The 1,153,433-nt window shown below is 45.8% G+C and overlaps 2 protein-coding genes across 3 annotated transcripts in view; one reads left to right on the top strand and one right to left on the bottom strand.

Moving 5' to 3' along the window:
* Positions 1 to 423,035, top strand: part of EFR3A (EFR3 homolog A) — a 1,274,477-nt gene extending 851,442 nt beyond the window's left edge. The window contains exons 10-25 of the mRNA XM_078686747.1: positions 444 to 579; positions 14,538 to 14,702; positions 23,765 to 23,879; positions 52,688 to 52,739; positions 57,922 to 58,094; positions 111,937 to 112,012; positions 138,672 to 138,833; positions 147,893 to 148,024; positions 169,311 to 169,378; positions 221,261 to 221,388; positions 301,391 to 301,479; positions 342,265 to 342,313; positions 350,179 to 350,282; positions 382,247 to 382,296; positions 417,111 to 422,850; positions 422,888 to 423,035. Of these exons, the coding sequence (XP_078542873.1) occupies positions 444 to 579; positions 14,538 to 14,702; positions 23,765 to 23,879; positions 52,688 to 52,739; positions 57,922 to 58,094; positions 111,937 to 112,012; positions 138,672 to 138,833; positions 147,893 to 148,024; positions 169,311 to 169,378; positions 221,261 to 221,388; positions 301,391 to 301,479; positions 342,265 to 342,313; positions 350,179 to 350,282; positions 382,247 to 382,296; positions 417,111 to 417,216 (1,605 nt within the window). The 3' untranslated portion in view covers positions 417,217 to 422,850; positions 422,888 to 423,035. The remainder of the gene's footprint in view (positions 1 to 443; positions 580 to 14,537; positions 14,703 to 23,764; positions 23,880 to 52,687; positions 52,740 to 57,921; positions 58,095 to 111,936; positions 112,013 to 138,671; positions 138,834 to 147,892; positions 148,025 to 169,310; positions 169,379 to 221,260; positions 221,389 to 301,390; positions 301,480 to 342,264; positions 342,314 to 350,178; positions 350,283 to 382,246; positions 382,297 to 417,110; positions 422,851 to 422,887) is intronic.
* Positions 423,036 to 499,945: 76,910 nt separating this feature from the next.
* On the bottom strand, positions 499,946 to 1,119,280 carry OC90 (otoconin 90). 2 transcript variants are annotated; one of them, XM_078685553.1, is made up of 17 exons: positions 1,119,157 to 1,119,280; positions 1,118,349 to 1,118,445; positions 1,049,849 to 1,049,923; positions 1,011,099 to 1,011,158; positions 995,790 to 995,964; positions 907,358 to 907,470; positions 825,285 to 825,413; positions 805,456 to 805,497; positions 782,579 to 782,617; positions 761,396 to 761,446; positions 761,209 to 761,259; positions 751,397 to 751,426; positions 719,410 to 719,517; positions 700,363 to 700,452; positions 546,160 to 546,334; positions 525,873 to 525,979; positions 499,946 to 500,502 (listed from the first exon to the last, which is right to left on the bottom strand). In XM_078685553.1, the coding sequence occupies exons 2-17, from the start codon at positions 1,118,392 to 1,118,394 to the stop codon at positions 500,183 to 500,185; spliced, it is 1,611 nt and encodes a 536-aa protein (XP_078541679.1). In that variant the 5' UTR covers positions 1,118,395 to 1,118,445; positions 1,119,157 to 1,119,280; the 3' UTR covers positions 499,946 to 500,182. The 2 variants fall into 2 exon arrangements, with proteins under 2 accessions (XP_078541679.1, XP_078541680.1); XM_078685554.1 differs by lacking the exon at positions 782,579 to 782,617.
* Positions 1,119,281 to 1,153,433: the final 34,153 nt, after the last annotated feature.

Here is a 1,153,433-nt window from a genome sequence, read left to right as displayed (position 1 = left end):
TTCTTCAAAGTACATAAAAATTGAGTGATTAATGTCTAAGCCGAAGCTGTTTACCAAGGCATTAATGAGTATTTTGGGGATGATAAAAAAGAAATGGATAACTTTATGTATTGTGGCCTTTCTCCTATGACTTTTTTCATTGCCTGTTTCATAGTATTCTCTCTGATTTATGGTTACTTTCAACGTAGAGTTTCTTTTCTGCCTGGACACTATTTGATACAGGTGGAGGCGCCATAGCGCATACTCTCCTTTGAAATGTTGAGTTGTAGGGCTTTCTTTCATACACAATTTACAAACCTATGTTAACACAACGTGGAAATCTAGCCATTATTTAAGTGAAACTGTTCAACTGGAAAATTAGTATGTGTATGAGAATATTGGGTTCTAAAACAAATAAGCCCTCCCAGCTATTGCACTTTTTGATTGTGCTGACTTTCTTTCAGGCTCAGTACTCTCATCATGTGATTCAGCAGATTCTGGGACACCTGGATTCACACAAAAAGGACTCTCCACGTATCAGAGCCGGAATCGTTCAGGTGCTTTTGGAGACTGTCGCAATTGCTGCAAAGGGATCCATAGGTACGTTCAGTATGTAATATTGTGCAGAGTTGTTTAATTGTTTCTTCACCTGGAACTGCTGAAACATTCCTTAATCTTGCTGTGTAAAAGATTCAGTTGAGCAGAGTATAGAATTATATTTAAGTAAAATATTCTTCAGTACTTTGCATGTGTTACTGTTAGTGCTGAGCTACTGTGTTCTATTTATCATCAGAATTGCCTTATCTTTAAAATAAACCTTACATCATGGAAGGTGGCAAATAAATGATCTTGTGAGCCAAACTGAGGTATTGATTTAGATAATTTCTAGTTGTTGCCTGGTTAGCATGGTACACGGACATCTTTAAGGTAAACCTACACGGTTAGCCCTATTCATAAAGACTATGGGACCGATTTGCAGTTCAGCGGGCGGGTTACTCTGTCACAAACGTGACACATATCACGTCCTCCATATTGCAAGTGCCATTGAATATAATCCACTTCTAATAAGGAGGACGGGATATCCATCACAATTGTAATGGAGTAACCTGTCCGCCAAACTCTAAATCAGGCTCTAAGTTTTCCCGACCGTACTCCCATCTCGAAGCAGACTGTTTTCCCTCAGTTGCTAGCCAATTAATATTTGTGAGAGATGAATTGAGATAATTTGTAATAAATCACGACATATGTAAGCAACATATTAAATCTCAGAAGTGTTGTTTAAGTGTTCTGCAAGTAACTAAAATGGTAGGGATTGTTAGCTTATCGATGAACGAATGGAGTAAACATTAGAACATTGGAATGCTAAGAGCTCCATGGAAAACAATGCAGTTGCTTAAAATGGCTGGTGTAAACCTTCTGCTCCAACATTTCAATGCTTGTCCTGATGTTTTTTTTGTTTTAATTCTTAACATTCTACTCGTAGTGGGTGGAATAGAAATGATCTGATAGTCTTATAGCCCTCATGCCTCAGGCTTTACAGCCCTCTCCCTCTTTATAAGCCTTTGCCTGAGGCTCAGGCCTCGGGTTCAGGGCCTTTAACAACAGGTATAGCCATCAGAGGTGGGCTATTACATGACTTCTCCTGCTTGCATTGTAAGGAGTCAGACTGAATGATGGTCATATGAGATATCGGTGTGGTAAACCGAGTTGAGTGAGAGTGATGAAAACCGTGCAAGATGTATCACATATTTAATTTAAATGTGTGTAGTGGGGCTGTGAAAGTGCATAACCTACCAAATAGTTTGCATCGTGATCAGGAGTAATGAGGGTTTATTTCAAGATGTGGCAGTTATAACAGGAGTCTCATAACGCCGCTATGAACCATCCTTCACCGTCCCCCCACTAACCGTCTTCTCTTTCGCATTCTCCGCACAAACTCACATTCCTGAATCAAACAAGCTCGTGCAGAGAATACCACACACCTCCCATATATATATTTTAGATGACATATCAAACTGTTATTAAATTACATAACAAATAAACCATAATCCAAATAAACTACATAGAAATATTAAAAGAAAACATAGCAAATTCAAATGTAACCTCTCATATACATTTTTTTTCTTCCATAAGCCTCTTTGTAATAACAACACATATTTACTAGAATCTTCATAAATTATGATAACGAATAATATTTGAACTTATTTTAACGAATACTCCTTGAACTGGGCAGGCATACATAGAGGGTGAACCCTTATCCTCACTACTCGGTGTTCCATAGAACAGTCATCTCCACTGACCACTCACATCCAAATCAACAGGAACGTCCAAGAAAACATTACTTACATCCAAAACCACCCCCCCTTCTTTATGGCAAAACTTATTCTCCAACACCTCTTCATGCTATTCGTGATTGTTATGCAAAGGTACTCTAGATAAATTCCATACAGTGCCATCCTGCACTTGCACAGCATTCCTGAAACACTTGATTACCTTCACAGTATTAGACTATTTAGATGTTCCTTTCCGGACATTGACACCACATTTCACTCTCACCGAGTTACCAATTTCTACCAACTGTTTATTGAATGTACCTCTTTTCTCAACTATCATTTTTTGGATATGCCCCTTGTATTCTTCCACAGCTCTCCTAATCCTCTTGTAATCCACCTCATTGTTACTGTTACACTTATTCTTCAACCACCATGGCACTAAAATGCAACCAACCGTCCTGCCTCTCAGTTATTCAAAAGGAGAAACTGATGACACACAGTTAGGTGTCGTTCTGTATCAGGGGTCTCCAACCTTTTCTGCTGCAAGAACTACTTATTTTCAATGAAAATATTCCTGAACCACTAATATTATTGTGGTCATAATAACCACATCAGACTGCATTACAAAGTGGGCACCCCATGCGAGATTTTGCAGGGATGTCTACAGTAATGTAAAAACGTCTTTGTTATTGTCGAATGCATCTTAATGAGTAATACACAATAGCCACAACTGCAAAGTCCGTGGCACAAACGCCACATCATTTATTGCTCAAATATCAACTTTAAATATATTTTTGAAACTCTACCATTTTAATCCAAATATCAGCTTAGGAACTCTGAAAATACATACATTTTCATCTTGAAGAAAGACTTTACAGTTTTGGTATACCTATTTTAGTTCAGCAAACAAATGCTTTAAGTTTAGTAGCCTAGGCTGCACACAAGAGAGCTACTTACAGGTACATGGAGAGCTGCCAGTAGCTCACGAGCTACTTGTTGGAGAAGCCTGTTCTATATGTTTACAACATGGCTTGCAAAGGTTTCCTTCAATTACGTCCCCCTTTTATAGCCAACTGGATAGACACTTAGATTACTCTATTAAATCTTTCTACTTGCCTTTAGCCTCTGGGTGGAATACTGATATTCGTTTGTGCTATATGCCACACATGTAGAACAACTGTTCCATCTTTCTGCTGATGAATTGGGGCCTATTATCTGACACAATGACTTTAGTAATACCTTCCCTACAAAATAGCTCATCCAAAAATTCCACAATTGCCTCAGAAGTTACTTTACCAACCATTGTAACTTATGGACATTTTGAAAAATAATCAGCTACCACTATACAATAGCACTCTTGTCTAGATATTACAGAAATGAGGCCAATAATATCCACACCCAGCATTTGCCAATGCCATCCGGCAATTCCACAGGCATGGACTCTGTTACTATAGCTTTGGCTGACTTATCACCAGTGGAACAGGGAACACAAGATTTCACCCCTTTGTCCACTATTTGATCAATCCCTGGCCACCAATACTGTTCTCGCAACCTCTGTCTGGTATTAGATATTCCACAATGTCCTTCATGAGCAAACTGTATTAATTTCATTCTTAAGCTAAAGGGGGTTGTAATGTTATCCCCTCTCAAAATTAGGCCATTCTCCACACCCATTCTTCCCATATTTTATGAAAACCCTTGAGTTCACCTATAACTTCTTTCTCTCCTGACCAGCCATCAAGTATATATCGTTGGACTCTCAATGGTACTTCATAATTTTCAGTTTCATTAGTCCATTCCTCCTCTGAAATAACCCACAGACCAACATCATTTTTCCCCAAATCACTGACATCACCAAAAGTAAATGCCACTTCGCACTCCATCATTTCCTCAAAATCCTCAAACTTCTCCACCACTGGTAATCTAGACATGCAATCAGCATGTACATTGTTACATCGTGGAACATGCTCCATTTCATATTAATGCTAAAAAATAGTGGGGTTTTGTCATTTGCGGGGCCGGGTTGGACAATACAATAATAATTATAATCAAGGGACACCCGGTCACGATTGAATTCTGCTACTCTTTTATTCAAAGCAGATTATATACCCTAAATACTTAGTTATTGGGTATTGATCAATTATTTTAACGAATTAAGTTTCATCACTTTATACACATTTGAGATAGTCCAAGATTTACACATTGCCGTACATATAAAAACTATATATCACCATGGGGCGACCCAGTATCCCTCAGAACCTGGGCAATACAAATCAATATAGACAATGGTTCTGTTGGGTATAGTAATTGATTCCTTCAGTACATGAACTAAATTCTATTTTAGATACAATTCATAGTCTTCTCATCATTTAAGACAGAGCTCCAAACCAGGAGCTTGCTCACCACATAAACCAACATCAAGAAAATTCAAGATATTTATTCGTTTGTAATTTATGAATTCATTTTTCATTCATAAACGATCTTCATGTATATCATACTTTTTGTTAGAACTTAATTACAATTCATAAATATTTTCAAAATACGGCGCACAACAATAGATAGTGATTATAATGTGACATAAAGTGAAATAGTGACATTCAAACATGTGTATATACAAATCAGTGAAAAAGGGAAAAGGAACATCTTTTGGCCAGTTTTCAGATCTAATTAAAATTATCACAGTAATCTACTTCAATTGGATGTCATGAAACTGGATATTCTGTAATGGTCCACTGATACTAAGCTCGTCGACGTTTCGACCCTATGGACGACTTAGTTATGGGTCTATAACGGGTCTTCTTCAGGACAAGGGGCGGTGGTAAAGGCGCTAGAGGGCCTGCGTAAATTGAACCCAGATTAACGATCTAGAAGTTATTTCGTCCGCCTAGGGTTTTATCCCTTAGTTGACACAATGGTGCCCAACGGAATTTTCAAAGGAGTGCAGAAAAACCATGGGGCTGGGAGTAATTGAATTGTTCAGCAAGCCCACAAACGTTGTTTTTCGAACACGGAAGAAGAAACGAATGGATGCCAGATTACGCCGACTGACTCCAAATGAGGAACTATAACCCTTAGAATAGAACGCTTGATTATTACGGCGCTCTGAACCTCTTGAATCCCTAGGAGTTGCATACCGGATTTACACCGTGTGTGTTGGAAAACGATGTAGGAATCTTTGAACTCGATCATTGGACGTCTTGATTAATACGACGTTTGTGGGCTTGCTGATCAATTCAACTACTCCCAGCCCCATGGTTTTTCTGCACTCCTTTGAAAATTCCGTTGGGCACCAATGTGTCAACTAAGGGATAAAACCATAGGCGGACGAAATAACTTCTAGATCGTTAATCTGGGTTCAATTTACGCAAGCCCTCTGGCGCCTTTACCACCGCCCCCTGTCCTGAAGAAGACCCGTTATAGACCCATAACTAAGGTGTCCATAGGGTCGAAACGTCGACGAGCTTAGTATCGGTGGACCAGTACAGAATATCCAGTTTCATGACATCCAATTGAAGTGGATTACTGTGATAATTTTAATTAGATCTGGAAACTGGCCAAAAGATTTTCCTTTCACTGATTTGTATATACACATGTTTGAATGTCACTATTTCGCTTTGTCACATTATAATCACTATCTATTGTTGTGCGCCGTATTTTGAAAATATTTATGAATTGTAATTAAGTACTAACAAAAAGTATGATATACATGAAGATCGTTTATGAATGAAAAATCAATTCATAAATTACAAACAAATAAATATCTTGAATTTTCTTGATGTTGGATTTATGTGGTGCGCAAGCTCCTGGTTTGGAGCTCTGTCTTAAATGATGAAGACTATGAATTGTATCTAAAATAGAATTTAGTTCATGTACTGAAGGAATCAAGTACTATACCCGACAGAACCATTGTACATATAAAAACATCAAATCATTCCACACAATTATATACAATTTTCACATAACACAATTGAACATTTGACAAATTACAAAACAAATTTTCAAAATCAAATCCTAAAGAGTGGAGAGTACCCTCGTAGCTAATTCAATACAGTCCTGAAAACGATTTAATTTATAAGTAATTTATAAGTACTTAAGGACTGATCTCACAAGGGCAAATATTAAATTATTGGGTGTGTACACTGATGACGTGTACAATATTCTATTTATAGCCCTTTGTGAGTATAGAAGGTTCATACAACAGCCCACAGTTGTACACACCCAATAATTTATAATTTGTAATTTGTCAAATGTTCAATTGTGTTGTGTGAAGATTGGGTAATGGACGGGAATCCACCCAAATCTCCTAATTTAAACTCCGGAGATCAATGCATAATCCTAATTCACCTGAAGGTTTGATCAAAATAACTGAAGAAGACTCTACTGGTTCTATGATCTTCTGCTTGCACAAATCACTCAATAGTTCTTTAAGTTTGTTTCTATATGTGAGTGGAACATTCCTCTCACGATGCCGAACTGGAACAGCATTTTTTTCCCCAAAATTATCCGGTGTTTAAATCCATTATACTCACCAAGTTTATCACTAAACACATTACTAAAAGTTCATTTAAATTCTTCCTCAACATCCTGTTATCTTTACTTTCAACCACTGTATCCCAGTTATGGTAAAATTGACCACATAAACAAGATGGTTAGCCCTGGGATCCAACATGATTCCCATTTTTTCTTGATGTGGCCACCCCAACAGTGATTCTCCATGATCTGCCACATATATCTTTCCGTGAGAACATCTTCAAGAAAACTCTAGGTCTTGCCCAAAATAGCCTAATAAATGTATCTTAATGCCCGTACACCCCTGGTGATAAATCAGGAGGTTGTAGAGCCTGATTCCCATACGTTTTCTATGTAACATCCTTGCTGAGTATAGTATACTATGCACAAGAGTCAACATACACAATAGTGTGTTTCTCATCGATATAAATAGCACACGAAGGAAAACTCCTGTTCTTGTGGTCCATTTTATCAACACTCAATCACATTTGGGTCATGCTCCACTCCTGACAAAAACTCATAATTTTTTTCTCATCTGCAACTAAATTGACTTTTTTTTATATCAGAGGAACGTCTGCACACCCTGCTTAAATGGCCTTTTCATTTTGCATTTGCAGCAAATCTTAGCTGCTGGACAATTTCTAGAGTTTTCTAAATGCATTTGACTTCCACACCTATAACAGTATATAGATTTCTTTCTGCTTTCCCCATTCCTGTGTTTTTTTGGGCCCTTCTCATCTTTATATTTTCTGTTTACACAATTTGCTTGGGTTTTTAAATCATTCCATATTTCTTTAACGGATTTCTCAGAGTATTTCACTCTCTTAGCTATTTCTATAGAAGCATTTAATGATATGTCTGCTGATACCCACAAACGCTCCTGTACTTTTTTACTTTTTGTTTTCATCAAAATATGGGCTCGCAGAATAGTCTGTGTTCAAAATCACATGTGGTCGCTAATGCCCTCAATGCTGACACAAATTCTTCAATTGACTCGGCTTCGCCTTCTCTTCTTGTATCAAACTTATACCTCTCCATGACTAGATTGCTTTTCCTTCCAGAACGTTTATTCATTTGTTTAAATGCATATGATGTACATCAAAATACCGGTAAATTCAGACGTGGTAAATTCTTATATTCTTTTAACCAAAACCACCGGCAATGTTTCAACAGTGACAGTTTCCTTTCTGGTTCACATGCATGTCTCTCTAGAACTTCTACATGTACTAAAAATACCCCTTCCCATGTTTTCCAAACCATTGGTGGTTCTTTTGTAGCTGGCGGTGGTACAATACTTGACATTCTCTTAAAGAAGGACATTTTTGGTTTTTTAAATAACTAACAGAACAAGCGTTGTCATCGTTGTCAATGAATGCAAAAATAAATAATATTGTCACAGTTTTCTATGGCTACAAGGAAAATAAATGAAGTAGTCACCTTTGTCTTTGGATGTAAAGAAAATATTTAAAGTAGTCACTGTTGTCTTTTCCGCCCACTTTGAACACTGCTCATCATATAATAACTTCTTCAATATGGTCAAAAATGGATTACAGAAATACCATTGCGTAAACAAAACAATTCTCAGCAGAACACAAAGTAGCGTTAATGTGCAGAATATCTAAAAACAGGCAAACAACCCACTTCAAAATGGCCCCCAAATGTGCAGCGTCGAGTAGGCAGGACTGCACAGTAATATGAGGCTACTTTTCCCACGACATGCACTCAAAGAGACAAGCGAACAATGTGGAGGTAAGGCTGCCACACGCTGGGTATAGCCATGACTTGATGTCAAGCGTGTTCCCTCGCTCAAGAAGCGGGCGCAATAAATAACAAGAGCGGGCCCATGCTCTAGAGACGGCCACTGTCCATTTAATTGATATGAGCGCTTTCCTATTCTTATTATGGAAAGTAATGTATTAAAACCATCAGGAGTAAACACAATTCCTATTATCAATGCCCTGATGATTGCAGTTCATCATCAAAAATAGTTACTCAGCCGTGTCCGAGGCTCGTCGCCAGTGTAGTGGGGCAGTTAATGTGCACAACAAACCAAACACATTGCAGCGTGATTAGAAGTCGAGAAGGTTTATTTCTAGATGTGGTGATCATAACAGGAGCCTCACAACTGCGCTACGAACCATCCTTCACCATCCCCCTCTAGCCCTCTTCTCTGTCGAATTCTCTGCACGAGCTCACGTTCCTAATCAAACAAGCTTGTGCAGAGAATACCACAGTGTGTAACCAATTGGCTTCTATCTTTTAGGAAGGCATACTAAAACGATGACGTTTAAATGCAAATAAGGGTCCTGAAGTATTAATACCATCTGTCAAACCAGAGTATGTGATTGGCACACAACTGGTTTGCGAATGAATGTGCAATTTCTGATGCAACCTATGTAGAAATAGGTTGCATCACCAATTGTCCGTCTTTAGGGGTTGCAATGCCTAACCAATAATAATTAGGTAGGACACAATTTGTGACTCCAGCGATTTGCTGCGATTGCAGGGAAGGAGGCTTTCCAGGGACATCAGGCCGTGTATTTGCATTTTCAAATGGGAAACTTTTTATGTTTGCGACTGTATTTTCAGTGAAAATTAATACATACCGTTGCTGCTCACAAGTAGGAAGGCAATGACAGTTTCACTGCCCCCTGTACTTCCAGTTTTCCAAGGAGTGGCAACTTTTCCAGCTCTTGTAAGGGCTTTTTCGCACTATAAAAAGGTATTTTGTGGTTACTAATCCTGTGAATTTGCCAATAGCCGACCTTGGAACCACAAATACCTAAAGTGTGTTGCATAATGCAAATATCTTCGGTAATCTCAAAGCAAGTGGCTTATCCATTCTTGTTTATTTGGGGGAGGGGGTGTTGTAGCAATAAGTTAAATAACTAGGGGTCCTTCCTGCCTATCTTACTTTCTCCAAAGAATTAATCAAACCGCACCAGACCATAGGCAGGTAGAACCCCTTGTGGTTTAATTCTGCATTTATGACAGTGCGCACACAATTATATTTAGCAGAAATGGAGGAAAATAGCAGTGGAACTGACATTCATTCCCTACATAAACGAATCAAGATCTCTGCGCAGGCGACGGTATCTGTTTTGTTGCTGCAGTTTTCGGCAGGAATGTAATTATACCCTCCAGTTCTGTAACCCAGACCCATCTATTGCCCTTAAATATTATCAGCACTTGAAGGGAATAAGTCAATAGATTATGATAATATAACACCCACGTCACCACTCTGAGGACCCTGATTTTACACATGCAGCTACCATAGACAGATGTACTTCAGTTGTCTATAATTCAAGTTATCATTTATTTTTAAAGATACATAAATACGATGGCTCTTTAGGAGCATTAGTCTAATAGTATGTAATAAGAAAAATCAAATAAAGGATAATAATTCTTTATCCCGGCAAGAACTAAACCGCACTACTTTCCTGCTACAAGGGCGTTTTTGTTGAATGCACAACAAAGGCTTTCTAAATAAACTCAAGAGATTGTTCATACCCAACGAAATTACACTACATCAAACTAGTGCCCTGCTGAAATGTTATAGTGAATAAATAAAGTTGTATCTGTTTTCCAGCGTAATGCAATCAAAAAGAGGTGAAAATAATTATGCAGTTGTCTTGTCTCAAAAATATATGTTGCATATACATGCCAAACTGGTGTTTGTATGGTGCAGAATAGCGTTTGGCGACCAATAGTAGCCAGAGTTGCATAATGTCTACATCAAACAGACTCCAGTTTTACAACGAACATCTGTCTTTAATGCGAGTCAGTAATACATAACCGGTTTTCAGACCATAATGCATGTGACATGGTGAAGTTTTATCTGCCGTTACAGAGCAGAGCTGAATGGTTTTACTCACGTAACATGTTTATGGTGAACTTTGATAGCAGCCTTGGCAGTTCAAAGCTTTTCTTGATCAGAAATTATTACTTCCAGGCGCCAACATTCAAATGTCTGATAATTCAGTGGGTACTGATCTCCACCCACCTCTCAATTTAGACCCCAGTCTGTGGTGGCCCATGTCTATTAAAGGGTCCCTTGGTACGTGTTTACCCTCATGGCGATTGATGGGCCACGCAATGACCCATGCAATGACCCACGCAGGTGGTTGCCCTCTAACATGTTCTTGCAGTCTTCTTCTCTTCTCCAAGTCCCATTGTTTCTGATTCCATGGCAGTGAAAGCCCCCAAAAATAGTAACACCTCAGCACTAGTGAATAAAGGACACAGAACATGTCTGAACAACATGGTAATGCTGGGCTCTCTCAAACTTTGTTGCAGCTTCCCCTGCATTGAGCCAGACTGTCCCAGAATATAGTATTTATGGGGCTCGGTAGATGGCAAAATGCTGCTTCTGCTGATCGATCTTAACCTGTGCCAGACACCCACGGAATTGTCCCTTAAAATGAGTCTGTTTACCGGTGGAAAATCTAACCAGACTGATTCTGGGATGACACGAGTCATCCTGGTTTTGTAAAAGCCATTAGCAAAGCAGGCCCACAATATTGTCCTGTATTGGTATGAACATGTTCATATTAGAGTTCCTCTCTGTCATTTGTGCGGTCATATGGTATCAAATGTTTTTTCTCCTCCCCTAACATTCCTGAAATAAGTGTAGTTGGATGTTCCTATATTTAAACGTTCTCTGTCTTTTTTCCAGAAATCTTTCATCTGCGCAACTGCCCCTTTGTTCCTTAGAAGGTTACTGCTTCAGCCTAAACATTAAATCACACGTTTACATCCTGTTACTGCAGAAACCTGTCAGCCTCGTGTTTGGCATATCTCAAACAATGCATTGAGGCATTGGATGCTCTGTGGCACGTTACACAGATAAAATGCCAGTGCATTATGTTTTTTAAATATATACATGCTGCTCAAGGATTTGTTCAGAACCAAGTGGCCGGCGATATCGACGGGCGGGGTGCAAAATACTAAGACTGTGTCGACTTAGTTCCACCTAATGCCTCTAAACCACCACCAGACACTCCCTGCCTCTTTAACTCAATCTTGCTGGTTCTTTTTTATCCCTGCTTTTTTTGGTTTGTCACTGTTTATCTGACTTTCTTTATTTCCTTCTTACCCCATTAGTGTTTTTCTCTCTTTTATTCTGTATCAAAGATTTTTATAGAAAATCTGGTGCCTGTGCCCAAAAATGAGAGTGCCGGTGGGCCACACTTAGAACCACCAGCTCAAACTACACATATAGATATCCTTTCATACATATAAAAAACAGTTTATTCTGACAAAGGACTGCTCCTACAGCTTTGCGTGCAGCCAGTTGGGGTTGCTAGTGCTGATCTATGCAAAATGTAATGTCTGATTTTTAGTCTGCAAGTGTTTTTTGTCTGTCACTCTTCATCTATTTAGGATATGATCTATTATTTGCCATTTTGGGGGGGGGGGTCAAAGCACTTTTTATTACTGTAAGAAATTGGGTTATTGGTTGAGGGGAGTGAAATGGAAACGCTTCTCAAGCAACAACCACACTCCTTGTCATGGTGAAAAGTCGTTAAATTAACCTGTGCTTAACCCTGTGGTAGCTTGGCACAAAAGCAGTGAAGCTTAACTTAGAGTTAAAATGTAAAGTATTTATGCAGCACACAAACAGTAATTAAGTGAAAACACAACACAAGAAAGATCCCAAACCAAGTTAGAAAACTGGAGACATTTTTTTATCAATAAAATGGTAGCGGAGCAACAAAATCAGAGATATTCAATGTTCAAGTTTTAAGTAAGTATAACTCCTAAAGTGCCACTTGCTGGCATCTGGTCGTGCTAGACCGGAGGAAAATCACAAGTTCAGTCCGACTGCAATGGAGTGCAGATTGGATACAGGAATGAGTTAGTCCTGCCGAAAAAGTGGCCTTTTCAAAGTCTGGTGCAAAGAGTCCAATTAGTAATTGAGGACCCCAACAGTAGCATGGGGAGCTGATGTTCTCTATATACAGCTATAATCTTTTCAGACTATGTATTCTGATCATTGCAAGTCATGCTTCTTTAATAAGGTCAAGACAGAACACCTTTTTTCCCCATAGAAGCACTTGCTCCTATGTGTAATAAATACTTGAGTGCCGAGGTACACTTACATATTTAGTAGCAGGGGGAGCGTTGTGGATGGTTGTCACTGTAGTGTGTAGAGCAGGACAGGCGTCACGGATGGTTGTCACTGTACAAAGAAGATCGAGTCGGGTATTACGGATGGCCGTTGCTGGAGCCTGCATTGACCGTCGCTTTAGTGCGAAGAGTCGGGTTCACCAGAGCTTCGCATTGACGGCCGTCAGAAGTTCTCCCTTTCTTGAAGAGCATTGCACTCTGATGCCAGCCAATGATCCATGATATGGGGAAGCACCTCTTCGGGATCAGGGACTCATTCTAGCAGAGGCCAGCAGGGCTCGGGCTGTTGCAGTTGCAGGACCAGTTGCAGCAGTTCAGATGTGCGGTTGCAGGGAGGGCTCTGGAGCTTGTTGGGTCCCTGTACCTGAGATCAGGAGGTCAACCGACTGGCTTTTTCGAGTCACTCAGATAGCCTGGGACGATGAGAGCAGGGCCTGGCTTCCCAATAAGGAGGGCAGTTCTCTGAAGAACAAGGCAGGCCTCAAGCATCAGGATAGTCGTCTGGGGTACAAAACAAGCCTCAAGCAGCACGGCAGTAGTCTTATAGCAGCAGTGAAGTCTTCTGAGGAACATGTCAGACCTCAAACAGCATGGTAGTCCTCTGGAGCCAATATTAATTCGTCATAGGTGAGTAATGACAGACCCAAGCCCCTAGAAACTCCAAGTCCTTGTAAGCTTTTGGGAAGGAAAATACCAACTTTCTAAAAGTGGCATTTTCAAAATTGTACTCTAAAATCCGACTTTACAGTTAAAGATGATTTTAAATTATAGTACATTTGAGTCCAAACATGACATTTCTACCTGCTCCCAATCAATCGTTAGCACTTATTAAATATGATAAGTTATCGTATTGTTTTACAATGTGAGAGATGGGTCGTACAGGAGTGACAAACACATTTTGGAGTTTTTCGCTACCAAAACATGTAAAACTTAAGAGCACATGTCCTAATTTTGAACTACAATATGCCTTGCCCTATGGGCATGGGTGCATCTTAGGGGTGACTTATATGTATTAAAAAGGAAGGTTTAGGCCATGCAAAAGGTTTATTTTGCCACATCAAAGCCAATTTTACCAAGTTTTAGGGAGAGAGCTTAAGCACCATAGCAATGGTTAGCAGTGGTAAATTGCACACAGTCCTAATGCCAACAAAATCAAATTCATAAAAGAGAAGGGGTGAAGGCAAAAAGTTTTATGGGTGACCCTGCAGAGAGGGCCAAGTCCAACAATAACCTTCCCATTGCTTTGAGTCGATACATGCAAATAAATACAATCAAAACTAAATCTGAAAGAACCGTGCAAAATGATGCATCTTTTTGCAATTCCTTTTATTCTGTGCTTTATTATACTTGTGGTTATGTTTTTTGTTCAGCACTCTGATCACCCTCAGGCCTTGTAGGCAATATTCAAACAATAAAAATAAATAAACCTGCCTTACAGAAATTAAGATGTGCTTGTTTGAAGAATGCTGATGTTTTGGTCGTCTCTTTCCTTTTTTTCCTTTTTATTTTTCTTTTTCAATATTTTAAAACGATTTGTGTTTGGTGCATGTGGAGATACCTAATCATACATGTTGTACATAGAATCGAACACATGACCGAATTGAAGAATTGAATTCATAGTTCTTTGTTTTATGTATATGATCTCAGGTCCTACAGTTCTGGAGGTGTTCAATACTCTACTGAAACACTTGAGCCTCAGTGTAGACTTTGAGCTAAGCGACCGGCGTAATTCTGCGGACAGTGCTCAGTTCAGCTCTAGCACCAAAGAAAGTGATGAGAGGATTGTCCAGAATGCTATTATTCAAACTATTGGTGAGTGAAATTTCATTTCATGTTGCTTGCTACTGTGATTGTTCTAACCTGTATAGACACGATTATCTTTATTTGTATTTTGTAAGAATTTATAATAAGAATTTAGATTACAGTTTTGCTGTTTCTAAGTGCTATAAATAGCAACTGTTGGCAATGGTCCTCATATGTTTTGGCGTGAAAAGGATTTAAGGCTAACTTGGCCTTGCGGAGATTCAAAATTGTGGCCTAGCAGGGGAATTAGGGCTATGGTATTGCATTTTGAGAGCTGGATGCGATCTGTGATCATGAGTGCAATGCTACCAGTTTAGTCCAAATGTAGAATAGAGACCCTTGCTAAAATATGTAGTATAAATCAACGTAGCAATGTCTATGTGGCCCTGTTTTGCTATGGTGCCCCGGGCTACTCCAATTAAGCCTCCGGGCTTGATTTCTTGTTTTAAAAGCTCGTATAATGAGGAGTTCATATATCTGTGTATTTGCCAGCCTGCTTGTGATATTTTTGTGTAATTTTTTCTTCATTGAAAATAAAAATAGAGGTAGCAAAAAAACAACATAGCAATAGAATCATAAACCCGATACTGGTTTACAGCTCCAAAATCCAGTAAACCCAAATGACAAGAGATAGAACATGGGAAATACTCAGAGACTCAAACTACTTAAGGCAAGTCGAGCCAGATAGGATAATATAAGATTAATGGTTGTATGTCTCAATATCAGGGTTGAAATATCACCCTATAAAACTATCAGAATCACAATATTGACTGCCACTGTGTTGTCACTGTTAACGCATGTAGGAAAGTATACATGTACTATTCTTAACTCTGCATCTTCTTACCATGACGATATAGTGGAGCGGATAGGGGCAGTCTTGTGCATTAGGGTAGCTAGTGACTGTTGTCTGAGTCAGAGCTCAGCACCTGGGCACTGTTTAATATTTGGGTACAGGTACTAATGCAGCATTTCATGTTTCCCCCACATCCTGCAGAGACTACTCGTTTCTAACAGTTATACGAAATACAAACTATAGGTGTGTCAAGGAACATAAAGCAATACATGCCTACATTATTGACCTTCGCTTCCTCTGCAACTCTGTTTCAACTGCGTCTCCTCCTTGAACCTGGTCGGTTGAATTGAGTGCCCCAACGGTTCTTCTCCATATAATGTTAACAGAATACAATACACGCGTTATTCCACTGTGCTTTGTTTCTCAACCACTTTCCCCACCTTGACCCCATCAATGCTTTGGAGCAGAATACTGTTGGTTCAAGTGTTAGGTAAAATAATACAAATAAATATATAAATAAATATTAGTTATACTTATTGCTCATTGGACATGTTCGCTCAGAAACTTTTTCACTGGAAATGGTATCACTGGATGCTGGTCTCGACATATTAGAGTGGCCATAACACTGACAAAAGCCTCTCTGTGTAAGCCCACGTCAGTCATGAAAAATGGTAGAGTAGTTTTGATGAAACTTTAGATCAAGCCTTGTAATTTATTTAAACATAGATGTAATCGGAGCATCAACAAGCATACATAACAGGATGCATCTGGAAATTGAACTGGTTTAATGTACTTGGTCATTGTAGGAAATTTGGGAGTTGGATTGAGGGGGGAGGTGAAAACCCTTCTCAAGCAGCAACCACACAATACCTTTCAGGGTGAACCACAAAAGTCACTAAATTATCCTGTGCTTAACCGTCTGGTAGCTTGGCACAAAAGCAGCCAGATTTAACTTAGAGGCAATGTGTAAAGTATTCATGCAGCACTCAAACAGTAATAAAATGAAAACTTATCCCAAGAAAAACTCCACACCAATTTTGAAAAAAAGAGAAACTTTTAGTAAATAAAGTGACACCAAAACACATTAAATCCAATCAGTAGAACTGGAGTTATAAATTTGAAATATTTTTGGTGAAAAATAGTTCCTAAATAATCCAAGCGCCCACAGCGGACATCTAGTCGCGCAAGAGTAGAGCAAAGTTGAAACTTACAGCCGGCCGCATTGGAGTGCTGGGCAGATAGATACACAAAGTGGATTGGACTCGGTCTCTGCTCACCTTTAAACTTAAAATAATGTTTGAATAAAAATGTCTGAGAAGATACAGTCCAGCGGGGATAGGCAGCTGGTGCCTGAGGAGAAGGCATACCTGGGGAGCTGCTGGATGAAGTTGCGGTGAAGATATATATGTTCAGACTTTTTGGGAAGTTGAAGATCTCCAGCGGGTCGAAGCTGCAGGCTGTAGCCAATGAGGGATTCATGAGGCGGGACACCTTTCCGAAGTGGAGCCACTGATCAGGATTTGTCCGTCCAAGTGAACTCTGTGTGGGGTCGGTGACTAGCTGGGTGAGGCTGATGATGTTCATGCTTTCAAGGAGGTTGATTGTGTTGATGTCATTGGGGTCATCGAGGTGAAATTTGAGGTCTCCAAGGAAAATGTAGTGTTCGGTGTTGATGGCTTGCGGAGCGATAAATTCCGGGATAGCGTTGCAGAAACCGGGGGCGTGGTACTAGAGGTCTGTGGCAGAGGATGCCTCTGATGGTGGTTTAGTAATCTGTACTGAGTAGGACGTTGAGTTGATCCTTGATCGGGATGGTGTTGTTCGTGGTGGTGCAGTGGATGGATTCTTTGTGGATGATGGTGATCCCACCTCCGTGTTTGTTGATGCAGTCCCGGTGAACAATCTTGTAGCTATTGGACGTGGCGATGTCGGGTGCGGATGCAGGGTTGAGCTGGGTCTCGGTGAGCCAGACGATTTGAGGGGTGAGTGAGGTGATGGTGGGCATTGAGCAGGTGGCTGTGGAGTTGTCCAGTCATGCACAGTAAGCTGGGTCTGGTGGCTGAGTGGACTAATGCATCAACTGTAGAGGATTGTGTTCGATCTCCTTGTTACAGGTTCAAATCCCGGCAGATCCACTCAGCCTTTCATCCTTCTGAGGCCGATAAAATGAGTACCTTTGAATCGGGCAACAATGAACATCTGTTATTCAGCGTGAAGATACCCTGGGGTGAAGGTGTGCTTTACAAATACACCTAATGTCGTGGTGGTGGTGGCGGCTGTGTGTGCAGGTGCTCTGGTGTTGCAAGAGAAGTGACAATGGCCGCATGCGGAAGGTCCCACTATTGAGCATGGAGAGCCACGTCAGCAGTTGTTGTTGAAGCGTCTGGAGTCCAAGGCTTTGAGCTCGGTGCCGATGTAGCTGTAGGTGACTGGAGATACAGAGCTCCTGGTGCTGGGCACGGTCCAAGAGCAGACGGGCATAGACAGGCTTGCTGCCAGTGGCACGCTTGCTGCCTTCTCCATTAAGTAAGTCCTGGGAGTGGAGCTAGGAGGTGGGAGCCGCAAACGGTGGGAAAGTGGGCGTTGAGGCAGGCCGGCTGCTCAAGGAAAATGACAATTTGCACCACATAACAGGGCTCAGACTGCAAATAATAAAGCACAGGATGCAACAGTAAAAGGTGGCTGGAAAAAACAACCACAGGTAAACACAAGATGACAATCTGACAAGGCTCAAAACTGCAAATATTAGACACAGCAACGACGACAGTAATAAAAGGAAAGGGAAACATGGGGGCAACCAGGAAAACAAGAAGATAAAATAACCCGGCTCAACACTGCAAATAATAAGGAACAGTCAATAATTGTCACGTTCACCAGGTTATCCTCAGGATTGGATCGAAGCTCAAAAGGGCCACCTCTTGACAGCCCCAAGTCCGGATAGATTTAATCCCCTCGGACTAGTGGGATGGTCAAGCGAGGGAAGGAAAGGGTAGGAACAGCGGGGAGGGAGACCTGAGAACAGATCTAGAGAGAAAAAACAATATCATCATACGATTCAACGCTTTAACTGTATCACTAAAAGAATGTGATGCAAATGAGAACTCACTCTACCTGTAAAAGAAAATAAGGATGGCTCTCTGCCGGGCGAGATGTGAGGGTAAGTACAAGGTAACAGCACATTCATATTCTATTGAAGAAATGAGTATGGTTAGTAACATGTCCCATCAAACATGGAGATATACACCCTCTGTTCTAATCAACTAGTCCTGATCATACTACTCATACCTTTTTTCATAGAACGTGCTTGCCCTTACCGGACCCCCTCAAACGATCTCCCCAAAAGGATCAGAATACAACAACAATCAGCCAAAGTTTGTTGCAGGTATTGAGTAAGCATAGAGATTCTAGTTTGTCTCCCAATAGTCCAATAGCTCGTTCACCAGTCTCCTCTGTTATCCAAGGAGAGGTTAGTTTCCCATCAAAATAGAAGCTCACAACATATACCAAAGTATAGTATACATCCAGACCTCGCACTTAATGCAAGACTTGTAAATAAAACATGCCCTCTCCTTTTGCTTCAAAGCGAGAGTGTTATAAATGCCCAATTTGTAATGTACTGGCTCAGGATTCACAGAAAACACATCACCTCCCGCATGAGACCGCTGGAAATCGCGTGTCTCTCCAACGGGAGGAACCAAGGAAATGTGCTCCGGAAGCCTCTGTCGCACTCACGAGCACAGACACAGCACAAGAACAAATGTTGGTGCGAGATCGCACCCTTACCCTGACCGTATTTCTAGAAACTCAGGCGTCTTCAGAATAATCGGCGTGTTCGTGAAAGCGCCATCTCCAATTATTGGATTCAGCTGACGGCACGTCTACAGCGTGCAACGTCATCGTGCATGTCTGACGGCACTGATGGATGATGGGAAATGTAGTTTCTGGTCCCGTTCGTCTCCGCTTCCGCAGTCAGTGCGCTTACACTTCTTGTGCCCTAACAATAATAAGGGCTGGCACCAACCACAGTAATGGAAAGAAAGGAAGCACGGGGCAACAAATAAGCACTACGCTTAGGGCAGCGAGGAGGGAGCTGGCACACAGACCTGCTCAGTGGTTCATGCTGCATTTTCCATTAAGTAGGTCCTAGGAGGGGCTAGGGGTGCTAGGCAGCAGGAGCAGCAAACTGCGAAAAAGCAGGTTATCAAGGCTGGCTGTCTGCACATAGAAAATCACAATTTACACCAAATAACAGGGCTCACACTGCAGATAATAAGGCACAGGATACAACAGTAAAAGTACGCTGGAAAAAAGAAAATCACAGGTAAACACAAGATGACAATCTAACAAGGCTTAAAAATGCAAATAATAGGCACAGCAACAACAACAGTAATAAAAGGAAAGGGAAACGAGGGGGCAACCAGTAAAACAAGAAGATAAAATAACCAGGAACAGTGCAAATAATAAGGAACAGTAATTAATAAGGCACAGCTTCTGCAACATTAATGGAAGGATAGGAAGCGCAGGGGCAACCAGGATAATAAGCACTGGGCTTAGGTCAGTGAGTGGGAGCTGGCACAGGCACCTTCTTACTGGGGTCGCACTGCAGCCTCCAGTAAGTAGGTCCAGGAAGGGTGCTAGGAGGCGAAAATTGTCGAAGTTGGGAAAGCAGGCTGCGAGGCAGGCCAGCAACACAAGGAAACTCACAATTTACACTAAATAACAGTGCTCAGATTGCAAATAATATGCCAAAAGATACAACAATAAAAGGGGTCTGGAAACAGAAGATCACAGGAGGACGAGATGACAAGCTACCAAGTCTGAAAACAACAACTAATAGGCACAACAACTTTGCTAGTGTGCTAAAGCATCCCCTTTGAAATGTAAGTGGAGCAGAGAAGAGCTCTGCCTCTCCCATCCTGGCAGGAACATCTACTCCCCCCTTGTCTCAATGTCTAGAAGGAATACACAAAGGCCAATTGCCAAATATTCACTGTCATGTGGCCCTGGAGACAGACTGCAGGCACCAAACTGTTAGCAGAAGAAAAGACCAACCTTCTAAAAGAGGCATTTTCAGAACTGTGACATAAAAACCGACTTTACAATTAAAGAGGATTTTAAATTACAATTCTTTTGAGGGCAAACATGACATTTCTATCTGTTCCCAAGAAAAAGTTAGCACTTATAATTGTAATAAGGTAACCAAATGTAATCCTATGGGAGAGATAGACCTCACAGTAGTCAAAAAAAGAATTGGGAGTTTTCCTCTACCCAGACATGTAAAAGATAAAAGTACATGTCCATCGTTTGAAGTACAGTATACCCTGTCCTATGGCCTGTTTGCCTTTCCTTAAGGGTGTCTTGTGTGTATTTAAATGGGAGGGTATATGCCTGGCAAAAGTTTTATTTTGCCAGGTCGAATTCACAGTATAAAACTGCACATAGGCTGCAATGACAGGCCTGAGATGTGTTTTGAAGGGATACTTAAGTTGTTGGCACAAAAAGTGCTGCAGGCCTACTAATAGTATTTATTTTACTGGCCCTGGGTACATGTAGTCCCACTTCACTATGAACTTATAAGTAAGTTAAATGTGGCAATTAGGTATAAGCCAATTTTACTATGTTTAAAGGAGTGAGCACAAGCCCTTTAGTACTGGGTAGCAGTTTACCTTGATCATGCGCTTTAAAGCCCAGACTATACCACAGATGGAGGACAGAACAGAAACTTATGCGTAGCTGCTCACTTTGTCTCCTCACCTTAAAAATTGATTTCCTTATTGCAATTCTGAAAACTGGTTGTGTGAGTGGACTGCAGGCATTCTCAGTGCAACTGCCCTACTCCAGGCTTTTCCTGGACACATTTGTGCTGACTAGGGGAACAGCCTTACTACCAGCCTTACTACCAGGGCGGTATGTAGTCAATGTTGAGTCACAGGACTCCTCCTTGTGGCGCAAGGGAGCAATTCTACAAAATTCCACATCTACCAGTCTGGAGCTTGGGGGATGTTATAAGGTGCGGAATCTGCAGTTTGCTAGAGTATACAGCAGAAAGAGCGTTACCAAAGGTAGTAACTTTTTCTTTTCTACTGCTAAAATTCGTGTCACTCAACGAAATGCATGAAACTGTGTACATTGTGTGTCTAAATAAGTTTGTTGTTTGATAAATAACTTTTTTTTCTTTCCCCCAATCACCTAGTATCCCCGTTAACCTAAAACTGTCCCCATAATTAAATATAACTTAGGAGGAAAATTATTATTATTATTTCTACTGCAAAAATGCCTGCCTCAAAATGAAAATGTGGACAAACATGACGTTTCTAATGTTATTACGGTAGACTAGAACCAGCAAAACAGGGCACTTAAACTGCAAGCAATCGTGGTCCTTAAGAGTATGCAAATATAATTCCCACCGCTTGCAGAAGAAATTATCTCGGGACTACTGTTAGCAACCCACTTCCTCCAAAGTGTAATTACTTCTAATAAAGAGAATTAATCTCTGGGATTTAAAGCGCAAAACATAATTTTTGGGGAAGTTGAAGTCGACCAGCAAAAGGATCATGCTGGAACACGTGCCATGGTACTGGTGTTGGTGTGGGGTGAGTTCAGGGAGCAACAGGAGGCCCTATATCTGGCCAGACTGAAGATGGCTTACCCGCAGGACGTGGGTAAGCAGTAAACAAGGGCAGGGAGGTGTGTGAGCCAGCGAGTGGGGAGGTGTGGTGGGAGACTGGTGAGCAGAGCTGGGAAGCGACTGGGGTTAGGATCCTACGAGGATGGACTCATAGCAGCGGTCAATTTTGGCTGGACGGAAACTCTAGGTTCACTAACTCTGCGCCTCCAAGGCTTCATGTCAAAAAAACATACAAGAAGAAGGGACTTAGTCATTTGGTGCACTCTCACACCCCTCAAAGACCAGCCGTCATACACTACTGGAAGCACTTTCACCCCCTCACAGAGTACCAATCACACCATCCTAGAAGCACTCTTACACCCCTTGCATATGAGGAGTCTTGCTGTGCTGACACCACTGCCACACCAATCAGATTAACAATTTCACACTACCAGACGCACTCACACACTGCTGGTAGACTAGAAGTCACACATTACCAACAGCAAACACCACATCCATCGCAAGGTACTAGCCTGCCACTACTTCAAGCACACAACCCCCTCACACTAGCAGTTTCACACTATCAACAGCACTGAGAATCCCAAGATTGAAGCACTTCTGGAATCTCTCTCACATCTTGCAGAATATCAGTTACTCACTACTGGAAGCATTCTTACACTCCTCACCTACTAGCAGTCTTGCACACCTACAGTGGTCCCGCACCACCATGGCGGCTGTTGCAGACTATGAGAACGACTTGCACTACTCACAGACTAATAGTCACACACAACAGATGACACTAATACCACTCGGAGTGTATCAGTCTGGCACTGACCACATCCTCATACCCTCACACACTAGCAATTTCACTCTCCCACCACTCGCACTATGCACGGATAAGCAGTCTCACAGTAAGCACACTCAAAAGGTACCGCCAAATCCTACAGACGTGGTTCATAATCGAAAGAGCCTCTTCGTTGATTTGGGGAGTTTGTGTATATGGTATTGTGGCTTGGTGGGGGGAGGGCTACAAGAATGATTTGAGGGGTTGATGAATAGAGGCATGAGTATAAGGATGAGGGCAGGGGTGATGAGTGAGTGGGAGGACGAAGAAGTAAGTGCCTTTGTTATTAGCTGAACGTATTGGCTTTGCCAACGCTTGCCATTACAGTGCTTTTTCAGTGGATCTCTCCTGTACATCTAATACCGGCTTGTAAACAACAGTTTGATTTTGTGAGTTTTGCAGAATCGTCAGAAAAGGGCCACAAGAGAAACGGAGGCTAGAATTTTCTCTAAACTGGGAATATATCCAGCTCTCCAATACCCCTGTTTGCTTGTAATTAGCGTCACATTTGGTGGTTTAAGCAGTATAATTACTCAGTTGAGATGAAAATAGAAAGTATTTACTTGGACAAAAATGAGGCCGTCATGACAAGCTTGTTGCACAGCAATGAGGGGAGATGAGCAGATGATGGTGACTCAGATATATGCTACAGCCGCAACACTAAATAATTTTAGTATCAAAAGGTTTTCAGTTATTTAACTACAGCCTCTTTTCATTCTCAGAAATTGAGATGTTTGGTTACCTTAAGCATTAGTGCTTATTTGATCAATTATTTGTTTCTGTGAGGAACTTTGTGTTAATGAATGTATTCTTCAATTGTGCTGCAGGTTTCTTTGGTAGCAATCTCCCAGATTATCAACGTTCAGAGATTATGATGTTTATCATGGGGAAAGTACCTGTTTTTGGATTCTCGTCTCACTCGTTGGACACCAACCAGCTTGGGTTTGTATCTTTATTCTCTTATTCAGCAAGTGCATTTGTTGATTGGCGATCACATCTAGAAATATGTAGTGACGCGAAAATGAAGGTTTTGAAAATGTATTAAAACCAGTTTCTTTACATTCTTCAGATATACATTTTCTAACTTTTTTGCAGGCAATGCTATTGCACAGTGTTGGTAGACTATCTTCAATAGATAGATGCCTCGAAGCTTGCTCTTTAAAATCCTGGTCATTTCACTGTGTATCTAAGAATGTACATACCGCACACCCAATTAAATCCTGGCAGGTGAAAAGTATACATAAAACGAGTTACTGGGTGGGTTAGGCAGGGCTGCATTTTAGCACCATTTCTTTTTAATTTATATGTCAACGGTCTTGAGGAGCATCTTTTAAAAACAAATACCGATTATCCATATATAGGGAAAAAGGGCGTACCCGTTCTGCTTTATGCAGACGATGCCGTCCTCATCTCTAGAACTGCCCTTGGCCTTCAAATATTACTTGATTCTTTCTTCCAATTTATGAAGCTACGGGGCCTGTCCATCAACAACACCAAGTCATTTGTTATGAAGGTAGGTCCTGGTACAAAGAAATCCTACCCTTTTCATATCAATGGGGAAAAAATACCCATAACAAAAACTTTTTCGTATCTTGGTGTACTGTTTGACCAAAAACTTACTTGGGGCCCAGCTGTAAAGAAAAAGAAAGGAGAAATAATACGGACCAATGCAGCAATAACTGATTTTACGCGCAAAATGGGAAACACACCAGTGGGTGCCACGATGAAATTATACCAAGCAAAAAGCATCGCCGTCGCCAGTTACGGGAGTGAGCTCTGGGGTTATGTCCCAGTGGGCGACCTCGTAACCACAGAAAACAACTTCTTAAAACAAGTCTTGTGTCTACCAAAAAGCACAGCTAATTTTTCCATTCATGAGGAACTGGGCATGCCACACCTAGCTGACAAGATCGCTGTAAAACCACTGTTGTGTTGGCTTAATTGTTGGCTGAATGATGAAATCCCATTTACTCAAAATATCCTCCTCGAAGCACTCAACTGGGAAGGGAAACTCAAGATCCCATGGCTAAAATATATTAGAACCTGTCTTCAAGATCTGGGTAGGCCGGATCTCTTTCTAACACCACAGCAAGTATCCAAGAGTGATATAACACCTATGAAGGACGCTTTTTTGTTGTCTCGACAGCTTGTCAGGGAAGAGTTAGAACTGAAGAAGGATAGTGTATTGAGACATATTTTAACTAAATCATGTTTACAAATTGAACCATACCTATCCTGGCCCATTTCCAGATATGAGCGCTTCTTGTTGACCAGATTTCGATTTGATTTATTCCATCTATTGCTAGCCGTGCCCAGTGGAGCCCATAGGGGACAAGTGTTGCCAACTTGCGGCTGCGACAATAAGTCTCCGCAAGACTTGGCACACTTTTTATTTGTATGCTCCTATTACATGATACCAAGGAAAATGTTTTTAAAACCTCTCCTTAAAAAAATGAACTTTGTACAAATAAGACCAGCATTATTTTATCTTCAAATGTTGCACTGTGAAAGCACTTTATTCATTTGTAATTTTTTAAAGACAGCCCTGAAATTTAGGAAAAGTATGGACGGCTAACCCCCATCCCTTCCCACTTCTGTAAATATGTCTCTGATTAACGGTATATCTACATTTGTTCGAGTTTGCACATTCCATCTAGTGATCTCTACCCCTGTTGAAATGTCTTTTTAACCTTGGTGTTTGATATATTTATGTGAATTTTTTATGACACTTTTATGACTGTTTTTCATGCAGTCGAATAAAGAAAATTTTGATTTGATTTGATTTGATTTGAGTTACTGGGTGGTTAAAAAAGAAGCCAGGAACATGATTCAAACAAAGTATAGTAATCCTGCAGAACAATTGAGGTAAATCTGGAACAAGTTTAAGGACCATGCATAAAAAAAACTGCAATAAGAGAAATACAAATTAGATAGAGGCATAATAAATCAGAACCGTGCTAAAAAACAATATGAACCGAATAAGGAGTAAAATGAGGCTTAGCCCTAGCAGTGCAACAATGGTCAAGTAGGCAGTTCATGAAGCTTACTTCTTAGCCCTATTAATGACATGGACGTGCTGCACCAATCACTGTAGAATTGAGTCAGACAGCAATCTGAATTTAAATGTCTGTGAAAGAGAACAAATGTAATGATTGAGTCGTACATGAGACCTATTGTCTAAATGCATAAGATTGGTGAAAATTTCCAATGGCAAAGCAGGTGAAAAAAATTGTTTTCCTGCTGGTCTTATTTCTACAATATCTAAAATGCTTCCCCATTTCATGTAATGCAACCACTATACTCCTGTCTCGAGTCAATTCAATTCAATATGTGTGTGATACTGTGGCAATAAGGCAACACAAATATACAAAGCCATCACATAATTAACATTGCAGTCTCCTATAACCAGTTTTATCCTACTCATGCATTTCTCAGTAATGTATCCCCTAATCTTCGCAAATAATTAGCATTGCAGTCTCCTATGACCAAAACTAATAGATCACATATTCATTAGTAAAAACACTCTTGCTAAAACTACCGATCAATTAAGGGAACCCAATTTGGGGAATAAATAAAATGTTTTAAAAACCCTGATAAATCAAACATACTGCAAATCCTTAAAATCTATTATAAAAAATCCATTATAAATTGATCCAATTTTCTAACAATCAGCATTATATAAAAGTACAAAGTGTCACATATATAAAATATAATAACTAGCTGTAATCAATATTTCTATTTTGATATATGTCTGGCCCTGTGCAAAATATTAAAAGTGTAATGCATTTAAATAGCAAAATGTCATCCCAAACCTCAGAACCTCAACACGAGGATCTCCCATAACCTGTGTACTCCTTACAATGTCTAAGAACCTACCTATAACATGGCATAATTGGCCATCATTAGAGTTAATGATGGTTGTAGACTAACAATTTGGATAAATGCCGGAAATTAATTTCTCATAATCTTGGTATTCAACTGTCTCCTTCTCTCATCCTGAATTGTGCAACAGAAAACCAGAAGGTTGAACCAAGGTCAAATCATTTAAAGAACAGACAGGATAGGTGTTTCCCATTGCATCAACATTTCCATTCTCCATGCTGTATTTTTATCCATTTAAAAAGAGTTGGCAATTGAACCAATCTGAGTTTCAACATCCATCTCTGTATATTCCTAAATGTAAGGTTTTTTTAATACCGTTGTGGAGTCCTCTGTAATCTGTATCTATCAGAAGTGCCAGCTGTGATCGGCCGCGGCAGGCCTTTCGATCACTTATCTTTGAACAACCTTTTTAACATATTTTTCCTACCTATTCGTGTCTCGAATCATATCTCCTGGAACTTGCTTATCTATAGGAGAGGATTACCTAGTAGAAGCACCGTTTTCTGAGCAGTCATTAGTCCATGGTACTGTAACCTACTGCTACTTCATGATTTATGACTAGTTAGGCTAGATTTTACTGATGTAAAACATCGTTATGTTATTATTAAAAATATTGTGTTTTTATCATTATGCATAGTAATACCTTTACATCGGAAAACTGGGACTGTAACTAACACGTGTTTCATTTTCCAAAATTTTTTTTATAGTTCTTTTTATTGAAACAAACATCAGCGAAAAATTTACATTACAGAGGGTCAATTAAGGCAGCCAAGCATACATCGTGGGGTCACAGGATAAACAAAACTCGAAATTATACCGGAACTTCACGGGGAGGGGGAATCATCAGGGACACCATTCAGGGGGGGTGTACAAATTTCTCCTCTGTAAATGTTCCAAGGCCCCCAAATCAATGACCATTTCCGAGGGCGTCCCCTCGCAAGATGCGTAGTTTTCTCCCTAAACATACACCAATATAAATTGTTTTCCCACCCTTCCAGGGTGGGGGGCTGCTCCGCTCCCCACAATTGGGCGATATTCCGCTTGGCGATCATATAACCTAGAGTGACCCATTGCGTCTGTGAAGTGTTTAGGTCAGTAGGTTCCCATATGTTAAGTAAACGTCTCCTCGCCTCCGGGGACAGGGGAAACTCCAAGTACTTTATATATAGTATTATGTATCATGCGCCAATATGTGGTGACGTGCTCACACTCCCAGTTAATATGCATAAAGGTACCAACGAGACCACATTGTCTTTTGCACAACCCCGTGTCTGAAAGCCCCATATGTACCAATCTGGGTCCCGTGAGGTAGATCCTATGTTAAATCTTGAGTTGAACCAGTCGCAGGCGAGATGGGATTGCAACTACCCTAGGAGAGGACCCAGCTGTCTGCCAATCTTCTTCATCTAGTTCTATACCGTCCTGTGCCCACTTACCTCTAAGCGCCTCAAGGGAGTCAGTCCTATGCTTGATCAGCTTTTTATATATCAGAGAGTCGTTTTGTCAGGTAGATGTCCGTCTATTATTCTATCTTCCAGAGGGGAAGCTTCTGAAAGTTCCGTCACACCGGGCAATACTGAGAGGAGGGAATGCCAAACCTGCCCATAACAAAAGTACTCTGAGTGCGCGAGTTTATATTCCATCTGCATTTCTTCAAATGATGTGTTCTTCCCCTTCCCCCAGACATCCTTAACCGTGGAAATGCCTATGAGTTCCCTCTTGTCGAAGCCTTTCGTCTTCCACAGCTTGCCAAGCTGTTAGGAATCCCATAGCGGGGTAGCCGTAGCCAACCTATTTCTCCAGCCCAATGAGCCTGTGACCACATGCCAGACATGTACCGAGTGTTTAGTGGGACCTCTTAATGGCACCCTGTTAGGTCGAGAATATAAGGCTCTGTTGTAATTGTTACCGGGAAGAAGCCATTTATCCTTGGCACAGCCAGGATCATCAACCTGGCCATACGTGCAGTGGTTAATTGCCGCTAGTTGGGCCGCCCAAAAATATCTTTTGATATCCGGGAAGGAAATGCCTCCGTCGTACCAAGAAAGAGTCCGTTTGTGTAATGCAATGCGAGGCCTGGGGGGCGTGGCTTGAGCGCCGATGGTGGAGGTCGCCTGAGCGCTCGGCTCCGCGATCGAGCCACCATTAATCCTGATCTCACGCCGCAGTTGCCGACCCCCACCCACATGAGATCGTGGGAGAAGGGTCCCTGGACTGATGGGCCCGCGGCGGACTGCCCCTGGGGGATCTGCTGTTGACCGTGTTGGCTGGACGCAGCTCGGCTATCTCCGACGGAGCCGCGACCAAAATGGCGGCCATGCCGAACTGAAACCCCCCGAGCGGCCGGCGGATACACAGGACCTGAGACCTGGTCCGGACCCTCCTGCCCGCTGGTGAGAGGTGCGGCAGCTCCCTTGACCACTGCCGACACTCTGCGACAACCGCGGGGCGGCTTCCACACACGCCTGCCGCGCGGCCTGGATTAGCAGCTGCGCACCCGGCCGGGGCCTTGCGGGAGCGGAGATCGTTGCCCGGTGGGCGCTTGGAGAACTGGCCTGTGGCCCGGCGGTCCCCTGAGGAGCGCAACCCCCCCTGAACCGAGGCTGGGCGGAACCGACCTGCCTTCCGGACTGCTAGGTGACGCGGACGCCTGATTTCCCAGCTTGCGGGCCCCTGGGAGGCAAATAACATGGCAGCCTTGGGTCTGGCCTGACATCCGTGGCACTGAGAGCGGAGAGCGGCACATTGGGCCTGAGGACAACAAACGACCGGCCCAGGCCTACGGCGGGACCCAGCGGAGTGCACGCAACCGGAGGGGTCGCGCCGGGAGAGAGGTGTACGGGTGGAGCGGTCCCGCTCCTGGGACCCGCGCTGCTGGCTGTGGGTTGGTCGAGGTGAGGAAGATGGGCGGCCGGCAAGCACCACCCTGGCGAAGCCCGGAATGATGGAGGACGCTTTCATGGAGGTCCCTTGGGCGGCCTCAAGCTAGAGGATTCCCGGATTGCTTGCTAGGAAATGCGACGCCTTCCTCCTTGCCCGCCATTTCCTTGGGTGCTGTGGCTTACGGGGGTTCCTGTTGGGGCCATTGAGCTCGAGAGAAAGACGCCCATTGAGTTGGGATGTGGGGGGGCGCCGCGTGCACTCGGACCCCACCTGTCCCCTAGCCACCTGAAGACCTGGCGAGCCGGACACCATCCTTGCACCCACGGAGGGCTTGTACTGCCGATCGCAGGAGTGCAGCTGAGGTGCGGGCCGGACACAGGCTGGACCCCCGCGACGTCGCCCACTAGCTGAGTTGACGGAGAGCAGGGACTGGGTCGCGCGGCTGCTCCTGATTCTTCTCACCATCCACTGAGGCCTCCCTGCGCCGGAGGTCGGTGGGACTCTGGTGGGCGCCGCCCTGAACTGGTGGGCCTGATCTGCTCTGTTGATAAACTGCTGGTGGGCTCCTTGTGACTGTCCTTTAGAGCTTGAGCTGTGCACTCCCAGGTGAGATCGCTCCCGGCTGTCGGGGGCCCGTGGGTCGGTGGGCCTCGACGAGATTCGCCTGTCGCTGAGCGGCTCGCCCTCCGCCAGTGGCGGACAACGTTGGACGCCACTACCGACATGGGGAAACCAAAAGGAGCCAAGGGCGTCATGCAATCCGCATCGGACGCAGAAATGCCGGACAAGGGAGATCAACCAGACCCTGAGACGCCACGGGATCTGCATCTGCAACACCAACTGGACAGGATCCTGACGGCGATAACGGAAACACGTGCAGCACTCCAACAAGATATAGCGCAAGTGGCAACGGGACTCTGATTACTCAGAGCAGATCACGGCAAACTCTCTGATAGAGTCAAAGAAATGGAAAGCACAGTTCGCACCTTGGAGCCAGCGCAAAAAGCCCTCTCAACCACAATGACTGATGTGTTGGACCGAATAGACGCACTGGAGAAAAGGGCAGAGGACGCTGAAGGGCGCAATCGTCGAACAACATCCGAATAGTAGGACTGCCAGAAAAAATTGAAGGGGGAGATATGGTCCGCTTCCTGGAAGATTGGCTCTGAACAACGGTGGCGCCGGAGGGGTTGCCCCCCTTTTACACGCTGGAACGAGCGCATAGAGTCCCATCCCGACCGCTGCAACAGGGCCGCCCCCCGCGCCCAGTGGTTGCGCGGCTGCTGCACTACCGAGACAGAGACCTGTTGCTTCATAATGCCCGGCTGAACGGCCTCTTCCAGTTGGAAAACAGTAAGATCAACATTTTCCCGGATTACACTTATGATACGCAGCGTAAAAGGACCTCTTTTCTGGCGATCAAAAGAGAGCTGAGAAGCGAGAGCATCCAATACTCCTTATTATTCCCAGCCAGACTCCGAATAATAGTTGATGACACCACCAAATTCTTTGATACACCAGACGACGCATGTAACTGGCTGGAACTGTACAGAGCCGGCAGGAATGGACTGGGCTCACACCTTGCAGCGGTGCCGGAGGAGCAGAAGTGGCGAAAATCCAGGCGGATACGCAACAGGCGTAGGGGACTTGGGTGACCTTCATTGCTGGAGACGGCGGCAGAGAGGCGGGGTGTTCTGGAGGTGGTGTCCAGCATATCGGGGTCACAAGATGCTCCCATGACAGAGGGCACGGAATCTGGCAGAGGCGACGACCGCTCAGACTCTGAATGCTCGGAAATCGACAGTGTGCCGCTGCCCGCGGTCACCCCAGAGACGGCTGAGGGAATACTAGATGAATAATGAGAACTCCTGGTGAGCTGTTGTGGTTGGGGAACGAACTATGGTGAACTGATTGCTCGACACTGTGAAGGGGGTTGTTTGCTTGTTTACAGGAGGGTGGGAGATGAAGCTTTGCGTTGAACGACATTCTTTAGGGCTCGATCGCTCACAGGATGCCTGCGTGGAGGGTGGCTTCCCGTTGGTACTCGGCCCCCCGTTTTGCCCCTAAGGCATACCTGTGGTGACTACCGCTGGGTTGGTTTGACTGTTGCTTTTGGGGAGTGTTTGGATGGGAACTAGATTGCGATCTTTGGGTCCTGTTCTGGGGGGGGAGGAGGGTTTGGGAAATGTTATTTGGTTGGGGGGTGGCCACATCATCGGTGCTGGGGATTTTTCACATTTGAACTATGTTGAAATCGGGTGGAGAGGCGAGCACGGGGCATGGCGGGATAATGGGTGAATTGTCTAACTTGAAATGCATTACCTGGAATGTGCGGGGTCTACATACCATGACGAGACGACACAAAGTACATGCCTATTTGATACGTAGAGAGGTCCAAATAGCGTTATTGCAGGAAACACATTTAACAAAGGTGGAGGGGATAGCATTGCAGCGCAGGTGGAGAGGCCAAATTTATAACACTACGTACTCAGCTTACGCTAGGGGCGCGCTAATTTGGATCAGTGCTGGAGTCCCTTTTCAGGTTGCCAAGCATGTGGTGGACCCGGAGGGGCGGTTTGTGGCCGTAGCGGGAAAATTGGGAGGCAGGGACATTAACATTTGCAGCATTTACGCACCCAATGTGGACCAGTTAACCTTTCTTGCGACACTGTCAGGCTCCCTGGCCCACTTCTTAGTGGGACCACTACTGATAGGAGGCGACTTCAACTCAGTGCAGGATGTTACCCTAGATAGATCACACCCCCCTCTGGCAGACTCCCCAGCGCATCGCATAGCTAAGGGTAGATTGGAGTGGCAAACACGATGGGGTCTGACTGACATTTGGCGCGCCCAGCACCCGCACACCCGAGATTACTCCTTTTTCTCGGGAATGCACGAGCTCCATGTGAGGCTAGATGCGCTGTTGTGCTCCTCAGCGCTGATACCAACAATTGCAAAAACCGAATATCTGACGAGGACGATCTCTTATCACAATCCATTACTGATCGATGTACGGTGGTTTCCGGGCGCCTCCTGTGTTCCTACCTGGAGATTACGCCCCGAAATGCTAGAAGACCCACTTTTCCACAAAGACTTGGAGGAAAGGATAACTCACTACTTCGAGGAGAATGAAGGCACAGCTAAGGAGAGGGCGACGGAATGGGACGCCTTCAAGGTCGTTGTAAGAGGGTTTTGTATAGCTAAAAAAGGTGGAAATACGTAGGGTGCTTCTGGACGACCTTGATAAGGCAGACAAGAAACTCCGAGAAAGTGAGCTCTTGAGACCTAGACACCCTGAGCTACAACAGAGCGCAGCAGCGAAAGAAGCAGTAGCGGTTGAAGTAGAAAGGCTGCGTAGTTTCGACCACAAGACATACATAACCAGATCCCACGCGGAGGGAGACAAGTCAGGAGCCTTGTTGGCCTGGCTTGCCAACCCCATGAGACGCAGTTCCCCCATAGTCTCCATGGGCACGGCTGAGGGCGTTGAAGTACATACCCAACCTGAAATCCTGCGCTGCTTCTCAAGCTATTATGAAACCCTATATCAGAGTAAACTGATAGCTGGTACTTCGGCCATAGATGACTTTTTAGAAGAACTCCCCTTTCTGATGTTAGATCCCGAGCAAGCAAAGAACCTGGGCAGGGATATTGAGCTAGGTGAAATCCGTTGCGCCATAAAACAGATGGCACAAAATAAAACTCCGGGGTTGGACGGTTTGCCCATTGAATTCTACGCCAAATACGGAGATTTACTGGCTCCACGTCTATTGGTGGTCTATGGAGAGGCGAAACAACTGGGATGTCTACCGCATACTATGCGCGAGGCGTTAGTAATCCCTCTACTTAAACCCGATAAAGAGAGCTATGATACGGCGTCCTACAGACCACTGTCGATGCTTACGACGGATTATAAAATCTTGAGTAGCATTCTGGCATCCCTACTGTTAGAGCACATGACCACACTGGTCCATGAGAACCAAGCGGGCTTCATACCTAAACGCAACACCACCATGAACATACGCCGCCTAATACGCCTATTGGACGAAGACCATGTGGAAGCCCCCCACCCTATGATACTGTCGGTCGACCTGGAAAAGGCATTCGAAAGCCTCGAATGGGAGTACCTCCATAAGATACTCAGGCGCTACGGGGTGGGCGAGGACTACCTACAGTGGACTTCTGTGCTGTATGCTTCAGCAACGGCTAGAGTAAAATCGGGCGTGCTGATATCCCCACAATACTCGGTGGAAAGAGGCACGAGACAGGGGTGTTTGTTATCCCCGTTGCTATTTGCACTGGCGGTGGAGCCCCTCGCAATGTCGATCCGTACGGGAGCTCATTATAGGGGATTGCGAAGCTTGACGGGGCAACAGTTCATTTCCCTGTACGCTGACGACCTTTTGCTCTTTCTTGAAGATGCCGACGGAGCCCTGACGGGAGCCGACAACCTACTGACTACCTTTTGCGAAATCTCTGGCCTCAGAGTAAACTGGTCCAAGACATACTTATTCCCAGTACGCAAGGGGGAGGCCCAGCCAACCACGACTAGGGCAATCAGATGGGAACCCAGCTGTCTGAAATATCTGGGGGTTTATATCTACCACACCGCCGCTGATATCTTGGAGGGCAACATCTCTCGCAGTATCAGAGCGCTGAAGGGTAGCATGTCCTTCTGGGCCACCCTCCCACTGTCGGTGGCGGGTCGTATAGCGCTGCTAAAAATGGTGGCGCTCCCACGACTGTTGTACTATTTTAGGACGCTCTCCACATGGATACCTCCTGCTGTCTTCCGGCTCCTTAAGTCGCTGGTGGTGTCCTTTCTCTGGGGAACGGGCCGGCGTAGAGTGGCTCTTGCAACACTGAGGCCCAAATCAGAAGGGGGGGTTGGCTGTTCCGGACTTCGAAGTGTATTACTTAGCGGCTCAATTACAGATATATACCCAGGAAATAGCGCGCGAGGTCCAGAGGCTAAACGGGGCCTGGGAATACCTAGACATGTACTATCCTACATAGCTATGCAGCAGAGACTATCCCTTAGTGATCTCACGCAAGAAGAGCGAACACTTAGACAATGCTGGAACCGAACACAGCGTAGAGCTGGAGTGACCCACCCGTACGCCCCCGAAATCCCGCTGGGGATGCTAACAGCGTTGCCGCATGGCGGAGATTGGTCGCAATTGCAGAAATGGGAGGAGGCGGGGATTCAAGTCCTGGGCGATCTCTATGAAGACGGGACGCTATTGTCGTTTCCGGCGCTCTTAGATCGATATGACCTACCTAGAGGTGACTTTCTGCTGCATTCGGCGCTTACGCGTGCAATACAGACACACTGGAAAGAGGGGCTGGGTGAACCAAAAACGACGATGGCCTGCCAATATACCATGATGGCAGCTGGAAAGGTTAAGGCAGTTACGTGTCTATATACCAGAATGCTTAATGAGGGATTACCTCCACTAGAGACGCTTAGGAGTAAATGGGAAGCTGGCATAGGGAAGGAAATACCCGAGACAGTATTGGCGCAGCTGATGCACCGGGCCTGGAAGAGCACGCGTAATGTGCGATTTCAACTAGTCCACTTTTATATCCTTCACTGGGCATACTTGACCCCAGGAAAGATCAAAATATATTTTGCTGTAGATTCCGCGGCTTGCCCCAGATGTAAGGCAGTTGGAGTGGAGCTTGGCCACATGCTATGGACCTGTCCTAGTTTAGACCTTCATTGGAAATCTGTGGGTGATACTCTTAATGAGGTGACAGAGCGCGATTTACAGTTTGACATGGCTGTTGGGGTCCTCCATTGGTTTCCACATACCCCTAAAAACAAGGTCACAAGCAAATTCATAGATATGGGACTTATCCTTGTGAAGCGCGAAATCACACGACGCTGGAAGGCACAGACGGGTCCAGCAGATGCTAAATGGCGCACTGAACTCCTTAAGTGGGCTGGTGGGGAGAGCACATTGAGGTTCCAACTATCACGACAACAGCAGAATGACAAGGCTTTGGAGGCTGCGCATGCGTGGGAGGCCCTGGTACAAACACTACGTGACTACGATACACGACACGTCCCGGAAAACTAACACTATGACTGGACTATACCACTATAACACGACAGGTACACTGCACGATTCCTTGATTGGCATCTCCTGTGCTTCAGACCCACAACGATCAGCCTGTTAACAAAGCACCGATGGTGGGAACCGGGGGGGGGGTGGGGGGGGGAAGGGGGGTGGGAGTTAACTTTCACCTTCGCATTCCCCTATGCACTAAGGAATAAATAGATAGGATTGCCCTTTACAGGATTGTATTCCGTTGACCATGTTCATTCTGAGGGCCAACATCTAGCACTCTATTGTACAGACCTACTTAAAATGATTGGGGATATGGGAACTGTTACAATTGTTGTATGCTTTGTGACAAAAATCCAATAACATTTGTTTAAAAAAAAAATGCAATGCGAGGCCTGCCCTCCCCCAACAGACTCCGCTGTAGGCCCTCATTTTCGTGGAAATAACTTGATGGTACCACGTCCAAGGTATTTTGCAGAGCATAAATAACACGTGGGAGAGCCATCATTTTAAAGAGGGCCGCCCTACCCAACAATGAAAGAGGAATCTACTTCCAGTTGGAGATATCACTCCTAAGCCGATGAAGAGGGGAAAGAAGATTTCGAGAGTACCTAATTGAAGATTCTAGGGACACACAAATCCCCAAATACTTGAACCCTTCTATGCTAAACTGTATAGGACTGTTTCTCGGAGGCACGGGGGGGTCACCTTTTAATACAAACAACACAGATTTCTTCCAGTTGATCGAAAGTCCTGAATTTCTCCCAAAGGAGGCCAGGACATTAAAAACCACAATAAGAGATTTACAGGGAGAGGCCAAATAAAGCAAAATGTCATCCGCATATAAAGATATGCGGTACTCCCAACCAAGGGACCACCACAGACCTCTGATCGAAGGCTCCCAACGTATCCAAGCGGCAAGGGGCTCTACAGCCAGAGAAAAGAGAATGGGGGACTACGGGCAACCATGTCGGGTACCCTGTCCCAACAAGAAGGAAGCCGAGACTCTGTTGTTAACTACCACTTGAGCAAGTGGCTCCGAGTACAGCAGACGTATCCAGCCAATGAACCTGGGGCCAAACCCAAACTTAGCCAATGCCGCCCATAAATAAAGGCCATTCAATTGTGTCAAATGCCATTGTTGCGTCAAGTGACGCAATTATAGTCTGTTCCTGCAATGTGTGAGCCCTGGCCAAAACTCTGTGTAATCTACGTAAATTTAAAGCCGTATTCCTATGGGGCATAAAGCCCGACTGGTCGGAGTGTACTAGATCTCTGATGACCTTGATCAGTCTATTAGCCAACAGTTTGGCCAAAATCTTGGGCTCGGCATTAAGCAGAGAGATAGGTCTGTACGAGGCGCAATCAGTTTTGACCTTGCTGTCCTTGTGAATTACCACTATCGATGCAACCCTCTGGTCCCTAGGGAGAGTCCCTCTATCTCTTGTCACTTTCCAAATTTTAAGGCAATTATTTTATGGAGCTTAAACATAGACTTCAGCCTACATGTAGCAGATTGCACACACATTTATTGAACCTATCTCTCTCAAAGCTTATAAAGAAGCTACTACATGGGGTGTATAAAGTAAACATGTTTACATTCTAAGTGAATTCATCCTTTTAAGAGATTGTACATTTAGAGCAGAACCAAAGAATTTGAAGTTCCAATTTTTCTTGAGGGCCTGATGACCCCTGGGATCAGATGTGTGTAAATAAGTATGTATGATTCTGTACTGTGGTTACAATCATTCCCTGAGTGGCCACCGTAAAAGTATTCTCCATCCAATAAGATAAAATTGGTAGAACATAAGGTGGGGTATTGGGTTCAGGTGCAAAATCACTATATACCTTAGCTACGCACTTTAGTGCGGATGAGGTTCACACTCAAGGTCAAAATAGTTCTTGATGCTTTACACACACTCACTCACACTCACACACTTAGTCATTCCCAAGTAAACCAATCATTCACTTTATGAGCAAGCACTGGTCATGCCTTTCTGAACCTAGTCCTATTGTAGCTGTGCTAATGTATAATACAAGGTACAAGCTCTCCCAGACTAGTAAGAAGTGTTAGTACTCTCTCATTAACAATGTTGCAACCCTTCTTAGAAGTGCCAGTACTCTCCCTTTCAAATTGAAGAAGAGTGGGGGTCATTGTTTGACAGTGCCTGCCCATTTACCCCTCTGACTGGTAGTAAAATAACGACAGTTCTGGCGCATCATTTAGCTGCCCCGCTAAAGCTAAAGCTGGGATACCACCTTACATTAGGGAATCTGGTTTCGCCACATTTGTATAATTTTACCCGAGCACAACAGACTCCGTTTTAAATAATGATGTATAAGCTATCTAGTAACTAAGGGCAACAGACTGGAAAATGTTAAATCAAACTTGTGTATAAAAACTGTGTACAAGCAGTTTTATGGAGCTTGACTATTGGCAAATAACTTTTCCCAGGCAGGCACATTAGTGCTGTGAAAGAAATATCTGCAAACCAGGTGCCTGTCTTCATAAATTCATTGCTGAAAGAACAAAACAGCACGTTGAAGAGCACTGTTTTCATGTTTATTGTGATTACAAATCCCAGCCCCACACTAAAATGTCAGGAGTCTTCAATCTATGGTAGATCGAGCCTGGTTAAAAAAAATGTCTCCTGTTCTTAAATGTCGAGGTTTGTTTGTGTGTTTTTAAAACGTTTCCCTAGCAGAAAATGAAAAGAAATTATACTGTGCTCACAGTCAAATTGAATTCCTCTTTGAAGCCGATGTACAGCAGCAAATTGGTTGCCCAAGACATGAGCCAAAACTTACTAGAATATAAACATTAGCTGGAAGAGCCCGGCCAATTGCTGTTGAAGCCAAGACCCCCAATAAGACAGTTTTCTACAAAGCAAAATACAATACATTGACAAACAGGGTCCCTGTCCTAAAAGTAATCACTGTGCATAAACTAATCTTTTATGCCCAATAAAATAACTTCATTGCTCACAAGAGTGTGCATTGAGCTTAAAATGTTCACTAGCCAAATATACCGATGCAACTAGTAAACGCACCTTTAAAGCCCTTCATTGTAAACGTGTTCTTGCCACCTACAACTGGGTCAGCAGAACAGTGTCCAATCGATAGGGGAGAGATAGGAAGACAGGGTTTACCTTTTGTAATACTTACGTTAGTTTATTCTAATAATCCATGTTTAATAATGTTGCTCTGTGTGAGGGTTAAGCACAAACTCCCAATTCTTGCAAGGTAGAAGTTAGCAAAATAGAAACTAGATCATCATAGATTTCGGAAGACCATGTGGGGTTAAAATGTATTTTAGTCTTACAAATTTTACGAGTATAGATGTGTCTTAAAAATATCAAATATTAATTTTTAAAAATTCATTAACAAAAATCAAACGTTGGATAATGAAATAGGTGTTGTCAGAGGGAATGCACATATTGAGTAGAAATATTACGTGGCTGCTGTTGGTAGGAGAAAAATGGTAGACTGATCTGTGTGTGGAAGCCCAACCTTTCTCCTAATGGCCTTACAAATTACCATCTACTTGCAGACAAGGTGCTGCTAGTCATGACTGATTCCATCTTCATTGTCGCACTGAAAACACCCATTCAGAATATTGTGGGCAGTGGGTTTGGTGGAGAGGAAAGTAGTGAGAGAGTTGGTGTAAATTTTGCACACAAATGGATAACATCGGGTTTGGATAAATTAAACATGAATGAACAAATGGCTGTCTGTGGGGTGGTTTCAGATTCCGTTAGGTGGATAATGGGTAAAAGTAGAAAATGAGAGGAAGATTTGAGGACCATCTATACAAGATTGATAAGAGAAACCAAAAGAGAGATGGTGCTGCCAAAGGAGGATGTGTAAAGGGAGAAGGGCCACCAACTGAACCTTGAGAATGCCTACTGGTGTGCGGGTGGAAAGCATGGAGCAGTCAGAGAGGTTTAAGACTACCTCTATTAAGGCACCCTGTCAGTGCTTAAACTCCACTGTAGTACTGTAGCAGTCGAAGTGGTCTGTGACACCTTACAGCACTATGGCTGGAAAACCCTTGCCTTCTGGTCCTGTTTGACCACAGTGCAGATTTTTACTCTTTTGAACATTTAGCCATATTAACACTTCCTAACCCAAACACCATCATGCAAAATGGGGAGTCCATCTGGGACGAATCGGGCCCATTTGGTCTTCGTGAGTTCCTCCTGATCCCATCCATGCCTCCTGTGCCAACCCCCAAGGATCCATGCTCTTGTTAGGGAACTACAATCAGTATATGGAAGCCCTAGGTGTTGTGCCAGCCAAGAAGGATGTTTGTTAAAAAATGGAAGAATAATGAAAAAACGTGTTCTAAGGATGCTGCTGTCCATTTGCCTCAGTGGCAGAGCCACATCACCCAATATTGCCAACCTCGGCTAAAATGGGCACTGTCCAAAGACAAATAGCAATGAGCAGAACAAGCAAGCCTATCTTCCTTAAGGGAGTCAATGTGATACCTGCCTAAAAAGTCTTTCAAAGTCACATGGCTAACATATGACTGGCTCTGCTGCAGACTCAGCTGCCTTTCAGAGGCTTTAAATATAACAGAATGTACCCCCCCCCCCAACCTTTCGGAGTGAAAAGATTGTAATAAGACACGCCCTGCAGAATCCTTCCAGCTTCTAGGACTAATTGGTGTCGGCATCTCACTGCTGCTTCCCCAGGGTACCCCAATCTTTTGGTCACTCAAATGAACATGTGTCTTTTTATCCTATCCCTGTTTCTTTGTAGGTCAGTCAGTCCCAACAATGAATGGAATTGTATTTGTAAGAAATTGGGTTATTGGTTGAGGGGGATGGAAGTCCCACTCAGGCAACAACCACAATCCTTGTCAGGGTGAAGCACAGAAGTCACTAAATTAACATGTGCTTAATCCTCTGGTAGCTTGACACAACAGCAGTCAGGCTTAACTTAGAGGCAATGTGTAAAGTATTTATGCAGCACACGAACAGTGATAAAGTGAAAACGTAATCAAAATCACAAGCCAATTTAGAAGCATTGAGTAAATGTTAATGAAATTAATGACACCAAAATGATTTAAATCCAATCAATAAAACTGAAGTTATGAATTTTAAATGCTTTTTTGCAAAATACCACCTAAATGATCAGAGCACCAACCATTGGTATCTTGTAACGTGAGACCAGGACAAAGCCAGATGTTAAGGTTGACCATGATGGAGTTCAAGTCGCATACACAAGGTGGATTGGGCCCTTCATGGCTTACCTGGTGGACAAGGAGAAGTTGTCGTCGGGGAGCCACTGGACAAAGTCCCGGTCAAGCCTTCGATGATGACAGGAAAAAGCTCCAAGTGGGAAAAGATGGATATCCAGGCTGAGGAGGTCATCGGTGGAGTACCAGTCGCCATAAAGACTGGTGAAGATTTGTACCTTTGAACTTAGACACCTCTTTTAGATGTCGAAAACCTGCAGCAGGAAGAAGCTGCAGACTGTAGCCAAAGTTAACTCCACAAGGCTAGATTCCATTGTTGAGAGGTCCAGTTGGAAAGAATTTGCGCTGTGTAGAAGAACGCAGCGGGTGCTAGAGCTACAGCGAAGTCAGGACGACCGGTGATGCACCTTGAGCAGATCAGCTGGCTGGTAGGCACCTGTCCTGTGCACATTCTGAGAGCAATTTCTGATAAAAATGTTTCCAAGTCCCAAGTTTTAGGGTTAGGCAGGACAGCCCTTCTATCACCACTTGCAAGGGTCCAGGACTGGAACGGGGCTGACACTTGAAGGGTTAGGACTCACTCCAGCAGAGGCAAATTGCAGGGTTCACAGCCTCAGGAACTTGTTATGTCCCTGTAGTTCAGACGGAAGGCCAGCCAACTATCCCTTGGAGTCACTTCTAGTATTCCTGGGTTCAGTAAGATGGTCCATTTCTCCTTCAAGCAGTACGGCAGGCCTTCAGGCAGCAGGGCACTCCTCTGTCGCTCCAGGTAGTCCTTCCGATTCTTCCACAGGTCCAGGAGTGTACTGAGGAGTTGTTCTGATGGTCCAGTATTTGTACCTTGTGCTACCCCACTTCTGGTTCTGGAAAGTTCCTGTCTTCCCCTGCCAATGCTCCAAGAACTCTGGAGTGACATAAGACTAGAGTCTGCTTCCTTTGTGTGTACTTGAGTCAAGCCCTTTGAGGTGCAAGTGGGACAGGGAACAGCTGTGCCCCAATTCATTTGAGTCTAAATATGACATTTCTACATGCCCCCAATCAAAAGATTTTATTTTATAAAGCTAAGGAGTTAGGACCATACAAGGTCTGGGGTAGGCTGGACCCTATTATATTGGAAAACACAAAAATGCCTACACCCAACTAATTTTCAAACAATTATTTTTTGAGCAATGGGGTAAACACAGAAACTCTTGAGTTTGACCCGGTATTTTTATTTATAGTTTCTGTGTTTACCCCATTGCTCAAAAAATAATTGTTTGAAAATTAGTTGGGTGTAGGCATTTTTGTGTTCCCCAATCAAAAGACAGCACTGCTTAAAGATAATAGGGTCATCCAATGTTATGGGAGAGATAGGCCTGACATGTATTGGAAATTTATTTTAGGTGTTTTTCACTACCAGGATATCTGCCACTTAAACATACATGACCTACTTGTAAATACAATGCACCCTGCCCTATGGGCCTTTCAGGCCTACCTTAGTGGTTATTTATATGTATTAAAAAGGAAGGTTTAGGCTTGGCAAAAGGTTTTCTTTGCCAGGTTGAAATGGCAGTTTAAAACTGCACTTACGGGTTGCAGTGGCCGTCATGAGGCAAAGTTTTCAGGTGCTACTTCAGCAGGTTACACAATGAGTGCTGCAGGCCCATTAGCAGCATTTAATTTATAGGCATTGGGTACCATGTAAAAGACACACAGATGATGGACAGAATGCAGAACAAATCAAAACATTCACTCCAGTCAATAGATATGGGTTAAATCCTTCGTTCTTTTGCTCACCATGCCACCCCAGTTTAGACCTAGCCATATGCAAATCAGTCTTGATCCTGTGCCTCATGGAAACAGGCCAGCCCGAACCGCCATGCCTGTCCTCACTGGACTGGTAAAACATCCTAGGACTCGTTTCAGGGTTTCACCCCTTATCAGTCAAGCTAGCTTGAATCCAGTGGTACAGTGAGCCCGGGACCCACGTCTGGCCATACCCAGTGAACTTAGGGCGAGAAAGCAAAAGAGACACAGATGATGGACAGAATGCAAAACAAATTAAAACATTCACCCCCAGTCAACAGATCTGGGTTAAATGCATATTTCTTTGCTCACCCTGCCACCCCAGTTTAGACCTAGCCATATGCAAATCAGTCTTGAGTTTCAGCACTCCGTCCATCATCTCCTTGTGTTTGCTTTGTTTGGTATGCCCCGATGTGGGTCCCTTGCTCACTTTGCCATTTGATTCAAGTAGCCTAGCTAATTAGGGGTGTTACCCCTAAACTAGGCCCATGATGCTTGTTTCTGGTCCAGGTAGTACCTTACCTGGCAGTTCGGGCTGGACTGTTCCCATGAGGCACAGGGTCAAGACTGATTTGCATATGGCTGGGTCCAAACTTGGGTGGCGAAGTGAGCTCAAAGACCGATGATGAATTCAACCCAGATCTGTGACTGGAGGTGAGTGTCTGAAAAGTTTCAGCAGTCCGTCAATCATCTCCTTGTGTTTTCTGGGTACCATGTAGTCACATATTTTAGGGACTTGTAAGTAAATTAAATGTTTCAGTCGTGTGTAGGCCAATTTTAAAAAATTTTAAACTGAAAGTGCAAGGACTTTAGCACTGATTAGCAGTCCTAATGTCAACAAAAATGAATTCAGAAGACAGGAGGGGTGATGGCAAAACGCTTTGGCGGGGTCAGGGGGAAGACAGTATGAAGGATGTCGGGTGTAGCCGTATTTATTACATTAACCCAACTATATGATGGGGACAGAACATTTGGGTGTGATGTTGGCTTTTGAATGGCCGGCATAACAAAGATCGGGTTTGTGAAATGTTGAAAGACCAAACCTATTCTATACTATACAAGTACTGAGCCATGGTACACCACCTGGTGCCTTGTGCAGTAAGGGTCGATTATGAAAGAAAAAGTTATATTAAATAGAAAGTGCGCACTTCATGGATAATGTGCTTGACCAATAAACTGGTCTCAAATTGTGTGATCATAGGCAAATATTTTATTTTACAGAGTCTCCTTTGTGTTCATTCTCACATATGTGTGCACCTGCCAATATGTGAGTTCCTCATTTCTGTTGTACCAAACAAAAATAACTAAACATTTGCTCCATGTATGATAAGAATCTAGTCCACATATAGGGTACACATGATCTCTGACTTGCCTCTCAGTTTACTAATTGAAGTGCCATCAGGACAGGGGCAGGAGTGTCTCAGTTCATGTTTAAACACTCACTTGTAATAAATATATCACTAAAGCATGATTAGGTAGCGCACTACCATTTACAGACAGTACATTTTGAGGATATGGGCAAACATCTTTCCACTACCTTGCAGCTTCACTAATAAAACTACTTCGTGTATTAACACAAATTGGGTATCATAAACATATTTATAATTTGCACATCACCAAGTAAAGTGTTCTGATTTGTTATTCATCCTAATAAAATCTTTTTTAACTCACAGAGAATGGGCTTTCACAACTGCTGAAATATATTTTGAAATGTTTGTACAGTTGACTTATTAGCCATTTAAATGTGTGTTAGGAAAAAACTGATATCCTACAGCCTTTCATTTCACACTTCATTCAGCAGGTCAGACAGTTCACTTTACAAAATCCTAGAACTCTGTAGTCATAGAAGGAAAAGTAATTATTAATATTATTATGTTTTTAAATGTTATTGCAAGAAAGAAAAAGTTCGCAAACATACACAGCCGTTCGCCTACAACCCTGAGGCCGGCGGCTCAATACAAAGAAAAATGTTACACAGCTGTAAGGCCAACATCCCCATAGGGGCAGGCAGCGTTTCATATTCATTACTGCCCACATAGCACACACATATCCTATCAGTGCTGCACCAGATGCCAATAATAATAAAAACGACTCAATGTACTGCCAACTAAAGTAGTATAGCGTATGCTAGAGTCTGACGGGTACATGAAAAGAATGTGTACCACTAATATAGTGCCCCTTTATCGATCTATCTCCGTACCCTTCGGACCTCTTGGCGTAACCAGCAACATCTTACATCGAGATAAGCGGCCCTCACATTGTGGCGTGACGATGGACCCGCCACCTGGTTCCTACTGACTAGGTTCTGGGATGCTGGGGGTATTAGACAGGATTCTCTGGGTCTGCCATCCTTTCATTTTCAGGCTCCTCTACCTTCCTTAGTCTATACGCTGTATATAGCCCCCAGAAATATTTGGGTCTGCTACGAGGCCGAAGTAGTTCACTGAAGTTTTCCGATTGCGTTCAGCAATACAGCATATCATGTGCCCATTGCCCCACAGTTGGAACAGGACCTCTCATCCAGCTCATAGCTACTCTGCGCTTTGCCATAAGGAGACCCATGTCCACCAGCCTACCTATTGCTTTACGTAGTTTCTTAGAAAACCCCTAGAGTGCGATCACAGGGTCAGGGGTAAGTTCTGTCTCAACTATTTCCCCCAGTTCACTGAAAATTGCCTCCCAATAGGTAAACACTCCCGGGCATTGCCAAGATAGATGCATGAAATCCACGGAGGCCGTGTGGCACCTGTCACAGCTCGCATGTTCTCGCAACCCATATCTATACAGTCTCTCTGGGGTGTAGTATGCCCTGTTGATGTATTTGAAGTGAATGAGTCTGTGTCTCCCGTGTAATGAGATTCGCCTAGTGTTAGTGCAACAGTATTTCCACATAGGGTCGTCTATTGCTAGTTGTTGGTCTCTTTGCCAGGCCAACCGCGCCGTAGTGTATTGATTCGGTCTGTGAGACATAGCCAATTTATATATAGTAGCGACTATCTTGCGGGGAGACTTCGGTTTTTATAATATAGACTAGTTCTGGCACCTCCGGGGGCTCAGCCTTGTCTTCCCCCAACAAGTCTCGTAACGCCTTGCGTACTCTATAAAACTCAAAGCGCTGTAATAATGTGCCTGTGTCTGCCGCACCCGCTACCCGCTACCTGATCCCACGTTTTACCCACTCCATCTAGAAATAAGTCTCCCGTTGCGCGCGTCACCCCACCTTCCCTACAGGGGGCTAGCTGCCGCGTCCATTCTATTGGCATTGCTGGTGTAGCAGGCTCAATAAGCTATGCCAAGTGTGTCGTGTTGTGTTAATGGAATCTATTATCCCCGTGCTCCGGTCTAAGGGTTCAAGAATCATGGCTGGAAGTGGGAGTGGCTCAGCAAACAATCTCTCCATACGTAGGAACGGTATGTCCGCTGCACCATGGATCCAATAATATGCTTGCGCCCCTTGTGCCGCTCTGTAATAGAGATCGAAGTCTGGTGCGCCCAGTCCCCCCATGTGAAACGGTAATGTAAGCACCCGCCATTGGACCCGTGCTGATTTACCCGCCCAAGCTAATTTAACCATCGATTTATTGAGTCTGAGGAAGAAAGAGCGTGGCAATACTATAAGGATATTCGTAAAAAGGAATAGTAGCCTGGGTAGTATCACCATTTTCATAATAGAGATTCGGCCTATTAAAGATAGCGGTAGTCGTATCCAGTTCTCAACATCATCCTCCAGTTTATCTATTGCAGTGCCATAGTTCTCTCCTTACACTGCCGTGGAATCTGTATGTAAGCAAATACCGAATAGAATCTGCAGTCCATTGTAGGGGATAGTCCATTTCAAAATATGCTGTGATCGGGGTAAGTGGGAAGACTAGCGATTTAGGCCAGTTGACTCGTAAACCCGATAGTACACCAAAGTGCACTACCTCCCTAAGGACTAATGAGAGATTGTTTACCGGGTCTCGGACATACAACAAGATGTCATCCGCATATCTTGATACAATTATCCTATAGGTTGGGAACCTTATACCTCTGTGCCCATGGTATTCGCTGAGTGCACATGCCAACGGCTCGGCCACCAAGGCATATAATATGGGGGATAGTGGACACCCCTGTCTGGTCCCTCTGGATGTAGCAAAGGCGTCTGTGACCAGGTGCCCAGCCAAATCCTCGAGGTGGGTGCATTGTACAAAACTCCGATCAACTGTAGGAAAACTGACCCCAGTCCTATCCTGGTCAACACCTGTTGCATGAAAGCCCACTCGACGGAGTCGAAGGCCTTTTCCTTATCGAGGAAAACCGCCACCGCAATGTGTCCGGTTTGACATGTTGCATTGTCCCAAATACCGTGCATTTGTTGTAGGTGAGGTTCCTATCTGGGATGAACCCCGCTTGCTCCGGAGCGACTAGCGTGGAGGATAGGGGGGCTAGGCGGCAAGCCAATATTTTAGCAAAGCTCTTGATATCAACATTGAGCAATGAGAGAGGTCGGTAAGACCCGCACTCATCTGGCGGCTTGCCTGGTTAAGGGATAGCGACAATAATTGCCTCTCATCGTACGTGGCATCATACCTGATACACACATATCGTCAAATAACGTTGAAAGATGGGGAAGGAGGCTGTCAAGAAACGCTTTATAAAATCCGACAATTAGTCCATCCACCCCTGGACCGCTGTTCGTCTTCATGCCCATCAGTACCTCGATTATTTCATCCTTTTCAATCGGGAGCATCAGGAATTCCCTATGTGTGTTGGTGAGGAATGGTAGCTTGATATGTTCTAAATAATCAAGTATTTCCTCATCCGCGCCTGATGATGCAATGTCTGCTTCTTCAGGCAACAGTGTTCCTTCTCGCGACCTAATTCCCGTTATCAATGTTTTGCTATGTTTGGCCTTCAGAATTTGTGCTAAGACCGAGCCGGGTCTGTCCCTCCCCCTCGTAGGTGCGGGCTGTGGCATACTTTCCCAGATGTTTGACTTCGCTGTCTGCCACCTCCTGGTATTCATCCAGTGTGTATTTAATTTCTTTTTCAAGCTCCTCACCCCCTTCAGCCACCTGTCGCGACTCCAAGTTCCCCAGTTTCTGTTCTAGATCCGCTAGTCTCTGCCGGATCGTCCTGAGGACTCCAGAGTGCTTAGCCATTGCTACACCTCTCATGTATGCTTTAAAAGCCTCCTACACAGTCTGGAAACTATGAACTGATCCAACATTGGTAGTGGAAAATGTATCTATGGCTTCAGCAAGTTCTTCTTTGAAGAGGGGTTCTAGTAGTGAATATGGGGGGAAACGCCATGTGAACGGCGGTATAGATTTCTTAGGTGTGTCCAATACCAGCAATAATGGCGAGTGATCCGAAAGTGTTCGCGGGAGCACCAGGCAGTTGCCAACCTGCTCCAATAATGACATTGTGACAAACCAGTAATCTATGCTGGAGTGGATATTATTGTAGGCAGAATAGTGTGTGTAGCCCCCCTTATCCGGTGTCGCACACTGACATCACTCAGGGCCATACTAACAACGACACTCCATCTTCCGCGCCGCCACAACGGGCCTTCTTAGGCGACCTGCCGACCTATCCAACTGTGGGTTCCTAACCAGATTGAAATCCCCACCCCAGGGGAACTGTGCACCCTGGTACAGGTTTGCTGCGGTCTCTCGACGTATAGAACTCAGGGCAGTCGTAATTGGGACCATATATATTAACAATAATCAAGTCCAGGCCCCTGCTTTGACATCTAGAGAACACAAATCGCCCCTCACTATCCGACATCAGCTGTTGTAGCGTGTACTCCCCGGGCGTGTGTAGTAAAACCTGAAGCATTGATATTACCCAGCAAGCCTCTACTGCGGAGCATCGCGCTAGTTTGTGGTAGGTGTGTCTCCTGAAGTAATGCTATATCAATGCTTTGCTATTCAGGTAGCTCAATACTTTCCGAAGTTTACGGTAGTCATTGAGCCCCCGAACGTTCCATGACAGTGCTCTGAGGGAGCCAATCAATTTCGGAGCGGTGGTCTCACCAGGCGTCCTCATCCTTAGTCTCTAGTTTCCTATGTACTCCAGGTCAGCAGTTTGTGTGTGCAGTGTGTGCAGCTTTTGTGAGGCTTCATTCATTTGCGAACAACCAATACAATCTAACAACAAACCCTTCCCCTCCCTCCCCCCACCCACAGCAGACCTCCCCTAACTAGGTCGCACATCTCCCCGGTGAACCCCCAATCAACCCCACCTCCCTTTCCCAACCCAACCAATACAATTCTAGTGTGTTTCACTCTTGGGCGGAGGTCGCACAAAGAACCAGTGTTAGGATGCACGACTCATTAGCTCCATCTCGTGTATGACGCCATTCTTAGATACAGCATTTTCTACTAAACAGTCCTAATCTAGTGTGCCCAGTGCTGGGCCGCTTATGCTGGCCCTCATCACCTGCTTATTTCTATACTCGTTTTAGCTATCACTGGAGCTTTGCAGACCAACTGTATCCGGAGCTCTGCACTAATCACATATACCCGTACCACCCGCGTGTTGCAACCAGTGTCAGTGTGTCCCAGGCAGAGCACAAATACAATTGTATGGTGGATATACAATACTGCAATCATCCCGTGGCCGGTCCACCCCTAGCATCACCACTCAAGTTATCCTCATACAGTGTTTATCAGTAATACTCATCGTTCGACCGTAGTCCCACTGCGTCAATCCTGGTCATCAATTGAACCGCCAGCTGCTTAGTCGAGCAGAAGTCGCTCCGGGCTTCCACGCTGCTCTTTGGACCAACCCTTCTGCAGGGCCTTCGGGTCTATGAAGATGTGTGACCTTCCTTGCCTATTAACTCGCAGCTTCGCAGGGTACAGCATGGCGTAGTCTAGGCCCAGGTCTCGCAGTTGCTTCTTCATAGGGACAAATTGTCTATGTGCCTCCTATACTCTGATAGTGAAATCCAGTTACAGTGATATAGTTGATCCTTCGTACAGCAGAGTTTGTTTTTCGCGTGCAAGGTGCAGCGCCGCGTCTCTGTCTCTGTAATTGAGTAGTTTTGCGATGATTGGTCACGGTGAGGCTCCCAGGGGAGGTCGCGGACCCAAGGACCGATGCGCGCTCTCCACCACGAACATGTTAGAGAAAACACCTTCCCCCCAAAGAGTAACCAAGAACTTAACTTCTCAATGAATTGTTCCATGTTCCCAGTGGCAGTCGTCTCCAGCAGGCCAGTGATCATTAAATTGCAGCGACGCGAACTTGCTTCCAAATCCTCTGTCTTATCCTGTAGGATGCGTAGAACCTTCCCATGTTGTTTGTGATCTGAGTCAAACGTGGTGTGCGCCTCCAGGGAGGTGATGCCACTTTGCAGGCTCTTTTCCATGGACAGAAGCATGCTCCTGATATCCATGCTTGGATCATCGTGTGAGTGTCCTGGATGTCTCGTCCGTAGAGGCGTTGTGCGATTTCGAGCGCTTTTGTTCACAGGTTAGATTAGATTGCGCTCTGTCCACCTTGCCCATGTTGAAAGCCGGACAGAGAAGCTAGCCACAAGTCCACTGGCACACTTCACCAATCTCTTGCCTTCTCTGGAGTCTGGGGGCCCGCTATTACCGTCCGGGGGTCCTTGTTTGCTCCCTGTAGTGGGCCAAACTATTATCCTTTAGTGTAGGGCGCCGCAGTTCTTTCCAGTTAGGACCTTTCCACTCCCAAATTCCCTCACCGCCGTCCGCAGGGCAGCGTAGTCTAGTGCGATGTCCCAACCCTCTCACCTTTGCCGGGGCTGAAACACCTATTACTGAGTACCACGCAGCTCCTAGGCACCCCTGCGTCGTTTGTAACAGCTAGTGGTGCACCACCGAGTTCAGGATCAGTCAGTGAGCCCTATTCCAGCTCAGGATAGTCTTCCTGTTGCGCCCGATTCCTTCTTTAGTGCACCGCGTTGCGTCCTCACGAAGAGCGCAGGTTCCAGGACAGTGTGCGCCACAGTTATGCTTTTGCGCAGCCTCCCAACTCACTGCTCTAACATGAGTAATCTTTTGCCAGGGCCTGGGTATCGTTGCGCCACCGGTGCCCCGCAACCACACCGTTTCTGGGCACTTCACTGATTTCCAGATCCCAAATCCATAGCATGAACTAACCAGCGAAGCCTAGCCCAGGCTGTCCTGTTAGCATTTCTCACAGTCTCAGCTCCACCATCTGGGGTCACAGATTCCTGTCCTGCTCCCCGCAGTATGTGGCTCACCTGCTTTTACTTTATGACCCAGGTAGGGAAGGGGAGCTCGCCCATGGCTGCTGCTGCGTGATGCCACGGTCCCCGAGCACCGCTCCTTCAGCGCCACTACACCTAAAATGATGGCCGCTCGCCGAGTCGGGTCTCAGCCTGCGTCCACGACCTCGGGAGAAAGCAGCCATGGGTGTGCGCAGTAGCTTGATGATTCTGCTTCTCACTTCAATGCGGCATACAGCGAGGGTTGCTTCTGTCCCCAGGCTGCAGCTCGATTCAAAAGCCTCTCAGTCAGGGGGCGGCTGCGGTTTTAAGACACACCGGGCTGCCAGCAGTCAGCACTCCGCTGCTTCTTCCGTCCCTAGCCGCAGCAGCTCCTCCAGCCCCGCGCTGGACAGGAGAGCCCGCCGCAGGCCTCAGCTGCCGCTGGGTCTTTGCGTTCACCAGCACCGGCGGGAGCGTGGTTGAGTTCGCCGCTCGCCTGTCGCCTCCGCCCGGCTTCCTGCCCACTCGAGGACGGGGATTCCAGGCCCAGTCACCTCACAACCTCCAGGGGCGATAACTCCGGAACAGCTGTTTGGAGAAATTTGAAAGCGGGCTGAAAATTTGCTGCCGTTCTCCGATCGCCCAGACTCCAGTAGGAAAAGCTAATTTCTTAAAATGCTGCCGGATAATTGACGGATAGCTGATCGACGATACGGAGCACAGGGCTCAAGCGGCCATCTCGGTCGCGAGCAAGCTCCGCTCCCCAGAGAAGGAAAAGTAATTGTAAACGGACTAATGACCTGCATCTCTGAACACAGAGCAAATGTGGCAAGATAATAAAAACAGGATTTAAAGGCATCTTTATTGCTCCTTCACTTTCTGACTGAACAGAACACCTGTTCTTTATTCGCCAGAACAGGCAAGTAGGTCCTAAATATAGCTCGACTGGATAAAATCTGACTCACCATAACAAGTGGGCGAGTAGATTTTTTGAGTCCTGCTCTAGCAGGAGACTGTTGTCGCTCATGTTATGACGGGCCTGCCAGCCCATTGATTAAAAAAAAAATCCCTCATAACCTGTCCTGATTGTGGCCACTAACAACATTTAGCTGGTGGGTGATCATCCCAGATCCCATTTCTGGACATGGGCATCCAATGAGGTGCTTGGGGACCCCTGCTCAAAAATCACTGGTCAAGACCTGCTTTTCAGAGCTGGGCTGGATAATATTTGAGGAGGATGGAATATATGCTTGGGGTTGTGGTGTACACACGCTTGGTTGGTGCTAGAGATTCCAAGTATACTTGTAGCCCCAAGAATATCGGTTGCCAAACCAGACAGTATAGACTTTGAGATACCTTCCTCTCCCTCCTCCCTTCATCAGTCATTTGCGCCAGTTTATTGTGTATTTAGTTTGGATTACCATTAAAGAAGGAAATAACTTTTTGTGCTCAGCTCACTCGTTCGGATTACATGAATATCAGCAGGACTGAGAAATGTTGGTGCCCAAAAGGAAAGCATTTCAAAGCACATAGGCATTGAAATGTGGGTCCTAATTAGATTACAGTTTTTAACTGTGCATACTCGTGTCACATATTGCGACCCTAAAAGTTGATACTTTCCATCGCCTTGCTGACTATTGGACATGCATGTTATACAGATAGTTGTGATTCGATTTAGAAATATACGTTTTTTGGCTGTAAGTATGTTTAATTCACAAATTTGCTTTATTTCTTATTGTAGGGATTTGGGAACCAGAAGGATACAGATAATGTTGCTGAGATCATTGCTCATGGTAAGAAACATGTATATGTGTCCGTTCAAAGACTGCATACTGTAGCAACTACACTGCCATGAGACTGTACATCTTGAAGTTGTTTTTAAAGAGATTTTCTATGATTTTTTCAGTTTAGGACTGTCATTGAAATATCTTCTTCCCGCCTGTCCCCCTTGGCAGTTCAAACGGACCTACTCCACAAAATGAAACATCCTTTACTATCCCTAGGATTAGTGAGACGTCACTTTTAGAAACAAATGTAGTTATGGCATGCATCCAAGAATATAGAAGATACGAGTTACCAGGAGAAGGCATTGTTCATTTGATTGACTGCCACCACATCTACAAGAAGTGATGGCAGCTGTTTTAGTTTAGGACTCCGTTCCTTAGCCTGAAAATAAATGTAAAAATATATAAAAAATGGGCCGGTAGGGATAGCCTTAACCCCTCAACCTGGGGATGTGGGTGCCCCAGGTGAGCACCCACTTATTTCTTTTTTTTTTTATGCTGGCTCCCGACGCAGTACTGGCTAGGCAGCTGGCTGAGGCCACCAATGACTACAGCCACAAATGAGTACACATGTCGTAGGTGCGGGTAGGCACCAGGGCACCCCAAATCTTTTTTTTTTTTATGAATAATAAATGGCCGTCAGGAGCCACTCATTTCTAATTCTCTGCTGTGGCAAGGAACACCCCATAATTCCCTAGGGCTTTCTTGCTGGTGTTGCTCCCAGAAGGAGAAGGAGCACCACCAAACATATTTTAATGTTATGGGGGGTGGGGCTGCACGGAGCCTGCAACATTACAAAAAAAAAACATGAAGTCTCCTGGGTCATTAACTCCATCACACCAGCCGAGCTTACCATATGTTTTTTTAAAGTGCTCGTATGCTCCTCAGCTGTGCCGTGATCTATAGTGGTTGGTTCCATGGCTGCACTTTGCGTCCGGATTTTTTTTTAAAAAGGATTCTGACATGTTAATGTGTTTTTTAAAAGGCTTTATTGAAAATATTTTGACGGTCCCTTTTATTAACCATTGCAATGTGTGAATTTATGAAATACACATTTGATTATGGTTATTGGTGACTTTTTGACAAAGCCAATAGGTATGCTTTATATATGTTGATGTGCTGCCCTTTGATATAGCCAACAGGCTTAGCCACTTTTATTGTGGTGCTTTGAGCCTTTGGCAAAGCCAGTTGATCTGCCTAACTTAAAATGACAATTTTTGTATTGTTACATGACATAGCCAGCCTTGTGCGGCGGGGAGGTTGGGCGCAATTGCCATGTACTTCTAACTACCTAAGATATAACATCACTTCAACATCTGAAATGATGTTATTGATGACAACAGTGTGCATGGTGGGGGAAAGAGTTATAGTTACTTTAGAACTCAAGTGACAGTTACTTGATATAGCTACAACTGATGAATTTCAGTGGTTTTGTTCTTTTAAAATCGTATTTTTTATGGCATTTTCAACTAACTATAATCTCTCTTTAGCCTTTGTTTTTTGCAATGGCCAAGGGCCTGTTTTATGCGGAGCGCATTGCTCAATCTAGGAACAACTCAAAGGAAATCTTTTCGATTGTCCAGAGCTTTCTGAAGCCAGTTGCAGAACGCAAGACCCCTCCAGCCTCTAATTCCTGGTGCGAGCAGCTCTCTGATTTTTTTTTTTATTGACAAAATACAAGAAATTTAGGATGGCTTGGGGCCGGCTGGCCCGGGTCTGGCGGAACACTCGCTCCAGACAGTCTGGGAGCCTAAACTTGCCCTCACCACTCTGACAGTATTTACGCCCATCCCTTTGGCTGATACTCTGGCTATTCGTAAATCACTTAAATCAGGGTCCCCAGCAGACCCCTGTCTTGCCAGGCAGCTGGCAGCTGTGGCGGAGGTAGTCAACCCTGAAGTTAATAATATCATTAACTTGTCTCTGCATTCCGCCACGGTGCCTGAAGAATGGAAACAGGCTAAGCTACTCCCCCTGTTAAAAAAACATGAATAGAACCCAGACATTCTGGCTAGCCACTGACCAATCTCACTCCTACCGGCTGTGGCAAAGGTATATGAGAAGGCAGTCTACAAACAGCTGTCTGCGTTGGTCGAAACGTCTGGCGCTCTTCACCCGACCCAGTCCGGCGTTAGAGCCTCATACAGTACAGAGACGTCTCTGGTCAAGACGACGGAGGCTATTAGGGATTGCTGTGATTCTGGTGGCAGAGCGACCCTGGTTTTACTGGACCTCTCTGACGCATTTGATAAGGTTCCTCATCGTCAGTTACTTGCCCGTCTGTCCAACATCAGAATTTCAGGCCTGGTGGGGGATTGGATTGAATCCTTTCTGGTCAATATAACACAACAAGTGTGGCTACCGCCTTTTTCGTCCACACCGAGAAGTATTACCACAGGTGTTCCGCAGGGCTCTACATTGAGCCCTTTACTCTTTGTTTATGTGACCACACTGATCTATCTGGCGGAAGGGCTGGGTGTCAAAATTATAGCCTACGCTGATGACACCCAGCTGCTTTTTACATGGAAAAAATAAATTTTTAATTGACTAGCGCGGGCTCAACTTAAATGTAATGAGGATAAGTCCGAGCTCCTCCTCTACGGGTCCTTCCCACAGATTTTCAGGGATGACCTGTGGCCCGATGGCTTCCCTATGCCAAAAACCATGGGTAGCCCAGTTAAAAACCTGAGGGTATGTTTTTGTGAGGACCTCCGATTCCTAACTCAGATCAACAAACTGGCGGGAGTGTGCTTTGGCACACTGAAGCGCCTTAAGAAATTTCTGCCGCTATTGCCTAAAGCGGCAAAAGAAATGGTGACCCACGCTCTCATTCTTTCGCAGCCAGACTATGCCAATTCTCTCTATATCTGCCTTCCCTGTTACCAGGTAAAGAAATTGCTGATTATTCAGAATGCGGCGGCTAGAATGCTACTGGGTATTCCAGGGAGTTCCAGCATCAAGCAGTTTGTTCGTGATTTGCACTGGTTGCCTGTTGAACAGGGCATTCTGTTTAAGGCATTGGCCATAGCCCACGGTGCCCTCTACAAGTCTCGACCCCTATACCTCAGGAGGCGTTTCGATTTCTATGTACCATCTATCCTCCTCCGGTCCACGGGACAATGCCTTGCTGTCATCCCTTGCCACCGCCTCGCCAGAATAGGAGGGAGCTCCCTCTCTGTTAAGGCAGCCAGGGCCTGGAACAGACTGCCTTTTGAGCTCAGGAACAACCACGACCTTAGGCTGTTCAAAAAGCAGTTAAAAACCATGGTTTTTGATTAGTCTCTTAGCCGCGTCTTTCACTTCCGCTTCCCTCTGTACAGGCTTTCACGCCGGGACACTTCCGAGTATCTGTGCGCACTACAAATGATGGTTAACATAACATATATGTATTTATTAAAGGGGAGATTTCGCCACTGTGAAGTTGTAAGTAAGACATTGGATGAGTGTTTTTTGTTTTGCTAATAACTTTAGAGCTATTCGATCATGAAACTATTAAAAAAAAAAAAGAAAAATCAACTCCTTCCTGGAATGTGTCGGGGTGCTCTGTCAAGTGGGGGCTGAAAAAAAGGGGTGGTCCCCAAAAACTTTTTCTCCCCATGCAATTTTCATTGGGAATTTCAGACAATAATATAGAAAATATGGCTGACCAAAATGACACCAAGTATGGCTGAAGAAAATGACACCAAATGACACCATCTATACTGTTTTTAGTAAATTGGTGTAAATCTGTTCAACCTTTTTTGAGAAATTAAGGTTAAAGAATAGAGATACCCAGCGCTGCAGGTCTTCCGCAGGACTTTTGTATTACGAGAAGTCAAAATAACGCATACTGATTTGCTGGACTGTGACTGGTCCAGTGGGACTGAGAGCTCTTATTGGCTGGCCACAACATGAAGGTTTTTGCAGCCTCCATTCTAGGACTTTAAGACTAATTAAATATATAAAAACTGCTATAAAGGGTGGTCCCAGAGGTGCGTTTGCTGCAGAAGTATGGTAGTAATATCTTACTTTACGTTAAACAATCAATCAATCAATCAGGGTTTTGTAGAGCGCACTACTCCCCTGTAAGGGTTTCAAGGCATTGAAGGAGGGGGTTGTGAGCAGCTCCGTTGGGGTCATCCAAAAAGCCAATGCTTCAGGTCCTTTCTGAATAGGTGCAGTGTCGAGCTTCGTCGGAGGTGAAGGGGGAGTTTGTTCCAGGTCATGGCTGCGAGGTAGGAGAAGGATCTTCCACCTGATCTGGTCCTGTAGAAATGAGGGACGGTGGCTAAGTCACGTTCGGCTGAGCAGAGGTTTCTTTTGGGGGTGTAGATTCGGTTATTGGGGTTTTGGGGTCTGGTGTTGTGCAGGGCTTTGTAGACGCGTATGAGCAGTTTGAAGGTTATTCTTCTTTCGACGGGGAGCCAGTGGATGTTGCAGAGGTGTTGGGTGATGTGGTCATGTCGTGGGATGTCGAGGATAAGTCTGTCTGTGACGTTCTGGATGGTCTGGAGTTTCGGGAGGAGTTTTTTGTTGACTCCGGTGTAGAGAGCGTTTCTGTAGTCCAGTCTGCTGGTGATGAGTATGTGGGTGACCGTTTCTTGGAGTCGGGGCATCCACTCGAACGTCTTGCGAAGTATGCGGAGGGTGTTGAAACATGTGGAGGATATGGCGTTAATCAGGCGATTCATGGTGAGTGAAATAGAGTAAAATGTCGAAGCTGCGTGCGTGATCCTTTGGGGTGGGTGGGTTTCCTAGGGTGGGGTGCCACCAGGTGTTTTCCCATGCGGAGGGGGCGGAGCAAAGGATAAGGACTTCTGTTTTCTCAGCGTTGAGCTTCAGGCAGTTGTTGTTCATCGAAGTCGCCGCGGCTTTCATCCCTTCTTGGAAGTTGCGCCTGGTGATGTCTGGTTCCTTGGTGAGGGAGAGGATGAGCTGGGTATCATCGGCGTAGGAGACGATGTTTAGTCCATGGTTTCTGACGACAGTTGTGAGGAGTGCCATGTAGACAATAGAAATTCACTGGAAAAAAACAAAGGAAAAACTACCATTTTAAAACCAAAACTGAAATCCACTAGTTATAACTTGTAGGTGTAGTCCCTTTAATTAAGAAAAACATCATGGCGACTGGAGTGACCTTCAGATGCATTGAATAAAAAATAAAAACTGCCAGTGACGTGTAACATGGTCTGTGTGTGTTCTGTTCATGCAGGTGACATCCGGTTACAAATCGAAGAGCATTTCTGCAGCACTACCAGCCCCCTTCGTTGATCCCTTGCTGTCGCCATCTCTCATGGAGGACTCTGAACTAAGACAGCTGGTTCTGGAAATATTGCATAATCTAATTGATCGCCATGACAACAGGGCTAAGCTTCGGGGAATAAGGTATAAATACACTTTTCAACTGACTCCGAATAAACATTGTCGTCTGATCTAATGTCTTTGTTAGTTTTACCTGCTGAAGCATGAGTGCATATCGGTCGTGCTGCAGTTTTTATCGTGCTTGTCTTTTTGAATTCTGTGCCCATACAGCTGTCCTTGCTTCACTGTGCTTCTGTAATCTACTGCTACTTTGGTTTAATTGAAAAATGAGAAATTCATCTCGGTCCGTCTGATCTGTAGATTAAAAGGTTCCTTCGCGGAGTTGCTACTCCCATTAAGCGCCCAGCTCCATTCAGTATTCCTGCTCCTGTTTGCTTTGTATTTAACCAAACCAATTGTGATTCATAATTAAGGCGACAGGGTTGTCCTTGTTAGACAAGAAAGACTGTCCGCACTGCCTTTTCATCGCTGCCGCACATCATTTCTAACATGCTCTGCATATTGGGTGTTTGTCCTGGTTTTCAATATTGAAGTTTTTCTATTTTATACTAACTCAGCTCATGTTGCTTTGTGAAATCAACTTGTGTTGTTGTTGTGCTGCTGCTTGGGTTGAACTGCGTAATGACATTTCTTCAGGCTTACCTGGACCCATGCCAGGTCAGGTTGGCAAGAGAAGCTGCCCTTTCATTTGTTCCTCTTTTATCTTTTCTCTGCTACGCTGTCGGATCTATGAACAAGCATTTGCAATACAATAGGTCTCGCATTTGCGAGAGTTTAAGCTATCAGTATTGTAAATGACAATGCCTTTTATTTATGTTTTAAAACCTAAAACTTAAATAAAAGGCATTGTCATTTACAATGTCAATAGCTCAAACTCGCGATAATGCGAGACATATTGCATTGTAAATGCTTGTTTTTTCTTGCTGCTCTGAGTGAACTACAGTGGAAGCGCTGTTTGGTTTTCTTTTCCCTTGATAATGAATTCAATAAACCACATTTGCAGCTTCTCATGAATGTGTATTTGCATGTAGGGTGGCAAATGTTGGGAGTTTAAATTGAAGAGAAACCGGTCTGTCACTGGTCAAGCAGAAAAGAATGGTCCTTCGAAGATGTTTTTTCTTTGTAGCTCCTAAAATGCCCCATGGATAATAAGGCCGTACAAACAACAGGTCTCAATGAAAATGTATCTGTTTCACCACTCTTATGAAACGTCTATTGCTAAGGTACTGGAAAGACGGGCATGGATGTTCAGGATCGTGGTCGTGCGGGGTTGTATGGGGGGTGGGGGCGGGTTCTGCATCTCGACCCTTGCCCAAACTGTGATTCCAAACAAAAGCTTTCATCTCCTTAACTATCACACAGGCTAAAAACTGCCCTAAACTTTATTTAAGATGATTAAAGAACTATCCATTTCAGCACCATGCAGGCCTCCCCTAGTCTGAATACAACTCAATGCGAGGATCTTGCCCAATTCTTAAATAAAGTGGAAACACTATACTCTACATTGGCTAGAACTATTCCTCCGTCCACTCTCTCGCCTATCACGACTCCTGACCGACCTGGCCCTATTTTCAAATGTTGTTCTACTTCTGTCCTCGACCATACACATAGAATACACTTGATGCCTGGCCACTGCTGGACATGGTGACACGTCTTAGTAAAATTAAATCAGGATCCCCCTGTGATTTACTTCCCATCACGGTACTACAGCAGATTGAACAACCATCACTTTGCTATATCCTTGATCTTCTTAAGTCCCTTTTCCCTTCAGACTGGAAACATGCAATGGTCATCTCACTATTAAAAAAACTAACTGACCACGCGCTTCCCTCAAATTATCGTTCAATTTCGCTACTTCCTGCCCTCGCAAACATTTTGGAGAGACCCATCAACGGCCATCTATCCAGGTTCATCGAAACCAATGGGCTCTTACATCCTTCTCAATACAGTTTTAGGACCGGTTATTCCACTGAGTCCACACTCTTAGGTGTTACCGAAATGCTTCGACAGAACCTGGATGCATGTGAAACAATGGCCCTGGTATTGCTTGATCTAAGCGCGGCCTTTGATATGGTCTCTCACACCGTACTCATAAAGGCCCTTCAATCTGTTGGGGTCACTGGGGCTGCCCTGAATTGGTTTGTGTCCTTTCTTTCGAACCGCACTTTCCAGGTTTTTTCATCCACTGCTAAATCCAATTCATATTCTTCTCCTTATGGGGTCCCACAGTGTTCAATTCTTAGCCCCCTGCTTTTTAACATTTATGTTAGACTCCTGGCAGTGATGGTAGTGGAATCTGGGTTGTTGTTATTCTCATACTCTGACGACACCCAGATTATCTTCTCTCTTTCAGCGGGTAAGACCTCCAAGCCTTCTGCTCTAAGGACAGGCCTCCATTCAGTTGTGGCCTGGATGAACGCCAATTTTTTAAAACTTAATGGCAAAAAAACAGAAGTCCTGGTTCTGGGCAAAGATAGAGAACTCTGGGGCCCCCAACACTGGCCCTCTCAAATGGGTATGCTTCCACAACCCTCTACTCAGGTACGCAACCTTGGCTTTATAATCGCCGATTCACTATCCATGCGCCAACAAGTCACCAAGGTTGCCGCTACCTGTTTCACCATTTTTAAATGGTTGAGGAAGATTGTGTGGATGCTACCTGTCCATACCCAGCATACCGTAGTCCAGGCCCTTGTTACATCTAGGCTGTATTATGGGAACATCCTCTATCTAGGTGTCAACAAAGATGTAACTTGTAAACTGCAGCTAGTGCAAAACTCTGCTGCCAGATTACTTTGCCGGGCTTCCAGAACTGCATCGACCTTCTGGCTGCTGGGGAACCTCCACTGGCTTTCGGTGGAGAAACGGGTTGTGTTTAAGTCCCTTACCTACATGTTTCGCATCAAGCATGCAACGTCTCCCCGCTACCTACAACGCCTAGCCTGTCTCTATGTTCCCTCGCGCACTCTTCGGTCTTCCACACAAGGCAAAATTCCAAGTCCCTAAGGTCAGACTTTCGTGCATGGGAGGACGCTCTTTTGCATGCTTGGGTCCTGTTTTGTGGAAAGCTCTGCCTTTATCTCTCTGTACGCAATCCAATCTTCTTCTGTTCTGCAAGTCTCTTAAGACTTGGCTTTCTAGACAGTAGTTCTCTCCCTTCTCTCTGCTGTCCCCTCATGGCTCGGGAAACCCTTTTTGGGTAGCTGTTGCGCTGACACATAAATTTAACAAATAAATAAATAAATAAAGCAAGGGGTCTGGCTGCTTCCTTGATAATGCCAGAGAGGTGCGTTGGAGGGATCTGAGCGACTCCCCTCCAGATGCGCCAACTCGAAACACACATTAAGTGAAGTGGAGACAGCAGTCTGTAAAACTGTGCAGGCCTCGCAGCCTTCGACAAAGGGGGCGTGCAGAGTGAGTACACAGCAGCAGCTCCTCCCGTGGAAGCAGTGTTTATTCTCCAACATCTCCAGTTTGTTTTCATTATGATACACACCCTACTTGTGGGAGCGGAGATTGGTACACCTGACAGGAAAAGGTACAGCGGCGGTTACACTGTTCAAGAGGGTATTGTCAGTTATAGGCCCACCCACAAACCATCTCGTGTGACAGGCGGCAGTACTAAGAACTAGAAACAAGCAGAGCACTATCCCTACTATTGTGCCTGTAACAGGAAGCAGCAGCTGTCGAAGATTTCGGTTACCCCCCAAGATGGCCTCTCATGAGATTGCTGCCTTTCTTGAACTCCAAAGTTTATGTAGCGCCAGTGAAGTCATGTTTTAAAACAATGTGCACATGGCAGTAACAAAAGAACATCTCCAGATATTTATGCATACAAATACACACGCATGAAAAAACAAAAGCACCTTGCCTGTCTCTCCTTCGATGCCTGTCACTACATCATTACTGGAGAAGGCACACACTGCAGGCAACACCTTTCCTACTGAGGGGTGGAGCCTCAGACCGATCTGATCGGCCAAAGCACTTTCACTTTCAGCAGCGGGCTGATCTAAATGGCCAGTAGCGTTAGACTGAGGGAAAACTTGTAATTTATTTGGAAGGGGCAGGGAGTGGGGGAGAGGGGGTTTGTTGGAGTGAAGTGGATACGTAAAAAAAAAAAAGAAATATAAACATGGGCGCCGTGCTGAAACATGATGCGTGGCCGGCGCCTGTGTAAATAAAAGTGGATGCATAAAAAAAAGAAAGATAAACTTGCGTGCCGTGCTGTAACATGAAGCGTGGCGCATGTGTAGATAAAAAGTTATGTGCAGGCGGCCCGTGAAGCGGTTGCTGTAATGATGAAATGAAGGGTGGCACACAGTACGAGAAATAAGCACCCACAGTGTGACACAGACAAAAAAAAAGTAGTGGTCTCCAAGATAATATATAAACACTCACAGTGTAGGGAAACTGTAGTTGGGTGGTGCTGCTGCTCGATTAGCGGAGGTGATGTCTCGGGAGCATCTACCACAGAGGAGCCAGCAAGCAAAAGGGGCACAGGAGTGAACCAATCCCAAGCAGCAGGCGGAATTACACTCCGTATAATATTTACACTAGATCTTCCAGACATCGCATGCATGCTAGACTAAAAAGGGCCTTTATAACACCCCCTCTGAAAAACCCCACTTCAGATCTCACAGTTCTATCCTTCTGGTCCATTACTACCAACATTGCTGGAAACTGCGTCTGTCAACAACTGTCCACATCTATTGAAGAACACTCACTACCAGTTGGCCTAACGGCTAGGGCGGCCGACCTCGAATCTGGGGAACTGGGTTCGAGTCTCGGCAATGATGCTGAACATCCTGTGATTCTGGGCAAAAATGAATGTGTGTCCTCATGTAACGTAACCGGTGCTATGTAAAGCGCTCTGATAGCCGCTTCGGATCAAGTTTGCTCTATAGAAAACTCTAAAGAAAAAAAAAGGCTTCCTGGGCGAGTCTTTGCCCCAGATTGAGTACTTAAGAGGTTCGTTCATTTGAGGGGCCCACCAGCACTCTTTCTGGGGGTGCAGCACTTACTTTCCCCCACCAGATATGGGCAACAGAGAAAGAGTAACAAATATACACAGGGAAAGGATAAAGACGGAAGAACCGCAATGAAGGGAGAGCGCAGGAAAGGGATAAAAGGGCAGCGAGTGTCTTATAGTGGATTAAAGAGGCATGAGATGGATTTAAGACAAAGCATGCTTGGTATTCGCCACACCAACATTTAATAGGACCTGTTGTGTGCTTCTAAGCAGAGCCTTGGGCACTGACACTTATTCTTTCGCATATTAAGCACTGTGAGTCCTGAAACTATTGATCGCTGCCAGCAGCAGCATCAGGATGTCTCCAGACATGGGAGGTTCAGCTGCCCTCATTCTCTTTGATTTATCCTCAGTCTTCAATATGGTCTCCCATGACTTCTCTTGGACAAACTTGGCGACACAGCACTGGCGTAGCGAAACTTGAGGAGGCCCCCTGCAAAGGACATGGAGGGGCCTCCCATGCTCCGGAGCCAGTTGAACTCTCAGACCATGGGCCCACTGCCTGTGCCCGCTGCCTGTGCACAGTGCCGGAGGTGGCCCCCTAGAGCTCGGGCCCCCCTGCACCCGTAATACAGATATTAAGAACATGGAACACAGCCAATTTTCTTCATTCTTACACAAACATTTCCAGGTAGTATTGCTGGCTCATTTTCTCGTTTTTGTAATCCTTTTTATTCTGTATTTCAGAAGGTAAATAGTACATCGTACAAAGGTATACACAAATCTAATGTTTATAGAATTTCCAAGGTTATACTCTGAGTTTTGAAGAGGTAAATCACACGTAATCATTCCTGGCACCCAGAGAAGAAATCTAAAATAACATGCACTTTATTGTGATTTCCTACTATTCATATAAGTAAAGCCTCCCAGGTAATATCACCGGGGCTGCATGAAATATAAAGCAAATGAGACAGTTAAGTGGAGGGTTCCAAGAATGAAAATATGAACGCAGTACATGAGCATCAGAAGTAGTCTGCTGTCTGCTGCTTTATGTAGTGTCCGGTATGTGTAATGTTAATTGGACTGACGGCGTTGAGTAAAAAGGAAGACGCTTGAGGAGAAGAATGTAAGTGATCCCCAAGCTTACAGTGTATGTTGTATACTTTAAGGGGCAGTATAGATATCTAAAGAGTGGAGCATTGCAATGAGTTTGTCTCTATGAACATACTGCCCCTCAGTGTGGTTGCCATGTAAAGTCTATTCAGTTTGGCGTGTCTTTGAGTCTATTTTATGATTTCCTCTAGCTTAAGTAGTTTGTGGAAGTCAATATCGGTTTTAGTTGACTGTAAGAGGCTGAGACCTCATGCCACTGCACCCAAAGTATAGGCCCGAGTTTATCTCGAAGCTAATATATGACTCTCTTATGTATTGGTAGTCCTGAAAATACTCAGGTCCATTAGGCTTGAGTAGGTATCACCACAGACAACCAGTGACTAGTTATACGTTTCTGAAAGAGACTTCTAGCTGCAGATTCTTTAACTTTTAAATATTCCACAGGTGTCAGACTGGATCGGGAAACTTTTCAGCAGTACCTCTGCTCAAGTGGCTCCGCACCGACACCCTTATGCTCTGAAAATGACCTACCACTCACATGCTGACATCAGTTTGTTTGTTCCTGCTCTTTAAAACGCAGATCTGAGCTTCCTTTTGTCTCCCAGAGATAGGTTATCTCAATATTTCAGTAAAATTTTCTACTGTGTGCAAAGAATGTCACCCCCTAAAACAACAGGTTTTATGCCCTGTAGGGACTTTTCCAGACAAATATCTGTGATAGATCCCCATCAGGTGTGCCTGTGGAACCTGTGGGAATGCCATGAGTCCAAGGCCGAAAGTTACTTTGTCGATAAACCGGAAGGCCATCTGGTACTGTGAGGCCAAACTTTCATCACAAAATATAGAAGACTCCTTGCTGAGACCACTCTAAGTCTCAGTCCAAGCCCAAGGTTTGTTTCCTGTTCTACTCCAGGAGCCACTGAAGCCACCCATGGGGGTAGACTCCATTGCGATCCAAGTCATCCAGTAAATCAAAGAAGAAGCATAAGAAATCTAAGAGGGACTCTTCCCTCTCTCGCCATTCGCCTGAACAGACGTGGGCTGTGAATTTGAAATTGAACTCTCTCTCCTGGAGTCTGCGGACTTTGAAGCCGATCCCACAACTGGTTCTGGCACAACGCGAGTTTCTGGGGCAATGCTGACACACCACAACAGATTGAAGAGTTCAGCTCAGTCATGCTCCGGCTCTTTGGATCCTTGCTAACTCAATCTGCCGTGCTTTACGGACCCAGGGAGCTGAAAGGCCTCCCACCTTGAGTACCACTGGCAGATTTGCCCTCTGCACCAGTTGGACCTTCCAGGCCCGTTACGATGCTCTGTCTCCACTCCGAGCTCTGCCTCTGTCGAGAGAGTCTGCGCTGTCCCCGAGACTTCAACATCGGTACTAAATCCTCCAATGCTGGATGAAACCGCGTAAGACAGCAGTTGAGGAACTGCTTCCTCCGCTTGCTCTGCTGCATCCACAGGGAAGACAAAAACGCTTGCATTCCGTTTTCGGCATGGACTCGGATAATGATTATGATGCGGGCAATGAGTTTGCACAGCCCTATTAAAACAACAATTGGTATGATGACTTGCAGGAGGCTAGTGGTCTCAATAACTCCCCTGAAACAGGCCTTCTCTCAACCCCTGGAGCTGCCACTGAGGAGCCTGCTTCCTATGCCCTGGTAATTCATAGGGTGGCTTGAGTCCTTGACCTCTTGCTTCCCACCTTGGTGGTCAATATTGTCAGGAGCTCTACAGCAATGGCAAACACCTTCCATGCCCCTTCTGCCATTTATTCAGGCCAAACCTTGCTCTGGTCCCCCAGTCAACCAGCCAAATTGCGCAATGTCATCACCATGCCTCAGTTAATCCCGCATTTTTATCTCATCACTCCTTTCCCAAAAGCTTGGTGGTGCAGGCGTCTACAAGCAAAATAAACACCAGCACGTCCACAACTACTCTCCCTGATATTCAAAGCCTGTCAAAACCTTTGTCACACAAATAGTTTCGTCCAAGTCAGTGAATACTAACTGCCTACTGGGGTGCTGTTTGATGGCTCAAGTCCTCTGAGGTGTTCAAGGAAGTGCAAGCCCTTTTGGCCAAAGGGGCTATGAAGAGGGTGCTTGCACCAGACGGAGGATGTAGTTTTTACTCCCGCTATTTCCTGGTGCACAAAAAGGACAGAAGCCTCCAGTTTATTTTATACCTGCACCCTCACAACACCTTCCTCCAGAAGGAGAATTCAGAATGCTCACACTGACCCAGATATTATCCACCCGAGAAGGTAACATTTGACCTGAAGGACACTTATTTCCATACACCTGTTCTTCCGGCTCAGCAGCATTGCCTGCGGTTCGTGGTGAGACTGTAGCATTTTCAGTTTGCTGTGCTCCCTTTTGGTCTCCCTGGGCATTCACAAAACTGATGACGGTAGATGCAGTACATCTTCATGGTTCAGGGGTTCTAGTCATTCCCTACCTCAAGACTAGGTGTTAATGGCAGGCTTGCCCCAGACAGTCATCAGCCACCAACAGTTGACGGCGACCTTCTATCATCTTTAAGGTTCACTGTCAATGAGCCAAAGTCTCATCTGACGGCTTCCCAGAAGCTCCCCTTCATTGGTTGATTTAAAAAAAAAAACATTTTAAATTTTTTATTGAAAGTCAAACAAACAAAGAAAACAAATACACTTCACAAGGCTGTAAGTTCTGTTCGGGAACCATGGGAGGCAGGGATTAATTCCATTACATATGCATACAATATTTCAAACATCAATTCAGGGATGAGAGGGGGTAGCAAGGAAACCAAGCGATATACTCAGTGAAAGTTCGAGAACCATGAATGCCATCTAGGGAGACACGGGGACGTTAAGGGTAAAGTCCTGAGGGGGAGCACATATATTCCCACGATATGCATTCCATTGAGACCAAATTCTGTTCCATTTCTTAGGTCTGCCCCGTGACAAGTACACCGTCTTTTATCTAAACATGCTCCAGTCCATATTTTCCTTCCAAGCCGATATCATGGGCGGTCTGTGGGAACCCCATAATTGCGCAATGTCTCTTTTTGCAATCATGTTACCGAGGGTCGCCCAACAGATCTGAGCCGTATTATAATCATTCGGTTCCCATACATTAAGGAGACCGCGCCTGGCCTCAGGCAGGAGTGTAATCCCCGTGACCCTTTCCATGATGGTATGCACTCGGGACCAAAACACAGCCACCTCAGGGCATTCCCACAGTATATGAAGGAAGGTACCACTCATACCGCACCCACGTTTACACAGACCATCCACCAAGTACCCCATCCGTACCAGACGCGGACCAGTAACATATACTCGATGAAGGATCTTGAGCTGTACGAACCGAAGGCGGGCAGGGATGGCTACCTCCTTGGGAGAGGACATGGCCATTTGCCAGTCCTCATCGTCCAGCTCCAACCCGTCAGCCGTCCATAAGTCCCTAATTATTTACAACAAGGGGTGGTGATGGACAGAGTCTCTGAATTAAGCAGAGTACTCTCACCCAGTCAAGAGATCAGGGCTAGATCCAACACCGTTTTTTAGCTCATTGCACCATCCCAGTTTCAGAACCTGGCTGTATGCAAATTAGTCTGTCCCTGGCCCAGTGCATCATGGGAACAGGGCAGACCAGACTACAAAAGCCAATTCTTACACTGGGAAGGAAACAAGCTTCCGGGGACCGGTTTCTGCCATTTCAGGCGTCTTCGGCCCGGCTTGCTTGAATCCTGATGGTGCAATGAGCAAGGGACTCACATCTGAGTATACCCTTCCACGCTTAGGGTGGACAAAATTATTTACAACAAGGGGTGGTGATGGACAGAGTCTCTGAATTAAGCAGAGTACTCTCACCCAGTCAAGAGATCAGGGCTAGATCCAACACCGTTTTTTAGCTCATTGCACCATCCCAGTTTCAGAACCTGGCTGTATGCAAATTAGTCTGTCCCTGGCCCAGTGCATCATGGGAACAGGGCAGACCAGACTACAAAAGCCAATTCTTACACTGGGAAGGAAACAAGCTTCCGGGGACCGGTTTCTGCCATTTCAGGCGTCTTCGGCCCGGCTTGCTTGAATCCTGATGGTGCAATGAGCAAGGGACTCACATCTGAGTATACCCTTCCACGCTTAGGGTGGACAAAATTATTTACAACAAGGGGTGGTGATGGACAGAGTCTCTGAATTAAGCAGAGTACTCTCACCCAGTCAAGAGATCAGGGCTAGATCCAACACCGTTTTTTAGCTCATTGCACCATCCCAGTTTCAGAACCTGGCTGTATGCAAATTAGTCTGTCCCTGGCCCAGTGCATCATGGGAACAGGGCAGACCAGACTACAAAAGCCAATTCTTACACTGGGAAGGAAACAAGCTTCCGGGGACCGGTTTCTGCCATTTCAGGCGTCTTCGGCCCGGCTTGCTTGAATCCTGATGGTGCAATGAGCAAGGGACTCACATCTGAGTATACCCTTCCACGCTTAGGGTGGACAAAATTATTTACAACAAGGGGTGGTGATGGACAGAGTCTCTGAATTAAGCAGAGTACTCTCACCCAGTCAAGAGATCAGGGCTAGATCCAACACCGTTTTTTAGCTCATTGCACCATCCCAGTTTCAGAACCTGGCTGTATGCAAATTAGTCTGTCCCTGGCCCAGTGCATCATGGGAACAGGGCAGACCAGACTACAAAAGCCAATTCTTACACTGGGAAGGAAACAAGCTTCCGGGGACCGGTTTCTGCCATTTCAGGCGTCTTCGGCCCGGCTTGCTTGAATCCTGATGGTGCAATGAGCAAGGGACTCACATCTGAGTATACCCTTCCACGCTTAGGGTGGACAAAATTATTTACAACAAGGGGTGGTGATGGACAGAGTCTCTGAATTAAGCAGAGTACTCTCACCCAGTCAAGAGATCAGGGCTAGATCCAACACCGTTTTTTAGCTCATTGCACCATCCCAGTTTCAGAACCTGGCTGTATGCAAATTAGTCTGTCCCTGGCCCAGTGCATCATGGGAACAGGGCAGACCAGACTACAAAAGCCAATTCTTACACTGGGAAGGAAACAAGCTTCCGGGGACCGGTTTCTGCCATTTCAGGCGTCTTCGGCCCGGCTTGCTTGAATCCTGATGGTGCAATGAGCAAGGGACTCACATCTGAGTATACCCTTCCACGCTTAGGGTGGACAAATTTATTTACAACAAGGGGTGGTGATGGACAGAGTCTCTGAATTAAGCAGAGTACTCTCACCCAGTCAAGAGATCAGGGCTAGATCCAACACCGTTTTTTAGCTCATTGCACCATCCCAGTTTCAGAACCTGGCTGTATGCAAATTAGTCTGTCCCTGGCCCAGTGCATCATGGGAACAGGGCAGACCAGACTACAAAAGCCAATTCTTACACTGGGAAGGAAACAAGCTTCCGGGGACCGGTTTCTGCCATTTCAGGCGTCTTCGGCCCGGCTTGCTTGAATCCTGATGGTGCAATGAGCAAGGGACTCACATCTGAGTATACCCTTCCACGCTTAGGGTGGACAAAATTATTTACAACAAGGGGTGGTGATGGACAGAGTCTCTGAATTAAGCAGAGTACTCTCACCCAGTCAAGAGATCAGGGCTAGATCCAACACTGTTTTTTAGCTCATTGCACCATCCCAGTTTCAGAACCTGGCTGTATGCAAATTAGTCTGTCCCTGGCCCAGTGCATCATGGGAACAGGGCAGACCAGACTACAAAAGCCAATTCTTACACTGGGAAGGAAACAAGCTTCCGGGGACCGGTTTCTGCCATTTCAGGCGTCTTCGGCCCGGCTTGCTTGAATCCTGATGGTGCAATGAGCAAGGGACTCACATATGAGTATACCCTTCCACGCTTAGGGTGGACAAAATTATTTACAACAAGGGGTGGTGATGGACAGAGTCTCTGAATTAAGCAGAGTACTCTCACCCAGTCAAGAGATCAGGGCTAGATCCAACACCGTTTTTTAGCTCATTGCACCATCCCAGTTTCAGAACCTGGCTGTATGCAAATTAGTCTGTCCCTGGCCCAGTGCATCATGGGAACAGGGCAGACCAGACTACAAAAGCCAATTCTTACACTGGGAAGGAAACAAGCTTCCGGGGACCGGTTTCTGCCATTTCAGGCGTCTTCGGCCCGGCTTGCTTGAATCCTGATGGTGCAATGAGCAAGGGACTCACATCTGAGTATACCCTTCCACGCTTAGGGTGGACAAAATTATTTACAACAAGGGGTGGTGATGGACAGAGTCTCTGAATTAAGCAGAGTACTCTCACCCAGTCAAGAGATCAGGGCTAGATCCAACACCGTTTTTTAGCTCATTGCACCATCCCAGTTTCAGAACCTGGCTGTATGCAAATTAGTCTGTCCCTGGCCCAGTGCATCATGGGAACAGGGCAGACCAGACTACAAAAGCCAATTCTTACACTGGGAAGGAAACAAGCTTCCGGGGACCGGTTTCTGCCATTTCAGGCGTCTTCGGCCCGGCTTGCTTGAATCCTGATGGTGCAATGAGCAAGGGACTCACATCTGAGTATACCCTTCCACGCTTAGGGTGGACAAAATTATTTACAACAAGGGGTGGTGATGGACAGAGTCTCTGAATTAAGCAGAGTACTCTCACCCAGTCAAGAGATCAGGGCTAGATCCAACACCGTTTTTTAGCTCATTGCACCATCCCAGTTTCAGAACCTGGCTGTATGCAAATTAGTCTGTCCCTGGCCCAGTGCATCATGGGAACAGGGCAGACCAGACTACAAAAGCCAATTCTTACACTGGGAAGGAAACAAGCTTCCGGGGACCGGTTTCTGCCATTTCAGGCGTCTTCGGCCCAGCTTGCTTGAATCCTGATGGTGCAATGAGCAAGGGACTCACATCTGAGTATACCCTTCCACGCTTAGGGTGGACAAAATTATTTACAACAAGGGGTGGTGATGGACAGAGTCTCTGAATAAGGTAAGAGTGGTCTGCTTAATTCAGACACTCTGTTCATCACCACCCCCTTTTCTGAATCGTTTTTGGCCACTATAGGTGTGGCAGGGTATACTCAGACATGAGTCCCTTTCTCACTGCTCCATCAGGATTCAAGCAAGCCGGGCCGAAGAGGCTGAAATGCCAGAAACCGGTCCCCGGTAGCTTGTCTCCTTTCTGGTGAAGAATTGGCTTGGTAGTTTGGTCTGCCCTGTTCCCATGATGCACTGGGCCAGGGACAGACTAATTTGCATATAGCCAGGTTCTGAGCTGGGATGGGGCAGTGAGATAAATAACGGTGATGGATCAAGCCCTGATCTTTGGACTGGGTAAGAGTGGTCTGCTTAATTCAGACACTCTGTTCATCACCACCCCCTTTTCTGAATCGTTTTTGGCCACTATAGGCGTGGCAGGGTATACTCAGACATGAGTCCCTTTCTCACTGCTCCATCAGGATTCAAGCAAGCCGGGCCGAAGAGGCTGAAATGCCAGAAACCGGTCCCCGGTAGCTTGTCTCCTTTCTGGTGAAGAATTGGCTTGGTAGTTTGGTCTGCCCTGTTCCCATGATGCACTGGGCCAGGGACAGACTAATTTGCATATAGCCAGGTTCTGAGCTGGGATGGGGCAGTGAGATAAATAACGGTGATGGATCAAGCCCTGATCTTTGGACTGGGTAAGAGTGGTCTGCTTAATTCAGACACTCTGTTCATCACCACCCCCTTTTCTGAATCGTTTTTGGCCACTATAGGTGTGGCAGGGTATACTCAGACATGAGTCCCTTTCTCACTGCTCCATCAGGATTCAAGCAAGCCGGGCCGAAGAGGCTGAAATGCCAGAAACCGGTCCCCGGTAGCTTGTCTCCTTTCTGGTGAAGAATTGGCTTGGTAGTTTGGTCTGCCCTGTTCCCATGATGCACTGGGCCAGGGACAGACTAATTTGCATATAGCCAGGTTCTGAGCTGGGATGGGGCAGTGAGATAAATAACGGTGATGGATCAAGCCCTGATCTTTGGACTGGGTAAGAGTGGTCTGCTTAATTCAGACACTCTGTTCATCACCACCCCCTTTTCTGAATCGTTTTTGGCCACTATAGGTGTGGCAGGGTATACTCAGACATGAGTCCCTTTCTCACTGCTCCATCAGGATTCAAGCAAGCCGGGCCGAAGAGGCTGAAATGCCAGAAACCGGTCCCCGGTAGCTTGTCTCCTTTCTGGTGAAGAATTGGCTTGGTAGTTTGGTCTGCCCTGTTCCCATGATGCACTGGGCCAGGGACAGACTAATTTGCATATAGCCAGGTTCTGAGCTGGGATGGGGCAGTGAGATAAATAACGGTGATGGATCAAGCCCTGATCTTTGGACTGGGTAAGAGTGGTCTGCTTAATTCAGACACTCTGTTCATCACCACCCCCTTTTCTGAATCATAAGTCCCTAAGGCGCACGAGCAAGTCGACTCTGTTGTTAATGAGCTTTTTATAGATTCGTGAAATTGTGCTATCAGGTACGTAGCCGTCAAGGATACGGTCCTCTAGAGGCGAGGACTCGGGGATTTCCGTACCCTTGGGGAAGACAGACAGCAAGGCGTGTCGTACCTGAACATACCGAAAGAATTCCTTATCGTCAAGCTCATATTCAATCTTGAGCGCCTCAAAAGTCTTAATAGTCCCTTTAGACCAAAGATCATCAATCTTACTTATACCTATCATGTCCCATTTAACAAAACCTTTCGTCCTCCACAAACTGCCCAAACCATCCGAATCATACAACGGAGTCGCACGGGACAATCTATCACACCATCCCAGAGTAGCATTTGCATCACGCCACACTCGCACAGCAATTTTAGTGGGTCCGGCCAAAGTCTTATAGGGTTCCTTAGAGTATAGCGCCCTGTTGAAATTCCCACCTGGCAAAAGAAACTTATCCATTGCAAAGGCTGGCGTTAACCCGGGGGCATAAGTGGCATGATTGACCGCACTCAGCTGGGAGGCCCAGTAATAACGTCTGATGTCTGGGAGGGCAATGCCGCCATCGTACCAAGGAAGAGTGAGTTTGGAAAGGGCAATGCGCGCACGCCCATCCCAAATCAGCCGTCTCTGAAGGCACTCCACTTCTCGAAAGTAGCCAGGAGGAATAGGATCAAAGGAATTTTGGAGTGCGTATAGAAATCTGGGCAGCGACATCATCTTGAAGAGAGCCGCACGTCCCAAGGGTGACAAAGGCAGCCGGCGCCATCGTACAACGTCAAGCTTGAGCCGCTGAAGAGGGGCTCGAAGGTTACGGTCGTAACGAACGGCAGGATCCAAGGAAACATAAATACCCAAATACTTAAAGCCGGACGTAGCCAACTGGATCTGGAATCTACTGGGCAACTGAGGGAGCTCTCCGGCCAAAACATAGACACATGACTTGGTCCAATTGATGACAAGACCCGAGTTCCTCCCGAAGGAGGTCAGAACATCAAACAACACATTAAGCGACTTCCGCGGGGATGTGAGGTAAAGGAGGATGTCATCCGCATAGAGTGAAATCCGGTCCTCAAAGTCAGGGGTCCATCGAATGCCCTTCAGCGAGGGCTCCCAGCGAAGCCATTCAGCCAGCGGTTCCAAAGCAAGGGCAAAAAGCAATGGGGACAATGGACAGCCCTGCCGAGTACCGCGCCCAAGCGTGAAAGTGCCAGAGACCCTCCCGTTAACAACCACCTGGGCCAGCGGCCTCTCGTACAGAAGCTTAACCCAGGCAATGAATGTCGGACCGAACCCAAACTTAGCGAGGGTAGCCCAAAGATACGGCCATTCTATGGTATAAAAAGCCATAGTGGCGTCAAGGGAAGCCAAAATGGCTGGCTCAGTCAAGGTCCCAGCTCTCGCGAGAACTCCATGGAGCCTCCGAAGATTAAGGGCGGTGTTCCGGTGCGGAATAAAGCCAGATTGGTCCGGATGGATCAAGTCACCAATCACCTTAATCAAACGGGTGGCCAACAATTTAGCAAGTATTTTGGGTTCGGCGTTGAGTAAAGAAATGGGCCTATACGAAGCACAACGATCACGTGGCTTACCCTCCTTGTGAATCACAACTATGGTAGCCAAACGCTGATCGACGGGGAGAACACCAGAATCAAGGGCCTCAAGGAACATGTTCCTTAAGTGAGGCACCATTTTGTCAGGCCGCAACTTATAGAGCTCAATGGGCAAACCATTGGGGCCCATGGCTTTACCTGACCGGAGGGCACGGATGGAGACTGCGACCTCATCTACTGTGATAGGAGCATCCATTAAGGCCCTATCCTCCTCGGAAAGGCAGGGCAAGGCAATATCGCGCAACAACAGCTGAGAGTCACGTTCATCCCTGTCACTGACCGAGGTATACACCTTCTGGAAATGATCAACAAAACATCCAACAATACCCACCGGGTCGGAAACACGTTCACCAGTCGACTTCTCAATCACAGGCATGACCCGATTCATTCTCTCTTTCTTGTCCAGCCACGCAATCAACTTACCCGCTTTGTCACCCACATCATAAATTCTACCTTGCTGCTCTCTATTCATGACTTTCGCAGCGTCAGTCACAAGGGCTCTATAATCAGCCTGTTTCAAACTAAGGGAGTGTAGTTTAGCAGGGGTAACATCCCCATCGAGATCGCCCTCAAGCACAGTTATTTCAGATTCGAGGCGTGCAAGTTCTTCATATTTAGCCTTTTTAACAGCAGCAATCAATGACAATGAGTGCCCACGAACAACAGTCTTGAAAGCCTCCCATAATGAGATAGAAGAAGAAACAGACCCCACATTTTCATTAAAATAACAATCAATAGCCTTCACCAGTTCGGGGCGGGTCTTGGGATTACGAAAATACCACGGATTAATGGGGGCAACTCTGCCCTCGCTACCCACCCCAGGCTCAACAATGATCCACAGGGGGGAATGATCAGAAATGCCCCTGGGAAGGTGACGGATCTCCCTGATGGAGGACGATTGCGCTGCAGGCATAAGAAAATAATCTAGTCTGGAAAGGCTACCATGGGCCCCGGAGTGGAACGTATCTTGTAACTGAGTGGGATGCATGAGTCTCCAACCATCCGTTAGCCCAAAGGTTTCGATCAGTTCACTGAGCCACATTTGAGATCTAGGTAAGTCCCGGGGGGGGGCAGCGATCAGAAGTGCCGGAAACCACAGAGTTGAAATCCACCCCAAGAATCAGAAAACCTTCAGGCAGCCCCAGGAGAAGCCGCCCGAGGTCAGCAAAGGTAGTAGCCTGTAGGCCTGGAGGGACATAGGCGGTGATTACTGAAAGCGTCTTACCCTCCCACCTCCCAGAGAGCGCAGCATAGCGACCCCTATCATCAAGCATTATCTCATCAATTTCTAGGGGAAGAGAGGACCTGATCACAACCCCCACCCCTCTGGAGCCAGAGGTGAATCCGGCATGTGCGACTAGTCGATATCCACGTCTATTTAACGCCTGACAGGCATTACCGATTAAGTGCGTTTCTTGTAGTAGGACAATATCAGGGGCGTGGCGTCGAAGGAACTGCAGAACCACCCCTCGTTTTATTCTGTCCCCCAAACCATTGACATTCCAGGATAGCAGTCTCAACTCACTACCCCCCATCCCAAGAAAGGACCAGAGCCCTACCCCCATGAAACCCCGCAGATGAAGGAGCTAAGCAGACAATACGGCGCCATGTGAAGGAAACAAAGAAACAAACACTCCCCACCCCCACCCCCCAACAAAAACCTGTTACAACACCCCCCACCCTGCACCCCTGCATTTGAACTAGAAACCACCCCAACTTGCAGTCTGCTTGTCGCCCAATCATTAAACTAGTCTACACGAAGAACCCCAGGGGGAGGAAAAGTCCCCTACACCCCGCCACCCCTGGGCCCATCAAAACATTAATAAGAAAAAAACAAATAGCAAAACTTGTCATGTATTCCTATAGGTTCTGAATCGATCCCCCTATTCCTGACCCTATTCTGGTTAAACTAACTATCAAGTTAACTAACAGTCAGCCCATGAGGCAAGAACAGCCCCCATGATGCAGATACCGTTATCTGACGCAGTCACACTACGGCACAGGAACGTGTTATCTGATTAGGTCATAACGCTTGAGATCTAATTAGACAAGCGACATTCCTCCAGCCCCTGATAAGGCATACGACGTTCTCATAACAAATCAAACCTATGACAACCTGGAAAATCCGTGCGGCCATTGTTTTGATTTCACAGAGAACTTCAGTAAAAGAATGTGCTAACGAGCAAGTCGTATGACATCTTTATTGACGTATCTATGTCCATCCTTACGTCAATCTCGGCACCTTTAAGGTATAAATATTGCCGATCTTGCCCTATGCAAACACACGCGTGGTGACAAGACGGAGCAGCCATACTTGCCGAAGCCGAGAGCAGAAGCAGACCCCGCTGGCGCAGCCCCGCCTTCCTGACGCGCTGAGAGACGCGCTGCTATCTCAAGCCGAGAGACCCAGCACCGGCGTTTCTGGGCAGCCCTCGCAGGCAGCCTGGAATATCGAGAGCAGAGAAAGAGATACCATTCCTCATTCATCCTAACTTCCAGGTACAGAACTGAATAACCCCTCACAGAGAATTCTTTAGTTATTCACTTGGCACAAACAAACTTAACTTAAACTGTAACTTTCTATTCCCGCCCACGCATTAGACTTAGGTCAGGTACACGGGGTAGGCGTATTAAGAAACACCAGTTGAGTACGTTTAGTCAAATGTATATGTGTATGTAAATATATTTTAATCATTTTAAACATCATATGGCTCAGAAACCATATCAATGTTTTTACAGTATTATTTTATACTATTGCTTTTAATGTATGCACTTTACTTAACTATAAGTATTGCAATAATATCGATCCATTTCTCTTGTACGAGGAAAGAGACTGATCAATAAATAACATCTTTTTATTGAACACGCCCGTCTCTTCCTTTTCTCTACAATCTGATGAGACTAAGAATGCACGTACTGACTGAGTAAAATAATTGCCTTGTGCTCACACGACTCTCGAGATTGACTCTTGATTAGGGGAGAGCAAAGTTGTCATGTTCTATGGTTGTCAGAAACTAAATCCCTTCTTGTCTAATCAGGGGAGTTAATTCTTTCCTGAACATTCGAGAAAGTTTCTAGCGAACTCTGAGCTACGCTGGCAAACCCAAAAATTAAGTCTAGTATCGACAGTAGTAGACCTAGTTAACGTCTGGTCTAGGCCTTTACTGCTGTAGGTATTATTCCAATGCGCAGAGCCTATTGGGAAAATAGGAGCTACACTACATGGCGCCCAACGCGTTTGGAAAGGGCGATAAAACTAACGTAAGACATTTAGAGTAACTCAGTCGTGCTTTCTCACTCAGACCCCTTTTCCCAAATACTCCAAAGACGTCTGGAGTGGGTGAAAGGTAATATCCTCCAAAACCTCGCAGGAGGGAACTCCTATGTATGGTTCTTGGTATAGTCAACGTTGAAGGATAAAAACAGTCCCAAAATATTGTGCATCTAATCTCTGTTTCCATAAAGAAACCTGATCTGCAAACAAACATAATACCATCCTGTCTGTAAAATGGCAGAGAGTGATGATGAAAGAGAGGCAGTTAGATTAGCAACTGAACTCGCAGATGCTGATGCTACCATGCAAGCAGCAGACCCGAATATAACACTCATTCCGGTCATTAAAAGGAGATCTATAACCTTAAAACTTATAGAAAATGGACTGACACCTAGAGGTGGCACAGTCATATTCGTAATCGAGGCACACGAATATCGGCAGACAGAGGTATACTATTCATGGATACATTTTCCAGCAGCAAATGCTGTAACAAAGTACTTCCACTATTACAAAGTAGAGGAACCTCCTGAAACGTACACTCCTTTCGAGGAGGTGGAAGTACCACTCAAATTCCAAGAGCATTTGCTCTTATTTGATGGCGCCCTAATACATAACAATCACATTACAAGGCTCGGTCCTTTAGGTAGACCAGGAGCAACGTGGCCGGTCTTAGCCGGATACACACCACATCCAGACATCGATAGGATGCCTGCAGCTGAGCTGTTAATACAGCTAAAACAATTACTAAAAATTCATAGACAATTAGTCCAGTATGTAATGCGGACTTCAACAATTCAGCCAGCGATTAAACTTCCACAGCTGACCCCTCACCAGGGGAACACAAATAAAATTACACCACAGAACATCCAATCCTGCCTAGGTAAAGTTCCAGCTAAACGGGAACAGATACCATTCTGGTTGGCACAGAAAATCACCCAAATAGAGGCGGTGTTTCCTGACACCACCCCATTAGAAAAACACAGGATTCTGACTATATGTCTCCCAATGGGAATCGCACCACACATTGAGGACTGTGACACTTGGGGTACAGTCTTTGCTTCCATCTACACAAAAACGCACGGTGTTCCATCGATTTCGGTAATACCAGATGTGCTAAAACAAATTCAAGATGAATACGGTCCAGAACCTGCTTTAACTCTTGGTATGAAATTACTAAAAGACTTCAAGCAGGTCTCGGCTATATTATTAGCCAACATAAAAGGTGAGGCAGCAAACGTGGCGATCCGCCAGAGGTTAAAAGAGACAGATATAGCAGACCAACCAGCTGAAATTGCCAGAATCATAGAAAAATCCTATGAAGAACTAGGCAGAGATAGTCTAGGTGGAATACCAGTAAAACCGCAACTGACTACAAGTCCAGAAAAAATATTTTTTAATAATAATTCACCAAAAAAGAACTGGGATGGAAACAAACAATCCAATCCTAAAGAAAAGAAATTCCAGTCCCGAGGGAGGTCTCCCAGGCGAAGAGAGAAATCTCCAAACCAAAGACAGAGGTCACCGCAGAGTGACCCCTCTGGGAATAGATATAACCTTAGAAATAGGGATAATATTAAAAAACCTGATAGATATCAAGACATTGATACACGTCCCTCTCAATCTTTTCAGACTTCCTCGCAGAAATCGGAAAGAAGAGGACGATCAGAAGAGCACGCCAAGTCCAAAGACAAGGAACCTGCTCAGCTAAAAAAGAAATTACAATTTCCAAAAAAGAAGGTAGCCAGTATCAAGGTAGTTAAAAATGCCAAGAATACTGAGGACACAACTGAAAAACGGAGAATGGGCTCAGACAATGCTAGACAGCGCAGCAGAGGTGAGCATAGCTCGCAAAGTCCTTATGAATCATCTGGAGACAGTGGACACAAATGAATACCTTCAAGTGGAAACTGCAGACACCAGAGTTAGCAAGCTCCACAAGATATACGAGATAACATTACATATAGAGGGAGATAAGACTAGGAAAATAAGGGGACTATTTTGGGATAATCTCTCCCAGGGCTATGATATCCTACTAGCTGAAAAAGACTGGCCACCAGAGTTTGTCAGGGAGTGCCCTCATGGCGAAGAAGTAATTATGCCTGCCTTCTCGAATCATATCCCGATTCATAAAAAATATACACTTGCTAGAAAGTGGGCAGTGGCTCTAGCACCTGATTTATATAAAAATCATGTAGGATGGGATGAGGATTCTCCTCCTCACAAAATCCAGTTAAAATCACAACCTACTGCACAAAGGCAGTGCCCAATTAAGCAAGAAGCTAAAAAACAAGTAAATGAAATACTAGATCAGCTAGAATACCAGGGGGTGATTGAAACTTGCACCTCACAAATGAACAACCCTTTGTTTCCGGTCTCCAAACCAGACAATTCATATCGTCTAGTTTTGGATTACCGACACCTTAACACATGTTGCAAAACCTTTGCAGTGCAAAACTCACACAGTGCTGCACTAATGAATAACATAGTGCGCAAAAAATACAAAACAACCTTGGACATCTCCAATGGATTCTTTTGTCAAAACATAGCACCAGAGAGCAGATATTTAACTGCATTCTCAGTAAATGGCACTCAAAAGCAATTCTGTCGGTTAGCCCAGGGGTACAAGAACAGCCCGGGGGTATTCTCAGCGAGAGTAACAGAATTACTACAACTATATGATGATGAAGCATTATCTTATGTCGATGACATTTACTTAACAGATGATGACTTGGAGACTCACTTGAAAAGAGTGAACACCATAATACTTGGGTTCGCAGCAGAGGGTTACAAATTCAACTTTAAAAAGTCCAGAATTGCCCATCTGACGGTCCTATTCTTAGGATATGAGTTATCAAGTGAAGGCAAAAGCCTGGCAGACAATTTCCTAGAGAAATGTGCCGTAATCCAAGCGCCTAGAACACTAAAAAACTTACAGTCGATTCTAGGTTTCCTAAATTTCGGAAGAACATACATTGCAAATTATGCAGAAAGGGTCAAACCCCTTTATGATCTAATTAAACCAGACTTTAAAAGATCCAGTTGGACTCAAACACACACAGAAATTTTGAGATCCTTACAAACAGACATGCTAATTAAAACAAAATTAGAAACACGTGATAACACACGCAATCTTGTGATTCGAGTCATCCCAGGGAGATGCGGATTCACATACCTGACTTCTAATGAAGGAGAAAAGGTACCAATTGCATTCAAATCACACTTGTACACAGAAGCTGAACAGAAATTCAGTAATACAGAAAAAATCATTCGTGCAGTTCAAACCGCAATAGCTAGAGAAAAAGACATAGCTGACGGTAGACATATCACAGTCAGAACAGCAGAATCAGCCTTTGAGGCACTAACAACACCTTGTAATTTACCAACAACACCATTGAATCCAGAATGGATACAATGGGTGAATTCAATCACAACGGACAAAGTATACTACTACTTTGATCCAGAACTAGAAGAATTAAAAAATCTAAAATATGAAAAGACGTATCCTCTGCCAATCGACATTCTTCCTCTACGACATTACGCCTGTGTAATCTATACAGACGGACATGCTCAACCCTCCGTTTGGGGAGAACATGCATACAACCCCACATGTGAGATTACAAAAGAAGTGTGGCGCGGAGGTAAGACCTCTATTAACAAAATCACACTCAGTAGAAACTAATTCAGAACTACAAACTGAAATAATAGCTTTGAAAATGGCGCTAGATAATGCGGATCGCGAATTCCCGACACTTATAGTGTCAGATTCATATTACTGCGTCAAAACATATAACAAGGATTTGCAGACATGGATTCAGAACGGTTACAAAGATGACACAGATGCACCAATAAAGCAGAAACTGCTCTGGGAACAAGTAGCTCTTTTACAAAAAGAACTACCAAAGACTCACGTGACACACTCACTGAGTCATCAGCGTGATGGCGTTCACGTTGTGGGGAATTCATTGGCTGAAGCAGCCGCAGCGGCAGCCACTAAACCGGCTCCCGTAGATCGCAAAAAGCGTACACTAAAATACATTGACGGTGAAACAATGCTGGCGGTGAAAACGTCATCAAAAGGCGACTGCTCAGCGTTACCGATCAACTATCCACTCAATTATACATACATAATCGATGCGAACTCCGTCCCTTTTGCTCGAATCCCTGGAGTGGGGGATAGAGTGATTCCAAACATGGACAGGAGAAGCTTGTTAATCGCAGACGCACACATGGGCGAGGGTCTCAGACACCTTAAATTAAAAGATTCTCTGGAAGAATTACAATCACGGTACTGGTGGCCAGGCATGAGCCTGCACTACACCATGTTTGTAAAAAACTGCCCAAACTGCAACAGAGATCGCAGTGGGGAGAGAAACAGTTTAATACCTCGTCGTATCAAGGCAGATAATATTACCAGCAAAAAGAATGGCTTGCGATTAACATATGCAGGCTAGTTTCCACTTATAATGTAGATCACCAGCACTCGGCTGACGTCCGGACTATTATAAAAGATTTGCGAGTCTAAATGGCATATACGCTAAGAGCATGTTACGTTCGACCATTGTTTTCACTCTGGCACACCAGCCTGGGGGGAAACATGGCCAAATGAGCACAGTCCAGCGGGAATCTTCTCACTTCCTTCCTGAGGGTACGGGAGGGTGTAAAGAAAAAACCAAGGCAGAAAGCAATCTATAATGGAAAGGATATTAGGTTCGGGAGCTGGGTGGGTCAAACATCTAATAAGTGTCCAACGTAGTCTAAATAACTTGCCAAGAAATTCTCTGAAGGGATTCAGTCCGTACGAATTATTATTTGGAACTAGGATGTTGATCTCTGACCTTGATAGTCAGACTTCAGTGGTGAAAGAAAAAACCTTTGATGTCAAAGACCGTTTGGCTATTTTGCAGGACTTAAACAAAACAAGAAAAGACCTGAGCAACATACAGTTGAAACAACAGCCAACGACCACTGAAGAATCACCACCTGTCCCAGCAAGACCTGTCTGGATTCCAAAAGTCGGGGATCTAGTCAGGGAAAAGATCGCGGTAAAGAAGGAATTTGGGCCTTCCTACAGAAAAGCAGTTCCTGTCTTGTCTGTCAACGGGACAAGATCAGTTGTACTACCGCCACTTGCTGGAAAAAAGGAGAACCGAGTTGTATCCATCGACCTGGTAAAACCACAACATGTGGCCGATAACAAACAGTAGGCCAAGTGGACTCCCAATAAGTAGCAGAACACCAAGGTTTGCTACCAGTACAGAGGTCCTAACGAAGAGGCTCATCACATTTGAAACGCCTACAGAAGAACAAGAAGGACTATGCAACAATGCAATAGAACTCAGACCTCTGAAAACCCAAATAAAGACATTTAGCAGAGACACACCAATCTATACTGAAGTACCAAGTGAAAATGCAAAAAATAAAAATCCTGAATCGATGATTCCTCTGAAGGCTTCAGTGAATCAAAGACACAGCCATCATCAAAATCCTTTAAAGACAAAGCTAAGGAACTTTTGAAACAACTGAAAGAAACATATCTGGTTTCTCCATGGATTGAATTTTGGGTGGGTTTTGGTGCATTTATCCTCATACTTTGGCTCATCATGGTATTTACTTTGGGACGCTTCATTGAGGGAAAATATGCTAAAATGGACACAGCAAGTCAGAACATCAACTTGGTCCTCAAACCACACACATCTTCACACGTCGAGAAAAGAGAACTTTCTTCAGCCAACTTCACAGCCAATCCTATACCTGGTGGGGTAGCCTGGGACAACACTGACTATGAAATTTATGGTCCGGTCGAGATCCTGAAATATCCACACCAAATCAAGATCTCCTTGAGTGACTTTGCAAAACCAAACTCATTTGCTGATGATTGGGACTTCGAAAGCATTAACAACATGATGTCTGACTTAGTAATGTCTGCTAAATTTACAAAACATGATTATTTGCAAGGTTCTACAAGTTATGATAGTATGTATTGCTATAACCACTATGGTAATCATTTTTTGCATAAATCTGCACAACCTAGAAATGTTTTAAATTATAATCAATGGGAACATTGTGCAACACCTCCAAAAGGGAGCTCAAGAACTGTTTACGACAAATATTCATATTTTTCAGGTTTTAACACAAGTAATGCTGAAACATTTTATTATAAATTGTCAAACAAGACAGGGATGAAAACCATGATAACCAACACAAAATTGATATATTCAGATTCATTCTTCGAAAAAATGAATACTTTTGGATTTGATTATTGGGACAAAAATGTTGATTTGAAAAGTGTTTGGGGTACAAAAGAATGGCAAGTACAGGGTATAGAAGCTTTGTTTAGAGCCTGCATGATCCCAGAACAAATGATATTTTTAAATGACACTGTTCAACAAACCACCTGTCGTGGCTTAGCCAAAATCAAAGATTTAAATAGACCGTCTATTCCAAAGCCAACAATGTTTAGCAATAACTCTGATACAGATGAAGAAATAGACGTAAACCATATATTAAACCAAAACAGAACACATCCTGATTGGAAACAATGGTTGATCTGGCCCACAGATACAAATAACTGTCAAGATAGATTCCTGAATAAAACACAGGGTTTCAAAATGACCAGGCCAGACCCTAGATATCCCCAAAGACATCACCCAGGGATAATAACAACCTACAGTGTGGGCAAATTATGCCTTCAGTGGCTACAAACTTCCACACTGCCTGAAATTAAGCAACACCTAACTTTACTTACTGTTGGTGCTGACTTGCGTGATTTCATTCTGGGACCACGCAAACAGCGTCAAAAGCGTTTCATAGCAGCCTCTGTATATGCAGCATACAATGAGGCCTGGAAGGTTACTCAAATTGAGACAGCAGAAAGAATACGGGAAATTGACCGTATTAATTTGGAAAAATCACTTTCTGTAGTGGACAATGGGTTAATGACTCTGTCCTCCAGAATTTTTTAATTGGACAGCATTGTGTCGTCAGCAATCGATATATTATCGCAAAACTTACTGTTATTACAACATGGTCAGTCACAATTGCGTTCCATTGTACAGCTTGGCTGGACGTTACAAAATCTGCGTTCAGGCTATGTGCCTTGGCGTTTAATCAACACAACGTCACTATTCCAAATCTTTAACCTTACTGATAGACAAATCGGTATGGCGCAAAAGGGTGCTGATTATACAATCTTGAGCATTGAAAAACTAGAAAGATTACCAATGACAATGTCAGAACGAACTGTCAGTGAATGGATAATACACGGAATCATAAATATTTCAATCTCAACCTTCAGGTTTCAATACTGCCAAAAATATATACAGGCTGGCATGTACGAGAAATTGGGAAAGGGGTACCTTAAAACAACTTGGAACCTGCCCTATTCACATGCATGTGTCAGTAATAAAGGACAGAAAGTGTTTCTTAGTGGCAACAATTGTGCTATGTCACTAAGCGGCACGCTTCTGTGTAACGGTATTAGTTTGCACAGAGCCTGTGAAGGGAATTCATACAACCTTTCATGTCACCAGCAAGGCGCACCTGCAACTGAAATAGAACCATTCTTTCAAAGACTCTATAATGGGAGTTACATTCTTATTGTAGACCGCAGATGTTGTAGTCTTATGCCCGGGACTCCTTATCTAGTCACTACGACGGCGAAGGTCAAGTGCTGTGGACGCTCTTTATTCCCCAGCTCCTTTCCAGACAGGGAGGCAAGGGCATGGCCCAGTTTGAAAATTACTTCTATTCGAATAGATACTTTAAGCAGAATGAAAACAGTGCTTCTTCAGACGCCTACAAGGCTCACGTCATCAAAAGAAACGTATGATCTACAAGTCGCAAGGACGACTGCAGAGATACATACATTATTATCAACTAATTCCCCCGTACATTTCGCGGAAATCCTGAGCGAAATCTTAAATATTTCTGATACCACTGGGGTCTCAAAGGTATTTAAGACAGTATTTTCGATGGCATTAACACCATTCAAAGCCATACTGGGTATTTTTCCAGATTTCGTCCATTCGATTTTTGGCGGACTTCCCCTGATCCTGGGACTAATTGCAGGAATCCTATTCTTAGTCCTTATTTTTCGTTATGGCAACCCATGTCACAGATCAAACTCTCGCGACAATGGAAGATACGATCCTAGCCATTGGATACCGGGACCGGATATCAAAAATCCTGGGACTATCCCGGCTTAGAGACCTGAACATGACTTGGTTTCTATCATTTCGACCAATGTGGCAAAGATGTGTTTTACCTGTATTGAGATGTCTGCTATGCGGAGAAGAATGCGTGTTAGACACCTGTCTGACGCTACAATCGGATGCGCCAGTGGATGCAGATACACTGTTGGTTCCTACCAAGGTTCACGCTTTGTGCTGCCCTCAAAGGCTACCAATCCTGATGACGGCATTCCTGGAATCTTCACCACTACGATTGAAGAGTAGTGAAGTTCAAGATGAGAGCAGCATTGAACAGGTACGACCTTCTGTCGGCAATGCGAATCAGAATGTCAATGCAGACAATCATGCGCACGAATGCATGATTACCCCTATTTCCGACTTAGTGGAACTTTCCCATGAAGCTGTTGACAGTTTTTTCGAAAGCCTGAATGATATGATGTTCTCTCCAGAACAGAAATAGATACTTTTGAGTAAACTCGCACACGGCGTTCCCTGAATTCGGCCTTCAACTTTAAAAATAAAGTCACATGAACAATTCTTCCCACCAGTTCACGGACAACAATTTTTAGCAGCCCAAATTATTTTTCACAAATTTTTCGGGACACTTATCTTCTGCTTAAAGTAAGAAACTATTCCTAGAGAACTAAGATTTCTATTTTTAGATACTTTATAAACTTTAGTTGCCCGCTGGGATGTTCACAAATATTTTATTATGTGATGAGATGGTCTCGAACTTCCTTTCTGTATAGCCATATTAAGAGCCATTTCATGTGTATTTCTCATATACCAAATAAGCAATAATGCATACAAATGCGTGTTTACATTTGCATTTAATTCATAGCTTAAGTGCATACAATATATATGACTGCAATTTTTCAGTATATTTGAAAATTTCAAAATGCATTTATGTATTTTGGGGTGGTAAGGTATACACTATACTCTATAGTATGTTGTACTATGTTATACTATGCATAGATTAGTAAATATGACCATAGTTAGCGTGGAGTGGGTGTCATGTATTCCTATAGGTTCTGAATCGATCCCCCTATTCCTGACCCTATTCTGGTTAAACTAACTATCAAGTTAACTAACAGTCAGCCCATGAGGCAAGAACAGCCCCCATGATGCAGATACCGTTATCTGACGCAGTCACACTACGGCACAGGAACGTGTTATCTGATTAGGTCATAACGCTTGAGATCTAATTAGACAAGCGACATTCCTCCAGCCCCTGATAAGGCATACGACGTTCTCATAACAAATCAAACCTATGACAACCTTGAAAATCCGTGCGGCCATTGTTTTGATTTCACAGAGAACTGCAGTAAAAGAATGTGCTAACGAGCAAGTCGTATGACATCTTTATTGACGTATCTATGTCCATCCTTACGTCAATCTCGGCATCTTTAAGGTATAAATATTGCCGATCTTGCCCTATGCAAACACACGCGTGGTGACAAGACGGAGCAGCCATACTTGCCGAAGCCGAGAGCAGAAGCAGACCCCGCTGGCGCAGCCCCGCCTTCCTGACGCGCTGAGAGACGCGCTGCTATCTCAAGCCGAGAGACCCAGCACCGGCGTTTCTGGGCAGCCCTCGCAGGCAGCCTGGAATATCGAGAGCAGAGAAAGAGATACCATTCCTCATTCATCCTAACTTCCAGGTACAGAACTGAATAACCCCTCACAGAGAATTCTTTAGTTATTCACTTGGCAAAAACAAACTTAACTTAAACTGTAACTTTCTATTCCCGCCCACGCATTAGACTTAGGTCAGGTACACGGGGTAGGCGTATTTAGAAACACCAGTTGAGTACGTTTAGTCAAATGTATATGTGTATGTAAATATATTTTAATCATTTTAAACATCATATGGCTCAGAAACCATATCTATGTTTTTACAGTATTATTTTATACTATTGCTTTTAATGTATGCACTTTACTTAACTATAAGTATTGCAATAATATCGATCCATTTCTCTTGTACGAGAAAAGAGACTGATCAATAAATAACATCTTTTTATTGAACACGCCCGTCTCTTCCTTTTCTCTACAATCTGATGAGACTAAGAATGCACGTACTGACTGAGTAAAATAATTGCCTTGTGCTCACACGACTCTCGAGATTGACTCTTGATTAGGGGAGAGCAAAGTTGTCATGTTCTATGGTTGTCAGAAACTAAATCCCTTCTTGTCTAATCAGGGGAGTTAATTCTTTCCTGAACATTCGAGAAAGTTTCTAGCGAACTCTGAGCTACGCTGGCAAACCCAAAAATTAAGTCTAGTATCGACAGTAGTAGACCTAGTTAACATCTGGTCTAGGCCTTTACTGCTGTAGGTATTATTCCAATGCGCAGAGCCTATTGGGAAAATAGGAGCTACACTACAAACTCAGGTGACAAACGATAAAAAGAGAACAGACTTCGGGAATCAAAATGTCACTCTTGATCCGGCGTGCCCCCCTCGGCGCCACTGGGGTGCCCAGATCGATCATCCCTTTTCGGCAAGGAATCAAGCCAGTCACTGACACTGTCCGGACGGTCAAAGAAGAAGGTTCGTTCCCCATATTCGATCCGAAGCCGAGCCGGAAACAACATAGCGTACTTTAGGCCCAAGTCTCGCAGCCGCTTCTTCACACCCTGAAACCCCAGTCTCTCTCTGTACCTGAGGAGTAAGGTCCGGATAAAAGTTCACGGTGGAGTTATCGAACTTCAAGGAGCCATGTTCCCGAGATGCTTGGAGGATAGCGTCTCTGTCTCGAAAATGAAAAAGCCTGGTAACAATCGGTCTCGGGGGGACACCCGGCTTTACCTTCCCGCCCGGGAAACGATATGCATGCTTGACAGCAAAGAACTTGCTGAGTCCGGCGGGAGCTAGACGATTCAGGACCAGTTCCTCTACGAGGAGGTCTACAGCAGAATTCTCAGGATTTTCCGGCACACCAATGATGCGCACGTTATTGCGCCTGGCCCTGTTTTCATGCTCCTCGAGCCGACGGGCCATCAAGTTGTGTGATGATCTCAGGTTGCCGATCTCCGTCTGTGTGTCCGTAACATCAGCGATCAGGCTGGTAGTCTTCAAATCCAACTCTTTCACTCTCTCATTAGTTTTGGCCATGTCCGCTCTAATCAGCGTGACATCCACCGCCACAGTGTCGATTTTAGACGCAAGAGCCTCATATTGCTGTCCCATAGAGGCCTGCATACTTGCAATGGCACTCATGACTTCACGAAGAGAGACGTCTGTAGGCGCGGTCGGGTCTGCCCTGGGGTCATCAAGAATACGACCGGTCCCGCCGGGGGTTCCCATCGGTTGGGTGTATCTATCCATGACGTTGGCCCGGGTATGTCCCCCGCGGACCGGCGTCTTTGTCTTGCGCTTCTCAACTTCTGGTTGGGTGGCCATTTTGGAAGCTGTGCCCCGAAGGGGCCCCCTAGACCTGGTGAAAATGGCCGATCTTGATAGGGCCAATGAAGACCAGAAATAAGCCAAAAAATGGTTAAATGGCAATAGACCAGGGGGCCAAGACCTTCAGGAGAGGCAGAGTTCAACAGCAGGACAACGCCGCGCCGAATCCGGAATGAGTCTGAGAGAGTGTCAGTCACTCGGAGCTCGACTTGGAAAGCAAAACCGAAAGTGGGGATGGGGCCGACTGGGGATGATCCCTCCGGCTGTTGTTGTTCAACTACTCCCCGGCCTTTGAAGCAGCAGAGCCCCCCGGCGACATCCAGGGCAGGCCGGAAAAGTTGAAGTTGATGTAAAAACAGATCCCGAAGTCCAAAATCAATTTTGAAAAGGATGTTGAGGTCCACAAGAGTTCGTCTTCAAAAGCCCATATTCAGAATAAGGATAGGTTAAGGATATTTGCAGAAGGGCGGCACAGGTCTCGGGAGCCCTCTGCTCACGCGACCATCTTGGATGCCCGCGTAGCTCCTCCCCCATTCGTTGATTTTTGACACAGTTGGGTTTAGCGTCTTTCTCCTGGGAAAGAAAGTCCGGGACATTCAGGCTATGATCTTGATCTTTCAGCCTCGGTCCAGGATTTCAGTTAGGTCAACTCTGAGGCAACTGGAGCTGATGGCCTCCAACATCTAGCCAGTCAAGCACGCCAGGAGGCACATGCAGGCTCTGAAGTCTCAGTGGTCCCAACATCAAAGAGATCTTTCTGACCATGTTTAGCTTTCAGAGGAGACTTCAAAAGCTCTGCAATGTGTTTACTGGACCGTGTTTGGGACAGCGTCCCCACCCAGAGCTAATAGTAGTGGCTGATGCATCACTTCTAGGTTGGGATGGCCATCTGGGAAAGGTGGACATCAAAGGCCGGGGTCTCTGGTGAAGTCGGTCCGGACTGGTCTAGCTACCTCCAAACAATCCATTTCTAGGTGGATTGTTTCCTGCATTCAGCTGTTTTACCAGAAAGCCAACAAGACTCTTGTTAGTAAGCCTAGGGCGCACTCTACCAGAGGTAAAGCTGCTATAGCAGCATTACTTCGTAACATACCTATTTCGGAAATCTATAAGGCTGCCAGGTTGGGCAGGCTTCACTTCAGAATCTATTTGCACAATAGGGAGGTTATTCTGTTTCTTCCACCTCTGAGGAGCTGTTTTTTTGTATGGGCTTGCTAATCTATTCACATGATTATGATTATACAGGGAAATCCCCTCCAAGAGAAGGAATAGTTTCTTACATGTAACTCCAGTTCTCTTGTAGGGGTATTTCCGTGATAGTCATAAACAACCCGCCCGCCTCACCGGTGGCAGAAACAGATGTTCCCAGGACTCAGCAGGCATTGCTACTCTACGCCTTCAAAAACAACTGAAAGTAACTTACTGTCTGTGCATCATGGGATAACGGGGGTCTCTGGAGACTCTTAAAGGCACGGTATCCATTTGCAGACACATAATGGCAGCCTATGGAGCTCCGCTGTCCAACCCTTTCATCTCTATCATGACAAAAGGAGTCTTGTGAGGGGGAGTTTTCTATGTGTCGAAACTCAGTAAAATTGCTACATTTAAAAGTTAACTGGCTATCTTTTTTCCACTTCAAGATGAATTAATGGCCAGTGTAGCCTAGTTAGTTAGGCTGCATTATTGTCTCTTTATCTCTTATGTGTCTATGCAGGCCTTCCTGAAAAAAGGCAGAAGATGACAACTTAAGAAGATATATCTAATGAAGTGCTCTGGGGACCACGCACATGGGCGGGACTATTCACATGATTATGACTATCACGGTAATACCCCTACAAGAGAACTGGAGTTACAGGTACAAAACTATTCCATCTAGAACTCCTGGGCTTCAGCATCTGTCCTCAAAACAGGCTGCCCCTCTAGTAGGATCTAATGTTGCAGCCTGGCCTTCACAATTCCCCCTTCATGGATGGAAATTAAACAGCAACACTCCTTTGACCTTCCTCTGGAGTTGATTGATGTCATCTTCGCAGACAGATATCCCTTAACAAAAACAGTATATGCATGACAATGGACAAATTTCTGGCTTGGTGCTGTGCTCTGCATATAGGGCCCTTCAGCCAAAGTTATCGGACATTTTGTTTGTTTCGTCCATATCCCGCTATGGCCTTGCTCTAGGTAGAGTTAAAGGCTAACTGAGGGATCTGCGGCTAGAAGTCTCTATCAGAGGAACAAGTTACTTAACTTTGGTACTGCTCTTTCTAGTAGAGAATGTATCTAGCTGCAGATACCTCACTGACTAAGAAATTGGATTACTGATTGACTGAAGTGTGAGCCCTGGTCAAGCAGTAAGCACAATTTTTGGCATTTTAAGGCACAAGAAAACACAAAATTAACTTGTGCTCAATCCCCTGGTAGTGTAGCTTAAAGTTAGGCTTAACTTCGAGCCAATTTGTAAAATATTTGTGCAACCCTTCAAACAGTGGCTACACCACACAAAAAGATCCCACACCAGGTTATAAAATTAGACCTTAATTTAATAAGTAAAACAAGACCAAAGCAACAAACATTCAATCAGTAGAACCAGAGTTATGAACTATTAAAGAATAAAAAGTAGAAAGCTCCCAAACGTGGCTATCTGGTAGCACTGGACCGGATCAAAGTCAAGAGTTCAGGTCAACTGCGATGGACCGCGGGTCGTATACAGTCCCAGATTAGTCCTGCTGAAATTTTACCTTCTCAAGTTTCATGCCAAAAGCCTGTTTGTGTTGGATAGGTGATGCAGAGAACAAGGAGAGCGTAATGGGCGGAGTGTCACAAAGAGCAGGTCCTGAGCGGCGTGGAACAAAGAGCAGGCTAGATGCCATGGCCGGGCGTGCTAGGGCTTGGCATGGTGGTCCTCTGCAGGCAATCAATGCTTGCTGTGCAAAGAGACGGGCTGGTGGCAGTTCATGCTGAATTTCAGTGCAAGCGGCTTGGTTCTGATGCAAACGGGCCCATTCGCGGTTGGGCAGAGCCCTAAAGCTTGATTTCAAAAGCTGTGAGCCACACCAAGAATCCAGAATCCGAGAGGCACCACTTGAGGATTAGGAAATTGCTGCAGCTGGGTCCAGGAGCTGGTTCGGGAGCCTTTTATGTCCATAAGGCTCAGATCAGAAGGCCACGGCTCACTAGCCCTTTGAGTCACTCTGGGGTCTTGAGTTGAAAAGTTGCAGGTCGAGGAGTTCTTCCCCAGGCTAAAGGGCAATAAGAAGCAGTACAACACTGCAGGGCAGCAGCTCCTTTAGAGATGCAGAACAGCAGAATGGCAGTCCTGGTAGCAGTACAGCAGTCCTTTTTCCTGGCAGAGTATCCACAAGTTCATAAGTGTCCTTAAGAGTTGGTGTCTGACTTCAAGTATGTATACCCAGTTGTGCCTTTGAAGTGGGGGAGAAACTTCTAAAGGTTTGCCTTTGAATTCCCCAGGCATCCTGCCTTCCCTGCTGTGGCTCCAGACTAACTGCAGGGGGTATGCAGACCTTTGTGTGGAGGCAGAACACAACATATTAGGGTGTAAGTGGGGCTGTGACCAGCTCCTCCCTCCCATCCTGCCAACGATGGCCCCTCCAAGCACATCTGAGCTCTGTATTGTGTACGGCTATCTAGGAGGAATACACAAAGCTCAACTGTCGGCTTCACCTAGACATGTGACCCGAGGCAGGCTGCAGGCACTAAATGTGCAAACTTTTTAAAAATTTCATTTTCAGAATTGCAATTTAAAACCTGACTTCACCGTAAGTTAGTGTTTTAAATTGTCATTCCAGAGACAGCAAACCTGATGTGGTCAGACCTTCCCATTTGTAAATTACACTTCTAAAATATAACTACAACTCTAATGCTATGCTATGGGAGAGAAGTGCCTTGCAGTAGTGACAAACAAATTGAAGAGTTTTTCACTAGCAAGACATGTAAAATGTAAAAGTACATGTCCTACTTTTTAAATACATGGCACCATCCCCTCTGGCCTGTTTAGTGCTCACCTTAGAGGGTGACTTGTATGTATTAAAAAGGAAGGGTTTCCTGGTAAAATGTTTATTTTGCTAAGTTGAAATGGCAGTTTAAAACTGCACGCACAAGCTCTGTAATGGTGGCCTGAGACCTGTTTAAAGGGATACTGAAGTGGGTGACACAGTCACTAGTAGCATTTAATTTACAGACACTAAGTACATGTAGTACCACTTTACTGAGGACTTAGAAGTAAATTAAATATGCCAGTTGGGTTAAGCCAATATTACCATGTTTAGAGGAGAAAGCATAAGCACCTTATCACTGGTTAACAGTGGTAAATTGCACACAGACCTAAGGCCAGGTAAATAAAAATGGAGGAGGAAGGTAACATGTTCAGGGGAAGACCACCCCAAGATCTAGCACCAATCCTCTCCTTTCCCCCATTCTGTGGTTTGTCTTTATCCATTAATAAGATCCCATGTGAAGGACTCTGCATACTGGTCTCACCAATTTGCATTTGGGGCTGTGTGTGTGCGGGTGTGGACAATCTTAAACTGACAGCGCGCAGGTGTGGTGCCCATATAGGCTCCACAAGTCATTTCCAGAGCGAAATGCATCAGGACAGAGCCACACGATGCCATCTATCGGTACTGCTGAAAAGTTTCTGGATCCAATCTAATACCTGAGGTCTGAACCAGAAAGAGCATTACTAAAAGTAACTTTTTCAAGTAGTGCAAAGAAATTATAGGGATATTGCAAGGCCAGATATGTTCCCTTTATAGGAATCTCATTTGTGTTCAAACAAAGGTATTGCAGAATCCTGTTGCATAAGAGTCAGCCTCATCAGACCTGCCAGCTAGTGCTTGATTTGACTGTACTGTCCTATTTGACAAGTGAAATTTGGTGCTCTGATCTGACAGACCATATACCTTCTTCTTGTAATAAATCTTAAAGTTTGTGTATGCACATTTTTGTGCAGGGCCTCAAATTAAGAAGGTGTCTCCAGTAGTACTTAATTTTGTCTGGTGGTTGCAGGAGAAGTCCACCGGCACCCATTTGTGAGGACTGGCACTTTGTCTTCCACAACAGAGTTTGATCCTGAGCAAGAGGGAGAAAAATAAAAAAGGGGGTTAGAAAGAGGAAAATAATGATGGAAACAGTAAGAAAGAGAGGAATCAGGAATTAAAAGTGGCCTGCAAGAGTGAGATAAAAAGGCAGGGAGTGTCTGGTGGTGGATTAAAGTAGCATGAGAAGTATTCAAGAGCCTGCAGCCTTGGTAATCAACACTCCAACAGAATTTACAGATTAAACACCCCCAAACAATATTCCCTTGTTATGTCATCCTTAATGGATATAAATATGTACCTTTAGTTGTTTGTGAGTGGTAACCCAGGTATGTAACATTACTGGTGGTAGAGAGAGATATTTTTCAAGAGTAGATGTGTTCCTGTAGAGCCCTTTAAGGTTGGGCAGATTGCCCAGGTAAATTCTTTCAACCGTAGCCCACAGTGGAATTTCCGCACCATTAGCTTCCAAACAAGTCAGTTGCGATAGTTGGTTAGCTAATCTGGGAGTCTCATTCCTCCTGTTGTTGTCAGCTTGTAGATTTGATAAGTTGGGTCTAGACTTTTTACCCACCCACACAGTCTTTTGTGCTAAGAGGATGGCTGCCAGTGTAGGAGTAAGCAGCATGTAGCTATATCTGTGGATGATAAGAATCTTGATTACCTGTGCCCTGCCCCCTCCCCCATAGTGAAAGCTATAGCACAGCTCATCTTGCTAAGTTGTTTACTGTCTTTCCATGTTAGGTTATCAAACTATATTGCACCATATTCTTTAGTTCCGTGTTGATGTGAACCGTTGGAATATCATACCATTTGTACTGTAAACCATGGTTGTTAATAATGTATTGCTCTTTGCGTTTAAAGACATTGGACAATTTTGTATCCAGAAAAGGTAGAAAATGTTTCAGTTAATAATTCTTACACTGGTATTAATGAGTTAGATCTTTTAGTAGTAATCAGTATGTCGTCTGCATATAACTTAAGTTTGAATAGCACTGGCTGTTCTCAATTCTTCTTAAAATATCTCTGTGCTTTATCACAGCTGGAGGGGCTCGATCTGGGCTGTTTAACCATTGTATTTTGGCCAGGAAATCCAGATCCTTGCTCACCCAATTCAGAGTACTGAACAGATAACTCTATTCGACCCTGTTGAACACTTTTCTATGTTTATTGAAACTGCTACCATATCAGCTTGAATATTATGTTATAAACAAATATAGAACACAACAAAATATCCTTAGTGGTGGTGTGGCACTTAAATGAGAAAAATGGCAAAAGGGAAAATCCGGAGAGGCAAAAAGATAGCACTGCTTTCACACTGGAGTATTAAGAGCCTTCCTGAAATTAAATAAGGAAGAGGCAAGTCGTAAAGAACATGGAAGCTTACTCCAGAGCTTAGCCACTCTGAGAGAAAAGGGTTTGCCACCTACTCAGGAATGTTTAATCTTAGGGTCAGCCAGCGATTTGATTTGGCCCCAGATGAACAGTCTTTGGAAAAAAGGGTAAGATCTTCCTGAGCTTTAACAAGAAGATGCAACGAGCTACAACATGACTTGAATAGCCTGCTAATGAAAGTTCTGTTTCCACGCATATCCCCATATTTTTAACCATCTTGGCTGGAGCTCGTAGGATCGACTAAGAGGCAGGACAGAAAACAAACAGCTTGTCAGAGTTACATTTAAGTGAATTGTGCTATAGCCTTATCCAGTTTGATGATCAGCTGAGTATCATCAGCATAGTTCCCGTAGATTGCAGGATTAAAACCGTGCCTGTACTGCAAACAAATGTTTGTGACAGACGAACACATTGTATGCCTCTAATGTTTGGTTTCAGGACATGACTACAAGCCGTGTGAGGAATACACCCCTTATGAAATTATGAAATTGGGGATATGTGATGAAAGCTGTGCATCACCGAACATCATTATAAACCGATAAAGTTGCATTCGAAGTTTAGAGTGTTGACTAGTTGTTGTAGTCAGTCTTCGGATAAGTCCAAAATGTAGAGGAAACACAAGAAAGCCAAGTGGGACTCACCCCCCACCCTGCTTCTTTCTGTCTTCTGAGAAGGTGCAAGGGTGTCAATGTGACATGTGTCTATCTCCTGATCCTCCAGTGAGCTGTATCCATAATTGGTCTCAATGCTCCTCGAGTTTCCTCCGAAATTGGTGACACAGCAAATATTCAAAGCCTTTTGGGAGACCGTGGTATGCATCTTTGGTGCTCACTCTGGTGGTTTTTTTCAGGCTCCTATGATCCACTGGGGATCACAGTCAGGCTAACTCCAGTGGAGTCATGCTCTGCGCCATCTGTGCTTCTCGAACCCACTTTAGGTTCTGCACCAGCTTTGGTGCCAACTTCCATTCTGGTGCCTAAATCTGCACCAGATCCTTTGACTTCGTCATGAACCGAATCCACAATGGAGATGATGTGGATGACTTGCTTCGTCACTATGATGATGACAATTTCTAGAAGGACATGCCGGAGGCCAGTAGCTTGGATAATTTCCTAATAAGGGGATTATTATTCCCCCCGCCCCCTATTGCGTTCCGACCCATGGCATCTTCCTTCCACATCAGTGAGGTACTCAGAGGAGCATCTGGCCGTTTTGTTGCTGGACTCGCAAGTTCCCTTGTCCGTAGAGGGAATAGAGAGGGCACTGGCTTTGGAAATGGGGACTGGTTCTTATTCAGTCTATTGCCTCATGCTGTAGAAGGAAAGAGTTCTCAGATCTCTGCCCTCTGAATGCTTTCTTGCAGGACAGATTCAGAATGCTCACAATGGCCCAAGTTCCTTATGTCCTGGATTCTGGTGACTGGATGGTAGCACTGCACCTGTAGGATGCATATTTTATACACATGTCCTTCCTTCCCACACACGTTACCTGCTGTAGAGCCAGGACCATTTACAATTTGCTGTGCTATTTTTCAGGCTCACTAGTACCCCTCAGATACTTGAAAGTATAGAAAACAATGCTTTCAGTAGTTCACGAATGGCCAGGCGATTTAGCCAAGCTGTGGGCAGGTGGACAGGTAAGTAATAACAGGGGCCTTGATTCATACAAGTCCAGACACATATGGTTAGGAGCACACTGATTTAACCACATATTGGCAAAGAACAAACTTTCCTTCACCACCTGTGCATGCCAAGTGGGCTGGCTTGCGGCGCAGCCCAATCCATGCATATGAGGTTTGCCCATTTGCACTGCCAGCATTGAAATGCATAAAACACAGCAGTGGCCATTCATTGCTGATCTGCTGATTTTTGCCATTCCTACCTGAAGCTCTACTGCAGCACCAGACTGTAATCACCTTGGTGGGCTGGTGAATGGGATCCTCAGCTATTTTATTATTGATATTTTGTATTTGAAGTAATCATATATAATTCGTGCAACATACAAAAATCCCAAAATATGTGAAGATTGAAAATTCATTAAGAGGAGCATTACATCTTTATGTAGAATTGCCTATCTTGTCCCCCTCTAGTTCATATTTAATATTTAATTCCTCTATACAAAGACATGCCTCAATTCAACAAAGTTCTGCATAGACCATGGCCTCAAGGCATATAATTCTTCAAATTTTTTGATTTTCAATTGTTGAACTAAAGGTATATTAAAAGTCCACCAATTTTGCAAGATTAATGAGTGTGCAGTCAAGGTTATGATATACATTTAAAAAAAATTATTTTAAGGTCCCTTTAAGATTTGAATAGTAGCCCAACAATATTAATTGAGGATCTACGGGAAGAACAAAACCATAAGGAAGTCTAACAATATTGTGAAAAATCATGCCAAAATGTCATAATTTTAAGACATGAGAAGACAATATTCATCCAGTTACCTGTTTTATAGCCACCTAGGCCCTGGAACTGGGCAAACAACTGAATACTGCTTTGTGCTGAACATCTGCCCTGGGACTTTAAATTAGTATGATATCGTTGGCATGGAGCTTAATTTTGGTAATTCCATTAATGGGGGGTCTTGATTTGACCTTTGACCCTGTCACCAGGTAGGTCGCCCTCCCTAGCCACCGCGTGGTCCTCCCCGTGCTGTGCTGCTGCACTCTGTCCAGCCATCCTGCGAGCTGTACCTGTAACCTGTGGTGTGTAAATCTTGCTTTTTTTCCATTGTAAACCTGTGCTTGTATTTCCGTCGTTCTCACCTCATTCCCCTTTACCTTTTGTAACTTGCTTTATGTTTCGTCGTTCTCCCCCATTCCCCTTTGCCTTTTGTAACTTGCTTATTTTTCGCTCTACCCCTCGTTCCCCCCTTGCCTTCTGTGCCCCCCCGCTTCCGGCCTCGCCCTCTGCTTCCCGCCGCTGCACCCTGCGGCACCGCCCCCCCCCCCCGCCGTTCCCATTTGCCACCCCGCTCCCGCCTCCCAGCTGCTTCTCCCGCCCTCAGCCCCTCATATGGAGGCCGCACGGTGTTAAAGGGAGCGACCTTTGACCCTGTCACCAGGTAGGGCGCCCCCCTAGCCACCGCGTGGTCCTCCCCGTGCTGTGCTGCTGCACTCTGTCCAGCCATCCTGCGAGCTGTTCCTGTAACCTGTGGTGTGTAAATCTTGCGTTTTTTCCATTGTAAACCTGTGCTTGTATTTCCGTCGTTCTCCCCTCATTCCCCTTTGCCTTTTGTAACTTGCTTTATTTTTCGTCGTTCTCCCCCCGTTCCCCTTTGCCTTTTGTAACTTGCTTATTTTTCGCTCTACCCCTCGTTCCCCCTTGCCTTCTGTGCCCCCCGCTTCCCGCCTCGCCCTCTGCTTCCCGCCGCTGCACCCTGCGGCCCCGCCCCCCTGCCGTTCTCATTCGCCACCCCGCTCCCGCCTCCCAGCTGCTCCTCCCTCCCTCAGCCCCTCATATGGAGGCCGCTCGGCGGACGCGCAGCGTACGTGCGCAGCGGGTGCGCCAATTGTGCGCCGAAGGCGCGCCAAAGGCAAGCCCGTCTGCGCCCGTCCACGCCTGGACCGCCAGAACCCCTGGTCCTCGTCGATGCCAGCGCACCCGACGAACCTACGACGCTGCCACCCTCCACGCACTCAGTGCCGGCCGGAACCCCGCCTGCTACAGAGCCACCCCGAAACGCTCCCACGGACCCTTCACCTGTCAAGCCTTCCAATTCACCTGCCTCAGAACCTGCACCGCACCCGCAAAGCCGACCCCCTGCAACAACCACCTCAAGTGCATCCTGCTCAACACCCGCTCCGTCCACAGGCACACCGTCGAACTCTGGAACCTCCTCGACTCAACATCACCAGACGTCGCCTTCCTCACAGAAACATGGATGAACGCCTCCTCAGCCTCCGACATCGCCATAGCCATCCCAGAGGGATACAAGATCACCCGGAGGGACCGCGTCAACCAAACCAGAGGAGGCATCGCCATCGTCCACAGAAGCACCATCCGCATCACGACCAAGTCCGACGACACCCTCACCGCCGCCGAGCACCTTCATTTCCAGATACACACCGACCCCAAGCCCACCCTCCGAGGCACCCTCCTCTACAGACCCACGGGACCACGCACACAATTCAGCGAAGCCATCACTGACTTCGTAAGTCCGCACGCCCTCACCTCCACAGACTACATCCTCCTAGGGGACCTCAACTTCCATCTGGAGAACAACAAGGACTGCGACACCGCCGCCCTACTGGATAACCTCTCCAACCTCGGACTCAAGCAACTGGTGAACACCCCCACCCACTACGCCGGCCACACGCTCGACCCCATCTTCTCCTCCAGCAAGCACATCTCCTTCAGCCACTCAACCGGACTACACAGGACAGACCACAGCTGCGTCCACTTCAACTTCAGGAGAACCACGACCCACCACCACCCGCAACAGGTTCCCCGCAGAAGCTGGAGTAAGATCATCACAGACCAGCTCACCACCGCCCTCAGCCAGAACCCGCCCACCAACACAACGGACCCCAACGAAGCAGCCCGCAACCTCACACAGTGGCTCACCAACTGCGCCAACGAACATGCACCACTGAAGAATCCTCCCAGCAGACCCGGCAGAAAGAAAGCCTCATGGTTCACCAACAAACTCAAAAACTCCAAGAAAGCCTGCCGCACCCTCGAGAAAGCCTGATGCCACGACCAGACAGCAGAACACATGACCGCCCTCAAGAACGCCACCCGCAAACACCACCAGCTGATCCGTACCACCAAGAAGACAACATTCAAAGAACGACTGGACAACAACACCCACAACAGCAAGGAACTCTTCAGCATCGTTAAAGAGCTCTCCAACCCCAGCGCCTGCAACAACGACATCACACCCTCGCAAGACCTCTGCGACTCCCTCGCCTCGTTCTTCCACTGCAAGATCGCCGACATAAACAACAGCTTTGGCACACTGACCATGGACCCATCCACCGAACCTGCACCCCCCTCCACCACCCTCTGCACCTGGACCCCGATCAGCACCGAAGACACCACCCGCCTGATGAACACCATCCACTCAGGCACCCCTACCGACCCCTGCCCACACCACATCTTCAACAAAGCCAACTCCATCATCGCACCCCAACTCCGGAACATCATCAACAGCTCCTTCGCATCCGCCACCTTCCCGGAGAGTTGGAAACATGCCGAATTGAGCGCCCTCCTGAAGAAACCCACCGCGGACCCCACGGACCTGAAGAACTTCCGCCCCATCTCGCTCCTCCCCTTTCCAGCCAAAGTCATCGAGAAGACCGTCAACAGACAACTCTCCGCCTTCCTCGAGACCACCGGATCCCTCGACCCCTCTCAATCCGGGTTCCGAGCGAACCACAGCACCGAGACCGCCCTCATCACAGCCACCGACGACATCATGTCCCTGCTCGACAACGGGGAAACCGCCGCCCTCATCCTCCTGGACCTCTCAGCAGCCTTCGACACGGTATGCCACCGCACCCTGACACAGCGCCTCAGCGACATCGGGATCCAAGGAGCGGCCCTGGAGTGGATCATCTCGTTCCTCGACAGAAGAACCCAGAGAGTCCTCCTCCCCCCGTTCCGATCCACGGCCACCAAAGTCATCTGCGGCGTTCCGCAGTGCTCCTCACTCAGCCCCACCCTCTTCAACGTGTACATAAGCCCTCTCGCAGCCATCGCACGCCAAAACAACCTCAACCTCATCTCCTATGCAGACGACACCCAGCTGATCCTCTCCCTCACCAACGACCCCGCCACTGCCAAAGCCAACCTCCAGGAAGGAATGAAAGATGTCGCAGAATGGATGAAAATCAGCCGTCTGAAACTGAACTCAGATAAGACGGAAGTCCTCATCCTCGGACCATCTCCCTCCGCCTGGGACGACTCCTGGTGGCCCCCTGCCCTGGGCACCGCACCCAAGCCAACGGACCACGCACGCAACCCGGGCTTATTCCTGGACTCTTCCCTCACGATGAGCAAGCAAGTCAACGCCGGCTCGTCATCCTGCTTCAACACCCTGCGCTTGCTCCGAAAGATCTTCCGTTGGATCCCCACCGAAACCAGGAAGACGGTCACCCAGGCCCTCGTCACCAGCCGTCTGGACTACGGAAACACCCTCTACGCTGGAACCACATCCAAACTCCAGAAAAGACTCCAACGCATTCAGAACGCCTCAGCACGACTCATCCTGGACATCCCTCGCCACAGCCACATCTCTGCCCACCTGAGAGACCTGCACTGGCTCCCCGTCAACAAGAGGATCACGTTCAGACTCCTCACCCACGCACACAAGGCGCTCCACGACACGGTTCCAAAGTACCTCAACAGCCGCCTCACATTCTACACTCCCACCCTCCAGCTTCGATCCGCCAGCCTCACCCTCTCCTCCGTCCCACGGATCCGCAAATTCACCATCGGAGGAAGATCCTTCTCCTACCTGGCAGCCAAGACATGGAACTCCCTCCCCACTCACCTACGGCTGACCCTGGACCACCTCTCCTTCAGGAAACAACTCAAGACCTGGCTGTTCGAGCAGTAGCGCCCTCTACCCCCCCCCTCCTTCACCCCCCCCCCCCACCCTCTGCGCCTTGAGACCCTAACGGGTGAGTAGCGCGCTTTACAAATTCTACTGATTGATTGATTGATTGATTGATTGATTTGATTGTCTGCTTTGATTGCTATTGCCTGTGGTTCTCAAAAAACGCAAATAAAGTAGGAGAAAGTCAATACCCCTGCCTAGTCCTTCATCTGACCTTGCAGAGGCCAGCGTCCGTAGAATTTACAATAAGCCTTGCGCATGCTCCTTTGTTAAAACGCTTTAATACTGTGCTGGTAATTGGAACCGCTCCAAGATTTTGAAAAAAAAGGCTTTCCCAGTTTACAAAATCAAAAGCCTTTCCCAGTTTACGAAATCAAAAGCCTTTCCCAGTTTACGAAATCAAAAGCCTTTTCAACATTGTGAAAAAAAATGTGAGTTGGAATCTGTTCAGCGTAAAAAAGTCTAGAGCTTAATCATATGTTCCTATAGTGTTTAAGCACTCTTATCTCGAATACCCTTAATATCGGTGACACATATTTTGGTCTCTCTGTCAACTAACGCTTTATTTGTGTTTATCAAGACTATTTGGCAGGCTTGGCATGTTAAAAATCCACCTGAAAACGCACTCTCTTCGTGGACTTGCTGCATGTGTGCTCTATTCCTCTGATTAATTTCCTTCTAATAGTATTCCCACATCTCTTTCTTGTTCATATTGGTGGTGAATATGACTATTTTTATAATAAAGGAAATTCTTCTGCATTTGTTTTAAATGATCCACCAGACTTTCTCTCCCTACTTGCCCTTATACTTGCCTTAGAGGGACCCCAAACAATTTCCAGACTTGTGGGATGCATAGTTAAACGAAAGAGCATAGAGATTTCATTCTCAATTTCTCCAGTCCAGTTCTCATCCTGCAGTAATGACCTGTTAAAAACCGAAGTATACGAGGAAGAATTGGTGAATATAAGCTATATGCATTTTTAGTATTACATTATCTGAGAAACCGTTAGGCTGGTTTATATATTGTTTAAGCCCCAGGTTCTCAAAAACCAAAAAGAAATCCCACCTGTCTACTTACTCATTTTTGGCTGAAACACACAGGTATTCATGTTGTGTGGAAAGTTCAGCTTCCGGAGGTCAAGCAAGTTCAAGCAGTCTTTTTATTGGTTCTGTTTTTATTTTGCCTATGGTTCTTTGCTGTAGAACCGAAGACTGGGCTCTGAAGATCATTACATTCCCTTCTAAAATGACAGTGCTGGGAAAAACCATGAATAATTGAAACAACTCCACAAGTTCAGGACGATTTTCAATAGGTGCATAAACTGTTAAAATGTATAATGAAATCCCACTATTAGACCATTGACCCAAGTCCATCTGCCATCTTTATCCACCTGTGAGGTAAAAATCTCCACCTGTAAACACTTATTAACATGAATACCCACTCCTCTCTGAGCAGTAGTCAAAAATGAATAACATTAAAATCCAGGCCATGTGGAAAACCTACTGAAATTTGCTGTCGAGCTCTGAATATGGGTCTCATGTGTAAACATTTTCTTTGCACTTATTTAACCCATTCACATTGAAAGAAAGGACTTTTAGCTCATTTCTTCCAATTAGATCCTATACAAAATTATCTGTGGTATTCCAGAGACCCACAGATCAAAATTTTGCAACTGGCCTAATAGCTACAGCCAACTGATCTAAAGCTACGTAGACCGAAGCCATACACATAAAACTGCCAACTTTGCACCATCTAATAAAACACCACAGGATTAAAGAACAATAAATGCATAATTGGCACCATCTGAAAAAACAAGTCTTCCGCAATCATTTTGTCAAGAGCAAAATGTCAATGTGCAAAAAAAAGTGCTTGCCGTTCAATGAAAAAGTGCAAAAGGTGCACTAATGGCAAAATGAGAAAGCACATTGGGAATTCAAGTTCAGGGTATCCACCAACCAACATGCCAATCTCTCCAAAAGCCACCCCAGGACCCAGTTTTAGCTACCATAACCTCAAACTTCTATTTACACCATTAATTCTCAATTTTTTCCCTTTCCAATTCCCTTGGCACCCTAAAGTTCAACTCACTCCACCTGAACCCTCCTTGCCCACAAAATCCCCTGGAAACAATGCATGCCTTCTCGCACAGGGTGTAGGGGCAATTGGCTCTTCTTTCGGATGCATGGTACTTTTCTCAGGGGTACACGGGCTACCCCACCATCACTGTGAACATAACTACCTCCCAAACCTCTATACCATCAAACATGAGTATATAACATTGTTGAAGAGCCACCGCATGGCTGGCTCCTACCCTTGTCATGGGCCATCTAATCATCTATGTGTGGATAAATTGACTTACAACTTATCAGAGCTCCGTATTGATTTAAAAAACTCTAGCGCTTGCTCAACCAAAGTCGAAACCTGAAAGTGGCCTGTATAGAAAACTTTCAGCTTAGAATACTGCACAAGCAGGGCCTGTGCGTTCAGTGTTTTAAACGGGCCCAGCAGATTTCTAAATTCCTTATGCCTCTTGACTACTGTCACCGTCATATCTAGAAAGACACAAAAAGGAGAACTCCTCTGGTGAACCAAACTATTTATTTTGTCGTGTGGTAGGCCCTGCATCATTGGCGGGGGCTTCCCCTGTATGTTTGCCTCCGCCTCCTATGTTTTTACTGTGTGTTGGACTTTGTTTTGCTGGTCTAGATGCTTTGGGCACTTTGCTACTGCTGTTCAGTTGCAAATTGCAAGTGCTTCCTTTGTCAATTGTTGTTATGGATTGGTGATTCCATGATTGGCATATTTGATTTACTAGTCAGTCCCTAGTACAGTGCATTGTGTGTGCCCAGGGCCTGTAAACCAAATGCTGCTAGGGGGCCTGCAGCACTGATTGTGCCACCCACATAAGCAGCCTGTAAATGTATCTCAGACCTGACACTGAAGAGTCGGCGCGCAGCTTGGTACTGCCATGTCGACCTGGCAAGTTCACCCACTTGCCAGGCCCTAACCTTCCCTTTTCTTACATGTTAGTCACCCCTAAGGTAGGCCCGAGGTACCCCTGTGGGCAAGGTGCAGTGTATGTGAAAGGTAGGACATGCCCTGATGTGTGTGGCATGTCCTGATAGTGAAGTACTGCCAATTTCGTTTTTCACTATTGTAATGCTGTCTGTCCCATAGGATAGACTGGGGAGTACGCCCATAACATCTTATGGCGGTAACTGCAAACACATCTTATGAGCATTACTGCCCATAGGAACAAGATAGGAAAATAAAGTTCTATATGCCCTAACTCAAAATGTTAAGATGCATCTTTTAGTGAGGATGAGTTTTACATTATGGGTTTCAAAATACCACTTTTAGAAAGTAGGTATTTTATTGCCTAACCATCCAGTGTGCCTCTGCTAGGTTGTGTATTGACTGTCTGGCTTTGGTGCGACAGGGGTTGAGGATGTGCATTCTGTTCAGACAGCCACTTGGGGAGTTGAGTTGTGTCCTACCTTTTCAGGGTGAGTCAGGGTTGGGCTGAATAGACCTGTGCTGCATTCAGAGTAGGGGGAGGAGATTTCTTTCATGCGCGGTGCGTCCATTGGGGCATGGGGGCATAGCCCGCCAGCGCCCGCAGCTCCCTCAGCCTCTCTGAACTTAAGTAAACTGACTCAGTTTACTTGAGTTCACAGACGCCGAGGGAGAACTGACAATCATGTCAGTCAGCATGACGTCAGACCGCCCACCCCCTTCAGAGTCTGAAGGGGGTGGGCGGTCTGGCGTCCTGTTGACTGACATGATTGTCACCAGGGGAGCAGGCTGCAGCACAAGTGCGCATGAGTGGGGACGGAGGGCGATTTTTTAGCCCGTGCCCAGTCATGCGCACTTGTGTTTGTACTGCCTTGCGCATCTCCATTAGGAGCCCTTCGGCCTCCTAATGGGCAGGAGGCGGGCGAAGAGAAACCTGTGCCCAAAGCCAAATCCCAGCGCCAGGATTGGCTGAGGGGTTGCCACTCCACTGCTGCTGTTCCTGTTTGAAGAGGCAGGGGCGGTCAGGTAATGTAAATGTAAATGTAGTTGAGCTTATATAGCGCGCAGCTACCCGCAGTGGGTTTCCCGGCGCTTGCTTAGGGAACCCTTCCTGGTATTCCCCTGTGAGATAGCAGGGTATCCACAAGGTGAAAGTCAGGCATCCCGCCGCGAGGGGCCGTTGTGGAGATTAAGTAAGCTATTGCCCAGAGTCGCAGAGTGTGAACCCGTGAGTCGAGGAGGCACCGGGGCGAGAATTATCGAGTCCGTGGAATTTTTAGCCCAAGACCCCGCCGAGGTGGGGAATTGAACCCTGGTCCAGGACCGATCTCAGCTTCCAGGTCTGCTGCCTCTAACCCCTGAGCCACACTTCTCCACAAGGTAAGTTTTATAAATTTTATTCACCCTCAGCCCCCACCCCTGCGCGACCCCTCTCTGCCCCCACCCAGACCCCCACCCCCGTGAGTACTGCGACCGAGCCGTGACTGCATTACCCTTGCAGCGGGAACGGTGTAACAAGTCAAAGAGGGGTGGCTAATGTGGGTGATTGGCAATGCCAAATACCTATTACAAATCTACCTTCGAAACACCCTTATAATTTCAAGCTCTGGCACTTATTTATTGCACAGGTTTTTCGGGACCTATCGATGCGCGCAAGCGCATCGAGCGGAGCGAGAATTCAAGTAGCCAAAATCCTCGTCAAACCAAGGGCTTTCTGCTGCGGTTTTGTTTAAGTTCACGTGAATCACGTGATCAAACAAGCACGCGCATCATCCTCCCTTCCTCCTAATTGCATTTTTTTAACGGCCGCCGCACAGCACATCAAAGGGCTTCGACCAGCGTGCGCTCTGCGGCTTCTCGGCTTCTCCTCCCCTTATTATTCATGGCTCAGTTTCCCGGCGCACGCATTTGTTCACATTTTTTTCGCCGCTCTCCCCACTCGGCCCCCTCCCCTGCCCGCCGTGTCGCATTTCTCCTCCCCTTCTCTGCCTTCCATTCCGTCTTGTTTTAATTTATGTTCCTTCGTCCACACTAATTTTTACTATTATTTATAAGTATTTAGTTTTGCAGCACAATATCATTGGTGCAACAAGGATATTGTGCTGCAAAACTAAATACTTATAAGGTCCCACAAGCGAGACCTATTGGCAATGCCAATGCTTGTTTATCTTGTGGTCGTGTGAAAAGCCATGCACACTCAGTTCACGCAGTAGATGGCATGATGCTTAGGACGCTGCTACATGCTGATAGATGCATTCCTTAATTGTGTCACTTTACCCATATCATAGGGCTCACAAAAGTGTCATCATGCGTCTTTTGTTGCCGATGATACCACAATAAGTGAGCTCATAGAACACTGTACTCAGAAACGCACAGAGAGATGTCTCCTAAAACTAGCAAAAACGGAAAAAACGCACAGAGAGATGTCTCCTAAAACTAGCAAAAACGGAAAAAACATACTTCTATAAAAATTAGAAGCCAGAATGTACAAAATAAAGTTGTTCAAATGGGTTATAAGAGTCATTACAGGCATTTTGATGAACTGGACACAGGATGTTTGCATTACAAGTTGGCATCAGGCTCCTCTCTGAGGAAAGGGACACTTTTAAGTGCATTGTTGAATTGCGTTCTATCCCCCTGTGGTGCTGTGTTCCCATTTCTAGAATCATCTCTTAACTCAAGGCTTGAGTGCCCTCAATGTCTGCGGGCAGTATGCTTGGTGGGGGATGGGTGGGTAAATGAGTGAATGGGAGAGTCTCTAGATGTATGTATGTATGTATGCATGAACAGATAAATGCAGTGGATGATGGAACCATGGATAAATGACTGGGGATGATTAGGTGAATGATGTATTGACTGAACGCCCTTAAGCCGGCTGTTCTCGCTCATTATGTAAAATTTGTCCCCAACTTTTATGCCCTACCACTTTGAAATGTCACCAGCCACCACTATTTCTTTCACAACTGAATGGGCCTGGTCTGACAAAGACAATGCTGTCTCGCCCTCCTGCCAGGAAGCTCCACCAGAAAGGACAGAACTGGTTTTGGCTGGGCAAAGAGCTTCTCTGCCACAAAGAACAAAGGATTTTGTATTATAAAAAGAGGGGCCCAGACTTTTAGATCACTTCTGGGAAAACAAGAGGAACCTTTGCCAAGGATAAGAGCTGGAGAAACTGAGGAGGAATACTGCCCCTGTGCTGTTTGCTCTCTGGGGTTTGCCTGCAGTGGCTACTTTCTGCCAAGGAAAGGGAAAGGACTTTGCTGTGTGCTGTGTCCCCTGCTTGAGGAAGAGCTCCAAGGCCTTGAGTAGGATCTTGCCTACTGTTCTGACGTCTCAGGGACACAAAGACTTCATCCCCAGCTCCCCTGAGCTTCCTTGCTGGGAGTTGTGACTTGCCAAGAGGTTCCTGTAGCTGATCTGGGCCTTTAGAGGTTGTTCTGACAGTGGGAGCTGTTGACAAGAAGCGTGGCGCATCGTCATCATGACGCTGAATAAACCAACGCAGTGCCTGCCTGCGGCTCAAGAAATCGCCACTCGTCGCATCGGGTGCACCGATCTCTGAAGTCTGAGATCCCCGCACCGATTCTGACGCAAGCCTTGCTGTGCGGCTGCAAGAGCCCAAGCCTTGTCCCTGATCGTCGCATTGAGGCGCCAGGTCTGTGGCATTGTTGGGGGACGCAATAAGAAACCGATGCATCACCCTGCGTGTAAGGAACCAACGCATTTTCTTCCCTGCGACCCTTTGTGTTTGTGTGCGCGACGCACCCAAGGTACTTCGTGTGAAAAATGTTGCATCCTCAATTTGCTTTGAACTGAACTATTTATACCATTTGAAAGTCATATTTTTATTACTGTATTGTGGATTTTTGTAGTGTTTGTTCTTGTTGGGATAAAGATTACTTATTTTTCTAAACTGGTGTGGTGTCCATTTGTACTGTTTTCACTGTATTACTGTATGTGTTCACAAATGCTTTACACACTGCCTCTGAGATAAGCTTGTCTGCTTGTGCCAAGCTACCAAGGGGTATTTTAGAAGTGTATCCTCCTTACCCTGATTAGGATGAAGGGTCGCTAATTGTACAAAGGTACCCACCCCTGCCAATTAGAACCCCCCATTTCTAACATCTTGCTTTTAGTAGAATCTGATCTTCATGCGGAAATCTGAAAAGTTCACCAACACTGTTCCGTGGGTATTTTGATTTGGGATTTCAGATTTGGCCAGGACCTTGTTGTGCTATCATAATTATTAGTTCTGCCATCGTCCGGCAGAGAGTATTTGAAGAAGTTTCTCAATTAATGGAATCAACCCCTCCGGTTTTTCAGCATTTTCTGGAATTTTAATAAATTTCAGATTGGAGCACCACAGTAATTCTCCATCTCAGCTTGCTTTTCCTTTACAGCATCGATCTCTGTTTCGAAATGTTCTGAATTATGCTGCGGGTGTCCCTGTTGATCTTTATGATCAGATACTCTCTGCTCAGCTCCCTCAAGATGGACAGTAATGAGTGAAAGTTTATTCTTAATACACGTTAACTGACTTTGCAAGTTTGACCATTTCTGCTCTTGTGAGATTGTGAATTCCCTGATCGCCTATAGAATTGTTTTCATTCATTGAGTACAAGTGTGGGGAGCAGAGGAGTCTTTGAGAGGCTCCATTGAGACTTGACAATTCTGAAGCAAAGTGAAATACTTCATTGCCCCATTGGACGTTGATGTAATTGAGGTGGTCGAAACATTCTGATTAAGCTTGCGTTCTGTATTCTGTGAGAATGATGAGTTGCCTGCAGTGGACGGTACCTGTGAGTGAAGCCATGATGTTGATGGGAGAAGTTTGAGCTACTCCCAAATCTTTGTCTTTATCTAGATCCTGATTAACTGGATCCATGCCTGAATGTTTAGCAAAGAGAGGATATGCCTGGCTTTTCCTTGGTGCTTGCTTGAAAGAACCTTCGGCTTGTTACTTGGTGCTTGGTCGCCCATCTCTTTTCTTCCTTAAGCCAGCTGTGAATCATCGAAGACAGTGGGCGTTGAGCAGCTACTTTGATCATAAGCTAAGCCTGTAGACAGACTGGCACTGAGGATTTTCTTGACTCGATGCTTCCACATAATACACAAGAAGTTCTTTAAGAATCTTTTTAATGGCCATAATCGTTGAATCGGGGCATACTTTCCCTGCTACCTAACAGATTTTTGGACCTCCATCTTCATATGGGACTGCTTGTTTCTCCGAGGGGAACTGGATGGAGTGTATGATTTTGTTGCTTAGTATAGAGGGAAAACTGAGGTGCAAACAAAAAATCAACTGCCAGAGTAGATTCGTTAAAGAATGGAGAAACTGTTGCACTCTGCCTTTGCCTTAGGGAAGTGATTATAGTTCAGCCATATATAAACCATAATAAATAATCCACTTCTGATACGTAGTTAAGCCTTCTTCCCCAAAAATATTTTTCCCTCCAGGTAACCAAGTTATGCACAAATGTATAGTGAAAGACTGCGCAAGGAGGCGTCACTTTTTAAGACCTGCGTCACCTGACACTCACTCTCCGCTCTCCGCCTTGGACCATGAAATAAGGTCTCTGCGTTTCCCCGCACTGCTTTTGGTGAGCTGGATTCTGGTTCCGGATGTTCCATCACTGCAGGGTTGTATACTCTGTAAAGTTTTCATGAATGAGCGACGCTCTGACTGCTCATTCCTTATGACCCTTGCCGGCCTTATCTTTTCGACCATTAGGGAGCAGCCATACCAGAGTGCTTCTTCCTCCGGCTCAGCAATGGTAAGTAGCTCCACCCACTGAGTTCAGCTGCGGCCACCTCACGCAGGCGCTGCAGCCATCAAGCCTCGACTGGCCTCGGATCCTCAGCTTCTTCATTTTCTTTTCACTTGTCTGCTAAGTTTAATTGGATGTGCCTCACGTTTTCGTTTAGTTTTGTAAAAGGTATGTCTTACATTATTTAATGACGAACTAAATGTTGGGAAAGAGACAATTATCCCCTAGTCATCATTGTACTATAATTTTTGTTTTGCTTTACCAATCTATGGGAAAAAAGGTACAAATCTACATCCACAGTTTTTCTCATATGATGAGAATAAATCTAAGACTTCTGGACAACAGACAGGACATCAGAGTCTTTATTTTGTGTACTATCATTTATTCTTCGTAGACATTACTCTGAAGGATTGTTACTGTATCTATTTTTCTATTACTTGATGAGTTGTAGTGCCATAGTTCCAAGACTTTTACCTACCTACTGTTTTTGGATGATACGCAGTAAAAGTGATGCAGAATATTTGAAGTGGGTTTTATTAGATTAGTAATACCAGTGTGCTATCCTGGGAACATGCAGTACTAGCAAGAGAGCAGGAATACATTAAGAGAATAGTCAAATTATAGGGTTAACATTTCTTTTCTTAGTGTAGAGCTTTTACGCTGAGAAATTAGCAAATTAAAAGATGCTCTGTTTGAATATGTTGCCTATTCTACAACTGCACTGTGTACTTTAATCCACTCCACCTTCTGTGCTAGCTGCTATAAATGTCTTGCTTTTTCCAAAAGTGTTCTCCTGTACATGTTCACCTTTTCATATTGTGTTTCAGATTTGCTGCTCTGGTGACACGATGTGTGTGTCTGTATTTGGATCTAGCTGTCAGCAATAGCAATCAGTGAGGCAGAACACAGTTTGCTAGTGCACATGGCCAATTTACAACTATGATTTTTTAGGTCTTTAAGACAATGGTGCTGCTGAACCAGAAGAGGAGAATTGTGAGATCAAGCATGATGGATTAATAGGCTGATGCCTAAATCTTCTACAGTTTGTTGGGCGTCAATTTCTAAAAACGAATTATTTTATAATGTTGTTTCTGTTTTTTTTTTTTACAGGATCATTCCCGATGTTTCTGATCTTAAAATAAAGAGAGAGAAAATTACAAAGCAAGATGTAAGCTTCATGAAAAAGGTGAGTTTTGTTTGCTTTTCTAATCTGCTATTAGAAAGTTGCCAATGCCCACAGACGACAAAATAGATATTCAAAAGCCATATTAATGAATATAAGCTGAATATTATTGAATTGTTTTAATAAGTAGTTAAACAAATGGTATGCTCCTGTTTTAAAACGTGTGCTGGATCACAGGTTTTATAACAAAGGTGTTAAGAAGGGTCTTCTTTCTGCTTGGGACCGGTTAGTGATTTTGACATAAATTCCTGGGGCTGTGTTAAAAGCATCTCCCTTTGACGTTTAATTGCAAACAGCTTCAGCTAGACCCCCCTAGTATATTACGCATAGATCAGCACAGTAAGCTTCAGAATAATGAAAATGTTGCCGAATTTGTGAGCTGCTTCATTTTGCTACTGTTTTTTCTTTATCATACTTTTAGCACCAAACAAGGGGAATGTCATTTTGTAAGATTCCTTAAAACATGAAAGACTACGCCAATACATTATTTAAAGGATTTGTGCAGCCAGGTCTTCCTCTTGGCTGTTTTACAATAATTCTTCTAAACAGTCCAACATCCAGCTTCTGTTTGTAGTGTAAAAGCAATGCATGGATGGATTGCTATGTGAGGGATAAACTGACTGATAAAATAATTTTATAGATACCGTTGCTCCTTTCAGCATCTGTTGAACTAGTCTCACGGTTCTTATGCCCAACTGTCACCTGTAAAAGGACTGGTGTGCCGCCAGCCATCCAACACCAAAAGAGATGAACGCCTCACCTTCTTCTTGGCTGACGTGTTCAAAGTAGAGGTAAAGCTCCAGATTGAGAACCTCGCTCAAACCAGGAATGGCTTGGGATAGGATGCAGAGGCAAAGCATGTAGCGAAGATGGCTACCTGCTGAGTACTTTAAAATGTTCACTAAGATTTTGAATGCGTATATTGTATTTGATGCAAATGCAAAGGAGTGCATCATTGAACAGGCAGACTTAATTTAAGAATTAATTTTCACCTTGGGCATTGTAGGTAATTGTGTTTTTGATTGAGGAGAATGAAGACCCTTCTCAAGCAACAACCACAATACCTGTCCTGTCATGGTGAAGCACAAAAGTCACTTGATTAACCTGTGCTTAACCCTCTGGTAGTTTGGCACAAAATTAGTCGGGCTTACCTTACAAAGCAATGTGTTTTTTAATAAACACTTTTTTATTTGCCTTTCCAACAAGCACATTATTGCACACACCCACCACCCCTCCCCACCCCCAACACTCCCCTCATCCACGTCACCTTCCATACCAGTACCAGTACTGCAGCAACATCTACAGATTCGTCTGTACTGACCCCATGGATCCCGTGGAGTTATGCAGTCCATAGTAATCCCACCATTTGCCTCACACTCAGGCATGCTTCTGTGTACAGCCCCATGCCTTTAAATGGTCTCCTCCATTTGGAGCACTAGTCCATTGTCTTCTGATACTCTAAAAATGTAGGTGGACTGGGGAACTCCATTTTATGCATTGTTTTTTGGCTAGGACCAATGAAACACCCATCAACACCAGCTGACCCCTATTCCTGCCTATGTCTTCCAGAATCCCCAATAGACCCACTCTAGGTGTGAGTCCAGTATGTCTCCCCAGCAACTGCATAAGCATTCTGGCAGTGCGCCCACAGTATGGTACAATGTAAGGGCACTGCCAGACCACGTGAAAAGCATCTGGATGGGTGCATCGTAAGCATTTGGGCGTGGGAAGAATTCCATCCTGCCAGAGGCAGTGAGGTACGTTGTGTGAAAAAGTTTAATTGAAGTTTAATTGAATGAGTCACAGTCTGGATGAATTTGCGATCCCTTTAGGGGCCATACTGCGTTGTCGAGTTCCCCCACACAGGCCTTCCATTTCTGATATATTTTAGAAGCACCTACTGACCATGCCCGAAACCTCAGCATCATCCTCGACTCCTCCCTCTCCATGGCCCAACAGGTCAATGCCGTCGCGTCTAGCTGCTTCAACACCCTCCGCATCCTCCAAAAGACCTTCAAATGGTTCCCCCCAAATCAAGGAAGATGGTCAGTTTTTTAGCATTAAATGAAGATACTACTTAAAACAAGCATCTGCAATGCAAGCGGTCTCGCCTTTGGGACCTTATATGTATTTAGCTATGCAGCACATTAGCCTGGATGCTCAAACATCTACTGTTCTTCAACATGGAGGGAAATTAAGCACTAAACTGCGTGACATGCCAGGTATGTGAACACATGGAGAGAAATATTGCCTTTCAGAGGGAAATGGTATAGTCCAAAGCTCTGTTTTAATATGAAATCAGGGCCTTTGGTGGTCAAATCACTGACAATCAATATTTGAAAAAAATATTGTCTACGGGTGCTCGTGGAAGACCATTTCTATGGATTGGAATCTAGAGAATGCTTAAGTGATTCTGGTATTTTACTGACATCTGCTGGTCGTTTTTGATCAAGAAAGTTAAATAGAGTAGTTGCCAGACAAATGTTAAAAAGTTCCTCAGCGGAAAGCAATTCTGGTATTTTACTGACCTCTACTGGTCGATTTCTATCAAGACAGTTAAGTAGAGGCAGTCAAACAGAAAAAAAGGCCCTAAGCGGAAGCATACAAGTTCTAGGGCGGATCTCCAGAGCCCACAAAGTATATACACATAGAAGTATATACTAAAGTATATAGAAGAAGTCTCAAATGCTCGACCTAAAAAAGATTACTCTATTTTTCTAACTTTAGGTGCGATTCTCTTTGTCATGTTTTCACTGTTTTACTGTTTGAAGTGTTTAACATATAGTTTACACATTGCATCTAAGTTAATCCTGACTGCTCTGTGCCACGCTACCTTGGGGTTGAGCACATGTTTATTTGGATTTTGCTTGTGCCTTACCCCCTGACAAGGATTGTGGATGCTGCTTGACTGGGGCTTACATCCCAGTCAACCAACAGCCCAGTTTCTCACACTGTCTCTCTCCATTAGTTTAACCTCTGGAAGCAACACAGGTGCCATCCTAGTGTAATGAGATGTTAACTTTTAACTTAAGCCTTGCCCACTGCATATCCTTCCCAGGTGCTCGCCTGCAGAACCACAGCAACTTCAATAAAGCACCCTCTCTATAGACCCAAAGGCCTTTCACTCCTGAATGTCTTACTTAGTTGTGCCTTTCCTGCATTATCCCTATAGATATCTTCCTTGCATTCCAAACCCTTCCATTCTCTCAAGAGTGTTTTCTTATATCTTGCGGTGTACAATTGTAGATATGAGATGTGAGCCTGAACATCGGTTTCTTCTTTTAGTTCAGGTATGAATTTAATTCTTGTTAGCTAAAGATTAATATATTGCCCCAATGATTTCACTTCTAGTATTCCAATGTTCAATTATGATAGTCTTTGAAAATGTTACGTTTTAGCACAATGCTGGATTTACAAATTGTATCATTCTTTAATGATACATCTAACAAAGCCAATAGTCAAGTTGCATGCCTACATCCGAACATATTACATGCATTTAAACATATATACATACAGTCAACACATAAGGCAACCATGCATGTGGGTACTCAAGCACACAGACCAACACATACTACACATGTATGTAACTAACCTACTATCTTGACAGAGCCTAAACACCCCACAGCCACCTAAGTAGGCAGTGCCCAGGCAGAACACAAATATTCATAGACTCCTCTTTTGCAAGGGCTGTAAGAGCAGGGGAAGCAGTGACTTTCAATGGGCGGACACATTGCCTTTGAGTTGCTTACCTGGTATGGTGTGGCATTCTGGAGAAGCCTGCTACAGTAAGATATCCTCTGGCCCTCATGCCAATACTCCAGCTTTCAGACGACTCCACATGCTTGATACTCACTCTGCAATGAAGTCTGATCACATTCCGTCTGTGTTTGCGCGTAAGGTAAGCACACATCTTATCTGTGGAGTAAGCCCATTTCTCATAACATGGTGCAAGATACTCTGCATAACATTTATATACAAAGATATGTTTGTGGCCTGTCCCTTGTGGTGACAGTTCATTTTCTGTATGGACTTCATTTTCTTTGCCGGCCACATCCTTGTATCATCTTACTTGGTGTTTTTTCTGGATTAAAGTAGACTCATAATGAGAATGTGCCCTTGGCTTTTTTCTCTGGTCTTCACCATCATCATCATTGTTATTGAATCATGGGGAAGTTGCACAGTAAGACTCAGTGATAATCAGATGGGGCGAGGGGGAGAAATCTCAGAACGTCTGGGTAATCCCATCAAACTCTTGACCTATAATATTGAAACTCTTCTCAAATATTAAAATTGCCGACATGGGGGGGCGTGGCTACGTGGCCGTGAGCAATGGCCGCAGTTTGAGCCGGCTCTTCCTATCCCACGGCTAATGACCGTGCTACAGCCTGCAGGCCCGGACGAACACCCTCGGACAGTGCCCGACGGAGCAGCTGACGGCCCCGGGCAAGCTCCGGTGCGGTGTTTGGAGACCCAGGATCCCCGCAAAATAGCAGTTTCGCCGGTCGGCGGCCGGGACGCACAAGTAGTGCACAATGGCGGACCGGGCGCGCTGATCGGAGCGCGGCTCTGCTCGGCCCTCGAGGACCTCCGGGCGCCCCCTCCCACCAGGTGACAAACAAATAGGGGCTCGACCCCTGCAGGGGCATAAGAGGCGGAGCGGGGGGACCGGGAGGGCGGCTTCCTGATCGTCGTCGCCGGAGGTTGCGGTCGTTGGGGCCTGGAGCGGGCCGAAATTTAGGCCCCGGCTTTGCGGCCTACCGGCGGAAGACAAAGGGTTTCAAAAGAGAAGCCGCCGCAGATCGAGCGAGAGAGAGGGGCGCAGCGGGATGGATTACCCGCTATCGCTGAAACTACACACGGTGCAGGCCCCCCACATAGGGTGACCAGAGTTTTGAGGCCAAAAACAGGGACATTTCACAGGAATAGAAGGACTGCAATTTTGCTTCAACCGGTGGGAGCGCTCCTCAGCAGGGAATTGCAGGACGGGCAGTGAGAACCTAGTTGGAATGCAGTGTTTAAACCCAGTGGCTTGCCTGTTAATTGGATTGCTTTCTTGAAACAGCTGCTGACTATCCCTGCTTTGTGGGATGTGGAGGGCACCTCCCACCGTTTTTGGTCGACCCTCTCTGAGAACAGGGACATGAGCTGAATTTCTTGAAATTTGCTGGGACAGCTGGTTGTAGGCGGGGGCCGTCCTGGCAAAACGGGGTCGCCTGGTCGCCCTGCCCCCACCGGCCGGGGCTCTGGGACTGCTTCAGGGAACGTTTTTCTTACACCTGGACAGCGCGAGTGGAGCGTCCCTTTCTGCAGCGCCTGGATCTGCTGCGGAGTCGGAGGACCTTTCTGGATACGTTGTGCACTGACTGGAACCTTTACACCGCCTTTCCCTCCTGTCTGGCTTACAGGGCCAGCCTTAGTAGGGGCGCACACGACCGGGACTATTGGATTCTGATCGCTTGACCTCATTGACCGCTTGAGGGGTGCAAACGACCGCGTCCCAGCCCCACAGAGCTCGGGGGCAAGTGGTGAATCCTTTGACAGATTGCTGGACACGGGACGGACCGTATCCCAAAGACTCCAGTCTTGGAGATAGGTGCTGAAGCTTTGGCGCATCCCTTCCGGAGTATTTCATTGGCTGGCCTTTCGCTTGAGGGGTGAGAATGGCGACGGGGGGCAGAAACTCCAAGAACACCGCTCAGGCGAGACTGTCCAAATGTGCGTGGCAACAGGGCGGAGAAAAAACCGACTCACCAAGAGCGGACAAGAATGGCGTAAAAGGATCATCCCCCCAGCCTAAGGAACCCACGCTCCATGATGTCCTAGCAGCCATTGGAGAGATGCGCACGTCGATGGACTCAGTAACGACGGAAGTTTCCTTACTACGCGCCGATTTTAAGCACACAAATGAGAAAGTGAGTCAAGGTGGTGACGGCGGCTCTCCAGGAAGACACTTCTGAGCTCCAGCGCCAAATGGCCGACATGGAAAAAAACCAGGCTCGTATGACGGAGCAGCTGGATGAATACATAGGGAGGGCCCGTCGCAACAACATAAGAATCCTTGGGGGGGAGGAGCCAAGATGGCGACCGAGATGGCTGCATAAACGCTCGGCTCCGTGAGCCCCCTCACCCCGCACATATATCCTGGCAATTATCCGGTGCAGGAATTGCATATCTAAGTAGGCGAAGGACACCGTTCACTTACCGTCTGCTCCTGAGGCTTCTCCGTGCGGTTGACCCGAAGAAATGCCCCCGACTGTGTGGCGGCCTTCATTGTGCCGGGACCGGGATCTCTCGTGAGAGGAGTATCCGGCCGCGACTGCAACAATAGCGGCCTCTGGCTGCGGAGGGTAGTCGGTCGGAGGGAACCTGAGATCTGCTGGCCAAAGGCGACAGTGCCGACCTCCTCCGAATAGCAGATTGCTCTGCGGGAAGTGCGACACAGCAGGACCGGAGGGAAACCATGGTACTCGGCCCCCCCTCGGTGTGATGCCGGGGCATTAACAACTTCTCCCGGGACTGACGGGTGCCTCCCGGGGAGCGGAAGAGAATTTGTTTAGCCCTTTGGTGACCCTCCGTTGAGATGCCTGCTTTGACTTTTGGGGTCCTCCTGTGAATCCTGTTACATCCTGGTGTGGGGCCCGGTCCTGAGGTGCGATGGAGAAGGAGGAGGCCGTAACGGCTAAGATGGCGGATGACACCCTTTTCCGCACCCTTCCTCCGGGCAGAGAAACCGCTGTACAAGCGAGACCCGGGGGTTGGCATCATGAGAAAGAGCCCACGTCCAGGGATGTATTGGCTGCATTAACAACCCTGCAAATGACCCTGATCCGGGAGGCCCGGGACCTGGGAAGAAGGATGGCCGCCATTGTTGTTGTTCCGCCGTTCCACGTAGGCTTGGTTCATTCTCGTGTAGGCGCCGATCTGCCCGCCTCTGTGTCACTGACGAATGCCTCCGCTACGTTTAAGTCCGTAGAGTCACTGATAGCCTTGGTTCATGAGACTGCTGTGGGTACATCTGTTGCACATGTGATTGACTCATTGAAGCCCTTGTCTGCTTGGCGAGTGACAGAACGACGTCGATCCGTGTTTTGGGCTGCCCCGGCGGTGTTTCAGCGCTTGCCGCATCGTGTGATTCCTTTTCCATGGCTGGCGCAACTGTGTTCGAATTGGAGGTTGTTATTGGTGTTGATATTGATACAGACAGATTTCCGCCATACGTCTTCGGCGGGGTACTGGTGGCTAACGTCTTATGGAGCAACGACACTTCCCGATCCTCCTGGAACATTTGAACCCTTCATGCTATTTTGTATGCCGATTGCGAGCGAGATGTACATTGGTACTATGGCTAGAAGAGGCCAGGGGTGAGATCTTTTGGGACATGGTGGGACTTATTGTTGTTTGACGGTGATTTAAGGGACACTCAGCGGGGGTATAGTTGATTGTGCTATACATGATTACTTGTTTTCGTAGTCCTTCTGCCATTGCTGTCTGACGATTATTGTACGCGGTGTGGGGAGGGCCGGGTGGCCGGGTCGATGGCCCTTCTCCAACATTTTTTCTTCTTTTTTCTCTCTTCTCTATATTTCGGGTTTCTTAATTAGGGCGACAGGCACGCTGCTGGGGAGGGGGTAGGCCGTAACTTTCTGTAGGGGTGCAGGGTGGAGGGTAGGGGGATGGGATTGTTAATTTGTCCTTTCTTTGTCTTCATGGCCCTTTGTCTTTCTCTTTTCGATGTCGTCGTCTTTTATGTTTCCTACAGTGTGTTTCGCTTAGAGGGATGGGGCATAGCTCGTACCGAACTGTATGTGTTTTTTATAACTATCCTGATCCAACAGCCCTATCCCTCACTACTTCGAATGCATTTGCACTGCTGGCGGGTTTTCTGCTTTTTGTTCGCTATCGTAGGAGCGTGTATGACTGTACGGCATTGATTTTCAGTTTAATTTTATTTTTCTTTGTTGTAAAATGGACCTTCTTGGATCCTTGTTCTCGCATTGTGAGTTTACGCGTGTGTTCTATCCTGGACGCTCTTCAGACTTTGATTTCCGTGCCGCTGTCTTTTTCTATAATGTATTGCTTTATTTCTGACTTAATTAGCGGCCGGCCGGAATGGTTGTAGGCCCATGTTTGTATTTCCTTGCTGACAAATAAAGGTCCTTAAAAAAAAAAAAAAAAAGAATCCTTGGGGTCCCGGAAAAAACGGAGGGGCCAGCGACGGACCTGTATGTGGAGGAGCTGATCACGAATCACCTGAAACCTAAGGCGCTATCTGCCTACTTCTCCATAGAACGAGCCCATAGGGTGCCAGGCGGGAGGCCTAAAGTCGGGGCCCCCCCAAGACCAATAATAGCCAGGGTCTTCAATTTCCGGGACCGAGATAATATCTTGCAGACTGCCAGGTCTGGCCCCCCATTGAAGATCGATAATTACGAGGTCTCCTTCTTTCCGGACTTCTCAGCTCGTGTCCAGGCGCAACGACGCAGCTTTCAGGCGGTGAAACAAGAACTGCGTGGCAGAGACATTAAGTACGCGATGCTCTTTCCAGCGAAACTGAGAGACGAAAGGGACGGTAAATAATGGTTTTTCGATTCACCTGAGGCAACCTGGGACTGGCTGGAAGGTTGGACTAAGGTCAGTGACAAGACTAGAAGGCGTAATGTCGCACCGGCGAGGGGGACTGGAGATAGGTCGGAGTCCACAACGATGGGGGCTGAGCCGGGGGCAAGCGGCCTGTCTGAACAGGAGTGAGAGGCCCCAAAGACCTTCCAATGGACTAACCCCGATGAACTTTGCAAGTATCAGGGGGGGTGAGCTGTTGGCACGGGCGCAGGTGGCTTTAGGCATTTGACTTTCAGGGTTCCGGGGTTTGTAATGTGGTTAATTGCATTTACTTAGACATGTTATGGTGATTTTCTTTAGGCATATATTTTCGATTGCAGGCTGTACCGAAATGTTAGCTTAATACTTTACCGCGGGGAGAAGGGAACGATTTATCTCTGCGCAATCATTATGGGTTGGGAATGCACAGGCACTCTGCAGGGTTGGGGGGTGGGCAGTTCGAAGTCCACAGGCAGGGGAGCAGGGAGGGGGGAGGAGGGGAGTGAGTGGGATGTTTCAGGGGGAGGGTGGGAAAGTGGTACTAGTGGTGTTGACTATACTGCATATGTGCGAATTCAGATTGCAATGTTTGGGGAGGGGAGGGGATGGTTGCACTTTGTTTGGTGCTTTTGTTCTGGACTACACTTCAAGGATACAGGTGAATACATGGTGGACGTAATATTGTGTTCTCGAGGATGGTTTGACTATGATGGCGGAAGAGGTCTTGGATGAGGTGGAAACATACGACACTGCCCCGGTCATGGCTCCTGTGTCCCCCCTGACCCTGATTTCTTGGAATGTACGTGGTTTGGGGGACAAAATAAAGAGGGGCCTGGTGTTGCAATATGTGTGCAGGGCAGCCCCAGCACTGGTACTGCTCCAGCGAACACATTTGGTAGGTTTGACATGTAAGGCTCTGGATCGATGGGGATATACGATGGTGGCGCATTCTGAGTTCTCCTCTGACTCCAGGGGGTTGGGTATCCTGCTGCATAAGCGGTTCCCCGTGATAGTACATCAGGTGTGGAAGGATGCGCTAGGACAATTTGCGGCCATTTCCTGCTCATGGGAAGGTCGGAGATTTAATGTGGTGTCAGTGTACATTCCACCTGCCCTGCGCTCAGTTGCTCTCCCCGCCCTTAGTGCATTTCTACTGACACTACCAGAGGGCGAGCTTATACTGGGCGGCGATTTCAATGCGGTCCTTGATGAGGGTCTTGACTGTCACCCTAGCAGGCCGACAGGAATGCATAAGGCGAGGCTGACAGGCTATGTAGAGGCCATGGGTCTTACAGACGGCTGGAGGTTCAAACACCCCTGGGAGCGAGGTGACACCTTTTATTCTGGGGTACATAATAGTCTATCACGTATTGGCCACTTTTTTGTCTCTGCAGACAGTTTACCCCACATACTGGATGTAAAGATAGGCCCTAGGGGCATTTCAGATCACTCCCCTATCACCATGGTGTACTCCTCTCATGTAAGAGCTCGGAGACGCATCTTCCCGATCTCGCCCCATCACTTGCAGGTTCCAAAAGTCAGAAAGGACCTAGTTATGGCCACGAAGTGTTACTTCCAAGAAAATGTTGCCTCCGTGGACTCACCTGGGGTCCTTTGGGAGGCGTTTAAAACGGCGATAAGGGGCCAGGCGATAGTCTCCATAGCAGGTCACAGGCGGACTATCCAGGAAGAACTGGTGACGCTAGAATTTGACCTGGAAGTTTTACAGACCGACCATGATCGCGATCCCACTGAGGAGCTTAAGCGTCAATTACGTCTTAAACAGGCAGAATTAGCTGAATATCAGAGAGTGCAGGTCAGACAACGTCTGCTGCGCACCCAACATATCATATACGAGGTTGGGGATAAGGCAGGAAGACTTCTGGCGTGGCTAGATAAGAAGGACAAGGCCTGGAGGACGATAGCACAACTTCGCTCCCCTGAGGGCGTACTGTACACTTTCCCCGCGGATATAGTCTACACCTTGGCCAATTACTATGAAACAGTTTACACTTCTTCCTCGGGTATGTCCTCTGCGGAGGCGCAAACCTATATTAAAGATATCCAAATGCCCTCTCTCGCGGACATTGACGCTGCAGTTCTAGAGTCAGACTTCCCTAAGGAGGAGGTCGTGGGTGCTATTCACTCCTTGCAATCAGGTAAGGCTGCGGGGCCAAATGGGGTCCCCATAGAATTTTACAAGAGCGTTTCTGATCAAGTGGCCCCACATCTGCTACGAATGTTTGAAGACAGTTTGGTCAAGGGGAAACTGCCTCGGGATCAACGCACGGCTACGATCATAGCTATACCAAAACCTGGTAAACCGCCGGACGAATGTACATCATACCGTCCTATTTCACTGTTGAATGCAGAGGCGAAAATACTGGCGAAAATGATCGCCATGCGCCTGACCCCGCATTTGGAGACTCTGGTGCATCTGGATCAATCCGGATTCATGCCCAACAGGAGCACTGCTCTAAATTTGAGAAGAGTTCATGCGGTGATGGCGCAGATACAAGTTTTGTCAGAACCGGCTGTGATTTTGTCCTTAGATGCGCGAATGGCCTTTGACATGGTCGAATGGCCGTATTTATTTGCGGTACTACGTCATCTAGGCTTTGGGCCAAAGTTTTGTGCTTGGATTAAACTCCTGTACACAAATCCACTTGTGCATGTAGTGGCCAACGGCCATATTTCCAGGGATTTTAGGCTAAGCCGCGGTACGCGACAGGGGTGCCCCGTGTCGCCTCTGCTTTTTGCACTGATTCTGGAACCATTGGCAGCCTGGATACGGTGGGACCCCATGATAAAAGGTCTCCACTGTACTGAATCCTGGGAGGACCGCATATCGCTGTATGCTGATGATATTCTCCTCTACTTGACTCTCCCCAGGCGTTCGCTCATGGTTCTTCTTGATATCTGTAAGATTTTTGGGCGGGCCTCCGGTACACTATCAATTGGTCTAAGTCTGTATTATTTGTCCTCAAAGGCCCCCCACCGATCCTCCTGAACAACTGCCCTCTGGTGGTCACCGACGGCCCCTTTAAATATCTGGGGGTATGGGTTACACCGAATCGGGAGATTTTTTATCACCGCAACTTGCAGCCACCACTTGAATGGTTTCGCATGGATGTGAGGCATTGGCATACCCTACCGCTAACTTTGTTAGGAAAAGCTGCGTTATTTAAAATGATGACATTGCCGCGATTGCTCTATATCCTGGAAAACACTCCATTTCTCGTGCCTCACAAATACTTTCAGTCCATAAACGCACTAGTTTCTGGACTACTATGAGGGGACAAACCGGCACGCATTGCCCGACCAAAGTTAGTAAGAGGATGGTTTGACGGAGGCATTGCGCTCCCGGATGTCCAGTTGTACTATTGGGCATCTCAACTAAAGATCATAAATCACTGGCTCCATGCCCCACAGACGGAGCCCGCGTTCAAGGCAGATAGATATGACCTAGGGACCGGAGGAGTGATGGCCGCGCTTAATGATCCTCGGGGTGTGACGGCCCTGCAGGGCCCCACGGCTCACACGGTGAAGCTTTGGCACGCGGCATCAGCTCGTCTCCAGTGTCAGAATACGATCACGCAGATGACGCCACTTTGGTTATCGCGTCGCCTCGGCCGTTTCTGTAATAGTAAGGGATTTGAGGCCTGGGATCATATAGGTATTTCGACGATTGGAGACTGTTAGACCTTTCTGGCCTTTTGCGTAGTCCCTCCAATTTATTATTTATTTTGTCCCCTTTTTGCCCCTCATACCCTTATTCATTTTTTTTGTGTCCACTAGATTTTTCAAGGTGTTGGTCTGGGGGATAGGTGCTCTTTCACCCTTATAGTTTTTCACCTCAGGCCTAGAGGCCTTTCCTGACGGGAATTTCTTTGGAGTCACAAAATGGTGGCTACCAACTGTCATAACTGACATACCTAGAACCTGTCCCATAGGATAGAGTGGGGCATTCCAGAACCTTCTGGTCCCTTCTGGACCTCTGAGGGTCAGCCTATAAAAGGCGGAATGCTGGGCAACCATTTTGTCTTGCCAGTGAGGAACAGCTAGAGTGAAGGCTGAGGTCTGGAAGGGGTAGGGTCCTTAAGGGTGGACTGCTCTACAAGGGTTGCCCTCTGTCTGGGTTCCCCGCCCCCCATTCCTGCTGTCCTAGCCGAGTTAGTTTCGTCCTGCTGACCCTGGTCAGGGAGGTGCCCAAGTTAGGTGAAGGGGTCAATCCCAGTGGACTGTGGAGCTGCGGAGATCCCTGCTGTGGGAACCAAACAAGGAGTTCTCCTGTGCACCTGTTGCTGTCCAGTATGGAGGGTTAGTGGATTACTGCTGTAACTGGAGATCTGGGGGCCCAAATGTGAGGGATTCCACCTCTAACCCCCTCTCTCCATGGTGTGAAGCAGTTCCTGCCCTGCGTGACGCCGAGACCCCTTACCGGTGTTTGGTCCTGCAGCGTGTGAGCAAACCTCCCCACTCGTGAGGAGAAAGAGTGGGGTGACGGGGTTATTGGGGCTGAGCCGTCTTCCCTGATTCCGCCGTGAGCGGGACCCCTGGGGCGCTGATCGCGCTTCCGTGACAGCGCTGCTTTAAGAAAGAGAAAAAGGGGGCTAGCTGTATAGTGCCCGGCGTCACTGCGCATATTCCAAGTTGAACTGGTGATCCATCACAGGAGGGGCCTAGGACCGAGCAGGCCGCTGCGGAGCCACTACCCGCGTGAGGCAGGCGGAGCAGACTCTGTTGGCTGGGCCGCTTACTCCCCGCGCATGCGCTATTGCGTCCTCGCGGGGGAAATCCTGTCAGCAGCCGGTGAGGAGATCTTCGGGGAGCAGTCGCCGAGCACCGGGCTTCCCGCTTAAGCGCTGGGAGCTACATCAAGGCGGGCCCCTGCTTCTCTGAGAAGAGAGGGAGCGGGGCGGCCCGGTTTCCAAAGGAGAGGGCACTTCAAGCGGAGAGGTGCGACTGGTGTGTCCTCTTTCGCTGACTCCGCGCTAACGAGGAGGAGGGACGAGGGGCCGCAACTTCGGCCGGAGGAGTCTGGGTCCTTTTGTCTTTTTCCCCCCCAGCAAACGGAGACACCGGCCGGTGGGCCCAACATAAAACAAAGTAAGGAGAGGTCGTGAGGGGGAACTTGGAGGCTTTAGCGTCTCTCTTAAAGGAGCAAAGACTTCCGGTTGGCTATATTAGGATTGGGCTAGTACTGGGTAATGCCCATCTAGTTTCTTGAAAGGATCTTCTGAAACTTAACTTTGAATGTAGGATGTTCCCCGTTTTGTGATTAAATAACTATATTCCAACCCCCCCTTGCTTAGAGAAACTAAAGTGAGTGAGGCTAGCCCATTCTTCTGAAGTCAAAGGTGGAGAGGGGGAAAAGGTATAAAACCTTTCAGAGGAGTCAAGTCTAGCAAAGTTTGGAGACTAATGTAATGTGCTGTTAATGCTGATTAATGACATAATTTGGCAACTTTGAAAATCTTCATAATTTCATGGATAAATGTAATGTACTGAACTGTGATATCTGAAGACAAGAGAGCAGAGAATATTTTTATAAACAAGCTCGTATTTTTACACAAATTTTGGTGGTGTCATTTTTGCGTGTTATTGCATTGAATTACTGCTGGGTGGTCTGCAACCTTTACACATGTGCCTCTAGTGATTTTGTCTTACCCTAGGCCAGGCTACCCTAGGTGACCTGACATATTTAGGTTCCAACAGAGACCTTTATAGGAGGGGTAAAATCCTCACTTTTGATCAACTAGCGGCCCAATTCACTTTGGCAGAAACGGAATGTTTCCGCTATTTGCAAATCACTCATGCCCTTAGGTCAGTGCTGCCGACGGAAGGTAAACTACCAGATTCCACTCCTTTAGAGGATAGATTGCTTACGGAACACATGCTTAGCAAGGCGACCTCACTGGTCTACCGTAAGTTAATTAACAATATGCCTGACCCCATGGCCAGACTTAAAACCGCCTGGACTGCGGAACTAGGTGATTTTGACGAATCGGACTGGCAGACCGCGCTTTCCTCGCCTCGGGAGGTCGCTGTATCGTCCAGGCTTAGACTGATACAATTAAAAGTCCTGCACCGAGTCTACTACACGAGGGTCACACTACATAAGATAGGGAGATCCACACACTAGTACTGTTTGAGAGGATGCGGGGAGGCGGGGACGTTTTACCACACTATATGGGATTGCCCATTGATTGCTGAATACTGGTCCAAGGTCATGCGAACGATATCTCAAGTGGTTAATGTTTCGCTGCTCCCAGAGCTGCGTCGTTGTCTGTTAAACGTTTGGGAGCCTAATGATTTAAGCAACTCGATGCAGGACTGGGCAACGCTGGGCATTGTGTATGCTAAACGAAATGTGGCCAAGGCCTGGGGATCCCCCGTGTCACCGGCGCTTAGAGACTGGAGGGTGGATATGGACTCTTCGATGATTGCCGAAAAGGCGGTATATCTAAACCGGAAATGTCCGAGAAAATGGGGGAAGATTTGCCGAGCCTGGAATGAATACAGAGGGTATGTCTGTGAACCACCTCAGATGGAAAGTGATACTGATTCGGAATGATGGAGAGGGAGGATGGGTTAATCTCGCAGAAGAGGGCTTGTGATGTATAGATGTCAATGTTGTAATAATGTTGCTTCCTCGTGTTCAAGTGAAATGGCCACTATGTATTTCATATTAACTGTGCACGATTGATGAGTACAATGTAAACCTTGAAAATGTCAATTTTTCACTTTTATTAACAATAAAAACAAATTAAAGAAAAAAAATATTGCCGACATGGTTTTATAAGTTTTGTAATTTACTGTACTGTTTCCCTATCCCCCTAGGAATAATGGAATCAAAACTCTCCTGTGTTGCTTGATAGGCATTAGCATAACCTTTGTTCAATTAGTGATGTCATCCATTTCTGATTTGTATATTTTTTGTTTGTGTTTCCATACACCCATGTCACCAGACACCTGGTAGTCCGGACAGGTTGAGTAGGCCCCATACACACCTGATCCAATGGATGCTACTTTGTTACTACTGGGGCAAGAGCTGATTTTGTTTAAAGTGAGCCTGTAGACCAGCTTCTAATAAACCATCATGCTACTGGACATATTTATTACAATAAACATGAATCAAGACGAACTGGTCCTCATCGTTCTTTTCCCATTTGATCACTGATTTTATAGATCTTGTCGCAATGAAGATGACCCCCATTGTGCTACAATACTGTGTATGCTACAAAGCTGCCTGAATTATTTAATAAAACACTTGAACCTTTGTCGTCTCCGTTTTATGTCCAAGCCTATTTTTCACCACTGAACAATCCAAACTGATTTTCATCATTGCTAGTTGTGGGGAGCAGAGGACAGACACCTGGTTTGATTATTCTGTCTTCTATGCCATAATCATACCATGAAATACAGTTAATGTTCAATGTACCCTGCACTTGATATGAGTAAGTAGTGGAAGTACTCCAACTAAACAATATCCAAATTACTTTGTTTTGGACATTGCCTTATTCAAGTTGCTGATGGCTGAGGGTTTTAAAAAAAAGCGGAAAAAAAATAGTCTTCCAATGCTTTTTAGGACTTCCTAAAGACCGTTTTTTACCTGTTTGGGTGGTAGACTTATTATTTCCAATGCTTTAAGATATACTCTATTTGGACTTTGGGGTGCCCTGTCTTATGATTTGATGGTTTACTTATCGGTATCCGCTCCATGCTCCTGATTCAATGGTTTTCCTCTAGATCTCTGTATTTGTCCCTCCCAGAGGAATATTTTAGTTTCACCTTGCCTTTTATTAGTCGAGTTGAATTTGTCCATTTTTGACTTTGGGGAAATGTTTTTCCTTTTGCATCACATCATTTGGCATTTGACTTTTTACACTTAGGTTTTAACCTTTCCTTTTTCCCCTTGTGTGCCTGCATCTCCTTAATGTCTCTCAGCTCTTCCTCTTTCCGTTGTGTGCCAACTCCTTTTTGCTCTCAACAAACTCTCGCTCCCACCCCCAATTCCCCTGTTGTGTCCCTTTGCTCCAACCCCAAACCCACCTCCTCTTACCCACCCACCTCCTTATTCTTACCCCGGTCATCTCTGGCCTACCCTACGTTGTGCTTTCCTTGGGCTGCTGCTTTCCAGCTGCTCCCTAATCATCAATATTCTTTTGTCTCGCCTGTTAAAACCTGCGGTATGGTTCCAAAATCCTGCTGTCAGAATAGCATTTGACATAAATATTAAGTTCTAAATATTGTTTACAAAAATATTGCACCTGGTGCAGTGACAGTATTTCTGAGAACTGGATTGTGATATACAACCCACCTCATTGTGCTTACTGGTCAGCAATTTTACAAATGTTATCTCCTCCCTGCCTCCTCCTACCTGGTCACCTGTCTGTGCTCTGAGAGGAAATGATTGGCTTTGATATGCTTGTTAGGGTAACAGCTAGGTCCTCAGAATTTCTCTTAATCTACTGTTGTCCTCATTCTTGTCTGGGCAATCCTGGTTGCTACCTTCCTAGTGATCAGCTTTTTTGCACCATATTAGCTGAAAGTGTACCTGGTGAATGCACTATTGATGAAACAATGTGTATCCTTGCATTATATGTAATTGTTATTTGTTTACTCTCCTCCTAGCTAATGTCAGGAAAAAAATGGTTGTCCAATTCCATTCACAGCTGGTATCGTTTCGTTTAGAGCAACCAGTTAATTTAAGCGTTCATCCTGAACATGGGATAGAAACAAAGACATGTGGTGACATCTTGCCCTTTGTCAGTAAGAATAGGGCCTGTTTACTACTATTCTTTGACTTTTATGCTGCCTTCTGGAATGTGGCCCACAACAGCATGTTGCCATATGTGAGGTTCCCTCCTACGAGTAAGACTTCACTAGACAAGGCTAGGCACCTTTAGATCAGTCATGGAGGTGGTTAGATAGAGGGTTCTACACGGTTTTCTCTTTTACCTCCAGTTGGCTTAACTTCTGTGTGATCTCGCTCAGATACATGGTTGACTTTTTCGCTGCTCTGCTGTTCCTTCACCACTGACTACAGATGGATGTGGATACCACTGCACTTCAATAATATATAGTAGTTTATTGTTACCCTGCAGTTAAAATAAGAATTACTAACAATACTCTGCAGCTTAACACTAGTAAGATGAGATGATTCAGTTTCGACCACCTTAATTTAGAGATATCTCCTCACCAACACTAACTTTGTTAACGGTTTTTCCTCTCAGAGCAAGTATCAAGCCTCAGATATGAACCTGGGACTGTGTCTGTAATATAACTTGAAATCCACAACTAGGGCAATTTTACATCAACTCTAAATAATGAAATAGTTTAGTTATGCACAGACTGAGCTGTGGATGCTCTGGATCATATTTAGATTTGGGTGGATGCAGAACATCCTGTATGTCGTGTTCATTGAAGCCTGTGGCACTTTAAATATGGCAGCCAGGACATCAGCCACTTTTTTCCAGATGCCCTGCCCTACCTATTTCTAAATATGGCCTTATGTCTCCAGCTGTCTCTCCTATGTTTTCTGGTGGTCATTCTCGCATAAGAGTCTGCCCAATCAATAAAGCTATGATGGTAGATACCTGGCTACATCACCATTAAAATCCAGTGAAATGTTCAATCATAACTGCTGCACTCGCATGACCGTGAGTTCATTGGTGTTAACACTATTAAAGAGGCTAGGAGTGAAGCAACATTGTACTCTGCGGGTAGTTGGTCTTTAACTCTTAGTCTGGAGTAAAATCATGTGGTTTTGAGATATGAAGTAAAACAGCTGCTATTTGACTGACTCCTGTGTTGTCTTTTGTTTGATAGAATGAGTCTTGCAGGTTTCTATTTCACGGTAGTGCAATGTATTCCCTATTCACTAGGCCCAACCGCAGCATGTCCAGCACTCTCCAAGTTATATAGCTGGCTGTGTCACCATACCAGCATATCCATGTCTTCTCAATAATCTATGTACCAGCCACTCCAAAAAGCTAAGTTAAATATAGATATACACTAATTTGTGTCAAAGCTGCATAATATGCAAATACACTTGCAACGTTAATGGACTTCCTAAGCTGAGCAATAAACAACCTGTTGAGCCCAATTATGGCATGCAGTGTATTTTGGCATAATGGTCGAGGTTGATCTGGTAAAGAGTTGAAGTGGAGTTTATTTATTCTGGAGTGGAACAGATAGCTTTCAGTTTTCCTACAATCCTAGCTAACTGCATATGCCAGTAGGCTAATTTTGAAGAAGTAAAACAGATTTTTCAAGTGTTATTATTTGCTTTTTCAAATCCAGGATCAGTGGAATCATTCTTTTTACCACCCCCACCCATGCTATTTGAGGCTTCTTCAGGTGTGTTTGAGATTGTTGGTTCTTGTGGAATGAGATTCTGCAAGAACATGCCTACCTAGATTTATGTCTTGATGTTTTCGTCATTGATTGTCTGCATTGTGTCAGTGTCTACTCCTCACAGAGCATTGTTTTCTCTTTTCCTTGCCTCTTTTACTCTGAAAAAGCAATCCCAACATTTGACTGAATGATAAATGCACTACAACATCCTAGATGGTCTTAATGAACTAAGATGCCTCTGCCAAAAGATGAACAGCATCTGAAGGGTTGGTAGCCTATTGATCTGTCGCTAGCTGTTCTCACTAAAAGGTCAACAAACTGATGGTTGAAGTATTACTTTCCTGCAATCCACAACCATTGAAAGCCAAGGCTACATTCTTCACTGTAATAAGGCTCCCACTGGTGCAATTTGAAAAGAAACCGAGTGAAGTTCAGTGTGAAAAAGAGCTGTCCTCCTGTTTCTAAATCACAGCTTAAATGCTGGTTGCCAAATTCCCTAGTCTTCTCTACAAATATACACTTTTGATGTACATGTCATCTTCTGTTTCTCTTGTTTCTGTTCCTTATCACTGCTCGCTATTATATTGATTGTTTATTAATGATTGAAGATCTCATGATAGTCTTGCTTTCCTTCCCAATGCAGCTAACGAAATAGAATCAGAGTTTTAGCATCTACATCCTTCAATAGTCTGTCATAATGAACTGATGGACCAACTGCTGGTGTGCTTCATTCTTGGTCCTGTAGCTTCTTGGCTGACCAGGAATAACAGTGTGGCTTTTCCTCTTATGTAAACTAGAGTCCCTAATGAAACAGCTTGCATTTTTCTCTTCTTAAAAAAGGAAATTAGAAAATGTTTGGTCAGCAGTGCTTCTCCGTGACCTTTTATACATCCAGTTTTAATTTTCTGATTTTATGGGGTTTATAGTGGCCTATTTTTCTTTAAACAGTTTTCTGGGTCCTGACTATGATTATTTATTATTTTATAATATATTTTTATTGGGTATGCATTAAATGTAACGAACAAATATACCACAGCAGATGCAGATTAATTTGGTAAATATATCTGACATATACAATATGGTCAATATGGTCCAACCCCCCGAAAGGAAAGTCCTGACCATTATTGAAAATATTTTGTATTTCTGAATGCAAGAGGAAGGTAACCTTTTGGTTTGCAGTCTTTTAACATGTCTGCTACCTAAGGAGCAACTTTCTGGCTAGTCATACAAAGGTCAGCTAATGCGGGTTGGCAAGTTGAATAGGAGACCTATCAAGAACATTCTTCAACATCCTGGCACAAATAGCATTGCTTCAAAATACATCATCAAAGTTATTGTTGAGCTACGAAAAGCCATTGCAGTAGGCACACTACAAAACATCACAGTTTTAACTCTAAAAATAATGTAATAAAATCAATTTTAAAAACCAAGATACTTAATCACTTGGGCCCCCAAGTAATTGCAGTACATTTAAATTATACTTAAAACTGCTTAAATTGCCTTCTCGCTTCAAAATATTATTTATTGTAACACAAATTTCTAAGAGTCAATTTTCCTATTCGTAACTATTCATCCTTACAGATAAACTTTGCAATAGTGAACAAAGTGTCATTTACTGTTTCTTAAGCAAAAATACTGGCACGTTCCTCACCCACCAAATATCATACTTCCGGAAGAAACATCTCAACTAATGGTATTTAAATGTAACAGATTGCAGGTAAAATAGAAAGAAATATGACATTGTTGCAACCAGATGCTGAACAGGGGTTGTTGTTATTGTGCCAGTATGCTGTTAAAGCGAACAGAAAAGTTCCACCACCATGAACTTTAGAAACAGTTAGAATGGCTGGATGCAATATATCAAGAATATGATATGAACACAAAAGACTTAAATCAGAGACAAAGCAAGGCATTGGTTTGTACTTATATAATGTTTTATTGAATTAATGTTGCCCTGAGACACCATTGTACTTTACTTTGTTAGGTATTCTCTCTTCTTGACTGGATATATTTGGCTGGTTGAGAATTGATTAAATTGACAATTTTGCTTATTCTGTAATAAATAAATACAATAACTATTCAGTGCTTTTTAATAGACTCCGCCTTTTCCACAAGACTGTATTTTTGTGCTCCACTATCTTTAAAGGTCCCTTCTGCCTCATTTAATTATTTGTATTTATTCCTTTGGTTGACAGATGGATTGGAAATAATGCGTAGAGTTTACATCAAATGTGAGATATCTTATTTGTATAGTGTGACGGATAAACATGTATATCATTTAGAGTGAGCATGATGTATTTTGTTTAGATGATGGGTGTACTCCTTGTATTGGAGAAGGTCGGTTTTGGGGAATATATTTAGGAGAGTCTGGGATGAGGCAGATCTGAAATTGAGGAGGAAGATATTCAATATTGCTTCAAAATGTCAAAATCAGCGCTTTTCGAAATGACACGTCTCCGTTATTAGTTCTAAAAATAATACAATTGGAAAAGTATCACTTCTGCTTATATTTGTTTACAACATATATCAAATGAAGGACAGGGGTTAGGGATTGGGGGTGCTAGGGTTAAGGGTTTGGTGTACAAGTTTAAGGGTGTGAGGCATAAGGTTTAAAAATTAAAATGTATGAGTATTGAGGTAATGCTATGGAATTGGGTTAAGACTTAGGGTGTAAGGTCAATTGTTTGGGTAGAATGTTAGTGGTATGCAGGGTAAAGTAAAAGGTTTGGGGTATAAAAGTAGAAGGGTAACAGAATACAGATATAGAGTTAATAGTTTGGGATATGACATTATGGTTTGTGGTATGGGATTAAAGGTTTGGGTTGTAGAGTTGAGGGTTATAGCGGTTAATCCTATCTGGTAGGGGGTTTAAGGGTTTGGGGATAAGGTTACTCATTAGGGACTAGGGTATATGGGCTAGGAGAATAGTGTTGGGGATTAGGGTATATGAGTTAAGAGTATAATGCTGACACGTGATTTCATTTATATTCAGTAACAGGTGGAAATGTTTTTGATTTAAGGTGTGCTGGTGAATGTTTGTTATTTAAGGCTATCTGTAGGAGAAAAAACGGAGTGTTGTTTTTTACAGTAGCACTTCACTTAATTCATATCGATGGAAGACATCTCAATTTCGAAGTACTGCAGCTTGAAGTGTTAAAATCAACTGATACTATCTCTTAGTAAAAACCAAAAATTTAATTAATCTCATACACACGAATGTTTCAATTGTGGGGTGCTAAGATGGTGGTTGTCTGGGTGTTGTGAAGTGCGGTAGGTTTGTGATGTGATGTGAAGAGGCACTTATATAGCGCGCTACCACTCCAAGGAGTATCTTGGCGCTTCGAGACCTTGTTACAGTACGCAGCGGAATATCAATGGCATAACTAGCAGTCTGCGGGGGGGATCAAATTAACGCTAAGCATCCAGAATCTGATATGGAATATATCCATGTTTTTAATAGTTTTATGAAGATTTGCTCTGTTGCCTATTGACGCAGGGATGGAGGTAGTTTGTTCCATGTCTTGGCGCCAATGACTGCTATGGATTTTCCTCCTCTAGTTGTCATCCTAAACCTGGGAACATGGAGCAAATTTGCAGTAGAGGACCTAAGTGCCTGTGACGGATGGTATGGTCTAAAGTACTTACGCAAATACAGTGGGCCTTGATGGTGGAAAGCTCTGTATGTGATGGTAAGAACCTTAAACAGGATACGCTTATGTACTGGGAGCCAGTGTAAGGCATCCAAGGCTGCAGAGGCCGATGACTTTCTAGGTAGTCTAAGGACTAACCTAGCAGCTGCATGCTGGACCATTTGAAGTCTGTGCAGGGCTGCCTTATTTAGCCCTGCATACAGACTGTTGCAATAATCCAGCCTGGATGTTATTAATGCTACAGCAACCGTACGTCTGGCACTTAGAGGAAGAAGGTCAAAGAATTTTCTGAGACCTCTAATGATATTAAAACAGACCCCTGCTACTTCTTTGGCTTGTTGGTTAAAAGACAAGGTACTGTCAAATTTAATGCCCAGGTTACGTGCTGCATTAATAGTTTTTGGAGGCCTTCAACTTTTTCGGGCCACCAATCTTGCGGAGAAAAATAATTGTTGGGACCAAAAGGCACGATCTCTGTTTTAGCAGAATTACATTTTAAGTGGTTGTGTGTCATCCACTCAAAAGTTGCTGACAAGCATTCTCTTAATGTCAGTTCCGCATTGGTTTGATTTTTGTCCAGTATCAGGACCAGCTGGGTGTCATCCACATAGGCAATTGTACTGATGTTAAAAGAGGAAATTAATTTTAACAGGGGGACCATATATACGTTAAACAAAGTGGGGCTCAAGCTTGAGCCCTGCGGGACCCCTGTTCTCATAGTTTTTTCTTCAGAGCAAAAATTACCCAGCATAACGATCTGACGCCTATGCGCCAGGTAGTTTTTAAACCATTCGAGCACGGTTCCTGCTATGCCTGCATTAGCAAGGCGATGTAAAAGGATAGCATGGGAAACCGTGTCGAATGCTGCAGAGAGATCTAATAGGATCAGGACAGCCATCTTTCCCTGATCCAGTGCAGCACGAATAGTTTCAGTGGATGACAGAAGAGCAGATTCAGTTGAGTGGTGGGTCCTAAAACATGCTTGACATGGGTGCAAGATGTCATTTTCTTCCAGAAATGCTGTCAGTTGTTTGTTGACATATGATTCTGTAATTTTGCAAATAGCGGGAAGAAGGGAGATAGGACGTAAAGTGGACAGAGTTGTAGGGTCCTGTATAGCCTTTTTTTGCAGTGGTCTCACTGCTGCCACCTTCCATTGTGGAGGAATCTCCCCTGATTGGAGGGACCAATTTATGATGGAATTTATGCAGGGGTTGACCTCATAGATTATGGATTTAAGCAATACAGGGGGGCAGGGGTCGAAAGGAGATCCTGATTTAAGGGCAAATATTCCCTGAAGGGAATCTTCTAAGCTAATATAGCTAAAGCTTTCCCATCTGGGTTGGTGCAGGTTCAAATCCATTTCATCCCCAAGCTCTTCTTTCTCAAATTGGGGGAAGTCTTTAGTGAGGATGTCTATTTTTGGGGTGAAATAGTTGGCTATATCATTACACAGAGTCTGGGAGGGAGGGATCTCTTGGGTTAGAAATTTGGGCTTGGTGAAGCTATTAACAATTTTAAAAATGTCTTTTTGTTTGTTGTTTGATGCTTCAATACGGGCGGTGAAATACTTGATTTTTGCAGTTTTAATAGAGGCCTGATATAATCTCCTGGCACTCTTATATATTTCCTTTGCTTTATTTTCATAGCTCCGTCGCCATTTTCGCTCTAAAAGTCTAACTTCCACTAATTGCTCTTTAAGTTTGCCTGAGTACCAAGGAGCAGATAGTCTCCTTTTCCCTATGGTGCCAGTTCTTTCTGGGTTTCTGATCTTATTCCCAATCTCTGTCACCCATCTCTCAAACCTCTGATAGTCTGTCGTGGTGTTCCCTGAGAGAGTTGGTTTACTCTCCTTGGCCCATCTACCAAGGTCAGGGTGTTCCATAATTTTCCCCCAGCTTGGTAGGGTTTTCCCCTTATTTTCTACCTCCTGCGACATCATCTCATTCCCCTTTAATTCAATATTGAATTCGATATAGTAGTGGTCCGTCCAAACTTGTGGTACGGGACCTTTTACCGTCATTTCATCTAGGTTAGAACCAATGCAATCGAGGGTATGCCCCGCCTCATGAGTTGCTTCTAACGTCCTTAGCATGAGTCCCAACACCTGTAACGTTTCTTTGAAACTAGAGGCATGCTGGTCATTCGGGTCTTCTAGATGGAGATTCAAATCTCCTAGAAGGGTGAAATTAGCATACCTAAGGGTCAAATCACTCAGCACTTCCCCTACACTGGCCAGAAACTGCGTGGGATGTCCGGGGGGGGGGGGGCGATATAGCAATGCCCCCGAGAAGGTGAAGGTGTTGTGCACTTGTATGCAAAAGTTCATGCTCTCAGCTCCTCTAATGTCTGGAAGCTCCCTAACTAGGCATTTAATAGAGTCCCTATGTATAATAGATAAGCCACCACCACGTTGTTCTACACGATCTTGTCTACAGATAGAGAACCCAGGAGGGAGGGCACGTACTATGTCTGGATTAGACCACTCACGAAGCCAAGTTTCTGTAATAAATAAGCAATCGAGTTCATTTTCAATGATCAGATCAAATATGTGGAGAGAGTTTTTACACATAGATCGTGCATTGATCAGACCACACTTCATGAATTTGGGTATCTCTTTCTTAAAATTAAAGTGGTGGGGATCCAAGGTATGTCTACAGGCAGGACAACTAATGGGGCCCACCCATTTATCTACATTAAGTGCATGATCACAATGAGTATGTGCAGTTTTATTCAATGCTAAAATGTCCCCTCTAGATAAGGTCATCACCTGAGCATGGTGGTTGGCCCTAGGCCCGTCCTCTGCGCGGACGAGCGCAGACGGGATGGACTCAGGCTCGAATCTGGCGCGACAATGGCGCGCCCGCTGCTCGCGTTCGCTGCGCGAAGCAGTGGCCATCTTTCTTTGTAGTCCCTTCTACAGCGCAAGGGCGCTGGGACTTGTAGTTCCACACCGGAATTGTGAGAGGGCTGATCACGCGTCACTGGCAACAGTACCTAATCGTCTGTGAGCTCGGAGAGGGACGCGTAAGCAATGCGGTATGTCTATTCAGGCAGTGGGCTGATTAAAATCACAAGTTACGCCACAAAAGAAAACCGTAAATAACACAATGTTTAAAATTGCATGCAGGCTATCACCCGGCTTCCGCCTCAGGTGCAAAGATTAGTTAAGCGCTATTGGCAGAAACAGATAGGTGGTGTTAACCAGGCTACCGCCTCGAGTGTAAAAGGTCACTCTCTGACTGAATGGGGTAAACAGGTATATGGAAGGGACTATTCTACACCTCAAGGTATGATGTGTGTGTATGGAGAGTAAATAATAATTTGGGGTCGTTTAAATAGGGCACAGATGGCAAAGTTGGGGACCAGTTGAATGTGTTTGAAAGAGTAGTAAGTCAGACACAAGGGGAGGTTGCTAATATAGACTGGCTTTCTGTGCTACTGTCTTGCAGTAAGACACTACTGGGTGCGGCAGATTTCTTCAGTTGTGCATTGAGTAGTTTGTGGTGAGGGAGCTCAAAGTGATGAGGGTCAATATATATTTTTTTACTGATACCGAATTTTTTATTTGGACGCGAATGAGAGGATCACATTCGAAGGGGAAAAGATGTGAGATGTACTGGTTTGGTTGCAGTGAAAAAGAAAACAAAGATCATATGAATAATTACTTGGATAAAGTGTTAAAATGTGCTACAATGAGGCTGTGACCAATAGGCTAGAAAAGAAGATCGTGCATTTATAGGAAAAGAAAGGCACAGAAATAATTCAGCTTGTAATGTTAAAGCTAACCGAATGGAGAAGATGCCAAGACAGCATCTTGATAGACATCAACTGGTAACAATACTTCTTTATTACTGCCATTTTGGGATTCTTTATTATTCCTGTCTATCCAGTCATCTAGGTTTGTACCCCGATACGGAGGAGTGTACTGGTGCAGTGCTGAAGTCTCAAGGACTAATTTCAAATCTCATGTTGTAGGAGTATTTAAGTCTTAGAGTCTACCTAATATTTACCTAAATTAGTTTTCATAACAAATGGCTGCTTTTTTTCAGCATGGTCCACAGCTGTACAGGCATATTTACTTGGGCTGTAAAGAAGATGACAATGTCCACAAGAACTTCGAGCTGTTGTATACTACACTGGCCCTTTTGACCATTGAACTGGCAAATGAAGAAGTGGTTATCGACCTTATTCGGCTCTCTATTGCCTTGCAGGTATGTTTCAAGATTAACATCCTACTTTACTATGACAGTGGAATCTTTGTCTGTGTATATACACCTGGGTATTATTATAAGCTAATTGCTGAATCCAGATTTTCTACTGAGTGTGCATCAACGCATGGCACATTTCTATAAATGGAATTTTATTTTTTAAACCAATTGCCACAATATTGCATAGCCCTAAACAAATGGATAACAACACTTAAACAAATACACTACATGAGAGACATTACTAGGGGTTGGCAGAAAACTCAGCTCCGCCAGCGTAGTGGATAAAGCCAGCCACCCCTTCTCCCCGGGCCCGGTCCCAGCTTCAGAACCCTAGCCAGTCTGGGGAGAGCCTCTCCGGCCCGGTGGACCCCCGTCACCAGCGCCCGGACCCTCGGCTGGCTTCCAGGACGAGGGGGCTCAGGCATCCTAGCCAAGCCGGGGGGGAGCCTTCCTGGGCCCCGATGGGACCCCCGGACCATCGGCTGGCTTGCAGGATGCGGGGATCCCGCACCCTGGGGCCTGCCGGTGGAGCTGAAGCCCCAGGCCTGGACCCAGCTTCAGAACCCTAGCCAGGCTGGGGAGAGCCTCCCTGGGCCCTGTTGGACACCCGTAACAAACGCCCGGACCCTCTGATGGCTTGCAGGACGGGGGCTCCCACACCCCGGGGCCTGCCGGATGGAGTTCAGGCTCCAAGACTGGATCCAGCTTCAGAACCCTAGCCAGGCTGGGGAGAGCCTCCCCGGGCCCATCAGAGGGTCCGGGCGCTGGTTACAGGGGTCCACCAGGGCCCAGTGAGGCTCTCCCCAGCCTGGGTGGGGTTCTGAAGCTGGGTCCGGGCCTTGGGCTTGAGCGCCATCGGCAGGCCCCGGAGTGTGGGAGCCCCTATCCTGCAAGCCACCAGAGGGTCCGGGTGTTGGTTACAGGGGTCCATCAGGGCCCGGGGAGGCTCTCCCCAGCCTTGCTAGGGTTCTGAAACTGTGTCCGGGCCTGGGGCTTGAGCTCCATCCGGCAGCCCCGGGGTGTGGGAGCCCCCGTTCTGCAAACCATCAGAGGGTCTGGGTGCGGGGTAAGGGTGTCCAACGGGGCCCAGGAGGCTCTCCCCCGGCCTGGCATGGGTTCGGAAGCTGGGACTGGGCCTGGGGCTCTTGCTCCGTACAGCGGACCCCGGGGTGTGGGAGACCCTTGTCCGGCAAGCCAGCCGAGGGTCCGGGGGCTGGGTATGGGGGTCCACCGGGGCCCTGGGAGGCTCTCCCCGGCCTGGCTGCTTTAAGAAGCAGGGGCCAGGGAGCAGGGGTGGCTGTCTTTATCCGCTATGCTGGCGGAGTGGAGTTTTCTGCCCACTCTATTCTTTAGTCCACATTGAAGGAAATATGTAAGGCAATTAATGGACATGTAACTTAATAATGGAGTATTATCCCTTGGGTACCTCTTCTCCTCCTTTACTGTCGGAAGTGGCAAGTCTTGCCTTATTTCTCAGCCTGAACTGTGAGTTCTGTGTCTGAGATGAACTACTTCCCCCATCTAGGAGCAAGGGAGCTTGAACAGTTTGATTCCTCTGAGCTTCTTTGGTGCAGCCAGCGTTGACATCTGTGATGAACATTATGGAAGTCCACTGGATGCCGCTATTATTCCTGGTTTTAATTATCTAGTAGAACTCATACAAAACTACGACTTGGACATATAAGACTTATGATGAGAATATTATTTTCACCAAATTAATCAATGTCATTAAGATGTGATTATGCTTCCTCGTTTCTGTCCACCCGTTCTTTAAGGCCTTCGAAATTCTTCAGTTTTTTCAGATATGTTGAGGCTTGCCTTGGGTTCAGAACAATATGTTGTTTTCCTTGTTGAAGCATGGTGGGTAGGGAGAGCATGGTTTACACAATGTGCAGTATGCCTTCATTTTTGCTTTGCTGCCAGATGGGCTTCCCACACCCCAGTGCAAATTGTGAGTAAAATGCAATTGAATAAGTACCATAACTTAGATTTTTTTCGTAAGTCATACGTAGTGCTGTGTTTCTGTCTCGAAAGTTTAACAGTCTAGTGATAATTGGCTGGGCAGGAGCTTCCAGAGTTGGCCTGGGGCACAGTGAGTAATTAGCTCTTTCCACCACCATCAGTCTTGGAAACTTGTCTTCATCAAACAGTGCAGTCAGAGTTGCGAGTCGGCGTAATGCAAGTTATTTTACCCAGACCTTGCTTCTGGAACTTTGTTCTTCGCCATTTTAAAGCGAAATCACCTTTCTCATGTTGAGTCATTTTTCATATTTTACGATTAGGTCATCATCTGCATACAATGTGAGTTGTTCTGCTGCTTCTATCATCGCTTCCTGTCTGTCTGTTTACTTTAGTTGCCATCATTTCGAGGCTGTGGTTGTAGATGTATATTTGGTTGTAGTTGTATATTTTGTTATTGATATACAGGAGGCTGTGTTGCATGACCATCAGCAGAACCTTAACGTCCTTATCTGCCTCCAGAGTTTGCTGCCTAGAGCAGCCAGCCACATCGCACTCACCTTTAGTGCATTCCATTTTGCCAGCATATTCTGACTCCGTTTGGAGTTTGGCCTGCTTGTCATCAGACTTTCCTTTGTTCTTTGCCAACCAAGCATGTACGTGTAGGGCCCCCGACTTGCACACTTAGAGCTAGTCAGCAGTTCGACCACAGGATGCCTGTTCTATATTTGTTGTTTTATTAACCTTTAGTGCACAGTATTTAACTTCTCCTGCCTTTACTGGACCTTATTATGCTCCTTTGCTTCGAATACTCCCCGATGGTGATTATAGCAAGGCCCAATATCCTACGCCGATGCCACCATGCAAAATGAGTCATCTACCCTCCTGTTTTTGAGTGAGAGTCCCTACTTTCTCTCACCATGGTGGTGGCACAAGCCGACCAACCCTTTTCATTTCAGCTTGACCATGGGTGTATCTGTAAGCAGTTACTGTTTCCCACAGAGCGCATGTAGGTGGATCAGCCCATCCACAGACCTCGCAGTGTGAGGCTAACTGCCTCATAGAACTAGTGGGACCTTTGTTCCGCCGCGGTTGCCCAGGGGGGCTGCAGACTTATATGGGGCTCAGGGGACCCCACAGGGAAATTCAAATCCTGCCTGGCCCCCTCATTGGCTGGTGGCTTGGCACCTTTCTCTCCAGTTATGCGCCTTTTCTCTGCACCCTCCCCCTGTTTTGGTCCCCTTGGAGGGGCGGGGATGCCACTTCCGGCCCTAGTACCCCTTTTGGGACACACCTCCATTCCTGGTCCTTGGCGCTGTTTAATGCGCCGGTCCCTCAGCCCCCTTCGGGTGCGGGCCTCTGCTCAATCCAGTCCATCCAAGCAAACCCAGACGTTCAGATTGAAGGGCCGCTCTGGCACATTAGCGCTGACCGTGCCTGTAAACACAGGCCTCACCCCCTAACTCACCAATACGGTGAGGCTCCTCACCCGTGCCTCTCCGACCTGTGCCTTTGATTTTTTTTTTTTTTTTTATGCTTGTTGACAGCCATCGCCAACAGAATCTACACATGGCCAAGCAGTCCGACCGCCATTTTGCATGCATGTTGCCTTTCAGGGTTATTGCTGAACCTCTGCTACTCCCACTGCCAGGACAGCAGCCTCCTGCCCACTGCAGGACTCTAATTTATGCTGAATGTAATTCATATTTTTTAGCCTTATTTTTCCACTCATTGAGGACTGATTTTTGGTGGATGCTGGCTGCTGCCTTTCAGAGCCTTACACGATTGCAGCCATCTTGAAGAGCGGCTTTGTCGCCCGATGCGATTAAAACCTTGATCTTATTTCTGACTGACTCCTTTGTAGAGCTTGAACAAACTGTTTCTTGAAATGTATAGAGTATTTTTGTTAATTATGCACTATATTTATTTAACTTTAGCCTTTTTCCCTTTATTCTTCTCCCTCAAATGTCTAAAGGCCATACGCTGCTCACATATTTAACCAGTTCTATTATCTGTCACATGAAAGGTTCACATAGCTGAAAGTGTTGAAATAAAATCAAACACCTGGGATACAGCATATGAAACTGTTTCCTGGGGTCCAGAGTAGTCGATTGTAACTGAGTTCCATTTTTGGACTCGGGCAGAAAATAGGCTTGTGCACCAAAATAAGTGTCCCACACTTATGAACTGGTAAATTAAACAAGTGTATCTCATTTGTGAATCGAATAACTTTGGAATTTTTAAGACATGCTGTCTAGGTGGTTTCTGAGGAATACAGGCATTTGTGCTTGCTGCATGCAATACGAGTGGCAATAATTGAAGAAGAAAATGTTGGCACATCTCTGCTCTTCCACCCACAAAGTGTGATTGATGTATGTACACTGCTGAGATATTCGCATCCACAGCCTGCAATGCTGCTTGCTTCTGCTTTCCAGTGTTTATTTAAAGATGTTTACACTAGGCCATTCACAGCCACAAAACTCTCCCATTACACATAAAACCGACCCACACACTGACCAGTCAGATTATTCCCCCTGGCACTGCTGGATTGCCCTATAGGTCAGTCTGACCCGCCTGACTTCCGGTTGTAAGAATGTGAGCTGCTTCCGGTTGATATTCTAGTTCCTCATTACTATTCGGCCGCTTATTGAAGTGATCAAGTGGCCATCATTAGCCAGTGACTTTCAATGGCAATGAGGCAGAGCAGTCTTACTTAAAGAGGGGAAATAGGTTTTGGCACTCAGTCTACTGTAGGACACTCTTACAGATTAATAGTGGTCCCGTTACCGCTTTCCTTACCGAACATTACTTTTGCACACAAAAGATTAATAACCTACTCCAAAAAAGATCAGCACAGAAGACCAGAAGTCTCTAGCTCATTCCTAGCTGGAATTACTACATCAAACGGCTCATGCACTAAGCGCTATAAAAATGATTCCTGGGGCTCATAGTTAATATTATCCAAAGGAATTTGTTCGCAAAGCCTAAACTTGTACTTGCGGAATACTTCAGGGCTGGAATAAGGCAGTGCAACCGGTGCAGCAGTACCTGGCGCTGACCTCGTGCGGGGCGCTTGTTTTAGAAATAACATGGGGTTAAAGCACCCGCTGTAGAGTTTCTTGTGTGCCGAACGTTTTCAGGCAGCAATAAAAATGTCAAGATAACTCTGATGATAAATGTTCCTGCTGGAGAGTTTTAACTAGTGGGGGTTCTAACTCGTCATGAAGTAGCACAGAGGGTTAATATGCCTGCTGCAAAGAACATGTGCTATGCAGATCATAGAACTGTTTGACTAGCTCAGTGGGTTACTGCTTTTTTCACAGAGAACATTTCGTTTCTTGCAGTTCATAAGTTACACTCCAAATATAGGACAATGACCCATGAACTGTGGTGAAAGTATGCAAAGTATAGTTAGAATGTCATGTTTTTTTCCCCAGTCTTTCATTTTACTAATGTTGCTAAAAAAGAATTTGTGTGGCAAAAATACTTTCATAGTAGTAAAGTCAAACCCAACCATTCAGGTATGTTTTAAATACACAGTTTGTGCTTCTCCAGAACAAACACTTAAAATATGTTACATACTAATATGGATGGCCTGTGGTTCCTACACCTTGTAATTATCATTGTCTTATCTAACATTTTGTATAGACTGATTTACACACGTATGAGTCATTGTCTTATTATAATGTATGTGCAATGTAAACTGCTTTGACACTCTACACTGGTATGAGTAGTGCTATAAAACAAATGAAATTCATGTGAAGGGGGCAGGGCACTGTTAGATGAGGGTTAGTAAGGAAACCCGTGGAGAAGGAGGCCATTAATGGGGTGCCAAAAAATAGCCACCAGCAATAAAGCTAGCCCTGCTTTCCTTCGGAAACGATCAAAAGTAGAAATAAATCTCTGGCTCTCAGTACAACAGTCCAAAGTACAAGGGTTTACGTTGCTGCACTCAAAATGAATGATGTATCAGTTTGTACTGCTGTGTGCATTACGCATTGCATTTATTTATTTATTTAACATTTATATGGCGCAACGAATCATCCCCAGGGGGATCTCTCCGTGCGTGGCGGCACAAAAACAGGATCCTCGCCCACTCAGACCCTTTAAAACATCCAGGTTTTTAAACATTTCTTTTAATGTCCCAATGAGGTACAGCAACTGATCTCTTCCGGTAGCCTGTTCCAATGAAAGGGGGCAAGATAGGAGAATGCACGCCCTCCCATTCTTGATTTATTAATCTAACACGGAACTAATAGGTTCTGATTACTTGACCTAAGCTGGCGACCCGGGACATAAGGCATTACCTTCTTCCTTAGGTATAATGGCCCAAGACCCACAAGTGTCAAGAGTTTAAACACTGCTCTCTTTCTGATGGGCAGCCAGTGTAAGGCTTGCAGCAAGGGTCGAGAGGGGGAACTAGGCTTGTTCAAAGCCATTCTTGCTGCAATGTTTTTCAGTACCTGGAGCCTGGAGGAAAGTTCTTCCCTGGCACTTACCAGTAGTGTGTTGCCATAATCCAGTCTGCTCACAATAAGCGCCTGGATAAGGGTCTTTCTTGCATCCAAGGAAAGACCTTTCTTAGCATTCGCAGGGTCCCAAAACAGGTCTTCAAACAATAATTTATTGTCCATCAAAATTCCCAGGTTACTCGCCTGCTTTGTGGGGGAGGGGGGTTCCCCCAGTTCAGAAGGCCACCAGTCTGACGTCCACAATTCCTCCGCCTTCCAAAACAGGAGAGTCTCCGTTTTGTTAGAGTTTAGCAGGAGGAAATATTCCCCCATCCAGGCAGCTATGTTCAACATACAGGTCTTAAACATGGCTCTGGTTACAGCGGGAATAGATTTGAATGGGATTATCACCTGCGTGTCATCCGCATACGAGATCGTCTCAAAACCGCAAGCTCTTATAGTAGCGGCCAGAGGAGCCAAATATATGTAGAACAGGGTGGGGCTTAGGATGGACCCCTGGGGTACCACCTTGTCTAGTGAGGTGGTCGCTGACACATTATTTTTGCATTACAAACTGCCTGTTTGTCGCATTACGCATTGCATTATTTTTGCATTACGAATTCCTGATTGTTGCATTACGCATTGCATTATTTTTGCATAACGAACTGTCTGATTGTTGCATTACGCATTGCAATATTTTGGTATTACAAACTACCGGATTGTTGCATAAAGAACTGCATAGCATTGCATTAGGACTGCATTGGATCATTGAGAATTGTTCATTAATACTGCAAGAACCTACAAGGACTTGCTGGTCTAATAACCGGCAAGGTGGAATATTACAAATACCCATATGTTGGATTTTTATCGTGTGGTCTCATTGTATATCTTTTCTTTTATAAAGATATCATTATTTTTTACGAAACTCGTGTGGAGTCCATTTGTGGTGTCATCATTGGGTCGCTGAGAGCGTGGTTGCAAATACTTTACACCTTTGCCTTGGCGATAAGCCTGGCAGCTCGTGCCAAGCTACCGAGTGAGTGAGAAGGAGCTGTCTGAGAAGGTGTCCTTCCTTTCCCTGACATAGAAGCAAGGGTCCCTGTGTGGACTAATGTACCTACCTCAGCCAACTAGAGACCCCCAGTTCTAACACTGTGATTTTAGTGTTAACTGTACCGGAACTTTAATGGGGTGTGATGCACCTGCCATGAACCGCTGGAAACGGTGTTTTTGGGGCCAATATTTACACCTCTATGTGAGTACCTCCCAGTGGCAGCCGCCTCGGAAATGGGTGGCGGGTTGGGGGTAGATGGTAGATGGATTAAAAAATAAATACTTACCTTTTCTGCCACGCCGGCTCTCCCGCCGCTGCATGTCTTTCTTCTGTCCTGGAAGGAAAGTCTACTGGAAGCACCCAGGCTTCCAGACTCGCCCAGCCAACGCTGCAGGAGCACAGTCGTGATTGGTCTGAGCATCTTGTTTGGATGCTCAGGCAGAGCCTGGGAACCTTGGTATGTTCTCCACAGGGCTGTGCAACACATGCCGCATAGAAAAATTAGATAATAATAATAACGCTCTGTTATTATAATTTTAATTTTCTTTTTTGCACTGCTGAAATAGCAGTGGGGTGACGCTCCTCCACCTTAGCAGAGGAGCCGCCACTGGTAACCACATCAGTAGGGACTTTAGTGTTAAATCAGCGAAGGCAGAGAGGATGAGGTGGTGGCCTAGTTGGCCTTCGCAACTATCCACATCTTTGTGATTATTGGACGGTTGGTCTTTTTTTTTTTGTGACTTCTGTTTGAACTTGATGACCAGGAGGTTGTATACTTTAAAACCATGAGTGTTTGATTTCTCAGCACACTTTACTGACCTCGTTCTCGCTACCTCTGGCTCGGTAGTTTGCCAAGTGTATATACCAATGGCCACTGGAATTATGCGATTATGCAGCGGTGGCATCTTTTGAATAGTTGTAGATTTGCAGCATTTGCCACATAATCCATCATCTGCTATGTAATGTGCAGATTTAAATAAAAAATTGTTTCTAGCTCACATGGTTCAAATCAAAAGTTACTGTGTAGTGGAAGGCCCTATGCAAAGGTTAACTGGTAACATTTCTCTTGCTTATTGCTATATGTGGGTATTAAACTGGTACTAATGAAGTGTAACCATTGCCCAGACTGTCTTAGCAAGTGTAAAAATAACAAAATAATGAAGTAATACTATCACAAAATGTACCTCATTATGGTGCATCATTTGCCGTTTCTTGCCACATAATTTACTTAGCCCATCCACGTATGTTGGTCCTTCCGTAGCGCATAATTCACTGGTCCCTATATACACCTCTTTGTAACATTCCTTTCATGTACAGATTTTCACTTAATATATAGTGCTTTTCAGTATGCTTATAATCTGTAACACTCATTTTATTCAGGTCTATTAGTATATCTCCAAACTGTACATCATTTCCAATGCAGCTGCACATGCAGTCTTTTGTTAGACTCATGTTCCTTTACTGCCCAGATGAAAGCTGCTTCATCCACCGTGTTTGACAAGGGTGATCTTTCTCAGTTGTACATACTGCAGTCGTGATAAACCAGTAGAAAAAATCCTGACCCTTTTGACCCACGTTTTGTTTTTCTTTGTTCCAAGGACTTGGCCATCATTAATGAGGATTCCTTGCCAATGTTCCATCGTTGTGGCATCATGGCCCTGGTTGCGGCCTACCTCAACTTCTTAAGTCAGATGATATCGGTTCCAGCTTTCTGCCAGCATGTCAGCAAGGTACTGAACAGTGAGCCATGCAAGTACTGTCTATTTAACTGCTTTTGATCTCGATGACTAGACTTCCAGCGCTGCTTGCTAGTATGTAATGCACCAGCAATGTCATGCGAAAACTAGGTGATCGGTAACAAGGAAGGACAATTGCCTTCTTATGTCCTAGGGCAAAGCACCTGTTTTCTACATAGTGTTGGACTCCAAGAGAACACTTTATTTGTACCATGATGTATACTTTTGTGGTTTATTGGTCCTTTTTTGTTTATTTTTTTCTCCGCATTCCAAAGGGTCCATAGATAGCTGTCGAGTTTTGTTAAGTAATTAATTCTTCATTATTATACTACTTGTCTCTTGGGAAATGTAGATATACAGATTTGTATGCACCGTTTTGCTGATTAAATCGGAATAAGTGACTTTCCTCCACACTGCACTGCCTATTTCTGATTACAGTTAGGCCATCAGGAAAAACTCACAAACATCCCCCTGCACCACAGACCCCCAAAAGCTTCAAATGGAGGGGAAACCGAGCCTTCAAAACTTGGAGAAATGATTGTTATATATGGGATTGCCGCTTGTGCAGCACTTTCAGCGATTCTTATGGCCCCAAAGCACTTCCTTCATCTGCTATGTAATGGTAACGATTATTTACAGGGAAACAGCTCCCCCAATTATATCCTGACGCTTGAAATATCACAGAAGGAAAAAGTGAGTGACAAATGTATTTCAATTTATGAGTTAAACCAGGACATCAATGATTTCCAGAGGTAAACTGAATCAGCTACATCCTTGAATATAGCCTTATAGCTATTTCCCAAAGGCTGTACCAGTTGTTAAAGTCCCCGAACACAAGTGAGATGCTGGCAAGGACCTATAATGAGGGAGGGGGCCTTTAACAACTGGTATAGCTCGAGGCTATAGACCCTTTCGCTGCTAGGCCGCCCCCCCCTGTGCTAAGCCTTTTTTTGGCTATATGGGGTAGTTTGCGCTTAGGCCCCTGTAACTTTTTGACCACATAAGGTATCCATGCCAAATGTGTGTCCTTTTCTTCCAACATCATGGAGATTCTAAAGCTACCCAGGGTTTGTGGATTCCCCTGGAGGGGACCCAGAAATTAGCCAAAATATAGCAACATTTTCGGGTTTTTTGGAAAAATTTGAAAAAAGTACTGCAAATGAAAGCGTCTGTTTTTTCCCCTGCTAATGGTATCAAAAAAGGGGCTGTGGGGCTGAAATCACAATTTCCCCAGCTTTTAGGGAATGACAGACCTTTGTCCGAAAACCAATTTTTATTTTTACAGTTTTGGCATTTTTCTGGGACTTACCCTATTTTTGCTATTTTTTTGTGTTTTCTTTGAGAGGTAGGGTGGGGGCATTTGCATGCCCATTCTGGGCAACCCCCACCCTGGGAATATAATAACAATAATCCCTGGCATCTAGGGTGCTTTCTGTCCCCCGGGGGGTGGCAGATTGGGGGCAACTGCCCTCATCGGCCCCCCAGATGGGCAGAAAGTCTGGAATTTTGTGGGGAGGAGGGGTTAGGGCATTAGCATTCCCTTATTGGGCAACCCCCACCCCTAAATTCTTCGGGGGGGGGGAATGGTGTCTAGTGGGCTTTCTGCCCCACCGGGGGGCAGATTGGGGGCTACTGCCCCTATCTGCTCCCCAGGGAGGGGCAGAAAGACTGTACCTCTGGGAAGAGGGGTGGGGCATTGGCATGCCCGTATTGGACAACCCCCACCCTTAATTAATATGTAAACACAGATCCCTGGTATCTAGTGGGCTACTGCCCCATCTGCCCCCCAGGGGGGCAGAAAGACTACATTTGCCAATTTTAATATGGGGGAGCAAAGGCCCTTGCCCAAGGGGTCGCTCCCCCCTCCCTGTTGCCTAGTGGGTGGATCCCTGCTTGGGGATCACCCTCCTGGGGCGATCCCCAAGCATGGACCCACTGGGGACCATTGGAAAAGGGAGATTACCCCTTTCCAACGATACCGCTCCCGTCTTTCTACATGCTCAGGGGGCTGAGATAGCCCACTGAGCACGTAGAAAGGGAAACTGAAATGAACCTCTTGGCTCATTTCAGTTTTGGTTTCACTGAAATGACGTCAGTGCAACGTGCGCCCTGATCGTCATTTCAGGGAAATCCTGGGGGGGCTCGGAGGCTGGGGAAGCTCTTCCCCAGCTCCCGAGGCTCTTGCGGGGTAAAGGCAATCCCTCTGGGGCCCGCACCATAGGGATGCACAGTGCCATGGTGTTGGACGCGTGGGAGCTCTCCGACGCACATGAGCACTAATGCGTTGGATGGCTCCCACGCGTCCGACCCATCGGAGGGGTTAAGACATTACTCCTACGGAGGGTAGAATGTTCTAAAAGAAAAAGTAAGAAACAGAAAGAAAAACATTGGAATGTCGGAGCAGAAGGCTTACATCAGCTATTATGGGCGGCCTTGAGCCACTTAATTTTCTTCAATGGAGCTCCCAACATTCCAGTGTTCTAAATGGGGTAGTAGAGCATTTTATTCATTGAAGGCCTACAGAAAGAAGGAACAGTTCCAATTCTCCCCTTATTAAGAATAGGAATTATTCAACAGTGCTGAAGTACATGCCTCTTGGTGGTGTATAGTCTTACTTTGATTTGAATTTATGCTGGTCTTTGCTGATCAAAAGCATGGTCAACAGGCTTTTACAAACATATGTTTACTTAAAGGAAGCTATTGGAGGTGTTGCAGCAGAAGCTATAGACTTTTGAATTTAACCTTAACACTCCTACTGGGCCCATATGGGTAGGATTTCTACTGATTTCAATTCTTCACTTCAGAGGCGAATGTCCTCCTATGGACCTTTTTTCTCTATTGTAGTGAGGAGTGAGAAATCAGAATGTCCAACTGTCAGCTACCCATTGAGGACCATAATTGGTAGCCAACTCACGAATTGGTGATCAGGTTCAAGTGTATTACTTTCAAAACCGTGCAGTAAAAATAAAGTATTGCAATTGGTAGACCGAACCTCCTAAAGAAGTTTAGTCTAACAATATTCATACAAACCAAAAGCTTTGCTGTGGCTACACAGAACAAAAGCAAAATAACCTGATGTTCTAAGAATAATCTGACACTCTCTGTTGTACATTTAAAATATGCACAGTTTCTGCGAAAAGAACATTAGACACAATAAGACTCAGACAACCTTAGATAATTTGGTTATTAAAGATCCAAAATCATGCATTTAAGGAACATTTTAAGAAGCTCATTCATTAATCTAACAGTTCAGAATATAAAACCACCCATATAGTTAAGTAAATATGTCCCTAAATTGAATCAATCATTTCTACCATCTAGAAAAGCAGGAGATTGATTCACAAAGGTTCTCTTAGAATGGGCAAAGGGATCAAGTTAAAGTCCACTAGGGGGGAAAAGTCTATGGGAATAGAGCATAAATCAGGAAAGTTCAAGGCTGTTTCCTCACCAAACTTCTCCTTATCGTCCAACAGGATAAATCATCAGCAGGGGCAAAAGGCAAGAGGCATAAAAGATAAGTCCGGTAGGCAGACTGGAGGCAAGAATAGCGAAACGAGGGTCACCAGAACTTGGGCGTAAGCTTTCCTCCTCCTGCGTGACGCTGTTCTATAGTTCATATTTGCCATTATGACATCAATGGTCGGTCCACAATGGTCTGATAGTCATGTGATAATCCTTCCGTCTTTCAGGTGTGAATTGATACTTTAGCATATTTTCCCATGCACATCTTGATAAACGACTGTCCATTCCATCCTCACAGGTTAGCCAACAAAGAGCTTATTTACATTGTTGCACTTCATGGACATAGTTCAAAGTTTGGGTTCCCACCATTCATGCACCAAGGGATGTAAAGAAAAGTTTAGGTTTCCAAAGGAATGTCGCATGCAGAAGAACTAATAAGCAACATTTAAGAACGTAACAAAGTCAATTGCACAAGGGTGTGAAATAAAGAAGGCAAAGGAGAAAAGACATCTTAAACGTAATTTAGTTAGCATTTCTTATTGAATAAAATAAAACTTAAAGTAGCATAGTAAAATCGATCACACATATTATATATGAGCATTTTATAAGGTTGTCAGTTATGGTTACACAGAAATCTTCAACTGTGGCCTAGTACCACTAATTCAAAAAGTAGCAACGTGTAAACTATTTCTAAAGATCATTTAAATAAAATAGTGTTGATTAGTTTTGATTAATAAAGGATCTTTATTATGTTAGGCACTTATATTGAAAGTTTCAGACATGTAACTCTGCGTATACGATTTGCACCAATGTCGAGTTTGTTATGGCACTTTGCAAGGAAATCCATAGAAATGCTAAGTTTTATCATTAGTTTTTCATAACATCTGTTAATAATACAAGGTAATCAGTTACCAAAACATCTTAAATTCACTTTGATTAATTGTAGTGTTTCTTCCTAGTCAAGCACACTATTACAGTGCTGGTACATCAACTTTTCTCAGTTTCAGTGTTGTTTTTCTAGTCGTGTGCAAAGTGCACATTTATGTTTTCATTGTTGAGATAGGTTTAGATGTTGTGCAAGGCAAGATCAGCTTTTGTGCTGCATCAGAGGTCTGCAATAAAATAGACATCCAAGGAGCCAGTGTAACACTAACATCGTGCAGGCAGATAAGTTTCATATAATTTGTAGTAGTGTATATCACTGGCTGGGGTTTGGGTGAACTCCAATAGAGTGCGGTTTGTTAATCCAGCCAAGCGAGAATGATGGCCTCGAAGACTGCTTTTGAGATCTGGTCTTTGAAACAGCTTTAGTGTCTTTACAGTCTATTGTTTTCGCCCCCAAAAAACGTACATCATATACATAAAAAGAGGGGCTTTTGGTCGGTGGGCTTCATTCATTGGTGTGTTAAATTGTCATTCACATTTTGCTTCTGCCACCTTGCAGCATGTTGAGTGGTAGCGGGGCAGCGGTCTGGATGTAGGTAATGGCCTTAACCACCACGGCAAAACTAATATGTTCCTAACCGAGGTGACACCACCCCCTGCCCTCCGATGCTAAAAGACACTACAATAGGAGTCTTTTTTCTTTTACTCACCACGCTCACCCAGTGTGGTTAGAGCTTTCACCATTAGCGATTTTTTGCTTTCATGGTCACAAGGAGTTAGGATTGGGTGCGCCTTATAGGGGGCGCAGACCGTCCACCTGCCTTGTTCTTGGTCCTGACGAAAACCTGGCACATTCCTTTAAGGTTGAAACATGTAGACCAGATCACATACATAGATACTTTGGGTCATAATTTACCCTTACAGTATCTCATCACCTTTTTTTTTAAATTTTTATTTTAACATTGTCCAGTTGCTTGTAAATAAAATTTATCTTCCCACTAAGTTAAACCAGGACAATTTTTAACACCTTCTTTTGCACTTTACACCCACAACCTGCTCCACTGTAATTCAGGTGTTGTAGCACAGCCTGGTGACGTTAGGCCATCAGGGTGGACCCCGATGATAAAGCATTTCACCACTAGGTTGGTGAGTGAGGGTTTTTTTTTCAAAAGGATAAATCCCTTCCTTTTGTCTTCTACACACCCCATTAGGAATTTTCCCGAATTCTCTATGGTGGTACTCCTCCATTTGTTTAATTAATTGATACTCCGGGGATCAGGAGTACTCTCCGTTCACTCAGTGTGAACACGATCCCTTGCTCTCTCTTTTGTTAGTTTATGAGTGGTGCAATGAACCCTCCTTCTTCACCCATTGGCTCCCTTCCCTTTTAGTGACGTCATATGTCCTGTGCACATTGTTCACAGCTGCCTAAAATAGTTCCATTCTCTTCACTGGTAAAGTTTGTTCAAAATGTACTTGATTTTACTAATGTTTGGTATTGTTGGAAATAACCATCTTTTGTGTGATATTTCCTCAGATTTTGTTTTCACTCTTTTTGTTGGCCATAGAAGAGTGTACACTTTAGCCCTGCTAACCAGAGGCCAAGTGCCTGTGCTCCCCCTTGAAACATGATGACATTGGTATACACTTAATTGACATATTTAACTTACCTTCAAGACACTAGGGCCTGTGAGCTATATGTCACCACGGTGCTGAAGCCCACTTTGCGCCACAAACCGCAGTGACGCAACAAACTCGACCTTAGGCTTACCATTGTAGCCTGGCGCAGCAGATTTTCAAACTGCCAATTTGACCTGTTAAACTTGTGCAATTTCTCCTAGTATAAGGTTTTCAGCCCTGTTCCATTATTGTTTCAGGGCATTGCCCGCCATCAACGAGGCAGCTTTTTGTAGTTAGCCCTTAAACTTTCTTTTGTTGTGGCCTGTAGTATCTTCTAAATGAATGACCATCTGCTCCCTTTTGTACAGAATCAACATAATTAACATCATCAGTACTTTTATAGCGCAATAAAATCTCTTGGACAACAAAGCGCTGGAACTCAGCAGCTAAGGCATACACGTTTTGCTTAACTGCATTTTTACTTCTTTCTTCAACCACATTGGCTGCTCTACTGCACATAAGAGCTCTGGAAGGTTGTCCCATAGGTTAAAAACTTGAGTAGAAAAAACGCTTTGTAAGAAAATGGATTATTATTTTGAGCGGGTTATTGCCCCCTCAAGGAATATTATTAACTTGTCAGAATGAGCTCCAACGTCGCTAAATTAACCTCAGCGCATCTTCTGGTAGCTTTGGTACAGAGCAGACAGGCTTAGCTTAGGACAATGTGTGAAGTACTTATACGGTACCACAACACTGACAGCCACACCTCCCCAAATAGTAAAAGTCCCAAACCTATGGGACAACCTTCCAGAGCTCTTATGTGCAGTAGAGCAGCCAGTGTGGTTAGAGCTTTCACCATTAGCGATTTGTTGCTTACATGGTCACAAGGAGTTAGGATTGGGTGCGCCTTATAGGGGGTGCAGACCGTCCACCTTCCTTGTTCTTGGTCCTGACGAAAACCAGGTTAAAAACTTGAGTAGAAAAAACGCTTTGTAAGAAAATGGATTATTATTTTGGGTGGGTTATTGCCCACCTCAAGAAATATTATTAACTTGTCAGAATGAGCTCCAACGTCGCTAAATTAACCTCAGCGCATCTTCTGGTAGCTTTGGTACAGAGCAGACAGGCTTAGCTTAGGACAATGTGTGAAGTACTTATACGGTACCACAACACTGACAGCCACACCTCCCCAAATAATAAAAGTCCCAAACCTAATTAAATCAATAGAGTAAAATGGAACAAACAAAATGACACCAAAACAACAAAAACATCCAATAAGGGGAACCAGCGATCTAAACTTTTAAAGTTTTAGGTAACAATAGCGCCAAAAGCATTAAGCACCTATTATAGTCCATGGAAATGGTAGACCAGAGCCTTGGTGCGATTTCAGACTGACACTGAAGGAGAACAAGTCTGATACTCCAAGAAGGTTTGACATGGTCAAAAATGTTACCTACTGACTAAGTCTTTTTTATGGTTTTCAAAATTCTCCTACAGGACTAGCGTGAAGCAGTATCCTTTGAAAGTGCATCAAAATGGCACACCATTGTAGAGACGTACTCCTGACAGCACCAGAGGTCTTGAAAGACTTAAGTTTTCATGGTTTCTGGAGCAGCTTCTCAGGGTTATTTTTAAGGTTACCAGGACCTCAGGAATAGCACTTAGGGACTAGCACTCGCTCTGGCAGAGGACTCCATCAAGAACGTGTCTAGATACAGTTGTTACAGGTTGAGTGGTCATTTTGGGGGGAAAAGGCCTCCTGCAGCTTGTTGTGTCTCTTTAGTCACACAGGAGATTAGTCAAATGACCCTTTGAGTCCACGTCTTTGTCCTGGGTGCAAGAGGTTGCAGGTACAGCCTTCAGGACTTCTTTCAGGACACAGACATCAGGTCCAGTCCTCTTCTCATCTTCTGCAGGTTCAGAAGGTTTTCTGAGGAGAGTTTCTTGGGGGTGACACAATTATGGTTGATTTTAACCAGGGGGTGGACTCCTGGACACTACCTAACCAATGGGGAAAAGGTTTTCGGGGGATACTGTGTCCCTTTTATCAGCAGTTCCTGTTTGCCCCAAAGCCATTAGTCCCACAGTGCCCCTTACTCCTAAAATGCAAGATGGAGAAACTCTTCCTCCCTTGTACAGAGCGTGTGAGCCCACCCAAAAAATTGGCCAGGGAAATGAGCAGTCCCCTTATCTGTGATCACTTGAGTAGCTCATGCCCCACAGGACTTTGGTGCCAGCATGGCTGGGGGGCAGAGGGTTGCCTTCCCTAGGTCTCAGGTTACATTTTCTTGTGAAAGGGAAGGTAAATCACAAGTTAATGACATTCTTAGATCCAACTTAACTGGTCTTTCAGCAAGGGGACAAAACACCTCCCAGTACCCAGGCCATTGCTCCTGCTCAGTCAGCAGTTTATACCTCATTAGATCCAAACACTGGCTGGGTAGCTGCTAGAGAGCTAATGCAGATTAGCCTTCAGGAGCTTTTGATGGGAAAAGGTAACTTTCTAAAAGTTACTTTTAAATGTTAAAGTTCACAGATTAATTTCAATTTTAATAATTATGAGAAATAGTCTTGAATAACAATTGTAGCTGTTTCCTGTCAAAACTTCTGTACTTTGACATTTTCAAGGATTCAACTTTAGCCCTGCCAGCAAAAATATATTTTGGGACCTAGTCACTGGAGGAACATGCCTATTTTAATTTCAGATGTTTCACTCTTAATATCAGCCACCCTACGTTATGGCCAGCTAGATGTACGAGTGACTTGCTAATATTTAAAAGCAGGGTTTCCTACCTTCAAAAAAAGGTTATATTGACAGGTGTGATGATGACAGATGTTTAGGCTGCTGTAGTCAGTTGCATATGGTAGGGCACAAGCCATGTTTTCTAGGTCCACTCTATGAATGGCACAATAGGTGCTGCAGTCCACAGGTGGCATTTAGCTTCCGGGCCCTAGGTTAATTTTCTATACCATATTTATTGTGCCTATATGTCCCATGTATAAGTCAATTAGGGTAAGTCAATTTAACCAGGTTTCAAGGGGAGCACAGGCACTTTAGTCCTGTACACCAAAGGTAACAGTGATCAGAGTTTTAGGTCCAGAAAAAATAGGGTCCAGAAAAAGGGAAAAACCTTGGGGTGACTATGTAGAAAGGTCAGAGTTCCTACTCCCTTCATTTGCAGCAGAGCAGCCAATTAAGAATTCAGAATAGGGCATGGTCAAATGAAGGCCTTTGCCTATAGGCCTTGCCTCCAGTTCTACTTGGATTCTGCTAGAAAGTATGCCCACTGTAAGTTTGAGGTCAAGTGTATTTTTTGGACATAAAGTTCAACTAACAGAGCACAGCTTCAAATCAGGATGATTTTTGTTAAGTCTTGTTTGCCAGGCTCTGGTTGAATAAACACTTCTTCCAAAGGCAGAGTACCTTGAATTTAAATAGATACTTGCAGTGGGAACCATTTGATATCTTAGAAGTGGCTTCAAGGTGGTGCAGTAAGATTTTAATTGTTCATTTAGTATGGGGCCTAGGTTATGAAACTAGGCACCATCCACTCCTGTTAGCATTTCTGATACCATTTTGAGTGTATCTTCTTTCATGTTGAGACCCTGAAGATCTAGAATGGGTCTCAACATTGTTTGGGGGGGGGGGGGGGCGCGGGGAGAAAAGACAGTACCATTTCTCAAACCACTTAGGCCTATTTTTGTAGCATTTTTTTTACAAGTTCCAATTGTTTTTCCTAAAACCTTTCCGCTTAGTTTTTTTGGGAGGCACAGGAAGTCGGTAGCATTATCTTTGTATGGAAGTTTTATCGTTTTTGTGCAGTCCACCCCGCACAAGGCTGTAGTCTGCCTTTGCCACCAAGTTCAATCACTCTAGTCTACCTAGGCTGCCCCAGTGGTTTCTGTGGACAGGTTCTCTCTTCAAGAAAAATAACCAGTCCTTCACCCCATCGCCTTCGTCCCTAATACTATGGCACCTTTTGCTGAAAGGAAGCCTCAATGGAATCCTGACACGAAATCAGTCTGACCACTTAATCCAATGTTGCAGCGAAATAGCTCATCGAGTTAAGCACTTGCTACTGAAATCTATACAAGTTTTCATTTCGGCAGGTCCACCTGTGATGTTCATCTAACAATGCTGATAAATACAGTACCACTAAATTATAACACCTGCTTACATGACTTCAAAAACGTAAAACTGGCATAAGGCCTTTTATAAAGTATACTTTATAATTGTAATCGCCTGGCAAATGATTGTATCATTTTATGAACATAAACCATAAGAGGTCTTGAACTATAGCTAGATTACTGGATGTATTCACTAACAACAGAGAAGAGAGCTATGGACTCCATTCTTTTCATATTTTATTAGGTCACAACATTGGAAACGTATTTCAACAAAAGGCACAACTTAAGAATAGGCCAGACGATCCTGATAGGTAAAGATTCTCTCAACATTGATTGGTAGATTTTGAAGGGTAACTCTGAAATTGCTGATGTCTTTATAATATTTATCAGTGCCTGCTTGATAGAAAAGGATGTCCCTCTTCTACACCATTGTGAAGAGTCTAGTCATTTTACGTAGCATAAGAAGCATTGTTAAGAGTTGTAAGTGCCCACTTCAGTACAGCCTTTTATGGAGAGTTTCAGCATTTCTAATCTCTGGCTCCATTAATCTCTCTCCATCCACTCTCATTACAATAAATAAACTACCCAATCTCTAATGCCATCAGAAGATGGCTGCCTTTTCTTGATTGACTTAAAGCATCCTTAACCTTCTGTCACAACGCTGTGCTTTCTCATAGGTGTCCCTGTCAGTTCTTACAGTGTCAGATCCACATCATGGTAAGATCCTTAAGATGCCGAAGAGGCTCAATGGCTATATTCCTCAAAGATCTCCCACCCCGCTCTGTGTGACAGCATTTGAGTGAGATTCGCACCCGAGAAGGAGGGCACTTTTTCTATTTTAAATGCTTAATTGTGATACTTTGAAGATCTGGATTAACTTAGCATCCTTACACTTTTTATGAATTTGTTCATGCTGGACCTGGTGATGGAGTTCTATGTCAGCCCCTGCTTGGCAAGTGAAAGGAAAAAAAAGACCTGTGATGAAGTCATCATATGCTTCCCTCCCTGTAGTACCTGGCCGTCGAAATCATGCTTACAACTTGTGCTGTAATATTGTACTTCCCTGCAGCGGCCTTTGGAACCCACTTTACACATACCTTCTTGCACCTGTCACCATTTAAACTCCTGAAAGGTCTTCTATCATTTTAGGCATAAAAACTGAAAAATAAATCCAGTATTCAGACTTCTTGTATGGACTTTGAAATGATTGCTTAACTTGCAGAACCCAAACCCTTTATAACATCGGCCGTTGCCGTTTATATTTTTCTTTCTTCTTTTGTATGCATTTTTTATAGGCCTCTCCCTTCACCTTAAAAGACAATTCGAGGAGTGAGCACAGTACATTATATGACAAAAAAGCCTGTAGAAAGCCAACCTTAAGAACGTATCGTAGCTAAAACTGGCTCGCAATGGAGTAAAGTTCGGCGTGACCAGCAGACCTTCGGGTTGCGTGATGTAGTTACTCTCTGGGGCTGTTTGAAAACTGAGTGGTGCAGCGCGGTATTTATATTCTTAGGATGTCCAGCCGGTGCCAAGAGTCGCCAGTTTGACAACTTAACACTTAGCGTTCCTCTGTAATGTAAAAGTAAAACAAAAAAAGGGCCAGTGGAAGGACAAAATATGTGCTAATGGGAATAGTGTTGAGGTCCAGAGCTTTTGATGAAGGAGACCGTGTGGCCATTGGTTTCTTGGACGTCTGACAAAGACATATCTATGTGATGAGATTGAGATAACGACCGGGTGCGATGCAAAGCAGATGGATGTTAGATGCAGGGACACAGCCAGCCACGGATGGTGTTTAAGCGATATCCATGGATGGAGGAAAAAACAACTCCGGATTCAACCAGGTAAACACAGGACACAGACAAGCGAGTAGCAACTCACAGTGCAGCATAGAAGCTGTGCCATGGTTCCCAGTGACTCAATGCACTGTGCACCAAGGGGCAGAAACAGACAGGCAAATATGCGTTCAGGCAGACAGGCAGGTAGCAGTTCACAAGCTACATGAAGGCTTGCCTAGGTGCAGGAGAAACAGAAAAGAATGTGTGAGGAGAAAGTAATGTGCAAAATAATTCTGATTGAAGCAGTTTGACATGTGAAACCACAAGGAGGTTGACTAAGCCTGTGAATCTAGGGCTGGAAATGGTGCAATAAACTCAAAGACCAGAGGCTACCATCAGAAGTAAGAGCCAGAGCGCAGGATTGGCACCAGAGTGAGATAGGAATGGACAGTTAAAGAGATCTGGAGCAGCGTCATTTTGGCTCCACCCCTACACATCACAAATACACAATATATACATGCATTTAGCTCTACATATTCAGTGTGTTCTTACTTCATTAATGTAAAGGGTTGCACTTGAATTAAGAAATTAAGTGCATTACTTGTAGAAATAAAGATTCATATATACTGTGTGCCTTAATCTTATTACATTAATTGTAGTCTTTGGAGATTTTTCATTGAACCATCCTTACACTATTAACATGTATTTACTTTATAAACAAGAGCAATTGCACTAACGTTTAGCATTGGTATTCATAATGTAATTCTAAGTTACACTTCTATTCGTGCATTCAGTTACTTTACATTTACCTAAAGCTCAATGTGAATCTAATGCGGAATCTGTGTATTTCCATGTGTCATTCATTTGTAGCTGTATATGCTTAAACCACACATATTAATGCGCACCATTGAATAAGATGCTTGACTTAACTAGGTCTGTATTTCTTTCTGCATAAATACTGTTTTCCCTTTCTGTTTGCGTGTCTTTTCCTTGTAGGTGCATTCACATGGTTTGTTAGTTTGAGAATAGACGTAACTGTAATAGCGATAGAGTGCCTGAGAAGAAGACCCTGACATAGAACATAGAGTGTCAACACTATTCAGTAATGTTGCGAGGAGTTAGGAGGTAGCCAAGGGCTATGTTGTTCCCAGGTTTGTTCTGGGAGAATCTATTAATGTTGCAGCTCACACCGTGAGAATGGTAAGGACAATGGAGCCCCGGTGGTTGATGTTGGCCACTTTTCCTTTGGACTTTGAGAGGCACAGAACTCTATGCTTACCCCTCTGATATCCTTGATGAGTATGACTTAGACTAACACTTGTTTCCCTATCCTTAGAAAACCTTTGACCAGGCCTCTGAAATGGAGACCTTCCCACAATCTTCCTGTATTTTTTTTTTTGTCCTCCTCTCACCTTTGAGCATTTGCAGAGTGTTACAGCCGTTGTCGTGGACCTAGGCTCCCTCCGGCCAACTGCGGATGCTTAGGTCCCCAGACCAACTCCTTATACTGGAGTTTAAGGTGTAATCATAGGACTGGGAGCCTTCGCACAACAGTATCTACACACTCAGCTCTGTACCCATGATGATAAGGGGTTGCCAGAGGCAATTTAAGATGTTACCAACGCTAGTTAGATCAAGGCGAGCCATTGCAAAAGCAGAATTCAGCCAATCTTCCGTTCTTGGGGGGGTTAGGGTCTTTCCATTTCAGGCAGCTCTCCCTGTGCGCTAGTAGGATCAAACACAGTAATAGTCCTCTATCTCTTTCAACCAAGTTTTTTGTTGATAAGCGATCGTCAGCAAAAAAGACTAGAGTCCCATTAACCGTGATTTTGGTACCAAAAATCCTGAGCAAGAAGCCTCTGATGCCTTCCCAAAATGATGCCAATTTTTCACATTAAAAAAAAACATGTATATCATTCGCTATAGGGGCCATGCATCTATAACATTTTGGCTCGGGGATTGAGGCGAACTTTGCTATTTTGGCTGGGGTATAATAGATGCGATTGGTTACGAAGAAATGGTTTTTCTTTAGGCTGGCAGATTTGGTGTATATATATAAAAGATTTAAGGAAGGTTCTAATAATTCCTCTACTATGGATTCAAAGGGAGATTGCCTCCACACCAGAGCTTGTGATGGAATGTCTTTATCATCTGCTTCAACCATTTTTCTGTACCAAACTGATACCTCTCTCTTAATCTGATGTTCTGACATGAAGAGATTCTCAGTCTCCCAGTCACCCATTATACCCCCACTCTCTTCCTCTAACCATGATTTCAATTGCAGAAACTTAAATTTAGAGAACCCAGGGCCTATCTTAGGTTTTAGTGTTTCCCACAAATGGATCCCATTGGTATCCCCCAGGTCTGACCAAATGGAGACTCCTGCCTCCCTGATAGGGGCACCCAAACCGTCTTTAAGACAAAGAGGAGTCCCCGGGGAATCCCAAATGGGAGCGTGGTCTGAATAGTACCCTATCTCGCACCTAGTCCTTACTTTGCACCATATTTCTAGCGCATTTTTCAAGATCTTCAGGCGCACCTTCTTGAAAAATTTGTTTGCTCCAAATTTATAAAGAAACCCTTCAGTTCTGCCTCCATCAACATTGTTTATCTACTCCCTGAGAAGGGACCCCAGGATGAAGTTAGGGTTTTCCTTAAAAGCATTATGACGGCTTTAACTTGAAATGCCACCTGATACCTTGATGAAAATTTATGACACCTTTACAGCTGTTAACAACCTGCCAACCAGTCCTGGGGTTAATGTAGCAGTTCCCACACAAAAATCGCGGCTATCATGCTTTACAACGCCAGAAAGAAACGAACTTCTGGGAATTGTCAAAAGCATTCAATCCGGATCTCCATCTGACACATGCCCAGTGGCGCGGTGTAAAGGTGTTATGGAGAGCATGCTAATCGACCATATTAGCCACATGATCACTCTGTCTTTTCAAGAATGTCATGTACCGGAAGCATGGAAGACTGCCCAGGCATTCCCCTAAAGAAAAAACCCAACATCCCCTTATTACAACTGCAAAACCTTCGCCCCGTCTCCCTTCTTCCCTTCTGTGCGAAGATTGTGGAGAAAATTGCTAATAAACAGCTTATGAAACACCTAGAAGAAGATACCCATCTTCACTCATCCCAATCTGGATTTAGAACCGGTTACTCGACAGAGTCAGCCGTTCTATATTCCACTGAGCGCATGAGGCAGATAGCGGATGAAGGCGAGACAGCAGCATTAGTTTTATTAGATCTGAGTGCAGCGTTTGACACTGTGCTGCACTCCACGCTGATGTCTCGCCTGACGGAGATGGGGGTGACGGGGTCAGCGCTAGCCTGGCTGAAGTCTTTTCTGGCTGACAGAAGCTTTCAGCTACACTGTCCTCCCTTCAGATCTTCCCCACGCAAGGTAAGCCATGGGGTTCCTCAGGGCTCGAGTTTGAGCCCCATCTTGTTTAACATCTATATGGAACCCCTGGCTCGCGTGGTAGAGGCTTTTGGGGTGGACATTGTTAGCTACGCTGACGACACCCAGTTGGTGTTTAAACTCACACCCGACCGTAGTCAAGACGCCAGCAACTTCTCGAACTGTATGTCAGCAGTGGCAGTATGGATGAATGACAACTGCCTACGCCTCAATGGTGAAAAGACAGAGTTGTTTGTGGTCGGGAGAGCAACATCTACATGGTCAAGGCTATGGTGGCCCAGTGAACTTGGAGACCCCCCCATTCCGAGGGAGTCGGTACGTAACCTTGGTGTTATGTTGGACACCGACCTCTCGTACAAGACCCACGTTCAGAAAGTCACAGGGGGATGCTTTGGCCTACTTAAGGTCCTTCGTAAGGTCCTAGACCTACTACCTGCAGTAGCTAGAAAAACCATTGTCCACGCCCTAGTGACTCCTCACCTTGACTACGGCAACGCCTTGCTACTAGGGCTAACCCAAAAAGCACTTCACCAACTGCAGTGCGTGCAGAATGCTGCCGCACGTCAAGTGCTTGGCCTCTCACGCAGAGCATCAGGGAAATCTGCCCTAGCTAAGCTCCACTGGCTTCCTGTCAGGGAGCGTATTAAATTCAAAGCCCTCTGCTACGCACATCGCATAGCCCAGAACAAAGGTCCGGATTACCTTAAGAACCTCCTGGCCATACATCGCCCTACGCGCAATTTAAGATCTTCTGGCGCGATGCTGTTTAAAACACCTCGTATTCTTAGGGCCAGAATGGGCGGACGCTCATTTAGGCACCTAGCCCCCAAATACTGGAATGCTCTACCACTGAACATTAGGATGGAGCCATCTGAAATAGGATTCCGGAGGAAACTAAAAACACTCCTTTTCCCCCTTTCATAATCCCGTTAGCCTCGTTCCTCTGTAGAATTTATCAGTGATTAGCGCGGGACACACTGTTCTATGTGTAGCCAGGCGCTCTATAAATGATTTATTATTATTATTATTATTATTTGATACCAACTAATATCCGGAAGGGCTAACCCACCTTTAAGCAACTTCCGCCTCAACTTCTTCCAGGACAACCTCACTCCCTTATCACCCCAAATAAAGCTCCCGATCTTGCCCTGTATTTTGGAGATGTCATGTTGAGGAAACCTCAGGGGAATTGCATTAAAAATATATGTTAACTTGGGAAGGACAGTCATTTTGACTAAGTTCACCTTGCCGAAGATGGGAGATTTTTCCACCTTGCAAATAGACGATCCAATTCATTAGTAACCCTTTTCAGATTCAAGGGGGCAATTCTATCCAGATCGTTGACTATAACAATGCCAAGGTATTTAAACTCTGTGCTGGTCTGCCCCGTCCATTGTTATATTCCAGCACATTACCTCCGTCTTGGTGGAGTTGGCTAGATACCCGGAAATTGAGCCAAACTTCCCCAGGAGGGCCTCCACCCTTGGCATTGTTGCATCTGGATAATGTCGTCCGCATATAATGCTAATTTAGATGTATACTGTTGAGATTTAAAGGGGTGAATCTGGTCATCTAGCTTTATTGCCTGGGCCAACGGCTCTATATATATGTCGAACAGTGGAGAGATCTGACAACCCTGCCTGGTCCCCCTCTGAATCTCAAAACTAGGAGTAAGAGTCCCGTTGACCAATATTTTTGCCGAGGCACCTTGATAACATTGTCTAAGCGTATGAATAAACACAGGCCCTATACCCATAACCTCCAACACCTCCCTAAGATAGGCCCAACAGACCCTATCAAATGCCTTGGCGGCATCTAAAGTGATTACCGCCAAGGGTTCAGCTCTTACTGTGGCAAGATCGATATTGCCAATGAGGAGCTGTGTCTGTTCTTGAATAAAACGCCCACCAATAAACCCCGTTTGGTCGGAGCTGACTAACCCAGGTGCCAATTTGGCCAATCTCCCGGCCAAGATACCCATAAAGATTTTATAGTCGGAATTTAGCATGGAGATTGGCCGATAGGAGTCAGCCCTCAGTGGGTCCTTCCCGGGTTTAGGTATTAATACAATAATCGCCTCTCTCCATGAGTTTGGTATTTGCCCCGATAAGCTATAAATTGATTGAAATAAGGAACCCAATGTTGGTGTAATCTTCTCCTCGAGAAGTTTATAGATCTCATTCGGGAGGGCGTCCAGGCCTGCTGCTTTCTTGTTTTTTGATAGGTTAATTTGCATTTTAATTTCCTCCAGCGAGATGGGAGAGTCCAGGAGTTCCCTACCCTCCTGCGTTAGGGATGGTAATGATTTAGAACTCAGCCAGGTCTGAATTTGATTTTTTGAGGGATTCAAGTCCTCCTTATAGAGGTCTGTGAAAAGCGAGAGCAGGCAGTTTTTTATGTCCTTTGTCTGTGGATTTATCTCCTCTATTATTAATAACTAACTCACTTATGTTGTTTTTTGTGCGGTCCGTTCTGGCCTTCCATGCCAGCAAGGCACCGGCCTTCTCGCCATTTTCGAAGTTATCCATATTTTTATTCAGCCATTGAGCCCTACATTTCTCATCTAGTTTACCTCTATATTCTGACCTAGCTGTTTCAAGATCCTCCTGCACTTTACCAACTCTTTCGGGGGGACCATTCCCTACAAGGAGAAGATCGGCTTCCAGCTTCCTAATATTATCTTCTCTCAGTTTTAATTCACGGCCTTCAGCTTTATTTTTAGCGGATATGAGCCCATGTAGCCTACCTCTAAGGTTGGCCTTAAAGGTATCTCATACCACTCCAACAGATGTTGAGCCGATATTGATTTAAAAAAACTCTGAGGAGGAGGCCCTAATGGCCAAGATAATTTCAGGGTCAGATAATATTCTCCTGTTTAGAGTCCATCTAATCTGGGCTACCTTCATTATTCTTTTACAAGAAAATAGAACAGGGGCATCATCCGAAAGGTGAATGGGGAGAATGGATATAGCAGTTGTTCCAGACAAAAGATCACAACTCATAAGTATGTAGTCAATCCTTGAGAAATGGTGATGCCTTTTGCTATAAAACGTAAACCCAACATCATCACCCCTCACCTCTCTCCAAACATCTACCAACCCCATACCGTGCATTAAATTTTTCATTGCACGCCGAATATGAGGTGCCCCTATGTAGTGGCACCGGTTTGACCTATCTTTATTGGTGTCTAGGAGGACATTAAAGTCCCCCCCTATAATTATAGGGAGATTCTCCAAAATTAACCTGGAATACATTTTATTAATATATGTTGGATCATCCATGTTTGGGCCATAAAAAGACACACAAACCAAATCCATACCCTCCAGGTCCAAATGTGCGATGACCCATCTCCCAGTATGGTCTGTCTGGAAAGATTTTATCGAACATGCTGACCCCGTTTTGTTAAAATTGCAACTCCTCGGGTATTTGTTGTTTGACCGGAAGTGCAGAAGCTTTCGACCCAAAAAATGTTTTCAAAGAGTTTCCTAGCTTCCTCAGCAGTCAAGTGTGTCTCTTGCAAAATGCATATCTGAGCCTCGGAGAGTTCTAAATATTTCATTTCTAATCTCGGTCTCCTGAGCTTTTCTTCCTACCCTGGGTCGCTACTCCCGCCATATCTTCTGACTCTTGGAGCTAGAACCAACGGCCCATAAAACCAAATCCTAAAGTGAGATGAGTATTTTTTCATTTCCCCCCGTGCCCCCCTCCCTCCCATCCCTTCCACCTGTGCCCCTTGACACCCATGAGGAACCCTCCCTTCCAAAATAGGCAAAGCCTATTTTAGTCCCGCCCACCTCGACCTCGAAAAGAAAAAACTAATTTACTGAAACAGAAAGAGAGATGAATAGACTAACTCAACTGCACCTATAGGGAGCTATACCTGTTGTATTTTTTTTCACATTTACTTAAATCTCAATGTGAATCTAATGCTGAATCTGAGTATTTCCATGTGTCATTCATTTGTAGCTATATATGCTCAAACCACACATATTAATGTGCACCATTGAATAAGATGCTTGACTTAACTAGGTCTGTATTTCTTTCTGCATAAATACTGTTTTCCCTTTCTGTTTGCGTGTCTTTTCCTTGTAGGTGCATTCACATGGTTTGTTAGTTTGAGAATAGATGTAACTGTAATAGCGATAGAGAGCCTGAGAAGAAGACCCTGACATAGAACATAGTGTCAACTCTATTCAGTAATGTTGGAGTAGTTACAGGTAGCTAAGGGCGATGTTGTTCCCAGGTTTGGTCTGGGAGAATCTATTAATGTTGCAGCTCACACCGTGAGAATGGTAAGGACAATGGAGCCCCTGGTGGTTGATGTTGGCCACTTTGCTTTTGGACTTTGAGGCACAGACCTCTATGCTTACCCTTCTGATTTCCTTGATGAGTATGACTTAGACTAACACTTGTTTCCCTATCCTTAGAAAACCTTTTACCGGTCCTCTGAAATGGAGACCTTCCCACAATCTTCCTGTATTTTTTTTCCTTCCGCCTTTTTCTGACTTTTTGAGATCCTTTTTCGATTTAACCATCCTCATTCATTTTAGACTCTAAATTAATTGACTTACTCATGTTTAAAAGAGAAGGTAGAAGACTCTTTTCTGAGCATCAGATTGTACTGTTAATTCTTTGTATTGCTGTGACTGAACTTCTTGTTTGTCTCATACTGTTGCGCCAGAACGTCTTTAGGAGGTTTGGCTATCCATTTACAGCACAGTATTGAGATGAATTTACATTAACCTGACTGCTAACTTGTAATAAAACTACTTGACCTTATTTACTGATTCCTCATTCTTATTGTGTAGCCAATAGAGTTACACTGTTTATTTGTCTTTGACCAAGTGCCAACTCCCTTCACCTCTCAGTCGTATATAAAGACAAGACGGGTACACAAACATATCTGGTTAGTTGTAAATAAGGAGGAAGCTCTTACGTGAAAATGAGAATATGTTGATTGTGCTTAAGAAACAAAGATTTTAAATCCTTATGGAAGTTGCTGAACGTGGATTCAGCAAGTCATGAAAGTCCAAGAGGTGCAGTAATACCTCCAGAAAGATGGCCTCTTCACATCAGCATGATTCTCGATAGAGGCTAGTGGAAGAAGTGTATGGGGACAGGACCGGCTTTAGATCGGTGCTACTGTTGCGGCCGCATGGGCGCTGACTTTGAGAGGGGTCACTAACCTCAGGGCAGGAACTGTGTTTAGCAATAACATACGATTTAAAATCACCTACTGCATAGTTCCTTGCTGGTCCTTCTTTCAGGCAGCAATAAAATTGTTACACTAACTCTTGTGATTAATGTTCCTGCTAGATAGAGGGATCAGAGTTTTGTCTTTTGGCAGTTTTGACTCATCTAAGGTAGCTCAGAGGGTTAATATGCCTGCTGCACAGAACACATATGTATGTTATGTGGATAGCTGAGTGATTTAGTGAAGCCAGCCTTAACCAGCTCTGTAAAATAAAGTAAATGTGTTTGAGAGATGACAGGCACTCAGGAATTCGAGGAGGAGGTCATGGGGTTAAAATGATGGTCGCACCGGGCGCCACCAGCTCTAAAGCCGGCCCTGTATGGAGAAGTTGAGGAAGGGTTCTACCCTTCATGGTAGGTCTAGACCATGCAGCAACTATCTACTATTATAAATCTCTTAAAATGCCTTTCCAATAACAGTGTTCTGATTGCGACAACAATTTGTGGGTATTCCAAAGGTCTGTGCAGCCGTGCATGAACAGTAAAGACTGCGGTGTTGTGAAATGCAAACATACAAAGATTTTTTTGCCCTGATGATGAGGGTCTACGTGGATTACATTAGGGTACTCTGTTGGCCCAGGATAAAGGATTCCCTAATCTGTTTTGTAATATTCTTTAACATTATAACGTGACTACAATCTTGTCGTTTTCATTCACTGATTTGTCTCCCCTGCATAAAGCGACCTTTATTTGCCATAATGTTCTCATTCTTTTGCATCTTCAGGTAATAGAAACAAGAAATGTGGAAGCACCTTATTTCTTGCCTGAAATAATTTTCCGAGACAAATCCAGGTATGTTGGGGGTGTAGTTGCCATAATGAAAACTGTTAATGTATTTTCATGGACATGGGCCCTCTACTTGTGCTAAGTTTTGCGAGAAATTAGTCATTTATAGAAAGTGTATCAGTGGATAAATATTTAGAGGGTTTAATTAGTTATCCAATTATAAGAATTCATGACATGCTAAATGGGAGTGTAATGGACTTTGAAGGTAAACATAGAAGTGTACTGATTAAGACAGGCTTGATTTTGACACGCACTATATTACTGTCACAAATGATAAATGTACAGCTGTACATTAAGAACTGGTTTAACAGCTCTCATATCTAATTTTAGAAGTATAAAACATGTTGTGCATGGTTTTCATGCACCAGGAAACTGTGCTCTTTTCAGTGATCCACCAGAGTGTTCGAGTATTGAAAACCGCAGTGCAGTGCATTTCCTTAGTGACATCACTGGTGACAGTCCAAGATAGACAAGAGGCTACACCCAATGTGGCTAAGTTCAGTGGTCTAGCTGGTGTGCTGGTCGTCCTAGGACTGTCGCTGGTGTGCTGGTCGTCCTAGGACTGTTGCTGGTGTGCTGGTCATCCTAGGACTGTCGCTGGTGTGCTGGTCGTCCTAGGACTGTCGCTGGTGTGCTGGTCGTCCTAGGACTGTCGCTGGTGTGCTGGTCGTCCTAGGACTGTCGCTGGTGTGCTGGTCATCCTAGGACTGTCGCTGGTGTGCTGGTCGTCCTAGCACTGTCGCTAGTGTGCTGGTCGTCCTAGGACTGTCGCTAGTGTGCTGGTCGTCCTAGGACTGTCGCTGGTGTGCTGGTCGTCCTAGGACTGTTGCTGGTGTGCTGGTCGTCCTAGGACTGTTGCTGGTGTGCTGGTCGTCCTAGGACTGTTGCTGGTGTGCTTGTTGTCCTAGGACTGTCGCTGGTGTGCTGGTTGCCAGAAGACCAGGGACTGACAAATTGATAGCAAGAGGAGACGGCGCTGCCAGGATCACCGAAGGCTGCTTGTATGTCCTTTTTGGTGTTTAGCCAAAGAGAGGAGTATACAGATAGACTCAAGGATGGTGTCAGCCCACATGAGCTGTTGAAAAGGACAGATACGGAAGCATTTGGAAAGGAGGTTAGTTTGAGCGTGTAGTGATGCTATTAAAATCACAGTCCTAACATCAAAACAGGACAGAATCCTGTTTGCTAATACATCTTGAGCATGTCTGTATTTGTGTAGTTAGTGATAGCAAGACTTGATCCGTCTGAAGGATGTAATTGAAATCATAGTCTGAGTGCAAGTTGAAAGACTTCAGGTAGTTTGAAAAACGTGTTAACAATCTGTAATCATATATATTATATGCTGTGTGGCGAATCTCAGCTTTGACTCTAGCTTGCTACTTTTGTATGTGCTAAAAATGCTAATGTAGACAGGCTCCTTCTCCTGACACTATTAGACTGACAGGAGATAGTGGGTATCAGTGAAAAGTGCAAGGCTACATTTTTTCTTGGAATAGTGTTTAAGGAAAAGAAAATAGGTTAGCATGACTTTACCTTGGTTTTTGTAGAAAAAAGGACTCTATAGCTTAACAAGCAAAATATTTCTTGTCAGTGGACTAGTTTTTTCTCAACATTTCAATTTTTCAGTGAGCAAGGGACAATGTTCCCTCCTTAAACTAAATGGATTAAAAAGTGTACAGACGGTCACAAACAGATGTCTGTGACAGATGTACACAAGGCAGGTCTCTGGTGTTTGGGTTCGGGCCACGACGCCAAGTTGGGCAAGGAATTTGACCTTCTAAATCTGAAGGAGTTCCAAGTACGTGAAGCCAAGCTGTATGTAATTGAACACCAAAAGAAGTCTCGAAAGTCCTGCTCAAGGTTGATGGTGCAGACCCATTTTCACACTCAGGGCAGTTCCCACAAGTCTTTGTTGTTGTCCAAGTCATCAGGTAAGTCGTAAGGCTCTTCTGGTGAATAGAGCCATAGAGGGAGTGTCAGCCTCGAAAATAGGGACTGGATGTTATTCCTGTTATTTCCTAGCACCTAAAAGGATGGAGTCCTTTGTCCTATTTCAGATCTTCACCCTCTCAACTTCCTGAGAAAGGACAAATTAAAGATGCTCATACTAGCACAGGTTGTGTCTGCCCTGGATTCAGGAGACACCTAGTTCCATGTTCCCGTCCTGCAGGCCCACAGACACTATTTGCAGTCCAGGGTATGTGTTAGAAATAGGATTTCTGGTTGGCTAGGACACGCGCCTACACCAGGCAGAAACCACCACTCTAGTCAGGGCAAGGGAGTTACATACTGAAGATAACTCCTGCTCACCCCTTTGGTAGCTTGGCAGAGCAGTCAGGCTTATCCCAGGGGCAATATGTAAAGCGTATTTCGCAACACTCCGTCACATCAACGACACTCTAGGCACACTACAAAAGAAACTCCACTCAAGGTTATATACAAATAGCCTTTGTATTATCCATAAAACACACTAGAATACAATCACATATATATACACTGTGCCACATGGCACCACGTATCTCTTTACAGGGATTATATACATCACAGGGCCAATCAGGCCACTGTCATAATCAGTGCACAAATAACCGTTAGGGAGCACAACCAGCACTTACTGGTAAGAGTGCACTTACCAGAAAGCATGAAGCATGAACCATGGGATAATAATCAGCATTGCCCAGTACACATATACATCCTCAGCATAAGGCACCACAGTAAACACTTGCAGTAGACATTAGGCATAAACCGATCCCCTTGTATGAGACAACATGACATCAGGGTGCAATGCACACGAATTGCTAGGGTAAATGTAAATGTAAATGTCGGAATTTGTAAAGCGCACAGCTACCTCCACCGGAGGTGTCCCGGCGCTGTCCGTATACCGCTTAGGAACCCTTCCTGGCTTTCCTGGAAAATGTCCACTCCTGGGCACCCCCCAGGTGCAGCCAGGCATCCCAGCGCTTTTGGGGCCGTTGTGGAGACTAAGCAAGCTATTGCCCAGAGTTGCAGCGTGGGACCTATGATCAGAACAGGCACTGAGGCGAGAATATCCAGTCAGGGGAATTAATGAGCCGGAGACCCGCCGAGGCGGGAATCGAACCCTGGTCCCTGGCCAGAGCTCTGCATCAAGGTCTGCCTGCTCTAACCATTGAGCCACACTTCTCCAGGGTACAAATTGCCATCACATCACTGTACCCATGGTACCAAATCCTGGCAACTTAATCTCCAGAAACCTACTCACATCAGGGCATAGCATCTAGGAAAGACCAGCATCAGCTGACCAGGAGTGCATAACAACAGTTAGTAAGGCCGCTGCGCTCCTATGACGATACCTAATGTTCTTCCCCTAGGCTCCTCACAGGTAGCAACTACCAAATCCGGGGACCCTACTGGGCTCGCCCGGAATGCCATTCGAAAATGCCCCCAACATTAGGTAGGAGTGCAGCTGCCGGCGATCATGCGACGTAGTTGCAGCAAGTTCGGGAATGCATGAATGTATGGCATGGGGCCTCTGTCGAGGTCGCGCCCGGCCTAACCACACAAAGAATGGCCCTGGTGCCCAGCCCACCGAATTCGGGCAGGGGATGCAACATGCACCAGGTAATGCTCCCGTTACTCCTTTCACTTGCCTGGGGCACCTCCTCTGAGCGGGAGCACCCAAGCTACCTTGTGGTTCAGCCGGACCGAACGGCTCTCTTCTCAGCGTGGTCCTTCTGGGTGAGGCCGGCAACTGGCCCTTTTTCCTCCTGTTTCCCCGGGGCCGGTTTCACGGGGCCATGGAGGCTCTTCACTAGCCCTATGCCTCTGGCAGCTTACTCTGTGCTGCAGAACCTCCCTCGCTGGGGATGTGTGGCTTCCCTCTCTTCACGGAGTGAAGTCTCTGTCGTCCGGGCTCTCCCTGCTTAACCGCTCACTGCAGTCGGCCCCGCCCACAACCAGGCTTCGAGTTTGCCTGACTTCCGGTGGCTGCAGGAGCTTTAGCCTCGATGGCCTCACTTCAAGGTGTGATTGCTCTTTCCACCCGCCGTGAGACACTTCAAAGAGAGCTCACGTCAGGGGCTCAAATCCACAGATCACCAAAGTCCTCAAGCACTCCCCATGCTGCTCTGGGCACAATTCCCCCACCTAGGCACTTCAAGGCACCAGAGGAGAGCGCTCACCATGCGCTGCCTAGATGGTGCACTGACCAACCCTCCGGCCGCTTCCATTTTCCTCAAGAAACTCTGCGCTTCTGGGGTGCAGGCACAGCAATCCACACGCTGGACTGCAGTATGAGCCCACACCTGAGGCTCAGGTAAATTAACTCCAGCGCCCCCAGGCCAGGTTCAGGGCCACGAGAACCGAGCACCCAGATCTGTCCAGACCAGGGGTACTGCAGCACTCCTGGAAGAGTGCTAGGGGACATGCAGGCAGGGTGCAACCAGGCAGGCCAGCACAAGGGGCTTCAGGACAGAGGGGCAGTCCTTCCCTCAGTCCCACAGAATAGTCCAGTCCCTAGGGGCTTCCTCCTGACAGTCCCACGCAGTGTCGTCTTCAGTTCCAAGCAAGCTCACAGCTCCAATACTTATACCAGCTAGGTCTTTGTTCTCCCCCTGCCACAGGGCTCTGCACCTGGCCCAAACCAATTCTGGGGGCACCAACACCTTCCTCTAAAGGTGCACCACCACCCCCTTTGTCAGTTTAGGCTCTGGCCCCAGATACACCACGGGGGGGCGGTGCCAGCATTGTGGAAGGCAGGTACAGTCCCATTCAGTCCTAGATGCTACTCCTCCCACCACTCCAAATGCATATTGGCCTATTCAGCCTAGTGCTGACTCACCCAGCCCCTGTCACTCCAGAGCAAGACATGCAAAACACATCAGGCAGGCACAAAGACACATAGCACACAGAAATGCCCACTTTTAAAAGTGGCATTTCTAGAATAGTGATAATAAATCTGAAAACACCATTGCGCAGCATTTATTACAACTATTCCAAACATACCAAATTTGACCACTCTACTCCTCTCAGATCAGGCATTACCACTGAGGCACAAATCAGGGAATCCCAATGCATTAGAATGAGAGGTCAGCCTCACAGTAGTGAGAAAGCAAAATGGCTGTTTGTCACTACCAGCACATGCCACACAGTTAAGGCACATGTCCTACCTTTTACCTACAATGCACCCTGCTCATAGGGCTAGCCAGGGCCTACCGTAGGGGTGACTGATATGTAGAAAAAGGGGAGTCACAGATGTGGCACCCACTTAATGTGTAACAAAAGAGGGGTACCCCTAATAACGTTTCCTATATCAGGATAAACAGAATACATGTAAATAAGTCTATAGGAAACAATTCAGCATGTGGACCAAAAACACAGTAAACAAAAAAGTACAAACCCAAATTAACGATTAAGTAGAAATTCAGATCTTATTAACACAAAAACTTTTGTTCTTCCCTTTTGTTTTTATAGGAGTATAAAACAGTGAAACCATATATGTATATCTGTACATTCATTAAACTGCAATCAATATCATGTATTTTAATCAGTTTCTTGTTGGTATAATAATTCATTTAGTTCATAGACTGCCAATTGTACTATGGTACACTTACATTTTTCAAATAAACATTCTATTACAAAAAGAGAACAACTAGTACAGACAGATGACACCAAAAATGTAAATCATCACGAAATTTCATGGCTTAAGTGGAATATACTATCTACGCGTGTTTAGGCTGAGCCTTCATCAGGTAGCCATGTATTTTTGTTATCTGAAAAAGACCAAACCGAAAACAACACTTGTTGTCAAGACATTGGTCCAACTTAACCCAAGGTAAGTACACACACCATAAGTCCTACTATATGCATCTTATATACATAATATCCAGAAACAGAATTTTTCCGGTCCAGGGAAGACATGGCTTGGCAGTTCGGGCTGGACTGTTCCCATGAGGCACAGGGTCAGACTGATTTGCATATGGCCATGTCTGAACTGGGGTGGTGGAGTGAGCTAAAGAATAGTGATGGATTAAACCCAGATCAGTTGACTGGGGGTGAGTGTTTGATTTGCTCAAACGCTCCGTCCATCGTCCCCTTTGGTATCGGAAACTCAGCAGATAACTTTCCATTCACCCTGTACAGCACCACCACCCATTGGGCGGTAGGAGTCACACCTTTCTTTGGCTTTCCCTTCCTTGGGGAGAACTACTATAGTTGCTTTCCGAAGGTATACTAGTAGTTCCCCCTTTTCCTCTACCTCTTGAAACCGGTTTAGTAGGTTAGGTCCCACTATATTTGCATGTTTGTAGAATTTGGCTGAAATGCCGTTGTAAGCTGGAGTTTTTCTGTTTTTGATTTTGTAATGGCGTCCTGAACCTTACTCAAAGTGAGTTATGACTCCAGCGACTCTCGTGACTCCGCATCCACAGTCGGGGTGATGATTGAGGCAAGATATGTTGCTATTGCCTGTGAATTGTGAAGGGGTCTGGCTGTGTTGAACTGCTTGTAATATCGAGAAAACGTATCCACTATAATGGCATCTATGTTAAGACGGACCCCTGTTTGATTCACTACAGTTTTCACCCATCGGGCCTCCTGTTCCCTGCAACAAAGCCTTACCACGAGTTTACCTGCCTGGTAACCTGTTTTATGCAGGTGCTGCAAAGTGGCCATCATCTGCTGTGCGGCCTTTTACTGTGCCAAGTCCCTGTATGTCAGGTAAGCGCCGTGATCTAAAGGCTGCTGGTGGTTTCTTTTTAACGCTGCTGACTAGCGCGAGTACAGCGCTTTTAACGCGATCATTACTTTTAAATTCTATTCATAATCTGATTTTTGGGCTCTGCATTCTAGCGGGTTTGCATTAGGACACACTTGCATATTAATAGTAAATTGCACCGCGGTTGAGCGGGTCTTTAGTCGCTACCTTTGGGGTGGGAGCCATCTTGGGGGAGGAAGCGCCGGGTCGGGACGCCATCTTTGTTGACAGGCTAGTTGCTGCCTGACGACCTCGCATGCTCGAGGCCATTTAAACCTGTCCCCATGCAAGCGCGCAGCGCGCGCGCCGCGGGCTCGCCACAGGCGAGCCCATCTGTGCCCATCTGTGCCCATCCGGGACCCGGGGCCACGACCCCTGGTCCGCGCATTATCTACACTAGCGTGGAGTTGGAGGCTTTCAATTCCGGTAATATTGCCATCAGTCAGGGATGTGCTGCTAGACTTAGGCAGGAAGGACTGCTGATAGCCCCCAGTTCACATCTAGGTCGGAAGGCCGCTACTAAGGTCCAAGGCCTGCGCTATGGTCTCCTTAATACACGCTCCCTTCAACGCCATCATTTAGAAGTTTTCACTCTTCTGGAAGAAGGAGAATTGGACCTTCTTGGAATAACAGAAACATGGCTAGAAGACTCTTCAATGCCAGATCCCGTAGCCTCTTTGCCATCTGATTTTTCGGCACTTTTCTACAATCGAACGGAAGCTAGGAGAGGGGGAGGTGTGGCCCTTCTGTATAGCTCACGCCTATTGGGTGAAAGGTTTCTGACCGAAAATCTGGCTGGCGCGGAAGTGATGGGGGTTAAGCTGAAGCTGGGGACAGACTGCCTGATCATTCTGTTAGTATATCGCCCCCCGTGGGCTTCGCCGGAATTTCCCGACTTGTTCATGAGATTGGCCCAGGACATCCGCTCGAGATATGACAAAGTAGTCATAATGGGTGACTTTAATAACCATTGGGAAAAGGTCCCGAAAGAAGGTCAGGCATTACAGATCGAGGAGGCGCTAATCTCACTGGATTTGGTTCAACAAGTGGAGGGCCCGACACATGTTACGGGACATACTCTAGACTTGGTTTGGATGACAGTCCCTGCGCAGGGCGCGGCAACGGCCCAGCCATGTGTATGGTCCTATCACCATCTGGTGAGAGGTGAGCTACTAGTGGACAAACAAATTTCAACGACTAGAGGAGGGTGGAAGGCAGTTAGGAAGTGGAAAAACATCGATGGGGATAAAATGGTAAATCTACTTCGAACCAACTCCCCCCTTAACAACCGGACAGATAATCCAGAGCTCCTTGTAGGGAACTTATGGATAAACTCTCGAGGGTCGTGGACCGAGTGACACCAATACGCAGGATGAACCTAGTGGATAGAGGACGAGGGGCCCTGTGGTATAATGAACCACTCGGAGAGAAGAAACGCGGGCTACGAAAATTGGAAAGAGCCTGGCGTAAGGACTACAATCCTGATTCTCAATGCAGATATACACAGGCACTTACTGGCTATAAGCAAGCGATTATAGCCAGGAAGTCCGAGTTTTTTGAGGAGAGGATTATAACGGCAACGAATCCCCAGAAAGAAGTCTTTCGAGTTCTCACAGAGCTTAGAAAAAAGGAACAGACTCCGGACTTCACTCTGGAAGATTGCCAAAAATTTCAGGACTTTTTCACTAATAAAATTACTGATCTTGTCACTGAAATTATGGCGACCCCTAAGATAGACTGCCCGATGCAGGTTATGCCAGTTAGAACGTCAGTGAGAATTCCATTATCTACCTTACCCTTGATTACAAAGGAGAGGTTGTCTATTCTCATGGGGCGGGTTAAGTCGGGCTCTAGGTCGGATCCGTGCCCACCTGAAGTGCTTAAATTAGCACTCCCTGGTATAGAGGAGGATGTGCTGAGCCTCCTAAATCTATCTCTACAAGTAGGACAAGTGCCTGCCTCCTTTAAGGAAGCGCGGCTGATCCCCCTGCTAAAAAAAACGGGGGCAGACGTGAAATGTCTGAAAAACTTCAGACCAATCTCCCAGCTTCCGTTTTTGGCGAACGTACTGGAGCAACATGTTCTCACCATTCTGTCGGAACACCTGGAGACCAATTCGTTGTTAGAGCCGAATCAGGCAGGTTTTCGTGCGAACCATAGCACGGAGCTTGTTATGCTGTCGATTGTAGATGAGCTAAGGAACAGAGCAGACAAGAAAACTCCGGGTGCCCTGGTGCTGCTGGTCCTCTCCGCGGCATTTGATACTGTGTGTCATGAACAACTATTGTCGCGGATGAGGGATTTCGGCATTCAGGGCACAGCACATGCATGGTTCACATCCTTTCTTCAAGGGAGGATGCAGAGAGTGCAACTAGGTGACCTGCTTTCCACCGCAACATCGATCACCTGCGGAGTACCGCAAGGGTCTGCTCTGTCACCCCTTATGTTCAATATATATCTACAGCCCCTAATTCTAATGCTCAATCAAATGGATTGCCAGGTGTATAACTACGCGCATGACACCCAACTTATCATCCAATTGGATGATAGTCAGGATGCCTCTGCGAGACTGCAAAATATTCTGAGAAGCACAGCTAACTGGATGTCCGGGAACTCCCTAAAGATCAATCCGGATAAAACCGAGGTGTTGCCAATCACCATCGCTGGCAACCCATGGAGCGATCAATTCTGGCCCAGGGAGCTGGGCATGCCCCCGGAACCGGCGACAGTGGTTAAGAGCCTGGGCATCCATGTGGACGGTAAACTGTCCATGAAAAAACAAGTCACAGCTGTGGTGGGCACTTGTGTCGGCCTCCTCCGACAACTTAGGAAAGTCTCCTCGTTGCTGTCCTTTTCTTCCCTGAGGAGTGCGGTCTCTGCTATGATTCTAGCCAGGCTGGACTATGGCAATTCGTTTTACATAGGACTACCACAAAGACTTTTAAACAGAATGCAGATTGTTATGAACGATGCCGCGAGACTCATTTTTAAAAAGCCGAGGAACACTCATGCATCCCCCCTTTTGCGTGAACTACATTGGTTGCCAGTTAAGCAGAGGCTAATGTTTAAGGGGCTATGTATTGTCCATAAAGCTCTTTATGGCAGGGCACCTACTTACATGAAAGCACGTCTGCTTCCCTACAGACCGGGAAGGTTGCTCAGATCTGCAGAAGCTTTCCTCCTTGTCCAGCCACGTTGCAGACTGGCCACTGTGGGAGGTTGTGCCTTCTCACACACTCTCCCAGCTCTGTGGAATAAACTGCCATTGGAACTGCGGAAAGACACTAAGCTAATGTCTTTTCGAAAGAAATTAAAAACGGTGCTCTTCCAGCAAGCGTGGGGCGGTCTTTAATTGGTAAACCAGCAGTATCCTTCCGAATTGCCTAGCGGACCCTGTCAAAGCGCTTAGAGACCTCTGGGTTATAGTGCGCTATATAAATCAAAATAAATAAATAAATAAATATTCTGCCTGACATATCGCAATTTTCCTCAAAATCAGGGGATCAGTAACCCTTCTAGCCGCAAGATCTGATTTTCAAACTCCTCGAGTACGGCCCGCTCCTTTCTCTTTTTATGGCCAATCAGATTTTGGGCTCTATTTCGTAGTACCGTCTTAAATGCCTCCCTCAGTACTATTTTGGAAGTCACAAAGTGTTAATTTTCAACTAAATGCAACTCCGTATCCTCCCTTAGACCTTTCACCACCTTCTTATTCTTTATGTCCTACACATTTAGTTTCCACTGGGTGGCTTTCCTGCCCCAAAGACACAACATACTGACAAAAAGGGGCGAGTGATCGGAAAGACCGCTCGCCCAATAATCAGCCTGTGACACTTTTGTTGTAGAGGAATATCGAAAGACATGAAGCAGTCTTGTAAGTTGCTTAAAGTTACTTTATTAAAGTTTAAGTACCCTGAGTGGAGAATACGTGGCTCTACCCTGACCAGCCAGTCTTCAACTGCCGGGTACTAGAACCAAGCACAACTAAGTAGAATATAGAATGCACTGGGCACAATGCTCCACACTCTATATAAAACATGAACCGTACAAGAGGATTACAACATATCCTCTTCTCTTATGTTATGTTATGTTATGTTATGTTATGTTATTCACATTTTTAATGCGCACAGATGCTCCAGCGAAGGAGCGTCCTGGCGCAGGGAAAGGCGGACATAACACAACACTAAAACCAGCAAGCAGAGAGGCAGGGATACTTAAAACAGGAAAGAATTAAAACAAGAAGGTTTTCAGGGCCCTACGAAAAGATAATAGGTCATCTAAGAGACGGATTTCCAAAGGAAGTGCATTCCAAAGAGTCGCAGCTTTCACTCGAAAGGAGCGTCCACCCATCCGGCAGAGTCTGAAGCGGGGGACAACCACAAGGGATTGACCAAGAGATCTAAGTGAACGAGTTGGAACGTAGGGAGAGATAAGTTTATTAAGAATCTCTGGAGCCGACTCTTGCAGGATTTTAAAAACCAGTCTAAGAGCCTTAAAGTGAATTCTCTTTTTAATCGGTAGCCAGTGCAAGGACCGCAGAGTGTTAGAAGTGGGACAGGTTCGTGGCAGACCGACCACCGCCCTAGCCGCTGCGTTCTGTACCCGTTGTAGACGAAGGATCTCGGCTTGGTTCACTCCTAGAAGGAGTGAGCTAGCGTAGTCCAACCGGGAAATAATCATTGCTTGGATGACCAGCTGTCTTGTTGGAGCGTCAAAAAATTTGAGCAGAGGTCTTAGCCCGCGTAATACCCCAAAACAGCATGCTGTCACTCTCTTGGTATGGGTCACAAAGCTCAATGTGTGGTCGAGCCATACTCCCAGATTCCTGAGTTCCAAGACTGGTGCCGGGGCCGGCCCCAGCTCGGGTGGCCACCATCTGTCCCCCCAATGGTCCGCATCCCTTCCAACGATCATCACCTCCGTTTTTATTGCGTTCAGCTGGAGACAGTTGTTATTCATCCAGCTGGCCACCTCTCTCAGTCCATTTCGGAACCTGGGGGCATCCTGCTCGGCATCCCCGCTGATCGTAACCGCTAGCTGAGTGTCGTCGGCATAAGAGACCATGGTTAGGCCCCACTGCCTAGCGACCTCAGCCAGCGGCTGCACGTACAGATTAAAAAGCATGGGACTCAGCGAGGAGCCCTGGGGGACCCCCAGGTCCAGAGGATGGTACTTGGACTGGAAAGGAGGGGTGGCAACGCAGAAGGAGCGATCACTGAGGAAGGAGCGGAACCATTGCAGAGCCGATCCACAAATGCCAATGTCCTGTAGGCGGTGTAGAAGGATGTGATGGGAGACAGTGTCAAAGGCAGCGCTCAGGTCTAATAAAATAAGCGCTGCCGTTTGACCTGCATCCAGCACAGTCCGCAAGTGCTCAACCATTGCCAGAAGGGCCGTCTCCGTGCTGTGACCAGCACGGAACCCATTCTGCATGGGATCGAGGACATTGGCTCGGGTCATATGCTCCGCGAGGGCCAGATTTACGTGGGCCTCCATAACTTTGGCCGGCCAGGGAAGCAAAGAGATGGGGCGGTAGTTCTCTGGTTTTAAAGGATCCAAAGATGGTTTTTTTAGGATCGGGGAAACCACCGCTTGCTTCCACTTGGCAGGAACAAGGCCCGAAGTCAGGGAGAGGTTAATCAGTGAAAACACTGTTGTGCGTCCCTGAAAAGCAACATCCCTGAAAAGGGCAGATCTTAGCGGGTCTGCAGGTGAGCCAGATTTGACTCGCAGAGCCCACTTGGCAAACTCCTCATCAGAAAGAGTGGGGAGAGAGTGCAGCGATGGACAGCTACTGGAACCCCTCGAAGGGATCACAGGTAGCGTAGTACTTGGAAATGCCTGATAGATGTTTTTAACTTTATCCAAGAAAAAAGTGGCTAGGGCTTCGCAGTGGGAGATGGAGCTATCCAACTGCAGAGCAGCTCTCTTTGCCATCAGATCTTTTATGGTTTTGAAGATGGTCTTGGTGGGATTGAGGCTATTACGGAATTCCGCTGCGTAGAACGCCGCCCGGGTTCTGCAAATAGCTCGGTGGTATAGCTTAACTGAAGCCAGATAAGCAGTTTTTCTAACGGCGTCATACGACTTACGCCACTCCCTTTCTGCCCGTCTACAGGAGGACTTCAAGGCGCGAAGCGCGCTGTCATACCAGGGGCTAGCCTGTCGGGAACTGGACTTACTGGAGATGATAGGTACCAGGGCGTCAAGCGCCTTAGTGATCCAGTTACAGAACAGGTCATAGCCCGCAGTAGCGTTAAGCGGAGGACCTAAAGGCTCAGCGGCCATGATGTAATGAAGGTCCTCTAGCCTTAGCTTGTTCCAGTGGCGCCGAGGAATCCGCTTGGAAGATGGAATCGTGGGGGTGGCAGGAAGGGGTAGCCAGGCGGACACCAGGAAGTGATCAGACCATGCCACCGGAGCGACCGCCACGATTTGGACATCCGATAGGTTGTTAAAAAAACGGATCCAAAGTGTGACCGGCCACATGTGTAGGTTGAGAGACCAGCTGGGTCAACTGCAGGGCCTCTAAGTCGGCCAGGAAACCACTGATGGCCAAAGTCTCTAGCCTGTCAAAATGGAGGTTGAGGTCACCTAGGATCGAGAAATTAGCGCAGCCACTAGCCCATGTGCTCACTGCCTCCGGAAAGGCACCCCTAAAAGCAGCATCGCTGCCTGGGGGGCGGTAAACAACCATCCCTGACAGCGAGAACTGGGGACTGACGGTGACCTTGAACAGCGCGCTTTCACATCCAGCAATCTGCAAGACCGTCCAGGTACATGCGAAAGCGGATTTGATAAATAAGGCGATACCTCCACCTCTGGATCGGCGATTGGATGTAAAACATGAATAGCCCGGAGGGCAAGCAAGATTGACTATGGCATCATCGGTGTCCTGAAGCCAGGTTTCAGTTATGGCCAGCAGGTCTGGCATCTCATCCGAAATAAGATCTGCAACGGACAAGTGATGTTTTACCAGAGATCTGGTATTGAGATTTAGGAATCGTAGACCGTGCCCCAAGCTTCCAATCGCAAGGGAAACACCAGAAAGAGCTCGAAGAGCCGGGGAGGAGGCAGGGTCACGAATACCTACAGGCTATAACAACTAAAAGAACAGGAAAGAAGGAACAGGAAAGAAGGAAGGAAGGAAAGGAAAAAGGGGATGACCTGGATCAGTGATGTGATCTAAGGAAGCTTGAGTACCAACCCACAAACGTTTGTCACTCTCTTTACAGACTTCACACCTTGCAACCCAAGAATCTATATCAGAGTCCATGCCTGGCCACCACCAATTTGTTCTTAGTCTTTGCTTTGTTCTGGTTTGGCCCAAATGTCCTTCATGAGCTAGTCTAATCAAATTGTTTCTTAAGACAACAGGAGGAATGAATAAAACACCTCTCATAATCACAACATCCTCATATACTGATAATTCATCTAGGATCTTTACATAAGGTCTCGTAGTAAGAGAAACAGTACTTTCTCTTTTACAACCTAGTTGAATGAATTTTTTAAGTTCCAACATGGAATTATCCATAGACATTGCATTGATCCATTCAGTCTTAGTTAATGCTTGAGGCTCAAACACACTTAAGACATCTTGGACAATGGCAACTGCCCCGTCATTTTGTTTCTTTAGAACAGCAGCTTTGTCGACTGTTTCCCAATCAAGTGATAGTCTCGACAAACAGTCGGCTAGTATATTCTTCAAACCCTATATGTAGACTATGTTATAACAAAACTCTTGAAGCCGAGAAGCTAGTCTAGCTAATCTCGCTAAACATTCACTGGTACCTCCAGGTAATAATACTTTAATAAGAGGTTTATGGTCTGATTTTTGTGTAAACTTAGATCCCCACAAGTAAGTCCTAAAATATTCACAAGCCCAAGCAGCAGCTAAAGTTTCACGTTCTATTACAGAGTAATATTTCTCTGAAAAAGTTAATGTTCTAGATGCAAATGCCACAGTCTTTTCTTAACCATTATGTATTTGAGCTAAGACTGCACCAAGGCCTGTGGCGATGGCATCTACAGGGAGTACTGATTGGCGCTTAGTGTCAAATGGGGTAAGAATTCCTGCATCATAAATGCTAATCTTTATATTCTCAAAACATGTTTGTTGTGAAATGCCCCACAAAAAGTTAACACCTTTCTTTAAGAGAGATCTTAGATCAGCAGTCTTAGTAGAGAAGTCCTTAACAAATTTAGAATATTCAATTAATCCTAATAAGAACCTCAGTTTATCCTTATCAGAAGGAATGGGAGCTAAGCGAATGGCATTCAAAAGGTTCTGTTTAGGTTTCACCCCAAAATTTGAAATTTCATACCCCAGCTAATCTACTTTATCAACTAAGAATTTGCATTTGTCAAGTCTAAGGGTTAATCCTGACTCTCTGATTTTGAACAAGGCCTCGCGGAGTGTGTGATTATGTTGGTAAACAGTGTCTCCAAAGATTAGAATGTCATCTTGGAAGTAGACAATATTTTTAATATCTTTAAAAAGTACATTCATCATTCTTTGAAATATGCTTGCCGCAGAACAGAGACCAAAGGGCATTCTGGTACATTGGTAAATGCCATCCATGGTGATAAAAGCCGTAAGAGGTTTGGATTCCGCATGTAACTTAACCTGGTGATAAGCATTTTTTAAATCCAATTTGGAAAAGAATTTACCACCACTCAATGCCAATATCAACTCATTAATGTTTGGGAGGGGAAAGGTATCGACTATCACATTTTGATTAAGTGACTTAAGGTCGATGCAGAATCTAAATTTTCCATCCGATTTTTCAGCAATAACTACTGGAGAAACCCACCTTGAGCTCTCTACTGGCTCGATTACACCAGAAGCAAGCATTTCTTGCAACATTTCCTTGACCGCTTCTCTAGCTATCAAAGGTATTCTCCGCACTTTGTGCTGAATGGAAACAGCATTAGATTTCAAGATTATCTTATGTACATACCCTTCAAAACAACCTAACTCATCTCTGAAAACATCTTTTGCTTCCTCTAAGATTTTCTCTAACGAGGTATTATCAACCACCAGATCAAACTGATGCATCCATCCAAGGATAGGTGGACCATCTGTGGCAACATATACTTTGCCTTCAATAGATCTTCCTCTAAATTCAATGGCAGATTTCATATATCCAAGAAGATTTATCGTTTCTCCCTGATACCCCCCTGGATTAATGTATTTAGGTTGTAGAGAAATATTGGACCACAACTTGTCGTAAATATTTTTGGGGATAATAGTGTGCATAGACCCACAGTCAACCATTAATTGTACTAGTTCGTCATTAAATTTAAAGTCAGCTTTAGGTCTATTTCTTCTACCTATATGGTCACCAGGATCATCAACACTCAAAATCCTGTCAGCCTGTAAAGGAATATCATTAGTAGTGCAAGGTGAACATGCATTCTGAGACATAGTTTCAGCATTATCCTCTATCATTTCCACTCTGTTTGAACAATTTTTTACACATATTTGAGAAATGACCTCTACGTCCACATTTCAATTTTTTTTTATCAATTGCAGCACATTTACGGTAAACTGCATTATGAGATGAACTTCCACATCTATAGCACAATCTGAATTGTTATCTACCTCTTTGAATGAATTTCCCTGTTTTTGATATGGCTGCTACATTAGGATCTTCATTAGAGACTACTGAAACATTTTTGGGATTACTTTCTTGTTTTTTAGTCTACTCTTACATACAAGATTGTGATTGCTCAACAACTTTTGCTTTATCTATTGCATCTTTTAGTGAAGGATTCTTGGCTGCCCATAGTCGTTCTTGTGTTTTCTTGCATTTACGTTGCACTATTAGTTGATCTCGCACTAACTCACGTCATTGCTCCAAATTTGCATTTTAAGGATAGTTCTCGAAGCTTTGATACAAAATCGTCAATGGATTGGTTTTCTTCTTGTCTATGCGTATAGAACTGATAAGGGTTCATAACAATGTTTATCTCTTTAGCAAATCTAATTTTCAGACTTTCTTTGCTTCCAGATACACATCCTCAATGGCATTTCCATTGGGTAAAGTGGCTATTGGTAAATACTTGAAAATGGGTTGCCCCTCTTTGCCAAGATTGTTTAACAGTAATGCCTTCTTCCTAATGGCACTGAATTTCGAGCCATTCATAGCATCAATATAGTTTTCAAACATGGGTAACCAGTCTTCCCATTCAATTAAAAGTGAACCTGTAGAAGCTAAAAAAAGGGAGGTGTTATTATTGAACTTTGAGTATCCATGTTGGTGTGATATTATTGATTAAAAGTCAGAAAGATAAAAATTGTGCAAACAAATGTTGAGTAAAATACTGCTTCTTGAGTATAATCCGAGCTGCAAAATGTGCTTTCAAAACAAACACCTAATATAATGAATAGGTGTGTGTATCATCAATATACACAACGTTGTAGCATTGATGAAAAAGCGAGAGAAACAAACTTTGAGTAGTTTCTGAGAGTTGTCTGAAGAAATATCGATAAAGCTGCACACAGGAATACTTCACGAACAATTGAAAACTTCAATGTGAAACTGAATAAATAAAATTGCAGCCGACGTCGTATCTACGTGCTTTCTATGGGAAGTAGGGCTTGTTGGGTGGACGTGACTAGCGTGCTTTAGACACTGTTTTTACAGGCGATCGAGCATGCACTGTTTAAGGAGATGACATACCGTGAGCTCGAGATCGCGCTCGTTAACAGGTCGCTCGAGCAGGCACACATCAGAGATCCAACGGCTCCCCCACTATCACCATATATAAAAGAACGATAAGTCTCACCCGGGAAGGCGAAAAGTGTAGAGACACTTAAAACTGATACGAGGTCCCAATTTTCTTTCCAGGCAGCAATCAGCAAATGAAGGTATTCCTTTTGATGCGCACACGCGGATTCTGCCACCTCCACGGCAGGAACGCTGGCCAAATCGCCGCGAATGTTGAAGAGGAATATCGGAAGACAGGAAGCAGTCTTGTAAGTTGCTTAAAGTTACTTTATTAAAGTTTAAGTATCCTGAGTGGAGAATACGTGGCTCTACCCTGACCAGCCAGTCTTCAACAGCCGGGGACTAGAACCAAGCACAACTAAATAGAATATAGAACGCACTGGGCACAGTGCTCCACACTCTATATAAAACATGAACCATACAAGTAGATTACAACAACTTTGCCTATCTCTCCCCCTGGCACATAGACATAGTCAAGTAGACTCTGTAAGCCCCTGAAAAGTAAGAGGGGTGCAGATTGCGCCACGTCATGAAGGCCCAATCTATTAGCAAACTGTGCCAGCGCAGACATCTGGGGGGGTCTGTTGAATCCCAGAACTGTCCAGGTTTGCGGCCATGACATCATTGAAATCCCCCCTACCACATGCAGTGTGGGCATAGATTCCCATAACATATCCATTATCCTGCCTAGTGTGGGCACCTGCAGCTGACGTGGGTCATACACACTCATTAATGTCATTTCAGTCCGGACTGGTGTCCTTGCACTCCTACATATCTACAATGGGGCTCTATCCAGGTTTTCAATACTTTAAAGGGGTGATTTTTCCTCACCAGTATTGCTATCCCGTTAGTGAATCCTGCATGTGCCAGGTTGGTGTATGTTCCTCTACCCAGGAATTTACAGTGTGTTCCTTGTAGTTGTCTCTCCTGTAGGAGAACTATGTCCAGTTGCAACCGTTTGATGTATAGTGTAACCAGGCCATGCTTAATATGTTTGCAGAGGCCATTGGCATTTCATGTCAGTACCATAAGGGAAGAGTCCTCTAGCTGCCCTGGCTGTGCCATTTTGTGAAATGTGGACTTAGCATGTCCAAGTGTTGGCCTCTGTGCCCATAAGGTGTAACTTGTGTGTGCATCGTTTCACTGTTAACAATGTAAATCAAAATACTAGTACAAAAACTTAACAATACCCCCCTTCTCTCCAGAACTAAGCTACTCACCCCCACCCCACCCCCTGGTATTTCCCCTTTGTCCTGAACCACATCACCTGAAGCAAGCGTTTCATGAGGAAACTAGCAGGGGACTGTAGCTCACCACCCACAGTGTATCAGAAGCCCCAGATAAATGTTAATAAACCCACCTAAACCCTGAGCTAAGAAACTACTGATGATAAAAAAAGTTCCCAAGTACTGTTGAGAGTCTGTTAGGTTGTGGGGGTGCAATTGTGGATCAAATCATCTCCCCTTGCTCCATTGTGCCTTGCTCCATATTAGTTATTTTGACCATTAGTGGGTGGTTGCCATATTCAGTAAACTAGTTCTTACAGGTCCGATGCGTCAGTCCTCCTTCATTTATCATGTTTTGTCTTTTTTGTGGTCAAGGTCAGTTTGCTCTCAGTGTCTTATGAAAGGTCGGACCTTGATCCCTGTCTCCGTGCCGGCAAGTGTATCCCAGTGTTTTGTTTGTGCGCAGTACCTGACTGCTGGCTATTGTCCCTTACTTTGAAGTTCTGTGTTGGCTCTCTTGTACCCTCCTCTCCAGTCTTGGGGGCGGACGCTCCTCTATTCAGACCCATGCCTCCATAGGTGTTTAAAAGAAGAGTGCTTCGCCTTCATAGAGGACTTTGAGTATTGCCAGGAACTATAACATGTTTTGTAGGTGGAGGGCCCGCAACTTCAGTTTGACTGAGTGAAAGGTGCATCTCTGACTCGGGACCTCACGAGAATAATCAGGAAGCAACATGATTCTGGAGTTTTCATGGCAGATCTCTCTCGAACGTTGTATTTCCCGTAATAATATCTCTCGTTCTTGAAAGTTCAGAAAATAGACTAATACTAGCCATAGGTCACACCTGAAGGAGGTTTGGTGTTTAGCACCTGGTGGGTATCAGGAACCAATCTGGGAAGATGAACGTTGGAATATGTTCTCTCTGCTGGACATGCAGAGGCAGCTTGGCCCCAACAATCCCCAGAAATCATCCGACGAACACTGAACCAGAGACACTAGTGATCATCCAATAATCTCAAGGGAAGGGGGTTTGAGAATAAACAACAAGCGAAAATAAATAGTTATAACAAAAAGCTAAAATAAAGAAACAACTGGTGTGCGTTCGTGCCAGTGGAGAAGCAAACTCTGGGTCACAGAACAATCTGGGACATCTGTCCTAAAGCTAGGAATGAGTATGGAGACCAGCTCCTGCAGCAGTAGTAAAAGACATCAATAAGAACACAAATAATCAATGACATATATCATGCATAAACTTCTGCATTGGGTCACGATAAGAGGTTTTTTAGAATGATTAGAATAAATCCGAACTGCACTATATGGCGCCAAAGATAAATACACACACACACAATATTGCGCCAAAGATAAATACACACTCACACAATATTGTGCCAACGAAGATTACAAATTAGGCCACCATACTTTCTTATTTCAAAGAGAAGACATAATCTGTATTCTTCAGCTGACGTATGTCCAAGGCTTGAGAGTGTTACCAAGACCTTCTTTCTGCAAGAAAAAACAGAGACGTAACACGATGACAATAAACACTGCAATAATAATATACACTTCTATCAGCAAGAACTATGCACAAATTACGTAAATGATATGAGGAGGAAATTACCAAAATCCAGGCAAGTAGCATAAAGTAAGCTGAGTGGGAACAAGAGGGAACTGTGATATAGGAAACGAAGTCAGGAAGTCTCTGACTGCGAAGAGTTTTGTGCGTAGTTACCCAAGATTTCCCCGATAACCAGAAATGAGGCGGGAGTCAAAACAATTGAATTCCACTGAGCACAAGAGTTAAAAGTAGCCTAAAAAGGATTTAGACTTGTCTGTGAGTAGCAGCAGCAAGGATGGAACAGGACTCGTCTGACCAGCACCTGTAGAGAAGAGCCATCACGCCGCAGGATCTTCAACAGGAAACTCAATCTGAAGCTCTGAAGATGAGTCTGGGTGAGAGTTAAATATCTTTTGCCAGGCTGATGAGTCATGGAGGTTGCTGAGTCATGGGGGTTGCTTGGGGCTTGTTGAGTCACGGAGCCCTGTTGAGTCACGGAGCCCTGTTGAGTCACGGAGCTGAGTCACGGAGCCCTGTTGAGTCACGGAGCCCTGTTGAGTCACGGAGCCCTGTTGAGTCACGGAGCCCTGTTGAGTCACGGAGCCCTGTTGAGTCACGGAGCCCTGTTGAGTCACGGAGCCCTGTTGAGTCACGGAGCCCTGTTGAGTCACGGAGCCCTGTTGAGTCACGGAGCCCTGTTGAGTCACGGAGCCCTGTTGAGTCACGGAGCCCTGTTGAGTCACGGAGCCCTGTTGAGTCACGGAGCCCTGTTGAGTCACGGAGGCTGCTGAGTCATGGAGGTTGCTGAGTCGAGCACTGGTGTGGCCTGGAAACAAAGATAAAGAATACACCACTACGTACTGAAGCAGAGAATTAAAGAAATATAAGTCCGCTTTTCTTCCTCAGGAACATGGACAGTAAAAGAGGGGACGAGCTGAGGGCGTGAGGCATATGTTGAGTACCTGCTAGGAGCCAACACCTGACAGGCAGTAGTCCTAGGTAGGATGTAAGTGAGTGAAATGCACTTAGTGCCCTTGGGTTTACCCTGAATAGGTCCCCCACTACTGCTGATGACAGGTGATGATTATAGGAATAACAGGAGAAGACCCATAGACCTCGTTGGGATGGGTGTATCGTGTAGGCAAAAACAGTTCCCAACAGGTATTATGTGGAGACAATTTCAAATATGTATGCCATAAGCATTACAAAAGAAACAGAAACAAGGAGTCAATTGATTTAGGAAGAGGTAGTATTATTCACCAAGGGACAGAAAGGGAAAATTCTTTCATATGCAATTACAGTTTAAACAGCACTGTAAAGACCGGATCTTGTGACAACCCAGTGACACTTGGTGCAAGGTGCTATATACAGTTAGTGAGGTGAATGTGCAAGTGCTTTAAAAACAGCATTGGCGACGCATTAAACAAAGTATGTACATCAGTTAAAGGCTCCAAAAAACAAGTTACAATCACTTGGAAAACAATTATTTCAACAGGAGCACTAAACGTGATATGCGTCGTATAATTCAAGCTGTATAGTCGACGGCGTTTCGATCCCCTTTAGTCGGGATCGTCATCAGGACAGAGTTGTCGATAGATACAGTGAGTGCAGCCAAGCAGGTAGGCGAGGCTAGACGGACTCCGAGGCGACAATGAATGGCCGGTTGCTGATCGCAGCTTGATTTGGATCGGCAGGCGGAGTTTACAGAGCCTGAGTAAAACAGGGCATCAGAAGGCAAATAGAGGCTCATCTGGCGTCAGCAACCGGCCATTCATTGTCGCCTCGGAGTCCGTCTAGCCTCGCCTCCCTGCTTGGCTGCACTCACTGTATCTATCGACAACTCTGTCCTGATGACGATCCCGACTAAAGGGGATCGAAACGCCGTCGACTATACAGCTTGAATTATACGACGCATATCACGTTTAGTGCTCCTGTTGAAATAATTGTTTTCCAAGTGATTGTAACTTGTTTTTTGGAGCCTTTAACTGATGTACATACTTTGTTTAATGCGTCGCCAATGCTGTTTTTAAAGCACTTGCACATTCACCTCACTAACTGTATATAGCACCTTGCACCAAGTGTCACAGGGTTGTCACAAGATCCGGTCTTTACAGTGCTGTTTAAACTGTAATTGCATATGAAAGAATTTTCCCTTTCTGTCCCTTGGTGAATAATACTACCTCTTCCTAAATCAATTGACTCCTTGTTTCTGTTTCTTTTGTAATGCTTATGGCATACATATTTGAAATTGTCTCCACATAATACCTGTTGGGAACTGTTTTTGCCTACACGATGACAGGTGATGGGCAGTGTGATAGATCCTGACAGTGGGCTAGTTCTATGCCAAATCATGTTGGAGAACAGTTATGGGGGGAAGCTTTCAGCCATGTGTCTAAAAAAGCAACCGGATTTGGACCCTGTGAACTGGCATAGTTGTACCAGATATGAACCCATTATGATAAGAGACAGCCTTTACGTTTGGTCATTCTGCACACCAGGCATAGCTTTGAGGTAGCAGCTCTTTTTATTAGGGAGGACACGGTGAGAAGTTGGCCTGGTATATGATGTTCACTATTCTAGTGAGCACCTTGCACCTGTCCAAACAACCCTTATGGTGATGGTTGTAAAGTCAACCTTATAGACCAGCTATCCTAGTGGTAGCATGGACAAAGCAGTCTTAGGCTAACACTTCAGAGAGCATGTGAAGCCAATTGTTTTACCAATAATAATCCCTTGAATACCAAATGAAAGGACACCACACAAGGTATATATCAAATATATATGTATTTATTACTAACACAACCCCTCTGCACTTTTTATGAGGTCAGAGTTCGAGATACAGCACAAGTTACTCAATAAGCATACTATAAGTTTCACAAATACAATTGTGCCCTAGGGGCCTCATGAACCATATACTAAAGAAGTGGTATAAGAACCACTCCAGGAAAGGTGAATAGGCCTAGGGCCTAGGAAATCGCGGGGGCTACACTGACCAACCAAAGGAATGGAAGTAGGAGGCCCACAGGATGCGTGTGCAGTGTCTAAACACACACGCGGGTTACCATAGACTTTCAATGGGAACGTAAAGTTTACAAAGTAGTTGATTTCTGACACTTCCGGGTGGACTACGGGAAAACCCAGTTAAACTAGGACACTTGGATAGTTGTTACCCACGGGAGCACCGGAGTATTCGAGTTACCTCACCCAGGGAAGCCGGGTGCATAGGTGTTCTTTTGTGTCGGATTTCGTCGTTCAATCCTATGGAGAGCTGCAAGAAGATGCTGCAGGCGACCAGGAGGAAGATGTCCGGGTGGATCCAAGGGTGGATTGGAGTCGAGAAGAACCTGAAAGCAGAGGGGACAGAGTCTGGGTCACTAGCCAGTGACCGGAAAGGAACCAGGAAGGAGCCAGGCGATGTCGAGATGCAATCAGGTGAGGATGCAAAGCTTGTCTCTGCAGCTACGTGGACCAGGAGGCGTCGACGACGACCAGGAGCTGGATACGGACTGTTCCACGAAGGATCTCGCTGTTGGCGGTGTCGGCTTCCCGATTGGAGTCAACAAGCCTTGGCAAAGGCAACCCACGCAGAAAGGGAAGATCGGCTTCTGTTCAGACCAGCAAGGTCTGGGGAGCTTCCCCTTTACAGGAAAGCAGGAGCAAGCCCAGAGCAACCAGGCAAGCGGTGTTGATTCAAGGTGATGTCTTCAGGAGGGTGTTGGACCTGGCCCTTTTTGGCAGGTTCATCCCGAAACTTTTTGCTTTTACCTAGCCTGTTTCTGTAACCTAGTGTTGGTGATTTTAAGCCTCTGCGCACTTTTTCACTGTGGTACAGTGTAAAGTGCGTGAGCTCTCTGTGTATGTGTGGTGAGTGACCTGCCCTCCCATAGGAATGCATGGGGAATATGTGTGACCATGGTAGTTCCTGATGTGTGGGGAGTGCAGGGTCGAGTTTGGTATGTGCGAACTCGTGAGATTGAATGCTGCGTAATGATGTATGCGGCATGAATGTGTCTAGTGTGGAAGTGCCACTTCTAGACATGGGTGTGCGTGTGTAGTGAGTGTGCTGGCACGTGATTGGCTGGAGCCTGGCTCCAGGAGTCCGGGTGGGTCTGCCCGGTGGTGAGTGTTGAGATTAGCATGCTGATGGCTGGGGAGGAGTGCACCTGGGTCCTGAATAGGGCTGGGCTTTCACCACACAATGCTGGCTCCGCCCCCTGTGGTGCGACTGATGACCCTAGCCTGCCTGGTGAACGGAATGGGTGACTGGGGAAAACAAGGTACTCCAAACCAGCTGCGCCTGGTTTTGCCCCCACCCTGCACCTTTAGACAAAGAATTTCTCTGTATAAAAAGATGCTGTGACCTCTTGTCAAATGTTCTTGTTTCTGACTTGAATCCTGCCAGGGGCGTGCTGCTGCTTGGGCCCAGGGGAAGCCTTGCCTCCCTGGGCCCTGCCCAGCCCCCCACTCTGTGGATTGTTCAGGTCCTGTGACATTTGAATGGCCTAGGGCCTGGTCCTGGCCGTGGATGACTAGAGAGTACCAGTGGGGTATCCTAGTGTGCCAGAGAGCTCTTTGTGAGAGAAATCCATGTGGGTTCAGAATGGCGCAAAACCGGAGGGTGTCCCTGGCGTGCGGGCCCGTGTTTTGTCGCCCAAAGCAGGGAAGCCGATCAAGGGAGTGATTGGTCTACCCTGCGTTTTGGCTGGAAGGGGGTTGTGTTGGACCTGGCCCTTTTTGGCAGGTTCACCCCGAAACTTTTTGCTTTTACCTAGCCTGTTTCTGTAACCTAGTGTTGGTGGTTTTAGGCCTCTGCGCACTTTTTCACTGTGGTACAGTGTAAAGTGCGTGAGCTCTCTGTGTATGTGTGGTGAGTGATCTGCCCTCCCATAGGAATGCATGGGGAATATGTGTGACCATGGTAGTTCTGATGTGTGGGGAGTGCAGGGTCGAGTTTGGTATGTGCGAACTCGTGAGATTGAATGCTGCGTAATGATGTATGCGGCATGAATGTGTCTAGTGTAGAAGTGCCACTTCTAGACATGGGTGTGCGTGTGTAGTGAGTGTGCTGGCACGTGATTGGCTGGAGCCTGGCAACAGGAGTCTGGGTGGGTCTGCCCGGTGGTGAGTGTTGAGATTAGCATGCTGATGGCTGGGGAGGAGTGCACCTGGGTCCTGAATAGGGCTGGGCTTTGCCCACACAATGCTGGCTCCGCCCCCTGTGGTGCGACTGATGACCCTAGCCTGCCTGGTGAATGGAAAGGGTGACTGGGGAAAACAAGGTACTCCAAACCAGCTGCGCCTGGTTTTGCCCCCACCCTGCACCTTTAGACAAAGGATTTCTCTGTATAAAAAGAGGCTGTGACCTCTTGTCAAATGTTCTTGTTTCTGACTTGAGTCCTGCCAGGTGCGTGCTGCTGCTTGGGCCCAGGGGAAGGCTTGCCTCCCTGGGCCCTGCCCAGCCCCTGGATATCTGATGGACTTCTGGTGGACCCTTCTTCCTGACCCTGGAAGCCTTGTCCTGTGATGTCCTGCTTGTGCTGGGACCCTCCTTGCTATGGGGGTCATTTCTGGGACCTTTTATAATTGCTATGCCCCCAGCGCCTTGAGAGTGCTTTATTTGTCCTATAGCGCTGGGAGCGCTGTATTGACCCCTCAAGTGCCTGGAAGCGCTTTATTTATCTTTAGCGCCTGGGAGCCCCTTTAATTTCCTCAGGGGTCTGGGAGCGCGTTATTTCTACAAGTGCTTGGGAGCGCTTTATGTTTACAGAGGGTGCCCACCCCTCACTTTGCAGAGGAGACGCTGTGCCCGCCTCCCTGCTCGGGGCCACGCTGCTATTGGCGGCCCGCCGAGGCAGGAAGCCAGGCAACTCCAGGAAGACGTGGGCGGGACCTAGGGACACCCGGAAGCGATCTCCCTCCCCCGGGGCTCCGAGACCAGAGAAGCGCCCCAGGGTGAAGCAGCAGAGACCCCTGTAGCCCGAGGAGCAGCGCCAGAGAGTCCCCGCCGTCCCGGTGAGTGCGAGAGAGCTCAGTGAAGGGAGGGGGGCGCCGGGGCACATTGCCGGTGCCGCCCCCCCCCGTGGTGCAAGCGTCCTTTGTCAGGCAATGTCCCGGTTCGAGCGGCCCCGGCAGGCAGTATCTGGTTCTCGAGCCCACGAGGGCTCCACAGGGCATAGTTTTACCTAGAGTCCCCAGAGAGGGACTCGCCCATCCAGGTGGCATTTTTGTGCAGAGTCCACGAGGCTCAAAGGGGGCACATGATGATTTTCTCAGCCCGTGCGTGGCTCCACAGTATTTTGGGGGCATTATGTTTTGTTTGAGGGGCCAGAGTACTCCAGGGGGCACATGTGTGTGCAGAGCCTAGAGGGCTCCACCGTTTGCATAATATATATTTTCAGAGCCCCGTGGGGCTTCAACAGGCGCACATTTGTCCCACTGGCTAGTTTTCCCTAGTGGCAACAAGTTATTTTTGGAGCCAGTGTGCTCCATGGGGCCTAGTTGTTCTTAGAGCCAGAGGGCTCCAACGTTTTGGGCGCAATGTTCTAAAGGGCTACTGAGAGCCCATTGCAAACTTGTGACTTTCACAGCTGCCCAGCAAGTAGTGGGCAGCTGCACCGTTTAGGCGCAACGTGAGTGAGAGTCCCAGTGTGGGACGGAGATAGCACAGAGGTGCCAGGCCTTCTACAGCTGCGCAGCGCTTAGTGCCAGCTGCAACGTTTAGGTTTTTCGCCGGTGGCGCACCCCTGACTGGCACTGCATTGGCAGCGCGCCCTGACATTCTGGACACAGGGCTTTTGAGTCCCCTTCTTGAGATGGCCAGTTGGCCAGGGGGCTGGTATGTGATTTTACTATGTTTTTGATAGTAATTGCCTAAGGTGATGTTTGCGCAATGTGATTGTGAGGTTATTTTACCTATGTAGGTTTATGCTAGTGAGATGTTTTCACTCTGTGAGTTACGCCCCTAAATATGATTTATTCTTAGGAGGCAGAGTCTAATGTGTTTAGACTAGTGAGGAGATTGCCTACTGTATTTTTACCGGTTAGGCCCAAATGTGAGTTATGCGTAATGTGCTATGCCATTATGCCTGTGACACCTCTGAATGTGTTTTATGCATTAGGTGTCTTACCTACACCTCTGAATGTTTTTATGCATCATGTGTTTTCCTGTGCTGCACCTCTGAATGTGTTTTGATGCGTCAAGTGCCTTGTTCTTACACCGCTGAATGTATGGTTATGCATCATGTGTATGTGTTTTCCTTCCCTACACCTCTGAATGTTGTGATGCATCATGTGTAATGCTTCTGACCTAAACCCCTAAATGTATTTTATTCTTAGGTGGTTGTGTTTTGCCTAGAATGTTATACTAGAGAGGTTATGTGTCCATGCGTGATCTAGGCCTATGGTTATTAGTATGGCGTAGTGTGTACCTACCTGTTACCAGTGGTTACTGGTTGTGATCTATAATTGTTTTTTTGTGCTACACTTATTCTAAGTTCTAGAAGTGCTATTTCTGCTAAGTGTTGATTCTGACAGTGGCCCATGTGGCCCTGTCCTGTAAATACTCCCTTGTGAATATTGCCCGTGCCAGTTGGCACAATGTATATGTGTGATTACTATCTGATGTGTTTTGACAATACGAAAGTTATTTTTATATAACCTTGTGTGGAGTTCCTTTTGTGGTGTGCCTAGGATGTTGTTGCTGTTGTGTGCGTGCGCAAATGCTTTACACATTGCCTACGGGTTAAGCCTGTCTGCTCGTGCCAAGCTACCAAGGGGGTGAGCAGGGGTTATCTTGGCGTGTGACTCCCTTGCCCTGACTAGAATGGTGGTTTCTGCATGGCTTTGGCCTACCAGAAATCCCAGTTCTAACAGAGTGCGACTAGCCAACAGGCTAGCAACCACGAAGGTGCGTCGAGGAGAAATGCAGGCACAGGTCCCACGCGGCGCTCGTGGAGTGTGGAGGGCTGAGCTTCGATGCACTTACAGCTCGGGTTGGGGCTTCTCAAACGCCAATGCACAACTTCGGGAACGCCTCAGAAGCTGCACAGTTAGCAAAAAGCAGGTACTGCAGGATGTCCGGTCCCACTTCTCTCGTGTCCCCCACGGGTCTCAGCTTTGCTGTGGATGTGGGTCGGAGTCAGAGAAGTCTGGAAGTCCAGAGGCTGCGTCACTAGGTCGTCTGGATCCGGCTCGAGCGTCGACGAATCAAACTGGCAAGTTACTGGTGGTGCCTGTTTGCACAGGGTGGTCACTCCTTGGCCACAAGGGAGATTCTTCAGTCTTCTACTCTTCTAGGGTCGCGGAGCAGAGAAGAACAGGCGGCGCCAGGTGTGAGCGCTGAGCTCAGTCGAGCCGAGCGCTGCGAGAACAACACCTGCGCTGGGGGAACAACACCTGGCAAAACTTAAAACTCACCACCAAGTATCCACTGCCGGGGGAAAGGAGCAAGAGAAGGCCAGGCCAGACCGTGTCCAGGTGTGAGCACCGAGCCCAGCTGAGCTAAGCGCTGGGAGAACAGCACCTAGGCGCCAGGGTAACGCCGGGAACCATCTGCAGACGTGAGCTGCTACCGAAGAGCCCTCATCACAGGTACCTCGCTAGTGCCGTAATCATTCTGGGTTAGGAGGCGGTGAAGCGAGTGCGCAGCGAACAAGAAGACCAGAAGGAGTAGAACCGCCGCAGGTTGACCTGCACGCCCCACACGCAGCTAGTTTCCACATTCCCTGCTAGCCCAGGCAGCCCAGAAACAACACAAGTTACCCACCCCCGAGACTGTCACAGATACCAACTTTATCACAACAGCGGTTGTTACAGCAGCCAGGTGTGGCGTGGGTGTTGGGTGCGAGGGCTTAGGACAAACCGCTCCTATACCGGCAACTCCGCGAGGGCATAACAAAGGAAAACTAAGGGACTACAAACAGGCAGAGCAATGAGATCAGGAACAGTCAGGCTAGATCCTAAGCCTAAATCACCTGCCAAATCCAAAACGAGGAAAAGGAAACAGGGCAACCTAGAGCCGAGAACCTCACCGAATCCAGGACACGTCCAAGCCATTAATCTTCAAGCGCGCAATAATATTGGATGGGACCCTATGCCAGCAGCCATGGAAATGCTGTCATCCAATCAACCCTCAACCCGAACTGCCTCAACACACAGAACCTACCAGGCACCCACCGCCCCCCTGCCACTCTGCCCAACTATTGTCCCCCAACATTCACAAAGGCCCATACAAAAGCTATCACAAGCAGCACTGAAGATTCCATCAACAACTCTGGAAAATCTGGTAATAATTGACGGAATGCCACCTAAGAAAAGGATATGTTCCTATCAGCCTAAGATCTACACAAAGTTCTCCTTTCTCAAAGACCCAGGGACAGCCATCTTCTCTAAGACAGGGGACATCAGTGGCCTCCAAACTCCGCTTCTAAAAGGTGCTTCTGCTGGTACATACATGACAAAGAGTCAAGCAGGTTCACTCAATTGCTCCAATGCCCTCCCTCTATCTAGCAGTGGGGTGGCTACACCAACGTCAATTGCAACACAATTAATATCAACGGACCCACGGGACACCGCAGCACTTAATCTTCCAGTCAGTCATGCTCACACCATCCTTAATTCCTTGGGAAATGGGGCTGACAGGAAAAACCACTCGTTTGAGCAGAGTTTTCTAAACGAAGCGGAAACAATTGAGCCAGTAGGCGTGCAGACCTCAGCCATTCTTAATTCGACTCAACCGAGCCAACTGAGTAAGCACGGTCTATCTCCCTTGATAAGCCAAGACAAGTCCAAGGAAACTAAGGAAACTAAGGCCATGGTTCATGGGGAGGGGGTAAGAAAAGACTCGCCTGGCTTCCAGCCAGTCAGCAGTTTCCCAATCCCTGCAATTCCTGTAATGGAAACTCAAGGCGCATTTACAGAGCCACTAATGGCTCTAACCAGGGAAGAAAGCGGGCATCTCTCACCTCAATCGCCAGGATTCCCTTCGACTCCCGAAAAAAAAACCCAAGGGAACCTGAGCAGATCCATTGAACATCTAACCCCAAACATTGGTCCAACGGTGCTAACGGCATCTCAACGCCGTATTCTACTGCAGTTTAATGACTCCCAATCGATAAATAATTCCATAGTCAACGACATGTCTTCCATGGCAGCACAAGAGTGGAAGGAACTAATTGCTGCCTACAATGCCAAACCTCTTGAAGGGAAGCCGACGACCAATGCCTCCCTAAGATCAGAAGGGGGCACTAACCTAGGTAAACCAGTCTCAGACACTCTATGGATTACAATCCTAAGTACCTTACAACAGTCGGCCACTGCCCTGGAATTTCAGTCACAAAAAATGGACTTACAGCTCACTGTTTTACAGTCAATGGCCGACTCAATTTCAGGGATTGATTGGAAAATTTCGGAATTAAATGGACTCATAAGGAGGGGCCAAGATGCAGTTCTTGTAGACCAACTATCCATCACCCAACCCCCACCTTATGACCCCCTCTTAGATAAATTATCATCTCTACCATCAATGTTGGGGGACCTAATAAGTGACTTAAAATCATCAGCTCTACAATCTTTGAAGCAACAAACCCTCGACCTCCCCGCAGTTTCCCCGGCGACTGCTTCAAGGCCAGTGATCAAGCCGCCAGGTGACCAGAATCAATCCATTACTTTGTCACCCCATGCTTCATTCTCTGGGCTACTGGAAACAGAGCAAGTGACTACCTCCACGAGCACAGTTGAACCTTCCACACAACTCAATGCAAAGTCCCGCAGAACGAACAAAAGGAAAGGTAGGAACCGCACGCTAACAGGGGCAAGACTTACTTTAGAAGAACCACCCCCCCCAATTGCGGTTTCAGACACTGATGCTCGGAGTCCGTCACCCTGTGCCCACCGGTCCCCCCTGCCCGAAGCCCGAGGCAGCGTTCCAACAGAGTCCCCACCGCAGCGTCTAAAATCAACGCTCAACCCCATAAAAAATCTGACACCAAAAAAACATAATAAACAGAAACTCCTACAATTCAAAAGAATCCAGCCAGGCCAGATTTAGGACAATAGTAAAATCACATCGGGGGAAGAGGCCGCAACAATCAGGCGGGATGTCACCCCCACGGTCTCGTCCTCGGAGACACGCCATGAGTCCAAACCAAAAACAAACAGTACCCTCCGGATCACGAAGTTAGATAATGACCAAGGTGGGGGCTCATACACCTTAGGTGCAGCATCCTCAATCCACTTCCCAGAACCACCTCCTCAGGCCAACAAGAGCCCACCGACGGTCCCAACAAGAGTGCAGCGCCAGAGTATTCCAACTTCAATTTTGTTCATCCCAGAATATACATCTAGAGGGAATGAAGATACATTAAATAGGGGGAACATTTTAAGACTTCTGCATTCTTTAACAAACCTTGCAAATATCAGTTCGACTGATCTTTTGCTAGTAGAGTTTCAACCCAACACCACGCTCCTCCAGCCTGATATCTCCAAAACAACTTGGATCTCGCTGGAGATAGCTAATAAAAACCCCGCTATCCGACTCCCCTTTTACCTTCCACTCAACTTCAGCCTAAAAAAAACTCTAATTCAATACTAAAGGGAGCCAGGAGCTGGTCACCGGGGCAACGTTCCCGAAACACTAAAAGCTCTCAATTGGGTCAAAACCATAATCAAAACACGAACCTTTCGCTATCTACTGACCCTAATTGGAGATGCATCCAGCGCACTATCGTTACAACGATTGCTGACGTCTGGCAGAATGGGCAAGCGCCCTTCAATCCTTCTGTGAGACGCGGGGCTATAAGAATCTGCTCATGGAACATCAATGGCTTAGTTAGCAAAAGGAACAACCCAGAATTCATACAATATTTAACTTCATTTGACCTCTTGATAATACAAGAAACCTGGGAAGACAAGGTATTTGACCTTCAGGGGTTCACATCACTCTGTATGCCGGCAAACAAAAACTCAATCTTTGGCCGCAGTTCAGGAGGACTGATGGTCCTCGCCTCTAGAACGACAATAGGCGAAATTAGGGCTCTGGACTTTAACATAACCCCCCCCCCAAGTGTCATACAGGTGGCAACGCTATCACTCCCCTTAACAAAGCAGCATCAGGAAGTTATTATTATAAATACATATATCCAGCCTAAACGGAAACAAAAATCGGTGGAAGAGCTGGCGCACGTTCTACATAAAATAAGGGATTCTAGGGTGTCGGACACCTTTATTGTGGCTGGTGACTTTAACATGCTTCTCATCAGCAAAGAGCAAGGCACTGATCTCATCTACGAACTGGACACAGCATGGGGCGTGCCGCCACAAGGGCGAACAAAAAACAATATTTTAACGAAATATTCAAAAAACCTTCTGCGGCTACTGGATAACCATAACCAAAGGGCCCTAAATGGACGCTATGCGGAAGACGATCCACCCGCAGCCACCTTCCACTCTAGTACACAATCCTCGCATTTGGATTATTTGTTCATGTCTTTAGACATGTTCAGCTGGATAACATCATTTAAAGTAGACCCGTCCGACTTCAGCGACCATCTGCCCCTTGTGGCTGAGATAAGATCCAACTCGGCAGAGGAAAAAGAATGCTACACTGGCCCAGAGACAGAAGTCAGCGCTAACCTAAACCGGATACCGTGCAATCCCGACAACATCGACCTTATTAGCACCACTGCGAAAACCCTCTTCCACCAAGTCCATTGCTCATCCAAACTAGCGAACGTCTGGCAAGACTTCATTAACACCATCGGGGAGCAAATGGGAAGTACCAGGTCTATTAACCCTCGCCTTGGGAGGGGAACCTCAAGCACGAGACAGATGAGGCTGGATTTAAAAATACAAAAACTTGTGATTAATCAAACTCTGCGGCAGATGCGAAAGGACCAGGGAAACCCTAGCCTGCAAGTAGTGCTGAGGCAAGCAAAAGAGCAACTCAAACGGCTGAAATGGGAAAGTCAAAAGCAAAGAAACGGTGATCTTTGGGGGAAACTTCTCTACGAAGGGAAGCAAAAAAACAGCTCTAGGTTCTGGCATATGGTGAAAAGAATACAGAACCCTGAACATCTGGGGCAAAATTCGCACATAGCTGAGGAAGTATGGTCTAAATACTTACTGTCACATTTTAACAATGACAATAATACAGGAGACACGACAACAAAGTCACCCTGCATGAAAATTACAAAGCTTGGTCATGATGGTAACTTTAACAATCATAGGGGGGAAAATGCGTGCGGAATGCGGGAAGGTGAGGGTACCAACCCGCTGAACCTGACTATCCAAAATGGGAAGGAAGACCTCTAAAGGACGCGGAGATAGTGCTCACGGGATTTACCGCAGCAGACATCAGACGGCGAATCACCTAGGGGCGACCAAATGGAATTCCTCCCATGTTGTATAAATCTGACGTAGCTTTCTGGAGTGCATCCCTGGGACTAGTTTTTAACGAGGCTAGACTCACTTTATCCCTCCCGGACTCCTGGCATGGGTCCTTTATAAGCCCGATTTATAAACATGGGAATAAGAGCAATCCGAATAGCTATCATCTCATTGCTTTGCTTGACATAGAAGCAAAATACTTTGCTGGACTCATCCTGGAGGAACTATCGGCATGGGCGTCCGAAAAAGCCATTATCATCCCAATCAAACGGGCTTCCGTAAAGGCCAAGGGACAACAAGCAACATCATGGCCTTGTCCCTATTGATGGGTGAAGTAAAAACTACTAAGCTACCGCTATTCCTCTCATTCATCGATTATACCGCTGCCTTTGACCACGTGGACCGAAACAAACTCTGGGAAAAACTATCTAATTGGGGCATTCCGAAACACCTCCTGGATATCCTAATACTGCTTCACTCTAACACCTGGGTTAAAATCAAACTTGGAACTGGCCAACACCTCTCGAAGCCGATTAGGACAACTAAAGGACTAAAGCAGGGGTGTTTATTAGCGCCCATCTTATTCAATCTGTTTATTTCGGATTTGCCTGGAGAACTCGACAAATGCCGCAATCATGCACCCAAGCTAGGAAAAGCCACCCTCTCAAATTTGCTATACGCGGATGACTTAGTGCTGATAAGCCGGTCGCCAATAGGCCTTCAACATCTCCTGAACTGTACCCATGCCTTCTCGGTAAAGAATGCCCTACAAATAAACCTTAACAAATCTAAGGTCATGACAGTGAACTATAGGAAGAAAAGGATCCCTTGTTGGTACCTGAACGGAGAAAAGCTTGAACGGGTAGCCACATACAAGCCTCAGCTCCAGTCCATCCGAGGGAAGGCAACAATGACCTACCTTGCATTAAAAACACTAAAGCCCAAACTCCCTGATCTCACCCTTAAACCCTTCCTTGAAATCCTCCGAGCAAAACTTCAACTAACGCTCACTTATGGGAGTGAATCCCTGCATGGGAAGGATGCCGCACAGTTGGACACAGTTATAGCCAACTCTTATAGGGCCATCTTCAACCTCCCCAAATATGCTTCCCCGGCACAAATTCGTTTAGAATTTGGGCTTGTCAAACAAGCACTAGAAAGACGGAGTGCATATGTAGCTATCTGGCGCAAGATCCGCGACTCTGATTCTTACTCCCTAAATGCCAGCGTCTGGGAAGAGCTACTCAGATGCCGCACTTCATTGCCTAGGGACTACTTATTTGGATCTCTCGAAGTGCTAGGTTTGTCTGACATTTGGGAAACAGACATAGACCTCCAGTCCTTTAGAAAATTGGCCAAAAAGTCTGCACGGATAATCTCAATAATAGAAGATAAGAAAGATCTAGCCAACAGAGCGCACGGATGGATAACGGTGGGAGATTACGGCGAAATACGGCCACAAGCCTACCTTAACATCGGGATGAAAATAAAAGTGAAAGAAAAGTTTCTAAAACTGCGCCTTGGGGCTATCCCGATATTACCGCACCTGCCTCCATGGGAGAGATCTCATGTCTCGGACTTGTGTCGCCTGTGTAAATCGGGCAAGGAGGACATTGTCCACGTGATATGTATATGCCCGAGATTAAGGGATCTGAGGCACAACCTACTGCTACCATTTTTTAGATCATATGCTGTTCGGACCTGTAGGCAGGCAGTTAAACTGTGTTTCACCACCAGCAACATCAAACTGAACTGCCAAGTTGTGAAGTTCTTTGACCTAACAAAGGAAAGACTCAATCACACTTGAAAGACTCATTGGGATTTAGTAACAACCTTGAATTGACCACAGTAACTGCTGCATTTAGAAGAAAAAAAAAAAAGTTAAATTACTTTTATTGTCATATGGCTTTTACACTTTTGTAAAGATTTTAATTAATCATACACAAATAAAATTATTACTTGCAGTCTTCTAGTTGCAGTAGAATGTCGAAGGTCCAGAGTTTAGTTTCAGAATTTCAGTTCAGGATAATCTAAAGTCTCTAGACTCAGCTCCTAGCTTTATACTAATCTAAGGGGCTGGATTACCTGCGAGGTCCCTCCTATGGGTGGAACCAGGGAAGGGGGTGGTTACACCCCTTTCCCTTTGTCTAGTTTTGCGCCAGAGCTGGGGCTGGAGTGCCCCAGCAACTGGTTTCGACCGGGCTATGCATGGAGCACCTTGTGAGCCCCAGGCAGTGTCTCATTTCATTCAACCCACCCTGCCCCAATACACTACAGCACCTCCCTAGACAGGAAACCTATTGTCCAGGCCTCCCCTGCAGGAGTTTCGTCCAGCAGCAGGAGGTCAGACTCTTGTCTGTGGCAGTACCATCCATTTTGTGATGCTGAGGCTCTGTTTAACTTTAACCGGCTAAAGCTACAACTACATGTCTTCTCCCTCTAGAAGGGTGGAATGCTACCCCCGCCGCCAGAACTGGCGGGGGGTAGTATTCCAAAGCGTATGACACCTTACACGACATGTTTTGATAAAGCCAAACCAAAGTTAGCATTAACCGCGAGGATTATAATGCACTTAAGAGTATATGGTATGGCTATACCATAGAACAGCTATAAGGACATGGTTCCGAAAGCTGCAGACAGGCTCAGCTCATGCTAGAGCACCATCTCACATAAAACCAAGCACTCTGCCTCCAGGATTGTTAAGGCCTGCCATAGGAGTGACTTATAGGTATATATGTGTCTATATATAATGGGAGGCATAGGAATACTATACCTAAGCAAGGGGTGATTACACAACCTTGCCCCAGCTGACTGATCAGCCAGTTGTGTCATTTTGGATGGCCTGCCAGGGGTAGCATAATACATGCTGCAGCCTCTGGTAGGTCTTGGATGCACCTATGCCCTGGGTACCTATGGTACACTAAACAGGGGCTCACAAAGGTGACTCAATACCCAATTAGATATGTACCTAAAGTACATGGAGTCCATTTTACAAAGAGAGCAGATAGCCCGGGGCCCTGAATAGCAGGATCCCAGGCCAACTAAGTAAAAAACCAGCTAAACACTAGGCAAATAGTTGGGGTAACCATATAGTCAGATATCCACCTTCCTACAGACACAATTCTAGTCATGCAGAAACACACGCATACATGTACACAATGCATACACACACATGCAAATGAGGCTCGTAATTGTCTTAGCTCTGGTTTAGATCCTGCTGTACTCCACTCCTGTGCAGATAATGTGCTCAACTCATGCATGTTCAAACCTGCTCCTGCAGTCCCCCACTTCGGTGAGTCCACCCTGACTATTGCACTTGCTATTGCTGGTTCTGTATGTTTTTTAGGCAATTGTTCACACACACACACACACACATGGTGTGACTGATGGAGTGGGGCCTACAACATGGCCAACATCCTTGTGACTTTGCTAGATTCAGAGTGATGACCAATGGGCATGTAGCAGATACTGTAGGTCAAAACAGTGTGTGCTTGAGTGTTCTCATGAGGCCCTGCCATTGGTTTTGTTGGCTGCTACTCTAAGGGTCTTGAAATGAGCAGTGCAGCTTTCTTTGGTATGCACTGTGTTGCTTATTTGACTATATCTTTGAGACCTACCCCTTGGGTGCTGGTGAGCTATTGGTGGCTACTCATTAGCGACCCTGATTTAGCGGCAAGGCCCAGCTGTACTGTTTTGAAGCTTTTAAATAGGAAGAAGTTTTGACCCATTTTAATAGTGGTCAAGGGAGTAGTTTAAGCCTTGGCAATCAGACAAGTGCTGTCAGCCATAGATGTGTGTTATCTAAATGTGGAGGGTAGAAGAGGTTGTCTTGTGATTTTCGAGGCTCTCCACAAATGCCCAATGGCAACTTAGAAGAAGGAAAGTTGAGTCGCTCTGAGTGGGTGGGTAGCAAAAATGTGAATTGAGTAAGCTAGAATTTAGTCAACCATCTATTTCCCATAGGTGACAGATTTGGGTATTGGTTTCTAACCAGTATAAGGAGGTGTTCCGTTTTAGAAATACCAGGTATCTGAAAGAAACAGGTTAGTGTTAGATTCCTTACCTTAGAATATCCCCAGGAGTCAGACTGGATCCATAAAGTTTTGCGTAGCAGTACCCCGGCCCCGGCGGGTGCTCTGACCACTGCACCGTCGACGACTCCGGTCCCGACGCCGCAGGGCCCCTCAGGATCCAGGCCTGGATCCGTGACGACGCCTGTCAACCTCACGACCCCTCCGCCGGCGCCGTCACCAATGGTGTCTCCCCCGACGACAACGTCCCCGGTCCCAGCCCCGGTCCGGATCCGGCGTTGGACCGGCACCAGCTTCGACGCCGAGGGATGAGCAATTCATCTACAATCCGGCTCCATCATTTTACCCCGAGTATCAGGAGATGGATGTCGGGGAGGACTCGGAAGGGTCTGAGGACCCTCTGGCACAGGAGTTGAGCTAGGGAAGGCCAGTGGACTGGACACTTCGCCCGACACTGGATTTGTCTCCCCCCCTACCGTGGCTACGGAGGAGGGGGCTGCTTACAGCGTGGTGGTGACGAGGGCGGCCAAGGCCTTGGCTCTTTAGCTCCCCGTCGCGGACGTGAGTACTAACCTCCTCACTGAGGTGCTCAAACAGCAGGCAAGCTCCTTGGAGCCTCTCCTGCCGTTTAATGAAGCCCTCTCCAACTTTCTGCTGGGCACCAGGTCCAAGCCCGCTACAGGCCTTCCTGTAGATCGGATCGTGGCCCGCCGGCCCAGGGCGACCCTTGCTTTCTGTCCACCCACCCCACCCCTGAGAGTCTGGTTATCCAGGCCTCTAATTCCCAGACCGCATTCCTGACTGCCCCGCCAGATCGGTAATCCAAAAGGTATGACCAGTTTGGTAAGAAGCTGTTCTCCTCACTCAGTTTGCTGCTGCGGTCTGCCAACACCACCTGCCTTTTTGGCCGTTACACCCACTCTCTGTGGGATACGATTGCGGACGTGCCCAGGCAAAGCTTGCTCAAGCCCTTGCGGAAGGGCGGGATGCAGCGCGTTACTCCATATGATGTGGATTGGATACCACGGACTCGCTAGGTAGAGCGATTTCCACGACGGTGGCGGTTCGTCGCCACGCCTGGCTCAGGTCCACCAACTGTTCGGCTGATCTCCAGGCCATGCTCATGGACATGCAGTTCGATGGCAGTCGCCTTTTTGGCGACAAGGCAGACAGTGCGCTTGAGCGTTTCAAGGACTCCAGGGCTACGGCCAAGTCCTTGGGCTTGTCGGGCCAGCAAACTTCGGCCTTTCGCCCCTTTGCTGGCCAAGGAAGGGGCGCCCCTTCACTTCCTGCCAGCCACAGGCGGCAAAACCAACCTCAGCACGGTGGTGGACGTGGGAACCGCCGTGGCGGTGCCAGGGGACAACGGCAAGGCCAGTCCACATCCACCCCCGCAGCATCCACCTCAAAGCCCACCTAGTCCGTGCTTTCAGGCCCACTCGACGCCAGAGGGGGCAGGGTTCGCTATCACCTGCTCCACTGGCGCTCCATCACATCGGACAGGTGGGTGCTGCAAATCGTCTGAAGGGGCTACTCACTCCCCTTCGAGGCGACCCCTCCAGCCAAGCCACCGCAGTACCACCGCATGTCGGGGAATCACTTGAAACTTCTGCAGGAGGAAGTTGCGGCCCTCTTGGCCAAGGGGGCCATCAAGCGCGTTCCTGGGCCAGGAGTAGGACGTGGTTGCTACTCCCACTACTTTCGGGTACCCAAGAAGGGCAAAGGAGGCCTACGCCCTATCTTGGACCTCCGAAGTGTCAGCGGCTTCCTCCGGAAGGAGAAGTTCAAGATGCTGACCTTAGCTCAGGTCCTAGCTGCCCTAGACCCTGGAGACTGGATGGTAGCGTTGAACTTGCTGGACGCATATTTCCATATCCCCGTCCTGCCAGCCCACAGGCGTTACCTGCGGTACACGGTAGGCCACAAGCACTTTCAGTTCACCGTGCTCCCCTTTGGCCTTACCAGTGCCCCTCGGGTGTTCACGAAAGTGATGGCGGTGGTTGCAGCTTATCTGTGCAGATCGGGGGTGTCCGTCTTCCCCTATCTCGACGACTGGCTGTTGAAGGCGGGCTCGCCCCAGACAGTAGTCAGCCACCTCCAGACTACGGCCGACCTCCTGCACCTGCTGGGGTTCTCCATCAATGTGCCAAAGTCATACCTGTGCCCCTCTCAGAAGCTCCTCTTCATCGGAGCGTTTCTGGACTCTGCGCAGTTTGGGGTTTATCCTCCCGAACAGCGGGTTTGGGATATTCAGGCTCTGATTCCGATCTTTCAGCCTTTATCCCGTGTTGAAGTTGACTCTGCGGCTTCTGGGGCTGATGGCCTCCTGCATCCTTCTGGTGCATCTCGCCAGGTGGCGGATGCGGGCTCTGCAGTGGGACCTGAAGTTTCAGTGGACCCAGCATCAGTGCAACTTGTCCGACCATGTCTTGATCTCGGAGGGCACAGCAAGACAGTTGCAGTGGTGGCTCACGAACCGCGATTGGGTCAGCGGCAGATCCCTCTCCCTACCCCAACTGGAGCACTTAGTTGTGACCGTTGCGTCCCTCCTGGGCTGGAGGGGCCACATGGGAGAGGCGGAGCCCAGAGGCCTCTGGTCTCCGGCGGAGTCCCGGCTCCATATCAACCTTCTGGAGCTGCAGGCGATCCGACTTGCACTGAAGGCATTCCTCCCCTCTGTCCGGGGGAGTGTAGTGCAGGTGTTCACGGACAACACCACCATGTGGTACTCCAAAAAACAGGGCGGGTGGGGTCGTGGACTCTTTGTCAGGAGGCTCTGAACCTCTGGCAATGGCTGGAATGCCAGGGCGTCACCCTGGTGGTTCAACACCTGGCAGGTTCTCTGAACGCCAGGGCGTCTGAACTCAGTCACCGGTGCATGATAGATCACGAATGGCGTCTGAAATCTGACGTGGCGCAAGGTCTCTTTCAGCAGTGTGGAGAGCCTTGGTTAGATCTATTCGCCACCGAAGAGAACGCATAATGTCATCAGTTCTGCGCGTTGGAGTTTCCAAGGCGGCACTCGCTCGGAGACGCTTTTGTCGCGAGTGGAGCTGCGGTCTGTTGTACGCCTTTCCGCCTATACCACTTCTGCCCAGAGTTCTGAAGAAGATCAGGCGCGACCGGGCCCAAGTCATCCTTGTGGCTCCGGACTGGGCACAAAGGTACTGGTATACCGAGCTGCTCAGCATTCAGTCGATCCCCCGATTCGTCTGCCTCTTCAGGAGGACCTTCTGTCGCAGCAGCAGGGGATGGTCCTCCACCCGAACCTGTCCATTCTCCACCTCCATGCGTGAAGATTGAGCGGAGGCAGTTGAGGCCATTTGACTTGCCTCTTAAAGTCTGTGATGTGATTCTGGCAGCCAGGCGTCCCTCCACAAAATCGGTATACACCTGCAGGTGGAACAAGTTTGTGGCATAGTGCACAGCAAAGGCTGTGGATCCTCTCTCTGCCCCCCTTTCAGAGGTTCTCCTCTTCCTTCTTTCTCTTGCCCAGCAGGGCTCTGCTCTGGGCACTCCTAAGGGCTACCTCTCTGCCATTTCTGCCTTCTTGAGGCTTCCTGATCAGCCTTCTCTTTTCAAGTCCCCTGTTGTAAATAGATTCTTGAAGAGCATCACGCACATGTTTCCTCCTGTTCCTTTCTAGATGCCTTAGTGGGACTTGAACCTTGTTCTCACCTATCTGATGTGCGCTCCTTTCGAGCCACTTCACAATTGCCCTCTTCGACTTCTAACTCTTAAGACTGCATTCCTGGTTGCCATCACCTCTGCCAGGAGGGTGAGTGAGCTCCAGGCTCTATCTTCTAAGCCTCCTTTCCTTTCTGTCCATCCGGACAAAGTTGTTTTAAGAACTCGTCCTTCTTTCCTGCCCATGGTGGTTACAGCCTTTCACATCGGGCAGTCCATCACCTTGCCCACCTTCTTTCCGCCTCCGCATCCCTCGAAAGAGGAAGAGAGGCTCCACCGTCAGTACCCAAAACGTGCGCTCTCCTTCTCTCGATTGCACACGCCAGTTCCGGGTGGACGACCAGCTCTTTGTTGGTTACATGGTCGCGAAGAAGGGACAGGCGGTGCACAAACGAACCATCTCTCTGCGGGTCGTGTTGTGCATCAAGGTCTGTTACTCCTTGGCTAAAAAGGGCCCATTTCACTCGGGCCACAGCGGCTACTACTGCCCTGAGTCGGGGAGTCCCCTTGCAGGACAACTGTCAGGCAGCTACGTGGGCCTCGCTGCACACATTTGCTAGACACTACTTCCTGGACAGCCAAGTCCAGGGAGATGGCTTTTTTGGCCGTTCCGTTCTCCATGAATTTCTGGTGTGATCTTGGTTCGCAGACCCACCACCGGGGTTGGTATTGCTGGGGAATCTATTCTAAGGTAAGGAATCTAACACTAACCTGTTTCTTTCAGATGCACAAGTTACTTGTAATGATATATCTGTAAGAAACAGTAGTTAGTGTTAGATTACTTACCGCCTCACCCATCCTCCCCGTTCTGCGAACCGACATCTAGGGTTAAGGTATTCCCTTTGAGGGCCCTAGTTTTATGGCACCAGTGTCGGTCTCTGGCATGGCTCTGCATTCCTGGCGCGGAAAGCTATGCACAAGAACTGACGTCAGCCCGCGAGGGCGGCGTCTAAGTACTCCGACGACATCATCCCATCGCTGACAACGGACACGGAGCCGCAGACGACGCCTACCGACGCGCAGGGGTACTGCTACGCAAAACTTTCCGGATCCAGTCTGACGCCTGGGGATATTCTAAGGTAAGGAATCTAACACTAACTACTGTTTCTTACAGATATATCATTACCGAAGGTAAGTAACTTGTGCTTTGGGCTACCCTTTTATCTGTACGTGTAAAAGCTATTCCTGAATATTTGTAGTAGTGTCCAAGGGTAATGTCCAAGCATGATTGTGTGAAAAAGAGTATGGAGGTAATTGAGACTCTGAGATTGTCAGAGAGGGTATGCCGGGTAGCGGCAGAGGCCATGACATTTAGCTCTGTTGCAGAGGACTGTCCGCCCTATGTAGAGATCCCCCCCACCTGCGAGTCTGCTGGATATATGGCATGTTTAAAACGTTTGATTACCAAACTTCTTTGTTTAAGAAAATAGTTTTCTTCCTGCATGTCTAGCTCTTCTACATTTCCACTGTCAGTGTCCACTAGGCCTTAATATTGTCATGGAAAATCAGTGATGTTTGCCCTGTCCTCAAAAGGGTGTGAAAACCTTTACTATGAGCTGGTGATCCTGTGGTGGATGAGTCATTGGATCAGGGGTTGCCATGAACCGGACCTGGTGAGGTTGCCGTTGATAACCCTGCAGTTTTGTCACCTCTAAATAGGCTGATGGTGCTGCATGTTCTGGGGTTAGGAAGACTGTTATATTATATTATTTCTCCCGTTTTACCAAAGCCTAAAAAAAACCCACGTTTTAAAATATTTATTTCTGAAATATTTTTTTTTAAAACATCTTTTTATTTTGATAACAATGCTCATTGTACATTAACTCTGTTGGAGGTACGGTGCATATCACATCATATTTTGACATCGTATCCCTCCCTTGGGTGGTCACCCCCTTTTTGGGGAACAGAGACCCACTATCCAAATCTATCTAGTAATTTTGTATCTCCGGGAAGTCCCAGAGAATGGAGATTAAAGGATCCTCTTGTTTACAGCCTCTTGCACATAAAGGTAAATTTCCCTTTCCCAGTTTGTGTAGCAGGGTGCATGGGTAATATGCGTTATGCAGGATTTTTAGTTGTATAAGCCTGAACCTGACTTGAATTGCTATGTCCCAAGGGCTCTGCAGGGCATTCACCCACTCCTCATCCTCGATGCCTCCCACATCCTCCGCCCAGGTCCTCTGAAGCTGTCCCATCGGGTCTGGGGAATTGTTTGTTTTTGGTATACCACTGTTATTCCTTTTTCTGGGATGGGGTTAGCTCACAATCTAACCTCCAGAGGAGAGAAGTCAGGGAGACAGGTACTCTCCCGGATGTGTCTCCAGAGCGCATGGCCTAGTTGGTAATACCCAAGTCCCTGCATGGAGGCGAGGCCAAACTCCTGACTAAGGGTCTCGAAAGAGAGCAAGGAGCTTCTTCTCCAAACATCTCCCAGGTGCTCATTCCCAGTCCTCTTCCATCCCAAAATCCCCTGCAGTCCTGCTACCTCCCTTAGCTGGTTACTATGCCAAAGCTGGGTTATTGCTGTTAGCTTGGATTGACAAGCCAGCTATCTGTTGGCATATGTCCAGCACCGAACTGTAGGCTCCGTATGTTTTGTAGTCCCAGTTTCTGTTTACCTGTGTATCGGATCGTTTTGTGGTTTCCATCCGGCATGGATGCTCTATTTACCCTATAGGCCGTCTTGTTATGGTCAGTGTATACCCAGCCGTGGATTAACAGGCGCTGCAAGGCCAAGTAGTAACTCCTGATGTCCAGGATCATCTGCCCGCCTTCGTTAAATGCCTCCTTGAAGTTTGGTTAAGGCTATACGTGCCGAGATTTCATTGTATGAATAATTGGTCATCTCTGGGGACAAATATCCCCAAATATCTGAATGTCTCAGATACTATTGGAGCTGCACAGTTTGCAGGGAGCTTTGGTGGGGTCCCCGACAGGGCATATATTAAGTAACTCTCCCAATTCATTGCATATCCTGCATAACTTCTGAAAAGTTTGAAAACATGCAAGATGCGTTCAATAGAGGCATAAGACCTGGAAAAGTACAAGACTATATTGTCTGATTATAGGGAGATACGTTCCTCCCACCCGTTGGATGTGGGAATGCTCTATATCAGTGGGTCTTCATGTATCCATACTTCTAATGGTTCCAGAGCCAAAGCAAAAAAGTGGGCTGACAAAGGGCATCCCTGCCTAGTACCTCTACCCAATGATATAACCTCAGAGATATTTCTGTTAACCCTCACCCTGGCTAATGGGGCCTGGTATAGCAGTCTGACCCAAGTGCAGAATCTCTGGCCAAAACCCCACTGTTAGACCTGGCATCATTGGCGTGAGTCTTCCGTCCATTTTTACTGATTGCCTCCTCTGTTTTTGATATGTTTTTGCTGGTTATATGCTTTGGGCACTGTGCCACTGCTATTCAGTGCCACAGTGCAAGTGCTCCCTATGTTAAATTGATGTATTGATTAGTGATTCCATGATTGGGTTATTTGATTTACTTGTCAGCCCCCAGTACAATGCACCATGTGTGCCCAGGGCTTGTAAATCAAATGCTGCGGGTGGGCTTGCAGCACTGGTTGTGCCACCCTCAGAAGCAGCTTGTAAATTTTGTCTCAGGCCTGCCATTGCAAGGCCTGTGTGCAGTCTGTGACTGCATGTCGACTTGGCAAGTGCACCCACTTTCCAGTCCCTAAACCTTCCCTTGGCTTCATATCAGACACCCCTATGGTAGGCCCAAGGGCAGGGTGCATTGTAAGTATAAGGTAGGACATGCCCTGGTGCGTGTAGCATGTCCTAATAGTGAATTACAGCCATTTCCGTTTTTTACTATTGCAAGGCTACCTGTTCTCCATAGGCCAGAATGGGCAGTTAGATTATTACATTTTATAATCCTAACTGACTCAGGGAACAATGGTAGAAATTCGAATTTAGTATGCCTGAACTCAGAATGATAAAAATATCTTTTAGTAAAATAGTTTTAACATTCTGTGTTTGAAAATGCCACTTTTAGAAAGTCGGTATTTTCTTGCCTAACTGTCCAGGCCTGCCTCTGCTAGGTTGTGTATTCCTTGTCTGGAGTTTTGAGTTACAGGGCTGGGGGATTCCAGGAGACCGGCTGGGCAGCCCAGTGGTGAATAGAGAGATCTGCATCTAGATGGGAGGGAGGAGTTGCACCTGGGACCTGAATAGGGCTGGGCCTTCCCTCTACAATGCTGGCTCCACCTCCTGTGGTGTGTCTGATGTCTCTGCCCTGCACTGTGAAAGGAGAGGAGGAGTCTTGTCAACAAAGTGCTCCAGAGCTGTGCCTTCCCTCCCCTGTGCTGGCTCCACCTCCTGTGGGGCAGATGATGGCTCTGCCCTGCACTGTGAAAGGAAGGAAAGAGTCATGAAAACAAAGTGCTCAGGAACTGGTTTGGATTAGGCAGAGGCCTCTCTGCCTTCAGAGAACAAAGGATTTTGGGGTATAAATATTGGGACCTAGTCCCAAGAACTTTAGATCACTTCTGGGAACAAGAAACCTTTTGCCAAGGAGAAGAACTAAGGAAGCTGCAGGAGTTTGGATTGCCCCTCTGCCAGTGTGCTGTTTGCTGGGTTGGCCTGCAGTGGTTTCTTCATTGCCAAGGAAAGGAGAAGGAACTTTTTAAGAACTTTCATCATCTTACAGAATATTCTCCAAGGGCTTGCATTTGTGCTTGCCTCCTGCTGAAGTCTCACGGACAAAAGACTTAATCTCCAGCTCCCCTCAGAGTTTCCTTGCTGGGAATTCTGTTTGCCAAAGCCTGCGTATTGCTGGGAGCTGGAAGCGCGACGCATCGAGAAGAAGCCTGACGCCGCAGCAGAGATCGTCGCATGGCCAGAGAAGCGTGCCTTCGCCGCATCTCCCAGGAAGCGTGTCTTCATCAAAGCTGCCTGCTGTCGCATCACCGGAGAAGCATGACGCCATCGAGAGAGTTGCCATTGCATCACCAGAGAAGCGTGTCGCAGGGCCTATCGCGGCTCCAAAGTACAGAGTCGTCGCAAGGCTGCCAAGGCGTCTACTCATCATCACTGCATCGTCGCATCAAGGGCGCCATCTTCTCGCATCACACCAGGATTATCGCATCTCATCGAGGCGCAAGCCGAGAACCTATGCATCATCTCCGCACCGGTAAGGATCACGACGCATCCCCTACTCTGTGCAAGCTTTGAGGCGCGACGCATCATCTCCCCCAGGTCACGGAACCGACGCATCTCCCCTTTTCATTTTGCGTTAGGCATCCAGGTACTTTGTTGAGAACTTGTTAGCATTTATTATCAACTTGAACTAAGCAACTTTTATCATCTTTAAGTCAATCTTAAGTACAGTATTGTGGATTTTTGTTGTTTGTGGTCTTGTGTTAAGTCTATATAAAGAATACTTATTTTTATAAAAACCTGTGTTGTGTCCATCTGTAGTGTTTTCACTGTATTACTGTGTATCTTCGCAAATGCCTAACACACTGCCTTTGAGATACGCCTGTCTGCTCGTGCCAAGCTACCAAGGGGGTCAGCAGGGGTCATTTGGGAGTATAATCCCCTTATGCTGACTTAGAAGTAAGGGTCCCTACTTGGACAAAGGTGAATACCATTGCCAACTAGAGACCCCCAGATCTAACACCCACCTTGCCAATAGCGCGAATAGGTATATCCAATCTATACTATCGAATGCCATAGCTGCATCTAGTGTCATCAATGCCGTCTGGTGGGTTGTAAGCTCCTTGTTCATGTTTAGGACCCTGCACATCCAGCGCAGATCGAGCCTAGTGCTTCTATGTGGTATAATGCCCGATTAGTCAACATGTATAATGTCTGGGAGAACAGCCATCCGTCTATTTGGTAGGGCTTACACCAGGACCGCCGCTTTGAGGTTTAAGAGGGAGATTGGTCCATAAGAGCCACATTTCTCCTGAGGCTTCCCCTTCTTATGTATCACCACTATCGTGGCCATTTGTTGATCTTCTGGGAGGGACCCTTCCTCTGCCATAGCCCAGAACATCTCTAGCATTGGCCCTGAGATTTTACCAGAGAGTCCTTTATAAAGCTCTATTGGCAACCCGTTGGACCCAGAGGCCTTTCCAGATTGCAATCAGCCTAGAGCTGCTTCTTTCTCTTCGTCCATCAAATCAACCTCTAGAGTGTCCCTGATCTCATCCGACACTGTCGGGATTGAGAACTCGCTTAAGAGTTCCTCACAGTCCGAGTAAGATCTGGCACTCCTGGGCTTAAAGAGGTCCTCGTAATATGTGGCAAAAGTCTTTGCTATTTCTGTGCTTGTGGTCTGTAGGGCTCCCTTACTGTCTCTGACTCCCGAAACCCAAAATCTGTGCCCATCTCTCTTGTCCAACCATCCCAGTAGTTTTGACGTCTTGTCCCCAACTTCATATATTCTCTGTTGCGTAGCCAGCGCCTGCAAACAAGCTGTTTCCTGAGCATGATTTCGGAGGTCTTGCTGCCGCAGTACTAATTTGTTTCGGGCCTCGGCTGTAGGATTTCTTATTACCTTCCCCTTTGGCCTTTGGATATCCTGTTCTATCATTTTACATACTACTCGTGGCTCCTTTTTCTTTCCCCCCGAATGCCCCCGAATGACCTTCTTAAATGCCTCCCAACGGGTGCATGGGGACGAAACTGAGCCCCTATTTTCCTAGAAGTATAACTCAGCCCCAGAAATCAATTTCTCTTTAATATCTTTGTCCTTCAGGTACCATGGCTCTATTCTGGGGTAGTTATTGGTGTAAATTGTCGTTCCTTCTAATGACACTCCCACGGCAGGTGGTCTGATACGCCCCATGTTAGATGCTTCGCTCCCTGGTTGCTCCCCACTTGATCATTTCGCGTTAACAGGTAATCAATGCGGGCTAGGGTCCCTTGTGATGCAGAGTAATATGTATATTGTTTTTGAAGGGGGGTCTGGATTCTCCTTATATTTGTCAGGCCCATTGCAGAGTGAAAGTCAGGGAGGGTCATACCCCATCTGGTATCTAGCTAAACTCAAGCGGTCAAGTTCCGGATTCATAACATAGTTCATGCCTCCCCCACAAGGAGAATTCCTGGCTGCAGTTTTAGAAGTAGGTAGGACCGTGGCATGTAATTTGGGCAGAGCGTAAAGGGAGCAAAGATTTACGGTTCGGCCTCCCTAGATGCCTGACAAAGCCATATAACATCCTAAAGTTTCGGACAATATTGTCCCAATTGTTAGAGGTGCCTGTTTTTTCAACAGAATACCCACACCCCGGGAGTTGGATGTAAAACCGGAATGGGCTCTTAGTTTATAGTCCAGGGCCTTATATTGGTTCCCCTTCCAGTGTGTCTCCCGCATCAGCACAATATTGGGCAGATCTCATTAGAAGTGTTGTAAAACCAGGGTACGTTTAATTTTGTTGCCCAGACCGTTTACATTCCAAACCATATACTTAGAGTTGCTTGTGTTGAGGAACCCATTAGTGGCTGTTAGCTCCCTCCCAGTGTCCCACAATCAGGGACAAGATATCTAGAATTCGCACTGTACATTTACTGGTATCTTTATGAGCATAACTGTGCGCCCAAACAATACAAACATTAAAAACTCCTATAGCCCCCCCCCCGCTACCCTGCTTTGTGAGAGAAAAATCCCCCACCACCCCAACCTGCAGAATACCTGCGCCCAAAACTGCACATTAAGTAAATGGAGGGCAAATCGCCTCCGACACTTTAGTTTCAAATCATGATGAACTTATTCAAACTTATGACCCCGACCCTTATAATATTAAACCTGCTGCAACATCGTTATACCATAGATATTTTTGGAGGATACTGTTCCTTGCCACCTTGACTCCTGTTCAGTGTCACCTGAAAGTCCCTATAATGTCGTAACTGGTCCATGCTGTCGTAGACGGTTCAGCCATTTTCGTGACTCTCACTTTCTTGTTCAGACCGGTGAGCATGGGTCACCTGGTCACCCGCCTCATGTGGACAGATCCGGGAGACCGGTGGTCTCTTTTGGCGTTTACTCTTGCCGCGCACTCTCCATCCTTCAAGCCAGTCCCAGGCCTCCTCGGGTGACGTGAAGAAGAGCTTCTTTCCCTCCGCCAGAACTTTGAACTTTGCTGGGAAGAGAATCATATATTTGAGGTTTTTATCTTGTAAGGCTTTCTTTACAGCATCAAATGACCTTCTTTGGTGCTGTACCTGGAGGGTGAAATCTTGGATAAAACGTATTGTTGCGTTTTCATATTGTAGATCTCCCTGAGAACGCGCCGTTTGCAAAATCTCATCACGATCTCGAAAGTCCAGGATTCTGGCAATGATTGTGCGTGGGGGTGCCCCTGGACACGGCAGTGGCCCAATGCTCTGTGTGCCTATTCAACTGACTTGTGGTTGGAGAGTATGAAGGATCAGGTTTTCCAGGAAGAGATCCGCTGATTAGCCCGCAGCCCCCTCAGGCACCGCACCACGCTGATATTGTTGCACCTGACCCTTCCTTCCTGGTTTTCGATGCAGGCCATTACATGATTTTGTTGCTTTGTGAGACATGCAACCTGATCTTCCAGTCTTTTGGTCATTCCTTGGATACTTCCTATGTAAATGTCTGCCTTATTCGCAATTTTGCGAAGGTCAGCTCTCAATAGATTCACCTGCGCTGGGGTCCGGAACAACCCCCCCCCAATAACCCTCCACCCCCAGGTTGCCCCATTGCAACTGTGTATTTCTTAATCTGATTTGATTGGCCCACGGTTGCACTCTTGTTACGGACCATTGTGGGTCCTCCCTATTGTCGTATTCAATACGTTGTCCCTACTTGCAGGCCCGATGGCACCTGATAGCCCCCCCTCTGTTGATGTGGGCCAGCTCCCAGCGTCGTGATATGATTTGAAGGCATGCCTCCATTCAGGAGTAAGGGGTATGTCCAGCAGGGTCCAACTGGCCTCCTCTTTCTTTGTCTGGGAGTCACTTGCATGTTGGAAGCTATGTGGATCAATGTTGATGGCTCCCACCCTGTTTAAGGTGTTCTTGCCGCGAGGGCAGTCACCCCTACACTACAGACGCAGACTTTCCGTGCGAAGGGGGCCGCAATCACTGTTCTTCGCCGCCTCTCTCTTGTTGTTCCTCTCAAGTTTACCGCAGCTCGGGACCCCAACGACACCGTTCCCCCTAGCAGGAGCGCGAGGCCCCTGCCCTCCTCAATGCAAGTTGCCACCGCTGGCACTCTGGGTCTCGTCCAAGATCCCTCGGAGAGTCCCCTCAGGGCTAGGCCGAGCTCTGGCCGCCACGCTCCCCACAGGTCCGGCTGCTGACCCGCAGTGAGATTCACGATCACTCTCACCTTTGTCAGCCCCAGGAGCGCAAGGGTCTTTGTTTCTTCCGGCGGGCGCTCAGTCCGGTCCCGAGCTTATCTCCATGGAGCTGCACAGGATCCATTTCAGCCCTCCGATTCTTCGGAGGGATTCAGTCTGGCCTCCCGGATTGTCCCAGCTACAGGCTCTCCAGCTCAGCGGCACTCTGGAACACTCACAAGCCCCTGAGGAAACTTCTCCTGTACCCTGGAGATACTACCCAGGTGGTCAGGTATGCAGTTCGATCGCATGCAAATTATTACGAATATTTACCTAGGTCTATGCACTGTCGGCTAGCGGAACTTGCTCAGTGCTCGGCCATCTTGGTCGGCTACAAGCCACGCCCCCTCCCCACCTATTCTCTGAATTTATTAAATTGCTTCTTGCCTGTAGCTTTGCTCATAAATATTTAAGCTAGGGGTCCTAAAAAGTTTATCGGTCATAATGTTTTAGAGGGAATAGCAATTCTCTTGATACGCCAACCTTTAATGACATATATTTCCAGGATCTTGCAAAGAGAACAGATCTCTATACCATCTATTAGATCTCTCATACCGATAAGCCATCCTACTGTATTGAACATCATCTGTCTTTATAGACCAACTTTTGTTGTATGTACAAGAAGTAAACTTACACTTTGAAAAAAATCATATCTTGTTCTGTAAGAACTGTAGGACAAGTTGGGGTTTTATATGTACTTGCCCACTATGCCCAATTATCTCAGGGCTATCACCTATGCTGTCCTTATGTTGATTTTAAAGTGTAATTCAGTTATGTTGATGTTAAGGCCTGAGATGGTCCATGAGGAATTAATCCTGCTATTTGTCTATGTTTTGTTTACTTTATGCTGGAACTTGTGGGAACTTGTGGGTAAAGCTGGTATTAGTAGAATTAAAACTAGTATTGGACTAAAGCCGGAATGCTTAATGGGGTCTCTATTATTTAATCTGTTTAATACAGGCTTATATACTAAACTTCACATGATTGTTAGCCACCCCCAAAACAATGTGTAGAACAGCTGTGGGTAACAAATGATTGCATATAATTATTTAGTTATTTCCAAAGCTGTGTAGGCCTGTAGCAAGCAAGTTGATTTCTGCCTGTAACAAAAACTGGTTTTTAATACTAGTTTTTTATATGGTGTATATACTGTATTTTAATTTTGTTCCATGTTTTTTTTTCTTTCTAATTCACTATATTGTCTCAACAGTCTTCCGAAATCTTTGGAGAAGCATGAGAAAATTTTGTTTTTCTTGACCAACGTGATTGCAGAATCATTAGGTGGCAGTGGATACAGTGTGGAGAGGTTGTCAGTGCCATATGTACCCCATGTAACAGGTAAGCAGTTGCACATTTCTTAACACTAACGCAATCCGCCTTCTCCAATTAATCCTGCTTTGGCACATAAGTTCTTCTATCTTTACACACGTTGTTCAGCAACGTTTTATGACACGTATAGATTAGTTTCTTCACAAGCATAGTAATTATTCTTGCTTATAAATCAACATAACTCTGTTGGCCTACGTTGATGATGTTCTGGCCTTAACTACCCCTTTGCTGTCTTTTTCCTTCCTCTCCCCCAGATTGGAATTTAGACATACAAGCAATAAGAAGGGTCACCAGCTCTGAATAGATACTTAAGTGGAATAGCTGCAGGCTGGCTCAAACTGTTCATTATCATTTTCGGTTTTCCAAAACCATATTGTTCTGCCCCTTCTGGAGTTACGAACAGTTGCGGCCTACTGGTATTACCATTATGACTCTCCTGGTTATAGAAGGATTCTTAGTTATGTCTCAGTGTTTGGTAACAAAAATATACATAGTGGCTGCAAACTGAATGTGCAGCAGTGAATCACAAAACTGCTCTGGGGTCATATGAGGGGACAAGAAAGTATGACAAGTTTGTGTTTCTTTGATTATTCAACCTGTACTGACATCTGGTAAAAGCGCTGAAGGCAGTTAGTTGTTGATGAGGACATTACCATTGCCTTTTTCCTTCCTGTAGGTGGCAAGTACAGGCATTACCACGCAAAAAAATGTGTCATTTATGGGATAGATCCTATTGGCTCCAATGCGCTGTCCTAATAGTCTAGTGAGTGGTGAGCAGCTGCTGGACTAGCGGTCAGTTAGATTGCAAGCTGAGAAAGAGGGGTTCGTTTCGGAAGAGGATCTGTTCTTCATTGATATGTCTACAGCTTATGCTCATATAAGTCTGTGTGTGGTCTACCAAGGTGTTATTTAGCAGCTCAAACTGAGTAATAGTAGGTTGGTGCTTGGCCCTCTCCAATGATCTAATTTAGGCATGTAAATGTGACGTGCCATTATTAGGGCACCTTAGTGATGTTAATGTTAAAGAATTTGTAAAGTGTGCTTATACCAAAATAGGCGTCTTGTCACTGTTGGCAAGAACTCTAAGATTTGTCAATAATCAAATACAGAAGAAGACGTTTAAGGAGTACAGACCCATTGATCTAAAGAAAAATGGCATGTTTTTAAATCCTTCCTAAATTTCAAGAGTTTTGGTTGAGCTCTTAGATGTTCTAGCAGTAAATTCCACCATTTTGCTGCCGTTTAGGTAAAGCTTCTCCCACCCCTTTGGGCTTTTCTTATTCTGGGTACTTATACTTTGTTAGCAGTTCTAGATTGTAAGGTACCGGTGTGGGGTGTACCAGTTGAAAATGTCCTGCAAGAAAAATGTACCATTTTGATGTAGTCCCTTGTGAACCCAAAGAAGCACTTTGAATTGAATATGCTCCCTAATTGGGAGCCAGTGAAGTTCCCAAATGGAATTCGAGACTTAGTTGGTTCAACAGAGCTCTTGCTGCCGCGTTTTGCAGAGTCTGAAGTTTATTGAGAAGACTGACTTGGCAGCCTACAAATAGTCCTTTGCAATAATCATTTTTTCTGTTAACAATATATTAATTACTGCTTTCCTGTGCTATAATTGTCAAAATGGTAACATCATTTTTAAAATTTTCATCATCAAGAAACAGGAGGAGGTCACTTGATTTGAATGTTCTATGAAGGTTAATCTGTCGTCAAAAATGACACCCAGACGCCTTGCCATCTAGGCTGGAATTGGTAGCGAACTAAAGTTAGATGGCCACTAGGCAGTACTCCTGGAAGTATTGTTGCTTGCTGATGTTGGTGATTCACTTGCAGCATTTGAGGTAAAAGGATCATTTAAGGTTGATCTCGGGACTTTGGTCAATGTATTAATTTCTCTTGCAAGTTTCCTCATTAGAGTTTGCAGGAAATTATTTAACCTTAAAACAGCATACTTTTTGCTAACAGCATGAATTTTGCCTTATTTAATTTTTCTACTTTATGCACTTTCTTAACTAAAAAGGAGGTATCTTGGTTCCCAAAAGTCAAAATTTTCCACAATCCACTATTCAGTCAACAACCAAAGAGCTACGTAAAGTGCAGTAAAAGCTCAAACTGAAATAGGTACCTGCAGACCTGACACACTTCTGTGGAAACAAGAGAAAACACAGTTTGGGGTGCTAGACTTTCTTTGTGTCAGACTAATAAATTGTATTTCCACCTTGGATAGCCTGGTTGTGTGATCAGTTTCATTTTGCATCTATTATATATTCGAACGTCAACATTTACTTTTTTGTAATATCATGCATTATGTGCTGGTTAATTTGAGAAGTTTCCCCAAGTGTGTGAAAAACTTGAAAGCCTCAGTTTAATGCATCTTAAGCCTTAGTTTGTACTGGTAGATGCTATCTGGTTAGGTATTTTTTTATTGCTGTATTAATATTAATTTGTTCTGCACTGGAAGGATTGAACGGTGAGCAAGTCTGTCAGCCATGTCTTCTAGTTAATTTTTAGATCGAACCAGAGACAGTGGTCTAAGCTAACTTTGGAATCAACTTCCTGAAGCAGCACTACAACAAAGAAGCAAAAAAGCTAGCAGAGTCTGCAAGTCCTGCTCAGGATTACCTTTGCCCCATAGAAGGCCAGAGTCACTCTTGCTATGAACGTTATATTGTCTTTTTAGGAGAATAGGGATATTTGCTAACTATACAAAATTGCTTCAATGAACTGAATGGTCTTCCGACACAGAAGTGAACAATTGTGATTTTATTTGTTGATATGAAATCCTCCTTTGTGCAAAATGAGAATTTGCCTAGTAAGCCACCTTAAAATTCCTGGGGTGGTTACGAGTGTCTGAAATCAAAATGTAGCTGGCGCACAACCTCTTCACGTCTATGTAATGATATCACGTAGTGCTTCCAACCTAAATTGGTTGCATCCCCATGGGCACACCCGTGTTCCAACGAGTAGGACTCCAAAGACATTTTTCACAACAGATTCATTTAAATCGTAATCCATTTATTCAATATCCAATTCCTTCAAATTATATTCATTTCATCTCATCCCAAATTTGTTTTTGAAATTACTCCTTGTTTAATACAGCCTTTATGGCTCCTATGCATTTCGGGCTGAAAGCCCTTCTTCAGGGAGCATCACTGCAAAAAGATCGTAGCACACATGATTTTGATCTCATAATGACCACTAACTCTCAAATTAAATCGTTTACATTACAATACATACTCGGTGTGCAGAAAAGATGTCTAGAATAATCATTGAATTGCAACATTGGCTATTCGCATGCTTCTTACACTCGTGTATGTGTTATAACCATGTATATTATCAACTCCACTTCCTATAGCGTGTGGTTGTGAAATCTAAATGCACTCCGTAATGTTCAAGCATTAAATATCAAGATATGACCTCTATCCCGAACATGCTTTGTGTCCTCATGAAGACAAACCGCGTTATACCGCGTTATACCCCACGTGTGTACAACTCATAAATATTGTTAACTCACGGCATTCGGTACTCGTAATAGTCCTGCCCTGTTCATGAAGAGATACATTTCGGTTAATGTGATCACTCAACAGTATTATTGTCAAGAAGGGTGCTTGTTGTAGCTAAACTTACTTTTCGTAAGTTCCCGACGTTTTCTCCTGTAGCGTAGTTGCATGTGCCAATCTACAGCACTTCCGCGTTGTTTAGTGCCCTTACTCACGAGGTTATTATGTTAGTCACGTGGTCGCAGTACCCGAGATTTCATAGATACCGTCAAAAGAATATATACATCGCATGCGGTCTAAACGATAGATTCTAAACAGAGAATAACCTTCCGATAATTGCATCTACTGTGCTTCCATAATATTAAAAAGGCAACAGATATTACCACACTTTCATGTGAAATTTACGGTGCGCAATAAATAGCGCTACAAAAAAGTAGAACGATCTCATATATTCGAAATGGTAGAGTACTGGTCATATACGGACGTGTCAGAATGTCAATGGAAACTATTCTAAAAGTTGTAAGGGGTAAATGTGTAAAGCTAATGCTGAAATGTTAAGTAAAAGCTTGTATAGTGTACCATAAGTGTCAGATCCATTATTGAATCAACAATGTAAGCATACCAAAGTAACAGAAACTGTAAAGTATGCTGTCCTTTAATCATATCGTTAAAGGTCTATACGTTCATTCAGACCATTTGTTTTACATTAATTGAGTTTCATGATCCGAAAGTTCTCTCGTCGCAACAAGTATTTATTGTTGTCTCTTCCGTTCATCTTCTATACTGTTTCCAAAATCAAAAACTTCAGTTGTGATCTATTGTGGTGCTGTTCCATAAAGTGTGTGGCAACTACTGATTTCATGTTCTTAGTTCTGATGTTAGATTTATGTTCATCGATTTGTGTCTTGATTTTTCGTTCGGTTTTCCCCACATAGACTTTGCCACATGGGCATTTCAATAAGTAGATCACATTAGCTGTGTCACAGGTCGCAGAAACTCGTAATTAATTTGATGCTGTATCCCTTCATAGGGTGGGCTATATTGGTCCCTTTTATTATATTATTGTTGCAATTCATGCAAGGTCTAGTTGCTTTTGATCAGAATTTCGCCCACGTTCTTATTCCTGGTATATGCGAATAGCGGCGGTTGTGAAAACATCGATTTGAAGTCAGATTCCAATCCCAATATTGGCCAATGATGATTAATTATTCTTTTAAAGTTGGTACTTAGATTACGAAATTTTGATACTATGACCATTCTGGTGTTTTCCTGTTTGGTAGTTTTTTTCAACAAATCCGTTCTGCAAGTCGAATGTGTCCGCTGTTTTGCTCTTTCTGTGGTGGGGTCTTGATATCCTCTATCTTCGAAATTTTACCTATTACTTCTATTCTCTCACTTGATTTTAATGGATCTGATGTTATCCGTTTGACTCTTAGCATTTGGGAGACTGGTAGATGTTCTTTTAGCGAAGTTTGGTGAAAGCTTGTATAATGTAACATGTTATTTTTATCTGTTGGTTTTCGGAATATGTCGGTTTCCAAGCCTTTCTTTATCAGTTAATGTGATTTCCTCATCTAAGAAGGTTATTTTACTTTCTGAAATTTCCCAGGTAAAACTGTATGTGATCGTCTATATCGTTCAGTGCCAGCAGTACTTTTTCCAATTCATTCTGTGTGTTTTTCCACAGGATGAAAACGTCATCAATTTATCGCACAAGTAATTTGATATTGTCTTGCCAATCTGGTTGTGATAGTATATGTTCTTCCTCAAACTTCTGCATAAACAGATTCGCATATGCCGGCGCAGCGCAATTGCCCATGGAAGTGCCCGCTAATTGAAGATACCAATCCTCCTTATATTTAAAGTAGCTCTGATATAGAGTGAAGTACATGAGCTCCATCCAAAACACTTGCATTGGTAGTTCCAGATCAGTTCTCGTTGAGGCTTGAGATGTCATCAGTGATGTCATCAGTGATGTCACTGACCATGTCATGAATGATGTAGTATATGACATCATCAGCAGTGGATTGCGGGCACGCAAGTTATAGTTAGTACAACTAACTATAACGGAGGAATTTCAATGGTTTGGTAGAGTGAAATGTCCAGCTAACTATAACACCCCTAAAACCTATGTTTTCTTCAGTGAATTTCTAAGGTTTTTTAAATGCTAATTCCTAACTATAACAAGTCTGAAACCTATGGTTTTTTCTGTGAATTTTAAAGGTTTTTTAAATGCTAATTCCTAACTATAACATGTCTGAAACCTATGCTTTTTTCAGTGAATTTCAAAGGTTTTGTATATGACAATTTTTAAATGTATTAATTGTTGTATTTATTTTTTTTATACTGATTTACTACATTTTTTTAAACTATTTATTGTTAGATATTTTATTTTTTAAATTACATATGTTTAATATAAATTAATTTTTTAAAAAAAAATATTGAAATTTGAATATTTTTATTTTATTTTATACTAGCAGCCAGTCCCGACGTTGTCCGGGTATGAATTGCTGCCGGCCAGTAGTATATTGTTTTGTAGGATTTCGTTTTGATAGCATTTCTTATCTGTGACAGCCCTTTGAAACGCTCTGATTCACAGTGCACTGCTGATGCACTTAAGAGTGCGCGTTCAGTAGTGTGAACTGGAGTTTCCCTACTTTGTTTCCTTGCAATATTATATAGCGCGAACTCGACAACATGGCATGAGCACAATTTACAGTACAGAAGAACACAATCATTTGTGGTAGACACGGGGAAACAAAGCGATTTGCCTGGAATCACAGGATGTTGAGCTGATGCCGATTTTCGAATGTAGCTCCCCAGCTCTAAAGTTCGCAATTCTAGAACTTGTGGCGGGAGGTGTGTCTAAAAGTGTATGTTGGTGCTGACCATCATTGAGAGAGACCTGTGCATTTTTCAAATGGGTGGTGAAAAAATAGGAGTATGTTGCTGGAGATGTGGGCCGCCGTGCCACCAACGTACTTACCGGGGGAGGGTAAACACCCATTATTCCGCATACCATCACTCCGCATACTTTCATTACGAAAGTACCATGACTCCGCAATGCCATTATAACGCATGGCATTACATTTTATATGCTTTTACCACACATACATTTACAACGAAATTCGTTGTAAATGCATGAATGGTAAAAGCATGTTTTTTTAAAAAAAATGTTTGGATAAGGTAAGTATGGGTATAGGGGTATATGTTTTGGGGTACTGAGGTATATGTTTTGGGGTATTTGGGTATTTTAAGGGTTCAGATATAGTTTTGGGTTATGGGGTACAGGGCTAGTTTTAGGGTTTAGGGATAGGTATGGGTTTTGGGGTACATGGGTATTTTTAGGGTTCAAGGCTAGGTTTGGGTTTTGGGGTATAGGGGTATTTTTAGGGTTCAAGGCTAGGTTTGGGGGTACAGGGGTATTTTAAGGGTTCAGGGCTAGGTTTGGGTTTTGGGGTATAGGGGTATTTTTAGGGTTCAGGGCTAGGTTTGGGTTTTGGGGTACAGGGGCATTTTTAGGGTTCAGGGCTAGGTTTGGGGGGGTACAGGGGTATTTTAAGGGTTCAGGGCTAGGTTTGGGTTTTTGGGGTACAGGGGTATTTGTAGGGTTCAGGGCTACGTTTGGGTTTCGGGGTACAGGGGTATTTTAGGGTTCAGGGGTGGTTTGGGTTTTGGGGTACAGGGGTATTTTTAGGGTTCAGGGCTAGGTTTGGGGGTACAGGGGTATTTATAGGGTTCAGGGCTAGGTTTGGGGGTACAGGGGTATTTTTAGGGTTTAGGGATAGGTTTGGGTTTTGGGGTACAGGGTATATTCATAGGGTTAAGATGGGTTAGTGTTTAAGGGTGTTGGGGTATTTTAAGGAGTAAGGGTGGGTTATGATTATGGGGTGCAGGGGTATTTAAAGGGAGCAGGGTGGGATTAGCACACGATATGAGACATGGCATGAAGGGCGGAAAGTACCACACGCACCCAGCGTTTGTCACGCCCCCAGCACATGCGCACAGCACAACGCAGACACGCCCACAAGGGACTACTTTGCTGGCACGGTTCTTTTACCTTTTAAATGTATATAGTGGGCGTCTGCATAGCCTATGTCCTTCTGCTACAACTGCACTTCCCAACACTGTATTGGGTGTTGTGATTGGTGCTGTGGTTCCTGAGATTACCCGCCACAAAGGTTTGGGCTCTCTCTTTATTATATTAGTATAGATTTTTTTAAATATATTTATATATATTTTATATAGCAGGCAATGATATCCTATAGAAGGAAATTCAAGTTACTGGTAAGTACAGTTAGAATTATTTTTCAGGATCAGTACGTGGCTCAAAGATGCAGCACAGAGGTCTCTCCTGATAACAGGTGAGTAAATAAGGATTCGTAGTTCAGCTGATTTTAGAGGAATATTTGTACATTTCAAAAATCGACACTTAGAAACTTTTTCAGCAAAAAGCATGCAATGATATCCTATGGAATGAAATTCAAGTTACTGGTAAGTACGGTTAGAATTACTTTTCAGGATCAGTACTGGGCTCAAAGATGCAGCCCTGAGGTCTCTCCTGATAACAGGTGAGTAAATCGGAATTCGTAGTTCGGCTGATTTTACTTCGGTCCAGTAAATATAGAGCCACTTTCCTACACCATCCCCTACCTTCACCACTGTGCAAACACGCCCTGTGGCACGTTTTAAGTTGGGGAAATAATTCCCCTTCAATCCTGAGGGTCCCTAGGGTCCAACTAGCCCTCTAGATACATCCAGTAAGCGCCACAGAGCTGTGTAGAAGAGATGTAACCAGCATTTACAATGCAATAGATCTCGCCTTCGAAAAAGTTAGAGCTATTGGCATTGTAAATGACAAACTTTTTATTTATGGGTTGGTTTTTAACACAGATAAATAAATGACATTATCATTTACAATGCCAATAGCTTAATCTCTCGCAAATGCGAGACCTATTGCATTTGCGCGCGCACACACACACACACACACAGAGTTTATTAATCCATTTCTGCCAACAGTTTTTATATAGCGCTTCATACTGCGGTTTACAAGCACTATAAACCGCACATGGTGCCACTGGTCAGTTTGTGCTACTATGGCTGAGGCGTCCTCACTTGGAAGCGCACTCGGGTTATTCAAATCAGACTCTTCAAATGTATAGTCGGCGGTGTCCAAGCTGCACTGCCCTCCCTCCCCCCAGAGCCAGCACTGACCGATCGGAGGGTCACTGATGCAAAAACGCCTGCGCTTGTTCATTAAGGCCGGATGATTGTGAGGGTCTGTTAACGACCTCTTGGAAATTGCTAACAGAGCTCTGAAGATGAAGTGAGAGGCGATGCTTAACCCTTTAACATCTAACCTAAGGCAAGGCCCCCTCTGATGTACGACTCAGGCACTTGACCTGAATAACATGCTGGGCGGTGAAGGGATAAGTCGATATTTATATAGCGCTTCATACTGCGGTTTACAAGCGATATAAACCGCACATGGTGCCACTGGTCAGTTTGTGCCGCTATGGCTGAGGCTTCCTCACTTGGAAGCGCACTCGGCTTATTCAAATCACCGCATGTGTCAGCGGCGAGCGTCCTATCCACCGACACTTCCTCACAGTCTCTCCTAACTTGGGTGTCCTCAGGCATTGTTAGGCCGGATGCGGGTGAGCGGCAGTAAGTAAGCAGAGACGCAGCCCCATCCTCATGCCCCTGACAGGAGGAAGAGTTTTACACGAGAAACGCTTCAAGGGCCGTGGCCTGCGCCGAGGAGCGTGGACGGCCCGCCGCATGCCTTTGAAACCCTGTGAGACTGCGCGCAATCCCTCGCTGGTGGAATGCTTCTGAATACAAATGTGTACAGGATGCACCAGGAAGCATTCGGTGACAACTGTCTCCAATTCACTATTTATGACAAATACTCCAGGAGCGCTGTAACAGATATTGCTGTTGCAGCCGTAGATGTATTTACGGGGATGAGCGCTCCAGGGGTGGCGCTGAAGGGGGCGAGCAGCCCTGTGCCGCCTGGTGTTTAATGCTTCCTCTCACACCCCCACCCCTCAGTGGACCAGGGTTTGGTTCCCACACCGAAGAGGGGCAGAAGGTACCCTAAATATTATAGTGTATTTATAATCAGTACACGAAGCATAATTATCAGCCTTCGCCCCTCCGCGGCAAGGGAAGCAGCATTTTCATAGTCTGAAATGGAGACTGTTAGAATTACATATATTATATAATACACCGAGGATTAAATCTGTGTACTGCCAAAGAAAATTATGGAAGTTAGACGCTGTTGCGGCTTTGATGGAGTTAATTTAAAACAGGAGCTTCCGCGAGACTCCTAAAAGCACACTTAAATGACCCGCATATCAAGCCTTTATAAACCTCTTTAACAGTTCAATTAACACGCACGAACTTCAAATCTCCGGTACTTTTGATGTGAATCAATGGCCCACCATAAAAGTAAACACGGTTGCATGCAAAGACAATATTTTGGGAGAACATTCTGTAACACTGTAAAAATGCCATAGCTGACATAAGATCAATGGTGTATAAGATGCGCCCGTTTTGCACGCTGGTTTAAAAACATTTCCCGCATGAAGCCTGCCGGCTCAAGCCCTCCTCTGCCTGCGCCTCTGCCGCACTCAGTCTCCGATGTCAGCCTCTTTAGCAGTGCCACGCGCAGGTATGCAGACTCCCCGTGCATTCCAGGGAGGCGCGCGGCGCGATCCGGTCTGCATTGGCATGCTGTGGAGACAAGACCTGGCCGCGTGCACAACGTTATCCTATGGGGAAACGCTGCGCGCGGCCAGGTCTTGTCTCACTTCGGCGTTCTCAGACTGCTGAGACGCCGACTATAGTTCTCTGGCGAGTTACTAGCCGAGACCTAAAAAGGGGTACTGCCTAGACCACCTCTCTGCAACGCAACGCAGCGCAGTGGCGTTTACTGGAAGCACCTGCTGGGCTAGTTGGCCCCCAGGTTCCCTCAGGATTAAAGGGGAATTATTTCCCCAACTTAAAATGCGCAACAGGGAGTGTTTGCACACATCACCTCAGGCCCCGTCCCCTCCCTTCACCTCTGTGTAAACGCTCCCTGTGGCTGTTTCAAGTTGTCGGATTAAGTCCCCTTGAATCCTGAGGGTCCATCTAGCCCACTAGGTACCTCCAGTAAGCGCCACATAGCTGCATTGCACAGACGTGTAAAAGGGGGCACGGCCTAGACCACCTCTCTGCAATGCAGCGCAGTGGAGCTTACTAGAAGCACCTGGTGGGCTAGTTGGCCCCCCGTGCCCTCATGATTGAAGGAGAATTTTTTCCCCAACTTAAAACACGGAACAGGGGGTTTGCACACGTCACCTCAACCCACGTCTCCTCCCTTCACCACTGTGTAAACACGCCCTGTGGCCGTTTTAATTTGGGAGATTAAGTTCATTTGAATCCTTGGGGTCCAACTAGCTCACTAGGTACCTCCAGTAAGCGCCACAGAGCTGCGTTGCAGAGAGGTGTAAAAAGTGGCATGGCCTGGACCACCTCTCTACAACGCAGCACAGTGGCTCTTACTGGAAGCACCTGGTGGACTAGTTAGCCCCCAGGGGTCCTCAGTATTGAAGGGGAATTATTTCCCCAACTTAAAACGCGCCACAGGGCGTGTTTGCACAGGTCACCTCAGGCCCAGTCCCCCCCCTTCACTACTGTGTAAACGCGCCCTGTGGCCATTCTAAGTTGGGAGATTAAGTCCCCTTGAATCCTGAGGGTCTCTAGAATCAAACTAGCCCACTAGGTATCGCCAGTAAGTGCCACAGAGCTGTGTTGCAGAGAGGTGTAAAAAGGGGCGTGGCCTCTGAACACCTGTCTGCAACGCAGCTCCCTGGCGCATACTGCAGATACCTGTTGGACTAGTTGGCCCTCAGGGACCCTCAGTATTCGAAGAGAATTAATTCCCCAACTTAAAACGCGCCACGGGGCACGTTTGCACAGTGGTGAAGGAAGGGGGCGTGGCCTGAGGTGACATGTCTGCAAACACGCCCTGTGGTGCTTTTTAAGTTAGAGAATTAATTCTTCCTCAATCCTGTGGGTACCTGGGGGCCAACTAGCCCACCAGGAACCTCCAGTATGCGCCAGGGGGCTGCGTTGCAGAGAGGTGTTCAGCGGCCACGCCCCTTTCTACAACACTCTGCAACGCAGCTCCGTGGCACTTACTGGAGGTACCTGGTGGGCTAGTTGGCCCCTAGGGACTCTCAGGATTGACGAGGAATTAATTCCTCAACTTAAACTTCGCCACAGGGTGTGTTTGCACACATGTGAACTCAGGCCCCGCCCCCTCTCTTCCCACTGTGCAAACGCGCCTTGTGGCGCGTTTTAAGTTGGGGGATTAACTCCCCTTGAATACTGAGGGTCCCTGGGGTGTAACTAGCCCACCAGCTACCTCCAGTAAGTGCCACAGAGCTGCATTGCAGAGAGGTGTTAAAGGGGCGTGGCCTCAGAACACCTGGGGCATACTGGAGGTTCCTGGTGGGCTAGATGTCCCCAGGGACTCCCAGTATTCAAGGGGAATTTGTTCCCCTCCTGCAATCGCGCCAGGGGTCGCGTTTGCAGAGTGCTGCAGTAAGGGGGCGTGGCCTCTGGCATGATGCCGGTCTTTTAAAAAAAAATTTAAGAAGGGGTGCTATGTAGCCCCCATTATTTTTCTATTTTTTTGGCCCTGGGGACCCCATCCCCCACGGCCTGCCCCCTATTTTTTTTAATTGAAGATATGTGGAAGGGGGCCGCATGGCCCCCCTTCGAGGCTTTAATCGGCCCCGGGGACCCCATCCCCCGGGGCATGGCCTTTTACTTTTTTTTTTTTTATTATTTTCAACTTTTGCGGTGGGGGGCCGCGTGGCCCCCCTCCCGGGCTACTTATGGCCCCGGGGCCGGCCTTCCTATTTTTTTTAATTTTTGGGGAGAGTGGCTGCGTGGCCCCCGACCTCCCAGCCCACTTGTGATATGATATGATATGATAAAGAAACGTATACAGCGCACATTCACCAACGGTTTCTTGGCGCTTTAATGATAGGCAGGGGACAGGACTGCAAGAAAGCGAGATTAGTCCTAGGCGTGGGCAAATAGCCAAGTCTTCAGAGCTCTCCTAAATGAGTGGTATGAGGATATAAGACGAAGATCAGAGGGGAGGGCATTCCAAAGACGAGGGGCTTGAGAGGCGAATCTTAGTCCCCCGAACTTTTTGCGCTTAAAAGGGCAGGCAGACCGCAGATTAGAGCCTGAAGAGCGAAGAACTCGAGAAGGAATGTAACGGTGGAGACAAGCAGCAATGAAAGCCTGGCCTTGATGGGAGAGGGCCTGGTAAATCAAGCAGCCCACCTTGAAGAGGCTGCGCTGGACTACAGGGAGCCAGTGCAGGCTCCTCAAAAGAGGCTTAGCGGAACTGGTCCTAGGTTGTCGAAAGATCAGTCTGGCTGCTTGATTTTGGATGAGTTGAAGTTGGTGGGACTGGTAGGCAGGGATACCAATATACAGTGAATTCACGTAGTCGATACGAGAAATCACTAAACCCAGCGTAACTTGGACTAGGGCATCACGAGTAAAGAATCTACTGATCTTTCTGATGCGGCGAAGATGGAAAAAGCATGCCAACATCACAGATTTGATTTGAGGTCTCATGGAAAGATCCGTACTGATGGTAGCTCCTAGACTCTTGACCGAGTTGACCGGGCAAGGAGCCCTGCCCAGTGAATGTGGACAGAAAGTAGGGTTCCAGGGGTTACCCGGGGGCCCAGTGAGAACCAGCTCAGTCTTATCCGGGTTTAACTTGAGCTGGTTCGCGTTTATCCAACTGCTGATATACGTCATGGTCGACTGAAAGTTCTCAATGGATGTGGGAGAGGAATCAATATTAAAGATAAGCTGGAGGTCATCCCCGTAGTTGAAGATGACCACCGGTCTTTTCCGCAGTTCAGAAATGAGGGGAAGGATATAAAGATTGAATAATAACGGGGAAAGGGAGGAGCCCTGAGGGACCCCACTTGGCTTCAGACATGAAGGTAGCAAGACGAACCGCTTGCTTACGATCTTGTAGAAATGAAGCTAGCCACCTGAGCGGGGTGCCCCGGATGCCGGCGTTCTCGACCTGTTTAAGAAGGATGGAATGATCAACGGTGTCGAACGCCGCCGACAAATTGAGGAGCACCAGGGCCTGAGAAATGTTTTGATCAGCCCCCTTTCGGAGTTCGTCGTGAACTGCCACGATCACAGATTCGGTGGAGTGCTGGGGCCTAAATCCCGCCTGATGTGAATCCAGGTACTGTGAACTTTCTACAAAAGAACCAAGGCAGCTGGAAACATGGGCCTCTAAGAGTTTGCCCAGGAAAGGGAGCAGGGATATTGGGTGAAAATTGCTCAGGACCGCCGGGTCCGCCCCAGGTTTTTTGAGAATGGGCGCCACCACAGCGGATTTAAATGTGTCAGGGACCACCCCCGAGCAAAGGAAATTGTTAAGCAAAGAAAGGGGTGCATCAGGAAGATTAAGAAAGATCTCGCGGGTAATGTGGGTGGGACAACTATCCGCAGGAGAACCAGAACGGACTCTACTGAGGAGTGAGAGAAACATCTCTTGTGTGATCGAAGGAAAAGAAAAAATGAGGAGGGATTAGTCAGGGTACTACCTGGGTTAAAACTCGGGTCAGGTTTAGGAATACTAGTTTTAATTATGACTATCTTCTCCACAAAGTAGCTGTTTAGGGAATCACAGAGAATCTGAGAAGACGGGATCATCGTGATGCGCTCAGGTTTGGCAAGTTCGTCAACTATGGAGAAAATATCTTTCGATTTGTTAGAGAAATCAAGAATTCTGTCCGAGAAATACTTCGTTTTGGCCCCAAGGATAGCTAATTTATATTCTTTCAGGGCGGCAAGAAAGGCGAGTTTCTTAAGGGAGCAGTAATCAGATCTCCACTTGCGCTCAGTTTGTCGAAGGGCAAGCTTCATATCTATCAAATCTTTAGAAAACCAACGCTGAGCGTCGTGGGGGCATTTGTTCTTAAGTTTTTTTAGAGGAGCAAAAGTGTCCCGGGCTTCAGCAAGCCAGGTGTGAATGTTATCAGCCTGGACATGGACAGGCAGAAAAGAGCCCGACGGCCCGAGAGAGGTAGGAGACGTAGTGGCCAGCGAGTGACAGAGAGAGGGGATATCTACCCGGCCCAGTTACGGATCAGGGGAGGATCAGTAGGGCAGGATTTCATGGCCGAACTTTTAGGTAAGGAAAAGGAGATAGAGAAGTGATCCGACCAAACACATGGGGAGATCTGTAAGTTTAGAACATACTGATTTAAAGACCAGAGCTGGTCCAGAATGTGACCCTTAACATGGGTAGCAACATTAATATGCTGAGAAAAATTGAGACTAGTTAACAGGTCCGTGAACTCCCTAGAGGAAGCACTTTCATGCTGGGCATTGGGCCAATAGTTAAAGTCTCCTATTATGGGGATTTTGGCATTTTAGCCCCAGGGACCCCATCCCCTGGGGCTGGCCCTCTCCGTTGGGGACCGTGGGGGGTGCCCAATCCCCCCATGCTCCCGCCGGCTCCCCGCTTCCTCCAGGAGCTGGCATTGCTTTTCCACACGGGGAGCAGCTAAGATGCAGCTCCCCGTGTGGAAAAGCAATTTGGTTTGAATTTTGAAAGAGAGAGAGCTCGCTCTTTAAAAATTCAAACCAAGTTTCTATGGCAGGGCGGGAGCCACGAGGCTACAGTGTCCCGGGAGTAGGCACCCCGGGACACTGCAAGAGCTGGCCCTGGGGGGTGTTGGTCCCCATGGCCATCAATGGCTCCAGGAGTGGGGCCGCGCTGCCCCCTCCTCACATTTTCAAAGCCCCGGGGGATGGTGGTCCCCGGGGCCTGTGGTCGGTCACGGAACCCCCTATTTAATTATTTAGAGCCCCGGGGAGGTGGCGGTCCACGGGGCGTGTGGGAGGGCTTGAACCCCCCACACAGGGTATATATATTTTTTTTAAAGCCCCGGGGGTGGCGGTCCCCGGGGCTGCGGGGGGCAGTAAGCCTCCATGCAATCAAAATTAAATCGAGCCTGAGAGCCCCCCCTGCAACTAATGTGAAGAAGCCACGGGGGTGGCGGTCTGCCACCTAATGTAAATAAGCCCCGGGGGTGGCGGTCCCCGGAGCTGTGGGGGGGCCTGAGAGCCCACCGCACCTAATGTAAATACGCCCTTGTGGTGGCGGTCCCCGGGGCTGGGGGGGCCTCAGAGCCCCCCACTTAATTCAAAGGATCCCTGGGGTGGTGGTCCCCGGGGCTGGGGGGACCCTCTGGGCCCCCCTTTACATAATAAGTATTGCCTGCTGGATTTGGCCCCCTGGGGGCTAATTAACAACGAAGTGAGGGAGCCCGCGCTTCGGTTTAATATTTTTTTTCCGGCCGAAATTCGCGCTGGATGCGCGAATCGCGCTGATTTAATATTTTTTTAATCCTTTTTTGGGGACTGGGGGTCCTTGTGGGACCCACTGAGCAGGCCTAAGGTGTTTCTACCCTGCCCCCTTTTTGCATTCTGCACGTTTGTTTTTCTGCTTTCTTGTGCCTCAGTTTTACCGAGGCACAAGATGGCTGCCAACACTTCCTGGTTTGAAGTGTTGACAGCCAATTAGCATACAGCTCGTGCTCGGCAGGGTGCGCGGATGCTGCGTGGCCATAGATGTATATGTGATTTTGATTTTCTCAGGATCTACTGAACGGATTTACAGCATTTAACCAAAAGGCACGACTTTGAACCAAGGGCTACCTTTTTGCCAAGTTTGATGTAATTCCGGTCAGCAGTTCGGAGTGTATCTGCGTTTAAAGGTTCCTATGGGAAATTGCATGGGGAAAACACGTTTTGGGACTCCCCTTTTTTCTCGGCCCCCGCTTGACGAATGACCCCGAGACTTTCAGGATAGGAGCGGACCGGGCCATAAGTTTTGAAAATTTCATGAAGATTCGTCAACCGGCGCCAAAGTTATTCCAGATAGAATGTTGCGGATTTCCTATGGATAATCGGTCCTAACTATAACTACCTACTGGCGACCGCCAGTAGGTAATATATAGATATAGATATATATAGTATTGCACACCCCATACACCTTAACGGCTGTCTAGATTAACTTTCATTGATCATATAAGACTCTAATCTTACATTACAGTGTGATATTTGATAAGACATTGCTAGTCTCGCTCTATTGCGTTTCTTAGTCTTTCAATTTAAACTGCTAAGCTTTGTATTGCATTGCTAGCAGTCATTGCAGGATTCAAGCTTTGAAATCTCCAGGTGTGAGCCAGGGTTATCTTTGATTGCCTTTTTTCATCTTTCTCTGGGTACATATGGTCCCAAGAAGGGCCTCTGTTGTGGCAAATTATGCATTTCTCCCACCCTAATGCCCTGCTGGCAGTTTTTTTTCTTAGCAGACATAAGTGATAACTGTCCATGTTAATACTGCAATTGAGAAAAAATGTAGACTTTACAAATGTTGTTGCATTGTAATCTTGCCATTAACATTTCGATAGCCATTTCTGCGGTTGGTGGTGCAAGACGTTCCTGTCACCTACACACAAGTTCTGATAATGTACCATTTGCTATCCGTGGCAGTAGAGCCATATTGGTTGCTGGCAGAGGCTATATATTGCCTCCTTTCTGGTGGCTCTTGTAGTTTCTTTTAATGTTGAACATTTCTTAAATGCAGTCGACTTCTTCAACTGAGTAGAAATGTGCCAATTTCTGATACATTGAGAATGCGAAATCAATCACCAGATTTTTTAAAGTGAAATCTTGCACATTGATAATTTTAGTACCGATATATAGTCGTATAAGTCCTTTTCCATATATAATGTCGGCACTCTCGTAAGGACTGGTCCCTACAAATAAGTCAGACCTCGCCTCAAATCGCTCATTTCAGGCAGCTTCTGAATTCCAAGAGCCTCTCCTAATATTACAGGTGATCACCCACCTCTGTTACTGAAAGTAGAAAGATATATGCCCTCCAACACTGTGTTATCTATAGACTGGTGTATTATTGCACAGGAGCCTGCTATCTTGTCACACATGCATTCATTGATTAAAGAACGTGCCCCCCATTAGCTCAGAATCAGTTCTTTTGCTCCCAAGCGACCAAGGTTTTTGTAAGTGATGTCATACAACCTTTGACTCATCAGGTACGTTACCGGGTTGACACTTGCCCCAAATTCGCCTGTCATCCGCCCGTGTTATTCTGAGGGGCTAGAGAAAGGGCAATTAGTGGAAACTAAAGAAAGTAAACTTGTCTCTTGCAGCTTTGTTTGCTTTCTTTTTCTAGCACTGCTTTCTTCACTCGGAGACCAGGGTTCTCAAAGCAGTGCTATATGTACCATAGGGCAATGCTCAAGTAGCAGCTGGTATCCTAGGCTGGCTCCACATGATGTCCATGGTGACAGTAGCTAGGTGGTGGGGCAGTAGACAGTTATTTGGAGGTCAAAGTATTACAACCCGAATCTTTCCTGGAAACGTAAGGCATGAAGGACGTGTGGCCTGATGGTTGATAGTAGAAGCATTACATCATTATTTGGGGTATTGGGATACCTCCAAGGATTTGGGTATTAAGGCGTGGATGATGACAATAGGAGAAATAGATAATGGGCAAATAGAAAAACAGAGTTTTAGTGAGTAGGGTACAACATCAGAGAATTATATGGTGGGGACTTTACTATAAGGAGTTAATAACTAGCATGAAATTAGAGGCATGGGCTTGCACTAATTTGGTTTAAGAACACATATGTTCAAAGTTTATGGCCTTCTTAAGGCCTCTAAGGCAACGTGGTCTAAGATAATAAATTTCGTTACTTGCAATATCCGGATTACTTACTGATTGGGCTTTACTTCTTTATGCCTATGAGCAATATAACATGAGAAATACAACAATTTGATCCACTGGTTCTTGGATTCTAGCTGGCCTTCTGATAGGTCCTATTTAATGGTACACGCAGTAAATTGAATATAACAAAATGTATGCACTGGTTAACCACTAAGGTTTAAAGCTTATCATGTGACCATGGCTTTAATAAACTGCTGTTCTTTCTCTGATACATGTGTGTCACTTACCTAATGGACTGGATTGAGATACAAAATAGGGATATACCAAAACACTTGAGTGACAAATCCAATTAAAACCGAAGGTCTAAAAAATATGCTTTTATATTTACACCAATTCTTTTTTATCTATATTCTGTGTGTTACCCACCTTGTTGTCTTTTATTCTCACTTAACCATTGTTCACTCTTTGTTTTTATTCCTATGAACATAGCACTTTTCCCATCAGGCAAAAAACCTCGCAAAGACAGACACAAGTTTAAAGGTAAACCACAGCCTCTGCTGTAGCTGCCTTATGTAGATGTGTATCGTAGGTGGATGCACACTCCTCCCTACTTCCAGCTGTTTGTTCTTAGGTAACATAGTTAGGAATAGACCAGAAGCGCAAACAGCTGATATCACGTTCTGTGTATAGTTTAACCCACCCCTCTCCTCTCTAGCTTTACAATAATGGAGCTATTTTGTTGTTGTTCTTCTAACTCCTGTAGATATAGATCCCTTGGATATACTATTATTATATGTTGTTATTTTGCCATTTTAGGGTGCTTTTCACAGCATGGTTCAAAAATAATAACATAGGTTCATTATAATCACTCCAATTGTGCTAATTATTGTTATGTGTTTTATGTATAGCTAAGCGCTGCCATTTTGGAGGTCTGTAGGTGCGCTTGAGGGTTTTGACATGCAGATTTCGATTTTCATTGTGGGTTACTCCAATGGTGGATGCTACGAAAGTGTGGAAGGTTATAGTTGTCCAATAATATTTCTGTCTTCGAGTAATAATTATTCACTTGTGCCGGTGCAAATCCTATTGGTCTCCTACGATCCTAGTGTCTTTGCAGTCTTGTCCCTCTGTCCCAGTGCTTGTGTATATCCTACTGAGCTTTACAGTGTTTCCTCTCCAGAGCTTGTTCTTTGATTGTGTGTGGTACCTGCCAGTTTAGGTGTAGGTACTCTTCTGAGCACAGATCGTTCCTTATTCCTGTGCTGATTGACTTCCATGAACACTGCTTGGGGAAGGCTACTGGAGCAGATACAGTTCCATATGTCTATTCAATGTCCTAATGTGCACAACCTGTTCCAGAAGCTAAAGAGACATATAATATATATGATTGTATAATATCTAGGAATTATATAGAATAAATGATGAGGGCTGAAGTCACAATGCCCTATATCAAAATACTTACCTAAAGTAAGATGTAAGTCAATGTATGCTTAAGATCGTAATGTTTCTAAATTAAAAATAGCCCAGTTGTCCAAAAGGGATAGTGCCAGATATGGAAAAGAGCTTACAAAAGCAAAGGGGGGGGGGGGGGTACAAAACCCCCAAATGAACCCATGCTCCCTCTGTTAGATTGGCACAAAGCAGGCTAAACTTAGAGGCAATAGGCCAAGTATTTATGGTCACTTCAAAGAGTAATAAAGTGAAAACACAACACAAGAAAAAACCCACACCAATTAAGAAAAAGTGAATATATTTGAGACCTAAACCACAAAATCCAATCAGTTGAATTGGAGATATGCAATTTAAAAGATTTAATTGATAACAGCACATAGAAGCACAAAGCACCAACTGTGGTTATCTGGTCACGCCATACCGCGACAAAGTCACAAGTTCAGTTTAACAGGAGTGGAGCTTGGGCCGGATACAAGGATAAATATAGGTCAGCTGAACAAACTACCTTAAATCATTTTAGGTCTCACCTATGCAGCACGCATGCGCTGCATAGGAAAAAGACCTTTAGAAACCGCTTCGGCTTTTCAGCCAAAAACGTACACGCGTTGCATTGCATTGCTTTCAATGGCAATGCATGCACGTTTGGCGATTCCCTTGCGGGAGCGAGCTTTGGCAACATATGTTTGTAATCAACTTCAAACAGATGTTGCCCAAGGCTCGCTCCCGTAAGGGAATCGCTGTGTGTTCTCTCGCACTCCTCCAACCCCTCCCACTTGTTAGCCCAGCACTGTTTTACCTTCGCAGCCACGGGGCCGCGTTTGTGTTTCAGCGCTTGTTTAGAGAAGTGGGTGGTTTCTCTGAAACCGAGGTGTGATCTGATTTCAAGAAGTCCCTGAAAAAATAAATCCAGAAACGTCCTTCCTCTGAAGAAGTCCGTGCCTGGTGCAGGAGTAACCTCACAAGTTCATTTGTCTCACCAGAAGTTTCAGAAGCCGCAGCCATGGTGGGAGAGCGCGAGACTGCAGGGAGGCCAGTTTCAGGAATTGCACTCCCATGTGCTTTCCCCACAGCCCAAGACAGAATTGCATCAGCATTGTTTAGTTTGGACGCCGTCTCTCTGTGTACATATGACTTTGTGCTTTCAACTTGTAAATCTACTTACCTTGTCTTCCCCACCACAATATACACAGTCAAAGAATGTTTAAAAGTGTACAGTGGGGTATATGGCATGTCCTGTACACCCTGCATGGCAAAACCTCAAAAGGAAGGAACGCTGATAACGCTGATCAAAGACGGATGACTTATTTTCCCGGCATGTTTATCCATTCACATAGTTTTGTTTGTGATCTGTTTTGTAGGGGATCTGGGTCTTCAGAACGAGACCAGAGACCAGACCGGGCATCTACTGCACGTGGACAGAACATGTGTTTGAGATTGTGTGCACATGGCATTTATCAATACAGTTATATCTTTGGGATACACATGCATGTGGATGTAATGGCTCTCTTGGGAAGGTGACGGAAACATATTTTCCTAGGGGCACCTTCATATCAAACAACAGCTCATCACATGCAAAGCTTCCTTTATTGAACAATGCATGTTACTCACTTTAGTCTTTTTGGGAAGGGTGTGTGGATTTCTCCGTCTGAGGCTAAGCCTTCAAGGGGACGTGGTGAACCTTCTTTGCTGTGTATCTGCTCCTGGGTTGACCTCTTCACGTTGTTGATAGCCTTTATGGAGCTTTGCACCACTTAAAGCTTGCAGTATTAATACATCGTAGTGACATAACGTGTGTTTTTCATACCTGTTTTTTCATTGGCACTGAATTACAGGTGCTTACTGTTAGGCAGCTCGAAGATGCTCCTTTTATTGACTGCTGGAACAAACAAGCAATGGCATAGCCAATAGGTCTCGCCTTTGGAACCTTGTAAGTAAAAAAAAAAATATGAAGTATAAGACTTCACGTTTACATTTACTTCGTATTTAGGATGCAGTAAATGTAAATGTGAAGTCCTACACTTCACTTTTTTTTTTACTTACAAGGTCCCTAAGGCGAGACCTTTTGGCTGTGCCAATGCTTGTTTATTTATTTATATTTTTTAAAGTCCTCATTTCACATCCGGAAGCTTTTTAGTGATTTGAATTGACAGCCCCGCCAGCTGTTGTTAGATCATCTGATGATTTTATTGAGCCCAGGGCCCTGGCTATGCTGTACTTGTTAACGAAGATTACCATGGAGCTAATTCACCATCCCTTCCTTAATCTTTTATCTTGGATGAAACCTTGAGATGTTCTCCCTGTGGGCCCTCATATCGCAAGTGTTTTCCCAAACATTTAGTTTGTTGATGTTTTTAATAGTTGGATCAGATTTTCTCAGATTTTTATTTCTGTCCCCTTAAATCCTTTATCCATCTACCATTGAAACTCCCTGGTTGTCCCATAGCTTCCAAACGTGTGCTTTTCTTTACCCATAGAAAGCTTCCCTTCAATGTTTCTAATTCTCTGGACTGCTGAGACCCATTCTGAGATATTAGTGAGGATCGGTTTAACACACTTTAGGCAGATCTCGCTCCTTGTCAAAAGTAGTAATACAAACAACCCGGATTAATGCCTTTTTTATTGCTTCACCACTTTACCGCCTCCTTCTATAACTCAAAATATAACCATTGCAAGGCTTACCTTGATTATGTTTTCTATAATTGTGTTGGCTTTCTTACCCAGAGTCCAGAAGGGGACAAAGCCAGAACATGTGGACATCATCCGCCTTTTTCTCACCGCATTTCGGGCACTTTCATTCCTCTTTTCTCCCCGGCTTGGATAATCTCTTCGGAGTCCAGTAGGCCCTATACACTGTGAAAAGATGATTTCTCACAAGGGGGCAGATTTTATTGTAGGCCAAAAGGTAGACTTGCCTTAACTCTTCCGTCTGTACATCTGGCATTCCCACCTTCCAGATTTTTCCTAGTTCAGAGTAGGGTTCTTCTCCAGCCTCTATTAGTTCCCAGTACCGATTTGCCTGTTCCTTTGGGTGCGGAGGTTTCAGCAAGTGTTTTATCTCACAGTCTGAGCTCCCTTCATCCACCTTCCTCAGTTCTCTTGCCCAGCTTGTTAGTTGGTAGTATTTGAACCTTGAAAGATGACTTGCCGTTAGCCCACTCGTAATGTCCCAGGAATCTACTGATTTGCCCTGCATAATTTGCCCCCACTTACTTATTCCAGCTGATCGCAAAGGGGCTGCTAGTTTGTTCTGCAAGCAAATCGGAGTGCCCGGAGTATCCCAAATTGGGGCCAGGGCACTATAATACGGTATCCCCAGCATTTTCCTTATTTGATGCCAAGATGTGCAAGCGGCATTCAGCATCTTCAATCTCACTTTTTTAAAGAATTTTGGATGGCAAAATTTAAACAAAAAAAAGTCTTCTTGGTTTCCCTTGTCTTTTGTTAGAGCTTTTAACAGAGGAGAGAAGTTTTTTCTCTCTGAAAGCAGGGGCCTAAAGGTCTTAAACTGAAAGACCCGATAGTAAAAAGAAGGTTTGGACTTTCTATTCCCATATATATTTTCTTCCGACTGATCTTTTTCCAAGCGATCCTTACTCCTTTGGTTGCCCAGATGAAGCTACTTAGTTCTCCTTATAATTCTTAATCACTTTTTAATTAAACATTGGATTAAACTCTAGATGAATTGCATCAAATATAAATGTTAACTTTGGTAATTTTGACATTTTGAGTAGGTTCAATCTTCCTAGGAATGGAAGTGGGAGATAAGTGCGGTCGGGAATGGACAAGCTGAAAAAAGGCAAGGCTGCCGGCCCAGATAGCTTGCCGAATAAAGTGTGTAAGGTTTTAAAAGAAGAATTTGCCCCATGGTACAGGGAGATGATAAATCATGCTTTCGTTTAAAGAAAAGAAATCCTGCACTCCTTGGAGGAAGCCACAATCAGCATTATTTTAAAACCTAGTAAAAATCCAAAGATATGTGCGTCAAACAGACCGATATCCCTTTTGAACAGTGATTACAAGATTTACAACCATATTTTGACTAAATGATTGGAGAAATATGTAGGGAATTTAATCTACCCTGATCAAAAAAGTTTCATTTGAGAGAGACAACTACACAACTTGACACAGAAGTTAATCGGAGTAATTGATCTAGCAATAGAAGATAAAACCCCCTTGACGATACTCACCTTGGGCTCGGCCAAAGCTTTTGATAGGGTTAGTTGGCCTTTCTTACACCTAGGGGGAATACTTTGCAAGGGCAATATCGGCCATATATAAAAACCCACGGGCAAGAATGTTGGTGAATGGGAATCTAACTAAAAAGATTTGAATAGAAAAAGGGTAGCGCCAGGGGAACCACTTGTCGCCGCTATTGTTTAATTTGTACATTGAACCCTTGGCGAGAAAAATAAGATCGAATGTAAACATTTTACCATTCAAAAGTAGAGGTTGGGAAAAAAAGTGGGCCTCTACGCAGATGATTTGATAATATATACCTCTGATGTAGAGGGTTCACTCGCGGAGATAATGAAAACAATAACAGAATTTGGGGAAGTATCTGGTTATTTGGTAAATAGTGAAAAAACTGAAATAATGGAGTGGAATATGCAATATCTTAGTCCTCTTGTAAAACAGGAACTTAAATACCTAGGGATACAAGTGACGCAGGACCTAGATAAAATGGCCTTGAAGAATTTCAACAAAGATATGAGACTAAAAGATACTAAAAGTATCTTCAATCCTGATTGCGGAGCGTTGAAAAATCCTGCACTGAGGTTGAGTCATGCAATGCCGGTTCTGACGAGGCCTTTGATGGGGTCTGCGTCATCGTCAAGGATGCTGTCAACGAGGGCTTATGATGCAGTGTCTTGCATCGGGGATTTCTCGCACAGCAGTTCTGATGCAGGGCTGTGAGGAGGTGTGCTGCGCTGCATCGATTTTGCCCAAAAGCTCACACCTGAGCTGGCAGAGTACCTTCATGGCTACTTCCAAGGGTCCAGGACTTGGGTGGCACCACATGGTGGAGCAATACTTGCAGCAAGCAGATTATAGGTGCTGTGTTCAAGGTGGCTGGAGACTTTACTTTTTTGTCCCTGAGGCTCTAATCAGGAGGCCACCAACTAGCCTGAGTTGTTCTTGTGGTCCTGGGTTCAAGATGCAGATCCAGTCCTTCTCACGCAGGCAGCAGTCCTTTTTGCAACAGACAAGTCCTTCTGAGTCATACGCAGGTCCAGAGATATACTGAAGAGTTGAGCCTGAGGGTCCAGTATTTTTATGCTGGGTACCAGCTTTGAAACAGGAGACATTTCTAGACGTTTCTAGAGATTTCCACCCCACAGACGTGTTTGGAATTTCCTACCTCCCCGCCCAGCTTGTGTGGGACCCAATAGACTGTAGTGAAACCCTTTGCGAGTGTACTCAGGCAGGGCCTTTGTGATGTGCAAGTGTGCAGGGTTGTAGCTCCACCCCCCATGAAATTAGAGATGGTCTATCCTGCAAACACCAAACCGCCCCTTTGTCTCACTGTCTGGGAGGAATTCACGAAGACCAACTGCCAGCTAAACCTAGTCATGTCACCCAGTATACAGGCTGCAGACACCAAATTGTAAGGACAAGAAAAAGTCAACTTTCTAAAGGTGTATTTTCATATTGTGACTTAAAATCTAACTTTACTATTAAAGAGGGTTTTAATTAAGTCCGACCCTGTTTAACATCTATGTGGCCCCACTTGCTAGGTTAGTAAAATCGCAGGGGATGGAGGTTGTATCATACTCAGATGATACACAGATCATGGTGTCCCTAGCCCATTCGGTCAGCACCTCCGCGTTCAGCTTCAGGAACTGCATGCAAGCAGTTTCTGAATGGATGATTCAAAATTCCTTGAAGCTGAATGGCGATAAAACTGAGGTACTGGTCTTTGGTAAGGACCAGGAGATCTGGTCCAGTGAGTGGTGGCCCCCTTCGTTGGGAGCCTGTCCTACACCATCGCACTCTGCCAGGAATCTTGGTGTTATTTTTGACACCTCGATGACTATAAACCTCCAGGTAAATAGAACTGTGGCTAGCTGTTGGCGAGTTATCAGGATTCTTAGGAGAATCGTTCACTATCTCTCCCCTCAGGCACGCAAGCAGACTGTAGTTGCGTTGGTGTCCTCCCGGCTGGATTACTGCAACGCTCTGTATGCAGATATCGATAAGGGCCTTAGTCAACGCCTTCAGAGCGTGCAGAACGCGGCAGCGAGATTTGTGTTGGACGTCCCTAATTCCTTCTCTGCCACTTTAGCCAGGAAGAATCTCCATTGGCTTCCGATCCAGCACAGAATTTTGTTTAAAATTCTATGTCTGGTTTTTGGAGCACTTTTGGCAGGACCTTCGGATGCTTTAGGCTCCCTGCTAACCTGTTATACTCCCAGCAGGAGCCTTCGTTCTTCCAACATGAATCTTCTGTGTATCCCGCGCATTAAGAAAGTCCTTTGCCACCGTGACCCCCGTTTGTGGAATGCCCTCCCCGCTGACATTAAGGCGCAACCCTCGTTGTCCCTTTTTAGAAAAGCACTAAAAACGTGGTGTTTCATCAAGGACTATCAGTAAGCTTGCGCTGTGAATATTATAGTTATTTGGATTAGGCGCCTTGACGCCCTATGGGCTAAGTAGCGCGATATAAGTCGGGTTTCATTCATTCATTCATTCAAATTACAAATCTTTAGACACCAAACTCGAAGTTCAAATCTGCTCCCAGTTGAAAGTTATCACTTATTAAATGTAATATGGAACCTCAATGTTATCCTATGGGAGAGGTGGGCCTTGCAGTAGGTAAAAACAAATTTGAGTTTTTCACTACCAGGATATGTAGAACTTGAAAGTACATTTCCAACCTTTTGAATATATTTGACCATGCACTCTGGCTATATAGGGCCTACACTATCAGTGACTTATAATTATTAAAAAATAAGAGTTAGGTAGGCCTGGCAAAAGTTTTTTTTTGCCAGGATAAAATGGTAGTTTAAAACTATACACAGACTCTGCAGTGGCAGGCCTAAACATGTTTAGGTTTAAAGCATTTTATTGCAGAAGTATAAAACAATACATACAACAGAAACTTGTCGTCACAAAGATGCCATTCAGAGTCCCCACATCTTGAACGCCTTCAGATATGCAAACTGTACATTCAGAACATGTTGTAGGATCACATGCTAGGCGCAGAAGCGATGACGACTGACCCCAAAAACGACCCTCCCCTCAACATAACTGCCCCTCCCTGCCCTCCCTTGGAATCCCCCCCCCGTGGTGGTGTGCCGAGCCAATGTCACGTGCCCTTATGAACATTTCAGTGGATCCGTCCCCTGTCTCACAGATATCCTCCAGGGCGACTAAGATCGCGGACTGGTTAGGGATGTTAAACGCATGAGCCTGAGGTATCTGGGACAAGTAATCTCCTTGAATTCCGACTGCAATAGAGTGATAAAGGGGTGCCACAGCTCCTCAAATTTGTCTACCTCCCCCGCTACCGCGAGTGACAGCTTCTCCATACCAAGAACATGCCATAACCTGTGTAGCCAACCTGTAGTGTCGGGGATGGTGGTGGTGCGCCAGTATATGAGTATGTTCTGTATCGCTGAGCCCAGTGCAATTGCTATCTGCCTACCCTTCCTGGATCTCAGGGGGTACATCAACCCGTTGGGCAGCCCTAATAAGACATAGGCCGGTAGGCGAGGCAGTTCAATGTCAAAACATTGGTCGATTTCATCTAGGACTACTTTCCAGTAGGGGCCAGCGACGGACAGTCCCATAAGATGTGTGTGAGGGTACCAGTCTGTCCGCACTCGCGCCAACAGGCGTCGGGAAGACCATGGTTCATGTCGTGTAGTCGCTGAGGCGTGTAGTACCAATATGTAGTTATTTTAGTGAAAGTCTCAGTCAGCCCGGTGTGGTAAGCTGAGTGACGTGCGCGGTAAGATATGTCGTCCCACTCCTTGTGGCTCAATACCCTCCCTAGTTCGCGTTCCCAGCGCTCCCTCCCTGGGTTATGGATGTGGAAGGTGGGGGGCTGCAAAAGCTTATAAAGGTCGGAGACGAGCTTGGCATCCGAGGAGCGAGTCGCCAACCACATCTCATAAGGCGTAAGTTTCCGGTCTGCCAGCTCTCTCACCTGCGGCTGCAGCGCCCAGTGGCCAACCTGTAAATATCGCATACGTTCAGTCTCAGGCAGGTGATAATCCTGTCTGAGGTCCCGGAACGACACGATCCCTTCTGGGCCATACATGTGAAACAAAGCGCAGCACCTGGCAGCCTGCCAGTGTGCGAATGCGCCAGGCTCCATCCCAGGCTGAAAGTCAGGGTTCCCGATCAACGGCGTAAGCAGCGACGGGAAGGTAGTAAGTTCCCGCGTGATGTTCACCGCGTCTCACACTCTGAGCGGGACCCGGGTAACCAGGGACGCGTAGAGGTTAGCGGGCCTGTGTGCCCTGCGCAGGAAGGGTATCTCCTGTAAAGTCCTGCCTGCCACCGCCTGGTCTTGAAAAAGCCAGTGCCTGTCAGATTCCCATTTGCTCCACTCCACAAAAAACCGCAGTTGCGCCGCGTGAAAGTACTTTTGGAGATCGGGAATGCCAAGGCCGCCAGACTCCGGAGCCAGAGTAGACAAGGCCCTCTTAAGCCTCGGTTTGCGACCCTGCCAGACAAAGCGGGCTATATCTGCCTGCGCTTGACGGAGCCATCCTTTCGGTGGTTGAAGCGGTAGCGCCCGAAATAAGTACAGGACTTGTGGTAGAAGAGTCATCTTGACAGCGGCAACCCGACCCAGCAACGACAACGTGCCCTTGCTCCAGCGGGACAACTCCTCCTTCATCTTACTGCTCAACGCCGCGTAGTTCGCCGCCACCATAGCGGGCAGGGAAGGCGCCAGCAAGACACCCAAGTATGGGATTAGGTCTTTAGACCAATTCATGGGGAAGCGCCCCTGTAAGTCAAGTCGCGTCGCGGTAGACAGCGAGAGGTCTAGGGCCGACGATTTCCTCATGTTCATTTTAAAGCCCGCTACTTTGGCGAAGGCGTCCATCTCGGCGACGCAGGCCGGGAGTGCCTCTCTTGGGTCTTCAAGTAGAAGGATCACGTCATCCGCGTACAGGCTGATGGTGTGAACATAGCCTCCCATCCGGATGCCAGTCACCCTTGGGTTCTGTCTGACTCTCTGGGCAAACGGCTCCATGTAAAGAGCAAAAAGAAGCGGGGACAGTGGGCATCCCTGCCTGGTCCCCCGTTCAATCGCAAAGCGGTCGGAGCTGTACCCGTTGACCCGCACCACCGCGGTCGGGTGTTTATAACAGTTAAAGACAAGCGTACGGAATTTCTCCCCTATACCCGCTTTGCGAAGCACTCCTTCTAGGTAAGACCAGCGCACTCGGTCGAACGCCTTTTCCGCGTCGACTGACAACAGCATGCGCTCCCCTGGAACGCGGGAGGCCTTCTCCAGGACATGCACCACCCTCTTAGTGTTGTCCACCGTTTGCCGACCGGGGATGAACCCCGCCTGGTCCTGGTCCACAAGTCCCGGCAGGTATTGCGCCAGACGAGCCGCCAGGATCCCCGTATAGAGCTTGAGATCCACGTTCAGCAACGAGATCGGCCGGTAAGAGCCGCACTCGGTCCGGTCCTTCCCAGGTTTGGGAATAACCGACACCGTCGCCCTGAGCAAATCCGGGGGGATAGCTCCCGGCTCCGCGAAGGAGTTAAAGAGCCTCGTCAACAGAGGGACCAGGTCTTGACAGAACGTCTTGTAGAAAAGCGGGGAGTTACCATCTGGGCCCGGGGTTTTCCCATGTTTAAGCCGGGAGATAGCCGTAATCACCTCCTCCGGGCGAATGTCCCGTTCCAGGTACTCCGCTTGCTCTGAGGTGAGAGCAGGGAGGTCAATCGAATCTAGATATTCAGCCTCTGCGAGCACCGATGGGGGCTCACCCGTGTATAAGTCGGCGTAGAATCGGCGGAATCCCTCCGCAATCTGAGGGTCCTCCGTAGCCTTCACTCCGCTCGGAGTTGAGAGCTCCGCAACCCGCATACGTTGATGCTTCACACGAAGCTTGTTCGCTAGGAGGCGGCCGCATCTATCGCCCCCAGTGTAATATGCATGCTTCAAACGGAGCGCCGCGTATTCCGCCCTGTCCATATCGAGCGCGGAGAGCAATTTCCGCGTCGCTTTAAGCTGCCTCCAAACCCTGGGGGCCCCCGTTCTCTGATGCATCTGCTCCAGCTCCCGCACCTGGGTCGTAAGCTCATCCCGTTTCTGCTGTCGGTCTCTATTCTCCGCAGACGAGATGGAGACGAACTCCCCGCGGAGCACCGCCTTCAAGGCAGCCCACTGTGTCGCACAGGACGTATCCCCATTATCATTATGGGACCGGTATTCAGATATCGCGTCGCGGATCTGCTGCACCACCGCCGGCCTGTGCAGCAGTGTGTCTCTGAGGCGCCAAACCCCTCGAGAGGGCGATACCGGCGGCAGCTGAAAGGAACCCGAAACCGGGGCGTGATCCGACAACGAGAGCACCCCTATGTCGGAAGCCGTCGCCAGCGCAGCCATCGGCCCCGTAACTAGAATGTGATCCAGTCTCGCATACGTCCTGTGCGCATGGGAGTAGTAAGAATAGGCCCGGGTAGTGGGGTGCAGACGTCTCCACAGGTCATGTATGTCGAGATCACCTAGGCGGGAATGACTCAGTCGTGAGAACTCCCCGGTGTGTGGGCGGCGTTGCGCAGATCTGTCCAGGAGCGAATCAAAGACCATATTCAAGTCCCCCCCGATGAGTATATGTCTGTCCGGTGTAGTCGTTATGTGTTCGAGGGCTGAGTGTAAAAATATGTCCTGGCGGTCATTCGGGCTGTAAATGGAACCCACTGTGAACAACAAACCCCCCAACTTGACTCTATAAGCCAGGAGCCTCCCCTTCTGTTCCGCTACTTTGTGCAGGACCTCTCCCCTAAATTTACTGGAGACTAGGATAGCAACCCCCGCCGTTTTAGTGGACCCCGAGGAGAAAAACTGTACTGGGAACTTCGGTGATCTCATTCTAATGCAATCTCGTGCCAAAAGGGGAGTCTCCAGTAAAAGGCAGATGTCTGCCTGAGCATTCTCAAGGAGGGATAAGATCGCCCTACGCTTAACCGGGTTGTTCAGACCCTTCACATTGAGTGTGACCACCTTAAGGGCCATGAGTAGGCGGCACAAGTGAGGAAAACTGAATTTTGCCCTGTTATGTGTCCCTACGTGTTCCCCAACATGTAATATATATTTTGATTTCTATGCATATCCCCTCCATGGCCGATAATAAAGACGCATTTGCAGTTGCGTCCAACGTTAGTATGTCCGTTATCCAGTCCTTCGTGAAAGCAACGTGAATTAGGCTTTTAGGCCTATGTTGCCAACGTCTTTACATGGTGCACGTTAAATCATAGAGATGCACCCGTTCCTAAGGCTCCACAGGGCCCGGACACGAGATCCAGGCCTCAAGCCTCCTGAAACGTTCCGAGAGATGCAGCCCCGCCCGCATCCCTGACCCTTCCCTTACTTCCTGCCCAGCAACGCGGTGCCCGGCTCGGCCTGGCCTGCCTGCCAAGAATATGTTATGCCTACAGTTATCTGTTCAGCTCCCCGGATTCACATTCCTAGCTAACGAACAGCATAAACATATCCATCTACAGTCTAGTCTTTCTGTCTCCATGCAAGTGATTTACTGTATTTTTATCCATAGAAGATCCATAGTCCATGCAATACATGAAGAAATATATGCATGCACTAGCTTTTAGTGACAAGCAGCCTTTGCCCTGATGACTTTTAGAATCAAGCAACATGTACTCCAAACACAAGATATCAGATACGCTATAGGTACAGGTCGTTCTGACATCCCAGACTTCAGTCTCCTCTACTAGTGCTAGAAGTCAGCGCCCCCCAGCTCTCCCCAGTTACACGTCATGACTCGTTTTGCGCGCACCAGTAGGTTAAAGGTTCCAGCTGCCCATGACCTGCCCCTGCCCATGACCACCTATGACACTTCTGTGACGTCTACATCACACACCTCCGTGCACGCCTTCTTTCACGCCCATATGTTCTTATCTTTCGTTTTTTCACTTGTTACGCCTACTGTATTCAATGCAACTGTACTGTTCTACTATATATATATTGTATGATGTTAATGAAATGTTGAATGTCCCTTCCTGAACCTTAGTAGGTGATGGAACACGATGTCCATTGGCTCGAGCCACTTAATTAAAGCCCGTATGACTCAGATACCACGGACTCTGCCTCTCATTTATTGAGCTATCCTTTTCATTTAATGCATAGAAAAATAGTACCGGTAATTTATTTATTTACCACATAATGGCGCCCGAATAGGGACGTCCCTTTCCCCACGCGCCGGCGATGTAACGCAGGCCCCCTGACCCCTTCTGCAGCCGTGACGGACCCCTACTGTGCACCTGCAGGTTTTCCTGCTAAACTCCCTCAGGCCCACGGAGGAGACGGAGACTGCGGTCCAGCATCCAGACGAGGCGGTGAGGAATGCGGAGAGTCCCGACCAGAGCCCAAGCCGAGAGAGCAAGGTCCGAGGTATCCGGAGGCCCACCTGTTTCCGAAGCCCGAAGCGCATGCGTAGTGCGTAGCAGTAACCAGACGCCGTAGCAGTCCAGTCCAGTCCAGTTTCCGAGGCCTTCAGTTTTGCTTCCCGGTGAGTACCATTGCTGGGAACGCATCTAGACGGGTTCATTAATTTGTGCCCGGTCCAGACGGGTCTGGGTACACAGATCCGGTCCGACGTGTTCACCTAGGTGGATACGGTATGACGTGTCTCTTTATGAGGCCGGTATGTTCTGTACTGTCTTAGCAGTGCATCCAGTAATTCTGTTTTCTAGTATAGTCTCTCAAGATTTCCAGTATCATGTTATGTTTTCAATGTACTAGGTAGTATCTGTTCGAACTGTTTTTTTTAATGTGTCCGATGTCGTGGCATGAGTGATTTGTTTGCCATTTCATTACTGTGTTCATTGTGTTCAAGTTCAAGTACGTCCAAATATGCCTCTGTTTTCAAAGTTGCGTCAGATAGGAACCAGAAAAGGGATACTCGAAGAATCAGTTCCTGTCCCACCTAGGGACAGTCCCGGACATTTCATGTATCATAAACATGGCTTAGATGCCATACTGTACTTAGACTTATGGGTAGATTATACCAAAAACCTGGAAGAGAAATATAGATGGCCTGTTTCAGGAACCTGGGATGCTGAGTGCATCATGAGAGTAGAGGAAGCATTATGGAAAAAGAAAGCTAGACAATCCCAGAAAGATGCCATAGAATTGTGGCGTAAAGAATCGCATAAAAGAACAGAAAAAGAATTCAGGAAAGCAGAACTAAGTAGGGAATCATCAGAAAAGGCCCAAGAAAGGGAACTACTAGAAGAAGGTGAACGAGTTAGAGCAGAACAGTTAGACAGACAAAGAAATGCCCTTATTAAAGGCATGTATCCCCTTCTCGCCGAGGGCCTGCCTAAGGTGACCCCGGAAGCACCCTGTAATTTACCGCCACCATTGGTCCCGACTAAGCTACGTCATAAACCGACCGCAGCTGAAATTTTCCTTTCTTCCTATTTAGACGACACTGTCCCAGAATATGCTAATACGAATCCTCCTCCGCCTGCTCAACCTCACAACCCTGTTAATAACGCAATTACTGTTCCTCCAGCCACTGGTCCCGGGAATCCTTTTAATCCGCCAGTAACCCAGGACCAACCCACATTACGTATGCCTACTTTACCAGTCACATTACCAGCGACGGCACATCCAGTATTAGTTGCCGATTCTAGTTCAGGAGGAGCAGGGGGAGGTACCCCTATCACCCCGCCTCAAGTAAAACGAATGACGCTGAGAGACGCAGCATTACAACGTACGCCAAAAGTGGCTACATACGCAGCCCTCAAACAATACCTTACTGATTGTAGATATGACCCAGTGCCAGGCGAAGACCAGATGATATTATATTCCATACGTCTACGACGTGTTACAAACTATTTGACTATCTTACCGGAAATGAGGGAACATTTAGACAGAATATATCATTTCATCAGAACAGGGGAAAGACCAGAAAGTATTCACGAGGCTATGGCACACAGGAAGGTCGAGACTCAAAATATGATCTTGCAGTTTTTGATAAATTGTTTAATAAGAGAACAAGACCAGCCTGGTAAAAACAAAGACGAGATGAAAGTCCTGATAAAATGGAGTGACAACATAGCAGACGGAAAACACAGTAAACAAGGTTGTATAGAATTCATGTATAGAAAGATTCGTAAAGAAATTCTAGGCATACCCGAAAGGGAGAAAGCAACGAGAGAACCCGAGAAAGAGAATGACACTTCAGACGAAGATGTAGACACAGACAACCCAGATCGAATTGCGTACGTAGGTAGGGCGAGACCTTTTGACAGACACACATGCCTAGAATGTAAGAAAACCTTTCTTCCTCCCGTACCAGATCAGTGTTCTCTTGAGCATTTATTCCAAGCTACCGATAGAGTTTTGAAACAACGAATAGGTTACAGTGAGCTTAGTACCATGCATGAACAGGAACTAGCTCGATCAGCAGTTCAATGGACTAGTAATTCTAGCACATTTAAAGACGAAGTAGTGGCCCAAACGTTTCTGAATCTTTCTCCAGACGAACAGCGACTGGTGGGTATGTACATGATCCAACACCTCATTACACTGTACGAAAGTCAGCATTCTGATCCAGGTCCCCTATATAATGTATTGGACGAGTTACTCCTAAACAGATGGAAAGGCCTAGGTACCGATTTGATTAATGTCATTCTAGAACAACGCCACAAATACAGAACGTTCCTGACTCCACATTTCGTTCCTGTTCCACCCCCAGTAAGGAAGACATTTTACATAGACAGACAGAATCCCTTGCGAGAAGTCCATCCTGTTCGGACAGGGGGAGGTGCGCTCGAACGAGTATTTGTTTACACCCCTTTAACGAAAATAGAACTACTAGAAATGAAAAAGTTAGTGCCCTGTCACGATAAAGATCCAGCAGGGTTCCACCGTGAATTAAAAGACATGCTCCGCATGGGAGAATACACGTATCCCGATATCATTAAAATGTTAAAGGTCCTGTTGCCTGCGGGCATATATGAAAAGCTTAAAGAAAAAGAATGGGAGGTGGGAGAGAAAAAGATTGACTGGGCAGAATTAGAAGACGAAGATAAAACACGAGTTCCTGGTACCGGTCTCGGGGATAAAGCCAAAGCATTGCCCGAGTTGTTAATACAAGTCTTGCCAAGATTACTAGCCACGAAAAAGGAAGACTGGGATGCCATCTCAGCCTGTAAACAGAAACAAGACGAAGACACTAGTGATTTTTATTCCAGATTTGAGAAATGTTTCATTATTAATAGCGGCTTGAAAACGAGTAGTGAATCGTATCCACATCTTTTTGTTACCAAATTAGTAGAGAATTCTTTATCACAAGTTAAAAATCGAGTACTGAAAGTTGAGAGTACCTGGCAAGCTAATACCCCGTCCCAAATGTTACAAATGTTACAGTACCACCAGAACCGAATCAGAGAAGAGCAGGAACACGAAAAGAGACGTATGAAAGACACGAAAATGAAAGTACTAGTTGCACAGTCTGTTCCGGTGGATAGTCAGAAGAGGGGTACGACTCAGACCAGTCATTCTGCAGCTCCTGTAAAAGGGACATGCAATTACTGTAAACAGCCAGGTCACTATATAAACGAATGTGCCGTTCTGAAACACAACATAGCTACTGGTAAGACGAAAGAAAGACCGCGTCCTCCTAGACAGGAACATGTTCCACAGAACACGCAACCACCGCAGAACGCACAACAGACAGTAACAGTACCGCAGCCTATAGCTGCCACACAACAAGTCACACAGCAGATGTACCAGTACGCACAGTCAGATTATCCAGATTATCAGCAGTATTCATGAAACAGCCTGGAGAGGGAGGTTGGCTTGCCTCTCATCGAGGTTCCTGTAGATCAAGAGGGTCCCTATGTACACAGTCAAGTATTAGGGAAAGACAGAAAATTTCTGATTGATACAGGGGCAAGTAGGACTACCATCAGTCATGACGAGGTTCCAGGGGCTCCTCTCTCAGGCTCAAGAAATGTTTCCCTGGGATTTTCAGGAAAGCCTATTGTTAATGAAATATCGAAACCGGTTTCCCTAGAAGTTGGTCCATTGTCCCGGACTACAGACTTATTGCTTACGAAATCATGTCCAGAAAACTTACTTGGTATTAAAACATTGAAAGAACTAGGAGCAGTGATTTGTTGTTCTCCGGAAGGAGTGAGATTGTTTTTACGTGATTTTAAAGGACATTATGTGTTAAGAGATTTTGATCCAAGATTACTGAATGTACCACAGTATTTATGGGCGCAAGGTCCAACTGATGTAGGTTATATGCACATTACACCATACCGTGTCACTCTGAAACAAGGAATTGTACTACCCCGAATTCGACAATACAAGTTGCCACCTGAGGCTGTAGCAGCCTTATCGAAAATTATTGACGAGCTCATTGCTCAAGGAGTGGTTGTAGAAACTGACTCCAAGCGCTGCGAGGCCCTAGGGCAGTTATGCGCTATACAAATGCAATTTTTCATTTCATTTCATTTCACTGACCCAAATGCACCTCCAGTCTATCGACTAGTGATTGACCTTCGAGAACTTAATAAATGTATCATACCCCAGTACCCAGTGGTTCCAGATATCTCTTCCCTGTTGACTGCCATTGATTCCGAAGCCGCGTTCTTTACTGTTATCGATCTCAAGAACGCCTTCTTTAGTGTACCCATCCATCCGGACAGCCAGTTCCTTTTCGGATTCTGTTTAAATGGACGAAGTTATAAATTTACACGTGCACCTCAAGGGTTCACAGAAAGTCCTAGTATTTATAGTCAAGCACTGAAACGACAACTAGATAGTATTCACATGCCAACTGACACTGCCCTGCTCCAGTATGTTGTGATCTATTGATCACAGCCCGTACAGAACGTGACTGCGAACGTGCGTCACTGACAGTCTTGTATTTTCTGGCAGAAATGGGGCACAAGGTATCCCCTTCGAAACTGCAATTCTGTGTCCAGCAAGTGGTGTACCTTGGTCACTTGCTGTCCAAGAGGGGTAGACAGCTGACACCTGACCGTATCCAGTTAATTGCACATCTTCCACAGCCCAAGACACAGAAGGAGGTACGAGCTTTTATCGGCCTCACTTCTTACTGCAGACAATGGATCCCTCAGTACGCATATCTAGCCAAGCCACTGATACAGTTGACAACACAGGAGGCAGCGACATCGACTGTCCTCCCTTGGACCCAGGAACATACATTTGTTTTCGAAGAATTAAAGAAAGCTTTATGTCAAGCTCCTGTTTTAGCGACACCAAACTACCGTAAACCTTTTACGCTTTTTGTCCCTGAACGCGATGGTACAGCATTATCTGTTCTCACACAAGATCAAGCAGGACAACACAAGCCTTGTGCTTATTTTTCTAGCACATTGGATCCATTAGCCCAGGCTTTGCCTGCGTGCCTCAAATCAGTTGCAGCCACAGCTCTAGCTATCAGACAAAGTGATTCCATAGTGTTAGGACACCCCCTGACAGTACAGGTTCCACACTCCGTGGAAGTTCTTCTAAACCGAACACAGACTCAGCACTTGACCATAGCACGATTGACAGGATATGAACTGACACTGTTTCAGCCACACATAGAGATCAGACGTTGTAATATATTAAATCCTGCTACACTTTTACCCTCGATTACCTCAAACCCTGCAACACATGACTGTGTGGAAGTTATTAACACCATGACGAAGCCAAGACAAGACTTGGCAGACATTGCATTACCTGACCCAGACCTGACACTTTATGTGGATGGTTCATGTATGAGAACAAGTACAGGAGAGTTAGTGGCAGCATATGCAGTGACTACTGAAACTGAAGTTATAGAAACACATCGTATTGATACCCTGTCTGCCCAAGCAGCAGAGCTCATCGCTCTGACCCAAGCCTGCATACGAGCCAAGAACCTGAAAGTAAACATATATACAGATTCACGTTATGCATTCGGAGTCGTTCACGACTTTGGAGTCCTCTGGCAAGAAAGAGGTTTTATGACCTCTCATGGAGCCAAGATTCAGCATGGCCCCCTCATTCAAGCTTTGTTAGAAGCAATACATTTACCTACAGCTATAGCTATCATGAAGTGCAAAGCACATACGAGAGTCACTGACACCATTTCCCGGGGTAACGATCTGGCAGATCGAACAGCCAAGCTTACAGCTCAGACTCCAGACATTCCAGCTGACACGACAAAGACAGACGTTTCAGTCCTGACGACTTGCATGACAGTCAAGGATCCTACACAAGATGTACTAGACATACAGACACATGCTACTCCAGACGAAATCAGGAAATGGACTGAACAAGGGGGGGTCCTGACAGATCAGGGATGGTTGACGAAGGGAAAAGCCACATGGTTTCTCCCCGACTCTATGGTTCAAGTCATTATTAATACAGCACACAGTCCAGCACACTTAGGAGAAAAAGCCATGTTAGACAGCATCCAGAACCTCTGGTTTAACAAGCATTTACGAGCAGCAGCGAAGCAGAAAGTGCGTACCTGCATGATCTGTTGTCAGTTCAATCCAGGTAAAGGTGTTCCCGTGGAACAAGGTGGATTTCATCCTCCTGACCATCCTTTTGAAGTCCTCCAGATGGATTATATCCAGATGGATCGATGTCGAGGATTCAAGTATGTCCTCGTAGTTGTATGCGCTCTGTCCAGATGGACAGAAGCATATCCAGTCTCAGATTATACTGCCGTGACCACTGCCAAGCAGCTGGTTCGTGAGTTTTTCCCTCGATATGGTTTGCCCCGTGTCGTGTATTCAGATAATGGACAGCCATTCTCGTCCGAACTCATGAAACAGGTATCACTTCTGTTAGGGTACCAGTGGAAATTCCACTGCGTACGACACCCCGAGGCAGCTGGCCTCGTCGAGCGACACAATCAAACTCTGAAAATACGATTAGCGAAGGTCTGTGCAGAAAAAGGTGTAGATTGGATGGTAGCCCTGCCGGTTGCCCTCTTCTATATGCGAATGGTCGCTCACTCCAGATCTGGTTTGTCATCATACGAAATTGTTTTTGGTCGTCCCCCAAACATGTGGGGTACACCTATGCCTCGTAAAATCACCGATGTTGACAGTAACATGCTGACAGATTACCTAGCTTCCTTGATGTCTGCACTACTCTCTTGTCGTTCACAGGTCGCGGCTGCCTTTCCGGACAACACCCAGGTGAAACCGCACGAGGTCGTTCCCGGAGATCTAGTTCTGGTTCGGAATTTTGATCGCTCAAGCCCTCTGGAGCCCCGCTGGAAGGAGCCAAAACTCGTTCTGATGACCACAAGGACCGCCGTAAAACTAGAAGGAAGAAAAGGCTGGCTCCATTCCAGTCACATCAAGCGTTTCCATGGACCGTGTCCAAAGACTTTTTTCAAGGACTGCCCCGATACTGACTCTAAACTTCCCCTGTTAGAGAAAACTCCGCAGCAGGAGTATAAAATGAAACTGAGGTCTAGTAAGTCAGACAGCGTTTAATTGTTTAAGTCCCCCTCGGGTGAAGCGGTTAGACAGGTTTCTGACATGTATGAGATAGACCCACATAGTGAGAGAGATAGACGAAACTTCAAGAAAATGAAATATTGTAAAAATCTCCGAAGCAGATGCATCGTTACATTATTGTTTATGTTTATTCTGAGTCTTACGATCACATGTATAAGTTGTATGTTACATGTATTTTTTCCTCCTCTCGGTTCACATTTACACCTTTCCTCTAATGATACTGTAGAGCACACATTTAGTGAACTACCCCCTCACGAGTTATCCTATCGACTTGCAATGCGCAACAATACTTTTATTCGCATGTTACACTATTCGCATCAGACCAGCAATGCCACTAATTGCTGGGTATGTGGTCGACTCCCCCCTTACCAGACAGTGAAGGGAGCTCTGCCACTCTTTCCCTATCCGTTTTCACACAATGGTTCGTGTGGAGCATGGTTTACATTGACGTTATCTTTAGACGATAAGTCCACAGTTTCCCTTCTGAATACAGTTATGAATGAAACCTGTTTCCCAGACAAGGACGGTCTTCCCCATAGGACAGGGATAGATCTAGAAAATGAAGTATATGATCTAGGTAATTTTTCCTCTAACCTCATGGTTTTGAATGTTCAGTCCGAGACTAATTCAGACTTGCCTTCTATAACAGTTCTACCAGTGAAAGGCGAATTATGTGTTAGAAAGAATGGTTCAGTACACCTAGGACACAGTGATTGTACTACTGTGGTCGAATACAGTGACAATGGGAAATCTACTTTCAAAGCTTCACGTCATTCCTATTTTATATGTGGTCAGACCGCTTATGTACGTTTGCCCCTAGATTGGGATGAAACATGTTACATTGCATTCCTACTGCCACCAGTTTTTCTAGCCCCATCCGATTATCACCGAAATACCCATCTAGTACACGTCAGACATAGGAGGGAGATTGAGTCCCCAATTATCGATCAGACTGAAACTGCATTAAAACAGTATACGGATTTCAATAAAGGTTTCTTTTTCTTTATAGGTCCTGTCCAGAATAGTAAATTAATACGCAGGTTAACCAGAACCCTTGAAGCAGTAGTGAATGAGACTACTTCCGCCCTAGGTAACTTAACAGAAGAGCAGTCTGCTATGAGATTTGTTGTTCTTCAGAACCGCCTTGTCCTTGACATCATTCTGGCCGATAGGGGCGGAGCTTGTAGAGTCATCGGATCTAGTTGTTGCGTTTTCATTCCTAATAACGCACCGTCTGTGTATTCAGCAATAACTAGACTTCATAAAATAGCTCATCAGCTACACCAGAATCCAGGCACCTGGACTTGGTCCGGCTGGCTCTGGAGTGTAATATCTGCATGGGGATGGAAAGTACTGTAATTCCTGGGAGTAGTAGTAATGATCATATTCAGTTGTTGTCTCTGTTTACAATGTGGCCCAGCGATTTGCGGCTTGTGCGCTACAGCCTGTATTCCACGTCCACAGTCCCATGCCCAAAAGAAAAAAGACGAACAAATGATGCTGTATGAACAGATAGATGGTCTCATGAATATTGATGTTTCCTGAAGGGAACGTAGGGAACAAGGAGGGAATGAGGAAAACTGAATTTTGCCCTGTTATGTGTCCCTACGTGTTCCCCAACATGTAATATATATGCATGATTTCTATGCATATCCCCTCCATGGCGATAATAAAGACGCATTTGCAGTTGCGTCCAACGTTAGTATGTCCGTTATCCAGTCCTTCGTGAAAGCAACGTGAATTAGGCTTTTAGGCCTATGTTGCCAACGTCTTTACATGGTGCACGTTAAATCATAGAGATGCACCCGTTCCTAAGGCTCCACAGGGCCCGGACACGAGATCCAGGCCTCAAGCCTCCTGAAACGTTCCGAGAGATGCAGCCCCGCCCGCATCCCTGACCCTTCCCTTACTTCCTGCCCAGCAACGCGGTGCCCGGCTCGGCCTGGCCTGCCTGCCAAGAATATGTTATGCCTACAGTTATCTGTTCAGCTCCCCGGATTCACATTCCTAGCTAACGAACAGCATAAACATATCCATCTACAGTCTAGTCTTTCTGTCTCCATGCAAGTGATTTACTGTATTTGTATCCATAGAAGGTCCATAGTCCATGCAATACATGAAGAAATACATGCATGCACTAGCTTTTAGTGACAAGCAGCCTTTGCCCTGATGACTTTTAGAATCAAGCAACATGTACTCCAAACACAAGATATCAGATACGCTATAGGTACAGGTCGTTCTGACATCCCAGACTTCAGTCTCCTCTACTAGTGCTAGAAGTCAGCGCCCCCCAGATCTCCCCAGTTACACGTCATGACTCGTTTTGCGCGCACCAGTAGGTTAAAGGTTCCAGCTGCCCATGACCTGCCCCTGCCCACCTATGACACTTCTGTGACGTCTACATCACACACCTCTGTGCACGCCCTGTGCACGCCTTCTTTCACGCCCATATGTTCTTATCTTTCGTTTTTTCACTTGTTACGCCTACTGTATTCAATGCAACTGTACTGTTCTACTATATATATTGTATGATGTTAATGAAATGTTGAATGTCCCTTCCTGAACCTTAGTAGGTGATGGAACACGATGTCCATTGGCTCGAGCCACTTAATTAAAGCCCGTATGACTCAGATACCACGGACTCTGCCTCTCATTTATTGAGCTATCCTTTTCATTTAATGCATAGAAAAATAGTACCGGTAATTTATTTATTTACCACACAAGAGCAGCGATCAATGAGGCAATGTCGGCAATGATCGCCGTGAGGAGCAACAGCAGAAGGCCAAGCAAAGGCAGGAGCCTAGCAGCACCGGAACCACAACTCAGTGCACGAGGTGTGAAGCAACAGGAGGAATAGCAATAAAACATGACAGCCCAGCACAAAACCCAAAGCCCCCTCCAATCAACCCCTAACCAAACCAACACCCGGCCACTCCACCCCAAACTTTCGGACTCGTGACGTCCTCGAACCCCTCCCTCCAATCCCAACTCTCTCCCATCCTTACCCCACCCGGTACCCCAACATCCCCACCATCCCAACTCCCCTTGAACAAAGAACATTGTCCCAGTCCAGTCCCTATTGGACAAGTCTGTGGTAGGTTATTCGTGTGGACGTCCAGCCACCTTCAGCACCCCCCCGCCGCCCCCTCCCGGAACCCCCGCACCTGCTATGAAGATGAGGTCATCAGGATCTCCCCCCGGAGTGTGCTCAGGCCGTCAGGGCCATGTCACCAGGCGACGTGGCTCCGGCAACTGCCAGTATTGCGTCGTCTCTCTCAGCCCTGGCCGTTGGTGAAGCTGGTCGCGCAGGTAAAGCGGTGGGCCGGCGTCGGCGGACAGTTTGCCACCCATCTCTGGTGACGCGTCGTTGGGATGGTGCAGGAGTGTCTGTGTCAGTAGCAGTGATCCCCAATACCTCGCAGGTGTCCTGAAGGGACCGGAGTTGATGCAGGGTGCCGTTCCAGCGAAAGATGAGCCGAAAGGGGTGACCCCAGGAGTACTGTGTGCCGTGTTCTCTCAAAAAGTCCGTGGCTATCTTGAAGGATTTGCGCTTTTGAAGGGTGATAGTCGACAAGTCCTGAAACAGCGCCACTGGATGATTCCGGAAAGTGAGTGGTTGCCGACGTCGAGCCTCGAGTAGGATTCGTTCCTTCAAGGGGAAGTCCGGCAGGAAAGCCAAGATATCAGGGGCTGGTGCGGAGGCCCGGCGTCGTGGCCCCACTCTGTGCGCTCTGTCTATTCTCACTTGGAAGTCTCCAGGCTCCTCCAAAATGTCGCGAAACATGTCACCCAGGTACGCAGCCACGTCCTCCCCTTCTTCTCCAGAGGGAACGCCGCGAATCCTGATGTTGTTGCGCCTGGACCTGTTCTTGAGATCCTCTGCGTGGGCCTGGAGGTCAATCTGTTGGTCCCTGAGTCGTAGTACTTCCTGCTGCAGGTGCGTTATCTCATCATCTCGGGCTTGGCCAGATTCCTCCACGGCGGTCACTCGCTCTCCCAGGGAATCGACTTCCCTCCGCACCTCTCGGACCTCTCCTGCCACCTACTTGCTTCAGGGCCTGGAAGTCCTCCCTAAGGGTGTCGAACAACGACTCCAGAAATGATCGGGTCACCGGAGGTTCCCCTCCTTTGGCCCCTCGGGAGCCGGACGGGGGGCTCGGGGCGGGTTGGGTCCTATCTTGTCGGGGGGCGGCTCTGCTCAGCATGTCAGGCAGGGTGCGTTCACCTTTCTTACCCCCTCGGTTGCCCGACATCGCAGCAACCGGCGCGGATCGCTACACAGAGGGTACCGTGAAGGGCCCGGGCTGGGTGGGCCGAGATGTGCGCGTCAGCACCCCTCGCCGCGGCAATCCGTGGGTCGAGTACAGCCGTGGGTCCACTTCCGCGTCGTCGCCTCAAGGTGGGTGGTAGCGCTCGTCTCGAGCGTGGAGTATCACCCCTGAGCCAGCATGAGGAAGAGTGCGGTCAGGGAGGAAGGCAGGTAGGCCTCGCCGCTATGCCGGTCCTGCAGTGCCCAAAGAAATTTAGTCTTCCCGGAAGGGCCCAGGCGGCCCCCCACCGCCCCGCGACAGAGGCGGCACCAGTCTATGTCCCATGAGGCAGGCGCCCCCACCGCAGTCAAGGAGCTGAGCCACGTGTCTCCCAGGCCTACAGCTCCGTACCTTGAGCGTCAGCGCCCGGGGGTCCCAGCCCGGCACCGGCGCGAGGCGTGGTGAAGGAGGGAGGGCTCCGTCGCTTGCAAGGCCCCTGGGCCGGGCGGCGCTGTATCGCTGTAGGCCCACTGATGGTCCCCGGGGGGGGGGAACGGCGTTGAGGCCCCCACAGCCCGCCCGGGCAGTACAGGGCGTCGCAGCGTGTCGTCAGCCCGTCGCGTCAACCCCCCCGACAGGGTGAGGCGCTGCGGTGGGCTCCAGAAGTCCAGGCTCCGGGGTAGGCCCTGAATCCCCGGGGTCACGTAGTTGTGTTCCCCGGGTCTGGCACGTTGTAGCTCGGCTGGTGGGCCGCCGGCCCGTCGCGACGTGTCCTTCCGGCGCCCCTCAGATAGCTCGAGTCGGAGATCGCTGCCCCCCCGGGCGTCCTGGTGGTCCCGCTAGGACCTCTGAGTGTACCGCCGGCTGGCACCGCCGGGCGGACTGCCGGGGGCTCCCGGCTCGGCAGCAGGCCTCTCCGCCGGGGAACGCTCGGCACGCGTCTGCCGTTCTCTGGAGGGCGCTGGGGTCCCACAGACTGCGTCGCTGCTCTTCCGTGTGCGCCAGGTGCCGGGTCCCGCTTGATCCGGGGGAGATCAGCGGTAACAGGCGGCGCGCGGGTTCCGGGGCTTCGGGAGCTCACGAGGGATGCGTCCTCTTAGCTCGCCATCTTGGCCACACCCCCTAAACATGTTTAAAAAGGCTACTTAAGTGGGTGGCACAATTAGTGCTGAAGTCCCTTTACTAGTATTTAATTTACATGCCCTATCTATCTACAAGTAGTACTACTTTAATAAGGGCTTACAAGTAAATTAAATGTGCCATTTGGGTGTAAGCCAACGTTGCCGTGTTTAGGGAGTGAGCGCACACACTTTAGCACTAGTTAGTAGTGGTAAAGTACAGAGTCCTAAAGCCAACACAAATGAGATCAGCAAAAAAATGGAGGAGTAAAGTAAAAGGTGTGGTGGAAAGAACAACCTAAGGCTGACAGGTCTAATGGGAATAATAAGGCTGTAATTAGGAACAAGAAAAGACACCTGCCAATTCCGATGTGGAATAATTTAATGTTGGCACTTACTACCCATGACATCAAAACATTTTGGGAGACAGTTGCTTATAGATATTAAATGATTTACCAACATTTGATTCTCTGCCTTGGATCCACACAATGCTCCACAACCATATTTTAACTTTGTTCCTCTCTGGGTCAACCAGATATCCCTTATTGGCACGTTCTGCTTTTTTGCACTATTTTACCTCAAAACCTTCAAATTCAATATCTCCTGTTTACCTGATTAGATTTGTGTTGTTTTAGTTTGTTTGTATTTATTAAAAATTACACTATTTTTATAAACCTACTGTGGAATCTTTTTGTGTGCTGTTTTCACTGTTTGAAGTGTTGCACAAGTACTTTACACATTGCCTTCAAGTTTAGCGTGACTGCTCTGTGCCAAGCTACCAGAGGGTGAGCACAGTTTAATTTGGGGTTTGCTTGTGCCTAACCCTAACCCTGACTAGGATTGTGGTTGCACCCCAGTCGACCAGTAACCCAATTTCTAACAGTCAGTTAGCTATCTTTCTAGGTGCACGAAGGATAGAAATAGAAAGTTGGAGGAGGAGCCTAGCCTGGAACCATGATGGCCGCCTGAACCCTCGGCTCCGCTACTCCGATCTACTCCCCTCCGTGCCGTCCCGCATCCTGACACTTATCCGATCTTCCTGAGACGGTACCGGATTCGGGGAGTGCTGCTGATTCCTGCGGTGCGCTTCCCGGCGTGATCCCTTCGACGGAACAGATTGGGAGTCCCTGTTCACTTTTGGCTGTTGATGGCGGCGATCGGCTCTTTGTTCTCGGAGCGGACGAACTCCGGCCATCACACCAGCGACCGCAGACGGCAGGGCGCAGTCGGCCAGCGAGAAACGGCGGCCGCTTGGAGTTTCTGCGGTGACACGCTTTCACTTCTTGTTACCCCAGCACGGTAGCGGTTTGTGCTACATTTGTATCTCCTGTGCCTTCCCTCTGCGGAACGGGGAGGGGGGCCATTTTGTGCCGTGTACACAGCGATTGTGCCTGGTGGATCACCCGACTACTGGGGTGTTTGTTCTTCCCGACGACGTACTATATCTTTTTGTGCTCATTGCTATGGAGCTGGCTGCCCATGTCCCCGTGACCTGGCTATGCTCGCCGGGGCGCCTGTTGGAAGACGAACAGCGAGAGGGGGATGCCGGTGTGTTGGCTCGAGGACTGCCCCTGGCCATCGACCATCGCTTCCATGGAGCTGCACTATCCTCCTCTCCGGAGGTTCCCCTCCAGATCGCTGAGATTCTCGGCGCCCTGGCTGCTTTGCGTTCCGATTGGGTTGGTCACGCCCGGGACCTGGGGGGCCGCCTGGATTCTGTTTTATCTACGCTATCCTCAAATCGTGGAAGGGATCACGTGCTGAGCGCTTCGCCACATCCTGAGCCTGTGCACGGTGAGCTATCTATCCGGATGTGCTTGGAGGCGCTGGGGGTGCGAAAAATGGCTTCTGCAACGACACTGTCTGCTGCACTCATGGAGTGTTGCGAAAATCCTGGTCCGGCACAGTTGCAGGGGAGTCACCTTTGGGCGCCATGTTTTGCATTTTCTTCTGGTCCGGCTGGATATTCTTCCTGTGGTGTCCTGGACGCGCCGCTTCTGCTTCCACTGTTCATCGTTGGGGACCCGCTTTTGCGCATCACTCTTTTTTGTGCACCGCTGATTTTGTGTTGGACTGGCCTTACCGGACTGCGCCCTGTTTCGCTGTGGTACTTGCAATTGTTCCCATTACTCTGGTGGGTGGTTCTATTTTTGCCTTTCGCTGCCACTCTGGATCGTCAGGGACAAGGTTGACATTGCTCTTTACTGTTGTTTCCTGTTGTTGGCTATCTGGGACTGTGCTGTGTAGGTGAGGGAACTGGACGATGGATCTGTTTTAATGGGGGATCGATGGGTTGAGCGGCCGCACATATCCTGGTGTTCCTTTTAGGGCACGTAATTCTGGCCCTCCTCCGGTTACATATGTGTGTTTTCTTCTTCCTTTCTTTTCTTTCTGTATTTCGGGTATTCTTTATTGGGCGACAGGCACGCCGTTACGGGGGGGGTAGGCCGTAGCCGCTACGTGTGTGCAGGGTTGGGGGGGGGGTCTTTGTTTGGTTTTTGTTCCTATGGGCCTTTTTTCTTTCTATTCTTTCATTCCTTTCCTTTTCTTTTTCTTGGGGTCATGGTTCGGGTCGGGGTTGGGTAGGGGGTGATCGGCGCTCTGTTTATTATGTGAATCTCAATCCTGCTCAGATATCACAGTGCGGCCATTTTGCTCCTGTTCTTCGGCTTGTGGACTTCCTTGCTTAACATCGCCCACCTCTGTTCTTGAAGTATACTGTGACTGTTGATCCTTTCTAACATCTTTTAATCGAATTTGTTTTATGAACATTATAAAATCAAAACCTTGCTTTTTCCTGCTCCTCGGCGGCGTAAATGATTCTATGTAACCTTGATCGCTTGTGCATGTGTTTACATCGCTACTGAGTTGCCGTGCTGCTTGCTATTATGCACCGATTTCTGTCTAGGCCGGCCGGTTGGTTGTGGGCCCGTAATTGTTTATGCTTTTGTGCAATAAAGGTTTTAAAAAAAAAAAAAAAAAAAGAAATAGAAAGTTGAAGGTTGAACTGTTGTCTTTTTTTTTTTTTTTTTTTTTGTCCTCATTTGCCCCTCTTCACCCTTTTCTCTTACGATAGCGCCCCAGGGTGTTTTCATCTCATATAATAGGAAAATTTTTCTCTCTTAGGAGGGAGTACACTCCCTTAATCGGCCTACGTAGAGCATATTTCCACCGAGATTTCAGAGTGACTTAATCATAGGACTTTCTTCCACCCTTGCCTTCACAATTTCACCCACACCCTTCACCCATAACAGTTTAAGAAAGGAGTCCAAAATCTGTATCTCCTCTCATGCTGGCCGACCATATCCAGCTTTGCTACAGCCCTCATAGCTCTTATCCAAGCCAAACTTGTCGGAGGATCAGCAGAGACCCACAACTTGCATATTTCCCTGCGGGCCAACAATATAGCATAGAACACCAACTTTACTTTATCGTCCAAACCCCTACCTTGTAGATCTGCTCTTCCCGTGATAACAAGTTCAGGGCTTACCTCAATATGTTGGGCCAATGCAGCTGACAAGCATTTACTCACATCACCCCAAAAATCTTTTATCGCCGGGCATGTAACAAACATATGCATGTCGTCCTCGTTTGGGCTGCTGCATTTAGGGCATCTCACCATACCACCATCTTTGAATTTCGCCAACTTCTTTGGGGACCAATACGCCCTGTGGAGAGTAAACAAGTGGTTCCTTCTTAAATTCGCAGGTTTTACCACCTTGTAAAGAATCAACATAGTTACTTGCCAATGGTCTTCTGTAACGGTCCTCGGCAAGCACTCTCCCCACAGGCGTTCCGGCAATGTAAATGGTCCATCCTCCATTTCAACTATTGCCCAGTATCAGGTCGCCACTTCTTTCTTTATCGGGGCCTCCAAAGCCAGCTTCTCTTCAAACTCGTTATATACCCCTATTAAATGTTCTTTCCCTGCTGCCCAACTTTGTATCTGGAAGTATTTAAACTTCGAAAATATTTGCCCCCACTCTTGTTCACAGTAAATCCACGGCAATAAACTGCGATCTATAAACAGATCCCGCCATCTCTGAGGTCCCTCTACTTTTAGCATCCTTGCCAGCGCATCCTCGGCCCAACTTGGGGCACCTGGTAGTTCCCAGATCGGTGCTCCTACACTAAAATATGGTATTCTTGTGGCCCTCCTGATTCTATACCAGACCATTGCCAAATCTTTCAGGGCTTTTAGTCTCACTTTTTTAAAGTACTTTGGGTCAGAAAATGTATACATAAATCCATTCTGCTTAATGTTCTCGACTCTCAACATTGAGGATAGTAGTTCACCAATAACCGAACTTCCTGGCGTTCCCAAAAGCATTCTACAGTTTTTAAGCAAAAAAGCCCAAGAGTATATCTGGAAATCTGGTGCAGCCAAACCTCCTTTCAAAAGTCTTCTCCTTATTTTTTTCCAGGATAAGCGCGATCCCTTAGAAGCCCAGATAAAAGACCCGATCTCGCTCTGCAGTCTCGAGAAACCCTCTTTCTCAAACATAAGAGGGAGCGTGTCGAATAAGAAGGTTATCTTAGGTAACACCATCATCTTCACCAAGTTAACACGTCCGTAAATTGTTAAAGACAGATGGGCCCAACCCCTCAAAGCCGAAGGTATTTCCTTCCTGACTTTAGCAAAATTAACTTTGGTAAGATCCTTTATGTCCTGAGTAATTTGGACCCCTAGATATCTTATTTCTGAACTGTTGTCTTATGGAGAAAAAGCTATATCCGTGTTTCTCAAGGGCCTAACATTTGCTTTGCAGTAAAATAAATAGCGCCTTTCTTCCCTAAACTATGTACAAAGGGCCGAGGATTGTTTTTTCTTTGACTATATATTTCTTTCTAACTTCCTCTTGCCCTTGTTCGAACTCACACAAATATTAATTAAGAGACAGAGTGCACTATCTCTTTTGAGGCCTGACACATTTTATTTACTTCCGTAGGGTAAAATTCAGTTTTAGTGCAAAAAAGATAGACTGGTAACAGAAAGTTTTTAAACTCTTTACTAGTGCGGGCTGTCCTGCTATGGCTTCTCCTTTTTATTTTGAGAATTAGCTGAGCTCCAGAGACGTGCATTAATTTGATAAAGTTACGCTGTTGGTTAACATGATTTAGTAGATTTATTTGAGTATTTACATTGAGGTGCAAGAATGTGGACCTCTGGAGGATATCCCAAGGAATTGGGTTTCTTTTGGTAGGTGGAGGGTAGTCGGCCATCTATAATTGTTCAGATAAGTCAGTAAAAAGTATGGACGCCAAGGGATCAAGGGGGCCGTTACACTGATCCAAATGCTTAGAAGGAGATGATGTTTAGAGGTGCTGAGGACCATCAACAATTTTAACAGTATAGATGCTCAATTACCCTCACCTTTGACCACAGAAGTTCCTCTAACATTTACACGAGGGTCATCATTGTGGCAAGCAGTCATTGAAGAGCTACTCTAAGGCATTGAGCAGGGTTTATATTCCTTACCACGCTCTCTAATGGCGATGTACCCATCATTTCATTTTGGTGAGGCGAAAAAGGGTAGGTTTAATAGTTAAATACTAGACTACAACTGCATTTCCTGCTGCCATGGTTAGGCCTTTGCCGATGTTCACATTACAGCCTGCTTCAGAAGGGCATACTCTCGAGAGAAAGAATTATTGACTTTCACCAGTTACTGAAGGCAGAGAGCCCATTTCTAAGATGACTTTGTTGATATTAGTCCATGTGGCTTAGAAAAGATCTGTAAGGTATGTAACAGAGATTCCTATTCGTCATAATGTGAGGGTGGTGATTTAGCATATGTAAATAAATAGGTGCTATTTTCTCGAGTGTAAGCATTGCATAGTATTTCATAACATTTTGAGAGCTAATGAAGGTTGAGTTTAGGAACATGAGAACCATTTATTCTCTGGTTTCAGATAGAGCTTACTCTTTTAGTGAAAGACTGGGGTGGGACTGCCTAGAGCCATTTGTGTACCGGTTATGTCTAAAAGTTAATTATTAAGCAAGGTGATAAAATCAGTTTTAATGAATTGATCTCGGAAAAGTAGTGGACTGATAACTTTTTGAGTTTAATGTTGAAATTTGCCATGACTTTATACGAACATGTTACGCAGGTAAACATCAAATTCAGCGTACGATCTTTTTTGTCGCGGATAGTTAAAAAAAAACAATTTGTTTCAAATAAGGAATCTTAAAGAATGAATCAATGTAGGGCCGTCCCACTATACATCTCTGATTGGAAACAGTATGATAATTCTTTCTATTTATACATCTTGCACTTGGCATTTCCTTTTATCAGACACTATATTGCCTAATATTGTGAACATGTTCACTCCATTGAGATATTATCATGATTTAGTTTATTCTGCGAAGGTGAGATCGATGGTGCAGTGTGGTGTTGCCATCCTGTGGCCATTTAACTTAAACATACTAAGCATCTTAAATTGTTTTGATGTCCTTTCCGTCTCAAGGGCACTTCCGGCAAGGCCTGTTTTGTTACTTACAATTTTACCATACGTTTAACAGTCACTTTCCCTCGAGGAGTAGATCGGGCAAACTTGACGCCACTGTTCATGGAGTCGTTTTTAAATGCAATTTTGTTTACCTTTTGTTAGTTATCCGTGACTTGTGGAAATTACGCATTTCCCAAGATGCCACCCATTTGAATGAATTAACCTTCTCTGCAAAATAGATAATTATTATAGTTTAGCCTGCAGTACATTCCGTTCTCGATTTTTTCCACTGTCCCTCAGGGAAATGTGTGCTGTTTTAAAGTATTTTTTTCAGCTGCTTAATTAAGCTAGGCGGTGATAGACATAATTATTGAAGCACAAAAGCCAGTGTCTTCATAGGATTGTATAATGCAGCAACGGAAATTAAGATTTTACAGTCTTTAATGATTCCGGCATATTTGTTTTTTTCTGTGACTGCATGCACAGGAATTGCGTGCCTTTCACACTAGGGAGATGGGGTTGAAACCAGACTCCACTCCATAACACCAACCGACCTTCAGCTCTGACAGCAACACAGGACGTGACGTAACATTTTATCCAATAACAGCACAGTCCAGCTACCGTTCTCACTCCTGCACTCCCTCTTTTCCAATCCACAGTCCAGCTCTCACACTCTTCTTCAGTCCCCAGTTCACTCCCTCTCCATGTCAGCTCTATGCAGCTCGCCTTCTTCAGTCCACAGTCCACCTCACGTTCTCTTCTCCACTCCTTTGTTGTCTCTGTGCCGCCTGCCTTCCTCACTTCCCAGTTCAGTTCACTTCTCTGTATCCTCCCCGCCTGCCTTCTTCAGTTTTGAGTCTGGCTCCCAATCTGCATCCGCAAATCAGTCACGCATGCCATGGCCACAAGCAAGCTGGACTGTTGGAACACCCTCCATACTGAGATTAACAAAAAGCTCATCAGCAGGAAGCAGAACACTCAGAACTCAATGGCTAGAATCACTATCAACCTCCCACACCACACTCGCATCATACAACACCTGAAGGCGCTGCACTGGTTCCTTTTAACAAACGAGCATAATTCAGATGCCTCTCCCACATTTTCAAGTCACAGCATACCTCAAGAATTGCATCTGCTTCCACAAACCTTCTAAACTCCTACTTGCGAGAAACTCAGGCCTGCGGAAAGCCATGTCCAGCGCTTGAGCCTTCTCCTTATTTATTTCATTTATTTAATGCGATTTTATATATCGCAAACATTACCTGAAGGTGTCAGTGCTTTACAAAAGAACCAGTTGTGTTTCATAAGGACTTTGGATTACATGAGTTACATAAGAGATATAAATAGGAAAATAATTGCAAATGTACAAGTGAAGTGAAAGGAGGGAAAACATTTAAATGTACAAGCTGTAAAGTCACTCAAGGGAGAGATGCACACAAATAAATTCTAAAATCACATAGGAATGATACTAAGTACAAAGGTCTACTACATATACTAGTGGTTAGACATAAATATATGTTCGAGGCATATGAGCTGCAGATTACACACTGTTGCATAGGTCGCCATCTAGTGTTGGGCCCAGATGTTTGCACTTGTTTTTATCCTGAAAAGTTCTTTGGAAGTCACGAAATAGGTGACTCTTCCTTTGGATCACATTGCGCATGGGCATCGGCTCTATCCTCGGATTGTTTTTTTCCGCCATCGGGCTCGGATGTGTTTCCTGCGCTCCGGTTTGGAACCGAGTTTCGTTCAGCGCGCAATCCCTCACCCGTTTTCGACGATATTGTCTCGAACGCACATTCCCATCTCCAGGCGAGTCTCGACAATTTCGAAGTCTTCGATTCCGGTCATCGACGAAGGCCTTCAGGGCCTACCTAGGCCTCATCTTCTAGCTCATGGAAAGGACGGCATTCAAGAAGTATCCTCAATGTGGATCGAAGTTTTCCCACACCGATCTCCATGAGGTGTGCAACCTTTGGCTCTCACCGGAGCAGTTCAGCTTGTGCCTCCTTCCACTCCAAAAAGACAATTTGGGACCGACGAGCTCGAAGGTTCATGGCTCGCTCGTCAGCTTCAATCCCCAACGACATCTTTGAAGAGGGCGTCGTTGTACCAGAACAGCGGCGGGCCGAAGAAAGCGCCAGCTACTCCGATGCGGAAGACTCAGAAATTGAGGACATCACTCCTGCTCAGCGGGTCGTAAGTACACATGTCGGCCCCTACCCTTCCTCAACACCCTCCAAAAAGGCTTCGGTCACACCCTCGCCTTCGGGGCCGGGGTGCACACAGAGAGACAACTTCCCATGCCCCGCCTTCGGGCTCGGAAAAGAAGCATTCCAAGTCTTCAGGCGACTTGGGCTCGAGTCAGCTTACTCCCGATGCCGACACACAACCGACACCGAAAAAGAATCCATCTTCCTCATCTGCGCCGACCTCTACTTTGACATCCAAGCACTCGGCGCCGAAGACTGCCACCGGCTCATCGACGCCGAACTGTTTGCTCAACCGAAAAAACAACTGCCACCTAAAGGCCCAGACTCCCATGCTTCAGAGTCAAAAAAGGCCTCTGAACCGAAAAAACACCACGTTCCGCCAGCCAAGGACACTGCAAAAGGCCATGGTTCTAAGCCAAAAGACCCTAGAACAGCTACTGAGTCGGTGCCGAAAAAGCCTCCGGAACCGAGAACTTTGACACCGAAGGATCTGCCTTCTACAGAAGAGCTTTTTACACCAGATCCTACTCAAGACTTTTGAAAGGATCCTAAGACTGGACAGTTGGCTCTTAGTTCTAAAAAGAGACCACTGGATGCGCCTGTACCGGCGCCTCCTCCTAAAAAGAGAGACATTGCAACCTCTCCATTAAGGATCCCTTCTCCACCTTCTCCCCCTCCTCCTCCTCCTCCACCACATCACTCTCCTACACCATCCCCTATTCCAGTAGGACGGGAGTATGATGTGGATACAGATTCTGATGATACAGGGGGGGTTGCGGATGAGCCATCAGGGAACACTAGTCTCCCTCAATCATCTAACCCATGGGATGATTATAACACCCCTGACGTCCCTTACCTTCCTCAGGATGATGTATATCCCTCCAGGCCTCCTCCCCCCCCTCCCCATAGGACAATATAGGTTTTAACCTACTTGCCCATAGGGCTGCCCAATACCATTGGGTTGACCTACACAAAGCCACTGTGGAGGAAGATTTCTTAATGGACACCTTCGACACCACACAAAGGTCCACTTCAATTCTGCCAATGCTTAAAGGGGTAAATAAGCATGCACCAGAGGTATTTAAAGATCCAGTCAGGGCTCGAGTCTTCAACCCCCGAATTGAGAAAAAATACAAGGCTGCCCCTACAGAGCCAGCCTATATTAGAGGCCCCGCACCACTAGACTCCCTTGTAGTCTCCAATGCACGGAAGCGGGCCAATTCCCAAATATCAGGTGAGGCCCGCCTACCAGATAAGGAGTCTAAACTCCGAGACGCCTCTGGTAAATGAACGGCGTCACAGGCAGCAAACATATGGCGCATCGCCAATACTCAAGCACTGTTAGCAAGGTATGACAGGGCACATTATGATGAGCTGGAATCCATAATGCAGCATCTCCCAGACAAGTATAAAAATAGGGCCAATGAACTCATACAGGAAGGTAAAACTATCACCAATACCTCCATCCATTGTGCCCTAAATGCCGCAGATACTGCTTCAAGGGCAATTAACACCAGCGTCCTTTTGGGTAGGCATGCCTGGCTACGTATTTCAGGTTTCAAACCTGAAGTCCAGAGTTCCATCCTCAATCAACCATTTGATGAGCAACAGGGATACATCGACCCTAATGTCGATGTATCCCTTGAAAAGATGAAAAAGGATAAAGACACAGCTAAATCTTCGGGATCCTTGCATTCGCAAGTTCCCAGACGCTTCTTTTGTCGCTCATCCTACAGAGGCAACACAAGAGGCTACTCTTCCGATAGCTTCTTATAAGACCCCTAGCCAAACCACCTTCACTAGGGGCTACCAAAGAGGGGGTTACAGGCGTAACAATAACAAAGGCAGAGGCAAAACTAACAACTCACGCTCTGCCTCCACCCCTACCCAATGACTTTCCTCCACTTCCCCCTCACCATTCCACTCCAGTAGGGGGAAGACTACAACAATTCCTTCCTGTCTGGGCCAACATCACATCAGACAGGTCGGTGCGACAAATTATTCAATCAGGTTACTGTCTCGAACTAACATCTACCCCGCCAAAAATACCACCCAAACAGTGTCCAATGTCACAAGAGCATCTATTACTGCTAAAGCAAGAGGTAATATCCCTACTAGAAAAAAGTCCAATAGAACCCGTTCCTCTGCACCCACAAAACAGGGTAGTTTACTCCCTCTACTTTCTTATCCCAAAGAAGGACGGCTCTCTTAGGCCTATTATAGACCTCAGACCCCTAAACATATAGTCAGACCATTTTTACATGGTCACACCAACAGGTCCTTCCTCTTCTTTCACAAAGTGATTTCCTTGCTACTCTAGATCTCAAGGACGCCTACTTCCATATTCCCATTCACAACGCTCACAGGAAGTATCTCAGATTTGTAATAGACGGTCAGCACTATCTATTCAAAGGACTCCCATTCAGAGTCACAACAGCACCAAGAGTATTCACCAAGTGCCTAGCAGTAGTGGCAGCACACTTAAGAAGACAGCACATTCACGTCTTCCCATATCTAGAAGACTGGCTCATAAAAGCCAGCTCCTACAACCAGTGTGTACAACACACTCACGGCACTATCCAACTGCTTCCCAACTTGGGGTACATAATAAACCACACCAAGTCCCATCTGCAACCGTCCCACATACAGCAATATCTCTGTGCCACAATAAACACCTCAACAGCGCTATCTAATCCCACTCCTGCCAGAATAGCAAACCTGCAAGCTCTTCTCACAAAATTTCAACCAGAACACTCCCTTCTAGCTCGGGGGGTTCATGCAGCTCATAGGGATGATTGCCTTTTCCATTTTTATAGTGCCCCATGCAAGACTACTAATGCGTCCTCTCCAAGAGTGCTTAGCACGCCAATGGATCCAGGCTCAAGGTCATTTAACAGATCTAGTGTTGGTGGACGGTCATTCTCATCGCGACCCTTCCTCGAGCCAGTTCCTCAGATAGTCTTGACAGCGAATGCATCGCTCTCCGGCTGGGAGCCCTCCTACTGCATCACACCATTCAAGGCAGGTGGACACCACAATAAAAGTTACTCCATATCAACCACCTGGCGTTACTAGCAATATTCCTGGCCTTAAAAGCATTCCAAAAACAAATATCAAACAAGACTGTATTTGTCTGCACAGACAACATGACAGCCATGTCTTACATACAGAAACAGGGCGGCACACACTCCCTGCAACTCTCTTAGCTAGCACAGAACATATGGGGGTGGGCTATACCTCAAAACTTATTCAACATGTTCCAGGGGTACAAAACACCATGTCAGATCTGTTAAGCCATCAAACACAACAGATCCACGAGTGGGATCTTCATCCACAAGTTCTTCAACCATTCTTTCAGATGTGGGGACAACCTCAGATAGACCTCTTTGCCACCCACGAAAACGCCAAATGCCCAAGCTTCACCGCCAGATATCCACACCCACTGTCCAAAGGCAATGCGATATGGATGAACTGGTCAGGCAGATTTGCGTACCCTTTTCCACCTCTCCCACTCATGCCACTAGTAGTGCGCAAACTACAGCAACATTCTCTGACCCTCATTCTAGTTTCTCCAACGTGGGCCAATCAACCGTTGAACATCACACTGCTGGAACTTTCTATAGTACCGCACCAAAAACTGTACCTATCTCCACGCCTCTTAACCCAGAACCTTGGAGAGATCAGACTCCCGGACCCAGCTCAGCTCAACCATGCGATCTCGCTCCTTGGGTCCTAGAATTCGGTTACCTTAGCCGTCCTCCTGACTGCATGAACGTCATTAAAGAAGCCAGACGCCCAACCACTAGAGCATGCAATGCAGGTAAGTGGAAACGCTTTGTAATATATTGTCACAACAACAATATTAATCCTCTAGATGTGTCTATTCAACACATCATGGGCTACTTATTACACCTCTAAAGATGTAACTTAGCCTACACGTCTATTAGAATGCATCTTCCTGCCATAGCAGCATATCTACAAAATAGACAGCATTATCACTTTTCAGAGCCTTTATAGAAGGACTTAAAAGAATAATTCCTCCCAGAGCACCACCTTCACCTGTGTGGAATTTAAACATTGTTTCACACGGCTAATGGGACCTTCCTTCGAACCTTTACATAAATGTGAACTACAATTCTTAACATGGAAGGTTGCATTCCTAGTAGGTATTACTTCTCTACGGAGAGTTAGTGAACTACAAGAACTAACCTTTCAAGAACCTTTCCTGCAAATGCATCATAATAAGGTCATTCTCCGTACTAATCCTAAATTCCTTCCTAAAGCCATTTCTCCCTTCCACCTCAATCAATCTGTGGAACTGCCCGTTTTTTTCTCGCAGCCACAAACAGTCGCAGAAAGAGCTTTTTATACCTTAGATGTCAAAAGAGCGTTGCTATACTACATTGAAAGAACACAACCCTTTCGTAAGAACAAACAACTTTTCGTGTCTTTCTCACCACCACATTAAGGCAACCCTATATCAAAATCTGGGTTAGCTAGATGGATTGTCAAATGTATACAAATTTGCTACCACAAATCTAAACGTACCTTATCTGTTCCTCCTAAAGCCCACTCTACAACAAAGATAGGGGCTTCAATGGCATTTTTAGGGAACATTCTAAGGATGACATATGCAAAGCAGCTACATGGTCTACACCGCACACATTCACAAAACACTATTGTGTAGATGTGCAAACTAAACAACAAGCTACTGTGGGCCAGGCTGTACTCAAAACACTATTTCAAACTACTGCAACAGGTACTGGTGGTCGCCGCTAACAGGAAGTACTGCTGTTTAATCTATGCAACAGTGTGTAATCTGCAGCTCATATGCTTCGAACGAAAAATGCTACTTACCAGTATGCATCTGTTCTTGGCTTGTAGAGCTGCAGAGTTACACACGCCCACCCGCCTCCCTGGCTACCTTTATCTGTTCCAATATTATCTTAATTAGATACAGCTTACATGGACATCCTTCCTTTTCTTGCAAAGCTCCATCATTTCCCTAATGGCGAAAAAAATATGAGGATGGAGCCGATGCCCATGCGCAATGTGATCCAAAGGAGGAGTCGCCTATCTTGTGACTTCCAAAGAACTTTTCAGGACAAAAACAAGGGCAAACATCCGGGCCCAACTCTAGATGGCGATCTATGCAACAGTGTGTAACTCTGCAGCTCTACATGCCAAGAACAGATGCATACTGGTATGTAGAATTTTCCATACAAATTGCAAATTCACTCAGGATTACATTTTAACAGCGATTAGGCTTGGACAATTATATATCACATATTTACAGAGCAGGAAATTCTTGCCATCGTTCAGCCAGGTGTTCAGGTGGTGTTGCACTCAAGGGTGGCTCTTAGGTGACCGAAAGTCTTGGGTCCAGAAACGGGAGGGGGGTGGTGATGAGGATGGCATGATAGGAAAGGGTATGTAGCTTGGCTGCCATCTTACAGTGGCTTCGCTCCTGCATTGTGCTCCTCTTCTATACTGCGGGAGTCAAGTCAGGGTCAGGCAAGTTTTGGCCGCCATGTTGAAGTCAGGCAGGGCTTATCTGGATGGCCACGCAGTCGTCTTAGCCTCCCCCTCCCTCCCACCCCCCCCAAGGCCCTACGATTCAATTAATCAGGACCGCTTGCGCCCCTTCTCCTTTAAAGGTGGGAGCAACAATTCCTCCTGCGAACGGTGCTTTGCGCAGCCGCCTCGACTCGGCCGCAGCAGCTGCCACCCCAGGCCGTAATGCGTAGCTTTCAACGGCGCCATTGCTTACCCGAGGATACTGGCGGTGCGGGCGGGCTCAGGTTGGGTTCAGGCCTAGAGGCGGCCCCACTGCATCAGGCTGAGGCAGTGCAACCACCCATGTTGGAAGGCTGCTACCCGGCCCACCATATAGATTGCATCAGGCCCGTCAAGCGAGACGAGATCTACATCTAAGAGCCTCCTCATCACTTCTTGAATTCTACAAGAAGCTGTAGACCTGACTTATTGAGTAGTCCCACTAGGCCTGTGGTGTGGCTAGACTCACACAGCGCCAGAATACCCTTCCGGGTGATAATGCGCTCTACAAATCTGCATAACATAACTCTCTCTTTTCCACTCCCTCCCGTGTGATCCCTGCAAAGCTTGCTTTCCTCAATCCTGAGTTAATCTCACTCTTTTCTCTAATGCTCCATGGATCCTGTTTTCCACAAACCCCAGTTCCAGTAGTGCAGCAGGGGTATAGCAGGTGGTAATGTAAGCAGGGAAATGATCCCCCACCTGTTCCCTGGTTTGATGGGGAAAAAAAGAAAGTCATTGATTCGGGTGCAGTATGCCTGGCACACCCTTGGACAGCACTTTCATTGCCCAGTTCAGCTCTCTCATCCCTCCAAGGTAGCCTGCTTTTTTAAACTCTAATTTGAATTCTCTCCCTCCGTCCTAGTGGCTGTGTCCCACTAAGCATATCTACTCTCTAGTGAAACAGATATATAGTGCTGCTGTGAATGGCAGCTACCATGCCGCCCAACGAACAGTTACATGCACACATAGTTAGGGCGATACAGCTTTGTACATGAGATGCTGCATGTATTCACACATTAATCACACTCGAATGCCGCAGCTTCCTGCATTGGGGGATGTTCATACGGATTCTCGGAGGTGCAAGCAAGACAGTGTCAGAATAAGAGTATGGGTGGGAGAGCCAGAATGAGGGGGATGAGTCAAGGCATAAGGTAGCAAAGGGTGATAGAACTAGAGAGAGAAAAGCGAGGACGTATATTATGGAGGAAGACCGAACGGCTCAGAATTTGATTAATTTACTTTTTATTGAAGCAAAAGGTCAGTCACACGTGCAGTAAGTGTCTCACTCATGCTCATAAACTATGGTATGTCCAGCTCCTGAACCAAGGGCACTCCATGGCACCCAGCCCCTAAACTTTGTTCCACTAAGAAACTGGGCCGACTAGTGATAACGGATGCATAGGTGACATGGCCACGCATTAGTAGATGCCATATGAACCGATGATGGATTTTGTGATCCACCAGTTGCTGCACTCCTCGAAGTGAATCCATCTAATAAAAACGAGCCCTAAAAATACACACATCACTAGAATGAGCAGTTGTTTACTCAGAATATAAAGAGATACTCACAGATGTTGCCACAACGAAGACGGTTCATCAAACAATGACTGCAATCTAGAGTGTACCTTCTCTTTGGAACAGTCACCTCCATCTTTTACATCTGATGCTGCTGGTGTTTTTTGAACCTGTGAGGTGTGAATATGCTATATTCATAAACAAAATGGACAAGTCCTTCTACTGGTTTTTAAGTCAAACAACTGCAAGTAGTTTTAGGAAACCCCTCAACCACCTACCTTGTAGGTGGCATGCTTCATCATCGGGTGGCATGCTTCATCATCGGGGCCCAGCTTGATTACCTAGCGCAATCCAGCTGTGCTTCAACGCCTGTGTTACAGCGGAGCAGGTTGTTTGTGTAAAGAAAGTGAGGTGCAGTTATAAGTTAAAAATGTCTCTAGGGATGACCCTTGTAAAAGTTTTAATGAAAGGGCCCTAGGACATGAGTAAAAACATTTATGGGATCCACTTGAGGTTTTTAAATGTACCTCAGTATCCCAGTAAAAATTGTTTAGGTCTACTAATTTCAGCCTTTGGGTTGGATCATAAGGCTTTCTTCAGGACCAGAAAAAGTGTGTGACCAAAAACGGGGTCACAGTGGTGATAATATCAGCACACACCCTAAAGTGTGCTGTGAGTGTAGTGGATTGTTTACTCACAAGTCCTCTGTATGGAGTACTTTGACTCAGAGTTAGTTATGCCTCATGGATCCGATCATGATCTGCTACCACCCCTGCTGACTGTTAGTCAAGGGTGAAAAGGTCGGTATGACCTAGGCAGCCGATCGGGTCCCGCTGGTTTGCAAATATGCTAACCATGTCCCAGTGCATGTACTCTGACCTCTGAGAGATGTCGTAATTGGCTGTACTGCTGATTAGCACACCTACGTTAGAATCTGGTTTAAAGTGTATCCAGGGTAGTAAGTTAGATGTGCCACCACTAAAGTGACAAAGTAAAACATAACTGCAAGGCAGCCTCTATTAACCAGGCTGTCCAGGTTTTAACTGAAAATTCGACCTGTCAAAATAACCCCTTTTGATAGGCCTAAATCCTCCTTTCAAATATTATCACGTCACCCTTAAGTAGGCAATGAATATGCCAATAAGGCACGGTGCATGATATTTAAACGTAGGATATGTAACAGTATAATGTTAAACTTATCCTTATAGTGAAAATGCCTAAACAGTTATTTTCACTATGCCATGGCTGCCTGTTCCATAGGAAAGCATTGGGATACTTTAATTATGATATCTGCACTTAGGAACCAGATAACGAGTTAATTTCCGGACGTTTTAAGATATTTATTGCAAATCCAATTCATTGGTAAAGTCGGATTTGTAAATAATATTTCACAAAAGGTAGTTACAATTTTACCTTTAGCCTGCCTAAAACCTCTAGAAGCCTATTTACCTGAACTTCTGTCACCCAGAGACTGATTACCTTCTTGATTAGGCAAAGGGCTTGCGTGTTGGTAGGTGTTTTGTTCCCCTCAAAGCACTGAACCTAAGCACCTTCGACGGCCAAGCAGTTTCACTCCCCAGCGCCTTGAGACATTTATGGGTGAGTAGTCGTGCTCTACAAGCCACCTGATTGATTGGTTGATTGAAAGGATAACCATCTGGGCACTGCCTAGAAGCTTAATTATCTTCAAGTGGGACTGCCGTGTCACACGCAGATGTAGCCAGCTCCTGGGCCTGCCCTCTCTTCTGTCCTTCTAGCCAGCCAGCCCCCAATCCCAGTGAGAGAGAAGCTGCCCCCAGAACCAGTTTTGAGTAACCACAGAGGGGGATTTGCTCATTTTTCTGGCCACACATCTAGGATGGAAACAGGAGCTCTGCTCTATTTGCAGGAGGGTACACAGGACCTGCTGCAAAACAGGGTGGGGTTCCCCCTTCGAATCTTTTCCCTATTGGTCACGGACGGGCCAGGAGTCACCCACAATCTAATGCAAGGCATAAATGTGGCTCCTCAGGACACCCTCTTCAAGGCACTGCTGCAAATGTGTAAAACAGAAGCAGCACTGAATCTGCTTTCTCACACACAGACTGTTCCGCCAAATGTCAACATCTTTACCTGGACTTCGTCCTATGGCTATCCAACCTCGTAGAACCCAGCCTGCTGTCTTGCCTCACTGAGAGTTTTTGACTGACATTTCAGAGGTTAAGTCAGGAGGTAAAACTTCTGATCATGCAAACCTGATCTCTATATCCGACTCGCGCTCCATTGCAGTTGACCTTAGCTCGCCCATAGGTACCGGGCAAGGGCAATCATATGACTGTGGTGGGTACATACCACTTTTTGGCACTATTTTTATTTGAAGTTTTAGAAGTTCTTATCTCCGGTTAACCTTATTGGATTTCTGTTGTTTTTATGTCATTTTGTTCAGTAAAATACTCAATTTTTTATAAATTCGATTGAGATTTTTATTATGTTGTGTTTTTGGCTTTTTAACTTGGGTACTTCTGAATGCCTTGCACATTTTTTTAAGTTAAGCATGTCTTCTCTGTGTCATAACTACTAAGGGTTGAGCTTGGGCTTAAATTACTGAAATCTTTACTGGACTTAACAAGAATAGTGACATTATTACCTGTGGTAGGCTACCATCCACCCTAATTATTAATGCACTTTCAAACACCACACAAACTAATATTACTCATTGCTGGGATTGCTGAGCCCCCACCATTTCCAAACTGGAGCCTGGTTCCTGTGTTAGGTCCCTGGGTTTTACCGTAGTGTATACATGCTCTGATAACATGTTTTAAGCCTGCTATAGAGCTGCAAATAGCAGAACAAGAATTTTACTAACCAGGAGTCAGCTTGATGCGTCTTTGATCATCATGTGTCATGGTTAAATTAATGCATATTAGTAGCAGATGCAGTGACGGCTGGTAAAATGTGAAAGTTTGAGGCATAAACTCTTGTTTGGAATTAGACGGAACATCTACCTAATGAGACTCCAATATAAAAAATGCCTTGATCACTCTATTTTCCTTCATTTCAACTCTGTACATGCTTTTTTACTGGAACAATACACATTGTCTATGTACCCTCCGGTTCTTGTATTGTGCTGGCAGTCATTGCCATTATAATTGCTATGTACTGAGTCAGTAATGGAAAGGGGTATGCTTATATCGTTGTATAGTACATCTCAATTAAAATGGCACAATTTGAAAAAGCATATCATACGATGAGGCACTATTTATTGCACACTACCTTAACTTTCCATCACAGACCTTGAGACTGGCCCATTCCAGCAACTGGTGAAATGTTATATCTTTAAATACAAGCCCCTTAAAGCTAATGAGTTTTGCAATTGCTGGAATTTTCTCGCCTTGAGTTCTGAGAAGGAAAGCTGAGGCGGGATGCCAGGGCCAGCTGTAGCATTGGTGGCACCCAATGCAACAATGTTACTTGGCAATTCCTCCTGCACGTTTTTTTAATGTTAGTAGTGCAAAGATTGGCAAGTGGGCACTTACATTTACTGAAATGCCATACATGAAATATTCCAGTATTATCATGGTAAGAAAAGCAAATGCAAATAGAAAAATCAAGTAAAGCACTATCAGATAGTGGAGTGACTATGGGCTGTAGGGATGTGTGAGTTGTCATTTTATTACTAGTTGAAAGTGCATCATCTGTAAGAGACCTCATTCCACAAAGAAATGGGCAACTATTGAACCCAGCGGGTATGAAAGTGTGCAATCCATCACGGTCAGGACTTGCAGCACAAAACTGTTACATGGGCATTAAAAACTGTGAACATCTCTCTGTTATTAGACTGCAAAATGTCACCTGATGCAGTCGTACTATGACAGTATCAATTTCCGAACACTTCTCTGCCAACATACCTCATCCCTTAAGGAGCACTGCCATTTAATAGAGTTCTAGACCCGCAACCTGCTCTCCAAATGCACCTCACCTTGCCCTACAGAAACTCATTTTATTTCAGCACAGTGTCCTACACACACACCTGCCGATGCACGTCATTCCTGTCCAGCTCCCGTACTCACACAATGTGTACATAGAGAACCTCTTATACACCCACTCACACTGCCACACAACCCCTCACATACACATTCACAGACCCATACCAGTATTACATACAGCCAATCAATCACTCATTCATGCAGCCATTCACACAGCCACTCATACAGCCACTCACATTCTCACTAACTCACCCATACTTCGATTAATGCACCCACTCACTGGTGAGGCCTGAGTGAATTGCTGGCTGCATGTCCTCAGAACTTCCAGAGCACAGCTGAACTCTTGACAGTGTACAGCCCTGTACATCATCTGCTCAACAAGCGCAAACGTTAAGTGCATGACTATAAGTTTTCATATATCTGATTTCACTGCAATTAAAACCTACAAGTCACCCCTAAGGCAAGCCTTTCAGTCCTGAAGGCAGGGTGCTCGGTTCTAAGTGTGGGGGGTGCCCCTGCATGAGCAGGGCACCCCAATATCCTTCGCAGTCCATTCTCCCGGGTTGTAAGTTCATCAGCCATTACAACATATAGAGTGGCATTTCGTCATTACACGTTGACCATCTCTAAACTGGCTGTAACGAACCCTGTCATGTTTGGTATCAAACATATCCGATAGAGACTTCTAGCTGCAGATTCCTTACCTTTGAATTTTCCAGGTGTCAGGCTCGATCCGGAAACTTTTGCTGAGCAATACCCCTTGCATGGGATGTCGGGTGGCTCCATTCGGTTCCGCGTGATCGCGTCGCAGTGCCTATAAAGGCTTCACCCAGCCACACGGACTTCAGTTCTTTTCGATCTGCGCCAGTTAAGCACAGATCCGGGAAGAGCTACCCCTCTGCTGCTTTTTGGCAGGCTTTTTCTTGACTTTTGTCAAGAGTTTGGATTTTTTCCTGCTTTGTGTTCGAGGTATATCTTCAAGGGAGACAGGTTTGAAGCCATGCAGGACTTGTGCCCACATGATGTCGGTTAAGATCCACATCGCGTATGTCTTTGGTGTATCGAGCGCGATCACGATACGAAGTCGTGCTCATACTGTCTGACTACGGCTCCAAAGACCTTGAGGGAGCTTGCAACTCAGCAGTCGACACCGTCCAGCGAGACTCCGAGGAGGTCACGGTTCTGATCGAAGAAGAGGAGGTCGCAGGACCGCTGGTGTTCTCTATAAACATGCCGAAGTAACACCCGACTCCTTCTCAGACGCTCACTTTCATCAGAGCTCTTCTGGACGCAGTGCAGTTTTGGGCTTATCCCCCGAACAGCAAGTCCAGAATATTCAGAATTTGATTCTGATATTTCAGCCTTTATCCTGGATTTTGGTGAAACTGACTCTGAGGCTGTTGAGCCTCATGGCCTCCTGCATCCTGTTGGTAAGACACGCCAGGTGGCAAATGCGGGCTCTGCAGTGGGATTTGAAGTTCCAATGGGCACAGCATCGGGGAAATCTCACCAACGTGGTTCTGATCCTGGAAGGAACTGCAAAAGATCTGCAGTGGTGGTTAACGAACCATAATTGGGTCAACAGCAGACCTCTCTCTCTTCCCCAACCAGATCTCGCAGTTGTGACAAATATGTCCCTTCTGGGATGGGGCGGCCACCTGGGAGAGGTGGAGATCAGGGGACAGTGGTCTCCGGTGGAGACGGGGCTCCACATACATTTTTTGAGCTCCTAGTGATTCGATTGACATTGAAACCATTTCTTCCCTTTGTCGTGGTAAAATTGGTGCAGGTGTTCACAGACAGCACCTCCGCCATGTGTTACTGCAACAAATAGTGCAGGGTGGGGTCGGCGACCCTTCATCAATAGGCTCTTCGTCTCTGGACATGGCTGGAACTGCAGGACATAACCCTGCTGGTTCAACACCTGGCAGGTTGTCTGAAAGCCAGGGTGGACGAAGTCAGCCCTTGATACCTAGCTTATCACGAGTGGCGTCTCCAGTTGGAAGTGGTGCGAGGTCTCTTTCAGCAGTGGAGAGAACCCTGGTTAGATTTATTCACCTCATAAGAGAACGCGCAGTGTCAGCGATACTGCATGCTGGAGTTTCGAAGGTGGCTGTCGCTCTACGACGTTTTTCGTCGTGATTAAGATCAGGCCTGTTGTACGTCTTATTCCCCATAACACTCCTGCCCAGGGTTCTGAAGAAGATCAGGAGTGACCGGGCCCAAGTCATTCTTGTGGCTCTGGACTGGGCAAGGAGAGTCCAGTATCCAGAGCTTCTGAGAATAAGTATCGATCCTCTGATCAGGCTGCCCCTTCGGGAGGATCTTCTGGCGCAGCAGCAGGTGAGTGTTCTTCACCCGAAACCGTCAACTCGGCGCTTCCATAGGTGGAGATTGAGTGGTGACAATTGATAGATTTTGACCTTCCTCCCGAAGTCTGTAATGTTATTCTGGCGGCCAGGCGGCCCTCCACTAAGAATGTATATGCCTGAAGTTGGCAGAAATTTGTATTATACTGAACAGAAAGGTCTATTCACCCTCTTTATACTTCTCTTTCTACTGTAGTATTATTCATTATAACCCTTGTCCAGAAGGGCTCTGCCTTGGTAACTCTCAAGGGTTACCTTTCTGACATGTCTGCTTTTTTACGGCTGCCAGACCAGCTCTCTCTCTTCAAGTCTCCTATTGTAAATAGATTTCTAAAAGGGCTGGCTCACTTATTTCCATCCACGCCCTTTGTTATGCCGCAGTGGGACTGTAATTTTGTACTTACTGATGTGATGTGTTCTCCCGTTGAGCCTGTGCACAAATGTCCCCTCCTGCTGTTGACCATCAAAACAGCCTTCTTAGTGGTGATTACATTTGCTCCGAGGGTGAGTGAGTTGCAGGCTTTATCTTGCTCGCCTTCCTATCTTATGTCCTTTCCGGACAAGGTGTTGCTTCGCTCCAGGGCATCCTTTTTGCCAAAAGTTGTGACCCCATTCCATCTGGGCCAGCCCATCACTTTGCTCCCCCACAGTCCTCTAAGGAAGAGGAGCGTCTCCACCGGCTGGACCCAACAAGAGCATTGCTCTTCTGCTTTGACCGAATAAAGAGTTCCAGGTGGATGACCAACTCTTTGTGGTGTACGTGGGAGGGAAGAAGCAATGGGCAGTGCAGAAAAGGACTGTCATGCCTGTCGGTCCGTGCTCCAGGTCATTCCCAGACTACAAGAATGGCCACCGTAGAAGGAGGCGCGCATGTGCAGAAGCCCATGATGAGGCTAAAGTGCAGCCGCTCCCGAGCTCAGGCGCTTCGCGTCTTTCTCGCAGGAGGTTCACTTACCTTCCGGTGCGTTTCCTACGTCTCCTGCAAGCGTTGGATCTTCTTTCTGCATTCAGCTCGTCCCGGCGTCTCTGCTGTCTCTCTCCCCACTGGCTTCAGTCTTAAGCACCTCCCTCGCTGGCGTTCTCCTCCTGACATGGTTTTTGGCATCGCGTTCATTGTCCCTTCTTCACCGACGTCCTCTTCAAGCTCCTGATTCATTCCTGGTGTTTCCTCAGTGCACTGTACATCGGGTTATCCCTCCTGCACGAACTTGATACCTGCAAAGAAGAAAAGACAAAAAGTAAGCTACAGACTGTACACTGGTAACAGCGCTCTGCGCTGCCTGACTTTGTTTATTTTTTTGTTTATTATAAATTACTTATCGGATCCTGTGCTGTCGTCTCTGGATGTCGCACCTTCAGCAAGCCAAACATGTTTTTCCATTTACTATAAAAGAAGAAAAGTCTACCTGAGTAAAGGTTAACAATTATTTGAAACAGAACAAAACATTTTATTTTGGGAATTTTCACAAGAATAGAAGTCTGGCACATAGGTAGGTGTATTAGCATAGTATGTTAAAATTTTCAAATCCATGTTAGTTATTTAATTTCCTTCTAAGTAATCTTTATCTTTTCCTTTAGGCTGGAGTTGCACATTTAGAACCAGTTAGTGGCACATATTGAAGAAGGAAAAATAAGGTAGGAATTAGCGTATTTAAGAGCAACACACCTAACATACTCTCTTCACCATACTTACCAGTTTGTTCCCTTTTGTTCTTATTTACAGCTTTATCTTGTCCCTGCCTGGTTCTATTTTGCCTGGTTCTGCTTCACCTGAGACCCGACGACAGACGTTTACCTTTCCTTGTTTTGTTCCCTTCTTCCCTGGGTCACCATTGTCACTTTGACCTAGTTGGGCACAATAGGTGATTATGGGAAGTTGAGGATTTATTCATCATGTCCATGACGTTCCTGCGGAAACATCTGGAACCCTGATAAGGACCATCTCTCACTGGGTCGTTCTCTGCATCAAGATCTTTTATGCTTTGGCGAACAAGCAACCCCCTGCGGGACTAAGAGCACATTACGCCAGGGGAAAGGCTACGACAATGGCCTTGGCACGGGAAGTCCCAGTCCAAGACATCTGTCAGGCAGTAACATGGGCTTCTTTGCACACGTTCGCAAAACATTACTGCCTTAATGATCAGATGCGCAGGGACAGACATTTTGCCCGTCAAGTGCTGCAAAACTTCTTAGTTTAGGATGTGAGTCCACAACCCACTGCCGCGATGGTATGGCTCGGGTATCTGATTCAAAAGTAAGGAATCTGCAGCTAGAAGTCTCTATCAGATGAACAAGTTACTTACCTTTGGTAACGCATTATCTGGTAGAGACCCTATCTAGCTGCAGATTCCTTAGAACCCTACCTGTGCCTCATCATTTTGTATATATATTGTAGAACTAGGGTTGTTTCCCCCTTTCAGGGCCCTATCTTTGCTCACGACTACATCGGTTACTTCGTGGCTCTGTGCTTCTGGCGTGGAAAAGACAATAAGTACTGATGTCTGCACGCCTGGGCGGCGTCTATATAGACACTGCAACGTCATAACAGACGCTGATAATGCCGATGACATCACGTACAGCCGATTAGAGCCACCTGACATAGTGCATAAGGAGTATTGCTCCTCAAACGTTTCTGGATCCAGCCTGATGCCTGGGAAATTCAAAGGTAAGGAATCTGCAGCTAGATAGTCTCTGCCAGATAATGCATTACCGAAGGTGAGTAACTTGTTCATTAGAATCATACCCCCACACCGTAAACAGTGTGGGAGGTAGGGTTCCATGCACTGTAAAGCTCCTCCGGGAGGCCCTTAGTGCTCCTGGTACCAGTCTTCTAAAACCGGACAGCAAGCTAGGACTGCTGCTGACCAGAGACATTTTTCTGCTCTCCTGCTGCTGAGCCAAGCTCGAGCAGGGGATGGCAAAGCAATAGATATTCTGTTACAGGGAAGTGCGACCACCTCCCACACAGGGTTTAGTGTATTGGGGCAGTGTGGGGGCGCATGCCAGTGCCACTGAAGACTGCCTGAAGGCCACATTTCGTGCCCTCCTTGCATACTCCAGTTCAAATCAGATTGTTGAGCCTTTGGCTCCTGCTCTGGTGCGAAACTGGACAAAGGTCATGGGAGTATCCTCCCCACTGTCCAGCTTCTTCTCTGGGAGGGACCCCTGGATCATCCCAACCCTTTCCTGTATGTCCGTTTTGAAAGTGAAAAAAGGTTAGAACAGAAGGTGAAGAAAAATTCCTGAGAATTACAGAGTGGTGAAAGAATCCTGCTCGGTGAGTAAAACAGCACACGTAACTGTTTAGTGACAAGGTGTTTATTCTTTAACAGAAAACTTCTCGTTCTTATGTCACCGTGATATGTTAGCGAATACGCTGTTAATAGTATTTTTAGATCGCGACTTTATTTCCATCCCACACTTTTATACGCATTTTAGACTCACCTAACACTAGTCCTGCTTTATTTACCTCAGTGCACTTGTGACTCATTTTGTGAAGAGTTTTAAAACTCACCTGGCACAATTTATTTATTTTTCTTATGTTTATTGGACACTTACCTCGAGAAGAATAGAAACCGAGCACCCACTGTGCATGTTATTTATCTGGACACCACTCACGTGGCATTTTTGAGAGCATTTCTTCTTTCATTTAATATACCGGTAACTATATAGTCTCAGCTGCAAGCTATATTTATGCTTTACGTTTCAAGGTAGTATTCAGCTTCTAAAATGAATGTACGCCATTACATTCCCAGGAAAAATCCCCTGATGAAGGTCTCAGCCTGAAATGCTTGTGGCGCGTTGACCGAAGAAGGTTCTGAAGTCAATAATGTAAAGCAGTAATGTGATTTAAACATTACTATCATTGAATAAATGACGACTAAAAAAGAATGTATTATTAAATGAAAATTTTAATCCGTTGAATTAACTGTTTACATTTATTGAAATTTGAGAGAGTGCAGACTAGGGATGTTTTTTGCGGTTTAGGTAAAACGCCACTGATTTTGAGTATTGAACGTCATATTCCCAGGAGACAATACCAATCAGCACCAAAACACGGATAACTTTATTTAAAGCATTGAATATACAAGGAAGTGCGAATGTCTTAATTTATTCCTTGTTTGTGTTAGTGAGTGCCCTAAATTAAATACCTATTTTTATAAATACACTTTGGGTTCTTTTTCACTTAACCTATACAAATAATATTAAGATCTGGTGAAACGAGCTGTTTTACACTCCTTTTAGACTAAGCCTGAATGCTGCTCTCCACAGCTACCACAGCTTTCTCAGGTTGTGTAAAACCACTCAAATCACCAAAAGGGTTGTCTGGATTAGTGCAGGGTGCTACACTTACATAAGTGAGCACCATATACGAAGCCAGCCTCCTACAATGATGCTTCAGTAAGTCCATTGGTACCTGCACCTGGTTATTTACCCCATCAGTTTTGTTAAGAGAACTATCACTGTTCATTCTCGCCATAACTTTAATGCTTTTTGGCAGGGAGGGGAGTGGGTGGGTCTAGCCGGTAAGGGGTTCAGGGGGGGTTGGATGGGGAGGGGGGAGTTAAGTTGCAGTTCAGTTCTGGTGACGTTCATAAAAATGAAAAGGAACATTAAAAAGGAGGACACCTCCACTGTCACGACCTGTGGACTAATTCCTGACTTGTGTTACTATCAAACAGTGCTCCACCTCGGCTGAGGCGGAAGTGATTGATGTTGATTATTGTATTTTGTCTGCTGGTATGGAGGAACACCTAATGAGTAAGTTTAAAAAAAAAAACTTTAATGCTGTTTTTCAATCTTAGGTTCAAAATTAACTAACCAAAGTGTTCTTTGACTCCCCGAAAATAGCTAGCTTATTGAAGACACTATGGACCATAAAGATATTGTCTGAATTAGACCAGCAGACAATGGACTGATTCTTTGAGAATGATGCTGTTTAACTGGGCTGCTCGAGCGTTTTCTGGGACTGCAAGAATCTTTATTGCTGTAGTTCATATTTTCAGGCTCCAATGTTGCTTCTAGTAGATCCTCCTAGGATTGCATTGAGGTCAGCTCCAGGACTGTCCATCATGACTCTCAATCCAGTGCTGGTGGTGACAGGCCTATGCTTCCAATTCTTTAGTGAGTTTCCCCTTACTCCAGTATTGGAACTTTCATAGATTCACATGCTTGAATCCTTCCCCGCTGTCATGATGGAAGTCCCAGGTACCTTTAACATAGTACTAACATTATAAGTATAGACTAGAAAAAGGCCTAGGCCTCTTAGTTTAGCAACCTTTCATAGTCATTATTAAAAAAGAGACAAAAATTGTGTCTTAACCAATCAGCGTGCATCACCCTTCGAATATGCCTGAGAGAAGCCCAGTACCTCAGATATTCTACTGCACGTTGGGCTAGGGAATGTACTCTGAGCTCTGCTCAGCTTTTCACATCTACAGCTTCTGACAGAAATTATATATTTATGATATATACTTTTGGACAGATATATATTTCCATCCTTTATATTGGTTTATTTGCCACCAGGTTTGACTAAGCTATCTCAGAGATGGCTAAAAAGGCTCTCTGCAGGGAGTGTGCTACTTGCATGAAGAAGAGATTATATATAGAAGACGATCACAATGAATGCATTTACTGATTGTCCCAATCCAACTAAGCGTCGGACTCCAAAATAAGTCGCACTTTTTCTAATAAGACTCTCGGGGACCGTGAAGGGTGTCTTCCCATTTGGCTCCAAAAAAGTGAAAACCATGTCTGATCCTGTGTCGGACTCAAGGTGAGCAATCTACTTCTTCAAAAATTTCCCTCAAAAGGAAGAGGGATCCCTCACCCTCAACAAAAAATCCTTGTAGTAAATGCGCCAAAAAGTCCTCTCATGACTCTGCTTCAAAGCGCAAAAAAGAGTCTTTCAAAAAGAACATCCGTCAAAGTCTAAAACTGTAGACTGTATCTGAGTTTGCAACACCACCTCCAGAGCTCAAAATGACATTCAAAAAACCTTCAGACAGATCGTCGACGGGCTCTCTGCTGAGCATAAAAGATTTTTCAGCACTGCCGACAACAAAAGGCTACACTTATGGGACTTCAACTGCATTCTCTCCTGCTCCCTCTCTCTATCGACAACATCATTATCGTCGTCAAGTCAGACCCAGATTTCCTCGACCATTCCACTGTCATCGTGATCAAAGCCAGTGGATTCTTTGCCATTGAAGAAGCACTCATCTCCCTCTAAGTCTATGTCGTCTACGAAATAGTTGTCGATTAAACTGCTGTCCACGGGCAATCCACACTTGCCATGCGCATAATTGGCGACAGAGAATGAAGACTCTGTGGTCGACGAAGATGGCGACATCGATGAAGATGACAATCGCCAGAGGTAAAGACGTTGTTGTCAAGTCCACTTCTATTGACAACTACATAACCATCGACGGAAGCCCATCAGTCGAGGAAAAGTCTGTCGCCGCCTAAATTACTGTCGACAGCCAAATCTCCATTGTCGACGAGCTGTTCTCCGACAAAGAAAACTGATGCACCTGCAGAAAAACAAGACAAACAATAGAAACCATTGGGATTGCCCAGAACTTACTTGCCGCAGTATATTCATGCCTCTTCTGCCCACTCATCTCCTAGAAGCAGAAGATCATGAACAAGAAGGTCTTCTTGGGAATGCCTATAGTCCGTCTGACTTTCTCGTTAAATGTCAACATGATGATGATGAAGATGAAATGGAATACTATGGCCAGACTTATTATGCCCAGCCTGACATCAGCTTGACATTGCCATCACCTGTATCCATGGATCTCCAGTTCATGTTAGAGGATTACCGCCGAAGCTTCTCACCTTCAGTGCCTGCTGCCAAACTTCCATCTTCACCAGTAGGATCACAAGAGCAAACAACTACTCCAACGGTTTCAGTCCCGAATACTCCACTGTCAATTCCACTCCGAGATAACATCTCTTCAGACGAAGAGAGAGAAGAAGGGGAGCTTTGTGACACTGTCACAACATGGGACAATTATATGGCGTCTCTTCCTGCATCACCAACACCTCCTCTGGTAGATTCTCCTTCAGATGATATAGGAAGATTCCATAATCTGTTGGAATGTGCAGCAAATTGATGTGCTTTACCAATGCCTTCTAAACAGTCTGTTTTGTATATGATTTTAAGAAACCGTTAATATGTCAGGGCCATACCTATAATAGACCACATCTGGGAAGGATGCATTATGATAATGAAAACCCCAGCTTCATTACCAGCGATACTTCCATGCCTTGACAAAAATACAAAACTACAGCTGATGCACAAGTGTGTCTCGCGGGGCAGACTCCGTGTCATGCAAAGTGCCTAATGCTGCTCGAAAAATTCTTTGCCACCTCTTTCTGTTCCTCTGGACAAAGATGGCAGACGCCATTGGCAAGCGTTTTCTGCCCCTGTCAGCGCTAACAGTGAGAGCAGCAAATTCTCTGGCGATCTTTGGGCGGTATGACCGCCAGATGTGGTCGGACATTACCCCTATATCAATCAGCTTCCTGAGGCTGCTAAAGAGGAGGCTAAAAGATCTTACATGACGGAAAAGGAGCATCTAGCGAGATTATAGATTCGACCATGGATGTTGCCATCACAAGGTTCAGAAATGTGGCAGGTGCAGCAGTTCACAGACAAGGGTGGCTCAAAGCCACCTAATTCCATCCGTAAGTTCAAAATAAGATCTTGGACCTACCTTATGACCGAGAGGCCCTCTTTGGAAAACATGTAGTGGAAACCCTCAAAACCATCAAGGTGGACACCAATGCTACCAAGTGTTTGGGGACTTGACAATTCCGGAAAACTCCCTTTTGGGGATCCAGAGGAAGAGGACAACCTTCCTATACAGAGGGGTATCAACAGTACAGTTACCATTCCTATTCTTTGAATACCCAGTCTTACAGTTCCAGCAAAGACAACCGCCTCAATCATCTTATGTCAGATCGAACAGAGGATAAACTCCACGTGCTGGCAAGGATACCAACCACCACCAATTATATTTTATAAGCACCAGCACCACCTCATTCTCTTACTCCTCCTACCCTCTACCTTTTGGAGCGAACATTTCCAGCTACTTCCATCAATGGCGAAGTATTACCACAAGCGGTTCTACACCTGGTAAAATTCGGACACACTCCTACACCACCATCTACAATCCCTACGCCTGGTACAATTGGGACACACTCCTACACCACCATCTACAATCCCACCCCAACCCTCCCACCGGAGGCATCTCAAGGCACTTCAGCAAGAGGTCAAAGTCATGCTTCACAAAGGAGCAATCGAAAAGGTCCTTGTCTCCCAGAGGGGCAAAGGTTTCTACTCCCGTTTCTTCCTGATCAGAAAGAAGTTAAGGCAGTGGCGACCAAACTTGAAAAAGCAATCGTTTCAGATGGTCTCATTGCAGAAAGTTCTAAAGATCCTCATCCAGCACAATTGTATGACCACCCTGGACCTCAAAGATGCCTTTTTCCACATTCCTATTCACCCAAAGCACAAGAAATATCTAAGGTTTATGGTTGCCCGGCGGCACTACAAAGTGCCTTCCAACAGTCGCAGCGTTTCTCAGACAATACCAGCGTCAAGCCTTTCCATATATGGACTACTGGCTGATCAATGCACCTTCCAAGGCAGCAGCGAGAGCCTCCACAAATGCCTGTACAGCTCTCTTCCGACGACTGGGTCTTACTCTCAACCCACAAAAATCCAAACAAAACCCATCGCAAACAATTGCCTTCTAGGAGCCAAGTTGGACACTATATGCTCAAGGGTGTATCCCACAGAAGAACGACAATAACGGTTTGTCATGCTAACAAGTACCATCCAAAGAAAAAAGGCTCTTTCGGTCCAACTGTACAAGTCAATCTTTGCGGCCAGGCTCTTCGGTTGAACGGAGCAGCATAACTCCCCACCTCCCCATCAGTGCCTTGAGACCCTCACGGGTGAGTAGCGTGCTTACAATTCCCTGATTGATTGATTGTTTGGGGAGATGTCATCAGGTATACCGCTCATCTCATTCTGTCGTCTCAAAATGTCGACCCTTTCAGGAGGAACTAGACAAGTAGTGGATACAGTCCACCGGCTCCTTCGACAACATTGTCAAAGTTACTCCACAGATGCTAAAAGCCCTAAAGTGGTGGACAGACCAGAAGCATTTGTCAGTTGGGCTATCCCTATAACATTTAACAGCCCATTTAGTAATCACTACGGATGTGTCCCTGGAAGGATGGAGAGCTCACCTCCAGGATCTCCAAGTAAGTGGCAGGTGGAACCAAACTCTAAGTCAGGCCCACATAAATTTACTGGAACTGAAGGCAGTACATCTGGTTTTGTAGGCTTTTCTTCCAAGAATACAACATTCAACAGTGCTCCTCCATACAGACAATATGACGATGATGCATTAGATCAACAAGAAGCTCATACGCTTTCCAGAGAAACGCAAAAGATATGTGAATGGGCTATAGCACACCAAATCTGCCTCCAAACGGAGTATGTTCTGGGACAACAAAACACTATGGTGGACACACTCAGCAGTCTCACAACATCATGCCACGAGTGGGAACTGCACCACCAGAGCCTAGACAAGATCTTCCTTCGCTGCAGCAGACTGTACTTGGATCTCTTCGCAACCCTCCAGAACCACAAATAACGGTTTCATGCAAGTTGGCATCCCCAACCAGGGGCATGGGGGAGTGCCTTTTCAATTCCATGGTTCTGTACCTTTCTCTACGCTTTTTCACCAATTCCTCTCCTCCCAAGGGTCCAAAGGAAGATAAAGGCAGAACCCTGCAAACTGATTCTCATTGCTCCAGCCTGGCCACGTATAAACTGTTACGCAGAATTACTTCTCCTATCCCAGGATCAACACATCCGGCTTCCGCTTCTTCCAAATCTTCTGAAAATGAACCAAGGACAAATTCTACACCCGGATCCCAGACACCTCCACTTGTTGGAATTGTTCCGGAGTTCCATAAGTTTCGACAGTTGAACATACCAAGGGAGTGCAGAGAATGCTAGCCAGGGCATGCGCTGACAGTACTAACAAAACTTACCGCCACAAGTGGAAAAGGTTTTGCATCTGGTGCCAACAAGCTGATATACATCTGGAGTCCTCCACTCTGGAGTACGTTCTACCATATCTTGCATTCAGCGCAGTCAGGTTCAGTGAATAAATCCATGAAAGTTAATTTGGCAGCTATTTCCCGTTTTAGAAGATCTCTTTCTTCTCCACCGTTATGGTCTTCTAGAATAATCATAGTTCCTCAAAGGATTGTTCCGTACTTTTCCTCCGGTAAAGCCTCCACCTTCATTGTGGAAGTTAAACACTGTTCTTTCAAAGTTAATGAAATATCCCTTTGAACCAATACATAAAGCGGACATCAAATTCCTGTCAAGGAAACTGGCTGTAGTCCCCACTTTAAATTCAGCTAGAAGAGTCCGCAAAATTTAGGCTTTCATTATACAGGAACCATTTCTGCAGTTCAGGACTGATAGTTTTTCTCTGCACAAATCCAAAATTCATACTCAAAGTCCCTTCCAACTTTAATGTTAATGAGCCGGTAGTACTTAAAACTTTCTTTCCAAATCCTTCAACAGCAGCAAAAAAGTCTCTTCACTCGTTGGATGCCAGACAATGGCTAAATATTTTACTGCAAAAAACGCAGGTTTTTCGCAAAATTTCTTACAGCGCTCCAATGAAAGGTTTCCTGCTGTCCAAGCTGAGTATTTCTAGATGGATTTCAAATGCCATCTAATTTTGCCATCAGAAGGCAGGCAGACCCTTGTCTTCATGAGTCCGATCTCATTCCACAAGAGCTATATCTACTTCTACAGCTTTATTTGCGGGAGTGTAGCTTCCTGAAATTTGCCATGCAGCAACATGGTAGAACAGATACATATTTACTCGATATTACTGCTTGGATTCAGCCATTCTCAACGATGCAGCGGTTGGCCAAGCAGTACTCTCTCTTCTTTTTCAATAAGGTGAGCCATCCCTGTCTAGACTCCTACCATTCGTACTGTATGACATTTACAGAGTTATCTATGGGTTCCTATTTTATGCACAGATTGATATATAGACTAAGTATTATTGCTGTTCTTATTATTATTATTGACTTGTAATTATTGATTGCTTGGTGTTATGATTCATTTATATCGATTATCTGCGCATGAGTTGCTGTTATATGTTTTGAGAATTCGGTGCTAATGTAAATGTGCTACTAAACTGCTAGCTATTCTGATTCAAGCATTTGAATCTATGCAAGTTCCAACACTGGAGTAAGAAATTAGTTACTTACCTCTGTCTGTAGATCTCCAGTATCGGAAGCTTTCATAGATTCACATGCAATTCAACCTCCTCCGCTGGGGATCCTTACCTTTCCCATCTCAGTATACTTATATTAACATTAGTGTTCAAAGATCTAAGGTACTGGGCTTCTCTCAGGAATGTTCTATAGGGTGATTCATGCATGTTTGGTTAAGATATGACTTTGGTCTCTTTTTTAATAATGACTATGATAGGTTGCTAAACTAAGACCCCCAGGCCTTTTTCTACTCTATACCTATCACGGTGCTACTATGTTAAAGGTACCAGGGACTCCCATCATGATGACAGAAAGGATTCAAGCATGTGAATCTATGGAAGCTTCCCATACTGGAGAACTACAGTTACAGGTAATTTCTTCTATCTACAGGCGCCCTAAATCAGATATTGTACTGACTCATTAAGAGTTGGGGAAAGTTGAGACTCGCGCGAGGGATCCCTCTGCATTACACCCCTGCATGATACGTCAGGATTATGTCTCTTCATATCAGCTTGCTTGAGCTAAAAGTGGTCTTTCTGATCTTAACTGTTTTCCCTTCAATCCTCCCAAAGGGGCCATGGTTCACAAGGACAAGAATATGCCAGCTGACTATTGAAGTGTGAGAGTGGGCCATCGGCCAGGCCATGTTCCTGCTGGTGCTTACATCAACCTGGTTCAACAGTTGAAGAACAGACAGTCTTAGCATGCAACGTCATTTTCATCATGTGTGAAAAAATGCACAAAATGTTTTCACATACAAGGCCTGGGGCTGCCCAGCCACTGACACCATGGTAACCTACCAGATCTCCTGATTGACCTGTGTTGTAGGCTTGGTATTGATCTTTACAGGGACATCAGTATGTGCCTTTCCGGTGGCCCCTCTTATTCTTTGAAAAGTTCAAAAGATCACTTTGATTCTCGTGGCCTCATTGTAGCAGCTTCAAGCCTGGTTCCCAAACATCCTGCTCCTTCTGGCTCCTGTACACGATGAGCTCCTGTTTATGGAAGGAGGGAGGGCCCTACTCTACTTCCTATCATCCCTGAAGCCTCTGGCTCCTGATAAACTGACCTTTACCCCCCTTGGTCTCTACTCTGAGACGTTGGATATTGTAGTGGCTGCCAGGAAATCTTCCTCTCGCACAAAGGCCAGTGACTGATGCTCTGCTATAGGGCGTTGATGAGGGACACAATGCTGCTCAATGGGCGGATAATGTCATGTATTTCTCCTGTCAACTGTCAGATTGAGTTCTGCCAAATACCTTTAAGAATTGCCCTGCGGTCATCTGTACCTATAGAAAGAACATGAACCTGGTGAAGTGGACTGCTGTTTCTTTTGATTAGTACTGTATCAAACCTCCAGTGTGCACTATGCAGCATTGTGTGTGGGACAGCTAAGGAAGAAAAGACCCTGTTTCTGTAAGTGTTTTGCCCATAATTCTGATATAGCCTGTTTTACATAAAGCATAAGGCATATTTTTTCCAAACAAGGCAAAGGAGAAGCATTAAGGATTATTTGGAGATGCATTCATCATTGATCTACAGTCAGGCCATAGAAGCGGTATTCACTCGAGGTGGCATGCCTTGTGTAATAGAAGCCCACTTCTCTTGTGTGAAGCAGGGCCTGCTTGACAAAGGTTGCCAACACTTTTGCGATTCTTCAACGCGCTATTGACAGCATGCATGATTCTGTGAGCTTTATCTCAATTTGTGCTTACATTTTAATAGACGTATACAATTCTGTCACATCCTCCTTAATACTGTTAGTTATTTGTTTAATAGATGAAGATAAACTTTCAAGAAGGAAGAGCATCGTCGACACAATATCTATTCAAGTGGATATGTTGACCGGGAGCAACACAGAGGATAAGGTAAACTCTAATTAGATAAGTTTTTTCAGGTGTATGTAGAATATCAAGCATTATTAAAAAAATGAAGACATACCATACTTTGCCTTGTAGTTGCTTGAATTCCATCATTAACAGCGTAATCCCTAAGTTTATGATCAATCGAAATATGAATTTAGAAAATGGCAAAGTGTTAAATTGGAAAAGCATCACTTGTAGGACAATTGCCAGTGTTTGTGAATAGTGCTCCAACATCTGTTCTTTGATAAATTGTTAAAACAGAAAACTCTTAATGAATATTTATTATGAACCCATGACAGTGATGCCGGGTTGGCTTCAATATGTTTTTCTGTTACTTTTAAAGGGATTTGACATTTAGGAATTGTGAATGTTGACAATTAATGTCTGTCATTAAGTACTTTAAACGTTAGTGATACAGCATCTGTCATTTATATAGAGAGAGCTTTAGACCTTAAAAGTAGTATCTTTAATAAGTATTTACTGAAGAAAATAGAAGTGTTCTTTCTTGTATTGAAACTTAAATAAATAATCTGTCAAGTTCCAGTTGTTGAAAATGGAAGCATTGTACCTCGAGATTGATTCCCAATAGGATAATTGGGTTCTAAATATTTAGCATTTGAGACCACTAGCACCTTTGAGAAAGAATTTTCTGTCTCCTGGTTGGATTTTACATGGTTACACTGTTGAGTTGCTTCTGTGTCTATTGGCCAATAATTTATGGATCTTGAATTTCTGATGGCTAAGATTAACTGCATATTCCTCACCGTGTGACTACTCCAGGTGCAATACTAGATCTGGAGAATTTTCTTCAGCAATTCCCTTGCATGTTGGTAGGTGGTGTTGTGAAGCTGCACACCGGATCCATCCCCCCCGCACGTGGCGTCGAGCCCCTACATAGTTGGCACTTCTGGGTTTGATGTCATTTTCTCTCTTTCCAAACCTCCTGAAGCAGATCCGAAGTGCACTACCTGAATCTGTCTAGTCTGACCGCTCAAATATTTGAAGTTTTTCAAGTGTGTAAAGGACATGTCTACCCTCATGACGACAGGGTCAACCCTTGTAAGGACTGCCTTAAACAAATGTCAGTGACTGTTTCTGATGTTTGAGCTACTCACAGAACCCTGCGTCGCACAACTAATGCGCTCAGATCAATTCGAAGGCCATCAGGACCATGAGGCCAGGCTCTATGTCGTGGAACATTGCCAAAAGGCTTGAAAGGCCCAGTCTCACTCAAAGTTCAGGACGTGGATGTGTTCTTGTTCCCAGGGTCCGTCCCACAAATATGCTCCTCTTCCAGGTTGAAGTCATTCGGTAAGTCAAAGAAGAAGAAACACATGAAGTCAAAGCATGCCTCCCCCTGTTTTGGCCACTCCCACTCCTCCCACTAGAAGGAGTCGCAAGGCCCTCAGAGTACCTCCAAGTTGCAGTCTTAGTCTCTGACATCAGAACCCATCCAAGTTTTGATCCAGATTGAACCCAAGTACATGGGTCCATTACGATGTTGTAGGTGGTTCAGGCCTTCAAAGAGGCCATGCTGTGGATCTTTGGTACCCTACAAGGTCCCTCTGGAGCACCTATGGATCCGGGGGAGCCTCCACTCAATCCACTGCTGGCGGATCTGTCCCCAATGCGAACTGTCTCTTTCGATCCTTCCCCTGGGCCAGCCCCAACTCCGTGGCAAATGCCTATCCCAGCGCCCCATACGATGCTATGACTGATGCTGTGGCCCCCAGTGTAGACTCCAGCAGTAATGCCACAGACACCAGAGTTGGAGCAAATAGTCCTTTCTGATTCAGAAGTGAATCCTCCATGATCTCGACTGAGGTCGCACCCCCCTCGGCCATTATCTCTTTAGGTTTCAGAGATGCGTCCCCAAACAAGATGATGACACCTCCCAAATATACAGCGATGACAATCTCACTGGTCCACACTTTCCTACGTCTTCCCTCCTTCTATATAGTCATATGGAGAACAGCAGAGATTTTAGACCTACAACTACCTACTGTGGAGGTCAATACAAACATCTTAACAGAAGTCATGCAGCTAAGGCAAACCTCCTAGGAACCCCTCCTACCTTTTAATGCGACTTTAACAGACACATTGTTGGGAACCTGGGCAGAGCAATGGACTTCCCAATCAGTCAAATAGGCAAGAGGCAGTGGCCTGTCCCGGGAGTCCCACGCCTCACCCAGCAGGCTCAACCTAATGTTTTTCCAACAGCCCTGCCAGACAGAAAGTTGAACTCCATTGAGGCGTTTGCGAGACACATGTTCTCCTTAGCCAGCCTCAGTCTAAGGTCAGTTGATTACTACTGCCTCCTGGGACAATATTCGCATGCGTTGTGGAGCATAGTAGCTGTCATCTTACCAGCCGTCCAGGAATACCTTTGTTCCAACCTTCAACAGATAATACATGGTGGTCAAGAGGCAGCGAAGTGCGTAATCTGCTCGGTCCTGGACACCACCGAATGCTTATATAGGGCAGTCAGTACCAGCGTGGTGCTTCAGGGCACTCTTTGATGTGCACTCCTTGATTTTCCAGTGAAGTCCAACAGTCTCTTCGGAGATTACGCATACTCAGCCTTAAAGTGCTTTAAGGAGAGCAAAGTAGCAGTATGGTCCCTTGGACTGACACCGCCTATGTGGCAGTTCCCTCAACAAGTTGTCCCTTTTTGAGATTTTGAAAGAGATTTCTAACTGAGACCATGCCAGACTATGCCTACCCACAGCAGGCCTCCTAGGCTTTTCAAGCCAGAGAAAAGGGATCCGGACCCCAACGTCCAGGCCACCAGGGGCAATGAACTCCCCTACCCTACAGACACTGTGAAACAACTTCAAGTTGCCCTCTGCAGCATGCAGTCACCCGGTAAAAAGTCAGTTCACATTACATCACATTACATCACATCAATGAGATGGGTGCTCTAAAGTGTTCTAAATGGATATGTTCTCCCCCGTCTCTCCACTTTTCAAACATGCCTTCTACACCACCACTCCTTCTGGAGGGCCACTGATCCATTACTTGATGGTTGTTTATTCTCCCTTGGGCAAGGCAGTCATGGAGAGGATGCCAGTATCAGAAGTTTGGATTGGTTGTTACTTAAATGACTTCCTGGGGCCAAAGGAGGACAGGGGCCTCTGCCCTATCGTCGTTCCTCGCCCTCTCAACGTCTTCCTCTGGAAGGACAAGATCAAAATACTCATCCTGGGCCAAGTTCTGTCTGCCCTGGATCCAGGAGAATGGATGGTGGCATTGGATCTACAGGGCACCTATTTTAACTCCCAGTCCTGCAGTCCCACAAACGCTGTCTGCGGTTCTAGGTAAACCACAAGCACTTTAATTTCTCAGTGCTTCTCTTCGGCTTTACCAGTGAGCCTCGGTGTTCACAAAAGTGATGGGGGTACTCACTGCCCATATTGGAGGATAGGAATACCAGTCTTCCCATACCTTGACGACTGCTTGCTTAAGGCGGGCTCATCTAAGAAAGTCATGGCCCACCTCCAGATGACAGCCACCGTGTTGAAATCACTGGGATTTTTCATCATCATGCTCAAGTCACCTTTGCAGAGGCTCTCCTTCTGTGGAGCCATCTTGGACACTGTTCTCCTCAGCATTCCCTCAAGGACATTATGACTATGATCCCAAGGTTTCATCCTTTGACTTGGCCTCTGAGAGAGAGATTCTGAGGCTTTTTGTCTTCTTGACCTCCTGCATCCAGCTAGTGGATTACTCCAGATGGCACATGAAGGAGCTGCAGTGAGTCTGAAGTCTCAGTGGGATCAGCACTTTTGGATTCCATCCAGGTGTCTCAGAAGACTGCAAGAGATCTGTAGTGGTGTCTGCTTGCTGCTATTGGACCAGCCACAGACCCCTCTGCGTACCCCACCCTGAGCTAATGGTCGTGACTGCTGCATCTTTGTTAATTTGGGAGGTCATCTGGGAGAAATGAAGATAAGAAGACACTGATCTCATACTCAAACCTGCCTCCATCTCTTGGCGTTGCAAGTGAATCCCTTGCCACTGAAAGTCTTCCTCCCATTCAACAAGGAGGAATGGATGCCGGTTCTCATGGACAATAACAGCACAATGCGGTCACATTTTAATAATGCTAGAACATTTCAGTTTATTCCGATTGTTCACAACGTGTCTTCTTACTATTTTTGTGATATCCTGTGCAGTTATTTTTGATGTGCTCAGAAATAGGTTCGCCCTGTTGTAATAAATGCTTTTAGTTAAAAGTGCCTATTATTCTTAATGCAATGTGTGTGATATTGTGAATAACTAAATAGGTTTGTTTCTGTTACCGCATTGCTCCTGATTCTGTTACAGGGTAAAGCCACAACTAATCCAGTTATCTATCAGGTGGTGTTCTGCCGGGCGACAATAATCTATCTTTCACATTCAGCACTGGTGCATTGAACTGAGGTCACCAGTGGGTGGGAACGCGAACCTTGTAGAACTACCTTGTAGTTTACGCGACAGTTCTCGTCACAGAGTGCACATCCACACAATGTATTCTGTGTTGTTGTGTGTGCTCACTTGTATATTGTGGTAAATTGCTGTACACTTGAAAATTACCACCAAGACTTGTAATACCCAGAGTGTTATAAAGCTGCTACCTTTGTTTATGATCAAGATAGGGGCTATCTACGACTGTCTAAGCTGGACACCGCTGCTATAAAAAACTATATTGCTCTGATCTTAAGTATGCAGTATACCCCACTCACCCTGTTTAAGGCCTTGTATTTTTAGATCGAGGGCAAGGTTGAGGGGGCAATACCTGTCCTAACCTTACGTCTTGGCTTAATAATCTGAATCTACAGCGATATGGGAAGCTGGGGGGCATGTACTGATTTCAAGTCTATTTCAGTTGACAACCCCTGGCACATCTCAGCTTGTGCTTCGAATTTCAGATATATTGTCAGTGTGTGAAACCAAAAGGACAGGTAACCATACGATTCCCTTGTCAAAGTCCTCCAGAATGAAGAAAGCCAGTCGGCCTTGAAACATATCCCTATAACCTATGCTGTTTATAGAGGGGCACTTAAACAAGCACTGATAATAGAACAAGGCCTGCTTTGTCGAGCAGTGTTGACTGCTAAAACAAAGGCATTTACACTGGAAGTACCTGGTTTTAGTTCTTGGGGCATAGCAGCAGCTGGGAAGCAGAAAACTGTTCAGTAGCCTAGACACTGTAACAACCATCTTTTCTGTTCATACCAGCAGTAACTAGTTGCGTATGTACTGTGAGCTAACAAACATTTGCAGCAAGAGATTCTTCGTGAACGTCCAGCCACACATTCCTTAACACACCAGCAGGTGGGACAGACATGCCTTCAAAAATGAGACCACTAATTGGCACATCAAAAGGGGAATGCGGTGTTATGCATGCTTTACAGAGAATGAATAATCAGAATTGTAGAGCATATTTTCATACATGTTGTAGCTTGTACATATATCATTTGGTAGGCATAACAATAAAAGTTTATTGTAGAGATTAGTAAATACCATTGAAATTCATCCGATTCCGAATGCGAGACAATTAAGTTGACATACAACACTTTGAAAGGTAGTAGATTCAGCCGATCGTTTGCTATAGTTTGTGTGTTTATATAAGCGTGTGCTTGAAAGTCAGTATAGGTGGATACATGGATGCATGCTTGTGTGTGTATTTGTGCATATATGCATGTACATATGTCAACTGGTGTTTTCGTCATGTGATGGAGATACAGACAACAACTGGATTAGTGATAGGGCTGTCAAATTTGCACTAATGTAACAGAAACCTAAAGTGCTTTAGAGGAAAAACTGGCAGGGAACCAGCAAACATTCTATACCATGTGTCAGAAGGTGTAGAAGCAGCCAGGTGTTGTCGAACAGTGAAGGGCAAAAGCAGCACAACCAAATTTTGCAACATCCTGTTCAGGAACAAGCGGTGTTGAGGCGCACCAAAGCTGCACTGGGACTTTCTTGTCCAGTGCAGTAAATGATGGAATGCGGCGGGCGTGAGTGCAGCTGGTCACCAAGTGATACAACAGGAACAAGAGTTGTTGTGTGCCTGGTGCTCACATCTCTACCTTTTTAGACTCACAAGCATATCTCTCATTGGGGCAATCAGTCTCTACAGAAGCAAGTGGAAATATGGATGCTCAGGAGGATGAGAGTTAAAATGTGGTCACTTTGATCCTGCAGACCACTCCAAGGTGTTCAACATGCTGTCTATCTTTCAGATTATCATTCTGGGTAGCATACTGATCACCTCTTGAAACATGTATGGGCATGTGAGGAGTAGCACCATTTTCAGAAGAGCTACATGTCACATTATGGCTAGTGAAAGATGTGTCCAGAATAGGCAGGATTGCTCTATTCCCTGAAGGATTTTACCGATATTTAATTCTACATTGTCTTCAAGTGATTGTGTGATCTATAAACCTAGGTATTTAGTTTGCTTCATCATCCCAGGTCAGGAGACATTTCATCGGACTGCGGGGTCATGATGCCCATTGGAAATAGTCACGGTTTGGTCCAGTTACCTCGCAGTTCAGATAACTTTTGTAGTCATCCAAAGTGTCAAGTATGCGTGTGGCCACCTTTTCAGGCTCTTCATATAGACAAGCATGTCATCTGTGTATAATGACACTACGTGTGTTGTATCTCCCTCTCTGATTGCTCCTACCCTCATTCCTGTTTTCTCACCCTGGCCAACATTTCCATAATCCAAGCAAACAAGAGGGGGTGACCGAAGGAACCTCTGCTTAGTGCCTTAATTCGATTTCCACTACTCTCAGATCACAGCCCCCATCTTTACTCTCACCACAGATTATCTGTACAGTATTTTGATACATCGCATTATCTACGGACTAAAGTTCATAGTCTCCAGAAAGTTGTGCATCACGTGCACAAGCTAGCGCAGACTAGGGTTCGTTCTCCACAGGATGAGGCTTGGTTGATATGCATGCTTCAGTGGAGAGATTCATTTCAGTATTCTTTGAGCTATTACTTTACTGTTTTGACATTTGTATTATTCTTAATAACGGACGGTAGGAACCCCACATTTTTAGGACAGTCTTGGGAACCTGACCTTTTTTTTTTTTTTAAACATTTTATTAAGTGGTATATCTGTTATCATGACATCATTTATACAGGCTGGTTACAGTTGCAGTTAAGTAAGTGATTTGCAATATAGGTACATAATCAAACATGAATAGTTAGACAGCGCATCAATACTTAAGACAGTAGACATATTAGATGAATCTCGTTGAGGCAGACACGCTCCCGAGAACAGTGCCGGGCTACCCCTCACTGTCTTCATCTTCCGAACTATCGAGATCGCCTTCTGGCAACATTTCACATAAGTCCCCTCCAAAGGTGTTCCAAGGAGCCCAGATTTTGTTCCACTTGCGTGGACTACCCCTGGTGTCGTAGACTGTGCGCTCCGTGACCATGACTAGATCCATATTCCTACACCACAACGCTAATGTAGGGGGGTCAGCCACGCCCCACTTCTGTGCTATGTCTCTTTTTGCTACCATGAGGCCTAGTGTAGCCCATGTTTGTCCATAGCGAGTGAGATCTGTAGGGTCCCGCACGTTCAGAAGACATTTCCGCAGCTCGGCCAGAAGGGAGATTTCTAGTGTCTGCGATATGGTGCGCAGTACCTGATGCCAATAGTCTACTATAACTGGGCAGTCACACAGGGTATGAAATAGTGTACCTTCCTCACCACATCCCCTGAGGCAGAATGGGTGCACTGCGCGATGTATTTTGTGTAAGGTGGTTCTGGTATAGTATACACGATGGACTATTTTTAATTGCACCAGCCGTAATTTGGCTGATATGCCCACCTCCCTAGGGGATGCCAGGGCCGCCAACCAATCTGTTTCGTCCATGTCTCCTACTTCCTCCACCCACTGGTTTTGGAGTTTTAGGGTAGGGTCAGGCATATTGTTGAGAATCTTTCGATATGTGAGGGATGTTGCTAGTTTCTGCATGAAGTCTGTGAGTAGACGGTCCTCTAATGGTGAGGCCTCTGGGACGTCAGTGTCAGCGGGGATTGCTGCCAGTATGGCATGTCTGATTTGGACATATCTATAAGTTTCAGTGTTTCCTAAGTCATATTGCTGTTGGAGTCGTGCAAAAGGAATCACCGTCCCTCTCTCCCACATGTCTCCCACCATGGAAATTCCAATATTGTCCCATTGTGTAAAACCTTTACTACTCCGTAATTGTCCCAATGCTTTGGTATCCCAGAGCGGGGTGAGTTTGGTGATAGTTCCCCTCCATCCCAGTTTTGCCTGAGCTTTATACCATAATATGACTGTCTGTTTCGTGGGCCCTATTAGCTTCGTGGTTTGACTATTATTGTAGAGCACTGCCAGGATGTTGTGTGTGCCTAGTTGCGCTCTGTTTGCTCGGTATGCTGGGTCATCTTGTGGTGCATGAATCCAATGATTGATGACTTTTAGTTGAGTTGCCCAATAATACAACTGTAGGTTTGGTAATGCAATCCCTCCATCATACCAGCTCCTATTTAATTTATTCTGGGCTATCCGTGCCGGTAGATTGCCCCATAGTAGAGCCGAGACCTGTGTTGCTACTTGCTTAAAATACTGTGGCAGTATCGGGTATGGTGTGTTATCAAGAGCATATAGGAATCGCGGCAAGGCCATCATCTTGTATAGTGCCGCTCTTCCCAACAAGGTTAGGGGTAAGGATGACCAGTGTTTTACGTCGCGCTTCAGTCGTTCCAGGGGGGGGGCTACATTTTTACTAAAGAAGTCTACCACGTTTTTTGTAATATGTATACCCAAATGAACCTGACCTTTCTTAAATATGTTTTGCTTGCGCCCGATCTAAGACCTGTGTCACGGTATACAGTTTTGGAGCTGTTTTTGAACTTTGTGTTGAATCTTTCCATCCATTATTATTGGTTACTGCTAAAATGCTTTCCTTCTTTGAATCTCACCATAGGAGATACGTCAGTCTTTTTTTTTTTTGTTGAGTTGTCATCATCTCTATGAAGGCATTGTGAATAAACTATTGTACCCAGTGTGTGCGCTCTGCCTCCATGTGGAATTGGCTAATCCTTGATTGACATATTTACCGTGTATATAAGTCCCTAGTATATGGTACTCCGTGTACTGCCGCACGTATTGTGCCACCACTAAAGTGGGTGTGCACTTTTAAAACTGCAAATGTGGCCTGGAAAAATAAACCTTTTGCCATACCTAAACCTTCCTTTTTATTACGTATATGTCACCACAAGGTAGGCCATAAATGCCCAAACGGTTGGATGCATGGTATTTAAAAAGTAGGACCCCAAAGTGTTACATGTCCTGGCAGTGAAAAATATCCACATTTGTTTTCGCTGTGGCAAAGCTGGCTCTCCCAGCAAAATGCTCTAGGCTGTTTTATAATACTTTATATTGCATACCTTCAGTTTAGAATAGCTAGAACTATGATTCAAGTACTCAAATTCATAGGAATTTAAAATCCAATCTAATTGTCATACTTTAAATTACTATTTTGAAAATACCACTTTTAGAGAGTTGGTATTTTCCTGCCTAAAACCTCTAGTAGACTTTGCAGAGTTAATCCCATACTGTCTCCTGACAGCCTGCTGCCCTCTGCAAGGAGGTGTGAATGCTTCCAACGAAAGGTAACAAAGGGGCCTTGATTGTTAAGTGGTGTGACCTCCGGGGGTAGTATGTCCACACAACTGCACAAGCTTCAACGGGTTATCCCTTGTAACCGGCGTATGTAATTCACACCTAGGGCAGCCTCTGTCCAAGTAGCCAGAGTGACACCTATCCCAGTGGAGGTAAAATCTGTTCCAGAACTGGTTTGCATGGGGGGTTTCTAATTTACCTAAGTCCCAACTCATGATTGTGCCCAGAGATCTGAACAAGGAAAGAAAGGTTCTGCCATATTGGTTTTAGGTAGGGAGTGACACAGCTTTGGGAGAGTTTACCGCTAAACACACAGGAAGTGGGTAGTAGCATTCCTGGTAACTTTTACTTCATACACAGTGGCATTGGGCCTTACATTGGCACCCTCAGCACTCTCTTCAGAAGACTGCTGGGCCTGTGGAAACAGAAGGAAGACTACAGCTGCTGAAACTTTTAGACTCCAGAAAGAGGACTGTACCTACTGTAACCTTTGAAGAAATAACGCAAGGGCTGGAACAATTCTCACTTCAACCCAGGACCGAAGAGTAGAGTCCGAAGACTAGTTGGTTGGCCTCCTATTATGCTTCAGGGAGACAAAAGCAGTAAGACCTGCCCTGGGCCCTGCTATTGGTTTCCTGTTGTGTGAGTCCTGACCCTCTCAGCTGCGTCCCTAGGGTCCTGGGGCCATTGTATGGGTGTCAGTGTGTTCTTCCTCTCTAACTCTAAAAGCTGAGATGATTTCAAAGAGGACCCTCCATTCTGATCATCCCCTCAAATAGAATCAGTTAGTTGCTGGGTAAAGTGGTCCCCTCCATTTCATGACCAACCTGGTGTGTTTTTGTAGCGTGAGGTGGGTTTCCTGCAAAAAATCTTATGTAACATTTTGTCTTTTTATGAAGGATACTATTCAGTGGCATTTTGTATAATTTTAAACTCCCATTCATTCCATGTAATCATCTTAACAGAAATCATACTGTTAAATGCTTCCTCGTATTAAGAGCCCACACACCTAGTTTGATCCTAGCTCCTCATCCGCATTCCACAATCTCACCATAAATCTACGCCTCTCATTGCTTACTGTCCAGACAATCCCCAACCGAACTCCCACCCGCCGACTCTTCGGTAAACAGTTATTAACAACATGTAGATGCTTTATCTATGTATCTGATTTCAGTTATCTCTGCCTGTACAGAAGCCTCGCTTTCAGGCGTTTCAGTTGCATAGTAACTTCTTATTTGCTGGTACACCCTTTCCCCCACCACTCCAAAACCAACTAATAACCCTTGAACAAATAGGAACAAAATCTAGTAGCCATTCTGGGACGTTGCCAACCAATGCCTCCCTTTGCATCGCTCCACGAAGGCGGACACCATGAAGGTCGGGCTGGAGTCAAGGAAGAGCTCCAACTGTACTTTGCCCTGCGTTTTGTGGTCGCCAACTGTTGGGTTCTGTTAATCTACTTACACTTAACTTTTAGGTTGATGATCCAGCTGCTCTTATTTACCATTTCCGGTTTTCAGTCCCTGGTTTTATCAGTTTATAGTTTAAAGTTCTTGGTTCCCATCAAAATTCATAATAATTTGTTGTGGCTAGGTCTCAGTTTGCAGTCGAGCGCTTAACCGATGAAGCCTTGAGGGATTTAAGCAATCCGTTGCATCCGCTCTTATTAGGCATCTCCCAGATTGAATTGTGCCCCCTGCCAGCTCTCTGGCCAATACAGACAATTTCTGATGAGCTAAAGAAGTCAGTTATGTTATCTCGTATTACTTCCATCTTGGCAGAAAAATACAGCATATTCCTGTGAAGCTCAACCCGGCTCATCTACTATGGGGTGAGATCTGAATGGCCAGACCCTCATATTAAAGTGTCTCACTCTATGTAGCCCGCATGAGGATGGCATCCCTGTCACAATAGTCCAAAGAGTGAGCTGCTATAACTTGCAATGGGGCACCAGGCTTTTAGTGGTGGGTCCAGCGTTTTTGCCATCCTTTCGACCAACAAGAGCTTTGAAGCCCCTTCAGTTCCATAGTGTTTAGTATCCAGTCCTTCGAGGAATGGCCAACAGATAGGTGGCTCTACTCTCGAGCCTCGGCCATGCAGATTTGTGCATCGAGATGTTTCCTCTGTTTATTCTGCTCCAGGATCTGTGTTGTTTCCTGAAGATTTTTATGGTGGCTTGCTGGTCAGCCATCCATCACGTGTTTCTGCACATTCTCCTCTATTGCCTACGTTCAGACAGATGGGATTATATCTGCCCTTATTGAGGTAATTTCCACAGACAATGTGCAAATCTTATATTCAAGCTCTTTGTGCGAGCCTCATACAAAAAAGCACTCAAAAATCATCATGCATGTAATCTGTCCCAGATGTTTGCACTCATGCATCCATTCATCCTCTGAAGATAAAAATAGAAGATGTAAAGAAATGAAAGGGGTCTTCTGAAGGAGGACCACTAGAAGAAGAAAATATAAAACAAAAGGGCTAATCCAACAGACCTGACACTGAAGCACACACATTCACACACTGAAGCAGAAATTGAATGCATCCAAAATGGAAATACTCACGTGTGGCGATTGGAAACATTATAACCCGCTTGCCGAATGGTCTGATTAACTGGTATCACTGCCTATTGAAGGAAGTAAGAAACCTCAGAATGACCATGGACTCCGAGCTGTCGATGAATGCCCAAGTGGACAAACTAGCAAGATCAAGCTTTGTTACTATAAAAACTCTGCGACAAATCTTCCCCCATTTGGGATTTCCAAACAAGTTCCAAGTTACCATCTCCCTTGTTCTGTCCAAACTCGATTATGCCAATAGCCTCTACCATGGATCACCTTTAACGACTATGAAAAGACTACAGCGGATTCAGAACTTGGCTGCCAGACTACTCTTCCATATAAAACCGCTAGACCACATCTCCCCTGCCTTGAAAGCCCTGCATTGGTTACCGGTTGCCAGAAGATCTGCGTTCAAGCTGCTTTGTATCACCCACAAAGCGATACATGGAATAAAATCACCAAACTCATTCATCATAGGAACCTCCGCTCTAGAGTGGCACCTCGCCTCAAAATCCCAAGATACAAGAAAAAAACCAGGGGTGGCACATCCTTCTCTTTTCAAGCAGACAAAATATGGAACTCTTTACCCCCCAACATAGGATCCACTGACAACCACCTTATCTTCAGAAAACTACTCAATAATTTGACTGTTCCCCACATAAGCACCATACGCAAACAGAAGTATACAGCATATCCCTCTGTATATAAGCATTTATTTGTGCTATAGATATGTACCTATATATGTTTATTGCTTTGTATAAAGATGTTGAATAATTATGTTAAAAAAGAATAACTTTTTAAGTACGACATTTGAAAACCAGAGTTTATTGAATGCATCTTTAATCTACTTATACTTACTTCCTTTATGCATCTATGTACCGTACATGCACTTGAATCTATGTATTTATTACTTTCCTCATTTAAAAAAAGCACTACCCTATTTCTCACCCTATACCTCTATCAATATCTTTAATCTACATATACTTACTTCCTTTATGCATCTATAAACTTTCCATGTATTTATGGATCTATTACTTTCTTCTAATTCAGCATATTCAATGCACTACCCTATTCTCACCCTATACCTCTCTCAATATATCTAATACCTCAACTCTGACTCATCTCAAACCTCTTTCTACTACTCTTTCAATGCACTACCCTATTTTTCACCCTATACCTCTATCAATATATCCTCTAGTTCCACTCTCTCATTCATCTCGAACCCCATACCACTACTATGCCCCCCAAAATAGCCATTTCTAGACTCTCCCCTACTCTACCCCTCCTTGCACCATCTTATACCTATTATACAGATCCCCAAAACAAACTTTTCTAAACACTTCCCTCTGACTCTTCCCCTCCACGTCCCTTTTTACTCATCCCAAGCTTCCCAGTACTGCTATGAGGTCCCAATTGTTTTTTAACACAAATCTCTAAATCTTTCACTCTTCTATCCCTCCACTATCCTTTTCAATCAAAATAACAGACAAACATGTCCGCTTATCAAATTTCATATTTCACTATACTAATTTACCACTAATCCTTTATAGGTTCCGAGTAGCATGCTACTCGCCGAAAAAAACGCTTTTACACCTCATTAGGGGTAGCAAGCACTATATAAATGCAATCTTTTTTCCCTCTTCTATCCCTCCGCTATCCTTCGCAATCCAAATAACTGACTAATAATCACCACTCAAATTACTTTCATATTTCACCATACTAATTTACCACTAATTTAGTCCGGGTTTCGGAGAACGTGCTACTCACCGAAAAAGCACTTCTTATGGAGACATCTGCTTATGGATTCCTCTCCTTAGGAATATACCCTGCGCCAGCATTCCGCTGAAACTTTTTCCTAGCTCTCCACGCCGACGAGGACGTCACAATGCTACGGCTCCGCTCGCGACTCCACATGACGTCACAGGACCCATAAGAGAGCCTCGTCGGCGTGATGATGTCAGTTCCCTTTTTTCCACGCCGTCGATGCGTAACGGTTTTCTGGGACTCTCCATGCTGTGTCAAGTTACTTTGTTGTTTCTTCAACTTCAACTGTTGTCTTGCGATGGCCTCTTCGAGGAAGTCCGGATTTAAGCCCTGTAGAGAGTGTGGGGGTCATATGTTTATCACTGACCCCCATGAGGGCTGTTTATGGTGTTTGTCGTCGGATCACCACCTGAAGAACTGTTCCAGCTTTTGAAAACAGAACCCAAAGGCTCTAAAAGAACGGGAGGCAAAGCTTTTTATGGCAAAAGCAAAGAAGGAAAGGAGAGGACATAAAAGATCGAAGTTGAAGTCGTCGACTTCGCATGCGCTGAAGTCGAGGAAGCACAAGAAAAAGATAAGACCTGGCTCTTGACGACGTTCGTTGAAGGAGAAGGCTTCGAGATCACCTTCTCCGGTTCCTCGACTTCGTCAGAAAGACCTTGTGTCTCCTTCGCCTTCGCCATCTCGTTGGGTGACTCCGGAAAGATCTCCTTTTCCAAAAGGTACTCCGGCACGGTCGCCGGCGTCAGGGGGTTCAGCGGACTCGGAGGGTCCTTCTCCTGTACACGATCCTTCTCCTGTACACGAGGCTGAACCTGTGGCTCCGCGAGCGGATCCGGTTGTTCCGATGTCAGATGCTCCTCCTGTGGATGCTGACTCGACTCAACTCCTTATCCTCAATTTTCTACTCCAGGTTCAGATCCAACGCATTTTTTAAATGCGATGTATGGAGTATGTGCCAAGGCAACCTTCCCCTCCGGAGCACCTTCTGGTCTCATGGATCCGTTAGCCTTCAATTTGGGCGTGCCTCAGCATTATGCCCAGGCACCCTTCGTGCCTTTCATGCTGACAGCGCCCTCATGGCAGTTTCCAGCTCTGAGATTTTCGACGCCGTATATGGAGTCCCAAGCGCCGTCTGGTGGGCCTTCCTCTCTGCCTCGTACGGCGCCGATTCCACCTTCGGATCTTCCTTTGACGCCGGTTTCTGAGCTGTCGGCCCGCATGTAGCGCAGCCGACGCCGCAACCAAGGTTTCGCTCGAGGAGAGAGGCACAGAGATTGTTGGAGGAAGAACAGTATCAGAGAGAGGAGGTTGAAGAGGGTGAGATAGAGGAATCTGTAGATGAATTTGAAGAAATTCATGAGGCAAGTGGCCTGGACACCTCCACAGAGTGGGAGCTTTCTTCGTCAAGGGCTTCTCTACCTCAAGAGGTAGCTCCATATCATACTGTCATCAGAAAGGCTGCAGAACTTTTAGACTTACAACTACCTACTGCTGAATATAACAGGAATTTGCTCACTGAAGTTTTGCATTCGCCTTTTTCAATAGTGGAGCCGTTGTTGCCTTTTAATGAAGCCTTAATGGAACCTGCCCAGAAGGTGTGGCGTAACCCACTCTCTTCTCCTGCGATATCTAAATCTGTGGCAAGGAGGTATAGATTGGCTCCGGGAGACCTCCCTTTCTTTCTACACATCCATCTCCGGAAAGTCTGGTGGTGCTGGCGTCCTGTTCAAAACAATCTACAGGCGCATTTCCTCAGGCTCCTGCGGCAGGGACTCTAAAAAGTTGAAGCAATCGGCTTAAAAGGTCTTTTCTTCTTCTAGCATGGCACTAAAATTAACCAATGCTACCTGTTTGTTGGGACGTTACATGCATGCGTTGATGGATTCGGCTAAGCTATTGGAGCCCAAGTGGCCGGATGAAGAGCAGGGAGATGATATTAAGGTTTTATGGAGGTTCTGTCTGATGCTCATGCTGCTGCTCGACAGGTTATACAGTCTGGCCTGGATACAGCTGATTCGGTAGCCAGGGTTATGAGTTCCTCCATAGTTACCAGAAGACAGACTTGGCTTAGATCCTCTGGTTTTTCCCCCAGACGTACAGGCTCCCCTTCTTGATTTGCCCTGTGCCCTTTGATGTTTCAAACCTTTTTGGGGAGAAGGCTGATTCTGCTCTTCAAAGGTTCTAAGACAACAAAGCCACAGCAAAATCCTTGGGATTACAAACCCAGTCAAGGGGGTTTGGTCATGAGAAATATTGTAGCTTGCGACAACCTCAGCAGCAACAGCAGCAAAATCCTCTTTATAAGTCCTATAGAGGAAGAACCAGAGGTCGTCAACGTGGGTCGTCCGGCAATCTCTCCTCCTCCTCTTCTACCTCCCTTGCTCCCCCTGGTAACGCAGGAAAGCAGCCCTAGATCCCCCATCCTGGAGCATGTGGGTCCTGTAGGGGGTCGGTTGTCTCACTTTTTACCGGGTTGGAATTCCGTCACGTCAGACCTTTGGGTTTTAAACCTTGTAGAGAATGGGTATGCCCTTCCCTTTCGGGAATTTCCTCTTCTTTACCCTCCTAGCCAAGGTTTTTGTTCGTTGGACCATTTGCTTCTTTTTCAGAAGGAGTTCCTGGCTTTTTTTTACAAAAAGGTGCGATAGAGGTGGTTCCGGAGCAGGAAAGGGGTCAGAGATGCTACTCCCGGTATTTCCTGATCCCCAAAAAGGATGGCAGGTTACATCCGATTCTGGACCGCAAGGTCTTGAATTTTTACCTGAAACAGGAGAAGTTCAAGATGCTGGCCCTTGCTCAGGTTCTTCTGGCACTGCAGCAAGAGGACTGGATGGTGTCGATTGATTTAAAGGATGCGTATTTTCATATCCCCATCCTGAAGTTGAACAGGAAGTCTCTCCGTTTTACGGTAGGGTCGTTGTATTACCAGTTTGCGGTCCTACAGTTTGGTCTTAATACTGCACCTCGAGTCTTCACGAAGGGGATGGCAGTGGTGGCAGCTCATCTCAGGAGGCTGAGGATTCCGGTTTTCCCTTATCTGGACGATTGGCTGCTCAAAGCAGAGTCGCCAGAGATGGTGCTTCATCATCTGCGAGTAACAACTCAGCTGTTGTTCAACTTGGGCTTTTCAATAAATGTGCCCAAATCTCACCTGGTGCCTTCTAAGCCCAACCTGTTCATAGGGGCGGTACTGGTTACTACTGTGTGTCGAGCTTTTCCAACTCCACAAAGAATTCTCGACAATCAGGAGATTATTCCTTTGTTTCACTATGGAGCAGTTGTTCCAGTATTGAAGGTCCTTTGCCTGGTCGGTCTGCTTGCTTCCTGCATTCTGTCGGTCAACCATGCACGCTGGCACATGAGGGCACTCCTGTGGTGCCTCTGCAGGCAGTGGTATCAACACAACGTAGATCTCAGGGAGTCGGTCGGAATCTCCAGAGACGCTGCAGCGGAGCTGACTTGGTGGAGTGTACAGGGCTACCTGTTTCAAGGAAAGCCCTTTCCGCCTCCTTTGCCGGTGGCCAAAGTGATCACAGATGCCTTCACTCTAGGGTGGGGTGCTCATCTGGAGGTCAAAGGTATTTGTTCTCCAGAGGAAAGGTTGCTTCACATCAACCTTTTGGAATTGCGGGTGATACATTTGGCACTAAAGGTTTTCCTTCCTTCCCTTCGTGGTCAGTCGGTTCAGGTCCTGACGGAGAACACTACCACAATGTGGTACATCATCAAACAGGGAGGTGTAGGGTTGTATCATCTCTGTCGAGAGGCTTGCGACTCTGGTCCCGGGCTCAGAACCATCATATTTGTGTGTTTGCAAATCATCTAGCCGATGTGCTGAATGTTCGTGTGGACAGTCTCAGTCGGCATTACTCGGCCGATCACGAGTGGAGGCTTCATCCGGAGATGGTCCAGGATCCCCTCAATTGGAACTGTTTTCCACTCACGAGAACGCGCACTGCCCGTTGTTCTGCAGTCTCCAGTATCCTATGCAGGTGGGCGCTGGGGGATGCGTTTCAATTGGATTGGAGCTTGCAACTCCTTTACGTGTTTCCTCCCATACCCTTGATTCCTCGGGTTCTGAGGAAGATTCTCCAAGACGGGCCGAAGTTATAATGATTGCTCCGGATTGGCCAAGAAGGGTGTGGTACACAGATCTACTTCACCTCTCATCGCACCCTCTGCTCCGTCTCCCTCACAGGGCAGGGCAGACCTCCTCTCGCAGTCGCAGGGGCAGGTTCTACACCCCGCCTCCAGAGCCTGCACCTTCATGCCTGGAGATTGAACGGAGCAACCTGAGTTCCTTCTCTCTCCCACCAGATGTGGTGGATATTATTTTATCATCCAGGCGACACTCCATTAAGTCTCCGGTGACGTCATGCGGAGTCGCGAGCGGAGCCGTAGCATTGTGACGTCGGCGTGGAGAGCTAGGAAAAAGTTTCCATGGAATGCTGGTGCAGGGGATATTCATAAGGTGAGGAATCCACAGGCAGCTACTGTATCCACCAGAAAAGGCGTTACCGAAGGTAAGTAACTTGTTCTTCCACACCCCCTCAGGGGTAACAAGCGAGATATAGATATATATATATATATATATATATATATATATATATATATATATATTACCTACTGGCGGTCGCCAGTAGGTATATATAGTTAGGATTTTTTCTCTATGGGTTTTTTGAAAATTCTATGTCTAATAACTTTGGCGTTTGTGGACGGAATTGGCTGAAACTTTCAGGAAAATGGAACATTTTGTTTCTGAGCAGCCCTTGAAAATTTGGGGGGGGTTCGTCAAGGGGGGGCTGAGAAAAAAGGGGGGTCCCAAAACGTGTTTTTAACATTGAGTTTTCCATAGGGCGGTTGGCCTCACTTTTAGCCCGAACGGGTGAATGGATTTGCACGAAACTTGGCAAAATTGTAGGGACTGGTAGCCCGATGTGCCTTTTGTAGGTCTCAATATATGTGCTACAGTGGATTTTGAGAAATTAACGTTTAAAAAAAGATATATATCTGTAACAGCGGACCGGGCAGCGCTCCAGGACGCGTACTTTTCGCGCAACGGAGCTTTGTGAAGCGAAGCTGATTGGTTCTCCGGCGTCTGTCAACATTCCAAACAGTCCGTAGCGGCCGCCATCTTGTCTCTCGGTAGGATCGAGAGACAAGAGGAGGCCAAAGCGAAGGGGCAAATGACCATAAGGGGGAATAGTAGATCCTCGCTGACCCCCTACGTTTGATGTGGAGGTTTTAAAAGGGCTCCGCGGGGCATAAAAAAAAAAATAATAATAATAATCGAACGGCTGAATGGATTTGCACGAAACTTGGCAAAATATTAGGGACTGGTAGCCCGATGTGCCTTTGCTAGGTCTCAATATATGTGCTCCAGTGGATTTTGAGAAATTAACGTTCAAAAAAAGATATATATCTGTAACAGCGCTCCGCTTCGCGTACTTTTCGCGTTACGGAGCTTTGCGAAGCTGATTGGTTCTCCGGCGTCTGTCAACATTCCAAACAGTCCGTAGCGGCCGCCATCTTGTCTCTCGGTAGGATTGAGAGACAAGAGGAGGCCAAAGCGAAGGGGGAAATGACCATAAGGGGGCATAGTAGATCCTTCCTGACCTCTTAGGTTTGATGTACCATTTTGTCAAGTTTGGTGTAATTCCGTTCAGCCATTCAGGCTGTAGACGTATGTAAATGTCCTATGGAAAATTGCATGGGGAAAACACATTTGAAAGTGTTGAAATTTAGAACCAATTAAAATGTTACTTTGGTTTTGTATTTGTGTGTGATGAAAGTTAATTGGTTATGTATATATGTCAAATGAGAGGAAACCACAGCCATTTTGTGATACTACTGTCTGAGGTACATTTGTGAGGAATTTTTGGTGGTGAATTTCTGGTGTTTGATTTACACAGTACTAACACTTCTGCTACTTTTAAAAAGGTGAGTTGTTAATTTGTAAGGGGAACTATGTTGTACACTTGAAGATAATTTGAAAAATGTTTTCTGTTATTTATTTGCAGTCCTTCTATTATACTAAATACTTGATAAAGTTAGTTTTATATTATGTATTACTAAAAACGATAAATGAAAGTGATTATTTTTTTCTGCAATTTACAGCAAGCAATTTCAAAATAAAATGGCTCACAATGAAGAGACCGTGGCAATTTCTTTTGAATTGTCCACTACATTGATTGAAATTGAGAGCACTAATAATGAAATATTGTCACAAGGAGGAGATGACTTGTATGATTCCATTAGATTGATTGAAATGGACAGCACCAATAATGAAATATTGTCACAAGGAGGAGATGACTTGAATGATTCCACTACATTGATTGAAATTGAGAGCACCAATAATGAAATATTGTCACGAGGAGATGACTTGAATGATTCCACTACATTGATTGAAATTGACAGCACCAATAATGAAATATTGTCACAAGGAGGAGATGACTTGAATGATTTTTTTGATCAATCTCTTGATGGCGAATTTATCGAGTGTTTGGAGACCATAGAGTTACAAGAATCATCATTGGAGACTTTTAATGAGGACATTGCTGATGAGGACATGTTACTAGTTCTTTCAAATTTAGAAAATTCTGAAGAATAAATTTATATTTAGAAATCAAAAATTGTTTGAGACATTATTCATTTTTATTTTTAATTTATGAGGTTGTAGCGAAGTGATTGTAGTATAAAATGAGACTTATAGTATAGAGTGCAACATTTTTATGTTACATGGTAAGTTTACTCATATTTACTTCCCTTCTGCCACTATATTATCTCCAATGTGTATTTGACATCTCTTCTTCATCTCCGGCCTCCTTTCTCTCACTGTGTGTCTCCGATGCATCTTATCGCTGCTATTTTGTGTAATTACAGAAGAGAGTAAAATAAAATAGTTCGGAACGTGAAAAGGGGGCAAAGTAGAGTACTCCTCACCCCCTAGGCCTTTTTAGGCGGTCCCAAAAGGATCAGTTTCTGCTTTCCTGAGAGATTATGGTATGAGTTCCATATACCACAATAACTTGCATTACAACATGCAAGATATCTATCTCCTATTACCAACTTTTGGAGATATTCGCGCTAAGCGCGAATATCTCCAAAAAGTAACACCTGCCCTGAGCAGTTCTTAGCCATGTTATCCAATGGGAGGTGGATAACATGGCTAAGAGCATTAGCTCGGTAATGCATGAATATCGCTGAGTTTTTAGCGATATTCATGCATTGCGGCCGTTTATTATCGCATTTGCGATAAACCTTGATAATAGCAAGGTTTATCTTCGATAATTTCTGACGATGCTTAGTGGTAAAAAATTGGTTGGTAAGCATCGTTAGCGATAAATATCGCTTAACTTTGGTAATATGCCCCAACGTCTGTTAACGTTCGATTCGAAGGAAATGAGGAAGTGTTGAAAAACATTGTCTGCGCCATCTTGCCTTTTTTGAAATGCCACACTTTTGTCGTGCACGGCAGCCATTTTAGATGTCTTGACCAGACCCACTCTCTGCACGCTGTCGATTCGTAGCATGGCTCCTCACCCACGCAAGCATCTTCCCTAGGCACTGGTCACCACCGCTCTCTGTCTTATGCATGGGCAATAAACCTCCCCCCATCTGCGCTGCTCTTCCCTGAGAATCACACTCTGTGCCCGCCCGACACCTCCCTTTCGCCCTATTCACTACCGCACCCTCTGACACTCCTCTTTCTCTGTGTCCGATTGTCCAGGCTATCAGCTAGCCCTGCAGATGTAGTTTATGGCCCCAGCTGTAAAGAATCACCCCTCTTCAAAGGAGTTATAGTAGATCAAGGCCCACACCCGATGAGATCCGTCACACCACACGTGTTCCTACTATCTGAAAACCATCCTGTATTGTGATTGGGGAGGGGACCGAGCCTGAAGCGGAAGATTCCAGGAATGACTCTTTGTACATCAAAGTTTTTACAATTATGTGTCACATTAAAAATATATAGCACTCCAACAAAGTAGTAGGAATATAAAACTTTAATAACATATAAATATATACAAGAAAACAAAAACAGTAAAAACATTTAAACAACGAAGAGACCGTGGCAATTTCTTTTGAATTATCCAATAGATTTATTGAAATTGACAGCACCAATAATGAAATATTCTTGTCAGTAGCGGTCTGTTGTGCGAATAGTTCCAAGGCAGCAGAACGCGCTGAAATCTAGATGGCACGAAAGTGATGTCTAGTAAGTTGCCGCCCAGCAAAAAACGGCGTGGGGCGCCGCGGGGGTGAGTGAGTCCAGTAGGCACCACCGCTATTCTTACCGGCATTGCACAATTACTGCTGGGGACAATGCCTGTGCTGTAGCAGGGTCACAGCAGAAACAAAAAGGATTCTGTTGAAGATGTTGTTGGTTTTCAATTTGAAAACAGTTCTGGTGTCAACTGCTATGCTAATGTAGTGGTTAATGTTTTGTTTTCTCTAGAAAATGTAAAAGAGGGGGAGGCAGTCCAAAGTTCCGTTAAAAGGGCAAAGGAAAGGATCGGTGGTTTGAACTATCAGTCAAAAAGGGGAGGGGGTGCAATAATTTTTCCTACCGGGTCACACTGTGCTTTCACCGGAAGTGAGGTCTGCAGGATTCTAGTAATTCAAAGTGAGGCTGGCGCCAGCATGGGAGCGCCGACGTCCCGCGGATACAGTTTCGTCACTCCACGGGCGATCATGGCAGTCATTCCCCATCGGGGGTCCTCTAGAATCTTCAAGGTCGTGGAGGACTACGGTGGTGGAGTCAACCAGTGACCGGGCCATTTCTTTATGCTGGGCCCGCTCTTGCCAGGTCGACCGCCATTTTGAGAGTTCGGCAGCTACCGGCGATCGCGGGGTCACATGAGCGGACGGGCTCCACCCTGCCGGGCGAGACGTTGCAGCATGGCCACAGTGGAAGAACCCTTTTCCGGGCGCCTGGAGCGCTGAGGGTGCAGCTGGGAAGCCTCCACCTGGGGAGGCGGGAGAGGCCTGTTCGCACCGTCTCTCCCTCCCAGTGCACCCCACGGCGTCTCGCTTGAGATTTGTTATGGCCGGACCAGGCGATGAGGATGAGGGGGGGGGGGGGGGGGGGGGGTCGGAGGCATGTGCAAGACATCCCCCCCCAGTGTTGTCGCAGCCATTATAAAAGAAAGAAGTGTCCCGTCCGTCTTCGGGCCGGGCTTCCGGTGGATGTCGGCCGGACGCCCCTGGCTCTGGCCCCATGAACGGGTTTCTTGGTTTATCGGCTGCAGCCGGATCCCGTCGGCCTCGGCCCCCCGACCGTTGGTGGCCGGACCGGAAGAGCATGTGGCGGGACTACCTGCAACTCTCAAGGGCCACCGCGGCCGGACTGGGAGAGAGAGGGGAGGGTCGAGGAGACATTCCCCCCCCCTGCAACTGTTCAGCGTTGTAAAGGCAATCCCCTGGCCGGGTCCCGCTGGCCTCGGCCTCTCCTCCGGCTACACCCTACGTTAGGATCTCCTGGCCGAGGCGTGGCAGCAGGACCTGCCTTATATGGGCTGCTCCCGGCTGGGCGTAGCCGGAACCCTGCCCCACCTTGGAAGTTTCCAGAGTGGGGGCGGATGTTCTACTGACTTGCATTTTCCCTAGTCTATCGATTTTTTTGGCGTAGCAGGCGGTGGGACAGCGAGGGGTGATTTGGTTTCTCTTACTGTTTTTCTGGTCTCTCACCACTGGCATATTTTAACGTTTTCTTGTTTCTAGGACATTAATAGGTTTTATCATTACGTTATGTTATCGTTTCTTTGTTCGTTGTTTAATAAAAGTTCATGTTCATCAGTGGCCTACTGATTTTCGTTTTCCTATTTTTTTCTTTCCAGGTTGTTTCATGGTAAAGTTTCTGTTAACAGGATACAGTGATCACTTCGTTATTATTGCATATGTCCTTTTCACTAGGGGTGCTCTCTGGTCGGGCCAGATGACGTATCTCTAGTAAATGGTCCGGGTGAAAAAGGTGCATCAATCAGTGGGGAGTAGATAGGCATGACAGATTACAACGGGGGAGAAAGGTCCGCATTACGTACCCTTTCACTACTTGCAAAGATTTTCCTACGTTTATTTGCAAACAGGGAATACCTCCAAAAAGAACTAATTCCCAAACAGTCAATGTTCGGACAATCAATCAATCAATGAGGAATTAAATAGGTACGACGTGTTAAAGGCTTGCGTTACCTACCCTTCACTATCTGCAAAGGGAGAGAGAATATTCCTATTCTTCCTCGTTTGCAGGTAGAGAAGATCCTTAAGAGAATTAACTTCGAACAATTCAATGCTCGATTGAAACAATCAACAAGGGGTACTGTGAACACAAATGAACGCCGCTTATGTACATACGCATTGCTATTTTCAACAGGTTGTTCCTAATGTTTCTATTTTAGCGAGGTCAAAAAGAGATCCCATTAGTGGCCTACTGATTTTGCTCGATTCCTTTTGTTTTTTTACACGATTTTTCGCTATCTGCAAAGACTAAACAGAGTATTGCGACTCTGTGCTTGTTTGTAAATAGAGAATGAACCAAAGAGAACAATCAATCAAATGGAGAGAGAAGCAGGCACGACGGATTACAAAGGGGGCAAAGGGCTGCGTTAACTACCCTTCACTATCTGCAAAGAGAGAGTACTCCTAATAGAAATGAGGGGTGGGGGGCAGCATTCAAAGCAGATCAGTGTGCATAAACACGAAAATGTTTTTACTTACCACGTACTTGACATTCGACAGCTTATGATATTTGCTATTAAAAAACCATTGAAATTCACTGAAAAAACCATAGGTTATAGACCATATATAGTTAGGAATTAGCATTTACAAAACCTTGAAAATTCACTGAAAAAACCATAGGTTATACACCATATATAGTTAGGAATTAGCATTTAAAAAACCTTATTTTACTCACACAAAACCATTGAAATTCCATATATAGTTAGTTGCACTAACTATATATCGCGCACCCGCAATCCACTGCTGATCATGTCACATATTACATCATTCATGACATGGTCAGTGACATCACTGATGACATCACTGATGACATCTCAAATGACATCACTGATGAGATCACTGATGACATCATCCAGTGACTGTGTGTTTCTGTAAAGTTTAAATATGTTTTACATATTGAAGAATGAGTAGATGTATAAGTGTCTGGACGAAGGATTTAGTAGGTGCATGACTGAATGTATGAGTGAGTGATTAAATGTGTCTCACTGAGTGCATGGGTTAGTGACTAAACTGTCTTAATTTGTGCATCATTATGTCTGTTGTTCTGTAAACTGCTGCATGTGTTGATCAGTAGCTATATGATTAACTATATGGGTTATTGATTGATTGTCCAAGTATTTGTATAGGAGACTGAGTGTGTGTGTGGCTGGCTGGGAGGTGTGTGACTCTGTGCAGATCAATGTGTACTTGTATCAATGATTGTATAAGAAAGTAAGTATGTGTTAGTATATGTTTGAAAATGTAAGGTGCTCTATGTTTAACTGTATAGACAAGAAAATTGAAGTGTGATTGATTCTTTACAGGACTGACTAGGTGTGTGAGTAACTCCATGGATGAGTGGCAGAGTGTAAGTGTCTGTATAGGTGTATGAGTGCATATGATAGTGTTGTAAAGATGAGTGATTGTATGTATGAATGATTGTATGGGTGAATGAGTGAATGTGTGTGTAGACGTAGGAATCAGTGAGTACATATGTAGTAACTAGTATTGGTGTGTCAATGGTTTCAAAAATTATACTCTGTATTTAACACTGGGTGAAACAGAGGTTATATTAAAACGTGAGGAGATGCATTGTATTGTCACATGAATGATATCATCAGTGATGTGGTCATTGATGTCAAATGAGATGTCATCAGTGATGTCATCAGTGATGTCACTGACCATGTCATGAATGATGTAATATGTGACATGATCAGCAGTGGATTGCGGGTGCGCGATATATAGTTAGTGCAACTAACATGGTTTTGTGTGAGTAAAATAAGGTTTTTTAAATGCTAATTCCTAACTATATATGGTGTATAACCTATGGTTTTTTCAGTGAATTTTCAAGGTTTTGTAAATGCTAATTCCTAACTATATATGGTCTATAACCTATGGTTTTTTCTGTGAATATATATATATATATATATATATATATATATATATATATATATATATATATATATATATATATATATACTGAAATCCCAAAAATATATTGCAATGTTTATTGTCTACATTTCATAATCTATGGGACATGTAGAGTCAATGTATTTAAGCAGATATTATCTACCATGTTTTTAGTAATTTCCATGGTGAAATCAACCATGAGTAAGTCGGTCATCTATATCCATTGCTATGTAGGATGGCCATGTGACCTATTACGAAAAGTGCGGTGATTGGTAATGGTTAATTTAAAATGTTTGCACTTAGAAACGCTTTTATCTGGTGAGCAAGGCGACAGGATCGCCGAAACGCGTCGGATCGCGGCACCTTTGACACTGCAATGATATAAAATAAAAAGAAACTTTGCTGCACAGTTTACCGGATTGGTGTCCGTTTCTCTTCCTGGGAGTGCTGTTTGCGCGGTGCATCGAGGGAGCGTCAGCGCATATATATATATTCCTTTGATATATATATATATATATATATATATATATATATATCTCGCTATATATAGATCTTTCCCTTTCCCTCTGCTACCCTTCTCAATCCAAATAACCGACTAACAGATCATCCACCACTCAAATTATTTTCATATTTCACTATACTAATTCAGCACTAATCCTTTAATGGGTTCCGGAGTAGCGTGCTACTCGCCAAAAAAGCACTTCAATACCCCAACAGGGGTAACAAGGGCTATATAAATGCAAACCTTTTTCCCTCCTCTATCCCTCTCCTATCCTTCTCAATCCAAATAACTGATTACTATCCACTACTGAAATTACTTTCATAGTATACAATACTAATTCACCACTAATCCTTATAGGTTCCGGAGTAGCGTGCTACTCACCAAGAAAGTGCTTCAAAGCCCTATTATGTATAACAAGCGTCATATAAAATGCAAACCTTTTTTCCCTCTTCTATCCCTCCGCTATCCTTCTCAATCCAAATAACTGACTAATATCTACCACTCAAATTACTCTCATATCTGACTATACTAATTCACCACTAATCCTTTATGGGTTCCGGAGTAGCATGTAACTCGCCGAAAAAGTGCTTCGATACCTCGTATGGGGTAGTAAGAGCTATATAAACACAATTACAATACATTTTGTTGCAAACGTGCACATCTGATCAGAGAGTTGCGTACTACTCGTTAAAAAAAAGCGCGTCAACACCCTATCAGGGGTAACAAGCGCTATATAAATGCAAACCTTTTTCCCTCTTCTATCTCTCCGCTATCCTTCTAAATCCAAATGACTGACCAACCTATCCACCACTCAAATTTCTTTCATATTTCACTATACTAATTCAACACTAATCCTTTTTGGGTTCCGGAGTAGTATGCTACTCGCCGAAAAAGTGCTTTGATACCTCGTATGGGGTAGTAAGCGCTATATAAATGCAATTACAATACAATTACAATACATTTTGTTGCACACGTGCACATCTGATCCGAGAACTGCTGTCACTCACTAAGCAAGTGATCCTTTGGCTGAAATGGATGATCTGTTACCCCATACTGTATGCTGTCATGTATGCTAGCAGAATGTAAGTGACACTCGTATAAATCATTGTCCGAAGGGGGCTGACCCAAAGCTCCTCCATGTATGAATATGTATGTGTGTGTGTGCGTGTGTGTGTTTGTGTGTGTGTGTATATATATATATATATATATATATATATAAAATATATATATATATATATATATATATATATATATATATATAATATTAGTCTGCATCAAAATCCTTGTCTACAAAGATAATCTCTACAATTTAATGTAACAAGGCACTTGTCTGCAGTTTTTTCACAGTTTAGTAAAAAATCAGCTTTAAATTCCTATTGGCTTTGACGTATATATTTCATACCAAACGAATAAGGCCTATTGTATTTGTCGTACTTTTGTGAAATACATATTTATGACTTACGGAATCTAAAATTACTTTTCCCAGTGAACCATTCACAACTATCGCCTTTCTTAATGGCTTGCACCATAGCCAACTCAGAACTACAGTATTGAGCATACTCTTTCCCACTAGGCAACCATTAGGTTTACAACAGTAAAATTACAAATATGTTCAAAATTACAATTGTGCAAAACAATAATAAATCCCTGTTAGGAGGGCCTAATAAATATTATCCAAAACACTTGCATACTCCAGCAATCTGTGAGATTCCATATAGCAAAATATCTGCCTATAGACTTTAGTACAGTGTGATAACAATCTACCCTAATCACCTCTTGTCTTTAGTACATGCTTTTCACAATAGGTAAGTTAGGCCTACTGGCTTTGTAATAACTTAATGAACAGATCAAAATGTGCTGGATGTATGTGGATTGGAACACACGGTGAGTCTGTGCACACTCAATTACATGTTTAAGCATATTCACAAACTCCTCTCCAGTTTCTTAATGCACTGGAAAAGGTTAAAAATGTACTCCTAACAAGGGCTGGAGTAAACCCTTTTCCATGGTGGGTAAAAAGTAGGTTACATCAGTAATCTTCAGTTGTGGGCCATTCATCTGGTTCTGAAGATATTCCTGCTGTCCATCAAGGGGAGGCTGGTACATGTTCTCATGGACAATACCACCACCATGAGTTCTGGATCCTGTGTCTGGGGGCTTTATTCCTCTGTAGGTGGCTGAACCATTAGGGCATTTTCTGAACCACCTGGCCGGGTCCCTAAATGCTTGAGTAAATGAACTGAGCAGGCTGTGACTGGCAGTTAATGAGTGCAGTGTACATTCTGAGGTAGTGTCTGTGTCTTCCCATAGTGGGCAGAACCCTGGTTAGATCCTTTTGCCACTGTTGAGAATATGCAGTGTCTAAAGGTTTGTGAGAAAGTTTTGTGACTCCTGCACTCCTTCCCTTCTTCCCCTGCCCACAGTTCTGAAAAAGTTTAGGACCAACTAAGTTCTTCTTAGTGTCTCTGTATTGGGCAAGGCTAGTGTGTTACACTCACCTTCTGGGCATGAGCATCTGTCCTCAAATCAGGCTACCACTTCACAAGGACCTCCTGTCTCATCAGCAGTGCAGAGTCCTACAACCAAATCTGCATGGTCTCCACCACCATGTGGAGAATGAGCGATGGCAACTGACTGCGTTTGATCTTCCACCTGAAGTGGAGGGGGGTCATCCTTGCCACCAGATACCCTTCGGCAAAATCCATTTATGATAGCCGCTGAGACAAATGGGCTGGTGTGGAATTTGCAAGACTGAGTCTTCATAAACAAAGTTGTCTGACATCCTTTTGTTTGTTTTTTCTTTGGCCCAGCAAGGTCTTTTACAGTTTTCAGTATTAAAGCCTTTTGTCTGCCCGATCGGAATTTTTACACATGCCCCAACAGTGATCCATGTTTAAGTCACCTGTTGAGATTAATTATTGATATTAAAGGGTTGGTGCACAAGTTTCCTCCCAAACTGTTAGTGATGCCACGGTGGGACCTTAACGCACAAGTTACTACTTGTGTAACGATATATCTGTAAGAGACATTAGTTAGTGATAGATTCCTTACCTTAGAATATCCCCAGGCGTCAGACTGGATCCGGAAATTTTTGCGTAGCAGTACCCTTGCGTGTCGGTAGGCGTCGTCTGCGGCTCCGCGTCCGTCGTCGGCGTCGTGGGCGCCGTGATGACGTCGTCGGAGTACTTAGACGCCGCCTCCGCGTGCTGACGTCCATTTTTAGACACAGCTTTTCCGCGCCAGAAGCGCTGAGCCATGTAAAAAACCAACACTGGTGCCAGTGAAACTAGGGCCCTGAAAGGGGATGACCTTAACCCTAGATATCGGTTCGCAGAACGGGGAGGATGGGTGGGTCACGTTAGTGATGGATTCCTTACCTTAGAATAGATACCCCAGCAATACCAACCCCGGTGGTGGGTCTGCGAACCAATAATCACACCAGAAAGTCCTGGAGGACGGAACGGCCAAAGAAGCCATCCCTCCGGACTTGACTGTCCAGGCAGTAGTGTCTTGAAAATGTGTGCAGCGAGGCCCACGTAGGTGCCTGGCAAATGTCCTGCAAGGGCACTCCACGGCCCAGGGCAGTTGTAGTCGCCGTGGCTCGGTGGGGTGAGCCCGCAATCCAACAGGGGGCTCCTTTTTAGCCAAGGAGTAACATGCCTGGATACACAAGATGATCCACCGAGAGATGGTCCTCTTGTGCACTGCTTTCCCCTTCTTAGCGCCGACGTAACCAACAAAGAGTTGGTCATCCACCCGGAACTGGCGTGTGCGATCCAGTTGTGAAGTGGCTCAAAGGGAGCGCACATCAAAAATGTAAGAACAAGGTTCAAGTCCCACTGAGGCATCACAAACGGAACAGGAGGGGAACGTGTGTGTGATGCCCTTCAGAAAGCGATTTACAATAGGGGACTTGAACAAAGAAGGTTGATCAGGTAGCCTTAGAAAGGCTGAAAGGGCAGAAAGGTAGCCCTTGATAGTGCTCAGAGCAGACCGCTGCTGGGCTAGAGAAAGAAGGAATTGAAGAACCTCAGAGAGAGGGGCAGCAAGAGGATCCACAGCTTTTGCTGTGCACCATGCCACAAATCTGTTCCACCTGCAGGCGTATACCGACTTTGTGGAGGGACGCCTGGCTGCCAGAAGGACGTTACAGACTTCAGGAGGCAAGTCAAATGGCCGCAACTGTCGCCGCTCAATCTCCAAGCATGGAGGTGGAGACTGGACAGGTTCGGGCGGAGGACCGTCCCCTGCTGCTGCGACAGAAGGTCCTCCCGAAGAGGCAGACGAACCGGGGAATCGACTGACATACTGAGTAGCTCTGGATACCAGTACCTTCGTGCCCAGTCTGGAGCCACAAGGATGACTTGGGCCCGGTCGCGCTTGATCTTCTTCAGCACTCTGGGCAGAAGTGGTATAGGCGGAAAGGCGTACAACACACCGCAACTCCACTCGCGTCGAAAAGCGTCTCCGAGCGAGTGCCGCCTTGGAAATTCCAACGCGCAGAACTGATGACATTGCGCGTTCTCTTCGGTGGCGAATAGATCTAACCAAGGCTCTCCCCATTGCTGAAAGAGGCCTTGCGCCACGCCATTCGTGATCCATCATGCACCGACGGCTGAGCTCGTCCGCCCTGGCGTTCAGAGAACCTGCCAGGTGTTGAGCCACCAGGGTCACGCCCTGGCGTTCCAGCCACTGCCAGAGGCGCAGAGCCTCCTGGCAAAGGGTCCACGACCCCACCCCGCCCTGTTTGTTGCAGTACCACATGGCGGTGGTGTTGTCCGTGAACACCTGCACTACACTCCCACGGACAGAGGGGAGGAATGCCTTCAGTGCTAGACGAATCGCCCGCAACTCCAAAAAGTTGATGTGGAGTCGGGCCTCCGCCGGAGACCAGAGGCCTCTGATCTCCGCCTCTCCAATGTGGCCCCCCCAGCCCTGGAGGGACGCGTCCGTCACAACTACGTGCTCCGGTTGGGGTTGGGAGAGGGATCTGCCGCTGACCCAATCGCGGTCCGTGAGCCACCACTGCAGCTGTCTCGCAGTGCCTTCCGAGATCAGGACGTGGTCGGACAGGTTGCCCTGATGCTGGGCCCACTGAAACTTCAGGTCCAACTGCAGAGCCCGCATCCGCCACCTGGCGTGATGCACCAGTAGGATGCAGGAGGCCATCAGCCCCAGAAGCCGCAGCGTCCACCTGACCGAGACTCGGGATAAAGGCTGAAAGAGTGGAATCAGAGCCTGAATATCCCGGACCCGCTGTTCGGGAGGATAAACCCGAAACTGCGCCGAGTCGAGAACCACTCCGATGAAAAGGAGCTTCTGAGAGGGACACAGGTGTGACTTCGGCACATTGATGGAGAACCCCAGCTGGTGCAAGAGGTCTGCTGTCGTCTGGAGGTGGCTGACGACTGTCTGGGGCGAGCCCGCCTTCAACAACCAGTCGTCGAGGTAGGGGAAGACTGAAACCCCGAACCTGCACAGATGTGCTGCGACCACCGCCATCACTTTCGTGAACACCCGTGGGGCGCTTGTAAGGCCAAAGGGGAGCACGGTAAACTGAAAGTGCTCGTGGCCTACCGTGAATCGTAGGTAACGCCGGTGGGCCAGCAGGACGGGGATGTGAAAATAAGCGTCCTGCAGATCCAACGCTACCATCCAGTCTCCTGGGTCTAGGGCATCCAAAACTTGAGCCAGAGTCAGCATTTTGAACTTCTCCTTCCGGAGGAAGCCGTTGACGTTCCGTAGGTCCAAGATAATAGGGCGTAAGCCCCCTTTGCCCTTCTTGGGTACCAGAAAGTAGTGGGAGTAGCAACCACACCCTACTTCTGGCCCAGGAACGCGCTCGATGGCCCCCTTGGCCAAGAGGGCCGTAACTTCCTCCTGCAGAAGTTACAAATGATCCCCCGATACGCGGTGGAATTGCGGTGGCATGGCTGGAGGGGTCGTCTCGAAGGGGAGGGAGTAGCCCCTTCGGACGATCTGCAGCACCCACCTGTCCGAAGTGACAGTGCGCCAGTGAGAGTGGTGATGGCGAACCCTGCCCCCCACTGGCGTCACATGGGCCGAAAAGCACGGACTAGGAGGGTTTTGAGGCGGATGCTGCGGGGGAAGGTGTGGACTGACCTCGCCGTTGTCCCCGACCGCCGCCACGGCAGTTTCCATGGCTGCCACCGCGTTGGGTATTACCCTGCGGAGCGTGGCTGGCAGCACGTGTGGGTACACCCCTTCCGTGGCCACGAAAGGAGTTAAAGGCAGCCGATTGCTGGCGCGGGGCCGAGAGGCCCAAGGACTTGGCCGTAGCCCTGGAGTCCTTAAAGCGCTCAAGCGCATGGTCTGCCTTGTCGCCAAAAAGGCGACGGCCATCAAGCGGCATGTCCATCAGTGTGCTTTAGACATCGGCCGAAAAGTTGGCGGACCTCAACCAGGCGTGGCGTCTGACTGCCACCGTCGTTGCCATCGCTCTACCTAGTGAAGACGGTGGTATCCAGCCCACACCGGATAGAATATCTGGCTGCATCCCGGCCCTCCACAAGGACTTGGCCGAGTTTGGCCCGTACCTCCAACGGACACTCTAGCAGCACTTCCGCAACCGTATCCCACAGAGAGTGGGTGTAGCGGCCCAAGAGGAATGCAGTGTTGGATGACCACAGTCCCAGACTAAGGGAGGAGAAGATCTTTTTAACATACTGCTCGTACCTCTTGGATTCCCTGTCCGGCGGAGCCGACGGGAATGCGGTCTTGGAATTGGATGCCTGGATGACCAGGCTCTCGGGGGTGGGGTGGGTGGACCTGAAACATGGGTCGCCCCGGGGCCGGGCGGTGGCGTCTGGCCACGTTCCTATCTACGGGCGAACCTGTAGCGGGCCTGGACCAAGTGCCCAAAAGAACGTCGGTTAAGGCCTCATTAAAGGGCAGCAGAGGCTCGGCCGAGCTTGACTGCGGTTTAAGGACCTCAGTGAGAAGGTTAGTCCTCACGGCCGCGACGGGGAGCTCAAGGCCCAAGGCCTTGGCTGCCCTCATCAGCACCACACTGTAGGTTGCCCCCGCCTCCGAAGCCACGGTAGGAGGTGAGACAAAACCAGTGTCTGGCGAGCTTGAACCAGACAACTGGCATCCCCAAGTCCACCTGTCCAGTCCTCTTGAGACTGACACTCTCTGGTCAGAGGGTCCTCCGACCCCTCCCAACACTCCTCATCACCCATCTCCTGATAATCAGGGTTGTCAATGGATAAGGCCGGCTCATAGAAGGTAAACTTCCCAAATGGCGTCGATAGCGGCGCCCAGTGGCGCCGCTCCGGCGCCTGAACCGGTTCGAGGGAGGCATCGGGGACGGCGCCGGAGGTTACACCTGGCGGACCGACGCCGGGGGGGGGTCGTAAGGTCCACCGGCGACGACCCAGATCCCGAAGCGGATCCAGTGGGTACCTGCGGCGCCGGGCCCAAAGGCGCCGGCGGCGTCGGGACCATGGGGCCCTGCGGCGCCGAGGCCGAAGGTGCCGGCGGCGCCGGGGCCGAAGCACCCGACAGCGTCGGGGCCAAAGCCCCCAACCCGCTAGGGGCCCCAGACGGGTCCGCTGGGCCCGGAGGCGCCGCGGAGCCCCTCGGAGGAGAAAGGGACCTCATGGCCATGAGGAAGCGCTCGATCTCCTCCTGCGTCGCGTCTCGCCCAGGGACCGGAGCTGGACGCGGCACCCGCGACTCCGACGGAGCCGCGTGGGCGGTGTCACCAGAAGCCCCGGCTGCGTCGCGCGGGCGTCGGGGGGAGTCAGAAGAGCGATGACGCCTCTTTGACTTCTTGTGTTTCTTACCTGACGACGACTTCGACCCGGAGGAGTGGTGCCGACTCTCGGAGCTGTGGTGGCTCCGACCCCGCTACCTGTCCCTCGACCTCCCTTGGGACCGGGACCTCTCGCGGCGCGGGGCCGACTGCTGGAGTTCGAGTCGCCTGCGGGACCGCTCCCGCCTGGCTTTCGAAGATAGGGCCCGGCAGTCGGGGCAGGCCTTGTCGTCGTGGTCGACGCCTAGACAGAGTAGACACCGGCGGTGAGGATCCGTGACCGACATCGTGCGGTCGCAATCCTCGCAGTGCTTAAATCCAGGCATCCCTAAGGCACCGATCGGAGTCGTTCGACTTCGAAAAGATGATCAAAATGATCCAAAAAGTTAGTCAAAAAGTGACTAGAAGTACTGCTTTTTCCAGATCTGCGCTTGCTGGCGCGGAAAAAAGAAGAACTGACGTCAGCACGCCGAGGCGGCGTCTAAGTACTCCGACGTCATTACGGCGACGACGACGGACGCGGAGCCGCAGACGACGCCTACCGACGCGCAAGGGCACTGCTACGCAAAAATTTCCGGATCCAGTCTGACGCCTGGGGATATTCTAAGTTAAGGAATCTATCACTAACTTGTCTCTTTCAGATTTGGATGTTTCTCATGTGTTCTACCTTTGAGCTGATGTAGAGCTCCTCACTGTCTCTGCTTACTTTGGACATCATTTTCCTCCTTGTGATTCTGTTGGTTTGTTGTGATTGAACTTTAGGTACTTGTGCTGCATCCGCCCTACACCATCTACAACACCTTTTTTCTAGACTAGTTAATGCCGAGTACTCTAGCAGGATTCTTGCCAAAGTTCATGACTACCTTACACAAGGGGTAATCCATCACTCTACCAGTGGTATTTGTGCCTTCTCACTCCTTGCAAGAGTAGTATATGCTCCATCAGTAGGACCCCACAAATGCTTTAAGCTCTTACATTGTTTGTACCAAGGACCATAACGTGGTCAATCAATTGTTTGACTGGTTGTGAGGTTCTTAGGAGTAAAAAGGAGAATGCAGCGCAGTGGAGGACCGTGCCTAGGTGGATAGACCGCGTCATTAAGGTTTGTTTAACACTGACCAAGAAGCTGCCTCCAGGGCTACGGCTGTTTCCGCTGCATTGACATGTGTATGGCCTGCCCTTGACATCTGCCAGGTTGTTAAGTGGGCATCAGTGCACCTTTTCATGAAGCACAACTCTCTCGACATCCAGGTCCAGCGGAAAAGACATTTTACCCAGTTGGTTCTGCAGATTTCTTGGTCTGAGTCCTCTCCACTTTCACCTGCGGTATCTATACTAACGTGAGGAATCTGTTGTTAGAAATTTCCATCAGAAAAATCAATGGTTTACCTTAAATATTCCCCTTTCTAGGAAATACTCTGTTTATTTGCAGATTCCTCACCACCCGTCTTCTTTTCTAACATCTAAAATAGGCCGAAGTTAGTGTTCAGCAGCACACTGGCACCAACAGTTGTTCACGCTCTGTGTCTGAGGGTGCAGACAAGAAACAGATGCCAGCACGCAGGGGTGTGGCGCTTATATGCAGCACCAGTACATCTCTTCCGAGTTGGTGTGGAATCAGCGCTGAGGCCATATTGTGCTACCTAGTAACACACCAAAGCACTGCTATGGATAAATGTTTTCTGGATCTGAGATGAGGAATCTACAATTAGATAGAGCATCCACCAGAAAGAGCATCACCAAAGGTAAATAACTTGTTAATTTGGCTATATAGGGGTCTTGGAGGCTTTGAATAAACAGCTTCATACTTGTTGGCCAACCTCAGCCATGATGGAGAAATCAGACCACTCACTGACCCACAAAACTGGATGGAAGCACAAAGTCACCCAAGGGATTCATTCTTTCATGCCACATAAGCCTCTCAAAACTCTAAACCAGCTGGCTGGCAAACCAAAAAGATGTTCGATAACTGCAACAGAAGTAGGAACATTGAAGAGTGATAGGTTCTGGCCAGCCAGACTCGCCACTGAGCTCACCTGCACTTATTGCATTAGAGTTTTGGCATCCTCCTTCTGTCTCAGGTTAGAGGTAAAAAAAGGTTTCAAAGCCCTTTATCTGTGTCGCTCATCCCATTGGGCCAGCTTGGGGTCCCATGTAAACAAGGTCACGCAGCAGAGTTGACCAGCAGATCTTCAGCATTTGCTGTCAGTCTTGCTTCTAGCCTTTTGTGTAGTTCCTATAAACCTATATAGTATCTGCACGTTTTGACAACATAGACTGTGGGATTGGTGTCCAGACTGATTGCAGACACCCCCACTGAGTATAAACAACTATGCCCCTGCACTTATACACATTCAATGAATCATTAGTCACGCTATGCGTTTAGTTTTGTAGTGTGGAATTGTAGATATTAGCACCACTTTACACAAACAAGTAGCTTCTCCGAGAATTAATACATCTGAGTTTGAGATATATGGATGGATATAAAGTCTCTTGTTGGTATAGACACTTCTGTTTATTGTTCCAATGCACAAGCCAACATGTGTTTCATCGCAGGGAACAATCTGCGAATCTTCAGGGCTGGATAAAAACAAAAGTACATTTTTGGGAACATGTTCTGTTACCAAACCGAATCAGTTGGTGACTTGGTGGTTTTAACCCAAGTGAGAAACAGCATGCCATTTAAGTGACTTTGTGTGTTTTAGAATTAACTGAAATAAATGATATATGTGAGTTTGCACTGGGGAAGGTCTATATATACCTACAAGACTGGCCTGATAGAATATTGAGGTAAACGCGTGAGAGTGTGAAAAATACCTTAAAAAAACGAACACCCAAGTGACTTGCGAGTGGTAATTCTTTAACAGATGATAAGGGGAAGCACGAAAATTTGTTTGCACACAGTTAGTTTATCAGATGTTCATGCATGGATATCCTACTCGAATGTTTCAATTATATTTATTGAAAATATATTTAATGGGCACAATGTGGTTTAAACCTTGAAAAGTTGTGCACTTATTTAATCTAACGCCCTTGTATCTTTCTGGTTGTGCAATTCAAAATTATTAAGGCCAAGTCAATGAAAAAATTAAAGAATTATATATATTTTCAGGCCGGTCAGTATCATGCCTCCGTTAGCAGTATTGAATAAACAGCTGAGAAAAGGGAGTAGTACTGGATTTGATACAAAATGTATTTAAGACAATGAAAAAAAAAATGTTTATTTATTTTTTTACTTTTTTTACATATTAAGAAAAAGGGGACACGGGGATTATGGTGCCGGATAGGGCTAGGTAATAGCCAGAAGACTTTTCTCCAGATAGTGAGGTAAATTAAAGAATGGTTATTACCACTCTACTGAGTATGTTCGCCTGTATACCAGTTAGCTCACTGTGCCACTAGAAACCGCTCTTACTAAGGAGAGAATAGTTCTTGGCAACTATCAAACATGACAACTCTGTCCCATCAGGGATCCAGAAAACAGTGAGATACCTTTCGCTGAGTCACTCGTGCTCACTTTGTCTCAGAGAGATACACCGAATAACCGATGGGTACGTTTTTCAATAAGCATTTATTGGACCAGCATCATTCTAGTGTAAAATTCTAGTGTGCTGAAACAACAATTAGACGGAAACCAATATAAATGATTATAAGCACCAACCGAGTAAAAGGATGGTAGAATTCTACCATAGTGCTAAAACAATGAATACAGGCAAGAATGAAAATACATGACAGTAAATATGCGTACTCCTACAATGCGACCCTAACTAGATATACCTAAGTGTACCTAGCATGTATGTAGGTGTAAAGCCAAGAATCCCTCTAGGATAAAGTCAACTCCATCACCTTAAGTGAGAGAATGTGGGACCCCGTCTTGGCCTCGAGATGGACACCCCCCCGGGGGATGTCAGACCACTGGGAGCTGGAGTGTCTGCGTCTTGCGTCAGTGTGTCAGCATGGAAGTCCTTTTTCTCCTCTGCCTACCTCGGCAAGATATGGTGTTTATACACCCAAAGTGGTACCCTCCGGGGTCTACCTTGCTGTGTCATGTCTGACATAGGATGACGGAAGGAATGACCCTTATACATAGTTATTATGCAGGAGATGGTAGTCCTGCTGAGTTTCCAAGAATCCTCATGCATAATTAATGAGGCTAGTTTTCAGGGAAAACCTCACGTCCTGTAGGCAATACCATAACTAGGTAAAAGGTCAGTCCCAAGAACCATTATGTAGTGTAATGGTAGGGGAGAATGTAGGTGAAAGGTTCGGTTGCTACCTAAGCCTATGTCAGGGTACCTATATGGAACACAACAAGCCAGTGGGAAATTTGCAGCACTCAAATGCACGTTTGGTAAAGCCCCGCTAGCAGCAATGTTCCAGCAGGTTTAGCTCCAAAATTGTTCCAGCTTGCAGGATCCCAGAATGCAATGCAGTGATTACTGCCTTTATGCATGCGAGCTTCCTAGAGGCTGCTGTGGCAGGAAGCATTGTGCACTCCCTCCTGGCAGCTCTAAGAACCAAGACCAGCAGAGAAGGATTGACAGATCCGGTTCTCCTATGCGGACTATGCTCATCCTCCATGTTGTAATTGTCATTCTAACATACGTACAACTTCGGAAATAGCTACAGGCCAGGTGCGCTGGTGTTTGCAAAGCATTTTCTGTGCAAACATGATTCGATGATCGCAATAAACAAGCAAAAAACGTTGTTGCGGTTTGTATCGCTCCCTGTGAAATCCTTTTACGACAAGTTGAATGGTTCCCTGATCGAGCATTGTGTGTTCTGTCTGCTTATGTGCAAGCGAGACGCTCTTACACTTATGGTTATTTTGTCCAAGTTAAAGTCGTCCGAGGAAACAGTGGATAGCCATATCTGTGGGCAGTTGGGCCTTTAGGGCAACCATAATGAACCAATTGTTACAAGATTCTCCATGATGTTTGAGGGGCTTTTTAAGGCTTTGTCTACTTGTGGCTTTCTTTTTGCACATACTTGAAGCTTTGTGGTGTTGTTACTCAGATATTTGCACTTTATATTTTATGCTTGCACTTTACAGCAACTCTGTTTCAATTGGTTGCCAAATTAATAATGTCCCGTTTTAAAAAACAGTTGTCTTGCTTAAAGTTTTGAGTTTTATGATTCCATGCAGTGCCTGAAAAGCAGATGCACTACTATGTTGAGGCCGTGTGAAATGTTTACTTCTAGTTTCTACCATCGCAGGAACTGGCCATGTGCAATGTTTGAGATGCTGGAGCTTTTCTGTGGAGATATTTATTTGAGCTAAATTGCGGCTTTGCGGCTCTCTAAGCTCATATAACTGATCAGCTCAGTGGTTCCGTTCTGATGGACAGGCGCTGCCAGCTTTCACTGCTGAACTTAATGCTACTGTGCATCTTTCACATTTTAATTCTTGGTTTATCATTTGCTTTTATGGTTTGTACTGAAATTAAGTACTTTTGATGATGATCGCAATAACTTGTGGCAAACTTTATGCACAACATTTATAGAAACATCCCAGACGCATACAAAGAGACTTCTGTACACCCAAGCCTGGAGTGACATAACGAAACTTAAGGCCCCTCAAGTTTCGTTACGTCAGTCCAGGCTGGGGTGTACAGAAGGGCCCTATTCCAGTCTAAAGCTGGCGTTCTCAGGTCAGGGTACTGTGCTGAGGGTGAAATGGGGGGGTGGGCTGGAGCTTGCCCCCACCCACCTCCCCCTCAGCACCGCTGGGGTTGCGGGGCCTATGTTATGCCTCTGAGGCCCTGGGAGGTTAGTGGGCCGCGTCACTGCGTGCAGCTTTGGATATGAGCAAACCGCGATTAGGATGCTACCAGCCAGGGATTAGGCAATGTGTGAGGTGTTCTCCTTCAGACTCAAGGCTGGAGAGACCGATGTAGTGTCTCCGCTTCAGGGAACACTTAATACCGATTTTCTCTTGGAATCGTTTGCCAAAAAGTAAAAATACAGGACAAGAGAACATCGCTGCAGTGAAACAGCAGCACTGTTTGTCGAGGATGTTTGATAACATCCTACTGATATCTTACGGGATAGTGTTTTTTTTTAACTTTGTTGTGAAATACGTCAGTGAAGGTGATGCATATTCCAAGTTGGAACGATACTGTCTGTTCACAACGATTTGTCATAACTGCATTGTCTTTAGTGATCTCTAATTCATGCAACTTATTCCGAGTGAAAGCTATTTAACACCAGTTGCTCTTTTCGTCTCTAGGTTTTCGATGGAATGCTTAGACAGTTTTTTTAAAATCTTTCCTAGTACTGTTTGAGAACATTAATGTTTCAGAACATCCAACTCTCTGAAATACACGGTGATCAATAAATATGTTAAGCACCTTATCTATTGAGCAGCTATATATTTTTTTATTTTTTTAGGTGAACAGTGCTGAAGAGATCACATTTGAAGCATTGAAGAAAGCAATTGGTGAGATAATTTAATTTCTTGTTTGTAAATATGTCTTGATCACTGCCAGCGATTCATGGAGCAGCATTTAAAAAAGTGCACAGGGTTAGAAAATGTACCCTTCTTCAGGTCCTCTAACCTTTTCGAATATGAGCATGCTGTTTTAGATCCCTCTAGCGCACTGCTATGTAGACTGCCCTAACTCCTTTAAGGACGCTGTTTCTACTCTTTTACTACGCTTCTTGGTTACATTTCTCTGGAACTCTAATCATTGATGCTGTTGTGCACTAGAAAAATATTTTCATAGTGTTACCTCATTAGTCTTACATCACAGTGGTCACCATTGTATGTTTAGTGCTGCTTTTGGCATCACAGCTGTATATTTGAATTATGAAATTTCACAATTCTTTGCTGGTGTAAAACACGTGAATGAAGTCAGGTTACAATAGTGACTATTATTGTACAAAACTGTGTAGTTTGCTAAAAACTAGTGCAAGGCGAGATTTACTTGATACTTTATAAAGTTACACATTTTTATTTGTGCTTTAATGCCACCAAAAGTATTCATATACTCATTGCCTGCATTTGACACAATCAACCATATCACTTTCCTGTTACTATTACACAATAGAATGGAAATAGATGACAGAATCCTCAATTGGTTTAAATCCTATTTCACAACTGGATTTCGATGTGTGAAGATTGGAAATTCTTTCTACTAATTGGTAACACCTCCTGAAGGCTCAATTCATGCTTTCTTACTTTTTAACATTTATGTTGAACCTTTAGAAAAGGGGTTCCAGTCTTCCCCTATCTCCACGACTGGATGTTGAAGGTAAGCTCGCCTCAGGGTGTCATCTCCAACCTCCAGACTACGGTGGACCTCTTGTACTCGCTGGGGTTCACTATCAACGTGCCAAAGTCACACCTGATTCCCTCTCAGAAGCTCTTTTTCATCAGAGCAGTTTTGGATACAGTGCAATTTCGGGCTTATCCTCCCGAGCAGCGAGTCCGGGATATTCGGATTTTGGTGAGAATGACCCTGAGGCTGCTGGTCCTCATGGTTTCCTGCATCCTTACTGGTGGACCATGCCAGGTGGCATATGCAGGCTCTGCAGTGGGACCTGAAGTTCCAGTGGGCGCAACATCAGGAGAATCTTTCCGATTGCGTCCAGATCTCAGAGGGCACTCACTGCACACCAATTGGGTCCAGGAATGGGTCAATGTTAGATCCCTCTCCCTTCCACAACCAGAGTTCACAGTGGTGACAGATGCGACACTCCTGGTGTGGGGCGGCCACATGGGGGAGGCAGAGATAAGAGGCCTCTAGCTCCGGTGGAGTCCGGGCTCCATATCAACCTTCTGGAGCTCCAAGCGATTCGTCTTGCACTCAAGGCATTCCTTCTCTCTGTCGAAGGAAGATTAGTGCTGGTGTTCATGGACAACACCACCATCATGTGGTATTGCAGCAAACGGGGCAGAATGGGGTAGTGGACCCTTTGTCAAGAGGCTCTTCGCCTTTAGACATGGCTAGAACATCAGGGCATATCCCTGGTGGTTCAACACCTGGCAGGTTCCCTAAATGTCAGGGCGGGCGAACTGGATCACGAATGGTGTCTTCAGAGGTGGTGCACGGTCTCTTTCAGCAGTGTGGAGAGCCTTGGTTAGATCTGTTCCCCACCAAAGAGAACGCGCAATGTCAGCAGTTCTGTGCATTGGAATTTCCAAGGCGGCACTCGCTTGGCGACGCTTTTCGGCATGAGCGGAATTGCAGTCCTCTACACGCCTTTCCGCCTATACCACTTCTGCCCAGAGTGCTGAAGAAGATCAAGCGCGACCGGGCCCAAGTCAGTCTTGTGGCTCCGTATTCAATACGAAGAGTCTGGTATTCTGAGCTCTTGAACATGGCCATCGGGCCTCCAATCAGACTGCCTCTTTGGGAGGATCTTCTGTCGCAGCAGCAGGGAACGGTTCTCCATCCGAACCTGTCCAGCCTCCACCTCCTTGCATGGCGATTGAGCGGCAACAGTTGACAGCTTTCAACCTTCCTCCCGAAGTCTGTAAGGTTATCTAGAACAAATGTGTGGCATGGTGCACAGCAAAGGCGGTGGATTCCCTCGCTGCCCCTGTTTCAGAGGTTCTCCTCTTCATTCTTTCTTTGACCTAGCAGGGCTCTGCTCTGGGCACTCTTAAAGGCTATCTTTAGGCCATTTCGGCCTTTTTTCGCCTTCCTGATCAGCCTTCTCTTGTCAAATCCCCTATTGTAAATAGATTTCTTAAGGGCATTACTCACCTTTTTCCTCCTATTGCTTTCGTAATGCCCCAGTGGCACTTAAATCTTGTCTTGACTTACCTTATGTGTGCTCCTTTCGAGCCACTACATAACTGTCCTCTCAGACTCTTGACTTTAAAGACTGCCTTTCTGGTTGCCATCACCTCTGCTCGCAGGGTGAGTGATCTTCAGGCTCTGTCTTCTAAACCTCCTATTCTTGCTGTCCATTAGGACAAGGTTGTCCTCCAAACTAGAGTGTTCCCAAAGTGGTTACCTCTTTCCACATAGGACAGACCATTACTTTGCCTACCTACTTCCAAGGAGGAGGAGAGACTCCACCGCCTGTATCAAAAACTTGCGTTATCATTTTATCTGGATTGCACAAAACAATTCCGGGTGGACGATCAACTCTTTGTTGCCTATGTGGGTGCCAAGAAATGTTTGGCCATGCAAAAATGGACCATCTCTTGATGGGTCGTCCTCTGCATTAAAATTTGCTGTTCCTTGGCGGAAAAAAGAGCCTCCAGTAGGACTGCGCGCCCATTCCACCAGGGCAACGTCAGCCACAACGCCAACGACGAACGCGGGTGGACCGACGCCACCTACCAACGCGCAAAACATTCCGATCCAGTCTGACGCCTGGGGTTAATTCTAAGGTAAGGATTCTATAACATATATTTGTCTCCTACAGATATATTGTTACCGAAGGTAAGTAACTTGTTAATCGCCGCTACAGACGAGTACTTCCTGGAGTAACGGTGGCTCTTATCCTCCTCGACCTCTACATGGTATTCAACACCGTCTCCCACAACACCCTCATCATAAGACTCCACAACATAGGCATACAGCAAGAGGCCCTCAAGTGGATCACCACCTTCCTTACAGGATGTACTCAAAGCATCCAACTGCCTCCCTTATCCTCCACACCCAAAGACATCATATGCGGCTTACCACAAGGTTCATCCGCCAGCCTCACCCTGTTCAACATCTACATGACGGTAACACATCTTCTATGCAGATGACACTCAACTGATCCTCTCACTCACCAAGGACCCCTCCAACATCAAAACGGGCTTCCGTGTTGCCATGACCAACGTATCCAAATGAATGAGAGACAACTGCCTCCAACTCAACTCTGACAAAACTGAAGTACTGATCATCGGGAAGAACACTTCCGCATGGGAACACAGCTGGTGGTCTGCAGAACTGAGACCTACACCAGTCGACTATGCACACAACCTCGGCATCATCCCCGACAGTCAACTGACCATGAAACGACAAGTCAATGCAGTCGCCCCTTCCATCTTCTACATGTTTCACATGCTCAGCAGAATCTTCATATGGATCCCACCCAACACCGACAGACCGTCACTCAGGCCCTGGTCACCAGCCGCCTTGACTATGGCAATGCCCTTTACGTCGGAATCTCTACCCAACTTCTCAGAAGACTCTATACCATACAGAACACTGCAGCCAGACTCATCCTGGACCTCCCCAAACAAACCCACATCACCCCACACCTGAGTGACGTCCACTGGCCCCCCATCCAGAATTAATGCCAGTTCAAGATGCTTACTCATGCTTACAAAGCCCTCCATGAACTTTGACGTGCCTTCATCAACCATGGATTCAACTTCCTCTAACTCTAGACACCTGCGCTCCTCTTCACTCGCCCTCGCATACACCCCTCGCATCCGCCGCAGCAGTGGTCACTCCTTCTCCTACATCGCTGCCAAGGCCTGGAAGGACCTTCCCCTCCAGCTCTGTAAAGCCCCCTCACTGGCGGACTTCAGAAAGAGACTCAAGACCTAGCTGTTCGACGGAGACACAGTGCCCAGATACCCCTAGGGTGGACAGTGCTGCGCTTTACAAATGCTGTTTGATTGATTGAGGTAATGTTGTCATTGGAAACAAGAATGGGGACCTGTCTAATTGCCAACACACATGTACCTAACCTACAAGATTTGCATCTTGCACGCAAGTAGGATTTGTTCCCCGGGTAGTAGTGTCATCTGCCTTGCCTGCATTAGAACCCAACCTTATTACTGAAAGCTACCAAATACGAGAGCCCAAGAATGCTTTATTAGCTAGTTCTCACCTTGATATATCAGACCGTTGTCACCTTCTGTCCTTATTCCTCTAATGTTGGATAAGCAGCTGAAGCCAGCAGTTGTCAAAGAATTTGGCATCTCTCCTCAACACCTTTGTCTCTCACTGCTACTGTCACAATGTTCTATCCACAAGTATGGTCTCTCCTAGGTGCTCATTCACCAAGTTAATCTTGTTTTCTCTCTACCAGTGACACCACCACCCACTATCTATTGGTCTCTAGGGGGCTGACGTAGAGACAGCATCAATCTCCACAACGGCTGCAGAAATCACCCCAATCCTTCATAGGGCAGATATGTGAGTCTCAAACACAAAGGGTAGGACATCAGGGGCACCAGTCCTCCCAGTCCCCTTCCCCTGCAGCATCATCCACCAATGCATGTTAGTTTTGCCTTAAAAGTCCACACCCATCACATGCAAGGCAAGATTCAGTAATTTCTCCTGTGGCGATGATCCATCATGTCTGACTGATGGGTCATACAAATCGTTCAGCATGGTTATGCCATATCCTTCCTTTTGCTCTTGTAAATTTTCCCCCAACATTTTACAAACTTTCAGAGGATTACCTCTCCATTCTGTTACAGCAGGTGCAAGTGTTGCTCTCCAAAGGTACCATCAAGAAGGTTTCACACTCGAAAAGAGGACCGGATTGTCACTCCCACTATTTCTTTGTGCCGAAAGAGGACGGAGGCCACTGACCTATATTTGATCTTCGACCGCTGAATGCCTTATTGTGGTACAGATTCAAAATGCTCATGCTAACTAGGTCTTGGACTTTGGGTACTGAATGAACTTCTTGGATTAGTAGGAAAAATATTTCATGTACCCGTTCTGCAGTCCTACGGATATTACATGTGCTAGGAGCATTTTCAGTTTGTACTGTCCCCCCCCTCCCCTTTCTTGGCCTCATTAACGTGTCTCAGGTATTTTGAAAGTGATGATTGTAGTTGCAGCATAACTTTGTGGGTTTTCCCCTACCTTGAGGACAAGCTGTTTGTGGCGAGCCAGCCATCGTCAGTCATAGTCCACCTCCAGATGGCAAACCTCTTAGCATAATTGGTGTTCACAATCAGTGAGCCAAAGTCCCACCTGAATCCTTTGCATAAGCTTCCATAGACTATTCTGGATAGCACAGACTATTCTGGATAGCACATGCAGACTCTGCAAGGGAGTCTAAAGTTCCAGTGGGCCATGCACCAAGGATATCACCAGAGACCGCTCACGATTTGAACTGGTGGCTGCTCAAATGCTATTGGTCCAGCTGCAGGCCCTTGTCCCTTCTCCACCCGCAGGGTACGTTGGTGAGAGATGCAGCAATACTGGGTTGGGATGGTCATCGGAGGAGGTGCAGATCAGAGGACGCTGGTCTCAGACAAAAGCCCGGTTTCATATTGGTCTGTTGGAGGTGCAGGCCATCGTCTGTCATCCATCAAGGAGGGGGGGGAGGGAGTAGGATGGAGGATCTTACAGACAACACCACCATATGTTATTACAACAAGCAGGGTTGAATGGGTCTGTAGTCCTGGCCAGGAGTCTACGAACCTCTGGGGTTGGTTGGTTGGAGTGTTATGGCATTTATATCACCATGTGTGAAGATTGAGCTGCTACAATTGACTGTGTTTTATCTGTCGCCTGAAGTTGTGGATGTCATTCTTGTCACCAGACGCCCTTCCTAAACATCCTTTTTTATCAGGCGCTGACACATTTTGGCCTTTTGTGGTATCCACAGGAGTGACCCTTTGCAAGCCAAGTTTGTTTTGTCTTTGGCCACTATTGCCTTTTTACATTTGCTGGAACAATTGTTCTTGTTTAAATCACCTGTTGTGATGAGGTTTGTGAAAAGTTTAACACGTTTTCCTCCCAAGTCGTGTGTGATGCTGCAGTGGGACCTTAATTTGGTTTTAACATTTCTAATGTGCACTCCATTTAAACCTATGCATAGCCACTTGCTGCTTCTCTTCGAAAATTATTTTCCTTATTGTGATTACTTCCGCTCATCGCAGAAGCGTGCTTTAGGCACTGTTGGTGCAACCTCCCTACACCACCCTTTGTCCCAAAAAACTGCCTTCTTGCCTAAAGTTATAGCTCCTTTCCACGTTGGCCAATCTTTCACCCTGCCTACATTCATTATCCTCCCTTGACACCCCCCCACCACCTCCCACCCACCACCAGAAAGAAGTGGAGAAGCTTGGACCCCAAAAGGCTTTGAGTTCTTATATTAATTGTACCTTGGAACACTGTATTACCGATAAGCTTTTTGCGGGATTCTCAAGAGAAAAGAAAGAAAAGACTGTGCAGAAGAGGACCCTGTCGAGGTTGAATGTTGTGCGCATCAGATTGACTATTTTCTGGCCAGAAGCAACCTCGAGGAGGTCCAAGAGCCCATTCTACTAGGGCCAAGGATGCTACATGGCTGTCCGTGCACGCTCATGAAACACTACTGCCTTTACATCCAGGTCTGGCGGGAAGGACATTTTATCCGCATAGTCCTGCAGGATTTTTTGGTCTGAGCTCACTCCACACACCCTCCTCCTTGGAGAGGTACTGCTTTGATATCTTTTCTAAGGTGAGGAACCTGTGGTTAGCAGTATCCATCTGAAGAACAAGTTACTTACTTTAGCTAACTCTCTTTCTGGTAGCTATTCTAACACAGTGGTTCATTTATGGAAAAATAAGTGCCAGGGCTCTCGTCATTAGGCAGCTTACACCAGCTCATTGCGCTTTTCGGCGCCGCCTATAACAGAACTATCTACTAACCATGAAACTCTACAAGTAGGGGGGAGGGAGGGCGTAACGGCCTGAGCTGCTGACTTTGACGCTGGGGAACCAGGTTCGTATGTTAGCGTTTGCTCAACACACTGCGATTCCGGGCAAATCACCTTATTTCCCCATGCCTCCAAAAATGAATGTCTTTAACTGGTGCTCATGAAAAGCGCTTCAATACCTTTGGGCCGAGTTCACGCTATACGCACTGACGATGACGATTAAGTGCGGTGCCCAGCACTGGAACCTACCGGCTCAAATTAAGCAATGCTCTAGCATCAGATTCGTTACTGCCCTCCCACCTCCCCAATCTGTGGAGTGACCTCTGTTTTTACATATGAAAAGGTCCCAAATTAGGAATCCGCACACTGATACCAGCAATTATTTATGCTCTACGTGTGAGTTCAGAGAAAGAGATGAGCAAGAAACTAGCAGCACGCAGGGGTGCTGCTTAAATGAAGCTCCACTCTGTCACTTCTGGGCTGGTACAGAACCACAGGGGTGCCACCTAGCAGCTTGTAGGAGCAATGTTGGAAATGTTTCCAGATCCAGTCTGGTGCTTGGAGAGTATTCTAAGGTGAGGTTTCTGTGATTCAATATAGTATCTACCAGTAAGAGCATTACCAAAGGTAAGTAACTTGTTCATTTGTTGGGTTTGGGTACCATTGTAGCCTAATCCTGCTTGCTGAACTTTATTTCAGTTTAAATAGAAATATAACCTTTATTATTTTTATTTATTTAGATAACACTGGCTTGGAGGAACAAGAGAAAGAAAAACGCCGTCTTGTGATAGAAAAATTTCAAAAGGCTCCTTTTGAAGAAATTGCTGCACAATGTGAATCCAAGGTGGGTCCTCAGCATGGCTTCTTCTGGTCTGCATTCTGAAAGGTTTAGTGGTTTTAATACCATGTAATATATTAATTTAACATAATGCTAACGCCAGTAACACAGTAACGACAAGCAATACAACAGTTTTTTACACAACAGTGTATGCTGACTCTCCTAAGCAAGCAAATTGTTTGAGGTAATGAATGTTGATATTTAGTTATTATTTTGAATAAGTCTGGTAAGTCGAAGCACAAAAAGAAGTAGAAGTAGCATCGTCACTGTTAGCGTTCTCCCCGACCATCGGCTGACACGACGCGGGATGCAGATGGGAGTCGTCAGGCTTTCCGGGAGCCGGGGCGACCCCTGCCCAACTTTGGAGTTTTAATGAAGCCCTCCACTCGATTTTTGGGCTGCCCGACTCAGCCGGCGCGCCTTCAGGCCCCTCGGCTGCGGGTTCTAGGCCTTTGTTGCCGGTGGCTTTGGTATCGCGACCGCAAGGCCCCCAGGGATCCAGGCCTGGATCTAAATCGGCACCAGTCGACCTTACGACACCTCTTTCGGTGCCGATTCCACTGACGACACCTCCGCCCCCTCCGACGCTGGTTGTGTCCCCAGCCGGCGTAGACTCCGATCTCCATCCTGACCTGGACACGGAGCAGGAACGGCGTCAAACGTCGGATCCATTGCCAAGTGGTACGTTTGTGCCAGTGTTCTATCCTGGCGTTCCCTATCGCCCTGAGTGGCAGCCAGAAGAGGACGAGGAGGGCTGGGAGGGGTCTGGTGACCCTTTAGCTGACCAGTTGAGTGAACCGGACTGGAAAGGGTGATGCCAGTGGTCTGGATACTTCACCAGACCCTGTTATGCTTTCTCCCCCCTTCCGTGGCTATGGAGGAGTGCGCCTCCTACACAGTGGTGTTGCGTAGGGTGGCTGACTCCTTGAACATTGAGCTTCCTACGGGACTAACCTCCTGACCAATGTGCTTTAACCGGCAGCGGCCTCTTCGGAGCCAGTGAGGCCCTTACTGACATCCTTCTGGGCACCTGGTTCAAGCCAGCATGTGGGGCTCCTGTGGATAAGATGATTGCCCGCCTGGCCCCGGGCGACCCACTTTTCCTCTCCCAACACCCTATCCCTGAGAGCTTGGTGGTCCAAGCCTCTACCTCTAAGGGCGCATTCTCTACTGCTACCCAGATAGGAAATCCAAAAAACTGGACCATGTTGGGAAGATGTTTTCTTCCGCCATCTTGGGACTGCGGTCGGTGAACACTGCATGTCTTTTGGGACGTTATTCCCACTCTGTGTGGGATAAGGTTGCGCAGGTGCTGCACAGTGCCCGGAGTAGGCCCGGGCCACTCTTTACGCATTCGTGGAGGGTAGAGATGCTGCAAGGTTCGCCACTAGGTGTGGGCTGGACACCACCGACTCACTAGGCAAAACAATGTCAACGTCGGTAGCCCTGCGTCGCTATGCCTGGCTGAGGTCCACTGACTTTTCAGGTGATGTCCAGTCAACTCTTTTGGACATGCCTTTTGATGGCCGTCGCTTGTTTGGCGATAAAGCGGACAACACGCTTGAGCGCTTTAAGGATTCTTGTGCTATGGCCAAATCCTTGGGGCCGCTATCACCGCTTGCCCCACGCAGTCTACTTTTCGCCCCTTTCGTGGCTACAGAAAGGGGTGCCTCACCAATTTCCGCCCAGAGCCACAGGTCTGCGCAAACTGTTCAGCCCCTGCACTGCCGAGGGCGTGGGACCCAGCATCGTGGGTCAGGGAGCCAGTGGGCGGGCCAGTCCACCAGCGACCTCTTGCAACCCCTCCTAGTCTGTCCTTTCAGGGCCACCAGTCGCCAGTGGGCGGCAGGTTCCGCCATCACTTCCCCCACTGGCGACCATCACATCAGACAGGTGGGTTTTAAAGATCGTCCGAGAGTACTACTCCCTCCCCTTCGAGACTAGCCCTCTATCCATGCCACCTTAATTCCATCGCATGTCGGAGGATCATGTGGCCCTTCTCCAACAGGAAGTTACAGCCCTCTTGGCCAAGGGGGCTATTGAATGAGTTCCTGCCCCATATGTAGGTTGTGGCTGCTATTCCCACTACTTTATGGTACTCAAGAAGGACAAAGGCCTGCCTCCTAGCTTGGATCTCAGGAACGTCAACCTCTTCCTTCGGAAGGATAAGTTCAAAATGTTGATGTTGGCTCAAGTCTTGTCTGCCCTCGACAATGAAGACTGGATGGTAGCGTTGGACTTGCAGGACACATATTTCCACATCGTCATCCTGCCGGCCCACAGGCGTTACCTATGGTTCACGGTATGCCACAGGCACTTTCAGTTTACTGTGCTCCCCTTCGTCCTTACCAGCGCTCCTCAGGTGTTCACAAAATTGATGGCGGTGGTTGCAGCTCATCTGCGCAGATCAGGGGTCCCAGTCTTCCCCTATCTGGACGACTGGCTGTTGAAGGCTGGCTCACCCCAGGCTGTCTTTGCCCACCTCCAGACTACAGTGGACCTCCTGCATTTTCTGGGGGTTCACAGTCAACATGCCAAAGTCGCACCTGACCCCTCCGAGAAGCTCCAGTTCATTGGAGCGGTTCTGGACACAGCGCAGTTTTGGACCTATCCTCCCGAACAGCGAGTCTGGGATATTCGGGCTATGATATCGATGTGTCAGCCCATATCCCTGGTTTCGGTCAGAATGACCCTGAGGCTGCTGGGCCTCATGGCCTCCTGCAACCTGCTGGTGGATCATGCCAGGTGGCATATGCGGGCTCTGTTATGGGACCTAAAGTTCCAGTGGGCGCAGCATCAAGGGAATCTTTCTGATTGCATCCAGATCTCGGAGGGCACTGCACACCGATTGCAGAGGTGGCTAACAAACCAGGATTGGGTCTTCCCCACCAGAGTTCACATTGGTAACGGATGCATCATTCCTGGGATGTGGCGGCCACATGGGAGAGGTGGAGTTCAGAGGCATCTGGTCTCCGGCGGAGTCCGGACTCAACCTTCTGGAGCTCCGGGTGATTTGACTTGCACTGAAGGCATTCCTTCCCTCTGTCCGGGGAAGAGTAGTGCAGATGTTCACGGACAACACTACCTCCATGTGGTTCTGCAACAAACAGGGCGGGTGGGGTCATGGACCCTATGTCAAGAGGCTTTCCGTCTTTGGACATGGTTAGGACACCAGGGCATATCTCTGGTGGTTCAACAACTGGCAGATTCCCTGCACGCCAGGGCAGACAAACTCAGTAGCAGGTGCATGATGGATCACGAATGGCGGCTTCAGTCAGAGGTGGTACAAGGTCTCTTTCGGCAGTGGAGTAGAGTCTTGGTTAGAACTATTTGCCACCGAAGAAAATGTGTAATGTCAGCAGTTCTGCACGTTGGTATTTCCAAGGCGGAACTCGGTAGGCGATGCTTTTCGTCGTGAGTGGAGTTGCGGTCTTCTATACGCCTTTACCCGTATACCACTTCTGCCCTCAGTGCTGAAAAAGATCAAGCACGACTGGGCCTATGTAATTCTTGTGGCTCCCGATTGGGCACAGAGTCTGGTATCCCGAGCTCTTACACATTTCCTCGATACTCCGATCCGGCTGCCTATTCGAGAGGATCTTCTGTCGCAGCCATAGTGGACGGTCCTCCAACCGTGCCTGTCCAGCCTCCACCTCATTGTGTGGAGATTGAGCTGCAACAGTTGACAGCTTTTGATCTTCCTCCCGAGGTCTTTAATGTTATTCTGGCAGCCAGGCGTCCCTCCACTAAGACGGTATACGCCTGCAGATGGAACAAATATGTGGCATGGTGCACAGCAAAGGCTGTGGATCCCCGTTCCGCCCCTCTTTCCGAGGTTCTTTTGTTCCTCCTTTATTCGGCCCAGCAGGGCTCTGCTCTGGGCACACTTAAGGGCTATCTGTCAGGTATTTCAGCCTTTGTTGGTCTTCCTGATGAGCCTTCTCTTTTCAAGTACCGTATTGTAAATAGATTTCTTAAGGGCATTACTAATCTTTTTCCTCCTATTCCTTTTGTAATACCCCAGTGGGACTTGAATATGGTTTTGACCTACCTTATGTGTGCTCCCTTAGAGCCACTACATAATTGTCCTCTCAGACTCTTAACTCTAAAGGCTACTTTACTGATTACCATCATTTCTGCTCGCATGGTGAGTGAGCTTCAGGCTCTGTCTTCCAAGCCTTTTTTCCTTGCTGTTCATCCGAACAAGGTTGTCCTTAGAAGTCGACCTTCTTTCCTTCCAAAAGTGGTTATCTCTTTCTACATTGGACAGACCATCACTTTGCCCACCTTCTTCCCACCCCCACATACTTCGAAGGAGAAGGAGAGGCTCCACATCTGTATCCAAAACGTGTGCTATCTTTCTATTCGGATCGCTCAAAACAATTCCTGGTGCATGACCAACTTTTTGTTGGCTATGTGGGTGCCAAGAAAGGCTGGGCCGTGCAAAGATTTACCATCTTTCGGTGTCGTTCTTTGCATCAAAATTTGTTATTCATTTGCAAAGACGGAACCTCCAGTAGGACTGTGCGCCCATTCCACCACGGCGACGGCAGCCACTACTGCTTTGGGACGTGGAGTTCCCCTTCATGACATCCGCCAGGCAGCCACGTGGGCTTCATTGCACACACTCACCAAACATTTCTACCTGAACAGCCAAGTCCGGAGAGACTGCTTCTTTAGCCGTTTAGTTCTCCAAGGCTTTCTGGTGAGAACTTAGTTCGCAGACCAACCCCCGGGGCTGGTATTGCTGGGGTATCTATTCTAAGGTAAGGAATCTATAACTAAGTAGATACCACAACATCATCCGGTTGATCACGCAGCCAACGACGATCGCAGAGTCGACCAAAGCCACCTACCGATGGTAGTTTTTGCACAAATTATCCATTGCAGAACCTGTGGATTTCTGGCCAATACATTCCAGTTTACAGTACCCAACCTGAGAACTGCTACCTGGGCTCAGATAGCTCTTTCGGGCACAGCCAGAAAATAGAACTTCTTACCTACGGTGCGGCGTTAATTTCCATCAGAAAACAAACAAACATGGTATTGGTGAGATAAGCTTTCTCTCATATCACATCTTTTTAGCCCATCGTAATCTGCAGTCTCCTTTGTAGCACTTGCATTTAATGCCACAAAACACTCTTAAATACCCCGAATACAAACACGTAGTCACAAACATAACAGTTCCCTGCAGAGCATGTTATTTAAAGCTATTAGGTTAAGCATATTGTGATTACAGTCTAATCATCTTAGTATTCAGTGTCTTAATGACCACTCCAGACCCGAGTCAACTGAACCTGAACACAGGTCAGATCTTCACTTTCTTGATTTTCCCAGAGCGACCCACGCCCAGCTGAAAGACTTTTATAAGGCCATGCACCTCATATTTGGGTGGCCTGGCCCATCTGGAGCACCTTCAGGCCCCTTGGGTCCGGGTGGGGCGCCTACTGAATCTACACCAGCAGATGCGCTCTAGGCAGCAGTCGGGCCACCCGAATCCCTTGCTGGATCCAGAGCAGAGCCGTAGACGAGACTGAAACCTTCCTCTATGCCCGCTCCAGTGCTGATGCCCCTATGCAACGCCACCCCCATCAGTATTGTCAACTTCGACAGAGAGCCTAATCAATGGTGTCAGGCTCTGGTATCGACCAGGTCCATGCTTCCCAAAGCGGAGCCAGTGACTTATGTTTTTGACAGGCCTGGAAAGGGGGACGAATAGGAGAGGTCTATGGACCCTAATGGTTACAAGCTTCCGGCAGAAGAACAGGACAACCTTTATGAGGAGCTGGTGGAGACCACTGGGTTAGACTTCTTGCCCGACACTCGCCCCTCCTCCTACCGCGGCTACAGAGGAGCCAGCCTTTTTTGCGATAGTCGTACGTAGGGCAGCTGTGGTTTTGGAGCTTCAGGTGCCCACATTGGCGGTCAAGGTGAACATCATAACAGAGGTGTTTCAGTCAGGAGTTTCCCCTTCTGATCCCCTTCTCCTATACAGTGAAGACCTTACAATTGTCCTATTTGGGGCCTGGTCTAAGCCCTGCACAGGGACTCCTCTGTATAGGAGGATTGCCAGCTGCCGTCACCCTGCTCCTGGGAATCCCAGTTCCCTCAGCCAGCACCGCACCCGGGAGAGCTTGGTGGTCCAAGCCTCCGTGTCCAAGATTATCCCCGGCACGTTCCATACCACTCCACCATATAGGCAGTGCAAGGTTGGACAACTTTGGCAATTGAATGCTCTCGCTCTGCCAGACAAACACTGCAGTTGGTGAACACCGCTTGCCTTTTGGGCTGTTATTTCCATACCATCTGGGCTTGGTTGTGCAAGTCCTGCCTATGGTCTCGGAGAAGGCCCGAGCCATACTCACCCAGGCTATTGCTGATGGGCTTGATGCATAAAAGTTCACCATAAGGTGTGTGCCCAACACAACCCACTGGATGGGCAGAGTGATTTCTTCGTCAGTGGCCTTGCAGTTCCACACCTGGCTGAGAACAACCGTTTTTTCAGGGGATATCCAGTCTTCCCTCATGGACATGCCCTTCAATGACCCTCTCGTCTTTGGAAAGAAGGGAGATTCTGTAGTGGTGCGCAATAAGGTCAGCAGAGCTACAGCCAGGTCCTTGGGCTTGCCTACGGCCCCTAGTCAACCCCGATCTGCCTTCTGCCCCTTTCATGGCCACGGAAAGGGGTCTCCAGCTGCGCCCTTACCCTCCCAGCTACCTTGGCCAACAGGCTTCCCTGCCTTTTTGTAGCTGAGGACACGGATCCCATAGACAGCTTGGGACAGGCAGCCAGGGGTCAAGTCAGTCTGCCACTCCCTCGACAGCCACTGCCTCAAAGCATCTTTAGTTTGCCTCCAACCATCATGGGCGTCACCTGCCCCACTGGTGATCAGTGACATAAGAACGCTGGTTTCTCCTGATGATCTAAAGGGGCTACTCCCTCCCATTAGTGAATACCCCACCACATATATACCACCCAATTACGATTGGCTGACAGAGAACAATCTCTCCTTGTTCCGTCAAGAAGTACAGACTATCTTGGCCAAGGGAGCCATAGAGAGGGTGCCTGCATCAGAAGTAGGTTGTGGTTGTTATTCCCGCTACTTTCTGGTACAAAAGGAGGATGGAGGACTTCATCCTATCCTTAATCTGCGCCTTCTCAACCTCTTCTTGAGAAATGAGGAATTCAAAATGCTCCTGCTCATCCATCTGTCTTCCCTTGATCCTGGAGACTAGATGGTAGCATTTGACATGCAGGACGCATATTTCTACATACCCGACTTGCCTGCCCACTGATAATACCTACAGTTGATCGTGGTCCAAGAGCACTTTCAGTTTGCAGTGCTCCAGTTTAGCCTTACCGGTGCCCTTCAGGTGTTCATTAAAGGGATGGCGGTGGTTCCAGCACATCTGTGGAGTTCGGGGGTTCCAATTATCCCCCTACCTCGATGACTGGCTGTTGAAGGTGGGCTTGCCCCAGGCCGTCATATCTCACCTTCAGACTGCGGCAAACCTACTATATTTACTGGGCATTACTATCAACATTCTGAAGTCTCACTTGACTACCTCTCTGAAACTCATCAGAGCTGTTTGGAATATTGTGCAGTTTTGGGTCTATCCTCATGAATGGCTATGATTCTGATGTTTCAGCTTCTATGCTGGATTTCGGTAATACTGACTCGGAAGCTTTTGGGCCTTATGCTACCTGCATCCTGGTGGTTACTCATGTCCCATGGCATATGCAGGCTCTGCAGTTGGCCCTGAAGTCCCAGTGGGCACACCATCAGGGGAATATCTTCGACATGATACGGATCTCGGAGGGAACCTCAAATGATCTGCAGTGGTGGATGACAAACCGTGATTGGGACAGTGCAGATCCCTCTCCCTTCCCCAACCAGAGCCGACTGTAGTGACAGATGCATCACTCCTCGACAGGGGTGGCCACCTGGGCGAGGTGGAGATCAGAGGCCTCTGGTCTCTGGCGGAGCACAAGCTCCATGTCAGTCTGTTGGCCTTTCAGGTGATTCACTTCACACTGAAAGCCTTTCTTCCTTCAATCAAGGGAAGACTGATGCAGGTGTTCACTAACCAAACCACCATTAATTTATATATTTTGAGTTTTATATAGTGCTGGCTAGACTCGTAAGTATCAGAAAGCTTTACATAAGGAACAGCGATTTGCAAGTTACACATTTTACATAGGTTACACAATGAGGATCAGAGTTACAGGCTAACATGTTACATTTGTTCAAGCAATCAAAACTTTGTAACTGAAGATAAAGGGCAGAGTTACAGAAAATGTGTCATGGGAGGGGAAGGGGAAGGGAGAAACAGGGAGACGGGGAGAAACTGTGCCCAATGTCCGACTGGGTAGGTGACTGCCGAGGTGATGAACCAGGGCAGATCTCCTCAATAGCTGAACCAAGCTGCTTCACCGGGCGTCGGACATAATCTCGACCTCCTCTGTCAGGGTAGTGAAATGGTGTACTCCGAGAGTGCCAGAGTAGCGCGGGAGGTTTGGGGGGTAGGGGGGCGTGGGCAACCATGGAACAGGAACACAAGAAATGAGGCGGAGAGGTGGGAAGGGACAGGTCCCAAGGTCCGAGCTCCTCGTGGTGAAAGTCTCCCCTGGCCGCCATCTTAAGGTCAGGCAAGGAGTTAAAACCCCTATAGGTCCCCACATCCGGGCCCTTTTCACGGATTGCTGAGACCATTCCCGGGGCCTTGCTATTACTGCTTTCCACCCGCAGGGTTCCTCTGGGTGCCCCGGCACCATACCTGAAAAAGGGTTGGACGGCCGCCATTTTGGAGTCAGGCGGGGCACCACAGGGTCCCCAACCCTCTCGGTCTGCCTTCAGTTCTTGGGGCCCCCCTTGCACCAGTACCGTAGCTCCAGAGTCTCAGTGCACCAGGTTGGAGCAGGGGGTCCTTTTAGTCCCAGTCTGCTCCTTGAAGTGTTTGCTGCGCTTGGGTTTGGCCAGTTCTTCTTGTGTCCCCGCACTCTCTGAACGCCAGAGCAGACAAACATAGCCGCAGATGCCTAGCAGATCACAAATTGTGTCGCCATCCAGAGGTAATGCAAGGACTCTTCCAGCAGTAGGGAGAGCCTTGTTTATATCTGTTTGTCACCACAGAAAACGCTCTATGTCAGCAATTTTGCACACTGGAGTTTCCAGCGCGTCTCGCTCCGAGACGCTGGTCACCTCGAGTGGAGCTCCGGCCTCCTATCCGCCAATACCAATCCTGCCCAGATTTCTCAAGAAGATCAAGAACGACTGGTCCCAAGTCACTCTTGTAACTCCAGATTGGGCCTGAAGAGTCTGGTATCCCGAGCTGTTGAGCATGACCATCGGTTCTCCAGTGAGGCTGCCCTTCGAGAGGATCTTCTGTAACAGCAACAGGAGAGGGTTCTGCACCTGAACCTGCGCACCCTCCATATTGAAGTCGGTAATGTTATTTTGGCAGCCAGGTGTCCTTCCACCAAGCCATGAGGCAAGTTTGTGTCATGGTTTGCTTCCCATAACGTTGACCCCTTATCTGCACCTCTCTCACAAGTTCTATTGTTCCCATTATCGCTCTGCTTTGGGCACAGATAAGGGTCACTGTTCTGTCATCTTGGCATTCCTGTGGGTGCCGAACCAAACTTCTCTATTTAAGTCACCTGTTGTATCTAAAGGCTTGCAGCATATGTTCCCATCTACGCTCTTCATTATGCCTTAGTGGGACCTGAACCTGGTTCTCACCTTTCTCATGTGTGTGCCATTTGTGCCTCTTCACAGTTGCCCTCTTAAGCATTTGACTATTAAAACTGCTTTTTTGGTGCCCATACCATCGGCCATGAGGGTCAGCGAACTGCAAGCACTTTCCGCGCACACTCCTTATACCACCTTTTATCCGGACAAGCTGGTTGTCCTTCCTCTCTTCTCTGTAGACCTGAACATCACCCTGCCTACTTTCTTTGCTCCGCCTCATCCCTCCAAAGAGGAGGAGAGACTCCACCATCTGGACCCAAAAAGAGAATTGTCATCCTGTTCTGACTGCACGAAAGAATTTTGGGTGGACTATCACCTCTTTGTGGGCTATGTGGCAACAAAAAAAGGGAAGGCAGAAAGACAGAAAAGGACAGATGAGTTATCTTCTTCATCAGGATTTGCTACATATTGGCCAGGAAGCAACACCTGAGGCAACCTCTGCATTAGCACACAGTGTTCCAGTCCTGGACATCTGCCAGGCAGCAATGTGGGACTCTCTTGTACATATATATATGCCCTAGTAGGATGAGGCGTATGTTGGTATATATATATACATATATGTGATGTATATGGGTCATAAATGTTTTTAAGTCCTTTACATTTTGTTTATATTATGATGTTTGTAAAAGATCTAAATGTTATACGTCGTCCAAACATGTTGTTGTCATTAAGGTTGACTGTAGTATACCTTTTGTTTGATATATGTGTTGTTCTGGAAAGAAGAGAATTTCCCTAACCTCTTCGAGGCTCATGACGAGCTGAGCTCGTCATGAGCCACGGCGCTCCGGTGCTCATGATGAGCTCAGCTAGTCATGAGCCGTGGAACGCTCGCATGCGGGGATAATTCCCCTGCTGTGCTGAGCGTTCCACGGCAGGTAATGCACCTGTGACGAGCTGAGCTCGTCATGAGCACAGGAGCGCCGTGCCTCATGACGAGCTCAGCTCGTCATGAGCATGCGGGCGCTGTGCGCGCCCCCCAGCACAGCGGGGGATTAACCCCCGCAGCGAAGGGGTTAAATAAGTAACAAAAGTACTGAAAAAATAGGGTAAATAAATAACCCCAACCACAAAAAGCATATAGTGTGGTTTCTGGTCTTAAAGAAATAGGATTCCAGGTCTTGTTCTTGTTTACATACTTTTAGAAAGTTGACATTTACCTACTTTAGCCATTTGGTGCCTTCTGCTCATCTCTGGAATACACTTCTTGGGTGGTTAACAGCTGGCTTCCTGCATTCCCTCTAGACAGTCACTCACAAAGGCAGAATAGGTGTCCCTGAGTGATCATTTGCATACATACTGGCCATCCTGAGCAGGATGGCCGGGAGGAGCTGACACTTTCACCTGAAGGGGCTGGGTTCTGTTCCCACACAAAGGAATATTTATCACCCTGTAGTGTGTCTGGAGCCAGAGCTAGAAGAGAGAACCTCTGTGCACTTCAAAGCTTTCTTTGAAGTCTCCCCCTCTTCAGAGGCACCACTTGGTATAAGTACTGGACCTCAGGCACCTCCAAATCCGTACACTCCTGGACCTTTGCCTACTCTGCCAGGAAGAACTCCTGTGCTGCTGAAAGGAATCCACACTGCTGAACTGCTGTTTTGCTGGACTCTACCTTGCTATGCTATTGCCTTGTTGAGCTACCTTGCTGCCTGCTGTTCTCCTGCCTGGTTGAGAAGGACTGGACCTGCAAAAGTTGAACCCAGAGTGACTCTAAGGGCTGGCTGGCTTGACCCCTACTCCAAGTCTCAGGGATATCAAAGACTTCAGCTACCTGCATCTGTACTCTGCAAGCTGTGAGTCTGTCCTGCCACATTGATTGTAAGCTTATGCTTCGGCCACCTAAGCTCTTAAACGGGGGTGCCACACAGCTCACCTTTGAGTTCTACTCTATTCAACATATCTATGGCCTTACTTGCCTCTTTGGTGGAGTCATTTGGTGTTGAAATAGTCTGGTGCAGATGACACACAATTGTTCCATTCTTTTGAGAATGGGTCCTTGGCTGTCCTAGAGTCCTTTATATCTTTTCTGGGGTCTGTACTGAAGTGGATGTGAGCCCACAAAAAGTGCAGACAGAAATTCCATTCTTTGGGCTTTCTCCTGCCCTGTGAGGGGAGAGCTGCTGGCCACCTATTTTGTCTCCTCCCCCTCTACTGGTGATTGTTTTGAGGGTTGAATTGGGTGTGAAATGTAATAAAAACCTCTCCTTCAGGTGGATGCGGAGGGTGCTCTTGTTTTGCTTTTTTGCTGGCCCTAAAGAAAATCGTTTTTTTCTTTTGCCTCTTCACTCCTATAAAGTCTTGGTCTATGCTCTTATCACCTGAAGACTGTATTGAGCTTTATATGAACCTTCTGTAAGGTGTCATTGAATGCGTGTGAGTGGTACCAAACCCGGCTGCTCAGTTCTCATTCCTAGCCCCTATCTCTCACCCTCTTTAGGCCTTGCATTGGCTACCAGTTAGGGAAAGGATAATGTTTAAATTCTTAGTACTTACTTATTAGGCCTTTATCTGAAAGAAACAGGTTAGTATTAGATTCCTTACCTTAGAATATCCCCAGGCGTCAGTCTGGATCCGGAAACTTTTGCGTAGCAGTACCCCTGCACGTCGGTAGGCGTCGTCTGCAGGCGTCCCCTGCGGCTCCGCGTCGTCGGCGTCGTGCGCCGTGATGGCGTCGCTGGAGTATATAGACGCCGCCTCCGCGCGCTGACGTCAGTTCTTCTTTTTTCCGCGCCAGTTAGCGCAGATCCGAAGAGCAGTACTCCGGTCTTTTGACCAAGTTTTTTGTTAACTCTAATCTTTCTTACGGTGCCGGTAGGATGCCCGGTTTCAAGAGTTGCGACGGGTGTGACCGCCTGATGTCGGTCACCGACCACCATCGACTCTGCCTCCGGTGTCTGGGCGCGGACCACGACGTGGAGTCCTGGTTCGACTGCCGGGCCTTGACTAGTAAAGCTAGGCGGGAGCGGTCCCGCAAGCTGCTTGAGCTCCGAGTGTCGGCCCCGCGTCGAGAGCGGTCCCGGTCCGGTCGGAGGTCGAGGGAGCGGTCGAGGGAACGATCGCGGAGCCGCCATGAGCGCTCCGGGAGTCGCCACCATTCCTCCGGTTCATCAGGTAAGCGACACAAGAAGTCGGGGCGTCGTCATCGTACCCCCGACGCCCGCGTGATGCGGCCGGGGGTTCGGGTGGCCCCACCCCCGCGGCCCCGCGTGGGTCGCCGACGCCGTCTGCCCCATACCCGTCGGTCCCTGGGGAAGGCGCGTCGCGCGAGGAGATTGAGGAGTTCCTCATGGCTATGAGGGCGATGTCTCCTCCGGCGGGGCCTACGGCGCCTGCGGGCCCGTCGGTCCCGTCTGGGGGCCCGAGCGGTTCGGGTGCTCCTGCCCCGACGCCGCCGGCGGCTCCGGCCCCGGCGCCGCTGGGCCCTTCAGGGTCGTCGCCGGCTGGTCCACCGGCCTCTCCGGCGCCGATTCCATTGGGCCAACCCGTGGTGCCGCCTCCGCGCGGCGCCGTGACTCCGCCGTCGGTTCCGGCCGGCGTCGGGTCCCCGGCGCCGCGCGGCGCCCCCCCCATTCCCTCTCTGACTCCTGACGTGGAGTCGGACCGGCATCGTCCGACGCCGAGTCCGGCGCCGTTGGGGCCCATTGGCTCCGAGGAGCCGGTCTATATCGTCGACCCGGACTACGGTGATGAGGACGAGTATGGTGAGGGTTGGGAGGGGTCTGAGGACCCTTTGTCACGAGCCTGCCAGTATGACGTGGACTGGGTAGGTGACTTAGGTGATGCCAGTGGTCTGGACGAGTCGCCCAACCCTGGGTTTGTCTCGTCTTCCCCTGTGGCGTCGGAGGCGGGGGCTGCCTATTCGGTGGTCCTGATGAGGGCTGCCAAGGCCTTGAGTCTTGAGCTCCCCGTCGCTAAGGTGAAACCTAACATTCTCACCGAAGTGTTTAAACCGCAGTCATGCCCTCAGGAGCCTCTGCTGCCGTTTAATGAGGCCCTGACGGATGTCCTTTTGGGCACCTGGTCCAGGCCCGCTTCCGGTGCACCGGTTGACCGGAACGTTGCCAGGCGTCACCGTCCGTGTTCGGACGACCCTGCCTTCCTCTCCACCCATCCCTCCCCGGAGAGTCTGGTGATCCAGGCCTCCACTTCCCAGTCCGCATTCCCGTCGGCCCCGCCCGATCGGGAATCGAAGCGATATGACCAATTTGGCAAGAAGGTCTTTTCGTCTTTGAGCGCTGGACTGCGGTCTTGCAATACCGCGTGCCTCTTGGGCCGCTACACCCACTCTCTGTGGGATACGGTCGCGGAGTGTCTGCCGCAATGCCCGCAGGAGGTGCGGGACAAGCTCAACCAGGCATTGGTTGAAGGCCGGGACGCGGCGAGGTATTCGATCAGGTGTGGTCTTGACACGACCGACTCGCTGGGACGGGCTATGTCCACGACGGTGGCGATTCGTCGCCATGCTTGGCTGAGATCCGCCAACTTCTCGCCGGATGTCCAGAATGCCCTCATGGACATGCCATTTGATGGCAGTCGCCTGTTCGGTGACAAGGCGGACAACGCGCTTGAGCGCTTCAAGGACTCCAGGGTCACGGCCAAGTCCTTGGGTCTTTCGACCCAGCGCCAGCAAACGGGTTCGTTTCGCCCCTTTCGTGGCCAAGGAAGGGGCGGTCCCACACGTGCTGCCAGCCACGCGCCGCAGAACGCTCCCCAGCGCGGTGGCGGCCGTGGATTCCGCTGTGGTGGCGGTAGGGGGCAGCGGCGAGGTCAGTCCACACCTCCCCCCGCAGCAGCCTCCAAATCTTCCTAGTCCGAGCTTTCGGGCTCACGTGACGCCAGTGGGTGGCAGGGTTCGACATCACCACTCCCGCTGGCGCGCGATTACATCGGACAGGTGGGTGCTGCAGCTCGTCCGAAGGGGCTACTCCCTCCCCTTCGAGTCCACTCCTCCAGCCATGCCACCGCAGAACCACCGTGTGTCGGGGGACCACTTGACACTTCTGCAGGAGGAAGTTACGGCCCTCTTGGCCAAGGGGGCCATCGAGCGCGTTCCTGGGCCAGAAGTAGGGTGTGGTTGCTACTCCCACTACTTTCTGGTGCCCAAGAAGGACAAAGGAGGCCTCCGTCCTATCTTGGACCTACGGAACGTCAACGGCTTCCTCCGGAAGGAGAAGTTCAAGATGTTGACTTTGGCTCAGGTCTTGGCTGCTCTAGACCCACAAGACTGGATGGTAGCGTTGGACTTGCAGGATGCGTATTTTCACATCCCCGTCCTGCCGGCCCACCGGCGTTACCTGCGGTTCACGGTAGGCCAGGAGCACTTTCAGTTTATCGTGCTCCCATTCGGCCTTACCAGCGCCCCACGGGTGTTCACGAAAGTGATGGCGGTGGTCGCAGCTCATCTGCGCCGGTTAGGGGTTTCAGTCTTCCCCTACCTCGACGACTGGTTGTTGAAGGCGGGCTCGCCCCAAACAGTCGTCCACCACCTTCAGATGACGGCAGACCTCCTGCACGAGCTGGGGTTTTCCATCAATGTGCCGCAATCACACCTGTGTCCCTCTCAAAAGCTCCTTTTCATCGGAGCGGTTCTCGACTCGGCGCAGTTTCGGGTTTATCCTCCGGAACGGCGGGTCCGGGATATTCAGGCTCTGATTCCCATCTTTCAGCCGTTATCCCGGGTTTCGGTCAGGTTGACGCTGCGGCTTCTGGGGCTGATGGCCTCCTGCATCCTACTGGTGCATCACGCCAGGTGGCGGATGCGGGCTCTGCAGTGGGACCTGAAGTTTCAGTGGGCCCAGCATCAGGGCAACCTATCCGACCATGTCCTGATCTCGGAGGGCACTGCGAGACAGTTGCAGTGGTGGCTTACGGACCGTGATTGGGTCAGAGGCAGATCCCTCTCCCTTCCCCAACCGGAGCACGTAGTTGTGACGGACGCGTCCCTCCAGGGCTGGGGTGGCCACTTGGGAGAGGCGGAGATCAGAGGCATCTGGTCTCCGGCGGAGTCCCGGCTCCATATCAACATGTTGGAGCTGCGGGCGATTCGCCTAGCACTGAAGGCATTCCTCCCCTTTGTCAACGGGAGTGTAGTGCAGGTGTTCACGGACAACACCACCGCCATGTGGTACTGCAACAAACAGGGCGGTGTGGGGTCGTGGACCCTTTGCCAGGAGGCTCTGCGCCTCTGGCAATGGCTGGAACGTCAGGGCGTGACTCTGACGGTTCAACACCTGGCAGATTCTCTGAACGCCAGGGCGGACGAACTCAGCCGTCGGTGCTCGGTGGATCACGAATGGCGTCTGAACTCGGACGTGGCGAACGGCCTCTTTCAGCAATGGGGAGAGCCTTGGTTAGATCTATTCGCCACAGAAGAGAACGCGCAATGTCATCAGTTCTGCGCGTTGGAGTTTCCAAGACGGCACTCGCTCGGCGACGCCTTTCGGCGCGAGTGGAGTTGCGGTCTGTTGTACGCCTTTCCGCCTATACCACTTCTGCCCAGAGTGCTGAAGAAGATCAGGCGCGACCGGGCCCAAGTTATCCTTGTGGCTCCGGACTGGGCTTGAAGATACTGGTATCCCGAGCTACTCAGCATGTCAGTCGGTCCCTCGATCCGCCTGCCCCTTCAGGAGGACCTTCTGTCGCAGCAGCAGGGGACGGTCCTCCACCCGAACCTGTCCAGCCTCCACCTCCATGCGTGGAGATTGAGCGGCGACAGTTGAGGCCATTCGACTTGCCTCCTGAAGTCTGTGATGTGATTCTGGCAGCCAGGCGTCCCTCCACAAAGTCGGTATACGCCTGCCGGTGGAACAGATTTGTGGCATGGTGCACAGCAAAGGCTGTGGATCCCCTTTCTGCCCCTCTTTCCGAGGTTCTCCTCTTCCTTCTTTCTCTTGCCCAGCAGGGCTCTGCTCTGGGCACTATCAAGGGCTACCTTTCTGCCCTTTCCGCCTTCTTAAGGCTACCTGATCAGCCATCTTTATTCAAGTCCCCTATTGTACTGAGATTCTTGAAAGGCATCACGCACATGTATCCACCTGTTCCGTTCGTGATGCCTCAGTGGGACTTGAATCTGGTTCTGACATTCTTGATGTGTGCTCCCTTTGAGCCGCTTCATTCCTGTCCTCTCCGTCTTCTCACTCTTAAGACGGCCTTCCTGGTTGCCATCACCTCTGCCAGGAGAGTGAGTGAGCTCCAGGCTCTTTCTGTCAAACCTCCTTTCATGTCCGTCCATCCTGACAAGGTGGTTCTTAGGACTAGGCCTTCTTTCCTGCCCAAAGTAGTTTCTGCTTTTCACATCGGGCAGTCCATCACCTTGCCCTCCTTCTTCCCGCCTCCGCATCCTTCAAAGGATGAAGAGCGGCTCCATCGTCTGGACCCGAAACGTGCGCTTTCATTTTATATGGATCGCACACGCCAGTTCCGGGTGGATGACCAACTGTTTGTTGGCTACGTGGGTGAGAAGAAGGGAAGGGCGGTGCAGAAACGAACCATCTCTCGGTGGGTCGTCCTGTGCATCAAAGCATGCTACTCTTTGGCTCGGAAGGAGCCTCCTGTTGGGCTGAGGGCCCATTCCACTCGGGCCACGGCGGCTACTACTGCCCTGGGCCGGGGAGTCCCTTTGCAGGACATTTGCCAGGCGGCTACGTGGGCCTCGCTGCACTCCTTTGCGAGGCACTACTGCCTGGACAGTCAAGTCCGGAGGGATGGCTTCTTTGGCCGTTCGGTCCTCCAGGACTTTCTGGTGTAGGTTTGTATTGGTTCGCAGACCCACCACCGGGGTTGGTATTGCTGGGGTATCTATTCTAAGGTAAGGAATCTAATACTAACCTGTTTCTTTCAGATGAACAAGTTACTTACCCTCGGTAACGATATATCTGTAAGAAACAGTAGTTAGTATTAGATTCGTTACCGCCCCACCCATCCTCCCCGTTCTGCGAACTGATACCTAGGGTTAAGGACATCCCTTTCAGGGCCCTAGTTTCAAATGGCACCAGTGTTAGTTCTCACATGGCTCTGCGTGTTCTGGCGCGGAAAAGCTGTGTGCAAAGAACTGACGTCAGCGCGCGGAGGCGGCGTCTATATACTCCAGCGACGTCATCACGACGCCGACGACGCGGAGCCGCAGGGGACGCCTGCAGACGACGCCTACCGACGCGCAGGGGTACTGCTATGCAAAAGTTTCCGGATCCAGACTGACGCCTGGGGATATTCTAAGGTAAGGAATCTAATACTAACTACTGTTTCTTACAGATATATCGTTACCGAGGGTAAGTAACTTGTTCTATAAGTCGACCCTACGATATCTGTCCAATAGATTCGGCCACTACATCCCTCTAGAGCATTTGGCTATTCTAATGCATTGCTGGCAGTCATTCCTAAAATCCATCACAAATTAAAAGCTGGATCATCCTTTTATTTCCTGGCTACTCAAGCATGGAATCTTCTGCAATTCATGCTTCAAAACACCCAAAATTTACTACAATTTTGCAAGCTATTAAAATTCTGTCTTTTGATTAACCATAAATGGTGTGGTGAGCATATTCCATTATCCTCCGTGCTAGAACACTCCCAGGAGTAGCTCCACTCTTTATAAAAAAAATTATCTGATAGATACTTCTAGCCGCCGATTATTTATCTTAGAATTATCCCCAGGTGTCTGACTGCATCCAGAAATTTTTTCATGAGCCCCTTGCGCACCAGTAGGTGACATTGTGCGGCTCCACGTGGCATCGTTGGTGTCGGTTGCTCCGGACATGACGTTTGCTGTGCCTATATAGGCGCCTCCCGGGCGCGTTGACATCAGTTCCTTTCTTTCCTTGCCAGTCAGCGCAGATCTGGCAAGAGCTACTCCTAAGTCACTTTAGGACTAAGCTTTTTTTTACATTTTGCCCTAGTCTTCTTGAGGTCTTACCTCCTAGTGTGGCAGAAAGCTGGCTTCAGCCCTGCGGCGCTTGTCACCAATGGGGATGGACCTGCATCTTGTTTTCCTCTGATGCTACAAACAAGACCATGATCCAAAGACCTGTCCTGACTACCGCACCATGCATCCGATGGCCTTGAGGGAGCAATCCTTCAAGTGCCTAGCAGCCGATCCAGTTTCCGGTCAAGATGAAGGTCCCGGTTGCGGAGTCCAAGGTTATGGTCGCATTTCTAGTGGAGCCATTCAGGTGTGTCTCAGTCCCACAAAAAGAAGTTGTTGAAGCATGCTTCGACTTTAACTCGTCCTTTGGTCTCCGTGGTTGAGCCAGCCCCCATTCCAGCTCAGTGCCTCCTTGCGTTTCCAGGAGCCGGAGCGACCAGGGCCGTACTGGCCATAGCGGGCACCGGGCAATCCCCCGGTGTGCTGCATGGGTGGGGGCCAGTTTTGTTACAGGGCTGTTTTTGCAGCATAGCTGCAAAATCTGTCCTGTAACAATATGCTGCAAAAACAGCCCTGTAACAAAATCGGCAGAAAACCGGCCCGGCAAAGAGCTTGGCAGGACCACCAAACCCCCCGAGTGGGGAGGGGGGGCCGGCCGAGCACTTTGCCAGGGCCGGTTGTGGTTCCCAGTCCGGCCCTGGGAGCGACTCCTGCTCAACTTCATGCCATGCTTCTCATATTTGAGAAGCCCGTTCCCTCTGGCATGCCTTCTGGCCACGCATATTCGAGAGGGGCCCCCACCTGATCCACGCCGGTGGCTCCAGCGCCAGTGGGGCCCCAGGGATCCACAGATGGATCTTGATCTGCGCTCGTTGTGACATGCTGATCTTCCCTTGTGCTGGTCTCGAGGCTGACACTCCTGGCGCCGACAGCTCCATACCCCTTTACATCCCTGACTCCAACATGGAGCCGGAGGATCTGGGTGAACCCAGTAAACTGGACACTTCTCCAGATACTGGCATGCTTTCTCACCATACCATGGCTATGGAGGAGGGAGCTTCATTGATTATGGTGTTGTGACAGGTGGCTGAGGTCCTGGACCTTAGTTTGCCCTTGGAGGCAGTCAAGACTAATATCTTGACAGAAGTACTTCAACTAGGAGTGTCCCCTTCCGACCCGCTTATCCCATTCAACAAAGGTCTTACTAATGTCCTGCTTGAGACCTGGTTTAAGCCCAACATGGGCTCCTCTAAACAGTACAATTGCCCACTGCCACGCTACGGGGGACCCCAAATTCTTCACAGAACACCCTACCCCGGAGAGCTTGGTGGTCCAAGCCTGCACTTCACATGTAAATCCTGGTGCATTCCCAACCTCTGTGTTGGATCGAGACTCCAAGAATCTGGACAGTCTAGGCAAGAAAATATTTTCTTCCAACATCATGGCATTGCAGTTGTTGAACACTGCATGCCTTTGAGCTGCTAATCGCATGCCCTATGGGATACGGTTGCTCAGATGCTGCCAACAATCCGGGAGGAGGTCCAGGCTGTGCTCTCCCAGGCTATTGCTGACAGGAGGGATCCAGCTAAGTTCACCATTAAATGTGGACTAGACACCACCGACTCACTAGGCAGAGCGGTTTAGTTCACAGTGGCCATGCGATGCCACGCCTGTCTAGCACTCATGGACATGTTTTTTGATGACTTCGGTCTCTTTGGAGATCAGGTGTATATGGTGTTGGAGAGATTTGAGAACAGAAGGGCTACAGCCAGGTCCTTGGGCCTTTCCATGGCCCCTCGTCACCCTCAATCCTCCTTTCACTCCGTTAGTGGCCATGGAAGGGGTGTGCAGCTTACTCGCCCAGCCACTGCAGCGCGCAACCTTTCCACCCTCTACATGGCAGTGGACACGGTACCTACCGGCCCGTGGTTCGGTTGGCCAGCGGTTGGATCAGAACACCATCCACCCTCCAGCAGCTACACCCTCCAAACCCTCCTAGTCTGCCCATTAACCAAATGGGCACCAAGTGGGGAGCACGATTTACCATTACCTGCGCCACTGGCAGTCCATAACCTCAGACAGGTGGATCGTGCAGATTATCTGATGGGCCTACTCTCTCCCCTTTGAGACTATCCCTCCCTCGATTCCAACTACTAACGACAGGCTGAGGGAGGACCACCTATTTTTTTTCCACCAGGAAGTGACACTCTTTTGGCATGGGAGCCATAGAGGGAGTGCCAACGCCAGAAGTGGGTTGTTATTCCCGCTACTTTCTGGTGCCCAAAAAGACGGAGGCCTTTTTCCTATCCTCGACATGTGCTGTCTCTCAACTTCTCCTTAAGCAGGAGAAGTTCGAAATGCTCATACTTGCTCAGGTCCTGTCTTGCCCTGGTCCCACGAGACTGGATGGCAGTGTTGGAGTTGCAAGACACATATTTCCATATTCTCGTCCTGCCTGCCCACAGGCGTTACCTGCGGTTCGCGGTGGGCAACGAGCACTTTCAGTTCACTGTGCTCCTTTTTTGCCTCATAGCCGCCACTCGGCTGTTCATGAAGGTGATCAAAAACATACAGTATGGTGCACCAAGTAACATTTATAAATCCAGATCTGCCACAAGCAGCAGTCGAAAGGCATCAAATGTCTGATTCTTGTATCAGTCTTTTGTTATTATTATTAACGTAGATATAACATTCAAGCAGCAACACGTTTTGTCCAAGACTGGACTTCTTCAGGGCAGAAAGCAACAGAGGCAGTGTCACAACTGGTAGTGTGAGTTTCTAAGTTATTCCAAGATCTCAAAACTACACTGCCATCATTGTATTCATCCAATGATGTAACATATAGTGAGTTATGATGCTCCTATCCCAGCCAGACATTTCATATAAGGAAATTCCAAAATATACACAATGGGGTAACAAACTCCAAACCGCCACACAGGTATCTATAGCCCATTGCCCTGGATTTATAAATGTTACTTTGTGCACCATGCTGTATGTTTTTGTTCATGTAGGCCCATCTTTTGGACTGCACCTTGACAGCAGGTGTTGACATGTGTGCACATTTGGATTATTTTCCAGTTTTGATAACATTTGGGGATATATAGAATAAGGTGAATGTTGTACTTTGGGTGTGCTGTCGTAGATTGGGTTTTGTTTACCAAGGTGATGGTGGTGATTGCAGCTCAGGGGTGCCAGCCGTCCCCTATCTCGATGACTGACTGTTGAAGGCAGGGTCGCTCCAGGCTGTCATCCCCCCTATCTCCAGCCTACAACCTACATTCATTAGTGCTCACTACTGACCTGCCAAAGTCACATCTGACTCCCTCTCAGATGCTCTCTTTCATCGGAGCTATCCTGGTTACGGTGCAGTTTCATGCCTATTCTCTCCAATGACAACGATACTGATGTTTCAGCCTCTATCCTCGATTTCAGTGAGACTAACTCTGAGGCTGCTGAGCCTCATGGCCTCCTGCATCCTGCTGGTGACACATGTCCGTTGGCATATGTGGGCTCTGTAGTGGGACCTGAAGTTCCACTGGACGTAGCTTCAGGGGAATCTCACCAACATGGGCCAGATCTCGGAGGAAACTGCGAAAAATCTGCAGTGTCTGTAAAGAACCACGATTGGGTCAGCATAAAAAAGGCCCCCACAGTGCGGGGGCTGAGCTCCTGGGGGCCTCTCAGCATAGTATCTTGGCCTGAGACCTCCAGAGTTGAGCCTCTCCATGTACTTTGCAGGGTGGGCCCTTCAAGTTTCGTTGCGCCACTGGTCAGCAGCAGATGCTTTACTCCTGGGATGGGGCAGCCATCTGGGAGAGGTGGAGTTCAGAGGACTGTGGTCTCTGTCGGTATCCAGACTCCACGTCAACCTGTTGGAGCTCTGAGCGATCCGAGCGACACTGAAAGCATTTCTCCCCTCCATCCAGGGAAAGCTGGGGCAAATGTTCACAGACAGCACCACTGCCATGTGTAATTGCAACAAACAAGGCAGTGTTAGTTAGTGGACCCTTTTCAAGAGGCCCTGCGTCTCTGGACATGACCGGAACAGCAGGGGGTATCCCTGGTGGTTCAACAGCTGGCAGGTTCACTGAACACCAGAGTGCACAACCACATCCGAAGATGCCTCGTGGATCACAAATGGTTTGTCCATCCAGAGGTGGTTCAAGGTCTCTTTCAGCAGTGAAGAGAACCTTGGTAAGATCTGTTCACCACTGACAAGAAAGCACAAATTCAGTAGTTCTGTGTGCTGGAGTTTCCGAGGCGGCTCTTGATCAGAGACCTTTTTCATCTCGAGTGGAGCACAAGCCTCCTGTGCACCTTTCCACCCATACCTTTCCTGCTCAGTTATCAAGAAGATCAGAAATGACCAGTCCCAAGTCAGCCTTGTGGCTCCAGACTAGGCATGGAAAGTCTGGTATTCTGTGCTTTTTAGCATGGACATCGGTCTTCCGATCAGGCTGCCCCTTCTGGAGGATGTTTTGTCGCAGAGGCAGGAGAGGCTACTCCATCCGAACCTGCCAACGCTCTGCCTTCTTGTGTGGAGATCGGGCGGTGACATTTGGCAGCTTTCAGCCTTCTTCCTTAACTCTTTGACGTTATCTTGGCAACCAGGCTTCCCTCCACCAAGATGGTTTATGCCTTCTGTTAGGCAAAATTTGCGGCATGGTGTACAGAGGGACAGATTGATCCCCTTTCTGTCCCCTTTTTTCAGGTTCTCCTGTGCATCCTTTCCCTTGCCCAGGAGGGCTCTGGCAGGGGATGGCTGAAGAGCCATCTCCCTGCTATTTCAGCTTTTCTGTGGTTGCCTGATCAGCCATCCCTTTTCAAATCTCTTGTTTTAAATAGGTTTCTGAAAGATTTACATTTGTTTCCACCTTCTCCCTTTATTATGCCCCAGTGAGACCTCAATCTTGTCCTGACACTCCTTATGTGCGCTCCCTTTGAGCCCCTGCACAATTGTCCTCCCAAGCGCCTTACCATCAAGACGGCTTTCCGGGTGGCTATAACATCTGCCCAGAAGCTCAGTAAGGTACAGACCTTGCCATCCAAGCCTTCTTACCGGAACACCTACCCAAGACAAACTCGTGTTTCATACGAGAGCTTGCTTTCTCTCAAAAGTGGTCACTCCATTTCACATTGGCCAATTCATCACTTTGCCTACTTTTACGCACCACCTCAGCCCTCCAAGTAAGAGGAGAGACTTCACCGACCAGACCCAAAAATAGCTCTGTTGTTCTACCTTTATTGCCCACCAGAGTACTGGGCGGACGACCAACCCTTTGTGGGGTATATTGGAGCGAAGAAAGATAGGGCTGCACAGAAGAGGACCATTTCACGATGGATCATGCTCTTTATCAATATCTGCTACGCATTGGCTAATAAGCAACCCCCTGATGGTTTATATTTAATCTCAAGGTTTTAGGGAGGCTATTCCACAGCTTTGCACCTAGACGTATCCTGGGGATGCAGGCCAGGTTTGCATTTTAAGAGCGAAGGGGCGTAGAGGGAATGTAGTGAAAACCCTGTTTTGTTAGATAGCCTGCACCTACTTTATGGAATGACTTAAAAAAGATGGTTAGGGCTTTGAAATCTATCTGTGCTTTTATGGGGTGCCAGTGAAGGGATGCAAGAATCTGAGTCATACTGGATCTAGGTTTAAGTTTGCTGAAGGCTCTGGCTGCTGCGTTCTGAATCCCTTGTAAACGCTGAATCAGAAATTTGGGATGGCCCAGGTACAGTCAGTTGACATAGTCCAGTTTTGTAGTTATCATTGCCTGCACCACTATCTTTCTGCTCTCCAGTGGGAGTAGTAGCAAGAATTTTTTGAGCATGCAAAGTATGCCAAAACAGGTGCCAGTGAGATTCTGGATCTGAGAATGCATGGAAAGGGATTTATCTATCTTGATTCCCAAGTTTTTTGGTTTCTCCTTTTCAGCAGGAGGTGGTGGAAGATCATCAGGCCGCCAGGCGCTCCATTCCGGAATGTCTGGGCATTAAAAAAAGACCACTTCAGTTTTATCTGAATGACACTTTAGCTGATTATTCTTCAACCTGTTAAACACCTTTATTAAACAGGTCCTAATCCTTGCCCCGCCGAAGTCTGAGCCTTTTTCCCAGGTGAAGATCAGCTGAGTGTCATCAGCATAATAGACGACCGTGGCACTCTCTTCCTCTACCTTGGATGGAAGGGGGGATGGGTAGATATTAAAGAGGGTGGGGCTAAGGGTGGAGCCCTGTGGGACACCCACATCCAAGGACGGCATTGGATATGAGAACGGACAGAGCCAGATGGTCTGAGATCTCTTTCCCAAGAAGGAGGACAACCATTTCAGGGCCCTCCCAAACAGGCCGATGTCTTTGAGCCTGTTTAGAAGCCTGACAAGTGGGACCGTGTCAAAGGCCGCTGACAGGTCGAGAAGTATCAGAACGGCCTTGCCGCCCTGATGCAAACTGCCCCTAATGAACTTGGTCACCTCGTGCAAAGCTGGCTCAGTCCTGAAATTGGCTCTAAAGCCGGACTGGGATTCGTGGAGAAGCTTACCGTCTTCAATGTGTCTTTGTAGGGCCTTGTTAACATGCTCCTCTAGTGCTTTAGAGAAGGCTGAAAGCAGAGATATTGGCCTGTAGTTGGCTGGGTCCGTCAGGTTGGCGTTGGCTTTTTTTTAAAAGTGGGAGAAACTTAGCGTGTTTCCATAAATTTGGCATAATACCAGAGTAGAGGGAGGCATTGAAGAGCTGATGTACTGTAGGGTTAATAGTGGGGGCTAGTAAGGCCAGGATGCTAGCTGGGGAAGGGTCGGACGGAGAGCCTGACTTAATGTTTTGAATGAGGGACATTGACTCTTCCAGCTGGAGCTCCGGAAAAGCGTGTAAAAGAGGAGGGATCAGGTTTTGAAATGTATCATTTGTACTATGATAGATGGCCAGCTCGTCTTCTGAGATGTTGGAGAAGGCTTGTTGGTTCAGCGCGATCTTTTTATAAAAGAATTGGGCAATCTGCCTTGACCATTCTTCAGTGCATGGCCCTTCGGCTAAGTCGGCTCTCGTGAGGTGAAGGATTTCACTATCCTGAAGATATCTTTACTTTTGTTTAGGGAAGTATCAATCTTTGTTTGAAAAAATTCTTTTTGGCTGTTTTTACCTTGGAGTAGTGGGTTTTTAGGATTTCCTTGTAGACCTTCTTGTCTTCTGGTGAGTAAGATTTGCGCCATTTACGTTCCATTTTCCGACAATTCTTTTTACTGGTTCTAAGGAGATCACTAAACCAGGGGGCCGACGCAGCCAGCCTCTTAGAGGGGCGGATAATAACTGGAGCTGCTGCCTTGAAATTTGTACGAAGCCAGGAACCTAGTTGAGAGGCCCCTATATCAGGGTTTTTGGATAGCTCTGGTAGGGAACATCCTAGGGCATCAGCTAGCTTTGGAATGGATATCTTATGAAAGGCTCTATAGTTGGAAGTCTTTTCCCCAGCGGTCGCCGAAGAGGTAGCGCCAGAATGGGGTATATCGAATTTGAGAAGAAAGTGGTCGGACCAAGAAATAGGCTAAGGAGGATCAGCAGATAAGTTAAAATTATGAAAAATTTGGTCGAGGGCATTGCCTTTCTCATGAGTAGCCAGGAAAGTGGCTGTGGTCATCTCAAAGATCGGACCGGTTTTCACCAGGGTAGTCGCTTGGGGATCTTTCGCATTATCCATATGGATATTGAAATCCCCCAGGATCAGACAATCTTTGTATTTTAAGGCCAGGGCGGCTGTGGCTGAATTAAGTGAATCAGAACCTTATGGGAAACTGTTGCGCAAGTGCTGCCACAAGTGCTGCAACAGGTCCTGGAGGAGGCCCAGGCCATGCTCTCCCAGGCAGTGAAAGATGGGAGAGATGCAGCAAAGTTCACCATTAGCTGTGACTTAGATACCACTGGCGCACTGGGTATCAGTTTCTGTGACGGTGACCTTATGGCGCCACACCTGGCTGAGAACATCTGACATCTCGGATGATGTTTAGGCTAACCTCATGGACATGCCCTTTGACGGGACTCATCTTTTTGGTGAAAAGGCCGACACAGCTTTTTAAGGAATCTCGTCCTTAGGCCAGATCTTTGGGCCTCTTGGTTACACTTTGTGGCCAGTCTGCCTGTCGTTCCTTTCATGGCAATGGAAGGGGTTATCAACTGCGTTAGCCCTACCCCAGCCAACATCCTTCACAGATTTCCCAAATTGTGCGAGGACGTGGATCATTCCGATCTCGTGTGAATGGTAGCCAGTAGTCGTCTGCCACTCAGCCACCAGCAGCTGCAGCCTCCAAGCATTCCTAGTTTGATTCTGCAAGACCATGCCACTCCAGTGGGAGGGAGAATTCAACATCATCTCCTTCGCTGGAGGTCCATAGCATCAGACAAATGGGTCTTGCAGATCATTAAGAATGGCTATTCTCTTCCCTTTCTTTCTTTTCCTCTTATTTTACCACCATCTCAAAAACGGCTGGCAGAGGATCATCTAATATTACTCCGAGAAGACGTTTCAGCTCTCCTGGCCTAAAAAGCTATAGAGGAGGTTACGATTTCAGAAATAGGCAGTGGTTTTTTCTCTTGCTACTTTCTGATACAGAAAAAGAACAAAGGTCTACGTCCTATTCTGGACCTCTGGACCATCAATCTCTTCCTCAAAAAAGGAAAAGTTCAAGATCCACATGTTGGCTCATGTTTTGCCCTCCCTATACCAAGGAGATGCTGGTAGTGTTGGACTTGTCAGACGCTTATTTTCACATTCCCATCCTACCAGCCTACAGGTGTTACCTGCTGTTCAAGGTAGGCCACGACGAGGACTTTCAGTTCACTGTGCTCTCCTTTGGCCTTATCAGCGACCCTCTGATGTTCATCAAGGTGTTGGCGGTAGTCACGGCTTATCTGCACGGCTGGCTGTTGAAGGCACCTTCACCTGAGGCTGTCATCTCCCAACGCCAGACTACGGCGGACCTTCTACATTTGCTGTGGTTCTCTATAAACGTGCCAAAGCCACACCTGACTAATTCTCAAACACTCCCTTTCATCTGAGCTCTTCTGGATGCACTGCAGTTTTGGGCTTCGCCTCCCGATTAGTGAGTCCAGGATATTCAGGTTATGATACAGAAGTTTCAGCCTCTATCCTGGATTTCACTGAGAATTACTCTAAGGCTGCTGGAACTCATGGCCTCCTGCATCCTGTTGGTAAATCAAGCCAGATGGCATATACCAGCTCTGGAGTTGGACCTGAAGGTTTAGTGAGCTGACTATGAGGGGAATCTTTCTGCCATTATTTAGATCTCAGAGGGAACTGCAAAAGACCTGCAGTGGTGGCAAACCCATCTCCGTTAACCGACCAAATCTCACAGTAATGATAGAGGCATCACTCCTGAGTTGGGGACGACCGTCTGGGAGAGGTAGTGATCAGGGGACACTGGTCTCTGGCTGAGTCGGGGCTCCACATCAACTTGTTGGAGCTTCAGGTGATTCAGCTAGCATTGAAAGCAGTTCTTCCTTCTGTCAAGTGGAAGTTGGTGCAGGTGTTCACTGACAACATAACCGCCATGTGGTACTGCAACAAGCAGGGCAGGATGGGGTCCTTGCCCCTTTGTCAAGAAGCCCTCTGGATATGGCTGGAACAACAGGGCATGACCTTGGGTGGTTCAACACCTGGCAAGCTCTCTGAACGCTGGGGTAGGCAAACTCAGCCGGCGATGCCTAGCGGATCAGGAATGGTTTCTCCAGTTGGAGGCGGCGCAGGTCTGATTCAGCAGTGGGGAAATCCTAGGTCAGATCAATCAATCAATCAAAGTACTTGTAAAGCATGCTACTTACCCGTGAGGGTCTCAAGGCACTGAGGGGAGTGAATGACGCTACTGCTCGAAGAGCCAGGTCTTGAGGAGTTTTCTGAAGGCGAGTAGGTCTTGGGTCTGCGGTAGGTGGGTAGGAAGGAAGTTCCAGGTCTTGGCGGCGAGGTAGAAGAAGGATCTGCCGCCGGAGGTTGTTCGTTGTATGCGGGGAACAGCGGCGAGGGCGAGGCTGGCGAAGCGGAGCTGGCAGGTGGGGGTGTAGAAGCTGAGGCTGCTGTTCAGGTAGGCTGGTCCGGCGCTGTGGAGTGCTTTGTGTGCGTGGGTGAGGAGCTTGAAGGTGATCCTCTTGATCTGCTCACCTCTGAAGGGAACGCACAATGTCAGCAGTTTTGCATGCTTGAGTTTCCAAGGCGGCTAGCGCTCAGGTTGCTTTTCGTTGTTAGTGGAGCTCAGGCCTCCTGTACGCCTTTCCACCCATACTACTTCTGTCCAGACTTCTTAAGAAAGATGAGGCCCAAGTCGGTCTTTTGGCTACAGACTGAGCAGGAGAGTTTGTTATCCAGACCTTCTTCGAATGAGTATCGATCCTCTGTTCAGGCTGCCCTTCCTGAGAGTATTCTGAATACACAGCGGGGGAGCGAGCTCCACCCGAACTGGTCAACTCTCTGCCTCCTTGCTTGGAGATTGAGCGACAGCAGTTGATAGCTTTCAACCGCCCTCCCGAAGTAAGTAAGTTTATCGTGGCGGCCAGGCACCCCTCCACTAAGACGGTATACGACTGCCATTGGGAAAGTTTGTAAATTATTGTACAGAAAGGTCTATTGACACTTTCTGCTTCTCTAGCTAATATTATTCTTTTTATTCTTACTCTTTCCCAGCTGGGCTCCACGATGGGTACTCTCACAGGTTATCTTTCTGCTCTGCTGTTTTCTTGCGGAATCGGACCAACCATCCTTATTCAAATCCCCTACTGTAAATAGGTTTCTAAAAGGGCTTTTACATATGTTCCCACCTATGCCCTTTATCATGCCACAAGGGGATCTCAATTAAGCCTGGGCGGAAAACTACGCTCGCATAGTTTACATAACTACGCGCTACACGAATTGCACATAGCACAGTGCAAAAACTCGTAGCGTAGCGTGCATTTTTTGCTTGCACGCGGTCCTCAACGTCAAGTTGGCGACCGCGAGCGGGCAAAATGACATCCCAGGGCGACTTTTTGATCGTTCACTTTCAGCAACATCAAGTTGCCGATCGCGAGCTTGGAAAATAAACCTCCCGGCGAGATTCTCAACGCAGGGAGGTCAAGTTTCTCATTGCAAGTGATCGCGAATGCTCGTGACCGCTCGCGATGAGAAACTACCAGTCCGCGTAGCTCGCGTACTGCGAAGTGCACTTTGTGTAGCTATGTGTAGAGCTATTACGCGAACTACGCCCAGGGTAAATCTCAATCTGGTTCTCACATATCTCGTGTGCTCCCTTTGAGCCTTTACTTAATTGTCCCCTCCAGCTGCTTACCATAAGGACAGCCTTTCTGGTAGCGATAACATCTGCCCGGAGAGTGAGTGATTTGCAGGCTTAGTCATCCAAGCCTTCCTACCATAGGACATTCTTTGATAACGTGGTGCTTCGTTCCTGTGCCTCATTCCTTCCAAAAGTAGTGTCCCCATTCCATTTGGGTCTGTCGATCAAACTGCCCACCTTTTTTGTTCCTCCGCATCCCTCTAAGGAAGAGGAGTGTCTCCATCACCTGGACTCAAAAAGAACATTGTCATTCTACCTTGACCGCACTGAAGAGTTCCGGGTAGACGACCAACTCTTTGTGGGTGAGTGGGAGCTAAAAAAAGGTTGGGCAATGCAGAAGTGAACCATTTCATGCTGGGTCGGTATTTGCATTAAAATCTGCTACACCCTGGCTAGAAAACAGCCTCCGGAAGGTTTACAAACCCATTCTACGAGGGAGGTGGCTATGACCACGGCGTTGGCTCGTGGAGTGCCAATCCTGGACATCTGCCAGGCTGCAATGTGAGCTTTACCACACACGTTTGCAAAACACTACTGTCTGGATGGCAGGTCTATATGGACGGGCATTTCGCCTGCTCAGTCCTGCAGGACTTTTTAGTCTAGTAAATCTGTTTGCAGCCCACCGCCAGCAAGTTTGGCTGGGTATTTAGTCAAAGGTAAGGAATCTTCAGCTAGAAGTCTTTATCTGATGAACAAGTTACTTACTTTCGCCAACACATTATCTGGTAGAGACAATATGTAGCTGCAGATTCCCTACAGACCCACTCATGCCTCCCCACTCTGCGGACTCATTTATAGGGCTAGGGTTGTTCCCCTTTACAGGTCCCTATGTTTTGACACACATTATTCAGTTCAGTCCATGGCTCTGCGCTTCTGGCGTGGAAAAAGTAAAAAAGTCGCTGGGTGGCGCCTATATACGTCACAGCCGACACTGGTGATGTCACGCGGAGCTGGACGGAGCCGCCCGACGGCACGCAGTGTTACTGCTCACGCAGAAAGTTTCCGGATCCAGTGTGATGCCTTGGAAATTCGAAGGGAAGGAGCCTGCAGCTAGATATTGTCTCTACCAGATAATGCATTACCGAAGGTGAGTAGCTTTTCTTCAGGTAGGCTGCGAGCACTTTCAGTTCCCCTTGCTCCATTTTGGCCTCACCAGTCCCTAGAAGCAGCCCTCTGAATGCCTGCAGGCCCAATACACTAGTACCAAAGCTGCTACAATGGCCTTAGTAAAAGGGGTACTTGTACTGGTTATCTCCCAGGCTGTGCCGTTGGTTTCTGTGCATATTTGGTCCGGCTGGAAGGCTATTTCTCCTGCTTGGTTCTGTAGGATTTTTTTTATCTGAATTCACTCCTCAGACCCTCCGCCTTTGAGAAGTACTGCTGTGGTATCTATTCTGGAGATAAGAGATCTTTGGTTAGAAGTGTACATCAGAAGAAATTACTTTTCTATGGTATTAGTGGTGGATACTCTACCTAACTACAGATTCCTCTCTAATAAAATCCTGGTTCTGTGTACTGGCTTCTTTTGCATCTAAAAATGGTTAAATTATGCAAAGTAGGTGTTAGTGACCGATGGACAAATTAACTGAAAGAACTTTACAGGAAAATGTTCACGGAGAAACACGTGTCAGTTGCATATTGATGTAAAATGTAAAATAAAACAATGAATGACACTGATTTCAAACATTGGAATGTTATGAAACATGTTCTATGGTGTTTCTGTGCGGCTCCTGGTAATGACATAGTATGTACCATATTTGCACTCATTTAGACTGTTTTGAGTAAATTGGTATTTCGAAAGTGATTTTGTATGCATTTCAATATTTACTATAGAACACTAGTGCACAATGTTGTGATCACTGTTGCTGTATTCATTTTCACTTTTGAACTTTATATTTCTTACAAAACAACCACTATTTTCCAAATTTCTGATTCGTGCATTTTCTCCACTTGTAATGTACAGGGCTAACTAACATTCATATTTTTGATTTGCATTTCAATTAATTATACTGTTTTTCTTTTCCCTAGGCGAACATGCTTCATGACAAACTGGCACAGATATTGGAGTTAACTATAAGGTAAATAAATAGTTTCTATTAACCTCATTAAGTACTATTAAGTACATTATCACCACAGAAGACGTCCACGTTATGAACCAGAGCAGTAAGAATCTAATTGGCAACAAACATGAAAATCCCAAGCAAATCATACTTAAAACTTAGATTCTAATTTATTTAATCAAAATCATATTTTCTAACCACAAGATATATTCATCATCGTTTGCGACACCTGGACCATTCTTGTGACCCAGATGTCATCCAGTAGGCTTTTGCTGCCACTCGGTCACCATGCACCTCTGTTTACCTGCAGCTGTAGATCCCATCCTAGGGGCTAGAACTTCTGTTGTACAGGAATACACACTTAGCTGCCACTGAACATTGTTTATTTTAACCATGATTGCAAAGGTGTAACAACAGACTCTAGTGGCAATGCATAAAAAACTCCCCACTAGTCGCTAATCTCTCTTGTCGGATATCACACCTATATTGATTAACTACTTGTAACCATTCTAAGTTTTGATATATTGTTAGCTTTTATTTTAGGGGCAATATCAGCATCATGAGATGCCTAAGCAATATGAGAAACAGTGAGATCCGGAACACTTGCACTATTTGCAAATATTGCTGATTTTTTTCAACTGCCTTGTTAACAGTAGAGGCAGGATGAATTGATCCTGGTCACTGTAATACTAGCCTTTAGCTTTCAATCAACAAACCTATGCTTTTCAGAACTTGCAGTAGTTATTCATATTAGAATAAATTAAACTGCAGCAACTAAAATGCAAATCAAAATCGGTCAAAATCGACTAATATCGACCTAAAATAATTAAGACTTGATAGTTATACCAAGAGAGCTGCAATGGATCTGGTCTATAAATAATTAAATCTCAATGATGAACAAGGCAGAAAGCTTTATCAAGGCGTGGGGTCAAATCCATAGCCAAAGCCATTGCGCTTCTCCAAATGGTTTGGATCTGTAGTAATATGTGGGAAGTGTACTTGAGCATTTCACGTCTGTTTCATCATTCCAAATCACTTTTTAATGTTCCAGTCCTCTTGGTATTGCAAATTGATGAAGCTTGATGCTTCAAGCCAGAGGGCAGAACACAGAGCCAAATGGAGTAAGGTATTTGAGAAGGTAGTTTGAAGCTGTCGAGCTGGGTTCAAATGTCTGAATCAGCCATTCAACCCTGTTGTGGTCCTGTGGCTGAGAACTGTTAATCTCTGATATATCGTCTTCACTTTAAGAAAATGTTTCAATGGTTTTGACAAGTTTTTGCAAATCTTCAGGTCAGTGTTTATTCTCTGGGGCCAATGTAAGTCAAGGGCATTTATACAATCCTCTGACAATTATTACTGTTGTTCACAGAAGCACAGAAGCCTTGCACCAATGCGCTTAATTGCCACAATCTCCTGTTTGTGTTTCAGACAGTATCAAAGTCAATCCTTACTCTCATAGTGTGGTTTGCAGTAGAACCCTTAGATCACTTCTTTTGAAAGCAGCTGACAGCAACAAGTTTTAAAACAATATCTAATTCGTACATTCTCCAGATCATGGACCCCAGTGCAAGCACTCCTGAGGGTTTGAGCAAAAGGAGAATGGGCACCTTGAGTCCACATTGTATGGTAAAATACAACTGCAATCAGCGTTCAGAGTTTGGTGCCACCTGCTGGACCATTGTTATCTCCGCTCCCTTACTGCATCTCAGGTGTTTTTCTGAAACACAAAGGTTACTTTTAAGGGGGGCATGGCCAACACACCTTGAAAGTGCTCCTGAGCCGGCTTCGCCTTCTCCCGCTACTATCTGCCATCATCCTCTCTACGTGGTGGAGGAACCCATCCCTGCAGCAGACTGTGCCCGTGTACCTTGCCATTTCCAGGCTTGAGCCCCGCTAGATCGGGGGCCTGAGGACATGGCCTGCCTCGACTGCACATCCTTCTTGGGTCGGCCTGGACTGCGACAGTACGGGAAGAATACGAGGGGTGCAGGCTCGTGTCCCATCCTAGTGAGCCAGTGACCGCATCGCAAGCAGTCGAATAACCTGCAAGAGGCAGGCATGCCCGTTTCTGGGTCCCCCGACTTCCCAGGTGAGCTGTGGTGCAGCATTTTCCTCGGTTGGCTGGAGGAGAAGGAGGTGGACAACCAGCCGCGGAGGTACGCCGTGAGGCAGACACCACTGTGATGGGAGAGAGAAGATCCTGTGTGGGCCGGACACGCCCATTGCTAGACCGACTGTCTTCCTGGCCCCGCTAGAGAGCAGCGTTTCCTGCGATCGCGGGCTGAGACAGAGACGAGTTGCCGGCAGCAAATGAGGACAGGCCAAGGAACTCTCGCTTCGAGAGATCACGGCGGCCATCCAAAGAATCAAGGGCACTTTAGAATCAAAACTGGACTCCATAGTGGCGGAGATGTCACTGATGAAGGCAGAGATCAATAAGGAAAAAGACTAACTCTGTGACACAAGACAGACAGTTGTGGATATCACTAAGGCCACTCAACAGCTCCAGAAACAGGTCACTTCCGTACTTAAGGACAATGCCACCATACAGGCTTGTCTGGAGGACATAGAAGGAAGATCCAGACGAAATAATATCTGCAAATTGGGGATTCTGGAGAGAGCAGAGGAACCCAGCACTGACCTCTTTGTTGAAAACTTCAGCATCACTGTGCTTCTACACAGGGGTCTATCAAAATTCTTCTCAGTTGAGAGATTGACAGCAACTGCCCCTAGTCCGGGCATGCCCCCTCACACCATTATTGCATGCATCTTCAATCACAGAGACACAGATGCAATTCTGCAAGCAGCAAGGCGCACTCCAGACCTGAAATTCGAAGGGGCAACCGCTACCCTGACTTTACCTTCAGGGTCCAACAGTTGCTGAGGTTTTCATGGATGTCAAGAGAGCTATGGAACTGCAACATCAAATACATGATGCTTTCCCCGTCCAAACCTAAAGTAATAGCAGAGGGAAAAAGTGTTTTTTTGAATCTCCAGAGGCAGCACAGGAATGGTTGGAGGGCTGGCGCACTTCAGGTAATCAATCAATCAAAGTATTTGTAAAGTGCACTACTTACCCGTGAGGGTCTCATGGCGCTGAGGGGGGAGGGGGGGCGCTACTGCTCGAAGAGCCAGGTCTTGAGGAGTCTTCTGAAGGTGAGTAGGTCTTGGGTCTGCCGGAGGTGAGTCGGGAGGGTGTTCCAGGTCTTGACGGCGAGGTAGGAGAAAGATCTGCTGCCGAAGGTCGTTCGTTGGATGCGGGGGACAGCGGCGAGAGCGAGGCTGGCGGAGCGGAGCTTGCGGGTGGGGGTGTAGAAGCGGAGTCTGCTGTTCAGGTAGGCTGGTCCGGTGTTGTGGAGTGCTTAGTGTGCGTGGGTGAGGAGCTTGATGGTGATCCTCTTGTCGACAGGGAGCCAGTGTAGGTCTCTCAGGTGAGGGGTGATGTGGCTGTGGCCGGGGACGTTGAGGGTCAGTCGGGCGGAGGCGTTTTGGATGCGTTGTAGTCGACGCAGGTGTTTGGCTGGGATTCCTGCATAGAGTGCGTTGCCGTAGTCCAGCCTGTTGCTGACGAGGGCCTGTGTCACTCTTCTTCTTGTTTTGGTCGGGATCCACTTGTAGATCCTGCGGAGCATGCAGTGGGTGTTGTAGCAGGAGGAGGAGACGGCGCTGACCTGCTTTGACATGGAGAGGGAGGAGTCGAGGACGAATCCTAGGTTGCGTGCCTGGTCGGTGGGTGTCGGTGCTGTTCCCAGCGTGGTCGGCCACCAGGAGTCGTTCCAGGCTGAGGGGGTGGGTTCAAGGATGAGGACCTCTGTCTTGTCCGAGTTCAGCTTCAGACGGCTGCTCCTCATCCAGTCGGCGATGGCCTTCATTCCCTCGTGGAGGTTGGTTTTGGCCGTGTGCGGGTCCTTGGTGCCGGAGAGGATGAGCTGGGTGTCATCGGCGTAGGAGATGATGTTGAGGTCGTGTTGGCGGGCCATTTGTGCGAGGGGGGCCATGTAGACGTTGAACAGCGTTAGGCTGAGCCCTGGGGGACGCCGCAGATGATGTCGGTGGCTTCGGATCGGAAGGGTGGGAGGCGGACGCTCTGGGTTCTGCCGGAGAGGAAGGACGTGGTCCAGTTGAGGGCCTTCTCTTGGATTCCGGCTTCTTGAAGGCGTCTCTTTAGAGTGCGGTGGCAGACCGCGTCAAAGGCTTCTGACAGGTCCAGGAGGATGAGGGCTGATGTTTCGTGGTTGTCTTGTTGGCGCCTGATGTCGTCTATGTCGGCGATGAGGGTTGTCTCGGTGCTGTGGTTTCGTCTGAATCCGGACTGGGAGGGGTCTAAGATGTTGTCTTCGAGGTGCTGGCGCTGGGGTTGGAGAGTTCCTTCACGATGCTGAAGAGCTCTTTGCTGTCGTATGCGTTGTTCTCCAGGCGGTCTTTGAAGAAGGATCTCTTGACTAATCTAATGAGGTGGTGATGTCTGCCGGTGGCGTCCTTGTGGGCTGCGTGGCTGTCCGGTGTGCGTTCGTGGAGCCATTTCTTCTCCGGGTTCCGGCATGCGCGTTTGGAGGTCTGGAGCTCGTCGGTGAACCAGGTGGCTTTCTTGCTGGTGTGACTGTTGGAGGGTTTCTTGAGCAGTACAAGGGTGTTGGCGCAGTCGTTGATCCACTGTCTGAGGTTGCGGGCGGTGGCGTCTGGGTCGGTGAGGTCGGTGGGTGGGTTCTGGGCGAGGGTGGTGGTGGTGGTCAGCTGGTCTTCGCTGTCTTTGCTCCAGCAACGGCGGGGCAGCAGTTGGGTGCGGTGGTGCGTGGTTCGTTTCTTGAAGGTGAAATGGATGAAGCGGTGGTCGGTCCAGTGGAGCTCGGTGGTGTGGTGGTAGGCGACGTGGGTGCTCTTGGAGAAGATGGGGTCCAGTGTGTGTCCGGCGTGGGTGGGTGCAGTGACAAGTTGTCTGAGGCCGAGGTTGGCGAGGTTGTCGATCAGGGTGGCAGAGTTGGTGGTGGTGTTGTTCTTGAGGTGGAAGTTCAGGTCCCTGAGGAGGATGTAGTCCATGGAGGCCAGTGCGTGGGTGCTGGCGAGGTCGGCGATCGAGTCGCTGAACTGTGCCCGGGGGTCTGTAGATGAGTGTTCCTCTGAGGGTGGTGTTGGGGTCGGTGTGGATCCGGAAGTGCAAGTGTTCGGCGGTGTTGAGGGTGTCGTCCGCGTGGGTGGAGACCTTGAGGGTGGACATGTGGACGTTGGCTATTCCTCCTCCGATTCCGTTGGCGCAATCCCTGTGGGTGATGTTGTAGCCATCCCACGGGATGGCTATGGCTATGTGGGGCGCCGAGGAGTCGTTCCACCAGGTCTCGGTCTGGAAGGCGACGCCTGGGGTGGAGGTGTCGAGCAGGTCCCAGAGCTCGACGGCGTGTTTGCGTGCGGAGCGGGTGTTGAGGAGTATGCAGCGAAGGTGGTTGGGTCCGGTCCTGGGAGGTTTGGTGGCTCTGTCGCATGTTAAGCTGCAGATGTGGCAGGAGAAAGGTCCGTGGGTGCGTTTCGGGCGGCCTGGAAGCAGCGGTGGTCTCGGCCGGCGTTGAGAGCGTGGAGGGTGCTGGCGTCGTAGCGGATTCTGGTGGAGTGGCGATTGCGGGGACCAGGGGTTCTGGCGCTGGGCGCGGTCCTGGCACGGACGGGCTAGCCTCTGTCGCAGCCACCCAGCGGCCGCCATTTAAGGCGAGGTGGGAGGGAGGAGCAGCTGGGAGGCGGGAGCGGGGCGGCGAGTGGAATACAGAAGGCAAAAAGGGGGGGGTGGCTGCAGGGGAGCAGCGGCGGGAGCGGGAACAATGGCGAGGGGTACTGAAGGCAAAGGGGGGATACTGGAAAAACAGGGGGCCCAAAAGGAACAGTCAAAGGGCAATGATACATTTACAGTACAAATACCACAAAAACCACAAGTATGACAGAGACAACGAACCAGCAGAGCTGCTCAGCACAGCAGCGGCAAACTCACGAGGCAGGAGGTAGCAGGGGGGAAGGCACACGTACAACTGGTGGAGCTGTGCAGCGTGGGGAGCGACCTGGAATCAAACAACAAAGGGGGGGGCACTACTGGCCACTCGCCTCGAAGTGGCAGAGAAAGCACAGAGGATGTGGAGATGCGTCTGGACGGGGTCGCATCCGCTCTGGGCCTCTGAGGCGGACCGGGCGGGCCTGTGGGCCCGCTGACGACAGTCGAAGCTGCTTGAAGAGCTATATTTTCTGTGACACGCTGCTGTATACACAGGGGGGCTGTATTTTCCGGGGACGGGCCAGCCTATGGGGACACTGCCATCCAAGACTAAGTTTTACTACATCCTGCAAAGTATGAAAGGAGCGGGCCCTTAACATGGAGACATTTTAGGGGCCATATGGGTGCGGGCTGTCTTGGTCACTTTAACCCCCCCTTCCCCAGTTGTAGGTTAACTAACGTGCTTCTTCTTTTTCAGGGGCGACAGGCGCCTTGCCAGTTGGGGTTCGGTGGGCTGTTTACTTTCCACCAGACAGAGTAGCAGGGTGGGTGGGGGGGATTCTCTAGTTTACATAGGGTAGTTATGGTATATTACAGAGCTGCAACAGTGTATTGTGCGATGTCGCCACCTGCTGGTCTCCCCCTCCTGTGGGTGGTGCTTGCCTTGACTTTCTACACACATCATGTCACTGACCCAGAGTCCCGAGCATGTTTAACGATACTGTCATGAAACCTAAAAAGCCTCTACAACAAGATTAAGCAAGGTATGGTCCACCAGTTCATTTATAAGCTTTCACCCAATGTAGTGCTGCCGCAAGAAACACACCTACTAGGCAATTCTTGTAAAGCAATGTCCAGAGTGGGCTGCAACATGGAGGTGTGGATATCCTTATCAAGAATTCAACTCCCTATATCCCATACAAGTTGACCATCAAAGCAGTTATGTGGCACAGCTGGGCACCTGTGATGGGATCCCAATCAAACTATGTTCAGGCTATTCCCTGTGTTGAGGAGTATGCAGCGAAGGTGGTTGGGTCCGGTCCTGGGAGGTTTGGTGGCTCTGTCGCATGTTAAGCTGCAGATGTGGCAGGAGAAAGGTCCGTGGGTGCGTTTCGGGCGGCCTGGAAGCAGCGGTGGTCTCGGCCGGCGTTGAGAGCGTGGAGGGTGCTGGCGTCGTAGCGGATTCTGGTGGAGTGGCGATTGCGGGGACCAGGGGTTCTGGCGCTGGGCGCGGTCCTGGCACAGACGGGCTAGCCTCTGTCGCAGCCACCCAGCGGCCGCCATTTAAGGCGAGGTGGGAGGGAGGAGCAGCTGGGAGGCGGGAGCGGGGCGGCGAGTGGAATACAGAAGGCAAAAAGGGGGGGGTGGCTGCAGGGGAGCAGCGGCGGGAGCGGGAACAATGGCGAGGGGTACTGAAGGCAAAGGGGGGATACTGGAAAAAACTGGGGGCCCAAAAGGAACAGTCAAAGGGCAATGATACATTTACAGTACAAATACCACAAAAACCACAAGTATGACAGAGACAACGAACCAGCAGAGCTGCTCAGCACAGCAGCGGCAAACTCACGAGGCAGGAGGTAGCAGGGGGGAAGGCACACGTACAACTGGTGGAGCTGTGCAGCGTGGGGAGCGACCTGGAATCAAACAACAAAGGGGGGGGCACTACTGGCCACTCGCCTCGAAGTGGCAGAGAAAGCACAGAGGATGTGGAGATGCGTCTGGACGGGGTCGCATCCGCTCTGGGCCTCTGAGGCGGACCGGGCGGGCCTGTGGGCCCGCTGACGACAGTCGAAGCTGCTTGAAGAGCTATATTTTCTGTGACACGCTGCTGTATACACAGGGGGGCTGTATTTTCCGGGGACGGGCCAGCCTATGGGGACACTGCCATCCAAGACTAAGTTTCACTACATCCTGCAAAGTATGAAAGGAGCGGGCCCTTCACATGGAGACATTTTAGGGGCCATATGGGTGCGGGCTGTCTTGGTCACTTTAACCCCCCCTTCCCCAGTTGTAGGTTAACTAACGTGCTTCTTCTTTTTCAGGGGCGACAGGCGCCTTGCCAGTTGGGGTTCGGTGGGCTGTTTACTTTCCACCAGACAGAGTAGCAGGGTGGGTGGGGGGGATTCTCTAGTTTACATAGGGTAGTTATGGTATATTACAGAGCTGCAACAGTGTATTGTGCGATGTCGCCGCCTGCTGGTCTCCCCCTCCTGTGGGTGGTGCTTGCCTTGACTTTCTACACACATCATGTCACTGACCCAGAGTCCCGAGCATGTTTAACGATACTGTCATGAAACCTAAAAAGCCTCTACAACAAGATTAAGCAAGGTATGGTCCACCAGTTCATTTATAAGCTTTCACCCAATGTAGTGCTGCCGCAAGAAACACACCTACTAGGCAATTCTTGTAAAGCAATGTCCAGAGTGGGCTGCAACATGGAGGTGTGGATATCCTTATCAAGAATTCAACTCCCTATATCCCATACAAGTTGACCATCAAAGCAGTTATGTGGCACAGCTGGGCACCTGTGATGGGATCCCAATCAAACTATGTTCAGGCTATTCCCTGCCCGACATCATCGTCCCACGCTGCCAAAGCTCAGTGAGATGATGTTCCACTTGCCAGAGGGGGTCCTGCTCATTTGGGGTGACTTCAATTCCCTCCTCTCTAGACAGAAACTCCCTGGCTCATGCTGCCCACTGGAACCCCTTGCTGTCCGACTTTGTCACTGCCCTGGGTCTGACCGACATTTGGCGTATGCGTTAATATACCTTTCTATCTGGGGTCCACCACAGCCTCTCCAGACTGGACTATGTATTTACGTAATCCATCCACTTAGCATGGGTGGCAGAGGTCCCCCACTTGGCCAGGGATCTCGGATCACTCGCCGGTTTGGGGGCACTCCAGCACAGCACAGGTCCCGCGACCTATCAATGCCTGGCACCTTAAAGACACCAAACTCATTTAGGACCTGGGCCAAGCCACAACTTCCTACTTTGAACTAAACGAGTGTTCAGTTGACTCTTATTTGACTGTATGGGAGGTCTACGAGGCGGTCATCCGGGGTTTAGCATACTCCTTGATTGTGGGGCAGAAAAGAGACAGGCAGACACAACTCCTGGCACTGGAGACTGAAATTATGGCCTTGGAGCGTCTGGGACAACAGGAGGCGAGCAAGAATTTACATGCCTCTGCCTCAAACGGAAGGAATATAGTGCTTTGATTCAGGACAGGGTAAGGATCTCCCATATTCTATCTCAACTACGCCTTTATGAAGTGGGAAATAAAACTGGTAAGCTACTGGCATGTGTGGACAACAGAGATCCAACCTGGGGATGGGTCTGACATATCGACACCGGGTTGGGTAACACCATCTCCGACCCGAGGGTACAGCGGATGCATTTGCACAATGCTACGCACACCTCTATTCTCCCAAATCAAACTGTTCACCCTCAGGTTTTGGGGATTTCCTGAGGCACATCAAACTTCCCAGTCTAACAGAAGAACACCATCATTTCTTGGAGGCAGACCTAGATCCGCAGGAAGTGAGCTAGGCTTTGAGATCAATGAGCTCGGTCAAGGCAATGGGTGACTAACTAGGCATCCCTATCGAACTCTATAAACGTCTTGGCTCCAAGTTGGAACCTCAAATAATTAAAATGTGGAGGGAGGTGCGATCGGTGACCATGCTCCCTGAGGACCAGCGCCTTGCGACAATAGTTGTAATACATAAGTCCGGGAAACCCCCGGAGCAATGCAGCTCGTATTGTCCCATATCCTTCCTAAATGTTGAGATAATAGTCCTTGGCAAGCGTCTGGCCAATAGACTCCGACATGTGTTTACCTCCCTGGTCCACCCAAATCAGTCCGGCTTCATGCCAAACTGAGGGAAACGCCTGAATCTGAGTAGGCTTTATGGGGTTATGGCAGGTGCACGAAACGAGGATGTATCCACAATGGTATTTTAATTTGGATGCTTTAATAGGGTTTTATGGACCTATATGTTCAGAGTGCTTGAACAAATGGGATTTCGTCCCAACTTTATGGGCTAGATGCGTCTACTGCACCTGATCGCCCATGTCAAGGGGCAACGGCACCATTTCCAGCAATTTTTAAATAGGCAAGGGGACTAGACAGAGGTGCCCACTCTTCTCCCTGATATTGGCCTCATCCTGGAACCACTGGCGGCGTGTGTCCGACAGGACTCACTGGCGGCGTGGGTCTGACAGAACTGGCTCGTGAGGGTCATTTGTTGGGCGCATCATGGGATTAGCATATACCTCTATACGCTGATGACATCTTCTTTTATGTAACTAACCCCCCGCGACAATTACCCGACTGAGCCACATTCTGCAGATCTTTGGCCAGTACTCCGGGTACACCATCAGTTGGAACAAATCCCTTATGCATTTGATAACAGGTCCCTGTCAGTGCTCCCCAGAAGAGTCCATCTCCCCCCTGTCCACTGGGAGCTTTAATTATCTGGTTATCCTTGTCACCATGGACCCCCTTCTCTTTAATCGTCTAAACCTGGTTTCCATCCTGGAGCGTTCTGAATCTTATGTACAACACTGGAGGGCTCTCTCACTCTCCCTATTAGGACGAGCGGCAATGTTTAAGATTGCCTAGTATGCTCTATGCGCTGCAGAACACTCCTCACCGACTTCCCGATAAATACTTTCGTACAACAGAATCCCTTCTCCGTCTGCTTTTGTGAAACACAGCTCCACCACGCATGTCTCTCTCCTAGTTGATGTGAGGGGTAACAATGGCATTGGTCTCCCTTACATCTAGAAATACAAATTCAATTGAGCGACACAATTAGCAGTAACGAATGACTGGGCTTTTACCTCCTGGGACGATCCGCCTTTAAATTGGAGAGATTTTGATGGGGATCGGGGGGTACCCGGAGGTGCTCTATAGCTTGATTGGAGCTGAGAGCCTCCTGCCTCAGATGCTGCAGTGGCCCAGGTGTGGAGGACGGCTACATCATTCCTGTGCTGGAGGGAGAAGTCCACTGAAATGACTCCATTGTGGTATAGCGATTCTCTTAATCAAGTTCACAGCCTAAAAGGCTTTAAGCCATGGAACCTCATAGGTATATCCATGGTGGGTGATCTGTGGAGAGACTGAAACATGTTCACCTGGGCGGAGATGCAGGCCCAATACGATTTGACACCCACTGAGGCCTTTAGATATATGCAACAACGACAGGACGCACAGGTACTCCACTCCCAGACTCCTCACCTCTGGAGGACAGAGTCCTCTTGGAAGCGCTACTCAAAAAAACTGTCTTGCTCATCTACAAGAAGCTAATTACTAATTCACCAAACATCCTCACTACACTCAGGACTAAATGGAAGGGAGATATTGGGGACTGTGATGACAGGGAGTCAGAGGAAGCATTAGCAGCCTATAAAGAGGTGGCCATTAATACAGGGTTCCGCTTGATGCACGTACATATTACTCCTGCACCGTGCTCTGGGGCATGGGCCGCTGTCAGACAGAACTCTGTCTTCAGGGCTGTGGTGAAAGGGAACCTTCTTCCATATTTTGTGGTCATGTCCAGCTGTGCAAACCTTTTGGATGGAGTTGCAGAGGATTACGGGGGAGGTGATAGAGGTTGCGCTCCCAGACTCTGCGAAAATATGTCTTCTACATATATGGGGGGTGACTCACCACCAATATATAACAAGTTGTGGCTTTTGCTCGGTCTTGCGGTCCCCAAATGAAACATTGCACATTTATGGGGTGCTGGTGAGGCTCCTACACTGGTGGAGTGCGAACGGGACATGGATTGGTGTATGACAAATGAAATATCAATTTATCTAGGAAGAGGTTGTCCACCCAAATGGGAGCGGGTCTGGGCTGGATGGCGCTCCCCATAGAGGCCTAAACACTGACACCCAGCTTGGTGATCATGATTAGGGCTCCCCTTAATATTGGGGAAAATTCATACAGGGAGTGAGCTCCACTCAATTCCTTTCTGCTATGATCCTGTACGTATCTCACTTGTAAGGGATTCTGCCCTAGAGTTGGCACACACAAATGTTATATGATGTACTGCTGCTAAATTTGTTGTTGTTTTGAAAATGCAATAAAAAGATTTTTTTTTTAAAAAGGATTACTTTTAACATGCTTGTTTGCACATTTCTTAGTGATCAATTTGAGAACCATAAAACACATTTCTTGATTGACTGGGAGCAGTGTTAATCCCGTAAGGATTTTTGTGCTCAACACCTGAGCCTGGTCAGGAAATCAATACACTTAATATTATGTGAAGCACATTGGGTTCCACAAAAAGGACAGAGAATATTTTAGTATAAAACCATAAAGTTTTATTAAATGTTAATAGTTTGCAGAAAGCAAAAATATGGTTAGCAGCGAATTATAATCAGAATGTGTATGCTTCAATTAATATGTAAATCATTTAAATCAAATTTTGTGGAACAGAGGATGAACCAGCATGGGGTTGCCTCAAAAGGAAGAGCAAAGGAAAAATTAGTCCTCTGTCAGAAAAAAGCACTCTAAAATCTCCTTTTTTTAAAACATTTTTTTTTTAAAGTTTAGAAAGCTTTATTGAATAAGATAAACCAGGTAAAACAGAATTACAATACAAAAAGCATTAGAATATAACAACAGGTTATACAATATAAGGAAAAGGTAAAAGATCCCAAAAGGGAGATTATAAACTTTACCAAAAGAAAAAGCTTTTAAAGGTATTTTATGATGAGAAAGAAAAGGAAGGAAAAAAGTGGGAAAAGGAAGGAGGAGGGAGAGAGGAGAGAAAAGAAAGGAAAGAAAAGAAAACGGGGGAAGGCAATCTATTACATGGACCATAAGAGAAAATCAAGAAACATTCCTTGAAAGGAAATTAGTCAATGGTGACCATAACAAATCTTTTTTGATTAAAAGAGGGACAGTAGTAGCAAAAGCACGGTCCAGGCGATGATGATGAGATAACAGATCCACCAAGCAGTATAGGAAATCTTCGAAGTGTCCTTCCAATTTGTTGTGATAACCTGCAAAGAAATAGCTATGTACAGGTCTATAAATTTAGGAACATTGCATTGAACATTCCATATGGGAGAAGAACCACCAAGAAAAATATGAACAACCTCAAAAGGGTGGTTTGTACTCAAAATGTCATTAAGTTTGAACCAAATCTGAGACCAAAAGGATTTAAGTGTAAACACAAACAGGTATTTGGATAAATCCCAATACCAGGAGGGTTCGAGAGGTATGACTGTACCGGAGTATGTCCTCTCTAAATAATATATGTCACAAAAAATACTCCAATAGACACCGGTTAGTATCGTTCTTGAACTAGCTGTATCTAGGGGACAAGACTAACAGGAGAAAAGGAATTCCCTAGTGAAAGGTTTTACCTAACCCAACCATGAATGTAGGGAAAAAACGACTTTTTGTTTATTTACACTCACACACCCTAGTGGTGTCATGCTTCATCATCGGGTCACCCTGACCCCTGTAAGTCAGGGTGGGCTCAACCACAGTGTTGGGAGCTCTCGTGACAGATCAATGGCAAGGGGGTTTAAAGATAAAATACCTCAGTCAGATCCCCGGTTTCCCTTTATTTTTGGGTTCTGTCTGGGTCATTAAAATTATATTAAGAATGGGTCTTTGTTGGAGTAAGACCCTAGTGCCGACATGTTTCAGTGCTGCGGATGTCCGTGCAGCACAGAGACTTGACAACCTAGCACGTCATGTACAGGGACAACAGGGACAACACTCAATAAAGGGGAATCCTCTCAGCCGAAATCACATCTCCCAAACCAGGGGTTGGATTCAGTGGCCACTAATCAGCTAATTTGATCGGGCGAGAGGGGCAAACATTCTGTGAAAGCTTGAAGAGCAATACTACGCTCAGGGCCCACTCTCCTTTTGTCAAGGGCAAGACAAAATACTAACCACCTGACTTTTTTCTTCATTTCAGTGTAATAATCAATAACCTTCTGAATTCACCTTGGGTCAGGGTGAACTGTCCAGCAGGAAGAATATATATTTGGAGTGCCAGTACCCCCAGAGGTTCCAAATACATCTATTGCAAATTAATCAGGAGACTAGTCCCAAGAGAACAATTTACATGACCCGGGTGCCTTACTAACTTCAGGATTTGTTTAGGACAAAGACACGCTGATTAACAGAGTCATATACTGGCTCAGGATGAAACTCTATTGTCTTTCTGTAACTAGACAGGATAACGCCTATACCAGGATATGCTCGATTGATTCATCCATGTTCGATTATATTTTGGTAACGATGAACACGGACCTGCAGGCTGCGAATCTTATAAACTTTGAATTATGCACTTGCTGCTTGTTGGGCTGCTCAAGACCGAAATTAGGCTAAAGGCATCACCTCCGATTTACAGTCTAGCTGTGGGTTGTTCTAAGAATGCCCTCAACTGGGGTTCAGTACCTCCTAAGCAAAAAGGGGTGTCCGACCTGAACGCTGCTGATGGCTGAAACCCCATGAAGAGCTGGTGGCATGGTCTGCATTAGGACATTTGCCTTCCAATAGTAATAGAAGTATTGACAGAACCCCCAGCTGCGATATCACAGGTGCAAACATGGTGGGAATTAATAGAAAATGCCTGGTCTTGCTCCTAAGGAAGCTGTAGATTTAATGAATGCGTTTTGCGCCAATGTTGGCTCTGATCCTCGGTCTACCAGTGCTATAATGTCCTGAAACTTGGTCGAAATAAAGCCAACGTTAGTAGATTCCAATTGGATGTCTTACATTGGTGGGTGCGATGTCTGCATGTTTCAAGAGACTTGGGGCGCCGAAAAGGTGTATCTAAATGGGTTTACAACATATAGTGTGGAAGCAAAACCCTCAGATAAATCAAACAGGGCGATTGGTTGACTCTCGATTTTGATTAAAAACAATCTCTTTTGCTCACACACTCGACTGAAGGTTGACTGTCCCAATATAAGCGGGATTACAATTACACTTTCTTCTGGTATTCATAAATGTTTATGTAAGATCTGTTACTGCCAGTAGTAAGTCCTCTATCTTCTCCCTTCTGGATGAGTTAATTGAGTCCCTTCATTCAAATGCATAGTTAATAGTAGCTGGAGACTTCAATACCTCCTATGAACCCTCCACATATATAAAAGAGCTAATAGATGCAGCATACGAACAATGGCACATTCCCATTTTGACAGGGAACCTCGGTGTAACTTTACTGCCACCGCTCTTAAATTGGCTTCTGTGACAGTTGGCATAGAACTAAGGGCATGCAACGGGCGAAGCATCTCAGATCCAGAGAGAGTGGGCACATTCAAAAGAGGTTCCCACTCAAGTATCATCGATTATGTCACTTAGACAAAAAGTCATGGCCGTTATTGGTTGACATGAAAGTGAACCGCCGCTTGGATAGTGATCATAATTCTTTGGTTTCAACTCTAACTGGGGAAGCCATGAGAATGACTGAGAATGTTTGTCACGCCACAGTACCAGAACCCACCCTAGCTAAATACCGTAGATACGTTTCCTGGCCAAATGTCATGTGTTGGACTTGGCCCTTCTGGCAGGTTCACCCCTGAACTTTTTTCCTTTTAATGTTACATCAGTATAATGATTTCTGGTCTTTGCACACTTTTGCACTGTGGCGCAGTGTAAAGTGCGTGCGCTCTCTGAGTACGTGTGTGAGATTGGCCTGCCCTCCCATAGGAATGCATGGGGGAAATGTGTGTCCATGGTAATTCCTGATGCGTGGGGAGTGCAAGGTTGAGTTTGGTATGTGCAAACTCGTGAGATTGAATGCTGCGCGATGATGTGTGCGGCGTTCATGTGTCTAGTGTGGACGTGCCACTTCTAGAAGTTGTGTAAATACAAGCCCTAGGCAACCCAGGGCTGCTAGTCGCACAGCAATTGGGCAAAACGCCTCTGTAATTTAAATGGAATTTTATCACATGTATTCAAATATTCAAGTTAACATTTATTTTTCAAAGAATAGTATTTTTACTCTTAAACAGTATACATCAAAATTATTTATATGTGCACTTGTTTCTCAAACTATTCATGGTCAAAACGTGAAGCATTTGAAAATATTATCACAACATATTTTCAATACAAGTGAAATAGTAGTAACGATTCATCAATAATTGAAATTCAAAAAACAAAAACCCAATGCATTTCGGGTACATAGAGCACCCTTCTTCAGGGGATTAAACATGTACAAACAAAATTCAAAATTCAAAGGGTCCTTGAGTGCTTTGGTCTCTCAAAATGCTGATTCGACAGGATCTAAAAGACAACAACATACCGAACTCTAATAAGTATTTCCATATGTACAAGGTATCATCTCGCAAAAAACGTGCTGGAGTGAACACTGAAGAAAAGCGACCAAAAGTACACGCCACCACAATACACCCGTGTTTAGTGAAACAATCAAAAAATGTGAGATGTGAAAGTCAGAACAGTCCATAAAAGAAAGAGAAATTAAGATAAGAGGTATTTACATTCTCAGGGGTGAAAAGCAAGCTCCTAGCCGTGCCATCTTAAAAAAACATGCTGGTGACAGTTTCACCTGATGGATTACTGTGCTCAACTGTTAGCCCTTAATCCAAGAAAATATTACTGCCAAGTAAAAAATACGTACGGTCCTGTGAACTACTTTTTTACTCTTGTTGCTAGTCCAACGGAAGTCTCCCTCTTTGTACCAACACCTGAACGGTAAACAAGTACCAGTCTATTACCACTGCCATACGATATGCAATAAGTAACTGCTTCACTCTAACTACGTGACAGGTCTTACCGCCACTTATAAATGCGGGTCCACTCGGTGTTCATAAAAAGTCGCCCTGCAGCATTCTGTATTTAAAGAAAAACTCATGGTGAGTTGTTTGTTACACGGCAACCTTGCCTAAAATCTCTGTGATATCTCCATTCACGCACTAACCTGGCGCCTCCAACGTCGGCGTCCTGAATGATTTCCCGGTGCGAGTCCGCCCTGCCGGTCACGTGGTGCGGAACTCGCCCGGTGTTTGCTACCTCATCAAACACAAAGAAGGGACTATCTCCACACAACTTGGATTATCCTCACTACTTATGGCAGTCTTATGGCTTGCTGCCTTCTACGTGCTAAAGACTTTTGCTACGTGTGTCAAGATAATCTTCAATATTCCTATCTACAGTGTTAATCAATAATTATTGTTGTTAAAGTACCGCCTCATTCTTGAGTCAAAGAAATAGTTCCAAGTCTGGCCTCGTATGTATTCTTATACTCAAGTGTATAAACTCTACCCTAGTATCGAAAGTTCCCACTTTGTACATACACTAAATATAAAAGAATCTAAGGTGACAAAAATGAGTGTAAAAGGATTATTAAATGTGAAAAGGGTTATTAAGTGTGGAAAGGATGCTTGTGAACAAAAAATTAAAAAGTGAGAAACACCTAAATGCCACGTACTCATCCATTGTGCTATTAACTCAATCATGTACAAACTGAAACGAGAATTAGGGAGAAGAAGGAAAAAGAAAAAAGGAAAAAAAAGGGAGCATAAATAGATTTCAAGCCTCAGTGTTCCTCCTTACAATCTGACATGCGTTCTGTTATGAAATTTAAAGAAAACACACAAGTTCATAATGGTCATTTAAACCATTCGGATTAATTGTTCCTAAGAATTTTATCCAATGTGTTTCCCTTCTGGCAAGAAGTGTATGCAAATCCAATCCTGGGGAGCGCTCTATACATTCTAGGACTGTGTACCTTAGTTGAGGAATTGTATGATTAGCTTCTACCCAGTGTCTGGCCAATGGGGAAGTTGTGGTGCGATTCCTAATTCGGCTTTTATGCTCTACTATGCGAGTCTTTATTTTACGACTCGTACGTCCTACGTAAACTAGTCCACAAGGACACTTGATCGCATATATAACTCCTTCTGTGTTGCAATCTGCATTATGTCTTAGTTTGATGCTCACCCCTGATTGCGGGTGAGGAAATTGATCACCTGTGATAACGTTACCACATTGTCCGCAGTTATAACATTTCATCATACCCCTCTCTCTTTGTCGGGTAGTTCTTTTTTGAGGTTTCAAGAATTCCCTTAGATTCTTGGTTCTGCTATGTGCAAAAAGGGGACTGCCATGAAAGACTGTTTTAAAGTCAGGTTCATTTTCGATAAGTTCCCAGCGATTCCTGATTACTGTTTTGATTTGTGTTGCTTGCGTGGAATTCTTAAGAACAAATACCTCGCGTTGCGTGGGGATTTTTTCTTTAGGCGTTAAAAGTTCATCCCGAGTTTTTTTTGATGTGACCTGTACAGCTTCACTGAGTATTTTCTCTGGGTAACCTCGCTCTTTGTATTGTTGTATCTGTACTGTAATCTCTTCCTCGCTTCGTGCATCATCTGATGTTATTCTCTTGATTCGCATCATCTGCGAAATCGGAAGATGTTTTTTCAGACTATATGGATGAGCACTCGAGAAGAGCAGTGCATTGTTCACATCTGTTGGCTTCCTGTATACAGACGTGGATAACCCTGTTGGTGTTTTACTTATTTCAATGTCCAGAAAATGAATCTTCTGTTTTTCAATACTGTGTGTGAATTGAATACGAGGGTTCCGTTCATTCAGTTTGCAAATACTCTCTTCCAATTCGTCTCTGGTACCTGTCCAGATGACTAAAATGTCATCTATGTACCTTAAGAAAACTGCTGCATGTTTTTTCCACATCTCATTTGAAAGTATATATTGTTCCTCGAAATGGGCCATGTAGGTATTAGCGTACGATGGTGCTCCGGGAAAACCCATCGCTGTTCCTGTGCGCTGTATAAAAAAGTTTTCCATCCAAACAAAATAGTTGTTGTAGAGTGCAAAATGTAGTAGTTCTAGTAGGAACACTGCTTTATCATGATCAATTTCAGAATTTAGCAATCGCCATTCTATTGCCTCCAGTCCTTCTTTGTGTGCGATAGAGGTGTATAGTGCGACTACATCAATTGTGCAGAGCCAGATGTCATTAGCAAAGAGATGTTTTTGAGATTCCAGTTTCAGTAAACAATCTGTGGTGTCTTTAACGTATGTCTTCCAGGATTGGACCAACGGTTGTAGGTAAAAGTCAAGATAGTATCCAAGAGATTCGTGGATGGATCCACACCCTGCTACTATCGGTCGAAAAGGTGGTTTAGTTCTGTGCTTGTGCACCTTCGGTAGCATATATAGGGTCGGGATCTTAGGTGCAGAATTGAATAGAAATTTCCTTGTATTTACATCTATGATGCCGGATTCTAAAGCTCTGGACAGAAACTCGTCCAGTACTCTCAACAATTCATTTGTGGGGTCATGTTCCAAAGGAAGGTAAGTATCTTTGTCTTGAATGTGTTCCATCACACTCTTGTTATAAAAGTCGGTATCAAGCACCACTAGAGCTCCTCCTTTGTCTGCTGGATGAAATGTCACTGAGGAGTCTTGTCTCAGCTTATTAAGGGTGCGTCGTTCTTTTGGACTCAAGTTTTGGTGTTGTTTTGAACCATATTGTATCGATTCTAAATCCTTTTTGACCAGAGATTCAAAGATGTCAAGGGTCTTATGGGAGATGGGCGATAAAAATCTGCTTTTGGGTCTAAATTTCTTCTGTTCAAGCGTGAGTTCTTGTTGACTGGGGTTAATTGTGAAAAACCACCTTAATCTTAATTTACGCATGAATTTGAAAAGGGCTACCTCCGTTTCTAATGCATTAGATGTGTAAGATGGGACAAAAGAGGTTCCTTTATTAAGTACTTTGATCTCTTCCGAAGTTAACTGTCTTGATGAGATGTTGATTACCAAGGAGTTCACTTCTTCACAGTGCGCTGCGGCCTGCCTTGTTCCTTGTGCACCTTTGGTTTTTCCACGCCTTGTGTTTCGTCTTGCTGTGTTGGCGTTTTGTCTGGTGGAATTCTGATCAAGGGGCCCTCCCCTAAAAAAGGTCCACTGCTTTTGGAGGTGGTAGCAGAAGTCTCCAAGTTTGGTGCTGTGAGATGTGTCAAAGTAGCAGGGGGCCTCTGCATCGTTAAGTCCTCATCTTGTACTATACTCTCCTCGGACGAAGCTGCATCTGGTTTTTTAAAGACCCTCTTTTGTGCATATTTTTCAGCCCAAGTATAGACCTCGTCCAACTTGTAATCTATCGTGTCCCTTCGGAACTTACGAATCTTCCTTTCATGTACCTCCTTTGCATGCATATCAAGATTTTTATTTATCTTATCGAGTACTTGATTCCAATTCTCATTTTCCATCCTGTTGCTTATTTCGTTTTTTAATTTGTTGATGTCAAAGCTTAATTCGCTTAACAGTGTCGATATCTCTTCTATTATAAGCAGAATTAAATCAAGCGAACATTTGTTCAAAATAGCGTACCAACGGGCCATAAAAGATTTATTGTATTTAAAGAGCATTGGGCGTAGAGCCACCCTTAAGCCTCGAGGTATACGCTTGACTTTGTGATATTCAATCAACGTTGTTGCGTGTAATCTTTGATTCACTTCTTTTCTCATTAAATATTCGAGTTGTTTGAGTTGCTGCGTAGTAGTTCCTGTTGATGTTCCGTATTCCCTCACTTCCTTCACTAAGGCATAAATTATTTCCGCTTCTTCTGGTGAGTAAACTTTTGTTTCTGCCTGGTTCGTGGTCAAATTTGAAATGTCCTGCCAGGACATGATTATTCTTGGGTGCTAGTCCACTAATTGGCACTGTGGGTATAAATTCCTAATGTAAGGTGGAACCGCACTCCTGTACTCAATGATAAAAGTGGGTTATGTGGGTGCTGAAAAGTCTTCGCGTGCTTACTAGTGTGAGGGTTGTGTGCCAAACTCCCTCCTAAGTAACAGTCATGTAAATACAAGCCCTAGGCAACCCAGGGCTGCTAGTCGCACAGCAATTGGGCAAAACGCCTCTGTAATTTAAATGGAATTTTATCACATGTATTCAAATATTCAAGTTAACATTTATTTTTCAAAGAATAGTATTTTTACTCTTAAACAGTATACATCAAAATTATTTATATGTGCACTTGTTTCTCAAACTATTCATGGTCAAAACGTGAAGCATTTGAAAATATTATCACAACATATTTTCAATACAAGTGAAATAGTAGTAACGATTCATCAATAATTGAAATTCAAAAAACATTTTGTTCACAAGCATCCTTTCCACACTTAATAACCCTTTTCACATTTAATAATCCTTTTACACTCATTTTTGTCACCTTAGATTCTTTTATATTTAGTGTATGTACAAAGTGGGAACTTTCGATACTAGGGTAGAGTTTATACACTTGAGTATAAGAATACATACGAGGCCAGACTTGGAACTATTTCTTTGACTCAAGAATGAGGCGGTACTTTAACAACAATAATTATTGATTAACACTGTAGATAGGAATATTGAAGATTATCTTGACACACGTAGCAAAAGTCTTTAGCACGTAGAAGGCAGCAAGCCATAAGACTGCCATAAGTAGTGAGGATAATCCAAGTTGTGTGGAGATAGTCCCTTCTTTGTGTTTGATGAGGTAGCAAACACCGGGCGAGTTCCGCACCACGTGACCGGCAGGGCGGACTCGCACCGGGAAATCATTCAGGACGCCGACGTTGGAGGCGCCAGGTTAGTGCGTGAATGGAGATATCACAGAGATTTTAGGCAAGGTTGCCGTGTAACAAACAACTCACCATGAGTTTTTCTTTAAATACAGAATGCTGCAGGGCGACTTTTTATGAACACCGAGTGGACCCGCATTTATAAGTGGCGGTAAGACCTGTCACGTAGTTAGAGTGAAGCAGTTACTTATTGCATATCGTATGGCAGTGGTAATAGACTGGTACTTGTTTACCGTTCAGGTGTTGGTACAAAGAGGGAGACTTCCGTTGGACTAGCAACAAGAGTAAAAAAGTAGTTCACAGGACCGTACGTATTTTTTACTTGGCAGTAATATTTTCTTGGATTAAGGGCTAACAGTTGAGCACAGTAATCCATCAGGTGAAACTGTCACCAGCATGTTTTTTTAAGATGGCACGGCTAGGAGCTTGCTTTTCACCCCTGAGAATGTAAATACCTCTTATCTTAATTTCTCTTTCTTTTATGGACTGTTCTGACTTTCACATCTCACATTTTTTGATTGTTTCACTAAACACGGGTGTATTGTGGTGGCGTGTACTTTTGGTCGCTTTTCTTCAGTGTTCACTCCAGCACGTTTTTTGCGAGATGATACCTTGTACATATGGAAATACTTATTAGAGTTCGGTATGTTGTTGTCTTTTAGATCCTGTCGAATCAGCATTTTGAGAGACCAAAGCACTCAAGGACCCTTTGAATTTTGAATTTTGTTTGTACATGTTTAATCCCCTGAAGAAGGGTGCTCTATGTACCCGAAATGCATTGAGTTTTTGTTTTTTGAATTTCAATTATTGATGAATCGTTACTACTATTTCACTTGTATTGAAAATATGTTGTGATAATATTTTCAAATGCTTCACGTTTTGACCATGAATAGTTTGAGAAACAAGTGCACATATAAATAATTTTGATGTATACTGTTTAAGAGTAAAAATACTATTCTTTGAAAAATAAATGTTAACTTGAATATTTGAATACATGTGATAAAATTCCATTTAAATTACAGAGGCGTTTTGCCCAATTGCTGTGCGACTAGCAGCCCTGGGTTGCCTAGGGCTTGTATTTACATGACTGTTACTTAGGAGGGAGTTTGGCACACAACCCTCACACTAGTAAGCACGCGAAGACTTTTCAGCACCCACATAACCCACTTTTATCATTGAGTACAGGAGTGCGGTTCCACCTTACATTAGGAACTTCTAGAAGTTGGCCTGTCTGTGCAGTGACTGTCTGTCTTGTGATTGGCGGGAGCTGGCTGGTGTGCCTGGCTCCAGAAGTCAGGATGGGTCTGCCCCGGTGGTGAATGCCAGATCTGCATGTTGATGGCCGGGGAGGAGTGCACCTGGGACCTGAATAGGGCTGGGCTTTCCCCTCACAATGCTGGCTCCACCCCCTGTGGTGTGTCTAATGTCCCTGACCCATCCTGTGAATAGGCAGAGGGGCTGAGCAAAACAAAGTGCTCAGGAACCAGTTGTATCTGGTTCGCCCCTTGCCTGCACCTTTGTAGACAAAGGATTTCTCTGTATAAAAGAGGGGCTGGGACCCCATAAAAATGTTCTTGTTTGCGGACTTGAAACTGCCAGGGGCGTGCTGCTGCTGGGGCCCAGGGGAAGGCTTGCCTCCCTGGGCCCTGCCCAGCCCCTGGATGCCCTGGAGGACTTCTTTTGGACCCTATCACCTATGAGGACCTTGTTGCTGGAACCCTTTTTGGCTTCACCTTTCTATCCAGGACCTCTGACAGCCTGGAAGCGCTGTATCTTATTTTTAAATGTAGCCTGGCAGCGCTGAGCTGCCCTTCACCCTGAGGGAATCCCCGAGGTAGGGATTCCCCCGAATTTGCCGCAATTGCGGGTGCCCACCCCGCTTATTTTGAGATTTGCAAGCAGGTGCCCGCCCTGCGTTATGCCCTCGTTGTATGTTCATTTAACGGGTTCCCACCCCGTTTCTACTTTTATTTTGGAAACCAGGGTGCCCACCCCTCATTTATGCCCCCGTTAATTCACCGCCACGGCCCTCGCGCCGCCAACAGGAAGCCAGGCACCGTAGTGCCTGACGAGGGGCGGGACTTCCGGTTTTAGAGGGAAGTCCCGCCCACCACCGCGCTGGGATTGGTCCAAAAAGTCCCACGCTGGCCAGAGAAGGAGAAGAGGAGAGCCCCGCGGTGATGGCAGCAAGCCCCGGGTCCCAGGAGGGGGCCCAGGTGAATCCACATGGTGGCAAGGCCGCCGACGGCAGCGCAGGGCTCCCAGGAGCCATGGGGAGCCCCGCAGAAGAAGCAAGCAGCGTCTCTAGAAAGGAAGTTCCCCGCCCGGATGAGCCGGTGGCCCTGTCCCATGTATATAATCTCCTGTAAATTCTGCCCGTGCCTATGGCACATTGTAAAGTGTGTGTTCATTATCTAATGTGTTTGGTATAATACAAAGGCTATTTTATATAACCTTGTGTGGAGTTCCTTTTGTGGGCGGGGGGCTTGGATGTTGCTGCTGGTGGGTGCGTGCGCAAATACTTAACTTACATTGCCTCCGGGGTAAACCTTACTGCTCGTGTCACGCTACCAAGGGGGTGAGCAGGGGTTATCTTGGCATGTAACTCCCTTGCCCTGACTAGAGTGGTGGTTTCTGCCTGGTTTGGGCGCCAGCCTTAGCCAACCGGAAATCCCATTTCTAACATCATGTCAAATCGGAAGTTGTACTCCGAGATTTATGGCTTCTTTGTGGCCTTTTTATCTAACTATGCAGGCCTCCCAAGTTCCACCATTTTTATATTAAACATTCACCGCCATTTTTTTCATAAAGATGCAGGATATTTTTTATAAAAAGATGGGTCACAAGAAATCCCTTCAGTGTAATGAGGTAAAATTGTTTAACATCAAGTGCATAATAGCTAAACAATCCTGAAGGATAGCTGTCAAAGGGTGTAACCAGGCAACGATTATATAAGCCAGGCATAGATATAACTCTGCCCTCAGTTTAGCTAACCGGAATGACGAGGTCTGGCAAGATATGCTCCATGAAGCCAAATTGAGTGATAATCTGTTCTTATGACTCATAGCAGCACAGGGTCACACAGACAATGCAAGAATATACCACCACCATATCCAGTCGAATAGTTGGGTTACTCACTTTGCTACGCTGTATGCCATAACAAATTCTAGTGACCCACCTCTGAGTTCTTCTCAGACGACCCTTATTGAGGATGAGCCAGCAGTTGATATAGGTAAAACAATAAAATAGTTTTTAGCCTTGCAGATACTGCAAGAGCTATCGACTTATTAAAAACAGCCAAGGCCCTGGCCTGACAAAATCCCTGGTGACTTGTATAAAGCAGAACCCCAAGTATAGACAAGCTATACAAACCTATTAATGCCACCTCAGCTAGCTTGGGATTCTCTGATTCATGGAGAGAGGCGTAAATTATCCCGATCCGCGTACCTTTCAGCTATAGGCCAATAAGCCTTCTAGATAATTTACTAAAGATCTTCATACAGCAAGTCCTCTACAAATTATTAAATTGGGTCAGCGAGAAGAACAAATTATATCTCCTCTCCAAGCCAGATTTTGTTCAAAGACCAGCACCTCTGATCAAGTCTTTAGATTTGCTACTCTCTATTGGAAATGTGCTTTATTATCAAGACAAAAGCTCTGAGTGGCTTTTGTCGACCTTAGAGAAGCGGTCGATCTTATTCCACATGACAGTCTGTGGGGAAGTATTGCAAATTTGGACATCCCAGGGAATTTGCTTGAACTTATTGTAGAACTCCATACCAAGAAATATGTCCAAGTCTGGTGGGGCAGTAAGGGAGAAATAACTGATCGTATCCCAGTCATATGGAAGGGGTGCATCCTTGCTCCGTCTTTATTCACTCTATATATGAATGTTGTGGTGAAAGAACTCCTGGACTTTAGGAACGACTCGCCCACTCTAAATAATAGAAAGGATCCCATCCTCCTTTTCACGGATGAATCGCTCCTTATTTCTAAAATGCCAATGGGGCTCCAAATCCTGGATTCTGTAATTCTAGGGGTTTAGAGCTTAATTAAAATGAAACAATGTATATGGTGTTTAGGACTGTCACCATCAAGAACTCTGTCATTCGAACTGGTAGTGAAGTACTTGAGAGAATACATAGTTTAAACTATTTGGGGGTTAAACTAACAGACAAATTTAAATGGGAATCACAATCATTAAGAGAATGCTGTTAAATGAAGACCGATCCAATGCCATTTTAAGGCTGTACAAAAAGACGAGCTCTTGCTCGATATCACCAGCATTGGAAGTTTACCGTACAAAAGCACAAAGCCCCGCGCTTTTTTTACACCAAGGTCTGGGGTTAGTCTGACGTTCGTCAAATGGCTTTCACAGACAACCACTGTACACGGAAGCTGGTTTCTGCACCAGCCATCACCCCCCCCCCCCCCTTAGTCCACTCTTTTTCGACCTATGCCTTAGAAGAATCGCTGATTTGGCTTCACTAAAGCCCCTATTGTACTGGGTCTCCCTTTGGTCTACACCCTAGCTAAGTGACTGTAGAGATTCCCTTGGGGATTTAGTGAATACTACTAATGCCATGCGGGTCCCATGGCTAAAATTTGTATTAAAATAGTTCTAAAGGCTGGGCTTGCATAGATTATGGAATGATCCTAGATTATTTTGCAAAGCTGAGCTTGCCGGCTTATGACCAGCTACTGGGCGTCAGTGAAAAATGGGGAAACGGGTCATGTAACAAACAAGTTTTTAGAATTCAAGATTAGCCATACTTTGAGCTTTTTCTAGACACCATTACTCCGCCATTAGCCAAAAGTTTATATGTGTGCTTCTGGCTGGGCACCTTACCGTTGAGGTTATTTACAAGCAAATGAAAAAAAGATTTGCTTGGTCTGGCTTTAGAGACAGAGGTGCAATCATTTTGTTCTTCCCGGGGTGTCTGGGTCCTCGTCAGAAGTGGATACGACCAATTTGTCAGAATTTCGGAATGACCCGATACTTAGTAGCCCAGAGGATTCTGAAAAGCGAAACTTAACCTCTAATTGTGTTTGCAGTCAGCTATTTCTTAACAAATGTTTGATATACACGTAACAAGTTTTCACCACATACAGCTTCATGGTCATTATTGAGTCTGATTAACATTCCGGATATTGATGTACTGTTTTTATTTACGCAGAAATGTTCAGACATCAGAATGCGTCCTGTACTTTGCCTTTTTTTCACTTATCTTTACAACGTTCATAGAATTGGCACCTTCCAAACATTGTCCTATATGTACTGTATTATGATTTTAACACAATATGATTGTTTTTATATGTTGTGATGTACGTGTATCCATTACGAACATCATGGCTGTAAATTTTTAACATCTTTTCATGCCCTGCGATTGTTCTTATACTTATGCCATATATATATATTTGTATTGTGTTGTGCATACTTTGATTGTTTTTGGATAACTGAATATAGTACTTTTAAACAGTCTACAAAATCTCTGATGTGCAGCTCTGACCCACTTTACAATTGCAATTTCAAATTTGACCACTTAGAAGGCCTCGCTCTCTGTGAATCAAAGAAATACTGGTGTGTGCAACTTTCTCTGTTGTGAAACAACACTTTAAAAAATAAATCACTGTATTGCCATTTCAGTTGTCTACAAAGTGGGGTAAACCATTAGTAGTCTCATGGAAAGACACTCCACCAGAAACCTCAGTGACTAGTAAACTTCTGAGTTTTCTAAATTCTGATAGCAATGGTATGGTTTGCCAGTTGAGGGAAGTACTTAAAGGGTGAGGTAGGAGAAAGCAGAAAGAGCGGCCATTAGAAGATACAAACTGAAAGAGTTAACTGAGTAAGAATGAGTAAGAGTGAGTGCAATTAAGAAAGATTGTAAAAAATAATGAATGGTCAGAGTGAGAATACATGAGACAGAATGAATAAGAATGGGTCAGTGAGTGAGAAAGTATGAGTGGTTCAGAGTGAATGTTACTAAGTAAGTGTCAATTAAAGAGAGAATGAGTGACATAGTGAGTATGAGTTAGAACGTATCAGTGGGTCAGAACAAGAGTGAATGAGAGTAAGTGAAATTGACTGAGTCAGAGTAAAAGTAAGCACATGAAAATTAGTGAGAATGAATGAGTATGAGTGACTGAGAATGCAGTGTGATTTTGTGAGTCTGCTGTGGGACCTTTCATACTGAAGGTAATCCATGGCTTATGGATGCACCTATTCCAAATTGCTGGTGGAGGCTGTTCTCAGCGTGACAGGATCTTGTGAAAAAAAATACTGTCTGTGACAAAATACTGTTCCTACTAGAGGCAATACTTGGCACATGGGGCAGCCATTATAAAATGCTAATACTGGTATACTGGAGGTAATTCTTAGCAAGTTGGCATAGAGGCACCTGTGGCAAAATGCTGATGGTGGCCCAATGGAGGCAATTCTTGGCATAAGGGATGACAGAATGCTGGCCATGAACATACTACAGGTCATTTTTTACAGGTGTGTCACGCATGATATGTGTATGGCATGAATGGCAAAATTATGGCACTGGCATATTGTATGCAATTTGTGGCCTACGGGGGCTTCTGTGACAAAATGCTGGCCCTGATACAACTAAGTTAATATTTGGCATATGGTAGCACCCAAAATACATTTTGAAAAAGTATAATCCAGTCCTGGAGAGCGTCAGGTTTCATTGCCTTGCAACACCGTGATCGTGAATATTTTATGAGTGCTATTTCAGAGCCTATGACTTTTAAGGAAACGGATGTGAAAATTATATTTTAAATTCATTATTTGGCCCCATTTCTAGCAAGGAAATCTCTGGAGGCAATTCCCCACTGCCCTTCCACTTTCAAAGATCACCAGCTGTGACTGAAAGAATAGAATGCAAACAGAGTCTTGATAAGCACTGGTTGTTTTCTACAACTTTCGCTTGGGCCAGACGTTTTGCTTTAGATTTTTTGTAAAATAAATATATTTAGCAGTTCAATGTACACACCGTCCAGACACCTCCTCTATTTCTTTTAAACTTACAGCTTCACTGGCTCCCTACTATGAAAGCTGGCAGTTTTCAAGATTCTGTATTAGTCATCAAGCTCTTCAATATCAGAAACTCCTACCTGAACAAGTTTATTTTTATCATCCATGCATGCTCAGCCAGTATCCATCTGGCCACAATGCCATTCATGCTCTCTACTTCATTCCAGATTAGACCGCTACTCTCTCTTATTTGGCTGCCATGTAATGAAACAAACTTTCTCTATTCCTGGCTCCAAACTCCAGGTTTGTTCTCTTCAAGAAAAATTATATATTAAGCTAGAGCTTTTTCTCGTCGCTCGAGTGAGTATCTTCTGAGCGCCAGGACACCTTTTTTGGGTAACAGTTGTGCTAATTAAATAATTAAATAAAAATGAGTAAAAAGAAACATTTTAAACAAGTTGCATGTTTCGTTATCGCATAGACATAAAAATTATGTGTTGGAATAAAAACGTCTCTTCTGTGATTCGCGGGATAATGCCTTGTAAATGATCAATTAATCAAAATGTATTAGAAGAAAGACATAACTGAAACCAATACAATAGTTCATATTCAATATATTGTCTTATCAATTAATATATGTGGACATAAATACTATAGTATTTTTTCCCACCTCCCTGAGATTTATCAGTACCTTTCTCTTTCCAGTCTACACTAGGGGAATTATTAAATCATGGCAATTGAGGTATAGATACATTAGGTTCCCGGTGCTGGCTGTGTTTTATGTCATAGAGGAATAACAATGTTTTTATGTAATACAAAGAAAAATGAGTAATGTTCCTCTAACACTGTAGTATAGGTTGTATTTAAAATAGACATTGTGTGTGTTATAATAATCTAGTATTATTACATTAACAAAAGATTGTAATAATAAGCAGCCGTATGTCTTTAGTTCCGAATGCAAGTTCAAAATTAATCAGATTAGCCATTTGCTCAAAGTCGTAATGTTAGAATTCTGTTTTGCTTTGCAATATTTTAAGGTTACTCTCTAGAGTGCAGCGTTAGCAAGTGGTTGTAATATTGTAAGCAATATTCTTATTAAGTTATTTCAACAATCTGTTTTTTTTTTCTCCATTTTCTGTTGTGTATAAAAACATTCCCAGTCCGTGAGTGGAACAAACATAAAGGGCAGCACCTTTTCCTGTTACTAGCGACTCATCTCCGTTCACCCAAATAAGCAGCACATTTTGTGCAGTACAAATCCCACAGGTTTATTGTTGAGCTGAAGTGCAATTCTGAAGTATGACTCCCTTCTGTTTTTTAGGTCTCGCTTTTAGACAGCTCATGCGCAGTCTCGAAGAGACATGATGTTAATACGTCGTGGGCTTACAGCCTGCCCATTGCTTTTCATTTGTTTCTTCGAGTGTCCTCTAAAAAGCCTTGCTTGCAAGTGGCTAAACTTTTCTAGTTGCCCTCCTTTTCGTCGGTTGTTCCCTCCCATGGAGCACCGTCCCATTACTTGTAGCCGTGCAATTGTCCATTTTAGCAACTGCTTTAGGAACATCTTTTTTCTTTGTCTAAGAGCACTTCACACGAGTGCTTGTGTTTTCACTCGATCCGAGCTTGTTCTTATCTCATAAGATTTGCTGTTCATTGAAAGACAGAGATCAAACGTCAGACGCTGTTTCCCCAGGGCGCCCGTTTAATTTTCTTTCTCTGACTTCAGAGTGAGAGAACGCATCCCCTAGCCCCTCACTCATCGCTGCTTACCCCCTCATTGCTTGCCACCTCCACCCCTTGTTTATTTATTAAGGAGTATCTGGGTGCTGCTGCATTTTGGTTGTTTTTAACAAAGTCATTATCAGAGCAATGGCTGAATTGCAAACACTTGTTTTTTCTTGCCATCGTTGGCTGCACGCTCCTCTGTCCTGCTAGTAAAGGCTGATGCCGGCTGTCCCCACCCCATCCCTTCACCTCCCACCTCTAGGCTGCAAGACATTCTTCCAGTTCCATCTGCCGCTGCAATCACCACTACCCCCGCTGCTGCATGTGATTTCCCCCTTACGCTCGCCTTTTGCTGTAGATAATAGCCCGCCAAGGATGGGGTCTGGAATGCACCACTTGGTGAGACCAGAGGGATAAGGAAGAACAGTCCATAAAGCACATGGCCTTTCATTCAAACCAGAACCAGGCATGTCACCATATATTTTTATTTGTATACCATACTGCTTCATTGATAAAAATCAGCAACGCAGAAATGGCAGTAACACATTAAATGGAGGCCCAAGCACCACCCTTCATCGATGTTCCCTTTGGTATGATTTGCTGCTTAGTGTAGTCTGCATTGTTACGATCTATGGACATAAGATGAGTAACACCAGTGCACACAGGACTTGTTTTTCGTTCTGGCATTGCATTGCTTCTAAATAATATTTAACTCTACAGCAGTCTTCTTCCTGGTTTAACAGCGGTTACAAAGTCATTTTGATCTGGCTCGGAGCATGCTTTTTGAGATAAGCACAATTAAGTTTTATTTCACCAAAACTAGGCAGCTGTGTATTTATTTAGGCATTTAAAATGTATGCTTTCCATTTCCGTGCTCCTAAAGCTCATCAGCAACAGCTGACTTGCAGTGACAATGACTATTGCTTACTTCCAAATGGATATATAATTAGATGCTTTAGTCACCTATAAAATCAGTTCCGATAAACTAAATGGAAGGGGAAGGCTAAAAGACAGTACATTGACATCGGCAATAACTCTAGGATTCCCGAGACCGATTGTCTTTGCCAATGCCTGTTTTATGTGGATTCAGCTGCCGGCATTTGGAGTACGAATAACAACAGATAATGGTGTCTTTGCAAAGGTTGCTTAGGGTTCCATAGAGCAGCAGGAAATATGAGAAGAGTTTGTAGGAGCTGCTCTGAGCTCCTCCTACTAAATTTCACCTTACACATAAAGAATGCACTATGTGCTACAGTTGTGGGTGCGGCCAATGTTCTGGATACTTTATTAAATGGATTAAGCTTGTTTTTTATAGCGTTCAAAGAGAACCTCACCACATTATTATTCACAGCAATAAACTGCAGAGTGCAAGTTAGGATGGATGGAATTCCTAGGTAGTGTATGAAAAGGAGAAGGCCTAGAAAGAGTTAATGTCTGCCACAGTAAAATAGATCACTCCACTCTTTTGCATGCTGCCTCCCAGACATCTGCCCCTCATTTTGCTGTTTCTCCAGCCAAGCTACTTACACACAGCTCTAATGTTATTTCTTAATAGCAAAGCCATGCAGCCGGAAGAATGAAGTCCGTGAGAACTGGCACTTCATTGATTGTGATTACTGCAGTTTAGAAAAGGATCCAATATTACTGCCAATTAAATCAGTGTTAGGTTTATATGTTAAACTTGGACGAGGAGAGGGGCCTATGAAGGGCAGGAGGAGAGGCTTTAACCCTGTCAGCGTTCACCTACCCAAACTCCACAATTTACCTGTAGGATCTATGCACATGGTGGTCAGTATCACTTTTGTATCAGACGTGTCTGTTGGTTACTGTTGAATGACTTCTCCTAGCCTGTCCCAGGATGATTCCCTGAACTTATCTAAAGTATCTTTACTCTCCCAGTACTACCAGCGTGAGTTTCCACTTTCCTGATGCATTGTGAGTAGCTGGGTGCCTCAAGCTCTCATCTTGCCCTCTCTAATTACGAGATGCATTGCTTGTCATATTGGTTATTGTGATACTATTTCTAATTCAAGATTAAGGGTGTATGAAATGCGCATTATTTGCTATTGCATAACTATGCAAAATTCCTGAAAAACTATGCGTAATTACGTGAAATGCGAAAAATGCATTTTCTGCTATATTTTAGCTTAAAATACGTCTTTGAATCCGTTTTAAACTCAAGGGCACATTTCATGCTTAAAAAGTAGTGCACAAAACTCAAGTACCGCCATCCGCAACCACTCGCGTGCTGGTCCTTTGCGTTGTTCCTATTAGCTCATAGTAAAGTTTTACCGCAGACAGCCATGAATTATATCACATAATAGCAGAACTTTGTGTAGCAAGCGTAACGGACGTTTCCTCCAAAGCCTACTGTAAATCTGTCACCCCCCCTATTTTATAACTTTGTTAAAATAATGCCTTTCTATAATAAAATGCTGCATAAACTGCTTTGTGAATAATAGTATGTGTAAGATGTTCCTTTTTATACAAATAAGAAATATCAACAGTGTCTGATGTTTTTCTTCCCAAGATGTTGTACTTTCCTTAACTTACACAGTAAGACTTCCTGATGCAATACTTTAAGTAAAAGCGCCATTTACAATAGTTGGTTCAGAGCATTAATCTGGCCAACCATATGTAACAGAACTTTATCAGTGTGGCCTGGGTGCACCCAAAGGCAAAGTGACAGGAGGCCTCTCGGACTGCAGGTGCAGAATTGATGCATCACTTGAAATCTACGAGATGCCCAATTACAAAACATTTCGCCTTGGTCGTGCAAATGCACACCTTCACCAATGTAAAGCTGTTGTAAAATGAATTTGGGTATTTACTGATCTTAAAAAGAGGTCATCTCTGCAATCTCACTTTATGTAAAACTATCAGCCCCCCCCCCCCAGCGTTGCCTGGGGCAGAAGGGGGCTGGGGGCAGCATTTTCGGATTTTGTGCAGTCCCGGCCGGGCCCCCGCCCGCCCCGACATTGAGTAGACCGCCTCCCGCCCCCGCCCGCCTGCCTCCCGCCCCCCTGCCTCCCGCCTCCCGCCCGCCTGCCTCCCGCCACCCGCTCGCCTGCCTCCCCCTTACCTGAGCCGCGCTCCGGACTTAACCGCCACTCCCGGGCCCCCGCCCGCCCCGACATTGGCCAGACCGCCTCCCGCCTCGCCTTACCTGATGCGCCGCTCCTCCCCGAGCTCCGGACTTCACCGCCACTCCTCGCCGCTCGTCACCGCTCCTCCCCTGTCGTCATCACGCACGTCGAGGTCGCGGTCAGCACTACGTCGCGGCCGGCGCTAGTTTTAGGGGACTACTTTGTTTATACATTTTAATTTTTTAATTTACGTTTTATTTTCATTTTATGTCTCCTATGTCCATCTACACACCCTGAGGATTCCAACAATGTATTGGGTGTGTGGATTGGCGCTGTGGTTCCCGAGTTTACCTTGCCAAAAGGTTTCTGTTCTCTCTTTATAATAGTAGTATAGATGAGGTTCTGAGAACCAATGGAGATTGGCTATTGCAAAAGACAAGGGTCCTATGCTTATTTGAGAATTTTCATCAGAACAATAATATGGCAGTCCTGCCATCGTGCCTTGGACATCTCCTTGATCGTGTATACAGATGACTCCGTGGAGCATCTAACTGGGCCATTTGGATCACCCCTCCGCCAAGTATTACTTTACCTCTACCCTTGAAACCCCGTGAGGTCCAACCAACATTATACAGATGACTCCGTGGAGCATCTAAGCGGTTTTACTCCCGCCATCCTGCGGTGCCGTTCCAACCCGCTTGGCCATTTGGTTCACCCCTCCGCCAAGTATCATTTTACCTCTATCCTTGAAACCCCTTGAGGTCCAACCAACATTAAGGAACAGATGATCCTATAGTCTGCGGTATCCCCGCTTGTGTAGACCCGCTAATGAAATTCCCAACGTCGGAACGTTGGCATCAACGTGTTTAACCAGGCAATTGTTATTCAAATTAGTCCTGATGATGATCCCACTCACCTAGGAGCTAGGGATCAAAAAGACGACTGTTTTTCAAACAATACCACAAATTAACCAATGAATGAAATTGATGTGGATTATTATTGTATAGAGCTTGTGGTACTATATTCTATAGACAAGCCTATATTGGCTCCAAAGTGTTTGCCTGACTATTTCAAAATCTTGCTTTTGACACTAGTCTTTTGTCTTTTCCTCCCACCTTCTTCCTTTGTGTGGTACAGGATTGTGCCCTTGTATTATTGTGTGTTTATATATTCCTTGTATTTATTCTTGACAACCAAGTGAATTAAAATCCTTTGTCCGGCTGGACACTGGTAAAACATATATAGTACTTATTGTGGTCTATATAATATTATTGTTCTGATGAAAATTCTCAAATAAGCATAGGACCCTTGTCTTTTGTAATAATTGATACCCTTGGTCCAATGCTACCTAACGGGTTCCCTTGTGTATAATTTATATAAATGTGGAGATTGGCATCATAAAATAATGCAGTTATGTTGCTTTCACTGTTACATTTTTTCACAAATGTTTTTTCATTTTATTTCAGGCCACCTCCTAGCCCCTCTGGCACAATGACCATAACAGCGGGACATGCTCAGTACCACTCTGTTCCAGTTTATGAGATGAAGTTCCCAGACCTTTGTGTGTACTAAATGCAATCCAGCACCCAGTTGCCATCTGGATTAAATTATGAAACGAGATGTGTTTCCAGAGGGTGTTAACTCTAGCTGCTTTACTACAATCAAATCGACCCTAATGAATGCTCAGACAGCCTGGAATGTTGTCCAAATTCCAACCATTAGTTATTCATGTTAGATTTTTTAAATATTTAGTTTGAACTTTCGTTCATCACTCATAGGAATTTGATTAGACTATCTTGAGCAAACAATACCACTAAGTTTTACCCGGGATGGAAAAAAACAATTGTACTGTATATTTACAACCAAGAGTATATATGTGAGGATGGATAATGTCTGCACTCCCATTCACCTATCTCCCTCCAATTAGTTATTGTAGCATTAATATTGTCAGATTCTGACTTGTCATTCATTGTTATATTGCATGCATGTGTTTATTCTTTTACTTGCCCCAGTTACAATTCTTCATCCCGAAGCACCATGCCACCAACCCAGTTTCCCCCAACTCAATACGGTTGTGTTGTTCTCCCTATGCGTTAGCACTTTACACATTTGGTATCTGCTCCTCTAAGGGGAATAAGTGGTGCAAAAGTTGACTTCCCTGTGAAATGGACCTAACATTTTCAACAATGAACATGTCGTATGGACTTCTTTGATTAGTCATGAAAAAACATCTACGTGTAGTTCATGCTGTGCTTGATATCTATCTCCATATTGTTATTGTGGGAACGTAAGAGCCACTGCTCAGTTTCTATACAAATACAATACACATTTACCAGCCCTATTATTTTTATGTATCCCCGTCCCCCAGATCCATTTGTTTACTTTGAATATTGTGAAATTTACAGAGTATGTGGTACTGGAATGTCTTTCTAGGGAGGACACTATTATACTGGACAATCGATGATGGAGCCAATGAACTCCTTCTAATGATGACTGTTGTGGTCTGTTCATTGTGAGCAACATTCACAGTTCGAGGTGGGTGCTTGACCTCTAATTTGACAAATATGAACTGGGGTTAACACATCATTTTGTTTAACATGAAGACCTCCTCATTCTTGTCATTTCTCTGCGACATCAGCTATCTCTTGTCGTGAGGTTTAGCTCCTATTAATGGCTCATGTTTCTGCACCACAGAGGGCACGGTTTGAACCCTTGAGGCTGTTTACTAAACATAAATAACCCCAGACTTACACTACACTTACACTTACACTAACACTTGAAGCTTCTCACGTATGATGTTCCGCTGAATACCTAGCAGGAATGTTCACAGGTTTATGCCATTATGTGATGACTGCTTGCTAAGGATGACTTGTTCCTTCACTGTTTTCAGTTCATGACTAAAATATTCTTCAAAGAATAAGTTTAGCTCGTTTCCCTAATGATAGAGTGGCCCAACACTTTTGTTACTATGGGACTTTTTGACAGTTTTCTTGCTCCTTTTTTTAGTTCTATACAGATCAGCACTTCTTGGAGTGGGTGGGGAGGGGAACTAGATAACATTTTGCTTTTGAGCATATAGTTTCCAACTTGAACTTAAATTTCAAAGTGTTCTTCCTCTTTCTTCCCTTTTAATGTCCTTTTCTCATGCTGTCTGATATTTCAAATTGAGTTTGTTAGATATTTTGTTCTGATCATTAATCACAGTGAGCCCAAAAGTATCTGGGAGGTGTGCATCCTGCTGCTGTATCTGAAAAAAGAATCAGGGTCCTTATATTTTAAGCTCTGCAACAAGTTTTCATCTACTATTATCCCAAAGGGAATCGGTGTTTAGTCCAGGACTGTGAAGAAATTTGCCAATAAACGTTTCTACTTTGCCTGCTGATATTGCCCCTGACAGCTTGAATGTTAGCACCTGACCCAACACACTCTTCTTTAATAGGCTTTTTATGAGATTTAGGGAATGCTGCTTTTTGTATTGTCCAGATTTGTGTAAGGGCTTACTTATTTACAGATCACTTGGGTTAATGGTGTGAAAGACAAAAGTTTAGTGTTTCTTTCATCGATTCATTCGATCTTCTGACTACCAGCCTGCACCTTGTTCTGTGATTAGAGCAACAATCCAATTTCACCATCTAGTTCTGCTTGTTTAGAATTGTAAAATAGTTTAATCTCCTGACCAGTTTGGAGAGAGTTCCCATTATGATCCCCATTTCAATACTGAATGGTCAATGTTCATGGGAAAAACGAATGCTGGTTCTGGATGTTAGTCGGCCGATCCTTTTGTTGCGAGACAGCCAACCATTCTGTTGCTCCATGCAAAGTATAAAACATTGCAAGAAACCTGTGGAGCAATCGGGGACCCCATCATTTCACAGTTGTTTCACAGTTATTGGGGCGTATGTAATGTTTGATGAAATCTAGTTGGAGATTAAGTGAATGTCATGGAAGATATCAACCATCCTCACTTGTAATGTACATGAAGATTATTTTAACCAGTTTATCATTGAAAATAATATATTTGTTGAGTGTTTTATAATGGTTAATGTGGATCTGTTTTTAAAGACTGTTTTATTATTGGCTGTGACTGTGCCCTTTGACTTCAAGTTTGTACTGGTCCGCTAAGTTAAAGAAATTGAGTTGTGCAATATGAAATCTTTGCTTTTCGTGAGTCACTGTTTAGGAAATATAAATCATTTTTATTGTGGAGATAACAAGTCAAATTTAAACTGAAAATGTATGTAGCAGCTAGTTCAACTGTATTATTCTAAATGCAAACCATTAAAGGAATAGATTGTATGAAAAGTATCAATACAAATTAGTGAAATAGTATTTTTGCTCTATTTTGCAAACGGAAGGCAAGATTTGAGACCCGCTGTAGGTCAACATTATATTTTCTAGTCCTTTGTAAATAGTGAACATTGCTCCTGTGATGTAATTCAATAGATTGCATTTCACTAAAAGCAGTTTTACAGATCTCTCACATTTTGTTCCCCTAATGTGTACAGTAGAGGAAAATTTAGTTCGTTTTTAGAATTCTGTGTGTGAATTCTGTATATTGTCAGCAGTCTGTTTGTCAGTCATTAGACATACAAATAAGTCAGGAAGTTATTACCAAAATGTTTACGGTGCATGTGTAGATACCTGGTATGTGATACAAGCTTTGCAACAGTAATAGGACTGCCGTTGTCCTTCATCAGCACTTGCATAAAGATAAACTTTTAAAAAGAAACTATTCTGCTATCAAAAAAATCCTAAATCTAAATTAGAAACATATTTTCCAATGTTATAATTTGTGACCGCTTTTGAACATACTGAAGTTGGAGGAATATCCACTAGGAAAGATGCTCTTATTTCAGAGGTAAAGTTCACGATCAAGGCCTACAGGACATCAAAAGCAAGAGGTATTCAAAGGTGATGTCAGTTGATACCAGTAAAACTATGCCAAAGAGGATTAAATAGTAACAAAGTCGACCATTTAATTCTGGGTTGTCAATTTAAAATAATTATTCAGCGGGACATGGTACCAAATATTTTATACTTGTTCACACTATAGTTAAGTAGCTACCTGCTTCTACATTGCGTGCAACATTTCTTTGTCAAAGTATGCACGTCTTTGTGTGTTGCATTCTACATTAATTTACATTTTTCTCATTTAAATATAAAACATAAGTGTTTTATTTTTACGTTCTTAAAAATATGTGAACAACATACATTTTTAGTTATACATTTCCTTGGTCTTGTAGTCACTTTATACATGGTGCGGAACCTTTTTTTTTACCCGCAGCCTTTATCATTGTATACTGCTGAGTCTTTACGCATGCTGTTGCCATTCTTTGCAAAGATTACCAACAGGTTACTAGAACTTACTTTTCATCTAAATGTTGTCTTTAATTAAAGGCACTGTGAAGTTTTCTAGTCTAATAAGTAATGGAATCAAACATTGAATTAATATTCTATGAGAAATAGACGGGTAACTGTAAATTGAACAAAAAAAATATCAGTCAGTGAATAGTCTTAAACAAGTGAAGATTTGGATTCATCACAAAATGTTTGTCATTTTGTGATTTGATATTTTTTATTGTATACCATGAGATGGAACCCTTTCCCAGTTGAAAATTTAACCTCATTAGATGGATGGGGCATTTTGAGCTTTTTTAACATCTGCATTCAGGTAGGACTGTGTCCACTTAAGAAATAACATAAATTAGGTAGGTTATTACCATCGTTTATGCATCTACACCCTACAGCTCACAGAGATACTCGTGAAGCTTTTGTCTTTAAAGTGGTGTACATACACCTGAAAAACAAATTTAAAATATCCATGATTACCAAATAAATATGTTAGAGTAAACCAATGGATTCATTGACATCCAGTGGTTGCTTCCCCTGTATTTTAATTATAAATCATATAGTGTGAATACATGGAAATCCAGTTAAATTTAAATCTAGGCCTTTGTGGGATTACTAATACAATTAATCCCAATCTATTTTGGGTTTCATTATGGTTCCTAGTGGCAATAAAAGAGAATAGGCACAAAGGCATACCCATCCCTGTGTTTTCTCTAATATACAGTACATGTGGAAAGTGAGACAAATGAATTATTGGTGTAAAGGGTACACTTCTTTATTCAGCAAGACGAAGCCTGTTAATACTTGACAACTTTTTGACAGTTTAATTTAAAATATTGTAATGCCATAAGTATGGAAATGTTTGCGCCCCATGCCATTTGTAGAAATGAATCAGCATGGTATAATCTGTGAATGTAGGGCTTGAATTGCCATCTTTTTGTCAAACGTCATGTGTTATGGTGCTGCACTTCTCATAAACCCATTAAACAGTTGGACATCATTGGAAATACCACATTTTAGATGCACTGACTTATTGGATCCTAGAGCCCAGCTGTATTTTTTTTTTTTGTAAGGCATTTTCCAGATTACATCCAGTAAATTTCAGAATTCAATTTTTGTAAATTTCAGCTGTGTGTATTTGTTTTTAAAATCATGGATTCATTATTTGTGTTATTTATTTTTTTGTTTTAATAGGTTTGCATTACGACAGTATAATTCGGAATGAAATGTATCTCTGTCCCCAGCAGAATTGTATCCTAATATAATAGAGCGACATTTTTTGTTTAAAAAAACAATTTAAAACAAGAGACCATTTGTTTTACCAGCTGTAAATTGTGCGATAAAACTACCTGCACATACCCTAATCGTAACTTCATTTCACAAGGATTTTTTTTATGGCAGATGTGGGTACTTTAATAGTAACACATTTCTACTATACGAGTTTAGGAACACACTTAACTGCTTCGACGTTCATTTATTTGGCAGTTTAGAACTGATTTACGTGTCTTACTTTTGCCTTCATTCCTCTAATTGCCGCTGTATGTATTTCAAAGGAAGAGAGGCTTGGGAAAGATTTCACTATAAAGGGATATAAAAGATGAGGCTAAAAGTTTTACATCTAAATGTAAATGCTATTGATTCGAAGTAAAGTGGATTACTGGTGGAGTCTGCTAGGACCTCTCCGTTATTTAAGCTGTACTCTGAAACACCAGCCCAGAGCTGAAACACTCCATTTATATACTGCACAATGATTGTTTCTGATTTGTTAATGTGATGTATGCTTATGTATCCAAATGCGTTTCGTTTTACAGTTGCTCATTTCGGGTTTTCTCACTCGATGTTTTAAAAGGAAATTAAGTAGATGGCTAGCCATTTACAAATATCTTAAAATCAGAGTATGCGCCAAAAGCTTTTTAGCAACGTCAGTCAGCTGAGCTGATAAATGTTTTGTTTTATTGCCCTATGTCTTGTGTGACGATAAGTAAAAACCCACTGTGCAATCAATATTTAAGCAATAAACGTGAACTGCTATATCAGAAGCATTACGTTGGTCTTTCGTTTTTAATTGTATCTTGTGTGTATTTATTTGCAATGTAACTCTACATAGCCTTGCATTTCCCTGCTTTGCTCTTAATAAAAAATATGCTTTCTGTGTTTTATTCTATCTTATATTTGAACCGATATTCAGTAATAGTTCTCTTCATAATCTGTAGAAGTCACAGAAGAAATGCTACTTTTCCTCGTATGTTCCTTCATAGCTGACACTTTTATTTTAATGAGGTGATGTTAATATCGGATTGCTGATTCTCCAACAGTCTTTAGAGTGTTCATTTTATTAATGCACACCCCAGTGAGCACTTCCACCAGCGTTTCCCTGGGCATGACCAGACCTTGGCGGTATTTCTACAACATGCATTGATTTAACTGTCACTGCATCCACTGTTCTTCCTTAGATGGACAATGCAAGCTCACTTTGAATTCTTGGAAAGTCCCATGTTCTTTTAATTAACCCCTTCGATGCTGACGACGAGCTCAGCTCGTCATCAGCTACGCCGCTCCTGTGCGGATGACGAGCTGAGCTCGTCATCTAACGCGGCTTTTTAAAAATTGCCGCACACAGCGGGAAAAGCCGCCGCATCGAAGCGGTTAAACGCCCACCAGCTAGAAGGTGTTGGACTAAAGTCACTACCATTAGCAGTCAGGGGAAGGTTGTGGGGGGTATGCGGGGGCATCGCAGGGGGGGGCAGCACATGGGGGGGGTGGACAATATCAATAAAAAAAAAGAACGTACCCATTGTCTCGCCACTTTTCTGGAGCCGCTGCAGCACATGCTGAGGCTCCCAGACTCCCCTACAGCCAATCCAGATGCAGCATGAGAGAAGCGCCGGGATTGGCCTGAGCGCCGTGGATTTGTGCTTCCAGGGAGACTGGGAACCTGTGCCTGCTGTCTCCAACCCAGCAAAGCAGCTTGGTTGGAGACATTTCAGTGTGCTTGTTGATTTGGCCATCCTAAGTTGGCCGGCCAAACCGATATGCATACTGACCGCAGTGCCCACCACTTCTCCATAACAGAGGAGCCGCCTCTGGTCACTGCTGATTTACTATCACAAAAACTGGGATTGTTTATGCTTCCTCCTGACCCTGCAGCTCTCACAAACAAATTATCCAATTGGATTACTAGGACATTAAACACAATGGTACATTTCTGGCTTCAGGGAGCTGAAATGTAATTGTAACCAGATTGAACGCAGATCTGAAAGTTCGTCAGGGACACTTCTCTGTGTTGCAGCCCAAAATACGTATAAAAACTGTTTTTATAACTTGTGTTTTTTATTTTTACAAATATCTTCCTAACGTACAGTCCTACTCAAAAAGTTTTCAACATTGTGATAGCTGGGTGAAAGGATGAGGTTTGTTTGCACAATGCAAATTTAGTGTAAATTCGAAACTCTGCTATACACACGTAGATGGACCTTTATTTCAAACTGAGGGTTAATCATCAAAAATAACATATCAATGACGCCGAAGCAAATTTTGCCCCACTATATCGACAGAGGAACACATGTTCAAACCTTAAAGATTTATTAACACATTAGTAAAGTTACAGTTTCAAATTGGATCAGTTTTGTTATAAAGCAATGTTCACTTGAATACAGCATATGTAGATATACTCCAGGCAAGTCAAAAGGCAAATGCAGGTTCAAGTTATTTGAAGATTGAATAGACACATTTTAGCCGATTCTGTTCTACAAAAGGGAAATTCCCTATTGCTTAACTAAAGTTAAGGGCAAGGTTGGGCAATTTATAAGCAACGGGTGTCGGCAAATATAATATCTCACATATAATGAAATGAAGGTTCCAATCAGGACAAGAAGAAATGTGCTTGCACAATAAACTATCTCTTTGAGCAGGGCAAACAGGAGCATGGATTCTCAAGAGCTGGAAAAGGGGCGTCTGCTTGTAAAGGTGGACAGAAGCAAGTCCAACTATTTAATACCAGAATACCTCATTAAATCAAGAAATCCAATGAAAGATACAACTGCCACGGTTCTCTCAAAGTAAGGAACCAATCAAAATTACTGTTTAAAATGTGCCTGGTATCGGCCCACTTCTCATGGTCACTACAGTGCAGAATTTTCCATTGCTGTGGGTTTCATAGTTATCGCAGAAGGGATTATTATTTTTCTCCCCTCTTGTGAATGTGCTAAGAATCTCTGACCAACTCATTACAATGCAACAATAATGACCGTCACATGAAATTCTAACAATAACAATACAGTTGACAAGCTGACAGAAAGCCTTGGTGCCTGAAACGGAAAGAGATTAGGCACAGCAGGCAGAAATACAGTTTTATTAATATGGAGCTTCTCAAGATGAGGCCTACAATAACTGGTGCTAATTTAGTATGAATACACTCTATGGTTAACTATTAATGTAAAAGCCTCACATTATGGTCAATCTAAAGCTGAAATCAATATCTAGCAAGGAGGGACTGGGCGAGTTATTAAAGGTCCAGCACACACTTCCTGAAGATGAACCAAGAAGAGAGGAGTGTCCAGCTCCTTTATGGGGGCTAGGTCTCCTGGTGACTTCAACGTGGATCTGAAAGAGCTACCCCGATCAATTTTTAAACCACTTCTTCAACATTTTGTTGACTTTTTTTTAAGCCTTTTGGTCACAGTGTGTCTTATGGATATCCCCTAAGAAATCAGTGGGTTTTAAACTCTGTGAAGCATCTCATAGGCAAATGTCTGTGACAGACCATCATCTGGTTTGTCTGAGGTGCCTGGAGCCAGACTCCACACACCCTCCCTCAAACCCCCAGCAGCTGTAGCTTCCAAACCTCTTTAGTGGGCCTTCACAAAAACATAGGCGCTCTGTTGGAGGCAAGATCAGGCACCACCAGCCCCAATTGCAATCCATAACTTCAGACAAGTGAATGCTCCAAATTATCACCCCCCCCTTTCACTCCTGGAAACCCTGATGTCCCTGCAACTATCCTCAGTTCAGCTGATGGTGAACCATCTCACCATGCTGCATCAGGAAGTATAGGCTTTTTTGGCCAAAGGAGCCATTGAGAGAGTGTCAACGTCTGAAGTAGGTTGTGGTGGCTATTCCCACTACTTTCTGGTGCCAAAGAAGGATGTAGAACTCCTTACTATCTGTCAGGCCACCTCAAGTCCTGCGCAGGAACCTCAAGTCTTGCGCAGGAGCAGAGAAGCCCTTTTACCAAAACCACCTCTGGGAGCCACCAGTGCACCACAATTAAACAAGTGCGCTGAATGTTTCCTCAGGAGGGGGTAGGGAGAGTGGATAAAATAACAGAGAGAAGAGACTGCCAATGGTCATCTGCTTCCGCTCTAATCTTTTCTTCAGCTACTCTTGCTTCAATTGGAATATTCTGGAAAATAATATTGATAACACTCTTATTTCTGATTTACGTTATTGTCTCTACATTTGTCTTTTTTAGTTATTAATTATCTGAATACACACCAATATGACCCTCAGCTCTAGCCCCTCTTCTTGGTGGTTATTGGTTTGTTTCTTCTCTTGACCTTTTTATCTTAATAAATGTCATATATACATATCATTTAGAATTGAACCAAAATCCTCTCTCATTTAATGTTTTCTAAATAACTGTAAACATACCATGTGTTTCTCTCTTTTCCTAGCTCGAACATAAATCCCTTGCATTAAACGGTGCTCATCTCCTAATTGATACTTGTAAAAGGAAATATCTCTGGTAAGACAGTCAAACTTATTTCTTCACTCTTATCAACAACTAAAACTTGGCATTTGTCCCTTAGCTTGGTCTGCGGGTCCAGTTCGACGAAGTGACTCCCATTTCTATTCTTTCCTGCATGTCGCTCTGTCTTCTTACTTCAGCGCAGCTTCCCGAGTTGACGAGTTGCTCGGTTTGGAATGGTGGCGTAGCAACTGTTGGTTCTGCAGCTCAAAAAAACACTGCGGATGAGTGACTCTCAGACGCTGCCTAGAACTGAAGGGAAAACCGTTCCGAAACACTACTCGACATCGGGAACAGCTTCAAAATATACCTACACTAACAATCCCTGTGCACAGGTGAGCAAGATACTCAAAAGGGTAACAAACTAGGGAAAAACCTAACTGACTCTAGAAAAACGCTACCGGTCGGCTCATGAACTCAGGTGAAGTGCACCAACGTTCTAAGTTGAGCGCTTCACCAGAGTTCTAAAGACCGACTCAAAAAGACTAGAATGTCGCCCTGTCCAGGGCGTCGGCCATCCTGGAGTTCTTCATTTTCCAGGCCTTGCTCCAAGTTGAAGTTCCTTTAAATCTTTTAATTGGTAAATCTCTTTTGGTACTTATAGTACACTGCGAGGGCCCATGACCTTGAATAGTCCTGACATTATCCTATATCTGCGCCTTTCGGAAGAATGAGAAATCCAAGGTGCTGACACTTTCCCAGGTTGTCTGCCTGCATTAAACCTTGGACACTGGACGGAAGCAGTGAACCTGCAGGACACCTCTTTTCATATCCCTGTCCTGCATGCCCATCGGAGTTACCTACGGTTTACGAGGACCAGTTGAATTTCTATTTGACTGTGCTCCCCTTTGGTTTCATCAGTGACCCTCATGTGTTCACAAAAGTGATGGCAGTTGTGGCAGCACATCAGTGGTGGTTGGGAGTACCAGTCTTTCCCTACCTCAAAGCTTGACTGATTATGGCAGACCTCTTATTCTCTGAAGTTCACTATCAACATGCCTAAGTCTCTTCTGACTCCTTCTCAGTTTATCCCTTTCATCAAAGTCTTCTGTACAGTTCTGCAACTAGCCTCCGGAGGGGAGAGTCCAGAACATTCAGGCCATCATCTTCTTATTTTCAACCTCAGTACCATGTTTCAACCTCTGTCTTTGATATTGGTGAGACTTAACTCCAAGTCTGATGGCCTCCTGCATCCTGCTGGTGAAGCACGCTGGATGGTATATGCAGGCTTTGCATGGGATATGAAGTCCCAGTGAGCGCAACACCACAGGAATCTCACTTACCTGGTCCAGATTTCGAAGGAGACTGCAATAGACCTGCAGTGCTGGCTAACAGACCGCGATTGGGCGGACCCATCTCCCTTACCCGCCCAGAGCTGACAGTAGTGACCAATACATCACTTCTGGGGCGATCAGAGGCATCCGGTCTCCAGGGGAGACTCCGCAATAACATCAGCCTTCTGGAGCTGAGGTGATTCTCTTGGCATTGAATGCTTTCCTGTACTTCATCAATGTGAAGTTGGTCTAAGTGTTCACAGAAAACTCTACCACCGTGTGGTAGTGCAACAAGCAGATCCTGTACCCTGTGCGAGGTTGCTCTATGCTTTTGTAAGTGGGTGGAGCATCAGGATACTTCCTGGTTGTGCATTACCTGCCCCGATTTCTGAATGCCAGGGCTGACAAACTTAGCCATCGATGCTTCACTGACCATGAATGGGGTTTGCACCGAGGTGTCTCAAAATCTCTTTCAGAACTAAGGAGAACTTTGGCTACATATATTTGGCACCAACAAAATAGCGCAATGTCAGCACTTCTGCGCCCTGGAGTTTCCAAAGCTGCTCTCACTCGGAGACTCATTCCGACTAGACTGGAATATGGGACTCTGATATTCCTCCCTGCTGATGCCACTCTTCCCCCACATTCTGCAAAAGATAACCGACTGGGTCCAAATCATCCTGTTGGCCCCGGATTTGGTGAGGAGGTTATGGTATCCAGAATTCCTTGGCATGTGAATCTGTCCTCCGATCAGGCTGCTGTGGGGCGGTTTTCTGTCACAATACCTGTCACAATAACCAGGGTGGGTCCTGCAACCGAACCTGTGCACTCTCCACCTTCATGCTTGGAGATTGAGTGGAGGCAGTTGAGAGTCTTCGACCTTCCTCCTAAAGTCTGAGGTTATCTTGGCAGCCAGGAGTCCATCAACAAAAACTGTATACGCATGCAGTGGGACACGTTTGTTCAACCCTTAGCTCGGTACGGCCTTGCTCTTGGCACAGTTAAGAGGTATCTTTCGGACATCTCTTTTCACGATTGCTGAACCAACCCTCCCTGTTTGTCACCCGTTTTGACCGTTTTTTTTAAAGGTCTGCACGTTTCTTCCTAAACATTTTTTGTTATGCCCCAATGGGAATTTAATTCAGTTATAACCTATTTGATGTGTTCCTTCTTTGAACCCATGCACAGCTGACCTCTAAGATTTCTGAGTATCTAGATAGCCTTTTTGGTGGCCAGCACATGGAGTGTCAGCAACCTGAAAGCTCTTTCTGTTTACCCTCCGTAAACCTGCTTCTACCTAGACAAATTGGTTCCCTGCTCCTGTTCTTTTCTGCAGAAGGTGGTAACAACTTTTTACGTCAGCCAAAACACCACGCTGCTGACTTCTTTGCTCCTCCTCATTCCTGCAAGGATGAAGAGCGACTACACCATCCAGACCCTAAAAGGGCACAGTTTTTCTATATTGATCACACCCAACACAACTGGAAGATCAGCTTTTTGTGGGGTTCAATGGATTGAGGAAGGGCAAATGGGGGCAAAAATGGACCACCTCCTGGTGTATTATACTTTGAATAAAGATTGGCTATGAATTAACAAAGAAGCAACCCAAGAGTTTGCAGGCTCATTCCACCAGAGCCAAAGCTGCATCTACAGCGTTAGCTCATAGAATTCCTCTCCTAGACATCTGTCAGGCTGCCACGTCGGCATCCTTGCACTCCTTTACAAAACACTACTGCCTTGACAGTCATGTGTGTCATGACAAGCACTTTGCCCGTTCAGTCCTCCAGGACTTTTTGATCTGAGCCAGTACGCAAGCCCACTTTCAGGGAATTATTGCTTTGGTATGTACTGCAAGGTAAGTAATCTGCAGCTAGAAGTCTCTATAAAATGAACAAGTTACTTACCTTCAGTAACAACTTTTCTGGGCACATGTGGCGTAGATGACAACTATGATGCCAATGCTGAGCTGTTTGACACCACCTAGCAATGCGCAAGGGCACTTGTTAACATTTTCCAGAACAGGTCTGACACTTGGGTTATATTCTGCGGTAAGGAATTTGCGGCAACAAGTCTTTACCAGTCAAGGCATTACCTAGGGTAAATAACTTATTCCATTATGTTTGTATGCATTAGTATCTGACAGAGACATTTAGCTGCAGATTCCTTACCCTAGAATTCCCTCCAGGCACTAGACTGGACCCGGAAACATTTTCCAAGCAGAACCTCTGCGTGTCGGTTGAGGGCGTCGTGTGACTCCATAGTGACGTTGTCCACCAGATGTGACTTCGATAGAGTCCATATAAGCCCTTCCTCAATGCGCTGACGTTAGTTTCTTCTTTTCCGTGCTACATCGTGGATCTGGAGAAGCAGTTCCTCTGGTAGTTTTTTTTACCTTCTACAAAGTTTTTTCGTCTGGAACAGTGAGTCTTTTTTCTATGCCTTCGGGTTTTAAGCCTTGAGTCTTGCGCTTGGCAGATGTCGGGCACAGACCATCATTTTGTCTGTATGCGGTGCTTGGGCGAGCACCACAACTCCAAGGAGTGTGACGCCTGTCAACAAATTAAGCCGAAGGCATTGTGGGAGAGAGTAATGAAGCTCCTGACAACACGGATGTCGAAATCCTCTTAATCTCCCCGAACTCAGTCTCCTTATCAACAGTCCCTTCACAGAGCCGTTCCCATAGACATTGCTCACAGTTGATGTCCAATGGTAAGTCACATCACAAAAAGTCGAAGTTGCGGCATCTTCCAGCTTCATCATCTCATGACGTGGTTTCCCATGGCTCCTGAAGCCCTGAAGCTGAGGACCCCGTGCTAGAGTCCCTCTGACTTTCCTGGAGCCTGGGTAACTTTAACCCATATTGGAGGTTGTTATTGTGCTCTCTATGCTGTCTTTGGGACTTCACCTTCCCCTGGAGCACCTTGTGGCCCTAAGGATGTGACCGGTTATTTGATTGTGCCCATGCTGGCATTTTCGCACTCAGCAGCAGTTCGTCCCTTATACACATCGACATTGGTGCACAGCCCTAAGGGGTTTACATCTGTGGAACCAATCGACTCCAACCTGGCTTTGAGGCTCGCTTCTGCTGCTCCAATCGACTCTGTGCCGGTGCACCCTTGGGGCCACTGAACGTCCCCTCGGGGCTACCTCCTTAGATGGCCTCCCCTCTCCTCATTCTGTCCACGGTGCTGTTGGTGCTGTCAGAGGCCCTTCGACTTTTTTTTCCTGATGTTGGTACGATGGAGTCAATCGACATTGAGTGCCGAGCCAATGCATCAGGGTTCAGTAGAATTAAGGTCCTGGTCTAAACCAGATACTGGTGCTCTGTAGACCAATTATTGCCCACAAGCACCGAGCTACCCCCACTGGCCTGGATTGTCTCCTCTGCCACCCTATACACCGCAGTATTGGGGTGCAGGTTGCAATGGCTTCTCATGGTTTGGATTGTCTGCCTCATATGCCGCTTTATAGAGATCCCCGAATACAGGACTCTTGCGTAAAGCATATTTTCTCTCCCACCAGTGCTGCTTTATGTTCCATTAACACATGTTGTGTCCTCAGACGGTTTTTTCATATCTTTTTTCATATCTTATGGGATTCGTTGATACGACTGTCACTCTCAGATGCTATTCAGAACGTTCTGGCCCAGTTGATTTTAGAAGGGCAGCAGGCTGCTAAATTTATCATTTATCATTCTGTGTGGATTGTACACCACTGATTTGGTTGGCTTCTTTGGTGTTGCGCCAGCGGGCTTTGCTGCATACCACTGGGTTTTCGGAGGCAGTCCAACCCACTTTAGTTGGTATGCCTTTTGATGACCTCCATTTATTTGGTGCCCATGCAGACGCTGCTTTTGTGCCGTTTTCAAGACTGTCGAGGTAGTGCAGACACTTAGCTTTGTTTCCCTTCTTTTAACCTTCATTGTTATTCCATAGCTGAGTTTTTCATGTTCAAAAATAACAAATGATGGACAGAATACTGACCAATCTCAAACATTCACCCCAGTACAGTACTAAATGGATGTCGCTGTGCGTGTCGTGCTTGGCTCCTTATGGCTGCTTGTGCGTAGGTAAAGCGGATTCAGCCATGGAGATGTTTAAGGCTCATAATTGTATAATCTGAAAGAGATTTCTTAGATTCCTTACCTTAGAATTTCCCCCAGTCGTCAGTCTGGATCCGGAGATTTTTCTTTAGCAGTACCCCTGCGCTTTGGTCGAATCCACGTCCGGCGTGGTGGTCACCGGGATGACGTAGCAGTGCCTACTTAGACGTCGCCACTGCGCGCTGATGTCAGTTCTTTCCTTTTTCGAGCCAGCCTAGCGCAGTTCCGGAGCGAGCTACCCCTTGGCTATTGTTTGGCTAGCCTTTTTGTGGCTTTTGTCTGCATATTTTTTTAGTTTTGGACTCCTGGTGTGCGAGGGATGTCCCAACGTCAGACTTGTTTCAAGCCATGCAGGTCCTGCCACAAGATCTCGGAGACGGACCTGCACCTTGTGTTCTAGTGGTGTCTGGAGGGCGACCACAACCCGAAGTCGTGCTCCGTCTGCCGGGCCATGCAGCCAAATACTTTGTGGGAGCTGTCCTGAAAGTTGTTGGAGGTCCGGGATGAGCTCTGAGTCATTCCCGGTCTTATTCGAGAGGAAGGTCTCAAGACTGTTTGCGGAGCCCCCACACCTCGTCGAGGTCTTCGGGTAAGTCGAAACACAAGATGGCGAAGAACCACAAGCACTCTTCACCTTCTCCCCATCGATCGGCTGATGCGACGTGGAGCTCGGAGCATCGCTGCTCAAATGCTCCTCCTCTGGTGCCTGTTTCAGGGATGACTCCACAACTCCTACCCTTTCTGGGCCCCTGAGCGTACCCTACCCAACTTCAGCAATTCTACGAGGCCTTACACCTAGTCTTTGAGCAGCCCAACTCCACTGGTGCGCCTTTGGGCCCGTGGAGCAGATCGGGGGTCCTGTGCCTTCGATACTGCTGGCTCTGGCCATGGTACCGGAGGGGCCCCACGGATCCAAGCCTGGCTCCAGATCAACACCGGTCGACCTTACTCCACCTTTCACCGCACCGATGACTACACCCCTGGCATCGACCATGCCCCCACCAATGCTGTCCCGTGCCCTCATCACCAAGTTGGACCCAGAGCCAGACCGAACTCGGTCGACAGTTTTGTTCCACTGTTCACCCCTGGTGTTCCCTACCAACCAGAGGCTGGCGATGAGGACTGGGAGGGGTCGCTGGCCCCTTTAACTGACCAACTAGAAGAACCAAACTGGCAAGAGGACGCGGGCGATGCCAGTGGTTTGGACACCTCTACAGACACTGGTTTGCTTTCTCCCACTACCATGGCTATGGAAGAGGGCGTGTCCTATGTTGTGGTGGTGAGAAGGGCATCTGAGGTCTTGGACCTTGAGCTCCCTTTGGTGGCAGTCAGGACTAACCTCCTAACAGAGGTGCTTCAGCCTGCGGCTTTCTCTTCTAACCCCCTATTGCCATTCAATAAGGCCCTCACTGATGTCCTCCTGTGCACTTGGTCCAAGCCCAGCACAGGGGCTCCTGTGGAGAGGACAATTGCCCGCCGCCATTGCCCTGACTCGGGCGACCCAGTGTTCTTGTTCCAACACCCTTCCCCTGAAAGCTTGCTTCTAAAGGTGCATTGCCTTCTGCCCCTGCAGATTGGGAATCCAAGAAGCTGGACATTCTTGGGAAGCATATGTTCTCTTCCTCCAGCGTGGCACTGTGGTTGGTGAATACCGTGTGCCTCCTGGGCCGCTAATCCCAAACCATCTGGGATATAGTCGTGTAGGTGCTGCCTCAGTGCTTGGGCCGTTCTCTTCCAGGCAGTTGCAGATGGGAGAGATACAGCCAAATTCGCCATTAGATCTGGACTGGACACCACCGACTCACTGGGCAGAACGGTTGCCACATCGGTAGCCCTTAGGCGTATGCCTGGTTGAGGACATCTGGCTTTTCAGGGGATGTCCAGTCAACTTTTATGGACATGGTTTTGATGGCCGTCACCTTTTTGGCGACAAAGCAGACTCGGCGCCGGAGCAATTTAAAGATTCTAGATTTATGGCCAGATCTTTGGGTCTCACTGTGCCTTTTCTCCCACTCCAGGCTGCTTTTCGTCCCTTTCATGGCTACAGAGGGGCGCCCAACCACGTCCTGCCCAGTCTAGTTACCAGTTCATGCAAGCTGCCCATCATCTACGTGGCAGCAGACGTGGGACCCAGCAACCTTGCGGGTCTGGCAACCAGTGGGCGGGACAGTCCACCCTTCCCCCCCTCCCCACCCCCCCGCAGCAGCCTCCAAAACCTCCTAGTCTGACCGTTCAGGCCCATCAGCGGCCAGTGGGTGGTAGGATTCACTATTACCTCCTCCACTGGCAATCCATCACGTCAGACAAGTGGGTTTTGCAGATCGTCCAAAAGGGCTACTCCCTCCCCTTCATGGCTACCCCTCCCTCCGTGCCACCGTCTCTGGACCTCATATCGGAGGATCATTTGCCGCTTCTCCACCAGGAAGTCTCAGCTCTCTTGGCCCAGGGAGCTATAGATAGGGTCCATGTGTCAGAAGTAGGTTGTGGCTGCTATTCCCGCTACTTTCTGGTGCCCAAGAAGGACAAAGGCCCGAGTCCTATTCTAAACCTCAGGGTCCTCACTTCTTCTGCTAGAAGGAGAAGTTCAAGATGCTTACATTGGCTCAGGTCCTGTCTGCCCTCGACCCCGGAGACTGGATGGTGGTGTTTGACTTGTAGAACGCTTATTTCCATATCTCGCCTTGCCAGCCCACAGACTCTCTCTACGGTTCACGGTGGGCCACAAGCATGTCCAGTTTACCATGCTCCCTTTGGCCTTGGTTGTTCACAAAGGTGATGGCGGTGGTCGCAACTCATCTGCGCAGATCAGTGGTTCCAGTCTTTCCCTATCTCAGCAACTAGCTATTGAAGGCGAACTCGTGCCAGGCTGTCGTCTCCCACCTCCAGACTACGGTGGACTTCCTGCACTCGCTGGGGTTCTCTAAATATGTGGCAAAATCACACCTGACTCCCTCTCAGACAATCCCTTTCATCTGAGCTGTTCTGGACACAGTGCAGTTTTGTGCCTATCCTCCAGAGTAGCAAGTCCGTGATTTTCGGGCTATGTTGCTGATGTTTTAGCCTCTATCCCGGATTTCAGTGAGAATGACTCTGAGGCTGCTGGGCCCCATGACCTCCTGCATCCTGCTAGTGGATCATGCCAGATGGCAAATGCGGGCTCTGAAGTGGGACCTGAAGTTTCAGTGGGTGCAGCATCAGGAGAATCTTTCAGACTGTGTTCAGATCTCAGAGGGAACTGTACAACAACTGCAGTAGTGGCTAACGAACTAACATTGTGTCAGCGGCAGAACCCTCTTCCTTCCCCAACCAGACCTAATGGTGGTGACAGATGTGTCACTTCTGGAATAGGTCGGCCATCTGGGAAAAGTGGAGATCGTAGCCATCTGGTCTCCGGCAGAGTTTGGGCTCCATATCAACCTGTTGGAGCTTTGTGCGGTCTGACTAGCACTGAAGGCATTCCTTTCCTCTCTCACAGGGAAAGTGGTGCAGGTTTTCACAGACAACATCCACGCTATGTGGTACTGCAACAAATAGGGCGGGGTGGGATCGTGGACCCTTTGTCAGGAGGCTCTTCGACTCTGGACATGGTTGGAGCATCAGGACATGACCCTGGTGGTTCAACACCTGGCGGGTTCTCTAAATGCCAGGCCAGCCGGGGCGGTACTTGCCACAGCACAAGATGGCCACGTGAACGGAGAGCTGCGCAAGCCATCACAACTAATCACCAATTATCCTCACATCTGCAGCAACTGCAGCAACTATCGCTTCATGGACGAGAGGAGGTAGTAGCACGTAGGCAGAGCTGCCCTCCATTGCCACGTCCATCGGTGGTGACCGCGCATTAAGACAAGACTCAAATAAAATTGCTCTTCGATCAAAAGAGGACCAGAGCCAGGGAAACGGGGGGATCCCGCTCCTCGGAGGACCAGGCAGACGCCCCAGAGGAAGAGCCCTGGAATATAAAGCAGGTGTTTGCTGCGGTGCGAAAGAGTCAACTAACGATAGATGGCAAGATTGACTCTCTTGTTTTCTAAATGGACAGAATGTTGGAGCGACTCGACAAACAAGCGGAGCGAATAGACATGACTGAGCGTCGCCTGACCAAGGTGGAATAGGCGCAATCGGAAACAGACTCGATTTAAAAAAACAAATGGCTAAAGCGCTCATGGCACTACAAGATGAAGTGGAAGATTTAGAGGTCAGGTCCAGAAGGAGCAACATCCTCATCACAGGCCTACCGGAGTCCACCTCGGTGGGCAACATGGAACAGTTGACTGAAAAATGTGTAATCTCCCTGTTGGGCAGCGAACCCTTCTCCGATTTTTTCGTGGTAGAGCGATCCCAATTCCCCGCTCGGCCCTCGGCCGCCTCCAGGGACCCCGCGCCCGATGATAGCCAAACTGCTAAACTACAGGGTCAGGGACGCTGCCCTAAGGCGGGCCAGGGAGTTGGGGGAACTACAGTACGAGGGCTCTGTGCTCTTCCTGTATACAGACTTTACTATGAGGGTCCAGGAAGCCAGACGTCAATTTAATCCTCCGAAGCGGCGACTCCGCAATCAAAATATAGAATACGTCATGCTTTATCCGGCCAGGCTGAGAGTCACTTTGAACAGCAAGGCTCGTATTTTCTCGGACCCTAAATCTTTGCAAAAAGCCATGAAAGACTTTTCCAAAAAGGTGGAGCAAAATGCAGAGGCAGAGAAACTTGACGAGACGTCCAGTGGGGCACCACGTGGTGGCCTGGATGAGCAGAACTGAATGGAACACTACGTGTTGCGCCCTTTGGTTCTTTGATTACCTGGGACAGTCAGAGGTGCATCTGGCTGAGTGAGGTGCGCTGTAGTGATCTGCTGCCGACTTTGCTCACTGAATGACACTATGCAGATTGGCGCGGTGGGATGAAGCAACCTGAACTCTTGCAAGTACTGTTAATGACAGTGTCTGTGGCCTGTCAGCGGGCCACTGAGCTCCTTAATGTTGACATGGTTTTCTCTAATTTGCTCTTCCGGGGGATACTCTGTCCACACGGGTAGCGGTGTTATACTCTCCCTCACTGTTTGAGTACCAATGTGAGTTTTGTAAGTCTCGGATGTGCCATATTTGTTCTGAGGACATGGTACACTGCCTGTTTCTTCCAGTGTTACTAGTAGTGCTTTGGTAACATCTGCACCAGTGTGTTACACATTACATGGCCTGTTTCCTTATTTACCTACGGGTTAGGGGCGGGGGGTGGAGGGAGGGAGGATTTAGACTTTGCTAAGTAGGGGTTTGCATGGGGTGGGTGGGGGGTGGTGTCTGTTTTGGGAGTCGCATTTTTTTTAAATGTTTTAATTTGGTCACAGTGAGAGTATTGTATCTGATATCCGGACCAGGAGAAGCATGTGGTATACGGCTGATCAGAGGCTGTCATGCTGCAGGGCTCCAGAGGAACCTAGCTGGGAAAATGTCCCCCTTCCTTTTCATATTTCATATGCTTTTGACGATAGGGTGCGATTGTTGACCTGGAATGTAAGGGGATTGAGCGACCCTCGTAAAACCAGGAATGTGATGGCGTACCTAGCCAGGCATAATGCAGATATTGCGCTAATACAGGAAACCCACATTCCTCTTGACAACCCGGCATTGGTTCGCAGGAGGATACGTGGCACGTTCCACACTGCTGGCTTCTCCACATATGCTCGGGGGTGCTTACATGGGTAAACCCTCGGGCTGGATTCTCCCTAGAAGAACTCTATACAGATGCAGGGGGAGATATACTATATCTAATTGTAAGGGGAAAGGTATGGAATGTGTTATCATTAGTGTATATGGCCCCTACTATGATCACCCTCAGTTTTTCTGGAATCTCCTCGACTTAGCACGCCAGCTACCCTCCCTGCCACAAATCTGGGAAGGTGGCTTTAACTGTGTTAAATCCAGCCATTGACCCATCTGGTGCCCTGTTAGGCGCCTGTCATTAGCAGCCAAGGCGATTGTAGACGCAATAGCGGAACCAGGGTTGGTTGATGTATGGCACGCCCCATCTGGGGACGCAGGGGATTTACAAACTATGCTTATGATCTGCACACCAGAATAGATTATTGGTTTCTGGCAGGTTCACTGAGGCATGCCTACGGCGATGCAAGGTGTTTCATCGCTCGTATTCAGACCACTAACCAATATTGCTGGACCTGAAGTGCCCTCTAAAGCGCCCACCCCCATTTACCTGGAGATTCACTCCATATGCTCTGTTAGACGATGCCTTCAGGGTGGAGATGTCAGACACTATAGAGGTTTTTTTCACTACTAACATTGGGTCTTTACCGCAATTTTCTACCATTTGGGAAACTCTCAAGGTTTATATCCGAGGAACAGCTATAACTAAACACTTGGGGTTTTGAGATCTATTAGAGGGTGCTTAACTTCGCTGGAGAGGAAGCTGGCGGAATTAGAGCGAGTGGCCCTTGAGGGAGGCAGCGTTCAGGTATGGACGAACTCAAGAACACACTATAGGAATATCACGAAGAGACCGACAAGAATAATAAACTACTGGGAAAATATGCACTAGCGAGAACATACGGGGAGGGGGAACGTCCCGGTGCCATGTTTGCGGCTATAATGAGAGGTAGACCGGAGAGTGCAGGCCCCATAGAGATTAGCCTAGACTCTGGAGAGAAGATCAGCAACCCTGACTCTGTAGCTAAGTGCTTTAGGAGTTATTACTCCGAATTATATAACACCAATTCCCACAGTACAGACACGAACATGCTGGATTACTTGGACCACATAAAACTGCCTTAGCTGTCAGATGACCACCGAGAGTACCCGATGAGACCTCTAGAGGCCTGGGAAGTCTTCAATGCGCTACAACGGTGGCCTTCTTTAAAGAGTTCAGAGAACAGCTGGCCCCTCATTTTATCTCTTTATTTGAGGAGATGGGCGAGTGCGGATCCATGCCACCTACGATGCGCGAACCCATGCTAGTTGCTCTCCTAAAGCCTGGGAAACCACCACACGATTGCTCTTCATATAGACCACTGTCCCTTTTAAATGTGGACACAAAAATATTTTCCAAGAACCTTGCGAATCGATTGGCTCCCCTTATCTTGTCCTTGGTTGGCCTCGAACAGGCAGGATTCGTCCCTGAGCGTACATTAACCCACAACTTGTGCACAGTGTTCGGTGCTATCCAGCCCATAAAACCAGATGCCAAGGCAGCAGCAATCTTCCTAGACACTGAAAAAGCTTTTGATTCTGTGGAATGGAATTATATGCTGCTGATGCTAGAGCGCATGGGGTTTGAGGGCCTTTTAATCCGTCTGGTGACAGTCTTGTATACCTCCCCAACGGCCCGAGTGAGAGTGGGTGACATTGTCACTTCCCCTTTGGGAATTTCCAGGGGCACCTGTCAGGGCTGCCCGTTATCCCTGCTTCTCTATGCGCTGGTTGTGGAGACATTGGTGTGTTCCCTCATGGAGTACCATAGCCACAGGGGGATCCATTTCTCAAATTACAATTTGATAATCTCATATGAGGACGACACGCTCCTGTACATTCGTGACCCAGAGTCTAATCTTTCTCCATTGCTGAGGGAGGTAGTGAAATGTGGGGAATTTTCGGGACTTAAAATTAACTGGTCAAAGTCTGCTATATTTCCCCTCACCCCAGCGATGTCTCTGGTGGATTTGGATTACCCCTTGACTTGGTCTACAGACCCGGTGCAATACTTGGGGATTCAGGTGCATACGTGCTCGGAAACAGTATTTAAGGAGAATTACGGCAGAGTGATCGCTAGACTGGAAGACTATATGAATAGGTGGATTTGGCTCCCCTTACCGCTCCTAGGACGGAGATCTCTTATGAAGATGGTAATGCTACCTAGGCTCCTCTTCTTGTTTTTAAATATACAAATTGTCCTCCCTGCTCACTTTTTCCAACATCTTCAGTCTTTGTAGGTCAAATTTGCTTGGGCCGGTAAACAACCACTGGCCAGATGGGACGTTCTTACTCTCCCCTACTGAAGGGGGGGGGGGGTTGGGAGCCCCGGATATGGACCTCTATTATCGGGCGGCTCAATGCTCACACGCCTTTTACTGGTTACACCAACTCCCCCCCCCCCCCCCCCCACCCCCCATCTCCATATAGAAAGAGTAGCAGTGTCTCCTTCTCACTTGACTACAGCACTGTTCCAGACGGCGATACGACGCACTGGCACCTTAGATTTAATAAATGCAAACATGCCTGGCATAATCTAACAAACCTTCAAGCTGTCTCCATCTTTTACTCCCCCTTAACACCAATTGAGTGGTGCGCTTGGTTCCCAACCATCAGTTGAACCAGAAGTAGTGCAAGACATGCAAACTCTGGACATATCCGGTAATTGGAGATTTATTTGCAGATGAGAGGGGACGGGACTAGGAAGAGCTGGTCTCTAATAAGCCTGATGTTTCCCCATTAACGATATTTCACCACTGTAGAGTCCGACGAGCACTTCGAGAGAAACTGGGTGAGTTGTTGGAACCTCATGAAGTTGTGCCCCTTACTACAATGCTACGTACAGACTCCCCTAGTAGGCTAGTCTCACATATCTACAGCAAAACTCAGGAACTTCGCAGGAATTAATATACTAAGTCCAGGCTAGAGTGGCAATCGGACTTAGAGGTCCAGTTAGACGATGACAAATGGAAGTACTGCTGTGAGGCAACACAACGCATCTCCCTGAACGGTCAACACTGTCTCATCCAGTTTAAATTCCTTAATAGAATATACCATACTCCAGGCCAGTTACATAGGTTCGGTGTGCGAGACACCGACAAGTGCGGAAGATGTGGAGAAGAGTCTGATGGCTTCTTACACTTAGAAAGGTTGTGCCCCTCAATAGCTAACTTTTAGATTCTAATATTCTCCAAACCAAGTGTTATCACCGGTGAACCTCTGAGACCAGACTCACTGATAGCTCTATTGGGCTTCTCCAAATGGGTTTTTAAAGATATAGGGCGCCTAATAGATATGGGGCTGCGATAGCAAAACGAGTGGTGATGCATTGGGCACAAGGTCCACCCCCCACCCTGATTCGATGGTCCAGAGATATGTTGTTTTGCAATACACAATCTGCATCATACAGTGAATTGCTCCCTCCTTGTAGCCGCCCTAATAACTTTTGGAGCCTATACAAGAGTTACTTGGAAGGCCATAAATTAGTGTGCATAAAAGCAGGAGCCCTATGTGAAAACTAGATTGTGAATGTGTATAGGCATTACTCTGATCAACCAATCAATGTATTATGCAATACCCTATCAGCAATGTACTTTGGTATATACTCAAGATCGCTGTGATTAATTGTGATTTTGTTTATTGTTTGATTGAAATGTATGTATTGTATTTTTTAATTGACCATAAAAACAAATAAAAAATTTTTAAAAAATGCCAGGGCATTCGAACTCAGCAGTCTGTGATGGTCGATCACGGATGGCGTCTTCACTCTGAGGTCGTGCAAGGTCTCTTTCAGCGGTGGGGAGAGCCTTGATTAGATCTGTTCGCCACTGAAGAGAAAGTGCAATGTCAGCAGTTTTGCGCGTTGGAGTTTCCAAAACCGCACTCGCTGGACAACGCTTTTCATCACGAGTGGAATTGCGGCCTCCTGCACGCCTTTCACTTCTGCCACCAGTGCTCAAGAAGATCAAGCATGACCGGGCTCTAGTTATTCTAGTGGCTCTGGACTGGGGACAAAGAGTCTGGTACCCCAAGCTGAGCATGGCCATTGATCCTCTGATCAGACTGCTCCTTCGGGAGGATCTCCTGTCGCAGCAGCAGGGGACGGTTCTCCACCGTACCTGTCCTGTCTCCACCTCTTTGTGTGGAGATTAAGCGGCAACAGTTGACAGCTTTCAACCTTTCGCCCGAAGTCTGTAATGTCATTTTGGCAGCCAGGCGTCCCTCCACTAAATGGGTAAACACCTGTAGATGGTTTGTGACATGGTGCACAGCAAAGGCGGTAGATCCCCTTTCTGCCCCTCTTTCAGAGGTCCTTTTGTATATACTTTCTTTGTGTTCTTTGAGGGCATTACTCATCTGTTCCGTTCATAATGCCACAGTGGGACTTGAATCTTGTTCTCACATACCTTATGTGTGTTACCTTTGAGCCTCTTCATAACTATCCTCTCAGGCTCCTCACTCTCAAAACTGCCGTCCTTTTGGCCATCACCTCTGCTCGCATGGTGAGTGAGCTTCAAGCTCCATCTTCCAAGCCTCTTTTCTTCTCTGTGCATCTGGACAAAGTGGTGCTTAGAACGAGACCTTAGTTTCTTCCTAAAGTGGTTACACCATTTCATGTAGGACAATCTATCACTTTGCCCACTTTTTTCCCACCTCCGCACTCTTCCAAGTAGGAGGGGAGACTCCAATGTCTGCACCCTAAATGTGCGCTGTCATTCTACCTTGACCGCACCAAAGATTTCTGGGTGGATGATCAGCTCTTTATTGAATATGTAGGTGCCAAGAAAGGCCAGGTTGTTCAAAAACGTGCTATCTCTCGATCAGTTGTCCTTTGTATAAAGATCTTTAGCTAAGAAGGATCCTCCAGTGGGGTTGCATGCTCATTTCACTAGGGCTATGTCAGCAACGTCTGCATTGGCACATAGAGTCCCACCCCTTGATATCTGCCAGGCAGCAATGTGGGCATCTCTGCACACCTTTACCAGACATTAGTGCCTGGACAGCCAAGTCCAGAGGGATGGCTATTTTGCCCATTCGGTTCTCCAGGACTTTCTCATCTGAACTTGGTTCGCAGACCCTCTTCTGGGGAGGTATCGCTGGGGTATTTATTCTAAGGTAAGGAATCTTCAACTAACTGTCTCTTTCAGATGAGCAAGTTACTTACCTTTGGTAACGATTTATCTGTAAGATGTCAGTTGTAGATTCCTTACCGTCCCACCCATCTTCACTGCTCTGCGAACTGATTTTAGGGATAGGGACTTCCATACAAGGCCCTAGTTGTGGCGAACCAGTGGTCAGTGTCTTGCATTGCTCTGCGCTTCTGGCATGGAAAGACGTGTCGGAACTGATGTCAACGCCCAGGGGCGCCGTCTAAGTAGGCACTGTGACATCATCTCGGCAACCATGATGCTGACGACGGTTGCGGAGTCGACCAAAGCCACCTTCCGACGTGCAAGGGTACTGCTAAAGAAAAATCTCTGGATCCATTCCAGACTGGCGCCTGGTCGAAATTCCACGGTAAGGAATTTACAGTCATTATCGAAGGCAAGTAACTTGTTTTCTAGGTCCTTAGGCCCTCAACAGTAACAGCTTCAGTCGGACTACGGGCAATATCTCTTCTTTTGGGGCTTCTTGAGAGGTTTCAGCTTTCATCAGCCTCAGTCCGCTCAGCCCCAGTCTCAACAACCCCAAAATTCTTTTGTCAAATATTATTGAGGCAGAGCTAGAGGTAAGCGCATACAGTATTCTCCCCGTACCCTACACCACAAGGAAAGCGGACCCAGTTTTCTGTTACTAGAACACCTGGAGCCTTTAGGAGATCAGGTATCCTCCTTTCTATCAGCCAGTTGGGTGATTACTTCCAACCAGGTGGTAATTTAGATAATAAGAATAGGGTATACCTTCCTCCTGGCTCCTCCTCCCTACCCCGTCTTTTCCCGTCTCCAAAGATCATATTTACATCATGTAGCAGAAAGTGGCAGCACAGTCAATTAAAATAACAGTGTGATTGGTGCCAGAGCAGGAAATTGGGTAAGGCTGCTACTCTTTATACTTCCTTGTTCCCAAGAAGAATGTGGTCTGCATCCATTCCCAAACCTCAGAAAATGTTGAAGATGCTAACCCTAGCTCCGGATCTTTTGGCATTTGAAGCAGGAGCCTTGTTGGAGTAACTCAATTTGTAGGACGCATACTTTATTATAATCCTGCAGTCGCATCAGAAGTACCTGTGTTTTCTGGTCAGCTCCAACCATTATCAATTTGTTGTACTCCTGCTCGGCTTGACGTCAGCACCTTGGGCCTTCACTAATGTAATGATAGTGGTAGTGGCACATCTCAGATGGTCAGGGATTCTGGTTTTCCCGTACCTGTATGACTGGCTGATCAAGGCCAAATCGCCAGAGGTTGTGACGCACCATTTGAAGTCAACAGCAAATCTGCTCTCAGACCCAGGCTTTTCAATCACTGGCCCAAATGTCACCTTGAGCCCTCCCAATGAGTCCTGTACATATGAGCAATTCTGAATACTACCATTGTCAGTGTCATCCCTCCTTTCTGGAAGGTGCACAGGTTCTTTTCCTGATGGTCTTATGCCTGCTATATTCTTCTGGTACCACACACATGTTGGCACATGAGGGTTCTGGACTGGTAAGTTCACAGGTAGTGGGGATTCCTGCATTGGAGAGATCTGTTGGGCACCATGGTATGTCACAGCTGAAGATATTTATGGTTTGCATGGACAACAGTGCAAAGGTTGATTGAAGCTCCTGAAAGGAGCGCATATGTCCACCAGATGTCTCCCCAGCAGGGACATACCTATCAAAACCCATTGGGCAAAGCTGTTTAGGCTGGCCGTTTCAGGTAGCCAGGTACCTCTCCGCAAGGGTGTCTGCATCGTTAGTTTTGAGTTTCAGCCCTTATATAAGAGAATTGCACGCCAGCAGAGAAGGACCCCTTGGTTACTTCAGGGAGCGCTTGGGGAATGGGGGTTCTGAGATGCCAGGAAAAAAATTGAGATTGGTCATGCCCAAGCATCCTTCATACGTTGCTTACTGACATTTAGCCAGTGCCGTTCTCGGCCTGTTTTTGTTCCACAGAAATGCCTTCACCATTGAGACCATATCTCAGAACCACTTACAGAATTACGCTTGCGGGGAGTTTTGGAAGAGGTACAGGAACAGTAGCAGAAACATCATTTTGTACAGTGCGACCCTACCCATTGCATTAAGTGGGAGTGCCCCCACTTCTTTAGGTTGGCCTTCACCCATTTGACTAACGGTGTAAAGGTAAGGTTGCACTCCTATTTTGGAAGAAGAGTGACCACTATCGAAAGCTCAAGCACCGTTCAGGAATGGATGTCTGCCAATCAATGCATTCCCGAGTGGGGTGAAGTGGAAGCAGTCCTGATTTAGCGTGGCCCATCTACCTCTGCCAACCTTGAATTTACACATCACAAGGGATAAATCTCGCCAAAGGCTCAATAATAAGGGCAAAGAGGAGATGGGGCAAACCTGTCTGGTTCTCCTATGTACAAGAATTGGGTCAGAGACCATACTGTTAATTTGCTCCCATGCAGATGGTTCAGCTCTTAGCAATTCAACATACCAGCAGAAGTGAGGACTTAAGACCGACCTGCAGAGGACTTTGAACAGGAAGGTCTTGTCCACAGTACCAAAGGCCTTTTCGAAGCCGATAAGTAGAAGGGCATGGGGGGGGGGGGGGGGAGGGGTGTCAGCAACTGCCGCAATGCCAAGCCGACGTATACTGTCCTGAGTCTGAGTCAGTGGTATAAAGCCACAATGATATGGATGAATAAGAGTGGTCAGAGCACTCTTTAACTGGGTAGCCATAATCTTGGCAATTAATTTGATTTCCCCATTGATCAAGGAGATGAGCCAATAGGCAGCTCATGTATTATGTGCAGGGCCCGGCTTAGGGATAAAGACGATGCTAGCCATATCAAGTTTTGCCGGGAAGTGGCCCGCTTTGGCAGCCTACTCGAACAGCGTCTTGCCTGCAGGCAGATAATAAATTGCTGCCACAATTTCTTCGGCCGTAACCGATTGGTCCATCTCTTGCCACAGAGACTCTGGCACCGTGGGTGAGGAGATGCCATCTAGCAACGGGGAGGCCCTCTCAACCTCTGACTTCTGGACTGCAGCATAGAGCCCTTTATAGAAGTCGGCAAAGGCCTGCACTATGGCGGGTGTGGTATGGAGCATCATACCATCGGGCCTAAGACTTCCGGGATTACCTGGGATGCCAGGGGTATAGTGGCCAACCAGTTAAGTAGCTTGCTGTTTTTACCTACCTGCTCATGAACCCTCACTGTGGAGGCATGCCAAACCTGGTGTGCCTCCTCCAGCGATATCTGCCATAGCTCAGCTGCTGGGAGGCCTCACCCTTGGGGTCATCTGGAAGTTGCTCTCCAAGTGCGGTTTTTGGGCCTTCAACAGAGTGACGTGTTGGAGTCTGTTGTTTTCTTTCTTCACTATGAAACTTTTTGCAAACCCTCTGATGGTGGTTTTGCATTCCCCCCACAAGGTGCCGCCTGATTCAACCATGTCCCGATTGATCTAAAAGTATACTGCCAGATCTCCTGAAAGTCTGCAAGAGCAGTTCTCATCTTTAAGATGCCAGGCATTGAAGCATCAGACAGGCCATTGGTTGGTAGGGGCCTTGAACGAAGGTGGAGCAACATGGGAGAGTGGTCAGATATTTCTCTGGGAAGGATCTGTATCTCTGAGTCGTTTAAGCACTCAGCGGCCGGCAGAAGTACAAGATCTATGCATGCATGGGTGTTATGGGCTGCTGATGTATGTGTGTATTGCCGTTGTCATGGGTGCCATAGCCTCCACACATCGTACAAGCTGAGAGTGTCTACCCAGTTGGACAGTTGATGGGCCCTAGTACCCCTGTTTCCTAAAAGGATACTCTTGGAGTCCATTTGGGGGATCTAGGATAGCATTGAAATCCCTCACAACCACCTTAGTGCCATGTGGAAACTCTAGGATAAGATTTGTCGGGACATGAAGAAAGGACGTCCCAGCTATGGTAGCAGTGAAGACACAAAACAGGTTGAGGCCCTGTCCCTTCACTCTACCCTCCAGAGAGACATGTCTGCCATGAATGTCAAGAGGGCTCAGGAGACCCCCATGGGAAATGTGGGGTGAAAGAGGATTGCCATCTGTCAGGACAGGCATGGGAAAACAGGTATGGCCAGTAAGCGCGGCCCCCGGCACTCTCCGAGATTGGCAAGAGCCTAAGACATTTGTCACAGTGCCTGCAGGTGAGGGTAATCAGTTGTGAGTATTGATGTGGCTTAGTGGTATAGATGGAACAACAAATAAACCACCCCACTGTTTGGCTAAACAACCCTCCCAACAGACTTCCACCCCATACTTCCACTCTTTAAGCATCTGCACCCGTTTAACTAGAACATAACCCCAGGAGTGATGGACGCCCTCTTGGAAGGATCTTTGACTAGCTATCATGCAAGATAAACTTCAATTCCATTTAAAACTCATATTCCCCTTGGTCTCTGCTGATGAGTGGGGCCGCATCAAGGCAGCGGAGTGTCATCAGCCTTCAGTTCAGGTCTCATCAGAGGGTAGGCAGAGTGAGTCACCTGAGGCTGCTGAAGGTAGGGTGGGACCAGGGGACGCCTCCTCCTTCTGTGGCAGGTGGAGCCAGATCTGTGGCTGCAACATGAATGCACCAGATCCTGATGAAGGTGAGCGGGTCATGTTCTGTTAATGATCCTTGAAGAGTGGATCCAGGCCCTTGGTAGTGAGGGGCCATGTCTCATGCCCCCCTTGGGGGAAACTTCTCTGGAGATCTGGGTAGATTGAGTGGGCTGTCGGATAAGTCCATCTTTGTCAGCCAGTCACATGCTGCCTCCGGTGTGTCAAAGAACAGCGTTTTCCCTTCAAATATCACTTTCGAATGCACAGGAAACAAGAGCATGTAGGACAGATTCATGGCTTTTACTTTCTGTTTGACCTCCTTGTACGACCTTCATTTAGTTTGGACCACTCTGGTGTAATCAGTGAACACCATTGTCTTAGGGGTTTAGTAATGCAGTTTCTTGGCCTGTCAGGGCAGTCTGACACATTATCGAAACCAAAAATATTGTGATACAGAAATATTGTGTCAAAGATATCGATCACAAAAATATTGTTTTCTATCCATATAATGGTAATGACAAAAATACCGTTTTACACTAATACGACAAAAAAATAGAAAAATATATATTTTTTGACTATATATGTAGTTTAAATAAATACAACTTAAATATTTTAACATATATCATTAATATATTGTTAATTAAATATATTAAATCATATTTAAAAATATATATAACTATTTACTAATTTATACAAACACACATATATATCAGTATCTACATTTATATACACATCTATGCAATGTAAAAGTATTTTAAAAATTAATAATTCTAACATTACCAATTTAACAATTATATATATTTACATACAAATACAAAATAAAAAGTACAACAAATTAACTGTAACTTTTTAAAAAATGTTTCCAATTCAATTATACATAAACATCATATATAAAGCATTTTACTAAAAACCTTAATTACATAAATTTACATGTAAAAATTGTTAAATTAAATACACAAACACCTAATATATATTTAAACAACATTTATAAAATTAAACTATAATAAATATGCTATTCCCACTCCAATTTATACAACAGTACAGAAAGCGTTAAACTCAGGAGAGGTAAAATTTACTATTCACACTCCAGTCTGTGCAACAGTTGGGAAAAGTGTTGGACTCAGGAGGGGTAAAACTTACTATTCCCACTCCAGTCGGTCCAACCGTAGGAAAAGCTCTGGACTCGGGAGGGGTAAAATTTACTATTCCTCCTCTCGTCTGTTCAACTGTAGGGAAAGTGATGGACTCTGTAGGAATAAAATATACTATCCCCACTTCAGTCTGTGCAACAGTAGGGCAAGCGTTGGACTCAGGAGGGGTAACATTTACTATCCCCACACCAGTCGGTGCAACAGTGGGGAATGCGTTGGGCTGAGGAGGGGTACAATTTACTATTCCCACCCCCGTTAGTGAAACAGGAGGGAAAGCGTTCGATTCAGGAAGGGTAACATTTACTATCCCCACTTCAGTCTGTGCAACTATAAGAAAGGTCCTGGACTCAAATGTACTATTCCCACTCCAGTTGTGCAACAGTAGGGAAAGCATTGCACTCGGGAGAGGTAAAGTTTGCTATTCCCACTCCCGTCTGTGCAACTGTAGGGACAGCGTTGGACTCCGTAGGAATTACATTTCCTATTCCCACTCCAGTCTGTGCAACAGTACGGAAAGTGTTGGACTCAGGAGGGGTAACATTTACTATTCCCACTCTAGTAGTGCAACAGTAGGAAAAGCATTGGTCTCAGGAGTGTTAAGATTTTCTATTTCCACTTCACTCATTGCAACAGAAGAGAGAGAGTAGTCCACTTCAAACAAATAACATATTTTAGCAACTGTATTAAATATTAAAAAATATAAATATTTAAATAAAAAAAAGATATGCCTAGATTTAAGCAAAAATTCACCAAATTAGTTATTACAATTTTTAATTATTATACATTTAAAAAAAGAATATTCATTTAATTAAAATATAACACTATGGGCCAGATGTAGGTAATTTTATTTTACCACTTCTTAAATACCGAATCATACCGATTCGGTATTTAAGAAGTGGTAAAATAGTGGGGGGGAGATGTAGGTATTTCAGATTCGGTAAATACCGAATCGTTAAGATTCGGTATTTACCGATTCTGTAAATACCGATTCGGTATTGCCCATTGATTCCTATAGGCCCTGAAGCCCATAGGAATCAATGGGCAATACCGAATCTGTAATTACAGATTCGGTAAATACCGATTTTAGCAAGGGTGCAGGGGGTGTCACTTTGACACCCTCTAGCACCCCAAAGACGGGCATGTGTGCCACATGGCACAGGTGTGCATGCACACCTGGATTCGGTATTTTACCACCCAATTGGATTGGGTGATAAAATACCGATTCTTAAAGCCCTGTGGCACTCTGACATGTGCCAGCTACATCTGCATTTACAGAATCGGTATTTTACCGAGTCTGTATTTACCGATTCGGTAATTTTACCGAATCGGTAAATACAGAATCGGTAAAATACCGATTCTGTAAATGCATGCCCTACATCTCAAAATCCAATTACCGGTCGGTAACGGCCGAATTCGGCCGTTACCGACCGGTAATTGGCCACCTACATCTGGCCCCTAATTCCCAAGAACATTCCAGTCAACAATTAAAATGTACTAGATATAAACAAAGTATAACACAATTAACATACTAAGTATAATAAATCTTATTTACACAATTTACATTAATGATTATCAATGCAATAATTAATAAGAATTAAAATTAATTATTAATTAACTATATGTAATTTACTTCCTTCCCTGTACCTCTACAAACCCCCACAACCCACAGATAAAACAGAACTTAAAAAGTATAATTCATTACACAATTAACATCCTGAATTAGTAATTCAATATTTATTAATAATTAAACATTATTAATTAATTATAATTAATGTACTTCCCACCCTATACCCCTACAAACCCCACAACCTGCACCTAATACATGACTTAAAAAAATAAATGATGTACACAATTTACATAATTAAATATAAATTGAATAATTATCACTTAATTATAATTAATTTACTTCCCATCCTGCACCCTTGCGAACTCCAAAACCCACACCTAAAACATAACTTAAAAAATGTTATTTAGACAATTTCCATAATTATCAATTAAATAATTAGTATTATTTAAACTGAATAATTATTTATTAATTTACTTCCCACCCTGTACCTCTACAAATACCACAACCTGCTACAGAAATACAAATTACAATAAACAATTACATTGTATTGAAATACAGCAAAAAATGTACAAACTATATTAAAAAATATTAATATTTATAAAAACAATGTATAACGTATACAATTAAAACATATACAAAAATACATACATATAATTAAATACATTATATCATTAACATCTTTTTTGTAAATGATATTAACAATATAGATATTTTTAAAATCGATATTACCAACATAGATATTTTTGGCATTGATATTACTAACCAAAACAATTGATATTCTTGTCTACGATATTCCTGCATCACAATATTTGTGCATCACAATATTAAAAACTCGATATTTCTGCATTTGATAGTTTTATTCTATATTTTGTCCGAACACCGCCTGTCGGACCTCGTGGATGATGGCCTCCCTGTCGCTAAAAATGTACAATGCAGGCGTTCATGGGCCTGTGCGGGCCTTATGGTGGAGGCTTGGGCGTCAGTGCTCTGTGCGCCCACTCCGACACAAACCAAACCAACAACTTGTCTGGCGGCATCCTAGATTTTAGCCAGGTCTCCAAACCTTCTGTTGGATTCGGCGCCACTGATCCTTGGGGAAAGCCTACCAACCTACGGTTTAGTCCCGTTGTTCCACAGTTCGAGACATCAGTCTGGAGACCTTTGTTTTTTCAATTTGAATATGTCGTCCTCCACCACTCATAGGTGACTTTCAGCTTCCGTGACACCTCCAACCACGTTTTGCAGTTTTTGATGCAGCATCGCCACACCGCCGCAATTTTGTTTTTTACTGCTAACTGCAACGAATATCTGTTCAAATACCGCATTAATTTTCTCCGCAGGGAATCACAACGCGGTCGTCACAACGACCGCATTGTGATTCCGCATGCCATTACTCTGCAAGTCGGAACAACGACTTGTGGAAGGGGGGTGCTGGAAGTTGGAATAGTATAGTTTACTATTCAAACTCCAGTCAGTGCGGACACTAGGGAAGGTGTTGGATTTTAAATACAACACCTCCCCCCTCCTTCTCCACAAGTGGTTGTTACGACTTGCGGAGTAATGGTATGCAGAATCACAATGCGGTCGTTACAACGACCGCGTTGTGACTTCCTGCGTGGTAAACGCTGTTTACCGCCTGCGATGCGTGAATGACCTGCAGGATTGTGGACAGGTCTCCGGATTTCAGGCACAATAGGGACCTCGAGGATTCTCCAGAGGCTTCAGGGTCTCCCGCCATACCTCTGATAAATTTGTGAAGGTACCTGTGGAAGGAGTGGGCCTGGTGGGGCTTGTCTTTCAACATGGTCTCCGCCGTTGTGGTCATAGGTGAGATGGACATGTGTTACACCTGACCCGCTTGCCCCACCACGGTAAGGCAGCAGTAGTAGCTGGGGTGTTCAGAGCAGATAGCAGGGGTCCAGTAGTCTTTTGAGGCAGAAGTCAGCAGGCCCGTTGCAGGGGCCAGACCCACATGCAGCACCAACCCAATCTTGCCCACCCGTCAGTCTCCCTTTGGTACTCCCCTGGGAGCCTGTTCATAGTGTACAACAGGGACATTAGATGGAACACCCAGCCTCCGCCCATGCCACCAGCTATTGCCAGGCCAACAAGTTACCAAGTTCTCAGTTTTCCTCCTTCCTCTGCTCCCGGTGCACACAGCCAAAGGTGAGGTTATGTATGTGCTAGGGGCAGTGGCTTTAAAGTCCATCTGGCCACCGGTCATCAAGTCATTTGCTGCTGCCCCTCCTTACCTCCGAGGCTTTGGGGGCAGATTCTCTGCATTTTGTCGGGGAGGGAGCTACCACTTTGATCCAGTGGTTGGGGAAGCCCCCACAGAGAAGTCGGGCTGGGCTGGGCAACGCTGGCCTGCAGGTCCATCCAACTGCGGCCCGTCACGGCTGTCACAGTAAACTCTCCCCAGCACTGGGAGCACTGCCGCCCAGCACCGAGAGGCCTCAGCTGGGAGGGTGGCTGCTTTCAAGCTAAGATAGTGAAATCAGAAGAAGGAGATGGCCCTTTGATATGAGCGCAGCATCCACATCCGGAGCCTCAAGGGGGCCACCATTATGATTACGGCCTCAGCTGGGCAGGCCGTTCAACTCTTGTGCTGGGCTGTACTTTCACCTTCGCTCCTCTGGGAGACACCTGACATCTGCCGGCCTCTCAAGGTAAGGAGTCGCATCGGGGAATCACTGGTAATTGGCAGCTTTCGCTGAGGTGGACGGAGGGGGTCTGGAATACTCTGAGTGCCACCGCCTTCTTGACGCCCGAACCTGAGAGCCATGGCGTAATTTTATACGTTCAATCGTCCTGTTTTTGCTGACTTCATTTTTGCTGTTGCTGGCCTTGGGCATCTGCACACTTTAATGTGCCACTCACTCAGTTAGCCCTTTTAAGCATGTCTCAAGTCTGTCATTGCAGTCTGTCTATGCAGTTTTCAACTACCATTTCGACCGGTTAAAGAAATGTTATGCCAGGCTTAAGCTTTCCTAGTTTGCAAACAAATCTTTCTATTGACTTTTCATGGGAAACAACAACCCCCCCAATCTCCTCAACAGAGATCCAGCACCCTGCAATCCAAACTTCCCAGGGGGGTCGTCGCAAAACAAATAAGAGAAGGTAGTTAGGTTGGCCCCCCAACAGGTGGAGGAGTAAAAGGGGAAGAAATGGGCCGGGAACGAAGACAGGCAAAGCGAGTGAGGGGTTGGGAGGGGTGGCGTCAGCATTAGAGGGTCCCAAATGGGGGGGCGGGGGGGAGGGGGTTATGAAGGGTCCTGAGCTGTTGAAGTATTTGGGAGTAAAATTCATGATGCAACATGTCAGGTATAAGGGGTTGCCATAGTCGGGTAAATGTCTTGTCCGTGTTGAGGAGGCTATGTGTAATGTGTTCCATGGCTAGTACCTCCCACATCTTGTGATACCCCAGCATGCCCAGCGGGGGCTCCGTTTTGTCCAATAAAGGACTTGGCCACCCCGTAATAAGGCATATAAGGGTCCAATCCAAGCCCATCATTCCCTCCAGAGCAGCTGGCCTCTGCCCCAAAAGGATTATTGAGGACTCGGCCAGAATGGGGTATCCTATGGTAGGCTTGATGTGCTCCAGTATCTCCTTCCAGAATGTCTGAATGAGGGCGCAGTCCCACCGTATGTGGCGGAAGGTGCCCCTGTCATTGCCACATCTCCAGCAGGCATCTGAAGCCACAGGAAACGTGCGTCTTAGCCTAGCCAGAGTGAGTTACTATTGAAACATTGCTTTGTATGCCGACTCTCTTTCGGGAACACTACACAATTATTTTGGAATGTCAGCCCACAGTCTGTTCCATTCTTTTGGGGATATGCTCTCTCGAAATCCCTCGCCCACCTGGTTTGGTAGGCATGTGCATTCTAGGTTTGGAGTCCTGTAGGGCCTGGTATATTCTCAAGATCAACTCCTTAATTCCTCCGAACAACGTCACCAACTTTTCAAAAGAGGTGAGTGGTCTGGTGGCAGACATGCAGTTAGTGCGGTGAAAGGCCCTGTGTCTAAGCTGGTTGTGAGTTTTAAGGAACAAAAAACTCCTGCTTGCATTGTTTGAATGGTTTAACGTACCTGCCCTGAAAAGAGGTCACTAAGGATTCTGCAAATGCCCCTTTCCCAATCCGGGAAGGTGGCCGGGGGAGTTCAGGTATGAAATCTGGGTTCCTAGGGATGGGGATGTTAGAGGACAGGAAGTTGGTAAGTGTTTTATACTGCTATCTGATCCCACATTTCCTGAACTGTACTGGTTAGGTTGGCTGCCTAAGCGCTTTGAGGGTACGCAGCCTGCGGGAGCCAGGCCAGATCCCATAGAGGATGATATGCCACCACCCTGTCCATTTGCAACCAGTGTTTCTCACTTTCATGGACCACCAAATCTGAGATATATTGGAGAAGGGACGATGAATAGTATTCCAGGAGTTTGGGATGTGCCAGCCTCCCCCTGCTTCTGGGAAGCATCAAGACCATGTTAGAGATAAGTGGTGCTTTACCTGCCCAGATAAAGGCCTGGAAGTTCCTTTGTAGAAGAGATATGTCTTGTGCAGGAATGAATGTAAGGAGCGTTTGGAACAAATAGAGAGCCCTGGGGAGGGTATTCATTTTAACAACATGTATGCGGCCTAGCTATAAGACGTAGAGCAGTCGCCATCTTTGCATGCCAATGAGAACGTTCTTGCAAAGAGGTTTCCAATTAGCTTCTAGCCAGTACTCTAGATGGCGGGTGATGTTAAGCCCTAGGTAGTTAATGGAATGTTGAGCCCATTGAAATGTAGTGGGCGCTGCCAAAGGTGCGACGTCAGCTTCCGGGACTCCAATAATAAGGATGTGAGATTTCACAAGATTAACCTTGAAGCCTGACACCTACTTTAATTTTATCCAGGAGAGTGAGAAGGGAGGTCAGGGATAGTGCCGGGTTAATCAGTGTAAGTAGGACATTGTCCACGAAGAGGTTGAGTTTATGCACCCTACCCCCAAATGGGATCCCCTTTATACCCTGATTTTGTCGAATCCTAATGGCCAGGGACTAGACCATGAGGGTAAAAAGTGGGGGGATAGCAGACATCCAGACATCCCTGCAGAGTTCCCCAGGGTTATGTGCTCTGTGCACTGTCCATTTACCTGCTGCTGCCATGGGGCCAGCATAGGCCGCTGGGATCTTCTGTGTCATGCCCTGCCCCAGGTTAAGTTTGTGGAGACTTTCGGTAGGGAAGAGTCTGTTAACGCAATTGAAGGCTTTCTCTACTTCTAGGGATAGGAGCAGAGCTGGGATCTTCCTTTTGTTCACCCATTTCTATCAGGAGGGCAAGTCAGTGAATATTACCATATCTCTGACTGTTGTGGACGAACCCCTCCTGGTCCAGCTCTATCAAGCCGGAGAAGAGAGGGTTCCAGGCGCATCACCAGAATTGTTGTGTATATTTTGGCATCAATGTTTAGAAGAGCTACAGTTCTGTAGGATGCGCATTCAGTTGGGTCCTTACCAGGTTTAGGGATCAGAGCAATCTCTGCTTCACACATAATGAGAGTTAGGCCTATGTTAGCAGAGAAGGAGTTTTAGGGAGCCAGTAGATGATCCTCTAGGGGAGTCAGTAAGGTCTGTAGAACTCAAGAGAGAGGCCATCCGGGCCCGGGATTCTGCCCATTTGGCATTGCTTTCATCTCTTTCCAGATCTCTTCCGCATCAATGGGTGCATGGTCTGCACAGAGGGCAGGCATGGGGGACCAATTACATTGGTCTAAGAAGAGTCTTACAGGCTCAAGTTGTAATGTTTCTGCTGAGTAGAATTTCTGATAGAATGTCCAAAAGATAGTTTGCTTATGCTTTTCCAAAAGCGTCCAGAACCCCTGGCTCCATTGTAACCCTCAGGATATGGGCCCTAGCATGCCCTGAGTTTGCGAACAAGAAGAGTTCCTATTTTATCCCCCTGTTCATAGAATCTTTAGCCAACCGCCAGCAGGGAAGATTCTTCGACGTTTGCCCTGTGGGGTTTCATCTGGCCTTGTAACACTGACAGTTTGCTTTTAAGGAGGTTTGCTGTTTGTGTTGGGCTTTCAAGTCTTTTGTCTCCTGTGCTAATTAGTCCTCAACTAATCTAGCCTCCCTCGCCCTACCCCTCACAATTATTATTATTATTATGCGTTCTTATATAGCACTCGATTACCCGTAGGCATCTCGGCGCTTGCCTTGGGAACCCGTCCTGGCTTTTTTCCCTGTGAGATACCCGTACTGGGCATCCCCAAGGTGAAAGCCAGGCATCCCGCCGCGGGGGGCCATAGTGGAGATTAAGCAGGCTGATGCCCAGAGCTGCAGAGTGTGAACCCTTGATTCGAGTAGGCACCGAAACGAGAATTATCGAGTCCGCGGATATTTGGGCTCAAGACCCTGCCGTGTCGGGAATTGAACGCTGGTCCCGGGTCTGACCTCTGCTTCCGGGTCTACCTCCTCTAACCAGTGAGCCACACTTCTCCACTATCCAATTCCAATCATAGTGCCCCGAATGTTAAGTCCCATTGGGTGTGAGTTGAAATTTCCAAACAGATAGCTCAATTTTCCATAAATGGTAAGTGCTGGAGAATGGTTGGTGGCCAAGTCCTCTGAGTCACCATTTGCTGTCTGCGCTCTTGTGTCTGCCACTAAAAGGCATGCTTGAATGACTTCTCAGTATTGGACTAAGCTTCCTGATATTGTGCAATATCATTTTGTAAATGTGGAGCTTCTTGCACATATTTAGAACTTGCCTTTTATTTCTGCTCCTTGCTGTGCTTTATGGCAGCCAAAATGCATGTATTCCCAAAGACTACATTTCCCAAAAGCCCTGACCATGAGGCTTATCCCAATATTGATTTCCAGTTTCTAACAAAACATTTATGGCTTGACTTGTATTACAGAGCAGCTCTGTGTTTTATGATAGCCCATATACTTTTACTACAGAATCTTGATTTTTCTAGAATCCCTGCTCACTGTTATGTCCCCACTCTTGCAGACCAAGGGTGAGTGAAAGAATTAGCACACCTGTGACTGACCGGTGCAAGCTCGATCACTTCTGAGTAATTTGGTCATTAGTGGGCTCTTTTATGCCTTTGTTTGCTTTACTACTGTGATATTCTTTGATTAATTGTTTCTGTTTAACTGACCCTGTCTTCCAGAGAAATACCTATGTAGTCTTATTTCGTGAACTTGCATGGTTTTGCACTTTTTTCCATTTCCAATACTTACAAATATGAGCAGGCGTGTTGGTTATCAAGTTGAACCGCATTTGAATTGCTTATAAAAGCAATCTCATTCATACAGGTTCCCATGATGTCAGAACTCTGTTTTAGGAGTTAAACCCTGGGCAGGTAAAGCATCCCATGTTTCTTGTAGGCTCTCAAAAGGCCTTGAATTCTCTCAACTAACTCCCTAGGTATTTCTCCCTCTTCCTTTCAGTTCATGATTTTTCGCAAATATCTCTTTATAAAATGGTCTTGCATTTAACGTAATACTATGAGCTTGCTAACCTGTTGAAACATGGTTCCTATAACTACATCCATACCAAACAACATCCGCATCTGAGGCTTGATGACGTTATTACTACTTAATTGGCACTAGAATGATTGTCTAAAGAAGGCAATGTGCAAATTCAGCAAACACCCCAGGGGAGCCATTTTAGACCACTGAAAGTCATCGTCCTGATAAAAGATATACAGGAATGACTTCAGATAATGAGTCCTCCTGGTCAGTGATGTGTACAGAGATCACCTCCTTCAATGTAGAGCCTATGCCCGTACAGTCAATTATGCTTAATTCACCTTGACTCCAGAAGCTCGACAAAAGACTGGCCAAACACGCACTTAGAGACAGAACTGAGGTAAATGAAAAACGTAAATATCCTCAGAGAAGCGTAGGTTGAAGAGTGGGGTAAAAGATTCACTACTCACTCATAAGTCATAATCCTCTTCACAAAACTCAAATGATACCTGAGCACGACAGCCGTCCGCCATCTTGAAAAGCCCACGCCTCCTATCAGATCAAGGGACGAATGACCGATCTGCAGGAGAAACTGATGTGAAATGTCTGTCCACGGTAAAGATAGGAGTACATCTGTCCCACCTTACCACGGGCGCAGAACATGTTTGTCCAGCCAGCTCTGTTAATGAAAAACTGATGATAAAAAAGTTCAGCCGGATGATTATCTGAAGCAGAACAGATTGACCTTTCAAAGGAAGGAACACAATATCGCCGTCACATTTCTACGAGCCGCATCCAAAGAGCAAGGCTGAGCACTTTGACATATGCTGCCGATGTAACCACATCACTATCTTTGATGACACCGAAGGCGCAGCAGAAAGTTCATGGTGCTACACTGATTGGTAACATCGTAGGCTCTTTTATCTCGCCACACAGGAAGGAGCACATTCGCAGATTTCGGTACAATAACGCCTACATTGGGTGCAATCGATTTCTTTGTTTATGTAGCATTTTTTGCCCTGGTATTTCATGAAGGTCTAAAAGCTGTAGTCATCCGATGACTTCAGAATGACTCCAGGATAATCTTCCTTTTTTGACCTGGGTGATGCCCTCAACTTCATTTTTGAACAAATTAAAAATGTATTGCTTAGATATTTAGCATTGCTTGACTTTACATGCAGCTATACTGTTCTACATATGCTTGCCTTTCGTAAAGCCGCAGTTCAAATTACTATATGCGAAACTAGGACAGAAGATGCTAGTGTGCACGGCTCCCTGTAAAGGAATATTATCGGTCAATTTCAGTTTGGAAGCTCAGAAGGTTAGAGCAGGGATAATACAGTGGCTTCCGCTGTCACTAAACCAAATCTCAGATATTAGTCCAACCTATTGTCTTTATCTCAGAGCATTTCTCGTGACACTTTGAACGCAGCTAATAGTAGACTACAATTCTGCAAGCTGTTGGATAATATTAGGACATGAGGAATGACCCATTCTAACAGTGAATGCACGTGCTTCCTGTGCGATTTGCCTTTTTTAAAACATATTTGACAGAAGCGCGCAATCTTTCTACCTAGTGTGAGGACCAACATACTGCTCCATCAAAATCACAAGACTTCTGTGTTTCAAATATACTTATCTACATTAACATGAGGTTTCAATATAGCTTTTAAACAGGGCGAACGTCTTAGAAAATGGTGTGGGGGGACTAATTATCATAGCCAATGTTAAATTACGTCACGTTGAGTGACATCACAGAAAGTGAAATCACAGTGGCATCATATCCCCGATTTTAAAGGGAATAGACTAATATCCATAATGTGCACACATTTAAAACAGTTTTGAAGAAGTTATTGTGTGTGTACACCTTACTTGAGCGAAGTTATTTAGAAGGTGGCAGACCCTCATAGGTATGAGCTGCATAAATAAATTCACCATTAAAGTAAAACTAAAGAATCAGCACAACGCCCAGTTGCTTTTTTTTTTTTTTACAATTAATTTCCCATATTTCCTCTTATGTTATGTGATGCCTATTTGTATGGTGCACTATTTAACCGTGAGGGTATCAGGGTCTTTGCAGGTAGGTAGGCTGTGAACTCCCACAGTGATTGCTCAAAGAGCCAGGGCTTAAGCTTCTTGCAGAACTCAACAAGTGATGAGGGGGGTTCCAATGTGCTGTGGAAGGTCGTTCCAGTCTTTGGAGCCAGACCTTCATCTCTGTTTTCGTGTATGCTGGCACATGTGCTAATGAGAGTCCAGCTGATTGGAGGTGTCTTGAGGGGTGGTGGAAGTGTATGCGGCTATATAGGTAAGCAGGGCTATGTTGTGTAGTGCTTTGCATGTGTGTATGAATAGTTTGAATACCTTGTGCTTGTGTCTGGGAAGTATGAGAAATTGGGTTGTTGGTTGAATGGGGGATGTCCCCTGTTCAAGCAACAGCCACAGTTTTTGTCAGGGTAAACCAAAAAAGTCACTAAATTAATCTGTGCTTAACCCGATGGTACCCTGGCATAATAGCAGGCAGGTTTAACTTATAGGCAATGTGTAAAGTATCTGATATAGACTTCTAGTCATAGATTCTTTACCTTGTAAATGATCTCAGGTGTCGGACTGGATCCAGAATTTTTTCTCGTGCAGTACCCCTGCGTGTCATTTGGTGGCATCGTTCAGCTCCATGTAACATCGCCGGGGTCATCCGTCCCAGAAGTGAGGTGCGCAGTGCCTATATCGGCACCACCCCAGTGTTCTGACATCAGTTCTTTTCTTTCGACGCCAGTTAGCGCAGATCCAGAGAAAGATACCCCTTATTCATTTTTTGACTAAACCTTTTTGGACTTTATGTCAAAGTGTTTTTAGGATCTTGTCCTGCTGTTGCAGGCATGTCATCTCGGAAGGCCGGCTTCAAGCCTTGCGGCGCCTGTCACTGCTCGATGTCGGTGAGGGACCTGAATCGCATCTTGTATACCTTTGGTACCTCGAGTGCAACCACGATGTGAAGGCCTTCTCCGATGGCCACACCATGAAACTGAAGGTCTTGAGGGAGATATCTCTCAAGCTACTGGGGGCTCGATATGCACTGCCACCATGATCTCGATCCTGGTCCAGACCAAGGTTCCGGGAGCAGTTGGGAAGTCTGAGATCCTCTTTGCACTCAGAATCGTCGGGTCACTTGGGTAAGTCACACCACAAGAAGAAGATCAAGAACTTCACCTAGTCAGTCGCCGGTGAGACGAGGGAGCACTGGCATTGGAGGCTTGATTCCACGTTTGAGCCAGTGCCTGGGTCAGCTCCAATCTTTCCCGTGTTTGCGGGAGCAACCCCCACTTAATTCCACAAATTAAGTCCTGCTGCCGTGCCTTCAGGTCCCACAGTTACAGGAGGAGACCCTATTGGATCCTCGCCAGTGCCTCCGGTCCTGGTGCCAGTTTGGCCCTTGGATTCACAGATGGATCTGGATCAGCAATGGTCGTGCCTCCACCTCCACCTTCCCCGCACTGTTGCCAATGCTTCCGACAGCACTTGCAGCGTCATCCCCATTCTGATCCCTGACTCAGACACGGAGCCTGAGTGGCGTCATTGAACGGTGAATATGTAGCCGACTGGTACCTTAACCTACCCTCTGTGGCAGTCAAGACAAATGTCTAGACAGAGGTGCTTTAGTCCGGAGTTACACCCTCAGGTCCAATCCCAGCACAGGGACTCCTGCCAACAGTACAATTGGCCACTGCCACCGCACCGCTCCAGGGGATCACAACTTTCTCACAGAACACCCTATACCGCAGAGCTTGGTGGTCCAAGCCTCCTCTTCCCATAGCACATTCCCAACTGCCCCACCGGATCGGGAATCCACGAGGCTGGACACCTTAGGGAAGATGATGTTTTCTTCCACCAGCCTGATATTGCAATCCATGAAAAGCACATGTTTTATATTCATGTTTGTCATCTGTTTTTATCTAGGCTTGCGGTGGCTCATGGTCCTGCCTGGGCTAGTGGACATGCTGCGCTTCTTTGTCTCGAGCCCAGGGTTCTACGATTCAGCCGTTACAGAGATGCACTTTCCCGGCTGAGCTAGTCGGGTTGTATTCTTTCGAGCTTATGGAAATAAAAGTCTACTTTAACTTACGGAGGAATCCAGCGTTTATTTATTACATTCTTGGCGACGATTGAGAGCGAGAGCGAAACTAACAACCCAACAGGAACTGGACCTACTTCACAATTGATTGACCCTCTGGACACTCGTATGTATGCACAACCAGGTACTCCGCTGGAAGGTATGTTACGAGCTTCTTTTCCTCACAGCATATGTTGACTTTCTTCATCCTGCAGCAGGAAACCCTGCCATGGGCAGTCTTCGTTGTGGGTGGTGACTTGTGGAGGCTCATTATTTAAAGCGCCAAAGGCGCTTTTACATTAAGTTTTGAGGGTGACACGAAAGCACAAAATTTATGGCAGAAAGGGCATATTGGCTTTAAAGCACTGACTCATTTTAACCCTGTCAGTGGATTGTGGTGGTTCTTTCAACTGTCAGCACTGTGCTATCTATTTAAAGAGGCAACGACAAGCCTGGGTCCTACCTTCAACCACCTGGGAAGTACTAACGGCTGAGATACTGTGCAGATCCACTTAAAGTGGCAACGGCAAACCTGGGTCCCACCTTCAAGCATTTGGGAGCATTTATGAAACAGCTGGGAAGCTTTATTATCGTTTTGGTGACACACACACCTTATCTACTCATTGTGTGCATCTTACTTGGTTGACACTGGTTTTCAACATTTGAGATTTTGTGACACACACACATTTCATTGTGTGTCATGGTAATGATCTCATTTGTGCATAAGCAGTGATATACACACCTTACAAGCTACTATTCTCGTCATTGCGGTGATACACACACCTCGTCATCTTCTTGTGTATCAAACTGATGTGGGAGCACACTGCTTCACCTCCCAGCAGAGTCGCCCCTAGGCATCATGGTAGATGCAGTTCAAATCGACAAGCGAGTACACTTGGAAAGTCTTGAGTGTTTCACCAGGTGGGTGCAGATTAGTGCTGGCCATCTCTGGACACGTGTTTCTGGATTATTATCCGTCATCAGCAGAGATTAGGCAAGATTATTTGGGGTTTCTGAGCAGGCTGCCGTATTCTTGAAACGCAGTATCTCTCCAGGCGCGCAGGTGCCTCTCCACGAGCTCGTCAGCTCAGAGCGGCTCGAGGGAGCCTTTAAGTAAGAAACTGATGTGGGAGCACACTGCTTCACCTCCCAGCAGAGTCGCCCCTAGGCATCATGGTAGATGCAGTTCAAATCGACAAGCGAGTACACTTGGAAAGTCTTGAGTGTTTCACCAGGTGGGTGCAGATTAGTGCTGGCCATCTCTGGACACGTGTTTCTGGATTATTATCCGTCATCAGCAGAGATTAGGCAAGATTATTTGGGGTTGCTGAGCAGGCTGCCGTATTCTTGGAACGCAGTATCTCTCCAGGCGCGCAGGTGCCTCTCCACGAGCTCGTCAGCTTAGAGCGGCTCGAGGGAGCCTTTAAGTAAGAAACTGATGTGGGAGCACACTGCTTCACCTCCCAGCAGAGTCGTCCCTAGGCATCATGGTAGATGCAGTTCAAATCGACAAGCGAGTACACTTGGAAAGTCTTGAGTGTTTCACCAGGTGGGTGCAGATTAGTGCTGGCCATCTCTGGACACGTGTTTCTGGATTATTATCCGTCATCAGCAGAGATTAGGCAAGATTATTTGGGGTTGCTGAGCAGGCTGCCGTATTCTTGGAACGCAGTATCTCTCTAGGCGCGCAGGTGCCTCTCCACGAGCTCGTCAGCTCAGAGCGGCTCGAGGGAGCCTTTAAGTAAGAAACTGATGTGGGAGCACACTGCTTCACCTCCCAGCAGAGTCGCCCCTAGGCATCATGGTAGATGCAGTTCAAATCGACAAGCGAGTACACTTGGAAAGTCTTGAGTGTTTCACCAGGTGGGTGCAGATTAGTGCTGGCCATCTCTGGACACGTGTTTCTGGATTATTATCCGTCATCAGCAGAGATTAGACAAGATTATTTGGGGTTGCTGAGCAGGCTGCCGTATTCTTGGAACGCAGTATCTCTCCAGGCGCGCAGGTGCCTCTCCACGATCTCGTCAGCTCAGAGCGGCTCGAGGGAGCCTTTAAGTAAGAAACTGATGTGGGAGCACACTGCTTCACCTCCCAGCAGAGTCACCCCTAGGCATCATGGTAGATGCAGTTCAAATCGACAAGCGAGTACACTTGGAAAGTCTTGAGTGTTTCACCAGGTGGGTGCAGATTAGTGCTGGCCATCTCTGGACACATGTTTCTGGATTATTATCCGTCATCAGCAGAGATTAGGCAAGATTATTTGGGGTTGCTGAGCAGGCTGCCGTATTCTTGGAACGCAGTATCTCTCCAGGCGCGCAGGTGCCTCTCCACGAGCTCGTCAGCTCAGAGCGGCTCGAGGGAGCCTTTAAGTAAGAAACTGATGTGGGAGCACACTGCTTCACCTCCCAGCAGAGTCGCCCCTAGGCATCATGGTAGATGCAGTTCAAATCGACAAGCGAGTACACTTGGGGCGACTCTGCTGGGAGGTGAAGCAGTGTGCTCCCACATCAGTTTCTTACTTAAAGGCTCCCTCGAGCCGCTTTGAGCTGACGAGCTCGTGGAGAGGCACCTGCGCGCCTGGAGAGATACTGCGTTCCAAGAATACGGCAGCCTGCTCAGCAACCCCAAATAATCTTGCCTAATCTCTGCTGATGACGGATAATAATCCAGAAACACGTGTCCAGAGATGGCCAGCACTAATCTGCACCCACCTGGTGAAACACTCAAGACTTTCCAAGTGTACTCGCTTGTCGATTTGAACTGCATCTACCATGATGCCTAGGGGCGACTCTGCTGGGAGGTGAAGCAGTGTGCTCCCACATCAGTTTCTTACTTAAAGGCTCCCTCGAGCCGCTTTGAGCTGACGAGCTCGTGGAGAGGCACCTGCGCGCCTGGAGAGATACTGCGTTCCAAGAATACGGCAGCCTGCTCAGCAACCCCAAATAATCTTGCCTAATCTCTGCTGATGACGGATAATAATCCAGAAACACGTGTCCAGAGATGGCCAGCACTAATCTGCACCCACCTGGTGAAACACTCAAGACTTTCCAAGTTTACTCGCTTGTCGATTTGAACTGCATCTACCATGATGCCTAGGGGCGACTCTGCTGGGAGGTGAAGCGGTGTGCTCCCACATCAGTTTCTTACTTAAAGGCTCCCTCGAGCCGCTTTGAGCTGACGAGCTCGTGGAGAGGCACCTGCGCGCCTGGAGAGATACTGCGTTCCAAGAATACGGCAGCCTGCTCAGCAACCCCAAATAATCTTGCCTAATCTCTGCTGATGACGGATAATAATCCAGAAACACGTGTCCAGAGATGGCCAGCACTAATCTGCACCCACCTGGTGAAACACTCAAGACTTTCCAAGTGTACTCGCTTGTCGATTTGAACTGCATCTACCATGATGCCTAGGGGCGACTCTGCTGGGGGGTGAAGCAGTGTGCTCCCACATCAGTTTCTTACTTAAAGGCTCCCTCGAACCGCTTTGAGCTGACGAGCTCGTGGAGAGGCACCTGCGCGCCTGGAGAGATACTGCGTTCCAAGAATACGGCAGCCTGCTCAGCAACCCCAAATAATCTTGCCTAATCTCTGCTGATGACGGATAATAATCCAGAAACACGTGTCTAGAGATGGCCAGCACTAATCTGCACCCACCTGGTGAAACACTCAAGACTTTCCAAGTGTACTCGCTTGTCGATTTGAACTGCATCTACCATGATGCCTTGGGGCGACTCTGCTGGGAGGTGAAGCAGTGTGCTCCCACATCAGTTTCTTACTTAAAGGCTCCCTCGAGCCGCTTTGAGCTGACGAGCTCGTGGAGAGGCACCTGCGCGCCTGGAGAGATACTGCGTTCCAAGAATACGGCAGCCTGCTCAGCAACCCCAAATAATCTTGCCTAATCTCTGCTGATGACGGATAATAATCCAGAAACACATGTCCAGAGATGGCCAGCACTAATCTGCACCCACCTGGTGAAACACTCAAGACTTTCCAAGTGTACTCGCTTGTCGATTTGAACTGCATCTACCATGATGCCTAGGGGCGACTCTGCTGGGAGGTGAAGCAGTGTGCTCCCACATCAGTTTCCTATCGTCTTGTGTATCATTGCACCATCTTATTACCGGTGATACACACACATGACATATGAAACTGCGCTTTGTAATTTGCTACACTTATTGTTCTAATTGTTGTACATTTATAGCTTGTATTACCAAACTGTATTACAGTCAAAATGAATGTTGCTAATTCGATTCCTGCACCACCTCCATTTCTTATGTCTCCCGGGGCACTATCCATCGAATGGGAGGATTGGTGCGATTGCTTTGAAAATTATCTTGTAGCTCTCGACGGTTCAACATTTTCTGCAATTCGTAAAAAGGCTTTACTGTTGGGTGCTTTGGGGAAGGAGGCCCATTGTATTTTTAAGTATCTTCCAGTTTCAGCACAAGAAGTGGATGACGTTTATAAGGGTGCCATGATTAGACTACGCACTAGATTTGCCAAACAAGAGAATGTGGTCATGCGGAGATACAAATTTTATACTCAACCCCAAAAGCCTAATAAAACCATTGATGAATTTGCATCTCGGTTAAGAGACTTATCTACTAAATGTCAATTTTGTTTTATGGAGGACGACATGATTAGGGATCAATTGATAGTACAGTGTTACAGCAAGAAAGCTCAGGAAAGGTTATGGGCTGCTAGTAACCCTACTTTAAAGGAAGCCATTACAAATGCTAAAGTGGTGGAAGAGTCTGAGACGTGTATGAGAGAGTTTAAAACAATCCAAAAAGAAAAGAACTTGAAAGTTGCTCTGTTACAATCTAGTAATGAGGTAGTGAATTCCATACGTGGAAAACAAATTAAAGGCTTAGCCTCTGATGGTAAAACAAATTTATCTAAACCTTCCACTCCACTTCGTCCTGGCAAAAAGCCAACACAAGAACATGCCATAGTACTTTTCATTTAGATGACTCCAAGAATTGTTTTGCCATTGGTAAAGGGTGTCTGATGGGCTGCAAAAAGGGACATTATGAGCGCATGTGCAAGACCACTAGCAAGAAAGTACTATCAATGGGCAACTGTTGTCATTAATGGTCGATACTGGTTCATTGTACACCATAATTCCTAAAATGTTATATGATGCCACTTGTAAGAAAGTCAAATTGATATCCTCAGACGTCATCTTGAAGGGTTACCAGGGTGCTAATATTGGTGTTTTAGGATATTTTGAGGCACAGATTGCTTTTGAGAAGAGGTTAACAGATGGCAAAATGTATGTTTCTCCTCAGGGTCCAGCCATTTTAGGGTGACCACACCAGTACGATCTTGATATCAGAGTGGATCCCAGGGTTGAACAACCTATAATGTGAATTATGATGATGCTGTTCAGAGTATTCTGCTAGCCCATGCCAAAGTGTTTGATACTGTTTTGGGGGAGGCTGTGGGTTTTCAACATGAATTAAAACTAAAAAAGGATGTGGTACCCGTTAAGCATGTTGCAAGAAGGATACCTTTAGCCACAAGGGCTCAAGTCAAGGACATCATTAAACAAATGCTTCATGATGGCTTTATCGAAACTGTGGAGGCTGCGGAGTCGTTATCTCCCGTGGTTATTACGTAGAAACAGGATGGCTCTCTTCGTTTTTGTGTGGACCTGAGGAGCTTAAACAAAGCTGTCCTCATGGATAGCTTTCCACTCCCAAACATTAATGAGATCATGTTAAATTTGGCTGGTGGTAAACTGTTCTCTAAACTGGACTTATGCAGTGCGTACCATCAAATTAAACTCCATCCTGATTCCAAAGAGTACACTTCGTTCAGAACATCTGAAGGCACGTGTCAATTCAACAGCGTTTGGTTTATGTTCTGCTGACAGTGTTTTCCAACGGATTATTATGCAGATTTTGAAGGGTATTGATCGCGTAGTATTTTTACAGAATGACATTTTGATTTACGGTATGAAGGTCAGCTATCATGATGCTATCCTGGATCAAGTTTTGTCACGTTTGTCTACTGCTAGTTTGACGCTACGTAAAGATAAGTGCGTGTTTGCCGTTGAGGAAGTTAATTATCTTGGTTATCATGTCACCAAAGATGACATTCGACGTAAACATGATCTTGTCAGTGCATAGTGAATGTAAAGGAACCGGATGACCGGGACAAATTGAGATCTTTCATGGGCATGGTGGAATACAGTGCCAAATTTGTAAAAAATGTTGTGCATAAGGTGGAACCATTAAGGGAATTGATGAGGAAGGGTGAGACATTTTGGGGGGCTGATCAGCGCAAAGCCTTTAATTTGGTTAAGGAGACCATTGTCAATGCTGACATTTTATCTGGCTTTCTTCCACGTTGACCTACCTTTTTGTCTGTGGATGCCAGTACAGTGGGTATTGGGGCAGTACTGACTCAAAAACATGCAGGACAAGAAAGAACAGTCGCCTTTGCGTCTCGCTCCTTAACCGATGCTGAGAGAAACTATGCGGTTATCATGCGTTAGGCATTGGCGGCTGCTTGGGCAACTAGACACTTCAGGGTTTTCTTGTGGGGTGTCATATTTACTCTAAGGACGGATCATAAACCATTGCTAAAAGTTTTGGGCCTTGATGGCACTAAAAATTGTTCAGGCAGACTTGCTCTCCTAGCTGTCCGTGTGCAGGATTTTGTGTGCAAAGTTGAATATATACCTGGTTGGTGTAACAGTATTGCGGATTGTTTGTCCAGGCTGCTGGATACCAAAGCGGTTTCTACCGATTTTATAACGGAAAGTGTTGTTGCTTGTTTGGAAGACCTCTCTGAAGATTTAGGTAAGGCCATTTCGAAAGAGGACTGGTTGGAAGGCACGCGGAGTGATACGATTTTGCCACGTGTTGTCAGAATGATCATAGAAGGCGTATCCAGGGAGAGTACCATGTCACTGGGTCTCAGACCCTTTAAACAACTACAAGATGACATTTTCACACAGGGGGATTTTGTTGTATTGAGAGGTGAGAAGTATATACCACCTGAATCTCTTAGGTCTCATGTAATTGCTTTGGCCCATAAAGGTCATTTGGGCCAAACTTTATCTGCAAGACGATTGAAATAAAGATTCTGGTGGCCAGGTATGGATGGTCATGTGAAACGATGGGTAGAGAAGTGTGTGAGTTACAAAGAGTCTGAGAAGAGGTTTCGTGTGTGCTTGGACGAACTTACTGTTTCTCAACACGTTGTGGGTGTGGAAGGTGTTTGGCAAAAGGTTTGTATGGACTTTATTGGTCCCTTTAATGAGATGCATGACAATGAGAAATTTGTTTTGGTGTTGGTGGATTCAGCATCTAGGTGGGTGGAAGTGGCGTTTATGAGAAATATTAATACACAATCCACCGTCAAGGTCCTCAGTGAGGTATTCCGTAGGGAAGGCATACCAGCTTTACTTCTTTCGGATAATGGCACACAACTTACCTCAAAGGAAATGGAGCATTACTTCGAGTATGTGGGTTTAAAACACTTGCATACATCTTTGTACAATCCACAAGGTGACGGTTTGTGTGAAAGTGTGAACAGACTTGTAAAGGCACTATGCAATTGGCTTTAGCTGCTAATTCTTCTGTACAACATGAAATTAAAGAAATGTTGTGGTCCTACCGCACCATAGTGCATCAGGGAATGTCCAAATCTCCTTTTGAATTGATATGGGGTAGACAAGCTTGTACAAAGATGGTTCCTACTTGGCTACTTAAGCATCAGTTAGTGGTTTCTCCCAGTCGGTGTTATCAAGACTGCATCAAGGGCAAGAGAAGTGTGTGCCCGGTGACTTGGTAAAGATCAAACCCGGTTGTGTACCCAAAGGTTTTAACAAATTCAGAGGACCTTTTCTCTCTCTGTGGGTCAAATTTATGTCAAATTGCACAATGGTCAAACTTGGATCCTTTGAAGGGTAGCTTTGTATAAAAAATAAGGTAAACGTGTGTCCAATCTTCCTTCTCTGCAGGTGGCGCGTTCTTTATCTGATGCTACTTCTCATTGTGGTGATGGCAGACCTGTTCGTAAACACAGGTTGCCTACTTATTTAAAAGATTTTGTGTAAATATTTATTGTATAGGAAGGGAGTGGGGTCATGGCTTGTTTTTTTCTTGATTTCACATGCCTTGTTTTATTGTTTACGTGTTTATTTTTATGTTTTACATAGTACTTATGGTCTATGTTTCTTTTATGAGGCTTAACTCTTCTTTCCTTCCTGTTTTGTTTGGAAAGAAAGGGGATGTGTTATATTTATGTTTGGCCTCTGTTTTTATGTTGGCTCGCAGTGGCTTGCGGTCTTGCCTGGGGTCGAGGACATGCTGCACTTCTTTCTCTCGAGCCCAGGGTTCCGCGATTCAGCCGTTAGAGAGGCAGTTTCCCGGTTGAGCTGGTCGGTTTGTATTCGTTCGAGCTTATGGAATAAAAGTCTACTTTTAACTTACGGAGGAATCCATCATTTATTTATTACAACATGCCTTATGGGCTACTAGTCCCATGCTCTGTGGGATACGGTTATCCAGATGCTAGCAACAGTTCTAGAGAAGACCCGAGCCAAACTCTCCCAGGTTTTTGCAGATAGGAGGGATGCAGTAAAGTTGGACACCACTGACTCACTGGGCAGAGCGGTTTTGTCGACGGTGACCTTATGGCACCATGCCTGGTTGAGGACTACTGACTTTTCTGTGGATGTCCATACAACACTTGTAGACATGCCCTTGGATGGCTCCTTTCTCTTTGGAGACCAGGAGGATTCAGCACTGAAGCACTTTATAGATAGCAGGGCTACAGCCAGGTCCTTTGTGCTTCCCATGGCCCCTTGTCACGCCCAATCCACCTTTCGTGGACATGGAAGGGACTTCCAGCCATGTCTATATCCTCTCAGATACCCCAGCATGCAAGCTTCTCAGCCTTTGCGTGGCCAAGGATGTGGCACCCACAGACTATGTGGGTCGGGCAGCCAGAGGTCAGGCCAGTCTACTACTCTTTTGGCAGCCGTAGCATCCAAACCCTTATAGTCTGCCCTCTTACCATCATGAGTAACCAGTGGGGAGGCAGGATCTGCCTTCACCCGCCCCACTGGCAGTCTATAATATCAGATGGGTGGGTTTTGCAGATCGTCCAAAGGGGCTATTCCCTCCCTTTCGTGACTACATCTCCCTCCATGCCACCTACTTATGATAGGCTGATGGAGGACCACCTATTCCTTTTCCTCCAGGAAGGGATGTATCTCTTGGGCAAGGGAGCCATAGAGAGGGTGCAGACACCAGACGTAGGTAGTGGTTGCTATTCCTATTACTTCCTGATGCACGAAAAGGACAGAGACCTTTGTCCTATCCTTGACCTGCGCCCTCTCAATTATTTTCTACAAGAAGGAGAAATTCAAAATGCTCACGCTTGTTTCAGGTCCTGTTTAACTCAGACCCAGGAGACTGGATGGTGGCATTGGACTTGCATGACACATACTTTCACATCCCCGTTCTGCCTGCCCTCAGGTGTTACTTGCAGTTCACGGTAGGTCACAAGCACTTTCAATTCATTGTGCTGCCCCTTGGCCTTACCAGTGCCTCTCAGGTGTTCACAGAGAGGATGGTGGTGTGTGCAGATCTTCTGCGGAGATCGGGGTGCCAGTCTTCCCCTAACTCGACGATTGGCTGTTGAAGGCAGGTTCTCCCCAGGTTGTCGTCTCCCAACTCCTGACTATGGCAGACCTCCTGCACTCGCTGGGGTTCACTATCAACATGCTGAAGACACACCTGACTCCCCCTCGGACTCTTGCTTTAATTTCAGGCTTATCCTCCTGAATGGCAAGTCTAGGATATTGATACCGATGTTCCAGCCACTATTCTTTTTTTTTTTAAGCTGTCCTTTTTTTTATTTTTATTAATTTGTTTATTTGCATTTTCATCAAAGAAAACCAAACATAAACATAGCAAACTGACATCACAGAGCGTTTGCAAATAATATCTCCTTAGCATAAAAAACACCTTCACTCCCACCACAGATTCACAGCGCAGCAGTAAGTCCCTTATCACCCCGTCACCCCTGCTAAGATGCGCCTGGCGCACAAACCAAGGTGCAGCGTGAGCGAATTACCCATCTTCATCTCTTAGGCACGCGGCCCACTTCCCTGCACCTCGTGATACAGCCTCACATATACCTGGCAGGCCTTAGTGTGCAATATCTGACAGTGTAGGCACCTAGGTCATATTCCCTAAGTAATCAGTCTCAGGGTCCCCTCCCGTTCCGTTCTCCTCCTCTTCCTCAGCATCTACCTGTGGCATGTGCCGCTCCATAAAACAGGCCCAGAAGTTTTTCGGCCTGTTCCTTGATGTTCCAGCCACTATTCTGGATTACAGTGAGACTGACTCTGAGGCTGCTGTGACCCATGGCCTCTTGTATCCTGCTGGTTACCTATGCCCACTGGCATATGTGGGATCTGCAGTGGGACTTGAAATTCCAGTGGGCGGAGCATCAGGAAAATCTTTCCATCATGGTATATATCCCTTAGGGAACTGCAAAGGACCTGCAATGGTGGCTAACGAAATGCGATTGGGTCTGTGGCAGACCCTTCTCCCTTCCCCAACCAGATCTGAACGTGGTGACAGATTAATCACTCCTTAGATTGGCCAGCCACCTGGGAGAGGTGGAGATCCGTGGCCTCTGGTCTCCGGTGGAATCTGAACTCCACATGAACCTTTTGGAGCTTCGGGCGATAAGGCTGGCATTGAAAGCCTTTCTTCCCTCCATCAAGAAATGGCTAGTGCATGTGTTCACGGACAACTCCACCGCCATGTGATACTTCAACAAACAGGGCGAGCTGTGGTTGTGGACTCTTTGTCAGGAGGCCCTGCATCTTCGGACATGGCTGGAATGTCAGCGCATATCCCTGGTGGTTGAACACCTGGCGGGCTCTCTGAACGCAGCATGGATGAACTCAGCCGACAATCCCAACTGGCGCCTCCATCTGAATGTGGTGCATGGTCTCTTTTAGCAGTGGTGAGAGCCTTGTTTAGATCTGTTTGCCATGGATGAGAATGTGCAATGTCAGCAGTTCTACACACAGGAGTTTCCAAGGCAGCGCTCGCTCAGAGAAGCTTTTGGTCTCGAGTGGAGCTCAGACCTCCTGTAAGCCTTTTCGCCCAAACCACTCCTGCCTGGATTTCTCATGAAGATCAGGAATGACCGAGCACAAGTTATCCTTGTCACTCCAGACTGGCCACAGAGAGTCTGGTATCCTACGCTGTTGAGAATGGCCATTGGTTCTCCAATCAGGCTACCCCTTTGAGAGGATATTTCTGTCGCAACAGCAGAGGAGAGTCCCCAACCGAACCTGTCAATGCTCTGACTTATTGCGCAGAGATTCAGTGGTGACAGTTGACAGCATTTGACCTTCCTCCTGAAATCTATATTGTCATCTTGGCAGCCAGGCGTCCCTCCACTAAGATGGTATATGCCTGCAGATGGAACAAGTTTGTGGCATGGTACACAGCAAAGGCTGTGGATCCCCTTTCTGCCACTCTTTCGGAGGTTCTCCTAAAAGCCAATAAAAATGGATTCAGTAAACAGGAACGTGAAGGCAGAGAGTTTGGGGATGACCCTATTGGAAGGGCCAAGTCCAACAATGACACATTTTTGAATAACCAGTGGTTTGTGTCTCACCCTGACTAGCTTCTTTTTATGGAAGCATTGGGGAGCTGGCACTGCTTGGAAGGCGGAGATGTGCGAGGAAGTGCACTCACCTTTCTCCTATTGTATTGATTGGGTGTAGGGTCAGAGTTCGAATAGTACGAATGAACTACTGAAAATTAAACACTTTCCTCAACCGGTGTAGGTCTGGGTTTAATGTAGTTAATCTGAATGAATGTGTGTTAGCAGTTAGAGTAGTTAATATGAACTCCTCAGAGTTATACACTTTGTACAGTGGGTGTATGTTTGAAATTAGAATATTGAATATGAACACCCAAAATTAAACATTTTCCCCATTTGGTGTGAGGTTGGAGTTACAGAAGTAAACACTTTCCCAGTTGCTTTAGGGTTGGAAAAGTAAATCTGAACTCCCCAAAAATAAACCCTTTGCCAAATGTGTATAGAGTTTGTGGTAGAATACTAAATCTGAACTTGTCCTAAACAGGGATTTTCCTAGATTCAGTAAAGAAGAGTTGAAAACTATTAAAGAAAATGAGGAGTATATAACATACATTATCTTAAAGAGACTGTTAGTTATAGATTCCTTACCTTCGAATTACCCCCAAGCGTCAGACTGGATCCGGAGAATGTTTTCTTAACAGTGCCCCTGCACATCTGTAGGTGGCGTCAGTCAACTCTGCGTCTGTCGTCAGCGCCGTGGTCGCCGAGAAGACGTTGCAGTGCCTACATAGACACTGCCCCTGCTCTGAAGTCTTTTCTGACATGCCTTTCCACGCCAGAAGTGCAGAGCCGTGAAAGACACTGACCACTGGTGCGCCACAACTGGGGCTCTATAAGGGAGTCCCTACCCCTAGAAGTCAGTTCGCAGAGCGCGGAGGATGGGTGGGGCAGTAAGGAATCTATAATTAAGATATGTCTCTTACAGATACATCCTTACCTAAGGTAAGTTACTTGTTCATCTGAAAGAGACTGTCAGTTATAGATTCCATACCTTAGAATAGAAACCCCAGCAATCCCAACCCCAGAGGCGGGTCTGCAAACTAAGTTCATACCAGAAAATCCTGGAGGACCGCAAGGGTAAAATAGCCATCCCTCTGGACTTGGCTGTCCAGGCAGTAATGTCTGGTGAACGTGTGCAAGGATGCCCACGTGGCCGCCTGGCAAATGTCAAGAAGTGGAACTCCACATGCTAATGCAGTGGTTGCTGCATTAGCCCTAGTGCAATGAGCATGCAGCCCCACTGGCGGTTTCTTTTTTGCTAAAGTGTAACAGATTTTAATATTAAGGACAACCCATTGAGAGATAGTATGCTTTTGAACAGCCCGACCTTTCTTGGCACCTACAAAGCCAACGAAGAGTTGATCATCCACCCGGAAATCTTTTGTGCGGTCAATGTATAAGGACAATGCAAGTTTAGGGTCCAGACGGTGGAGTCTCTGTGGCACTCTAGGCTTCTGTTGCTAAGAGCTTCAGAATGTCATGATGTCAATGGGACTGTGAAGGCAGAGGAAACTGAGCCTACCTCCAGGTTGGAGTATAACAGATTTTAATACAAAGGACAACCCTTCAAGAGATAGTATGCTTTTGAACAGCCTGACCTTTCTAGGCACCTACATACTGTTGAAAATGGCAATGTGTATGTACATAAGCGGCGTTCATTTTGTGTTCACTGTACCCCTTGTTGTAAGCAGAACGGATATCGCTAAAACACTGACTGTGTCATCCCGCTAGCATAGACCCATGCACACACGTACACGACAGCCATTTTAGGTATCATGGTCTCCTAGTTCACGATCGATCATCGGCACATTTCCCTGACCCTGCAAGTTTCCCCCATGCACCCTGACGGCCCCCGCTCTCACATGCACGAGTCATGAGCCCTCCCCTCCCGCATGACTCTGTCTCTGAGAATCGCACCCCGCGCCTGACCAACACCTCCTGTCCCTCCATGAATACCCCTCCTGTGATGACCTCTTCCTCTGAACCTAATTGTTTGCACGGACCGCTGGTCATCCCTTAGCCTGAGGATACAGTTTATTGCCCACTACTGTATGCACTCGTCTCTCTTGAAAGAAGCCACTATTGATCATGACCACCCCGCCCCCTGAGATTCGATCAGGCACACACATTCCAATGGAATCAGCAGAACTCTCAGCTGCGTGACAGCCCCCTCCTATTGCATGAAGGATAAGGGCCCCTACTGTAGCCACGTGTTGGAATACCTTCATACTACACAATGTATTGATTGTAATAAAAGGATGCCTGTGTGCCACGAACCTGTGTATAAAAGGCGAAGCCTCAGAGAAACTTGTTAGAGCACCTCCCGAAGACACTATGCGAGTGTCCCAAATGACATGCTCTCCTCTGGAGTAATAAACTCTGTTCTTGTTTTCCTGCCTTCAGCGCCCGTCTCTTTATTTGGTAATCATTCAAGATGGAAACGAAGAGTCGCCCTGCACCAGCAGCCTGGGCATTGGGTGCGATATGGGCTGACTTTTCTACAATTGGCGTCCCAACGCGGGGCCCATCAGCGACATAAGGTCCGGTAAGAGAGGTCCAGACGATGGGGTGAACATCTAAATGATTGGAGTATACCTGCCTTGAGAGGGCCCTCGTCCGGCTGCCGATTGAATGAACTTCACCGATTCCGAACGGACCTCTCTCAAGTGACCTATTGTCCTGACTGGAATCCCACAGGACTGCTGCGGTAAAAACATGGAGAAAGAGAACGATCGGGCGCTGGAAAAAGGAAGGCGAAGAACTGTCCACATGGTCCGGTCCGGGTAAGGTCGTGACACACGACGAGTTGCGAAATTGATTGATTGATTGTTTGAAAATACTAGTATTACTTATTGAGTGCTTCTGAGAGATTCTCTATTTGCAAACAAGCACAGAGTCGCCATACTCTGTTTAGTCTTTGCAGATAGTGAAGGATAGGTAATGCAGACTTTTGTCCCCATTGTAATCCGTCATACCTATTTTTCTCCCCATTGATTGATTGATTGAATCGAGCATTGAATTGTTCGAAGTTGGTTCTCTTAAGGATCTTCTCTGCCTGCAAACGGGGAAGAATAGGAATATTCTCCCTCCCTTTGCCAGTAGTGAAGGGTAGGTAACGCAAACCTTTAACACGTCGTACCTATTTCATTCCTCATTGATTGATTGTTTGACCGAACATTGACTGTTTGGAATTGGTTCTTTTTGGAGGTATTCTCTATTTACAAACAAGCACAGAGTCGCCATACTCTGTCTAGTCTTTGCAAGTAGTGAAGGGTAGGTAATGCGGACCTTTGTCCCCCATTGTAATATGTCATGCCTATCTACTCCCCACTGATTGATGCACCAGTCTCACCCGGACCATTTACTAGAGGAAGGTCATCTGGCCCGACCAGAGAGCACCCCTAGTGAAAAGGACATATGCAATAATAACGAAGTGATCACTATATCCTGTTAACAGAAACTTTAGCATGAAACAACCTGGAAAGAAAGGAATAGGAAAACGAAAATCAGTAGGCCACTGATGAACTTTTTATTAAATAACGAACAAGGAAACGATAACAATACTTAATGATAAAACCTATTATTGTCCTAGAAACAAGAAACGTTAGAAATAAGCCCGTAATAAGAAACCTGAAAACAGTAAGAGAAACCAAGCGTGACATTGCAACGGTCACAAGGCAACGAGGCTTCATTGCCCCTCACTGCCCCAAACATGTCTGTCCCACTGCCTGCCACGCCCAAATAACGGCAACTTGGGAAAGATACAAGTCAGCAGACATCCGCCCCCATTCTGGAAACTTCCAAAGTGCAACAGGGTTGCGGCTACGCCCAGCCGGAAGCAACACATATAGGGCGGGTCCTGCTGCCAACCGTCGACCGGAGATCATCACATAGGGTGTAGCCGGAGGAGAGGCCGAGGCCAACGGGACCCGGCCAGGGGGATTGCTACGACCACCCTGGAGAGTTGCAGGGGGGGGAATGCCCGTGTCCTCGACCCTCCCCTCCCTCTCCGGCCACCATCAACCAGAGGCTGAGGCCGACGGGATCCGGCCGCGGTGGCGGTAACACTGGAGAGTTGCAGGTTGACCCTCTCTCTCTTTCCCAGTCTGGGCCAGCATCCATGGAGGGCCTGGGAGTGGAGAGGCCACTGCACGAAAGGCCCAGGAGAGCCACAACACGCCAAGGCCTGCCCCACAGGATGAGCCAAGGAACCCGTTCATGGGGCCAGAGCAAAGGGCGTCCGGCCGCCATCCACCGGAGGCCCGGCCCAAAGACGGACGGGACATTTCTTTTTTCTTCCATAATGGCTGCAACAACACTGGGGGGGGATGTCTTGCACATGCCTCCGACCCCCCCTCCCTCGTCCTCATCGCCTGGTCCGGCCATAACAAATGTCAAGCGAGACGCTGTGGGGTGCACTGGGAGGGAGAGACGGCGCGAACAAGCCTCTCCCGCCTCCCCAGGTGGAGGCTTCCCAGCCGCACCCTCAGCGCTCCAGGCGCCCGGAAAAGGGTTCTTCCACTGTGGCGATGCTGCAACGCCTCGCCCGGCAGGGTAGAGCCCGTCCGCTCATTTGACCCCACGATCGCCGGTAGCTGCCGAACTTTCAAAATGGCGATCGACCTGGCAAGAGCGGGCCCAGCATGAAGGAATGGCCCGGTCACTTGTTGACTCCACCATCATAGTTCTCCACAACCTTGAAGATTCTAGAGGAGCCGCGGGAGTCCCCGACCCCCGCAGATACCCCCGATGGGGAATGACTGCCATGATTGCCCACGGAACGATGGAAATATAGCCGCAGGACGTCGGCACTTCCATGCTGTCGCCAGCCTCAGTTTGAATGACTAGAATCCTGCAGACTACAGTTTAGATCAGTTCCGGTGGAAGCACAGTATGACCCGGTAGGAACATTGTTGCCTCCCTCCCCTTTTGATTGATGGTTCAGACCACCGATCCCTTCTTTTACCCTTTAACGGAACTTTTGGACTGCCGAAAGAAGCTCTGGGCCAACCACGAGTTAGTAGACATTTAGACTATGCCTGGTTCTGCCTGACTGCACCCAAAATGGCGCCGATGCAAATGAAACTCTCAACTCCTTATTGTACCCCGATTGCTCAGCCTTGATGTCATAGGATATGTATGAAGTTTTTTAAACATATAGATTGATATAGGGTGTGTACTGATTATGAGTTCGGACAATGGATTGATATAGGATGTATACTGTCAGCTCGGACAATGAATTGATATGAGATGGGTACGGGTTATATGTTCGGACAAAGAATTGATATTGGATGGGTACTGGTTATGTGTTCAGACGGTAAATGGACATCAGATGGGTATTAATTGAACATTCGGACAATGAATTGTTGTTAAGTTTGACGCATCATGATTATTGAAAGTTGGAAGCCCAACACTTATGACACTCGCTCACACTGAAGTCTCGACATGATTTTTTTGCGCTTTTCGCACTTTTATTATGAAATAAACGACCACTGACTCCACTAAAGTTTTTACTAATAAAGTATCCCCGCATCTACAGTTCCAGCCTGCTCCGTGGCTGGCCCACGGGGTTGTAGGCCCATATTTATGCACCGACATTCTTATTAAAGATTTTTGGAAAAAGCAAACGTAGTTGTCACGTGTGAATTGGTAATTTTCGAATAAATGACCACTGTTTAAAGGATTAAAAAGTATAGTACGTAGAAATATTGCAAAAATGAAGGGTCCAAGTTTTCGTTGTGTGCGTTTTTCCTTTTTGTGCAGCCAAAAAGCAACCGCTAAAAATCCTGGTGTTTAGCCTATACTTTATGTGCTACCTGTATAAAAAGAGTCACACTAACGGTCCACCGGGGCTTAAAACGCCCAGTTGGCAGGGACTGCCTCCCGTGGAGATAGGCCGAGTATGCAGTAAGTAAAAGCCTTTCTGGGTTTATGCACGCTAATGTGTCTATCAATGTAGCCCCTGCCCCCTTCTTTTTCCCTCTCTCTGCAGGTCACATCGGAATATCGATCAATGTATGAAAACGGTGATCTAACGGACCAAGAGACGGGAAAAAGGGTTTGATTATGGTACCTAACCGCAACAAGCAAACCATGACTATTTTTCTCTCTCTGAACTTAGCGCCTGGGAGGGCAGCCTGAAGGGGAAACCACAAAATATAACTTCGCCTGGCACCCTGAATAGTACAGCTAAAATGACGTGCGCTAATGAATAAGCACCCCACAATTAATTAAATAGGGAAAGTTTAAGGAATATTTTGGGGTGAGGTACATTTAAAATCTACTGCATCCTTCTTCGCACCCTCCTAGATATGTAACTCCAAGCTGCCCCGTTGTTCTCCAACTGACACCAACCGTTGTCTCAGCCTGGAAACGCATTTGCTAAAAATGACTCGAAAATACCACCGTGAGCATTAGCCCGACCAGGTTAGTTCATGACCAAGTGGCAGAGACATAAGTGTGTGCAACCACAACCTCCAGTAAAGGCAGCCGACAATAAAAAGAGAAGAAAAAGTAAAGAGAGCTTAAAATACTGAGAATGCGCGGCGTACAGGAGGAGATCATTTTTGGCCAATAACTGTTCTATGTTTTGTCTTGGATTTTTGTATATAATACATGTACTGTCTCCCCCGTCTGAGTTTGTGTGTACGTGATGCATGAATCTACGTCATCCCTCTGCCTGTGTTTCCGTGTTGCTTAACCCCTGTTGTTCTGCGTTGTACGCGCACTGAATGGCCCATTATTGTACACGTCTCTCATACGTGTACCGAATGGACCACTTAGAGTGCGGTCTCTCTCTCTCTCTCTCTCTCTCTCTCTCTCTCTCTCTCTCTCTCTCTCTCTCTCTCCCTCTCTCCCTCTCTTCCTCTCTTCCTCTCTCTCTCTCTCTCTCTCTCTCTCTCTCTCTCCCTCTCTCCCTCTCTCCCTCTCTTCCTCTCTTCCTCTCTCTCTCTCTCTCTCTCTCTCTCTCTCTCTCTCTCTCTCTCTCTCTCTCTCTCTCCAAAAAGCCCCCTGTTTCCTCTTTTCGTGTCTGGTGACGTTGTGCCCCTCCCGGCACAACACCTAATTGGGTCTCCTCGAACACAAAGGTGTTTGGAAAAATTGACAGGAACTAAAACGACTGTAACTTGCCATATTACTACCTCTCCTTTCTGCAAAACAATAGAACCCGAGTTGGTCATGAAAGAAAGGACGGGTCAGACGACTAACGTCCCCTAATCTGGCCTTTATAGGGGGACTATAACGTCAATGGCCTCCTGTTTCTCAGTTCGCTAAAAATGCAATTCCCAATGCACAGATTACTTCGCTCCTCTGCACTAAAGGGTGTATGTCCAGAGTACCCCACTTCTCCCGAGCGACCCCAGCTCCCTGTCCAAAACGTCCCCGTTTCCCCCGATTAACCCCAGCTTCAGGTCATCTACCCACGAAACGTAATTGATGACCTTGATTAACGGTCATTTCCCAGGAAAGCCATGTTTTACGTCCACCCCCTCCCCCTTCTTCATGACGATAACGCCCCACTTACAAGAGTTAGCCGACCCCGAAGGGAGATGTAAGATTGTCGATGCTTGGGTTAAAAGGGAAGGGCGAGTCTCTACATAAGGACTCGACTTTGAGTTTGCTATAATACACTGTGTATAAAAGTCCAATTTCTCTCCACGTACGTCACGAATGAGCGCCGAACAGGGTTATGAATTCCATAGCAATGCACTCCTACAGACTCCATAAATGACGACTTCTGACTGTGACCGATGAACTTATCCCCCACCTACATAGGATTGGGGACGGAATTGAGATGTATAAATGTCTTCTCCTGCCAGTTTTTCTAAAACTTGTTTTCTACTCATTTAAAGATATAATAACCGGAGGAGAGGAGCTGGACGTGACGCACAGCCTGGCCACAGATCATGAAGCACATGTGACCGCAACCAAAGGTGGAGCCGCAGAGCAACGAGACGCGGGACGAGGCACCACTCTCAAACTCGGCAGATGAAAGAATGAAGGGCTACCTTGAAGCCCTCGACTTGCTGACCCACTCGTGCCTGAAGTCCCCGTCCCCTTTTGAGTCCGACTGATGGGCCTGCCTGCTCATTGTCTTTTGCTCCCTTGGTCTCTTGGTGTATTCGAAGATCTGGCCCCACTCCGCCCTCTCTTCCCTCGATTATTCAACAAACTCTTTCATATAAACTTTTTGACTATGGAATGGGATTTTGCCACGGAAAAAGAAAGACACGCAGGTGCCCAGCATGAGGCACCCCTAAGAAAATGAGTTAGGAAACAGGACTGTGATCTAACAGCAGAGGACTGATCGCACCCTGCAACGCGTAAGGATGATTCCGAGCTGGACTTATAGCTCCACCGCCGGTGCTCAAAAGCGCCAACGAAAAGAAAACGGACTACCAGAGTCTACCAGTGGTGGCTCGTCATTGAAAAAGACATTTTCACTAAGACCCCCTCTTCCTGAACTTTCTACCCACCCCTTGACTAGCTGTTTACATTGAATTGCATTCCTCCCTCAATTTTATTGCTTACAAAAATGTTTCGTCCGTCACCCATGTATCTAGCTCTCCAAAGTACTGATAAGACCCGAAGGTATCAGATTACTCTTAATTAATGTCATCAGAGAAAAAGTCTGAACTTGATGCTGTAATGTTTCGGAACCTCTTTTCTTGACTCCGACTAAAAAATTATGCCGATCCCTAGGATTGTATGAAGAACCCAACAAATGTAAATTAACATGTAGTGCATTCTGCCTATCGCATTAACTATGTAGAAACTGAACTTGCTTATGTAAAAAAGCGGCGACTGTTGAAAATGGCAATGTGTATGTACATAAGCGGCGTTCATTTTGTGTTCACTGTACCCCTGTTGTAAGCAGAACGGATATCGCTAAAACACTGACTGTGTCATCCCGCTAGCATAGACCCATGCACACACGTACACGACAGCCATTTTAGGTATCATGGTCTCCTAGTTCACGATCGATCATCGGCACATTTCCCTGACCCTGCAAGTTTCCCCCATGCACCCTGACGGCCCCCGCTCTCACATGCACGAGTCATGAGCCCTCCCCTCCCGCATGACTCTGTCTCTGAGAATCGCACCCCGCGCCTGACCAACACCTCCTGTCCCTCCATGAATACCCCTCCTGTGATGACCTCTTCCTCTGAACCTAATTGTTTGCACGGACCGCTGGTCATCCCTTAGCCTGAGGATACAGTTTATTGCCCACTACTGTATGCACTCGTCTCTCTTGAAAGAAGCCACTATTGATCATGACCACCCCGCCCCCTGAGATTCGATCAGGCACACACATTCCAATGGAATCAGCAGAACTCTCAGCTGCGTGACAGCCCCCTCCTATTGCATGAAGGATAAGGGCCCCTACTGTAGCCACGTGTTGGAATACCTTCATACTACACAATGTATTGATTGTAATAAAAGGATGCCTGTGTGCCACGAACCTGTGTATAAAAGGCGAAGCCTCAGAGAAACTTGTTAGAGCACCTCCCGAAGACACTATGCGAGTGTCCCAAATGACATGCTCTCCTCTGGAGTAATAAACTCTGTTCTTGTTTTCCTGCCTTCAGCGCCCGTCTCTTTATTTGGTAATCATTCAAGATGGAAACGAAGAGTCGCCCTGCACCAGCAGCCTGGACATTGGGTGCGATATGGGCTGACTTTTCTACAATAGCCAACGAAGAGTTGATCATCCACCAGGAAATATTTTGTGGGGTCAAGGTAGAAGCACAATGCATGTTGAGGGTACAGACGGTGGAGTCTCTGTAGCATTCTAGGCTTCTGTTGCTAAGAGCTTCAGAATGTCATGATGTCAATGGGTCTGTGAAGGCAGTTGAAGCTGAGCCTGCCTCCTGGTTGGAGTATAATGATGGATGGGATCCTTTACAAGGAATAAACCTTGCTTTCACAACAACCTGATGTCCTGTGAATATTTCACCTCATTACATTGGTGACAGAGGATGACTGGATAGTTCATGGAAAGGATCTCAACATCAAACGTAAGCTCACTGCTTGAAGCTTAAGTATCTTCATCTTTATCAGCACAGCATTCCGGGTGAACCCCTCTCTCAAGGTACTGTTTAATGTTTTTGTCTGTTTATGCGGCCACAGGGATTCTGCCTTTTAATGGGTGCCTGCGTCTATTTTGACAAAATTAGGGAGATTTCTCTACCGGGCACTCGCAAGCTCAGGCGGGTGCTTTGGAATGCTTAGATTCGCACTGCTTGTATAATTGCAAAGTAAGGGGAATTTGTTTACTAGTACTCGCAAGGGCAAGCCTGCGCTCTGGACCGTTCTCCCTCAAGGTCCGTTCTCCTTCAGTTCGCCCGCACACCGCCATCTTCTCTTGAAGTTCTGAGGCTCCTGACATCAGTTGCATGCTCCTATGTCGACACGTCGCGTTATGTGGCGGCCATCTTAGGTGTGTGTTGGGCCTCCTAAAGGCTTACAATGCCTCTTGACCTTGCTTGTCAATTCCGTGACATGCACACATTCCTCGTTGTAGTTGCTTAGCAATGGAGACGCTTTCAACGCCACTGCTTTCTTCTTTCTCCTGCATTATGTGTTCATTCTGTGATACGCACACGAACGCTGCTTCATTTGCTTAGGAACGGTGACGCTTCCAGAGCTACTGCTTGCTTCTTTCTCCTGCATTCCGTGTCTGTTCCGTGACACACACACAAGCTTCAATTGTAATTCAAGTTGCTGCAGCCTTGCTAATTTATACATGTTACTTCAATGACACGCTGTTGGACTTGGCCCTTTTCCCTGAGATTTTTCACTTTTCACCCCCCCCCCCCCCCATTAGAGGATATCTGCCCCATGGTAGAGAAATGTATAGGCCATGTGTGGTGTGAGATGCAGTGACACATGCTGCTCAATGGCTTGCGCAGATATATTTGTGCTGTTGTGGAGAAATGTCACTTTTAAAATGGACGCCATTTCTGTGGGCCTGCCTCCCCTGGGGTTGCCAGTCTAGTTGTTTGTTTCCCAGCACCCCTAGCTTTTGGAGGGAAACCTGGCAGACAGGGTGCTGGACACCTCCCTTTAGACCAGCTAGAACCAGTTTCTCCAGACTCTTCTAGAAGCTTCTGGCACTGTCTGGTAGGTGGGGTGAGGGGTGTATAAACAGGGGGGCTGTGCCACCATGTGCTCACTCAGAGCATGGACCTGAGAAAGAGGGGACCCTCTGTCAGGAGGTACCGCCACCTGGGCCTTTGTGCTGGCTCCTGTGCCCAGCTGTAACCTCTCTGCTGTCCACAGGGCTAGTGAGAGCCCCACTGCTGGAGTAAAGGTTGCTGTATCAGGAGGAGTGCCACGTCACAGAGGAGGATGGTTCCTAGGACCTACACCCCTGTTCTGATGAGTGCCCACTGACTGCTGACCTTGCCCAGTAGTGCCTGTTGCCTTGCTACCCAGCACCTGGAAAGGAAGAGCGCCGTATCTGTGCTGCCCAGGAGAAGGAAGGAGCACTAAACTGGACTGGCCCGTACTACCAGGCGGTGAGGAGCGCTTTCTTGAGTCCCTGAGGCTGCTGCTGGGACCTAGCTCCTTGTGAGCGCTCCATGTGGATTGCCTGTAACCCCCTGCCTGCACTCTAGCGCGGTACTGCCGCAGCTCTATATGCATATGGCCAGTGAGGAGAGAGGAGCGTGGGCGTTAGGACCTTAGGTGGAACCCTTAATCTGTGGCAGCTATCTAGCACCTCATGAGCACTATATTCTAATTGCAGGTGAGGAGTGCTGGTTAGTGGAACCTACAGCGGGAGCCTACCCCGCACTATTGCCGCCCCCGCACCTGGCGCTTTATGCTTAATTGAACCAGCGGGAGCCGACCCCGCGGTCCTTATGGTCATTTCGCAGGAGCCTACCCTGCATGTCAAGAATGCCGCGGCCCGAGAGCAAGAGGCGAGGCACCAAGCGCAGCAAGAGCAGGTGCCCACCCTGTCTTTTGCCTTAAACTAAGTGGGTGCCCACCCCGCATGTGTGCCTTGACTGCAAAGGGAGCCTACCCCTCATCGTGCAATAGATAAGCTGGCGAGAATTACCGCCGCCGTCGAAGAACACTGAGGGCCACCGCACTGCCTGCGGTGACCTGGAAGCTCAAGCCTGGTTTTGGGCGGGGCTAGTGGAGCCAGAATGGGGAAGCTGATAGGAGGACGGGAGCCTACCCTGCCTTCCCCAGTGAGAAAGTGCCGCGAGAGACTCGCGGGGCTCCCAGGTGGAAGGGAGAGCCCCGCGTGTGGTCTGTGAAGTTCCGGGCCCTTGTTTTATTGTTTACGTGTTTATTTTTATGTTTTACATAGTACTTATGGTCTATGTTTCTTTTATGAGGCTTAACTCTTCTTTCCTTCCTGTTTTGTTTGGAAAGAAAGGGGATGTGTTATATTATGTTTGGCCTCTGTTTTTATGTTGGCTCGCAGTGGCTTGCGGTCTTGCCTGGGGTCGAGGACATGCTGCACTTCTTTCTCTCGAGCCCAGGGTTCCGCGATTCAGCCGTTAGAGAGGCAGTTTCCCGGTTGAGCTGGTCGGTTTGTATTCGTTCGAGCTTATGGAATAAAAGTCTACTTTTAACTTACGGAGGAATCCATCATTTATTTGTTACAACATGCCTTATGGGCTACTAGTCCCATGCTCTGTGGGATACGGTTATCCAGATGCTAGCAACAGTTCTAGAGAAGACCCGAGCCAAACTCTCCCAGGTTTTTGCAGATAGGAGGGATGCAGTAAAGTTGGACACCACTGACTCACTGGGCAGAGCGGTTTTGTCGACGGTGACCTTATGGCACCATGCCTGGTTGAGGACTACTGACTTTTCTGTGGATGTCCATACAACACTTGTAGACATGCCCTTGGATGGCTCCTTTCTCTTTGGAGACCAGGAGGATTCAGCACTGAAGCACTTTATAGATAGCAGGGCTACAGCCAGGTCCTTTGTGCTTCCCATGGCCCCTTGTCACGCCCAATCCACCTTTCGTGGACATGGAAGGGACTTCCAGCCATGTCTATATCCTCTCAGATACCCCAGCATGCAAGCTTCTCAGCCTTTGCGTGGCCAAGGATGTGGCACCCACAGACTATGTGGGTCGGGCAGCCAGAGGTCAGGCCAGTCTACTACTCTTTTGGCAGCCGTAGCATCCAAACCCTTATAGTCTGCCCTCTTACCATCATGAGTAACCAGTGGGGAGGCAGGATCTGCTTTCACCTGCCCCACTGGCAGTCTATAATATCAGATGGGTGGGTTTTGCAGATCGTCCAAAGGGGCTATTCCCTCCCTTTCGTGACTACATCTCCCTCCATGCCACCTACTTATGATAGGCTGATGGAGGACCACCTATTCCTTTTCCTCCAGGAAGGGATGTATCTCTTGGGCAAGGGAGCCATAGAGAGGGTGCAGACACCAGACGTAGGTAGTGGTTGCTATTCCTATTACTTCCTGATGCACGAAAAGGACAGAGACCTTTGTCCTATCCTTGACCTGCGCCCTCTCAATTATTTTCTACAAGAAGGAGAAATTCAAAATGCTCACGCTTGTTTCAGGTCCTGTTTAACTCAGACCCAGGAGACTGGATGGTGGCATTGGACTTGCATGACACATACTTTCACATCCCCGTTCTGCCTGCCCTCAGGTGTTACTTGCAGTTCACGGTAGGTCACAAGCACTTTCAATTCATTGTGCTGCCCCTTGGCCTTACCAGTGCCTCTCAGGTGTTCACAGAGAGGATGGTGGTGTGTGCAGATCTTCTGCGGAGATCGGGGTGCCAGTCTTCCCCTAACTCGACGATTGGCTGTTGAAGGCAGGTTCTCCCCAGGTTGTCGTCTCCCAACTCCTGACTATGGCAGACCTCCTGCACTCGCTGGGGTTCACTATCAACATGCTGAAGACACACCTGACTCCCCCTCGGACTCTTGCTTTAATTTCAGGCTTATCCTCCTGAATGGCAAGTCTAGGATATTGATACCGATGTTCCAGCCACTATTCTTTTTTTTTAAGCTGTCCTTTTTTTTATTTTTATTAATTTGTTTATTTGCATTTTCATCAAAGAAAACCAAACATAAACATAGCAAACTGACATCACAGAGCGTTTGCAAATAATATCTCCTTAGCATAAAAAACACCTTCACTCCCACCACAGATTCACAGCGCAGCAGTAAGTCCCTTATCACCCCGTCACCCCTGCTAAGATGCGCCTGGCGCACAAACCAAGGTGCAGCGTGAGCGAATTACCCATCTTCATCTCTTAGGCACGCGGCCCACTTCCCTGCACCTCGTGATACAGCCTCACATATACCTGGCAGGCCTTAGTGTGCAATATCTGACAGTGTAGGCACCTAGGTCATATTCCCTAAGTAATCAGTCTCAGGGTCCCCTCCCGTTCCGTTCTCCTCCTCTTCCTCAGCATCTACCTGTGGCATGTGCCGCTCCATAAAACAGGCCCAGAAGTTTTTCGGCCTGTTCCTTGATGTTCCAGCCACTATTCTGGATTACAGTGAGACTGACTCTGAGGCTGCTGTGACCCATGGCCTCTTGTATCCTGCTGGTTACCTATGCCCACTGGCATATGTGGGATCTGCAGTGGGACTTGAAATTCCAGTGGGCGGAGCATCAGGAAAATCTTTCCATCATGGTATATATCCCTTAGGGAACTGCAAAGGACCTGCAATGGTGGCTAACGAAATGCGATTGGGTCTGTGGCAGACCCTTCTCCCTTCCCCAACCAGATCTGAACGTGGTGACAGATTAATCACTCCTTAGATTGGCCAGCCACCTGGGAGAGGTGGAGATCCGTGGCCTCTGGTCTCCGGTGGAATCTGAACTCCACATGAACCTTTTAGAGCTTCGGGCGATAAGGCTGGCATTGAAAGCCTTTCTTCCCTCCATCAAGAAATGGCTAGTGCATGTGTTCACGGACAACTCCACCGCCATGTGATACTTCAACAAACAGGGCGGGCTGTGGTTGTGGACTCTTTGTCAGGAGGCCCTGCATCTTTGGACATGGCTGGAATGTCAGCGCATATCCCTGGTGGTTGAACACCTGGAGGGCTCTCTAAACGCAGCATGGACGAACTCAGCCGACAATCCCAAATGGCGCCTCCATCTGAATGTGGTGCATGGTCTCTTTTAGCAGTGGTGAGAGCCTTGTTTAGATCTGTTTGCCATGGATGAGAATGTGCAATGTCAGCAGTTCTACACACAGGAGTTTCCAAGGCAGCGCTCGCTCAGAGAAGCTTTTGGTCTCGAGTGGAGCTCAGACCTCCTGTAAGCCTTTTCGCCCAAACCACTCCTGCCTGGATTTCTCATGAAGATCAGGAATGACCGAGCACAAGTTATCCTTGTCACTCCAGACTGGCCACAGAGAGTCTGGTATCCTAAGCTGTTGAGAATGGCCATTGGTTCTCCAATCAGGCTACCCCTTTGAGAGGATATTTCTGTCGCAACAGCAGAGGAGAGTCCCCAACCGAACCTGTCAATGCTCTGACTTATTGCGCAGAGATTCAGTGGTGACAGTTGACAGCATTTGACCTTCCTCCTGAAATCTATATTGTCATCTTGGCAGCCAGGCGTCCCTCCACTAAGATGGTATATGCCTGCAGATGGAACAAGTGTGTGGCATGGTACACAGCAAAGGCTGTGGATCCCCTTTCTGCCACTCTTTCGGAGGTTCTCCTAAAAACCAATAAAAATGGATTCAGTAAACAGGAACGTGAAGGCAGAGAGTTTGGGGATGACCCTATTGGAAGGGCCAAGTCCAACAATGACACATTTTTGAATAACCAGTGGTTTGTGTCTCACCCTGACTAGCTTCTTTTTATGGAAGCATTGGGGAGCTGGCACTGCTTGGAAGGCGGAGATGTGCGAGGAAGTGCACTCACCTTTCTCCTATTGTATTGATTGGGTGTAGGGTCAGAGTTCGAATAGTACGAATGAACTACTGAAAATTAAACACTTTCCTCAACCGGTGTAGGTCTGGGTTTAATGTAGTTAATCTGAATGAATGTGTGTTAGCAGTTAGAGTAGTTCATATGAACTCCTCAGAGTTATACACTTTGTACAGTGGGTGTATGTTTGAAATTAGAATATTGAATATGAACACCCAAAATTAAAAATTTTCCCCATTCGGTGTGAGGTTGGAGTTACAGAAGTAAACACTTTCCCAGTTGCTTTAGGGTTGGAAAAGTAAATCTGAACTCCCCAAAAATAAACCCTTTGCCAAATGTGTATAGAGTTTGTGGTAGAATACTAAATCTGAACTTGTCCTAAACAGGGATTTTCCTAGATTCAGTAAAGAAGAGTTGAAAACTATTAAAGAAAATGAGGAGTATATAACATACATTCTCTTAAAGAGACTGTTAGTTATAGATTCCTTACCTTCGAATTACCCCCAAGCGTCAGACTGGATCCGGAGAATGTTTTCTTAACAGTGCCCCTGCACATCTGTAGGTGGCGTCAGTCAACTCTGCGTCTGTCGTCAGCGCCGTGGTCGCCGAGAAGACGTTGCAGTGCCTACATAGACACTGCCCCTGCTCTGAAGTCTTTTCTGACATGCCTTTCCACGCCAGAAGTGCAGAGCCGTGAAAGACACTGACCACTGGTGCGCCACAACTGGGGCTCTATAAGGGAGTCCCTACCCCTAGAAGTCAGTTCGCAGAGCGCGGAGGATGGGTGGGGCAGTAAGGAATCTATAATTAAGATATGTCTCTTACAGATACATCCTTACCTAAGGTAAGTTACTTGTTCATCTGAAAGAGACTGTCAGTTATAGATTCCATACCTTAGAATAGAAACCCCAGCAATCCCAACCCCAGAGGCGGGTCTGCAAACTAAGTTCATACCAGAAAATCCTGGAGGACCGCAAGGGTAAAATAGCCATCCCTCTGGACTTGGCTGTCCAGGCAGTAATGTCTGGTGAACGTGTGCAAGGATGCCCACGTGGCCGCCTGGCAAATGTCAAGAAGTGGAACTCCACATGCTAATGCAGTGGTTGCTGCATTAGCCCTAGTGCAATGAGCATGCAGCCCCACTGGCGGTTTCTTTTTTGCTAAAGTGTAACAGATTTTAATATTAAGGACAACCCATTGAGAGATAGTATGCTTTTGAACAGCCCGACCTTTCTTGGCACCTACAAAGCCAACGAAGAGTTGATCATCCACCCGGAAATCTTTTGTGCGGTCAATGTAGAAGGACAATGCAAGTTTAGGGTCCAGACGGTGGAGTCTCTGTGGCACTCTAGGCTTCTGTTGCTAAGAGCTTCAGAATGTCATGATGTCAATGGGACTGTGAAGGCAGAGGAAACTGAGCCTACCTCCAGGTTGGAGTATAACAGATTTTAATACAAAGGACAACCCTTCAAGAGATAGTATGCTTTTGAACAGCCTGACCTTTCTAGGCACCTACATAGCCAACGAAGAGTTGATCATCCACCAGGAAATATTTTGTGGGGTCAAGGTAGAAGCACAATGCATGTTGAGGGTACAGACGGTGGAGTCTCTGTAGCATTCTAGGCTTCTGTTGCTAAGAGCTTCAGAATGTCATGATGTCAATGGGTCTGTGAAGGCAGTTGAAGCTGAGCTTGCCTCCTGGTTGGAGTATAATGATGGATGGGATCCTTTACAAGGAATAAACCTTGCTTTCACAACAACCTGATGTCCTGTGAATATTTCACCTCATTACATTGGTGACAGAGGATGACTGGATAGTTCATGGAAAGGATCTCAACATCAAACGTAAGCTCACTGCTTGAAGCTTAAGTATCTTCATCTTTATCAGCACAGCATTCCGGGTGAACCCCTCTCTCAAGGTACTGTTTAATGTTTTTGTCTGTTTATGCGGCCACAGGGATTCTGCCTTTTAATGGGTGCCTGCGTCTATTTTGAAAAAATTAGGGAGATTTCTCTACCGGGCACTCGCAAGCTCAGGCGGGTGCTTTGGAATGCTTAGATTCGCACTGCTTGCATAATTGCAAAGTAAGGGGAATTTGTTTACTAGTACTCGCAAGGGCAAGCCTGCGCTCTGGACCGTTCTCCCTCAAGGTCCGTTCTCCTTCAGTTCGCCCGCACACCGCCATCTTCTCTTGAAGTTCTGAGGCTCCTGACATTAGTTGGATGCTCCTATGTCGACACGTCGCGTTATGTGGCGGCCATCTTAGGTGTGTGTTGGGCCTCCTAAAGGCTTACAATGCCTCTTGACCTTGCTTGTCAATTCCGTGACATGCACACATTCCTCGTTGTAGTTGCTTAGCAATGGAGACGCTTTCAACGCCACTGCTTTCTTCTTTCTCCTGCATTATGTGTTCATTCTGTGATACGCACACGAACGCTGCTTCATTTGCTTAGCAACGGTGACGCTTCCAGAGCTACTGCTTGCTTCTTTCTCCTGCATTCCGTGTCTGTTCCGTGACACACACACAAGCTTCAATTGTAATTCAAGTTGCTGCAGCCTTGCTAATTTATACATGTTACTTCAATGACACGCTGTTGGACTTAGCCCTTTTCCCTGAGATTTTTCGCTTTTCACCCCCCCCCATTAGAGGATATCTGCCCCATGGTAGAGAAATGTATAGGCCATGTGTGGTGTGAGATGCAGTGACACATGCTGCTCAATGGCTTGCGCAGATATATTTGTGCTGTTGTGGAGAAATGTCACTTTTAAAATGGACGCCATTTCTGTCGGCCTGCCTCCCCTGGGGTTTCCAGTCTAGTTGTTTGTTTCCCAGCACCCCTAGCTTTTGGAGGGAAACCTGGCAGACAGGGTGCTGGACACCTCCCTTTAGACCAGCTAGAACCAGTTTCTCCAGACTCTTCTAGAAGCTTCTGGCACTGTCTGGTAGGTGGGGTGAGGGGTGTATAAACAGGGGGGCTGTGCCACCATGTGCTCACTCAGAGCATGGACCTGAGAAAGAGGGGACCCTCTGTCAGGAGGTACCGCCACCTGGGCCTTTGTGCTGGCTCCTGTGCCCAGCTGTAACCTCTCTGCTGTCCACAGGGCTAGTGAGAGCCCCACTGCTTGAGTAAAGGTTGCTGTATCAGGAGGAGTGCCACGTCACAGAGGAGGATGGTTCCTAGGACCTACACCCCTGTTCTGATGAGTGCCCACTGACTGCTGACCTTGCCCAGTAGTGCCTGTTGCCTTGCTACCCAGCACCTGGAAAGGAAGAGCGCTGTATCTGTGCTGCCCAGGAGAAGGAAGGAGCACTAAACTGGACTGGCCCGTACTACCAGACGGTGAGGAGCGCTTTCTTGAGTCCCTGAGGCTGCTGCTGGGACCTAGCTCCTTGTGAGCGCTCCATGTGGATTGCCTGTAACCCCCTGCCTGCACTCTAGCGCGGTACTGCCGCAGCTCTATATGCATATGGCCAGTGAGGAGAGAGGAGCGTGGGCGTTAGGACCTTAGGTGGAACCCTTAATCTGTGGCAGCTATCTAGCACCTCGTGAGCGCTATATTCTAATCGCTGGTGAGGAGTGCTGGTTAGTGGAACCTACAGCGGGAGCCTACCCCGCACTATTGCCGCCCCCGCACCTGGCGCTTTATGCTTAATTGAACCAGCGGGAGCCGACCCCGTGGTCCTTATGGTCATTTCGCAGGAGCCTACCCTGCATGTCAAGAATGCCGCGGCCCGAAAGCAAGAGGCGAGGCACCAAGCGCAGCAAGAGCAGGTGCCCACCCTGTCTTTTGCCTTAAACTAAGTGGGTGCCCACCCCGCGTGTGTGCCTTGACTGCAAAGGGAGCCTACCGATCATAGTGCAATAGATAAGCTGGCGAGAATTACCGCCGCCGTCGAAGAACACTGAGGGCCACCGCACTGCCTGCGGTGACCTGGAAGCTCAAGCCTGGTTTTGGGCGGGGCTAGTGGAGCCAGAATGGGGAAGCTGATAGGAGGACGGGAGCCTACCCTGCCTTCCCCAGCGAGAAAGTGCCGCGAGAGACTCGGGGGGCTCCCAGGTAGAAGGGAGAGCCCCGCGTGTGGTCTGTGAAGTTCCGGGCCCCCCAGGAGCGGGACCCGGGTGAAGAGCGAGGAGAGCCACCAGGAAGGTGTTGCTGCTGGCGGGGCTCCCGTGTGGGAAAGAGAAGCCCTGCACCTGCCGCCCAACCTGCAGCAGACTGGAGAGAGAGACGGTGAGTGCGGGCTGGGTGCCGAGACAGAAGGGGGGGGCGGCCGAGGTACAGGATCTGTACCTGAGGCCCCCGGAGCCAAGCGAGTGCCTGCACCAGCCTCTGGCCTCACCGCTGCCCCGCGGAAGCGGGCGACTGCAACGGTGGGCATCTTGAACTAACGAGTCCCACTAGGGGGACTCCAACATGGGGAAAGGGGGGCTCACCTTAAGCACAGAAGTGTCCATACCCAGTTTGGGACCCCCAGCGACGCTGCGGTTGCGGGCCAGTGCCACAATGGGGCATTGTTGATGTGAGAGTCCCAGAAGAGGGGCTCCTCAGGCGCTGTGGCACCAAAGGCTGAACTACCACATGGGGGGCAGTGGTAGTGTGTGCAGCTTGCCCCTAAGGCCTTTACCCTGCTGATTTGAGGCCTAATGTATTAATGTTTCCAGGCCTACTGTGATTTGTACCAATGTGAGGCTGAGGATTACGCTGAATGTCCGGGAATGATGTCCTAAATTTATGCCTCATGCAGTGGTGCATAGTGTCATGTCACGTTCCCACATTAGTATGCCTAATGCCTTTATGCTGGAAATTACTACTGTGATGCCTAGGTCATAAGGGACGTATGCTACTGAGGTATGCCTCATGGGTTGCTCATGCTTTTATTCTAATGCTAATGTTTTTCCCCTAAGGTACACTGCTGGCTCTGCACAATGTGCTTATACCTGATAGGAGGGGTTTTAGCCCCTGCGGATGATTTATGAAGTTGATGCACCCGTGTTAATCAGGATGCCCCGCTGTAACCCTGCTTATGCCTTTTTGAATTTATGCATAATGGACTTCTACCGGATCTAAGGTGACCTATGCTTATTCTTATGCATAGTGTGATGGTATGCCTAAGGTTGCATTTTATGCCAATGCCCTCATGATTACGCATTTTGTATTTCTATGCCTAATGTGCATGCCTAAGATCCTGTTATGCCGTTGCAGATGTTCCAGCCTACCGCTCTATGTTCATGACAATGTTTATCCCTTAAGGCTGACTACTGATGGGGTTGCGTTCCAAGTTAATGCGTTCTTTCCCCAAGGCCGGACGCCGTCATTACGCCTAAAGTGAGGCCTCCTGGCCTGCAAGCCTTTTTTTTCTTTTCAGGTCTGATGCCGACTGTGACCATGCCTACTGGGATGCGATGGGGGTATACCTTATGTTCACATGTTTGTGCCCACTCTTGTGCTAAGTTCAATATTCTATCCGTAGGTACGGACTGTTTACAATTGTTAATGCTGATGGACTGTACATTTATTCTTGGTTTCCAGTGATGGTTCTGGCAGCGGTTCAATCGGACCTGCCCTGTATATAATCCCCTGTAAATATTGACTTGGCGCCAGATGGCACAGTGTAGAGAATTTTGTGATCATCCTGTGTTTACATAATACACAAGTTATTTTTCACCTAATCTGGTGTGGAGTCTCTTTTTGTAGTGCGCCTTGTGTGTTGCCTGTGTGTGCTGCGCGGATGCTTTACAAGTTTAGCCTACAAGCTTCGCACCACGCTACCCCATTTCTAACACACGCACACTCACTTCAAGACATCCTGTGTTTTATCTTTAACAGTACAATCTTTGTGGGTGACTTCAGTGACACACACACTTACCTTCAAAGGAATTTTAGCATTTCACATGTATTGTGTGTCATTTTTTTAGCAGACGCACACATTCTCTTATCGTTTACCAAGTAAAGTTTTGTTTTACATGCGTGCATCAGTGACATGCACACTTTGCTTCTAATTTCAATTCTTATTTTAACATTTACACTAATTTATTGGCATTCATCAAATGTTTCCTTTTAATTATTCTTCCACCAAAATGCAAAATGTTACTGCGCCTCCCTTCTTTTTGTCATCCCCTGGTGATCCAACTATTATATGGCAAAAGTGGCGCAAAGTCTTTGAAAGGTATGCCAGAGTGTGTGGCTTCTCCCTAATTGCTGAAAGGAAAACGGCCTTACTAATACATTGTCTAGGGTCTTAGGGCTAAGCGGTTTTTGATCATTTACCCGAGATTCATGATTGTGATTGCAATGAGTTTGAAATTTGTATAGCTAAATTGGACAAACACTATTTACCCAAAGTCAGTACTATTCTCGAAAGGTACCATTTTGGTCGTAGGAGCCAATTAGAAGATGAGTCTATAGCGAACTATATAACTAGTTTGAGGAAATTAGCTTCAACATGTAAATTCGGCTCCACCCTTGATGAGAGAATTAGGGACCAATTTATGTTGGGGTGCAACATTGAACTTGTAAGAGAGGAACTCTGGCAGAAGGATGAAGCTTCCCTTGAGGAGGTTTTTTATTATTGCGAAAAGGATTGAACATTCTATCAAATGTGTGGAAGTCATAAAAAAGGAAGGTGACAAGAAGGATTCAGTTCATGTTGTCAAACAACCTCTAAAGGTACAAAAGGAACATGAGAAATAGAAAACTAATTTTGAAAAAACGGAAAAGTCTGGCATTTTTCAAGCTGGATATTTTCGTTGTGGGAAAGTTTGTCATTTGGCCAATGACAAACTGTGTCCAGCTAGTAAATTCACCTGCAGTAACTATAAAAGAGAGGTCATTTTACTGTGGTCTGTAAAGGCAAAACATTTAAAGGAAGGGTAAATGAAATTAATGATGAAGTAGCTTATTCAAATGATCCATATTCTTGTGTAGAGTGTGGGCAGATATTACTGCAAGTTACTGAAAATGTGGAGAGCAGGTGCAGTCCAATTGATGAAATCTTTGTCGAAGGTGAAAAAACCAATGTTCTTTTTGATTTGGGTGCCAAGATCACCATAATTTCTAAAGAATTTTACTTCGGAGTTGAGACGGTAGGCAGCAGCGACCGCGACACGCTTCCTCTTCGTTCCGGCACTCTTCTCTCTATGCGGTGCAGTGCGACAACTAAAGCTGCGACACCCTTGTACAGAAGTGCGACGGCAGCAGCAGCCACGGCGACACGCTTCTTCTTCGTTGATCCGCGCTTCCAGCTCCTTGTGACACGCAGTTCCTCAGAAGGCCCAACACAGCAGCAGGCACTTCAAAAAGAACTCTGGGGAGCTGGGGGTTGAAGTCTGTTGTCCCTGAGACTTCAGCAGGAGGCAAGCTCTTTTCCAAGCCCTTGGAGACCCTTCACAAGTTGAAAGCAAAGTACACAGAGTTCCTTTCTCCATCCTTTGGCAGTAAGGCAACCACTAAATGTCAATGCCCTAAGCTGCACTTCAACTTAGTAATAGTCTCTCCTCAGTTATTTCAGGTTCCTCTCCTTAGCAGAGGTTTCTTCTTGTAGTCCAAAAGTGATCTAATTTCTTGGGATCAGGGTCCCAATATTTATACCCCAAAATCCTTTGTCCTCTGAGGGCAGAGGGGTCTTTGCCCAGTCCAAACCAGTTCTAGAGCACTCTGTTTATATGACTCCTTCTTTCCTTTCACAGTGCAGGGCAGAAACATCAGACGCCCCACAGGAGGTGGAGCAAGCTTTGTGGCGGGAAAGCACAGCCCTGGAGCTCTTTGTTGACATGATCCCTTCTCTCCTTTCACAGTGCATGGCAGAGACATCAGATGCACCACAGGGGGTGGCGCCAGCACTGTGGGGGGCAGGCACATTCCTATTCAGGTCCCAGGTGCAACTCCTCCCTCCCATCTAGATGCAGATCTCTCTATTCACCACTGGGCTGACTCATTCTGTCTCTTGGAATCCCCCAGCCCTGTCACTCAAAAACACCAGACAAGGAATACACAACCTAGCAGAGGCAGGCTTTGATAATTAGACAAGAAAATACCTGCTTTCTAAAAGTGGTATTTTCAAACACAGAATGTTAAAACCAACTTCACTAAAAGATGTATTTTATCATTCTGAGTTCAGGCATACTAAACTCGAATTTCTACCATGTTCCCTGAGTCAGTTAGAATTATAAAATGTAATAATCTAACTGCCCATTCTGGCCTATGGGGAACAGGTAGCCTTGCAATAGTGAAAAATGAAAATGGTTGTAATTCACTATTAGGACATGTCACACACACACCAGGGCTTGTCCTACCTTATACTTACAATGCACCCTGCCCTTGGGCCTACCATTGGGGTGTGTGATATGAAGAAAATGGAAGGTTTAGAGACTGGCAAGTTGGTGCATGTGCCCAGTCAGCATGGCAGTACAAGACTGCACATAGGCTCTGCAATGCCAGACCTTAGACATACATTTACAGGCTGCTTCAGTGGCTGGCACAACCAGTGCTGCAAGCTCACTAGCAGCATTTGGTTTACAAGCCCTGGGTACTCCTGGTGCACTGTACTAGGGTCTGACAAGTAAACCAAACCAGTCAATTATGGAATCACAAATTCATACATCAATTGACAATAGGGAGAGCTAATGCACTTTAGCACTTATCAGCAGTGGTAAAGTGCCCAGAGTCATAAAACCAACAAAAACAGGTCAGACAAAATACAGGAGGAAGGCAAAAAGTTCAGGGATGACCCTGCAAAAAGGGCCAAGTCCAACAGTCTGCTTCTCCAAAACACAATGGAATCTTGTCTTCTATTATGAATCTTTTGGAAAAAACTACGGACAGCTCAGATCATATCTTGGACATATTATCTGTAATTGTGAAAGAACTCCCTGTGAAATCTGAAGAGATGTTTGTACCATTTGGTGAGCAATCTGTCTAAGAAAATTTGATCTAAAAGAAGGATGTTGGTTTATAAGTTGGCTGTCCCACCTAAAAATTTTTAACACATAAGAAGAAACCAATTTCAGATACAGATTTATCCTTATTGGAGCTTCTGTTTACGGAAAAAGATTCAGAAAAAGATTCATATGACAAAGCTTAGAAAAGTAAAATTCCCTACCGAAACTCATACTAATTTGGACACAATAGACCTAGGAGATGGGGTTCAGAATATTGCTAACGAGATTCCACAACCAACAGATGCGCACAAGAATCCTGGTGTTCCAATGCCATCGAAGGAATTTGCGCTAACAATCAAAAAGATTCTTCTTCTTTAATTAACCAGGCTGAAAAGATGTCAGCTGGTCTGAAGAGCTCTGTAACAAATGTTCATTTATCCTGGGACTCGAATGTCTCAAAAGTAGAAAAAGTACCCCTATTGGTTATGTTGAACCCGATTACTTCTGACTTTGTGCCCCAGGGATGGTTTGATATTTTGGAAAATTGTCCCCAACATCCTCAAACTTACCAATCAAATATGCATGGGAGAAGGGAGCACAATACATTTTTGGATTTTATTGCTCTATTTGAGGATGACTCTTTTTATTTAAATCTATCTCTTTTGTTGAGTCTTTTGGTTCAGGTTGATCAACTCAAGTTGGTAAGGAGTAGTGACCTGGAATTGATAGCACTCTTAGGCTCACGTCTAGAAAAGAAAACTATGGTTACATTTAAGTCACTGATGAGCAAATTTGATATTGAACAACTGTGAGTTTTTTATGGCACAAGGAATTGATATTGTTCCCTCCTCTCTTAATAATAGGGTGTTGCCTGTAGGTGGGAATCATTATTTGTTAAATATTCGTTCCGTTGAAGAATGTACCCCGTCACAGGAAGAGATGGCCACTAATGCAATATGAACATCAGTCTCCTGTAAAGCGGGGACCAGGGTGGTCTCTTGTAATGAAAACAAATCTGGCATGACGTGAAAAAACAATGATGTTTCTCAATGGACATGGTTATCAGTAATCTGAAACTTGGTTACTATAAATCTGGAGGTAGTTTGTTTGCAAGAAACTTGGGCCCCTAATACTTTTGAGGTTGAACATCACTATGAGATTAGATGTCCTGCTAACAGGTCAAAGAGAGGCCATGCTAGTCGTGGTGTAGCAACATTATTGCCCACAAATTTCACTTGGTGTATTTTCTAGGTGTATTGTCATCAATCGAACTTACTACAGTGTATTGTATTTCCGGAGCAGATAGTAGGTTATATTCTGCCAGACCAACTATTTGTTAAGCAAGTTTTTTCATTATATAAACATGATTATGAGGAAAGCAGGCATGTAAACGGTCCTATTAGTGGGGGATTTTAATACTACCATGTCAAACTATATACTTACTATATTTGCGGATAAAGAACAGGAAGAGGCTGTTAATATACCGCCCCTGTTCCCTGCTAGTAAGGTAAATAAAAGAGGAACACTTCTTCTTGAGGCATGCAGGGAACATGAACTATTTATCCTATTATTCAGAGACCTCGGTATTACTGTCACTTTGCTGCTTTTCTTCAATTTGTTTCTTATGTTTTGCGGTTTATCCAATGACACAACACTCACTGTGACACTGTCTATGAATGCGTGTTGCTCTATAAAATTCTTTAATACTCTAATTGTACAAACATAGCTGATTTTAGTATTTTATTTCAAATAGAACAATGCACAACAATGAAAGTAACTGGATTTCTAGGAAACCACTTAGCAAATTTTGTGTAATGTCTATTCAAATAAAGCACAAGAACATTTTCCAGATAGATTTTGGAATATAAATGAGTAAGGCATTTATGGAATAAATGAAATATTAAGGCATTTAGCATGTATTTTCAGTTATATCTAATTACAATTTGCTGAAAGCATTCCGTTTTTACTTTCCGCGAGCCCGTGAATGTGGTTGCCTAGCGCGCAGTGGTGCGGCTCCTGGGCGTGTGTTAAGAGGTCTCCTGACATTCCTTATGGGGCTTGGCTCCTCGCTGCTTTCTTCAGAACTTGAGCTCATGGTATCTGAGCCGGTTGCTCCTAAGGGCCGCTCCTGCACTGCTCCGTGCCTGCATATGATCCGCCCCTCTTGGCAATGGCGTCTGTTTAACGATCTCAGTGTTTCATTGATTGGCGCTTCGGCCATACACTCGGCAGCTGCCTTGTTACAGGAACACATAAGCTTGTCGCAAATACTTGTGGCCATGCCTATGAAAAACACATATGAGAACTGGTTACAGCAGTGCAATAAATATTTGTATTTACATGTGAAAGTAGCTACTTTTACTATGCATGTTTAATGGTTACTCAAGGTGAAAACTAGCTGCATAACAGTGTATTTCTTGAGCCAGGGTCCATTTAGGAAAGGGGTAGCATCCATCAACCTAGCCATAGCAAGGGTATGATCAAAATGAAGGGATATAATTCTCCAACTTTGTGGTCACAAATGATAAAGACAACACATCAGGGGGCAGGTTTACAAGCCCCCTGCGCAACTTTTGCGTCACTTTTCCCATGTTGAACGTGACGCAAAAGTGGCGCAAGGGGCTTGTAAATCTACCCCCAGGTGTTGGCCCAACTTTGCATAAGCACCAAAAGTCAATGTAAAAGGTAAAGTACTTCAGAGAATTCTTCTTTGGACTTAACTCCAGTAATCCAAGTTTTGGTGTAAAGCATTTTTTTTCTGTGCCATATATGGCAAATTTGTACTGGAAAAACAAAATTTTTTGAGTGTTGCAACACAGTTTAAGTTCAACAACAATTCAAGCCCTAGTGGTTTTCTATTTAGATGGAGGCACCACCATGATCAAAGGCATCCCAGAGGCCATCCATGCCCCCTGAAAGGCATCTTTCATGCAGCAGCATAGCTCATCATGGGGCTGAAGAAACATGACCCTTGTGCTAAGCAATCAAGAAGTCTCCCCTCTTCAATATCAGCTGCTTTACTTACAAGACAATATACACAAAAATTCGTGGCTAACTGGCTAAACGAAGTCAAAGCCAGTCAAAGAGCTCAAACGTCAGCAAATTAGACACTAGAAACTGCAGTAAGGAGTAAACAAGTCTTTTCGGCCTCAGCCTCCTTGATCTGTAACAACATCAGTACAGCAGCAATCCTCCTACAATTCAGAAAGTAAGTGCACGCTCAGCTCTCCAAGAAGCACTATCTCAGATAGTTCTCATCCCTTCCACAATGTATACCTCCTCCACCTGGTCCCTCCTCCACCTGGTCCCTCCCCCATCTGTCCCATCTGAGGTTGCCCATACAGTTCTTCGTTGCTAGGTTTGTGCTTAAGAAGGACTAAAACTTACATATATACATCAAAACAAAATGGTATTACAGTGTTAACCCCCATTCAGCACTTGGTATGGGGAGGTAATACATAACCTGGTAAATGCTGCATCCTTTAATAAATATCAGTACCTACCTAAAACTTTATAACCTAATCAAATATCAGGGACTTGTAATGAGGCCTTAAGTATATTCTGAAACTGAACTCACAATTTGCATCTACTCACTTTCATAAACCTCTCCACTCGTGAAGACTCCTTCTAACATGTTGATTGTACTGTACTAATTAAAGTAAAGCATATAGTTTTGTTCAGCATAAAGTCATTGCCTATGTTTTATCTTCTCTTGTTTTTCACTATTATAGAACATGTTCTTACACAGTGGCTTAATTTGGCCCAGCTTCGCAATTGGTCAGAATTCCAATACAGATGGCGGCCCTTCCCAGACGTTTTAACTCCTAAATCCTTATTGGGCACACCAGATATAAAACTACCTCCTGTGGGGGTTTCATGCCTGACCCCCTATTTCAGGAAGGCCTTGCATCATTCTCTGCAGCTAAACATCCATTTGATTAAGCCAAGCTCTAGACACCAATAGGGTCATCTTGAAGCATCTGCACTAACAGAAAAAGTGCTTCTGGAGCCTCGCCTGGAATCAGCCTGTGGATTTAATTTGTGTGAATGCTCGATTTTGTTGTCTACCCACTAGATTCTAGTGACTAAAACTGTTTTAAAGAATGACCCAGAGAGATGTGCTACATCCTTTTGAGTCAACCTACTAGCTTTCTGCGTTTCCATAAACTGTGCAACAATTAAATGAGTATTAGTAACCTTATTTAACAACACTTCTAACACTCAAATACAGCAGTTGTATTTGCTATATAAAACCTATAATTATTAACAACACGAACAACAAAACATCAATAATAATTTTAATAATAATTTGTCCATTACAACTAATTTTAATAATCATTAGTCAATGACGACAGACATTTAATTAAATAAGGGGAGGGTAATTAGAGGTATCACTTACAATATGGCAATACATATCATTATCCAACGCTGGGACCCCCGAATAAATCCACTCACTGAACTCTTCATATCTCTGTATGTCTACAGTTAATTTGTTCCATTTTCAGACCATTTTAGAAAGCTTAATGATGGTAACTTTTATGGATAAGCAGGGTCACAAATGGGCGCTGTGTCATGCTGCCCCTCATGTTCTTTTCGGTCTAACTTGTGTTTTTCCATCAGTAATCTTGGCAATCTGTGAGTCCACCAAGGATGTTCCATGTTTTCTTCAATGTCCCACAGCAGAGCGCCAGAGTCTGCTTGTTGGATGGTGCACGCAAAGTGTAGCGCAGACCATAACAGAAGGCGACCATTGCGCCCTTGGAGCAGGAACTGGTGAAACCTACGGCTGGGGGGGCGCTAGAGGGTGCGCACACGGAATGGCTGCCTAGCTGAGTAGCTCCCGTTCCTGGGCCCATTATCCTCCAAATATCCTCTGCCACTGACGAGTAAACCTTCAATGTTGCTTACTATCTGAGGCAGCAAGTTGCCCTCTACACTCGACCCGAAGCCGGGGCCGCTGGCGCAATCTGGGCCGGAGAAATCAGCGCTTGAAAATCTGCCGACGGTGCCCTCGAGAGCTGCGGGGTGAGGAGGTCGGCTGCCGGGGGCTACGCGAGGCCGGTGATTGCCATGAGGCTGCGGGCCCGACTCGCGCCCTTGGTCTCGGCGCCTGGGACGTGCCTGGCTCCGGTCCCCTTCGCCGGCGCGGACTGCGGACGACACCGGGGGCTGCCTGTTACCCAAGTGAGCCTGCCCCGTGTCCGCGGCTCGTCGTCGGCGGGCGCATCGTCTGGGGAGCGCGCCTTCCATCCTTGCGCGGCCCGGGCTGTGGGACGGCCCTCGGAGGGGGCGCCGGGGCTGCCGCCGCGGACCTCGGTGACACGGAGCGGAGTCAGACGGCTGCAGTTCCCGCCTCTACGCTGTGCGAGGTGAGGGGTGCTTGGAGCTGGCGGCGTCTTCTTTATTCTCGGCGACTGGCCGGAGGTCGGTGGGGAGTGGAGGCGCGATCCCCCGGGACCCTTCCTATGAGTGACTTTGCCACGCTGCCGTGTCTGCTCACCTCCTGGCCCTTTGGATACACTCGGGCCCTTTGAACACTTGGTAACTCGCCGACCACCCAAAACTGCGGTTGCTACCACGGCGTCCTGCTGCGGTGATCTGGGTTTGGTACCAGAGACTGCGCTGACTACATTTTCGCGCCAACGTGATTACAGAGCCTACCGCTGACCTATCTGCACGCTAACAGTGACACCAATAGTTCACTGCTATGGTCTCGGTGATTGTGCTGCCACATAGCGCTACCAGGATCAGTGCACACCGCACGCAGCGCACTATTGGTCAATAAACACTGTTGACGGCTACCTGCGCCTACTCCCAACACGATTTAGCACCGCATATGTAGGCTGGTGATTTGGGCTCCCCATGGTGCGCTCCTAGATTGCCGCAAAAATCGTTTCCAACATTAAGAACCACTGAGTGGGTTGGAGAAGAGACATCGGTCTCGGAAGGTGGCTGCTGTCGTCGCTATACCACCCCACACCTCGAACCTTGCGGAGCCGCGGGGAGGAGGGAACGTGAAGTTACGGGCGGAGAGCGACCAGAGAGCAAAATGGTGCGTCCTGAAAACCGCCAGACGAAAATAAGCTTCGATGGTGCAAAAAGAGGTACGAAATCGGTGCCTACTGACCCTGGGCCCAGTGATGCAAATTCAACTGCCATTGCTTCTCCCGCCAAGGAACTTGACCTGCACCACCTGTTCCAAGAGATGAGGCAGGGGTTCGCCACTGTGGTGGAAAAAGTTGACGGGATGACATCTAGGCTGGACGCCCTGGTACACAAGGTGGACCGGCACGAAGAACGGATAACGTCAACGGAACCGCGTATCTCGGATAATGACGACGTCACTTCATCCCATACCACGCAATTGGCCCGCATGGACAACCTGCTTCGACTCATAGCAGCTAAGAATGAAGACTTGGAAGCCCGTAGCCGACGCAACAACATACGCGTCACGGGTATTCCGGAATCCACAGACACGGGCAAAATGGAACTTTATGTCGAGAAGCTCCTCAAAGGATCGTGGGGGAGGATGCGTTCTCACCTCAATTCATTGTCGAGAGAGCGCACAGATCATTGGCTCCTGTTCCCAAGCCCGGAATGTCGCCTAGGCCGATTATTGCTAAATTATTGAACTATCGCGACCGGGATGTGGCGCTGAGGGCAGCCCAGACTCAACAAACCCTGCATTACAATGGACTCACATTCTCCATATATCCTGATTTCACCCCATTAGTGCAGGAGGAATGACGCAAATACATACCTGTGAAGAAGAAACTACGAGAGGCCCAGTTGGAATATGCCCTACTCTACCCGGCAAAGCTACGAGTCACATATCAGGGGAAGCATCGTTTTTTCACAAATCCCCAAAAAGCTGAAAATTTTCTGAAAACGATTCACAAGGCCCGGAGGGGTGGCCGTGATGCTGAGGCGGACCCGGAAGAAGAAGACCCATCCTCAGCAGTGGATGAACATTGATCACATGAAATCGACAGGACCAGGCTTTCTGTCACTTTGCACTGCTGTACCCGGCCCTCGCTTCGGGAACGCGGAGGGCTTGGACGACCCGCTGTAGAACAGAACTGGCTGATCTCTCCAGTGGTAATGTACTCCAAGGACCACGATCCCTGCCCTTGCCTCCAACAAGGGCGGTACAGTATGGGGGGCCATCGGCGGGAGAAGTGGCTGTGCGCCCTTGTTGTTGCTTCCCTTACGGGTGCTCCCCATGCATAATGTTAAGTTGTTGAAGTTGAGGGGGGGAAGGGGGAGGGGGTGGAGAACAGGGGGGGGAAGACAGCTGCTGGCATGATTGGGATGCTGTGGTGGGAGGGGGGATGGGCTGATTTGGGGGGAGACTTTTTACACTAGGAGTGGGTGGTCGAGTTACAAAATGCCATGGTAACCTATATTGTCTGAGTAGAGCAGATACTGCTGCATCACGAATAACAAGACTGGTTAAATTGATGTTGCACTACCTATGGCGGACTTAAAAACTGATGCACAACTGAACTGCATGTCATGGAATGTTAGAGGGCTTAATAATGCCAAAAAATGTCGAAATGTGATTGCCTATCTCAACAGACATCATGTCCATGTTGCCATGTTGCAGGAAACTCACTTGTCACCACGGGTGCGGGCCACCTTTGCGAGCAAATGGGCTGGAGTCCGTATATTCTCCTCTTATTCCACATACGCGAGGGGAGTCACCATTCTCCTTAGGCGCACAGTGCCGTTCCATAAGTGCGGGGATTTGATAGACAGTGAAGGACGTTACGCTCTATTATGGGGGCGACTGGGTCGTGACACATATACATTCGTTAATTGCTATGCTCCTAACCTGGATGTGCCCGCTTTCTTTACTACACTCTGGGGCAAAATCATGGACGTGGGGTCTCGTCATGTTATTTGGGGGGGGATTTTAATTTGGCATTGATACCACAATTGGATAGAGCGGATGGGGCGAGCCACTACAAGCCTAGGGCTAGGGAGGCGCTGGAAGGCGTGATCACTGAAGGCAGACTGGTGGACATATGGCGATACCAACACTCTAACGGGAGGGAAGGCACACACTTCACCTCGCAGATGGGCACATGGGCTTGGTTGAACTATTTTCTTCTTACCAAAGAGATAACTGCTGGAGTTTTGAGGGTGACACATTTGCCAAGAACATATTCTGACCATAGCCCCGTGCTGATGCATATACGCATTCCTGGATGGGATAGCCCTAAGCAGCAATGGAGACTACACCCTGAGGCACTATTAGACAACCTGTTCCGAGTTGAGCTGGGAGAGGAAATAGCCGCTTTCTTTCCCAGAAACAAGGGAACAGTGGACTCGATCGAACACATCTGGGAGGCCTTTAAAGTCACCATAAGAGGATACTGCATATCCAAAAGTTTTGGGGTTCTACGGGACATTCAGAACACTATTTACACATTAGACAGGGAACTTAGAGCTCTGGAACTCCGAATGGTGGCAGACGACAGTCCTGACATACACGCTGAGTTTAGAGACAAATTGTCAAAATACGAAGAAGAGGCTAATAGAGAAACTAAATTCCGAGGAAAACATTGGCAGGCTAGAAAATACTGCGAGGGAGACAGACCGGGAAGGGCACTCGCGGTGCTCACGCGAGCGCCACGAGATCGCAACACCATACTTTGTTTACTTCGCCCCTGAGGCGGAGGCCGGGCGTTCTATCACTCGATCCCTAACCTGTGGTGATTGTGGTAACATTTTAATGCTGTACATATTTTAGCAGTTTCGCTTTTAAAAATTACTATTGTAAGCGCTCCTCGAGTGCAAGATTTGCATTGCACCGAGGCTCGCTCCGCTCACCCTTTCATCCCGGCGTGGCCGACTAGGGGCTGACGACGCGGGGTAAAGGCGCCATTTTGGAGGGAGAAAGGGTTGGCGGTCCAGTTCCAGGACGCCTCCCGCCCTCCCGGATATTTAAGGAGTGGTGCCTTTCAAACGGCGTACTTTGTTTACTTCTCCCCTGAGGCGGAAGCCGGGGGTTCTATCACTCTATCCCTAACCTGTGGTGATTGTGGTAACATTTTAATGCTGTACATATTTTAGCAGTTTCGCTTTTAAAAATTACTATTGTAAGTGCTCCTCGAGTGCAAGATTTGCATTGCACCGAGGCTCGCTCCACTCACCCTTTCATCCCGGCGTGGCCGACTAGGGGCTGACGACGCGGGGTAAAGGCGCCATCTTGGAGGGAGAAAGAGTTGGCAGTCCAGTTCCAGGACGCCTCCCACCCTCCTCCAGAGAGTACAAATTGATGATGCCATTCCGTCCGCGCAGCGGGCGGGCGCAGCGGGCGCGCCAAAGGCAAGCCCGTCTGCGCCCGTCCGCGCCGGACTCGGGCCTAGGGCCACCACCCCTGGTTCTCCCGATATTATCCGCCTCCCTCCTTATTCATCCTTAATGCTGACCGATCTGCGTCCACGGACTACGGATAGCTGTACCAGATATAGTTTGGACTCCACTCTACACAATACCTTTCTAGAATGTAAGCACTGTCAGGCATCCATTCCCCTTATAAATAAACCTGTGGAAAGTTATAATCAAAAACAAGTTAAACAAAAAACCATAATAGCCCTCATTAATGTTCGCTCTCTGGCAAAACACAGGCAAGAAATAGCTGACCTACTTCTAGACAGGAACATTGATATAATGTTCCTGACTGAGACCTGGATGGATAAATCATCAGATCCAGATCTTGTGATAGCCGTCCCTAATGGATTCAGAGCTTATAGACAGGATAGACAAGGCAAAAGAGGAGGTGGGATAGCTATAATTGCCCGAGATACTTATAATATCCGGACCTCACCAATACCCACAGTGACATGTGAGGCACTACAGTTTGATATTCACCTGTCCCCCTCATACAATTTTAGAGGCATGCTATTGTATAGACGACCGGGAATCCGTTCTGGATTCCTTACAGAGGTTGTCACCATCTTGGAATCCTTAGCAACGGAGAAGTCTATAACAGTGTTGGGAGACTTTAACTTCCATCTAGACAGTAATGGGGATAAAGACACCTTGACCCTTCTGTCAGAGATGGAGGTTGTCGGGCTCTCACAACTGGTGAATGGATCCACCCATGCTGCAGGGCATACTCTGGATGGTATCTTCACCAGTTTGGAAGATCTACAAATTACCGATGTCCTCCCTATGACCTGGACTGATCATTATTTGGTCTTAGGTACAATAATGTTTAAGGAAGCACCTATTTCAAGAGCATCCCCCTTTAGACGTGAACCATTTAAAGTCTGGAAAGACATTAACATTCCGAACCTCAAGGCATCACTGGACCATTGTAAACCAACATTGTCTACTGACCCAGAAATGGCAACAAAGCAATATCAAGATTGGCTGGATCACACCACTAATAAATTAGTACCGATCAAACTCATATCCAGAAATAGGAACTCCCCTTCAGCGCCTTGGTATTCTGAGGAACTAAGAAAACATAAACAGCTCTGTAGAAACAGAGAAAGGCACTGGAGGAAAAACTATGATGATGAAAGCAAAAATAACTATAAGGAGCTCTTAACCCAGTACAAAACTTTTATCATGGAGGCCAAAAAAAAGTACTTTAGTGAGCAAATTGAGAGCGCGCAAAACTCCAACAAAAGGCTTTATGAGATAACCAAGCGGTTGGCAGGAAATACCCCTGACCTTAACCCCCCAACCTCACAAATCTTTTGTGATTCTTTAGCATCTTTCTTTTTCACAAAAGTGAACAATATTTATTCTGCATTCATCTCTTCTACTACTTATAGCACTAACGAAATAAATACGCCACCTATAAGTAACACCCTTCCACAGTTTGTAGAAATCTCAGAGAACCAAGCTAAAGACATTATCAGCTCAATTAAATCAGGTTCAGCATTGGATCCATGCCCCTTGAAAACCCTACGCCCAACTATAGACACTTTGATTCCAGTTATAACTCGAATCTGTAACCTGATGTTCAGTACTGGAACCTACCCGAGCCCATTAAAAAAAACCCTACTGAAACCCCTGCTGAAAAAATCTGGCCTAGATAAAACAGAGCTAAAAAATTATAGACCGATCGCCAACCTCCCTTTTCTGGCAAAAGTGGCAGAAAAGGCCATGAACATCCAACTGGCAGCTTTTCTCGAGCAATACCATCTTCTCGATGAAACCCAATTTGGGTTTCGCAAGTTTCATGGAACAGAAACGGCTCTAATCAAGGCTGCGGATGACATTAGACTCATCCGAGATCAAGGAGGCTCAGCACTGTTGGTGCTTTTAGACCTATCGGCAGCTTTCGACACGGTCGACCATCAGATCTTGGTCGACCGTGTTGAAAAGATGGGCGTGCAGGGCCTAGCCAAAGATCTACTGGCATCATTCTTGAAGGATAGATCACAAGCAGTGACGCTGGGACCGTTCGAATCAACAGAGCTGTCCTTGCCATGTGGGGTACCTCACGGTTCATCCCTAAGTCCGACACTATTCAACATCTATGTGTCGGACCTTGCTAAAACCATCAAAGCTCATGGGATGAACCTTACCTCATATGCGGACGACACTCAGCTGATTCTAACCATCAAGAATGATGGAGAAACAGTAGCGGAGAGTTTTAAAACAGGTATACTAGCCATCGGACAATGGATGTCGGCAAACTGTTTAAAATTGAACTCCGAAAAAACAGAGGTGGTAACCTTTGGACATCTTAGTCCCAACTGGTCCCCAGTTTGGTGGCCACCATCCTTTGGAGCTCTGCCTAAGCCAACCCCCAAGGTGAGGAACGTAGGTGTTATTTTTGATAGCAAACTGAATTTCATGGCGCACGCTAATCAGACGGCCGCCACGGCTTTCTACAAATTACGACTGGTAAAAAAGATCCTTCCTTTCCTTCCAAAGAATGCAGGCAAGACTCTGGTAAGTGCGCTAGTCCTGTCTGCGTTAGATTACTGCAATGGCTTGTTAGCCAATGCCCAAATTAGGGTCATCAAGAAAATGCAGACAGTGCAGAACGCAGCTGCCAGACTTCTCTCGGGAATTCCCAGATTCAAACCCATAGCCAAAACTTTAAGAAGCTATCACTGGCTCCCCATCAGGAATAGAGTCAAATTTAAGACCTTGTGCATAGTTTATAAATCACTGCACCAACAAGCTCCTCAATTCCTGAGAGACCACCTTACCCCATACAATCCTTCTCGACCTCTCCGTTCAGCCAAATTGAACGATTTGGTGGTACCCCGTACTAAATTGGTCACTTGGGGAGACCGACGTTTTTTGGTTCCTGCCCCGAAACTATGGAATACACTCCCCCAATCCATCAGATCTAGCCCAAATCTTCTGTCATTCAGAAAGCAACTGAAAACCTGGTTGTTCAACCTCTAATAGTATGAAGCCTAGCATAGGAGAAGTCTGCAATAGTAACAGTGCCGAGACGCCTGCGGGCATTTGTTCGCGCTTTATTAAATGTCAAAAATAAATAAATAAATAAATAAATACTGGAACTCACTGACTGTCAAGGGCACACAATCAGGGACTCGGATGCATTGCTCGATGCCTTTACTTCTCACTACCATACACTCTACACCACTGACACTGCAGCCGATATACCTTACGCTGACTTCCTGGGCGATGTGGCACTTGGCTGGCTCAGCGATGGCGATAGAGCCTTTCTAGCGGCCCCCTTCGAGCTAGATGAAATCCGCGAGGCCATCATGTCACTAAAGAATGGTAAGGCGCCTGGTCTTGATGGTATCCCCGCCGAATTTTATAAAGCATACATAGACCTCATGGCCCCCGTCCTTCGAGAGGTCTATGAGGAGTCGCTGAGCGATGGCATCCTCCCTGGCTCCATGCGGTAGGTAGTCATTACCTCGCTCTTAAAACCCGGCAAGGATCCTAGCTCCTGCAGTTCTTACCGCCCGCTTTCCCTCTTAAATTGCGATGTCAAGATCCTCGCGAAAGTCTTGGCTACTCGGCTATCCCTTCTTATGACCAGGATAGTATTGCCTGATCAATCTGGATTTGTTTCGGGTCGGTCTACCTCTCATAACCTACGCACCTTGTTCTCTCTGCTCCGCACGGTTCACCCTGACTCACCAGTAGCTGCTGTCTTCCTAGATGCCACTAAGGCATTCGACTCGGTTGAATGGCCTTACTTATTCTCAGTTCTGGCTAGCATGGGATTCCCAAAGCTCTTCATCTCCTGGGTTCAACTACTCTACACGCAACCAACGGCGAAAGTCCTTATTAACGGTCGCCTTTCGAATTCCATCGACATCACTAGAGGCACACATCAGGGGTGCCCATTATCTCCCCTCTTGTTTGCGATAGCGGTCGAACCCCTTGCCTGTAGACTCCGTCAACTGCATCGAGAAGGAGCGATACAATGCCTTCAGCGCCAAATTGATGTGTCTTTATACGCTGACGACATTACGCTCTATATCAAACACCCCGACCTGAACCTCAATCCCCTACTGAGAGGATTTGTCGTATTCGGAGGATGTCAGGAGTACACATAAATTCGTCCAAGTCGCAATTCTACCCCCTCACTGATGCGGTTATCGACTTTCCCCTCGTGGTGTCGGACGGATCTCCGATACCTCGGTATACAAATCTCTCGTGACAGGGATGAAACGTTGCGCTCCAACTATGGAGTAGCGATCACGAAGCTTACCGCCGCAGTGGACCACTGGATTACCCTGCCGCTGTCCATGACTGGCAGGGCGTCCCTCATCAAAATGGTGGTTCTACCCCGATTCCTATACCTCTTTCTCAATATTCCCTATTTTCCGGGAGCTTTTTTCTTTAAAACCTTGAAATCGGAACTGTGTCGGTTATTCTGGGGGGGCAAGAGCCCACGGTTGAAATGGTCCACGCTGATCCTGCCATATGACAAAGGAGGCTTCGATGTCCCTGACTTTGAAGCTTATTACCAATGCGCGCAGGCGCATTATGCTTACCACTGGCTGGTTCCCACACCCTTCATGCCTCAACTTGCGGTGGAGGCCTGGATCGTTCATCCCATTCCGCTTAATGGCCTACTCCATTGCCCGGAATCATCAATACTGACACCGAATACTTCTGTTTCCTGCACACTAGATGCGTGGTGCCGTATGGCCAGGAGAATGTCCTGCCGCCTACCGTACTCACCTAAACTGCCGCTGACGTTTCACCCTGCCCTTGCCTTACTGCAGGAACGGGGCTTTCGCACGCTTTGTGAAAGAGTGCAGGTTACCTGCTGGGGCGATCTATTCTCGAACGGTAAGTTAAAATCTGCTGAGCTGTTCTTTGCCTCCCAGGATCGCACCCCGCTCGATGTTTTTTACTACCTACGCCTATGCCTGGGGATGAGGGACATCCTGCCTGAGTTCCCTGACGAACCTGAAATCCTTCCCCCACTTCGTTTTTTGCTGTGCTCACAAGAAGGGGCACACTTAGTCTCTGGCCTTTATCGCCAGCTCAGGACTACCGCTCCGATGCCTGAGGAGGGAGCTCGGGCATATTGGAGTACTGACTTGGCCGTTGAGCTCACTGACGAACAATGGCAGTATTGCTGCACCCTTACGGCTCGCATATCAGCCAGTAGCAGACTCAAGATAATACACTACAGATTCCTGCAGCGACTGTATTATACCCCGGAAAGAAAACACAGGTTTGGGTTGGCCGACAGCGACCGATGCGAGCGCTGCCGTGCAGAGCATGCGGGCTTCCTGCATCTTGCGTGGGAGTGCCCTCTTGTACATCTCTACTGGCAACAAGTGACTGACGCTCTCACTGCGATGACAGGAGAAACCATATCTATGGAACCACTATTCATGCTCCTTGGGCATACACCACACGTCCCAAAATCCTGCAAAAAAATCGTAGATACTGCATTGCTCTTAGCAAAGCGACGAGTGGCGTGTCGTTGGGGCCGAGGCAGAGCGCCTAAATTCAAGGATTGGTTGGCAGACATGACTTACTGTCAGGAACAGCACATCACCTTTACTGAATTGCTGCCGATCCCCAACCGACCTAAAGATATTTGGGGTCCGCTGGTTGGCTACCTACTTGCCCAGGCAGATGACAGCGATGTTCCTGCGGGAGGACATACTAGCGAATAGCGAAACTGCTAACACTCAGAGATAAGACACAATGCCTGTCGGCACATACACATCTCACCTCCTACGGACCCGGTGCGCTACCCCATAGATCACGCTGTAGATCACCACCTTGCACAAGACACCTCCACATACTATCAATGGACATTGTACTCCCAGACATTGCCGCTGGGCCCTTGCCCACTATGTGGCTCCGCCGCTCTGCTTACACCATGTACCCGTATCTCCGCACTCGACAATACTCCATAACGCCACACATGGTGCTCATCCTCATGACGAATGTACATCACCATGACTACTAATTTATCAATGTATAGTAATGAAAGATCATCGATACATAAGCTACTCTGTTGACTCGGACCTCCACCTCCAAGTGTGTTTACAAGGCCTCACAGTTTTGTTTAATGTTGGAAACTGATAAAAACGAAAACAATTGTTCTACTGCAGCGAATTCTCAGGTATATTTTTTGCACTAGATGCAAGACACTTATTAAATGATAATATTGTACGCCACCGGGCCTCCGGGATGCCGGTAAAAAGGCTGTGTCACACCATCCACAACGTTTTCACTGATACGAATAACACGCTGCCGGCCCCAGGGTTATAGGCGCATAAAGCAGTGTACTGTATGAACCATGCAATAAAGCGGTTTTGAACACCCAAAAAAAGAGGAAAAAAAAAACCTACGGCTGGTATATTACCTGAACCTCTGGTAAAGAGAAGATCTGTACACTCCTGAGCAAATGTGCCCAGTACTACATAACTTAAGTCCTTCCCTCCATGCACATGCTGTATGCATGTAACATTCTTGTGCATTGTGTGATTGCATGGAAATCAGTGGTGGCCAGGCTGGTGGGAGGCGGTGTGTATCACTTACAACGCAACTTTTACATCGTAATGCTGTTACAACGCAGCTATTACAACGCAGGATCCATTACATCGGATGCCATTACAACGCATGGCATTACATAGCAGATGGTATTACAACGCATACCATTACATCGTAAATATTGGTAAGTATATAATTTTTTTTAATTTTATTTAATATTATATAATTGATTTAATTATTATTAATTATAAATAAAAATAAATAAAAAGATTTATTAATGTATTTAAATATTATAAATTAAATTTATTAATTTAAGTAATTTTTAAAATAAGTATGAGTATAGGAGTATATGTTTTGGGGTACTGAGGTATATGTTTTGGGGTGTTTGGGTATTTTTAGGTTTTAGGGCAGGGTTTGGGTTTTGGGGTACAGGGGTGTTTTTAGGTTTTAGGGCAGGGATTGGAGTACAGGGGTGTTTTTAGGTTTTAGGGCAGGGTTTGGGTTTTGGGGTACAGGGGTGTTTTTAGGTTTTAGGGCAGGGTTTGGGTTTTGGGGTACATGAGTGTTTTTAGGTTTTAGGGCAGGGTTTGGGTTTTGGGGTACAGGAGTGTTTTTAGGTTTTAGGGCAGGGTTTGGGTTTTGGGGTACAGGGGTGTTTTTAGGTTTTAGGGCAGGGTTTGGGTTTTGGGGTACATGGGTGTTTTTAGGTTTTAGGGCAGGGTTTGGGTTTTGGGGTACATGAGTGTTTTTAGGTTTTAGGGCAGGGTTTGGGTTTTGGGGTACAGGGGTGTTTTTAGGTTTTAGGGCAGGGTTTGGGTTTTGGGGTACAGGGGTGTTTTTAGGTTTCAGGGTAGGGTTTGGGTTTTGGGGTACAGGGGTGTTTTTAGGTTTTAGGGCAAGGTTTGGGTTTTGGGGTACAGGGGTGTTTTTAGGTTTCAGGGTAGGGTTTGGGTTTTGGGGTACAGGGGTGTTTTTAGGTTTCAGGGTAGGGTTTGGGTTTTGGGATACAGGGGTGTTTTTAGGTTTCAGGGTAGGGTTTGGGTTTTGGGGTACAGGGGTGTTTTTAGGTTTCAGGGTAGGGTTTGGGTTTTGGGGTACAGGGGTGTTTTTAGGTTTCAAGGTAGGGTTTGAGTTTTGGGGTACAGGGGTGTTTTTAGGTTTCAGGGCAGGGTTTGGGTTTTGGGGTACAGGGGTGTTTTTAGGTTAAATTAAATTATTATATTATATTAATTACATTTCTTAATTAAAATAATTAAATTAAATACATTATTTTAAATAATTTAATTTAATTACAACCAAAAAAATATTTAAAGTAAATTAATTTAATTATATTAATTAAATAAAATTAATTACAATTTTTATTACAATTAATTTAAATAAATAAATTTAAATTTATTAAATAAAAATAATTACTATTTTAAAATGTATTTTAATTAAATTAATTTAATTAAATTAGCTTAATTACATTTTTTTTAAAAAGGTATACTTACCTATACTTACGATGTAATGCCATGCGTTGTAATAGCATCTGCTATGTAATGACATGCGTTGTAAAGGTTTGCATTGTAATGGTTCCTGCGTTGTAAAAATTGCGATGTAACGGTCTGCGTTGTAAAATAACGCGTTGTAACATCATAGATCCATGCCTCTGGTAAAGAGAAGATCTGTACACTCCTGAGCAAATGTGCCCAGTACTACATAACTTAAGTCCTTCCCTCCATGCACATGCTGTATGCATGTAACATTCTTGTGCATTGTGTGATTGCATGGAAATCAGTGGTGGCCAGGCTGGTGGGAGGCCATATATCCTGTAATGCACTATGGTGACGATCCTGCATCTGCCAAGGGTATTTTATTTTCTGTCCCTTGAGTTGGTTTCTGTCAGAGAACCCATAGCATTTTCATCATGTCTACTTTCTGGCTGCAGTAGAGATTCAGCCCAGATCCTGACTGAACTCAAAAGGATAACCAACCCTAGCCCTGCAGTCTGGCGGCTCAGTCTTTTTAGTTTGTACATTACGTGCCCTTCTGCGTTCATCTCTTTCACTCTTCTGGAGTCCACGTTGTCATAATCAGTCGGTATCTACTCTTTCGCTCAAGTGGCACAGCAAAGGTAACACTTACCCTTATCCAGTCGGGGTAAAAGGTTCGCAGGCTCACTGACTGGGTGGTAAAAGAAAGCCACAGCTGGGTGCAGTGGGCCTGACTGTCACTGCACTTGCTGCACGTATAATGCACTTATGATAGCTCTGCTTATGAAAGCCAAAGAAGACGTTCTGTAAAGATCTAGTATAGTTAATATGGTACAGAGATTATGATTTCTGAATCTGGAAGTTACCACAGTTTTAATTATTATCTGCCTCCACCAGGGTGTTTTTTTGTTTGGTGCCTTTTCTCTTCAAATTTGCCATATCTCCAAATCCCCTTATCTGGTTTTATTATTATTATTATTATTTTGCTTATTAAGTTTTCCGCTTTTTTTCCAAGTTGGCTTGCAAATGTCATTGTGTTGTTTAATCTATTTTAAAGTGATTGCTAGTGCTTGAATTTAATATACATTTTTCTGAGAAACTACTGCTGCTTGTGCCACAGGGACTGAGCAATCACACCGAGGCTTGGTTTGAGATTTAACCTCATTGTGTTTATTGAGTTGTTAAAGGTTTCACCCTTCCCAAATTAATAAACCCATTTCTGATATTGAGTAAACCAGGAGTACTATAAGAGTAATTCACAGCAAAATCTTCGTAATCCAAAACAAACATCTAGAGGAGAGCTCCAATACTTCACTGCTGGGACCAAAAGTCCACTAGAAAACTAAACAATAGACTTGAATCTGCGAGAAAGAAGTTTTACAACATCTAATCTGCGCATAACTTAACAAAGGAACATTATACTTATGCACAGGCAAGTAAAACTTGAAAATATTTGAAGTGCATGTTAGTTTCTATTAATACCGTGTCCCAGGGAGAAAGAAGTCGTGTCTCCAAAGAAGCTCAACTCTTTGGAAATTATTGTGGATATGACTGATGACATCGATAAGTATATACTAGATGAGACCGAAACTTATTCCTACTAAAGCTTGCCAAATATACTCTACCAAAGGTTTAGATAATTCAATTCTATTGCTAATTTACGTTGTGTCAATGGGGAAAGACTTTTTATTCACTACTTTTTATGTTATTCCTTATTTCCTGGGGAGACAGTATTCTTCGAATGTTAATAAACATGAAGACAGCCATAGTTTGTAGGTTTAATGTTGTTGTTGGATTGCAACACACAGATATCCAAACCAGCACCTTTGCTAATTTACAAAAGACCGATATAGAGACACTTTTCGGTATCTATTTCGGTTCAATGAACCCAAAAAGTGCACAGTGCCAAAACATTTTTTAAGTTAATCAATCCAATCACATTTCATGCCAGTGTACATTTATTAATCAATTTCCAACATAATACATCAGTTCATAAGATGCAGCCCTCTGCCTACAGTCAAAACCAGGAAACAAAAATCTCACAGCGAGAACCCTTACAGGTGAGCTCCTGAGGGTCTGTCATGTGACCCTTGTTATTTGTATTATTTCCAGATGAGGGCGACTCAAACAAATCACTGGAATAAGTAGAGAGATAGTACCTATAAACCAATAGAAATATGAAAAATTATAAGACCATAAATAAATATCATTAGACTGGTATATATCTCCCAACTACACATCCACCCGGTTTGACGCACCATAATTTGAGAGGGGGAGAAATACGCATAAAAATATTTTTGAAAACCGAGGCCTAATAAATACCTTATTCAGGGGGTGTTAAAACATTTCAGTTTCTTGTAGACAAATTAAGTAAAAACCTAAGACATAGCTTAACCAATCCTTGTTACTCAGCTTTGGGCGGATTCCCGCTATATTCCAAGACAATACCCTTAAAGGGGTGATCATGCTTCCCAGATTTACTTGCCCCTTCGCTTCGTCATGTTGTGGATTTATAGAGCGCGGCAGCTGCCCCAGCCAAGAGGCGTCCCGGCGCTAAAAGGCAGAGAGATGACCACGCACAGAAGAGCAGCAGGAAGGCCTACGGAAGGGGAAAAAGAAAGGTTTTGATAGTTTTTCTGAATTGAAGGTAGTTGGTGAGCCCTCTGATGTGGGCTGGCAAAGAGTTCCAAAGGGTGGCAGCTCTACTCCTAAAGAAACAACCTCCTGCACGTACCCTGCTCACGCGAGGGACTACTTACCAGGCATTGTCCCATAGAGCGGAGCAGACGCATGGGAGTGTAAGGAAGAAGTAAATTAATTAAGATTTCCGGAGATGCACCTTTCAAGATTTTAAAAGCTATACAGAGTGCCTTGAACTCAATACGCCTAGCGACATGCAACCAGTGAAGACAACGAATGGCACTTGTCACTGAGCAGGCTATGCGCAGGCCGAGTTGAGCTCTTGCGGCTGCATTCTGGACTCTCTGTAGCCTTTGTATTTCAGACTTATTAGCTCCCAGGTACAATCAAGTTCTTCACTACAGGTTTAGGGGCAGGGGCGGTGCCTAAACTCTAAGGCCACCAGAACTCGTTCCAACGGTCTTGGTTCTTTCCCACCAACAAAACCTCCGACTTGTTAGCATTTAGTTGGAGAAAGTTTCCTCGAAGATGCAGGGAGAAAAGGTGAGGGCGGGTAATGTCACTTTCCCATCCCCCGCTGAGTTTGTTTCCTGTGGGGCGTTCGTTAGTAAATCGATCCTGCCTGCTTGGCCCTGCTCTCCTTCCAGAGTTGCTGGTACCGAATATCGATCTATATCTGTTAAACCTGATAAAACATTAAAGCGGTTTGCATGTGCAATACACTCCCAGGGTTGAAAGTTACTTTGCATGTGCTCAGTCCGGCATAGCCGTTGATTAAAACTAGGGCCTGGTGGGTGTGCCCTTATGTTATCTGAATACAAAAATATATATATGCCAACCCACTCAGTTCAGTTTTGCTCTAAGTCATTAGCAACAGATCAAGCTTAATTTTGATTTGTCAGGTATATTTATTTTTACCTTCTCTTTTAGATACACTTCATAGAAAAAATCAATTGTTTCTATGTCAGAAAAAACAACACAACATATAGAACAAATATACACATTAACTTATACGTACCATTTATCAAAAAACATTATTACATACATATAAACATTCACTGTACACTATACACTAGGTTTTCATTATATACAACCTCACTTATACAAATCTATTTTCAACTGTTCCTTAGGCAAATATCAACTCTTCGACCTTTGACAATCAATGAATCAAATCAAAGGAACAATAGTAGACAAAGTCGTAGTTAGCAGGAGATAACCCTTGTTATCAATTCAATGAATCAATAATTATTAATATTTTGAACAAATGGTATCTCCGTTCTGCCGACGCGTTTCGAACACCACACATAAGTTGTGGGTTCTCCTCAGGGCTTTGTCACTTCTATCTGCAAGTGTATAGAAAAGAAGAAAAGCACCAGACGGTGTTTCAGTGTACATTCTCTAGCCTCATTTAGCTGCATAGCTTACAATATACAGCGTTTAGTCCATATTACCTTTCAAGTGGCTGGGGTAGTCCTATGTTCGGTTTTTAAATCTTTAGAGCTGCAATCTAAAGAATAAATCTAGTTTAGAGCCAAACTCGGCCTGAGCCTTACAGTTACTTTCACAAAGCACTGCGAGACATACCTTTGTTTAATCTTGTGGGTCTGCTTATGGGAGTCTCCCTATGGCTCGGACACACTTTTCACCTATGAGTAATACAGGATTATTTTAATATATACAGGCTTGTGTAATCTCTCAAACGCGTGAAGCAGTTCACAACTCCAATCCTACCTTCATCGGGTGATCCGATCACTTCAGGAGCATGTCACTCCATATTTAAAATAATTTTTGGATGCGGGCAATCTGTGGAGAAAAATGGGTTCTAAGTACACTTATCACTATTTGGATGGAAGCTGAGGCCGCTTCGTTGTACTCTGTAACTGACCTTGTTAATATCGGTTTCTCCGGACTTTTCCAAGCGCGCTGTCAATTTCCCTTCGCCTCACTTATAGTGATTTCGCTGTTTTGAAAACAAAACAGGGAGCGCATTAGTTCCCCCTTCTTAGCGCGTTTTATTCCCAACCCGCGCCTGCCCGTCCCAGGCCGATTCTCCTTACCTCCTATCTGCTTCTCTGCAGCTCTTCCTCACTTCACTCTAGAAGGAGGCGGCCATGTAGCTTGCTTCCTTATGGCGACCATGTGACTTCTGGAATTCTGGGTGTTGTAGTTTGACTACACTCGCCTCTGTATTTGCATTAACTGGATTACAAAAAGATATCTCATAAAGCCCATAGGTTGCCTTAGTGTTGATTACTCATTTCTACATTACGAGTCAGTCGTTCCTCGTAGAGCCCCATGCAAACCTCCAAATTTACAATCTTGAAACCTCGGAGAGGGTATTTAATCCATTTTGCGCACTGTTAAATTTCAGAATTAGGTACGCTTCTTTTCTCAGCAATGTGTCCTCGATGTCAATCGGACCTTTGCCTCCTGATTGCACTATGGCACACAATACAGTCCATTTAAAGTCCATTTCGCTATGGTTCGAGTCCATAAAGTGTTGGACCATTGGCGCACTCAATACCTTTTTTTTTATTCTTGACCTGAAAAAAAAGGTATTGAGTGCGCCAATGGTCCAACACTTTATGGACTCGAACCATAGCGAAATGGACTTTAAATGGACTGTATTGTGTGCCATAGTGCAATCAGGAGGCAAAGGTCCGATTGACATCGAGGACACATTGCTGAGAAAAGAAGCGTACCTAATTCTGAAATTTAACAGTGCGCAAAATGGATTAAATACCCTCTCCGAGGTTTCAAGATTGTAAATTTGGAGGTTTGCATGGGGCTCTCCGAGAAACGACTGACTCGTAATGTAGAAATGAGTAATCAACACTAAGGCAACCTATGGGCTTTATGAGATATCTTTTTGTAATCCAGTTAATGCAAATACAGAGGCGAGTGTAGTCAAACTACAACACCCAGAATTCCAGAAGTCACATGGTCGCCATAAGGAAGCAAGCTACATGGCCGCCTCCTTCTAGAGTGAAGTGAGGAAGAGCTGCAGAGAAGCAGATAGGAGGTAAGGAGAATCGGCCTGGGACGGGCAGGCGCGGGTTGGGAATGAAACGCGCTAAGAAGGGGGAACTAATGCGCTCCCTGTTTTGTTTTCAAAACAGCGAAATCACTATAAGTGAGGCGAAGGGAAATTGACAGCGCGCTTGGAAAAGTCCGGAGAAACCGATATTAACAAGGTCAGTTACAGAGTACAACGAAGCGGCCTCAGCTTCCATCCAAATAGTGATCAGTGTACTTAGAACCCATTTTTCTCCTACAGATTGCCCGCATCCAAAAATTATTTTAAATATGGAGTGACATGCTCCTGAAGTGATCGGATCACCCGATGAAGGTAGGATTGGAGTTGTGAACTGCTTCACGCGTTTGAGAGATTACACAAGCCTGTATATATTAAAATAATCCTGCATTACTCATAGGTGAAAAGTGTGTCCGAGCCATAGGGAGACGCCCATAAGCAGACCCACAAGATTAAACAAAGGTATGTCTCGCAGTGTTTTGTGAAAGTAACTGTAAGGCTCAGGCCGAGTTTGGCTATAAACTAGATTTATTCTTTAGATTGCAGCTCTAAAGATTTAAAAACCGAACATAGGACTACCCCAGCCACTTGAAAGGTAATATGGACTAAAGGCTGTATATTGTAAGCTATGCAGCTAAATGAGGCTAGAGAATGTACACTGAAACACCGTCTGGTGCTTTTCTTCTTTTCTATACACTTGCAGATAGAAGTGACAAAGCCCTGAGGAGAACCCACAACTTATGTGTGGTGTTCGAAACGCGTCGGCAGAACAGAGATACCATTTGTTCAAAATATTAATAATTATTGATTCATTGAATTGATAACAAGGGTTATCTCCTGCTAACTACGACTTTGTCTACTATTGTTCCTTTGATTTGATTCATTGATTGTCAAAGGTCGAAGAGTTGATATTTGCCTAAGGAACAGTTGAAAATAGATTTGTATAAGTGAGGTTGTATATAATGAAAACCTAGTGTATAGTGTACAGTGAATGTTTATATGTATGTAATAATGTTTTTTGATAAATGGTACGTATAAGTTAATGTGTATATTTGTTCTATATGTTGTGTTGTTTTTTCTGACATAGAAACAATTGATTTTTTCTATGAAGTGTATCTAAAAGAGAAGGTAAAAATAAATATACCTGACAAATCAAAATTAAGCTTGATCTGTTGCTAATGACTTAGAGCAAAACTGAACTGAGTGGGTTGGCATATATATATTTTTGTATTCGTATAGGGTTCAGCCAGTCCCATATTCTAAGAGCCTAACTCCTTTTTTCTTATGTTATCTGAAGGCACATTGCTCAAGCGTGTTAACAAAAAGTATAGACACCTGGGGTCTTTAAAATGTAGAACTATGCAATCACCCTCGACAGATTTCGATGTGTGACCTATCCATCTGACTCTACATGCCATAATGATCTTTTATATGATATTGGAGTTACAACCTGATTTCCTGGTGCACAAATGTGCTGATTTATTTTTTGACAGTCTTTGCATTGATCTACTGACTGTGGTGTGACACCCGTTAGTATCAAAGTAAATGGGGTGCTATCTGGCGGTAGAGTCAGCCAAACTTGAGCTGCCTTTCCTGGGGGGGAGGCGTGATGGAACTGGTTTTGATTGGGTGCAATTTTTGTACCAAAATACTGATTGCACCAAGATGGTTGAAACTGATCTGTTCTTTCACACGTCCCCAATCTGTGCTCTTTCTGTATGGCCACTGTTCCCCACTGTTCCCCCTATGTCGGATAGCCATTTCTTGTTGGTGGATCTTCGGGACCGTTGGGGGTAAGGGAGCGTAACCTACATTTAAATGGGCCGTTTCCTGATTGTGTGTGCAGTGGTCTCTCTCCTTATGTGGCAACTTGGGCCACATCCAGCCTTCTCCTTTAGATTACTCGCCACTAGTCGTAATTGTTCTTCAATGGACCCAAAGCAGGCTAGAATGGGCTTCATAGCATTGGATATACGTTGACTGATGTCCAACGAGCACCTGTTGAAACTATTTTACTCTTCTTCCTGAAGCGTTCTTACATACATTTGTATACAGACACATTCCTGCCCTGTAAGTGCCTATTGTCAAGCACTTTGTCTTGCAGACTGTCCACATTTGTTTTGCTGGGATTTTATACTCAGACTTGTACAAGGGGAACACAATATGTTCCCTTGGACGGCAAAAAATGCAGCCTTCTCTCTGAAACCAACTGGTTTGAATCTGAAGGTGAATAAAACATGATCCCAAAATGTGAAAAGTGCTTCAGGCATAACGGTGTTTGATATAAACATTTTTGGGGACTTTGACAGATGAAGGAAGAAATTCAAACGTAACAATACATTTCTTCAAAAACTGAACTTCTATTGGCGATTTAGAAATACGACTGGCATCATCAGTTTTTTAGTAGTAATGAAACAGATTTTTGGACTTATTTAGAGTTTGGCAGACAGGATACTCCACCAAAAACACGAAGGAGTACGCTTTCTGCCAAACTCGCCGGAACCACCATGTTTCTGATGGTGGAGCTTATGCTAGCTCTGCCCAAAGAAACCTTTGACCAAAGGCCTGACTAACATTGGTCATAGTACCTCAGACCATCCAACCCATATAAGGTGCACATTCCAGCTCCTGTTCAGGGTTGTCAGGGGAAAACTGGTGGTACCAAATAGGAAAACATATAAAATATGTCTGGCTGTACTCTGCCAGGGCAGAAAGGAACGTCGCCCCGCTGTCCTGGTGGGACAGACTACAGCCCTCTAAATTCTAAATAAATCTCTCAGTCCTCATTTTCTGGTGGTCACTACTCCTTTTCTCAGTATTGCCTCAAGGTGGTTTGGATTCAGCACAAAGAGGCAAGGAGCTGGGTGTAACCTCATTGCACTCCCCTAGTGACAAATGCTCCCCAACACTTGACCCCAGGCCCAAATACTAATTTGGAGAATAGAATTCGGTCTACCTGCCAGAAAAGACCAATCAGTGCTGCCTCTATACCAATGGGCATTGGAATAAACCACAATGTTGTCCTATTCACACAGTCAGATGTAATAGATAAATCCATGAATGCCAAATGTAAGGCTGCTGCCAAGTCCACCATCCTTTGATATTAAATGATACAAGTTAAGACACCGATCTGCAGTTCCCAGGCTGTCCGCAAAGCTGTCTTGAGCCTTAGGCTCTAATTATGAGGCTGGCGGTCCGAGGACCTCCAGACTTGTGGTGGTGCAGCGGTGGCGGTCTAGCCACCGTCGCATCGGCTGTCCGACCGCCCTATTACGAGTTGGGCGGTCTGAATATAATTAGATCGCTGGCTCCGCCATGGAACCAGAGTTCCCTGGCAGTGGCGCAGAGGTCAGGGCCATTGTAAGATGCAGGTGGTGGCGCTGCGGCACAGCCATGAATATTGCAAGTTTCAGGACTGCCAGCATTTTCATGGAGGTCTTTCCTCCATGAAAAGTCTGGCAGTCCTGAAACAAAGGTGTGCCCTCTCAGCCTGGGGATGCATTCTTTGTGCATGCGCCCCAGTTCCTGCATGGCATGGCCTTTGTAGTCCATACCGTGCAAGTACCTGTTTGGAGTTCCCATTGTGGTGCCAAAGGCATCGCCACCTTTGGAAGAGGCACCACCATAGATACTGCCACCCTGCCCACCAGACTACAAAATTACTTGAGATCTGGCGGGCGTGCAGCAGTAACTCTTGGCGGTGCAGGGGTGTGGCAGTGGTGGACTGCCCTCCCTCCATCCCCCTTACCGCCAAAAGTTATAATCGGTCCCTTTGACAATAAATTTTTCGTGGAAGACCAGTCAATATAAGAAATCGAAATTATGTCAAAATCCACAATGTTCTTGTATAAACCTCTGTAAACAAAAATGTCAGCTATAATACTTGGAAAAACTGTGCTGTGAAAGATACTTTATATGAAGAAGATCATTTGCACCATGACTCGCATTTCTAAAATTAAACTGAACAATTGCACCTACTCACTTGATGGTCAGTTGGTCTATCTGGCATGCTTACCCTACAAGCAATCCACTCAGATTGTTGACCCCATGAGGGGAATCTCTTTGTGCCTAGCCCATCAAAATCACCCTCTAATAAAACCATTGGCACAGTGCCAATCTACCATCCATAGCGGAATCAATTACATTGGAAAGCTGAACTAAATGCTTTAAAGTTTTCATCATTATAACAGTTGACCAGTGGATCATTGCCTCTGTCATTGTGTCTAAGTTCCATCGCTTGAATATTTTTGCTTGGAATTCTCAGTACTGACAACTTACAGTCCAAACAACTGCAAACAAAATGACCAAACTTTTCTCTGATAGGCATTTTGGTTGCCAGATGCCTTTTACACTTGTCCACAATAGCTAACCTCATTTTCAGAGTTGCCTTTAAATTAGAAAGCCATAAGTAGTTTAGCTTACCTGTGCAAAACACTGATGTCCAATCCCTTGTGGAATATTTATACATACATGCATAATACAAGAGATCTTGGCTATATGTTTTAACTATTGCAAAAAATACTTGCTGTAGGATAATTTAATAAAATATTTCTTCAATTAAGAAATTAACCTACACTTTGGTTTCTGATCCACACATAGAACTTCAGACCTTGCAATTCTTTCAGGTGGGCAGCCGACTGCCTTAAGATGCTCCAGGCAACAGTGATGGGTGAAACAGCACCTACAATGAAGACCATTTGAAAATTGTTAAAATTATTATGCATCAAGACAGTTATTAGAAGTATGTGCCTCATCAGAAGAAAGTATATCTAGCTGAGGTGAGATCCATAAAACGCAGAGAGCTCCTGATTTGGTGATCGTATATTTAGAGATTAAAAGATAAAGATTTAGAAACTGTTCTGATGTGGACTTTTTTGTGCAAAATTCATATTACACCCTGAAATGATTTGATTTGTGTCAGCCCTAGCGGAGAGCCAGTTTAATAAAACTCAGCCCAGCACTTTGACTGTAGAGTCAAAAATAGATATAGGGTGAGAACAATGAGGATTATCCCTATACCCCTTCTTAAAAATTGGAACAATGGTGGCGATAGACCACAAAGGTGGCATGACTGTTGTTACAGAGGCGTTTAGTACCCTGGTGATAACTGGGGCTCAAACATCGATGTTGTCTGGGAAAAGGTCCGGAGGGATCCCATCGGGTCCAGGGGCCTTTTTCAGGGACAATCCCTCGATGCTCTGCCTAACCTAGTCAAGAGGAAAGGTAATGGGAGCACCACTGCAAAAATATTTTAAATCATAGTGAGTCCCTCACTTTTTCCAAAATTAGGAACTCCCTCAAAATGAGCCTTCCCCTGTTCCGAAGTAATATGGTGACCTATGCCCAGTTTATCTGGCTCTGAAAAGCAGGGGGGCTATTAATTACCCTCCAAAAGAGAGAACAGTCCCTTTATTTGCTTGCCCCTATTAACTCATCTAATGCTTGTTTTTGTAGCAAGCGTCTCTGCTCCTTAATGGACCCCTTATACTTACAACAACTTGCCACCCAGCTTCAGTCGCGTGGGGTATGTTTCAGGGCCATCTTAAGTTGCCGGAGTGCCTGTGAGCACTCGCTGTCAAACCATCTCAGATGATTTTATTTTATTTGATTTGGCATTTCACCTATTCTTGATGCTTTGAATATTCCTGGCATCTGATCCTAGGACACAGCTACTTGCAACTATTTTATGCTACTGCTGGAGTGATTGACGGGTCTGGTTTCCAGTCATCTTTTTTCACCAGAGATAGAACTGGCCTCTTATTCTGAGACAAACATGCTTTTGCCCTGAAGAAGTCCATTGTATTGGACGAAATGCGTTGGCTGGTCTACCTGTTACTTGACTTTTGTTTCCAATAAAAAAGAGAGAACTGGAAGAGCAAATTTTGGAAACAGACTACTTATTTGTTATAGTATTGATGAGTGGGTGCACCGATTGATCTCTATGTTAAAACGAGTGGTAATGATTTAATATCAGAATCATGAAAAAGGGACTGGGTAGTGTTTCTTAAGATGTTTTTTTTGCCAATTCTGGAAGTTTAAATGTGACTATCACGCTATTGGCCGCAAATATTTTTTTGGACCACCCTATCCAGGGAACCCTCCTAGCCCTCAAAATGTGCCAATGGTCTACCACATTCAATCTGGTGTGCCTCCTATGCCAGTGAGCCACTTTATTAATGAGATGATCAGTGGATTCCTGTCTTTGAGAGCCAAGACCTGGAACCCCTACTAAAACCACAACATAGGGGCAGCAGGCTGGAGGAAGGTCAATTACATGTCAGCCAGGACTATTAGTAGCAGATAGGCTATCTATTGCTACGTCGCGTGACTGTATGTGGGGACACTGATAATCCAAATACAAGTGGCAAGGATTGAGGGATCGGGAAGGAGCATTCAGAGAGTCAGATTCATGGATCATGGCTCCTGTATTCCTGGAGTTAGTAATAAGGGCCTGACTTCTACTTAAATTATCTTGGGAGGCATTCCAGTTCTTATGTCTTGTAACTGAATTAGAGACCGGGAACATTTATTGATGGTAGCCAGCACATTTTCAACTCTGCCTAGAGTCTGACATTACTTTAGTACATTTATCACAGAACTGTGTCAATAGTTCGGTGATTTTTTTGCTTTCGGAGGCCCAAATCTCTTCTACATCCAGCCAGTTAATTTTAACTGCTTTCTTCCTTCTATTTAGTGTCTCATTCAGCTTATTAGCTCTCAATGTCCTCTTAGGTGCTAGGGAACCCCCCAGGTCCTACCTAGGGTCACCCGGTTATCATTGGAGCCGGGGAGGGGAATACTAGAGCTAGAGGCTTCCGAAACTATCAGTGCAGCCTCTGAGACAGATTACAAATCATTTGAATTAGTAGTATCTACAATTCCTCCAGACAGTGGATGGGAGGAGCCATCAGGGCCCAAGGAGAGCCACCTCTCTGCCCTGTCTATTTCCTTTGAGATGCCCCCCACCGCTTTTGCAAGAAAAGAATCAATAGTTGCAAGCTTCGTACCAGTGTGGGTACCAACAGGGGCTGCCTTCCTCAGGTAAAATTTGCACAAGAGTACACCTGTAATGGTGTTGCTCCTTGATTTGTCTGCATTATTGAACACCGTTTCACACGCTATTTTGTTGAACAGACTTATCATTCAGGGAAAGGGCTTTTTATGGGTCAAATCTGTCTTGGAAGGCAGATCCCAACGGGTGTAAAACCCCCCACACTTCTCATCTCATAAACCATTGGTATGTGGTGTACCACAAGGATATGCTTTGAGCCTGTTTTTGTTCAATCTATACCTTTCCCCTTTGGCGAATCTCATTGAAGCTTTTGGTGTTAAGATAGTGCCTTACGCGGATGATACCCAATTGCTTTTTTCCTTTGAAGATAACACAGAGGCATCTTTTACCAATTTCAAAGAATGTCTTAGAAGAATTGGGATCTGGGTGGAGGCAAATTGTTTAAAACTAAATTCCGACTAAACAGAAGTTCGAGATTTTATTCAAAATGGCCCCTCACCACCTTCCCTTTGGTAGTCTGCTGAACTTGATACTCCTCCACATCCTACCTCGTCTGCTAGAAATCTGGCCTTTATCTTTGATTCCAGCCTCTTCTTTGTGGCACAAATAAAGTATATTTCTTCTGGTTTCTTTGAAGATGTAAACTGTAAAGAAGTTTCTTGATCTGGTTCCTAAAGAGACTAGGAAAACAGTAGTTCTTTAATCATATCCTGTCTGGACTACTCTGACAGTCTCTTCATTGGTCTTCCTGCATATTTGATGCAGTGCTTTCAGCTAATTCAAAACGCAGCAGCACGACTAATCAGGAGAGTGCAGAGGCGCCATCATATCTCTCCACAGTTGAGATCTCTGCACTGGTTTCTGGTGGAACAGTGTATCAACTTTAAAGCTCCTATGTTGGATTTCACAGCTTATCATGGTGAGACCTCACGTTATCTGTTGAATAGACTGGCTCCATAAACTCAAAAGAGGGAACTTAGACAATTATTGCCTTCTGCGGATTCCAACATTTCTGTAGTCTCGTCGAGGTGGCAGCTCCTTTACTGTATGCACGACAAAACTTTGAAACAGTCTTACTTTGAAGTTATGGCAAGTTAAGACTCTGTCACTCAGCCTTCAAAAGGCAACTTAAAACGTGGCTATTTGACTCTGGTTAGTTTCCCGCAACTTTGACCCATCTACACCATCTGCTAGAGTGCTGGGACACTCCTCCTAAGGAGCTGTGCACTTTAACAAGTGGCTTTCCAGCCCTCTTACGTTCATTTAATGCATCACAGCGACTTTGCTTGCTGCCCTGCATTGTGTGGACTTTTAGTAAATATGCCCTCCCATGTATGTTTTGCCATGTATGATTTTATTGGTGGTTGACCATCTCGAGGAAACTCTTATTTTTACCCCACTTCCCCATTGTTTACACGAACAGTGGATCTACAGCCATGTTTCCCAAAAACAGTCATGCTGCAAACTACAATAGCAAATACCAAAACTTGATAGACAATCCAGCAACCCAAGGCCTAAAGTGGGCTCAAACACACAAGCCAATGCTTGAAAGGGGGAATTAAAGCTTCTCTATGCACATTATGTATTGTATAGACTCAAGGGCATAATGGACACTCTGCATCCGGGGGGCCCCAGTCATCTAAACAAAACAGGGGTCCCATCCGCTTGTCAGCTCAAGGGTGTGGGTAGTGTGAGGGGTTCCTCACCATGACTTGCAGGGGGGCCGCCTTAGGTTTCCATATGCCACTATTTTGACATATAGGTCTCTGTAGGCAGACCTAAACAATAGGGACAAAGTATTCAAACATGTTGAATGGATTCCATATAATTAAATGCTATTTTCCACTTTTAAGTTTCTCAATGCACTTTCCACCACCAACAGTTGTGTAAATACACAAATATGGTTGAGACAAGTGATGGACCATTAGATGTATTTTCTTCAGTGCCCAAATGATCACAGTGACTGGGTGCGACCGCTGAGCTGTTTCAGTGAATTTTCACGTTCGATTTAAGAAGTAGTTTGAAAATATTGTAAGAAAAAATAGTTACTCTCCAGGTTCAGAAGGGTTATGCAATCTTCTATGACTTTTCCAGTCTCACAATATTGTTTTAGCCATTTATTTCACATCTCCTTATAGTTAAGGTTTTCCCATTTCAGAAATCCCTTTCACTGCAATTCCTTGCAGTTAGCGGGTGTTCTATTCAACCAGGGGCTCCTCGTTAGGGCGGATGAGCGTTGCCGCGCTGGCAGCAAGCAAATTCTAATTTAAAGCATTGCAGCTGTCGCGCTGTACAATTTGCACATTATAGTAACGGATGTATGACATGACAACGCGGGCGTTTACCCCTCGCTGCCATTACGACGCTGCTTTTACAATGCAAGTCGTTACAACGACTTGCGCTGGATAGTGGAATAGTTTATTTTCTATTCCAAATACAGCCCACGTTACAGTAGGGAAAGTGTTGGAATAGAAAATAAACTATTCCTTTTCCAACAGCGCCATCCAACGCAAATCGTTGTAACGACTTGCATTGTAAAAGTAGCGTCGTAATGGCAGCGCAGGGTAATGCCCGTGTTGTCATGGCTGCTTACCATAGTAACTGTTGAATACAATAATGCAGCAAGAAATGGAGCCATTTGTAATGTGTTTAATATTTCCAGACTATACGTTGTCAATGATTTATACATTTTGCTTTCTCACTTACTTAATTTCCTTTAAAATGCACCATTTGCCAATCTTTTTCCAATTTTTTCTTGAGAGAGGAATCGCAGTGGACCCCACGTCTTTAGCTTCGCTCACTACATAAAAGTCATCCCCAACTTTTACGCCGCACCAATTTCAAATGTTACCAGCTGTCACTGTTCTATTACCCTTCTTACCATGGAAGGGAATTTACCCCAGCCCTTTGCTTGAGCATATCTTTGAGAGCATCTAGGGTGTGGAAGCGGTGAAGTGGAGATGGTGAACGCCTAAAGCATTCTAATAGAAATTCCCTTCATGGATATTCATGTCCAGTAAACTAAACTGTCAAAAGTGCCTTTAGAAGATGTAGTCTTGATGAGTGTTATATTGTCTTGTGTGATTTTTCCAAACTGCTACCTAAGGGTCTGTAATATCTCCCAGTCACTGAAAGCTGTGAGGTCAGGCATTGGCAGAAGATCAGTGAACCAATTGAGAAAGACTTCTACATGTTTGATTGAAAGGCCCACAAGCTTGCTGATGAAGACAGACACAACATTGCCTCCTTTTACTCCTATATGGCTAGACACGGCCATCTAGAAACTTTATATGTCATTTAAAAGGTTTCTTTTGGAAGGATTTTGGGTAATGAGGAGAGAGGAGTTGGCCTAACGGCACGAGTGGTCAACCTCAAATCTGGGGAACCGGGTTCGAGTCTCGGCAAGGACGCGCAACATCCTGTGATTCTGAGCAAATCACTTAATCTCCCCATGCCTAACAAAAATAAATGTGTCCTCATGTAACGTAACTGGTGCTCGTGTAAAGCGCTCTGATACCCGATACCTTCGGGTCAAGTTCGTGCTATATAAAACTCCGTTTGCATATTTTGGCCAATATTTCACCAAAGTTGAATCACAAAGGTTCACATTTGGGGTTCATACACCACTGTTTTACCTAGGTAGCTTTATTATTCACATATCCCTATAAGGAGAAAAAACACAGAAATTCACCAGTTAAAGCTATCAGAGCTAACTATAACTTACGCCTCTGCGATGCACTGCTTATGACCTCACATATTACATCACTCTATGACATTATTTATGACATTACTGATGGCATCAAATTGTAAATAACAGGCAAGGGGTGAATGCGGACCCCCTCCCAAGCCTATTTTGGGTCCCAGGGACCCAGCCCCCAGGGACTGAACAATTAAGAAAGGGAGGGGTGTGCAGCTCTACTCCCTGAGTCTAATTAGGGTGCCAGGACTCCATCCCCAGCATCAACATTTCTAAAAAAGGGGATGGGGCTGGACAGCCGCCTCCCGAGCCTCATTAGGCCCCAGGGACCCCATTCCCAGGGACAAAACATGAGGAAAGCTGTGTGGCCCCCATCCCTGAGTCTCATTAGGCCCCGGGTACTCCACCCCCCAGGGCCGTGGATTTCTTTTTAATAAGGGGAGGTGGGCTGGGTGGCCCCTCTCCCCAAGCCTCATTGGGTCCTGGGGACCTCATCCCCCAGGGCAGTATTTATTTTAAAGGGGAGGGTGGTTGCGTGGCTCACCTCCTCAAGCCTCATTAGGCCCCGTGGACCCATCCCCTGGGGCCTGACTTTAATACAGGTGGGTGCACTAGTGCCCATCTTGGGCACCTACCATATACACTCTGGGAGCCGCATGAGGAGCCCCAGGCCCCCGTGGCCCCACCCGGCACCCTGGATTCTGTGGGTGCCGGAATTTGCGCAGCAATTTACTCCCGCTATTTATGCTGCTCCCTGCAGGTGGGTACATTATGTGTTCCAGTAGCGGCCGGCATGAGTCGCGGGTGGGGGGGGGGGAGGGGGCTGCACAGGGAATGGGGGGTTAATTTGAATAGAATGAAAGAAATTCACTTACCTTTGGCTCCGATCCAGCGTCACGTCTCCTTCTCTCTGCTCCTCGCAGGAAGCAGGCAGCTTCCCTCTCTTTCCCTAAGCCAATCACAACTTAGCCATTGCAGCGTTGTGATTGGCTGGGACGCCGACCCCACAGGCGCCTATGGGGAGGCCGTTCTCTCCATGCAGGCTGCATGCAGCCTACATGGAGAACAAGGGAGAGTGCCTATGACTGGTTTGGTGCTTGAAGCAGAAACATAAAATCGTATTAAAAATTCCATTTTATTTTTCTGCTTTTTGCACTGCATGAAAGCAGTGGGGCGTCTCTCCTCTTCCCATGTGGAGGAGCCGCCCCTGATGTGTTCTGTTTCACACGGAAACAGAACACAAGTCTGGTGCCAGCTGTCAGGAGCATTTTTTAAGCTCCCTCCCACTGGGAGCAGACTTCGTGTTTGACGGGAGATTTGAAAATGCTCCACACACCGGTGTGGGCAGGAAAACTACTGCGTCCAGGGAATGGGCTCCCTGGGGCGCAATATGTGAGCCAGCCCCAGAGGATGGGGTTCCCAGGGCCTTTTAAAGGCTGATGGAGGGGGGCTTCAAGCCCCTATCCCTTAAAATATGAGGTTCCAGGGCGGAAAATGGTTTGGGAAGGGGGCTATGTGCTGCCCTCTGCATCATTATTAAATTGGGCCCCGGGGTCAGGATCCCCAGGGCCAAACATGGCTAAGGAGGGGGCTGTGCACTCCTTTCCCTTAATTAAACAATGCAGCCCCATGTTTTTTTAGTTGAGATCCCACTAGTGTCCCACAGGAAAAAATAACAGATATTTGTTTATTTTAGCCCATTGGGGGGGTTATTCTGGGTCCCACCTGTGGAGCCTAGAGTAGCAGGGTATGCCTCCCCTACACCCTAAACCCTTCTATCTTTTTTTAATTCAGGACAAAGGACTAAGTCCCTGAGTTCTCCAATGACTGCCAGCAAACTTTTTCTCATGCTGCTGTCAGCCAATCAGAGTGCTCTCTTCCGTGGGAGTCTGACTCCTGCAGGAGCAAATTGGCACAAGGGAAAAAAGCTCCAGAGTCCAATCAGAACAATCAATTTTTAGGGCTCGGCCTACGTGAACCCTGCGTCAGCAGGGGAGGCGGAGCTCCGAGCTCCTTATGTTAGGGGTTCTGGATAGTGCAGGAAAAATTCCTCAGTGCGCGAGATTTTTCAGTCGTTTAAATTGCGGTGCCCTATTTTTAGTAGCCTGCACGTAATAGGCCATATGTTTTTCAGCTTCAGCACTTCCGCCATATCGTGAGTGGTTACGCTAATTAACATTAGAGCTGTCAGGGCGCTGCGGTAATAGAATCCAGATGGTCTGGGCGCGTTCACCAGTCTGCCGTGAGTTTAGCGTGCGCGCATCCCTTTGCCTCCTTTCATGTTTAAGTGTTAGCCTTTTGCCAGAATCCGGCTCGCAGAGGCATCTGATATTGCCTCTCCCTGCCTGCTCCTTACTGCAGCCCCCACCACTGGAAACGACAGGCTGGGAGCTCACAGAAGCCTCTATATCTCCTCTCCCAGCCTGCTCGTCCTTTCAGCCCCCACCGCTCCTCACTGCAGCCCCCACCACTGGAAACGACAGGCTGGGAGCTCACAGAAGCCTGTGACATCGCCTCTCCCAGCCTGCTCGGCCTTTCAGCCCCCACCACTACTTACTGCAGCCCCCACCATGGAAACGACAGGCTGGGAGCTCACAGAAGCCTCTGACATCGCCTTTCCTAGCCTGCTCGTCCTTTCAGCCCCCACCGCTGGAATTGATATTAAAAGCATGCTTTTGATATACATAGATATGCTCTGTTGCTGCTGCATTGTATTATTGTGCAGCAGGTGCAGTGGCACCAGTGTGTGGTAGATGGCGTTGTGTAGCAGGTGTAGTGTTATCAGTGTTAGTTAGCTATGATTGTGCAGCAGGTGCAGTGGCACCAGTGTGGCGTAGCTATCATTGGTGCAGCATGTGCAGTGGTACCGGTGAGTGGTAGCTACCATTGGTGGAGGTGGTGCAGTGGTAGTGTTGCTTAGCTATGATTGTGCAGCAGGTGCAGTGGCACCAGTGTGTGGCGTAGTTACCATTCGTGGAGCAGGTGAGGTGTTATCAGTGTTACTTAGCTATGATTGCGCAGCAGGTGTAGTACCACCAGTGTGGCGTAGCTACCATTGTGCAGTAGGTGCAGTGGCACCCGTGTGGCATAGCACCATAGGTGGAGCAGTTCCAGTGGTAGTGTTGCTTAGCTATTATTGTGCAGCAGGTGCAGTGGCACCAGTGTGTGGTAGATGGCGTTGTGTAGCAGGTGTAGTGTTATCAGTGTTACTTAGCTATGATTGTGCAGCAGGTGCAGTGGCACCAGTGTGGCGTAGCTATCATTGGTGCAGCATGTGCAGTGGTACCGGTGAGTGGTAGCTACCATTGGTGGAGCAGGTGCAGTGGTAGTGTTGCTTAGCTATGATTGTGCAGCAGGTGCAGTGGCACCTGTGTGTGGCGTAGTTACCATTCGTGGAGCAGGTGAGGTGTTATCAGTGTTACTTAGCTATGATTGCGCAGCAGGTGTAGTACCACCGGTGTGGCGTAGCTACCATTGTGCAGTAGGTGCAGTGGTACCGGTGAGTGGTAGCTACCATTGGTGGAGCTGGTGCAGTGGTAGTGTTGCTTAGCTATGATTGTGCAGCAGGTGCAGTGGCACCAGTGTGGCGTAGCTATCATTGGTGCAGCATGTGCAGTGGTACCGGTGATTGGTAGCTACCATTGGTGGAGCTGGTGCAGTGGTAGTGTTGCTTAGCTATGATTGTGCAGCAGGTGCAGTGGCACCAGTGTGTGGCGTAGTTACCATTTGTGGAGCAGGTGAGGTGTTATCAGTGTTACTTAGCTATGATTGCGCAGCAGGTGTAGTACCACCAGTGTCGCGTAGCTACCATTGTGCAGCAGGTGCAGTGGCACCAGTGTGGCATAGTCACACACACCACCAGCCATCAGTGCACGCATCAATTGTTAACGCATCCACAATTAACTATTGTAGCAATCTCAGTATGGTACACTTTACTTTTAAACATATTCATGTAAAGCACAGCATGCCACCATTGCTACAATTCAAATCTAACCCACATAATTCCACTACACACCACATGCACACACTCCATAACACATGGCGAAAAGACATTGCCATTTACAATGCCATTAGCTCAAACTCAAATAAATCAGAGCCCGATTGCATTTCCAATGCTTGTTAAATTGGCATTCCAATGAGCCTCTCGCGAACCTAACAGTTCGGATATACAACATTTTGTAAACCTTTATTTTAAAAAAAGTACTCAAGAGATTTACACCAAATCACAAAAAAACACCATCCGTGGGCCAAGATCTAGCTTCCTGACAAATATGGTGTACTTCTGTTCAGCAGTTTTAGCTGTAGCACTGCCTAAAGAAGTCTTTGGAAAATGCTTGGACGAATGTTCTTTCTTCAACCTCCTCTGTCTCCCATGTCTGTATGCACTATTATATGATAGTTCTAGTTTCTCGTTCTGTCACCTCCTTTCTTCTCTATGCCTCCAGTTTCTCTCTGTGCCATTGACATAGGTGTGCTAAACCAATATCTTCCCGCTCTGCCACTCACCACTGTGTGCTATATGCCCAGCTCCTCAGATTGTGTTTGGCCTCTGACTCTCGCTCCCTCTAGCGCCTTATTCTACCATTTACATCTATTCTAGGTTCTCTTTCTCGATTCCTTGCTTTACGTTTTGCCCCATGTCCTCATTGAGCCCCCCCTCTCCTTTTTCTATACCACTGCTCGTCTCTCTATGAATTGCCTATGTTTGCTACCCTACTACCTCCTCACTCTGTCATTTATCTGCGTGATTTACCTCACTGCAGCACTCACTGCTGGATTCTATGGCTCCCGCTCTTCTGACATCCTCCTCTCTGTGATTTTACTTCTAGTGCCTCGTTCCTCAACACCCCATCTTGGTGATGTATCTCTAGCTCTTTGTGTGCCACTCACCTCTATGTCCTCTAACATCAGCTAACCTGCTACCCACATCTATGTGCTCTACCTCCATCTTCTCTGCGCTCACACCTGTGTGCGCTACACTTCGAGCTCCTCACAATGTGACATAACTCTGGGCCCTATAGAATCGGTTTCCGTGCCACTGATTTCTCGGATCTATAACACAAGCTTTGCAGCCATTCAAATCTATGCACTATAACAGCAACTCCCCTGCAACTCATATTTGTGCGCTGCACCACAAGATCATCTGTCGCCCATGTCTGTGTGCGCCATTATACAATAGTTCTAGTTTCTCGTTCTGTCACCTCCTTTCTTCACTATGCTTTGTGTTCCTCACTGTGTTACTCACGTCAGGGCGCTATTGGTAGTCATGCCAGCTCTGCTGGTAGTCACAAATTAGAGCTTTAACTTCATTTCCTCTGTCACTTACATGTGGGAGTAATACCATCAGCTCCTTTGCTAGTCATCTCTGGGCGCCATAGCTCCAGTTTCTCTGCCACTAACATGGGAGCTATAGCACTCTGCTAGTCACCGCTGGGTACTGTAACACATGCTCTTTACTAGTCATGTCTGGGTGCTATAACAGCATCTTCTCTGCCACACACCACTGTGCTGCAGTTAGGATACTGGCCCCTGTAGCTGTGGCTGGGTCTTGGCAGTGCAAGCGGTTTCTCTCTGCCCATTTGTCTAAAAAGAACACACCCCCAGGATGTTTTCAATTTTGGTGAAGGTCAGTGTGTGGGCTATCCCTGTGCCCCCCTTGGTTGTTGTCCTGTGAATGAGGCACACCTTTGCCCTCTCCAGTATTTCCTGATTTGGCGTCTTATGCTTGTGGAATTTAACTGTGTCCTCTTTGGCAATTTTGGGTACCTGCATGCTACATACTACTGTCCCCTTAAAACTCTCTTATTCTCATGAAGTGTTTAGCAATTTCTAGAGTTTATTTATGCCCCGTAATGTCTGCTCTGCGGGTTAAAATATTTGAGCGCCGGGCAGTATACATGTGATTTCCATGCCCCTCAAAATAAAAATACCCTATCCGAGCACCGTTGAGCTGTGAGTGGTTGCCAACATGCATGTATCGTAGTTTTGTTTCTGGTCTAGAAGTTATTTTAAGTTACTGCCATGTGTATAGCACCTTTTAGTAATCCTATACTGCCGTAGCGCTTGTTAGCGCTTCAACTAGCTATAATTCTAGTTGTGTAAGGCAGAATGTGCTAGGGCTGTGTGCCCTCCGACCAATGCTGAGTGTGGATCTGTTTTTGGATATTGTTTGATGATTCTATTGTTTGCGTGGGGCAGTCTTCAGCAGTACCCACTGTAGCTGTCACTGTTCCTGCAGGTGGTGGTATATGGTGTGCCAGATTCTTTTACGACACTTACAGATGTTGCTCGAATATGAATTTACCTTAAAAAACAAGAGGCGTTTGGCAAAACAGGACCAGATAGTTTAATTAAACACTTCAACTGGGAGTAGAACTTACAGAAATGGGTCTGAGGACGGTCTTTGAGTACATTCAATCTGAACAATTTGTATACAGTTTTAGGTGTCATAAAAGTACATCCGGCATTTTCTGTTTAGTAAAAGAATGCAAGACCTTGTCTATGGCATCATAAATAAAGGTCCCTGATAACAAAGGCTGGTGGGCCTTGACCTTGCTTGGGCACAATGTGGGCCAGTGGGTAAATTGTCAGGATATCCGGCATAAGGGGTGTGTAGTGTCTGCATGTACTGTGTATGATGTGTTCTGATTGGCTGCATGTTTCTAACTCTATGTGGCATTAGACGTTATGATGTTCTGGTAATGTGTGCACCCCTCTGGCCATGTGTGCTTTATTGGCGTCAATTTCACTTGACCATTGTGGTGTTTTTTAGCTTATCTTGATGATGGACCAGAGCCTGCCTGATCACGTATTTCTGAGTCTGAATTGATGGAGGGCAAATCTAATAATAGTGATACAAATTCATTTGTGTATGCGAGTATACCATTATAAGCTTTGTCATCGTTTTTATCAATATCAACATCCCCCCTCTAGTTGAATTTTCAACTACATTATCTACCCCATACTTTATGACAGTCACATTATTATGGACATGCTGTTCTTCAGTGTTGACTAATACATTTTTTTTAGTTACTTGCATTCTATCTAATTTGAGGACACCATTTTTACAGCAGGAAACCCCCAATTGTAGGAAAACCACACACAAGTGCTTAATTTGAGCCTGTGGTTTCTGGTGCTCAGCGCCAGCATTTAATCATCAACACCGGCACTTTTCATGAGCACCAGTTAAGGACACTTTCATTTATGTTGTGATTAAGGATGTTGAGCCGATGCCAAGACTCAAACCTGGTTCCGCAGCTCTGGCAATTACGTCACATCCTCACCGAACTGTCATGGCTAGTAGTTGGTTCTGTTTTAGGCGGTGCTAATGGGAGAAATGGGCTGGTGCAAGCTTTTTTAATAAATTAACCACTGCCACACACAAACAATAATAAAAATATGAGAATGGGCAACAGTGAAGTGCACAGTCAGGTCAGCCACCGGGGGAGTCAGGCTAACCAGTTTAAATGCCATGCCTGCTCAGGGGCACCACCCTCTTCACGCATGTCTCTTTGTAAATGGTGCAGTGTTTGGATGGCAAGAGCCAGAGTTCCGTTATCAGGACGTTACCTGGGATAAACGTGCAGGAGGACACACCGATCTTGACACACACCCCTCCCTCCATTGCAGACAATAAAGTCCAAACACCTATCAATTTTTGCATCACCATGAGGCTCTCAGTTCTTCCTTAATCGCATTAAGGCTGAACTCAGTGCAGTTCATCATCTTGAGCATCTCACTCCTGGTTATCATTAACCAGTAGGTGTTTGCTTTCGCTTGCATTGTGAAGAAGTGTATGGACCCCAATGCGTTGATTTGTGTGCCAGAAAACAGTCTGGATTCAGTAGTTCTTTAATCTCAAGTCTCATGCAAAAGAGTCTTCTTCCTTAGTGGGTGTTGTGTCAACTCTGGCAGATCTTCTCCGGGAATGACCAGGGTTGGGGTGAGTATGTTGATGAGGGAGGAAAGGCCAAACAATACATGGGCAAGGTGAGTAGAAGCAAACTCACCACACTGTCAGTAGGCATCCATCAGAGTGGAGGTGCCCCACTGCATGTCTGGAATGTGGAGCACTGGGCAACAGTTCTTATCTGTTCCCCTTTCCTTTTCCTCCGAAACACAAGGAATACAGTGTAAGTTTCTGTACAATACAGGGTTGCCCTTCCCTTCTACCCACATACATCTATTCACCTCAGTGTCCCAGATTTCCTGACATGGAGTATCTATGCTGTTGTTTAACCCTACCCTACAAGAATCGTTTCCCTTTGTATCATCAAGGTGAATGACCTTACGCTGAAACTTCATGTCTGGGCTCCATTTGTTAATAAAGAAGACAGCACCAGAAATGCTAAAGGCCACCCTAGGATCACAGATGGAGGCAGGAGCAGATGTGTTTGTGCATTGATGTGGCGGTTTAGCGTGCTTCCTAGTACCATTGTTCTGGAAATTCGTTGGCCAAATAGTATCCTCCCCTATGGTGCCTTTCCTGCACATCACTCTGTTTGATTGTCACTAGGCTCGGTGAAAAGGCATAATGATGTAGAGAAGGCATTTTGCTTTTTTGGGTGCTACCACTAGGGACAAGTAAAGCCTGGTTGCACCTACTGCGTGCAGTATCAGTGAGCAAACATAACATGACCCTTCTGTTGTCTTGGAGCCCACTGTGGTCATGTGCTGATACCACATCTGTAAGAGTGTGCTATGTATTACATGTGGAAGGCTAGTGTTGGGTTCCGTGTCATTATAAGTGATGTGGGAGAGGTCTCTGCGACAGTGCGGTTATAGCTTTGGGGTAGACTCCATCAGACTAGGCAGTGCTTTAATGTTGAATGGCTGTGGAAACACCCATAGCAAACAGAGGGTACATAGACGTGCAACAATATATAACTTCTGGAACATTGCAGGTCTTGGGACTGGATTCAGCATTTTGCTTTTTTGGGTGCTACCACTAGGGACAAGTAAAGCCTGGTTGCACCTACTGCATGCAGTATCATTGAACAAACATAACATGACCATGCTGTTGTCTTGGAGCCCACTGAGGCCCTGTGCTGATACCACATCTGTAAGAGCGTGCTATGTATTACATGTGGAAGGCTAGTGTTGGGTTCCGTGTCAATATAAGTGATGTGGGAGAGGTCTCTGCGAAAGTGAAGTTATAGCTTTGGTGTAGACTCCATCAGACTAGGCAGGGCTTTGATGATGAATGGCCGCTTTTAGTGGTGTACCGGAAGGGAGCCCCAATCGAGGTATTTTATTTTGCAAAGTGGGTTATTATTCATGGGACACATTAATTTCTAGAGGTTGTTGGGCCTTTTCATTTTTAAGGGATGTTGGGTCTTCCCCCTCTTTGTGCCTAGCTGGTGGTTAAGCTGGTGCAACATTTTTACAGGGTAATCTCATGAGCATGGGGTGTCAACAATCTTAACTAGGGTTCCATGGGCTTCGCCAGCCCCTCTCTCCAAGCTGAACATGGCAGGTTCTATTGGTGTACGTGATGGTTTTGACATACACGTGCGCAGGGTGATACATAAGAGGGAGACATGTCGCAAGTGAATGCAGGTGGTGATCTCAACGTGCCCTGAGGTCTGACTGACTGACTCACTCAGCGCTGAAAGGCGCCTAGCAACTTGTTGGATCCTATGCAGTGGAGGTGATGGGGTCTTCACTATTCACAGGGAGCTGCATGCTTAGCAGCCCCATTTGTCTGAAAGCAATGCCGGCTCCCACAGGAAAAATCAGGCTCCTCCCATGGTCCCAGTGGAGACTTGGTGCCCCTATGTCTGTGCTCTGGGGAATGTGGTCCCCGGGCTGAAATCAACCCTACTCCTACTTTATTGCAAGTAGCCCGTCCCCTGGGGAGGGTGTCCGCATGGCCGCAATCGGCCTGGGGAAGTGGACCGAGCTGCACCCCGTCTCTATTACACAATTTCTTTTTTAAAGGCCTGGCCCCTGGGGATGGGTTCCCTGCCGCCCCGCTCTCACAATAAAAATTGTTCTTAAAAATAAGGCTGGGCCCCAGGGGATGAGGTTCCCGGGGCCGAAATCAGCCTGGGAGGGGGGCCGTGCTCCCCTCTGCACTAATTAAAAAAAACTAAATTAAAAAAACGCCAGCTCTTGGGAGAAGCCACCGGAGGCCCGCCCCCTTTCTCCACCACTCTGCAAATGCACCTTCTGGCGCACTGCTGGTTGAGATAAGAAGTCTCCTTGGAAGTTGAGGATCCTTGGGGGGTCAACAAAGCCTCCAGATTCCTCTAGAAAGTACCACACAGTGGGATTGCTGAGAGCTGGTAGGAGGCCCAGTCCATTTTCTCCACCACTCTGCAAAAGTGCCTAGTAGTTAAAAAAACATTGAAATTCACTTAAAAGACCAAAGGTTACAGGGATGTTACAGTTAGGATGTACGTTCTAAAAAATCGTAGCATTTCACTGAAAAAAAAAAGGTTACAGTGATGTTAAAGTTAGGAAAAAGAATTATAAACACCATAGAAATACACTGAAAAAACAAAGGTTGCAGGGACGGTATAGTTAGGCTCAGATTTCACTCGTACAAAACCGATTGAACTTCAGAAGTTGTACTTACCTGAGCTAACTATAACTTACGCCCCACAATGCACAGCTTATGAGCTCACATATTACATCAATCATGACATGGTCAGTGACATCACTGATGACATGTCAAATGACATCACTGATGACATCATCAAGAGAGTGTAAGTGATTCTTTTACAGTTTATGGGTGTGAAACGTACATACTAACGATCCCATGCAATTCACTCCCACTTATACCTAATACGGTGTACGACATAGTTTTTGGCACAGACAGTGGTAACTTTTACCTTCCTACTTTTCATACCGATATGCGATCAAAGCTATAGTGAATTTTTTCTGTACTCTAAATTCTTTTACTATGATAGGTAGCATCCCTTATATTATTTTGACATGCAGATTCGAAGTATTTTCCTCGATATCATGGTCTCTTCACTTTTGTTTTGTGTTTTATTTTTAATGAGGCACCACATTACAGCTTGCTCGCTCTCCACATTGTCTCGTACTATTATGTCCAGGTAAGGTGCTGCCTTTGTGCTATTAATACACTGTTCCCTCCACCTTGCTGGGTGCCCTTTATTCAGTTATACAATCTATAAAAGCTTCCTTCAGTGCTAAGCTTACTCAATTCTTTTGGTGAATGGTACAAATCTCACGTTCGAGTCACTGTGCCCCTCTTTATTATTCAACACAATATTCTTTTTTGCACTTTGGGGCATCGAATATAGGAACAGACACTTTGTTTGAATTTTCATGTGACTCTCTATTCAACTACTGGACTCTTTCACATATATGTCCTTAGGATCACATGGGTTGTCTTTATATTCTTTTTAGTGAATTGAATCTACTGTCACCAAATCATATCCCTGTGCCATCCTTGTATGATCATAAGACAATATATGTATCCTTTTGCAGCCTTGAAAGTCCCTGTGACCAAACACGTGTCGGCTGCCTGTCTGTATCTGGATATCACGCATGCCATAAAGAATGTGCAATACTGTGGAGTGAATAAATTGCATGGAATTCAACTACAACCTCGCTTTACTGCCTTATTTACACTTATGTGACTGTGGACTTCTCTGTGTGCTTCTGTATTTTTTTAACAGTTGTGTTTTTTATTTACTGATAAAGTTCTTTTAGGTGTTGTTACTCATTGGTACAAATAGTGTGAGACCATAAGCATTGCATTTGGTGTACAAATCAAACTTTGGTCTTCTACAAATGCCATGTGAAATAATTGTATAAGAATTGCTGACTTGTCTCACAGGCCACCGGTGAACTATTATCATCACGTGATTAATTGTTTTTAGCAAATTGATCTATATTAAACATTGTTTATTCTGCAGTGCTATAAGAACCTCGCTTTACATGGCTTTCATCAATAGCCTTTCACCCCCAACCTTTCACTGTGTGATTACCCATAGACATAAAGCCCACTCTAGTTCCGGTATACCCACTGTGGGTGAGGTTCTAGTCCACAAGAAGCACTTTACTCCCTGTTATCAACACTCACGCTTCTGAGGGTCAACACTATCCAGGATATTCTCCACAAATAAACCTCTTTTCTTACTCTGCTTGTATTTAACATTTCTTGCTGTGTGCATTTTCACGGCACGACAATTTTTGTTTGCAGTGCTCCTTGCTTGTCTCATGTATCTCAGTTTAAGTGTCAATTTACTGTAATTAATAAAGTGAAGCAATACTGGGATCTCCAGTTTTTTTTAATTTAACTTGTAGTTTTTTTTAATTGTAAACAAAACTATATTTACCATAATGCAATGGAAAACAATCCTTGGCCACGAAGCAAAGCAACAGGTCTGGTGTTATTGAGCTAATGCATGCTGACCGCATGCATACATGCCTGTGCTAGCATGCCGTAGCACATTAAGGCCATACCTATTTGCTTTGACAGTGTCTATTGCTATTGCCTTTTCTACTGAAAAGTCCTATAAAGAAACAAGGATAAAGTAGTAGATGCATTTTAATGGTGCTCAAAATACAGTGATTTACCAAACGAGAATATTAAACCTAAATATATTCAATTAATTACAGAAAACTAAATAAGTTCATGTAACTGATTTTATAATTAACTATTTATTAACTGCCTGTGTTTTATTTCTTGCTACGGCTGGCGTGTTTCTGATTTCCCAGTTTGTTTGGCTTTACAGATTAATAACAATAACCAATGAAATACTATTAATACATTCATTTGCAACTGAGGATTTTGTCACGTTTTGCATGCCAAGGTTATAAACTAATAGACACATCAGATTGTTTTACCAAGGCAGATCACCGCCTGCCCTACCCTGTAATCAATGAATGTTAATGCACACGGAATTGTTGAATTATGTGTGTAATTTGACCCCGAAAACAAGGTCAGGATGGTTATTCTCCATTACATGGGGTGTACACATAATTGTACGGTATTAGTAGGGTGTTTTGAGTGGTACAGGCGTTTACGGGTACGGGGTATGCACTGCACCAGTATCATGCAACTCCTAATCAGTTCTTAAGTCAAGGGCCTGGATGGAAGGATTTAGAATTTTTTTGAATTTGAGGAATTCATTTTTGAGTCTCAGATGTGATGGAAGAGGGTTCCACAAGGAGGAGATTTTAACAGCAGACATCTTCCACCAAATGTCTTGCAATTTGTGTGGACAGCGACCATGTCAATCTTTGTGGATCACTGGCAGCCACCCAATGGGATTTTAGCATCAGCGAGATGTGCTCTTGTCATGTCAGGCCCAATATCAGCCGCGCAACCTGATTCTAAACTCATTGTAGTGTATACAGAGATTTATTGGGAAGTCCTGTGTGGATGTCATTTCAGTAGTCTGGGTGGTACATGACCATTGCCAGAACTGGAGGAGAAGCAGGATTCTCTTGGGAGGATGCAGGAACTGAAAGCTCGATTTAACCAGAGCATTCGGGGCAGGAACGTATTCAGATCAATTCCAAAGACCTTGAATGCCTGGAATACGGGGGCAGCGTGCTTCAGCAAAACTGCAAACGTTTCAGTGGAAAGGATTAAACACATCTCTGGCGGGTCACATTAAATGTGATGTGCTTGAAGAGCTTGTGATGGAAACAGCAGCCCTTATGCATTATGCCAGAAGGGGCTTTTGACAGAGTTTATTTTCCATTGGTGCATTGCCCGAAGGCAGTTGTGACGCATGAACCAGACTAAGGTCAGATTGTTGCAGAATGCATGCATATTGAATTCAAGCCTGTCACACAGAATCTTGAAAAACTTGTCTTTTACTTATCCAATGCCTATGAGTTTATTTTTGGTCATTGTCCATCAAACTCCGCTCACATATTTGATGAGAGCACTTGCTTCTGAATATTTCACGGCACTTCAAAATCTAATGAATTATACATCACATGATGCTCCTACTTAAAAACATGTTTTATATTTTTTCTACATCGAAATAGATTGGCCTCACCTCTTCGACCAAAGGGCCACAAATTCCACACCTGTACTGAGAGAGAACATCCCGGTTGATGTTTGAAAGAGGATCTCGGATCTTGACTCAAGAACTAACCTGATGAATTTTTATTTCAAATATAAAGGTTACATTAAATTATTGTCTATACTTATTTTTACCTGTCCAGTCCGTCTGCGGGATCCCCTTTTCCTTCATGTCCACAATAGCATCCATAGGATTCGAATTCCTGTGGACATCTTCCAGATAAGCAAAATAGCATTTCTCCCAGTTGAGGGACCTCCCTTCTCAAGTTTCCATTTTCTCCAAGTTGTAAGAAGTTGAATCTTTCACACACTGCAAAAAAAGAATGCAATTTTATTTCCTTGGCCATTTTTTGCAACTTAGGGGCCTACTTTTTCATCACCATCTTCATAGTAGTAAAAACTGATTGTATGAGGTGTTTACTTGGACTGTTGTTCAGTTGTACAGAAATGTTAAAACCAGAGAGGACACTGTTGTAAATGAATATGTAGCCAATCTGTAGTTCTGGCCCCATATGCTAAGAACTGGTCTCCCATCAGATGCTTCAAAATCCATGTAATTCTTAGGAACCAAGACCCACATTTACGGTGATTTTGCGTCTGGGTTGCATCAATTTTGTGGCGCAGCTCTGATGCAAAATAATTTTTGCCATTTACTAAGGTTCACAAATGCAAACACAACCAAGCGTATTGCTGGAGAAAGGGAGCAGCACGCACGCGCGCTACTCTGCTGAAATTACCATTCTTAGCGCTGCCATAACTTTTAAAAAATCGCTTTTTGCAGTTTAATTTCTAAATTGTTTTTACCTTGTTTTTAGCACGACCTCTGTGTGCCCTCTCACTTGCACCCTAAATTGGGCCCCCCACCGCGCTTTTCGCGGAGCTATCTCATTTTCTTCTCAGCCTTCGTGTTTGGCGCTGGGCGCCATCTTGGGGGTGGTGTGGAGCGAGTGTGCCACTTGTGGGAGCGCTCTAGCGCTCATTTACAACACAGGTGAGCCCTACTTAAAGCTCGCCTCCTGCGCGCAGCGGTGACGCGCAGCGGGAGCGCCGGACTCTCGCCGGAGTCAAGCCAGAGTCCTGCCCGTCTGCGCCCGTCAGCGTCCCGGAGGCGGGCGGAGCGGCGGGGGGGACTCTACCACCAGGGATGTGTCCCCCAGGGACCTCTCTTCTGCGCTATTCCCCTAGCGAACTTCGCTCATTTCTACCTCATGGTGATGGGTGTCGTACGGTATTCCCTGGTCGCTACCATGGGAAATCCCGTTGCCCGGGTTGTGGCTGGCGCCCGACCCGCTCGCTCTTCTCACGGCCCAGCAACAACGTCTCTAGAATGGGCTTTGGGTGCATGCTTTTGAACACCAGGTCTGCCTGCAAACATGCGCAGGACATCTATGAGCTTCTAGATGTAGATAAACCACTATGCCTTATGCTCACCGAGACTTGGTGGGGTGACTTCTCTAATACTGACGTCGCCCTGGCAATCCCGCCCGATTACAACATCTTTAGAAAGGACAGAACCAACGGAAGGGGAGGTGGAGTAGCGCTAGTGGTACGGAAGGGAACCCCTTGTGAGATCCTTCCAGCCTTTGACATCCGAGGTTCAGAAACCCTAGCCTTTTCCATCACTCTGTCGCCCCATCAATCCTTTAAGGGATTGCTTGTATACAGGCCACCTGGTTCTCCCGGCACCTTCTTTGAAGACCTGGATATGGTACTGGTGGAGCTGGCCCTGAAAGCCGAACATTTCATCGTAGCTGGTGATTTTAACTTCCGGATGGATGATTCATCCGATCCGGCAGCCGCTAAACTTTCGGAGGCGCTGACCCCGCTGGGGCTCACCCCCTATTTTCAGGAGCCTACGCATGAGAAGGGGCATACCCTTGACCAGGTCTTCTCGTCTGTTCCCCTTGAGGATATAGAGATCACTCCTGTCCTGTGGTCGGACCACTTTCTTGCAAAATTTGTCATCAAGGGCATAGTTAAATCTGTGCCTTTCCCGGTACACCAACAGGGTCGTGTCCACAGGGCTTTCCATCGTGTTACCCCGGAGATGTTGGCCCAGGCAGCTGAGGCCCATCCCTGCCTTTTTGTGGGTGATCTAGACAGGGATCTACAGACCATGCAAGACTGGCTATTGGATAGGCTAAACGATCTTGCCCCGGAAGTAACATCTCGCCCGACACCGAAACGGGTCTCTGCACCTTGGTTTACCGCTGCACTGTCGGCTACGCGGCAGCAGTGCAAGGTAGCCGAAAGAGCCTGGCGGGCGCAATATGACACTGGCGCCAAGTTGACATACAAAACGGCGGTTAAGGCTTATCACCGGGATATCCGTTTGGAAAAAAGAGCCTATCTAGCAAGGAGGATTGATGCTGCGTCCAACTCTTGCAAGGAGATTTTCTCCATTGTAAGAGAATTCACCACACCTTGGTCCAACACCTCGAACCAAAAACCATCTAGCTCCTGGGCCACGGACCTTGCTGTTTTTTTTACAAGCAAGATCCAACGCATTCAGGAGTCATTCCGGGCACCAGTGTCTGCGGGCCAGACTGAACCTGACATTACCACACTGCCACAGGCTGGGCCAGGGGCGACGTTGAGTGTGTTTCCTCCTATCTCTGCTCCGGACTCTCTGGCTCTTATGGGCAATTTAAAATCGGGCTCTCCTCTTGACCCATGCCCTGCCAAATTTCTGGCGAAAGTCGCGGAGGTGATCAACCCGTTGGCTAATCCGCTTTTAAATCTTTCGCTGAGGCTCGGCGTGGTCCCGCAGGCCTGGAAGCAGGCGATGGTGATTCCATTGCTTAAAAAATCTGGCCTAGATCCGAAGGCCCCGGTTAATTATAGGCCCATTTCTTTGCTGCCGGCCCTCACGAAGATTCTGGAAAAGCACGTCCAAGGCGTGCTCTCCAACTTTCTTGAATCTCATGAGATTCTGCACGCCACCCAATCGGGCTTTCGTCCCCATCTCAGTACTGAGACAGCGCTCCTGGAGGTCTCGGAAACCATTAAAGGGGTTCTGGACTCGGGGGGCAAAGTCATGCTGGTGATGTTAGATCTGTCGGCGGCGTTCGACACCGTTCCCCATGATGGTCTTCTCGCCAGACTTTTCGAGATTGGCCTACGGGGGACGGTGCTCGACTGGTTTTCTTCTTTCCTAGCCGGCCGCCGGCAGTCGATCTGGGCCCCGCCGGATTCCGCCGCGATGCCGCCTCTGGGAGTCGGGGTCCCTCAGGGTTCTATTTTGAGCCCGACCCTCTTTAACATCATTATGACCCCATTGGCGGCGCTGGTGGAGTCGCATGGTGCCCAGATCGTATCCTATGCGGATGACACCCAGCTCCTCTTCTCTTGTAAGAGAGGAGGCGACTTTGATGGGGAGAGCATTCGGGATTGCCTTGGGGCTGTTTTTCACTGGTTCCATCTAAACAGCCTTAAGTGCAATTCCGACAAGTCCGAAGTTCTTTTCTTTGGGTGCGATACAGAACCAGACTGGCAGACCTGGTGGCCTCGGGATATGTTCCCTCCGTCCTGCTCCTCTCAGGTCGCTAAGAATCTGGGGGTGAAGATGGATAACAGGCTTTCCTTAAAATCCCAGATCCTGGGGGTGTCGGGCATGTGCTTTGGCATCCTCAGGATGTTGCGGAGGTTTCTTCCTCTGTTATCCGTGGAACATAGGACGCTGACTGTCCAGGCTCTGATCGGGTCCAGGTTGGATTATTCCAACGTTCTTTACCTGGGCCTCCCAGAGTACTTGTTGCAGCGGCTACAAGTGGCACAGAATGCCGCTGCCAGGGCTGTCTTTGGCCTTAGCAGGCGTTCCAGGGCCTCGGGTTTGTTGGCAACGTTACACTGGCTTCCTATCCGCAAGAGGATTGCCTTTAAGGCGCTGACCTTGGCCTATAAAGCCCTTCACAAGGAGGGAGCCAAGTACCTCCAAAAGAGACTGGTCTTTTATCATCCGACCAGGTCTCTAAGGTCGGAAGCCTTGCACCTTGCAGTTGTTCCCCGGGTAAAGAAAGCGCGCCTTGGAGGCCGCTCTTTCGGACTGCTGGCATCTCAGCTCTGGAACTCTTTACCACTGGCCCTACGGGGAGCGACCAGCCTACTGGCTTTCAGGAAGGGCCTCAAAACGTGGCTGTTTACTCAGTAGCCGGTCTCCCGCTAACTTCCGGCCTATTCTTCTGTTAGTTTTTATCTTGGTGTTATGTTTTTTATGTGTGGCAGCATTGTTTCTTTCTCCATTAAAGCGCCGGGACACTCTTTTTGAGTAGCCGTGCGCTATAGAAATCAATAAATAACATAACATAACATAACATTGCTGCTCTATGCTGCTTTGCATTGGGTAGGCATTACATGGGTGGAGTATGGGCGTTCCCATGCATCGCAAGCCCAGTTTACAAGGTCCTGTAAACCTAGATTTGCGCGAAAATGGGGTACCTACCCAAAAAGGTGTAACAGTGGGAAATATCTTTTTATGGGTGCTGCAGTCTGCAGCACACAGTTAGAGAAATATGTCTCTTTGGATTGTTTTTGTGCAGGAAGGTATCCCTCCAGCACAGAAACAATGCTGCCCATAATGCAGGCATCCTTGCATCATGGTGCAAGGGTACCTGCTTTAGGCAGCACACAGTGCAGCAGCTCAAGGAGAGGGCAGAAACGCTCAATATCTTTGTAATTATGGAGCATTTCTGCTCTGTCCATTTCACACAATGCAGAGCAGCAAGGTCCCTTGCTGCGCTGCGTGAAGTAAAAAATTCACGCCCCAAGGAGAGCCATTCACAGAGTGAAATATACTTGTATATATTTTACTCATGTATATATTTAATACTATGCTCGGGTATAACTCTACACTTTTTTTTACTATTCACCTTTTCCAAGTGTAAATTTACACTGAGGTGTACACTTCCATCTCCCTCCCTCAAAACAGGGGGTGACGCCTAAAACAATGGGATTTACGAGTGTAAATGTACTACTAATAACTTTGGTCATGTAGGTGAAAGTGGTGCCACTGTGTTGGAGATATCCACATTTTAGGGATCACCCTAAGGGAAAGGCCATGGAAAATTATTAAAGTGTATCATTCTTTATAAAAAAGAATGGAACATATTTTAATGTATAATATGAAAGTAAATTACTTTAAATATTGTTTTAGCATAGAATTATTAAGATAAATTGCTACAGCACATGAACTCATCAAATTAAATGTGTATGAAATAATTAATTTTAATTTAATTCATAAATAAGAATTAAAAAAAGTAATAACACAAGGTCCACCCTCACTAACATTTTATTTTTTAAAATATGTATTTAATTTAAATTATGTTTTACAGTGTGGAGAATAGTTGCTAATGATATTTGTGATGGGAACTTGCCTCTCCTATGGTCTTTATTTCCTTTGACCTTTCATTCATTTTTTCATTCATTTCTTCTTTCTTTCTCGCTGTCTCCTACTTTATTCAGTATTAAATAATTACTTTCAATAGAACTTTCTTACCTGCGGACCCATCAGTGACTCCATTTACAGGAAACTGTTGCTGCGCACATACAGTACTAAAGGCAATCTCCGTGAAATAATGTTCCAATTCTGCTCACTGGGGCAGACACCTTTGCAGTAGTTTGTTCTGGCAGCACTCCCAAAACGTGTGAGTTGTGGAGCACCAAAATCTTCACAAACAGGAAGACATGTTACTTTAACTGCAATGCTGCTACACCTTGGCATACATGCAAGGAAGGGCCACTTGAAGTAGGATGGTAACAGCATATCACAGTACTGTCACATGGCCAGTTTATGTCAGATATACTAATGAGCACAAAGGGGCCTAGTGCAATGAGGTGCAAGGGAGCCATCACATTAGTATTGATGATGGAGAATTCAACTGTGTGTCCCATTGAATACCGGAACTAATGCATCCCCAGATGGATAAAGGGTCAGCAGACGTCCATATTAGTATTCATTATCACAAAGTGTCACAATGCAACCCCTTTCCTTGAAGTGACATGAGACACAATGTGATAAAAAGTGACCACTGAGAAAGGAACATCCCTTGATCAGGTGTTTTCCACCATTCCACTTGATATGGCCAGCCCTGTCCCTGTCCTTTGGTCGGACCATTTTCTGATTAGGTTTCAGATTTTGGATATGAGCAAATCATCTTGTATAACGCTGAGTCATCCTAGCCACACTTATAGGGCTTTTCATCGGGTGACTCCAGAAAGTCTGGCCCAGGCTTGTCTGGATCATCCCCGTCTGATGTCAGGAGACCTGGAGAGGGATCTCGATCTGCTGCAGCGGTGGTTAGTGGAACGATTAGACGAACTAGCACCTGAGATTGCTCCTCGGAAAACATCTAGACGAACCTCTGCTCCTTGGTATACGGAGGCTTTGGCTCGGTCTCGGCGCAATTGTAAGGTGGCAGAGAGGCTCTGGCGCCAGCAGTATGATCTTGGGGCTAAGGCTGTCTATAGGGCGGCCATTAAAGCCTATCATGTAGACATCCTGTCTGCAAAGAAGAATTATTTCTCTACAAGAATTGACTGCTTCGAGTTCCTGTAGGGAAATTTTCACCATTGGGAAGGAGTTCGTGACCCCTAATGCAAATGCGGTGCGTCATGAGCTCTCTGAGACGTGGGTGATCTTGCTAGCTAGCTTTTTTACTTCTAAGATCAAGCGGATCCAGGAGTCTTTTTCTTCTTTGGGCCCGAGTGATGCCATCAGTCCGGGAGACCAGCTGAGTCGGATAGCTGGATCTGGACCCATTCTCTCGGAGTTTCCATCTCTCTCTGACTCCGCATCTCAGGACTTCCTGATTAAACTTAAATCGGGCTCACCTTTAGATCTCTGCCTGGCTAAATTTCTGGCTAGGGTGGCGGAAGTTTTGAACCCTTTGATTAATCCCATCCTTAATCTGTCTCTGACTAGGGGTGTGGTGCCTGTGGCCTGGAAGCAGGCGATGGTTGTCCCATTACTCAAAAAGCCGGGTCTGGACCCTGAGCTACATGCCAACTATAGGCCGATTTCTCTCCTGCCTGCTCTCGCAAAGATAGTGGAGAAGCATGTGCATACTGTGCTCTCTACTTTTTTGGAAACTCACAGTTTGCTGCACTCCACCCAGTCTGGCTTCTGGACCACCCTAAGCACTGAGACGGTGCTTTTGGAGGTCAATGAGGCCATTAAGGAAGTGCTGGATGCAGGAGGAAGAGCCTTGTTGGTAATGTTAGACCTGTCGGCGGCCTTCGACACCGTCCCTCATGAGGGTCTTCTCAGCAGGCTTTATGAGATCGGTCTGAGAGGGACGGTGTTGAGCTGGTTTCGATCTTATTTGGCTGGTCGCCGACAGGTGGTCTGGGCCCCTCCGTACTCGGCCGAAGTACCGCCTCTGGAGGTCGGAGTCCCGCAGGGCTCGGTGTTGAGCCGACTCTTTTTAATATCTTTATGACCCCTTTAGCAGTGCTGGCTGAGTCTTTTGGGGCTCAGATCCTGTCATACGCCGATGATACTCAGCTCCTTTTCACTTGTGGGAAGGGAGCTGAGTTTGACGAAGAGAGCATCCGGGGCTGTCTTGGGGCTGTTTTCGATTGGTTTCAGCGAAACAGCCTCAAGTGCATCCCTGATAAGTCAGAGGTGCTCTTCTTCGGGTGTCAGTCGGACCCGAATTGGCAGGAGTGGTGGCCGGTGAATATGTTCCCTCCTATGTCATCTTCTCTGGTTGCCAAGAACTTGGGGGTCAGGATTGACAACGGCTTGACACTTAAGTCCCAGATCCTTGGGCTGGCCGGCACCTGTTATGGCCTTCTTAAAATGCTACGTAAGTTCCTTCCCCTGCTCCCATTGGCGCATAGGAAGATTACGGTCCAGGCCCTTATTGGTTCGAGGCTGGATTATTCAAACGTCTTATATTTGGGTTTGCCCGAATATCTTCTCAAAAGACTACAGGTGGTCCAGAACTCGGCGGCTTGGCCATTTTTGGCCTGCATCGCCGAGCCAGAGCTTCGGACCTTTTACACTCCTTACATTGGCTGCCTATTCGGAAGCGGATTGTTTTAAAGCACTTACGCTGGCGCATAAGGCATTTCATGCTGTGGGAGCTGAATATATCCAGAAACGGCTTGCCTTCTACAAACCGGCTAGAGCCTTAAGATCGGAATCTCTCTGCCTTGCCGTTGTTCCTGTTATCAGGAAAGTACGGGTGGGGGGACGTTCTTTTAAACGCTTGGCCCCCCAGCTTTGGAATGCCCTGCCTTTGCTGCCTCACAGTACATCTAATCTGTTGGCCTTCAGAAAGGGTCTGAAGACGTGGCTCTATGGTCAGTAATCTGTTTGCTCTTTCTCTCCTTGTGCTTGCCCTATGCAGTTTGTTGTGGGTTAGAAAGCGCCGGGACACTCTTCGGAGTAGCCGAGCGCTATATAAGACACCCATAACATAACATAACATAACATAACATTGAGGACATCATGCAGCCTGATCTTACCAAAGTCTAAATAGAATCCTTACAGACTGTATTCACCTTCAAATTTTGTAAATTTAATAGAAGCTTCACATACAGCAAAGTATTCCGCTTAGGGACACTTGGGGCAAGTGCTGCAGCTAACCACTCTGCGTCCATTCTGTCACACTTCAGCAAGGCTTGGCCTGATTAATAGTTGACTGGCTCAGGGACCACTGAAAGACTTGGGCAAGTGCTGCAGGTTGCAACAACAGGGGTCTATTTGATAACACTTTAGGCAATTGCCATGGATCAGGAGCAGGCAGGCTTCATTGGGGCCATCAGCTTGAGTTTCTGTAAATTATGAATTCGTTCGTGCTCAGCCTCCATTTTGTAGTTGCCGCCATTTTTGTTGCCCTCACTCAGGCAGCGCGGCGAACGCGATGTTTTTGTCGTTTCTGCATTTACGTGTCAGGTGGCTTCTTTGCCTGTGTTTACTAACAAGTGTCAGGGTCTGGCCGAGTACACTAATTCCTGTCTGAGCTGATTAATCCCCATCCGGACTATTTGTTGGTTCACACCATTTTTTCCTCCAAGTTATCTTATCTGCTGTCTTTCGCAACATGTCTCATGCATTCTCCTGTTTCACGACTGTCCTTCCACAAGATGCAGCTGTGTTTTCTCTACTTGTAAATCGAATTGTGTGGATTCACTTGTAATTTACTCAAGGGGTCGAGTGACAAACATAACCGGGAAACTTGAGTTTCTTTAGACTTAAAGCATTGTTTATAACGTTTGCCCATGTCTCATTTTGCATTGTATTGTACTGTACATAAACCTGTGCGCCACGGAGTTAATTGGCAGTCTCTTTTGAACCTTGTTTTACCAACGACTTCTGAGACCACTGTACTAGCTGCAGCTAATAAATACTATCTTCTACTCCAGACGAAGAGTCCGTGTCTCTGTTTCTGACAAGGCAGGTGAACCCAGGGGGTTTCAGGCGTACCCTGCGCCGCCAAGCCTTAAGGCTACGGTTCTCCAAATGGCGCCCAACGCGGGGCGACTTCAACGGTAGCAGTTGAGCCCGAGGGTTGCGAGGAGCCCCGCAAGAAAATTCCGGAGGAAGCGCACCACGTGATCGACCCCTGTATGTTGGAAGTGGACCGAAGGTCTTTGACAGCGCGGCTACTCCTCTCCGACGGCTGCTGACGACTGCTGCCCTGACTGTCGCCCTGCCTTGGACCCTTCTGATGATGTTTGGTAAAGCGAGACGATAGTCGGACCTTCGCTGGTGTAGGTGTTTTGTTTTGTTTTTTGGGTTTTTATTCAGGTATTGCAATACCCGAAGCCAAGGGGTAAGTACGTTTGTACTGTTTCATTGATTTGCACCCCTTGTTGTTTGTGAGCAGTCTAGAGAAGTAACGATGCCTGGACTGAGTAAGTTCAAAAGAATTTGTTGCTTAGGTTGTACGAGGGATTCCCAGTTGGAGGATACATATCCGATCCCTCCAGTTGGAACTCCCACTTATGAGCTCTATTCGAAACATGGTATTGGTCCCATTACCTTTAACGAGACATGGGTCCGATACACAAAAAATAGTGGAGTTTTGAGATGGCCCCAAAATGGTAGTTTTGATTCCGCCATACTAGATCATTTGGAAACTATTCTGTCTAGAAGAAAAGCCCGGCCGGCAATGTTTGACTCTTTTCGCCTTTGGCGTAAGAAAGCCAAACAGAAGGAAATTAAACAAGCAAAAAAGGATAAGAAAGCGCAAAACATGTCAATTATAAAGGCTGCTCAGCAGTTTAAAAATAATTAAGTAGACTGTGCGAATGAGATATTAGAGAGACAACATCGCATGGCGATAGATAGATGCTATCCGATGCTGACTACTTCCTCGTCAGATAAAAGTAAGGAATTGGAAGAAGATTCCCTAATGTCTTGTTTATTGAATTCACCTCCGCCCTATGCCCAAAATCCTAATGCACCTCTGTTACCCCCTCCTATTGCTCAACCAATGGTTGCTCAATTGCCGATTGTTCAGCAACCGGCTCAGCCTATTAATGCTTCCTTGCCTGCCTCTGCTCCGTCTTTACAGCCTGTAATTCAGCCCCCACCTCCTCTCCAATCCCCCGCTCTTGTTCCTCAGTCGGTTACGTTCCAGTCCCCGTTGCCTTCTATGTCTGTAAGACCTCCTGTTCTCTCAAGGGATTCCCCTACCTCACACAGGAGACTAGCAGACGCTGTTTCGAATTTCTTTTCTCCTCTTCTTGGGTCTTTGAACCTGTCTCCAGCTTTCTCTAGACGACAATCTCGTTGTCAACTTCCTCTCACAGATGAGAAAGTTGTTTTGGGTTCCCTAGCTCGTAAATGGATTGAGAATGAACTAGAATATAGTACAGGGGACATTATGAGTTCCTTTCATCAATGGGCAGAGCCCACACAGAGATATGTTTTTAATGTCATGTGTCAGACTCTTATCAAAGGTTGGGAAGATATGGAGTTGGATACAGTTCCTTCGGAGTTACTGAAATTACAAGCTGATTTTGATAAAGGTTTTATTGTAGGACCACGAGTTGAAGAGGCGGTGAATAAACTCGTTGCGTTCCGAACCATGTTTTTGTCCTTGTCCTTTCCCGAGACTGATCCTGCCAAAAACAAAGGCATTAAGAATTATCCGATGCGTGAAGTTCCTCCAGTATGGAGGAAAGCCGTGAATGGTCCGCCTCCTGTCCCAGCTCATTTCCAGCGTATATGGGTTCACGAACCCTGGAAAAGGTCTGAAGTATTGGAGCTTAAACAAACTCTTCCGGACCCTCGTAAAAATCCGGCTGGATATTACAAGGAATTGTCTCAAACAGTTGAGGCCTGTATTATGAATTTGGCCGATATTGATATGTTATTTGGAAATGTTGTTCCACAAGCATTATGGGCACGGATTCGTAAGGAGAATCATGCTGGTGAATTAGGTGGTGATTGGGCTGCTATTAGAGCCGTTGACGCAAATCAAGTGGGTGGTGCGAAGCCTGAGGATCTGATTACGGCCCTACCAGGCAGAATAATCAAATTGATAAACTATGATGCCTGCGGTGCAAGTTAATTGGGATAAGCTGGCTGCATGCAAGCAAAAGAAAGACGAAAGCGTCTCGGATTTCTTCACTCATTTTGAAGAGACGTTTATTGATCATAGTGGTCAGGATTTGAGTGTAGAGGGTGGTCAGTGGTTGTTTGTGGATAAGTTTGTATACAACTTGCTTCCCGAATTGTCAAATAAACTAAAGAGTTCTGAAAGTGCATGGGCTGTCTCTTCCCCTGCTAAAATACTGGCTACTGCACAGTATTATGAGAATAGAGATAAGGAGGAGAAGGAGAAACAAGAGAATAAGAATAAAGATTTGAAAACGAAGGTTCTTTTACAGCAAGCTTATCTTCCGCGTTCTGCACAGCCTCAGTTTTCTCAACCCCCACAGTTTCAGAAAGTGTTCCAGAAACCTGAGTACTTCGCACCCCGTCTTTCGTTGGGTCCTAATCAATGTGCGTATTGTAGGGAAGAGGGACATTTCAAGAATAGTTGTCCGGTTTTATTACAGCGTAATAATGGGATGTCTGCTCCACGGGGTCGTGGTACTTTCCAGACAGGATCTAGAGGTAGAGGACGAGGTGTGTCCTCTGAGGAGCAGCGTTTTTTTCCTCCATCTACTACAAATTACTTTGATCAGCAGAGAGTTCAGTCTACGCAGTATTATAATGACGATTATTGTGAAGAAAGGGCTGACGATTTTCAGATCGAATAGGACAGCCATGGACGAAGTGAGGGAGTTGTGTCGATTCCAGTAGATCAAAATGGGCCATATGTCACTATCAATACTATGGGTGTTTCAGAACCGTTACCTTTGGATACTGGTGCGATGAGAAGTTCTATTATGCATACTAAACTCCCTGGGGCACCTTTGTCTGGCTTAATAAATACTTCTGTAGGATTTTCTGGTGCCCCAGTCCGTAATCCGGTTTCTTGTCCCTTGCCCATTTAGATTGGTCCCTATGATTTGAATGCTCCACTTATTCTGACAACTGGTTGCGGCGAGAACTTGCTGGGTCTGGATTTATTGAAAAGACTACATGCAACATTGTATTGTTCCCCTCCTGGTGTGCATCTTACGTTGGGGACGAAACTGACGTCTTCCATGTATTTGTCTCGAGACCAGTTCCCACCTGAGTTGCTTTCTCTTCTGAAAGTCTTTGGGCTACAGGCCCGAATGACGTGTGTTGTCTTGCGATCCCACCGTATGTTGTCACAGTTAAAGAGAATGTGAGAATTCCATGCATTCCCCAATACCGTATCTCTACTGATGGAGAGAGAGCACTTTTGGCTATTGTCGATGATTTTATTCAGAAGGGTGTGGTTGAAGAAACGAGAGGCAGTGTTTGTAACAGCCCTGTTCTTCCGATCCGTAAGAGAACGTATCCTTCACAGCCTCCTGTTTATCGATTTGTTATTGACCTTAGAGAGGTCAATAAAATTGTTGTGCCACAGTTTCCTGTTGTTCCGGACATTACAGCTTTGTTGACGATGATTCCTGCTTCGGCAACTTGGTTTTCAGTCATAGACCTTAAGAACGCTTTCTTCAGCATTCCTATTGCTGAAGAAAGTAGGGACATCTTTGGTTTTTCTTTAGGTGGCCGAAGTTTTAGATTTAAAAGAGCACCTCAAGGCTATTGCGAAAGTCCCTCTATCTATAGCAAGGCTCTTAAGTCACAACTTGATGCTTTCTCTTTGCCTCCAGGTGCTACGCTTATTCAGTATGTGGATGATTTGCTGGGGGCTGCTGATACGGAAGATGTGTGTAAGAATGTGACTGTTGCGTTGTTGCATCATTTGTCTGCTCTACATCATAAGGTGTCTCCCTCTAAGCTGCAATATGTACGCCAAGAGGTTACCTATTTAGGTCATCTCTTGTCGAAGGAGGGAAGGCGATTGACCCCAGAACTCATTCATGCTCTTTCACAGATGTCTGTACCCACCACCCAGAGAAGTGCGTGCCTTTTTGGGTATCACTTCCTACTGTAGACAATGGATTCCCAATTTTTCACTTTTGGCTAAACCACTGTTGGTACTAACGTTGAAAAATACGCCACATCCGCTCCCTTGGACAGATGAATGTCAGAAAAGCTTTGTTGACCTACGTACTGCTCTGTGTTCTGCTCCAGTGTTGGGTACCCCAGATTATAGCAAGTCCTTTACACTGTACGTTCACGAGAGAGAGGGTTGCGCATTGTCAGTTTTGACACAGCAATTTGGAGATAAGCAGAGGCCATGTGCCTATTTCTCTGCTATACTAGACCCAGTAGCTAAAGCTCTGCCCAGTTGTCTCAGAGCTACGGCAGCTGCGGCGATTTCTATTAGACAGTCTGCCGGATTAGTGTTGGATAACACACTCATTGTTATGGTTCCACATGCAGTGGATACCCTGTTGAATAGGACAAGAACACAGCACCTTACGAGTGCTCGTTTGTCTGGATATGAGCTGACACTTCTAGCGAGTCATGTACATATCAAAACATGTAATACGTTAAATCCAGCTACACTGTTGCCACTCCCAGAGGAGAAAGACGCTCAGGAAAAACATGATTGTTTTCTTCGAACGGAAGTAGAAACGAAGGGTAGGATTGATTTAAAGGACACTCCGCTCAAGGACCCAGATGGGATCCTATGGGTAGACGGTTCTTGTTTCAAGCTTCCAAACGGGGAGACTACTTCTGCTTATGCTGTTACCACCTTATGCACAATTGTTGAGACGGCACGTATTGGACATAATTCAGCCCAAGCAGCTGAATTGATAGCCTTGACTAGAGCGTGTGTGTTGTCGAAGGGAAAGAGAGTGAATGTGTACACAGATAGTCAATATGCTTTTGGCGTTGCACATAGTTTTGGTAAGTTATGGAGGGAGAGAGGATTCTTTACCTAACACAGGACAAATATCCAGCATGGTCAGTTAGTGACTGATCTTCTTGAGTCACTTACCTTACCTGCACAAATAGCGATCATAAAGTGCAGCGCACATAAGAAAGTCACAGATGATGTGGGTCGTGGAAATGCATTTGCAGACGAGGTTGCAAGAACTACATCTAGAGACACCGCTAGTCGAATGTATGTGGCAGGTCCTGCTAACTGGGTTAGGGAAATTGGAATGTGTGAAGACACGATTGAGAGTGTGAAAACGATTCAGGGAGAGGCTACTGAGAAGGAATTGAGAACGTGGAAAGACAGTACGGGAATGTTAGACTCGACGGGTTGTTGGACGGAATTGTCAGAACATCAGCGATGGTTGTTACCAGACGCTTATGTGTTGCCGGTTGTAACTATGGCTCATGGTCCAGCTCACATTAGTGCAAAAGGCATTTGTAAGCTTTTGGCTCCTGTGTGGCAGAATGAAGGAATTCCGAAATGTGCAGAGAATGTGGTTAAGCATTGTATTGTTTGTCTAATGCATCGTATGGGACTTAGCCCATATGAAGTGGTATTCGGACGCCCAGCTAATATTTGGGGAGTCCCTCGTCCCAAGAAATACTCTGACAGACCATATCCTCTGTTAATTGATTATTTGCATGACTTGACTACTAAATTAAGTATCATTCGTCAACAGCTACAAAGTGCTTTGCCAGAGGCCTCCACAGACCCAGGTCACACCATTTTGCCCGGGGACTGGGTCTACGTCAAAAATTTTCAACGGACTAAGAATCTGGAGCCTCGTTGGTCCACGCCTACGCAAGTTTTGCTCGCCACCCGCACAGCTGTGAAGGTGGTCGGCAACCGAAACTGGGTGCATGGCGTGCACTGTAAGAAGGTGCCATTGCCATTACCCTTCGACCAGTGGATTCGCAGTGGTGTCAGGGAATTGGACACCTCAGCGGTTCCTTGTTTTGTGCCTTTCAGTGATGCTCAAATTTATGGAACTCAGTCTGAGAAAGCAGATGACGATATTCTTCAAGCCGCTGTGCCTGCGCATCTTCGAATAGACACTACGAATCCAAAAACTCTGTTTAAGGACCAGACAGTGCCGAGCAAAACCCGCTACAACCTGAGGCCGAGAGCTGGCCAAAGGAACTGAACACTTTGAACACTTTTTTTCTTATTGATCAGAGACATTCTTTTTTTGTATGATATTTAGTATTAGATGTGCCATCTGTCTCCGTCGCAGGGTCACGGTAGGAGACTCAGACTGTAACCTGGTTTTTGTTCTTTGAGTAAGTGGCTAGTGCCTCAGGATATACAGAAGTACGTAGCTGAGTGATTGCCGAAGATTGCCGTGAGCGACATTTTTTTTGGATAAAGATGGATGGTACCACAACCATAGGTAGGGAAAATAGGAAGCAGGAAATGAGATTGAAATATTGTAAATTATTGCGTAGTCGATTTGGCGTAACTTTGTGTATTTTCATGTTTTTGTGTATTTTATTAGCCTGCATAGGTTGGATTGTACATGTGCTACACCCGAGAAATGTGGCTAACTCTACAACTTTTTTGCCCTCTCGTCTTTCTGTCTTTTCACATAAAATGCATGCTCTACCCCTTCATGAACAGATAAGGAGAGCTGAATATATGAATAATACGTTTATCCAATTGTTACACCAACACCAGTTGGCTATTAATATGACTGACTGTTGGGTGTGCGGTCTTATGCCACACAATACACGAAAGGGGATGCCATATTTGGTTCTTTCCTTCTCATATGAAGGTTCAGCTTGGGCTTACCTGACTATGTTTTCGGCCGCATATCACAACAGACTTCGAAGCCCTGTAAAGACTTCTGGGAATGGATTGGATTTTAGCCACAGCTCTTTGATAAAAGGTATAGTGGCGATAGCTAAGATTGTAGAGAGCAAGATTCCGTTAGATGAGAAGAAAGCTTATGAAGGATGGAATGTTACCCACTATGTTTTTAGCCTTGGTGACAAAACTAGAAAGGATGAGTCTTCTCCTGTATGGACTGTACCCCATCAAGGTAATTTTTGTCTCCAAGTCAACAGTAAGAAAACTGACATCAAACCGAGTTGTTTGCACAACTACATTTTCTCGTCCCCTGATTTCCCTCCGTTGGTTCCGTCTCAAGGAACCTATTTTGTTTGTAAAGATAGAGCTTACACATGGCTCCCTTCTAACTTTTCTGGAACCTCTTATATAGCTTTCCTTCTTCCCCCTACATATACGGCTCCGTCAGACCACCACAGAGTTAGCTATAGCCGAGGTATATTTGATGCCAAGGACACGGCAGAACAAGAGGGAGGAGACTTCCTTAAAGGATTCCTTCCCTTTTGGGGCCCGATGGTCAACAGCAGAAACATCAGGCAATTGGTGCGTGTGGTTGAGACCACTATTAATGTTACTGCAGGTGCAATAGATAACATTACAGCAGAGCTTCAGGCTGACCGTCTTATGACGTTGCAAAATCGAATTGCGCTAGATGTGATCCTAGCAGACCGAGGAGGCGTCTGTAGATTGATCGGGTCTAGCTGCTGCATTTATATTCCAGATGATGCTCCGGCAGTATACCAAGCCATTTCCAAATTGCATACCATCTCCGAGTCAATTCATCAAGACGAAGGGGATTGGTCCTTTATGGGATGGTTTTGGGGAATATTGTCAACTTGGGGATGGAAGATTTTAACGTTCCTTGGAGCAATTTTGGCCATCATATTCTCTTGTTGTCTGTGTGTTCAATGTGGTCCCGCAGTGTGTGGCCTGCTGGCTACTTTATAGTTCAAGTTCAAGTTCAGAAATTTGTATAGCGCACTACTCACCCAGAGGGTCTCAAGGCGCTTGGCGGAGGGGGGGTACTTTACTTATCGAATATCCAAGTTTTTAGTTGCTTTCTGAAGGAGAGGTGGTTCTGTACAAGGCGGAGGTGGGTGGGGAAAGAATTCCAGGTTTTGGCCGCTAAGTAGGAGAAGGATCTTCCCCCCATGGTGGATCTATGGATGCGCGGAATTGCGGCGAGGGCTTGATTGGACGATTGTAGTTGGCGGGTGGGGGTGTAGAAGGACAGTCGCGTGTTGAGGCATTCGGGTCCTAGGTCGTAGAGGGCTTTGTGTGCGTGGGTGAGGAGACGGAACGTTATTCTCTTGTTGACGGGGAGCCAGTGGAGGTCTTTCAGGTGACCGGAGATGTGAGCTTGACGGGGGATGTCCAGTATGAGTCTAGCTGAGGCGTTTTGGATGCGTTGGAGTTTTTTCTGTAGTTTGGCTGTGGTTCCGGCGTAAAGGGTGTTTCCGTAATCCAGTCGGCTTGTGACCAGTGTATGGGTGACCGTCTTTCTTATTTCGGTGGCGATCCAGCGGAAGATTTTTTTGAGCATGCGTAGGATGTTGAAGCATGAAGATGAGACGGCGTTGACTTGTCTGGTCATCGAGAGGGAGGAGTCCAGGATGAAGCCCAGGTTACGTGCGTGGTCCGTAGGTATGGGTGCGGTTCCCAGGGCCGGTGGCCACCATGAGTCGTCCCAGGCGGAGGGGGATGATCCTAAGATGAGGACTTCCGTTTTGTCCGAGTTCAGTTTTAAACGGCTGTTCTTCATCCACTCGGCTACTTCTTTCATTCCTTCGTGTAAGTTGGTTTTGGTGGTGTTTGGGTCTTTTGGTGAGGGGGAGGATCAGCTGGGTGTCGTCTGCGTAGGAGATGATGTTGAGGTTGTGCTGGCATGCGATGGATGCGAGGGGACTCATGTATATGTTGAAGAGGGTGGGACTGAGCGATGATCCTTGTGGTACGCCGCAGATGACTTCGGTGGCCTCTGATCTAAAAGGGGGGGGAGGCGGACTCTCTGGGTTCTTCCGGCAAGGAACGAGATGATCCAGTCCAATGCTTTTCCTTGTATTCCGACGTTGCTGAGGTGTTGTATGAGGGTGCTATGACAGACTGTGTCGAAGGCTGCGGAGAGGTCAAGTAGGATGAGGGCAGCTGTTTCTCCGTTGTCTAGTAGAGTTCGAATGTCGTCTGTTGCTGCGATGAGGGCGGTTTCGGTGCTGTGTTTGGCTCGGAAGCCGGACTGTGAGGGGTCAAGGGATTTGTTGGATTCGAGGAAGGCGGCGAGCTGACTGTTGACGGCTTTCTCAATAACTTTGGCAGGGAATGGGAGGAGCGATATGGGGCTGTAGTTCTTAAGTTCAGTGGGGTCTGCTGTAGGTTTCTTCAGAAGTGCGCTGAGTTCGGCGTGCTTCCAGCTTTCCGGGAAGGTGGCGGAGTTGAGGGAGCAGTTGATGATGTCTCGGAGATGGGGTGCGATGATGGAGTATGCTTTGTTGAAAATGTGGTGGGGACATGGGTCGGTTGGCGATCCTGAGTGGATGGAGTTCATCAGGCGGATGGTGTCTTCAGTGGTGATTGGGTTCCAGGCGCAAAGGTTGTTAGAGGGGGGTTTTGGTTCGGAGGTGGGTGGAGTGGACTGGTCTCCGGACTGGTTTTCAAAGCTGTTATGTATGTCGGCGATTTTGTTGTAGAAGAAAGAGGCTAGGGAGTCGCAGAGGTCTTGGGAGGGAGTGATGTCGTTGGTGCCGGCAGTGGGGTTGGTGAATTCTTTGACGATATTGAATAGTTCCTTGCTGTTGTGGCCGTTGTTGTCAGGTTGATCCTTGAATGCTGATTTCTTGGTGGATCGGATCAGTTGATGGTGTTTGCGGGTGGCGTTCTTGAAGGTGGTCAGGTTGTCAGTGGTTGGGTTTTTTCTCCAGGCTTTCTCGAGGGTGCGACATAACTTCTTGGATTTCTTAAGGTCATCGTTGAACCAGGGGGCTTTTTTGCTACCTTGCTTGATTTGATGGTTTTTCAAGGGTGCTAGTTTGTCGGCGCTGTGGGTGATCCATTGTGTGAGGTTGGTGGCTGCTTGGTTTGGGTCCGATGATTTGGCAGGAGGGTTTTGGCGAAGCGATGTGAAGAGCTGGTCGGTAGTAATTTTGTTCCAGTTTCTTCGGGGAATAGGTTGTGGGTCGTGGTCTTTTTGTAGTTGAAGTGAACGCAGCTGTGGTCCGTCCAGTGGAGAGCTGTGGTGTGATTGAAGGAGATGTGCTTGCTGGAGGTGAAGATTGGGTCGAGCGTGTGTCCGGCATAGTGGGTGGGGGTATTGACAAGTTGTTCGAGTCCGAGGTTGGCCAGGTTGTCCAGAAGGGTGGTGGTGTTGCAGTCGTTTTTCTTTTCCAGGTGGTAGTTGAGGTCTCCCAGTAGAATGTAGTCCTCGGAGGGGAGGGCGTGTGGGCTGATGAAGTCAGTGATGTCTTCGCTGAATTGTGTGCGGGGTCCTGGTGGCCTGTAGATGAGGGTGCCTCTGAGTGTGGTCTTGGGGTCGGTGTGGATCTGGAAGTGAAGGTGTTCGGCGGTAGAGAGGTAGTCGTCGGAACTGGTCGTGATGCGGATGGAGTTCTTATGGACGATGGCGATGCCTCCTCCTGTTTGGTTGGTGCGGTCCTTTCGGATGATCTTGTAGCCGTCCGGGATGGCTATGGCGATGTCGGGTGCTGATGAGGCGTTCATCCAGGTTTCTGTAAGGAAGGCGACATCCGGCGATGTAGTGTCGAGTAGGTTCCAGAGTTCAATGGCGTGTCTATGGACCGAGCCGGTGTTGAGCAGGATGCACTTTAGGTGGTTAGTGTCGGAGCTCTGATTGGAGTCTGTGGATTTGGTGTGGGTCCTGATGCAGTCGAATTTGCAGGAGTGGCAGGGGAAGGGTCCATGGGTGAGTCCTGGGGCGGCTTGGTAGCGGTTTGGTGGGCGGCGGGGTTAAGGGCTGAGAGGGTTGCGGCGTCATATGTTATGCGGGCGGAGTGGATTTTGCGGGGGCCAGGGGGTCTGGCGCTGGGCGCGGTCCAGGCGCGGATGGGCTTACCTTTGGCGCGCATGGGGCGCGACCGCTGCGCGTGGACGCTGCGCGCGGATGCATCTGTCATAAGTGGATAGTGGAGGGGGGCGGAGCGAGGGAGGAGCAGCTGGGAGGCGGGAGCGGGGTGGAGAGGACGGGCTCCGAGGCACAACAACAACAAAATGGCAGCAAAAGCGAAACCGGAACAGGTTGGGGCACAGATAGGAGTTACGCTGTGGGCAGAGGCACTGGCACAATCAGGCAGTATTAATTATAATCTATCAGGCAATGTGAGCGCTACGCTATAAACTGGCTACACACTCTTAAATATGCTTAATAGTAAGGGGTAACCCTGTGTCCCTCAGAACCTGGGTATTAGTAGTTTAGAAGGAAGTGGTTCTGTTGGGTCGGACCAATTGCTTTTTGAAACATTCAGTAAATGGGAACAAACAAAATCTCTGATACAGGTCTAGTAATTTGAGAAATAAATGCTCAAAAACTTGAAATCATATGATCAATCAATTGTATTAAAAGACTTTCCAAAAACATTTGGTATCTGAATTGCAATCATTCATAAATAACATTCAATGTTAATGGTGACTGTCAAGTGCAAAGTGACTTTCAGTGGAGAGTGCTTCAGTGAATGGCAAGAAATACAACACAATATATGTACAATTCTATACAGTTGTCTTCATTGGCCAGAAAATGTCTTTTAGAAAACCAAGGAATCCTAGAGGTCCTATCCGGATCCTGGTCTTTCTGGGCCTAGGGAGTTCGTCGACGTTTCGACCCTGGTGTGCCCCAGTTGGTGGTCACGACGGGTCTTTTTCAAGACGGGAGAAGGACAGTCTGGAGGTTTAAGGGAGACCACGTATCAGAGGTGGATGGGTATTTAAAACATTATTAACCCAGTTGTAATATAAATGACTTAGTACTCACTTAGGGGGCAGGCCGGGTAACTGTAGCCTAAGACCGGTGTGGCAAGAATGCCAATTCTCTCTGCGGAGTAAAAACACAGTCTCAAAATCTGTGTTGTGGGCATAAAAGGGAACGAATGTAATCATGGTTAGACTGGATTTGGTGAAATCATGCTCCTCTTGTACTTTAAAGGCGTGCTTATGGTGGCTAATGCCCGCGCGTGGTGGCGTTTGAATTGTGAGAATACCACGGGGAGTGATTGATTTGACAAGGGGCAAGATTAGCGCAAACAGTACTTTGTACTTGCAGCTTGTAGCCGTGATCCGAGCGAGGAAACTGGCGTGCTTATGGTGACAATGGCCGCGCGTGATGGCGTGTGAATTGTGAGATTACCACGGGGAGTGATAGATTTGACAAGAGGCGTGATTAACGCAAACAGTACATGATCCGAGCGATCGTGAATTATGATGCGATAAGTCAGAGTGCCCGAGATAACCGTTGAGCCGTGGTCCGAGCGAACGTGAATTCAGGTGGGTCAATGTGCTCGAAATGCCCATGAAGGCTCTGTGGCAGAGGCCGCTTACCTTCTCAGCAATTTCTTACGGGTAGACGAAGGTGCTTGTTCCTCTCGTGTCTGGCGCTGAATCTGTCAGCGCGCAACCCACAAGCCGTAATGAAGGTACGGCTGTGGCGTGCACGTAGGACACGTCCGTTGCCTAGCAACGGCGCAACACCCGTCACTGTCTCACGCCGCCTGCGTGAACAGGATTACCCATGTCGGTGTGGGGTTAAGTGAGTACCGGGAATGGCAGTGGGTCTGGATGACGTAAAGGAGTTATACCACGTTAAAATCTCCCACAGTAAAACATGATTAACCCTAGCGGATTCAAACATTTACACAAAACGGCAAATCAATCAATTTTGAAAGTAAATCATTTGAAGAATGACAGGATATTATGAACAATTCAAGAAATCCTTCTAGGAATGACAGGATATTTAGATTATTTTAAGGAAAAACATTAATTTCAAAGAAAAAACATTAATTGCATTAGTCTATATTTTATGATATCCTGTCAGGTATTGTACATGGAGGCTGCAGGATAGTCCCCTAGCTCTTGTAAGGAGTCTATTGGTAAAAAATGTCATTCTCAATAAGAGCAAAGAAACATTGGTAAAAGCGTCATTCTCAACAAGAGCAAAGATAAGTGCGTACTGTGGGGTCCAAGGCAGTTAGTCAAAAGGAATGCTAGAAACAGGCAACAAGTGCATTCATAGATGGCTGGGTGATTCTCATTATCAGAGACAGTGTTGGACACAGAGCCGTTGGTAAGACATAGATTAAACTAGACTCATTTGCTTTGATACTTCCTCATATTCATTCAACCCACAAGTTACAGAGTTCAGACAATGGATCCATTTGCATTCCTTCCTACTAAGGACTGATGTGAGAGAACCTCCCCTTGGGTTAGCATTAACCTTCTCAACCACCCTCCAGCGGATACTTTCCGGACTGTGGCCCTTGTCGGTAAAATGTTCCACCAATGGTGCTCCCTGTGTCTTGCATCTCACTCTGCTCATGTGCTGTAATATCCTCATCTTTACTTTTTGTGTCGTTTGTCCAATGTATGGCATGTCACAGGGGCATAGAATAATGTAGATGACATTGGAGGTGTTGCAGTTTGTCAGTAGAGGAAGTTTGTACGTTTTATTTCCATGCACAAGAGAGGAACCCTCCATACACAGTGGGCAGACCTTACACGTTCCACATTTGAAGTGTCCCACCACAGGAGGGAGTCCGAGTAGATCTCGAAGATCTGGGGCCTTAGGGGGTTCAAGGAAGGCCTTTACCACATTGTCTTTTATGTTGCGTCCCCTTTTGAAAGCAAACAGTGGGCTCTCCTTCATGTTAAGTTCTGGGGCCACTAGGTTCCAGTATTTCATCACTGTTTTTTTAACCATGTTGCTTTTCGTATGGAAGGTGGTGACGCAAACCAAGTTGTTGGTTGGTGGTTGTCTTTCCTTGGGGTCCAGAAGTTGATCTCTAGGGCAGTACCAGGCCCTCTTTTTGGCACGCTTCAAGAGTCCAACGGACGCATCCTACGTGCACGCCACAGCCGTACCTTCATTACGGCTAGTGGGTTGCGCGCTGACAGATTCAGCGCCAGACACGAGAGGAACAAGCACCTCCGTCTACCCGTAAGAAATTGCTGAGAAGGTAAGCGGCCTCTGCCACAGAGCCTTCATGGGCATTTCGAGCACATTGACCCACCTGAATTCACGTTCGCTCGGACCACGGCTCAACGGTTATCTCGGGCACTCTGACTTATCGCATCATAATTCACGATCGCTTGGATCATGTACTGTTTGCGTTAATCACGCCTCTTGTCAAATCTATCACTCCCCGTGGTAATCTCACAATTCACACGCCATCACGCGCGGCCATTGTCACCATAAGCACGCCAGTTTCCTCGCTCGGATCACGGCTACCGCCACTAGCTGCAAGTACAAAGTACTGTTTGCGCTAATCTTGCCCCTTGTCAAATCAATCACTCCCCGTGGTATTCTCACAATTCAAACGCCACCACGCGCGGGCATTAGCCACCATAAGCACGCCTTTAAAGTAACGTTTTCGCGCTCACAACTGCGCATAATTGGACAAGAGGAGCATGATTTCACTAAATCCAGTCTAACCATGATTACATTTGTTCCCTTTTATGCCCACAACACAGATTTTGAGACTGTGTTTTTACTCCGCAGAGAGAATTGGCATTCTTGCCACACCGGTCTCAGGCTGCAATTACCCGGCCTGCCCCCTAAGTGAGTACTAAGTCATTTATATTACAACTGGGTTATAAATGTTTTAAATACCCATCCACCTCTGATACGTGGTCTCCCTTAAACCTCCAGACTGTCCTTCACACGTCTTGAAAAAGACCCGTCGTGACCACCAACTGGGGCACACCAGGTTCGAAACGTCGACGAACTCCCTAGGCCCAGAAAGACCAGGATCCGGATAGGACCTCTAGGATTCCTCGGTTTTCTAAAAGACATTTTCTGGCCAATGAAGACAACTGTATAGAATTGTACATATATTGTGTTGTATTTCTTGCCATTCACTGAAGCACTCTCCACTGAAAGTCACTTTGCACTTGACAGTCACCATTAACATTGAATGTTATTTATGAATGATTGCAATTCAGATACCAAATGTTTTTGGAAAGTCTTTTAATACAATTGATTGATCATATGATTTCAAGTTTTTGAGCATTTATTTCTCAAATTACTAGACCTGTATCAGAGATTTTGTTTGTTCCCATTTACTGAATGTTTCAAAAAGCAATTGGTCCGACCCAACAGAACCACTTTCTTCTAAACTACACACTCTTAAAGGCAAAGTGGGCAATTTACACCAAAGCGGGCAATTTACACAAAGGCAGATATAACCAAAGAGGCAATGCGAGCAATGCAGGCACCAGTTTAATTAAAGGCAGCAAAGCAATGCGAGCAGCACAACGATACCCAGGAGAGACCAGGGGCCGTGTGGAGCGACCGCTTCTGATGGAGTCAGGACGGTCACTTTATGCGTTCCACGTCCTGCAACTCAGAGGACAGAGAATATTAGGATGATGGTACAGCAGCAGCTTGAGGATTTTATGAACATCGATGCTGATTCCGACTCAGATTAGCATGAGTTGGTTTGTTTTTGCCTGAGTAATGGCAAAAGGAGTGGCTGAGGTTCTGTAAATTACGAATTCGTTCGTGCTCAGCCTCCATTTTGTAGTCGCCGCCATTTTTGTTGCCCTCACTCAGGCAGCGCGGCGAACGCGATGTTTTTGTCGTTTCTGCATTTACGTGTCAGGTGGCTTCTTTGCCTGTATTTACTAACAAGTGTCACGGTCTGGCTGAGTACACTAATTCCTGTCTGAGCTGATTAATCCCCATTCGGACTATTTGTTAGTTCACACAATTCTTTCCTCCAAGTTATCTTATCTGCTGTCTTTCGCAACATGTCTCATGCATTCTCCTGTTTCACGACTGTCCTTCCACAACATGCAGCTGTGTTTTCTCTACTTGTAAATTGTGTGGATTCACTTGTAATTTACTCAAAGGTCGAGTGACAACCTAACCGGGAAACTTGAGTTGCTTTTGACTTAAAGCATTGTTTATAACGTTTGCTCATGTCTCATGCTCTTGTGTGATTGCATTGTATTGTACCGTATATAAACCTGTGCGCCACGGAGTTAAGTGGCAGTCTCTTTTGAACCTCGTTTTACCAACGACTTCTAAGACCACTGTACTAGCTGCAGCTAATAAATACTATCTTCTACTCCAGACGAAGAGTCTGTGTCTCTGTTTCTGACAAGGCAGGTGAACCCAGGGGGTTTCAGGCGTACCATGCGCTGCCGAGCCTTACGGCTACGGTTCTCCAAGCTCAGAAACACTTTAGCAGTGCTGCAAATCCTCCTTTTCAGATCGGTTGACGGGCTCCAAGATTGGATCACACCGATCACATTCTTGTGAGTCTTGTATGTGCACAACCTCAGTGCTAGTGTCAACCTGCTGGTGTCCATGATTGGCAGTCAGCTCCTTCTGTCTGATTGGCTAGCTCTTTCTCTCTTCTCTCACGCTGGTCTCCTCCAGGTGTTCCAGGTCAGGGAGGACAGTGAGAACACACAGACTAGTTACAGTAACATCATATTCTGCCATGCTTCTGAAAGCTCAGCTTTTTTCTTACAGGCAGTGAAAGATGTTTTGAGACTACTGAAATTATAATTGTGCGTTTCTTTGAGTTTCAAGTGAGCAACAGATTTTTTGTTATGTAATTAGATAATAAGTGTCTTTATTAGCAATAGTCCTTATTTTGCTAATGTCCAAATCTCTATCCCAGTATGAAAGTCCATTATATCCTATGGCACTTGCAAGACTTGTAATACGTCTGTCAATCAGACCCCAAGTCTTTACTGCAAACCCTTCTCTTGGAGCTTGACTGCTTGTAACAGGAAGCAAGAAAAGACTGCCTACACAACTAACACTAGACACTAGGGCAATAGCCTAAAAGATAAAACAAGACCCACATGTTTTCTGGAATTTTCTTAGAGTGTCTCTAATTCTTCTCCTACAAACTGAGTACATTACGGCATTCATGATAACCACAAGCAATGAGTGCTCCTTCCAGCAGTTTAACTTTATTTATTATTTATTTTCACTTGAAAGTTTTATATATTGCAAACAAGACCCTTGCTAGTATCAGAGAGCTTTACAATGTTAAAAAGAGACATAAAAAATCAACAAGTGTCAAAAGGCATTACAGGATATAGCAGATCCCCAATGAGGGCGGGATCACCTCAAAGATAAGACAGAGAGATCCAAAATAATAGTATCACAAGCTGGCAGTAATCTGGAGTGACGTTGAGGAGTCTGGATAAGCTCAGAGAGAAGAGTTCCAAGGGTCTAGGGCAAAAACGTGTTCATGAGTAGTTGTTTAACTACTTTCTTTAGAGATGCCATAGAGGGATTCAGTGTCCCTCAAGGAGAACCAGGTACGGTTGTATATGTAAGACATCAATAGGGAACCATCTACAAAGCTCCGCCACCTCCTATCGATGACCCATCTGCCCCAACATTCCATGACCTCATACACTGACATCTCTGCATTCTACGATAAGAATACAGGGGTAACCCAAGTAACCCTACGGCATCTGGGTGATCAATAATAAGTACAAAAAATTATGCCTAGGGATCAATAATCTGAACAACTGAGGAAAAGAGATACCAATAATTATCCCTTTCACATGTGTTATTACACTAGAGAAATACATCTATGTATCCAAATCCCTTAACTAATGACAACCAGAAAAAGAATTTTACAAAATAGAAATTATTTGTGGTATTTATTTAACCTTCTTTTTTTCAACAAAATGTGTAGTGTTTTTGTCATTACTTTGAAAACACATACATACCGCTATACAACAATGTTACACACATACATATATATATTCACTGAAAAAACCATAGGTTATAGACCATATATAGTTAGGAATTAGCATTTAAAAAACCTTATTTTACTCACACAAAACCATTGAAATTACATATATAGTTAGTTGCACTAACTATATATCGCGCACCTGCAATCCACTGCTGATGATGTCACATATTACATCATTCATGACATGGTCAGTGACATCACTGATGACATCACTGATGACATCTCAAATGACATCACTGATGACATCACTGATGACATCTCATTTGACATCAATGACCACATCACTGATGATATCATTCATATGACAATACAATGCATCTCCTCACATTTTAATATAACCTCTGTTTCACCCAGTGTTAAATACAGAATATAATTTTTGAAACCATTGACACACCAATACTAGTTACTACATACGCACTCACTGATTCCTACGTCTACACACAGCTTCACTCATTCACCCATACTATCATTCATACATACAATCACTCATCTTTACAACACTATCATATGCACTCATACACCTATACAGACACTCACAGTCTGCCACTCATCCATGGAGTTACTCACACACCTAGTCAGTCCTGTAAAGAATCAATGACACTTCCATTTTCTTGTCTATACAGTTAAACATAGAGCACCTTACATTTTCAAACATATACTAACACATACTTACCTTGTTATACAATCATTGATACAAGTACACATTGATCTGCACAGAGTCACACACCTCCCAGCCAGCCACACACACACTCAGTCTCCCATACAAATACTTGGACAATCAATCAGTAACCCATATAGTTAATTATATAGCTACTGATCAAAACATGCAGCAGTTTACAGAACAACAGACATAATGATGCACAAATTAAGACACTTTAGTCACTAACCCATGCACTCAGTGAGACACATTTAATCACTCACTCATGCATTCAGTCATGCACCTACTAAATCCTTTGTCCAGACACTTATACTTCCACTCATTCTTCAATATGTAAGACACATTTTAACTTTACAGAAACATACAGTCACTGGATGTTGTCATCAGTGATGTCATCAGTGATGTCATTTGAGATGTCATCAGTGATGTCATCAGTGATGTCACTGACCATGTCATGAATGATGTATTATGTGACATCATCAGCAGTGGATTGCAGGTGCGCGATATATAGTTAGTGCAACTAACTATATATGTAATTTCAATGGTTTTGTGTGAGTAAAATAAGGTTTTTTAAATGCTAATTCCTAACTATATATGGTCTATAACCTATGGTTTTTTCAGTGAATTTTCAAGGTTTTGTAAATGCTAATTCCTAACTATATATGGTCTATAACCTATGGTTTTTTCAGTGAATTTCAATGGTTTTTTAATAGCAAATATCATAAGCTGTCGAATGTCAAGTACGTGGTAAGTGAAAACATTTTCGTGTTTATGCACACTGATCTGCTTTGAATGGTGCCCCCCCCCCCCTCATTTCTATTAGGAGTACTCTCTCTTTGCAGATAGTGAAAGGTAGTTAACGCAGGCCTTTGCCCCCGTTGTAATCCGTCGTGCCTGCTTCTCTCTCCATTTGATTGATTGTTATCCAAGTATTTACTGTTTTAGAATTAGTTCTCTTTGGTTCATTCTCTATTTACAAACAAACACAGAGTCGCAATACTCTGTTTAGTCTTTGCAGATAACGAAAAATCGTGTAAAAAAAAAGAAAAGGAATCGAGCAAAATCAGTAGGCCACTAATGGGATCTCTTTTTGACCTCGCTAAAATAGAAACATTAGGAACAACCCCTCATGACAAATACAAAACTAGTGAGATGAACTGAACTCCACACAATGATGGCTGCAAAACAGCTCGGCTCCGCCACCCACCCCGCCCAAAATAACGATAAAGAGCGGCTGCCATGATTGGTTGCGGAATGGCCACGACGGAGCTACGAAATGATGCTGCTCTCATGCTAACCCCAGCTTCAGTCTGAAACATCCAGAAACACTGTAGACTACCAATTCGATCAGTTCCGGTAGCGCCCCAATGTAACCCGGTAGAGAAGAACTAGCCCTCCCCTCTTTCACTGATGGTTCTTGTTGCCTGTCCCTTCTGTTCTCATTTAACAGAACTATTTAGCCTGCTGAAAGGGGTTGTGTTCCGACCGCTGGTTGGTGGAGACATTTTGACTATATTCTGGACCTGCGTTGTCGCGTAATGCGTCATATGACGCGCCGCGTTAGCGCATCCGGAAGTCATCCGGGGCGCGCAGCGCGTAACGTAAGCATAACAAGTCATGTGACTTGTTAATAAAACTTTTCATTGGTTCATTTTACTTTTCTTATTGTAATGATGAAAGGCTTGCTCATATGACCTAAAAATTACGCTTTTCATTACTTCCGAACATTATTTTTTCTTAAATATATGTTATAATGTTCCAGGCTAATGTACTTTCCCGGAAATTTTACAACTGTCCTGCAAGTAAAATATATTCTTTTTTCGAGAAAAAGAGCGTTTCTTCGTCCCATGATGGAGCCGTTGAGCAAAAGAGGGTCGACCTGCTGTCTTAGTCGCCGATACGCCTGAATATGAGATTCTTATCGATCACTTTATGTTGCAGGAATAGAAAACACAACAGCCCTTGACCATTTATCTTTACTGCGTTCCTTCGTATTATACCTTTTACCCTTCATGTAATTGGTCTGCTTTATTTCACTTGCCTTTTAATGATTCTAAAACAGTGACTATTATTACAAACTTTACCAATGTATATACTACTACCATGTTTTCTTTTAAAAACCTTTATTGTGAAAATTTCATTATACAAATACGAGCCTATAACCACGTGGGCCGGCCACGGAGCAAACTGTAATCGTATGTGATGAGTAGACATTTACACTGTAGAGGAACGTAACGGGCGGGCCATTAGGTTGCAAGAACTAAGGTGTCTAACAGTTATGGAATCGGTGGACGTACATTTTATAATTAAAATACGACAGGGCCAGTTACAATAAAATTATCTAGATATACATTTGCGGGCAAGTACCATGGGTGACGTTAATTCGAACTTTCAACAGTACAGTAATCAATAACACATCAGAACTTAATATCAATAGGGATGTCGAAATATTCAATCAATTCTCGTCCCCGCCCGCCATGTGCTTCAAAACTACATACGTATCTCGTGATTTCAAGGTTCTGCAACCAGTACACAACAAGGAGTTACGAGTCCCATTTATTCCGGCGCCATTTTGGGCGAGGACGGGCAGGTCCAGGATATAGTCAAAATGTCTCTACCAACCATCGACTATGATGATGTTCATATGCTGTATTTATTAGAGTAACACTCATCTGCCCACATGAAATTAATTTACCACAATCTAAACATGTCATTTTAATCTTTCCAAAGTTCTTCTAAATATTTGGGACCGTTTCCCTTGCCTCTGAAGCTCTCAGTGCCACTTCTTTGATGAATGTACTAGCAGGTCAGGGGTTCTCCTCCAAATCTCTCTTTTATGCAGCACTATAATTAATTGGTGCCACCTCTCCATATGACGATGCATGGTATAGTTACCACAACTATATATTTTTTCGTTTCCTCTGGAGAGTTCATCGTGGCAGATGAAGCGTGTAACATACCGGGCATTTACCTTTTTTTGCATGTACAGGAAAGGAAAAAAAAATCGAGCGTTCGAGTTCTTAGGTGTCCCAGGGCCATTTTAGTGGACCAGGCCCAAATCCAAAGAACAGCTATCTCACAGGCTAATGGGGCGACCCACGCCGAGTTTCAGCATTGTAGGATGACCACACAAGCACAGCAACTTGCTAGACATCACCTCGGTGCCATCCGGATCTCGGCGCCCCACTGCAGATGAAGTGCCTCTCAACTATGAAACCACCAGAAAACGCTTGAGTCAGCTTTGTGTGAAGCCGCCATTTTGATTCAATCAATAGCGTCCCCCTGCACACATTCAGGGACCTGGTCGTGTCTTCAGGTCAAACGAATTTGGGACAAGATGCAGAAAGGAAAAGGAAAAAAGTTCCGCCGGACCCCGGGAGGTGGCCGCCTATGTCATGGGCGATCTTAGGCCACACCAGGGCAATAGTGAAGCTGCAGCAGGTGCAAATAAGCTTCAGACAGTGTTACAAGCGCTGCTCAGAACTCTCAACTATGACACCACCTCGGTGCCATCCGGATCTTGGCGCCTTGTGCTGGTTCCGGCCTATTCACACATCGGTCCGCTACTGACGCCACCTCACAGGCCAACGGGGCACCCCACGCCGACTTTCGGCGCAGCATTGTAGGATGGCCACACCAGTGCGGCAAATTGCTGGACACCACCTCGGTGCCATCCAGATCTCGGCGCGTTGTGCTGCCTTCGGCCTATTCGCCACAAGTGCGCACGCAACTCAGCTGCATAGCGAGTGAAACACCAAGGGGCGCCCCACTGCAGCCGAGGAACCTCCATCTTGGGGGCGACGCACAGCATCACATTGCTTTCCAATGCAGTCAGATCCTCAAACAGCCCCCACTGACTGACGCGAACTCACAGGCCAACGGGGCGCCCCACGCCGACTTTCGGCGCAGCATTGTAGGATGGCCACACCAGTGCGGCAAGTTGCTGGACACCACCTCGGTGCCATCCGGATCTTGGCGCGTTGTGCTGCCTTCGGCCTATTCGCACATCAGTCCGCTACTGACGCCATCTCACAGGCTAATGGGGCGACCCACGCCGAGTTTCAGCATTGTAGGATGACCACACAAGCACAGCAACTTGCTAGACATCACCTCGGTGCCATCCGGATCTCGGCGCCCCACTGCAGATGAAGTGCCTCTCAACTATGAAACCACCAGAAAACGCTTGAGTCAGCTTTGTGTGAAGCCGCCATTTTGATTCAATCAATAGCGTCCCCCTGCACACATTCAGGGACCTGGTCGTGTCTTCAGGTCAAACGAATTTGGGACAAGATGCAGAAAGGAAAAGGAAAAAAGTTCCGCCGGACCCCGGGAGGTGGCCGCCTATGTCATGGGCGATCTTAGGCCACACCAGGGCAATAGTGAAGCTGCAGCAGGTGCAAATAAGCTTCAGACAGTGTTACAAGCGCTGCTCAGAACTCTCAACTATGACACCACCTCGGTGCCATCCGGATCTTGGCGCCTTGTGCTGGTTCCGGCCTATTCACACATCGGTCCGCTACTGACGCCATCTCACAGGCTAATGGGGCGACCCACGCCGAGTTTCAGCATTGTAGGATGACCACACCAACTTGCTAGACATCACCTCGGTGCCATCCGAATCTTGGCATCTCAACGCCTAGTGGTATCTTCCATACAGAAAATATTGTTACGCTACCTTTGGCCCCATTCGCACATCAGTCCGCAACTTAGACATCACCTCGGTGCCATCCGGATCTTGGCATGTCAGCGCCTTGTGGTGTCTTCTCGTCAGAAAATATTGTTGCGCTGCCTTTGGCCCCATTCGCACATCAGTCCGCTACTGACACCATCTCACAGGCCAACAGGGCGCCCCTCGCCGACTTTCAGCATTGTAGGATGGCCACACCAGTGCGGCAACTTACTAGACACCACCTCGGTGCCATCCGGATCTTGGCGCGTTGTGCTGCCTTCGGCCTATTCGCACATCGGTCCGCTACTGACGCAAACTCACAGGCCAACGGGGCGCCCCACGCCGACTTTCAACATTGTAGGATGGCCACACCAGTGCTGCAACTTGCTGGACACCACCTCGGTGCCATCCGGATCTTGGCGCGTTGTGCTGCCTTCGGCCTATTCGCACATCGGTCCGCTACTGACGCCGCCTCACGTGCCAACGTATTTTCTCCGCATTTTATACCCTATGCCGCATAACAGGTCATGTAACTTGTTTATAAAACTTTTCATTGGTTCATTTTACTTTTGGTTTCCTAATGATGGAAGGCTTGATCATATGACCTAAAAACAACACTTTTCATTGGATGAAAACTTTTTTTTTTTCCAAACGATGAAAGCCCCACCTTGTTTCTGGATGTTTCAGACTGAAGCTGGCGTCAGCATGAGAGCACCACCATCTCGTAGCTCCGTCGTAGTCATTCCGCGAGCAATCATGGCAGCCGCTCCCCACCAGAAGCCTGCAGGAGTCGGGGCCCCCAAAACTTTTGATGAATTCTCAAGGCGGAGGGGACGCTTTCGAGAATGGGGTCCAAGACCTAGCAGACAAGCGTCCGATTTCCAAGGTGTCCCAGGGCCATTTCAGTGGACCAGGCCCAAAAAGGAAAGAGCCTGCCGCCATTTTGAGAGTCCTGTGACAGCCGCCTATCGCTGCACCGCAAGAGTGGGCGCAACTCAGCTGAATTGCGGCTTTTGACACAGTGGACCAAAAACGGACGGAATGGCAACTGAAACGGTAAAGGGGCGCCCCACTACAACAGATGACACTCCACCTGGAGAGGCCCGTTCACGCCGCCTCCCCCGGGGCGCCCCACGCCGTTATTCGGAGCAGCATTGTAGGATACCAAAACCAGTGCGGCAACTTACTGGACATCACCTTGGTGCCATCGTTCTGCTGCCTTGGAACTATTCGCACAACAGTTTGCTACTGAAGACCCACGCCCCGCGACGCCCCACGCCGTTATTTGCTGGGTGGCAACTTACTAGACATCACTTTCGTGTCATCTAGATTTCAGCGCGTTCTGCTGCCTTGGAACTATTCGCACAACAGTTTGCTACTGATGACCCGCCCCACGCCGGAAATCTGGACGTTGTGCTGCGTTGGGACTATTCGCACAGCCGACCGCTACTTCGTTGTTTTTCCCTAAAAATGTTTATATGTTATTACTATTTTTGTTTTCTTGTATATATTTATAAATTATTAAAGTTTTATAATCTTACTACTTTGTCGGAGTGCTATATATTTTTAATGTGACACATAATTGTAAAAACTTTGATGTACAAAGAGTCATCCCTGGAATCTTCCGCTTCACGCTCGGTCCCCTCCCCAATCACAATACAGGATGGTTTTCAGATAATAGCAACGCTTCTGCTGTGACGGATCTCATCGAGTGTGGGCCTTGATCTACTATAACTCCTTTGAAGAGGGGTGAATCTTTACAGCTGTGGCCATAAACTACATCTGCAGGGCTAGCTGATACCCTAGGACCAGCCTGGACAATCGGACACAGAGGAAAAGGAGTGTCAGAGGGTGCAGTAGTGAATAGGGCGAAAGGGAGGTGTCGGGCGGGCACAGGGTGTGATTCTCAGGAAAGAGCAGCGCAGATGGGGGGAGGTTTATTACCCATGCATAAGACAGAGAGCGGGGGTGACCACTGCCTGGGGGAGATGCTTGCGAGGGTGGGGAGCCATGCTAAGGATCGACAGCGTGCACAGAGTGGGTCTGGTCAAGGCATCTAAAATGGCTGCCGTGCACGACAAAAGTGTGGCATTTGAAAAAAGACAAGATGGCGCAGACAATGTTTTTCAACACTTCCTGATTTCCTTCGAATCGAACGTTAACAGACGTTGGGGCATATTACCAAAGTTAAGCGATATTTATCCCTAACGATGCATTGCAAAGATTTTTTTACCGTCAGAAATTATCGCAGATAAACCTTGCTATTATCAAAGTTTATCGCAAATACGATAAAAACCGACCGCAATGCATTAATATCGCTGAAAACTCAGCGATATTCATGCATTACCGAGCTAATCCTCTTAGCCATGTTATCCACCTCCCATAGGATAACATGGCTAAGAACTGCTCAGGGCAGCTGTTACTTTTTGGAGATATTCGCGCTTATCTCGAATATTTCCAAAAGTTGATAATAGGAGATAGCGATGTTAGCGACTGTTTCCAGTCGCTAACATCTTGGCATGCCCACTTTGCATGTCATTAGTGATAAATATCACTCACATGCAAAGTGGGGCCCAAGATGGTCGCTATCTCCTACTAGCCGTCGCTAACTGGTGTTAGCAACAGCTAGGTAATACAGATATAATTTTATCTCCGCGAAGCGGAGCGCTGTTACAGATATATATCTTGTTTTTGAACGTTAATTTCTCAAAATGCACTGAAGCACATATATTGAGACCTAGCAAAGGCACATCGGGCTACCAGTCCCTAATATTTTACCAAGTTTCGTGCAAATCCATTCAGCCGTTCGATTATTATTATTATTTATTTTTTTTGCCCCGCGGGGCCCTTTTAAAACCTCCACATCAAACCTAGGGGATCAGCGAGGATCTACTATGCCCCCTTATGGTCATTTGCCCCTTCGCTTTGGCCTCCTCTTGTCTCTCGATCCTACCGAGAGACAAGATGGCGGCCGCTACGGACTGTTTGGAATGTTTACAGACACCGGAGAGCCAATCAGCTTCGCTTCGCAAAGCTCCGTAACGCGAAAAGTACGCGAAGCGGTGCGCTGTTACAGATATATATCTTTTTTTGAACGTTAATTTCTCAAAATCCACTGAAGCACATATATTGAGACCTAGCAAAGGCACATCGGGCTACCAGTCCCTACAATTTTGCCAAGTTTCGTGCAAATCCATTCAGCCGTAAGATTATTATTATAATTTTTTTTTTTTGCCCCGCGGGGCCCTTTTAAAACCTCCACATCAAACCTAGGGGGTCAGCGAGGATCTACTATTCCCCCTTATGGTCATTTACCCCTTCGCTTTGGCCTCCTCTTGTCTCTCGATCCTACCGAGAGACAAGATGGCGGCCACTACGGACTGTTTGCGGCCACTACGGACTGTTTGGAATGTTGACAGACGCCGGAGAACCAATCAGCTTCGCTTCACAAAGCTCCGTTGCGCGAAAAGTACGCGTCCTAGGCCGCTGCCCGATCCGCGCTTACAGATATATATCTTTTTTTAAACGTTAATTTCTCAAAATCCACTGGAGCACATATATTGAGACCTACAAAAGGCACATCGGGCTACCAGTCCCTACAATTTTGCCAAGTTTCGTGCAAATCCATTCAGCCGTTCGGTCTAAAAGTGAGGCCAACCGCCCTATGGAAATTAACATGGGAAAAACGCGTTTTGGGACCCCCCTTTTTTCTCGGCCCCCCCTTGACGAACCCCCCCCAAATTTTCAAAGGCTGCTCAGAAACAAAATGTGCCATTTTCCTGAAAATTTCAGCCAATTCCGTCCACAAACGGCAAAGTTATTAGACATAGAATTTTCAAAAATCCCATAGAGAAAAAATCCTAACTATATATACCTACTGGCGACCGCCAGTAGGTAATATATACACATTATACACATACAATGTACAGACGCACAATATATACAAATCCAATGAAGAATAATAATATACATATATTTTTCTCATATAGTATTTTGAACCTACAAATATATTCGCCCTTGAAAATTTCCAACAGAAGGATGCTTATAAACCAAAAAAGCATTCCTATAAAGGTCACGATTCTAAAGGGAAAGTAAGAGATATCAAAATAAATCTCTATTTTCTATAGAAACTCCCTATAAATTTATTTTAAATGTTCCAAAAAGTCTTTGGTGGTGCCTTTGAAACAGTAGGTGTCGACGCGTTTCAGCCTATTAAATTTTCAGGCCTCATCAGGACTAGGGCGTCCGTGGTTCCGCCTAAAGAAACAAATATAACCACATGTCCAATTACCTTATATACACACTATATACACTGGGGAAAATATTTATCTATATACAATGATGTCTATGTCTAGACAATACAATTCTACTCGAAGTGGAAAGGCATTCAATTATAATTGTACACCCATGTGTGCCTGAAGTGAAAAACAAAAAGAAATTCAAGTGCTTTTTAAAAAAAATTCATGTGCTTTTAAAAAAAATAGAAAGAAATTCAAGTGCTTTAAAAATACCAAAAAGAGTTAAGTATCCATGTGTTAATAAGAAACCACTCCCAAACGAATTCAAAAAGGTAGAAAAAAAAGGTAGAAAAAGGCTCCCCGAAATAATGATAGAGTACCCAAGGCAAAAAGTCATCAATACCAGTAAAAAGTCTCAATCTGCGAATCTTCTGAGGAATTGTTCCACTTTTCAACAATAATGACTAATTAGGAGAAAAGACACAAAGTAGACCACTACTCTGCATTCTACAGCACACATGATGTAACACATCTTCCTCCTTAACAAACAAACTGTGAAAACCACACCCAAATTCTTTACGCCTATACATAACAAAACATAAACAACTTTAAACTTTGGGCGCATATGGACAAAAATTTACATGTCAGTACATCACATAATCTTTGACCCACGTTGCCGTGTACCAAGACCTTTTCCAGCTTGGATTACTTGGGAAAGACACCCTTTGAAAGTCTTCTCTGTTATATCAGCCTTATTCATCAGTGATAACAGCCTTATTTAGATTCTACACATTTCCATCGCTCAACCCAATCATGTATGGGCTAACTTTTTTTGACCTGTTAAGAATCAGAGAACTTTAACCACTTTATTTCTACTGCATACCGGCACCTAATCACCAACTGCTATACCCATGACATCTGCATTTTCTGCACCACCACTTCAATCGTACAAATCCAGACTTTGCTTCTGCACTCCTTTTGACAATCACATCCTCGTTTTCCTACTACTCATCAATTCACATGATACCTTACCAGTGACAGTATTGGGGGCTTTGCGATATGGCCTTATCAATATGTGTACCACTTCCTTCCATGAACTACCTTACTACAAAGCCAACTTGAGTGTTCTGTTTCACTTCTGTACCAAAACTTGACAAAGTCAACCCACTTTTTTGCAAAAACAGATAATACATCATTAAACACTTTGTAATGTCTTTCCTTATCTTTACCAAAAATCTGAATAATATTTTAGAAATGAGATACATTTGGCATATCATGGAACAGATGATGCATTGTCCTCTGGAATACTGATGAAGCCAATGTCAAACCAAAAGGCATGCGTACAAACTGGTAAACCTCATCAGGTGTGATGAACAAGATGAATGGGCTAAATTTTGAATGCAACAAAACTTGGTGATATGCAGATGATACATCTAATGTGGAGAACAGTTTTGCCTCCTTAACCAGTATTAACATGTCAAAAATATAAAGCAGGGCTGTCTGTCCCCCCATATTGCAGTATCCAGATTACGGAGATTTACACACATCCACAAATACCCATCAGCTTTTTTTGGAAGAACAATGGGAGCCAACCAGTCATATGCCTCAATCTCCTCTATAATTTTGTTCTCACATGGTCTGCGTAACTCCTTACTTAAAGGTTACCTCATTACAAATGGCATGAGGCATGCTTTCTGTACTGTGGGTACAGACCTATACGTTAAAATTATTTTGTGTGAAAAACTTAATTTATTACTGAAAACATATGGAAATGTTTCCTTTAAAGTGTTTTCTGACACATCATTTATTCTAGTCTTTGCCACCAACACCTGGTCTGAATGGTTAGGATCTTCTCTCATCTGCATCTCCTGTTGTAGTGGCCATCCCAGCAAATAAGATCCATCCATAGCCATATTCACGTTGGACTGATTAGTGACACCCTCGACCAAAACGCCTTCAAAGTATCCCACCAAATCAATAGGTTTGTTTCTATACGCCACCTTCAAAGTATCCCACCAAATCGATCGTTTTTATTCATACACCACCAATCTAACATGAGGTGGACTCATGACTTTACTGGGAAACTTGTTCAAATGATTTTTCAATCTATCAATCAATCAATCAATCAAGACATTTATAAAGCGCACTACTCACCCGTAGGGTCTCAAGGCGCTAGGAGGGGGGGGTGCCGTTACTGCTTGAACAGCCAGGTCTTGAGCTTCTTCCTGAAGGAGAGGTGGTCTTGGGTCAGGCGCAGGTCGGTCGGGAGGGAGTTCCAGGTCTTGGCGGCCAGGTAGGAGAAGGACCTTCCTCCTGTTGTCGCTCTTCGGATGCGGGGGACGGCGGCGAGGGCGTGGCTGGTGGATCTGAGGTGGCGCTTGGGAGCGTAGAAGTTGATTCGGTTGTTGAGGTATCCTGGGCCTTGGTCGTGTAGGGCTTTGTGTGCGTGGGTGAGGAGACGGAAGGTGATTCTTTTGTTGACGGGGAGCCAGTGCAGGTCTCTCAGATGTCCGGAGATGTGGCTGTTTCGTGGGATGTCGAGGATGAGTCTGGCTGAGGCGTTCTGGATCCGCTGGAGTCTCTTCTGGAGCTTGGCGGTGGTTCCGGCGTAGAGGGCGTTGCCGTAGTCCAGTCGGCTGGTGACGAGGGCCTGGGTGACAGTCTTCCTGGTCTCGGTGGGGATCCACCAGAAGATCTTCCGTAGCATGCGTAGGATGTTGAAGCATGACGAGGAGACGGCGTTGACTTGTCTGGTCATGGAGAGGGAGGAGTCCAGGATGAAGCCCAGGTTGCGTGCGTGGTCCGTCGGTTTGGGTGCGGTGCCCAGGGCGGGGGGGCCACCAGGAGTCGTCCCAGGCGGAGGGCGAGGAGCCCAGGATGAGGACCTCCGTCTTGTCTGAGTTCAGTTTCAGGCGGCTGGTCGTCATCCACTCGGCTACATCTTTCATCCCTTCGTGCAGGTTGGCTCTGGCGGTGGCGGGGTCGTTGGTCAGGGAGAGGATCAGCTGGGTGTCGTCGGCGTAGGAGATTATGTTGAGGTTGTGTTGGCGTGCGAGGGCCGCGAGGGGGCTCATGTAGACGTTGAAGAGGGTGGGACTCAACGAGGATCCTTGAGGGACGCCGCAGATGACTTCGGTGGCCTCTGACTTGTACGGTGGTAGGCGGACTCTCTGTGTTCTTCCGTCGAGGAAGGAGGTGATCCATTCCAGTGCCTTCTCCTGGATTCCGATGTTGCCGAGGCGCTGCACTAGGGTGCGGTGGCAGACAGTGTCGAATGCCGCGGAGAGGTCCAGTTGTCCATCAGTGTTCGGATGTCATCGGTGGCAGCGATGAGTGCGGTCTCGGTGCTGTGGTTGGCTCGGAAGCCAGACTGTGATGGGTCGAGGGATCCATTTGTCTCGAGGAAGGCGGCCAGCTGTTTGTTGACGGTCTTTTCGATGACTTTGGCCGGGAACGGGAGGAGCGAGATGGGGCGGTAATTCTTGAGTTCGGTGGGGTCCGCTGTAGGTTTCTTGAGTAGAGCGCTGAGTTCTGCGTGCTTCCAGCTCTCCGGGAAGGTGGCGGTGTCGAAGGAGGTGTTGATTATGTCCCGCAGGTGGGGTGCAATGACAACGTCGGCCTTGTTGAAAACGTGGTGAGGGCAGGGGTCGGTCGGAGATCCGGAGTGGACGGAGTTCATAGTGCGGATGGTGTCTTCGGTGCGGATCGGAGTCCAGGCGCGGAGGGTGGTGGTGGGTGGCGTTGCTGCGGTTGTGGCGTGCGTTGGTTGGATGCTGAAGCTGTTGTGTATGTCCGCGATCTTGTTGTGGAAGTAGGAGGCGAGGGAGTTGCAGAGGTCTTGCGACGGGGTGATGTCGTTGTTTCCGGCGTTGGGGTTGGAGAGCTCTTTCACGATGTTGAAGAGTTCCTTGCAGTTGTGTGCGTTGTTGTCCAGCCGGTCCTTGTATGTATTTTTCTTGGTGGCGCGGATCAGTTGGTGGTGTTTCCGGGTGGCGAGCTTGAGGGTGGTCATGTTGTCCATTGTTGGTTCCCTTCTCCATACTTTCTCGAGGGCTCGGCAGTTCTTCTTGGAGCTCTTGAGTTCGTCGGTGAACCATGGGGTTTTTCTGCTGCCGGGTCTGCTGGGCGGGGTCCTCAGAGGGGCGAGTTCGTCCGCGCAGTTGCTGATCCACTTCGTGAGGTTGACGGCGGCCTGGCTGGGGTTCGCTGAGCCGGCAGGAGGGTGCTGGCTCAGGGAGGCGGTGAGCTGGTCGGCTGTGATCTTGTTCCAGCTTCTTCGGGCAACCTGTTGCTGGTGGTGGTGGATCGTCGTTCTTTTGAAGGTGAAGTGGACGCAGCTGTGGTTCGTCCAGTGGAGTCCTGTTGCATGGCTGAAAGGCGATGTCTTTGCTGGATGAGAAGACGGCGTCGAGTGTGTGTCTGGCGAGGTGGGTGGGGGTGGACACCAGCTGCTTGAGTCCGAGGTTGGCGAGGTTGTCGAGCAGGGTGATGGTGTTACGGTCGCTGTTGTTCTCCAGGTGGAAGTTGAGGTCCCCCAGGAGGATGTAGTCGGCGGAGGGGAGGGCATGCGGGCTGATGAAGTCGGCGATGTCCTCGCTGAATCGTGAGCGTGGTCCCGGGGGTCGGTAGATCAGGGTGCCTCTGAGGGTGGTCTTCGGGTCGGTGTGGATCTGGAAGTGCAGGTGTTCGGCGGTGGTTAGGGTGTCGTCGGTGTTGGTCGTGATGCGGATGGTGTCTCTGTGGATGATGGCGATGCCTACTCCCATCTGGTTGGCGGTGCGGTCCCTCCGGGTGATCTTGTAGCCCTCTGGGATGGCGATGGCGATGTCGGGCGCTGAGGAGGCGTTCATCCAGGTCTCCGTGAGGAAGGCGATGTCAGGGGCTGTGGTGTTGAGGAGGTTCCAGAGTTCGATGGCGTGTCTGTGGACGGAGCGGGTGTTGAGCAGGATGCACTTGAGGTGGTTGCTGCTGGTGTTCGGCTTGGCGGGTGCAGGTGCAGGGTAGGTCCGGATGCAGGTGAACTTGCAGGCGTGGCAGCTGAAGAGTCCGTGGGTGTGCTTCGGGGTGGCTCGGTGACATCCCGGGATGCCGCCGGTGTTGAGTGCGATGAGTTCGGCGGCGTTGTAGGTTCGTCGGGTCGGCTTCCGTCGGTGGGGGCCAGGGGTCCTGGCGCTGGGCGCGGTCCAGGCGCGGACGGGCGCAGACGGGCTTACCTTTGGCGCGCCTTCGGCGCACATTCGGCGCGGCCGCTGCGCGTCAACGCTGCGCGTTCGCACGGTCGCCATATATGGCGAAGTGCGCGGGGGGGCGGAGCAGCTGGGAGGCGGGAGCGGGGAGGGTACAGAAGGCAAAAAGGGGCGGGGTTAGCGGCGGTGGCGGGAAGCGGGTGTTTAACGTGCTCCTGAATCAACCATTACTTGGATCACAACATTATAGTGCAATAAGGGCTATCAAATTGATTTACAATTCCGACTTCCCTGACCTACAATAACAACTCCTCTGATCAGCAGATCTTGCTGTGGGCATTTCTTGTTTTCTTCCAAAACTATTCTTACAGATCAGCTTATGCACACTTGTTATCCTACTCACATTGCCAGACGCCATCTCCTTAAATCTTTCCTCTGCATTCTACATCCTCTTTGCAATTTCTATCGCTTTACTCAAAGTCAAACACTCAGTATTTAATAAGCTCTCTTGAATTCTTTTATCTATTATCTTTTATACCAACTGGTCTCTCAACATATCATCCAGGAAATCTTTGCAATAGCAGGTTGAGGCAAATTGACGTAAGTCAGCCATGAAGTTTTCAACTGATTCACCAGGATGCTGACTCCATTTAAGAAATGTATATCTTACCACTACCTTATTTCTCTTCTTCTTTCCATAATTGATGCCACATGTTTGCATTACTACTTTAAACTTGTCCAAATCTTCCTCATCGTCTTCTTCCGTATGCAATGGTAGAAGGATGTTTCAAAATGCATGGGTCTTATGCCTCTGCACAATGTCTGAGCATTGCCAATTTGCGAGACGTAGTAAATATGTGGCTGAAGCAGAGGCATCAGAACCCTCCCTCCATCCTTCCCACAAAACCGCAAGCTCACTAGGAGTGTTCAACAAAGTTGTTGGTGCAATTAATCCTTCCATGGTAATGATCACAGGCTAGATCCTTTATAGTAGCAATTCGTAAGAGGTCTTTTTGTTGCTAACAGTTGCTTATGCACTTTTCACGATAATTGTATATGCAAATCCAGGGAGTATATGCAGTGTACAATTCGATTTGTGTGACAATACATGGGTAACTGTGGCACTGCAACAAGGGCTTGAATGATACTTTACATTACTCTTCCAGGTCTAGTCACTCTTGATCTATTGTGTGCCTCTTTCGTAGCAACTGCTCCAAATTGAATTTAAAACTCTGGATCTCTCTTTATGTTTTATGTTATGTTATGTTATGTTATATGGGACTTTTATAGCGCAACGGCTACTCCAAAGGAGTGTCCCGGCGCTTTGTGCTCCAGACCTTGAAAGAGACTGGAAAACATAACAGTAAAAAACAGAAACCTAATAGAGGGAGGCACACTAACCAGAAAACAGCCAAGTCTTTAGACCCTTCCTAAAGGCAAGCAAATTAGATGTAGCCCGCAGAGACAGTGGTAGGGAGTTCCATAGCTGAGGGGCAAGGAATCTGAAGGACCGACCGCCCAGCCGGGCCCTCTTGATACGTGGCACCACCACCAAAGCCAATGATTCCGATCTTAAGGATCGTGCAGGCCGGTAAAAATCCAGCCACTTCTGGAGGTATTTTGCACCATTGGCATGCAGGGCTTTATGGGCTAAGGTCATAGCCTTAAACATTATCCTCTTCCGTATAGGAAGCCAATGGAGGGATAGAAGTAGATTTGAGGCACTAGTACGGCGATGCAGGCCAAAAATCGCTCGTGCTGCAGCGTTCTGAGTCACCTGCAAGCGCTGTAAGAGATATTCTGGCAGACCCAGATACAGCACATTAGCATAATCCAATCTGGATCCTATAAGTGCCTGAACGGTTATTCTCCGATGTTCCTCGGAAAGTAGGGGAAAGAACTTTCGAAGCATCCTGAGGATCCCGAAACACGTTCCTGTAAGAGTAGCCACCTGGGATTTGAGCGAAAGCTCATTGTCAATTTTTACTCCCAGGTTCTTAGCCCATTTAGATGACTGAGCTGGGGGGAACATGTCAGCGGGCCACCAACCATGCCAATCTGGTTCCGATGGGCATCCGAAGAAAAGTATCTCGGATTTATCCGAGTTACACTTGAGGCTGTTTCGTTGAAGCCAATTAAAAACAGCCCCAAGGCACTCACGGATACTTTCCCCATTGAAGTCTTCACCCTTGTGACAGGTAAACAGAAGCTGGGTGTCGTCCGCATACGAGACGATCCGGGCCCCAAAGGACTCCGCCAGTGCCGCCAGAGGGGTCATGAGGATGTTAAATAGAGTAGGGCTCAATACTGAGCCCTGAGGAACTCCGACTCCCAATGGCGGCATCTCGGCAGATCCAGATGGGACCCAGATCGTCTGTCGGCGGTTGGCTAGGAAGGAACAAAACCAGTTGAGCACCGTCCCCCCAAGACCGATGTCATGTAGCCTAGTGAGGAGATCCTCATGGGGGGCGGTGTCAAACGCCGCCGATAGGTCTAACATGACTAACATCACCCTGCCTCCGGTGTCCAGCACCTCCTTCACAGTCTCAGAGACTTCCAGGAGCACCGTCTCGGTGCTTAGGTTCGATCGAAAGCCCGATTGGGATTCATGGAGCAGCTCGTTTGACTCCAGGAAGTTGGAGAGCACGCTGTGAACGTGTTTCTCCAAGATTTTGGTAAGTGCTGGAAGGAGCGAGATCGGCCTGTAATTAGATGGCACTTCTGGGTCCAGGTTGGGCTTCTTAATGAGAGGAATAACCATAGCCTGTTTCCAAGGAAGAGGCAGGGCTCCCTGACTCAGGGAGAGGTTAAGAATGGGATTGGCTAAGGGGTTGACAACATCTGCCATTCTCGCTAGAAATTTTGCTGGGCACGGGTCGCACGGTGAGCCCGATTTAAGGTTTCTCATCAGAGCAAGAGAGGCGGACACCGTAAGGGGCGGGAAATCTAGCAGGACTGGGCCCACAGTCGGCAGAAGAACTGAAGAACTGTCTTTGCCCTACCTGCATGAAGTTGCTATGAACGATCTTATTTAAATTTGTCCCTTCAGCAGGGATCCAATGCTCTACCACGTTGCGTTACTAGGCAAAACTGATGCACATGCACAATATCATCACTCACACATGCCCAGAAAGCCACACTGCAACCGCTGTGCTTATGCATCAATTCCCTCAAATCACTGCGTGCAGCATTGCATTAAAAGAAAATTCTGAAAATTAAATGTGATTCCGCCTCTCTTCAGCTGAGGGAGGGATGGAATCCTTATTCCTCTGCTACAGACACCTCTCACCGGCTGACAGAGGAACGACTTCTCAACAGTTTTTCCTCCAATGACAATGCTTCCCTCCCAACGAAACTGTACGTACTTCATCCTTGACCCTGCTTCCAGGCAGGCAGGTCGCTCTCCACGCCGCGTAGCTCCACCTGACTGCGCCCGTGCACCAGCCCAACTGCTGCCAGTTTGAGGCCCACCTCTACCCGCAGGCTACCACCTGCGCCTCATCCCTGGTGGCCAGTGGTAGCCCTAAGGTCTGTTTTTCTGCCGCTTTTTGTCGCGCTTGCTCTGCGCTTGTGCCTTGGTTATTGTGCCTGTTTCTGTGCCCCTGGTGTCTTTCATTGTTCCTAATATTGTTTGACCCACTGTAGAAGCTCTCCGTTTTCTGCCGCTTTTTGCCAAACTTGTGCCTTGGCTATTGTGACTTTTTTCCTGTGCACTGTATTTGCTCTCCTTCGCCCGATTCGTCTCTGTTCCTGGCCCCCGCTTCCCGCCGCTGCGTCCCCTGCGACCCCGCCCCTGCTTCCATTCGCTCGCTCCCCCGTCCCAGCTGCTCCTCCCTCCCACCTCCCCTTCTTATGGCGGCTGCTGTACGGCCACGCGCCAAAGGCAAGCCCGTCTGCGCCCGTCCGCGCCTGGACCGCGCTCAGCGCTAGAACCCCTGGCCCCCGTAGAAAAGACAATGCCCGACTCCCCTAGGATGCCATCTCCCTCCACGCACTCAACCCCAGACGAGAACACACCTGTTACAGGGCCTCCCCGAAGCACACCCAAGGACCCTTCACCTGCCGGAATCGCAGCTTCACCAGCGTCCAGTCCGCCAAGTCGCCAACCAAAGAAGGACCCAACTACTTCAGATGTATCCTCCTCAACACCCGCTCCAGAGTAGGAGGAGGTATCGCCATCGTCCACAGGAACACCCTCAGAGTCTCGACCAACAGAGACGACACCCTCAACACCGCTGAACACAAGCACTTCCAGATCCACACTGACCCCAACACCACTTTCAAAGGAACCCTCGTCGACAGACACCCCCCAGACCCCAACCACAGTTCAGCGACTCCATCGCCGACTTCATCAGCACGTACGCCCTTTTCTCAATGGACTACATCCTCATAGGAGACTTGAACTTCCACCTCTAGAACAACGGCACCAACTCCACCACCCTGGACGACAACCTCGACAACCTCGGACTTAGACATCTCGTGACAACACCCACCCTCGCCGCTGGCCACACGCTCGACCCCATCTTCCCTGCAAGCCCCCACGTCACCTTCAACCACACCACCATACCCCACTGGACCGACCACCACTGCATCCACTTTACCTTCAGGAAGCCCACCACACTTCACCGCACCCAACAGATGCCTCGACGCTGCTGGAGCAAAGTCACCGAAGACCAACTAACCACCACCCTCTCCCAAAACCTGCCCACCGACCCCACCAATCCAGACTCCGCCGCCCGCAACCTCAGACAATGGATCAACGACTGTGCCAACTCCCTTGCCCCACCCAAGACACCCTCCAACAGCCACACCAGCAAGAAAGCCACCTGGTTCACCGTAGACCTCCAGGCCTCCAAGCGAACATGCCGGAAACTGGAGAAGAACTTGCTCCGCGAACGATCACCAGACAGCTACACAGCCCACAAGAACTCCACCCGCAGACACCATCAACTCATTAGAACCACCAAGAGGGCCTTGTTCAAGGACCGCCTAGATAATAACACACACAACAGCAAAGAACTCTTCAACATCGTGAAGGAACTCTCCAACCCCAGCTCCAACACCAATGACATACCGCCTTCGCCGGACCTGTGCGACTCACTGGCCACCTTCTTCCACCGCAAGATTGCCGACATCCACGACAGCTTCAACGCCACGACCGCCCCGACAACCACCGCCCCCATGACCACCACCTGCACCAACTGCCTGCTCTGCTGGACCAGCATCAACGACGAGGAGACCTACAAGATCAGGAACACCATCCACTGCAGATCACCGCTAGACCCATGTACACACCACATCTTCAACAAAGCCAGCACAGTCATCGCACCCCATTTCCGGAAAGTCATCAACATATCCTTCGAGACAGCATCCTTCCCGGAAAGCTGGAAGCACACCAATCATCAACGCATTACTCAAGATACCCAAGGCGGACCCAAGGGTCTCAAGAAATTCCGGCCCATCTCCATGCTCCCGTTCCCGGCGAAGGTCACCGAGAAAATTGTCAACAAACAACTGACCCGCCACCTCAAGGACAACAACATCCTAGACCCGTCCCAGTCCAGATTCCGCAGCAACCACAGCACCAAAACCGCCCTCATTGCCACCACTGATGACATCAGGACCCTGCTTGACAACGGAGAAACAGCAGCCCTCATCCTTCTGGACCTGTCAGCCGCCTTCGACACGGTCTACCACAGAAAACCAAGAACACGCCTACACGACGCCGGGATCCAAGGGAAGGCCCTGGACTGGACCACATTCTTCCTATCCGGCAGAACTCCGAGCATCCGCCTCCCACCCTTCCGCTCCAATGCCTCCGAGATCATCTGCGGCGTACCGCAAGGCTCATCCCTCAGCCCAATGCTGTTCAACATCTACATGGCACCCCTCGCCCACGTCGCCCGACAGCACGACCTCAACATCATTTCCTATGCCGACGACACCCAGCTGATCATCTCCCTCACCAAAGACCCCACACAGCCAAAACCATCCTCCACGAAGGAATGAAGACCTTCGCCGAATGGATGAAGAACAGCCGCCTGAAGCTGAACTCAGACAAGATGGAGGTCCTCATCCTCGGCTCCACCCCTTCAGCCTAGGATGATTCCTGGTGGCCGGCATCACTGGAAACAGCCCTGACACCCACCGACCACGCACGTAACCTAGGGGTCATCTTCGACTCCACCCTCTCCATGATAAGCAGGTCAACGCCGTCTCCTCTTCCTGCTTCAACACCCCCCGAATGCTCTGCAGGATCTTCAAGTGGATCCCCACCGAAATGAGAAGAACAGTCACCCAGGCCCTCGTCACCAGCAGGCTGGACTACAGAAATGCTCTCTATGCAGGAACATCGACCAAGGTCCTGAGACGGCTGAAACGCATCCAGAACACCTCGGCACATCTGATCCTCGACATCCCGGCTGCAGCCACATCACACCCCACCTGAGAGACCTACACTGGCTCCCCATCAACAAGAAGATAACCTTCAAGCTCCTCATCCACGCACACAAAGACCTCCACAACGCCGGCCCAGCATACCTCAACAGACGACTCAGCTTCTACACCCCCACCCGCAAGCTCCGCTCCGCCGGCCTTGCCCTGGCCACAGTCCCCCGCATCTGAAGAACGGCCGCTGGCGGCAGATCCTTCTCCCACCCCGCCGCCAAGTCCTGGAACACCCTCCCCACCAACCTACGCCAGACCCAAGACCTACTAGCCTTCAGAAGACTCCTTAAGACCTAGCTCTTCGAACAGTAGCAGCACCCCGAACCCCCCCCCCCCAGCGCCTTGAGACCCTCACGGGTAGATAGCGCGCTTTACAAATGTTCTGATTGATTGATTGATACTAGGTCCATTGTACACCGCTTGTGGCCACTGTAATGTACTCTCTTCCTCAAGTTGACACATGTACAGTGGTAAATTTGAGTTTAGTTTATTTCTGAATACATAGAGAGAGGCATCAACAAAGCTATGTCACCTCTCATCAACGACCCACTGGCCAAACATTCCAGAACCTGATACACTGACATCTCTGCATTCTATAGTACACAGGATGCAATGCAGTACCTTTATAAGGGAAGCTTGTGAACAGGATATATCTCACACTTTGAATGAATGAGAAGTAACTGGAGCACAGAACATGGAGACCCAAACAGTGGAATGAACGTTTTAAAAGAGCAACTGCACCTGTTGTCTTAACAGTTTGAGCTTTACTGACGTATGTATGTATGTATGTATGTACGTATGTATGTATGTATGTATGTATGTATGTATGTATGTATGTATGTATATGTATGTATGTATGTATGTGCTATTTGTATAGCATGAACCTAGCCAAATAGGCAGTGGAACACTGTACAGGATCAGTCTCAACATGAAACATTCATATTGCAATATTGTCCCCCAAAAATGTTGCAATAATCTCAGTTACTCGCTGCAGTCTATGTAGTGATGCCTCAATATATTACATAGCTCCAAATGTACAACACATGAAGGACCAACTAAAACAATATCTACTAAAGGAGAGCAGTTCCACATGAATAAATAGAGTGTTGTTTAACTGGTGCGGGTCAAATGTAATGAAAAGCTACACTTTCTTGCCACTCACTGCAGCCTCAAATTCCCACTGAAAAATGTCTGACACACATGCCCGAAGAGTCAAGATTGGCTGTGATGTTTAGCGACAGAATCCACCATTGTCATCTTAAACGGATTAGATCAGTAACAAAAAGGAAGGTCTGGGTCTAAAAGCGGCAGTAGCGTAAGAGTAATAAGATGTTAAAAGGTGTTTTGTGTATTGTAATTATTTGTTGGACTAAGTTTGTAATCTATCGGCCAGATTCATCAACGTAAAATCGGCTCGCAAAGGGCCAGATTCTGAGAATCTGGCCCTTTGCAAGCGCAATTTTTGCATTTGGGATTCATCATCCCAAATGCAAAAATCGCTATTATAGAATTCGCAATTTTGCGAGGAATTGCATTTAAGGAATCTCTATTTGAGATTCCTTAAATGCAATTCATGAAACATTTAAAAATTGCGAATTCGCAATTTTGGGCGGCTATTTACCGTGAAGTCAAACCTCGTGGTAAATAGCGGAAACTTAGAAAAATGCACTTAAATGTATTTTTTTAAGTTGTATGTTACACACACACATGTCCTTATCATCACCAGCGTCCAATATCATTTCAGGGGTGCAACAGGGTGTCCTTTGGACACCCCTGCACTCTTGAAATCGCAAACTCAAAATGCACATTGATATCTCTTCCCATTCATTCCTATGGGCCTTTAGGTCCATAGGAATGAATGGGGAGTTAATTCCTTATTTGCGATTAGCAATTAGCTAATCGCAAATAAGGAAGCTGTAGGAATCGCAAAATAAATTGCGATTTGGACATGAATCCCGTTTCGCGAGTCTGTAATAGCGATTCCTTAATAATCGCTATTACAGACTCGCAAAACGGGACTTTGATGAATCTATATGTATGTCTTTTGTTTTGCATGATAATCTTGAGAGAGGAACCGATGACATAACAGCTAGTTTTATACTCTCATAGAAATTCTTTTATCTATATATAAAGTAACCAAGGGTTCTTCTTTGCCTGAAACTTGATAAAAAAGAGGAGCAAAAAAGAGACTGCAATGTGGAGGATGAAGAGGATATATATATTAGGGTTCAGATCAACAAAACATAAAATTGAAACGGAAGGCATAAACTTCTGAGAATGTGATGAATGGGAAACTACTCAAGAAGAGCACTTGCAGTATATAGAGAAGAACCATTGCAGAGAACTTTTTGGAAAGATGATTTTGAAATGATGATTGGGGTGCAGTTATCTTCTTTGTTAATTTTGGTAGGAAATTTGTGTCAAGAAACATTTAATAAACTTACCCATGAGACCACAAACATTGGAACATGATGCTACATAAAGTGAAAAACACAGTGAAACTGGTACGCAATTTGCAAATAAAATCAGCTGTCCATTTGTATAGTGCACAAGGATAAGGTCTACTTAACAGGCTATGGCCATAGCAGATGTCTAAATGCCACATGTCCATGCCAGGGTCATACAGCTAACAGGCATCCTATGAAATCCCAACAGCTGGGGATTAGGTACTCCCATAGTAGTGTTTGCCAGCTACCAGTCAGTTGTAGGTGCTGCCAGATGGCCCTGCAGTACTACCAACTGGAAAAGGGACATTGCAAGAAAGGTCTCCTTCTGCCATGTTAATGTACAGCTCAGTCACACCGTTCTCCTACTAAGGCCTGGCACACATGTAATAACATGAGAAACTGACTGCAGCAAAGACATGAAAATGAGCAATTGTTGATGAGTATATACCTGGGTTGAGGGGGTCCTTTTGCCCAAGTCCAAATAGATCAACTACAGAAAAGGTGGTAGGAGGAAACTCGCAATCAGTCTAACTGCTGGCAATCGCTCAGGGTAGTATTTCAACCCAACATTGTTTTGTTTTCCTACCCACCGTGCTACTTTTAACAACAACAAACAAACATTCGAAATGAGATTCCTGGTCGGCTGAGTTATGCACCCAGGCTAGGTAGCAACCACTACTCTAGTCAGGGAAAGCTAGATATACACTAATAGATAACCTGTGATCACCCTCTGGTAGCTTGGCACAGAATAGTCGTGCTTATCGAGAGAGGGAATGTGTAAAGTACTTTTATGCAACACACACACACCGTTACACAATGAATACACAGCAAAAAGACTCAACATAGGTTTATAAAAATAGATTAGTATGTGTTAGAAATGGGATTTCTGGTTGGCTGAGGTTTGGGCCAAAGCCAGGCAGAAACCACCACTCTAGTCAGGGCAAGGGAGTTACACGCCAAAGATAACGCTTGCTCACCCCCTTGGTAGCTTGGCACAAGCAGTCAGGCTTATCCTGGAGGCAATGTGTAAAGCATTTGCGCACGCACCCACCAGCAACAACATCCCAGGCCCCCCACAAAAGGAACTCCACACAAAGGTTATATCAAAAATAGCCTTTGTATTATCAAAATACATCAGATAGTAATCACACCATATACATTGTGTCAACTGGCACAGGCAATATTTACAAGGGATTATGTACACCTGACAGGGCCACATGGACCACTGTCAGGATCATCACAAAGTGAACTTGGTAAAGGTGAACTAAAACATACAAGTAAAAATAGAACGTACAATCAGTAAACACTGATAATCAATGCACTTGCAACAGTCAGTGCCATGAAATCCATCATACACAGTATCCCACCAGTCTAACTACATTAGACACTCACCACCTAAGTAAAACCTTACACTAGGGGCGTAAATCACACAGGGTAGTATTATCTCCCTAACATAAACCTAAACAGGTAAAACAACCTCCTATGCAGAAATCATATCTAGAGGCATCAAATACAGTGTGCGCAAAACATACTACACACAGTACATTTCCTAACACCCAAAGCATTAGCACATAATTCACATCAAGGTCCAGGTTGTGCCACTGCGGCAGAACCTAAACGTTGCAGCTGCCCACTACTTGCTGGGCAGCTGAGGACAAGAACAGGGCCTAAACGCTGCAGCTGGCACTAAGTGCTGTGCAACTGTGGAAGGCCAAAGTAGGGGCGAAGGAATGCGTCCCACTCCTGAGTTCACAAAGAGCAAGTCCCTAGGAAGAAAAACCTAAACGGTGCAGCTGCCCACTACTTGCTGGGCAGCTGGAAAGGATAAACTGCGGCAAGGGCCCTCACTGGCCCTTAGGAGCAAAACTGCGCCCAACTGAGCCATCTGGCTCTAAAAGTAATGTATCCCCAGGAGCCATCTAGGCTCTGAAAATAATGGGGGCTTCGTTGGAGCCCTCAGGCTCTAGACCAGAGTTCTTCAATCTGTGGGGCGCGCCCCCCTAGGGGGGCGCGACAACGTCTCAAGGGGGCGGGCACTCCTCCGTAAATCTCACCTTTGTCCTCTACTGATTGAAGAAACAAACGGCAGAGTGGAGCTGCAGGGGCCCGAAGAAGGGGTGAAAACCATTAAAGCCTCATTAACAAGAAAAAGGTCTTTTAAAGACCTGTGAAATTCTCGGGGCTGTGTGCATTGGAAGCTGTCTCAACCAGGCTGCCACACACTGGGTTTGTGGGGGGGGGGCTATCCTGGTTAATTCCTACAGCGGAAATGCTTTAGCTGCAGTGGGGGGCAAGGAGCCCCTTCTTTTCTAAAACTGAAAGCAACTATTTCAGAGCAGAGGAGACTCCTTGCCTCACACTGCAGATGAAATGAATGTCTGTTACTTGCTTTCAGTTTTAGCAGAGAAGGCTTCCTGCCTTCCACTCCAGCTGAAGCATTTCAGCTCTAGGAATTTAACCCCGTCCAGGGAGGGACAGCTCTTCCCAGAAAGGCGACAATGTTGCTTTTTAAATTACACTGGCAGGAGCACAATGATCACAGGGCTAAAAGGGCTTTAAATTGCCAAAAGACTAATCCCAGTCAGTTTTTTAAACAGCCTGCAAATTGCTTCTCTTGACATTAAATATGGGTTATAAAGAAGTATGTATTCATTTATGATGTGACTTTTCTGTCTTTATTCCCTTTTATTATCAGTCATATCATTCAGGCAGCCCTAAAACACAATTTAAAGTGCTCTCTATTTATATTTGCTGTTTAGAGTATGCACAGATAAGTGCTGAAAATAGAGCTTTAGGTGACTGCTTATTTTTGTACCACCTGGGACATCAAAATAATGAGCTGGCAACCCTAATCATAAAACTGGAAATGTGTTGCAAGATCAGCCCAGTATTTATTTCCTCCACCCTCGATCCCTGGTTAATGCCATAATTGCAATAGCAATAGTTTAACATATCTGAAACCCTGTGCTGCTGTCAATAGCATGCTGAGTTACTGCAAGTGTCTGGGAATGCACCCTGCATTCAGACAACTTGCTCCTCATTCTCGCCCTTCACTTTAATGCTCTCCCTGCACTCACAGCGATCACAATTCCCTCATACTGACCCCCATGCACTCACACTATTCACCCTGCACTCAGTGATCACTCTGCTCTCATAATGCACTTCCGCGGTTTTCCCTGTACCTCAACCTGTAGCCACACAAGCACACTACACACCCTGCACTCATGTGACACTTCACTCACCTGTCTCCCTCACTGCTCAATCTGCAATCTCACTTAAACAAGCCCATCACTAACCATGCATTCATTAGTCCTACTATGCACTAACATGCACACCAAAATTCATATGGTCACCTCAGTCACCCTGCAGTCACTCCACTTACCCTACTCTCACACTGTCGCATACCTCACTGTGCACTCACATGAGCACTCCTGCCGCCCTCAAAGCACAGAGGGTTAATGTGCCTGCTACAAAGAAGGTGTACCATGCAGATCAAAGAACTGAGGGGCATATGTTCAAGGAAGTTGCGGAGTGAGGCGTTAGCAGTCATGGGTTAAAGCCTCTCTCGGCCACTTCAGAAACGGAAGGCTGCACCATATTTACAACAATATGGTGCAGCCTTGCGTTTCCCCTGCGCTGGTGCTACACTTAGCAGTGTAGCGCCAATGCAGACACCATTGCGCAATAGTGCAAGGGTGTCTGGGTGCAGGGAAAATATTGTTTATGTTCAGGAGGGGGACCTTCCTGTACATAAACAATCTTTTAATGCCATTTGTCTCACTTCCATGTGTGCTGCTTAATGCAGCACACACAGAAATCACAAAATGGATTTTTTTTAAAGAGTACAAATACAAGGCATTTTGCTTTTTCCATGGATGAATAAAAAATGAGAAGAAATAATGCATTTCTCCTAGTTTCGCCAGCTTAAGACCAGGTTTTCCATGTTCTTAATTGTAACGCTGCCTCACTTTTACGCTGCCCTTGTAAATAGGGCGCAACATCGAAATCAGTGCCTGTTGCAGTGGAACGCCCACTGCAACACCCACTGCCCACCCTTTCAATCTAAGCATAGTATGAAAGAGGGCCTTATTTACAAGGCAGCGTTAAGCCAAGTTAAGTGGCTTAACTCTGCCGTGTAAATACGGCAATGCCCCTATCACCTCCACAACGTCATAAAAAGTGACGGTGTGGTGTCTATAGGTGCTTGTACATATGTCCCTGAGTATGATGAAACTATGAGTAGCACTATAAAAAAATTATTTGTTGCCAGAAAGGTGCTACAGAGAGATGAGGTGCATTGTTGGTGAGTGGTAGTGAGGGAATTCATGGAGGAGGAAACACTCATTGTTTTGAACATTATTAGCCGGATATGGCCAGGGATATGCGGGTGGCGGTCGATTATGTAGTGTACCAGATTCCAGAAATTTCTGTCAGGTGGTGGGGGGGGGGCAACATTTAAAAAAATTCAGCTGGGGGGGCTCAACCTTCAAAAGTTTGAAGACCTCTGCTCTAGACAATAATGGAGGCAGGGGAGCCACCTAGGCTCCTAAAGAAAACATGCCCCCTGTCGTTGGGGCAGCCCTCTCGCAAGCGGGGCCGGCCGGGTGCCGACAATGCACCCCGATATGGCCCTGGACCTAGGGACCTCCGCGGGGCCCTCTCGGCCACCATCTCTACGTTGGAGCGGCCCGCTGCCAGCCGGGGCCGCTCTTCGTCCGCCTCCCCCCATAGCACTCCCTTGTGTACTCACCGGCCGGGATGGGGGCAGGACCTTCATCTTCCTCAGCGCGGCATCTGCGGGGCTCTCCCTTCATCTCGGGAGCCCCGCCGACCGGGTACAGCGCTTCTCTGCTTGTGGGCAGCTCTGGGGCTCTCTAATGCTTACAGGAGCCCCGGGCAGCCGGAGGCCATCACTTGGCCGGCTTCTCTTCTCCTTCTGCAGGCGCGGGACCCCAGCCAATCCCAGCGTGGCGGCGGGCGCGACTTCCTTCAACAACCCGGAAGTCCCGCCTGCTGCTAGGCGCAATGCTGCCTGACTTCCGGTTTTGCCGCAGCTGCGGCGGCAATCTCTTTTTGGGGGCAATAATGAGGGGTAGGCTACCTCGGTGCGAAAATAAAAAGTAGAAGCGGGGTGGGCACTCGCTAAGGCTCCCAGAAACGGGGTAGCACCCGTAAATAATTACATAAGCGGGCTGGGAACACGCAGGGCAACAAAAGGGCAGGAGTGCTCCCTCCGAGGGAAAACGACAGCGCTCAGCCCATACATGAAAGATAAAGCGCTCACAAGGCGCTGGGGGCCCAGTAACTACAAAGCCCCCAAAGAAGGACCCCCCTAAAGCAAAAAGGGGTCCCAGAGGTCCTGGGCATCAGGAGGGGCAATGCAGGGCCCAGGGGCCAGCACACAGAGCACTCCAGCAAGGAGACAGCCCCCATGGCGGTCCCTCCTGGGCCCCACTAGCAGCAAGCCCCCTCCTGTTAGGACCTAAGCAAGAACTCCAGGTATCCAGGTATCCAGGGGCTGGGCAGGGCCTAGGGAGGCAAGCCTTCCCCTGGGCCCCAGCCGCAGCATGCCCCTGGTAGAATCCAGTCAGGAAACAAGAACATTTGACATGAGGTCACAGCCTCTTTTTTTACACAGAAATCTTTTGTTGTCAAAGGTGTAGGCAAGAGGCGAACCAGATGCAACTGGTTCTTGAGCACTTTGTTTTGCTCAGCCACTCTCCCTATTCACAGGACAGGCCAGGGACACCAGACACACCACAGTGGGTGGGGCCAGCATTGTGGAGGGAAGGCCCAGCCCTATTCAGGTCCCAGGTGCACTCCTCCCTCCCATCAACATGCAGATCTCTCCATTCACCACCGGGGCAGACCCATCCTGACTCCTGGAGCCAGGCACACCAACCAGCTCCAGCCAATCACAAGCCAGACAGTCAATTCACATTCACTGCACAGACATGCTGACTTCTAGAAGTGGCACTTCAACACTAGACACAATAAATCCGTGCACATCATAGCACACCATTTAATCACACGAGTCCGCACATACCAAACTCGACCCTGCACTCCTCACACATCAGGAACTACCATGGACACACATATTCCCCATGCATTCCTATAGGAGGGCAGGCCAATCTCACACACGCGCTCAGAGAGCGCACGCACTTTACACTGGGACACAGTGTCAAAGTGCGCAAAGACCAGAAATCACTATAGTTATGTAACATTAAAAGGCAAAAAGTTCAGGGGTGAACCTGCCAGAAAGGCCAAGTCCAACAGTATGTTTTTTTTTTTTGTCAAACAATTTTTATTGCAGAGTAATATATATGCTAACAGGCATCATCATCATCATTGGAGGGTATAGAAGTATTAATGACTTATCAGCAGTCAAGATATGTGAAAACACAGCCATTCCGCCCTCATCCCGGAGGCAGGGCGGCATTAATGCTCAAAATAGGTTAATACATAAGATACTGCGACCATCTCCGATAACGGTCAGTGTGCTATGGCGTCTGCTTTTATTTTTGTCCTTCGTGGGGGAAGCAGTCTTGATGCACTAGTATTGTGATATATATATGTCATAAATGCCCCCCCGTGAAACTATAACTCCCATCCCCCCCACCCCCCCTGGTGTCAGCGCCTGTGTGTGTTGCAACTGGAAGCACTCCTGGTCTGGGAATCCGGATCATTCGTGTAGCCACCTCCTGTGTGTTGGTCCCACCCTTGATTTCCAGCCTTTAGTCAATTCTCTTTTGGCAAGGAGTAAGCCCATGTCTATGAATTTACTGGATAGCTTGTTGTTTTTGGTGTGGGGGAACCAGTGTAGGATAGTGACTGCATTGTCATAGAGTAGCTCCCTGTCTGTGACCTCGTTCAGAGTCTCCCCTATGGCGGTCCAGTAATCTTGGAGCGCGGGACACCCTCTCAGCATATTTACTAAGTCAGCCCCTATGTGGTCGCATCTAGGGCAAGCCGCGTCAGCCACGTGAAAGTATGCAGTGATCTTCTGCGGGGTGAGGTAGGCCCTGTGGAGGATGTATAAATGTATTAGCTGAAAACGCGCATTCCTGGTTCTCTTTCTAGCTCTACTCACTAGCTGTGCCCATGTCGTGTCCGGGATGTCTAATTGCAGGTCCTCCTCCCATTTAGTTTTAAGCAGCGTGAGAGGCTGCAGTGTTTCGGAGAGCATTCTGCGGTAGAGGCATGTTACAGCTTTAAACGTACCCGCCGACATCATCGCGTATTGACATGCTAGTGAAGTCGTGGGTTCTGACAGCCCTCCTCCCCAGTGCTTCTGCATGGCTCTCACCACCGCCGCGTGCAACAAGTAGTCACCTCTGGGGAGGTCTTACCGCTCCTGTAGAGTCTGGTATGGGGAGAGCACTCCGTCCTCGTATAAATCGCCCAGCATCTGGAGTCCTGCTTCTTCCCAGAGGCGTAACCCCGACCAGTCTCCGCCATGTGGTAGTGCCGTCACCATGCCTAACGGCATTTCAGGGGCATACGGGCGACCAGGCCCGGCCCGCCTCTGTGCACGATTCCAGCATTGTCGGAACGTCCGCTCCTCCTGGGAGAGTCCCCCCAGGAACAACTTCTGTTGTAGAGTGATATACGCCAGTACATGGCGAGGGATACCCCTTTCCCTGTCCTGCTCTGGTCCCCGATAGACTCTCGCCACCTCCTGCGTAAAGCACTGCAGCTGTCCCGCCAAGTAGTACAACTCAAAGTCCGGGACTGCTAATCCCCCCTCGTCTCTAGGGCGGGTTAGTGTCGCCAGCGCAATTCTACGCCTACCCGTACCCCACAGGAAAGATACCAATATAGTTTTCAGGTGTTTAAAGGTCGACCCTGGTATCCACACGGGGAGGGTCCGGAAAAAGTAGAGTAGTCTCGGCAGAACAATCATTTTCAGGAGTGCCACTCGGCCGGCCATCGAAAGGGGCAAGGTGGCCCAGAAGGACATACAACCCTTCAGGGCACGGACACACCGACCAACATTGCCGTCCAGGAGGTCAGCCGGGTCGTGATAAATGTGGACTCCCAGGTAGCTCAGACAGCGGGGTTCCCATCGCAGGCGGGAACAGAGTGGTGGGCTTTCCACCCCCCTCCGGAGCGGGAAAAGGCATGTTTTCGTCCAATTTACCCTCAATCCCGAAATATCGCCAACGCACTCTAAGAGTTTCTTAGCACCCTCCACCGCCTCATCCGCGTTGTCCAGGAAGAGGAGGAGGTCATCTGCATATAAGGAGATGTGGTGGAGGTCTCCTCTGAAGGTCAGGCCTGTATAGTATTCACCGCTCCTGGCCGCAGCTGCGAGCGGTTCCACCGCTAGAGCAAATAGCAGCGGAGATAACGCGCATCCCTGTCGGGTCCCACGAGTCACCTCGAATTGGTCCGACACCAGCGGTCCGATCCGTACCCTGGCCCTCGCAGTGGAGTAGAGCACTCTAGTCCATTGTATGTATCCCTCTCCCAGCCCAAATCGGCGCATCACTTCGTATAGGTAAGTCCATTCCAGGCTATCAAAGGCCTTTTCTATGTCCACAGCCAGTACGAGGGGGGAACCCGCCTCCAGTGGCGGGGCATCTACCAGCCGTAGTAGTCTACGAATGTTATGCGAAGTATTCCTCGCGGGTATGAAACCCGATTGGTCTTTATGGATCAGTTCTTGCATATGGGACAACAGCCTGGTAGCCAGCACCGTGCTTAGAATTTTGTAATCAGTCGTGAGCATAGCTAGAGGCCTGTAAGAAGCAGGATCAGTGCATTCTCTCCGCGGTTTCAGAAGAGGGATCATTATGGCCTTGCTCATCGACAGGGGGAGTCGGCCTGCCTCTTTAGCCACGTTATAAACTAGTTGTAGTCTCGGGGCCAAGAGATCCAGGTATTTCCCGTAGAACTCAATGGGGAGGCCATCCATCCCCGGCGTCTTGTTACGCGCCATTCGCTTCACAGCACTGCGCACGTCAGATAGTGTAATGGGACCCCCCAGCGCTTCTGCCTGCTCTCGCTCTAGGTGCGGTAGCGGTAAGTCGGCCAGGAAGGCTTCCAGCATGTCTGAGTTGTCGCCCAAACCGGATTTATACAACCCCTCATAGTACGCTCTAAAGCAGTCCGCTATTGCAGGCTGCGTGGCATGGACATGGCCTTCAGGTCCCCGCAGGGCCAAAATCGATCGGCTGTTTCTGCAGGGATTCGCTAGCCAGGCCAGGAGGGACCCTGTTTTATCACCCTCTGCAAGAGTTTTCGTGAGGTATGTCCTGTAATCAAAGCTGCGGAGGCGCTCCACCTCTACAGCCACTGCCTCTCGTGCCTTACACACCGTCTCCTGCAGTTCTGGGCGATTAGGGCGGCTGACCTCTGCCTCCCGCAGCGCTCTCTCAGCCCTCTCTAGGTCCTCTATCAATGACCTGCGTGCTCCCGCATATTTCCCGATACAGTGGCCCCGTACCACTACCTTAAATGCATCCCACTCCGTTGCTCTGGAGGAGGTGGAGCCCTCGTTGTCCCCAAAGTACTGGCCGATCCGCGCCTCCAAGTCAGCACGGAAGGGCGGGTCATCCAGAGTGTCGGGACGCAGCCGCCACGTCGGGATTTTTGGGGGCACAGTCATCCAGTCCAGGGACAGGAGGAGCGGGTTATGATCCGACAACGTGCGCGCCAGATACTCCGTGCGGAGCACCGTTGCGAGCACTGCAGGGGAACACAGAAAGGAGTCAAGGCGCACATGCAGGGCGTGGAGGCTGGAGTAGAATGAGTAATCTCGCACAGCGGGATGCTGCGTGCGCCAGCAGTCCGATAGGCCCAGGCAGTTTGCCATTTGGTTCTACATTTCGCTAATCGGTACACAGGGGAGGTGCGCAGCGGAGGGTGCGATCTATCTAGCGTAACATCCGCTATGGAATTGAAGTCCCCACCCATTAGAGTTGGGCCAGAGATATAACTGGCAAGTACCTTGGAGAGTTTGGTAAAGTAAGTAGCCTGATCCACATTCGGCGCATAGACGTTGCAGAGCACTATGAGTCGGCCTCTGAGCAGGCCTTCTACCGCCACATATCTCCCCTCGGGGTCCTCAGTGTGCCTAGTGACCTGCAGAGGAGTACCCGCCCTTATCCAAATCAGTACTCCCCTAGCGAATGCAGAGTAGGTAGTGTAGAATAAGTGGCCTCTCCATCTGCGCTGAAGTGCAATACCCTCCTGCTTAGTCAGATGTGTTTCCTGCAGGAATGCAATCTGCACTCCGCGACGAATCAGGTATGAGTGAATTTTGTGTCTTTTCGTCATTGTATTTAGGCCCCGCACATTCCAGGTCACACATTTCAACGGGTTCATATTAGCCATTGTCCCAGACAGCGAATGATGAAGGTCTAGGAGCCCGCACCCAGACCATAGGAACTGACACACACATTCCCACCCCAGCCCCGTTCCCCAACCCCCCCCTCGTAGCTACGCCCAGAGAACCCCCAACCACTCCAGCCCCCCCCCCCCAGAATAGGACCCCTCTGCAACAGAGACACTCCCATCCAAACAAGTGAGCAACGACTCACAGAACCACTACTCCGTAGTCGAGCTACGGTGGCCTTATGGGCCTCGGGGTGCGTACGCTAGTCACTAATGCCCGTGAGTACTGCCCACAGGCCTCCGCCCTGTAATACACATCGCAGTTTGCAATAGTTCGATCTCACAGCCACCTGCTCCAGAGTTCACAGCAGCTGCGGCAGTGGTGGCAGCCCCCCGCCTCCCCACCTGGTACCTCGTCGAGGGTTCAGCTCTCGATGATTTCACCTGACGTCTGCGGCGTGACCTTCGGTCCCCTGGCTCCACCCAGCTCCGACAGTTCAGTGTCCGAGCCCGTACCCTGGCCCTCCGAGCCCGAGCCCTTCTCCGAGTGGGTCAGTACAGGCCCCGAAACTTCTTTAACCGCCTGCAGTGCCGCTCTACGTTCGTCCGCCGTTTGAGAGTTTGTCGGTCTCTTAGGGCCTCGGGCTCGACCCCGGTGACGTCTCGACCGTCTGAGAGATTGCTCCTGGCGTTCCTCTTCTTCCTCGCGCCGAGCACCGTCCGTGCCAGCTTTGTAGGTGTCCCACCAGGTCCAGGCCGCATCTGATGTCTGAAAAAACAGCGTGCGCTCATCCACCACAACTCGGAGCCTAGCTGGGAACAAGAGCGAGTATTGGAGTCCTTCCGCCCGGAGCTCCCGCTTGATAGATAGGAATGAGGCTCGCTGTCTTTGGGTTTCAAACGTATAGTCCGGAAACAGGGTCACCCTACTGTTGTCCACTTGGAACGGGCCGGCGTCCCTGGCGCGCTGCAGCAACCAGTCTCGATCTTTGTAGTGCAGGAGTTTTATGACCACCGGGCGAGGCGGGAGGCCCGGTTTCGGGGGCCTCGCCGGTACTCTGTGCGCTCTTTCCAGAGTGAAGAAGGGGGAGAGTCCCTCTGGGGCCACCACTGAACGCAACCAGCCATCGAGATATCCCACCATGTCCGTCCCTTCTGTTTTTTCCGGCAGGCCCACGAGGCGCACGTTGTTCCGGCGGCTGCGGTTTTCGGCATCCTCGGCCCGCCGTTCCAGGGTGCTAATCCGGTCTAGCGCCTCCGTGAGCTTCCCCTCCATCGATTTCTGCGACGGCGCGATATCCTGTAGAGTGGCCTCCGCAATCTTGACTCTGTCTGCCAACTTTGCATGGTCGGCCCGCAGGAGCCCCAGGCCCACGGACACCTGAGCGATGTCGCTGTGCAGCGACTCTTTCGTTGCAGCAATCGCGTCCAGTATCCTGTCCTGCATCAGTTGGAGATCCTTCGTCGGGTGCACGGGGCCTTCGGACTCTTCCAAAGGGGGGAGTCCCCTCCGTCCGTGCACCTCTCGTCGTCTTGCCCATTATGCCCCGCTGTCCGTCGTCTCAATGCTCGGGGGGTTCGGGTCCACCGTCGTGTTCCCCGCCCACGCCTCCCGAGCACCGCGAGCCCCTTGACGGGGTTAGCAAAGTCCCCCTCGCAATCCCCGGTGGCGGTGAGTGCTCTAGGCGCCCCCACGGTCAGCCCCCTCTTCGGGCGTCTTCAGTCAGGAAGGTGGCGGGCCAGTTGAGAGCACCGCTGGAAGCCTCCAGGTCAGAAAGGGCCCCCCGGCGGTTCCCTCAGGGGGCTCCTCCGATGGTCGTTGGGCCAGTGGCCTCGGCGGGAGGGGTCACCCGTGGGCGGCGGGGCTCCGCTCCAGGACGGGTCGCGGTGCCAGGCGACGCCCAGCGTCCTGGGGGAAGGCACCCTTCTTCCAGTTGCGTGCGAGGCAGGGGCCAGCGGCTCCCCGCGAGTCGTAGGCCAAAGCGCAGTGGAGCGGGGTCTCAGGCAAGTCCGGGCCGGCCCTGCAGTGGCGGAGCGCCTTACACCCCCGCTCTCTCACACCGCCACACGGCCAGCTGGGCACCGGGGGCGGCCAGCACTCGCCACCCTAATCTCCGAGGGGGGAAGCCCCTTACAACAAGATAGGCTCCGGGAAGTCGGAGGAGGGGGAGGGTCCCCACCGCGGGTGTAGGCCTCAGCGCCGGGGAGTAAAGTTGAAGTCCGCCTCCAGCGAGGCGGGACCCCGCCGGTGCTCCAGTGGCGGGGCGCCGCTCGGGGCTCTCCGAAGGTCAGGGGGGGGGTGCCCGCCCAGTCGTCCCCGGGCACGGATCGTAGCGCCGGTCCCCGCAATGCTGGGGAGGGACTCCCAGGGTCTCGTGGCTCACCTCCGGTCAGGGGTTTCCGTCTTGCAGTCGGCAGGCCTTGCCCTCCTCAGTGGTCGGTCGCCGCCAACCAGGTGGCCAGGTTCCAGGGGGCCAGCCAGCGCCCGGGGCCCTGAGCGCGACGGGGGAGCCACGCGCGGCAGTGCAGACTTCAGGAGCTCAGGGTAGGGGCAGGCCCCCGTGCAGGGCGTAGGCCTCAAAGCCGGGGAGAAAAGTTCAGGACTGTCCCGGGGAGGCGGGGCCTCGCCGGACCCTTGGCGACGAAGCTCCGTACAGGCTGCGGCGTTGTCTGGGGTCGATTGCCCGCCGGGGTGTCCCAGGGCACCGAGCGCCAGGTCGGTGGTCCCCGCTGCACAGGCGGGCGCTGTCGGGGAGCCCTCAAGGATCTTCGGTTCGCCTTAGTGAGGGAGACTGGATGTCGGGACGGCCATGGGCAATTGCGCCGCGCCGACGTACGCGAACATATATATGGGCAACTTTGAACTCAACCATATTCTGACAAACACCAACTGGAAAGACAACCTCAAATTATATGCACGCTACATAGATGATCTATTTTTCATCTGGAAAGACTCCCGAGAACACCTAGAATCAGCATTAACCGCCTTGAATTCCAAAGACGATCGGATTGAATTTACATGGAACATTTCCGACAAAGAAATCACGTTCTTGGACGTACTTGTGAAAATCACCCCTGAAGGCATCGAAACCGACCTCTACCGAAAAACCACCGACCGTAACAACGCATTGTTATATAGCAGTTTTCACCAAGACTCACTAAAGAGACACTTACCTTTTAGTCAAATGTTGAGGGTTACCCGGATAGTATCCAACAGTGACACGAGAAACTCCCAAATACAATCCATGGCTACTAGGTTCTCCAGTAGGGGGTACCCACAAGAAATCATTAAAGAGGCTACAGATAGAGTACAAACCATCCCACGGTTAGAAGCTTTGAAAAGCAAGAAAAAGGATTCTAATCAAAGAATGGCACTGGTTTCTAGATACTCTACCTCGAGCAAAATCTACAAAAAGATCATACGTAAACATTGGCGAATCTTATCGTCTGAACCAGATTTTGGTGATCTCTTTAAGGAATCCCCCATCTTCGCCTACAGCAGACCCATGAACATCAGAGAAATACTGTCTAAACCGACTGCTGCACCAAGAACACACACGGGCACACGTCCGTGCCATCACTGCAACAATTGCAATAATGTCATCGGAGGCAACACCATAAACCACCCCATGAGAGGTTTTGAAATCAATCTTAAAGTAGATGCTACATGTGATTCAGCAAACCTGATTTACTTACTCAAATGTCCATGTGGGAAGATCTACGTGGGAAAAACCAGCAGAAAAATAAAAACCCGTTTGAATGAACATAAATCGAACATTCGAACCAAAAACACCAAATCGAATGTGGCAATTCATTTTAATGAAGCTCATCATAGCGTGGCACAGCTGAAATATCTTGTACTTGAAATGGTTGCCCACACAGAGGGCAAAGTCAACAACAAGACCCTCCTACAACGAGAGACCTTGTGGATTTATAGGCTTCAATCTCTGAAACCATTCGGTCTCAATGACCGGACTGAACAAAGTTGCTATCTGTAATTGATATCTGTTTGATGCTATGTACCCCCGTTCTGCATATCACCTGGATTGCATACCTATTTTTTGATCACTTTTTCCCACTACAAGATGGCCGCTTTCATTTCTCACTCATTTCGGGTCCTTTATCTATTTCAACTTTTCTTACACTCCCCTCGAACTCCGCAGTAACTCCGCGAAGTTTGTGACACTCGGTCCACTCTCTGAACTCTCCTCAGTAAGTAAACTCAACTGCATGCCTTCTTTTTTCACTCTGAACGTTTTTCCCGTTCACCACACCTTACGGCCTTTCACCGTTTACTTTGCAGCACCGATGTGAGCACAGCGCTGATTTCTCAAGCGTAAGACCAGTTTAAACTGTTACAAACTTTTTCCTGACCTCTTTTTCACTCCTATCACCTTTCGTCATAAACTTTAGCCTTAGTCTATATTTCACCTCCTAACCGATCGTTCACGAATTTAGTTTCACACGCTTTACACCATGTTTTTTTAGTGCACATTAAACCCGTTTCACTTCTAACTAGCATGTAATCACGTTGTGAGACACGTCACCTAGCATGTTTTCACTGCACCTCAATTGTTATTTACCGTTGATCTAAGTTGCATTTCTTGTATCCTCCCGCAGCGCTCCTTGATAAAGGACTAATTCAGTCCGAAATGCATTGGAGCATTTGTTGAAATACCGTTGGATTGTACTGAATTCATTGAATTGCGTGATGTAACGCTTTACTACAAAAATTTGTGAAACTACTAAATACAACAAACGATGAAACCTCTTTATTGAACTCCTTTTCTTGAACTTTTCCGATTGAACGTTATTTGAGTCAGCTAGCCTGAACCTCATAAGTGTGCCCATCATACAGGGATGCGCTTACGTATCACGTAGCGCACTCATCTTAGGAGACTGGATGTCGCCATCTTGGGAGCCAGAAGCCCCGTCCCTCGCAGCGTTTCGTCGTCTGTGCGAGCCGGTCCCAGGCACATAACTCGCACCGGAGCAGGCTTCAGTGGCAGTACCCGGGATCTACCCGAAGTGCGCGGGGATCCCGGGGCATAAGCAGGATATTAGGCGGATTTTAGGGCAGAGGGTCGGGAGCCTCGTTAGGCTGCGACCTTCCTCATCGGCTGCTAGCCACGCCCCCCTCAAGTCCAACAGTATGTTATAGACAAAACAAGACCAAAACGACAAAAATCCAATGTGCAAAAGTTGAGGTATTGAATTTTAAAGGAGTAAATGTAGTAAAGCACTTAGGGGTCGATTCTGATCTTGGTCGGAAGGGCTCCAAATGCAATCCAGCAGGAAAATGGTATGAGTCGGACGCATGTTTCTCGACCGACTCGGACACCTGTACGAGCGAGCAAGTACAATGCGACTGTACGCGTGTGTTTCGACCGAACCATTTCTGGATCCGACCCGCTCCAACTGACTCGTACTCACACGATTCGCTCCGCGCAATGGAGAGATTATACGATCGAGCGAGTACGATGTACGCGTCGGACAGTCGGATCGAGCTGAAGTTTCATGCTCGCAAAATGTCCAGGAAGCTGCCTTTGGGGGTCCGCATCAGACCCCTGTCACCCGCAGCCTTACAACTCGGGCACAGCGACAGGCATGTACAGTGCGGAGGGAACTGACGCGTACCCACTGTAGGGGGGACCCATGTGCGAGACGTACCCATTCTGTCAATGGGAGACCATGTACACGTCGTACGACCGGCTCCCATTGAGTTCTATGGGATCCCGACCCAACTGAATCCGGCAGCATGCGGAAGCATCATACTCGCTCGGTCGGACTGCAGCGGTCTGGCTCGTTCAGAAAACACTCCGGATCTAGCTTGGTTGGAGAGCTTTCCCACCCAGATCGGAATCGGCCCCTTAGAAGCAAGTAGTGATAAAAAGGTTACTTTAGGTCACGCTGGACGATGGCAAAGTCAAAGTTCGCAAAAAGACAAACGGAGTGGTGGAGGGTCCTAGGGGAATTTGTTTATAGACCGAAAAAGTACCTTGTCCCCCAACTTGACAGCAAAAAACACGAGAGGTACTAAGAGTCAAAAAATGAGAAGTCTACTGGAACCTAATTGTGTCCCGTATTCATGTTCAGACCACACCGTTAATCTAAACAAATGACAGTGTCATGTCAGAGAAGTGAGACAGAGAAGATACAGAGTCTGAAAGACTAGAAAAAGTACCCATCAGCCCACTCAAAAGTGGAATCTCGTCATCTGGGTTGTTCAATGTTGGAAAGAGGTGTCCTGTAGGCTCCTCCTCAGGGAGAGTCTGAGGTTGCCTAATGATGGACCCTGGGATCAATCATCCAACCAACAGAAGACAGTATGTGAGCGGAAGGGGCGAAAAGTTGCAGTGCTCAAAAGAAGAACAGAAAAGGAAAATAATCCTCGTGATTTAAAAATACCTACTTTGATGACATAAAAAACTTTATTGGGTCTGACCATCAAAGTGGTATTATTAAAAGCAGTGCGCTGATAGCATGCAAGGAATTGCTATCTATCATGTGTGTTGATTGGTCGACATGTTTCAGCCTAGAGCGGCTTTCTTCAGGACCTATGATTTGCTACTGCAACACTTACTTATCGTGATATAAGACGTGATTTACAACCACTCTCCAATTGATTAAGAGGAAGATGGTGTATCTTCTCCTGTGTATACAAATGTGGGAGACAAAAGTAAAACAGTATTAGAAATATGCATATCTGTAGCATAAACCTCACAACTCTGTACAAGTGGAATACATGAAAAATGTAGTTCTTACTCACCCTAATTGTAGGGAGAAAAAACCTCACCTCACCTGGCAACAGCTCAGGTTGGAAGGAGGCCACGCACTGTAAATAAGCGCATGGATCTGAAGTTAATTTCAGGGCAACTGTTATAGTCACAAAAAACATTTCATTAGCGATACTATTAGGCAAAAAGGCAAAACTAGATTAAGAAGGTAAACACCTAAGGGGAGCGTCCAACTAAGAAATTCCATTAGGCCACCTCGCTAGCTGGTCAAAATAACCAAGTCATAACACAAGGGAACCAAGACGCTTTTCCATTAGTGCTTGGATAAATAATTAGTACTCAATGAAAAGTACCACAACTCCAGTACTCTGTCAAAGTCAGAGAACCACCGCATAGTGAAGCGCCAAGACTCACCTCTCCGTCGTTGCCTCGGATTGAAAACTGAGCCGAGGGGGAGGTGAAATCCTGAGTTGTAAGCGGTGTTTTATCAGTAGGTAGCGGACCTTAGAGGGAACTCTCTATGTAAGCGTTCCTATTGGCTTACTATCTGCACATAACATGAGCCAATGGTGGCAGTCCAGGCCTCCGTGCTGAGCTATAGGAAGCGCTGAACTGTCGACCAATGGAGCGACATTACGACAAAATTAAGTCCGTTAGGGTGGCGGACCTTGTTGGAAGCTCATAAGCGGAGTATTCTCATAGGTTGGCTGTCCAGGCCAATAGCTGTTGACTGCATGGGAAGTGTCAGAGCAGAATGCAAATCGGATTGCGTGATTGGTGTTTTATCAGTAGGTAGCGGACCTTAGAGGGAACTCTCTGTGTAAGCGTTCCTATTGGCTTACTATCTGCACATACCATGAGCCAATGGTGGCAGTCCAGGCCTCCGTGCTGAGCTATAGGAAGCGCTGAACTGTAGACCAATGGAGGGACATAACGACAAAATTAAGTCCGTTAGGGTGGCGGACCTTGTTGGAAGCTCCTAAGCGGAGTATTCTCATAGGTTGGCTGTCCAGGCCAATAGCTGTTGACTGCATGAGAGGTGTCAGAGCAGAATGCAAATCGGATGACGTGATTGGATAGATGTAAACCAATCACGAAAGAGCTCAACTCCCGTAGTTCTGTCCAAGAAGGTAGCGGACTATGTAAAAGACTGGTTTTAGGAGTGTATATCATACGTTCGCTTATAGATGTGGGACTGACGCCAGCGCACAGACCCAGAAATATGGTTGAAAATCCAAACCATGCGAACCAACGGTAACGTCTGCGGTATTGCGCGGACCAATTGGGAAAATAGATGGGAAAATAGCATAATGCCGCCTCTTCATTCGTCAGAGAGCTACATTCCTGTGGTTATGTCCGAAGAGGTAGCGGACTGTATAGACGACTAATGGCAGAAATGTAGTAAATCGTTCGCTTTTACTTGAGGGCTACAAGCTGGCGCACTGACACAAAACTATGATTAGAATTGAGCCAATGCGAAGTAACGATGACATCAGTGGTTTGACGCGGACCAATTCGGAAAGTAGTTGGGAGAATAGTTTAATACAGCCAAACCAGAGTTCGTTTTGACAGAAGGCATATGCTGATCAGCTTGTATGCTAATTAGCTGCCTTGAAATACAAAATGTCAGTGCAAAGGGCAGTCGATCCTTCGTACAAAATCGATCTTGCCACCAAAGCAAGGCAGACCAAATGTACGCGGAAGAAACATTTAGGCAGAATCAAATATCCACACGGTCTAGTGAGACATGCATATGTTACAGTGTGGATTCGATGTATCAAAAAACCAGCGCGGCTAAAGTAGATAGTGAGGCCAATATACATTAGAAAAATTAGAAAAATGCATTAGAAAAATACGGCCCGCAGAGAGGCAGTACTTGGCGGTCAACATAGTATACCAAGCCAGGTGGTTTATCTAATGCAAGGGCAAGTGTCCGCAGTGTGTGACATTATAGCCAAATAGTCAGGAGCATCAATAATTCTATGCCAGATGTGTACAGACATATGAATATCAATAATGTCATTTGATTGATACAGCGTATTAGCTAAGTAATACTAAGTTGAAGATCACAGCTGCATCCACGGGATGTCGTCGTTCAAACCTTCTGTGTCACTGCGTAATTTATAGACCCATCTTTGTTCTTTCCTGAGGAGAAACAGTGGAATGTCTGTGACGTGACTAGGTATATGCGGTTGCTCAAGGATTAACCACTTCAAATCATCAGGATTATGTTTTTTATCTAAAAAGTGCGAGGTGAGGCGGGTAGCCTGCTTATTGCGTCTAATTGTACTCTTGTGCTCTTGTATGCGCAATTTGATTTTTCTCGTCGTCATCCCTATATACCTCAGACCACAAGGACAGGTGATTTGATAGATGACTTTGTCACTGTTGCAATTCGTGTGGCGTTTGAGTAGCCAAGGTCGAGTGGTGCCAATGTCGACTACAAGGGTCTTGCTGGTTTGGGCACACACTGAGCAGTTACCGCAGGGATGATGTCCCTGCACTGGAGGAAGGTTCCACAAGTTGGAAGTGGATTCTGCGACTCCTTCTCGAGGTCTTGTGTGGTCCAGTGCGTCTCTCAAATTAGTACCTCTCTTGAAAGAGAACAATGGCAAAGGAATATGTTCTCCAGAGCTATTCAGAATACGCCATTTCTGTCTAATGATTTTCTGAATTTTAGACGAAGAGGTGTTATATGTGGTTACACACACCATCCTACCAAGAGGTGGTTTCTCAACTGGAGGTTCTAGTAGGGCCTCTCGATGATTGTTCGCAGCGCGTTTTAAAGATTTGCGAACTAGAGTATGAGGGTAGCGCCGCATTCTCAACTTCATGGAGAGATCTTTGGCTTTAGAATGAAAATCTGTAGGTTTGGAACAGTTCCTCCGAACCCTCAGGAACTGCCCAAACGGGAGGTTCTCCCTGAGGGAACGGGGATGATGGATTGTATGTCCCCTCGCCAAACAACTAGAATGTCGTCAATATACCGCTTCCACATCATCAGTTGTTGATGATGTGGGTTGGTGTTATTGAGTACATGTTGAGTCTCAAAATGGTGGACATATAAATTCGCCAGGCTAGGTAGCCTACCTTTTTGGTTACGAAATGTCCTATCATCCCATATTTCTACACTCTTCCAAAGATTCATAAACCGGCCAGACCACCGCCCGGCCGTCCTATTATTTCAGGAATTGGATCTTTGTTGGAACCGCTATCAACTTCTGTTGATGTCTTTCTCAGTCCCATTGTGAAAACCATGCCAACATATCTTCAGGATACAAAGGATGTCCTACGTACACTACCTGAGGTTCATTTCGACATCAACACTGACATACTAGCTAGCTTTGATGTCGAATCATTGTATACCTGTATACCTCAAATTGAGACACTAGAAACGGTACAAACACTTCTAGAGGACTTCTCTGTTGACACTGTGACCCCCATCCATTTTATAATGGAACTGGCAAGAATTGCCATGACGGAGAACTTTTTCGCCTTTGAGGAATCTCTGTACTTACAGATATCGGGTACATCAATGGGCAGCAAATTTGCACCGAGCCTGGTGAATTTATATGTCCACCATTTTGAGACTCAACATGTACTCAATAACACCAACCCACATCATCAACAACTGATGATGTGGAAGCGGTATATTGACGACATTCTAGTTGTTTGGCGAGGGGACATACAATCCCTCTTGCTTTTTCAAGAATGGTTGAACGGACAGAACCCTTATCTCAGGTTCACATTGGAGTACAGTAGAACTGAACTCCCTTTTTTAGACTTGGTAATTTTCCCACAAGAAGGACATCTGGCCAGTTCCTTATATCGAAAACCAATGGCACGCAACTCATTGCTGAGATTTGATAGCCATCATCCCCGTTCCCTCAGGGAGAACCTCCCGTTTGGGCAGTTCCTGAGGGTTCGGAGGAACTGTTCCAACCCTACAGATTTTCATTCTAAAGCCAAAGATCTCTCCATGAAGTTGAGAATGCGGCGCTACCCTCATACTCTAGTTCGCAAATCTTTAAAACGCGCTGCGAACAATCATCGAGAGGCCCTACTAGAACCTCCAGTTGAGAAACCACCTCTTGGTAGGATGGTGTGTGTAACCACATATAACACCTCTTCGTCTAAAATTCAGAAAATCATTAGACAGAAATGGCGTATTCTGAATAGCTCTGGAGAACATATTCCTTTGCCATTGTTCTCTTTCAAGAGAGGTACTAATTTGAGAGACGCACTGGTCCACACAAGACCTCGAGAAGGAGTCGCAGAATCCACTTCCAACTTGTGGAACCTTCCTCCAGTGCAGGGACATCATCCCTGCGGTAACTGCTCAGTGTGTGCCCAAACCAGCAAGACCCTTGTAGTCGACATTGGCACCACTCGACCTTGGCTACTCAAACGCCACACGAATTGCAACAGTGACAAAGTCATCTATCAAATCAACTGTCCTTCTGGTCTGAGGTATATAGGGATGACGACGAGAAAAATCAAATTGCGCATACAAGAGCACAAGAGTACAATTAGACGCAATAAGCAGGCTACCCGCCTCACCTCGCACTTTTTAGATAAAAAACATAATCCTGATGATTTGAAGTGGTTAATCCTTGAGCAACCGCATATACCTAGTCACGTCACAGACATTCCACTGTTTCTCCTCAGGAAAGAACAAAGATGGGTCTATAAATTACGCAGTGACACAGAAGGTTTGAACGACGACATCCCGTGGATGCAGCTGTGATCTTCAACTTAGTATTACTTAGCTAATACGCTGTATCAATCAAATGACATTATTGATATTCATATGTCTGTACACATCTGGCATAGAATTATTGATGCTCCTGACTATTTGGCTATAATGTCACACACTGCGGACACTTGCCCTTGCATTAGATAAACCACCTGGCTTGGTATACTATGTTGACCGCCAAGTACTGCCTCTCTGCGGGCCGTATTTCTAATGCATTTTTCTAATGTATATTGGCCTCACTATCTACTTTAGCCGCGCTGGTTTTTTGATACATCGAATCCACACTGTAACATATGCATGTCTCACTAGACCGTGTGGATATTTGATTCTGCCTGAGTGTTTCTTCCGCGTACATTTGGTCTGCCTTGCTTTGTTGGCAAGATCGATTTTGTACGAAGGATCGACTGCCCTTTGCACTGACATTTTGTATTTCAAGGCAGCTAATTAGCATACAAGCTGATCAGCATATGCCTTCTGTCAAAACGAACTCTGGTTTGGCTGTATTAAACTATTCTCCCAACTACTTTCCGAATTGGTCCGCGTCAAACCACTGATGTCATCGTTACTTCGCATTGGCTCAATTCTAATCATAGTTTTGTGTCAGTGCGCCAGCTTGTAGCCCTCAAGTAAAAGCGAACGATTTACTACATTTCTGCCATTAGTCGTCTATACAGTCCGCTACCTCTTCGGACATAACCACAGGAATGTAGCTCTCTGACGAATGAAGAGGCGGCATTATGCTATTTTCCCATCTATTTTCCCAATTGGTCCGCGCAATACCGCAGACGTTACCGTTGGTTCGCATGGTTTGGATTTTCAACCATATTTCTGGGTCTGTGCGCTGGCGTCAGTCCCACATCTATAAGCGAACGTATGATATACACTCCTAAAACCAGTCTTTTACATAGTCCGCTACCTTCTTGGACAGAACTACGGGAGTTGAGCTCTTTCGTGATTGGTTTACATCTATCCAATCACGTCATCCGATTTGCATTCTGCTCTGACACCTCTCATGCAGTCAACAGCTATTGGCCTGGACAGCCAACCTATGAGAATACTCCGCTTAGGAGCTTCCAACAAGGTCCGCCACCCTAACGGACTTAATTTTGTCGTTATGTCCCTCCATTGGTCTACAGTTCAGCGCTTCCTATAGCTCAGCACGGAGGCCTGGACTGCCACCATTGGCTCATGGTATGTGCAGATAGTAAGCCAATAGGAACGCTTACACAGAGAGTTCCCTCTAAGGTCCGCTACCTACTGATAAAACACCAATCACGCAATCCGATTTGCATTCTGCTCTGACACTTCCCATGCAGTCAACAGCTATTGGCCTGGACAGCCAACCTATGAGAATACTCCGCTTATGAGCTTCCAACAAGGTCCGCCACCCTAACGGACTTAATTTTGTCGTAATGTCGCTCCATTGGTCGACAGTTCAGCGCTTCCTATAGCTCAGCACGGAGGCCTGGACTGCCACCATTGGCTCATGTTATGTGCAGATAGTAAGCCAATAGGAACGCTTACATAGAGAGTTCCCTCTAAGGTCCGCTACCTACTGATAAAACACCGCTTACAACTCAGGATTTCACCTCCCCCTCGGCTCAGTTTTCAATCCGAGGCAACGACGGAGAGGTGAGTCTTGGCGCTTCACTATGCGGTGGTTCTCTGACTTTGACAGAGTACTGGAGTTGTGGTACTTTTCATTGAGTACTAATTATTTATCCAAGCACTAATGGAAAAGCGTCTTGGTTCCCTTGTGTTATGACTTGGTTATTTTGACCAGCTAGCGAGGTGGCCTAATGGAATTTCTTAGTTGGACGCTCCCCTTAGGTGTTTACCTTCTTAATCTAGTTTTGCCTTTTTGCCTAATAGTATCGCTAATGAAATGTTTTTTGTGACTATAACAGTTGCCCTGAAATTAACTTCAGATCCATGCGCTTATTTACAGTGCGTGGCCTCCTTCCAACCTGAGCTGTTGCCAGGTGAGGTGAGGTTTTTTCTCCCTACAATTAGGGTGAGTAAGAACTACATTTTTCATGTATTCCACTTGTACAGAGTTGTGAGGTTTATGCTACAGATATGCATATTTCTAATACTGTTTTACTTTTGTCTCCCACATTTGTATACACAGGAGAAGATACACCATCTTCCTCTTAATCAATTGGAGAGTGGTTGTAAATCACGTCTTATATCACGATAAGTAAGTGTTGCAGTAGCAAATCATAGGTCCTGAAGAAAGCCGCTCTAGGCTGAAACATGTCGACCAATCAACACACATGATAGATAGCAATTCCTTGCATGCTATCAGCGCACTGCTTTTAATAATACCACTTTGATGGTCAGACCCAATAAAGTTTTTTATGTCATCAAAGTAGGTATTTTTAAATCACGAGGATTATTTTCTTTTTCTGTTCTTCTTTTGAGCACTGCAACTTTTCGCCCCTTCCGCTCACATACTGTCTTCTGTTGGTTGGATGATTGATCCCAGGGTCCATCATTAGGCAACCTCAGACTCTCCCTGAGGAGGAGCCTATAGGACACCTCTTTCCAACATTGAACAACCCAGATGACGAGATTCCACTTTTGAGTGGGCTGATGGGTACTTTTTCTAGTCTTTCAGACTCTGTATCTTCTCTGTCTCACTTCTCTGACATGACACTGTCATTTGTTTAGATTAACGGTGTGGTCTGAACATGAATACGGGACACAATTAGGTTCCAGTAGACTTCTCATTTTTTGACTCTTAGTACCTCTCGTGTTTAAAGTCAAAGTTCGGCCAACCGGGTGGAAGCACAGGCCGGCTACAGGACCCAGGCAGGCACGGGTGAACAAAGTACCTTTCCGGTTCCAAGCAACAAACTGCATTGATCTTCTCCACAGAGTGAAGGCAATGCGTATGTTCTGATTCACGCAGGTATATCGATGTGTCGCAGTCCAGCCTCCCGGTTGGGACCTTGGATTGATGCTGCGTTGCCATTGAACCTCACAGTTAGGTCGAAGCATTAAAGTAGAGCCTCTCGGCCGGGACCTCAGATCAGCGCTGCTTCATTGTCGAACATCGCAGTCAAGTCCTGCGTCGTCTTCGATCCGCGCAGGGCTGTCTCCTGATCAGCACTGCATCAGCGTCAAAGGGCACTGTGTTGGTTACATTTAAGCGCAGTGGGGACGATGTGTTTATTATGTAGTAAAACAGCTGCAGAACCCACTTCTGAGGCCCAAAACTAGAGAGGGCACCTCAGCTAAGGAAAGGAGTCACAGATGGCAGAGTCCAGCAGCACCAGCAGAATTGCAAGAAGTCTTTTGTTTCCCTGAGACTTCAGAAAACAGGAACCAAGCCAAAACCTTGGGAGATGATTCGGAGGGACGGCAGAGACCAGCTCCCTTTCAGCAAAGCCAGAGAGCATCATGTAGCAGAGCAAAAAAGAGAAGAGCAGGCCTTCCAGATCAGCAGTCCAATTGAGTCCTTTAGGTTAGGCAGCACAGCAGTTCTTCTGGCAGGGCTTCAATTACAAGTCCAGTAGTGTTTGATTTAGGGGCCAGAGACCCAGTACTTCTACCCAAAAATGCCTTTGATATGAGGGATGACTTCAAAGCAGCTCTCTGATGTACACAACGATCCCTTTCAACCCCTTCCTATCTGCCAGGCTATCTGTGGGGGGTAATCAGTCATTTGTGTGGGGACAGAACACCGCCTATTCAAATGAAGTGTTAGCCCCTCCCTTCCATCCTGCCTAGACAAGGCCATCATAATGCAGCTATATGTAGATGGGTACTCAGACACACCTATCCTTGATGTGTTGTGGCTGTCTAGAGGAAATGCACAAAGTGTAACTGTCACCGACCCCAGATGTGCATTGCGGACAGGCAGTCAGGCACACAGAGCAGTAAATGTAGAGAAATGTCCTCTTTCTAAAAAAGGCATTTCTAGAACAGTAATTATAATTCCAACCTCATCAGTAGTGATGATTCATCATTACCATTCCAAACTTAAAAACATGAAAAGGCTACTCCTCTCTGATCAGGAATTACATCCTAAACATGAATTATGGAATTCCCAATGCTAGCCTATGAGAGAGGTAGGCCTCACAGTAGTAAAAAGTAAACTGGGCTGTTTGTCACTACCAAGACATGCCAACACATGAAGGAACTTGTCCTACCTTTTACTTACATTGCACCATGCCCTTAGGCTTACAGAGGGCCTACCTTTAAGGGTGTTATATGTAAGAAAAGTTGAGTTTAAGGCTTGGTATGTAGTTTTAAATGCCAAGTCAAAGTGGCAGTAAACTGCACACACAGGCACTGAAGTGGCAGGCCTGAGACAGGTTTGAAGGGCTACATCTATGGGTTGCACACTCAGGGCTGCAGCCCACTAGTAGCATTTAAACTACAGGCCTTGGGTTTATGATATCCCATGTTACAAGGGACTTACCAGTATAACAAATGTGCCAATCAATTATACACCAATGTCATCATGTTTAGAGGAGAGGCACATGCACTTTAGCACTGGTTAGCAAAGGTAAAATGCTCAGAGTCCTTAGGCCAACAAAAAGATTTAAAGAATCAGCAAAACGTGGAGGCAAAATGCAAAATGTCTAGGGTACTGCCCTTTCCTTACCATTGGTTGGCTTCCACTTCACTCTTGTTTACTTGCTTCCAGTGTGTGTCTCTGCCATGGCAGATGGACCTAGTAAAGCTTTCTGTCTGCAGCCATTGTCCTTTCACTGGCCACCCGCTACTGCAGGTACTTTTTTTCAACTTTTTGAAATGTACTTTCTAAGAATTCATGTGTTTGCAGCCTGCACCCTCCCTTGTCCTATTCCCGCAGTCCCTTGTGTTGTGGCTATCTCCCTCCTCCCCCCACCACCTTTGTTACTTGTTCCCTGCCCTCCTCTCTCTGTCTGTTGTTGGTGCTCCCTCCCTCCTCTCCAGCACCTCGCTCGTTTCGCTTTTCCATAACCGTCTTCTCCTGATGTCCATTATTGCTGCTCCCCACCCCTCCCCGCACCTCCCTCGTGTTGCTTTCCCACATTTCTGTTGTTGCTGCTCTCACCCTACTCCCACACACCTCCCTCATGTGGCTTGCACCCCCCCACGATTTTTTGGACATATTGCAGAGCAGCATGCAACATGTCTTTAAAAATTAGCAGTATGATGCGTTCAATGCTAGACGAGTCATAGCACTTTTTTTTCTTTACTTTAAGCCAGTGCTTCCCAAACTTTTTAGAACCGGGACACAGTCTTTAGACTGACCAACGTTCCAGTCCCACCTAGGTTTAATAGCCATGAGGAGGGCAATTTTGTATGCTACTAAAGCCTTCAGTGTCATTTACTGACAGCACATTTTTTATTGAAATGGCCACTAAATTTGCACAGACATGCAGTTTTACTAATAAAAATATATTGCACACAAATGATATCGAGTTTCAGTGTATACCTGAGATTTGTGCTTCACTAAGGAGTGTCTTGAATTATTTTGATCCTATTAAAATCTTTGCTTCCATCACACTTCAGAATCACAAAACAAAAATCTTCATTTTTGCTTTCTTAACTGCTGAATGTGTACAGTTCATCTACAGGTATATACATTTTGTTGGATGTTACAAAATGATGTCCTACATCCTTTCCATTCACACTGTTTGTACCCCAGCAAGATTGTCACATAATTCACTTTACTTTTCTTTCACTGACTGCAAAGTGATTTGAGTTTGTAAACACCAATGCCCGTCATAAAAATGCAGCAATTTATCAGAAAACAATGCTTGGCATTAGACCTGTCTTTGAAGCACAGCAAACATGACAATTTAAAAATAGAGTTGAAAGCCATCTTTATTTGTTGGACTTTCACGACTCACCTAAAATCGGATTGCGACACAGTTTGGGAAACACTGCTTAAAGTTATGTTGCTGCTGTGCATCATGGTTTGAAGTAAGAAAAATAAGTGCTCCGACGCAGCCCTATTTTTGTTTTTAACATGTCTAAAAAAATTGACAAACTTATTAGATCATGCATAGGTAAAGCATGTTTAGCTAAAGCCATGATTAGGATGCAGGTCTTTGAGTAAAAATGCCATCAATGTAACCGCATGTCCTCCTGCGAATTGTCATGGGAGTAATATTATGCACAATGATTTTCTGGACAGGTTGTTTTTAAGTACTAATTTGTGTAAACTAGGGGGTATACTATAACTATGGCGTATATGACGTTTCAGTCCATTGTAGGTGCCATAGACACGAGTTCTGCGTGTGGATGTTGAGGATCGAAGGGCTTCGTAAAATAGCTCTCAAATCCTGCCTTTTCTGTGAACTAAGGTTGGACCTGGAGGTTTAATTCCCTTTACACCTTATTATAAGCTCTGGTTATATCTGGTAACTCTGCCCTCCCCCTCAATTACTGATACCAGGGTCATTGGAAAACTCCAGGTGAGTGTAGCTACAGGGTGTGACATGGAGGCCCCCGAGAGTCACCTTATAAATGAGGAATTAAGAGAATTGTTAATTCTGACTCTGATTTCACTGGGTAGTTCTAATTTTTCCAACAGGGATTTCACCTAGAAACACCTGCTTTTTTCAGGCGGTGGAATCTCTGGGTGAAATTGTCTGAATCTGTGGAGTTAATCCTGATTCAGCTAGCACCTCCTGTTACTGTCTGTACCAGGATACCTGAGCACCCCACAATCAGGCTTGTATATGATGGGGCCATTTTCAAGTTACTTCTGGTTTTCCACTTGAACTAGGTAGCCTACTTGCTTATTCTATTAGGTATGGTAGTAAATGTTGACGCTGTAGACCACAATATCTTAACCCACACATTATATAGTAGGTTTGGAGTAGATAGGGAAGTAGTCAAATGATACCACTCCGAGAGTGCGGGCGTCAGGTTATCCCACACACGTGCTGCTACTAAGCGAGCCCCCCCACAACTCACCGCGGTGGATCTCTTCCATGTGTGTGAAGCCCAGTGCTATGCCGCCGCACTGATTTCTGCTGCTATCAAGAACTCTTAGTAGGACATCAGCTCTCAGGGCTTTAGCCAACCTTAGGGTGTCGGAAGCCAAGGGCGATGTCGATAACTTGCAAGGCACCGCGTTTTTATGGGTGCCACCGGTTACTTTGATTTTGGCCTCCCAGGTTGTTTTTTTGTGGTAATGTTTCCCAGCGTGTTGCTGCTAAGCGGAGTCCTCAGCCCTGCCTCTCTGGTGGAATCTACTGGAAACCCATTGCCCCATCTTTTTCACAGTTGTAAGCACCTCAATGGTGTTTTTTTCTCTTTTTGGGTTTGCAAATCAAGGATCTCCAGGGCAGCATTGAGGAGGACTCCAGCTTTAACAGGGGAACCAGCGCAAGGGTAGTTTTTTTTTACTTAAAGTGGTGCCCTGGTAGTGGTCACTGGCTTGGCCCCTCCCCCTTCAAAATCCATCTAAGCCTGCCCAAGAGATTTAAGAACTCCTTTGTCTGCAGGACTGTCTGTAAAGGTGAACACACAAATTCTATCTAGGAGATCACCAGGTTTCATTTCAGGCGCGGCCTTTTTAGGGTCAGTCTCAGTAAGGCACCCTGGGTGTGGGTCGCTGGGTGGATCCCCCAACTAAACCTAGTCTAAGGATCACAAAAAGGAACACTTCAACCCAAAACTATAGGAAAGCATCTAAAAATTTCCCACATGATGAAGAACACGGACTCCGCTACCCTCCTTAAAACCAAATCACGTTTTGTCCAAGCAAAAACTGCATCAGTGGCCGCAAGGGCAGACCATAGCATTAAATCACGGCATTGATCTGCTGCAGTATTAAGCCCATTAAGCTCAGAGGAAGAGATTTTGGACCCGGGTAGGGAGGCGGCGATTAAGAAGCCTGATATGTTGAATACTCAACAGGTGGGATCAAAAGGACATGAAGGATCGGAGCTGTACTCTGTCTTCAACAATGCAGCTTCAAACTCTTCTAGCAAGAACAAGAGTGCGGGAGATGATAATGAGGTGGAGTCAAGCAAATCTACATCAGAAAGAAAAAAGGAAGCTTGCCCCTCCATCAGGACAACAAGGGAAGAGACTGCAACTTCAACTTTTGGGCAGGTGAAAGATTATCCACTGTTCTCTAAAACTACAGTTACTCCCAGTATATTGCCAGGCTCTTCTAGTGCTCTGCAACCAGAGCTATTCTCCGGTCTTCTGGCAGATGCTACCATATCGATCCGGTGCCCCTCTTGAAAAAAACAGCTATTCAGCCAGGTTCATCACAACTAAATCTGCCTAGTGCTCCACAGCTGTTGTCGCAGCCCCAGTAGCAGAAGTGAGCAAGAATGTTACCTCACAAAGACATTGCCAGGTAGACGCAGAAAGATCTGTCGAGGCGCTTCAAGGGGATGAGTTGGCAGTACAATGGGATATAAAGACCATGTTAAACCTCCGGCGATTTGTCAATTACTCGAGCACATAGGGTGCCACCCCGTCGCTATCCAAATTCTAAACTGCCGACGGCAATTCTGGTCAATTCTGCAGACTATTGCATCAAGGAACAGATACTATCCAAGGCTATTCAGAAGAAACAATTCACTACCAATGAAGTACTTTGCTGTCTAATTTTTTCAGGTATGTCTGCAGTTGCTGCACGACATAGAAAAGAGTTTGTCAAGCTTCTGTACTTATTTAAGGCTCAGGGTGCACAGGCAACAATAGCACAACAGTCCAAATTTAGGGAACTAGTAAAAGGAAAGTTCCATATATTTACCAATCTAGATGAATTTGTTGCAAAGTATTACTACATAGTGAATGAAGAGAAGAAGGAAATCACGCATCAAGACCAGTAGGGGAGATGGGGGATCTCATTGGGGGAGCATCAACATGGCACCCAACCCAGACGTCCATGCAGGCGCCACCCGACGGAGATTGGAGATGGGTATTTTAGGCAATTTCCCTTCTCCAAGGGTGGGGAAGGGAAGCAAGGGAGGGTTTGGTGTTCTGGGTTTCAGAGGGTATTTGGTAGCACAGGACGTTCTTGGTGGGGTGGTGTTGGTGAGCACGGGTGAGATGAAAAGAGCAGAGTCTGAGGAGACAGCAAAAGTTGTCATTAATGGATAATAGTAATAGAAGAAAAAAAATTCAATTGTTAAGAAGAATCTTAAAATATGAATATTATCATGCAATGTTAATGGTATTTCTAACAAACAAAAGTATGGGCGTTAATCAGGTGGTTAACCTCATTCTCTCCACAAATGTTATTGCTTCAGGAGACTCATCTTAAAACTAACATGCCAAAGCTTTTTATTTCTAAATGTTATCATAGAGCATGCGTTGCCTCAGCAGGGCTGGTAGTGAGGAGGCTACTGGTGTATCTAGGCCAAGGACTCGATTGGGAGGAAATTCAAGTTCGTAGAGATCGGGGTGGTAGATGGATCTGGATCACAACCCGGTTAGGTCTGAACCAGATTAACCTAGTGAGTTATTATGCCCCAATAAAGGATGACCCTAAAACATTTATGCAGATCAACGAGGTGGCAATGTTAGCAGAATGCCCTATAATTATAGGTGGGGGTTTTAATTGTATACAGGATTTAGTTAGGGATATCTCTAACAAAACTAGAAACAGCTTAAGCCACATACTAGAAAAAGGAATAGATATAATGAAACAGTAGTTTCAATTGATAGATCCATGGCATAGAGCTCATTCCGAGTTTTCCCGATATACCTGCTTCTCACAGCAATTTAAAACAGCTTCTCGCATTGATTTTTTTTTTTAAGTTCCATTTCTCTCACCTGCGTGGGTTTTAAAATATGGGCCAATGCTTTCTCTGCTCATTCATTGGTTAGTTGAGAGGCCCAGGTGGCAGATGGATTGTCGCCTTCTTTCTAACCAGGAATGGGTTGCAAATATGAGAAAGTTAATTGAGGATTTTTTTCAGATAAATAAGGGCACTGCTTTAGTTTTTTCAGTCTGGGGCCTTCAAGGCAATCATCCGGGGGCAAATTGTGGCTTTCACTGCCGCACAACAAAAACACGGGCAAAACGTATTGAAGAATTTCAAACCTCTGTCGACAAAGCTTTACAGAACAGGAATAGGCGCAGGAGACACTAAACTTAATAAATAGGCAATTAGTAAAAGCAAAGCTGGAGTTGAGGGGACTTTTATTTTTAGAGGAAAATACAGCGTTCTCAGTTATACCAGCATCAGGTTTATGAGTAAAGTCATATGGTGGGAACGTTTTTAGCTTGGTCCACTAGGGTTAAGCAAGAAGCAGCAATGATTACGGAAGTAGCTGAACCAGAGACAGGCGCTCTAGTCTATGAAAAGGATAAGACAGCTAAAATGGTTTTACATTATTGTAGCAACTTATATGCAGCTAAATATACGGCCTCAAATGAGACCATAGGCCATTATTTTCAGTCAATAAAACTACCGAATCTGACTAATTTACAATCAGAAGAATTAATCACAGAAACTCAACATGTCTTGGCCTCAATGCCTTGGCGTAAGACCTGTGGCAAAGATGGCTTCCCTCAGAATTTTACAATACTTTTTCCAAAGAATTAATTCCATTCTTAATAGAATGATTTAACTTTATAAAAAAAGGTGGAGCGATTCTAACAAGTTTTTAAGAACCCAATTATTAGCTTAGTTAAAAAGGGGAAGAACCCAAGAGACGTAAAATCATATAGGCCAATAAGCCTACTTAATACAGATTATAAACTTTTAATGAAAATCTGGGCGACCCGTGTGACTCCAATAGCACAGAAGCTAATCCATAGGGATAGACAGGATTTGTGGCTGACAGGTTGATGTAGTCTAATACAGGCTTTCTAGTACAAGCACTTGATTTTTTTAATGAAAATCAGATACTGGCAGTTATAATGATGGTAGATGTGGAAAAAGTACTCGATCTAGTTAACTAAGACGCTCGTTTTTTGGTCTAGAGAGGTTTGGATTTCCGTTACAGTTTATCAGTATGCTTCACCGTTTATATCACGGTGCAAGGGTAAAGATTTTATAAAATTCTAATTTAGCAGGAATCGTGTAAATATACAGGGTAGCTCGCCAGGGCTGCCCTCTGTCACCTGTTTTATTTGCTTTCTTTATCGAACCCCTGGCTGCTAGTATAAGGCTTAATATGGATATAGCAGCGCCGATATAGGGGATGTCCAAGCTTAAATTGTTTGCGGACGATATAAGACTTTACCTCAAGTCAGAAGGACAAAAAATTATAACAACATTGAAAGAATTTGAGCAGTTCCAAGAAATTGGGGGTTATAAAATCAATCATTCTAAAACAGAACTGCTACTATTTAATACCCCTCCTAATATTCTTTCTGCTAGTCTTTAGCGGCAGGCTTCTAATCATCCACCAATCCGTTATTTAGGATTAAAAGTTATGAATCAATATACTGAGCTACATAGATTGAATTATGAAACAATGATAAAAATGTTACCCTTTCTGATTTTTCTTTTCACTAATATTCCAATTCCAATTAATAGAGCATACTTCAAGGAGTTAGAGAAACTTTTTAGATGCTTCATTTGGAATAAAAATGCTTCAAGAGTTAGTGTACCGGTGCTGCAGTTAGAGGTTAGCCAGGGGGCATTAGCATTACCTCCTATATAAACATATTATGAAGCTGCTCTCCTAGATACGATAGTGTCATTGACAGATGCCAAGGGAATCCAGGATGGGCTGTTTGTCAGAAGATGGTCCAGGAGTTAGGCTCCCAGTTATCAATAATTATTAAAACAACAAAACTCCCAAAAAAGACAAGATATAAAACACTTTAGGAGCATGGCTTGAGACCCCAACATTTTACTCAAAGAATCAAGATTCAGGGTAGGGGTACTTGCAGCTGAGTGAATGTGAGTGGTGGGCCTTCCAATACCAAACAGCAATATGCTTACAAATTGATTTAAAGAACAGGGTCATTTTTTGTTTAGAGAGAGTTATATAACCTGGCAGCAACTCCAGGCTAGGTGTGAAGTTCGCTGCAAGCATTTGTACTTTGGGTACTTTCAGATTGTGCACTTTCTAAAAAATGCTGTGCTTACATAAACTGTGACACTTCACCAATAATGACAGTAGTATTTAGAACTAAAATCAGTTGCATAGGAAATTGGTATAGGCTACTACGGAGTCCAGGGGAGTGCCAGCTGATAAAAAGGTTTTTAGAGAAGATTACGTTGACAATGCAGTGCTCTTTTTCTGAGGCCTAGCTGCAGATGATCTCAGAATTAGGATATAAGGCCTTAAGAGCCGCCAATTTTAAGGGAATGTCTTTTTAGCATGTTGGATGGCATGTTATACCCCAAAGCTCTCCAGAAAATGTATCCTGAAATGAAAGATTATTGCTTTCGTTGTAATCAGTTAGGGGAAGGTGACTGGCTGCATATGTTTTTCACCTGTCCAAAGACAGCTCAGTTCTGGGAAAAAGTGTTTGATGCCCTAAGTAGGGGACGAAATCGAACCTGAGGTACGGGTGGCCCTTTTGGGTCTATCTAGACAGAGGCAAGATCAAGCATTAAGTAAGGGGGTTGATGTATTTATTACTATAGCTTCTTTAGTTGCTCGATCCCTGATTTTGCAAAATTGGAGGACGAATAGCATAGACACAAGGTGGTAATGGACAGAGCGCTGAAAGTTTTCAGACACTCAACCCAAGTCACAGATCTGGGTTGAATCCTTCAACATTCTTTAGCTCACTTTGCCACCTCAGTTCAGACCCATCTATATGCAAATCAGTCTTGACCCTGTGCCTCATGGGAAGAGTCCAGCCCGAACTGTCAAGCCAGGTATTCCTTGAACTGGAAAGAAGCATCCTGGGACCAGTTTCTGGGTAACACCCTTGATCAGCTAGGCTAGCTTCAATCTAGTGGCAAAGTGAGTAAGAGACCCACGTCTGGGCATACCCTGCCAGCTTAGGGCGAATAAAGCAGACACAAGGAGATAACAGACGGAGCGCTGAAACTTTTCAGACACTCACCCCAGTCACAGATCTAAGTTCAATCCATCATCATTCTTTAGCTCACTTCGCCACCTCTGTTCAGACCCAGTTATGTGCAAATCAGTCTTGACCCTGCGCCTCATGGGAACAGTCCAGCTCGAACTGCTAAGCCAGGTCTTCCCTGAACCGCAAACAAGCATTCTGGGACCGGTTTCTGGGTAACACCTTTCAGCAACCAGGCTAGCTTGAATCCAGTGGCAAAGTGAGCAAGGGACCGACGTCTGGGCATACCCTGCCAATTTAGGGCGACACAGCAGACACAAGGAGATAATGGACGGAGCGCTGAAACTTTTCAGACACTCACCCCCAGTCACTGATCTGGGTTGAATCCATCATCATTCTTTAGCTCACTTCGCCACCTCACTTCAGACCCAGCTATAAGCAAATCGGTCTTGACCGTGTGTCTCATGGGAAGAGTCCAGCCCAAACTGCTAAGCCAGGTCTTCTCTGAACCGGAACCAAGCATTCTGGGACCGGTTTCTGGGTAACACTTTTCATCAAGCAGGCTAGCTTGAATCCATTGGCAAAGTGAGAAGGGACACACGCCTGGGCATACCCTGCCAACGTAGGGCGAACAAAGCAGACACAAGGAGATAATGGATGGAGCGCTGAAACTTTTCAGACACTCACCCCAGTCACTGATCTGTTTTGAATCCATTGTTATTCTTTAGCTCACTTGGCCACCTCAGTTCAGATCCAACTATAAGCAAATCAGTCTTGACCCTATGACTCATGGGAACAGTCCTACCCGAAGAGTCAAGCCAGGTCTTCCCTGAACTGGAAACAAGCATCCTGGGACCGGTTTCTGGGTAACACCCTTCATCAGCCAGGCTAACTTATATCCAGAGGCAAAGTGAGCAAGGGACTCACGTCTGAGCATACCCTGCCAATTTAGGGCGAACAAAGCAGACACAAGGCGATAACAGACGGAGCGCTGCAACTTTTCAGACACTCACCCCAGTCACTGATCTGGGTTGAATCCATTGTCATTCTTTAGCTCACTTGGCCACCTCAGTTCAGATCCAATGATGTGCAAATCAGTCTTGACCCTGTGCCTCATGGGAACAGTTCAGCCCTAACTGCTAAGCCAGGTCTTCGCTGAACCGGAAACAAGCATTCTGGGACCGGTTTCTGGGTAACACCCTTCATCAGCCAGGCTAACTTATATCCGGAGGCAAAGTGAGCAAGGGACCCACGTCTGAGCATGGCCTACCAACTTAGGGCGAACAAAGCAGACACAAGGCGATAACAGACGGAGCGCTGCAACTTTTCAGACACTCACCCCAGTCACAGATCTGGGTTGAATCCATCATCATTCTTTAACTCACTTTGCCACCTCAGTTCAGACCCAGCTATATACAAATCAGTCTTAACCCTGTGCATCATGGGAACAGTCCAGCCCGAACTGCAAAGCCAGGTCTTCCCTGAACCGGAAACAAGCATTCTGGGACCGGTTTCTAGGTAACACTGTTCATCAGCCAGGCTAGCTTGAATCCAGTGGCAAAGTGAGCAAGGGACCCACGTCTGGGCATACCCTGCCAACTTAGGACGAACAAAGCAGACACATGGAGATAATAGAAGGAGCGCTGCAACTTTTCAGACACTCACCCCAGTCACAGATCTGGGTTGAATCCATCATGATTCTTTAGCTCACTCTGCCACCTCAGTTCAGACCCAGCTATATGCAAATTAGTCTTGACCCTGTGTCTCATGGGAACAGTCCAGTCCGAACTGCCAAGCCAGGTCTTCCCTGAACCGAAAATAAACATCCTGGGACTGGTGTCTGAGTAACACCCTTCATCAGACAGGCTCCTTGCTACTTCCTCTTTCCATGTGTGCTGCATTGCTCAGCACGTTGAGCAGCCTTAAGTGCCCCGTCGCATGCTGAAAGCTGAATAGCACTGTACGTTAGAAGATAAAGCACTCTTCAGTTCTCTCCCATTCACACAATGCAGCGCAGGAACTTACCTTGCTGCACTGCATTGTGTGAATTCTTGATAAATCGGCTCCCCTTGACTTTTGTGGTTTGGCTTTAACAATTTTCGTTTTTTGCAGTTTCATATAGCGCAACGTTGGATTCTCTTTTATTTCAGGGAGGGGGAGATTAAGTGATTTGCCCAGAATCACAGGATGTTGACCCACGTTGGGACTTGAGCCGGTACACCACTTCCAGAGTCTGCCTAGTTTTCTCTACCACATCACTTTAGCATTCCTGTCAGGGTCGGATCGGGAAGGTGGGCAAGTGTTCATTGGTTGATGGGCCGGTGCCTCATGGTCACCTGTGGGGTGTTTTTTTGGGCCTCGGTAAGCCGGCCCTAGAGACTGACTTTCTTCCCCACTCCCCACCAGACCACTTTAATGTGGCGCCAGCATCACCAAGCACTCCCCTGACATGCTGTAAACTGAGGCTAGGGTCCAAGTGTTGCTTTAGCCTTTGGGGCATTCTCACCTCCGCCCACTGTCTCCTGTGCTCTGCCAGAAGCAACCATCCCCCGCCGGCCCAACACATTTAGACCATGGGGGTGCATGGAGGGTATACTGTATGCAGGGGCCTTGCAGGGGGGAAGATGACGTTGGACCATTCTCACCTAAACCCCCCTCCCACCCTCACTGAGCAGCAGCAATGGGCTTTTTGACACTTCCCTTGCCAGCTAAATGCCCTGAGGCTATAATGGGCTGAGGAGGGGGTTCGAGAAGTGGCCTCTGGAGCAGCCAGGTGTGGTCACCTCAGTCCCACTGTCTTTAAGGCCTTGTTGGGGGAGAGGGGAGGGTTGCATACAATAGAATGTGGTGCTAAGGTCAGAGCTGCAGAGTTGAAACAGGGTTCGAGTCCCAGAGTCAGCTCAACATCCTGTGATTCTGGGCACATAACTTAATCTCCATACTGAAAATGAAAATGAATTTGATCTTGTGTAATGTAACCGGTGCTCATGTCTCCAAACATTTTGGGCCAAGTTCATGCTATACAAAACTATTAACAACAAAAAATAACCGGCCAGATTCCAGTGAGACTAACCAGATGGTGATCCATAAATAGGGATGAATGTGGGCCACTTTCTGGGGAGTGCCCGGGCCTAATTGTGATCCAAACCCATTGTAAAAATATTCCTGTCATTTGCTCTTTCTGTTCGCATTCGAAACTCGTCAGTTTTTTCAGATGAATGAAGGGGTTGAGCACGCTGATGCGTCACTAATATAAACTGCCTATGTCTGCGCCCTAAAAGAAATGCATCCTGGCTTTCAACGCTGTATTAAGTTTTTCTCTTTTTCTCCCAGCTATGATCCTATTTTTAAACCACAGAGACCCCGTTCCGCCTCTTCAGATTTCACCACCCCTTTCTCCAATACAGCTGTGACACAATTCCTATCTGTCTGATTTGTTTTGGTAGCACGGCCTGCCACCCTACGGAGACCGGAAGTAGGCCGAGCACGTTTCCTCTACCGCCTCCCTAATTAAGCTCCAACTGTACACATGTCATCCTTAGCATTTTGTAACCGCCCTTATTTTTCACTTCCTAATATATTTAGTCAAGGATAGGCTTTGTCCCTGAGAATTAATCAAACCCCGCTGCTTTTCCACAACAACAGTATTAATTGTCTGGGTGAGAAAAGCTGAACGCTTAGCATTATTACAGTGGCGGCTGCGCAGCAGGGGGGGGGACGTCTCCTCAGTGGCGCATGTCTTAATTAGACGCGAACAGGAGGACGAGAAGTAGCGAAAACATATATTACAGGCTCGTTATTCAAAATAATATCATCTTCATGTAAAGCGCCGTCAGCAGAGAGTAGATGCTTTACGTACGAGCTCGCACACCCAGCCAGCAGTGATGCTTATTAATAGCAATGAACAGGAACAACGTCACGCGGACAGAGCAGAGCTCACGAGTTTGAAGAATGTTAACATGCACTTCCCCTTAAGAAGGTGTTTCCAAACATATTTCCTGAGCTGTCAGTTATGAAAGCTCAAGGAAATGTAATACTGGCTTTATATTAGAAGATGTAAAGTGTGATGTCTTAAACCTGGAATAAGGTATGCCCCATGGGGTGAAAGGCCTAGCGCGGGGGATGGCGCGCGTTAGGCGAGATGCAGGGAAAACCACACACCACGAGTCCGGTAGGAATTGACGTGCCACGAGCGGCCACCTTCCTTTTATTTGTTCCCCGCAGGCCACACCTGGCCTGCGGATGTAGGGGTGCATGAGCAGGGGACACTAGACCGACAACCATTACATCCCTATCCAACTCAGTTCTTTTGTTATAATTTGTTCTTAACATGGTTACAATGATTCACATGTATTATACAGTCCACACACACGACTGGGGTACATGGGTGATTCTCCGCTGGCGAGCTCCGGGTCTTCAGCAAACATAGTCTCTCAACCGCTGACTCGGGTGGGGGTTAGGCCTCAGACTGTATCTTCGGGTGCCAGTACGCTCTCCCGTTTCGTTCCGGCCAGAGTCATCGGCACAACCCTCCTGTCGTGGTGAGGGGCTTGCGTCAGGGGTCTCACCAACTCGGCCACTCGCCGACTCGTCCGCCCGTCCTTTAGTCACACTAGCAGCCAAAGGACTAGGGTGGTCGCTGGCAGTCTCCTGGCGTTGTTCTGGTGGGACTTCCTTGAACCACGAAATGTTCCTGGACACTTCCTCCGCTCCTCTACGGCCCGTTATCATGGAGCCATGGTTCGCGGTGACTGTCCAGGTGCCAGGCTCGTAGTTTGTTTGGAACTTTCCTGCCGGTCGTCGGCTCCGCAGGATGACTGTCGCCCCATGGTTAAGCCTCCTATTAGTGGGGCGCGCCTGACACTTGCATCTTGGTTATGTCGCGCTCTCCGCTCTTGCACCTCCTCGACCTCCAGTGGTGGTGATGACCATCCCGGGCAGGTGGGAAGCAGGTCACGGCGTGGACCATGCTGCATTAGGGCCCACGGGCTCTGCTAGGTCGTACAATGAGGGGTGCTTTGGTATTTTCTCAAAAATTTGTGGAGCCTCTATTCCGGGTCTACTTGTTCCACGACTGCTATGCGGAACATCTTGTTCAGAGTTCGCATGAAGCGTTCGATGTCCCCATTGGCTTGGGGCCACGGAGGGGTGATGCGGCGGTGCGATATGCCTCGTTGTTGGAGGAATGTGGCAAACTCTGCCTTTTGGAATGGGGGACCATTGTCACTGCGTACTTCCTGAGGGAAGCCAAACATTGCGAATACTTTCTCCAATACTGGTCCGACGTGGTTGAAGGCCGTCGATGTGACGGGTTCTACAATAGGATACTTGGAGTAGGCATCCATGATGACAAGGGTGTGCCTCCCTCCGGTGACGCTTCCGAAATCCACACTTATCTTGGACCATGGGATGGTGCATGCTTCTTCGGTGATGATCGGGAGAGGTCTCTCCGGGCCACTTGTTAGTTGGCAAAGTGAACACTGTCGGACGTACTCCTACCATGTCTTCAAGTTCTGCAAACCAGACTTTTTCTCGCATCCGTGCCTTCATCTTGGTTATGCCTTGGTGTCCTCCGTGGGCTAGTTGGACAGCCTGGTTCTTGAGGCTCTGCGGGATTACCAACCGGGGTCCTCTCAGCAGGATGCCATCGCTGGTGGCGCTCAGTTCATGACGGACTCGCCACATCTTTGTTAGGATGTCCCGATCTTCCAGGGTCCACGAATTGGATTGGCGGAGGTAGTCTGTTCACGAACCTTCCTGCACGGCATTTAGTGTCTTGGTATAGATGGCATCGGTGGCAGCTGCTTCTCTGACATCGTCTAGGGACATGCTCTGGGGGCATGATGCCAGAGCTACCAGCTGGGCATACTCTTCGATGTCTTTGTCTTCTCCTTGTTTCCCGACTGGACTGGGTGTCTTGAGAAAAAATCAGCCGGGTTCTTGGATCCTGGGCGGTACACCACCTCCATCTCGTACGGTTGCAACTGGACGGCCCAGCGTTCAATGCGTGGAAGGGGGTGCGGTGCTCTCCCTTTGAATAGGGGGACCAGAGACTGATTGTCGGTGACCATGGTAAACGGTTGTCCATGGAGGTAAAGATGGAAATGATTACAGGCCCAATTGATGGCGAGCGCTTTGCGCTCGATCTGGGCGTATCTTGCTTCTGTGGAGGTGAGGGACTTGCTGGCGAACGCTAGAGCAGCCCACTGGCCTGGCTCACACTCCTGAGCCAATACTGCACCGAGCTCTACTGGGCTTGCATCGACCTGTACTTCCGTTCGTTTTGCGGGATCAAAGTATGCTAGCGTGGCTTCCCCTAGGAGGACATCTTTTATCCCTTGGAATGCTTCTTCTTCCTTTGGGCCCCAGTGCCAGGTTGCATCGGCTTTGGTGAGTGCACGCAGTGGCTCACTCCGGGTGGCCAGGCCAGGTATAAATCGCCCACAGTATGTGGCCATTCTAAGGAAGCTCCGTACTTCGGTCGGTGTCGTTGGTGCGGAGCTGTCCTTGATGGCTTGCGACTTCCTCGGGTCTACCTGTATGCCTTCCTGGTTGAACACGTAGCGGAAAAACTCGAGGGAAGGCTGGAAAACTGGCAGTTGTCATTATGTAGCGTGGCTGCATGTTCGTTGAGGCGCTTCAGTGTATCACGGAGATATTTGTGGTGATCTGCAGCTGTTGCAGAGTGGATGAGGATATCATTGCTCACGTTCAGTACTCCCGGCAAACCTGACAGCAGCTCTCGTATCGTGTTTTGGAACACCTCGGCTGCCGATGATATCCCAAAGTTCAACCTCTTGTACCTCCTGAGTCCTAGGTGAGTGCTGAACATGGTGATAAATCTGCTCTCTTCTGACAGGGGTAGTTGGTGATACCCTGCATTCAGGTCAATCTTCGAAAACCACTTGGATCCATTGACATCCGCAATGATATCATCCATTGTTGGTGTTATGTGGCGTTCCCTCTTAATTGCTGTATAGGGCAGCCGCATGTCAATACACAGGCGTATGGCTCCTGGCTGTTTGGGTTTTTCCGCGATAACCATCGGGGATACCCATGGTGTCGGCCTGACACTTTGACTCCCTGCTCCTCCCAGGTTTCCAGCTCCTTCCGAACGAGCAGTCGCAGGTGAAAAGGAACTCTCCTGTGCCGCAGGGCAACTGGGGCGACTGACTTATCGATGTGCAGCTTGATGGGGTCACACTTGATGCATCCGAGGCTTTGGAACAGCTTGGGGAATTGCCCAAGGAGTTCTTCCACCTGGTACGTCCGGATACATTGGGCAAAGGCGATTAGCTTTAGATCTTTGGCAGTGTGGCTACTCAGGAGGGTATCAGCTTCTCCGTCGATGACGTGGATTGTGGATTGTGGCCATGACTTCAAGGTCGTCTGCCTTGAGGGGTACTGAAATCTTCCCTTTCAGCGGTAGTGGCGTGTCTGCCCACATACGCGTAGATTTTGGTCTTGGATGGTACTACAGGAGGGCGAGGGCGTAGGCTTCGGTATTGTTGTAGGCCCATGACATTCACCGTTGCTCCTGTGTCGATGACCGATTTCACCTCGGTTCGCGTGACTTGTACTATGCACGTGGGCTGGGGTCGGCGGCGTTGCTTGAGTTCCCTTGCGAAGGATACTAGTATACCTCCTCTTCGTCATCCTCTGAGGAATCCTCTACGGTCGGTAGGTGTTTCCCGGGTGTTCTCTGTGCGTGGACAGGAGACGCAGTGTCTGCCACTGACAGCTGTCGAACGGCTCGCGTTGGGGGCTTCTGCCCTCGAAGTTCTCGGTTCCTGTTGCCTCCTACAGACGGATGCACAGTGATTGGGTATTCTGCAATTGGCGCAGGTCTTCCCTTGGGCGGGAGAGTCTTTAGCCGCGTGTGGTTCATGGCCACAGTATCCGCACCTTGATCTGGAGGCGCCTCCTTTTGGTCCCCTGAACGTGTCTCTTCTGGGCTTGAAAATAGAGTCTGGCTTTGCATGAGGCTTGGTTAGGGCATGATCCATTTCGTTTGCCCTGGCCGCAGACAGGTTGTGTGACTAGGCTAGTATCAGTATGTCCTCCAGTGTGATCCTTGGTTTGCGCAGTATGAGCCCTCGTAGGGTCTTGTCGCGGCATCCCTGTATTAGTTGTCTCCTGATTTCTTTTGGTTGGTCTTCATCGGTACACGTGCTGGCAAGCTCCCGGAGACGTGCATGGAACATGTCCATGAATTCTCCTTCCCTCTGGCGGGCTTGTCCGAGTTTGAAGACTTCGAAATCCAGGTTTAGTTGCAGGTCAAAATGACCATTGAGCGCTGTCACTGCCGCATTGTAGTCATTCGCTGCCCCTGTGTTGGGCAGATGCTTGAAAAGCTTGAAAATGTAGTCTCCCGCATAGTGTAGCAGCAAGGATCTCTTTACCTCCTCGTCCGTTTCTCTCGTCGCGACGATGTAGTTGTTGAGGCGCTCTATCCATATTCTCCACCGGGGAGAGGCTGACGCAGGATCTTCCAGCTCACTGAAGGGAGGCAGGACCCCTGATGCGGCGTGCTGGAAGGGGATGCGGGCTGGTGCGGCAGCGTTGTTTTGGTCCACCATGGCGCCTGGCGGTGAGTCTCAGGGTGTGTGGGCCGGTGGCGTGCCACGTGCTCCGGCAGGGCCTGGGTTAGGGTGGTGCAGGATGTCCTACGTGGCGCTCTATATCAGTCTCAGTCTTGCTTTTTTTATGAGCTGATTCCCTCCCACACACTCCTTCCGTCTCCTTTTCTTTTTTTTTTCTTTTTTCCTCAGTCTGTTGGGTGCAGGTGCTAGCAGCAATGAGTCTCTGTCGCAGGATTTATTTCTTCCACTTTGTTTTTGCCAATGCTTTTTCTTCTTTTTTTTCCTCCCACAGGAACCAGCAGCAAGAAAAAGTCCCATCGCCAGCAAAATCAAATGCAGCCGATTGCCACTCAGCAGGCAGTGCTCCAGGCCATACAGACCCTGGGAAGAGCCCCGTGTGATGCAGCTCGACGGGGGCGTGGCTAGCGTGATCAGCCCATCCCGGGTGAGGCACAGTGGGGGACCCGGTGAGGTCACGCTTATGGGAACCAAAGCAGGTTCTTACCAAGCGCGGTCAGCATAGAGGTAGGGGCGGGCGCGCACATGCTGCCGATGTCAGGCAGCCTTTAGACACACGCTGTAGACAGCCGCGTCGGGGTGCACAGGAGGTAGCCTGTCCAGCCGAGTGTAGCACGGTGAGAGCGAGGGTTGGGCCCCCTCCGCTCATCGCCAGTGTGATGTCTTAAACCTGGATTACAGTATGCCCCATTGCGTTTCGGTAGAAGAAGGGGTCCTGATAGGGGCGTCCTCTTCTCAGGGGCGTAGCACAAGTCCCTACAGCCTCTGCGGTGCACGGGGGGTGGGGACATAAGCAAGGTATAAATTATAACAGTAAGCAGTGCTTAATTTGTAAAATAAAAAGCGCCAGGGCGCAAGTAATTTCTGGGAAGGTCACTACAGCTTGAACCACCAAAAATACATGCCAGCGCTACAATACACGAGTACCAACTTACAGCTACATTTCTATAAATGTGACAATTTGAACTATACTATGTAACCAAAAGTTGTAAGAATGGCTTGAGCACGCTGGTATTATTAATTTTGTAATCGTATATTGATTTTTTAAACACTTTGATCAAGAGCTTTGGGTGCTGAGGGTGACACAATTGTGATGGAATGTCTTAAATATGTCCTGGTGCAGCCAATTAGGTGCCTGTGCTGAGAACCATCAAATACCTGCACAAATTAAGCACTGACAGTAAGTTAACTACTGTTATAATTTGTACCTTGTTGCATGATATTGTAATTTTTTTAAAGCAGTCGTAGTGTAATATCATAACTACGTACTTCAGGCTCATATTGCCCTGATTTACATACTGGTAACCTTCCTTATTGAGTCCTTCTCTTTCTTGTCACAATGATTAAGTCCTGAGATTAGCTCACTCGTAGAGTTAGGTGAAATGCATTCACAGTAATATTTATATCTCTCTGTCCCCTTAGTCGAAGACCTGTAGCCAAATCCAAAACTGAGTGACAAGGGGCTGCAACATGTGTAAATTCATGCAGCACCTGAAAACGAGAGAGAGGAATGGAGGACTATAAAGAGGAAGCAGGGGCGTACCACAGTCTGTGAGATTTGGGGATGGTGAATCTCAAATGTTCCACCTAAAAAGTAGTGGGCGGCAGGATGGAGGTTGAAATGAATAAGATTCCGGACGGAATTTTTCTATGAGGAACAGGGTCAGTTCTGATTGCATGAGCTGGGCCTCTATCTACAGTGGGCAAAAAATGATGGATTAGAAGGCTACCACGAGCGATTGACACTGGTTTGACTATTTACAAGTATTAACTCCATTACATTTTGGGTGGTATAGAGTCAAAATATCGAGTTTTTATTATCGAGTAGACATAATATCGAGTAAAAAATATAGAATGGACATAATATCGACTATTCATAATATAGACTACCAAAATATCGACTTGAAAATTTAAATATCGAATAAAATGGACATAATATTGAATAAAAAATATAGAATGGACATAATATCGACTAGACATAATATAGACAACAAAAATATCGATTTTTAGGTAAGTTAATATTATTTTTTTGTGTAATATAATTCTGTAGCGGGTTGTGGGTTTATAGGAGAATAGGGTGGGAAGTAATTTAATTATAATTAATTAAATATGTTATTTTATTTTTTGTTATTTATTTAGAATTAATTGTAAATTAATTATTATTTGGTAATTAATTAAAATATAATTGGTAATAAATTTTAATTGATTAATTGATAAATATTTTAATTTTAGTAATTTATTTTCTGTAGCGGGTTGTGGGTTTATAGGGGAATAGGGTGGGAAGTAATTTAATTATAATTAATTAAATATGTTAATTAATTAATTGGTATTTATTTGGAATTAATTGTTAAATAATTATTAATTGGTAATTAATTAAAATATAATTGGTAATTAATTTTAATTGCTTAATTGATAAACATTTTTATTTTAATAATTTATTTTCTGTAGAGGGTTGTGGGTTTATAGGGGAATAGGGTGGGAAGTAATTTAATTATAATTAATTAAATATGTTAAATAAGTAATTGGTATTTATTTTGAAATAATTGTTAATTAATTTTTAATTGATAAATAATTAATTCTTAATTGATAATTAATTTTAATTAATTGTTTAATTGACAATTATGTGAATAATAATATCTTATTTTCTGTAGTGGGTTGTGGGTTTATAGTGGAATAGCGTAGGTAGTAATTTAATTTTAATTAATTAAATATGTTAATTAATTAATTGATTGGTATTTATTTTGATTAAATTGTCAATGAATTTTTAATTGGTAAATAATTAATTGTTGATGATTAATTAATAATTATGTGAATATTATTATTTTATTTGTAGTAGCGGGTTGTGGGTTTATAGGGGAATAGGGTGGGAATAGGGTTGGAAGTAATTTAATAAAATTTATTAAACAAGATAATTAATTAATTGGTATTTATTTTAAATACATTGTTAAATAATTTGTAATTGGTAATTAATTAATTCTTAATTGGTAATTAAAATGTATTAATTGATTAATTTATAACTATGTGACTTAGATTATTTTTTTTTCACTAGAGTGGGGATATTAAAATTTACCCCTATGCTATCCAACGCTTTCCCTACTGTTGCACTCGCTGGAGTGGGAATAGTAATTGTTACCCCTGCGCTATTCAACGCTTTCACTACTGTTGTACTCGCTGGAGTTGGAATAGTAATTTTTACCTCTACGCTATCCAACGCTTTCCCTACTGTTGCACTCTTTGGAGTGGGAATAGTAATTTTTACCCCTACGCTATCCAACACTTTCCCTACTGTTGCACTCGCTGGAGTGGGAATAGTAATTTTTACCCCTGCGCTATCCAACGCTTTCCCTACTGTTGCACTCGCCGGAGTTGGAATAGTAATTTTTACCCCTACGCTATCCAACGCTTTCCCTACTGTTGCACTCACTGGAGTTGAAATAGTAAATTTAAACCTGTCGCTATCCTACGGAAAAAATATTGTATATGTTTTGATAATATGTGTATATATATATATATATATATATATATATATATATATATATATATATATATATATTTGTTTTAATTTTTTTTTAAGTTACAATAATTATTTATTATTTTTAAGTTTATTTAAGTATTTTAAGTATGTTTAAATTAGTTATATTTATTATTATAGTACTTTTAAATTACTTTTAAGATATTTAAAAAAATCGATATTTTGACTGTCCATATTTTTTCCTATCGATATTTTGGAGTCGATATTTTTGTACTTACCTGTTTGTAGATAGGAAGTCGATATTCTGGCATTCTATATTTTTACCTCGATATTTTGAATGTCGATATTTTGACTGTCGATATTCTGTCAGTGATCCATTTTGGGTGTTTGATTGCCAGTAGTACGCCTGGAAACCTGAGACTGGTGCAGCTGTCCAAGCCTACTACTGCCAAAGTGTGTGAGTTCTAAAAAGTATTACATTTGCAGATAATCAAGTAGTACTTTTATGTGTACAGATTTACTACTTCTTTTGGTAAACCGGTTACTATATGTATTTAGGATCCCGATCCAAAAACAGAACAAGTTGAAATCTTAATGGACCCGCCAGCTCCGCTCCACCAGCCTCGCCCTCGCTACCGTCCCACGGATTCACAGAGCCACCACCGGAGGAAGATCGTTCTCCTACCTGGCAGCCAAGACATGGAACTCCCTCCCCGCACACCTACGACTGACCCAGGACCATCTCACCTTCAGGAGACACCTCAAGACCTGGTTATTCGAGCAGTAGCAGCACCCCCCCTCCCTTCAGCGCCTTGATACCCTCACAGGTGGATAGCGCGCTTTACAAATGTATTGATTGATTGAACGATGAGAAAAAGTGAAACCGACATAGAAGACTAAATTCAGGGCCACCTGACGCAAATACCAAACCAAGATTGCATTTGAGAGATGTCATACCCTAAACAGTCCCCGGAATCCCTGCCCTGGGATCACTTATTTTAAATGTATTTTAACAGCACACACTCTTCTTCATCTCTGCTGCAAGAAGCCTTGATGACAGGGCTCCATGTTTCTAGGCCTCAGCTTTCAAAAAACATTTTATCAAGTTACTGATGGCCCCATTTACTAAGGCTGAGTTGCAAATAGAAGAGGATGCGCATGCAAATTAATAGGGCGAGCCAAGCCAAAGCCAAGCCATGGAACTGGCTTGGCTCTAAGAGTCTGCACACGAGCTGAGGCAAGAAAACATTTGTTTGTATATCATGCAACAAACATAATGTAAAACTATGATACAATCTCCTCAAAACACAAAAAAGAGTATTTCTTTAACATTTCACTTTAGTACACCAGATTATATCACTGAATAGACAGACATTTATCAAAAGTAATACTTTTTAGAAACATTCATGGATTGCCCCCAACAGGAATGCCTTTAGTGAAGAGGCAGTGGAGTAGTCAGGTAAATCCTAAATGTGGCCTAGATTTTTTTTTAAAGATGGAGCAACGTTACAGTATATTAAGTTTAATATAAGAGGCACTTGTACAATGGACATCCTGAACTCATGTACTACAAAGTGTGCAGTTATGTGAAAATAAAGATTAAGGAGGCTCTGTGAAATAAAATATGTGCCTAAGAAACGCACAATTTGGGCAAGCGGGGATTCTCGTATTGATTCCAGGTTATCTGGGCTCATATTTAGAAATTCAGCCAATCAATCAATCAATCATGCCATTTGTATAGCGCACTACTCACCCGGGAGGGTCTCAAGGCGCTTGGGGGGAGGGGTATGCTACTGCTCGAACAGCCAGGTCTTGAGTTGTTTCCTGAAGGCGAGATGGTCCTGGGTCAGCCGAAGGTGGATGGGGAGGGAGTTCCAAGTCTTGGCAGCCATGTAAGAGAAGGATCTTCCTCCGGCGGTGGCTCTTTGGATGCGTGGTACGGCTGCGAGGGCGAGGCTGGTGGACCGTAGCTGGCGGGTGGGCGTGTAGAAGGTCAGGCGGTCGTTGAGGTACTTGGGGCCCAGGTCGTGGAGAGACTTGTGTGCGTGGGTGAGGAGCCGGAACGTGATCCTTTTGTCGACGGGGAGCCAGTGCAGGTTCCTCAGGTGGCTGGAGATGTGGCTGCGTTGGGGGACATCCAGGATGAGTCGGGCGGAGGCGTTCTGGATGCGCTGGAGTCTTTTTTGTAGCTTGGCTGTGGTTCCGGCGTAGAGGGCGTTTCCGTAGTCCAGTCGGCTGGTGACGAGTGCCTGGGTGACAGTCTTCCTGGTCTCGGTCGGGATCCAGCGGAAGATCTTGCGAAGCATACGCAGGGTGTTGAAGCACGATGAGGAGACGGCGTTGACTTGTCTGGTCATCGAGAGGGAGGGGTCCAGGATGAAGCCCAGGTTGCGTGCGTGGTCGGTTGGCTTGGGTGCGGTGCCCAGGGCTGGGGGCCACCAGGAGTCGTCCCAGGCGAAGGGCGAAGATCCCAGGATGAGGACTTCCGTCTTGTCCGAGTTCAGTTTCAGGTGGCTGTCCTTCATCCACTCGGCGACGTCTTTCATCCCTTCGTGTAGGCAGGTTCTGGCGGTGTCGGGGTCTCTGGTGAGGGAGAGGATCAGCTGGGTGTCGTCGGCGTAAGAGATGATGTTGAGGTTGTGCTGGCGTGCGATGGCTGCGAGAGGTTTCATGTAGATGTTGAAGAGGGTGGGGCTGAGTGAAGATCCTTGCGGGACGCCGCAGAAGACTTCGGTGGCCTCGGAGCGAAACGGGGGGAGGCGGACTCTTTGTGTTCTACCGGCGAGGAACGAGATGATCCACTTCAGTGCCTTCTCTTGGATACCGATGTTGCTGAGGCGCTGGACTAGGGTGCGGTGGCAAACCGTGTCGAACGCAGCAGGGAGGTCCAGGAAGATGAGGGCCACTGTTTCCCCCTTGTCGAGCAGGGTCCGGATGTCGTCGGTGGCTGTGATGAGGGCGGTGTCGGTGCTGTGGTTGGCTCTGAAGCCGGACTGCGAGGGGTCGAGGGATCCGTTCGTCTCGAGGAAGGCGGTCAGCTGTCTGTTGACGATCTTCTCGATGACTTTAGCAGGAAAAGGGAGGAGCGAGATGGGGCGGAAGTTTTTGAGATCGGTGGGGTCCGCTTTAGGTTTCTTCAGGAGGGCGCTGATCTCGGCGTGCTTCCAGCTCTCCAGGAAGGTGGCGGTGCTGAAGGAGGCGTTGATGATGTTCCGGAGTTGGGGTGCGATGGTGGAGTCGGCCTTGTTGAAGACGTGGTGTGGGCAGGGGTCGGTCGGTGATCCGGAGTGGATGGTGTTCATCGTGCGGGCTGTGTCTTCGGTGGTCACCGTGGTCCAGGTGCGAAGGGTGGCGGTGGGGGGCGTTGGTTCGACGGTTGGGTCCGTGGGTGGGGCGCCGAAGCCACCTTATGAGTATCTCTGTCTCTCCCCATGCCCCCTCCTTTTTATATCAAAGGTCACAGTTTTTTCTTTCATTTTTGTCTCACAGTCAGAAAAACTGATAATGAGATAGTAGATTCAACTCTAGGCCCCCAGAACCAATTACCAAGCTAAGAGCATTTATATGGGGGGTGTCACCCCCCCCCCAAAAACCTGAAGCTATGCCCTTGTGAGGAGGTATAAGACTCAATTATTATGTAGAATGCTAGTGAGTAACCAGAGCGTTACTACTAGGCTCCCTTTGAACCTTTCCTCATCACAATTTTTGGCTTTTAGAAACATTAGATCAAATCTGCTGTAACTATGGAAATCTAATGCATCAAAATGGACAGCCTCTGTAATAATGCAGCATGCAACACTCATATTATGTACCCTGCAGATATCTACCAACAAGATCCACTTATTCATGGCATAAGGGGAACAGAGCCGTGTGTTGGGGCACCACTGAATTAGAGCAGTAAGGCAAGACTTGGGTAAATCATAGATCAACAAATTTGCCATATGCGCCCATCTACTCAAGTTGTTGTTAGTGGTTTTTTATCCACAAGCCAGAGCAGACACGGGAGGCTGTGAATGAGAGCAGGGGCGGCTGACGGGTGTGCACTGGTGGGGCAGGCGGGCAACTAAGTGGTAGGTAGGTGGGTGGGTGCGTGCATGCAGGCAAGGCGAATGGCAAATAATAAAAAATAAAGACACATCCGAAGTCCTCTTCAGTCCCTCTTCCTCCGACTCTGTGGGCTCCAGACTCAAGGAAGTTCCACTAACCAATCCTGGGGTTACTCTCACCAGCATGAGAGCAGTGCCAGGATTTGGTGGAGCTTCCAGGCTGGACACTCCTTTTACCTCGGGCTTGGTCTCCACCCAACTGTCTAAGACAGATGAGTGGAGAGCTGCAAAGTGCGCATGTCACTTTGGCTGGCTCAAGAAAGCCTGCCAAAGTGACATGCGCACTGTGGAGGGTCCATCTTGCTTCTACAGTCTTTCTCTGCTACCAACCAGCAGCAGAGGAGGACACACCCCTACTTATCCCGGCTGCTGGCTGCTGCATGGCTAAACGTGAAAAATAAAATGCCAATTTCCTAAAATGCACTCGGATGTCTGCTTCTGTCGTATCTTCTCAACTCTGGACAGTGCATTACTTTGTTACATGGAGGATTGCAATATAGGATTTTAGCAATCAGCCATTTTACCCTCTGGGCATTCCTGTGCCGCTAAAGATTTTATTGTTGGTGTGCATTACTTAAAAATTTTTTCCCCAACCATCAGCTTCAATGATGGTGCTGGAGCAAGATTTCATCTTGTGGTGCTTTTTTCAGCAAAACTCAGTAGTTAATGGTGTTGTGTTTGGGCATACTCCTGGAGGTGTAACAAGGTCATATAAACAATTACATCTTGCACTTCTAGCCTTTGTGCAGATTTCAACTATATCAGACTTCACTCTCTTGTTTGCTCATGGGAAGCTCTGCGTGCATGTGTGCTCATGCTCTGTGTTGAGGCTGTCTATTCTTGGTGCTCTAATGCAAGCGTACAAGTATTGGCTGGTCTTGTGAGGGCATGTGAGCATCATATGCAGCATTTCCTGACACCTTTACAGCATGAAGGATTGTTTTTCAGTTGGCATTCCTTAACAACGTGGAGTTCAGCTCCCCATAGCAACAGCAGGGAATCTGTTTCTGTTTATATATTCAAATGTTGAAGCACTTTCTTCTGTGAGTACACTACAGTAGATTTTGACTTACTTCTCTTCATGATAAGACATGATGAGAGAGGTAAGAAACTGTGGAAGTTAACACTGATAAGCATGCTTTTACCTCATTAAGCTCTGTGGTGAATATAGTTTATAACCTGATTTCATGTTAACAACCTGATTTCAGAGGATTAAAGTGCTTCAGTATGTTGGCCATCTAACTTTTTCGCCAGTTCAACCTAAAATCGGGACTCAGTCAATATTGGTTCAATAATGATTTTGCTTTGGTTGAGTCAGTGGCGGATGGTATGCAACGGTGCTAGTGGGGGTGGGTTACAGGGCCAGGTGGTTGAGGGTGAGAGGAGTTCATGAAGAAAAAAAATAAACAACGCTTACCTGTCTGCTGCTGCTGCCACCACCTCCTCTCCCTCTTCGCGTGCTTCCAGGGCAGGATGCAGGAAACACTCGGCTCCCAGCCTGCCGATAACTAATCACAATGCTGCAATGCAATGTTGTGATTGGTCTTAGCGCTGTGGATCAGTGCTCTGCCAGAGAAAGGGAGGCTCGGCATGTTCTCCATGCAGGATGCAATGCAGCCTGCATGGAAAACATGCAAAATGTGCGTGGCGGTTTGACCAGCCCGAGACGGCCAGCCAAAGCGTCCCGCATACTTGGAGTGGGCAAACCACTCCTCCCTTGCCCTGCTCTGTGAGCAGAGCAGCCTCGCCCCAACCCAGCTGAGCAAGGGGAAAAATAAAATTATAATTACAATGAGTTATTATCATTTTATTTTTTCCTCTTTGACCTGCTCAGTGGGGCAATACTCCCCTGCCTTATCAAAGGAGCCGCCACTGGGCTCAGTTTTTTGTGTGATTATTTTACCGGTGACCTCAGGTACCTGCTTGAGCACCTGAGTGTTTGGGTGCCTACTCAGTCGTTGGTGTTGGATGTTGCTAGTTTTATGACTTTCATTTTTACATTGCATTTGTGTCTGGGAGGTCAAATAAACTATACACGTTTTAGCTTTGGGTCAAGAATAGATAACTGAATCTTTTTTAGACAATGATGCTCTTTTCACTGTCAATCATGCACAATGCAACAGCCTCATTGTTATTTTTTGTCTACACCTGGAGAACCTGGGATAAATTGTGTAAAATGGAAAAAGGTTAGGAGTGGTATTTCAGTGTCTTTAAAACTTCTAGTAGTGTGGAAAGGAAACCCGAATTGTTGGTGATTAAAATCTAAAGGTCTGGAAGTCTTCTATCATCTTCCTAACTTATTTGATGGAAAGACTTTGGAATTCAATGAATACGAGAGATGTATTAAAAACGGAACTGCACTATCTCCCCAAAGTGAGTGCCATTCTAGAGCGGTACCACTTTGTGAGAATCTGTAGAAAGTTACGCTGCAGACGTATGCAAGCTACCATGTTCATGTAAGGGGACACACTAGAAGAAACAAACAGGGACCAATTCAGGTCTGAGTGTAACATAGAAAAGGATAATCTAGGTAGAATTACCCAGTCTGGTTCAGATATTAGTGACTGCGGAAAAGCTAGAACACTTGACTGCATGGGTGAAGGAGACTAAGAACGGCAATATATAATGATAGATAGAGTGCAAGAGATCTAAACATGAACACCCAAATAAGATCAAATGAGAGAATTTCAAGGCAAGTGCTTCAGCTTTGACAATAAAAGGTATATGGCTAATATGAGAAAAAATGCCATTCGTTGAAAGTAGTGTGTAAGTTGTGTAGCAGAAAAGGATATTATTCTAATACCTGAAGAAACAAAAACACTAAAGCAAAAGTCAGGGATATTGATGTGGAGAGTGATACCAACACTACAGAACTGGGTGTGGAGAGATGGTGTTACAGGTGAAAAGTGATTGTAAGGAGAGCCCTGGGGACATGGGTGAAATAGAGAACACAGAAGACCAAATGATATTTGATTCTGGGGCAGAGATAACTTTAGTACCTAAAGTGTTCTATATCAGTCTCAAGAGGGAAGAGGTTAAACTCTATAAAACAGACATTAGGTTGCTTGCGTACTGAAGTGAGCCGATAAAATTGGAAGGTAACTTCATTAGGTTGGTAGGGTGAAAAGGGAGATATGTTGCAGGCAAAGTATGTGTATCTTCACTAGGAGACATTTTGGATTCATCAGAGAGATCTGAGTTAATGTTAAATCCCAACAGCTGCCCAGCCATAATTCTGTAAGAAGCAATGGAAATGTAAAAAAAGTTTGGGTGAGAGTTTGTTCATGAGTTTCAGAGGGAGTTCTCAGAAGGTTTTAATGAGAAGTTTAGGTGATTAAAGTGTTGCATCTATTATATTTGTTTGAAGAGGGATGCCCAGTTCAAGTCATGTTAGGTGTGAAGATTACCCTATTGGTCATAAAAGCAGTACAGGTAAAACTGGAAAAGTTGAAAAGATAAGCCCCTAGATTCATCAAAGTCCCGTTTTGTGAGTCCTTAATAGCGATTATTAAGGAATCGCTATTAAGGACTTGCAAAACGGGATTCATGTAAAAATTGCATAAAGAAATGCGATTCCTACATCTTCCTTACTTGCGATTAGCAAATTGCTAATCGCAAATAAGGAATAACTCCCCATTCATTCCTATGGGCCTAAAGGCCCATAGGAATGAATGGGGAGTTATTCTTTATTTGCGATTAGCAATTTGCTAATCGCAAATAAGGATGCGATTTCAAGGGTGCCAGGGGTGTTCAAAGCACACCCTGTAGCACCCCTGAAATGAAAATGTAGGCTGATGTTGCACACACACATGTCCAAAGGACATGTGTGTGTGTAACATACCACTTAGAAAAATGCACTAAAGTGCATTTTTCTACGTTTTCGCTATTTACCAAGAAGTCAGACTTCGTGGTAAATAGCGGCCAGAAATAGCGAATTCGCAAATAATAAATGGTTAATGAATTGCATTTAAGGAATCTCAAATAGATGCAGTTCCTCGCAAATATGTGATTTCGCAATTAGCGATTTTTGCATTTGGGATGATGAATCCCAAATGCAAAAATTGCACTCGCAAAGGGCCAGATTCTCAGAATCTGGCCCTTTGCGAGCCGATATAACAATGATGAATCTAGCTGAAGGTGTCATAGAAGAAGCAGAGATCACTTAGTAGAGTGTAGCACTATTTGAAAGAGGAAATAACAAGGAGATTTAAACATATTTCTCCTTGTCATGCTTCTGTTGTGATGGTGTTGCATTTTGATGCCTTACCAGTTTTATTACCCTTGGTAAATCTGGGTATGTGTGAAAATACATGGGTGAACACGTGGGAATGCCCACACTCCACACATGGAATGCCTTCCCTACGCAGAGTAATACAAGGCAGCGATTGGCACTGTTTTTGTTATTACTCTTGATTTACTAAGCCACACAAAATAAGTTTGGGTGGCTTAGTAAATAACACTTAAGCCCTTGTGTTGCCTTGCGTGATCCAATGGCAGTGCAAGAGCTTAGTAAATCTAGGCCCCTGTATGCAGAGGTAAAACATTTCCCAATTTCTTATCAAAAACATTACTGAATTTTTGGTAACGAGGGATAACGAGATAGCATACCCGAAACTCACTCATTTAAATGCCTTAGAGGGATGATTTTCTTTAGAGAGACATGAAAGCCTACATTATTCTGACACTGGTAATAATTCAATTGAACCATTGTGGCAGCCCTATTAGAACAAGGGTTATGTAAAGTCAGTCATGGAATACCCACAATTACTTTGTACTGAGGAGCAACAATAAAATCAAACTAACTCACCAAAACTGAAGCTAAGTCAGAACCCCCCACTGTCTTAACACTCACAGGAGTTTTCTTAATACCTGGAATTTGCAAGGATGAAACAAACTTAATATCCCAAAATGTTCCAGAAGCTCCAGAAACTAAAAAGCCTGAATCCACCTTTTTTTGGCCGTCTGACAAAATCGCCTTTAGGAAAATTATCATATGAGCCACAGCTGTGCGTGGAATTGACAACCCATCTGGGAACTGGTTTAAGGGCCGATTTAATTCTTGATGGGTGGCACGTTTCTCTGCCAGGCCGATGGAGTAAATTACTCTATTGTCCTGACGAAAGTGCTGTTTTCCAAAATTACAAATGCCCACGGGCCCAGTGGAAAATTCTAGCACTGGCAGGAACCTCCGTCATGGCTATTCCTATCAATGCACTGCAAGTTTGACAGATGGGTCCATCAGCATGACAGAGCCGTACAACAAACTTACAATGTTTTTTTTTCTTAAAGGATAATCCAAAGCGGGATTATTGTTTTGAAAATACAAAAACAATTCCCCCATTGATAAAATAAAGATTCTCAATTAATTAAAAAGTGGTAATAACTCAATAGATACTGATGACCTTGTTTCAAATTTAACTATTGATTATCTAAGGAAGAGCATTTTCATCTGATCGCGAAAAGCAGTAACATTATTGAGAGATATTGGGTTGTTAGTTGAGGGGGTGTAACACTGTTCAAGCAACAGGCACAATCCCCACCAGGGTGCACCACAAAATGACACTAAATTAACCTGTGCTTAACCCTTTGTTAGCTTGGCACAAAAGCATTCAGGCTTAACTTACAGGCAATGTGTAAAGTATATATGCAGCATCAAACAGTTATAAAGTGAAAACACAACACAATACAAATTCCAAACCAACTAAGAAAAATAGAGTAACTGTTGCTTACTCATTTGACCCCAAAATGACAAAAATCCAATAAGTAGATCCAGAGTTATGTATTTTTAAATTTTACAGTGTAAAATTATCCCTAAAAGATCAAATCACCAACCGATAACATCTAGTGGCTTGAGACCAAGGCAAAGTTGAAAGTTATGGCTGATCACAATAAAGCGCGGTTCTTGTACAGACATTGGATTGGGCCTGGTCTCCACTCATCATGGACAGAGAAGAATTTTGAGAAAAAAATGGCTGAGAAAGTGAAGTTCAAGTTTTGGATTTCAGCAATCTGGGCACCTTTAGCGCCACTTCCAAGGGTCTAGGATGGGAGGTTAGTCACTTGGAGGATCAGGACTCACTGGGGCTGGGTCCAGAGTGTTTTCTAACCCCAAGGCTCTGGAGTCACTCTGGAAGTCTTAAATTAAAGAAGGAACTCAGGTGTCAAGCAACAGGGCAGTCCTCTGAGAGTCCTTTCACAGCCCCAGAAGTGAACTGAAAAGTCGGTCTAAGGGTTCTAATTTTATACCTGGTGCCAGCTTTGAATTGGAGACACGTCTGGATCTTTTTTCTCCCACAGAATTATATGGAATTTCCATCCTCCCTGCCCTGGCCACAGTCACAATAGTATGGGATTAAATTCTTTGTGTGTGTTGAGGCAGTGCCTTAGAAGTGCAAGTGGGGCAATGCACAGCTCCCTCTTCCATTCTCAGACACCAAACATAAATTTCCTTCCTCGAAGGAGTAGATTCATGTTCTTGAATTTCTTACCAACAAAGGTGAGTACTCATGGAGTATGGTTGCTCGTACACCTGTAAATATTTTATCGGGCACCACACTGAAAAGAGTTTCATTTTCATTTTAAAATAGGCTGTCGCTAGTCTGTTTTCTCCTACGGAAGACCCTATCTGATATATCTACAGACACACATATATATCCACAGGGTCAAAACGTCGACATGATAATGTCTCATGTCCAGGCGCACTATAGCTAAACATTTAAAAGACAGTGCATGCTAGAGTGAAAGACCGGAAAAGGACAGGGAATCTATGTTATTGTTTCGTTTGTGTTTGAATTTGAAAGGTCACTCATTTCACTTTTTGTCACCACAGTCACCCACTGAATTGTCTCTGTATTGTTTATGTTTTCTTTTGTCTGACAGTCCGTATTTATTTACTGTGCAACATTGTGAAAGATATTTTTCTAAAAAAGCTCATTAAAAACAAAGAAAGTAATAAATGTATACTTTTGATAATTTATTGTACGTGTGGTACATTCAGGATTGTTTTGTATAGTTTTAAATTATTTTTGAAGAAATGGTTTGGTTCTAAAAGAGCACTCCGAGGTGCTTACCCAATGGAACCACTTGTAGCTTTTTAATTCAATAACCAGGTTCCGAGGGAAACAGGGTGACCCCATTGATATAGATGGTACTTTTAGAAAGTAGCCATTTTCTTGCTTAACTATCCTGTGTACCTCTGCTGAGTTGTGGATTGACTGTCTGGCTTTGCAGTGACAGGGGCTGGAGATGTGCATTCTCTTCAGATAGCCTCTGGGGGAGTGGAGGTGTGTCCTGCCTCTCCTGGATGAGTCAGGGCTGGGTAGAATAGACATGGGCTGCATGTAGAGTAGTGGGAGGAGATTTCCTGGCACCTGAATAAGCCTAGTCTGCCTTGGACAATGCTGTCTCCACCTCCTGCTGGGAAGCTTGGCCTGAGAGGACAGAACTGGTTTGGACTGAGTGCAGACACTCTCCGCCACAAGAGAACAAAGGGAAATGTGGTATAAATATTGGGGCCCATACCCCAGGGTTTTAGAACTCTTTTGGACCCAGAACCCTGCCATGAGGAAGAGCTGGAGAAGCTTTGAGGAGGAACTACCACTTTGTTGTGTTCTTTGAAGTGTTGGCCTGCAGTAGCTGCTTCTGTCTTGGGCAGAGAAAGGGCTGCACTGAACTTTCTGCAACTTCTTTGTTTGAGTTTATACAAGGGTTTGAGGTAGAACTTTCCTCCTGTTCAAGAAGTATCAGGAAAGCAAAGACTTCAAGTTCATTTGCTACCAGCACTGGGAGCTGTGTGTTTTGTGCTGCAACAGAAGAAAAAGCAACCAAACACCGTCCACGATGAAGCTGCCAACTCCATGTCCTGAAGACACTGCAGAGGGCATCACTGCACTTTGCACCAAAACCCTGGTCTCACCTGAGACGATGCCCGATGCTGCCACAGAGCCGCTGCTTGAACCACAACCTGTCAGCACCGCACTTCGCACTGCCTCGCTTTGCACCGCCGGCCTGGTATCCCCGACGACACTGCTCCAAGCCGACTTCGACGCTGCTGCTTGCACCATGTTTTGAGGGCACCGCTCGTAAGTTACATGACGCACTGCCCTCATTTTGCACAGCAGTTTGGCCTACTGATGCTGGCGCCATTGACTCAAGTTCATCAGACGACGACAACGCATCCCGCAATGCCGATGCCACTGCTTGCACCGTGACCTGCCAGCACTGCTACAAGCACCACATCACTTCGCACCACAGCCCTGGTCTCACAGAAGCCACTGGATGACCGTCAAAGCGCTGATACCTGCTCCGCAACCTGAGATCAACCTTCGCACCGCAGCTCCCATGCCTGCCAATCAATCAATCAATCATAGCATTTGTATAGCGCGCTACTCACCTGGAGGGGTCTCAAGGCGCTGGGGAGGGGGGGTCGGCTACTGCTCGAAGAGCCAGGTCTTGAGTTGCTTCCTGAAGGATAGATGGTCCTGGGTCAGCCGGAGGTGGATGGGGAGGGAGTTCCATGTCTTGGCTGCCAGGTAGGAGAAGGACCTTCCTCCGGTGGTGGCTCTGCGGATGCGTGGAGTGGCGGCGAAGGCGAGGCTGGTGGATCGTAGCTGGCGGGTGGGAGTGTAGAAGGTCAGGCGGTTGTTGAGGTACCTGGGGCCCAGGTCGTGGAGAGCCTTGTGTGCATGGGTGAGGAGTCTGAACGTGATCCTCTTGCTGACGGGGAGCCAGTGCAGGTCTCTCAGGTGCCCGGAGATGTGGCTGTGTCAGGGGATGTCCAGGATGAGTCGTGCGGAGGTGTTCTGGATGCATTGGAGTCTTTTCTGAAGTTTGGCTGTGGTTCCGGCGTAGAGGGTGTTTCCGTAGTCCAGTCGGCTGGTGACGAGTGCCTGGGTGACAGTCTTCCTGGTTTCGGTGGGGATCCACCGGAAGATCTTTCGGAGCATACGCAGGGTGTTGAAGCACGACGACGAGACGGCGTTGACTTGTCTGGTCATCGAGAGGGAGGAGTCCAGGATGAAGCCCAGGTTGCGTGCATGGTCCGTTGGCTTGGGAGCGGTGCCCAGGGCAGGGGGCCACCAGGAGTCGTCCGAGGCGGAGGGCGATGATCCCAGGATGAGGACTTCCGTCTTGTCTGAGTTCAGTTTCAGGCGGCTGTTCTTCATCCACTCGGCGACGTCTTTCATCCCTTCGTGTAGGCTGGTTCTGGCGGTGGCGGGGTCGTTGGCGATGGAGAGGATCAGCTGGGTGTCATCGGCGTAGGAGATGATGTCGAGGTTGTGTTGGCGTGCGATGGCTGTGGCGCACGTTGATTCAACCATGAAGAGTTCAATCTGCAATGCGTGTGACTTCAAGGGCCTGACAACTCCTGCACTGACCTTCGGAACCGACGCCTGCTGACGCCTGCTCTTCGGAGCTCAACAAGAGGTCGCCGGCGCCCTGCACTTCTAAAGATACTGTTTTGCAGGTTTCCCCGACACCGTAGCTGGCTTGCCACTCTGCGGTCAGCCACAACTATTTGGATTTGTTGTTCACAACATCGTGATAGCCCCGGAGCAAGATATCAACTACAAGGAACTGTGGGGCATATTAGCAAGAACCTAGTTAAAATCATCGCCATTTTAGCGGCAGGAAACTGCCGCTAAAATGGCGATAATGGGCTGGCTAATATGCGTTATAGAATTCCAATAGAAGCCCAGGTTAGATGTCCTGCACATCTAACCTGGGCTTCTATTGGAATTCTATAACGCATATTAACAAGCCCATTATCTCCGTTTTTGCGGCAGTTTCCTGCCTCTAAAACGGCGATAATTTTTTTTTTCAGAACAAATTTTATTAGGTTTTAGCAGTTGACAGAATAGAAAGGAAACACTGCTTCCATGGAAGCAGGAAGACAGTGAGCTTATAAGTGCAATTATAATCAAAGTATTCAATCAATGTTCCCCCTGAACCCCCCTCCCCGTAAACCAGCCCAGCACCCACCCCCCACCCCCCACCCCGCAAGGTGTTTACATTGTCCAGAACAGGAGCGTAGGCATCTCAATAATAGCATGTGGTTCAGTTCATTCGGGGGCAGTGTGAATAAGGTCAATATCAGAGGCCCGAGTTGCCGGGGGATCAAGTAGCAGGCCCCTATAGTCCGCCCATTTCTTCCAGATCCGATAGTGCTTCTTGGGACAGCCCCTGGCCTCAAAGATTGGGCGTTCCAGACCCATGTTGAAGTCCATGCCTCGCTTCCACACCCCTACCAGCGGAGCCCTGGGGGCTTTCCAAGCTTGGGCTATGTCCCTCTTGGCCACCGTGAGACCTAAAAGAAGCAGGTGTCGTTTGTATCTATTACCCCCAACTTGTTCCATAACATGAAGGAGACCCAGTTTCGGTGTGCGGGGGAGTTCCCATGCTAGAACTTCCTCAAGGCAGTCCCACACGCCAGTCCAAAAACTTTGCAGCCGTACACATTCCCATACCGTATGTAAGAAGGAGCCTATCGCACTGCCACACCTCAGACACTCCGGGGAGGCTATCAGCCCCGCCTTCCACAGGCGCTCCCTCGTATAGTACGCCCTATGTAGGTACTTAAACTGGATAAAGCGCAGGCGCACCGCTATCGCTGCTCCCCTAGGGGCCTCCAGGGCTTCCCTCCAGTCTTCCTCCTCTAGCTCCCCCAGCTCATCCTCCCAGAGCGCCCGCAGTTTAGCAAGTGAGGGGGAACAATGGGTCACCAACGTTTGGTATATAGTCGAAATTTTCTTTGTTTCCAATTCCCCCATAAATATCTTCGCTTCTAAAGGGCTAAATTCTGGTAGGGACGTTATGTCTGCAATTGCGGGGGCCAGAGCGTGTCGGCGCTGCAGATATCTAAAGAATTGGGACTGGGGCATGTCATATTCCTCCCGCAGTGCTTGGAATGATTTGAGGGTCGTGCCCTTCATAACATGGCCCAGCGCCGAGATGCCAATGGCATCCCAGCCTTCGAAGCCCCGCAGTGAGGCCAAGCCTGGCAACCTCCCGTTGTGCCACAGGGGAGTCTCGCTCGCTAATCTATTCCACCACCCCATACGGCGGAGAGCGTCGCGCCACACTCTGAAAACTACCTGGGTGACCATAGGGAGCCTCTTCCGGATAGCCGCCGAGTATAGGATAGTATGGAGCGTGTCCGGGTCCATCATATATCTCTCCAGGGCATAGGTCGGGTCACCTCGATCTCCATATCACCATTCATTAAGGACAAGCAGGTGCGACGCCTGGTAGTAGGACTGGACGTCCGACGTGGCCAGCCCCCCACAGTAGGTCGACAGGAAGCAGGTGCGGAGCGCCACTCTCACCGCTCCCCCAGTCCATAGGAACCGACCCAGGGCGGAATTCACCTGCCGAAACCACTGCGGCTGAACCGGGTATGGGTGATTTTGCAGTTGGTAGAGGATACGGGGCAGGGCCACCATCTTGAAAATGGCCGAACGGCCATAGACATACAGGGGCATCCTGGACCAAGTCTGCATATCCGAGCGAATTCTGTCCCACACCGGCACTATGTTGCGGGACCACGACACTCCCGGTATATCGGTCAGGAAGACGCCCAAGTATTTAAGGCCTCCGGTTGCTTCCTGCAGAGCCGAGGCCCAGGGACCCAAGGGCCCTCCGTCACCCAGGACCCATAGTTTGACTTCTGTACGTTAAGTCCAAGACCGGACACCTCACCAAAAATGCGCATTATGTCCAGGACCCTCGGCCCTGATTTATTAAGGTCTGTGAGGAAGAAAAGCACGTCGTCAGCATAAAGGGCAATCCTGTCAGACGGGCCTCCCACCCATTCCACTCCACGCAATTGGGCATCTATCCTCACCCAAGCAGCGAGCGGTTCCATAGCCAAAGCGAACAGGTACGGTGAGAGGGGGCATCCCCGCCGGGTGCCTCGACCAATGGGGAACGAGCCGGAGACCGCCCCGCGCAATCCTGACCGCTGCCGTCAGGTCCGTGTACAGCAAGTGAATGTAAGATAGAAAACGGGGGCCTAGGTTGAGTCGGAGGAGAAGTGCTCGAAGATAAGGCCAGCTAAGGGAGTCAAAGGCACGGTCTATATCCGCCAGCAGAAGGGCCGCGGGGATGCCCGCCGCCCGCACCGCCTCCACCACCACGTGCGCGCGCCGTATGTTATGTCTCGTCGCTCTATGGGGCATGAAACCTGCCTGGTCTGCATGGATCAGATCCGTGATATACGGGAGGAGGCGGTTCACCAAGGCCTTTGCCAGTATCTTCGCCTCAACGTTCAATAACGAAATCGGGCGATAGGATTCCGGCCTATCATGGGACCTCCCTGGTTTGCAAAATACCACAATTTCGGCATGTCGCCAGTCTGCTGGCAGTCTTCCGCGGTCCCTGGCTACCTCCAAGGCCTTCTTATAGCGCATCCCTAATTGGAGATGAAACATCTTCATATATTCGCACGGGAATCCATTGGGCCCAGGGGCCTTGCCCGCGTTCAGCCCGCCCAGGGCTTCTCCCAGTTCCTCCGCTGACAACGGTAGGTCCAATCGATCCCGGGCCTCATCCGAGAGTGCCCTGGGCGGAAGGTCCGCGAGAAATTTGTCGATCTCCTCCGCTGGGAGGGATTCCCGAGGGGCATACTGTGTCTCATAGTATCTGGCAAACGTCTGGGCCAGAACCCCGGGGTCCGAGATAGGGTCTCCCACAGCGTCTCGGAGGCCCGGCAAGGGTTGGGCTTGGTAAGCATCCTGACACAGCCTATATAGCATCGTGCTAGATTTGTCCCCTCATTGATAGATTCTGCTCTGTGTAGCGAGCCAAGACTGTCGGGCCTCATCCAGCAAGAGGGAGGTGTAGGACCGCTGGAGGTGCAGGAGCTTGGTCACCTCGTCTCCATGCTCTCCCGTCAGGCAGTTCGCCTCTTGACTTCGCACCTGTGCAGCTGCATCCGCCAAAGCCAGCGTGCGGGTCCTACGGTGCGCAGCGCACCACGCGATGTCTACGCCCCGAAGCACCGGTTTCAGGGCCTCCCACAAAGTCATGGCATCTATACTCGGGTCCTCGTTCTCCGCCCAGTAGTGTGCGATTGCCTCCCTCATGTGTGATTGGTAATCATCGCGCTGCAAGTGCCACGTGGAGAGGCGCCAGCGGAAAGGCTGTCGTCGCGCACCCAGGCTCAATGTCAGCGCGGTCGGGGAGTGGTCAGACAGGCCCCTAGGAAGTATGGAAGTAGAGTCGACCCTCCCTATCCAGGGCTGTGGGACAAACAGGTAGTCAAGGCGAGAGAAGGATTTGTGGACCGCAGAGACAAACGTATATTCGCGATTGCATGCATGATGATATCGCCAGGTGTCCACCCAGCCCATCCCCCGCGCCATTCTGCTCAGCCGTGTAGTAGTATCAGAGAGCTGACCTCCCCCGGGCCTACAGCGATCCAGTCTCCCATCCATCACGTCGTTCCAATCGCCACCCACAACCGTCAATACAAGTGGGACCTCAGTCCACACATCGAACAGTCGTTCAATCAGAGCCTCCTGGAGGGGGGGTGGAGCATACACACTGCCAAAGACCACTGGCTCACTCCCCAGCTTCCCTTTAACAAATGCGTATCGGCCATGCATATCCAGCCACTGCGTGTCATGTGTGTAAGGGACCCTGCGGTGTATCAGGATAGCGACACCCCTGGAGCCCCTCGTGAACCCAGCATGGAACACTTGTTCATATCCATACCTCCGTAAATTAAGGACTTTGGTGCCCATAAGGTGTGTCTCTTGAAGTAGCAAAACATCCGCTTTTTCAGTCTTCCCCAATCGTAAAACCGCACTCCGCTTAATTTTATCTAGCATCCCTCTCACATTCCAACTCAATATACGCAGCGAGGCTCGCGAAAGATTCGCCCCCTGTCCTTCAACCGCCATCTATCGTCCAAAATCTGAGATTTTCGGGCCACCAAGACCACGCACGTACAGATCCCTGCCTCCAAGTTCCCGTAAACACCATGCTAGAACTAGACCCAACTTCCCCCCCCACCACCCCCGGGACCCCAAAACCCCTGATCCCCCCCTTACCCTCCCTCCCGTACCCCAAACTGTACCAACAACCCCCCTCCAACCCCCCACCCCATACCTCAGCAACATTGAAGTACCTGTCGCGGTGCAGGCAATCTCAACCCTCCAACGGGAGGTCCAAGACCCACTACACCAATGGATCCCACCCAACTACCCACCACGTACACAACAACCCCCCACCCAGCACGTGGGAACGAACTCCGGGAGTAGGCCCGCTCTCGTGCGAGCGCCTCCCGACCCACCGCCACCCATGGGTAAGGAATTACGTAGTTCATCTGAAAGTGGCATGTCCATGATCAGTACCATGCCTGCTCCAACCGTCAAGGCACTTCATCAGCCTTAGAGGCCCAAGTCTAGAATCAGTGTTAGTATGAGGATCTCAGGATTTAGAGGGGGAAGAATCCGTCTCCTCCGGCGCCTCGGCTGTCTCGTCTCGGGGAGGCGGGCGCTTCTGGGAGCGCGACCTCCAGTTGCTCTTGCTGCGTGATCTCCTAGGTGTCCTCGGGGTCTCTCGGCGGTCGACGAATCAGAGTTCCTCCTAGGGGGAGTGTTCACCTTGACCCGCACCGTTTCGTCTGTCCACTCAAACACTTCCTCCGGGGAATTGAAGAACTGGGTGCGGGATTGAAAGACCACCCGCAGGCGTGCCGGGAAGAGTAGAGCATATGGAATCTTGAGCTCTCGCAGACGTGCTTTCGCCGCGGTAAACGACTGTCTCTGCTGTTGGACCAGTTTCGTATAGTCCGGGAACACAAGGATTTTGTGGTTCTCAAACATTAGGGGGTCTTGGGCGCGGGCTTGACGTAGGATGACGTCCCTGTCGTGGTAATTTAGTAGTTTAGCAATCACCGAGCGGGGGCGAGCTCCAGTGGGCGGTTTGGGAAGAAGTGCCCGATGTGCCCGCTCCACCACAAAGCAGCGTGACAGGGAGTCCGTGGGGAGCCATCCCTCCAGCCATTGAGTCAGGAAGGCCTCCATGTTCCCTTTTTCGCAGTTCTCCGGGAAGCCCACGAAGCGCAGGTTGTTTCTTCTGGCTCTTCCTTCCGCATCCTCCACCCGCAGCGCAAGACCCTTCTGGATCCCCTCCATGGCGGCAACTTTCTTCTTGAGAACCACCACATCGTCCTCAACCTCCGTGATCCTGGATTCTGTTTCGGTGATGCGTGCGACCGCATTGCGGAGGTCCTGTCGGAGCAGGGTCACGTCGGCTCCAACCGCGCCGATTTTCGCGTCCAGCATGTCCCTCGACTGCGTGATCGCCGCCATTAACGCTGCGTTGTCCGGTCCAGTGCTCTGGGGACCGCCAGAGGCCCCCGCACCCCCACTGGGCCCCGCGAACTTGTCCATCGGGCCCTGTTTGGGAGCGTTGCCACCGCCACCCCCTCTCGTCATGGCGCGGGCAGAGTAGGATTCTCAGGTCCGGGGAACCAGCAGCCAAGGGCACCACCCACTGGATGTGCGTTCACCGGTGAGGAGCACCTTCAAGGTCACCGGGGTAGGTCTCGGCCCGGGAAGTCTCGGAATGCGGAGCACTCCACCTGCGGATCACTTGGAAGTCACTAAGTGCCCAGTGGCCTGAGACAATGCTGGGTCCACACGGCCGAGGCACTCGGCAACAGGGACCACTCACTAAGCCCACGTGTCTCGGGGCCACCGGCCGGCCAGCATCTGCGCGAGGGCTGCGGGGGCCTGTCAAGTTCGCTCCCCACACCGCGGCCCGACTCGGCCGCCGAGCTGGGGCGCACCGGCCGTCCAGTACCTGCAGGATCACAGTACCAATGAGGAGGGGAGGGGGGGGGGGGGAGACCGTCAGGGGAGTCGGTATGGCAGCCGCCTCCCTAATGCTTCGGTATGCCTCGGGCCCCGCGGCTCGAGCCCGCCGCCGAGTGGGGTCTGACACGGTCTCAGGGTGCCCCCTCCCCCACTGGGTCGCACGCCCCACCACCACTCCTCACCCCTCAGTAGTTGGTGCCAGGGCGTCTTCGTCGTCCTCCTCCGTTGGCACTATCGTGCTGGCCGTCCAGGCGCGGGCGGGGTCAGCCCATCCCCCACCGCCGCTCCGCAGTCTCTTATCGCCGGAGCGGCACCTTCCGCCGGCGCACCCCGGCTTCCTTGTACTTCCGGTCGGGTGAGCCGGTAATCGAGGTCCCGGCCGCGGCCAGGAAGGAAGGCCTCGTCTCCGCCGTGCCCCCGGCGGCCGTATCTCACTGGCCCCGGACCGCCGACGCTCCTAAATCGCCGTCGGGGGGTCGCCACCAGGGCCGCTCATCGCCACTCGGTTTTGGGGGCTGTGTGGTCGGGGCGACGCAGGATATATGGAGAATCGAGATTCGGCGGGACGGAGCTCGTCTAGGCTGCGTCCGCCATGGTTGCCGTCTTGGCCACGCCCCCCAAAACGGCGATAATTTTAACGAGGTTCTTGCTAATATGCCCCTGTATTTTAAGTCTATTTTTGATTATTGCTATTTCTGAGAACTGTATGGTGGATATGTATTGTTTTTGTTGGTCTTGATTGCACAGCTAAAATATTGGTTATTATTCTAAAACTGTTGTGGTGTTCATTTGTACTGTTTTCACTGTATTACTGTTGGTTATGTGCTAATGATTTGCACATTGCCTCTGAAATAAGTCTGACCTCTGATGCCAAGCCACCAAGGGGGTGAACAAGGGTTATTTCAGTAGTGTATCCATCTTATCCAGACTAGGAAGAAGGCTCCCTACTTGGAACAACCTGCCAACTCGAGACACCCATTTCTAACAGGGCCTTGTTGTTCTTGTGAAGAAAATCTTTGCTATACACGGTACAAACTTGAAATCCATCCAACACTGTTTAACTGCCGACACCTCCGCCCCAGATGTGGCCTTCCTGACCGAGACCTGGTGGAACGACTCCTCGGCGCCCGACATCGCCATAGCCATCCCGGACGGCTACAAGATGACCCGCAGGGACCGAGCCTACGGAATCGGAGGAGGAATAGCCATTGTCCACAAGTCCACCCTCAAGGTCACCACCCACGCAGACGACACCCTCAACACCGCCAAACACCTGCACTTCTGGATCCACACCGACCCCAACACCACCCTCAGAGGAACACTTATCTACAGACCCCCCGGAACCCCGGACTCAGTTCAGTGACTCCAACGTCAACCTCGCCAGCACCCACGCACTCGCCTCCACGGACTACATCCTCCTCGGGGACCTGAACTTCCACGTTGAGAACAATAATGATGCCAGCTCCGCCATCCTGATCGACAACCTCGCCAACCTCTGCTTCAGGCAACTCGTCACAGCACCCACCCACGCTGCCGGCCAAATGCTGGACCCCGTCTTCTCCACAGGCTCCCACGTCACCTTCGACCACACCACCGAACTCCACTGGACCAACCACCACTTCTGTCCCATCTCCCTGCTCCCGTTCCCGGCAAAGGTCATCGAGAAAATCGTCAACATGCAATTGGCCCGCCACCTGGAAGACAACAACATCTTGGACCCGTCCCAGTCCGGATTCAGACACAACCACAGCACCGAGACAGCCCTCATCGCCACCACAGACAATATCAGGCACCAACTAGCCAACGGCGAAACATCAGCCCTCATCCTCCTTGACCTGTCAGCCGCCTTCGACACGCTATGCCATCGCACTCTAAAAACACTCCTCCTAGAAGCCGGAATCCAAGAGAAGGCCCTTGACTGGACCATGACCTTCCTCTCAGGCCAAACCCACTGAGTCCGCCTCCCACCCTTCCGATCCGAAGCCACCAACTTCATCTGCGGCGTCCCCCAGGGCTCATCCCGCAGCCAGACGCTGTTCAACGTCTACATGGCCCCCCTCGCACAAGGGGCCCGCCATCACGACCTCAACATCATCTCCTATGCTGGTGAAACCCAGCTCATCCTCTCCCTCACCAAGGACCCACACACCACCAAAACCAACCTCCACGAGGGAATGAAGGCCGTCGCCGACTGGATGAGGAGCAGCCGTCTAATGCTGAACTCGGACAAGACGGAGGTCCTCATCCTCGGACCCACCCCCTCAGCCTGGGGCCGACCACACTGGGAACAGCACCAACACCCACCGACCATGCACGCAACCTAGGATTCATCCTCAACTCATCCCTCTCCATGTCTAAACAGGCAGACGCCATCTCCTCCTCCTGCTACAACACCCTCCGCATGATCTACAAGTGGATCCCAGCCAAAACAAGAAGAACGGTGACCCAAGCCCTCGTCAGCAGCAGACTGGACTACGGCAACGCTGTATGCAGGAATCCCAGCCATACACCTACGATGACTACAATGTATCCAAAACGCCTCCGGCCGACTGATCGTCAACGTCCCCCACTGCAGCCACATCACCCCTCACCTGAGAGACCTACACTGGCTCCCCGTCGACCAGAGGATCCCCTTCAAGCTCCTCACCCACGCACACAAAGCACTCCATAATGCCGGACCAGCCTACCTGAACAGCAGACTCAGCTTCCACACCCCCACCCGCCAGCTCCGCTCCGCCAGCCTCACCCTCGCCGCTGTCCCCCGCATCCAAAGTAGGAGCTCCGGCGGCAGATCCTTCTCCTACCTCGCCGCCAAGACCTGAAACACCCTCCCCACCCACATACGGCAGACCCAAGACCTACTCGCCTTCAGAAGACTCCTCAAGACCTGGCTCTTCGAACAGTAGTAGCACCCCCCCTCCCCTCAGCGCCTTGAGACCCTCACGGGTAAGTAGCACACTTTACAAGTACTCTGATTGATTGATTGATTGATTGTGATAGTTAATGGTACCGACATTTCACCATTGAGGCATACACGTGCCGTTGGTGCTGTGTAAAGAACCCAAATTATTCACAGGAAGAGCTCACCTACTCCCACGTGACGTAATACATAAAAACATAAATCCCCACTCAACAGAATCAAATGCTTTCTTTACATCTATAAACAATTTCAGCAACACAGATGTCCGCGTCAACGTGTGACATAACCACAAACGTAGTACAGGGGTTAAATATAATAGACCGACCAGGTATAAAGCCGGATTGCTGGGGCCCACTATATTGGGGAGCAAAGCCACCAAGTTATTAGGCAACACCTTGGCGAACAGCTTAGTATCTGTATTTAAAAGAGAAGGAGACTGGTAGGAGGAACACTGATCAGTCAGTTTACCTGGCTTGAACAGAGTAACCAATAACTACTTGGGCATTGTCTGGGGCATACGACCTTTGCACATCATCTCTAAGAAGAGGCTAACCAAATGTGGTATAACTTTATCCTGGTAAACCTTATAGAAGGCCACTGTCAATCCATCAGAGCCCGGTGCCTTCCCATTTGGCAGATCTTTTAAGGCAACAGCAAATTCTGTGATGTAAAGAGGAGCCATAAAGTCATTGCCTCTGATCACCAGTCAGCCGTTTCATAGTTATATGCATTAATTAATTGGCTACGACTTGCTCATCATGGGTGGTGCGTGAAGTGTAACCGTCAATGTAATACACGCGGAACCGATCTATCACCTGCCCAGCCTCATAGAGAGGCATGTTCCGTTCATCTAGAACAGTTATTCCAGTACTTTCTTCAAGGCTAGGCCTAATAAGAGTGGCCAAAGTAGCACCTGGATGCTCCCCTCACCATAGATTCTAGCTGTGGTGTACTCGCCTAAGTGCGCAACCTCATTCTGAGCCAGCTCATTATATTCCACCAGTTTAGCTCTGATATCGCTCAAAAGTGTTTAGTCTGCCATCTCACCATGTGCGCTTCATTGTGGCCATGTCCCTTTCTAACCTTGCTAGGAGATCCCAAAATGAGTGAAGCACCCCAGCATGCTTTGAGATAGTACCTCCATGGATATAGACTGTAAAAGCCTGCCAAATAGTGGTGAATTTAGCCACCAAGCCCAAGTTGTTCTAAAAGTAATCATCGATCTCTTGGCAAAACACACTGTCTAACAAGGAGTATTGTGGGGAGTGCCAGGAAAACGCCTGTGAGCATGGATCCACTAGCTCGACCACTAAGCGCACCGGGCAGTGGTCCAAGTACGTTCAGCGCAGTTTCTCATACGGCTTGACCATAAACATTAGACTGTGCGAAATAAGCCAACAGTCAGTTCATGTATGAATGTCTTGACTAGTAGAGTAATGCGTGTATTCCCTATCCTGTGGGGAGCTGCAGCGCCATGCATCCACTAGGCTGTTACGTCCAGCCACCTCCGCTATTGCACGTGCTGCCAGTAAGGGTCATCGAGGCGGGCCTCGGGATCGATTTAAGTCAGGTGATTGAACACAATTAAAGCCCCAAATCTGAGGTAGACTATCATAATGGACCATCTTGGCATGAAGTGCATGCTAAAACTGTGGGTCCTCATAGTTAAGCCCATAGATCACAACTAGTAACACATCAAATTGATCTGTGTGGCAATGCACCACCACAAAACACCAACCAGGGTCCACACAAACCTCCTGTAATTGCATTTCTGAACCACAACTGGCCCAAATCAGGACCCAGCGTGAATGAGTAATAAAACCAGCAGCATAACATTAACCTTTCGTGCACCTTTGTGTGAGTAGCCCACTAGTAAGAGCCAGATGTGTGTCCTGCAAAACAGCTACATCGCTCTTGTGTTGATGTAAATACAAGAAAACTTTGCAGATTTTACTATTATCGCTCAATCCTCTAACATTTCAAGTTAGGAAATTCAGCAATAAAGGACACCTATTAGTAGCGGTCGTATCCCCCACCTCATCAGGCATGACTACTGTTAGACTGGGCACCATTGGAATGGATCTCCCTTCCCTTTTTGCTGTTGCCTCATGTGTTTTTGCTGGTGATAGATGCTTTGGGCACTGTGCCACTGCTGTCCAGTGCCACAGTGCAAGTGCTCCCTATTGTAAATTGATGTATGAATTCGTAATTCCATGATTGGCTGGTTTGGGTTACCTGACAGACCCTAGTACAGTGCACCAGGAGTGCCCAGGGCTGGTAATCCAAATGCTGCTGGTGGGCGTGCAGCACTGGTTGTGCCACCCACAGAAGCAGCCTGTAAAAATGTGTCTAAGGACTGCCATTGCAGAGCTAATGTGCAGTTTGGTACTGCCATGTTAACTGAGCACGTGCACCCACTTGCCAGTCCCTAAACCTTCCCTTTTCTTCATATCAGACACCCCTATGGTAGACCCAAGGGCAGGGTGCATTGTAAGTATAAGGTAGGACAAGCCCTTATGTGTGTGGCATGTCCTAATAGTGAATTACAGCCATTATCGTTTTTCACTATTGCAAGGCTACCTGTTCTCCATAGGCCAGAATGCGTAGGATGCTTATAATCCGAACTAACTCAGGGAACACAGTAGAAATTCGAGTTTAGTATGCCTGAACTCAGAATGATAAAATAGATATTTTAGTGAAGTTGATTTTAACATTCTGTGTTTTAAAATACTACTTTTAGAAAGTAGGTGTTTTCTTGTCTAACTATCCAAGCCTGCCTCTGCTAGGTTGTGTATTCCTTGTCTGGAGTTTAAGTGACTGGGCTGGGGGATTCCAGGAGACAGAATGAGTCAGCCCAGTGGTGAATAGAGAGATCTGCATCTAGATGGGTGGGAGGAGTTGCACCTGGGACCTGAATTGGGCTGTGCCTTTCCTCCACAATGCTAGCTCCACCTCCTGTGGTGCGGCTGATGTCTCTGCCCTGCACTGTGAAAGAAGAGAAGGAATCATGTCAACAAAGTGCTCCAGGGCTGTGCTTTCTCTCCACAATTCTGTCTCCACCTCCTGTGGGGCGTCTGATGTCTCTGCCCTGCACTGTGAAAGGAAAGAAGGAGTCTTGTCAACAGAGTGCTCCAGACTGGTATGGACTGGGCAAAGGCCCCTCTGCCCTCAGAGGGCAAAGGATTTTTGGGGTATAAATATTGGGACCCTGATCCCGTGAAATTAGATCACTTTTGGACAAACAAGAAGAAACCTTTACTGAGGAGAGGAACCTGAGAAAACTGAGGAGAGACTGAAGTGCTGTTGGGGGATTGGCCTGCAGTGGTTGCCTGACTGCCAAAGGAAGGAGAAAGGAACTTTGTGTACTTTATTTCAACTTGTAAGGATCTCCAAGGGCTTGAGAGAAGAGCTTGTCTCCTGCTGAAGTCTCAGGGACAACAGACTTCTACCCCCAGCTCCCCAAGAATTCTTTGGAAGTGCCTGCTGCTGTTTTGGGGCCTTCTGACGCAAGGAGCTGGAAGCGCGACTGAAGAGGAAGAAGCGTGTCGCTGTTGCAGCAGCTGCATCTCTGAACAAGGGTGTCGCCACTGCAGCTGACGCATTGCACCGCAACGAGAGAAGCAACTCGCACCGAAGAAGAAGCGTGTCACCGTCGCTGCCGCCACATCTCTGAACAAGGGTGTCGCTGCTGTAGCTGACGCATTGCTCTGCATCGAGAGAAGCGTCGCGCACCGAAGAAGAGTATCGCCGTTGCAGCCGCTGCCGTCGCATTTCTGAACAAGGATGATGCTGCGGTAGCTAACACATTGCACCGCATCAAGAAAAGCGCCTCGCATCCACGGAGAAGCGTGCCGCTGTCGTTGCATCTCTGAACAACGGTGTCGCCGCTGCAGTTGTCGCATTGAGCAGAAGCGTCTCACATCGAGGGAGAAGAGTGTCGCCGCCAAAGCCGCTGTTGTCGCATCTCTGAACAAGGGTGTCGCCGCTGCAGCTGACGCATCGAGCCGAGACTTCTCGCAACATCTTAGAAGCATGCTGCATATTTCCATCGCTGCAACACTTTTGTTGTGGAAGCGTTACGCATCGTAAGGTACATTGACTTAAAGTGTCACATTTTAAGAACTGAACAAAACTAAGCTAAAACAGTTCAGTATTGTGGATTTTTGTTGTTTGTGGTATTGTGTTAAGTTTATTTAAAGAATGCTTATTTTCTATATAAAACCTGTGTGGTGTCCATCTGTAGCGTTGTCACTTGATTACTGTATGTGGTCACAAATGCTTTACACACTGCCTCTGAGATAAGAGTGTCTGGTCGTGCCAAGCTACCAAGGGGGTGAGCAGGGGTTACTTTAGGAGTGTACCCCCTTACCCTGACTTGAGGCAAGGGTCACTATTTGTCACAATTACCTACCTGTACCAACTAGAGACCCCCAAATCTAACAACTACCCTGTGCAGTGAGAAAGCAGTAAACAAGATGTACCAAATGCACCAGAGTATAACTTTGTTTTGTGACAGTAAACTTATTCGACGTGCCAGCATCCACCCCCCTCCTACACCATGTCCTCAACTTGTGACACAGGAAAGTTTACCCCAACCCAGTCCTCCCTAATCCCCCAGTCAGCAAACCCCTATGAGGCCCAGACCCTCCCAATTCCCAAAACAACAAACCCCTATGAGAACAATATGCTTCTCAAATGGAGGCACAACATTCCCACCAATCACCTCCCCAGCATAAAGTCATGAATGGGCCACGTTTGAAATAAACAATATGCCAATCATGCAGCTAAAATGCAGGAACGGCTTATCCTACCCCACAACCCGCATATAATTCAAGCATGGTACCTGTTATGGCAAATCGTCCGATCTACATAATAAATTCCAAACATGTTCAATTAGAAAACAACTGTGCAAATAACATTATGAAAAAATTAACAGACCCATAGTATTCCTGACATGAAAAGAGTAAAAAGTGAATTATAATCAACCAGGTTCATCTAAATCAGAAGAGGTCCCCGACTCTCTGTCCTCCGCCCTTGGGGATTTCCATCTACTGCCCGCCGCTCGCGTTGTTTGAGAAATTGTTGCAAACTCTTAGGATCGACAAAGATCTTTGTTTTGCCGTCGACAGACAACTTCAGGCAAGCTAGATAAAGTATAGCATAGTCAGTGTTTAGTTTCTTTTGTTTCCTCTTTACTGGGAGGAGCTGCTTCCGTGCTTCCTGAACCTCTGGTGTAAAATCTGGGAAAAGATTCTACACCTTCATAGTGAAGGGTTTGCAGTTCTATAGAGCGGCACTTTGCTGAGTCTCTATCCCTGTCATTTATTAGCCTATAATCGGACGGGGTCTGGCCCCAGGTATCATCCTCGGGGCCTACGAGCTTGTTCCACCACAAACAAATCAGGAAATGTCTCTTATCCCAGAAGGTCTAGAAGAAGCATTCCCATAAAGGTCTCCATATTGTCCACATTCCAGGATTCTGCAAGCCCAGTAATTCGTAGATTATTTAGCCTAGACCGTGCCTCTAAATCTGCAGCCTTGAACTGCAGCACCGAAAACGTCTTCTCCAACTTCTTTTAGGCTTCCATCACTGAATTCTGCTCATCTTCAGCATCTGACACGAGTCTCTCAACAGTTTCAGCAACAATGACGTATAAGGGAGACCCCACGCCTGGTGGCAGAAGGGGCACCACAAGCGTATAGAGACACCAAGAGGGAGCCAACACAGGACTCACCAGTATTATAGGCCACAGTCCAATGGCCACAGGCACATTCCCAACTCTACAGCACTGTAGGGTGGGCCAGCATAGAGGAACAAATTGAGTAGCTAGTGAAAAACAGAACACCTCATCCAGATAGGGTCAGCAGACACTGGATTCCAGCCTTCCCCCCAAACCACAAGGGCATGAGGGCAAAATCCCCCATGGGAGCCCCAGAAAGATCAGTGATCAAATGAGCCCCGCTCCTTCATCCAGGGGAAGGCCAGGAGATGAACCCTGCTCCAACAATGTTCCTGATGCAGGACGAGACGCCGGGTGCAGGATTAAGACCCACTGCGGCTCATGCACGCCTAGTGAAATCGGCAGGCATCCACTGGGGTCTGCATGTTCAGCTCACCTCAAAAGATGTAGAATAGGCTGCAGGGCAACTCCGGCTCCCAGAACCAGAGTAGGCCCAGTGGAGTGTGGCACCTTCTGCATAGCGCGCGGCCTCTGTGGTCCACTGCCACCGGGCACCCCCTCCAGAAAGGAGCCCAACATAGGGAGGAGCCCCGCAAGTCACCGGGAGGAATCCAGGCAGGGACCAGCAGTGGCAATCACCAGAGCACTGGAGCAGCACTCAGTGTCAGGACCCACACAACAAGCCACACTTCTGCTGTGGAGCCAGGAGTGTCGGATCAAAGCAGGGCCCAGGAATCTGCCACACATCTAGCCCCGCGATCTCAAAAGAGGCACCGGAGTGTGGGGTGCACAGGGAAATTTCCAGCGGCGTGTGAAAGTGCTGGATGGCGCTGGATCATGCAGGATTCTGTCGGCTGCCAAAAGAGCTTGCCTATCAGGTGGCCGTCTTCGGGCCAGGCAAGCTCTGCCCGCCAATAGGATACTTTTTGGGTCAGTCTAGTTGAATATCTAGAGCAAAAGTTGACACATTTCTTTCTGTGATCAAACACACACAGAAGTGTCCTTCGAAGGCGTCAAGGACACCAGGGGGAGCACTTACAGACTCTTAGCATTTTAGGCAGAGGAAAACAGCAAAAATCAGTCTAGGTCTGGTTGCCAGTGGTCAGCTGGATTATTTGCAGGAAGGTCCTCTCCTCTTCAGCTTTTGTTTGTTTTTGGAGCCACCCAGGAGATCTTCACATCCTTCTCAAAGGCCACAGATGCCAAGTGGAACAGGCTTTTTCTGCCTTGTATCCTTTTACAATTCCATCAGTGTTCTGAGGAACACGGAGTCAGGGTCCAGCTTTGTAGGGCTCACTAGCCTGTGGGGGGGAGGGGCACCCTAAGACACTTCTAGTTCCTCTGTGACCAATGAATTGAAGGTTCCCAGGCCTTGGCCTACCTAAGTGTGCAGTAGTTCCTGTTGCGTTAAGGCATTTTCAAGACGATGAAAGACTTTGGTCACACTAAACGTGGGTTCTGAAAGCTGGGGGTGCGTGTGTGAAGTGTAATGTGGTAATCATAGTGTCCTCCCGAATCTAACACTGGAATCCATTTTGAAAGAAGCACTGTTACCACAGTAAACCTTGAGACAGACAGCTGTTAGGACTATGGCGATACATAAGAATTATCCTAGCCTCCTGTTTACCCACTTTGAAGGGTGCAAAAATGTATATGTGCTTCAGATAAATCTGTCATGCAGGATGTGACATTAGGGTGTCAACATAAGGAGCACAGTCCAAACCCTGGATGTTCTATTTAGCTCAGAGAAGCTGATGAAATATAAATTCGATAAATACATGTTATTGGCCTAATATATACAATATAACCTTATAACCGCACGATAGCATTGCATCATTCTTATTGTATTATTGTAGTTAGAAACGATTCACTCTGGTATTACTTAAACCTATTGGTATGACCGGAGCCATCTTGTTTCGTTTCTCTCGGGTTACGTACTGTTTCCCTGAAATCACGTGATCAAGCTTTCTACATGAAACCACGATGTCAGACTTAGCCGCCTGCTCCAGTCGTTAGTTTGTAGCTCAGGGAAACCCAAGGTTCCACCTGCCCCTCTTGTGGGATGTGCACATTCTAGCAGACCCCGTTCCTGCACTCCTCGAGCAACAGATAGAAAGGGAGGCACCTTACTGACCTGCCCCCGGAATAGCTTAGGCCTAGCTACTAGCAATCAACTGTGCCTTATATGGGTCTTCCTGCTGGCTCACTGACAAGTTGTATCTTTCCTAGTAAGGTGGCATCGTGCTATGTGTGAAACGTATATGCTTTGTACCACTTGTGTGTAGTCAGTCTCCTCTGCGCACCTCTGAGGGTCGTGTAGACTGAGGCTCCCCTGTCAGGGCTTGTATTTGCAGAATAAACGATTGAACCTTCTCCATTGTCGACTGACTTATTATTCATGAATAAGGTATATGGGCTATTGGTGAGTATGGTCCATTAGTATAATATTTTGGTTCCTTCAGTTGGCGACTCCGCCGGGACCCCGCGATAGGGTCGTCCCCTCCTGTAAACAGGAGGAAAAGGGACAGGGAGGAGTTCTGGCCGAGTGGGTGGACAGAAAGAGAATCCTGATTTGAAACATCCGTTTGTGGTACGAAAACAAGCAATTCCGCTCTCGAGCCCAGTATCCCTCCCAGCTGCTGAAGACCCTACGCCGGAGTCCTACAGGCTTAACCCGAGAGAAAAACAGACTGTGCCGGTCTGTCTAGGAGTCGGCAGTGGAGAATTCGCAATCGACCTGAGTGCACCAGGTGAGTGAATTTTTGATTGTTTTGGATGAGAAAACTTGGAAGAAGTGTCTCCTTGGTAGCGGTTAACTACTTTTGTTGGTGGCCGGGGAATCCGGACCACAAGGGAATCTGGGGGTCTGACGTTGCAGCGAAGTGGCTGCGCGGGTAGATACCTCACGGACTTATTTGGTGAAAACTTGAGACAACACCTGGTGCCTTAGCGGTGTACGGAGTTACTCGCTCGGCCGAATCCTCTTCGGGAAAGCCCTGGGAGCAACTGGGTAAGCTAGGGTTCTGGATCTACGTGCCCAGATGCCCGGCCCAACCAGAACAGGACCATGGGATGGCCTGTAAGAGGGTTCGTGGTTCGCCTACCAGGTGATCTCAGAACAGTCTAGTGACTGTTTCTTTTGTTGTTGAATTTTGTTGGTCCGGAATTCTTTTGAATCGATTTCCCAAACAGGAGTCGACGGGCTCTGTTCGTTTTGAAGACATGTCATTTGCATAGAACAAGTAACCAGTATTGAAAAGTTATTGCCTTGCAACGTTTTACAGCACTTTATTGTAAGAAAATAAGAAGAATACAAGAGTGTGAGTGGTGAGAAGGACGCGTCCAAATGTGAATGATTTTTGGAGTTTATGAATAGAATTGGGTGAACATTATAATAATGCCCCAGTTTTGATATGTATGTGAAACACGGTCTTACACCGATTTTATTTAATACTATTTGGCATAAATACACCAAAGATAATTCCGATTTGCAATGGCCTCTAACGGGGTCATTTGATGAGAAAAAGATTAATTACATTCAAAACAAACTGTTTATGAAGAAAAGCCGCCAGTCGATGTTTGAATCCTTGAACCTATGGTTGAAGGAGGCAAAACGACGACGGATAAGAGAAGAGAAATTGGGAAAGCTAAAATCGGGACAGACAGTCACCCAGAAAGCTATAGCTTATGATAAAGGGAAGGTTGAAGAAAATATCGCACAAATGGACAGACAGTTCTGTTTAGAGACTGGCAAAAGTTATGTGACTCGACCTGAGACTGGAGACGAAATAGAGGACTTATTAGAAGCCCGACCACCCCACCTTATACCCCACAGGGATCATACTCAGCCGTGCCTTTGGTACGAGCAGGCCAAATTGGAGCAGCATCGGCCGCTGGAGCACCGGTAGGAACGGTTGCCACAGCCTCTGCTGACGGATCAGTACGAAGTACGTTACTTCCCCCTCCCACTCTCCGACCAACTACCTCACCCTTGATATCCTTACAACCGGACGCGGCTTTCCCCTCCCCTTCGCACCCTGTATTTCTCTCCCCTCTGACTCAGACCTCCATAGATCCCCGATACACGGCTTGTCTAGATACCACGCCCAAGCGCCTTAGACCTGACTTGAGTGATCAGCGAGTCTATACTAGGTCGTTGTTGGGTACGGAAGAAAGGAAGGCCATTGGAGTTCAAGCATCCCAGTGGATGCGGAATGCCATTTACACCTTGGAGGACATTTGGAGCACCATGAAAGATTTTGAACCTGTTGCGCAGCAACTGGCTTTAGAGAACATGGCGATCAGATTAATTTCACTATGGGAGCAGTGTTTCGAAGAAGGACTACCTCCTCAAATACTGCGTGATATAAGAGATCGAGCTTTTAAATTCCAATTACAGGCTGATGAAGTATATCAGAATGTAGCAACTCTTGTGCATTATCGTGAAAGAATGCACCGAAAATGTGCCGATTGGGGAGCACAGCACCCCATGAGAGAGGTGCACACCCTCTTTTATCGTGAACTACCTGAATTAAGGGATAACGCTGGCCAGGAAACTAGGGCTCGTGTGGACGCTAGGCTTCAGGAATAATGGGTTTGGAAACGAAGCGAGGTCCTCAATCTAAAAGCTCAGCTCCCTGACCCCCGTAAAAATCCCACTGCTTATTATAAGGAATTAACTGAGGCTGCCAATTCTGCTATCATGACGATACCCGATATTGAGCTGTTCTTTGGTCTCTTGATCCCGGTAGACATTTGGAGACAAATACATGATACGGACCATGCCCCCGAATTGGGAGGGACGTGGGACCAATTAAAAACATGGGACAAGGAACGAAAACCTGGAGACAAACCCTAGAGACGAGGTATTAGCAGTACCAGCTAAGATTATTACCTATATGCAAACTCTCCTACCTCCTAGAAAAGTTGATTGGGACAAATTAATAGCCTGTAGACAGAAGAAGGATGAAAATGTGTCAGATTTCTTTACTAGGTTTGAGAAAGTCTTTATAGATTTTAGTGGGCAAGACCTATCCACGGAAGGTGGGATACGGTTGTTTGTGAATCGGTTTGTTACAAATTTGCTCCCCGAAGTTATGTCTCGTCTCCAAGCAGCCGAGAGCACGTGGACTACGGCTGCCCCGTCAGTAATTCTCAGTATGGCCCAATATTATGAACATCGAGAGAATGAAAGTAAAGAAAAGTCAGAAAAGAAAACTAATGACTTAAAGACTAGAGTTCTGTTGCAGCAAGTCAGTAGAGGACAGAATGCAGGACGGGGAGTACGTGGCTCCTTCCAGAGGGGTGCAATGGCGGGAAGAGGTAGAGGAGGTCCCCCGAACATTAAATCAATGTTCGTATTGCAAACAGGAAGGGCAGTGGAGGGCAGATTGCCCTCTGTTGCTGGCAAGGAATGGTCCTAACAGAGGACGAGGAAGGGGTCGAGGGAATATAGACCGAAATAGCATGCGACAAGAAGAAATGCAACATGAGGATTCTCGGAAAAATTATTTTGACGATCCCCAAAACAGACAGTACTACAACGAGAATTATAGGGATGATGGGTATGACGGACAGGATTATGCATGAGACAGCCAAGGACAGAGCGGGGGCCACTTTACAGTACCAGTTGACCAAGAGGGACCTTATGTACAAGGGGAACTGTTGGGAACATCGGGAAAATTCCTAGTGGATACTGGGGCAATGAATAGCTCAGTTGCCCATACGCTGGTCCCAGGGGCTGCTCTGTCTGGCCAAAATAACGTATCAGTGGGATTCTCTGGAATACCTGTAGTAAGCCCCGTTTCTAAGCCTCTGCCTTTCACTGTAGGCCCCATTTCTATATATTCACCTTTTCTTTTAACTTCAAATTGTGGAGAAAATCTTATGGGTCTGGACATTTTGAAAAAGTTAAATGCACTAATTTATTGTTCCCTCGATGGTGTCTATTTGACAATGCAGAAACCACCCTTGAATGCAGCTCAATATTTTGCCAAAAATGAGAGCCTCCCCCTGAATTCTCTACGATCCCTCAGACACTGTGGGCTACAGGAGACACCGATGTTGGTCTGTTAAGAATAGCCCCCGTGTCGATAACCTTGAAACCTAATGCCCAGCTGCCGCGCATTCCTCAGTATAAAATTTCACTAGAAGGTGAACAGGCCTTGTTGCACATTATTCGTGACCTCATTCAGAAGGGGGTGGTGGAAGAGACAGCTGCTAATGTTTGTAACAGTCCGATTTTACCGATTTTGAAGAAAACACCAATCGATGGTGCCCCAGATTATAAAAATACATATCGTTTTGTAATTGACCTCCGAGAGGTCAACAAAATTGTGGTCCCACAATACCCAGTGGTACCCGATATTACTGTAATTCTGACAATGATTCCCCCTACGGCTCAGTATTTTTCAGTAATCGATCTAAAGAATGCTTTCTTTAGCATTCCAATTCACCCTGATAGCAGATATGTCTTTGGATTCTCATTAGCTGGCCGAAGTTTTAGATTTACTCGCGCACCTCAAGGCTATACAGAGAGTCCTAGCATTTACAGCCAAGCCTTGAAAGCAGTCCTCGATGAATTAATTGTGCCAGCGGGGAACCCGATCATCCAGTATGTGGATGACATTTTGGTGGCCTACGACACGAAGGAAGGGTGCAAAGAGGCCACGGTTAAATTGTTAAAACATTTGTCTGAAAAGGGTAATAAAGTGTCCCTTTCTAAATTCCAGTATTGTCGACAGGAAGTGACCTACCTTGGCCACTTACTGTCGAAAGCGGGGAGACGATTGACTCCAGAGCGAATATCTGTGATAACTAACATGTCTGTACCTCGTACTCAACGTGATGTTCGTGCTTTTCTTGGCATAACCTCTTACTGTCGCCAGTGGATTCCTAACTACTCACTCCTCTCTAAACCCTTGTTGTATTTGACGACCAAAGATGCGCATGAACCCCTACCCTGGACGGATGAATGTCAAGAAGCCTTTGATTCTTTAAAGTCTGCTCTTTGTTCTGCACCTGTCTTGGGTACTCCAGATTACCGGAAGCCTTTTTCACTTTATGTGCACGAGGTGGACGGTTGTTCGCTTTCAGTGTTAACACAGGGTTTTGGTGGAAAGCAAAGACCCTGTGCATTCTTTTCATCAGTCTTGGATATTGTTGCCCGAGCCCTCCCGAGTTGCCTGAGGGCCACTGCTGCAGTAGCGATGGCCATCCGGCAATCAGAGGGAATAGTCCTGAATACAGACCTCACAGTCATGGTACCGCATGCTGTGGATATCCTTTTGAATAGAACCAAGACCCAGCACCTTACGAGTGCTAGATAGACAGGGTATGAGCTAACTTTGTTTGCACCCCATATCACGATCAAAAGATGTGCCACTCTGAACCCAGTCACATTACTGCCTCTCCCTTCGAATGATGAAAAGGACGATGTCCATGACTGTATATTTAGAACAGAAGAGGAAACGAAGGGACGCGTAGATCTCACTGACACCCCTTTATCTGAACCCCAAGGGGAGTTGTATGTGGATGGCTCTTGTTTTAAGTTACCAGATGGCACTGCAACAGCTGCCTATGCTGTTACGACATTAAAGACTGTGGTGGAAACTGCAAGGATTTCTCATCACTCGGCCCATGCAGCTGAACTAACAGCCTTGTTAAGAGCATGCGAATTGAGTGAAGGGCTGAGGGTGAACATTTTTACGGATAGCCAGTATGCTTTTGGCGTCGCCCATAGTTTTGGGAGGCTGTGGAGGGAGAGGGGTTTCTTTACCACACATAGTCAGAAAATTCAACATGGCCCCTTAATTGACCGATTGTTATTTGCTTTAACATTACCAGAGAAAGTGGCCATCATCAAGTGTAGCGCCCATAAGAAAGTCGTTGATTCCACTGGAAAGGGAAACGCTTTTGCTGATTCAGTAGCGAAAGAAACAGCCCAGACTAGAATGAACCCCATGTTCGATAGCACATCGGCCCGGTGGGTAGCAGAAACATCCCTGTTTGACAATACTATTGAAAGTATGAGAGAACTACAGAAGGAAGCAACAATAGATGAAGTACAGAAATGGGAACAGGAAGTAGGAAAACTAGATAAGAATGATTGTTGGATAGACCTATCAGAGAAGCAGCGATGGTTACTGCCCAATGCATTGGTATATGCTGTAGTGACAATGGCCCATGGTCCGGCCCACATAGGCGCGAAAGGCATTTGTGCTGTGTTAGATCCAGTATGGAACAACCCAAACATTCCCAAAACTGCAGCACATATAGTGAAATACTGCCCGGTGTGTTTGCGCCATAATCCTGGAGGTAGAGAATCTGTTTTGAGTGGAAATTTTGCCCCACCGTCCTTGCCTTTTGAGGTAATACAAATTGATTACATACAGATGGAAAGAGTGAATAATCTAAAGTATGTATTAGTGGTGGTATGTGCTTTTAGTAAATGGGTTGAAGCCTACCCCACCAAGGAAGCCACTGCAGTTGCAACTGCCAAAGCCCTGGTTAAAGAGTACTTGCCCCGATATTGGTTGCCCCGTGTCATCTGGTCCGACAACGGGCCTCATTTTAATGCTCTGCTAGTACAGAGTGTTTGTGAAGGACTGCAAATAAAACAAAAGTTCCATGCCGCTAGACATCCCGAGTCGGCTGGACTGGTTGAAAAATATAATGGCACCCTGAAATAAAAAATGGCTAAAATCTGTGAGAGTACTGGATTAAATTGGCCCGATGCACTCCCATTGGCACTGCTGTCCCTGAGAACAACCCCTCACACTAGAACTGGATTGTCCCCTTATGAGGTGATCTTTGGCGGCCCCGCCAATGTGTGGGTAGTCCCCAGACCCCGATCCTTTAGGGATATTGATTACCCTTTGATGACAGACTATCTGTACGCTTTGACTAAAGATTTGCGTTGTATCCATCAACAGGTATCAGACACATTGCAGCCACTACCGGAGGGTCCTGGACATCGATTGGAACCTGGCCAGTGGGTAATGGTGAAGAATTACCAACGGAAATCGAGTCTGGAGCCAAGGTGGTCAGAGCCCTACCAGATCCTCTTGGTAACCAGAACAGCAGTGAAAGTGCATGGAAGAAAACACTGGATCCATGTCACTCATCTGAAACGTCTGCCGCTGCCTCTGCCATCTGATCTACGGAACCGAGAAGGAGTTCCGAGCCAGGAAGGAGAGCTGAATCAAAGCTTTGTGCCCTTTTCAGATGCCCAAGAAATCGGGCAACCGAGTGAGGTGTTGCCCACCGTTGAAAGTGCGACAACTCAATCAGTGGAAGCTGTCATTTCCAGGGCACCAAAGGTTTTGAATGCATCAGATGCCCTTGCAACAGAATTGTTTTCCGACCAGGAGCAACCTGGCCGTTGTAAATACGACCTGCGGCCCCGAAAACAGCGCAGTACTCCAGCTTCCAATGGTAGGAGCTAGACAGAGACTTGAGTTAAGGAACATCGGATAGAATTACTGGGGTACTGAGCGAGACACTGGACTGAATCCGTTGAGAGCTTGGAACATTGTGTTAAATAGCTCTGTTCAGAAAGAAAGACTGAGTTAAGGGCCGCTGTCGTATTATTGGGATACAAAAGCTTGTTCTTTTTGATGAACGATAAGAGTGTGAGGCTCTAACGGACACAGGGAGAAGATCCCTCAGTGGAAAGAAGAACCCTCTGGTGGTGTGCGTGCTTTGTGGATACAAAGATTAGTTTTGGACTTTTAGAGAGGATCCGAGTTAGACTTTGGACTTATAGAGAGCATGTTTCCTTTTGCCCGATTTGTCATGGAGGATGAACGACCAATTGCCCCTCGACAGCATATTGATAATACACATTTGTTTTCCGGATGACCCACCAGAGTGAAGGTGGCATTCGTTGCTTTTATTGTTGTGATCACGGTAATTTTAATGTGTGTATTTGTGTATTTAGAATTCCAGCACCCTGTACAGACACTGCTAGGAACTACCCCTGCCCCGGAAGAACATCTCTTTTATTCCTTACCTCCACATAAGGCTAGGCACAGAGAAACTTATGCAAAAAATGTTTTCATCAAAATGTTACATCAGACCCATAGCACTACTAACAAGACGAATTGTTGGGTCTGTGGGTTACTCCTGTCAGTGATGCATCAGCATGAATTATTCATTTCCCTACCCTTGTCCCATTTAGCTAGCTGTGTAGCCTGGTTCCAATTATTGTCACTGATGTATTCTCACTATGTAGCAGAACCTAAAATATATACCGAAAAAGACTGAGGCCATTCTGAAATATATAGAGCAGCACCAAGGATTTGATGCCGAAGGAAATGGAGGAGAGGGATCCTTGGACCCAAATGCTTGTACGAATGTATACACTGATTATAAAAATGCTACCTGGTTACAAGACGAAATGCAGGATTTTGAACTTTTCAACTCCACCATGTATTTTCAGCATTTTAAGGAACGAAACATCACAAATGACAAAGCCTTGCCAATTCCCATTATAAATACTACTTCCCCTTTTTGCATACAGGGACGAGGTCATGTTAAGGTAGGGAGCAGTAAATGTAATTACACTTACACCTTGCAGACATATAGTACTCCCCCTGTGATCACTCCCCCTAATGTATATTTTGTGTGCGGTGAAAACGCAAATACTTGGCTTCCCCGGGGATGGGCAGGGCGGTGTTACCTCTCATTCCTCTACCCCCCAGTTTATATTGCCCCATCTGACTATCATAAGACACATCAGCTGGTTCGGAGAGAGATAGCATCTAACCGGAGCATTAGGAGTTTCGATACTGATAGTACTGATCAGACTGACACCTCCTTGCAACAGTTTGAGGATTTTGCCAAAGGTCTCACCCCTTTTTGGGGACCGATTTTCAATAGCCGTAGTATAAGACGCCTGTCAAGGATAGTGGAAAATGTGGTACAGACCACAACTGGGATTCTGACCAACATTACTGTTGAGCTTCAGGCTACGAGGCTTGTTTCGCTCCAGAACCGAATGGTTCTTGACGTAATCTTAGCAGATAGGGGTGGAGCCTGCCGCGTGATCGGCAGCTCTTGTTGTGTTTTCATTCCTGACTCGGCCCCTACCATACGTCTTGCAATTCAGAAACTACACCGGTTAGCCAGTGAAGCACATGTCGAAAATGGTACCTGGTCCCTTAGTGGATGGTTCTGGGGTCTTTTATCTACCTGGGGTTGGAAGATATTCATGATACTTGCTGGAGCCTTTGGAGTCATATTTACTTGTTGCCTATGTCTCCATTGTGGCCCGGCTTGCTGTTCTTTCTGTGCAGCTAGAATAACGTCTGCCTTGAACATCTCCCGACAGGCCAAAGTCGACAAACAAATGATTCAGAAGGAGGTCTCAGATCTTATGCAAATCGATGAAGGAGTGTTTGTAGAATAAATCTAGTTATATTGGCTATAGTAGGCCTAATATATACAATATAACCTTATAACCGCACAATAGCATTGCATCATTCTTATTGTATTATTGTAGTTAGAAACAATTCACTCTGGTACTACTTAAACCTATTGGTATGACCGGAGCCATCTTGTTTCGTTTAGTTTCTCTCGGGTTACGTACTGTTTCCCTGAAATCACGTGATCAAGCTTTCTGCATGAAACCACGATGTCAGACTTAGCCGCCTGCTCCAGTCGTTAGTTTGTAGCTCAGGGAAACCCAAGGTCACACCTGCCCCTCTTGTGGGATGCGCACATTCTAGCAGACCCTGTTCCTGCACTCCCCGAGCTACAGATAGAAAGGGAGGCACCTTACTGACCTGCCCCCGGAATAGCTTAGGCCTAGCTACTAGCAATCAACTGTGCCTTATATGGGTCTTCCTGCTGGCTCACTGACAAGTTGTATCTTTCCTAGTAAGGTGGCATCGTGCTATGTGTGAAACGTATATATGCTTTGTACCACTTGTGTGTAGTCAGTCTCCTCTGCGCACCTCTGAGGGTCGTGTAGACTGAGGCTCCCCTGTCAGGGCTTGTATTTGCAGAATAAACGATTGAACCTTCTCCATTGCCGACTGACTTATTATTCATGAATAAGGTATATGGGCTATTGGTGAGTATGGTCCATTAGTATAATATTTTGGTTCCTTCAAAGCCATCTCTGCCCATTCTGGTCAGCCTATTGTAAGCTCCTGGGAGGAATATCATACCTCATTCACAGCTCATTCAACGCCGAGCACAGGCTGGGACAAGTTTGGAGAGCTAATAAAGATTAGTCACTTGAAAGCTCAGGGAGGTCAAGGGTAACTTCGCAAAACTTACTTTCCCTCAATATAAGTTTTCACCATTGAATTGGGTTTTGATAACTATTTAAAAATAGTAGTTCAATTAATTTTCTAGCTGATCCCTTCCCCAAGTTAAAATTCTTAGTATTTTAATCTGCACTCTATTTATCTACCTAGGACAGCCAGAATTTCAACAGTGAAAATAGGTTTTTAGGCATTGTCACTGTATGGATATGTTAATTTCCTACATGTTTATTTACACTCAAGCTTATGAGTTGTGAGGCCTACTTAGGGGTGACTTACTAATATTGAAAATGGAGGTTTTTACCTGTTAAAAAGGATTATAGTAGTAGGGTGCTCAACAGGTGTCATACTGCAGCAGCCAGGCAACAACGGTAGGCCTAAAGTAATTTTTCCTTTTCATATTATTGGGTGGCACAAAAAGTACTGCAGCTCACAAGTGACCTTTAGCGTTTGATACCCTGGGTGTATTTCTGCACTGTATACTATGGCCTTATAGAAAAAAGTAAATAAAGCAATCATGGATTAGTTAATTTCCACATTTTATGGGTCAAAGCACATAAACAATTGACATATTATACATTACATTACTGATAGTTACAAATATGTGATTTTTCCAGAATCAACGAACTATTGTAATGAAAATCGGAGCTGGATTACAATGTGTATGTCTATTTGAAGGTTTGACACCTATGCACAAGATAATAGTTAATGTGAAGCAAGTGCTGGCATGTAACACAACAATTAACCAAAACACAGGCAGGTAAAAATGTCAGTAAACTCTCAAAGAAAGAGGTTAGCCCTCAGAATAGATAGCCAATGACACCACTTTGACAAATTACATTACTGTTGGTTTCATGGCAGTAAAAACGGCATAATCTACAGGAACAATGAGATGATATATATATGACATTAACAGCTTCATTATTAATGTGATCCCTGAGCACACCTACATCATCAGCGGTGACTGGTTATATACCAATATCATTTGTATAATTAAGGACATGGTAGTTCCCCCAGGCCCAGAAACGTTTTCACAAGGTTATGTCTGTGCATCCATTTGCAACATGGCACAGTGAGATAAAATCATAATGTCACAGTTGAATCAAAAGGAATGTGAAACCCTGTATCTGCGCCAAACTACTGCACAAATGGAATGAAACTTCGAAATTCAAATTTGTAACTGAGTATGGGTAGAGATTGCCTTTTGATTAGAGTCAGTTTTTAATAGCCTGCAACAGATTATATCTGCCAACCTGACCTATCACATAATCACTTAACAGTCCCACACCTATCTTGCTTCACTCTCAGAGCCCAGGCTTCAAGGCCAATAACAACAAGGAATCATTTGATACAGGATCTATAAGAATTATATAATAGATTCTAACACAAGAACGCTATCCATGTTGAGATTATACCAACCAAGAGCTCTGAAGTGAAAAGAGAGCGCTGCACAAGACTCCACAAATAACCATCCACAAAGCCAATACTCCTTGTTTTTTATAATGCAAGAGCAAAGCTATTGACTTTGCCAGAGCTTGTTTGTAAAGCATAGTGAAAAATATGGAAAATCAAAAAGGCTGGCAGTGCTTCACATACAGGTGGACCAGTGGCCATCTTAGAATAGTTTGTTTTTATGAGAAAAATGTGTCCCTAGATGCCCTCTGATGTGTCACAAAACATGAGCACACAAGTGGCCAATATGAAACTGTTTTTTTGATAGTAGAATATTCCATGATGTCTGGTAGTGTATGCATCATAGCATCACAATGCTTGCATGTACTTCATAATGTACAGATGGCTATTTTGGCTTTTTTTTGCAATGTTAATTTACTGTTTGTGGAAATCCAATGGCCCTTTTCCAACGATAAAATTAATTATAAAAAAATAAGCATTGGGCTTGGCTTGGGCGCCTGCTAGATGACAACCCTTTGTTCGAATCTTGGACCCCATTCCAGGCTAGACAAGCGGATTCAGCCTGGCTCGTTTGATAGTGGGCAGGAGTGGCTCAGTTTCAGTGAGCAGCCGGGTAAGTGTTTTCGTGACATTTAACGTCTTCTTTTAGCACTTTCACTGACATGGTCTGGGCTGCTGCTCGCTGTGCCCCGTGCTTCAGGGTGATCCTGCCCATTCTGCTTGAAGACAAGAGTGACACACATCAGACTCTCCTCTCTTCACACAATTGCTGGGCTTCATTCTGGCTACAAATCCAATTTCAACATGAGGAACTGTTTTTTACAAATCTATTTGCTTGCTTTGCACTTCTTTTGTCCTTTCATGTTTTTCCAAGCACAGTTACATATTTTGGACTAGCTCTTGCCGCATGGTGTTTGAGGTGATTTTTTTCATACTTTTAACAATCACTTTTTAATCTTTTATTTCTTATTGTCAGCATGCTCTTTCATGGAACGGATTAGACTGTGTCACAACCCATCTCTTCCACTAACATGTTTTCCAGGACATCCAACCTGCCTCATGAAAGTGATCCTAATTTTAATATGGCAGAGAATGGTGGCACAATGTTTTCTATACCAAAACCTACATTGCAGCACTCTAATCCTCCCCCCTCGTAAAGACGGTAAGGGTGACAGCAACAAACGACTGAAGAAGCCAATTTCACCCTCTAAATCTCCTCCATCGCTCACTCTGGAGGATTTAATGGAGGAAATTAAACTACGGAACCCCTATATTGTGGACACTAACACCTCTCTTCAATGATTAGAGGATTGTTAGTTTTGGATCTTGGGGTTAGAATCGATGATGCACAAAACGTTTCCACAAAAATCCTGCAAATGGGCAAGGAGATCGACAATTTTAAAGAAAGTAGAAGATTTAGAAAATCGTACCCAATGCTACAATCTCATAATTTACAGCGTCTCAGATGGTGCTGAGGGAGGTGACATGAACTTGTTTTTGGATATCACCATACCAAATCTTGATAATGTATCTGATGGTACCCTTCTCAACAAAATACAAATAATAGTGGAGGGTCAAAAACTATGAATTTCACAAGAAACGACTATGTGAGGGAACTAGTGGCAATAGTCCACTAGACAGGGTACATCATTCGTGGTTTTTGAAAAATACCCATCAGTAGCTCTTCCTTGGTGCCCTTTTCATCATATGGGTTCCTTCTAACCATGAAGGATGGTATTTTGGTTTGGTCAGAACTGACAGCATAAGGACCAGTGATGGTATGGCTGGGTCGCAGGGGGCTACTGAAAAGCAGTGCGAGGGGATATGTGATAAAGTGCAAAAAGTGCAGGGTAGTGGTATGTAAAATTAGATAGCTCTGGGGAAAAATATTTATTGCAGACCTCAGAGTTTCTAAGAATTAAAAAGAGCGAAATTGGTAGTTTCAGCTAATAGCTACCAACAGGTTGGTCGACATGTTTCAGCAGGATTTCGGATCACAGAGGTATCCACTGCATTCCTCAGGACCTGTGTCGCTACTGCTAGTGTGGTGTGAGAAATATAAAAAGGGAAAGGTATCACCTGGGTATTAGTGAAGAATCATTCTCCCAGCATGTTGTGCAGGAGAGTACTGCCTCACCTCACCTGGCAAACAGCTCAGGTAATTGAAGCACCGCTCTGTCCGTCGGTACTTCCAGCGTCCCTCTGGCTTTTATATTTCTCACACCACACTAGCAGTAGCGACACAGGTCCTGAGGAATGCAGTGGATACCTCTGTGATCCGAAATCCTGCTGAAACATGTCGACCAACCTGTTGGTAGCTATTAGCTGAAACTACCAATTTCGCTCTTTTTAATTCTTAGAAACTCTGAGGTCTGCAATAAATATTTTTCCCCAGAGCTATCTAATTTTACATACCACTACCCTGCACTTTTTGCACTTTATCACATATCCCCTCGCACTGCTTTTCAGTAGCCCCCTGCGACCCAGCCATACCATCACTGGTCCTTATGCTGTCAGTTCTGACCAAACCAAAATACCATCCTTCATGGTTAGAAGGAACCCATATGATGAAAAGGGCGCCAAGGAAGAGCTACTGATGGGTTTTTTTCAAAAACCACGAATGATGTACCCTGTCTAGTGGACTATTGCCACTAGTTCCCTCACATAGTCGTTTCTTGTGAAATTCATAGTTTTTGACCCTCCACTATTATTTGTATTTTGTTCAGTTACCCCCGGGGAGTATAGTGTTGAGTGGTCATTAAAAATAATCCCTGAGACCCAAAACTACTCTTATTTAATTAACCCTTCTCAACACCCAAAGAGCTCACCATCTTGGCCCTCAACTTCCCTCTTCTGTTTTGGTGTCCAAACTCAGAGGCATTTTTATTTTCTTCTTACAATTTACTGATCTCATGAAGGTCCTCTGTGCCTCCAAGCACTGGAATGGAATGTTGAGGTCTGAACAAAAGGTTATCTTCTCTCAGTATGTAGCATGAGTTACTGCTACTAGATGAAAGGAATTTCTTGACTTACGTCTTTCTCTGCGAGTTATGAATGCAAGATTTGACCTTAGCCACCCTTCTTTTCAAGGTTGCAGAAAAGGACAAAACTTTAACTTTGGAATATCCTGCTCAACTTAGAGGCTGTATTCAGCTGCATACATGCAATGCAATGTGCACTAGTTACACTAGATTGATCCAATGTTGTTCACACATGTTTATATGCTTGTTGCATAGTTATAAAAATGTCCCTTTGTGCCGTTTATGTCTCTTCTGTTCTTCAGTTACCTTTTTTCTCTGTTAATATGTATCCTCTGCTTTTTTTACAGGTTGTGTGTCTGTCATGTCAGAGCGATTTCCCTGATTGTGTTCCCATATCACTTGCTGTGGCTTATTACTTTGTTGTCCTCCATCCTATTGGATTTTGCCACCGCTTCAGTGTTATTTATTCATGAGGTGAGTCTCCATTCTATTTTTTTCTGTAGTCCCACTCTATATGGTTCCTTTTTCTTCCTCTGTTGTTAGTAATATCCATGTAAGGTGTATTAACTTTTTTTTATCCTCGCTGCTTTCTTTTCAAGGGTTTCAGTATCTCTCTTCCTTTCCCTTCTTCTTCCGGAGTGGTCTCTCCACATGGTGCTCTGTACTCCCCTTTTTCAAATCTATCTGTTTTTTTGCTTTCTCTCTTATGGTTCAAGTTCTTTGACTTCTCAAAAAAACCTTCTTTCTTCATCATTTAGGGTCCTCCATTGTACCCCGGTTTGTGTTTTTTTGCTTTCTGTTCATTCCCCCTCTCCAACCATTTTTTATCTATAATATCGGCTCATTCTGGTGTGATGCACTTGTGTTTCAAATATCTTTTTCTGTTGTATCTAGATTATGTCTGAAGGCACTGTTCCATAACTTAGTCTCCTTTATTTTTTAAGAATGCTCTTAGAATTCTTTCATGGAATGTCAAAGGTTTTAAGAGTCTGGTCTAAAGACAGAGAGTTCATACTCATCTCTCAAAATTAAAATGTCAAATGGCTTTCTCACAGGAGATGTTCCTTTCTCTAAAGAACGCTGCCTTCTTGAGAAAAGGATAGGTGGGTCTTGTTTATTGCTCCCCAGCTTCCCAAAATAAGAATGGAGTTATTAGCCGTTTTCATTAAAAAAAAATGAACAGTTAATATCATTAAACAGGATTGTGAGGATGCTGGGCAATTGTATTTAGATACTAAGCTGAATGGAGCCTACTATGCCTTCCTTAACATTTATGGCCCAACTGGAGTGGACATTCAATATTTAGAATATATGTCAGCTCGATTGATTGCCAGGTCTACTACCAATCTCATTGCAGGTAGGGACTGCAATACATTGTTAGAAACCATTCTTAATAGAAGTTCAACATTTAGGTATATCCCCAACAAAATGCAACAGGCTTCTCAATGCATGTTCTCTAACAGGGCTGTTGCTGATGTTTGGCGCATTTATAACCCAAATTTAATAGAATACTATTTTTTAATCCTAATCTCACCATTCAAGATCTTCTACAGATGATATCTTTCTGAATAAAAAACTAACACCGAATAATGCTGAGATTGATGACATTTTGATCTTTGATTATGCCCCAGTCATTATCGATCTGGACACTCGTCATGTTCAACTTTGTACCAATAAATGGCATTTTAATATTTATTTATTGCATGACTTGGACTTTGTTAAGGGTTTCCAACATTTCATAACCAACTTTTTTCATATTAATATTACCGCAGACTCTCAATTTTCACTTAATTTGGGTTTCATTTAAAGCTACTGCAAGGGGGTACATTATACATTATTTTGTACTCAAATTTGTCACACGAAATAAAAAGATTGGAACATAAGTATTACTCTAGTAATCATAAAGATACCTGTCTAGCTTCACTCAAACAAAGTTATTTTTCAACAAAACCTCCATTTAACATGCTTGTGGTACTATACACTCAAATTAACGCTCAATATTATGAAGGTTCTAAAAAAAAAAGGTCAAATACTTGCCAACTACTTAGAAGTCAAGGAACCAAAAGCTGAAATAGAGCTCATTCATGATAATGATAGTATCACATGATTTAAAGATTGTGATATTTTAAACCATTTTACTGAAAGTTATTCTCAACTCTATGCAGATGATTCTTCATGTGAGGTGAGGTTGCACTAGATGCATTTTTTAACACCTACCTAAAAGGACTTATCTAGCAAAGAGATTCTAAGTGCAATTTTTAAACTTCCCAAAGACAGGACACCCGGTCCCAGTGGCTCCACTGTTGCATTTTACTCCAAATGTCCTAATTTATTAGTATCTAGGCTTTTAACATTATTTCATAATTTTCTCCCAATTAATGGTTCAGTTGTATCTTTTTCATAGGCCATGACCTATCTTATCCTGAAAAAAGAAAAAGATCTCTCAGAATGAAAAATTACAGACCAGCCTTCATTATGAATACTAATTGCAAGATATTTGCTAAAACTTTAGCTCTCTATCATTGTTTTTATTCAACATCTTGTTGGCCCGAACAAACAAGTTTTGTTAAAAGTGGTAACATTTCTAACAACTGTAGACCTTTCTAAAATATGCTCCATGGCACTTCCAGATATGATATTGCTCTTGCCGCTGTCTCCTTGGATGCTGAAAAAGCCTTTTGTTGAGTAAATTGGGAATTTGTTTAAAACCTTAAGATGGCTTGGTCCTAAATTCCTACCATTTGTTAGTCTATTGTATAATTCCCCCACCACTTACTTTTTTTTCCAAAGGCTTGCAATCTTGTTATTTCCCTCTTAAAAGAGGCACGAGACACGGATGCCCCTTATCCCTACTGCTCGTCATACTACCTATAGAACCGTTTTTAGAATCAATCTGTAGATCTACCACAATTTCCAGTAATCAAGCAAAGCATTTGGAAGTAAAATTCATAGCATATGCTGATAAAATGTTATTATGTATTTCCAACTCCCCTTCCTCTATTCCTGTTTTTCTTGTTCTGCTTTCCACCTAATCTTCAGTATCTGGATACAAAATCAATATTGATAAGTCAGAGGTATTGTCTTTTGATGAATTGTGTCTCAAACATATGTTCAAAAACTCTGGCATTCTCGCAAAAAAATAAATGATATTATTAAATTCCTCTGCATTACTTATGCCCCACAATTAAAGAAAACATCCTTTAGAACTTTGAGAATTTGAAAACTAAAATGAACTCCTTATCCGATTTGTGATCCCCTCTTTTTCTCACTTGGTGAGGCAGATTAGATTTAAAAATAATTATGATGCTTCCTATTATCAATTTTTATCTATCTATGCTCTCTTTTAAAGTTCAACAAATCTTTTTTTGATTCCTAAATAGCATAGGGCCTAGATTCTTATGGAATAAAAAAAAGCTTGCAGTTGTTTTTTTAGACTGCAAAAATCCAAAAACAGTGGTAATAATTTTCCAAATTTTCCTCAATACCACAGATTCACCGGTAAATAAATATGGACCTCTCTAGTGTCTCCTTCCCCTATAAATCCCCCCATTTGGCACACTCTTGAACTTTCCCTAATCTTACCTTTTTCCTTCATAGAGTAGGTGTTAATTACCCCAACCCCAAATCTCTTTCCTCTCCCATATTAGACTACAATAGCAAATGGAACTCACCTTCCTATCTTGCACCCACTCAGCTCAACACTTGTTATTACTTTCCCATCTGTGGTATAATGACATTGTTACCATTGTTCAAAAGGTACCAAATGGCCATGTTGGATTTCAAGAGGTATCACTAACTTTCTCATTTATTGTCTAATAATAATTGTGTGTTCCTTGAAGAATTTCTTTCCACCTTCAATAGACCCAGTTCCTTCTGACATAAATATACCCAGTTATTGGAAATCCTTTGGCTCAAAATCATAGGCTCTTCATTAATCACTTATAATAATCTAGTAGCTCCCGTTCAACCCTTTGATTTCTCTATTGAGACCAAAGCATCTTTACTATATAAAAAACGTAGTGAATCTGAACACCCCAAATCCCGTTCCGCTAGTATTACCCAAACATTACTTTTCTTTTATAAGAGACTATTTTTTATTCCGTCTTCATTTTTTAATATGAAAGTATCTGATACTGATAAATGTTGCAAGTGAGATTGAAGCGGGTAACTTCAAGTTCGAGCGCGCCGCATTTGCCAGAACGGCGAATATCAAAAGTTTATCAATCATTTCACATTTTAATCCTTTTATTTTGTATTCAAATTGTATCCTCAGTTGTGCTTGTTACAGGGTAGACCGTAGAAAGTGGCACTGCTTCTACACGGCAGCTGTGTTAAAAACTACTTACTGTCGCATGCTTGTACTTTCAAACAAATCTTTAGTGATTCTGCTGGTTCCCAATGCATTTCGGGCTTATAATGTAGCCCTTCTTCAGGGGGATCACTACAAATTTAAACAAACATCACTGTTACCTATGAACATGTCCCAACTGTGTTGTACACATAGTCTTGTTACCCATAGCGATAAACATTTTCCAATAGACATTTTCCCTCTATGCGCTTAAAAAAGCGCAAAAACCTTTAACCAAAGTCACATAGATGTTATCCTGTTATAATAATACTGCAAGTGTGGGAAATTCAGTTGTTTCATACCTTCAAACATTGTAAACATGGACTAAATCGATAATGAGTTAAAAAGCAAAGAGGAGTGCACTTGACCTCGCATGTTGTTTTCATATCCTTGTCCTAAATCAAGTTGCACCCAAGATTACCGAGGACAAAACCTACAGAAAGAACCATTACCCATCTACTAGACCCAACTCGTGGATACTTTCGAACTGTTACAATGTTGCTATACCTCATTACAGACTTATTTCTATGTGTGTTTCCATCTATAACGTTCTGATTGACATGTATTACACAATCCAGGGAGGGCGGGGTACACGAATGTACTATCTTTAAACCAAGGTTACAGTATGATTACAATGTTGCATACGTTTTGAAGAAAGTGGAGGGAGAATCGGGGTTGTATACATGGCATTATGGGACCCGTAGTATAAGGGTGTTTCCATCTACCGTTTCATTGGTCACAAATAATAGGGCAGAGTCCCGAGGAACACCTATTAATGACGAGCATGTTAGAAAGTAGCGTAAGAACTCATTTTTAGAAACTAAAGGCTGCTCGGACCTCGTTTGAAGGTATGAAACAACTGAATTTCCAACACTTGCAGTATTATTATAACAGGATAACATCTATGTGACTTTGGTTAAAGGTTTTTGCGCTTTTTTAAGCGCATAGAGGGAAAATGTCTATTGGAAAATGTTTATCGCTATGGGTAACAAGACTATGTGTACAACGCAGTTGGGACATGTTCATACGTAACAGTGATGTTTGTTTAAATTTGTAGTGATCCCCCTGAACAAGGGCTACATTATAAGCCCGAAATGCATTGGGAACCAGCAGAATCACTAAAGATTTGTTTGAAAGTACAAGCATGCGACAGTAAGAAGTTTTTAACACAGCTGCCGTGTAGAAGCAGTGTCACTTTCTACGGTCTACCCTGTAACAAGCACAACTGAGGATACAATTTGAATACAAAATAAAAGGATTAAAATGTGAAATGATTGATGAACTTTTGATATACGCCGTTCCGGCAAATGCGGCGCGCTCAAACTTGAAGTTACCCGCTTCAATCTCACTTGCATCTATTCACCATGTGGTTCCAGGACAGACCGCTATCGAGCGCACGCCAAACATTGTAAACATGGACTAAATCGATAATGAGTTAAAAAGCAAAGAGGAGTGCACTTGACCTCGCACGTTGTACTGATAAATGTTGGCCATGCAATACTGATGGTGAGGATTTTATGCCTATGCTATTTTACAGTCCTAAAGTTTCTAAATTTTGGAAACAGGTCTGGTATAAACTGTCTGAAATATGTAATATTAGTGTATCATTTGACATTGTACATTTATTTTCTTGGTTGTTGCTCTCATATCTGGTCTACCAATGTAACCACAGACAGATTTGTGGATCTTCTCCTGGCCATTGCATTTCAGAATATAACTTCAAAAGACCCTCAACAATATTACCTATCTAGAATGGTGGAATTTGATTGTAACTACAGGCAGACTTGTGGATCTTCTGGCCATTGCATTTCAGAATATAACTTCAAAAGACCCTCAACAATATTACCTATCTAGAATGGTGGAATTTGATTTGCCATAGCGACAGGTTTGATACCGCTTATTCGTCATCCATACATATGACTATTTAGAGAGACTAATTATGGTACATTTGAAAATGTAGCTATAAATAGTATAGCACAGGATGTTTTCAAGCCTCCATGAATAATTCTAATTTTCCTCCTACTTTCTGTTAAGTTCTTTTTTCAATACTTTACTTTTTAAAAACTTTATACTGCACTAAATTATGGCATGTGGTTTCTTTTTTGCACATGGTTGGAAAACTGTCCTGTTAAAATTCCAGAAATGTTGTTTATTATATATAGCTTTTCCATTTATCCTGTGTTTGTTCGGAGTGACGCATGCATATTTTCCTATTTGATCCTGTATATGGATCTGTAGCCCACATAGAAAGAGGAAACTTCAGCAGGGGATGGTTTGCACAAAATAATCCTGATTACAACGCAGGCACCCTTGCACCATAGCAAGAATGTAGCTTATTATGTTAAATACGGCACATTCCTACCCTTTCGCCATTCGCAGCCGGCATGACTCGCAGGTGGGAGGTCAGGGGTAGTACGGGGAGGGAGGGATCAAGCGGGGTGGTCGTGCGGGGAGGACACGCGGGGGGTTTAATATATTAATAAATATTTTAACACCTTTTCCAGCGGCCGGGTCCCGCGTCTTTTCTGCTCCTGCTCTCCTGCCACAGGAAGCAGAAGCAGGCAGCCAGGCTCCCTCTCGTAACCCAATCACAATGCTGCAAGCAGCGTTGTGATTGGTCGGGCCGCCGCCCAGCCAAGGGCTTATGGGGAGGCCATTTATCCATGTAGATTGCATTGCAGCCTGTATGGAGAAAGACAGAGTGCGCATGACTGGTTTGGGCGGCCCCAGGGGACCGACCAAACAGTCTTTTGTGCACTTGGGAGTGGGCAGGCAAACCACTTCTCCCCTGCCCTGCTTGCAAAGCAATCCCTCACACCCGCCCGCAACCAAACATAAAATGGTAATAACGGAAAGTTATTACCATTTTATGTTTCTGGTTCTCGCACTGTGAGAAAGCAGTGGGGCAGTCACCCTAGTGGAGGAGCCGCCCCTGCCTTTCCCTGTCATGCAGTGCAGCAAGTGGCTTGCTGTGCTGCATCACATATTGATAAATAAGTCTGTTCAAGTTTTCCTAGAAGTTTAAAGGACTACAAGATTGAAAGAAAGGCCCCGAGTGCCAGGCAGTCATGAGGTGCTACAAGTAACTAGACTGCAGTCTATATAAAAGATATGTCGCATGGCACTGGAGTGCAGCAGTGATGGAGAGCTAACATCAAGAACCAAATACTTACCAGGGTTAGGCTATTAGCTGTTTTGGCGGTGCGTTTGTTTCTGGGACTGAGGAAGATTCACAAGCCACAACATCTACTGAAGTACAGGAACCGGGGTGACAATTGCAAAAAGATCAATTGATGGACAGATTGCAGAACATGGAGAATGTTTGCATTGTCAGCATTCCATCCAGCATTTGTTTGCTGTAACACTTTTCGCCCTACTTGGGATGGGTATGCCCAGACATGGGTCCCATGCTCACTGTGCCACTGGACTCAAGCTAGCCTGGCTGAAGATGGGTGACATACCCTGAAACTGGTCACAGGATGCTTGTTTCCGGTCCAGGGAGGACCTGGCCTGGCAGTTCGGTCTGGACTGTTCCCATGGGGCACAGGGTCAAGACTGATTTGCATATGGCTGGGTCCAAACTGGGGTAGCGTAGTGGGCAAAAGAACAATGGATTTAACCCTAGATCTTTTGACTGGGGGAGAATGTTTGCATTGTCAGCATTCCGTCCATCATTTGTCTGCTGTAACACTTTTCGCCCTAAGTGGGATGGGTATGCCCAGACGTGGGTCCGTTGCTTACTGTGCCACTGGATTCAAGTTAGCCTGGCTGAAGAAGGGTGACATACCCTGAAACCGGTCCCAGGATGCTTGTTTCCAGTCCAGGGAGGACCTGGCCTGGCAGTTCGGTCTGGATTGTTCCCATGGGGCATAGGGTCAAGACTGATTTGCATATGGCTGGGTCCAAACTGGGGTGGTGTAGTGGGCAAAAGAACAATGGATTTAACCAGATCTTTTGACTGGGGGAGAATGTTTGCATTTTCAGCATTCAGTCCATCATTTGTTTGCTGGAGCAATGGAAACAAGGCCTGTGCCACAATAGAACTGATAGTACTAAAGCCACTGTGTGCCACTGGGAAGCCCGAATTGGAGGGGAAAGAAGAGCTGAAACACCGGAAAGAAATCACCTGATACCGAGCACTGGCATTGCGGATTGTCATCTACACCACTTCCCAAATCTCCAGAATTATCACTGGGGGGGACACCGGGTGGGGAGGAGATCCCCATCAGTACTGGGGAATGGGAATGTGGTGCAATAGGCGCCTTACAAGGTTGATCCTCTGTAGTAGCATATCTTTCCTCCCAAGTGAACATTGAAGCATAGTAAGAATACCCAGTGTAATTTGTTGGTCATGAACCATTCATTTACAAGACTACATTGTATGTGAATGGAAGTAAAATAGTTATTTTAAAAAAACTACTCACTGGTTGAACATTCAGTTATTGACTTGTATTAGTTTGTTTGTTGAGCCATGAGTCCCTAACCCCACAGCATTTCCTTAAGTAGGTCTTGAACTGCTTAACATTGCTTCCTCCAAGGTCATATGCTAAGAGTATACCTGGTGTTCAGGTTTAAGTACAATAGTAAGAAAGTACCTGGTTCTCCCACAAAAGGTACCTACAGGCCTGTATAAGTGTGTAGCTAGTCGACCCTCACTGAAAATATAAATGTGTTTTTATGATGAAAAATAAAAAGGGGGAATGGGTAGGAGAGCGGTAGAGACTGAAGGGAATCGGCGCAGAAGAGATGAGGGTGAGTGGATAAAACACAACAGAGGAGCAGGTGAGGGTTGGCAGAGCTGGTAAGGGGATGAACAACAATGGAAGGGTGGTGGAACAAAGAAACGTAGGCTATGGGGGAAACCTTGTTCAGAACAGAAGGGAGAACAAGGAGCACGGAGGTTGAGTACTGGGTGAGCATGGAGCGTTGATAGAGCAATATACTAATTGGTGGGGGGATACAAAAAGCAACAGAAGAGCAGGAAGGGATAGGAGAGAAAAGGAAGAAGTGAGGGAAAGAAACATTTACAGCTGAATGGAGTCAGAAACATAAAACAAAAGATTCTCATAAAGAATAGAGAGGAAAAACACATGTACTCCCAAGTAGTGCTGAAAGAAAAAGATGATGATTGTAAGAAGTGAAAGGGTACATCTTAACCAGTCAAAAACATTGTAAAATGGAAATGCTCCAGGGCAGGGACAAACTGAACAAGAGGAAGGAAAGCCATTGAATAAGAAGCAAGTTAATTCGATTGGCCAGTTAGTAACCCAATGATAAGCAAAGGGTTTTTCCAAAGTCCACTCTATTTATTTATTTGTTTGAGGAGTTTTATTTAGCGTGAACATGACCAGAATAAGCACAACCGAATAACACGAGAAACATAAGAAGTAAATAAAAATACATAGTAATGATAAAAAAAAGAGTAAACGATATACAATGGGATATGTAAACAAAATTGTAACAATTACCCGGGTAACATAATCATAAATAAGAATACAAAGTAACAGAATATAAAAGATGTAAACAAAACAATATACAGTAGAATAGGTGAATGCTAGGCTCTGAAGTACAGAAGGGAGGGATTTACAGGGTGGGGAGAGTAGCAGCATAATTTTCCCTGAGGTAGTGATGCCCAGGTTACGTAGGGGGTGTGTGGTAAGGGGAACCAGTGGCCTAGTCCTCAGTGAGAGAGGGATTCGTTGAATAGAAGCACTTTTAAGGCATTGCAGAAGAAGGCTGTGGATGGCTTGCATCTGATCTCTGTGGGTAGAGTTCCAAATGTTGGCGGCCATTCCAAATCAGGAATGGTAGTAGGTTTTCTTTTTCTTTAATTTTTGTGGCTTAAGAAGTAAGGAGCTCATGCTTCTTGAGAATCAATTTTCTCTTGATAGGATAAGTATCTGGGACAGTTAGTAGGGGTTTTTGTGTAGCAGCGCTTTGTGGGTCATGCAAGCAATTTTGAAAGGCAACCTGACCTCGAAGGAAAGTATTGGTGTTGTACACAATTGGTGTTTTGAAGACAAAAAACTAAAGCCTTTCGTAGAAAATACCTAAATAATAAGCCTTTATTGCTAGGAAACTGTAGTACTACAAAGGCAATATTAGATTGTCCCATTATTTTCCTATCCGAATTCAGTTTAGTAAGAGAAACAAGGGAGAACATACTGCCCTGTAGCTCTGAGCGCTCTGTTCACTTATCTCTATTTGTTTGGGAGATATATTGTGGTAAGTCTTTTGGTGCATTACAGAGCTGAGTGTGGTTTGCACTCCAGGAGCGCAAATAGCTCATGGGCTCATGGAGCACCTTCAATTTACCCATTGAAGTAACAAAACATATCAATATTTACATAAGTTATACCTCATGCTAGTCTGCTTAAATCATTTAAAACCACACGCTGATGAAACCACTATAGACCCCTTCACTGTGGAAGGGTACGAGTCATTTAAAAAGGCTAAAATGTACGTTTGAAGATTTACTTTCAGATCCACACACATGCAACTGGGAACTCAAAACAAATCATTGTAATGCCACACAAGGTGACCACACAACACTGAGCCCGGTGTGCTATCCTCTCTACAGATAGTCGAGCACTTGAATAAATGAGAAGCTGCAAAAGTCATTCCAGGTTTAAAACATTTTTAAATAGTAGCCAGCTCAGTGCAAGAACACGATGTTCAGTTTGGCAACTAATTAATGCTTAAAAACTTTAAAAAAGAACATATGTTAAAAGTTAATGTCAGACTGGAATGATAACTGTAAACATTGGCAAGTAAATGTTGCATGCACATTTTTTCAATTCCAATAAACTTTGCATAATAAGTAGACTATTTTGCTATGAAATCAAACTAAATGCAATTTAGGATGACTGAGTAGTTTGGTAAAAGTAGGCAAGTCATAATTATAGTATATAAAAGTACAAACACTGCAATAAATAGAAAATAATAAACAACTCATGAAATACAAAATGAAAAAATTAAAATTGTCCCTGCAAAACAAATAACTTGAAATCAGTCGGTTGTGACTACAATAAATCAATACGAATACAAAAGAGGGTAACTAAAAAAACACCAAACGCACGTAAATATGTTGTGAATTAAACATGAATAAAAACCATACAATATTTAAAATGATAGTCATTCACTCTACGCACCTTTTTCCACTGCACCTTCCTCAGTTGGGGGCCCGAGTGGGACTAGAGGAGACTGGACCGTACTCTCTTCCGCCATCTTAAAACCCGACTCTGTTGATGACATGCCACGTTACTTTATCACATGTAATTTAGCATGCAGACTGTATGAAGAAATCTTTCGTTCTTCGATTACATGTTAGCATATGGTAAATATTACATTATCACATGCTACAATTTAGAATGCATAATATACGTTGAAATCTGTTGTTCTTCGATTACATTTTAGCAAATGGTAAATAGCATACACTCGAAACTGGTATTACGAAAACGATGGTATGTATTTATTTCTTTTTACGAAGAAAACCTTGGCCCTGATTCACAAGGAAATTCTGCACTCGGGGTGGAGACTTTGCAGTCGGGGCAGAATCTCTGCACCTGTGGCGGCATTTCTGCAATGGGAAACTGCAGTGCTGAGATCCCGCCTCGACCGTCGAGCCTCCGGCCTGAATGCGGAGGCTCTTTGTGAATCACGGCCCAAGTGTATGTTAAACATTCATCAGTGGCCTGGTAAAGCTGCCATGTGCCCTAATGCAAGCAATGAAACAGGGGTAGCCAAAGACAGTCATAATTAGGGTGCACTGAGCCCCCTACACTCCTTGGCTTCGGTGCCACTGCCCTCGTTGCACCAATGATTTTACAGGCGAATATAAATGTTTTATGTATGTATGTATTACCAGGTTGTGTGTTGCTTGTAGTTCACACATTACATATTTAGGGCCTAATTAGGAGTGGATTTAACAACTAATGGGCGTGGTTACAGGCGCACCAGCCCCAATGTGAATTACAAAATCTGTAGAAATGCTGCAGGACAGAAGCATTTCACTCACACAAAACACTCATAAAATCACTGGGGGGTGAAAGACCAGGGTGAAAAGGAGGGAAAATAAGCAGGGATCAGTGTTTTCCCCCAAAATGTGGGTAATGCTGCCTCTCACACCAAAGTACAAAGACCTATGGTATCGGAACCCAGCTGCAGTGCGGTCTACTGGGTCTGGTGGCCTAGTGGACTAATGTGTCCACAGCAGGGCCCTGTGTTCAACATTACGGTCACAGGTTCAAATCCTGGGGCGTCCACTCAGCCTTTCATCCTTCTGAAGTTGATAAAATGAGTACCATTGAGTTGGGTAACAATAAGCATCTGTTATTCAGCATCAAGATAGCCGTGAGCGAACATGCGCTTTACAAATACACATGTTATGTTTTACATATTGCCCCTACACGTTTAATCAGCCTTGTGATGCCATTCCATAATCCAGGGATACAGAGATTCATTGTCATTTTGCATAGTTCTATAAAAGTTACATTTATTGATTTCAGGGCTACAATGATTTGCAAAATGTGGTTGTGTCATGCTGATCTTTCCCCCATGCTAGACCTTTAAGGACCATGAAGTAGCTGCTACCACTAAGACACCTGTGAGTCAACCAGTAAGGACATCTGCTGGGCCAGCATTGTGACCAGCCCAGGCCTGCCAAGCGTCACGCATCAGGCGTGACGCTAACGCATTTCAGTGTGGTGTTCCCGCATCACCGCACTGAAATGCATTGTCACGCATTTGCACTGACCCCCGGCACTCTGGTGACAGCTTTGAAACCGTCGCCTGGTCACCTGCTGTGTGCTGTGCGCCTGATCCGGGCCGCAGGCAGCACAGACTTACTTGCTATGCAGACTAGCAACAGTTAAAGAAAAGATCTCTGCGTTGGTGCTCTCCTACAAAATTACAAATCTGCCCTGGCTGCTGCCTGAACACCCGGGCGGAATTTGTCCTCAGCTGAGACACGTTGCAGCATTTACAGACAGCCAGCTCTGTGGCGCCACGGTGGGGAGGGAGGGGGTCGGATGTGACCTCACGTCCGTCCGGGAACCGAAAGTGAAGTCGGAAAAGAAGCAGCAGGGCCGGGGTCAGACTAGTTGTGCTGCCTGTCGGTCCAACCACTGACTGGTCAGCATCATGGCCGCACGACACATGAGAGGGTGCCTGAGGGCGAGGCATGAATGATCATCGCCGGGCCCGCTGGCATCCGGTCCTCCATGGCTGCCGGACCGGGCCCCTCAGTGCACGCAGAGACGTACCTGTCACGTAAGTTATGAGTTTCATTTTCGTATAAATTAAACCTGAATTTTATGATTTGGAACCTATCTGTACTCACTGTACACAGGATCCAGGCATTCCCGCAGTTTTACTTTTGCTCATGTTTACATTGCAGTTTATTTATTTTATGTTTCCTGATACGTGTACTGATTTTTAACATTCTTTTAAAATTGAATCTTCTCCAAATCCATACCTAATCAGTTAACACTTTATTCGCATTAAAAGCTATCCAGTACAAACATTAATGGGAACCGTTTTTGCATAGCTGCCAAGGTTTCAGATTGTCATGTGTGACATTTTCATAATTTTAGTGAAATTATGAGTCACATTTCAAGGACTAGAAGTGACACTATCTCGGGAGCAAAAATCATGCAATGAAGACGAGGGAAACTTCTAAACATCAGAAATTACAGCCATTTGAGCAACAAGAAACTCCAAGAAGTTCTTGAAAACTGCTGCAGAGCACCAGAAATGGAATGGCACTAACCCTAGTTCTCCCTCCTGTAACCTGACAAAGGTAACAACACTACTAAAGTCAGTGGCAGGCTGACTGCCTGACCAAAAGGATGACGAGACAGAACAGCCCTACTGATAAAATAATGATCACTGATCACAGATCTGCAGTGAGCGTGTGTGTGCATGCTGCTGACAACTAACCAAAACTCAGTGAGAAAAAGAAGTAGAAGTGTTTTCCATCAAGTAAACAGGGTCCTTTATTACAATTACTCACAGCCTTATCCCCTGAACAGGATGTGGCAAAAACGGTGCAGCGCTGTGCCTTCCGTCACAAGCCAGTGCGCTACAAAACAAAGAAATACACAATGCGTCTGGTCAATTGAATCTATGATCTGCTTCATTAACGGGTGTCGGAAGTCGCACCGATGCAACGGAGAATAGAATACAAAACAGATTCACAAAAGTGCCCATACTCGTCTAGATTAGGTTTGGCCACAAAAACGGTTCCCATTAATGTTTGTACTGGATAGCTTTTAATGCGAATAAAGTGTTAACTGATTAGGTATGGATTTTGAGAAGATTCAATTTTAAAAGTATGTTAAAAATCAGTACACGTATCAGGAAACATAAAATAAATAAACTGCAATGTAAACATGAGCAAAAGTAAAACTGCGGGAATGCCTGGATCCTGTGTACAGTGAGTACAGATAGGTTAAAAATCATAAAATTCAGGTTTAATTTATACGAAAATGAAACTCATAACTTACGTGACAGGTACGTCTCTGTGTGCACTGAGGGGCCCAGTCCGGCAGCCATGGAGGATCGGATGCCAGCGGGCCCGGCGATGATCATTCATGCCTCGCCCTCAGGCACCCTCTCATGTGTCGTGCGGCCATGATGCTGACCAGTCAGTGGTTGGACCGACAGGCAGCACAACTAGTCTGACCCCGGCCCTGCTGCTTCTTTTCCGACTTCACTTTCGGTTCCCGGACGGACGTGAGGTCACATCCGACCCCCCCCTCCCCACCGTGGCGCCACAGAGCTGGCTGTCTGTAAATGCTGCAACGTGTCTCAGCTGAGGACAAATTCCGCCCGGGTCTTCAGGCAGCAGCCAGGGCAGATTTGTAATTTTGTAGGAGAGCACCAACGCAGAGATCTTTTCTTTAACTGTTGCTAGTCTGCATTGCAAGTAAGTCTGTGCTGCCTGCGGCCCGGGTCAGGCGCACAGCACACAGCAGGTGACCAGGCGACGGTTTCAAAGCTGTCACCAGAGTGCCGGGGGTCAGTGGCAAATGCGTGACAATGCATTTCAGTGCGGTGATGCGGGAACACCACACTGAAATGCGTTAGCGTCACGCCTGATGCGTGACGCTTGGCAGGCCTGTTTTTGTGGCCAAACCTAATCTAGACGAGTATGAGCACTTTTGTGAATCTGTTTTGTATTCTATTCTCCGTTGCATCGGTGCGACTTCCGACACCCGTTAATGAAGCAGATCATAGATTCAATTGACCAGACGCATTGTGTATTTCTTTGTTTTGTAGCGCACTGGCTTGTGACGGAAGGCACAGCGCTGCACCGTTTTTGCCACATCCTGTTCAGGGGATAAAGCTGTGAGTAATTGTAATAAAGGACCCTGTTTACTTGATGGAAAACACTTCTACTTCTTTTTCTCACTGAGTTTTGGTTAGTTGTCAGCAGCATGCACACACACGCTCACTGCAGATCTGTGATCAGTGATCATTATTTTATCAGTAGGGCTGTTCTGTCTCGTCATCCTTTTGGTCAGGCAGTCAGCCTGCCACTGACTTTAGTAGTGTTGTTACCTTTGTCAGGTTACAGGAGGGAGAACTAGGGTTAGTGCCATTCCATTTCTGGTGCTCTGCAGCAGTTTTCAAGAACTTCTTGGAGTTTCTTGTTGCTCAAATGGCTGTAATTTCTGATGTTTAGAAGTTTCCCTCGTCTTCATTGCATGATTTTTGCTCCCGAGATAGTGTCACTCCTAGTCCTTGAAATGCCACTCATAATTTCACTAAAATTATGAAAATGTCACACATGACAATCTGAAACCTTGGCAGCTATGCCAGCCTCTCTTGTAGTTGAGACAAAAGATGTTAAATGTGATTCTTTTTTTTCTGAGGACCAATGCATATTTTGTTCGACAAAAATAATCAGCCTTTTCACACTTGGTGGTCCACATAATGTCAGCTGATCACTCTGCATCCCACTAGCGGTCAGGAGAGCCGAAATAGTGCATATTTGCATAGTATATTTTGGCATTGATAACAATACATAATATGGAAAACATAGGGCCTAATTCACATAAAGCCTCACCAGTCACAGCGGAGGGCTCGCATTTATGGTGGGGGTCCCGCACTCATGACAGGACCTCCCTACAGCAGTTTTCCATTGCAGAGGTCCTGGCACGAGTGCAGGACCCATGACCGACTGCGAGGCCACCGCTGCGACTGCGGAGGCTGTTTGTGAATTAGACCCAAAATATTTATGGGAGGACTACTTGAATTATAGAAACCATCCACATGCTGTGGTATGGGGTAGCTTGTGTTTTTTACATGGTAGTTCGAGCGTATGTGATATCTGTAAAGATCAAACCTAGTAGAAAGGTAGCGGTGCACCGTACAGGGTGACAGGCTAGCATATAATCAGTGAGAAATAAGACATATAGTGAGTGGGGTTCTGGGAACAGAATTGCCGCATTACTCCATTGTGTTCTTTAACTAAATGCATCTCCAACTCTTTCCTAAATTGGAGCAGCTTTCGGGTGGATCTGATCGATATGGTGATATTGTTCTAGATGTTGGTTCCATTGACACAAAAGGCATGCTTTCTATTTTTCACATTTCTTGGTGTGCAGTCTGATGCTGTCCTAGTTGCAGGTGTGCCAAGAGTCATCAGAGATGGCCAGCTTGTCTGAAAGATAGGCAGAGGTGCAGGTCACGATGGCTTTCTAAATGATGCAGCTGGTTTTGAAGATGGTACAGGCTGGCAAGGGAGCCAATGGAATTCTATCAGGATTGGGGTGATGTGATCATATTGCTTCAGGCCATGGATGAGATGTGCTGGGGTGAGTAGGATGCCCTTAAGAAGTGGTGAGCATAGAGTCATGGACGATATGGAGCAGCCTGTTACCGTCATCCATAGGTGTTGATAGGGGGACTTGAACAGCAGTTCTGAAATCTTTGTCTGGTAGAAATATTTTCAGTTTCTTTACAAGAGAGAAGCGAAACAAGTGCAATTTGCATTGCCAGGTCTCTATCTGGAGTGGGATAGTGTACAAAAGAAAATCGCCTGGAATGTGGCTTGAGCAATAGCCAATGACTAATATTAATTTACACATTCTACCCATCACTTTTATTTTATTTTCTTAAGGCCAATACTATGGCAGCACGGGCATCAGAGCATCTGTCCAGCTGTCTTAGTTGTTAGAGTGCCTCTTAGTTCCATCCACGTATCTTTGCTTGAATTCTTAGACTTTGCTCAGTTAGCCTCACATGTACTTTGCAGACACTGCACATGTTATATAGTGTTTAAATAAGATGTTGCGGTGTGAGAGGAGGTAAGGGGTAAGACTAAACAAATATCAAGTCAAATGAGAAAGGAGTGAGTCATTTTTTCTTCTGTTAATTAAAAAACAGCTTCTACACAGCTACGCCATATAAAGGTATGCTACAATTTAATGACACTTATAGTGTTCACTTTAAGAATGTTCTCCTCTAGGCACAGTTTATCACATTGTCTGCAACATACAAATTCGCTAGAGAGAAAAAGGGAGGTGATATTTTAAAGTGAGTCTTAATTGTAACTCCTATAGGTAGATCATTTCAAGTTGGAACGCCGAAATGAACCATATTGATGATCAACGCATTTTACTGACCATTAGGCCAGATGTACCAGAACTGAAAGGCGACCTATGTACTATTAGGTTGCATCACAAAAAATCCTAGCTACAGAGGGTCTCAGAAAGACATCCCTAATGAATAATAACTAGTCAGGCCACTGTTTGCGATCCCATGTGAAGGGCTACACACACAGAGATTCTGTCAGCAAGGAAAAGCAGACAACAATCCATGCATCTCATTCCCAAATGATTAACAATTTTTTTTTTAAAGCCTGTGTTCCTTAAAAGAACAAGTGCCTCTTTTAAACATGAACGTTTCCCATTTGGGAAAACATCAGGTGGAATGGACTGTGATCCAGTGAACCACAGTCACCACAGACCGACAATACCATTCACTTAGAGAAGAGCACACCAAGGGGGCATCTTCCTCTTAACAAATCAAAAACAACTCCTATAGGTTTTAGTATCTGTTCAATGATTTCTGACCTCTACCTGAATAGTAATTAGGAGGGACGTCCCCTTTCAAGCCCCTTCCTAACTGTGATTAAACATGGGTCTGTAAATACCTTTATGTCTCTTAAAATGGGTTTAATACATATCAAAATCCATGTTGTGGTTGTAAATCCTGTGGTTCTGTGAATGGTTTGGTACATCTAGCCCAAGAGACGTCATAGCTTGAAGCAGAAAGAACACTGCAACATAGGCCTTTTCCATAGTAGAGGAATGGAAGATCTTAATGCTAAAGAACTGTCTGTTCATTGGTGTCTGACATAGCACCATAAACAATTCTGATACAGATCTTCTGTTTCTTAGTTGTATACTTGTTTTGCCGTTTTGTTTCCAGCTGCTGTACTTTCTTTTTAGAAGATCACAGCTCCTCTGCAAAGCAGGAGCACTTTGGCTCTTCATCCATGTTTTTTCCTCCATGGATCTATGTTTTTTGCATGGTGTTGGCACTGCTTCTTAAATGGCTAAAGTGGCATGAAATAATTTAATAGTAATTATGGAGACATGTCTCATAGACCAGTGTTGAAAGCATTTAAGGCTATGATCCCCTCAGATGCAGTACGGGGCAGAAATGTTGTGTTTGGGAGGAAAATGTTCATGGGATAAGGAAGAAGGGAAATGTTTAAAAACTCTTCTCTCCTTACCCAGCTCCTCAATGTTACAGACCATTAGGTTAGAACTAGATTGGCCTGCATGGAACATACAAGTCCAGGTAAACCTGTGTAGATTTTGGAAACGGTTGGGAACAGGAGAGGAGGAGAAAGTGGCATGTTGGTGTAGGAGGGAAATCCAATTGAGTGAACTGAAGTGGGCAAAAGCTACCAGAAATAAACTGTACTCCATTTGTGAAACCTTAAAAGTAAAAATTGAACCAGAGTCATTATGCATTGACGAACAGAAGAATGTTCTAAAAATCCTGGGAAATGAAAAGTCTAGGCAGATTGACTTGGATTACTTGAATCAAAAGGAGTCTGTGCATTTTATGCTAAATACTTGGAGTAACGACAATTGGTATCCGTATCTAGATAGTGTATCAAATTATGCGATGAGATTGGAATTATTGAAAGCGAGAATAGGCATCAATCCCCCCCGCTCAAATGAGAGAATAAAAAATAGTTTAATGGATGACTGTGGTAAATGTACATGCGGGTTAGATGTAAAATGTACCAGTGTCCATTTTGTAATGGATTGCCAAAAATTGCATCCGGTACGGCGGAAGCTTTTAAGGCCACTCTTTTTAAAATATGGAATAAGCTCAAGGACGCAAGCAATTAATAGCTCCTTATGGATATGCAGTTCTTTGACATTGCAATTGCCCTGGCGAAGTTTGTACAAGAAGTAAAAAGACTTCTCATGCAATAAGGAAATGGGAAGGGGGGACCCAGGAGGGATAATTAGAGACAAAGTATTTTATGTATTGAATTTTTAAGTATTTGGTTTTGTCTTATAGTATGTAAATACAAAAACAAGCTTTTATGAGAAAATAATTAAATTTGGTTTTAGGTACTTTTTAAGAATAGAATTTTATAGCTGTATTTTTATCTATGTTATGATGGTGTGTATAGTTTAAAGACCAATTGGTCATAATAAACTTATTTTTGACTTGACTTGGCATCAACCTTTCATTTAAATGGAAAAACGATAGGTTTGTTATTTCTATTTTCCTAAAAAAAACAAGCATTGGTTAACACCATAAATCAAGCTTTGATTGTGCTTCCTTTAGAGGCCTGTTTTTTTTTTAATCCGCAAGCTTGGGAAGCTGCATCACAAGCTTGGGGAACAAAAACCAGTAGCACCTTCTGGCAACACATATTCATGTTCATGTTTCTGCTCCCCTCCAATAAAGGTGTTCAAACAGATTTTAAGGGATTAGACTTTATAAGTATGGCCTCCGTGTACAAAACTGTGACTTAATGCTTCAAAGTTTTGGAGTATTTTGAGTGCCCTCTTTTTGTGAACTAAGGGTCAAATGTATTAACTTTTGGTTCAGCACAGCGCACTAACCAATGCTGCTGTACTGCATTGCATAAAAAAGAGTGAAAAAACCAGGGCGTTACCGTAGTAGATATTGCACTGCTTTTTCTCACCAAAGCTGATGCACTTTAGGCAACCATGCACCAACGCACACACCCTTCTTAGGTTTGCAGATAGGATGTTAAAGAGCATTGGAAATGTTTACCAACATCCACATAGTTACAACTTGTTAGAAACTGGGTTACTGGTTGACTGGGGTATGAGCCCTGGTCAAGCAGCAACCACAATCCTAGTCAAGGTAAGAGGCAGGCAAACCCTAAATTAACCTGTGCTCACCCTCTGGTAGCTTGGCATAGAGCAGCCAGGCTAAACTTAGATGGCTATGTGCAAAGTATTTCTTCAACACATCAAACAGTAAACACAGTAAAAACACCACACAAAGATCCTACACCAAGTTTAGAAAAAGAGAATATATTTAAATAAATAAAATAGGAGCAAAACAACAAAAATCCAATCAGGCAAAATGGTCATATTGGATTTCAAAGTTTTAGGTTAAGATAGCACCAAAAAGCAATAAGCGCCAACACGGGATATTTGGTCGTGTGGGGCCGGGACATAATCACAAGTTAAGGCTGATCACAATGGAGTGCAAAGCGGGCTACAGGGACGAGGTTAGATCAGCTGAACAAAGTACCTTAAATCTTGGTTGCAGAGAGTTGCGTGGATCTGGGGCAAAGAAGAGCTGCGTCGGTTCTGAGATGCGATGACAGGGCTTGTGATGCGAAGTCTAGGTGTTAGGAATGCAGCCCGCAGCTGGGACCTGGCCCGGAGATGCACTGCGCCGTCAGTGATATGTCAGTTCCGAGGACTATGAGGGTGATTTGGGCCTTCTGTGCCAAGTCCAATCCACACAGCGCTGGTGATGCTCGGTTCTGCTAGGAGATGGCCTGCTCAGCAGAGAAGATGTGTTGGTTCTGCTAGTAAGTACTTTAGGCCCACTTCCAAGGGTCCAGAACTGGGGTGGGGGGGGCCAGCTACGGCCGGTGGTAGGTGTAACTGCAGGGCGGTGCCGTAGGGAGGGGGAGGGGCAGGGTGGGGGGTTGTAATGTATGGATTATGGACTTTAACAGGTAAGTAAACATATAAATAAATAAAATGAATTTCGTTGCACGCACTGCATCGCATTTGATGATGCAGTGCACACAATGAAATTTGTTTTATTAATTTATATGTTTACTTACCTGTTAAAGTCCATAATCCATACATTACAACCCCCCACCCTGCCCCTCCCCCTTCCTACGTCACCGCCCTGCAGTTACACCTACCACCGGCCGTGGCTGGGGGGGGCACAATTTGGCATGGTAGAAACACAGATGGCAGAGTCCAGGTACAAATGCAAGGCTGTTGGAATTGTTTTATGTCCCTGTTACTTTAGATCAGGAGGCAAGCCAACCAGCCCTTGGAGTCACTCTGCGTTCTGGGATCCAAAGATTCAGGTCCAGTTGTTCTCACCCAGGCAAGAGGGCAGTGTGCAGCAGGCCAGCACAGTAAAGCCGATGTCCAGTACAGTAGCAGTTCAGCAGAGTGTTAGTCATTCAGCAGCACAGCACTCTTTCTTCTTGGCAGAGTATCATTAGGTCCAGAAATGTACTGAAGTGGTGGTGTCTGAGGTTCTTTTTATACACAATTCTGCCTTGAAGTGGGGAAAAGCTTCTAGAGGCATGTCTTGGTAGTGCACAGATACCCTGCCCTGCCAGCTGTGCCTCCAGGCTTACTACCGGGGGTATGCAGCCCTTTGTGTGGGGACAGGACACAGACTATTCAGATGCATATGAGGCTGAGTCCAGCTCCTCCCTTTGATCCTGTCAGGATGGCCCACTCATTCACACCTAAACTTCTATTGTGTGTGGATGTCTAGGTGGGATACACAAAGCCCAACTGCCAACTACACATAGTCACGTGGCTAAGAAACTAGCTGCAGGCACCAAATGGCTAAGGCAAGAAAATGCCAACTTTTTGAAAGTGGCATTTTCAGAATTGCAATTTAAAATCCAACTTCACCGTAAGTTAGAATTTAAAATTAGGATTCCAAAGATACCAAACATGAACCTGTCATATCTTCCCATTTGGAAATTAGGCTTATAAAATGTAATAAGGTAATCTCAATGTTATCTTGTGGGAGATATAGGCCTTGCAGTAGTGAAAAATGAAATTAAGAGTTTTTCACCACCAGGACACGTACATCTTAAAAGTATATGTTCTACCATTTAAATACATTGCACCCTGGCCTCTGGGCTGTCCAGGCCCTAGCCTAGAGTTGACTTATATGTATTAGAAAGTAAGATTTGGGCTTGGAAATAGGTTTAACTTACCAGGTCGACATGGCAGTTTAAAACTGCACACGCAGGTTGTGCAATGGGAAGCCTGAGACATGTTTAAAGGGCTACTTAAGTAGGTGGCACAATCAGTGCAGGAAGGCCCACTAGTAGAATTTCAACATGTAGTAAACTTTACTAGGGACTTATAAATAAATTAAATAAGCCAATTGGGTATAAGCCAATTCTACATGTTTTAAGGATAGAGCACAAGCACCCTAGCAGTGTTTAGCAGAGGTAAAGTGCACAAAGTCCTAACACCAACAAAAAGGAATTCAGGAAAAATGGGAGAAGGAAGGCCAAACATTTGCGGGTCACCCTGCCGAAAAGACCATTTTCAACAGAAATGTTATGAACACCCACATAGTTACACCGTTGGGGTGTTTTGCTGCAGCTCTGGTGCAAGACTCATTAGAGCTGAGGCAAAATTACTGTTTTGGCTTCTCACCCTCTGCTAGCGACACAGCAATTTCTAAAGTTATCTGTTTCAATCTGGCATCCTCATGTGGCCTCTCTAGGTTCCTTTAGGGGCCTCTTTTTTTATTCCCGAAGTTTAGGATCCTGCATCGCAATCTTGGGGAGCAAATACTAGCAGAACCTTCTCTCAATACATATTTACGGTTCTACGTGTTCAAACAGACTTTAAGAGATTAGACTTCACAAATATGGTCTCCGTGTACAAAACTATGAGATAATGCCTACAGCTGCATTAATGTAATGCCAGCCCTGTCATTCACAGTGACCATCCTTTGCTAAACTTACTATCGGGTGTAACATCGGTGGATGGAATACTCCAAAAATCCTGATTCTATTAATTTGACATTTTGGCCATTATGAGTTCCACATGCCCAAACAAAGAAATTAGGATCTTTTTAGTTTTTTGTATTTTGGTTTGGAAATCAAATTTTTAAATCACAGAATTAAATAAGCATTAACAAAACCAATACATTTTGGCACTACAAGACCAAACTGTTGGCTTTCCCCAAAATTTTTTCATTGCCATTAATATGCTCAAATGTCCACCATGAAGACAAATCTATAGTCTTCTTGTATAGGGTTATGTATCAAATAAAGAAGAACCATTCCAAGATGGTCACCAATGCATACCATCATCATCATCAAATGTAAATGTAAATGTGGGTGTACTTGTAAAGCGCACTGCGACTCCATGGAGTATCCTGGCGCTGAAGACCGCTGGGGAACTCGTCCTGGTTTTCCCTGTGAGATGTTCCCTTTCTGGGTATCTCCAAGGTGAGACCAGGCATCCCCGGCGTCTGTGGGGGGCCGTTGTAGAGATGAGGCAAGCTTAATGCCCAGAGTTGCCGAGTGTGTTCCCTGGTTAGAGTAGGCACCGAGGCAAGAATTATCAAGTCCGTTTTGACTCTGCCGCGTCGGGAATTGAACCCTGGTCCCGGGCCGTTCTCTGCTTACGGGTCTGCCGCCTCTAACCAGTGAGCCACACCACTCCATCATAAACATTATTCGGTTTTACAATGAGAAAACCATAAAAGTCACAGTAAATATAAACATTCCTTAAAATACACAATCAGAAAAATAAAGTTCATATCTTTTAAACATAAAGAATTTCAGAAAATACTACAAGTACAATAAATAAATGTAATAATTTCACATTAAAAGTGCACGTAAAAAACATACCTAAAACTATGTGTTCCTCTACCCCCTTAAAAGACTAATATTCTAAGCATGCCCTGGTTCTCATCGGTGATTTCAAATACCCTACAATAAAAATTATACAGTCAGGTTTCAACAACTACAAGTACAAAAGTGCTGGGCGAACATGATTAAAATTCAGCCTCTTAAAAAGGGGGAGTAAAAAGTGTCTCCGAGGTACATCATAGAACTTGCAGAAGAACATAAAGTGAAGCAGATCCTGTGAAGACAAATTGTCGCAGCGACAGGGTGCTAACACCTGACCTCTGCTGCACCCTTTTGGCACCGCAATTAAAAGGTGAAAGAAATAAAGAAATCGAGACGAAACCTTGTCAACAGAAACCGCTCATAAGTAGTCAACGTTCCCAGAAGATATGGCTCTGTTAGTGGGTGGGTTTTTAGGGTCAGAAATTTATGAACACTTGGTTTGCATAATTCCTGGTCATCTCTTTCCAACTTCCTTCTGGAGATAAAGGCTTCTTTGACCAATTCAACGTCCTTTTTTGTTAAGGTTGAGTGTTTTAAAAAGAGATCAGGACGACCCAGCTCTGTGACGCGACCTTTGACATACTTCAGCCAGGGAATTCTAGATATGATCAAGGGACATACAGTACATCAGAATCTGTGGAGTTAATTTTAATTCATTGTTAGGCCAGCACTTAAGCCAAAACAATAAAGGGCGCAAGGCAAAAATATCACATAGAAAAGGGATCCCCAGTTCTTCATGGGCTATTAGATTCGATAAGCCACTCGGCATTCCCAGCAGGTGCTTTAAAAAGTTATTTTCTACCACCTGCAGCTGCTCTGCCGTGGTACACCCCCACACTTCACTACCATAACATGCGGTTGACACACCCTACCCCTGATAGATTTTAAGCATGGCTGCAATCGGGCGCTTGCCCATCTTAGCAGCAAAGCTGAAAATTGCGGCAACTATTCGTGTGAGCTCCCCCTTCTTCCTTTGAATAAGGGGCCCCCACTTCAGGCGCTCATCCAACACTACCCCCAGATATGAAAAAACATGTGTTGTAGGAACCTTCTCTGAACCTACTGAGAAGAATTACTTTTTTGTTGGCCGAAACCTACCTGCATAATATAGGATTTTGCATTGTTAATCATTAGGGGCCGGATGTAGGTCGGTCGGTAACGGCCGAAAATCGGTATTTTCGGCCGTTACCGACCGGTATTAACGAAATGGTATGTAGGGTCACATATTTTACAGATTCAGTAAATTTACCGATCGGTAAATTTACCGAATCTGTAAAATACCGAATCGGTATTTTTACCTATTCGATAATGTTGATATGTAGGTGGGACTCTTCTGAGTCCCACAACCCTTACCGAATCTGTATTTTACCATCAAAAATATTTGATGGTAAAATACCGAATCCGGTGTGCATGAACATGTGTGCATGCACACCTGTGCCATATGACAGGCAGACCTGCCCTTAGGGCAGGTATGCCTGCCACATGGCACCCGAGCCTCTTTTGGGGGTGCCAGAGTGTGTGAAAGTGACACCCCCTGCACCCTTGTGGAAATCTGTATTTACCGATTCGGTAAATACCGAATAGGTAATGCCCATTCATTCCTATGGGCTGCAAAGCCCATAGGAATAAATGGCCATTACCGGTCGGTATTTACCGAATCGGTAAATACAGATTTTTACCGATTCGGTAAAAGGAACATCTGGATGTTCCTACATGCCCCCCATTCTTATTTACCGATTTTTAATTACCGAATCGGTAAAATTCGGTAATTAAAAATCGGTAAATAAGTCCTACCTACATCTGGCCCCAAATCTCTGGACCCCAAAAATTCGGAAAAGCATCTAGTAAACATTGCAGTCCTCTGGCATTTGTGATGCATAAATGCAATTGTGTTGTGATTCACAGGTGGTCATTTTGAAATTTTTAATATACCATTCAAACATGGTAGACCGCCATTTTACCCAAATAAAAGCGATACAAGAGTGTAAAAGTTTAAATCCACCTGTCCTAAAAACCTGAGAAAATGTAATGACCCATCTTTTGACTGACAGCCTCCACTATAGGGCTGCTCCATTACAGCAAAATTGGTTAGCACAACCAGAATTCAGCTCAAACTTCAAAATGAAATCTGTAGTCTATCACCTGTCCAAGACAAAACTAAACCAGGCTGTTCGGCTAGTTCATAGGAGCTGGGCTAAACTGCTGAATAACAGCAAGAAACCCAATTAAAGATATTTTTTGGAAAACTGTGAATAATTTAAATAAACAGCAGGGGCCCTCTAGATTATGCCAATCAGGGAAGAGTGCAGGGTCACTTTCCTCAAGAATCATTTCCTGGCTGAAATAGAACGGACATTAACCCCTTCCACACTCATGACGAGCTGGGCTCGTCATGAGGTAGCCTCCTGCTACGCTGATGACGAGCCCAGCTCGTCATGTAACATGTGTTTTTGTTGCTTCCAGCACACAGCGGGAAAATGCATAGCATCGATGTGGTTAATAACAAATGCAGAGGTGCACTCGGTTTTGCCATTGACTACCGGCTCAGTACTCTACTGCATCATGCCTACTCCTCAGTACCCCAGACAGGCAATGCTACACCAACAAATGACTCCTCAGCTGATCAAGCTTCAAGTCTGTGCATATGATTTAGTTCAGATTACTGCTCAATTGCTGAATCGTTCCTAGACGCAGACCTGCTTTTTCTCTCAGGCCAGAAGGTGTGCAACTGTCACAAGAAGTCAATCTTGTAATTAAGAAAGGACTGAAAGATGCCCCCCCTCGGGCCAAATGGAATACCCCTGGCCATTTACAAGCAAGACCCATCATATTGGGCAAGGACGCCGGTTCCCTTTTACAGCACTGCAGATTTACGTGGGTGATACCGGACTCTTGGTGTGGGGCATTTATCACCCACTACACCACGGAAAATAAAACACGCCCGGACAATTACCGCTTCATAACGTTTTTAGACAACTGAACGAAATATTGTGCATCCTTCATTTTACACATGATCTAACCACCTTGGCCGATGCCAAACAGTTGGTCCCAATAACCCAATCCCGCTTTCGGAGGGGCTTCTGACAACTTAACTAACATTCTTGCACCATCTGGGGCCAATTGGGAAAGTGGAACTGTGCCACCTATCTTTGCTTCGTTGATTATAAAACAGCATTCTAGTGTTTAAATCAAGTGAAGCTCTGGAAGAAGCTCACGGCTTGGAACATCCCCTCACACCTGTTTAGAACCATCACTGCCTTTTACCGTCATACAAGCAAGATATACACCCATAAAGCCCTAAAACAAGGGTGCGTGTTAGCCTCAAGTCTTTTTAATCTTTTTATGGCCAACCTCTCACCTGCTCTTGATGAAGCTAATAGCTATGTCCACCAGCTGGGCACCTTGGCTTTGAACCACCTTTTATACACGGATGATGTAGTGCTAAGACCAAAGTTGGCCTCCAGAGGCTTTATACACATGCTCCACCAGCATACAACACAAAATGGCCTGGTCACCCATCAGAATAAAACTAAGGTGCTGATGTTCAGCAAGGCAAACAAGAAAATCGTAAGCTGTCATCTGGACACACACACCCTAGATGCAGTAAATGAAAACAAGTATCTAGGGCCCCAGCTCTAAACCATCATAAACTAGAGCAACGCCCTCTTTGCTGCCTACATTCGATCCAGTGCTGAAGGTCATGGTGGCAAAAACTTTGCCTACCTTGACATACAGTAGCAAGGCACTCGGGTCAGGATTTGATCTCACTGGACAAACTCCAAATTCAAATTTACTGTTACGTATTCAACCTACCAAGGAACACATCCCGAGCCAAATTCAATTGGAGTTTGGACTTATAAGACAATCCATTGGATGGCAGAGTGCTATAGTCAAGACCTGCTTCAAACTAAGACAAGCAGAACCCAACACCCAAAACAACATCTCGTGGTTAGCAATTAATTAGGATGGCTGTAGTAATAGTCGAAAAGAATTCTTGGACCATTCGCTAAGGAACCTGCATCTTGAAAACCTCTGGGCATCGTCATTATATGATGTTTTTAAAAAACTAGTGAACTCCGCAACGGCTAAAATACCTTTCTTAAAGGACAAAGAGGAGTTCACCAAAAGAGGCCACGCCTGGACGGTCATCAACAGCTACTCCAAATTGTCGCCAGTATTGTATCCAGTCTGCACCTACTCGCATCATCTGAACCTTAAACTACGGCAGAGGGCAAGCAACGAGAATCTTCTTCACCTGCATTTGCCCTGAGTTGGCTTTGGAGGGGAGGAGTTTCCTCAAGCCTTTATTTCAAAGCAAAAGAATCCGCACATGTAGGAATGCCGTGATACTCTGTTTAGGGCCAGACGATACCATATCATCCTGTCTCTTTATGAAATGCTTAAACAAATTTGAATGAACACTGCCCAAGCAAGTAAATCACTGCATCGCGGGCCACTGATCCTATCAATCAAACAGGTCCTGGCTACCTCCTCGCTCTCGTCTAACACTTAGACTTTTTGGAAGCCTAGTATCTTCTTTTGGCATACATATCCTTACTCTACAAACATTTATGCCATTTGGGGCCTCCCAGGTCCCCGGAAAGCCCCTAATAAAAGCATGAATTTCATTGGGCGAGGATCAGCTTCATTTCGATCGCCATGCTATCTTGGCCATGGGCTATCAGCCCCAGGACAGGATGCCCCTTTGGTCCCCATCAATGGTGGCATGTCGACCTACTGCTGTGCTATGTATTTACTTGTTTGTTTTCACATTTTTGCCACTTGCACTTAAGTTGGATCCCGGAGAGGTTGCTAGTGAACTGACATGCTTGGCAATCACGGACTACCCCTGGAGTACTAATAAAATAGCTGCTGCACGTTGCACTTTTTTGCTATTTGCACTTCTGCTGGCTCCTGGCATCCAGAGTGGTTGCTAGTGAAATAACACCCTTAGCAATCATTGCACTGCTCCTATGACTGCTAAGAGCTGCTGCATGGACTCACTTTAACTTCTAGCTGCCCCCATAGTTATCCTGAGTGAGCGACCCTTCTATACCTTCTTGCCATTTTCACTTACCTGGTTTCCTAGTGGATTACTAGCTTGGCAATCTCTGGATAGTTCCTACAGATAATTAACAGTAGCTGTATGCTTGCATTTTAATTCATTGCTGTCCTTAGGTACCCTTAGTAAGTGGCTTAAGTGGGTAATCGTTAGCACTCGGGGAACATTTTTTAAACTATTAGACATACCTTACTGGCCTTTTTGAACCATGGTCAGCTTGTTTAATGATATTTTATTATTGATGCTCTTTGTATGATTTTAATTAATCCTATACAAATAAAGATTGATTTGATTTGATAATTAAAAGAAAAAAGTGGAAAAGAAAATGCACATAGTGTAAAAAATGGAAGGAGCAGCCTGACACCACTTTGCAGCTGGTAGGCCCGTCTAAAAAAAAATAAAATAATAATACAGTGAGCAGGGTGGGGAGCATTAGACGCGGATGATGGGAAGCACATAGTGAGCATACAGGGAGGGGGCAGTTGAATATGCAGAGATAGACAAAGGCAAATTTAACACTCCCATGAAGTGTTGAAAGCTAAAAATAAAAAAAAAAGTCCCCTTAAGTCGGTAGTGGAAGGATTCTGCTTATCGAATTAGAATGCAGGAATCCTGAAATACTCTTTGGCTGCACAAGCACAAGGCTCAAAAGTAGACACCTGAGATAGACAACAAAGACACCCAATCATGAGCAACAGGCTGACCTATAACCCACTCTAAGTATATGTTATGCATTAGAAACAATAGACCTGCCGAGATCTAAAATGAATGAATGCAGACTGGCGTGTTATCTTGTTTGTCAGTGAATGACCCGTCCTATCTCAGTTTTCAAAGAAATCTTAAAACCTGGCTTTTTTAGTAGCAAATGGTTCTTGACTGCTCTTTTCTAGCAATTTGTGTGCTAGGCCGGCGCCGGGAAACCTTTTTTGGGTGGCTGTGCGCGTTACAAAACTAATATAATAATAATAATAATAATAATAATAATAACAATAATAATGTTCTAAAGCACATGTGGCCCATATTTACCTCCTACTGTTGTTTTCATTGTTGCTTTTTCGGTAGGCATCCCTTCTGGTGCTCCAACACTCGCATCCAAAGGAGCAGTGCTCATGGCTTCCTCCGTAAAGGAAGGTTCTGTGGATCATGAGAATATATGTGTTTATTCATTCATCTATTCTGTTTATAGCAATTTGATCACACCGTGCACACATAACATCGACGGCAGTTCCGGATAAAACAGATGGCACGGGAAATTATGTGATTTTGGACCAATATTTACAAAGGATGGTAAATGGAATACAATATTTAAAGTAATAGTAACAGGAGTTGCTTAGTTCAAAGATGGGTGAAAACTTGCACCAGTGGCCACTCTATTCAATAAGACTTCATTGAACTGGGGATTTCTCTTATGAAACTGGAATCCGCAACTAAAATAAGACTACTTCATATTATTTCTGAAAGTCAGGCAGTGGTATAGTTGACATGGAAATAAGCCATACTCTAACATATATGTTTTTTCCTCTTCATTCAATGTGTTTCATAGACGGTACATTTAACAGGTCTGTGTCCTTTGATAACAATAATTCAGGACAAATAAGCTCGGACTTTCCTTTTAAGATGTCCAGGTTTGCTCCAGATGCATTATATTTCATGGACAGAATCCTAAATTAAATGCGGGCCTTTTCAAGCAGCCAGTCCAGTCCTTTAAGAATAGAAGTCAAAAGCATCCTGAGTATTCCCAGAATATTGGATTTTCCACATCAAACTATAAAATATCTACTGCAGAATATTGACTACCGCTAACTTGCTCAGGTAAGTGACATACATATTGTTAATCCCTTCTTTAGATACGTTGATAATAAATATACACCTTGATAATATGTATAAGGGGCAGATTTATCAAGAATTTGGGCCACCACAAAGTAATGCAAAGCCAGGCAAAGTCTTGCTACATTGTTTAATCTTAGGCGTAAAACTTATTTTATGCAAATAGCACTTTGTTCTGCATTGCTTCAAGGGGGCATTCCAGGGCAGCCACTCATGATTTTTGATGCAAAGATTGCTAGATTTGCATAAAACAACTACGCTTCCTTTGAGGCAGGCGCATAGGTGAGGAAATATTTTATTTCTCCTCACATTTCACGTTTCAAGTGTGTTGCACTGTACAGCACACATCCAATGTGTGAAATGTTTTTAAAATGTGTAGACACGGGGTGTGGCCAGGCAAGATGGCGGACGTGAACTGTCTATTCTTTGGATCCACGCTGGCGCCTTGAGTGCACAGCGACCTGTTTGGCCGCGCCAAACTTGCTCCTACTATGCCCTATTGATTCCAGAACTGCTAGCGGGGGCGTGAGGGCTATTCAGCACCACATTTGAGTGTTGGCTAGCCGGTTTGGAGTCCGCTGGCCCCGACCACGTGACCACGCAAAATGGCAGCCGCCTGAGGAAGTCAGCAGAGGCAACCGGCTGCGGGCGCTCCTATGCGGGAGACCAGCAGCATCCTCCCAACCTGTCCGCGAGTCTGCGGACGTCCCGTGTCCTCTGCCTTCAGAAGTGGCGAGTTTACACTGAAGGAACCGACCACTACAGAGGCCCGGTGAGCTGGGGGGGATGCGCTACCGGAGCGCTAATGTACACCGGGAAAACAAGATCCGCAGCAGAGGGTCAGAGAGGGAAGCCCATGCGACGAAACTCATGAGGGCATTGATCCCTGAAGCCCCCAGGCGACATTTCAACGCTTAACAACCCCACGCCTGATCCCGCCTGACTTTAAGATGGTGTCCCATAACTGCTCAGACAGCTAGGAGGCGAGGGGCGCGAATGGCCAATGGCTCTTTGCAGCTAATCCCATTAGATTGCGTCCCTTCAGCACGGCGACCCCTACCTGCGGGCACCCTCCGGGGACCAGCGCGCATCCTGCTGTGGCCCTGCACAACTGACACCCTCCTCGTTGGGGTCTCCCCCGCTTGCTACATGCGATGAGATGCCGCTAACAATGAAATGAAGACTCTGAGAACCTACGCTGTCTCCGACCTCTACTGAAGGTGTCCACTAAAATCAGTAAAGGGACCCCTGCCCTCCACAACGGACTCTACCACTCACCACGTAAAGGGCGCTGAGGAGCCTGCACTTATACCACCAAAGAAGCCACCATCGCCACCCAAGGTCACCAGTTTTTTCCATCCCTCGGACAAACGGCAGCCACCTGACCAGGGAGAACCTCCGACCAATATGGCCCTCACCAAAGACGAATTACTGTGTACCCTGTGCGATTTCAAGGCTGAGCTCCGCGCTGAGCTGAACCAGGACATGAAAGCCTCTATTGATCAGCTCCGGACGGACTTATCTGCACGTATGACCACGCTCCAGCAAGACGTTGACTCCGTGGGCTTTTGAGTCGTGGACCTGGAAACACAAACCCAGGGATTGGAAAAACATACAATGGAGGCACACAAAAAGATACAGGACCTGCACCATCAACTCCATCTAGCCCTGCTAAAAAACTGAGGAACTCAAAAACAGGGCTCGGCGAGACAACATACGGATCCAAGACCTAGCAGAGGGAGCGGAAGGGCCAGACCTTGAGGCGTTCCTCAGAGGCCTTTTCGCCGAGATTGTTAGCCCACGCTAGCTCAAGATTAAATTGGAACGCACCCACCGAGTTGGGGGAGCAGCCGGTGGTGAGAAGCGACGGGCATGTGACATAGTGGTTACATTTCACTCCTACAAGGTCAAAGAAATAGCCCTGCAGGAGGCCAGGAAGAAGGGAGACGTCTCATTCCAAGGCCACAAATGTAACCTCTATCAGAATGTGGCACCGGCAATGTTGACACGACGACTCCAACTTCGACCCCTCACAACAAAACTTCGGGAGGCACACCTGCGATACAGGTGGAAATATCCGTTTGGCCTCATCTTCGAACACGACAACAAACCCCACCATATCACTGAGCTCAACAAGGGTCTCCGCCTGTTAGGCCTTCCCCCAGTTGAGAAGGAGGACCTGCCAGGGCCTCCAAGGGGAAAAGATGGCAGCACCGCGAGAAGGTCTCAAGGGTCCACGAGCTTGAGGGGGACCCATAAGTGACTGTAGGGATGACGATCACCGACCAAAGCTTTGCCTGGTCCCTAAGGGAGTGCGTTCCCATACCACAAGGACAGAATATGGCCTCTCTGAACAATGCGGAATAGAGGTTAGTGACTTTACACACTGGGGTAAGGAGCACCTGCACACTCTTTATAGCCTATGTGAAGATGGCGAACTTTCCTTTTGAACACTCAAGGGAAGCGTGGCGGGGGACGTCGGCCCGGCCTCCGCCACCGAGCCCAAACGAGCGATATCGATGGTAGTCAGAGCATATCTGACACTCTCACTGATGTTGATTTTGTTTTGTTTTTTCTGTTTGGGTTTTGGGGAGGGAAGGGGAGGTGCTGTTCAGATGGTGGACGGTGCAGTTTCGGTATTGGATATGTTCTCACTCGTTTCAGGTGCAACCAAGCATATAGGATGTTACATAGACTAGGGGTGTGGGGCTCAGGCTGTATTAGCAATCTGAATCATGGGGGTGCTCCGACATGGTGCATATCTGAGCATGGGGGGAGGAGGGGGCCACATAGTCATGGCACTAATAGTAGCTTCATGGAACGTTAAGGGGTTGAACTCGCCACTTAAGCGCCAAAAAGGTATGGAAATATATTACTGACCACCATTTTGACATTGTGGCCCTTCAAGAGACACATTTAAAAAGGGACGAGGAGATGAGGTTGAGACACAAACAGTACCTCTTAATTTACAGATCCTCGGCAGGAACGAAGCAACATGGGGTCGCCCTACTTTTACATACAACAACTAAATTCCAACCAGAGGCGGTTCACGCTGACAAAGATGGCAGCGTAATCATGGTAAAGGGCAACCTGAAGGGGAAGCTATCCACCTTTGTAACAGCATATGCCTCCAACGTAGGCCAACCAGCTTTCTTAACCACCCTCTTCAACAAGGTTGGGAATTCGTAGAAGGTCCGACAATCCTCATGGGGGACTTTAACCTCACCTGGCAGGCAGACCTACATAGTACACATACCCATAGAGCCCTGACAAGCTCCTTCCCTACAGCAATAAAACAGACAATACATGACCTGGGTCTTAGAGACGCTTGGGGCACACTCTACCCCACTACTAAAGATTATACCATCTTTTCACATTTACAACGCACCTACTCCAGGCTAGACTATAGCTTTACTAGTCAAAGTCTGTTGGGTTCTCTACAGGAAGCAAAAATGTTCCCGCTTTCTATCTCAGATCACTGCCCCGTCTCGAATCTTAGGGCTGGGCGTAGTTTGCGAAGTGCACTTCATACTATGCGAGCCACGCGTAGCACTACGCGAACTGCGTAGTACCCTGTTCGCACTGTGCAAGATGCCGTTTTCAATGATTGCACAGTGCGAACAAGAATCCGGCACTGTGCAATCATTGAAAACGGCATCTTGCACAGTGCGAGCTGTAGTTTTCTGCCGCTCAAGTAGATTTTTACTCGAGCGACAGCTTTCTCAACGCAGACTGGTAGTTTCTCATTGCGAGCTGTCGCGAGCATTTGCGACCACTCGTAATGAGAAACCTGACCTCCCCGCGTTGAGAATCTCGCTGGGAGGTTTATTTTCCAGGCTCGCGATCGGAAATTTGATGTTGCTGCTCGCGAACGAGGAAAAAGTCTCGCCAGGATGTCATTTTGATTAAGCGCGGTCGCCAACTTGATGTTGAGGACTGCAAGCAAGAAAAAAATGACCGCTGCACTACGCTACGATATGCTACGCGTGTTTGCACTGTGCTACGTGCAGTTCGCATAGTGCGAAGTAGCGCAAACTACGCGAGCGTAGCGTAGTGCTTTGCCCAGGGTTAGTCTCGATCTGCCTTAGATGGAGCGGCACAACACCCAAGACCGCTAAATCGTATTTCCCTGCCTCCCTCACCAGAGATAGACTGATAAGGGAAAACCTGAGAAGCTCAATTACTGAATTTTTTTATTTTAACTCTCCACAGGACACATCCCTGTTTAACAATTGGGACGCATTCAAGGATATATACGGGGCAAATGCCCAGAACGTAATGCTACCCTTAACAGACAGAGAACCAAGGAGCGAGTAAACCTGGAGGCAGAATTAGACATAGCTGAGAAGGCACATAAGATTACCCCAACTAGGGTAACACAGCGCAAACTCACTGCCCTGAGAGTTAAACCTAAAGCGATCTATAATAAAAGAGCAGAATACCCTCTCTTGCGGCTCCGTCAAATTTCCTACACACAGGGAAATAAAATTGGCCCCCACTTAGAGAGGCAACTAAGGGAAAAACAGGAAGGGGAGTTCATTGGAAACATACAAAATAACGAGGGCGGGTTGGAGTACTCAGATGCAGGGAAGGCCACCATTTTTAGAAAGTTCTACGAGCATTTATATACGGGGAAAAGTCTAAATCTCACAGCCCAAAATAATTACCTGCAGGCACTGACCTTCTCAAAGGTATTTCAGAGCCATAATGACACTCTTACAGCCCCTATCACTCGTGAGGAGGTGTGTAAAGTGATTAAATCACTTAAGTCCAACAAAGCACCCGGGCCCGATGGCCTAACAGCCCTTTTTTATAAAACCTTCGCTGCCGAAATCATACACCACCTTACGCAAGTCTTTAATAATATGGCGGAAGAGGGGCAAGTCACCCATATGATGGTGGATGCGGTCATCACAGTGCTCCCTAAGCCTGGGAAAAAGACCCATTTATGTGCTTCTTATCGCCCTATAGCTCCTTTAAATTTAGATGCAAAACTGTACTCAGCCATATTGGCCGAACGATTAAACAAACTACTGCCAGACCTAACCCACCCGGACCAATCAGGTTTTATAAAAGGCAGGCAAACCCATGACAACATCCAATGGACGGTTCACATGATTAAGAAGGCATCCAAATGCAACACACCGACGTTGATAATGGGTCTGGATGCCGAAAAAGCCTTTGATAGGGTGGACTGAACATTCCTTTTCACCACCCTTAAACACTTTGCTTTTGCAGACAGATTTATCAATATGCTCAGGACCAACTATGCAGAGCCCCGCTCCCGAGTGCAAGTTAACGGTACACTGTCGGACTTCTTCCCCTTACTAGAGGGACGAGACTAGGGGGCCCGCTGTTGCCCTTACTATTTGCTCTGAGCATTGAACCCCTTGCAATGTATATCTGGGAGAACCCAGAGATAACAGGGTTTCTCTTTGGAGGGGACGATCATAAACTCTCGCTCCTCGCAGATGATATCCTTTTATATCTAACCCACCCATCGTCCTCCCTCCCGGTGTTGCAATATGAACTGACCAGATTTGAGCAAGTGGCGGGCTTCAAAATTAACGTGGATGAATCCTTTATTCTGAACCTCACATTGCCGATTCATGAGGTAGAATCACTGAAGAAATGCACCCCCTTCTAATGGGCAAAACGTTCCCTCCAATACCTGGGAATTCAGTTGACTTCAAGCGTAGAGGGTCTCTATAGGGCCAATTTCCCTCCTCTTCCCCACCAACTTCAGGGCGACCTCAAGCGATGGAAGCCAATATTCATTTTATGGCTGGGCCGCATACTGGCAATCAAAATGACAGTGCTCCCAACATTTCTTTATCTCTTTCAAGCACTGCCTATACACTTAGACAGAGACCTCCTCCCCAAACTATGGTCCCTAATCACCCACTTCATCTGACAGGGCGGAGGAGCACGCTTACCGTTTCACATTCTATGGCGACCAAGAGCTGAGGGGGCGCAGGGCTGCCAGATCTCGACCTCTGCTACAGGGCAGTTCAACTCCAGATAGCGACAGAGTGGTGCAATCGGGCATCGGAAAAACACTGGTTACATATGGATAGGGCCATTGCGGGGAGGTCGATTTGGGATTTATTATGGAACCCTAAAAATGATAGGCCAGCCAACACCTATATTAGCACCAGCACCTGTACTATTTTGAGACTTTGGGACTCCATTTCTGGGGGTGCCGAATGGACTACGTTTCCCTCACCACACACGCCGATATACTTCAACCCAGGCTTTCCACCAGCCCTTAGCGAGGGGCCCTTTGATGCCTGGAAGGAGGGGCGCTGCCTCATGTTACAAGACCTGTTTCACAACTATGATATCTTAACCTTTGAAACCTGCAGGAGAGAATTCCAATTAGGCCCGGAGGAACAGTATCACTACCTCCAGCTTACACACTGGGCCCTCACACCGCGGATCCATGACGCTGCCACACGAGAGAAGACTACATTTGAAAAATTCTTTCAAACAGTTATCCATATGAAGGGGGAAATATCCTCTTATTTTATGACTCTCCTAGCATCCACTCACTCACCGAGACCTAGATATATGGCCATGTGGGAAGGGATAACTCAAAGGGACATAAATGAGGGGGAATGGGCCGGGGTGTGGGCAGATACAGCTAAATTCAATCACTCCATGGAACTGCGAGAGGCTCACATGAAAACCATGATGGATTGGTACCTTTACCCAGCCAAGCTTAAAAGAATGCTCCCAAACACATATAATCTGTGCTGGAGGGCCTTTGGCCTCCTTGGCAATGTTCAACACATTTGGTGGGACTGCCCCGTGCTGCGACCCTTCTGGGAGGAGATACTAGCCCATATTAAAACTATTTGAGCAAGTGGCGGGCTTCAAAATCAACGTGGATGCATCCTTTATTTTGAACCTCACATTGCCGATACATGAGGTAGAATCACTGAAGAAATGCACCCCCTTCCAATGGGCAAAACGTTCCCTCCAATACCTGGGAGTTCAGTTGACTTCAAGTGTAGAGGGTCTCTATAGGGCCAATTTCCCTCCTCTTCCCCACCAACTTCAGGGCGACCTCAAGCGATGGAAGCCAATATTCATTTTATGGCTGGGCCGCATACTGGCAATCAAAATGACAGTGCTCCCAACATTTCTTTATCTCTTTCAAGCACTGCCTATACACTTAGACAGAGACCTCCTCCCCAAACTATGGTCCCTAATCACCCACTTCATCTGACAGGGCGGAGGAGCACGCTTACCGTTTCACATTCTATGGCGACCAAGAGCTGAGGGGGCGCAGGGCTGCCAGATCTCGACCTCTGCTACAGGGCAGTTCAACTCCAGATAGCGACAGAGTGGTGCAATCGGGCATCGGAAAAACACTGGTTACATATGGATAGGGCCATTGCGGGGAGGTCGATTTGGGATTTATTATGGAACCCTAAAAATGATAGGCCAGCCAACACCTATATTAGCAACAGCACCTGTACTATTTTGAGACTTTGGGACTCCATTTCTGGGGGTGCCGAATGGACTACGTTTCCCTCACCACACACGCTGATATACTTCAACCCAGGCTTTCCACCAGCCCTTAGCGAGGGGCCCTTTGATGCCTGGAAGGAGGGGCGCTGCCTCATGTTACAAGACCTGTTTCACAACTATGATATCTTAACCTTTGAAACCTGCAGGAGAGAATTCCAATTAGGCCCGGAGGAACAGTATCACTACCTCCAGCTTACACACTGGGCCCTCACACCGCGGATCCATGACGCTGCCACACGAGAGAAGACTACATTTGAAAAATTATTTCAAACAGTTTTCCATATGAAGGGGGAAATATCCTCTTATTTTATGACTCTCCTAGCATCCACTCACTCACCGAGACCTAGATATATGGCCATGTGGGAAGGGATAACTCAAAGGGACATAAATGAGGGGGAATGGGCCGGGGTGTGGGCAGATACAGCTAAATTCAATCACTCCATGGAACTGCGAGAGGCTCACATGAAAACCATGATGGATTGGTACCTTTACCCAGCCAAGCTTAAAAGAATGCTCCCAAACACATATAATCTGTGCTGGAGGGCCTTTGGCCTCCTTGGCAATGTTCAACACATTTGGTGGGACTGCCCCGTGCTGCGACCCTTCTGGGAGGAGATACTAGCCCATATTAAAACTATTTGAGCAAGTGGCGGGCTTCAAAATCAACGTGGATGCATCCTTTATTTTGAACCTCACATTGCCGATACATGAGGTAGAATCACTGAAGAAATGCACCCCCTTCCAATGGACAAAACGTTCCCTCCAATACCTGGGAGTTCAGTTGACTTCAAGTGTAGAGGGTCTCTATAGGGCCAATTTCCCTCCTCTTCTCCACCAACTTCAGGGCGACCTCAAGCGATGGAAGCCAATATTCATTTCGTGGCTGGGCCGCATACTGGCAATCAAAATGACAGTGCTCCCAACATTTCTTTATCTCTTCAAGCACTGCTTATACACCTAGACAGAGACCTCCTCCCCAAACTATGGTCCCTAATCACCCACTTCATCTGACAGGGAGAAGGAGCACGCTTACCGTTTCACGTTCTATGGCGACCAAGAGCTGAGGGGGGAGCAGGGCTGCCAGATCTCGACCTCTACTACAGGGCAGTTCAACTCCAGATAGCGACAGAGTGGTGCAATCGGGCATCGGAAAAACACTGGTTACATATGGATAGGGCCATTGCGGGGAGGTCGATATGGGATTTATTATGGAACCCTAAATATGATAGGCCAGCCAACACCTATATTAGCACCAGCACCTGTACTATTTTGAGACTTTGGGACTCCATTTCTGGGGGTGCAGAATGGACTACGTTTCCCTCACCACACACGCCGATACACTTCAACCCAGGCTTTCCACCAGCCCTTAGCGAGGGGCCCTTTGATGCCTGGAAGGAGGGGGGCTGCCTCATGTTACAAGACCTGTTTCAGAACTATGACATCTTAACCTTTGAAACCTGCAGGAGAGAATTCAAATTAGGCCCGGAGGAACAGTATCACTACCGCCAGCTTACACACTGGGCCCTCGCACCGCGGATCCATGACGCTGCCACATGAGTGAAGACTACATTTGAAAAATTCTTTCAAACAGTTATCCATATGAAGGGGGAAATATCCTCTTATTTTAAGACTCTCCTAGCATCCACTCACTCACCGAGACCTAGATATATGGCCATGTGGGAAGGGATAACTCAGAGGGACATAAATGAGGGGGAATGGGCCGGGGTGTGGGCAGACACAGCTAAATTCAATCACTCCTTGGAACTGCGAGAGGCTCACCTGAAAACCATGATGGATTGGTACCTTTACCCAGCCAAGCTTAAAAGAATGCTCCCAAACACATCTGATCTGTGCTGGAGGGCCTTTGGCCTCCTTGGCAATGTTCAACACATTTGGTGGGACTGCCCCGTGCTGCGACCCTTCTGGGAGGAGATACTAGCCCATATTAAAACTATGTTGGGTTATCCCATTCCAACTACTATTGAGGGAGTGCTCCCTGGGCATCAGGGACCAATCTCTGACACACCAAACCAAGGCGCACAAGGCCCTTCTTTGGTCATGTTTGGGGGGCGGCCAAAATAGCCATTGTAGCGGCTTGGAAGAAGACAGCTGCCCCCACACTTTCGATGTGGCAAACTCGGCTTTGGAGGGTACTCTGTCTGGATAAGGTGACGGATATCTTCAGAGACGACTGCAATTTTTTTTAATATAAATGGGGTCCGCTTGTCTCCTATCTGTCTCAGGGGTTGCCTCTGGGAGTGTGCCCTCCCTCCATCAGGGATATGCATTTCTTTCAGTTCTAGTTCCCAGAACACCAACCCTATAACAATGCTTTACGGGGCAAATTCAGCGGGTTACCTAGAAAAGATAGCCACTGCCCGCACTGAAACTTGTACCTTCTTTTTAATCGTACATACATGTCCAATGCATTGCACACTTGACACCACCACCATTATATTTTCTTAGTTATAAGGGGGAGGAAAAGGGTTTTCTTGGTTTAGGGATATGTTACCCTCCCCTTTGGCAGGGTTTAATTTGCTGATTGTCACAAGCAGAGAGGTGGACTGAATGCTCACGCTAATGTTATATGTTACACAATGTACCCTTATGCTATCGGAAACTGTGCATACACTGTCACATCTCAATTAGAGAAATTTACAAGATGTCGTGAGATGAGATACAGCCACCTCCTTCAATCCATGCAGGATACACAATCTGTTACCGGAAGACTGATTAAGTTTTGTTGTAATAGTCAAGAATATATTCTGATGGTGCACATTCTTAAGCCTGACACAGACCACGCTCAGATTTGCAGATAATACGAGAAATGTATTGGTTGTGACGATGTTGACGGATCTCTTGAAAGTATATGTAACCAAAAATTAGCCATATGTTAGCAATATCCGAAGATCGCTGGAAAATGTATTGTCTTGCTTGTTTGTTGTTACTGTGCAAACAAAATTCAATAAATATGAATTTGAAAAAAAAATGTGTAGACACAGGATTTAGTACTGCAATGTTATCTTTCCAGTAAAATTCTATGCTAGACAGCACATACTTTACTGCACTACATGTATGGCATTTAGGAGTCGTAAGGGGTCACAGCTGCAACCCCTAGCTTGCCCTTTGCTACCCCAGCCACTACGTTTGTGACCCCTGGCCTCAGAAATGGCAAACTCAGTGCCTGGAACACAAGGGCAGCTCTTCTTAATGGATGCTGCTTGGAGCTCCACTTGCCTGGTTGCTGTCAATTAATTTATTATACAAATAGAGAATAATATTATTCACTATTAGTGTAATCAAAAATGGAGTACATTAGCTGGAATATGACCCTATCTGGAAGCTACAGTAAGTAAAACATGCTATTGAATATATGTTCTATTTATGCTTGCTGGTGAGAGCACGTTTATGTGAGCAAGAGTTTGTGAATGTGTTAGTATGTGTAAGCATGTGTGTGTGTGAGTCAAATTAAAGGTCTAATGGCGTGCGATGTCACCTCCGCTACCCATGCATTTTGGTGAATTGATGTCTATGCTACACTATGGTGCATAGATGTGTATCTGGTGCTAGGCAACCATAAAGATCACCAGTGCAGCGGAATAGAACAGCAGCAGGACATATTTAGAATGATGGCTCCGAGAAGCTCTATGTCCCTAGCAAAATGCTGTGCAGCAACTTTGGCTGGTATGTGCTTGTCAAAAACTGGATGCTTCAATGATCCCTTTCTATAATGTCTGAAGAAATAGTGACTTCTGTTAGCCACAATGCCATTCTGTGCAGAATAGTATAGGTGAATGTCTCATTCTTAGGGTCGCAGATTGGAGTAAAAATGCACATGTGTAAAAATCCTCCTAGCAATCTTAAGAGTCTTGAGTGAAGTTGCAGAAAATAAATAATGACCATTTAGAACACCCAACTCCTGGAGGGAATAGGAAGGAGAAAGTGCCTAGGCCAATAGCCAGGTAAAATCCCTAACAGAGGTTCCAGCTGAAAGAAGTAACAATCCCAGACAAAAATAAAACAAGATGATGAAGAACACTAAAGAAAACGAGGTACAAATATGTTATGGTGCATCCTTCTTTCAGAAATGACACAGTCTACTTCATCTTGGATTAGGATCTCGAGACCGCTTCTATGAACTAACCACCATCTTTACAGGGGTTCTTTATAAGGGTTGCCTGACTTAATTCAATGGCACCTGACTTAAATCATGGCACTCACTTGGGAAGCGAATAAAAAACTCATGTGTGACATCTGTCTTCCACTGCAGCAATCTGCAAACCTGCTACTGTCATATGTGCCGCGAATGCAGAATAGTTTGCAAGACAACCCTATGGCTTAAAACAACTGTTAAAATTTTAGGGCAGTTCTCGAAGCATGTGTGCTCTGCTTGGTGCTGAGTGTGGCGCCTCAAGACGCGCTCCTGTAAACATGATCAATGCTTTTCCTGCTTCATCCTGTACAGGGTCCTTAGTAACCTATACCTGGATAATAATAATAATTATCCATAGTTGTAAAGCGCAAACATATCACCCCTTAAGGTTTCAAGGCACTGGGGGCTGTCGGGGAGATTAAGTGAGCTATTACCCAGAGTCACATGGTGCTAAGCTGAGCTGGCGCCGGTGCCGAGGATCAAACCCTGAGTCCTGCATTCTGAAGTCAGCCGCTCTGGCTGCTGCACCACACCTTGAGTTAAGAATAGTAAATATATACTTACCCTGAAGATATAGTGCTAGTTGTTATTCTGCAGTCGATATTTTTGTATGCTAATATTTGTGACTCTATATTTTGAGATAATATTGTGCATTCTGTGATGATATTCATGACAATATGTGCAGCCTGATTTTGGATTACAGTTAACCCTTGTAACATGTATTGTGGTGGGCCTATTCCAAAGTCTGATAGGAAGCAATCTTCACCCTGATGATTGCCTTGGCATTAGGAGAAATATTTATAATTATCTTTTAAGATATGGCACATTCCTGCTCTCCCTGCGTTGGCGTGCAAACTGCTGCCTAGCGCCAATGGAGGCACCCTTATACTATCATGCAAGGGTGCTTGTGTTACAGGCAGTATTGTTTTCGTGCAGGATTGCAGGACACCTTCGTACACAAAAACAATGCTCTGAGGCTTTTTCCTCTTTCTACATGTGCTGCACAGTGCAACACACGTAGAAAGAGGAGAAAGATATTCTCCTCCTTCTGTCTTACCTGGGAAGGTGAAGCATTGTGACATATTCCCAGGTCTGCCAGTATTGGTAAACATGGGAATTCTTCAGAATCCATGGGTAAATGCGTGGCAACAACCACTCTCCACCCATCGAACACCTACCGGGGCAGAGTAAATCAAGGCTGCAACTTGAGCTGCCTTGTATTACACCAAATTCACCAAGCCTCACAGGGCCACACAAGGTAGCCTTGCGTGGCTTGGTACATCTCAGTATAGGTTTTGTGTCATCGTGTGCCCCCTTGCGTGGTGCAAGGATGACGCAAAACACATGATAAATATGATATTCACTTAGAAAGGGCCTGATACATGGTACAAAATAGAGCTCACTCATGCATTTACCAGAATAGCCACAAATGGACGATTCTGAGCTGGTCAGAGCAGAAGGCGCTATTTATCGCACAATATAAAATCTGACTTCCCTGGGTACGGAATTTGTGCGGTAACGTGCACTCAGATTTTTGGGGAAATAACAAGCAGATTTTTGTTCTTATTTCATCAGAATCCTCATGTCAAGGAAAAATACTGTACTGCTTTCCCCTGTTAAATTTAACCAGGTTTGATGATCTGAAATTTAATGATTAGAGAAGAATTTAACACACCCATTAATTACCAAGTGCGGTAAATACTACCCAACTCAAAATTCTGATTACTGCGCAAACTGAGATTTGCCAGAGATCCGAAAACTAACCAAATCCGAATCAAATTCAAAGAGTTCCCACCATCAGCACTTTTGAAATCATGTGGCGTTTAACTAAAACAGTGAGATAAAGCTTGGTTGACAACATATAGCATTTTATGAGGTGTAGCACAAGGTGAGGTGGTCACCTGTCAGATAAAAATGTACCTGGATGTTCCCAGTCTAAGTATGAAAATGTGATTTTTAAGTCTAGCATTTTGATTGTATTCTTTTGTTCCAACCCTACATGCAACAAAAACTTAAAACAATGAATCCCAGTGTACCCACTCCTGACCAAGAAGCACATTAGTGTGACTCAGTTTACCGTGTCACTATATAAAGGTATTTCATTCTTTTGGATTGATTCAGTAGCTGATTGCCAGTGTGATGCTTCTGTTTGCACAGATAAAAAAGTAACGTCAACTGAATGCTGTCTCAAATAATTGGGAAAAATCAGCCTAGAGATTTCCATAGTCACATCACAGGTACTTCGCCCATTTCCAATGATATGCTTGTGACACTATGATTATTACAATATTAATTTTGTGGAGCACCGACACACCAGAAGGAAGTGACAATAAGCCCCTCAAGCACACATCTTTAAGAATTGCTTCTGAATATCCCAAGTGGTAAAGGGCACAAAAACCAGTAAAAGTGAACAAAATGCAAACTACTTTCTGGTATCTAGATCTGTGTCCATCCAAGGTTCTGTTGCCATTTGATGATGAGCTGTCTAGTATCCAGCGCATTATCACTAGAAAGTATGTGGGTTCGATAGTTGGCAGTAATTTCTTTTTTTTTTTTTTTAAACCTTTATTATTCAACGTGCATGGTACACAGCATTTGGCTTACAACCCACCAGGGCCAGCCGCGTATATCTGTAACTGTAGAGTTATTAGTAGATGAACACAGCCTCAAGGCCGACAACCCTGAGGTCCGACGGCGTGAATAGTTCCATTTCAGCACTTCACAATCATCCAAACATTTAGTAATGTTGAGGTATAGGTCTGTGGGTTTTTCTCTTTTTTATGTGAACCTGTACGTGTAGGGTTATTATAGCACTCATCAACTTCGTCAGATGGATAGTGGCCCGTTCTTACACATGTGCGCCATGCGGAAAAGAGTCAGCTAGGACTGCCCTCCAAGGGGGCGCGGGACTGTGGTAGCAGAAGATGAGGTTGCGAGGCATCCTAGGTGTGTCTGTGAGCGAGTACCTACACAGCTTATCATTCCTAATGGAAGTGGCGAATGTCTGTATTGGAGTTCAGCTAGAATCACCACGGCTATGGCTGCTACTCTCAAAGGCCCCAAGTTGCAGTGTGTACAGTAACTAACTTCAAAGAACCTGGTCAAAAGGGAAGCAGGACCAGTGCGCCAATAAACTTCAAAACAATAACATGGGAAGTACTCTTTAAAGGGAGGGGGAGTGCGGGTAGATATAGCCATGTGTTCAGGGAGGGAAGTGCAGTATCATTGTGTCAGCAGCGGTCGAGTGGGCAGGTAGGCCGGGAGATTATAGTGTGCGGTCCGCCTGCATGCTAAGTATACAACGGGATCACCACTATAAGGGCGTGCCAAGTGTGGTAGTAAAGTATGGCTCGTGCGGTAGCCCTTGGCAGGACTCCCGACAATAGTAGGATATGCGGGGACGTAAGCGTGGGAGGGGAGATGTACACAACACTGTGAAACAGCCAGGCATGCAGCATATGCTTATCGGGACGTGGGAGTCGTGCAGGCAGCGATCAGTGTGGCGTGTGTAATGGTGCAATGGTGCGTGGGCGTCGGGGAGGGGGGAAAAGGAAAATTATATGAGTAGGGAAGGCTGCTGGGTGTAGACGTTTCTCATGGTGACCACCGCGGGAGGGGGTACGGGGGAATAGCATATATCACTTCACGTGATCCCTTGGTCTACACATTTCTGTTGAAAGGATTGGAGGATGTCATCCCATTGTTGTGCGATTAGGAATTTCCTGAGGCCCGCCGTTTCTTCTCGCCACAGGACTGTGCTAAGTGCGGTAGTAAAGTATGGCTCGTGCGGTAGCCCTTGGCAGGACTCCCGACAATAGTAGGATGTGCGGGGACGTAAGCGTGGGAGGGGAGATGTACACAACACTGTGAAACAGCCAGGCATGCAGCATGTGCTTATCGGGACGTGGGAGTCGTGCAGGCAGCGATCAGTGTGGCGTGTGTAATGGTGCAATGGTGCGTGGGCGTCGGGGAGGGGGGAAAAGGAAAATTATATGAGTAGGGAAGGCTGCTGGGTGTAGACGTTTCTCATGGTGACCACCGCGGGAGGGGGTACGGGGGAATAGCATATATCACTTCACGTGATCCCTTGGTCTACACATTTCTGTTGAAAGGATTGGAGGATGTCATCCCATTGTTGTGCGATTAGGAATTTCCTGAGGCCCGCCGTTTCTTCTCGCCACAGGACTGTGCTCTCAGCTCGCGCCCAATTTGTGAGGGATAGACTCCAGTGTCGTATGTGCGGAGGTGTGTCGGCCTTCCACCGCTTGGTGAGCAGTCGTTTGGCCGTGATCAGTCCAAGATCCCGGAATCGGGCCTGGACTCTGTTCAGCTTTGTGCATTTATATAGTCCCAGTATGCAGGCCTCCCAGGTCCTCGGCACATTTTCGTTAGTGCAATGCATAAGCAGTGCAGTCACCCCAGTAGTGCTGAAGGGCGGGGCAGAGCCAGAGCATATGGAGGAGGTCCGCTCCCACCAAGGAGCAACGGCTTCAGGCGGTATCCGTGACTGAAAAATATCTGTTTATTTTGTCCGGAGTGAGGTATGCGCGGTGTAGTATGTAGAGTTGTATAATTTTGAAGCGAGGGTTACGTGGGACGTTAACTGGACCAACCAGGATCATCGCCCACTCCTTATCTGTCCAATCCCTCCCCCTGTCTGTCGCCCATTTCGTTCTAAGTTGCACGGTGGCAGGATGAATGTGAAGGAGGAGAGCTTGTGCTAGCCAGTGAATTATGTGTGTGCCATTGCTCATAACGTGGAGGTATTGTATAAAATGATGTATGGGCAATTCATCAGATATGTCACCCCAGGCGGCAGTCAGCGTGTGGATGAGGGACGCGTGCAATAGGAACTGTCCAGCTGGGAGAGATGTGTCCTCTACAAGTCTGGCAAAGGGGAGGAGGGCGCCATCGGAGTACAGGTCCCCCAGCGTTTCCATTCCCGCAGTGGTCCAGCTGTCAAGCTTCACAGCCGTCAGTGCCCCCGTCGCAGTCGGGGTGCCCAGTAGGGGGAGTATCGGGGCATATGGCACCGTTGTTCGGCTGAGGCGCAGGCAGCGCAGGAAACATCTGCACGCTACCGCAAGATATAGCTGCGAGGGGCGGGGAGTCCGGGTCAGTGGGTGAAACAGCACTTGGATTTGCAACTGGGACCAGACAGCAGTGTCCGTGGCGGTGTCTCCCATGTTCTTACCACCCAGCCATCCTGACACCCACTGCATTTGCGCCGCCAGATAATACAGCTCCATGTTGGGAACAGCCAGTCCCCCCGCTTCAGTAGGCATATATAGTTTCGTCAGCGCAATGCGCGGTCGACCTTTATTCCAGATCAGGTCGCGTAGTAGGACTTCAAGGTCTCGGAACACCCGGTTGGGGACATAGGATGGAATATTGGCAAAGTAGTACAACAGCCTTGGCAGAACTATCATTTTCGCCAGGGCTACTCGGCTGGGAACGTTCAGCGGTAGAGTTTTCCAGAACCCAACTTGCGATCGGATGGAAGCGATCGCTCTCATCAGGTTCCCCTCCAATATATCTGTAGGGTTACGGTAAATGTGAATTCCCAGGTATCGGAATGTCATGGGATACCACTGTAGTCTCTCGCCGCCGATGCGTATCTCACTCTCTGGTGTATCCGGGTCAAAGGAATAGGCCCCTGATTTGGCCCAATTGACTTTCAAACCCGACATTGCCTCAAAAGTGCAGAAAATGTCAGTAATGGACACCGGAACATCACTCAGATGACACTGCATGAAGGCCATCCGCCATCGGTATACCCCACTCCGCTCCTGGGGACCTGAGTATCGCGGCCAGGGGTTCTACAGCTAAAGAGAACAGCAAGGGCGACAAGGGGCAGCCCTGTCTGGTGCCCCTCTGCACACAAATAGGGTCAGAAATCAGTGTACCAGTTCGGACGCGGACTGTGGGTCTGCGGTACAAGAGGCCAACCATAGTCTCGTAGTCGTCCCCCAATTCAAATTTGTCCATGACTGCCCGCAGGTACGGCCATTCCACCGAGTCAAATGCTTTCTCCAGGTCCAGCACTAGGCCCCCGGCGCGTGGCCATTGACGTGTGACATATTCATGTATGCGGAATAGACGGCGGATGTTATGGGACGTGTGGCGTGTTGGTACGAACCCGTTCTGGTCGTGATGTACTAGTGTGGGTACTATGGGGGCTAGTCTTCGGGCAAGCGTAGAGGCAAGGATTTTATAGTCCGTGTTGAGGAGGGCTAGGGAGCGGTAGGATCCCATCCGCTCGCTATCTCTGTCAGGTTTGAGCAGAGATATGAGGGTAGCCTCATTAAGCGTCGGGAGCAGGGAAAAGTCGTCCGTGGCTGCAGTGTACATTTTCACCAGGTGGGGAATAAGAATGTCCGAGGCGGCTTTGTAGAATTCGGCTGGCAAGCCATCCGGCCCCGGAGACTTGCCATTCGAGAGATTGAAAATGGTGTCGCGGAGTTCCTCGGGGTCTAGTGGTGCTCCGAGGTCATCTTGTTGCGCAGCCGTTAGAGTGGGCAACTGTAGGGGTGAGAGATACTCGGCTATGTCAGGCAGTGGGATACTCAGTCGGGAGCGATATAACCCCGAGTAGTGACCAGTGAACGATTCATGTATTTGACGCTGGGTGTGAAGCAGTCTACCTCCCTCTGCCTGTATTGCTGAAATGGGGGTCGAGCGGTCCTCCCGTGCAATCAGCCAGGTCAACAGCTTGCCAGGCCTATCACCCTGCCGATGCGTGCGGGCAGAGTGTGCAGCGAAGTTGATATTGCGTAATCATTCCAGGAGGCGACCATGTTCTGCTGTGGCCTCCGTCAAGCGATCACCTGCACCCCCCTCCGCATTTCGTTCAAGCTCTAGCAGTTCGGTCTCTAGTCGCGTCAGGTCGTCTACAAGCTGTCGCCGCATGTGTCCCTGTGTGCCTAGACAGAGTCCCCGGGTCACCACCTTAAATGCGTCCCATTCGGTCTGGGGGGAGGATGCCGTGCCGGCATTGAGCTCAAAGTATTGTGCCGTCTGTGTGAGTAGGGAGTCGCGGAAGGTCCCGTCTAGTAGGAGGTCCGGTTGGAGGCGCCAGGTGGAGATAGGCGGGTGGGGATGTTCCCAAGCAATCGTCAGTGTGTGGGGATTATGATCTGAGTGCGTGCGGCCCATATAGTGCGTGTCCTTGACCAACGGGAGAAGATCTGTGGTGATCATGTATCGGTCTAAGCGTACATGTAGGGCATGCGCACCCGACCAGTAGGAATATGTTCGTGTGGTTGGGTTCCGTGCTCTCCATGCATCATGAAGATCCCATTGCATGGCCCAGTTGAGGAGGGTTTTCGTGGTGGTGTGCGTCGGTGCATTGGCCGGGGGTGCGGAAGATCTGTCCAGATTCACATCTAGGACACAGTTGTAGTCGCCCCCAAGAATCCACGGGATTCCATGCCAGGACGCCAGCGTCGTTGAGAGGCCATCAAATAACTTGCCCTGGTCAGTGTTGGGGGAGTACAAAGAGGCAAGTACTACAGGGTGCCCATCAAGTCGGCCTCGAGGTATCACGTATCTACCCTCTGTGTCTATCTGTGTGTCTATGACCGCCCATGGGGTGCCCGGTCGGATCCACATGAGTGTCCCGCGAGCAAAGGAAGAGTACTCCGTGGCGTAAAGCTGTCCGTGCCATCTGCGGCGCAGTGTGTGTACCTCTGCCTGTTTAAGTGTGTCTCCTGCAACAGTGCTACGTGAAATTTGTGACGTTTCAGATATGAGTAGATTTGGTAACGCCTCGATGGTGTGTGCATGCCTCTAACATTCCACGTACATATCTTGATTTCAGCCATATTCAACACTACGGCAAGAAGCACCCCCGCCACCCACTCTCCCTCTCCCAGGCGAGAACTCCCACAGGACCCCCGGCCTCTTCCCCCCCACTCAGATCAGACACAGGCACTGGCACATGAAGGAAGATTCTAGGCAAATCCCCGAGGGTGAGGGCGGGATAAGTGTCATAAAATTCAAACAATACAAAACAGTAACCAATACCAAAAGGTCGGCTTCGCAACATGTCGCCGTCCAAACACACCAAAGATGCAAAGAAACAATACTCAAGTCTAGGGGGTAACATGTGCTAGCCGCAGTCTCGGCGGTCTACGAATTCAAGTAAGGAAGGAAGTCTTTGGTCCTCCCCCGGGCCTTATGGCACGTATACTATGCAGCCAAAGTCATTGCGCGGGGGTACAGTGCCGCTTCTTGTGCCGGGGCCTCGGTCCGGCTAATCACGTAAGGGGAAAGTAAGGTAGATCTCACTTCCCAAGTCTCTGGCATAGTAAGGTCCCTGCGCGTTAGGGTCAGCGGGCAGGGGGGGAGAGAGGGGGAAGGACAGCAGCGTGGCCCCACCATCACCTTACCTTCTCAGTATCTATGTGGCTGGGGAAATACTCACTGCGCCAATTTCACTCCGTCCATCTCCTGGGCGGTAGGAGACATCCTGGGCGATGTTCAGTGCCCACAATGTCTCAGCGTCTATCCGGTCCCCCACTCCGTCCCCGCCGTTCCGGCAGGGTTCGTTAGGACTACTTGCGTGGCTTCAGTGAATCTGGTCAGCTGTCTGTGGTGTGACATCCGGCAGGTCTACGGATAGCTGGGAGTCTGGTATTCCGTAAATAGCTTCATCATCACTTGGGACTATCCGCGGGCTGGCGTCTTGTATGATGTCCGACGTTGGTGAATTGCTCAGCTGGGAGACCCTCCGGAGTGCATCCTGCTGTTCCTGTAGTATTTGGTTTGCCGGCGGGGAGTGGCGTGACGCTTCCTCTGGGCGGCAGTTCTGTTGGTCCCTGTTCCTGCGACGACGCCTCGGCCCACGTGTCCGTGGTCTCGCCTCATAGCTCTGTGTCTGCCTGGGTGCCGCGTCCGTACCGCTGTCGAGCCACTCGCTCACTTCTTCAGGATTATTAAAGAAGTAGGCCTTGTCCCGTGCCACCACTCTCAGCTTCGCAGGAAAGAGGAGGGAATATTTGAGGCCTGCTGTGCGGAGCCTCCGTTTCACCTCCAAGAAAGAGTGCCTTTGACGCTGCACCTGTATAGTGTAGTCCGGGAAGAACATCACGGTGGCATTATCTATACGGATCTCCCCGAGGTGTCTAGATTCTCTTAGGATTGTGTCCCTGTCTCGATAGTTCAGTATCCTGAAGAGCAGTGGCCTTGGGTTAGAGCCCGTGGTATGTGGTCTCGTGGGTACTCGGTGCGCCCGTTCCACCACGAAGTAGGGCGAGAGAGTGTCTTCTGGTAGCATGTCTCTTAGCCAGTCTTCTACACGTTGGGCAGGATTATTGCCCTCCCATTTTTCCGGGACCCCCACGAGTCTGATATTGTTGCGTCTTGCCCGCCCTTCCGCATCCTCAGCGCGGTCTTCCAGGAACTCTACTCTGTCCTGTACTTGCTTATCCGTTTGGGTGACTCTGGGCTTGAGTTCCGTCACAGTTCCCTCTAGAGTCTTGGTCTGATCAGCCAGTTTCTTGTGGTCGTCTCTCAGGTGGGTGAGATCTACGGCGACGCTGTCTATTTTGGATTCCAAGGATGTACTGGTCAATTGAAGCGACTGTTCCATGCGTTCCATGGCGGCGAGCACGCTATCTAGTCTCGCGGTTACCTGATCGGCAGCCATCTTCTTTAGCGATTTGTCAGTTTTCCCTTTCGGCGGGGCACCTTCAGTTCCAGTGCGAGTCCGTACCCCTCCGGACATGTGCAGGGTTACCAGGCTCTCAGTCCAGCCCGGATCATAGGAGGAAGAGGTGACTTCTGGGTCGCGTTTTTGGTGATGTCTGAGTTCAGCGGTGTAGTGTTGCTCACGATGGCTCCAGCGCGGCTTGGCGGCCGATGTCACACGCGCCGTGTCGCAAAGCAGGCAGGTGCGGTAGTATCACGCAGTAGGCGCCAATTAACAGCTCTGAGAGTGTACGCGTGTATGGCAGGCAACTGGTCGTGGGGCAGCAAACCGTCCAGCGTCAGCGAGATCCCCAGCCTGGCCCCCAGCAGTGTCTCCTTAGGGTTCCCCCGGGGGTGGGGGGGTCGGGCTTTCAGCTGTTTCAGGAATGGCTTGTTTCTAGGCGTTCCGCGCCCTACTAGGTCCAATGCCTCCTTCCAGCACCCCTTATGGTCTCAGCAGTCGCAGTTTCTCAGCGGGCGCTCATACTTGTGATCTCCTCCTATCGCCGGTCATAATAGGCCCTGGAGGGGGGGGGGGGTCTCGTGCTGTCCTGCCCCAGGCGGTATCGTTGGCAGCAATTATCGCACCTCTCCCTCGTAGTGGCTCTCTTTCAGGCCTCCGGCGCCTACTCGATGCGGGCATTCACGCCCGTCACAGGTCTCCAGCGGGGCCCCCGGGGTAATGGTCTCTGTTGCGGGGACTGTGGGCACTCGCCACGTGTATCTGGCTGTTGGGCGATCCGCTCCCCCAGCGCAGCAGACATATCTGCACGTCCGGGGGGCCCCACGGACATCGGTCTCGGCGGGCAGTGCCCAGGTGGTGACGCCGCAGTTCGTATCTACTGCCTCTACGTCGGGCGCTCACAGGCGGGTCCACTCCCGGCCAGCAATGACGGTGCTCTCCTACCCGCTACTTCCCGGTGACACCGCCGATGTCGTCTCTGGGCAGCTGATGATGAGTCCGTCAGCCCCGTGGGTAGCAATCTCGGAGGCCGGATCCAGCAGCGAGTAGGCCGCATGCGTGGGCCCGCACGGCAGCGCAGACCACGGCCTCGCGTTGTCGTCTCCGCCGGTCAGCCTGCAGGGAGCCCCGCTGGAGGCCCCTAGGAAAGGCCGGTGCTTACTGGGTCGGACCCTCCGATCAAAAATTGGTCAGTGGGAGAGCGGCAGCTGGACAATGCCCCGCTCGCAATTTCGGTCAGCTTCTCGGAGAAATGGCGGAGAATAGCCCGGGGAAGGGGAGCTCGGCCCGGAGCTCTACTCTAGAGCGACTGCCGCCATCGCGCGCCTAGCCACGCCCCCGATAGTTGGCCGTTATGAGGTGAGATCTAGGAGCTGGGTGTCTTTTGCTGTGGCTGGCGTCTTTGTACCTGAATACCTAAATAAAGAAGATAAAGACCCTTTCCTGGAGTTGTCTATTTTCAATATTGGTGATGAGCAAGCTACGCAAGCTTCATCTTTTGTGTGTAAAACAAGCAACCATGTGCTGACAACACAACCATAAGAAAAAATTAAGCAGATCAGGACAGAGAACCCCAACGCAACAATAGAAGACTATTCGCACACGTGTGGCAAAGTTCACTGTGGGGTTTACAGTGGGAAGGGCCGGTTCGTTTTACCTTCTTTTTACTTCTTTATCAAGCTCAATGCTCCTCACTCGAGCACACTCTCATGTCTGAGGCGGAGGTCTGCTCAAGCATTTTGAGGGCATACACAGAGCAGCATCCCCATAGAGCATTGTGCTAGTTCGCCTGATGTCTCCACGTCACTACATGCGCTACAGCACCTTAAGGAGTCCATCTTCAACCAGGCCGATAAACGCCACTCAGCAATGCGGAGTAAAGGTGAAGGCATGCCTCTGCGACACACACACCGCATTTGCTGACAATGTACCTGTGCTAGTGCGCATCACATTTGAAGTTGTAGCAAGGTGCAGTGGTGTCCGACACAAGCCTCAGTGACATACACACCTCTTCTTCCATATTTGAAATTAAGCATGCTGAAGTGTGTTTCAGTAGCACGCACACCAATCCTTCTGAAATTGCTGGTATTTATGTTGAAGCCTTCTTTGGGCTCAATACGTGTCTTGGTGACACGCACACCTCCCACTAGATTTCTGCATGTTTGTTCCTCAGCTATACCTATGTCAAGATTCTGCAGTCAAGCACGAAAGGTGACATTTCATAATGTGTGACGGTAAAAGTCTCTGGGGAATTCTGAGGTGGATTTAAAAAAATGGTTGGGCACACCGTTGCAGTGTGGGGTGTGCCCTAAAATCTGGGTGAGAGTACTGTGGTGTTTGGGTTTCATTATTTAAAAGTGTAATTTTTGTGAGTGCTCTTATTTTACTGATTATTTACGGAATCCTACTTTCCGCCTGTGCATGTATTCTGTGTATTATTACTATTGGAATGTATGGTATATGGTCTGGAACACTGCTGTGTCAGTTGGAGCAGGTATCCTGAGCCCTCATTTCATCTGTACCTTGCTTATCCTGTATCCTTCAATAAAACCTTGAAAAACTATTGAAGATCTCTGGCGAGTCTCTTACAAAAATTAAAGACCTTTGATGACATTAGATATCAAAACGGAATGGATCACTTGACCTGAGTAACCAGGGTTTGCAAAATTCGTGTATTATACTGATAAAAAACTCTCATTCACGTACAGAAGTCGGAAAGGCGGTATATCTTGATTCTCCGCCCTGCTCTTAAAAACGTGACAGCATCATCATAGGGTTAGTTTTGTATGCTTCCTCCATCTGGAGGTGAACCACTGGTTATTGCAGTAGTGATCAGAGAAAAGTGGGAGTGTTCTAGTGAAGTGAGTCTCAAGAGGTGGTGTTAAAACTCGTATACCCAGATTTGTTTATTTAATCAGTTTGAGTTCGAGATGTTCGTGCGTGGGAAGACTGGTTAGTGGTCTAACTCACTGAGAGTGTCCATAAAAAAGGTCGACATGTTTCAGCCCTTGTGGTTGCCCATTTGGGTCAAGTGGGCTTTCTTCAGGACCTAAAAAAGAAAAGTTGGTGGAGGCAGTATCTTGGTAAGGTCTCAATGAATCTGGGGGTATTGACCCGATTCTCACGTGGTCAAATAGTACCTTTAGTCCAAAAAGACCGACTTCATCTGGCGAACAGGGAGCTTGTTACCTGCTGCTGCGTAGTGTAACACGACTTGTGCTGACTCTTGCTCTGGTGGCCTGGATGTGTTATTACTATTGAAATGTATTGGTGATGGTCTGGAACACTGCCGTGTCAGTTGGAGCAACCATCCTGAGCCCTCATTTCATCTGTACCTTGCTTATACTGTATCCTTCAATAAAACCTTGAAAAACTACTGAAGATCTCTGGTGAGTCTCTTACAAAGATTGAAGACCTTTGATGACAACCAGGGAACCCACGTCAAACATGGCGACAAGTTTGGGATACATTTGTTTTTAACCATCCAGTGCTTCATTCGGCTGCCAGACTTTTGCTCCACTTAAGGTACTGTACGTCCAATTTATTTATATTGAGGGCTAGAGGATTTTTTTTATACCTTCCTACGACTCCTAGACGTTTAGAGTCATTCGATTGGGACATTGCTCGTTTCTTTAAGTACTTCTAATTTCAGCCTCTGGGCTCTGGGGAGCTATACTGCATGAGTGTTTTGACCTTTTATCACTCACTATGCTGCCAGCAATATTTTATTAACTTTTGGCATAATTCTTCGTGTGGGAAGTTCCTCATTCTTGATTTTATTTCAACAAAGTTTCACCTGCTCGAGCGCACTGAACATCGTCATAGCAACGTGCAAGCTGTTATATCGAGCGCTTGCATTTTCTGTTTTCTGAAGCTCGAGCTGGGACCCGTTCTCATGACCAGATCCATGCGCTCAGACACATGTGCTGGAGCTCGTGTCTGTCTCGACTGGTTTTAGAGTCTGATTCCTGGTGTGTATACCGGCGTGCGTCAGACAAAAATCCTCACTTCTTCCTTTTAAAAAAAAAAAAAGAGAAAGAGAAATAAACGTACCCATTTCTCTGCTGCCATTTTATCTTGAGGAGTACTCGACTACTCTTACTGTCTTGACGTTCACGACGCTGAGCAAGGATCACATCCAGGACCGACTGAACTTGCCTGTTCAGTTACAGCACACATTAAGGCGTTGCCTGATACTACACTCTTCGTTTTCAGATTGGATTAACTTCCGTGATTAACACGCTATGCTGTCGTGCTGATGCTCTCCTTCTTCATAATTTTTTTTGCGTTTATTCTTGTTTATTACTGTTAATAACACGTTTTAGTAATCTACTTGGTTTCCACAAATCATTTATATATTTTTTCTTCTCCTCTCACTCAATTTCTTTTTCTCATATCATCTCATATCATCTCATTCATCTTATACTATTATTTTCTTCAATTTTTCTTTTCTCTTTCTTTAACTTTTTCTCCTTCTTCCTTTCCTTGTCTTTGTCCCTTCTTATGCTGATATCATGCACTCCGTCACGCCTCCTGCACACTTGTAAATGTAAATGTATACTTGTAAAGCGCACTGTTACTCCATCTCGGAGTGTCCTGGCGCTGTATACCGCTGGTGAACCCGTCCTGGCTTTCCCTGTGAGATGGTCCCTCCTGGGCACCCCCAAGGTGAAGCCAGGCATCCCCGGCGCTGATGGGGCCGGGGATGCAAGAACTTAGGGAACCCCCTATTAAATGGCGTTTGTTGTGTAGATCTTTTGAGGCGTACCTAGGCTCTATTGATGGTTTAAAGTTTAAACCTGATAGGAAACGCAGTCTTTTGTACTATTGTTTGGGTGTGGAGGGCCAGAATGTCTTTGATCAACTACTGGTTCATTTAGATCTTTCCATCCGCCGCGGTACCCTCGCTATAATGTGGTGGGGGTAATAGGCCGTCCGGCGGGCTGTTTTGGCGGGCGGATCGCCCCCGTTGGTAGGGCGGTGGCGATCCGCCCGCCATACTAATGGCCCCTAGTATTTGCAAACGATATTAACAGCTTCAATATTTCCAAAACTATATTTCTTACCTGCAAGTCGATATTCTTGACCACAATATTCTTTCCGTCGATATTTCTGTATCACAATATTTAAAACTGGATATTTGGGTATGTCAACATTTTAAACTCGATATTCTGTCTGTGCACCCTGAATGAGTATGAGATCTCTTTGAGAAAACTTGACTTGCATTATCTCCCCATTCTATGGGGCCGATTATGATTGCAGTTTTTCCGCATCCTCCGGGCCGGCGGAAGCCACCGCCGGCCCGGAGGATGCGGAAAAACCGCTGCGGAGCCTCCAAAGACCCACCGCCAAATTAGGATGGCTGGTGGGTCTGGAATTCCGTCCGCAGCTTTTCCGCCGCGGTCGCCTTCCGACCGCGGCGGAAAAGCTCTAACATGGCTGGCGGTGTCTATCAGACACCGCCAGCCATATTAGGATGGTGGTGAATACATGCTTTTCCGCGGTGGCTTTTCCGCCATGGAAAAGCATACAGACTTTCACTTCGGGAGCCCGTTGCGAGCCCCCTGGGTGAAAGGGGGGTGGGGGGTGCACATGGGGGGTACATATGGTACCCCCCTGCATTTGCATGCACAAAGTGGCAGGCACTGCGCAGTGCCTGCTGCTTTGTGCATGCAAATGCGATGCATGCATTTTTAACCTTGCGGCGGGTGCAGCTTGAAGCTGCATCCGCCGCAATGTTAAAGATAGAGGATGTGACAGCCCCTGCGGACGTTCCCTCCTTCTCAGTGGTCGGGGACGGACACAAGTCCGCCCGCGTTCCTAATCGGCCCCTTAAGTACGGTTCTAGAGCACTGTCACTTTGGAAAGTGGATTCAACAACAAAGAGAGATTGCAAAGCAATATGTAACGGAGTTATGCAGGTTAGCCTCCACATGTGGGGTTGGAAATTCAAATGTACGTCTTTTGAGGGACCAATTTATGTTAGGGTGCAAACAAACCATTTTCCAGAAAGATAATCTGTTTCTGCATTAAGTTTTGACAAAAGTTATATCTCAAGAACATTTGGAAATGCGTGTGGAAACAATTCATAGGGCGGAGTCACACTCTAACAAGGAAAATGGCAATGCGTCTGTTAAGATTGTAAGGAAGTGTCTGTAGGTGAGAAGTTCAACAAGGGGAAAATAACTCAAGACAAAGCAGATGCACACATCAAAACAGGCAGAACATTTTCTCACAAGTGTTTTTGCTGTGGCAATGGTGGTCACATGGTAAACAAGAAGGAATGCCCAGGGTGGAAAGCCGTTTGCAAAACTTCGGGTAGAAAGGGACATTTCATTTCACGAAATATTGCAGGTCTAACTTAAAGAAAGTGAGAGAAATTGAGAGTGATGATGATGATGTTGTAGATGAAATTCTGGTTCTTCAAAGCAAGTTTGATGGTTCAGATAGCCCCTTGGAGATGGTGCAAGTAAATGGAGAAGCGGTCGGAATGTTATTTGACTGAGGGGCAAAGATAACCTTGATACCATAAGTATTTTATGAGCAGAAGCTTAAAAGTAGTGTGAAGCTTCTTACGTCAGGTATTTAACTCACTGGTTATGCTGGCAAACCAATCAAGTTAATAGGGTACTTTTGGGGTACAATTGAATGTATGGATTGAATGATTCCAGGGAAGATCTATGTTTTAGTGAAAGGAGAGTCCATGATTAGTTGGTGACATCAGCATGACTTGTATGTGTATCTTGACCCTAACGAGAACCCTGCAGTTTGTGTGAGAGATATGCCCGTGGTCAGAAGTGTTTCAGAGGAATGTTTTGAGCTGTAGAATAAGTAGCCAGATGTTTTCAAAAATGAGTTGGGGTGTCTCAAGAACTATGCTCACAGAATTAAATGCAGAGTCAGTGCAGTATTCAAAATTGCAAGAGTTACTAGTGTGCCTTTGGTGGTACAGGAGAGCATAAAGAAAGATTTGGGTAAATTGATTTACAATGGCTTTATTCAAGAAGTGAAGGCACAAAAGGCCAATAGGGAGGCTAGGCTGGGTGTGGATTTGAGGTAACTTAATAATGAAGCAGTTGCAGGGAGTGGAAGGTGTGTAAGTATATCATGATGACATGTTGGTGGTTGGTACGAATGTATCTGAGCATAATTTAAGGCTGCAAGAAGTGCTAGAAATGCTGCAGAAGGGAGGTTTGACACTTAAACAGGAGAAGTGTAGGTTCAATTTTTCAGAAATAGAATACTTAGGTAATTTGATCACTGAGTTATGTTATGTTATGTTATTTATTTATTTATATAGCGCTCGGCTACTCAAAAAGAGTGTCCCGGCACTTTATTGGAGAAAGGAAAAACTGCGACAGAATAACATAACACCAAATAAAAGAAAAACCAGAGTGCCAGACAAAAAACTCACAATAAAAAGACTACTGAGTGAACAGCCAAGTTTTAAGGCCTTTTCTAAAAGCCAGCAGGCTAGTGGCTTCCCGCAGAGCAAGCGGCAGAGAGTTCCACAGCTGTGGCGCCAGCAGTCCAAAGGAGCGGCCTCCGAGGCGCGCTTTCTTTACACGTGGAACAACTGCCAGGTACAGGGATTCCGACCTCAGAGACCTGGTCGGTTGATAAAAGACCAGTCTCTTTTGGAGGTACTTAGCTCCCCCCTTGTGCAGAGCCTTATAGGCCAGAGTCAGAGCCTTAAAGGCGATCCGCTTACGGATGGGAAGCCAGTGCAGAGTTTTCAACAAGCCCGAGGCACTGGAACGCCTGTTCAGACCATAAATTGCCCTTGCAGCGGCATTCTGCACCACTTGAAGCCGCTGCAGCAAGTACTCTGGGAGGCCCAGGTAAAGAATGTTGGAATAATCCAGCCTGGACCCAATCAGAGCCTGGACTGTCAATCTCCTGTGTTCCTCGGAAAGCAGGGGAAGAAACCTCCGCAGCATCCTAAGGATGCCGAAGCAAGTGCCCGACACCCCCAAGATCTGGGATTTCAAGGTTAGCCTATTATCTATCTTGACCCCCAGATTCTTGGCAACCTGGGAGGAACAAGACGGAGGGAACATATTCATTGGCCACCAGGCCTGCCAGTCTGGCTCTGTGTCACACCCGAAGAAAAGTACCTCGGACTTATCGGAATTGCACTTGAGGCTGTTCAGATGGAACCATTGAAAAACAGCCCCAAGGCAATCCCGAATACTCTCCCCATCAAAGTCACCTCCTCTCTTACAAGAGAAGAGGAGCTGGGTGTCATCCGCGTAGGATACGATCTGGGCACCCAGCGACTCCACCAACGCCGCCAACGGGGTCATAATGATATTGAAGAGGGTCGGGCTCAAGATAGAGCCCTGTGGGACCCCGACTCCCAGAGGCGGCATCACGGCGGAATCCGGCGGAGCCCAGATCGTTTGCCGGCGGCCGGCTAGAAAGGAAGAAAACCAGTCGAACACCGTCCCCTGTAGGCCTATCTCAGAAAGTCTGGCGAGAAGACCATCATGGGGAACGGTGTCGAACGCCGCCGACAAATCTAACATCACCAGCATGACTTTGCCCCCCGAGTCCAGAACCCCTGAGTCGGGAATTCGGCCAAAGACCGGGCGGGTTGATAGTATTAAGAATCTAGCATCTCCTCAGACTAAAGAGGATGTGGTGACATTTTTAGGCATGGTGTATACGTTTGTCCCCAAGTTTGCTGAAAGAACAGTTAATATGAGGCTACTTCTTAGGAAGGGTGAGGAACTTGTGTGGTATGATCAGTGTGAAAGGGAGTTCAATGATGTGAAGTCCAGTTTGGAGAATGCCTTAGACCTTGACAGTTTTGATACTAAGGATGACACCATTGTCATAACTGATGCCAGCTCCAAGGGGTTAGGGGCTGTGTTGGTACAGAGGTCTGGGGTAAGTGTAGGACCATTTGGTTCACATGGCTTAAGAAGCATTGAGTACAATTATTCAGTCATTAGAAAAGAAGGTTTTTGGGGTCTTCTGGGCTATGAGAAGGCTCAGGAAGTTTCATTGGGGGCACAAATATGAGGTAAAGACCGATCATAAACCGCTGAAGGAGGTTTTCATGAAGAAAGGTATTGATGAGATCTCGAACCTCATTCAAAGGTGAGTATTAGCCCTTTAGAAGTTTGATTTTGAGTTATTTCATGTGCCTGGTGCTGGCAGTTTACATGCAGATTGCCAATTGAGGTTGTGTTCGGAATCTGAGGCTGATGAAGACTTCATTAAGCAAGAGCATTTTGGTGGCAAAGAATTTGAGGACGAGGTCAATGTGTTGTCACAGGAGATGTTGTACAGGAAGACGAATTGAAAAGGGAACTCCAAGAGGATGAGAGTTTGCAGAAAGTTGTTGGGATGGTCTCAAATGGTTGGGAATGCAAGTGCAAATGTGATGAAGACACTCTAGCTTTTTGGCATGTGCGAGATGAGTTCACAGTGGTTGATGGATTGTTGTTGAGGGGAAGCACATTTTTTGTAAAGTTTTTTGGGCCTGATTCACAAATAGCTTCCGCACTTGTGGCGGGGAGGAAGGGGCCCACTTGCAATGAGAAACTGCAATGAAGAGGTCCTGCCACAACTGCGGGGCCTCCACCACAAGTGCAGTAGCCCTTTGTGAATTGTGTCCTTTAAGATTAATGCATTATAAAGATGATAAATTAACAGATAACATCATTGCCTTTGAGGTGCTGAACATATATGCCATCTACTACAGCATCCCACAAACATTCTCCGATGATTTTTTAATTAAATGTTTCTTGTATAAGATAAATGTTCATTGTGCTAAGTATTTTTTTTTTATATGTTTTCATTCGACTTAATATACACAATTTTCACGCATCACTTACGTTCTGGTGTCGGCGTTGGCAAGAATGTTGCTGTTAAAACACAATAGAATTCCTGATATTAATCGACATTTGCATTTCTCATATATAAAAACATGTAATCAGACATAATTGGTATTAAAACAATATCTAATATCTAGCAGTTTCTTGTGTGATATAAGTAATATTTCGGAATGTGTGTTTTGTGAACTGATAAAGAAATGGTATTTATTACAAACAGCTTTGATGTTCCCTGAAGGGAATTACAACACGCATTGCTATAAAGACTCAATTGCATGGATAGAATTGTTTTTCCAAATGTATTTGAAATTATTCGGACTAACAAAGAATGCGCTATTATTTTAAAATGCTTCTGATTGTTGGTTGCTTAATTGTGCTACTTCACAGAGCGGCTGCTCCTAAACCCAATATGATGGTGAGAATACTGACTGGTAAATGACCTTCCACCTTCACTGTCATCGGTCTTACTCACCTGGAGGCCCAGTCTTCTGTACCCACCCTTCTGTAGCCTTTTCTTTTAAACCTTCTCCCGAGATGTTACGCCCTATAAAAGGGTACCCACCCTACTTAGAGTCCCACAACCATCCAGGCCGACAAATCGAAGCTGCAGAACTAGAAGGGCAAAGGGTAAGTCCTGGGATGAGGAATGGAGAACCCGAGAAATGGCATTACTGGAAAGTAATCAAAGCATTACCTCCTCATCTCTCTTCCTTCTCCACATCCTTACTCTTTAGGACACACGTTGTAGGGCCAGAAGCTTCAGAACCACATCCCACAATAAGGTACAGACTCAAAAACAGAATTCTGGACCCAGTGTACCTTTAATGACAGCAATTGAATCCAGCAAGAACCAAAAGAGAGCAAAGGCCCCAAAGCCAAATAACCCTGAGAAGCTACAACGAGTCTGTTGTGGGTCACGAAAGTAGGGGGGATGCTGCCCAAGAAGCAGCCTGGCAAATGTCGCCCAGGAAGATACTCTGATCCAATAGGCTGACATGCCCCTCATGTAAAATGCCTTGAACATGAATAGGCATATTCCTGACCGAAACCTCGTAGGCCCTGGAAATAGTAGACTTCATCCCACAATCCAGAGTGGCAGACGAGGGCTGCAACCTCTGATGAGGGGATCCAGAGGTAACAAGACTGGGGTGAAATTAAGCTGTTCACTCAAGGTGAAAAAGGACAGCCCTGCCTTCTCGTGAATTCAAGTCAGCCTCCTCATTGGAGGCACGACCCATGTGATGGACAGGAAGTTCAACTTCAGACTGACTGCAAATCTGAGGAACCTTTAGCCACAAATCCATCTTCCTATTGAAAGAGGGAGTTGGGGAGGACACAGGGGATCACAACTCACCAAGCTATCTAATGTCCACAAGAAATCAGATTTTCGAGCGAAGAAGGCTCCCCGGAAAATGTGAAAAGCAAAGTCAAGTGACTGTGACCCTTCCCAAGGTTCCCAATACGGCCTGATGGCAGCCAGCTGAAAGTGTGGGAGGAGAAAAAGCTCAGGAAAATGGCATCTTTTTTCAACAGCAATATTTCTTGAATTTATGGTACAGAATAGTAAGTGTCACATACAGATTCTTCATATCCATTGTATGTATTTATATGTGTATATATATGTATATATATATTTAGAGATTAAATTCATCCTCATAATGCAGCAAATACGAAATTCCTGTGCATTCAGGAATTATAATGAGGTCATACTTCCCACATATCCTCAGTCATCATGGGGTCAGAGGGCATTTCCGCTAATCCAGAATGCTTTTTGCCATAAAGGATAAACAAGGCAGCTGCACTGGGGGTTAGGCAATTTGTAATACATGTTATTGGGGCTTGGTGTTACCCTTTCGAACTTCATGAAAGTCTTGTGGATTGTAGTTGTCATCTTCTCCATTGCAAAAACATTCCACACCTTGGTCTGCAACAGACTCAGAAGTGGTGAGTTGGAGACTTCCAGAGCTGAGTGACAGAGAGCTTTTCCAATTTTTTCAATTTACTCATGTTGTAAGGGGGTAGAATGCTCCGTCTCTGCGTGTTCTGGCAATTACTGTTAGGTCATTTATGATCATAAGTATTGCCTTCCAGTTGGCTTGGATACAAAGGCTTTGCCATTACTTGTGTGCCATAGTGTCTGAATTGTAACAGTATACCGCTGTGAGGTGGTAAGCATTGACGTGGGACAAGAGGTACTAGCTCCCCAGGCCTGAAAACAAGGATCCATCTGTCTAAGGGGGAATGATGCCCCGGTTACTTACCGGTAATCTTCATTACTCCGAGTCCATGTCTTCCTCGCCACAGTAATATACATATGAGCCTCCGGCTCCACACAGAACTCCAAGTAAAATAAAAGAGCAGCGCTCTAGTCTCCCCTCCCTCCTCCAATATGGCCCCAAAGGCTTCCTCTAATCACATAAAAGGACACATATCAAGCAACTCAGCCTGAAAACCAAGCCGCAGACATGAAGCCACCACCAGGGCCGGGAGGGAAGGGAAACTATACTGTGGCGAGGAAGACATGGACTCGGAGTAATGAAGATTACCGGTAAGTAACCGGGGCATTACCTCCTCGTCCTGTCTTCCTCGCCACAGTAATATACATATGAGCCGATACCAAAGCAATCAGCTTCATGTAAGGAAACAGACCACACCATCAGTGCAGCGAAACATAGTTTAATATACAGAGGCACAACAACCCAAAAAATGGACAACCTCTTAAGGCACCCCAGCAGTCAAAACAGAAGAGGCAAACGAAACAGAACCCCCACCCCCAATCTGGAGGCGGTAATGGGACATGAAGGTATGCGGAGAAGACCACATAGCAGCCCTGCAAACATCCTCCATAGATACCCCTTTGAAAGAAGCCCAGGATACAGCCACAGACCTGGTGGAACGACCTTGAACAGGAAGAGATGGAACCACAGAGACCGAAGCATAAGCCAAAAGAATGGCTTCCTTAATCCACCGACTGATCGTGGACAGGGAGGGCTTCATACCCTGACGCGACAAACCATAATTCACAAACAAGCAGTCAACCTTACAAAAGGAAGAAGTGCGAGATAAGTAAATCAGCAAGGCACGCCGAACATCTAAGAGGTGCAAAAGGGACTCCTCAGCCGAGGAGGGATCAGGACACAGAACCGGAAGTACCACCTCGGCAGACCGGTGAAAAAAAGAATCCACTTTAGGAACAAAAGTGGGATGAGGGCGCAAGACCACACGGTCCGCCAAAACCAACAAAAACGGGGCAGAACGAAGGAAAGCACCCAACTCACCCATACGCCTGGCAGAGGCAATCGCCACCAGAAACACCACGTTGAGAGTCAAAAACTTCAAGTCTACAGACTCCAAAGGCTCGAAAGGAGCCAACTGCAAGGAACGTAAAACCAAAGGAAGGTCCCAAGGAGGAGGACACATGATAGGACGTGGGCGCTGGAAAGAAAGAGACTTAAAAAGTCGAGCAACCAACGGAGAAATGGAAACCAAAGGCAGGACATGAACTGCCCGAATGGCGGCCCATTGAGCCCGAAGGGTCGAAATGGCCAATCCCAACACAAACCCATCGTTCAGAAAGTCCAGAATGCGAGCCGGATCTAAAGACTCCAACGACAGCCCATGACCAACACACCAAGAAGCAAAATGATCCCAATGCTTGGCGTAAGATTTAAGCGTAGAAGGTCTCCGGGACTGCTGAATGACCCCAGCCACAGCCATCGAACAACCCTCACGCATCAGAGATTCCCTCTCAAGAGCCAGGCCTGCAGACCCAGGGAACGGAACACAGGTAGAGGAAGAAGAGGACCCATCAGAGGATACGGCACGAACGGCAAGGGCCACCCCGGAGACACAGCCAATTCCCTCAGAAGGGGAAACCAAGGGCGACGCTTCCAACAAGGAGCAATCAGAAGCACTAACGACCCCTCCCTCTTGATCTTCTGTAACACAGCCGGAAGCAGGGGAACAGGGGGAAATGCATACAGCAGACCCTCCGGCCAAGGGAACGAAAGGGCGTCCACCCTCCAGGCGTCCCGGCAAGGCATAATCGTGCAAAAACAACGGGTCTGGGCATTGTCTTGGGAGGCAAACAGGTCCACAATCGGACAACCAAACATCACCTGCAACCTCCTGAACATCCACCTCGTGAGAGACAAGGACCCCATGGAAGGAAACACCCGGCTCAGACAATCCGCCACAGTGTTCTCTGCACCAGGCAGGTAGATGGCAGACAGGGACTCCAGATGCATCTCCGCCCAAGAACCAATCCGACGAGCCAGGCAACTGAGGGAGCGAACCCTGCACCCCCCTTGATGGATCACATAAGACATCACAACCTGATTGTCCGTCCGGATTTGCACGTGGTGACCCCGAACAAGATCCGAGAAGTCCAACAGACCCAGAAGGACGGCCTTCAGTTCCTTGTAGTTGGAGGAACATGACAACACCGACTGAGGCCAAATCCCTTGAGTCGCCGAAACCCCCAGAGTAGCACCCCATCCCAGCAGGCTGGCATCGGTAGTGACCACGCGGGTGGGAACAATCAGAAAAGGGCGGCCCTTGGACAGATGACCCACGTCCAACCACCAACTCAGGACCACCCGAACCTCCTCCGACATAGGAACTAGAACATCCATATCGTGGGAACAGGGGTCCCAATGCGACAAAATGTGGGACACCACCGGGTACATATGGAGGCGAGCCCACGGCACCGTCAACAATGAAGCCGACATCAGACCCTGAACACGTAACCACAGGCTCACAGGATGAGAAATCCCCACCAACAGGGAACGAACAGCAGACATCAGGGACAAAACCCGGGGAGGGGGCAGGAACACCATCCCCAATTGAGTCCTGAACAGAGCCCCAATGAAAGTCAAGTCTTGTGCAGGAACCAGGGAGGACTTCGGTACATTCACGAGGAACCCATGACGCGCCAGGACATGGCACACCTTCTGGACATGCAACTCCGCCTTAGGAAGAGAAGAAGCAGAAATTAAAATGTCGTCCAGATAAGGAAAAACACTAACTCCCTCCCCATGCAAATGCCCAATAAGAGGAGCCAGAATCTTAGTAAAGATCCGGGGAGCAGAGCAGAGCCCAAAAGGCAATACCTGGAACTGGTAATGACGACCCTGTACACAAAACCGGAAAAACTTCTGAAAGTCCGGATGAAGAGGAACATGCAGGTAAGCATCCTTCAGGTCTATCGATGCAAGGAAATCCCCCTGAGATATCAGAGGAAGGATCAAGGGAAGGGAAACCATTTTGAACCGTAGGTGAGGGATGAAAGTATTCACCCACTTCAGGTCCATCACCGGACGAAGATCCCCGGTGCGCTTGGACACCAGGAAAAGTATCGAATACACCCCTTTTCCCAACTGATCGCTGGGCACAGGAACGATCGCCTTCTTGACCACCAGGGAAGCAATGCCGTCCAAAAGTGCCAATCGTTTCACAGGATCTCTGGGACAAGGAGTGGCCCTGAAACAGTCTGGGGGCGTCCGGGCAAATCCAATGCGCAAACCCTCCGAGATCACTCGAAGCACCCATTGGTCCGACACAGTCTCCCGCCAAGAGTCCAGGAAGCAAGTGAGTCGACCCCCAACCGGACCCACACCAGGAGCGACCCAGTCAGGATTTGGAAGCAGGAGCGGAGGAGGCAGAAGCGCCGGAGAACCGGGACTTATCAAAGGAAGGAGCACCCCGGCCACGCCCCCGTCCACGAAAGGGCTGACCAGCCCGACCCCTCTTCGATGCACCAAAAGACCGCTGTGAACCAAAGGCACGGAATCTGCCAGGACGGTCAGGAGCAAGCAGATTACGGTCCTCCGCCGTCTTCTTCACCATGTCGTCCAGAGACGAACCAAGTTTAACCCCAGAAAAAGGTATTTTCATGAGCAAGTTCTTCTGGGCAGCATCAGCCTTCCAGGAACGGAGCCACAACTGACGCCTCGCAGCCACAGAGGATCCGGCCGCAGAAGCAGCAGCCCCCAGCGAATCAAAGGAGACATCAGACAGCAGACGAACCTGCTGCTCCATCATCGCCAGGGTAGAAGAAACATCCTCCCCCGGGTCCAAAAACTCCGACAGAGACTGAAAATCCTTGAGCAAGGACTGGATAGCGTAAGACGAATAAGCCGCAGCCCTGATAGAAAAATTGGCAGCCGCAAAAGTGCGTTTCACAGCACCATCCACCTTACGGTCAACCAGGTCAGCAGGAGAAGAGTCCTCCGAGACAACGGACCCATGTGAAGACATGCTCGCCAACAAAGAGTCAACCTTCATGGAGGCAGGGTACTTCACCGCAAAATCCTGAAGAGGGTACCTCTTACTCAAGAAACGAGGAAAGGAACCTTTGTCCACATCCTTCCATTCATTCTCCAGGACCTTCAAGACAGAGGAATGGAGAGGCAAAGAATCAGGCTCGGGACGACGATTTTGCGAGAACAGATCATCTTCCAGAGGCACCACAGAAGCAGGGAACACCAAGTTTTCGCGAATGTGGCCCAGCACCTCCTTCAGGTCGGCACCTTGCACAAAGCGACCCCTGACATCAACCTCCTCCTCATTATCAGAATCAGCATCAGCAGCAGCGCCATCAACCCTCGCCTTTTTAGGAGGAGGGACAGGAACATGACCCTGCAAAGCAGCAGAAACAGCAGTATTAATCATCTGCTGCAAAAGTTCCATAGAGGGAACATGCACCCCCGAACCGGAAGCCACGTTCAAAGGATCAGGATCATCCACGTTAGAAGAATCCATGACCAACAGCCCAGTGAAAGCAAACAAACACAGGCATCACGAAGAACAGCCAGGTAAAGAAGGACCCCAGTTGCTAGGCAACGGAACAAACTCCACCCGGACCGAAGCTGAAGACAATAAAGCAACCGGAAGAGCCGCGCGCCGCAGTAGGAAGAGGTCCATACCGCAGCGCGCCAAGCCCAATCCTCCCCTAAATGCGTCTCCCGCTCAGCAGGAAACGAAGAGGCAGAAAAACGCCGCCGGCGTGGAGACCGTCATCAGGTAAGGTCGTAGACCGTAAACAACACCACGGAAGCCCCCGGCTCCCTGAGATCCCGCACCCGGCCGTGCAACGTCCGCTCAGCAGGACGCGCGGCCGGGAAAGGTGAAAAAACAAATAACGGCATTATGACACAAGCGTCCCGCATAGGAAGTGTAGAAGAACTGAAAACAGAACCAAAAAACCATGCCGGCAAACAGAACCACGCAAGTCCGCTGAAGCAGGACACGAGGCAGCTAGGCAATAGAAGGGGGAAACAAAACTTAATAAAATAAAGTGACATCATGTAAAATAAACCTAAGGCAGCACACAGCAAACTAACATCCCCCAACTAGATACCACAGGACAAAGGGAACCGCTAAAGCAGGAACCCCGTCCCACTCACCTGACCAGCAGGGAAACCACAGCACTTGGAGAAGTGCAGAAAAAAAGAACAGGCTGAGTTGCTTGATATGTGTCCTTTTATGTGATTGGAGGAAGCCTCTGGGGCCATATTGGAGGAGGGAGGGGAGACTAGAGCGCTGCTCTTTTATTTTACTTGGAGTTCTGTGTGGAGCCGGAGGCTCATATGTATATTACTGTGGCGAGGAAGACAGGACGAGGAGGTAATGGGTTAAACACTGTGGGTGCTAGCAGGAATTGGTATGTGGTTGCTTGTTTATGTCACACTGCTACATCCCAGTGTTCAAGCAGTGCAGCTACTGATAATAGTTTGATTTTTGGCACATGCCTAAACCTGGGAGGTAGCCACTAAAGATACTGCGGAGGGAGGTTTGTTCTATCTTGATCCACCGTGACCCAATTTTTTATGTGTGGTTGGTGTCACAAGTCGACTTTCGGCCTCACGTCGGATGCTCTTACAAAATCACTGATGTGGGGCATTCTGATACCTAACTCAGTTGTAGACTTGTATAGGATGTCTTTTGTGTCATTGTGTTTTTTTTTATTCCATGCAAAATTAATGGGCGTCTACTGAACCAACCAAATGGTGGAAAGGGTAACTAAATGTGGAAGCATTTGTAAAATGTACAGTAACTAGGGCACATAATTAGCATACCACTGACTACTCTACCCAGCCACAATATCACCAGATGTCCCCTTTTTATATAAGTCCTTATGTAGGATGTTTAGTACACTGGGAATATTTAGTGCACAGAGCAAGGGCTCCATGGGAAAGATGGTTCTGAAATATGTAATGTGTACCTGCGGAGTAAATAAGGCTATGTGGTTTCGTTCTTCTTCTAAGATAGTCAAGAGCCCCAATGCCAGTGGGCTTGGGAGAATTGACCGTGAATCTTGAAATGTCTGAAAAGGTTGAGACTTCACTCAATAAAATGTGGGAGTGAGTTCACAGGGCTGATACAGCTGGCTTGTGATGGCCCCTCTCCTTTTAATGCATTGGAAGTGTGAACTGGGCAGACATGCTCGTGTGGATTAACATTCCTAGCATGTGGGCTCAGGCAAGTGGGGAAAGGGAACATCCCTGCTTTGGTCCTCTGGACAGTGATATTTGGTGTGCAATCGCCAATTATCTTCAAATTTTGACCTAGGGTCTAAACTAATACTTAAGATGTATTTTTTTTATATTATAGTCAAGTTCCATTCTATTTAGGAGTTTCACAATATACAGCCATTTTAACCCTGTCGAAAGCCTGCTAGGTATAGAGTGCTATAAGTAACATATTTTGTATATCTTGCTCAGCATGTCAACAGCTAGCCCAACATTACCCCAAGCCTATCTTCCCCCAACAATGTCTGACTGGTAATGTGATATTAGAGTAGCCCATACATTGTTGTTGAGCTACTAAGATTCTAGTGTAAAATGTATCATCAATGTTTAGCAATGCTATGGGAAGGTATGGGCCGTGGTCTTGTGGATTTTAATCTAGTTTCAACAGCGCCATTTTTACTCCATCAGAGACTCTTGGGGATGCTGAGTGAGTAAGAAGGATTGTGCCAGTTGGACCACTTACAAGACTTATAGAATGTGTCAATGAAGCTTCCGAGGCTATATAATTTGTTTTGTGGCAGGCGCCCAATTGTGGCCATGACCAGGCTCAAAATCTTCAACTGGCTCTTATAATTGGTCTATGAACCAATTAGAATACAGAGAATACATAATCAGTAAGGTTATGTATGTATTTGTGAATCACCCTCCTTCCCCCTAAGTCGTGTACAGAGATGAGAACTATATCATATTGACAACGTGAGCAAAGCTTCAGATGTTTGTGATGCCACTCAGAACCCATGCCAGCACCATGGAATGATTAATCCTAATTGGAGTTGAGGATGCTGTTTGTAGATATTGGGAATATTTTCAAATAGAAAATAAAATTGTTTTCAAAAGTGGTAATGGTAAAAACCTCGCAATTGTTCCACTCAAAAATCTCAAGATAGAGTACTCTGGTTCACGTAAAAAAACAAAAAAAAACATGTTAACTGTCGTAGCTCGTCCAGTCATGCAGACGGCACAAAGCACCAGAATAAATCAGAAAATGGTCAAACAATAAACAGTATTTCAGCGGATGGCTTTAATGCACTAATTCCTACAGACAGCATTCGTGCTTGCCTTTGTTGCACACATTAGCATATCAAAGCCTTCCTATTGGCTGCCTTCAATGCTTGTTTTCTCTGCAGCACATTCACACCCAGCCAAGGTGGACGAGAGTCGCACTTGGCTCGTGCAGCACTACTGTACATGATGTTGGGTCTGTTATGCTTGGACAAGCGCCACAGAAACAGGCAGCGAAAAGGAAATGAATATTGGAGCTGAGTCACAAAATGAAATGCTTACTGTCCATTTGGAGAGTTCCAGGCCCCAACTCGCTGGGATCAGTGGAGTTGTCTATGGAAGAGAGAATATTTGCACAATGACTGAAGGTGTGCACGTTCTTGTTTGACTGAACAACATTTATTGCAAGAAACATTTCAATAACAACGATATTGTAACCATAAATACATGAATAAAACTCACACCTTACCTCCTACTTTTGGATTCCGGGAGACCATGTTGCTGGGGTCACTGGGAGCAACTTAAAAAAGAAAAAAAGGCACCTTATCAATCATGTAATCAAAATGCTGTTTTAACAAAAATTGCTCTGGACTGGAAAACCCAAAAGTTCCCTAGGACCTCAATTAAGCCACATTTAGTGGTTGTGCAAGAAGCACTATTCACATATTTCTATGGGTGCACCATTTGACTCTGTTTCTTTAGTTAGACTAGTCTGTGGTAGGATAGAATCAGTGTTTGCATTTTGTCTAATCGGCCTAATGCTGCATAGTTGTAAGGTTTGGTAAGTAGGTCCCCTCCCTTTCGATGGAGTGAGTGCTTTTGGTAGCAGCAAAAATCAAAGTTTATATTCATTATATTTTAGCAGACAAAATAGGAACCTTAATTTTGACTTTGTGAAATCATATCCGTCCACCAAAAATCAGAGATGGTAGCAATTTTTTCCAAAAATGGAATTTGGTGCTAAACAGCATCACGGTCACATTAGCACAGCCGAAAACCAGCGCCGCCTGGCAGTTTAGGGGATCTGATCTGTATTTTTATCATTGAATAGTGTAATGTAGGGATTGCATGGGCAGTATTTATTAAAGAGCTAAGGGGGTGTACTCCTTTCTCCAGGGTACCTCCTAAGGGCAGCTCTGACATAGTTCACATGCTTATATTTGGGCACTTGCCTTCAAGGTGAAACGTTTTGGAAATTATGAAGTCAGATTTGCGGAATGAAAACGGATTCTTCACAGTTTGCACCTGCATGTAAAGAGTGATTATGCATCTCTGCCTGTGGGCCCAAGGATGGCACACTGATCTTCAATTAATACAAATAGGACTGTCCTTCAATCCCTTTCTTACTGGGTGTCATGGGCGTCCACAGACATTTTTCATGGGGGGCTAACCTGGCAAATGAAGGGGCGTGGCTAATGTTAATCAATAGGGTCGGGGCTAAAATGGCAGACAATCAGGATCAGGTAATGCTCAGGCCAAGCTGAGAAAAAAAAGTGGTAAATTCTGCATTTGAAACTGGACAACAAATAGAGCACACATGAACCCTAAAATTACCCCCATGGCCCCTTAAAACTCATACATTTCCTAATACCTAAAATTAACGCCCGGACACCCCAAAACCCATAACCCATACCCGCCTTGGCCCCTAAAATTGTCCCCCTTGAACCCCAAAACCCATACCCCACTCATCCCTAAAATGACCCCTGGTATCCCAGAACCCATACCCCCATGAACCCTAAAATTATCCTCCTAGCAACCCAAAACCCATACCCACCCTGAACCCTAAAATTACCCCCGGCACACCAACACCCATACCCGTCTGGAACCCTAAAATTATCCCCTGTCATCCCAAAACCCATACCCACCCGGAACCCTAAAATAACCCACTGGTACCCCAAAACCCATTCCCACCATGAACCCTAAAATCACCCCCCTGGCACCCCAAAAACCATATCCACCCTGAACCCTAAAATTACCCCTGCCCCCCAAACTCATAGCCGCCCTGAACCCTAAAATGACCCCCCTGGCCCCTTAAAACCCATACCCACCCTGAACCCTAAAATTACCTACCTGGTACCCCAAAACCCATACCCACCCTGAATCCTAAAATTATCCCCCTGGCACCCCAAACCCCATACCCACACTGAGCCCTAAAATGACCCCCTAGCACACCAACACCCTTTCCCGCCTGGAACCCTAAAATTACCCCCTGGCACCCTCTGAGGCTAGGGCCCCAGGACACCTCTCTGCCTCCCTCTGAGGCTAGGGTCATAGGGTACATCTCTGCCTCCCTCTGAGGCTGGGATCCTGGGGCACCACACTGCTGCCTCCCCATGAGGCTAGGTTCCTTGGATACCTCTCTTCCTCCCTGTGAGGCTAGGGTTATAGGGTACCTCTCTGCTTCCCTTTGAGGCTAGGGTCATAGGATACCTCTCTACCTCTCTCTGAGGTTGGGGTCCTGGGGCACCTCACTGCTGCCTCCCCCTGAGGCTAGGTTCCTTGGATACCTCTCTTCCTCCCTGTGAGGCTAGGGTCATAGGGCACCTCTCTTCCTCCCTGTGAGGTTAGGGTCATAGGGTACCTCTCTGCCTCCCTCTGAGGCTAGGTTTCTTTGATTCCTCTCTGCCTCCCTCTGAGGCTAGGTTCCTTTGATACCTCTCTACCTCCCTCTGAGGCTTGGTTCCTTGGATACCTCTCTGCCTCCCTATGAGGCTAGGTTCCTTGGATTCCCTCTGCCTTCCTCTGAGCCTAGGTTTCTTTGATTCCTCTCTGCCTCCCTTTGAGGCTAGGTTCCTTGGATTCCTCCCCGCTCCCTCTGAGGCTAGGTTCCTTGGATACCTCTCTGCCTCCCTCTGAGGCTAGGTTCCTTGGATTCCCCTCTGCCTCCCTCTGAGGCTAGGTTTCTTTGATTCCTCTCTGCCTCCCTCTGAGGCTAGGTTCCTTGGATACCTCTCTGCCTCCCTCTGAGGCTAGGTTCCTTGGATACCTCTCTGCCTCCCTCTGAGGCTAGGTTCCTTGGATTCCCCTCTGCCTCCCTCTGAGGCTAGGTTTCTTGGATACCTCTCAGCCTCCCTCTGAGGCTAGGTTCCTTGGATACCTCTCTGCCTCCCTCTGAGGCTAGGTTCCTTGGATTCCCCTCTGCCTCCCTCTGAGGCTAGGTTTCTTTGATTCCTCTCTGCCTCCCTCTGAGGCTAGGTTCCTTGGATACCTCTCTGCCTCCCTCTGAGGCTAGGTTCCTTGGATACCTCTCTGCCTCCCTCTGAGGCTAGGTTCCTTGGATTCCCCTCTGCCTCCCTCTGAGGCTAGGTTTCTTGGATACCTCTCAGCCTCCCTCTGAGGCTAGGTTCCTTGGATACCTCTCTGCCTCCCTCTGAGGCTAGGTTCCTTGGATTCCCCTCTGCCTCCCTCTGAGGCTAGGTTTCTTTGATTCCTCTCTGCCTCCCTCTAAGGCTAGGTTCCTTGGATACCTCTCTGCCTCCCTCTGAGGCTAGGTTCCTTGGATACCTCTCTGCCTCCCTCTGAGGCTAGGTTCCTTGGATTCCTTTCTGCCTCCCTCTGTGACCGGAAGACTCCCCCAGGAGAGTCCACAAGTAACCTGCGACAACAGCACACCCTTTCACGTGAGTACTAAGACAGCTGTTCTATGTACATGTGTGTAACAGCATCTTTTTAACTTAGGGTCACTCTCTTCAATCCATATAAATACTAATTTTGTTTTAGTGATAACTACCACTCATTGGCACACACAGTCCTGGGGGTTCCTAGCATTTATTGTACAAGCTGATCCCGGAGGGGCCCCTTTATGGAGAGTTCAAGATTTGAAGATTCTCCATTTAGTACCTGAAGGGAGCAGCTAGCCTGTTTAGCAAAAACAGGTGAGCATTGGCAAACCCAATAGTTTGTTTGAAAATGCTCCTTTAATAAATGTGACCTGTGTGTGTGTGCGTGTTTGTGCATGTGTGTGTATGTGTTTGTGAGAGTGTGTGTGTGTATGTTTGCATGTGTTTTTGTCTGTGTATGTGAGCACGTATGTGCATGTGTATGCACCTGTGCGTGGGTGTGTCTGGTTGCATGTGTGTGTGCGCATGTGTGAATGCCTGCATGTGTGCCTGTGTGTGCACGTGAGTGCGTGTGTGAATGCGTCTGAGTGCATGCACCTGTGCGTGTCTGGTTGCATGTGCGTGTGCGTGTGTGTGAATGTGTTAAAGCATGCTGTGTGTGCATGTGAGCGCTTGTGTGCATGCATCTGAGTTTATGCATCAGACAGAATGACAATGGGTGGGAGTGGCTGCGAGGAGGAGTGTGAGGTCCCCCATCAGGGAGTTGAGGCCCCTGGCAGGGAACAGCTCTGGTCCCTGCGGGACTCAGAATTACGTACAAAAGGCGTCCATAAAAGCATGGGCATCTGCATGGGGGACATGTAGGGGCACGTGCCCCTCCTTGTTCCCCCTGCGGACGCCCATGCTGGGTCTGTGTGATTCCTGTGCAGTACGTGTTTAGGGCTGAATTTGCAATGCAGTTTGACTAAGTGGCCGTAAGGGAGCAATAGATTTATTCATTAAAAACAAATATGTCAAACACCTGCAGAGTGATTGACAACTTTTGCTGTACCATGCTATCATCCATGCACTCACTCACATGTTCATCCGTCCAGTCTTACGCTCATCTCTTCAGCCACCTAACCCTGCATTCACTCTTAGATTCATATATACACTCATCTACGCGTCCATCCATCCAAGCATTGAATCATTCACAGATCCATCCAACCATATTTTGATTGATTTTCACATTCACCCATTCAACAATCCAACAACCATGAATGAATGAATGGATGGATGAATGGATGGATGAATGTAATTTGTTAAGCTACCCCATGTTCAGAATACGCTCAGAATTTAGCATGAGTCAAGTAAATCACACACTAAATAATTACCAATGAAGAAAGACTTTCACTTTCAAAGCAATGGATCTATTTGTGCTGCCAGTGCTTGTTTTCCACAAGCGTCAGCTACACTGCAATGAAAACACCTGATAACGAATTTGCATATATTTCAAGTATGCTCCATTCCCGCGGCATGATGCTTTCATACCTCTCTGATACAATCACAAAGCAATTCCTACAGGTAAGCGCCCCTTCTCTATCTCGTTGTGTATTGTATACAGTACTCTGCTATGAACGGGGCGCCACCACACCAGATCTCAAATAAGCACTAGCAAAGCCAATGCGTCTGGGCTTAATGTGTTAGCACGTAGCTTTAGTACACTCGAGTGAAACATAGAGGAAAGGGTCAGCAGGAGTGAAGACAGAGGGCTATAGTGTAAAGAAGACCCTCGCTCAAGTGGTGGTGGACTAATACGGCCAAACTGCTAATAGCATCAGGTGAAAGATAAACACTCTGTGCCACAGGTTAGGCTAAGATGTGATTGCTAAAGCTTCAAGTCAATGGCTTAAAGATTGTCAAAGAAAGCCAATGGTTAGAAGAGGTAGACCCGAAGACCACTACTTATATTGTTAGCAAAGCGACTATTTGACAACTGTGCTGTCAAAACCCACATCTACAGAGCACTGTTTACATTAAACACATTTAACCTGGTACCACCGCGTGCTTCTTCTTGAAAAGAACAACCATACAAAGGCTTGCAGGGTGAAGGATAACGAAAGTCTCCCCATATAAAACAAGCATTGGCAAAGCCAATAGGTCGTGGTCATTTGAGAGTTTATTGGCATAGTCAATTTTGATGTCTTCTAGTTATATGTTATGGAGTGGATGTATGTGATGTGGTGTGGAATTATGTGGGTTGGAGTGGAATTGTTTGTTGTGGAACTGTGTGGCATTGAATTGTGTGGTGTTGATTGGAGTTATGTGTAGTGGGATTATGTGGCATGGTGTGCACTGGAATTATGTGGCTAGTAATTATGTGGTATTGAGTGTAGTGTAATTATGTGGAGAGGTATTGTGTGTCGTGAAGTGGCATGCAGTGGAGTTGAATTATGTGGTGTGGTGTTGAATTTTGTAGCATGATATGAAATTCTGTGGTGCAGTGTACTCAAGTGTTATCACTACTAAGAAAGGATTATTAACCCCTTTACCGCGGCCGAAATTCCTCTGCGGTGCGGGCGTCGCCCAACGGACGTGCGCAGTACTACGGAGGAAGTGCTCGCTACGGCCGTTGGCCGACGAACGCATGAAAAGGGTTAAGGAGAAGCAGAAATTACATGCATAAAGTATTTTGGGACAACAGATATGAAATTGAGCTGAAAGAATCATAAATAAATTCTGAGTAATCTGTGAAAAGCAATGGGGGTTTTGGCAGTAGGGTCGGGTGGGAGGAAACGTAAGATAAATCAATGATGGTTTTGGCTTTAATCCCAGAATGAATTCCATCTGTTTTCACCTTATCCTCTTGGACTCAATGTCTCACTGTCTGTTTATTTTGGTGCACTTTGGGGATTTAACAAGTTCAACGATGTTATCGCATGATGACAATAGAACAACTAAATATATACCATGAATCGGAACTTGAAACTAGTGTGATTATTTTCAAATACAAATGTGTGGTTGTGTTTTTCGCAAAACCCCTTAATAAGTGGAAAGAAATCAAGTTAATATGGCAGGCTTGAAAGAAACCCTGCCTAAGCTACTTTAGCCATGCAAGTATTATTTAAAGATCAACTTTGGAAAAAATGTTAATAAAGAGAGTGAAAGTTTCCTTAGACCTAGAAAAATATCAGCAAAAAAAAGGCCTCTAATTGATAAACAGGAGAGGCTCACAGCAACACACAATCACAAATGTATGCTAAATGTAACCACGAGCCCATCCAACTTAGAAACTTAGCATTGATAATATCTATCTTACAGGTGATGATTTAGATGTACACCTGAAGGGGGTGGATAGAGTTGTGACCAAATTATCATCACACGATTACAGAGTTAACTTACAAAAAAATTGAAGATTGCCCACCTGACAGGGATCTTCCTACGGCTATCCAGCAAGGGCAAGGTTTTAGGTCCTGATTTTCTTAAGAAGTGTGCTACCTTGCAACCTCCCGATATACTGAAGAAGTGGCAGTCCCTTCTGGGATTTCTCAACTGTGGATGTACTTACTTGCCACACTATGCTGAGTGAGTGACGCCCTTGCATAACTTGATTTCGCCCACAATTTCATCAAAACAGTGGACAAATAAACACTCTGTGTGCTCCTCAAACGTACATGATAGTGACTAAATATTTACAAACCAGGGACAATAATACCCTGGTGTGCCCGGTATAGGTAAAAGCGGTGGGGTGGGGGATATCAACAGACAACGGGATAGGAACAATAAATAAATAAATAAAACCACTTACCGGTAATTGGTTTTATTTATTTATTCATATTATTTTTCCTATCCCAGCATCTGTTGACTTGCCCCACCGCTCTTACCTGTACCGGCCACGGCTGGTAACACCAAACTGGTAGAATCATACCAAGTCACTTAGGTTATACCTACATTACCTACAATGAGGGACAGACAGTTCCTATTGCATAGAAGTCTCACTTGTATTCCCCAGCCAAATATCGTTTTGTTTTTATTGAAATCATCCTTGCAGGTGTGCAGATGGCTATTATGAAGGAGCGCCCTATGGCACAGGGAAAATGAAAGATTGTTGTTTCACCCATGCCAGCATTAGAGGCAGCCACCCGAGTTGGGTGCAGTGGGCCTCTTTAAGTGCAATGCATATAAAGTTTCATTATGATCCTACTCTTTGTACACAAGCTTTTCAGCTTTTCTCTTATATGAACAATATGTTGTTCCAACTCCAACTACCTTGCACATTGAGTCTTATCATAGCCTATTTTACATGTATGGCTCTGATCAACCAGTGACAGGAACAAAATGCAAGGTGCAGTGAAAGATAGGGAATTCAGTACACAGCGCACCCACACTAAAATTCTAGGTGATTGCACTGCGCAACATGCAGTACGTGATGCCCCGTTACCTGCATTACAAAAGGCTGACTTGTCAGTCCCCACACTAGTATCCGATTAATCCTTCTGTGTTCAAGATTACAGTCTTGACTTACAACATTGGCGTTCAAATGGATTCACAACTTCAAAGAGAAAATCTAAAAAGAATAAACACCTTTAGGGAAAGTTAACTGTCTTACAGGATAAACTTCTGCTGATTCAGGTGGTACACACTGTGGGCCATCCGCGTGATGGAATTCACACCAAAGTGAACTGGGTGGCCGACATAGCTGTGAATGCTGAAATTCAGACTATTAGAGTAGCAGTCCTAACCAGATCACAAACAAAGATCAACATAGATATCTTGACCGTACACACAACCAAGCAAGGTAGACCTCCCACAGGCTTTCCTCCCAAGCACTCTTACACCCTTAATTCAGACTATACTCATGTAGTCACACTACCAGGAGTAGGAGACAGAATAATACCTAATAAACTGTCCAGATTAGATGTAATCAAATAAGGTCATCAGAGATTGGCATCTCCCACACAAGAGTGAATGTAACCATAGCAATGCTACTGGTGACCTGGTTTATATAAAGAGAGTAAAGATTATGTCAGAAAAAAGTGACATTTGTTAACAGATAAAACCTTCTACTGTCAAGAGACCTTCGCCAACTCCTCTTACAGTCTCCAACATTGCTTTGAGGGTGATTTATTTAGATAACATTGGTCCAGTAAATTCTGTTAACCATTATAAGTACATATTGTAGCCATTGTCATGTTCTTGATTTCAGTGCTTCAGCAGTTGTAAAGGATTTGCAGTGTCTGGTAGTGATAGGGGCAGCACATTAATTTCACTCAGATAACAGTCCTGCGTTCAACTCTAGGGCTTACAGGGATTCAATGTCTGCTCTGGGAGTTTGTCTGCAATTTAGCAACTTATTGAAGGACAAGTCTAATGGTTTAGTTGAACATACTAATGGCATGATTAAACAAGCCTTGACTGCTAGGGTTTCAATTTCAGGTTTAAGTTGTTAACATAACCTGTGTGGAGTGCAGTGATCATTATATGACTTGCATAGATGAGTATTCGGAGACCCCATTCGAGGTTCTCTTCAGAGTTCCTATGTATATGCCTAGCTTAGATAGTTTTGGGAGGTGGCGGATGAAGATAAATTTGAGAAATGTTTGAATGCTTTGCAGAGTATCCAAGAAGTCAGTGACCATCTGTCTAATGTCACCCACTCTGATACAGCCACCTGTGAAAAGAAGGTTAGACTCCACCTCCTAACAGTATAACTAATTTCTTGAGGAAATTCCCTTATTTTCAGAGTGATGAGAGATCAAGCCCTTCAGCTTTCTATTTTTTACGGATGCCACAACTGCCTCATAAATACCAAACCACTACCAACATACACTGTGTTCAGTCAGAATCTGGCTATCTATGGATTTCTAGGGATATGAGTATTGGAATGCAAATATTGATGGCAAATTCAAAGAAAGGAAGTTTATTTCGTAAATGCGATATAGCCAAACAAATGATTTTTCTGCACAAAGCTATCCAGCAGACTACTTTACTGGAGTTTGGTACCATGTAATACTTAAATAAACCTTCTATATCAAAAGTTAATTTGACCCTGTTCAGTAACTGTCACTTGCAAATAAATATGTCAGATTCAAATATAAATGAGGTGATTCAAAACAGAACTTATAACTCTACCTAGCCCCCTTTTGAAGGCTTAGCCTTATTCCAACACCTGCATGTGTTGTTTTCTTTCTTGTAATCCTGGACCTAAAGCTAATTGTCTCGATCCACATTATAACACGCAAATACCTGTAACAGTCAATACATTTAGTGTAGGAAAGCTATGCCAGCGATGGCTCGAACATTCCACACTTTCAGCCGTGGAAGAACATATTACTTTAGTTAAGGTTTTTTCTTTTAAGACCACATCCCACTAGATATGAAAGACTCCTGGCAACAGGAATACATGTAATTTACAATGAGTTAAACATATCCTCAGAAAATAAGATGCAGAAAGAATTTGCAAGCAGTATTTAAAGTTATTGACAATGGAATGCATACACTTTCTAAAAGGGTGTACTCATTAAACAACATTCTGTCCACGACCTTAGAGCTAATTCAATGGGATTTGGGGTCATTACAATATGAACATGCTCACTTAAGAGCTGTCCTGCAATTAATATAGGCCTCACAAAGACATAGGTCAGGTTTTGTGCCTTGGCAACTTCTAAACGAAACAACCATTTCTGTACCTTACAATTTAACATTAACACAGAAAAAGTAGAATCCACATATTCGCTGCTGAGCATTGAGCAAACGGAAGAAGCAACACTTTAAGTTAGTGACACACCACCAGTGACGTGATTAATACATGGTATATTTTATTTACCGATTACAGCATTTCAGTTTCAAGACTGTCAAAAATATAAATCTGTGAGCTGGTATTAAACCAAGCACAATTCACAATTGTTTCATTCATGGAAGTTCCTTTTATCTTACATGTGTTCAAATGAAAATGAAGATGACACTTTATATATCAGTACAGCAAATTGCAGAAAACACCAGGGTCACTCCTTTCTGTGTGACACTATATTGTTGCATGGAATGTGTAGCGCTTTGATGCCAAGGTTAATTTGTGTTTTATCTGTAATTCTTACTTCATCCATCCCCACACACCATGAACTGCTGAATGTGGGTCTTATTTATTTTTAACAAATATTTCTTGCTGTGGACTGGAACTCGGCCAGCCATATGTGATTACTGTTTTGAAAACAATACAGAGTTGAAAGGACCAAGTACCTGCAACCTCGTAACATAATTAGAAGTATCCCTTGGCCCAGTATTGATATGAAGCATATGCGTTTTGACAAGTTAAACAAATGATTGTCAGTTTTGCTTCGAAAAGAAGTCCCTTTGACTTCTGAGGCTGAACTATATAATCTGCAGACAGCCAGAACTGCTTTAGAGGTCGTTACTCATGCATTATCCAACGCAATTTGCTGATATAGTGCAAACAATGTCAATTTGTCTTTTACAACCGGTTGTGCCATCTTTTTAAAATCATTAGATCTGGTCTGGTGATTAAATTTGAAGCACTATTCGGACTGATATCATCATCTTTCCACTCTTTGTTCTCCAGCCTGTTTGAAGGTATTGTCATCTTTCTCCTGTTCCGACAAGGAAACATGGAGAACACATATCCAGCTGAACCATGATACAGAGAGACTCATGCATATTATTTGGGACATTCTTGGCTTTCCAAAGTCAATGAAAATTGAATGCTATCCTTTCGCATTATGGATGCTATACATGTGAATTATGTGTTTTGGTGCATAAACTGTCCAACGGAAATCATTTTGGACCTGCATCTGGACCAGCCCCCGTGTCTTATTTTGATATGAATGAAATGCTGCATCCACTACAAGAGCACGAGAGACAAGGCAATGCATATGCCCTTTCTACAGGATGCTGACTTTGATAGATCAGTCTCACCAGTGGTACTTTTTAATGCAACACTTGATGAGTGGTTTGATTAATTGTTAATGTTCTGAGTGCCTGAGATGAGCAACCAGTTGCTGGTCCAGCATGTATGCGAACTGATGACAGCAAACACAGATTAGGACAGAAATCAGGATCTGAATCACCCAGTGACCCGAATCCAATTTATGTACCGCAGAACCTGCACTATAAACTAGAACGATTTTCAATCAGATTTTTAAAATATTTGCTGTTCCTTTTTTTGCTGCCTATTTTTAATCTGGCCTAGTTTTACATCACTGGTATGCTTAATCCCCAACACGCATCTCTTTTTAGAACACACTTTAGACTGACTGTGTTTTACGTATATTCATAAATTGCTTGTAACGATGCATGTCTCAGAAGAATTCTTGCTTTGCTCTTTACATATGCCATTTTCTATCTATATCTCTCTCTCTCTCTCTCTCTCTCTCTCTCTCTCTCTCTCTCTATATATATATATATATATATATATATATATATATATATATATATATATATATATATATATATATATATATATATATATAAATTTATAGAATTCACACAAGGGAATTAGAAAATATGCCCTGCTCTAAATCTCAATTCCCTGTTTCCCTCACAGGGGAATAATACATTAGTTCATAGATTGAGAAGAACACATATCACATCTCCAAAGTCCATGTATAGTCTTTTATTTCAAGTATTTCTTCATTTCCATACACTTGAGAAATACTTCATCAATTGAACATGAAATAGTTATTCAAGCCTTCATAAATTAATCACAGTTCTTCATCATTAATTGTGACATAAACAGCCAACACGTGTTTCGCGAAGGTTTAGCTTCTTCAGGGCTGTTACAACAAATGTATAACATATAATCGCTTGATGGAGACATCACACACTAATTCTATGTTTTATACAGAAACATTTCAAAGAAGTAAAAGTAATAGTTGTTCAGGTGAAAAGAAACCCATCCATTTGATCCCAGTTCCCCAGCAAGCAATGTGAGATATACCGACAAACAGAGTTGAGAAAACACAGAATTAAATACAAAAACAGAACGCAGCTCAAGACCTGGCTGTTCGAGCAGTAGCGGACCCCCTCCCCCCAGCGCCTTGAGACCCTCCGGGTGAGTAGCGCGCTATATAAATGCTTTGATTGATTGATTGATTGATTGATTGATTGATTGAACAAATGAGGTCCAAGATTTTACAAAAATCAAAATGTCAAACATCCATTAGGATCATATAACTAGATATGCCTCATTACTCAAAACACTTCATACCAAATAACAAAGTATAGTATTTCATGAATCTAAAGAGAATGTAGTGGACCATAGTAGAGAATGTATTTCTTTACTTGTAATGAGTATGAAGCAACTCATTCCTAGATCTTCAAGTTCCAATGTTACTGTGTCCCTTTAGTACATCTAATAATCTCCTGTAAGTCTCTTCTAACGTTTACAAAAAATATCAATGACAAGTATTGTATACTGGCAAAGATATATAAACAATAATCCATGCAGCCTATTTTCCGATCCTATGTTTCCTGAGAGAAAATCTTTATAGTTATTATTTAATGAGCCTTTATAAAAAGATGCATGATACAAAAAGAGATTCAACATAGAAAAATCCTGAAAAAGATAAAAGATAAAAAATAAAGACGCCATAAGCAGCAGAAGAAGAGAGACCAGAAAGACCATTGTTAAAAGATCTTAACACAGTGGGGTTCATCCAGGTGGCCTGAGAATGTGCCTGTTTTGTATTTTTTGTGCCTCTGAGACGGTTAGTTTAAGAGAATAATTCCCTACAGGGTTTATCTTTTTGCCGTTTCGTTGGATTTTTACTGATGTTTATAGCGGTTTTTAAAAATAAGTACATTCTGGTCTCTCTGCTGCTTATGGTGTCTTTATTTTTTATCTTTTTTTATCTTTTATCAGGATTTTTGTAGGTTATGTATCTTTTTGTAAATGCTCATTAAAATAATATGTATAAAGATTTTCTCTTGCGAAACATAGAATAAGAAAATAGGCTGAATGGACTATTGTTTATATATTTTTTGCCAGTATACAATGCTTGTCATATTTATATTTTCGTAGACATTAGAAGAGACTTATAGAAGATTATTAGATGCACTAAACGGACACAGGAACATTGGAACTTGAAGATCAAGGAATAGGTTGCTTCATGCTCTTTATAGGTACAGAAATACATTCTCTTCTATGGTCCTCTACATTCTGTTTAGATTCATGAAATACTATACTTTGATATTTGGCACAAAGTGTTTTGAGTAATGAGGCTTATCTAGTGATATGATCCTAATGGATGTTTGACATTTCGATTTTTGTATTAAAATATTAGAGATTAATGGGTCCCAACTAACTTGTCGTCTATCTAATTTGTTCTGTTTTTGTATTTAATTCTGGATTTCCTCAACTTGTTTTGTCTGTATATCTCACATTGCTTACTGGGGAAATGGGATCAAATGGATGGGTTTCTTTTCACCTGAAGGACAATGTGTTTGACTTCTTTGAAATCTTTTTGTATAAACATAGAATTAGTCTGTGATGTCTCCACCAAGCGATTATATGTTATACATTTGTTTTAATAGCCCTGAAGAAGCGTAACCTTCGCGAAACACGTGTTGGCTGTTTTATGTCACAATTAATTATGAAGAACTGTGATTAATTAATGAAGGCTTGAACAACTATTTCACATTCAATTGATGAAAAATTTCTCAAGTGTTTGGAAATGAAGAAATACTTGAACAGACTATACATGGACTTTGGAGCTGTGATATGTGTTCTTCTCAATACATAAACTAATATATATATTTATATATATATTTTATATATGATATAGTAATTGTTTTTATCTCATGTTATAAAATGTCTTGTATATTATGTTTACAAATTTGTCACGTTTGAGACGTTTTTATATTCTAGTGATTTAAGAGCATTGATGACGTCACATTCAGATGTACAAGCTGGGGATGATCTAAAGCCAGTAAGGTCCACCTCTGTTTTAAGTCGGCCCAACTCCATCTTAGGTAACAGGAGTCACCATTTTCCCAATTTTAGGTAATGGGAGTCACCATCTTTATCCCAATTTATGCTGAATCATTGTCATGTCTGCTATTGACACAGATGTTGTCTGGCCTTGTCATTTCAAGAACTGTGAAAGTGTCAAGTCATTCAGACATCGACACAGATATAACACATGATGCAACATCAGACTGGGACAAGTGTACAGCTGTCACAATCTCAAGGTCATATAAGAACAAACACAGACATATAACCAAAATAGTGTAGTCTGAATTGATGTCCATTTACCATATATGTTCATAAGGATACGTCAGGGACACACACTTTCCTTTTTTTTTTTTTGTTGTGTGTCCTCATAACCACCATATAGACAAAGTACCAGAAGGAAGTTATAGAAAGACAGCTGTCTCAGTTTATTACATAAACTGGTAGGGACACGAGTTTTCTGGGGGCCATTTTACCCTCAGCTGTCAACCACATTCCAGGTAGGCACAAAGTCAATGATTTACCGGTCTGCGGCAAACCTTGGGGTAATTTAGCAGCCAAGTGTGGCCGGGCATGAACCGGTTAGCGGCTGTTCCTTGGGTACAAAATATTTAAGTACCATATGAGATCAATCATAGGACCCGGGGAAAAAAAGCCAAAATAAAAACCCCGGATGAATCAATGAAGCCAAGAAAGTAGATACCAAAACGCCCTTTTGCTATGATTACCGGATCTAGCCAGATCCATGCGGGAGGTCTGCAAGACTGAAGATTGCCAATCACTAAATGTAGGTGGTGAAGAGTCTTTCCATTTTCTGCATATCTCCCTTCTTGCAAGCAGCATAGCATAGAATACTAGAAACGTGGCTGGATTTTGTAGAGCTTCTGATACCCTAAATATCACTAAAGGCAGATCAATAATAACCGGGCTACCCAGCGATTCTGTAAGGTACTTTCTGATGTCCTCCCAGTATGTAGTTAATAGTGGGCATTCAAAAAACATGTGTGTGTCTGGTGCAGCAGTCAAACCGCATCTAGCACAAGACACTAGCTCTCCTCCTACAAACTTAGATAACCTAAGAGGGGAATAGTATGCCCTATGGAGGGTAAAGATATGGTTTCTGCGAAGCCAGGATGGTTTAACAATCTTCCACAAAAGTTCAAAAGAAGTTTTCCAAAGATTTTGTAAATTTTGATCCATCACGACGAAGCCCCATGTTGACTCCGGTAGAGTAAAGTCTCCATCCGACTCCTCTAGAATGAAGTTATACAATTTAGATACTTCTTTTTTTACTGGCTCACAGACTACTAGGTCAGAAACAAATTGGCTGTGGCCTCCAAGTTTAGGTTTGTTCCTATTAGCGATAGAATTTTTATAGGCCACAGTCCAACCATGAATCTGTTGATATTTAAATCTTGAAAGATTGGGGCCAACCTTAGCCTGCAAGTGTTCCCATGAAAGTAGGTCCCCCTCGAAGAAAAGGTCTCCCCAGACCTCCAGACCTGCCTGTCTGAGAGGGATGGCTAAAGTATCCTCAAGCCAAGTGGGAATATCAGGTAGCCCCCACAACGGTGTTTTTTCACAGAAATAATTTAGTTTTATAGATTTCGTGACATCAGTCCAAGTTTTAGCCAGACCTTGTAAAATCTTCAGTTTAATTTTTTTAAAGAACTTAGGATTACCAAACTTAAAAAGAAAACCAGAGCGATTAATATTTTCCCCATCCAGCATAGCCGCATACATAAGGCCTACCCCAGAACCTAAAGGAGCCTTCAGCAACATTCGAGAATGAGATAATTGAAAGGCCCATGCGTAAATTTTTAGATCTGGTGCCGCTAAACCACCCTTATCGCGTCGCCGTCTTAATTTTTTCCACGCAATACGTGGGAGATGGTTATTCCAAATAAAGGATGAGATGTTGGTTTGGAATTTAGTTAAGATAGTATGATCAAAATATAAAGGAATGGTGTTAAATAAGAAAGAAACTTTTGGAAGAATGGTCATTTTTATAAGGTTAACTCTACCGAGTAGTGAGAGGGGCAAATGTGACCATGATTGGAGAAGCTTGCGGCACTCTTTAAGAACTGAAGATAGATTTACTTGGACCAGTTTATTAATATCCTTAACTATCGTCAAGCCTAGATAACGCAAAGAATTGCCTGCTTGCATCTCGGTTACAGCATTCTCATCATTCCATATAAGCATTTCCGTCTTCGCGGCATTAATCTCATAGCCCGAAATGTGTCCAAATGCGTTGGCTAGTTTCAAGATTGCCGGAAAAGCAGTGGTGACCTCAGATGTTAATATTAGCACGTCATCGGCATATAATGCTACCTTCCTCGTCCAACCTTGATAGCAAAAAGGTTTAATGACGGTCTCCTCCCTTAGATGTTGCGCAAAGGGCTCAATGTAAAAATCAAAAAGCAAGGGAGAGAGCGGGCACCCCTGCCGGGTTCCCCTAGAGATGGAAAAAGGGCTCGACAGGTCACCATTAACTAGGAGACAGGCAGATGGATTGCTGTACAAGAGGCCTATCACTTTGCGGAACCTTTCCCCCACACCAAACTTAGTCAGGGCCTCCGACAGGTATCCCCAATTGACCCTGTCGAAGGCCTTGGTTGCATCTAGTGTTAGGGCGGCCAATGGTAGATTGTTTGTTGTTGCCATGTCTATGGCTCCAATCAGATCGTAAGTTAATTCGTAGAGTTGTCTACCTTTCAAAAACCCCTTTTGATCCGGGTGAAGGACCGAAGGGGCGATAGAGGCCAGTCTAGTTGATAAAACTGTGGTAAAGATTTTATAATCCACATTCAAAATGGAAATTGGCCTATAAGAGCCGCAGGTCTCTTTTGGTTTACCAGCTTTTAAAATAAGGGTGATCGAGGCATTATACCATGATGTCGGTGGGGATACTCCTTCTACAAGGATTTGGTTGAACAAAATCGTAAGGAAGGGAGCAATTTCTGATTCCAGGATTTTATATAATTCGGATGGCAGCCCATCCGGTCCCGATGCCTTCCCTTTTTTACCCTTCCTAATCGCTGATCTCACCTCTTCTTCTGTAATGGGCTTATCCAAAAATTGTGATTGCTCCAGTGAAAAGGAAGGTAAAGTAATGTTATTCAACCAGCTCTTAATGGCTTCAGATGTAATAACCTTGTCCTCCTGATATATCTCTTGGAAGAATTCCCTAAAAGATGTCCTAATATCATCATCTGAGGAGTAGATGTTATCTCCTACTTTTATGGATGCTAAGTTGTTCCGGACCTGGTCTACTTTGGTCTTCCAAGCCAGTAACCTACCAGCCCCTTCACTATATTCAAAATGAGCCAGCTTGCTGGCTTCCCATCTCTGCTGAACTCTCAAGTTTAACATAGATGCAAGGTTTCCTCTTAAAATCCGCAGTTGATCTAGAAGAGGGTCTGACATAGCCCCTGAGGCTGCGCTGTTGGTATCAATATCGTGTTGGACGCGGGCCATTTCTGCTTCAATGGAGGACATTTTTTCATTATAACTTTTCCTACGATAAGCAACTTTAGCAGTTATAAGCCCTCTTAAGGTAGCTTTATAAGAGTCCCAGATAATTCTGAGTGAAGCTGAACCATTATTTGATAATAAGAAATTCTGTGTCTCCAATTTAAGATATAAGATATCTTCATCATTGGTGAGGAGTGACCGATCAAAAGACCATGTATTCGAGGGTTTCTTAGAACGAAGACATAATTCCAGTTTAATTGCCGAATGATCGGAAAGATGAGAAGGAAGGTAGTCAATTGTGTTAACAGAATCAGCCAGTCTTTGAGTTTTTAGGATAAAATCTATCCTTGACTTATGATGATATTTGAAATTTCGAAAAGAAACCCCTTGTTGTTGGTCCGACCTTTGTCGCCAGATGTCAATAAAACCATATTGCCTCATAGCATCCAACAAAAAGGACCTAGTCCTAGACAAGACCAAAGATCTATTATTGGGAGACTTGTCCAGAACAGGGTCCAACACGATATTGAAATCGCCGGCCAATATTATATGTCCTGAGACATTTAGTAGCTGCGAAAAAACTAGATGGATCGTCTTGGTTCGGACCATAATAACCGACGATGGTGGCTGAAAACCCAGCCATGAGTATTGAGGCCATGGCCCATCTCCCAGCAGGATCAACAGCTTGCCAGGTCAGCTTGGCTTTAGCTTTTTTCTTAAAAATAATCGCAACCCCTCTAGTGTGAGATGTCTGAGTAGTGGTTACGGCAAAGTCAATCCATCTGTTCTTTTTAGTCAAAGCAGTCATTTCGCTATGTGTTAAGTGGGTTTCCTGCAACACAATGACCTGCACATCCAAATCTCTCAAATATTGTAAGATTCTGTTAGCTCGAGGGTTGGTGCGCAGGCCATTGACGTTCCAGGAAAAAAGACCAATGCTACTCATCTCAATTCTAGAATTCCAATGCGAATAAAAAAATTATACCCTACAAGAATGTTTGAGTTCACCATCATATCATCCTTAAAACAAGTATAAATAATATACAGATTACTATTCCTAAGAATGCTAATTAGGTTATTGAGGACTTTTTTATGTTTTTGCCACCCCTTGGCACTCACCAAGCCGTGGTGAGTGCCCCTCCCCCCGTGAAGAACCCTTGCATTATCTAACCGGAACAATGTCCAGTAGATAGTGCCCCATCAGTTGGCCTCCTGCAGGAAAAGACCGCCTAGTTTAAAGTGTGTCAGAAAAGTGAAAAGAAAAAAAAATAAATTACAAAGAAGAAAAAAGAGAATAGCCAAGATTATGGTCATATTATCTAGTGCACTAGAGTGGGATGGGAAACTCAAGTTTCACATATAATTTTGTCAAATCAAAAAAGCAGGGAGTTAAATAGATGGACTCTTTTTATGTTTAGAAAGGATCTACTATTCCTTAGAGGTACCCTTACCCAGATCCATTAATAGCTCATCAGCTGCTTGTACAGACCGGATGTTAAACATCTTATTATTATGCATTACCCTAAGAGCTGCCGGAAACATAAGCTGAGCGGTTGCACCCAGATTCCTAAATGCGTCTAGGCGCCTCCCAAATTCCCATTGCTTTTCAAGAGTCACCCTAGAAAGGTCTGATCTAATTAGAAAAGTGAAACCCTTCCCAGCTATGGATTTTGTTTCAAGGCCAAATTTAAGATACGCTCTTTTAAGGTGTAGGTGTGAAAGTTTACGAGAATTTTACGAGGCTTAGGCCTCTGAGGATTCAATCTAAAGGGATCCCTGTGAATCCTTTGAATGTCAGCCGACAATTCTGCTATGGTAAGATCCAAATTCAGTGATTCCTTCAATAGGGAGGCAATATATTGTTTAATATCTGAGCCCTCAGATCCTTCAGGAAAATTCAAAATACGAATGTTCCCCCGCCTCACATTATTTTCAAGAGTCTCCATCCTCTCGCTGAGAGCCAAATCTTCCTTTGTAAGTTGTTGAATATCCACTTTTGCTTGATCTAAATAGATTGAGTGGACACCCACCGTTTCCTCTAAAGCTCCAGTCCTTGTTGTTAGTCCATCAATTTTACTATCTAATGTTTGACAGTAGTTTCTGAACTCTGCTTGATTAGCGGATGATTCCGCAAATCCCTTCCTTATCTCCAAGGTAAGAGCAGAAAACATCTCTAAAATAGAGGCTGCCGTCATCGGAGAGGAGGAAGAGGGTGGCAATACTGAGTCAGAATCAGGTAGGGTAGGAGCTGAAGAGGTATCGATATCTACTCCCCCTGATGCACCTCCTAGCCCAAAAAAGTCTGACTCGCCAGCCTCCGTGGTCGGTGCTGTAGTTAAGATTGAAGGTATGTTCTGCTCTATTGCTGATGGAAGTTTTAGCAGAGATTGCGTAGACTGCACAGACGACATAGGTTGTATAGACTGTTGCTCTCCTAAAACCATGACTGACGCATGCTCCACGTCCAGCGGCGATGTTTCTGCTAGTAATGATGATTGGCAAGGGGAGGAGATGGCCTCTGGGATCGATGCCATACCTGATGCCATACCTGAGTCTTCAATCTCTTCGGAGAGATGCAATATCTGGGGAACCGCTTTGAAGTAGGAGCGAAGTGAAGGGGTAATTTGGAGCTTGAAGGAATTACTGCCGTAGAAACAGTAACCTTTGCCTTAGCTTTACTTATAGCTTCAATTTGTCAATGACATGTGGCATGATCCTATCTCCATCTGACAGCAATGTCACTACTGCTCACTCTGGAGGTACCTCATATTGGCTTCCAATTATTAAAATGCAACTAGTCTGCTGATTATGGAGTTGTGGTCTGGTACCAAGAGTAACCATACCCTTCGGAATTACAAAGGCCGAGATAGTTCTCACTAAAACCAAATACATACATCTAGTACACTTCAAACCACACTTTGTAATGTATCCTTACTACAGCACATGACTGTAAACACTATGGGGGTCATCACGATGGCGGATAGACTTCCAACCGTCCGCCATTATGCCGGGGCTTGGGACAGTCTGCCTGTAATGCGGCAGTTTTGCCATTGAGATTATGATGCGACCGCCACCGTGGGGGTCGCATCGGGTATCTCTGACATTGCAGAGGGAGCTGATGGCTGCAGCATCGACCACAATGTCAGAATACAGCCTTTGTATTTCCCAGCACTACGTTGCAGGCACCACGCTGTGCCTGCCAGCTGGTGCAGGGAAATGTAGAGGGTACCATAGGTACCCGCCCCAGTGCATACCCACCTCCCCCAACACAAGGGGGGCCTGCTACGGGCCCCCACATGCAATTCCTGCAAGCCTGTGAATAGAGGTTTTGCTGCCATACACCGCTGGTGGGAGGCAGCATCGTAATATGGTGGACGGTGCCTGCTAGGCACCGCCACCATATTGTTGATGCAGGGTGGGTCCGCCAGGCAATCGTAACGATTGCCTGTGGCGGGCCCATGGCAGACGGACTTTGTGTCCACGAGCACACCTCCCGCCATTGTAATTTGGCAGGCAGAGAAGTGCTTTACTATGGCAGTGAAACTGCCACCGGCAGACTGCCAGTGGGGGTTTCACCACCATCATAATGACCCCCTTAATTTTGTCAAAAAGGCAAACTGCAAAGTCTAAAAAAAAGTACAAGAAAATAAACGTTTTTAGAAGTCTAACTTACTTCTCGCAGTTGGTGTCATCGTTTCCTCTGCTGGAGTCACTGTCAAAACAAGTTGTCAAAATATTTTTCAATCAGAGCAAGAGCGTGACATTCCCACACAGAGTTGGTAGTTCATATTTCTCATGAGGGACAAAAAGGAACATTTAGGATTTTTATCTGGAAATAATTCCACTTGTACACTATCTCACACACCCACCCGCGCTCTCCTGAGCTCAGCTCTGGGCTGCTGGATATGAGAAAACACTGCCCCGCTAACTACCCGTGGCAGAGAAAAGCACACCAAACCATAGTTCAAACAAGGAAACTTGGGCCTCCACCCCCTGCTTGTAGTAAGAAACCTCTACTAGTTGGGGTGAAGTGGGCCTCACACACACCTGGGAATCGGTACCACTGCCAACCTCCATACTGCTACCAGCTATGCCCCTGGTGATCACCCGTAGGTAGGGTGACCTTCTGCAGAGTCAGGTGGATGCTTCTGCACGTGCACTCAGAGATACTTAATTTGGTTTATGTACTCATGCTAAAAAAAAACCTGTTTACAACTTCTGGCACAGTTCTCCATCTTTCTATCGATGGCAGCTCACAGCTGGGATTTGGGGGTAAGGATGATTTTACTCTCGGACCCTACCTTGTTCTGTTCAGGTGGTTTAGACTTCGCACAGTAAGTCGAGTTCATAAGCTAACCCCAAAATATATAGGATGCATTCTGGACGTTTTTCAATAATTCATTCCCTCTGTAACAGTGACAAGCTAACCAGACTGGCGTGATCCACTTCAAGATATATATACTTGGTACCCTTACTGGCCACAAAGCATATGATTAACTTTAAACTTATTGATAATATAATTAAATTACATTTTCAGCATGTATGGAAGTTGACGAGTTGTAAATGGTAAGTTGTGTATTGATATATGACACAACTTCCCTAATGAGCAACAAGCACACATCACAAGCATGTGTTTATAGGAAATAGCCTAATAGTGGTGGGAGCATGCTTTGGGATGTAGATCCGTGGGTGATTCCAGGCCACGTGACTGACATTTTCTGGCAACAAATGTACCTTAATATTGCTTTCTAAACTTTTTCTCCCACACTTGCTTCCTGAGCACAGCTAGAGAAGGTCCACTCCCTCTCTCGAGGGAACTGTTTGCTCTGGGCCAGCCTCTATACGCTTCCAACAAGCACTGCCTCTACCCCTTCCTCGACCACTGGTTGCAAGGGCCATGCCATGCATCCTTTTAAGGACCTAATCACGTGTGGCCTGGTTAATCGCCAAATGTGTCGTAACGGATGTTACCACACATATTGCAGTTAAGAGTTCTGTGATAAATATTAGCTGGGGCACAAATGACCGCTATTTACCAGAATAAAATTGTTTTCCGGTACCTTCTACCACATTTTATCCTCACCCGCACTATCTACTCTGTCCTAGCCCCTCACCCCCACTTCACCCATAGGCAGTTGGATAAAAGATCTCTGATAAAGAGCCCCTCTTTGAGGTGAGCCCGTTGGGCATTGCACCGCCTGCCCGACGAGGAGCATTGCCTATGATGAAGCATGACACTCGCAAGGGTGTGTGAGGCCATTATATCCAACAAATTGGATACCCAGGGGTGGTCCTCCATTGAGCACTAGCCCTTATACCTTGGTGACCTTCTCCTTCTTTCTTTCTCCCCCTAGGAACAGCCCAGTCATCTCTCTTGTTGTCTTCATGTAACAGTGCCACATATTGTGAAAGGTATGTCCTGTGCCACAAGTACATATGACACAGGCTCTCCTTCACCCATACAGGTATATCCCATTTATACTCACACATGTTCATACATCCCCAAAGACCACACTCTCACTGACATACACGGCAGCCCTGTCATAGTACCTCTTGTAAACGTATTTGGCTCAAACCATAGTATCTGGCTGTATGGTTATTAGGCTTAAAGTCAATGAAGCTGGGTGAGGGGGTGTCTGGTAACAATGCATGAGTTGCTTGGCTTTCAGTAGGTCAAGATGATTTTCACTGATATGAAGTGGCTCTCACTACAGAAAAAGATGGAGACCCCTGATCCAAACCCACTTCCAACCTCCGCCGAACACCTTGGATACCATTACCCTATAATAATGGAATCCTGCTTCCTACTCGGTTTTCTTCAGCAGACACCCCTTTATCCCAGCACCCTTACAGAGAAATATAAAGAAGACATTCCAATGGTGTAGTATTTAGAGAAATCGGGACAATGAGTTCTAGGGCATATGAATATCTGGATGGACTACCTTTGCCAGAGAACTGTTGAGTGACTTTACATACTGTCTACCATATCAATCTACATGCACTATGAGGGACTGGGGAACATGCAGTATCATGCTACCTAGACTGGTACCCACACCAATTCCTACTTTCAAACCAGATGACAACATGCAGAGGAGAGCCATGCATTCTCCCAAAGATAGGGGGCACCAGCATGAGAACAAAGAGGTGCTAAAGAGAGGCAGGAAACACAGACACTAGACAGGAAAAGGAAAACAGGCTAGAAGATGGAACATAAAATGTATATTTGTAAAGCTTAAGTTCACCCTTAAAGGGGTCTCTTGGCGCTGAATAACAGATGTTTATTGTTACCTAACTTAATGGTACTCATTTTATCGACCTCAGAAAGGATGAAAGGCTTAGTGAACCCACTGATAATGTGACCATGAGGTCGAACTCAGGCCCCTGCAGTGGATGCATTAGTCCACTGATCCACCAGACCCGGAACATCACAGAACTGGATCAGCGAGCCCAGTGCATGGGCACAGTGAATACACCTACCCTTGGACAAGTTAATGACACCTGGGCATGGAAGACATATGCATTGGGACATGGATTCCACAGGTAGTGTAACCTATCTGTCCTACGCTCACATTTACAAATAAGAAAGATGCACTCGGGAACATACAGAAAAGCCTGTTGGGTCAGGACAATATACTCAATCTTGGTAGATTCCAAGAATGGGAACACTTTCATGTGAGTAAGGGAACGATGGAATCATATCACAATGTGACACCACCATCTCCTACTCTCAGACCCAACACCACAGTATCTGGGAAAGGAACAAATATAAAAGGCAATGTAAATAAATGCACAAAGGTTCAGGAGGCTCATAGATGGAGCAGGAACACATCATAACTACAACAGGAAAACATCACGTTGCAACAGAAAAACAATGACATCTGGACCCTTTTATTCTGTGACCCTTAGTCACTCAGGTTGGACAGAAGACTTTAACATCTGAACAGGCATCAGGGTAGTCAATGACAGGAATATGGGATGCTCACACAGACACATGGGAGCAACATGTTTTGCCGTGGACACTCAAACAGTTTGGCTAAGAGATTTTCAGACTATTGGACAGGCATCCTCACTAGATCTGGAAACACTTGCATCTGAAAAGGGAATACTCCTGGAAATGCAATACATTGACACCCATAACAAGTGTACATTGGCATTAAGTTAAGAAATAGGCTGACACCGGAATTGGAGGCATACTTCTCCGGTATCAGTGAAACTGACTTCAGCACCTGGAGACACATCAATATGAGCACTTGTGTTTGTGGAGAAGTGTAGCTCAATGGTTAGAGCGGCAGACCCTGATGCAGAGGTCTGGCCCGGGACCAGGGTTTAATTCCCGCCTCGGCGGGTCTTGGGCTCAATTTCCTCGGACCTGATAATTCTCGCCTCGGTGCCTATTCTAATCATGGGTCCGACTCTGCAACTCTGGGCAATAGCTTGCTTAATCTCCACAACGGCCCCAACAGCGCTGGGATGCCTGGTTTCACCTTGGGGGTGCCCAGGAGTGGGCATTTCACAGGGAAAAGCCAGGAAGGGTTCCACAGTGGTATGCGTACAGCGCCAGGATGCCTCAGGGTATAGGTGCGCTATACAAGTACGAATTCATTTCATTCATCACCACATGTGATTAAAATATCGTGTCACATAAATATTGCGTCAACAATATTGTAACTACAAAAATATTGTGGTACAGAATATCAAAGATGAGGCTATCGTATTTTTGGGTACATAATATTCTTATAAAGAATATAGTTGTATTTAATGTTGTTTACTTTAATATAGTTGTAAAAAATGTTTTTTTTTAAATAATTTAATGTATATTAGTTACTATGTCAACATTAGGTGTTAGTAGTGCTAGTATAGTTGTAATCGTTTTTTTAATATAGTTTATAATTTTAAATGTGTAATTTATTTTAATTTAATGAGTATTATTAAAGCGTTTATTTTGGGCACAGCCCATAAAACACATACAATCAAGACAACATGAGTGCTCTTAAATATATTATGAAATTGTGCAATATAAAAACATAAAACCTCATGGTACATTCTTCATACTATATAAATAGAATAAAGTCAATATGTCGACAGTAAAAAGGGAAGAAAGAACATCATCTAGGTGGGTAGGTTGAGAGTCTGGGAAGGCAACCAGTTATACAATTTGTTCGCTGCTATAACCGCCACTCAAAATTCATATATTTACAGCAAGGGAAGTGTGCAAAATGACAATCATTGGGGGCTTAACAGAGAAAAAGTAAAAAAGAGAAGAAACGTTATTTATATATTTATATATATATAGATATATAGATATTACCTACTGGCGGTCACAAGTAGGTAGTTATAGTTAGAACCTAGTTTACATAGGAAAAGCGTTTTTTTGATTTGCTAATAACTTTGGCGTCGTTTGACGAATCTTCGTGAAATTCTTTAAAAAAAGTCTATCCAGGTCAGCTTCTATCCTGAAAGTTTGGGGGTGATTCGTCAAGCGGGGGCTGAGAAAAAAGGGGGTTCCCAAAATGCGTTTTTCGTGTGTTCATTTCCATAGGAAATTTTGAGACAGGCTATAGCCCGAACTGCTGAACGGAATTACCGCAAATTTGGCAACAAGGTAGTGCTTGGTTCAGAAAATGACCTTTCTTTTAAATGGGGACCACCACCTCCCTGGGGCTTTGCAATAGTTGGGAGGGCCCTGTGGACTGCCACCCCCCCCAGGGCCGACTCCTGCAGTCTCCCGGGGTGCCCACCCCCGGGACACTGCTGTGTGCTAGGTAGGGCGGGAGCATGGCTCCTGCCCTACCATAGCAAACTCTGCTTTGGATTTTGGAAGCAAGAGTGGGGAAACCTAATCTTGCTTTCAAAATCCAAAGCAGAATTGCTTTTTCACAAGGGGAGCTGCATGTCAGCAGCTCTCTGTGTGGAAAAGCAATGCCGGCTCCCGCAGGACACGGGGAGCCGGCCGGGACCGTGGAGGCACTGGGGCTCCCCGGCCCCGACGGAGCAGCTAGGTCCCGGGGGATGGGGTCCCTGGGGCTAGAAATGGCCCGGGAAGTGGGCCAAGCGCCCCCCTCTCCTTTAAATACATTTAAAAAATGTTTTTTAAAAAGGGAGGCTGGCCCCGGGGGATGAGGTCCCAAGTGCCTTAATTGGCCTGAGGAGGGGGACCACGCTGCCCCCTTCAGAAAAAATAATATTAATTAAAACAGATGACCAAGCCCTGGGGAATGGGGTCCCCGGGCCATAATTGGCCATGGGAGTGGGGACACGTGGTCCCCCTCTACATAATTTTTATTTTACAAAAGGGTGCAAGGCCCCGGGGGATGGGTCCCTGGGGCCAAAAGTGGCCAAGGGAAGGGGGGGCCACACAGCCCCCCTCCCAAAAAGGGGGGAAAAAAAGGAAAAAAGAGGAACCTGCAAATCGCCAGAGGCCCCACCCCCTCCCTGCACCACTGTGCAAACACACCCCATGGCGCATTTTAAGGTGGAGAAATAGTTCCCCTTGAATCCTGAGAGTCCCTGGCGGCTATCTAGCCAACCAGGTACCTCTAGTACGCACCACAGAGTTGCATTGCAGAGGGGTGTAAAAAGGGGCGTGGCTTCTGACCAGCTCTTTGCAACACAGCTCTGTGGTGCTTACGGGAGGCACATGGTGGGCTAGTTGGCCCCCAGGGACCCTCAGGATCCAAGGCCACTTAATCCCACAACTTAAAACAAGCCACGGGGCACGTTTGCACACTTGTCACATCAGGCCCACCCCCCTCCCTGCACCACTGTCCAAATGTGCCCTCCGTTGTAAGTTGGGGGATTAATTCCCCTTCAATCCTGAGGGTCCCTGGAGGCTAAGTAGCCCACCAGGTACCTCCAGTAAGCACCACAGGGCTGCATTGCAGAGAGGTGGTCTGAGGTGGTGAAAAGGCCACGCCCCTTTTTACACCTCTCTGCAGCGTAGCTTTGTGGCGCTTACTGGCGCTCACTGTAGGTACCTGGTGGGCTAGTTGGACCCCATGGACCCTTGGCATTCAAGGGAACGTAGTCCCCCCTACTTACAACGCACCAGGGGGCATGTTTGCACAGTGGTGCTGGGAGGGGGTGCAGCCTGATGTGAAAAGTGTGCAATGCTAGTTTGCTTCACCTATAATAGGTACAGACTAGTAGTAGCAGAGCAAGCTTGCTGCATCTATAACAGGTACAGCTTGGCAGGAGCAGTGGAAGCTTCCTTCACCTAGAACAGGTACTGCCCGGCAGCAGCAGTGCAAGCTTCCTTCACCTAGAACAGGTGCAGTGTGGCAGCAGTACAAGCTTCCTTCACCTACAAGAGGTACAGCCTGGCAGCAGGGGAAGCTTCCTTCACCTAGAACAGGTACAGCTCGGCACCAGCAGTACAAGCTTCCTTCACTTAGAACAGGTACAGCCCGGCCGAAGTGCAAGCTTCCTTCACCTAGAACAGGTACAGCCTGGCTGCAAAAGTGTAAGCTTCCTTCAACTACAACAGGTACAGCTTGGCTGTAACAGTGCAAGCTTCCTTCACCTAGAACAGGTGTAGCCTGGCAGCAGTGCAAGCTTCCTTCACTTAGAGCAGGAACAGAGGCATTTGGAGACCACGCTCACCTTTCTCAACCACTCTCCAAATGTGACTGCTACGTTATAGTTCGAAATTAGCATTTAAAAAACCTTTGAATTCACTGTAAAAAGCATAGGTTTCAGGCATGTTATAGTTAGAAATTAGCATTTAGCATTTAGCATTTAAAAAACATTTAAATTCACTGAAAGAAACACAGGTTTCAGGGACCTTATATTTAGTTGGACATTTCACTTGTAAAAAACCATAGAAATTCCCCCATTATAGTTAGGTCAGCTAATTATAACTCCCGCCCCACAATGCACTGCTGATCACGTCACATATTACATCATTCATGACATGGTCAGTGACATCACTGATGACATCAATGATGAAATCACTGATGACATCATCCACGTGCAAAACTGAAGCACCTCCTCGCACACTAATATAACCTTTGATACACCCACTGTAAAATATAGACTACCATTTTTTAAACCATCGACACACCAATACCAGTGACTACATACAATAATAATAAAGAAAATTTATAAAGCGAATGGTTATGCCATCTCGGCATGTCCCCGCGCTGAGTGAGAGGGAGGAACAGCTAACCGCACCTGAGGTCCACGCTATGCTAACCGGAGAATAAATATGTTTTAAGCGCCTTCCTAAACTTAGCTTCAGAGATCTCCATCCGGAGTTTTACAGGGAGTTTATTCCAGTATTGAGCTGCCAGGAACCCGAAGGAACAGCCTCCCATTCTGGCCTTCTTTACCTTTGGAATTTTCAACAGCCCGGTCCCACTGGATCTAAGGGACCTTCCTGGCACATAGCTGGTGACCAGGTCGCTCAGATATGAAGGGCTAAGGTTCTGGGTGATGCGATGGCAGGTGCATAATGCCTTAAACATCACTCTTTTCTTTACTGGAAGCCAGTGCAGTGAATCCAGGGCTTTTTTTGAAGCCGCCCTCCTAGGCTGCATAAGTACCAGCCATGCGGCAGCATTCTGCAAGACCTGTAGTCTCCCCAGACCTTTTGCCGTGGCGCCAAGGTAGAGTATGTTGCCATAGTCTAGGCAAGATGTAATAAGAGCATGCACCATCGTCTTCCTAGCCCCTATCGGGAGGAGATCTAACGTTTTGCATAGATTTTTAAGGACTCCAAAACATTTCCACACTACACGTATAATATGTCCATCATAGGAAAGAGTGGAATCCAACCTGGCCCCCAGATTTTTCGCCTCACGCACCTCCACTCATCCATGGAGTTACTCACACACCTAGTCAGTCATGCAAACAATCAATTACACTCCCATTTACTCACCTATACAGTTATACACACACCACCTCACTTATTCAAACATATACTAACACATACTTACTCTCTTACACAATCACTGATACACACTCATGCATACAGCCACTCACATGATCACTGACTCTCACGTCATTTATATACTCCAACTCTCACATACACTGCCTTTTACATAGGTAGTTACTCACTCACCAACACACCCATATATACACTCACCAGCCCATACAGCTGTTTCCACATCACTCTTGAACCCATATACCCAGTGAATCAACCACTCACACATCTATGCACAGAGTCACACACCTCCCACCCACCCACACACACACTCTGTCTCCCATACAAATACTCAGGCAACCAATCAATAACCCATATAGACACTCATGTAACTACTGACCAACACATGCAGCAGCTTACTCAACAACACACATACTGATACACACATTCAGACACTTTTTTCACTAACCCATGCATTCAGTAAGACACATTTAATCACTCACGTATGCAGTCAGTCACACATCTACTAAATCCTTCATCCAGACACTTATACACCCCCTCATTCTTCAATACACCGTGGCATATATATAAAACATATTTAAACTTTACAGAAATACACAGTCACTGGATGATGTTATCATTGATGTCATTAGTGATGTCACTGACCATGTCACGAATGATGTAATATGTGACGTCGTCAGCAGTGCATTGCGGGGGCGCGAGTTATAGATAGCTGAACTAACTATAACAGGGGAATTTCCATGGTTTTGTAACAGTAAATGTCCAACTAACTATAGCTTCCCTTAAAACCTATGTTTTTTCCTGTGAATATATATATATAAGTCAGCCATGGCCCGCAGTGGGAGTACCTGCAGGGTAGTGACGTGGGGAGGGGGAGGGGCAGGGTGGGGGGTAGTAATGCACTGCATCGCATTTGGGGATACAGTGCACTCAACGAAATTCGTTTTATTTATTTAAATGTTTACTTACCTGTAAAACTCCGTAATCCATACATTACTACCCCCCACCCTGCCCTCCCCCTCCCCACGTCACCGCCCTGCAGATACTCCCACTGCCGGCTGCGGCTGATATAAGTGCATCCTTTCACTATCATGTGTTTAAATAGGTGGAAATGTGAAACAATCGGTAAAAGAAAATAATATGGGGCAATTCCACAGAAAGGACAAGGTGTCCTGCCCTGACTAATACTTATCAACTCTCTGTCGTGCTTCAAGATTGAGAATAGCCTTTCTTCTTAGTACTCAGGCAATATTCAAGTACTGTGAGACCGCAAGAGCTAAAAGTTCTCTGGTGTCACTCTTAAATAGTCTCTCCGCTTCCCAGTAATGTCTCACACCTTTGAGATTGCAGAATAACATAAAATGGGACTCTGTTTCCTCTACATTTGGGCAGTTTGGACAGGAATTGATCTTGGGAAATACGTTAGCCCATTTAATGGTATGTGATCTTGGGGTCAGAACCCCGCACCTATATTGAACATACAAGCATTTTGATTGATATGGGTACAATTTAATGAGTAATTTATAATGTAGAAGTGGTTTTCTGGCTTTGTAGGGGAATAGGGTGGGAAGTTACTTAAATTATATAATGCTATTTTTTATATTAAAAAATTTAAGTGATTATTAGTTTTGTAAATTGTTTGATTGTTATTTAATTTAGTGAAGTTTAGTTGGTTAATTTATATTTCAAATTTTACATTTATTCCAATAATTTGTTTTAATCGCAGGTTGACATTTTTTTACAAAAACACGGTGGGATGTTAATTAATTTATAATTAATTACATTGAATGTTATTTAAATGTTTAGTTGATTATTAATTTTCTAAATATTAAATGAATTACTTTCTATTTATTTCAGTTTAATTTTAAAATTGTATTGCATAGTTTAGTTTTTGTACTTTTGGCACTAATTTTTATTTTAGTAGCAGATTGTTGTATTTGTAGGGGAATAGGGTGGGAAATTATAATAATGTATTAAAGTAATTTTTACATTGATTTTTTTTAAATATTTGTGTATATTTTTAAATTTTAGATTTTATTTAAAATATAAATTAATATTCATAAAAATATGTTTTTCCTTTTTCAATTTAATTATATTTGCATTTAAAATGTTTTTGATGTTCTTATGTTTGGGTATTTTGTGTTTTTCGCATGCAGGGAGGTAACTGAATTTCATATTTATTATTTGAATATTTTTACTTTGTACTTTTAAAAAAATATCTTTTTATTGCATGTTCGACTTGCAAGTAACATCACTCATACAGTTGTATACATATGCACAAACATTCAGGCTGTTTACACCACAGCTGATTTTTCTGGCAATTGTGTACATTTCTCAAGACACTGTCATTGTTAATTAGCCCATTCACTGGTATACTACATTAATCACTGTCATCTAACGAGAGTCCTTCTAAAGGTTTTGAACAAGTATTCCCTCTGAATTTATTCCATCTGCCCTACACCCGCTCCCATTTCTTGGGACACCCTCTGTGTATATACACTGCTTTTTCGGCCACCATGGCCCAATCCATGTCATTGCACCATTCTCCGTGTGTCAGGACATTTTGCACTCCCCAATGTTTGGCTACATAGCGTTTTGCTATAGTCATGCTCAGTGTTGTTGGTTTGTACTTTTTAAAAAAAAAATTTTAATAGATTATTTTGTATGCTTACTCTCATATCTAGTATATTTTAAATGTTTTTTGTTGTTAGGTATTTTAATGTTTTCTACAACATAACTAGGAGTTGAAATGGTACATCTAGTTTTTATGAACTTGAACACTTTCCCTACAGTTGTATACATTGGAGTGGAAATCGTAAATATTACCTCTCAGAATTCCAAGACCCTACTATGGGCTTAAATTGGAGTGGGAAAAATAAATCTAAACCCAATGAAGTCCAGCACTTTCCCTACTGTTTCTCAGATTGGAGCAGGAATAGTAAATCTTACTCCACCAAAGATCAATACCTTTTCTGGTCTTGCTTAGACAGAATTGGGAATTGTAAATGTAACCCCTTCAAAGTCCCATGCTTTCCCTACTGTTCCTTAGATTGGAGTGAGATAGTAAATGTAACCCATTTGAAGTCCAACACTTTCCCTACTGTTGCTCAGACTAAAGGTGGAATAATAAATTTTGCCCCTCCAAAGTTTAACACTTGCCCTACAGTTGCCTAGTCTGGGGTGGGAATAGTAAATGTAACCACTCCGAAGTCCAATGCTTTCCCTACTGTTGCTTAGACTGGAATGGGAACAGTAAATGTAACCCCTCTGAATTAAAATACTTGCCCTGCTGATGCTTGGCATGGATTCATAATATTTTCAAATATTGGTTAGTTTTTAATTTGTTTTCAGATATTTGGGGTTTAGAAATGTTTATATTATTTTTAGAGAAACATTTTATAATGATCCTTATATTTATTTTATTAGTTTAGTTATACATTTCCACTCTCTTTCTATAGATTTTTCCGCATCTGTTAATATTATTTTTGATAATTTGTAAAATTATTAAAATATTCAAAAATGTGTTTTTGGTTTTTAAATGTAGTGGACATTATTAAATAAAATTAAAGTTGCTATGTTATTTACATATTTGAATTGGTTTAAATGTTTTTGGTATATATGGCAAATGAGGTATCTTCATGAAACTCATTTGACAGAAAGCTAGCTCTAGGTCCAAAAAGTGTATTTTTCATAATTTTATGTAAATCCATTCAGTATTTTTTTTTTAAATTAAGGCTCAAAACATTTTCATATATCATGCTGTGGAAGATCCTTGGAGCCAACAGATCTCAAAATGAGATCTTTTTGGCTGTGGGCACCCCACCCACAAGGCTGAATGAAGTAATTTGGGGAGGGGGCATGCAGCCTCCCTCAGCTTCTCCAGGCCCTGGGGACCTTATCCCAAGTCCAATTTTTTAATAAGAGGAGGGGGTGAGGGGTTCTCCGCCTTTAGCCTCTTCAGGCCCCAGAGACCCCATGCCCTGGATCCAACTTATTTTTTTATAATGGGAGAGGGGCACGCGACCCCTGCCCTGAAACTCTTCAGGACCTGGGAACCTCAACCTCTGAGGTTGAATCAAATATATGGGAGGTGAGAGTGTGTGGGGCCCCCTTCTCTAAGCCAAAATCTGCCCATGGGACTTCATTGCCCGGGGCCTGATACTCTGCAGTGTCCGGGGGATCCTTCCCCCGTACACTGTGGCTCTCTGCCTGCGATATTGTGGGAAAATCCTGCCTGCACTCTCCAAGGCAGAGAACAGAAGTTAAAAAAGTAAAAAAGCTGCTCCTGCCCGGGCAGGAGCAAAGGAAATGTGCTCTCTCCCAGCAGCACACAGTATGGTGCTTGCTGGTAAGCCGGCAGGGGCCACTGGAGCTTCTAGACTCCCGTATCCCCCAGCGTGGCCTGTTTTGTAGATGCCATGGGCACCCACCTAAAAATTAAAAAAATGGTCAACTCCCACTAGGGGAGCTGACTGTGGCCGACGGTGCCCTGGGACTCACTCCGCAGCACCCAACTAAAATTGAGCTGTGGGTGCCCTGGGGCTCATCCTATGGCCCCCAATGAAAGTTAAAGATAAGAGTGTCTAGGTTGGCACTGGAACATCCTCAAAAATATATGAATAATAAATGAGTATTCATCGCCTCATAATGACCCAGGTTTTTTTTAAATAAACATTTTCTTTCTGGTTGTGCCCCTGGAAGAGGCAAGGCACCACTAACATTTTGTTATGTTGTGGGAGACTTTAATGAGTGCAGCAGCCCCCTAATAACATTAAAAGAGAAGCATAAGTCTCCTGGGTCATTAAACCCATGCCCCAGGAATAGTTACCATATTTTTCTAAGGCACACCTAGCTGGAGCTCTGAGCTTTTCAGCTGGAGTGCTAGGCCCTCTTGTGATTGCTTTCATGATTGCATTTTGTGTGCTGAAACAGACATGTTGATTTTTTTTGATTAAAATGTTATTAAACATTTTTTACAGCAATAACTTTTATTAAACTTTGCATTGTGTGAATTAGTGAAATATACATTTGTTATTGGTGATTTTTGTGTGGAAATAATGACTTTGCTTTATATATGTTGATATGCTCATTCCTTGAAAAGGCCAATGGGCCCACGTTTTACTTCTTGGTTTTGCGACCCATGTCAAAGTCAGCAAGTCTGCCTGACTGTGGCAAGGGCCTTCGCTCAACCATACACTGCACATGACCAATCGGTGGTAGGATGCTTGCGGGGAGTTGGATGCAGACCTGACTGCAGGTCTGGCTCTGCACCCAACCCCATGCATGACCACAGGCTGAATGCTGGGTGAAGTTTGGGTGCCAGCAAGGGGTTGGTACAGGTCCTGGCCGAATTGCACTCTGCCATGCACTGCGGGGGTGGGACGCCCAACCCTCGCTGTGCACTGTGACCTTAATATACATTTTGAAAAACCCCATAATTTCACTGAATGAAAACAAAAGTTAAAGTGTTGTTATAGTTAGGAATTGTAATATGATGTTACTTTACATTGTAGAAAAACATAGAAATTCACTGAGAAAAACAACATTTGAAGCAAATGTTACAGTTAAGTGGACCTGTCAGCTAAAACATACTGTTTTAAACAACAAAGGCACTGAAATTCACCAATTATAGTCAATGCAAGTAACTATAACTTATGCTCTAAGGTAACTATAACTTGCACCCTCCCATTTTATGTCACTCATGGCATGTTCTATGATATCATTAATAACATCACTGCCATATCTGAAACTACATAATTGATGACAAAACTGTGCATGGTGTGGCACGAGTGGCGTCACCACTGGGTAGTTATAGGTAGGATTGTGTTGCCATGGGAATTTTTGTTATTTATTTTGCTTATAACTTTGGCGCAGTTTGACGAATCTTCAAGCAACGTCCAAAAAAACAGATTCACTGACTTCAGCTTCTTTCTGGAAAATTATGGGGTGATCTGCAAGCAGGGGCAGGGAAAATGGTGGCCCCAAAATGTGTGTTCCCCATGCAGTTATTCATACGAAAATTAGACACAGCTACAGCCAAAATGGGTGAAAGGAATTATACCATGCTTAGCAGAAAGGTAAATCTTGGTCCAGAAAGTATGCCATTTTAGATTTGGTGTATAGCCATTAAATTTTTTGGGAGAAATTAAGGTTTAAAATATATGTATATTTTATGCCACTGAGGATCCACAATCTAACATATCAAAAGATATCTGATTGTTGATCTGATTCACTGGCATCCACAAAGGCGTTGCTACAGCCATCAACAAAGGCGTTGCTACAGCCATTTTAGCACTCGGGGACTCAGTACCCCATCCTAAAAAATTTTATAAAAAATCTATAGGCTGGGCAGGGTAGTGGAAATGGAAATGGAAAAAAGAACTTGATAAAGCGCTCTGCGGCCAAGCGGCTTCCTGGCGCTGGAGGGTTTGACCAGACTCACAAGGGGGGCACGGGAGAACTAGCAAGGGAATGCTTGGGCAAACAGGAAGGTTTTGAGAGCTTTACGGAAGTGGGTATAGATGGGAATAGAGCAAATGAACAGAGGGAGACTATTCCAGATCCGGGGGGCCAGTACCGAAAATCGGGTACCTCCCGTTCTGGATTTACGGAAACGGGAGACGTGAAGAAGGGAAAGGGAGGAGGAACGGAGGGTGCGGCTGGGGACGTGAGGAGTGATGAGAGACCCAATAAAGAGTGGAGCGGAATGGGTGTGAGCGCGAAAGGCCAAGCAGGCCAATTTAAAAATAGATCTAGAATGTACAGGAAGCCAATGAAGAGACTTGAGTGCAGGGGTGATGTGGGAGGATTTGGGGAAACGAAGAATGAGGCGGGCAGCCTGATTTTGAATGGCCTGAAGACGGAGGGTTTCGTAGGCAGGTATGCCCACGTACAGGCCATTCCCATAGTCGAGGCGGGAGGTGATAAGGGCCATGACTATGGTTTTAAGGGCTTCCGCCGAGAAATACCGAGAGATCTTCCGGATGAGGCGGAGGGACAGAAAACAAGAGGACACTACGGAGCTGACTTGGGCATGCATTGTCAGATCATGACTGACCTTGATGCCCAAGGTCCGGACGGAAGAGACCGGTGAGGGGGGGGACCGAAGGAAGGGGGCCGGTAAACCGCGGACCAAGGATTAGAGGGGCCACCCGTGAGGACAAGCTCCGTCTTGTCCGGATTGAGTTTCAGGTGATTGGAGCTCATCCATTCAGATATGAAAACTAAGGTAGAACAAAACTTAGGAAGCGACACCAAGGGGGAAGAAAGATCAAAGACAAGCTGGAGGTCATCCGCGTAGTTATATACAGAGACCCCCAACTCGAGAAGAGAAATGATAAGAGGGTAGATATACAGATTGAAAAGGAGGGGAGAAAGTGAAGAACCTTGGGGGACCCCACAGGTGATCAAGCGAGGAGGAGCAGTGAAGCCTGAAAGATGGACCGCTTGGGTCCTGCCCTGAAGAAAGGACGCAAGCCAGGAGAGGGCGGCGCCCCGAATGCCCGCTGCGCTGACACGGCCAAGAAGGATAGAATGATCGACCATGTCAAACGCAGCGGACAAATCGAGGAGAACCAAGGCCTGGGGGAGGTTGATGTCTGCTTTCCCCTTAAGTTCGTCCAGGACTGCAATGATCACTGACTCCGTGGAGTGGCCTGGGCGGAAACCTGCCTGATCGGAGGCCAGGAGGAGGTTCTCCTCGATATAGTTGGACAGGCAAGATGTGATATAGCTTTCAAGGATCTTGCCCAAGTAAGGGAGAAGAGAAATAGGCCTGAAATTAGAAGGAAAAGTGGGGTCCAAACCAGTTTTTTTGAGGATGGGAAAAACTATAGCAGATTTAAAAGATGAAGGAACAGAGCCCAGGGCTAAAGAAGCATTGAGGAGAGCAAGAGGGGGAGCGGAACAACTGGTGAAAAGAGTTTTAACAATCCGTGCGGGAGCACAGTCAGCCGGAGAGCCAGACTTAACTTTTATTAGTAATTTAAGAAAGCAGTCCAAGGAGATGGGTGGGAAATGATCCAAAGAGGAAGGGGGCAGGGGGAGGGAACAGGGAGAGCCAGCTTGGGGCACTGTAGGAATATTAGCCTTGATGTTAGTAATCTTATCAATGAAGTAATCATTGAGTGAAGAGCAAAGGGACTGAGATGGAACCCCTGTGGGGCCAAAAACGAAATTTTCTTTTATCAGCTCTGATGATCAGCCGCTCTGATGAAAAAAAAGGTGAGCCAGGGGGTTTGGCATTGGAGGTTGAGTCTGGGCCTGGCTCCAGGCCAGGGCCTGCATCCAATCCCACGCCACGCACGGTGAAGGAGATCTTACTTTAATCTTAAAAAGCTCAGAGAAATTCACTAAAATACAAAGATTAAAGTGGTGTTATAGTTAGGAATTGTAATCATATGTTGCTTTATATTAGGGTTAGCAGTCACAACAAGATAATGAATGGAGTGCGGAAACTTTTCAAGCACTCACCCACAGTCTAGAGACATGGGTTGAATCCATCGTTGCTCCTTGTGCCATTTCAAGCTAGTGTGGCTGATGAGGGGAAATATCCTGAAACCAGTCTGAAGATGCTTGTTTCCAGTCCAGGGAGGACCTGGCTTGACAGTGCGGGCTTGACTGTTCCCATGGGGAGCAGGGTCAAGATGATTTGGATATTACTGGGTCCAAACTGGGGTGGCCTGGTGAGCAAAAGAACAATTGACTTAACCCAAATCTCTTGACTGGGGTTGAATGTTTGATTTGTTCAACATTGCATCCCTCATTTGTTTGCGCTGGATTTTTTGCCCTAAGTGGGATGGGTATGCCCAGACGTGGATCCCTTGCTCGCTGTGCTACTGGATTCAAGTTAGTCTGGCTGATATGTGGTGATACCCTGAAACCAGTCCCAGGATGCTTGTTGCCGGTCCAGGGAGGACCTGGCTTGGAAGTTTGGGATGGACTGTTCCCATGAAGAGCAGGGTCAAGACTGATTTGCATATGGCTGGGTCCAAACTGGGGTGGCATGGTGAGCAAAACAATGATGGATTTAACCCAGATCTCTTGACTGGGAGTGAATGTTTGATCTGTTCAGCATTCTGTCAATCATTTGTTTGCACAGCATCATATATGGGGTTGATCGAACTTGTGGAGCTCTGCAGGGTTGCATGAAATTCAGCGGAATTCTGCGGCATTCCACCCACTCCTAAAAACACAGACAGTCAATCTGAAGCGCAATGTGGGCAACCAGATTCAGCGTTGCCAACAACTGGTGCCTCCTGTTTATGTCCCAGAGGGCTGGGAACTCTGCACATTGCCAATCAAGGCAGCCTGAGAACTGGATCAGGACAGCAAACAGCGGGTTCCCATAGCAGTTAGTGTATGCAGGACCTCTGGTGCCTCCCTCCCTGCAGTCATGATCATTAACATTAACCATCGGGTCCGCCAGAGGAACTTAAGCCAAGTCTTTGTTTACAGACATCAGAGACTGGCTGCCATGCCCTCCCACTTGTACCGGCGCAGCTGCTCTGCTCACTCAAACTCTATGTTGGGCTTGGTGTTTTGGGGCAGCTCGAAATCAAAGCTGCAGTCCAATCTGGCCATGAGCAAAGCTTACCTCCCACCCCTACTTTATATAAAACAAAACGTAGAAATTCAATGAAAAAACAAAGATTAAAGAGTCCCCATAGATATTTTTAAAGCTATCATTCCTCTGTGGGGTCCCCTTCTGGGCCAGGTGCTTAGCGCAAGTTGTCTTACAGGATTTTTGCCCACCTGGGTGGAGTCCATAATCGTGCCCATCTTTAAAAAGGGGGACAGACACGATCCGGGATGCTATAGGCCCATCTCCCTATTGGACTCTTTTAAGAAAATAGTTGGGCGGATAATCTTGGACCGTCTTCTAGTCTGGGCCAATGACAACTCTATTTTATCTGACTTGCAATAAGGTTTTCGTACTGGCCTAGGAACAGTGGAGCAAGGCTTAAACCTTCTAATGCTGGTGGGAAAGTACACAAGGGCTAGGAGGGGGAGTTTGTTTCTGGCCTTTGTTGACCTCTCGACCGCCTTTGATTGTGTGGTCCATTCCAAATTGTGGGCCTTGCTAGGACAACTAGGGGTTGATGAAAATATTATTTATTTTCTTAAACATTTTTATAGTAACGCGTCAGCTCGCCTTCGTTATGGCCTGAAAGTGGGCCACACTGACAAAATTCCAATTAGGAGTGGAGTCAGGCAGGGATGTGTCCTGGCTCCGTTCCTTTTTAATTTGTATATCAATGGTCTGGAGGGAGCCCTGTGCAGTGATAGCTTAGATTCCTCATATGTAGCCGGCCGGCCAATCCCGGCACTTTTGTACGCTGACGATGCTGTACTAATGTCTCGGACTCAAGTGGGACTACAGCTCCTGGTGGATAGGTTTGCCCTTTTCATGAAATATCTGGGGTTAAGGGTAATCACGTCAAAAACATTCATCATGCGATGTGGTAAGGATTGTAAGACCAAAAGGGAGATTTTTATTGCAGTAAAATACAAAGGTGGTTCTGTTGGGTAAAGACAATCACTTTGAAAAAAGGCTAGGTGCGCTCAATACACATTGAAAACAACCTCTCTGAAACAAGGACATATAGAGAAATTGAAATTGATTTCCAAAAATGCTTTATATTTATAGAAAAGCAAATATGTTACATCTGAATTGATTCATTCAATGATGCCGATTGTTTCAATAAATGATGATAAGACCGTCAAAAAACACAAATGTGTGAGAAATGTGACTGTTGGTGAACAAAGTGCTCAGTGCATCAAATACAGTGACACATATGTACAAATTATATACAAGGAATTTGGGTGGCCAGAGTGTTAATTCTTCTCCAAGGAGACAGAGGGTTCATGTACATGCTCCTGGAGTATCTGGACCAGTGGTAAAGCGTCGACGTTTCGACCCTCGTGCGCCCCAGTTGGTGGTTGCGGCGGGTCTTTATCAAGACGGGGTGGAGGGGTGGGGGGGACAGTATGTGAAGCAGGTGGAGAATTCTCAGCCTGGTGGTTTGCCAAACCATCAAGCCCTGTGTTCATGAAAGGAGACGGTCCAGAGAAGACGGGTGTAGAGATCCGCCCGCATCCAGAAGAATGTCTCGGCCGCCTTTGATTGTGTGGTTCATTCGAAATTGTGGGCCTTGCTAGGACAACCAGGGGTTGATGAAAATATTATTTATTTTCTTAAACGTTTTTATAGTAACGCGTCAGCTCGCCTTCGTTATGGCCTGAAAGGGGGAGGCACTGACAAAATCCCAATTAGGAGTGGAGTAAGACAGGGATGTGTCCTGGGTCCGTTCCGTTTTAATTTGTATATAAATGGTCTGGAGGGAGCCCTGTGCAGTGATAGCTTAGATTCCCCATATGTAGCCGGCCGGCCAATCCCGGCACTTTTGTACGCTGACGATGCTGTACTAATGTCTCATACTCAAGTGGGACTACTGGATAGGTTTGCCCTTTTCATGAAATATCTGGGGCTAAGGGTAAACACGTCAAAAACATTCATCATGCGATGTGGTAAGGATTGTAAGACCAAAAGGGCGATTTTTATTGCAGGGCAGAAGCTTGAGGCAACTAAGCAATTCTCTTACCTAGGTATATTATTTACTCAGAATGAGTCTTGGGTTCAGGCAGTAGCAGCTAAAAAACTTGCGATGGTCCATTCTACTGCTGCCCTGAAGCGTTTTGGTAAAAAATTAGGCAGGAGACCGCCTGTTGAGCTAATTAAGATATATAAAGCCAAATGTGTATCTGGTGCTACCTATGGGAGTGGGATATGGGGCTTTGCTGACCCTAACCCCATCCAGGTAGCAGAAAACTCTTTCCTGAAATATATCCTCGCCGTTCCTAAGAGTATTCCTAATTATAACTGCCACGCAGAATTAGGACTCCGATTCATATCTGATTTGATCAAGCTTGAGCCTGTGCTTTTATGGCACAGGCTGTGGACTAAAGAAGAAACCAAGCTGAACAGGGATATTGTGTCAGATATTTTGAAATTGGAAGGAGCATTGAGGATACCATGGCTGAGCTATGTGTTTTTCACGGATATTGGAAAGCCGGAATACTTCTTAAATCCACTCACTATCTCAGCCATTTCAAGAAAAGATTTGAGGAGGGAGGGTTTGTCTGAATTTTCCATAGATTTGTTAGTTTCCCAACTGTAAATGAATGGTCGTATGAATTGCAGCCTTGTCCCTGTGATGATGTGTTGCCCCAAAGTACCATTCATTTCCTTTTATTTTGTAAATTTTATGATTTCCCTAGGAGCAGTATCTTACTGCCTCTATTGAGACAGATGGGCCTGCGCCAATGTCGTCTGGCCATGTTAAGTACACAATATTTGAACAATGAGCAATGTGTAGCAACAATCACAATGTTTCTGAAACGAGTGACATATTATAGGAAAACATTGACTGTGTAATGTATTTGTAATTATAGGAAGGACGCTTTTTATTGGAGTTCTGCCATTAATGAATTGATTTCTATGACATGGTGATTCTGTAAAATGTATTTGAAATGTGTAACTTTTTATTATTAATATGTATGCTTTTATGATTGCTTTTAACAATCGAATAAAGCTATATTTGATTGATTGATTGAGACATTATTATTAGGTGAAAATCTAAGTTAAAACATACTATTTTGAAGAAATAAAACCACTGAAATTCACCAGTTACAGCCATGCTTCAAAAGACATATTTTAAACAAACAAAACCAATTACATTCACCAGTTATAGTTATCTCAAGTAGCTGTAACTCGCGCCCTAAAGTAATCATAATCGGTGCCCATACCACGTACTTCTATATGCCTCACATATTACATAAGTATGACTTGGTCTATCACATCATTGATAACATCACTTCAATATCTGAAATTACATCATTGATGACAACACTCTGCATGGCGGGGGCGAGTTATAGTTACTTTAGGGCACAAGTTATACTTACTTGCGATAACTATAACTGGTGAATTTAATTGGTTTTGTTTGTTTCAAATATGTTTTTGTAGCATGGCGTATAGGACTTTAATATTTGCACACATTAACCAGTTCCTTCCTTTTGTGTTTTTTCAAGATAAAATTACAGTTTCAATTTTTCTGGGATTTTTTTTTAATTTAATATTTTATTGAAAAACAAAAACAAAAAGCAGAGTCATCATCCAATAATTAGTCCATACAATACAGAATCAGGTACGATGGGCAATACAGAAAGAATATCACATCAAGGATTAGTACAACGTCTAGGTCCAGCCTTATCCATAGCCATATCCACAGTGAGGGAAGTACAGATCTCACCTCTAAATACATTCCAGTGTCCCCACTTTTTGTCCCATTTCTTAGGGCCTCCCCTGATCTTAAAGACAGATTTTTCAGCCAGCATGCATCTGTCCATTTCAGCCACCCATCCCACCAGGAGAGGCCTCTGGGGGGCACCCCATTGCATTGCCACTGCACGTTTCACCAACAGAAATCCCAGTGCCACCCACTGGAGCTCCACCTCCGTGAGGTCCGTGGCACCCCATATGTTAAGGATCCCCTCCTTAGGGGAAAGAGGGATGGGTTTCCCTACTGCCTCTCTCATTTGTTGGACCGCCCTATCCCCGAACTGTTGAATTACAGGAAATTCCCAGAGGACATGGTAAAAGGAACCAGGGAGGCCGCAGCCACGGACACACATGTCATTAGGGCGCCTACCTATTTTGGCCAGGAGAGGGGCAGACATATAGGCTCTGTGTAGGACCTTCAATTGAATCAACCTGAAACGATGATTCATCGCCGTTTCCCTGGGGGACATTAGTGCCGATCTCCATTCGTCATCCTCCAGGCGGCCTACGTCACCCTGCCACATATCTCGAAGGGACTGAAAGGAGTCGGGCATATTGGTGCATAATTTACGGTATGTGTAAGATATTGCCTTTGTCAGGAGAGGTTCAGAGAGTAACCTATCCTCAAGGGGAGAGGCCTCTGGAAGAGAGGAAAGATCGGATACGTTTGTAAGGATAGCATGTGTAATTTGGAGGTATCTGAAAGTCTCACTCTGGGCGAGAGCGTGTCGCTGTTGGAGGTCAGTAAAAGTCAGTAGTTTCCCCTTGTGGACTAAGTCACCTAGGGTGGAGATGCCAATCATGTTCCATTTATCAAACGCTTTATGATGGCAGAGGGAGCCCAGCTTCTGTGAGGCCCAGAGCGGGGTAGCCTTAGTAAATACGTCGGACCATCCCAGGCTCTTGGTAGCCCGGTGCCAATTGGCTACAGTTTGGGACATGGGCCCTACATAGCGAGTTCGGGGGAACCTACCATGCAAGGCGCCCAAGTACCCCTCCCGCCCCGTCTGGTAGCGTTCAATGTGAAAAGCCGGGTTCGCAAGTGACCCATGAATCCAGGAGTTGGTGGCCACCAGTTGGGAGGCACAATAATAGAGACGCATATTTGGCAGGGCGATACCCCCATTGTACCATGCCTGAGTACATTTATTGGGAATTTTTTAATAGTAGAAGGCAGTGGTTATAGAAGCTATACTATGTTTCTCACCAAAGAACAGACATTTACATTTGAAAATGTCTCTGCAAATACATTCTCACAGCACTTCAAACTTCAAGTCTGATGGAAAACTTCACACATGTAAGAAGGTAGATAATTTAAAAGATAACTTACACTCAGTATCAGGGGTTGTTACTTCTCTTCTGTCAGTTACTTCTGAAAATATTAGAATAAAAACAGTAAATAAAATATTATTGTCCTCTTCCTTTATGTCAGAAATAAACCTTTTCACGTTAAATATTGTTTTATTAACTAATCAATCTTTGTAAACCACTTACTTTATGTAATTTTAAAGGTCAAAAGTAGCAAATTGTTTTGCATTTGCGCTGTAAAGCCTTAAGAGACTACGTAATGATCAAATAATATCCTAAAATAATATTGAGGTCACAGTTCGATTTCCAGCATGAACAACTCAATCCAGGTTGGTATACTCTGGACCATCACATTGGGTAGTAGTAAAACCTGCTGTTTGTAGGGCTTAAAGGTCATGCGAATTGTTATACAAAAGCAACTTAATATGCTTAATAATCATCTCTTCTACATGAGATATTTGCATTCGAGTCGGAACTTGAAATTGCATCAATGACCAAGGGGCACATGCATGAAAGTTACATTTTACAATGACCAAATAGCGATTTTTAAGAAATTGCAGAACTAACATCATACCTAGATCATAATAACATTCTAGACGGCACCCAACATGGTTTCAGATCTCGGCACTCCACCGAGTCTGCCCTGATCCTGGCAACAGAAGAGGTTCGCAAATCTATGGATAGGCATGGGTGGGTGCCCCTTGTTCTGCTCGACCTCACGGCAGCCTTCGATACCGTAAATCACAAAGTGCTGTTACGAAGGCTGCGGGAGGTCGGCATCAGAAGAAAGGCCCTAGTCCTAATATCATCATTTCTGTCAGCCAGGGAACAATTAATCCACTGAACTGGACTCCATTCACAACTGTTTACTCTCCCTGGTGGAGTCCCCAGGGGCTCGGCCTTGTCTCCCACCATGTTCAACATCTATGTCGCTCCCCTAGCCAGATTAATGAAGAGCCACGTCTTCTCGCTGGTGTCTTACGTGGACGAAACCCAGCTAGTGGTGTCCGTGACACATAGCGTAGACGCAACTGCTGAATGGTTCCGAAATTGCATCACAGCTCTGATGACCTGGATGAACTCCAATTTTCTGAAACTAAATACAGGTAAAACTGAGGTTGTAGAGTTTGGTCCAAAATCCTCTGTCTGGAGCCAACTATGGTGGACCCCTGAAGCCGGAAACTGCCCTGTGTTGGCATCCAAAGCTAAAAACGTAGGTGTCTTGATAGACAAAGACCTCACTCTTGCCCCACAGATAAACCAGGTTTCCTCAGCCTGCTTTTTCATTTTGAAGGTCCTTTGGAAAATCCTACAGTTTATTCCTTTTTCCCTGAGGAAAACCGTGGTTGGAGCTTTAGTGCTGTAGAGGTTGGACTATTACAATGCTCTATACCTGGGAGCTGGTGCAACCCAGCTTTCCAAACTCCAATCTCTTCAAAACGCGGCTGTCAGAGTATTGCTCAACCTTCCAAAGCACCATCCTACATCTGCCGGGTAAAGCAACTTCACTGGCTCCCAGTAAGACGACGGGTGGACTTTAAGGCCCTGTGTGTAGTTCACATGGCAATCTACGGAGGAGGTGCCTATGATCTACAAGTCCTATTCCCCTGCTATGAACCATCACGCTGTCTTAGATCCTCAAACACTGGATTGGTACTCTGCCCCATGATAAACAGAGTAAGGTGGGGGGGAAGCGCTTTTCATACCAAGCAGCTAAACTGTGGAATTCTCTTCCGTTACCAATCGGACTTCAATCCAGCACGTCACTTTTTAGGAAGCAAATAAAAACATGGATTTTCTCTCAATTCCTAAGCTGTCTTGCTGCACTAGCCTGTACTTACCTCAGCGCCAAGATGCCTCAGAAATAGTGCGCTTTAGAAACATCCAGTCAGTAAACGCAAAATCTAATGCATCAAAACAGGCTGCGAATAGCGATTCTCTAATTGCGATTTCTTAAGAATCGCTGACGCAATTAGGGAATCGCCATTTGCTATTGCAACTCCATTCTTTCCTATGGGCCTCAAAGCCCATAGTTGGGAATGGCCTTGCATTGCCTAAATTGTGATTACCTAATTGGTAATCGCAAATTAGGCAATGCAAAGGAAAGGGTGCCCGAGCGCCTATGGCCACGTGAGGTACCCCTAACAAAAGACATGTGCACATTTAAGGCACACACATGCCCTAGGGGCATGTGTGAGCCACATAGCACTATGAAAAATTCAGTTGTGTGCATTTTTCAAAGTATGCACAAATTAGCAACAACTTGAAGTTAAGCTAATTAGCTTTTCCTAAATGCACAGTTCGCATTTAGGAAAGGCTTCTTGCATTTGCATTAGGGAATCGCAAATTGTGATTCCCTATTAACATTCTCAATTTAAGTAATTGCAAGAAATTGCGATTACCTAAATTGCGAATCTCAAAAACTTTCATGCATTGCAAAAGGCCATTTTGTGATCCCAAATGGACGATTTTATGCTAATCATACTGTTTCCGATCGCAAAATACCTTGATGCATGTGCCACCAAATCTTTTATTTCTTTTTTATATTTATATTGGGGATATTTGCATAGCAATTAACACCACTTAACAGTTGGTTTTCAAAGTTCTACATAGGGTTGGATGGGAATCATGTTATCTAAAAAGAGCATAAACAGACAAGATGTAGGTATACGCATAACTTTGAAACCCATCATGGTGTGCCTGAGCACCAGGAACAAATAGGTTTCAGTATGTTTCAGAATCCTGTACTCATTGGCCTCCTTACCACCAGCCACGTAGCTAGACTAGTTGCCGCCCAATGCGGTTTCTGCGGTGGCTACCCCACAGTTGTATGTAAGAGCGGGGGCATACCTGCAGCGGCCGCCCTGCGACAGTATGTAAGAGCAGTGGGGAGGCCACAACCCCCCCCCCCCAAAACTCGTGCCGTTCAGAAACGTACTGGTAATAAATTATATTTGGGCTCATATCAATTTTCATTTGTTTGAGGATAATGCACAGATTTATGTCTGTGTGTCAATGGGTATTCCAACTACCAAGGTTAACTCAGTCTTAGCACATCAGGACTCATGATGAATTCTTAGCAGGAATAAATCAGTGTTCAATGCAATAACTCCTTGTAATGAACAAGACACTTTTTAATCAAAGCGTCTGGTGTAAAAATGCCATCTCAACCAAGTCACGGTGTACCTTGCAGCTGCTTGAGAAACTTTCATCCGGGGTTGCAGGCATGCTTCATTTCAGCGGCTCTGTGTCCTTCAAGGTAGTGCTCCTGCTGGGTTTTTTTATCCTCTCATTAATATAACTGGCCCTGTGAATCTATTTTCAGTGTAGCTATCTAACCTTTTATAAAATCCTATCAATATACTCTGCTCCTAATCACCACAGTTTATGGCAAGAGGAAAGAGGTGATTTAGTGCATGATGCAGCTATATCAATTGACTCAGCATCTCCCCACATATTAATACCACCAGCATCTCAATGCTCATTCTGTTTATGCCCATATATTCTAGGTGTGAGCTTCTCATGAATATAAATGCATGGTGAGTATATGCTTATATTTCCTACAGTAGGAGACTTTTTTCTGGAGTTGACATCATGTAGTATTTTCAGAAAAATGTTTTCCAAATAAGGAGGCTTGTTACAGGACAGTAAAAAGGCTTGTCAGAGTAACACGCCTGCTTACACAATGGCACAGATTTATCTAGAATTCACGCAACACAGCACAGCAAGTAAAGTTGTTGCGCTGTGTGAACGGGAGAGAGCATAACAGAGCCATAGCTACTAAGATGTGGAGCTTTTCTGCTCTCTCCCTGCACTGACGTGCCTTCCCGAATAAAAACAGTGTTCTAAGAACTTTCCTACTTGTCATGCGTGCTGTACAATGCAGTACACATGCAAAGTGGGAAAAACAAGGAGAAGAAATGCGTTACTTACCTGTAACTGCAGTTATCCAGTATAAGTGTCTTTCATAGATTCACATGCCTGAATCATTCCCCGTCGTCGAGACGGGAGCCTCCGGTATATAAAAAAGTAATGTCCTATAGACATACATAGAAAAGAATAGGCCTAAGGATCTCACCTTAGTGACCTATCCACGTCCTTTTGCAGGAAGGACCAAACAGAGCCGGCCCAAAGGGTCTCACCTTAGTGGCCTATCTGAGTCCTTTTGTAAAAAAGGACCAAATAAAGAAAAACAACCAATCAGCTACTACCTCCTTCTAGAACCTTCCTGCCAGGAGCCCAAGTCTCTCAGATTTCCGTACGCACCAAGCTAGTTAGGCGTAAACTCATTAGAGAGATAGGTGAGCCCTGCCAGGGGAGGCGGGAGGGTGCATGTGAATCTATGAAAGACACTAATACTGGATAACTGCAGTTACAGGTAAGTAACGCATTTCTTATCCAGTATTTTTGGGTGTCTTTCATAGATTCACATGCCTGAATCAGAGTAGCGAGCAATACATTATGCACATTTGTGATGGAACATCAGATATGAGTCTGTAGATAATACATATCATGCGACTGCAAACCACCACAATGCATTGTCATGTAAATATTAGTAAACAGAAAATGTGCATACCAGTAAAGGATGGAGGGATGTAGGAAGGCTCACCTCACTGGAATAGATGGCGAAGCACTGCTCGGCCCACTGCTGCATCCTTCATCAGCTCAGTATCCAGGCAGTAGTGCCTGGTGAAGGTGTGCGGGGACTTCCAGGTCGCCGCTCTGCAGATGTCCAATACCGGCACTCCAGCAAACAGTGCCGCAGACGTGGACATGGCTCTTGTCGAATGAGCTTTGACTCGTGAGTCCAACGGCCGTCCGGCCTTGTCGTGACAAAAGGTGATCGCAGAAGAAATCCACCTTGAAATACTCTGTTTAGTCAGGGGCATGCCTTTTCGTGGTCTACTAAAGGCAATAAAGAGTTGGGATGACTTCCGGAAGTGTCTTGTCTTGTCGATGTAGAATTTAAGACATCTCTTCAGATCTAGCGAATGCAGTGTTCTCTCGGCTGCAGTGGTAGGATTTGGGAAGAATGATCGAAGTACCACTGGTTCGTTAAGGTGGAAGTCCGAGGGGACTTTTGGAATGAACCGAGGGTTAGTCCGCAGAATGACCCTGTCTTCCCTGAATTGCATAAAGGGATCTTGGATGGAGAGAGCCTGCAACTCACTGACCCTTCTGGCAGATGTTAATGCCAGGAGGAGGGCCGTTTTCCAGGAGAGGAATTTGATCTCCGCCTTATGGATGGGTTCGAAGGGATGCTTCATTAACTGATGAAGTACCACATTGAGGTGCCACGATGGAGGAATTGGTCTTGGTCGTGGAAAGGACCTGTATAGGCCTTTTAGGAATTGTTTTATAAGCCTGTCTGCCCACAAGGGAGGGGGCCGTAGCAGTCCTTGTGAACCTGGAAATCGCCGCTAGATGCACTTTGATGGATGTATGTGCAAGGCCTGATTGCGCAAGATGCAATAAGTATGGCAGCAGCTGCTGTGGAGTGGTGTGGAAGGGGTGCAAGCCATTAGCCACACACCAGGAGCAGAATCGCTTCCATTTTAGTGAGTAGGTTTTAGTAGTGCTGACAGCTCTAGCTTTCGCAAGGACATCTCTGCACTCTTGCGGGATGTTCAGGTGGCTGAATTCGCGGTATTCAGGAGCCAGGCTGACAATTTCAGAGCGCTCAGATCGGGTGGAGGACCTGCCCTTGGGACATCGTGAGCAGGGCTGGGAATTGCTGTAGGCGAAGAGGGGGCCGGGCAGAGAGGCGATGAAGTTCCGTGAACCAGTGCTGCCTCGGCCAGGATGGAGCAATTAGGATTAGAGTGCAGGGCTCTGACTTCATCTTCCTGAGAACCCTGGGTATCAGTGGGAATGGCGGAAAGGCGTACGCAAATACGTTTCGCCATGCAATGGAAAATGCATTCCCGAGGGTTCCTGAGTGGTGATGCCTGCTTGCGAAGCTTGGGCATTTGGCGTTCTCTCTGGTGGCAAAGAGGTCGATTCGCGGGGTGCCCCACTCCGCGAAGATATGCTCCAGCACCTCCGTGTTTAGTTCCCATTCGTGGGAAGGAGACCTCTCTCTGCTCAGGGCGTCCGCCAAGACATTGTCCTTGCCCGGGACGTACTCCGCTTTCAATGTTATTCCATGTTCCAGAAGCCAGTTCCAGACCCTTTGCGATTCTCGAGATAGTGAGATCGAACGCGTCCCCCCCCTGTTTGTTCAGGTAGTGCATCGTCGTGGTGTTGTCCGTTCTGATGAGCACTGGGGAGTTGCGAATGCGCGGTAGGAACGTCTGAAGAGCCAGGAAGACCGCTCTCAGCTCCAGTAGGTTTATATGGAGCTTGGTCTCCTGTGTCGTCCACTTGCTGTTGATCTGAAGTTCTTAGAGCACTGCTCCCCACCCTTCCAGGGATGCGTCCGTTGTTATTACGTGTGGTTCTGCCAGGAGCAGGAATGGCAGTCCCCTTGACAGGTGTTTGGGCGAACTCCGCCATGGTAAGTGGTTGACCATGGGTCGAGTGATGCGTATGCGGTCCTCGAAGGATCCCGTAGCTTGTGTCCATTGCCTTGTCAGTTCCTCTTGGAGAGGGCGCATTTTGAGGCGGCAGTGGGGAATGAGCATTATGCATGAAGACATCATGCCGAGGAGGGACTTGAAGGTGCGGACAGGCAGAGTCTTCCGTGAAGCCACTGACTTGGCCAGGGAGATGAGTTTGACCTTTCTCTCCTGAGAGGGGAAAGCTCTGACACGTTCCGTGTCCAGAGTCGCTCCAAGGAACGTGATGACTTTGGTGGGTTCCAGTGTAGACTTCTCGCAGTTGAGGGTCAAGCCTAGTCGGTGGAAAATATCCAGACAGGCGCTGGAGGATGAGGCTGCGGCGGTCGCGGATGGCGCTTTTACCAACCAGTCGTCCAGGTATGGGAACACCTGGTGGCCCTGTTGACGGAGGAAGGCTGCCACAGGGGAGAGGCATTTGGTAAATATCCGTGGGGCAGACTTGAGGCCGAATGGAAGGACACGAAATTGGTAGTGTTGTCCTGCTACCGCAAACCTGAGGAACTTCCTGTGCCCTTTGAGGATAGGAATATGGTAGTAGACGTCCTGAAGGTCTAAGGACGTCATGTAGTCCCCTTCCTCCAGGAGACCCAGGATTTCCTGTAGAGTTACCATACGGAACGATTGTTTCTTGAGGAACACATTGAGTGCCCTGAGGTCCAGGATTGGCCGCCACTTTTTTCCTTTTTTGTGGATTAGGAAGAAGTGAGAGTAGAAGCCTTTCCCCTTGTGGGCCTGTGGAACTCTCTCTATCGCTCCCTTTTGTTACATGGAAGCTATTTCCTGAAGAAGCAATTGTAAGTGCCTGTGGGATCGTTTGCAGGGTGGCGTCGGTGGGGGAATTGAGACAAATTCTAGGGAATGTCCGAATTGAATGAGTTGGAGTACCCACCGATCCGTTGTTATTGTTTGCCAATTTTTTAGAAAGTATGTGAGTTTTCCTCCAATTTGTAAAGAATGCAATGGTGGACGGGCTAGCCATTGAGACGAGTCATTGGTGGTTGCCAGCAGGGCGCTTTTGGTTCTTTCCTCTGTAGTTCGACTTGCCGTAGGAAGTCTGGCGCCCCTGTTGGTGTTGCCGCTGTTGGAATTGCGGTTTGTTTTGTGAGTACGAATAGGAAGACCTATTTTGGTAGGAACCTCTATATGAAGGTTGTCCTCTTCCTCTGTTGCCACGAATGGACTGGGTCCGAAATTGCAGGGTACCAAGAGCCTTGGCAGTATCCGTGTCCTTTTTAATAGTCGTGAGGGCCGCGTCAATTTGTTCACCAAAGAGGTGCTGGCCATCATAAGGCATATCCAGGATTCTTGTTTGCACTTCCTGGCGGAAGGAGGTGGCCTTGAGCCAACCCTGTCGTCTTAGTACTGCAGCACCTGCCAGTTGCCGGAAACCAGTCATGGCGACGTCGATCGCGCAGTCTATGAGTTCGGAAGCAGACGTTTGTCCTTCTAAGAGGAGCGAATGAGCCTCTTCTTTGAGATCTTCTGGCAGATTAGAAAGGTAGGGTGCAATGTCTGCCCAGAGTTGGCGATTGTAACGGCCCAGAAGTGCAATCGAATTCGCCACCTTCACCGTCATGGCCGACGTGGTAGTGAAGCGTTTGCCAACTGCATCCAGTTTCTTGCCTTCCTTGTCAGGTGGCATCGACAGAGGCAATGCTGGATTTCTCAAGTTTTTCTGCGCCGCTTGAGTCACTACAGAATCTGCCTTGGGGTAACCTGTGAGGCATGCTGGCGCCGATGATGTTGCCTTGTATTTTTTATCTAGTCTGGGCACTACCACTTGTATAGAAGCTGGTGTTTGCATGAGTTGTTTGCCTTGCTTCCAGATAAAGTCAATGATTGGAATCGATCTTGTTGACTTCTTAGTGGGCTCCTTGAAATCGTAAAGGAAGAATTCAGTCTCCTGTGTTTCCATAGACATATGGAATCTCTTGGCAGCCCGCTCTATGAGATTGTGGAATCCACCGATGTCTGCGGGTGGTGATTCCGAAGACTGTGGTTCTGTAGAGGCCGGAGAATGTGCCACATAGTCCTGGTCTGCATCCGGGTCTGACTCGTCGTCATGGACTTCACCCTCTTCCTGTTCTCTCTCCTCTTATTCAGATGAGAGAATGTCTTGTATTGGCACCTGTACCTTTTCGAGCACCAGTGGAGATGGTTTATGGCGAGGCAAAGGAGCGGGCACCTGTGCAGCTGGAAGTGCAGGTGTAGTGGGTTTCTCTGGGAACCTCTCTTTATAATCCTTAATTAGGAACTGGAGATCCGAGACGATGGATGCCGGGAGACATACCATTGGAGTAACCTGTGACTGGGTGTGGACCGATTGCTCTACGTGGTCCTCCTCTTCCGGCTCCTCATCTGTGATCTGACACTTAAGCACCAAGTCTGATGGACTAATTGCTTGTGTATATGAATCCTCATCCGGCTCCTGACCTTGCAATATACAGGCTGGAGGTAGCCGTTGCACCTTACTGGGCGACGTCAGGACTGGCGTAATTGGCCTTTTTGTGATTTTGACTGTGACATGGCTTACTTGAGGTGGAAAGTCATCCATGGCATGTGATAAAAGGGCAGATTCTTTCCATGGCCCTGTGGTCGTCGACGCTGGAGTTGACGGCACCGTGTTATGCGCCTTCCCCGACGGTAATTTACCCGTCGGCGGCGGTGTCTCCGTCGACGGTGTCTTCGTCTACGCTGTTTTCGTCGACGGCAATTTCTCCACCGTCGACGGTTTACCCCTCGTCGACGGTTTTTCTGTCGTCGACGGAGTGGCCCTCGTCGACGAGGTAGGCTTCGTTGACGGTGTGGTTTTCATCGACGGCGTCGTCGACGACGGTCTCGTCGTCGACGGTAATATCTTCGTCGTCGATGGAGTGACTGGGATGGTCGACGGCGTAGGTCTACTCGCCGACGATGAAGGCGTCGTCCACGTCGTTGAAGAGGTAGCCGACGATGCCGTCCTCGTCGACACGGTCGTCGTCGACGTTGAGACAGTTTTTTGCGCCGAATAAACCAACGACGCTGTCGTCGTCGTCGGGACCAGCGGCTGCTTCCTGGTGACAGGAAGTTCCTTGCCAGACACTGAGGTCTTGCCCTCTGAGGACTTTTTGGAAGTGTTCATAGGAGGGGTGCCTGAGGGGCTAGGGGAAGTAACCCTTGGCCTCTTCAAGGAAAACTGTGAAGTTCCAGAGACACTCTCACCTTCCGACACCAAGTCATCTGTTTTGTCCTTGAGTCTGTTGAGCCACAGTAGAAGGCGTCCTTCTCGGTCCTTGAGAGTCTTGTTCGAGAAGGTCCTACATATCTTGCAGTCCTTGGCTTGATGGTGAGGGTAGAGACAGTATAAACAAGTTTCATGTTTATCCTCTACATGAAGTCTTTTCTTGCTGCAGGAGGAACAGGCCCTAAAAAGGCCTTTTTTCTGGCTGTCAGACATAATTTTCCAAGTTGAATAAAGTCACTTTTTGAAGAAAGAAGAAGTTTCCTGAGGAGAACTCAGGTGGAGACTCCCTAGCACAACGTGCGGTAGAAAATCTGAGAGACTTGGGCTCCTGGCAGGAAGGTTCTAGAAGGAGGTAGTAGCTGATTGGTTGTTTTTCTTTATTTGGTCCTTTTTTACAAAAGGACTCAGATAGGCCACTAAGGTGGGACCCTTGGGCCTGCTCTGTTTGGTCCTTCCTGCAAAAGGACGTGGATAGGTCACTAAGGTGAGATCCTTAGGCCTATTCTTTTCTATGTATGTCTATAGGACATTACTTTTTTATATACCGGAGGCTCCCGTCTCGACGAAGGGGAATGATTCAGGCATGTGAATCTATGAAAGACACCCAAATACTGGATAAATGAAAACATTTCTCCTCGTTACGCCTCCCTAGAAGTGGTGCGGTATTTGTACGCAAATCCCTCACTGCAGTTCTTTGCAGATAGAGATTTGTGTCAAAACCCATGGGTGGTTGTATGGAATGCCACCTTGACGCAAAGTAACACAGTGTAGCACATTGTGCAACGTTGCGTGACTTTGGGTTACAATCCAACCAAACTGCGATTTGCATTGATTAGTATTTCCCACCACAAACCTTTTTTTGTAAATCTGGATCTACATCTGCAAGATTCAGCCTCTTCTAGACCATTTTGCTTCTAACTTGTAAATACTGTTTTTTCACTTGTTTTTAAAACACATAATACAGTGTAAAGTTAAATATGGTCTTTTGATAGCACAGGCTATATTTGTAGCTTCAAAATAAAAAGGAAAGTCATATTTATTTTTTAAATTAAAGCTTTGCCATTCTTGTAACTTAGCTGCAAATGTGCATTAGAGGTGCACAGCTCTTTAGTTGAGAAATCTATAAATTAAAATACTTGTCCTACTTGCAACCACAAAACAAGTGTAGAATTATCCATCACATTGGGTAAAAGCTGCTGCAGTCAACTACAGTTTTAGAAAAGTAAGATTTTGGCAGTAACCTCTTTCACTCATTGTCGTTAGAAAATTACTAAAAATGTCAATTTGCACCTTATCGTGCATACAAAAATTTAAATCAATAGATACACAAGAGATTTGTTATCTATATTTCTAAAATTACTTTCTTAACGTTGTCACCTAACCTGCCTAAAAGTCTGAACAGTTTGAACTGATGACTAAATTGCGTCCCATTAGCTGGTCTCCTGTAGCTCAGAGGAAATTGCACTTTTCATCCCACATCATTTTTGAACCACCCATAAACTTCAAAGCTATATACTCAAGGCATTAGGATGTTTTAAAAGCACCACTAGCCGTGAAGGTCGACACATCGGCAATTGAACTACATTGCCTATCACCCCAACATAAAGTGCCTGGCAATAAGAGAGTAAAGCAATATCCCACTGTCTTTGGGAACTGAGATTCAATCATTTCGAACAGGCTGGTACTGACTTTGTGAAGTCCAATCGTGTCCTTGTTTATATGTTAGTTGTTTAGATGCTTCTTTCACTTGATGCACCGCACAAGCACTTTTCACGTTGCTCTTCTAAAACAGCCCATATGAATACTGTCTCATGTATTAATCTTTATATGTTCTGAACACTCTATTGTTGAATATACCAAATGTTGGGAATCAGACCTGTGTGTTTTTGTTTTATGTTGTTTTTGGGCATTCAATGCTCTGATATATTTGGGAATCATACCGTGTATATGCAGTTACTAAGCAACTGTCTAATATTATACCTATCAGACTTCGACAGAAACAATAGCCTTTTCAGATTCATCAATATTCAGGTTCTGCAGAATACAGGGTTACCACATTGTAGCTTAATGTTGCTGGAAGATTCCTGGCAGGAAGGCATGTGGGAGCTATTTAGAGAACCTACCTTAGGTATGTGAGGGGAGAGACAGAATAGTTGCAGTAAATGACTACATAAAGGCTAGACATGAAGCATGATAGTAGCATGTTTACATTACAACAAGGCTCCGGTGTAAGTTTGCCTTTGATGCTGGCTTTCTGATAGCAAGGCTGATTCTTGTTCTGTCACCCCAGGATATGACCCAGGCTTAGGCACAGTCTCAATCAATCAATCAATTAATGAATCAATCAAAAAGTTTTTGTAGAAAAATTAGCAGAAATAGACAAAACAGAGAAGCAGAAAAGGAAAAACAGAGCAGAAGCAGGAGGTAGAAAAATGAACAAAGCAATTCGGAGGGCAGATAAGCCAGCAGAAAAGGTGAAACAGAGGGTAGAAAAACAAGTAGAAAAGGGCTAATCAAAGGGCAGAAAAACCAAAACAGAACAAGAAACAAAGAAAAGAGACACAAACAAGGGCAGTAGGTAGACAGGCTGCAGGGTGGTAGACTGTGGGCAAGCTGGACAGGAGAACTATGGCAGGGGGCTGCATGAGTCTGGGTTGGATTTCTACTGCTGGGGAGATGGAGAGCCCTTATTGTCATATGGGAGAGACTGGGTATGGTGACAGAGCTTAAACAGTGGAAGTCGAATTCTGTGTCTTTAAAAAATACCTGATTAGTGCTCTCTGCAACTGTTTTACGATAAAGACAGGAAGTGCTGCAACAACGTTATGGATGAGATTCTAACATTGAGCTAGGGTTAGAGCCTAACATCAATAAACAGTCAGTGAAACAAAATAGGACTTAGAAGAAGTCAATAAGAAGGTCCTGTCTGCAACTCTTTGCGTGGGACAGAGTTATGGTCTTGGATCCTGCTTTCTTTTTTTAACCTAGCTTTGGACGTGCTGCTCAAAGCTCAGATCAGCTAACCTTTTAGAGTGCTAAGAAGATGGAAGACAAAGAAGTGGATATCTGAGGAAGATTCCAATGACAAACTGGAACTGGTGAACTTTGGCAGGGCCCTTGCTGGACTAAGTGCTTGAGCCTATCTTCCACTTCTATCTTTGCTGTTGAAAGAGCGTAAACATTTCCTATGTAATTGAGCATTACTAATGGCAAACCTGCCTTGGGCTTCAGACATAAAACTGAATGTAAAAAGTGACACTCAGACATTTGGTGCTGCAAAATGAAAACATGAGGCTTTGATATTCATAGGCTTTTGTTAGACGCTTTCTATGAAATAAATCATGTACACCATTGCACAATTAATTCATAGTTTGATTTAACGTGGCTAGTTAAGATTTTTTCATCATGTGAATGAATTTGCAAAAAATGTGAAATGTGTGCAGCAGTAGAATATAATTGTACTGAATTAATACTACATTTTAAAATATAGAAACAGCTCTTGCTCTGAAAGCTCCAGTTGACTTTCGAGATCATCAAAGGAATGTCTCTTTCTGTGTGAAAGGGAGAACGCTTAGCATATATTACAGCATGTGACCTCAGAGCCTTATTGGATTTTAGTTGCTGGTAAAATGCTTTATTTAAACAAAGCCTCAGTTAATTATTTGCTTTAGAGAGAATAGGAAAAAAACATACTTAAAAAATGCATTACTATGTTCTGCTTTAATGATTCTTGCTTAAATAACAGTTCTTTTGCAGCTAATGTTACGTGTTTAGTTGAAAATAAAATGTTTCTTTAAAGGAAGGTTAGGAGAAACCTGGTCTTCAACAGGTGAAAGGAGGAGAACGCTTAGCATATATTACAGCATGTAACCTCAGAGCCTTATTGGATTTTAGTTGCTGGTAAAATGCTTTATTTAAACAAAGCCTCAGTTAATTATTTGCTTTAGAGAGAATAGGAAACAAGCATTTACAATGCAACGGTTTCGCCTTTGCAAAAGTTAGAGCTATTGGCATTGCTCAGGACATTATTTTTATTTATGTTTATTTTTTTTTAAACACAAATAAATGGCATTGTCATTTACAATGCCAATAGCAGGGCAGGAGAGCAAGCACAAGTCTGCCAATGTAAAGGATGCTTGAAAGCCAGTACTGGCTTTAATTGATGGAGTCACTTGAAAACTATTTTTTGGGGAGGTATTGAAAGGTGACCTGATGAGCTGTGAAGAGTGTGCTTTTAATGGACAGTTATAAAAAAAATTCCACTAGGTACAGTCTTCACATTCCTCCTATCTATATTTTGGAAACACTTTTTATCTTAAACATAAATCTTTTTGTGCACTTTGTGGCAGCCTATCTTATAGTGTGTGTAATGCTTAACTTAATGACATACATATTCAAGGTTCTTTCTATCACATGCTGGGACCTCGTACCACTAAAAACACACAAGTCACTATTCCCCCTGCACCAAACAGAATTAAACTCTGTAGCTATATGGTTGCATACACAGATATCTGCAGCGATTGCATTAACCACTAAAGGCTTCACAATGGTAAATAGTGCATCTCTCACAGCAGGCAACCGAGGCAGTCGCAAAACCGGAGCACAAGCAGCAGGCAACAGAGGCAGACGCAAAACCGGAGCACAAGCAGCGGGCAACAGAGGCAGACGCAAAACCGGAGCACAAGCAGCGGGCAACAGAGGCAGGCGCAAAACCGGAGCACAAGCAGCGGGCAATAGAGGCAGGCGCAAAACCGGAGCACAAGCAGCAGGCAACAGAGGCAGGCGCAAAACCGGAGCACAAGCAGCAGGCAACAGAGGCAGGCGCAAAACCGGAGCACAAGCAGCAGGCAACAGAGGCAGGCGCAAAACCGGAGCACAAGCAGCAGGCAACAGAGGCAGGCGCAAAACCGGAGCACAAGCAGCAGGCAACAGAGGCAGGCGCAAAACCGGAGCACAAGCAGCAGGCAACAGAGGCAGGCGCAAAACCGGAGCACAAGCAGCAGGCAACAGAGGCAGACGCAAAACCGGAGCACAAGCAGCAGGCAACAGAGGCAGACGCAAAACAGGAGCACAGGCAACAGAGGCAGATGCAAAACAGGAGCACAGGCAACAGGGGCAGACGCAAAACAGGAGCACAGGCAACAGAGGCAGACGCAAAACAGGAGCACAGGTAACAGAGGCAGCCGCAAAACTGGAGCACAAGCAGCAGGCAACAGAGGCACACGGAAAACGGGATGTAGTTTCCGTTATGACCTGGAGTGAGGTGGTCACCCTATATAGGACTGTGGGGGTGACCAGTAAGATCACGAGGCCTAACGGAAGGTTGCAGCTGCATGCGAGAGAGAAACCGAGGAGCAACAGTGAAAGACAGAAGAGAGCTATTTAAAAAAAATGCAGACTAAGCTACACAAAGAGAAGAAATAAGAAAGACGAGATTGGTAGAGAGAGGAGAGAGATAAGGAGACAGGGAGAGAGAAAAAGAGACAGTTTAGTATAGTGTGAGAGAGAGGATCTATGGAAAGAGAGAAGGATAGGGAAGATAGATCGAGAGAGAGATGGGCTCTAGCACAAATATGCCCCCACGAGCCTCCGTGGCTCTGAAGACGAATGCATCCGGTCATGGGAGTCCCTCATGGGGGACTTGAAAGAAATGCCCCCGCTTTGGAAGAGCCTCGTGGGCTCTGAAAACAAAATGCCCCTGAAGCTGCTAAGACGCCCGCACTCACCGGGAGCTTCTGGCGGACACGGTGCTCTTCTGCCTGTATGCTCCCTGGCTCTTCCTTGCTCCTCGGAGCCCTGGGGGGAAACGAAGGGTAAAGTTAAAGACCTGCAGATGACCCAGCGGACTCGGGTGGATCCAACCGACGTGGGATTGACTGCACCTGCCCGTCACATCCCGTGCACGATTCCGTGCACCACTCGGGGCTGCATGATCCCGAGGTGCAGAGCAGTGATCGTTATAGGGGTCCCCAGGGAGGCACGGTGCCTGTGCCCCCATGCAAAGATCACCACCGAAGCTGCCCCCATACTCGCACACCACCCCCGGGCGTTTTTTTAAAGCAGAGCCGCCGAGCGGGGCCTGCAACAAGCGCCCACCCCAGCAGCGCCCAACTGTCGGCTGTAACACCACATCCTGACTCCAGGAAGAACCAAGAGGAAGGGGGCAATATTCAGGGCAACGGTAAGTAGAGGGTCAGGCGTAAAGGCCAGAGTGGCAGACCTTAAAGCTGAGGAACCAAGTTCGAGTCTTGGCGAAAGGGTCAAGCATCCTGTGAATTTGGGCAAATCACTTAAAATCCCGGTGCCTAAAAAAACGAATGTGTCCGTCTGTAATGCCACTGGTACTAATGTAAAGCGCTCCAGAACCTTCGGGCCGAGCTCGCGCTATAGAGAGCTATTTAAAAAAAAAATCAGACTAAGCTACACAAAGAGAAGAAATAAGAAAGACGAGATTGGTAGAGAGAGGAGAGAGATAAGGAGACAGGGAGAGAGAACAAGAGACAGTTTAGTATAGTGTGAGAGAGAGGATCTATGGAAAGAGAGAAGGATAGGGAAGATAGATCGAGAGAGAGATGGGCTCTCGCACAAATATGCCTCCACGAGCCTCCGTGGCTCTGAAGACGAATGCATCCGGTCGTGGGAGTCCCTCATGGGGGACTTGAAAGAAATGCCCCCGCTTTGGAAGAGCCTCGTGGGCTCTGAAAACAAAATGCCCCTGAAGCTGCTAAGACGCCCGCACTCACCGGGAGCTTCTGGCGGACACGGTGCTCTACTGCCTGTATGCTCCCTGGCTCTTCCTTGCTCCTCGGAGCCCTGGGGGGAAACGAAGGGTAAAGTTAAAGACCTACAGATGACCCAGCGGACTCGGGTGGATCCAACCGACGTGGGATTGACTGCACCTGCCCGTCACATCCCGTACACGATTCCGTGCACCACTCTGGGCTGCATGATCCCGAGGTGCAGAGCAGTTATTCGTTATAGGGGTCCCCAGGGAGGCACGGTGCCTGTGCCCCCATGCAAAGATCACCACCGAAGCTGCCCCCATACTCGCACACCACCCCCGGGCGTTTTTTTAAAGCAGAGCCGCCGAGCGGGGCCTGCAACAAGCGCCCACCCCAGCAGCGCCCAACTGTCGGCTGTAACACCACATCCTGACTCCAGGAAGAACCAAGAGGAAGGGGGCAATATTCAGGGCAACGGTAAGTAGAGGGTCTGGCGTAAAGGCCAGAGCGGCAGACCTTAAAGCTGAGGAACCAAGTTCGAGTCTTGGCGAAAGGGTCAAGCATCCTGTGAATTTGGGCAAATCACTTAATCTCCCGGTGCCTAAAAAAACGAATGTGTCCGTCTGTAATGCCACTGGTACTAATGTAATGCGCTCCGGAACCTTCGGGCCGAGCTCGCGCTATATAAAACTCGCATATATTCGGTTCGAGTTTGCGCTATATAACGAAATATGAAGTGGTCAACTGTTGAGAAGAGCGAGGTGTTATTAGGGCAAGAATTTGGGCTACCCAAGGCAACGAAGAGACGAATGGGGCCGAACCTGGGACGGAAACAGGAGTCAGCGAGGGAGGAGGAGTTTTTTTGTACAGCCTGTACCACAGGTGAGAATGAGGAGCTAAATATCCCACATTATGCACAAACCTTGCATTCCATTGATTAAGTAGGCCATTTTGGGTGCTTAGGCGAGATTCGTGAGGAGTCGTCTATCGGGCGGGTGCATTGAATCTCGCAAACCACTCCAGCTAAAGGCACTTCGAACAAGTCAGGTCCCGGGCCGCGCTGTGATTGGCTGACGTCACGGGGGTGTCCCGGGCCGGCAGCCAATCACAGCGCGGCCCGGGAATGACGTCACGGGGGTGTCCCGGGCCGGCAGCCAATCGCAGCGCGGCCCGGTACAAAGGGGCGGGGCTTAAAAAAGCACCAGAAACGCCCCCGAATCGCGTTTTCAAGAGAAAGCGCGATTGACAGCCTCTGTCTCCCAATGACTAGCCTCCATTTATGGAGCTAGCCAATTGGAAACAGAGGCGGTCCAAACATCCCTACTGAAGACAAAAGTTTTCGATCTGGGAGGGGCAAGCCCCTCGCCAGGTCGAAACCTAAAAAACATACTTAAAAAATGCATTACTATGTTCTGCTTTAATGATTCTTGCTTAAATAACAGTTCTTTTGCAGCTAATGTTACGTGTTTAGTTGAAAATAAAATGTTTCTTTAAAGGAAGGTTAGGAGAAACCTGGTCTTCAACAGGTGAAAGGAGGAGAAATGCTCTAATTCTCCTCGTTTTTGCTGTTTCCATGTGTTTCTGAGTTTCAAAACGTCATTTAAAGATTGTTTATGTGCAAGAAGGGAAACCTTCCTGCACATAAACAATCTGTCCTTGAACGCAGACACCCTTTCACTCTGGTGCAAGGGCTGCAGCGTTGGTGCTAGGCTGCTAAGTTTAGCGCCAGCGAAGAGAGAAATTCAGGGCTGCACCACATTATTGCAAATATGGTGCAACCCTGTGTTTCTGAAGTGGTGGAATGCGGAGTTAAGCCAGGAAGGCTACAGCTAACACCGCACTCTGTCAGTTCCTTGTAAATATGCCCCATGGCATTCATAAATTGATACCTCCCTTAAAAAACCGTCCTGTTTTAACCTCCTGTACCAATGAAACGTGCGACCCACCAGTTGTAGAACGAGGTTAGATTCAAAGTGTAACTCCTATATCAGCATATTTGCATTTGAGGGCATGTTAGTCTGTTAACATATACATTTAAAGTTTCTGTAGTGAGATATTAGTGCAGTGCAAATATTTTAGCAACAGGGGTGTTTAAATGTATGTTTTTGCAGTTTGTTTTTTAGAATGCCACTTTCGAGAACAGTCTGTTGTCAAACTAGTAAAATTCTGATAACCATTTGATTGCAAACTAAGGGCCTAATTATGATGACAGTGAACCTCACCGCCATTTTCCGCCCGCTATATCCTAATGGCGGGCAGTACAGTGGCAGTCGGAAACTCCGACCGCCACACATCCAACGGGCTCCTTGAGCCCGCCGGTGCTGCGGAGACTCTCGTATTCCCATAAATGGCGGCAGTGCCTACCAGGCACCGCAGTTGGGATTACGATGGTCCATCCCTGCCAGCCTTTCCATGGTGGTTCACACGCCATCAAATGGCTGGAAGGATGGACTTTGGGGGCCCCTAGTCGGCCCTCCTTTCACCCAGGCACTTTAATTTTGGTGTTGGGGGGCACCTATGGTGCCCCCTACGTTTCCCTGCACCATGTGGCAGGCACCCGCTGCAATGTAATGTATGGCGAGTGCGCCCACCGTGGTGGCAGCTGCATCATAATACACAAGGTGGGAATGCCGCCTTGCAGGCGGGCGGTCCCACTCCCCGACACGATGGCAGACAGACTGAAGTCCGTCCGCCATCGTAATCAACCCCTAAATACGGATACACTTGCCTTAACTGTATCTAAAATGCACAGGTTACAGTGTTTACATTGTGCCAGTGTTTGCAGATTTAGAGGTGTCAGGGTGCATTTTTCATCGTCAGCAAATGCTGGAAGCAGAGAACAGAAAATATCTAGGATACCATAACCTAGAGGTCAACGCCAGGGGTGGCAGCTGCACGTGAACAGAGTCTGAGGAGCAGAGTGCTACAGTTCACTTGTACACTATTTCATTAAAACTCTGACCCAGCGAAATTGGTAACATTGACAGTGATAGTAAACCGGATGGTCAATCTGTTTTGATTTACATAATTGGATACAAGCAGGCTACATCTTCAAAGGAGCATTGTCCACAGGCTCGTAAGAAAACTATGGACTCTTACAATTTCTATGTTTGTGACAAATTAACCACTGCCCAGTCGAGCATGCGTTGTCCAATTCATGTTGGATTCCAGAAACCATTCATTTAATTTCAATCATTTTGTTTGAGTGCACGAAATTACGATTGCAACTGCCATCGTGAAACTGGCAGGTAAGTGGCGCAGTCCACTTGACCAGGCCTACGGGGGTGCATCAGCAGCACAACAGACAGGAGCGGAGATGATCTAACACTGCCCCATTGATCCTTACCTGTAACCGGAGCCAGGCAGAGCGAGGTATCCAGATTCCTCATAGACAGGTTCACGGGAGAATGAACGAAGCACTCAATGGCGGCTTTGTCGCAGTTACACAGAAGTCTTTCACAAGGATCCGCAGACACTAGAGAAAAAAAATACAAAGTGCCTTTTAAATATTTGATTTCACCAGCTGGCCATTTCCTTTTCTATAGGTTCCGGCTTCAAAGGACGGCTTTTATGCGCTTTTTAATGTATCGGAAGGCCTACTAAACACGCATGGATTCAAGTGGATGCGTAGATTAAAAGGACAGACGTGCAGCTGCAGACGCAGTACACATTAGAATGATAACAAGGAGCCAATAAGATCTTCACAACAACAGCAGCCATAGCATTTGACACACCTCATTTTTAAATATTTTACTTTTTGGCAGTTAGTTGCATCTACGTTTTTGCTAAATTCCATCACACTATATTTTCATACTTAGGACCTTATGTACTAAGAATGTATTCGGTATTGGTGGCCTTAATTTTCTCATCAACTTTTACCAAAAACATTGGTATTTTGCGAACCGGCCTATGTACTTATAGGTCAGTTTACAAAATACTGAATTGTAGTGGGTTGCAATTCGTCCTATGTCATGAATATTAATGAGATTGGTGTCAAATTGTGATCAAGTATGATTCTCTACCATCACAAGGATGGTGGTCTGCTGGGGTCAAAAGACCACCATGTCTGATTTCTTTGAAATAAAGTAATATGTATTTTTTTAAATGCAGCTCGTTCTTAGGTCGAGCATTTAAGACCTCTTGTATATACTTTAGTATATACTTATATGTGTATGTACTTTGTGGGCTCTGGAGACCAGCGACTTGTCTGCTTCTGCTTAGAGACTTTTTTCTGTTCAACTGCCTCTATTTAACTGTCTTAATAGAAAACGACCAGCAGAGGTCAGTAAAATACCAGAATTGCTTTCTGCTTAGGGACGTTCTTTTTTTTATTTTTCTGGCAACTGCCTCTATTTAACTTTCTTGATAGAAAATGACCAGCAAAGGTCAATAAAATATCAGAATCACTTTAGCATTCTCTAGATTCCAGTCAATAGAAATTGTCTTCCATGAGCACCCGTACACAATACATTTTTTTCCAATCTTGTGTTTTCAGTGATATGTACACCGAAGACACTGAGTTTATATTAAAAACAGAGCTCTGGCCTATAGCATTTCCCACTGGATATATGACGTTACAACGCGGACTTTTACCACGCAGACCATTACCACGCATTTTTTACAACGCAGGACCCTTTACCACGCATACCATTACAACGCTGGTATTTACAACGCAGGTACTATTACAACGCATACCATTACAACGTAAGTATAGGTAAGTAAATAATATGGTAAAATAATTATTAATAATATTTTTTTAAATTAATAAATTATTATTTTAATATTTAATATTTTAATTATTTATGTTAATATTTAATTATTAATTTTTAAATATATATGTTAAAAATACCCCTGTACCCCAAAACCCAGCCCTAAAACCTAAAAATACCCCTGAACCCCAAAACCCAAACCCAGCCCTGAACCCTAAAAATACCCCTGTACCCCAAAAACTGAAAACTGACCCTGAACCCTAAAAATACCCCTGCACCCCAAAAACTGAAAACTGACCCTGAACCCTAAAAATACCCCTGTACCCCAAAAACTAAAAACTGACCCTGAACCCTAAAAATACCCCTGTACCCCAAAAACTGAAAACTGACCCTGAACCCTAAAAATACCCCTGTACCCAAAAACTGAAAACTGACCCTGAACCCTAAAAATACCCCTGTACCCAAAAACTGAAAACTGACCCTGAACCCTAAAAATACCCCTTTACCCAAAAACTGAAAACTGACCCTGAACCCTAAAAATACCCTGTACCCAAAAACTGAAAACTGACCCTGAACCCTAAAAATACCCCTTTACCCAAAAACTGAAAACTGACCCTGAACCCTAAAAATACCCCTTTACCCAAAAACTGAAAACTGACCCTAAACCCTAAAAATACCCCTTTACCCAAAAACTGAAAACTGACCCTGAACCCTAAAAATACCCCTTTACCCAAAAACTGAAAACTGACCCTGAACCCTAAAAATACCCCTTTACCCAAAAACTGAAAACTGGCCCTAAACCCCAAAAATACCCCTTTACCCAAAAACTGAAAACTGACCCTGAACCCTAAAAATACCCCTTTACCCAAAAACTGAAAACTGACCCTGAACCCTAAAAATACCCATTTACCCAAAACCCAAACCTAAAATATTTTAAATAAAATTATATACTTACCAATACTTACGTTGTAATGGTATGCGTTGTAAAAGTACCTGCGTTGTAAATACCAGCGTTGTAATGGTATGCGTGGTAAAGGGTCCTGCGTTGTAAAAGTTGCGTGGTAATAGTAGGTCGTGGTAAAAGTTGCGTGGTAAAGGTTGTATACCACTGAAAGGCAATATTTATCTCCATGTGTTCCTATACCTGGCGTGTCACGCAGTTTGGTGCTTATTTTCCCTCCATGTTAAAAAACGGGAGATGTTTCAGCACCCAGGCTAATGTGCTGCATAGCTAAATATTTATAAGGTCCCAAAGGCGAGATCGATTGCATTGCAAATGCTTATTCTAAAAGGAAAGGATGTGTTAAAAAAAAATATCAACTTTCACAAATTGTTTTTAGGAGTAAGCAAGGCCTAATCCTAAAAAGTGTTTTTGATCACATTTAGAAAGTGAGTTACCGTAGGAGAGTAGGGTCTGCTATCCTATGGTCACCCCAAATTTTTGCTTTTTGCTTCACTGGTTTATGACTTAATGTGGCTGTGGGCCTGCTAATCAGACCCACAGCCTGCTGTTCTCTCTCTAAATTATTGCCAATGCACTTTAGGTGCATTACGAAATTGGAACTGGTTCACCTTATTGGCCCCTGTAACAGTGTACCCAGGTACCCAGGGCATAGGTGCTTCCAAGGCCTACCAGGGGCTGCAGCACGTATTGTGCCACTCCTGGCCTGGCCTCCATATTTGACACAACTGGCTGATCACTCAGCTGGGGTAAGTTGGTGTAACCGCCCCTTACTTAGGTGTAGCATGCCTATACCTAACCTAAAATGGACACATATGTTCCTATCAGCCACTCCTATGGAAGGCCTCATCAATCCTGGAGGCAGAGTGCTTGGAAATATGTGAGATGGTGCTCTGGCATGAGCTGAGCCTGTCTGCAGCTTTCGGAGCCATGTCCTTTAGCTGTTTCATGATACTGCCATACCATATACTCTTAAGTGCATTATAATCCTCGCGGTTAAATGCTATCTTTGGTTTGGCTTTATCAAAACATGTCGAGTAAGGTGTCATACGAATTGGAATACTACCCCCTTGCCAGTTCTGGTGACGGGGGTAGCATTCCACCCTTCTAGAGGGACACAACATGTACCTAACCTGAACCCCGGTTAAAGTTAAACAGAGCCTCAGCATCACAAAATGGATGCTGCCACCACAGACACAAGTCTGACCTCCTGCTGCTGGGAGTCCTTCCAGCGAGGGCAGCTTGGACAAAGGGTTTCCTGCCTTGGGAGGTGCTAGCACCACCCCAGACAGGATTTTGTGTATTGGGTAGGACAGGGCTGAATAGAATCAGACATGCCTGGGGCACACAAGGTGTCCTCGTGCATTTGCCAGTTCAAACCGGTGCTGGGGCTTTCCAGCCCCAGTCTTGGCGCGAAGTTGGACAAAGGAAAGGGGGTGTAACCACCCCCCTTCCTGGTCCCACCCAGAGGAGGGACCTAGTAGGTGATCTGGCCCCTAGAATTCAAATAAGAGTAGGAGCTGTGTCATGAGACTTCAGATCATCCTGAACTCGACGTAAAATAAGAAGAAACCTGGACTTCGACATTCTGCTGCACAGAAGACTGAAGAGAATCTCCCTTGTGGCCAAGGAGTGACCACCCTGTGAATACAGGCACCAACCAGCAACTCGACGTCTGCTTTGCCACCGCCTCCTGCCGGAGCCCGAGCCCAGAGCCTGACAAGACCCAGACTCCCAGACATCTCACAGCCCGATCCACAGTCCCTGCAAAGAAGGGACCCGTGGAGGCATCGAGAGACGTGGGACCAGACCTCTTGAAAGACCCCCGAGAAGCTGACTGCGCAGCACCCAAGGCATCCTCAATGCTGTGCTTTGGGGTTTGAGAAGCCCTAATACCGAGCAGCATTTGCACCGAAGATCAGCCCCCCAGCATCTCCACGATCTGCGTGGGGCCCTTTTGCACTTTGCCACTTGACGCACCATCCCGGCCACTTGCCACGTGGCTAGCGGCCATCTTGGCAACAAAAACTACAATTTACACCGCTGGTCTGGTTGCTCCAGACTGGCCCTTGCTCCCCTGAAAAGGAGCATCCGCTCTGACCTTGCTGGTCCGAGTGAGAAGCTTGCATTGATTCCTGCGTGGCTTGCTTTAGCCAAGGCCTGTTTGCTCCAATCAAGTTGCCGACACCGCCATCAGCGAGAGCCTGCGTGGGACAGCTCGTGATCGACTCCTGGACGTCCTTGACCTCTTCGTGTCCACGTGGCTGCAGAGACAATCTTCACTTCATCACCTGTTTGCACCCGACATCGCCTGGTTCCATCCTGGTTCCACGGTAGTCACTGGCTAGTGGCTTTGAACATTGTCCCCTCTGCTTTCAGGTCTTCACCTCTTCAGATCCATCCTTGGATCCACCGGAACTCTCCTCGACGACCCGCCTGCAGCATCTTCAGCTCCAAGCACCATCGACCTGCGTGACGAAACCCGACACTACTTCGCACCTGTGCACCCGCTTCCTGTGGGTGAGGTAACTCAGCAACGCCAGTGTTCCCACACTGGTATACACCTCTAGTGCCTGTGTCTAAACTTTTGTCTTTGTAGGTTCATTGGAAGGTTCCTAAAACATTAACATTGTAACTTTTACGCACCATTGACATTGCATTGGTGTATGCTTGCGCTTTCCGCACTGCACCCGAGTCCCGCGGGCCTTTCCCGACTTCATCACTGCTAGTCCCGAACAGCTCCAGCGATTCCCCAGGCCCTAGGCCTCTTCACTTTCCCCATAGTGGTTCTTATACCACTATTTTAGTATATGGTTTAGGTGGCCCCTAGGGCTCATCCATATTCGTGCAACTTTTGTATATTTAAACTGTGTTTTGTTTTAACGCTATTGCTTCTGTGCTCATAAAGAGTATAGGGGATAATTGTAGAAATAAATCTATATATATTTTCAATATATATCTGTGTAGTGTCCTTTCATTTGGTATTCAAGGGGATTGTATATGGTAAAACAGCTTGCTTCACATGCCTTTACAGAGTTTAGCCTAAGACTGCTTAGTCCATGCTACCCCTAGGATAGCTTGTCTATAAGGTTGACTTTACAACCTCCACCATAAGGGTTGCTTGGCATGGTACAAGGTGATCACTAGAACTAGTGAGCATCATATACCAGGCCAACTTCTCACAGTTACCACTTTCACTGAGGTGTTGAAAACCCGTCAATGGATTGCAACCTCAATTACGGTCATATACAGTTGAGCCATACCCTAAAGAATTGGATGGGATGCCCTAAACATGCCCATTCTAATTTGCGATTCAGTATCTGCTCATTAACTTATCTTGTGATTCTGTAACAAGTTACCAAATTGAAATTTCGGTTTTGTAGATATTCACAAGGTATTTTGCAACTCAGAACCATTGCAACCTCAGAATAGCTTTCCACCTAAGGCCCATAGTTCTTTTGCATTCATTTATTTAATAGTTTGGTCTCCTAGATGGTATGTTATTTTTTTTAACATGCTCTTGAGTGTTAACATTAATGAACCATTGGTTTATTTATTTACTTTGATTTATTTTGGCGGTTTTGTATAGCACGAACAAGACCCTTGCGGGTATCAGAGCGCTTTACAGATCAAATATAGGTAATGGCATATACAAACATATACATATAAATACAATGGATTATGAGACTACAGTACTGGAACAATTAGAAATTAGCGCATAACTACAGGAGTGTATAGAACAAGTTCAAGTGAATTTGGACATGACAATTGATTTCACTTCTTTTTTTAAAAAGGCCGCAGATGGATTAAGTCTCGTTTCTGGGGGTAAAGCGTTCCATATCCTGGGGGCCATTCTTGAGAAGGTACGGTTTTTCTTGGAGAAACGTTGTGGTTTCAGCAGAAGGTTGTTAGAGCTCCTGGTAGACCTGTTACCGCCTGATAGGACTAGTTTCTCCGCTAGGTACCTCGGTGTTTTGTGATGTAATGCCTTATGTGTCATACAGGCCATTTTTAACTGGATTCAGGCCCCAAAAGGTAGCCAGTTTAGGGCCTGAAGGTCCGGGGAAATGTGGCAGTTGTGTTTGGTGCCTGTGACGAGTCTGGCGGCTGTATTGATTGAGGCTCTGAGAGGAGCGGTCGTTGATTTGGTTAGACCACTGAGTGCGACACTCCCATAGTCAACTCTGGGAATTACTAGAGTTTGAACTGCCTGTTTGAAGTCATTTGCGGGTATGGAGGGTTTCAGTTTTCTTAGTGTGTTTATCTGAAAATGTGGTCCTTTTGGTGCAGAACTGATGTGTTTCAGCATGTTTAGATTATTATCTAGGGTTACTCCCAGAGATTTAGCGGAATCAATGATGAGAGGTTGATCGTCGAGTGCCGTAAGATGCTTCATCCACTCAAGGATGATCGTTGTTTGGTTAGGAGGGGCGATTAAGAGGAATTCTGTTTTTAGTATATTTAGTTTTAAATGGTTCATAGCTAGCCAGGTCTGTGTATCTTGGAGCGTTGAGTTAAGGGACTTGATGTCTTCAAGAGATTGGACGTTAATGTAGAGTTGTGTATTGTCTGCGTACATGTGATATTGGATATTTGCGGAGTTGAGAAGCACTGTGAGTGGTTCCATAAACAGATTGAAGAGTGCTGGGGAGAGGGAAGATCCCTGGGGTACTCCCAAAGTGACAGGTGGTGGAATTAGATAATGATTGGTTAATCTTGAATCTTTGTGCTCTATTTTGGAGGAAAGAGGTGAACCAGTTTAATACTGTTCCAGATAGCCCATTCTATGCCTCAGGAGGTCCAGTAGGTTGTCGTGTTTGACTGTATCGAAGGCTGATGAAAGGTCAAGGAGGATTCGCAAGCAGGCTTTGTTTTGATCCAGTATTTGTAGTGCGTCATCAATTATGTGGGTCATGGCTGATTCGGTACTGTGTCCTGATCGAAAGCCTGATTGGAATTGGTCGAGTAGTTTCAAGTGGTCTATGTGGATACTAAGCTGGGTGTGGACACTGGGGGATAGTTATTCAGGTCAGATTGGTCCGCTGATACTTTCTTAAGGATGGGGGGATACCTGACCTGTTTTGAGGATGTCAGGGATGGTTCCTTGCATGAGGGAGGAATTTATGATCCTAGTCCATAGGGGCACTAGCAGTGGCATGAAGGTCTTTAGGTGGAATGCTGGGAGGGGGTCTGTGAAATGATTAGAAGGATTCAGAGTACTGAGCGTGTTAAGGATAGTTTCTTAGCTGTAGAGGTTGAAGGTGGTCCAGGAGGCATTGTTCTTGAGGTCAAGTGTTTTGGAGCAGTTGGACAGGGATCCAGATGTGGTCCGTGAGGAGATTGTGTGTGTATCGGTAAGTGATAATAGATCGTTAAGTAGGTCTGTCTTTAGTTTTTCAGTCTTTGTTGTGTAAAAGGAGGCAAGATCCTCACACTTGGGGAGTGCTTCTGGGTTGGCTTGGGGGGAGTGGTGGGCACCCTTAGACTGAGCTTTTATTATTTCGAACAATTTTTGGGGGCGATTCTTAGCTTGGTCTAGTTGGATGCGAATGTAATCCGCTTTTGAGCCTCTAATCCTTCTGTAGTAGGCATTTCTGTTGCTTCTTAGTAATTTGAGGTGGGCAGGTGATGGGGCGGCTCTCCATTGTCTTTCAATTGCTCTTAATGATCTTCTGTCTTCATTTAGTCTACCATCATACCAGGGGTTTTGGTTCTTTGTGGTGACTCTTTGCAATTGTAGGGGGGCTAAGGTGTCAAGTATCCTGTTCATAGAGTGGAAGTAGTGATTTGTCAAATCCTGCACCTCATTAGATCCATCAGTTGGGGGTGCGAGGGTGTGACTAGGGGATGTGAGATCAACCGGATTGATTTTTTCTAGGTTCCTCTTCCAGATTTTTGTTCTTGTGGGTTGGACAGAGAGTAGTTTAAATGCTACCTTGATATGGAAAGTGATAATGTGATGGTCAGACCAGTTGCATGGGAGAATCGATTACAGCTGGGTAGAGACAGATTTGGAAATTATTAGATCAAGGATTGAGCCTGTTTCGTGCATGGGGCTGTTACAAATTTGGGTCAAATTGAGGTCAGATAGGAAAGCTTTGAGGCTATTGACCTCTGGGTCGTCAAGATCGTTCCAGTGGAGGTTGAGATACCCCAGGAAGATCTGTGTAATCTGTTGTCTTACATTTGTCGCTAAGATATCCATCATGTGTTCGATGAAGGTGAGGTTGTTACCTGGAGGATGGTAGAAAGAGTGTAGTGAGCATATTGGCTTGCTATTGCTAGTAATGTGTAGGCAAAGGTATTCACAGGAAGAGAATATCAGGGTGTTTGAGCGGCTCACAGAGATGTTGTTCCTTTGAATGCAGGCAATACCACCGCCTATCCGATCGGGTCTAGCTAGTCTGGTGATGTAGTAGTTTGGGGGAACAAATATGTCTAGAATGGGTGTGGATGACTCAGTTAGCCAGGTTTCCGTTAAAATTATAAGGTCGGGTTCCTTGGTTAAAATAAGGTCAGCTATGTCAGTGGCATGACGTGCTGCCGATCTATAATTTAATAGGATGCATTTTAACTGGGCCTTGGTCGAGGTGGTGTTCTGGTCATGGGAGATGGGTACTCTTGTGAGGTTGTTTTCAAAAATACCTCTGGGAGTGTGTCTTGTCCATCTAGAGGCATTGGGATGGATGGGTTGGATTGAGGTCCATTTCTGTGTATTCTGTAAGTGCACTGGTCCACCAGGTAGGGATGGACGTTCGTAGGAGTGAAGTAGGGAAGTAAGATCCTTTTGTGATAGTGTTCTCCTTTCCCTGGTCGGCTGAAATGAAGCATTGGGGTACGGTACTGTTTTCCATTTGGGGGGCTCCTGAAGCGAGGGGCTAGAGCAAGGCTGCTGAATGGGTTTCGCTTTGGGCTTGGGTTGTTGCCGGATCAGATCGTGAAGAGTTTGTATGCTTCTTTTATTTGTCATAGGGATAGTATTATCTCGTCTAATCTGGGGTCAGGTGTAGGGGTTGTCATATTGATGGTCTGGACTGTGGTTAAGTGGGGGGGTGTTGTGGCTAGTGTGTTGTCCCGGGGTAAGACGTGTTTTGGATCGACGGGTGGTGGGTTTACAGTGACGAGTCCCATGGGGATGGGAGGGGTGGAGAATGCTTTAGGAGCATCTGAATTTTTGTGTGGCATTGTTGTGGAATGGAAGTCACTGGGCAGGGGGAGAGTGAAGCGTGGATGTGAGGGCGTCTTGTTGTGTGCTGTGAGAGGAATGATGTTGAGATTCAGATTGCAGGGAGCGGGTGGGACTGCAGCCATGACGGAATTAGTTGTGTGCGGAGAGGTTGGGGTAAATTCTGGAATAGAGTTAATGGGAGGGGTAAGCTATCCAAAGAGGTGGTGAAGAAGTGGGTGTGGAGATGGGGAGTGGTAGTGGGGGCGAAGGAGTGTGTGGGAAGGCCACGGGTGAGGTGACATGAGTGTGAGGCAAAGTTGGTGTACAAGGGATAGTAGTGCTGCTGTGGGGGGAGCATGTATAATGCAGATGAGTATTATTCAATAGGGTGACAATTGGACCTGTGGTGGGTGTATTTGTGCTATGGGATAATGAGGGAGAATGTCTAGAAGGGGGATCAGGTAGGAAGACCTTAGAGGATTAGGAGAGGTGGGATGGGGTCTTGTAACCTTCGCTTTGATGTTTGGGAAGATATTATCCAGTATATTAGGTTATGGTCTGAAGCCTGCATGAGGATGATCCCATTATGATAAATGGTAATTGTGGCAGTTGCGTTGTAGGACGGAGAGGGAATGATGGATAGTGTAGTACTGTGTGCAGTTTTCTTAGTGAATGCAGTTGAGAGTAGGGTAAGAAAGGCTTTCCGCTATTGTGCTCTGCTTTTTGTGTAGAATATGTCATTTGTTATGTGTCCTGTGTTATTTGAGAAATAGATGTCAGAGACTGGGGTTTCTGGGTGTGCTTTTAGGAGGCTATGTTTGAAGCCTTTTGCCGCCTTTTTTGGGGGGTAGGAGGGTATTTCATGGAGTAGGTGTGTTGGTCCTTGGGCTCCATAGTATATGTTCGGATTGCTAGGGGGGGTGAGAAGGTCAGATAGTTAGCGGTTAGAGTGGGAGGGGATCTAATCAGAGCGTATGTGAAATAATAGGCCTCATTATTTGTTACATCGCCACATTAGGGGTATAGTGGTTCTGGGGACTGACTGATCATTGATTATTTTCCTGGGTGATTGCCTGATGTATTGGTCATTCCAAGATGGCAGCTTGTTTGTCTAGTGAAGGAATAGATCTGGTGATTAGTCCTATTACTCTTTCCATGCCTCTGAACTATCTAGGCCAAGTCCTCTGTCTATTCATCAAAAAACTATCTTGTTCGAGACCTCTTTCTGTTTCTGTGAGGGTAGATCGGGCTTGGTCCTTTAATGCTGTGTCTGTTAGTCCTCTGTCCATGTCAATGTGGTGGGGTGAAGTGAGTGGACCTTCATTTGATTAGCTCTTAAGGATTGCCATTTTGAATGTGAACTGTTCAGGCGCAAAATGTTAGTGGAGCCTGCTTGCTTGACCAATCAGTAGCACAGTTATAATGTTTAGCTTGATTGCCTAACCGATCATCAGCAGAATCATAATGTTTAAGCCCCGGATTATTGCAGCAAAATCATAATGATTATGACCAGGATTGTTGCATGTAGCCAGCCAGGGGGCGCAATTAGCAAAGGCTTGGCCCTCCGAGATTTTAAAATATGCTTGTGGCTGGGGAGTGGGATGGAGGGACAGTACCTTATTGAGGACCTGTGTTGCCGATCCAGCGAGGGTCCGAGGTACTGCCCCCCGATGTGTGGGGATGTCGCAGCTCTCTCACGGTCCAGTGGGGAGGCCGCGAGGACTCCGGCGCAGGTGAGGGCTCTCTGCTCAGTGAGGGCTCCCACGCGGTGACTCTCTGCTCCGGTGGGCACTGCAGGGGGCCTCGGGAAACAGCGCGGGTGCAGGCTCTCTGCTCAATGAGGGCTCCCACACGCTGACTCTCCGCTCCGGTGAGCACTGTGGGGGGCCTCGGGTCCGATGTGAGGGCAGGGGTCGCAAATACAGGGCCGCAACAATTACACCGTGGGAGCAGGCCCAGAGTGCAGACGTCCATCGCAGGGGTCTCGGGCCCGATGCAAGGCAGCAGGAGGCCGCAGGGCAACACAGCTCCAGACCAGTTCCCAGGCGCTGGGTTAGGAGAAGCGTTCACGGAGGGAAATTGACACGGATGGTGTCACAGAGACCGCAAGGACTCCAGTGCGGGAGAGGGCTCTCTGCTCAGCAAGATCTCCCACGCGCCGACCCTCCCAAACTAAGCTGGCTCAAGGCGGTGGCAGGGCAGCACAGCTCCGGACGGGAGCAGGCCCAGAGTGTAGATGGATACCGCAAGGCAGGAGGCCACAGGACCGAGATGGAGCAGGCCCAGAGCGCAGACCGCAACCGCAAGGCAGAAGGCCACATGGCAGCACAGCTCCGGACGGGAGCCGGCCCAGAGCGCAGACTGCAACCGCAAGGCAGAAGGCCACATGGCAGCACAGATCCGGACAGGAGCAGGCCCAGAGCGCAGACGGCAACCGCAACGCAGAAGGCCACAGGGCAGCACAGCTCCGGACGGGAGCCGGCCCAGAGCGCAGACTGCAACCGCAAGGCAGGAGGCCGCAGGGCAGCACATCTCTGGATGGGAGCAGGCCCAGAGTGCAGACGTCCACCGTAAGGCGCCTCGGGCCCAGTGCAAGGCGACAGGAGGCCGTAGGGCAGCACAGCTCTGGACGAGCTCCCAGGGGCTCACACGAGCAGACAAATGCGGCCCGACTCAACGTCAGATCCGAGGGCAGGTGGCACCCCACAGGGAAAAGTGCAGTTGATGTCCGCTCCACTCCCGAAGCCCCAATCTCGATGCAGCCAGTCCAGCACCGCAGTCCAGGATCGTCAGAGCAAGGTCGGTGCCGAGGGACGTCGCATCCAGAGTTCTTCGTGCTGTGAGAGGTACAGGATCGTTAAAATAATTCCTTTATCCTGTAGATCTTTGCATAGTATCTTATTTCTTATGGTTCTTTATTCTTAGATCTGAGGTGGGTGTGCATAAGAGTGATTAGAATGAAGGGGTATTTTTACAAAGATTTAATGCAATGTAGCACAGCAAGGGAAGTTGCTGCACTGTGTTGCGTGAAAGGGAGACAGCTGAACTGCTCCATTTCTACCTAGATATGGTGCAGTTCTGGTTTCTTACAGTGCTGGTGCACTTCTGGTTACCTAGCACCAACACAGGCACCCTTGTACCACACCACAAGGATGCCTTCATTGGGGTCAGAATCGATTTTGTTCAGGAAGGGATAACATAGATATAATATTATATGTTAATGGATCCAAATCAGTGAAAATGACTTAGAACCCAAATGGTAACATAAGAACTAAATGTAATAGCACTATTGCAAGTTTAAACTTCCCTAAATATGCAATCTAGGTATGGAGATGTGAGGTTTGGTATTCATAGCTGTGGTGGAAAGAGATGAGGTATGGGTGTGGAGCTGTGTGATGTAAGATTGATGTGTGGAGCTGGTAGGTGCAAGATGTATGGGGCTAACAGTGTGGAGCAGGGAGATGTGGACCTGGGAGGTGTGAAGCAAGGAGATAAGAAGTGTTCAGCTGGAAGGTGTGGAGGTGTGGAGTCTGGAAATTTTGTGCTGAGATGTGTAAGATGTGGAGCTGTGAGGTGTGGAGCAGGGAACGAGGAGTTGTGGAGCCTGAAGATAGAGGTCTGGGAGGAGAAAAGTGAAGCACTGGAAGATGTGCAGCTGTCATACATGGATGATTAGGGAAGATCCAGAAAGATGGTCACCACAAGCTACATAACAATTGTTTTTCAAATAATAGCCTTCAGGTAGAAGGGAGTTCAGATTCGGACACTTCTGACCACTTCTTCATATGAGACCACCAGATTTAGACTCAATAGTACTAGCCCATCATATGGTTATTGTACTGAGTGGACGGGACACCGCTGAGCTTGGCCAATAGCCTAATTTGTGCCTCCTGCAACACGTACACCCCACATGCCTGCAAGGAAAGTAATCATTGGCAAAGCCAGTCAGTCTGGGTTGTACAACGTTACAACTCAGCCTTTTACCACACAATCCTTTATCATACCTTTACAATGTGGCATTACATTGTGGACCGTTACCAAGCATTTTTGCATTTTAATATATATCTTGAACTCTGTCCTTATGCAGGATCTCTCCAGATTTTTGCCTTCCTTTGCTGAACTCGCTTCTGTTGACTTTTAGAACTTTTTCCCTGCTAAACAGTGGTAAAGCGTGGGCACTCTACCCTACCCCTAGTAAATGGTACTACATTTACCTAGGGTCTGTAAATTAAATGCTACTAGTGCCTGCAGCGCCAATTGTACCATCCATTACAGTAGCTTTTTAAAATATGTCTCTGTCCTGGCACTACAAATTGTATTTCAGTTTTAAACTGCCAATTCAACTTCACAAAGTAAACATTTTGGCAGGCCTAAACTCCCTTTTAAACACTTCTAAGTCACCCCTAAGGTAGGCACTTAAGGGTCATGGGGCAGGGTGCTTTTTATTTAAACAGTAGGGCATGTGGATTTAGGTTTTACATGTCCTGGTAGGAAAAAGCTTCCATAGTAGTTTTCTCTGCTGTAAGGCTATCTCTCCCATAGACTAATACTGGGTTACCTTATTACACTTAATAAGGGCTAACTTCAGTTTGGGACCAGACTGAGATATGCGGTGTGCACTCAAATGAATTGAAATTTAAATCCACTTCAATGTTAAAGTTGGATTTTAAGTTACAACTCTGAAAATGGCATATTTAGAAAGTTGACATTTTTCTGCCCAAACTAAATGTGCTTTTCTGCCTGTATTCAATGTCACATGATTGTGAATGGCTTTCCTTTGGTGTTTTGTGAATGGCTTCCATACATAGAGACAAAAGAGACCTAGGTGGGGATGGAGAGGGTATTTCTGACAAGATGGCTGGGGAGGAGTTGTGCTCTGCTCTGATTCAACCTTAGAGGACCCTGCCTGCAGCACACACAAAAGAACCTGACACCAGGCATGCCCTTGACTTTGTCACCCTAGACAGTTTGGATCCTAACCCAGGGCAAAGGGAAGAACTGATCAGATCCAGTTTCAGGATAAGCTAGGGAATTCCCCCAGACAAAGGCTGGTACCAGGTATGAAAGTGTCAGCTTCAAAACCACTCATCAAAACACTGCTGGGCCTGTGGAAGATATGGAAGAAGGACTACTCTGCTGTCTGACGAAACAAGATCTAACTTGCTTGTCTTGCAATCAGGCTCTCCAGAAGGGACTCTAAGGGTCAGTCGCCTGATCTCCTGTTTTATCTGCCGGGACACAACAAGCTTCCAGAGGCCTGCCTGCAACTTCTCAGCTGACCATCAACTGGATCGGCCTGAGCCCAGATGCTGGGCTATGCTTGAATGACTCCTGATGCCCAATATGCCAGCCAGGTCCTGGACACTCAGCTGGAGTCACTATGTACACATTCTGAAGTAAAAGTAAAGATACAGAACGTATGGGTTCCTTTCGACTGCGAAGTGACCTCTTCGCACTGAAAATCGACTGTGGGCAATTCTCAACGTGAAGCTCCAGCGGGACTTATTTTATTTTATTTATTTATTTTTCGAGTTTTCTATAGCGCGAACCAGACCCAGAAGAAGGGTAACAGAGCACTTTACAAAGTGAGCATGAAACCACACCAATCGAAATAAAAGCAAATCAAGTAACACGTACATAAAAAGAAATGCGAAATAAGTGACAAGTACATAATATGGTAAGCTTGAAGATTGCCGAAATAGAGAACAACAATACAATAGGGAGTCAAATCGTGATTGAAGAAGCGTTATCTTTGAGAAGAGATTTGATGCTGGCTTGGTAAGAGTGGGGAGTTTACGGTAGGAGTTTGCTCATCAGGAATGATTTAGCTTCCTTTTTGAAGAGGTATGTTGAAGTGATTTTTCTGATGATTGGCGGAAGCGAGTTCCAGATTCTTGGCGCCGCTCCAGAGAAAGCTCAGTTGGAGGTTTTTTTCTTTATGAACCTGGCGGGTTTCAGGAGTAGGTGATCAGTGCTCCTGGAATGTCTGTTTCCCACAGATAAAGTACGTTTTTGGGCTAGGAACTGCGGGGTATTGTGGTGTAACGCCTTATGGGTAATACATGCAATCTTTAAGTGAATGCAGGATTCATAAGGGAGCCAGTTGAGTGCCTTCAGGTGTGGCGAAATGTGATTGAATTTCCTTGATCCAGAGATGAGTCTAGCTGTGGCGTTGAGACAGGCTTTTAACGGTGCGGTAGAGGTTTTTGGAAGGCCAGCGAGGGTGGAACAGCCATACTCCAGCCTTGAGATGACTAAGGCCTGAATTGCCGTAGTGAGGTCGGGGATTTCGATAAAAGGCTTCATTTTTCTTAGATAGTTGAGGTGAAAGCAGGCATTTTTAGCCATCAAGTTGATGTGAGCTTGCATGTTAAGATTCTTAACCAGAGTTGACCCCAAGTGATAGTGTGGAGTCCACCAACGTTGGGGAGCAATTCAAGGCAGTGATCAATTTGGTCCATTCCTTAATTTCGTGTGAATTAATTGGGGGGGGGAGATTTAGAGAAATTCCGTTTTTTGTGCATTTAACTTGAGGAACCTCCTGAGGCACAGCCGGGAGTAGGAATATCTGGCATTTTTACCTTGTAATACTGTGTTTTCATTCTTGTGATATCGTGTTTTTAAAAACCAAGACTCACCGCCACTTAGGTCTCTTGAGCACAGACAACCCTGCACAGCGGATTGAGCGCTGTCGCGGGCGGGTGTATTCTCGGCCGGACGCCATTGCCGGAATCGCGGGACACGCCCACTTGTGCTGACCACGCCCCCTCATCAGCTACAAAACGCGCGCTGACTGCAAGCGCGGCGCTTATAGTTTGGAACCTCCTGAGGCACAGCCGGGAGTAGGAATATCTGGCATTTTTACCTTGTAATACTGTGTTTTCATTCTTGTGATATCGTGTTTTCAAAAACCAAGACTCACCGCCACTTAGGTCTCTTGAGCACAGACATCTCTGCACAGTGGATTAAGCGCTTTCGCGGGCGGGTGTATTCTCGGCCGGACGCCATTGCCGGAATCGCGGGACACGCCCACTTGTGCTGACCACGCCCCCTCATCAGCTACAAAAAGCGCGCTGACTGCAAGCGCGGCGCTTATAGTTTGGAACCTCCTGAGGCACAGCTGGGAGTAGGAATATCTGGCATTTTTACCTTGTAATACTGTGTTTTCATTCTTGTGATATCGTGTTTTTAAAAACCAAGACTCACCGCCACTTAGGTCTCTTGAGCACAGACATCCCTGCACAGCGGATTGAGCGCTGTCGCGGGCGGGTGTATTCTCGGCCGGAGGCCATTGCCGGACTCGCGGGACACGCCCACTTGTGTTGACCACGCCCCCTCATCAGCTACAAAACGCGCGCTGACTGCAAGCGCGGCGCTTATAGTTTGGAACCTCCCGAAGCACAGCCGGGAGTAGGAATATCTGGCATTTTTACCTTGTAATACTGTCTTTTCAATCTTGTGATATCGTGTTTTTAAAAACCAAGACTCACCGCCACTTAGGTCTCTTGAGCACAGACATCCCTGCACAGCGGATTGAGCGCTGTCGCGGGCGGGTGTATTCTCGGCCGGACGCCATTGCCGGAATCGTGGGACACGCCCACGTGTGCTGACCACGCCCCCTCATCAGCTACAAAACGCGCGCTGACTGCAAGCGCGGCGCTTATAGTTTGGAACCTCCTGAGGCACAGCCGGGTGTAGGAATATCTGGCATTTTTACCTTGTAATACTGTGTTTTCATTCTTGTGATAACGTGTTTTTAAAAACCAAGACTCACCGCCACTTAGGTCTCTTGAGCACAGACATCCCTGCACAGCGGATTGAGCGCTGTCGCAGGCGGGTGTATTCTTGGCCGGATGCCATTGCCGGAATCGCGGGACACGCCCACTTGTGCTGACCACGCCCCCTCATCAGCTACAAAACGCGCGCTGACTGCCAACGCGGCGCTTATAGTTTGGAACCTCCTGAGGCACAGCCGGGAGTAGGAATATCTGGCATTTTTACCTTGTAATACGGCGTTTTCATTCTTGTGATATCGTGTTTTTAAAAACCAAGACTCACCGCCACTTAGGTCTCTTGAGCACAGACATCCCTGCACAGCGGATTGAGCGCTGTCGCGGGCGGGTGTATTCTCGGCCGAACGCCATTGCCTGAATCGTGGGACACGCCCACTTGTGCTGACCACGCCCCCTCATCAGCTACAAAACGCGCGCTGACTGCAAGCGCGGCGCTTATAGTTTGGAACCTCCTGAGGCACAGCCGGGAGTAGGAATATCTGGCATTTTTACCTTGTAATACTGTGTTTTCATTCTTGTGATATCGTGTTTTTAAAAACCAAGACTCACCGCCACTTAGGTCTCTTGAGCACAGACATCCCTGCACAGCGGATTGAGCGCTGTCGCGGGCAGGTGTATTCTCGGCCGGACGCCATTGCCGAAATCACGGGACACGCCCACTTGTGCTGACCATGCCCCCTCATCAGCTACAAAACGCGCGCTGACTGCAAGCGCGGCGCTTATAGTTTGGAACCTCCTGAGGCACAGCCGGGTGTAGGAATATCTGGCATTTTTACCTTGTAATACTGTGTTTTCATTCTTGTGATAACGTGTTTTTAAAAACCAAGACTCACCGCCACTTAGGTCTCTTGAGCACAGACATCCCTGCAGAGCGGATTGAGCGCTGTCGCGGGCGGGTGTATTCTCGGCCGGATGCCATTGCCGGAATCGCGGGACATGCCCACTTGTGCTGACCACACCCCCTCACCAGCTACAAAACGCGCGCTGACTGCAAGCGCGGCGCTTATAGTTTGGAACCTCCCGAGGCACAGCCGGGAGTAGGAATATCTGGCATTTTTACCTTGTAATACGGCGTTTTCATTCTTGTGATATCGTGTTTTTAAAAACCAAGACTCACCGCCACTTAGGTCTCTTGAGCACAGACATCCCTGCACAGCGGATTGAGCGCTGTCGCGGGCGGGTGTATTCTCGGCCGGACGCCATTGCCTGAATCACAGGACACGCCCACTTGTGCTGACCACGCCCCCTCATCAGCTACAAAACGCGCGCTGACTGCAAGCGCGGCGCTTATAGTTTGGAACCTCCTGAGGCACAACCGGGAGTAGGAATATCTGGCATTTTTACCTTGTAATACTGTTTCATTCTTGTGATATCGTGTTTTTAAAAACCAAGACTCACCGCCACTTAGGTCTCTTGAGCACAGACATCCCTGCACAGCGGTTTGAGCGCTGTCGCGGTTCGGATGTATTCTCGACCGGACGCCATTGCCGGAATTGCGGGACACACCCCCTTGTGCTGACCACGCCCCCTCTTTCACTTCTACCCCATTCCCATAAAGGATGTGCTTTCACCGGGAGCGCAGCGGACGAGCGCAGTGGGCGCGACGATTGCGCGCCGAAGGCGCGCTTAAGGCAAGCTCGTCTGCGCTAGTCCGGGCCTAGGGCTACCCCCCTTGCCCGACCTACTCCGGATACTGAGGCCCATAGATATAGTAGGGAAGCATTGATGATGCTGGATCCACTGGCTGGCAGAGCAACCTGCCCACGCCTAGCCCCCAATATAACATCTAAGGACAAGGATCCTTGCCCAAACTGCTTAATGTGCTTGCCGCATATTAACCCCTCCCACTTGAATCACTACTTAAAACTCATCAGACCTCAGGAAACAGGCATATCCCGCTAAAGGACGCAGAACATGGACACACACCTAAGGGAGAATTAATAAGTGGGTTATTAAATGTTAGATCCCTCCCAAAACATGCCACCGAAATACAGCTTCTGATCGAATCCAAAAACTTGGATATTCTGTTTCTGACCGAAACATGGACGGTGGCTGGGCTAGAGTCAGAGCTGGGGCCGGCGTGTCCGGTAGGATACAAGATTATTCATAAACCCAGGATCGTGGGACGAGGGGGAGGAACAGGAATCATTTTCAGGGAAGACTAAAATATTGTAACGCTGGATATTGATATGATCACATGTGCTGAAATTCTCGGGATTTCGATCAGACATGACTCAGGCCATTGCCTTATGGGCCTAATCTGCTATAGGACACCGGGGCATATCAACGCAACAGCACAAACTGATCACTGTCATTAATAACCTGTCAATCTCACATAGCAGACTGCTGGTACTGGGAGACTTTAACTTGTGGACTAACGGCCAACTTGACACAGCCTTTCATAATATCACACAATCCTGTACCAATTTAGGATTAAAACAGTGGATAACTACCCCCACACATAAGGAAGGATACGTGTTGGATTTAATATTTGCTGCAGAGGATCCTATTACCATGGGAACAACACTACCTGTAGGGTGGTCGGACCACCATCTCCTACTATTTAACATCCATACTTTGGTTAACTCAGGACCAGCAATCAAACAGACCAGGACCTTCATTAGCCGCGACTGGAAGGGTCTGCTAAAAAGGAAAGAGAAAGGGAAGTCTGACCTCCTTCAAGTGGGGGACTCGTTCAATCTAGGAAACGATATTACCACGAATTATCACCTACTATGCAATGAGATAACTAGGAAACTGGATTATATTGCACCGTTGAAGGCAATCAGAAAAAGAGGAAACCCTTCCGCGCCCTGGTACTCGGATACACTGAAAAAGCTGAAAAACGCCTGTAAAAAGGCGGAGAGGCATTGGAGGAAAAATTACTCAGAGCAGGAGAGACTGCTCTGGAGGCAGACAATTGTGCAATACAAAAAAGAGATCACCATAGCCAAAGCAAACTATTATGCAGACCTAATTTTAAATAGCTCCAACAAATCACGTGACATCTTTAGGATAGTTAAAGAGCTGTCCCATCCTGAATGTGCTAATAGCCAAATCAAGCCCTCACAGGAAGTATGTGACGGTCTGGCGTCCTTTTTCCAGGAAAAAATTACTAAGATCATTAAGGGCATGAAGGATGCCCCCCCCCTCTAGCGCAGTATAACAGTAACACCGAGAATGGGGAGAAGAACGAGGGAAATATAAGACACCCCACACCAAAGGCTATCTTGGAGAATTTCGAGACTCCGACAGAACAAGAATTCGAACAAACAGCCCTTAACATAACATCGGGATCCCCTTTGGACCCTCTACCTCACAAAATAGTAAAGGAGTTCGGGGACAAACTCTTTCCAGTACTTCGACAACTGTGTAATTAATCTCTTAACACAGGTATGGTACCAAAAGATTGGAAATTGGCAGTTGTCACCCCCCTATTGAAGAAATCAAACTTGGACCCCAACTGCCATAAAAACTACCGACCTATATCGCTCCTGCCATACCCAATTAAGATCATGGAGCGGCTGGTCAGCAGATCATTGTCCCTCTTTCTGGAAACTAACAACATCCTTGAAGAGGAGCAATTCGGTTTCAGACCAGCTCATGGAACCGAGTCAGCTTTACTGACGGTTCTGGACGACCTGCGAATGAGGGCGGACAGGGGAGAATCAGCAATCTTAATTTTGCTGGACCTGTCCGCCGCATTCGATACGGTGAGCCATGATATTCTGCTGACAAGGCTGAAGAGCATTTAAGTTGGGGGAGTTGCGCTCGACTGGTTCCGCTCCTATTTGACGGACAGGTGGCAGGCAGTAGCACTAACTCCATACTAGTCGGAGTTTGCCACAGTTCCACATGGGGTCCCACAGGGGTCTGCAATTAGTCCGATACTTTTTAATGTGTACATGCAACACCTGATGGGCATCATCAAGGCTCACGGCATTAGCGTGATCAACTATGCGGATGACACGCAGCTGATGATCTCTCTTGATGGTGCCCATGCAGACTCACTCGAGACCTTCCACACTTGCATGATGGAAATGGCATCCTGGTTGAATAAGAACTCACTACAGTTCAATAGTGAAAAAACCGAAATAATGCACTGCAAAGTAGGTAGAATCACTAGAAGCCTGCCCGCTGACATTTGGCCTCTGGAGCCAGGGGAGCCACTAACCCCAGTGAAATCAGTGAGGAACCTAGGAGTCAGTTTCAATGAAAGTTTGAGTTTAGAGACCAATGTCAATAAGCAGGTGAGCAGCTGCTTCGCTTTAATGCGAGGACTTCGAAAGCTGCTCCCCCTTCTACCAGTACAGGTTAGAGCCACCATAGTGAGGAGCACCATTCTCAGCCGCCTGGATTATTGTAATGCTCTGTTACTGGAATCACCTGCTTACCTGATTTCCAGACTTCAGAGCATCCAGGCGGCAGCAGCTAAAATGGCACTTTCCCGAGGGCGAAGATCCTCCACTACTCTTGCACTGGCGAAATTACACTGGCTGCCTGTACACCAGAGAATCCTCTTCAAATCCCTATGCACCGTCTTCAAGGCAGTGCATGTGATGGGTCCCCTACCACTACAAAACAAATTCAAGTGGTATGAACCCTCTCGGACTCTTCGATCCTCCTCCACTAACCTCATCAGTATACCCAGGATCAGGAAAGCCACTTATGGTGGCAGAGCCTTCAGTATAGCGGCAGCCCGTCTGTGGAATAGATTGCCTATTGCCATCAGGAAAACAGATGAACTGATGGCCTTTAGAAAAAAAGTAAAAACATGGCTTTTTCCTAAAATTTAACTGCCCAGAAACAAAGGACCACCCTTCTACTCAGGATACACAGCGTTTCAACTATATTCATGCAGCGCCAGGATGCCCGTAGGGTTGCAGAGCGCTTTATAAATACTATATATAAATAAATAAATAGAGTTGTTTGTTAGCCAGTGTACGTTTTTTTCCAGAGCTAGATTCATTAGCTTTATCTCTTCAATAGAGGTGATTTTGATGTAAAGTTGTGTGTCGTCCGCGTACATGTGGTATGAGATGCTTGCCTGCTGTAGTAGTTCCATGAGTGGTTCAACATATAAATTGAATAGAGTGGGAGACAAGGGGGAGCCTTGGGGAACTCCTAGTAGGTTAGGCGAGGATGGGAAAAGGATCTTGTTGGTCAAGAATGATTGTGTTCTATTTTCCAGAAAGGATTTGAACCATAGAAGTACTGTGCCAGAGAAGCCCATCCTGTCTTCTAGACTTCGTAGTAGTTTGTCGTGGTTGACCGTATCGAAGGCTGAAGAGAGGTCAAGCAAGATTAGTAAACATTTTTCATTGCAGTCAAGAGATGAGAGGGCGTCGTCTATTATATGTAGGATTGTTGTTTCAGTGCTATGGCCAGGTCTGAAGCCAGATTGGTGTATGTTCAGTAAGTTGAAATGTGTGATGTGAGAGTTCAGTTGTTGTTGAACACAATTTTCCAGGACCTTGGCAAGCATAGGGATGTTGGTTATTGGTCGGAAGTTGTTGGGGTCGGAGTTGCTAGCTGTCGTTTTTTGTAGGATAGGAGTAACTTGACCAGATTTTAGGCAGTCAGGGATGTGACCTTGTGAGAGCGAGGCATTTATGATTTTGGTCAATAGAGGTGCTATGCTACGATAGACATGGGGTAAGCACTTTGCTGGGGCAGGGTTGTTGAAGTGGTTGTTGAGTTTAGTAGTTGTCAGAATTTTGATGATATCATCGACATCATAAGATTTGAAATTGGACCAGTCAGAGTTGTTTTTGGGTAGAGATCGCTTGTTTAGTACCAAGTTGTTAGTATGATTGATCATGGGGTGGGTAGGTTGGTCGCAGCCATTTTGTGTTAAAGTTGGAGGGAATTTGTTTTTGCCGTGAAGAATGAGGATAATTCATCAGTACTTAACTGTGAGGTTGATGTTAAGAGTGAAGTTTTGGCTAGTTTGTCCGATTGTTGCTTCAGAATTTCGAAGAGCTTTTTAGGCCTATTTTTAGCATTATCTTGTTCTGATTTGAAGAAGTCTTTTTTTGATCTTAGAATATTTTTTTTTGTAAGATGTTCTTGCTTTTCGAAGTAGTTTCAACTGGGGGGGAGGGGTGAAGCCTCCATTTCTGTTCCGTTGATCTGAGTTTGTGTCTCTCCTCATTCAAGGCTTCACTAAACCGTGGGTTTTTATCCTTGTGAGGTATTTTTTTGAGTTTTGGCGGTGCAGCTTGGTCGCAGATTTTGGTCATCGTGGAGTTATAATGATCCGTGAGGGCAATGACGTCACCTACGTTGTTGGGGGGGATAAGAGCCTGTTCACATTGTGAGGCTAGCTTGATCCAGTTGATATTCTTAGTGTCTCTTATTCATTGTTTAGGTTTAATTTGTTGAGGGAGGATTTTCTTGTTCCAAGAGGGGATTTGGAATGCGATAATGTGATGGTCTGACCAGTCACAGGGGGTAATCGAGATCGATTCAATAGTATTTGTTTTGGAGATGAGCCAGTCTAGCGTGGCACCTTTTAAGTGAGTGGGCTCTGAGATAGCTTGAACCATGGAGTGGTCGGCAAGGAAGGTTTTAAGGGCATTGACCTGCTTGTCCAGTTTGTTCTCCCAGTGGAGATTGAAGTTGCCCAGGAAGATGTCATTCGAGTGGGGGGATGCGCTCGCCGTGATGATTTTCTTAAGTTGTTCTGTGAAATTTATGTTTTGCCCCGGAGGATGGTAAAATATATGTAATTTGAGGGGGTGGTTACTGGGTGAGTTCACAGAGATCCCGAGGTATTCACAGAAGTCTAGGGGTTCCGCGTGAGATTTTGAGACGGTGAGGCTAGAGCGATGAATGCAGGCTAAGCCTCCACCCATTTTTTGAGGTCTGTCTAGTCTAATGATTGTTGAAGTCAGGTGGGGACCAGATGGTCAAGGCATGGAGAGGATGATTCCTTAAGCCATGTTTCTGTGAGGATAATTATGTCCATATTCGAGTTAAGGATGGGGTCAGCAATGTCAGAGGCTTGTTTAGGGGCTGAGCGGCAATTTAGTAGGAGGCAGGAAAACTGGTTTGTGGGATTCTTTGGACTAGGCTCCTGGTTATCTTGGATAGGGGTTATAAAGTGAAGATTATTCCGATTTATTCCTCTCTGTATAGGCTGTGAGGTTCTGCTAGGGTTGATGGAAATAGGGTGGATAGCGAATTCCTCTTTATCTGGGTTATAGTCGGAAGGAGATTCGTATAGTCGTAACAGAGAAAGCAGTTCCTGGTCCATAATAGAGTTGGAGAGATTGTGCATGCGTAACAATCGATTGTCTAGAGGCAGGGGGGTAGTTTTTGCCACGTTGTCGGCTGTTTTTAGCGAGTTTTGGAGATATTTAAGTGTAGTAAGCGCTTTTTCTGCAAGTTTTAGGATGGAATTGATTTCAAGGACAACCTTTTGAACGTTTCTAGATGTGTGGTCAAAGGTCTTGAGACAATCTTGTTCCATCTGTGGATGATGTGAGGGGGCAAAACTTGGGGGGACAAGGGAGTATAATTAAGGTTCTATCTCATGGAATTTCTAGATGATGGTGATACTGGGGTGCGAACTGGAGGGGTCACGTTGTTTATCTTACTTTCACTGAGAGTGGGTACATGGTTGGGTTGAGTTTCTTCCGGGGATAGACGAGAGGCCTGGGTAGACGAGGTAGTAGTAGGATCCCCAAGAGTGTTGTGTGGAAGTGACAATGATAGCGGTGTAGTGTGTGTTGAGGAGGGAGAGTTGTTACCTATTTCCTCGCATCTAGGTGACGGGTGTAGTCGGTTTTCAGTTAAGGCGGAAAGGGCTGTGGGGGTGGTAATAGGGTCTCTAGACGAGCAGTAAGATGTTAGGGCTGAAGAAGGTGTCTGTACAGTACCTGAAGAATTGCTTCTATCGCCACATAGGAGTGATTGGGGGTGATGATCTATCGGAATAGGTGGAGTGGTGTTGAGTTCCTGAGCAGTATTAATTTCGGTTACTGGAGTTGTCCGAGCAGTAATTGGAAAGGAAGGAGAGTTGGCGTTGTCTCTTTCCACGGAGCTAAGTGAAGCAAAGGGTTGAGGGGAGATGCTGCATGAGGTAGCGGAGGGTGTCAAGGCAATGTGTGCATAGGCCGGAGCATTAGTAATGTCTTTATCTTCAAGTCTGGGTGAGGGGGGTGGGTTATGATCTTCAGTGGAGGGGGGGTGGGGGGTTAGTGAGGACCTGAGAAGGAGAGAATGTATTGAGGGTGTGTGTTTTTAATGTGACAAAGTATTTGTCATAAAGTTCTAGGTCCTTATTAGCTGCTTGAATGAGGACCGTGCCATTTTTGTAGGATGTTATATTCAAAATATATATATATAAATTTAAAATATAAATCGTATTGACAGCAGTACTTAAATACTAGAATTAATTTTGCTACGAGTCCACAAACACGATTTTAAAAACAGGGCAACATTTTTGGCTACATATTGAGATTCTAGCAGCTGTAGCGCCAGAAATGTCGGGCGACAGGACCTCAACCCCATTTGTCGCAGGAGTGGGATAATCCAACGCTTGCGCGCTTGTTTATAGTAACGACAGAACAAGATAACATGTATAGTCGATTGGGTGGAGTCATGATCGCATGGGCATTTGCTTAGTTCATGGGACCAATCGGACACAGTTGGAAAAGTGACGAGACGGAAAAGTAAATTAAAGCGAAACCTGGTCAGTAAGTACTTTTCATAATTTGATAAATAAAAAGTAAGGTAGGGCTGTATACCAACAGAAACTTGAACCATCAACACTTGCGCGTTAGTTTTCTTTGTTACTTCAGACAAAAGGCGCAAGTCCCTTAGGTGGTTAAGACATAGATTTTTCAAAGACTTTCTAGTAATGTCTACCATTGTTAAGGGCTCAGTAAAATATTGTGGGCAATTCAGGTCCTGGAAAAAGTTAAAAACGTAGAGTAGCCATGGAATCTTCTTCCAACGAGCCAAGTTTAAACAGTCAGCGATCAAAGTGCGTGTTAGGTGGCATTGTGGCTTCTTCCAGATACGGTGCCAAAGGAGAATTGGTTGGCATTTGATATCATCAGAAAGATAATCCATACCAAGCTCAATGTGGCAACCATAATTTGGAGCGCTACTTGGGAGTGCCAATGTCATGTATTCCTATAGGTTCTGAATCAACCCCCCTATTCCTGACCCTATTCTGGTTAAACTAACTATCAAGTTAACTAACAGTCAGCCCATGAGGCATGAAAACCCCCATGATGCAGATACCGTTATCTGACGCAGTCACACTACGGCACAGGAACGTGTTATCTGATTAGGTCATAACGCTTGAGATCTAATTAGACAAGCGACATTCCTCCAGCCCCTGATAAGGCATACGACGTTCTCATAACAAATCAAACCTATGACAACCTGGAAAATCCGTGCGGCCATTGTTTTGATTTCACAGAGAACTTTAGTAAAGAATGTGCTAACGAGCAAGTCGTATGACATCTTTATTGACTTATCTATGTCCATCCTTACGTCAATCTCGGCACCTTTAAGGTATAAATATTGCCGATCTTGCCCTATGCAAACACACGCGTGGTGACAAGACGGAGCAGCCATACTTGCCGAAGCCGAGAGCAGAAGCAGACCCCGCTGGCGCAGCCCCGCCTTCCTGACGCGCTGAGAGACGCGCTGCTATCTCAAGCCGAGAGACCCAGCACCGGCGCTTCTGGGCAGCCCTCGCAGGCAGCCTGGAATATCGAGAGCAGAGAAAGAGATACCATTCCTCATTCATCCTAACTTCCAGATACAGAACTGAATAACCCCTCGCAGAGAATTCTTTAGTTATTCACTTGGCAAAAACAAACTTAACTTAAACTGTAACTTTCTATTCCCGCCCACGCATTAGACTTAGGTCAGGTACACGGGGTAGGCGTATTTAGAAACACCAGTTGAGTACGTTTAGTCAAATGTATATGTGTATGTAAATATATTTTAATCATTTTAAACATCATATGGCTCAGAAACCATATCAATGTTTTTACAGTATTATTTTATACTATTGCTTTTAATGTATGCACTTTACTTAACTATAAGTATTGCAATAATATCGATCCATTTCTCTTGTACGAGAAAAGAGACTGATCAATAAATAACACCTTTTTATTGAACACGCCCGTCTCTTCCTTTTCTCTACAATCTGATGAGACTAAGAATGCACGTACTGACTGAGTAAAATAATTGCCTTATGATCACACGACTCTCGAGATTGACTCTTGATTAGGGGAGAGCAAAGTTGTCATGTTCTATGGTTGTCAGAAACTAAATCCCTTCTTGTCTAATCAGGGAAGTTAATTCCTCCTTGAACATTCGAGAAAGTTTCTAGCGAACTCTGAGCTACGCTGGCAAACCCAAAACTTAAGTCTAGTATCGACAGTAGTAGACCTAGTTAACGTCTGGCCTAGGCCTTTACTGCTGTAGGTACTATTCCAATGCGCAGAGCCTATTGGGAAAATAGGAGCTACACTACATGGCGCCCAACGCGTTTGGAAAGGGCGATAAAACTAACGTAAGACATTTAGAGTAACTCAGTCGTGCTTTCTCACTCAGACCCCTTTTCCCAAATACTCCAAAGACGTCTGGAGTGGGTGAAAGGTAATATCCTCCAAAACCTCGCAGGAGGGAACTCCTATGTATGGTTCTTGGTATAGTCAACGTTGAAGGATAAACAGTTCCAAAATATTGTGCATCTAATCTTTGGTTCCATAAGAAACCTGATCGGCAAACATAAAGACATAAGCTTCCTGTCGGTAAAATGGCAGAGAGTGATGATGAAAGAGAGGCAGTTAGATTAGCAACTGAACTCGCAGATGCTGATGCTACCATGCAAGCAGCAGACGCGGATATAATACTCATTCCGGTCATCAAAAGGAGATCTATAACCCTGAAACTTATAGAAAATGGACTGACACCTAGAGGTGGTACAGTCATATTCGTAATTGAGGCACACGAATATCGGCAGACAGAGGTATACTATTCATGGATACATTTTCCAGCAGCAAATGCTGTAACAAAGTACTTCCACTATTACAAAATAGAGGAACCTCCTGAAATGTACACTCCTTTCGAGGAGGTGGAAGTACCACTTAAATTTCAAGAGCATTTGCTCTTATTTAATGGTGCCCTAAAACACAATAATCACATTACAAGGCTCGGTCCTTTAGGTAGACTAGGAGCAACGTGGCCGGTCTTAGCCGGATACACACCACACCCAGACATCGAAGGGATGTCTACAGGAGAGCTGTTAATACAGCTAAAACAATTACTAAAAATTCACAGACAATTAGTTCAGTATGTAATGCGGACTTCAACAATTCAGCCAGCGATTAAACTTCCACAGCTGACCCCTCACCAGGGGAACACAAATAAAATCACACCACAGAACATCCAATCCTGCCTAGGAAAAGTTCCGGCTAAACGGGAACAGATACCATTCTGGTTGGCACAGAAAATCACCCAAATAGAGGCGGTGTTTCCTGACACCACCCCGCTAGAAAAACACAGGATTCTGACTATATGTCTCCCAATGGGAATCGCACCACACATAGAGGACTGTGACACTTGGGGTACAGTCTTTGCTTCCATCTACACAAAAACGCACGGTGTCCCAGCCATTTCGGTGATACCAGATGTGCTAAAACAAATTCAAGATGAATACGGTCCAGAACCTGCTTTAACTCTTGGTATGAAATTACTGAAAGACTTCAAGCAGGTCTCGGCTATATTATTAGCCAACATAAAAGGTGAAGCAGCAAACGTGGCGATCCGCCAGAGGTTAAAAGAGACAGATATAGCAGACCAACCAGCTGAAATTGCCAGAATCATAGAAAAATCTTATGAGGAACTAGGTAGAGATAGTTTAGGTGGAATACCAGTAAAACCGCAACTGACTGAAAGTCCAGAAAAAATATTTTTTAATAATAATTCACCAAAAAAGAACTGGGATGGAAACAAATAATCCAATCCTAAAGAAAAGAAATTCCAGTCCAGAGGAAGGTCTCCAAGGCGAAGAGAGAAATCTCCAAACCGAAGACAGAGGTCACCGCAGAGTGACCCCTCTGGGAATAGATATAACCTTAGAAATAGGGATAATATTAAAAAACCTGATAGATATCAAGACATTGATACACGTCCCTCTCAATCTTTTCAGAATTCCTCGCAGAAATCGGAAAGAAGAGGACGATCAGAACAAAGAGAAGAGCACGCCAAGTCCAAAGACAAGGAACCTGCTCAACTAAAAAATAAATTACAATTTCCAAAAAAGAAGGTAGCCAGTATCAAGGTAGTTAACAATGCCGAGAATACTGAGGACACAACTGAAAAACGGAGAGTGGGCTCAGACAATGCTAGACAGCGCAGCAGAGGTGAGCATAGCTCGCAAAGTCCTTATGAATCATCTGGAGACAGTGGACACGAATGAATATCTTCAAGTGGAAACTGCAGACACCAGAGTTAGCAAACCCCACAAGATATACGAGATAACATTACGTATAGAGGGAGATAAGACTAGGAAAATAAGGGGACTATTTTGGGATAATCTCTCCAAGGGCTATGATATCCTTCTAGCTGAAAAAGACTGGCCACCAGAGTTTGTCAGGGAGTGCCCTCATGGCGAAGAAGTAATTATGCCTGCCTTCTCGAATCAAATCCCGATTCATAAAAAATACACACTTGCTAGAAAGTGGGCAGTGGCCTTAGCACCTGCTTTATATAAAAATCATGTAGGATGGGATGAGGATTCTCCTCCTCACAAAATCCAGTTAAAATCATAACCTACTGCACAAAGGCAGTACCCAATTAAGCAAGAAGCTAAAAAACAGGTAAATGAAATACTAGATCAGCTAGAATACCAGGGGGTGATTGAAACTTGCACCTCACAAATGAACAATCCTTTGTTTCCGGTCTCCAAACCAGACAACTCATATCGTCTAGTTTTGGATTACCGACACCTTAACACATGTTGCAAAACTTTTGCAGTGCAAAACTCACACAGTGCTGCACTAATGAATAACATAGTGCGCAAAAAATACAAAACAAACTTGGACATCTCCAATGGATTCTTTTGTCAAAATATAGCACCAGAGAGCAGATATTTAACTGCATTCTCAGTAAATGGCACTCAAAAACAATTCCGTCGGTTAGCCCAGGGGTACAAGAACAGCCCGGGGGTATTCTCAGCGAGAGTAACAGAATTACTACAACTATATGATGATGAAGCATTATCTTATGTCGATGACATTTACTTAACAGATGATGACTTGGATACTCACTTGAAAAGAGTGAACACCATAATACTTGGGTTCGCTGCAGAGGGTTACAAATTCAACTTTAAAAAGTCCAGAATTGCCCATCTGAAAATCCAGTACGTAGGATATGAATTATCAAGTATAGCCTGGTTGACAATCTTCTAAGAATTAAAAAATCTAAAATATGAAAAGACGTATCCTCTGCCAATCGACATTCTGCCTCTACGACATTACGCCTGTGTAATCTATGCAGACGGACATGCTCAACCCTCCGTTTGGGGAGAACAAGCATACAACCCCACATGTGAGATTACAAAAGAAGTGTGGCGCGGAGGTATATTAAAACCTCTATTAACAAAATCACACTCAGTAGAAACTAATTCAGAACAACAAACTGAAATAATCGCATTGAAAATGGCGCTAGATAATGCGGATCGCGAATTCCCGACACTTATAGTGTCAGATTCATATTACTGCGTCAAATCATATAACAGCGATTTGCAGACATGGATTCAAAACGGTTACAAAGATGACACAGATGCACCAATAAAGCAGAAACTGCTCTGGGAACAAATAGCTCTTTTACAAAAAGAACTACCTAAGACTCACGTGACTCACTCACTGAGTCATCAGCGTGATGGCGTTCACGTTGTAGGGAATTCATTGGCTGAAACAGCCGCAGCGGCAGCCACTAAATCGGCTCCCGTAGTTCGAAAAAAGCGTACATTAAAATACATTGACGGTGAAACATTGCTGGCGGTGAAAACGTCATCAAAAGGCGACTGCTCAGCGTTACCGATCAACTATCCACTCAATTATACATACATAATCGAGGCAAACTCCGTCCCTTTTGCTCGAATCCCTGGAGTGGGGGATAGAGTGATTCCAAACATGGACAGGAGAAGCTTGTTAATCGCAGACGCACATATGGGTGAGGGTCTTGGACACCTCAAACTAAAAGATTCTCTGGAAGATTTACAATCACGGTACTGGTGGCCAGGCATGAGCCTACATCATACCATGTTTGTAAAAAACTGCCCAAACTGCAACAGAAATCGCAGTGGGGAGAGAAAAAATATAATACGGTGGAATCTGACTGCAGATAACATCACCAGTAAAAAGAATGGCTTGCAATTAACATATACAGGCTAGTTTCCACTTATAATGTAGATCACCAGCACTCGGCTGACGTCCGGACTGTTATACAAAGATTTGCGAGTCTAAATGGCATATACGCTAAGAGCATGCTACGTTCGACCATTGTTTTCACTCAGGCACACCAGCCTGGGGGGGAAACATGGCCAAATGAGCACAGTCCAGCGGGAATCTTCTCACTTCCTTCCTGAGGGTACGGGATGGTGTAAAGAAAAAACCAAGGCAGAAAGCAATCTATAATAGAAAGGATATTAGGTTCGGGAGCTAGGGTGGGTCAAACATCTAATAAGTGTCCAACGTAGTCTAAATAACTTGCCAAGAAATTCTCTGAAGGGATTCAGTCCGTACGAATTATTATTTGGAACTAGAATGATTATCTCTGACCTCGACAGTCAGACTTCAGTGGTTAAAGAAAAAAGCTTTGATGTCAAAGACCGTTTGGCTATTTTGCAGGACTTAAACAAAACAAGAAAAGACCTGAGCAACATACAGTTGAAACAACAGCCAACGACCACTGAAGAATCACCACCTGTCCCAGCAAGACCTGTCTGGATTCCAAAAGTCGGGGATCTAGTCAGGGAGAAGATCGCGGTAAAGAAGGAATTTGGGCCTTCTTACAGAAAAGCAGTTCCTGTCTTGTCTGTCAACGGGACAAGATCAGTTGTACTACCGCCACTTGCTGGAAAAAAGGAGAACCGAGTTGTATCCATCGACCTGGTAAAACCACAACATGTGGCCGATAACAAACAGTAGGCCAAGTGGACTCCCAATAAGTAGCAGAACACCAAGGTTTGCTACCAGTACAGAGGTCCTAACAAAGAGGCTCATCACATTCGAAACGCCTACAGAAGAACAACAAGGACTATGCAACAATGCAATAGAACTAAGACCTCTGAAAACCCAAATAAAAACATTTAGCAGAGACACACCAATCTACAATGAAGTACCGAGTGACAATGCAAGAAACAAAAAACCTGAAGCAATTGGAACAATTGACAGAACTGCATCCGGGTACTTCATCAACTTCGATGATTCCTCTGAAGGCTTCAGTGAATCAAAGACACAGCCATCATCAAAATCCTTTAAAGACAAAGCTAAGGAACTTTTGAAACAACTGAAAGAAACATATCTGGTTTCTCCATGGATTGAATTTTGGGTGGGTTTTGGTGCATTTATCCTCATACTTTGGCTCATCATGGTATTTACTTTGGGACGCTTCATTGAGGGAAAATATGCTAAAATGGACACAGCAAGTCAGAACATCAACTTGATCCTCAAACCACACACATCTTCACACGTCGAGAAAAGAGAACTTTCTTCAGCCAACTTCACAGCCAATCCTATACCTGGTGGGGTAGCCTGGGACAACACTGACTATGAAATTTATGGTCCGGTCGAGATCCTGAAATATCCACACCAAATCAAGATCTCCTTGAGTGACTTTGCAAAACCAAACTCATTTGCTGATGATTGGGACTTCGAAAGCATTAATAACATGATGTCTGACTTAGTAATGTCTGCTAAATTTACAAAACATGATTATTTGCAAGGTTCTACAAATTATGATAGTATGTATTGCTATAACCACTATGGTAACCATTTTTTGCATAAATCTGCACAACCTAGAAATGTTTTAAATTATAATCAATGGGAACATTGTGCAACACCTCCAAAAGGGAGCTCAAGAACCGTTTATGACAAATATTCATATTTTTCAGGTTTTAACACAAGTAATGCTGAAGCATTCTATTTTAAATTGTCAAACAAGACAGGGATGAAAACCATGATAACCAACACAAAATTGATATATTCAGATTCATTCTTTGAAAAAATGAATACTTTTGGATTTGATTATTGGGACAAAAATGTTGATTTGAAAAGTGTTTGGGGTACAAAAGAATGGCAAGTACAGGGTTTAGAAGCTTTGTTTAGAGCCTGCATGATCCCAGAACAAATGATATTTTTAAATGACACTGTTCAACAAACCACCTGTCTTGGCTTAGCCAAAATCAAAGATTTAAATAAACCGTCTATTCCAAAGCCAACAATGTTTAGCAATAGCTCTGATACAGATGAAGAGATAGACGTAAACCATATATTATACCAAAACAGAACACATCCTGATTGGAAACAATGGTTGATCTGGCCCACAGATACAAATAACTGTCAAGACAGATTCCTGAATAAAACACAGGGTTTCAAAATGACCAGGCCAGACCCTAGATATCCCCAAAGACATCACCCAGGGATAATAACAACCTACAGTGTGGGCAAATTATGCCTTCAATGGCTACAAACTTCCACACTGCCTGAAATTAAGCAACACCTAACTTTACTTACTGATGGTGCTGACTTGCGTGATTTCATAATGGGACCACGCAAACAGCGTCAAAAGCGTTTCATAGCAGCCTCTGTATATGCAGCATACAATGAGGCCTGGAAGGTTACTCAAATTGAGACAGCAGAAAGAATACGGGAAATTGACCGCATTAATTTGGAAAAATCACTTTCTGTAGTGGACAATGGGTTAATGACTCTGTCCTCCAGAATTTTTTCATTGGACAGCATTGTGTCTTCAGCAATCGATATATTATCGCAAGACTTACTGTTATTACAACATGGTCAGTCACAATTGCGTTCTATTGTACAGCTTGGCTGGACGTTACAAAATCTGCGTTCAGGCTATGTGCCTTGGCGTTTAATCAACACAACGTCACTATTCCAAATCTTTAACCTTACTGATAGACAAATCGGTATGGCGCAAAAGGGTGCTGATTATACAATCTTGAGCATTGAAAAACTAGAAAGATTACCAATGACAATGTCAGAACGACCTGTCAATTAATGGATAATCCACGGAATCATAAATATTCCAATCTCAACCTTCAGGTTTCAATACTGCCAAAAATATATACAGGCTGGCATGTACGAGAAATTGGGAAAGGGGTACCTTAAAACAACTTGGAACCTGCCCTATTCACATGCATGTGTCAGTAATAAAGGACAGAAAGTGTTTCTTAGTGGCAACAATTGTGCTATGTCACTAAGCGGCACGCTTCTGTGTAACGGAATTAGTTTGCATGGAGCCTGTGAAGGGAATTCATACAACCTTTCATGTCACCAGCAAGGCGCACCTGCAACTGAAATAGAACCATTCTTTCAAAGACTCTATAATGGGAGTTACATTCTTATTGTAGACCGCAGATGTTGTAGTCTTATGCCCGGGACTCCTTATCTAGTCACTACGACAGCGAAGGTCAAGTGCTGTGGACGTTCTTTGTTCCCCAGCTCCTTTCCAGACAGGGAGGCGAGGGCATGGCCCAATTTGAAAATTACTTCTATTCGAATAGATACTTTAAGCAGAATGAAAACAGTGCTTCTTCAGACGCCTACAAGGCTCACGTCATCAAAAGAAACGTATGATCTACAAGTCGCAAGGACGACTGCAGAGATACATACATTATTATCAACTAATTCCCCCGTACATTTCGCGGAAATCCTGAGCGAAATCTTAAATATTTCTGATACCACTGGGGTCTCAAAGGTATTTAAGACAGTATTTTCGATGGCATTAACACCATTCAAAGCCATACTGGGTATTTTTCCAGATTTCGTCCATTCGATTTTTGGCGGACTTCCCCTGATCCTGGGACTAATTGCAGGAATCCTATTCTTAGTCCTTATTTTTCGTTATGGCAACCCATGTCACAGATCAAACTCTCGCGACAATGGAAGATACGATCCTAGCCATTGGATACCGGGACCGGATATCAAAAATCCTGGGACTCTCCCGGCTTAGAGACCTGAACATGACTTGGTTTCTATCATTTCGACCAATGTGGCAAAGGTGTGTTTTACCTGTACTAAGGTGTCTGCTATGCGGAGAAGAATGCGTGTTAGACACCTGTCTGACGCTACAATCGGATGCGCCAGTGGATGCAGATACACTGTTGGTTCCTACCAAGGTTCACGCTTTGTGCTGCCCTCAAAGGCTGCCAATCCTGATGACGGCATTCCTGGAATCTTCACCACTACGATTGAAGAGTAGTGAAGTTCAAGATGAAAGCAGCATCGAACAGGTACGACCTTCTGTCAGCAATGCGAATCAGAATGTCAATGCAGACAATCATGCGCACGAATGCATGGTTACCCCTATTTCCGACTTAGTGGAACTTTCCCATGAAGCTGTTGACAGTTTTTTCGAAAGCCTTAATGATATGATGTTCTCTCCAGAACAGAAATAGAGACTTTTGAGCAAGCTCGCACACGGCGTTCCCTGAATTCGGCCTTCAACTTTAAAAATAAAGTCACATGAACAATTTTTCCCACCAGTTCACGGACAACAATTTTTAGCAGCTCCAAATTATTTTTTACAAAATTTTCGGGACACTTATCTTCTGCTTAAAGTAAGAAACTATTCCTAGAGAACTAAGATTTCTATTTTTAGATACTTTATAAACTTTAGTTGCCCGCTGGGATGTTCACAAATATTTTATTATGTGATGAAATGGTCTCGGACTTCCTTTCTGTATAGCCATATTAAGAGCCATTTCATGTGTATTTCTCATATACCAAATAAGCAATAATGCATACAAATGCGTGTTTACTTTTGCATTTAATTCATAGCTTGAGTGCATACAATATATATGACTGCAATTTTTCAGTATATTTGAACATTTCAAAATGCATTTATGTATTTTGGGGTGGTAAGGTATACACTATACTCTATAGTATGTTGTACTATGTTATACTAGGCATAGATTAGTAGATATGACCATAGTTAGCGTGGAGTGGGTGTCATGTATTCCTATAGGTTCTGAATCAATCCCCCTATTCCTGACCCTATTCTGGTTAAACTAACTATCAAGTTAACTAACAGTCAGCCCATGAGGCAAGAAAAGCCCCCATGATGCAGATACCGTTATCTGACGCAGTCACACTACGGCACAGGAACGTGTTATCTGATTAGGTCATAACGCTTGAGATCTAATTAGACAAGCGACATTCCTCCAGCCCCTGATAAGGCATACGACGTTCTCATAACAAATCAAACCTATGACAACCTGGAAAATCCGTGCGGCCATTGTTTTGATTTCACAGAGAACTTTAGTAAAGAATGTGCTAACGAGCAAGTCGTATGACATCTTTATTGACGTATCTATGTCCATCCTTACGTCAATCTCGGCACCTTTAAGGTATAAATATTGCCGATCTTGCCCTATGCAAACACACGCGTGGTGACAAGACGGAGCAGCCATACTTGCCGAAGCCGAGAGCAGAAGCAGACCCCGCTGGCGCAGCCCCGCCTTCCTGACGCGCTGAGAGACGCGCTGCTATCTCAAGCCGAGAGACCCAGCACCGGCGCTTCTGGGCAGCCCTCGCAGGCAGCCTGGAATATCGAGAGCAGAGAAAGAGATACCATTCCTCATTCATCCTAACTTCCAGGTACAGAACTGAATAACCCCTCGCAGAGAATTCTTTAGTTATTCACTTGGCAAAAACAAACTTAACTTAAACTGTAACTTTCTATTCCCGCCCACGCATTAGACTTAGGTCAGGTACACGGGGTAGGCGTATTTAGAAACACCAGTTGAGTACGTTTAGTCAAATGTATATGTGTATGTAAATATATTTTAATCATTTTAAACATCATATGGCTCAGAAACCATATCAATGTTTTTACAGTATTATTTTATACTATTGCTTTTAATGTATGCACTTTACTTAACTATAAGTATTGCAATAATATCGATCCATTTCTCTTGTACGAGAAAAGAGACTGATCAATAAATAACACCTTTTTATTGAACACGCCCGTCTCTTCCTTTTCTCTACAATCTGATGAGACTAAGAATGCACGTACTGACTGAGTAAAATAATTGCCTTATGCTCACACGACTCTCGAGATTGACTCTTGATTAGGGGAGAGCAAAGTTGTCATGTTCTATGGTTGTCAGAAACTAAATCCCTTCTTGTCTAATCAGGGAAGTTAATTCCTCCTTGAACATTCGAGAAAGTTTCTAGCGAACTCTGAGCTACGCTGGCAAACCCAAAACTTAAGTCTAGTATCGACAGTAGTAGACCTAGTTAACGTCTGGCCTAGGCCTTTACTGCTGTAGGTACTATTCCAATGCGCAGAGCCTATTGGGAAAATAGGAGCTACACTACACCAAAAGATATTTTAAAAAGCCATTTTGGACTTTTTGTAAGTTATCGGTGGGTACATAGCCCCAGACTCCTGCGCCGTAGGTTGCTATGCTTTGACATTTAGCTTGATGGATTTTTAGCAATTCAGACGGGGCAGGTTTGCCCAACTTCCTAGAAAAGGAGACTAACGCCGAAGTCGCCCTCTGGTAGAGGAGCTTTCTACTTGCCAGCCCTCTCTTCCAGGAAAGTTGGTCATCGACCAGCACCCCCAAGTAAGGATACTCTCTAGCTCGTTCCAGCCTGGTTTGCTCGATGAAAAGAGGTTTTGGGTTCTTAATCATAGTTCCTGTGTACATTACGAAAGTTTTACTCATATTTACCTTCAGCCCTAAAGAAAGCATAAAATTACAGTATTTATCAAGCTGTTTTTGTAGCTGCACTAAGGTTCTGGCGAGGTTTACAGAATCGTCAGCGTAAAGTAATGCTGGGATGGGGCGATGGCTGATGGTAGGTAGGTCCTGGCATGGCAGTTTCCAGCCCGTTGGTATATAGGTTAAACAAAAAAGGAGCCAGGACACAACCCTGCCGTACGCCTCTGGTGACAGAAAATAGGGGTGTAAGTTCGCCACCAATCCCATACCTTACGCAGGCAGTGGCATCTGAATAAAGCTCACGCAGAAACTTGATAAGTGGAGGGTCCACACCCAAACCTTCTAAGATGGACCATAGCTTGGCGTGAATTACGCAGTCAAACGCCGCACTTAAGTCGGCGTAGACCAAGTACAAATTACCCCCCTTTGCTCCTACATACTTGCCTATTAAAAGGGTTAAATTTAGAGCCTGCTCCACAGTACCAAGCCCCTCCCGGAAACCATATTGTAGGTCAGTCATGATGTTATTCTCAGACGCCCAGTCCTGGAGACGTTCCAGGATCAGGCGTCCGGCGACCTTCCCCAGGGAATCCAGGAGGGAGATGGGCCTGTAGCAGGCTGGGTTGTTCCAGTCACCCTTTTTAAATATAGGGAGCAGTATGGAGGAGGACCAGGAGTCTAGTAGGCCGGTGTTTAAGGCTGCACCATCAGCTTATAGACGATGGGGGACCATAATTCTATATTGGTAACGAAGATGTCGAGAGGGACTCCATCGGGGCCGGGTGCCTTGCCAGTTTTAGAGACGGTTAAGGCATGAGTGACCTCACTTAGGCTAAAATGTAGATCTATTGGATAAACCTGTGTTCCATAAGGATCAGTATCCGTTGCAGCCTGCGCAGTACTAACTGAGGGGGAACCACTAAAGATCTTTGAAAAGTGGGATACCCACTCGTCGGCGGTCACTGCCACGTCCAAGTGCTGATGGGAGTTTGCATTAGCCAAAAAGGGAGATTTAACTACGAGCCAAAACTGGGAGCTATCCTTAGTACGGCAGCTCTCATGTAGTTGAGCCCATAGTTTTTTCTTGTGCTCCTTTTTACAGTTATTTAGGGCTATTTTGTACTCTAATCGGAGTTTAGCTATTTCCCTCTTGTCTCTAACAGAATTGTGAGTTGCTGTTTTTAGGGCGGATAGAGCTTTACGGCAGGCCGTGTTAAACCAGCCGGGAGAAGGGTAGTTGCTCGGCTTATGGTGACGGAATAATTCGGCCTGTATGATGGTTAAGATCTCTTTGAAACTAGACATAACCTGCGCGGGTGAAGACTCGTCCGCCAGGCAAATGTTTACCAAAGAGAGTGCCTTTGAAATGATTTTTGTAGAAGTTGTTATGGGGTCTATTTTAGACCATTTTACTGAAAAACCATTAGTTCTATCCATGGCCAAGCTGTTCTGGGTCAGTAAACTCTTTCTATTTATTGAGGCATCACCCGCGTCTATCCTAAGGGAGATGCTGTTCGGGAAGTGGTCACCAAAAAACTCTGAGCCTGTGTTAAATTTTAATAGATTGCCCTTTAAAGTATAGGAACATAAAATGAAATCTATAATAGTTGAAAAACCCCTACCATGAAATGTAGGTTTAAAATCTACAGGGGGGTCTACAAGTTCATTAGCATATATTAATTCCAGTAAGGTGAGACTATCGTTAATAGATTCACCTGGTTGAGAGTGCGAAAAATGTGTCAGGGGACATTCGTCTTCGTCCTGTAGGCCACAAGTGCCTTCTTATAGTTGGTACACAGTGGGACATTGAAGTCCCTCCCCCATATTACTTTAAGGGCGAGCGATGGTTGTTTAGATCGTTGCTCATTAATGATATGGGAAATATCTGACACAGTTTTCGCGCAATCTACGGGGGTTAAATTATTATAAAAATTAATAAAACAGTATGACGTACACCTGGTGAAGTTAACCGTTAAAATCTGATAATTGACAGTAGTGTGAAGAACTATAGTATTCATAACAACCAGATTATTTGAAATATACACTGCTAAACCTCCCTTGTGTCTACCATGAGTGGTAATACTTGCTGGGGAGTGAAAAGTTTTATAGCCTTGTATGTGTAATGCATCAGATGTCCAGGTTTCCTGGAGGCAAATTATGTGGTGGGTGTGAACAAAGGCCAACCATGGTTTAAGGGTAATCTTTGTTGAGAGGCCTGCTACATTCCAGAATAGTACAGATAACAAGGAGGTAGAAGAAATTGGAACATTGTCTGCTGATCTATCTGGATGCAAAGAGGAAAGAGAGAGAAAGCGATTTGCTTCAAGGATTGTGGGAGGTTGAATTACAGGACTTGGTTGGGTAGGTGGATCTGATGGTATGGAAATAGCAACGTTGGTGAACGGTTGCAGGGGACTAGAGGGGAGGATATGGGATGGTATAGGTTTAGATGTAGTAGATAACAGTACACTGGGAGGAGAGGAGTACGCATTATAATGGATGTCAACAGATGGTGGTCAATCCACCATCTCCAGACAGTCGTATCTGTTATGCGTGGGGACTCCTCGCCAACCAAAGGATGACCCAGCTTCCCTAACCCCCTGACCTGACCAATCTAACCAATCAGGTCTCCTATTCCAATTTCCTACCTGGGTCCAGTTCCAATCTGGGCCTGACATAAAGCGTTTAGCTGGGGGGTAAAAGAATGATAATCGTTTTGTTCCTATTCCGTCTTGGGTTGGATGCGACCCCCAGGAACAAATATGTTCGACTGCTTGGGGATCTTCAAAATTTATAATAATGCAATCCCCAGGAATGGTTTTTGGCTCATTACCAACCCACGGAACCCTGCGGACAGTGGTCAGTCTATTGTTAGAATGGGAGGGGGGGGCCTGTTGGCAGACAACCAGTGTAGCACTTTATTTTTTAAAGACCAACCTGGTTCATCAGCATTAGAATTCAGCTCTGGGACCCCCGTCATGATGACAACGAACGGGGAAGCGTCCGGAGGGAGATGATGGGAATAACTAACTTTCCGCTTGGTGTTATAAGCGGCGTTCTTAGATGCTGGAGTTTTGGGTATGTTTGGTGCATGGGATAAAGCACGGGTCGAACCAGCGGCCGACGAGGAGTCTGAAGCCGATGGAGTTGCTGGGCCCCTCTTTGCGGCTATTGTTGGTTTCGTTTGTTTGGCAACCGAGCTTAGTGGGTTCTGTTGTGCTGCAGTTGTGACAGTTATGGATTTGGGAACATGGCAAGGCAATGTTGGCCCAGTGTTAGTAGAGTTGGGGTTGGAATTAGAATTGGATTTAGGGATTGAAGTCTGAACCTTCGAAGAGGTAGGAATTGGAGTCTTACAGGATTTAAGTTCTTTAGTTAGAACATCTAAAGCTCTTTCCAATTTCCCCAGTGATGATATTATGGGTTGCATGTAAGACTTGATTAGTGCTTCTATGCTGTGCAGCATGTGAGGATCATGGTTGGGAAGAACGTGCCCTCTATTTTCGTTATCATTAAGCATAATGTTAGGTATACTTGACGAAAGGTTGGTAATATCAGGGGTGTAAACTTGGGCCTCATGCTGGAATAATATTGGTTGATTTATATCATAGTTTGAAGATGGCAACTGCGTGGTAGAATAAATCTGAGGATCTGTTGGAGGTAGGGGGACAGTAATCAGGGGCATGGTCTTGTTCTCTTTTGATCCACGTTTTTTCTTAGATATTGCACCCTCCCTGAGGCCCCGAGTGTGAGAATCCTCCCCACTGACATTAGAGAAGAGGATCGGGGTTCTCTCGAGTGATTGACGGGTTTGGGGAGAGGGGGGCTGAGAAATCTGGGTAGTCGAGAGGTCAATGGTCACAGATAAGTCCACGATACCAGGGACTGTATGTGAATCCAAGGATGCTCTTTGGATAGTAGTGCACGTAGGAGTCCTAGCCGCCGCCAATAGTCCCAGTGAGGAACGTTTGGCTGCGGCCAGGTCCTGAGAAACCCGCCTTTCCAGGATGAGAGCTCCCTGATTAATCGCATCATTAGCTTGTGCGATGAAATGGTCAATCGGGCCAATGATTTGGGCTGCATGGGAAGTTTTGGTACTTCTGGTCTTTCTGGGCGACATAGTTATAATGCAATAAGAAAGAAGATCCACAAGAATGTAAATTACAATCTAAATAGGCGTAATATATGACAGATGCTACAATAGGAAGTCTATATTTCAGGCAGATAAATGTCAATGGGGTGGCCCAGTCCAGTCTTACCCGGTCTGTAACGGGCTAGAACGGGCCCGCCCTTGGCCCGGGCTTGGCCCGGCGTCCCGCGAGACGGGGGTGACGCGCTATTTCAGCGCCTCCTGGCGCGCAAATGACGCGGGATGCTGGGTAGTGCAGTTTTTCCCCCTCCGACCGCACTCCACTCGGCTACCAGGCTCCAAGGTGTTAGAGGAGTCGGGCAGCGGGAGGCGGGAGGGCAAGCACCCGAGTTCAGATGGTCCCAAAGAGGCAGGTGGGCGTCAGGGTAAGAGGCAGCAAGGGCTTTGCACAGTCAAAAAGATTCCGTAGGAGACTCTTAGGCCAAACTTGCAAAAGTAACTAAATATTAGCCGTTACAAGATGGCTGCCAGGTTAGTAGGAGCCGTTACAAGATGTCCGATCCTAAGAGCTTCTTGATGGGTGTAGGCAATTGGCAATTCAAATTGGGTGGATCAAAAAGTCACATGTAGAGAGGGTATAGGTTAGCCGTTACAAGTGTCTGTGGAACTAGATTAGGTAACTATACAGGAAGGCCCCTGTTGAGGTTATAAGTTGAATAACAGAGGAGGCTACAAGGGTGATAGTAGCCGTTACAAGATGGCCGCCTGAGTTAGGGGAGACCTCACCTAAGATCAATGTAGGTGGCTGGGATCAAGGGAACAGCCATTTTAGAGGTAGAAGTAAAGTAATGAGGGGTTACAGTCTGGGGTAAAATGGCTCTCCTCTGTAGTTAGAGCCACTATCCATAAAGTCACGTTACTCCAAGAGTGATCCCAGAAATACTGCACAAGGTGATCCCATCTACACAACTAGTAAAATCTACTCACTGTTTGCGTGTGTCAGTAGTTATCCTCGTGTTAACTGATTGTCTTCCGATCAATCAGATGAGTAGTTAAAGCTGCGTTGTGAGTGGCAGAAGAAATTGAAGAAGAGCGGTCTCGGATCCGTCAGCCGGTTTCCGATTTAGCGTACCATTCGCCGAGTCTGGAGGCCTAGTGTGATTCTCGAGTGTGGGGGGGCCTGGCAGCATGGGACCTGTGTGCGGCGAAGAGTCGATCCTGTCCCGAGTGTGGCTGCACCCTTTGTGATTAGTTTAGTTACTGGGATGCTGGCATGGGAGGCTGAGAGTGGAACGCTGGCATGGGAGGCTGAGATACGAGACTCAGCGGTCTCATGCAAATACACGTCGCTCGTTGAACCTCCGATGTCGGGTGGTCCCCACAAGGCCAGACCACTTGAAGAATCAGCCCGCAAACAAGGGCACGTTGAACGTAGGAGGAAATCAGAGATCGCCGCGGAGGTTCCGGAGTGGTAGGCCGCAGCCTATATCCTCCGCCGTGTTGGTTAGAATTTTCCAGGTCGCCGATCCACAACCAGGGCTCGCCGTCTCAGGAGGAAGTCGAGGATCGCCGCGAACGAAGCCGTAGCAGGAGATCGTCACTGCAACCATGGCTCACCGTCGCGGGAGGAAGTCAAGGATCGCCGTGACGAACCCGGAGCAGGAGATCGTCGCTGCAACCTCCGCCGATTGAGTCCGGACACTCCAGGGCTCAGGTACGGAGCTCTTAATTTCGCTGATTTGGTAAATAATTTGGGTTGATGTGATGGTTTAGGTTTCCAGGGATTTACGCCGATTGCGATCCCTTACCTTCGGAGCACTCTAGATGAGCTCCTACTCCATCGGCCAACTTGCTTTTCGCACCGACATGTACCATCCGTGAAGAACGCCAGTCGAGACCTGCACTTTGCACTGACAATGACAGTCCATGACAGCTGCCTACGCAAAGCTGCAGTGATGATTGGCTCTTTGAGCTACAAGAGTGATCATCTGCAGCGCTCAACTTGCTCATTGTGCCGACACTGTTTTCCTTTCAGTCACTCCAACACGAACAGCACTCTTTGTGCAGAGTTCAGAAGGTAACTCTATATGAGGGAAACCTGAGTCTAACTATAATGTCTCTGTGTATATATATATATATACATACTGAAAAAAACAAAGGTTACAGAGATGTTATAGTTAGACTCAGGTTTCACTCATACAAAACCAGAGAAATTCAGCCGTTATAGTTAGTAAGGTAACTATAATTCATGCCCCGCAATGGACTACTTATGACCTCACATATTACATAACTCATGAGATGTTAAGTGACATCACGGACGACATCACTAATGGCATCTCAAATTACATCACTGATGATATCATCCACAGAATCTCCAATGCACCCACTCACACCCCATATAACTTTTCATACACCCACTCCAACTTACACACAACCATTCTCAAACCCATTCACACACCCATACCAGTGCTTACTCAGCTACTCACTGATTCATAGATCAACACACACATCTACACACTCACTCATACAGCCACTCATACACCCACTAACTCACTAATACAGCCACTGACATATCTACTCATATGCCCATATAGCCACTCACACACTGAGTTAGTCACACATAGAGCTACTCATACACCTATTCACTCACCCATACAGTCATTCACACAGCCACTTACTCACCCGTACAGGTACACACATACTCACTCACTTACTCCTACAGATACTAATATTCACTCACTCACATATAGTCACTGACACAAGCACACACTCACCCATACAGCCACTCTCACATTTACTCACTCATCCATACAGTCACTCATATACACCATCACTCGCCTATACCGCCTTTCAAATACCCAGTTACTCACCCATATACCCCGACATATGCAATCACTCACCAACACAGCCATCCACACACTCACTCACCCATACAGCCCCACATACTCATACTCACTAACTGATGCAGCCACTGACTCACTCACTCACTCATCACCCACCCACACAGACACTCAGACACTCATAGAGGTACTCCGACAACCAATCACTCACCCATACAGAAACTCACGTACCCACTCACACACCCATACAGCCACTTAGACACCAACTGACAGACAGATGTAGATATTCACACAATCAGTCACTCACCCAAACATTGCCACCTAATCACTCACTTATACAGTTAGTCGTGTACCCACTAAATCATCCAATCAGGCACTCATAAACCCAGTGATTCACCAATACACCTTGGTATATAATGTAACACTCAAACTTTTTAAAAACACTCACAGTCACGGGATGATGTAACCAGTGATGTAATGGGAGATGTCATTAGTGATGTCATCAGTGATGTCACCGACCTGGTCATGAGTGATGTAATATGTGAGCTCATACGCAGAGCATTGTGGATTGCAAGGTGTGAGTTATAGTTAGATCATTAACTATAACAACTGATTTTCTCTGCTCTTATATGAGTGAAACTTGAGACTAACTATAATGTCTCTGTAACGTTTGTTTTTTTGTTGTGAATTTCTAAGGTTTTTTAAATGCTAATTCCTAACTATAATGTCCCTGTAACCTTTCTTATTTTCAGTGAATTTCTATGTTTTTTAAGTAGTAGGCGAGTTTGCAGAGTGGTGGAGTTCCGCTTTGTAGGACTTAGTGGAGGCACAAGGAGGGCTTCTTGGCCCCCAAGGTCCCTCAGGAGTAAAGTGGACTTCATCACCCAACCAGGAGCGCACCACAAGCCACATTTGCAGACTTTTGGAGAAAGGGAGCTTGGCTTCCGAAGACCTCTTAGCAATCCCGCTGTGTGGATGTCCCTGGGGGCCAACTACCCCTCCTGTTACCTCCAGTAAGTCCCACGCAGTGGGATTGCTGAGACCCGGTAGGAGGCAATGCCCCCTTTCTACACCACTTTGCAAACACGCCTCCTGGTGCACTAATATTAGGGGGAGGAAGTCCCCTTGGTTCTTGAAAATCCTTGTGGGCCAACTAGCCCTCCTGTTGCAGAGTGGTGTAGGAAGGGGGCAGGGCCACTGGCACGTTGGCAGCTACTTTTTTCTTCTATTTTTTAGGAAGGGGCCCCCCATCCCTACACTGTGTTGGGTCCTGTGGACCCCTTTCCCTGGGACCTGCCCCTTTTTAAAAATCAAAAATATTTTTTAAAAACAGAGCCGATTTTGACCCCAGGGACCAAATCCCCTGGGGCCTGGCCTTTTATTTTTGTTATATATAATTGAAAGGGAGGGGACCCATGCAACCCCCCACCACCCGGGGGCTGCCGTGCGGTGTGTGTATGTGTGTGTATATATTTATATGTGTATATATATATATATATTTTTTTATATGTGTATTACCTACTGGTGGTCGCCAGTAGGTATATATAGTTAGGATTTTTTCTCTATGGGATTTTTGAAAATTCTACGTCTAATAACTTTGGCGTTTGTGGACGGAATTGGCTGAAATTTTCAGGAAAATGGCACATTTTGTTTCTGAGCAGCCCTTGAAAATTTGGGGGGGGTTCGTCAAGGGGGGGCCGAGAAAAAAGGGGGGTCCCAAAACGTGTTTTTAACATTGAGTTTTCCATAGGGCGGTTGGCCTCACTTTTAGCCCGAACGGCTGAATGGATTTGCACGAAACTTGGCAAAATTGTAGGGACTGGTAGCCCGATGTGCCTTTTGTAGGTCTCAATATATGTGCTCCAGTGGATTTTGAGAAATTAACGTTTAAAAAAAGATATATATCTGTAACAGCGGACCGGGCAGCGTCCCAGGACGCGTACTTTTCGCGCAACGGAGCTTTGTGAAGCGAAGCTGATTGGTTCTCTGGCGTCTGTCAACATTCCAAAAAGTCCGTAGCGGCCGCCATCTTGTCTCTCGGTAGGATCGAGAGACAAGAGGAGGCCAAAACAAAGGGGGAAATAACCATAAGGGGGCATAGTAGATCCTCGCTGACCCCCTAGGTTTGATGTGGAGGTTTTAAAAGGGCCCCGCGGGGCAAAAAAAATAATAATAATAATAATCGAACGGCTGAATGGATTTGCACGAAACTTGGCAAAATATTAGGGACTGGTAGCCCGATGTGCCTTTGCTAGGTCTCAATATATGTGCTCCAGTGGATTTTGAGAAATTAACGTTCAAAAAAAGATATATATCTGTAACAGCGCTCCGCTTTGCGTAACGGAGGTTTGCGAAGCTGATTGGTCGTTCTGTCACTGGGCTATAGTTGGGCTACATCTGGCTGATATTTGGGCTACATTTGTTTTTTTGTGTGTCTGGCGGCCATCTTTGGGCTACATTGGGCTTCATTGGGCTACATTGGGCTACATTTGGGCTCCAACATATATATAGGCCAATGTAGCCCAATATATATTTTTCAAAGTTAATTTTCGTAAAAACCACTGGAGCATATATCTTGAGACATAGCAAAGGCACATCGGGCTACCAGTCTCTACAATTTTGCCAAGTTTCGTGGAAATCCATTCAGCCGTTCGAGCTAAAAGTGAGTCCAACCGCCCTATGGAAATGAAGGAAATGAATGGGTAATTTGTAATTAGCAAATAGCTAATCGCAAACTAGGAATGGTAAAGAATCTCTATTTATTCCTTAAAGTTCGCTATTTAGGAAATGCAAAAAACTTTGATGATACATATGGCGGTTCATCTCTAACAAGATAAGAAGCATAGGGATACATTTATGATGACTGGCGCATCACCAGGGATGTGTTAGTCATTCTGTGCCGCTGTTCCGTCACCTATGGTGTGCTGCATTTACAATGCGGCGCATCATGGGGCAAAAACAGCACAGATGCGTGATGTATCTGTGCCGTAAAGGTGGCGCATTGCTGGAGTTGTATCGCAAGTGTGATGAAGCTCCAGCAAGGGTCGGGGGTGCCCCTGTCGCAGGGTTTCTGTTCTCACACAGAACTGTGGACAGAGGATTGGAACCTCGGCGAATTAGGGTGTCCCAAAACTCACGTTAGTAATCAAAAACTCCTTAGCAAGCTAGGTACAGTGTCACATTGGATATAACAAACTCTCAATGTTTAGACAATCCAGAATATGAACTTATAGTACCTCAGGATACGTGGAACTCATGAACAGTCGGTCGTTATATATTTCTTAGAAACCAGAACATGGAGTTAAGAAGAACACGTGTATTTGAAATGTTTATTTACTAATGCCGTCTTCTCAGGCGTAGTATCTTAGATAATACAAGTACACATATTATCAGTAGCAAAATTACCAGCATAGTTACTAGTACATAAAAAGTGAATGGTGATAGTATGTTAACATGCTGTAAATGAATAAGAGTTAGCAACACTTATAAGCAGCCGCGGGCCGTGGAGGGAGTTACGGTGAGGCAGGGAGGCGGGGAGGGGGAGAAGCAGGGTGGAGAATACAAGTACGCATATTATCAGTAGCAAAATTACCAGCATAGTTACTAGTACATAAAAAGCGAATGGTGACAGTATGTTAACATGCTGTAAATGAATAAGAGTTAGCAACACTTATAAGCAGCCGCGGGCCGTGGAGGGAGTTACGGTGGGGCAGGGAGGCGGGGAGGGGGAGGGGCAGGGTAGAGAGGGCTCCACCCTGCTTCTCCCCCTCACCGCCTCCCTGCCTCACCGTAACTCCCTCCACGGCCCGCGGCTGCTTATATCTCACCCTCCCTAATACACATATTATATTATTTGCTAAGAAGGTCTCTTTGTGTTGGTTTAGGGCGTGCCCATACTTTAGTGTCTTAGATTTGAAGGAATCACATCAGCATACACCAGCTCTCTCTTCATGTGAACCGCATCAACTGTTGTGTATGTGTGTTCGGCAAAGCAATATAAAACCCGCCTCATGCCCAGAATTGGCAGAAGTTGCACTTATGTTATGAGTATGAAGTCGTGGAGATCAGACCTCATAACAATTCTGTATCGTGTTGTTCTTGAAACTTTAGCACTCGCTGTACAGATATAGTTTAACAAGCAAAGCAGATAGTAGAGCAATAACATATTATTCTCATGTAAACCACGATGAACTACTAGGTGGAAAGCTAAAGCAACAACTAAGTGTCGTGTGCAGAAGTTGCAAAAAAGGAAAAATGGCGTTTAAACCGGTAATGAGCCCATGCTAACTTAACACGGTATAAAGATATCCAGGACCTAGATGACACCTCCCCATGATCCGGAAACGAACTGAATAAGATAATAGAAGTGCCATCTCATGAGAGCAGATTGCAAGTTTATATGTGGACGGTCCGCAAGGTAAAGCATTAAAAACTAGGAAAATGTAATGCTAAAGAAAAATAAAACAGCCAAGTACTTTATCGAGTCTTAAGCCAATAGGCAAGGTAAATAATAAAAACTTGACAAATAAGTCAATGAATTGTCAATGAAATGCTAGTACTCAGCATATCAAACATGAAAAAGGTCTATGACATAACTGTGTATGCAAAATAAGCTGCAACAGCCTCCAATAGGAAGTCACCGTCTTCATCCGAAAACAGTTCAGCCATCCAATTTAAAAGCGGAAAAGAACATACGTGCTCTCCCAGCACCGGATCCTCTATCACCATCAGAGGACAGCTCGGTGGGTTTTCAAGAAAGCTCTGTTCCAAGAAAGACTGTGCTGCCGCCAGTAAATTCCAGGGACCAATTAGTCCATGCATCAATGCCACAGCCATAATCCTTTCGCCAGGACAAACCAACTCGTGAGTAATGATAGGAGTCATCAGCTGATTAAAGTCGACGTCAGGAGAAACCGGTCCGCAGAGACACAAATCAATGGCCCAATCGAAATCACAGGTCAGGCAGTGAAATACAGGCTGGACACAGGTGAAGTAGGAGAATCGAAAAGATAATCCATATGCCGTGCTTAATATCGCCAACGGCATTGTGCCATAATATTCTAGCATGCGATTGCGGAACAGTGTCAGCAGCTGCAGGGTGGGAGGTTGCATAGGAGGGACATCCGTATTTAAAAATGTAAAAAAGCACAAGAGCGTCCGCTGGTAATGCAAGTAAAAATGCCAATCCACGAAGCAGAGTGGAGAAAATAGAATGAAAGAAAGCAGGGATGACTCCAAAGATTTTCTCAAATGAAGTCACGAGACCACTGGTAACAACTTTAAAAAAGTGCGCCAGGGCCTTTGTGGAGGATGCGTTAAAGATAGTCCGAACCATCTTGCTGAAATTGAAAGGCAAATCTGAATTGAAAAGGGTCTGCACCTCTGTACGGGTGTTCGCTATGTGAAGCACGAAAGTTTCACGGGCCGAACTCAAGGCCACCTCTCTCTGAGACAAAAGAGCTCTTATTCTTGCCATGCCGTTGAAATCTCTCCCATGGTTGGTATTTGTGGCCAGATTGAAAACTCCCTATGTTCATGTGTGGGAGGAAATAGAACATTTCTGCAGCAAATAACCCGTTCACTTACTGTTACGATAAAAGGAATACTTTTAATTAACTCAGAACAATCTTCATTATTGAGCATCAAATAACTACCATTTTCCAACAACTTGAACGTGGGGATGATAGCAGGAACTGGCGTGCCTTGCAACACGCAAGCCATATTTGGTCGGTGTTTGTTGCATGAACCGTGTAACTGTATGTGCCTACAGATTAGTGAATGATCTGGCGTCTCAGTGCATTCCTCTCCATTCAGATAAACTTCTTGATCATCTTTGAAACATCTGTATGTGTATGGAAGCGACCAGACCTCATGAAGAAAAGCACTACCTAAAGGTTCATAACGACCTATTGGTATATATTTCATACAATTTGAAAACTTATATAAAGCAAAAGGCAGCGTTATTAAACCGTGGATAAGGCACGTTGCCAAAAAACCCGCAATCCTCTGCTGATGATGTCACTGAGCATGTCATGAATGATGTAATATGTGACATCATCAGCAGTGGATTACGGGTAATAGTATCTCTAGTTTACTCCCCTATAGCTGTCTTTCTTTTAACATAAGTGTCTGTTTCCTTCCCTTATACTTACTGTTTTTGGTTCGCTTCCGGTTCGCGTACCGGCGAGCGAACTGGGAAGCGAACTAAGAGAAATAGAGGTTGGCACAGTTCCAAATATTGTACCAATTTTTTAATAACGGGGAGGTAGTTCTGAAAAGAACTTTTTTTTTTTATTGTTTTTGTTTTATATATTTTTTATTATTTTTCAGAACATTTTTTTACTTTTTTTGAATTTTTCTGAACAGTTTTATATTTTTTGGGGGTTTTCTTGGAGGGGCAATGAAAACGATTCATTGTAAAGGGCTCAACAGGAGCAACAAAACAAAAAAAAAGTATTTATTATTTTGGGCGTTTCGTACAAACTTGCATATGATAATCAATAGCTCTGTTGATCAGAGTGATGCTTCTTTCTCCGTAGCAAATGAATCCATCGCAAAATACGCAGATGTGTTTTACTTCACCAAATCTCATTTGTATATTTGGCACCATCTCCCTGCCCTCTGGTCCCGTTACTTCCGGTACAACAGATCTTCTGGCCATAATAGGGAGATTATCTAGGTCGTTCCGAAACTGTGCAGCACTGTAGTTGTTAGGATGCCACCTAGTCATATGGCGATGCATTGTGTAGTTTCCGAAACTGTATTTTTTCTCGGTTCCTCTGGACAGTCTATCGTGACATATAAGGCAAGTTACGTATCTTGCATTTACTTTTTTCTGACCTTTGGGAATTTTAAAAAATTGCCAAATGAAGTTTTCTTTCCGGTGAGACGTCCTGGGTTCCTCAGGCAAAAACTGCCTCTCTTCCTGCTCTTCCTCGTCTTCCTCTTCTTCCTCTTCTTGCTGAATTATAACTTGAGCAGGTGGTCCACTCTTCCTTGGATGTGGTGGAGGTGGTGGGGAAGCACCAGCTGAAGCTACTAAAGAAGCCATTGCTCAGTGATCACAAAGGGTCTTTCTCTCACAATGATGAAAGTCAGAGTGAGGAAAGAAGGAGGGATTTTCATCATTTGGGAAAAACAAGAGTTCTCAACCAATGAAAAGTGTTAATTTTAGATTATATGACCTAGTCTTACATCATTAGGAAACCAAAAGTGAAATGAACCAATGAAAAGTGTTATTACCAAGTCACATGACTTGCTGTGTTTACGTTAAGCGCTTTGCAGGGCCTCCCGGTTTGCTTCCAGAAACCTGCGCTTTGCGACTCGCTTCGCGTACCAGTTCGCTAACGTAGCACGTCATATGACGTATCACGCGACAACGTGAAACGTCATGCGGATGGGAGGCGTCACGATGTTGTTTTCTAACGCGGCACTTGCGGTAAAGAAACGTTTACCGGCTCGCGGTCTATTTCGCGGCATCAAGGTCAGCTAACGGGAAGCTTCCCGATTCGCGAAGCGGGAACGAAGAAAAAAAAATATTTAAAAAAAAAATTATTCATAAACATATAAAATATATTTTTGGATTTAAAGAAGAATACATTTTACAGCTACAGATATTAGCTGTTAAAAAACCAATGAAATTCACTGAAAAAACCATAGGTTATAGACCATATATAGTTAGGAATTAGCATTTACAAAACCTTGAAAATTCACTGAAAAAACCATAGGTTATAGACCATATATAGTTAGGAATTAGCATTTTGAAAACCTTATTTTACTCACACAAAACCATTGAAATTCCATATATAGTTAGTTGCACTAACTATATATCGCGCACCCGCAATCCACTGCTGATGATGTCACATATTACATCATTCATGACATGGTCAGTGACATCACTGATGACATCACTGATGACATCTCAAATGACATCACTGATGACATCACTGATGACATCATGACACACCAATACCAGTTACTACATACGCACTCACTGATTCCTACGTCTACACACACATTCACTCATTCACCCATACAATGACTCATACATACAGTCACTTATTATTACAACACCATCATATGCACTCATACACCTATGCAGACAGTCACACACTGCCACTCATCCATGGAGTTACTCACACACCAAGTCAGTCCTGTAAAGAATCAATCACACTTCCATTTCTTCATCTATACAGTTAAACACAGAACACCATACTTCAGTGACATCACTGATGACATCACTAATGACATCTGAAATGACATCACTGATGACATCTCAAATGGCATCACTGATGACATCATGACACACCAATACCAGTTACTACATACGCACTCACTGATTCGTACGTCTACACACACATTCACTCATTCACCCATACAATTACTCATACATACAGTCAGTTATTATTAGAACACTATCATATGCACTCATACACCTAGTCAGTCCTGTGAAGAATCAATCACACTTCGATTTCCTCATCTATAGTTAAACACAGAACACCATACTTTTCACACATATACTAACACATACTTACTCTCTTATACAATCACTGATACAAGTACACATTGATATGCACAGAGTCACACACCTCCCAGCCAGCCACACACACACTCAGTCTTCCATACATCCAGTCATTCTTCAATATGTAAAACGTATTTAAACTTTACAAAAACACACAGACACTAGATGATGTCATCAGTGATGTCATTTGAGATGTCATCAGTGATGTCATCAGTGATGTCACTGACCATGTCATGAATGATGTAATATGTGACATCATCAGCAGTGGATTGCGGGTGCGCGATATATAGTTAGTGCAACTAACTATATATGGAATTTCAATGGTTTTGTGTGAGTAAAATAAGGTTTTCTAAATGCTAATTCCTAACTATATATGGTCTATAACCAATGGTTTTTTCAGTGAATTTTCAAGGTTTTGTAAATGCTAATTCCTAACTATATATGGTCTATAACCTATGGTTTTTTCAGTGAATATATATATATATATATTACCTACTGGCGGTCGCCAGTAGGTATATATAGTTAGGATTTTTTCTCTATGAGTTTTTTGAAAATTCTATGTCTAATAACTTTGGCGTTTGTGGACGGAATTGGCTGAAATTTTCAGGAAAATGGCACATTTTGTTTCTGAGCAGCCCCTGAAAATTTTGGGGGGGTTCGTCAAGGGGGGGCCGAGAAAAAAGGGGGTCCCAAAACGCGTTTTTCCCATGTTAATTTCCATAGGGCGGTTGGCCTCACTTTTAGCCCGAACGGCTGAATGGATTTGCACGAAACTTGGCAAAATTGTAGGGACTGGTAGCCCGATGTGCCTTTTGTAGGTCTCAATATATGTGCTCCAGTGGATTTTGAGAAATTAACGTTTAAAAAAAGATATATATCTGTAACAGCGGACTGGGCAGCGGCCCAGGACGCGTACTTTTCGCGCAACGGAGCTTTGTGAAGCGAAGCTGATTGGTTCTCCGGCGTCTGTCAACATTCCAAACAGTCCGTAGCGGCCGCCATCTTGTCTCTCGGTAGGATCGAGAGACAAGAGGAGGCCAAAGCGAAGGGGCAAATGACCATAAGGGGGCATAGTACATTGTCGCTGACCCCCTAGGTTTGATGTGGAGGTTTTAAAAGGGCCCCGCGGGGCAAAAAAACTTAAAAATAATAATAATCGAACAGCTGAATGGATTTGCACGAAACTTGGCAAAATATTAGGGACTGGTAGCCCGATGTGCCTTTGCTAGGTCTCAATATATGTGCTCCAGTGGATTTTGAGAAATTAACGTTCAAAAAAAGATATATATCTGTAACAGCGCTCCGCTTCGCGTACTTTTCGCGTTACGGAGGTTTGCGAAGCTGATTGGTTCTCCGGCGTCTGTCAACATTCCAAACAGTACGTAGCGGCCGCCATCTTGTCTCTCGGTAGGATCGAGAGAAGAGGAGGCCAAAGCGAAGGGGCAAATGACCATAAGGGGGAATAGTAGATCCTCGGTGACCCCCTACGTTTGATGTGGAGGTTTTAAAAGGGCCCCGCGGGGCAAAAAAAATAAATAATAATAATCGAACGGCTGAATGGATTTGCACGAAACTTGGCAAAATTGTAGGGACTGGTAGCCCGATGTGCCTTTGCTAGGTCTCAATATATGTGCTCTAGTGGATTTTGAGAAATTAACGTTCAAAAAAAGATATATATCTGTAACAGCGCTCCGCTTCGCGTACTTTTCGCGTTACGGAGGTTTGCGAAGCTGATTGGTTTTTCGGCGTCTGTCAACATTCCAAACAGTCCGTAGCGGCCGCCATCTTGTCTCTCGGTAGGATCGAGAGACAAGAGGAGGCCAAAGCGAAGGGGCAAATGACCATAAGGGGGCATAGTAGATCCTCCCTGACCCCCTAGGTTTGATGTGGAGGCTTTGAAAGGGTCTCGCAGGGCAAAAAAAAAATATACAGTTTTTTTAGTTTTTTTGCGTGTAGTGCGCCCGGTTCGCGAACCGGGAAGCGGTCTGGGGAGCGTACTTTCTTGAAAATTAGTGAAAAAAGTTAGAGTAAAATAATAATTGTGAGTGATCAGATGTAGGGTAGCTCTGAGAAGAGCTTTTGGGTTTATGGTACATTTAGGTACTTATAAGTAGGTACCAATGCACAGTCTTAAATTCAGAGTGAAAACTCTGTTGCCCTCATCTGAGAAGTGAACTCCATCTGCTCTGTAGATATCTTGCATGTAGTAACGCAAGTTATTGTTGTACAGGGAGCCCATTCCATGGTCTCTCATGTAAGCTGAAACAGATTTGTTTACATGCTTCCTCGATTTCTCAATTTGTGGACAAAATTGGTTCGACCACCTCCATTTCTGTCTTTGGCATATATTTGAATATACCAAGGCAGTCTGAGGAAAAAGTGCCATCAATTGCTCAAAGGTGTCCTTTAAAAGCATTTCCAGACCTACCCCAGTCAAAGTGCCCAAATCATTACCTCCACAGTGCACAATTAACAGGTCAGGTTTTGGCAAATGCATAAAGGTTTTCACCAATGGTATCAATTGGTGACATTTTAATCCTCTGTGGCCAAACCACTTAATTTCCACATCTTGTAAATTGAGGTTAGGTAAATTCCTGTTTTCAGCGTACCTTTGAGCCCAATAGATGTAGCTATGTCCAACAATCCAGACAGAAAACATGGCGAGAGAAGGTTCTCCTGCAGTCAGATGAAGTGTGGAAATGAAATGGCAGTTGAAAAAATGAGAGTGTAAAATGAAAAAAACTGAGGAGTTTCTGTGTTAATGAAGCAGTAAGAGTGATTGGTGGATTTTGATTGCTGAAAACAGAAAGTTAGTGTGCATGGATGAGTTCGTTGAAAGATGTATTTTGAGTGGCGAAGAAAAAATCATTAAATGAAAGAATGCTCTGGATATGCAGGTGCACTGAGAGTTCAGAGTTCAATTGCAACATTGTTGTGTGAGAGGTCTTGCAAGAGGTGGTTGCTATGCAGAAAAAGCAGAGAGGGGGCAGAGGGGGGAAGGGTTTTGCTTTGAAAAAAAGTGAGGGAAGACTTTTGATTGGGTGACATGAGAGATATGTGTGAGGAATTACAGCATTTCTGTGCTTTTGATAGCTGCAGACTGTGGAGTGCATACCTTTTGCTCTGCTGAAGACAAATTGGTGTGTTTCTGAGACTGTTTTGAAACTCAAAGTATTTGCTAAGGTGAGAAAATTTCTTTAATTTAGATAGAAAATAGTGTGCTTTAAGGAGAAAATTATGAAGAAAGTTGTGTTTTTCAAATGTTGCTTTGTCTCAAGTGTTTCACAAATAGATTTTGTTTCTTTGAGAAATTGTAATTGGAGAAAATGTGAAGTATTAGTACTGACAGGGCTTTTATGTGCATAGGAGCTGTGGAGTGTTTTCAAATTATGACTTGTAAATCGTTTTTGAGAAAAAGCAATGGTTTTAATATTGATGAGAAGGACATAATGGTGTCTGCTTCTTTATAAGGTAATTGAGAGTCTCTGATGTTATTTTTCCCATTTCAATGTAAGAAGTTTGTCTGTGGAGCAAATTGCTTGTAAATATGCTCCCACCTGTGCATGGCAAATTTAGATTTTGAATGTTTCCGTTACATAGGCATGTTAAAGGTGACTGAAACATGCTGCAAAGGCAATCAAAAAATGCTTTTATGTGTCTTAAGGACATTTTAAGTTATTTCCCCATGTGCAGTGTTTTCAAATTATGAGTTGAAAATCGTTTTTGAGGTAAAGGAATGTTTTCAAAATTTTTGTGCGACATATGACCCCAAATTTCTTTTTCAGGGGTGCAGCAGGGTGTTCTTGAGACACCCCTGCACCGTCGGAAAAATTCGTAATTTGCGATGAGGTAATTGCTAATTGCAAATTGCACCTTCATTCCTATGAGCCTCCTGCTGCATGGAAATGAATGGGTAATCTTGCTGAAATGCAAAGTCGAATCTGTATTTAAAAGGGTCTGCACCTCTGTACGGGTGTTCGCTATGTGAAGCACGAAAGTTTCACGGGCCGAACTCAAGGCCACCTCTCTCTGAGACAAAAGAGCTCTTATTCTTGCCATGCCGTTAAAATGTGCTCCCATGGTTGGTATTTGTGGCCAGATTGAAAACTCCCTATGTTCATGTGTGGGAGGAAATAGAACATTTCTGCAGCAAATAACCCGTTCATTTACTGTTACGATAAAATGAATACTTTTAATTAACCCAGAACAATCTTCATTATTGAGCATCAAATAACTACCATTTTCCAAGAACTTGAACGTGGGGATGATAGCAGGAACTGGTGTGCCTTGCAACACGCAAGCCATATTTGGTCGGTGTTTGTTGCATGAACCGTGTAACTGTATGTGCCTACACATTAGTGAATGATCTGGCGTCTCAGTGCATTCCTCTCCATTCAGATAAAGTTCTTGATCATCTTTGAAAATCTGTATGTGTATGGAAGCGACCAGACCTCATGAAGAAAACCACTACCTAAAGGTTAATAACGACCTATTGGTATATATTTCATACAATTTGAAAACTTATATAAAGCAAAAGGCAGCGTTATTAAACCGTGGATAAGGCACGTTGGCAAAGTAGTCAACCTTTTGGAGTTATACTGGAAATGTTAAAGGAAGAATTACGGAGTAGGGCCTGTAAATCTTTAATGGACAACGAGTAAAATTACTCCAACCATCATATTCCTCTAACTCCGGGATAGTAGGGGTGTTTAATTTTTTAGAAGTAGCCAATCCAAAGCATTTGGTCTGGGAAATTGTTTCATTCACAAACAACATATGATTTGGGATGAGACATGCACGGTGGAAAGCCTCAGTGCCTTGTACCTGCCAGGTTCGTGAACCCCAAACTGATGTAGATCCTGGATATTTTTACTCTGTGTTACGTTAGCATGGGCTCATTACTGGTTTAAACGCCATTTTTCCTTTTTTGTAACTTCTGTACACGATACTTAGTTGTTGCTTTAGTTTTCAGCCTACCTGCGTCAAGATCTATGCCTGCTTCAAGCAGGCGCAGGGTTTTGATGTAGCTTTGTCCTATCTGATTGTAAATGCGGCACACCGTGGGTGGCAGAGCAGCGGTGCACGTTAACTGGTGCATCCCTGGGGATGTGGTAGTTAATATAAATCTGCCCCTTTACATTTAATTATGTGCAGGGGACACAGAGTAGGTGAGGTTTATCCAAGGTTAAGAAGAGATGAGTCCTGTTCAGTGAAAAATTGGAGATAGGCTTCAGTATATTATATACTTAAGTAGTGTGTTAAGTTTTTGATGACTGTTATTAATTTACTGTTGGGTAATAGTGGTTAATAAAATTTTTTATTATATTTTACCACAGATTCAACTGCAGATTATTTCAAGATTTTAGGATGCCTAGCAAAGGAAGAGTAAGAAAGGCTGCAAAACGTCAAAGACAGCAGGACTATGGAATAATGCAGCAGTCCTCTAACAAAAAGATTTGTCAAGTCACCAAGAAAGCACCGGGTAAGAGTCGAAAAACAGTCATAAGAAATATGTGTAGTAAAAAAAATATTACTACAGAAAATGTTTCAGTCCAGAAAAGGAGAAAGAATTCAAATGGTAAGGAAAGGCCAATGAGAAATGTTACTGCTAGAGTAAGAGATAACTCTATGCATGAAAGTAGAAGGAAACAAGAGTTTAGGGATATTCGTAAACGAATGTTCCGCAACAGGATAATTGGGAATTTGTTAAAAAATATTAAGAAAGGTCAGCAGAAAGTGGTTTTTTATAAGAGAAAAAAAATAGTTGAGAAAGTTATTGATCAGGCATTTGAAATTAAACGTAAGTTATTTATTTTGACAATCAATAGAATTAGGAAGCTAAACAAGGTAATTTATGATTTCAAAAGAAATAGTAGATGGAAGAGAATAGTTAATCGTAGTAATTTTTGTGAAGTTTTTTCTGGAGAATGGATGCATAGTTCAAGCTCTGAGGCATTTTTTAATGAGGAGAGTTATTTCCAGGATAATGATTTGGTGCATGCAGTTGACACCAGTGGTCGAGCTTATGAAGTGAAAGATGGTTGTCCAGTTGAACAAGAAAAACTTGTGAGAACAGAGATAGAAGAGGTGTTAGGTAATGAGGTTTTAGGGAGACGTCCTAAGGGTCCTGTGTACACCTGGAAGTGTAGTAGTATTTGCAGTGTACGACAGGATTCCATCAATTTGCTTTGTGATTTTATACGGTCATTTAGTAAGAACAGTTTGAAGCAGAAAATGAAGTTGTTGCAAGAATTAGATCCTTGCAGAGTGAGAGAAGTGATAGGTTTGCATGGTCATTCACTGGCTTGTCTTTCCAGGAGAGTATGCCAGAGTGTTTTTCATCATTTCAGGATGCTAGCAGTGCATCATAATAAAGTGAGGAAATTAGTTAGAATGTTGTATTATGCTAAGAGTCCAGCAATTATGCTTAAACAATTATGCGCTGCTCTTTTGCATGGTTCTGAAATAGATGTGAAGAATATATGTGAAGAAATTGAGTTTTGTTACTTTGGAAGTAAAGAGGAGAATGTTGAAATTGACCAAGAAGAAGAGAGTAATGTGGAAGATAGTGTACAGGTTTCCAGTACAGATAATTTCCAGAGGGAAATTGCGACGTTTGAGGTGAAATCAAGTGAGAGGCCAAATTTCACTTGTGTGTGTTGTCGACGCACTTATTATAAGAATCAGACTAAGTTAGTGGATTTATATGGAAAAAGTGAAAGGGAAAATAATAGTGAATGGAAGGATTTTACAACATACTTGATGGTAGAAAATTGTTTTGATTTGGGATTGGATCAACGTGTGTGTACTTATTGTTGTAACAAATTAAATCAAAACCAGATGCCTGCTAGAGCAGTTCATAATAATCTGGAATTGGTTGAGATTCCTTCTGAATTGAAGGATTTAAATACTTATGAATCTATTTTGATTCAAAGTATCCATCCCTTTCAGGCTATTGTAAGAATGGAGCCAAAGACAGGGAAATTGCCTCCATCAGATTTACAGAGAGGATTAAAGGGAAGAGTTGTTTATTTGCCTCTAGATTTGAAGAAAAACATTAACACAATTGGAGTAGAAAAAGTGGAAGAGGAACCTCTTGTTATCTTAGTTAATGGGGTTCCGACAAAGAATAAGAAAATATGGCAAGATTTAGTAGATGTTAGGAAAGTCAAAAGGGCAACATTGTATTTGAAAAAATATAATAAGTACTATAAAAATGTATATGTTGCAGAAGAGGTAATAAGTGAGGAAGAGGATAACGATTTGTGTGCTGGTCAAATTGAGAAAGTAGAACCCTGTACTAGTGAAGAAATATATGAACATTATAGTGTTCATCCTTTGCATTCCAAGGAAGTCATGGGGAATGCTATTGAGTTGTTTCAAATGAAACAAGCGAAAGGGAGTCCCATTAGTGTTTGGGAGGAAAGTTTGGAAGCTCGGTGTTTCCCACAGCTTTTTCCAACAGGTCAGGGAGGAAGATATGATGAGCGACCTCATCAAATTCCTGCTTCTGAATACCGGACTTTGCGATTGTATGCAGGAGATCCTAGGTTTCGACAATGCATTCCTTATTTGTTTCATCTCCTGTTTGAAAGCGATCTGTCTGGACTGTCATATGCAGTGAACCACATCTTGAAAAGTGGTATACACATGCAAAACATCTCGGCAAGTGACTTTATGGATAAAGTCAATGTCCAAGACAGTATTTTGGATTCTCACCTGATTAATCTCATGGCGTGTCAGCGTGGTACTAATGAGTACTGGTACCGTCGTCATGGTGATTTAAAATGTATGCTAAGGAACTTAGGAACTCCCACATGGTTCCTCACTTTGAGCTGTGCTGAGTATGGCTGGGAAGACTTACTTGAATTTCTACGAGAGGCAAATGCTAACGTAGAAAACATCGAATTCAAGACACCCGGAGAACTGTGCTCTTTGGATCCAGTCAATGTATGTAGGTACTTCAATCATAGATTTGAAGGTATGATGTCTTTCATCATGAATAAGAAGAATCCACCTCTTGGAGAGGTGTTGGATTTCTTCGGGAGGAAGGAGTACCAAGCAAGAGGTGCTCCTCATATACATATGTTGCTGTGGATCAAGGATGCACCTAAATTTGGAACGGATGCAGAAGACTCAGTGATGAGTTTCATAGAACAGTATTCTACGTGTGCTGTTCCAAACGCAAAGGAGAAAAAAAGCCTACGAGAAAAAGTTCTACGTTTCCAAAGCCATCGATGTGGAAAGTACTGTCGTCGTAAATTCCGGAACAAAGACAAGTTCTACACCAAATGTCGTTTCGGCTTTCCACGACCGGTGATTTCTAAAGGAAGAGTGAACAGTTTGATGTCTTCGCTGCGACATAATGTGATGAAGAAATCACCTAAAAACACATACAATTTGAAGAGGAACGAAGAGTCTAAGTACATCAACGACTACAACCCGGTGATTTTGTCCATGTGGAATGCTAACATGGATATACAGTTTGTGGCTGATAACTGTATGGCTGTGGCTCGGTATGTGACATCTTACATCACCAAAAAAGAGAAGACAGAATTGAAGGATATGTGGGAGGACATTTCCCATGAAAAGAGCCTCAGCAAGAAGTTGTACAGTTTCAGTCTGAAGATGTTGTCGCATCGAGAAATCGGAGCTTACGAATGTTCTGACCGGTTGTCTTCAGCAAGCCTCTATGCCAAGTCCAAGAGTATCGTTTGGGTGAGTGTTGGTCTTGCTGCAACGCGTAATCGAGTTCTGAAACCTGTGCGGGAAATTGAGTATTTGGCGGAAAAGGAGCCAAACAGTACCGACATTTTGAAGAGCAACATGTTGGATACATATTATCCAAATCGAAGCAGTCATCTCGAGAATGTTTGTCTGTATGAGGTTCTGCAAAATTACATATTCAAGAGGAACATCAAAGAAGATACTGAGAAAGGAGTGTATGCTGTAATAGGAAGTGAGGGATGTCTGGTCAAGCAAAGAAAATGCCACTTGATAAACCATCGAAAATTGAGTGGCGAATCTCCTGAAAAAAAGGAGTTTTTCTATTTAGCAATTTTGCAACTTTTTAAGCCTTGGCGTGCAGAAGAGGAACTGCTTGGAGATTTCCTCTGTTACGAAGACTCTTTCAATGCTGCCAAGGAGACCATAGAATGTCCTGCTTTTCCTAAATATGTAGAAATGTTGAATGTGGAAATTGAGCAGGAAGCAACGATTGCAGCCGAGATTGCCAGAGACAGTTCTCAGGACAGTCAGAGTTCTGCTTCATTGAGTCAGGATCCACTAGGAGGACCTCTTATCGAAAATGAAGCTGCCACTGCTATGAATGAAGTGGAAAGAGCCATGGCACATGCTCAGGAGGATGCGGTTAACTTAGAAGAGTTGGAAAGACAACTCAACGTTGAGCAGAGGAAAATATATGACGAACTTACCATGCAAATTGATCATGGATTACGTCATGACAAGAAAGAGTGCTCATGTACGTCGTTGAAGCCTGTCCGACTGTACGTGAGTGGAGAAGCGGGAACTGGAAAAAGTTTCCTTATTAAAGCAATTTCGTGTTATTTGCAGGAAAGGACAGAGTCATCGCTGTCTTGTGTTGTCACTGCTCCAACTGGACTGGCAGCACATAACATTAAAGGGATTACTTTACATCATTTACTGATGCTGCCAGTGGAGCATGACAACAAATTAGAATATCACAAGCTATCTGGAGATGCTTGTTTTGAAGTTTCAAGAGTCTTGAGGAAAATGAAACTTCTTATCATTGATGAAGTAAGCATGGTTTCCAATGTCATGCTTGCCTTTGTGCATTTGAGAATGCAAGAAGTTCTCAAAACAGAGTATGATGTGTTATTTGGTGGCAAACACATCATTGTTTTCGGAGATCTTCTGCAGCTGACACCAGTGAAAGGGCAACCTGTGTTCAAAATGCTCACGCATGAAGATACCAGGAAGTGCTTAGGGAGCATTGGCAACGTCAATATATGGTTAAACTTCAATTATGCTGAACTGCATGAAAATATGCGTCAGGCAAAGGATGAAGTTTACAAGACTATTCTACAAGATGTTAGAATTGGAAAAGTGACCGAGCATGGGAAAGAAGCTTTACATGCACGATTACTGACAAATTTATATCCAGACGAAGATGTTGTGCCTGAGAATATTTTTCAGAAACTTACTGAGAAAAAATCTGGAATATGTTTGATGCCAACTCTTGCAGAATGTGCCAAATTCAACAACAAAATGTTGCATTTAGAAAAGCAAGAGATTGTGAAACTGGAAGCTATTGACAGAGTAGAGCATATGGGATCAACAATTATTTTGTCTGAGAATCTGAAAACAAAATTGGATTTATTAGAGAAGAGTATATCTAAAACTGCGGGTTTTGAAAAGACTCTGAATGTGTGCTTGAACTGCCGTATAATTTTAAGAAGGAATTTACATGTTGAAAGAGGTCTGGTAAATGGATCAATGGGTAATGTTGTTGATTTTGTGAAATACAGAAATAGAGATGGAATTGAATTTTTAAAAATTAAATTTGATGGCATTGAGGAAGTACAGCTAATTGCTCGTTGTTCTGGTAGATTTTTGCTTGTAAAAGACTTATATGTTCGTCATAAGCAGTTTCCTGTTTGCTTGGCATATGCGGTGACAATCCATAAATCGCAAGGTTTAAGTGTAGACTGTGCATTGGTGAATATTGGCAGTTCTGTGTTCAAGGAGGGTATGGCATATGTGGCATTGTTACGAGTTAGGACTTTATCGGGATTGTACTTGATTGAGTGTGATGTCACAAACATTTGTGCGGATCTAGATTGTGTTAAGGAATACAATAGGTTGAGAAGAGAGTATGCGCCACATTTGCCTCAGTATCCTTTGTTTGAGAAACGTGTGGTAGGCCGGAAACGAAGAAATGTGACCAATACTGGGGAGGTTGTAGCAAAAAGACGAAAAGTCGATGAACCTGAAATTATAAGCAGAAACAAAAAGGATTCTGTTGAAGATGTTGTTGGTTTTCAATTTGAAAACAGTTCTGGTGTCAACTGCTATGCTAATGTAGTGGTTAATGTTTTGTTTTCTCTAGAAAATGTAAAAGAAGAGATTGTGGTCAATTCTGATCAAAGATTTTGCAGTTTGTTAAATTCTGTGTTAGAGAAATATAGCACTGATAGAACAAACATAGAAAGTGTGTCTGAAATTCGAAATCTGTTAGACAGATGTTCAGGCCAAACACAATTCTCTCAAAATAGTCAGCAAGATTGTCAGGAGTTTTTAATGTACATGCTTGATGTATTGCATGATGAAGGTGTAGATGTAGATCACCTGTTTGGGCTTTCTTATCAATGGCAGCATGACTGCGAGAACTGTAGGGTATCAAGTACTACTAGTGTAGACTCAGAAAGATTTATATATTTAACTTTGCCAGACAGTAAATCAGTCTCTTTTAATAAGCTAGTAAAAGCAGCTGATCACAACATGGAGTGTAGCCAATGTGAATCTGAAATGATGTCCACATTATTTATACGAACATATGGCCAGTATGTCATTTTAATGTTCCAACGATGTAGGCCTGATGGAACAAAATTGACAACTTTAATTAAAAATTTTGTGGCTTCACAGTTGTCAATATCAGGAAGGACTTTTGTAACTGTAGCAATTATATATCATGATGGTCCTTCAATAACATCAGGACATTATACAGCTTATTTAAAGTGTAGAAATGGCTGGTCATTCTGCAATGATTCTGTTTTAATTTTCAAAAAAAAATTGCCGTATGACCTTAAAAACTCTTACCTGGTGTTTTTAAAACCAAAATTTTAGGGAAAGAATCTCGGGATGTGCTCTGAGGAATTTCAAGAAGTTCTCATGGCTCCTACACGATTTGGCCTTGAGGATAAGTGTAGTACAGAGACATAACTTCTTACCATAACACTGGACTTTATGGAGAAATACGTGCACTTTGAATGAGTTCAGAAAAACTGTTTCTTTTTATAAGCTAATTGAAGCAGCCAATCAAAACATGCAGTAGAGGGAATGTAAGTCTGCAATGCTGTCTACTGTTTTACATTGCTTTGTGATTAAAAGTGATGTAGAGAATTAAATAATTGTACTAGTCATAAAGGTAGTGTAAGTCTGCTTCATAGTAAGCAGTATCAGTGTGATAGGAAATGTAGAACATGATTGAGCAAGAAGGGGAAGATATTACTAGTCCAGGATTGTGTAAATGATCTTCAACATTTTAATTCTGAAAGTTGCGGAAATGCGAAAAGACGGGATTGCCTAACAAGAAATCCAAGAGTTATACATGGCTCTGACAAGATTTGGCCTTGTGGAAAATTGTGGTAGAGAGCAAGAAGTCATTTATTGTATGTAACATGTTTTTGAAAACGATGGAGGTTTTCTTTCAGAAAGTGGCGGGTTGAAAGTAATAACAGCACAACAGAGTGTAAGCTGTTCATAGGACATCCTTGGCCGTCATGGAAAGTAAGTTAACTTTAAGGAGTTCTGAATTCTGATTTGTAATGTTGTTTGGGTTTTTTAAACACAATCATTTTGATTGTGTTTTTTTTTCCCCGCTGTTATATGATGAATACCTTCAAGTCACTGTTTTAGTGAAATTTGATACATTCTGAGAACAGCAAAAATAAACCATTTAACATGTATAATTAATTCTGTTCTGTTTGCATTTATGATGTACATGTAGAACTGTGTAGGAGGCATGGAGAAGGTGAGGCTTCTGTAAGTGTCAAAGTTGTTGCATACAGTGCTCATATTCTACGTAGTCTTTTATATTTCATTACTTTCACTGTTTCTGACTGATCTAAAAAATGTTTTTTAAAAAGAACAGTAAGTATAAGGGAAGGAAACAGACAGTTATGTTAAAAGAAACACAGCTATAGGGAATAAACTAGGGATACTGTTACCCGCAATCCTCTGCTGATGATGTCACTGAGCATGTCATGAATGATGTAATATGTGACATCATCAGCAGTGGATTACGGGTAATAGTATCTCTAGTTTACTCCCCTATAGCTGTCTTTCTTTTAACATAACTGTCTGTTTCCTTCCCTTATACTTACTGTTCTTTAAAAAAAAAAAAAAAAATTTGGTTCGCTTCCGGTTCGCGTACCGGGGAGCGAACTGGGAAGCGAACTAAGAGAAATAGAGGTTGGCACAGTTGCAAATATTGTACCAATTTTTTAATAACGGGGAGGTAGTTCTGAAAAGAACTTTTTTTTAAATTGTTTTTGTTGTTTTATATTTTTTTTATTTTTTCTGAATTTTTTTTTACTTTTTTTGAATTTTTCTGAACAGTTTTATATTTTTTTGGGTTTTTTTCGGAGGGGGCAACGAAAACGATTCATTGTAAAGGGCTCAACAGGAGCAAGAAAACAAAAAAAAAGAATTTATTGTTTGGGGAGTTTCGGACAAAGATGAGCATGATTGTCAATAGCTCTGTTGATCAGAGTGATGCTACTTTCTCCGTAGCAAATGAATTCACTGCAATGTACGCAGACTTGTTTTACTTCACGAAATCTCGTTTGTATATTTGGCACCATCTCCCTGCCCTCTGGTCCCGTTACTTCCGGTACAACAGATCTTCTGGCCATAATAGGGAGATTATCTAGGTCGTCCTGTTCCTCTTCTTCCTCTTCTTGCTGAATTATAACTTTAGCAGGTGGTCCACTCTTCCTTGGATGTGGTGGAGGTGGTGGGGAAGCACCAGCTGAAGCTAGTAAAGAAGCCATTGCTCACTGGTAACAAAGGGTCTTTCTCTCACAATGATGAAAGTCAGAGTGAGGAAAGAAGGAGGGATTTTCACCATTTGGGAAAAAAAATAGTTCTCAACCAATGAAAAGTGTTCATTTTAGATCATATGACCTAGTCTTACATCATTAGGAAACCGAAAGTGAAATGAACCAATGAAAAGTGTTATTACCAAGTCACATGACCTGCTGTGTTTTCGTTACGCGCTTTGCAGGGCCTCCCGGTTTGCTTCCAGAAACCTGTGCTTTGCGACTCGGTAAGCGTACGAGTTCGCTAACGTAGCACGTCATATGACGTATCACGCGACAACGCGAAACGTCATGCGGACGGGAGGCGTCACGATGTTGTTTTCTAACGCGGCAGTTGCGGTAAAGAAACGTTTACCGGCTCGCGGTCTATTTCGCGGCATCAAGGTCAGCTAACGGGAAGCTTCCCGATTCGCGAAGCGGGAACGAAGAAAAAAAAATATTTTAAAAAAAAGTTATTAATAAACATATAAAATATATTTTTGGATTTAAAGAAGAATACATTTTACAGCTACAGATATTAGCTGTTAAAAAACCAATGAAATTCACTGAAAAAACCATAGGTTATAGACCATATATAGTTAGGAATTAGCATTTACAAAACCTTGAAAATTCACTGAAAAAACCATAGGTTATAGACCATATATAGTTAGGAATTAGCATTTAAAAAACCTTATTTTACTCACACAAAACCATTGAAATTCCATATATAGTTAGTTGCACTAACTATATATAGCGCACCCGCAATCCACTGCTGATCATGTCACATATTACATCATTCATGACATGGTCAGTGACATCACTGATGACATCACTGATGACATCTCAAATGACATCACTGATGACATCACTGATGACATCTCATTTGACATCATTCTTGTGCTAATACGATAAACCTCTTCAGACTCTAATATAACCTTAGATACACTCAGTGTATACAGACACTCACACACTGCCACTCATCCATGGAGTTACTCACACACCCAGTCAGTCATGCAAAGAAACAATCTCACCTCCATTTCTTCAACTATACAGTTAAACACACCTTACTTATTGAAACATATACTAACACATATTTACTCTCTTATACAATCCCTGATACAAGTTCACAATGATCGATACAACCACTCACTCATTCAGTGGCTCTCATGCACAGTTATTTATATATGCCAACTCTCACATGTACTGTGTTTTACATATGTATTTAGTATGACATGTAGCATTGAGATATCCATTCACTCATCAATACACTCATGCACACAGTCAACTGCCCATGTAGCTGTTTCCACATGCACTCTTGAACTCATACACCTAGTGAATAAACTGCTCACACATCTATGCACAGAGTCACACACCTTCCAGCCACCCCCACACAAACTCAATCTCCCATAGAAATACTTGGGCAACCAATTAATAACACATATAGCCTCGCGTATAGCTAATGATCAACACATGCAGCAGTTTACATCACAACAGACATAATGATGCACAAATTAAGACAGTTTAGTCACTAACCCATGCATTCAGTGAGACATATTTAATCACTCACTCATACAGTGAGTCACGCACCTACTAAATCCTTCATCCAGACACTTATACATCCACTCATTCTTCAATATGTAAGACATATTTTAACTTTACAGAAACATACAGTCACTGGATGTTGTCATCAGTGATGTCATCAGTGATGTCATTTGAGATGTCATCAGTGATGTCATCAGTGATGTCACTGACCATGTCATGAATGATGTAATATGTGACATGATCAGCAGTGGATTGCGGGTGCGCGATATATAGTTAGTGCAACTAACTATATATGGAATTTCAATGGTTTTGTGTGAGTAAAATAAGGTTTTTTAAATGCTAATTCCTAACTATATATGGTCTATAACCTATGGTTTTTTCAGTGAATTTTCAAGGTTTTGTAAATGCTAATTCCTAACTATATATGGTCTATAACCTATGGTTTTTTCAGTGAATATATATATATATATATATATATATATATATATATATATATATATAGTCGCCAGTAGGTAGTTATAATTAGGACCAAGTTTCTATAGGAAGAGCATTTTTTGTTTTGCTTATAACGTTGGCGTCGTTTGATGAATCTTCATGAAATTGTCAAAACTCCTGTGTTCAAAGTTTGGGGGTGATTCGTCAAGGGGGGGGGGGGGGGCGAGAAAAAAGGGGGTCCCAAAACGTGTTTTCTCCATGCAATTTCATTAGGAAACCTTAGACAAGGCTACAGGTCGAACGGGTGAACGGAATTACCACAAATTTGGCAGGGAGAAGGGTCTTGGTCTAGGAAGCATGCTTTTGTTTATTTGGTGTAAATCCGTTTAATAGTTTTGTAGCAATATTGAAATTTACAGATATCAATATTTGGGAATTCTGCCATCTGATTGGCTGAGCACGAGGTTGCTGGGTATTGGCTGCAAACAGTTGCAACTAGGAAGTGTTGGCAGCCATTTTGTGATTCCGTTGAAGCGTGTAAGGGGAAAAAAGGGTGAAAAAGAAGGAAAGAGGATGAGCTCTGTGTGGTGGTTAGAGTGTGCTATACAGGGAGTGTGAAGAGAAGTATTCACCCCTACCGGTGTGAAAGTGCTATTTTGCCTAGAGGTGAAGTGTTGGTTCACTCATGGACGAATTTGTGTGCCTAAACACTGAGCTAAGTGCTGTAAACTGATGTGCTCTGGGCGCTGTAGCATACTGGCCGCTGTAGCACAGCTGTGCAGGTGGTGTTAGTATGTGTTTAGACAAAAGCGGGAGTGGGAAGCAAACTACTCACTCCTACCGGTATGAAGACTCGGGGATGAAACTGTGAGCCTACGCCGTGAGCTGTTTGCTGTAAAGTGATGTGCTGTGAGCGCTGTAGGATACTCGTCGCTGTAGCATAACTGTGTAAGTAGTGTTAGCATGCGTTTATACTATACTGGGAGTGGGAAGCAAACTACTCACCCCTACCGGTCTGAAGACTCGAATGCAGTGTTTTAGCAAGCAGGAATACATAAATAATCGTGAAGAATATAATGCAGAATGTTGCAATGCCACAGAAGACAAATGATGAAATCAGGTGTGTCTAAGAAAGTGGATGTGTGTAATAAAGTGATGGAGTCTGCAAGTTATATAAAAAGTGTCTTTATTTAAGTGCCATAAATTGACCCACTGGTGTAAGAGCTAAGGCATCCAGCTGAGGCAAACTCCAACTGCTTCTGCTGTATTCAAATGTAAGCTCCTGCATCAGTGAATTCCACATTAAATGTTACAGTTCCATGTAACATAAACAATACAATAAAGGTAGGATACGATTACCACATGTAAAAAAATATTGCAAAATGTAATCATCAAACTTCTTAGGTACCCTGGTACTCCTTTTTTGAAACACAAAATTATCAACAGTAGAACAGTCAGCAATCTCTTCTACAGAAGATTCAATCTGGTGCGTGTCAGAATTGGTAATAGTTCTACCCACATCGGAACTTTAAGGAGGAGCACAAACATTGCACTTCTCAGCAGCACATTCGGTACCCTTCTAGTCAAACCATACATTATTGTCTTCAGCCCTTTCAAAAAAACATTCATGTACAAGAGGTAAGGCATCGAGCTGAGGCAAACTGCAACCGCTTCTGCTGTATTCAAACCTAAGCTCCTGCATCAGTGAATTCCACATTACATGTTACATTTCCATGTGAAATAAACAATAGCTATTAGACATGAATGACTAAATTCTATAATGAAAATAAAGGTAGGATGCGATTACCACACTGTGCCAACCAGTTCCTAAACGTGTAGTGTTTTTTTAACTTGATCACCAGCTCGTGAGCAGAGGCTGAGGATGAGCTAATTTGTGTGAAAGGGGTTTGTGGATAACCGGCAGGCAGAGAGATGTGTGCACAAAGAATAGACATGGTTTGAAAATGGATGTTGGGTTTAGGCTAATTTACAAGTAAATAGCAAATTTGCATAGGCCATACATCATCCATCCCTGGTTAGGCTGGAGACGTAAGGGGCAATAATGAAAACAGAGTTCAAATGCCTGAGCATACTTAGAAAGTTATTATATGAAAATAGTTCAATTGAAGTATATTACATTTTTTTATAGGAAAATGTCAAAAACATTTGAAAAAATGAATTTCAAGAATAACATGAATTTCTTACAAGTCTTGGAGATTGCAGTTCGGAAGTTCTTCAATGGCTCAAGATGAGTAATGTTCCAAGAGGCAATCGTGTGAGAAAAGCGAAGCGATCCAATTCATATCCTCAAAGGGACAGTTATGTTCCTCGAATGTTGGAGTGGCAATTTGAATTGGGAGGCACTCTGTGATGTTGTCAAAGGTTGCACGTTGCAGGAGATCTTTTGCTGCTGTGCAGAAATCCCATTCCGCCACGATACATTTTTGCATTGCATCGCCATTGCTCCACTGCCTGAACAATCAAGTTCATGGTTTTCAAGATACTCCATTACCTACTGGATATCGGGAGCGATTTTTGGGATGTTGGCAAGGCATAGATCCATTTGCCAGTCGAATGGGCAAGTTTTGCAATAAAAAGATGGTTGCACGCAGATTGCATATGATTAAATAAATGTCATGTTGTAGCTGGCTCTGATAATAGATAGAGGAAGGCAGCCGAAAAGTTGTTCCATTGTTTCACGGTATTGGTGTAGCTTCACGTAGGGGCGTATTCTGTCGGACATGCTTGTTACCACAGGGAGTGCAGCCATTGTTTACAAGCAAAAATAGTAGTAGGATGGCCGCAAAGAGAGTGAGCATTATGGGCTCTGTTCCTGTTATTGCAGAGATGATCGAATGAATGAAGTCTGGTATTATACCAAAAACTGTTTGAAAGCCTGTGACAATGCTGGAGGAAACAGTGGTAAAAAAGTGTGCCAGAGCTTGAGTGTCAGATGTGTTGAAAATTGTGTAATAATTCACAAAGTGTAATGGGAGTCTTGTCTTTAAAAGGGACTGTATTTAACTTGAAGTTCGTGCTATCTGCAGTCGATAAATTTATTTTGCAGAAGTGAGGGACACTTCTGTTTGAAACAAAAGCGCTTATAATTTGCTCAATTTAATTAAATCTGTTTTCAAAGTAGGTGTTGAAGGCCAAGTTGAACTTTGGGAGTTACTTTGTGTGGGTGGGAATAGATATTGCCACAGGAAGTTACTCGGTTTGAAACAGTAAGGATATACGGTATGCCACCTCACATTCCGTAGCAGTCCATGTTATTAAGAAGCAGATAACTGCCATTAGAAGTTGTGTGAATGTTGGTCTAATTGTGGGAGTTGGCGTGCTTTTAAGAAAGCACACAAGATTGGGGACTGTAAGCTTAGAAGCGTCGTCCAGTTGGACATTCTTGCATAGTAATATATGACTGCCATTGTGGTCGCACTTTTTACCTGTGAGAAAAACTTCTGTATCCTTTTTAAGACAGCGATATGTAAATGGGAGAAACCACTGCTCGTGAATAACTGCGCTACCTTATATAATCACATACAACATGACAACCAAGATGTACACCTAGCAGACACAACGACACTACGTACTGTGGGAACTGTGGCTAGTCATGTACACAAACCAAACATGGCATGGCACCTCTGCCACACAATGCAGAATGCGGGGAGAGATGGGAGCAAAGTACGTGCGAAGGTGGCAAGTGATTCTCGATTATAAAAGTATACAATGCAAAGTGTTGAGGGGATGTGCCGGACAGACTGGAGTATGCAAAGCACAGACATGTACATGTCAACATACACTGATGGTCTATTGAGTGAAGTGGACAGTGGGCGCAACCATGATAGTACAGTCAGTAGGGAAGATTACAAAAACATAGCTCGTATGTGCCCCCTTGCCCCCAAATCTTTAGCGTAGTGGGCTGGCTCGGCATACGCAAGGCTAGCCTAGGGGTATGAATAAAAGGCACGTTTCTCTGGGTGTGGTTCTCTTCCGGAATGGTGAACGTGTCTGCCAGTTCTGTGCAGCTTACACCACCACGAGGCTGACGCCGTGAGCGAAGGTGGCTGCGTAAATGATGCTCTAAGCCTGCTGGTACTCAGAAACCGCCATGGCCGGTGCAACGCACATATGCCAAACAGTTCACCTTTTGACACCGCCATTTGTGAAAGAGGGCCCACCACGTGCCGGCGGAAGGTCCTGGGAGGAGGTCTGTGAGCTCGGAAGGCTCCTGAGATTAACGCTGGCTACCGCGACACAGGCACACAGCGCCCAGCCTGAGGCCCAGCACCGTGGAGTGCTCTGTATACTACCAACACAGTAGTCCAACAGGTACCAACAGTGGAACGGTGTCTTGATCCCACAATGGACGATGTTAGAACTGCATCTGAGAGTGGAGATGAAGGTACTTCGTTCGACCAGGTGCAACCAACTCTAGGTCCCAACAGTGGAACGGTGTCTTGATCCCACAATGGAGGATGTTAGAACTGCATCTTAGAGTGCAGATGAAGGTACTCCTTTCCACCAGGTGTAACCAACTCTAGGTCCCAACAGTGGAACGGTGTCTTGATCCCACAATGGACGATTTCCGATATTACCTGCTGCTTGGTTTTCGTACAACTCCCTCCGTTGAAGTGCATCGTACTCTGTGCTTCCGTAGTTAACTGAGCGATACAAAAGGGGATGATGGACGGAGCGTTTGAACAAATCAAACACTCACCCCCAGTCAACTGATCTGGGTTTAATCATCACCATTCTTTAGTTCACTCAGCCACCCCAGTTCAGACATGGCTATATGCAAATCAGTCTGACCCTGTGCCTCGTGGGAACAGTCCAGCCCGAACTGCCAAGCCATGTCTTCCCTGGACCGGAAACAAGCATCCTGGGACCGGTTTCCGATTCATAATCCTCATCAGCCAGGCTATCTTGAATCCAGTGGCCAAGTGAACAAGGGACTCACGTCTGAGCATACCCTGCCACACTTAGGGCGAACAAAGCGATACAAAAGGGGATGATGGACGGAGCGTTTGAACAAATCAAACACTCACCCCCAGTCAACTGATCTGGGTTTAATCCATCACCATTCTTTAGTTCACTCAGCCACCCCAGTTCAGACATGGCTATATGCAAATCAGTCTGACCCTGTGCCTCGTGGGAACAGTCCAGCCCGAACTGCCAAGCCATGTCTTCCCTGGACCGGAAACAAGCATCCTGGGACCGGTTTCGGATTCATAATCCTCATCAGCCAGGCTATCTTGAATCCAGAGGCCAAGTGAACAAGGGACTCACGTCTGAGCACTGGGTATGAGTGTTTCATTGATTCAGATGTTCCGTCCATCACCACCCCCTTTTGTACCGTAGTTAACTGCTGCACATGATTATTGGGCTTGACCGACTGTAGTGGCTGGACTACACCGCGGTACAGCAGGTCGGAACAGTGAAATGGGGTCTTGATTCTAAGATTGAGGATGTCAGAAGTTAAAGTCTGTGATGATTTCTGTGTACTCCCTCCGATCAGGTGCAACCAACTCCGTGCATCCGAATCCAATGGCACGTGGCTGTGAGGCGTTAATGACCACTGCCTCTGGCCTACACTGCCGTCAGCAGGGCTCACAATTCAGATCGAGTGGTGATTGTTTAGTTACAGAATCCAGTAGGCAACTATCTACGACGTCTATTGAAATATATACAATATCCTTTTAGTATACTTGCTTGAAGAACTTTTTTTAGATGAGTTATAGGTTTACTACAATGACCAAATTCTTCTTGGTAGCGGAAAAGAACACTGAATAACAGTCTACACTGTGGACAGCAGAGATCGCAATTCAAATTAGTTTGATTTATTTAATGCAGAGTTTTCTGTAATTTATGTTGTATTTTTTTTAAGAGGATGTGAGAAAAGGTATTGTTGGATGTCTGTGCTGACTACTGCCTTCAATTTACACTGCAGATAGCAATGTTCACAATTCAGATTGAGTCGCTATTGTAGATGACGCATTCCTGTAGGCAAAAGGCATTGCTCCAGTACGCTCTGTCGGCACCATGCATACGCATCATGCAGGCTACCCACACGCTTGTTGTTGCTTTGTATATTACAAACTGGGCAGCTCAAGTCAATGCCACGTGGCTATGGGCCCTTGCTGACCGCTCTCTCTGGCCTACACTGCAGACAGCAGTGTTCACAATTCAGATTGAGTCGTCCTTGCAGATGATGCAGTCCTGTAGTCAACAAACATTGCTCCTAGTACGGCCCGCCCGCAGCACGCATCATCGCTGGCTGTGCACATGATGAATGCTTTTGATGTGGCTATCTGAGTGCACTAGAACTGATGGACCCTTAACGATACAATCTTTTTGTGAATTATTTCAGATCTACTGCCTGTGTCTCAGTATACCACAACTTATGGTTCTTTTACGATAGAATCTTTTGTGTATTATTCCACATCTACTGTCCCTACCTTACTGCAGCACAAACTATTGAGCCTTTTATTATTGAATCTCTGGGGGTGATCCAATGATTACTGTTGTAGTTGATGCTAGCAGCAACTATTCCCTAAGGGCTGGTTTACACACACGTCCAGCACAGACGTCACGAGATATGTGACCCTGGTAATAAAAAGGAGTCGAGCGCACATGCCCGTAATCACTTCCACTATCTATCTGTGTCCGTGTGTTCATTATCTATGCATGGTACTGCCCCTGGGCCGTACCACATTACATTGTGCTGTGGACAGAGTATGCAACCATGTTACTTCTGGCAGTGGGGAAAACTTTGGTTATATAACTTTTAGGTGCATGGCTATCACAGGTGGAAGTCTACTTTACAGACCATAAATATTGATGAAGATGATAGTTGCATGTTGTGTGTAGTGCAAGATATGTGTACATAGAAAAAAGGTTCCACAAAAGCTCTCTAAGCAGAAGAGGTGTGTCTCATCAAATGCTGTAGAGATAATGACAAAAATTGGTGGTGTTCTCCAACTGCTACAATGGGAAATGTTATGAACTAATCAAATGCTTTTTTTTAAGGTCACATGGCAATCGCACACCCAGCGCGCAAGGAGACCGCACCCCACGCGAATTTGAGAAAATATATTTACCATAATATACGTTTATTACAGTTAGAAATATATAAATGTTTAAAATATTTTAGATTATCGCTTGCTCTCATATACACTTTAAAGTCGTTTAGATATAGTTTCGAGAGATAAAAGAACATGAGGGAATGGCTTACCCGGCACGACACCATATGTCTATGCCGTAACACAGGGCCTGGCAGCGTGCACTCGTTGCATACGAAATGCGCAGCGGGCACGACCCCATACGTACATGACGTAACGCGTGGCTTGGCAATGCTTACCCGTCACATACCAAAGTAGCAGCTGGTGTGACCTCATACGTATATGATGTTACGCGGGACACGTGCCACGAACCCATCGGATACGAAATGGGCATCATTTACGAGTTTAGCAATATGGCGGATAGGATTCGCGTGCTGATGGAGCTTGGTACACAAAAAAAAAGATATACAAAATTTTTAAAGTTAAAAAAAGGATAATAGATTTCCAAAATATTTTTCAAAAATATAGGCTTTATAAATATTAAAATATGAAATTAACATTTAAAAAACTTTCAAAATTCACTGATAAAACCATAGGTTTTACAGACGTTATAGTTAGGAATTAGCATTTAAAAAACCTTTGAAATTTAATAAAAAAGCATAGGGTTCAGGGACGTTATAGTTAGTTGGACATTTGACTCATATAAAACCAGAGAATTTTACTCGTTATAACTTGCGCGCCTGCAATGCTCTGCTGATGACATCACATATTACGTCACTCCTGACATGGTCAGTGACATAACTGATGACATCACTGATGACATCTCAAATGACATCACTGATGACATCATCCAGTGAATGTGTGTTTCTGTAAAGTTTAAATATTTTTCATATATATCTATGCCAAGGTGTATTGAAGAATGACTGGATTTACAAATGCCTGAAAGTAGTTCCTTTATGCCCTGTAGCCCTCTAAAACGAGTTCTGACAGAGGTTATTTTAAAACATACTAACCTGAATGGTAAAGTACTGCATGGTAAAGGTACAAATACTTATCTGCGTGGTCCTTACCTATGTGGTAAAGACATGGATGTTAAATGATTTGTTGTATAGGCTGTTTCCCTTCAGTCTGGCATTGGCTACCAGCATTTTGCCCCTGACAGTACAGTTTTTTTTTGTTAATCTCACATTAAATTTTATTGAATCTCAAATTTGAAAAATGCCTACTGACTTCCTGTACTCATATTGTCATTATGACATTTTGTAAAATTCATGTCACATAAAAAATGTAATACTTGTTTTCATTGAACACTGTTTTAATTGGGGTATTAAAATAATCAAAGGTAAAGGATTATCCCTGTTGGCTGTTAGACCGGTCAGTCTCTGGGTGGTATCCACCCGAACGTTTTGCCTTCCTCCTCCATTTTTGCAGGTATTGTTTTTGCTGGCCTTAGGACTCTGCACACTTTACCAATACTGCCCAGCACTAAAGAGCATGTGCTCACTCCTTAAAATATAGTGACATTGGCTTATCCCCAATGGCACATTTAATGTACTTAAAAGTCCCCACTAAAGTGGTGCCACGCCTACCCAGGGTCTGCAGCACTTTATGTGCCAACCACTTCAGTGACCCTTTAAACAAGTCTCAGGCCTGCCATTGCAGTGTGTGTGCAGTTATTAAACTGCCATTTTGACAAGGCATAAGAAACATTTTCAAGGCCCAAACCTTCATTTAAATTACACATAAGAGGTGTAGGCTCTGAGCAACCGATAGGGTAGAATGCAAGGTATTTACAAATTAAAACATGTCTTGGTAGTGAAAGACTCAAAATGGGAGCAGCTGACAAGTTCCTATTTGGTGTCTTTGGAATTGTAATACAAAATCCTAACATGTGGTGCAGCCAGATATTAAGTTACCATTTTGAAAAAGTCACTTTTAGAAAGTTGGCATTTTCCTGCCTTAGCCATTTAGGGCCTGTAGCCTGTCTTTGGGCCACATAACTGTGTGTAGCTGACAGTTGAGCTTAGGTGTACCTGGATGAGCCATCACTGGCAGAATGGGACGGTACAGACTTACTTGAATAGGCTGTATCCTGCCTCCACACAAAAGACTGAATACTCCCTGTAGTTAGTCTGGAGCCAGGTCAGGGAAGGCAGGATGCCTGGGCACTTAAAATGGAAACCTCTAGTAGCTTTTCCCCACTTCAAAGCACAACAGGTATAAATAATGGACCTCAGACACCAACTCTACAGTACACATCTGGACCAGTGGAAACTCTGCCAGGATGAAGGATTGCCCTGCTGCTAAAAGGACTCTGACTTTACTGCTGCTGCTCTGAAATATTGTTGCTCTGCTGTGCTGATCTGCTGCCCTCTTGCCTGGGTGAGAAGACTGGACCTGTCTCTGTGGAACCAGAATCCCAAAGTGATTTCAAAAGGTAGTTGGCTGGTCTCCTGACTAGAGCCTCAGGGGCAGAAGGCTCCAACAAACTTGAACCAGCACCTAGACTCTGAAATCTGTGAGTCTACCCTACCAAGAGGTGCCACCCCAGTCCTGTACCCTTGAAAGTGGGTCTGAGGTGCTCTGCCAGCATCTTTGGTTCCAGCAGAAATTACGCATCTCCTCTGCTGTGCGGCACAACCCCAAGCAGAATCGATGCATCCCCTCTGCTACATGGATCCGAACCATGGCAAAGACTTGCATCACATCGCAGTCCATTGTGGTTTCAGAACCGCCGCTACACTACGCATCCTCTACACAGGCGCTCGCTTTCCATATCAACAGAAGCCTCGACGACGACGACAGACTCCGCTTCACAGCTACTCGGAACCGATGCACCTTCCTGACTGCAAGACACATTCCTCAGTGTTAGAGTTCGCATCGCAAGCCCTTGTTGACAGGATCCTCAATGACAACGCAGGACCTCACACCGCTGCCTCACTGCATCTTGGAACCAACACATCGCTTTGGATGGATAATGCCCCTTTGACGTGGATCCTCACACTGCTCCGCAAACCACGATTTGAGGTACTTTTGTTCAGCGGGCCTAAGTGAGTCCCTGTAGGTGACCTAGGCTCCATTGTGCTCGGCCTGAACTTGTGACGTTGTTCCTGTCTAGGGCGACCAGATATTCACAGTTAGTGCTTTGTGCTTTTGGGCTCAATTTTTACTGAAATCTTTAAACCTGCATATCTCAGGTTCTACTGATTGGATTCTTGTTGATTCGGTCTTGTTATATGCATTATAATTTACTCTTTGTTTTTAAATCTGTGGTGTGTTTTCACTGTGTTACAGTTTGAAGTGTTTCACAAATACTTTTCACATTGTCTCAGAGTTAAGCTTAACTGCTCTAGTTAAGTTTCCCAAGAGTTTGCGTGTGACTTCGCCATGACAAGAATTGTGGTTGCTGCTTGAGAAGGGTTTCACTCTTCTAAATCAGTAACCCAATTTCTCACAGTGGCAAATACAAGAAAAGAGAATGAAGTGATCATCCAGATATTGATGTGCATAGTTTGTAACTAGAAAACCTGGGTCAAAATTCTGGCATCCTCACTCAAAAAATTGTTTGATACTACTTCCTATCACTTTACCTCACTGCAGCTGATTTTGAGTGTCAAATCTGAACCACCTTATGGGAATTCAGAATAGGATGGCAACTATATAAAATCCTCACTTGTGTACAGATTAAACATACAATTGTTTCCATGTAACAGAAACACAGGCTATATAATTGTACACATATCTCGGTTAACTCATAGCAGTGTAGTCAGGGGACTTGCAGTGGAAAAAAGTTCATATTCAAAAACTATTACTTTTTACAGGTATAACTGCAGTGAATTACTCTAAGGTACAAAAGTAAAATGCTGAAAAACATTTTAATCTTTAAAGAGGATCACGGTTTATATGATTTTTGCTCTATTATTTAACATCTAAAATCTGCTTCTCTGTTTTTGGTATTGCTTTTTTCATTGATGTTTACTATTTTGCTATTTTGAATTCTCGGCTCTTTTTGTGCTTGCGCACCTCATTTTCTCTATTCCTGTTCACGAGTTTGTAAAGCGCTCTGATACCTTCTGATACCTTCGGGTCTAGCTAGCACTATATAAAACTTAAATAAATATGCGCCTGGACTGGCCATAGTTGCCACTGGGTGTTTTCCCGGTGCACTGGAACAGTGGGGGGCAGTTTTGGGGCAGTGGGGGACTTTCTTTTGTTACTGGGGGCTGGTTTTGCAGCAGTGTTGAAATATCAGCCCCCTGTAACAAAAGCAGCAGCAATGTTTCCCATCAGCACCCCGTCTCCCCTCTCCACCCTTCACCCTGGGGCCGGTCCGTCTTAATTTCAAGGGCTGGTTTACGTTCTCAGTCCGGCGTGAATACTTACTGTGTTGTGATGAATATCAAAATGGAGAATCAATAAATGGACTGTTATTCATGAAAACATGGAATAATTTAATGCATCATGCAAATGAAGCAGTAGGTCTGTGTGATTACTTGTTTTACGACAATTAACTTGGACATTTGCAACTCCACTTACCACACATATTTCGAAGACAAGTTGTTTCGTAAGCACTGCACACCAGCAGGGGCAGCTCTTCCATGTGGGCGGAGGAGCGTCGCCCCATTGCTTTCTTGCACTGCGAGAAAGCAGAAGGGTTTGGTTGGGGGCGGGCGGGTGGGCGGTCCTGCTCTATGGGAGGGGAGGAGTGGCTTGCCCACTCTGAGGGCGCTGACTGTTTGGTCGGCCCCAGGGCCGACCTAAACAGTCATACGATCTCTCCCTAATCTCAGCCTACATGGAGAAAATGGCCTCCCCATAGACGCCTGTGTGGTCAGTGTCCCAGCCAATCACAATGCTGCCATTGCAGCGTTATGATTGGCTTAGGGGAGGGGAAGGAGGCTGCTTCCTGTTGCAGAGAGGACGACACAGACTACCGATGCGGGACCAGATCATGCGAAGGTAAATTCACTTTTTTTTTATTAAACTCTCCCCGGTGCACAATTCCACCCCCCCACCTGCGAGTCATACCAGTATACATTTTACCAGTTCACCGAACAAGTGGAGTTTGGGGGGTAAGCAATAAAATCTACAACCTGTGGCCCTTTTCCAGGGAAGTCATTGTAACGCGGTTCTATTTATCACACCTGATAAATTCTGATCCCTTTGTTGTCAGATTATGTTGGGTGCAATAAATATGGCACCCTTTACCAGGCCGACCATAATTGGGACCCATGTATACAATGACTTTGCAAAGTGGTGTGGAAAGTGCCTCAATGCCCATTTGCATTGGGAGGGTGAAGAAAGGGCATTAGAAGGAATGCTGCGTCAAACGTGTTAATCCTACACATGCTGAAACTGCTCATTGTGCAGGCTTTACCACTCTATATCATGTTTACATGGGAAAACCAAGTTAGTTAGGTTACAGACAGCTAGCTGAGACCATCATGGTCCACCCTGATGTAAGCCATGATTAAGCAAAACTATAAATATTCACACCATTTCAAGTATTAACTGGCTAAACATTAGCATGATTGCACTTTCTGAATGACAACTTTGCAGCCCTACCACAGGTAAGATTTTTCGTCAGACAGCTGATATCTGTAGTAATCTTTGCTGGGTCCCAGTTGCATTCTAATTCCACTGCATCTTCATAACACTTCCGGTGCTGGAAACAACAACTGAAAGAAAGCCAGACACAATGTTGGGAACTTTTATCACTGATCAATGTTTTATAGATCAATATTAAGAAGAAGGTAACTACTTTAATTGATAGCATGCATGCTTCTTTAAAAGAATTATCCCGAAACTCTGATTTCTCAGGGCTTGTCATTTTCGTCTCATCAGTCATGTAAAACTAACATCTATTTATTTTTAAATACAAGTATTGGCAAAGTCAATTTGACCATTGGAACCTATTGGCCTTGCCAGTGGTTGTTTCCTCACCATATGACATCCATGCATGTGTGCGCACATCTTCCAATATTTTTCTTTAGTTTAATAAAAATGGAGATTTAGGTATCATCTGTGTATCAACTGGGTACATAGTCAAGGCAAAAGAGGGATGGTCCTTGGAGAATTCTGCAGGACTCCGGGCATGTCGTAGACTCAACTGACTTGATCCAGATTTTTTGGCTGAGATAGAAGAGGAAAGAATGGGCTTATAAAAAATACCAGGGCACACTCATTGGTCTAAGTCAGTAGTTTGTCCTACCTCTCTGTGAGTCATCTTACTTCTCGATTGTGTGGTAATTCCCAGGGTTCAGTTTTATAATCTGACTTAAAAATATGTCTAGGTATGGAAGTTTTGTGCTGATCCATAAAGTGTGGGGCAAAGAAAAGAGGGATCCCAAAATGGAGAGTTCCCATGTTAATTACTAAAGGAAGCTTTGCTCTTTGACAAAGAAAAAATGGTGAAACTGAATTGCACCAGATTTGGCAGAAAGTTAAAACTTTACTTGCACTTTTTCTGAATAAAGTACTATAACCCATCTGACACCTGTAATGTATTTCTACTAGGTGATTCAGCAGTGTGTGTGTGGTGGAAACAACACCACTGCGCGGAGGCAGACAGTGTGATGTGCTCTTCATCCGACCACCCCTGGCACTTTGGTGCAGTTGTTTCAAGAAATTAGTGCTTTAAGAGTTGCCTGGGGTGGGCCTGAATGGGTTAAATAGTTAGGTAAATATGGAAGGCTGTACCATGGTACTGAAACTGTAAAGTATTGGGCCTTCTAATTGGCCAAGGGAGTTTTTTGTCCTGTCAGCCAGCTTGGTTCCGCAGGATGGTTCCTGGCCCCATGGGACCAAGAGATCTGACTGTCTGGCCACAAATCTGAAAAAAAGTGTTGCAGCCACAGGGCTGGAACCTGGTCCCTGTGTCCTGAAAAAGTTTTTTTTAAAAAGGGGCAAGATATCAGTGATGCCATCAATAATGTCATTTAACATGTCATAAGTGAAGTAAAATGTGAGGTCATGTCATAAACAGTGCATTTAGAGGCAAACGTTATATTTAGTACAGTAAACCATCACTGGTGAATTTCAGTGTTTTTATTGCTTTTAAATGTTAGTTTTTTTAATCTCATTACATCCCCTAACACTTTAACCTTTTTTCAGTAGATAGATAGATAGGTACATATATAGATTCAGTTATTCTATCTAATTCTGTGGCCCCAGGTTATGGGTGTTCATGGGCAAGCAGATGATTGTCGGCTTCCAAGAGGTATGGCAATGGATGTATTTGATGTATTGGGGCACTTTTAAAAAACATTCAATGGCTTAGCTTCATATTTGTATATACCTGAATGAAGCAAATATTCACTTTCTGACATTTGGTTTACCTGAGCATTACTATTTTAATTGTATACATGTGGAATAAACTCAACTGAGTAATTCAGCACTGAGCCGAGATCAATTTTATTGCAGGAGGAGCAACTCTAGCCTGATATGCTATATGTAGAACAGTGTTGTCTGTAGGTAAATGTTAAAGTTGAGGTGTGGGGGGGGGGGGGGGTAGGCTTTTCAGACATGTAATTGGGATGGCACATTTACTTTATGGGATAAAAAGCTCTTTTTGTGTGGTCACCGCCATTTTTTCTGCCAAATTATATTGCTGGTTTCTTTACTCTGCACATTGGGGCACTGCTGTCCTCTGTCGAATGTGCTTCTGAACCCTAAAGCATGTAGATCATTGTTAATCCCTGATTGGCCGATTTAACTTTTCTATAAAAATGTTTTGTTTGATATGAAAATATACCTATGTCATGAATAGTTAAATGTCACCTACGAACTACAGCACTTAATGTGCCATCCACTAATGTGACAAAGGAAAACATGGCTTCAGGCCTAACATTGTAGCCCAACTGCTATCATCTAAAACCTGCAGTGCTAGCTTTTATAATAACTCTTTTGAACAGATACAGACTTCCCTTTTACATATTAGTAAGTCAGCCCCATGTAAGCCTAATTGTCCACAAGGTAGAGTGCATGATATTCAAAAGTGGGAAATGTAAAATAATAATATTACCATGTCCCTACAGTGACAAGGCCCTAATAGCCATTTCCAGTGTAGCATCCAATAACTTCTATATAGCAGACCAGAGTACAGATTAAAATACTAAAACTGCTATCTCAGGAATGGGGCAAACTAGAAAAATAATTAAACAAATTAACTTTGAGAAAGTTTCCATTTACCTACCTGAACTGTCAGAAGGATAATTAGCATAAGCTTTTGCCAGCCTGTCCTCAAACCTCGGAATAGGTGTGAAAGAGGTGCGTCCCAGAAGCATACAATAAATTAACCTGAATGTTCAGAAATGATTCCTCTGAGCTCCACAGAATATTCAGAGTGGTGGCTGAGGGTATCTTGTTGCCACCGCAGTGTCAAATCCTGTTTGACATGTTTGCTGAGCCAGATGTAACACTTGGGGCTCACTTGAAAGGGAAAGAACAGGATACCAACACAATTCTTGTGTATCCATGTCTAGCTGCTGTAGGATTTTGTTCTATCACAGAGAAAGACCTGAGGCAGTTGAACCCCCCTTCCACTTGAAATCCAAAGGCAGAAAGATCCGCAAGAATCGTAAGAATGATCTCTTCGGGCGCTTCAGAAACACAAAAAAGCTGAAGAGGACATTTCTGTGCAGAATCCCAGTTGGTAATGTGCATATGGACCTCGACTGGACCTTGCAGTTGCCCTTTTCCTGCACCCTGAGATTCTCTAAGTGCTCACACTGAGGTTCTGGGGGCCTTGAAGTGTAGTCCTGTGGTTGTTTAGGCACCAAAAGAAGTTTGGGAACTTTTTGCTCCACAGCTTCAAGGGGACAGAATGCAAATAGTTTTCAAATGGAAGTTCCATAAATCAGATTGAATTTCAGGTTTATTCCCCATGGAGAAGAGTTTTCATTATAAAAACTACAATGTCCTTTTGCCGATTGGGACATAAAAACTTTTCAAAAATCCCTACTTCTAGGCCCTAGTAAGGGCAACCTTCTTTGGATCGATCGCAGTCAGCTTTAAATTGCACCTAGGTTCCAGTCTACCAAAGCCATAGATTACCATTGACGCTTTGAAGTTTTTGGTGCTATTTTCACTTGAATCTTTCAAAATTGAAGTCTCTGGTTTCCTTCATTGGATTTTTGCAATTTTGGTGTCATTTTGCTTATAAAAATGTCTCTATTATTATAAATTGTAGTGGGATTTTATTATGTTGTCTTTTTGACTTTTTAGCTGTTTTGGTACTTCTACATGCTTTACACATTTTCGGTAAGTAAAGCTTGTCTGCTCTGTGGCATAGCTACCTGGGTTTGAGCTCAGGTTTAAATTATTGTTACCTTTGACTGGATCTAACAGGATAGTGACATTATTACTCGTGGTGGACGCAGTCCACCTCAACTAATTAACTACTTTCTCACACTTCATACTCATTCACATGTTTTACATAACATTGAACAATTGCTTTTTTAAATTTGTGGTACAGAATTTATTCAGCTAAGTGCTGAAGCTGGAATTACCATACCTAGATTATGAAATTAGACAATGCCACCATCCTTTAGCTGATTTAAGAAAGACAGAGACAGGTTGTGATGTTAGGAGCATGGACGTTGTGCATAATGTTCACTTAAATTATGAAGGCACTAGTGAGTACACCCATGCCACTGAGTGGCTTTGCTTTGATTCAGCTCAAAAGCATTAAAAGACATTTGCTTATGGGAGGTGGCATCTTATTCGTCATAATAACTTTATTTCAGTAATTGCCATAAAAGCAAACATAATGACCTAAAACAGCAAAATCATTCTATAATTAAAAGCTTAAAATCTTGACATATAAGATAATTAAAAAGACCCAAAAATAAAACTAGCAGCATATGAGGGAACAGCACAATAATTTTAAAGTCCAAAGTTAAAATTAGTTTCAAAACTCCTATACCTATTTTGCAGTGTTGCATGTGCCAGAAGTCCATATTCAAAGAAGAATAAAAACATAAAAAACAGCGAAATGCAACTTGAAAGACCCACGGATCGTGGGTACTAAGCACTAGACAACAACAGGGCATCCTTTTTCTGTCTGTCTCCACATAGATACAAAAAAACTGAGAGACAGCAAAGACAATTGGTTGATCGGTGTCTGTCCTGCATACAGTAGTTGCAATATTGTAGTCTCTGATGCCCAGATTGCTGCACAACGATAGGATCCATTTTCTCCTATGGACATAGCACTGCGGACAAAAGTACAAGACATGGTCTACAGTTTCCTTGGCCTCTGGGCAGAACAGACAACTTCGGTCAGGTGCAATGTTAGCGAGGGGGCGCCACCACTTTTCAGTAAATGATCGAAGTGGCACGTCCCCAACTCAGAACTTAGTGTCTTAGCAGGTGGAGGCTCAATTGTGTCCCTGTACATTTCCAAAAAAATAAGTGTCTTTAAATTCCAGAAAGGTATAGTTCAGGGTGCCTTAACCCCCAGCCTGTGGAATGTACAGTCTACATATCTCTAACATCCTGAAAGATTTGACAACCCCTCCCTGTCTATAGCATGGATGTGGACAGGATGGCCCATCTTGGCTGTATGACTAGGAGGGGCTGTACCCAGCTCCACTTACATTTCAAAGGGCAGAGACTGTACATGGAAGAATGGCCTTGAGCAGGGCCCAAGATATGAGGTACAGATTTGTGCATGAAATTCCCTATGTTTTGTTAAAGCAGGTTGGTAAGATAACCTTTAATATAGGTAAGTGGGGGCGTTTAGTTGGCTGAATGGTTTCAGGAAAGTACCCAAGCTGATTGGGTGCCAGCTTTGGTCTACAACAGTATCCTTTGTACAATTGAGTTCTGTCTCGTTTGGTTGTGTGTATATATGCCATGATGTTTCATAATAATTTTGAGGTAGAGCCTATAGCGGCAGCGCGCAAGCACTGCTCGCTTTGCGAGGCATTCAGTATTCAGTATGGCGTGGAGGCTCCATGGAAGCTCCGCCCATCTTTTTCATTGGCTTAGGTCCTAAATGCTGCCTTCCGATTGGTTTTGGGCTTGTTAGTCCCTCCTCATGACGACCATGTTGTCATTTGTATCCTTCCATGGCTACTGGCCCCTTTACTTTGAACACTATTTTCTTCTGGTGACCACCCCCCCCCCTTCCAAAATCTGTGACTTCTCGGCCCCCCGCACCCTCTCCGCACCCCCGTTTGTGCCTTCTCGCCCGCCGCACTCCCATTTCCAATGTAATAGGTCTCGCGTAAATGCGAGTCCTTTTGCATTGCAAATTATTTTATTTTTTTTACCCCTGGATACACCCCACTGGGGTTGGTCTCGTCCTTGTGCGCACACTCAGGCGCTCATCCATCAATGGCACTCTGTTTTGGGGATTGAGGCGCTTTTGTGTACTGTTTTAGGAACAGCTATTCAGTCAATGGAAACAATAGCAAGCAGCGTTGGTAGGGATAGGCTTATTTTATTAAAACCCTTTGTGGCGCGCGGACTCTCGGCAGACTGGGTGGTGCCAACAGACAGTACAGCCCTATCTCCAAAACCACAGCCAGCAGCGGGCTCTGGGGACTTCTCTCACCCCTTGCGGCCATGAGAGGGCCAACACCCCGGCTTTTGGTTTCCCCTTACCTTCAGCTCCGCAAGTTCTGTCATCTTGCGACATTGTTGGAGACTAGAGACCGGTCCGGCGCTGAGGCAGCAAGGCTTCTCTCCCCCAACCCACTGCGCACAGGAAAGGTCTGTGGCGGCCTCGGACTCTGAGGACCACTAGCAGCCTCTGAGAGCCAAAGATGCCCGGGAGAGCTCAGACAGAGCGGGCGGAGCAAGGGGGGCTTGTCCCCAGATCCCCCATGAGCCCAGCTAAGGTCGAGGTCTACGAGCTTCCGCCCGAGAGTGATATAAGGATATAGTAGTTAGCTAGTACACAATTTGTTAAAAAGGATAAGGACGATCTAAAACTATGACCACTTCAGTAAATGTCCTGAATAATTCAAATATACTTGAAATAACAAGCTAGTGCATAAGCTCTTCAATAGGTAACCTTAGTGCACTTTCAAATGTGTTGTTTAGTTCTTAAAAGCTGTAACAATGTTTGCATATTTCATTATGGGTAAAACAGTCAAGGTCCAGTGTAACCAGCTAATACGTTATAGATACCAGTAACATAATAAAAATAAGCATTTACAATGCAATAGGTCTCACATTTTCACAAGTTTGAGCTATTGGCATTGTAAATGACAATGCCTTTTATTTATGTTTTAAACACCAAAACATAAATAAAAGGCATTGTCATTTACAATGCCAATAGCTCAAACTCACGTAAATGCGAGACCTATTGCATTGCATATGCTTGTTTAAGGCTGGTATCTTAATAGTTACAAGTTTATTTATGGTCTCGTTTCCTAGATAATCTTTAGAAGTTTGAGAAACACCAAGTAGAGCGGAGTCGGACACTGAAGGTGAGCTTTAGAGTGGCAGATCTGAGAGACCTTGTGTTTAAAACTGGCTATTTCTGGTAGGCTAAGGCTGATGCCAAAGCCAGGCAGAAACCACCATTCTAGTCAGGGCAAGGAAGTCACACGCCAAGATAACCCCTGCTCACCCCCTTGGTAGCTTGGCACGAGCAGTAAGGCTAAACTCGGAGGCGATGTGTAAAGCATTTGCGCCAGCACACAACAGCAACAACATTCTAGGCACACCACAAAAGGGACTCCACACAAGGTTATATGAAAATAACTTTTGTATTGTCAAAACACATCAGATAAAAATCACACATGTACATTGTGCCAACTGGCACGGGCAATATTCATAAGGGATTAGTTACAAGACAGGGCCACATGGGTCACTGTCAGAATCAGCACATTTAGAAATAGTACTTTGTAGATCATAGAAGATAAGATATAAAACAAAATAACAGTTATAAATCACATCCAGTAACTACTGGGAACAGGTAAGTACCACCTACGCAACCCTAACCACCTTAGGAGAATGTCACGCAGGGGACCAGGACCTTACTAGGACCACCTGTACTAAAAAGAACAACCACCTAAGTATCACACAGCATTTAGGGGTATAAACAAGAACACATTACCCATGATGCATAAATATACATTCAGAGGAGTAGTAAAGGGAAACACATGATACATAAACCTACACATTCAGCGGTGTTAAGAACAAAGCACATGATGCATCACAAACACATTCAGAGGTGCAGCGCTAGGAGACACATGACGCCTAAAACATTCAGAGGTGCAGCGCAGGGAAAGAAAGACACAACTCAATAGCGCAAAGACACATGATGCCTAAAACATTCAGAGGTGCAAGGAAAAACCACACAATTGCGCAAAACCTTACATAAGCCACCAGCTGTGACAGTCCCTAGGCCAACTGGCCTTGTTGGGGCTAGGACGCCCTGTGTCTCAATATCAGGGGCCTAAACGGTGCAGGTGCCCACTACCTGCTGGGCACCTGGGAACAGTCACAAGACCTAAATGGTGCAGCTGCCCACTAATTGCTGGGCAGCTGGAAATCAACAAAACTGCGCCAGGGCCCTCACTGACCCTTAGGCGCAAACTGCGCCACTGCTGGAGCCACACAGGCTCTGAGCAAATTCCTCGCAGGCAGGAGGGGGCGGGAACCGGCAATGTGCCCCGACGCCCCCTCTAACTAAAAATGGCCAAACGCTGGAGCCACACAGGCTCTGACACAAAACATGCCCATCGGGGAGCCCTCTAGGCTCTGCACACACTACATAGGCCCTTAACTTGGGTGAGCGACCAGCTGCCGCTTTAAATGAATGTGCCCACGAGGCTCTCATGAAAATATGCCCGCAAGTACTGGTGGGCAAGGGGGTACGTAGAGCAGGCTGGCTCCGGGACCAAAATCATGCCTGCCTCGTTGCAGCGACCCGCAACTGCGGGCCCGCTGTGAAGATCAGCCCCTCACGGGGGCACCAACCAAAAGGCTCACGGGCCCTCTGGCCCCTTTTAATTTCCCATGCTACGTTGGAGTGGCCCGCTGCAGGACGGGGCCACTCAGAAATGCACCTCACCCGGTGCCCTGATCAGGCACCATCCACATTCCCCACGGAGCCCCCCCAGCCCTTCCTCACTCACCGGGCTGCTTGCTGGGGGCTCCTCCTCACGGGGATGACGGCACCTTTCTCGACGGTCTCTTCGAGCAGCGCGGGGCTCTCCTTCCCCGCTGGAGCCCCGCCTGCGCTCTCCACCGCTCTCCTCTCGCTGACCGGCTCCCTCGGCACACGGGAGCCCTGTTCACCGGCCACCATGCTTCTTCTTTCCTCAGCCGGCCCGGCGGCGGGCGCGAGACCTTCCTGCAAAACCGGAAGTCCCGCCTTCCGTCAGGCGAAACATCGCCTGACTTCCGGTTTCCACGGCGTCCGAATCCCGGTGCCGCGGCGGTGATTTCACTGGCATAATGAGGGGTGGGCACCCTCGAAATCCCAAATAAAAGTAGAAACGGGGTGAGTACCAGTTAGGCAATTAAATAAATGGGGTGGCACCCATCTACAAAAAAATAATTAATATGCGGGGCATAACGCAGGGCGGCACCTACAATTCCCCACGCAAAATTCGGGGCGGGGAAGCGCGGAAACAAAGCAAAAAGCGCTCCCCAGCGTTATAAAGACAAATCAAGCGCTCTTAAGCGCTAGGGACAACATGCAAGCGCTTTCAGGAGCTAGAAACTACAAGTCAAGCGCTAGCAGGCAAAAAGAAGGTCCAAATAAAAATAAAGCGCTCCCAGGCGCTAGGGGAAATCAGGAAAAGTCCAGCAAAGTCCTGGGGGGATAGGAAGAAGGTCCAAAGGATCCCAGGGCAAAGCAAAGTCCCCCCTCAGCCCAGGCAAGGCAGAGGGGTCCCCCAGAAGTCCTCCAGGCATCCAGGGGCTGGGCAGCGCCCGCCCCTGGTAGATTCAAGTCAGAAACAAGAACATTTTGGAAGGGGACACAGCCCCTTCTTATGCAGAGAAAAGTCTTTGAAGTCTTTGTGCAGGCATTGTGAGAACCAGCTAAAACTGGTTATAGGGAAGTCCTTTCAGTATCAGGGACAGAGGTGACAGTCGCCCAGCGGGGAGGTGGAGCCAGCATTGTGGCAGGCAGGCACAGCCTCATTCCCACCCAGGTGCTATCTCCTCCCACTTCCCTGACAGCAGATGCTGCCTTTCATCCACGGGCTGACTCAGACAACCTCCTGGGGGCTCTGCAGCCCCTGTCACCCTCAAACCAGACAGTCAATCCACAAACAGGCCCAGGCACTCTGGGCCAGGCTCACCAGCCAATCACACGTTAGGCACAAATTACACAAATATGCCAACTTCTAAAAGTGGCACTTCTAGACTAGACACAACCATGCCGCATACACCATTACGCAGCATTCAATCTCACGAGTTCACACATATCGAACTCGACCCTGCACTCCCCACAAATCAGGAACTACCATGGGCATACATATTCCCCATTCATTCCTATGGGAGGGCAGGTCACTCACCACACATACACAGAGAGCTCACGCACTTTACACTGTACCACAGTGAAAAAGTGCGCAGAGGCCTAAAATCACCAACCCAGGTTCCAGAAACAGGCTAGGAAAAAGCAAAACGTTTCGGGGTGAACCTGCCAAAAAGGGCCAGGTCCAACACAACCCCCTTCCAGCCACAACGCAGGGTAGACCAATCACTCCACTGATGGGCTTCCTTGCTTTGGGCGACAAAACACGGACCCGCACGGCAGGGACACCCCCCAGTTTTGCGCCACTCTGAACCCACATGGTTTCCTCCAAACAATAACTCTCTGACCACTTCACAGAGTGGGGGGCAGTAACCCCTGGCACACAATAGCCATTCTCCACTCTCCCCCTCAGTGTAGCTACAACTACCACTGATCCTTCAACCCAGGGACCACCCCCTCAGGCTGACCAGAGGTCACGGGCCTGAATGCCCCACCATACCTCTACTTCTGGGTTCCCGCACCCTCACAGGGAAGCACTCACCAGAACACAACTCTCCTACCAGATCAGGACCTCACTCCATCACTGGTCTACCACCTGGAAACTAGTTCACTCCTAAGGTACAAAGCACACAGCACAGTCCCTCTTCAAGCAGGTGGGGGGACACAGCACACAGCAAAATCCCCTTTCCTCTACCTTAGTGAAAACAACAAACTGCAGGTGAGCCCCAGATCACACAGCAAGGGCAGCCCCCTCAGTCTCTTCAGCTGAGCCACTTTGGTAGAGATTCCCCTTGACCTGGAAGTTTCCTAATCTCCCAACCTAGGATCTAAACCCTCAGGTTGCACCAGGGTCAGAAGTAAGGACACTGTCCCTCTGCACCCCCTTCCAGAGTTCTGCACCCTCCCACCTTGGAGCGGTACCCCTGGAAGCCAACAACCGGTCAGGACACTGATTACAGATGCCCTTCCCTCCAGGTCAGGCTGAACCTGAACCTGGCCTCCCCCCTCCTCGGGGAATGACCTCCAGAGGCCCCACAAATGGTCAAGCACTCTAGACGGTCAAATGCCCAGCGAACCAGGACTTCTGCACCCTCCACTTAGGAGCGGTACAGCCCAACACCAGGACCGCCGGAGTTCTGGTTACAGACACTCCCCGTCCTCTAGACACAGGAAGATCCTCCTCAAATGACCTGTAAGTACAGCCTAGGCCCCTGACCTGGCGCTCCCCTAGGGAACCCTCCAGGCCCTGAGACAGGGTTTCGGGCCAACATGGGACACACCGTCCCACACTCACTCCGCCTCCACTGAGACAGGACATGAGCCCCTACACCCCTACCATCCTAATGGGACCTAGCTGGGCTACACATGAACGTCTTCACCTACACAGGATCATCAGATACACAAGCCACTACTTTTAGAATCACTCCCTAATGCCTCTGCAAGACATCTAGCACACCGCCAGACATCCACCTTCTTGTCCAATGCCTCTGCAGGACCTCCTGCACACCACCAGAGGTACACCTCACGTGCAAGCTCCTTAAAAAAACTCACACCAACTCCTCCAGTTCAACACAGCACTCATCCACACACTCCCCCTCCAGAGTGGTGAGACAGTTCCTCACTGCCCCTGACTCTCAACCTGTCACCCTCTTACTGAGCACCAGGCACCATACTCTGGGAACTGGGAATGGGTCTTCACGCATTGGACACATTTAAGCTGCCACCACTGGATCCTACCATACTGGGGAATCCAGACACACACACTACACTCAGGGAATAACCACCCTCCCAAGCAAGCCATTTCTCCTCCACACTCCCTCTCTTCCATCTACCCACACAGGAACAGGAACAGGGATTGGCCACTGGACCCAGCAAGGGATTCCTAATCTATGGGAACCTCCCCATCTACTGGCATCCCGCCCTGTCATTTTCTCTCATCTGCCACTAAACATAAAGCGCAGATACACCATCTGAAAATGACACTCTTGAGGAAAAACCAATAATCCCAAACATGTGACTATCTGAAAAATGCAGAATTTTGTAATGTAGCCAGTTGTCGCTGTGGCACTGCGCAAACACAAGTCCAAATCCGCACCGCTGACCAACAATGTTAGAACTGGCTATTTCTGGTAGGCTAAGGCTGACGCCAAAGCCAGGCAGAAACCACCATTCTAGTCAGGGCAAGGAAGTCACACGCCAAGATAACCCCTGCTCACCCCCTTGGTAGCTTGGCACGAGCAGTAAGGCTAAACTCGGAGGCGATGTGTAAAGCATTTGCGCCAGCACACAACAGCAACAACATCCTAGGCACACCACAAAAGGGACTCCACACAAGGTTATATGAAAATAACTTTTGTATTGTCAAAACACATCAGATAAAAATCACACATGTACATTGTGCCAACTGGCACGGGCAATATTCATAAGGGATTAGTTACAAGACAGGGCCACATGGGTCACTGTCAGAATCAGCACATTTAGAAATAGTACTTTGTAGATCATAGAAGATAAGATATAAAACAAAATAACAGTTATAAATCACATCCAGTAACTACTGGGAACAGGTAAGTACCACCTACGCAACCCTAACCACCTTAGGAGAATGTCACGCAGGGGACCAGGACCTTACTAGGACCACCTGTACTAAAAAGAACAACCACCTAAGTATCACACAACATTTAGGGGTATAAACAAGAACACATTACCCATGATGCATAAATATACATTCAGAGGAGTAGTAAAGGGAAACACATGATGCATAAACCTACACATTCAGCGGTGTTAAGAACAAAGCACATGATGCATCACAAACACATTCAGAGGTGCAGCGCTAGGAGACACATGACGCCTAAAACATTCAGAGGTGCAGCGCAGGGAAAGAAAGACACAACTCAATAGCGCAAAGACACATGATGCCTAAAACATTCAGAGGTGCAAGGAAAAACCACACAATTGCGCAAAGCCTTACATAAGCCACCACCTGTGGCAGTCCCTAGGCCAACTGGCCTTGTTGGGGCTAGGACGCCCTGTGTCTCAATGTCAGGGGCCTAAACGGTGCAGGTGCCCACTACTTGCTGGGCACCTGGGAACAGTCACAAAACCTAAACGGTGCAGCTGTCCACTAACTGCTGGGCAGCTGGAAATCAACAAAACTGCGCCAGGGCCCTCACTGACCCTTAGGCGCAAACTGCGCCACTGCTGGAGCCACACAGGCTCTGAGCAAATTCCTCGCAGGCAGGAGGGGGCGGGCACCGGCAATGTGCCCCGACGCCCCCTCTAACTAAAAATGGCCAAACGCTGGAGCCACACAGGCTCTGACACAAAACATGCCCATCACGGGAGCCCTCTAGGCTCTGCACACACTACATAGGCCCTTAACTCGGGTGAGGGACCAGCTGCCGCTTTAAATGAATGTGCCCACGAGGCTCTCATGAAAATATGCCTGCAAGTACTGGTGGGCAAAGGGGTACGTAGAGCAGGCTGGCTCCGGGACCAAAATCATGCCTGCCTCGTTGCAGCGACCCGCAACTGCGGGCCCGCTGTGAAGATCAGCCCCTCAGGGGGGCACCAACCAAAAGGCTCACGGGCCCTCTGGCCCCTTTTAATTTCCCATGCTACGTTGGAGTGGCCCGCTGCAGGACGGGGCCACTCAGAAATGCCCCTCACCCGGTGCCCTGATCAGGCACCATCCACATTCCCCACGGAGCAGCCCCCAGCCCTTCCTCACTCACCGGGCTGCTTGCTGGGGGCTCCTCCTCACGGGGATGATGGCACCTTTTCTCGACGGTCTCTTCGAGCAGCGCGGGGCTCTCCTTCCCCGCTGGAGCCCCACCTGCGCTCTCCACCGCTCTCCTCTCGCTGCAGGGCTCCCTCGGCACACCGGAGCCCTGTTCACCGGCCACCATGCTTCTTCTTTCCTCAGCCGGCCCGGCGGCGGGCGCGAGACCTTCCTGCAAAACCGGAAGTCCCGCCCGCCGTCAGGCGAAACATCGCCTGACTTCCGGTTTCCACGGCGCCTGAATCCCGGTGCCGCGGCGGTGATTTCACTGGCATAATGAGGGGTGGGCACCCTCGAAATCCCAAATAAAAGTAGAAACGGGGTGAGCACCCGTTAGGCAATTAAATAAATGGGGTGGCACCCATCTACAAAAAAATAATTAATATGCGGGGCATAACGCAGGGCGGCACCTGCAATTCCCCACGCAAAATGCGGGGCGGGGAAGCGCGGAAACAAAGCAAAAAGCGCTCCCCAGCGTTATAAAGACAAATCAAGCGCTCCTAAGCACTAGGGACAACATGCAAGCGCTTTCAGGAGCTAGAAACTACAAGTCAAGCGCTCCCAAGCGCTAGCAGGCAAAAAGAAGGTTCAAATAAAAATAAAGCGCTCCCAGGCGCTAGGGGGAATCAGGAAAAGTCCAGCAAAGTCCTGGGGGATAGGAAGGAGGTCCAAAGGATCCCAGGGCAAAGCAAAGCCCCCCCCTCAGCCCAGGCAAGGCAGAGGGGTCCCCCAGAAGTCCTCCAGGCATCCAGGGGCTGGGCAGCGCCCGCCCCTGGTAGATTCAAGTCAGAAACAAGAACATTTTGGAAGGGGACACAGCCCCTTCTTATACAGAGAAAAGTCTTTGAAGTCTTTGTGCAGGCAGTGTGAGAACCAGCTAGAACTGGTTATAGGGAAGTCCTTTCAGTATCAGGGACAGAGGTGACAGTCGCCCAGCGGGGAGGTGGAGCCAGCATTGTGGCAGGCAGGCACAGCCTCATTCCCACCCAGGTGCTATCTCCTCCCACTTCCCTGGCAGCAGATGCTGCCTTTCATCCACGGGCTGACTCAGACAACCTCCTGGGGGCTCTGCAGCCCCTGTCACCCTCAAACCAGACAGTCAATCCACAAACAGGCCCAGGCACTCTGGGCCAGGCTCACCAGCCAATCACACGCCAGGCACAAATTACACAAATATGCCAAATTCTAAAAGTGGCACTTCTAGACTAGACACAACCATGCCGCATACACTATTACGCAGCATTCAATCTCACGAGTTCACACATATCAAACTCGACCCTGCACTCCCCACACATCAGGAACTACCATGGGCATACATATTCCCCATTCATTCCTATGGGAGGGCAGGTCACTCACCACACATACACAGAGAGCTCATGCACTTTACACTGTACCACAGTGAAAAAGTGCGCAGAGGCCTAAAATCACCAACCCAGGTTCCAGAAACAGGCTAGGAAAAAGCAAAAAGTTTCGGGGTGAACCTGCCAAAAAGGGCCAGGTCCAACACCTTGGAAAGCACTGAAGAATATATGTAGGTATGTGAAGTAAGTCCTCAAACAGATGCTGTGTGGAGGCGTTCTTGGTTGGTCAACAGGATTTTCTGAGTGGGACGGCAGGACTCGGATGCATGATGTAGCTATTGCAGAGGAAAAGACACATGTTGGAATGTGCCCCGTGAGAGAATTCTAGAACACGCTCTTCGGTGGAATTATCATGGTTTTAGGGATAGGTCTGAAACTAGGGATTCTAATAATTGCTTTCAACCAAGTTCTGAAATTGCAGTTTACTGACAGTGACTACAACAGGAAGTCGATATTAGAGGGGAGGTAAGTGCCCTGCCAGAACTGGAAGAGGAAGACATTTAAAAGCGTCTTGCATAATTGAGAAGAGTGTTTCTGAGAGAGGGCTGCCTAAACTGAGGAACAGAGACAGAGAACTTACCGGCATCTTGGAGCCATATTTTTTTCCTTAAATATTTGTATGAGCATTTTTAATGGCAATGCGTTCAAAATAGAGTGACGGTGCAATAACAAGTGTCACGAATTGATGCAACTGTATAAAGGTCAAAAAAAGAAAATAAACAACAGTTTTGCTGCAGACTCTGCAAACCTTGGCGGCACAACTTTAGTGCGTAGAATTTGGCCCACATGATCTTCCAATTACTGGACTCGAATTTTCAAAACAATGGTTCAGATTCTGGCGCAACATTCAGAAAGGCATGTGGAAGAAATACTCCTGTAGTGTAACTGACTGAGAGCCAGGGCATGGGGACTGCTGGGGTAGGCAAAATACTATTTTACCTGCAGTGCTGAAACACCTTGCACTGTTTCTGAATAAAGTGCGTATAACCCACCTGCCACCTGAAATGTATTACTGCTAGGTGATTCAGTAGTGTGTGTGTGGTGGAAACAACACCACTGCGCGGAGGCGGACACTGTTATGTGCTCTTCACCCGGCCTCCCCTGGGGCCTTATTTATGAAGGCCTTGCGCCGCCGGTGCGTCACTTTTTCCTATTTTAAAAGTGGCGCACCGGCGGCGCAAGGCCTTCATAAATAAGGCCCCTGGCATTTAGGTCATTCGAAATACCTGCTGTTCCATTTATTCATCTTTTATTAACTTTACCAGTCTTTGCTTCACTAGCCTGCTGCCTTACAAGTACGTTTCGTTATGTTACTCGTAAAAAGATTTATCGCTAATGCATTAAAAATGCATTAGTGCATTAATATCATAAGCTGACTTTAGTTCTCTATTTTGTATTTTGGACATTATAAAAAAAGATTTGAAAAATTTGTATGTGCAATGAAGAAATAAAAAATACATCATGTCAATCGATAAACTGTGTATTTCAAGAAGCGAAAAATACCAAACATTCATACCACTGGCGTAACGAAAATTGAGGGGGCCTCCCTGCACGGTACGCAGAGGGGCCCCCTCCCGGCTCAATCAGGAGCTAAACGTAGAGGCAGAGCATTCGACGAAATTGTTTGTTACGGGTAAGAAACGGTTTTGCTAATGCATCAGATGGCATTAGAATCCATAGATAATTGCCATTTGAAAAAATATTTCATTTCATGTTCAATACATTTAGGAATAGCCGAAATATTTTCAAGGAAGGTTTCATTTTTGTATTTTGACACATGAGGATTAATCAATAGAAACCATATTATGGAATGTATTTACCATCCGAGGAGAATGCAAATAAATAATCCAATTAATGGAATTATGTGAAAGGAAACAATGCCTCCACTGCTAATTAGGGACTGTGTGTTTGTTCTTTTAATTTCTTTATGTTGTTAATTATAAGAAAACAAAAACCAAGCTACCAGGCAGGAGAATGAATCCCTTTAATCACGCAAATCCGCTATGGATTTGCACACTTATTAGAAATGCCATCTGTCTTTCCAAACACTCACATGCTAAATTAGCTTTATGAGTAAATTAAATTGTATGTTGGAGTGGTACATAAAGTTATCTTATGAATGCTACATGGTATATTTGGCAATATTAGCTAGCAACATTAAACAGTCAAGTTTGCAAATGGTGGCTGCCAAAGGTATGTGAGCTGTTTTCCGCAGGAATTGCCTACCCAAGTCATATATGCAGACAACTCCACACCACCAACACCTATTAATGTGTAACTCTTTCAAGGTTCACAGGACAATAGAGGAACGCTAACATAATGGACACTCCACAGTGATGCAACATCTGCAAGTGTTCACCCTCCTTAATGGCCACATTGTATTCCACCCCTCCCTTCTGTGGTTGGGCCCACCGCTCAACATCACACCACATAAATGTCCATTTGTGAAAATGAAAGTTTTGTTTCGAGAGTGTGGTGGACCTGATCCTTTTTGCAGAGTCTCAGACCAGATTTTTGCCTTCTGCTGCTGAATCTGTTTTTGTTTGCATTAGAACTCTGCACTTTACCCTACTAATCAGTGGTAAAGTGCTTGTACTCTCTCCCTAAAACATGTTACAATTGGCATCTATCTGATTGGCACATTTCATTTACATATAAATGCCAGACCTGTAAATTAATTGCTACTAGTGGGCTGCAGCAATCATTGTCCTGCTCACTCAATTAGCATTTCAAAACATGTCTCAGGCCAGTCACTACGTCCTGTAGCGAGTTTTGAAATGCCATTTAGCCTTGCAAAATAAACCTTTTTCCAGGGATAAACCTTCCTTTTTAATACTTTTAAGCCACCCTTAAGGTAGGCTTTAACGGCTCATAGGGCATTGCACATTGTATTTAAAAAGTGGGACATGTGTGTTCACATTTTACATGTCCTGGCAGTGATTAACTCTGAAAGTATTTTTTTACGGTGGTAAGGCCTATCTCTCCCATTGACTAACACTGGGTTACCTTATTACATTTAATAAGTGATTCGGTTGGATAGGGAGCATACATATGCTGTTTACATTCAATTGAATTGCAATTTAAAATTGTCTTTAATGGTAAAGTCAGATTTTAAGTCACATTTCTGAAAATGCCACTTTTAGAAAGTTGGTATTTTCTTGTCCAAGCCATTTGTGCCTTCTGCCAGTGTCCTGGGCCACTTGGCAGTGAACGGGTAGGACAGGGAATCCCCCACATATAGGACGGTACCAAGTATAAATATTGGACCTCTAGAGACACTCTTCAGAACTCTCCTGGACCTGTGGACAATACAGAAGGACTGCACTGCTGCCAGAGGACTTCCCTACTGCGTGGAGGACTGCCATGGAAGACTGGGCCTGCTTGCCTTCATCCCAGGCTAACCAGAGTCAATCAATCAATCAATCATAGCATTTGTATAGCGCGCTACTCACCCGGGCGGGTCTCAAGGGAGTCCGTTTATTGCTCGAAAAGCCAGGTCTTGAGCTGCTTCCTGAAGGCGAGGTGGTCCTGGGTTTGCCGAAGGTGGGTGGGGAGGGAGTTCCATGACTTGGCTGCCAGGTAGGAGAAGGATCTTCCTCCGGCGGTGGCTCTGCGGATGCGTGGAACGGTGGCGAGGGCGAGGTTGGTTGATCGCAGCTGGCGGTTGGGCGTGTAGAAGGTCAGTCAGTTGTTGAGGTACTTGGGGCCCAGGTTGTGGAGGGCTTTGTGTGCGTGGGTGAGGAGTCTGAACGTGATCCTCTTGCTGACGGGGAGCCAGTGTAGGTCTTTCAGGTGGCCGGAGATGCGGCAGTGTGGGGGGATGTCCAGGACGAGTCGTTCGGAGGCGTTCTGGATGCGTTGGAGCCCTTTCTGGAGTTTGGCTGTGGTTCCGGCGTAGAGGGCGTTTCCGTAGTCCAGGCGGCTGGTGACGAGTGCCTGGGTGACCGTCTTCCTGGTTTCGGTGGGGATCCATCGGAAGGTCTTGCGGAGCATGCGCAGGGTGTTGAAGCATGATGAGGACATGGCGTTGACCTGTCTGGTCATCGAGAGGGAGGAGTACAGGATGAAGCCCAGGCTGCGTGCGTGATCCGTTGGCTTGGGAGTGGTGCCCAGGGCAGGGGGCCACCAGGAGTCATCCCAGGCGGAGGGCGATGATCCCAGGATCAGGACTTCCGTCTTGTCTGAATTCAGTTTCAAGCGCCTGTTCTTCATCCATTCGGCGACATCTTTCATCCCTTCGTGTAGGTTGGTTCTGGTGGTGGCGGGGTCGTTGGTGAGGGAGAGGATCAGCTAGGTGTCGTCGGCGTAGGAGATGATGTTGAGGTTGTGTTGGCGTGCGATGGCTGCGAGGGGGCTCATGTAGATATTGAAGAGGGTGGGGCTGAGTGATGATCCTTGTGGTACGCCGCAGATGACTTCGGTGGCCTCTGATCTAAACGGGGGGAGGCGGACTCTCTGGGTTCTTCCGGTGAGGAACGAGATGATCCATTCCAGTGCCTTCCCTTGAAATCCGATGTTGCGTAGGCCCTGCATGAGAGTGCGGTGGCAGACAGTGTTGAATGCTGCGGAGAGGTCCAGGAGGATGAGGGCCGCTGTTTTCCCGTTGTCGAGCATGGATCTGATGTCGTCTGTGGCTGCGATGAGGGCGGTCTCGGTGCTGTGGTTGGCTCGGAAACCGGACTGTGAGTGGTCGAGGGATTCATTTGTCTCAAGGAAGGTGGCGAGCTGTCTGTTGACGGTCTTCTCGATGACCTTGGCCGGGAACGGGAGGAGCGAGATGGGGCGGAAGTTCTTAAGGTCGGTGGGGTCAGCTGTTGGTTTTTTCAGGAGAGGGCTGATTTCGGCGTGCCTCCAGCCCTTCGGGAAGGTGGCGGTGTCAAGGGAGGTGTTGATGATGTCCTTGAGTTTGGGTAGGATGGTGGAGTTAGCCTTGTTGAAAACGTGGTGGGGGCAGGGGTCGGTCGGGGATCCGGAGTGGATGGTGTTCATCGTGCTGATGGTGTCTTCGGTGCTGACCGGGGTCCAGGTCTGGAGGGTGATGGTGGGGGGTGTTGGTTCGGTGGTGGGGTGCGTGATTGGTGCGCCGAAGCTGTTGTGTATTTCGGCGATCTTGCGGTGAAAGAATGAGGCGAGTGAGTCGCAGAGGTCTTGCGAGGGAGCGATGTCGTTGTTTCCGGCGCTGGGGTTGGAGAACTCTTTGACGATGCTGAAGAGTTCTTTGCTGTTGTGGGCGTTGTTGTCCAGTCGTTCTTTGAATGCTGCCTTCTTGGTGGTCCGGATCAGCTGGTGGTGATTGCGGGTGGCGTTCTTGAGGGCAGTCATGTTGTCTGTGGTCTGGTCGGTGCGCTAGGCCTTCTCGAGGGTGCGGCAGGTCTTCTTGGAGTTCTTAAGTTCTTCGGTGAACCATGAAGTTTTCTTGCTGCCAGGTCTGCTGGGGGGGTCTTCTGTGGTGCGAGTTCGTCTGCGCAGTTGGTGATCCACTGTGTGAGGTTGTTGGCTGCTTCGTTGGGGTCCGTGGAGCTGGCTGGGGGGTTTCGGTTGAGGGCGGTGGTGAGCTTGTCAGCAGTGATCTTGCTCCAGTTTCTGCGAGGGGCCTGTTGGGGGTGGTGGTGAGTCGTGGTTCTTCTGAAGCTGAAGTGGACGCAGCTGTGGTCAGTCCAATGGAGTCCGGTGGAGTGGCTGAAGGAGACGTGTTTGCTGGAGGAGAAGATTGGGTCAAGCGTGTGGCCGGCGTAGTGGGTGGGGGTGTTCACCAGTTGCTTGAGTCCGAGGTTGGCGAGGTTGTCCAGCAGGGTGTTGGTGTTGCAGTCCTTGTTGTTCTCCAAGTGGAAGTTGAGGTCCCCTAGGAGGATGTAGTCGGTGGATAGGAGGGGGTGTGGGCTGATGAAGTCTGCGATGTCTTCGCTGAATTGATCGCGAGGTCCCGGGGGTCTGTAGATGAGGGTGCCTCTGAGTGTGGTCTTGGGGTCGGTGTGTATCTTGAAGTGGAGGTGTTCAGCGGTGGTCAGGGTGTCGTTGGCTTCGGTTGTGATGCGGATGGTGTTCTTGTGAATGATGGCGATTCCTCCTCCCGTCTGGTTGCTGACCTCCTGTCTGAGCGACAGGAACACAACAAATTTCAGAGGGCTCCCTACAACTACCCAGCTGACCTGCTGCACTGGATCTGCCTGGACCACGCAACTGGACCTGCCCGAGCCCTGCTACTGACATCTGCTTGGAGTAAGTCCTGATCCCTAAGAGGTGCACCACTGGACTTGGATCCTTATCTGGCATCAAAGTGTACTCTCTGCCCAACTGTGGGTTCTATCAAATCTGACACAGAGCGGCACAACTCAACGCAGGACTCAAATCCCAGCTACTTGCAGCTTCTGATCACCAGACTCATTGGAACCGATGCAGTGATATGCAACTCGATGCATGCCTTAATATCTCAGCCCATGTAGCTCCTGATTAGAACCAATGCAGCACATTGCAACTCAATGCAGAACTTTGCATTACAGCACCACCCAGCTCCTGATTGGAACCAATGCCAAGTGACGCAAAGCTTCACATCAAGGACATAGGGTACAACTCTCAGCAGGACTAACCTGGTCCCTGTACCCGGCCCATGCTTGATCGCAGTCGGCCTGAACGTGTGACTTTTTCCTGATCCGGTGCTACCAAATATCTACAGTTGGTGCTTTGTGCTTTTGGAGCTATTTTTACTAAAAACTTTGAAAGTCAATATCTCTGGTTCTACTGATAAGATTTTTGACATGCTAGTATTATTATATTTATTAGGATTTACTCTATGTTTCTAAATTGGGCTGGGATTTGTCTTGTGTTGTGTTTTCACTCTATTGCTGTTTGTGTGCTGCATAAATATTTTACACATTTCCTCTAAGTTAAGCCTGACTGCTTTTGTGCTAAGCTACCAGTGGGTTAAGCACACATTAATTTAGTGACTTTTGTGGTTCACCCTGAGAAGGATTATGGTTGTTGCCTGAGAGGAGCTTCCACCACCCTCAACCAATAACCCAACTTTTCACAGAGAGTGATGATGCTTTCTGGTCTTTGATGTACACGTCACACACACATAAGCTGCAGGCGGGCTCCTGCCATCATGTGCCGCTGAGACACTCAGGCCTCACCACCGGCTGGTGGACTTTTCTCCAGCATTAAAAAACCTCCCATCCACTCTATATCAAGAGGCATCTGTGTGAGTCCAGGTGTAGCTCGGATGGAAATAGACCTTGTCAATACTTCAAAAACTTCTTTTTGACTTTAATACTGTACCCAGTGTGGCATTCGGGTTGCGGAAGGGCTGCACCGTAATTGTTCAAAACCAGTCATCTGTGAGCTCATCAAGCAAAGGCAGCCTTTCTCAAACAAGTCCATAGAAAATAATGTATATAGGGACGTAAATAAAACCCCGTAGGAAATAATGTTTCAATGAATTAAATTATTCAAAATAGTCAAAAATATACATAAATATACAAAAAAAATATTCTAAAAACAAAACATTTATTATTTAATTTTAACATATTTTAACAATCTTTTTTGATTCTATAAATGAATGTAACATTAATGTTTATTAAAATACATTTGGATTACTTTTAATTAATTCTATGCATCATGATTGTTTTTAACTTTAGGAGGGAATGTATTGTTTTAATGTAAACTTCAGTAAAATGTATTAAATTTAATTTATGTATATTAATTAAATATGTATTTCAAAATTAAGGTAATAGTGCTGTACCATTTGTTAATATTTTATTCTACATTTCAAATAAATACATAAAATGAATTTCCATTAATTTAAAGGATACAAAAGAAATTACTATTTTTTGTTAAATATACATTTTAATTTTCTCAAAACTTTACCATAGGGAGGCTTCACATGTATAGTGGAGATCTCCCTACTGCCAAGTATCGGGAACATTTGAAACAAGCATTAGAAATGCACTTGGTCTCGCATTTGTTTGAGTTAGAGCTTTTAGAATTGTAAATGGCAATTTATTTTACCTATGTGTTATGGCATAGCTAATAGGTCTTGATTTGGGGCCTTATGGGACTCTTTGGAACCGTATAAGAGATTACTAAAGCTATGTCCTTACTTTTACTTAGAGGTGTTGTTTAGGCGTTAGTATATGCCCTCGCCCAGCACTCTGCAGGCAACGACTGCCTCTGCACACTGTTTGTGACTGTCAATATTGAAGAGCTAGGAGGACGGGCAGGGTAAAGGCCATGGGTGGATGGATACAAGGTATGCGAGGGTGGTGGTATATCGGGGAATGGTTAACTGCCATTTTGTTAGATGTATGGGAGAACGATGGCTGATGGGATGATAGATAAAGTGATAAATGAATGGATGATTGCGGTGAATGAATGGATAGATGTTCGCAAAAAGTTAAATATAATTTTTCATTAAATGTCTATGCTAAGTAGTTTAAACTCCGAACAGGCATTTTTTCCCCCGAAAAACTGGTATATATCAAAGTTAAAAAAAAGTTAATACCCTACTACATATCTCTCGCTCCAGGTGGTTATGAGCACACAGGTCATCTTGAGAGCCAGCACTCAGTAGGGTGACCAGAATTTCAAAGCAAAAAACGGGACATTTCACAAAAATATAGGACTAATTCGACATCACATGAGGGAAACATAATAACAGCATTCATCAATATAGAAATATAGAGGAGGCAATAAGGGAAGAAATTAAAAGTACGTTTTTAAACTCGGTATCAAACATGTTAAACAGCTTTCTAATATGAGCTGCTAACTAGTATTGCTTTGTGACATATAAAACGGTGCCTCCAGTGTATGTCATTGACCCTCACTGAAAACCAAGACATGACTCACATTTGCCAAAATCTGCCAGGACAGCTGGTAAAAACCAAGACTGTCCCACCAAATCAGGGACGCGTGGTCATCCTACCATTCAGCCCTATTTAGAACTTGCCTTGCACTGTAGGGAGCAACTAGCAGAAATGTTTTTTGCCACTAAATCTGCTAGCTTGTTTGGGCATCGGATACGAAAGGCTTACCAGAAAATGCCTGTTTTTCTGTCTTCCAGTAATGAAGAAGATCTTTTCACAATAGTGTAGAGTGAAAATTAAGTCTGGGAACTATATCGCGGGACATTTGCCCTCCACCCAGTTCATAATTTAGTAATATAATGGTTCCCAATGTCAGGGAGTATTAAAAGGAAAGTTCTTGTATGTTTTGCACACTTTTGTTTTAATGAGGTTGTGTACAACACTCCTAAAGAGGCGCATCAGGCAACCATACTCTGTTACAAAAGCAATAAATCGTAGTTTCGGGATCGGGGGTCTAAGGGCAACCCCCGTTTCAATGTGTCAGTTTGTAATGCAGCTGGAGCTCATGTTAAGCATTCCAATACCTTTGTTTGAGTTTGTGCTATATAAAACTGCAAAAAAGAGAAAAAAACAAGACGAAGAGAGTGTGGGCGAGCTGACCCTGGAAACACTTCCCCTACCTGCTGTTTATTTTATGTTTGCAGTGGGGAAAGGGCAGTGGCGGCTGGTGACATTTGAAAGTGGAGCAGCGTAAAACAATTGTCGTACTTCACTGCGGCAAGTGAGTTCAGTGAGCGAGCCTGAACCACCTATGTGGAGTTCGGGGGTTTCCCCCCCTGAGAACATTTTTAAAAAAGAGTTGGCAAATGGTGCATTTTCAAGCAAACCAGAAGGTGTGAAGAACAGCCAGTCAATACTACTGTTTAGAGTTGTAGGAGTTAAGAAACCTTATAGACGTTTGACACATAATGAGAATGCTCTGGGAATATGGAACTAAAATGAACAACAAAATAAACTACAATTTACTGGTACTACAGTAGCACAACTATTCTTAATCATACTGGATAGAACCACAACCTAACATGTACAATACCATGATTGACAGGGTGATGACTTTACTTGGACACTAGCGCTTAGGGAATGTAGCTCATCATTTTATCATACAATGAGAATTGCTTCCTTGTATTTCTAAACTTTGTCAGCAGCAAGCTGGTTTTAACATTCAACTGCTTTGCATAACTTTCTGTGACGTATCTTTTGAATTATAATCACTGAAGCATTTCCTTTTTATTTAATGTGAGGCATGGATATTGACTTGGCAATAAACACGGAGGCTTGGGAGTCTAACATTAGGAGGCAGAGGGTTGTACAACTCAAAGTGTCTCTTCGACTAACTTGATTCCTCTGTACTTTATCTGAGCACATACGGGCCTTCTAATGGCTTATCGTGATATCACTACACCGGACAACAGCATCGCCGACTCAATAATGAAAAATATCTAAAAACAAATTTTCTATTCGCTACATGATTCTTTTCACATGTGGATTACACTTTAACGACCAAAATGAGAGGCATTCTCCGATCAACCTTGAGAAACAAACACCAAACTTGATAAACCGCACTCTCCTACATCGGAAAGCTTAAAAAGACGAACCACGTTACAGGGCATTTTGCAACTGGGCAAGCACTGAAACAATTCGATTGTTTGCCCTGTTTGCTCTCATATTAAGAATATAGAAACCAGAGTTGCTCCAAACATATGCACACCGCGGTGGCAAGCAAATTATGGGGCCAGCATGTTTACTCCATACTGGCTGTTTTTTTTACTGCCCATGCCTAATTTTCCAAACGTGAACAATAGTACCTTTTCTACAGAGCGCAATACCGCCATTTTAACTTTTACACGCGCTTCAAATTAAAGATATCACTATTATTATTAGAGTTAATGACGCTTAATTTGACGACTTTGTAAGGGTGAAATGCTGGGTTGGAGTGGCTGAGTTTGAAAGACCTGACTGCAGCCAGACGTTTAACTCGCAGTGCTATTCTGCCAGCATGAGGGAAAACCAGCTTGACCGAGGATTATTACACTTCTAAAAAATGTGACAGTAATTAGAATCCGCCTTTTTGCTTCTACAAGTACGTTCCACGATCAACAAAAACGATCTGCCTGTGCTGCTTACTAAACATGAAGCAAAACGTGTCCAAAGTAAATAGGGTTCCAGGTTTATGCACAAGCGCAAACATTCAACTGGCACAGCTGCCAAAAAAACAAACTATTGGTGCATGGCACCATTGCCCCCCGACAGTTCAGAAGGTAGGGGAAATACATTACAACACAACAATGATTTATTGGCATGCTTGTGGGTTGACACATATTTCCAAAGCTTCACAGATTCTAATGGTTGTCACAATTTTACACAAGGATCCAGTCGCTGCTGGTAAAACGGGAGGGTGGGTTCACACGGGGGCGAGGGAAGTGGCCAGGGGGACAGTAATATTTATATAAAATAAAAAACCTTACCTTCCTCCAGTTTCGCGACCGCATCACAAGCCACTGCCGCCGCTCCTGCTGTCCCTCGAGCGTTTTAGGGAGGCTCCCTCCTCCTGCTCCCCTAGGCCAATCACAACGCTGCAATGGCAGCGTTGTAATTGGTGAGGCGCAGCGGAGACCGCCCCAGCAGGGCCATTTTCTCTTTGTCAGCTGCATGCAGCAGCCTACATAGAGAAAAAGGGAGAGTGCAAATGACTGGGTTGGTGGGCCCTGGGGCCAACCAAACAGTCAGTACCCACAACAGTGGGCAAGCCACTCTCCCCTGCCCTCAAGAAGGACCGCCCACCTGCCCGCCCGCCCCAACCAGGCACTTCTGCTTTCTTACAGTGCGAGAAGCAGAAACATAAAATGGTAGTTTTACCATTTTATGTTTCTGCCTTCTCGCACTTCGAGAAAGCAGTGGGGTGATGTCCCCAAACCCCAATGAAGGAGCCGCCACTGGGAAAGGGAGAAATGAGAACAGCTTGGTTGACCAAAAGCTAATGGAGCTTGGAGCGCTGGAAAACAAGCAATCGGGGCAAAGAGCAATGGAGTGTGAGAGAAAGACGGTCCTGGTCAGATGCCCCCACCAGTGCCCATATGTTGCTTTACCCACCCACTTTAAAAACCTGCGTCAGTGTTGCTTGCGCCTCTCATCTCCTGTGTTGTGCCAACCTCCACCCGCTTCCGTGTTGCTTCTGCCCCCCTATTGTTTCCATGACCACCGCTTCTCACCACCTACTTTATAAAAAGCCAAAATGCTTTTGTACATTTTTTTTCTTTTTGGTTACCGAATCAACTTGGTTCAGTAACTAAAAAGAAAAAAAAAAACAATATGCATCATGTAGTTGGTGCGCATATGTGTGTACAACAAAATGACATGGAAAGCTGTGTCAAAAGTTATTTGTTTTCAACAGAAATGTATTTGCCATGCAGCATAGCATCGAAGGTGCTGTGCCGCATTGATTAGACCATTAGCAATGCCAGTAGGTCCTAAAGGCAACACATATTGGCTTTTCAATGTTTACTCTGTAAGTGTACTGGTAAATTTAGAATCTAGACTGCATTGACGCGAACGTGCATACACACTTTATTGGCGAGTATTTGTTATGTCCTGAAAGTGAACCGACTCCGTTCTCCTGCATGTGCCCTGACAGGCCTTACTATGGGCATCAGCTCATTTTGGAGCTGACTCAAACACTAGTTGTTGTTATTGTTAGGTGGTACATGTTAAAAATAGCATCTAACGTTTTTGTGGCCTCTGGAATTAGAAAGGTCACACACGGATATTTGCCCTGGCTCTTATATGCACTGCTTATTTTGGCACATGCACTGCTTTAACTCAGTTCCTTTAATTTCAGGGGCTCTACCCTCCAGCTACACATGCATTGGTCTGAAATGTGCACAAACAATTCTGTTTACCTAGTTCTGCGCATGCACTGTCGCCCAATTTCTCAAATGCACGGTCTTGATTTTGTATCTGCAATGTCCCAGGGCGCGCTCTCTCTCTTTTACCTTCTGCATGTGTGGTGGTTGCTAGTGTGTTCCGGTGACATGGAGTCATCTGGTCACCCTCAGCACGTGGAGTGGGAATTGTGTCCATGGCTGAACGTGCACTGACTCGGTTTTTGAGTGCCACGCATTGGGTCAGATCATAGATTCTGTGTGGCTCCACGTCACTCGTGACTCGGGCGTCTTGCATTCAGGAAAACTGCAAGATGGCCGACGGGTAAGGAACTTTGAAGATGGCTGAAGGGTAAGGATCTCTGGCCGGGAGCTCCCTGGCTAGGGATCACCGTATGGTGAAATATCCCAGAGAAAGGCCCCCATCTGGCCTCCACCACCACCGGGAATCGGAGGGCTGCGACACAGCAATCTTCCAGTGCGCTCCGCTACTGTCGCCGACTGAGATGAAGCCGGCTACAGCAACGATTAATATTGGGAGAGACGGTCTCTATTGGAAACTTAGCAAGATGGCCGAATGCACGGTTGGGCTGCTGGGAGCAGGAGAGAGGACTTTGGCTTGGGATCACCCCTCCTGTGTAGGCCACGGCCGTCACGTACCTTCCGGGCTGGGCCACATATGCTCTGCTTCCCGCTGTGACTGCCTTTCTCTACACTTCCTGTGACAGAGGTCTTGGCACCTGAGACGCTTCCCACAATCTAGGCAGCGAGAGAACCCCGAGCTGCTGCCGCCCTTGCATCCCCAAGTGATTCCCTGGCATGGCGGGAGAGAGTGACGAGTTACTGTGTACCACCCTTTCTCCCCAGTGAGTGACCCTCCATGTGACCAGCACCCAGAGTTTGGTTTCCTCCCCTGATTTGTGGCTGGGGTCCACAGGATCTGTAAGCCTCCATTCGATAGTGGAGATCTAGGGGACTGGGACCGGAGTCCTCCATCTAGGCTGTGGTGATTGTGTGCAGGAACGCCGTGTGCAGCCAATCTTTGTCTTGGACTGGCACCCTGATTTGCGCATCAAGGCGAACTCCCCCATCAGGAACCTCACCCACATCTTATTGGTGGGGATGGTTTGGTGCGTGACAGCCATTTTGTCCCCTTCTACTGGCCCTCTCCACAGCCAGATCACTCCAGCTTGGAGAGTGAGACCGGCCCCTGGTGCTGTGATTCCGTGACTCTGACCGGATTAAGGATCTGCCTTTATGACTTGAAAGGGACCCCTGATGCTAACCTTTTTTAGTAATTGGTATGCGGGACTTGAATTAATTCCAGCTACAGGCTCAATTCCCCATCCACCACCACCCGTTTTGTTCACAGTTTCCTGCATTTGTGTTTTTTTTATTTTTTGTTCTCCTGTAACCACTTCATTACTATTTTTCTTTGGTATATTATCAATCACTGGGCAACTTTTTGTAGTTGTTGTACATTCCACCCTTTCCTATTTATTTGGATCTTCTCATATGTAACTAATGTAACTATTATGTCCACATTTATGTAAAGCGCTCTGATACCTCCGGGTCTAGTTAGCGCAATATAAAACTCTACAAATAAATAACTGCAAGGGTGTGTGGTGCACTTCCATTAAAAACTGGGCAGTATTTTGGTCTCTTCAATTTCAGGTGATATTGGTGATTAAATGATAAGCCATGGCAGAAGTGGCTTGTTTCTCCCTGTGGGCTGATCCTGCCAATCCCATGGCACAGCAAGCTTGTGAATACTCCCAGTCCTGGCACTGCCAGGTCAGTCCCCATGAGCACTTGTAAGGGGCCAGGTCCTAAATTCTGCCAGGGCCCTGCGAGCACACTTAAGCTCTGGTTTTGGTCCTGGCATGCCCTGCGCCAAGTGCCAGTGAGGACGGGCACTAACCCCGTCCAGGCCATGCCCTGTCCCGACGAGGAGCTGGCCTCGCTGACCGACTTCTGACAGCGGCTCACCTCGATCCGTGCCCAGCAAAGGGAACTTTGGAGCTCTAGCCACAGAGTGAGGGAGGCAGTGCCACCGCAGCCCGATCGCGGGCACCGTAGAGGGCAGAGGGGTAGACCTCGGCAGTAGGCACGCCCGGAGCCCCAGGGAGAGGGGGACCCTGGCACCCAACCCGGAGCACTTCGTGTCTAAGGAAGGAAAAACTCAATAAAGGAAATAGTACACGCCCCGTGAAACAACCAAGTAAAGGGGCCAGTAGCCATGGGAGGATACAAATGGCAACATGGCCATACTAAGGAGGGACTAACAATATTTAAGAATTAGAGGCCTTCACTTAGCCAATGAAAAATATTTGCGGGGGAGTGGGTGGGGCTTCTCTCCCATACTGAACTACCACAGATCATCCCCACAGCAGTGCGTGTGCGCTGGCTCGGGTTCGACCTAAAAAAAGGATAATACATTGAATAAAAAAAGCAAACTATTTTTTATGCTAAATGTTAATGTAAATTAATTTTATGTATTTATTTTACATGTAGACCAAAAAACCAAAATGCTAAAGCACTATTGATTTTGAATGAAATCTTTAATCATTTTAAAAATGTTAAATAAAAATAAAAATGTTGTTTGATGTTCATATAAAAACTAATTTCACATCTACAGTAATTCTTTTGATTATGCATTATTTATTATTAAAAGTGATGTATAGATTTAATTAAAATTTTGTGAATTATAATTTAGTACAAATTAAAGGTTGTAAAACAATATTTTATAAGTGCATAATATATATGTTATATTTTTGATTATATTACCATTAAATTATATCTATTTACATTATAAATAATTTAATTTAACATTCTTTCTTATAGAGTTTTAATTTAAGTCCCTAACTCCATTATGTTCTATTTGAGGGTATTACAGTATGCTATGTTATGTGTATTTGTTGCATTCACACTTCACCCAGGAGGGTATCTTGGGGCTCATATCAGGAGCTAAACAGCCTAAGCCAAGGCAGTGACTTAGGTGAAGTGCCATGTCTTCAGCCTCGTGTGAAATCGAAGAACTTAGGCAGCAGCTCTGATGTGGAGGGCTGGTCATTCCAGGCTTTTGGGGGCAAGGTAGGAGAAGGCATACCCACCGGATCTGGTTTAGCATATGTGGGGGATGTGTATGAGTAGTAGTCTGACTGAATGGAGATTTCTGATAGGTGTGTTGAAGTGGATGCAATTGTTGAGGTAGGCGGGGTCGATGTTGTGCAAGGTTTTTAATGTGTGTGTGAGGAGTACGAAGATTGTCCTTTTGTTGACTGGGAGCCAATGGAGGTCTTTAAGGTGCAGGGTTATGTAGGTATGGGGGGTAGTCTGAATGCAGGTTTTGTGCGGCATTTAAGAGGATGGTGTGGGAGACATAGTCTCCTCTGTCCATGATCATTTGGATGTCATCCAAGGCGGTGATGAGACTGGTCTCAGAGAAGTGGTTGGATCTGAATACAAATTGAGTAGTGTTGGGGTGGTGGCTGCTTCTGAGGTTGGTGGCTCCATATTTTGTCTTGATTTTTACTGTCATTTTCACCGGGAAGGTCAGCAGGAAGTAGTTGGCTAGCATCTTAGGAAAGGCATAGGGTTACTTTAAGAAGGCAACAATTGTGGTGTGTTTCCAGGTGTGCAAGGGTGCCCCTGATTGTATGGACTGCATGGTCGCTGCAGTTTCTTGAGTGATTTTGGTGTGCTATGTTGGCAATGTGGTCCTCATGGTGTTGGTCTAGATGGGTAGGAGGGCTGCAGGGGCAGAGGGGTCTGACGGGGGCTACGAAATTTAGTTCCTGCTGCTGAAGAAGAGGGACAGATGGGCGCAGAGATCCTGTAAGGGAGTGATGCTTGTAAAGCTTGCTGCCAGAGAGGTGAAGTTTTTCATGATGGCGAAGATTTCCCTCGGCTGTTAATGCTTCTTTGATTTGGTCGGTGAGAGTGGAACATTTGGTAGCTCTAATTAGTTGCGGGAAGGGTCTGATGGCTAATCTGTGGGTGCTCTTGTAAGTGTTGTCCTGGCTTTGTCTCCATCTGCATTCTAGTTGCTTGCTGTGGCGTTTGATGAGTATGAGCTTCTGTGTACTAGCTGCTTCTGGTCTGGTTCTGGTGGCCTTGGTGGTTTTCAGCTGGGCTATGGTGTCTGCACAGGAGCAGATCCAGATGTTGAAGTTGGAAATGGATCTGGGGAGGTCACTGAGATGTTGCACTCAGTGGTGTAGCGCTCCCCAGACCAGGGTTTTTCTGCGATCTTTTTCCATTCTCATTGTGAAGATTTGGCGGTGGTGTGGGATGAGTTATGTTGAGTGGACGAAGGCGTAATTGGACCAGGTGGTAGGTCTGGGCTTTTTCACTCTGATGCTGTTGAAAATGGTAAAGATAGGGTCTAGTAAGTGTTGAGCAGCATGGGTTGGGCCTTCCACTCGCAAGGTGAATCTGAGGTTTGTCAGGTCCCCTACAAGGTTGGTCCAGTTGAGGTCGATGAGGTCCTCCATGTGATAGTTGAGGTCTCCAAGGAAATGGAAGGCATTGGCTTTGATTATCAGGGGTGACAAAATCTGTCATTGTGCTTCTGAAGTGAACTCTGGGGGGGTCGGGAGATGAAGTGATGCTCAGTGTGTGGTTGACAGTGATGTAAAGTTTTAAAGTTAGCTGTTCCATGTTGCTGTTGGTACTGGATGTGCTCTTTAAAGATGATGGGGACTCCTCCTCTGGGTCTTTAAGTTCCATCCTGTCTTGTGTTTTATATCCATAGTGATGTTGGGAGCCGACATGGGCGTCAATGTGGTTTAAGGCTGGAAGAGTAAGTCCAGTGAGTGGTCATGCAGCAGGTCCAAGATTTCTGTGGCGTATTTAGTGAGGGAGCGGGTGTTTAGAAGGAGGCAGGACAGGGAATGAGGAGGGCCAGTGTGTGTAGTAAATTGTGTAGTGTATGTTGGTTGGGATAGGTGAGAGAGGGGTGTGAGGCATGTGTGGGGGTAGGGGAAGAATGGAAGGTGAAGCAGGAGAACTCAATTTCCGTGTTGGCTTCAGAGACTCAGTAGCAGCACTAGGAGGTGTGTCTGGGATCCAGGGTGAGAAGGAGAGTAGGGAGGTAGATTTGGTGGGGCCGTGAGTGGAATGAGGGCCAGGGGCCCTGTTGCTGGGCAGGGATGGGGCAAAGGTTGGCACAGACAGGCTTGCGGGTCTTCATCAGGACTAGGGTGGGTAGGGGGTGGCAACCTGTGTCAGTGTGGTCTGGTCACAACCCGCCACGCTGTGCATGGTGTCACAGTCCGTGCGGTAGCATCAAGTCTTCACTGTTCCGCCTGATTATTGGTAAAGAACCGCCGTGTTTTCTATTCTATTCATGGCCCGTGAATAGAATAGAAACACGGCGGGTCTTACCTTGGAAGCATAGTCCTGAAAATCTATTCCTGAATATTCACAAGCTTGTATTCTGTACCAATAATCAGGCTGAACACTGAAGACTTGATGCTACCGCCGCACGGCCCGCGTTTCTATTCTATTCAGGGGCCGTGAATAGAATAGAAACATGGTGGTTCTTTCCTTGGAAGCATAGTCCTGGAAATCTATTCCTGAATATTCACAAGCTCGTGTTCTGTACCAATAATCAGGCTGAACACTGAAGATTTGATGCTACCACGGCACGGACTGTGACACCCTGCACAGCGTGGCGGGTTGTGTCCAGACCACACTGACACAGGTTGCCACCCCCTACCCACACTACTAGTCCTGATGAAGACCCGCAAGGCTGAGGCTTGAAACCACCCTTATGGCCATAAGTCGGGTCGAAACGTCGATGCCCCATAATAGGCCTGGACCCCAGTTTCATCCCCATCGTGCCACACATGAATAATACTCTGTATGAATTGTAAATTGTTTAACAAACGGAACATATTCAATTGTGTTTGTGGCCAGGCCCAGTAGGACGGTGATTTAATTAACCAGTCCGTAATATCCAAATTATAAAGTTTCTATTGTCACCTTCTTGAATTTCTTTCACCACCACCTTTCACTTGAACCCCCTTCCCTGATGCACGTTCCCCCTGGAGCAACCTCTATTTTTTGAATTGTAAATATTCCTGATGTCTGCTCGCCAATTAACATGAAAATGAATGCATGTTGGACGAGGTCCCCCTTTTGTGTTGCACTTTTTTCCCCCATAATTTGTAAATAATTGTATTGAGCACTGTGGGTTTTTGGTTTCTTCAATCAGTTACTTGAATCTCACAAACGTATTGACATACCTAGAACACACATCCTGTAGAGAAATTTCTCGGCACTGGTATACCTCACCGACTGGCCCCCAATTGTCGGGCTACCCAACTCACATGGGCAGTGGGGCAACCATGCCCAACCACATCCGAGGCCTAGCCGGTGATGCGCGCTCTCGCCGGCACCACTTGGTGCCCAACACTTGAGCATCCTGCTCCACAACGAGCAATAGTGCACACACATGGCCAGTGGCGCTCGTTGTGGCTGCTCCCATGAACACCAAGATCCAGCTGCAAACCAAGGCTTACCTGTGCCCTCCACTGGAGACCAGAGGCGAGGTGTGGCCCATTAAAGGACATACTTAGAACTCTGTAGGACATTACGGGCTATTCAGTTCCTTACTTTCAGACGTTGGATTCGCCTGCTTGGCTCTGTATGAATGAATGCGTCACCCAGAAGCACACCATTCTACAACACAGGCAGCCTCTACCATGACAAACCTTGATTAAACTTGCTCATGTGGACGTCGATGCCTGCTAGGCAGTCCCCAAGAGTATTGAGCACTGACTGAGGATCAAGGCCTGCTAGTGCCCCCCATTGACGACTTGGGGAGTGAAGGGGCTCACAAAACAATTTCTGGATACACCCTACCCCATTCCAACCGCACGTGGCTATTGAGCTAGACCGTGCTGCCCCACTTCCTTTTAAAACTGCCCTGTACGCCCCATACAAAGCTCCCCATAGAGAAATAAACACCGTAGAATGTGACAGATGGGCTTGGGATTGAATTTAAAAAAGGGTTGGACTTCCAGAAATATACACCTCATCTATTCCACTCTGCGATAACCCAATGACGCCACCTCTTCAAGAGGCTGGCACTCAAAGAATGGCACAACGACTCAAACTTTGTAAATTCTAGGACATTTATCCAGGTGCCGAGTTCCTCTAAGTGCCATGCCTAGCAGACACGCACCAGGTGAATGCAACAGACACACTATTATATTACCAAATCAGGGCCACATGCCGCGAGCAAAACCCTGCATTCCCAACACAGCCTCAGGCGCTGCCCATATTAGAACAAATGATCAAAACACCCTCAGCTCAAAAACTAATCACACAAGTGTACACTAGAGTTCAACAGCACATGTCCATAATAGAACTGCGGGCTGGGCTGCACGGGGAAACAGACCTAGGCTCGGAATTCACAGAGGCACACTGGTTATTCTGCTGTTGACAAATGGATGATTTATCCCCAAACTACAGGCACAGGTTGATACATTTTAATTTCTTACATCGCCTATATCACATCACTTGCAGTTACACAGACTTGGACTTGGGCTGTCAGACATCGAGAGCTGCCCCAGATGGGGAGCCCCAGGGGCGGACCTTCTTCATTTGGCGTGGGCTTGCCCCGGGGTCACAGGGTATTGGTACGTGGTATTTACGACTATCCAGACCATGGTGGAAGTTTGTATAAAGTGCCCACCGCAGCTGAGACTCCTGGGGTATGTAAAAGAGATGCCACCCCCAAGACGTAGACTGGTGGTAATACTCCTGATTCTGGCAAAACGTAGGGTAGCTATGGTGTGAGTCGGGCGTTGAACACCTATGGAAAAGGACTGGCTCCTGGATGTGGTTTACTGTAGCGACCAACTGTCTCAGTACTGGGACTTGTTGCCGCCAAAGTCCCACCCTAAAAATATCTGGGAACCTTTGTGTGAATATTTAAAGTCTAAAGAGGACCCAAATGAACCAACTCCACACAATGGCCCCTTCACCCGTGACAGCCAAGATAATCAGGATCAAGGTCTCGCTCCTAGTCAACAACTCGACCAGTTGCATGCCTGAAACAGGTCAGGCACAACTGACAGCCCAGGGCTAACAACAAAGTTCGAAACAGAAATAGACACTACCCCTACGTAAGTTAATTGGCGTTGTCATCAAGCCCAAGACTCTTTCAGGTGATAAAAGGTCCCAGAGGGACTAAAGGTGTGATCAGCTCATGGACAACATCAAGGGACTTTTCTCATTGTTTAGTGACAAGTGTTTCTTTTTTTCCTTTCTTTTTCTTCTTCTCTGTAGGATTCGCAGTTAAGAGGCCTTTCATGGAGATACACTCTAACCCTGCATTTATCACAATGTGATCACAATTGGCCTACTAATTTTTATTTTACAATAAATGCAACTAAATAAATAAATAAACAAAAAAAGTTACCTTTGTGAATAGTTCTGAATGAGTTCAGGGTACCGTTATCTGAAATGCATTGGTGGACCCTGTTCTTTAAGTCCTTCCCAGCTTACCATCATTTAATCAAATCAAATCAAAATAAGCTTTATTCGATATTCAAAAAGGATATCATAAAAGCAATCATTACATTTTGTTAAAAACACAAACATCATAAAAAGTGCAAAACAGCCAAGGATTTAAAAAACACAAACATGCATGGGCTATCATAAAGATTTCCTGAATTTAAGCAGCAATTTTAAGAACTGTTCCATAGTGCATATAACATCTTTGTCCTCCAACTGTTGCAACCGAACAAAGGCATCTCTACAGGTCCTCAAGCCCCATTTCTTAAAAAGAGGTCTCAATAAAGCTTTCCTGGGAACTAGATAATATGTACAGAATAAAATAGAATGAATGTTCGATTGAGGGGAAAGGTCATCACAAGGGCAGGGGCAAAGATTTCGAGACCAATTGTTACAAGAAGGAAATGTTATAAGGCGGTAGAAGGAGCCCAATCTAAATCTAGTAAGAAGCATTCTAGAAAAATGGGAAAAATCAGAGGAAAGATACGATTGGGGACCCTTATTCAAAGTAATCAGTTGGAAATCCAAAGTTGTTTTGTTTGATTTTTGAATAGCCCACCTCTTGGCTTCCAGATGATCCATTAAGATCTTTCTCAAGGTTTTCCTAGAAAAGTTCTCCAACGACATAGGATCAGTATATAGATCTGGGCGTCCAATTTCACAAAAAACACTTTTTACGTATACCAGCCATTTCGTGTATTTTGCCCCTTCTAGTTTAAGAATGTCCAAAATTACTTCTCGATTTAGTACAGCCTCCGGGGTGGACCAGATTTTATGCCACAAAAGCACGGGCTCAACTTTAATTACATCTGAAATGTATGGTAGACCTAACTCTATGTGGGTCATGTAGACAGATGTTGATTTCGGTATAGCTAGTAGATACCTTAAAAATGGTTTTCTACTGTTTGGATGGCTGATATATTCTCGATCCCCCACAGACCGGCCCCATAGATTGCTGTTGAGACACATTTGGCTTTATAGATAAGAATAAGCTCTTTTACTGGTCTCCCCCCTATTTTTCTGGCAAAATCTCGAAGCGCCCCAATTGCTCTAACGAATGCAAGTTTCCTAGCTGTAACGGCAGACTGCCATGTCACCTTTCTATGGACACAGATGCCCAGATACGGAAAATGATCAACTGTGTCTATTCTTTGACCTTCAATGAATATGGGACATGGGATTTTCTTTGATCCCTTACTGCATACCATCGAAAACGTTTTGCCAGTATTCACTTTGAGGCCCCTTTCATGCATAAAATTTGAAAAAGCAGTAACTGCTCTTTGTAGGCCCAGTCGTGTTTGAGATAAAATAGCCGCATCGTCGGCATACAACAAAATTGGTACGGCTTGTCCTCCCACTTTCGGATAATCACATTCGATGTTTTTCAAGTGATCTCCAATGGCGTTTATGTAGAGAGAGAAAAGCAGGGGGGCTAAAATGCACCCCTGCCTCACCCCTCTGGTGATGGTAAACCTTGGAGAGCACTCCCCCCTCAGACCAAACCGCACCCTGGCCCCCGCATCTCTGTACAAATTCTTGATGAAGTCGAGGATAGATGGATTTATCCCCAACTGCTCAAGTACCTTCCATAACTGATCATGGACCACGCAATCAAAAGCGGAGATTACATCTATATATGTTACGTAAAGATTGCCCCTTTTCACGTCCACATATTTAGACATAAGGAGATGTAAGTTGAGGGTCTGTTCCACTGTGCCCCTTCCACATCGAAAGCCATATTGTAATCTAGAAAGAACATCATCCTCCTCAGACCAGTGCTGTAAACGTTTTAAAATTATACGACCTGCGACCTTCATTAGAGAGTCAAGCAAGGAGATGGGCCGATAGCAAGATGGTAAATGCCTTTTTTATAAATGGGTATCACAATTGCCTCTGTCCAAGTTGGTATTTGGCCATACACATTTGCTGAGTTTAAGGCAGAGGTTAAGAGTGGGGCCCAAAAATCTGGCTCCGCCTTAAAAACATCCGCTGGGATGGCATCTGGCCCAGGTGCCTTCCCAGAAGGGCTCTCCCTTATTGCAAGCATGACCTCCTCACACATAAAAACAATGCTGGAAGTGCCCTTTCTCGCAGCCATTGCAGTAGGGGTTGAGGAAGGAATAAAGTCCGGAGAAGAAGTATTGAGAGAAATAGGTCTACTATATAATTTTTGAAAGTAGGCAGCCCAAGTATCTCCGTCAATAGCAAGGTCCAAATTCCTGACAGGCATATTTACCCATGGTAGGGGGGCATTTACAAAGTTCCAAAATGCGGAGGAATCACGATTCCCACAAGTTGTCAACAAAGTCTGCCAAGCTTCCGCCTTCAGAGTTCTTTTCCTATTTTTTATGGCTAGGCGATATTGAAGTCTGGCCTCGCGTATCTCCATGGGTATCTTTGGGCTCAAGTGTAAGGCTTTCTTCAATGATTTTTGTGCTCTAGTGCAGGCTTTGTCGAACCACCCTTTAGGGGTAGTGAGGCCGGGTTTGAACTGGCGGGTAAGTAACTTTTTTAGGCTTTCCTGTATTTTCAGGAAGGCTTCAAGGATTACTTGGGGCTGTTCGGCCAAGGACAAACATGTGTGTACCTCCTCCCACCTCAAGTTTAAAAGATTTTTAAGGAGGTTCAATGGATTGATTTTTTCCCATTTTAGGGTATAACCATTTAATGCTCCTATTTTAATGGGTTGCTCATATGTAATTGAGGGGTATTTGTGGCGAAGTGTTGGAGGTAGTACCACAATAGATAGAGTCAAGGGATAATGGTCCCCATATAGGTGATCAAGAGTATACCAGGATGATATAAGGGAAGCATGCGTCCTTTAAAAATGCATTGACTCTATGTATGTTGTAATGTATAGTGCACATCTTGTTAGAAGGCAGCAGAGGCTTTACAGGGCAAAAGAAAAAACACTGTCAAAGACTGATTGGAGGAGACGCTGGGTTCTGAGAGTGGAGAGTTACTTTGGACAGTGGACTGCATTCAAGACATTCATGCTTCATCGCACTTCAAAGATCAGGCTTCTCCTCAGACAGAAGCGCCATTACACATGTAAATGATTTTTGAAGCTATGTTTTAACAAATGGCATTTAATCAAATCTATCAAGAAGGAGAATAGGAATGCAAAGACTGTCAGAAAGCAGTTTTTGTGATTGCAGCAATTAATTATCTCCTCATTGCCCTTTGTCAGAAATGGGTTATTTGTTTGTGAAAGAAAAACCCTTACGAACTCAATGAACACACTCTGGTTAGGTCTCAAAACAAGTCACAGTGAAACTCTGCTCACCCCCTGGTAGCTATGGCAGGATCACAGTTAATTCCCCAGAGCAATGTGTGTTAAGCAACAATGTTAAAGTCAAGAAAGCAGCACCATAAAACATCAAATTAATTTAGGCAAACAGAGAAAATATAATGAGCAAAAAATGCACCATTTATGATCACATTTAGATAAGGGGAGTCAGCTATAATTCTTTTTACTGTTTTAAGGCAAAAAATGACTAGAAAAAGTAAAGCACCTTTTTTAAATATAACTTCGCATTTGACTGGGGCAAAGGCACGATTTCAGGCTCAACGTAATGAGTATACTTTGGATAAACCAAACGTGTCACGCCTGACAAAGTTTTTAGCATGGGGCTCATTCACTTCTTTGGTTTTTGGGGCTCAGAGTTTTCTAGTGTGGCAAGGTCCAAGGCTGAAGCTGACGAGGGTTCCTTAAAGTCAATACAGCATCATCAAGCTTGTTTCGAAGCTGTTGGTTTTATCACCAAAAGCTTTTAGTGGGAGTACGCTGGATTTTGTAGCCACTGTGGCTGTTGAGTTGCTGGGATAGTTTTGCCGCCTTGGCCCGGTCCGAGTGTTTACCTTTAAACTTGGTCACTTTTTTGGTGTTTAAAATCCTCCTGTGGGGCAAGGATGGAGGCTGCAGCCAGGACCGGATACCTTTGCTGCCAGGTCACTCTAAAGCCATTTGGCGAAGAATGACTGAGCTCCACTTATATCCAACTATTGGAACAGTTCTTTACAGTCAAATTCAAATTCAAATTCAAAATACTTTATTCGGTTAAAAAGACAAAAATAACCATAAAAGTAGCATATAGAAAATACAGTTTACACAGGGAGTCATGTATTCATTTTTTTTAAAATACCTATGTACAATAAGGAGGTTAGTTCATTAGAATCGATTTACGGCATTTAAAAATAGATTTAAAAAATTCACCCATTGAGGCTACCATAAAAACAGTTTCCAGTTTCTGGCACTCTAAAAACGCTAAGCGACATCTTCGTAAATTTAAGTCTTTAAGAATCGGGATGATACATTTCTTTCGCGCAAAGGTATAAAATTTACAAAAGAATAAAATATGAATATCAGACTGTGGGGAAACATCATCACATGGGCAAAAGGGTAATTCTTTCAACCAACAATTCATCACGGGAAAAGACAAGACTCTAAAAACAATATTGAGTCTAAACCGAGTTAAAAGGAAACGTTCGTGATTGGACATATATAGGGACAGGTAAGGCTGTAATTTATCTCCGCATAAAATATCCTGATGGGCAGAGACAGTCTTTTTCCTTGCCTCCTCTAAATGTCTTTTATCCTTGAGATGAGCAATACACAGATTTTTCAAGTCTCTTCTCGATATGTATGCCATAGTTGGTGGGTCCTCAAAATATTGAACACAATTCATTTCACTGAGAAAGTCCTTGACATAACATATCCATTTAGAATCATTAATATTGTCCAATACTAAAACGTCCTTTAAAATAGCCCGATTAACCAAACATTCATCATTTGTCCACACCCTATGCCATAGGAGGATGGGTTGAATCTTAATAGTATCAGTAACATAAATTACTCCCAACTCAACATGGCAAATCATAGTTGCAGTACTTTCAGGTACAGACAGGATGTGGCGTAAAAATTTATTTTCCATGGTTTGAATTTTGCTAATGTTAGAGTAACCCCACAGCCCTGATCCATAGGTAGCAACTGCCAAGCAGGTTGCCCTATAAATAGTTAAAATCTCTTTTATGGGTTTTTTCCCTAGTTTTCTCATAAAACATTTTAAGGCCATAATAGTTTTGGAAAACAACAAAGATCTAGCCTGGATTGCACTAGTCCATGAACCACTTTCGTGGAACAGAATTCCCAAATAGGGAAAAGTGGAGGTTTTTTCCAGGGGATTGGAATTTATAAAAATAGGTTTCAAACGCTTATTTGATCTCGGCCCACAAAACATGGACAGTGTTTTTGAACAATTTATTTTTAGATCTAAACCAAGCATGAAACTATTAAAAGAGGAAACCAAAATTTGTAACGCCATTGGGGTTCGTGCCATCAAAACGGCATCGTCCGCGTACATCAAGGCTGGGACAGGCCTTCCACCCACCATAGGCATGTCCCTACCCTCCTGCACGAGTCGTTTCTCAAAGCCATTTATGTATAGCAAAAATAAAAATGGGGCTAAAACACACCCTTGGCGTACACCCCGGCCAATCCCAAACTGTCTTGTGCATTCACCATTTTTCCCAAAACGGACACTAGCATTGGCCCCAGAATATAGGTCTCGCAAGAAGCAGATAATAGCATTGTCAACCCCCAATTCAGTCATAATTGACCACAATTTACTGTGTGAAACACAGTCAAAAGCTGACGATAAGTCAACAAATGTGAGGTATAGACGTTGTTTTTTAACTGCTACATACTTCTGCTGCAGGATTAACAGATTCAATCCCTGCTCTATCGTTCCTAAACCTCTTTGAAACCCAAATTGGAAATCACATAACACCCCGTTCTCTTCTGACCAGATTCGCAATTTGTCTAAAACAACTCTCCCTAAAATTTTAATTGAGGAGTCCAATAAAGAAATTGGCCTATAACACATGCAATTCTGCCTGTCACCTTTCTTGAATATCGGGACTATGATTGATGTAAGCCAGGTAGGAACTAAGCCCTTAGCCAGAGCAACATTAAAAAGCTGGACAAGCAGAGGCCCCCATAGATCAGTATTGGCCTTGTAGAGATCTGCTGGTATGCCATCTGGTCCAGCCGCCTTACCCCCTTTGGTTGCCTTTAAGCTCGCCAGAACTTCGGGCAAGGTTACGACCAGGACTTTAGTTGAATCTATGTTTGGGCACATAGAGTCCTGACTTATGTCACGGACTGGTTCCACAGCTTTATAGAGAGAGGAAAAGTGCGCCACCCACTCATCTTCAGGGATGGCGATTTCCATCCGCGCCTTTTTTTCATACAGTAACGGGGTATTAATTACCCTCCAAAAAGCTGCCGGATCCTTTGATTGTGAGGCCTCACATAGATCGTCCCAGGCCTCTTTCCTTATTGCCACCTTCCTATCCTTCAATGCTATGTTATAGTCCCTCCTCAGGATTCTAATTTGATTTACATCCCGTGGTCTTTTATGGATCGCTTGTCTAAGCTTTGATAGGGCACTGGTACATTTATTATCAAACCATTTTCTATTGTACTTTAGGGAGTTTTTCTTTGCAACCCATAACGCCTCCTTGATTGCAATAGAAATAGTATAAAAATTATTTAAAATTTCATTACTGTCAGCATGCTCGTTGAGGCAGGTCAAAAAATTACTCCTGCACTTATTCACTAATTTAGATAGAAAATCTGCCGGGACCACTCTACTCCATTTAAGACTATATCCATTTTGGGTACCTAAAATCACGTCCGGCGCCTTGATATTGGGACCTGCTACATGGCCCACAAGAGAAAATAAATTCTCCATTTTTAGTACCTGTGGGTAGTGGTCACTTAGTGGTAAGTGCATGATACTAGAACTAATCAGTCTGCCCGCCGAGCTAGTTGTACAGAGACTAAAATCAATAATGGTCGAAGCCCCCCGCCCCACAAAAGTTGGAACAAATGGCATTGTGTGGTGGGCTAACTCATTCGTAAAACCCAAATCAAAATTAAAAATCATCTCATTCAATGAATCACCTAGAAGGGTATGTTCAAAATGCGTCAAGCTAATGTCCTGCTCCAACATCAAACCACAAATACCCTTCTGACCCTTTTTGCACAAAGAGCAATTAAAATCACCCCCCCATAATACCATGACTTCACCCTTTTTTTCCTCAAGAGTATTCTGTATATCTGCACTTATGTTAACAAAAACATCCTTAATTACGCTACTTGAACAGTTATTGTAAAAGTTAAAAAGAACAATCGTTGGACCCTTCCTTGTATCAATAACAATTTTCTGGTAATAACTGGAACCAGGAAGAAAAGTAATTTTATCAGTAACTAGGAGATTCGATATATACACGGAGAGTCCCCCCTTTGGTCTTCCGTGTACTCCTCCCACTGCAGGTGTAAAATAAGTTCTGTAACCATTTAAATGTATTGCTGCGGTGGTCCAGGTTTCTTGTAAGGCTAATATACCCACATCAGCAATAACATTACACCAGGACGGATTTAGAGTTTTCTGCTTTAAACCTGCCACATTCCAAAAAACAACCTTACAATAATCTTCTGTAAGTGGCTCTTCAACAGTAGCTCCAGTAACACTACTGATGCTCCCTGATATAGACGCATCCTCCCCATGAATTTCTAGTGGCTCAACATATGACTCCTGAGTCTCAACATGCCCCAGTGGTTTTATAGGCCCCAAATCTGCAGATTTGGAAGGCCCCAAGGCCTCATTTTTGATCGTTGGGAGTCAATCCACCGCTTCCAAGCAGTCGAACCGATTAAAACACGGGAAGATCGGAGGGAATTGTGGATTACCTAACCAACCTTGGTCAAAACTCTGTGGTCGAAAGTGAGGGGACCTCGATCTATATTTCACTACATTCCAACCATCCTCACCTCTCCCTCCACCTTGCGTGTTATAGTAATTACTATCGGGAGCCCAACCCATGTTACCTCCTTGATGTCTATTGTCCCTAGTCCAGCTCCACCTATTATCAGGATGTTCGCCTTCAGGATAAAAATAAGATAATCCCCTAGCCGTAACAGAGAGACCATGATTTCTAGGGGGTCTTGTAGTAATGTATTTAGCAGTCAATGGGTTCTCAAATGTTATTACCACACAGTCGCCGTGTGTCCTTTTTTTGTTATAACCAATCCATGGGGCCCTTTCAACCATCAAAATATTACTTTTTACTGCTGGCGGGAGAGGGTAATTATCATTTAGCCAATGGATGGTTTTATTTACAAGTCCACCATTATTTTCATTAGAATTATCATTTAATTGGGGGACTCCTGTAAGGACCACAACGTATGGTGCGGCTTTTGGGGGTAAATGTATATTTCTACGTACATCCCGTTTTTTAGACTTATCTTTATCCTTATCATGTGGTGGTTTAGGAGTTTCTTGGACTGGGACTACTATATCAATCTGGGCAGGAGTTTTAGGGGTTGGTATAGTTTTTGGCAGTGATTTGGTAGTAGCTACATTTTTGACAACTGGTGGCGGCCTAGTCATTTGATTTTTCCCAGATGGAATTTTGTTATCCAGATTGAAGCTAGGGGCACTTATATCTTTATGGATGTTTTTTAAAATAGTTTCCAAGCACCGTAGCCTAACCTCGATTGGTTCGAGGAGAGTCTTCAACATGGCCAAGATGTTATTATTAGCCATATTTAGGCTACAGTTGTCCTCACTAGCTTCATCTAGATTCGTAACAGCACCGCTTAAATCCAGGATATCCTCAAGACTGCTATCTAAGATGGTATCATCCGGGAGACTCAGTGGTAAACCAGCATTAGCATGAAGAGTTAACCCATTATCACTAGTGTGAAGCACTCTATTAGTATTCACATTCAGTGGCAGAACTTCTAAATTGGCCAGGTCTGCACTCTTACTAATATCTACCTTTCTCCCTTGGCTCCTGTTAGATTTTACAGTTTTTTGCATATTAATCTTTTGTTTAGGGATCGCCCCCTCCTTCAGACCCCTTTGTGTTGAATCACTAGCTATAGTTAAAATATCAGACTCCTTTTCCACTGAAGTGCTAGTCACAAGCAGAGAAAGATTAGGTGTAGCCTCCAGGTCCTCCTGTGAGCCTGGGGCTACTTGACCCCTATCGTTCTGTACATTTCTAGGATTTCCCAGAGCAGAAACATTGTTCGGAGTACGAGCTTTAGCGATAAGACCTAGGGAGGAACGTCTCGCTGCAGCTAGGTCCTGGGACACCCTCCTATCCATAATTACTATCCCTTCATCAATTAAAGCATTTGTCCGAACAATAAAGTCATCCAGAGTACCAGTCAGTTTCTTTACAGCAGCAGCCCTGCTTCTAGTTTCCGGGCAGCTCATGTCAGTAACCCCAGAGGTACCTGGAAATAAGGCAAGAGATATGTATAGCTAAAAGAACAATTGGTCCCAGAAAGTCAGGATCCTGAAGGATACGATTGCGAAAACTACAGGTGGGTAACCTACTTACAGTTCTGTTGGGGCCATATCCATGGAAGTCAATTAAGCAGAGTTTCTGGCCCAGGCCCGGCTCTTCTGGCCTCTGAGGGCCACAGAGGGCCCGCCCTTTGCCCGGGCTTAGCCCCGGGCGTCCCGCGTAGCTGGCTCTGTCGCAGTTATGAAGCGCCTCCTGGCGCGACGTCACTGTTGCGCGCCGCCGCGTTGCCTGCCGGGAACTGTAGTCCCGGAGCAGCGGCGCGATTTCACCAGGTATTGACTCTTGGCTCCGGTGGCGGCGTTCTCCCAGCAAGGGAGCTACCAGGTAGGTGACTCTTGGCTCGGTGGCGGCGTTCTCCCAGCAAGGGAGCTGCCAGGTAGGTGACTCTTGGCTCGGTGGCGGCGTTCTCCCAGCAAGGGAGCTACCAGGTAGGTGACTCTTGGCTCGGTGGCGGCGTTATCAGTGCAGCGTTATGGGTCCTCTGCTCTCCCCCGCTCCGCCGGCTCTGTCGCAGTTATGAAGCGCCTCCTGGCGCGACGTCACTGTTGCGCGCCGCCGCGTTGCCTGCCGGGAACTGTAGTCCCGGAGCAGCGGCGCGATTTCACCAGGTATTGACTCTTGGCTCCGGTGGCGGCGTTCTCCCAGCAAGGGAGCTACCAGGTAGGTGACTCTTGGCTCGGTGGCGGCGTTCTCCCAGCAAGGGAGCTGCCAGGTAGGTGACTCTTGGCTCGGTGGCGGCGTTCTCCCAGCAAGGGAGCTACCAGGTAGGTGACTCTTGGCTCGGTGGCGGCGTTATCAGTGCAGCGTTATGGGTCCTTTACAGTCACTCGTGGAGCCCCCAGGGTTTCAGGGCAGGCTTCTAAACACCAAGGGGCAGATTTGCTAGATTCTCACGGAGTGCAGTGCATCAGCCGCAAATACTTCAATGCACGAGAAGAGAGCAGGAAAGCACCATATTTACAGAAATATGGAACTCTCCTCAATCAATCAATCAATCAATCAAAGCATTTATATAGCGCACTACTCACCCAGAGGGTCTCAAGGCGCTGGGGGGGGGGTCCGCTACTACTCGAACAGCCAGGTCTTGAGCTGCTTCCTGAAGGCGAGGTGGTCCTGGGTCAGGCGGAGGTGGGTCGGAAGGGAGTTCCAAGTCTTGGCGGCCAGGTAGGAGAAGGACCTTCCTCCTGTGGTGGCTCTTCGGATGCGGGGGACGGTGGCGAGGGCGTGGCCGGTCGATCGAAGCTGGCGTTTGGGAGCGTAGAAGTTGAGGCGGCTGTTGAGGTATCCTGGGCCTTGGTTGTGTAGGGCTTTGTGTGCGTGGGTGAGGAGCCGGAAGGTGATTCTTTTGTTGACCAGGAGCCAGTGCAGGTCTCTCAGGTGTCCGGAGATGTGGCTGCGGCGGGGGATGTCCAGAATGAGTCGTGCTGAGGTGTTCTGGATCCGCTGTAGTTTCTTCTGGAGCTTGGCGGTGGTTCCGGCGTAGAGGGAGTTGCCGTAGTCCAGACGGCTGGTGACGAGGGCCTGGGTGACCGTCTTCCTGGTCTCGGTGGGGATCCATCGGAAGATCTTACGTAGCATGCGCAGGATGTTGAAGCACGACGAGGAGACAGCGTTGACTTGTCTGGTCATGGAGAGGGAGGAGTCCAGGATGAAGCCCAGGTTGCGTGCGTGGTCTGTGGGTTTGGGTGCACTGCCTAGGGCGGGGGGCCACCAGGAGTCATCCCAGGCGGAGGGTGATGATCCCAGGATGAGGACTTCCGTCTTGTCCGAGTTCAGTTTCAGGCGGCTGTTCGACATCCATTTGGCTACGTCTGTCATCCCTTCGTGCAGGTTGGCTCTGGCGGTGGCGGGGTCGTTGGTGAGGGAGAGGATCAGCTGGGTGTCGTCGGCGTAGGTGATGATGTTGAGGTTGTGCTGGCGTGCGATGGCTGCGAGGGGGCTCATGTAGACGTTGAAGAGTGTTGGGCTGAGCGAGGAGCCTTGAGGAACGCCGCAGATGACTTCGGTGGCCTCTGATCTGAACGGGGGGAGGCGGACTCTCTGTGTCCTTCCGGCTAGGAAGGAGATGATCCACTCCAGTGCCTTCTCCTGGATTCCCACGTTGCTGAGGCGCTGTACTAGGGTATGGTGGCAGACCGTGTCGAAGGCCGCGGAGAGGTCCAGGAGGATGAGGGCCGCTGTTTCTCCGTTGTCGAGCAGGGTTCGGATGTCATCGGTAGCTGCGATCAGGGCGGTCTCGGTGCGGTGGTTGACCCGGAAGCCAGACTGCGAGAGGTCGAGGGAACCGTTCGTCTCGAGGAAGGCGGCCAGTTGCTTGTTGACGGTCTTCTCGATGACTTTTGCCGGAAACGGGAGCAGCGAGATGGGGCGGTAGTTCTTGAGGTCGGTGGGGTCGGCTGATGGTTTCTTGAGTAGAGCGCTGAGTTCGGCGTGCTTCCAGCTCTCCGGGAAGGTCGCGGTGTCGAAGGAGGTGTTGATGATGTCCCGCAGGTGGGGTGCGATGACAGCGTCGGCCTTGTTGAAGACGTGGTGAGGGCAGGGGTCTGTCGGAGATCCTCCCCTCTCCCTAGTGCAGGTACCATGGACACACCGATGCACTGTAGTGCAAGGGTGTCTGCTTGAGTCTAGCATAGGTTTTGTACTGGAAGGGAATCCTTCCAGTACACAATACCCTGCTTAGACTAAATTGAAACCTGCTCCCATGGTGAATGTGTGCTGCACAGTGCAGCATACATACAAAGTCAGAAAAAAAGGAGAAATGAAAGCATTTCTCCTATTTGAAATTGGCGCTATTTTCTGACGCTAAGCCTTGTCTACTTTTTTAAGTAAAAAGGGCTTAGCATCAGAAACCTTGGGTGGTTGCATGGGAATGTCCATGCATCACCCATGGTACACCCCCTTGGTGCTAAGTATGCAAAGCAGCGCAATGCACTGCATTGTGTTACTTTCAAATTATTTTCCAGTGTAAAACAGGTTTTACGCTAGCAAATAAATAGGTGAAAAAAGATTTAGTGACCCAAACATTAGTAAATAGACTCCCATTGCACTTTCCAGCAGCACTACTTAGGGCCTAGTCCTTAGTAGTTAACTGGGCTTTATTTATTTATTGAAAGCAGGAGCTATCGGCTGTGCCTGTGTGGATACATGCAGCTTTCTTTTTCAAAGGGTCCAGAGCTTCTCTGAGAGCATGCACATCAGCACGCATCAAGAGGTCAGCAGCTGACATTTCCAGAAAACATGTTCTCTCTGTTGCATCTTTTACTTGAAAGATAAAGCATTCCGTTTACAGGATGACTTATTTCCTACTGGAAACAGATCTTATTTTCTGTGCAGCACATTATAATATAAGTAAGACATGAAGTGCAACCTCGCACTGCTTCTCAAATACCGGAGGAGAGCCCTTGAAACTGTGAGGACTCCCATTAATGTTTAACTGAAGTTTACAATGTGCAGTGTATTTACATATTCTCTCATTTCTGCCTATCTGCTTTCATTTATATTTTTGGAGTTTTACTTTGAACAGCTTCCTTTGTCCTTACTAGTAGCTAGGATCAGATGGTTCATTTTAACAGGTTGTTATGTATAGGGGCTTCAGCTCATAACTCTACTTTCATTACAATTATAGGGTCTGGGTGGCCTTTATTTTTTAGTCCGTGCAATATTCTATTGGAAATAGTTCCCATCCCATGTGTCTTTATTATTTTAGAAAGAGATTGCACTGGTTATATGGATGTCTAAGTACCATTGCTATTACTAATTTCAGGTGTTTTCTCGCTTATGTGCAGACGTACTAAGATTTTGCATCACTTGTGTGGCGCAGCCCCGAAGTGAAGCCATTTTTGTTGTTTACAGAGCCATACAAAGCCACTTTGTGTTGTTTAGTAAATGCAAACTCATGCAATGCAGCAAATAGCACGGGCTTTCGTTACCTTGCATTGGGAAGGTGTTTTATGGGTGTTCCAATGCATCCACCCATAGATTTTGGCGCATTCTCAGATTTGCTTAAGCTAGTATATCAGGGAATTTGTCAAAATGCTTCGCCTTCCCAAATGAGGCATAACAAGAAGAAATATCTTTATTCTACCTCATTAGTTCCTCTTTCCACATGTACTGCAGTAGACATATAAAGAGGAAATCCCTCTAAGGATTGCTTTTGTGCAGGAGGGTACCATGGTACAAAGATGTGTTTGTTGCACTTGGCAACCTCAAGTGCGCCAGCGCTTGGAGAGAGCTGAAGACATCCATATCTCAGTAGATATAGACACTTCTCAGCTCTGTCCAGTGGCGTTGACTGGGGGCGACGGCCACCCCCGCTCTTACCTACTGTCCCACGACAGCAATGGCAGCCCCCGCTCCTTAATGCGTTTGCTGCGGGGTGGCAAACGGAGATGTCTCTCGCCAGCACCCCGCTCTTCACTGCGGCTGCCACAATGCAGTGTAGTAACTTGCCTTGCTGCACTGTTACGTGAGTTTTAAGCAAATCTGTCCCCAAGTGTGCAATTGTTACAGGTATGTTGTGTTCTTGGTCACCTCCTGGTAGACTTGTCAGCCTTGGGGTGTTCTTCCCCCAAACCGTTTGTCTGCATCCCTCCTATCAAATTTTTGTGATAGGACTTCTAACCAGTGCTAAAGTGCTTGTGCTATCTCCTTTAACATGGTCAAATTGGCTTACACCCACTTGAGACAATTAATGTACTTGTAAGTACCTAGTAAAGTGATACTGATTGTACCCTGGGCCTGAAAACTAAATGCTACTGGTGGTTCAGATTTGACCCCACAAAGCTCACACCCAGACCAGGAAGTAAATGAAGAATACCAAAAGCAGAAGTGAGAAGTAAGGCGTTTATTAAGGCGGGTTTAGGTGTCACCACCAACAATGAATTCTTAACTGGAACTAGAATAAGGATGAAATTACACTAATCCTGAATCCTGAAGTGTATGCAACGGCTCGCCGTTCGAAAATGTGTACTATTTAAATCCCTTACCATTGTCCATCAGGTAATTTATAATGCCTCTTATTTTAATAGGTACGCTCTCCTTTTATTTGCCACACCACTCACTAAGGAAGGCGAGACAGTGGCTTTGGCTAGTTTCTGAAACCAGACCTGTAACTTTTGGCCACAATGCATTCTTTGCTGCCAAAGCTTGGGACAATTTGCCTCTTGAACGGCATGATCACCTCAATCTCAACTTCTTTTTTTTACAAAATCTGCTTTTTAATTGTTTCCTAGACTTGCACAACTATATTTTGAGCTTTGTTCATCTTGATGTGCAGAAAATAAATAAAGGGTATAGAAAATATTCATACTTAGCCCATTACAAAGGGAAAACCTTCTTGGAGCTGAAAAAGAAAGATTTTCCTGCTTGCTGCACACAAATGTTCCTGACTTCCTGAAAGACATTTGTGGGCAGAGTTGTTCCCAGCTCTGCTTGAACTCCCGCCTCAAGCAGAAGACTCCAGAAGTGGCAGAGCCATGTTTCAAGCAGCCATCTTTTTATCCTCTACTGGGAAGACAGTATCTGCATGATGGAAGAATTTGTTCCAAGAAGCCTGGGTGCTGTGGAAAACTTTCTGCCTTATGAAAGCTGTTGTCTGCTGCAAAGGACTTTCCAATATAGAGCCTGAGTACTGTGCACGGCGAGAAGAGTCTGTCATAAACCGCAAGCGATAAGAGAAACTCATAAAGGAGGTTCATTTCACTGTCCATGAAGAAACCTGTAGCTCGTAAAAGGGATTTTAATTAATAATAATAACGATAATAATAATAACCAATTTTTATTCGATTGCTCTATACCAAAAATTTGCATCGCAGACCCCTCATCGACAGCATCCTCGACAATGACGCAGGATCTTTCAGCATCTCAGCTCTTCGGAACTGTATCACCCCGCAACCAGAATTTAAGAGACTCTTGTTCAACTGGTCTAACTGGGTCCCTGTAGCTAGCCGGTGCTCAATCGTGGTTGGACTGAACATGTGATTTTATTCCGGTCTAGTGCAACCAGATAGCCACAATTGTTATTTTGCCCTTTTTGGTTCTATTTCCACTTAAATCTTTTAAATTGCATACATTCTGTTCTACTGGTTGGATGTCTGTCTTTGTGGCATTAAATTATTTATTAAAAGTTACTTTATTTTTCTAATCTGGTGTGGGATTTTTCTTGAATTGTGTTTGACTTTATTACTGTTTGCAGGGCTCCTCAAATACTTTACACATTGCCTCTAAGTTACGCCTGACTTTTCTGTGTCAAGGGGGTTTAACACAAGTTAATTAAGGGTTAGCTTGTAACTTCACCCTGACACAGATTGTGGTTTCAGCTTGAGTAGGGTTTCAACCCTCCTCAACCTGCCACCCAATTTCTTACATTAGTGATCAGCGATGAGTGTTTGTGCAGTGCCTTAGAGTGATTGTGTGCTACACTAAAATCCAAGATAAGTAATCTGAGACCCATTCAAGCGTTTTTAAAATCTCCCTAATGTCTGATTGGCTAAGTTCTCTACCTCTTTGTCTGAACCCGTGGAAGTGGAGAGGCTCAATATGGATAACATCAGCAGTGCTGAGCTGCAGAAACTCCGCAAGGAGAGGGGGCTACATGCAGGAAAGAAGGTCACAAAGCTGTACTTTCAAAAGGCCTCTGAGGACTATCCTGATGCAGGGGAACTTGATTTGGGAATGTCTAATGACCTGGAGGTGTGCCCTGAGCAGGAGCTCCCAGAGAAAGAATGTCCTCTACCCACTGAGAGAGTGCCCAGTGTGAGTCCAGGAAGTAGTGTGTCTCCACAGGAGCTGGAGGACAGGAAGTCAGAAAGAGAGCTCCAGATACAGTTGGCCAAAATGAGGCTTTATGGAGAGGAAAAGGAAGCTTAGGGAGATGTGGTTAAAAGAAAGGGACAGCCACATACTCCCAAAAAGATTCCTATGATTACTCCAGTAAGGCACTGAATTGCTAGTTGAGGACAGCAAAGTTAAAGCTGATGATGGGCTGTACAACCTAATTTTGAGGAAGCACATGCTCAATATTTGTTTTATAGAGCTGCACGAGCACCTGGTGGATAGAAAGCTGACTGATCCCAGAAAGCTTGCTGAGGAGGCGGATATCTGGGTCAGTTCCAGGGTGTTCAAGACGGCATAGGAGGGGAACGCCCAAAAGGGTGGTTAAGGTTTCCACCAGAAGAAAGAGGGAAGATAAAAAAACAAAATGAAGTCTCACACGGCCCCCAAAACAGTTCACAGGGGAAAAGGTCCCATTCCCAATCTGGCCACCAAAAGAAAGGTTTTGTGGACAAAAATACTATTAAGGTTATCCCTAAGTGCTGCGTGTGCTACTATTATGGGTATGTCAAGGGAAATGCTAAGTGCTTTAAAGAGTGCACACCTCCCCAGTGGTGGGCAGTACCAGGGGATGGCCAGTGTAGTGCTTGGGGAGGAGATGGTCTAAGTCAATGTGGCGATGGGGTGCAGCTGAGGTTACGTTAGAATCCCGGGGTGATTGAGAGATGGTACCTAAGGCTCTGAGAGACAGCGTAGCCAGTATGATTACTGACAGGTGTCATCTGGTGTCCTCAGAGCAGGTGATACCTGATACATTTCACCAGGTTGTAGTAGCAGACAACCATGAGAACCACTACCTGGTGGCTCTGGTTTACTTTGAGTAGGGGGGTCTCAGGTTGTCTTTAGGTAGCTGTGAGCCCTGCCATGCTTGTGGGTTCTTTGCTAGGTAATGATTTGGAGCACAGTGCCTGGAAGGAAGTGGAACTGCAGTGGTACCTCAAAATGTTGGGGTTGCTTAAGTGGATCTGCGGGAGGAGAATCAAGAAATCATCAAGCTTGGTGGCCGTGGCTAGCCGACTACCAAGATGGCCGCACCAGCGTAGGGCTCCGAACATCGAGCAAATAAACCCCCAAAATCCGCCAAATTGATCAGTTTTTGCCTGCAAGTGAAACACCCCCTGTGATCCCCAGCTTACTGGGGACAGGCAGGCCGAAAATAAAGAATCCCACCGCCTCTAGATGACAATTAGACTGGCTGAATAGAGCGGCAGAACAGCAGGAGGAGCCCCATACACGACGGAGGTGAGGGAGACCGTGATCATCGAAGTAGATGCCTAAAGGGACCCTGACGGGAGATCTGGGGCGGCACTCCGGCTTCCTCTCCTTCTCCCCCTCCCTCCCTGAACTGAGCAGGAGGCTCCAGACGCAATACTCAGAAGCTACTGAGTGGTGCCCGAACATTGCCCAAGCCGCAGACGTAAAGATAATGGATGCTGTGGAACGTGCAGGCCTTCGGAGGTGCGCTGTGGGGTCCCAGACCATGATATTCGACCCGATGAGTCAGGCCCTAGCAAAAGACTAACTAAGAGGCCGTAATATCAAGCACCTGCTTCTCCCCCACCTCACAAAAGTAAAGTGTCCACAAACCTGAAGACCAGGACAGACAGTGACGGCTGGTGGGGTGGAGTGGTGCATAACCCCTGGGTAGACCATCAAAGCGGAAACGCCTAACCCCCAGGACATTTTTCTGCACATAGGCTCAAGGGTTGGTGTTGGTGACTGGTGGAAACTGCGGGGGGAGAAGACAAACGCACTCTCATAGGGTCACATGCAATATAAGAAAGACCTGAAGCACCAAGTGCGTAGCCATTTTGGGAGGAGGTGTGTGGATGGTGGATGAGCGGTTGGGCCTCGCGAAGGGTAGAGAGACCTAAAGGGACAAAGCCCTCCTTCTTGAGGCAGACGAGGCACGCAAAACGTGTGACGAAGTACTACACTCCAGTATAGGTCCCAAACAGTGAGCGCTGATATATTCAAAAGTGCAGGTGTAAGAGGAGTGTTGTAACCTTGCAAAATGTCGACACAGAAGGGGCCAAAACCCATGCACCAAACAAAGTTGGATAAAAATGCACATTACAAAGCAGATGTTGGGGTGGACAAAAGCACAGCAACAAGAAGAAGGAGGCGCCCGAGAATAACATAGACACGGTTACGACCGAAGTAACATTAATAAGTGCAGAATTGAGAAATCTTGGAGACCGAATGAAAGCTACTGAAGAATCAGTCACCACGCTTCAGAAATCTACAAAAATGTTGGAAGTATATGTAAAAATACTCCAGATAATGGCGGGAGAAATGGAAGCAAAGCTCAAAGATTACAAAGGGCACACGCGAAGAAATAACAGATGAATTCTAGGAGTGCCCGAGCAGGCAGAAGGCCAGACTACGGACCTGTTTGTGGAAGACCTGGTGCAGAATTATTTACAGCCCTGTGCACTCTCCAAGTACTTTTCAGTTGAGCATGCCCACTGGGTGCCAGGAGGCCCACCAAACTGGGTGCACCTCCAAACCTGATTCTTGCAAGGATCTTTAATTATAGCGACAGAGACATTATTTTGCAAAAAACCCACCCATCTCCCCCACTAAAGTTTGAAAATTCTACAATAACCTTTTTCCCAGACTTTACGGTGAAGGTGCAGAAGTTGCGACAATCCTTTTTGGAAGTAAAGCGAGCGCTACGGAATAAGGACATAAAAAATGCCATGCTTTTCCCGGCCAAACTTCGGATGATGGCGGAGGTGAAGTCATGTTTTTTTGTGACCCCAGATGAGGCCTGGCAGTGGTTGGAGGGGTGAAGGACTCTTTGACCCCAAAGACCCAACCCTCAGAGGTGCACACAGGGACAAGTGAGTTGTAAAGACAATTGTTGTCGAAATGATGGACCGGAAAAAGAAGTGGGTTAGAACGATAAAACACGGTGTAGTGGCGAAACTCCCAGGACACTTGTTGAAGTAAGACTGGTCAGGAGGGCACTGATGGCATCTCCCGATTTACAATACAAATACTGGAGATTGTGGTGGTGGCATTATATGGAGTGATGGTAGATAAATCAATACAAAACCAGTACTAGGGGGCTAACCACCTTGAATCGGTTACAAGACTTACAGGACTTATTTGGTTCAAACTGCCCTACGGTTGAAAACGATGAAAGGGCTTATATATTATAAGTTTGAAATGGTTAATGAGAATTGGCTAGGAGCCGTTCGAGCTGCGGTTCCCCCTTATGCTGTGTTTATTGGGTAAGGGATTACAGGAACTCTGCATAGTTGGGGGGTGGGCAGTTTTAAGTCCATGCTGCAGGGAGGCAGGGACGGGGGGGTTGGGTCGGTGGTTACATAAGGGTTAGTTATAAAGTTGTTGAATGTTTTCAGTGGAAAATGAAGGAGAAACATTGTAATGCATGTGCAATGCTAGAATTATGGACAGGACAAATAATAACACAGATTGTTAGGTGCACAGTCGTGATTAAGTCAGACACTCCGAGGCATGTGGGGACCCGGGAACAGATCCGCAGTTCCCTGTACCCGCAAAGGGCATTCTCAGAAAGGGCGAGATGCATACAGATTTGACGCTATTGCTTCCACCCAGCGCTTCCAAGATACTCTCGTGGAATGTAAATGGGTTGGGGGATAGAATTAACCGGGGGTGGTATTGCAATATTTAAAGCGGCAGGTGCCGGATGTGGTACTGTTGCTTGAGACCCACATACAGGGGACCTCCTACTGGGAGTTGAATAGATGGAGGTATAAGCTGGTTGCCCACGCAGGATATACCAAGGGATCAAGAGGGGTTCAATCAATCATAGTATTTATAAAGCAAGCTACATACCCGTGAGGGTCTCAAGGCGCTAAGGGGGGGGGGGAATGCTGCTACTGTTCGAAGAGCCAGGTCTTGAGGAGTCTTCTGAAGGTCAGTAGGTCTTGGGTCAGCCGTAGGCGAATGGGGAAGGTGTTCCATGACTTGGCGGCGAGGTGGGAGGATGATCTGCCACCGGCCGTCGCTCTTCGGAAGGGCGCGGTCTGTGGAGCGGAGCTGGCCGGTGGGGGTGTAGAAGCTGAGTCGGCTGTTGAGGTATGCTGGTCCAGTGTTGTGGAATGCTTTGTGTGCGTGGGTGAGGAGTTTGAAGGTTATCCTCTTGTTGACAGGGAGTCAGTGCAGGGCTCTCAGGTGGGGTGAGATGTGGCTGCGTCGAGGGATGTTGAGGATAAGGCGTGCGGAGGCGTTCTGGATGCGTTGGAGCTGTTTCAGGAGTTTGGCTGAGGCTCCTGCGTAGAGGGCATTTCCATAGTCCAGTCTGCTGCTGACGAGGGCCTGGGTGCCCCTCCTTCTAGTTTCGGTGGGGATCCACTTGTAGATCCTGCGGAGTATGCGGAGGGTGTGGAAGCAGGAGGAGGAGACGGCATGGACCAGCTTCGTCATGGAGAGGGAGGAGTTGAGGATGATCCCTAGGTTGCGTGCGTGGTCAGTGGGTGTTGGGGCTGTTCCTAGTGCAGTCGGCCACCAGGAGTCATCCCAGGCCGAGGGGGTGGATCTGAGGATGAGGACCGCCGTCTTGTCCGAGTTCAGCTTCAGTCGGCTGTTCGTCATCCAGTTGGCGACGGCCTTCATTCCTTCGTGGCGGTTGGTTTTGGCAGTGTGGGGGTCCTTGGTGAGGGAGAGGATCAGCTGGGTGTCATCGGCGTAGGAGAGGATGTTGAGGTCTTGCAGTCGGGCGAAGTGGGCGAGCGGTGCCATGTAGAGGTTGAACAGCGTCGGGCTGAGGGAAGAGCCCTGGGGTACGCCACAGGCGACCTCCGTGGCTTCAGAGCAGAAGAGGGGGAGGTGGACGCTCTGTGTTCTGCCGGAGAGGAAGGAGGTGGTCCAGTCCAGGGCCTTCTCTTGGATTCCGGTGCTGTGGAGACGTGTTCATAGTGTATGGTGGCAGACCGTGTCGAAGGCGGCAGACACGTCCAGTAGGATGAGGGCCACGGTTTCTCCGTTGTCTAGCAGGGTCCTGATTTCATCAGTGGCGGCAATGAGGGCAGTTTCGGTGCTGTGGTTGCTGCGGAACCCGGACTGTGAAGGGTCTAGGATGCTGTTCGCCTCGAGGAAGCTGGTCAGTTGTTTGTTGATGGCCTTCTCGATGACCTTCACTGGCAACAGGAGCAGGGAGATGGGTCAGAAGTTCTTGAGGTCCTTGGGGTCCGCCTTGGGTTTCTTGAGTAAGGCGTTGATCTCTGCGTGCTTCCAGCTCTCCGGAAAGGTCACTGTCTTGAAGGAGATGTTGATGGCTTTCCGGAGATGGGGTGCGATGGTGGTGCTGGCTTTGTTGAAGATGTGGTGTGGTCAAGGGTCTGACGGGGATCCGGAGTGGATGGTGTTCATGATATTGATGGTGTCGTCGTCGTTGATGTTGGTCAAGGAGAGCAGGCGGTTGGTGCGGATGGTGGTCATGGGGGCGGTGGTCTCAGTGGTTGCCAGGGCAGTCGCGGCGTTGAAGCTGTCGTAGATGTCTGTGATCTTGCGATGGAAGAAGGTGGCCAGCGAGTCGCATAGGTCTTGCAAAGGTGGGATGTCATTGGTGTTGGAGCTGGGGTTGGAGAGCTCTTTCACGATGTTGAAGAGCTCTTCGCTGTTGTGTGCGTTGTTGCCTTGGCGGTCTTTGAAGGAGGCCCTTTTGGCCAATCTGATGTGGTGGTGGTGTCTGCGGGTGGCGTTCTTGTGGGCTGCGTAGCTTTCCGGTGTTAGTTCATGGATCCAGTTCTTCTCCAGCTTTCGGCAGGTTTGCTTGGAGGCCTGGAGGTCTTCGGTGAACCAGCTGGCTTCCTTGCTGGTGTAGCTGTTGGAGGGCTTCTTGAGCAGGGCGAGGGTGTTTGCGCAGTCGTTGATCCATTGTCTGAGTCTGGGTCAGTCGGGTCTGCGGGTGGGTTCCGGGCGAGGGTGGTGGATAGCTGGTCTTCGGTGATTTTGCTCCAGCATCGGTGCGGCATCTGTTGGATGTGATAGTGTGTGGTGGGTTTCTGGAAGGAGAAGTGGATGCAACGGTGGTCCGTCCAGTGAAGCTCAGTGGTGTGATTGAAGGAGCCGTGGGAGGGTTGGTATTCTTTTGCGTAGATCATTCCCCTTTTTAAATACAAGCAGTTAAGCATGATGCATTAGGTAGGTTTGTGACCTTATCTGGATACTGGGAGGGTAGACTGGTGAATATTACCTCTCTTTATGTACCACCAAGACTACACTCCCCCACTCTTGCCGATTTGGGGTTGCATGTAATCAATCTGCCAGAAGGAGATCTATTATTAGGAGGGGACTGCAATGCAGCTATCAATGGAGACTTGATAGAAACCCAACCAAACAGAGGGAAGCCTCTGGGAAAGCCTTAGAAGAATTTTTAAGAGCAATGGGCCTAATAGATGTATGGAGAACCCAAAATCCCTCAGCTTTCCAACATACTTTCCACCTGGGGTCCACGAAGACTCTCTCTCACATAGTTTATATGTTTGGAAGGGCCGAGCAGCTCCCAATGTTCACTGCAATGGGGCACCTCCCGAGGGGCATCTCAGACCACTCTCCAATAATCATGCGTTACAGGGGAAGGCCTTCCTTTCAAAATTTTGGGATGGCACTCAATCAGTGGTATCTTAAAATACCGAGTATAAGATACCACCTGATTGAGGCGACCGCTGCCTACTTCAAAGACAATGAGGGGTTAGTGGATTCAACCTAGACGCTGTGGAAAGCGCACAAGACGGTAATCAGGGGACAGGGAATTTCTACAATAATCGGTCATAAGAAAGAAAAAGAAACAGCTGCTCGAAGTAGAGAAAGAAATCAGTATGCTAGAACATAAGCTGATATCACTAGATGCCCCAGATACCAAACAGATTAAAGATCAAACAACGAGAGTTTAGGGACATTGTGGAAGAGGCGGCTAGAGCACACTATTGAGCGACCCAGCATCGGGTATATGAGGTTGGGGATAAGACTGGTAAACTACTGGCATGGTTGGGTAAGCGAGAAATGGCCACTAGATGGATGTTTCAGAGATTATGACAAATGATTGGACCCTGCTTAGAGACAGACAAGAAATAGCGGAAACTTTCGCTGAGTATTTTAAACAGATTTATACCCCAACGGGGACATCGGCCTTACTTGGTGCACGGGAATTGCTGGATGCCCTTGGTGTGCCCACCTTGGTAGCTACAGATAGACATGGGTTTGACTCCGATCTGACTGAACAAGAAGTGGTACAGGCAATTGGGGCATCACAGGCCGGGAAAGCAATGGGCCCGAGTGGGCTACCAATTGAGTTATATAAGTTAAATGCATCCACAATTGCCCCTTATTTGGTGAAAATGTACAACAAAGCACAGCTAAAGGTATTCTCCTGGTTAGCCAAAGACTAGGCAATATTGTAGCAATACATAAAAGTGGAAACCCCTCTGAAAATTGTGGTTCGTATCAACCTATATCCCTGTTAAATCTGGAGATTAGGATTCTAGCCAAAATTTTTGCTACTAGTCTGTCCCCCCTACAACATAAACTGGTCCACCGAGACCAATCCGGGTTTATGCCGGGCAGAAACACTGCACTTAATTTACGGCACCTCAATAGAGTTTTAGGCAGAGCAGAAACTATTAAAGAAGAGGCAGTGATAATGTCATTAGATTCCAAAATGGCATTTGGTATGATTGAGTGGCCCTTTCAATTTGTGACCCTTGAAATATTCAGATTCGGGGATAAATTCCTGTCATGGATCCGGCATTTCTACGTGTGCCCCATAGCACAAGTTACAGTTAACGGAGGAAGGTCATCAATCTTCAAGTTGCAAAGTGGTACGCAACAGTGCTGCCCACTCTCTCTACTAATATTTGTGCTGGTTCTAGAACCCTTGGCAATCTGGATTAGTGGTGATCCACTCATCAGGGGACTCAAATGGATAGAAGAATGAGAAGACAGGTTTCCGTGTATGTCGATGTCGTGTATGTCGATGATATTTTGCTCTACCTAGTGAAACCACACTCCTCAATGCACTATTGAATAAATTCACCCTTTATCAAAAATATTCAGGGTATACTATTAATTGGGACCAGTCAATAGTATATGTTCTCTACGGGACTGACATTAACCTTCCATGGGGCTGTGTGGCCACCTCACTGAGGGGTTTCGATACTTGGGGATTTATGTCACCACAAGCCCTACAGTTTTCTATGATAGAAACTTGGTTCCCCCACTGCATCGCTACAAGAAGACGTGCAGCAATGGAAGACCCTTCCACTTATGCTACTTGGCAAAGCCACCCTGTACAAAATGATGGCACTTCCCCGGTTTGTTTATATTTTGCAGAATGCCCCATCTCTTGTACCAGTAAAATATATATGGAATCAGAGATACGTACACTTCTCTGGAATAATAACGTTGCTCGTATAGCACTTACTAAACTTATGAAAAGCTGGTATGACAGTGGTATAGCCCTCCCGCCAATTCAATATTATTATTGGGCCTCACAGCTGGTGGCAACAAATCATTGGGTGCACTGGCCACAAACAGACCCAGCCTACAGGATGGACAGACATAACATGTCCCCTGGACATTTTTTAAACGCAATCTATGGGGGGGAGAGAAGAATGCACCAAGATAAACGCCAACCTCGACTACAGTCACCCTGTGGCACAAGGCCTCGGCAGTGCTAGGATGGAAAAACACAATAACAAAGGCTACTCCACTTTTGGAATCGAATGTCTGGGACTATTAGGGACGTACCCAGGTATCAATAAAAGGGATTTGATTGGGTTTATTAGGGTTGGTGATTTATGGGCAAACGGGAAGTGACCTCCAAAGAGACTATGAGCTAGATGAGGGGGGAGACCTTTCGATACCTTCAGGTGCGTAGTGTCTTACAAAAAGTAGTCCCCAGGGATACTGACATCCTGGTCTCCTCACCATTAGAAGATAGCTCTTGGATGATTACATAATGAAAGGAGCGATATCGTTGACATATAGAAAAATATTGAATAACTCCCCATAAAAGTTAGAGAAATTGCGCACAAAATGGATGGAGGATGTAAGCGACATGGCAGATGAAGAGTGGCAGGAGGCGTTTGCATCCCCTCGGGAAGAGGCGATACCCGTATGATTTAAATTGATACAATTAAAGATTTTACATAGGGACTATTACACCAGTCCGGCGCTTGTCAAAATGGGTATATTAACCTCGCCACTGTGCCCCAGAGGATGTGGACACATGGGAACGTTTATACACCAATGGTGGGAATGTCCAGTTATGAAGAAATATTGGGAGAAAATAATAACAAGGGACTACTAACATTGTGTGGAAAGGACGAAAAGGTCTCACCCCGATGGTGTCTCCTTATTATATGGGAGGCAACGGATCACACGGCGAAATATATAACTTGGGTCTCTCTGATGTGTATGGTGGCTAAGTGTAACATTGAAAGGACATGGAAAGGACTTTCCGGGCCCAGATTCCGAGACTGGGAGGAGGACTTGCATTAGTGTACGCAGGCGGAGAGGGCAATTTATGAAGGGAGAGGTTGCCCACAAACATGGACCAGGATCTGAGGGGAATGGAACAAAAGTAGAGGGATGATATGTTTGCCGGTTAATGACCTCTCCATGCAAAGGGAATAATGGTACAGAATAATATTTGTGTGTGGCTGAGTAATTCGGCATTATTACTGTTCATACCGTCATAAATAATGGTATACTCGAAATGGTGAACACGCACTGCATAATATCGATGTCATATGTTTCAGTTCTGCAATTATTTTTCAGTAAAAAGATTTTTTTTTAAAGAAACCATTAAAAAAAGAAAGCATAAAGTCTGGAAGAATGGCCCAGGCCACTACAAATAAAGGAAATGGCAGGCGGCATGGGAAACCAACTTCTGAAACTCTCGCAGTACAGGTGGATGAGGTGGCCACAGAGCCAATCGGGGAGGACATTTCCTCTTTAGGAGACCTGCTGAGCTTACTGGGTGGCAAGTTGAGGGTGGGCTCACCAGGGAGGAGCTCTCAAAGGTACAGAGAGACCTGACTGGCTTCCTGAGCAAAAGGTGTTTCAGTTTTCCTCCTAACAACCTTAAATGGTTTATCAATGTCTGAGTTGCAACCAGTGTTTCAGTTTCCCTCTTAACAATTCTGAGTAGTTGTATCCATTACAATGAGGCCCGAAGCTACAACCATAACAATTGAAACTGCGTCTATGTAGTACCTTGCATGTCTGTGCGGCACTGCTTTCTAGGAGACAGAGCAGGGGGGAAATAGCAGAGCACAGACACACTGAATGTTGGACTTCAGCACATCTTTTTAAATGATTCGGACTAATTATCCTTTCTCCAACAATCACCCTTTCCACTACGTGAAAAAAGTGAAAAAGCAATCATGTTGATCAGTCCCTGGAGAGGGAAGGAGGTAGGGGTCTAGGGGGCTGTGCCTTGCTCCCCCCAGTGTGTTCCCAACTAGGAAAGATTTAAAAAAAAAGAAAAACCTATCCTTGTAATGGACAAGAGCTACTTTGAAATGAATACGATTTCCTGTATGCAATGATGGCTGTTTTCTCTCCCTTGTCAGCCACCATCCATGCATTGGTATCCATTCTTGGGGGGTCATAAACTCCTCTAGTGCTTAATTAATATTCATTAGGCAAGTAATTTTGTGATCCCTGAGTAGGTGCAATTTGGGAATAAACCTCTTAGTACATAGCAGTTTGCACATCCTAGTTTCCTCTTGCCCTATTGTGTATATTAAGAACTGAAACAGCTGCTTTCCCTGTCATTACAATCATTTCCCATTTGCAACGCTCTCACCTGTCATGTACCCCCAGGACCCCACAATCTGCCTTGACACAGCGGCTGTATGTATTTTCACTATTGTTACAAATCATCAACAAAAAAAGTATTCAGCATTCTTGACTGAGAACAATAAACAGTAAAATTGGAATAGTCTTTATTTTGAAAATGAATGCTACTATCATTGCATTCGTGTAGAAATCAGGCGTTTGGTCATTGTGAGCACACTTTATGCAATGTTGATGAAAACAAATGTTGCCCAACGAAATATGCAATTTGAAATCAGTATACTGATAATCAGTAATTCACTCATTTATTACTGCTGTGCAAATATTTAATTTCCTGTACTCAGAAGAACTTAGATAATGTGGAAATATGTTGATTACTGCCTCACAAACTGCATCTAGCAATGGTTTAACAGAAGGCAAAATGTTTGTTGATACAAGGATCATTCAATGTGGTTTCATTTCAATGCTCATATTTATAGCGTGTCTTGTTTCTGTTTAAATATCATTGCGTTTGGCCACTAAAATGTAAAAAACTGGATGGCAGCTTAAACCATAGATGTAGTAGAGTGTAATAATCTATTTATTTGGAAGCGGAGAAGCATTATGAGCTATTGGAAGGTTCACTCCTCGGGGGTAATGGCTTTTTACCACATTCAACTGTGGTAATAAATTGCATCTAACACTCTGCATATATAATAAAACATATCATCCTTGGATTTCTGGCAGTTACAGCGTGTAATAACTTTGGAAAATCAATACCGATTTGCTAGGAGATACCAAGGAAGGGCGTGCCTTATTTGCTAATGTGCAATGACTAGTGGCACATTTATTGTGGTGGATCCGTTTATTAGTGTGTTGATGATGGGTGCTTAGCAATAACACTCTGCAGTAGACGTGATTCCTGACTTCGGAGTGGCATGTTTAGGACGAGCATGGGGGGGTTATTAAAAATATTGTGTGCTAAATAGGTCATTTGAGTAAACAGTGAAGTACGAACATAAATAATATATGTATAGTTATATGGCTGCTAGGAGAATACAAATAAAAGAACATTTTACAAGCCACAACTTTAATTATATCATGGACAAATTATGTTTTGTGATTAGATAAAGAACAAGGGTGTCCAATGGAAGCTTAAAATGATGTACTTAGTCACTGAGTTCTGTGTCATATAAAGCACGAGCCATTTTGGCACAGAACTGTGAAGGGTTTTTTATAAAATCCAGACAACATACTTGATTCTTTTATCATATCACAACGGCATTCGTATATATATGACTGCGGTGATGCCATTTGTGAAATTATTAAATTATTAGATAGGAATTATTTCCACTCGCCTCTCTGTTTATATTTTAACAGATGGTTTTATTATATATTATGTATACAAAGGACTTGTTTATACATTTTCCCGCCACAATTGATAACAGTTGCTTCGGATGATGAGTTTAATGGTGCTTAATTGACCGGTCTTCGGAAGATACAAATCTTACAAGTAATTATAGTTCGAATCAATAGACTGAACTATGTGTATATCTTTGCTGTCTGATTTCTAATGTGCCATTGCTCCAATGGAGCAGTCCGGCTTTAGAGCCAGTCGCTCTATGTCTGATAATATTGCAGTGTTGCAGTCGATCTTAGCTATTTATGTTGCGGAAAAAGGGTAGGTTGTGTATAATTATTTTATCGATTTTTCAACCGCGTTTGATCATGTGAACCGCACGATTTTATGGCACCAGTTTGTCATCACTGGGTATTACCATTAATCTGCTCAGATGAAATATCTCTTTGTATTTCTTAAAATGGTGCAGGGTATTACTGAGTGGAAATAAAGATCTTTGCCAAGTCATCCTGATGGTTAATGTGCTAAAGCAGGGCTTTTAGCTCTTTTATTGTTTTCGCTACATGGGCCAGATGTACGAACAATTTTAGCATGCATAAACGGCTTAATGACCTGTTTGCGCATGCGAAAATTGTCATGGCCACATACCAATACAATTTTGCGACTCGCAAATGAATTGCAACTCGCAAAAAAGTGTTTAGAGACTCGCTATTTGGAAGGGGCACAGGGGCGTAGCTAGAGCTTGTGGCGCCCGGGGCTATCCCTCAGATTGCCGCCCCTTGATGAAGGGGGGGGGGGGGGCTGGGGAAAAAGGACGGTGAGCACTTGAAAGCTTTCCCTGTAACTTTATCACAAGTGGGAGAGGGGGTATTTAATTAAAGCACTGCACTATTTTCATTTAAATTGTGAAAAGTCAGCACATCTTTAATGCTAAGTCACGTTTCAAAAAAAGGCCCGGTAGGTTTTATTTTCCGGCCCATATTGTAACAAAGCAAAGGTAAATATATTTTTAAGGCTCCTCCTTGTGCATCTCTCCACCTTCTACCTCCTAGGCAGTGCACCAGGCGCTGACCACAGGGGGCGCTGTGTTTGGAAATAATAGCAGTAACCTATGGTTTAAAAGCACCTGCTGGATAGTTGCTTGTGTGTTCAGTAGTTTTCAGGCTACAATAAAAATGTCAAGATAAGTCTGGTGATTAATGTTTCTGCTGAGAGAGATCAGGGTTTTGTCTAGAGGCAGTTTCGACTCATCATAAAGTAACTCATAGGGTTAGCGTGTATGCTGCAAAGAACGTGCATCATACAGATCACAGAACTGTATTTTATGTGATTAGATCAATGGGCTACTGCTTTGGTCACAGAAATCCTTTTGTCATTTGTAGTTCATAAGTTACAATTCTAATATAGCAGTCTCCTTTGGACTGTTATCAAAAAGCCGCATGCAAACAGCATGGTATAGGTAAGATTATTTTTTTTGGGGCCAGTCTTTCATTATCCAAATGTCGCTACAAAGTTATTTTGGGTATAAATAAATTCTTATTAGCAAAGTTAACCTAATCACTGTGGTACGTTTTAAATCCTGAGTTAATTGTGCTGCTAGAGTCCGAATACTCTTAAAATGTCTACCAGTATGACATGTGGTTTCTATACCTTGTAATCTCATTGTCTTATTTGTACTATAATGTGGCACTGATCGAGCATAAGGCTGGCTTGAAGTTGAAAACCACACATATGTAACACACCTGATAACAAAAGATTGGAAAAGGAAAGTCAAGGACGCAATGCATGGAGTTTGCCTGACAGCTCTTTGTAAATAAATAAACTAAAAGCAGCATCAATATTTCATGGTGCAATCAAAGTAACACAAATAGGTAGGTTTCCGTTTTTCACTCTCACCTCTCAATTAGTCTGACTCTTACTTGAGAATAATAGCTGCCTGTAAGTATAAAAAGCACTGGCACTGCCCGCCGGCGCCCCCAGGCCAGAATGGACTCCTCACGACGAGAGTGTAGCGGTGAAGCGCGTAATGCGTCACTGCTACGTTCTGATCGTGAGGCGAGGGCTGGCCAAAAATGTAATTACAGGGCCGTCATGCTCTATTACTTACCGGTAATCTTCATTACTCCTGGTCCCGTTGTCCTCGGCCCATTCATTACTAATGGAGATAACCATCTCCCGACAGAAATTAAAACAAGAGGAATGCTGGGATATCCCTACTGCCCCTCCCCCCGGGAGTATAAAGGTAGCACTTACCCAGCAGCCCTCCTGTACTAACAAGCCCAGACAGGAAGGCCGGCCGCCCGGGAGGGAGGGAGGGGCGAATGAATGGGCCGAGGACAACGGGACCAGGAGTAATGAAGATTACCGGTAAGTAATAGAGCATTACCCCCAGGTCCCTTATGTCCTCGGCCCATTCATTACTAATGGAGAAATACCAAAGCAGAAAAAGCCGGCCTTCCCAAACCAAACAGAAGCCAACCCGGAAACCACACCAAGGCAGCAACCGCAGGAAGAAAAAGGAAGAACCGGGGAAAACACAGGTAGAGCCCCCGACAACAGAGGACTCCTACCAGTCCAGCACACACCCAACAAAACCAAGGGAGCATAGCCAGACGACCAGACCGACCACCACAGAGGCCAACCAGCCCACCGCAGGAACACCCCACAGCCAACCAGCGACAGGGAGAGCACAGACACCCAAGCCACCACAGGTAAGAGGACAACAGCAGAAGAGAGGCCAAACAAAGAGAAAGGCCAAGAGCCACCAGGCCAACAAGCCAGAAACGGGCAGAAGAAGACAACCCAGGCAAGAACAGGCAGGAGACAAGCTGACCAGAGGAACCAAAGGTCCAACAAAACCAACCCCGGGAAGAACAGCGGAAGCCCACCAGCACCCAACCCGGAAGGCAAGACCGAGCCCACGGACCGGGAAAGAGAGAAAACCCAGGCACCAGGGAACGAAGAGCAAACCCCAGGAAGCCCAGCCACCAGGTCCCGCAAGACGAGGACACAAGGCAAAGGGAGCCAGCACCTCCAGGAAACCCGAGCAGGAAGAACCAACAATGGCAACCAACCAGGACAAAGAGACCCGGAAAAAGAGGAAAAGGGAAACCGAAGGAACCCCAGGAACCCCAAAACAGAACTCCAGCCAAAGCGGAGGAAACGGGAGCAGGAAGCAACAGCCCGAAGAAGGCAAACCGGAACACCCAAGCAGGAGCGCAACCGGGCGGGCCAAGTAACCGGAGGACCCAAGACGACAGCAAGGGAACCACGAAGGACACAACAACCACAGCCAAGCCAAACCAGAGACAGACCAGGCACAAAGACCCCAAACAGCCCAAGCAAAGGACCGGGGCAGAAACCCAGAGGCCAGAGAGACCGAGGCAAAACCACCCCAGAGGACCTCACAGAAGCAACCGCAGCCAGGGAGGAAAGCACAAGCAAACCACACCCCACAGCCCGGCAAGACCCAAGGCAGGGCACGCACAGGGGACGAACCCCGCACGGCGAAAAGCCGCAACCGAGGATACAGACAGGAAGCCAAAGCCGAAGCCAAAAGCAACCCGCAGAACCAACCCAAAACAAGGGAAGGACAAAGAAGGAAAGACCCCAACAGAGCACAGGCCCAAGAGCCAACAGCCCCGTCGATGCCCCAATGAACCCAAGAAGAGGCAAGAAGGGAAAACAATAAGGCAACAGCGGGACGGCCAGAAACAAGAAACAGACCGGAACACACCATACCCAGAAGGAACCGGAACCCAACGAACAGGGACCAGCCACCCCACAGGCAGACAGGGCACCCGCAAAGAAGTGCCAAGCCACCCAAGAAACTCCCAGAAGAGACTCAATCAGGCAGCCCAGGACCGCAGAAAGAGCACAACCAGGCAACCCAGAGCAGGACGCACAAACAGAAAAAGCAGCCCAGAACAGGAGCCAACAGGGAGGAAGCCCAAGGCAACAGGCCACCACAGAAAGCCACTGCTGAAGGACAAGCAGAAGCAAATGCAGGCCACAGCAACCAGCGCAGCGCGCCTCCCCTTCGGCCAAGCAACGGGGAGACGCGCACAGCGACCCGGAAGAAACTGGGAGGCGGCTCACCCTCCACAAAGGGCTGAGAAACCGGAACACCGGCCAGGAGGAAGCCATGCCGCCCAGCAAGCCCGGCAGGCCGGGAGGCAGACCCAGCAGACACCCGGGGAGAGAAAACCCACAGGCCCAGGAGAGGCAACAGCAACGGCCACCCCGCACCACCACCAAAACCAGAAGAGGCAGGGAAAAAAACCTAAGGAAGAAGCCAATCGCACCCCGCAGCCCCAGGCGGCCAGGCAGAAACCAACCAGGCCCGACCAAGCACAACCACCGAGCAGACAGCGGAGCGCGGGAACAACACACCAACCCCGAGAACAGGAGGCATGACAGGACCCGGCAGCCGCCAGGAGGCCACAGTCAGGCAACACAGCAGACACAGGAGGGGATGCCAGGAAACAGCAGAACCTAGCAAAGGGAAGGCCACAGCACCAGAAGGACACAAGCAGGACCCCACCACGCACCACGCCTGACAACAGGCGTAGGCCGGGAGGAACAGAACAGCCGGACCCAAGGCAGCTCAAGCCACCCAAGCAGAGGCAGAGGGGAGAGAGCACCCCAAAGAACCATCGGCACCAACGAGAGGAACCGGACCAGGAACCATGCGCCCCAAAACACGGCCAACTACACAGAGGGCAGGAAGGGAAGAACCAGGACCCCCAAGCAGGGCAGAGGCCACAACAGCCAGCCCGCAGCGGAGGCAAGGCCACCGAGGAAGAACAGCATGGCAGGCCAACCCGAACGAGGGGAGCCCACAGGACCCCCCCCCCACCGCGCAGCGGCCCAAGAAGCAGGAACAACGACCCACCACCAGACGGGGCAGAGAGCCGGAAAGCAGAAGGCAACCCAATCAGGCCGCCGCAGCAGAAAAAGAAGCGACTCCGACACCAGAGCACCAGAGGGCAAGGTGCAAGCAAGCAGGCAGGAAAACCCCAACCACACAGGGAACCCACGAGCAAGCAAAGGCAGGAGCAGCAAAAAGAACCAGCCACCACAGAGGCGACTGGAACCCAAGCCACCCCGAGGCAGGCCAGAAACAGAAAGGGCAAACACCCCCAGAGGCGCCAAGAGCAGGGGAACCCCCCGAAGAAGAGAACCAAGGGAAAAGACCCATGGAACGCCTACCACCGGAGAACCGGGGCCAGCCGAAGGCAGCGCGGACCCTTGAAACAGCAGCAGCAGGAAACCCCAAAAGGGAAGGCAGCACAGAGCCCGCAAGCAAGCCCCGACACCAAACAGAGGCGCAAAACCGCCAGAGCGGAGACCAACCAGAAAACGGAAGGCAAGCCAGGGACATAAGCCCGGCCAAAAGAACAAAACCCAGGGCACACCAAATGCCGCACAGGGGACCGGAGGACCGACAGAGGGCAAAGCGCCAACCAACACAGCAAAAGGAAGTGCCAGCCAAGGCAACCCAGGAGGCGGACGAGCAGTAGCACGGCAGCGAGGAGCCCACAACAAGGAGAAAGGCACCCACACCCAGCCGCAGCGAAACAGGCAGGAAACGAGAACAAGGAATGTACCCCGCACAGCTTCCCACACAGACCCCTGCACAACAAGCGCACAGCAAGGCCAAAGGAAACCGCACACCCAGAAGGGAAGAGGCGCCGAACAACAGAAGGCAACAGCCACCGAACACCAAGGCACGCCACCTAACAACCCCAGAAGGTGGAAAGGAAGAGCGGACCAGCCCGGGAAACAAAACCCAGAACACGAGGCCACAAAACACAGGCCCCTGCCAGGGAACGCAGAACTCCACAGAGCCACCAGACCCAGATCAATACAGAGGCCAAAGAACAGCCAAACGAGCCACCACGGCAGGCAGCAGCGCTCACACCCATCCAGACCCGGGCCCACGAAAGCACCCCATAAACAGAGACCCAAATCTCAGCGCTGCACTCGGAAGCGAGGCGAGTAACAGGAGGCTCGAACCAAGGGTGGCAGCACCAAAGTCGGCAGAGGTAGCCGACCGAACACAACCACACCCAGTCTCCGAGGAACCCTGCCATGTCGGAAGGAACCGCGAGAAAAATGAGATCCGCCGAGAATCACAGGATGGAGAGCGCCCCTGCCGAGACGAGAACCTGGACCACCCACCGCCAGGTCGCCCATCCAAGTCGAAAAGGGCATGATGGGCAGAGTGACAGGGACAGAGCAGCCCCCACCACAGCGGCAGGTAGCACACCCCTCCAGACCCGGGCCCACGAGAGCACGGGACAGAGCAGCGGCCCAGCTGATACGCAACTTCCCAACAGCAGAGGCCAAAAACAAACCTCCGTCGCACACCCCCAACCAAGAACTTCCAAGAAGAGGCGAGCAGAGAACGCAGCACCCACACGTAAGGCAGCTCCGGACACAAAGCAGAACCTCTGGACAAGAGACGCCACATCTGAGCTCGCTCCGGGGGATAGCGAGTGAAATGCAGCCGGAGACCGAGCACCTCACTCAGAAGCAGGCCTCAGCAGCAGCGGCAGCCTCGAGACATCCGAGGCAGGAGAGCCAAGCTGCAAAAACAAGCTGGCCGTACGCAGCACAAGTAATATACAGAACATGCAAAGTGACAGTATATCACCAAACAGCACAACACTTCCAGACAGGGGGAGCAAAAACAACGCAAAAGCGGGACTCACCCGGAGCGGGGGCCTGAGCAGCATCAGCAAGGCCCCCACACCAACAGCCGGATCCGGGATCAAACAGTCAGCGCAGCGCGTCTCCCACCCGGCCAGGCTCGGGGAGACGCGCACAGCGACCCGGAAGCAACCGGGAGGCGGCGCACCAGCCGCAAAGGGCCGGAAAACCGGAACAACGGCCGTGAAGAAGCAAATCCCCCCCAGCAAGCCCGGCAGGCCGGGGGGCATACAGATCAGGAAATCCCACCCCTGCCCGCGAAGCCAGGCAGCCGGGCAGGAGGAGCCAGAAGAGCCTGCACGCCACCCAAGCCCAGCAGGAGCTGGTGCAGCCCATCATCACCAACAGCATCCAGCAATCATTCTGTCGAAGACAGAAAAAAAGAACAGGAGGGCTGCTGGGGAAGTGCTACCTTTATACTCCCGGGGGGAGGGGCAGTAGGGATATCCCAGCATTCCTCTTGTTTTAATTTCTGTCGGTAGATGGTTATCTCCATTAGTAATGAATGGGCCGAGGACATAAGGGACCTGGGGGTAATGGGTAGTGCTCGCGCGCGCTACAACTGATTGACGGCCCTGGAGTCTGACTCTCTCTGAGGCTGGGGGGGAGGAGGAGGAGGGAGGGGTCAACAACGGTCGGAGGACACTGTGGACACACTAACGGCAGGACTTAAGCCGCGCTCCAGCCTGCACTCCTTCCTTCTGACCTGCTTTCGGTAACTGCAGGCTGCACATGACAGTGCACACAAACGCAGTGGCGGGACTTACTTTTTGGCAATTTAATTGAAAACACTGGCGCGGCGCGGCCGCCTGCAACAACAGTGCTCAATTAAATTGCCAAAAGGTAAGTCCCGCCGCTGCGTTTGTGTGCACTGTCATGTGCAGCCTGCAGTTACCGAAAGCAGGTCAGAAGGAAGGAGTGCAGGCTGGAGCGCGGTTGGCTCCTGCGTGAGCTTAAACTGTTTCTCTGAGAGCCCGTGCTATCGGCGCCCTTGACAATTAATGTGTAAACGAGAGATGTAACGTATTTTCTTTTTTGCAATGGAGTTTGGTTTTATGGTTTTGTGTTGCTGGCATATGTTTTAATAAAAGAAATTGGGAATTAAATGGAGGGGAGCAGCCAGGGCCTCTTGTTTAGATGAAGATTACACACCCTACCGCCATGTTCCGCACCTTTCTCCTTCTAAACATGTCCTTCACTCCTCTCCCTCTTGCGACACCAACAATGACAACTCTCCTTTAACGCCCAATGCACTTACTCCACCTATGAACCCCACACCCCAACTTACCTCCTGTCCCCCCACCTCTCCCCAACTCACCTCCTGTCCCCCCACCTCTCCACAACTTACCTCCTGTCCCCCCACCTCGTCCTGCCTTCCTCCACCAATACCACCACCTCATGTCTCAATCGAGCCACCCAACCTTCCGTGCTCTGCCTCATTCTCACTGGAAAATACGCTAGGCTCTCTGATCACCTCCATTTCCCAGCTTACAGCTGCCATTTCACTTTTATGCTCTAAGATCTCCACCCAAACATGCACCTCTACTCCCTCTCAACCTCCCATGACGTGCTCCTTGCCCCTCCACCCCAATACAGCCAAGTCCAACCTCTCGTCCGCAAACGTCTTGAACTCACACAAGCCCTTGAACACCACCCTCCTGCAACAAACATACCCTAGCAACCCCACTTTCTACACTATTCCGACCATCACCTCTGTCAGAACAAAGCATCCACCTAAACCCTCCCGAGCACCCCCACATAAGTACAATATCCCAATCACCCTTCAGAGCCCAAGTGCCCCCGTCACCAAAACAGTCTTGACAGAGCTGCGCTGTATGCTTCACAACTGCAGATCTGCAGTAAAACACAAACTTGAAATCTCCGATACCATCACCCTTCACAATCTTGACATGCTCTTCCTCACTGAGACCTGGTTCAAAGATACCTCTCACTCTATTTTTGATCTCCTAGTACCCACAGGATACTCCATACTTAGTAATGACAGAACTGACAACACGGGGGGAGGTGTGGCAGTCATCTTTAGAAACGCCCTCCAACTTAAGGCTTCTCCAAGCAGTTCCTCCCTCACCTTTGAATGCCTTTCTCTTGAGCTTCAATTGAAACACCGTCCATCACTCAGATTCCATATCATTTACCGCCCGCCTCGTAGTGGCCCTTCATTTATAGAGGATCTCACGGACTTCATCAGCGACCAATATACACAAAGTGACAATCAGACCTTCGTGGGTGACTTTAATCTCCACTGGGGCGTTTCGCAAGACTCCTCTGCGAACTCTCTGGCCACCTTCCTTTCTACAAACGATCTTATCCAACACTGCATTGAACCAACCCACTCTAAGGGTGCAATCCTGGACCTTGTTATTTCTAAAGCAGGCATGCTTTCTACCTCTTCCCCATTCCATGTTGATTGGTCTAACCACCACCTCATCCCATTCTCTCTTCAACTCTCACACTCTATAACTCTTGGCCAACCCAAGAGGGCCATCTCCTGGTTCCGTGATGCCAAAAATATTGATGTCGGTCCCCTCTGTGAATCAGCCTTGCTATCACTTCCAAGGCTAGACCCAAACATAGCTGTTGACGATCTCACCTCCCAATGCCTCACAGTTCTTGCAGCTGAAATCAATAACGTCGCTCCACTCAAAAGCAAAAGGATAAGGCCCACTCCCTCAGCACCTTGGTTCAACAAATCCCTGTATGAGGAAAGGAAGCAGCTAAGATTCCTGGAAAAGCAATGGAGACAAGTGCCCTCCACAGACAATTTAGCCATGCTTCGCACAGCAAGATCCAGGTACCACAAGCATATCTTCCTTGAGAAAGCGGCGCACTTCAAAACCCTCCTTGACTCCGCCAAAAATAGACCTAAAAAACTATTCGAGCTCGTCAAGTCTCCGAGCTGCTCCCCCCCTTCTTCCGAGGTGGAGGATCCTACTAAGAGAGCAGCCGATTTCGCTATTTTCTTCGATGAAAAAGTGAAATCACTTGTGGATCAGGTCGCGCATCCTACACCTCCAGAGGAGCGCAAATCCTTAGCTCTCTGGCAGAGCTTTGACCCCATATCTGAAGATGCCCTTCTCAAGTGCATACGCGAAACAAAGCCCTCCAACCACTCTCTTGACCCTATCCCCAGTGCCATTGCCTTGGACTTCTATACCCATTCTCTTTCCTATTGGGCCACTCTGATCAACCTCTCTCTCTGGCAAGGCTCCCTTCCTGTCCCCTTCAAAACTGGGCAGGTCACCCCTCTGCTTAAAAAGCCCACTGCTGATGCGAAGGACCTCAACAACTTCCGCCCCATCACTAACATTCCCTTCCTTGCGAAGATCACAGAAAGATGTGTAGCAAAACAACTCTCTCGTCATATCAAGGACAATGATCTTCTTGACAAGTGTCAGTCTGGCTTCATGCAAAACTGCAGCACTGAAACAGCCCTACTGCAAGTGGTTGATGACGCGCTGAGGATACTCGATTCGGGGGGGTCCTGTCTTCTAATTCTCCTGGACCTTTCTGCAGCCTTTGACACTGTCAATCACAACACCCTCCTCAACATCCTTCAACAGAGAATGGGCATGGAGGGCACTGTGCTTAAATGGTTTGCATCCTTCCTCTCTGACAGATCCCAAATGATCAACATTGCGAACAGTCTTTCTTCTCCTGTGGCGGTAGGTCAGGGTGTTCCTCAAGGCTCTATACTTGCACCCACTTTGTTCAATCTCTACCTAGAACCACTGGGAAACCTCCTAAGCAAATCCGGGATTCACTACCATCTCTATGCAGACGACACTCAACTCTACCTCAAGGTTGCCTCCACCCATGATCTCTCCTTCCTAAGCTCTACTCTGGACTCCATCCAAAACTGGATGTCAACTCATCAACTGATTCTGAATCCTTCCAAAACGGAATTCCTCCTCTTCTCCTCCTCACTCTCTCCCGCCCCGGTTCAATCATGGATGGATCAGCTGAATCTACTCAACACTAAACCCATCATTGTCGACAGCGCAAAATCCCTTGGAGTTATTCTAGACAAAAAACTCAATCTAACCCCCCACATCAATTCGATTGCAAAATCTGCTTGTTACCAACTGCGCCTTCTTTGGGGAATCAGACGTTTCTTCCCGGAACAGGACCTGATAACCCTGGTGCAATCGCTGGTCCTCTCCAGATTAGACTACTGCAATTCTCTTCTCACTGGCCTCCCCAAATCCCACCTGTCCCCACTTAAGTCTGTTTTCCATTCAGCAGCTCGCTTCATTTATGGGGCCAAAAGAAGCGATCATATCACACCGATGTTATCCACCCTTCGCTGGCTCCCCTTCGAGGCTAGAGCTATCTACAAGACCGCCTGTATCACCCACAAAGCCTTGCACTCCTCCTCTCCTCGCTACCTGGCGAATAAACTGAAACTCTCTGGAGGCTCTAGACCCTCACGCAATGTGGAGAATCTTCTACTTGAACCTCCCACTTTCAAGAAGGAAAGAACAATGGCCCAATCCTTTTCAGGCAACGCAGTGAGAATCTGGAACTCACTCCCGCCTCAGCTCCGGACCACTGCCTCCTCCCAGGCTTTCAAAAGGGACCTCAAAGTTCTCCTCCTCCAGAGACACCTCCAAAAGTGATTCACGTCCTCTTGGTATTTGGAGGAAGACGTCCCACTACTGTTATTTTCCATGCCCATGGAAGTGCCTTCCCAGGGTATTCCTGGGGTTGGAGTGTCTGCGTCTTTGGAGTTTTTTTTCCATGTACCGGTGTCTGGTGTCCTTGTGTAACATGCACACACCACTTTGCCCTTGTATCACACGGTTTGCTACCTCTCACATGTTTTTATCGTTGATACTTGCACAAGTGCCACCCTGCCTACATAACGCTTGTTCGTGTGCCTGAGTGTCTAGCATCTTTTGCAGTATTACACCTAAAATGATACTTTGTTCTCTCTTGTAACCGCACACTTGTCACTTTTTTCTTCCTGTGCACTTTTTACTACCTCATGTATTTTTGGCTGCTCACAACTTTCACTACCCCATGTATGCTGTTTGCTCACAACTGTCTCTATTACCTTTACTACCTCATGTATTTTTGGTTGCTCACAATTTTTACTACCTCATGTATTCTGTTTGCTCACAATTGTCATTATTATCTTTACTACCTCATGTATTTTTGGTTGCTCACAATTTTTAATACCTCATGTATATTGTTTGATCACAAATGTCACTATTATTTTTGTAACGTAACGTATGCTTTTGTAAGGTTTCTCATTATGTTCCATTTCTGGTCCTTTTGTGAAGCGCTCTGACACCTTCGGGTAAAGTCCGCGCTATATAAAACTGCATAAATAAATAAATAAATAATAAACACCACAGACCCTGGAGGCTTAGTAGAGGAAGGGGCACTCTGCAGAGAATCTTGGGGAACTGTCTGCCACCTTTTTGCAGTGGGAGATGTGTAGAGTGGTGAGGAACCGGGCATCAGTTGCAACATCTCACCAATGAGGGTCCCGTACCGGGAGTGCACCGCGAAGCCGTACCCGGGGTCTTTCTCGCAAAACTCAAAGGACAGTGGCATATCGGTACAGTGAATTCTCACGGATAGTAGTCTATAAAAACTGCAGCTGAGCTTTCTTCCCCGTAGCAAGGCCCACCGTGTAGTCCTGGTTTAAACCCCAGTAGTTTGTCTGAAAAGTGAAGCCAATGGCATGTTTAGAGTGGGGATTCCCAGCTGACATTTGAAAATGCCATACGTAATATTAAACATCCTATAAAAAAGTTAATTTGCTCTTGAAAACCCAGCCTCCAATAAAATCGCATCTGTAAAAAGCCACAAATAACTTAGCTGGGGGATGCGGCGGTAAGAGAAAAAAAAACATCACAGGGCATTGTGTCTACTGGAAACACTTTACGAGTGCTTCATCTGATCATTGTGCAGTGACATGAAACTGGGGATCACACCTCACGGCTTCCACCCAAAGGAGATTACAGACGTCCGAAAATCATCTCTGCGATGTCAGAGATACGAAATGTCACCTGCCTGTCACTTTCTCTGCAGAGGCGTGTGGGGTGTGCAGATAATGAGATGATAAAATCATCCAGTGCCATGGAGGGCAAAATGAAGCGGCAGGAAGCAGAGACGTTTTAAGGCATGCCATGGGCAAAGTGGGCTCTGGCCCCAGGCCCCCCTTTGCACTTTTACTGTCTACTGGGCCCGGCCGCGGCACTGGAGGCCCGTTGTGGCCGCGGCCGCCATTGTAATTTATTTGGGGAGTGGGGACACTGTGTTTGTTCGTTCCCAATCCCAAATAAATTATAAAGGCTGCCGCGGCCGCAACGGGCCTCCAGTGCCGCGGCCGCCTCAAAAATGGTGCCGCGAGTGAAGGGGCATTCCCTTCCAAATAGCGAGTCTCAAACCCATGTACAAATGTTTTGCAACCCCTTCCCCTTCGCAAATGCATGCAAAATTATTTGTTATGGGCAGGCAGTAGTCCCAGGGTCTACTGCCTGCCGTTAAAAAATTTAATGAAAACGTTTCATTTTTTGTTTCTTTAAATGCATACCATTTTCCTTTAAGGAAACAGGCTGCATTTATTTTTAAACATGCTTTATTTAAAAGCAGTTTTAGACAAGGTAGTCTGCTGAGCCCAGCAGGCCACCATCCCTGGGAGGGCCTGTCATTCCCAATGGACTTGTAAATTGGGAAAGGCTCATTAATATTAATGAGCCTCGCAATTCGCGACCCCGTTGGGAATCGCAAATAGTGTTTAACAAACTGTTGTACATTTGATGTTGCTCCTTGCAATTTGCGCCTCACAATTTGTCGGATATTGTGAGGCGCAAAATCAAATGGTCGTACATCTGGCCCTATATGTTTGATATTCCTCAACAATTTCGACAATCGAAAAATATTTCCCCTAAATTGGGGTTGACTACATAATCTTGTTTAATTTAACACCTTTCGGTCTACATAAAGATTTGCAGGTTCTATACTCTGGTTTTTAGACAAAATATTGAGTTCAATATATTCAAACATATTAATATCAGAGAAAAAGTAGTGATGCAACAATATTCTGGTATAGAATATTGTTGTCAAGAATATGTTTTTTTTGTAGGTAATATTGTTTTAAAGAATAATGTTGTGTTTGATTTGTTATCAGTGATATAGTTGTACAAAATATCCTTTATTAATTATTTAAAATAGTTTTAGTTAATACCTTAACTTTATATGTTACTATTGTTGTTCTAACTATTAACTTTTCAAAATATCGTTTTTAATTTGAAGTGTTTTAGGGCCTGTCGAGTTACCGGCAGGCCGACGGTGGCGGTCCGACCGCCACATTACGATGCTGGCAGTCGGAACCACTTCTGTACAAGACAAGACCACTGCCTCTGCCAGGATCAAAGAGATCCTGATGGGGTGGCGGTCGGAGCTGCGTCCTAGAATGGCAGTGGTGCCGGGGCAGGCACTGCCATCGGGATAACAAAGTCCCTTTCCGACAGCCTTTTCATGGCGGGAACACTATGACACTGGAGCATTTCAGTTGTATCATGGGTGTCTTAAAGTTGCACCCGGGGCAATTGTATTTCTTTCTTAAAGTTCAAGTCCATAGATTAAGGGGTCTATTACAAGTCTGGTGGTCTGAGGACCGCCAGACTCATGGTGGCACAGTGGTGGTAGTCTTGTGACCACCCCATCATGACCCTAGTGGTCGTGCTGCCTTTAGACCGCTAACTCCTCCAAGGGGACCTATATGGCTCCGCCACGCATATTACGACTTTCATCACCACCACGGTTTTCATAGAGTACTTTCCTCCATGAAAACAGTGGTGGTGAGGAAAGAAAGGAGGCCCTGCAGGGCCCCCTTGTCCCTTAGGCCTTGTGGATGTACCCCGGGGGCCCCTGTGTGAAAATACAGACTTTCCAGCACGGCATGGACTTTTCAGTCCAAGCTATGCTGGAACTTCCCCTGACATTCCCATTACGGTGCCAATTTTATAGGCACCGCTGTGGGACTGCCAAAGGAAAAGCCCACCAATGACTTAAAAAAAGTCATAATAGGGCGGGCGGTCTCCACAGGGGTTCGGTTGTGCGGCGGCGGGGTGGTCCCTCCGCCGCACTGTCAAACTCAAAATCGGGCCCTAAGTGTCTCCTTTGATTTAGAATACGGTGGTACCTTGAAAATATATATTCGTTTTATAGCGAATACGCATTTTGGGGAAATTCAACCTTATTTTTTCTACCAAATTTCCCATACTATGAAACATTTGTTTTTGCTCCTCCAAATATGTAATATTCTTCCTAATAGGTTGAAGGTGAGTTGGAAACGATCTCATGTAGATTCTGTATTTTATAATTTGCTTAAGTTAGGCCCTCAAAATTTATATCATATATTTTACCTGTTCGAAGACACTGGAGAAACCGATTTAACTTCCCTAAATTGACCTATGTAATATTACCACATATTCAGAGCTGATATAACTTATTACCCACACTCTGAATGAACAAGTATGTTCTATGATGTTTACAATTCTTAGGAACTGTCTTCGGATATTTAAAGAAAATATACGATCTCTGTTGAGGTTTAAATCAATGTATTCAATAAACTTGCAACGTGGCACCCAAGTAACATTTACTTATTTGGTATTGCATTACTTAAAATGTAAGTGAAGTATGGTGAATGGCGCTTTGTGCATTCTAGTATATATTAACACACACACTTCGCAATAATACAACACACCCACTTTACAAAGCTTGGTCTTTAAGTAGCTGTGCCTACCCTGAACATTAGATTTATTCTTGAAGTTCCAGAGGCCCCCGTGAAAAAGTACAATGTTGCCTGAATGAAGACATTGCATACTACCAAATAGTCAAAGACTCTCTGGTATTGCAAAGCTAAGGGTAGAGCTGTGGCACATGGACAAAGGAGCGATGTCTTGCACAGAACTTGTACGTGATGACAACTGGCAACAAGTACGCCGCATAAAATGAGTAACATCACTTAAATTACACAAAATACGCAAGAGAATAGCATGCAATATTCTGTTAGCCCTTTATTGCTTCTGTTTTCATTTGGCATATTAATGCAAAGCCAGAACATGCTATTTTAGTTGCTTGGCTCTGCTAGGGCTGTTTGCGCTGGCTCTTCCCCGTTATACCCCTCTGTCGATGGGTAAACACTTTATAGAATATGGGGGAATTCATTGTTCAATGCAACTGATCTGTGAGGCCTGCACAAGTAATAGGTCTAAAATGTCCCCTCACAGAGAACCAAGCTCAGCATTGTAGCACGTGACTCTCTCAGAGCAGCGAAGCAGAGCAACCCAAGGCCTAGGCCTACTGAGGGAAGGTGATGTGCGCTAGCAACCACCATTCACTGGACCATAATAATAACGCTCAATAATGGACTGTTCAGTCAGTGCTTTTTTCCCATTGTTTTCATCCAGGGGTGCCCCAGTCCCACCCGGGACAACCCCAAAATATGTGGTGTAGTGGGGGTCATTGGGGAAGTCCCACGTTTCCTGTGACCCCAGATGACACACTAGCGCTCCAACTTCTCATCTGGCTGGCTGGCAGTCTTCTTCTGCTTAACCACTCCATGTGGACAAGGTGCACTCTTTGGCCGTGGCGGCCCTGCTCCCCCATCACGGGCACAGGGAGTGGGAAAGAGGTCACTGCCATGGGGGTGTGGGTTGTGACGGTGCTCCTCCTTAGTTTGCTTAAGTCAAGGGCCTGGAGAAGGTGACTAGGCCCCTTCCTTTTTTTCTTGGTGGGGGGGTTGCACAACAGAACTTCCCCTCTTGTTTCTTAGTAGGGGCCTGGTGATGAAGTCACCGGGCCCCTTAGTCAGAAACGAGCCTGGCGGTTGGGGTCCCTGGAACTTGAAAGGTCTGAGGAGGGGACCCCACACATTCACCCCGAGCTCATAAATAACTGATAAGATTGCGCCGACCCCAGGCCCTAGCCCACCCCGGGGGGAATTTCAGCTCCAGTAGCACAGCTCCTCATGCTCAATCTTGTGAAAAAGGTCAAAGGTCACCAGACCTAAAAAGGCCATAACTCAGGCCCGCGTTGTACTGAATTGGATGATCATGTGTACATTGTACTCCGGATGGCTAGCTCTCTCCACCAGGAGTAGTTCCTGCAGGCCCTCTTGCCTCCAAGGTGGTGTAAGTTGCAGGGAGCTAGTTCTCGTGCCTCCCTGTGCCAGCTTTCTCCTTTTCTTGGCCTCTGATGATCCTCTCCTCCTTTTGGGACGCAGAAGTTCACATCTTCCTCCAACTAGTCCTCCTGGGGCTTAAGGGGGCCAGCTAAACTAGCCCTTTGAGTGATCCACTAGTCAACTGTGGAAAGAGTCCTTAGTCCTTTAGGTCATAAGGGGGCTCGTCCTTCCAGATGTCCGTGGCTGCTGCTGCCATTCAGTTTCAGTAAAAAGAACTCTCTCTCCCTTGTGCGATAGTTTTTAAATGGGGGTGGAAGGTTCTAGAAGCCACATCACCTCTCCACCCTTGTCCCAACCCTTCTACACATCATGTTAGGACAGTTCAAGGTGTGCGCTTTCCAGAAGTCAGTGGTCACATCTCTTCTGGGAGCCTCAGCTCTGCCTCCAGCCAACACCACTGCCAGGGCCTTTCCCACCAAAACTTGAAAGAGGAGTCTCCTGTGTTAGCTAAAGTTCTCTGGGTTTCCTAGGTTCAGTGATCCTGTGCTGTCAGTATGACTGCTAATTAACAGTTGCAGATCTTCTTCCATATCCCTACCTCCTCAGGAGCTGAGGGAAACAGTGTTGATTACTCTTTTTGAGTGCAGAGGACTTTGTTCCTTCAGCTGGAGAGCAGAGTAAATCAACTTGGTGCAGCAGGGTGACAAAGGCCTGGGCTCTGATCCTGAGCTCAGCAGAGCCAGAGACATATGAAAATTCTGGACGACCCTGACCACGTACATATATCTGATTGGGAATTGCATATTTGAACTGGGTGCACACTTTTCACCCAATTTTGATATCTTGCTGGACTTTGTAGACCAATGGGGAGAGAAACTGCACTCTAAGGCAGATTTCCTCATGTGTATAAAACGTGTCACTGCAGACATAACAGTAAACCACACTGACTTTACCTATGAGTGCCCAATAAAAATATATAAATATATATCAATTCTTTATTTGGTTTTGATAAAAAAACATGAAAATTCATCTCAAGTACAATCTTTTAAAAACAATATTATCCCTAAAACAAACTATAAAAAGCAATACAACACACAATATACTTCATAATACTTATAAAGCAATTGATAATACTGGAAATGCCTATAAATTGTGTAAGCTGATCAGGCGGAGGGAAAATGAAAACTTATGGAAAGTCCCACATTAGTAACGATATGGTTTGGTTAAAATATGTGTATTTAGGGATTAACAGCCATATTTCCCACTTTAGTGACACTCAAATTCTATAAACAACCAGGTGCTGCTTACCTATGCTGCATTACAGTAACCTTATCTTAAAAGGTGGACAGTGACGGTAAGTATGCACAGTCCATTTACCATGTTATAACAGTGGGTGGGATACATGTGATGACTCATCCACAGCAAAAAGTCCAAAAGCGGGTAATGAAAAAAAGTTTACAAAATCTGGGCATACTAAATGTGTAGAACCCCTTTTGCAACAAGAACACAGTAACTGCGCAATTTATTCTATAGTCAGTCTCCCTAAAGAATGGATGTAAATAGGTTTTTGTAAAAATGTTAACCAAACATATAATACCTTCTAAAGATGCATCTGCACCAAGGCATAAACATAAAAGTTTGTTATTCTTTTCTAAATTTCACCGTGAGCCTTCAATCTAAAGTATTAGAATGTGTGATCATCTTAACTGTAAGAAATTCTTTTTAGTTCTTGATAAAAATTATTGAATCTGGATAAGACTGCATCATAGGAGAATAAGGGCCTAATTTGGAGTTCAGGGGACGGGTTACTCTGTCATAAACATGAAGGATATTGTGTCTGCCGTATTACAAGTACTATTAGATATAGTGAAATTGTAATAGGGTGGATGGAATATCCATCGCGTTTGTGACGGGGTATCCCATGTGCCAAACTCTAAATCTGGCCCTAAGTCTGCTGAACGTAATTAGAATACTCATGTGAAAGTAAGATCATTTGAAAATGGTCTTTTTAATTAAGTTTTAAAAGCTTGCTTATATTAAACGATGGTCACTTATGTAACAATTTGCAGACTGAAGAGCGAATAGTCTTCAAGAATTCTGCTTATACAGGTATCAATAAATGATTGAGACATACCAATACGACCAAATGCCTCCTATAAATCATTACTTTGAGTGAACCATCTGTTCAAACACAGCTACATGTAGAATAAATCATTTTTATGATATCTTAGGATACCAAATAGGGAATGTAAACAACAATGAGGAGTTAAGGATCTCAAACAGGAAAGTTGACGATAAACATTTTATCAAGATTTAGAATTTTTTCATAAGTGAATACAGTAGAGGAATATAATAATGCTGGAATTAGTTTGCAATTCAGAAACATGCTTAATCGTGTTAAATATGCCCTCATTCCAGAAGTTAATTTAGAGAAAGGAAAATTCCAATTTAATATATGATCAATTAATTTTATTTATTTGTAAAGTTTTATATAGCGCAAACGTGACCCACTAGGGTATCAGAGCGCTTTACAGTATACTGTGTAAAACATAAAAGGATGATGATAACTTTCATGTGAGGATAATTAGTGACATATTCAATGAGACAAGAGTCAATCGTCCATTTAAAAGCGGGTTTGGAACAGCTGAAGGACATTATCTTGGTTTTGTATAACTTTAAATTTTAAACTGTGCAGCTTATTTTATTTTTGCTGGCAACCAAGCTGTTTTTGTAAGGCCACTTGCATTAGAGATAAAATGGTCAAGTCATCAAGCATACAGGAGGGGGCTAACTCTAGCGTCAGCTAACTTTGAAGATACGGCATCAGGCTGGTCCCAATAATCTTGCAGGCCAAAAGATTTGAGAGGAAGTTGTCTCTCATTTGACAGCTTAACATGTACCGAAGTTTGAGAGTGCAGATTGACCGGGAAATGAAGTAAAGCACAGGTGATCCCTATTAATGCAATTTGGCCCAACAACAGTTCCTGTACACTTTATCAAAAGCAGTAGAATAAGTGATAACACAAAGCTCTTACTACTTCTTTTTAGCATAACAAGGCCAATAATTAATCAAGTGTGAAACAGTTAGCCCGAAAACCAGTTTGTGAGAACTTAAGCAAATTCTGTTCTAAAGTTCAGTTCATGGCTCAGTACAGTAATAGCTTAGCAAAAACCTTGCTGTCTGTGTCAAATATAATGATTAGATGATATCTCTTGGGGTCAGAAACAATAGCCCTTTAATAAACGGGATTTAGAAGGTATATAACAATTTCTAAGTTATAAATGCTAATAAAGTTTAAATTCAGAATAAAGCTCTGCTCCATGGGGCTGACCTTTATCACATCTACTGATATGCCTTTTGTTCCAGACACATAAGAAGAAGGGTAGTCCTTGATTAAAGTCAAGATTTCTTGATCAGTAATTTAAAAAAGCTCTAAAGTTTACAGGAATTTATTTATTTTTATTTATTTTATAGTATTTATAGGGCGCACAGCTACCCACAGAGGGTTTCCCGGCGCTGAATTAAAAAAAACACAGGGCACAGCTAGAGAGAGAACAAGTCCGAGGGTGTTTATTTGTCGAACAACCAGGTCTTTACACTCTTCCTAAAATTCCTGTAGTTTTCTTCTTTACGTATTTGTGCGGGCAGTGTATTCCAAAGAGTTGGACCCAGGAATGAGAAGGATCTCCCACCCATTCTAGCTAGTTTATACCTGGGTACCGCAAAGGTCGCTGATGTAACAGAACGAAGGTTTCGATTGGGAAGGTAGGGCTTGGCAAGATCTTGAAGGTACTTGGGAGCAGTCCCGGCTTTGATTTTAAACAGGTAGCTCAGGGTTTTAAAGCGAATCCGGTTTTCAACCCTGAGCCAATGAAGGTCCCTAAGATGTTTTGTAATCCTGACATGTCTGGGGATTTTACAAAGCAGTCTGGCCGCAGCATTTTGTACCAGTTGCAGGCGTCTTACTACTGCTTTGTTTGCACCCAGGTACAAGATGTTACCGTAGTCAAGCCGAGAAGTTACCAAGGCATTGACTACGGTCTTCTGGGTGATAGGTGGCAGCATCCAGACGATTTTACGTAGCCATCTAAGAATGGTGAAGCATGTGCCTGCCACTTTGTTGGCTTGCTGTGTCATGGAGAGGTTGTCATCAATGATGACTCCGAGATTTCTAACCTGCGTTGCTGGAGGAGGAAGCTTGCCCAGTGATGACGGCCAGTGGGGGTCATTCCAGAGGTCTTTATTATTCCCTAAGAGGAGGACCTCTGTTTTGTCCCCATTTAATTTAAGCTGGTTAGCCGACATCCAACAAAATATCTCATGCAGGCCCATTCTAAGTGCAGAAGGAGCAGACGTATCAGATTTGGAGAGGGAAAACAAAATCTGAGAATCGTCTGCATACGTCATTAAAATAAGACCAAAGTTCTCTGCAAGATTGGCTAAAGGGCGAAGGTACACGTTAAACATCAGGGGACTCATGATAGATCCCTGTGGTACACCGTGGGGGGAATAGAAAACATCCGAACAGGCCTCAGCGGAGGTGATCTGAAAGGTGCGTTGGGATAAGTATGATTTAATCCATTCTAACGCCCTGCCCTCGACACCACACTCCTCCAACCTGGCAAGCAGTATGGAGTGAGAAATGGTGTCGAAGGCCGCACTTAGGTCTAACAGGACAAGTGCTACTGTTTGTCCATCATCTCTGAGCTCTCTTATCTTTTCAGTAATCCCAAGCAGGGCGGTCTCGGTAGAGTATCCACTCCTAAAGCCAGACTGGGACGGGTGAAGTAGTTTGTTTTTTTCCACATATGTGGAAAGTGCCTCGTGAATGTGCCTTTCCAACATTTTGGAAGGATTCAAATATAACACCAAATCATCAAATATCCAAACATTCTAGAGATATAATGTGTCATCAAAAATAATTTATTATCCCACTAATCTTCTCTTTTTACAATGCATTTTAATTATTTCAAATACAACAATCTATGCACCAAACAAGGTTTTGACTTATTTAACAAAATCATATACCAATTGATTGATACTATCTGTATGAACAGACACATAAAGCAGCCTTCAAGTTTCTTAATGGCAGCCAAGACTATTTGAATAATATCAGTCAGTGTCGAGGGTAGCAGCCAACAAATGTTTTGTGGGAGACACTGCTTCTTCAGGGCCATCACTCACAAGAAAAAGCTCCTTTATTTTTGTTTCACCAAAGACATTTGACAAAAGCTAATCTTCTTCAACATTAAAATGCTGTCCTATTTAATTTCAGGGATAAATCATTCTTAGCCTTCTACCATACAGTAGGGAAATACGATGCTCCTTAGAAGAATCAGAGAATGCTAACAAGATCATTATAGTTTGTTAAGATGTTATTGACGCTAGTTTCTACCTCTGTTTTGTGAGGAATGATGGGAAGTAGCAGTGGTTCACACACTATATAGTGCCTTACTTTCGTTCTCCACTTCAGCCTTTCTGTGATGCCTTAGTGAGATTTTGGCATGGTTGGCATTCTGATTGGAATGCCAATGGACTAAGCATTTAGTTTTGAGCACTAGGGTGACTTTGGGTCAGCACTATGTCTTTTCTAACTTTGTGGCTGAGCTCCTGCCATGGGTGTAGCAGGAAGCATAGGGCTTGTGTTTTGCATATATTATGCAGAGAGCTATGTGTGTGTCAGTGAGAGTTCAAGAGTTGAATTGAATGTGCATAGGATGGCTTCAATGCCATCTAAGTGACTGATATGGAAGGCAGTTAGGCAATCCTGTCATGCAATGGGGACAAAAATGAAGAATTGGATTCTGATAGCGAGAGATGTGGTTCCTCTTTTGTACGGATGTTTGGGAGTGAGTTATTAAAAGGGTAAATCAAAGTTATCTGTCTAGGCGTAAGAGAAAAGGGAGTATGTGACATGTAGTGTAAGATCATGAATGTGGGTATGTGCTCTCATGTGGAGGGATGGTAGAGTGAGGTTATCCCATTTAGATGTTTCTTGTGGTTTTGGTGTTTTAAGCATCAAGGAGGCTAAAATAACCCAAGAGGGTATTGTGTGTGTAGGAGATGTAGACCGAGAAGATGAAGAGAACATTTCTATGAAGAGTTTGTCAATTCCAGGGTTTGATAGATAATTTGGAATGTTGCATGTAGTTAGGAGGAGTGAGATATTTTTTCTACAACTAAGAGGCTTCTCAAAGTGCATCATAAAGTGACTGCGAGAGTGAGTTTGTGGAAGATGGAAAGGCCACCGTCAGTTTCATAGGGGGCAGGTTGAATTAGGATGATGTAACCTCTTGGGATGAGCTCATCAAAGATTGGTGAGAATGTGATTGGAAGCCACGCGATGAAGAAACTATCTCATGCTGCTGGTTAGGAAATCTGGTATGCTGGCATAGTGTGTCTGTGCAGGGTGTGAGATGGTGAGCATAAAAGAAAAAGATAGATTGGTTGCAAAGTGAATTTCAGTTTGTGAGTTTTGAGTGGACATATGTATTAAAGAGGTAGGAGTGTGCTTGCAGGGATTATGGGTAACCTGTGTATGATGTATAATAATGTAATTGGGAGTTTTGAGGTGTAAGTATGCACACGCAATAGAGTTTTGCAGGAGCCAATTGTAGTCTAGTACAATTGCATCAGATGAGCAAATATCTGAACAATGGGCATATTTTTGCTATAGTGCAAATATTCTAGCAAATATTTTAGAAGTGCTAACTGAGATACAGTTTTGTCAGATGGGAGACATACTAACAAATACTTTTGCACATTTCATTAACGTGAACGTTTAGGAGCAGAACGTCCCCACTGTGCTCAGGAACAATCTTCATTGTAAAACAAGTTATTTGTTAGACAATGATCTAATAAAAGCCAAAATAAAATATGAAAGCAAACAGGCATTGATGCAATGGAAAGTTTACCTGTCGGTGGCATCTATAGGAAGTCCCTCCATTTCAAATCTGCAAGTACAGCCGTAGTCATCCAGATCCTTTGGACAAAGTCCTGTTACACATTTTAATTTATTCACAAAATTAAGCAGAGCAGGAAAATTGGTAAATACTGACTGTAGCCACGTGAAGTGTGATCCCAAGCAATCTAGGAGGAAAGACATAAAACAATTTATTATAAAGGTTTGGTAATATGAGTGATCTTTATCCTTATAAGAGTAGTTAACAATTATTGTTTTAATGTATTCAAAGATTAACACATTATCTAGAGATAATAAAAGAGAATAAGTCTTGCTATTTTGGTTAATGAGATGACACTGTCAACTACCTAGGGCCTGATTACGAATTTTGGCAGTGTGGGAGCAGGCATTATGCCACCCCCACGCCCCCGCATTGCCGAGACTTGTCGCCGCCTGCCGACCAGATTACGACTTAAAGTGGTCTGGCGGGCAGGCGGCATGGCGGTCCCGTGGAAGTGTCTCTTACAAAGGCGGCGGTGCCTTTGAAAGAGGCACTGCAATGGGATGGCAGAATAATTTTCCTGCACGGCATGGACTTGAAAGTCCATGCTGTTAAGGAAATGGTGTGCATGCACAGAGGGGTGCACATGTTATGCCCCCTGTGTGCATCCACATGCGGAGGAGGCACTGGGGGCCCTGTAGGACCCCTCTTCTTTTCTCTCTGCCAAGGTATACATGTAGGAGGTACCTCCATGACACCGCTGGTGGAGAGGAAACTCATTACATGTGCCGCCAAGCATATTGCAGCCTCAAACCGCCTCAACATCAACAGGGAATGGTGGTTTCCAGGCAGCGGTGACAGTCTCAGGGCGGTCCAACTGCCCAACTCATAATGGGGCTGTCAGACCACCAGTGCAGCAGTGGCCGGGCCCTGGCGAGTTTGGCGGTCCTTGGACTAGAGATCGAATTTTATTGAAAAACTTGTAGCACCTAGTACTAATCAGCACCTACCAAAAAGTCTTCACTTTTTTTTATTTGAAGAAAGATGTTGTTGCAGGAATTATCTGGAATAATATTTGTTAGGATGCAAAAGTCCCTCACATGGTGATAGACTGGTAACCCTGACCTGAGTGCCCCAGCGGCAAAGACAATTGGAACCCTGGTGCTGAGTTTGTTGTCATCCGCGAACACGGATTGTGTGTGTGCCATGACATAGACCTCCCTCAGGGATTGTGGAGTAGGTGTACATGAAGGGTAAACCAAATCTCTACCCTCATGATGCTGAAAGGCTATGTCATTACCAGGAGTTAAGTGTCACAAGCAGTATACATGTAGTTTTCGGTAGGAGTAAACAGGTCTTTTTACCTGTCACTGGAATGAGGCCTACAGGCCCACTCATGTAATCGTCTGCTACTGCCGGCTTAACTCAAATTTGGACTACATCAAGTTAGTATGTAGCGCTGTTTTGGAGGAAACTCCAAAAGGAAGCAGATACCCCAAAAAACTTCAAAGTCTAATGGCCTGAATACAAGTTTGGCAGATGGAATACTTCATCATAAATATATCTTGTACTCCATATTAGAGGTTCCACAGTATGTAATGGATTTGGAATTGGGTGGATGGGACATTCGCCACGTTTGTGATGGAGTAAACATGTCTGCCAAACTCGTAATCAGGCACTAAGATCCTAAATCACGTTTGGTTTCTGAAAATGGACTATACAAGGGGGAGCTTGAGGTCCACAAAATTGTCAACTGTCAAGCAGCCGGTCGGAATTTGTGAGGAGGAGAAGTTCTGCAAGAATTTTACCTGTGACTAGGGCAGGGGACTAAGGATTGCCACTTCCCCAGCTGGGTTTGGGGACATCACCCAGGGAAGTCCAACATCAGTTGCCTTACAGCCTGGTGCACCAGCACCTGGCTGCTTGGTAAGAACAATCTGTCCTGTGAAGAAGATGAGCGCGCTTGTGGGAAGTGAGAACCATTAAGGAATCCTGTCAAGTGGATACCCGTTGCAAGGTGTGAAGAAGCAGCTGCTGCACCAATTGGCCTATCACCCGTGTGCAGATTCAGGTCAGTGACCCTGGGTGCCAGAAGGGTTTGCTGTGAAGTTAGCCATTGCTCCACCCATTGGGCTATCGCCTTTGTGCAGCCTAAAGTCATCCACCCTGTATACCAGAGGGGGTGGCTGTGAAGATTGCATCACTGCTGTGCCGATCGGGCCTTGCATGTGTGAGTCAGGGGGCCATCTTGAAGAGTGTGTTACTGCCGTGCCGGTCAGGCCATCACACATGTGAAGAGTGCAGTTGGCCACCCCGTATGCCAGAGGGAGCCACACTGAGGATTCCATTACTGCTGTGCCAAACAGGCTGTGTTCCAAGTAAAGTCTGCTGCCATGAAGAGTAAGGTTACCTGGTTTCATGGATGGAGACAAGAAGGGACACCATCTTGACCTGTGAGCGCTCAAGCTCTGACTAAAGCATTGGAACCTGAGCGATCATGCCCCTACCTCTGAGAACGATCAGAGGAACTTGACGTGTCATCAGAGGAAGTGCCATAGACGAACAGCCACTGCCACTACAAAGCTAATAGTTCCTCTCACCACCACCAGTAGTTGCAGACCTCCATGATGTCTGAGGAAGGAACGCTCCTAGGACTACAGTAGCACAATCGCTAGAGGAGTTAGTAAGACTAATTACAGGGCAGAAGGGCCATGGGGAACTTGTTCTGCAGAAAGTGTACATGGCCCAGTTGCCTAGGGCACATAGGAGATCGGGCCCCAGGACATCAGGGATAAAAGGCCTCAGCCCCCACGATCGAGCCCAGTAGCTGCTGCTTGTCCCGAGAACCTCTGAAAGAGGTTCTGACACCATTTGAAGAAGGAAAGTATTTTGGGGCATATTATCAATAGACGGCAATAAATATCGCAAAGCACGCTTAGTTATTTTTTATTTATCACCGTCTATCGCTGGAATTTATCGCCCGGTTAGCAAGTTATTAACAACGCGTTTAACTGAGGCGATAAAAATTCCAGCGATAGCTAGGATATCGCAGTTTTCCATGGAGCAATGCTGGTTTTCTAGCGATGTTCAGTGGAAAACGGTGATATGGTTGATGACAGTGCCCTGTGGTCTTAGCCCCACATTCCACCTCCAATGTTAGGTATGCCAGATGTTGAATTCCTGCGTTAAGGCTGAGTTAGCGTGAAAAAGATCAACGCTACACCGGACAGGGCCTCGTTGTAAATATCCGGAAGCCCCGTCAGCGAGATTTTATACTGAAGTTTTATGAGGCATGCCTACCTTGCATCTCATTAGCGATGCGAGGCGAGGCGGAAAGAAACCGGGCGGTAAGGCAAGGAAACACGCTCTAGCGTGTCTTTGTTAATAAAGCAATGAAATTATCACCTCTTTTTGCCCGAAAACAGACGCTAAAGCGATCATAATGTTATCGCCAGCCCTTAATAATTTGCCCCTTCATATCATGGATGACGGAGTGAAGTGGATTTTGGGGACAATACAAGAAGCAGTTATAGGTCCATCTTTAAAACTATCTAAGCATATTTTGTGAGGATATCAAATCATCAAAAGTTACATGGGCAACTCCTAGTAGCTTGCATGTGCGACAAAGGCCTACTTTGTGCAAAGATCATCAATAATTGGCTCATAAATTGTGTATATAACTTTGTCCCCTTTTTGCTGAGTTTGTTTTGTTGACTTTAGGATTCTGGGTACTTAACCTCTGCTAACCAGTGTAAAAGTACATATGCTCTGTACTTTCAACAGTGTAACATTGGCTTATCCACAATTGGCATATTTAATTTACTTATAAATCGCTAGTAAAATGCACTATATGTTCCCAGGGCCTGTAAATTAAACGCTACTAGTAGGCTTGCAGTACTGATTGTGCCACCCACTCAGTATCCCTTTAAAAATGGCTCAGGCCTGCCATTGCAGAGCCTGAATGTGAAATTTTAAACTGCTATTTAGACCTGGCAAAATAACGTATTTGACAGGACCAAAACTTCCCTTTTATCACAAATAAGTCGCCCCTAAGGTAAGCCCTAGTCAGCCCTATGGGCAGGGTGCAATGTATTTAAAAGGTGGGACATGTACTTTTGAGTATTACAAGTCCTGGAAGTGAAAAACTCCTAAATTTGTTTTTGACTACTACAAGGACTATCTCTCATATAGGTTAAGATTGAGATTGCCATAAACAAATTTTGAGTGTAATTTCCAATTGGGATCAGATAGAAAGTTGGTGTCTCTGGACTCAAAATTTAAAATCACAACTTACAGTGATGTCAGATTTTAAATTGTAAGCCTGAAAATGCTACTTTTAGAAAGTTAAACAGGTAATAGTGTCTACAAGGGATTTGTTTCCACCACAATATGTTTTGACAATCTATCGCTTATGTATGTTGTCTTACTATGACAACATAAATCAATTGGAATCTGAAAAAGAAGAGTAACACCCGCATATTGGAATTTATTTCATCACATAAATTGATATGTGCACTGCTCCAATTGAATTGTTGTCATGGTGAAACAGCATAAACAAGAGATAGATATTCAAAACGTTTTTGGTGTAAAACAAATACTTTTAATCACTATTATGTGTTTAAATTTAATTACCCAAGCCCACAAAGGTATAGTTGGTTCCCATATCTTTGTGAATACTTTTAAAAAGTTGGTATTTTCTTTCCTGAACCATTCTGTGCCTCTGTCTCTGAATACATGTCTGGGTTGAGTGACAGGGGGGCTTTGTGCATTCCTTCTAGACAGTCAAAGGGAGAAAATATGTGACATTCGCATACTGAGGTAAATTGGGAGGGAGGAGCTGACACTTGAACCTGAATATGGCTGTGCCTGTCCCCACACAAAGAGCTGCATACCCCCCTATAGTGAGTCTGGAGCCAGGGCCGGAAAGGCCTCTTTGATGTCTCCCTCACTTCAAAATCACATTTGAGTCTAGGCACTGGACCCCTGACACCACCAAATCAGAACACAACCGGAACCAAGGGCATTCTGCAGTGTGTTAGAGATTTCCTTGTTCCCCCTAGTGTTCCTGTCCTGTCTCTGTGTCTATGCATGTGTGAGTGCTTTTGTTGGGGCTTGCCCTTTAAATAGAGGTTGGTAGCACACGTCAGGTGCTTGGTTTCTTTCCTTGTCCCTACTTACCTGGATTGGCTGTCTGTGTTCCTGGACCCTTTCCCTTAATTTGAATCCTTCGCGCTTCAATTCGGACCGAGAGAGGCATTAAAATCCAGTGGATATATGGACATTTTAGATTTCAGTTTACATTGCTCCATGAACTGGTAAGAAGCCTTTCATTTGCTGTCATTGTGAGGGGCTTGGATATGTATGGGCACAGAGACATTGATCATGTGAATACTTCCATTGTTAAAGTCTATGGTATTTTCTTTTAGGTGCAGTCAAAGGTCTATGCCAATCCAAATAGTGTCCGAGGACGCCAGACGGGGTGCTGTTTCTTTACTCCTTTCCTCTCTCTTTCTCCCACCCTCTCCTGGTGCTCGTGTGGCAAATCTGCTGTCTTTTGTATACCAGTGGATGCTACGGGGGTAGTAGTGGAAGACTGGGCTATCATCGTTCCTGCAGTGTTGGGCATAGTATCGTAAGGGTAGTAGTGACAGAAAACCAAGCCCACGATAAATATACACTGCCCGAGTGATGATGGATGAAACAGGGAACGCAGTGGGTGGGGATAATGGTCCTACTTTACAAGATTTAATGGGTGCTATTGCCACCTTGCAGACCCAGGTACAGGATTTGAGACGGGAGAATTTGGGATTATGCCAGGAATTGGGGGTGATTAGAGCCAGGGAACAGGCAAGAGGTCAAGGGCAGGGTCCCCTACTATAACCTGCTACCTTTCAGTTTGAAAGAGGGGTGTCAGGGCAGGGGGCAGTTGGTGGTACCCCTATAGCTATAAATTTAACAACTCCTGTCCCGGTTCCCCTTGCTGTACCGGAACGTTTTTCGAGAGATTGCAACAAGTATAGTACTTTCATGAATCAATGCCATTTGCATTTTATGTGCCGTCCAACGGCGTTTCCGGATGATTGAGCTATGGTGGCCTTTATTATTTCATATTTGGCAGGGGCGGCTGCTTTGTGGGCAGTTCCTTTGGTGGACAATGATGATCTGGTGTTGTATAATTACTTGGCATTTAAGGAACAGATGCAATGTTTATTTGCGAAACATGCCTTTATGCAGGCGAGTGATGCAGAGTTGTTAAAATTGAGACAGGGTAAGCAAGATTTGATGACGTATTTCTCTTCTTTCAATCGCTTGGTATCCGAGACACAGTGGCCCATGGCTAAAAGGACCTCTTTATTCTATCAGGGTTTGTGTGAGGAACTGAAAGACGGTGTATCGCAAGTGGTCGACCCTCCTGCTGACTGTGCGGCTTTTATAGATCTAGTTGTGAAACTGAATCACCGGTTGCAGGAAAGGCAGGTAGAGCGGAACCGTTATCAGGTTTCTCGTGCATCGCTGCCGGTAAGGAATGAAGTTAGACTGACTGTTGAGCAGAAGCAAGGACACGAACCTATGGAGATAGAGGGAGTTAGAGGTCCCCTGTCGAGTGAAGAAAAAGGGAGAAGGCGAGTGCAGAACCTTTGTCTTTATTGTGGGAAGGGTGGTCATTACGCTTGCGAATGTCCTGTTAAACCATCCCGTTTCACACCACAGAATACCGTTGCGTTTGTGGATAGACAAGGGGGTATATCGAGTGCGGTAGATCATATAGCTTCATATGAGGTGGCAGGGGCTGTCCAGAGGGCTCCGAGGCATTTCTTTATTACTGCTTGTTTGGTGATTTCCAATAGTAGCAGAACTACTTTGCCTGTGTTGCTTGATTCAGGGGCAACAGGGAACTTCATGGATAACCAATTGGCGGAAAGGTTGATGGTTCCCTGTGTGCGAAAAGAACAACGAGAACCGTACGCGCTATAGCTGGCTGGGACCGAATTATCTTTTGGCCTGATCAAACGGCAAACAGAACCATTGTGCTTGTTGTGTGACAATGGGCATTCAGAGTTTATATGCTTCGATTTAATTGATGCCCCCTCTTTTGGTGTGGTCCTTGGGGTTCCCTGGTTGCAAAGGCATAATCCCCGGATTGATTGGGTGAGGCGAACAGTCACACTAGATTCAGTTCATTGTTTGCAGTGTTGTTACCAGGTTGCGACTGGGTTTCACCTTTGACTTGTGCTGTGAGTACAGGAGGGGATGCCATGGATATACCGGCTCCCTATGTCTTTTTCAGTGACGTGTTTGACAAAGAGCAGGCAAAGAGTCTTCTGCCGCATCGTTCTTTTGATTGCCGTATCGATTTAACGCTCGGTGCCACATTACCTTGTAGCCGGATTTATGCGTTATCTGAGCCTGAGGAACGGCATTTAAAAGAATATCTGGATAAAATGTTGGCCAATGGTTTTATCCGCCACTCCTCTTCCCCTGTGTCCTTGGCTATCTTTTTTATTCCGAAGAAGGAAGGGAGTTTGCGTGCATGTGTAGACTACAGGATGCTTAATAAGGTCTATAAAGAACAAGTATCCTCTTCCCTTGATCCCTGTGCTGTTAGATCAGCAGAAGTATGCCACCGTGTTTACTAAACTAGACTTAAGGGGAGCATACCATCTCATTTGTGTTCGTGCTGGAGACGAATGGAAGGCTGCTTTTAAAACTAACTTTGGTTTGTTTGAGTATTGCGTTATGCCTTTTGGTTTGTGTAACGCTCCGGCGGCTTTTCAGTTTTTTATTAATGAGGTTTTGAGGGAGTTTTTGGGTTTGAATGTTATCGTTTACATCGACGATATTTTGGTTTTTTCAGATTCCATCGAGGATCATGAGTTGCACGTGATTCAGGTTTTGCAAAAACTGAAGGACCATCATTTGTACATGAAACTGGAGAAATGCCATTTCCATGCATCAAGTGTGGAGTTTTTGGGTTTCATTGTTTCTGCTGATGGCATTAAGATGGATCCACGTAAGATTGAAGCTATTGTTACATGGCCCACACCTGCTTGTGTTAAAGACATTCAGGTTTTGTTGGGGTTCGCCAATTTTTATCGGCGATTTATCGCACATTTTTCGGATGTGGTAGCTCCAATGACCGCTTTGTTGAAGAAGGGGGTTCCTTTTGTCTGGTCATCAGGGGCACAGTTTGCTTTTGAGCAACTAATTGACAGATTATCCTCGGCCCCTGTTTTGGTGCATTCTGATCCTGCATTGCTTTTTTATGTGGAGACCGATGCCTATCTTTGTGATGTTGGGGGGGTTCTCTCACAGAGAGATGTGGAAACAGGATTGATGCAGCCGATCGCATTCTTCTCTTAAACCTTATTGCAAGCTGAGAGGAATTATACGGTGGCAGAGAGGGAATTGTTGGCCATTAAGCTGTCAATTGAAGAATGGTGCCATCATTTATGGGGGGCTCGTCATTCTGTAACGATCTACACAGATCATAAGAACCTAGATTTCTTTCGCTCTGCTAGAGCTTTGACCCCGAGACAGATGTTTTGGGTGCTGTTTTTTAACTAATATGATTTTGTTATAACTTATAGACCCGCTGCCCAACAGGTGAAATCAGATGCTCTGTCACGTATACATGTGGATCCAGCAGACATAGGGTCCGAGAAGGAGATAAAACCCATGATAGCAGGTGAGAAGATCATGGGTGGGGTTACCATTGATGAGTTCTTGTCCATAGTGGAGGGAAAATTGAGGAGTATGGATCTTGCCCCTTGGTTGACTCAACGCCAATTTTTAGTTCAGAATGGGTTGCTGTACCTTGAGGAACGATTGTTTATTCCTCCTGAATTGAGGGACACCATTCTTACATGGTGTCATTCATCCTCTCTGGTAGCCTATCCCGGAACAGCGAAAACCAAGGAGATTTGTTTGCGTTGGTTTTGGTGGGAGACATTGGATCATGATGTACAGGTGCTTGTTGCCTCTTGCCCGGTATGTGCTATAAACAAACCCTCACATTCCAGACCTTCTGGTCTTCTGCACCCGTTGCCAGTTCCTCCTGCCCCTTGGCATACTGTAAGTATGGATTTTGTAACAGATCTTCCCTTAATGTCTGGGTGCACAGCTATATTAGTGGTGGTGGATTTGTTCACTAAAATGGCACATTTTATTCCCCTTTCAAAGATTCCCAAGGCTCGTGAGCTGGTCTCCGTATTTATCAATTCTGTGGTGAAATTACATGGGTTACCTTCAGCAGTAGTAACATATAGGGGGGCTCAATTTGTGTCTTATTTTTGGACTGAACTCTGTTCTTTGTTAAAGATAGAGGTTCGTCTGTCATCCGCGTACCATCCGCAGACTGATGGACAGACTGAACGTACAAATCAGACGATGGAACAGTATCTTCGATGTCTGTTGATCTCTTTAACATGCAATTGGGTGGTAGCCCTCCCTTTAGCGGAATTTGCGTATAACAACAGTATGCATTCTGCTTTGGGGATGACGCTTTCTTTTGTTCTATGGGTTATCATCCTAAAGCAATTCCCATTCAACCTACAGGACATGTGCCAGCTGTATATGCTCTTAGTAAGTCTTTGATTCATATTTGGGATATGGCTAGAGACCACTTACAGAAAGCAAAGGATGATATGAAGAAGCAGGAAGACCGTCATCGAGTTCCTGCCCCTTTTTATGCAGTGGGGGATGAGGTTTGGCTAGCATCTAAGAATCTGCGGTTAAGTGGGTCTAGAAAGTTGCAACCCAGATATGTGGGTCCCTTTGCTATAAGTAAAGTGGTAAATCCTGTAGCCATTAAACTGGAATTACCAGAGGATTATTGTGTCCACCCTGTGTTTCATACGTCTCTCTTGAAGCCATATGTTAGAAGCACTCAGACATTGCTGCCCCCCCTCTTTGCTAATAGATGGGAGTGAGGAGTTTGAAGTTCACGCCATTCTTGATACCAGGAGGAGGAGGGGGAGGCTACGCTATCTAGTTGACTGTAAAGGGTATACCCCAGAAGATCGTACTTGGGAGCCTGCGGGTGGGGTTCATGCTCCTCGTTTAGTGCGATTGTACGTCATCCTTCTAAACCCCGTCCAGTGGGGAGGTCTTTGGGGGGGAGGTACTGTTAAGGATTTCCTTGTTCCCCCTAGTGTTCCTGTCCTGTCTCTGTGTCTATGCATGTGTGAGTGCTTTTGTTGGGGCTTGCCCTTTAAATAGAGGCCAGTAGCACGTGCCAGGTGCTTGGTTTCTTTCCTTGTCCCTACTTACCTGGATTGGCTGTCTGTGTTCCTGGGCCCTTTCCTTCATTTGAATCCTTCGCGCTTCAATTCGAACAGAGTGAGGAATTTGCTTAGTCCCTGTCGTGTAAGCTGTATATCCGGACATTGTGGGTCGCCTGTGGGATTTTCCCTGACAGCTGCTTTGAGCGCTGAGTTGCTTTCCAGGCCAATTTGAGTTAACTATTTAGATACGCGGCTGCGTGTCTTCTTTTGCTGGACGTGCTTTGCTGGAACTTGGATTTCCTGGATTCGTGTTCTCGCTCCACATCGTTATGTGGAGTTTGGGCTGATTCACGGATGAACTACCTGATGGTAGCGTTTATTTTTGTTTGCACGTCTTTTTCGTGTATAGTGGCCACTATTTCCGGTGTATAATTCTAGTATCGTTTTGTAGTGAGGGTTTTTTATGCCGGAGGCTTTTTCCCTCATATTGAATTGCTTAAATTGGAGAGAGGCATTAAAATCCAGTGGATATATGGATGTTTTGCATTTCAGCTTACATTGCTCCATAAACTGGTAAGAAGCCTTTCATTTACTGTCATTGTGAGGGGCTTGGATATGTATGGGCACAGAGACATTGATCATGTGAATACTTCCATTGTTAAAGTCTATGGTCTTCTCTTTTAGGTGCAGTCAAAGGTCTATGCCAATCCAAATAGTGTCCGATGAAGCCAGACGGGGTGCTGTTTCTTTACTCCTTTCCTCGCTCCTCCTCCCACCCTCTCCTAGTGCTCGTGTGGCAAATCGGGTGTCTTTTGTATACCAGTGTATGCTAGGGGGGGTAGTAGTGGAGGACTGGGGCTTTCATCGTTCCTGCAGTGTTGTGCATAGTATCGGAAGGGTAGTAGTGACACAGTGAAGAAGAGCTGCTGTGCTGTAGGAGGGACTGCCACGTTGCTAACTGCATTGATGTATTGACCTGCTGCCTGCTGATTGCTGTGCTGTAGGAGTGAACGCCACTTACTACCTGCTCTGCTGTTTTGGACTTCTGACTGCTGCCTTTTGCCTGGGAGTGAGAGGGACTGGACCTGCTCTCTACAACCTTGAAGACAAGATTCTCTAGGGACTTGTTGGCTTTACTTCCTGTTTTTGAAGCATCAGGGACACAAAAGACTTTGTGAAACTCTGCTGGTGCTGCTGGAGTCTGCCATCTGTGAGTCCTACCCTTGCATGAGGTGCCCCCTCCAGTCGACGCTGATGCAGTGCTGATTTGACGACACCACAGTCTGGATTACAAGGTTTGGTGACCACGCAGTGCTGATCCTTCGACACCATCTGCGGGGCTTGACGACGATGCAGTGCTCAACCTTCAACACCATCTGCGAGGCTTGTTTCCAATGTAGCGACTCGACTGCGTGGAAAATTCCTACTCATGGCGTTCTTGATGTCATCGCTTTTCCCCATGCAAGATACTTTTCCAGCGGGCCCTGCTCTCCATCACGGTTGGCCTAATCTTTGGATTTGTACCAGTCCCTCGCGGCATTAAGTTACTTTTTGACTGCTAGTGATGCCTAAGCACTGTTTTTGCATTTAATATTTAAAAATTCATATCTCAAGTTTTACTTTTTGGATTTTTTCATTTGGTTTACTGAGATAAATAAATATCCCATATTTTTTTTAATGGTGTGAAGTCTTTTGGTAATATTGTCACTATGATACTGTCATTAAAGTGTTGCAGGGCCGGTCGCTCCACGCACCACGCGGCTCCACCCCGCTGCTGCCTCGCTGCCTCGCGCCTGGATTGCTGAGCGCCTAGATTGCTGAGCGCCCGGACTGTTGTGGTAGTAACTTGTGCCAGTCTTTTTCGTTCTGTATCTGTTTTGCCCCTGTTTTGACAGTCTCCTGTTTTATTAGTTGTACCCCTGCTTTTTGTTGCCCCCGTGTACCCGCGATTGTTTTTCCCGCCGTTTCTCCCCCTCCCCGCTCCCTGCCGCTGCTCCCCTGCGGCCCAGCCCCCTTTTGTTTCTGTATCCCACCCATTGGCCACCCGCTCCCGCCTCATCAGCCCGCACGCCCTCGCCTCCTCTGACTACATCCTCCTAGGGGACCTCAACTTCCACATGGAGAACATCAAGGACAGCAACACCACCACCCTGCTGGACAACCTCGCCAACCTCGGTCTTTGGCGAACACGCCCACCCACGCCCACCCACTACGCCGGCCACACGCTTGACCCCGTCTTCTCCTCCAGCAAGCACATCTCCTTCAGCCACTCCACCGGACTCCATTGGACTGACCACAGCTGCGTCCACTTCAGCTTCAAAAGAACCCTGACCCACCACCACCTGCAACAGGTTCCTCGCCGGAGCTGGAGCAAGATCACCGCCGAGCAGCTCACCACCTCCCTCAGCCAGAACCCCTCGCCAGCACAACGGACCCCAACGAAGCAGCCAGCAACCTCACACAGTGGCTGACCGCCTGTGCCGACGACCTCGCACCACTAAAGAACCCTCCCAGCAGGCCCGGCAGCAAGAAAACCCCCTGATTCACTGACGAACTCAAGGACTCCAAGAAGAACTGCCGCACCCTCGAGAAAGCCTGGCGCCGCGACCCGACCACAGACAACATGACCGCCCTCAAGCACGCCACCCGCAAGCACCACCAGCTGATCCGCACCACCAAGAAGACAGCATTCAAAGAACGACTGGATAACAACGCCCACGACAGCAAGGAACTCTTCAGCATCGTCAGAGAGCTCTCCAACCCCAGCGCCGGAAACAACAACATCACTCCTTCGCAAGACCTCTGCAACTCTCTCGCCTCGTTCTTCCACCGCAAGATCGCCGACATACACAACAGCTTTGGCGCACCTACCAAGCACCCAACCACCGAACCAACGCCCCCCACCACCACCCTCTGCAACTGGACCCCAGTCAGCACCGAAGACACCACCCGCACGATGAACACCATCCACTCCGGATCACCAACCGACCCCTGCCCCCACCACATCTTCAACAAGGCCGACACCATCATCGCACCCCAACTCCGGGACATCATCAACACCTCCTTCCACACCGCCACCTTCCCGGAGAGCTGGAAGCACGCCGAGCTCAGCGCCCTCCTGAAGAAACCCACAGCGGACCCCACCGACCTCAAGAACTTCCGCCCCATCTCGCTCCTCCCTTTTCCTGCCAAAGTCATCGAGAAGACCGTCAACAGACACCTCGCCGCCTTCCTCGAGACGAACGGATCCCTTGACCCCTCGCAGTCCGGTTTCCGAGCCAACCACAGCACCGAGACCGCCCTGATCGCAGCCACCGATGACATCAGATCCCTGCTCGACAACGGGGAAACGGCGGCCCTCATCCTCCTGGACCTCTCCGCAGCGTTCGACACTGTCTGCCACCGCAACCTAGTACAGCGCCTCAGTAACATCGGAATCCAAGAAAAGGCACTGGAGTGGATCATCTCGTTCCTCGCCGGAAGAACCCAGAGAGTCCGCCTCCCCCCGTTCAGATCCGAGGCCAACGAAGACATCTGCGGCGTACCACAAGGATCATCACTCAGCCCAACCCTCTTCAACGTCTACATGAGCCGCCTCGCAGCCATCGCACGCCAACACAACCTCAACATCATCTCCTACGCCGATGATACCCAGCTGCTCCTATCACTCACCAACGACCCCGCCACCGCCAGGACCAGCCTACACGAAGGGATGCAAGACATTGCCGAGTGGATGAAGAACAGCCGCCTCAAACTGAACTCAGAGAAGACGGAAGTCCTCATCCTGGGATCAGCGCCCTCCGCCTGGGACGACTCCTGGTGGCCCCCTGCCCTGGGCACCACTCCCAAGCCAATGGACCACGCACGCAACCTGGGCGTCATCCTGGACTCCTCCCTCTCGATGGCCAGACAAGTCAACACCGTCTCCTCATCGTGCTTCAACACCCTGCGCATGCTCCGTAAGATCTTCAGATGGATCCCCACCGAGACCAGGAGGACCGTCACCCAGGCACTCGTTACCAGCCGACTGGACTACGGGAACACCCTCTACGCCGGAACCACAGCCAAACTTCAGAAAAGACTCCAACGCATCCAGAACGCCTCCGCACGACTCGTCCTGGACATCCCCCGACACAGCCACATCTCCGGCCACCTAAGAGACCTGCACTGGCTCCCCGTCCGCAAGAGGATCACGTTCAGGCTCCTCACCCACGCACACAAGGCTCTCCACGACCTGGGCCCCAAGTACCTCAACGACCGCCTGACCTTCTGCACGCCCACCCGCCAGCTACGATCGACCAGCCACGCCCTAGCCACCGTACCACGCATCCGCAGAGCCATCGCCAGAGGAAGATCCTTCTCCTACCTGGCAGCCAAGAACTGGAACTCCCTTCCCATCCACCTTCGGCTGACCCAGGACCATCTCTCCTTCAGGAAGCAACTCAAGACCTGGCTGTTCAAGCAGTAACGGACCCCTCTCCCCCAGCGCCTTGAGACCCTTCCGGGTGAGTAGTGCGCTATACAAATGCTATGATTGATTGATTGATTGACAAATACTTTGCACATTGCCTCTAAAGTGAAGCCTGACTATTCTGTGCCAAACTATCAGAGGGTGAGCACAGGTTAATTTATGCTGTGTACCTGACTTTCCCTTTATTAGGGTGAAATAGATGTCATAAGTGGTGTAAACCTGTATGTCTGTAGAGGTTATTGGTTAGAATGCCCAGAAAGGCAGAGGTGAGTTTTTATGCAGTGCCTCCATAGCATGAGAGCATGTCCTTTTTGTTTTAAGGACATTAGTGCTGAAAGTAAGTAAAAAAGGCATGGCCTTTGGCGTGAGTTACAAGAGCACCCTTGACTAGCCCTTATAAAAGTGTTTCAGTTAATGGGTTCATCGTATGGTCTAGATAGACAAATAGATGACCCAGGTTCAAAAGTGAGGCCTATTGACTGCGAGAGATGCAAGAAAATCTAGAAATGCTTGAATTTACTTTGTTTTACAGCCTAGAGGTCGGTAGTAGAAAACAGATGAATGCTCTTCTTGATTGGCTTACAAATTACACTCATACATTCCCAAGTTAAAATATGATATACTTACCAAAAAATAATGTCACACTTTCCACATTTTTGAACACTCCATTGAAGAATGTAATATTTTCTAGAAATAAAAAATATATAATTGAATGATAAAACAATAATGGCTGTTTCAAGAATCTAGAATTATAATACATAAATAAATAACAAAGTGTGATGTATGATGCAAGCATCCCGAAATATGTTTAATTATGGACTCAATTAAGCTTTATTTTTGGTGGTGCTCATCACGGTTTTTGATTGTAGTTTACTTTACAGTGGGTCAAACGTAGCTAGATCAAACGGTTTCTATTAAGTAGAAATAGTTAATAAACAAATCTCAATGTGACATGAGCTTATTTTATTCTTCTGACTAAGGTCCTATTACAACTTTGGCGGTCCTCCAGCAGCGCACCCACATGCCATCCGCTATAGGATGGCCAAACCCATAATGCGCCCAACCACTGGATTACAATTGTAATCCATGGCGGGCAGGTGTTGCAGCGGCATCCTGATGACGGTGGTCTGTTAGGCTAATGGGAGTGCCTAACATGTAGACCGCCGCCGTGAGAGCACCGACTACATGTTCCTGTACAGTGTGGCATGCATGCCACACTGTACAGGAACTGGGGGTTCAAATCCAAGGGGGTAAATGTTGTTCCCCCCACATGCACCTCCCAGAGCGGCTGTTAGTTGCCTTTCCGCTGACCTCTTCATGGCAGGCTCATCGCCATGAAAAGGGCAGTGAAAGGGCAACTCTGAATGTGCTCGGCAGTGCTGCAGCGGACTGACAGCATATGTCTGCTCCTGACCTCTGCAGTAATGCTGCGGGATCCTGGATCCCTGGCAGATGCAGCAGTCCTGTGGTGGTCCGACCCCCACACTTGTCATACTGTGGGTGGGCCTGCAGTGTGGTGGTGGTGGAATGCCACTGTGATTATAGTGGTACAATGGCTAAAAGTCCAACAACCTGTAGTTCCTCAAGATCCCAATGATTGATGTCTTGCTTGATTTTAGCCCATTTCATGTCCCGTGAATAATAAATTGCGATTGCATTCCTAACCTTACACACTTAAGTGAGGACACATTTTGTAAATCACAAAACATGATTTTACATTTATAAATGCATTTACTCACATGTAAAAATTCCAACAAACTGTCGGTATTTTAACAGCATCTAACAGTTGGTGTCCTTGCCAAAGGTGGTAAACACTCATAAACATTGCACGTTTGCGAGTACTCAAAGATATTTTGCTGGCTGTTTTCCACCCTCATCAGGGTTGCAGGTCTTTTCTTGTCAAAGGGAAAGGCTAAGTCTGCTTCCAGGAAGCGACACAGAAGGGAAAAAGACCTGAACTGGAGGGGGTGTTAAGAAGGGATCTCTCAGCATTTAAAAAAAAAATTCCTGAAGGAGAATTTTTTTTTAAAGCAGATGTAAAAGCACTACATTTACACAGTCGCATCTCAGAAGGCACTATTGTTAGAGATATTTGATTATTTTGTTTTATTCCATTTTATTTTAATTTTATTTTACTTATATATTGCACACCATCAATGTCATTGGCTGTCATCAGCCTCTTGTTTTTTTAGAAAGAAGGCAAGAAAGAAAGAAAGAAATCAAGAAAGAAGGTGAGCAATAAATAAGGCAAAACAGAAGGAAAGAAGGGAAGGCAAGAAAGAAAGAAAGAAAAAATGGAAAGAAATAAATAAAGAGAGAAAGAAAGAAAGAAAGAAAGAAAGAAAAAGAAAAAGCAAAACAAACAAACACCAATATGAAGCTCTGGCGAAACCTGCTCTTCACTTCGATAATGATTGTCTAGGAAGACTGGCAATATGAGACCTGCACTTCGTACTATGGCAACAATAGCGCAATACAACCGCCAACACAAAGCTACAGAAACGACCGTCCGAGACACCTGACCGACTCTTAGTGCTACAGAGACAACCATTCGCAACCCTCAGGGTGCTCCTCACGGCCTACTTCACTGCAAATGGAATTGTTCATGCCAGACTTAGAAGGTAACTTTTTTCAGCTGCACAAACCTTGTCCCTGTATCAACCCTCGCTCCATTTCGGTTGGCCTGAACTTGCAAATTTCTTCAGTCTAATGCAACTAGATAACTGCAAGTGGCGCCCTGTGCTTATAGTTGCTATTTTCACTAAAAACTAGAAAACTGAATATTAAATTTACTCTATTCTTCTAAATTGGTTTGGCATTGTTCTTGTATTGTGTTGTTTCTTTATTGCTGTTTGTGTGCTGCGTAAATGTTTAACACATTGCCTCTAAGTTAAGGTACCAGAGGGTTAATTTCTTGACTTTTGTGGTTTACTCTGACAAGGATTGTAGTTGTTGCCTGAGTAGGCTTCCACCCCCCTCAACCAATTACCCAATGTCTTACAAATATGCTATTTTGTAAGATGCAGTGCTTAAACCTGATATTCAGTTAAATCTTAAAGGTACAGAAGGATTTAATCAGATATCTTTGTTATACAATATTTGATAAGATAGGAATCAAAGTGGAAGTCTTTTCACCATTGTTGTGAGTGAAGAATGGCCCTTCCGATGGATGTGAAATCCTTAGAAGAATAATGGGGTGAAACAATCCCATCAGGAAGGAACAACAGTATCATGGATACCCTTTTGTTGCTCAGTGCATATTTTACGTATCCTCTGGGTTTAACAGGCAGTAATGTGGTTGATGTTTTGAAAAGTAACTGCATAAAGGATACCCATGGTCTCCTACAGGCCGAATATAATGGCCACCCCGCAGGATTCAGAATTGAATGATTCACTGATGTTCCTATGTCCATTTTGTAACAGGATACAGCATAAGACCTAGCGTTCTGTGGCTGAACCCTGACCTGATATAAGTCCTGATGAATGTTCTTAACCCATGGGGCTTGGTAGTGCACTGAAACACGTTGACATATTAATGAGAGTTGTAAAACCTTTGCTGAGAGCTTTAGAATCTTGAGCTAGATGGAACATACGAAACGTTCATGTTCCCCACTCCTACATATTTTAACAGTTCACATGGTTAATTAGGTGATGTCAACATCTCCACTGGGCCTGACATTAGGGCCATGCCTAGGTGGTTAAAATAGCTGTTTACATCAGCATGGGAAAAGGGTCAAACTCTTTAGAGAAGGGACTGGCCTTAGATAAACAATAGCATGCTACATGTCCTTTCTTGATATGATCTGATGATGAAGTCCTCCAGATAGCACGGGCAAGGGTTTGTCATTTTTTTAACTATGTAGACCAGTATGATTGAAACAGTAATAAAGTGAGAAAAGCGCCCGTTCAGGATTAACCTGTGAATGTGCCACTAAGGGTAAAGTATTGTTGTGGTTGTCGCAATCTATCAAACTATACGTAAAACCGTATTAGGGAGAGTTATGCTCTAAGCATGCACATGCATAACTAGGTTTTGCTCTGTGGTAATGGGTGTTGTACCAGTGCCTTCACACTCAAAAGGGAGATTCTCTTGGTTTGCACAGAAACCTTTCTTGTGGAAATGGGATGGCATATGTCACATCCCTCTGTAAAGACATTTGGCCTGGAGAGAAGGAGATTGTTGTTAGTACTTTTGATCAAAGATTTGTGACTTACTGGACTTGATGGTATTTATTAGGGCACTTTGCGTTTATGTTATGTTTTGGGTGAATACTTAAACACTGTTATGAAAATTATTGACCAAGAGATAGGGCAATGGTAGGCTGACATTGCAGAGAATTTCAGTTACCTAGGCACGTTGCACTTTAATCTTGTATATTACCATTTTAACCCCTTGTAATAAGAGACAGAGAAGGAATACAAAGCCTATAGGGTGTGGGATCTCTGTTAGAGGAGCATGTTGCATTTTATCAACCATGTTTACCCCCATAGAAATAATTATGGAGGGAGAATAGAAGGTGTGTATAGCATAGGATTTCAGTTAGCTTGGCACTTTGCACTTTATTTCAGTACATAATATTTTTTACCTGGTACTATAGTAGTGGCTGCTCAAGTTATTTCCAGTGGTCAGAATGGTATACCTATGAGACTGAGACAGGGGAATGTTGCGCTTTATTGATGTTTATTACTATCTTATTTTGTCTGTACCGACAGCTATACATAATATTTTCTGTGCCAGAATCTGATAACATTTAGGCTGATATTTGTTTATTTATCTCAATGTCACACAGCCATCTGAAACACTAAGGCAGAGACAATAACTAGCCTCATCGAGGAATAAGTTGTGTAGAATCTACATACTAACCAAAATAACCAAACCAAAATACTTTAAATTAATCGGTATAGTAAATACGATTCCATCTGAAAATCAAGGGCCTGTACGACCACCTCAATGACCAGACACCTGGCTCCGAAACCACATCCGTCTCCATAAATGCCAGGTAGCCTACCGTCTCCTCCTGGATCACAGTCGCGACCGAAGACACCCCCTCAACCATCAAAGGCATCCACTCAGGGGCCCCCACTGACCCCTGCCGTTCACACATCCACCACAGAGCAGCCACCGCCATCTCTCAAGAACTACAACGCACCATCAACACCACCCTCACGACTGGCACCTTCACCAACGACAGCAAACGCACAGAAGTCAGACTCCTGCTCAAGAAGCCCTCAGCAGACTCCACAGACCTCAGGAACTACCGACCTATCTCCCTCCTTCCCTTTACGGCCAAAGTCACTGAAAAGATCATAAATGCCCAGCTAACAAAACTCATCAAAGAAAACACCATCCTCGACCCCTCCCAATCCGGATTCAGCACAAACCAGAGCACCGAGACCGCTCTATTCGCAGCCACAGATGACATCCACACCCTCCTCGACCAAGGACACACCATGGCCCTGATCCTACTTGACCTCTCCGCAGCATTCAACACCGTCTCCCACCGCACACTCACCGCCAGACTCCGTGACGCCGGCATACTGAGAACGGCCCTCGACTGGAACAGCTCCTTCCTCGCCGGCAGAACCCAAAGGATCAGACTGCCACCCATCCTCACCGAACCCACGAAAATCAACTGCGGAGTACCCAACGCTCTTCAACATCTAGATGGCCCCCCTCGCCGCCATCATCAGAGAGCACAGACTCAGCATAGTATCCTATGCCGATGACACCCAGCTCATCCTCTCTCTCACCAAGGACCCCGTCATCACCAGACTCAACTACCAGGAAGGAATGAAGAACGTCGCAGCCTGGATGAGCAGCAGCTGTCTGAAACTCAATTTGTAGAAGACAGAGGTCCTCGTCCCCAGGCCCTCCCCCTCTGCATGGGACAGCACCTGGGGGCCCACTGCCTTCGGCAGCCCCATCACCTCCACGAACCAGGCCCAAAACCACAGCATCGTACTCGACTCCTCAATCAATCAATCAATCAAACATTTGTAAAGCGCACTACACACCGAGAGGGCCTCAAGGCGCTGGGGGGGGTGGGCTGCTACTGCTCAAACAGCCAGGTTTTGAGAAGTCTCCTGAAGGTTAGCAGGTCGTGGGTTTGCAGCAGGTGGATGAAGAGGGTGTTCCAAGTCTTGGTGGCGAGGTGGGAGAACAATCTGCCACTGGTGGTCACTCTTTGGATGTGGGGGACGATGGGTGAGGGCGAGGTAAGCGGAGCGGAGCTGGCGGTTCGGGGTGTAGAAGGTGAGTCGTCTGTTGAGGTATGCTGGCACGGTGTTGTGGAGTGCCTTGTGAGTGTGGGTGAGGAGTATGAAGGTGATCCTCTTGTTGACGGGGAGCCAGTGTAGGTCTCTTAGGTGGGGTGTGTTGTGGCTGTGGCGGGGGATGTCGAAGATGAGACGTGGAGAGGTGTTCTGTATGCGTTGTAGGCATTTCAGAAGTTTGGTTGATGCTACTGCATAGAAGGCTTTGCTGTAGTCCAACCTGCTGCTTATGAGGGTATGGGTAACCGTCCTTCTGGTTTCAGTGGGGATCCATCTGTAGAGTTTGTGGAGCATGTGGAGGGTGTTGAAGTTGCGTGCATGGTCGGTGCAGCTTCCAATGTGGCCGGCCACCAGGAGTCATCCTAGGTGGAGGGGGTGGAGCCGAGGATGAGGTCCTCCATCTTGTCCGAGTTCAGTTTCAGTCAGCTGTTCTTCATCCATTCGGCGACGGGAGAAGTGTGGCTCAATGGTTAGAGCGGCAGACCCTGATGCAGAGGTCTTGCCCGGGACCAGGGTTCAATTCCCCGCCTTGGCGGGTCTTGGGCTCAAATATTCCACGGACCTGATAATTCTCGCCTTGGTGCCTATTTCAATCATGGAGTCCCACTCTGCAACTCTGGGCAATAGCTTGCTTAATCTCCACAACGACCCCCACAACGCTAAGGATGCCTGGCCTCCACCTTGGGGGTGCCCAGGAGTGGACACCTCACAGGGAAAGCCAGGATGGGTTCCGCAGTGGTATTTGTACAAGTGCCGAGAGACCCCTAGGGGTGATTCGTGCACTATACAAGTATCCCCACATTTACATTTGCATCACATTCATTCCTTCATGGAGGTTGGTTTTGGCGTTGGAGGGGTCCTTGGTGAGGTAGAGGATCAGCTGGGTGTCGTTGGCATAGGAGATGATGTTGAGGTCGTGCGATCGGAATATGTGGGTGAGTGGTGCCATGTAGACATTGAAGAGTGTCGGGCTGAAGGATGATCCATGGGGTACGCCGCAGATGATCTTAAAGGCTTTGGATCGGAAAGGCGGGAGGCGGACACTCTGGGTTTTGCTGGAGAGGAAGGAGGTGGTCCATTCCAGGGCCTTGTCGTGGATCCCTGTGTTGTGGAGGCGTGTGCATAGGGTGTGGTGGCAGATGGTATCGAAGGCAGCTGAGAGGTCCAAGAGGATGAGGGCCGCGGTTTCTCCGTTGTCCAGCAGGGACCTGATGTCGTCGGTGGTGGCGATGAGGGCAGTTTCAGTGCTGTGGTTGCTGCGGAACCCGGACTGGGACGGGTCCAGGATGTTGTTCTCCTTGGGGTAGATGGTTAGTTGCCTGTTAACGATCTTCTCGATGACCTTCGCAGGGAACGGGAGTACGGAGATGGGCAGTAAGTTCTTGAGGTCTCGCCGGTCCGCCTTGGGTTTCTTGAGTAAGGCGTTGATTTCGGCGTGCTTCCACCTCTCTGGGAAGGTGACGAACTTGAAGGAGATGTTAATGATCTTGCGGGGATGGGGTGCAATGTGGAGCTTGCTTTGTTGAAGATGTGGCATGGGCAGGGGTCTGATGGAGATCCGAGAGGATGGTGTTCATGATTTTGGTGGTGTCGTCATTGTTCAAGTGGGTCCAGGCGAGCAGGGGGTTGGTGTGGGGGGTGGGCGGTGAGTCTGAGGTGTCGGTGGCTGTCGGAGGGGTCTGGTTGTTGAAGCTGTTGTGGATGTCTCCAATATTTCGATGGCGGAATGTCGTTGGTGTTGGAGTTGGGATTGGAGAGTTCCTTCACACTGTTGAAGAGCTCTTTGCTGTTGTGTGCATTGTTGTTGAGGCGGTCCTTGAAGGAGGTCCTTTTGGCAGTTCGGATGAGGTGATGGTGTCTGCGGATGGCGCTCTTGTGGGCTGCATAGCTGTCCGGTGTCTGGTCGTGGTGCCACTTCTTCTCGAGCTTTCTGCAGGTTTGCTTGGATGCCTGGAGGTCGACGGTGAACCATATGGCCTTTCTGCCGGTGCGTCTGTTGGAGGGTTTCTTGATCGGGGCGAGCGTGTTGGTGCAGTCATCGATCCATTGTCTGAAGTTGCGGGCAGCAATGTCGGTGTCTGTGGCATCAGTTAGTGGGCTTGATGCGAGGGTGGTGATTAGCTGTTGTTCGGTGACTTTGGTCCAGCTGCTGCAGGGGGTCTGTTGAGTGTGGTGGTGCGTGGTGGGTTTCTGGAAGGTGAAGTGGATGCAGTGATGGTCGGTCCAGTGGAGTTCGGTGGTGTGGCTGAAGGTACCGTGGTTGCTTGTAGAGAAGATGGGGTCGAGCGTGTGCCCGGCGGAGTGGGTGGGCGTTGTTACTACCTGTCTGAGTCCGAGGTTTGCGAGGTTGTCGATAAGCGTGGTGAAGTTGCTGTCGTTGTTCTCGAGTTGGAAGTTCCGGTCTCCGAGGAGGATATAGTCTGTGGAGGCGAGGGCGTGCGTACTGACGAAGTCGGCGATGGAGTCTCTGAACCGAGGCCGGGGGTCTGTAGACAAGAGTTCCTCTGAGGGTGGTGTTGGGGTCGATGTGGATCTGGAAGTGCAGGTGTTCGGCAGTGCTGAGGGTGCCATCGGTGCTGGTCAAGATCCTGAGGGTGTTCCTGTGGATGATGGTGATTCCTCCTCCTGCTCCTTGGGTGTGATCTCTGCGGGAGATCCTGTAGCCGTCCGGGATGGCTATGGCGAGGTTGGTGTTGTGGAGGCATTCAACCAGGTCTCCGTCAGGAAGGCGACGTCTGGGGAGGAGGTGTCGAGAAGGTCCCAGAGTTCGATGGCGTGTTTGCGGGCAGAGCGGGTGTTGAGTAGTATGCATCTAAGGTGGTTGCGTCCTACCCTGGTGGGTGAGGTGGCGGCTCGGAGGCTTGTGAAGCTGCAGTTCCGGCAGGAGAAGGGTCCTTGGGTACGTTTCGGAGTGGCCAGGAAGCGTTGAGGGCGTGTAGGGTGCTGGTGTCGTAGTGGTGGCGGTCATCGTGGTGTTTGCGGGGGCTAGGGGCCCTCCCTCTCCATGACCTGACAAGTGAACACCGGCACCTCCACCTGCTTCAACACCCTCCACATCCTCCGAAAGACCTTCAAATGGATCTCCACGAACATTGGAAGACCGTCACCCACGCACTCATAACCAGCAAACTGGACTACAGAAACGCCCTCTTCGCCTCTTCGACGGTTGGGGCGAGTAAACACTGAGTGAGTTACAGAGTCTAAGTGTTGTCTGTCCTACACTTTTTTGTTTGACTTTCCACCTCTGTGTAATTCTAATACACACCTCTTTTTCTTTATTCTATGTTAAGTCTACGAAAGCAACCGATGATGATAACATGGGCATACTGGCGAGTAGCATCTAGCAGCCCCATGGGTTTGTGCACGTGAGGTGATTTCTAGCTTTTCTCACACATTTTTCTCACTTTCTCATATGTTGAGTTTGGTATACACATTGATGTGAAGGTTTTGTACCACAGTGGTATGGGTGTTTGATGTGGTTCTTGACAAATCTTTTTAAATTGTACAAGCAAGGACTAATCAGTTTGTGGATTGTTGAACAGAACTGTACTGGGAAGGTTTATCCAAAAGTTGTAATAACTCCCAGGAGTCTCAAAAGTTTGTGACTGATTGCTCTTTGAGGTCAGACCTAGTAGTGTTTATGATTGATGAAGTGGGGGGTGGTCTGACTTCTTGATTTCCCTGTTGCTCCCATTGTGGATGTGCCTCTTCCTCCTTAACAGCCAGGACAACCTTTTTCTGCTCCAGAGTGAGAGCAGTCGATTGTGATTGTAAGTCCCTCTCACCTTTCGCGGCCTCCATCTGTGATCATTAAGCGTCGATTGGGAAAAACTGTGAGAGGACACCCTGCTCCCAACTTTTAACAGCATAGCAATAATTCCCCTTGAGGGAGATCATTGCTCTACACTGGTAACCCCTTCAACTCTCCCAGGAGGGGATCTTTACTTGGCGGGCATCGTCTAAGCCATTAGGTCCTTTCTCATAATCATCCTTCTTGGATGTAAGACTCAACTTCCACCTTCTCTCTGTGTCCATAGCCTTCATGTTCTTCATTTTCAGGGACTGCCAGTCATGGTAGAGTTTGCCCTCCATGTTACCCATAATCAAGGTGCAAATATTTGATTGAACAAAACAAAATTATGACTCGATCAAAAATGGATCATAAAGACTTCTTAGCAATTAAAAACACAAAGCACATTGTGCCTCTGTGGAATGGGATTTTTAAAATCTCACCTTTTAAAACTGAATAGCCAATGCTGGACAAGGTTCTGACCCACAGCTCAATTTGGGATCAGAGGGCCATTACCAACATAATAAACACAACACAGTTAGGTTTCATCACAGTTCTCAGTGAAACTCTGCTCAACCCCTGTTATATATCCCACAAGCAGCAGGAATATCTCCAGAAAAATATGTATTAATTTCAAGCATTACTAAACATTTTAAAGCAAAGAAAATACACAATGGTTGTGGCAATCAAAGGTAGAAACAAAAATATAATTAAATCAGCAAATACTACACCAAAAGGATCAAAATTGGACAAGGACCACCAGAGATATGGAGGTAGATTCATGAAAGAAAAATCGGCTCGCAAAGGGCCAGATTCTGAGAATCTGGCCCTTTGCGAGTGCAATTTTTGCATTTGTGATTCATCATCCCAAATGCAAAAATCGCTAATTGCGAAATCGCATATTTGCGAGGGATTGCATTTAAGGAATCTCTATTTGAGATTCCTTAAATGCAATTCATTAACCAATTTTAATTTGCGAATTCGCAATTTTTGGCCGCTATTTACCATGAATTGTAACTTCGTGGTAAATAGCAAAAACATAGAAAAATGCACTTAAGTGCATTTTTCTAAGTTGCATGTTACACACACACATGTCCTTTGGACATGTGTCTGCGCAACAATAGACTACCTCTTGAATTGCGGATGGAACCTTCCGAGAGGAGATTCCGCATGAAACTTAAGACGCATCTTTTCCCTACTGATTAATGATCTCTGTTGTTTTAAGATTTCACTGCTCTGGCTGGTTTTGAGGGTTTTGTGAGGTGGTTCTATAGCGCGGGGACACACTGTTAGTGTAACCAGGCGCTTAATAAATGGTTTTATTATTATTATTATTATTATGTTATGTTAATGTTATGTTATGTTATGTTAAAATGTTATGTTAAAATGTTAAAATGGGACTTTTATAGCGCAACGGCTACTCCAAAGTGTCCCGGCGCTTTGAGCTCCAAACCATGGAAGAGAGCAAGAAACATAACAGTAACAGAACAGGGCCCAAGGAAGGGGAAGAGTTATCCAGCAAACAACCAGGTTTTCAAGTCTTTCCTGAAGACAAGCAGATTTGAGGTGTTTCGCAGGGACAACGGTAACGAATTCCATAGCTGAGGAGCAAGGAAGCTAAAAGACCGGCCACCTAGCCGAGCCTTTTTAATGCGTGGTACCCGCGCCAAAGCCAAGGCTTCTGACCTGAGGGAACGTGCAGGTCGATAGAAGTCCAGCCTCTTCTGGAGATACTTGGCGCCATTGCCATGCAAGGCCTTGTGGGCAAGGGTCATGGCCTTAAACAGTATCCTCTTCCGCACCGGGAGCCAATGGAGGGATACAAGGAGATTAGAGGCGCTAGTACGGCGATGAAGGCCAAAAATGGCACGCGCAGCAGCGTTCTGGGTGACCTGCAGACGTTGGAGGAGATATTCAGGCAAGCCCAGATATAGGACGTTGGCATAGTCCAATCTGGACCCTATAAGGGCCTGAACAGTGATCCTCCGATGTTGCTCCGAAAGAAGATTATTACATGTGTACATTTGCATTTCAAGGGTGCTACAGGGTGTCCTTTGGACACCCCTGCACCCTCGAAATCGCATCCTTATTTGCGATTAGCAATTTGCTAATCGCAAATAAGGAAGATGTAGGAATCGCTATATTTTTTGCAATTCCTACATGAATCCCGCTTTGCTAGTCCTTAATAGCGATTCCTTATGAATCGCTATTACAGACTCGCAAAACGGGACTTTGATGAATCTAGCTGATGATTTCTTAAAGCTGCAAGGCAAGAAGCACCTAGAAAAAGTAAAATGCCACTAAAACATATCAGAATTTGATTGATCAGGATCTACACATGATTCCAGGCCGATAGTAATGGACTAGAGGTCGGGTAAACTAAGGGTTTACTTCACCTCTGGGATAGGTTTACTGCTTCATCCTGGTCCAAGGTTTTACCTGCAAGACTTAGGTGCTTTTTTGATTCTCAGAATCTATCAAAGGGAAAGACTGAAAGCTGTAGCTAAACAGGGCTGCATGAAGCCAGAAATATTTACAGCGAGGTGTCACTGAACCCATTTTTTTCGGTGCAACAAAAAGCTCAAAACCTTTGCTCATCTACAAAGCATTACTAATCCCACTTTTCTCCAACTGCTAGAAAGTTCCTCCTGGCTACTCCTTTCGCCACCGGGTCCAAAGAGCAAGCATCTATGCACCAGGGCCAGCATTACTAGAAGGGCACGCTTTCCCTGTTTCCACCATGGCACACTTTTAAGCAGTTGCACCAGTACAAACAGAGAAAGTGTGCCCTATGAAGCATGTGCTGTCCTAAGGGCAGCCGTGAAGTCACGCTGCTCTGGGGGCAGCACATTCAAGTGAAATACGAAGCACCCGCAAAACCTGCTCCATGTTTCACAGTGCAGGCGGCAACCTGCCTGCATATTCAAGAGGGATTAGAGATTTCCTTGCAGGAGGGTAAGTGAGTGATTGCACAAGGCTGTAGGAGGATATCTGGGGGGTTCATGGGACCCCCTTGAGCCCCTTCAGAGTACTGCCCTCAGGGAGCGCACTGATAGTGAGCCACCGTCATGTGACACAATTTCAGTGCCCCCACTAAGGGCTTGTTTGCCTCTGCACCGTGATTGGTAATATGACTTGGGCAGATAGGGAAAGTGATCCCCTCATTTGCATGGGGCCCCATGCAAATGAGAGAATGCCTTCTCACGCTAATGCTGCTGCTACCTGTGCAACATCCATTTCAGTAATACAGAAGTAATACCAACGTGCCCTGGGGGAGCACAAAGTCAGTGCACACACCTGATCCACCCCAGGGCACTTTCTGTAATATGGCCCCAGGTCTCTCTCCAGCAAGGACCCCGGCAGGGACAAGTCCACAACGGTCAGCTACGCCTTCTTATAGTGAAGAGTCCTTCTTTTTGTGTCCCTGGAACAGGCAGTAAGGAGGCCAACCACTTGACATTTGGAGAGCAGTTGCAATCCCTGGGTGCCAGCAGTAGTCATAAGTCCTTGGGTTTTCTTTCTTCAGCTTTCATGCAGAAGTCCTTTTTTTCCACCTCTTTTCCTCCGGGGTCCTGGAGTCTTCTTGAAAAGGTGGTAGTGAGGTGCCAGTCTTATTCTGTTCATCATCCACTTACTGGATAAGTCACACCAACCTGCCCTTACTATTTTCTCTCCAAAATCCCTCCTTCTTTCTTCAGCACTTCATCTTTGGATAACTACAAAAATTCCTAGAAGCTTTAAATCGAAGATGGCTATGCCCTTCCTCTTTATGGATGAGCTCTGGTCCTTTTCCAGCCACTCTGCTATTCGGATGAGGTGCATTCCTCTCTGTCAATGCCCAACTGGCTTTCACTCCTGCCAAGATACAGCCATAGAGTGTAGAATGGCGCTGAGGATGAACAGGAGCAGTTTCTGTTAGACTCATTTAGCACTGTTGAGTCAAAAGAAAAAATATGAAGGCTGTAGTTTGTTCTGCCAGCTGTTCCTGTCCCTCTCCCAAATGGCTAATCTCTGTTGACAATACCCTTCCCTTTCTTGGCACAGTGACACAGGCATTGTCCTCTGGGTGCAGGGTCATTAACACTCACAAAGTAATGTTTATTGAGCTATGGAGAAGGGATGGGACTTTCTCGGGCACACAAAGTACACTTTCCTAAATTGCACTTCCGTTAAAGTCCAATGTCTGATTTTACCATTCAGTTAATTATTTTGAAACTAAGTGAAAATAACTCTGAATACTTTTTCTAGAGTTTTCCCAGGTGGCATTATAAACTATTCATTTTATTTCAACCCAGACCTTTCAATGGGAAAATATAGCTGCACGTACATTGTGAAAGTAGCTTTTGGACAACTATACACAGTGAGGGCCTACTATTTTCAATACACAGACTGTCAAATGTGTATTTAGTGTGTACTCAGCTATGTGTGCCTACAAAGCACAGTTCAAGAGTGATTTATATAATATATAACAAGCATTGACAATGCCAATAGGTCTGGCTTTAAAGGAATGTTGGATGGTAATGTAAAGTATTACAAGCAAATAGCATAGGAATAGATATTCATTTGTATGGAAGCACAGATCTGTACAATAATTTTGGTGAAGGTTAACAGATCAAAAGACAGTTATACTGTCAAGCTAGACCTAAAAATCCCTAAAGGTTAGTTAATGACTGCCCTCCTTCCATTGGTGCTGTAGCCAGAGAAAAACAACATGAATTATCTAGTTACCTAAGGCACTTTAATAGCATTCAAATTTCAAGTGTGTGCCCCTGAAAGTTGAAGCTTGAACAGATGGAAAAATAAACAAAATGATCACAGCTGCGCGGAGGACAAGCCCTTTTTAGGTCTCGGCCTGCGTAGGCTGCGCTTGCGTAGTCTCGCTGGCGATAAATTTTGTTTTTCAGTAGTGGGGCTTGAACCCGCTTCCTAAACGCAACTTCCTAAACGGAGACCAGCCATTGGAGGAGAGGGGCGTCACTCCGTTCAAGCCCGGATTCGGGGGGGGGGGTGTTTTTTCGCTTCTTTCTGTTTTCTTTCTCTCCTCTTACCATTGGCTGGAATTTTACCTTCCAGCCAATGGGAAGAGGAGAGAAAGAAAAACACGCCCGAATCCGAAAATGAAGGGGGTTTCTCCGAGGCATTTCTTCTTGACCTCGGAGAAAGATGGTTGCATCCCCTGCTCCTTGTTGAAAAGAGATACTACTCCCTTAAAGTAAAGAGTTTGATTTGTGACATTTCATGAATTTTAGCAAGTATAAAACGGAAAGTAGATCTGCGCAATAGGCATACCAGCTACAGGACTCCAAGCCGTCACACAAACTTGAATCTCTGCTAATTGCTGCCATATGTTTTGGCTCCTCTTGTGGCCTGTTTCTTCAGTATTCCAGTGTGTTGGCTCAACCTCTTCAGCTGGGGCGTGGGCGTGTGTTACTTTTTGCAGGTCGGTGTTTCCCTGCAAGCGCCGGGCAGCAGAATCAAAGAGAGATCAACGACAATCCGGTGAGATTGTGAGATCTGGGCACTGCGTGTGAGCGAGGGGCTGCACGGACTGCCTGGGACCCCCAGCAGCACTGCAGGCGCAGCTGAGCGGCACGGAGAGTCAGTGAACCCCCCAGCCGGGCAGGATCAGGCACATGGATCCCCCGCCTCCGGGCCCTCGGATAACGGCACAGGAGGAGGGCGCCGGGGGAGCCGCGGGCACAGGCGGCGGCAGCATGGTTGACAACGCCTCCGTGAACACCAAGTCTCCCCTGGGCTCCTTCTCGTCCCGCGGCCCACTGCTGGTGTCGGTCGCCCCCGGTGGCGGCTCGTCAGCCTCCGGCCCCGGCGTGGGGGTGAATGTGCTCGGAGGCGGCCTGAAGCTGGAGGTGGTGATGGAGATGCTGCAGCGGCAGAAGGCAGCGCGGCTGGAGCAGGAGCAGCACGAGCAGGAGCTGCGCGACCTACCCGAGGCCCGGTTCCAGCAGCAGCAGCAGGCCCTGGCGCTGCGCCACTATCAGGCCGCGGGACCTCGCTGCAGGCCCGGCCTCATCGTGCAGCCGCCGCCACCGCCTGCCCGGCAGGCCTCCCCGGCCCCCGAGCAAGTGGAGGACTACGACGATGAGGAGGATGAGGAAGAGGAGCCTGGGGTCGAGGAGCCCACGCCGCCCCGGTACCTGCCGCCCCCGTCCATGCCCCCCACTAGGGCCCAGTCTCCGGACTCTCCCCAAGGGGCCCCGCGTACCCCCGGCACACCCATGCCCGGACACTTGCACTCCCCCCGGGGGCGCAGGGGCACCACGAGTGGACCTACGAGGAGCAGTTCAAGCAGGTAGGACCAACCTTACATGTCTGATGTACCGTGTGTCGCTGTGAGTGCCCAGATGCCATCATTAACAGGCTCCTTCCAAAATAAAGTCCACTGTGTTCAATACTGAGCTTGTACTGTATGCCACTGTGAGTGCCCAGATACCAGCACAACCTACTCCTTCCAAAATACAAGGGCAATGGGTTCAATACTGAGATTGAACTCTGTGCCACATTGGGTGTCCTGAAGCAAGCACAACCCACTCCTTCCAAAATACAAGGAGCAATGGGTTCAATACTGAGATTGTACTCTGTGCCACATTGGGTGTCCTGATGCCAGCACAACCCACTCCTTCCAAAATACAAGGAGCAATGGGTTCAATACTGAGCTTGTGCGCTGTACCACGTGAGTACCCTGGTGCGATCACAACCCACTTCCCAAATACAACATCACTGTGTTCAGTACGGAGCTTCTGCCCCGTTCCATAGTGTCTCACTGCCATCACAACCCATTTGTTCCAAAATACAAGATCACTGTGTTTAATACTGAGCTTGTACTCTGTGCCACTGTGAGTGCCCTGATGCCATCACCACCCGCTCCTTCCTAAATACAAGAATAGGGGGTTCAATGCTTAGGTTTTAGTATGTGCCCCATGAGAATCCCGGTGCCACCAAGAGCAAGGAGTTCAGTACTGAGCTTGTATTCTGTGCGCTGTGAGTGTCCTGTGCCATCAAAATGTGATGCCGAGCTTTTACTGTGTCCCCACTGCCACTGTGAGTGCCCTGTAGTCACATAAACATAAGGATTCTATCAATGTGTAGAGGTGAAAAAATATTTTATAATTTTCGTTTTTAATGTGAAATGGTGGGCTCTCTCTTAACAATGGAAAGATGAGAGCACGTGTGCTTTGTTAAAATACCCCTCACACACTAAAAAAATCAGTTAGTGTCATGCTTCATCATAGGGGTCTTCCCGTCCCTATAACGGGGCGGGGCATGCTACGACCAGACGGACTACGCGGGAGCACTATAGATGTGACAGAGCTATGTGTGGGTGCAATGGTGTCAGTGAAGTGTAGGGATCTAACTAGTGAATGCACAAAAATACAAAAAAGTAAAAAATTCCCTGGCTAGTAGAACAAATACATTTTATTGGTATCTCTGGCTGGAAATGTTAAAAAGGGGATAAAAGGTAGAGCAATTACTGACTACCAAGTCGACATGTTTCATAGGCAGTCCCCAGCTGCCTACTCATCAGGACCTTTCGGTGATCCCTACTAGGAAAGAGCTCAGTTCTACAGTGGTATGCCTACTGTCCTATAAATATATCAGCAAAAATAGGCTGAATATTTATGCTTCGGGGCATGAGCTGGCCCTAGTGAAATCGCCTCTCATCCCTACCGTGCAGCTCCTCGGAGCTGCACGGTAGGGATGAGAGGCGATTTGCCATGCCGGTAACTAGAACGAGCAAACACTTCCTCCGCCTGCAAGCTCATGGGGCACTATCAAACTAACGGACAAAGACCACTGGTCACTCTTTTTTGGCACTGATTAGTGGTGCCTTGCTTCACTAGGGCCAGCTCATGCCCCGAAGCATAAATATTCAGCCTATTTTTGCTGATATATTTATAGGACAGTAGGCATACCACTGTAGAACTGAGCTCTTTCCTAGTAGGGATCACCGAAAGGTCCTGATGAGTAGGCAGCTGGGGACTGCCTATGAAACATGTCGACTTGGTAGTCAGTAATTGCTCTACCGTTTATCCCCTTTTTAACATTTCCAGCCAGAGATACCAATAAAATGTATTTGTTCTACTAGCCAGGGAATTTTTAACTTTTTTGTATTTTTGTGCATTCACTAGTTAGATCCCTACACTTCACTGACACCATTGCACCCACACATAGCTCTGTCACATCTATAGTGCTCCCGCGTAGTCCGTCTGGTCGTAGCACGCCCGCCCCGTTATAGGGACGGGAAGACCCCTATGATGAAGCATGACACTAACGGATTTTTTTAGTGTGTGAGGGGTATTTTAACAAAGCACACGTGCTCTCATCTTTCCATTGTTAAGAGAGAGCCCACCATTTCACATTAAAAACGAAAATTATAAAATATTTTTTCACCTCTACACATTGATAGAATCCTTATGTTTATGTGAATCGTTCAGGAGGGTGATTCTATCTCAACCTCTACGCTTCCTCTTTTTGATTTTTTGTAGTGCCCTGTAGTCACCAGAACTAGTCACCAGAACTATGGTCTTACAAGACCTCATGAACCTGCTGTCTGAACACTGTTCTGTATTGTGTGCCTAGGAGTGTCATGCAACCATCACAACTATGTTCTTACTAAAACCCAACAGCACAGTGTTTCATACTGTGCCTGTAGCATGTGCCGCTAGGAGTTTTCTGCAATGACCACTTCCTCATGCTTACCAGAACTCGCAAGCTTACCAATACTATGATTGTAAATGAATCTTGAATCCATTAGAACCTCACTCTTTCCAGAACTCATGAGTATACTATTTATTACTATGCCGATAGTGTGTGCCAATAGAAGTTTCTGTAATATTGTTCATGAGTCATGCTTGCCCTAGGTGTGTCTTGCACCAATCATATCTCCACTCTTACCAGTACACCAGAGCCTGAAGGTTAAATCTTTGCCCTGAAGTGGTCATACCTACACCCAGGAGCATACTGTCTTACTACTGCACCTGTAATTGTGCACATACGTGTGCTCTGCAACCACCAGAGCTCTACTCTTCCAACAACTCACACGTTTGGTGTCTGAATAAAGGGTCAGTATTGTGTGCATTCTGTGACTTGCAGTCTTTGCTCTAATTGAACCCACTATATTTGCAGACTGGGTAATGATTGAGACACAAGTGCAAAATCATTCTTCTCATTTGAACGGGCAGGTTACTGTATCTAGATTACACCTTGGTGCAAAAAAGCAATATGTACAACTATTTTTCACCAGTCATGCACGTCGGTAACATTGTATTATTAACCGTTTTGCTTATATTGGTTACTACCAGCTACAGTCTACAGGAAAATGCGTCCAAAAGCACAAATGACATATTTCATTAAAGTGATAGGCAGCAGTATTACAAGGGACACAAATCCAAGTGGTGCTTTTTCCACTAACACTCGGATCTAAATAACCCCCGGCGGTGTCTTCCTGACATAGAGTGATATGACAATGGATGGCCCCTGAGCGTTTGCCCATCTATTTGACTCGTTTTGGCTTCGGTGGTCCCCCAATCCCTTTCCCTCCTTGCTCCTGTGGCTGCCCCCCTCTGCTCTGCTCCTCTATGGCCGCCATTTTGCTGCTGCTCTCAGCCGCTTCTTTCTCCTGACCCTGGTCCACCATCTTGTCCGTTCCCTCGGCCTTTACGCTTCTCCCTCGTTGGTTGTGCTTGCTCTCCTGCCCCCTCGTTGGTTGCGCTTGCTCTCCTGCCCCCTAGTTGGTTGTACTTGCTCTCCTGCCCCCTCGTTGGTTGTGCGTGCTCTCCTGCCCCCTCGTTGGTTTTGCTTGCTCTCCACGCCCCCTCGTTGGTTGTGCTTGCTCTCCTGCCCCCTGGTTGTGCTTGCTTTCCTGCCCCCTGTTCCCTCGTTGTGAGCGTTGTTTCTGGCCTCTGTTCCCTGTGTGTGGCTCTGTGTGTGTGTGTGTGTGTGGCTCTGTGTGTGTGTGGCTGTGTGTGTGGCTCTGTGTGTGTGTGTGTGTGTGTCTCTGTGTGTGTGTGTGTGGCTCTGTGTGTGTGTGGCTCTGTGTGTGTGTGGCTCTGTGTGTGTGTAGCTCTGTGGGTGGGTGTGGCTCTGTGGGTGGGTGTGGCTCTGTGTGTGGGGGGCTCTGTGTGTGTGTGGAGGCACTGTATGTGTGTGGGGCTCTGTGTGTGTGGGGGGCTCTGTGTGTGTGTGGGGCTCTGTGTGTGGGGTTCTGTGTGTGGGGCTCTGTGTGGGTGGCTCTGTGTCTGTGTGGGTGGCTCTGTGTGAATGGCTCTGTGTGAATGGCTCTGTGTGAATGGCTCTGTATATGTGTGTGGGTGGCTTTGTGTGTGTGGCTCTGTGTGGGTGCAAAGGCAATAGGTCTCGCATTTGCGAGCGATTTAGCTATTGGCATTGTAAATGACAAAGCCATTTATTTATTTTTTTAAAACAAAAACTTAAATAAAATTGTCATGAGCAATGCCAATAGCTCTAACTTTAAGAATGCCGAGACCATTGCATTGTAAATGCTTGTTTGTTCATGGAAGCACACAACTTTAGCCCTGTCAAAACAAGCACTCCTGGTTCCCAACTTGTGGATGGAGCCAAAGCACCTCTTTACTGAAACTCACTAAATACTGAATGCACTGTCAAGCTAGACCATAAAAACTGAGGGGCAGCTTTACGTTACATGGCGCATCCCTGCAAATCAGCAGGGATGCGCCAAGTAACGTGCAACTGGTAAAACCACCCGTGCGCCACCACTGATGCGCCGCATTTATAATGCGGCACACCTTGGCGCATGGATGGGCAGATGCGTGTCGCATCCCCCGCCGGAAATGCGGCGCATTGCTGGAGTCACGTCGCAAGCGCGACGCGCCTCTATCAAGGCTCGGGGGTTCCCCTATGCCTAACACGTTGCGTCAATCCTTATGGCTGCTACATGCAGGCGCAGGGTTTTGACGCAGCATGGCCGCAAAAGTGACTGAGTGAAATCTTGTAGATTTCACTCAGCCACTTTGCGAGGCGTTCCTGCACCAGAACGCCCCCCCACCCCCTGTTCCGGAACGCCCACATGTGGTGCCGGGGTTTACAACATGACACATCTCCCTAGATGCGTCACGTTGTAAATACCCCGCAGCATGGCGCTGGCTTTGCGCCGCCGCTGCCTCACAAAAGTGACGCAACGGCGGAGCAAAAGTGGCGTACAGGGCTTGTAAATCTGCCCCTAATTTCCTATGTGGCAAAAGAATTTCACCTGCAGTGCTTTTATATTGCAGCACAATACAATGGTGCTCTGTGTAGCCATATATTTTTGTGAAATAGGTTGCTATGCCACGGATTCAATTTCTATGCGAAATTACAGTAGCTCTTTTGGAGTGTTACATACCAATTTGGTGAAACCATTTATGCTGTACCATTTATGGAGTAGAGCACAATCACACACTGTGGCACTGACTGGCAGTAATACAGTTCCAACAATATTACCATTAAGAAAAAGGCAAAACAATCTGGGTTTATCACATGGTAAAGGCAACCTTGCACCAACGGTTAGCTGAATCCAACAAAAACCAGTGCAAGATAGTTTGATGAACTGTTAAGTAAGCAAAAGAAAGTGCTTACGTTTTCTGCAGTTTAAAATTGTCCATATTATTGTGTCCTATTACACATTTTTTAGATGACATTGCAAAGACATCCTCTACACCTACCCCCTTAATACAAGAAGTTACTAAGCCTCCTTGACTTCCTACATTTTCACTATGACATAGTTTCTTTTACTATTTCAGCAATGCGTAGGATTGTATATTTTTATCAAGTATTCTTATGTTATAACTTTATGAATCACATCTTCCGCAATAGCCCGAACCCGTCAAAAACCATCTTTAAAGTGGTGAAAGATCTTTTGGCAAAAAGGACTTCTTCCTTGCCAACCGGTTCCATCGCCCACTGTGAGGCTCTGGCATCCTTTTTCTTGGAGAAGGTTCAGGTTATTTACCAGGCCTTTCCCAATACCGGGCCAGTTCCGGGAGGCACTGACGGTGCCCAAGGACATACCATCTTGCACTCTTTTCCACCATTACTACCTGAGGGGTTTAACAAACTGGCCCAGCAAATTAAATCTAGCTCCCCTTCGGATCCATTGAGACCTGCTTTCTTTAGAGAACAGTCTTTTTTGGGACGCTCTACGGTGTGTTCCCTAGTCAATCTTTCGTTGGCCTCTGGCATAGTACCAACTAAATGGAAGCAGGCGGTGGTTTCTCCAATCCTGAAGAAGCCCTCTTTGGATCCTTTGAAACCCGAGAACTACCGCCCTATTTCATTACTACCCTGGCCGGCGAAAGTCACGGAAGCCCATGTTAACCTGGCCCTTTCAGACCATCTTACTCGGGCCAATGTTCTGGATCCCATGCAGAACGGCTTCCGTGCTGGTCACAGTACGGAGACGGCCCTCCTTGCTATGGTGGAGCATTTGCGTGCAGTGTTGGATGCGGGTCAGACGGCGGCGCTTCTTGTATTATTAGACCTTAGCGCCGCCTTTGACACCGTCTCTCATCGCATTCTGCTACACCGGTTGGAGGAGATTGGCATCGGGGGGTCTGCTCTGCAGTGGTTCCGCTCCTTTCTCGACAACCGCTCCTTCTGCGTTGCCACTCCACCTTATCAGTCCAGGTTCCATCCTCTGGCCATGGGGGTTCCCCAGGGCTCCTCGCTGAGTCCCACGTTATTTAACCTTTACGTGAGACCGCTGGCTGAGGTCGTCAAGCAGTGGGGCCTGACTATGGTGTCATATGCTGACGACACTCAGCTGGCGGTTACCCTCAGCGGGGATGCGGATTTGGATGCCCCTAGGTTTCAGAGTGGACTGAAGGCACTGGCTAGCTGGATGACTGCGAATTGTATCCAGCTTAATGCTAGTAAGACGGAGATCATGGTTGTCGGTAAGCGAGCGGAGCTCTGGGGAGACAGGTGGTGGCCGTCGGAATTAGGTCCATCTCCGACTCCGGTCTCTGAATTGAAAAATCTGGGAGTTTGGCTGGATTCTGGCCTCAGCTTTGTTGGCCATACAAAGAAAACTGCGGCTTGCTGCTTCGGTGTGCTGCGGGGTTTAAGACCTGTTCTTAAATTCTTTGACGCCCCGACCAGGCAGCTGGTGATCCAGGCGACGGTTATCTCCCGGCTTGATTACGCCAGCTCTCTCCTGGTGGGGGCTAACCAGGCCGAACTTACTCGCCTGCAGCGCGTCCAAAATGCTGCCGCTAGAGCCATAGTTGGCTTGCCTAGATTCTGTTCTGTCTCTAACGTCCTACGCTCCCTGCATTGGTTGCCGGTGAGGATGAGAATCCAGTTTAAGGTTTTATGTTTGGCCTTCAAAATTTTGAAGGGCACTGCCCCCCAGATCCTGACCAATCTTTTATCTTTATATGTCCCGTCTCGCTCTCTCCGATCTCTGGGCCAGGCTCTCGCCATAGTTCCCCGGTTTAAGCTCTGTCGTGCCGGTGGCCGTTCTTTCGAGTGAGAGCTGCGGCTATCTGGAACTCTCTCCCGGTTGAGATCCGTCTCCTGGAGGATCTTCTACAGTTTCGTAGGGCTATCAAAACCTTCTTATTTTAACTTCATCCACAGCTGTCTTTCTGCCCCTGTTGTTAGCGGTGTTGTGTTTTCCCATGTCATGCGCCAGGACGCTCCTTTGCTGGAGCAGCTGTGCGCACGATAAATACCTATAACATAACATAACATCTTTGTACTTTAATTTTAAATCTTTTTATTTGCAATTCGGAAACAAAGACCAGAAAAGCATTACAGGCATGTTCTCCAACACAAGTCTGATATACCATCGATGGAGTGCGAATAATAAAGAGAATCAATAGTGATAAACATTCGGATAGCCAAAAAAGGAAACTTATCCTACCGCCCCATCCCACCCTCCACCCGACCCCCATCCCCTAACTAAAAGGTTAATGCAAAAAGATCTACACCTCCTCTGTCCAATAGGTAGCCTAGGACTCTCCCTCAGGGGGGCCGGGAAGGTGCAGCAACCGGAGGTATCACTGGCAGATGAGCTCCCTAAACTCCGAGCATAGTAGAGTGAGGAACGGCCGCCAAAGTTCAGTAAAAGTGGAACCCTTCCCAGCGAACGTAAGAGTCATTTTCTCCATCCCCAGCACCTGCAACAAACGTTGGAGCCAGTCAGAAAATGTGGGAGTGCGAGTGGTCCGCCAGTGGATTGTCATATGGCGACCCCATCGAGATCGCAGTGGATACGTGAGGGGGTTCAGGAGGCCCAGGAGAACATAGCCCGGGAAGCCTGGGAGCTGACTGTCAAAGTGGTTGTCTATTTTGACGAGGACCTATGTCCAATATGCATGTAGCGGTTCGCAGTCCCATAACGGGTGTACCAGTGTGCCTCGTTTCCCACAACCCCGGCAGCAATCTGCACTTTGTTGAGGGTCCATCATGTGAAGGCAGTCAGGCGTGTAATACCAATATGTAGACACCTTAGTCAAAGTCTCAGTCAGTCCCATGTCACGTGCTGAGTGACGGGCCCTGTAATATATTCCCGCCCATTCTTTGTAGCTAAGACCCCGACCCAGGTCCCGCTCCCAGCGTGCGTGCCCTGCATTGTATGTGTGTGTGTGAGAAGCCAACAACATTTTGTATAAGTCTGAGATCAGCTTTTTGACGGAAGTGCGTGTGAGTAGCCATTTTTCATAGGGCGTGAGAAAATGCTGTGCTTGTGGCTGTTTAAGTAGGTTAAGAGCCCAGTGCTGAATTTGGAGGTAGTGGAATCGTTCCAACTCCGGGATCCCGTAGATGGAGCGGACTTGGGGGAAGGTAAGAATCCCATCCAGATCAAACAGACGTCCCTAGGATCGACAATCTGTGGCACGCCAACTCATGAAAGCGATCTCGCTCATCCCTGGTTGGAAGTCGGGGTTATCAAAAATCGGTGTGAGGGGAGATGGGAAGGTTGTTAAGTTACACCTCGGCAGGTCTGGTCCCAGGCCTCCAGAATTGTTACGGTGATTTGAGAGACATAAAGATTAGCCGGTCTGAGAGCCTTACGCAGGAAGGGGATCCTTTGTAAAGACGTGGCCGCCAAGACTGCTAGTCTTGAAACAGCCTGTGTTTCTCAGATTCGGGTCTACTCCACTCGACCAGATGGCGAAGTTGAGTCACATGAAAGTATTGCCGAAGGTCCGTGAACCCCAGGCCGCCCTCCTCAGGAGGCAGCATCGCTATAGCACCCTTCATGCGGGGCTGACGGCCCAGCCAAATAAACTGCAACAACTCCGATTGGATCTGCTTGATGCAGCCCATGGGTAGCTGGAGGGGCAGAGTCTGAAAAACCTTGAGTATTTGAGGGAGGGTTGTCATCTTTACGGCAGCCACTCTCCCCAACCAGGATATCAGAAAATGCTTCCACCGGCATAGCTCTGCCCAATTCTGCTCTTGTAGTTTGGTGTATTTGGCGGTGACCACCTTCGGCAGTGTAGGTGCCAGTTGGATACCTAAGTAGGGAACAGAGCCCTTCGCCCATTGGAGGTGATGTGTGAAGCGTAAGAGCTCCAACGTCGGGGTGACAGTGAAAGGTTGAGGGCCACCGACTTCTCTTCGTTGTCCTTAAAACCCGACACCCGGGCAAAGCGGTCCATCTCCTCCATAAAAGCACTCAAGGACAGGGCCGTATCGGAGAGGGAGATCAAGAAGTTATCGGCGTAAAGGTTAATGGTGTGGGTATCACCTCTGAATTTAATTCCGTTGATACGAGAATTGCGCCGAACACTTTGGTTGAAAGGCTCCATGTAGAGTACGAAGAGCAAGGGAGAGAGAGGACACCCTTGTCTCGTGCCCCTGGTAATAGAGAGGCAGGCCGATGAATGCCAGTTAACGCAGACAGACGTCATGGGGAGCCACTAACAATTAAGGATAAGGGTCCAAAACTTCTCCCCCATCCCGAGTGGATCCGTACCTGCTCTAGAAATGGCCAATGGAACCTGTCGAAGGCCTTTTCCGCGTCTATGGTGAGGAGCATATATTCCCCAGGGAACCGGGAGGCCTTCTCGATCAGGTGGAGCACCCATTTGGTATTATCACTGGTCTGTCTTTGGGGAATGAACCCCGCCTGATCCAGGTCAATGAGTCCCGGCATGTAGGGAGCCAGACGGGAGGCTAAGATCCCGGTAAAAATCTTGAGGTCTATGTTGAGGAGGGATATAGGGCGATAGGCCCCTCAGTTCGTCTTGTCCTTGCCCGCCTGTGGAATGACCACAATGGTTTCCTCTAACCTGTCTTCCGGGATGGCCCCAGTCAGCGCGAAGGAGTTAAAGAGGCGGGTGAGGAGGGATGGCAGCGTTGGACAGAAAATCTTATAAAAGGCGGCCGTGTATCTATCAGGATCAGGGGAGGCTAAGATCCCGGTAAAAATCTTGAGGTCTATATTGAGGAGGGATATAGGGCGATAGGCCCCGCAGTTCGTCTTGTCCTTGCCAGCCTGTGGAAGGACCACAATGGCTTCCTCTAACATGTCTTCCGGGATGGCCCCAGTCAGCGCGAAGGAGTTAAAGAGGCGGGTGAGGAGGGATGGCAGCGCTGGACAGAAAATGTTATAAAAGGCGGCCGTGTATCTATCAGGATCAGGTGATTTGGACAGCTTAAGGCGAGAAATCGCCGCTATGACCTCCTCTACCCGCATCTCCCTCTCCAGATGGTCTGTTTGTGTCTGCGTGAAGGTGGGAAGGTGTGCCGCTGCAAGTAGGCGTCCCTAAGAGCGCCATCCAGAGATCGCACTGCATATAGTTGGGCATAAAAGTCACAGAATGTGTCCGCGATATCCGCATCGTCAATCACCACTCGCCCCCCAAATACGCACAGGTCCTGGACCCTATGTCGTTGTCTAGCTTCGCACAGTTTGTGAGCAAGGAGCTGGCCACACCAGTCCCCTCGTATAAAAAGTCTGGCGCTGGCGAAGGGCTGCGTACTCCGCCCTGTCATTATCAATGGCTGCCAGTGAGGTTCTTTAATTTTGACTCCATCTTACATTTGTCATCAATTTGTGTTGCCTTTACACAGACTGCTCTATTCATGAAGTGTTTCTGCCCTTTGGACTGCAACGTGTAGAAAACCCCCCTTTGTCCTTGCTTTGAAAGCAATCTCAGACACTAGCTGGCCTAACTGCATACAGACATGTTCTGCCATTACTGATTGACCTATAAGTGCTGTAATTGATTGACTTATGGGTTGGGCAGAAACACAACGTAAGGGGGACATTCTGGTTACATGATGTTTTTCTATTGGCTAATATTTTGCAGATCTTGTATGTCCATATTAGGTATTTTGTATGCTTGCAGAAGCTAGGACTGCCCCTTTCTTTTATGCTGAGTTTGTAAATCCTAAGCATATAAAAGACCTCTGTGTTCTGTATTCTTTAGACTACCTCATTCAGTTGCTACCGCTTCTGTGTGACGTGGCCTCACTTATTAAGTTTAATAAAGATGTCTTTTCATATTTCAGCTTCTGTGCCAAGTTCTTTTGTTCTAGTGAGACCCCTGAGAATGAAGATTTCAGTTCTTCAGATGGCGCGGCCAACGCGGGCTTCATCAGAGAAGTGACTTTCTGTGGGAGTGATCTTGTCAGGAGACAGAAAGCTACTGAGGAGGACAAGACAGGATTCTACTAAGAAGGTACTCTGTGCACAGGGATTCTAGGGATTCTTCATCTCTGCAGCCCAGTGTATTTCTGCTCTCCCTGATTTTGATCCTCCACATGATGTCACTCCTGACTGAGAACCTTTTTGGCGTGAGTATTAAAAAAAAAAACAAAGCGACCGTTAGGTCATTTAGAACTTGACAGTTAGAATTTGGATAACCTTTTTCATTGGTAAGAGTAAGGTAGTTTAGTAACCCTTACTGTAGCTTTGGAAGAGTAAGGTAGTTTAGTAACGCTTACTGTAGCTTTGGAACTTTGTAATTTGTGTTGGCCAACTTTTGAATTTGTATAGGTTTGTATATGCAAATTGCAATTTGTGTAGACAGGTAATGAGGAGAATTTTCTCTATTTGGTTTAGTTGAACGGTGCATGTACGAAAAGTACATTAAGCACTATTTTGATTATAATATTGTATATTTTGCAATATTTTGGGCATGCCTGTTTGAAAGCTCACATAAGAAGAATGTGTTGCTTTATTTGGAAGGTACCATGTTGTGATGTGAAGTAAATTAGCCGGCTTCCCTAGAGGGAATATCTAAATAGGTTTAGATTTACAAACATATTTCTTCCTTGGTGATTTTGTATCCCCAGGGAATTAAAATATGGACATAATACATACAAGGATCCTTTGTTCTGTGCAATTTTATGAATGAAGATATGCAGAGCGATTTTGGGTGTTCTGCTAGTCAAAGCTAGTGAATTGAGTGTATTTTCGCTTCTTGGACATACATCAGTCTGTTGGGCTGTTTTCGCAGTCTTTTGGAACACAATTGAGAAGCGTTTCTTGTAAATATGACTTACAACTAGTATTTACAAATGGTTTGGTTTAAGTACAGTCTGTGGGCTGTCCTTTATTTCTGTCCTGAGTATTGATATGTGGGTTAAATGTGTGTTTAAATGTCTATGTGGTTTTCCCATTAGTGCAATTTCTGTAAGTGAATAGCGATGGCGCTATTCACGAAATGCATGGCTAAAAGCGCGCCGTATTGTGTGTCCTGAGTGTTTGACCCCTTTCTGTTTATGTCTGAAATGAGCTCAAATGTGTGTTTGTGTTTTTTCTTGATGTTTTCAGTCTATTAAGCAAGATGTCTGAATGTTTAAAAACTAAAATGTAAATTCACATTCACTAGGAATAAAAAGCCCCCAAAAACGAAATTGGGTGTTTTGCAAAAAAAAAAAAATAAACTTACAGCATTTCCCTTAGATACATTGTGTTAGATATTAACAGGCAAACAGATCAGCTGAAGTAAATTCCTGCTGAACTCAAAATAATATAGAACACGCATTGATATGTTTTAGTTTGAAAAAGACTGTCAGCTGCTCATGTTACAAACACTTAGAGACAAGCTAAATAAACAGGAATATTTATTCAGTCAGGATTTTCCCCTCAGTTGCACAGGTGAAACTTTGCATTTCAGAATGTTGTTTTAAAAAGGTTTCAAAACTAAGGTTCATTATTTTGTATTATAGGAAGACATTTTTAATTAAGGGTTTTCCTCTCTTTAAGCATTTCTCTAAGCATATTCTTGGCTCAGTTCCTAAGTAATAATTAACCCATGTAATGAAAGAAACATTTAAAAAGAAAGAAACCGTAACACATGCTGAAATAAGATAGGGCAAGTGCAAGGACACTAAAAAGTTAACGATGTCTTGAACATTGATTGGCAATCTCAGATAAAGATCAATCAGGGAAATTGGTTTTGCAGGTCAGTTTCGGGTGAAGAAGTTAGTTTCTTACAGTTTAATCTGGTTAATGTGTACATGACCTGGGGAGGCCAGGCCACTTTGTTCGTCGGCCTACGTGGCACAGAGAAAATTAAAAAAAAAAGAAAATGAAGTCAGATTCGAGGAATTACAGAGCCTTAATATGTGGAATTATCAAACATGACTGGGTTATAAAAATAAGTGCTACAAAATTCGTTTTTTTACTATTCATGAAGCTTAATACTTATACTGTGACCTCCTAGCATTATAATTTAATTTAAGGTATGGTATACTGCATAATGAGGACATTAGCATATAGGATTTCACTTGACGCAGGCGTGAAAAACTCATTTTTCTCAGGATTTGCAGGAGATATGTCTAATGTCCAATCTCTGCAATTTGTAAAGAACATTCTGAGGATGATTAATATGTAACATTATTATAGAATATTTATTTTTAAGTGCCCCAAATATCAAAGTCGAATTTGGGTAAAATTTGGGCATTTTTGTCATTTACAATAGCTTTAAAGTCCTTTAGGCTTCAGTAAATGCATATATTTAGGTATAATACAAATTTGCAGGTTGTTCCCATTTGGGTTGCCTTTTAAATAGGTCAGTGAGCCAATGTGCCTGGTGCAGAGGTTTGAGTTTAATATCAGGGTGGAAGGTTTTAACTTTTGCTGGACCTAACTGAGACCTTCATCAATTTAAGGTTGATGAAATGAGTACCATTGCAAACAAGCATTTGTTCTAAAAACTGGTATGTGTGTTATTATGTTCTGCAAATTATTCACAGTAACTGTTTTAATAATCTAAGTATAGAAATAAATTGTAGCCCCTAACAGGAGTAATATATATATCATGTGTTTTTAAATAGGGTTGGTTATTGCCGGTTAGAAAGAGTTGGGATGGTTTTTTGTCTTTTTTTCAGCCTTAAAGTGAGTAAGAGATAGAGGGCTGAGGAGCCCGCAAGGCAGATTTTGACCTTAAGGTCAGTGAGGTAGGATAGGAGTAAGTGTAAAGAGATGGAGACATTATTGCTTGGAAAAGCAGGGCCTCAAAGGGTGTTGGTGCACGGGACACGCAGAGTGTCTGTGAAAAAGTTGGAAAGTTGGAAAGTTAAAAAGGTTTAGCATGTTTTCAAAAGATGGTTGTTACAGTTGATATTTTGTGTGTTATGTGCAGAAATGTCCGTGGTTTGTGCGTTTTACATATTTTTGCATTTTATCCTTTTATGAATTGTTCCTGCTGGTCCTGTGTGTCAGAAGCGACACAGTTAGTTGTGTTTTGACAGCCAAATGTCCACTAACTGGTGATCTGCTGTCAAAAGGAGGGTGAGGATTTTAAGCCTGACACATTAAGCAGGCCTGAATATTCTGTTTTGGTCTGCAGGTTCACAGTGCATAAAAGTGCATGCAATAGTGTTGTGTGTTACCGCTTATTTACATATACTATTGTATTGTCTATGCTTTTTGTGCTTGATATACTGCGCGTATATCTGATGGCTTGGCATATGTGTGTTTTTTTGGGTTTTTTTGCGCTGATACTAAATTTCACAGATATGATTTTTCATGCTGTGAACAAAACAAGACAACACTTCACCAGTGTATGTCAAATTTGGCTTTAATGGTATTTGAAGGAAAATAAAAAAGAGATATACGGAATCAAAGTGTGTCATCTGCAATTAGTCACGATACTGTCCTCTTCCCTTAAAGGAACAGGCAGCCCTAAATGTATGTATCCTGATTGGACGTAAGGATAAATTATAGATTTGTGACTCTTGTACATGGTGACCTGATGTCTATATTACATTAGTCAGTTTTGTTCTGCTTCCTAAGTAGTGTATGGCTTTGTACCATAAAGGAAACAAGGCTTCATTTTTACCTAGTCCCATTTCCCTTTTCCAAATTCCTTTCACCAGTTGGTGTATTGCTCAGGTTCACACTTCCAGACTGCAGTAATGTACCAGAGACCCCATATTATGTATAATTCCCTTTTGTATGGTTTTCAAAAATTTTCTTTAGGCCTACTCTGATGTTTTCCAGTCTGACTGTTAGGGTAGTGATGGACTGGTTAAATGACTCAATACTATAGTAAGACAAGTTCTCCACCTCAATAGGAGACACCTTATGTTTTTTTGAATATGACAAATTCAATGCCTATTCTAATTTGGTTTTTAGTTCCTTTTTTCAGCTGCTTTAATTTTTGATGGACCAGATGTATTTTAAATAATGGAAATACCAGGACTCTCTAGTTCTTGTATTTTGTTTCCACATTTTGATCATTAGCTTTTGTATTGCATAGTCCACCTGATGCACAATTATTAAAGGGAGGTATCTACATGTCCCTGATAATATGTATTATGTGATCTCTCTTTTGAGGTGCTCTAGATAAGGAATTTAGGAACACCTATATGTAATCATTTAGAGAAAAAAATGTGTTTGCCCCATTAGACAATGCCACTATGTGTGAGGACATCCATTCAGATAGAATTCCCATGTCGCTATCTACCCTTAGATGGTAGAGGATATGCTCTCACATGGAAACCCAATTAAAGAGGCTAGAGGCACTGTTTTGCCTACTGCCTTTGTCTTTGTATTGCCTTTGAGAATGACCGTGTGTTCTAGACCAGAAATGTCCCATGACGTATGGCCACTCCTTTAAAGATTGCAGGCCACTTGCTTGCAGTCCCCTTGTTATACAATGAACTGTTTTTGTACTTAAATTGAAGGAAACAACAGTGTCACATTTCCTACGTCACTAGGTTCTGCGGGATCTTCCAGAGTCAAAGGAAGAATGATACCCTGCAGAACGGTGATAAAGATGAGTTCTAATTCTCATCAGTGTCAGCTACAGATGAGGGCTACATACCTTGGCCCTACAGTCCCAGCACCCAGACAGCGATCGCCAGCGTGCCATCAGTGATATCTCCAACGTATTGTACTTGCTTCATCAGAAGGCGTTGAACATCAGAAAAGAAGGAGGATCTGGTTTTGCCACAGAACCAGAATTTCAGTGCAAAGAGCGAAAGAGAAGGATTCTTGTTGTTTGAGGCTTCAGTTTTCCACCCACCTGTCATGTGCTGGTTAACCTCTGACAGTGTGCAGTCCCTTGAGCCCCTTGGCCTGAGTTTTGGCCACACAACCCCTTTTCCTTTGCTCCAACGGAAGTGCAGTGCACCGGAGGATTTGAGATTGGCAAAAGGCACTACATTATGGTGCCCATGAAAGAGCAGCCCGAGCATCCTCTGACACTGAATAGAGAGTGTTGGAGCCTGAAAGTGTTGCTGAGAGTGACAGTCTGTTGCTCTTCCCCGATTAATAGTACTTGGGTCTGCATGAGATGATCTGTGCCCTTGATCAATGAAGAGCACACTATCTGTAGTGCCTGCAGCACAGGAAATATTGGTGCACTGCATTGATACATTGAGACTTTCAAGTGAGCTGTGAGTGTTTGCCAGGAAGGCACTCCAACGGATACTGAGTAACATCATTTTCATGAAAGGCCTGAATGAAGAGGCCCATGCGGAAGAAAACAACAGAAACAGGATTTGATGGACAATAGAAGCCTGCCAGAAAAGGCTTCGACGGACTCTGGGTATTTCCCGTGCGATTGCATAGAATTAGTGTTTGGAGACTGATTCTTATTGTTTTATTGGCATTGTCAATAGTCACTGAAATACATAATGTTTGCAAAATAATTTTAGGATTTGCCTGTGTAATGGCAAAAGGGGGGTCTGAGGTTCTTTAATTTTGACTCCATCTTACATTTGTCATCAATTTGTGTTGCCTTTACACAGACTGCTCTATTCATGAAGTGTTTCTGCCCTTTGGAATGCAACGTGTAGAAAACCCCCCTCTGTCCTTGCTTTGAAAGCAATCTCAGACACTAGCTGGCCTAACTGCATACAGCAGACATGTTCTGCCATTACTGATTGACCTATAAGTGCTGTAATTGATTGACTTATGGGTTGGGCAGAAACACGACGTAAGGGGGACATTCTGGTTACATGATGTTTTTCTATTGGCTAATATTTTGCAGATCTTGTATGTCCATATTAGGTATTTTGTATGCTTGCAGAAGCTAGGACTGCCCCTTTCTTTTATGCTGAGTTTGTAAATCCTAAGCATATAAAAGACCTCTGTGTTCTGTAATCTTTAGACTACCTCATTCAGTTGCTACGGCTTCTGTGTGACGTGGCCTCCCTTATTAAGTTTAATAAAGATGTCTTTTCATATTTCAGCTTCTGTGCCAAGTTCTTTTGTATTAGTGAGACCCCTGAGAATGAAGATTTCAGTTCTTCCCCAGTTGGGCTCTCACTGCGCAGTTGTTGCAATATCCTAGGCGCCCCGGTGTGCTGGTGCATCTGTTCTAGCTCCCGAGTTTGCTGCATGAGATCCACCCTTTAACATTCGTGTTCGGCATCATCAGCCATCGCAATAGCGATAAAAACTCCCCTCAACACCGCCTTAAGCGCTGCCCATTTTGTGGAAAGTGAAGTGTAAGGATTGTCATTGTGTACTAGAAAATCGTCCAGCGCGTTCTGCACCTGTTTGACCACATCCGCGGGGTGAAGGAGAGTGTCATGCAAACGCCAGTGGCAGGTAGGTTGCTGCAGTGGGGGAAGTGTAGGGGTAGCCACACCCTGCCTCCGCATTTGTGACAATTCCCCGAATTCTGATGTTGTGCCTCTGGGAGAGATTTTCAAGATCTTCAAGATGCGCCTGGAGGTCTACCTGCTGCTCATGAATGCGAATAACCTCTTGCTGAAGCATGGAAAGTTCTGTGTCCCTAGCCTCGGGCTTCAAGGGCTGCATGCGTACCCCGATGGTATTTACGTCCCTGTAAATATCTTTTATCTCAGAGGTGAGGTCAGATATCACCGTCTGCACTATGGCACTGCAGCTGGCTCATGGAACTTCAAAAGTTGAAAGACTTCCAAAGGTGGGACGACATAGGGATATCCACGATCGGGGATGTGATTAGACAGGGTGAGCTGAAGACATTCGCAATGTTGCAGGCAGAGTTTGGATTACACCGTTCACAACAGTACAAACACTTGCAGCTAGTACATGCATGGAAAGCACAGAAGATATCGCTACAAGATATACCGGAATATTCACCCCTAGAAGGTAGACTCTTGCAGGAGCAAATAATACACCAGGCAGTGTCCCTCACCTACAAAACACTCACGAATAATATGTTAGGGGATTTGGCGAAACTCAGGAGTGTGTGGGAGGCGGAAGTGGGGCAATTTGAGGACTTAGACTGGGAGCTGATCCTGATGCACCCCCGAGAAGTGGCCATTAAGTCGCGGCTACGGCTGATTCAGTTGAATGTGCTGCACAGGACGTACTTCGATAGGAGACGTCTCCTTAAAATGGGGAGGATAACAGATGACACCTGCCTTCGATGCAGGGCCGGACAAGGGGACTTCTACCACACTATCTGGTCTTGTGCGGCGATTCAAGTGTATTGGTCCCAAATCTTCGCGGAATTAGGGGAGGTGCTGGGAGTGGAGCTGGCGCTGGACCCGAAACTGGCACTACTGGGAATGGTGACAGAAGTAGACCTGCCGCGCCCTCATATTATCTTCCTGGTGTTGGCTTTGGTTGTAGCGAAAAGGGATATTGCAAAATACTGGGGGGTGGCGGAGAGGCCGGCAGTAGAGGAATGGAGGAGGGGGTTAGACCTCTATATGGCTGCAGAACGAGTGACGTACAAAGCGAGAGGCTGTCCCAAAAAATTCCGAAAGGTGTGGGGTAAATGGAGGCAATACCATGGCCTAGAAGCCGGGCACTTTGGAGGTAACTCATAGACGAACAGAGTACAGAGGAGGGAGTGGGAGATAGCCTGATGTAGATCGAGGCACGGTAACAGACCAAACCTACTGAAAACTTGGAGTCACCGTACATGTGTGGCGATCTACCGTAGCATGGGGAGAGAGAGACAAGCATCAGTAGAGTAGGCACACATGGCACTGATGGACTAGTGACGCTTAGTTTGCTAGACATGTGATCGGACTATTAACAAGTTGAGGGGAGAATCCAACCAGTTTTGTTGATAGGGGGGGATGGGATGGGGGGGAGTTGTGGGAGAAAAAATAAAACTAAAGCAGGGCTGGGGAATGACGTGACGTGCTCGCAAGTCACAGACTGAATGCAACTGACTTAATGAAAAGTATGTCGCCGCCCGGCCTCCGGGTTGAGGGCGTGAAGGCTGTGGATATAGCAACTTGATGTAAGTTTTCTCATGCTGAATATGAACCTGGTGTGACTGTATTCTTTTATACCTGCACAAAAATAAAGTTTAAAAAAAAAATATATCACCGTCTGCAGGTCTTCTCGAAGCGTCGTGAAGAGGGAGTCAAGGAAGGCGGCCGTCACCGGCTCATCTCTGGTGGTCCCAGCCGGGAAAGTCAACGCGGCTTCCTGGGGCGAGTGATCCGTCTTTGGGGGGCTCGGTTGTGCGTGGGAGAAGTGGTCTTTCACAGTGCGATCAGGTTTAGGGTCTTTCTGATTCTTGACTCTCCGGGCTCGGGTGGAGGTCATATCCTAGTCCGCACCCCGGAGCCGAGCAGGGCAGACTCACCCCAGCCGTACTTTAGAGCCAGTCCGCGTGGATTGGGCAGGTAAGCAGTGGGCTAGGCAATCAAGACTCCAGGCCCCAGCATTCAGATACCCCTGTTGTGACCAGCACCAGGGCGCCACAACAGGGTTATCGTGATGTCAGCCACACACCGCTACGCAGGCATGAAGCGTTTCAGATCTTGGGCCCACTTGTCGTCTGCCTCCGCTCTTGGGGTCCCCCCAGGTCAACAGCAGTCCACTCCTGACGGTCCCAGCAGCCACCGCCGTCTTTCACTGCTCACCCGGGCAGGGGCCGCAGGCTAGCCAGTCCCACACAATCACAGGCCACGGATCGGCCCCACGCCGCTTCTTGCGCTCTGGGTTGATGGTCCGCAGGGGTCTCGTGGGAGGGCAGGTCAGTTCTGCCAGTCAGGGACACCGCGCCTCTAGAAGCCAGACATCAGGGCGCGTAGTGTGTCACGGGCCTCCGCGGGGCCCTGCTGGGTGCGTGAGCCCGCCCCGCGTAGCTGCTCCTGCCACGAGCCGGACACTGGGCTCCCAGCCGAATCACCTCTTCCGCCAGCGGCATCCGCGGCACCGCTGCAAGTTCAGCACTGGAGATAAGGGCCATACAGCAGGCTCCGTCAATGGCAGGTACCAGGGCTCTGCCGACACCCAGACGGGACCCCACCAACCGGGACCAGGCGGCCGGGCCAGGGAAGGAGCTGTTGATGCTATGTGACGCGGCCGCCATCAGGGAGTAGGCCGCGGTAATGCTGAAAGTGGCACCGGGGCGGCACTTGGGATTCGGGCTCGCCAGCCCCGGCATTGGAAATAAGGGCCTGACGGCAGACAGCCTCAATCCTCAGGCAGCGGGTCCCGGCGGACGGTCCCCCGGCGGCCGCTTGGATCGGGGAGGCAGGCGCCGAGGCATCTGGAGCATTGGAGCTAGCTCTGAAGTAGATCTCAGCAACGGCTCGTAGGACAGCCAAACATCATTTTACTGTGTGCCCCCGATTTTGCAATGTAGGCAAGAATCGTCCCCCCCTCCAACAAGGCACTGGAAGTCTACAGGCCGGTGCTGGAAAACGGCGGTCAGCGTAGAGGCAGCGAAGTACATCTTACTTCGCCGCCATCTTGCCCTCGCCTCCAGATCTTTGTACTTTTACTGTATTTATACTCCTTATAATATTATTTATACCATTTCAATTGTAATTGTATATCATCAATATTTTGTATCTCTTTTTCTTGTATCACTGCAACATTTCATGGTTACTTGTACAAAGCAATGTTATTATCTTATTGAATTTCTTATATAAACCTCTACTTGAAACGTAACAAATTGGCCATATTATTCAGCTCTAGGCAGTCTGGATGCAATATTGATTACATACGAAATCCCTGATTTGGCAGCTCAAGCTAAATTAGCCATATGGCCATCTTAACCTCCTGACACATCATTGTAATGTGGAACTCAGGTTTAGCATTTGGGGCAGTTATCTCCTAGAAGTGGAGCAGATCGTTTTCCCTTTCCATTGAGCGACATCTGAGACTCACTCCTCAGGAGAGGCAGAGGCATTGTAGGAAAGAGACACACCCTAGTATGTGTCAGGGAGAGTTGGCATTGCACTCTCGAAAAATTGACCATAATTAAACGAGTAAAAAGCTAGAATATGTTTGTGCTTTTCCCGTCTCTAATACCAATGTGATATTGAATTGCGTCAGAGACAAAGTTGGGGGTTACATTTACTTAGGACATAAACCCATGCAAGTTACTTCCCTTTCCAGGAGAACTGATTGATGTCTTTGGCCACAGGATTCCATCAGTGAACTACAGCTTTACTTAACTTTTTGTAATAGGAGGAGGGCACTGGAGGGCAATACCTTCACTTAATCTCTGGCCTCAGCCTCCACCAGTTTTTATTACGAATCAGTTACATTTGGCATCAAGTGTTCAGATTAGTACTTTTCATGTACTACAAGTCTACTGCAGTGAACGATGAGATAGATGTGGGTGTGCTAGAGTGCTTCTGATCAACACAAGCAGTACCTTTCAATATTGCTAAAGAATTATCAGGCAGTCCTGGGGACATCATAAGGATTTTGGGGGCCTCCTGTTCGGAACAGCTTTGAATTTGTGATCCAATTTCAGATTTTCATCCCATTTTTGGTCAGGTCACTAACAGTGCACAGGTACACAACCAAATTCTAAATGTTTTTACATCTAATAATCAGGGTTAGTGATGTGTGTTTTTAATATTGTATCATAGCAGCAGCTCACTTATATTAGTGCAAATAATCTCTGTGACACCCTCCCACTTCTCATGTGTGAGGTTCTGTTTTTTTTCTAAAATTACCTTTTTTTATGAATGTTGCCTGAAAAATAAACACTGTGGTCCTCATTTAGGAGGTCCCTTGCACCATCGGAACGTCACTTTTTGTGACGTTCCGTGGCGCAGAAGCCTGCGTGATATTTATCAGGCAGCACTAATCCACGTTTTTTGGCTTAATGCTGCCTGATAAATATCAGTCCCTTTAACTCAGTGTTCTGCGTTAAAGGGGCATGTAATGGGTGTTGCTGGGGGCGTTCCCAGCAACATCCATGGCCTTTTGACACTGCCCCAGATTTACGAGAAATCGTAAATCTGAGGTAGTGCCAAAAGCTTACGACTCCCCAGGGGAGGCGTAAGGGAGGCGCAACGGGGAGAACTATCTTTATTTCTCCTATTTTTTACTTTTTCTATGTGTGCTGCATCCACATAGAAAGAGGAAAAGCCTCTTGTGATTATTTTTGTACAGAGAGGTTTCCCTTCCTGTACAAAAATAATCATCCCCGCAACGCAGGCACCCTTGCACCATGGTGCAAAAGTGCCTGCGTTGGCGCAGGCAGCCCATTGTGCGCCAGCGCAGGGAAAAAGGACAGGAATCCGCCGTATCTTATAGATATGGCGCATTCCTGCCCTTTTCTTTTCCCATAGGGAAGCACAGCAGGAAGGCCTGCTGCGCTTCCCTACGGCAAAACTTCATAAATGAGGCCCAAAATGTTTGTAGTAGACTCTCACACATTAGCCACATTATAATAAATTAAAGGAAAACTGTATTTAAAACAATCTGTTTAAGAATTATTCAAGGTCAACAGTGCAAGACTCTCAGCAGGACAGAGCTGACTCTATCAATGGGCCCCCTGAAAGGCTGGAGCCCACTTTGCCCATGCCTTAAAACATCTCTGGAGTCCCCAAAAAAATAATCGTATGTTTAAGTGATAACAGTGTAAAGATCTTTGCAAATAATTGAGTCATTCTGGGTTACTTTTTAAATGAAATGAACAGATTTTACAATACTCACTAATATTTCGTAAAGGCACGTCGGATAGGTCAGGCACAAGTGGAGATGCTCCGGATTCCTGTCCATCTACTTTTCCTGAAAGGGTGAATAGGAGGATGGTTAGGAAAGGGTGGGTCGTCCTACACATAACACAACATCGTTCTCACCCACGGCCAGTGACGTAGGAAGGATGCCATGGGATCTGGTACAAGCAAGAAAAATGCCCCTCCACTCCTTATCCCTGGATGGGTAGTAAAACTCTGTGGTAATCAGGATTTAGTAGGCTCCTCAGGCTGTGGATCCCCTGTGCCTGCTGCACCATTCATACCTATGCCTTTGTTCAAGGACACATTTACCGTAATTATTTGATTTTATCCTTTAGATAAAATTCCAACCCTGTTCCAGAAGTATTTCCTGTTCTGTAAGACTGAAAATCATGAAGTTAGGGAGCTGGTAAATGTCGCTTTTTTAAAGTTATTTTTTTAGCTATCACATGTAATTCATAATTTGCCATTGCACCATTAAAAGATCTGAACATAGTTTTTTTTTTCTTTACGAGGAGAGCTTTGAATATGAATGTACTGTATGTAGGAGCTCGACCCTTGGCTGCATGGACAGGTGTATTCCCAGTGGTAAACGCCTCGACATTTGTACTGCTGACGGACCTGGGTGGCCGGGGGCTACATAGGCCTGTGTTATCATGACAATATACAGATTTGTGGACTACAGAGCTCTATGATACAGGATGAAGGATTAACATTTTAGGAAATTACTGTATTGACGAGCAATCATGCAGAACCTACCTGTCAGGCTTAGAATACAAGAATCAGAGGTTTAATATTTCATAAATCTTAAACAGTCTGACAAATTGATATAAAAAAGAATTGCATGCAAAAAGATTTACTTTGCGTGAAGAAGAGAGAGGCTCCTGAAAAACAAAGAATAGCGGTAGGGTGGGCGCCTGTCTTCATTCTACGTTTATGCTTGAAAGTAATGCAATCACCTTTGAACTTCAATTGTGATGTCAATGCACCTGAAATGTTTACTCATTTAGCATAATTGATGAAAAATGATTTTATAAGATTGTGCCAGTAGGAGAGCATCAACATCGTGGGGTGGTTAGGATTAAAATACCTGAATCATCCCCGCAACTATGGCATTTTCTTTTGTTTTTTATGTCTTTGCTAACAGTAGGATCGTGGAAAGTAAACATCTTCGAAAATTATAATTGCATTTGGTGAGAGGTTTCCGTTCCTTAATTTTCAAAGCATCTGTTGCAGTCAGCAAAGATGTCAACATGTCTTGTGTTGTGGTATTGCTATTTTTATTTTGGGGCTGGCATTTTCGTGATCATTTAGAGATTGCAAACCTTAGATAGTGTGCATAGCCAGTGCCTCCTGTCTTCTACTATATAGTGTGACATTACAGGTTCATTCATTATTATGTGTATATATTCCACCACTTTAATTTTCAAGTTTTCTATAAATATACTTGTCTTTATGCAAATGTAATTGCAATGCTGTGTCTACTCTCACTGGACATTCACATCTTCATTGCAGCTGTGATATTGGACTTGCACTGCACCAATCCTAATCTCACACCACCTCCCATGAGTTAGGCCTTTACTAGTAGTACATGGTAAGTCGAGGTCATGGATTCTTAGTGAAGCCAACTTTCCATCGGCAACACTACAGTTTAAGGGAGGTAGCACACAGCGTAAATGCCCTCGTGGATAAGGCTGAGAAGGAGTCAGTGATGAAAATGGCGCAAAACCCTAAAGAGGGAAATAGAGCCCAAAATTGTAGCCAGTGGGAAATAGATTTGTGAGAGAAGAGAATCAAAGGGAAAGATGATAGTGTAACTCAGTGTAAACACTTAAGGCAACAATAATAATACAAACAAATTACATTTGAATACTAAACTGAAAAAACTGTTGGGAAAAAGAACCAACAAAAACTATTTTTCTTAAAGAAGTACAAAATATATTTTAATAATAATCATTTCAGTAATAAGAAGACACAGTCATACTATTCCAATCATATCTGCAGTCATACATCTCACACAATCTGAACTCAATTAAAAAACAGCAAATTGATGATAAAAATACTCATAAACATTGACGTCTAGTTTTCATGTCCAGAGACGAACAGTGTGGCACAATTGCATTTGATGATAGTGTAATACAGGGATAGAAGGTAAGGGAGATGCACTAAGCAAGACAGAAAAAACATTAAGAGCTACTGATGAATGACGAGCAAACTGAAGAACGTGTGAGGTGGAAAGGGAAACAGTAAATGTATGTTTGTGAGTTGTCTGTAGGTGAAACATAAAAAACAACTATCAGTCCCTACATTCACAGTGCTTTTAGATGGCAAAGCAAGGACTTGTTAAAGATGTCACATGTTACAGGGGCTGCTAATTGCTAGGTGTATCTTATGTTGCATTCAAATATGGGTTTTGTTCTCTTTCTGCTGGTAGATCACATATAATGATAGATACTCTTCTCTTGTGCCTCGCTGGCCTAAGATCATCATGAAAGCAGGTGTAAAGACTACCAGCTACCAGGTGGTACCTATTATGTGATTGCATCACTTACCCTCCGAGGGAGCATGTGGTGAAGGGGGACATCGAGGTGCAGAGACGTCTCCCAGTAATAATCAGTGACTGAGATTAAATCAAGCATTCCACAATCACTTCTTTGTATACTTCAGTGTGATGCCCTCAGTGGGAAAGGTATGCATATATGTGGATCCTGTGCACACTGTGCCACTGGAACCAAGCTACATCCGGCTGTTGAGCTTTAATAGGGACAAAACTGGTCTTGAGTTGCTTGTGCCCCAGTTCAGGGAGGACCATGCCTGGTAGTTCTGTCCTGGACTGTTTCTATTGGATCTGGGTCAAAAATGATTTGCATATGGTTGGGTTCAAACTGAGGTGGCATGGTGTTCACTGGGATGCAGACCAAAGTAAATACCAGCAGCTATGATTAATTCCAGCACTCCATCACTTTTTTGTATACATTTTTTGTATCCTTCCTAAGGGGGACTATCGTTCCTAAGGGGGACACAAAGCACCTGCCTCACATTTATGTATGTAATGCCAGATTGGAGCTGCATGGAGGGCCAGTACACGTATTGACATCATGAGCATTATAGATCCATCCCAAATGTACCTTATGTGGTAAAATAGCAGCAGCCGAAGCTCCTCATCGCTCTTACCTGGTCCCATGTTAAAAAAGATAACATTCAGGCAGTGCTGTGTTTTTCAGCTGACATTTACCAAGCTGGGACTTGTAGATACCCTTTCCCGATAACGGTCTGGATCTACAAGTTTAAGCATCTTTGGCTTTGTTGGGTGTAAAAGGAGGACTGACTGGAAGTTGGGCCCGACTTGTGTTTCATTTAAATTGTTCTTTTATGTTTGTATGATGTTCATGTCGGTCTTCGAGTCATTATACTACAGTCACTTATCAGAAGAAGCGTGTCTTTATTTAACCCTAATGATTGCAGAAGACCCAGGTTCCTTGTGCATCGAAAAGAATAGCCACAAATCAGTAGACCTTTAAGAGACTCTCACATGATAACACGAGGGGCTGATTATCACAGGATCCTTCTAACTGTAGGCATCGTGTTTAAGAACCGAACCCTAGCTGCCGCTGGACTCAGGAACAATTAACATTTTCAAGCCTGTTGTCAGGAAGTAGACAACGATGAGCTCTCAAGATCCAAGCTGGATCAATGAAAGTGATAAGAATGTCTCCTTTCAGCTGATCACACCGCAGAAAAGATAGTTCTGACTGGAGAAGAGTGGATCTTTTTATCTGAGAGCACTGGAGTGCTTAATGGCACACCCCGGTAGGTAATGCTGGAGCTAAACAGGGGGAGTCTCAGGAGAGGAAATACAAATCTGTAGCAACTACTTACTTAGTGCATCCCAATAACGAATTTGTCTCTTTAATAAAGAGTGCTGTTTTTACCAATTTTCAATGGTACTCAATTTACCAAACATAAATGGAAGAAAGGATGAGCCAATCTTAGCCGTGCACGTGCAACCAACCTGCAGGATGTACCACATACTCTGCTGTAGGTGAGCAACTACTGATACAATTCCTCAACAGTTAAATAACAGGGGAGTTTAAAAAAAGTAGAAAGCAATTACAATTTTTATAACCTGTAAGAATTCCTGCATATTTAAGGAGAAAGATGAAGGAAAGGATTTTGTGCCTTTTGTACATAGATTCGAAAAGCATTCATCCTTTTATGCGACTCATGAAGATAAAAGAAGTAACAGTTTGTACAGCATCAACACTCTAAGGGCCCGATTATAAGTAAAGGTGCTATTTATAGCACCTAATGATACCCCGGGTACATTATTTATCAGGTATGATAAATTGCACCTATTATGAGTGCAGATTTTAGTATTTAATGCACCAAAATCCACTCACATTTTCCTGTTAAATTTGGGCAGCTTTAACCTGCCTATATTTAATGAAGGTTGAGCTATTTAACACATCTAATAATTATTGGATTTGTTAAATACCTCCCAACCGTGCACAAACAGGGTTTACATACTGGTTGGACTACAGCAACCTACTTGTAATCAGGTCTAAATGCTTGGTGAATTGGTGGCACATAGACCAGAAATTACCATAACATATTCCACCACACCTGACTGTTCCCCTTACTGGTGTGCGAACGGTTCATATTTCTCTAAAAATCCTACATGGCAGGAATAACAATATTTTCCTATAAACTCTGAAACATCAAATGGCTTGAGGGGGGAGGCTGCAACTTATGTTAGGTGCATGTAATAAAAGGAGTACACCTTTCATCTAATAAAATGTATACGCAACAGAGCAGCAGAGTTGACTAAATTATGCAACAAGAGAAGGCAAATTGCGCTGCACATTTTGTGATCGCAATGTTTTGTCAGTTTTACAGGTTACAACTATCTAGCTTCACATCATACTATCAGTTTTACCCACAAATACAGCAATAAGCAACATAAAGGTGAAAAGTTAACATTTGCGAAGGACATTCCATTGAGTGCCGACACGTGTCACTGTTTTTTAAATATTTTTAATGGGTTTGAGCAAGGAAGTAGTTCTTTTGGTTGAAATCTGCAGATTCTGCAGCAGATGGTGGATTATGTGGCAAATGAAGAAAATCCACACTTACGTGAAAAACACAGTTGCTGTAAAATTGCATAATTCCAGTGGCCCTGACTATAAGCACTTCCTAACATACTTTGGGTTTTTTCCTCTGGAAAAAAAAATCACCATAAGGTCAGGGATAACCTGAAGCTTATTTAAATTGCTGATCAGAAAATGAGGAGATTTAAGGTCTAATTCCTGTGTTGCCTTATAAAGCAGGGCCAAGGTTAGCCTCTTCTTAAGTGGGCGGAGCTGCAGTGCGGCTGTCTAATATGATCCGAAGAATAGTACATTCTTGCATATTATCCCTCGGATACCAAATATTACACATCTCATGCTTCCCTGTATTAAAAAGTGTGAGTCTCGTCCCCCTTATCTGGCAACATATTGAGCCTTCAGGAACAGGCCCAGCTCCATTAAGCATGTATCTTTAAACAAACCGAGCAATTGTCTGAGCGCTTAGTGTTGTGATTAAATATGTCCTCGTGCACGTTTTATCCTGCATCTGTCTCTGCTACAATATTTTGAAACTTTTTTTTAAATGAGAAAAAGAAAAGTATCAAACCACTTATCTTCTTCCTGAAAGTCTGAACTCTTTGCCTGTGTAGTCACAAAATAACAGTTCCCTCTTTCCCTCTAACACAGAAGGACTGCTCTGCCTGTAACGTTAAATAATGACAGCACACGGCTGAAGGCTTAGTTTTTGAGATTGTTTGACCTTTTCTTTTGGGGCTTCGTTGGAAACTTGTTTTTTTGTTGCAGTTTTTAGCATCAGCTAAAAACAATGCCAATTACTGCTGTCTGCATGAAGATAGACTTCGGGGTGCTACTTGTATTTATACTTGCTCTCTTGAAGTGAGAGGCATCAGTGTTCAACAAAATGTGCTAACACAAACACCCAGCACATTCCACTAGGCCACCAGTCCAAGAAAGCGTGTTGTTGAGTTGCCTGGAATAATAAATAGCCTAAGAGAGCTCCAGGCATGGTGACACAACACCACTGGGGCAGGCGCAAACAGGGAAAGTGCGCCCTATTACGGAGAATGTGCCGCCCCCAGGGCAGCCGTGAACTTTTGCTGCCCTACTTGCAGCGCATTCAAGTGAAGCAGTTGGTTCAAAACCACTCCATGTTTCAAAGTGCGCACGGCATGGCTCCTGCACTTTGAAGAGGGGAGAGAGATCTCTTGGCAGGAGGGTGCTGTGAGTGACTGCACCACCCACCTGCAGGAGGATATCTGTGGGGATCAATGGAACTCCCTTCCATCCCACCCCTCCATAGTGCTGCCTTTGGGAGGCACACTAAAGGCATTTCTGCCTCAGCGTCCACTTCGGTAATACGGCACGGGTGCAGAGGCAAAGTGATTCCCTCATCTGCATGGGGCCAACCCCCAAGCAAATGTGGAAACTCCCTCTTATTATAGCGCTGACACTACATGTGTGCAAACACAAGCAGTATTACAGAAAGGCATGCACAAGCGTCTGTGGCCCCCTCTGCAATACCATTGTGCCCTGCGGCACTCAAAGTGGGCACACACCCATTACGCCCCCGGGGCACATTGAATAATACGACCCCTGGTGGCCATGTCGCAATGGACATCAGACTTTTTTTTAAAACAAAGTTTGTGCGATCGCAGTGCAGAAAAATTTACAGAGTGACCCAATAACAGCAGCTACTGGGCGGGTCAAATGAAAGAAAGAATAAAAAAAACATTTGGCAGTAGCAAGAAGAGCAGCAGGGACAATATGATGGATCCTGCTGCACACTCATAGTTGTAAGAGCTCCTGTCTGCGAACGGAAAAGCAGCTAAATTTAAATGGAATCATGCTACAAATAATTTTTTTTAAAGAAGGCAAGTAAATTAAAAAAGATTTTAAAGTGTTTAAAAGGATGTATGACGCTACGACACGGGCTATTACCACGCGTACCGTTACAACGCGTGTTTTACAACGCAAGTCGTTACCACGACTTGCGCTGTAGGGTGCAGACTTAGGAATAATTTAATTTACTATTATAACACCAGTCCCCGTGGATAGTAGGGAAGGTGTTGGAATAGTAAATTAACTATTCCTTGTCCTTGAGCGCCCTCCAGCGCAAGTCGTGGTTACGACTTGCGTTGTAAGAGACGCGTAGTAATGGTAGCGCGGGGTAACATCCGCGTCGAAAAGGATGTTCCCCGTTTAAAAAGAAGGAATTCAAGGCCATGTGTATGTGTGGACTATTTATTTGTAGTCTACATGCACAAAATGGATGCCAGATGATGGACAACCCTATCAGCCAATGCCAAAAGCAAGTCCAACAGCAGTAGCCAATTCCTAAAAAGGGGCTGTCCAAAATCCCCTTTCAGTATATGTATGCATTATGCATGTATGTATCTGTGATGGCATAAAGCTCTGGCCAGACAGTCAAAGCTTTCTATAGGCCAGTGGGGAGCACCGGACACACCGACATCTACTGTGTGGGGTAAAGACATGGATTGGTGTATGTTAACTGAGCGAACAGTGTACGAATCAAGAGGGTGTCCTAACAAGAGGTCGCAGATCTGGGACAATTGGAACAGGTATAGGGAAGACACATGTGAGCCCCCACAGAATAGATGAAGACAAGACTCAAGGTAGTCTCGCTGTAATTTAGGACTTGCTAGTATTGTCATAACATTGAAAAGACTCACGGATTGTCGTATGTTTTTGCACCAGTGATCCAATTTTAGTCACTAATGTTTGTACAAGTGCGTACATTGTATAAGCTTGTCATTAATAAAAAGAATTAAAAAAGAATAAAACAAGCATTTACAATGCAACGGTTTCGCCTTTGTAAAAGTTAGAGCTATTGGCATTCTAGTTCGTTGGTCTGCAAGGAGTTTTCATCATGCCCTCTGAGGCAATCATGGACCAGAAACAATGTTTACTGCATGTGTGAGTGAAAGCAAGTGAATGTCAGAATGCATATGTCTGAATCTGTGGCAATGTGTTGAAAGTGGTGCGTGCATGTGTGAGGGTAAGTGTGTGAAAGAGAGAGATAGTGTGCAAAAGGCCTTGAAGGGCTGGTGTCAATATGCAACAAATGTCAGCAACTCATTCTCCTGCTCATCTATGCAATCATAATCCAAAATGTACGTGTGTGTCTGTGCGCATTTGTGGAAGAATGCACAAGTGTATTAGAGTTTGAATGTGTGAATAATGCGTACACCACTGTAGCTAGGTGGTCTGGCATATTCGGCCTCCCATTAACATACTCACTGAAGCAAACATAAACTAAACCAAATCTTGTGTGTGAGCTGTGGGGTCTGTTTCCTTTGCGAAAATAAGAGGTGTGAACCAAATTACCACATGGGAGTCAACCACGAGCTCCCAAAGTGTCATTGCCTGCAGAGGAATGAAATCAAATCGTGATGCCTATTACCCCTGTCCCTAATCTTAAGGTTCCCAGGTCCACTCCATAAGCAATCCATTGTGTCCTTGTTATCGCGTTTCCTTAACCCCATTGAGATGGACCGAGCAAACCCAATTACACAGATAATGCCTGCGGTAATGTCAGCTCTGGGGTGGTGTCGAGGGGACTGCAGGGCCAGAAACAAGGCCAGCTCTGCTGCCCCTGGGCCGAGGCACACCTCATCCCTGCTCCCGCGTCACTTTCTCTGCCACATACACGCACACACAAACAGGGCCACAGAAGCAAGGCGCTCAAACAGCACAACACCAGCATGAACACCCAACATTCACGCAAACACGCACACTCAAAGTACACGCACTCAAAAGGACGTGCGAGCCCAAAACACAATTACAGGAATACTTCACCGAAGCACACACATACAGCAATCAAACCATGCACGCCTATAACAATACAAACTCCTGTCAAGGATGGAGTCAATGATGTGGAACAGACACACTGGCACAAACACAAGCACACCCACACATAAACAGAGGAGCACACACACAAGCAGACACAGGGACACACACAAGCACACACGGATACACATACAAGCACATACACAAACACAGAGGAGCACACACACAAGCAGACACAGGGACACACAAGCACACACGGATACACATACACAAACACAGAGGAGCACACACACAAGCAGACACAGGGACACACAAGCACACACGGATACACATACAAGCACATACACAAACACAGAGGAGCACACACACAAGCAGACACAGGGACACACAAGCACACACGGATACACATACAAGCACATACACAAACACAGAGGAGCACACACACAAGCAGACACAGGGACACAAAAGCACACACGGATACACATACAAGCACATACACAAACACAGGCATACACAAGCGTACGTACAGACTCATACACACAGGCGCACACACACACAGGCAAAGTGGCAGTCTGCAGAGGTAAAGAGCATCAGGGCAGTGAGACGGGTGGGGTGAAGTCGGGTTGTTGGAATTCAACAGACAACGGGATAGGCAATATTTAAATTTTAAAAACACTTAACTTGAGCTCCCCGTATCACCATTAAATTGAAAGGTAAAAAACTTGGTTTCTTGTCCCACGCAGGAAAATTAGTTTCTAAACTGTGCGAGTTGTTTTACAAACACCTTAAGTCTCAGACCGTGCGTACTCAAAGCTTTTCCCGGGTGCTGACAGGTTTGCTTTTGCTGCTATTCAAGGAATAGAATGCAGTTTAAAAAAGCAATTTTAGCTGCGTTATTTCCCTGAAAGCTTTCTTCACAGACTCTGATTCAACTTGCCACATACAGCCAACTTTTAGTTGCTTTCAATAGACATCTTATCTACCATATAACGAGATTGTGGTGAGCGTAGAGCCAACCATCTGTGCACCGTTGGTTGTCGGCTGCCATGTTAAAACATGAAGCTCATTTGGCTCTTTGTTGAAAAACAATATAATAACAGCAGCAGTGAGAAGAGTAGATTAGGGGCAGTTTGTTGCTGGTGATCTAATACCGAGATGGCACAGATGGTCTATCAGTCTGTGGGCAAGCACCCTATGTTCTGAGAAGAGTGAGCTGGTAAACAGTGTGCTGAATATGTTCATTACGACTTTATTTATATAGCGCACTTCCACCACAAAAAGGGTCCTTGCCTCTAGCTGACGAGCTAATGGTTAAGAGCAAGCGTGTTAATGTCGATAGGTGTGTGCGCTGCTGGTGATAGGTGTGTGCGCTGCTGGTGATAGGTGTGTGCGCTGCTGGTGATAGGTGTGTGCGCTGCTGGTGATAGGTGTGTGCGCTGCTGGTGATAGGAGTGTGCGCTGCTGGTGATAGGAGTGTGCGCTGCTGCGGATATCTGGCAAAGCAGTTTGTGCACCAGTGATCGGCAGTGAACCTGCTAGTGATCCCTGGTCTATGTGCTGATGCACGTTCATGGCACGTGCTGGCAGATGGATGACTGGGTATACTGTCGTAAGAATATAAATACCGGTGGGAAGCATGGAAGGCCTCAATGTGCCGCCCCTGTTTTGGCACTGTAACCTGAAATGCCGTGGCGCAGACAGTTTGAGAGACTCTGGGCAGAGACACCGAAACGGCTGCAACACTCTCCTTTCTCAATAGGACATGGTCGGGTACTCACAGCGTGCAGCGATCTCTGTGCTCGTTAGCCACAGTCTCGATGCCGCCAGCTCGGGCCACTGCAAGATAGCAGCTCTGGAAGCCCACGTCGATGCCCACCACGGACATGGTGCACGCAGTTCAAGTGCCGCTCTGTCTGTACTCGTGGGTGGCACTGAGCGCAGAACCCGGGCTGCCTCACAGAGAATGGAGGCTATCTCAGGCTCCGCCGGGTACATGAGATTTCCATCACGTGTGTGTTTTTTTTTTTTTAGGGAGAAAAGGTGTAAAACGCAGCAGAATCGAGTCTGTTTCTGCTCTTTTCTGATTCCTTCTCCCTGGTTCCACCTCCAGCTGCGGGTGACAGCAGAGCCCCGCACCTGTCACCACCCGCAGCCAGGTGCCTGTGAGCGGCCGGACGCCCGGGTTCAGCGCCCACCTGCTCGCGCTTCCCCCTCCAGGCGCTGCTGCCCGGGGCGTATTGAGTGACAGCTCGGGGTCGCTTTCCCTGCTCTTCTTTTATCGGAGAGTTACATTCAAGAGCTCGCCCTTACACCCCTTCGCACACACTTCTCAGAGAGAAAAGTGTTGTGGTGACAAGTTCCTTTCAGGAGTTTTGGCCGCACGTTCAACAATATGCGTTCAAAAGCGGCGCTTTCTCCTAAAATGCCAGATTCCCCGCACCTGGATTTATCTTTGCGAACAGGCAGAGGTGCTCGCAAACAGCGTGCACCAACCTTCTCGAGTATTCGTCTCTAAGTAATAAGGAAAGACCGGCAGCCGAGAGCAAAATCTCGTCCCTCTCACAGTGTGTGGGCGGAGGGAAGGAGCGCGAGCCGCTCGCGAGATCTTTGACGTCACAATCTACATCCGCCTGAAGCTAGGATCCTCCAACGGTATATGCCTTCACATCGTTGACAGCGCAAAATCGGTGTCAGGTCGCTTTGGTATCCATACTGGAGTCATGCAAAATCTGCAGGTCGCTGTGCCTTCTGATCCGCACGCCCACCCATGTGAAGGACAGGCAAGGATAACTAACAAGTCAGGTCCCGGGTCGGCAGCCAATCACAGCGCGGCCCGGGAATGACGTCACGGGGGTGTCCCGGGCCGGCAGCCAATCGCAGCGCGGCCCGGGACAAAGGGGCGGGGCTTAAAAAAAGCACCAGAAACGCCCCCGAATCGCGTTTTCGTGAGAAAGCGCGATTGACAGCCTCTGCCTCCCAATGGCTAGCCTCCATTTATGGAGCTAGCCAATTGGAAACAGAGGCTGTCCTAACCTCACTACTAAAAACAACAGATTTCGACTGGGAGTGGCTTCGCCACTTCCAAAAGTCGAAACCTAAAAAAGCTTTCTATAGGCCAATCTTTAAAAAGGGAGATAGTGCACAGAGAGATAAAGGGTAAAATAGCCCCGAAGGCTTAGAGTGCACCAAAGAGAGTGAGAATGTGAGGATGAAAGAGCAGTAGAATATGAACATTACTGCAAAGCATGAGGGTGAAAGAAATTCACAGAAACATAACCAGTAACATAGATCCACAGAGGTAAGGAAAGCCCTCTCTGTGCACATTTGTCAGCCATTTGATGAGTAGCCATAGTTTTTCAACTCAGTGGCTCTGCAGATTGATTGAGTGAGATGTTCATTTTAACTCATTGTGAATACAATAAGCAGCTCCTTGTGCCACCTCCCTCTTGCTACAGTTGAGCAGGTCGCCCAACGCTGCCACTTTATGCCACTCGCTTCCCCCTTCCAGCATGCCGTCACCTGCCATTCCCACCCCCTCATTGCTGAACTTCTGTTTTAGCCTGTTGCCTGCATACATTTTGTTTTTTAGTTAGCTCGCATTACTGTTGTTCTATTCCTGTGAGTTTAACCCTTTGTTTCCTGTGTAGTTTATCATGCATACTGATCATTACTGTTGTTTTGCCTTTTGTCTTGCTGTTTTTCCTTTGACTGCCATGCCGCCCATGTTCCCACCTCTCCTAACCTCCTGCTTCCCACCACTTAGCGCCCCCCTCTCTGCCCAGGACTTACCTAATGGAGGCCCAAGGCTGGCTGCGCAGTGGACACACACATTGGGCATGCTACTGGCGTGCCAAAGGCAGGCCAATCTGCACTCAGGAACCCTGGCCCTCCTGCCATCACCGATACACCACTGCAGAGCTCCTAGCGCTCAACCCCAGATGCACCAACAGCAACAGCTACATTGCATCTCCTGGATTTACCTGCAACTCCAGACCTTCTGCCCACACAGAAACCTTCGCCATACCCACCTCGCTGACCATGTACACCCTGGAACTGCTTTACTGCATCCTGCTCAATGCCCAATCCCTCTGCAAACACTCCACCAAAATCTAGGACACCATCAACAACCTCCCTCCTGACCTGGTCTTCATCCCAGAGACCTTGCTCAACTCCTCCTCCACCCCGACAGTGCCACAGCAATGCACAATGGCCACAAGATGATACAAAGGGACCCCACAAACAAACATGGAGGAAACATGCCCATTGTCCACAAAGAGACACTCTGTTGCACCACCTCTCATGGAACACCTCAACTTACAGCTCCAAACCTACGTCAGAACGACCATCACTTGCACCCTTGCCTACAGACCCCCAGGACCAAGCCCCAGCTTCTGCGACGCCATCCCTGAATGAATCACCCCCCTAGCATTCAACTCCAAACACTTCATCTTCCTCCTCGATGACCCCAGAGACTGCAATTCCTACAACCTATTGGAAAGCATGAATAACATCGGCCTCATCCAGCTAGTCACTGACCCCACACACTGTGCACGACACAAGCTGGACCCGATTTTCATAGAGTCAAGTACGATCATGTCACTGAACTCACCTGGACCGACCATGTCATCGTCCACTTCACCATCGCAGGATTCGATGGCCGTGCCCTCTGTGTACCCTGCCCTGCCCACCACAGCTGGAACAAAGTAACAGAGACCCAATGGACTGATGCCCTCAATGCCACACAGCCCGACTGCACAACCATCCTGGAATGAGTCATCCAGAACTTCTACGCCTGGATCACCAACTGCGCCCACAAAGCCACTCCCATTAATCCACCCAAGACCAGCAGTGCCACCAAGCAAGCCAGCTAGTACACACCAGAACTCAGGACCCTTTAAAGCAACTGCAAACAACTGCAAAGAAGGTGGGGCACCAACAGAAACCCCACAGACTGAGCCATCATCAAGTCAGCCCTCAATAAATACCACCAACAAAGGACATGAAAAGACATGCTATAGCAGACCGCATCGAAGCAAGCACGAACCACAAGAAAGAACTCTTCAACCTCATCAGAGTTTTCATGCCCGTCTGCTGCTGAGAACTCGCTCCCTTCCCAGGAATTCTGTGACACACTGGCAAACTACTTACACCCCAGATATCTACCATCTACAGTATCTTTGAACCCCAACCTAATGACCTCTACAACCTCCTCATACCATCGGATGCCACCCACCCACTCACTGCATGGAAACAGCTCAACAGATCCATCATGAGCGAACTCAAGAACTATCACCCCATCTCACTGCTCCCTTCCCTGCCAAGGTCATTGAGAAGGCCATCAACCACCAGCTCACTGAACACCTGAAGAGAAATATTCTGCTGGATGCCTCTCAGTCTGTCTTCTGCGCCAGCCACAGCCCCAAATCTGCCTTGATCGCCGCCACCGATGACATCAGAAACCTCATCAAGCGGGGGAAAAAGCGGCAATGAGCCCCTTTGGCCTGTCATCAGCATTCAATACTGTATCCGACCACACCCTCATCAAGAGGCTTCACCACATCGGGATCCTGGGAGGTGCCCTCAATTGGATCGCATCCTTCCTCACAGGATGCACCCAGAAATTCCGGCTACCACCCTTCAGCTCGGAGCCCAAGAGCATGATCTGCAGCATCCCTCAAGCTTCATCCCTCAACCCAAACTAGTTGTTACACAACTACATGACACCCCTGACTGACATCATCAGAGCCAACGGCCTCAACACCATATAATACACAGGTGACACTTAGCTCATCCTCTCACTAATGGAAGACACCCCCACCATGAGAGACAACTTCCACAATGCCATGACGAATGTCGCAGACTAGATGAAGACCAACTGCCTCAAGCTCGATAAAGACAAAACAGAAGTGTTGATTTTTGGGAACAACACCTCCCAGTGGGATGGCACCTGGTGGCCCACCAAACACGGACCTACACCATCACCACAGACCATGCCCGCAACCACGGCACCATCCTGGGCAGCAAACTGACCATGAAACGCCAGATCAATGCAATCTCATCCGCCAACTTCCACACCCTCTGCATGCTCTGAAAGATCTTCAGATGGATCCTTGTCAGCACCAGGAAAATCATCATTCAAGCCTTTGTCACCAGCTGCCTGGACTACCAAAACACACTCTACTTTGGAATCAACACCCAATTCCTGAAGAGACTCCAAACAATATATAACACAGCGGCCAGGCTCATCCTTGACCTCCCAAATCAGACCCATATTACCCCCAACTTTTGGAACCTCCACAGGCTCCCCGTTTAAAAAAAATTCAATCCAAGATACTGACAGATGCCTGCAAAGCCCTCCACGACCAAGGACCAGCATAAAACAACCACCTGCACTCCGCCTCTTGCACCCTCACACAAATTTCCCACATTTGCCGAAGCCACAGTGTTGGTCATTCCTTCTCCTACCTCACAACCAAATCCTAGAAAGACCTCCCCCTTCACCTTTGAACATCACCATTTCTCACAAGACCTGGCTGTTTGACTGAGCCCAGGGAGACCTCAGCACCTGGATACTCTCCCAAGAGAGTGGCCACACTCTATGAATGCTGCCTGATTGATTGAATAAACTCTAGGGGGCTTGTTTACAAGCTCCTTGCGCCACTGGTTTGTCACTTTTAGCACATAAAAAGGGATGCACCACCAGGCAAGGGGCTTGTAACTAAGCCCCTTGGTGGGGGAGGGTTCATCAGAGTAAAATTGCTGGATTGAGAGCACCGGAGCCTGATATTGTATTCTTCAGTGAAAACCTGTTACACTACCACTCACCATGATTAACTGTTCACACTGTCCAACAGTGAACCCTCCTCATATTCCGACATCTCCCACCTGTACTACCTTTTGGCCATCAGGCACTGGAATGCAGAAAAACTCACTTAAGAGAGCTTCCTCCATTTCCCTAGAGTATGCAGAGTACGCATTGACTGTGAATGCCTCCCAGAGCAACATGTGTCTGACAATCCCTGTGCTAATCGACTGAGACATACTCAGTAAAAGAATTAAGGGAAGAACTTCTAACATGCTTCAGTCCTAATGTGAGCTGAGTCTGTAACCCTGATGTTAATACTAACACAGAATCAGAAAGTTCCAATTCTAAATGAGTAACTCTGCCAACCCGCCAATTAGTCTAAAATGTAACTAAAGAAATCAAGGGTGTTAAAAGATTGCTGAAAAATCAGCCTTCCATGCAAATAGATTCAATGGGCATAAGACGAGCAGAATTTATGACTCAACAAAGCAGTCAAGGATACATTACTATTTAAGCACCTAAGTGCCAAGCACATATTTGACAGCTCCACTAGTGCCTCACTTATCGGTTTCAGATAATGACAAGTGAGCTGAGCTAAGCAGATTGGCCTTTCAAAAGTAGGAGGCATTATAGTAGCTAGGGATTTAAACTGAATCTAATCATTGAAACTTAATAAAACCATCCATACAGCTCAAAGTAGGATGGTTAAAGTATGCCCAACCATAAGTGCAATTTAACAGGACTTGAAATTAGTGAACCCATGGAGACGACTGAATCCAATTGCCATATTCACTGGTTCATAATCAATTTTCTCGAATCAACTGCTTTATAGTCTTTACTGGATCACTAGGCCAATCCTTTGTTACACATCATCCTATATGAGCATCAGATCTTACCCCCCACTTTCTAGATGTTAGTATTGAAAATGTAAACTTTTAACATTTCCAAATTACCTCAGACAAGATCATTGTTTTTTACACAACTGCAGAGTTCATTAATCCTAATCTAGGGACGACAACGGTACAAGTGGCTGGGACATGACGATGGCTAACATCAGAGGATTTATTAAATAATATAATGAGAGCATTAAATGGGCACGTGTGAATGAGGTACAGGAACTGCTGAAGAAACTAACCGCTTTACAACAACATCAAAAGTCATAAGAGCAGATTATAATGCATGGGTAATTTGGCAGGAGATACAGTTTACTGTTTCTAGAAGTAATACACTGATTAGATCATATACAGTCTGATGTAATAATTCATTATGATAGATTTGTATAAACTGATAAGATGGGGACCTATTTGACTGCCCAGGTCAAGAATGGCAATAGAGAGTCTAATATAACTGAAATACTCACTGTTCAAGGTCAGGTAGTTTCAGATATTTTGAGCATTAACAAGGAGTTCAAGTCTCATATCAGTTGTTATATACCATACAATCTCATGATACTACCTTGTCTGACACTACTCAGTTATTGGTCACATGTAATCGTCCTATGCTATCCCAGTAGGATTAGATAGATCTGAGTACTCCGGTCACAACTGAAGAAATAGCTCAGGCTTTCAAAGCTGCTCCAACAGGGAATGCTACTGGGCCAGATGCCTTACCTCTAGAAATATATCAGCATATGTTACCTATGATACTTCCTTTATTTCATATTTTAATTTCAAATTTACAGCAAGGAGACTCATTGCCGTAGTCTTGAACTCTGCTAATATTATGGTACTTTGTAAGAAAGATAAACCACTTAAAAAAAATGGGTTTTTACTGTCAAGTTTCGCTGCTCTGCCTATAACATCTATATCAATTTTATTGCAGCTAGGCTTAATTCCAAAACTGTAAAATGTATTTCACCCTGGCGACATGGTTGTATACCCCTATGAGATACCACAGCTCATTCTAACTTGACTGTGGTACTAATTGACTGGGAAGAAACCACGCATTCCCCTAGACAGCTCATCGCGCACAATGTTGAAAAAGCACTTGACCAGGTCGAATGGCCATTTTTATTTATGGGAGGTAATCAAACAACTGGGAGTTCCCAAGAGAATATATACAATGATAAAGATGAATTATCAATAACCTAGAGGGTTGTATAAACTAATGGCCAGAGGTCTACACTACAGAATTTTGTATAACTAGATGTACTCGGCAAAGTTGACTCTATACCTTTGCTTATATGCTCTATAAGTGGTGCCAATAATGTGCCTACTTGAGGGCAATCCTGTAATGGAACCTGTTTGTACTCCCCAACTGTCATGTAAACTCATTGTCTGTGCAAATTATCTGTTAAGCAGCACACACTTTAAAGTCACTACAAGAAACTGCATGTTAGTTTGGTAACTTAGCAGGAAAGAATATGAGGGGCATATTTATCAAAATGTCACCTCATGCAGCACAGCAAGTCCCCTTGCTGCACTGCACTGCACTGCTTGACAGGGAAAGGGCAGGACTGCACTGTATTTAAAGTATAAGGAACATTCCTTTGTTTTTTCCCCCTGCCCTGGCACACAAAGGGACATAGGAATCCTTGCACCATCGTGCATTTGGAGGATGGTGTCTCCAAGCCAAATGCTGCACTTTAAAGCAGAGTGGTCATATGTATAATACTATTTTGCAATCGACAAGCTGCATTACGCTAAAAAAAACAGTGTTTGTGACTGCAAAAGAGTATTTTCCTATGTGCAGAAACATTTTTCTCTATAAAAAATCTTTGCAACTTATAAGCGATGTTGTGGCCCATTAGAATTAGCAAATAGGAGGGGGTGTGAAGGAGGCACCCTCCTTCTATGTTGGAGTTGCAGAGGAATGTATCAATGGTTTCTGATTGCAATTGTGCTTGCAAAGCATTGATCAAATGCCAAAACCTTAAAAGGAAGATACAATAACTTCCAAAAAGGGTCATATCTGATTTGTAATGGAAGAGCTGTCCATGTGGGACAGCATACCCTTTTGTGACACACATTGGTCAGTCTTGAGGGGAGGAGCAGTGAGTAGTCCATGGTAAAAGGACTGCTGCCATCCATCCCCAATGCATTCTCAATAAGGAAACATTTTTTTTTAAGTGCATCATCTGTCTCTTTAGTAGACATGGTCTGTCTTTTCTAAAAAGGTTTCCCATTTGCTAAAGAACATGCAATTGTTGAAAATTAGTACGTTTTGGTGAACATTATCTGCGCCATCTTGCCTCTTCCCCTGATGCCACACTTTTGTCGTGCGCGCCCGCCATTTTTTTTAGATGCCCCGAGCAGAACGAACCCATTTGCATGCCGCTGGCCCCTGACATAGCCCTTCGCCTTCACTAAGACCACCCCCTGCTTGCACCTGCCTTGAGTCATAAACCCCTCTTCGGCGCTGCTCTGCCCCAGGCCCTCATCCTGTTCCCAGCGCGACACCTCCCTGCTTCCCTTTCATGATCTCCGGCCCTTAGACGCAAACCCCTTTTTCCCCGTGTGCCCGTTTTGTCTTCCCCGTTCCCAGGCCGACACCCAGCTCTGCCGATACCATTCCTTGCCCCTCCCCGTACAATAGAAAGCTTCCCCCATCAAAGGATCCCCGGGTTGATCAAAGCCCCCACTCCATGAGATCCGATCAAACCCCCCACATTCCGTGAATCGGCGGAATATCCGGCTGCGTGATACTCATCACCTGTTGTGACTAGGGTGGGGACTTCAACTGTAAATGTGTGTGGGAACGGGCCCAAAGGGGAGTTCCGGGAATGTCTTTTTCATACATCAAAGCTTTAACATGAATGTGTAATCTACAATAAAGTCATAAAACAGTGTATAAGAGGCCAGGCCTCAGAAATGTATCTAGAGCACCTCAGAACGATACCTTCTGTCCGTTTCGTTGTGTTCTCCTCCGGAGAGAATAAAAACCTTGTTTCCTGCTTTCCAGTCTCCAGCGCCTGCCTCTTCATTGATTAAATAACTAGAGGGTCACAGAGGCAATACCGCCGGGCAAATATCGATTGTCCCCGACCCGACTCAGGTTTTAACAATTGGCGTCCCAAGCGTGGGGCCCATCAGCGACTCGTGGATCCAGTGGGAGAGGTCCCGACGACAGAGTGAACGACTGCAACGATCGGGAGAGCTCTTGCCCAATAGACCCTCGTCTGGCAGCCGATCATCCGAACTTCACTAGTTCCGAACAGACCTCTCTCGAGTGATCTACGGTCCTGACTGGGGACCATCAGGAGTGCCGTGAGAAATACGAGAAAAAGAGGACGATCGGGCGCTGGATTCGGAAGACAAGAAACTGTCCGCATGGTCCGGGTAAGGTCGTGTAATCACGACAAGTTGCGAAATGATTGCTTGATTGTTTGATTGTTTAAAAATACTAGTATTGCTCTTTATTTATTTGGAGATTCACTGTCTACAAACGGAGAAACAACGGGCTCTCTCTTTGCAACCAGTGGAGGATAGGTAGGGCAGCAGCCGTGCTTATTTTTTCTCCCCCACTCAATAATTACTTGAAACTGAACTGTTGTTCGCAAAACTATTGTTTCCTGGAGATTCCCTGTCTGCAAACAGGGAAGAGACCACCCTTTTTGCAGATAGTGAAAAGGGTAGGTAACGCAGATCTTTGCGGACCTACTCATTCTCCCCATTGTTATTTATTGGTCTTTTTGTTATTTTTGATCCATGAGGTATTCACTGCCTGCAAACAACGTTGAATAGAAATATTCTGTCCAGTCTTTGCACCTAGTGATAAGATAGGCAGTGCTGACTTTTTAGTCCCTCGTTACGAGCCGTCATGTCTGTCTTCTCCCCACTGATTAATAGCCTGTTTAGCCCGGACCGTGTATTAGAGGTGGACCATATAGCTCCACTAGAAGGCACCCCTAATAAGGACATGTTCATAAACTATGGATTAGTCACCATAGCCTATAATAAATTGTGGCACAGGTATACCGAAGAGAGTCAAGACAAACAGTGGCCACTGGCAGGATCCTTTGACCTTGATAAAATAGAAACGTTAGAAATAGCCCTTCGAAATAATAAGACAACGCCAATTATGCTCGACAGTCTCGGTATGTGGCGCAGAGAGGCTATGCAACGACAGAGAAAAGACGAGGACAAACCAAGTAGAGAAATATACCGACAGGACAACCCCAGGACACCGCTACCCACAACTTATCCCCCGACACTATGCAAAAGACGACCAGACTTAGGGCCAGACCAATGCGCTTTTTGTAGGTATGTCGGACACTGGAAAGCCCAATGCCCGACTCTACTGAGCGTGAGTAAAGGCAAAGGGCCGACAGGAACGACAGACCGGCAGTACGAGAAAAAGCGCGAGACAAAGAAGAACCCGACTTACATAGACAGACTAGACAGAACCACCACGTTTGATTATGCCCGATGGCACAGATTTCGCCAGGACAATTTCAGCGGCATGCTCAAGTTCTCCTAGGTCGGGCAACGTCAAGACGGGAACCCAGCCTCGTTTCAAATTCACAGACGGAAAGAGATAATTATGACCAATAACTGTTTTATATTCGTCTTGGGTCTTTGTATGTCGTACTTGTACTGTCCCCCGTCTGAGTTTGTGTGTATGTAATGTACAAATCTGCGTCATCCCTCTACACGTGTTTCCGTATTACTCAACCTCTGTTAGCAGAAACTTAGCATAAAAGCAACCTGGAAAGAAAGAAATGGTAAAACAAAATCCGTAGACCATTAATGAACTTGAACTTTTAATTTAGCACAACAAACAAGGAATAATCACGGTAAACTGTAGAAAATGAAGGTCAAACAGAACATTCGCCCCCCCCCCATTCTGGAACCTTCCAAAGTAGGGCAGGGTTACGGCTACGCCCAACCAACGGCAACCCATATAAGGCGGGCCCGACCGCCAACTCTTGGTCAGGAAATCTTAACGTATGGGGGAGCCGGAGGAGAGGCAGGAGCCAGCAGCCCGGGCAGTTGTAGGTAGTCCCGCCACATGTCTCCTCGGCCAGCCGCAACGGGCCTGGATAGACTTAAGTAGTCCCACCACATGTCCAGAGAAGAACGAGGCACCTCTTCCTTTTCCCTTCCGTAACAGCCGCAGCAGCTCTGGACGGCGGGATGTCCTGCACGTACCTCCACAACAATTTGTCCAAATTGGGCTGGGAGGGAGAGGCGACGCGGACGAGCCTCTCCCACCTCCACCGATAGGAGGTCTCCCAGCCCCCGGCCCGACGCCGAACACCCCCAGCCAGGCGATGGTGCCAATACTTCCACAGCACCGAACACACCATGGTGGCACCCTAGTACTTGCGCAGCACCGAACGTGCAATGGTGGCCATATTTTCGGAACACCGAACCTGCAATGACTGCACTGATACTCGTGCCGCGCCGAATGCGCGCCACAGGTGGCCATACTCCCACAGCACTGAGCACAGGACTTGGGGAACACCGGATGTGGAGAGACCTTCATGCGGGGCGATGAAAAGGAGCGGCATGGAGTGCACCGGGAGAAGGAGACGATGCGGACGAGTCTCCCTCACCCCCCCCCCCCAGGTGGGGGCATCACAGCTGCACCCCAGCTGAACGTCCCGCTTTCACACAACAGGGACCTCTTCCTTTCACTCCGAAGGATCTCTCCCACTCTTGCAAACTCGACGAGAGTGGCCCCTGTAGGGCCTCAAAATGGCGTCTGGGTCCGCTGGAAGGCGGGCCCCGGCCACTAGAGTAACTTTGACCAGCAATATAACTCGAACATTTGCCCCCTGGAGCACGAGCCCCCATCTCCGACAGCATCTCCGCAGCCTTGAAGATCCTACAAAGGTCCCCGGCGGAACCTTCGGCCTTTGCAGGCTTCCGGTAAGGGACGGCTGCCTTGACCGCCAACGAAACAAACATGACATTGCCACTCCTTCTGTTAGCATGAATTCTAGAACTGCCGAAAAGGACTCTGGTCCAAACTGCCAGTAATGGGAAACATTTCCCCCTGATGCTTCTTCCGGACTGAGCCGGCCCCGCCCAAAATGGCGCTGGTGTCAATCAGAACTTACGAACACCTCGTGGTGTTCCTTCGCACTAATATAAACTTGATGTTCTGAGATTTTATATGATCCTTTGTACACTTGGCTAGAAAAGACAAGGAGAACTCACTCGACGAACAGTACGAAAGGATCCCCGTTACAAATGTTGATTACAAATGTACAATGTATTATATTTTTATAACTGATGTAAACCTCATTTACGACGCACACGTACGGTATGCATATAGGAAATCTGATTACAACTATTATGATTATGCTTCTAAATTATGAAAATAAATGCCCCCGAACCCCCAGCCAATTAATAGACGTTTAGTTTCTTGCAAATGAATGAGTAAAACTTTCCGATGTTTTTTATTGCTGCAAAACGACACCCCCCACTGTACGCACTTTAGCCATTGCCACGACCGGCCAAATACGACCGCCCCCTCATAATCCACATGCTGAAATGATTTTGCAAAATAAAGTTTTTGAAACTATGGACGGGTATTGCATGCTTTATTTTAAAAAAATGTGGGATCGGTGGGAAAGTTCTTTTCTGTGCACCCTACTCTGCTCTCTCTTTAAGGTTAAAAGAAGATGGTTGCCCAGCCCTGGAGGACGGATCGGATCGACAACACGGCACTCCGCCTTCAAAGTACGCGACTGACCCATGAACTCTCGCGTAGAGGAAGACCTTGACTTCCAAGGATGGGTAAAACGAACGGTGTAAATGAGGGAATGTAAAAGGAGGGTGAAATGAAATAATGTAAATGTTATAAAGTACAACGTTCCAAAGTCACAGGGAACGGAGCTGACCCAAGAACCGAAGAACCTTAGAACGCCACAGCGTTGAAAGAGGTTTAAGGATCCCGATAGTGAGATACATCCTTTGACTAGATACCTCGCACTAAGCACCTCTGGTTTCCTTTTTACGTTTCCCCGCACACGACCTATATGGACACACTACCCCCCTCGACTCCAGAAACCATATCCCCGGGGACCCTGCCCCGAGGAGGAAAGACGAGTAAGAGGTAAGTAAAGGACTTATGAATCCATGTATTTGAATATGCGCGAATGCTGTCTCCCCCACCCCCTTTTTTCCTCCCTCTGCAGGTTACATCAGAGATTACAGCCGAGGTGTGGCGAAGATCTGAAGCCTTGCCATGTCTAATACACGAAGCGGACTAGCGCTGCAAGGTGGTGTCTAAGCACGCCTGCAAACTACTCACGTATCGAATAAACCCGAAAAATTAGCACAACCTGATCAAAAGTGATCACCCTTAAACCAGACCGGACGAATGAACCCATGTCACGTATGATGCGAAACTATGAGGGAATGTGTGTGTGTGACTGAGGCGTTGACCCAACTGGTCGAAGGACCGAGAATGCGAGAAAGTGCGACAAAATGGTACCTCCTTTCTTCTTTCCTTTTTCTCAAGGCACGTCCCCTCTACCCTGTCTAATGCTCAAACTGCATGATTACAAGATTCTAACGCAGACCCGTGAATACCCTTTACTGTGTAATGCACTAAATAGCCTTTCTTGAATACACTGCCACCCTCTCTGTTGCACGTGTACTATTTAGCCTGCCGTTGCTCTCTCTCTCTCTCCCTCTCTCTCTCTCTCTCTCCCTCTCTCTCTCTCTCTCTCTCTCTCTCTCTCTCTCTCTCTCTCTCTCTCTCTCTCCCTCTATTTTTGCACTCCCACTCTTCCGAGTGATTAGCCCCGAAATTGGCAGACTGCCACCCCTAGCACACCACCTAATTGGCTTCAAATACCGTCAGTATTTGCACAAAAACTTGTCTTTAATACAATCACCCTGAGGCCGCGTCATTACCTCTCCTTTTCCGCTAGAAGTCAATGAACCGAGGTTGGGCCGTAAGGGAAAGGACAGGTAAGACGACAGAGGTTCCCTAATCTGACCCGAAATAAGGGAACTACATGTCAACGGCTCCTATGGTATAAAACAAGGACCTCAGAATACGCGACCCACCCCTCCCCGAATTGTCGCAATACCCAAACCGGAAAAATGATCACCCCTGTTACCTCCCCTGTATCAGCCGCCCAAAAACTGGAATTATGAAACTACCCCTCATTTCCGGTTGTGAGAGATGGGTCGATTTATGCCCTTACCACAAGTTTCCTATGTCCCTGGTTGTTTCCCATAAAACCCCTGTCCTTCCTAATTAAGTAATCGGGCTGTAAAGGGTTACGTAGGATCCAGAATGATGTTTTACAAGGTTAACAGACTAGTCCAAGGTAAAGAAATCATCGACATGAACCCCGTAGTAGTTGAAAAACAGGTAGCCATGTTCGTCTCTCAGCAAAATACCTGTGTAGTACCATGTTGACGACTCACAGTACCCTTTGTAAATGTAAAACTCTAGAGAACGGCATATCTTTGCCAGGTTCGTCTCACGAAGGTGGGTCTCCATCAGATGAACTGTCGTGACTGTAATAAATAATTGTAAAGGAAAGTCATAGTAAATCCAACAGGCCCGTCACCGGTCATTCATATGCCAGTTGTGAACACTAATATAACGGGCATTTTCATTCTTTGCCTGGAGCTGGGAGAGAAATAGACTTTTTGATTATCTTCATCTACAAATTCTCTAAAGACTGTCTTTTCAAACTTGTTTAAGGGTACTGCTGTTGGAGGAGAGAAGGACCGGATGTGGGAGCACGAGGCCTGACTGCAGACTAAGGAACACCTGCGACATTAGCCAAGGCGAGACCACGACAGAAAAGAGCTGCAGGACGAGGCACTGTTTTCGACAACATGAGAAGAAAGGGTCGACCTGATGCCCCTGCTCGATGTCCAGTGTTGGTCGACAAGTCCCCGCTCTCTGAATTCGGTCACACGCCCGCCTATTTGAAGTCTCTCGTTTCCCTAGTTTGTTCCTAATTTGGCCTTGCTCCATCCCCCTTTTCCTCTGACCTACCCTATGGACTGTTTTGTACGCTCTTCTTCCATCTGAACTTTCTGACAATCACCTCAAAGGACACAGGGTGATAAGGACCTTTCCGACCAGAAACGCGAGGAAAGGGTCGTGCCCTGCAACGCAGAACTTAGAACAGAGCTGGACTTGTAGCTCCACCGCCGGTGCTCAACAGCGCCAACGAAAGGCAACAAAGAATGATGAGAACTCGTTAAACTTCGAACATTTGACATCCCCAATCGCCGTTTCTGCTAGACCTCATTTCTCTCCCAGCCGCCATTGTATTGATCATGCTCCAATCCGAACCTGATATATATGTAATAACCTGCCAGTATGAAATATGCTTGCTGCTCTCGCTACAGAATCGTTTTTGTATTGCATTCCTATGACTTTCCTGCTAAACAAATTGATCGAAGTTTATCAAATAGGCCCACCTCCTAAAAACTAGAAATGTTAAAATGTATTGTTTACAACTCTTTTCCTCTAGGGTTCCTACCGTTTTCTTTCTCATGCCCACCACAATAGAACCGAGTAGAAAATGAACCAGCAAGATGTCTTGAATATGTTAAAGGGAGGACTGTTGAAAATTAGTACGTTTTGGTGAACATTATCTGCGCCATCTTGCCTCTTCCCCTGATGCCACACTTTTGTCGTGCGCGCCCGCCATTTTTTTTAGATGCCCCGAGCAGAACGAACCCATTTGCATGCCGCTGGCCCCTGACATAGCCCTTCGCCTTCACTAAGACCACCCCCTGCTTGCACCTGCCTTGAGTCATAAACCCCTCTTCGGCGCTGCTCTGCCCCAGGCCCTCATCCTGTTCCCAGCGCGACACCTCCCTGCTTCCCTTTCATGATCTCCGGCCCTTAGACGCAAACCCCTTTTTCCCCGTGTGCCCGTTTTGTCTTCCCCGTTCCCAGGCCGACACCCAGCTCTGCCGATACCATTCCTTGCCCCTCCCCGTACAATAGAAAGCTTCCCCCATCAAAGGATCCCCGGGTTGATCAAAGCCCCCACTCCATGAGATCCGATCAAACCCCCCACATTCCGTGAATCGGCGGAATATCCGGCTGCGTGATACTCATCACCTGTTGTGACTAGGGTGGGGACTTCAACTGTAAATGTGTGTGGGAACGGGCCCAAAGGGGAGTTCCGGGAATGTCTTTTTCATACATCAAAGCTTTAACATGAATGTGTAATCTACAATAAAGTCATAAAACAGTGTATAAGAGGCCAGGCCTCAGAAATGTATCTAGAGCACCTCAGAACGATACCTTCTGTCCGTTTCGTTGTGTTCTCCTCCGGAGAAAATAAAAACCTTGTTTCCTGCTTTCCAGTCTCCAGTGCCTGCCTCTTCATTGATTAAATAACTAGAGGGTCACAGAGGCAATACCGCCGGGCAAATATCGATTGTCCCCGACCCGACTCAGGTTTTAACACAATGATAGTGATCTGCTGTTCCTTTCAGGTCCCCATCCCTGCATTCACACCCATTTTCAGGGGGTCACAAATTACAACCTGTCTATTCAATATTTATTAGACTGGTTGTTTTACGACCCTTGCAAAGGCAACACCATACCCATGTGCAAACCAGTCTGGGTTGGAAATTGGTCTTTGTACTTCAGTCCCTATATAGCTGAAGAAAAATATACTTTTATGGGGTAATAAAGGCAAAGAACAAGACACTACTTCAATATTTCCAATTGAAAGTCATAATCATTATTAGAGTGCACCAGCAACAAGCCCATTACCTCTTGCCCAAAATCCTCAGGCAAGTGTATTTTATTATTCAGAGAAACACTAGTTCCTTATGTCAGTGGCAGGTTGTGCCTCAGTTTTAGTTTGATTTAGTAGAGTACAGCAGTGTATTCAGCTGATTGCTTGTTGACATCCTTGGCTGTCTTCCCTGAATTCATGGATTTCACAGCCTCTAAGAGCACCCTTTTTTGACATTTATCATATTGTGACACTCCACTTGCAGGGTGATAAAGGAGAATTCAGCCTTTTTTCATGGTGTCTTTTGTACTTCTAGTATAAAACTAGACTTTTCCAATTTAACCACCTTTTATTGTATATTATTGCGTATAAATTAAAATGACACTTTTATACAAAATGAAGTAATGTAAGAGTGAAAAGTGAAGTTGAAAAAATCCTTAAAGGTGGAAAAAAATGGACTGTGGTAATCCTTCTTCTATGGCCCTAATTGTATGTGAGTCGATTAATTGTGCCCCATGAGTAAATAGGGGTTTACCATAGGTCGGAATTATGACTTTGAAGGTATTTAACACATCCAATAATATAAACTTCGCTACATTTTGGCAGGTCAATCCTGACAAAATTTAACAGAGGTAAAGCATACTGTAGTTACGTATCATGCAGATTTTGGAGCGTTATACACCAAAATCCGCATTTTATTCCCCACAAACTCATAATAGGTGTTTTTTATCACACCCGATAAATAACATACCCTGTGGTATCATTATTTATAAGGTGTGTTAAATAACACTTAACCTGGTAATCAGTCACCTATGTGTACTGAGTCTCGTAAAGAATATAGGTAAACTGCGAAAAAAAAGATGTATAGGTGAAAAAAGGTAGACAGGGATAAAGGGGCAAGGGGTGCTAGGAGAATTAATAAGGAAGAAGGAGGGTCACAACGTCTTATGGAGCAGGTTGGGTCAAAGAGGAGCGATGACGGAATAAGGATTTAACAAGTAGTTAAAGGAGAGGGTCAACAAAAGTCCCCCCTAAAGGGAAACATTTATAACAATAAAAAAATAGAGGAAAAGGGAAAACAGAATGTGCTAGTAAAAAAATAGTGAAAAACCAATTGCAAGAGAACTACGGGGCATATTACCAAGGCGGCGATATGAAATTATTGCCGCTTTTGCAGCCGTTTTCGGCCGAAAGGCGGCAATAATTTCATCACCTTATCAGCAAAGACACGCTATAGCCCCTTTCAACAACGCCCAGCTTTGCATCTCTAATGAGATGCAAAGTGGGCGTTCTGTGCCAAAATAACTGGAGAAATGACGCTAACCGACATTTCTCCAATTATCAAGCTGCACGCTAACAAGCAGAGCATTAAGAAAAGTAGCGCTAACCACAGTTAACGCTACTTTCCTAACGCCTGCTTGTGACCTGACTTAGCCATGTAATCCAATGGGAGGTGGATTACATGGCTAAGATCACCCTGCCCTATCAGCAAGGTTTGGCTGGTAGCAGTGTGATTATCGCTGCATTTCCAGCGATAATCACACTGCTTTCTAGCTAACGGATGGATTCCTATCGCTTGGGAGATAGGCGTCGCTGATAGCAGGCTATCTCCACGATAGAATCCAGCGTTAGCCTGCGATAATTATCCTTGCGCTAAAAGAGCTGAGCGATAATTATCGCAGGACCTTGCTAATATGCCCCTACATTTCTCTAAGAAGGGCTTTCACCTGTTTGGTTTCATGAACTGAAAACGGTTTTAGGTGAACATTTTAGATTACAAGGTGCTTCATTTTGTCAGAACGACTTTCTTCGTGTCTTCAGGAGATTTTTTAGAATAACATAGAACCCCATTCTACATCTGCTGGTTCCTTCTCTATATAGACAAGTGGAAGGTATGCATAAAAATATGTCCCAATAGTCCAAAGATATCAATAAAAAAGTGCATGAAATCCATAGTTTATTCCAAAGAATTACAACTCCCTTTTGAATTAAGTAGGAACCTTAGAAAACATTGTGATGTTAGGCTGATATAGGATTTAAAATTACTTACCTCCCAAACAAGGATGATACATTTATAGATTAGTGTGTTTTCAAATAGTTTGAAAACCCTTGGATTATCCTAGACCAAAGAGAAACAGCAGCCCACATCCTGCTAAATCTCTCTGCGGCATTCAACACTTTCTCCCATAACACTCTCATCAGAAGACTCCAGGAGATTGGCATACAATGATGCACTCTCAGAGGGATTTGTTCCTTCCTCACGGGAAGAACCCAAAGGGTCAGACTGCCACCCTTCACATCAGAGACCTAGAAATTGATGTGTGGCGTCACACAGGGATAATCTCTCAGCCCTACCCTTTTCAACATATACATGACACCGCTCGCCAACATCATCCGATCACAAGACATAACCGTCATCTCCTACGCCAATGACACCCAACTCATTCTCTCCCTGAGGGACAAGATAACAACGGCCAAAACCAACTGCATGACAATGGTAGCAGAATAGAGGCAAAACAACTGCCTGTTGCTCAACTCCATCGAGATGGAAGTACTGGTCTTCGGCAACAGGACCTCCCCATTGGACTCCACCTGGTGGCCGTTGGAGCTAGGACCAACACCCACATACCACGCAAGAAATCTAGAGATCATGTGACATGACAAACTCAACATGATGGCTCAAGTCAATGCAATGTATACCTCTTGCTTCCACATCCTACGCAAGCTGTGGAAAAGCTTCAAATGGTTGCCTCAGAACAAGAAAAGAACTATCATGCAAGCACTCCTCCCCAGCAGGCTGACAACGGCAACTCTATCTACATTGGAATCTCCAAACAACTCCTGCACAGACTCGAGTCCACCCAGAACACCACTGCAAGACTCATACTCGACCTCCCATGCCTCACCCACATCACACACCACCCCATTCACAAGTGTAGCTGGTTCAAACTTCTCATGCACACATGTAAAGCTCTACACAACAAAGGACCAGAATACCTGAACAGACACATAAACTTTCTCCAACTCACCAGACACCTGTGCTCTGCCTCTCACTAACACACATTCCCAGCATCCGCAAAAGCAAAACTAGAAATTGCTCATCCTCCTACATTGCACCCAAGACATGGAACGGCCTTCCTCAACACATCAGAGATCCTCCTCACTTCTTCAATTCCACAAGAATCTGAAGACATTGCTCTTTGTATAAGAACCTTAGTGACCACAAAGCTACACACTTGTCCAAGGGCATGTATACGCTCTCTGGTCATTAGTGTGCTATACAAATCAATAAAACATAACATAACATTGCTGATTTCCTAATGGGCCAGTGGTGACACATGGTGGCTCACATTGGTTTTGGTGCAGTAACACCCAACTCTAAAAAAGGACTCTTTATCTGTTTCTGTCATGGTCCTTTTCCACTTACCTCTCCTCCTCTCACACAGTCCATAGCAACCATTTCCAGATGACGATGCATCAACAAAGTCCTGACTCAACTTCCAACTCCTGACTCATCAGCCCAATGCCTATTGGCCAGGTACAAGGGCATTATCTGTTTTGCTCTTTCTGCCCCTTCACATTTATCACAGCGCTTCTCTCAGGATTTGTGCCCAGACTCCTAATTGAAACTTAGTGTTGTGAATTAACTGCCGCTCAATTAAACACATGCACTTCACCCTGAACTAAGAAAAACCAAAAATTAATTATTAGGATCAGAGATGGATTTAACAAATGTGTTTTTTTCGCCCACATCACGTCCTCTAGGGTAGAAGAGGAGTCACACATCTATCAATGAAGTCACAAATGAGCAAGCATTGGCAAGCCTACTAGGTATCACTTATTTAACCATACAATGCCAAAGCCAGTAAGAATGACATGTAAATGAAAATGCAAGCCAGATGTATTTGCTTACACAATGCCTATTCACATTGCATGCTCCTTCCAACTAATACCATAGAAAAAGGCTCCTATTTGTCTCTTTTTTGAGTGGTCACCAATAACTTTTGCTACATTCTATTGCTGGTTTGTTAACTCTGCAGATTGCACCACTGCTGTCCAGTGCCCAGTGTATGTGCTCTGACCCCTAAAGGCATGTTGAATTGGTATACCGCTAATTGGCATGTGTAACTTACCTATAAGTGCCTATTGTATGGTGCCAAATGTACCAGGACCTGTAAGATAAATGTCACTAGTGGAATGCAACAACAAAAGTGACAATGCAACTCATGACTGCAGGCCTGTCACTGTGCAGTTTTAAATTCCAAATTCGACCTGTCAAAAGTAACCCTTTTTGAGAGGCCTAAATCCTCTTTTTAAATATTAATACATCACATGTAAGTAAGCCTTACACACCCACAAGACAGTGTACATAATGTATAAAAGTAGGACATTAAAATTCCATGTCAAACTTGTCTTTGCATTGAGAATACCCTTCCTGTAGCAGGGTTAGCATTTCCGTAGGAAAGTATTGGGATACTTTATTAAAGACAAATAAAACTATCTCTGCCTAGAAACCAGATAAAAGTTAATTCGTGGTCTTTCTAAAATATATTTTACAAATCTAATTTGTTTGTAAAGTTGGATTTGTGACAAATGGTTTACAAAAAGTACAGCCTGAAGCCCATAGAAGCCCACATCTAAGTTTCTAATTGACACCCAGGAGCTGAATAGCTCCTTGAGTAGGTGTGGATTTGGTCCAAGAGCTGGGAAAAAAGGCCTTGGGTATGTAGAGACGTTGACCTTTCCCTGACAGGATAGACTTTAGCTGTGCCCCGCTCCATGCATTTCTTCAAAGGATACCTCCAACATCACTGGCAGAGATAGTTCCCATCTGTGCCTGCCTCCCTTTTGTCTAACTAGCCAGCCAGACACCAATCCCAGTGGGAGAGGAGCTACCCCCAGAACTGGCTTTGAGTGACAACAGGGGAGAGTTTGATCCCTCTAGGGTTGGTACAAGCGCACAGCACAGTGAAAGTGAGGTACTGCTATCTTGCTTTTAGACATAGAGGGGCACGGATGTTGGGATAATCCCACCATGTCAATCTGAGTTAAAAAAAAAGTGAGTCCTAAGGTAGAAATGTTTTAGCTGATGAAGGCACTAATTATCAGGCAAGCAAGGGACTTTCCTTGGGCACATATTTTGAATTTCTCATGCTCAGAACTTTCCCACCAAAAGTCAAAGGCTGCACCAAGACTGCATCCAACAGCTATCCAGCCTTGTGGAGTCTTTCCTATCCACAGCCTCCAGCCTTACACCACTGAGGATTTATGAATTCTAGTTTGGAGACCAAGGGCCCGATGTAGGTAATGGGGAAATACTGAATTCTAAATACCGAATTTTACCGATTCAGTATTTAGAAAAAGTATTTCAGAAGTTGGTAAGAATTCGGTAAAAAATACAGAATTCTTAATATTCATTATTACAGAATCGGTAATTGAGATTCGGTAATAACAAATACCTACCCATTCATTCCTATGGACTCGGAGGTCCCATAGGAATGAATGTGAAGACATTCGGTATTACCGAATCGGTAATACCGGGAGGTATTTCAAGTGTGCTAGAGTGCCCAAAGGACACCTTGTTGCACCCCTGAAATGTGCATGTGTGCACATGTGATACACATGCATGCCCTAAGGGCATGGCTTTGTGCCACATGGCACTTAAAAAAAAAGCAAGAAACTGTTTTTTTATAGGAATTCGGTAATTACCACCAACTTGAAGTTGGTGGTAATTACCGATTACTTAAGGCCCAAAAGCACTCTTTTATGTGCTTTCTACACTGCATTTAAGGAATCGATTCCTTAATACCGAATCCTTCCCTACATCATGAATGCCTAAATACCGGTCGGTAACGGTTACATTTACCGAATTTCACGTTACCGACCGGTATTTGGGCCACCTACATCGGGTCCTTAGTTAGAAGGTAAAAGTAGGAAATTTGGGTTACTGGTAGAGTGGGGTGAAACCCAACACAAGCTGCAACCACAATTCCTGTCAGGTTAAAATCACAAGCAAACCTCAAATTAACCTATGCTTAACCCACTTGACACAAAAGCAGTCAGGCTTAACTTTGAAGCAAGCGTTTATGCAGCACTACAAATAGTAATAAAGTGAAAACACAAAACAGGAAAAATCCCACACTAAACTAGAAACATTTCATAAATTATTTGGGACCAAAATGACAAACATCCAACCGGTAGAACTGGAGATAAGCAATTTTAAAGATGTAAGTAGTGGTAGTGCTTAAAAGCACAATGGGCCCACTGTGGTTTTCTGTTGACGATGGACTGGGACAAAGTCACGAGATCAGTCCAACCGCGATGGAGCGTGAGAGGGAACAAGGCTTGCTGAACCAAGTACCATAGATCCTGGTTCTGGAGCCTTCTATGGTCCTGTGTCGAAGATGTATTGCACAGAGGTGGTTCCAGGCTCTGAGGCAAGATCCTGCGTCGAGGATTCACTATGCAGCCGTGGTTCCGAGAAGTCACAAGGTCCTGCATCGTGGATGCATCACACGGAAATGGTTCCAATGCAAGACTGCAAGGCTGCAAGGCAATGTATTGAGCTGTATCCATTCTGCTTCAACCATAGCTGGGCTGGCAGATCCCCTTCAGGTCTACTTCTAAGGGTCCAGGACTGGGGTGGCACCCCCTTGGGAGCAAGACTCATAGAAATCAGAGCCCAGGTGAAGGGTTCAAGATGGTTGCAGCCTTTTTTGTCTTTGTGATGTAAAACTGTGGTAGGTAACAGCTCCATCCACTATCAAGTCAGAGATAGCCTTTCTGTCAACACCTATTCCCCCTTTGTCTCACTGTCTGGGAGCAATCGAGAAAGGTCAACTGCTAGCTCCATCCAGTCATGAGACCCATCCTTCAGACATCAAAAGGCTGGGACAAGTAAATGGCAACTTTTTAAAGTGGCATTTTCAAAATTGTGACTTAAAATCCAACTTTACCATTAAAAAGGGTTTTAAATTACAATTTTTAAGACCACAAACTTGACATTCCTACCTGTTCCCATTTGAAAGTTATCACTTATTAAATATAATGAGGAAGATAACTCAGTGTTATCCTATGAGAGAGGGAGGCCTTGAAGAGTTTTCCATTGCCAGAGCGTGAAAGTACATGTCAACATTCTTAATGCAATGTACCCTGCCCTATCTGTGGGTGAGGGCCTACCCTAGGGGTGACCTGTAAATATGAAAAATGAAGGTTTAGGCCTGGCAAAAAGGTTTATTTTGCCAGGTAAAAATGGCAATTTTAAAACTACACACATTGGTTGGAATGGTGGGTCTGAGGCATTTTACAGAGGGTACTTAAGTGGGTGGCGCAATAAGTGCTGCAGGCCAACTAGTAGCATTTAAAATGTACACGCCCTGGTTACATGTAGCACCATATTATTAGGGACTTACAATTAAATTCAATGTGCCAATTAGGTGAAAGCCAATTCTACCATGTTTATTGAGAGAGCACAAGAACTTTAGCACTGGGTAGCAGTGGAAAATGCACAGAATTCTGAAAGCCAACAAAAACGGTTTTAGAAAACACAAGGGTGAAGGCCAAGTCCAACAGTAAAACATCTGACCATGATGAACCTTGTCTCTGTCTCTGTATCTGACCCATGCTCCATCACGCCTAGCATGACCAATTGCCTGTGGTTGGCGTTTTGGGCTTTATGGTGCTTTTTTTAATTAAAACTTTAAAAAATCATATCTCTGGATTCCCTGTATTAAATTTATGTTGATTTGGTGTGAATACATTATTCCTGAATCTTATAAATTGAAGTGGAACTTTTATTTTGTTGTGTTTTCATCTTTTTACTGTTTTGATACTTCTAAATGCTTTAAACATTAACCTGTCTGTTTTGTGCCATAGCTACCAGGGGTTGAGCTCAGGTTTAAATTACTGACACCTTTACTGGACCTAACAAGAATAGTGCCATTATTATATGTGGTGGAATTTTGTCCACCTGAACTAATAATTAACTTTCTCACAATTACCATTTTCTTACTCTTCATCTACAAAACTTACAAAATGTACAGAATCAGAAATCACCGAAAAAAATCTCTCAGCCAGATATACCATTTGCATGTCTTCAAAGATTTGAAAAGCTGAAATCAGCATTTTCCTGATACAGGCTGCAGTACCTTAGGCTGATACTAGAGGTCCTAAACCACAACTTTTGACCAACGTTGCTCCTTTTGGATTTCTAACCCAAAGTGACTTGAAGCACCTTTTATTTATTTATTTAATTTATTTATTTAATAGCATTTGTAGAGCGCATGCAAATACCCGTAGGCGTCTCGGCGCTGATAAGCAATGCTGTCTGTCCCTGATCCGGAGGTTGGTAGCTGGGTTTACTGATTGAATAACTGCAGTGAATGTCAGCACACTTTTATGTTACACCCAGTGAACTATGTTTCCTCTCCCTTTGTCCTGCATACATGTGCATATGATATCCCCACACATACTTTGCTTCTGTAACAATCGCAATTCCACTGCATACAGATCTCAGATTTACTGCTCAGATAAAGCGACTGGCAGGGGTGTGCTTAGGTATCCTAAAATCTCTCAGGAAGTTCTTCCCCTTGCTACCTAGATCTGCCAGGGAACTGGTCACTCGGGCACTCATCTTGTCCCGTATCGACTATGCCAATGGTCTATATATTGGACTCCCTGGGTATCAGTCCAAGAAACTGCAAGTAATTCAGAATGCGTCTGCAAGGGTTCTGCTGTAAATCCCTGGGCGCGCAAGTATGAAACAGCATTTACGAGACTTGCATTGGCTGCCTGTGGTCCACCGAATCCAGTTTAAGGCCCTTACGCTGGCTCATAGAGCCCTGCACGGTCTAGACCCGGTTTATCTCCAGAGGCGTTTTTCCTTCTACGCTCCTCGCAGAAATCTCCGCTCTACCACCCTGCGCCTGACTGCCGTTCCCCGCTTTCGCAGGGTTCGGCTAGGGGGTAGCTCCCTCTCTGTTAAGGCTACGGAGGCCTGGAATTCCCTTCCTCTGGAGCTGCGCAACATCCAGGACACCATGCTATTTAAGAAACAGTTGAAGACCTTCCTTTTTAACCAACCCATCTAAATACACTGCCCGCTGTTATGGTTCACCAACCGCGCCGGGACACTCTTGAGTATCCATGTGCGATATAAATGTTTAATAACATAACATAACATAACATAACAGCAAATTGCAGTGCTTTCTCCACATCAGCATATTTCGACCCCTATCCTTCCTGATCTATTCTGCATGCTCATCCCACTTTACATCCAGAGTTCCACAAAAAACATCACATTCTACCAAAGAAGAGTAAAACAGGAGGGCACCAATACCCACCAAACAAGGGGGCATATTATCAAGGGATTTATCTCCGCTTTTTTGGCTTTAAAAGCCAAGAAAGCGGAGAGAAAATGATCTCCCTATCAGCAACAGGGTGCTAACACGCAAATTCGCATGTTAGCACCCTTTTTCTCTACGCTTCCCCTTGCATCTCTAATGAGATGCAAAGGGGGCGTTCCGGAGAAAAATTAATAGGAGAAATGTTGTTAAGCGACATTTCTCCTATTATCAAGGATTTCGCTAACCCTGTTAGTGATAAAAAAAGCAGCGCTAACCGCGTTTTTTTACACCTGGTATTTTCCTGACTTAGCCATGATATCCTATGGAAGGTGGATATCATGGCTACGTTTGTGAGCCCCTATCATCAAGCTAACGCCAAACTTCGAGAGATTATCGTTGGTTTTCCAGCGATAATCTCTCATTTGGCAGTTAGCGCGAGGATTTTTATCACTTCTGAGATAAGCCTTGCAAGTTATCTCTGCGATATTTTCCGGCGATGCTAAGCCTCGTTAGCGATAAATATCGCTAATTGTTGGTAATATGCCCCAAGGTTCTTAAAGATGAGGGTCATGAAAGAACATGTTTTACAAAAGTAACAATAAGGATTTGAGAGGAAGAGGATATATTGGAGTGAGGGTCTCCTTATAAATTGAATGAAAAAAAAACACTGGAATAGGTCTTGCTTTATTACAGTGCACCCATATCTGACTACATGCATGAAGCAATGCACAGGCAACACTACAGGCACATATGTGGGCACAGACAACATATAATGAGTCATAAATGCATGAAATGTTACTCATAGGCCTCACACACAAGAACATAATATATACAGGTAGAAATACACTCACAGCAGACACACAGAACATAGGTAAACACACATACACACACTGCAACCCTTACAGTCAGGCACTCCACACAAACCGGTGCTAGGATTCAATTTTCAAGGTCAGCAACTCACCCAGTGGATCACATATCTTAACTGCAGCTCATAATAAGAGATAAAAGTAATGCTTTCAAGTGCTGTACAAACAAGAGTCCTACCATCACAACTGTAAGGAAGAGCAAAAGATGCTGATACTAAGGTTAAAATATGAACAAGACAAGAACTATGCAGAAACACAATCTACTTTTTTCATATAGTTTTTATTGCATTTCATTGCATCATACATTACCATTGCATTTTCATGTTCAACACATATATTGTAACTAATGTGCTGAAAACCTCCCCCTCCCTGACTGCTCTCCATGTGTACCATTAAAAACTCTGTACTGCTCAGTGAGGGTGCCCATCCTACATCCAAGGCCACCCCCTTTGTACAATACAATTGAAGAATGCTTTCAATTGGTATCATCACTTTACCTGCTCATTCGAGCTAGGGCACTCCCAGTCCATCTCTCCCCTCTTGTACATTTAAACTTTCAAGATATTCTAGTCTATGTTTTCCAACTGCTTCGCCTTCAAGGGGGCTGTGAATTCAGAGGCTGCCTCAGTGCATCCAAGATCGCCACCCATGCTCTTAAATTATCGTTCACCTTGTCGTCATGCCTGGTTAGACTCATATTGATTTCCTTCACAACCGCCCACTCCGATATGTCCCTAAGCCATTCTTCCATCTACCTTATAGCGACCCTTTGCTTGGCCAATATGAGCCGAATGATTAGAAACTTCCTATTCAGAGTCTTCCGTCTCGGGTGCGGGAGTAACCCCATCATAACCACCCTGATATCAAGCTGTATGGTCTACCCTGTGGCCACGTTAAGCCTCACTATTATTTCCTGTCAGTAGGAACCTGCAGATCTACAGGACCAAGTGATGTGTATGAAATCTGCTTCCCCCTCACTGCAACAAGAACAATTTACCTCCCTCGCTCAATATATGATATTTAGTGTCTTGGGGGTAAGGTATGCCTGGTGGTTGTAGTTGTATTGAATTAAAATGAACCTCGCATTGGAGTAAAACTGTCTTTGTTCCCTCATGAACCTTGTTCCAGTCTACATCCATAATTGGTTCAGCTATTGCTTCCGCCCATCTCTCCTGTATTTTTAGTAGTGGCTCAGGACGGTCGTCACGAAATGCCCTATACAGATGGGACATCAGCTCTCTACCCCCTCACAGTCCTAAAAGTACTCCCAGGGTCAGTGAGTGAGGGTGCTCTTCTGGGAAACTGGGTCACAGTTCTTGCATTGAGGAAGAGACTTTTGCATACTGGAGGTATATCCTCTGTCCCAGATCAAAGGTCTTCATCGTCTCGTCTGGTTGTATACAGGTCTCCCACGGTGCTACAGCCTGCTGTCTTTCACTTCTCCATGGACATATCAGCAGCCACTTTTACGAAACGGCTGGAGTACCCAAATGGGCATGGCCGGCACATATGGAGCCGTCTTTATCATCCTTTTTTATCACACATGTCCACTCACTACACGTCTGACTCACCACATACGGAATTGCCTCTGGCGCCCCTGCATCCTTCATCAACAACATGGGAAGTGACTCCATGTCACAGGAATCCCTCAGCAATTGTACCAGTGCTTTAAACTATGTGCCGCTTCAAATCACTTCTTTGAATATGTGTCATTTTCATACAGCATTTTGCAGAGACATTGGTACAGCCAGGAGTCCCATCCAATTGGCAGAATCAGTGGTGCTGGACCAACTTTCAGATTGGGGCTGATGCCATCAATGTTATGTCACTGAAGTCATTGGGATTGTGAATAATCAATCTATCATACAAACAACAAGTGTGGCAAATAAGCCACAGCCATTCAGTAGGAGAATGGTAAGGGTGTGGTATGTAGCAAGTGGAGCATTTTGGACCACACCTCCGAAAATATGGGACTAAAGGATGGTGTGGTAGCACACTGTCTTTTACAGACAAACATTTTCCATTGACATGGCCACTAAATGAGACAATTGGGTTTCAGTGAATGTAATGAATTGGGTTTAAGTTGGGAGGGGAGGAGGCCTCTTTCAAATAAAAAAACACAATCATAGTTAGAATGAATCACACAAGTCTCTAAATAAACCTGTGCTTAACCCTCTGGTAGCTTGGCACAAATGCAGTCAGGCTTAACTTAAAGGCAATGTTTAAAGTACTCATACAGTCATAAAGTGAATACACAACACTGATAAAATCCTGAACTAATTTAGACAGAGTAAGTTATAATAAATAGTTATGATAAAATGACAAAAATCAGTATAACTGGAGATAGGATTTTTGTATATTTCAGGTGAAAATAGTGCCAAAAAGCACAAAGCACCATTCACAGTTATCTGTTCACACTGGACCTGGTAAAAGTCAAAAGTTCAGACTGACCGGGATGGAGCAGAGGTCAAATAAAGGGACTAAGTTCATCCTGCTAAATAGTTACTTTCTCAAATCTGCAAAAACTGCTGCTGTTTACATTGGAGGGGCCACACGGAGGTCACTGTTAGCGTGAGGAGGAGGTCTGGCATCACTGACAGTCGCTGCTGTAACATGAAAAGTTGGTTATGGCCAAAGATTTGTGCTGGCTGTTGACGTGGACTGTTGCTATCAGTGTGTAGTGCAGGCCTTACTGGAGCCTTGTAATGAGGGTTACCACCGAAGGTCACTGTTGGGTTGAAGAGCACGTCCGGCTGGATCATTACATTGATGTTTGTTGTGGGCAATTGATTTCCGGCACAGTGAGCTCAGTTCGTGGTTGCGTGGAGCCCCAAAACATTCTTCTGTATCTTCACCTCCCCTTCGAGAAGAGTGCCCTCTGATGCCAGCCAAGGGTACAGGGTGTGTAGGTCACTTCTTGGGAATTAAGACTCACTCAGGCAGAGGCCAACAGGAGGGCTCAGGCCGGTCCAGTTGGTGCTGGTCAGCTGGGACGATACAGGAGGCCTCCCAAAGCATGTTGTTTCCCTGTAGCTCAAACAAGTGGTCAGCCAACTGACTCTTGGAGTCACTTCTAGTGAGCCTGTGTTTAAGGCAAGCAGGTCCAATCTTCCTTCTTCAGACATCGTGTTAGTCCTTCTTCTGAATCTTCCACAGGTCGAGGAGTGTTCTGATAAGAGATTCTGAAGAAGCCACTTTTATACCTAGTGCAAGGCGTTGTGTGGAGAATTCCCTGGCTGACCCCCAAAATGGGTTCTGGACAGTTTTTCCCTCTCCCCTGGTCCTGGCTCCAAACTGCCTAGGGTGAGAAAGGCAAAGACAGGCCTAGTGTCAGGTTTCTTTGTGTGTGTTGCAGGCAGGGCCATTTGAAGTGTAATCAGGGCAGGGCACATCTCCTTCCCAGCCATCTTGTCAGGAAGACTCTCTGCCTTCACACCTAGGCCTCTTTGTTTTCCTTTTGTTGTGAATACACAAATAACAACCATTGAGCCATTAACAGTCATGTGACCCTGGACACAGGCAGAAAGTCACATTTGGTTTTGGCAGAACAATTCAAACTTTCTTGTACAGTTGTGGCCATTTCTAATTTGAGGCAAATTGATCAAAAGTTGTCTAAACTGTACATTTTAATGAATGTCTTTAGCACAAAGAAAATATTTTACAATAATGATACCTTTCAAATATTACAATAACTGACTGACCTTGCCCTTGTATTTTTTGCACCTGAGTGCCTGTGCAATGTTAGAATTTCCTCTGCGTAAGGTTCTAGATTCTTGGGCTCATATTTATTAAGCCCTTGAGTTGCTATTGCGTCATACAAGGCGATGCAAGGCAACACAAAAGCTTAAGTGATATGTACTAAACTATGCAAAGCTACATTCCAAGGCTCTTCATGGCTTAGCAAATGCTGAACACTAAGCAGTGCAAATGACTGCCTTGCGTTACTCTACGGTGGGAAGGCATTCCATTGGTGGAGTGTGGATGTTCCCCGCATTCCACCCATGGATTTTAGTGCATTCCCAAATTTACTAAGGGTAGTAAACCTGGGAGTACGTCATCCCAACAGAGGTGTAACAAGGAGAAATATATGTTTTTCTCCTTGCTAAAGAGGAGAAATATGTTTTGATGTATCCTGCAGTAAACAAAGAAAGAGGGAGAAGCCTCTTGGCATTCTTTTTGTGCAGTAAGGAGTTCATTTCTACCCAAAAACTATTCAGCCTGTAATGCAGGCACCCTAGCCCTAGCAACACCGTGCAAGGGTGCCTGGATTGACACCAGATAGAGAGCAGGAATGTGCCATAGCTTATGAATATGGTGCATTCCTGCTCTCTCCATTTGATGCAGTGCAGCAAGTTGTCTTGCTGTGTTGCGTCAAATGTTAGTAAATATGGGGCTTATTATTTCAATCACACATTGACAAGCAAAGAACTATGGATGATTTTATTAGTTAAAATCTGGCTTACTTGACTGGCAAATCAATGGGTGTGGATTGGGGAGTGGCATACAGTAAGAAGAAGTAAATGGGTGAATAAACGCAGGAATGAATACATAAATGCATGACTGAATAGATCAGAATGGATGGGTGTGGAATGGATGAATGAATGTGTGAGTGATTGCATGAATTGATGCTCGATAAATGCGACAGTGCATGGGTGATTGAGTGTTTGGATCACTGGGTGATGTGCTAGCATGCAGATAGTTGAACGTATCATTGTTGTTTTTTGCATAGATGGCTAGATAAATGGGTTACCCTTCCACACACACATTTGAATTAATCTCGGAAACTGGACTATCAGCCGCTGAGGAGCCACTACAACAATTTAAACCTCCATATCGCCAGCTGCCTCCCTCAACCCCAACACCATCAACCAACCAGCGAACATCAGCCGGACCATTACCTCCTGGTCTCCACTCACCACCCTAACCAACTCAGCCATCTTGTCTTCCATCCACTCCGGGGCACCGACCCCTACCCCATCACCTCTACAATCTTGCAACAAACCCAATCAGCTCACAACTCACGAGCATCCTCAATCAATCAATCAATCAGGGAATTGTAAGCACACTACTCACCCGTGAGGGTCTCAAGGCGGGTCTCTTCAACATCTACATCTCTACAGCAACCTTCCTGGACAGATGGAAACATGCAGACGTCAGACCCCACCTAAAGAAAGCCTTCATCGAACCCAGCGATTGCAAAAATTATCACCCCATCTCCGTGCTCCCCTACCCAGCCAAAGTACTCAAGAACGCAATCAACCAGCAGCTCACCGAATTCCTGGAACAAAACTACTTACTGGATGCCTCACAATTAAGATTCTGTGCCGATGACAGCACTGAGACTACGCTGATTGCCGCCACAGATGACAACTGTATAATCCTCGACCATTGAGAAACTGTGCCCCTGATTTCTTGACCTCTCTCTGGCGTTCAACGCTGTCTCCCACAACACCCTCATCAACAGATTCTACAACATAGGCATACAGCAAGACGCTCTCAAGTGGATCGCCTCCTTCCTTACAGGATGCACACAGAGCATCAGACTGCCTCCCTTCACCTCTGCCCCCAAAGATATCATGTGCAGCACACCTCAAGGAACATCCCCCAGCCACACCCTGCTCAACATGTACATGATCTCCCTCGCAGATGGCATCAGATCCCACAGACTTAACATAATTTCCTATGCACATGACACTCAACTGATCCTCTCACTCACCGAGGACCGCTCCAACGCCAAAACTAACCTCTCAAACACTATGACCAATGTTGTCAAATGGATAAGAGACAACTGCCTCCAACTCAACTCAGACAAAACTGAAGTACTGATCTTTGGGAAGAAGACCTCCGCATGGGACCTCAGATGGTGACCTGCAGAACTGGGGCCTACACCCACACCGACCGACCATACGCGCAACCTCTGCATCTTGCTTCCACACACTGCATGCTCTGCAGAATCCTCAGATGGATGCCAACCAATACTAGAAAGACAGTCACTCAGCCTCTCTTCACCAGCCGCCTCGACTACGGCAATGCCCTCTACCCTGGCATCTCCATCCAGCTTCACAGGATCTGCAGGCAGACTCATCCTAGACCTCCCTAAACTAACCCACATCACCCCCCACCCGAGAGACCTCCACTGGTTTCCCATCCAGAAGAGATGCCAGATCAAGATCCACTCACAGGCCTACGAAGCCCTCCACAACCTAGGACCTGCCTACATCAACCATCGACTGAACTTCCACCAACACTCTAGACTACTCCGCTGTTCCTCGCTCGCCCTTGCACGCACCCCATGCATCTGTCACAGCTGCAGCTGTGGCTGCTCATTCTCCTACATCGTTGCAAAGACCTAGAATGACTGTCCCCTCCAACTCTGTTCAGCCCCCTCGCTAGCAGACTTCAGAAAGAGACTCAAGACCTGGCTCTTTGAAAGAGACTTATCATCCAGATACCCCTTGAGGGGACAGTGTTGGGCTTTAAAAATGCGGATTTATCGACTATCAGCCACCTATTCAACCCTTTACAATCCCCTCTCCCATCCATCATCCAACCATCCATCCACCAACAAAGTTCACCTAAGCATTAATTTATCAACCCACATGCATGTGATCACATAGTGACTCCTACATCCATTCACAATCATGCATCCATGCACCATAAACCCATGCAGCCATCCAGTACCCATTCACTTGTGTACATGAACACATATTGTGATTGTATGTGTACCTTCATTGCTACACATAAAATGCTGTGTTTGCATTTGTCTCTCTATGTATGTTGCTTGAATGTAAAGTGGTCTAAATAATTTGTGAATGGCAAAGATTTCACTAACTACAACATGAGACATGTTTAATCACAAAAATAGCAACATGTACAAAGCTACAGAATGCACAGGGTTTTTTCTGATACTTAATTGTAACATTATTCTGTCAGAAACTATAATTTCATGAGTGGTCATTGTTGGTACTTAAAATATATTAGGATGTGTACTTCAGGGGTGCTGTGGTGGTACTGATTGGTCTCCTTTCCCCTCGTTCTGTTTATTACAGCTAATGTGAGTGAAAGGGTAATGATGGTCAGGTGAGGGCTAGAGCTCAGATTGTGTCCAACTTTTCATTCATCATTGCCTCTCTATTTTTAGGTTGACTCGACTTTGCCCCTCTCTATATGAAGGTTGTAATAGTTCTGAGAGACATCTTCAGTCATCTCTAGCCAGATCTAAACATCCATTCTCTAGACTTGCACAAGCACTCCAGCTAAGGCTTCTACCAGTTATCAGTGCTGTGAATCGCTTTTATAATGGAAATATGTTGTCCTGTACCCCTCCGGACACCCTTAACCATTTTAGCAGAATCGCTGAGGACTTATCACCTTATAATCGTGTGTCGCTCTCTTTCTCATTTCTGCCTTTTATCGTGTTCTGCATTGGTCTGCTGGTTGATTTACTTTGAATATACCGTATTTGATTATACAATGTTTGCCAACCACTTCTTTATTCGTTTCACAAATTCTGTAGTGCATCCCCAAATCAGGATTAATTTTGACCATTGTACAGGGGTAATCTCTGGTTGATCCCTTCTCCGCAGTGCTCAGCGTGTTATTGGTGGCACAACACAGGAATATTCATCACATAAGCATTAGAAAGATCTTTAGTTACATTGTTTTTCACACAAAATACAATGCCACCCGGGAACAGATTTGTTAAATAGTATTTCTGTTGCTGAAATATTTAAGAGAGTCAGAACATGATAATATAACTCCCAAAAAAAATGAAACCAAAGAATCTTATTTTTTTCCAAGGGGTAGTGTGAGTTGGAAAGGTTATGTGGAGAATATGTATAAAGAGGGAACCTATGTTTAAAATAATATTGAGTTGGGCAACACCCTGTCATAAATTCACCTGTCACTTAGGGGAAAGAATTTTGAGCATAGTACAGGTGCAAAATGTCACTGTGGTTGTTCTGAAAATGTCCATCAACGGATGTATGACATTACAACGCATACTTTTACAACGCCTACCTTTACATCGCAAGTTTTACAACGCATACCATTACAACGCATAATGCTTTTGGGCGCTGGTTGTGAATAGTTTAATTTACTATTCCAACTCCCAGTCCCCGTGGATAGTAGGGAAGGTTATTGGATAGTAAATTAACCTATTCCCTATCCTAGAGCGCCCCCCAGCGCTATGCGTTGTAATAGTTTGCGTTGTAAAAGTTGCGTTGTAATGGTAGTTCATTGTAAAAGTTTCATTGTAAAGGCTGTATACCTCCATTAACATATGGATTCCTCCATTCAAGTCAAATCTTGATATGTGTAGGAAAGACTCTAAAAACATAAATATTCGATTTGCAAAATGAATTAGAATGACACTCTGCCTTGAACTTTTAAAAATGACACTTTAACATTCGGTGCAGAAATGAAAACAGGAGACTTCAAAGGCCTTTAATCAGACGCTTACTCGTATAATAATTTATGTTCCTTTTATATGTTAAAGCATGTGCAAGTCAAATTTATAGTCAATGTGACTAATTTCGATTTTGTTTTAACTATAGAATGTGTTTTTAACTTATAATAATTATTAAACATATGTGCAGTGGTAGTGTATAGTTTGTATTAAATGAGCTCCGCATTTAAAAAGAAAATTGCACGGGAACAGTGACAGCTATAAAGAACTTACTCGGAAGAAGCTTCATTTGTCCTTGCAGATAACAGTAGAAATGTGCTGTGAAATTGAGACGCTCAGAATGTACTGTTAGTAGCTGGTAGAATGTTATCTTAAACAGAGCTCCATTCATAAACTGACTTAAAGCCTCATTTATTTACTGTAGAGAGACAGAAAGCACTCATATTTTAAAATGCATTGCCACAATATGTTTCTCATGTTATTCCTGCTTAAATAATACTTTTTTTCTTGCAGGTAATATAATGTGTTGAGTTATAATGACATGTTTCTCTATCAGAAGGTTAGGAAATGGAAATGAGATCATTTTAGCAAAGTGATAGCCAATGCTTGATGAATGATGTATAGATAGGAAGATGTGCCCGGTAAATGTTGTATTTCAATTGGAGAAGATGAAGAAACAAGCCATACTCTATACAACATTTATGGATTGATAAACTAATTTGAACATTAGGAGCTTCATAACTAGAGGGGAGAAGACTGCCTTAGATGAGAACAGAACTAGAGGGAGAGACTCTCTTGTAGATCTGAGATGTAGAGGGACGGAGAGGAGATGCAGTGCAGATTTTGATTCAGACAAGAGCAAGTAGGAAGAGAGAGTGTGGTATTCCCTTCTCTATGGTATTAGTCTTTCTTTCTTTCTTTTGGAACTTCTGTGGTTCTCATGCATCATATGGTAGAATGTTAACATGTCATAGTGTTGTGGGTTGAAATCTGGATAGTGGCTGTTGAACTGGGAATCAGGCTGGATGGGACCTTCTGTTGAGCATGAATCTTCCATCAAAATGTACTTTGCCTATTTAAAATGTACTTTGCCTGAAACCTGCATCCTTAAATTCTACACTGGCGTAGTCGGCAGCTTTTTCTACTCCAAGAAGAACCCAACACCTTTGAAATCCTCATCTGCTGCGGAATTTTAATGTTATCTATGGTGAGACTTATCTAATATATTTCTTAAAGGATATAACTCGAACTAAACATGTTTAAACATAGACGTCTAGCGCATCCTGAAACACTCTCCACTTTTTACCTTCTCCCATCTGGCTAAATATTAAGAGTTGGGAGTAATTCGACACGTGACATGCATGCTCGCTTTTCACTTGGTTTTTATGAGGGATGGGAGCAATCGATGTGTCTCACTCTTATTGTTGAGTTGGTAAGTATTTGGTGAAATTTAACGGTATCTCAATTTCCTAGTGGAGTCACAGTGTGTTATGGTTTGCATGAGGTATTTTTTAAACTTAAATACTTAACTGTTCTAAAGAATTCTGACACATGGTTATCTTTCATCTCGCGTTTCCTGCATGCGTCTGCTTCAAGGTTCCACACTTTGTCTTCTTCATGTCACAAGGGTGTGTTATCACGTGATCTGCATTTGATGCCCCCACGCTTGCTCACGATTTGTTGCCTAGCGATCGCATCACATGACTCCATCACGCTCGTTGAAATAACGTGGAAGCCATTTTTTTTTCTTTTAACGGACTCGTCCACGAGCACCAGCCGCCATCTTGGGGCTGGGTCGGGACGCGTTCTAGCTCTTCTCCACTTCCGGGAGAGAGCTATTTAGAGCGAGCGAGCCCACCGCTCAGTGATACTCTTTACACTCTCTTCAGAGCACGAACTGCTGAAATACTTACTAGCGCTGTATATTTATAATCTGCTTTGCACTTAGACATTTATAGGCTGCTATTGGATGAATTTTAGAAATATTATGTGATTTTAAAATTTGCCAATTTTAAATAACGATCGCGACGATATAGCTGTTGCACTCAACTTTTGCTAATTTTGCACATACTTTAGCACCTACCCGACCCGCCAGAGCGGAGGGAATAGGGCACTCGAACTCGTCCACGAGCACCAGCCGCCATCTTGGGGCTGGGTCGGGCCGCGTTCTAGCTCTTCTCCACTTCCGAGAGAGAGCTATTTAGTCCTCGCTCGGCTAGGATGCGCAGCGGACGAGCGCAGCGGGCGCGCGCCAAAGACGCGCCTAAGACAAGCCCGTCTGCGCCCGTCCGAGCCAGATCCGGGCCCAGGGCCACCCCTCCTGCTCCTGCTGCCATCCAAGACACTACATCTACCCTACGTTATACCTCCAAACAGCTGCGAGAGTGGAACACAGGTTTGGGTAGGTCTTGTCAAGTACTACCGTCCTTTAAACACCTGACATCCACACCTATATCATGTGTAGGCTGTGCTTTTACTCTGCCACCTCCTCTGCCCGCGATAAATATTACAACTTACTCACCTGTAATAGCCAGTGCCCCATCCTCAGCTGAACAGTATGTTAGAGCAGCATTGATTAATTCACGCTCTCTCCCCCAACATAGTCTGGATATTAGGGAGAGTATTCTTAATCAGGAACTGGACATTCTTTTCATTACCGAATCATGGGGAGATGAAGCATCGGGCCCTGATTTTGTTCTGGCCACCCCAGAAGGCTACTGTGTGGCCAGACAAGATAGAACTTCTGGGCGAGGCGGTGGCCTAGCCATTATTCATAGGGACATTTATCGCGCAAAATTTGAGCCTATCCAAAGTACCAACTGCGAAGCTTTCGCATTTGCTATCAATCTCACGCAGAAACAAGCCTTCAAAGGGACACTTGTGTACAGGCCACCAGGGCCTCGGACTAAATTTTTAGCTGCACTCAATGAAATTACGGAATTAGTAATAGGATCCCCGGACTATACGATTCTTGGGGATTTTAACTTCCCCCTTGAAAACATGGAAAATAAAGATACAGCCCAACTCATCACTGATATGCAAGCAATAGGACTGCAGCAGTTGGTGAGGGGCCCTACGCATGAGGCCGGGCACACGCTGGACGGCCTGTTCACTAATGACCACAGCATTGAGTTGTCAGCAGTGTTACCTCTGATATGGTCTGACCACCAAGCTATTATCTTCAGGATTCGACTGTTACCATCCAAACCCTCTCAGACCAAAGTCCGGTCGTCAGTGGGGACGCGGATGTGGAAAAATGCAGATATGCCACACTTTACAAATCTCCTGTTGTCATCAGTCCCGGAAAGCGTAGGCGATACTGAAACCATGTCTATTAAATTTCAGGAGTGGATCCTAAAGGCAGCTAACCAAGTTGCACCTGAAAAATTCTATCGCCCTAATAGAGCCACTCCATCTGCCCAGTGGTATACAGAGGAGTTGCGACTCCAGCGTCAGTTCTGCAGAAATTTAGAAAAGCGCTGGAGAAAGCACTATAGTCCCTCTGCTAAACAAGATTATAAAAATGCTCTAGCGATATACAAAAAAGCTATTAGCACGCAAAAGAATCTCTTTTTTACTGGTCAAATTGAGCATGCACAGAACTCAGCCAGGATGCTGTTTCGAGTGGTGAACTCTCTTTCCAGTCCTCCGGCTGGACCCACAATAGAGAACTCGCAGGAATTCTGCACCTCACTGGCTACATTTTTCACCACTAAGGTGATGGATATTTATTCCACTTTCTCTAAAGAGCTGGTGGGAAGAACTACTGATTCAATCATTCATCCAGTAATGAATCATTCTTCCCTCGCTCAGTTTCAGCCAGTTACTGAAGATCAAGTCAGCGCGCTTGTTGGCAAGATCAAATCAGGTTCACCGCTGGATCCATGTCCTCCTGCCATAATGAATCAACTACATAATGTTATCACGCAATATACCAATATATGCAATTCCATCTTCAAAACCGGTGTCTATCCAGAGACCTGGAAGAAGGCCATTGTTAAACCTTTGATTAAGAAGCCCTCTTTAGACCCCACCATTACGTCCAACTACAGGCCTATTGCCTGCCTTCCCTTCCCAGCCAAAATCGTAGAGGCAATCATGAACAAACAGCTCTCAGAGTTTATTGAACAACACAAACTCTTAGATGACACTCAGTTTGGGTTCCGGAAGGGACACGGAACCGAGACAGCACTGATAAAGGCCTCGGATGAAATCAGAGATATCATGGATTCGGGAGGAGCGGCAGTGCTCATTTTGTTGGACCTGTCGGCGGCCTTTGACACGGTCGACCATGTCATCTTGGGATTAACCATCTGGCCAAAGACCTTATAGCTTCTTTCTTAGCTAATCGTAAGCAGGCAGTCAAATTGGGCAACTATTATTCACCTACCTCCGAACTGCTCTGTGGGGTCCCCCAAAGATCCTCGTTAAGTCCTACGCTTTTTAATATTTACGTCGCGGACTTGGCGAGGGTCATTAAATCTTATGGGATGCGCTTAACCACCTACGCGGATGACACCCAGCTTGTGTTGGCGGTGCACAAGAACGGCCCAGTGGTAGCAGCTAAGTTTCAGGAGGGGTTACTGGATGTACAATCATGGATGCACAGTAACTGCCTGAAACTTAATGCGGAGAAAACTGAGGTCATGACCTTCGGTAAAATTTCTCCAGAATGGTCCCCAATATGGTGGCCCAGTCAGATGGGTCCCCCCCCGGTCCCAGCTGTTAAGGTCAGGAATCTGGGAGTGATCTTTGATAACAGGCTATCTTTTGGATGTCATGTTAACAAGGTGGTCTCAGCTGCATTCTTCGTGCTGAAGAAGATAAAAAAAACTCATGCCATACTTACCAGCTTCAGCAGGAAAAACACTGATTACCACCTTAGTGTTTTCAAAACTGGATTACGGAAATGCTCTTTTTCTCAGCACGCATAAATACATCGTGAATAAACTTCAGTCTGTCCAAAATATGGCCGCACGGATCCTGCTTAACATTCCCAGGCGACACTCCACTTCAGCAGCCATACGCCACCTTCACTGGCTAAGGGTGGAGAGCAGGATCAAATTCAAAGCTCTCTGCATCGCCTATAAGGCCATTCATCAGACTGGACCGAAGTTCTTAAAGGATGCTTTTCAGTTGTACACTCCTAAAAAGAACTTAAGATCAGCAGCAAGTTGTCTATTGTCTGTACCCCGTACAAGAACGGCTACATGGGGAGACAGACGTTTCCTGGTAGCAACTCCCTTACTGTGGAACTCACTCCCCTTGTACATTAAAACTGCACCAACTCTCATTGTCTTTCGCAAGGCTTTGAAGACTTGGCTTTTTAATCAATAAGTTTGTGTCCTGACTTTTCTGTATCCTAGAGTATCTCACTGCGCCTAGACACCTTAGGGTATTAGTTGCGCACTAAAAAATCCCATAAATAAATAAATAAATACATAAATAAATAACTACTGGTGGTGTTCCCAAGCAACAGATGTGTGCGATGTTATCGCGCTTGATGAAAATACGTGGATTATCCTAGCAACCTAGAGACGCTTGTACTTTGCTTTGTGCATCTCACCTTGCATCTACAGCGATACGCACGCTTTTATTTTCCAGATTAAAATACAGCGATACGCATGCTTTTCTTTTCAAGGCTAAAATACAGCGATACGCACGCTTTTAAATACAGCGATCCGCACACTTAAGATTTGCATTTTGTGCGTTCTACATTATTTTTAAAATTCATTCAGCGACGCGCATGCTTGAATCTTGTTTTGTGCGTTTCACTTCTTGATTAACAAGATTATTCTACAGCGATACGCACCCTTAAGTGTTGAACCTTGTGCAATTCGTTTGTCATATCGCTATTTACGTTCAGCGATATGCATGCTTAAATCTTTAGTCGTTACAGCGACACGCACGCTATTTATATACTTATTTGCATCATTTTAGAAAATAGTATTGTGAATCACATTCTTTCTTCTGCATATATATAAACTTGTGTTTGCCATAAGTTATTTCCAGTACTTGTTTAGGTACTATGGAAGAATCATCTAATAAATAATAAGTTTACATTTACATTTTGCAAATTGTATTACATTTAACTACATTTCACTGCACATGTTCGGTGCAATGCAGAATGTTACTGCAGCTCCATTTTTTTAGCTTCTCCGGGCGAGCCACCGATCAAGTGGAAAAAATGGAAAGAAGTTTTTGAAAGGTATGCGAAAGTATGTGGTGCATCATTAAGTGCTGAAAGGAAGACTTCTCTTTTACTCTACTATTTAGGTTCGGAAGGGCAGGATGTATTCGATCATTTACCTGAGCTAACTACTGTCGAAGCAGAGGGTTTGAATGATTATGAAATATGTATATGTAAATTAGATAAGTACTATCTTCCTAAAATACGTACAATTTTAGAAAGATACAATTTTGGTAAAAGAATGCAACAAGAGGAGGAATCTGTTGAGGGTTATTTAACTGATTTGAGGAAGCTAGCTTCATCATGCAAATTTGAGAATTTAACAGATGAACCTATACGTGATCAATTCATGTTGGGCTGTAACATGGACAAGGTTAGAGATGAACTATGGCTAAGAGATGAACCCACACTCGATGAAGTTGTAGCTGTTGCCAAAAGGATGGAACACTCATTGAAGTGTGTAGCCATCATTACTAAAGACAAGTTCAATGATGTTCAAGTACAAAATGTTATTGAAAGAAAAACAGATACCAAGGCCAAGGCAAATGAGAAATATGCAGTAAGCAAAGGAAAATTCAATAATACATCAGTAACCTTGAAATGTTATAGTTGTGATAAGATTGGGCATCTAGCTAATGATAGAAAATGTCCCGCTATACTTGTAATTAATGCAAGAAAAGTGTGATTATCCATCTGTTTGTAAGAGTAAACCTGTTCTGAGGGTTAAGAAGGTGAAATCTATGATGATGAAGGGGTGAATCATTGTTCAGACGATTTTGAATGTGGTCAGATTGTTTCTGAGATTAAAAGTGTTTCTGTAAAGAAGTTGTGTCCATTTGATGAAATATTAGTTGATGGTGATTGTACGCGTGTTTTATTAGACTCTGGGGCTAAAATTACCATTGTGCCGAATGATTTCTACATTAATAAGATTAAGCACAAAATCTAATTGTTTAAACCTGATATTACTCCTCTGGCTTATGGTGGAGAGCCAATAAAATTGCATGGTTATTTTATGGGCCTAATTGAATAAGGTGGCAAAATGATTTCAGGAAAGATTTACGTGTCAAAAAAGGGTGACAGCATTATCAGCTGGATACATCAGGGTGACCTGGGTGTGTATTTGGATCCTAATTCAAATCCTCAAATGTTATTGAAGGATATTGTATGTGCTGTAAAGAAGTCTGAAGATTGTGAGTTTACTAATAAGTTAAAAAATGGAATTTCCAAAGGTGTTCAGGGAAGGTCTTGGGGCCAGATGTAGGTAATTTTATTTTACCACCTCTTAAATACCGAATCATACCGAATCGGTATTTAAGAAGTGGTAAAATAGAGGGGGGGAGATGTAGGTATTTCCAGATGTGGAAATACCGAATCGTTAAGATTCGGTATTTACCGAATCTGGAAATACCGAATCGGTATTTCCTATTGATTCCTATGGGCTGTGAAGCCCATAGGAATCAATGGGCAATACCGATTCTGTAATTACAGAATCGGTAAATACCGATTTTAGCAAGGGTGCAGGGGGTGTCACTTTGACACCCTCTGGCACCCCAAAAATAGCCATGTGCACCATGTGGCACACAGACATGCCCTAAGGGCATGTCTGTCTGTCACATGGCTAGGTGTGCATGCACACATGTGCATGCACACCTGAATTCGGTACTTTAACACCCAATTGGATTGGGTGTTAAAATACCGAATTTGTAGGGCCTTTGGGACTCTGAAGAGTCCCACCTACATATGGATTTACAGAATCGGTATATTTACCGATTCGGTAAAATACCGAAGTGGTAAATTTACCGAATCTGTAAATATACCGATTCTGTAAATTCACAACCACCTACATCTCAAAAGCCAAATACCGGTCGGTAACGGCCGAATTCGGCCGTTACCGACCGGTATTTGGCTACCTACATCGGGCCCTTGGTTGTTTAAAGGGTTATCAGCATAAAACAAAACTTACAAATAATTCTGTTCCAGTGACTTGTAAGGTCAGAGGTGTACCATTGTCTGTTAAGGATGAGATGGAGAAGGAAATAAATACACTTAAGAATAGTGGGATTATTGAAGAAGTGGAAGGAACTGAATGGCTAGCTCTGGTGGTTGCTGCTCGCAAAGCCAATTGTGATTTGCGTATTTGTATAGATTTGCACCAGTTGAACAAAAGTGTAGTTGTGGACAAATACCCCCTTCCTAATATAGGTGAATTACTGGTGTTGTTGGGAGGAATGAAGATTTTTAGTATGATTGACTTGACATCAGCATACCATCAGATTGAGCTTGAGCCATCTTGCAGGGACCTCACAGCATTTATCACACCTTTTTTTTCGTTTTATCAGGATGCCTTTTGGGCTTGTTTCTGCATCATCTGTTTTCCAGCGTGCGATGGAAGGTATTCTTAAGGGTCTTGATGGTGTGTGTATTTATCAAGACGACATACTTGTCTATGGTGATGATGTGGAGTAACATGATGCTCGTCTTAAGTCTGTTCTTGCGAAATTGAGTGATAGAAACTGAACCATTAAAATGGAAAAAATGCAAGTTTAGATCAGATTCTTTAAACTGCCTTGGTCATAATATTTCTGGTAATGGTGTTAGACCTAAAGAAGATTTGGTAAACACAATCCATAATTTGTCTTCTCCTACTTCCAAAGAAGAGCTTATGAGTTTTCTGTAGATGATTGAGTAGTATGCTAAATTAATCAAGGGATTTGCCGAGTTGACCTCAAATATGAGATCTCTTTTGAAAAAAGGAGTTAGTTTCGTGTGGTCTGAGATGTGTCAAAAGGAATTTTCTATTATTAAGGAAAAAGTATCCAATGCCCCTTTCTTACAGAGCTTTGATACCAAACTCAAATCTATTCTAACTATGGATGCAAGTGAGAAAGGGTTAGGGGCTGTATTGCAACAGATTGGTCCACATGGTATAAGAACTATTATGTTTCTTTCACTCAGTTTGAGGGAGCCTGAAACAAGACTCTCAGTTGTGGAACGTGAATCGCTTGCCATTTTCTGGGCTGTGAGAAAACTTAAGAGATTTTTGTGGGGTGTTGATTTTGAGATAAGATCGGACCACAAACCTTTGGTGGAAATTTTTGAAAGTAAGGAGTTAGATATGATATCTAGTCACATAACTAAATGGATTATTGCTCTTCAAGAATATTCTTTTTCTCTCAAGTATATTCCAGGTGCTGACAACAGGATCGCTGATGTTTTTTCACGCTTTGTCTCAGGTGAATGTTGTGAGGATGACGAAGTTGATGAGAGTAGTGAGTGGGTGTGTACAGTTGATCTCAGCCATATTTATGAAGAGGAATGGTCTAATGAGGTAGTCCAAGATGCTACTCTCAAAGAAGTTACAACTTTGATTCAAGGTAATTGGTCAAAATGTAAAAATTGGATCAGATGTGACCAAACCTTTTTGGTGTGTGAAAGATGAGCTTTCGGTTGATAGAAACATTTTGTTTTGTGGTGCTAAATTAATTCCTCCTGTGAGTCTCAGGAAAGAGTTGATAAATTTAGCGCATGTTAGCCAACCTGGTATCACGAAAACCAAAGAAAGGTTAAGCTTATCTTACTGGTGGCCAGGTATGGATAAACTCATAGAGAGGGAGATTCGTGATTGTGTTCCCTGCAGTATTAGGGATAAATCTAAATCACCTATGGAGCAACCAATGATTGTGAGGAATCGGCCCAAACATCCATGGGAATATATTGCATTAGACATTTTAGTACCCATTAATAGCTCGGGTTCTCAAGTTTTTCTGTTAGTGATAATGGACATGTACTCTCGTTGGCCTGGGGTATTTTTCTTGTCCAATGTTGATTTTGCGAGTATTATCAAATGTTTAAGAAAATTGTTTTCAAGGTAGGGATGCCAAGTTTATTTTATCGGACACTAGCATCCAGTTTATCTCTAAGGAAATGCAAGAATTTTTAACATCTTGTGGTATAGTCTAATATTTGGTGACATTCATCTTTTTGAATTGATACTGTCAAATATAGCAAAACAATTTTTAGACTACAACTCCAGGGCAGGCTAAGAATGCAGCTGTTGTAGTCCCTGGTGAACACCTGTCACCTCTATGCCCCACAATGTGTGTCGTCTGCTGGACATAGGATATGGTAAAAGTGCAAGTGCATATTCCGTTCATTCTCCTTTCTCATTACACACAACATATTTTTCATTTTGTCCTTCCCCTAAATCTTCCTGAAACATGGGCTAGTTATCCAAAAACATTGCACCACTTCTGTGTCCTTGAAATAGTCATACATGTAGTAATGTAAGTAGTATTGGGAAAGTTGATGCATATGTTTACAAATAATTTCAAAGGTGTGACTTTGAGATGTACTTCACCAAATGTATACTTCTATGCTCCAGTTTACACTTATGGCTGCGAATAAAATGACCACCTGGTCACTTTTCCACAGCCACATTTAATCTACAACTGGAAAAATCTTAATGAACATGATGTGAATCCTAGACTGAAATTTCCGTTGACGTGTGCTACTTTGTATGCATGTACGTTGAAGTTTGACATGGAGCTAATTTATGGGTAAATTCAGCACAACAGTGGGGTACAACTATAAGACCTCAGGACGACCTGTACTTTGGGAACCAGTTACTGTGCCTTTTCGAAAGTGGCCATCGGCTGTGTCCATTATGTGGTGGATGGAAATAAACAACGAAAAGGCCTATACCCGTCTGCATTGTTGTGTTAACATTTGGGGTATTTTCAGACCTATTGACATGAGGGAGGAGGGTTGGGCATTTCTCTTACAGAATTTCTTGGGCTTCCGTGCCCAGCATGATAGCAGTCAAATTGTTTTTTCCTTGGGTATTCTTTTGTGAAGGGGATACATTGCCAAAGGCTAATGTGTCAACTGGGGGGGAGGGGGTACAGTTTTTTCTAGCACAGTTTTGTCACATGGCACGTGGGGACATTGATGTTTACTGTAAGTTAGCATGAGCACGCTGCAGACTGTCCGCATGTTTACTACCTGATTTTATTTTTTCAAATGTCTGTTTTGCCGTTTTCACATGAGAAGCAATTGCTGTGTTTACACTCTGCAGATTCCTGAAATTTAGTCTGAATATTTTGAGCACGGTCAAACAACAATGCCCCATTTTATTTTGTTCTGGACAGGCCTTAGCACCTAGAAAAAACATATCAATGCAGCTGTTGTTTGGGACCTTGTACTTTGGTCTTATTGGAATACATGAATAGGTAGCACACCTTTCCAGGGAGAAGAGCGAGATAGCACCTATGATGTAGGTCTACGATCTATAGGCTAAGGTATGGGGTCTGCAGAAAAAGCCCAGAGATCTTCTATTATTTAATATAATTTTTATATGCAAGGGAAGGTAGGTCGGGCTATACTGTTTTTTCATAATGACATCTCCTTTCATGATTTATGGACTAACTGCTATGCTGTCTGTATTTGTATTATGCATTTTCCTGTTTGTTGTGGCACATATATTGAATATTAGATCATGTTAGTTGAAAAAGCTACTTTAAAGTTGTTGGTGTCTCTGTCAGATCTTAGTGTGGAAAAGTACAAGAGTGCGAGCAAAAGGATGTGTCTTGCAACCACAATTCCTGAGAGTTTCAGGAGTGTTGTATTCTGGGGTGTCTAATCATTTGTTTCTCTATGAGTGAGTAGGAGAGCAAGTGAGACATTATAGCTAGTCAGTCTGGGCTCATGGGTACTGAGGTGGTAGGATGACTCAGTCCCTATGCACTAAGGTCCCATAATCCTACGCATAGTTCTGTTTTTGTGCAGAATCCCTGCAACAGTTTTAGAGGCAAACACGATTCTTTAAAGTATTTGCAATTTTATTTTATATGAGCCAAGAAACAAGGAGGAGTGTCATGAAAAGGAAGGATAACAACCAGTGCTTCAGTAGTTAGATCAGACCAAAGCTGAAGATGCATTGGACATTGACAGCCTGGCAGGTTAGATCTTGGAATGCTATCACAGATCTCTAAATCAGCAGGGAGGAAAGAGGTCTGCATTCAGCAGGTTTGCCATCTTACACGGTGCCGCCATGTGACATGCGGTATGATGTCACATCACATGTTGAAGAGGCACAGTCAGATGATGAGTTGAAACCCTTGTACAAAGATGGTTTCCAACTGAAGTAGTAATATGTTAATGAAAACCTCCCCAGGGCATGGGAGGTTGCACCAGATGAGTTCCTTAATGCTGAGGGGAAGGTAACTGCGGTAGTTCAGGCAGTGCAGGGAGTCCAAAGTCCCACTCACCATTGCCCGCCCCGCAACAAGGCCATGCCCATTCTCTCTGTTAACTCACACTGTGAAAAGTATTCTTAGATGGCACGTCTGATTCAGCATAATATTGACACTAGGCCGGCAGCTGGACCAAGAGGGGGCTTGAAGGGTCAATTGCTGTAAGGGCCACTATGAGGTCACTGGTGTGTTTTAGGTGAAGGTCAGGGGTGTTGGGGATACATGCGCCCAGCACACATGACAGAAGGTACCACCACCAGAGAGTGGAAGGGGGTAGGGATGAGAATCACTTAAACACCAGCACATATCTATATATTACCTACTAGCGAGTTTGGACCTTGTTTCTATTCAAAAAATGTTTTTCTTTTCCCAATAACTTTGGCTCTGGTTGACGATTCTTTGCGAAATTTTCAAAACTAGTGGGGCACTCTGGTCAGCTCCTATCTTGAAAGTTGTGGGGTGAATCGCGAAGCAGAGGCCAAGAAAAAAGGGGGGTCCAAAATGCGTTTTCACTATGTTGTTTTCCATTGGAAACTTTAGACAAAGCTACAGCCCGAACTGCTGAACGGAATTACACCAAATTTGGCAAAAAGGTAGCCCTCGGTTCAGAAAGAGCCCTTTTTGTTAAATAGTGTAAATCCATTCAGTAGTTCCTGAGAAATTAGAAAAAGAAAAAGTTTTGATTTCTGGGGAAGCAGTGGGTTTGCGTACCCTCCCAACACGAGTTTTACTCTGATTGGCTGCCAACACCCCAAATCAGGAAGTGTTGGCAGCCATCTTGTGACTCGGTAGAACAGAGTCACAGGAAAACAGTAAAATAAAGGTTAGAAAACAAGAAAAAGGGGCAGGGTAGAAACACCCTGACCCCTAGGCCTGCTCAGGGGGTCCTACAAGGACCCCCCAGGACCAGAAAAAGCATTTTTATTTGTAATTTCGGTGGAATGCTCGTTGGGGTCACGAATCTGGGCAATGAGTCCACCCTTCATTTTAATGAGGCTCCGGGTGGGCCAGGTCCCGGGGGCACTGTCTAAAAATATTAGCGGGGTCCGAGGAGGCCCCCACAGCCCTGGGGTCCGCCACCTACCCGGGGCTATGCAGATTATGTGCGGGTGCACAGGGCCCCCCCATAGCCCTGGGGACTGCCACCTCCGCAGGGCTTATTAAAAAATTAATGCATAGGAGAGTTCACCCCCCACGCTGCGCAGGGACCGCCACCTCCCCGGGGTTCTTGTTTTAAAAAAAAATGATGTGTGGGGTGGCAAGAGCCCCACCACACACCCTGGGGACCACCACCTCCCCGAGGCACATACTTATTTAAATTCGGGGGTCCATAGCGAATCCCGAGCTCAGGAGACCACCACCTCCCCTGGACAAAGGGAGGGGGCCTAGTGGCACTCACCATGCATTCTCCTTGCAGTACTCTAATCATCCAGTCACTACCCATGTTCTCATGCAATGACCCAGGCACTAACTAATGCAAACTCACAGCTTCTGGACTTTGGGCGCAGCTTTGACTCGTCTACCGGTTTGTGTCCCTGTCACCCTCCCCCTCCTCTGGCCATGCCGTGTCTCTAACCCTCCCCTCCTCTTTCCCTCCTCCACTTCCCCTGCTCTTACCCCCCCACTCCCTGGAATATCTCCCCTTGCCAGTTTTTTCTCCTACCTATATGTTCCTTTTTGTTTGTCTCAACCTTACTTGTAACTAAAATTGCCATGCTCTAATAACTGTGTAACCTTTGTAAAGCTGTAACCTGCAATTTATTGTCTGATACCAATGTAAAGCGCTCTAATACCTCCGGGTCAAGCCAGCGCTATATAAAACCTTTTAAATAAATGAAAATAAATAAAATAAATATGTACTAGATTAAACTTTGTATGTTTCAGTGCACTGCTCCAACTGACCATTTTCTAGTGTGAGCCCTGGGGATTTGAAATGATAATAGTTTTCTATATTTTTGCTTTGCTGCCTGCTATTTTGCATTAAATGCTGCTTGGAAACTGGTTTTTCTAGGTGTTCTGTTTATTTTTAACACCACCAAGTAGCTGCACTTTCATCCATGAGTAAGTTACACTTTGAGTGGCCTTGCATTTCCCTTTCGGCTAAAAACAGTCAAAACAGGATGACTAGTGGTCGGTGGACCATCGGTGGGAGTGATAATGCGTGTGCTCACACTGGAAGCCATGTGCATGCTGGTGGTACAGCTTGCTGTGGCTCCCCTCGCCTGCTGCCACTTTCCTAATCAGAGGTAGAAGCTGCATTGCAATTCTGATGACTGCCCTCATGTCTGTTTGCTCACTTTGCTTTGCTTCCATCACCATGGCAAGCTATGAAGAGCCAGTAGGAACCTGTTGGCAGGAAAACATGCCTGTAAGTAGTGAGAGAGCGAGTAACAGAGGAACCTGGGTAGTTGGGGGGCTCTGCCTAGTTAGTGTCATTTGGCTTCTCACTGTGCAGTTCCAAGTCTGTTATTTAAGTGATGATTGAACTATCTAGAGGGACAGGGTTGATGTTGAGTTTGTGATCTCCACTCCCATGCACTGTGGGTTTATTAAACCAAGCCTCATTTCTTGGCACCATCGTCTCTTACCTGTTAGTGCCATTGAACATTTTATGCACCTCTTGGCACATTTTGATATTTTTTAAATGCTCCGGCTAGTATTTTTGTTCTGTCACTGCTTTACTGAGGGCGATTATTGGCTTTGGATGTGGGCATAAGAAAAAGAGTCAGGGGTGTGAGGCCTGGGCTTCGAGGCCATCACTCATCCAAGGACATCAGAAAAGGTTCTGCCAAGGAGACTTGTAAAAATCACAACTGCATAAAGAAAGTGTAGCTGAATGCCTAGGAGGACGTTCCTTTACCCAGCTTGCCGCTTGCCGCCAAAGCCTGGAACATCCCACCCCTCCACCTCCGCACCTCGCCCTCGCTGACAGACTTCAGGAAGGGGCTTAAGATCTCGCTTTTTGACTGAGACCTTCAGCAAGGTCCTGGATACCCTCTCGGGTGACAAACCATGCTTCATGAATACAACCTGATTAATTGATTGATTGACAAAGCATTAGGGGACAGATGTAGGTAGGCTATTACCGGTCGGTAACGGCCGAAATCGGCCATTACCGACCGGTAATAGGCTTTCCAGATGTAGGAGGCTAAAAAAGAAGGATTCGGTAATTTACTGAATCGGTAATTTAAGGAATCGGTAAATTACCGAATTCTTAAATACCGATTCGGTAAATTACCAAATCCTGATATGTAGGGAGCACTCAAATGAGTGATTTTCCCATTTTATAATTCGTTAAATACCGATTCGGTAATTACCAAAACTTGCCGATTCGGTAACTTTTAAAGAAAAATTACCTACATCCCATTTGCCTGTTTTTAAATACCGAATCGGTATGATTCGGTATTTAAGAATCGGTAATCTGGGATTACCTACATCTGGCCCCAAATGTTTTGGATTAGGGACATGCCCAATCCCAGTTCGCAATTTGCTTCCACCACTGGCACATGCCCTAGCTATTTGTTCAGTTACGGCACCCTAGAGTTGTGGATGAGTTGTGGATGTAGTTGCCCGATTTTGCAATTCTGCCTTTTAACACCTTGGCTGTGGAGTGAATTCTGCTGCAGTGCTGGACATTCCATTCTTGGACGAGGTTCGGTCGGCCCCCGGCCGTCGTGCGCACACGCCCACCGTGACTCATGACAGCCGGGGGCCGTCATGATCACACAAGGGGTTAAAAATCCACTCCATGAAGTCATGGGAGGACCAAAGACAGGTGTAGTAAGAGCCTGCCACAAACCTCCCTTGGAGTGTAACTTGGCCATCAGCTGCCCCAAACACTACAGCAGACCCAAAGAGTCCAATCTCCACTGTTTCTATCACCTACTTCACCAAGCAGTTGGATTTAGGAAATCCTGGATTGAAGCAACAGTAGAGGAAGAAAGCTAGAGTTCGAACGGAATGGTGATAAGGAGCCAGTCCAGAAAGCCTCACTCAAGAGCCACAAGTGTGATGTGGGTGAGAGCATCCACTTGCACCTTTAACAACCTCTCACACCACCCTAGAGATTGTAGGCTCCCTATTTCAAATGTACCTGTTGGTAGAGAGGAAAGAGAACAACTGAGCTTAATTGAACCAAAGAGAATCCTTTCGGAGGCTAGTTCTCCACTAAATAGATTATATGAGGACACAATGGCAAGAACCCGGCCAACAGGAAGTCTTCCAAGTTAATGGAAAGCAGAGGTTATTGAACAATAACAATCTAGAAAGGTCTCCCACCCAAAAGGTCTACATTACACAGCCACCACTCTAGTTCCAAAGTCCCACAAGTTCCACTGTGACTTATTATGGTTATTAGAAATACAAAAGGAGGGGGTCACAAGATTTGAAGAGGAGAAGAATGTATTAACTCAAAAAACAAGATCAGTGGTCCTGTGAAGCGGCAGGGGGTCACAAGCTTTGAGGAAGAGAAGAATGTATTAAATCAAAAAACAAGTTCATTGGTCCTGTGAAGCCTGAGTATCATCCATGTCTAAACAAAAGTGGCCAATCCATTGATCACGGGAGGACTTTACAGGGGGAACCTTAGGTGAAAAGTCTAATCGCCTCCCTTGTTTGTTTCCTCCTGTGAATCACTAACCTCGTTTTCGATTCCTGAACCAATCTAAACAGACATTGAACTAGAGCAGTCAGATGAAAGGGAGCAGTCACCCAGAAAAGAAACTACCCTCCACATTCATTGCCATCTTAAGCGCAGCCAAGAACAAGGCTGGGTTTTGCTTTTTCAACACAAAACTACACCTTGGACCTCAAAAGGCATCTTTTGAGTCCAAAATCATGTTTCCCTCCAGTCATAGAGAGAAATATTTGTACCTGGTAAACGATGCAAGGAATTTAGGGGCATATTATCAACAACTAGCGATATTTATCGCTAAATAAGCTTAGCGACATTTTTTTTATCGCCCGCATCGCCGGATTTTATTGCAGAGATAACGTGCTATTAGCAATGTTTATCTCCAAAGCGATAAAATATCCGGCGATAGCGGCGAAATGCGTGAATATCGCTGGTAATCCAGCGATATTCAGGCATTATCGCTAATAGGGATTTAGCCTGAATATCCACCTCCCATTGGATATACAGGCTAAGAACTGGTCTGAGAAGGCGTTAGTTTTCAGCTATATTCGCGCTTTGCGCACATTTTTTTGTCGCTACGCCTGAGTTGATAATAGGCGATAGCGATGTTAGCGACTACTTTCAGTCGCTAACAGGTTGGATGCATGAGGGAGAGGTGTGGCGCCGTGGCCAGGGCGACTGACGCTGGAATCTGGGGATCAGGGTTCGATCCCCGGATCCGGCGGCAGGTTAGTCCAGCACCATGTGACTCTGGGCAATAGCTCGCTTAATCTCCCCGACGGCCCCCGGCGCCTAGAGACCCTTACGGGTGATTGTGCGCTTTACAAATGTGGATTATTATTATTATTATTATATGTCCTTGCGATAAAAATCGCTGACATGCAAAGCGGGCCCCAAACCGCTCGCTATCACCTAAAAGCTGTTGCTAACTGATGTCAGCAACAGGTTGCTAATAGGGCGATGAAATTATCACCGCTTTACGGGCAAAAACGGCCGCAAAAGCGGCGATAATTTCATATCGCCTGCCTTGGTAATATGCCCCTTAGTTATTACCACTGTGCATGAGGCATAACAAGGAGACTCTGGGGTAACACATTGTTTGGCTTAAAAAGGTGGAGGGCAACATGCATATTTGTGTGTAGAATTTGAAATATGTAAATAAGATTATTGGATCAGATTGGGCAAACTGTATTAGTGTATTGTGAGAGAAGTAGCAACTTTAGAGATGTCTGGGGGGTGGAGAAAGAGTATCCCATTCCCTACCTACAACATCTGCTGTGTTTATGAAGTTGATTCTGTGAACATTTAGCTTTGGACAGCCAATTAGAATTACTGCAGGTGTGGTCATTCTTCTGTAATCGTGACTCTGTTATTAACTTTTGTAGTACTGTAAAATCTGAATTGATCAAACCCCAGCAAAATGTGTTTCTCTTCTGTTTTTCAAAGACTATGGTATTTAAAACAGAAACATTCCTATTCTATTTTGTTAAGATTCAAATTAGTTATGCTTTCTTATTTTGCCCCTTTGTAGGTAAAGGCCATGTAGTTTAATGCTTAATAAAAATAAAATATAAAATATAGAAAATATGATTATAAGTGTTGCGGTGTCACCTCAACAGGGCTGACATTTGCAAAGTTGCCACACTATGCTGCGCATCAACTTACGTTACTGTGCTGCGCTGTGTAAGAGGGTTTGAGAAGCACTGGGCCATATCAGTTCAGTTCAGTTCAATAAGCTTTATTCGGTTTGTAATAACAACCATATAAGCAAACATAAAAATACATAATAACAGCCTCCATAACATTCTCAGAATAGTTAATACTTAGCATGGGCAACTGTTTGTGCAGTATAGGCATTATACATATGTGCAAAAACGCAAAAAGATGTCCAGAACTGTACAAATTGCATAAAATATCATATATGTCTAAACGATTTTATGCAGTATGTGGAAATTTCGCGATAAAGTGGCTAGTGCTTACAATATACATAACAGACAATGGTCACCCAGGAATTTTAAATGTTGCCTAATGTATAAATTACACAATGAAATACCTACTATAATTTGTGTTCATGTCACACAAATTTTACCAAAAGTGACAAGTGTACATTATGTGCAAATTATCCTATAAAGTGTCACGTGCAAGCTATATTCCCTTTTGTGCAAGTTATGCAAAAAGTGCAGGATGCCTTAAATACCAGATTCATTGCACCATATCATAATATATACAAACTTAAAAAGTAATAGATTTCCTAGCAGCAATGCATTTTAAAATATAAGATGCCACATAAAAGCAAACATCCGGGCTTTCCAGAGTAGATACTAGCCTCATAGCATTTTTAGTGGATCGAACATTATATTTTAGGAACAAAGGTTTCAAATAAAATATCCCTAAAAATGGTAAAATTTACAAAACATAAAAAAATTGCAGCAACTTTGTTTAGACATATCTATTAGGATACAGTGCTACCTTTCTCTCTCACTAGTGGTGGCACACAATCAGGCTGCCTAGTGCCACACCTACACCTTTGCAGCATGTTGCAAAGGTGTCTCCATCATGTCTAGCATAGGTGTGGTACTGGAAAAGTAGACTTCCTGTACACAATACACTACACTTAGAATAACTTTTAAACTTTTCCCGGTTTGTATATGCTGTAAAGTGCTGTATAATGCAGCACACAAGCTAAGTCAGAGAAGTTAGGAGAAACAAAAGCTCCTTTTCTTGTCTGCCCCAATAAAGCATTATTGGTGCAAAACCCTGTCTACTATTGTTAGTAGGTGGGATTTCACGTCAAAAACCATGGGTGGGAGTCAAACCCATTACTTGAGCTATACCCTGTCTACTATTGTTAGTAGGTAGGAGTTCATGTCAAAACCCATGGAAGGTGTCCGTAGCACAGAGTAATGGTTTGTGTTAGTTTCCGACAGTTTCCACCACAAAACCTATTTTGCACTTGAAAATACATTCCAAATAAACATTTTTGGCCAGTTTGCGTCACTTGTACAAGGCAAACCCAGCACACAATGTTAGTAAATCTGCCCCTCCCCAGTGTTTATGTGTGAGGCAATCTTCCATATTTTCCTGGGTTAAATCCACCAGGTTCTGCCTACAGGACTGGGTCCCTAAGAAAAAAGGCCTCAGAATTACAGGTTCTCATGCAGGAATAGCTGGAGAAACACTCATTTTTGCATGTAGTTCCATATTCCACACTGGGCTATAGGTGATCAGCTCGTATTTCCACTGCACATACCAGAGCCTGATGTTGCCCGTCTCTTTGATATTATTAGCTCTTGGTGTGGCATTAACATTCCGTAGCCCCAGCCACTCTTAATGAGGGCCTACCTGGGCGTTACGTTTATTATTGACGTTGTGTTTAATATTTACTCAGGTTCTGTTAACCACAATACATATTTCACAAAGGTAAGTCCATATTTTGCCAATTAGGCAACGTTTATGTGGGCCAAAGTTAAGTAAATTGAGGCCAGAACATTTTTCTCCATCTTTCGAATTTGACATGTGGCATTTGACATAAACTAAGTCTCCCGGGTATGATTTGTGTTTTTTTAATGGCATCAAATTATATTTTTGAAACGCAATAGTACAAGACAAAACCACACTGGAAATAATATACATAGATGCATAGTACTGGTTGAATACACCAACTCCGCATTTACTGAGCCTTACTGAACTCTTGCTACAACCCATTGTTATGCTTCCAACAGAGTCCCCTTGTGTCGGTCCCTTTTTCATCCATCCAGCACAAGGTTTTCCATTGCTAGGACCTCCCTGACACACTCTTCGATCTTTCTAGCCATCTCACCTTTAATAATCCGGCCTGGGCGAATTCAAATTACAATAGCGTAAATTGAGTAACTTTGGGAATTTTGCATTATGCTTATTATGCGAAATTTCGAAAATTAAACCAATAAGACTCCTTGGGTAATTACATGCAATTTGCTGTACAAATTTACCAGAACAAGAGTGTCTGTTGATCTCAGTGCTTTGTTTAAAAGCCCTGGCGGTCCAAAAATAGCTCCACAGACACATTTTGCCCCAAAAGTTAGACCAACACCACAAATTTGAATTTCGTTTAATTACACATACTTTTGTGGAACTTTCACAAAATTTCCCAAACTGCGAACACCCACGGTTGTTCCAGCCTCTTTCACAGTGTCTAGTTTGAGTACATTACTTATTGGCTAGCTCTTTACTTGTTGCTTCTACGACCACATCAGTGCCACCAACCACAGCATTCCTTCATATAACATCCACACTCACTGAAGTACATGTTCACAAGAGGTCCTTCCAAGAGCACGTGCTTTGTTTCCTAATTCCTTCATCCTTGAATAGTGCAACGGAGAAGACTCAGTACATTGCGGATGAAGTAAAGCACTTCTATGTTCTACCTGAGAAATCAGTACAATTCCCGAAATTAGAAACAGAGTTTTCAGTTTTTAACTTTACATTTGAAAAATATAAACAGAGTATGAATGTTTACTTTTATAATCTCAAAGTGTCTTACAAAAAAATGTGTTTTAAAATAAATTTTAAATAGCAATCTTTTATCTAGCTAGCAGGTAGAAGAAAATGCAAGCCACCTACAGCTCACAAATCATAATTACTTTGATTATGGTTAATTTGCCTATTCTTTAATTCTATTAATAAATGTATTTTCAGCTTTAAATATTCAACCAATTCAATTAATTAGGTCTTATTGGAAGCTGTTTAGAGCTCAACTATGATTACAAACTAATGTTGCCAAGTATTGCTTATTAGATCAATAGTGTTAACAGAGTAGATCATACTGATGAAGCCTGGTCACACCTCATTGATAATGTGTGTATGTTGTAGTTCTAAAGAAGAAACCTAGCCAAATGCAGTGGAGTGCTGTTCATGTACAAAGACAAGCCTAAGGTCAACAAGTTTGTGGATGGTTAATGCATTCTGATGTAGTGTTCTTTAAAGAGGGGAGATTTCAGCTCTTTCCTAAATTGGAGCAGTGTTGGGGTGGTCCTAGGATACAGGGATGTTGTTCCAAGACAAATACCCTTATCATAGCTGCTAAACTCTAGAACTGCTTGTCGTTGCCTGTTGATGTTCAGAGGATATACAATCATGCAATTAAAATGCAACACTTCCACATGGTTTGTTGGAATACAGAAGCATCCCGCCCTGGATGATTAGATCCCTCAGGGGTGTTCTTAAATTGGTCCAGGAAGGCTTGTATCAAACATCACTTTCAGGATAATCGCTCTCTACGTAAATCATTTACATATAGAATCCTTGTCTAGAAATGCACTGTACTGATAACTTGAAAATCAGTCATGCACCCGGCTATCCTGGACAGACGGTGGACACCCCTTGCTCAAAGCCTTTAGGAGGCTGGTCCCAGCACATGCACTCCCGCCTTAGAGATGGCCCATAGAAAGAAAGGAAATATGGACATGCGCCGACTTACCAATGTGCAAAACCATCAACACACCTGCCAGCTGGATTACAATCATTGTCTCAATCCAGAGTTTGGACACTAGCCCCCGACCAGAAACTGCTGCCTGCTGAATTAAGTACAATTGGACAGGATACATTTAGTTATTCCATTCACAAAAGCAATAAACTCGAATGTTTCTTCACTATGTATAACCTCTGGGCACGAATTTAGTGGGTTTTAGCAAATTACACTCCAGTTGAAGAGGTCAGTCTTTGCTATTCTGGTGTAAAGGGGATGTCCATTAATACAGGAAATGGTCCAGAACAGAAAGTCTGGAACTAAATTGGAATAAAGAGAGCCCTAGAACTCCGAGAAAGGCCTACCTGCTTTCTATATACACCAAAGCGACACCTGGCTCCAATACAAGAGTTTAACAAATAATCAAACAACCTTTTCTATCATTACAGCACATAATAATATGTAATTTAAAAAGCAACTCTTTACTGAAAAAAATCTAATGGATGCAAACGAATATTTTAAATGCTTTAAGACGCAATGATAAATTACCTAATGCAGCACTGACTGCGATTTTAAATCTTACCATAAACAAAAACTATATGGGGGTAACAATTATTTTCTCCCGACTAATGTATAGTTTCTAATAAAAGAATACACACTAGTGCATTTCTGCAGTAAAATGATGTATCCACATTTTTCCAGTCTCCCTAAAGCGCATAAGAATGTCAGCTGTGCACGTTTCCCATATGTTATGGCACCCCAAGCGCTCGTATATATTCTATACCTCTCTAGGAACCCATGAATATGAAGGGTGGCTTACCTTCAAGAACACTCCTAGAAAACAGTTGGAGGCAGGACAAGTGATGGCTCCTAGATTATTCCTTAGTCATATATAGCGCCCAGGAGTTGCACGATGGCCATGTGATTGCCTCCCTTATCTCCCCGGCTGCAGCTCTTCAACGTTTGTTAATTAATGGCTCGCTGGGCTCCCCGCAGGCGCAGCACTTATCGCAGGCTCAATCCCAGCAGGATGCATGGATGGCCTCTATGTGAAGGGCCCTTTTAAGAAGAGCGGGCAGTGCACTGCTGCTTGACTTAATGCTCAGCGGCTAATTACACTACAATTGGATGATTGTAGTGGGTTCCCCACGACAGCGGCGTTTTGTAGGCTGAAGATCAGCTAATAATGTTACCGAGTGGCGAGCAGGCATGTGCTGATGACAGACAGGTGAAATGTATATAGCTGCACAGGCCTGGGTGACCTCGCCACTGACATGATTGCCCTTGAGTGACCTCTGTCAGTTTTTTTATGGGATTGTCCTTCCCTCCATCAAGGCCCTTCAAGGCTGGTGCAGTTTCTGCGCCCGAGATAAGGCGCACCAGGCATGTGTAGCTAATTTTAATTTAGTCCTGGTAACATTTTGAATGCGTGAAATTACAGTTAAACAGGGCGCGATTATGTATGTGAATCCAAAATGAAATATAATAACATGGTCTAGAAGATGATTGTACAAAGTAAAAACTTGTTCTTGTTAATATATTTTTGAAGTGCAGCCTCCGCTGCAGTTTCTTGGTGCAAAAGAGATTCATGCAATAAAAGACCTTCAAACACCCTGAGATAATATAGAGATTAAAACAGGCTTCTATGACACAGGCACGCATGGCTAAAGAAAACACACGTGCCTCTACAACACTGTCTGAACAATGAATGTGTCTGAACAACGCAATACTTTAGCACACATGCCTTTACCACGCAATTTTGTGGTAAAGGCATGACTGCTAAAGGGATATGTGTTGTAAAGATCACACCGCAGACCCCCAGTCCTGAGCCCCTAAAAACGACCCCAGCCCCGAGCCCTAAAAATGACCCCACCCCCTGAGCCCTAAAACCTACCCAAACCCCCTGAGCCCTAAAAACAACCCAGACCCCCCTTCTGAGCCCTAAAACTATCCTGACCCCAAGCCCTAAAATAACTGGACCCTGAGCCATAAAAATACCTGACCACCCCCCAAGTCCTGAAACCAACTGAACCCCCCAAGTCCTAAAAACTACCTCAAACCCCAGTGCCAGCCCCACTTTCCAGACTGTGTCCTCTCCTGATCCTTCCTCTTGATCGCCTATCCCAGGATTTAGACTACACACTGCCTTTACCACGCGTGTACGTGGGAAACTGCACGCTTGGCTCAGCCCATTCCCTAAAAACAGGTTTCAAACATGTCCTGAATTTTACCAGTGTGGGTTCACTATGTAGGTATAGAACATGGGTATTCCATAGCTTAGCCGGTGAACCCCAAATTTAAACCAATGCCAAGTCACTTGGATTCACCCTGGACACTGAGGCCGTTTTACAAAAAAATTCACCCAACACAGCAAAAGTTGCAGCGCTGTATGAAAGGGTTTCTGTTTTCCTCTCCTCCTGCACTGGCGCACTTTTGACTGTGCACATCCTTACACCATAGTGCTAGGGTGTGTGTGTTCTAGAAGGCATAGTTTTTGTGGTTTTTATGTGTGGTGTACAATGCAGCACACATGTAAAGGAGGAAAAACAATGTGAAACAAAAACATTCCTCCTTGTTATACCTGCCTCAATATCAATGTTTGCAGATAGGGATTTGCTTCAAACCTTGATGCAAAGTTATGCAAAGCAATAAATGACGCAACTTTGCGTTCATTTGCAAATTCCGGGGAAAGAGTCTGCATTGGGTTTGTGTTACAAAAGTAACGCAAAGCATTAGTAAATCTGGGTCCGATACACCTTCATGTAACACACTGTAAAGAAAACCAATATGGCCTCTTACCAGCTATCTCTACTGAAAAAAATTGAACCACTCCACCCAGAGAAAGGCTTCCGAACTCCCATTCAAGCACTTATACTCTTGCCTCTGGCAGATGTTAAAGCTCTGCTCAGTGCCCTCTGAGTCTTCACATTGGTCCCCCCCATAAGGCCATCGTACACACCACAATATGTCTCAACTAAGACCTGCCCACATTGCAACCACCCTGATGAACTCCCTCTAGGCTCGCCTTGCTAGCCTGAGCTGTTTTAAAACCAGCTGCATCATCTACAAAAGCATCACATTGCAACCCTTCTTATCTGGCAGGCAAGCTCAGCACATTTGGTGGCTCTCGGGGCTACCACAGCCAGGACACCAACATCTGAAGATGAAGAAGTGCATAAAAGAAAAAACAAGTCAACAGGCTTTTTAGCTGTTCAGCCAGGATCTGGAAGAACATCCATCAGTCAATCAAGATTGCCCAAATTCTGCTTAAAGTTAGGAAAGAGCTGAAGAAATGACGAAGAACGCGACATCACAACAAAGTAACAGTCAACCTGCCCTACTTAAGTCTTCAGCTCCAATCAAGGATTAACTGTATCTTGGCCTGTGATGCAGTACAGCATTCTGCTTTCCTTTTTTCAGGTTCACGTTATACAGATTCCACATACTTACATGCAAGTCTGTAATGTAACTTCATAAGGCAACAGAATGCGGACACAGAGCTATTATATAACAGAACAAAACAATACCACAGCAAAGACATAATAGGACAAACTCAATACAATATAATAACCAAAACTCAACACACCATATAAGCAAAAGCAAAGACAACAATTACACAATTCAACACAATAACAATCCACAAGAACACAATAAAACAAAACGAAATCAAACCTACACCACAATACAGCAGTTCTGCAAAACAGCAACAGAACACCGAAATAACATTGAATTCAAATATTGAAACAGAGACATCAACAGTCTGGAGCTCTAAAGAACAGTTTATGAGGGAGGGGGCTCTTTTCTGCGAAAGCAGGGGTGTCTAAGTGTACATCTTGGATCTTGTTCCTTGAGACTGCCTGTTCACAGTGTTTACAGCCAGCTCTGTGGGCCAGTGTGAGATCTGAGGCATGCCACATTGTGTTTTGGGCAAAAGTTGGGTAATCTCAGAGCTGTAGAATACTTTCTTCTTTAAGCGCTGCCATTTTAAGGTTGATGGCTGGTAGGAACCAATGCTTGATTCATTTATAGCCATTGAGTGAAGAATCAAACTGAATTTGTTATTAATGGTACTACTGCATTTAATAATATTATAGTCACTTTCGGATACCAGGTTATCTATTTATCAGACAGTTTACATTCAAGAAATGTGCTTTTAACTTCACAGTGTTTATTTTTTGTTAATAAAATTAAAAACATTGCTAAAATATAATGATGCAACCAAGGATACATTCTTACCTCTGCCTTTTTTGTGACAACGCCTCATGCCAACGTTCGTGGCCTTCATTTACACTTGTAGTAAAAAGGGAGACACCTAGCATCGGAAAGGAAAGATTTGTCCTAACCATGGCCACCTTTGACTCACCATTTATAAACCACAGATAACCATGGAGATTCCAGTTATTCCTCCATGGAGTCTATGCAGAGGTAAGTTTCAAAGCATTTTGATTTTAGAGTTGTAAGGAAGGTCGAATTCTGCCGCAGGATCACTTCCTGCCCAGAGCCTGTTTGGAATGTGGGCCGGCATGCTGTTCCGGCTGGACATACCAGCTTGATACCCATTTTACCATCAAGTTAGTGCTCGGAGGCCTTCCTGAACAGAGTACTGTATTTCAGTAATATGCTGATTCATAGGTATTCAGTATGCACAAGAGACCTTATCGATATTTCTAAGGTGTATAACATACAATCAAAGCAGAAATAATGAGATTGTATAAACATATAAACACATCTGTTATTGAAGTTTGCATGTTCATCTGTAGGAAAAAAGACTCAGAAAAACGGAAGCTTAACATGACCGATATTCTCTGCCCGGCAACTCATTGTACTCAAATTTCTATGCCTCGCATGAACTAAATTTCTGGTAGTACAAAATGATACAGAGATCATCAAACAATCACCTCATTTAAAGTAATATGAATCAATAAATTATTTGTTCTGACACACACCAAGGAGCCGATTATGATTGCGGTTTTTCCGCATCCTCTGGGCCGGCGGAAGCCACCGCCGGCCCAGAGGATGCGGAAAAACCGCAGCGGACCTACCAAAGACCCACCGCCACATTAGGATGGCTGGTGGGTCCTGGTTACCGTCCGCAGCTTTTCCGCCGCGGTTGGCTTACAACCGCGGCGGAAAAGCTCTAATATGGTGGCGGTGTCTCTCAGACACCGTCCACCATATTCGGAAGGGCTTGAAAAGATGCTTTTCCGCGGTGGATTTTCCGCCGTGGAAAAGCATGTGGAACTTCACTGCGGGGGCCTGTTGCGGGCCCCCTAGGTGAAGGGGGGGTGGGGGGTGCACATGGGTGCATTTGTATGCAGAAATCGGCAGGCACCGCGCGGTGCCTGCCGCTTTCTGCATACAAATGCAATGTATGCATTTTTAACATTGCGGCGGGTGCAGCTTGAAGCTGCACCTGCCGCAATGTTAAAGATAGAGGATGTGACCGCCACCCTGGCGGTCACATCCTAATCTGCATGGGGGGAACGCCGCTGCCCATGCGGACGTTCCCCCCTACTCTATGGTGGCGGACGGACTCAGGTCCGTCCGCCATCATAATGTGCCCCTATGTGTCCACACTCCCATGCATGCACACCTCACAATCAAGCATGTGCTATAAGAACATGGGGTTTTAGTTGGTCATGTGAGTTCCTTTCCAAGTATAAAGTCCAAAATCATATTAGGTCCAACACACAAGTTCAATAATTAAACCTGGACTGAACATCTCAGAGCTATTGCACAGAACCAACAAGCTTATCTTAGGGAAAAGTGTGTAAAGTATTTAGCAATGTCAAAACAGTTAAAAAGTTAATAGACAACACAATAAAAATCCAACTACCACTTTCTAAAAATGGAGATTGTTTTAATTAGATAAATGAAACAAAAAGTAATAAAATCCAAAGAGTGGAGCTAACAATATGATGTTTTGAAACTTTAGGCCATAAAAGTGGAAAGAAAATGTAAAGCTGATCAGAAGTCACTTGACCTAGGCATGATTTCAGCTAACCACAATAAAATGGAGGTCGATTTCCCTATGCAAATCGTTCTGATCAAAATTTTTACCGTGGGACTAAGGGACAGCTTTATCAAAGGGTTGTTTTGCCCTTTTAGTCATGCAAGGTAACACAATGACAACGCCACACTAAAGTCAGATTTACCAAGTCATGTAAGGTCACCTTGCATGGCCATGTGGTACTTGGTTACTCTGATGTAATAAACGGCAGTGCAAGTTGCTAAATAATGTTACTCTGCTCTGGGAAGGCTTTTCAAAAGTAGAGTTCGGGTGTTTCCACACCCCCACCCTTGGATTTTGGAGCATTCCCAGATTTACCATGAGTTTTGCTATGTTATGTTGTGTTATAGCATGTCATGTTATGTTAGGTTGATTTGTATGGCACAGCTTATCACTGGTGAGGGTATCCAGGCACTGGAGCAGGAACGTAGGCTAGTTGAACAGCAATATCTTCAGTTTCTTGCACAAGTTGATAAGTGTAGGGGCTGTCCTGATGTGTTGAGAAAGTTAATTCCAGTTTTGGCGGCGATAAAGGAGAAAACACGACCTCCTGACTTGCTTCTGCGGATGTGGGGGACATGTGCGATGGTGAGAGAGGTAGAGCGTAGCTTTCCTAAGGTCGGTAGAGTTGAACTCAGTCGTATGGTGGTCCAGAGTTGTGGATGGCCTTGTAGACATGGATGAGCAGCTTGAATTGGCAACATTTCTGGATGGTTAGCCGGTGTAGTACAGTGAGGTAGGGGGTGATGCAAGAGTTTCTGGGAACTTCTAGGATGAGTCTGGCAGCATGTTTTTTGGATAGTGTGGAGTATTTGCGTGAGCTGGTTGGAGATGTCTACATAAAGCATGGTGCTGTTGAGTACTATTGTTATGAGGGCCTGGGTGACCATGTATCCTGTGTGCACTGGGAGCCATTTGAAAATCTTGTGAAGCATTCTAAGAATGAGGCAGCAGGATGCAGCCACAGTGTTGACCTGTTTATTCATCGTGAGTGTGTCATATAAGATAATGCTGTGATTTCTGGCATGGTGTGTGGGGGTGAGTGTGAGACCGAGATCGGATGGCCAACAGGAGGAGTCCCATGGAGAGATCTTGTTTCCGAAACTCAGGCTCTCCGTTTTGTCTGTGTTGAGTTTAAGGCAGTTCTCTCTCCTCTAGTTGGCCACGTTGGTCATGCAAAAAAGAGAAGACAGTCCTGGTGGTGGTGTTTGCATCAGCGAAGGTGAGGATGAGCTGAATGTCATCAGTGTAGAAGACAATGTTGATGCCGTGGACACTTATGATATGGGTAAGGGGTGCCATATTCATGTTGAACAGGGTTGGGCTGAGGGAGGAACCCAGGGGGACTCTGCAGAAGAGCTTCTTGTGTTCAGAGGTGTAAAGGGGGAGTCTGACTTGTGGAGTTCTGTTGAAGAGGAAGGAGGCAATCCATCTTAGGACGGGCCCTTGAATTCCTGAGTCCTGGAGTCTGGCGATGAGGGTGCCATGGGAGATGGTATTGAAGACAGTTGAAAAGTTGACCGGGATAAAAGCGTAGGTTTCACCTCTTTCCATGATGGACTGGTTATTGTCTTTTGTTGCCAGGAGGGTGGGTTCCATGCTGTGGTTGGCATGGTACCCTGACTGGGTGGAGTCCAGGAGGTGGTGCTGTTCTAGATGAGTGGAGAGTGGCCTGTTGACCTCTTTCAACAGGACACTGGATGGGAAAGTAAGGAGCAACAAGGGTCTGTAGTTGCTGAGTTGTTTCAGGTCTACCAAAGGTTTCTTCAAGAGAGCTGCGACTTCTGAATGCTTCCAGCTATCCTGAAGGGCTCTGCTATGGATGGAGGAGTTGATGATGGTGGCCCTGAGCAGTGTTCATTCCAAGTTGTACATGTGGTGAGGGAAGGGGTCTGTGGGAGATCCTAAATGGATGGTCTGCTTAATTCCAGTGGAATCTTCTGTGATGAGTGGGCTCCAGTCTGTTAGATGGTGGGCATTCCTAGTGGTGATGGGAGGTGGTGTGAGGATGTCTTGTATGGTGGATTGGGGTGCAAAATTGGAGTAGATCTTGAGTAATTTGTTGTGAAAGAAGTCAGAGAGGTCCTTGCAGAGGTCTCGTGAGTGGGTAATGTTATTGGCTGCTGCCGTTGGATTGATGAAATCTCTGACAATGTTGAAAAGTTCTTTGTCGGAGTTGGAGCAGAATTCTAGTCTTAGCACAAGGACATCTTTCCTGGCTTCTTTGATCTGGGCATGCTCCCTTCAAAGTACAGATTTGTAGGGATCTCTTGAGGTGTTATCTCAGCTGGTTCTCCATCTACTTTCTAGTTGTTTGCAACAGCGCTTGGAGTCTCTTAGGTCTTCCGTGTATGAGCATGCTAGATCGTGAGTTCTTGTTTGCATGATTTTCTTCAGGGGAGCCAACATGTTAGCGCAGTCTGAGATCCAGTTGTTTATAGTGGTTAGATCATTTGGTAGGTCACCTGCGAGGATATGCTGGTTGGGTCTCAGGGTGTGGGTACCGTCTGCCTCTGCTATGTTGATAAAGTTGCAACTGATGTTGCCGGCTGGTTTTTGTTTGCTGGATTGGGGGGGGGCATTGATGTAGAAGTGTATGATGAAGCAGTCCGTTCATGTGAGCAGCATGAGGTGGCTGAAGGTGACCTTGTTGCTGACTGTGGAAACTGGGTCGAGCGTGGGCCGGCTGTGTGAGCTGGGCCTTGTACGAGCTGTGTGAGGCTGATGTTGTCGAGGCGTTCTAGGAAGGCAGAGGCGTTGTGGTCCATTGGGGGGCTGGTTACAGTGAGGAGGTTACTGAGGGTGGTGCATTGTACTGGTGGTTGATAAGAGAGGGTGTCCGAGATGGTTGTGGAGTGGCTAAAATGTAGTCGGAAGTGCATGTGTTCCATGAATGTGGTGGGTTTGTTTGTTGTGGTTGTGCAGGTAATGGTGTCTTTATGAAAGGCCACGAGACTTCCTTTGGATTCGTGGTGCCTGTCTCAGCAGACACTCTTGTAGCCTGGAGGAATGGCCTTAGCAATGGTTGGAGTGGATGATGGCTTGAACTGGGTTTCGGTGAGAAAGCGGATGTCTGGGGAGGGTGTCTAAATGAAGTCCCAGACCTCAGTGGCATATTTGCAGAGAGATGCCAGGTGAGGTGTGTGCAGTGGGTAGAGTAGGAGTGGTGCTGCAAGAGAAGCATCAGTGAACACAAGAGAAGTGTCCTACAGTGTGATGTGGTGGGGAGCAGGGGCAGCAGTCATGTCAGTGTCCAGTGTTCATTGCTCCCAAATCAGATGGAGTGTGGTGGTGGCACTGGTGGCTGGACTGACCAGGGTCAGTGGCGCTGGGCACCGACCAGGTGTGGATGTGCGCAAATGGACTTGCCTTTGGCGTGATAGCTGTGCCAATAAGTAGGTCCTAGGAGGGGAAAGAGTGTGGGGGCAGGGTTAGGAAGCAGAAGGAATCCACAGGAGAAAGCCCAAGTGGTAGACCTGGGAATGCGTCAAAATGGGATGCCAAAATGCTGTGTCAAAATATTACCCCTTACCAAGGGAGGCATTACAAGGAGAAATATCTTAATTTCTCCTCGTTCTTTCCTATTACTATGTATGCTACATTAAGGTGTCGCTTCCTGCTCAAAAAGAATCATGTCTGCAACGCAGGCACCCTTGCACCATGAGGCAAGGGTGCTTGAATTGGTGCTAGGCAGTCAAAAGACCACCAGCACAAGTAAAGGACAAAGAATGTGTAATATAATGTTAAATATTGTGCATTCCTGCAATCTTTTTTCATGCAGCGCAGCATGGTGTCTTGATGCGTTGTGCTATTTGATAAATCTGCCCCTGAGCATCTGTAAAGGAAGTTGAAATCCTCCAACAGGAGCAAGATTGAAGGCTGTGTCTGCCAAAGTACTCTCAAGTTAGATAACTGTTGAATGAAATCGTTTTGAAGCTGTTTTTGGCATGAAAATGTTTGAGCGTGAAAATTAAAATTTCGTGACCACTGAATTCCTCTCATTGGTCAGATACTTTTGACTCCTTCACCCAATCAAGATTTTTACCTTCAGACATTTTTGGAGGTCAAAATCCTCCAGCAGGGCAAGCCTGGAAGTTGTATCTGACAAGTGCTCTAGAAATTGAAAAATGTTGCCTCAAGTTACCACTGATGCTACAGAGTTCTGGGATGTCCAATAATTTTCCAAGTCCTAACTTTTCATGCTTTTTGGATCAGTTTCTTCATAGACTCTGATTCCCGTTGGTTGGGTTCTCGAGCATGTTATTTCTTGGGTGCGATAAAGAGCATCTAATAATGTGTTTATGGGGAATAAGATGAAGATTTGGGTGCTGAACTCACCAAAATCTGCATGGTACAGTAAATACTGTGCACTTTTCCCCAGTTAAGTTCCGGAAGGCTTAACCTATCAAACTTTAATGAAGGGTGAGATATTCAACACACGCAGTAGTTATCAGATGCAGTAAATGCCAACAAATTTGAAATTCCAGTACATGCACAAAGAAGAACATACGCAGGGGATGGAATATTCCAACCAACTTGTGATAGTGACCGAAGGCTCGGAGGACCTCAGGGACAGCACTTATAGGCCAGGACTCACTCCAGCAGTAGCCGACAGTAGGGTACACGTTACTACTGGTCAACAGGTCACTCCAGGTAAAAGGTTTCTTTCAGCTTGTTGACTCCCTTTAGTCACACAGGAGTTCAGCCAACACGCCCTAGGAGTCTCCTTCTCGGTCCTGTGGGAGCATATCCAGCCTCTCAGGTCTCCACCAAGCACACAACAGAAGGTCCAGTCCTCTTCTGGTCTTATACAGGTCTGCAACAAGTTCTGATGAGTTGGAGGTGAGGCACCACTTTTGTAGGAATCACTATCCATTGGGAGGGTGTGGCTCCGTAACAAAGTTTCCAAGGGCCACCCATCGATCTTTTGCAGCATATTATGTTTGCCATACTGCAAGCTTTCACACTGCTCACTATTATGAGGTATACCCAACATGGTAGAACATCTCTGCCTTTGGAGGTGGCTACTGTTCCAACCAGTGGTGTGCCTAGGAAAATGAGCAGTTCCCTCTTACACGACCACACCAAAATGGTTCTGGGAACAGCTCTCATTCCTGCTGGTATGTTGCCAAACTGGCTACAGTTAGCCCTGGGATGTAAGGGCTTCTTTCCTCCAGGTCTCACTTTACTATGAAAGGCCAAGCATCCCCAGGTTAATAAAGTTCCGGATCCTTCCTGCCATAAGGCCTAAGCCATTATTTCTGCTCTAGGACCAGTTTTCACACCTCGTTAAGGGAAAAACAATGACATTGGCAGCTGGTGATAGGCTAATGCCACCACCAAATATTTTTCTGGTATATTTTCAAACATCCTACCTTACCAGCAAATTGAATTATCAAAACAGTGGTCTAAGATTAACAAACATTTTGCAGTGGGCTTGTGTCACAAAAGTGATGCAAACCTGCTCAAAATGTTTTTGGGGGATTTATTTTCCAGCTCAACACTTGTTTTGCACTGGAAGGTTATCTGAAAGTAAGGCCAAGCAAAGCATAGTGCTACTTTGCATTACTCTGTGTCAAGGGGTGTTCCAAAGATTTCCATGAAGGTTCACATGCAACCACCCAAGACAAAAAGGTGTGTGTGTGGCGCTCAGCCATCTAATTGCACGCCAGCACTACGGATAGAGAAGGATAGTGCAGTATATGTGTGGATATGGCTCTTTTCTTCTCTGCCTCTTACGCAATGCAATGCAGCAACTTTGGGTGCTGTGCTGCGTTAGGTGAACATTTTTGTTTAAGTGGGCCAAAGAGTTATAAAGCACATGCAGAGACAAAAAGCAGGAAAAATCCTTTCCTAAGAAATAGAATAAAAAGATTCTATTTTCTCAGGCCAATATTATTTTGATAATTCAATGTATAAAAAAGGAGAGCAGGATCCTACCAGGTGCTCACCTGTGTAGTTTTGGGCAGTGTTAGACCTGACATACTGAATGTGTTGTCTACCCCCAAACATTTTGCTTTCACTCCCCCTACTTTCTGTTTTGTGCTATTGGACTCTGTGCACTTTACCACTACTAACCAGTGCTAAAGTGCTTGTGTTTTCATCCTAAAACAAGGTAATATTGGCCGCCTACACCTGACTGGTACATTTAATTTACTTATACGTCCTTAGCATAAGGTACTACATGTTAGCCAGGGCCTGCAAATTAAATGCTACTAGTAGGCCTGCAGCACTCATTCTGCCGCCCAAAGAGGTAGCAAGTTAAAACCTTTCTCAGGCCTGCTGCAGCAGCCTCGACGGTAGTTTTAAACTGCCATTTCGACCTAGCAAAATAAACTTTTTAGCAGGTCTAAACCCTCCTTTTTATTAATATATATGTCACTGCTAAGGTAGGCCCTGAAGTCCAACATGGCAGGGTTCATTCTATTTAAAAAGTAGGACATGCAGGTTTATGTTTTACATGTCCTGGTAGTGAACAACTCCCAAATTCGTTTTCCACTACCGTAAGGCCTGTATCTTCCATTGGATGACATTGGGTTACCTCATTACATTTAATAAGTGCTAACTTTTCATTAGCACTTATGGGTGGGGCGGAGTAGGTAGAAATGTTATGTTTTGACTCAACTGAATTGTAATTTAAAATCCCCAAAATGATATAGTCAGATTTTAAGCCACTTTTCTGAAATTACCACCTTCACAAAGACTGTGAATGGCTCTGCCGTTGGATTTTGTGTATTCTCCCCATACAATGAGACAATTGGAGACTAGCCAGGATGGTTAGGTGCTGAGCTGTTCCGTGCCTCCACTTGCACTTCAAAGGGGGTTGCCTCCCTATTGACTTGGCCTCTCTGCAGGGTCATACCCAAAAGTTTTGTAATTTTCCCTCCTGTTTTCTCAATTTCGATTTTGGTGGCATCAGGACTTGGTGCACTGTAACACTGCTAACCAGTGTTAAAGTGCTTGTGCTCTCTCATTTGAACATGATAAAATTGGCTTACACCCAATTGGCACATTTAATTTACTTATAAGTTCATAGTAAAGTGATACCACTGGGACCAAGCCCTTAAACACTACTAGTGGGCCTGCAGCACTTATTGTACCATCCACCTACATTTCCCTTCAAAACATGTTGATGGTCTGTAATTGCAGTGTATGTGCAGTTTTAAACTGCTAATTCAACCTGGCAAAATAAAGCTTATGCCATGCCTACACCTCCCTTTATAATCCATCTAAGTCACCCCTGATTTTGGATGTAAACAGCCAATAAGGCAAGGTGTATTGTATATCAAAGGTAGGGCATGTGTCCTTAGGTTTTACATGTCCTGGTAGCGAAAATCCCCCAAATTCATTTTTCCCTACCGTGAGACCTTCTTCGCCCAATGGAAAACATTGAGTTACATTATTAAATTCAATAAGTGCTAAAATGTGATTGGAAACAGGTAGAAATGTCATGTTTGGTCTCAAAGGAATTGTAATTTAAAATCCTCTTTAATGGTAAAGTCAGATTGTATGTCACAATTCTGATAATGCTAAGTCCTAACCATTTGGTACTTGAGTCCTTTGTCCTGGGTCACATAACTGTGAATAGCTTGGCAGATGACATTTGTGTATTCCTTCCAGATAGTTAGTCAAAGGGGGGCTAAGTGTTGGCAGGATGGGTGGGGTGGAACTGTTCATTGCTCCACTTACATTTTATACAGCAATCTCCAGCACACTACAGAGGAGCTTGATACCAGCATTTTGTCCCCCTAGATCATTTGGAGCCTAGGCAGGGGAAGGAAGGACATTTCCAGAACCCAATGTTGGGAAGTAGTTTTCTTCACGTCAAAGGCTGGCACCAGGTATATATATTAGACCCTCAAACACTTCAGTACACTTCTGGACCTGTGTAGGATACGCAGAAAGACTGCTGTGTACTTTAGAAGACTGTCTTGCTACTTGAGGCTTGCTTTGTACCTCAGAAGACTGCACTTCTGCTACTAGAGGACTGCCATGATTCTTGAAGCCTGCCATGTACCAACACAGGACTGCCCTGCTGCTTGAGGCCTGCCTTGCTGCTTTATCCCAAGACTACCAGAGTGACTCCAAGGACTAGTATGCTGGCCTCCTGTGATCTGCAAGGACATACACAACTATTGAGACCTTAAACAGTCCACTTGTCCTCTACCTAGAGTGAGTCCTGCCCCCTTGCCCCCCTGTGGTGACCAACTAGTCTTGGACCCTTAGATGTTGTGATAAAGGTGCATCTCCAGCCAAAACTTTACACCACAAAGTGGCCTGAGAACCGATAGAAGACTGAGACCTACCTGCTTGCCGGTCTCCCTGATTTCACAGTAGCTCCCGCCAATTTCTTTTCTACAGCAATGAGTCCTGTTCGGGGGGACACCTTGGAACATATATCCAGCCTTGTGTATCCACATTGGCTACAGTCTATAGCTTCGTCCCACTTGAGTTTTTTGACTTTCAAAAAAGTGACAGCGTTCGAACGTGGAAATCCTAACCGCGACTTCGCCCAGCCGTTCCCCGTTAATGCCACCTCCTCACGGTAAGCTGAGCCCTATACGTCTCATGTAGCTGAACTGCCCTCCATTACGGTCTGCCTTAACTTTGGCTTTGCCCCTGTTTTACATGATCAGATACCAGTGGTTGGCGTTTTAATCTTTTAGGCACTATTTTTCACTCAAAACTTCAAGAATGCATAACTCTGGTTCTACTGATTGGATTTACTTTGTGCTGGTCTCATTTTATTTATTGAACTATTCTCTATTTTCCTAAATGAGTTTGGGATTGTTTGTGTTTTTACATTATTCATGTTTGTGCACTGCACTAATACTTAACACAGTGCCTCTAAGTTCAGCCTGACTGCTTTTGTGCCCAGCTATTAGCAAGTTAAGAACATGTAAATTAGTGACTTTTGTGGTTCACCCTGACAGGGATTGTGGTTGTTGCTTGAGAAGGGTTTTTATCCCCAAAAACCATGGAGCGAGGGTACCTACGTTAGTGGAAGGCAGCAGTTTGTGAGCCAGCACTGGCAAGTAGCAGGAATGCGCTGTACGTTGTTACATACTGTACATTCCTGCCCTCTCCCAGTTCATGCAGTGCAGCAAGGAGGCTTGTTGCATCAAATATTGATAAATATAGGCTTGTTTTCACCAAAGGTGCTGCGCTGAGTTGCATAAAAGGAAGAGAACAGAGACGTGCCTTATTTACTAACATGTGCCACTGTTTCTCTCTATAATAGTGCTGGAGTACTTTAGACTGCCTGGTGCCAATGAATAGTGCAAGTGTGTGTGAGTGATGTCAAGCATAGCTTTTGTACTGGTTCCCTTCCAATACAAAATCCTATGCTTTGATGGGGTATAACAGTGTTCCCACTATGTATGGGAGTACTACAGTAGATGCAAAGTTGGAAAACCTTTCTCTGTTACGCTTGTCTCAAGGAGGCATACATTTTTAATGCAAGTACCTCTCTACCTTTTTCTAGTAGTAGGGATTAACATCGAAATCCAAAGGAATGCCCTTGCTCCTCCCATGAGATGGCACTGTAGCCAAAAGTAGTGCATTGGGATACTTTTAACCTTAAAACAAGTTTTAGCTGGAAAGTAAATTCTAAACTTACAGTTTATGGCGGTTTGCATCAATTTGTGAGGTAAACCTGGTGCAAAGGATTAGTAAATTTATCCTCTAGTATTGCAAGCCATAGTGGTAGTGCAGGCATCAATTACAAGAGCAAGCAGTCATCTCCAGTTATGGCCACACCATCGGCTGGAACAGGATAGTGCCACGTCCACCTCCAAGCCGGGGCGGAAAAAGTGACGAGAAAAAATTACTTTTTTTGTAGGCCTAAATTGAAGTTTAATACGGTTCCTGCACAAGGCATTATTCACTCTGCTTTGTTTTGTTGATATGCTGAGCGATAGATTGAGAGATAATGAGATGATTTTGCTTAATGTTTTTATTTATTTATTAAGGTGTCTTCAATCATTGAAGTGGCTTGTAAAATGTGACTACTCACCCAGAAGGGTCTCATGACGCTGAGGGGGAGTGGGAAATGACTGTAGATCTATCGCAAGGCACTGTGATTCAGTCAAAGAACCAGGTCTTGAGGTCCTTCCTGAATTGGGTCAGTGACGGTGATTGCCTCAGGGGGAGAAGGCAGGGTGTTCCGGGTCTTTGCTGCGTGTCTTGAGAGGGTAAGGAAATATGTATTTTTATATCATGACATTTTGTAGGAAATGGTGCATACTTTATGGCTATCATTAGCCGAATACAGATGATTTGACAGATGGCAAATACAATTCCAGCAAGAGAGAGAAAAATGATAACCCCAGCACTGTCAGAACCAAAGCACCAATCGGATGAGGAAAATATCTGAGTTACTAGCCAGCAAAGCTGTTCCCACTCAATTACACTAAAAATAGCATAAGTCTGAGTTAAGTAGGAAATCATACCAGCAAAGTCCACCACCTCCACCTATGGCATTGGTACAAGAACCTACCAGATGAACACTCACTCAATATTCCACAATACACAATGAAGGGAGCATAAATCAGAAAAGAGAATAAAGAAGGGAACATTTCAATCCTCTTAGGAGGACCAAAAGTGGTTACATATTTCTAAGACCCTTGTTCCTTGATTTTCCTGCCAAATGCTTATTAAAAGTGAGATAAAAGATCATAGTTGGTGAATAATGAAAACCTTAAGAAGATGGTCACTCTTTGTTGTGAATGGAAATGTCCCTTGTTATACGCATGGAGTCTGTTGTCATCGGCAACTCTCCACTTAATCAATAAAAACAAAGTAGAGGTATCTCAAAATAGTTCTGATGTAGTCACACTGTGGTGAGGACTACCCTATGGGTAAAAGGTATTGACATGCTACAATAAACCAACATGAATTCCCTGACTCAAAAAAATCTAGTGTGTCTTGTGAATCTAAAGAAAAGATCATTTCTTAACTTCAAGGAGGAGCTGCATAAAAAATTAACAGGTCCAGACCAGCTGCAATAGAAAAGCCAAGGCCACAACCAAACTAGCTGTATTAAATTGCTATTATACAGTCAACAGTCATAAAAGACAATTTCATTGGATAACTACTCCCAAGTTTAAGACTGTATAAGTGTGGAGGATTTCAAGGGGACTAAGGACGGCATCATCCTCAAAGGAGTTAATATACTCCTGGCTTCATCTGTCAGGAAGCAAGTCTGGAGGTACTGCTTACAACTTATCACTTGGAGATCACATGGGTGATGCTCAAAGCTAGTCCATCTAAGGGAAGGAAAGGTGGTTGGTCCCTGAAGAGTGTTGAAACTGTCTGGACTGAGGCTTTTGGCACGTAGAGAAGGCGATGTGAGAGCGTCCATACAATAAACTATACTTCTCTGCAGGCCATGAAATTCACATTTCAGAGTGTTAGTTTTCAATGTCTCTGTTTCCTCTGTCATGCCATTCCTTTTTCTTCATTTGTACTACTGGCTCGCATATTCCTGTGTATATGGTCATTGGTGGAGGTGGTGACAGATGAAAGAGCACATCACTCCAACTGGATTTTGGAACACTTTTCAGTGGATTCTGACAGATTCCCTAATCCACATTCTGACTTGAGTGATTGATTCTGGCACTACTGTTTCTCAGCTCGTAACTACATTGCATCAGGTTACTGAAATCAGAAAGTAGAATTATTGAAACGTCTGAGTTAGAGCCCAGATCTGAAGAAGAGAGAAAAAGGAGACATGCATACGGTATGTGCTTCTACTTGGAAAGGTCAGTTCTTTTTGTAAAATTTTATTGAAGGAAACCTAGGGCCTATAACAGTCAAGCATCAGTAAACCCTTGGACCTAAAGACTACTTGATAATGAAAGAAGATGCCTTGTCCAGTGAAGAAATTAAGGACCTGGTTTTGAATTTGGTGGATGGTATTAGTAATGTCGCCATGGCAGAGTACTTTACTCCCACCATGGCGAGCACTGCACACTTTCATTATTATTTCCAAAAACAAAATCGCAAAGCAGGATTAAGTTTGGCAAATTGCTTTTTACTGGGAAAATTTGTGTAGCAGTGGAGCAATTCCAGTACAGTGAACAATACAGTCAAAGTATGCAGTATGTTACTCACATTATTGCTGCTCCAGCATTACACTGGTGAGGGACTGCATATCCCACCTTACATCGCATATTTTCCCAGGATGCCAGTCAATCAGCATTTACAGATTACAAATTTAGAGCATATAATGTTCTGTGTTTGCACATGTTCGTTTAAATAATTTCAGACTTATAACTTTTCTATGTCAACAGAGTCAACAGACCTCTCCATACATTTTTTGGCAATGCATATTCCTCTCATGGTCAATTATTGCTGCAGCATCTGCCCAGTTTAGAGAGCCTGTGGCACACTAGTCACTGGTTTCTGTGAGCCTCAGCGGAGTTGTCGGTTATCTCACTCACTCAATCAGTTAAGTATGGAATGTTCTTCTCCCTCATACATGGATGTACTATGACACCTCTAATATCAGTAAGTAAGATGGAAAGATATAGATGGGTGTTCAGATGTGTAGCTTTGTAGAGTATTACACCTATTTGAATTTGACGTAATGGGTTTGAATGATGCCATCCCTTGGATGGCACTCTCAAATAAATGAAATATCACCTATTTTTGAAATAACTCATACACGACAAAATGTGAACCTGGAGAGCGTATCGTGATTGACACTGTGGACGCTCTGTCGAGAGTAGCCCAATGATACATGGTTTTTGTGAACACAAACCATAGGACTCTAATAAAATCAAAAATACATATTTTTGAAATAATAAGCAGAACTGTTTCTGGACAAGAGGTCCAGAGTATCTAACCCTGTATTTGAACAGTTGGCTGCCCACTGATTGTATATTTAAAATAAGCACATGTCGAAGGATTTATCCTACATTGTTACAGTTGTCAATATCCTACATATTTGAGAGAAATTAACAACGTGCGTAAATATATATGACTACCGATATTTAAAACGATACACAACAGTAACAACTACATCAGTTTGTCATCCTGTTTTTATCGACAGTTAGGTATCTGAGGTGACACTAGCAGTTGCCCATTTATTTAAATAATTTTGACATCGAGCACCAAACCATTATGTAATTGATACATAGATGCATCAAGCGAATTTGCAATTGCAATGGCTGCGAAACAGCGAATGCGATCGCAAATTCCACTTCCGCAATGCATCAAGTGGAAAAGCAACAATTTGCGAATTCGCAAAACAATGAATCGCTAAACCTGTAGAAACCCCCACTGCAGTTCCTGAAAAGCGATTCTCCCCATATTCTGCGAATTTAATAGCAAATTCACAGTTAAATAGCGAATTAGCAAGCAAATCGCTATCCACATGCATTAGCAATCGCAAATAGCGAAAACACCATAATTCGCAAAATACGAGTCGCAATTTAAGGAGAAGCTAAACCAGGTGGTAACCATGAAATCAGGTGTTGGCTAAATCAAACACACTTTAGACTCATTAGGAGCATGAGGAAAGTCACAATGGCAGGTCTATACATCGTGGCAAGGCGGCTGAGTATCCAGGATACAGCCCAGAACAGACGCAGGATCCAAGAACGCATCTTCCGGCTGCGGATTACACTACTGGGACAGACTGAAGATGAGATCTACTCCAAATACAGGCTCAATGGGGCAATGATCCTGGAGCTCATCAGAGACCTTCAGCCCCTGATGCAGCACCCAACACGGAGGACCAATGCCGTGCCCACCCATGTCCAGGTCCTGTGCTGCCTGCACCTCCTGGCCTCCTGGCCTCCGGCAGCTTCCAGGGGATAGTCGCAGTTGCAGGGGGTGTATCCCAGAGTACACTTTCACGCTGCCTACAGAGTTTCCTGGACACCATGCTGAGCCGGATCCATCACCACATCACCTTCCCAACAACCCAACAGGACTTAATGCAAACTAAACAGGCCTTCTATCACACCGCCCATTTCCCCCATGTAATTGGCTGCATAGACTGCACCCAGATACACATCTGTCCACCCGCAGAGACCGAATACATGTACCAGAAACGCAAGTCATATCACTCCCTCAACATTCAGATGGTCTGCAATGCGAAGACCATCATTACAGATATTGTGCCACAATACCCAGGGAGCACGCATGATTAATTTATCTTCCAGCACAGCGGCATACACACCCGCTTGGTCAGGGGGGAATTCGCGAGGGACATCTCCTAGGTAAGTACACATGCCCACATACAGTATGTTAAGACCATGTTGCCGCGCATGACAGGCACTGACCCTCTGCTCCTCCCTTCAGGTGACAGCGCCTACGCCCTCCATGAATACCTCCTCACCCCATACCTCAACCCAGCAACGCCACAGGAACGGAAGTACAATAGTGCGCATATACACACCAGAAATGTGATTGAGCGAACATTTGGCATAGTAAAGAGTAGATTCCGGATCCTCCACAAGACTGGTGGGGCCCTCAAATACCGGCCCGAGTTCTACTGCCGCATGATGGCCGTGTGCGCCATACTGCACAATATTGCCACCAAGCAGAGTATACCTGTCGAGGTGTCTGGTAGTGAGTCGGCGGGGGACGACCTGCCACCTGCACAGGTGCATCATGCACACAGGGAGAATCCTGCTGAAGGTCACAGGCGCCGCGCGCATATCACACAGAACTATTTCTAGTGCATCCATACCCATCACACAACGCTGCACTCATGCAAGCCACATCAATGATTGACATGAGGAAGATTTTTTGTCAAAATAAAGCTTTTGTTTATTTCACAAGGTCTCAATGTGCTTCCATCAGCAACAAATAAGGGTACGGCTTTTAAACATCCAAGGTCATGTAACCTGAGCTGGCGTGCATGGTTGCCTCACCACGGCACATCCTGAAATGTAATGCAACTAGTGCCTCCTGCCACACGCACCCTGTCGCCTCTCACCCTCCACGTTAGGCTGGTTCTGTCGGGATGCAGTGGTGGGCCGGGCACTGCGCCTCCTGTCTGTTTGCACCGGCACAGACAGGCTGCTGAGGCTAGATGCCCCTTCCCTGGCAAGATCCCACCCACTTGCATTGCTATGGTCTGCCGCCTGTTGGTGCTCCACAGCGTTGCTGACCTGCTCCAGGGCCCTTTGCTACGTCAGCACAGCATTGGATCATCTGGATTTGCATGACCAATGATCTTCGCGAGAGCTGGGATGTGGCGTTCCCGATCAGGTGATTGGAACGGGTGTAGGCTGACAGCCGTGTGAGCAGCTGTCTGTGGCATCTGGGGGTGATGTCCTGCTGCGCTACCATCAGCTGGTTGCTCTCCATCACCGCCGTGGTCAGTTCCTGCACACTCCCTGTGAGGAGACTGATGTTGCGTGCTGTTTTGTAGAGCTGCAGCTGCATTGCTGCCATGTTCTGCACCTGTTTGCGGTGCACACGCAGCATCTGAGCCTCAATGCCCGGGCCCACGTTGTGTGCGTGTTTCTCCATGGCTGTTATGGTGGGCACGGAGCGCTGCTGCTGGCTTGGGCCCGCACACATGCTGTGATTCGTGTCTGCCTCCTGGGTGATGGTGGGGTCTGCTCCACTGCCATATGTGCCGAGACGTGATGTTATGCTCCGCCTGTAGCTGCTGGGGTGGCCCTGGGTGTCGGTGCAGGTGCAGGTGCAGGCTGCCTCTTCCCCTCCATCTCTTCAGGTGTCTCCCCGATGTGGAGGTTGTCACTGTCGGATGTGTCAGTATCCGCAGCACCTGTGATGTGGATGAGTGCATGATTACTGGTATGATTCTGGCACTTGGGATGTTGCAACATGCATGCAGGCTCCCTATTGGTTAATGTCTGCATTCCCTGGCTGTCTTTGGGGGTCTGTGTATCATGTCTATTCTGGCTGGTTGTGGTTATCAAGGCACATTTACACACTACAGGTTCCACAATGCATTTGGGCGTTTGGGAAGAGCAGGGACTGGAATACTGTGCTCACAAATATGGATTGCAGTGGGGGCATGGGCATTGTTAGGGTACGGGGTCGCAGTAGCATGCCTCTTACCTTGAGTTTGGTGTGCGGTGCGGGTGGTGTCCAGTTGGGTAACGCCCACGCAGGCTTCAGGGTGTATGGTGTCCTCCATGGGGAGGTTTTCAGGGACTGTGGACTGTCCCGGTCCCCTACACCTTGTCTCCCTCAGTCTCTCAGCTATTCGCTCCTTGGCACGGCCTCTGAGGTTGTACCACTTCTTTTTTAAGTCATCGATGGTCCGGTGGGTGACTCCCACCGCGTTCACCTTTGCCTTGATGCGCACCCAGATGCGCCTCTTGGTTGCCTCGGGCACCTTCCGGGACAGCTTCCCGAACAGTTGATCGTTGTCCCTGCTCACTCCTTCAATCAGGTACTCAAGTTCTTTTTCACTGAACTTGATTTTGCGCTTGTGGGCTTTTTCACTTGGTCCTGCAGCTTCCTGGGACATTGTGGTTTGGTTTCCACTCCTGTACGGGCACTGCAGGGTGTGGCTCCTGGAGCTCAGTTCTCTGCCTCCTCCTGTATCCAGCTCTGTGGTCTGAATGAAGCATGGAGTAGGCTACTTCCTGGTAGTGATGTCATCATTGGGCTCCAAATGCGACTTCACGTTTTTGCGATCTCGCAATGTGCGAGATCGCTATTTGCGAATTCGGTATTTGAGATTTCGCAATTAGGGGGTTGGAAACAGCCGACTCTGCGATTTTGGAGGGATTTCTGCGGAGTTGCATTTGGCGATTGCGGGAGGGTGCAAATCGCAAATATTTAGCGATTTTGATGGTGCATCCCATTCTGCGATTACTTAATAGCGATTTGTTATTTTTCGCTATTTCAGATTCGCAGAATGGATGCTTGATGCATCTATATGTAAGTGGCTTAGTGAAGAAAATAATGAAAAAGATGGTCGGAATCCAATGAGTAAGTTTCCATTTCCATTGAGATTGTCTATGATTAAATTGACATTGATTTATACACACTTCCCCAACAATGATACATGAGATGAAAATGGCAGGTTTGAGATTCTATAAACGTTGGTTTCTAAGCGAACATGCTCGCGTGATTCGTTTTGTTCATACAACTTTATTAATTCTAGTAAGAACTACAACTACCATCGGTATAATAATACCCGAGTAGTTCTTACAATGACGGCATCGGGACGCATGCCAACGAGATGCATTGTTACTCTTTACGGTATAATGGCGGCTCTTTGACCATTCGATACCTCCACTCCAGCCAAGTACCCAATGGGGGGGTACCGACGGACAGGTAGGCAGAAGATTTTCGCTGTTCTTTGCTAGCTATTTACAGCTTATTAGCTTGATCCCCGTAAGTTGGCAATACTCTTTCATTTTTTAAATGAAGGGGATGGCTATGTGCATCGTGAGCGAATTTTCGCTACATCAGCAAGTATAGTAGCAGCAGACCGTTGATTGCAAAGAACAGTCCTGTGGATACAGCAATTGAGTCTTAGTTCCCTGCCTTTAATACTCAGTTACCGGCATTGGGAACATTTGTATCCAGGTAGAGAAGGCGTTGGGTCAAATGTTTTCCACCTACAGTCTTTGGTTGTTATTTTCACTTTTTACTTTGATCCCTTAATTAGCAGTAAAGGGCATATGAAAATCTTTGACTTATCCTTTTGTGCATGAAATTGTCTACATGCAGAATATAAAGATCAATATTCTGTGGTTTGAGGCAAACACACAAACTAATAATGGGTACAAACGGTGGCACAATAATGTATGAACCACCAGAGGTTCAGGACCTACATTATATATAGACGCATTTGAATAGCGTTTTTTTGCTTGTATAGGCCTTTAGCTAATACTAGACAGTACATGCATATTGGACAATCCTTTTTGACGGTTACTTTATGTTCCTTTACATTAGGGATAGGGTAATAGTAACTTACTGATAAGTACCATCAGATGATGTAAGGGACACGCAAGCTCAATTCTTATTTAACTTGTGATGGTAACAAGATTTTAAACAGCTGACTCATTTTTGCTATGGTTATTTTAACATTGTTTGATGATCAGAGGATATCAAAATTGTTTCCACAAATAAGTGTTGTTGGACTCTTCCTTTTTAGAGTGGGGCCTCTAATATAACTTGAGCTGATGCCGACTGAGGTGAGGCTTACCCCTTGAAAAGCAATGGTAAGCTTTTTTTGTTAATGAAGTTATTAGCAAAGTGAATGATATCAAGGTACAATAACTTTAGAAATAATAGCACACAAAGAGATGGTATGTTTACTTATGTTTTTTTCACTAGAAGCAGTTCAGTCATCATGCTTACATCAAGGGTCAGAACATTAATACAACAGCAGTAAAACTGTATGCATCATTTTTCTTGTTCTATAGGGATTGCAGTAACAAAAATATTTGTAGGTCCTGAAGAAAGCTAGGAAAACCATTCCATGTGGCTGAAACATGTCGACCGTGGGAACAGTGACTAATTCCTAACTGTTCCATCTCTCTTTTTTCACTTCTCACATTGATTTTAATAGGAAAACATATGAGACATTGCTAGGAAGGGTAATACATCATCTCAACGGCTTATCCTTTTTAAAACACTTCTTCACAGTTTTATTTGCACTGCATCTTTAGATACTATCTGAAATTACCCAATTTCTAGAACACAATCCCATTTGCTTTTTCCTTTTGTAAGAATCTCACAGAAGGATGCAACTCTCCTCCTGCTCTCTCTGATAAGTAAGAGAGGCAGTAGTGGGTTGTCTGGGACCCCAGATGATGACACTGGGCACATGATTGTGTATTGATGGGATAGCAATTATCCTGAGGTGATTCTGAGTACTATTTCCTTGCCTCTCCTTTGCTTTCTTTGTTTGACTGCACACTCAGTATTATAGTGAGTCGTGATAACCTCTATATATGTATCTAGAGGTATATGCTTGGCATTTGTTCTAGTTTTATGGATTCTAGATTGGTTTTGCGAGTTATCTCACTCACTCAATCAGTTAAGTGTGGAATATTCTTCTCCCTCATACATGGATGTACTACAACACCTCTATTATCAGTAAGTAAGATGGAAAGATATAGATGGGTGTTCAGATGTGTAGCTTTGCAGAGTATTACACCTATTTGAATTTGATTCATACCTTAATGGCAATTCAATAAAGGCTGTGTAGGACCGATGTGATGTAATCGCCACTAATTTGGCTGGGGAGGTTAAATTGGCCATTTACCAAAGTATAATCATAAGTGTTAGAGATCTTGGACCTCTTTTACGCCGCCTGTGCGTCACTTTTTGTGACGCACCAGTGGCGTAAAAAATGCGCCTTGTTGCGCCACATTTACAAAGTGACACATCTAGGTAGATGCGTCACTTTCTAAACCCCTGTGCCACATTATACCTGCGCCAGGTATAATGTATGCAAGGGGGGCGTTTTGATGCAAGAAAGAGTCATAGAAGTGACGCAGTGAAATCTATAAGATTTCACTGCACCATTTCTTGGCCACTAATGTGTCAAAATCTTACGCCTGCCTCATGGCAGGCGTAATGCTGACGCAGGCACTAACAACATGGGACTTGCCCATGTGACAGTACACATTGCTGGAGCTACGTCACTTTTGTGACACACTCCAGCAATGTGTCACTTTTGCGTCTACAGATACGTCAGTAATACTGACGTATCTGTAACTCCTTGCCACATGATGCGTCATACTGTAAATATGACGCATCGTTAGTATCACAGGGAGAGCGCAGTGAAAAGTGATGCATCGCTGTTTTCACGCAGCGATGCGTCACTTTTCATAAATGAGGCCCCTTGTCTCTAGTTGACAGAGGTATGCATCCTGTCCAGCAAAGGACCACAATCCTAGTCAGGGTAAGTCACAACACAACCTAAATTATCCTGCGTTAACCCTCTGGTAGCTTGGCACAGAGCAGGTAGACTTAACTTAGAAGGCAATGTGTGAAGTATTTATGCAATATCTCATACAGTAACACAGTGAAAAAACCACGAAAAAGACTCCACAGCAGTTTAGTAAAATAAAGTATGACCTTATAACTAAAGCAACACTAAAACGACAAAAATCCAAGAAGTGCAGTTAAGCACTTAGAAGCAAGTAGCACTAAAAAGGATAATTTAGGTCACGCAGGACCGGGGCAAAAAGTTAGGGCCGGCCACGATGGAGCTCTAGCTGACTACAGGACCCACACAGGCCCCAGTACAAAGAACAAAGGACCTTTCCTGGCCACAAACAGCAAGATGTGTTGATCTCCACGCAGTAAAAACGATGCATCAGTTCCAAAGACAAATGCGGGAGTCGAGAGGCGTCAAGTGATGCGCCGCTTTCTGCTCGACGTTGAGGTGATATTTCGATCTAACCAAGCTTCAGCGATACGCTGTCGGGTGCATCGATCTCTGGAGGCAAATTGCTGGATCTGAGGCGATGTGTCGATTTTACTCCTGCAACTGGGTCGATGCGCCGCTTCTGCTACATGCAGGCAGGAGATGCGTCAAAATCCATGTTGTAAGTACCTGGGCCACTTCTAGTGAGTCAGGAGCAGGGGTAGAGACTTTGATTTTCCTAAGTATCAAGAAACAGAAGGGAAGCCAGCAAGCCCTTGGAGGTCACTTTGGAAGAAGGCAGAGTCCAGCTCTCCTTCAGTAAAGTTAGAGAGCAGCAGGTAGCAGAGCAACAAACAGACAAGCAGGCATTCCAGATCGGCAGTCAAGTTCAGTCCTTTGAGCAACACAGCAGTTCTTCTGACAGAGATTCAGTGTAGGTCCAGAAGTGTCTGATTTAAAGGGTCATAGCCCCAGTACTTATTCCCAAATGTGCCTTTGAAGTGGGGGAAACTTCAAACATGTAGAAGTACATGTTGTACTTTTAACTTATTCTGCACTCTGCCCTTTGGGGTACCTTGGGCCTACCTTAGGGGTGACCTATGTGTAAGGCTTGGCAAGTACTTTTAAATGCCAAGTCAAAATGGCAGTAAGCTGCACACACAGGCCCTGCACTGGCAGACCCGAGACATGGTTAAGGGGCTACTTGTGTGGGTTGCACAATCAGTGCTGCCGGACCACTAGTAATATTTAATATACAGGCCATGGGCACATGTAATGCACTTTACTAGGGACTTACAAGTAAATTAAATATGTCAACAAAGTATGAGCGAATATTATCATGTTTAAGGGAGAGGGCACAATCACTTTAGCACTGGTTAGCAGTGGTGAAGAGAGCAGAGTCCTAAAGACAGCAAAAACGACTACAGAAAAAATATGGGGGAAGACCGCCCTAAGGCTGCCAGGTCTAACAATAAGTTAACTTAGAATGTTGGCAGCTGTTCTTGGACTGTTAGGTACAAGCAGATGCTTGCAATTTTTTGAGTGAATTCAGATTAAATTTGGCCTCCTTATCTTCTCTTCATGAGTGGGACTAGTGACAAAAAAAGACTCTAATGTAAAACCTAAGGAACTGGAAAGAAGAACGTTCAAAATTCTTTTACTTTTAGTTTCTCAAGCAGGGCTACATCAAGATTGTTTTTGTCTTTGGGTTTATGGAGATGAAAGACATTATTCTGGGTGTTCAAAGTGAAAAAAGTGTCAGCCATTCATGCTTGATGTGTGATGTAACCAATGTAGGATGTTTTAAGTAAAGCTTTGAGTCATTAGCATATTGGTCTTAATTGTTGTAAGAGGTGCGTTGAATAGATACACATCATCCTGCTAACATGTGCTTCACTGCCCAATGTCCCATTCTGCTCCTACCCTCACATCATACAATATGTAACTTCCCACTTCCACTGATAATTACATTATAAATGAAACATTTTGTGTCTAGATACACTGTACCCGGTATCTTGTATATTTCCCTATGCCATACCATGCCCTTATTTTGTGGTTCACACTAATGTTACACATAAAACACAAACGTCAGGAAGCCTAAAGTCCAACTTGCACATAATGCAAAAAGTCAATCAGCACAGCAAAAGATCAGAGACAATTGTCTTTTCAACCCACCAGGGTTCTCGCTGGAAACGTTCAGTTAGAGCATAGAGTTAAATATACAGAGAAATTAGGCCAGTATATGTTTTCTATCAATACAAGTCAATAGAGCTCAATCATGTGACATAAACATGTTACTGTAAGTGAAAACGTATCTAATTCTCAGGTGTCAGGATCTTCTCCCCAAGGAAAGGCTGAATGTCCTTGAGGAAAATATGGCATTCATACATGCAATACTATGCTCGTCATACTCCTTTATCCCACTCTCGCTTGCCTTATTCAAAAGCGGGACTATGCCTTCCGAAAATATGTTCTTAAGCCATGAAAAGTAGCAAACACATTCAGTGCCATGGGAAGTTCAATCTACTATAAAAGATATACAGAGTTTATTATAAAGTGTTAGTATATTCTTATTTAGATATAAGGCGATTAACACTGTGCTGTACATGGGGTTATGAACATGGTACACACAGCATTTAGGTTTTCACACTAACTATCCTTGGCTTGTTTGAGATGGGGAAAGGGGCCAAGAATGACTACTAAAGAACTAAATCTATTGTAATTAATCAATCCACTAAGTATATTGATAAAGGTGGATGACAATTAGTTAACACATCTATACTAATGAAGTCTAGTGCAATGAACAGCAAGTTATGCAAGACGTATATGCCCTCAGAACTTAAGTCAAGCATGCGATACAGAGAGTTACAAAAATAAAAGTACAGTCACCAATTTTCACATGGTTCTATGCAAAATATTTTATAACTATAACAGAGAATAGGAGGAAAGCATTATGCAAAATTCCCTGGTGAGTACCAGAAAACAGAGGGGCCGTGTTTCATGGATGTGAGATTTAATACAAAGACTAATGACTCTCTACAGTTCTTTTAATATAATCAGGACACTGGGTATATATTTAAGGTCTTCTTAAAGAAATATTTCAATATTCTTATAATGGACACCATTTTAAAAGATGATATAGATGACACTGAGCTTAATTACTACGTATTCCCCAAGTGATACGGCAGACTTTGTATAATCAGTTTACATGCCTTTAATGGAAATGCAATGGATTAGTCAAGTATGGAATGAGAATGATGTTTGTGAAAATTTAGTGACCTCTTCAAAGATCCATATCCCCAGTGTATAAAGTAGAAGCTGGCCTATAAAAATGCATAAGTAGTAGTAACAATAATGTGGTTCATTTAAGAAGTGCCTCTATATTCAGTACACACACTGGCAGGTACCTTGATCATGGACAAATTGTAATACAAATGATGTGAGACTTTATGCATGACATGGGTAATTGTTTTGGAGATTATGATTTAATGTTTATCATAATATAATGCATCTATAGGTAGGTACTATGAAGAGAATCGAGAGATGTATGTGAATATTAGTGATTTAGACAATGAACATGCTTTAACCTTTTAGGTTCAACGATAATCTATAATATTGTAATAGCAAGATATTAATCTGGGGTCATCACTATCCAATTTGAATTAGCTATACTTTCACTGCTCAAACCCTGCATGAAGTGTAGCCTCATGCTGTATTTTAAATATTTTAAACATTTTCATTGTGGTTGTAAGCCTTTCCTTTAATTCATAGTTCAGGTTGTACAGTGTTTAATAAATTATAATATCCTATAAGCATGTGAATGCTCAAACCTGATTTCCTAATAATCAGTATCAAACCTTTGCATGTGCAATGTACAATTATTGTGAATTTAGAAACTCACCAAGTGATGGAATTTCCTAGTCCACATATGTATGGTGATTGATAGGGTTACAGGTGGTTCTGAATGTGCTTGTTGTAATCACAATTGGTAGTTTCATAACCTGGAAAGGCTAAAATGAACTCTGATTTAAATGAGGGCGGCCTTGAGTACTCCCTCTTATATTTGTTAGTATAATAAAACACTAACATTTATTCCAGCAAGGAATGGGGTAGGATTTATCCTGTTTAGTGGAGTATTAACAAAGTGGTTGATCCATGAGTCAAATACTTTTCAAGTGAAGAAACAAACTAAAAATTGAAACTGAAAAATACACATTCATGTTGATTTCTCAATGGAAAATTTCCACACGGTGAAAAATCTCCATGCAGAAATCTTATGCATCGGAAAACTAAATGAAACTTACAACTATTGGAGAATTCTATTAATGCCCCTGAGTTCCTCCTAGAAATTGGTATCGTACTCTGGATGAAATGTATAACTTTCAAAAACACGTATTTCTGAAGCAGTTCCTTTAGTTGCTCTTTGGATAGGTGGTATGGTACATGCTGAGTAATTACAGTACCCCATATGAGATGTTTCCTCTAATACGTGGCACTGCAAACTATTTAATGGACTAATTTGTTGTAAATTAGTTCAATGACTGATGTGGTCATTTAGAGCTTGGCGAACAGGGTAGTCTGCCACAAAAGTGGTGGAATACCCTGTACACCAAACAAACAATCCACTCACTATATTTAGTGTAGGGCTTGCCTCCATATTTCTTCCAGAAGAGCCCCCACTGGCTCTGCCAACTGGATCCTTACACGAGGAGCTGATGGACATTGGGCTATTGGTGGAAGAACCGCACAATATCTTTTGTTATATTTTTCATTTTGGACCACCAGGAAACTCCCAGGTTGTAAGGGCCATTACTTTTGTTTGATTTTCCAATAACAAACTTCCAGTTTGGGAGTTCGTTTTTAAAGAGAGCTTGTTTTAAAAAACAAAATAGTTTGCTGAGTGGCTGCATGAAAAATGGCGGCCACTCAGCAAACCTGTAGTACCTTCAGATGAGCTGCCTTGGAGAGGGCCTTCTGAAGGCATAGAGATCTCACCCATGTAGGAGGGGATCTCAAATATGGCTGTAGTCTGACAGGGCAGTGGAGCACATGCCTCCACTGCCCTGGTAGAACAGAGCAGAGCCAAACTTATAATAACCCCCTAACTGCAGTGTTTATGCTATGGAAATATAGTATAATAATCCATTATAGGTGCAATTCTGTACTATTGTTGAGTATGATGCAGTAGAGCTTTCCTTTCCTTTAAGTAACCTGTGCAATCCAAATTATACCCTCCAAAACCCTATTGCAAAAAGAAGATGAGTGGGTGGTGGTTGAACTGCAATGTGTAAGGTTATTATAGAATGGGAATGAAGTAAAAAAGGATGTGATTTGTGTCTATCATGTTCATGGTCAACTTGGTGTATCAAATATTACGTATCTATTGATGTAATGAGTAAAAGGTACCAGTAGTACACTACTTTAAAAAATAACTCAATCAAGGTTCAACTGATTAGTATAGCATCCCATGTTCGAAACAGATTTAAACGTGTTGTATTAACAAAGATAAACAGGAAAGTATTTAAGTCTCAACGTTAGGTAGGAACTTATCATCATAGGGGGCAATACATCGATTTATTGTTGACATATTTTGCATGTGCTCCTGTGCCACTCAATTATTGCCATCTATCACTCTATGGTATTGAATCCCATGCATATTATATATAGGCTCATAAAACACATATTGCACTTGTTTTTTGCTGTGCTTACTTGGCTTGAATGCCATACAACTCTGTGATTGCTTTCATCTGTCTCATGCTGTTTGTAGGTCTGGTTTGAAAGCACAGTTACCAGTTCTTTAAAATGCATACAGGGTGTGCATCAACTCCACCAAAGAGAGTATTTTTTCTCACCTCATGCTATTGGCTGTTTGATGCGGGAATCTGCTTCCAGTGAAGCGCTTGCATTGCTATGCATAAAGGAGTATGTTACATTCCATAAGTACAGTGAAACATCACAAATTAAATTTTGTATCTCCTTTATGAATAGTATACAGAAACCAGTCACCATTTTCTTTTGGAGTTTCCACTGAAGCAGGGTTTTTATTATTTAGTCAGGAAAATAAAGCTAGCCAGAGCTTTTGTTTTTGCCTTTGCCAATGCTTGTTACTCTTCTTACCTTGTGAGCTGAAATCTCTTGCATAGTTCATCTGGTTTGCACTGTGCTGTTGTCTCCCAGGTACCTGCCCTAAGAGTAATTGGAGGTGGACCAATATTTGTGAGTCACAAAGGCTTAAGGCTGCATGAGACTGGTGTGAGGCTTATGGAAGAGCAGCAGGAAGAATTCTCATGCTCAGAGTCCTCCAACAAATTGATGTGACTTCTGGAATATTGCTTTCCTTTAAACTGATTCAGAAAAGGGGGTGGTGATGAACAGAGTGTCTGAATTAAGCAGACCACTCTTACCCAGTCCAAAGATCAGGGCTTGATCCATCACCGTTATTTAGCTCACAGCCCCATCCCAGCTCAGAACCTGGCTATATGCAAATTAGTCTGTCCCTGGCCCAGTGCATCATGGGAACAGGGCAGACCAAACTACCAAGCCAATTCTCCACCAGAAAGGATACAAGCTCCTTTAAACTGCACATCTTCTGATTGTGTAATTTTCATCTTTGAGAGCTTTAAATTAACACTGACATCACATCCTTGTCACTTAGGTTTTTGATTTAGGGTTTGTGGGTGACAGGACATCCTCGTTACATGCCCTGAAAGTGATGCAATGTTCAGGCTTTGTGATCAGAATGTCATGAATATTGAGCCCCGTGCCTTGTAATTCTGGTCTCCAGAAGTGGTGCTACTTCTGGGGCCTGGAGCCTGTCACTTTTAGGGTTGATCAAAGGTATCCTGTCTTTATACTATGTGAAATGGGTATATCTGGGAATCTAAAACACTTTTATTCTGAAAAGACTCCAAAATGCTGCAGTGCACCTACACTTGTATCTGTGACATCGGGACTGTGTAGCATCAGTAACCCAGCAAAGATAATTTGAAAATCTTTGCTTGACTTTCTACTTTTGCTAAAATGTCTGCAGGTGAGCTTCTAGTGGCAGACCTCTGCTCTGTTACTTTGCTTTTGAAACTCAGGGGCATACGTAGAAGCCCCTATCACCATGGGAAAGTCACTGTTTGTGACGTTTCTGTGGCAAAAGGGGCTTTGCCTTATTTACAAGGCCCCCTTTCATGCTATGCTTAGCGTGAATGGGGTGGGCAGTGGGTGTTGCGGTGGGCGTTCCACCGCAACACCCATTGATTTTGACACTGCTCCCTATTTGCAAGTGCAGCGTAACTTGCGGAAGCGCCAAAATTACGACCAGGGAAAACCTGGTCTTAACTTGGTGAAACAAGGGGAATTGCTCCCGACTAACGTGTAGCTTCTGTTCCATTTAGTATCACCGCTCAACACAAGTTGAAGGAGGTGAGTACTAAAATCCGTCGCTCTATTAGTCTTGGCGAGCATGTAGAGGACCTTTTTTATGTTTAGTAAATGTCTTTTTGTAATTGTTTTTTGTCCAGCACATTGTGATTATACAACATGATCTTCCAAGGGACTTCAATTCCTAAGACATAAGGTAGGCGGTTTTGAGCCGGTTGGCGGCTGGTTGTTGATACATCAAAAGGCAGTTTCATGAAATAGGTGACTAAATCTGGCACTTTTTCTTTTCTTTTGTGTTTTGTAGAACTTTATGGTCCTGAGGAGAACCCCGCAATCAGGGGGTTCGAAACGTGTCGACCTTAGTTGGCACTGAGTCAATATTAAGGCTAGAAGGACTGTGTTAGGATAATAAGAAATCGAGTTCTAACTGTATATTTTCATGTAATATAGTCCCATTAGGATATTTAGTAGGGTACATAAATTGTACGTTGAATAATTTTCTTTGGCAAAGGGCCATACTATATGATTTCATGTTATATATATGTATGAGTGTGAGTGTGGGGTGAATGGACTAGTCGAAGGTTGGGGTGAATGTGTTGTAAATATGTATAGTGAATACATGTTATTGTAATTGATTGGTTTTGTATTGTATATCTTTGTATATGCACCTTTAAAAAAGTACTTCTGAGAAACAAAAAGCTAAAAAAGACTAGTGTAATAAATAAATAAACAAACTAGTGACGTTAGAAAAAACACGGACCGTTATGTTTCATTCATATAGGGGTTATCAAAAAAATTCTTGTTAATCAATTCCAGTATTGGCATTTGTATTGTTTTATTTCTGAATACAAAGGAAGCAGGATTCAAGGGTTAAGTGTATCCCAGTCGGATAGAGGCAGCAAATTCCCCTTTTCTTGTCCAGTCATGTTCTCAGGCTCTTGGAAACTTTACCTATAGTAACTACTAGTCAGTAGATGATGATACTGTTTATCCCAGTGCCAAAAAAGGTCCTGCAGTGAAACAAGAAATTCAAGTTGTCTTACTGCAGACAATTCATGAAATCCCTACTCTGGTGGTCTTTTTGCTGTGAGGCGGGAACCGGCCATTACCAAAGAACTTATCGAATAGAGTTTTGCATACTGTCAACATGTCAACTATCCGAGCCTTGCATGGCCCTTGTGATGCCATCTACTGTTCATGTACACTCCACTCGCCCGTATTCCAAGTTAACTAATAGTGGATGGCCTGTAATGAATTCTTTCCACGTTACTGTCAGCTGCCTATTAGCAGGCTAAGTCAATTGTCTTTCCTTTGAAAGTATTTCACACCTTGTCAAGGAGTCAATTACTGCTTTTTGAGAAAGCTTTCAGGTGGAGAACATCATGTTTTTATAAAATCACATTTGCAGCATATTGAACAGGATTCTATGTACATCTTTGACTTGGATTTGTACTAATTATTAACAGTGCACAGATGACTTCTGTAGCTGCTCCTCAAGATTTCTAAAAAAGATGAATTTTTATAGGAAGTGGGCTTCAGCGATATTGTTAGGAAGTGGGCTTCAGCGATATTGTACTATATAGTGAAGTAGGACTATTCATCCTAAAACGACAGGGACATGCTAATTTCAATATTGGCTTGTCTTCCCTTTATCAGTATGCATCAAGGTCTAGTGAGCTCCAAAGCAATACTTAGGAGAGACTTAATTATAGTACTGCAGCCCACACATTACATTTGTTTTTTATGCCACTGCTACACTTTCTCTGCCATATTACTGTAGTCTTACTGAGAGGTCAGATAAGACAAGTAAATGTAACATTTGTTACCATATTTTAAGGCTTGGTACACATGCACTCTGTGCTGTTTAGCAGTCTCCAGGTTTCCTGAG

Source organism: Lissotriton helveticus, chromosome 4_1 (assembly GCF_964261635.1).
Source record: "Lissotriton helveticus chromosome 4_1, aLisHel1.1, whole genome shotgun sequence".
NCBI lineage: Eukaryota > Metazoa > Chordata > Amphibia > Caudata > Salamandridae > Lissotriton > Lissotriton helveticus.
The sequence above is the reverse complement of the archived record's forward strand: the minus strand, read 5'-3'. Positions and strand labels throughout refer to the sequence as shown.

Bases quoted from the DNA above. Each gene is read 5' to 3' on its own strand.
- OC90 (XM_078685553.1), bottom strand. From the start codon at position 1,118,394: ATGATTGTAATCCAGCTGGCAGGTGTGTTGATGGTTTTGCACATTG. The intron at 907,471-995,789 runs GTAAACTTTCCA...GCTTTCTTTCAG, and splicing joins CCTATAGATGCCACCGACAG to TTGTTGTTTCCAGCACCGGA. The intron at 719,518-751,396 runs GTAAGTGATGCG...CATGATCCACAG, and splicing joins GCCAACGCCGACACCAGAAC to AACCTTCCTTTACGGAGGAA.